The sequence below is a fragment of the Panthera tigris genome, chromosome E2 (assembly GCF_018350195.1).
Source record: "Panthera tigris isolate Pti1 chromosome E2, P.tigris_Pti1_mat1.1, whole genome shotgun sequence".
Taxonomy (NCBI): Eukaryota; Metazoa; Chordata; class Mammalia; order Carnivora; family Felidae; genus Panthera; species Panthera tigris.
Genome location: NC_056674.1, coordinates 30,642,910 through 31,715,960, shown reverse-complemented (window position 1 = coordinate 31,715,960; position 1,073,051 = coordinate 30,642,910). Strand labels below are relative to the sequence as shown.

General features: G+C 43.0%; 6 protein-coding genes, 2 long non-coding RNA genes, 3 other non-coding genes and 2 pseudogenes across 45 annotated transcripts; 7 read left to right on the top strand and 6 right to left on the bottom strand.

Moving 5' to 3' along the window:
- Positions 1 to 53,913: 53,913 nt before the first annotated feature.
- IRX3 (iroquois homeobox 3) lies at positions 53,914 to 57,403 on the top strand. The gene is made up of 4 exons (XM_042968810.1): positions 53,914 to 54,932; positions 55,119 to 56,238; positions 56,421 to 56,487; positions 56,960 to 57,403. The coding sequence occupies exons 1-4, from the start codon at positions 54,666 to 54,668 to the stop codon at positions 57,012 to 57,014; spliced, it is 1,509 nt and encodes a 502-aa protein (XP_042824744.1). The 5' UTR covers positions 53,914 to 54,665; the 3' UTR covers positions 57,015 to 57,403.
- An 81,787-nt stretch (positions 57,404 to 139,190) lies between these two features.
- On the top strand, positions 139,191 to 139,294 carry LOC122234421. The gene has a single exon (XR_006212216.1). It is a non-coding gene; the product is annotated as a small nucleolar RNA U13 (small nucleolar RNA).
- Positions 139,295 to 196,329: 57,035 nt separating this feature from the next.
- FTO (FTO alpha-ketoglutarate dependent dioxygenase) lies at positions 196,330 to 584,211 on the bottom strand. Of its 6 annotated transcripts, none has more exons than XM_007096676.3 (9): positions 583,956 to 584,211; positions 473,254 to 473,331; positions 455,022 to 455,646; positions 440,349 to 440,492; positions 410,009 to 410,088; positions 403,492 to 403,635; positions 395,416 to 395,535; positions 353,541 to 353,665; positions 196,330 to 196,653 (listed from the first exon to the last, which is right to left on the bottom strand). In XM_007096676.3, exons 1-9 carry the CDS (start codon positions 583,998 to 584,000, stop codon positions 196,500 to 196,502), a joined length of 1,515 nt encoding a protein of 504 aa, XP_007096738.1. In that variant the 5' UTR covers positions 584,001 to 584,211; the 3' UTR covers positions 196,330 to 196,499. The 6 variants fall into 6 exon arrangements, with proteins under 6 accessions (XP_007096738.1, XP_042824249.1, XP_042824247.1 ...); XM_042968315.1 differs by lacking the exon at positions 196,330 to 196,653 and adding an exon at positions 238,737 to 239,064; XM_042968313.1 differs by lacking the exon at positions 196,330 to 196,653 and adding an exon at positions 274,852 to 276,129.
- On the top strand, positions 289,667 to 294,650 carry LOC107181045. The gene is made up of 3 exons (XR_001511838.2): positions 289,667 to 289,691; positions 293,106 to 293,178; positions 294,359 to 294,650. It is a non-coding gene; the product is annotated as an uncharacterized LOC107181045 (long non-coding RNA).
- On the top strand, positions 525,028 to 525,112 carry TRNAG-UCC. The gene has a single exon. It is a non-coding gene; the product is annotated as a tRNA-Gly (tRNA).
- Positions 584,212 to 584,278: 67 nt separating the features above from the next.
- RPGRIP1L (RPGRIP1 like) lies at positions 584,279 to 706,977 on the top strand. Of its 12 annotated transcripts, XM_042968300.1 has the most exons (32): positions 584,284 to 584,363; positions 586,913 to 587,064; positions 587,180 to 587,271; positions 588,879 to 589,023; positions 592,335 to 592,633; positions 596,466 to 596,568; positions 597,942 to 598,085; positions 607,267 to 607,372; positions 609,675 to 609,821; positions 611,143 to 611,216; positions 617,454 to 617,593; positions 622,470 to 622,576; positions 622,884 to 622,934; positions 623,617 to 623,796; positions 624,338 to 624,455; positions 628,802 to 629,254; positions 632,864 to 633,015; positions 637,419 to 637,797; positions 640,887 to 641,071; positions 641,193 to 641,276; positions 644,435 to 644,536; positions 644,982 to 645,141; positions 646,861 to 646,934; positions 659,733 to 659,916; positions 666,935 to 667,019; positions 672,656 to 672,789; positions 674,803 to 674,948; positions 678,502 to 678,579; positions 679,151 to 679,195; positions 685,106 to 685,227; positions 690,427 to 690,550; positions 706,663 to 706,977. In XM_042968300.1, exons 3-30 carry the CDS (start codon positions 587,187 to 587,189, stop codon positions 685,160 to 685,162), a joined length of 4,017 nt encoding a protein of 1,338 aa, XP_042824234.1. In that variant the 5' UTR covers positions 584,284 to 584,363; positions 586,913 to 587,064; positions 587,180 to 587,186; the 3' UTR covers positions 685,163 to 685,227; positions 690,427 to 690,550; positions 706,663 to 706,977. The 12 variants fall into 12 exon arrangements, with proteins under 12 accessions (XP_042824233.1, XP_042824234.1, XP_042824235.1 ...); XM_042968301.1 differs by lacking the exons at positions 672,656 to 672,789; positions 690,427 to 690,550; positions 706,663 to 706,977 and adding an exon at positions 670,028 to 670,133 and having other exon boundaries at positions 685,106 to 685,143; XM_042968302.1 differs by lacking the exons at positions 685,106 to 685,227; positions 690,427 to 690,550; positions 706,663 to 706,977 and adding an exon at positions 679,933 to 679,945 and having other exon boundaries at positions 678,498 to 678,579.
- A 45,722-nt stretch (positions 706,978 to 752,699) lies between these two features.
- LOC122234370 lies at positions 752,700 to 755,572 on the bottom strand. Its single transcript, XR_006212148.1, has 3 exons — positions 755,478 to 755,572; positions 753,211 to 753,349; positions 752,700 to 753,116 (listed from the first exon to the last, which is right to left on the bottom strand). It is a non-coding gene; the product is annotated as an uncharacterized LOC122234370 (long non-coding RNA).
- Positions 755,573 to 758,554: 2,982 nt separating this feature from the next.
- Positions 758,555 to 765,506, top strand: LOC102952611 (AKT interacting protein). Of its 2 annotated transcripts, none has more exons than XM_007096679.3 (9): positions 758,555 to 758,643; positions 760,186 to 760,391; positions 762,589 to 762,653; positions 762,741 to 762,841; positions 763,332 to 763,420; positions 763,498 to 763,596; positions 763,686 to 763,793; positions 764,619 to 764,679; positions 764,846 to 765,506. In XM_007096679.3, the coding sequence occupies exons 1-9, from the start codon at positions 758,602 to 758,604 to the stop codon at positions 764,951 to 764,953; spliced, it is 879 nt and encodes a 292-aa protein (XP_007096741.1). In that variant the 5' UTR covers positions 758,555 to 758,601; the 3' UTR covers positions 764,954 to 765,506. The 2 variants fall into 2 exon arrangements, with proteins under 2 accessions (XP_007096741.1, XP_007096740.1); XM_007096678.3 differs by having other exon boundaries at positions 764,843 to 765,506.
- RBL2 (RB transcriptional corepressor like 2) lies at positions 758,592 to 821,405 on the bottom strand. Of its 8 annotated transcripts, none has more exons than XM_042970524.1 (23): positions 821,071 to 821,403; positions 818,727 to 818,857; positions 815,904 to 816,104; positions 812,653 to 812,717; positions 809,002 to 809,130; positions 804,448 to 804,608; positions 804,294 to 804,358; positions 803,469 to 803,655; positions 799,396 to 799,562; positions 795,549 to 795,658; positions 794,744 to 794,847; positions 792,139 to 792,276; positions 790,752 to 790,916; positions 790,123 to 790,234; positions 787,249 to 787,518; positions 786,781 to 787,061; positions 786,514 to 786,690; positions 778,811 to 778,882; positions 778,085 to 778,190; positions 777,278 to 777,483; positions 776,019 to 776,183; positions 767,010 to 767,181; positions 758,592 to 758,675 (listed from the first exon to the last, which is right to left on the bottom strand). In XM_042970524.1, the coding sequence occupies exons 1-22, from the start codon at positions 821,308 to 821,310 to the stop codon at positions 767,011 to 767,013; spliced, it is 3,423 nt and encodes a 1,140-aa protein (XP_042826458.1). In that variant the 5' UTR covers positions 821,311 to 821,403; the 3' UTR covers positions 758,592 to 758,675; position 767,010. The 8 variants fall into 8 exon arrangements, with proteins under 8 accessions (XP_042826458.1, XP_042826457.1, XP_042826456.1 ...); XM_042970523.1 differs by lacking the exon at positions 758,592 to 758,675 and adding an exon at positions 762,074 to 762,644; XM_042970522.1 differs by lacking the exon at positions 758,592 to 758,675 and having other exon boundaries at positions 765,709 to 767,181.
- Positions 797,047 to 799,012, bottom strand: LOC102969436 (annotated as a pseudogene).
- Positions 805,986 to 807,255, top strand: LOC102953078 (annotated as a pseudogene).
- Positions 821,406 to 839,132: 17,727 nt separating the features above from the next.
- CHD9 (chromodomain helicase DNA binding protein 9) lies at positions 839,133 to 1,071,983 on the bottom strand. Of its 11 annotated transcripts, none has more exons than XM_042970467.1 (39): positions 1,071,631 to 1,071,983; positions 992,368 to 993,990; positions 947,236 to 947,567; positions 934,304 to 934,415; positions 930,468 to 930,614; positions 929,440 to 929,508; positions 929,306 to 929,361; positions 928,301 to 928,418; positions 924,924 to 925,010; positions 924,596 to 924,733; positions 915,792 to 915,913; positions 911,818 to 912,061; positions 907,278 to 907,454; positions 905,996 to 906,139; positions 905,621 to 905,876; positions 904,099 to 904,309; positions 901,867 to 902,062; positions 898,410 to 898,577; positions 897,522 to 897,701; positions 891,354 to 891,464; positions 886,524 to 886,720; positions 885,856 to 886,055; positions 881,073 to 881,232; positions 880,545 to 880,634; positions 875,781 to 875,884; positions 875,192 to 875,309; positions 874,510 to 874,567; positions 870,980 to 871,022; positions 869,573 to 869,792; positions 866,824 to 867,026; positions 862,876 to 863,784; positions 861,718 to 861,881; positions 860,098 to 860,370; positions 859,190 to 859,358; positions 853,018 to 853,157; positions 852,516 to 852,737; positions 848,352 to 848,480; positions 845,313 to 845,417; positions 839,133 to 842,630 (listed from the first exon to the last, which is right to left on the bottom strand). In XM_042970467.1, exons 2-39 carry the CDS (start codon positions 993,823 to 993,825, stop codon positions 841,752 to 841,754), a joined length of 8,709 nt encoding a protein of 2,902 aa, XP_042826401.1. In that variant the 5' UTR covers positions 993,826 to 993,990; positions 1,071,631 to 1,071,983; the 3' UTR covers positions 839,133 to 841,751. The 11 variants fall into 11 exon arrangements, with proteins under 11 accessions (XP_042826401.1, XP_042826400.1, XP_042826403.1 ...); XM_042970466.1 differs by lacking the exon at positions 1,071,631 to 1,071,983 and adding an exon at positions 995,750 to 996,180; XM_042970469.1 differs by lacking the exon at positions 1,071,631 to 1,071,983 and adding an exon at positions 995,750 to 996,180 and having other exon boundaries at positions 860,146 to 860,370.
- Positions 848,140 to 848,243, bottom strand: LOC122234452. Its single transcript, XR_006212240.1, has one exon. It is a non-coding gene; the product is annotated as a U6 spliceosomal RNA (small nuclear RNA).
- Positions 1,071,984 to 1,073,051: the final 1,068 nt, after the last annotated feature.

Genomic DNA, 1,073,051 nt, shown 5'->3' with positions numbered 1-1,073,051 from the left:
CGCTGCTGCCGTGCAAGCCCTGGCCCCTTCACGCCCATTCCTCACCAGCCCCTCCGCCTTGTTTGTAACAGAGAGGATAGCTGACCATCCCCCATCTATGAAGACTGAGGGCGTGACACTAAGGGGAGTCATACTTTCCTGGAGCATACAGGTTAGTGGCCTGTCGCCAAGTCCCTCCACGCTCCCTGGGTCCCCGAGGGCTGGGGCTTTCATTCATTAATTCAGTCACTCATATATCCAATAGTTTTGTGGCCCCCCCCCCACCCCCCGCCGCCGTCTCCGTGCTGGCTTACAAGCCAGTAAGTAAACTGCCCATGGTGCTTTCAATCAGCTGGCCTTGGGGCGCCTGGGTGGCTCAGTCAGTTGGGCGTCCGACTTCGGCTCAGGTCATGATCTCGGGGTCCGTGAGTTCAAGCCCTGCATCGGGCTCTGTGCTGACAGCTCAAGAGCCTGGAGCCTGTTTCAGATTCTGTGTCTCCCTCTCTCTCTGATTCTCCCCCCTTCATGCTCTGTCTCTCTGTCTCAAAAATAAATAAACGTAAAAAAAAAAATTCTAATAAAAATAAATAAGTAAAAAAAACCAGCTGGCCTCACCTTCGCCTGGGACAAGTCCCCAGACCTCCTAGGGATGTTACCTGAGACCTTCCCGACATCCCAGTTCTTCCTCCCTCCATTCACGCTGAGATCTTCCTAGTCACAAGCATGTCCTTGCCTGCCCGCACCCCCCAGACCTCCACTGCAATGGGTGTAATAAAAAAGACGGACAGTAACAAGTGTTGGCGAGGCTGGGGACACACTGGAACCCTCACTCGTTGCTGGCGGGAATGGAAAAAGGTCATCCTGTGATGTCACGCCTAGGTACACACCCGGGGGGGATCGAAAGCCTGTGTCACTTAAAAACATCGACATAAATGCTAATGGCAACATTATTCATAAGGGTCCCAAACAATCCAAATATCCGTCAACTGGAAAGGTGGGAAGACTGAGGCGTGCTGAGACACGGATGAACCTGGAAAAACACGGTGCCAGGTTGAAAGACGCCAGAGACACAAGAGGTCACATAATGGAGGATTCCAGCTACGTGAAACATTCAGGGTAGACAAATCCGTGGAGACAGCACGTAAATTAGTGGTGGACGCGGGCTGAGGGGAGGAGGAACTAGAAAGTGACAGGTAATGGGCCGGGGGATTCTTTGGGGGATGATGAAAATTCTTTGGGGGATTAGGGAATTAGTGGTGATATTTGAAGGAACTTCTGAATACATTAAGGCCACTGAATGGTATATTTCGAAAGGGTAAATTGTATGATGAGAAGTGAATTCTATCTGAAGGCACAGACAAAGCCTCCCTCCCCGGCTGCCATAAGCGAATCAATACTTGGCTGGAGAAGCTGCGGCTGATCCGTTGGCTCCCTGTCTCCGGGGGCAACGGCCCAGACTCCCAGTCCCCCTCCAGACGACAGGAGCCACACGCTGAAGCCCCGCCGGCCTCCGGCAGACCCTGCTGCCAAGGGCTTGCTGCTGGCAGCCAACGTCTCTCCCTCCGCTCGCCTCTTCCCTGAGTTCGCTGCCTGACAAGGCAGCCATGGCAGACACTGGGCATGTCCTTGGGAAGGACACCGGAGGCCCCAGCGGTGTCCTGTCACCCACCAGCTTTTGCCTGACTGCGTGACTCCAGGAAGGAGAAGAGGAGCGCAAAGCAGCCACCGGCGCCAGTGGAGGTGACTTTTGTCACAACCCTTGCCCCCATCAGAGCCAGCACACCTGCTTGGGAGAGTCGCCAGGGGGGGTTAGGATCAGTTCCTTTGCTTTTCGTAATTATTCTAGCGAATCACGCTGTAGTGAAGGAGGCAACCAGGTGGAATTTTCTTCCAAGCAAAAAAGCTGGGATGGAAATGCCAGAGAGTCCTCAACCAGATCACCTATTTAGGAAGCCAGTTAACAGGCCTATCCTCCTTGGGTGACCTGAATGCTTCTGAGTAACACATTCCCCCTTCCTGTTAGATGCATTATCTTTACCTGTTTTTTTTTTTTTTAAGTTTATTTATTTATTTTGAGAGAGAGAGAGAGAGAGAGAGGGAAGGAAGCTGATGGCGCAGAGCTCAACGTGGAGCTTGAACTCGCCAACCGTGAGATCATGACCTGAGCCAAAATCAAGAGTCGGATCCTTCACCGATGGAGCCACCCAGGTGCCAGGTGCCTGGCATTATCTTTTACCTTTTATTCTCCAGCTGTCACGGGAGCCAGGGGGTTAAAAAAAAAAAAGCCCAATTCCCACATTCCCGTGGCTAAAGATTCTGTACTTCCCGACAGACCCACTCGTCCTCCTCTCCGAGACTCCACTGCCCCAAACCCTCAGCCTTCAGGCTTGTGTAAAGCTCTCCTATCCTATAAAGACTGTGAAGGTCTGATGTTGTGGGAAGGGTTGGGGGACAAGAGGACAACTCTAATGACGGCCCACTTGCCTCGAGTACAACAGAACCGCGGTCTGATGAGGGTGAGACTCAACATAGGTGGGTGCCATATTGGCATGCATTGTTTCTGGACTTGGAAAACGGTGTCGGATGGACCAACAGGGATCCATGGAGGCTCTAAGCCCAAGGCTGATGTTCCCAGATGGGGTTCAGCCAAATGAGAGAAAGGATGTTCACAAGCAGAAAGGACTTCAGCCCCCAGAAAGGACGGTTGACGGTGCCATTCTTTTCAGGCCACCACTGAGCATCCGAAAGAGAAACATTGAACCTGGCCAGCACCTGCTGACATCTCCAGCTCCCAAAGACAGGGTCTGATTGGAGGAGGAGTGTCCCTAAGCCCTCACTAAGTCTGTTAGTTCTTGCCATACTTCAGCCTTGGAAAAGAGGTTCCAACCATCAACAAGTCTCATTTATAAGACAGACTTTTTTTTTTTACATTTATGCATTTTTGAGAGACAGAGAGAGACAGAGCCAGAGCGGGGAAGAGCAGAAAGACCGGGGGAAACCCAGAATCGGAAGCAGGCTCCAGGCTCTGACCTGTCAGCACAGAACCAGATGTGGGGCTCGAACTCACGGACCAGACCTCGAGATCATGACCTGAGCCGAAGTCAGACCCTTAACCGACTGAGCCACCCAGGCGCCTCTAGGACAGACAATTTTTACACCTGATTAACCTGCCTCCCAGGTCAGATGTGAAGATCAGGAAAGATCACAAATGAGAAACAGGTAATGTTCCAGAATGCCATGAAAATCTAAAGGAGAAATATCAAGTGAGAAAAACACTTTTGTCAAGAAGAGTTTTTCAACAATGGGAAAAAAAAAAAAAAAAAAACACCCTTGGTGTTAACTCAGTCCCGCCTGAGAGTTTATGTGTCCCTTAAATTTACTCTATTTTCTGAGAGTTCCAGGACAAGATAAAGTCTGCAGAAACGCAGACATCCAGCTGAGTTATTACAATTTTTGTTAAGATTTTATTTTTAAGTGATCTCCACACCCACCGTGGGGTTCGAACTCACAACCCTGAGATCAAGTTTCACATGCTCTACCAGCTGAGCCAGGCAGGCACCCCAACCATTTTAAGACTTATTCTTCCCTTGACTATTTAGTAAGTGTCTATTGCATGCTGGGCTCCGAGCCAGACGCTGGGCTACAGACACGAGGCACACGTAATCCCTGACCCCTTCCCGCAGGACAGATAAACGTAAAAAAACAAAACAAAACAAAACAAAAAAAAGAACAATTACACAGGCGTGGAGGCTCTAGAATGATGTTCAGGCAGGCACAGCTAGGAGCCCGGAGACATGAGTGAGGAAAAGCTTCAGAGAGAAGCATGAGCCTGCTTTTGTCAAGAAACCCAACGCGGGGGCCACACCAATCTAGGTTTTAAATAGCAACTTGTCTGATGGGGTGAAGCGAGTAAGTGGCTTAAACTCCCCCACCCCCCCGCCTTTTACCCATCGGTAATAGAGAAAAGACAGCAGCATCTACCTCGCGGAGCTACAGGAAGAATTAAATAAATGATACACGACAAGTGTTTAAGGCAGGTGCCTGATCCATAGTCTCTGCTCGGTAAGTGGGGCCTGAAGATTGATGTCACGCTGACGTTTGAAAGATGACTACATGTTCACCGTAGGGCTGGCAAAGTTGGCGGGTGGGTAGAGGAGGAAAGGATACGTGCGCAAGAAAGACCCCGAAGCCGAGTGCCCTTGGAGAATTGTGACTTGGTGAAGGGGCTGTCCCTTCCGGACAGCCCCCACCAAGCTACTCGCTTTGTTCAGTTCTTACCCACGGAGGCTGACAAGATGTGGCCTGCCATGCTGACCTCCACCTGAGGGAGGCAGTCCCAGGCCATGACGCTTGTTGCCCTGTTTGAGGATCAGCCCCTCACGGGCCGGGACTGTCTCCTTGACTCCATTTGCCCTGCCTGCGTAGGAAATTGGGCCATACCTCTCCTCGAACACCCAGATTGAAGTCCAGACTGGTTCTGCCCAACTGATATGCTGCGTGGACCCATAAAGTCCCCACCCCACAGCTTCTCTGGGCTGCTGGGAGAGCAGGTGGCCTGGAAGCCATGTAATGTGGTCAAGCAAGTGACGTCCGAAGAATGTGACCAGATCGGTAAGGGGAGCCCGGAGGGACAGCGAGGGGCAGGGCGCCCCACACAGAGAAAATCCTCCTACCTCCCAACATTCGTGGCATGAGAGACGGTTTCGTTGGTGCATAACTTCCCTGAAGAAATTCTTCAGGGGCGTTTCGCCGTCACCAGCTGGTGTTTCTTGGCAGCTGAAGCAAGATAATAACCGTGTTGAAATGGCACCCACGGCCTTGTAGGAACAGGGCACGACTTGTTACCTCCACATGCCCGCACAGCCTCCACCCTCACCCCCCCCACCCCTGTCTTCCCCAAGCAGCCCCGGGGGCAGCTCACTCCTGGGACAGCTCCCTGGGCTGCTCATCAGATAGAAAGGGTGCTGGAATGGGAGGCTCAGAGCCAGCCCCAACACGAGTACCACCCGCTGCCCACGAGCTCCCCCAACCACCGCACCCACCTCCTCTCCGCAGCCCCACCCATTTTCCGTTCCACCCAGGTGTACTTGGGCACATTTGAAAACTGTTCAATAAATTACCGCCCCTACATGACCTGACAATGGCCGCAGATAATCCGGGGCCATTAGAAGGCTTGTTTACAACTCCTATAATTCTAGGTTGGGCAAAGCCCCGACAGGTTGGGAAAGGTGTCAACCTTGCCTCTCTCAATGGCACAACCTGTGTTTACAAATTATGTGTAATTGATCCAAAGATGTTACAAACATTTGGAAAACAAAAGCCCGCGCCTCCTCCCAGCCTCGCCTTCTGGGAATTTACCCTTAAGGAAATTACTGTGGGAATGTGGGCAAAAAAAAAAAAAAAAAAAAAAAAAGCCCAGGTCTGTTGTTTATCATAACAAAAACTTTAGAAAGGACCTACGTGCACAACAATAGGGGATTAGTTAAACAAACCTTGGAACATGCATACAATGACATTGGGAGCAGCCATTTAAAATAATATTGCAGAAGACAATGTAGTGACTGTTGGGGGGAAAATTGTTAATTATCTATTGTTAAATGAGGGAAGCAGAAGCAAGTCACAAAGCAGTAGCTACAGCTGATTCCACGAAAATGCCTTATATAAATATATGTCTCTGAATACTGTTTGGAAGATGGGTGTGCTCCCCAGGTAGCCCCACAGGTTTGGGGTCTGGATCTTATAGGTTATGTGACCCCGGGCAAGTTTTATGACCTCTCTCTCTGTCTGTGCTCCCGTGTCTTTATCTGTAAAATGCAAAAAAATACCTACTTCATAGGGCTGTCGGGAAAAACAATAAAATGATACCTGTCAAGTGTTTGGCACCAAGTCTGATACGGAACAAATGCTCAGAAGGGGGGATTCTTGCTACCGTTATTGTTAGGCGAACATGGTTAACGCTGGGAGGGAGAATCGGGGATATCTTGGGCTGCTTTTGCTTGTCCGTTTCCTAAAGGGCACTGCTAGCATCATGAGCAAAAAGAATTTTAAACTAGCGAAGGTGGGGTGGGAGTTGTTGCTTTTAAAGAGGGAAACTGGGACTAATGACAGGTGAGGCAGGCCCGTGACCTCAGCACGGGAGACTAAGGACCTCATTCTAATAGATCCCGGTGCCCAGAGGGGAGCGCAAAGGGGAGCAGGCTCCCAGGGACCCGCACCTAAGACCAGGGGTCTGGAAGAAGCAGAAGAGAGAGATGGTCCCAGACGTTTGGAAACAAGGTACACGTGCCTGGTGCCTCCCCTGAACCCGCCCCCGTCCCATCTCACCTCCCCCAGGAATTTAGGTGAAGGATGGGCTTGAGTCATGGGGGCGGGAGGGGGGACGGGATGGAGTGGGCTATTGATAAGAGAGGTGGAGGGGTGCCGAAATGGGGAAGGGGACGACCACCACGGCCACGCTGGGCAGGTCCCCCGATAAAAGGGGTATGTGGGTGGCTCAGAGCTAGTATAGTTGAGCGTGTTTAGGAAAACCCAGATTCGCCTCGTCTTGGGGACCCACAAGGAGAAAAGCCATCTCAAACCTCTGTGGGTCTGGGCCTCTTGCCGAAAGCGCACGAAGCCTCCTCACCCAGGCCACCACTTCCCAACCCACCTCGCCCAGAGGCCTGGAAGGCGTCCTGGGCACCACGAGCCTCCTAAATGAGCCCTGGTCTTCAAGGGTATGGTAGGAGTGGCTCAGGACAGGGGAGGGCTGGGGACCACAAAATCCAAAGCCAGTCCCCCCACCCCAGCCCCCAGAGCAGAGTGGAGCCAAGTGACAGGTTGTTCCTTTACACAGCAGGGAAGGAGCCCACGCATCAAAAGCTGGGACCAGACCAAGACAGGTGTCCCTGGCGAGGCTGGGCTCGATTCTCAAGCAGAGAAACTCAGGACACAGATAAAGCCCTGAGGAGGTTGCAGCCGCCTCCCTGGTGCCCTGGAGACACCTGCAGGAGAACGGTGTGGGTGCTGGGGTCCCCACTGGCCTCAGATTTCCCAGCTCTGGTAGGGTGAGGGAGGAGTGGGGGGTGGGGAGATGCACACCTGCCTTCTGGAATCTCTGTGAGAACTTGTGGACCCTACTCAAGGACCGGCAACACTGGCTGTGCCTGATCGCTGCAAAGCCATTTGTCAGGAATGGGGACCCGTCAGACCCCCAAGCCCCCTTCCCTTATGCCAGCCCTGAAAAAAGAGTCGTAAGACAGCACGTCGTACCCACTAAAACGGCTATAATCCGCAAATGGGAAACGACAGGTGTCGGCGAAAAGTTAGAACCATCACCCGCGGCTGGGGGCGGGGAGGGGGGTACATGATATGGTGCGACCCCAAGTTCGGTGGTCCCTGGACAAGTGAAACAGAGATGGTCCGTTGGACCCAGAAATTCCGCTCTGAAGTAAATACCCGAAAGAACTGAAAAGAGGACCTCAAACAAGTGTGTGGACATACATGTTCCCAGCAGCATGGGTCACACAATAGCCACGTGGCAAAAACAACCCAAATGTCCATCGACGGACAAAGAGAGTTTTTGGAACGCGGTATATGCCATTAAACAGAGAGCTATTCGGCCACGAAAAGGAAGGACGTACTGATTTACAACACAACATTGATGAATCTCAGAGAGTCATGCTACGTGACCGAAGCCAGATACAAAAGGTCATATGCTGCACAATTCCACGTACACGAAATATCCAGGATCAATACATCCATAGGGACAGTAAGCAGATCAGTAGTTTCCAGGGACCGGAGTAGGGTGGGAGCTACGGAGTGACTGCTTAATCGATATGGGGTTTCCTTTGGGGTGATGAAAATGCTTTGGGAGCTACATAGAGGCGAATACGCCAAAGGATGCTGAATTTTAAGTATAAAATGGCTGATTTTGCGATGTAAATTTCACTTCCGTAAAAATAAATGAGCCACAGCCGTGAAACTTCTTCCTGCAAGGCCATGTGGTCCACCCACATGATCCCATCACATCCTCAGAACAGGCCCATGAAGCCCAGGTTTTATTATCCCATTTTACTGATAAGAAAAGAGAGGCTCAGAGAGGCGATATAATTTGCCCAAGGCCTCATAGCTCGTGCTCTGCTCAGCTGTTTCAAAATTGCCCAGAAATTCCCCAGGGTTGAGCAAGATGGCTCAGCAGAGTGCTGGGGACAGGCACGGGTGGCCTGGGTGGCGAGGGGACAGGCAAGGGGCCTGGGGGAGTTCCATGCAGCCTCAGGTTGCCGGGATTCCAAGCACGTCTGATTCAAAAGTCCCCTGTCGAGAGGAGGGGTGTCTAAGCGAGCACGGTCTATCGGAGAACTTTGGGGGTGCCAGGGCTGGGGTGGAGGCTCATGTGGCCAAGGCCCTGCCTTCAGGAATCCAAACATCTGGGATGGCAGACTGTCCTTGATCCTTCAAGCCAACCCCTGCCCGCACTCCCCAGTCCTCACGGAGGAAACCTCACTCAGAGCAAAGGCCACACAAGGGAGTAAAGGGAGCATTGGCTTTCAGGTCATAGCCACTGACTTCCTGGAGTCTAGAAAATGTGTATCTTCTCTTTCCTTTCCTCTTCCTCCTCCTCCTCCTCCTCGTCCTCCTCCCCCTTCTCCTCTTCTTCTCTCCTTTCCTTCCCCCCACGTATCATGCCCCGCACCAAACACTCAAACGTGGACCTCTACAACAGCCCTTGGAGGTAGGACGGAAGTCAATCATAGTGGTTGCCTTCACATCACCAAAACCCACCTCCCCCCCTCCTGCTCACCCCGGTGGCGGTTCATCTAAACCAGACTTGGCAATCCTGTGCCCTTCACTATCTACAGCGTCACGAATAAGCCTGATTTCAGCCAATGAGGCACGGACGCAGGTTTCCCTGCTCCGGGACGAGATGGTCCCGCCTCGTCCCCTGGACGTTGCCACAGCTGGAGGTCACATGCTCTTACGAGATGGCGGAGCAGAGAGATGGGCGATGATGCAGGGCCCGCACCTGTCGTCGTGGGAGAGCATAAACGTCCTGATTCTTTAAGCTGGGGTTTGCCCTTACTTGCAGCCAACGGGACCCTAGCTGACAGATATCCAATACCGCTGAGAAATCGCAGGCACAGAGGGGTCAAGAACCCGGTCGAATATCCCGCAGCTGGTGCGCCTGGAATCTGAGCCCAGACCATCTGGCCCCAGAGCTCTAACCCTTCCTCACTGTAAGGCACTGCCTACTTCTTTAGGTCATTGCCACTGCAAGGAAAGTGCCTGGCACAGGTGGGGATAAAAATATCCCCTGCACGGGAGGGATACCAATGCAGGGGTAAAAATACCCCACCAGGGACACAAAGGGCCCAGTACAGGGCCTAGAGCAGAGGGCGTACTCCGTGAACATAAAATCCACACTCTTAACGTTTTTCAGCCCTGACTTGGTGCCCACTGGCTCCCACTGGCTCGGAGGCCAGACTGCCTCAATTCTGCCCACTTCTGCCCCTCTGGGAAGGGCACAGGTTTCTAAAATTCTGGCCCCGGCCCTCCTGTTCCAGGCAGCCTTCCAGGATGTGCCCCGTGCTTCCCCAACTCTCACCCCCACTAGCCGGCTTGTCTTCCCTCCCACACATGCTTCAGCAAATTTGAACCAACCTGTTGCTTTTATCTACACAGCAGCCGGAGGGATCTTATAAACATCAGACCAAGAGAACGTCAGCCCCTTGCCTAAAGCCCTCGCTTCTTCCCACTCACCTGGCGTAAAACCCAAACTCACAACAGTGACCCACCAGGTCGTACGTGGCTGCATCCTGCCTTGTTTTCCAACTTCACCTTGTGCAAGGCCCCTCCTCTCCCGCCCCACAGCAGCCTCCCTGGCCTGTTAGCTTCTCCAGCCTGAAAAGCTCCTTCCTAGCCCAGGGCCTTTGTCCTGGTAGGTCTTTTTAGCGGGAACGACACTCTTACCCCAAGATCTCGCCATCGCCAGCTCATGGCAACGCTCGGGGCTCTGGAGGGGCCTCCGCGGGCCCACCCTGCCTCAGTCCGTGCATTTCTCTATATGGCACGTAGGCTGCTCTGATACAGCGTCTTGCTTGTCTAGCACCGTTTTGTTATTTCCCCCCTAGAATGTACACTCTGAGAAACGGAGACACGTCTGATTCACTGCCAAATCCCCAGCACCTAGAACGGGGCCTGGCCTCCGGCAGGTGCTCAATGGACACGCACAGAAGGAACAAAACCCTGTCTCTGTGTGAAGCGTAGCTGTCTTCACGGCTTGTATGAGAGGCAGCACTCCTTGAGCGGAGGGATTATTATCTGTATGCTTATCTTGACTTTCTGAGAACCTTGTGGTTGCCGAGAAGGTGCTTTTCTCAGATTCACCGTGAGAAGCAGACTTTCATCTCTCACCTCGGCTCTGCCCATTTGTCATGATGTGACCTTGAGCAAGTCACTTAACCTCTCTCTGGGTGCCTCAGTTGCCCTAACCCTCACACAGGGATGATTGCTTTCAGGATGTTCTTGTGAGGACGGCGTGAGGCGACACATTGGCATTCGGCATGATGTCTGTTGCACAGGAAGCACTCAGTGTAAAGGAGCTGACTTTGTTCATTACGTATAGCAGAATGCAACAGAAAGAAAGAGGGAGGGAGGGAAGGAGGGAGGGAGAGAGGGAGGGAAGGAAGGAGGGAGAAAGGAAGGAAGGAAGGAAGGGAGGAAGGAAGGAAGGAAGGGAGGGAGGAAGGAAGGAAGGGAAAGAAGGAGGGAGGGAAAAAGGAAGGAAGGAAGGAAGGGAGGGAGGGAGGGAGGGAGGAAGGAAGGAAGGGAGGGAGGGAGGGAGGGAGAAAGGAAGGAAGGAAGGAAGGAAGGAAGGAAGGAAGGAAGGGAGGGAGGAAGGGAGGGAGGGAGGGAGGGAGGGAGGGAGGAAGGAAGGAAGGGAGGGAGAAAGGAAGGAAGGAAGGAAGGAAGGAAGGAAGGAAGGAAGGGAGGGAGGAAGGAAGGAAGGGAGGGAGGGAGAAAGGAAGGAAGGAAGGAAGGAAGGAAGGAAGGAAGGAAGGAAGGAAGGAAAAGAAGGAGGGAGGGAGAAAGGAAGGAAGGAAGGAAGGAAGGAAGGGAGGGAGGGAGGGAGGAAGGAAGGAAGGAAGGAAGGAAGGAAGGAAGGAAGGAAGGAAGGGAGAAAATGCTGCATGTGAATCTTATCTGCAGGTTCTGTGGCAGCCAGTCTGCAGATGGGTCACTTAGAGCGTCATCTCAAGATGGCCCCTGCCCTGGGAAAAGAGAATGCAGGAGGTCTGGGTAGATACCGGTCAAGCAACCTTTCCTCAACTCCAGCGGATTCCCTGATAGGATCAGACAGTGCTGGTGGCCCAGAACGCAGCACTCCCCCCCACCCCATACCTAATCTGGGGAGTGAGATTTGGGGCACCAAGGGGACCGGAAGAAAAGCCACCAAGTCCCCAAAGCTCTTAACAGTGGCAGCCACTGCTAGGGAAAAACTTCATGCCAGGATGAGTTGGGTCTTAATAGCTGCTAATTGGTCATAAGGCAAATGGGGGGAAGATATTAACGAGCAATCCATTTGGCTGCAAGTGAATGGATTATAACCCAGAAGGTTTTATCAGTCTGTCTCTGCTTTTTTTTTTTTTCTTAAGAATTTTCATTTCAGGGGGCGCCTAGGTGGCTCAGTCAGTTAAGCATCCAGCTTTGGCTCAGGTCACGATCTCGCAGTCTGTGAGTTCGAGCCCCGCATTGGGCTCTGTGCTGATGGCTCCGAGCCTGGAGCCTGCTTCCGATTCTGTGTCTCCCTCTCTCTCTGCTCCTCCCCCACTCACACTCTGTCTCTCTCTGTCTCTCAAAGATGAATACATGTTAAAAAAAAATTTTTTTTTTTTTAAAGAATTTTCATTTCAGGAACGGCTTGGTCCTGGGACACGTGGCTGGCTCAGTCAGCAGAGCATGCGACTCTTGATCTTGGGGTTGAGGTTTCCAGTCCCCCATTGGGTAGAGAAATGGCTTAAAAATAGAATATTTAAGGAAAAAAGAAAAAGGCGTGATTTGGTCCTAAAATGGTGCGCTGTGACCAAGACTGTGTGATAATGGGGGAAATAGCTAAGGATTACAGGATTCATGCACCTGCAATATATGTGCCCCCCACCATCGACCTGTCTTCCTGCTGAACTTGGGGTCACTCCAGGACCCAAGAGGACCATGCCCACCCATAGCCTCTCACTCCCTTCTTACTGACCTCACTGACCCTTCCTGGAGGAATTATTCCCACTCTAGCAGAGGAATCCACCTCCCTTTCTAGGTGGGGCCTTATCCAGAATGGTCAGAGAATGGGGTATTGTCTAACTGAGAATTACTACATCTAGCATGTGTGGATTAGCAATTCTCTCTTTTCTTCTTCTTTTTTAATGGGTCTCAGAACAATATATGCTAACTAAAATTTCAACAGAAATAGGGTTAGAAAAGGAAATATACTCTCTTCTACCATCGTATTTCTCAGAAATAAGCACCATTAACATTTTGATATAGAGTCTTCCAGATGGACGAATGGATAAATCTTGCCTTTGATATTAAGTATTTCAGAGATTAATGTAATGAATACACAAGAGTGCACCATCCGTCTTAAGAAACAAAACATTACAAAATTGAAAGTCCCTGAACTTTTCCTTGTTTCAGTCCATCCTTCCCCAAAGGTAATCTTTGTTCAGAAACGATCTTTTCTATACCTTTTCTAAAATGATTACATCATTTTATTTAATGTTACCCTTTATAGAAATAGAATCATCGTACATGTAGCCTTCTGTGACTGGCTGTTCCCTTCTAAATTGTTTTCAGATTCCCCATGTAGCTACATGGTCACATTATTTCATTAATTTTAACCTTGTATCATATTTCATTGTGTCAAGATACTCCAATTCATTTATCCATTCTCCTGTTGAGAAAGATTGGGTTGCTTCCAATTTTTCACTTTTCAAACAATGCTGCAGTCAACACTCTTATACCCATCTCCTTGTGTCCATGTGCATAAGTTTCTCTACAGTATAGACCTAATGATGGAATATCTGTGTCATGTTACATGAGCATCTTCCACTTTACTGAACATTACCAAATTGCTCACCAAAATGGCTGTACTAATTTGTATTCCCACCATCAAATATGAATTAGGAGAACCACTTCAGAGAGCAATTTGGCAATATCCATCAGTGGATGAAAGTTCTTGTTGCCCACATCTTCGCCAACAAGGTGTGTTAACATTCAAATTTTTACCAACCTAGGAAGTGAAAACTGATATTTCACGGTTGTTTCAATTGCATTCCCATGGTGACTAATGAGATTGATTGTCTTTCATATGTTTACTGGCCTTCCAGTTGTGTCCTCTGTGAATTGCCTGTTCATACTCTTTGCCCAATTTCAATAGATAGATAGATAGATAGATAGATAGATAGATACAGATGCAGATATAGATATATAGATGGAGGGTCTTAAAAAAATTTCAAATGAGCACACCATAAAACATTGCCTGATATATACGAAACATATCTAGCCCATATTCTATATAATATTCTGCAACATGCTTGTTATATTCTTACGGTAACTGTACATCTTACCAGGCCAGTACATATCCATACATTCTGCCACCACAAACTACGGGTATATTACGATTTATTAATCGTTCCCCTACGGACAGACATTTAGATTATTTTCTTTTCTCCATTGTAAACAGTGAATATTTTCGCAGGGACATATTTAGGTATAATCACAGCTGTTTCTATAGAAGATGGCCAATTCTCAGGGAATTATAAGTAGTAACCTATCATAAAAAGGAAATTAAAAATTCAATAAAAATACAATATAAAAATTCAGCATTAAATCTCTTCCAGACTTACCTCCTCCTCTTTAAAAAAAATTTTTAAACCAAAAAGTAATCTGCTAATAACCACTTTGGAATTATGTCTGGCAGCCATCTACTAAAGTTAAACATGCACCTGCCTATGACTCAGAAATTCCACGGCTGGGTATACAGCCAACAAAAATAAGTGTATGCATCCCTGAAGAGGCAAGTATGAGAACGTTCACAGCAGCTTTATTCATAAGTAACTTAGAACTGGGTACGAAGCTGAGTGTATACCCATGGAGATGTACAGTACCACGGATGGATCTGAGAACACTGTGTTGAACTGAAGATGCCAGAAGCAAAAGAATATATCGTCTATCATTCCATTTATACGAAGCTCCAGATGGGGCCAAATCTACAGTATTAGCAACCGAGATAACAGTTACCTCTAGGGAGAAAAGTATTGATGGGGAAGGGGCACAATGAAGCTTTCAGAGGTGTTGGAAATGTTCCTATCCTGATCTGGGTCACAGATTTGCTGTAAAAAAAATCACTGAGCTTTACCTTTAAGAGATATATACTTGGTATTTCTTATGCTATGATAACTTTTTTTTCCCTATAGAAACAACCTTCTTATTTTGTTTTTTTTTAATGTTTATTTTATTTTTGAGAGACAGAGAGAGAGACAGAGACAGAGAGACAGAGTACTAGTGGGGGAGAAGCAGAGAGAGAGGAAGAGAGAGAGAATCCCAAGCAGGCTCCGCATTGTCAGTGCAAAGCCCAATGTGCAGCTTGAACTCACGAACAGTGCGGTCATGACCTGAGCAGAGATCAAGAGTCAGACCCTTAACTGGCTGAGCCACCCAGGTGCCCCCAACCTTCTTATGTTAACTTCTTTGTTCCCTGCCTAAGTGAAAGCAAGGAAATTGATCTTATTAAGAACTTAAATGCTGGAGTGCCTGGGTGGCTCAGTTGATTAATTTTCTGACTCTTGACCTCAGGTCAGGTCATGATCTCAGGGTTTGTGGGTTCGAGCCCTGCATTGGGCTCCGTGCTGACAGTGTGGAGCCTCCTTGGGATTCTCTCTCTCCCTTTCTCTCTGCTTCTCTCTCTCTCTCTCTCAAAATAAAGAAAGAAGGTAAACAAGCACTGATGGGCTAAGTGTTTTTATACATTTTTATAATTTTTAATTATAAGTTTTATAAGTACCCCCATGATGCAGGCATGACTGTCGCCTTGTTTACAGATGAGGAAACTGAAGCGTGAAAAATTGGTGTGACATGTCCAAGGTCACGGAGCCCCTCAAGCTCCATTGGCAGCCATGTGAATTGCCACCGTCATAGCTGGCGTTTGTTAGGCACGCTACGTCACCATGTGCGAGGCGTTCTTCTAAGCGCATTTCATGTATTATCTCACGTCATCTGCACTATGATCCTATGTGCCAGGCATCATTGTTAAGCCCCATTTTACAGACAAGGACATTATGGCACAGTAAGTCACTTCCCCCTGGGGAGACAGAACCCGTAAGTGGAGGCACCATGATCTTCTCGTTTCTCTAGGGCCCCAGTCCCAGCTCGAGTTTCCCAGCTCCAAGGCAGAGTGGAATTCGCCTCACGCTGGATCACACTGGGGATGCCCTCCCTGCAGGGATGCTGGGAGCCGTTTGTTCAGTTTCAGAATCTTCTAGTGGAAGCTTGTGTTTATCTGTTGACTTGTTTTTCACACCCACTCATCTGTTTAGAAAGTCAGAAAACAGACCCATTAAGCATGGAGAGCCCAAACATTCCAAGATAAATTAGCAGGCAGTCTCCCCAAGGCAGAGGGGATCAGGCAAGGGAGGGAGGGAGGTAGGGAGGGAGGGGGGAGACGGAAAAATCCCCATTGTTTCCTTCTGCACGGAGCCAAGCTTCACCACCCCAGACCCCAGGGACCCCAGCACAGATAATAAACCAGCAGCAAAAGGCTTGTGGCTACATGTTTTTTGCAGAATTGGCTCTCACCTCGAGACCACAATTTAATGGGAAAGACAGCTTGAAGGAGGTAAACTTTGAGGGGTTATGAAGAAACGGCCATCTAAATCAACAAGACCCGTTGGCCACCCTGAGCAAAGGGCGCATGGGAAGAAAGGGTCAGGAGGGACGGGAAAGGGGGGAGGACACCCAGGCTACCCCCAGTTTACTGCCCAGCAGCCTCCCAAACAGTGCCGGCAAGCGATCCCATCGCACAGCCAGCTTTCCTTGGCGTCGCTGTTCCCGGCCACAAGGCTTCCGTTTCTGACCACAGCCGTCTCGTTGACAGCTGATCAATCATTTCTGCAGGGGGAGGAAGAAACCCCCACTGATGTCCATCTCCAGCCCTCGGACCCACCTTTCTCCCCATCTCAGTCGGGAAGGTAGCTTCCCACGGGGTCCTTGGACAGAACCCATCAGGCTGGGAGAAGCAGAAAGTAGGACCCAGGACAGCCTCAGGGACCCCGGACTCACTAGCAATCGCGATAATGGGGCGCCTGGGTGGCTCAGTCGGTTAAGCCTCTCTGATTCGTGATTTCGGCTCAGGTCATGGATCTCTCAGGTCATGAGTTCGAGCCCTACGTTCAGCTTGGTGCTGCTGGTGTGGTTCCCGCGTGGGATTCTCTCTCTCCCTCTCTCTGCCCCTCCCCAGCTCACGCACGCACACGTGCATTCTGTCTCTCTCAAAATAAATATATAAACTTAAAAATTAAAACAAAAACAAACACAAAAACAAAAAGCGCGGCCACCACCTCCCGGGAGTCTGCTGTGTAATATGTCACCTCTAATCCCTCAGGTGTCTCTGCAGGGGATATCTATATTATCCCCGTTTTATGAAGGGGAAACTGAGGCTTAAAGGAGAGGAAGTAGTCATTTGCCCAAACTTGTGGCCTGGCTCCCAATGCCCTCACTACCTCTGCAGAGGAAGAAGGAAAAACAGAAAGAGCATATAAAGGAAGCAGGTGCATTGGCATAATGCTTTGTATACAGGAAGCGCTCACCGAACGCTTTCTCACGATTTCCACCGTGAGAGTGAACACGATGATATACGCCAGTCACAATTCAGACTGCTCCCGATCCCTGCCCACGAGGAGGGGCTGCTTTGAGCCCACGCTTGTCTGGGTCTCTCCTGGCTGCACCCATGACACGTCCAGGGGACACACGCTCCCTCAGCCTTCCCTGAGAAGGGCCCAGTGAAGGAGAAGTCAGAGCCCCAAGAAGCCATTGCTGAAGTACTGTCCGGCTGGGGAGCTTGGGTTTGGGGCCAGGTTGAAGTCGAGAATGTGGGAACATGGCAGGAACGAGGTCGGCGGGCGGGTCAGCTCTGCTTGACGAGGGGAGAAGTTTCCCATGACTCGGTGTCGAGAATGGGCCCCAAGGACTCAGGGGCTGCTGGTTATTAAAAAGCCAGGCTCACTGGTGGCCTCCACTTAAGCCCATCCATTCAAAGCCCCCTCAGCGGTGTGTATGGAGGGGGCGGCTTTTCAGTGGTTGTTCTGGAAGAGTCGGGCACCGCTTCAGCCCGGCTGTCCCTTTCCCCACCACGGGTGAGCCTCGATGGTGGCGGCCAGGAATCCTGGAGGAAAGCTTTGCTCCGGTCCCCGGAGGCCAGCACCTGGAGAAACAATACCAGATTGTTCCCTAGAGGTGAAAACAGGCTACAGTGTAAAGAAGGAAGGCCCTTGGGGGACATTATCAACCTGGAAAGTACTTTTAGAATGCAAAAGGCAAGCCAGGCTTCCTCTGAACAGAGCTGTTAGGAAACCTGGATTCTGAATGCAGAATTGTTAATATTCGCCATTCCAAGTGAGTACGACCCGCAAAGTCATTTCCAGCCACACGATCACACCTGTCCGGTCACCGGGGTAATTTTCAGTTCTGGGCAGCTGCGGTCCGGACCCTGAGTATACTAGCTGCACAACCTTGGGCAAGACATCTGGTCTCACTGAGCCTCGACTTCCTCATCTTCTCCTATAACCTACCCTTTCTGCTTCACCCTCTCAGCGACTTGGCTGCCCGAGCCAACATTCCGGGAGTTATGAAAATTCCACTCCCTGTGGTTGATGGATGGCCCAAACTGCACAGATTTCTCACTTTCCCTGTAACTGTGCCCTTGGTCCATCAAGAATCGGAGTAAGCCCCGTCAATGAGCTCAGAGTGGCAAAGCAGCCCAGCCAACTCAGAAACCCATGAGCACAAATCAGTGTTTTCTAGTATATGGCACTGGGGTTCTGGTGGTTGTTACGCAGCATCGTCGTGGTCATAGCTAGCCGATACACTACTCCATACCCGGTCGCTCACCAAAACGAAAGCACAGTTGTTAAAGAGAAGGACGTTGGAATTGTCCTCCTGGTTTTGAATCCCAAATCCAACCCCTACCTAGCCGTGTGACCTTGGGCAAGTTATTTCACGTCTTGGTGCCCAGTGTTGTCTTGAAACACCAGAGCCGACTGTAGAAGAACCGGTCTCATAGAGCTGCAGCGATTAAATGAGTAAATAGTGTAAGATGCTTAGAACAGCACCGGGTGCAAAGGTAATGCTGTGTAAGGATTTGCTTCTAACATCACGCTGTCCACTAAGTATATTATTAATCCACTTTTCTCTCTCCTCCACTGATGTCACCCTAATCTAGGACATTTTCTGGATGGTTTTCCACCCCCACCTCACACTATTAATCCACTCTCCATAATGAAGCCAAAGGAATCTTTCCAAAGCACAGGACTCACAGCATCGCACTTTGATTAAAACCTTTCGGGGGTGCCCCTTTGTCCTTGGGATGGTTTCAACTCCCCAAATGATTGCATGAACCCGCCTCTGTTTAATTCTCGGGCCTCCTCTTCCCCGGGCTGCCCACACTTGTCATCAGAAACAGTAAGGGTGATCTGAGCCGCATGGAGTGCTTAGGCCGTGCCGGGCCCAATGCCACCCACGTTGCTGACGTTATATCATTGGATCCTCATGATAGACACTGTAACCAACCTTGCGTGATAGATCCCTATTTTACAGACAAGGAACCTGAGTTTGACTTGCCCGGCCTTACCAGCAGCGGAGAAAGGATGCTAAGCCCACCCCTGCTTTCCTGCCTCTGTAAGCCAGGCTGCTCTGGGGTGGGGGTGGGGTGGGCACCTCTCCAGAAACGGTAGAAACTCTTGAAGCCAACCTCTCAGCACTGCCTTTGGAGCCAGGCCCAGGCCTTACTTGGGGCTCTCACTCCAGAAGGCGAATGAGAGGGAAGAAACATCCTTGCGACAGTCGTGGACTCTTCGTTCCGTGAAGTGCAAGGTCATTGGCAGACGGTGAGAAATCCAAAGACCGGAAGCAGCCAGGCCGTAATGGCAATGCCCTGCTGACCCTGACACCCTCAGCCAAGTGCCAAGCTGGCCTGTGACTTACTTCCCTCTGCACCTCACAGCCTGATTCATAATAGGCATCCGTGCCACAGGGGACACAGCCTGCTGACACAATGCTTACAGAGGACTCACAGTGTGCCAGGCCAACTTTCTTAAGCATATGACGTATACGGAAAATGTAATGCTAACAATGAACCTGGGACATGGGTACTGTCGTTGTCCCTATCCCACAGACGAGAAACTGGCAGTCAGACGTGTTGGAACATTTGCTCTGGCCGGCTGCAAACCCAGTTAGCCTGGTTCTAGAATCTTCACTCTTAACCAACCACTGTGCCACACTGCATCTGGATAGAGTTCAAGACAAGTGCTCCAAAGAGGATTCCCCTGAAAACTCACGGGGGGGTGGGGGTGGGGGGGACGATTCCAAGCAGGATAAAAGTATGCGGGCTTGGAGAAGAGCCCTATGGAAAGGACCGAAAGGCCAAGGGCCTGTGGTGGGGCAGCAAACATTCCTGCCGCCACCAGGATTCGCCTCCCTTCTACTTCTGGACCCTGGGAGGATTGCAACGCCTGGTCTCTGGGCCCGTGAGACGTGCGCAGGCTCAGCTCTTGGCCGTGTCTGCCCCTTTGTGTGGAGATTCCAGGGGCACAAAAGGACCCCCTCCCTCAGCCTGAGGCCCCGAGTGATAGAGTAGGGCTTACGTCCCTCCCCGTGCCCAGCTTCCAGACCACACCACGTTGGACGGGAAGTATGAGTGAGTAATAAAGCCTTTGCTCGCGACGACATTGGGGCTGTTTGTTTCGGCACTATAACCTCGCCTCCCCTGACCGGTGTAAGTGGGCCAGTCAGGCGAGGCAGGAGGTGATCTCAGGTCTCCCACACTCTGGCAATCGTTGGAAGTTATGTGCGGTAGGGGAGGGTGGAGGAGGGGGAGGCTTCTCAGAAACGGCAGCGTCTCGTTACTTAGATTTCAGTGGGAATAGCATGTCCTTTCCGCAGATGAGCAGACAGATCTTTCCAGTCTGACCGGAACAGAGTCCAAATGTTAAAATTAGAGACAAAACTTAGCTGCGGAGGAAAACATCAAAACATGATCCTTCGCTAGACCAGGTTGAAGTGGAAATGCCCGCATCGCTGCTGTGGTAACTAACTGGGGGCGGGGCGGTTGGAGGCGGGGGTAGGGGGGGTGCTCTGTGCCAACTTAGAGCTGATTTGTCACGACCAGGATAAACCCCTGCCTCCTGCCCCAGCCTAGGGCAGGCACAACTACTGTCTGACCCCAGGCTGGTCTCCTTTGCCCACCGAATCTGCTCCACAGATATTGCAAGTAACGTCTTTCAACACTTGACCAAGGCCCAGAGGTTCGGAGATAACCGTTTTGACACTTACTTCAACCTTTTAGTAGGGAAGGAGGTCATAAGTCTTTTCTCCCCACCACCTAGTCCGTCTCTTGGCTTCGGCTCAGGTCATGATCTCGCGGTTCTTGAGTTTGAGCCCCGCGTGGGGCTCTGTGCTGACAGGCACAGCCTCCTTGGGATTCTGTCTCTCCCTCTCTCTGTGCTCCCTCAACTCAAAAAGAAAGAAGAAGAAAGAAAAAGAAAGAAAGAAAGAAAGAAAGAAAGAAAGAAAGAAAGAAAGAGAAAAAGAAAAAAGAAAGGAAGGAGGAAGGAAGGAAGGAAGGAAGGAAGGAAGGAAGGAAGGAAGGAAGGAAGAGACACCTGAGACTTTAAAGTAAGGGAGAGAAGGCCACTGTGGCCAGACAATTTGGTGAGTTGGAGGACAGTGGCTCTAGGTGAGACCAGGGACGTCTGAGGGACCCTAGTAGGCAGAAGTTCTAAGAAGGATAAGTCTGGACTGTAGCCACCATGGCCCAAAGCAGGGCAGGCCCTAGGAACCCTCACTGACCTCAAAGGAAACCTGTTTATCTGCCCACGTGAATATGTTTTTTAGGGCTCAAGTGTCCCCTGGAATTCCTGCTGTGTGCTTCAAACCATCCATTTACTCCTTACCAAACATATATTGAACACTTAGTATATTCAGGCCGTGAGACTCAACAGTGAATAGGGCACAGTTCCTGCCTTCAAAGAGCTCCCTACCCGGCGGTAGAAATTGCCCACAAATCCACTGATTACAGTACAGTGTGGTAAGTGTTACTATCGAGACAACTCAGCCTGGAAGATCACGGAGGCCTTCTAGGAGGTGTCAATGCATCGGCTGAGTCTTAAAACACATCTTGGAACTTGTTGGGAGGAAGAAAGAGCCATTCCGGACAGGGTACAAAGCATTTATAAGCAATGGCAATTTTGCTCTAATCTGTGGCTCCAAACCTGTCACGCATCACGATTGCCTGGGAAACTTTGAAAAACTCAGATACCCCTGGGGCTCCTGGGTGGCTCAGTCGGTTGAGCGTCCAACTCTTGATTTGGGCTCAGGTCATGATCTTGTGCTTTATGGGTCTGAGCCCCACATTGGGCTCTGTGCTGGCAGCATGGAGCCTGCTTGGTATCCTCTGTTTCCCTCTCTCTCTGCTCACCCCCTGCTCGCTGTCTCTCTCTCTCTCTCAAAAATAAACATTTAAAAGGAAAGAAAAGGGAAGGAAAGGGAAGGGAGGGGAAGGGAAGGGAAGGGAAGGGAAGGGAAGGGAAGGGAAGGAAAGGAAAGGAAAGGAAAGGAAAGGAAAGGAAAGGAAAGGAAAGGAAAGGAAAGGAAACCCCAGATATCCCAGCTTCCCCCTCTAGAGATCCTGATCCGGGCTGGAGACGAGCCCCGGAAGATTCTAGAGTGCAGTCAGGTTTGAGAACTCCTGCTCTAGTCCATCCTTAGTTACCATCAGAACTTTGGAGACTATGACCCATTTGTCACCCAAGAAGCCTGTCATTTTGCACCCAGGATGCTTGGGATCTACCCCCAGAGCCCAGAACAGCCACGGGGTGACCTCAGGACAAAGGAACTACCCCAGAGGCCTCGGGCTGGGCGAGACAACAGTTTACTCCGCCGTTTCTGTCATGACGAAGAGTTGCCGGCTGAAGCGGTACAAAGGGAAGCCATCCGGGCGAAGAAGCGGGGGAAACAGGGAAGAGGCAGGAGGGGTGCAGAGGAGCCCCTCGCTGTGCCGCAGGCCTGGACCTCCCCCCCCCCACCACCACCACCTTGCTGACCTCCAGGCTTCGGGCGCGACGCCTGAAACTTGGACACAGGCGCTGAGTTACAGCTTCACCGTCTTGTCCTACCCGTGTTTTTGGTTTACCTACCATTTCTCCTTGCTTCGTTAAATAAAAATATGCATTTCAAAAGAAAGCTTTGTATCCAGCGGCTATTTGGAGCTGGAAAACTGCTACTCCTGGTCCCGGATAAAAGGCAATCTTGAGAGTAACACTGACTTTTTAAAGTCACGTTACTAGTGTCCGTTTAGATGCTCTGTGCCTGAAGCCTCTTCTGCTTCTGATTTAGATTTTGCCTTTTTGCCTCATGGGAAAATGTATCAAACATAACATAAAAACGTGTGCCACTATGACCATTTTTAGGGGCACAGCTCGGTGGCGTTAAATCCATTCGTGTTGTGCAACTATTAGCCGCCATTCATCTCTGGATCCTCCTTCCGTTTTCCCGAACGGATACTCCATACCCATCAAACACTAGCTTCGCATCCTCCACCCCTTCTCCCCCCCCCCCCCCCCCGCACCTATTCTCTGTCTCTAGATCTGTCTTCGTTTTAAAGGGAGATTAAAAAGAGCTGAAGGGGTGTTGAGGACGTTTTAGCACCAACCGAGATTCTCCTTTCGACTTAATTGCGATTGAAAGAGGGTTGAACGGGCAACAGGGTTCAGTCTGCGGAATTCCACAGCACGGTGTTGGCCAGCGCCTCCCCACGCATGGTCTACACCTGTGGTGTTCATCCCACAGCCCCTGCAAACCTTGCGTGAGTGATCCCTGCCTCTCTCCTCCGGATCTGTGGTCTTCCTGCAAGCGTGCCATAAAATCTGAATCTGACACTCAAAAAGAGAGCGAAGGGAAGGGAACTGCCACCCTGATTCTCCTTGATAATCCAACGAGGCTGAGAAAAGCGATCCCCAGTTTCCCAAAGAGGAAACAATAGCTCATCAAGACAATAACTTTCCCAGGGGGCACAATTAACCCACCTCAGGGTCTTTTGATCCAACTACGTATCTCTGCTCTTCTCAGGCACCGCGCCCCCCCCCCAACACTGATCTCCAGGGGCAAGCTTCCAGAGTAGCCAGGCCGGAGAACGTGGAGAACGACAGAGACCATCAGCAAAGACGCCGCCCTGAGGCCCTGCAAGCATGGTCCACACTCCGCAAGCGGACTCCTAACAAGTTAATCAGAATCAGTCAGAATGGTGCACGCCTGGGCGACACTCTTCCTGGTGCATAAGGAGCTCTGTCACTCTGTGACCATGGGGCCACCAAGCTGGCCCTTTAATGAATGCACACAGGAGAGGCTCTGCACATCCCCGGGGGGAGCCCACCCCGCTCCTTCCAGGGCCTTTGCCTGGCAAATGGCTGTGCATACTCACTCTACATTTGGGCATTCCTGCCCCTGCAGGATTCTGATGCAAACGGATTTGACACCTACACGGAACGGCCCCCTCCCAGCCGAGCTCCCCTGTTTGCTGATGGTTTCCAGCATCCTCCCTGGACTCCTTACCTCCATCTTTTGTGTTTGTTTAAATAACAGCCAGGTAGAGACCTCGGTTGAATATCTTCCCAGATGCCAAGATTGGAAGCATTTCCCTGCACGCCACCCCACCCTCGACATCAGTCTGTGTGTTTGGCCGGTCTCCATTTATTTGTGAGGCTGGGGATGGGTCCATATGAATAGAGCTTGCACATTAGTAGCAGTCTCATGCATTTCCAGGCTCAGGGATGCAGCCAGGCACCTGCCTGACCCTTGAGCTGCCTGCATTCGCTTTGTTACCAATGCCCTACCCGCCCCCCGCCCCCCGCCCCCCCGCAGCGTGAGACGGATTGTAGACATCACAAACATAAACACTGCAAGGAGCTTGATAACTTTCCTTAAAAGAAAAAAAAAAATCTACCATTATTTTTTATCCATCCTTTATTTTGGGAGGGGGGAGCTTTTCCTACCATAATAAAGCTGAGGTTTTTTTTAATGTTTTTTATTTATTTTTGAGACAGAGAAAGACAGAGTGCAAGTGGGAGAGGGGCAGAGAGAGAGGGAGACACAAAATCCGAAACAGGCTCCAGGCTCTGAGCTGTCAGCACAGAGCCCGACGCGGGGCTCGAACTACAAACCGTGAGATCGTGACCTGAGCCGAAGTCAGACGCTTAACCGACTGAGCCACCCAGGCGCCCCAAAGCTGAGTTTTTAAAAATGAGTCCAAGATCTATGGTTCGCCCCGAAGGAGCTCACCACCGGGTGGTGAGAGAATGTTCTCTGCCAAGTGGTCAGGAGATGATGGGGTGGGTGAAGGTGGCCCTCGGGAGAGACACCCCAAAGTCAGCCTCGAGTCTGAAGGCTTGGGGTGTCTGGCACAAAGGGGACAGGGGGCTCTCTGCCCCTCAAACCGCCTGGGGATTGGGCGGGCCTCCTTCACCCCCTAGGGGCTGCAGTGGCTATAGAACTATGGCCTGGAGTTTGAGAACGGGGAGCCTGGGGTCAGACGGATCCAAGTCTGAGCCAGAGCCTCTGTTTTGAGGCTCTCTGAGAGAACGGTGAGGATTCAAAGCCAATCGTCAGCCGAATTCCTGACACACAATGACCGCCGGGTCCCATGATGATATCTTCCCTCCACCATCCACCCTCCCCTTTCCTGCTTGCTGGGAGATCTCCCATGTCACTCAGGGCGGCTGTGCGCCCAACACGCCACCAACCACAGCAGGCCAGCCGTTGGGCAGCCGCTCTCCAACACATCCTTCGACTAGAGGACCATGGGACTTAGACTTGGCCAATGACACATAGAGGAGTGTGCTGCCGGCCTTCCGAAAATCTCTCCCCCCTCAACACCTTCCCTTCCTACCTTTCATCTGGCAGCCATTTTGTGACCAGTGTGCAAGAGTCTAAGAGTGAAAGACCCGCACGCCAAGGAGAATGGAGGGAAAAGGTCCTCTGCGATATGGTTGGACTCCTCACCAAAATTGGAGCTGCCCTCCTCCAGACCTCTTGTCAAAGCATGTGAGTAACTGGTTGCTTGGGTTGGTTGGCTGGGTCTTCTAGGTTATTCTGCTGTTTGTAAGGGGAAAGCATTCCTACCCGTTGTTCCCAGACCTGTCCATAGTTATCTTCCTGCCTGGGGATCCAGGAAGAACCATAGCAACCTGGAATTCTAAAGGGACGCAGTCCACAATTTTAAGAGAATCATTTTTGTGACTCGGGAGTTCTGGTGGTACCAAGATACCAGCAACAAGCCCCAAAGTAATCCCCGTCCTGGACGGTGACAAGAATCACACGGGGGAGGGAGCGAGCAGAGGTGAGCAGGCTCTGGGCACCCGTGTGCAGATGGCCTCCTGCCCCCCGTCAGCTGCCCCAGCTGCCTCTGGCCCGGTGACCTCGGGGGGGAGCCACTTACCCGTCCCCGGGTATGCCTCTGTGTCTTTTGCTGTAAAAACGGGAATCGTGATACCTACGTTAGGATGTTGTTGACAAGGCCCAGCCTCAGTGAGGCCCCTTGGAAAACACACTCAGCTCTCGGGTTACCCCGCAGGGTTCCCGAGGCTCTCCTCCATCTAGCACCGCCGACTCCCTGAGTCTCATCCCTTCCCATTTACACGTGTCCCTCCAAAGCCCAGCCACGTGGAACTTCCGTCCTTCCGCCAGGGGCTGGGACATGGCGTGAGCGCTGTCCTCCACGCCTTCAACTGTCTCCCTGCCCGGAACCCTTGTTCCCCTGCCCTTCGCCTGGCTGGCCCCTGCTTCTCTTTCTCCTCAGCTCAGCTTAAAAGTCACGTCCTCTTGGAAGCTGTCCTTGATCCCACTCGTACACACACACACACACACACACACACACAGTCTTTTTAAGGTACTCTGCTTGGGGTACCAGAGTGGCTCAGTTGTTGAAGCATTCGACTTCAGCTCTGGTCGTGAGCTCTCTGCTCTTGAGTTCGAGCCCCGCGTCGGGCCTGCTTTGGGTTCTGTGTCTCCCTCTCTCTCTGCCCCTCCCCTGTTCACATTATGTCTCTCTCTCTCTCTCCCTCTCAAAAATAAGCAAACATTGAAAAGAAAAAACCTGTAAGGTACTCTGCTCTGTGATCCCATTACCCGCTCAACAGCTGTCTTCCCCACTGGCCTGCGAGCTGAGGGCACAGATCAGATTCTTCAGGCTCCCCTTTGCACCTCTAGCGTCTAGCACGGCCCGGACACATAGTAGGCACTTCATAAATATGCGTTTATTAAAGACACCCCCTCCAACCACGTGAAGCAATAAATGTAGACTTCAGCACAGCTGCAGGTATGTGACAGGCACGCAATAAATTCACATCTCCGAGGAGACGGCCCGGGATGGGGGTTAAGCGCCCCTCCCGCGGAATGATCAATCGCGCCCGGGCTCGAATCCCAGATGTGCCGCTACGCACTGTGTGACCCTGGGCAAGCCACTTAACCTCTCTGAGCCCCTGTTCCCTCGTGCATCCGTGAGAATCCTAACAATAACCACCTCACCGCCGTTGTTGTTGGAGTTAAATAAGGTGATAGAAATAAAGGATCGGCCCACAGTTAAGTGCTGGCTATGATTACCGTCATCAGAGCTGTTGTTAGGCCAGGGCTGTCCCAGTGGGGGCTGGAGCAGGCCAGCCCCCCCAGGGAGTCCCGTCAACCAGGTTTTCTCCATCACCCCCATTCTGCCACCTCCCTTGCCGCCCACCCACCCGAGGCTTGCCCTCCGCCCACCCTCCAGCCCTTCCTGCCTGCCCACCAGCGGTCACAGACGCACACGCCTGATTGATAAAGTCCCTATCTGGTCATTTACGATCTGGCTGCTGAAGAGGCAGCTCCTGCCAGCTCGAAAAGCAATTAATCTGCAAACAAGCTGGGCAACAGCAGGCCTGGGCATTTGCAGTCTCGGCCGTGGCCGCTCCAGAGAGCAGATAAGGCTGCAGTCGGCTATTTATTGTACATTTTAATTAAGTGCTTGTTAACGACAGTTATTTTAACAGTCATAAAATTACTGTTGTAATGCATTTTGTTGGAGGGAGAATGGAGGGGCCGCAGGACTTTATGAAAGCGACCACAGATTGCCTTCACTTTAAATCAAAGAATAAATTCTGAAGAGGAGGGACGGTCCTGTGGTCCAGGCCGAGACGCTAATGGTTATTTAATGCGCTCATCAGTGTTTGTAAGTCCTGAGCATACGGCGCGGACACAACAGCCTCCAAACCCTCTTTAACACTTATTTGAGATGACAGGAAAAATGAAACCGTTTGTGCTTTCAATGGAAAAGCAATCATTGGTACATTATATTCGCCTTGCCCTATCATGCTAATGCATGGTAAAAATGTCACCAAATGTATTTAAGGGCCTGATGGACTGTTAGCGTTGGATCCCCGGTACTGGACTGATTAATAAAAATCTTCAATTTGTATGTAAATGCAGCGAGGCCTCATATCATCCGCATACCTGCACCCAGAGAAAATAATAAAGTGAAGTTTAATGCGGGAATTATCAGCATTTATGGGGCTCTTAAAGCATTGGCGGCCCTTGGAAGCAGGCGTGGCGGGGGGCGCCGGTGATGGGCAAAGGGGCTCCTTGGGAGATGTACGGTGTCTCCCAAGGGCCGGCCTCGGCCTCCCCACGGCACCTGGCTTCCATCAGAGGGACCAGCCGGGCAAAGTAGCTCTGGAGGGTGAGTTGGGGCGACTGCCGAAGAGATGTCCCCAGAGGTGGCTTCTCTAAGGATGACACCCCCCCCCCCATCTTGGGACTTGCCTGTGTGTCTTTCTCGGCTCTAACTTAGAGGAACCCCCATGGACGGGTCAGACCGCCGGCTAGGCCAGGCCACGTGTTGTGATGAAGGGATGCACCACGTGCTTGGCGGGGACCTGACACCTCGGTACAAAGGGCCGTAGCGACAAGAGGAGACATTACTGCATCGCTGCGTGCCATGCACAGGCTCCCGGTTCACCAGACCCGCTTCCTTTTCCTCCTGGACGCGCAGCTGAACTACATTTCCCAGACTCCCTTGCAGTTGTGGGCGGTCACGTGCTTTAGTTCAGGTTGGTTGAGAAGTGAACGCGAAAGATGGGACTAGACAAGTAAGGGTTTTATGGGGGGGGGGGCACAGAAAAAAGGTGAGAGCTTTCAGGCCACAGGAGGGTCTGACATCTGCGGGAATAAAGTGGGGAGAAAGGACTGAGTAGAACAAGTCTCAGACTGTGTCATGCTTCCAAGAAAGTTTGGGCCAGGCCGATGGGCTGTCTTTGAGTCCTAGTTGCCCACTGGGGGAGGCCCTGGCCTTGCGGGAGGAAGCCTGGGTAAAGACTTCTGCCGTGCTTAGTCATCAGCTGGGAGCAGCCCAGGAGAAGCATGGCCTCTGGTCGCGTGAATGTGATGGTAAATCCAGGACAGCAGCTGGGGCTTTGAGGCACTTTTTCTCCCCATGGTGGGAGCCCTGAGAGGCGCATTTTCATGGCTGCCCCACCATCTGGCTGATGGAATGTGGGCAGGACTGATGTGCACTTCCTCTATGCCCGGCCTAGCAACCCTCCCACGGCCATTCTTCACACACTCATTTCTCCTCACTTACTTGACATGCGCAAGTATGGGGACCTAGGAGCGGTGTGTCAAAGAACCAAAGATGGAAGGAACTTGGCCCACCGCTTGAGGAAGAGCCCTCCCCCCGCCCCCCGCCAATTAGAAACATCCATTTAGGATATAATTGAGTGAGAAAGAAATTTATCTGTTGGGTTAAGGCATTGAGATTGAGGGACTTTCTATTACAGCATTCAGGTTAAGCATGAACCTAACAAATATCACAAGTGCAGAAAGCAAGTATCCTGACCTCCATTTTTCAGGTGAAAAAACAAAACAAAAGCAAAAGCAAAAAGAAACAAACAGTCCAAGGAGGTAGGCGACTTTCCCGAAGTTGCACACTCTGGGTGCGGCCGACCTGGGATTCGCATCTGACCATCTCTCCTGCTGACTGGCCAGAAACACACAGACCAGGAACAGAAAAGTATTTCTAGAACCTCTGTGTCTTCCAGGCATTACCAAACTCCACTGCCCACCCTCCAGGGCCCCCCTGAAAGAGAAAAGAGGGGGGCCTTCTAATGGAGCTTTGGGAGGGCTACAGGCTGTGAACTGCATAGTAAGGACAGGGTGGCAAGAGTAGACATTTGGGGTGACCAACCCTGTCCCCCCCAATTTGCTCTTCTCTCTGGCTCATAACCACCCTAAGAGCACCCCAACCTTCTTGCTGGTGACAGCAAACCTGAGGGTAAGTCAGTGCCATGATCTTGGAGCATAATTGGACAAGATCTGTTAGAATTTAAATGTAGGTTCTCTTGGGGCACCTGGGTGGCTCGGTTGGCTCAGGTCATGATCTCAAGGTTGTGAGACTGAGCCCCACACTGGGCTCCGCACTGGGTGTGGAGCCTGGTCCAGATTCTCTCTCTCCCTCCCTCTGCCCCTCCCCTGCTCGCTCATGCTCGCTCTGTCTCTCTCTCCCTCAAAATAAACAAATAAATAAATAAATGTAGGTTCTCTTTAGCCAGCAATTCTGTGTCTAAGAAATTATCCCCTAAGAATGCCAACACCAGGGTGCAAAGAACACATGCAAACAAACTTACTGTACCTTGTATATGATAGCAAAATACTGGTTATCACCCAGTAGTTCACCAGCAAGGTCTTAGATTTATAAAATATCATGTGTTCTCCTACCAATTCATGGAGCAATGACTAAAGGGAATGGGGCAGAGCTGGAGGGACCATGTTGGGAATACGTACCTCAAATGGGAAGAAGTCAGAGAACATTATTATAACGTGATTCCATTTTTTAATATGATAAAAACGGTTGTCTTTGTTAACAAAAGGAAAAGGATGCGGAGAAATGTTCACAAAACCGTTAGGAGTCGTGAGAGTTCAAGAGGCACAGGTCTGAGATCTCAAAAAACTATCATTTCCTGTGCTATGCGTTTTTGTGGTGTCAAAATTGTTTACCGTGAGCGAGAAGTACTCCCCTAATCAGAACGAAATTTAAGAGTTAAGTTGTAAGGGGCGCCTGGGTGGCTCAGGCGGTTAAGCACTCGACTTGTGCTCAGGCCATGACCTTGCGGCTCATGAGTTCGAGCCCCGCGTCAGGCTCTGTGCTGACAGCTTGGAGCCCGGAGCCTGCTTCGGATTCTCTCTCTCTCTGCCCCTCCCCCGCTCTCACTCTGTCTTTCTCGGTCTCTCTCAAAAATAAATAAAATGTTTACAAAGTTTTTTCAAAAAAAGAAAAGAATTGAGTTTTAACTATCCTGGGTGGGCGTTATGACCCCAGGAAGCATAGGGGAGTGAGAAGTAAGACAGGAAGGAAAGCCCAGGAAAGACGCACGATGGCTGCATTGTTGATGTGAACCACTGTGCCACGTAGGAAGCCGTGGTCCACAGAACGGTCCACGGAGGCGACGGGGGACCTCTCGGGGGGACAGCGGGGACACGGTGGGGGGGGGCTGCCAACGGCATGCTTCCCCTCCGGCCCCGCTGTGTCCCCCACAGTGCCGAGCACCTACGAGGGACCCAGGAAATGTGCCGTGAATCCAACTAAACATATATATTAAATATATAATCATCATCATCATAATGTTATTCATATGTAGACATTTCCACCAGCCTAGGAACGCCCCACCTCCTAAATAAGAAAGGGTTTTGGTTTTTTGGCTTTTTTTTTTTTTTTCCACTCTTTCCCTCGATTCTCAATAATATCCGAGACTCCAGTATAGGGGCAATAATAACGTACGTGAAAAAGCCAGTGACCGTGCTTGTGTGGCAGTGAATCTGTGTCCGACCTGCCACCCATGGTCTGATCTAACCCTCAGAGCCCACGCGTGAGGAGCATGCCCTCAGTAGCAGCTGCGGTCTTAGCTGTGGTCTGGCCTACTGGCCATCCCCGACGAGGAGACTGAGCTCGAGCTCAGGCAGGGGCAGAGTGGGAGCCCCCCAAACTAGAGAACACAGCTAAGGCAGTCAATAGCCGCTGTTCCAGAAATCACAGAAGCAGGCATTTGAACCGGCGCCCCTGTTGAATTCTTTTACACTTTTCCCAGGAGCTTTTCTGTGCTTCGGGGGTCTAAAGGTCTCTAACGGGGCATTTCTGGGCCCCCCTCTGACTCCAGCCACCTCTGCGGACATCGGTGCCATACGGGCTTCGGCCAGCCTCTTGAAGGTACAAGCACAGAGCCCCCTGCAAGGTCAAGGCTCCGCCAGATTCGTCTGGCTTCTTGTCCTGAGACTCCTCTGATACCCTGGGGCTTCTCAGGACTCAGCACTCACTGGGCATGTGTACCCCAGAGACACCAGGGGCCATCCTTGACCCACAGGGGTGGAACGTGATGGGAAAAAACTTCTGTTGCCCAGGTAGATAGTACCTATAACTGACTTCATGATGTACCCTTGCAGGGTGTCGCCCCCCCCCCCCCCCCCGTTTCACCCACCGACCCCCGCAGCACCCCTGCTCCCTCCTGGGCTCCTGCTCCCCGGGATCTTCCCAAATAAACCACCTGCGCACCAGCCTTTACCTTAGGATCTGTTCCTGGGGGAGTCCGGGCGAAGACAAGGTTTTAATCAGAAATAATCAGAGTTCCCACAGGGCCAGCGGTTTAAACGGGGTTTTTAAGTAGAAAATAGAAACAGCTTGGCAGAGAGGAATGAGACCAGGAACACCAGAAAGACAGGGAGAAAAATTAAGCCAAAAGAGAAAGAGAGGGAGGGAAGAAAATAAAAGCTCAATTTGCTGCTTAGCCCACAGCTTAGCTCCCTTTCTGTGTTCCAAATTGCCTTCATTTTTTCAGAATTCCAATCAAGGCTATTCCAGAGGAAGCAATTTCTTCCAGTGCATGGTCCCCTCACCTCCTGACCCAGGAGAAGATCTCAAAACTTTGGTTTCACAGAATCCCAGCAGACATTAGCAAATCAACTGGAAAAAGAAAAAAAAAAAAACCTCTCCACAAGTCACTGCACAGGGTGCCCCATCTGACTCGAAGGGCTCGCTCACCAGCGGGACCCTAATGAGAACACAGTTGGGACGTGGCTGGGAGCTTTGTGACAAAGGAGGAGACTGTGGTCTCTGTAGCAACACCCACAAGATTTCTCCTTTTCTCCGACACACTGAAAATAAATTGAGACTTCTCCCTCAGAGTTTGAAATTCATCCATTTGTTAAAGTGTATTTATTTATTTATTTTGAGAGAGACAGAGACAGCGTGAGCGGGGGAGGAGCAGAGGGAGACGGAGAGAGAGAGAGAGAATCCCAAGCAAGGCTCGAACCCACCAAACCGTGAGATCACAACCTGAGCTGAAACCAAAAGTCAGACCCTCAACCGACTGAGCCACCCAGGCGCGCTGAAATGAGTCCATTTTAAAGACCCCCTGGTTGACTGGGCCTCTGGCTGGCCTCCCTCACACTGCTGGCCCTTCTCGAGGAAGAGCGAGGACAGCTGTTGGCCATGAACTCCTCCTGGTAGGACGTCCACGGCTCAGGGCATAAGCGAGAGATAGAGTCACTAGTGAGGTTAACTACAGCCGCCAGGTAAGCAACAAAGGGACTCAAGGGAAACTGAGTCCCGTCACCTCTTTCCTGGGGCAGAAGGGGGGTGCAACTTTATTTTTCATTTTTTTTTTATTGCGGTAAAATACACGCAATGTAAAAATTCCCATCATCACTCTTTAACTGTACAGTTCAGCCCCATTAAGTAGATTCGCATTGCTGGGCAGCCGTCACCACCGTCCATCCCCAGAACTCTTTTCATCTTGAATAGAATAAAAGTCTGTCCCCATTAAACACCGACTCCCTCCTCCCTCTCCCCTCCTCCGGCAACCTCCATTCTATTTTCTGTCCCCATGAATTTGACTATTCTAAGTACCTCCGAGAAGTAGAGTCATGCAACAGTTGTCTCTTGTGATTGGGTCATTTCCTTAGCATAACGCCCTCACGGTTCATCCGAGTCATAGCAGGTGTCAGAATTTCCTTCCTTCTTAAGGCTGAATAATATTCCATTGTACGCATAGGCCACATTTTGTTTATCCACTCATGGGCATGGGAGTTCCTGCCCCCCTTAGCTATTGTGAAGAACGCTGTTTTGAATGTGAGTCTACAAATATCTCTTCAAGACTCTGTTTTCAATACCTTTGGGCATACAGGGAGGGAACGTTCTTGTCACTACCAATGGCCCCAGAGCAAAACTAAGGAAGGAGGCAGGAGAGTTGTCACAAAGGTAGATTTCGCTGTCAGAACTGGCTCCAAACCCGGATTCTGCCTTTACCCTCCATATACGACAAAATAACACTTGTTGGGTACCTACCGTAGGAAAATATTCTTCTAAGCTCTTTGTATATGGTATTAGCTGTAATTCTGATAGCAATTCTATAAGGTAGGTATCATTATTAACCCTTTTTCAAGAGCGAGAAGTTGCGTAGAAGTTAAGTCGTTTCCCTGGATTCCCATAAATGGTAGAGGCAAGATCTGAACTCAGACAACCTGGTTCCAGAGCCCTATAATGGTGACAATAGTGATAATGATGGGAAGGTGGAGAAGAGGAAGGAGAAGAGAAATAAGAAGGAGGAAAGAGGGAATGCCTGGGTGGCTCAGTTGGTTAAGCATCTGGCTTTTGCTTTTGGCTCAGGTCGTGGTCTCACTGTTCATGAGTTCGAGCCCCACGTCGGGCTCTGCGCTAACAGTGTGGAGCCTGCTTGGGATCCTCTCTCTTTCTCTCTCAAAATAAGTGAATAAAATTTTTTAAAAAGGAGGAAAGAAGGAGGGGAAGGAGGGAGGAGGTGTCAAGGGAAACCGAGCCCTCTCCCCTGGAGCAGAAGAGGGTCAGCATTTTTCTTCCTGTCGATGGGGAAAAAAATCTCAGGATGGTGATGGTGATGATTTAGCCCACGCTTATTCGTGCTAACTCCATGTTGGGCACTGGTATAGCGTCTAAATGAATTAACTCATTGAATTCTAAACATTCTCTGGGGTAAGTGTATCTTACCCTGTTTTGCTCACAAAGACACTGACTTTCTGAACGGTTTCATAACTTGTACAAAGTCACATGGTGAACAAGAAGAAGATCCAGGGGGCGCCTGGGTGGCTCAGTCGGTTGAGCATCTGACTTCAGCTCAGATCATGATCTCACAGTCCGTGAGTTCGAGCTCCGTGTCGGGCTCTGTGCTGACAGCTCAGAGCCTGGAGCCCGCTTCGGATTCTGTGTCTTCCTCTCTCTCTGCCCCTCCGCTGCTCATGCTCTCTCTCTCTCTCTCTCAATAATAAATAAACATTAAAAAAAATAAAAAAAATAAAAAGAAGAAGAAGAAGATCTAGGATCCAAACCCAGATCCTTTTGTCAACCAAGTCTTCCCCTGTCTGTTCATTCGATCACTGATGTCTGCGTGAATCCCCTTGAAGAGAATAAGGAAGAGCTTGATGCAAAGAGCTCATGTGTTCTCCAACCCTTCCAGCACGTTCTTTGGCCAAAGCAGAAATTCCAGGGACATCTGGCAAGAGGCAGTGACGTGTGACATGTGGAAAGGAGGAAGAGGAAATGCCATGTAGGCTGGAGATGAGGAACAGATTTGGGGACAGCATTTGGAGAACGACCATCTCCATGGCAGCTGCGGGGGGGTGTGAGGAAGGGAGGAGAAAAGGGGATTTTAGGAAGTGGCACTCTGGATCACGAATTGAATCCACATGGAAGTATTTTAAGAGCCACAAGTAAAGATTAGGATCCTTTTAAAACCCTGTGTGGTTTCTGTTGTTGTTGCTTTAATTTCGGACTCTATTCCTCTAAATACAACAGCAAAGTAAGACTGAGCCACATAGGGCCCCAGCTTATATTCGGGTTAAACTGGGTGGATGGTAATATTTTTTAGACCTCGGTAGGTGCCAGGCGCTGGGTTTACTGCCAACCTGAGACAGCAATGTCCCTCCCCGCAGGGCTCTCTTGTCAAATCAGGAAACGGGGCTGGATAGAGATACTTGGGGGGGCGGGGAGGGTCTGAGATTAATACATTTCTTTCTTTCCTCGGTGGCTCATTCGGTGAAGGATCCAACTCTTGGTTTCAGCTCAAGTCATGGTCTCACAGTTCCGTGAGTTCGAGCCCCACATCGCGCTCGGCGATGGCAGCGTGGGGTCTGCTTGGGGTCCTCTCTCTCTGTCCCTCTCTCTCTGCCCCTCCCCCTCTCGTGCTGTCTCTGTCTCTCTCAAAATAAATAAATAATAAAAATAAATTTTAAAAAATACAGTTTCTTTCTATTTCTCCTTTTACAAAGGAGGGACTATGCAGGTGAGCCGGGACCCTCCTCTGGTGTGGGTGCCTGTCCTGGCCGCTCCTCTACCTTCCTCCATGGCTTGTGGCCAGACCCTCTTCTGCTCCTCGAGATCCTTCTCCCCTTCTGCTGTCCTGCTCCAGTTCTGATGGCAAATATAGCACCAGCCCCTTCTCCCTCATGCAGGGTGGCCCCGAATGGAACTTCCCGCCCCAGCCCCGGCTTCTGTGGCCTGCCTGAGACCTTTGGGCTCCCAAGTTGCTCCCAAAGAAGACTGGTATTTCTCTCACTGATCCTTGGACCCAGTGTCCCCAAAATGACTGCTGGTTGCCTCTAATTTCCACTCTGTCTGTTCCCCTCTTTCCTCTACCCAGTGTTCTTCAGTCTTTCAGTCTTTTCATGTTCTTTTTTGTTTTTTTCTAATGTTTAGTTTTGCAGGGGAGGGGCAGAGAGAGAGAGCGAGACGTAGAATCCGAAGCAGGCTCCAGGTTCCGAGCTGTCAGCACAGAACCCGACGCGGGGCTCGAACCCATGAACTGCGAGATCATGACCTGAGCCGAAGTCGGACGCTTAACCGACTGAGCCACCCAGGCGCCCCCAACCCTTTCGTGTTCTAAACCACTCACTGACTCACCCTTCATTCAAAAGATCTACATAGTTGTGGTACAAAAAAAAGAGAGAGAAAATGAGAAAAAGTCAACAAAAAGCAACACCATCCAATCCCTCTGCTCTGGGATTAGTCCCACCATCAGCTACCATGTTGGTGGGAAAACCCTGCAAGAGGTTGCCCATTTTACAGGCGAGGAAACCGAGGCCCAGAGAGGCTGAGTGGCTTCTCCAGTGTCACCCAGGTAGTAAGGGACAGAGTGAGGATCCGGGTCTGTCTGACCCCAAAACCCCTGCTCCGAATCTCCCTACCCTCCCCCCCATCTTTTTCCGGTGCATCCTGGGCTCCAGCCACTGGGGGCCATGTTCCTTCTCCAGCACAGATGGAGCTAATCTGGGAGGGCAGTTTATTAGGACAGCAATTAGACACGTGGCCTGTGCCCATGGGGACAGACACCCACTCTGGGAGGCCAGTTATTAGCGAGGCATGAGATGCCCTCCCTCATGCTCACCCCGCAGAGCACATTCCTCTCCCAGGCCTCGTGCCAACGTGAAAGAAAACCCACACCTGATCGTCCAGCACGTTCACCTCCTATCAGCCTCAGCCCCCTCCACTCCCTACAGAGAGCAACCGTAGGGGGAAACGTGCAGGCAAGGCCACCGTCGGAGTGGGTTGACCCACTCTGGTGGCGTTCTCCCCGTTTCCCATCACAAGCAAATGACTCTGAAGGCACCAGGCGCACGTCCTTCCATGGAAGCAATCCGATGGCCGGAGCGCCATGGTCTTGTTGCTCTGAACACTGCCAGGTAGCCCCCAACCAGCTTTCCAGACTTCTCCCTGGGTGACCCTAACCTTCCCGCGACAATTCAAGAGCCTCGAGGGGAAAGGAGGGCACACACACGCACGCACGCCCCACGTCCGTATCTATCATATGTTATTACCGTGATGACTTTTGCTTCATGCCCGTTTTCTCCACTCAACCACGAGCTCCATGAGTATCTGAACTACCCGCAACTTAGCCTCAAGCCTCTGGCGCAGATTCCTCAGAGTAATGTGGGACTGAACACGCAATCAACCTGCCCTGTCTCCATGCGCTCCCTTCCCTTCCTCCAGCTCTCCAGGCCTTTGGTCCCTGGCTCCCCGTATTCGACATTCTGCTCGGCCGCCAGGCAACACAGATCTCTCAGCCTGCTGACCGCAGAACATCTAGCCTGCTTCCTGCTTTTGGGGACCTTACAGTCTGGCTGGAAAAGCAGAACTGAAAGAGACCTCAAATATTGTTAATCATCTCACGTTGAGTACATATATCTTGGGGGCTTCTCGGTCACAGGAAGCAAAAACCCAATTTGAACCGACTGAAGCAAAGAAGGCAACTGTGTGGATTTCAGGCGTGGTTGGATCCAGGACTTCCAGCCGTGTGTAAGAAACGTCATCAGGCTCATTTTCTCCCTCTCCTTCCCCGGTCCCTCCTGCGTGTCTCCGTTCTGCCTTTCTCCGTGTTCCTTCCATTACCTACTTGAATCTTCCCTTTGGGGTGGCAAGATGACCATCCACATCCCCATGTCTATAACCCATACGTTCGGCTTTCCCTGACAGAAACAGAATCCCTTTTTCTCAATAGTTGCAGGGTGAAAAAGCGACAGCAACAGAATTTAGTATCACGGACGTAACTTGAGTCTTGTATCAGTCTTGAACCCATCACTGTGTCTCGTGGCAATAAATACACTTACTAGCAGGGCCAGGGTCACACTCTTACCCCTGAAGCCAGGGCGGGATCTGAGCCATCCCAGAACAAGGCCTGGGGTTGAGAGAGATGTTATTCCTCAAGAGGGTAGGGAGGCTGCCCTCAGGAGCAGGAGGGGATCGTGGACAGGACCGACCGCACATCTCCACCAGAGCAGGGGTCAGCCACCCAGCTTGGTATACATCCCTCGTCTTTATTCTTTTCCTAGGCATTACGGCCTCTGGCGTTTACAGCCATATTGGAAAGGTGGAGCCCTGACCACGATTTCACGTGATGGGTGAAAACCCAGACTCCTGACAGGTAGTGATTGGCCTGAGGTCACAGGGCAAGTTGTCAGTATTTCCATATCTGTTTCGAATGGCAAGTCGAGAATCTGAAGTCGAGTTGTGTCGATCTGGGCCTGGCACGGTGGAGCCATGTCTTCATTTGAGTTCCCAAAAGCAGACGGCGAGCAAAGGATCCGGGTACAGGAACTCTATGAGGGAGGTGACGTCAGGAAGCTCATTGGGGCGATGGGGAAAATGAGGCAGGAAAGGGAGGAAAGCCATTCAAGAGAGTGTCGACGAACAGGCTCCCACCGGGCCTCAACCCCTTGGGGCCTTCAGAGGAACCACGTAGAGCCTGCCTCAGAATCATCCCACGAAGGGACGAGAAGGCTGGTGTATTTATCCACACGCTCCTGGCGCTCGTCGATGAGCTAATTGTAACTATGAACATAAACACGAATGGGAATGCAAACATCTTGTCTAACAGAATCACGTCTAATGATATTCGGCCTGTCTGTTACATGCATTCGTTTCTTGGTGCCAGATGCGGAAACGAAGCACAATCTTTTGGCATCTTGTTTTGATGTCTCTTTCCTCTTTGCGACCGAGGATTTCACTGAATAGAAATTGGGGTTCCTCTCGGACGCCCAGGGGCCCTGCCTGCCCCGGGGCCCAGCCGGCGTGACTGGGACATCGGATTTTCTGGCGTGCTGGAACATTCTAGTGCACTAGCCCCATTTTGGGTTTTGCCTGAGTCTCAACGCCCCAGCATGGACTCCATTCGGTGGCTGGATCATCAGAGCACGGCCCGGATGACCCGGGGTCACAGCCCGACAACCTGACCCAGGTCACCAGCAGCCCACTCAACTCCCTGGAGCTACTCCAGCAAACCCTACGCTGAAGGGTTAAATTCCCTCCTGGGGACCTTGAAGTCCAAGGGCCCAGCACTTGGACACTCTCTCTTTTTAAAGTGCTCTTCTCGTGGGTTCCAGCCCTGCATCGGCTCTGGGCTGACCGTGCGGAGCCTGCTAGAAATTCTCTCTCTCTCCCTCTCTCTCTCTGCCCCTCCCCTGCTTGCACACGTGCTCTCGCTCTGTCTCTCAGAGAAATAAATAAACTTAAAAAAATTATGCAGACTTTAAAACAGCCAGAACAGAGCATCAAAACAAGTGCATAGGTCTGCCCTCCCATGAGGCCCGTCCCACTTGACTGGTATTTCTTTCTAAGCCAGTGAGTGATGTCCTCAAACCGGCTCTCCCTGGGCTCTCTCCAAGGCCACCTCCCTCCCCGATGACTTCCTTTCCCACCCTCCTATTTTGTCCTTCTCATTCTCTTATCAAGCTTGGAAAATACTTATTTAAATTTGTTCCTGGGGCGCCTGGGTGGCTCAGTCGGTTAAGCCTCTGACTTCGGCTCGGGTCAGGAGCTGGTGGTTTGTGAGTTCAAGTCCCGAGTCGGGCTCTCTGCTGACAGCTCGGAGCCTGGAGCCTGCTTCGGGTTCTGTGTTTCCCTTTCTCTCTCCGCCCCTCCCCTGCTCATGCTCTGTCTCTCTCTCTCTCTCTCTCAAGAATAAACATTAAAAAAATTTTTTAATTTGTTTATGTGTGTCCGTGTTTATATCCTCCCAGGAGAATATAAGCTCCAGAGGGCAGGGGTTGGCCAGCTCGTATGCCACTGTGTCCCCCCTCTACCCAGTGTCCAGCACAAGGCAGGCCACACATGGAGCACACGCTCAACATTTGCGACCCCCCCCCTCCCAGCCCCAGATCACTCATGGTGGGCTCGGAGGGCGAGATGGGCTCAGGGTCCAGCTCACACCTTCCCTGGGAGCGGCTTCAGCGTCCGCCCACGGCCGCCTTCTTCGCTTTCCCGCGCAACAGCGGCATCGTGAAACCTGCACGGTTTGCCCTCTTCGGCCCACTTTACAGGAAGAGGGCATCCTGCAGAAATTAAGGAAAGCTGGGACGTGCTTCTCACTAGCTGTGTTACCTCAGGCAAGTTATTTAACCTCTCTGTGCCTCACTTTGCTTCATCCATACAAGGGGAGAAACCGCGGTCCTGACCTCATGATATCGTTTTGAGGTTTCAGCGGGGGAAGATTTGTAAAGGGCTTAAAACCTCACCTGCCCGTAGTGTCACGTGTGTGTCACATTTTATGGAGGGGAATATGATGGCGGAGGTTAATAGTATATCCCTGCATGATAAATGGGAAGAATGCCTTTAAGATCTGTTAAATTCATCATTATACACCTAAGCGTTCCATTATGTGTTCTGAGCACTTTACACGGATTAAGTAATTTATTTTTCCCCACGGCCTTTCACAGATGGGGAAACTGAGGCACCGAGAGGCCAAGAAACTTCCCCAAGATTCCCCGGAGAGCAAAAGGCGGAGCTAGGGATTTGAGCCCGCACATATTTTTTGTTTGTTTGTTTGTTTACCAATAATCCATGTAACCTGGTTTGTAATCCACATCCGTGTCTCAGACGCACGTGGGAGACTCACGTAAGGGACAATGGGTTGTCACTGGTGGCCAGTGAGCCAATGGAACAGTCCTCCCAACTAGGGGGCAGATTTAATGAGGAAAGACACCAAAGCTCACAGAACCGTGTGCTGGCGAGAAGGAGGTGAGTCCACGGATCTGGGGAGAGGAAAGGAATAGTTACCCAATTAAGATTTTACTTGCAGGAGTAAATTCCCAAATGCAGATGGCACAGGATGGTGCGAACACTGCAAGAGCCTGGGTTGATTTTTTTTTTTCCCCTTCCTTCTTCCTCAAAGCCGTGAGGAGCCAGAGATCGGGAGGGAGGCGAGAGCCCACACATATCCCAGCATGCCAGCCTGTGCCCTGCCGAGCAACCTGACTTGTCTGCTGCTTCTAAACAGCTGGAAAAATGTCAAACTGTCATCAGTGATTAAAGTGGGATTTTCCAAAGGTTTCAAAAATATTTCAGAATTCAAGAGCTTATTCCTCTCGCGGAAGATAAACCCAAGCCACATTCCCTGAGCGGATGCCTCATGGGAGCCGGTTTCCCGGCTGGTTTTCCTCCCTGGGTTTCCGTGGTGGTGGAGGGCAGGCTTCGCCTTTGCTGTGTGGTGCCTTTGCGGCTTCAGGCGGGTCTTCTTGGCTGTTTCCAACCAACCAAGATGCACGGGAGCGCACGCGTGGGCCCAACACTCCCCCAGGATGCGCGTAACTCTGAAATATAATTACGGTGGGTCCATGTGCCCACCTCGCACGCCTGCAGGGCTCCTGAGGGACGGACCGATACCTCGTCCACTTCTGTGTGCAGGACCAGTTATGCAATCTTCAGGGCCCAGTGCAAAATGAGAAGGTGGGTCCCTTGTTTGAAAGTTATCTAAGAATTCCAAGATTGCAATAGCAGAGCATGAAACTAAGTACAGGACACTTCTTTTTTTTTTTTAATATTTTTTAAATGTTTATTTATTTTTGAGAGAGAGAGAGAGAGAGAAATAACAAGGGAGGGGCAGAGAGAGAGGGAGACACAGAATCCGAAGCAGGCTCCAGGCTCCGAGCCATCAGCACAGAGCCCGATGCAAGGACTCGAACTCACGAACTGTGAGATCATGACCTGAGCTGAAGTCAGACACTTAACCGACTGAGCCACCCAGGCACCCCAAGTGCGGGGCACTTCTAAGCACGGGGCATGGTGCACAGGTCACATGCCCATGAAACCAGCCCTGTCCACATAGGTACCTCGTCTGTGCTCAGTCAACGCTAACTGAATACATATCTTGCCATTGTCATGACCGCTCTGAGCCTATTCTTTTGACTCTTGGAGTTTAAACATTTTTTTTTTTTCCCATTTGCTGAGTGCTCACTGGGTCCAAGGCATCATTCTTAGCACTTTCCGTGCGTCAGTCTGTCTTCGTGAAAATGCCAGGTAGTAGAAACTATTACTGTTCCCAGATGGCGGCAGGGAGAGCTAGGTCAACAGGCCGTAGGAGGGTTTCCATATTCGAACAAACAACAAACCATGCATGTACAGAACAGCTGGATACCTGCCTGCTCTGCTCACCTCCTCAGGATTACAGAGTCCTTCCAGCGTGCTCCAAAGAGCACGCTGCTAATTCCAGTGCCGAAAAGCCTGTTGAAATCTACAGTCAGACATCTGGCGTACCTACAGTGCGCCATGGGCTGGGCAAGTGCCTGAGAGGACAGTAGACAAAGGACTGAATGTGGCGTTCTGGAATATGATCGAGACCAGGCCTGGTGCACAGATGCTCCGTTAATACCTATTAAATTGAGCTGAACTGAAATCAGAAGCCCAAACTCAAGACATTCAAGCCCAGTTAGACCCATTGCTCTAGATGTGTCGGTCCTTATATTACTTATCTATCGACACGTAAGAATTATCCTAAAACATAGCAGCTTAAAACTGGAATCAGCAAACTTTTCTTTAAAGGGCCAGACAGTAAATATTTTAAAGTTTATTTATTTATTTTGAGAGAGAGAGAGAGAGCACGGGAGGGGCAGAGAGAGAGAGAGAGAGAGAGAGAGAAAGAGACAGAGGGAGAATCCCAAGCAGGCTCCGCACCACCAGCACAGAGCCTGACGCGGGGCTTGAACCCATGAACCATGAGATCATGACCTGAGACGAATCAAGAGTCAGCCGCTTAACCGACTGAGCCACCCAGGCGCCCCCAGATAGTAAATATTTTAGATTTGTCGGCCATATGGTCTCCACTACAACTACTCAATGACCCCTCTGGTTGGAGCATGAAAGCAGCCATAGGCAATTCGTACGCTAATGGTCATTTCTCTGTATTAATAAAACTTTATTTGCAAAAACAGATGGCCGGCCCACCTCCCAACTTCAAACAATAAACACTGATGATTTCACAGTTTTTGTGAGTCAGGAATCTAGATGATGGGGGCCCAGGGTTTCTTACGAGGTTGCGATCGAGTGGTTGGTTAGGACTATAGTCCCCTGAAGACAGAGCCGGGACTCGATAATCTGCTCCCCTGCTCACCCACGTGGTTGCTTGCAGGCCTCCCTTCCTTGCCACGTGGGACTCCCCATAAGCTCTCTGGGTGACCTCACAACATGGGAGCTAGTCATGGGTGAGAGAGAGACAGAAAGTGCCCAAGACAGAAGCCACAGTCTTTTGGTGACCGAGTCTAACCTCCGAAGTGTCATCTCATCACTTGTGCCGTATTTTATTCAGTAAAAGTAAATCGCTAAGTCCAGCCCACGCTCAAGGGGAGGGCTCTCCACAAGGACAGGAGCTGGGGACCACTGGGGGTCACCCTGGAGGCTGGATGACACGGTCATTCATCTGGTCATTCACACAGCAAACATTCTAGACGCACCCGCACCTGCCATACACCACGCGCAGGGGAAGCTCCGGGAATGCAGTGGCGACAAGGCACGAGCTGCCCCACGCTGCCTCTACCCTCCTGGCCCTGTCAGCACCCGTGTTTCTTAGAACTGGTTGTGTTACAATAAAAGACAAAGAGGGGCACCTGGGTGGCTCAGTCGGTTAAATGGCCGGCCCTGGATCTCGGCTCAGGTCTTGATCTCAGGGTCGAGAGTTCAAGCCCTGCATTGGGTGCCACGCTGGGCATGAAGCCTACTTTAAAAAAATACTTAGGGGCGCCTGGGTGGCTCAGTCAGTTAAGCGTCCGACTTCGGCTCAGGTCATGATCTCGCGGTCCGTGAGTTCGAGCCCCGCGTCGGGCTCTGGGCTGACAGCTTGGAGCCTGGAGCCTGCTTCAGATTCTGTGTGTTCCTCTCTCATGACCCCCGTTCATGCTCTGTCTCTCTGTGTCTCAAAAATAAATAAATGTTAAAATAATAATAATAAATAAATAAGTAAAAAAATACATAAATTAAATAAATAAATAAACAAATAAATAAATAAATAAATGAAATATAACAGGGAAAGAGAAAACTAAGAAAAGACAAAAAAAAAATTGAGGAAGATACTGCTATAATACAAAAGATTTCCAAGAACTCATAGATGTCTACCTAGCTCAACTAACAGTCCCTACGGGACTAACTAACTCCCCTAACTAACTTCCTGTGGGACCCAGACAGGCAGCATGAAAAAGTGACGGCCGTCCCCCTCAGAGAGCAAATGTGCTCAACAGAGAACTTGGGTCCCCATTGCAAGGGAGGTGCCACCCCCATTCAAGTCCAGCCTGTGGGACGCTGCCAGAATTTGGGTCTGAACTGATTTTCTGAGAAAATCCTAGCGTTGGGATTTTATATGAAGTCTCCTAATAAGTCGCCCTAGTAAATATGGGCAATGGCGAGAGATTGTGTTTCCCTTCTCCTGTTCTCTGTGTGTCTCAGCCTGGTTTCTCCTGGTATCAGGCCCTGAGGCCAAAGCTTGCATGCAGGTGGCCTATATGGGAAATGGTCCCAGGGGGTAGGACCAGGAAGTGAAAGGGGGAGAAGGAAAACCACCAAGAGCAAAGCCTCGCTCTTGGTTGACTGTCCCTATGGGAGCTACATGCTGCTAGGACCTTCCGAGGCACTTAAGGCTTGCGTCTCGGAACCACCTGCTCCAGAACAGAAGGGGAAGCCTTTATGCGTCCGCTCCCCCGGCAGGTCAAGGGCAGCCCCACAGGTGCTAATTCCCCGGCACTTCCAGGCGGCATACAGGTGGGTGCCCACAGGTGCCTCCTGCCGTCCCAGGTCAATACATCAAAGAAGCAAGAGGTCTGGAGTGGGGGCTGAACCTGCTTGTCGAAGCCACAATAGGACAGGGTGGAAAGAATTTGACGTGGGCCCAAGAGGTGTCCCTCGGAGCCGCCCTCCCTGCCGGAGGCACATGCAGCCTCTTGCTTTTGAACTCAAGCTCGGCCACGAGATGGCTCGGGCCAACGGAAGGTGAGCCGAAGTAACCCGCCTTCGCTTTCAGGCAGAAGCTTCAAGAGCCAGGCTGTGTGATTCACCGTGCTCTCCAGATGGAGGCCCCTCTGTCACCCCGGGTCCTGGCACGCAGATGTCATGATCACTTGTAGCCTGGGTGCTCACCAGCCCCCGGGGACGCGAGGATCGTTTGGACTTTTAAAACTTTGCGAGACGATCAAAGCCTACGGGCATTATCCTCAGGACACCGTGTTGTGACCTCCGCCTTAGAAGAACCAAATTCTAGCGCCATAGGTGGACTAACGTGGGACTTGAGGTTCACTTCGCAAGCTGTGGATTTGGGGAAGGGAGGTCTCTCTCTGCCATATACCATAATATCCTGGCTTGGATACCGTAATACCAAGGGCAGACAAGAAAGCTGATGGAGCTGACCCTGCTCTGCGTCCTTTATGCCGGCACCGTATGCTTTCAGCATATCTCAGTTTGGACCAGCTGCATTGCAAGTGTTCCATAACCACATGTGGCTGGTGGCTACCATAGTGGATAGAGCCCCTTGAAAATACAGTTGCCCCGGACCTTTCTGTCGTAGCCTCGTCTCCGCCACAACATCACCTCCCCACAGATTTGTGATTACGCTTTCCAAAGGACCAGCTCAGGGGCGCCTGGGTGGCTCAGTCGGTTAAGCGTCCGACTTCAGCTCAGGTCACGATCTCGCGGTTCGTGAGTTCGAGCCCCGCGTCGGGCTCTGGGCTGATGGCTCGGAGCCTGGAGCCTGCTTCCGATTCTGTGTCTCCCTCGCTCTCTGCCCCTCCCCCATTCATGCTGTGTCTCTCTCTGTCTCAAAAATAAATAAACGTTAAAAAATTTAAAAATAAATAAATAAATAAATAAAGGACCAGCTCTCCTACCCCCATCATATCACTTCGACTATCCTAGGAACAACACTTTCGCTTCCTAGGAAAGACTATACTTTCGGGGACCGTTGCTAGAGTTCATTGCAGAGGGCTGCTGCAAAAAGTTATAGGGCTTAGAAACAACAGAAAGGTATTCTCCCATGGTTCTAAAACCTAGATGTCTGAAAGGTGGCAGGGCTATTCGCCCTCTCTCTGAAGGCTCTAGGGGAGAATTCTTTCTGGCGTCTTTCTGGCATTTGGTGACAATCAGCACTTTTTGGCATTCCTTGGCTTGCAGATACATCGTTCCGATCTCTGCCTTGGCTTCACGTGGCTTCTCCGTCGGTGTCTATCTCTGTGTCTTTTTCTCTTCTTCTCACAAGGACACTAGTTTTCCTGGAGTAAGAACCCATGCCACTCCGGGGGGAGACAAAACTCCAGGAGGAGTTTCATTTCAACGAATTCTGTTTGCAGTGGCCTTATTTCCCAATAAGGTCCCATTCTGGGGTTCCGGGAAAGAGGCGAATTTGGGGAAGACACTATTCGACCGGGTACACCCGGTATCACTGTGTTGTTTATGGTACTTGATTCTATCTTAACTTGTCCTACTTGCTTTCCTGTTTGCTCTCTGATTGCCCCCCAGTAAAACGGAACCTCCATGTGAACAGCTATCTCATCATTCTGCACCTAACACCGTTTCTAGCACACAGAAGGCACTCAAGAAATATTGGCTGCAGAGAGAAATGGAGGGAGGGAGCAAAGAAGAAAGAAACTTTCTGGTTTGACATTTTTAAGATGGTGCGTGGGAATCAAGAAAGGGCTGACGCTAAGGGGGCTTCCTACAAATGGCTGCTTGGGACCAGTCTTTCTGTTCTCTTCCCAGAAGCTTTAGAATAAGCCCAGCTCGGGCTCCTGGATGGCCTCTCAGAGCTATCCATTCCCATACCTCCTAGGAACCTGCCCTCAGTCTTATCCCACCACAGGAAAGAGGGTGCCTAGCTAGCCAGGAGGGTGGTACCGGAAAAAAGGAAAAAGGAGACACTCACAACTCCCGCCCAGGGCACGCCTTGTGGCACGCTCTTCCCTTTGGAGGAGGGGTGTGCACCCACAAGGGTGCACCCGCCTTGCAACTGAGAATGCAAAGCAGTAAGGACGCTCAGCTGCCTACTGGCAATTCACAGAAGTGGGCTAGCTGGAGACCGGAGCAAACCGGAATGCTTGGTAAACGGGTAGCAGCCATGAACCCTGGGTGACGGGGCTCACAAAGGAGAGTCTTGTGTTTCCTAGCCTTCGAGTTTTTCAAACGAACTGAGACCTGGATTTTTTAAGAAAATTATCTCACTAGCAAGTGTGGGCAATCAATTCAATTTTCCAAAAGCTCAGCAGAGGCCCACCTCCCCGCCCCTGCCACCACCACCAAAAGGCTGCCTGTGACCAGAGGTAACCCTTGATTCCCACCCTCCGGGGAACGCAGCTCCTCGGAGTGTCTTTAGGAATCGGAAATTTCCAGTGTGGGTGGGAGCAAAATGGAACTCTGGTCCGCAGACTCATACGGGGAAGACTGAACCAAAAAGAGGCAAGGAACAGGTTCAAGCACCTACAGTTAGGCCTATGCAAAGCAGACACCTTCTCTCCATTCCCAAGCAGGGATAAAGCATCCTTGACCTCAGCTGTAGTTTTGCCCAGATCCTCTCCAAATATTTACATGAACCGTAAGGATCGAGGTGAAGGGAAAACCCTACAGCCTGGCTGCCCTTTCCCTTCCTTCAAGCCGGGGGCTAGTCTTCAAATACCTCCCTCCCAAGCTCCCAGCACCACCTTCCCAAATCATAGTTAAGAATATCAGATGGGGTTCCAGTCGGGACTTGGCCAAGTTCTCTAAGCCTCAGTTTCCCCATCACTAAGATAAGGGCTAGGTCATACCTCAGCTTTGTACAAATTAGAGAAAGGCACTTCTTTTCCAGTGCAGCCCCAAGCCAAGGCACCAGCTTGATGAGCACAGAAAGACTGGAATTCAGGACCCTCTTCGCCCCTCAGCCGGGTGCCTTTGTTCAGTGAGCAACCTGCACAACCATTCAGGGCCACCCTGGATAGTCTCTCCTTTGTAGACTTTATGTGTGATACTGTTTAACACTCATTATTTGTGACAATCCTTAACACAATTATTGGGTAAATTATAATAAGGCAACATGTTTTTATTCAATCCTAATTTTTTTTTACATACTCTTCAACAGAGAATGATATTAACTAAACCCTACGGTGCTGCGGCCTTTGGGGTCCTCAGTATGATTTCTCTTAGAGGCAGAGAATTAATATTGTTGAGGAATAAGAAGCATCCCCTTTTCAATTCTCCCATCTCTTCTGAAAAAGATGCAGTATTTAATAATTCCAACACTTGCTAATCAATACACACACACACACACACACACACGCACGCACCCTCTCGAAGTGATTCCCGAGCAAGCACCGTGGCTCAAATGTTTTAGATCACTTGCTTTTAGTTGTTTTTTATCTCTTCCCATTTCCCTTTATGGTGAGTAACACCCACTTTTCAATTTACAGTAGCCGTATCAGGTTTTCTTTCCCAAAACATGTATTTAAGTATTTAAAATGAGTCAACTTAAGGAAAAATGTTAAACAATAGCAGAGGTGGTGGCGGAGGGCTTGAAGTTTGGGAAACTCAACACCGCTGACTCCAGACAAGCCCAGATCCTGATGTTTTCTCAGCTTTCCCAGTTTCGAGTTGGGAGGAGGCCGGCGGATGAGGGCAAACTGTCCAACACCCAGAGGTTCCCCGCTCCGCTGCGTCTGGAGCTGGGCATCCAGGCCTTTCTGACTGTTCCAGCAGTCGGTTCCCTCTGAGCTCGACTGGGAATTTGCTCCCTGCAAGTCCTGACTTTCATACACCTTCACCTCTTTGAGAGGCAGGCCCGGTCCTGTCTCCTGAGCTCTGGGGACCTTCTCAGAGAGGGACATGCCCCCTCTAGAATGACTGGGTCCTCCAGGTCGGCTCTGTCAGGCTGAGCCCAGGCCGGAGCCCGGCAGGGACAAGGCAGGGGCCTGTGGCAACCTTCCCTGGCCCAGCGAAGCCGCTGCGCCCTTCCAGATTAAGGAGTGAGTGGAGCCGGGGACACAATGAGGCTGTGTTTGATCCCGCGACGTGTCACTCATTTCAAACAATTCATTGCCACTAGACGACGACGTTGTCAGGCACTAATTTCCTGGTGGCGCTCCATCACAGGCCTCGAAGCATCAGGGGAGGGGGAGGGGCAGAGGCCCACGGGTCCGGGGCGCGAGGGAACCTTCTCGAGCGAGGCGGGGGTTCCCGTAACGAGGCCTTAATGAGGGGAGCGCGGCCGGCCTTTGTGGAGAAGCCCGAGGAGGCGGCGGCGGCCGGGCCGAGCTCTCCGAGAGGTCACTTCCTCCCCGGGGCCGAGCACCCGCGATCCCGTTGAGGGCCAGCTGCGGCCACCAGGCCGGGCGCCCGCTGCGGGCTCTCTTGGGCCCGCGCCACCCTCGCCGGCCCCGAATTGCGGCCGGAAACGGAGTATTTCCATGCAACAATGCAAACGCGCTCATTACCATCTCCTCAATATGCATGAAGAAAATGCACTAGGCTGGCCGAGCCCCATCACCCGGCTCCGGCCTCGGCATCCAATAAGGCGACATATTCATCTCCCAAGATGGTTGAGGAGGGGGCGCCGCAGGGAAGGCAGATCCACGGGGGGGGGGGGGGGGGGGGGGAGGGGACACGTCCCGGGGAGGAAGAGGAGAAGAGAGAAAATACAAGCGCAGCAGAGCCTGAGACGCAGACCAAGGAATCGGAGAAGGAAATAGATTAGGGTGAACGAAAGAAAGAAAGGTGGATGGAGAAATGAGGGTGAGGGCGAGGGGCAGTCACAGAGGCAGACAGGGATAAAAACAGACAAAATAAGGGAAGGGGCAAGGAGCAAAACTGAGAAAAGTAACTGCGAAGTGGTCCAGAGGAGCGGATAAAACCACGAAATGGGGAGCGCGCGGAGGAAAGAATGGAAATGAATGAGTTAGAAATCGAATACCCAGAAAGTGGGACAGACAGACGCAGACGGGGAGAGGAAAACAAAGGAGAGGGAGGCAGTGAAACTGCTCAAGTCAGGTGGAAAAAGGATGATCGTGGAGAGGTAAAGAAAAATCAGATCACTTGCGCTGAAGGCCAGGTTGTCGATCCCGGCCATCCTGGGCGCTGCGAGTCGCGGGCCGCTCGGAGACGGGGGCCGAGGGCCAGGTGGGGGACGCGCAGGGGCGCAGCGGGGAGCCAGGGGCCGCCAGCCGGCCTCGCACCCCTCCTTGGGCTGCCCTGCAGGCTCCGGGGTGCCCAGGGCTGACTTGGGGCCCACTCTGCGCGTCGCGGCCCGCAGCCGCCGCGGCCGGCCGGGCGGCCTCTCCCTCGCCGAGAGCAAAGTTGGCAAAGTTTCTCCCAAAGTTTCCCCGACGCTTCTCGGGACGCAGGGACCGGCTCCGAGGCCCTGGCGGCTGGTGGGGAGCGGCAGCCCGTTCCGGGGCGGCTCTGGAGGCCGCCGGCCCGCGCCTCCTGGGATGCCCGGGGTCCGGATTCTGGCCTGATGCAAATCGCTCCCGGTGAGGACGCCAGGCCACGCACTCCGGGTGTCTGCAGGGCTGCTAATAGCGGAGAGAGAGAATGCGGGGGAGAGAGAGAGAGAAACAGAGAGAGAGAGAGAGAAGAAAAAAATATTCTCAGCTCAATTTAAGTCTCATGGAAAGGGCTTACAACTGTAATTAAATCATTAAATTCTTGTCTACGCTTCACAGAGCGGAGAGAAATTAACTTCCCACCAACCTCATTTTCTATTTGAACATGAAATAATGATTTTCTGCCCGTCTAATTACAAAGCCAACATCTGATCAAGCCAGCATCCAGAGGGGATTATCACATGCACGAGTATTAGACCTCATTACCAGCTTGAGTGCAAAATTATTACATCTTGTAATTGGATGGTGAGATTTATATACAGATCGGCCCGGTTTCTGTAAGATTGTAATTACAAGCTTCGTTGGTTAGCTACTTATCAGAACTTTGCAGGAAAACAAAACAAATGACTGAGGAAAACGAGCATTTCATTAACCTGTAACCCGAGCGCGGGGGGAGGGAGCGGTGGGAGCGTGCGCCGCGGCGTCTGCAGGAAGCGGAGGGATCGCCGGCCGCACTGCAGCCCGGGGATTTCGGTTCTGGGAGAGAAGGACTGAAGATGGGCCTCGGCGGGGAGACCTAGGGCGACAGCGGCGCCCCTCGACGGGGACGCGCGCGCACCGTGGGGCTGGGCGAGGAGGGGGCGGGAAGTGGGCCTGGTGGCTAGCTGCTGGCTTTCAGCGCGCGGCGCTGCCCTTGAGCCTGGCGGGCCGCGCGGCCCCTGGGCGTACGTCGGGCCGCGCGGCCCCAGGTGCGAGTCCAGCGAACGCTGCTGCGTGCACCAAACGTGTGCTAGGGACACCCTCTCCGTGCACTGCCACACTCTGGGCCGCGTAGAGAGAGCGCCTACAGCAAGACTCCGAAGCGCTTTGTGCGCCGGGAACGTTGGAAGAAGGCGAAAAGACGGAGAAGCTTTTGTGTGCGGCACGTTTGTGCGCGCGTGCCTTTCCCAAATCAGCTTCCCGTGCACCTGCTTTTCCTCCCTGTGCGAGTGTGCCACTTTGACCTCATCCCTTGGATTAAAAAGCTCTGGAAATGGTTCGGCTGTCCTCGAACCCCAGAGTTCAGTCCGGAGCCGGGTTCCGTTGGCCCGGTCGAGTTGGGGAGCCAGTGCCACGTCGGGGCTCGGCCGCCTACGACGCTGAGTCCCGACGTGAAGCGCGGATCGCCCGGGCCAGGGCGGGGCTGATCTCTGCTGGACACTAGGGTAGCGAAGAGGCCGCTTCCGCCCGGGACCTGGGCGCCTTCTTGAGTACGCGTATGGGTTTGGAGGGGGGTGCCTTCGGGGCTATGAGCGCCCCTAGACCTTCGTGGTTGGGTCACTGAGAACAACCTCGTCCCTTTCCTGGCCTCTTTCCCGCCTGGCTCCACGCTGCCAGGTCAATAGTTGGTTAATGCGGAAGAAGCGTCTCCGGGGCTCATGGTTTTTCTCTTAGCCTTCTGGAAGAGCTGAGTTAAATAGCGAGCGTTTCATCCGGGCATTTACAGCGCAGCCCCAGAGTCCCCACCTCGGAACCTAGCTCTTGGCTCGCTCCGGTCTGGCGCCACCACTTTGCACAAACTCTAGGGTTCAGGGCCGTCGAGGCTCGAGGTCTGACACCTAGGAAACAGTCCGGGAAATAATGTTACCCTCAATTTTGCCACCCCTGAAATCTTCCGCGAGAAGGTGAGCCTCATGACTCCCTATGCCATTTGGCTTCGAGGTTTAACTGTAAACGAAATCAGGCTCCGGGGAAACATTTCAAAGCCAGAGCTTCCCCTGGTATCTCCTCCTCTGGGGAGACTCCAGCTAAGGCCAACGCCCGGCATCTGGAAGAGAAGCAGGTGGGGGGAGGATATGGGAAAGAGCTCGACCGGATTTGAGGAATTTGAAAAGGCCACACAAGTCAGTTTCCCCAGTTGAACCCCAAACCTGGCCGCCCCCAAACTTTCCCTTGTCTTCCACCCCATTTTTCTCTGGAGCCGCCGCTGGGTGCCAAGCCCCGTGGAAAGAAGGCGGGGGGGGGGGGGGTTGCGTGGGAGTGATGGGCGAGGTCAAAACTGGGAGTTCATTCCTCAACTGGACTGCCCAAAGCTGCTCGGACCAAAGATAGCCCGGGCCCCTCACTCTGATGGAATTCGGATTCAATTGCCCTCTCCATCAGCGCGCGGCGGCCAGTTTCCGCCTCGAAGCCCGAACTGGCCACTCCAGGACAGAGTCACCGCCTCCGTGTTGTCCCCGGAGCGCTACCGCTGCAGGTCTGGCCTGCGCGTCAGTCGCAGCCGCGGCCTAAAGCTTTTAGCCCAGAGCCTCTACGATTCCGGGAATTTCAATCCCGCTGTCGGCTGCACGCCCTAATCCGTGAAGGTGGGCGTTCGGATACTGGGATTTCAGGTTTGATTTAGGAAATATTCCACTGTGGGACCAAAAGTCTTGCCTCCCATCCCCACCCGAGACGGTGATAGGATCCTTACAGAAAGAAAACGTGTCGGCACGGTGATCGGGGAGCAGGGGAAGGGGTAGTGAAAGCAAGGATGTCTACAGACCGAAAATTCCAATATACAAACTTCTCGGAGCGCTCTGGGAAAGTTCCCGGAGCCTCAGCCACCGGCTCTCTGCTCCTTCACCATCGCACACCCGCTTAGGGCACCGGCAGGCGCCACTTCCCAGTCGTGGCTCCCCAGGATCCCCGGGGCGGGAGGGGGGAGGCGGGTGTCCACACTTCAGTCCCTGCAAAGGCGGAGCCCGCCATTTCTAATAAGAGATTCGCACCCGGACACAGGAGGCGTTAAAGTGGCTGGGTAGGGGTCTGTTTCGCTCCCCTGGGCAATGAGATGGCCTTTGAAGAATCGACCGGGGCGCACCCCTTCACCCTTCGCGAATTCTTCTAGCTTTTTTCCTACGCCGCGGACAGTGCCTGGAGTCTAGAGGTGCGAGCCGAAAAAGGGTCCGGGCCGAGGAAAGCCCCAGCGCCTGCCCTGGACCAGGATCTGGTCCCGACCCAGGCCCCGCGCTGGGGCGGGGGGAGAGGTACCGAGGGCGGGCAGCGGGGAGGGGCGAGCTGACCCCGTCCTAACCCGCGTCCCCAGCGCCTCCCGCTCCCCCTCCCCGCGCAGGCCGGAGGGGGCGGGCAAGGACTCCCAGCGCCCGGGCTCGCGTCCCCGCCCCGCCCCGCCCCGCCCAGCGCGCCGTATCCTCCGGGGTGGGCGGCCCCGCCTGGAAGGCGCCCAGGCGATTGGCGACTCGGGAAGGAGACGCGAGGAAAAGTCGAATAAGAGGGCGCGACGTCAGACCCGAGATTTGGGGAAGGGCAAGGGAGGAGGTGAGGGCGGGGACGGACACACAGACTTAGACACGGATCCACGGACTCACACCCCCCGCACAGCACCCTAAGTGTCCCCAACTTTAGGCCGCCTGAGCCCAGGGCGCCGAAGCCAGGGCTGGGGGTGGGGGTGGGGGGGAGTGTCGTGGGAGTAGAGAGAGTGAGATAAAAACAGGGGTGAAGAAAGAGTGAAGGGAGCAGAAAAGGGAGAAGAGCAAAAGGAATAGAGAGAACGGGAAAGGAGAGAGAAAAGAGTTTCCGATCGTCCAGGAGAGTGAAGGAGCCCGAAGGAGCGGAAGCGGTCCTAGGGGGAAGAGGAGGAAGGGCGAGGAGGGGGAGTACAAACTAGAGGAGGGTGAAGGAAGCGAGGCGCGACACTGCTCGGGGAGAGGAGGGCAGTGAGGAGCGAGGCGCGGGCAGAGGCGGCTCGGACTGCCGAGAGGAGGGAGCGCGGCGCAGAGAGGAGGGGCTTGCGGGCCCGTAGAAATGTCAATCAGAGCCCGGAGCCCCGGGAATCTCCGCCAATCTGTTCGGACCTGACCTGGCTCCTCGCCGCCGCCGCCGCCGCCGCCGCCGCCGCCGCCGCGGAGCAGATCAATAGGCGAACGCGGAGCGCTGCGCAGCGCGGGAGGCAGCGCGGCCCCAGCCCGGCCCAGCCCCCGATGCGCGCAGGAGCCCGCGGGCGGCGCTGAGCTGGGCGGCCCAGGGGGCCGGGCCCCCTCTCCGTCCGTGCCCCGCGGGCCACCATGTCCTTCCCCCAGCTCGGATACCAGTACATCCGCCCGCTCTACCCACCCGAGCGCCCGGGGGCCGCCGGCGGCGGCGGCAGCGCTGGAGCCCGGGGCGGCCCAGGAGCCGGAGCCTCGGAGCTGGCCGCCTCGGGGTCCCTGTCCAACGTGCTCTCCTCCGTGTACGGGGCGCCCTATGCCGCGGCGGCAGCGGCCGCCGCCGCCGCCCAAGGCTACGGTGCCTTTCTGCCCTACGCCGCCGAGCTGCCCATCTTCCCGCAGCTGGTAAGCGCCCAGGGAGCCGGAGTGGGGCGGGGGGAGGGTTGGAGCTGGGGCGCGGGACGAGGTGGAGCGCGCGGGAGTAGACTAGCGGGGCCCAGGCCGGGAGGGTGGAGGCGGCGACGGCCAGGGCGGCTAGGGCTCACCCGCGCTCCCTCCGCGCGTGTCCCTTCCTTCTCCATGTGCGTACAGGGCGCGCAGTACGAGCTGAAAGACAGCCCGGGGGTGCAGCATCCGGCCGCGGCCGCCGCGTTTCCGCACCCGCACCCCGCCTTCTACCCGTATGGCCAGTACCAGTTCGGGGACCCGTCCCGTCCCAAGAACGCCACCCGGGAGAGCACCAGCACGCTCAAGGCCTGGCTGAACGAGCACCGCAAGAACCCCTACCCCACCAAGGGCGAGAAGATCATGCTGGCCATCATCACCAAGATGACCCTCACCCAGGTGTCCACCTGGTTCGCCAACGCGCGCCGGCGCCTCAAGAAAGAGAACAAGATGACTTGGGCGCCCCGCAGCCGCACCGACGAGGAGGGCAACGCTTACGGGAGCGAGCGCGAGGAGGAAGACGAGGAGGAGGACGAAGAAGACAGCAAGCGCGAGCTGGAGCTGGAGGAGGAGGAGCTCGTGGGGGAGGAGGAGGACACGGGGGGCGAGGGCCTGGCGGACGACGACGAGGACGAGGAGATCGATTTGGAGAACTTAGACGGTGCGACCGCGGGGCCTGAGCTGGCCTTGTCTGGGGCGGCACACAGGGACGGCGACCTCGGCCTGAGACCCATTTCAGACTCCAAGAATAGCGACTCGGACGACAGCTCGGAGGGCTTGGAGGAGCGTCCGCTGCCCGTGTTGAGTCTGGCCCCGGCGCCACCGCCGGTGGCCGCGGTTCTGCCGTCTCCGCCCTCGCCTCCTGCAGGCCTGGACCCCTGCGCTCCCGCACCACCGCCCGCCTCAGCCCTGCAGAAGCCCAAGATCTGGTCCCTGGCCGAGACGGCCACAAGCCCGGACAACCCGCGCCGCTCGCCTCCGGGCGCGGGAGGTTCTCCCCCGGGGGCAGCCGTCGCGCCCCCAGCCCTGCAGCTCTCTCCGGCCGCGGCAGCCGCCGCGGCTCACAGACTCGTCTCGGCGCCGCTGGGCAAGTTCCCCGCTTGGACCAACCGGCCGTTCCCAGGCCCTACGCCGGGCCCACGCCCGCACCCGCTCTCCCTGCTGGGCTCGGCCCCTCCACACCTGCTGGGACTTCCCGGAGCCGCGGGCCACCCGGCCGCCGCCGCTGCCGCCTTCGCTCGGCCGGCGGAGCCCGAGGGCGGAACAGGTGACTACTGAGCGCCGCAGCGGAGGAAGGGGGTGGGTTCTGGGGGTCGCGCCGGGGCGGACGGAGATGGCAGGACCCCGGGGGGCGCGGGGCGCTCTCCACCCCGCGCCCGCCTCCCGCGGCCCTGAGTGCCGGCGTGGAGCTCTCTAAAGGCCCTCCTTTTTCTTCCCCGCTTGCCTTAGATCGCTGTAGTGCCTTGGAAGTGGAGAAAAAGTTGCTCAAGACGGCTTTCCAGCCCGTGCCCAGGCGGTAAGAGACCCCGCGGTAGGGGCGGACGGTGGGACGAGCAAGTGGGGGAGGAACGAACGCGGAGCACTGGAGGCTTTTGCCCCCGGGGAATGCAGCCGGGACGTGCTTTAAAAAGGGGACCAGACACACACTCCTCCGTAGTGCCCGCGGGCCCAGAGAGGCCTCGGGCAATCCCAGCCCGGCACCCGGGCGCGGCCCAGGGTACCGCGCGGTAGGAACCCGGGCCCCCGCCGGGCCAGCGGCGACTCTGGGAAGCCCACCTGGCGGTCTTCGAGCCGGGACCTCGGGTCCCTACTCCTTCCCAACCTTCTATAGCTAAACCGGAAGCCCAACATCTACAGCTGGACATCATCTGACACTGAGACACCTCCCAGTCCCCCGGCCTCAGTCCCAGGTTGGGTGTCCCAAATCCTAGGCAGCGTCGGTGCCCCGAACTCTCACTTCCTTTGCTACCACTGCTTCTCTCTTCCAGGCCCCAGAACCACCTGGATGCCGCTTTGGTCTTATCGGCTCTCTCCTCCTCCTAGTACTTATTTTTAAAAATTTTCAATCGTTGTAATAATTGTAAAAACAAAAAACAAAAAACAAAACTCTCTGTATAGTTATGACTTGTAAGCATGTCCGTGTATGAATACCTAAGAAACAAAACTAAGCAAAAAGAAAAAAAAGAAAAAAAAAAATAAACCAAGTTCCCTCAGTCCTCCCCAAGTGGCTTCTGTACCCCACATTAGCTGAGTTTGTGAGGGTTTTTCTGGTTGATGTTGTTCGGTTGATTTTGGGAGGTGGAGTTGCCGTGAGAATAAGAGTGTCTGACTTTTTTTTTTTTGTATATACAGAAAAATGTACATATGTGTGAACCAAATTGTACAAGAAAGTATCTATTTTTGGCTAAATAAATGAGCTGTTGCCACTTTGACTATAACCTGCCTGTCTGCCCGCCCCCCCCCTCCACGGACGGATCTATTTGGTTTTTGTTTTGTTTTGTTTTGTTTTGTTTTGTTTTGTTTTATCCGCTGCCCCCGCTCCCCATGTTTGAAGAGTCGCCGGAATCAGCGGGAAAAGAACGACAGTCAGGACCCAGGACCCTGTGATCACAAGAGTGCAGAAGCCAAGGAGACACAGAGGTGGCGGGGCTGGGGGCACCGCTGGAGGTGAGGCAGTTGGAGAAGTAGCTGGGGTGCCCCAGGGAAAGGGCAGAGGAGACAGCTGGGGGGAAACCGGAGAAGATGCCCTCCGAGGAGCCTGGGGAGTTGGGCCCACCCTGTCGGTCCACTGGATCAACCCTGGGGTTTGGGGCCTGCTCGGATGGCATGGCAGAAAGACCCAGAGAAGGGTCTGGATGCAGAAAGGTTAGGTTGGGGGGTTCTCATCAGTCCCGCGCCCCCATTCTTAGATAGGCACAATTGAGGCTCTCTGAGTCTTATGTCAGGGCATGTGCAAGTTCACTTCAAGCCCTTTCCAACCTCGCTGCACCCCCAGACTCCTCCTTACAGATGTGAGGGTGAGGGGTGGCGGTGAATAGGGGTTGCCTACGGAGGAGCAGCGACCCGGGGATGCACAGCATTTCCTCTTAGTGACCGTGCCCAGCCCGAATTGAGAGTGGGGGGACCTGAGTCCCGGTGGCCTCTGTGCATCTTGGCACCCCAGCGGGTTTTACCCCAAGTGCCCTGGAAGGATAGCTTTCTAGGGTGCTGGTGGGGGGTGCGGGGTGTTGGGGCCTGTGTACCTATCCAGCCAAGATTCCGGCTTGGGGCCTGTCAGGGGGTGGGCGCGCCGGGGGGGGGGGGAGGGAGCCGGGAAATTTGGGGCTGGAGCTCCCTCTACAGGACAAAAGGGCCACTCAGCGCCTGCCTCGGCGGCCTCTCCAGCCAGGCCTGGCCTGGCCGCCCGCTGGCCGCCCCGTCCTCGCCCTCTTGTTTTCTCTTTCAGTCCAACAGCCTTGCCCAACTTTGATTTGAACAAGTTGTAGGGAGCACTGGAAGAGTGCCGCCTTGGGCACGAAGTGGGGGGTACCTTTTTTTTTTTTTTTTTTTAATTTTCCTCCTCTTTGGTTAGTCAATTTAGTTAGTAAATTTTGTGGTTAGTAAGTTTCGTCCCGTGTGGAGCCTGTGACAGTCTCGTGGCTCCCCTGGGAGGTTTGGGCAGGGCTCGAACGTCTGAAGCCACAGAACAAAGCACGGAATTGTATGTATTGTACAGCTCCAGGTTCCGCAGGAGCCTGGTCCACATGGGGACCCATCCAGGCTGGGGGGGAGTGGGGACAGCTGCCAGCGGGCACCCCCCCGGGAAACCCCAGCGAGGCTGGATAGGCGGGGTATGGTGGGCCCTCCAGGGGCCAGTGGGTCTGTTGGTGGCCAGTGTGTTAGTCCGTGGCCTTTCACAGAGGCCTGGTGAAGCAGAGGCTGACATCTGGGCAAAGACATTCTGAGGCTGGGACTCCCCCTCCGGCCCCTTCCCCAGAGGTGGGAGATGTTTCTCCGGCTCCCTCCTCTCCCAGCTCTTTATTAATGGTGTTTACAGGTCCAGACTCCTTCCCAGGACTTAGATACAGGCTGTGGTTCAGCTCAGGCCCTGGCCCCATGGAACAGGCTTCAACTGCCTGGGTGGGCCTTGAACCTCAGAGGCCAGGGCCTTGGAGCCAGGCAGAGGCCTCCGCTAATCAGCATGAGTGTCTTTAGGGGGACAGCACGCCTGATAGCCTGTCAGCTATGGCCTCACAAGCTTCTCTGTCGCACAGACCTAGCTCCCCAGTCTATGTCCCGTGAATCTCTGAGCAGATAATTAACTTCGCTGTGCTGTATTTCCTCATCTGTGCAATGGGAATAATCATGCCTACCCCGCCAGGTGGATGTGCCCACGAGAGACAGAGACTGTCCAGGCCTGGCATGTGGTAGTGAGGGTGACATAGCTTTAGTATCACTAACGTTCTATTCTAGAATCTCAGTCCCCTCTCTTCGACTCTGGACGGTATTCAGCTCACCCGCTCCCATCAGCCATAACAGTGAGGCGTCTGCCTCCAGGCATCTCAGGACCCAGCTCGACCCAGGGAGAAAGGAAACTCCCCAGGCAGGGGTGATCGGGGAGAGGGGTGCCGGCAGAAGTCCGGCAGCCTTTCCACACGGAACGTCAGCCCAGGGAGGAGAAAATGCATCTGGTCACAAGAAGAGGGGTGTGGAGAGGCCAAGCCGAGCTTGCGGAGGTCAGACTCCCCGTCCTCGGTGGCTCTGCCATGAAAACCCCACGGCCTGCTCACCTCTTCAGCCCGGCTCATTCCCAGGATAATGGTCCTTGGATGAGACCAGTCCCGCCCCCCTGAAGGGGCAGTGTGTGGACGTGCTGAGGAGAGCCGGGAAAACCTGGGAGTGGGGAGTGGCCACTCCCGTGTATTTGTAGCCTCTCGGTCGCACGGAACACACAGGCCCTTCAAATGGCCCCAAAGTGACCCCCAAAAGGTAACGCCATCCAAACAAAGAAACCTAAAAAAGGGGAGAGGAGGCCGCTCCCCTCCACATTCACCAGGGAGCTGGTTCCGGGTCCTCCTCCCCGAACCGTCCCCTCGTCCCTTCCCTCTCCCTCTTTTCAGGGACCCCAGACACCGCCTCCATCCATCCTTTATTGTGTGGCCCTCAAATTTTAAAAGGGGAAAGGAAGCCGGAAGGGCAGGGCTCCCAGAGAGAAAGAGACACACACAGAGAGAGAAGGAAGCCAGAGAGAGAAGAGAGAGAGAATACATGGGAATCTTACCCTGGGTCCTGATTAAGCTTCAATTAGAAATAAAATATGTCAATCACTCCGCCTGGAAGGGGTGCCGGCTGTCGTGGCTGGTTATGCAAAGCACGCCAAGGTGTGTGGGGATAATCAATTAGGTCAGAGGAAGGAGTGTATGTCACCACGTCCCTCATTATCTGCATGCAGCCAGAGGTGGGGGTGCATCACCGGGCCAGCGAGCCAGAGGAGAATAAAATTATCTCCCTAAGTGATGGCCCATTCGCGGTTTCCGATTGAATTTATTTTCACCGGAATACAGGGAGGGGGAAGCCGGGTCCAGGCAGAGGGCAATATGGAAAAGTGAGTGCAGCAGAGGCTTCCCGGAGGGGAAAGGGTGCTTCGGCCACTCACCTGTCCGAGGTGAGGAGCGAGGAGAGGGCTGGTGGTCTCCAGGCCACCTGGAGGGTCCCCGGTCTCAGGCCTGAGTTGTGGAAGGTTCAGCAGCAGGGATCAAAGGCTTGGGTAGAAATTGGATGCCAGACGCCTTCCCTGATTTGTTGGGACTTTCCATCAGGAACTCCAGCATGGGGCCTCATTATTTGTATCCTTCGAGAAATGTTCTCTGCGTCCTGTAACTCCCGGTTGCACGTACCCCTGCCTCTACCAAATGACAAAGGACAATGGCAGGTGTGTACCAATTGTGTCTGTGGCCAGAGATAACTCCGACTCGAGTGGAGGAAAGTGCCATCCCGACTCGGGCCTCCAACTTCACCGTCTGCAACATAGAGGGGATCGGATTAGACGAATTTGTTCCAAGCCAAAGGTCTCTAGTATGAGGCGTAAATGGAGGGGGCCCATAACCTCTCCAGCTACTGTCTCCAGATCCTGATTTGCCACTGTCTTCGGATCCAGCCAGCCAACGTGACCACATCGAAAGTGTCCGTCTCTTGCATGGCCAGCCTAGCTTTAATGCACCTGCTCCCCTCAGAATGGAGGCTCCAGCCCCTCCAAAGATCATCCTGATTGTTTGCATGGGAACCCCCCCCCCCGCCCCCGCGGCATCTCTCCCTGATGGCAGAAGGGGTGAGTACCCAGGGCAAGATGGGGAAGAGGTCCTAAGATAGAGCAGTGGTTCTCCACTGGGCGGTCCCCACGCTCCCAGGACACAAGGCAACGTGTGGAGACATTTTCCAATCGTCACGCCTGGATACGGGTGCTATTGACAGCCGCTCACACCAAAGATACTGTCCCACGAGGCACAGGCCAGCCCCGCCAACAGAGAGTGATGGGGCCCAAGATGTCAACAACGCCGCCGTTGAGAAACCTAGAACCCGAGGGAGGGGAGAGGTGTCTGAGGGCAACTACAGCAGATGTTTTCTCCCAGAAACCACAGCTCTGTGGAGAGACACGTTAAAGAAGGAGTGGGGCTGCTTTTCTGCTCTTGAAAAACTTCTGGCCCCGGAAGGGGGCAAGGGGGATGAGAAAGCATCAACAGGAAACTTTGCCAGCCTGAGAAAAAGAAAAGTGGGTTTCAACTCCCTGAGCCTCTGGAGGTAGGGCCGTCTCAGGACAGAGAGACTGAGAGAGAGAGAGAGGGAGAGGGAGAGGGAGACAGAGTCATCTCCAAAGAGGATGTGTGTCTGGAAAGTTGGGGCCTTTCTCCCTGGATATTTATATCAGGAGCAGGTTACGGGAATGTTCTCACAGATGAAAGCCCAACTCCTGTGGTTTCGCCTCCTAATTATTGCCACCTCTTAACTGCTGCCAGCCTTTCCTGCACTTAAACGCGTCTATTTATTTACTCGCTTATGTTACCCCGGGGTGCCTGTGTGCGTGTGTGTGCCTGTGTGTGCGCCTGTGTGCGTGGGTGTATGTCCCGTGTCAGGGAGCAGGAAGGAGACAAAGGCAGGGTAAAGTCTTACTCAGGGGGCTGGGGCCCGTCTAGGCCGGGAAGGCTGTGATTTCATGGCTTTTGTGCCCCTGGCGAGCCCCGCAATCTCTCACTGCTCCGGGCCGCTAACAAGTGGGCCCACAGCCCTCCGGGGCCTTTGGAGTTCACTCATCTGAGAGATTGGGCTTTTCTCAGCCGCTCAGATTTATTTTGCTAAAGTTACAGGGCAATTATGGAAATGCGCCCTTTGAAGCTGGGCTGATTTCTCTTTATTTTCTTCTCCCTGACAAAGCAGCACTTCCCTGCCTCTTGTGGGCTTTTTTTTTTCCCTTTCCTGCTCTCTCTCTCTCTCTTTCCTCTCTCTTTTTTTTCTGATAATTCTTAGATAGCGGGAGTTTCCAGGGGTAATTTGAAAAACATCTTTTGAACAGTGATAAAAATGTGTGTAGATTAAAATGATGTTTACTATTGATTTTAACGTTATGGGTTGTGTGTGTGTGTGTGTGTGTGTGTGTGTGTGTGTGTTTGTTTTAATGGGATTCTGATGGCCAGGCGGGGAAACATGAATTAATGATAGCAAGAGACAGGTCTCCCATGCCCCGGTTGTGGGCCGGGGACAGTCTCGCCAGCCTGAGGCCCGGAGTGGGGAGGCCCAGGGCAGCCTGGCAGGCCACCTGGTTGGCCAGCAGACTGGCCCAGCCACCTGGGGCTCCCCCCCTCCCCGCGCCCCCGGAATGCATCCCTCCACAAATTTAACAGGATGGACACCCCGATCCCCTTTCCTCACACCTCAGGAGTAAGAGGCCCAGACCCAACAGGGCTGTGTTTTCTGGGCTTTGTACATTATTTATCACTGGAGCGCGGAATCTGGAGGCTCCGTGTGAACCAACCCAACTTATTCCTCTTCTGTCTTGACGCAAGGGTGTTGAGGAAAAGTGTCTGAGGCCAGATGGTGTTGTCCTCCGTGTTCGTGAGGCCTTCGATGGAGAATGTGGCCTGCTCAGTGTGTGGGAGCCTCGGTTTCTATTTTTTCGAGTGGCTTTGAAGTTTTCTTTGTCCATATTTTTCTTTGCTCCTCCCTCCCTCCCTCCCTTCTTGTCTTTGGGGGCGAGTGGCTCATTATCTGTATACAAACACCAACGGGAAGTCTCATCACCTTCAAGAGCTGGGCGTCGGCCTCAGTGGCCAGAGTGGGGGCCTTTCCACCTCCTATTTCCTTTACCTTATTTCAAAAAATAAAATAAATGGGGCCCCTGGGTGGCTCAGTCAGTTAAGTGTCTGACACGGGCTCCGGTCATGATCTCATAGGTCGTGAGTTCCAGCCCAGGAACTTAAACAGGTCAAAAGCACGGAGCCTGCTTGGGATTCTCTCTCTCTCTCTCTCTCTCTCTCTCTCTCAGAATAAGTAAATAAACTTTAAAAATTAAAAAATAAGTAAAATACAATAAAACAAATGAAATGGAGTCCAGTGCTTACTAATTGATAGGCCTGACCCCTCACTGCCCTAACCACTTTCCATGAATTTTAGTTAATGTTCACAACCCCCCACCTCGGGGGGACCCAGTGAAGAAATTAAGGCTTAAAGAGAAGTTCAGCTTAAGAGACTCTTCTGGTACCAGGCAGAACATTCCATAGGGTATGCTCCTGTCTGAATGTACAAGGGGCTGGTGTGGTTGCCTCAAGGAAAAGACCCCGGCAGCTGGGGGTCAAGGACAGCAGGAATATTTTTCAGTCTCTGTCCCTTTGCTCCCTTTGAACCGTGTGAACGTGTCAGTTCTTCAGAAAGCTTTTTTGGTTTTTAAATAACTGACATGCGCGAGAGCGAGGAAGTGTGTGAGACACAGGCAGACAGACAGAAAGCAGCTTCCCTGGATCTTACATCATTCATTCATTCACTGACACCCCCCCCAGATAGTCCTCAAGTACCTGTATGTGGGGGACCGTGCCCCTTCGGGTGGTCCCTGCCATCAAATTGCCTTGGATCTGAGCCTGGCTCCAGTGCTCCCCGACGGTGACCCCGAGCTTCGGACTGCCCCTCTCTGAGCTTTGCTCCCTCATAAAACAGAAAGAGTAATTATAATTTTACCGCCCTCGCTGGCTGTTGAGAGGATTAAAGGAGTTAATCTGCACTTGGGACAATGCGCCATGCATAAGGATTTGCCTCCTGCATGTGAGTTACCTAATAAATTTACAAATATTATTTGTATTCATTATCCCACCAACCTCGGGCAATAGGTATGAGGGTCCCCGTTTTCTAGCTAGGTAAACCCCAACTCAGCTGTTCAACAAGGGAGAGCCAGCATTCTGATCGAGATGCTCGTTAGCTCTGGAGTCTGTCCCTCAGCTGTGACACCACTTTGCTCCTGCGCCACGAGCCCCCCTGCTTCGCTTGGGCCTGAACCTGTCCTGGGTGAGCCGAGACCCTACGTAGCCCCCGTATGCCCCCCTCTCACTGCGGCCCACCGTTCCTGCCACGGAGCCAGTGAAATGAGAGGGCGTGTGAGTGGCTGTGTCCCAGGGAGGACCTTGCAACCTGCTGTCTTTAAGTTAAAAACCCGGGGGGCGCCTGGGTGGCTCAGTCAGTTAAGCCTCCAACTTCAGCTCAGGTCATGACCTCGCGGTTTGCGAGTTCGAGCCCTGCGTCGGGCTCTGTGCCGGCCGCTCGGAGCCCGGAGCCCGCTTCGGATTCTGGGTCTCCCTCTCTCTCTGCCCTTCCCCCGCTCACACTCTGTCTCAGTCTCTGTCAAAAATCAATAAACATGAAAAAAAAATTAAAAAGAAATAAATAAAAAGAAACACGTAAGAATTTGAAGTAAGTACAGGACAGGATGAGGATCTCTGTCCACTCGTTCAATTCCTTCTCACCTTCTGTCCTGGTAGAAAGGGGCTTTCTGTAGAGTTCTGAGCCAGCGTTTTCCTGGAAGAGGCCATCCATATTAGCAAAAGAAAGGATAGTCCTCCTTCCAGCGCTTTCTACTGAGCACTTTCTACAGTAGCAGCGACAGGGGAGCTTGTTAGACGTGCAGACCTCCAGGCCCCTCCCAGGGCCACTGAATCAGAATGGGCACCTTCCGAGGATTCCGTGTGTGACGGGTGTGCATAGTGAAGTGTGAGAAGCGCCAGTCCATAAGCTCTTTGCTAAAGCATGTGGCCCTTCCAGAATGGAATGTTCTCGAACATTCTCTGGGACCTGGACCTCCGTGGGAGGGGCAGGATGGAGGATGCGGGAAGGAGAGTGGGGGGGGGGGCAAGGAGGAGGATGGGAAGAAATGAGAGAGGTCAAGGCCAGAGGTTGACCTGCAGCTGAAGTTATCAGGAGTGAAGACATATTTTGCCCCTTCTTCTATCTTTAAGCATGGTCCAGGTTGGCTGTGAGTGACACTGGGCTCCTCGCGGCCACAGCCTCTGCCCACAAGCCCTTCCAGATACTTCACAGCACGGGGGTATACCTAGAAAACGTGGGTTTTGTTAATAGCTGGTTTCCTGCAGCGTGCCTCGCCACTGATCCCCACTAAACTCGGGTGCGTCTCCTGAAGAGAAGGGAGAGTCCACATGAAGGTCTGTGTTCATCGTCTACTGCCACATAGCAAGTCACCCCCAAAACACAGTGGCATGAAACAAGCACTTTCTGCTTGTTCTGTTGTAAAAACCCGAGGAAGAGCTCTGATTGGCTCAACTCGGTCATGTGTTTGTTGCTGGGCCAATCACAATGGCCAGGGGCGTGGCAGGAACAGGAAGTTGAAAATGAAGGTGTTCCCTTCATAGAAAGGGCAGGCAATGGTTGAACTCCCAGGTGAGTTTGGTCCCCAAGTCAGGTTCTGCACTGCCAGTAGGAAGTTGCTTGGGATTTTCTCTCTCTCTCTCTCAAAAAAAAAAAAAAAAGAGAGAGAGAAAAGAAAGAAACCTGGGGAGTTCCACCATCTTGGGAGGGCAACAAAGGACAGAAGAACGGGGTTGGCCTGGGGGACATTCTGGGGATCCATGTTTTGCTTAAAGTTGATATAACTTTAGGGCTTGGCATCCCCCTTTTCCCCCCGTTATCCCTCTACCTCTCTTCCCCTCTTATACTTGAACTTGAGCTGGAAGACGCACCTTCGGGCTGGGGATTCTCTTGGCGCTGGGTGCATCCCAGGGCCTCGGATTAGTGAGCACTCGGGAAATAGTCACTGACGGCCTTGCTGCTTTGCACTGTTGTGATACCGTTAGGCTTTTCCTTACTTCCTTCCGGTCGTTAGGGAAATCTTGTGCAAATATTTTATAAGATGAGAATCATTAAGCTGTCTAAATGCAAATGTGATTTTATAAAAATATTTTAACAATTACAAAATATAACAAGTTTAAACACAGTTAATTATAAAGCACAATCACCACATTTTCATACATGTGGTCCCAAAGCAAGCACTGAAGTATAATCATTATCAAATATGGTAAGAGCGGGGCGCCTGGGTGGCTGAGTCGGTTAAGCGTCCGCCTTCGGCTCAGGTCACGATCTCACAGTTCGTGAGTTCGAGCCCCGCGTCAGGCTCTGGGCTGACGGCTCAGAGCCTGGAGCCTGCTTCCGATTCTGTGTCTCCCTCTCTCTCTGCCCCTCCCTTGCTCGCTCTCTGTCACTCTGTCTCTCAAAAATAAACGTTAAAAAAATTAAAAAAAAAAAAAAAAGACGGTAAGAGCTGCCCTTTGTTCAGTTCTGCCACGTGATAGGGACTTGTCCTCAGCTTTTCTATGCAAAGTCAGCAAGAGAATATGGCTTGAAGGCAACAGTCATTCCATTTGTAGTTGTCCCGTGTCCTCTCCCTGCCATACCTGAGCACCCTAGATATACACCTCCTGAGGGTGCAGTCAGGACTGTTCGTGAGGGCAGACAAGGCTGGGGAGCACTGTCACATGCTCTCGCTGATTTTCCTAAGATGCTCCTTTATTATCCACATACCATCCAGGCCAGGAGGTCTCCACACCGGGGTCTGTCCTCCCGGCAAGGCTCCTGACCTTTTGTGTCCTGGAACACAGCAGAATAACAAGATGGCATGGCCCGGCTGGAAATAGTACTTGGGAAAAGGCCATAGGCTCGACTGCTTGCTCCGCAGCACGCAGAAGGCCGTTGCCAAAAAATATAATTATCCAGAAATGTGGAACAAAGACACTGCAGGAGAAAGGGGCTGAGCAGAAGGGCGGTAGAAGGCGGGCAGAGACAGAGCCGGTCTGATGGGTGGGCGGTGTCCCTCTCTGTCAGTGGCAACCTGTGACCAAGGAGTAGGAGACACCACAGCTGGGGTAGACTGGTCTGTCAACTAGGAGCTTCTAAGGAAGCCGTCTGACTATACAACCCGTCCAAGAAAGAGGACCCTTCCATCCTGCAAAGTTGTGTATGGTCAATCTCACTCTGCCAAGGGAGAATCACAGAGTCCCTCCTAGAGGAACCCACCCAGATAATCTCCTGGGTCCTCAGATGAGACATTTGTGATGGGAGCAAAACATGGGCTACACGTTTGCCTGGGGAGAAACCACAATGGAATGTTCTTACCTTGCTGCCTCCGAGACCTTTGGCTCACAGGCTTTCAAGCAACTGCTAAGCTGATTCTGAGTCAGGACCTGCTCTTGTTCTGGTCCTCACTGGCGGGATTGTTACAGGACACTGGCATTTCTCTTCACTCCAGCAACATTCCTTGGAGCTACGCTACAAGATTATTAATAGCAAGTTATAGGGCCTCCCTGTGTCGATATTAGTATCGCCAGCCCTGAGGACGTGTCATAACACCAACACGTAGGTGTGACATTGAAACTATTTAACACCTGGGACCTCACTGGCATCAGAACTGGCAGGGTCCTGAGGCCTTCTGTTGTGCCAGGCATTGGCAGGTCAGTTTGTGAGTCATGGGAATGTCTGGGAGGTCCCAGAAAAGAGCCGGAGCAAAAGAGGGGACACTCGGGGATCTCAGGGTGGCACTGTTTACTAACTGGCATGGAACTATTTCCATATTTTCAAGACAGAAACAGTTGGATACCCACCCGCAAAAGAATAAAGTTGAATCCCTTTCTTATTCCATACACAAAAATTAACTCAAAATGTGTCATAGGGGGTGGCTGGCTGGCTCAGTTGGTGGAGCATGCCACTTTTGACCTTGGGGTTGCAGGTTTGAGCCCCACGTTGGGTGTAGAGATTACTTAAAGATTAAAAAGTCTTTAATTTTTTTTTTAACGTTTTATTTATTTTTGAGACAGAGAGAGACAGAGCATGAACGGGGGAGGGGCAGAGAGAGAGGGAGACACAGATTCGGAAGCAGGCTCCAGGCTCTCAGCCATCAGCCCAGAGCCCGATGCGGGGCTCGAACTCACGGACCGCGAGATCGTGACCTGAGCTGAAGTCGGCCGCTTAACCAACTGAGCCACCCAGGCGCCCCTAAAAAGTCTTTAGAAAGTGTATCATAGACTTAACTGTAAAAGCTAAAACTATGAAATTCTTAGAAGCAAATACAGACATAAATCTTCACGACTTCGGGTATTGTAAAGCCTTCCTAGACGTGACTCCAAAACACAAGTAACAAAAGAAAAAAAAATAGATACATTTGGCTCCATCAAAATGTAAAACTGTGCTACAAAGGACCCCATGAAGAAAGCAGAGAACCAACAGAATGGGTGGAATTTAATATTTGCAAATTATATATTTGATAAGGGAATTGTATCTAGAAAATATTTTAAAAACCTATTGCAATTCAATAATAAAAGAAAGATAACCCAACTTAAAAATGGGCAAAGTCTCTGAATAGACATTTCTCCAAAGATGATATATAAATGGCTGATAAGCACATGAAAAGATGCTCAACATGATCGATAATCAGAGAAATGCACATCAAATCCACAATGAGATGTCACTTCGTGCCCATGAGGACAGCTGTGATCAAAGAGTCAAAGAATAACAAGTGTTGGTGAGGACATAGAGAAACTGTAACCTTTATACACTGTTGGTGGGAATGTAACAAGGCACAACCCCTTTCAAAAGCAGATGGACAGTTATTCAAAAAGTTAAACATAGTCTTTAAATGACCCCCAATCCCACTCCTAGTTACGGATTCAAGAGAAATGAAAACACACATCCACACAAAAACTTGTACATGAATCTTCACAAGCAGCATTATTCATAACAGCCAAAAAGTGGAAACAACCCAAATGTCCGTCACTTGATGAATGGATAAACAGCATGTGGTCTATCCATACAACGGAATCATATTTAGCCATTAAAAGGAATGAAGTACTTATCTGGGCTGCAGTATGGATGAACCTGGAAAATTGTGCTAAGTGATAGAAGGCAGTCATAAAAGATCACATATTGCATGATCCCACTTACGTGAAATATTCAGAATAGGCAAATCTATAGAAACAAACTGATTTCCTAGGATTGTTCCAGCTGGGAAGAAATACAGAGGGACCGCTAATGGGGACAGGGTTCCTTTTTGGAGCGATGAATCTCTTCTGAAATTGATGGTATGATAATTGCCCAGCTCTGTGAGTACAACCGAAGATTGTACAGTTTAAATAGGTGAACTACAATTCATGTGAGTTATACCTCAAGAAAGTCATTAGACATGCCCCACTGGCCAACACATAAACATACTACTTACAGACAGCCCCCGAAATGTTCAGATATGCGTGTGTGCACGTGCGCACACACGCACACACACGCGCACACACGCGCACACACACACACACACACACACACACAAGCAAATACAAGAAGAAGGAGGAAACTGATGTGACATAAAGAGCTGTGAATATATTTTCCTCTAAGGCTGGTAATGGAGAGTGAATTTTTGTTCAAAGTTTTGGCATAAGAAGTCCTGCTGAAAACACATATAATTTTACCTCCCCAAAATAATAAAAAGCTTTTGTAACTTCAAATATATAATTACGTTCTGGAACTTTTTTATATGGCAAGCTGCCTGAGTTGTCCCCATATCCTGGGTACAGGGACAGGATTCCATGGGACAGTATTTGAAGGGAGACCCACATGGGGCTTCTAAAAGTCTGGTGCCGTCTCCCCCTCAAAAAGCAGACGACTTTCCCCCCACACCAGCAAACTGCTCCTGCCTAACACCAACCGAAGAGAGGCGATGGGAGAAGGGGAGTTCCAGGAATTAGAGTGCAGGGATGTGGTTCTGTGTGCAGGGAAGATGGGGGCTTCTGTGACACACACCAGGACCAGGGCAGGGGAGCCCGGGTTGTACACTGTGGGGAAGCTGGGAAAAGCTGCTTGCCAAGCGGATGAAACCCGTGTCTCTATCAGGAGGGGCCCCTCAAGCCATCAAATACACTCACGTGTTAAACGCAACTCCAGACGACATGTGTCCCGGTTGGGGAAAGCCACGTGGCCTTCTCAGTGGCTCGTCCTTTATACTGCTGCAGGACATCACGACCACGCACTCTGCTATGGTGACGAGTACTATTTAGCATTTGTTGAGCGCCATGATAAGTATCTACATGCTTATCTCCTTCGATCCTTAAAGCCACTCACTAGGGTCAAAGCTCTCATCATGCCCTCTCTGCAGGCGGAGGACTGAGGTGTAAGGGGCAGAGTGAAGTTCTGAACCCAGTTCTCTGCCTAACGCCCCTGCCAAACTGCTCATCAGTTATGCGTCAAGGGCAGGCGCTCTGACATTCACAAACTCATAATTAGGGGAAGGATGGCAGAGGAGAGAAGAAGCTCATTCTTGTCTTTCCTTGGCCGTTGTGAATTACTGTTGAATTCAGAATCCATTGTTGATTTACTGTGGAAACTCTCAAGAAGCAACCTTTCGGCGTACAAGAAGGGTACAAGAGAACTAGCCCAATCCAAGATACAAGGAGAGGGTAGATGGGGGGGGGGTGTTATATTACACTGAAAAAGTCTTCCTGCACGTGTTCAGGGAAGACAGGAGGAGCAGTGGGTAAGTGAGGAAGACAGCAGAACAGAGGCGCCCTCCAAGGCTGGGCCAGCCCCCTGCCCTTGACCCCACCAGGGCCCAGGTAGACGCCTCCTATCTACTGCTTCAGCATTCTTTCACAGAGGGCACGTCCTCCTTCTCTTTTCCTTCCCCCTGTACCCACATCCGAGACCTGTCCCACAGATGAATGAAAAGGGGTTTCGGAAACCCATTTGCCCAGCGTCGACCTGAACCACACTAAGAGGTAAGAAGGCTACAGGGCAAGACAGAACACCAGCCGCGGCCAGGCAGACCGGGTTCCCGCCTCACAAGCAACTCTAACAAGCCGTCCACTTTGGTTTCTTACTTTTAACGTTTTTGTTTCGACATACTTCTAAATTTACAGAAAAACTGCAAGATTTGTGTAGTGGATTCCCATAAACCCTTCACCCAGATGCCCCAGATGTAAACATTTTACCATATTTCTCTCTCTTTTGCATCTTAATATAGACATGCAAGGATAAGATAAATACTTGTATAAATATAAGAGTATATATTTATATAGAGATATTTATAGTATATATTTATAACTATATAGATATATATCTATATTTATGCAAGTAACATATATGTAAATATAAATATCTACATATAAAAATACTTACGTATTCTACAGTACATATATACAAGCATATATATACCCTATATGTGTATTTATTCAAGTACATATGTATTTACTCTCTCTCTATATATATATACACTATATATATATATATACACACACACTATATATATATGTATATATACATATATATATACACTACACACACACACACACACACACACACACACACACACCCACACACATAAATTGGTATCTCCAATTCCAATCCAGCACTGAAGAGTTCATTAGATACTTCTGCTCTCCATACATGTAACCCCCTTCTCTGTTAGCAAGCGACCTGGCTTCCACTGTGCACAATTTATTTCCTTATTTGCTCAATTCCAGAATACCCAATAAGTATTTTCAGAATAGCTAACCGATACAACGGCAAAAGAGAAGCCAACTTTCAAGAGTTAAAGACTCGCACTGAGCCCTTTTGTCTCTCACCCAAATGCTGTGTCCCCAAATCACAGGGGTCGGCCCCTTCCTCTCAGGGTGGTTGCATGTTTCATTTGGAATATAGTTCAGGTCATTTGTTTCCACTTGTATCTCATTTTAAGATTTTCCCCCAACCGTGATGATTTTACTCCTTTTTTTTTTTTTTGAGCGCATGAGATACTATCATGATTCCCCAAGTCAGAACGATACCAAAAAATATATTAGAGAGGCTTTGCTTTCTCCCATTCTTTCTGTTTTCAACCCCATTCCCACGCACTTCTTTCTACCCAATCTCATTTTCTGTTTTATCCTTCTAGCAGTTGGTTTTTCCTCTGCGCAAATATTTTCTTTCCCCCCTCTCCTTCCCTACACAAAAGGTAGCATCCCGCTTGAGCAATACCCCCAGATAGAACTCCATTGGATGGACAGCACCAATCTCCTGTATGTGTATATTTAGATCGTTTCCGATATTTTTTTATTTTTGGAGACAGAGAGAGAAAAAAAGAACATGAATAGGGGAGGGGCAGAGAGAGAGAGGGAGACAGAGAATCCCAAGCAGGTGCCATGCTCAGTGTGGAGCCGGACGTGGGGTCCAACCTCACAAACTGTGAGATCAGAACCTGAGCCGAAATTGAGAGTCGGATGCTCAACCGACTGAGCCACCCAGGCGCCTCTAGATTGTTTCCAGTATTTTGCGGTTACAAACAATGCAGCGACAAATAACCCTGTGCACACCTATTTTCACATTATTAGAATGCCATCCGCTTTTAAGTGTTATGTATCAGTAAGGATTAGATCCAGCTGCATATACCAGAAAACCCCAAATAACAGAAATATACAATGGGTTATTCCTATATACATGAAAGAAATCCAGAGGGAAACAGTCCAGGGTTGGTATAGTGGCTTCATGGTCGTTGGGGACCCAGGCTCCTTCTGTCATTGTTTTCTTCCATTCCTAGCATGCTGTTTCCATCCCCACTGTTACCTCGTGATCTAAAGTGGGTCTCATCTCCTGCCATCACATCTTTGCCCCAGGAAGAAGGAAGGAAAGGGGGAAAAAAGGGCGTTCCTCAGGGATCACCCTTTTATGAAGACATTCTGGAAGAATCTCTTAACAACTTCTATCTGCATCTCATTGGCCAGCATTGAGCCGCATACCCACAAGGGACACTGAGGAAAAGAGTCTTACAGCAGGCCACACTACTGTCCTCAGTGATTAGGGTTCTTTTGCTGAGGAAACAGGGGAGAATGGTGATTGGCTGGGCGACTAGCCATCTCTCCCCTGTGTTACTACAATTAACTTTCCAGCCCTTCCGCTCTACTTACAACCTGTAAATCTTTTGTTAACAAGAGTGAACAGAAAAAGTCACCTCTCTCCCTAGAGTACTTCGGGACAATTTCAGGAGCGTTTTCATAGCACTGAGCCAGTGCAAGGCCCTCCCCTCGTGGGGACCACAAGTACCCTAGAGAAAGCAGCCACTGGGGACCACCTGTTATCTGAGCCACGAGGAGGGTCAGGTGTTTTCAGGGGAAGAGGAAATACAGTGATCCTTCATCAAGCATAGGAGATAAGCCCAGAAGCCAGATGTCACTGTCTTTCACCAGAGGGGAACGGAACAATGTACTCAATGTTACCCAGAGAACCAAATGCATCAAGAGACATTTGAAAAGTCCCCCCAGTTTATCCCAGGGGGAGGGGGACTGTCATAGGCTAGCTTGGAACGTGTGGGAAGAACGAAGTGATCGATGAGAGACCCAGCAAGGTGCTGACTATCACTAATAGCTTCTATCCTATCGTGTCGTAGGTGGGCTCTCGGTCAGTCCCCCACCAGGTGCTAATGTCTGGTCACCAAACCCTCTTCCCCTGGGATGGAACATTAGAGCATCAGAAAACACCTTCCTGGGGGAGGCCAGAGTCCCTCGTCTCCCTGGGGACACGGTTCAGGGACTCTCCACCTTCCTCATGGTCGAGCCTCGTTACCCCCTGCGAGGTAAGGCCCGAGCAAGATGGCCTCAGGGGCCAACAGAGGCCAATCCACCCCAAGATGCGGGACATTTTTAGGCTTCCTGTTTCCCGCTTCAACACGCTGGTTCTAAAGGAATTGCATCCCCGAGGCGCTGTTCAGTAGGAAATCACTTCGCTCATATTCAGGACTCCAGGGATGTCGACCTGGACTTTAGTATTGGCTCAGTGTCCCCTGGACACAGCGCCCTGGACACATCTCGGCCCTTGGAAACATCCCTCCCTTCCCCCTCAGGGTGTTTTGAGAAAGCCAACAAAAGCTCCCAATGGTTGAGTATCAGAAAGTGCTCATGCCCAGAAAACAAACATGCTTTTGTGAAGAAAAAAAAAACACATAAATTCTTACTTGTTAGACTCTTGGATAAGCCACACACACACACACACACACACACACACACACACAAGCTACCATGGACGGAGCGCCTACGCTCCTCTACTTTATGTGCATGATCTCGTCTCATTCTTACAACCACCGCGTGGGTGTGGGAAGCAGCTCATATCACCTTCATTTTCCCAAAGACCAAACAGATTCAGAGAGGTGACGGTGTTTGTCCGAGGTCACAGAGCCGGTAAATGGCAGAGCTGGGATCCAGACCTACTGCTCCATCACTCCAAGCCTAGTCTCTCAAAAAAGGTCCTTTGGAGAAGGGGCTTTCAGAGGTTCAGAAGTGGGGCTTAGAAGGGAGGGTGTGGGGCGGGCATCGTCTGCTGTGGGTGTCCCCAGCAGCCTTCACTGTCCCGTGCAATGGCAGCCACGGCTTGAAACCCAGACTCCTCCCTTCGCTTCTCGGCCGCAGTAAAAACCAAAGTTTATTTTCGTTCCCTCCCCATGTTAAAGGAAAGCAGGGCTTGGGCTCCACATTCCATTCTAAATAAGGGATTGGAGGACTGTTCAAGCTAATTAAGATGATCGGGCAGTTTTGAAAGCAGTACTTTGCACACACATGCACACACACGCACACCCACATGTACACACACACTTGCACACCCCCTCTAGGCAGACCCGGCGGATCGTCCCCAGCCATTCGCTCTGACGCCAACCTGGGGCCACAGAAGCATCTGGCCGCACGCCGCTCCTCCACAGGGTTTGGGGACGGTCACCGCGTGTTTTTTCAGGGGCTGCTCGTGCAGAGGTGGCCCCCGGGGCCCTTCTTCTCCTTTCTATTATGGATTGCCTTTTTGGATTTCGACTGTCCCTCGTCCTTTCCGTGCTCCAGACTGGAAGGCAATTATAACTCATGAGAAACTAGGGTTCTGGCTGCCATGATGGGATTAGGTGTGTGGGGGGGGGGGGACACGTGGGGGGGGAGACCGCTAATAATGGCACTGATAAAGCTGTAATGGCCCACTCTGGTCTGAATCCCCTTGGGGACTGGCTAACTGAGGCAGGTGGTCCTCTAAGACCTTCCCTCTCAACGTGTGGTCTGTGGACCCCCAGTTATCGGCATCACCTGGGAGCTCGTTGGACATGCACGCTCCGCATTCACACGGTAAAGGCAGTGCAACTCTGCTCTAAGATACCGAGAACCTGGACGCCTCCGTCACCACCACCCCAGCTCCAGACACCTCTGCCTTCAGGGCTGAGTACCTGGCCAAACAAATAAATATCTCTGCAGGAAGATGACTTTGAGAAATATTACTTTCCAAGTTCCTCACCGGAGTACAACAAACATTTCAGCACATTTAGAGGCACTGATAAGTCCTGCATAAGGACACGTTTACTTTTCTTGTTTAACTGAGTGCCTCCTAAATGTATTTGACCACAATTTTTTTTTTTTTCATAGAACACCCAGTGGTGGAATATATTCTGGAAAATAATACCCTTAGAATAATTTTTCTTTTTCATAGAACACCCAGTGGTGGAGTGTATTTTGGGAAATAAGACCCAAAGAGTCAAGCACAATCCCTTATATTATCTTTAGGAAAAGGCAGCTGTGGCGTCCTTGTGACATTACATCTTAACAACCAGTTCTGAGGCCTCAGGATGTCCAAATCAGGAACAAGGGTGACAGGAAAGCTTACATCAATTACTTTTAACTAGGGCCACACCCAAATCTCTCCAGGATTCCAACCTGGATTCCCATGGTCCCTCAAACTCAACATGCCCAACCCAACTGCATTCCAGAACACTTATCTGTAACACCACCAATCTCCTTCCAGGCTCCAGAGCTGTCTTCACTCCGCCCACCCCTTCCTACCCTTTATTTCTCCCCACCCCCACTGCCTTGGCCCCTCCACCCAATCAATTGCCAAGTTCACTATATTTTATCTCAGTTACGTCTTTAATCTCTTCACACCCTGCCCCTTCCCATTATGACTAAGCAGGGCCTCTTGTCCCTCAGGCGCCTCCCTGCCCTGACTCCTCCCTAATGCATCCTGCCCACTGTGACTAGAGGGACGTCTCCACGCACAGATGTGCTTCCGTCCTTCGTCTGCTCAAACAATACATCCCCAGCGCCATCACCATGGACGACGTTGACCAAGCGCTTGCTTTGTTTTGATGCTGGCCGCCATCTTGAAGAGCGGGAAATAGCGGCAGGGAGAAGAGAAGTAACCTTCTTAAAGCCTCTCACGGAGTCGATGGTGGCAAAAGGATTTGAGGTTTGGACAATATGGCACCAGAAGTTTAGTGCTCCCCCCTTGCATGGCACCACCTCCCTTCACAGACTGCCCAGAGGGCTACCTTGGCCTTCCAGTAGCCCTGTTGGTACCTCCTGCCTCATCCGTGCCGAGCCAGCCACTGTGGTGGAGTGTGGGGACATTCCTCACCATCGGTGTCATCATGAAGTCTTTGCTCAACACCTTTCTTCCACTCCCAGCCACACCCCCATCTGCCTTGATTAGCAGAGTCCTCCCTCACCCCCAAGAGATGGCCAATTTCTCCAGGCTGAAGGCCTGGCCTGGCACATCTGTGTCTACCTTCACTGGGCCTGACGCAGGGCTGGTGCTCCTCTGTCCCCTATAGTCCATTCTCCACCCTGCTCTAAAAAATCTGGAGAGAGAGGGGTGCCCGGGGTGGGGCTCAGCCGGTTAAGCATCCGACCTCAGCTCAGGTCATGATCTCACAGTTCATGGGTTTGGGCCTCTTGTCGGGCTCTCTGCTGTCAGAGTAGAGCCCACTCTGGATCCTCTGGCTCCCTCCCTCTCTGCCCCTCCCCTCCTCTTTCTCTCTCTCTCTCCCTCAAAAATAAATAAACATTTTAAAAAGTGAGGGTTGATGGGGGGTGGGAGGGAGGGGAGGGTGGGTGATGGGTATTGAAGAGGGCATCTTTTGGGATGAGCACTGGGTGTTGTATGGAAACCAATCTGGCAATACATTTCATATATTAAAAAAATAAATGTAACAACAACAACTAAAAAACAAAAACACTTGAGATTAAAAGACTTTAAATTGTAAAAAAAAAAACCATTTAAAAAAGAGTAAATAAATAAATAAATACGTAAATAAATAAAAGATCTGGAGAGAGCTGTAAAACTTTTCATTATGGAAATTTTCTAACACACACGACAAGGAAAACAAGATTTTAATTCAGCAAGTATTCACTGAGCACCTAAAAGATCCGGACCCTGAAGAGAGACACGTACAGAGTAGAAAGACAAGGTGCTCTTTTATTTAATCCTCATACTATCCTGTGAGGTAACGACTATGATTATTCCCTTCTTTACAGTGAGGTAGACTCAGAGAGGCAGAGACACTTTGTCAAGGTCACGTAGCGAGTTAATGACAGAATAAACACTCTACGGTGAGTCCGTGGCTTCACTGGATTTTTTGTAACGTGTCATTTTTAACGACAAGAGTAATACAAATGTGTTTTTACAAAATCCAAACAGTACTAACGAGCCTGAGGGCAAAATGCCTCCGTCCCGATTCTGAAATCACTGACATTGTATGTTTCTAGGTACTTTCATGCACTTATAAAGGTACGTATATATAAACACGTATATGTGGATAAATACTATATACACTTGTACATCCACCACCTACTCCCACACACATAAGCAGGTGTACTAACCCAGGACTGTTCTATGCACCTGCTTCTGAATATTTGCTCTATGCACTCAGCAGAGTCTCACGGGTATTATTCTAGGCTGGCCCGTGAACTTTGCACCGGGGCCAGGACAAGTGAGAGAAGAGAGGCGCTGTGCACCTTCGTGACGTCATGAGCACCTCCTGAAATGTGGTACCCGAGGCAGCTCCATGGTCCCACCCCGGTCCCGGCCCTGCTTGCATATATCTTATTTAATCCTCAGAGGGAGTCTGTGTTGCAGGAGAGGATAGTTGACCCTTAAACAATGCCAGGCTTAGGGGCGCCGACCCCCCACTCTATGATCGACAATTCAAGCATGACTTTAACTACTCACAGCCTCCTGTTGACTGAAGCCTTACCGATAACTGTGGACCACGCATGTTCTGTATGTTTTATGTAGTCTCTACTGTCTTCTTACAATAAGGGCAGCTAGAGAAAAGGAAATGTTGTTAAGAAAATCATAGGGAAGAGAAAATACACTGAGAGCCCTGTACTGTATGCATCAGAAGAAACCCTCGTGTGAGTGCACCTGCACAGCTCAAACCCAAGTCGTTGGAGGGTCAACTGTGTTATGATGACGGTGATGATGGTCTCCTTTCACGAATGGGAAAACGGAGGGTCAGGGAGGTAAAGTGATTGGCCCCAGTTGAGTCGAGACGGAACCCCGGGGGTCGTGCCCAGGGGAGGGAACAGGAAGTCCCAGGGCCTGGAGGTGGGCAAGGGCGGGGGCTGTTCCAGGGCAGCGTGGTCACGTTTGACTAGATGGTCAAGCGCCCAGAAGGGAATTGGGGGGGAGGCCCCTGAGGAAAAGCATGCCAACCCAGGGGTCCCCCGCGGCAGGGTGGGAGGGCCTCACCTTGTGGTGTTTGCCAGCAGCTGCCCACACCTGTGGGCCTCGCACCCCAGCAGGCCCTGTGCCTTTTCTCCCTGGAGAAACAGCGAGAGAAGCAGACAAGCCCCCTTGGGCCGCTCCCATCTTTCTCTGCTTTATTTTGGCACAGAAGCACTCAGCTCTAAAGCGTGACCCCGAAAGTTCTAGTGAGTCGTGAGGCACAGGCAGGGACCCAGGGGTGCACACGGGAGGTGGGATTGCAGGGGCTGGCCTCTGGGTGCCGAGGGAGGTCAAGGCAAGGAGACGGGGCGCGGCCCCCGTCCTCGATGATAGAAGCTGGTCCCTCACCTCACCTCCCTCACCCTCCACCTGAGAACATCTTCACTTCCGCCGTCCTGCAGAGCGTGGGAACTTGAGACCAGAATGGCCAGGTTTTAGGAAAACAGGCTCTTTCTCAATTATTTGTGTCCAGACTGCCCTCTCTTCGGATCGTCTGTGGAAAATCGTTAATCCCTTAATGGGCTCCAGAGCCGCCCAGCTTGTTTCGCGGCTCCCATGGTGCACTTGGGGTGGCCTCCCAGAGCGTCTGTCCGGCCTCTCCTTCGGGATCTCAACCCAGAGAAGAGTGTCAGGGCCAGAGAAGAAGCCACCGGATCCACAGCTCAGCCCCACACAAACAGCCTTCCCCCGCCCCCCGACCCTCACCTCTGCTCACAGATGTGCGTCAGGCCTTCCTCACTGCCTGGCCTTTAGGAGGTGCTCGGTAAGGTACTAGAAGAGATGACTTTTTCTAATGGGGCCTCTGCCGAGTCCCCCAGCACCTGACCTCTCCCTCGATCACCTGACAAAGCCCTCTCGGGTCAGGCCTCTCATGGGCGTACACAGCCACTGAGTTTTTCCAGAAACTCCCCCAACGGCTGCTGCTTCTTTATTGTAGAAAAACACGTATAACATAAAAGTTACCATTTCACCCAGTTTAAAGCGCACACTTCAGTGCCTCTAGAATATTCGTGGTGTTTGAGTCGTCATCAGCACCTGGGTTCGGGAATATCTTTGTCACCGCCCTCCCCCCCCCCAAAAAAAAACCCTATAGCCTTTAAGCTCTTTCCCTAACCCCCAGGCCTAGGCAACCACAAATCCACCTTCTGTCTGTATGGATTTGCCTAATCTGGACATTTTATGTAAACGGAATCCAACAACATACGGCTTTTTTGCGTCTGGCTTCTTTCCCTGAGCATACTGCTTCTAAGATTCATCCTTGTCGCCCGGTGTTTCAGCTCACCGTTCCTTTTTTTTGTGGCCAAATAATATTCCACCGTATGGACGCGCCACACGTAGTGAATCCATCCATCCCTTGGGGGACATTCGAGTTGTTTCTAGCTCGTAGCTACTGGGAACACTCACTGCCGTGAGTCCGCGTGTGCAAGTTTCTGCTTGAACACTTCTGGTTCCTTCGGGCGTCTTGACCCAAGAGCGGGACTGTGGGGTCCTACGGTATTCTCCGTTTGATTTATCAGGGAGCTGTCAGACTCCATTACCGCTCTCCCCCGCCCCCAACACACGCACAGTTATCATGAGACATTCAGAAAATGCCTGCGCAGGAACGAAAAGGTGAAAACCACCCACCCAGGGTCCTGGCACTCAAAGCTAAGCACGCTTTTCTGAACGTTTCCCACCAGGATCCTCTAGCCTGGCTTCGTAGATACATGTTAGTGTACTTCCCATTGAAAAGTTCTTTGCAAAGATAGTCATGCCGCTTCATGCTACCTTCTTGGTGACAGGCCTGTCTAAAAGTGCAAGGCCGGCACTCCCTTCTTCCCTTCCTTTATTTGGCTCCCTGGCGCTGAATATCCCATGGCGTGTATCGTAAACCCCGTGAACGCTGGTGTCGCCGTTTTGTTCGCTGCCCTGCACACAGTAGGGATGCGGTCGGTAAGTGTGTGTCGAATAAACTCAGATTTGTGAATCTATGAAAATGCGCCAGCCCGTGTTATGACTGGAGCTGCATTTTAAATGGGCTTCCCAAAGTGCAGCCGAAAGGGTTGTGCACGACTCCCGTTGGTGACAGGCCATCCTGGAAATCTCTACAGCTGTCCCCCTTCTTATGAAAAAACAAGGACATCATGCCTTAACCCGGCCATGGAAGTTGCCCCCGGGAAATCCATCAGCTGGGACCAAGTCCTTGCCCACCCTTGACCATGCTGAGTTCGAGTTTGCAAAGAGGCCCCTCTCATTTCCATCCCAGACTCCTGGAGGGGCCTGCAAACGACCGTCCTGAAAAATCTCCTAACAGCCCAGAGCCCATTTGGTCCTAATTTCAGGACGGGTTTCTTCCGAACTCCAACCGAAGTCAAGGGTCCCCAAGGGAGACCATGTCTCTGCCTCCACCTTCCTGTCCAGGTCAGAGCAATTCCGCAGGCCACCTTGTCACGAGCCCGCTGTGCTGCCCATATTAGTTACAGATGATGGCAATTAGAGGCCGAATCTCCCTGGCTCCTGGTAGAATATTGAGACAGGGCTACAGCTATTTTAAGATTTTAAGCAGATTTATACTTAGTGCTTCAAAGAAGGCCAGCCAGCAAGGAAAATATGGTAACTGTTGCTTTAAATTATAGCTATCATTACTTCAAAAGGAGATTCAATCAGAAACCACTGAAGACTAAAACTATTTACATCTCCTGACACTTAAAAGCAAGCGAGCAGTTTTAGCCTGTCAGCCTTGGACATGTTGGCTACAAAGAGAAAGGTACCTCACTGGCCTGCGAAGGAAAACATTTTCAAGGGGGCAGGAACTAAGAAGGGATCCTGGGGGTCCTCAGGCTTGGAGCCTGCCTCCCATGTCTCTCCCACGGTCTAGGAGAGCGACAGGGTCTGGGGCACGCAGCTCTCCGTCCAAGTCTGCAGGCAGACGTCTCCAAACTCCTGCAAAACCTGGCTCTCCCCAAGGCAGGAGGGCTGCCCTTTTCTGTCTGGCCTCTGGCCTTCGGTCCCTGCCCAAGGGAAATCCTGTCTCATCCCATTAATGCAAGTCCCAGGACAGGACCGTCCCCTGCTTCTTCCGGGCTAAGCTGCCTGGACTGGACAGGAGGGCTGGGTTATGTATCAATCAGAATCAGAGATATGGACAGTGCTCAGAAGCATGGGCACTGGAAACAGACTTCTCTGGGGTAGACTTTGTGCGGTTTAATTGACTAGCTGTGTGACCTCGGACAAGCTACTTAACCTCTCTGAGACTCAGCTTCTTTGCCTGTAAAATTGGGGTATTTCATAGGATTGCTCAAATGCTTAAGGGAGATGGGGTGCATGAGGCATTTTATTAGGGTAGCGCTAGATGTATTTATCAATACCCCCTACAATTTCAGCATCGTGACACAGTAAGATTTATTTTTCACTCATGTGACAATCCAAGGAAGGTGTTTGTAGTCTGTACCTGGTTTTTCTCCCCGTGATGATCTGGGGGCTCAGGATCCCTCCATCCCGTGGCTATACCATCTGCTAGGGTTTCAGAGTCCTCCGCCCCCCGTCTCCGGAAGGGGAAGAGCCCGCGTGCCAGGTGCTGAGGACGCATCTTGGAAGATCAGTGAAGGCAGCAGTCGCCTTGCTCCGTGCGAGTGTCACCCCCTCTGAGAAGCCCTCCTTTACCTCCTAGTCTGAATTAGAGGTCCTCCTACATGCTTCCCCGGCACCTGTGCTCATCTGTATCAGTCACATCCGCTGGAATGTAATTTTGTAGGGAGAACGGGAGCCTCTCGTTCGCAGCCAAATTCCAGAGGACTTAGCACCTGGCACCCGAGAGCGGTTCAATAGATGCTGGCTGGAAGAATTTAAGAGTAAAATCCCGAACCTTGCCACATTCCTGCACACGGCAGGTGCAGATTAGTGAATGGTACTTAACAGGTGATTAGTAAAGGTTGCTAGCTGGCAAATTTAGGATACACTGCCTATACCGTCTATACCAGAGGCTAACTACGGCCCATGGGCCAAATGCACCCCGCCACCTGTTTTTGCAAATAAAGTTTTATTGGAACACTGCCCTCTGGCCCCTTCACGGGGAAGGCTGGGTTTGCTGCCTCCCAGGGAGAGCTCCACACAGGAAGAGCTCAAACGTTTGGTAGGCAAGTGGCCGTCGCCTGCCACAAGCACTTAGTATACTGTGTCTCATTAATATTAATATCGCTTTACCTGTTAGTGTTTTAACGCCATCTCCCAGTTGCACAAATGAGATCCAGGGAGATCTGTGACTCACACAAGGTTAAAGCTGGTAGGAGGCGGAACGAAAATTGGCACAGAACTCTCTTGGCCTCTGACCCACTCTGGCAACTAGGAGGAAGACTAAGAAGTTTCTAGTGTGGGTTTTTTGTGGTGCTTTGTTTTGGTTTTGCTTGAAACGGGCAGGGATCTTGGCAGTTTCACACCCTAGGTTTTAGGAAGCCAACGTTTCAGGGCTGCTGGCCATTTTGCAGGATGGAGGAGGGTCAGCTTTACTTTTTTTCCCCCCTGGGTTCCAGAACCAGACCTTCCCAAACGGCGCTGCTCAGCTGAAACCCCTAGCCCACCATCACCTCCCCACCGCACACCCCCCCCCCCAGCCCCCCCACCTATGCGCTCCAGACTCTTTTTCCAGCAAGAAACGGTCACAGCACGTGCCGTGGCCGGGCGGAGGCCCCCGCTCTCCAGGAGAGAGTTGGTGCCGGCCTTTTCCTGGTGAGAAGCTATTAGAAAAAGGCATCTGCCCCTTGCCCTGACCCATGGTTCCCTCTGCCGCCACCCTGTCCCGGACTCAACCCGGCCGCTCCCTTGCCAGGCAGGCCCCAGGTGGTCTGAGTAGGCGTGTGCAGGCTGCGTGGCACGAAGGACGGCCAGGGTGGGGCCGGTGGCAGCACGAGAGTGAGTTGGATGCTCTGTTACCCGGGCAAACCACTTCCCTCTCCAGGCACCGGCTTACCTCCATCCACCGTGGAGACGTGCCACGTGCTCCACTCGCTGCGTGCGCGGGATGTAGACGGTGGCTAGGGGCACATCTAGAAACATGACAGGGTCCGGCACAGTGGGTATTTGTTGACTTTTCGACCTCCCATAATGAATTCCACCTTCTTTTACTAACTCGGCTTGTCTTCCTTCGTGCGCATTACTTCTTCCTCACGGTGCGCGGTGTGGGTGGGACCGTCTGTGGGGATGCCCCGCCCTCTCCCGCCCCCCCACCCCCCCCACCCCCCACCCCCGGCTGTGCATATGACCCCAGGGCACCCGATCGGAATCTTCCCTGGGACCTTGCCTCTTGACCGGAGTCACAGAAGATGGGAGGAAAAAGGGGGACAGCTCGAGCAGTGGGGGCAGCCTCACCCGTCTGCGTGAACGCGCACGCGCCCGCACGCACAGGCGCTGGCGTCTGAACCCCACAGCACTTGCAACCCCTCCTTGAGGGTTTTCCCTAGCTCTTCAAGTAGCTCTTTGGGTTCTTGAGAGCAAAATTGATATCTTAGAATTCTTCTGGACTTTTCTTTCCCCCGGGAGGACCTCCAAAGCCAAGGAGAGGGAGCCCCAGCTTCCGTGTCAGGAAGGGCTGGCTTGCACCGTCCCCTCCAGCCATACCGAGATGTTGCTGGCTTGGGCCGGTGCCTTCAGCTCCCAGAGACTGTTTCCTCGTCACTAACGGATCCATGGAGCTGTTCTGAGTATCCGAAGGGAAAACAGAAGTAAGTTATGCAAAGGCATTCAAAGGGGCTATTGCTATCATCCCAATTATTATTGACGCTCAGGCTTGAAGGCAAATAAATGGCTTCAACAACAAAAAAAATTTTTTAAATGTTTGTTTAGTTTTGAGAGAGAGAGAGAGAGAGAGCGTGAAAGGGGAGGGGCAGAGAGAGAGGGAGACACACAGAATTGGAAGCAGGTTTCAGGCAGGTTCCAGGCTCCGAGCTGTCAGCACGGAGCCCGACACCGGGCTCGAACTCACAGACCGTGAGATCATGACCTGAGCCAAAGTCAGATGCTCAACCGGCTGAGCCACCTGGGCGCCCCCCCCCCCCAGAATGGCTTTTAGTTGCAAAATGGATTCCGTTCTTTTCCAAGGGATGGTCGCATCAAGGAAGGTTTTAACCGGAACTCCAAACTCCGATGACCACCCGTTAGGCGTTGCCACGCAGATTCCCCTGAGACCCGTTGAGCACCTACTGCATGCCATGCACCTCCCGGGGGCTTCCCAATAAGCTTTCCGGGAGCCAGAAGATTCTGGCATCAAAGAAGTCCTTTTCAGCTCCAGATTTCTGTTCAAGAAGGAGGGGTGTGGCCAAGAGACCCCGTGTTCTACGTAGATGTGGTTGTTCACCTCTTTCCCTGACTCCTTCATTCTCATGGGGACACCCCCTCAGGCTAGAAGGTGGGCCCTTAACCCCAAGGAAGCCTCCCATTCTGGCTGTTTTCTGGCACAGGAGCATCACTGCAGGGGTCATTAGATGTCCCTGACAGGCAGCCATCGATCCCCAGAAGGAGCCAAGCCGAGGCTGAGACGCCAGGTGGACCAGTGTGCTTGTTGGCACCGATGCAGCTCAGGGCCCTTGGAGGCAACGGAGGGCAAGGAGCCACTGCAGGCAGGGAAGACGGTTTCCCGAACAACAGGGCTGCAGGCAGAACCTGGCTGTGCTGGGCCCCTGTGTGCCTCGTTCCCCCTCCCCACCCCTACCCCCCCCCCCCAGCTGCTTCCCACTCTCCTCTCCCTGCTCCGTGGCCCAGAAGGCTGATTCAAATAGTCAGGATCAAAGAGTTCCCACGCCCTCCCTGCTCATCTCTCCCTCTAAACCCCAGTTTATAGGAGATCCGGGTCAACAGGGGGCCCGGCAGGGGACCAGAGGCAGGGACGCAGGGAGGAAAGGAGGAGAATGAGTTGGGGCATTTATTCCCCAGCTCCCTCCCTGTGGGGCACCTGGGACAGGCTGTGGGCCTCAGCAGATGGCCCACGAAGGCCCTTTCTATAGGATTCTCTCATCTGGATTTTGATAACTGCCCCCCGCCCCCAACCTTGTCCCTTTGGGTTTAGCCTTGGGTTTCTCTGCATCCTGCCCACATCTTTGCAGGTCGGGGCTTTTGAAGGCCTCCTCGAATGATCCTGACTGTTGCCTGCTGCAAAGCCTGACCTGGTATTGACACTGCCAGTCCTCTCCAGACCCCGGTTTCCATCAGCCTCCATGATTGACAATGCCCTCATGATGAGGTTGGAACCTCATCAGACAGATGGCTATGAAAATATGCCCCGTGGGGAAGGGGAACCTCACCCCGGCCGGGTGGTCAGGAACCCCAGGCACCCAAGGAAAACCCACTCCATAAGTGGCTGATAACCATAGATCTTTCTAGGCAAGATTCCAAGGGTGTTTCTGCCACAGTGAACACGGGTGGGGCGCACTCTGGAGAAGGTCTGAAGGAGACAGCGAGCCCTTACCTAATCTCACTACCTCAGGGAATTCTCTCTATTTCCATGTGATCATAAAATACCCACCTAATTTAGGAGGAAATGGTGACAAAAGACTTTGCTCCACCATGAGCACTTTGCACAAGACAGTCCTCGTGATAAGTCGTGAAGGATTTAAAAGGTTGCTGACATTTTCCGTTATGTATCTTTTCATTAGAGGTAACTATCACTTTAAGCAAATTGTTTCAGGGCCTGGAATGTAGCAATAAGTGATCTAATTAGTGTAGGTTGTAATTTACGAAGGTTCATTATGTCACAGACATTATGACTCCTGGGTATTACCAAAGGACTCATTTGTAGCCCTTGAAATGATTTTCTCATGAACACACATAATGTCACCCATCCAACTAGTGTGGAGCCTTAAGGTGACTGGGCGTACATGAAACTCAGGCTTTTGGGGGAACTAGGTTTCAAGACAGTAGCAATAAACAAGCCAACAGGCAGTAAAGGAACACCCAGTTTTGACAAGGGCGGCATGGGATCCTTCTGCTACCCAATGTCAAACAAATCACTTAGGACAAATGTGACATTCAACGTGAACAAAGAAGACTCTGGCATCTAAATGTTTTAGATCTCTTGGAGCCAGAAAGTCTGAGAAATGGCTGGCTTTGAGTTTTTGTTATTTTCTTTTGTATTCTCAGTCTCCCCCTCCAAAAAAAAAAAAAAAAAAAAAAAAGCGCACCTGTGATATCCGTATTCACAAGAATAAAACATGTGGTCAAGTGAACCACCAACTTGCAGTCGTGTTACTGGGGCGAGACAGAGGCGAGCTGGCTGCTGTCCACCTCACCTCCGCCCCCTCTGCTTTTCCCCTTGGGCGCCCAGGTAGACTACATTTCCCAGCCTCCCTTGCAGTTAGGGTGGCCATGTGACTGAGTTCTGGCCAATGGGAAGTGGGCAGAGTTGATGTGCCTCACTGCCAGGCTAAGGTGTATCAAACCTTAGCACTATGCTGCCTGTTTTCTCTTGCGTCTGCCTGCTGGCAGAATGCAAATAATGGGGAAGGCGGGTTCGGCAGGTGCAGGGGATGGCAGAACCAGCGGATGGAAAGAATCTGGACTCTGAATGACTCGGCGGAGAGAGTCTGCGGGACAGGAACTGGATGAAATCTGCCCTGTGTGTGCCGTGTATTTTATAGCACTAGTTGGACTTGACTAATATATGCCCACGGGGGGTCCCCATTAAATCCCCGCATCTCAGCCCTTCCAGCCAAGATCTCGAGCAGCTCTCTGTTATAAAAGCAATGGCATCCCCCCCCCCCCCCGCCAGCTTCTAAATATATTTTAAAGAGTTACAGAAACTGACCAGCTTCCAAAACTTAAACCTTACAGACGTTCACAGACAGGAACAAGGCAGGGCCCCAGAGGAAAACACAGTCAGAGCTGCTCCCCGGGAACAATAGTTGTTTACGGGCGCAAGCGAGCTGAGCTGCTCTGCTTCTGATTGGACGGGAACCAATGGCGGGGGCTAGAGAGATGCACTGTTCTGATGGTCCGGGCCCGGGTCACATGACAGGTAGAAACTAGAGGGATCCATTACACACACATCCAGAAGAGAAAACTAAGGAAAAACTTCCAGGGGCTTTGGCAAGATCACACAGCGAGGAAGGGCAATAGAAGTAACCATCCCCTCCTATTTCTGCTTTCTCCCCGTCACCCCTGTGGCATCGCAGGACAGCATGTCCACGGAGCAGCTGTTTTGTTGTGATGACCCTCAAACTGCCAGCAACTGCGGATAATTATAACCACGGAGGAACCACGTTCCCTAATGCACGGACCATAAACCCATCAGTTGTCTGGAGGCCACAGAGGGATTTATAAAAGGCCATTCATCTAATTAATAATTGGTCTTCTGCCAACTTAAGTGGTTTGGTGCTGTTAACTGTAAGTATATTTTTAATGTAAGGAACTTATTCCCATTAGCTGTCTTCTCCTTTGAAAATATGGCCAAGTGAGAGGCTGAGATTCCACACGCTGAATCACCCGGCATCAGCCGGCCTCTTAAGAGTTTACCTGCTCAGCCAAGTTTAGTTCCAACACCATGCTCCAAAGGACAAAACCCGTCTTTCATGGAGTAAACGTTGAGGGAAACTCCCGTAAACGGCTGGCTCGTCCTTCGGCACTTTCTTTCGGTTCCGGGCCTGCCTGTGTAAACCTTGCCTGGCTCACAGCAAGACCTTCCGCCTGATAGCGTTACCTGCCTAGACGATTAGGACATTTGCCTCCTTTGTGCTTGTTAATGCAGAAGCGTCTCGAACAGACATCATTTCGGGGGGCATTTCTATCTTGGTTTGTTAAATGTTTTGACGGTCCCAGGGGTAACTTGGTGCCACGGAATAAGCTGTGTCCCCGCCAGGACTCGTCTGTTAAAGCCCTAATTCTCCATGTGACGGTGTTTGGAGAGGGGGGCAATTGGGAGGTGATTCGGTCACTGAGGATAGAATGAATCCTCAGGATGGGATTAGTGCCTTTATAAGAAGAGAAACGGAGAAAAGGAGCCGTCTTCTCTGCTGTACAAGAGCACCTGCAAGCCAGGAATCGAATCAGCCGGCACCTTGATGTTGAACTTGCCAGCCTCCAGAACTCTGAGAAATAAATTTCTATTGCTTAAGCCACCCAGTGCGTGCTATTTTGTCAGAGCAGCCCAGGCTGACTCAGACACTTGGTTAGGCCTTTTTCTGTCCGCCAGTTACCCTGCGGACTGGCCTGTTAGCCATGAAACAAATCCTTCTTTCCTCAAGGAACAATGGCAGTAATTTGCTCTTGGTGATACTTTCAAAATATCCCCAAGAATGTTCTTCCGAGCCAGTTGCAAATCAAAATTCTTCCAGCTGATTGTGATTTAACAATACGAGTTATTGAAATGTCTCATTTGGTCCAAAGCTTGCATCAGCTGCTTGATCTGCTAGATGTGAAACAAAAGAGAAAAAAAAAATTTTTTTTTAAATCCTCTTAGGACTTTTCCAGACTTTCTCTGCTCTTGCCAGCCTGTGATCTAATCCTAGAAACCTCTTCAGGACTGTTTGGGCCTAGTTAGAGTTATTTAAGGCAGGCCGGCTGCACACTTCGCAAATGGCACTCAACACCTATCAATAATCAGATGCCTCGGCCCTAGGTGCTTATATTTAAATAGCAGCTGTACTTTATGACCTCTGGCTTGTTTAATGCACCTTATAAACATTTGGAAGTTTCAGGAAAGCCTTTGCACAGAGAGAACAGAGCTGGCTTGGGGAGAAGCGACTCGAACAAATCCTCTCCCTAAATGGGAACCGGCTTTATAAAGACGTTAAGCACATTAGACACTCTCCCTCACATATCCAGCTGTTTCTTCTAACTGCTTCCAGAAAGCCCAGACAGAACCAGAAAGGCTCCGAGAGGGGAAGAGCTGGGCATCACTGAGAAAACAAAAACACCCCCCTCCCCCAGCCCCAACCGGCGGGGCCTCGTGTCTTCTTAGACTCTCTGCACGGGGAGTGGTTTGTCACACCCGCACAGGTGGGCTGTTGGCGGAGGGGGGCGGTGGCTCTTCCCGAAGCCCCATCCCGCCCACTCTTGCTCTTTCGACAGGCAGACCCAGATGTAACACAGATGACCGCTTCTGTATTTTGTTTTTAAGAGAGAAAACAAAAACACGGGGCTCTTCAGCACTCCCCGCAGCGAAGCCAGGCCTGTTCGAGAGAACCCAGGGGAGGACGTAACCCCACGAGCCGGGGCCCGACGGCCTGCTTCAGACAAGGACGGCTCTGCAGGCCTGGAAACATCTGGAGTGTGGAGAAGAGGCTCATCTCTCCTGGAGCTGGAAAAACACGCGCAGCTAAGCAGGCTGCCAGGGACCGAGGGGAAGGCTCTAGACTTCCCAGCTCCCCCTAGCCTCTCGAGGTTAATATTCCAAAGGCGAGGACTGCGTTTGAACAGCATGTTCTGTCATTAGCCTTCACTTGGCTGAATAAGCCGCTTGATGCTTTTTAGGCAATTTTGAGGCCAAAGGCAGAGAAAAAGCCTGCAAACAGATGATAGGACAGCCACAGCAGCGATTCTGCTCGTTGTGTGCCATCGTGTGCTCGGACAAGTGCCTCACACCTGTTCTCTTCTGTGATCCTTTCAATAAAGTTGCCGTGGAGGCGGAACAGGGACTGTGGCATCCCCATTTTATGGATGAGAAAACCGACATACATGTTTAAGCGCCCCTGGGAAAGACCTTCAGGAAAATCTCCCGCATTGGGCCTGAGGTCCCGGGGACACCTCGATGCCATTGGGCTCAAGCAAAGTCACCCAAGTTATTCTTGTCTGCTCTCCCACTTAAGAGCTGTGTGGTCTTAGCTAAATGCCTTCCCGTCATAGAATTCCATAACGGAGACCATAATCGTACTTACCCCGGAAGGATAGGTAAATCACATAGTTATATAAAACTCTCAGAACAGTACCTGGCACATGGTAAGTACTTAGTCAATGTTAGCATTCATGGTGATGGCGATGCTGATTTTGAGATAAATGCTTGGATAGGTTTCTAGAAAAAACTAGGTATCAACTTGTTCATCAGAAGTCCAGATCAAAGAAGATTATAACTGGATGAAACTGTGGGCTTTTCATTTCTTCCAGTGTCAAATACTTAAAGACGTCAGAGCATGACCTTCTCACCTCCATTTTGGTACAGGGTCCTGGTCATATTGGAAAGGTTCTGGGTTGAGATGTCAGGAAAAACTCCTTCACTCTCCGTTCCCGCATACACCAGCCCTGATGCCTCGGGCTGTTTGCACAGTTGAAGAATCTCCCCCTTTGGCAGCAAAGGTAATACCTAACTTTCTGCCAAGGGCATAAGGGAAATCCGGAAGGATTTGACCCACCTTTTTCTGTTATTATCTAACATTTTGTTGTTTCTTTGTGATCAAAAACCATCTGGAGACCCAATGGCAGATCCCGCTGGCATTCCCAGTGTCTGTGTTGTCCTCACCTTCCTGGGCACACGGCCACCCCTACAATGGGCTATGGCCATAGGACTGAGTTCTGACAGATAGCCTATGAGCAGAGGTGATGTGCACCACTTCCAGAAGTCACATAGCTAGCCCTGATTTCTCTCTTTCCTCACGTACCGGCAGAATGGAAAGGGCTCCGTGAACTACAGGAGGGCTGAGTTTCAAGATGGAAGGAACCTGGGTCCCTAGGTCACTACATGGAGGAAAGCTGTCCATCAATCAAGAACATCTATTTTGGATCATGCATGAGAAATAAACTTATGTTAAGCCACTGAAATTTGGAAGCAATGGTTCAAAAAGTCAGCCCGCCCCTAACTAGTGTAGCTCCCAACTGTGGCAAACTCTAAAGCAGTGACCTTGGCAAGTTCACATAGCTAATTAAGGATTCAAGCTTCAGTCTCTTGTCCAAGGCTGTCACCATTAAAGGCCTATTAAAATATGCTGTACACTAGTTCCTGACACATAGCAGGATCTCCAAAGTTGATGGATAGTTGGATGGATGGATGGATGGATGGATGGATGGATGGATGAGTGGATGGATGGATGGATGGATGAGTGGATGAGTGGGTGGGTGGGTGGATGGATGGATGGATGGATGGGCTGGTGGATGGATGGATGGATGGGTCGGTGGATGGAAGGAAGGATGGAAGGATGGATGGATGGATGGATGGATGGATGGATGAGTGGATGGATGGATGGATGAGTGGATGAGTGGGTGGATGGATGGATGGATGGATGGGCTGGTGGATGGATGGATGGATGGGTTGGTGGATGGAAGGAAGGATGGATGGATGGATGAGTGGATGGATGGATGGATGGATGGATGAGTGGATGAGTGGGTGGGTGGATGGATGGATGGATGGGTGGATGGATGGATGGATAGATGGATGGGTTGGTGGATGGATGGATGGATGGATGGATGGATGAGTGGGTGGATGGATGGATGGATGGATGGGTTAGCTGGATGGAAGGAAGGATGGATGGATGAGTGGGTGAGTGGGTGGGTGGGTGGGCGGATGGATGGATGGGTTGGTGGATAGAAGGAAGGATGGATGGATGGATGGGTTGGTGGATGGATGGATGGATGGATGCATGGATGGGTTGGTGGATGGATGGATGGATGGATGGATGGATGCATGGATGGGTTGGTGGATGGATGGATAGATGGATGGATGGGTGGATGAGTGGGTGGATGGATGGATGGGTGGATGAGTGGGTGGATGGATGGGTGGATGGGTTGCTGGATGGAAGGAAGGATGGATGGATGGATGGATGGATGGATGGATGGATGGAAGGATGGGTGGATGAGTGGGTGGATGTACGGAAGGAAAGAAGGAAGGAAGGAAGGAAGGAAGGAAGGGTGAATGGACAGATGGATGGATGGTTGGATGGACAAATGGACGGATGGGTGGATGGGTGGATGGATGGGTAAGCAATAACCCTATAGTCATGTGTCTTTTAAATTGTCTTCAGTTCACTGGGGAAGAGCCAGAAAGAGTTTGTTTTTCATGAGCGTGGAGCTTTGTGATCAGCCCAGAGCTCTCAGAGAGATGGGCAGTCCTGTTCAGGGTTGTGAGGCCAGACCAAGGGGAGGTGGATGCACATTGGAATCAGTAGGGAAATTAACCATTCAGACTCACAGGAGTCCTGAATCAGTCTTCCACATGGTAGAACGCACTGCCTCGCAAGACAAGACCAAACACATACACGCCCAGAGGACTGCGGCTGGATCTTTGTCCTTACACAGCTAGCTGGAAGAGGGTTGACCAAAGATGACTACGGTGTTTATCAAGAAATGGAAGGCACATCAGCCAGCTGGGCCAGCCCCACCTCGCTTGCCACCTGCTTATCTCCCCCCGAGTGCCCGTTCACTGCGTTGAGGTGCAGAACACTCTGGCCTCCACTCTGCCCAGGACCCTCTCTCTCTGCAGGGCTGCAGGGGGCCGAGCTCCCCACCTTCAGCTCTCTGCGGGAATGATGGGCTCCTCTCCTCCCGGGGACACGCCAGCCTCTCTGCCTCTGGCAAGCAGGCCCTTTCAGCCTGTCTTTATGTCCTTATCAGTGCTCTGCGGCAGGCCCAGGTGCCAGGCCTCATTCACTCAATTACCGTCTTCGCGGGACACAATGCTCGCTTCTGAAAGCCTACACTGGGCGCAGATAGAGACACTTTCATGGCAAGGATTCAGAGCTAAATCCTCTTTAGATACTGTCAGAAACTCCCTGCCAAGCTGACACTGTATGTTAGAGGGAAAAGAGCTCACCAGCGCAGAAAGCCGAAATTAAATTAAACAGGATATTAATACCTAGTAGTTAAGGAAATGATATTTCCTTTTTTTGATTCCTCTCTCTCTCCCAACGCTGAAGCCAAAAAATGCATCCCAGCTTGGCTGAGCCAGCCAGCCAGGCCTCAGGTTTTTGAAAGCAAAACCCCCACCGTGGTTCCTCTCAAAGCAGATCTTCTGTGGGGTTCCTTTCCCACCCCCAGCCAGCCCCCCAAAGCCCAGGTCCTTCCAGCTTCCCTCTGTCCTACTGAAAGGCAGTCTATTTAATCCCTCTGAACTGGAAGGAAACTGAAACTCGGTTAACATGGTGGGATTAGGGGTGGGATTTTCTTCTCCACTGTATCCTAATTTAAAAAATTATGGCCACATCATCTTTTTTTTTGGTAACGGAAACCGTGTTTGTATTTTAAAGAGAGAACTCCCTTTGCCCTTTCTTTTGGTTCTCAGTCCTGTGCTATTTCTCTATCAAATGCTTGGCTGCAGATCATCACGGATAATAACAGCTCAATTGTTCCTGAATCTTTATTGAGTGGTGTCCATTTGGCACTTTCTGTGGGCCGGGCCCTGTGCTGAGCACTTGTGAGAATAGTTACATTGAATCCTCAGGACATTTGTGTCAAATAAGTAACCGTTCCCATCTTTATTCTAATGATGTGCACACCCAAGTTCTCCTAACAGCATTATTTACAGTAGCCAAAAGGTGGAAACAACCAGATGTCCATCAAGGGAGGAATGGATAAACACAATATAGTAAATACATACAACAGACTACACTTCAGCCTCAAAAAGAGAAATGCCGGATGATTCCACTTATATGAAGTAGCCAGAGAAGTCAAGTTCACGGAGACAGAGAGCGGAATGGTGGCTGCGGGGGGAGGGGGCGGGGGAATAGGAAGCCCATGTTTTATGGGGACAGAGTTTCAGTTTGGGGTGATGGAGAAGTTCTAGAAATGGATGGTGGTGATGGCTGTACAACAACGGGAATGTCCTTAATGCCCAAAGTTCTTGTGTAGCCTACAAGGCCCTACAGATGCTTCTCTGATCGTTTTCTTCTACTTTTCTCCTCCTTACTCCACTCAAGTCCCACTGGCCTCTTCCTGTTCCTTGAATACCAAGTGCCCTTGTGCCTCAGGACCTTTGCACTTACTGATTGCTGTCCCTGAACTAACACTCCCTCAGGTATGCACATGGCTTTCTCACTCCATCCAGATCTCTGTTAAATGTCACCAAATCAGAGGGACCTTTCCTGATCCCTTATTTCAAATAGCTCCCTAGGAGCACCTGGGTGGCTCAGTCGGTTAAACATCTGACTTTCAGCTCAGGTCATGATCACCAATCGTGAGTTCAAGCCCCACATTGGGCTCTGTGCCCTCCCCTGCTCACGCTCTGTCTCTTTCTCTCGCTCACTCAAAAATAAATAAACATTAAAAAATTAAAAGGGGCGCCTGGGTGGCTCAGTCGGTTAAGTGTCTGACTTCAGCTCAGGTCATGATCTCACAGTTCGTGAGTTCGAGTCCTTGCATCGGGCTCTGTGCTGATGGCTCAGAGCCTGGAGCCTGCTTCAGATTCTGTGTCTCCCTCTCTTTCTGCCCCTCCCCTGCTCACAGTGTGTGTGTGTGTGTGTGTGTGTGTGTGTGTGTGTGAAAAATAAATAAATATTAAAAACATTTTAGAATGGTGAGTCCTTTCTACAGGGCTTTCCATTTATTGAAAATATGCCCCTAATTCCTCTGTCCCTTTAACCTGCTTCATTTTTCTTCTTAGCATGTATCACCTTCTCCTGACCTATTATGTCTTTGTTTACTCTCTCCTGGCCTAGAAACATAAGCTCAGAGAGACCGGGGACTTTGTATATGTTCACTGCTATATCCCCAGTGCCTGGGACGCTGCCTGGTCCATACTGGGTATTCATTATAAACGTGCTGAATGAATGAGTGAACTGTTGATTAAGGAAGTAGACAAAACCTAGTCTGCCAGCCTCCACAGCACGGGGTGGATGTCTTCAGTCACCCCATCTTCTTCAAAGTCTTAGGAAAATCATGGATGTTAGCTTCCCCGAGAGGGTTTCCATTTAGGATAGGGGGAGGGTTGCCTTTCTGATGGACCTAACACAGTCCTTGGCATAACTTCCTGGGCCCTCACGTTACCCTGAACAAAGACCTCTGCATTGAGACCTTGAACTGAGGGGCCCGGACGTTTCCCCAGGCCCGAAGCTGGAAGAGACCGCTGGGTCACGGGGAAGGACTCTGTTCCTGCCAGGGACTCTGTCCATCCTGGAAAGTTCCGGGCTGCACCCTGCCTTCCTGCCCACACAGGAGACTGAGAAAGAGCCCAGCAAAGCAGTTAGCTGCTCCTGGGTCAGCCTCGTGAATCACACCCGGGTGTAGACAGACTTACAAAAGACCTCAGTCCAGCACTTTTTAGAGTGGCTTCCCCATCCCTTCTGCCAAGGATGGGCTCCGAGGGCAGACAGATCCCGGAAATGCTGAGTACGCGAGGACTCTGAAGAAGTTCTGTGTGGGGCTTGGTTTGCCTGCTGATAACTTTTCCTAAATGAATTTGACCCCAGATACCTTCCTCCCTCTTCCTTTGCCCCGCTGAGCTGTAAAACATGCAACACTCCTAGGGTCCTGGGGCAAACCTCCAGAAATGCTGTTTCCAGGCAAGCTTTCGTTTAACCAGTGAGAAATCTGTGTCCCACAGAGGGAAAGGGACCCGCTCAAGGTCGGGGACTGGGAGCCAGACCTCCCAGCTCCCCATCCCATCCTTTCATTAGAAACCTTTGTGTTTTGAACTTCACAGAGAGCAGACATTGGCTGGAGGCAGAAGACAATGTGCCCCGTTTCCCAGAGTTCACGCTAAAGAGCAGTACAGATAGGGAGACACCTGTGGTTCTCCCTGTAGCACTGTGACCTTCCGGGGAGGGGGGGGGTAGGTCACCAGCATTTATTAAGCACTTACTGTATGCAAGGCACGGTGCCCATGGCTTCACACACATCAACTTTTCTCTTGGTAACTAGCTCACGGAAGAAGTCCCATTTCACAGATCAGGCAACTGAGGCTTGGCGAGGTGCAGGGACCTGTCCAGGACCACACAGCCAGAAAGCCCGCGAGCCTGGATTCGCATCCGCCGTCTGACTTCGGACGCTGTCTCAGCCTTCAAGGTGCACCGCCTCCGCCTCCGCAGACCAGCTGCCTCCCACCGGCCCCCACCGGAGCCTTCCTGCCTCCTCTAGGGTCAAGAGCTTTACAAATTCCCCTTAGTAAACTCCCTCAGGGTCTGCTAAGGAGCAGAAACTCGGGGAAGCTGCACGTCCTTTATTTCACGTCCTTTGATGTGTTCCAGACGAGGGGGGGCGGGCAGGGTGCAGGGACAAGTCAGGTGGCCTGGGCAGGAGTCCGGGCTCTTCTGGAGAGCTCCTCGGCTCACTTGTGGCCCGTGTGGCTGTTCATGCTGGAAGGTATAGGAGGCTGGGGGGGGGGGGGGGGGTAGGGGGGATGGAGGGGGGGGACAACAGCGTTCTTTGGCCTCCACATCTGCAAATGCCTGTTTCCCTGTTTGTTTGCTGTCTCCCGGTAAAAATGAGCTTCTCTGACAACCTCCTGGCAGGGACCCCGTGGAACGGAGACCGGCAGAAAGATTGATCCCCCATAAATCAGTACAGTTCAGTCTAACAAGCAATTATGTGATGGCAATAAGCGCTGTCAGCGGGGGGAACCCGCGGCCCGACAGGCCGCCGCGGCGTCACGTGACCTGTCGTTGGGGCGCTGGATCTTTTTCAAACAAAAATAAATTCTCAAAATTCATGAGCGCCCCACCTGGAAGTAACAGACAGACAAGAAGGCGCAGCGGCAATACTGCTGACTCCAGAGGAAATGGGGGGGGGGGGAGGGCTGGCCTCGCCGGCCCCCACCCCACAGCCTCTCCCCTGCACCGTCCCCGCCCCTGCCCACCGCCGGTCACCTCCCTCGCCAACCCCTGCTCTGTCACGTGCTGTTCTAAACTCTGCTATGTTGTTCGTCATGGATTTTTTTTTTTTTTTTTTTTTTGGCATTGGTTTTGATTTGTTGTTAACATTGCATTCATGGGGCGCCCGGGGGGGTTCCGTCGGTGAAGAGCCCAACTCTTGGTTTCGACTCAGGTCACGATCTCAGTTTGTGAATTCGAGACCGCACAGGGGTCCGCGCTGACAGCGCGGAGCCTGCTTGAGATTTCTCTCTTCCTCTCTCTCTCCTCCTCCCTGGCTTGCTCTCTCCCTCTAAAAGAAGAAACATTAAAAAAGTTTTTTTTTTTTTTTAATATTCCATTAAAATATTATTTATCTTGGGGCGCCTGGGTGGCTCAGTCCGTTGAGCATCCAACTCTTGGCTTCAGCTTAGGTCATGACCTCACGGTCTGTGAGTTTGAGCCCCACATGGGGCTCTGCGCTGACGGCTCAGAACCTGCCTGAGATTCTCTCTCTCCCTTTCTCTCTGCCCCTCGTCCGCTCTCTCTGATTCTCAAAATAAGTAAACTTAAAAAAAATTTTTTTTTTACAACAAAATAAAATATTGTTTATCTCGATCCCTGGGTTTTCCGGTCCCCACGTAAATTTTGCCTCACCTACCTCACCCTTGACTCAGCCCTGGCCAAATGAATTCATTCTTCACGAGATGATCCGTGCAGGGCTGCTGGGCTCAGTGCTCTGAGCGGGATAGGAGGGGACAGGAGGAGAGGCGGATCTGGGTCATCTGAATCTTCTCTCCTCCCCGAATCCCATGAGTTTAGACGATCCCCAGGAAAACGAGCCCCTCCGAGGACTAATTCTCCCTTGGGCAGGAGAGTGACAGGTCGGAGTAAACACCAGAACAACTAACACTTACTAAGCTCTTACCATGTGCTTTGCACATTTCTAGGTGCTATGCATGTTCCTGTTCATTAATTTCACCATGACTTGTGGGTGGGTACCCTGAGCACGAACCATATGCAATTGCCACGAAATGGCTGTTTCTGACCCACTCTGATGGCAATTTCATGTGGTGTGGCCTCGTAGCATTATCCCCATGTCACTGACAGGCAAACTGAGGTGAGATTCTAACCTGGGCAGTCGGGTAAGAGGCCCTGCTCTGAATCACTCTCCTCTCCTGCTGCCCCTGCAGACCTTCTCACCCTCATAGTAGTCCTGTCCCTGATCGGGGTTGGTGGCTTTATTTTTGGGTACCTGCCCCAATGGATCCAAGCAGAGCTGCCCAGGAGCCTGAAGTAACTTAGGGCCGGCAGCCCAAGAACGAGGTGCCCCGATGTCTCCTCCAGGCAGCCCGAAGGATTTGTAGCCTCAGCTGGCTTCTGGGCTGCAGGAATGTGTCTGGTGAAGCTTTGGGCCCCCCGAGCCGGGAGGTGTTGGAGAAAGTGGACCCACCTTCATTTCATTATTTGTGGTGGCTCCCTCGGGGCACAGGGCCCACAGGGAATACACCACATTTGCTCCTGGAGGACAGTGGTCCTCTGCAAATGCAGCCCCGGCATTTTCGGATGAGGTGCACCAAACAACGTTTCTAACCTGAAACTCCACCCCCCCCCCCAGCCCCAATCCACCAGCGACTGTCCTAACATCCCAGAGGTTTCTCGACGGTGGGTCACTTCAGGCCACCGAGCCAAGGCCAAGCACCCAAACCACAGCCTCGGCGGCCCTGGGGACCCACTGGGCACACACCCAGAGAGGCACTGGGGGCAGCGCTCTGGTCACTTTCAAATGCCAAGCCAGAGTTGAACGGTGAACCCGGAGAGGCACAGGACCAGAGCCCCGGCCGTGGGTGCGAAGGGTTGAGGGCTGGACGCATGTTTTGGTTATTATTCTTTTCAGCTCTGCCAGCCTAGCGGTGACCATCAGCCGTCAATCCCCGACAGGCCGAGCTCAGCCCCCCGAGAGCACGGGAGACCAGAGCCGCTGCCTTCCCATCTGGGTGCAAGCTGGTAAGCACACACGGTTCAAACATTCCTTCCCTCCCCCCTCTCCCCCCCCAGGGACATCTGGGCCCGAGAACTCTTATCAGACGCATCAGAGCCTCCCATTCCCACTCACCACCATTACCATTTCAGATTTCACAGTTAACACAGGGCCCCAGCACGCAGCCCCGGCGGCAGAGTCGAAGCGAAACAGGACGGCAGGTCTGCAGTTGCCCTCCTCTCTCCATTTTCTCCCCAATTTGGGCAGGCGGGTGATAGGAGCAGGACGTAGGGAGTTAATACTTGAAGTTCCTCCCCTGGTAGCACCAGCTCCCCGCGTCTCTGTCTTTTGTGCAAGTTTAATAAAATAAATTTTGAATATCAATAAAGTACGTCCTATTTTTCTTGGCATGTTCCGGCCCCGCTCCATCCTTCTATTGCAGAAGTCATGCTACAGACAGATCACTTTTCCACAGATCATTGATGTGGTGCCACGAGGGCTGCAGATGATTTGCTAAAATGCTCCAAAGGTATTCAAATTTCTTTAAAGAAGAAATTCAATTTATGTGCATTTATATTACAATGTCTGTCAGGAAGAAAGGTTATAATCACCAGCATATTTTAGATTTACATTTTCTTCTGTACATGAGGTAATGGTATTAGAGGGGAACTTTGAAGCTTCGGGTTGAATTGGACGCATGGTCCTATTTTCATTGCTGCTAAAAGCAGGTTTTTGAAGTTCTTGAGGAAAGCATATGTTAGCATATGTTAGGGAAATATCAAGAACAGGAGGCTGGGTGGCTGGGAGTTTAAAACATTTGTCTTTCCTTCTGGCCTCTCCATGTGGGGCACAGATAGGCTATCCCTCTACGCCTTGACCCCTCCAGAAGCCATTTGGGGTTTCAGCACCTGACACAGAGTCTAGGCTGAATGAGTTCGTTCTAAGGGCGCCGGGTCTTTGTCAGCCTGGGAATGCCCAGGGAGCACACTCGAGGCTCCCGTGAGGGCAGGAAAGGGTGAACCACTGACTCACCCAGGAAGAGTCTTCCTTGGTCCTGGGTGTTTTTAAATTACTTCCAGTGCTTTCTTCTGGGAAAACACATCAATCATAGGTGCCCAGAAAACGTCTGTCTTCAATTCTCTCACTGACTGATGGACCACTACATACAAGATGGTGACTGAGCCTACTTCATGTAAACAAAAGTCTGGAGTCCGTCTTGTCTAAGACCCAAAGCTGGTAACAGGCAAAACCAGGATTCCAATCCGGGAACTTGGCTCCATGGGCCGCTGTATTCATCCAGTTGCCCGGGGCCATCCAGATGGAGACCACATTGAGATTCCTTGAGCCGTGCTATCTGTGGGAAGCTGCGTGGACAGATGTCCCTTACTGATCCCACCGCGTCCTCAACATCTCTCTCCTCTGCTCCAGAGCAGGGTCTCGGCCGCCTGGCTTCACTGCTTCCAAATCGCGCATTAAAAAAAAAAAAAAAATTGGGCCAGGGAAGAAGGACAACGTTTTCCCAGCTTCTCGTCCATGATTAAAACTATGTATTTTGTTTGAAGGGTATTTCCAGCTGCATGTCACTGTCTCTTTTATTGGGTTTCCTCCTAATGCAAAAGTGATAACCACGGAGTGTAGAATGTTTAATTTTACACTCAGTTATGGAATTATCGGGGGGGGGGGAGGAAATTAAAATCAACCTTAATTCTGTCTCCCAGAGGCAACCATTGTTAACATTTTGGTATATATCTTTCTGTATACATACATATGTATGTATATATGCACATATATGTATATGTACGTGTATGTATACATATGTATGTGACATATTAATGAAAAATTGGAATAACCTATATGTCCAGCAAAAAGGGATTGTTTAAAGACTTTAAGCTACAACCATAGTGGGGAAAGCTATGCGGCTGTTAAAGGTCTGTTATAGAAAACTACCCAGGGGCGCCTGGGTGGCTCAGTCAGTTGAGCGGCCGACTTCAGCTCAGGTCATGATCTCACGGTCCGTGAGTTCGAGCCCCGCGTCGGCCTCTGGGCTGATGGCTCAGAGCCTGGAGCCTGCTTCCGATTCTGTGTCTCCCTCTCTCTCTGACCCTCCCTCGTTCATGCTCTGTCTCTCTCTGTCTCAAAAATAAATAAATGTTTAAAAAAAAAAAAAACTACCCAGTGTTATAAAAAGATGCTCATAATCTGTTGTGAACCAATATCTCAATAAAACAACTTAGTATGATCTCACTTAAACACATTTTTTCATAAAAGTGAGTTATAACACTGGGTAGTCTTCTATAACAGAATTGTAACAGCTGCATAGCATTCCTCACTATGGTTGTAGCTTAAAATACTTAACCAATCCCTTTTTGCTGGACATACAGGTTATTCCAAGTTTTCATTAATATAATCGATACCGTGATGGACTTCGGTGCAGCTAAATCTTAGCTCATATCCACAATTATTTACTTAGGACAAATCCATAAAAGCGAAATGTGGGGGGACCTGGGATATGTATTTTTTTGTTGTTCTTTTGGTCAAGATTGCCACGCTGTCCCCGGAAAGGTCGTCCCACGTACTTTCTCCTTCAGCAGTGTGTGAGGCTCCATGTTTCATTGACCTAAACTCTAACTTAATCGGTTAAGAAAGCCTCTGTTAAGTTATTGTTCAACCTGGAGAAGTGTAAACAATGGATTTCCTAGGAGCTTGGCCTCCTCTGGGGCAATAGGAAAACGATTACCTTTAGTTAATGAAGGATTTGGGGGGGGTGGGGGTTCCTAGGGGAGAGAGCCCTCAGCTTGGAGACAGGTGTTCATGTGACACCCATGAGCCTTTAGGGTGGTATGAAACTCAAGGTTCATATTTTATTTTCTGGCCCTCCAAGCAATCACTAAATTTGGTAGGATGGAAATTCCTGGCTACAGTGTGACAATGAAATGGATGGTCTTGTTTTGTGTTTTAAAAGGAAAACATATTGGGGCGCCTGGGTGGCTCAGTCGGTTAAGCGGCCGACTTCAGCTCAGGTCATGATCTCACGGTATGTGAGTTCGAGCCCCGCGTCGGGCTCTGTGCTGACAGCTCAGAGCCTGAAGCCTGCTTCCGATTCTGTGTCTCCCTCTCTCTCTGCCCCTCCCCTGCTCATGCTCTGTCTCTCTCTGTCTCAGAAATAAATAAAAACATTAAAAAATAAATAAATAAAAAAAATAAAAGGAAAACATATAATCCCCAACAGGAGCTGGAGGGAGTAGCACCATATGTGTCCTCCCCAAAACCACGGACACAGGAGTGGAGAACGATGTTTAGTAGCTAAAAGGAAAGACACGCGGATCGGCTTAAAGGAACAATATTCTTCTTTCTCCTGGTCCCGTGGGTCGGCCGAGCATTTCTTCCTCGGGTTCTGCCGGGACTCAGTCATGCTGACACCAATCAGCGGGAGGTCCTGCCGGGCTGGGAAGTCCCCGCTGACCTCGCTCACCCTGGGTGTCTGCTAGGTGCCTCAGGGCCTCTCCGAGTGGCTCCTGACCCTCTGGAAGGTTGGACCGGCTTCCTTGCGTGACAGTCTTGGGGCCAAGAGAACCAAGGCAGAAACTGCAAGCCCCTTCAGGCCCAGGCTCCACTCCCCCGGCCTCAAGTTTTTCAAAAATTTATTTTTATTGCTTTTTTAAAAAAACATTTTCTTCTTCTAAAGTTTATTTACTATTTCTTTATTTTGAGAAAGAGAGAGAGAGAGAGAGCCCAAGCAGGCTCTGAGCTGTCAGCCTGACATGGGCCTCGAACCCACGAACCATGAGATCATGACCTGAGCCAAAATCGAGAGCTGGACGCTTAGCCAACTGAGCCCCCCAGGAGTCCCCCCCAATTTATTTTTATTGTGATGAAATTTATAAGCATGGAAGTTACCACTTGAATCATTTTTAAGGGTAGAGTTCAGTGACCAGTAAGTACATTCAAGTGGCCCTCTCGCCATCACCACCATCCATCTCCAGAACTTTCCCACCTTCCCCAAAGGAAACTGTACCCATAAAACACTACCCCCCCCTTTTTCCTTCCCCCCTAGTTCCCGGCAGCTGCTATTTCACGTCCGCCTCTGGGAATTTGACTACTCTGGTATCCCATAGAAGGGGAAACGTTTGCCCGTTTGTGACTGACTTATTTCATTTAGTATAAGCCCTTTAAGGTTCATCCCTTTTGTAGCAGGTGTGAGAATGTCCCTCCTTTTTATTAAGGCTGAATAATATTCCATTGAATGATCAGACCACATTTCGCTCATCCATTCAGCTGTCCGAGGACACTTGGGCCGTTTCCACCTCTGGGCTGTTGTGAATAATTCAGCCTGTCTTCGGCCACGTCGTGTAGGTTTAAGCGAGCCCGAGACCAGCCCAGAAACAAACCCTACGGGAAAGGGAGGAGAGGACCTGAGTCCTAAGCCTCCCTGACCCCGAAAGAAGGAGCAGCCATATCACCCACTGGAGGTTAATTCCATACCCTCCCTGTGCTTACATTTTCTCAATAGTAAAATAAAAAAATAAAATAAAATAAAAATAAAAATAAAATAAAAAATAGTAAAATAAAAATAGTAAAAAAAAAAAGTAAAATAAAAAATAAAAATAAAAATAAAAATAAAAATAAAAATAAAATAAAAAATAGTAAAATAAAAATAAAAAATAGTAAAAAAAATAGTAAAATAAAAAATAAAAATAAAAATAAAAATAAAAATAAAATAAAAAAATAGTAAAATAAAAATAAAAAATAGTAAAAATAAATAAATAAATAAATAAATAAAAATAGTAAAATAAAAATAGTAAAAAAAAATAAAAATAAAAATAAAAATAAAATAAAAAAAATAGTAAAATAAAAATAAAAAATAGTAAAAAAAAAATAAAAAAAATTAAAAAAGTAAAAAAAATAGTAAAATAAAAATAGTAAAAAAAATAGTAAAATAAAAAATAAAAATAAAAATAAAAATAAACATAAAAATAAAATAAAAAAATAGTAAAATAAAAATAAAAAATAGTAAAAAATAAATAAATAAATAAATAAATAAAAATAGTAAAATAAAAATAGTAAAAAAAAAATAAAAATAAAAATAAAAAAATAGTAAAAAAAAAACCCATCTCTATCTTGCCATGAATAGATGAACTCATGTTTGTGAAAGTCATTAAAAGAAAAAAAAAAACAGAAAGAAAAAGAAAAATACGATTATGTATCGCTCCTTCCTCCTTCCCCGGGTGATGTCTTTCAAGTAGCCACATGCTCCCTTCTGGTGTCCAATTCTCCGTTCCTTCCCATCTGTGCTCGCTGACAATGGGCTTGTCTTTGCTTCGTCCGATTTCTGTCTGAAGTACAGCCAGGTGCCCCCAAAAGATGAAAGAGCTAAGTTGACCAGGAGGCTTCCTGGTACATTTCGATTTCAAAGTAGGCTGCGGGTTCTTGATGCATGTTAAGTGGTGACGCTGTCTGCGGCCCAGCGGCCCAGCGGCCCCTGCTTCCTTGCAAGGTACCGTCTCTTTTCCTGATCCCCTGTGAAGAGTGAGTGAACGGAGGCCCACAGAGGGCTGTTGGGAGCAGACTGAAGGCCATTGCCTTGTCACGGCTCCTCAAGTATAAAGCAGGAGGAGACGTCGTCCCCCAAAGCCTCAGTTTCTTCATCCGTGAATGGATGGGGTGACGCAGAGCCAGGATCCGGGTGAGGCTGAATCAACAGCAGGGCCGTCTGCACATAGCGACAGTTTGTTCGCCACGGATTTCTTTTTGCCTTGGCTGTTTATTTATTTATTTCTTTTATTTTTTATTTTTTTGCGTTTGCTGTTTAAAAACTGCGCGAAAATATTCTTTTTCTTGGGGCAGCCGGGTGGCTCAGTCGGTGAGGCCTCCAGCTCTTGGCATCAGCTCCGGTCGTGATCTCACGGTTCCTGAGATCGAGCCCCCCCTCGGGCTCTGCGCTCACAGCGTGGAGCCTGCTTGGGATCCTCTCTCCCTCTCTCTCTCTGCCCCTCCCCCCCCCTTCAAAATAAATAGATAAATAAACATCGAGAAATATTTTCTTGATTATTGAGTGCTTTGGCACCTCCTTCAATCTCATATCTGCAGCGAGGGTCTCACTGGCTTCCGTCTGGTCCCATGGGTGCCCCGCAGGGGTTAAATGAGGTGACGCACAGGATCGCCAGCCCCTGACGCTGTGAGCTGTGGTTATAGTCACCGTGTTAACCTTGTCTGTTTCGCCGCCCGGACAAGGAAACTATGGCGGAGAGAGGTCAGACCACCTGCCCAGGGCTACCCGGCGGTTCAACACAGGTCTCTGTGACTGCAGAGCAACCCTTCTCATCCACCCTCCTCCATGCAGACGGAGTCATGGTGGCGGGGGATGCGCATTGGGAGGGCAGGAAAGAGTGTTTTTTTCTCAGCCTAGACAGTGTTTTTCATTTCATGTTGCTGTCCCCAGAAACGGATTGTGTCCAGAAATGAGCTGGGGTGTCCCTCCCTAGGACCCCTCCCTCCCAAACTCGGGGCAGGCGGGACGGTCCACGGTTCCCTTTCACAGGGTCAGATCATGGCAGTTGTCACCCTCTGTCTCCCACACCAGGCCGGGATGGGGACCCCTCCCTCGCCGGCACCTGACCCATCTTGCTCATGCTCTGTCCCTGTGGCTCAGGGCAGAGCCCGGCACAAAGCAGGCGGCCCAAGCATGCTGGCAGAACGGAAACACACGGGCACAGGGACGGGAGAAGGAAGAGGGCGTACATTCAAGCCCAGCAGTCCATCCTGAGTACAGGTTTCTCCTCTGCAGACCAGGGTCGGTCACAACACCCACATCACAGTCTCTGTACAGATTAAACAAGTAGAACACCAAACCCAATGTCTGGCACATAGAAAAAGCTCAATACGTAATAGCTTGGGTTTTTTTTTCTTTCTTTCTTTTACATCCTAGAACCACAAAGATACAGCCAAGGGCTTCTCAAAAGCAGCACTCTTGGGGCGCCCGGGGGGGCTCAGTGGGTGAAGCGTCTGACTCTTGGTTTGGGGCTCAGGTCGCGATCTCACGGTTTGTGGTTCGAGCCCTACGTCGGGCTCTGCACGGACAGTGTGGAGCCTGCTGGATTCTCTCTGTCCCTCCCTCTCTCTGCCCCTCTCCCGCTCGCTGTCTGTCTGTCTAAAAATAAATCAGTAAACTTAAAAAATTAAAAAAAAAAAAAGCAGCACTCTTGACATTTTGGGCTGGATGGTCCCTTGTCCTGGGGGCTGCCTAGGACACTGCAGGGTGTTTAGCAGGATCCCTGGCCTCCACCTTCTAGATAACAATAGCAAGTCCTCAGGTATGACAAACAAACAAACAAACATCTCCAGACCTTATCAAATGCCCCCCCTCCAAGGGATAGAATTATCCCAGGTTGAGATTACTCATGTGGCCTCTTGACACAGATTATTTTAAATTTTTTTAATGTTTCTTTATTTTTGAGAGAGAGAGAGAGACATAATGTGAGTGGGGGAGGGAGACAGAGAGAGAGATTGAGAGAGACACAGAATCCAAAGCAGGCTCCAGGCTCTGAGCTGTCAGCACAGAGCCCGACACGGGGCTCGAACTCACGAACCGTGAGATCGTGACCTGAGCCGAAGCTGGACGCTTAACCGACTGAGCCACCCAGGGGCCCCTTGACACAATTATCTTAAAGAGAAAAATGGATGAGTCTTAAGATGTTCTTATTCTCTCAGTACTCCGCGACATAAATGAATTCACATTGGGTGGACAAATGTTAAAATGATAAGAAAAATAGTGAGGACAACATTCTGATGGCAGATGACGGTCACTGAGGGCTCCCTGGGGTTCCAGCGTGTGCTTTCAGCTGCCCGTGCATCACCTCTCACCCTGACGGCAGCCCTGCAGGGTAGCTGTTGATTACACATTCCAGATGGGGAAACTGAGGCTCCGAGAGCATCAGATGACTGGTCCAGCACCACACACCCGTGAGCGGCAGGTCTGGAAATGCCAGGGAGGTGGGCGTGGCTCCCAAATGTGTGTCTTTCCACAATTCTGTTTCTGTGTCTTTCCAGAATCTTTCTAACTACTAGCTGGGAATTCCAGTTTCTAGTTGAATAATGTCCGTCTGAATGTATATGTCTCTACCTCTCAGCCGCCCTCCCCCAACCAAATGTTGAAGGGTGAAACTATCTGAGAAAATGAGCAGAATTTCTAAAAACTAACATCCAAATGTCTGGAAGGCTCTTGCATGGGTGATCAAATTAAGAGAAAGTATGCTTAAACAGAAAGTACCCCTGCCAAATTGAATTCTTGTTCGTCGTGTTATTTTTGGACGGTGAACGGGACCCTCCGTGTATGGTTAGAGCCGAGATGATTCTACCCCCAGCAGCCCAAGAGCAGTACACAGGCTCTCCGGGGGCCACAGGACCCTTCCTCCGCCTTTAATTTCCAAAGCTCCCTTAGGAAAATATCTCCACTGGTGCCATCCGGCCTCTCCACGTTCCAGAACCTACCAGTCAAGATGAAGAGGGCCTGAAGACACCAAGAGTCTTATCACTGCTCCTTATACGGTCCCCAGAACACCAGCAACACCTGGAAGCTTGTTAGAAGGGCAGATTCGCAGGCCCAACCCCAGGCCCACTGAACCAGAACCTCTGCAGGTGGGGCCCAGAAAACTGTGTTTTCACAAGTCCTCCAGGAGATTCTGATGCTGCTGGTCTCGTCCCACAAGGCCTTCCGCCCTTTCGTCGGACGGGCTTCGCTTGAAGGAAAGAGCTCTCCAGATTTTGGCCCAGATAAGGAACGTGGGATCTGAGAAGGGGGGAAGGAGTCATCTGAATCTTGGATGCAGACGCATTTAGAAAGAAAAGGATGGAACAGAAAGCACGAGGAGCAGAAGGGGAGGCCCGCGTCGGGACGCGATGCCTCAGCAGTGCCACCGTCCAGGAAGCCGCGCAACGGACAGAGCGTCAGAACTGAAAGGGACCAACATCTCCTCTGCCTCCAGTCCCGCCCACAGAGCTGTCAAAGAGCCCTAGTACACAGAAAATACTTGGCGTGGTGTGGGACACTCAGCTGGCAATGAGCGAAGTTTGGGGATCTGATGTCTGGCTCCGGAAGAGAAATTATTACCTTGCCTCCCACCATTTCAAACCCTTCTGACCATCACTAGGGCACGCCTCTTTTTACATTCCAGACTCCTTTGTTATTTGCAGACTGGCCCCCCACCGATCGCCACCTCTGTTGAGCCTCAGCATTCACCTAGACGTTAAGAAGCCACAACCCATTTTCTTTTTTTTTTTTTTTTAATTTTTTAATTTTTTTATTTTTTAATATATGAAATTTACTGTCAAATTGGTTTCCATACAACACCCAGTGCTCATCCCAAAAGGTGCCACAACCCATTTTCTAGAAGAAAAACTCAGGGCTTTTACTTGAGCCTTTACGGGCAAAGATATTTGGTAATCATCACCCAACTTGCCTTAAGATTTGGCCAGCATCTTGGTCAGGGAGATGACCTTTGTCATCCTTTGTCACGGACCGTTTATTACAGTGGTTCTCTACAATCGAACCTGACTTTGAGATATCTTTTTCCACCTTTCCTAGATATGGTGGGCGTGCGGTTTTCAGAGTCTAGTCACTGGAGCCCAGAGCAACAAGCACTGGGATACGGGGAAACACCCAAGGTTAGAAGTGCGTGCGAGCTACAGAGGACGCTTAGTAGTGGGGAAGCCCCTTGAGAAACGCCTTATGGTGAGAGAGAAGAGGGACAGTAACAGGAAGGACAGAATGACGAGAAGGCCAACAACAGAGCCAAAACAGTTGAGTGGCAAGAAGGAGGCTGGGTCCCAGGGCCAACTTACGGAGAAGTGACACATGTTTCTGCTTTGAGTGATCGGTTTTTACTTTTAACATTGAAGATTAAAATTAAGTGCATTACCATAGATCGCTTTACAGGGATTTGGTACATCTGTTTTGGGAATGTAAAACAAAACTGAGTAGCATCATTATGTGCATTACCAGAATTGGAGAAACGTATCGGTAACAACAGCCCAGCCCGCCTCTGCCCTGACTCCACGTTTCAGCATTTCTCACACTTGGTGGGGAAGACGTTGGGGCCAGGGGTGGAAGAAGAGACCGAGCTCCAAGACCGCAATGAGGCTCTGAGACACGATCCCCATCCCCCGGTGGCCAGGTAGCAAAAGCCAGCCCCCTCCCGGGACGAGCCCCACCCCGCGCCCGGCCCGACCCCCTTGGACAACGTCCTCGCCCCGAGTTTCACACTGACCCCCCTGATCCAGCCTGAAGGAAGGAGACTGGCCAGTTCGATTATTGCTTCAATAACGAGCGAATGATTTCTGCTTTGCTATTTACACTGCTCTCTGGGAGAGAAAACAAGCCTTCCAACTGAAGTACTCCAATTTCTACTATTTATCCAAGATTACACATATAATCCCATAATAAAACACCGTTCCTGCCCAGAAAGCAGCGTGATTGCCTACAGATGTGCCCAAACCAAAACATCTGCACGTCCAAAGCGGCCACCGGCGTGACCCTTTATCTACTCTGGATTGATGACCAAAATGGCTAATTAACTTCTGGAGCTTTCCGGGTGGAAAGCCCATAGAGGGAAGGGAGAAAGGCAGGCCGGGGACATGCATCTGGACGTGCTACCCAAGCTAGAAGTCCGCGCTGTGCGTGATTTCAAGTAACACCTTGTGGGCTGATGAAGTTTGGCCCCGACCGCATGCCGTCACTGACACAGGAAAATAAAATGCTTTCCTAATGGTGCCTGGCACAGCGTCAGGAAAATACCTCATCTGAATTTTTATTCAACTGACAAATGATGTGCGTCCCTGCCTTTATCTGGCTGCTTATATTAAAGATCCGGGTGCAGCAGAGATTTCTTAATTTGCTCGTTTCTCTTGGTACCGTTTGGGGTGAGACTCAGAATGCACACACATCGCCAGGCGGGAGGGAGGTCTACCTGCTCAAATAGCACACACCGCCCCCCACCCCCCGCCTTGGATCATATCACATAATCATCTCGGCTCTACCTTGATTTGTCTCTCAATATACTGTTTAAAAATGTAACCCAATCACCAAGCTCAACAAGCAGTCTGTTTATTATTACTTTTGATAGAAAGGTTCATAACATCCCGTAACGCGCGTGCATTTTTTATTCCGTTTGACTAGTAGACACTAAAACCATTTGGGACATTTATTAAAATGCACTCAGCCGCTCCTTAGGATGAGGTTAATGTGGGATTTATGCCTCTGTGGTGCACGGTGCGCAAAGCAGTAATAATGCTTGTTTAGTACTTGGTTCACGTATAAAATGATCGGCTATAAAAATTGAAGGAATACAAAGGTAGCTAAAAAAAAAAAAAGAGCGCAGAACCGGGAGTGATTTTCAGGTTGGGGGCTGAGCTAAGACGTCAGCCAAGGAGGAGAAATTTATTTTAATGGAAAATCTAATTCTCTGGTTGGGTGAAACAGGCTGGGGAGCGGGGGCTCCCAGAAGCCTGGTTCGATAGACCCGGGCTGTCACCTGCCAGGGGACTCCGTGCCACCTCGCACAGACGGGGGACCCTTTCTGCAGAGCCACACTTCCTCTCCCTCTTTCCCTAATTCCTTTTGACCCCAAAGGCCTGCGGCCTTCAGTTCGACCCAGGCCTGTGAGAGGGCCGGTCAGCCGTCAGGGCTTGGGCCCCTCTGGGGTCCCAACCAGATGGGCCCGGCAAGAGGGAGGTGCAAATTCCAAGCAACTTCCTAACAGTTGGCCGGGTGTGCAGCCAGCAGGCAGAGAGCGCATGTTTCCGACACATGTTGGTGAGGTACTTGCTTCCAAGAGCAGGAGTGATCCAGAAAACCCCTGGAAACCACCCAGCACCATCGCCGGGCAAACCTGTCCCTTCAGAGAGCCGCTTCCCGGCCGGCCAGCTGAAGACCAGTGCGCTGCTCCCCTGCAGGGAATGGTGGCGGAGGGGGGGAAGTGGGGTGCTTAGGGACCCAGGAACCGGGGGGGGGCGGGTTTTCTCTCTGGTGCATCTCAGCTCAACTCACTGAAGCAGGAGGAGTCCCAGCGAGGAGGGTCACACCCATGCTCCAGGCTTTGCAGCTGGGCTGGGGGGTGGGGGGACGGGGTTCAACTAGAGGCTTTGCCCCCCGCCCCCACTGCCATCCCCAGTGAGGACATGCAGGCTAAAAGCGAAGTCAGCAGGCCAGCTAGGCTGCTAGTACCCACCCTGCGAGATGGCTGGGGCTCCCTCCCTGCTTGCTCCCCCTCTTCCGGTCTCACCCCTGCCCCAGATCACTTCCAAAGAGCAATCAGACCAAGTCACTGCCACCTGTTCAAGCCCTCCCAGGGCTTCCTACAGCACTCAGGAGAACACCCAAATCGCTCCCAGAGCCCACGAGGCCCTCCACAATGTGGTTCCTGCCTCTTTGCACCATTTCTCTCCTTGCACCGTCTGCCTAGTCCATTCTGCGACAGCCACCCCGGCCTCCTTTCTGTGCCTCGCCCTCTCTGCACTCTGGCCGCAGGGCCTTTGCACATGCTGGTCCCCCTGCCCAGAATGCTGTTGCTCCAGATATTTGCATGGCCGCCTCTTCATCATACAGATGTGCGTGTAAACGTCCCCCTCTCATAGAGACCTTGTCTTGCCCCCCTCCCCCAGTGGAAAAGAGACCCCTGTTTTGGTAGCAACAAGAAGCACCTTATTTTAATTTTCAGCAAAGCATTTAGTGCTGCTTCTCCCACTACCCTTGTTTATTCAGCCTGTCTGTAATAGGATATATGTTTTTTGAGAGCAAGGGCATTGCCTGCCTTATTCATGCCTGTGTACCTGCTCCTTGAGTGGGGCCAGGCGCAAAGTCAGGCTTACTAAATAAACAGTTGTTGGATGGATGAAAAGCAGAGGGTGCCATGCCCCAGGTGCCCTAAATACTTCACAGACATGATCTCATGTTCAATCCTTGTGACACCCCTGTGCTCTGACCACCAGACTATATTTATACCCATTTTACAGACGAAAAATCAAAATCAACTAGGTGAAGCACTTATCCAAGGTCACACAACCTGGCAAGAGTTGGCGGTGAGGACTGGCACCCCCGGGCTTGTTTCTGATCCCAGAGCTGGCATTCTCGACCAGCCAGCTACCCAGTCTCCATCTGTGGATGACCCACAAGGAGGAGGCCACGTCTCCCCAGATAACCTGAGTTGTAAAAGGCAAGTCGGGCTGTTTTCTGAGCTTCTGGGCAACTGACCCTGTAACTACTTTCCTGCTTTTCCCTACCCCGAAACGATTCCGGATTCCTGGCCTCGGCATCTCAAACGTTTCCAGACGTGCCCAGGACCCTCTCTCTGTGCCTTTCGCCCTCGTGCACACACCCCTAGTCTCTCGCCCCAACTTCTTGTTTTGGCCCCTCCATCTTCTCCCCACCCCCCCACCCTGAAGTGAATGACTCTTTAAGAAAAAAAAAAAAATTCGCACAGCACAAACCACGGGAGGTCATGAGAAAGCAATAGAAAGAGGGACAAACTTGACCGTCAATCAACAATTTTTTTAATGGGTCCTCTGGCTTCCGACAGCTTTCACTACGTGCCTGGGGCTCATTTGAGGAATTATTCTCGGGTACCATTTGCTTTCCTGGCACCGCATCTCCAGCACGTGTATTAGACACGTCCCAGGGCGGGGTGTTCTGCTTAGTTACCCTGGATGTGGAATGTTTCCACAGCTGCAAACAAGACCCTTTCGCTAAGAAGTTGGGGCTGCTGGAGAAGCATGAGGACCTTATTATTGGTGTTTGAACGAACAGGGAAGACGGCAGGGATTCCTCTGGAAGGCACCAGGGCAAATGGCAAATCGGAGGGAGGCAGACAGGGTGAGCCTCTGTGGTGTCTTAACAGGCAAGGTGTTTAACTGGAAACGTAGTCCGTAATTAAGTGAAAATTGGCAGAGACCCACTGAGTGCCCCAGTTAAACGCAAGGCGAAGGACCGGCACGTACCGAGGGCTTGCTACACGCCGGGCATCGCTGTTACAATGCACGTCACAGATGAGGACACTGAGGGCAGGAAGACGGAGCCATGTGACCGGGGCTAGGGCTGGAGCCGAGGGCCCGAGGAGATCCATCAGACTCTTAGCCTCCACTCTTCACATTCACATTAAGCAAAGTGGTTTCCAACTCAACCGCGCCCAGTCACCTGGGGCGCTCTTTGCAGAAAGCAAAGACCCCAGCTCGGACCAGTTAAATCAGAATCGCTGGCAGTGGGCACCTCCCCCTGCCTCCCCCAACCCCCCACCCCCTCCCCGGGCCCCCGGGGAACTGGGATATTTGAAAAGCTTCCAAAAGGTGGCTTTTACAGGGCAACCAGACTTGACCCCCACTGCTCTCAACGGGTGCAAAGTGGTTCTCAAGGTGGGGTTCCCCGGACCCGTAGCAGCAGTCCCTGGGCACCAGTGAGAAATGCCAGCTCCGGAGCCCGACCCTAGACCTGTTGCATCAGAAGCTCTGGAGGGGGACAGAGCCTGGCAACTGACGTTTTCACGACCCCCTCCAGGTAAATCGGACGTGCGTTGTAAAGCTCCGACACGTCGCGCGCGGGCACGGGCTAACGTCTCTCGGAGATTCTGGTTTCAACGTTTTTCTGGATCTGTTCCCAGAAGAGGGATTGCTGGATCCCACGGGAGTTCTACTTGGGGGGGGGGGGGGGACTGCTGTAGTGTTTTCCGAGGTGGCTGCACTCTGTTGCACTCCCACCAATGGGGCTCACAGGTCCTGCTTTCTCTACATCCTCGCCAGCACTTGTCTCTTGGGATTGTTTGGTTTAGTTTTTGTTGGCAAAGCCATCCTGACATGGGGGAGGTAACATCGCATCCTGGTTTTTGCTTGCATTTCCCTGATAATTGGCGATAACCCTGTTTTCATATACCTGTTGACCGTTCGTATACTCCCGTATGCCCACTACAGCACTGTTCACAGCAGCTAAGATGTAGAAACAACGTCAATGCCCGGAGACAGACGAAGGGATAAAGAAAACGTGGTGTATGCACACAGTGGGATACCACGCAGCCTTAGGAAAGAAGGAAGTCCCGCCATGTGCAACAACATGGATGGACATGGAGGATGTTGTGCTAGCAAAGTAAGCCAGATACAGAAAGACAAGTACTGCATGATTCCACTTACGCGGGGCATTTAAAATAGCCAAAGTCATAAAATCAAGGACTGGAATGGTGGTTACCAGGGGCTGGAGGGAGGAAGGAAATGAAGCGTTTTTAATCAGTAGGCATAAAGTTTCAGTTAAGTAAGACGAATAAGCTTTAGAGAGCTGTCCAGCATTGCACCCACAGCCCGCAATTACATCTTGCACTTTGAAAAATTGTTGAGGGGCACCTGGGTGGCTCATCCGACTTTGGCTCGGGTCATGATCTCACAGTTCGTGGGTTCGAGGTCCGCGCTGGGTTTTGTGCTGACAGCTCGGAGCCTGGAGCCTGTTTCGGATTCTGTGTCTCCCTCCCTCTCTCTGTCATTCCCCTGCTCGTGCTCTGTCTCTGTCTCTGTCTCTCTCTTTCAAAAATAAATAAACATTAAAAAAATTTTTTTAATTGTTGAGGAGATAGAACTCATGTTGTGTTCTTACGACAATAATAATTTTTTTTTTAATGTACTGCTCTTTCTAGGATATAAACTCCACGAAGGCAAGTTGAGTTCACCCCTGTATTCCCAGCACTTAGCACCAAAGTACTTATAACATGAATGAATGGATGAATGAATGACAGCTGGCAGAATGACGTTGATGCTGTTGCCATGACGTTAAGAAAACCTGAACCGGTAAGGATTCAGACCCTACTCTGCAAAATTAGTTCAGGATTCATTTAACTATCTGTATTGGCAAGACGAAAATCTTTGCGGTCCAAAACTGTTTAGTCTGGTTTTTTGTTTTTTTTTTTTTTTTGGCTTTTTGTTTGTTTGTTTGTTTCAAGACAGGCTACAGAGAGAATGAAATTAACACCAACCACAGTGGGTAATTGTTGGCCTGGCCCTTCTGTGATTAGTCCTGGTTAAGCAGGCAGGTAGCTAATCTGCATGCCTGTTTTTTCTGCCATACACCCCCACCCCTGAGGGTGGAGGGCCCCTCGTTATTGACAAAGACGGGAGAATTTTCCTAGCAGTTGAAAGAGTCGATCCTGCATTCTTCTGCCCAGCCCAACACTCAGACAGAGCCCTGGCTTAATCAGAGAGTATTAACTAGCCTTCCCGCTCTCCTCATTAAATGATGGAAATAAGCATTGTGCCTTTCCGCAGTGGCCTGCTTCCCTCAGATTTCCCTTTCTGCAGCCGGACCGCAGTTTTACTGTGTGTGAAAAATGGCTGGGAATCACAACGGTACTGCAAGGGAGCAGTGATTAAATTTGTCCCTACAATTAATGTGTCTGTGATTGGCAGAGGGGAGGGGAGGGGGGGCTGGAGAAGAGGGTGTTATAGAGCAATCAACAATCAATGGCGGGAAGGTGACCCGACACCACAATCCTCTGCAATTGTAATCAATATCACTCTGGCTTCGAGAGCCTCTCTCAATCTACCCTGCTTCATCTCGATAGAGTTTATTCTTGTATAAATACCTTAAATAAATAGCACAAGGAGAACACCCAGGGATACTTGAAATTACATCCATATCGTGCAAAGGCAAAAGCGAGTTCCACTGGGGAGAATCTGTCTCTCAGAAGCAAACAAGCTTCTCCTTTAAAAACCCTTATAATTGGTTATTTACACACACCACAACTTCGCATTTAGGCTGCATCTCGATTATCATAAGCATTTCCAATGTGACAGAATCCAACCACGGTGAATATGCAAGCTCTTCTAATTTCTGACATGACTAACTAGAGCTGGTGAGAAGCGGTGATTTATCTGTTTGGGATTTGAATGGGATACTGCCTGTCTCCAAGCCAGGGCTGTTTTCTGGGAACATGTGTTGTCTTGAAACCCTGGCTGACACTCTTTAGGAATCAGAAGGATTATAGGGGCCAAGATTTTTGTTTTCCTTACTGGTTGCACCCCTCACCCTCCCCCCACCCCATCCCTTCCTCTGGTAAGGGGAAGGGAGGAGATTTTGTTGCGGAAAAAACAATGCGGCCCCATTGATACGGTCGCTCTGCAGGTTGGCGAGAAGCAACATCAATTACATGCAGATCAATTTAATCACAAACACCAGAGCAGATTGAAAACAAAGGCAGTTCTGGAGCTGTGGGCCTGTGTGTGTGTGTGTGGGGGGGGGCCTGTGCCGGGGGGTGTGGGGGTGTGAGGGAGGCAGTTACCCCAGGGGACCCTCTTAGAAATGCTCCTCTTGATGACAGCCTCCTAGAGGGGAAGAATCCTAGAACTCCGCTGCTAAAGCTCATCGGAACGTGCCCACTTCCCTCCTTGTCCAGGCTGCCCCCTCCCCCAAGCCCCCCTCACCTTGAGCCCGGGCTGCTGAGAATCCTCCCGAGAGGCCCCCAGTCCATCCCTCTTTCCGTTGTGCCACCCTAATCCGTGTGCCACAGCACAACCAAAGGGGCCCTTGAAAAATTATACCTTACGTCTTGATACACCTGTGTTTAAAACCCGCCGTGTCTTCCCCTTGCATTTGGAGTGACAAGGCTCTGCGGGCGTGACTCCCGCACACCTCTCCCACTCAACCGCTCGGCTCCAGAGCCCGTGGCCTTCTTTTTGTTCCTTGAACACACAAAACTTATTCCTACCCCAGGGCCTTTGCTCAGGCGGCGGCGTCTGCCTGGCCCGCTCTTTGTGCCTCCCTTGTATCTTCACATGGCATGACATAATATAATATATATGATACTTTATGATACAGCATGGTCTCATTTGTGCATCCCTCTTTCACCCCAGAATGTTGGCTCCACGGGAGCAGAGACTGGTCTCTCCTGCTCAGTGCTCCAACCGTGGCATCTCAAGCAGTGCTTGGCACACACTAGGTGCTCAGGAAATATCTGGGGAAGGAAGGAATGAATCCTTTCCTTCCAGAAAGGAAGCGTGGTGGCTAGATACCCCTCTGCCCTAAGCCCTCGTTCCACCTACTTGATTATCAGTTTCTTCATCTGCAAAATTATGAACCCCTCTCCCGTGAAACTGCCTGATCAGAGATGCTGGCCTTGTTGAGGCCAGGCCTTTCCTTCTGCTGTTTCCTGGCCCTGACTCCTTCCATCTCCTTCTGGTGGCTCAACCCCTATGCTCTTTGGAGGCCCAACTGAAGAAGACCCAGGAGGCCTCCCATATCACTTGCACCGTCCATTTAAGGAGGCCTGGCCCCCAAGATCCCGAGACCCTACACAGAGTATCCCACGGACCCTCTCCTCCCCCCATCCTGGCTCCTTCCATCCCCTCTTATCCATTTGCACCAGCCCGGAGCTTTCCTGGCATCCCTCAGGGTCTCTCAAGGGGACTGTCCTACGCAGTCAGCATTTTTGGTCACCAGTCAACACAACAACTAAAAACAGCTTCCAGGGAGAAGAGCCATTTCTCCAGCTCCCTTTAATCCAGACTTGATGTCTCCATTGCATAACAGTTCAGAGCATGGACTCTGGAGTCAGAGAACAAGCAGAGGTCCAATCGTGGCCCTACCACTTACTAGCTGCGTGACCTTGGTCAAGTGGCTTAAGCCTGTCTAAGGCAGAGAGGTTAATCGCTAATCTTATACTTAAGGTCTCTAATCTAATACTTAAATGAGGTTAATTTTGATGATGTTTGTAAAATGCCTGACGTAGTATACTGCCCAGTAGAAAGGAAAACACACACACACACACACACACACACACACACACACAAGAATTCTGTTATTCTCTTCTGTTAGCATGGGTTTGTCTTATCTGATCCCCCATATAAATGAGCTCTTTCCCCACTTCCCTACAGCTATGAATTCATCATTTTTTTTTTAGCATTATAGCTTTTTTCCTTGGTAATCTGCTTTATTAAAAGAAAAAAGGAGACTTTTTTTTTTTAGAGCATTTTTAGGTTCCCAGCAACTTTGAGATGAAAGAAAGGATATTTCCCATATGCCCCCTCCACCCACACATGCACAGCCTTCCCCACTATCAACACCCCCAACCAGCCGTGGTCCATTGTTACCATTGATGGAGCTACATTGACACATCGTTATCACTCAAAGTCCATGGTTTCCATTAGGATTCACTCTTACCGTTGGACGTTCTATGGGTTTGGACAAATGCATAAGACGTGTATCCATCGTTACAGTATCACACAGACCATTTTCATTTTCACTGTCCTCAAAATCCTCTGTGTCCTGCCTAGTTGTCCCCCCTCCCTAAACCCTGGCAACCACTGATCTTTTTCCTGTCTCCATAGTTTTGTCTTTTCCAGAATGCCATGTAGTTGGACCCATACAGTATGGAGCCTTTTCAGATTGGCTTCTTTCATTTGGCAATAGGTATTTAAGGTCCCTCCATGTCCTTTAATGGTTTGATCGCTCATTTTTTTTTTTTGGTGCTAAATAATATTCCATTGTGTGAATGGACCACAGTTTATTTATCCACTCACCTACCGAAGGGCCTCTTGGTTGCCTCCAAGTTTTGTTCTTGGCTGAGGTAAAGCTCTTCTGTGAACTTTTCCTTGAGAACTGATGACTTAGTGATCAAACTATGTAGTACTTGGTGTGTTTGGGGTTTTAAAAGCTTTTTATTATGCATTATATAAAACCGACCACTGCATGGCATGAGTGGAGATTAAGACTTTATGGAGCTTTTAGACATTGGAACATTTCTTCAAATAACTCTGCCCTACAAAGCACAAAACTAAGTATTTGTAAAGGTACCGTAAGCATCCGTGTGCAGATTTTTGTGTGGATATAGTTTTTCAACTCATTTGGGTAAATGCCAAGGAAAGTGGCGATTGGATCAGATGTTAGCATAATAGCATTTTAATCTTTGAATTGTTCCTCATGGTTTCAACCACTCATCCATTTATTCAACAATTATCTCCTGAGGGCCTATCTAGGGGCTTGGTGCTAGGTACTAGGGATACAAAGGGGAATGTAACAGATTTGGTTTCTGCCCTTGGAGAGTGTACAGTCAAGCGGGGGGGGGGGGGGACAGAGAGGCGACGAGGGAACAGATTAACATGTCATTACAGATGGGCTGTGCGTCGTGAAGGGATTGCATGAGGCGCAGAGACCAAAGTGAGGGTTGGTTCCGGATGGGGGATATACTTACCCAGAGCTCTCAAGGAGGCCCCTCTAAGGGGGTGACGTCAAAGAAAGGACGAGAAGGGAGTGAAAGAGTTTCTGCCATGACAAGAGCCAAGGGGAAAGTGTTTCCGATGAAGAGACTCAACGTGAGGAGGCCGCGAGGGGAAAAGAGCTGGGGTAGCTGAGGAACCGAGAACAGTCCCCACGTGGAGGGGAGCCGGACTGCAGGGTCATAAGAGTGGGGACTAGTCTTGCTTCTGGATAGTCCCTAGGACCCAGCTGCCTGGAAGGAGACAGAAATAAGTACGTTCTCTGGAGCCTCATCGGCCCAGGCATCGCCTCTGTTCTAGAGGGGCTCTAGAGCCCCCGAGCTGCATACTGCTGACCCTTCCAGGCCCAGGAGACGACGTGCGATCAATCACACCGATCACAGACGGAGAGAAGAACCCTCAGCAACCTGAGGAAAGAGGGGCCAAATCAACAGCCACCGCATACTGAAGAGGACGCCTCAAAAACAAAGGACTCAAAGCTGGGCCAGGGGGAGGCTGGACAGGGGAGGCACCATAGCCTGAGACTACGATGTGACGCCCGGGCTCCGATGGGGCCACACAACCTCGAAGAAGCCCTCAGGCCAGGGCTCCGAGCACCGGGCTTTGCCACCACTGGAATGTCACCCATGCAGCTCCAAGCTGGGCTATCTCCCTTATCGACACCCATAGATTCAGGACCACCACCCCCTTCCCCATATCAACACCCCAACTCTGGCTGGTTGCTTCTTTTCTCAGGGCAGTCGGCCTAGGTATCCATCCCCAATCTTTCTGGAGAGGCTACTCTCGCGGAATCCAAGGACGCTGTCTGTCCCTGTACCTGGGAACTCTTCCTAATGAAGCAAAGGGGAACACGAGTTTAATCCCGAGCAGGGCGCTCCCTCTAAAGACAGGCAACAGTGCGGATTATGGCAATGAGGACTTGCCTTATGAGTTGCAGAGGAATTTATACCTCTCGAGAAAGCATACCATCACCATTCTTCCCCAAACCCCGCTTCCACTTTCCCTACACTTCACCATTAGGGATTCATTCCTTTGTGCTGACCACATGCAGTATTAAAATACAGATTAGTGGGGAGACTGGGGGAGGTCCATAAGTCATGCATTCACCCGTGTAAAGGGGAGGAGGCCACGGATCAGTGGTTCTCAACCCTGGTGTATATTAGAATTATCTGGGCCACACGCCTGAATAATTGAAACTAAGTCTCTGGAGACAAGGCCCAGACATCTATAGTTAGCAAACACGGTTCCAGGTTGTTCTGATGCCGTGTGAGTACCAGTAACTACTTCCATGGGCAAACCTTCAAGAAAGGTACCAGGGGACACCCAGTTGGTCACTTGGACTTAGATGATGGCCCAGGAGAAGCGAGCTGCTGTTCGGACTGGGGGCCACACTGGTTTCAGCCGGTTGAGCTCTCTCTGCTGGCGGTGGCTGCTGGCCAGGTATAAGAAGGGTTCCCCGGTCTCCGGATGGTTTCCCAATGTTCCCGGCACGGGGGCTGGAGCAGCGCACTCTGTGTTATACGGAGGAAAGAGAAGAGTTAACTGGTAAGCACGGATGTGCAGCCGGAACACTGAGCAAAAAGCCCACTGGCAGAGGGGTAGGACATTCTAACTCAGAAACCAGGAGCGAGCCCCTCGGCGCGTTTCCGCGGAACGCACGCACACGGGTCCCACCGCCTCGGCCGCAGCCCGCCTTGAGGGATCCAGGGGAAATGAAAATTAATGGGGTGGGGAAGGTAATCAACAGTGAGTCCCACTTTTGTTAATAACCACCCTCCATCACGGGTAGAATGAGACAGAGCGTCCGTTCCAGGCCAGAGTCACCTTGGGAAAGGAGGGTGGGTGCCTTTGAGGGGGTCTCTTTCCGGCCGGGTCCTCCCTAGGTCATGGAAGATGGTCTCAGAAATGGACTGTCCCTTTGGAGCTTCCGTACCCTGAGAGTGCTTTGCAGATTGGCTCCGTGGCATGAGCTGGAATTGTCCATCGGGACCCCCGTGGGTGCCTCCCAGCCCTGCTTTCACTGAGCCGTCAGCTCTGCCCACCCCCCCATCCCCGGCTCTGCCTTCGTCCCCAAGACGCTCCACTCTCGCATCGCCAACCTCGCCCCTGCTGCCCATTGCCGCTGACAGAGTTGCCATCGACATGGGGACACTCTGGGGCTGAAGCCGCTGCGAGCGGGTAGGGCGGTCATCGGCCTCTGACCCTGGTGATAAGTTCCCACTGCCCGCTCCCCCGCTCCCTCCCCCGCCGCCAGGCACCTACAAATCACCAGGCCCAATAGACAAACACCTTTCCCAAGTTGGCTCTTTGTTTCCAAAAGCCATTTCCATTTCCCATGTGCTTACTCAGCCTCCCCCCAGCACCGTGTTGCTTGGTGATGGGTGAAATGGGCAAACACTAGCCTCCAGTAGCAGGTCTTTGATGTGTGCTGTTGGGAGCTGGGGCCACAACAGGGCTGCCTGGGGCCTTCTCGGCCGCACCTGCCATGGAAACCCTGCGATGCAACTGATCCGCTCACGTGGCTGTGCAGCCCGATGGCCAACCCCGCCCGTGAGGTCACAGGTTGGCAGGGAAAGAAAGGGATCTCAGTCAATTCCCATGTGCCGGGCCCCAGGACGAGCCATTGGCATAGAGCACCTCACTGATTCTGCACACCAAGCCAGTCAAGTAGGTGCGCGTTAGCGGTTAAAGCTTGGATTCTGGAACCAGGCTACCTGGCTTCAAATCCCTGCTCTGCCACTGACTAGCTGTGTGACCTTGGGCAAGTGGCTTAACCTCTCTGAGCCTCATATGCCTGCAACCTATCTGTAAAATACAAATAACAGCACCTTACGTCATACGGTTGCCGTGAAGCTCCAATAAGATAATATATGCAAAGAATATTTAAAACAAAGCCAAGTGTATTAGCCTGGTCAGGCTGCCGTAATAACATACACAGACCCAGTGGCTTAAACAGCAGAAGTTTATTTCTGAGTCTGGAGGCTAGAAGTCCAAGATCAAGGCACCGGTTGATTCGGTTCTTGGTGGAGCCTTTTCTTCCTGGCTTGCAATCGCCTCTCACTGTGTCCTTCCCTCCGGATCTGGAAACACAGTCATACCGGGGGTTAGAGTTTCAACATGTAAACTGGGGCGGGGGGTGGCGGGGCGGGGGGTGCACAACTCAGTCTGTGCAACAGGCATGAAACATGTTCCGTGAGTGTTGCCCATTGTTATTATGGCCACCATACCCCATTTCACATGAGAATGCTGAGCCCAGAGTGGCAGAGTCGGGACCTGAACCCAGGACTGGTCTGACTTCCAAGCACACGGCTGTAACCAGGTGCTAGGTGCTTGGCTCTTCCCACCAGATGGCAGGGGCTCCCGACCCCCTGCTGAGCACCCCCTGAGTGCTCTTTGACCAATGGCCACTCCTCTGGACACTAGGGAAAGTGTCACACTGCTTGGCCGGGAAGCCAAGACTGTCAGGTTGTGGGCATCGGCTGGGTGCCTAGCCCAGGGGAGCCCTTGCCCATGGAGCTGGAGAAGGTACCCCCCCCCCCCCCCCGCCGAATCCTACATCTCCGCTCTGGTTCCTTTCCAGATCCTGTATCACCTGCTTGCAAGGCTCGGTCAGGTGGGAGGAGGAAAAGAACACAGCCACAGCTACTGGTTCCTGTCGTCGGGGCTCTGCCTGTCCCCTCCGGAGCCAAATGAGGTTCCTGCTCTAATCGTGTCCGAAAGAGCCAGGAGCCTCCTCCGCCCCATATCGAGGCTCCGGTGGTGAGGCACGTGGCCAACATCCTGTTCTTCTGGAAACAGCATCCGGTACTGCTTCCAGGAATCATGCATCACACATTCTGTCCATGGGGCTAACTCGGATCATGTGACTCGCTCTGACCAATCTGAGCATCACATCTTTCTAGATGCTATAGCTGATTCAGGGACAGGCGCATGTCCAAATCTAGGCAAAGCAGAGCAAAAGAGAGTCAATTCCAGGCTTATCATGAACATAATCAGAGGCGAGACATTCTCCTCAGTGAACTTATTTCTGAGGGTACAGAACTTATTTCTGGCTGCCATGACAATGAAGCCAAAGAAAGGAGAGCAGAGCTGAGAGAGGCTGAGAGACAGAGTCCCGATGACATTGTTTAAGCCCCTGGATATAGCTGTGCCTGAAGACATTCCAAGCCATAATAGCTCCTTTCTCGCTAGTTTGATTTGGGTTTGGTGATTTGTGTGAAAGAAAGAAAGAAAGAAAGAAAGAAAGAAAGAAAGAAAGAAAAAGAAAACCTTCAAAACAGAGGGAAGATACAGGAATTAGAAATTCTGAGTAGGTTAGAGGCGTTCAGTTTTTCCCACCTGCTGGAGACGAGAGTCATGCCTTCTCCTTCTTTGTCATGGGGAGCTCTAGCATTAGCCAGAGCTGTATTCTAGAAATGGAATGTATTCCATTTCTCTCTATATTCTATATTCTAGAGTACTCCCCAAAGAAGTGGGGAGAAATACCATCAGCCAAGCTGGACCAAAAAAGACAATGGGTTATTCAGCATCGCAGTTTGGAGGCACTGGGCTCTTCACGGCCCAGAAATCAATGACTAGCACCAGAAGCCTCCATCTGAGAGGAACATGGCATTGCCTGGGGGTAAGGCAGGCCAGAGATACACCAGGCAAGCCTGACTGATCTCATGGGTGTGTGCCCACCAGAGCCACCTGGTCAGGAATGTTTGATTCCAAGCAGATAATGAATCAGGGGTCAGTGGGCGATCAGAATGGAGATGGGCTCCTCTCAGCCCCCAGCTTCACTCTGGGCCAGGGTCAGGACTAGAGCCGATGACCCAGGGTAGGGCCTGGGCACCTTGAGGATCTTCACCGACCCAAGGGAGGAGGAGTTTAAGGCTGATGGCGCGATCCCCTGTGGAGGCTGGGAGGGAGGGGTCCCCCCACCACCCGGGGGCAGACACACACCCTTCACTTGCCCCTAAGGACATGTGAGGAGGAGAATCAAAGTGAGTCCCCTTGGCCATGGTAGCCCCCCCCTTCCCCAAAGCAGGGGTAGCTCCTGCAAGGAGGGACTGATGGCTAAATTCAGCAAGTCTTAAGAAAGGGCTACCGGGGCAGAAGACAGGGTGGGGGTGCACGCACAGGCAGGAAGACAGCTGAGATGGATTTGAGCACCAAAGTCTGAGTAACGGATTGGGCCGCAGAGAATGAGGGGATTCCTTAAGAGGGCAAAGCCAAGGACCCCTCTTCGAAGAGCGCCCCTGGGGTCAGGGAGGTCAGGCTGACGCTGCTCGTACGGTGTTTCTTCACCCCTGCTCATGTTGGATCACTCCGGCTCCGCAGGATGGGGGAGACTGGGGATGGCCGGCTGTCCTCCCTTCTTCTGTCATGGATAACAGAAGGATGTTCGCTCTTGGTTCCACCTGGCTCCTTTAACACCCGAGGGAGACAGCTTAGACCTGTCAGGGTTCTTCAGTGACAAGCAACAGAGGCCAACGCTGGCTGGTGTAAACACGGAGGGGAACTGTCCGGAAAGGTGTCGGGTGGCTCTCAGAATCAAAGGAAAAGGCAAAGAACTAGGCTTAAAAGGGCAGGGAAGAGGGACCTGGAGGGGTAGGGGCCTGTACAAAGTCCCCTAAGACTCGAATCCAGCTCTGGCCATTGTACGTCGTGAGAGAGTAAACGGGAATGGCTGAGCCCCGGACACATGCCCACCCATTGGCCAGGAGAGAGGGGCGGTGTCAAACAATAGGAGAATCTCATTGGCTGAAATTGAGTCACTGCCCCACCCATTGCCCGAGCACCTTGATTGACAGTTAGGCCAAGCGCAACCCCAGTGGGCAGCGGTCATTCACCGGAAGTAAACCCGGGGGTCTTACCGGAAATGGATGGGAGCGACGACAAAGAAAACACCAAATGGCCACTGCAAGGGTCGGTAAAGCTCAGGCTCAGGCGAGGTTATTTCCCCAGAGATGCTCGGAATCTACGTATGCTCCGTCAGGTGGTTAGAAAAGAAAGCATCTCTCCAAGCGCTGACCCAGAAGGGGGGCGGGGGGGGGGGGTGGTCGGGAGGAACAGCCGCTGCTGGGGCTACGTTTATGGAGTCCTCACCTTGGACCAAGCAGCGGCTGAGTGTTTTGCACCCCTGATCTCTTCTCACATCCTCACAGCCACACCAGGCGATGGACTTTGCAGATGAGGACCCCGAGGCCCAGCCACGGTGCTCAACCAAGGCACGCGCCCACACTCACGGCTCCCAGAGCCAGGACCTGATGGAGAACTGTCAGCACAAAGCCCATGGGATAGATGGCAATGCCCCGCAGATCCTCAGAGGCAGAAGGGGACCATCGGTGGGGGATGGAAATTGGGGGAAAATGACAAGGAGGAGAAAGAAAGGCAAGAGGAGATGGGGCGGAGGAAAACTCAAGGAACCACGGGGCTGAAGAAGGACACCAAGGCCTGGGATCTTGGTACCCACGCAGCAGGCTTGTCTCACATTTAGGGAGTGAACCACAAAGATCCAAGATCATCGGGGGCCATGGCACCAGTGGCCAACGTCTCTCATGAGCCTGGGGAAGGAAGGGGTTGGCAAATTCACAGCTGTGCATGTCCCAGATGATATCTTGGAGTTTTCCGGCTGCCTTTTACTCTTCCGCCATCCTCCACCGGGTATCTTAGAACACAAGAGCCCAAAGTCAGGGAAAGCAGAATGGCTTTCCCATTTTTATTGAGCACCTACTAAGGGCCAGGTTGCTTCTCCTACGTTATCCCTCAGTCTCAGGAGAACCTTGAGAGATGGATGTCATGCTGTCTCCATTTTACAGATGAGAAGACTGAGGCTGAGGAAGAGGAGCTGTGATTTGAGCCCCGGAGTAGCTAATACCCAAATCCCAGCTGGAAGGCACGTGGGTGGAGGCGCCAAGGTGGCCGCCACGGAGCCCGCATTTCCATCCGGGGCGGGCACCGGGCGCTGGGTGGCCCTGCTTCATCTGCCGGGCGCTGGATCCATCTGGAAGCCTGCCCTCGCGAAGTTAGGGCCTTGCTTAACCAAAGTTTGTGAAAGGGCACCCTGAGAGAAGAAACAGTCTTATCTCACCAGAGCCCTGCTAAAATCCCAATAAGCCCATTGCGAGCTAGAGATTGAAGTGCGATGTTGGCATCTCTCCTCTGGTGTGGAAAGAGCTTACACCGAGTCATATTTCAAAAAGGCACAACTGACACAGTATAATCTCTGGTCTTAACTCCCTCTGACCTTGAGAGAGCGGCAATAAAGCGCAGGGGCTGCAGGGCCTGGGGGGGAAGGCCGGCTGCCAGGGGAATCTCATCAGGCCCGGCTGGCATCACAACGCCCTGTCGCTGGGAGGGAGGGGCGGGGGGCTTCACCTGCCATCCCCAGGGGGTGACAAAGCTCCTGGGGCCCCGGGGGGGGGGCAGCCTCCTCGTCCTGGGGCCCCAGCTCCGCCCCTTCCCCAGCACCCCACTGATGCAAGCCCCCAAGGACTCACCGCCATCTCCTCTCATCTTACCCCCCCCCCGCCCCTCCCCAACCCCCTTCTCTTTTCCAGTGACAATAATGGAGCTGAAGACGTCGCCAGAAAAGGCATCGATCTGTTTATCTATCACTTGCTAATCAAAAGTTTCCTGCCTCCCGTTAAAATACCAATGATTTCCTTTGCGGAATCAAACAGGTCTGTTCTCAGAGACTGAGCGCGTCAGTGGAGACAGTTTAATTACTGCCTTTGATGCCTCTTCCCTGAATACCAATCTTTCCCGAGTTACATGATGAACACACATTAGGAGAAGAATTAAATCAAAAAAAAGCAGGAACTGACTAATTGTGGGGCATCTCACGTGGAATCGGGCTTCCCTGTTATGCACTCTGTCCTTTCCCGGGGCCCGTGCCGTCTGAAGCCCCAACCCTGGGAAATTCCAGCACCGTCCAGGGGAGCCTGCTGTTTGCACCCTGAGTTCCCTTGACACATTATAAATGCAAGGCTCAGACTGTGGGCTTTAGAGCCAAAGACTGGTCCTATGTTCCAGCCTCAATGCTGGCCACTTAATTTCTAGGAGCCTCAGTTTTCCTGCATCTAAAAATGGAAACATGAACCATCCACATAAAAGGCTGCTGTGAAAAATAAATCAAGTGAAACACGTCAAGCCTGGATCATGGGAGAAGTCAGTTAATGAGAGTGGGTATTAGCATTTCATTATGACATTAATTATAACATGTAACAGTAAAGCAGATGTTTTTTCATAGATTATATCCTATTTATATACACTATATGACTACACACTTATACTTTTTTAATGCTTATTTATTTATTTTGAGAGAGAGAGAGCGTGAGCAGGGGAGGAGCGGAGAGAGAGGAGGGAGAGAATCCCAAGCAAGCTCCGTGCTGTCAGCACGGAGCCCAACGTGGGGCTTGATCTCAGGAACCGTGAGATCATGACCTGATCCGAAATCAAGAGGTGGGCACCTAACCGACTGAGCCCCCCAGGTGCCCCCGTTTTTATAATTTTAGAAAGTTATTGTAAAATATAATAAGCAGTCAGTCTCCTTAATCACTGTATCCCACAGGACGTATTTCACAATTCAGAGAATGAATTCTTACAGGCAGAGGGAACGGCTCACAGGAGCACATGTAAACGCCATTCCTTCCCTGACTGCCTTCTGAGGGAAAGAAGAAAGAAACATGGTCACTTACATGACGCTCAAACCTCCCTCGCCCCTCTATCACCCCGCCGTGCCTCGCTGGGCCTTCGGCCTCCACGCTGTCCTGCAGAAGTGTCCCCCAAAAGGCCCACTCGCCGGGCAAGCCCAGAGTGGCAGCGGGTTCCCCTCTCTCCTGCTACTAAATTCCTTTCGACTTTCGACAGGGACAAATGACTCCCGGATGATACCATTTCTGGAAAAGGATACCCACAAGAACAGTTCTTAGATTTTATATTCTCGAAAACAAAAAAACATGATAACATTATTTGTAAAAATAAAAATAACTCCCCTCTTCTGTCTGGAAAATGATAAGGCCCCTGGCCCTCGTATATCCCTCTACTGCCAACCCCAGGTCCCCATTTCTTTCTCTCTCTCTCTCTCTCTCTCACACACACACACACACACACACACACACTCACGGCTCTTCCTGCACTGATAATCCCCCACCTTCTTGTGTGGATGGACACTGGGTTTCCCCTGCTATCCATCACACCCCCACTGATGCCCTGGTGGATGGACTCCCCGGCCAGGGGACCAGCTGCAAGCTATGTCCCCAAATCGCTGACTCTAACCTTTCCTTGTCAGTGACCTCAGGAGGCATCCAACTGTGTGGACATGAAGCAGCACATCAAGCCCAGAAGGGGGGCAGGGGGCGGGGCTCTGGTTCAGCCCTGGTTGGGGGGGGCGGGGCTTTCTGTAAACGTTCCACCAAGAGGCTTATCCCTGGGGCAGCTTCCTGTCCTTCCATCCTGCCCAGTGTCATGAGTGATGCCAGCAGGAGAAAAGGTATGTGTGTGTGTGTGTGGCGGGGCTCTTCTGGGGGACCAAGATACAGGGGACCTCTCCTGTGGATGCTCTTCCCATCAGAATGCAGCTAGAGGGAAACTGAGGCTTAACTGGCCTGCCCCCTCCCCCCATGGAGCCTCCAACAGAAACCAGATGCGCCCTTTCATCAGGCCTTTGCCCCAAGAGATCGCAAAGCCCCCACATAGGAGACTAAGGAGGAAGACCCTTTCCTGGGGACTCTACTAGAAGAGACTAGAACGTGCCACACGATTCGACACATATGCCCCAGATGTGAGTATGTCGCACACGTGCAATGGTGGCCAAGGCAGGATTCCCCACTCAGGGAGCACAGAGCCCTGTGGGGACCCGACTCGGCAGCACGAGGTTATGCCGCGTGGCCTGGGAAGTCCGGCTTCGGGGCAGGCCACGGGTGCCGGACATGGAGCTTTTAGGAATCAGGTGAGGCTTTGGGGAAGAGGTGGGGCTTGGCGGGGAAATGCAAGGGCACAGGGTAGGCAGGGCACATGGGCCAGGGCTGGGGTGCCGCAAAAAGGAGTTGCTCCTGAGGTCCGTGGGGGAGCCATCCAGTAGCTGTGACCACAGCAGTGATGTGATCCGACTCGCCCTTCACTTTGGCCACATGTGGAATTTAAGGAACGACCCTGGGGGAGGGGGATGGTTCGGCCCCTGCGATTGCCAGCGGCCGGCGTCCCTGCTCGTGACCAGCTCTGAAACTAGGGTGACCCAGCTGCCGTGTGCGGGCCGGTGTTGGGTCTCCTTCTTCTGCGTCTCTGTGCCCCCCGTCCCCTCCTTGTGCCCTCTCTCCGTCCTCCCCATCTTCTCTCCTTCTCCCCCTTCTCAACACTCTTCATTTCTGCCTCTCATCCTTCCTCAGCCTCCCTGGCCTTCCCGCCCGCCCCCCACCTTCTGGGCACCTCTCGCAGAAGAGCTGGATGTCATTCCTTTTTGTGGGTTTCTTTCCCTGTTGGCGCACACGACCCCCACCCAGCTCCTCATGTAAATATGACCTTTCTGATATTCATTATCAATTAAAGGAACAAATCCCCTTCTCTGAGCGGCACGAGAGACCTTTCCAGCCGAAGAGCACAAAAGGGCCTCTGGGGCCGGCTGCCAGATGGGTCGTCTCCCATCTCTGGGCGTGGCCTGGGTGGGTGGGGAGGCCGGGCACACGGGGCGGACGCACAGAAACAAACGTGGACGGCAAGCCCCTGGGACGTCCTCGCTGCAAATGTCTACCCCACACCTGCCACGGCCCCGCCAGCTTTCATCCCCTTCTTCCCCTGGGGCAGTGGGGGGGTCCCTCCAGAGGGCAGGCCAGGCTTCTCATTCAGGCTCCCCGCCACTGCCCCTCCCTGGGCTGCCGCCACCAGGGCTCTGGCCTCCCCGGGGTCCCTGAGCCACTTTGGGCCAAAGACGGATCTCAGCCCACGGGAGGAGCAGCTCTGGGGACCCAACTATGGGCACCTTGCAAAAAAAAAAAGAGTTTTTACATAGTTTTAAATTTTATTTATTTATTTATTTTGAGAGAGAGAGAGAGAGAGAGAGAGAGAGAGAATGCACACGGGGGAGGCACAGAGAGAGAGGGAGACAGAGAATCCCAAGCAGGCTCCGTGCTGCCAGCCCAGAGCCCAATGCGGGTTCGATCCGAGGAGCCTCGAGATCATGACCTGAGGGGACACCAAGAGCTGGACGTTCAACCAAATGAGCCACCGAGGCGTCCCTCACATTAGGCCACCGCCTTGCGTGGGGGTACGCTTTCCCCCACTGAGCCCACATTGCCCGAACTCCCCCCTCCTCCTTTTCGTTTGCCCTCCCTCCTCCTCCTCCTCTTCTTCTTCCCCCTCCTCGTCACTCTGTTCTGGAAACACCCTCACAGCTCCCCCACGATGCCCTTTCCCCCACAGGAGCCAAACAGAAGCCTCAGAGGCCGTGCGGAGGACAGAGATGGGCCCTGCCTGGCCTTCGGCTCCCTCGCCCTCTCCGTGCCCCACAGAGGCCTCAAGCTCCCTGATCTGTGGTCAGCGGCTGGGCTCACCTGCAGGTTTACAGGAGGGAGTGGGTCCCACAGGCAACCACGACAGGGCTGAGCGAGGGGCGGGACCTCCTGCCTAGGACGGTTTCGGGAAGAAACTGTTTCGGAGAAACAGTTCCGCGGGCCCCAGCCCTTCCCATGGCGGCACCCCCAGTGCCTTATCCCAGATTGCCCCAGAGCCCCAGGCCCACGCACCACCCAGGAAGAAAGCCCCCACCCACCCCACCCACGGCTCCCTTGTTGCTGTCACAGCCCGGGCTTAATTGCTGGTTAGGGAGGGGCGGCCGTTCCTCGACATGCCCCTGTGGCTGGCTGGGCTAACCACACCCGTCTGGGGCGCCTGGGGACCATGCTGTGTGCATTAGAGGCTCCCGGTTGTGCAAACGGCATTGGGCACGGTGGTTGCCCAAGTCTGGTTCCCATTCCTAGCGCAATGTGCCCACCAGCAACCAGAATCAGACGGGAAGGCGGAGAGCCGTCTGCTGGGGGCTGAAGGCACATTTGGAAAGCCGGAGTGACACACATGGGTGGGGGAGGGGGAGGGCAAGGGAAAATGCAATACCCCAAAAGCTCAGGCAGTTGGCCTCCGTGTCGGAAACGTTGTGACCCGCAGCCCAGTTTGTCTCCCCTTATTCGCTCCTGACAACAAGTGACTTCTCCAAGCTCAGTCCAACGGAGAAGAGGTAACAGCTCATGACCTTGAGGCTGAATTTCTTCTCGCACCCTCCAAGGCACAGCAGCATGGACGCAGGGTGCTCGTCCCACAGCCCTTTCCAGGTGATAGAGGAAGCCGGGCCCACCCAGGCTTTCACTAGCTGCCCTCGAGAAAGATCCAAGGATCCCTTAGGGAGCCCACCGCCAGGCCCCTGGAAGGCCAGCCTGCCTGACTCAAGGCCTCCTTCTCTGTCAGCATCATCCGTGGGCCTTCCCACCAGGGCGGGGTGCACTCTGGTGACACCACAAGGCAGGCAGGGACACTGCAGAGGGAAAGCCCAGAACTGGGCTAGGGGGAGGGCTCTAAACTGGCACACAGCATGTGAAGGACACACGCACACACGCAGCCACACGCATACAGGCACCCACATGTGCACACACCAGGGCACACAGGCATGCACACAAACACCCGTGCACGCGCACACGACATAGGCGCACACACGCACACACAGGGGTGCACGAGTGCATACACACACAAGCACACACACAGACAGACCCAAGGGCAATAGAGTGTGGCCGACAAGCTTGCCAAGGTAGCACGGACCCCTCTTTCTGGCCACATCCCCCCCCCTCCCAATAGCCTTTGTTTACTTACAGTGTGACCCAAATTTGGGAGTCTGGGATAGGAAAGGGACTCCAGAAAGCTCCTCCTACATCATCCTGCCTCAGGGCATCCCTCTGACTAACGGATCTACCTGCTCACCCTCCCTTTACAACTCCTGGGTCTCCTGCCATAGGGCGATGTCCCGGATTTAGAAAATTCAGAGCCGGAGCATCCGATGTAGATACCCACTACTAGGAATTTAACCTATGGATATGCCATTTTCCATATTCCTTGCAGCATTACTTATAACCGCCAAGCGGCTAGAAACAAACAACCTTATTGTCCATCGCCAGGGCCTGGCAGAGTGCAAGTTCATGTAGCCCAGAGATGACAACTAAGCATGGGGTGGGGCCACAGAGACAGTGAGACTCCGCCCTTACCCCCAGGTTGCTCACAGGCCAGGGAGGAGGGCGGCCATGTTGGTAGGCTAAGCAAGACTGAGAGCAACATGTCCGCAGTTCTGAAAAGGGAAGGTGCTTCCTTCCTTTGCCCCGGCTCTCTCCAGCTGTGTGTGGTAGGCTTTCTCTGTTGACGCCTTCTTCTGGCCCCTGGTGTTTCCCCTCACCCAGAGGGCACAACCACAGCCACGTGGGGCAATTGGCAGCCAAGTAGGTGCAACTGTGGGAAGTGTCCCCAGTTAAGAAGAACACAGTATCCACATGTGAGAATTATTCTGCCAGCTTCCTTTATGCCTTGCTGAATCGAAGCGTTCCTTAGGCTAAACGTTCAGCCTACCATTACGTGCTTCCCTTTGGAAGGAAACATCAAAGCCTAGACAGGGGCCACAGAAGGAGTCATTTTGGCTATTACATTCACTATTTATTTTATATATATATATATATATATATATATATATATATATAATTAACCTCAGGCTAAGTTTTAAGCCCAAAACATCATGGCTTAAATAAACAATAAACATTTGTCATCTCACACAGTTTCTCTAGGTCGGGAATTTGAGAGCAGGGATTCAGAGTGGTACTTGTTCCTCATCAGGTCACAGTCGGGACGTCAGCCATGACTGTGGTCATCAGAAGGCTTGACTGGGGTTGGAAACTCCAAATCCCAGGCGGTACATGGATGTGGCTGTGGACAGGAGGCCCTGGTTCCTCTTCATCGGAGAGCACCGAGCTGCTTGAGCATCCTCATAAGATGGCAGCCGCTGTCTCCAGAGTAAGTGACTCCAGTAAGGTGAAAGCCACAATGTCTTGTATGCCCTGACCTTGGCGGTAGCACGCCACCATTTGCACATCATCCTATTGGTTACACAAGTCATTTCTATTCAGCATGCAAGGGGACTACTCAAGGGCATGAATGTCAGGAGGCGGGGAGCACTGGGGGCCATCTTGGAGGTTGGCTAGCCCAGTAATTAATATTCATATTCAGCCACACTGAGCACCACCACCTCATAACCTGCCCCAGCTCACCATTGGCCTCCAGTCCCCTCCTCATCTGCCCTACAAAGATTCCCACTTGCTATCCTCTCCCAAGTTCCTTTTGGAACATAAGAGATTGTAAACTGATTCATTCATTTATGGAAACAGTGCCCATCCTATCGTTCTGTATTTAGGGCACTGATACCCTCTCCTATCTTGTGTCTACCACTTTCCTTTCACCACCCTACGTTCCTGCCAACTTCTATGACCTAAAAATCCCTAAATGTGGATGGTTGCATCCACTCCCTGCAGGCTGCGTGTTTGTTAGAAAGGGCTGGGTGACAAGTTTCTTAACCTCTCTGGGCTTCTCTTTCCTCATCTGTAAAATGCGGTTACTAAAAGTACCTGCCTCTCTGAGATGTCTTGAGGACAAAATGAAATAACACATGGCAGGTACTTAGAACAGTACCTGGAGTGGAGGAAGTGCTATTAATATTCTCAGTATTGTCACTCTGTTAACATCATATCCTCCTCCCGGAATCCCCTCTCCAACTCTACTTATCAGCATCCTGCTGCTCCTTACCATAAAGCCCCCCTGAACCTCTTCACCATCCTCACTTCCCTGCACGTCTGAAGTGCTACCACTTCTGAGCCACCCAGGTGCCCCTCAGATTTTCTACATAGATAATCATGTCATCTGCAAATAGAGACAGTTTTATTTCTTTCTTCCCTTTTATTTACTTTTCTTGTCTTATTGCATTAGCTATGATATCCACTATAATGCTGAAAAGGAGGGATGAATGGGGGACATCCTTGCCTTGTGCTGAATCTGAGTAGGAAAGGTTCTAGTTTCTCAGAGAATTTTTTTTTAATATTAACACAGGGGCACCTGGGTGGTTCAGCTGGTTAAGGGCCCGACTCTTAATTTGGGCTCACGTCATGGTCTTGTGGTTTTGTGAGTTCAAGACCCACATCGAGCTATGCATTGACAGCATGGAGACTGCTTGGGATTCTCTCTCTCCCTCTCTCTCTCTCCCTGCCTCTCCCTCACTCATGTTGTCTTTATCTGTCTAAAAATAAATAAACTTTAAAAACTACAAAATATGTACGAACACAAAATAAATGATCCATAATGTGTGTGTGTGTATGTGTGTATAACAACCTTCACTCTTCTAAACTTCCCTCCCTCTACCATCACCTTGCCCTGAAGTCATCACCTATTAGTTGTGTTGTACATTTCATGCTGAACTTTTCCCTACATATACTCACATATACCTTTTGAAAACATAGATGGAACTGTAGTCTACCTCTTTGTCTATAACTTGTGAGTTTTTTTTAACTTAAGAGAATACTAATCATTTTAGTTTTCCAGGCTAGTGCATATAAATTTACCTTAGTCTTTATTTTGTTAATTTTATTTATTCTGAGAGAGACAGAGAGAGTACAAGCAAGAGAGGAGCAGAGAAAGAGACGCAGAGAGAGAATCCCCAGCAGGTTCCACACTGTCAGCACAGAGCCTGACACGGGGGTCAAAATCATGAACCGCGAGATCATGACCTGAGCTGAAATCAAGAGTCAGACATTTAATCGACTGAGCCACCCCGGTGCCCCTCGTTTGGTTTTTAATAATAGCCAACTTAATGGATAAGGAGTGTGTAAGTCTCATCCTCTTATGGCTCTTGTCATTATTGGCCAAGGAAATAGTTATGGGTGCCCGGAACATAGTAGCTACTCCATGAATGCTGGTAACTTTCATTATGTAAAGCTCTGACTCAAGCGACTGTCACTGGGAGGGAAGGACACTGAAGGCCAGTCATGGGCTCAAGAGTCAAAGACTCCATTTGGCACCCAAAGATGGATTCCAAAGGGTCAAAGCACGTGCTCAGTCATCTGTCCCTTCTCCTCTTTTCCAGGTAACTCACATATCACACACTTGTCTCCATTTGTGGCCTTGGTCTCCTCTCTCCCCTTGAAGAGAAGTGACCACTTCAAATGCAGAGACAGGTGGGACCTAGGAATCCAGGGTTCCCCGGCCAGAACTCTCTGAGACAAGTTGCTGCCTCAAGCTCGGGGCTCAACTTTCCACGAGGAAGCAAAGGGTCTCTCCCAAGACCAGTTTGTGAAGCCCACTTTCAGAAGCTGGGGAGTTCAGGTCATAGTCGCTCCGCTTTGCCTGGTGCCCTAAAGCTTGTCAAAGAACCGCAGAGGTGCTCTCTTTTGGCATTCTTCCCTCCAGTTGAGCTGACCCTATGGGGAACGCTCACTGTTTCCAGAAGCTCTCAAACAAAGGGGCCACCCCGTGCGGTGGTTAGATAAGCCTAGGTTCCCATCTCAGCCCTGTCCCTTGCTAGCTCTGCCAGCTGGATGAATTACCTCACCTGAGTGTATGCGAAGGTGGAAGGGTGAGGAAATTCCATGCCACGCCCTTCCTTCCCACCCACGGACCCCGACGACTGCGAAGATGTGGCCACACTTGCCACCCTGAAATGCTGTAACAGCTATGGTTTCATCTGGAGGGGAAAGTCCCACGGGCAGGTTGGGATTTTCTTCACGGAATCGCTCCCTGCCAAGATCCCAACACCTGTTTAGAGCAGGTGCTACGCAAGGCAGTGTCCTCTTCTTTTAAGGACAGCACGGAGCCACTTTCTTCATCTGGTTCACCTGAAAGCATTGCCTTCCAGCTCTAGCCAGGAGCGACTTTCCTTCTTGCGACTCCAGTGGAGCATCTCCAAATGGACCAAAGTGACTGGGGCTCAGATGTTTCTAGTCATTGTCAATAGTGGCAGCAGCATTTTCAGCTGAGGAGGGATCCCAAGGACATAAATTAGACAAAAGAGGACCGGCTTCAGTTGAGAGGGCAATTCGGGGGCGGGTCATGGTCAAAGAGGGTGGTGATTGGGTGAGGGGAGCCGTGTGGAGGTAGACACGGCGACAGGGTTTTGTTTCCACTTCTTTCTTTTTTTTTTTTTTTAAGTAATCTCTACCCCCAACATGGGGCTCGAACTCACCACCCGGAGGTCAAGAGTCCCGCGCCCCACCCACGGAGCCAGCCAGACACCCCTGCTTCCGCTTCTTCAATGGGTATTTTTTATATACCGCAAATGATCCTGCTTTTCCCATTGTGGAATTCATATCATTTCCTCTGACACTATTTATTTAAATAGAAGAGTAATCCCTTGGGTGGAAAGGATTAAGGAAATAATTACATAGCCTTCAAAGGTGTGCAGATGGCCATCAAGACAGGGATGTTTGGAGAGAGGGATCCAACAGGCCACGTATGATTACAAACAGTGCCTTTACTTCTACACGTCTGTTTCCATCAAGGAATGAGTGCCAGCGACTGTATAGAGTGGTTCCGGCTGTGCCGTTGCTGTCAGCTGCCGACTCAGCACCCACCATCGCAATCTCCTTCCCAGGGTTCCTGTGCAGCCCAGAGAAGCCGGAGACTACATTTCCCAGAATCCCCTTCCTCGTGAGGGGGAGGGGGGGTTAGAACGGCGAGAAGCCCGGATGTGGGATTTGCAAGGAGGAGAAGAAGTCCTCTTTCTCTGGAGGCGGCTGCAGCCAAGTGCGTAGGGTGACGGGAGGTTTGCAGCAGCTTTCCGGAGAATTTCAGGAATGACTCACTTTGGTGCTGCAGACCGAAGGAGGGAGGAGGGGCTTCCCAAGATTTTCTTTAGAATTGCAGGGTGGCTCCGTGGGTCAAGTGTCCGACTGTTGACTTGGGCTCAGGTCACGACCCCAGGACTGTGGCTTGGAGCCCTGCCACAGGCTCAGCGGGGAGCATGGAGCCTGCTTAACATTCTCGCTCTCTCCCCCTGCCCTCTCCCCTACTCGTGCACTCTCTCTCTCTCTAAAATAAAAATAAAATTAAATAAGATTAAAAAATTGTGAAACCTTCCCAGCAAACTCTTGAATAATCACTTCCATGCTAAAATGACATTATAGGAACTCTGGAAATCAGCCACATCTACAGCAACCAAGCAAACGCCCAACCAAGGAAAAGTCGCGTTCGGTTGGTGGGACAGTTGGTCTTTTTACTGGTCCTTCCTTTGCCCTTCCCTGCACAACATGGCACAGTTTGGGGGAGGCGGTGGCCGAATTACCCACTCCCTTCCTGTGGCATCTGACCTGGAGCTCAGGTGGCCAAAAGCACCACAGCCTGGATCTCAGGCAGGAGGCAGTCGTCCTGGCTCAGGAAAATTCAAGGGGACTATAGACCTGCGGACTCCTGAGGCAAGTGATTACTGATTGGGGAACGTAACAGAGCAGCTAAAGCCCGAGAAGAAACAGGGGTTAAACTCAGGAAAATGAAGGCACTTAAAAGCAGCCACGAATAATGGAGCAGTACACAGGCCCGGGGGAAACCTATGTCTAGAAAAGGCCCAAGAAGAACCTAAGCCTTCATGAAGCTCATCCCAAGGTTCGGAAGATGCCCTGCTAACTGGTGAAGGTCTTAACCTCCAGTCGGCAAAGACTGGGAGACGTGGTTGATTTTTTTAATGCCCCATTTTAAACAACAGATCCCAAAGCATACAAAGAAACAGGAAAACATGGCCCACGCAAAGGAACAGAATATTTTCCCTGAGAATACACAGGCATTGGACTTACAGGCAAAGCCTTAAAATAACTATCTCGGGGTGCCTGGGTGGCTGAGTCGGTTGAGCGTCTGACTTCGTCTCAGGTTATGATCTCGCAGTGAGTGGGTTTAAGCCCCGCATCAGGCTCTGTGCTGACAGCTCAGAGCCTGGAGCCTGTTTCATATTCTGTGTCTCCCTCTCTCTCTCTGACCCACCCCTGTTCATGCTCTGTCTCTCTCTGTCTCAAAAATCAATAAACGTTAAAAAAATATTTAAAAAAATAATAACTATCTCAGGGGGCACCTGGGGGGCTCAGTTGGTTAAGCGTCCGACTTCGGCGGGGGTCACCATCTCACGGTTTGTGAGTTCGAGCTCCACGTGGGGCTCCGTGCGGACAGCTCAGAGCCTGGAACCTGCTTCGGATTCGGTGTCTCCCTCTCTCTCTGCTGCTCCTCCACTCGTGCTCTGTCTCTTTCTCTCTTTCTCTCAAAAATAAGTAAACATTAAAAAAAATTAAAAAATAAAAATAAATAACTATCTCAAACATCCCTTTGTAGCTCATAAGCATGATGATTAGGTGTTTATGCTGTCGTGTGATGTGGGTCTCCCTCAAACTTTGTTACGACCTTGGTGCATTACCCATCTGACATGAAAAAAAAAAAAACACGCCAATCTTAAATATGCTCTAACAGCTAAAAGAAAACACAGAGAACGAAAAGAAACCAGCAAAACAATATGTGAACCAAATTAACATACCGGCAAAGAGATTGACATTATTTTAAAAGAACCAAAAGGAAATTCTGAGGCTGAAAAATAGAAGAACCGAACTGAAAAATTCACTAGAGTGGGTAAGAGCAGATTCGAACAAACAATCCGCAAACTGGAAGAGGAGTCCTTTGAAATTATTAAGTCTGAGGAGCAAAACAAACGAAGGAAAGTAGTCAGAGACAAAGGGACCAATGAGACGCCATTAAACAGGCTAATCTGTGCATCACGGCAGTCCCAGAAGGAGAAGGGGGTGAGAAAGGAATAGAGCTTTGAAGACATAATGGCCCAGAGTCCCAAATTTTAGAAAATACATAACTGTACCCATCCAACAACCTTCAGGTTTGTTCAAAGAAAAATATGCATGCCCATTTATCCAAAAATCTGACTTCTGAGAAATTTTTTCCGTAAGGAAATACTGTAATCTTGAACCCGGGGTGGACAGTTAGCTGCAAGGACTTCTCAGAGCCATTTTATAATTATAAATAGTTGGGAACAGCCTGCATGTTCAACAATAGAGGTTTGGGTAAATAAAATATATCTGTACGATGGGATGCGGTGCAGTCATTACAGAAGGTTAACAACGATGTCTGTCTGGAACTGAACATGAAGAGAAAAGAGGGTTTATAAAATGCCATGTGCAATCTTATTTTTGTACTGTAAGTATGTACGTCTATACGTGAAACGTGATTTGGAAAGATAGCCGTGAAAGAATGAAGAGTAGGTTTTTTTCTGAATGCATCAGGTTGAGGATGTGTTTTTGGTTTCTTCTTTTTGCTTCTATTAAGAATAAAAAACTGTGAGCATAGCTAGTATCTTGAAGATAAGAAATAACAAGCGTTGGCATAAATGTGACGAAAAGGGAACCCTTTACACCGTTGGTGGGGATGTAAATTGGCGCAGCCATTGTGGAAAACAGTGTGGAGATTCCACAAAATATCAAACATAGAAATACCTTATCATCCAGTAATTCCACTGCTGGGTATTTGCCCAAAGAAAAACACTAATTCAAAAAGATACATGCATCCCTATGTTACTGCAGCATTATTTATAATAACCAAGATATAGAAGCAACCCAAGTGTCCATTGGTAGATGGATGGATAAAAAAGATATGGTGTGTGTGTGTGTGTGTGTGTGTGTAATGGAATATTACTCAGCCATCAAAAAGAATGCCATTTGTAACAGCATGGATGGATCTAGAGGGCATTACGCCAAGTGAAAGAAGTCAGACAGAGAAAGACAAATACCACATGATTTTCCTTATATGTGGACTCTAAAAAACAATACAAATGGACAAACAGAAAAACCCAACTAGACTCTTCAGTACAGAGAACAAACTGGTGGTTTCCTGAGGGGAGGTGGTGGGATGGGTGAAACAGATAAAGGGGATTAAGAGGTACAAACTTCCAGTTATAAAATAAATAAGTCACTAACATGAAAAGTACAACGTAGGGAATCTAGTCAGTAACACCGTAGTAATGTTGTGTGGTGAGTACGTTTTAAATATTTTTGGATTTGTAATCAGAGAAAACAGCCTGTATTAAAGTCAGTCCCATACCTAAGAAGTGTCAGAAGTGGGATTTGAATTTATATTGCTTCCCAGTACACCATGCTGCCTTCCGTCCAGCATCAACTGCCTGCTAGAGTTTCCCTTCACTTAGAATGCTCTCTTTCCCAGGGGATGCCCCCACCACGATGGGCTCCCTTCATAATTAAAAGTACTTTAATTGGCCTAGGGAGGATTTGTAGGCTGAGAAAACCAGAAGTTTCAGCATTCATTTGCCTTCCTCTTCTAAATTAGCTAAGACAGATTTAGCTGCTTTTTTTTTTACTTTTTTTTTTTTTGAATGCTAACTCTCAGCCACCATTTCATCTGCAAATAAGAAAGCCACTCACGATGAGAGTCATACCTCCCCCAGGCCCTCTCCAGGCCTCCTCCACTAATCGTGAGTGCAAGAGCCAAGAATCGGGATGACCGAACAGTTTAAAGCAAGATATTTTCATTTCTGAGTTTGTCAAGGTGTCTTCGCAAATTTCCTCTTCAATTTACATAATTTCCGCTAGCATCACTTCCCCCCGCCCCAGGGGCTTTGGATATCAGACATAAACAGGACATACGAGTCTGTCCCCTCACCTTTGCCAAAGCCTAAATGAAATCAAATAAAAAAAGTAATAAAATAAAATGAATGATGGTCATTACCTTGCCACAGCTATTTCACAGTAACAAGGTCTGACAAGTATTAATTCACCATGCAGTCATATACATGCCCAGATTATATGATGCTATACTCACTTCCCAGTACTGGGGGCTAAGATGTTTTCATCCCAAAGAATCTTTAGAATTCAAGCATATGAACTTTGAACTATGCGGTGTCCGCAAGAATCAAATTCCCGCCAGGAAACGGATTCAGACAGAAGTCAACTGACGGATGGCTTCACTTGGAATTTGCAGCTTTTAAAAATAAAATAAATTTTGTCACAAATCCAGGACTACTTTGCCACCAAGAGTAGAAAACAGAACCACTGGAAAGTCATGCACTCCCAAAAGATGCTAAACCCCTGAAATCATTAACCCAGGGAATAACAAGTCTTTTTATTTTATTTTATTTTATTTTATTTTTTATTTTAAAAAATTTACATCCAAATTAGCATATAGTGCAACAATGATTTCAGGAGTAGATTCCTTAGTGCCCCTTCCCCATTGAGCCCATCCCCCCTCCCACACCCCCTCCAGTAACCCTCAGTTTGTTCTCCATATTTAGGGGTCTCTTCTGTTTTGTCCCCCTCCCTGTTTTTATATTATTTTTGTTTCCCTTCCCTTATGTTCATCTGTTTTGTCTCTTCAAGTCCTCCTATGAGTGAAGTCGTATGATTTTTGTCTTTCTCTGACTGACTAATTTCACTCGACATAATACCCTCCGGTTCCATCCACGTAGTTGCAAATGGCAAGATTTCATTCTTTTTGATTGCTGAGTAATACTCCATTGTATATAGATACCACATCTTTATCCATTCATCCGTCAATGGACATTTGGGCTCTTTCCATCCTTTGGCTATTGTTGATACTGCTGCTATAAACCTGGGGGTGCATGTGTCCCTTCGAAACAGCACACCTGTATCCCGTGGATAAATGCCTAGCAGTGCAATTGCTGGGTCAGAGAGTATTTCTAGTTTTTTGAGGCCCCTCCATACTGTTTTCCAGAGTGGCTGCACCAGCTTGCATTCCCAAAGGAGTCTATTTTATATGTGAAGGCAGATGTTGTTCCAGCACAGACTCTTTCAAGTTTCAAGAGAGCCCAGGACCTAGAGCAGTGATGTCCTCGGTTAGAAAACTCAACTTGGCTTCAAGAGAGCAAGGCTTGGGGCGGGGGGATCTTTCCTGGGCCTGGGGTTTCCTAAGAAAGAGCTCATCTTAATACTAATATGGCAGAAATACCAGACGTACACAGCCAACCTCTTGAAAAGAAGGAGAAATCCAGAAGTGAAGGAAGCCCCAGGTTTCCAGGCAGAGGTTGTATATACCCGACTCTGTCTCATACTAGTCAGGAGATGCAAACTAGGAGGAACCAGAATCAAAGTCCTAAAAGAATGTCTACCCACAAGAACTACTTTTTTATTCCTAGAAAATTAAGACCTTACGCTAATACTTCCAAAGGGGCAAATGTATAAATCAACCCATACCAAAGGAAAGCAAGAAAAAAAAAAAAGAAGAAGAAAACAGGGTAGCGGGGGGCGGGGGGTTGGGGAAGTGTAATTAGACACCTAGGGTATCAGGTTTGGTGCTACCAGTCTTTCCTTTTCAGGAGCTATTAACATGTTGGACATGTTTTTATATTCCAAAATATGCAAAGAAAACCATAACATTAAAATTCATAGGGGTTTAATTAAAATGTCTGCAAAAGTTAATATTATAGCAACTTCATGAATGGCCAAGTTTAGTATTCATAAAAATTCCATTACGCTGAAAAACAGTTTGAAGGGTAGATATTTCTCCCTTCGCAGGAATTCTTAGGTGCGCACGATTGCCAAGAAACCTCAACCACCGCAAACGAAATGAGGTACTCGTAGCCAAATCATTTCAAAGGCAAAATGATGTCGAAAAACCCTTTTCGACAATCATTGGGAACGCGAGCGGCGGGGGCATTCTGATAGGTGTGCTCTGAGGTGGGGTGGGGTCTCCGAAGGAAAGGGTGCCCATGTGTCATAGCAGCCCTAAACGGGGGTGGGGTGGAGGGGGGGGCACCAAGGCAGACCCAGGGACGCAGCTGCCAGGGGAATGCTGTTCCACACCATCCCCCAGTCCCTGGTCCGGTGGCCCAAGCCCTGCCCGGCTCCCAGCGCCTCCCTGGCTAAGTTTCCACCTCTCTCTTAAGCTTCTATCATAAGTACAGCCCCAGGGCCAGACCCCTAATTGTCAGCTTCTTCTAAGTGCCAGGAAAAAACCTTCTCCAGCCCTCCTCCCCCTCCCCAACACAAGCCCAGGGGGTCAGGCAGGTTCAAAAGGTGAAATAAATGAATCTTTACACATTATAAGGACCCAAGCAACATTCTCTGTGGCATTAGAGCCTGGAGTGGCAGCAAGCAAAAGCAGGTGTGCGGGGCGCCCTGTCAGCTAATGACACTGATAAGCTTGCCATGCCCGGTTCTGCTTCATTTCAAACAGACTGCAGAAAAAAAAAAAAAAAAAAAAAAAGGAAGGGAAAGCCGGAGCAGAAATAATTGCGGGAGCTTCCAGCGAGCTGAGAGAGCCTGCAGGCAGAGACCAACGTGCCTGATTTCCTCCTCTTCCTTTTATTTCTAGAACCTTAAACGTTCTGCTATTATAAAAGTCATCGTGTCAGCCTTCTCCCCAGCCTCTCCGCTGCCCATTTTCAAATTGTATCAATTGGTAAGGCTTTGGGGCTGAAGGATTTTCATCTCGATTTATGGGTTCTGTGCTTTAGAGATGAAGAAGCCCCACTGACCTGATTCAAGCCCCCGGGGGGCGCGCCGTCCCGGGCACGTGTTTATAATCGGATCCTCCCGAAAGCGCGGAGAGGCTAGGGAAGGCTTGGTGTGTGTCTCTTCTTCTCTTCCTTCCTTTCTTTTTTTCTTTTCTTAAAATACTAGACACTACAGCAAATTGCAGGTGAACAGCATAGTGCTCAATCTCCAGGCCAAGTGGGCGAAGGGGAGTCTCTGATCCTTAACAGGGATCTATCTGGGCTCTGTCCTTAAGGACGCGGATGACCACTGGCTTCAAAACTGGGGACCTGAGAAATAAGGCACAGCGGGGACCTCACAGAGCGGCCCTTCTACACTACTACTTTGTAAGCAAAGAATGGACGGGGTTGGAGAGGAAGGGCTGTGCTCGCCTTTTTAACCAGAGGACTCCCTACACGGTGGAAAAAAAAAAAAAAAGTAAATCAACATATGCCTAAATGCTGATTTCTGCAAGTCCGTGGCTTTGCGGGGAGGGCTCACACGTTGCTTTCCAAGTTCTCATGGTGGGGGGGGGGGGGTGCAGAGAGTGGGTTATTAAAATGTTCAGCTGGATCGTGGGAGGGCTACGCAACAAAAAGCGACTTCCCCAGCCCTCTCCACGCATTGTCCACCGGGGACTCTGGAATAAACGGCCAGCTGGCTTTGTCATGCAAAAAGATGCGGCCAGTCCCACCTGTCACCCACCACCCCCACTGGGGCAGCAGGCAGGAAACGAGAAGGGAGACAGGAGGCCCAGAAGGGGTCCACGGGCACAGAGAGAGAGATGGAACCTCCCTCGGGCTCTCATCCGGGCCCTTCAGAGCCGGTCGGGAACAGGGGTAAGCTCGGGGCAGCTCCGGAAAGGCCTGAGAAGGACCCTGGTAAAAATCGAGGGGTCAGGTTCAGGGGCCGGGCGGTGCAGACGCGGCCAAACGCACATATAAATTAATCAGACACCTGCACTGAATTTATCACCGGCGCTCTCGGGATGAACATGGCAAAGACATATGAGGCCCCATCTCCGGATTTCCCCAGGAACGATGATGGCGCTTCCCCATAGTCTTTTCCCTAATTCTCTCCAATTAATCCAAGTGTGTAGTTACAGGCCGGTTGACTTAACAGCCTCGGGTTTCTGGGCCTCAAAAAAAAAAAAAAAAAAAAAAAAAAATCACACCTTCCCGAGCCTGGAGCCCCTTGCAAAGGCACCAACAAGAGACGTGGCTCTCCGTGGCCCATGTAAAATTGGCGAGAAATAAATCTCAGTGTTGAGAGAGAGAGACAGACAGACAGAGAGAAAGAGGGAGAGAGAGAAGGATGCTAATTGTACCAGGGACGCTGACAGACTTGGCAGAAAGTGTCTTCATTGAGAAATTGCGATCTGAAGTTCTCCCTTGTTCCTTCAGAAACAGGAGGAGAGAGGCATGGGGGAACCTGACAGGAAGTGAGGATTCGAGACTTCAAATACAAACATTATGAAAAACAAGCAACATCTGCAAACAGTAAGTACTTATTTATATTTTATGGAGTGTGTGCTTGGGATTCTGACAGGGTTTTAAACAGAGACCATATTAGGCCCATTCAGAGTCGAGAATGTCCCTTTTAAAAATGCATTACCCCGCTGCTCGGGCAGGTCGGCGGCTCGGCTGGCCTCAGGTGAGCCCTGACCCCTCCCGACCTGGTCTAACAAAACACACATGCGGGTTTGCAATGGGACCGTTTACTGCTCCTCTCTCAAGGTCAGCGCAGGCGGGCGCTGGAGGGTTAGTATTCAGCAGGCTTCTCCCTCAGCTGACAGAGTCGCTTTGAACTTTTCCCTTTTGAACAAATAGGACGGGAAACTGCAAAGAAACAAGGGCTGGGAATCATAGAAAAGAGTGCGCGGCAAATAAATAAATAAGCCGCAAATAAATAAATAAATGGCCAGCCGTGTCCCCGGCAAATGAAAGGCACCACTCCTGGATTTCCAGTGTCTCCATGCATTTGGTGCATATGAGAAACTTTAAAATAAAGACAATAGAATAAACCGGCTCTCTTTTTCTTCCCCACTCCGAAGGATGAACCCTTTATTTTTGACAGCAAATAAGAGGCAGTTGGCAGGTATGGTGTGCTGTGAACCATAAAATATTTAGTAAGGCAATAACGACTCCCCGGACAGCTTAAGAAAACCACGATTATATTCAGAGAGAAAGCCATGAACAAACAGAGGGGGGGAAATACAAAGAAAGATAAAGGAAGGCCTTTCATCAGGACTTCCTGTCCAATAATGCAGCCAGGCTTGATCCATATGTTTTGAGAAAAATCAAAGCGTCACAACTATCCAAAATGTCAATAGCTCCGGTAAGGAATATTGTCTAACATTTTCTATTACACCGTTCAAGAATTTGCCTCCCAGCGCAATTTGGAAGGAAAAAAAAAAAAACACCTCTTTTCTTTCGAAAACACTCAAAGGAAAGAAAGGCAAGGGGGGAAGAAGGAAGCGGAACAAGGCGCATTTCAGTGCAGCGTGTAATACAATAATGCTCTGGGCTCCCAAACCAGCCTGAAAGCCGATCCTCTGATGAAAGTGAGTTCTCCTCCACACCTCTCGTGTGTTCTGTCCTTTCTTTGCAGACACTCTTGCAAAGGCACTTCCTGGACAGTTGGATGTAACAGAACAATCTCCATGCAGCAGGAAACCAGAGAAGGCGAACTTTCAGCAGCCTTAATATTTGGATAATCCTGCATAATGACTTCAGGGTTGCATCTGGAAAGCTCCACGGGCTCCTCTCCATGCTAGGCGCCTGGCCCGCTGGGTGACCCGAGTAAGGGAGGGGAGGGGGGGGAGAAAAGGACCCCCGTGTGTAAACAAACAATTTATTGCTGCCTCCGCGAAATGTAAACAAAACCCACCCACCTTGCCCTGGGGATCGGCTTGGCCTATCTAATTTGACAGAACTTGCTGCTCGGCCGGCATCTCCCGGAGTTGCCTCCCCAACATCCTGGAAATTCTAGAGGGAAAAACCACGCACGAGTGGCTGCTTTCTGTGCCTCGTGGAATCTTAAATAGAATGAAACAGGCCTCCAACAATCAATATTACTGACAAATTAATCTCTGCGAATAAACTTGTTAGCTTCAAGGCTGTCCCGGTGCCCGACATAATTGTTTAAATGAAGTTGGGGCCGTTATGCCAGTTTGTTGGTATTTTTCCTGGCCATCTCTCCCTGTGGGTAGTGCTCCGATTGGCCCGAGGGATTTGGCCTCATCAGATAAAATCATACAGTGGCCCTGACCTTGCTCCTTTAATTCTCTCTCCACTAGGCCTTTGTCTCTGTTTCACAACAAACACTTGCCAGATGCTGAGAAGATGCCCTTAGCCTATCTTGAAAGAGGGAGAAGGCAAAGGGGGGGGGGGGGGGAAGGCAGTGGTTGTCTACATTTCTGTCCAAACCCAGAATTTACCAGAAATAGTTTGTAAGTACCAGGTAAGCAAGGCACTCCATGTCAGGGTTTCAAAATTCTCATTTATTATTTTTTTTTTCTTAAGGAATGGAAAGGGCATACACTACTTCTGTGACCTCAAGATTTCTAACCATGTGTGTGGCCATGGTGGTGTGTATGTGGGGGGAGGGGGGGTTCACATCCAGAGCTAAAATGCACCCAGTCTGCATCAGTATTAAGTATCGAGATATTCTCCACCAGTTGCTAAACAGCCATTACCCTCAACCCCCGGTTGCTCATTGCCCTGGCCTTTCCCCAGAGCTTCCACCCTTCCCATAATTCAGCGCCTAAAGGGTTAACATCTGGCAAGGCAAAAGGACCCCCCCCCCCCCAACCAGGACATCCCTGTCCAGTGCTGATTGGTGAGGGCCATTGCTCACCATTGTATGGTATTTAGATAGAACTCTACTCAGTTCCACAGCATTTATTGCCAAGCCTGAGGTCCTGCAACCTTGCGCTTGGTTGAGTTTTTACAGAACTTCTGGAGGGTGAGGCTTTCCTGAGCTCTCCTGTCCTTGGGACCCAGTTTCCAGCTGACCTCAAGCTCCATCTGAGACGTGGAGCGGGGCTTTGAGACACTCAGGAACATCAGAGCAAACAGGCGAAACTCAGCTGCCTCTTTCCCGAATCACAAACAGTAAACACCAGCAGAAATCAACAGTCACAAGGGTATAATTGTCATTAGTATGTAAATTTTAAAAGCTCAGTCAAAAATATCAATACCTCCCACTTAATTTATTACTATATAAAGATGGATGGTAGTGGAGCATAGCATTGATTTTCAGAGCCCTTAAAAAAAAAAGGCGAGGAAGAAAATAGTCAAAGACAACTTAACACAAAACGCTGTGTCTCAGAATTAATCATTGTGCCTTTTAAAACACACACACACACACACACACACACACACTTACAAAAACACTGTACCAATGGCCTATGTGGTTCAATCTTACTTGATTGGCTTTTCTGAAAATGAAGAAATGGAAGAGGCCATTTATGTAAAGAGCCCTCTCAGAATGGATTAGATGTAAAGACGGGTTAGCATTTTTACTGTATCGACAGCAGACCATTAGGCAAGCACACTCCAGCCTCGCCACGGAGAGGAAATCGAAGAGAACAGTTCCCTGGCTGGGCTGGGCAGGACAACCTATCAGCTCCGGGGCCCGGCCGACCAGGCTGTCACTGATCATGCCCTCCCTGCCTGCTGTAATTACGCCATCACCTTCCTATTTACTAAAGTGCTCATAGGAATAGTCGTGACCACTAAATAAATAAGTGAATTCATCATCAGGTTTAAAACTGTTCTGGAGAGTCTATAACCCTGGGAATTATATTTGTGTCTGAAATGACGCAGAGATCAGAGCATAATCGTCCCCTGTGCCGTGAAAGGATGGGTCACTTCTCTGCTTGTGACATTTTGAGATGTTTGCATTTATACAGAGGGAGAAGAGGGGTGGAGAAAAAAAGATAGTGAAGGGGGGAAAAAAAAGAAAAGAATAAAGATGTTGAGACGTAATCATTTTGAAAGTGTCTGTATGATGCCATTCATTTTGTTTCTCAGGCTCTGCACCTTTGAACATCCTCCTGATTAATGCAGGTAAACCTTTTTTTTTTTTTTTTTTTTTGTAGCCTAGATAGGGGTTGTGTCTCCCTACGTCTCTCTCAGTCTCCTGGTGAGGCAAGATTTCCAAAAAAATAGGAATGCCCATGTTTTAAAGTAATAAGATAAGGGTATTATTTGTCTATTTCCTGAATTCCAGGGCTCTGTCTCTCGCGCTCCTCGACAAACCCTGTGAACTCCGGATTATTGTCTTCAGCTTTATTACGGCATCTGGGAAAACTTATTTTTTATAGACTTGTTCCATCAATAATCAGGCTACAAGCCAAGAGCAGCGCCTCACATTCCTTCAAACTAGAAATGTGCACCTTTTTTGAGCAGCATTTTGTCAAGAGAACCCCAGTCTCCGATGCGGGCTGTTTATCAGGGTCCGTGCTTACCAGGCTGAAACTTTGAATTTATCGGGATGCTTCAAAGGTATGCGCCGGCAATATAGTTCTCTTCTTCACCCTGCTTATGAAGTACAACTGCGGCTCGAAATGAACATCAAGTTGCGAGCTGTCTTCTTGCTGTAATTGGATTTAATTCATTATCTTTCATTTCAATAAAATCACAGGAAAACACAGGGATATAAATGTGTAGGCTAATTGCTTATGGAAATTCAGGTGCCGTACTTGGTATAAATTTACCTCTTGCGTGAGGAAGACACAGTTGTGTCATTATCATGGAATTTTACAACAATATGTAATTATAGAGAGAAGCAGGTGTAATTAGCAAGTCTTTCCACAAAGCAGGTAGCGTCCTTGGTTAAATATTTACAGCTGCATCAACAGCCAGTAATAATGAGAGTTTTCTCAGCCACACGTTACAGAGCATCCAACAAATATTATGAAAAGTGGTCATTATCAGCCCGGCACGCACTGCTTTGCCTTCCTGCTTGCCAGAAATGCTTCTGTATGGTCTGCGGGACGAGAATCCGGGCTGGGTCGGCTGTGCTGGTTTCATTTGTGATGAAGACAAGTAACTAAGATCTCCGCTTCCCTTGTTGCTCCAGAGAGGAGCAATTAAAGCTGCATATTTAGAGATGACATCAGCCAGGATCCCTGTGCAGAGAGGGACATGCATTGCTCCTCCTTCCCTTCCTTCTTTTCTCATTCCCTTTTCTGTCCGGAGGAAAGCCACGGCCAACTGCAAAGGTACCGGGAGTCTGCAGGCTTGCACGCTCCAAACTGCCGGCCAAGGGTCAGCCTGACCTGCAGCTGTGGCACAAAATAAAATCAACGCGGCCCACACTGTGCAAACACCCTCTGCGGCTCTTTATTACCAAATGATATGAACTTTGACCCAACCCAAATAAAATTTAATATTTTCTCCCAAATATTTAAAAAAAAATCATTCTGGGGCTCGAGAGGAGTCAGGGAGTCTGCGTGCCGTAATTTGACATCTGAATTATTCTGAGGCTAATACGAAAGCTATTCGCGAGCTTATTTGGAGATGTGTCAATCAAGATATCACTTGGGCAGGGAAGACGGGCCCGGGCTTAGGGCTGCAGATAGCTTTCAGGGAATCACAAAATAAAAGCAAGGCAAGCTCTGATGAATATGTTACGTCTTCATTCTTGACGATGACATATGTTTTGTTTTTTCTCTCTCTCTTGGTAGAGAGTACGAACGTAGGAGAGCGGTGGCCACAGGATGTGCCTTTTTTCCACACCTGTAAAAACATTTTAACGTTTATTAAAAATGATAACCATAAACAACAAACATGGTGTCGAAACTCGCCTCTGTTAATTTCAACGCGCTGATTAAGATTTTAAGCAACGCTTCTAAATTAGACTGTCAGGCTGCTGTCTTCGACGCGGGGTTGAGGTTCTGATCTCGCGCAGGCTTGTTTGAGCAAGCAGCCTTTCTGAGCTGATCGTGAGCCCGGCTAGCAACGTTCGGTGTTCTCTCATTCATTGCCGATGAGATGGGGGTGATTCAATTAGCCCTGATTGTCCATGAGATGCGGCCCAAAATAAAACGCCTGGGCTCTGATAGCCTCCTCCCGAGGTATCTCCCAGCTGACAAGTAACAGTGTTAATTACCCATTGTTACGATCTGAAAGACAGAATTTTAATTATGTAAATTTGAAGCCATCTTGTTCATATGAGCAAAAAATAAGCAGACAGTGTTTTTCTTCGAGGGAACTGTAATCCCTGTTTGGAATCTCTGAAAGCTTCACTGTGATGTGAGTGATGTGTCAGAGAAGAGTCAACTCCATCCATGCCTGAGCAACCTGGCGATGACTTCTTTCTCAAGAGACAAAGAATAGGACATTGTCTTTGACATTTCTCCTGGCATCATTCTTGGGAGGCTCTGACAGCCAGTTTGCGTGGCCATGTCCGCTCACATAGAGGGTGTCTATAATGGATGGCTTTGCAAAATGCAAAAAACACTTCCAATTTCAATACCTGTGAGGCCCAGCCGTTGCCAAACAGAAATTACATCAAACACCTTCAATAATAGGTCCCTCCAGTAAGTTGGAAACATTTTTTTTTTTTTTTTTCGCTAGCCACCAAAGCTCCAGTTAGCAAAATTCCACAAGCTGGAAAAATAAAACCATCTTCTCTCTGGAGCTGTGGAGAATTCAGGGAACCTTCGCATTCCCCGGGGGATTACTTTATTCCAGAAGTTTGTGCTCCGTGGCCGTTCACCTTCATCCGCTCAGCATACCCTGCATCTTTAGGAATCTGTCAAACGTCCGGGAGGTACGTGGTACCCAAGGAATGCATGCGGGTGTTTATGGGGATCGAGTGCGACTTGATCTCGAGCTGAGGCGCTCCAAACCTCCCGGGGTTATATGGTGGTGCATGCATCTCAGAGTCTTGGGAAAACTAATGGGGTAGAGAGAGAGATCATGTAACTCAGCTAGAAAAGAATGTAAAATTTTATGATTATATTAAAACGAACAGTGATAAATTACGGATGAGAATTTAAATTTATTAATTTTTAAAGATGAAACAGGAGACACTTAAAAGAAAATGTTTCCCTGGAGTAGAATGCCTAGCCCATGCTCTCATCACACCCCGGACGCTGAGAGGCTGAGTGAAAGGTAATCCGAGTCTACCCTCCTTTGCTGGGTAATCTCAGTGAGAGGGTTTGAAAGGGTCTGGTATGCCTTGGTCCTCAAAGAGATTCCAATCTGGTGCCTTTTTTCCTGCTTCCTGGTCTGATAAAAAAAAAAGAAAATGAGCCAGAGGACCTGGTCCTTACCAATGGAGTAGTAATCTTTAATACAAAGGACCCGAATGAGTTGGAAGAGAAACCTGGGGGGAGCAGGGGTGGGGAGGGAGGGGGTGAGAGAAGAGGAAGGATGTGCTTCACAAATAGGGTGCTTTTCACATCAACAGCCTGGAAAACAGCTAGCTGGCCTTTATCTGCAAGGTAAGGGAGCAGCCAGAGACCCCACCCAAACACCTGTCCTGTTTTCAGTAGGATTTCGGCGGGGTGGACTGGATACAAAAGAGTAGCTTATAGGCAAGCCGGCCACGAGATGATAAATGAAAGTACAGTAACTACCACTAATTGGAGCACTTACTATGTGCCAGTTTATTATTTCCTCACCCCATCACCATCGCGCACCCATCTTCTGGAGGAAGAAACCAAGGCTTGGGGGTACTCTCAAGGGGGACCCCTGGTTGCTACAACAACTGCATTAGGCAACAGGCTGTCCTTCTCGGCTCTGCCCCTCCATCCACTACAGTGACTATTTGTAAACGCTCTGGTCGTGGTCACTCCTCTACTTCCTTGTGACCCTCAGGTGGTTCCCATTGCTCCTAGAAGGAAGCCCAGATACCCAGCATCAGACTCACCTCAAGCCACTGTCCTGGGGCTTAGGACAGTTAAGCAAATGTAGCCGCCAGCCAGGAGCACATAGCTGAAGGCCACCCCTCCCACCTCCCCCCTCCCTTAACTGACCCCCATTCATCCTTAAGGACTCCACCTAATTTACCCTGATTTAGGTCCCTCTGCCATGCTCCCTGGGTGTCAGGATCCTCCCTTCCACCCCTCACCGTCACTGTCACTGTCCTTGTACTATTTTGTTTGCTCATTGAATTGTGGATCTCCTCCTCCAGGTGCGACGCTCTGGGAGGACAGAGACTATGATCGCCTCCTACACACTGTCTACACCTGTGCCCACGGTGGCCACGGTGGCTATTGAGAAGGCGCTAATTGAGATAAGAATAAACACTGGATTTCCAAGACGTAGAACAACAGTGGAATAATGTAAAATGTACCTGGATATTTCAGTGATATTGGGGTAAATAAATTATTAAGTATAGCACCTGTTTCTGTTTACTTTTTAATTTTTTTTCAACGTTTATTTATTTTTGAGGCAGAGACAGAGCATGAGCGGGGGAGGGTCAGAGAGAGAGGGAGACACAGAATCCGAAGCAGGCTCCAGGCTCCGAGCCGTCAGCACAGAGCCCGGCGTGGGGCTCGAACTCACGGACCGCGAGATCATCACCTGAGCCGAAGTCGGACGCTTCACCGACTGAGCCACCCAGGCACCCCTCTGTTTACTTTTTAAAATGTGGCTACTAGAAAATTGAAAATTATCACGTGGCCCACATTATGTTTCTGCTGGACAGTATTCGTCTAGACTCAGTGTGATGTCTGGTATGCACCAGGGGTTGTTTTTAATATACATTAATAGAGTGATCCCATCCTCCACGTACATGAAGTAAAAGGCACATCAGAGTTTGTTGCTTTGTTGCTTAAAATCCTTCCGGAGCTTCAAGAAGGAACTCAAGCTCCTCCCCATGGCCTGCAAGGTCCTTCCAGACCTGGATCCTGAGGGGGACTCTAGCCCAAAGTGTTTGCACATGCTGGTCCTTCTGCCTGGGTCTACCCTTCCATGCCCTCTCTGTCCAGCTTTCTCTGACTTCGAAGTCTCTCTCCGGAAGGTCATCCTGAGTCTTTGGGATGGGATGAGGTGAGAAGCCCCATGGGATTGGGGTGAGAAACCCCACTGTGTTAGAAGTCATTCGTTCATTCGTTCCTTCAATCACTTTATTGCATTAGTTCCTGAGGATCCAACAGGGAGCAAAACGAGAGATGCTGCGTGTCCTCAGGGAGCCTACAGACCTACTCTCCCATCGGAGTCTGGGTTCCTGACACGGACCACGTCTTTCATCTCTGAAGCCCCATCCCCGGCTCATAGCCCAATGTATGATGCATGCCCCGTGTTTTTATAGATAACAAAATATGGTACAGGCTAATGCCACAGGTCCCACGCTAACGCATTCAGCAACAGGCGTGTTCCCATTCAAGCCTCGACCTGGGGTGTGGCACTCACCTTCTCCCTTCCTGACTATCCCCCTGGGGGAGGGGCTGGCTCAGCCCTGGAGTTACCAGTTAGGCCAGGCATTTGCTCAGGGATTACTGGGCCCCTTCCAGAAGAGGATTACCTTATGTCCAAACCCACCGAGTGTGGGAACAGACCTCCAAATATTTGCTGAGAGTTTCTGACCTTTACCTTCTGTCCCACGGCCCCCCCAGGGCCGTGATGTGAGCTGTCTCGGCAGGTGACTGACAGCTCAGAGCTCCTCCCCTCTTCCTTCTCCCTGCCAGCTCCCAGAGGAGCCTCCCGGACTCAGCCCAGGCCTGGCTGGAAGGGCAGTGCCTCTGCTTAGTCACTCTTAATATCACATAGGGGATGCTCTCCATGTTGACTCTGCTAAGACCAATAATGCCCTTGGTGGTGTCACTTTAATTTGCGCTCCCAAAGGCAAACTGCTGACCTCGGAGCCTTGGAGGATATTGCTTATGTTAAAGATGAGGACAGAGTGGGAAACCAGCTCTGATCTGCAGAAGCGGATGGAAGGATGTTGAGGGAGAGCCTGTGGCTTCTGGCAGTTCAAATCCCGCCACCCCACCTCCCGGATGAGCCACTTAACTGGTCCAAAAGGTATCGCGGAAGGTTCTCAGCAACGTTGGGGTTCTCCCTGCAGGCAAAGCCCAGGAGACTGGGCAAGATGGTCACTGTGGACCATCACTCAGGCAATACTCGGGCATCACTCAGGCAATACTCCATCCTATCCAGGCTGCGGCTGAAGGCCAGGGTGGAGCAGAAGGAGGAGAGAGGCTGCCTTGGTGGAGAGGGACTTCCAGGAAGAAGATACTAGAACTTCTGAAGGCAGCCATAGGAAGTATAGTGTGCTGGAAACAGGGCGGCCCAATAAAATACTGGAGGCCCAGTGAGATTTGGATTTCAGGGAAATAACACCTAGTTTCCTGAACAACTTAATCGAGACGCCTTTGAATATAAAAAGTGTACATATTTAAGATGTAGAGATGTGCCTTTTGAAAAAATATTTATTTATCTTCGATCCACGCCGTCAGCGCAGAACCCGACGTGGGGCTCGAACCCACGACCCGCGAGATCATGACGTAAGCTGAAGTCAAGAGTCAGATGCTTGACCAGCTAAGCTAACCCAGGAGCCCCCAGAGATGTATCGTAAGATGTAGACGTAGAAATCAAGCTATCACCTCTACAAAGTTACCATTTGTGTGCGTGTCTTGAGATTTAAGTTATAATCTACGGGGGCGCCTGGGTGGCTCAGTCGGTTAAGCATCCGACTTCCGCTCGGGTCATGATCTCACGGTTCATGAGCTCGAGCCCCGCTGAGCTGTCAGCACAGAGCCTGGAGCCTGCTTCGGATTCTGTGTCTCCCTCTCTCTCTCTACCCCTCCTCAACTCATGCTCTGTCTCTCTCTCTCTCTCAAAAGTAAATAAACATTAAAAAGAATTTTTTTTAAATAGTGAAACTCATAGACTCAGAGAGGCAAATGGCAGTTGCCAGGAACCGGAAAATGAGGAGGTATTGAGCAAAGGCCACGTAATTTTTTTTTTTTTTACTATGGTAAAATACAAGAAATGTAAACGTTACCATTTTAACCACTTTGAAGTATATATATAATTCAGTGGCATTCTTGTGCCACCATCACGTTCTAGTTCCAGATTTTTTTCATCTTCCCAAACAGTAACCCATTAAACATTCCCACCAGCCACCCATCAGGGCGGCCGGAGGGAGAGGGGTCTAAAGGGACACGTGCAGAACCTACGGAGCAGACAGTGAAGCCAGCGTGGCTGGCTGCTGACTGACTGACTTGGGGAGCAGAAGAAGAAGAGGTGTCAAGGACTCTGCTTGGGGTTGGGGAGTGTGGGGGGTGTGGGTAGTACCGTTGGCAGAGGTGGACCTACCAATGGGGACCGTGAGTTCAGTTTGGGACATATTAATATTTTCAGAGTGCTCACCCGGTTCCACTGTTTCCCAAGGCTTGCCTCCATGACTATTTAAATCATCATCATCATCATCTTCTTCTTCTTCTTCTTCTCCTTTGAGAGAGAGAGAGAGCACAAGCGGGGGGAGGAACAGAGAGAGAGGGGGACAGAGGATCCGAAGCAGGCACCTCACTGACAGCAGAGAGCCTGACGCAGGGCTCGAACTCACGAACCGTGAGCTCGTGACCTGAGCCGACGTCCGCGACGCTCAATAGACTGAGCCACCGAGGTGCCCCTCCGTGATTGTATTTAGTCCTCACCAAACCTTCCAAGTGGAGCTCAGAGGGTTTGTAACTTGCCCGAGGCCACCCAGCTGGAGAAGTCGGGTGGCCGGGATTTGACGACAGGCCTCTCAGACACAAGGGCTGTGATGCTCTCCGCTGGGCCACGCTGCCCTCTCAGCAGCCCTGCCTTGCGGGAAACCCTAATCCCTCTCCGCCCCGGATGGATATTATGTGCGATTCTCACCGTCTACTCTAGGACAGGCATCACTTTTCCTTTTTGTGGTTTATACACTCCTGAACTATCTCAAGATTTACTGAAAGAAAGCAAAACAAACAAACAAACAAACAAACAAACAAAAAAAGTGATTCATTTTTAGAATTAAAAAAAGGATAGACCTTAAAAAAAAAAAAAAAAAATCCAGCCCAACAGGTGAGGAGGCAGGGAAGGCCCAGAGGCCAAGGGGTTTCTGTTGGATGAAAAGACCCCAAAGTAGGTGTCATCGGGACAGGGTCAAAGGAGGAAACATCCAAAGATGTGCGGCTGGGCGAATACCAAGTAACTCACTCCCCAGGACCACAGGAGGGGCTCCCCCCGAGGCTGGGAAGGGGCTATGTGGGGGCGTTACCCACATAAGACCGTGCTGGGGAGTCTTTCCACACCCTCCCCCGCAAACTATGTGTCTCTCCTACACCGTAAAGGGTCGGGGGGAGACTTTCAACGGAGCCGTGGTCATGAGGAGAACTCCAGAGAGGTACCTGGGAACTACAAGATGGCCGGTCTTGCTTCCCCACCAGGCAGGCTGGTGGGGCCTCTGCCTACGGACAGGGCCCAGACTGACCCCCCCCCCAACTCAGCGGCCCCCCATTCTATGGCTTGTGCAGCTGACACTTCCTCAGGCTGCAATCGAGTGCTGGCAGACCCAGCTTCACCTCCTGTCACCTCACTCCCACCCCCAAGCCGGCTTCCCTGAGCCCTCTTGCAGACAGACAGCTGCTGCCACACCCAGGAAAGAGCACAGTGAGGAGAAGGCAACCGGTCTCGCCCAGGAGAGCATACCAGACTCAGTTCTCTGAGGAGGGCCGTGGCGCATGAGGAAAAATCAGTCCCAAGGAGGAAGACAAACACTCCTTCCCTTCACAAGGTAGCGAATACGCCTCCAGGGCTCCCTGAGTCCAGAGTGGTGTTGGCAAAAAAAAATAATAAGCGGGCACAGGGGGGCCGTGGGCATCATTCCAAGCATCAGAGGCATGAGGGCGGCGAGCGAATCTGGGCTCCGTCCGCCCTGCGAAGTTGGGCTCAGGGGAAGGAGTCAGACCCTGTCCTTGGCAAACACTCCGGGTTATCGGAGGTCACGCGACACTAGTAAGACGGGGCCCGAGCACTCACACGGAGACAGCCCCCCCCCCCCCATTCAGCCGGCCTCATGAGTGCTGGCCCTTCTCCCTCCACACCTCCCACCACCCGTGACCTCCCTGTCCTCTCTCAGCCCAAACATGGCTTCCTCAGGCAAGTCCCGTGGAACCGTCCCTCCCCGCCACCAGCATCAGGGTCCCGCCATGAATGGCTTCCGAGGGACTCTAGCCTAATAGACTACTCCTCTGAGACCAAATTCCTTCCCCTGTGAAGACCTTCCTCCAAGGGCGGGACTTCTGTTCTCACTGGAGAACAGTGGGCCATTTTACCAACCCACCTCCCCGTTGCCCATTACCCCGGGCCCAGAAGCATGTGTCTCTCCCCAGGTAGGCCATGCCCCTTGACTGGTCACCACATTTCTACAAGGCCCTGCCCTGGGCTTGGCCCCAACGCGGGGCCTTGTTTTCCTTCCTTTGTACACGGGTTGCGGGGAGTGCTGGCGAGCCGGAGGCCCCACCAGGGCTGAGGGTTCAGCTCCTCTCATAATAGGAGGTCAAAAGAAATGAAAACCCACCTCCCTTGCCCCATCATCTGAATTCCTACATTGGCTATGACATGGCTAAGGGGAAAATATTGGATTTATTTTTATGAGTTAGTCATCACCCTAAGGCCCTTAAGAGAAACCGGGCGAAGTGAATCCATTCAGAAGGTCGGGAGGTCATAGCTAACTTGTAAAAATAAATCCAATATTTTTTACTCTGTCTTATTAGATTTATATGATGCAGACATCCAAGGGAGGTTTGTTTAAAAAAAAAAAATCGTCATTTCCCAGCACTATTTAGAAGATGTTTTTCCTTGCCTCAACCAAATACCCGTTCCATCTCTAGGTTCTCCGACTGTGTGGCAATCCCTCGATTTTTAAAATGGAAACTTTTTTGAAACGAACACCTGAGAGTCTCCATCTCCCTTCCAACATTTCCTCTCCACAGAAACCAGCACCAATATTTCTGAGCCTGAAGCAGCCAAACACAAAGGTTGGAAATAATGGAATATATTTGTTGGCTAAGGCTATGGGCAGGTGCAAACATTCACTTTTTGGGGTGCCAGGTAAGCGTCCGACTTGGGCTCCTGTCATGACGTCACAGTTTGTGAGTTCGAGCCCCGCACTGGGCTCTGTGCTGACAGTGTGGAGCCCGCTTGGGACACCGTGTCCACCTCTCTCTCTCTGCCCACCGCCCCTCACTTGCTCTCCTATCTCTCTTTCAAAATAAATAAAAATAAACTTTTAAAAGCTTATTAAAAAAAATTCACTTTTCATCTGAAAAAAGTAAAGCAGTAGAAACAGTGAATAGACCCACTGCCATCACTCAGGAAACACACTGCATCGCCCACACGCTCCTCTCTCCCGCTGCCCGGCTGGTTCTCCCTCAGCTGGCATCTCTCAGGTGCCAGTGGGGAGCCTGGGCCGCTCAGAGGTTTTCGGGGATGGTCAGCGAAAGTCCGCCCTCCCTCCTGGATGTCTGCTCAAGCCCCCTCCCCTTTCTCTCCTTCCTCGCTGTCCGGACGTTGACTTTCTCTGCAACAGTTTGGAAATTTAATTGTAATTGTTTTCTGCCCCCAAGTCTGGCTCCCCTCCTGCGTTAGTGTGCTCTGGCTGTCATAACAAAGTGATACAGATGGGGTAGCTAAGCCACAGAAATGTATTTGTTCACCGTTCCACAGGCTGGAAGTCCAAGATCAAGGTGTGGGTAAGCCTGGTCTCTTCTGAGGCCTCTCTCCTTGGCTTGCAGACGGCCACCTGCTTGCTGTGTCCTCGTGTGGTCTTTGTCCAGGTGTGTGCCCATATCTGGTCTCTAAATTCCCCCTTCAGAAGGACACCAGTCCGATTAGAGTCCAGTCTAAAGACTTTCTTTTCCCTTAATTTCCCTTTTAAAGATCCTACCTCCTACAGTGATGTTCTGAAGTACGAGGACTTAGGGCTTCACCATTTGAACTTGGGGAGCCAAAATTCAGCCCATGATGCCCTCCCAGCTAGATGCCAAGGGTTCCACTGGCAAGGAGGATCTTTGCTCAAACGGTGGGGCAGAAGGGGCTTGGCCAATGCCAGGGGCATCAAACCTCCACAGTAAGAGACACAATGATGTGCGAATCATCTTTTAGACTGTCACGTTACCCTCATTCCTGTTACTTCCCAGCTGTGAAATATCTCATTTATGTGCATGTGCCCTCAGACATTCCCTTCTCTCGGATCACTTTTCTCTAACTACAGAACCCCTTCGGATAGAAAAAGAAGTTAACGGGATTAACTGTTTAATCGGCCAATTATGAATGGTGGGAACGTGGGTAGCCCCCATGGTTTGCTGTGTTTCAACCTCTTTCTTGAAACTGAAGTTTCGAATTATCCGGTGTTCTCAGGAGAAAAGCCATCAGTTTCTGCTGTAAATTTCCAAGGCCTCTTTCCAGCCTGTGATAAATACCCAAAGCTAGCCAGATTGATCCTGCTGGGCTTACGTGTCCCAGCTCCCCTTGGAGAGCATGTGAGCAATAATCATCACATGACTGTCTGGCCTGCCAGCCCTAGCTCTTGCCTCTCCCACCCCCACCCCTCCCCTACCCCTTCTGAAGGATGCAAGGGAGAGCCCCGGGCACACCCATTAGGCCAGGAGGCCCAGAGGAGGGTCAGTTCTGGCGTTTTACAATACCCATCAGCCAGTCTGTTACATTTTTTTAAAGTTTATTTATTTTGAGAGAGACCGTGAGCAGGGGAGGGGTGGAGAGAGACAGGAAGAGAGAGAATCCCAAGCAGTCTCCACGCTCAGTGCAGAGCCCGACGCGGGACTCGATCCCATGAGCCGTGAGATAGTGACCTGAGCCAAAACCAAGAGTCGGACGCTCGACCGACCAAGCCGCCCGGGCGCCCCATCGGCCAGTGCTTTAAATTCTTACCATTGCAAGCTTCGTTCACTCTCACGGACAGGGCTTTATGCGAGCCAACTAAGCTGTTCTCTGAATGGTATGATTTTAAGGGCACTGAAAGACCGTGGGCCTCCAAATTCCACCATTAAAGCCACTCCTTTGAATTAAAGAAATACTGCTCAAAGTGGGCTCTGTGAAACCCCAAGTTCATACACTTGGGGGGGAGGGCAAGGAGGAGTTAAGGGAAGGGAGGGACACTACATTCTGTTTTACACACTGTTTTCCCAGATCCTGGCCTGAGGACTGCCACACAGCATATTCTATGAATCCACAGAGGGTGGTGGTTAGACAGTCAAAGATGTCTGGGAAGCACCAAAAGCCAAATGAAGGGAGCTTTCTTCCTTCGGGCCTCCTCAGAGCTTTGGTGAGCTTGGGACATGCCAAGCGAGGGAGCTTCTCTGCAAATATTTATTTGGGGTTAATAATTTCCAAGTGCAGGTAACCACCTGACCAAGCTACCTGTGTCCCATGGTGCAGTCATTTTATAGATTGAGAGCTTCACCTGCTCCAGGAGGACACAAAAGGGGATGTGGAGGGGTGTAAGCCTGATAAAAAGTGGCCTTTGGGGGGACTTGAGAAGCAGCTGTGTAGACAGGAATCCCAAAGGTCCTCAAGGCCCATTTGAGGGAAAGTCTGACGGAAAGCGCTGTCTCCAGAATGTGCCTGAGTCAACGTGTTTTGGTGACATCAGGGCTGGGAGAGAACGACGTCAGTTTGCTGGCGTTTGTCACCCAGTCCCCAGCAGAGCGGCACATGTCTAGAGCAGGGGAGTCTTCTTGGGGGGGACGGGGGAACGAGCAGGGGTGCAGAAGGATGAGGAAGGAGACCAGCCAGTAGAGCAGAGAATTGGGGCCTGGCACAGCCATCGAAGCGGGTGGGGGTGTGGAGTTGGGACCCCAAAGGGCCCTGAAGACAAATGTTACATAATTCAGGTGTGTCCAAGCCTGACCCTGCTCCCTGATGCCACCAAATAAACACCACCCCCTCATTAAGAAGCTAAGTAGGCTCTTCTCATTCTAGAAAAAAGAGAGATAGAGACGGACAGAGACAGAACAGTTCCCATTCCTCAAAGCTTCAATCTCACCCACCCTCTGATGGGCGGCTGGCATGATGTGCGCAAAACGAGGGCAATTTAAAACTCAGGAATCCCGGCTTTCAATAATTCCCTGCAAGGCTTCCATCTGCGGAAGAGTAAATAACACCAGTGCTACAAACCCTGGGAGCAAAATCTCCAATAACAGCGCCATGCTTATAAACTTTCCCAATTTTCTGCAAATCTCCACCGCGTCTCCCTCGACTTGGGTCTGTATCAGATTTTTTTTTTTCTTTATTGAACATCTGCCTTGGGAGCCACTGTCACAAAAAGTAATAAACACATCAATCCAAAAGAAAAAGAGAGGATTGTGCAGCCCAAACTACGTAGCCAATCAAATTGGCAGCTGGCGCACACACGGGCAGGGCGAGGGCAGAGACACTCTTCCTGGAGGATTTTTCTGGGGGCGGGGGTGCCGGGGGCCGGTTGGGGGGCCGGTTGGGGGGGGGCCTTGCATCCAACCTGCGCGCGCCTTCCTGATATGTTAATTGCACTTTCTGACGCTAATTGCAGATTTCAACCTTTGCTGAGATTTCAAGCCCTGGGATTAATTTGTAAGTCTTAGGTGCAGCCAAAATTTGACAGCTCTTGTCTTGCCCTGGCCTCCTCCAAAATATTAAGGGAACAAGGGAGAGATGTGTCTTGGAATAAAGAGTTCCTCTAAAAGAAATAAATCCACACAATAAATGATTGCCTCTCAAGCCACTACCCGTGGATTCTGCAAACATGTGCTGGAAACGTGATTGCGGTGTTCGGGGTCCCCGAAGGCCCCTCCCTCCCCACCCAAATAACAACAGCAAAAAATTATGCCTGAAAGGGGAAACAAAAGCAATTTATGTTTTCCAGTTATCGTCCCAGAAATAGCCAATGATTACTTGCATACCGAACAGACGAAATCAAATCTTTCACCACTGCTTAAAAAAAAAAAAAAAAATCCTATTACAAATTACATTTAACTCACGTGTGTATAGTTTGCCAGTTCTTATCCAATTGTAAATTAGACCAGGGTTGCCTGTTGGGAGCGAAAAGTGGCTTTTGAAACATGTCTTATTGACTGGGTATAAATTACCTGCAGCAGATTTGTGAAGCAAATTTGAAGCAGGAGGTGCCTCCAGGCAATACTGTATTGATTGTAGATTGATAGTCAGCTGATTTTAAGGTGAAAAATAAATATTGTTTTAGCAGCAATTTAATTAACAAATCATTGCACAAATGGTAAGAATACTGTGTTGTCTAATGCAGGGATTTGAGCTCTTTTTTTTTTTTCAATTATCTGATAAATGCTTAGTTTCACGCGTAGATAAATTGTCTTTAGTTATCACTCTCCGTCTCTGTGAATCCACATAAAGCAAAATAATGGTCGTGGGCACCTTGTTCATTTTTCTTTAGACTCTAGAAGTGAGGTTTTCCCTGCGCCTCCACGAAAAGAACACACTCTCCTCTTCAGCACTGGCAAAAACCGGAGTTAATGCTGGGGCGCCTGGGTGGCTCCGTCGGTTGGGCGTCTGGCTCTTGGTTTCAGCTCAGATCATGATCTCAGGGCTCGTGGGTTCAAGCCCCACGTTGGGCTCTGTGCTGACGGTGCGGAGCCTGCTTGGAATTCTCTGTCTCTCTGCCCCTCTCCTGCCCTCTCTCTCTCTCTCAAAATAAACAAATGAGCTTTTTAAAAAATTAAAAAAAAAACAAACAAACTTGAGTTGGGCTGTTTGTAGCAGAGCCCTAGTGGGATGGCCGGAACCCGGGGGGAGTCAGGAGTCCTCCCCTGTGGGGTCAGCTCTGTCCTCAGGCGGTCATGTGATCTCGGGCGCATCACTGCACTTCTTCCAGCCCCCGTTCCTTGGTGGGTTAGATCTTCCCTAAAGTAATTGTGAGAGAAACAACCAGTTCTTGGAGGCAGAAGATCCGGTTGGTAGTTTCTGCCTGGTCCCATGGTGTAAATTCTCCCGCGGTGGCTGATTTCAGGCAGCCAGCTGGACTCCATGCGTAGCTGGAGAGAGATGCCTCCAGCCCCCTCCGACCAGCTCTAGGACTATAGCGATGAATATTAATATGATTTCGCATAAATAGCATGTCCAAAACATCCAGCTTTTCTCATTTTGTTCTTTTAGGGGGGAAGACGAAGGTAGACAATAACAAAATCCTCTAACGGGGAGATAACCTCTATGCGGGTTCCCAGAAATCCTTGATGGAACCAATTTTTAAAAAGTATCTTTTCTCCCTTAGTACGAAAGTACTACACAGGCAAGGAAAAGAATGCAGGGAAATTCAGGAAAGCAAAAAGAATAAAAATGTTTAAATCCCTATAATTACCTCACCCAGGGATTAACATGTTGGGGAACTGCTGATTCCATTATTTCTCTCTCCTCTCTCTCTCTCTTTCTCCCTTACACACACACACACACACACACACACACACCCCTTCTGCAAAAATGAGATCAAACACGGTTTTGTGAGTGTTGTTCACCAATGAGAATGCTACCATGTCATTAAATATTCCTGCATTATTTTAAGGGCTGCATCACCAAGCTTTAATCAATCAGTCCTGTATTTCTGACCTCCAGGCTGTTTCCAGTTGTCTGTTAATGTAAGACAACTGTGTATTCATCATGGACCGAATCTTTGTACACAGCCGTAATTATTGCTGATGAATCAATTGCAAGAACGGGAGCTGAGCTATCTACTAATGTATTTTTGTTTTTAAGATCAAACTTGTCACTGAAAGAAACCCGTTATTATCATCTTTGTGTAAGATGAGAGAAACCCGTGGCCTAGGGACAGGCCCAACGTTGATTGAGTGGCGTTATGTGGTCTATTTCGTGCGTAATTTTCATTTGCTTTATTTTGTTTTATTTTTGCAATGAAGAGCCAATGAAGAGTTGGTTGCTATCAGTTGTGTCTGTCAAATACCACCGTTCTTCGTAAGGGTGACCCCTAAACATGGAAGAAGGGGCCCAGGAGACCAGTCCCCCGTCCCTCTTGCCACTTCAGGGCAGTCTGCCTGGGGAGGAAGTAGGGGAGACCTTCACAGAAGCCCATGGGCGCTTCCCACCTGGGAGATGGCAGGAAGAGTGGGCAGGGAGGGCTCTGTGCACATAGGAGCTCCTACAGGCCTGAGCAAAGAGGCCATCTGAAGGGCAAAAGAAGCCCCTCTTTTGGGGGCACCTGGGTGGCTCAGGCCATTAAGCTTCTGACTTCAGCTCACGTCATGATCTCATGGTCGGTGAGTTCCAGCCCTGCATCGGGTTCACAGCTGTCAGCGCAGAGCCTCCTTCAAATCCTCGGTCCATCTCCCCCCCCCCCGCCTCTCCCCTGCTCTTGCTTTCTCTCTCCCCCAAAAATAAATAAAAATGTTTTTTAAAAAATTAAAAAAGAAGCCCTGCGTTTGCCACAGAGACTTACTGCGAGAAGTAGACCGCTTTAGGACATTTCTGATTTGCCTTTTCAATAATATTCAAGAGGACACTGAAGCCAGAAATGAGAGCAAGCAGGCCGGGAAAGAAACAATCTGAGATAAGGGAAGAGTGAATGGCGAGAAAACACAATTGATTAATTAAAAACCATCATCTGAACAGCAGGTTGGATACTGCAGAAAATCAATTTAATGAGGTAAGAGACAAATTCAAGACATCTTCCATTATACACATGGGGACGTTTGATAGATACCGATTTACGGTGACAGAGAAAAATGACCAAAGACGCATTTCAAAAACTTAAAGGTTGCCACTAACTGAGCAAAAATGGAGTATGTCCTTCTAGATTATTTGTTTAATAATAGGAAGAAAGTAAATTTAATCTGTATGGTTTTTTTTTTTAAAGGAAGGAGGGAAAAATCAAACAAGCCTAAAAAAGAAAACAAAATAATAGAAAGCAAATATTACTATCATAGTCCATAATCAGATTAACTATTAAATATAAAGCCATATAAATGCGTTAACACTATTAAGTTTAGAAGTTTTCAGATAGAGTAAAAAAAAGTTGCTATTTAGTTGGATAATCTTAAAAGAGAAGGGCTCAAAAGTATTAAATAAGGATATAAAAAATTAAGTAATATAATAAAGTTGATTTAATATGCACATATCAAGCCATGTTCCCCACAGAGAAGACCAAATTCTTTTCAATTTTCCATAGGATCAGGGCGCCTGAGGCTCAGTCAGTTAAGCGTTCGACTTCGGCTCAGGTCATGATGTCACAGCACGTGGGTTCGAGCCCAGAATGGGGCTCTGTGCTGACAGCTCAGCCTGGAGCCCGCTTCGGATTCTATGTCTCCCTCTCTCTCTCTCTCTCTCTCTCTCTCTCTCTCTCTGCCCCTCCCGGGCTCATGCTCTGTCTGTCTGTCTCTCTCTCTCTCTCCAAAATAAATAAACATTAAACAAACAAATTAATAAATACATTTTCCATAGGATCTTTACAAAAATTATCTTTTGCTTCCAAGGATGACCTTGATAAATTCAAAAAGAATTCCATTGCTCCTGACAAGTGGTTTTAAGATTGAAAATTGAGCCCATTCTTCTCTCCCCTTCGTTTCCCCAACCCCATAGAAATGTTGGAAGGAATTTGATGGTACAAAACAAACTGCAGCTATTCTAGAAAACTGACAGGAAAGCAAGCAAGGGACCCACATTTTATAGTTCTAAGAACTGCAGAAAGGGAAGGGGTGCCTGGCTGGCTTAGTTGGTTGAGCGTCCAACTTCAGCTCAGGTCATGATCTCACAATTCATGAGTTTGAGCCCCGCATCGGGCTCTGTGCTGACAGCTCAGAGCCTGGAGCCTGCTTCGGATTCTGTGTCTCCCTCTCTCTCTGCTCTTCCCCCCACTAGTGCTCTCTGTGTCTCTCAAAAATAAATACGCGTTAAAAAAAAAAAAAAAAGGAAGTGAAAAATAATCCAACAAGTGACAAAGAGCCTGTATTTAATGGCGGGCATGGAGAAACCCTGAGAAGAATCTGGAGAGTCGAGAAGGCCGGGGAGAGCCCCTCCTATTAGAAGGGGCAGGGCTCAGCGTGAGGACAGCATGGGGACTCGAGTAGAGGCCCTGATTCCAAAATGCTGAGCTGAGAGATAAAAGAAAGCTGGAGGTGGGGGTGGGAATAGGAGCCGAGCCACATCTCCATGCTGGAGGTAAGGCCCACCTGGTTTTCTCATTTTCCTCACCCTTTTGTTTGTTTTTTCCAGGAAAAAAAATTCCATGCATATATATATATATATATATATATATATATATATATATATGCAAACCTTTTGAGTTGTTTTCCAGATTTAAATGGAGTAAAAATGATACATTCTAAGGTTTTCTAAGTGCTTTGAGACATACATTGTTCCTGTAGCTCCTCCTACTAACCCTTTAATTCGGTGGCCTGGGTAGTATTGTGCCCATTTGACAGAGGATGGATGAGAACACTGAGGCCCGGAGAAGTTAACCGGTTGGCCCGGAGTCACAGAGGGGCGGAGCCGATTCCTGAGTCCGGAACTCCCGACTCTAAGCCCAGGGTCCTTTACCAACAACTGCAGGGCCTCAACCTGTCTCACGAGTAAATAAAAGCCACACTCGAGGCAGCGAAGATGGTTCTAAAAGGGTGAGCGTAGCTAACAGGAACAGCTATTACACATGAACTTTTCTGTTGAGCTCTCACCCTGCTCTTTGCCTCATTCTTCTCTTTAATGAAATGGGAAAGTGGTCGGGGCTTCCGCGGGCCCTGTCTTGTCCCTTTGCGGTGATCCTGCCTGCTTGTCCGCTGATGGCAGACCAGGCGGTGGCAGTGGGACAGCCCGTCCCTGAGGCCGCGGCGGCCAGAGTGACCCACCCCCCCCCCCCCGCATCGGTCCGGGCCCCGGGGTGGGCAGGGCCCCCAGGGAGAGAGGAAGGGCGGCTGCCTTCCTCATACGGGTGAGGCCTCGGCCCCCCCTCCCATGTGACTTGCCCGTGGCCGAGGACAGGGCTCTCTGAACTCCGGACTTGGTTGGCTTTTTAGTTCGAGGCTTGGCACAAAGATTTATGTTCCTACTGTGACCACACTCACCATCCATCACGATTAGTTACAATAAAATCTCTCTTCGTGTTTTTAAAAGCCCTTCGACTTACATTCCATTATACAGTTAACATATCGCAGATGGTCGGGCCATTGTTCAACCGGAGGACCATGTTTTGATCTCTGAAAAGGAGGGCAGGGAACCAGCGCTTGACCTCCCCAGAGGCCCTCGAGACCCCGGGCCTGGAGTAGAGGAGAGAGAACAAAGAAGGGGGGCCTGGCTCACTCCCGAGAACTCGGTGGCCAGACTGAAGCGAGTGGCTGAACAAAGAAGAAAGGCTTGGGTTACCGCCTTTTTCTTGAGGGAAGTTAACCTGGATGCCCTCTGGTCCCTAGAACATCCAGTCTGCCTCCCCTCGGAGGCCCTCTCCAGGCTGGCCCGCGTCCGACTCATTCAATTAACATTGGCTCAAAGCCCCTGCTGGGAACTCAGATGTCCAGAGGTGAAGGGGACGATTATTGATGGTGTCTCCCCAAACTTCCAGCCTCCCCAGCCTGGTCTCGATAAATGGCACTCGCCGGTAGCCCAGGCCCCTGTGGCGAATATTGTCCTGCTCTCAGATTGTGTCTCCCCTGCCGTGGGAGGATTCTGCTGTCCTCCTCACGGCCTGACACCTGCAGCGTGTTCTGACCCTTGCCCCTGACATCAGGCTTGGCCACGTGGCTTGCTTTAGCCAATGGCATGTGGGAGGACATAAAGTGGGCGGAAGCCCGAAGAACCATCGTGTGTTCCTGCCAGTTCTCTTCCCTGTTTCCGATCCCTCCATCTCTGGAGTGGATCCCACCAGCGGCCCACAGCGGCCCACAGCCAACGCAGGACCTAACTTTGTTTTAGGAGCTGCGGAGATTCTGTTTGGAGCTGCAGCATAGCTCAGGAAGATCAGGAGAACTCAGGCCCCAAACTCGGGGGCCACCCCTGACCTCCTTCCTTCCCTCAGCTTCCACGTCAGGATACCCCAAGTCAGGCCATCCCTGCCGCCACCGGCTCCAGCCCCGGGCCCCGCAGCTAGACGGGATGTCAAGCAGCAGCAATTAGACGAGGCCACGCCTGTGCCTCAACCACCTTCCAAGACTTCTCGAAGCTTTTTCCGAGAAAAGTCCGACTCCTGACCCACGCGTGTGCCCCGTGTGACCAAGCTCTTCCCAGTTTTCCGTGGCAGCTCATCCTTCTCTCTGCCAGGTTCTCTGGGCATCCGCCTCCTGGGCGTCCTCTGCCTTCTGCAAACATGCCAATTCTTTTGTTGTCCCCCGATTCCCTGCCTGGACTGTTCTCCCCAGATCTAGCCACCTCTCTAGGAAGCAGGACATATGCAGCCTCCTCAGAGACTTCTTCCCTGACCCGGCTCCCCGACCCCCGGTCAATTTCAGTGCATTTATAATTATCTCGTTTGTAACTTTTTGGCTCTCTGTCTACCCCTACACCCCGTGCTAGAATATAATCCCCATGAAAGAGGGACAATTGTCTTTTCCTCTGACGCCTCCCCAATGCCCGGCATGTGGGTGCTTGATAGAATTTGCTGAGTAGGTAACAACTAACATTCATTGGGTGCATGCACGTATTAACTCATTTAATCTTCTCAGAGACCCATGAGGGAGGGACGATTATTCTCTCCGTTTAATAGGAGAAGGCTCCGAATCTGAGGCACAGAATGGTTATCTCACTTGGCCAAGGTCCCCCAGGCTCGTGAGTGGTGGCCCTGGGATTTGAGCCCAGGCAGCCTCCCTCTAGAGCCTGGACACTTAACTACAGTGTTATCCTGACCAGATCAATGGCTTGGCGGGACTTGGCCAAGTGACGCTCAACCAGAAATGACACCATCAGTCGGCACATGTCCCAAGAAAATTATACATATTGTCAAAACGCGGCCACCCTTCTTCCACCTTCTTCTACCTTCTTGCACCCAGTTGCAAGGTTCCTGTGATATTATGAAAGGAACATGAACTTCTAAGCCAGACATGCCTGGGTCTGCTCCTCAGCTGTCATTCATCAAGGACTAACTATGTGCCAGTCAGAGGGTCAACGACTTAGCCCGTGTGATTTCATGTAACAGATAAGGACACCGAGGCTTAGGAAGCTTGAGTACATTGTGTAAACTCACAAGCAGAGAGAGAAAGAGAGAGAGAATATTCCAGCTTGGACAGTTTGACCGTATGGCTGCGGTCAAGACACTTAATCCCCTGAGTCTCAGGTGACTCACCTACACAGTGATAACAAACAAATAACACAAACTCGCCAAACACCCAGAGCACCGAGCGGCACCCATAGGCCGTCAGATAGCGGCAACAAATAGCAAGGGGGGGGGGGTGTCCCTTGCCGTTGGGCACCATTGCTCATTAGAAATAACTGCCTAGCCTCAACTATCAAGCAGCCGGGGATTTCAGAGACTCCTGAGAAAAGTATTGATCCGCTAACGACCCGCCTAAATCACTAGAAAGCCATCTGCAAACAAAACGCCCTTGAGAAATCATCAGCTGTCACCAGCTCCTTAACCTTCATGGCCACTGGGGTCAGACAGCGAACTTCATTCCCTAATGTTGTGGTGTCACACACCCTCCCCCCGCCCCACCCCTTCCCGGGCCTCTGAGCTGGACAAGATGCTAACCTTTCCGGACCCTCCACCTCCCAGCTAAAAGGGAATCCAGCCCATCGCCGACCCCGGAGAGCTCCAAATCAGATTCATTTTCTCTAAATCCTAATAAATGAAAGGAAGGCAGGGTGTCTCATCTCCTGCTTATCTGCTGTGTGATTCATCCTGGGGATGCGGCCGTGAGGCTGGGAGCATGATGGATCCCTCTCATTAGGGGGCAAATTCATCAACTTCCCATCTCTATTCTAAGTGCCTTCTCAGCCACCCCTGCCTTGCCTCTCTGTTACTACCATCTACTCAGTGGCACGTCGGCTGGCCAAGCCCGGGGGTAGTGGATTCAAAGGCCTCGCTTGCTTGAAGGTCCCTGCTTGAAGGCCTTCCTTCATTTATTTCCATTACAGATCTGGAACTCTGGCTGTGCCCAGGCTGCTGGTTGGAAGCTGGCAGAAGGAAGGGGCCAAGTAGGAGAGAATGAAGGCAGAGATGAAGAAAAGCAACAATCTGACTTCAGACTCCACCCATCAGGCTTCAGGGCTCTTTGTCAAATAAGGAGAGCAAGGTGACCTCCCCAAGCAGACCATAGGCATCTCCCAAATTCCACAGTGCCATGATCTGCCCAGGACTCCTGATGGTCCCTCCTGCTCTGGGACAGAGTAGGTCCCTGAAGGATCCTTTGGGGACTCCAAGTAGCTCTACAAGTGAATTCCATCAGAGCCCAGAGTCAGGGCTTTGTCAGAATCACAAGCTTTTCAGAGGGCAAAAACCATAATTGGTCCTTCCAAGAGGTGAGAACTGCTATGGCTCAGACCATCTGTCCTGCAGAGAGCAGGGATGCCCCTGAGCCATCAACAGTAGCAGAATTGGGGTGCCTGGCTGGTTTAGTCAGTGGAGCATGTGACTCTTGATCTTGGGGTCGTGAGTTCGAGTCCCACACTGGGGTAGAGTTTACTTAAAAAAAAAAACAACCCAAAAGAGTAGTAGAGTCTACCATAGAACCGGATTGACAGCCAAATTGGGAGGGCTCTCTGCCATGAAAAGTCTGCTTCATGGAGGAGAATATGGTCACTTGGTCAAACCTTGGCCAAAAGCCAAGAGGCCAGCAGAGGACTTGAAAAATTGCAGAGGAGAGCTTAATATCTGTCTCTAACTTTTGAAGAGTTTTAAAGCAAATAGGAACTCCTTGCTCCTCTCAAATGAGGACCAAGACATTAATAATTGGATATCATCACCCTAACCCACAATTTAGTCCTCAAACATCTTCCACTCTGCCCCCTGGAAACATTTTCCCAGCTGTGTCCACCGTGCAATCCCTCCATGTTCCCCATCAAGAACACTTTGAGAGCCCTGGTCAACTCAAACAGAAAAAGACCACTCTTTAAAACAGAGAGGTACAGTTACCATGTGAATGTTGCTCAGTGTTGTCTTGGACAAGAAATTAAAGGGGGCTCGTTAATAACGTTTGGACAGACATGACACCAAAACCATAGGCAACAGAAGGAGAGGGAAAAGAGAAATACACTAGACTTCATCAAAATTAAACACTTTGGTGCTTCCAAATACACCAGCAAGAAGGTGAAAAGACAACCCACAGAATGTGGAGACTATTTGTGAATTAACATCTGGTGAAGGACTAGTATTCAGAATATATAAAGAACTCTTACAATTCCACAGTGAAGAACAGAAAGAATTCAAGTAAAAGATGAGCAGAGGATTTGAATAGGCATTTTTTTTCCAAAGAAAAACTACAAATGGTGAATAAATATGTGAAAACATGCTAAACACCATCAGTCATTAGGGAAGAGTAAATCCAAACCACAATGAGATATATCACTTCACACCCGTTAGCACAGCTATTATCAAAAAGATGGATAGTGCTAAGTGTTGGTGAAGGTGTGGAGGAATAAACTGCTCATAAACTGTTGACAGGAATGTAAGATGGTACAGTTGCCTTGGAAAATAGCCCGGCAGGTCCTCACAAAGTTAAACATATAGTTTATGTACGTATGTATGTATGTATGTATGACCCCACGATTCCACCTGTAGGTATATACCCAGGAGAACTTGAAACACATCCACACAAAAACTCATACACAAATATTCATGGCATCATTATTCATAAGAGCCCAAGAGTGGCAACAACCAAAATATTCGTGAATTAGTGAGTAAGTAAACAAAATGTGGTCCGTCCACACAATGGAATATTATTCAGCATAAGAAGGAACGAAACATGTTACACACTATGGCATGGGTGAACGTTGAAAACAATATGCTAAGTGAAAGAAGCCAGGCCCAAAGGCCACAGATGGCAGGATTCCATTTATATGAATTGTCCAGAATAGGTGAATCCATAGAGACAGAAAATAGATTAGTGGCTGCCAGGGACTGGGAAGAGTGGAGATTGGGAGTGGCTTCTAATGGATATGAGGTTTCTTTCTGGGGTGATGACAATGTACTAAAGCTAGACAGTGGTGGTTGTTGCATAACTTCGAGAATGTAATCACTAAAAATCACTGAACTGTTGGCTTCAGGAGGGTGAAATTTTATGGCACGTAAATTCTGTCTCAAATTAAGAAAACAAACTCTTTTGGCAGTGATTACAGGGATCAAAGGAAGACTTAACCTCGAGAAGGGTGCACCTACTAACTTTAGCTAATCCAGAGAAGGCGAAGGGAGCCACTGTCCCCCTGAGCAGGTGTGGTGGTGACTGGAGCTGGTAGGAAAAAGCTGGTGGATTGAGGGGAGGTGGGGGTTGACCAGGATGCTGCTGGCTTCCCAGACAAGTGGTCCAACCATAAATGAGTCCGGCCTGTTGTCTTTAAAGGCAAAGGAAGCTCCTTCTGCTTCCAACTAAAATAAGCCCCAGTGAGCTCAAGGAAGATGAACAAATGCTTCTGTGTCCTTTAAAGGCTCAGGCACTGAGGGCCCTCTGAGAGCATTAGTTTCGTCCATGACACACGCTAAGGTCTGGAAGTCAGGAACGCTGGGTGATGGATCCGGTTTTGACTTTACTAGCTGTCATATAACTCAAGTCATATAACTGTCTTGGATCTCAACTTCCTTCGTCAAATGAGGAACAATTGATTTCCAAGATCCTTCTAGCCTTAGAATTCCAGGATTCTGTAACAAAATTCCCAGAGCAAGTGATGCTTCTCCTGCTTAATGAAGTCTTGTTTTTGAAATCAGGCTTGACATGAATCATATCACGGGATTTCCATCGTATTCCTCTTTCCTACTCAAATTGGGCTGGAGATTTGCCCGGCTAGAGTCTTGACTCCCCACAGGACCTAGAAGGAGGGGAAGCTTGTGGTAGGTGTTTAATGAATATTTATTAGATAATGGGTTGTAATGTTCTTTGGGATCCAAGCTGATGATCTGGTTCATGTCTCTGTGCAGTTATGGAAAGACTGGCCACCCTGTAGGTTGAGGATTAGGAAGCATTGTTGGTCTGAGACTGGACCCCAGCATTTTTGAACCCTTGGAAGTTCCAGAGGTGGACATCAGGATTGTTCTTTGGGAGAGTTTATAATGCAGAGATTAGGTAAGACCCTCCTTGCTGTGCCGGGGGAATGGGGTCACCTGGCAACACATGCTTTAGACAAGATGCTAAGATGTCTGCTTCTTCATGTTGAAGGCTAATGTCATGGAGTACAGGGCTTCTCTTTGCAGGAAATTATATTAACTGATTTTAAAAACCCAACTTGGTCTTAAAAGGGGTATGCAGTGAGGCCTTTGGACCAGAAGTCAGGCAAGAAAGAACCTTAGGAAGAAGCTTCTTGCCTGGGAAGAAAATCCAGCTCTTGCAATATGGCGACAAGGTGTGTGTGGAAGGGGCGGGGGGGGGGGGGCAGGTGGAGCCTCCCTTGTTAAGTGGATGGACTGCTGGTTTCTAGGCGGACAGAGCCTACATCTCAGTGCTAGGTCTTCCTCTTTAGTGTATGTCTCGTAGTCAATATCAACCTTGACGCCACCCTTGTGCACCATGGCTGTGTGATCTTGGCTTTCTTATGAGGACCCGTGAGATGGAGCCTGGCTTCCTTTTTGGGCAGGGACTTAAAAGAAAGTGTGCTTGCCCATGATGGCCCCTGCAGCAGGAGGAGATCTAGCCCCGGGACCCCAGGAGGTGCCTAAAAGCAAAGCAAGACGTATCTGGAGTGGAGTGGAGTGGAGGCATACTCTAGAGGAAAAGGGAGGTAAGGAGCCTGTCTATCCTGGTGACAGACGGTGCTATGGAGGCAGCCCCATGACGTTCACTCCTTAGATCCACAGCTCCAGCAGGGTCACCCCCACCCCCCGCCCCGTAACTGGCTTTTGAACAGAAAGCAATGGCGTTTAGAGCTACTCAGGAGCTGCGTGCTGGAGCTGGGGAGCCTAACCTTCCTCCAGTTCCAAGCCCTCGACCTCCCAGCGGTGGCCGTAAGCAGCAGCCCCAGTGTCCAGGGCCAAAGGCACCCTGCCACCCTGGTTGTCGCTCTGGAGCACTGCCAGAGCCACTGGGCATCACGTTTGAAGATGGAATCTGAAGGCCCGGCGGGCCAGACCCGCCCAGCCCGGGTCCCCATCGCGGAGCCTTGCCCGCAGTGCCCACATCAGTCCGCACAGACCCGTCGCTTGGCAGGGCTTTAAGAACCTCCCAGAACGTGACGGTTCCATTTCAGTCCTGTGAAAGGCTTAGTTCCAATAAAGATGCTGAGTTTTACAGTTGTGCTTTCTGTGTTCTCAGGGAAACTTCTGGATAAAGTCATGTAATCCTGCTGTCATCTAACATCCGAGAGAGCCTAGTTCCAAACGCAGTAAACAGAACAACGGCACGGAGACTAGATGCGGCCGCGATTCTGGATGTGGCTTGTGGGAATGGGACATCCTCTCTATGAGGCACTCTTGTCTGTGTGGTTTCGTCTCAGGGGTGCCCCCACCCCAGCACAGCCTCCTCACTGAATTTCGAACTTGTGCCATCGGCAACATTTTCCTCTGGGTGAAACCCTCCCTCTGTTGGAACAGGAAAGACTCCTGGGAGGTCTCACTCTCTTGCTGATGTAAATGTGCGCTTCAGGGGGGAAGAGGGGCTGTAAGTAGGGGGCATTTGCAAAGGGGCCTAAGCCGCAGGAAGAAAAGGTAGACAAGACAGAATTCATCCCTGTCGTAATTTTGCTAAGGGCTGCTTTCAGACCTGGAGGCAACCTGAATGCATTTCTCCGATTTGTAGGGACAGCGACAGCCATGGTTTCATTCCCACCTGACGAAGAATGGCTCGAGAAGGAATATGGACCGCAGTGAAATACCAGGTCATGCCCATTCGAATGGTACATATATAAGGGCGCCTGGGGGGCTCCGTCAGGTAACCGTCCGACTTCAGCTCGGGCCATGACCTCAGGGCTCGTGAGTTCGAGCCCCGCGTCGGGCTCTCTGCCGTCAACACAGAGTCCACTTGGGATCCTCTGTCTCCCTCTCTCTGCCCCTCCCCCTCTGTGTGTGTGTGTGTGTGTCTCTCTCTCAAATAAACATTAAAAAAAAAAAAAAAAGAATGGTATGTGCACCTATGGACCTGGAGACTCAGAACGCTTGTGCCCTGCTGGTGAGAACGCAAGATGGCTGCCATGGAAAACTGCAGAGCGGTTCCTCAGATAGTTAAAAATAGAATTGCCATATATGATCCAGCAAGCAATTCCGCCCTGGGGCATACGCCCAAAGGAACTGAAGGCAGGCACTTGAACGGATTTGCGTATCTCCACGTGCATCACAGCATCATTCACGCTCCAGCCGAAAGGTGAAAGCAACTCAAGTGTCCACTGTTGAACACACAAATGGCTACACGAAATGTTGGTACACACGTGCAAGGGCACGTTAGTCAGCTGAAAAAGGAAGGAAGCTCGGACGCGGGCTACGACCCGGACGAACCCTTGAAGACACTATACTAAGGGAAATAAGCCAGACGCAAAAGGACAAATATTGTGTGATTCCACTCTTATGAGGTCTTCCAATAGTTGATTTCATGGGGACAGAAAATAGAAGAGTGGTTACCAGGGAGGAGGGGAGAATAGGGACTTATTGTTTGATGGGGACAAAATTTCAGTACGAGAAGGTAAAAAGTTCTGGCGATGGACGCGCGTGATGGTCGCACAGCAGTGTGAATGTGCTTCGTGTCACTGAGCTGCACACTTCGAAGGGTTAAGATGGTACATTTTATGTCATGTATGTTTTACTACGTATGCATTTTTTTTTTTAAGGAGAGAAAAAAATTCAGTAGCTGAGAGGTAGGCTTCCCTTCCCTTTCTTCTAGAGATACAGTTATGATCAGGGTTCAGATTAGAGCTGAAAGTGTGTCAGTCAGAATAGGTGATTGCTAGGTAACAAGCATCCCCCCCAGCTCACTCATGCTATGCATTCATCGTGGGGGTGTCAGGGGGGATTCTGCTTATCCTACTCATTCGGGGACTCCAGCTGATGCAGTAGCACATGCCAGAAGGAAAAAGATGTCCAATGGGTCTTGCACAAATAAGTAAATGCTTTGGCTTGAACATTACATGTGACATTTCCACTCAAAACTCTTTGGCCAGAATTCATCACCTGGTTCTACCTAAGGCTGGGAAGTCCAATGACCATGTTCTTTCGAAGTGGAGGGTCTGAAGTCTTAGGCAAACAATACCAATGATTTCTTTAAAAGTACACAGACCAGGGGTGTCTGGGTGGTTCATTCGGTTGAGTGCCTGACTCTTGATTTCAGCTCAGGTCATGATCCCAGGGTCGTGGGATCGAGCCTTGCGTTGGGTTCTGTGCTGAGTGTGGAGCCTGCTTAAGATTCTCTCTCTCTCTCTCTCTCTCTCTCTCTGCCCCCCTCTCCTGCTTTCTCTCTCTATCAAAAAATAAAAAAAAAAAACTAAAATAAACCAGACTAGTCCAGGGGAAATAACACCCCCCATTGCTCTTAAAATTGAAAACTTCCTGGGGCACCTGGGTGGCTTAGTCGGTTGAGCATCCAACTTCGGCTCAGGTCACAATCTCACGGTCCGTGAGTTCGAGCCCCGCGTCGGACTCTGTGCTGACAGCTCGGAGCCTGGAGCCTGTTTCGGATTCTGTCTCTCTCTCTCTCTCTGATCCTCCCTCGTTCATGCTCTGTCTCTCTCTGTCTCAAAAATAAATAAATGTTAAAAAAAAATTTTTTAATAAAAAAAAATGAAAATGTCCTTCTGATATGCAACCGTTCACCTGGCCATATCACTCATCTGATCTCTTGTCTGCTCCAATCTTTTCTGAGAGTCTGCTATATGGACAGGACCTTCTCTGTGGGCCTGATCACTTCTTACCATCGCAGATGGTTTCTGGTTCCAAGGAGAGGCTCAGTCGCCTGGTCATCAAGGCCTAATTCCACAGAGGGGTGCACGGTCTTTGGTGGTCAATCCTCTCCCCTCAGTCACCCGGGCGAGGGTTTCTTCAGGGCTCTAGTTACTTCTTGCCACCTAAGATCATCTCCAGCTATTTCCTGTGATGACTGAGGCAGCCGAGCTCTGAGGGGGCACTGGTCACCCAGGGAGGGTGAAACTTTGCACCGGCCCTGGCGAGCCTCTGCCCCCACTGGACAGGGTATAAGAACCCCGTCCAGCAGACTTCTGGTTGGACTCTCGAGCAAACGCTGAGCTGGGGCAACACATCTCTCGCTCCCCAGGACGGTGGCAGCACCTGGGCTCTTGTCCTGCCTCTGCCTGGTACACTGAGACCAGCAGGTCCCAGCAGGCATTTCATCCTCATTTTTCCCCATCTGGTCTCTCGCGTCTTGCATTTCCTTCCCCTCAGCTCCTTCTCCCGTGCCTTCGGGGCTGGGGGGCTTCTTTCTATTGCAAACGAGCCCCCCAACATCCATTCGCTTATTCTGTAAATGTCTCCTCCGTGCCAGGCACTGTTCTAGGTGCCAGAGATAAAGTAGCGAACAAAACAGACAAACGTCCTTGCCTCTGTGGAACTATTGCCATAATCCACGTGGGAAGATGGGCTTGCCCTGGGGTGCAGCGGTGGGGATGATGGGAAGTGCCTAGACTACGGAGGCATCGGACAAACTCCACCATTCTTCTGGACGCTCCTCCACCTTCTTTTATTTTTTTAAGTTTATTTATTTTGAGAGCGGGGGTGGGGGGCCAGAGAGAGGAGAGAGGGAGAGAATCCCAAGCAGGGTCTGCCCTGCCAGCGTGGAGCCGGACGCGGGGCTCGAACTCCCAAACCGCGAGATCATGACCCGAGCCGAAGTCAAGCGTTGGATGCTTAACCCACGGAACCCCCCAGGCGTCCCCTCCACGTTGCCTTAATCAAAACCTTCTGCGTGATGAGTCGCTTCCGACAAATGTCCTACTCTATTGCTGCTCTCAGCAAATGGCTGCCCGCTCCCTCGCGGAGAAAATGGAGGCCTTCCGAGGTAAACGTTCCCGGCTCCTACTGTGCCGCCTTCACGTGACCTTTGTGGACACCGCAGTCTCCACTGAAGGGGAACCTCTGTTGTTCAGCCCGCTCCCTCCCTTCCAGGACCAAGACTTCTTCCAGCAACTTCGAGCTTTCCTGAACTCTTCAATCTCATGCTGTCTAGTGTATCCTCCCTTCATCTCTCGAAACATGTTCAAGATGATTCTCCTTTAAAAATTAGAATGTAGAATATTAAGAAGGTGAACTGTCACATCAGTTTGGGAAGCACCGTTTGTCCCCTGGCCGGTGATAAGGCACTTGGACACACTGTGGGGAGGGGAGGAAGAGTCAGAACCTTCTCTCACATCATTCACCAAGACAAATGCAAGATGAATTATAGGCTTGAAGGTACAAACATAAAACACGACAAAAAAGCCTGAGTAGAATAGGGGGAGCTTACAGACAGAAACAAGAAACAAGAAAGGAGAATATTGACGGATTTGACTATGTTAAGAATCCAAACGTTTATTTATGATGAAATAGACCATGTATGATAAGAGAAGCCATAAACAACATGTAAAAAGAAATTATAAGCTGGAAAACCATACTGGTGACTCATACAAGACAGGGATAATGTCCAAAATATACAAAGAGCTCTCAGAAATCAATAAAAAAAAAAAGGACTGATTTTTTTTTAACGACAAAGGTTAGGAATAGGCAATACATAGGACAGAATAAATTAGACATGGCCAGTATGCATATAAATTAAGGTTAGAGATCCGGCCCCTTCTTTTCTTCCTTTCTAATACAGGTTATTGAAACAGGGAAGTGGTCTACCTATCGTGGCCATTTTATCTTCACCCTTTTTAAAAATTTTTTTTTATTTTTTAATGTTTATTTTGAGAAAGAGTGAGAGTGCGGGAGGGGCGGAGAGCGAGAGGGAGACGGAGAATCCCAAGCAGGTCCCAAAGTGTCAGCGCAGAGCCTGAAGCTGGGCTCGAACTCGCAACCCATGAGGTCATGACCTGAGCCGAAGCAAGAGTCAGACGCTTAACTGGCTGAGCCACCCAGGAGGCCTCGTCTTCACTCTTTAATCCATCGCAATCCAGCCTTGACTCCAAAATCACTAAAACTTCTCTGGCAAAGGCACCGATGGAAGCTATTTAAGCTCCCCCGAAAGGCTGGGTGTGTTTGGAAACTAGTGAGCGTCCTCTGCTGGGAGCAGAGGGTTGGTGGGACTGAGGACGAAGAGGAGTGGGGGGTGTGGGGATGGGAGTGAGACAGGTGCTCTGGGACCCGAGGGCTGTGCAGCGATGTTTATTCTTTTAGAGGAAGCTAGCCGTGGCCACTGCCGTGGGTGACAGTCTAGGAGGGCCCAATTGGAAACGGAAGGACCCATGGGACAGCTGTTGTCATTGTCCCAGTGGAAATAACAGGAGCGGGAAGAGGGAGGTGACAAACAGAGAAAGGACAGGACGCTGGGGCAGCGATGAGGCCGCGGACTCTAGACGAGAGCAGGAGTGTGAACGGCGAGGCTGCTTCCGAGCAGTGCGGCCGAGTCACAGCCGGGCAGGGGCTCCAGGCCCGGGGACACTTCTCAGAGACCCTCACTCATTTACAGGGCCTTCCTATTAAGGCCAGGACTGTCTGGGGGTCTTTGAAGAAAGGCCAAGAAAGCGTGAGTTCGCGCTAAGGAGAACGGTTTTTCCAAGGGCCTGCCTTGCCCGTACGCTACAATAAATGAAAATCAAGATGCCTGGCAGGGTCGCTTGGGAAGACATCTGACCAAAAAATAAATCCAAATGGACCAGCTGATGCCCCATTGCAAGTAAGCCCTTCAGTATTTCACAGGATCCCTCTTCCCCCAAACACGATCCCTATGAGCCGCAGCCTCCTCCATGCTCCCACCCTCTGTCGCAAGTGTTTATCCGAGTCACCTGTCTTTTCTGCAGCCTGAATCCAGTTAATTGTGGCTTTCATTCAGATGATAGTGGTCCTGGCGCTGATTCCTCCCTCCACCCCCTCACCAGCGGGGAGCCCTCCTAAAAGAACAATGGATTCATAATGCGAGCAACACAAAGGGGCTGGGAATGAACCGCTCTTGGAAATAAGTAGGTCAGCTACACGATCAATTCCCCAAATTTAACATTATGTTTGAAAAATGCACCTTTAATACAGGGATCTGCCTCAGCCCCGTGGGGGTAAAGCCTGTGAAGTTTAGGTTCCTGAGAGGCTGCTTTATCAGGTAGCCTGAAGTTTACCCTGGAGGTTAAGCAATAAAATGGAAACAAAAAATAATTTACCAGTTTTGCAGTTAGTTTAACCCTGCAACTGCTCCTTAAATGGCTTTCACCTTCCTGGAACTTGCCATGCTCATAAAGCTACGAGATGCATTTCAAAGCTATGAATTTGCTAAATAGAACTTCATTTCCTCTTCTTATTAGAGGTAATTAAATTTATTAGACGCCAGTAAAAGCCTTGTAAACAGAAAATATGAATGCTTATAAAAGTCTGCCCTCTCTTTTCAGCCTGATAATTAAGATGCAACGAGAAAGCAGCTAATAACAGCTCATAATTTATGAGGTGCCATTCAACCCCGAATCTGAGACATATTGTGGAGGTATTAAACACTGAAATGAAAATAATACCCACTGAAACACATTATTTATTAAATACATAACCACTCAGAGAAGTAAACACATCACACACCGAACCCTGATATTTCTGATGGAAACAGTATATATACGGCATCTCCTGCTTTGGATATATTACCCATCAAGTCAAGTTCTTAAATCAAAGTCACAACTTATTTAAATGCAAACTGCCCGTGGCAGCCCGGCAAGCCCCAAATTTCCTCTAGACATGCACCTTGATGTCAGTTTTCAAAGACCGAGTCACTGTGAAGTTTTGCATTATTGTTGTTTTTAACATCCGCGAAAGAAAAGGAATATCCCCGCAGCAAGCGTTAGAGAAAGAGAAACCGGAGAGAAGAGCAGGAGAAGATTCTAAAGAGGATAGCGAGAATCGTAAATAAATGAAAACAGTTCCTACCTTCCAGCACGGATGAACCTAGCACCACCTGCTGACCCGATGCCCGCCACCCCCCACCCCAGTTTTCTCTGGTCCCAAATGGAACCCTTCTACCCTAGTTCAAGAGTGTACATTGTATCTTTACCAACGGCGCTGCTGAAACCTGTGCTTTAGGATAAATGGTGGTGGAAGTCTTAAACACCCGATGTCATCAGTTCAAAGATGCCCGCGATTATAAGGTACACCGTTATTTTATGTATCACGAAGAAAGAAAAAAACAAAACACTGTCAGTGAAACTGGGACATGCATTCACCACTGTAAGATAGATGCATCCCGATGTCAGGGACAGTAAAACTGAAAAAAAAATGCATGTTAGAATCCTGACTATACAGTCTATAATAGTAGATGAGGTAAAGATTAACAGTCTCAAAACTGTTATCTTGGTTATGGTATATGAGTTACATCTGAATGAAACTCTTACGAAAAAATGTTATTCTGGACTTAAGGTTGAAAATCCAAAAACATAATTATGTAGAAGGTGGTCAAGAAATGCCTCGCTTGAAGGTGATAGTTGAGGAAGAACCCAAGAAAGTGAGGGTGCTGCATAGATAGTTGGACGAAGAGAGTTCCAGCAGAGCAAAGAGCGAGTGCAAAGGCCCTGAGGTGGGTGAGTCCTTGGTGCGGGGAAGCCAGAGTGAATGGTGCAGAGAGAGATGGCAGGGGCTGAGAATGGGGGTGGACAGGGTCATAGGAGACGAGATCAGAAAGGTGAGAACACATCTGAAGGTTTCCTCCAGTTTTCTGTGAAGTCGAACACAAATTTTAAAATATTCTTTAAAAAACTTTGGGGGGGTGGTGGTAGTGTTATCCATCAATTTTACTCCCGAACCCTACAGGAGTAGCTTCTAGAATCGTTTAAGAATCGATGTGCCTTAGCATCCCTGCTATCTTTACAGGTGATCCTCCTCCAAGATCCCCCTTCCCATGAAGACGTGATGCTTGAAAGCTGTTCACTTGTCCGGTTCATTCGGAGGGGACGTGTTCATTCGACTGCCTCCAAGCCATGAAGGGCAAGGACTGCTTTCGAACTGCAGGATTCATGAGACGGTGCCTTGGTTTTTCATCGGGGATCAGAAATTGCCCTTTTTTATACAACAGGGCTCACAAAGTAGCTGCCCCTACACCCAAGTTACCACCCAGCACCAAAGAGCAAAGTTTCTCATTTGAAAAGCTAGATTTTCTCTCTTTTGAGCAATTTCTAGGAGTCTTGCACTATGCTAAAAGCTTTGTGTAGCTTCTCTTTTAAAAAAAATTTTTTAACGTTTATTTATTTTTGAGACAGAGAGAGACAGAGCATGAATGGGGGAGGGTCAGAGAGAGAGGGAGACACAGAATCCGAAGCAGGCTCCAGGCCCTGAGCCGTCAGCACAGAGCCCGACGCAGGGCTCGAACTCACGAACTGCGAGATCGTGACCTGAGCCGAAGTCGGACGCCCAACCGACTGAGCCACCCAGGCGCCCCAGCTTCTCTCCTTTTTAACCCTCAAACAACCCTATGTCATAGGAGCTACTAGCAGTCCCATTTAAAAGAAGAGAAATTGGGGCCCAGAGAGGTTAAGCCATTTACCCATGGTCACACTGGTGTGTGTGTGGTGTGTGTGTGTGTGTGTGTGTGTAGGGAAGGTCAGCTGGGACTGGAACCCGGGTCAGATTTACCCCAAAGCTCAGGTTTCTAACCACTCACTTCAAATGGCAGCGGCTGGAAGTAACCCTGTCTCCTGCCTTTGCCAGATCTGGAACCTTTTATGTCTGGTGGAACCAAGCACCTGGGCAGAATTGAAAATGGTGCTAAGGTCAAGCTGGGAGGGACAGAGGTTAAGGGCTCTAGCTCTGGAGCCAGACCGCCTGGGTTTGAATCCCGTCTCTGCCAGCTACTGGCTCTGTCATCTCGGGCAAGTTATTTGGCCCCTCTGGGCCTAAATGTCCTTACCTGGAAAATGGAATATAACTATCGCATGGGGTTGCTATGATAATGCCGTGAGACGGTTCCCATCCACAGGGTTTGAAGGGCACCTGGGAACAGTCTAGGCCAGGTAAGCCATTTCAGATTACCGAAGGTCAAAGTCTCATGCCAGTGAATGGGGAGATGGGTCTCCTTCCGGCAGGATTCATAAGGATATGGCAGCAATGCCCAGGGGGGTTGGTTCCCGCAAGGCAGGCTTTGTCCTGAGGTGTAATGAGCGAGCTTTGGGTATCAGGAGTCGAGCCCCTTCTTACGAGGGTGTCTATGCTTGAAATCATGTCCAGTTACTCCTAAGGGCCCCCTAGGAAGGTGCCATGCTGGAAAATGGCACACTCTCTCCTATTTTGTCTTTTTGCTTAACTTTTTTCTTTCTAAGGAAGCTCTAGGCTCAGCAGGAGGACTGAACTCACAACCCTGAGATCAAGAGTCCCACGCTCTACCAACTGAGCCAGCCAGGCACCCCTGTTTAAATTTAAAAAAAAATTTTTTTTTGGTGTTTATTTATTTTTGAGAGAGAGAGAGAGAGAGAGAGAGAGAAACAGAGCAAGCCGGGGAGGGGCAGAGAGAGAGGGAGACACAGAATCCGACGCAGGCTCCAGGTTCCAAGCTGTCGGCGCAGAGCCCGACACGGGGCTCGAACCCACAAACCGTGAGATCATGACCCGAGCCGAAGTCGGACGCTTAACCCACGGAGTCAGCCCTCAGTTTAACCCCTGTTTAACTTTTTATTTTGTTAGAATTACAGATTCAGAGGAAGTTGCAAAAAAAAAAAAATGTACAGGAAGCTCCAGCCAGTTTTTCCAGATTGCAACGTCTTGTAGAACTGATACACAACATCAAAACCAAGACTCGGACAGGACTCAATCCATTGAGCTGATTCCAAATTCACAGGTGCATGTGTGTGTGTGTGTGTGTGTGTGTGTGTGCATGTGTGTAGACAGTTGTCTACAGCTGTGTCATACGTGTGGATTCATGTAACCCCCCCCCCCCCGACAATCAAGATACCACGAGGCTCTCTCATGCTGCTGCTGAGAAGCCAGTTCCTTCCACCCCTCACCTCTGGGCCCCGCCAATCTGCTCTCCAGCTCTATACTCCAGTTAGTTCAAGAAGGTTATATGATAAAGGGGATTATTCATTTTATACACATTTCCAGCATATAAGTGAGATTGGACGTTTTTGCTCCCTGTAAGTCCCTTGAGCGATCCATCCAAGTTGTCGTACGTATCGACAGTCTATTGCTTTTTTATTGCTTCGTAGTGTTCCACGGCCGATGCACTGATGTTTATTCACGCACCCAAGTCTGTTTACGTTTGGGGGCTATTATGAACCAAGCTACTATGAACACGTGTGCATAGGTTTTGCGTGAACAGAGATTTCCTTTCTCGGGGACAAATGGGCAAGAGCGCAATTGCCGCGTCACGTGCTAATTGTACGTGTAGTTTCACAAGAAACTGCCCAAGTAGTTTTCAGAGCGGCTGTGCCTTTTTACATCAATCGGTAAGTGACCCCAGTTCTTCCACACCCTTGCCAGCATGAGGTGTTACCACCCCTTTCAAAATGACAGCCGTCGGGGCACCTGGGTGGCTCAGTCGGTTAAGTGTCCAACTTTGGCTCAGGTCATGATCTCGCGGTACGTGGGTTTGAGCCCCGCCTCGGGCTCTGTGCTGACAGCATGGAGACCACTTTGGATCCTCTGTCTCCCTCTGTCTCTGCCCTGTGCCCACCCCCTACTCTCTCTCTCAAAAATGAATAAACATAAAAAAAAAATGACAGCCGCGTCATAGATGCCTAGGGCTACCTCTTGTGGCCTTCATCTGCCTTTCTCTAATGGCAAATGACACTGGCCATCTTTTCATGGGCTTATTTGCCACCTGTATGTCCTCTTTGCACAGTTTTCCCTCCATTGCTAAGACACGCTGTGGTTCTAGAGCCGAGCACCGGGAGTAACAGCCGGCTTGTGATTCAAGCCATGCGGTAACTTCTGGAACAAGGGAACTCAGAGTCTGGTCCCATCCCCCATACTCCAGGCTGTGTACTCACTGCGTAGAATTTGGGGATGGAATCATTAGGCTGTTTTGCCCTTATGTCTGTGTATGTGTCTGCTGAGCACATATAATTGACTTAAATGTTCGTGATGTGACAGCGGGGGCTCAGTAGACGTGTGATCCCGGGCAGTGGGATCTGACGTTGTCTTGCCAGTCCAAGCCCAGTGCCCAAGTTCACGTCCACCGAGGTCTTCCGGCCTTCCCTCAACCTCCACTGGCCAAGGCAGTTTGGTTGCTTGCGAGCTTGCTCTCCGGCGCTGTGCTGAGCCTGGATCCCTCCGCTGAAGGCCCCGCTGCTTGGAGAAGGCCTCGTCTGCTCCTTTCTTGGGCTGCTTCTCTGCCACCCTTGAATCCCAGACAGAACCGAGACCTCTTGCCGACCCCTGCCGCCAAGCCCCAGCCACCGGCTCAGTTGCCTTGGCTCTCATATCGGCGCCTCCTTGATCAAACGCCTCTTGGGGACACTAACCGCGTCGGGCAAGGCCTCCCTGGCCCCACCCGTTCTCAGTTCCTTCTTCCGTCCTGCCGCTAAGTCCGCTGTGCTGCTGGCCAGCGCACACAGCACGCAGCGCCAGAGCCACGAAAGGATTCGGGATGTTGTGCAACCTCGGGTGGGGCCGGAACGAAGAAGAGAAGCAAGTTTTAGGAGGTGAAGTAGGAGAGAGAAATCAGGGGTAGATTCCAAGCAGCCTTGTAAGCCGTGGCCAGAAAATCTTAGTGGCGATCCTGCCAGCGGAGATCCGATGTGTTATCAGGTTAATTTCACCCTAACAGCCAGCCAACAAACACTTCTCGAGTACCTCTTACGTGTCAGATAAAAGTTCGCTGGATTGATAGCTAATAAATATTAACTGACTCGGGGGTGTCATTCTGGGTTTTATGGGATGTACTAAAATGGAAGCAAAGGTTAGATGCTGTGAGCTCTGTGCCCTCTAGGATTTGAGAGTCCAATATGGAAGCCAAATCTGACAGGTGAAGTTATGTTCATAAACACTCCGGTGACGGGACAAGCAAAATTGATCCACACAGAGTGACTTATAAGCGACTCAAGGGTCCAGGTGGCGAGAGAGGCAGTGTAGACCCGAGGCGCTCTGGGTGAGTCTGGACAGCAGAGGCACAGCGCAGAGGCTTTTGGGAGGCAAAATGAACCCAACAGCACGTCAAGGGATAGAGAAAAAAAAAAAAAAAATCAATGGACGCTTTGCAACTTCATTACAACTACACGGCCTGAACTGAACATAAATGAGCCCTTTGGAATTCCTTAACAGAAACTCTAAGAACCAGAGGCTCCTGGGTAGGAAGTTAACCACAGCAGCAGCAGCCGTGTTCTACTGACCCTTTTTAATGACAGGTTAGTCAGCTCTAGGAGTTAGAGAGCATACATGCGCCCTCCCACCGCCCGCCTTGAGGGAAAAAAAAAATCATGGACCAGATCCCCACCTCTCCTAATGAGGCATTAGAATATTCTCAGTCTTGCTACAGGAGCAGAAGGGCTCAGGAAAGATCCCTTGCCTATCTGTTCAGCACTTGGACTCAGAAGATCAGGCTTGCTTCCCTGCAGACCTGTCCACCGTGAGACAAGACGCCTGGACCATTCGCCTCGGGATGGCTTCTCCTGTCTACATCGCTCAGGCTTCTGTAACTCGGGGAGAGCCTTAGGTTTGGCTCTTGATTCTATTTTGTCCCGTAATAGTGTTGCCTCAAATGTTTTTTTTTCCATGTTGCTGTACAGAGAGGCGTCTTGGCATGAGTGTGTGTGTGTGTGTGTTAAGTTTATTTATTTTGAGAGAGACAGAGAGAGCTTGAGCTGGGGAAGGGCAGCGAGACAGGGAGAGAGGGAGAATCCCGAGCAGGATCCTCGAGGTCAGTGCACAGAGCGTGGCGAGGGGCTGGAACCTGTGAAACCGTGAGAGCACGACCCGAGACGAAATCAAGAGTCAGAGGCTTAACTGACTGAGCCGCCCAGGCGCCCCAGGCCTGAGTGTTTTGATTGGGATACCATAATAAGATTCATCGTCTTCATTAATACGTGTTGAGTAATTAGTAAGTACTAGACAAGATGTTAATCACCTAACATGCTCGACTGCTGATGATACAGCCCCTCCTCGGCGTTAGGCTCGGGGTCAGCACACCTTTTCCGTAAAGGGCCAGGTAGTGAATATTTTAGGCTTTGTGGGTCCTGTGGTCTCTGCTGTAGTCATTCCCCTCTGTCATGGGAGTGAGAAAGCAGCCGTGGATGATACAGAAACAGACGTGTGGCTGCGTTCCCATACAACTTTATTTTATAAAAACAAGTGATGGGCCAGATTTGGCTGTAGGCTGTAATTTGCTGACTCCTGCTCTAGATTTTACTATTGTGACTTTTGCTTGACCCGTGTGTTTGGGGTGATGAATCCTGGCCTGATTTTAATATCCTGCACCATAAATTCCGATGGCCTGTTTGGGTAGTTAAAAATCCCCAACATTTTGTGGAACTTGCGGCCCAAGGGAAAAAGACTTAATGGCACACAAACTATTTTCTAGACTAACAGAATTTCTTCTTTTCTGGGCTGGAATCGGAGGGGTAGGCTGCTCTTGTTCTTGGGAGCAATCTGGAACTTTCTTCTTCTTCCACATACTGTAGGTGTATTTGCGAGCTGGGTCCGAGAATGTTTATATTCTTCCCGCACCTTAAGACATACCAGCAACTTGAAACCCAGTTTCTATAATTCACCTTAAATAACTTGATTTCTCCCATCTGGGCTTTAACTGTTCCATCTGTAAAATGGGTACAATGTATAAAAACTCCTCTTTGGGAGACAGGCCTTTGCAAATGTGATAACTCTTGCTTCTTTGGCCAAACTGCTCTCTTATTCTCAGGCTCTGCATTAAAATGGGCAAGGGGCCGAGAGCAGAAATGCTAAGTAGGAGCAGGGCTCTGAAGAGAGGGACCTGGTGATCCTAGCACAGCGTCTGGTATTTAGGGAGGGATCCATGAGTGTTAGAAGAATCCATTTTGGCTAAGGCCGAGAAGAGGAACCAACACTCCCAAGGGTTGGCAATAATATGGGAGCCACAGGCAGGCGGTGGCAGGGGAGGGGCCTCGGCCAGCTTCCCCACCTGGCTTTTCCACCTTCTACTTCACGCCCTCCTCCCGGTGCCGCAGCCAGGAGGCCCCTGACACGGCCACACTTCTGTTGTTTTGTGTGGGCAGAGTTTTGCTGGCCCAAGGCTGTCAAATTCACTTCGACTTTGGCCTCAGCTGGGGCTTCATGCTTTCAGAAAAATTTCCCCCACCGCCCTTCACTTGAGGTCCTTGGCAGGGATGCCTGTCTCATTCTGCACGCACAACTCACTTAATGGGCACAAAGAAACGGGAGAAAGCTCGGGGAAAAAAAAAAACCCAAACCAAACAAAAAGACCAACCCGACCCAGCCTAAACCTTGGGAAATCTAACAAGGCCTGTATCTCTTTAAAAACTATACACAGACATTTCTGGTCGAAGTGAAACCATGCTTCTCGCAGAGGACTGGAGACAGCAAATGAAGCCTTAGTCATACACAGTTAGTTTCAAACTTATGTTACTGCTCACAGGGAGAAATCAATGTACAGTATATTAAAAACAATCACCGCGGCCCTTCAGTGATCCAATAGTTTAGCTTTGAATGCATTCAAGCTAATGGGGGCTTTAATGGCTTCTGACAGATCATTCCATTGATCAAGAGGCATGTATGAAATACGCTGCCTATGAAACTCTGTTTTGATTTTGAGAAAAAAAAAAAAGAGAGAAAAACAAACCCCTAAACGTCCATGGTAAACAGGCCTTGATTGTTCACATGTTCACCGAGGGGCCGCTCAGCCTGACCCTGGTAGGGAGCAGCGGAGGGGACAATGGGAATCCTATATACCTGGCTTGCTTTTCCCCGACCCTAATCAAGGCATAATCAACTGGAAATCTCCGTCTGAAGCGTTGGGGGGCTGGGGGCAGGAGGGTGACCGGAGGTCCAGTGTTCTGTATGGGATGAGTTACGGGGCGGGGGTAGCTGTAGCTGCTCTGAGAAACTGACTCAGCCCTGCCGGGTGGGTGCTCCCCACGGTGGGTGCTCCCAAGTGAAAAACAGGATTCCCTCTTTGGAAGGACGAGCAGGGTTTTCAGCTGGCGACGACAGTTTTGCCCAGAAACCAAGGAAAGAATGCTCCCTCTGTGCGGGTGTGCCCCCCAGCGTGGCACCTACCTCTCCGCAGGTACGGGCATCTTCGCAGGGGGCGCGAAAACTTTTAAAAGGGGCCCCGACACGACTCTTGGGCAGAAGTTGTTTCACATTCCCCCGGTGTTCCAGCCGCTTGTTGGGGCCTCGCCCGAGAGCCGTGTACAGCTCCCGCCTTACACCGGCCTCGCCTGATGGGAAGTGAGCAAAATGCACGCCGATCCTTCCGTCTCCCACCCAAATGCAACCGGTCCCACAAAATAAATAATCACAATCTTGCTTCCTTGCATTTGCACGGGGCTCCCGCGTTTTACAAGCGTTTCCACTGCCGTCTCCATTGGGGTGCGGTGAGGACTTTCTCCTGTGGGGTCCCGTTCAGCTCGCAGACCCTCTCCCTGGCTCAGAAGCTGGGAAGGGCAAGTAGGAGGTCTTTGAAACGGGCACCACTCAGGGCATGCTAATCTGTGGTCTTTATTTCATCGTTAATAGCTAGCAAGGCTGCGGAAAGACTTCCTGCGGCCAATCACGAACACTAACGAAGCAGGTCGGACTTGCTCTGAGCACACAGGGTCCGGAACCACCGGGCTTTTCCCGAACTTCCGGGAGAATGGCCTTGACCTTTGTGTCCCCATCCGTGGGGGCACAGTGCTGTCCTAGGCCAGCACTTCCCATCCCTCCGCAGGAAGCGCCCGCACTTACCAGATTAAAAAGCAACAGGAAAACCTTCGTGCTAGAAGCACTTCATTTGTATTGGTGCCATGTTTAGTGAGTGGCTTTTGTAAAATTGATGAATTTTGTCTAAAGGCAAGTGCAGACAGGCAAACAGATCTGTATCTGCTGTTATCCATTTAGCTTGACACCCATGTGCAGAGGAACTATTTTCCCTCGATTCTTTCACGACTGATGAAAATTAAACGCGGGCAAAGTCGCGCACTGCATCATTGGAAAAGAATCACTGAATCTAATGCTGGAAGTTAATTAATGCTTCCCTCCCCTCGAAACAGACTGACCCTGGTGCTTAGACATTCAGAGTCGATAAACAATTGTTGTACACAGATCATCCATTAGAAGGTGGCGGCAAGAATTTTTTTTTTTTTTTTTTTTTTCGCAAATCTAAAATTGCAACGGGTGATCTCATCCCGCTGGAGAAATGGGAACACTGAAGAATCATTTTTCACAGTTATCTCATTTATAAAAACTTCCATGCCATCTGCCTAGGAAAACAAAACAAGACAAAACAAAAACGAAACCAGGAGCCGTGAGGTGCAAACGGGAGACTATAAATCGTCACGGATGATTCCGGCACGAGGTAGGAGACCTGACGTGAATCACTTAACATGCACGGTCGCGGGGACAGAGCAATCCAGCGAGCGAGGAGTTACCAGCATCCGTGTTATATACACGACGACCGGGGCACAGAGAGGTCGAGGGATTTGCCTACGTCACGAAGCGACAACTGCTATCAGAGGAAACTGGGAGGATGACCGTTGTAGCTCACACCTCACTGAAGATCTACAGACGGCAGTACCGTGAAGGCCTTTTCTGTGCCACTCCTCGATCTTGCCAGCGATCTCAGGGGGGGAGATACATTACCATTATTCCCATTTTGTGGACAAGAAAACAGAGGTTTGAACGGATGGCAGCCTTAGAGTCAGACCCAGGGCCAGGATTCAAACTGGGTGGGGAGGTCCGCAGCCAGAAGCCTCGACGGCTGCCCAGGAATCAGAAGGAAATCTGGTTGATGGTCACGGGCTAAATACAACAGGGGTGCAGAGGGGACCAGTTTTCAATCACGGGGGAAGGGGCTGGGCAGGTTATCTGGAAGGACGTCTTGCCTCCAAGCGGTACGGACAGCATAGGAGTTGGGACTGTCCTGTGTGGACGGGGGCCGGGCTGGGGGGATCCTTTTCCTGGCAACCTCTGAAGCCGGCCTCGGCCTCCGGGACCCAGCAGTCGCAGGTGGCCCCATCCTGCAGGAAGTCATTACTAGTGCCTTTCCCCTTCCCCACTCCAGCTTCTAAAGCCGCCCGGCTCTCCGGCAGCCCCCATCGTCATCGTTACAACACTCCTGGGCCTTTCCTCCCCCTTTATGGTTGTCAAATTGATTTCACCACCGCGGCACCCATGGCTCTCAATGAGACTTAATTAAAAATACCATTTAATCACAAAGTAACAAAGGCAAACTGAATAAATGGCATTACCACTTCAGCACATCCAGATCCGCTCTCTCCTCTCCTTCTCAATCTGCTTGGATGAGAATTGCCTTTTCAAATAAGAATCCCCCCCGTCTTCCATGCACTTGCCTCTGACAGATCTCCAAAATAAACAGTATTTAGCGTGGCATGGATCCAAATGTATGCAATTTGCCCAGTGGTAAAATCAGCCTTAACTAGAGCAGGAGAAGGGAAAGAAAACCACCAAAAAACAACAGTCGCATTCGAAATTACCTTCCCCCGAAACACGCAGACCTTCTGCTGCATGTGGGGTGTCCATTAACTAGGGCCTATGGAATCTCATTTCCAGCATCCCTCGATTCAGTTGGTGATGGATTTAGAAGCTTATTACTAAAATTGTGTCACAAGCGATGCCATGACCCCGCTCTTTTCTGTCTAGCGAGCTCCCCTGGGTGGGAGGCTGCTGAGGAGGCCGCGGGGGAAGGGGGGGGAGCTGTTTGCAGTGAGGCAGCAGGGCGAGGCACCCCTTCATGCACTTGGAGGCGTCTGCAGGACACCTGCCCCTTGTTGAGATCTGCGCCTCGGGTGTGGGGGTCCCAGTTAGGAAGCGGTGCTTTCCTGCCTCAGGGCCTTCGCGACCACGGTTCCCTTTCCTGGAAAGCTCTTCCCCATCACCTGTCACCTTCTTTCCTTGACCGCCTAATCTAAGCCAGCTGTCATCAATCCCCAGCACCCAGTGGGTTCCCTTCCTGGAACTTAGGACCATCTTGCTCTTTATTTGCCGGTTTACTGTCCGTCTCCCCCTGATAGGCTCCTGCGTATCCCTGGCAGTCGGCACGGGGGCTGGCACAGAGGAGCCCTTGGAAGGCAGGGACGTGCCCTGGATGCTCGGGGCTCACCGCTGCCACCGAGGTGGTCAGGAAAGGTTTGTGGGAGCGAGGGAAAGGTTTGAAGGGAGAGGGAGTCAGGAGGACCTCAGTGCACAGGGATCTCGTCAGATCACTTTTCTCAGGACGGCTGGGGCCCAGGGGGTGGGAAAGCCGTCAGGAAGCACGGGGGGACAGCTCACTCAAGGTGGTCCCAGGGCCAGGCTTCCTACTCCCTCAACCGCGCACATGGCCCCTGTTCCCAGGTAAGTCCTTCCCTGGCTCTCGGGGGAGAAACAGGCCTTCCCTTGGCCCCGCGGGAACGGAATTGATGGCCAGTGCCCGCCGCAACCCACTTTTTATCGTCTCTGGCCGTCCCTCCTTCTGCCCACCCAAAACCTCCCAGTGGAGACTACGTCGGCCTCAAACGCGCTGAGCTCCTGCTTGCCAAAAGCCATCATTTCCTCCGCGAAAACGAGATCTCCCCTTCTGGATTCGCTCCAGGGAGTGGTTCCTCCAGCCCTGGCTGTGCACCACAGGCCCCACCTGGAGGACTTGAACCATCTCCACCGACTAGCCCCACCCAAGCCCAGGAAGCAGGCCCAGCCACCAGCGTGCACGGAGGAAAGAGCAGAGCGCCTCTCTCGGGTTCTTATCTTATCCTTTTAATAGTTTTATTGTTTATGAATGTTTTATGAGGTACAAGACATATTACTACAAAGTAGTTCACAAATATAGCTCAACAGTCATCACACATATTGGGGTTAAGCACTAAGCATGATTATCTATTGCTAAGGCAGGGGTGCAAGCAAGCGGGTTTGGAGAGTGCCGACACCAGGGGTAGGGTTTAGGATCAATGGTAATAGGGAGCACCAGGGGCCATGGAGGGCTCACATCCCGCCTAAGAGCGAGAAGACACTGCTTAGCTCATGGCCAGGCCAGGATGGAGGCCCAGGACTGCCAGATGTTCGGAATTTCTGAAGAGAATATACACGCTTTTACTTTACACGAAATCTCCCAATTTTTCAATACTGGCACCTAAGGAACTTTAACACAGAACAAGCGCTGGGACTAAATAGAACAGGAGGCTACGCGGCCTGGGTTCCCCGGGCTGCGATTTCTATGCGCCACACGCTCCATACCTCCGCGATCTCATTTAATCTCGACAAGCGCCCGGGGAGGCGGCACCCTGTCTCTCGTCTGCTGATGAGGAGACTGAGGACGGAGAGAACGGAGTCTCCAGACGATGAAGCCCTGGCTTCTTTGGGGAACGCGGCCTTGCAGGGGTTATCTCCGCAGAAGGGGGCGCTGCCTTGAACCAGGGAGGGTCTAATGGCGGGACGGAGTCTGGTTCTCCGTGCGCCTCTCAATGGGCCGAACAGCTGCTCAGCTTCCAACCTACCGCTGTAAACCACTACAAGAGAAGGCAATGGGCTGGGGAGAGGGGCTAACTACTCTCGTGATTTCCGGGGTCACCGAAGGGCAGGAGCCAAGCCAAAAAGGGACAAAACTGGTACATGGGCGTGGGAAGGACGGACAACGTCTACATCAGGTCAGCTTTACTGACACATAATAATACTAATATGCACTGGGTAATCTAACTACCTGTCAGAATTCGTTCTACGCCTGTAGCCAGGTTATTCCACTTCATCTTCCCCTCGTGAGTCGGTGCCTTTCGTGTCTCCATCATACAGGTGAGGAAACTGAGGCACGGTGACGTGCCGAAGGTCACAAAGCCAGTGTGTGTTTTGACCCAGGCACTCTGAAACCAGAGCCCAGATTTTAACCTCTACTATCCATCACCCTTCTGATGCACCGATGTCATCAGGACGGGGCCCCGGGGCTCCTCAGGCCTCGACCTACCACCTATGAATGGGGGTGATTCTAGAAAAATGCATGTGCAGGCTACATCCATGAAGCAATGCAAACAGGGCTGGGTCTCCTTCATTAGATCGGGGAAACTTCCTCACGACAGATGTCGAGTGCATTTTAATTTCTGACACGTCTTCATTCCTGGGGGCAGATAGAGAACTCGTAACTCGGGCTTTTATGGAGGTCTGTCTCACAGAAGGGCAAGTGGCAACTCTTTAACGACTCGTTCCGCCCATGGGGGTAGGGACTACAGACCGTGGAGAAGAGACTCTCCTGCTCTCAAACTTTTTACGGAAGTGTGATCCAACGGAACTTTCTACAATGATGAAAAGGTCCTGCATCTGTGCTGCCCAATACGCTAGTCACCAGCCACATGTGGCTATTAAGCACTTGACATGTGGCTGGGGCAGTCGAGGAACTGAAGTTTTGATTACAACTGAAACTGAATTTAAGAAGCCACACCCAGTTAGCGGCTACCTACTGGACAGCACAGCCTCTAGATGGCGTCATGAGAAACTGGGCAGAACCGATCTAGATTCCATCTTCCCCTGGATGACTTCAGAGTCTTCTACTCTAGAGTCTCTGAACAGGTTTGGGAAGGTGGAAAGGAGGATGGGCTCTGTCATAGGCTGGGCTCACCTCTGTCACCATGGCCCTTGGGAGATGAAGGCCTCACCTTAAAAATCCAAGAGGGGAACAGTAGTTTGGGGGCAGGTTCTTGTTTCATACCGAATCAGATTATAACACTGCGTCATTTTTTAAACATTTTAATATTCATGGGCTCCACTCCCTACTCTTTCCATCTGGGACCCAGGTTCTACAATCTAAAGGCCAAGTCTACCCTTGTCCAAGCCCATGACATGGCTGGAGGAAGGAAGCCAAAAATATCTTTTCCTCCTCCACCTAAGACTTGTGCTCCTTCTAGGGTTTTGCTTCCAGAAGCAGACCTCTGAGTTCTGAAACGACGTCCGTGAGATCAAACGGCAGAGGCATCGAAGGATCATCCTTTTCCCAATATGGCCGACATTCTGGCTTCTGATCCACAGGTAAAGTTCGGGCAATTCGGGACTGGCACCTGGAAGAATAGGAAGAGGTAATTAATCCACGGGAAGAAACTCCTAGAAGACTCAAACCCGTGTGCAGTTTGGAACGACACTGCCAAACATTCCAAAGACAATCCTCCACGGTGGTGGTGGTGATGAGACGAAAGGATCATGAGTTCACCAGGCAGAAAGCAGGTGCTTCTAAGACAGAAGGATTGTTCTTCATGGTGCCGGAACTGCTTTTTCTTTTTTCAATTCCCTGCTTTGTATTATCTCCAGTGGCCTCCACAGAAGCCAATCACCAGGGAAATTCAGTTACTCTGCCTTTAAAATGGTGAATTATTTTTTCATTATCTCAACTGTTATTTAAAGTGTGTGATTAAGCCATTATCAGATTTAAATGTTTGTGGGATTTCGATGTATTACTAGATTACTGGGAAAGATTAAATTGAATTTACTGCATTAAAACGTCCAAGAATAGATTAAACAATATTACAGGCTGGGATTGACTTTGGAGATTCTAGAGATTTACAAGTGTCCCAGCTTGCTGTGCTCAGAAAAAGGCACTCCAAGGAGAGACCGATTTATAAGGATATATGCAAATAGAGGTTAATAATCATTTCCACTGATGAATAGGTGGGGAAAACTTCCACAAAATTAAATTAAAAGGCTAGCAAGAGTTACTCCCTAAGGAAAACACTTAAATCACGGTTTTTATTAAATGGATTATTCATCAATAGTAGAGAAATTAATTATCATATGCAACTAAATTATAGCCTTGTAAGAAAAAAAAAAAAAAAAGTTGGGGCGACACCATCACCCCCTGGCAGGCATCTACCTCTCAGAGAGACCGGCTTATTTAAAATTGGTCTGGGAAAGCTCAGTGGCTTTGGCTGTATTTGTCTGAAAAACGAGGCTCAGAGAGAATGTAGTAAGAGAATGCAACAAATTGCAGTGCGAAATGAACAGTTTCCCTGCTGTCTGGGAGCGCAGGGCGGTGGAAGGGTACACACTCAAAAGTACGGTGAGTCCACTTGAAAGAACTGCAAGAGTTCCTCCCCGCCCCCACCGCCTCTGCATTGTTCTCTAAATCAGTTAAAAAGCGGTCCTGCCCACGGTCTGCCTTCCGTGTGGGGCCAGCTGCGAAGAGAGCGAAGGACGGCATCTCCTTGGCCCCCGTTGCGGGCGCGGTGGTAGAGACGGTTCGTGACGAAAAGACATCGTCTTCTCTGGGGAATTATTAATGGTGAGGGGATCCCCGCGGGAAAACATACTTCAACTTTACACCTATTTTCTCGCGTGGTTAATTGCTATACCGGCATCCTATGCACTCCATCCGTCGTACATTACACATAACATTCCAATATATCTTCGGCTCTCCGCATCAGACCCTGATAATAGCGTCTGTTAACATGCGCTAAGTACTATTATGTAGCACATCACTTCATAAATAATAAGATTAGCTGACCTCAGGGCCCCAAGAAGAGTAATGTGTTTAAATGTTCTCATTATTTATTTAAAACAAGAATTAAAGCAACAGAAGCTGCTTTTGACAATCCTCTTAGCATAAATATTAAACTGTTTGCACTGATAAGCCCCACACAGCACTAAAGAACAGAGGGTGCATTCTGCAGGCTACTTAATAATAGGTGTTTGACACTCTGTCGCTTGCTGTCGTGGTTCTGAGGGTGCGTCTCTGTAGTTCTAGAGACAGTCTCTAAATCACATGAAAGGCATGGGAGGGAATTAATATTCAGGGGAAGCTGCGACTAATTACAAAGGGACTCGGCACAGCTTTGCAAATTGTGCTTTCTCTCTGCTTCAGAATCACAGAGTGATGCTCAATTTACTAGGTAGGGAAAGTTATTCCAAATTGAGCATTTCAACCTCTCAGCGGATAAATTATCTGCGCGCACATTATCCTGGCTGGCAGATTAAAGGGCTATGATAAGTGTCGATCCACCTAGAATATCATAAGGTTTGTAAAAAGTCAATAGAGATGCTTTTTCACCTGTCAAGCGGGTTTGCCCCCTCACTTTGAGAAAGCGTTACAAATATTCAATCCTCTGCTGCAGAGGTTGGCTTCGGCCGCGTTCTAGAAGCTTCCCACCAGCTTTTCTTCTGGGTAAAGGTTTTCTTCTGGTTCTGCGATTTTCTGCAACCTAAAGCCTGGCTGGTGCGGGCACCAGCTCCTTTCCATCCAGGCCCTGAGAGCCTAGGAGCTGTGTACGTTCACTGCCTCCCTCTGGGCTAAACGTAGAGCCCTTGGTTGGGTTTCTTTACGGTCTTAATTCAGATTTTTCCAGGTCGCTTTGAAACTCCCTTTAATACCAGTGCTCCTGGCCAATTTCCAAAAGGTGGCGATGGGGCCCAGCAGAGGGCTCGCCGTTTCGGGTGATGCGTTGACCCACAGGAGAGGACGGTCACGGCCACCTCAGATCGAACTGTCTGAGTCGACACCGTGCCAGACCGTGGAACTTTCTGAGAAAGAGGGGACTGAGAATTGCTTGAAGGCACAGCCCCTTTTCAGTGTTAACTTCCCTTGCTCAGATCACTCATTCTGCCTCTTCTTGGCTCATCTCCTAAGACGGGGCAGGAGGGAGGTCGAAGCGTCGTGGTTAACGGTGAGCGAGTGGGGATGATGATGATGATGCTAACACTTACTTACGGGGCTGTTGCAAAGGTTAAATCGATTAATACATGCGGAGTGCTCAGAACACTGCCGGGCATGCAGGAAGCACTCAGCAGATATTACATATTATTACCACTGCCGTTCCGTCTACTATGAGCACGAGCGAAGGACAGATGGTAAAGTCAAGCGTAGAGCGAGCTGCCTGTGGTCCCTGTGACAGTGCCCTCCCTTCATACCAGCTGAGTGGGGGGCCTCCAGACCGGCTCTCTCTAGAAGCTCTGGAGATTCGGAAGCAGTTCTTTCTGGCTCGAGCCAAATGGAGCCCGTGGCTGAATCCTATCGCAATGTGATGCTCCAGGATGCTGAGGTGTACGGATCCAAGCTGCGACAGCTTTCCAGCGACGGGCGAAAACGCTCAGATTCGGAAAGACCCAACGGTTGTTCCCGAAGACCTAGAATTAACAAAAGGCGCCGTCGTCCGACTTTCTGAGCGGCGGCTCTTCCAGACTGACTTGGCATTTGCGGGAGAGAAAGTCGGATTGTTGCTTGGCACAAACGCTCTACGGTATGCAAAATAAAGGGGCCCTAAGTTCTCTCAGGGCGTGTTTTAGGAATGCTGACCCCGGTGAACGTTTGCAGCCTGTGTCTATCCCTACCTTCCCGCACCAAGAAGACGGGACTTTTCCTGCAGGCAACCTGTCCCTTCCCCATGCTTGGCCACGGGGTCTGGTGGGATCGGCTTCGTGTCTACAGCAGGGGAGAGCCTTGACTGGCTCCACCACACTCACCCAGCCACGGGAAGAGGCTCACAGGGAAGCACGTGACCCAATCCAGGGCCAGAGTGAGACGCTAAACCAGAGGACTGGTGTGGGGGCTGCGGCAAGAGCCTCTCTCATCTCCTGTGAGCCATCAGGCCGCACCCTCTGGGACCGCCGCGGTCACTTTGCTACGCGCGGCAAGGGGCTGGCTCCTGGGTGATACTGTTCACAGCTGGATCGAGCCTCACTTGAAGCCGGGTATGCTTAGACTTTTTTCAGTTTCACAATTCGTTATTGAGTTAGGGTTTCCTGTCACTTGCGACCAAAGAGTCCTGGCTGATATGCTGGCCATGCTCGCCACCTGTCAGTTACTCCACCCCGCCGCCCCCCGCCCCCCGCCTTTTACTACAACATCCGTGTGCCATGGGCCTGCCTGCCAAGGGGACGTGGACGGTCTTGCCTCCAAACTGAGATGCGGCTGACGACACAGTGTAGTGTGTGCAGGGACCATCCGGGTATGACGGCATGAAAACGCTGGCTTTTGTTTTTGGTTCAAATGGTGTTTCTACTTGAGACAAACTTCTACCCAGAAAACAAGGGGGTGCTGCTGTCATCCAAATAGGTCTCTGCACGCAGATAAGCTGGTTTTAATGACCACAGCTGGATGGCTTCTCTCAAGAAGGTTGGAAAAAAAAAAAATTTCCTTAAACTCCACGTTCCCAAGGAGAGTAGATCATTCTGGACCCACTCAAACAGTAAGAAAATGATCTTTTCCCCTTTCAACCTTGTTCTCTCTATTCGCATCCTAAAATCCTATTTTATACATTTATTTAAAATTTACATGTTTATTTATTTATTTTGAGACTGAGAGAGAGAGAGAGAGAGAGAGAGGAGGGGCAGAGAGAGAGAGAGGAGAGAATCTCAAGCAGGCTCCACGCTGTCAACGTGGAGCCCGAGGTGGGGCTTGATCCCACGAAGCGTGAGATCATGACCGGAGCTGACACCAAGAGTTGGATGCTTAACTGACTGAGCCATCCAGGCGCCCCATGCAAATCCTGTTTTTAATGCTTCTTGGTGAGCAAATGAACTTGAAGCTACCCAGAAGCCCCCTGGCCCCTTTTGTGAAGCATTACCAAGAGAGCAAAGGAAAATCACACATATGGCATCTCTCTCCCTCTCGAATGCACTTTATTTTGATTCCAAGGATGCTATGAGCCACCCCCAAAACCTCTCGATACTAGGAATGGATCGCCCCGAAGGACCTGGTGACACGACAGGATGCAACGGAAAAGTGTTGGCTGGCCGATGGGAGCAGACTCTCTCCCCACAGGTGTAACTCACACAGGGCCTCAGCCCCGCTGATTTCCCCCAGGGCCACACTTACATCTGGGTGATCCGGATTTCAGCTACATTAGCGAGCACTGGTCACCGTGCTAAAATTAACCACTTTAGCTAAAGTGTGTGTTAATTATGGGTATGCAAGCAGTCAATAAAAGGTTAATGCAAAAGTCAAAGGATAAATTTCTTCCCTTATTGCATCACTTCACAGACTAAATGACTAACATTATACTTTGTGTTTTTAATCAATAGGTTTTACAGTAATGTGCTGGCCATTGATTTTAAGAAAACATATACGGTCTTCCTCCTTGTCCCTAAATTTTGCAACAAATAAAGAAGGACAGGTAGCATTTACATAACTCTTGGTGACATGATAAAGATTTCAGGAGAAACGGTTTCTGCTAGAAGATTCGGCAAGATAAGCCAGCTTCAAAAAAAAAAAATACAGAAAAACCCAGAACTTGATGGGAAAATATTACTAGCCACACACTGCAGAGCGGACAAGAAAAATAAACTCCTAAGAGGGAATCTTTTAGTGGGAAAGAAGAGAGCAGCTCCTGATTACAAGAATTACATTCTGTATATTGTTTAAATGTCCAAAAGACTCTTAGTACCCAGCGCTGTGTTAGTTCGAGTTTTACAAACTAAGGGAGATGCGGGAGGTGGGTATTTGATCCCCATTGTGAGGGCTGCCTCACCCACAGTTAACTGACGGAAAGTGGGAGAGCCAGGCCTGGGCCAGACCTGGGCATCTGGCCGGCTGCCCCTTCCACCACATTCCACTGTTGTCATGCGTTTCCATGTGGACGAAAGGGGCCCTGTCCCCTGACTACTTAGCCGTTCTTGACAAACTTACATATTCAGGAGATTCCAAACCATTTCAAGGAGGGGAAGGAGGAACAAAGCTTTTTTTTCCCCTTCAAGTTCTAGAAGGACTATTATTATAGCAAATGACTGACAAAACTTCCTTTTCGTTCTGATGACTTTGAGTTTCGCCATAAGCATCTATAAAGTCTGCAGAAATGAAAGACACGTGTTCATCTTCTAAGAGCATAAACTACTTGTGATTGTGCTCCTGGGAAAAATCTCTCAACCTGTTAGTTTCCTTAGATGTTACAGGAAACTAGTGGTTCTCTGCTTCACTGGATTATGTGAAGATAAAACCAAATATGTATACGAAAGCCCTTTAAAATAGGTAAAATGTCACACAGATGTATAATTATGCGTCGACCTCCTTTTCCTCTATGTATAGATACAGGTCCTATTTTATTTTAATTTTTGAGAGAGAGAGAGAGAGCGAGAGAGAGAGAGAGTGCGTGCGCCCGAGAGTGTGAGCTGGGGAGAGGGGCAGAGGGAGAGAGAGAATCTTAAGCAGGTTCCCCACCCAGTGCGGGGCCCGACATGGGGCTCGATCTCACAACCGTGAGATCATGACCTGAGCCAAAATCAAGAGTCAGACATTTAACTCAGTGAGCCACCCAGGAGCCCCAAAATACAGGTCCTATTTAAAAAATACAACTCATTATTCAATGTTGGCCAGAGGCGCTTGTAACGCTTATAAATAAAAATGAAAGAGATCACATTCCTAAAGGTGAGAGTGATTTAAATTACCAACTTCAGGGGTGCCTGGGTGGCTCATTCCGTTAAGCGTCCGACTTTGGTTCAGGACATGATCTCATGGTTCGTGAGTTCGAGCCCCGCGTCGGGCTCTGTGGCTGACGGCTTGGAGCCTGGAGCCTGCTTCCGATTCTGTGTCTCCCTCTCTCTCTGCCCCTCCCCCGCTCGTGCTCTGTCTGTCTGTCTGTCTCTCTCCCTAAAAAATAAACATTAAAAAAATTTTAAACTAACAACTTCACCAGGAAATACCCAGTGACAAAAAGAGTACACTTCTCTTCAAGTCAGAGTTTTTTCCAGAATTGTAATTTACAACGAGGAGTTGACAGTCATTCTGGCTGATGTTAAACAGGAGTCTGTTTTAGGATATCAGCCACATCAGAACGCACTCCCTCAAAGGATATAAGCCAGCATGCGAGGCTTCCCATCAAATCTACATTTAACTTGCAAAACCCAGTGGCCTGGATCAGCATGAAAATAGCGGGAAGTAAGGATATAATTGGGCAACAATCTCCTCTATGGCCTCTTATGCTTTGGAGGGAGCAAAGAGACCAACACAGGATCAGAAAGTTCTCCATTCTTCCCCTTCTCGACGGGACCAAGAGTGCTACAGCATCTTGCCACCCAGGGTGATTCCAGTGTCTAAACAGAAGTATTTTTCCTATACCACACAATCTAAATCCTGGACAGTACCTTATGTACAAGTTCAGGGATTTTCACGCATAATTCTCACTCTCCGTGATGTCTACCTTCAACACCACATTTCAAATCTAACCTCGAGTAAGAGACCAGTCCACTGCACTGGTTTTGCTGGGCTCACTAGGCTTTGCTCCAAATAATCTGTCTTAGTCATGAGAAGAACACACGGTCCAGTTTATCATAAGTGACGCTTTTCGAAAGAAGAGCGAGTGAGCTGACAAATTCAGGATTTGTCTTCTCGGACTTTCCGTCACTGCCATCACAGCACCGTGGACAACTCTGAAAATAAAGAGCTGCCCTGTCATAGCTACCATAATGGTCTACTTTGACAAAGCTGGTTTTATAAAATCAGCTTCTTAAATCTGTATAACTCAGTTTACCTACTGCATAACCACCAAGCAAATCCAATTGCTAAATGAGCTTCAACAAAGGGCATGTTCACCCTCTCTTTGAAAGGCTTTTAACCTCTTGCCTCTGTACCACATGTTAATGTTTCCAGATCAGTAAAGTCAACACACATCAGAGTGAGGAAAAGCCAAACTTTGGCCCATGGGTCAGCTTTTTTTTTTTTTTTCCTCTTTTCTTTTTTTCAGATCAATATACCCTTTTTTTTGTTGGTGGTATTTTTCAACCACAACCACTTGAGAAAGTAGGCTTGGCTTCACTTCTGGTCATGTAAGAGTCTACTCGGGGGGTTCACACTTCAGGGAAGACGTGAAAAGCCTGACAGAAGAAAGAGTCTGCTTAGGTGCGTTAAAAACCAAATGTCCCCACGATGCCTTGGAATGCCTGTGCCTAACGCCACGTGGCTAACCAAGCCGTTTTTCAAGCACGGATAAGGCTGCTGTCTACCCGAAATCAGTCAGCGTACTCGCGGGGTCCGTCTACCCACTGGGAAGCGAAGGGAACAGTACTGGCAAGGCCCAGCTCTTGCCAAGGACTTGTGTTCTCCACATCTGTTTGGGACTCCAAAGGCCTTCTCCAGGTAAACGGTGTTTTTCACAGTTCCCAATTCTTCTACTGCCTACGATTTCTCTGAAATGTAACACGAATACGCTATAGAGCCCAATAACCATGAACATTAGGGTTTGGGGTTTTATTTTGTGAAGTGAAGGAAAAAAACCATCCAGAGTTCCAACTTGGGACTCCAAGGAGAGAGTTCTTTTGAAAAGGGTTTCCCGGCCCCCTGGCGCACGGACCCGGGGCTTCTTCCCGCTCTACGTCACTGCTAAGAGCCCCCCTGGCTAATGGCGGACTCCACCAAAGAGGGGAAGAATCTGGGGTAAGGGATAACGATGTCCTGTTCGTACTTCGGGGAAGTCAGGGGATGAAGAGAAATGGGTCAAAAGAGCCTCTTGCTGGTTAAAAGTCGGGGACGCTTTGTGGCAAAAGAATGGCTCGAAGGCCCCTCCAGTCTTTCCTTCAGGTCCAGGAGTACCTTGCCCTTTTCCCTTCTACTGCTAACACCTTCCGCTTCCCCCCGGGGCTTCTTCTCAGCCCGTGACTATACTGTGCTACCCTCACATCTCCTTACCCCTCTGAGACTGCTTCTTTAAAAACTTCAGACGTTCTCGTTGCTAGGGGAGAGAACTATAAAGAAATTCTATCTTATGCCAGTGGCCCTCCAGTGACATCTCCCCTCAGACCAAAGGGGGAGTAATAATGCTAATAAAAACATTACAAATAGCCCATAATAAATACCGAGTGCCTGGCACTTCATACGTCTCTTTAAATAAAGAGTTGTCTTCAAAATGGAAACTGAGGCCCAGAAGATTAATGGACTTGTCCTCAATTCCACAGCCAAACAAAGGATAGAGACAGGACTTGGCAAAACCACCTGACTCCAAATCTCAAGCTCTTTGTATGATTCCAAAATACCAACATCAGAAGAATCACTTTGGGTCCTTGTCGAAAATACAGTTTTCCAAAGGCATCTAGCCCCAGGTCAGACCCTCCAGAGGAGGGTCTGGTCCGTCGGCAATTTTCACAAGGGACTCTTCAGATCGGGCCAGTTTGTGAGAACATGTTAACCTGTCACAAAAGACCACAAAGATGCTCAGGTGGAACGTGGGAGGGGGGCCATGAGGGTGTGTCTGGGCCCATGAAGAGCTCACATTAGAGTCGCGTCCGTTTCAGAGGACACGGGACTCAGGCTTGGCTCTTAGAGTCTTGCAGCATGGCTCCCTGAGCAAACAACCGGTGACTTTGCAGGGTCTGGCACATAGAACAGGTCTCTTGGAGTCCTTCCCTTACTCCGGGGACTCCGATAGGCCCGTGGAACCATTTAACATGCGAGACTGCTTGGCCTACCGCTGGGATGTAAACCCAGGGGGCAGAGGATTGAGAACAATTTCATCCCGAGGTTCGTTTGTCGGCTTGTCAGTTATATAATGATAGTGATGAATGGGCTACCTTGACAGCTCAACATTTAGGAGCCGCTGACCTTTGGTCTCTGGTCACATGATAGGGTCACCTGAAACTTGCATGACTTCTACCTGGCCAAGGGTAACAATATAAAGGTCAAATAGGCTGGACGATTATATGTATCAAGTCTGAGGCAGCTTGGTCAGGAGCTTTAAGAGAGGCCGGGTTGGGTTCCCCAGCACACAAAGCTATGGAATCATTGCAGAAATGTGCCCAACAAAAGATATACAATTTCAAAGCAGTCTAGAGTAACTTTCCTTGCAAGGGAATAGAATGAACTCATTATTTTTAAAGGGCAACAATGAAAACAAACACTTTGGAAGAAAATATATTCTGCCAGCGACTCTGCCTTTGGGAGGGAAGCATACAGGGCGTATGACTTAATGAGTGATATTAATGCTATCCCTGCAGCATGGCAGAAGGTCCAATTTGATGCAATTACTGGAACAAAATCCCCACCGGCTAGCATCAAGCCCTCTTTTCTGCCAGAGAATACGGTTTCTCTGCTGTCCTGTCAGCACAGTATCCCACAAAGGACCGTGATTGACCAAAGATAACCCTTTCCAAATTTCAGGACTTCCTCGCTGCTTGAAACTTAAGTCAAGTTTGCATGGGACAGTCTCAAACTTCAGAAAGGTTCCAGAATAACTTATGACCATCAATTCAAGGCAGCTGTGATTTTTAGCCATACCATAATACACACACACACACACACACACACACACACACACACATATATACACACACACATAATATGTATATACATACATAGGTATATATATGTGTGTGTGTGTGTGTATATGTACATATATATATGTTTCTTCTGACAAATCTGAAGATTTTGCTTTTTGACTATTTGATTAAATTCCATTTACTCAGAATCTGACAATAACAGTCACGTAGGTTATGGATACACTTCTGAAAACGAAAGCTGACAGGCCAATGTCACTGATTTGCAGAATCTAGAAACTTCATAACCCATGCAAGAAGCAGGCATTACGGAGAAATCTGATTTACGTCAAAAGCCTGGTTTCTACAAAGGATTTTTCCCTGCAAAGTCAAAGACCGACAGACAGACAGCCACTGGAGCATAATCCACTCATACTCCTGAGAGATGAGCCAAGCAAAGGACAATGGCTTACAGAATAAAGGGCCAGCTGTTCTGACTTTGGAATGCTCATTTGAGTTGTAAGCTGTGAAATAAATTTGAGTTGATGGTTCCCCCATCTGCTCACCTGTCAGTCTATCTCCACTGTACGGCTGTTTTTAGAAATACTTCCGTGTAACCCGCTTAATTGGTTTTGGGAGGCCGAGAAACATCTCCGAAATTTATTTTAACCTTATTCCGGACATGAGGCTACTGGGCCTTTGTTTCTCTTCTCTTCCTTAAAGAACATTCATGAACAGGTCAAGAGCACTCACAGTAGAAAACTCGGGGCAGCCCAACACCAACAGGGTGGGGCAAACTCAGAAGTAGAAAATGGTGGGCCAAAGCGAAATGCCGATTCATCAAGGGCATACCAGCCTTCCGATGAGTTTCTGCTCTGCACTGGTTTCAAAGCTGAGTCAAAGTCGAAATTCTTACAACGGTCCGCAAGTCCCTTTGTGACCTACCCCTTCCCCGTGCGGCTCTCTGACCCTCAACGCCTTCCACCGTCTCCCACTGCTTCCTTTGTGCCAGTCTGTACTGGCTCGTCTGCTCTCCCTGGAACAGGCAAAGAACACTCTCAGGGTCTTAGTAGCTGCTGTTTCTTCTACCTTGAAAATTCTTCCCCTAAAGACATCCATGTGGCTTGCTCTCTCAGCCTTCAGGTCACTGCTCAAACATAATCCAATCAGTGAGGCCTATCTTGACTGCCCCACTTACGACAGAAACATCTCCCCTTCCCTCCAACTCCTACCCTAGTGCTCCCGATCTTCTTTCCCTGCCCTGTTTTTCTACACAACACTGAATACCGTTTGGGGTGTGTGTGTGTGTGTGTGTGTGTGTGTGTGTAAAATAAACTCCCTGAAGACAGGGAGTTCTGTCTGCTTTGCCCACTGCTGTCCCCTCCAAGCCTACGGCAGACTTTGGCACGTTGTTAGAGCCACAGTAAACACAGTGGAAAGCACACATGATTGAAAACAACTTGCATCGGAACCTTACTTCTTTAGAATTTCCCCGCTACATAACCAATGTTACAGTAACAACCGTAAAAGCACAAGGCGCAATCAAAGGAGGCATAATACCACCAGGGGCCACTGCTCGTGGAAGAACACCGGTCAGGGAATTCAAGACCCCCAGCCCTGCCACCACCTTACCCTGTGGCCTGAAGCAAAACCGTGACTTCCAGCCCATCGGTGCTCAGGTCTGTAAAGTGAAGGGTTGCGTGAGACAATCCTTAAGGTTCCTCCCATCTCTAGAAAACGGGGATTTTACATACCAACATGGTTAACCTCCAGACACCTTATCTCACGTGACCCTCACGATGAGGGTAGGCAAGACAGGTGTTACCCTTTTGGGGAGACAGAGGAAGCCGAGGCCACGCTTGCTCCGTAAGTCACGATGCTGGGCCCAGAACGGAGGTCATTCGGTAGTCCAGCATCTTTCTTTTGAACCGCACTTCCTCTACTGGTAGAATTGAAAGTTTTACCAGTCACTGTTACTCTGACGCATAAACCAATTTTTCAGGCAAGTCCTAATCCCCTCAGAGGTAATATCCATGCGGGTCAGAGATTCCACCGGGCTCTCTTCTGCTCTAGCCAAAGAATCCATGGATTCTCCGAGCTGCCATGTCATTCCAAGATCAAAGGGAAGATCGGAGGTATGACACCGCTCTATTTGCTTAGGGAGGTTTTGTGACCGGAAGAGAATCACACTTCCTTGCAGCTCTCCCGTCGAAGGGCAAGACGTCCGTGCAACTGTGGCCTCAAGGCGGCTGTGCTAACGAGGCGTCTGGACTCCAGAGATGTTGGAGACATCCTAGTCTTAAACCCAAAGCAAATCCCCATTTCACAGCCCCAGGAACTGAATGGCTCTGTTTCTGCCGCTAACCTTTAGATAGTAAAAATCATCTTGCCCGTATAAATATCTATGCTTCTGGCTCCAGTGATGAAGGATGACAGTGTAGCTTACTATGTGCCTGCCCTACTGATGAAGCCCAGATTTGGGCAGAAAGACTATTGTCATTTCTCTGTGCATTCATTCATTCGTTCATTCATTCATTATTCAACGAATATTTATGAGGTACCAGGATCTACAGATAGCAGTGAACTAGGACAACATCCTAAGTGTCACGGAGGTTACGTTCTGGTGGGGGAAGACAGATAACAAACACGTGCATTGCTTACAGACTTTGCATTTAGCTGCCAGCAAGAGGGACTAGAAACCGCGGTGCCTACAGAAGATGGAAGTCTTTCACGTTAAAGGAGTTTGGGGAGGTCATGGGACAGCAGTCCAGAGACATCCAGGACCCAGACCCTTCCCTCCACTTTTCTGCTCCGCCATTCTCAGCTGACGGCTACCACCCTTGAGGTCACCTCATGGTCCAGGGCACTCCGGCCACCGTATCTCCAGTCCCAGGGAGCAGGAGAAGGGGCAGAGGGGTAAAATGTGTGTTTACCGCCTCCTTTTAAGGGAGGACAGGAAGCCACGCCTGCCTCGATCTCACTGACTAGAAGCCAGAAGGGGCTGGGAGTGTAGGTTTTTAGCTGGATGCCCTGTGTTCTTCTCTCCTCTGTCAAAACCAAGATTCTACACTAAGGAAGAAGGAAAGAACGGGGGCAAGACGAGAACGGTTCTCTGCCACACAACGGAAGCAAACAGATCCCAAGACGGTTTCTGCTGGAGACAATTGCTCTGGAAATGTGGGGGAAGGGTGCTGGCCACAGGGGTTGTGCTAGGTATCTCTCCGGGGGGGGGGGGGAGGAGTATTTTAGGGGACAAGTTGGGCATGTTCTAGGGGACAGCAAGGAGGCTGCTGTGGCTGAGGGAGGGTGATGAAGGGAAGGAGGGGAGGGGATCAGAGGAGTCCAGGGTCTGGGAAGCCACCGTCAAGACTGATTTTACTGTAAGCGAGATGGGAAAGTACGGGAGGGTTTCATGCAGGGGAGTGATAGGATCTCTGGCCCCGCACTCTGCGGAAAGCTCTAGAACTCCTTTAGGAATCGGGTCGTCTCAAGAGTAAACCCCTCTGCTTGACCCACACGCAGCGTTGGCTTGATGAAGCAAAATCTCCTCCTTAAGACTCTTTCCAGGCTGACAGGCTACTCCCCACTCCCCACCCCAGGGCTGGGAGGGAGGAGGGCCCTGAACCTGACTGTCCTAATGGCTTTGATGCCTTGTTCCCCTTGCCGTGGGACAGAAAAGACGAAGGAGCGCCGAAACCTCCCGTATTCCCAAGTTCACCCGATGTGTATCTTCGGAACTCAACTCACAGCCATTTTATGCTCCTCTTTTTCTCTGGGGGCTGTGGATTCAGGCTGAGGAAGCAGGGTAATCCTATACGCTGGGAGCCACGGAACACTGAACGGGCCTCTGAGTCAGCGCTGGGTCTGCTTCTAAAGTGACTTGGTTTGAAAGGGGTTTTTAAAACTCGCACTTCAATAGAAGGCAGACCACATTCTGAAGCCCCCCAGCCCGGTTTTGCTGCACCGCCCGAGACACTGCCAGTGCTCTCGGAGCCTCGGGAAGGAAGGCTGAGCTGCCAGGGAGACTGCCTTAGGGCTGTAGTGTGGCCTCCAAACTTCAGGTTAACTGGGTGGGCTTATTAATTAATCATCACAGCCATAACTGTCCCGCCTGGGCATCTCTGCAGAGAAAGCAAGTGGGGAGATGAGCCGCGATCTATTCATTACTTAACGGTCTTGTACTCCCGCGACCTGAATGGGAGGTCGAAAAATCTCACACTTCAGGGCTTTGAAAGCTGGGGCTGCGGTTCCTTTGCTGTCTGGGTGATCTCATTCTCCCAGCACCAGTGTTCGCTTGGAGGGTGACCTTGGGAAGGGCACTCAGGCAGTATTTGCTCATCTGTCGAGCGGAGACAGCCCCAGGGCCCCGGAGTCACATCTGGTAAATACTCACGCGTGGGCCAGTACTGGCCACCTCATCTCACAGCCCCCTCTGGCTCCGGGGAAGAAGGCTTTTTACCAGCGGGTAAGAGGAGCGGGGCCACGTCCTTGCTACGTGCCAGCTAGGGACGGGGGTGGCGTGGAAAGACGAGAGAGTCTTTGCGCAGGAAAGACACCCGTAAGGCCCTCACTGTGGATCCCGGGCGCTTTCTCATTTGCCAAAATTCAGAAGGTCAGAAGGAATCAAAGGACGACATCTGCTTGTGCAGAATGTCATTATAGAGGAGTCTGGGAACAAGAGGCCTGTTACAAGTTCCTGAAGGCAGGCCGATTAATGGAGAAGTCCGGCTCCTCGCTGAGCATTACAGGAGTGGGGTCAGCTGGGACCGGGCCAGGGCTCGCCAGTGAGTCAGGACAGCACAGCAAGGACTTGATTAGCTGCTGTAACTTCCTGCCCCCATGCCTGGCCTGCCAGGGAGCCTCGCTTCTCGGCGGACTGTTAAGCTAGAATTTACACTTTTTGGAAGAATGGTTCTGCAGTCAAGGCCACCTGGGAGTCGGCACAGAATACCTGACTGAGGGTCCATTATGCTTTCTCTGCAGCACCAGCTGGTAGGTTAGCTCGACTGAGACCACGGGACTTGGGAGACCCACTGTCCCTCATTCAAACTGCACTTCCTAGCTGGAGATTGACTCATGAAGGTTCTGGTGCCCAAAGGCAGCCACTGGTAAGTTACGAGTCTGGGGTCCTATGGACAGGTGCCATCGGCAAGCGGCCTGCCTGTGTGGTGTGAATGGAGGGGTACCAGGACAGCACAGTGGGCTTACTCTGGCTCCCGACCAGTGCCAGGAAGCGTACCATTAATTCACTTCTCGCAGGTGAAAGGGGACAAAAGCGGGGAAGGCGTTTCGCAGCGCAGCTACTTCTAAGGAGGAGAGTATTTTGAGTCGCCTCTCGGATCACGCTGCTTCTTGGTGCACGTGAGCTCTGCGTTCCCTAGGGCGAGCGGGAGAGGTGGGGGTCTCCAAAGCCCATTTTTAGCTCCTTTACGGTTTCACCTAGGGTGGACCACGTGAACAGCCTTCTGGGAGAGATTCGTTTGGGAGGCCGGCGAATGCAGACTAGAAGCCATTTAATTGGTTCCAAGTTAATGTCCTTTTCCAGTTGGGTCTTGTGTAAGCACCTGGGAGTTATGGCCACTAACTGAACATGATTTATAAAGTTCTTTCCCAGGAGAAAGGTCTCTGGACAGGCAGTGAGTGAGTCTGTGAATTATTTCTCCGTAGTGGTTATAGTTGGAGGAGGAAGGAGCAAGTTCAACCGTAAAGAACCTGAAACTCTCTCCAAGAAGGGAGGGAGTTCTCTTTTTGCCAAGGTAATTTTTGACAGCCCTGGCTAGCTCTCGGAGACTTCATACTTGACAAACCTCTGTTCTTAGGAGCTAATCCTTACCTCATATTGCCTCAGGTTAAACAGACTTGAGCTCAACACTTCTGTGCCAGAGTCAGGAGACTCGAATCCAGGTCTCGGGAACCTTAGTTCACTGTGGGCTTGCTGGCTTTTTTTCTTTTTTAATGTCGTAACTGTTAGTAGCAAACAGTTTTTAAGGATCTACTTTATGCCAGGTGGGGTTCTCCGTGTCTTTTTCACATAATCCTAATAACCCTATGAGGCTGGCACGATTATTATCCCCATCTTACAGATGGGAACAGCGAGGCACTGGGTGCTTGTGTAATTTGCCCAAGGTCAGAGGTTGTGAGTGATGTGGCCAAGATATGAACGCCAGCCCTCCGGCCTCAGAGCCACGTTCCCAAACCACTACCCTCTGACATTAATGAAACAATGTACGCTTCCAGTCTGACACCTAATGATACAGAAGTGTTTATATAATGAAAAAGCACGAGTCTCCCATCTAGGGCTGCCCAGCTGGCTCCGCCGGGAGAGCCTGTGACTCTTGATCTTGGGGTCATAAGTTCGAGTCCGATGCCGGGTGTAGAAATTACTGGGGAAAAAAAAAAGTCTCCCATTATAGTCCATCTCACCCTTGGACTTGTTTCTAATGCTGCTATTTCGTGATGTGTCAACTTCAGATACTATCTGTTGGCTTCCTGCAATGGTACAGGAGGATCTGGCTTGTCCTAATTCTGCGTACGTGTGAGTGGTGACTGTGGAAACCAGTCTCCAGGCATGACCCTCGTGCTTTTTGGAGTTAAGCCTCAATGCAAGAAGGCTGTATCTTGGCTACAGAGACCACACGGAAAGGCCACTTGGAGAGAGAGAGGCCTTAAAACATAGAGTCTCACTGAATCCGGCCTTTCTGCCCCAGCTGCTACAGACCTGACTAGAGTGAGGGAACACCCCCAGTGAGGCCAGCAGAAGCAGCTTCTATCCTTGGGCCCCAGTCAACACAAAGAAAGCCTTCTGTGAGAAAATAACAACTGTGGCTGTTTTAAGCCACTTAGTCCTGGGGTGATTTGTTATGCAACGAATAACCAAAAATAGTGTTTTCTGCATTTTTAGTTCCTTACCTGGATCCCTCTGTAACTGTCGATGATATGCTTACATTCTATATCTGATTCCACTAACTTTTTTTTTTTTAATAACTAATGATGCTAAACATCTTTTCATGTACTTATTTGCCATTTGTAGATCTTCTTTGGAGAAATGTCTAATCAAGTCCTTTGCCCATTTTTAAGTTAGACGGTCTTTTTGTTGTTCGGTTTCAGGAGCTCTTTACATATTCTGCACATTAAACCTTTATCAGATACACGATTTGCAATATTTTGTCCTTATTCCCAAGGTTGTCTCCTCACTTTGTTAATAATGTTCTTTGATGCACAAACATTTTTAGCTTTGGAGAAATCCAATGAAACGAAGTTGAAGGAATGTGAAATACCCAATGTTTCATGTACTCTGGAAGGATAATTTCCAGAGGCGTGCTAGTCTCGGGTCAGTTGCTGGTTTTCACCAAAGCAAACCTCTACTCGATAGCACTGTAACTGAACTTTGAGTTATTCCCCAAACCTGACGGTAATTAATGGGAGCTATTTAAAAAATCGTCGTCTAGAATCCTTGATATACACTTACTCAGATTGGAAGTTTTCATTTTGCCCTTCTACGAATGCATCTGACTGCATGTATATGCCTCATTTCTTCCACCAACCCGGAGGGAACTGGTGGACATCTCACCAGCTACCAATTCCAGTCCAGAGGAAGGACAGCATCTGCGATCCCTAGTAGGTAGAACTTCTCATGAGCCGTCCCCGCCCCCACCCAACCTTCTGGCAAAATTAGCTGATCCATTGAAAGAACTTCCTGACACCTTCTATGGGATTTGTGAGAGGCTGAGGAATGGTTATTATATGCATGTATGCATATCCGAATCAGCAAGCCATCCTTTACATAATCAGTGATACCTCTTTATAACGTGAGCATTAGCCAATAAGGGAAATGGAAAACACCATATCATGCAAAAGAATGCTATCACCACAAGGGCTTCCCTCCAATATGTAGTCTGACCTTCTGTACATCTGAATCCGTGTGACAAAAAAACTTACCATAATAACCAGCTTTACTTGGGCATTTCTGACAGCTGATTGTCACTTTTTCCCCTATCAATATAAATATTCTCAAAACTAGCACACTGTTCAGATAATTGTTTGAACTATTTCAGTTCCAAACAGATCATGATGTTCTGCAGAACTGCTTATAAAATAAAACGGGAAACAACCTAAATGTCCATCGGGAATGATACTACTCTACGGTATAGCCATACTATGGACTTCTCTGCAACAATTAAGTAAAATAGATACAACGGATTTATACTATATGTTCTAACATGGGACGATTTCCAAACATGAGACGTATTAAGTAACACAACCAAGTTCGGTACTGATTTGTATTAGCATAATAGCCATTTACGGAAACGAAAAAAGAAAACATGTATGTGTCCACAGTACATCTATATATCCGTAAATGCACAGCAAAACACCTAGGAGGTCAAGAAGGTCAGAGACTGGGGACAGTGGTCTAAGAGCACTTTATAAAGTTTTAATTTTTGAATCAGGTGACTGTATTTGTCTATTACCTGTGCAGTAAAAACAGAAAGATGCTAACTGATGGCCAAGCAAACAAAATACCTCAGAGCTAGGGATGTGAATCAGTTGTTAAAGCATATAAGTGCCTTCAGCTCTAATTTCCTTTCTACCAGTCAGAATTCTGGGAACTCAGCAAGGAGGAAATTCTTGGCGTGGTCATTATAGGACTTTGAAGTCAACCAGGTAAAACAATTCCTTTGTATCTTAAGGGAGGATTTGCCTACGACGTTCCTAGCTGCTTTAGTAAAGGTAGGGTCATCTGAGGATTGCTGTCGAAAAAGTGGGTTTTTTAATGACTGTCTATCTCACCTCCTCCAAACTCTGCCATCCCACCGAAAACTGAGGCCTTGCAGAGTGAAAATGAAGGGCCTGCGACTATACTCACTTTAAACACCTCAGCTTTCTAAAACTTCTTTCAACTACAGGTCTCTTAAGGAAAAACTGTCAAAGTAACAAAGACGCAAAGTGGAAACAGATGTTTTTTCTGCCCAAAGTGCTCTCGGGAATGGCTTTAGATATTCGTGTTTGTTTTCTAAGTAACTGTACCAGCTGACTTTCTTGTCCACCACCACAGCCCCCGGCATGCTTCTTGGGCCCCTCCGGGTACACAGGCTCAAACAGGGCCTGGCCCCCGCAGCCTAGCTTTCCAGCAAGCCCTGAAGACAGAGGAAGGCCTGGGGCTCTCAGTCTCAACTCGGCTTCGGAGCCACCAGCCCCCCCCCTCCCTCTCCAAGCCCCCCAAAACGGGCCTGAGAGCCACGCTTGGCAAGCCAACAGAGGGTGATGGCATTTTATTCTCCGGCTGAGTTCGTCTTTCCCTTCTGGGGAAGGGCGGCCCGATGGGAAGGGTCTTGGGAACACACGCTCTCCCCTTTCAGTTCACGACCCCCTCCCCTAAGGCTTTGCTTTTAGGCACCTTAGTTGCTAAAGGCATTTAACTTTAATTCCATTTGACTTCAATTGTGTCCAAATTACTGCAAAAAGGAGGAAGACAACAAGCTGTAAATATGAAGAGAGACAGAAAATCATTGAGAATCCTGCCTTTATGAATATTTGATGAAGAAAGGTTAGATCCATAGCTGGTAAATTATAAGAAATTATGTCCATCATGTGACTCTGTCAGCAAAGGTTAATACAAATGGGTTGGGACTTAGTTGGGATGACAACGCAGATTAAAAAAGATTTGTCCTGTCCTCCCTGCAATTAGTTTTTCTCCTATTATTAGTGTAATAGAGTTGATCAGTAGGATTACGGCAACAGAACAAATGTGCAGTGAAATCATTTTGTGTTTCAGACTCGCATTGCATTTTCACAGTAAATTTTTCATCTCTGCTAATCTTGCCCTTAATTGTGTGGTTGCTGTGGGCAGGATCCAATTATTAACTCTTTTGATCCTACGATGCCCTTGCCATCAAGTGCGCTGATTACATGCAGACCGAGCGGGTGATCCTGTAGCTGGATACACGGACCCCGTGGCTCATTTAGTGCACGCAGAAAAATGGTTCGTTTTGCTCAAATAACGGCTCCAGTGAAGTGTGAAATTGTTTATAATTGTGTTATAGGATTTTGCCCAGGTTAAAGGGCTTCTTGGGGCTTCCCTTATAAACCTCGTTGCTCAGGTATTTATGATTCATTTTCCACCCTCACAAATTCTGAATTAGGCTTACCATTCTCTGCTCAGAGGGCCTTACTGTTGGGGCTATTATTATTATTATTTTGCAAAGGGGATTAAAGCGGTCAGCCCACGTTCTTTGTACCGAGGCAGAGAGTGTAATTGATGTCAAGGCCGGTAAGCTGGGATGTAGGACAAATGGCTCGGTTGACCCAAACAGCGAAAGGCATAATTTACCCAAAGGGTAGTTTGGATTTCCAGGGGTAACTCTATGCCCTTTCCAACCACGCTGAAGAGCTTGAAGACTGAGGCCAGAGGGAGGGTGGGATGAATACCCAACAACTAAAGGAAGACAAATCAGAGGGCATTTAAGTTTCTAGCTATTCCAGACCAGGCTCTCGGTAAGTAGAAACACATGTCCGCAGCAGGGAGCCAGCTTACTTGGCTTCATGACGCTCCTTCTAGAAAACTCCATTGCCCTCACCTGAGGTCATCCTTTCTTTGGATGCCTACCTATTGTGAATTACACACCTTTCATAGGGTTGCTATGTGTTTTTCAAAGGAGGGATACGGCTGGTGGAATGTGTAAAGATCCACACAGGATAGAGAGAAACACGACTTCTGCCACGGAAGAGGCCTGCAACAGAGGGAAGACGTAGACGGTGGCGTGTACCCGCAGCAGAAAAAAGAAAACGAAAAAAATACAAATCGAAACACATCAGTGTAATACATGCTAATCAACCAAGAGACCCTACAGGCCCAATGCAGAAGACAAAATATTCTTCCAAATCTCAAGCAAGGCTGGAAAATCTGGATAACTGGGGAAAAGCTGTCTTGGGAAGGGTTAACTGTGACAGCCACAAGAATAATTGGAATTGTCATGCCTGGAGCAATCTCACTGTAGGAGCAGTGTCTAAGCAAGGTCCACTGAGAGGCCCCCCTAACTGAAGCGTACATTCTGCCCACACTTACGGTCATCCCAAAGTAGGAAATTTAACACATCAGGGAGCCTGCTGGATTATCAGATCAACTAATCGATAGCATTGACAATATTTCTGCCTAAAAGCATGGGGGAGCAGTAAAGTAAGGTACCAAAGCAGACACGATCTTTGCCAATACATTACCTTGGACCTTTGACTCCTGCCACGGGCCCCAGAGGCACATGACTTTTCTTCCCAAGACCTGGGATTTTCTGCCTAAGTAACTTTGACCTGCTTGAGTTCAGTCAATTGCATCCTTCATTAGGAATTGGTACAGGTGACATATCCAAATGGCACAGACCCAGTCTCCCAGGCATCTGAAGCAGCATGTCGGGTCATGCTATTACCCGCTTTCGGCGGCCCTCCCCGCCAGACTCTGTAAATCTCAGCTGTGTGTGTGCAACGGCGGCAGACTCAGTGGGATACAAATAGCTTCTCCGTGTAGCTGGATGGCTCTTGAGGCTTGAGCTACCTGAAGAGTTCTGTCCCCTCTGTGTGACCTACACCTGGCAGCTTTTGGCCACCCTCAACTCAGTGAATTTAATGCTCCAGAAAGCAACCAGATTTCATCAGTGAGGGTGAAGCTAACTCAGAGAGACAAAAAGAATACGCTTTTCGTGTCCCCGGGTCTATAAAAGAGTATTTGGGACAACACGGCACCCAACTGGCCCAACCCACACCAAACATGCTCTGTGGAGTCCGGCCATCTCCCCAGAGGCTTCCTTCTGGTGTAGCAATCTGGGGGCCAGCCTCCAAATACCAGAAAGGACCCCGAATCTAGAAACGCATTTGTAGTTGGTAGAGACAAGAACAAGACGAGGCTCTCCAGGGAAGGGGGCCCACATTTGTTCAGTACCTGGTATTGACCGGCTAACCTATTTAATTTCCCTAACTCTCCAGAATTAGTTCAAAGTTTGCCGATAAGAAAACTGAGGTGTAGAGAGAGAGAGAGAGGTGAAATAACATCCAAGGAAGAGCCAGTCCGAGGAAAGATCGGGATTCAAATCCAGGCGTGCCAGGCTCCAAACCACAACCCACAACTCTTCGTAGCACCTAGCTTGCCTTGTTTCAACCAGAGAAACAAAAGGCTGCTTCCCAAATGCAGTAAAGGCTAACAGTCGAAATGTCAACCCCACAAAACTTCTGAAATCCCAGAGCATCAGATGGCCGGATGGTGGCACCCTTTGGAAGGAACACTGGTGCTGGTGTTTGTCCTATTCTCAGACGGGCTATATAATGGGGGGGGGGGGGGGGTGCAAACAAGAGAATCAAGGGGGTAAAATGCAGAACTTATTTGGACGCGGATGCTTCATGGTCCGCACGCACACCAGTCACTGGGCGCTCCCACTAGGACAAAGCCAAGGTTTTCTGAAACTGGCATATTATTGTAGTCCTCCTGGCTCTGCTGTAACTATTTCAAGGACTATTAAATTAAACCCTGGAGACAGTCTCCCTTAAGATAAAGAGCATGCTTTTTATTGTGCCATCAAAGGAGACCAGAAAACCTGAATCTTTCAGCTTTAAAGACAACATAATGAGATCAGAGATTTTGCTTGCAAAGAAATTAACTTTCGGTTAATTAATGAAAGTAACCTTAAACAGCGGGCGTGTTGCCAACAACCAGGGCACTATAATAAAAAGAGGGGGGGTGTGTGCAGATAATGGGCTGCTTTCAAGGGGCCCGGCTCAGCAGCCCAGAAAAGAAATTTGATGAGGATGCTGCTTGTAAATTTGATCTCAAATTCTTAAGATGAACAAATAATAGTCTTATCTGTAATAAAGTCGGCTACAAATGCTTTCTTTTCGCCCATAATTTTCTGTTCAATTTAGATAGAAGATTTAATTAGATGTTGCTGAAACACCAGTTATTTAATAAAACCCTTAATAAAAATCTAATCTATGGTACATAGAAACCACTGTAATATAATCACAATTTAAAAAATACATTTTAGAGTATTTACTTTTTACAGTGAAGAAAAAATATATATGTGACATGTTCTGTTTTTCACTCAAGGGCCAAGAAAGTAAACCCAGTAAAAAAAACAAACCAACCAGCCTCACACTGCAACCCTTTTCTCCTATCACATAAAGTTTGTTTTCAAAAAACAAAGTTTTCTCTTGTCATTTGCAACCAAAATGGTTCCTTGAACCTGAATGAAGGCACGGAGAATGATCCCACTCACCTCATAAAGATTTTCAACTAAAATTTGCTTATCATGAGACACTGACTTTTAAGGATTCCCGACATTGTATGAGAAACAATATGGTTCCCGACCTTTGCTAAATCGAGCCATTATTTTTCTGTTCTAGACTATCTGCAAGCTCGAAAGTGAAGATAAGGCTCTCTCCTGCCTAAATCCAAAAGAGTAGAACAAGTTAACAGAGCATTAGTGACCCCTAGCACATCTGAAAGTGAGGTTAAGGCCATTTTGTGTATATACTCCTAATCCCTAATATCTTGACCAAAGGCAGAATTCTAGACTGGACATCCTGAGCCCCAGGGTCCACTCAATATGGCCAATTCTTAGAGGTCATGCTTCCTACATTTGTACTTCGGTATTGGCGGGAATGTTGGTTTCCATGCAAAGTTGCTCATAAGTTTCCAGCCTCTGGAACAAGAATTAAATGGAACTGAGATCCAAACTGCTTGACACATTGGGTGGTCTGCTTTTCACGGGTCTATTGGAAGAGAGTGAACAGCATGGAGGGAGTGGCATCACCCCGGACTCACCAGTTCAGATTGTATTTCCTATTGGCCATGTCCCTTTCATCAATATTCCATAGCTCTCCACGACTATTCAGGTAGAAGAATCAGACTGGAGTCAGTTCTCAGATAAACAGTAGGGGTGAGACTTAACTGAGGTAGAAGGAGTTAACATCCCTGGTCCGAAGGGGCACGTGAAAAGCTGGTGGAAACCTGTTTTCCTGCTGTGTCTCTCCTGACCTAGCACCAAAACTAAAATGCCTACTGAATGAACTCTGTGTCCTTGGCCAGGGCCATGTGGCATCCCCGCTCATGTCTGACTTGAGAAGGTCACTGTTGAATGCATCTGGATGTTGTGATCATCCCGATTTAATCATCAGGATGGGGTTCCAGTGGCTTCCACTGTATATAAATTTAAATAATGGCCCCTCCTCTCGGAAGGAAGGAAATCCACGGAGTTTGCCCATCTGTTCCACGAGGCTGTTCATTTTGAGTTTCTGATTAGATGCCTCATACTATCCTACGCATGCCGTAATCTCCAAACAATGCCACACTGTTTGGGGGGCATTTCATGATTTATAGCGCTGGCGATTTTTGGTTCAAATCGAATTCCTCTTTGGCTACTGACACAAGGGCTCGGCACAGACTGGACATGGCCAGTGCTCACTGAGATATATTGTCCAGGTAGCCAGTGGGAATCTATCAGCCACTCCGGGGCCACGTGGCCACTCAAGAATGTGTCCCAATTGGGTGTCAGATTGGATTTCCTTTCTGTGTCTGCCATGCCAATACCCACATGGCTGACTTAGCCACTCATACAAGTTCAACCCCAGACGGGGCTGGACTATAAGCGAAATTGGGGGCCTGCCACAGGGTTCCTGGAAAACGGAAGGAGGACGTGCTAAGAAAACTATCTGAAACAGTATCTAATTGCCCCCTTTTGGCAGGGCGGGGAGAGGGGGCGAGGCTGCCCCACTAGCCTTGTGGTTTCCTCTTCCCAGTGTGCCACTAACTTGTCAGTCACTTCCCCTCTCCCCTCCCCAAGCTGGCTTCACCTGCTTTGTAGCCTTGCCATTCCCAGGGACAAGAGACACATTCTTCTGTTGGAAATACACAGACACACACACACACACACACACACACACACACACACACACACACGGTGATGTGCTCCTAGCTCCAAAAAGCCAAAAGGGCAAAAAGAGAAATCTCAATCCCCTTTTTGGGTATAAAGCACAGAGGCAGTCTCAGAAGCTTTTTCAAATGTTACCATTACAATTAGGAGACAGGAGGTTTTTGCTCTGCTTGTGGGTTTCACACAACATCCTGCCTCAACAGGATCTTTTGGAGCCCGTGACGCCTCTAAGCACGAGCTGTTCCTCCAGCGGGATGTTGACTTTTGTGGTTTATTAAGCAAGCAATGCCTAAGTCAAAGTACACGCTTCCAGGAGAACACAGGTGCAAGTGCTTCAGGCCAAACTGCACAGAAGTCGGTCCTTTCTCCCATGGGTTCGTTGAAGAGAATGCTCCCTAAGAGGACCAGGGCGATGGCAACCTTTGGTGTTCAGACAACAATTACTGAGCAGGTCATAAAAACCATAAAAGCCACCTAAGGTGTCTATCACCTTTGTGTTGCTGGGACGTCGCCAAGGTTCTTGGGCGTTGGGCCCTTCAGACTGATATTCAAGGCAACCCAGCTTCAAGGTGTTCTTGGTGGGGGGTCATAAGCCCTCACCCATTGGCAGCGTAGCCTCGCTGGTTGAGGTCCTGAGCTCTGAAGTGTAAGAGAGGCTCGGGTTAGAGTCTTGACTGTGTGACTGACCTTGGGAAAAGGACAAAATCATGCTAAGTTTCCTTATCTCTAAATGGGGTTACACATATCTATTTCACAGAGCTGCTAGGAGGACTGTGAGATCATGGCTATAAAGCACACAGTCCAAAGTCTGGCACATAGTAACTGGCTCAATCAACGACAGCCTTTATTATTAGTGTAATATCTTCCCTGGCACTTGGGGACTACAAGCTGTGACTCTTTCGTGACAGTCATTCCATCACTGTCTTTAGCAGTCAGGAATGCTTCTACTATTCTTATGAGCATTATGATTAGCCCTCTCTAGTATTTCAAAGCATGAAAACCATCCTATGGTTGGTAATGACAGCCACCTGAAACAGTTTCAGGCTCTGGCACAGAGGCGACAAAATGGTGCCTCAGAGGCCACCGTTAGCTCGTTTTTATTTTGACCCAAATGGGATGGCTCTTAGAATTTTTTTTTAAAAGGTGAATTCGTTGTTTAGAGAAAAGAAAAGAAAAGAGAAATGCAGAGATTTGGGTCAAAAAATATCAAGATTTCGGTCTTTGCTTCGGAATGGGAAGATCTGCCTACTGGGGCCAATATTACTGGTCGGAGTGGAGTAATGGTTGCACCCTTCAGATGGGATGCACATGCTCCAGTCTGAAACAAATCCCACCTCCCCACGCTTGGCCTGCTTCATGCATTTCTATTACCAGGTCCTTCTCCTGTAGAAGAGTCAGCCCACTTTTGTCACCATTAGCCACCCGCTGGTTGCCTATTTGGCTACTGCCACGATTCTGCCATTTTGCTTTCTGAATTTTCAGTTCAGAAGGGCGTTGGAGTTGGTTTAGTACTGTCTCATGTTGACCCCACTCCACAGTAGTTCCTTGGGTGGCACCTAAATGCTTTCCCCAGGGTGACCATCATTTCATTTCGCTCCTCACTCTTGGCAAATTGACTTACACGTTTCCTTCTGTGACGTCAGCCCTGGCTTCGCTTTGAGGCCAGCTCAGATCTAGAGAACGTGGGAAAGTATCAGATCACAAAGCCTGGAATCCAGCTTCATTCTTGGTTTGGCCATCTTCTTCCTATATCTCTCTATTATCATCGATTGTGTCAGCAGACACTGAATTCACTCGTTAACACTCCCCCATCTCCAGGGACATACTTAGCATATCTGACAGCTGACGCAGGCCATTTATTACACCCCTCTTCCTCTATATAACAGAATTATTCTCAGGAACAATCCGATAATAATCAGTAATAATTATGGTCTTGATTATTCTCTAGTTTAATTAACAACGAAAGGAGAAATTCCAACTGAAAAATATTATTCAAATTCAGTCAAATCGTTTGTGCAGAGAATTAAATTTTCATTCACTAAATATAAAATTATTACCCAGAGTAGTTTGTAAACTGGTTCACTGTTTTAATTTGTTTTTAATTAATTTATTTATTTTTGAGAGAGAGAGAGAAAGAGAGAGAGAGCGAGCAAGCAGGGGAGAGGCAGAAAGAGGGAGACACAGATTCCAAAGCAGGCTCCAGGCTCTGAGCTGTCAGCACAGAGCCCGATGTGGGGCTTGAACTCACAAACCGTGAGATCATGACCTGAGCCGAAGTCAGACATTTAACTGACTGAGTCACCCAGGCGCCCCCTTTTTTTAAAAGAAATTGTTTTAATGGGTTTTTTTTTTAACTTATCTTTGACAGAAAGAGAGAGTATGAGCAGGGAAGGGTAGTTCACTGTTTTAAACAAAAATACAAACTTCAGGGGTCACATAGTCTGGCAGAGTTGAAGTACCCCAACTGTGGCTCCTTTGCCTTAATCACGGCCAAGCACAGTTTATTTTCACGTTCTGTTTAGATGCAGGAGTATGTGGTGCCATGGTGGTTGGACACATAAACTACACATGAGGCGAGCTCCTACAATTCCAAATGGCAATGGACTTACTCTGAAATGGACAGGTGTAGCTGAGTCTTTGTGTGTCGGTTGCTGATAATATAACTGAGAATTCTCTGAATCAATGTCCATGCAGAATGCTATGTTTATTAAAGGATACATTACTAAAATGTGCTAATTTGAAGCCCCCCACGCATAGACATGATTTATTTATGTTTGTATCAGAAAACTTCATGAGTAATTCAGAAAGTGTGTAGAAATTAGATCAATGGAAGATTTTTGTAGAGAGGAGTACTCTCTCCCTGACGTTGTTTGGAATTCACAGAAAATGGTGGCAGTGGAAAGCAGACTGACTCTTGTCAGTTTTATTGTTGTTTTTAGATCTTCTATAGACCATGCAGCCTTTACTGCCAGCACGGAGTGGGGAGAGGGAGAGCTGGGTGGACCGTTCCCACTGCCCACTCTTGGTACGTCACTGCCCATCTCTTAATTTGATTTCTGCTTTTTATTGTTAAGACATTTTGGTTTCCTGACCCCCCCCCCTTTGGCCCAGAACTTTGGTCTGGGTCTGTGATCTTCTCTTCCCAAGTCCACTAATCTGGATTCTTGATCCAACCGCCTGCCATTCTGGCCTCCAGACCGTGCTTGCCTCTTCCTTCTGACTCAGCTCCCCACACCAGACCCCTTACCTACCTGTGCCCTTGCTATTGCTTTTTTACAGCTCACCATCCTTTGACTTCAATGGTTTCTCCGATCGTGAAAACCTGCCTGCCTGACTTACGGGAACTCGGTAAGCTTTCTTTCCCGTCTAGCTGAACTCCTGGCACAAACTCCACACTGTCCTACCGTTACCTAAATTTCAAAGTGGCAATCCCATGAAAAGCATCAGTTTTGATGCTAGTGGCTTGGTGGGGAAGGTGGCTAGGGTTGCATCCTTGGTCTTAGGTGATACCAGGGAAAAACTGCTCAAGTGAATGGGTGATTTACTAATGGCAGCCAAGCTTACCAGTATCAAAGCTAAAATAGGTAACAACGTCTGTAGGTGTTGGGCTTGGTCTGGGGTTTAATGCTTTATTTGACTCCATGTCGTGTCTACTGGGCTGCCCTTCGCCATTTGTTTAAAAAAATTTTTTTTAATGTTTTTATTTATTTTTGAGAGAGAGAGAGAGAGAGAGAGAGAGAGAGACATAGTGTGAGTAGGGGAGGGGCAGAGAGAGAGGGAGACAAGAGAAGCAGGCTCCAGGCTCTGAGCTGTCAGCACAGAGCCTGACGCGGAGCTCGAACTCACGAACTCCGAGATCATGACCTGAGCTGAAATCAGATGCCCAACCTACTGAGCCACCCAGGAGCCCTTGCCCTTCACCATTTGTAATGTCCATTTCTCAGGACAGTATGTTGCCTGATAGCAGAATTTATGGTCTTTAGTTCTGAGATGCCAATAAAATCACCTAGCCACGTGAGGGCCTTCTCCAGTACGGTCTAATACAGAATGCTTATCTTATTCAGGCACAACATCAGCTTTTAATATCCTCCTAAATCTGCAAATCAATCCCTGATTTTTAAGATTTCCTTGAGAGGAGTCTTAGGCAGCCTGGAGTTCCTTTATACATAACGATGATGATGCCCATAACTCATATCAGTTAATCACATATGCCAATAATCACACGTCAATAACCACATAAGGTAGTTAACTGGGATTGTTTTCCTCTGCTTTTGCTTACGATTTTTGACCTATTGTTGTAAGAAACAAGGGCTTTCAAAAAGGGTAGTAGTTGTGCCTCATCATTCCGGAAAAATCAAGACAGAGTTTCAATATTTAATTCTAAATCCCAAGCATCCATTATTAACACACACACCTTTGCTTATTTGCAGCAAGGAATAATAATCTTAGCCTTTTATCCTCTTTCAAATGAAATAATACCAATGAGGCATCTTAAGGTGTGGCTATGATAGGCTAAATAACGATTGTGTCCTTTTTACCCTCTAAAGTCTAACAAAATATCAGTATCTAATGACATAGGCTGCTTAATTCCACATGGTAATTTATATATATATAATATATACACTGCATATGTCATATATATATATATATACACATGTGTATATGTATATATGTATATATATGTATATATATATGAAACAAACATATATGTGTATGCAAAATACATAGGACATGGCCAGTTTCAAGGTCTGTGTAATGGGACATCAACAGTTATATCCGTGTGTTTGAAGGACGGTATTCAAATGATGTTCTGATACTCTTTTCCATACATGCTTGCTTTGTGCAGTTCAGATGTTGCTCATTTCTGTATAGCTATTACATGTTTCTAGGATGCTGCTTTGAAAAATCTGGGCCACCTTCAAAGATTTTATAAAGTGACTCCTTTACTCTCATGAAGAGGAGAAAGGCGGGTTAATCATCTATTGACTCCTCAGCCTTATTACTGGCGAAAGCTCTGGCTTTGCTAAATTTCCGCTTTTTAGTTACCTAACAAACATACATCAGCAGGAGGTGCAGATAAAGATCGAAAGATTAAGCTTTGTCACTCAAATGATAATTAAAAAGAGTATTTTAAACACACTGTAAATACGCACAAGCCATCATAAAATCATCAAAACCCTGCCAGAGCTCACCACCTCCAGAGTATATAGATTATCAGGGAGAGGGATATTGATGTTAAGTCTGCTTATCTTGGAAGATTGTCATTAACTGTCCCAAGCCTGCACTCAGCCAGCCACCTGAGCTAGGGGAAGTCAGGGAACCTGGCTTCACACATTCTCGTGGCAGATTAGTGGGATTTGGAATGAGCAGTTTCATATGCATTTAATAGTGATCCCTTTCTGTTCACCTCTAGGATTCCTTAAAATATATTATTCCGAGGACTTAAATAAAAACAACAGAAACCGAGATTCTGTTGTCCTGCTTTCAAAAAATCATTTCATGTACAGAATAGATTTAGGAAAGCAGATTAATTTCTGTGAAAAATTTCATTTCTAACATGTCATAAAAAGACACAGGGGCCATGTGTATTAGAGGCATTCAGTAACATCACCTTTCATAAAAAGAAAAGCTTGTCAGCACAATCTTATTACGATGTCATGCATTGTTAAACTGGTAAAATATTTCTGTATATTCCAATTAGCACAACCATCTACTGGCACAGACATTACAGAGAAAACATTCTTCTTTAAAAAAAAAAAGTCCTTTCCACTGGGAACCAATCCTTTGTTTGACAATTCAGAGAGTGTTATTTAGAGATTTTAATTGCTCAGTTGATCTGTGGCTGGATCTCAATAATCAAAACAATAAAATTGTTGGTTTCTTTTTTTTGACAACTGTAATAAAATGCCAGTAGTGTCCTGGGATAGTTAACTCAAGCTGGATTGACACCGTCATATTCTTTTTCAATATCTTTTTTATCAGCGAAAAACTAGCTATTTCTTAAAAAGTAAAAAGTACCTTAATCACGTTGCCATTATCAAAGATATTCCAAGTATAACTTAACGTCCACATGAAACGTTCAATCTGGTTGTAAGAATCTAATCTGATTATCTGTGAAAAGGGTCGACAGTTCTTAATTAAAAAGAAAAAATTCTTCAAATCCATTAGAAAAAAAGCCAAACATTCCAATAAAAATGGGCCAAGCCACAGGCAAATATTTCACAAGAAACAGAAATAGATATTTAAATATGAGAAAATACCGCTACCTCAACAGTGATCAAAATGATGTCAATAAAATCAAGGAGACACTGTTCTCTTAATCTATGAAAATGAAGCAGTTCACACCCAGTTCGCACACACACACGCGTGCACACACACACACACACACACACACACACACACACAGTTTCCAATGCCGGCAAAGGTACGGGCATTTTGCTCATGGACTGCTGGGGGAGACTCATGGGTTTTGCTCATGGACTGCTGGGGGAGACTATAATTGGTTCAACCTTTTGGAAGAACGTTTTGGCAATACGTGTCAGAGGCCTTAAAAATGTGCATAGCCTTTGACCCAGTAATTCAATTTCTAGGAATTTATCCTAAGGTGATAAATATTCTCACGAAATTTTCAGACAAGGGGATTCATCCCAGCATTTTATACGACGTGGGGAAAAACAGACAGCCTAAGTGTCCAACAAGAGGAGAAAAATTAAATGAAGATGGCATATTTATACAAGTTTCTATTAACAATCACGTTCCCAGGGAATGTGTAAAGATATGAAAAACTGCTCATGATATAGTAAGTGAAAAGAGGCAGGTTATAAAATACTATGATTCTAATTTTGCTTTAAAAAGTATATGTGAGGGGCGCCTGGGTGGCGCAGTCGGTTAAGCGTCCGACTTCAGCCAGGTCACGATCTCGCGGTCTGTGAGTTCGAGCCCCGCATCGGGCTCTGGGCTGATGGCTCGGAGCCTGGAGCTTGTTTCCGATTCTGTGTCTCCCTCTCTCTCTGCCCCTCCCCAGTTCATGCTCTGTCTCTCTCTGTCCCAAAAATAAAAAATTAAAAAAAAAAAAAAAAAGTATATGTGAACATATGTGTGCACTGAAAAAACTTAGTACACTAGAATATTCTTAGTGGTTACCTTAAGGGGGTGGGATTATAGGAGCCTTCTCTTTTCTGTCTGATACCGCTCTGAATTTTCAAAAAATGATTTTAATTACCACAGACTGCAGCTTAACTTAAAACATACTCATTGGAGAAGCAAACTCAGACGTACTGAGCCTTACAAATGTTTCCTACTATCTTTTCTAACCAATTCACCTTATGGAAAGTACACGTAGATCTAAATAAGTTTCTTCTTCTTTTGGAGAAGAGTCTGGGAGATAGCTACATAATGACAGATTTTACAGAAATGTGGAAAGAAGACATTTACGAAAGTTTACAAGGGTAGAGCTGGCAGTTTGGATGGTTGGGTCCCTGGCCTGAGAAAACAGTTCGTTCGTTCTACAATGTTAACCCACTGGACAGAATGTAGGACACCCAAAACAGGCCATTTGGTGCCAAGGGAAACTGAACATTTGGGTTGGCAGGGACAACTGGCTATTAATAACAGTGGGTAGGAGACACCCAAATCAGCCATGCGTTTGCACTCCACTTTGATTTAAACGTTTTATAAATGCGGAAATTCTTCTTTTCAATACTCATTTTCAAAAAAAGAGTTCCTGCCAGCCACCGCCAGCTTTCCTACTCCCACCTTCTCATCCCCAACACCCACACTGGGGGACTTTCTGCTTCCTTTCTTGAGGACAAAGGAGCCACTGGCATGAGCTCGGGGACCACACACATTACTGCAAACCCGGGCCAAGTCTGACCGGGAAGCTGAAGACCGCTATGAGCTTGCTGAGGTGAGATGCTTCTAAGTCTTGGGAATTCTCACTCTGAGAGTAAAAAATGAACTCATCTGCTTCCGCAAGAGTCAGAGCAGAGACATCATGTTCTCTGACTTGACCTGCCTCGGGTCTAACCTCCCTGCTTCTACAGTTTTCCTTTTCTACTGGATTCCACTTGGGCAGAAAGGCATCCGGGCGCTTAAGAAAGCCATCTGCTCTGGCTTATTTGAAGGATGAAGGCATGGGGGGGTGCAACAGTACATGTACAAGAAGGAGAAAAAGGAATTTTCGGCAGGTCAGCAATTACTGATGTCCTGAGGGAGCAGCTCCCCCGTGCTGGGTGCTTTAACTCGTTTGTGAGTGCCTTATCGCCTCTGACTTTGAGTATCCTAGAACACCAAAGTCCTTCTATCCTCAAACCCCAGCCAGGGTGACTCTTGGTGACTGTCAATATTAAGGAATATTTCAAAACACCAGGTTTCAGAGCTAACTTCGCCACAGGCTTCTTCAGTTTGGAAACGAGGGGGTGATTTAGATCCACGACCAATGGCAGCACGTACAAAGGTGGCCAGCTCTTCCCTCCTAAGACAGGAAGCCCATCATGGCACCTGTCGCCGGTCTCGTGAGCAGGCTGATTCCCATGAGGGAGGGGGCACAAAGCTGTAGCCTGGGCAAAGGAAGATGGACAGCCTGTCTCGGAACCAAGCCTTGCATCTAGATTTCTGAGGCTGCTTTTGTCTCAAGGCTCAAGATTTCCAAATTCAGATGCAGAGCAGAATCCTGCAACCCCCCCCCCCACCCCGCGCCGACGCGAGCCACCCCATCTCTGCATACTGTTCACTAAGCGGCTGCGGTCTAAATAACTGGAGGGGATGCTTTATGCTTGGCCACCCCTCCAGCAGGAGACAACGGGCTTTCTCGTTGGTGTTCAGCAAACCCCACCGAGCCACCGCCGATGCCTCATTAGAACGCAAGACACTCCTGCCAGCCCTGGGCGCCGCATGCTAGCTGCCTGTGGTCTGCATCTGTAGTCATGACAGACGGCGGAGACTGTTGCCTTCCACTGACGACCAAGTACATGATCCACTGCAGCTAATCAATAGGATAATGGAATGAATCAATAGGAAAGATTTTTAGAAGGTCTTAATTAAAGAAACACTTGCAGATACAAATGATGTCTTCAATGTATTGATGGTGCCAAGGTGAAGGGTTAAACACAAACAAAACCATCAACTTTATTTTGCCAGCATGCCTTCCACAAGAGAACAACCCAGCAGCCTCCTGGCCCCGGGGTCGGCCCATTAATCAGTCCCTTGTCAATTCCATGGCCACACTGTATGGGAAAATTAGGCTATGATCAGAAATTTTCATTACGAAACAGCAGCTCAAACAACAACGAGAAATAGACCGTTGCGCCCCCTGTCTGGCTGTCCTTTGCCCTTCAAGTGGGAGCAGTGTTCCACACAAACACCAGTTCTGGAGGCAAACGTCCCTTCTGATGCGATGCACAGAAATTAGAATAATTAAAGAAAGCCTAAATTGATGGATCCCATTTAGGCAGGGGAATTCTCCAGCGAGCCTTCTGCTCAAACATGTTACATCAATATTTTTGATTCCCTCGATGGTCCTGCACTAGGTACTGGTTTAAAGAGACATCAATCTGTGATGTCAGCATTTATCTAATGAACCTTCAAAAATCAATGTCCAGGATGGCCTGTTACATGCAGGCACCCAATTTGTCCACTCTCCTAGCCTTACTGGCTCAACCTATGGCCATAATAACAGCAGACGTGGACTCAAGTGGTCAGGTGGGATGGGTAGGCCAGAAGAGGCTGAGATTACATAGCCGGTCTCCACCCAGGGGCACTCAGATGCGATACAGGGACGAAACAAGGAAGCCAAGATACCCTCCCGAACTTTCAAGGGGCCTCCTAGCTCCAGACATGCCCATCCGAAAACGATCTGCTTCTTCAACGTCACTCCCCCTCAAAACGTATCTTGCCCTCGCGTAGTTGCCTGACAGGATTTTGGTCGCCTTCCTGACAGCTATGGTAATTTCCTGCTTTTTGGGTTACTCGACTGGGATTCCCATTTAGCTCCACTCAACAGGAGGCCCATGCTTAGTTCTCTCCTTGTTAGTGTTTATGCTCAACTCATCCTCACCCTTCTGGTAAGAGGGCTCCTTGACACTGATATCTTGACACGCTCGCAGGCAGAAGAGAGGGCCTAAGTTTGTCTCACTTCTTTTTGCCTCTTTAAAATAAATTGGCCTGTACTGGCTGCCATGAGGCTGAGTTATTTCAAGTGCATAACTCAGGGTGACAGGTATGCCATTCACTATGCCAGTATTGGGTCTGCCTTCTAATCTCTGCTTTCATTCACGGTGGTTCTATCTCTCTTGACCGCAAGAGTCAGTCCTGGGAGCGGCGTGGGGCTCGGACAGTTGTAAGATGTGTTGTGTGGGCTGAATTAGCTGTTGTACAATTCCTGTCTATCTCACTGAATACAGCTTTCAGCGGCCCCTCGTGCCAAGTTTGAGTCCAATTAAACTACAATGAAAGGTACCATGATTTCATTTGCTTGGATTGTCACATTTCAGAAGTTCAGTAGCCTGCAAAATGTTCGCTGTCTCTCATTAAAGCCAGTCCCGGCAACTGTGTAAAGGCTCTAATTTAGCTGCTTTTTATACTCTGCTTTCAGCCCTGAAGATGGCTGCCTGCAGAGAAGAATCCTAACGCGACCCGAGATATCGGAAAGCGTTTCTGACCACACAAATGGAAAAGGCTCAAGAATAGCAAAACTGACTCTACAACAGAAATAAGGTAATATTCTAAAAGGCTCTTGTTAACTTTTTTCCGGCGTTGCTCCGGAAGAAGTCTTGCTGGAGGAAGGAGGGGTGTGTGTGCGTGTCTGTGCATGTGCCTGTGTTCGGGGGAGGCGTACGTCCTATGCTAAAGAATTATCAGTACGGTGATCCTATTTTCAGAACCATAATGAAAGCCCTGTACTTCTTTTCCTGATAGAAACATTTGTTTCTTCAAAAATCCGCACGCTATTAAGCCAAAATTTTCGTGTAGATGTGCACTTAAAAATGAATTGCCTTTAATCGAAGAGTGCTATATGAAATCAGGTTTGTCCTGGAAATCTGACATGGATTAGACACTGGATAGATCTTAATTGAGTCCCAGTTGGGCTTACAGAGAAAGAAAAAAATCACCATTCTGTGGACTGTGACTATGCTAATTCCCATTATGGCTCCGGTTTGATGAGGAAATTGCTATACAGATGCCAGCAATGTCAATTACCATTTACTTACTGTTTACAAGATGCCAGGCAGGATGTTATGAGCTTACATACACTGTGCCATTTAATCCTCTTGATAACCCATTTTCCAGACAAGCAGACTGAGGTACCGAGAAAGTTAAGTCACTTGCTTGTAAAGTCATGGCTGGTGAAAGAAAGAACTGAGAATCGAACCCGGGCCTGTCTGATTCCAAAGCCCTTCTTCCTAACCATTTGCACTCAGGTTTCGGTGGCGAAGGCTAGTGCAGTCCCCGGTGGCTTCACAAAATAAAAACTGGCAGGCACACCGCGACAGGGGCGATGTCTGTCCTGCTTCTCTCCGAGTCGAGATTAGCATGGCAGTGAGTCAATCTCCACCTCGGCCAATGCATTCACTTTGGAGGTCAGGGATCTTCTGGAGAATTCCAATCTGTCTACTAACTTTTCCATTTTCAAAAATAACGCTTGTGAATAGGGTTGTTTTTTTTTTTTTTTCCTAATTACAAAAGAAAATTTAGAGAATTGTGGAAATGCCCAAAGAAGACAAAATAAATAACCCACAACCCCACTACCCATATATAATCATTCTTGGTGCAGATTCTCTATTGCCCTTTTTTTTTTTTTTTTTTTTTGGCCTATAAAACTTAGGATTTCCAGTATTATTTGCTCTGAGCTTGGTGTTTTTCTCAATGAGTATGCAAATCCACCTAGACTACGTGTTGTGTCCTTCCTATGGATAAATGTGATTATGATCACTAGATTAGGTTGGCTGCTCCCTGAATGTTAAACCTCAGGTTCTTTTAAATGTGCTGTTGTCTCAACAGACTCCATGGAGGCAAAACATGGAACTTTTTTTAAGGCCCAGGTGCTGAGAACAGTCCCAGCTGGCTGAGAACCGGAGGTCAAAGAGGCCCTGGGTCTGGCTGAGTGTGTCAAACTCTGAATCCCAGAAGCTTAAAATGTAATCAGAGTTCCTCCTACCAGCTCAGGGACCCACAGATCTTCTAGTATTCCTTAAAAAAAAAAAAAAAAAAAAAAAAAAAGCCCAACATAAAACCGAAGAGATCAGTTTAATTATGTATGCGTAAGAAATAATCAAGATCAAAACATGCTTTCATTTTCTCGGGTAATTTTTTTTTCCTTCTTTGAAACACGTATGGTGGATATTCTTGCTCGGAAGATGGAAATGATACCTCAGCCCGCAGCAGTCAAGGGTTTACAGAACTAGGGCTGCTGCTCTTTGCCTGGCCCCGGGAAGGGTGTGATGAACACAATCTGAAATCAATATCAGGGAACAGTTACTGCATCTCAATATTATTTGCCGAGATGGGCCACTGGAAGAGGAGTGGGAGAAGAGAGATATATGTCAATAGCTTTCACGAAGCACTCCACGGCCATGCACAAAGGGAGGTCAAATAACTATCAGCCGACCAATCCCCATTGTAAGTAGTAAAAATGATAAAATCAATATTATTAAATAAAAAGTTAGCACTGCTATTGAACTCTCTCATGATCTTAGCAGCGCCTGGCTGAAAATGAAGGAGGCTATTTTCCAATCTCTTTAGGGGCAAATGTTTAGGATCATAAACATTTGCAAAATGTAGGGGCAGATAGATCTTTCTCACGTAGAAGCGGAGCTGCGGGGGCGTGTGAACAATGGGGCCAGGTAACTGTCACCTCGCTAGAAAACAATGATCTTTCCCACCCAGGTGAACAGATATTTTGAGGGCTGCCAAAGACTACATCATTTAGAGCTGGACTTTGCCCCTCTGTCCTTCAGGGGGACAGAGGTTGGGCTGGCTCAGGGCTTTCCAGGAAAAGAGAAAAGGTCCTATTTGCTGTCCTTTCCAATCCTGAGATTTGGAAATGCACCAGGGGGTAAAAAAAAAAAATCACGGGAGAGAAAAGAAAGAAAAAGAAAAGAAAAAAAAAAAAAAAAAGAAGGAAGAAAACAAGGGCATTTCAATAGCAGAGAATTGACCTATTCTTGTCAGCCCAGAGGACTGTGGGGAGGCTTCTCAGAGCCAAGAACGCGTTCTTTGCTGCTGGCGTTGGGTGGCTAATTGTGCAAGCAGAAGGTAGCATATAGCAGGTATTGAAAAAGATAAATTTAGAATAAAGATAGTCCAGCCAAAAATTCCTATGAAAGCAGCAAGCCCCAGTTATATCTGGAGGAGGAAGGAAAAAAAAAGAAGGATGTGTAAAACTGAGTGACAGCCCGTGGGCAAGACTGCATTTGCTGCTCTGACCTGCATTTAAACACAGAGCTGCTTAGCCTTTTGAACACCTAAAGTTGGCTCCCTTGTTTGCATTTCATAGAAACTACTATAGAAAGTAAACAAGAACCTTTGGTGAATTATTTAGCATACAAATAAACCAGCAAAGAAGGCTAAGTAGGCCTATATGAACTAACTGGATTGAAATATTCATCTGTAAATAACCCTCCAATCTGGTGCTTTCACGTACAAATACTACATGGAACATTAGACACAACTAGCTTCTAGGGATATTTAGGCTCACTAGAGAGCAATTTTTATGTCTACTGGCATCTGTGGGTAGTGATATGGACTGACTGTTAATATAACCAACATAAAATTTATGTGAGCACTCACTGAAATAGCAACACACTGTCAGACAGCTGGTGGCTGATGCAGAGCACATGCGGATTTTATATGCACTGCGTAAACTAACCTTTGCAATAAAGATTTAGCAGGTTTATTAGTTTAGGAAATCGCTATAATTAAGGATAATTCATAATGGCCGCTTATCCACTCTCCAGCAATAGCTAGCTTAATTTAGGCTCCATTTCTTGGAGCCATAAATAAGTGAGCTGCTATCTTCTGCACAGATGTGGCATTCAACCTGTTCGTGTTGGCTGGTTTTTGCTTGTGTTTTAATCAAAAGCATTAGTAGATAAGACTATAAAAAGCACCGGGTTTGAAATAAATTAGCAAGAAATGCATCGGCAAAGTCTTTTTTTTTTCAACTACCCCCCCCCACAAAAAAAAGAGAAAGAAAAAGAAAGTAACCTCTCCCTCCAGAGGTAGAACAATTAAAAATAAATAATCCTTTTAAATGTATTAAAGGAACTTTCATTTACAAACCCAAGGAGAGAGAATGTGACAGAGCAATAACATTAATGAAGGCCAAAGAAATACGAGGGTGACCTCTCTACAGTATTTCCATTTAACTGTGCATGTAATTAAAGGCTGACCTTTGCAGATGCACCACACGCTGACGTGTGGCAGCTTCCCCTGTGATCCAAGCACAGGCTTCGGGGACGGGAGGTTTTCAGAGCGCAGTCGCCTGCCTTCAGTGTCTGCTCTCTGTCCCCACTGACAGGGACACCTTGCCTGTTGGTCCTTAGCAACACCTGACACTCTTCTTCCGTACATCCACTCCATCTTTGTGATACAGCCTGTGCACCTGGCACACACTCAGGCCATGAGTCAGCAAAAGGCAAGGCATCCCAGAAGGTGGGTCTAGATCGTCAGCATCTCCGATGCCGGCTGGGTGGTGAGCATGCCCTACGTGTGGGGCCCTCTGCTAAGCCCTCCCTGGCCTGGTCCGAAGAGCCAGCCGAGGGAGACCTTCCCTTCTGGAGATCTCCCCCAGAAAGCTACAGCTGGCTGTCATGGGGATTTGGAGTCATATAAAGGGTGAGGCTATACAGAGACTTAAGAGTAGCTTTGTTCTTGAGATTTTCTTGACTGTGGAGTTAATCCTGGTGTAATGGAAAGGGTGTTGGTCTAAGAGTCGGAAGGTCTGGGCTACATTTCCCAGCTGTGTCACTCAACATCTGCTGTGACCCCAAGAGAACTAGTCAGCCTCCCTAAGCTTCAGCCTCCCCGCTTACAAAGTGGGACACCATCCCCTGTCCCATCTAGTGCACACGGACTGCTCTGAGGACTCAGGGACACGGTGCCCACAAAGTCTCCCGGGACAGCAAAACTGCCATGGTGAATTCTAGCCCAGCCACTTGGCGGGGGTTGGGGGGGGGGTTCTCCACCCCCGAGATCCCCCACTGCGAAATGGGGCCACTGCTATCTGCCAGTGAAGAAGATAAAGAGAAATAACGTGTGCAAAAGTGCTTCGTCCACTCGAAAGGGCGCTACCGGGTAAGTTACCTGAGCCAGGTGTCCTCCTGGGAGTTTCAAGCGCTGCTTGCTGCTGGCCCACGGGATGGGTTCCAAATACACCAAAGGTCCTCACAACCCCTCAGACCAGAGGCGGATGGTGAGAAGGACTGGCGGGGGGGGGGGGGGGAGGGGGGGAGGTGCTGAGGTAACGCCATGCGTTGATGGGCATGATGCCAAATGTGCTGGGAACATGAATTTTTAAAAATTGTTATCTCATTACCAAAATAATTTTTCCATCCCTGGGGGAGTATTAAAGGCAGCTCAGTTTTCTCTCTGAATAGTCTGACCCGGTGAACAAAGGGAGAGCCGGTGACAAGGATCAGTGAAACGCTACAGAAGACATTTCTCTCCCAAGGCACTCTCGTTGAGAAGGTGGGTTTGGTGCTGAGACGGAGGGAAGCGGCATCATGGGACATTTGTTTAATGGACAAGGGCTGGTGCGCAGGGAACTGACCACAAAGTTGGTCAGTGCTCGCGGAATGGCAGCAAATGAGCAGCCAAGGACGACGGAAAGAATAACTGTGACAAGTGTTAGCACATCTCAGCTCTCCCCGGCGTCGGTGCCCCTTGCCTGCGGTGACCCCCTCACATCGCGGCCAAGCCACGGGGTAGGTGGGCAGGAGCCGGGCACAGCCTGTGTGGATCAAAGTGAGGACATGTGCAGCCGGGCGAGGCCCTTGGCTCGCATCTTGTCGTAAAGGCCCTGGGAAGCGTTGTGACCTCAGCTCCCAAGTTAATAAAAACGGCCACAGAGCTCCGGTCAGCCACCTGAGCACCAGTCTCTGGCACGCTTACCTGTAGCCCCGTGGCGGCAAGTGGCTCGCCTCCCCCCCCCCCCCCGCCTTTTTGTTTTATCCCCACGCAGGCCTATTTAATCAGGTGTGCACTCGAGAGATTTATATCCCCTGGAGAAAGTGATCTTGGCAAAATAAAAATCTAATGCTGTGGGTTGTAAAATAGGGCTGGATCCAGAATGGGGTAGCAAGTGGGGTCAGGCAATGGGTTGGCCCTTCCCCATTCCAGCGTTCCGACTGAGAGTATTAGCCCGAAATGAGGAACATATTTATCAGGGAAATCTTTTATTCTTTTCAAATAGAGTTTCCTTTAGGAGTCAAAGTTCACAGGAACATTTACCTTGCTGGTGCACAAATTGACATATTTAATAAGGCTTCTGGAAATTCGGAATTTAAATCATGGTTAGAACGATAGGGTCAGACAGAACATGTCAAACCCAGAACCCAGGGTCAGAAAAAAAAAAAAAAAAAGGTTTTCATTATCGCCGAATTACTCTAAAACATTCTCAGCCTCCAAAAATTTGAAACTAAAATACGGTATCTTAAAACCAACAAACAGGCCCCAGGATTTTCTAAAGAGGCACAAAGTTGTGAGGACCTGCCTAGGCAGGGAAACACATGCTAAAGTACACAGCCCGCAAACAGAAGTCATGAGAGGAACAGGAGTTGTAAGAGTCTGAGCTACACAAAACCCCTTGCAGGAAACAGAGCTTCTCAAACACAAGTGCCCTGCGTTAAGATCCCAGAAGTAAAAATAAGCAGCTAAGTATGGTGGAGAGGGATTAAGTGCACATCTACCTATGACAAAGGCAGGTAGCAAAGGAACACGACAAGAGGACTCATTCGAGGAAAAAAAAAACAACTTAGCACTGTTATTTTTTTTTTAATTATTACATTAAAAACCGAACAAGGACTTGGTAGATGATTCTCCACACCCTGCATGGAGCCAGCTTATTAATGCTAACAATCGTGGTCACTGTTCTAGAACACATACTTCAGTATCGGTTTGCTTCCATTCCCACCTCCTACTAACATGCGCTTCAGACATAGGACCCATCGTGCAGAAACGTCTGGGTCCTCGATACATTTAGGCTTATCCCTCGGGCCAAAATATTCTTTGTAGGTTAAAGAAAGCAGAGAGTTCTAGATGGCTGTACAACATCTCAAGGCTTCTGTCCCAATCCCTGACAGGGACCGGAGGAGGCTTTACTCTTTGCCGTGATGCTTATTTTCACCTCGTATGTGTTCCATAACTTTCCAGGAATCTCCGAGAGCACAGCCAGGCATTCATGACCTTAAGAGTAATTAAAACAAAGCGTACTCTGCATGATATCAACAAGGAGATTCACGAGTGTAGAACACGGTGTTGTTTGGATCTGCGGCCCGGGTGGGAAAGGGCAGAGCCGCCTGGCACATGGCTCGTTTCTTCAAACGATGTCCCTCTGAATTTCTTTCCTTGAAGAAAAGCAGATTCCCAACCAGAAATAACAAACCTTTCCAACAGAAAAGATAAATACGAGGCCCCCTGCTTCCGTCTGCCCTTTGCCTGGTGCCTCTGACACTTAGGAGTAATATTTTGCTAACTATCAAAACTTGGATTCATTTCATTTGCAGATGGGGACCCCTATTGGTATGAAAAAAATCCCGGGGAAAATGGAAACGGAACGCAGCCTTCCGAACCAAACACCCTTGATCTTACCAATAAACACCCGCCATTCCATTTCACAAGGAAAAACCGAGTTGAAATCCTTTCCCCGCTCCTTCACCAACACCCACCCCCCCCCAGGAAAGCCTGAGCTCCCCCCCCCCCCCGGGAAGCCAGGTTCTGAAGATCCCCCCCTTCGCGCACCCCGTGGGGGCGCGCACGTGCACACGGCCGCTCTCCTCCAGCCGCCGGTGTCACTGGGGCTGTAGTCCATTTCTCTGCTGACACATCTCCGTGTTGGGCAGGGTTTCCAATCCTTCATGACTATCTATTTGTCACTGCAGGTGAGTGGTGGCACTCAGCCTGATCCCCAGCCACTTTCACAGTTACTTATCTGTCTTTATGGATTCATCCTGTGTGTCAAGCCAGCGCATAACAGCATTACTGTCAGGGTGACAAAACTGTCCCCAGAGTGCCACAAATGATTCTCTCTCCTTCTGGCTGCTAGCAGGGGAGACAGTGACACTGCCTCGCCTCCCTCATCCTTCTCCGGCCCCCAGCCCTCGTTCAGCACCTCCCCCTGCACAGAGAGCTGGTTCCTGATGGGTTCGGGAAGAGCAGCCTTGCAGGGTCTCTAAAAATGAAGAAGAAAAAGGGGGCAGGGCTGGAGCACGGCTCTTCCTGCGAGGCGCCCAAGCTCTTGTCGCCCGCTGCTCGGAGGTGAGGCACCCGAGTGTTTAACACCTATCACTGAGGCAGCCAGGGAGTAAGTCCTCCCTCTTTTCAACTCCCAAGGCCTGTCACTTTCCCACCCTCCCAAGCACACGCACGATCCACAGGGAAGGGACCGAAAAGGCCGTGAAGTGCCAAGCCCGTAAATCTGCAGGGCAATGGCCAGCTTTTAACGCTGTCATTTCCAGAGCAGAAATATTAACTGGAACTAATAATCAATATTGATTGCAAGGCTGCGCCGGGTTTGCCAAATGATCTGCAATCATTTTCATGAGCCGACGGCTTCAAAAACAACATTTCTTTTGTGTCTTAAATGGAGCCCCCCGTTCCATTTTCCTCCACAGGCTTCCTTCCAAATGTAATTCTGACAGCAACGCGGTGCCTGTGGCCATGTTACTTGGAAGGAAGGTTCCTGCGTTCCCTTTATTTTAATCCCACCACGGCATGCCGAAACTAACGCGGCAAAAGAAACACTGAATTTTTATTGCCACCAGAAACTTGCTTGAGGATCCCACGCTAAGGCATGCTAGTCCTAAACCAGGCCCGCAATCGCTCCCCTGGCCTGCCCGGAGTGACCTTCTAATGCCGCTCACGGTTTCACAGATCCCTCCAAAATCAAGGTCGGTGGAGCACAGCTCTGTTCACCAGGGCATCCGCGCTATATTTGGGGGCTTCAGTAAGTGTTAGGAAAAGAGATAGTCCACAAGACACTCTACTCACCAGGTGGGGTCGGGGATGAAGTCTGGTTGGAAGGCTTTGCTTTCCCTTTGAAAGGTCAACCGAGATACAAGTGCGCGCATGCACACACACACACACACGCACGCACACATAAACACGCGCCAGTTCAGGCGTGCCTCAAACTCCGCTTTGTTCTTATCCTGATGAGCACTCACTGTCTGAGTTTTTTTTAAATAGGTTCAATCTGATTTCTGACACTGGAAAAACAAACCTAAAAGCAATTTAGAAAACACCTGCCCGTGAAGTCAGATGGCAAAATATCTAAAGCTTCTCTCGAAATCTGTGACCTCAGAGGCTGACATGGTTTGATGGGAAATTTAATGTAATAGGCTGCGAAAGCCAAGAGGCCTGTTGTCAGCAATGAAGGCTGAAAGTTAGCAGAATTAATAACACTGTACAATGGAACAGCCCTCAAGGGACAAGGCTGCAGAACCAGGGCAGTGGGGGAAAAATGACTTTTGAAGTCATTTCACTATGACATTCTGTCATCACTGCTAAACGGAAATAAAAAATCGTCCGAATCACCGCATGTTTCTTTGTGTGTCCTTCCCTTATCTAATATAAAGTAATAACACCCCACCCAGGCTGGGAATGGACCCTCGAGGGATTCCGAGAGCTCCATTTTGAATCACTAAATGCAATAAGAATAAATGCAAGTGGGAGTCTGTTGAGCAGAGAGTGATGCCTGGTCTGTTGCCCATCGAAAGCCAATAAATCTCAATGCTTCAACAAGAGATGAAAATGGTTATCTCATCATTGCAGTGCCAGGGCGAAATTTTCTCTGCGCCAGAGTATTTTTATGGATGATTTATGTCTGGGAAGGATAGTTATTTAGCAAAATGGCAGATAATGATGAATAGAAAGTAAATATGAATAGCAGCAAGGGAGTGGTGTTTTGCCGCCGCGATAGACCAAACAAAATCCCTCCATAAAGTACATGCCACAGATAATTGCCGTTACACTGAAGCTAGAATCCCTATATGACTGAGAGTGAAATACAAATGAGCCCATCTGATTTAGTAAGTGATTGCTCTTTGTTGTTCTAGAATACATGCCCCAGGAGTCTGCTAATTTTTCTTGAAAGCATACTTGGTGTCTACGGAGTAGCAGTTACGAGCACAGGCTTTGCGCTGCATCGATGGATTCAAATTCCGACACAACTGCCTGGTTGTTAGACCTCAGGGAAGTTCCCGAACCTTCCCAAACCTCAGTTTCCCCATCTGTAAGACGAAGACGACAGTAGCGACCTCTTAGGTTGGCGGTTAAGGAGTAGGCGAGGGCCTCTGGCTTGAAGAGCCTGGCGTGATTCCTGGCACAGAATTAACACCATGTAAATACTAGCCATTACTATCAGTCAGGGACCAGCCAACCCAGGGAACTATATATTAATCTTTTAATTTTTATCCAGTCTTCTCCATCCACTGAATCTTTCAGCTGAGCCCAGAGTAAGATCTGAAAAGGGGAAGAGTTATAAGTGGAAATTTTGCAGTCTGGTTGGGTGAAGGTCAACATTCACCCAGTACATTGTGTGATCATCCCACCATCACCATCCTTAACTCTCAAGGCACAAGAAACGGTCACATTATCAAGCTGGAAGAGAAATAAGGAACAAAAGAAATTATTCATGGAGTTACAATGCAAAGAAGTCTATTTTAAAAATAAACAGAACTGAGTTTTTGGAGCCTCTGAATAAAAGATAAGTTGACTGCACACAGAATGTCAAAATGGAGGGGAAGGAAGGTATTTTTCCCCCCAACACTTTTTTTCTGTACTGAAGCACGACACAAAGGAAAAAAAAAAACTAATTATAGTTTTAAATGTCCAAAACGCCATGTCCACCAAAAGCCCGATGCTCATTAGTACTAGTAATTAACTTTACAACTGTCAACACAAACAGCACACAGGCTGACAGATAGAGAGTAGCTCGGAGGGTGCTAATAAATCCGGAAATAACAACTTGACATACAGATGCACAAAAGGATGCAGGTGATAAAGAAATGTTGACATCAAATCTAATTATCTTCGAAACGGCCAAGTACAGCACGAGCCACAGTTATTGCTGGTGATGAGCCCCACCGGAACGGCGCTTAACCACTGCCTGCAACCCAGCTTTTACAGCCCTTGTCAGAGCTGGTGAGGACAATATCAAACAGGAAATTATGAGTGCCATGACCCCTCCAAGTCAAAAATCCAGTGATGAATATGGGCTCAGCAAGGCATAGCAGATTACCCCCTCACGAGTTCTAAAGCTGGGATGATATATGACATTTTTATCAGGCACTTTCTCAGGAATGTCACCAAGAGGGAAAATAAAGGCCCATGCGCAGAGACTAGGTGAATTATGCAACTGTAATTGCCGATCATAACCTGATATGAGTTGAAATTGCTCTGTTTTCATATTGAGATAGCATAAAATTGTCGGGAAATGCAATGGCTCCTTAATGTGGGCTAGATGAGTCTAATATTCTGATCATTTTTCACTCGGCTTGCAAGGTAAATCGAGCTTCCTTCGCACAGCCACTGTGGCCCAGGGCAATCGAGGGGCCCAATTTTACACTTGAATTGAGCAAATATGTGTAAACCACGATTTTTCATATTTTCTGCATGCATAAGAAGATGAAACATCTTTATCATCGGTATTGTCTGGCTGAGCTTATACAAAATATTAGTTTATCTGTCCTACTTTGGTTCATTCCATAAGCGAGACACATAGATCTGAAGGAAGGCAATATCCCCACCCCCCCATATATAAAACAAGTCCATCTTTTATGCAGTGTCACCGCACAAGTTTTCCTATTCGGAACCAATGCCACCACCACAAAAGTCGACACAGTGGCAGCGCCACAAAGGAAGACATTTTTTCGAGGGGAGGAGAGGAGGCCAATCCAGGCGCTAAACGCAGCCAACTGTTCCGTCATTCTCCTGTTTGCGCACGGGAGCTGGGGGAAAGCCAAATAATCCCTGATGTCTCTGCTAGACTGTCTCCCTTTTCCCACTTAAATCAGTTACACCGGCAAGAGGCTGGTATCAGCATTTTATTGCTTTCCCGCTGCGGCCTGCGGCAAACGGAAAAACAACGTGTTGGCTTTCTTCCTCCTTGGAGTCAGCTCTAAACCTGGGAGCATCGTGACAGTGTTATTGGGGCTCTTGGGTGCCTGGTCCCGTTCCTTCTTGTTCCTGAGCCCCGTCCCCTAAAGGGTGGAGGACCCAGGCCCAAGCAGAGATGCTTCTTTGTTACAAAGTGGATTTCTCCCTCCATAACTTCTGCTTCTCATCCCCAGGGCCTAGGCAGCCACCCAAGGCCACCTGTGTCCGGGGCAAGCTCTAGTTCAGCCTGAAGTCTAGCCTAGAGGATGAGGTCCTGGAAATAGGTCTGTTAATGAATCAGTCTCTGCACACGCCATGATAGCAGGGTCCCTCTGAAGAGGGGTTCCTTCCACTGTGATTCGCGACTGACCGTCAATATGTATTAGCGCTTTACTGGCTGGCGTCTTTATCTTCTCGACATTCCTAGAAGCATTCCAACGCTAGGCCTAAGACATGACTCATCCCCCGGCCATGTTCAGCCTCAAGCCAGAGTGAAACCTGCATTTATGCAGCCAGCAAGTATACACAGCATTAAAATAATCTCGTGAGTTTTTCTGTTCTTTTGGAGACAATCAATCAGTTGGCTTTTAATCAAAGGACCCCTCGATGATAGGGTTGCTGCTAACAGAGAGGCTGCAGAGAAATAAAGAAAAGCACCACACTAAAAAGAGCCACTCAAATGGGAGTCAGATTCAGCAATGGGATGCTCATAGCCCAGGGCCAAGAACTTGAGATCACCTTCCCTCTTCTCTAATGGCCAACCAGTTCCATAATGAGTCAATGCGATATGGGGCAGTGCTGAATAAAGTGTCCTAGAACTGTCTGAAACTAAACGAAGCTAAGGTACAGTTAGAGAAAAAAGTGTTTTCTGTGACATACATATATATACTGGGATGCCAGGAGGCTGTGTAAAAGACTACTTTCTCAGTTTTAGGGCCCCCTCCCCACATTCTGGCTCCCTCCTTTGCACGCCCACTGCACTTACGTGAATGGCCCTTGAGCACTCTAAGTTCCTCAGAGGCAGGGACCTTGCCTTATTTGTCCTGGTATCCCCAGCATCTAGCATAATCCTTGGCAGAGCTGACATTCAACAAATACCTACTGAATAAAGTGATGCTTATGGTAATCAGCCATTACACTCGTCATTTATCGCTGTGCCATGAGTTACCCTCCAAATTAAGGACTTAAAATCATGAGGGTTATTATCTAGCAGTTTCTGGGGCTCGGGAATTTGGGGGTTGGGTGGCTCTTGGAAGGACACGAGTAACCTATCAGTTGGTGCTGCAGTCATCTGAGGCTGGAAGATATACTTCTAAGGTCACTGGTGTGGCCGTTGGCTGAAGGCCTCAGCGGCTTACCATGAGGCTTTTGGCACAGAACTGCTCACAACATGGCAACTGGCTTCCCTCAGAGTAAGTGGTCCAGAAAGAAAGAGATTGCAAGTAGCCACACTGCCTTTCACGAATTAATCCCCCCCCCCAACCTTGGTATGTCCATCAGAAGCAAGTCACCAAGTCTAGCCCATATTGAAAGGGAGGCTGTGAATTTCAAGGGGGTAGGGATCACTGGGGACCATCCCGGAGGCTAGTTGCCACAGCTAGATTCTAAGGGAACAAATTCAACCAACAATGACTGAGTTCCCGCTATGGAACAGACCCTGCGCTGAGTACCAGGGATGCAATGGTCTGTGGAAAGCAAGGTATGTGGCCCCTGAAGGTGGGGGCTACACCACTAGAGTATGAGAGCTCGGGGCGGGAATGCAGGAACACAGAGCACTCCTAGCTTAAGATACCTAAACTGGAACCGTAGGCCATTAGACAGAATTGTTATTATACGTGCCATTATTATGCACCAGCCACCATTTTTGGCTTTTCCCCAAATAATTATACATTGTCCTGAAAATACAGTGCTCTGTTGTGACGGTGAGCCCTTTATAGGTACGAGGCAAGAATCAGGGGTGGTTATCAGCTTCCTTTCTCCAACGAGGAACTTTGGGCCAGGAGGGCAAAGACTTTCTTGACTGCCACCTTCATTCTTCAGACAGAAAACAAGTCAGAGGTGGAGACAGAAAATCTGTTTTCTGGGCCCTGAAGATACCCTTCTAATCACTAAATAATGGGAACCTGAATTTTGCCCATAAATGACCTGAGCCAAACTAACCCAAAACAGAATCTTCCTGAGTAATTTATTTGCTATTTTGTATTTTCCTAATTTTTGTTTTTAAAGTAGTGGAAGATGGGAGCATAAGTTTTTCTGCTTCTGTGTTTCTTGTTTTGTTTTGTTTTTTAATCCCAAGAATCGACTCTTCTCTTCCTAGGGGATCTTTATTGAATTGCAACACACTCAATATTATTAAGAATTCTGATCAGAGGTAAACATGCAAAACACTCAGCCAAGGGGATTAAGACTCTTTGTTAGTGTTTACGTTATCTGTTTTTAATTCCTATATATCCTTTCTTTATCTCAGTGTTTCAACACTAATTGCAAAACAGCCCTCACTAACGGTAATGAGTCCCTGGACCTTTGCAGACCTCCAGACAGAGCTCGGTGCATAGATAAGGCAGCCCCTTAACAAGGCTCAGTATCTGGATCAAGGTCTTTTACTGCTTTTCCACTTTCTTTGGCTCATCTGGGCTTCCAGAGGCTAAACCAGCTCACTAAATCATGGAGTTCAGGGTGATATCTTAGTCAGCGGAGAGTCTAAACTCAGCTGAATCTATTGAAATGGATATGCTGTTCCCGGCTTATTCAAGATGCTTCCTTACTTGAAATGGAGCAAGGCTGAACATCAGTATATATAAGAGCGCCCATTCTACTCGGTTCCGCAAGCAGGGCTTCATGAAAACTGGGCCCTGTCCTCCAATTAATCCTGGTTCACTGGTATGAACTGACTAACACTAAATTAGGCTTGTTCTACAGGATTTCAACCATCAGACCCAACTCTGTTCTCCATCTTTTCCTTCCCTGAACGTTCATGCCGCGTTTCGGGTAATGTTCCCTGAGCTGTGCCTGCGTGGGAATCATAGTCAGGCGTCAAAGAAAGAGAACGAGCTCTTCTATCAGTGGGGTTGGTTCAATTGCCACTTACTTTATTTAGCGAGAGAGAAGGTACATTCTGTCTTCTCTTTCCCTTATCCCCAATTTTCCACTCAGCCGTCTCTACGATTACAAATATCTTTTACTCTTTTTTCATTACCGACTCACCTCCATATTGAAATGGTTACCTATTTCATCTTCCTGTCTGGTCTCTTCCTGTAGCCCCCTTCCAGAGACTTAATTCAGAGACTGTTGCTAAGCAACTATACATCATAGCAGCCACTCGCCGATCACTAATTGTCCTCAGCACTTTAGCCTTACAAATCCGGACAGCCTGCAACAATGGCCAGGAGTTTCCGTGGCCAAAAACATACCCAGGGGTTTCTTAGCCCAGTATGGACAGAGGCACCAATGACCAGGTACCGCCGTCACAGCAGTCACCAAGACCTCCGGTCCGATGCCTACCGAACCGCACCGTTGTAAACCCATCAGCCGGGCACCGTTCTCCGGTCATGCTCAGGAAATGAAACCGGAGGTGAGGCTGGAAATATCTGAACACACGCACTGATGAAAATGTGGACGCCGACATTTCACACACATTCACCTTCCTCCCTGCTGGCCACCCCATTTCTATCGTCTCTGGTTGAATGGAGGATCTATTAGTAATCAAATTTCAGCCTCAATTTTATGGTGAGTGTAATGGAGTTAATTTCTCTAATGCTAGCAGTTCATGGAAAAGGTCTCTTGTGGCAGCACAGGCCTGGGATCCGCAGCAGCTGTCAAAGATGCCGCTAAGGAATTCTTTATTAGCTAAGATGCAACCAGGCAGAAAACTCATTACACAGTGCTAAATATACTTAATCACATCTATTAGAGAAAAATGAACTTGATAATTACAACAAATAACTAAACTGTAGAAAGTGTTCAAGGGAAAAAAAAAAAAAAAAAAACAACAACCCACACCAGGATCTAAGTATACAGGGAATGTGAGCCGCTCAAGAGTCAAGGCGAACTAAGAACGTGAGGCTTTGTGCGGAAGGAGAAGCCCAGTCTCCAGGTAGGTGGGGCTGATTTAAGTTGCTCAAGAAAATGACACATTTACATTTCAAAAGTGCCCTTGTTTATTTAGTATATGTAAAATTTTAATTAGAAAGGAATCCTCAGAGGGTAGATGCTTTGTTTGTAGACTGGTTCTTGGTGCGGGTGGGGAGGGGTAGGGGTGTTGTAAGGGAGCCCAGGGTAAACACTCGGTTTGACAAATAGAGATCTATAATAGCTCGGTGACACGTAGGACTTCCCTGGAGCCTAACAAATGTTGAGAGTCAAATTTGTCTTTTTTGTCTATCTCAGAATGGAAGTCCCTGAGGTGGTGGGGGGCGGGGGGGGGGGGAACCTCCACCATCCCCGACTGAGGAATATACATGAGAAGCCCCACAGTGAATGTCCCCTATCAGTTCTTCCCTGCCTGACCTCACTCAGGAAAAGTCACTACCGACAGAGGCAGTGCTGGGCACTTCCGCTTCTGGTAGCCCACAGGAAGAACCAAGATGGCTCTGAGGTGAGACCCAACAGGAGGCCATCTCTGGAGACCAGGAGAAGGGGACACCTGATCACGGTTAACCATGAGGAGCGAGATCAGGCTTCTGGGAGAGAAAAATAGAGGGTGGGCAGAGGTGAGACGCAACAGAATAAATGCTGAAAGACAGGAGATGCCATCCTGCCGTAGAGCTCAGGGGAGCCCCAAGAAGTTGTGACAAGCAAGGGCCAAAGCAGGCCGAAAGCGAGCCTGGAGGAGTCCTGACTGGCTGGCAACTCCTCTCTGCAGAGAGGAAGGATGGGCACCGTTTTTAAGCATGGGAGTGGCGGGACGGTTTCATCTCTCTCGAGTGGGCTGAACAAAAATATGCTGCCGCTACCTTTGACCTCTGACGGCGGCAGCAGGAGAGGCCCCCCGACCCTCAACACTGGGCAAAGCAAAAGTCAAGCCTATACCTCCACACGAATAACTTTCCTCTTACTCCTCATATTTAAAGGGAATGAAAACAGAAGCACTAAATGTGATTCTCCCCCATCCCCAACACTCAAGTTTCCTGGTCAAAGAGTCGGGGGGAATGGCCTTTGGCATAAGTGAGGGACATTCTTGTTCTGTCACCAACTCAGTCTGTAACCTTGTCCTAGTTTCCCGCCAGGAAACCCCTCCTTCCCAGACAAAGCGTAGAGGGTTCTGGCACGATCCACGCTAGCCCTGGTAGTACCCCACTCCCCGGGCTACCATCAAGGCAGGTGAGCCCCTGTGCTGGGAACGCCAGGGCAGGGCTGCTCGCTTCTCCCCACGTGATGTGAACGCAGAAGGACAGAGCCTTGAGAGTTGCTGGCAGCCATCTTGTGGCCCAGTGAGGAGAGTCTACGGGGGACTCACGAAGGCGGTCGCCTCAGCACGTGGAGCAAAAAGACACAGGTCACAGCCACCTCATTTGAACCCAAGATCACACTGCGCTAAAGCCAGATCTTCTTGTCCTTTTCTTTTTTTTTTTTTTAATTTTTTTCAACGTTTTTTATTTATTTTTGGGACAGAGAGAGACAGACAGAGCATGAACGGGGGAGGGGCAGAGAGAGGGAGACACAGAATCGGAAACAGGCTCCAGGCTCTGAGCCATCAGCCCAGAGCCCGATGCGGGGCTCGAACTCACGGACCGCGAGATGGTGACCTGGCTGAAGTCGGACGCTTAACCGACTGCGCCACCCAGGCGCCCCTTCTTGTCCTTTTCTAACACGTGAGCCAAGGAGTCATTTTCTCCACTACTTTCCCCCACATCCCAGCCGGGCTCTTCCCCCCATCTCAACTGAAGGAATCCTAACTGATGGAGCGTCCCACGTCCCCTCTCGACCACAATGCTTCGCATGGACTCAGCCTGCCCCTGAAAGGCCAAGTGACTTAAGAGGAAATGACCTAAGCCAGGTGACCGTTGATGGTGTTTAGGGCCTACATCCTGCAGCCCAGACCCCCCCCGGGAATGGGCATTTCTGAACCTGGGCCACAGTGCGGAGGATCACTGGATCACGGGCACTGGCTCTCGGGGCCAGGTACAGAGATCAGAGGACGCGGGCGGCGTATCGGCCCAAACCCGCCATCCAGCTGCACTGTGTTTCATCACGTATCAATTTTTACTGAAAAGAAAACCATACAAATTTAATCAGCTCTTCATATGGGAATATTTAACTTTTTTTCCCCTGGAGTTGTTTGATATTATTGTTTTCAGAGTCAGGATTAAAAAAAAAAAAAAAGTCAAGATGTGTGATAGTGGTGGACACAGAAAAGCATCCATTTCTGGCAAGAATGCAAGTCTCATTTCCAGTAGACTCAAGGCTTAAATGCACTGGCGTCTCCGTCAATTGCCTGGCTCAATGAAGAACATATTACATGCCCATAACCATGAAGTATAAGACGAGAATGATCCATCCCTGCACAGCCCTCACCCGCACTCAAGGCAGAATGCCATTATCGGTGAGAATAATACGATCTCAGGAAAGTTGCCGTTGCCCACAAGCCTAGGGAGTGTTCTGTTTTGGCATCCGAATCTCTGAGGCTTCCACTTGCTCCTCTGCCCTTCAAAGATGTTATCAAACAACTCCGTTCCAGAGCTTTTAATCTCTGAAAACCTATAACGTGGAACTCTCTTACATATACACCTATTAAAGGACTATGTTCTCTCTCAGTAGTCATAAAGTGTAAAACACCTCTTAAAAAGCGACTTCCTTTGTTTCCCAGCCAAGGGCACAGGAGACAAAAGAGGCTGCCCTTTAAATATAATTTTAAAACACCGTGTTAAATAAAATGAAGTGTTGATATACAAAGTGATTTAAAAACGAGGGCTGCTTTTGAGATCATGGGCGTTTTGAAGCGCAAAAAGTGACGTAAGCTGCAGGCCAGAGCCAAGAATTTCCCATCTCAGAGATGGGTCATCAGGAGCCCGGGAGTGAGGAAAGCGTAGCGCGTTGTCACCAGCTGCACTGAGAAGACCCGCCAGTGTGAAGGCCACACATCGCTGGTGCCATTCGTGGGGGTGGGGGCAGGTCAACCGTAAAGCGTGGCCCGACCCCAGACCAGGACAACTGTCCAAAGCACAGTCTCAAATCCTTACAAACTTCTACCCCTGAGCAACCCGTAAAGTAATAACGGGTACCGGCTGTGCAGCTATGAGAGCGCCAATCCACATCCCGATGAATTTTCTCGGCGCGATTCCGCTCTATGGTGGAGGAATGGGGCCACTTACTAAGGGCCATGGTGTCTGCTGGGTGGGCAGGGGTAATCGGGCAGGCTCCTGGAGACCTCTTCTGGCCATCACCATGTTACGAACACTTGCCTCTCCCCTCGAAGGAAGAGAGAGGGTGGAAACTGTTGGCAACTGAGGAGATTACAGGCCTCTTCCTGAGACAGGGGCTTTCTGCAACCCAAGGCACAGACAACTTTATGTTGATGTTATGGATAATGTTTTTTTTTTTTTTTTTTGAAGAGGAAAAAGAAATCCCACTTCTATTATGCAATCAGGAAATTGAAGATGCCTATCTCCAGATAACCAACTGGCTGTGGTAGGATTTCAGTTGGAAACTTTCACGGAGAATGTTTTCCTACTGTCGGTTCTGGTGTTTCTGTCACTTCACATTGACTTTTTTTTGCTCTCTGTAGCAAATAAATCAGAAAGTTAATAGTTATGTTGATTTGTTGGAGCCTTTCTCCCACCCCCTTCCTCTAAAAAAATAAAGAGAAGAAAAGAATAGCTTTAGAGGGGGGAAATACTGATCCCAGCGTGTTAACAACTCCATCGCGGTTTCGGGCTGTGGTGATGCCAACTGTCTAGTAAAAAGAGAAATTCCACTGTAGCAGAAGTAATAAAATCTTCTTTTAAAGCACAAATACCACGCAGGGAGGAAACGTAAACCCTTGCATTGGGACAAGGAAGGTGGGGGGGGTGGTATGGAGTAAAATATGGGCTGGAACATAGAGGATTTGCGGTAACCACACTACTTTGGATAATCTTTCACCAAAAGCAGCTGTTTCCATGACCCAGAACCTTCTCTTTCTCTTAATCCATCACCTAAAGGATTGCAGAGAGATGTAAGCTATTATCGGAGGCTACCTTCATTGTTATTCATATGGCAAAATATTTATCACCCACTGTTTTTTCAAAGAAGCTCATCCCAGAGATGGATAGTCAGAAGATTCCCATCAGCATAGCAACGTGCTTACGGCAAGCCAAATGTGGCTGCTCTGGGAGGGAGACAGGTAGGTACGGAGAGGAAACTTGTGTTCATATTCATATCCACCAGTACGCTGTTGTCCCTCCCAAATCAGAGAGAGCTGGGCATTTAACATCCGAGTCCTCTATCTGGATTTCTAGGTCTCATAATTGACAAATAATGGACTTTCCTTAAAATCAGGGTCAAAGCTCCCCAAATTACCACCCTTGGTGATGAACACACTGGGCCAACTGTTCCCCAGGCAGCCGGGAGGAATCCTGTCTGCCCCACAGGCCCCCGCTCAGTTACTCCAACAAAAGGCAGCAGTTGAATGTAGAGAAAAAGTCAAGTGAAAAGAGTGAGGATCCTGTGACATGGGGCATTCACCAGCCAGATTGTTTTCACACAATCACTCAATATCTCTGATGATGGCCAGACTTGGAAGGGGGATCCGCTTGCCAGGTATCGCTTGGACGTTGAGAGCCAGCAAGCTGGAGGCAGAAGGCAAAGCCAAATTCCTGTTTCCTAATTCAGGCTCTCCATTAAAACACCCACCTCCTTGATGCGCAGCAGAACCCCAGGAAAAGCCCCCCCACCCAGCGCCCTGCCCCCGCCCCCAGGACAGCTTGCAGTTTCTACCCCTCCTCCCCCACCGAGGGCCCCCCCCCTCCCCTTTTCCTAAAATTCTGTCTGAGGAAACAGAGGGGCAGCTCCTGGGGAGGTAAAACGCGGTAGCAGCAGCTGCCCCAGCCACCACCTTAACACTTTAATGAATTAAATGCAAAGACACAAAGGCATGTATTTCATTTCATCTGGTGGCACCGCCAGCCCTCCCGCTGCACGGGCTGTGTGTAAACACTGCACTCCCCCCCACCCCCCCCCCCTTCACCACACTTTGGATTTAATTGTATTCCTAATTGAAAATGAAAATTAATTTGCTTTTGATCAATTCCAGGTGGTAGATCCGCCTGCAACGGCAGCAGAGCCTTCGCTCTCCGACTGACCACACGCACGTGCCCATAAACACCAACAGGCGGCACCGGTGGAAGCAGGCCGCCGTCTCTTCCGGCGCAAAGCCCCTCCGGTGTCTCGTGTCCCCGCCCCGCGCTGATCGGCAGTGTTCAATTTTTAATAAAAGAGTTACACAAGCGACGATACTTGTGGAAAGAGGCCGCTGACGGACTGGCGGAGTCCGGCGCGTGATGGGGGCCGCGGAGCCGCAGACGAACAATGGGGGCTTACAGCGAGATGTACGCGGGGGATCGCAAATAACCCGGCATCTGGTTTCTTTATCTGAGTACCTTTCTTACGGTTTGGATCTTAATTTTTTACAGTTGACAGCAGTGTTATTTGAGCCAGTCAGTGGCATCTGGCTGCTGGAAAGGAAAAAAAAAAAAAAAAAAAAAAAAAAAAAAAGAAGAAAGAAAAGAAAGAAAGAAAGAGGGGGAGGAAAAAAAAATCTCCATGCACTTTAATTAATTGTGGAGAAATTACATGGTCCTCCAACCGTGTAGTTTGTCATCAGTGCACATTACAGATTTATATTAGATGTTTCTCCACAGTGTCAGGAATAATTAAAAGGGGGTAGGAAATGATGCCAGCCAGCAATGCTTTAGATCAGCGGTGAAAGTTTTATATTTATTACAGCCAAACAATTTTAGAAGAAGATGTCAACTCAGAGGCTTGACTGTGCATGGAATACATATCAGGCTGGGGGCAAAGCCAATGCTGCTGGCATAATGAGAGAGGGCTAATGTTTCATCTATCAGGCCGACTAGAATTGGTGCGCCGTGCCACAGTCATTAATGGCGCGGCATCCCCTTTCCTCGTAAAAACGTTCACCCCAAACAATAAGGAACATACGCCTTTTTCTTTTTCCTGAAATGATCTCCATCCAATTGTTCTCTCCGATCGTAATAAGAGCGGAAGTGCTAACTGCATGTAAGTCACTGTTTTTGCTCAGTTAACTTGAGCTACGCTTCCATGGCTTGGGCGGCGCTGGTAGGGGTTATGTCATAAAAAGATATCCAAGTGGCTTTTGCTTTCATTGAGCGCCTGATTCCAGCATCCCTGCCGGGCCCTTCACGGGGGCCGCCATGGCCAGACAACGGCTAACATGAGTGGTGATGGCCATCCTGTACCCCCACCAGCGGAGAAACTCAAAATCTTAGTCATTCCTGGTACCACTGAACAAACCTGGAACTTATTGCTTTAGCTTTTCCGGAGGTCAGAGCCAAGAGCTACATTTAGAAACCAAAGGTCACAAAAAAGCAGATAAACGTCAAAGAGAACGGTCATCCATAGGACATCAATCTTCTGGCTTGCTCTTGCAAGAAAGCAGATTTCCTTTTGTAGCACCAGCACCCTGGGCAGCACATTTGAGGGGGGTCATTAGACACCCTCTACCTTCATCGTGCGTCTTGCAGGAGAGTCAGTGTATGTGATAATCCCCTAATATGTGATGCCTGTCACTTCCTATTTATTAGCTTCTGGCCCTGGACATTTTCATAATTTCCGTGCAGCTTTGTGGCCCCAGAAGTGGAGACGTCCTGGGATTCGTAATCTCAGGACAGCCTTACCTATGACCCCGTGGACTCACAGGAGACCAGGGCACCAAAAAGCAATTCTCTCCAGAGGATCTGCGGTCTACACAGTGGGAATCCTCTGCCCTTAGACCTTCACAAGATATGGGAAAAGGCAACAGGGCCCTCATAGCAACGTAGATCTCAGGGAATTGCCAAGAGAATTCGTTTCAAGTTTAGCGGGATTCTCCCACAATAAAGTAGTAATACCCTCGATTATGTTAAATACTTCAGTAACAATATCCTTAAATTACAGTGCCTTAAAATTTTTAAAGTGCTTTTGTAAATATTACTTCATTTTGCTAATATTTGTGTAACTCAATGTGGAAGTAGAATAGGGAAGTAACTGTAGCCCTTTCTTCTTCGGTCTTAAATAAAATGCCCACGTCAGGCACATTTTCCCTTTGCTGAGAGCTTAGAAAAGTCAGCATTTCGTTTTCTGAAGTATTCTCTGTCATTTAAATACAATCTAAGTGGCTTCTTACGGCCCTGCCTTCCATTCTGAATCCTCCCACCTCCTCTACTCCCCCCACCCCCAATGCTGCTCCCACATTCTTCCTGTTCCTCCCTGGGGTAAAGCCCATTCCCACCTCAGGGACTTGGCACTTGCTGTTTGTCCGTCTGCCTGGAACGCTAATGTCTTCACGGGGCTGTCTCCCTCTTGTTTTTCAGATCCCAGCTTAAATGTCACCTCTCAGAAACGCCTTCTCTGACATCTCGAATCACTATTTCCGCTTCTACACATTTCTTAATTCACCTTCTAAATAGATCTTTCTTACGTATTTAACAGGGGTCCCCTGCATTGGAATGTAAGCTCTGAGAAATACTACAAGTTCAGGGTAGATGTCTCTGTATGTTTAAACATATCTACGATTAGTTTCAAATGATCGATGTGTCAAATTTTTCTTTCATTCAGTAGAAAGTCTTTAATTTGGTTAGGGTAACTGACGTTTTTACCGTGTAAATGAGTTTTCTCCATCCCATTTGGATTTCAAAGCCACTGATGGAATCCTCTCCTTTGGAGTGAGCCTAATGAAATTAACCAACTTTGAAGACATGTTGTTGACTTAGAACCGTTATTGTTGGAAAGAAAGAGAATATTAATAAAAGGTCAAGCCACCACATCTTGTGTCCCTAACAGGATTATTTTACAGCCCATTATTTCACTGTTAGTATTAAAGCGGTTCGCTCACTAGGTTTGCACTCGGCTTTGAACTGAGGTTTGCAGAGGCCCCACCAAATCCCTGCTAACTGCAGCTTCAGACAGGAGCAGCTAAGAATCACCGGCTCCCAGCGCTAGGGCATTGAACAGCCGGGGCGGCCAGCGACAATCCTGCACCCTGGGGACTGGCCCAGGGCCAAAGGAGAGGAAGTTTAAATGAGAAGGGCAGATCTGAATTCAATACAGAAAGCAAATTCTTACCGGAAGGGAGAGGCCTACTAAGTGACTTAAAGACAGGAGCAAAATCTCTGGAGCCGTACGAGTAGGATAAACCTTTGATGATCCTGCAGAGGTGAAAATGCTACGCGCCTCCACCCCCAAGTTTCCGGCCCAATCTCGGCAGCGTTTTCTTCCTTCTCCCCCACCCCTCTGCATCAGCTTGGAAACCAAGACTCCCGCTTTTGGAGGAGCAGAGGTGCCTCGGAGGTTGCTCCTGACAACCTGTCCTCTTCGTCAACTTCACTAAACGTTACCTTAATTAAGCCACAACTGCACGGTGCTCTGTTCCGTGCTGTACAAGAAGCTGGAAAGGGCAGGTTCCCGGGGGCCGGGCGCTCACGGTCTAAAGGCACTGGACAGGTGTGGCACATGCAGGGTCGGCTCGGATCCCTTCCCTCCGCTTCTCATCCTCCTAGAAGACCCAGCTCGCCCTTTTTAACTAGAAGGAGCAGGGCAACCAGAAGGCCCCCCTGTTCACAGTGGGTCCTCCTGGCCTCCCAAGCCCTGCTGGCTGCTCTTGTCCCTTCCTGCTCTTTGTACGGACTGCCGTGAGGGCAGGTTAGAAATCAGATGGCATCGAAGGGACAGCATTTTCTCCCCTGGTCTTGCAGTCTGCAGTAGACAGGGAAACTTGGGAGGCTAGAGAGTGGGACAGGCCCTTTCCAAGTTGAGCACAAACTTGGTGCATCTGGTGTCGCTGCAGCAAGAACTTCGCTGAGAGTCCTCTGCCCAGATTTTAACCAAGCGGTGCTTCTACGGATCAGAAAAGTTCTATGCTTCCATGGCCCATTCTGAAGCCCGTAGGGGCCAGGTTCTATGACGTGACGTCCTTCCCGGCTCCTAGATGCTGATTCTTTTTGTGCCTGAGAACTTCTTATCCTCGGGTTGCCTCCGTGGGTCATTTTTTTCTGGGGACAAGCATCTGCTTAGGCCCTAATTTAACGCAGCTGTAGCCACAGCTACGAGGATTTCAGTTTCAGCGTGTTAACGGCTGGAATGAATGTTCTAGGTGTGCCCAAAATACATACGCCTTACACTGGTGAGAGTTCATTTCCACGAGCAAGAACATCGGGCACACAGGTTCAGGTAGCTCGAGGATAAGCAGAAGGAAAGTAGGAGGTATTTGTATTCAATATGTTCCCTAAAACTCTAAAAGTAATTCAATGGCAGTATTAAGGAAAATTTAAAGTTATACACAAAACCGCCAATCTAACAAATCTTCTTGGCAACCACACGCATACATAATTTTTCCATGTTTTTTGAATGTAAGGGCTAACTATTGTTTTGCTGTTTTCATGTGATGGTGCATCAGAAGCATTTCCCCATATCTCTAGGCAGTCTTCATAAACATTACCTGCATTTTTCTAGAGTAGAAGAGTCTCTAAACTTAAAACCGTCTATTAGCTGAGGGACTGGAAATAAAAAATCCCTTGTAATTCAAAAACTTCTAGGCAATAGGGAAAAAGAATGTCGGAAATCTGTCGGCAAGCTGGGATATGGCAGAAGAAAATGGAAGAAAGGACGTATTAGAAGCTCTTACCCAAAAGCATGAGCACGGGATGCTGTTAACTACCGCGAGGACCTCTGGAAAATGAATCACTTTCCCTTTGCCTTAGTTTCCTCAACGAGACACAGAAGGTAGGATCGGCTGAACTTTAAAATCCTTTCCCGCTCTGGGGTGCACGGGTGGCTCAGTCGGTTAAATGCCTGACTCTTGATTTCGGCTAAGGTCACGATCTCACTGTTCATGAGTTCAAGCCTCGCGTCAAGCTCTGTACTGACAGCATGGAGCCTTGGGATTCTCTCTCCTCCCACCTCTCTCTGCCCCTCCCTTGCTCGCACTTTTCCTCTCTCCAAATAAAAAAAATTTTTTTTTTAAATCTTCAAAATCCTTTCTTGCTCTAACATCTTATGTTCCTTCCTTAAGGTGACTTTATTCTGTAGGATACAAAGAACCACGGGTACTTTAACTTACTCCTTAAAGGAGTGGTATAGTGGACAATTACTGGGCTGTGTCCCTCGTGTCCCAGGTTTGAGAACTGACCTCTCCAACAGTCATGGCTTCAGTAGCAAGCAGCCATGTTTGTTCAGTGGGGCCTTGCCCCCTGGCCAGGGCTGACCGCCCCAGAAGTGGTGGCCATTTTTCAGCCGTGTGGACCAAAGATACAGAAGTTGGCGTGCTGAGAGAGGAGAGCAAGCAGACATGCAGGGAGATGGAGAAATCAAAGTCAAGATGACCACCCAATCTATTCCTAAGATCAAGTTTGAGATATCCTGTATCCAGAACCGTTCTACCAAAACAGTCATGTCCCTTATTTCACTGGTATGTCTCGCATAGCAAAGAGCACTCATAGTTAAACAGCCTTCATTAAATGTCCCCTGCATTACTACACATCTGTATCCCTTGGTAATTTGGAAAGAAAGAAACAAAGCAGTATATTAGCTCTATCTATAGAAGAGGAACTGAGGCTTTGAGCTCGTAAAAACACAAATCACATAGAAATCCTCATTCTCTGGCACAAAGACTCCACTTGCTAACTATTTCTGATCCTATAGCTTCATTTCTGCTTTACAGTGTGGGAAACCACGAGAAGGAGCTAGAGATCTCCAAACTTCAGTGTTTTCAGAAAGGAATCACTTTTGAAAGTACTTGGAGTTCTGGGCAAAAAAAGTCTCAAGGTTTTGAATTTTGACCCTTGGATCCTCTCAATTCGATGCTATGTGCTCTCAATGCTATGGTCTTGCATTTCCAAGGCCTAAGAAATGGGGTCTAGTCTTTTGGTGGTTTTCCCTTAACTCAGCCCTAATGAAAGCCCTCTTATGCATGCAGAGATGTTAACGGAGATAGGCAACATGGAGGCTAGGAACTGAGTTCAGCCAAAATGTTTAAAACATTACAGAACTAAATATTAGATTAGGACTAATCTGGTAAATTCGGAATACTAAGAGGCAATAGGAACCTTAAAATAGGATAGACAACTGAAAACATGAGCCTTTTTTTTGGGCTTTGCCTTAATCCACCTACCTATCTGAAGGTCTAATCTATCAGGTTTTTAACCATATGCCAGAGATATTTCCTTCACTCCTTGGGGGGAAAGAGACAAGAAGGAATTGGTTCCATATGAAACAAGGTGATCTCTATTGCATTTCTAAATCAAAGCTTTGCAGCCCTTGGATGTGATAATCGTGTTTGTTCATTAGATCATCTTTATCACCACCACTACCAAAACTCCCAACCTCAAAACCGAGAAATTAAAAAGGGAAAGAAGTGTATTCAACACATATCCAGCACCCAGGAATCTATGTGCAATTGAGGTTTGATTTACAGACGAAGGAGGTGAGGGGAAGATTTAAAAACACCTGATACGTCCAGTTATTAGACTTAAAGGCACAAACCTAACCTAACGTATGTTCTTAGGGTTGGGTGCATCGAAACTTTCCCAAGGTCTCCCATAAGTGGTAGCAAGCCGCTCTGTTAAAGAGCTCGAAATGGCCTTGTAACACACTGGGACAATAATCTCCAATTAAGTGTTCTCCAGTGGGCCTCTGCATGACAAACCATAATGGCTCCAATGAAGCCCTTAAAACCTACCATGTCAATGAGCTCCCCCAAGCACGAGAATTTAGAGCTATGGATTAGACCTCTTCACCCTCCTCCTCCCCTCAAAATATCTTAAAGACCCTTTGCTCCCAGGGGAAGAGTCATTCTAGCCAGTGTCTGGTTAAGAGGTCTTTGTTAACTCACATTTAGACATAGTTACAGGACGTCTAATGAAGGCTCCGCATTCAGCACAGACCTCCCCTCACGTTGCCATAAGCCAGATTGAAGGGCAGAGCCACAGTGAACCCCCCCTCCCTCCCCCCCCCCCGCCAAAATGAAGAAGCCTCCTAGGGGTCTCATTTCATTCATTTCCGGACTTGAAGAACTATGTGGTCTTGGAAATGACATCCGTTTTCTTGATGCTTTAAGTTTTATACCCACAAAGTATGGGTATGGCTCCTTATCTTCCAAGTTTGTTTAAGAAATACCTTTAAATAAAAGCAGAGGACGCGACCAAAGACAGTGTCTTGTTTTAGAGCGAAAATAACAAAACTGACAGATCCTATCCCCTTCAGTCAATAAGGCACTTCCTGCTGAATATCAGTCACTTTGAGAGACGTGTGCATTCTTTTGAATGACAAGGAAAAACTTGGGAGCCACTCTATTTTCTAAACTCTGTGGTTACAAAGTAATACAAAGCGTGCTATTGAAATGGCTGATCCCAAACTCTACACGTTGACAATGGTGACCATATACTTTTTGGAAAGGATTTATTTTTCCACTTATGTGGTGCTGGTGCCTGACTGTACCTCATTCTGAAATCACACACTGCTGATGGGGGCTGAGACTCTAATATACAGAGCTACAGACCAACAGCTTATTATGAAAAACGCATTCAAGCTAATTTATGTGCAAATGGGAAATAACGATTATACGATTGTAAAGTATAGAGCCAGAAGAATTAAAGAAACTTTAGGGGCTTGGAAGAGTTAATGACGCTTTTCAAGATCCTAAAAACTAGAACAACTCTTTGACCTGGTCATAGGGTCCTACCTTCCTATTGGTCTCAACAGCTCAGTACATTCCCCACCTGTGGCTAAACAGGTTCCAGGGTACAGTACTGTCCTCAGCCTTGAGGAAAAGTTTCTGGATGAGGACTGTAGCAGCCCTGGAAATGATTATTTCCTAATAAAATCTTCCTCCTTTCACCGCATTCATGCCAATAGGCTATGTTGAGATGGCAAGGTAAGGTACCTTCTTTGGCAAAAAATTTCCATCACTCTTTTAATATATATATTCTATAGTATAGTATAGTATAGTATATATATAAAATGTACTATATATAAACTAATATACTATATACATTTAATACATACCTATTAATATACCATATACATATATAGTAAGGAAATTCCTTTCGTTTCAGAATCATAAAAGCTCTTAAACTTGAGTTTTAAGATGGAAAAGCAACGAGATCTTTTATTAGAAAAGTGCTGTTGAGAGCAGCTTTATTTCCTGGTTCTACAAATACGTGCCTTCCCAGAGAGAGGGAAGTCGATGTGTATCGCAAAGTCTATTTAAAAAGGTGAGTGCAAGGGGCACCTGGGTGGCTCAGTTGGTTGAGCGGCCGACTTCGGTCCGTGAGTTCGAGCCCCGCGTTGGGCTCTGTGCTGACAGCTCAGAGCCTGGAGCCTGTTTCAGATTCTGTGTCTCCCTCTCTCTGACCCTCCCCCGTTCATGCTCTGTCTCTCTCTGTCTCAAAAATAAATAAACGTTAAAAAAATAATAATAAAAAAAAAATAAAAAGGTGAGTGCAAGATTTCACGTATAGCATTCAGTAATAGGGGAAATGATGAACGCCTTTAATTTTTTATTTTCTGATTTGTAACTGGTTTCAAAACTTGGCAAGCGTGACTATAGGCCCTCACGAAGAGGCAGCGGGCCCAGAAGCACCCTTTTATACCTCCCCGCTCTGCCGGGATGCTGAGGTAGCTACCGCGTGGGCAGGGCAACACAAATATGGCACACGTCACAAGTCGGACGCTCGAAGAAGTGTGAGGACTTTAAAGGCGATTTGCCTGTTAAAAAGTCGCATTGCTTGGGACTCACAGGACTCAGTCGTGTCCAACCAACACGGGGCTTTTCCAATTCTCTTGAATGGGATGAATGCACGTTTTTGCTTTTGTTTGAGAGAGGTAGAGAACAAGCAGGGGAGAGGCAGAGAAAGAGGAGAGGGAGACAGAATCCCAAGCAGGCTCCATGCCATCAGCACAGAGCCCAGTGCAGGGCCGAACTCACAAACTGTGAGATCACCATCTGAGCTGAAATCAAGGATCAGACGCTTAACCGACGGAGCCACCCAGGCACCCCGAGTGCACGTTTTCTAGACGGTTGTATACTAGGACCTGAATGTACTCAACTCAACCTCTGCCCAGATCTAGAGATCTATATCTGGGCAATGGGTTTGACAAAATGTACAGGGCTTTTCTGCTTCAGTTCCCCTCACTCTTCAAACTTGAGGGTGTTACCCTGAGATTTCCCAGTATCACAGCCTCACCTTCGTGTCTCTGTTAGACATAAAGCGGCCAATTCTTCCAAGATTACATGGGCTTAGTCACATCACTGGAGAAAAGCACTAGTTCTCCGAAGACAATAGTATCTCTGTGAGCAGGTGAAAAAAAAAGTCAGTCCGGAATTGACAGGCCACTGGCAGTCTGTCAGTTTCTGAAAACCAAGGTGATATAAAAATCTTTTAACCTAAATAGAACGAAGGGGGAATCTGGCTGTCAATTGGTGAGGGCATGAACAGGTCCTTAACTACAAAGCCCTGTACGAAGAAAGTCAAGGTAATTACTAACCCACACTAAAATAGCAGAATCCCTAAAAAATTTGGAAATCTCTTCCTTTCCATTGCCGGCTTTCTACTTTAGGTATTACTGTACCCCAGGTCACTGAGCTGACGCAAAGATCAAATAATCCCTCGCGGGGTAATTTTGTAATTTCCACAACCAGGAAAACGTCAAGGCTGTGCTTCCTTCTTTGCATTTTGGGTCTTAGCCACAGCTATTTACGGGACTGTATCCTTCTCCCTGTGCTAGTGCTGGGGCACATGGCCCCCTCTCCCAAATGTCCATTTCCTTCCAAGTTTGAAATCAGAGTACCACCCTTGACTCTTTCCTCTTCTTCATCCCCATAACCAATTGGTTATGAAGTTCTCTTCCATTAGAGGTCCTTTGAAATTCATACTCTTCTGTTACCACTACTCCGCCTGAATGCATGGCCACATCACCTCATTGCAGGAACACGGCTTTTCTCTAAACACAACCCTTTAAATGAGAACAGCCCATATCCATTGCCCACCCAGCCTCCAAACTAATCTTCCCTAAATATCTCCAGCATCATGTCCCTTCTCAGCTTTGGAAACTTTTGAAGGCCTCCAAAAACAGCCGTCTCTTGGTACTTCCCAAATATTTGGTCTCCGTTTCTTGAACATTCTGTTTCAGCCAGAAAGTCTTAACACGTGGAACCTGGTTTATACAATCCTATTCTGACCTTCGTCAGAAATTTTACCTATTTGAAAGGACCTCTTCCCATACATCTGTCTCCATCTTAACTCTACCTGAACTCTATCTTTTCCCTAAAATATTACCTATGTAACTTGAAATGCACCTACCATTTGAACTTGGAACTCGCTAAAGAAATGACCACCTGTCCTGGGTCTGTGAGGTACCACCGGCATTTTCTCAGAAGCCCATGAGTTTTACGAGAATTTTAAAATTTTATGCCTTTATTTCAATGATAATCCAAGTAACTATTTTACCAGTTACAAAGACTAGGTGTCTCTTTTGCACTGGCCCTTCAAAATTGAAAAGCATTTTCACAGAATAATACTTCAGCTCCGAATTCACAACTGGTATCTATGAACCCTTGCTATCAGAAGGGTTGAAGATTTTTCTTCTACAAGAAATCTGTAAATGCATCTGACGGTCATGTATTGTCATGTGACCCATCTTCCCTAGTGTCGTCTTGAACTTGTATTTTAGATTCTTTATTAGAGTTTTACTTCTCGGGTTTTTTATGTCTTAGCTTCACCAACAGATGGTAAACTCTCTGGGGACAGGAATGATGTCTAAGCCTACTCCCAATGCAGCAAACATAATCTTGCAAAGAGCAAGTGATTGGTCAAAATTGGTTGCTCTCGTTTTGACTATGAGGGCTTGATCTGATCCACATTGGATGGCGGTGGGTAGAGGGAGACAACGAAGACTGAGTTTCACCCAACTGAAAATTATGCAAAGGTAGCACTAAAATTGTTCCGATGTCCCTTATTATCCCTAAGGTGGCATTATGTGAAGGCCTTCCCTGTAATGTCACAGAGCTGCACGAAATAATGCTTTTCATCCAACAAAGGTTTTTATTATTCCTTTCTTCCAACACCTGCGCCTGTTTATTAGTACTAGGCAGTAAAATTGAAACATTTCTTTCTCATAACTGGTAAGAGGTACTAGAATAAAAAAGGGTGTTGAATCCAATCTATTCTTAATGTTTCTGGCAATTCCTTAATCTATGTTAATTTCATGCTTTCATAGACAGAATTGTAGAAGTAGAATTCTAGAAGCTTCATCTCCCGGATGAACAGAGTGGTCCTGTGTGTCGTCCCAGACTTCATTAGTAGCAAAATGAAGAGGGAGATGTCAAAGAGATGGGATTAGAAGGAACAGGGAAACTCAAAATGGGATTTTCCCACTTGAGAACAGGGAGAAGCCTGGAAAATTGCTTGGTCATTATCCACACAGAATGCTTACTTGATGACCTCAAGTCTCTCCTCATGCAAGCACGGAGAGTTGATTTATATGGCTTTGCAAAGTTTACTTTAATGCATTAGTTAAGAACTCGGGCAGCAGGTGACAGCAGAAGCAGCACAAATGAAGCCATGGATTAATTTACTAGAGGAAAGAACATATATTTTTTTAATGTTTACTTATTTATTTCTGAGAGCGAGAGAGAGAGTGAGGGAGAGAGAATCCCAAGCAGGCCCCACACTTTCAACATAGAGCCCGGCGTGGGGCTCGATCTCACAAACCATGAGATCATGACCTGAGCCAAAGTCAAGAGTTGGGCACTCAACCGACTGAGCCACCCAGGCGCCCCAATAGAAGAGAGAATATTCTTTAACCGATGCCTTTCCCATTGTTGTTCGTTAGAGACAGAAATGGGAGCGGCCAAGGAGGACTCGTATGGCACCAGACTGCTGACGGGAGGCGAGCTAATCCTGAGGGTCAGTGGGTATCATTCCTTTCTTCAGCACAAAAAGAGACCTGTGGAGTTTCATGGACAGCCAAAGAATCATGATGGGAAATCATACGGATTTTACAAACCAGTGACAGAGAAATAGGTGGATAAACACAGACACGGTTAGCCCTGTAAAAGATCATTCCAGAGAATGTGCTGGAATTATGGAGGAAAGTAGGAAGGGAGTTGTAGGGACAGATGATGAGCTTCTTACGAGACAACATGCCTTTATGCCTCATGTCTCAGCTAAAAAAAAAAAAAAAAAAAAAAAAAAAAAAAAAAAAAAAAAAAAAAAAGTGGGGCTGCCTGGGTAGTTCAGTCGGTTGAGCATCCCCACTCTTGATTTCGCTCAGGTCATGATCCCAGGGGGGTGGGATCAAGCCCCACGGTCACGTTCGGCGCCGAGCCTGGAGACCGCTTAAGATTTTCTCTTTCTCTCTGTCCCCTCCCCTGCTCCTGTGCTCTATCTCTCTCTAGAATAAAAACAATTCTTTTTTAAGTTATTTAAAAAGAGGGGACAGGGAAGGAAGGTTTGGGAGACGGTGAATACAGCTCGGGCAAAGTAAGGAGCTTTACTTCATCCGTGAACCATTCTTTGTTTAGGTGCTACTGCATGTTCAGCATGAAAGTTAATTAACACACAGCCCGCTGCTGCCTGGAACGCCTTACATAATTACACCTGGAGTCTAATTAGGTAACTCTCCACCGGCCCTTGTCTGAATCACCCAAGCTACAAATCTCTCGAAGTGTGGCTAGCATTCATTTAGTAAGGCTTGCGACATGCCTGTGAAATCGAAAAGTTGTCACTTCCAACACGTTAGACACACTAACAGCCTAAGCGAGTTTCCCCCGGTGCTTTTCTCGCAGAAACTGAAACCTTGAGACCGGCAGCATCTTCCTGGATTCCTCTGGATTTCCTTCCGGTGCGGTCCACAGATGCCAGAAGAGCATGCCAGGCGGAGTTACATTTTGGGGATGACAGGGTCAGGCAATGACCCGCTGAGGTATCCATGCCAGTATTTATCGAGTTTTAATAGGGTGAAATAGTGTTAATATTGACAGGATTGTAGGAATCTGGATTTTTCTGGGACTTTCCAAGCTTTCTATAGTAATACAATCTTCATGCTAATACCAACCTCAGGAAGAGAAGGAAAACTGGTAAAAGACTCCCCCACAAAATAACCCCATCCTTACTTTTCTCACACGAGCGACTACCAAGTAATATACACAGTGTATATTAGTTCAGAATTTTATCCCAGAACGTGAAACGTTAGGTACAAAGAAGTATGGATCTACAACAAAAGCTTTCACTTATACAATCATATGGGATAAATGTATAAGCTATGCTGTAAATTCCCCCCCCCCCCAAGAAGGCAACTCCGTCAAATGGGGTATAGGTTTTAGAGGCATGTGACACAGGGCTGCAGTCAACCACGTTTAATAATCTGTTATGTTTATTTTTTCTCTGGCCACTATTTGCAAGTGACCCCATAAATCGATCACCTTTGAGGCTGGTCACGGGGCTTGGCACACCTTTGTTTACCGGTAAAAATGACAAAGGGAACACCATGTCCCCAAGTCTGTTGATCACCTGGGGAGGGGGTTCACAAGAGGACTCCACCCCATGTTATTCTGAAAACCGGTGGGCGGGGAGAGGACTGAGGGGAGTAAGAAACGGAACTTCACTCGTTGCAAGGCCTGGGACCACACTTACCACCAGCTACCCAACCGGTGGCCCCAGCCAAAGGGATCAGAAACAGGGCTGCCATGGCCAAGTTCACACCCTGCCTGCAGCGACTGTCAACTAATGATAGATTAGACAAATCTGATTGCTCTATCAAAACATTCATCTCGAATCTTGATTAGTAAGCCTATTGAATTATGATTAATTCACAAGGGTGCTGCTGACAGATAAGATACTTTATCTGACAATGTGTGCTGGTTGGTTTGCCTGAAGCCAAACCAAAAAAAAAAAAAAAAAGAGGGGGGGGGGAAAAAAACCACCAAAGCAAAACACAAACTCCCGAAGAAGTTGCTAGTAAAATAAACAGTATCAAGCACAAGACTTTGTGGAGGAGAATGAGGCCGCACACACCTTCTAATTTAATAAAGAGTCCGTGCGAACCCAGCTGTGATACAAAAAAACAGGAGGGATTTAGGGAGAGAAATACACTGAGGACAGTACACTGGAAACAAGCGCATGCCAGGCCACCCTCTTGCCTTTTCCATAAGGAGTGTGGGAGAGAGGGTGACTCAGGATTGCTTCAGGAGGCGTCATCCTCAGTTTTGGCGACATCCCAGCCTCTCGGGCCGGAGGCGGAGTGGAACCTGCGTGTCTTTTCCCAGCGTTACCATCCAATTACTTTCCTGTCTCTGGGAGGACGACATCTACACACAGAAATAGTCAGCCAACGTAGGGGCGCCCGGGTGGCTCAGCTGTTTAAGCGTCAGACTTCGGCTCAGGTCACGATCCTGCGGTTCGTGGGTTCAAGCCCCGCACATCAGACTCTGGTGACAGCTCAGAGCCTGGAGCCTGCTTCGGATTCTGTGTCTCCCTTTCTCTCTTCCCCTCCCCTGCTCCACTCTGTCTCTCTCGTTCTCTCAAAAATAAATAAATATCTTTAAAAAATTAGAAAAAAATAGAAATAGTCAGCTGACCTAAACTCATGGGATTTGCCGAAGGTAGGATTTTTTTTATTTTTATTTAAAAAAAATTTCTTTTAGCGTTTTGTTTTCTTACAAAGCAGAAGAAAAATGAGAGTTTTAAAACAATTCTTCTAAAACATAAATTCTTCTTTTTCTTTTAGCTTTGTCTGAAGCAAAGACACATTCAATCTGGCCTACGTTAGAGTTAGAGTTTAGTACTTAATAACTAAGTGACTCATGAAAAACTGAAACAGTGTCACCGATTCCCTTATCAAGCCAGCTTACCAGCCCTGAACCTAAACATATCAATCATTCACAGCTTTGCCAATCCCCCCAAATTCAGCTGTGGTGGCTCTTGGCGGTGTGGGGGTCACAGGAAGAGGATGCGAAGGGCTCAAAATCTCATGCAATTTTAGAGAGCATCATTATCTTTTCCCGACCTTATGATTTTACCAAAAGCCTAATGTCCTATAATCGTGTTTCTCTTTAGCTAGTATTAACCTTTCGGTGACTTCTCTCTTCCCTCTCTCTGTCTCTCTCTCTCTCTCTCTCTCTCGCTCATAACTATCCTCTGTTAATCAATTGTGCACTGCAGATGGGGTCAAGGAAACCTACTTCCTCCTTTGATAGCCTCCAATGTTTCTACTCTTGGGGATAAAAGTGCTTTAAATGGAGTTATATTCTAGGAAAATCAATATATGATTACTGCAAAGATTTGTATTGATTGTCCTGTTGCATTGCAAAAAGGCTAAAGAAAAATGGCGTGGTACATTTCCCTTCAATTCCTGTTCCACAGAGTTTGTTGTGAATGTTTTGGGCAAGAAGAAAATGTTGGAACTTTATTTAATGACCTAAAGTTTTCATCATTCAATCCACTCACTTCTCTCCCTACCCTAGAAAATGCTTCATTATTACTCTCCTGGCTTCTTGTTGGTAACACCAGGACTGGTAGGGGAGTTCACCGAGCTGAAGACTGTCCATTTTGGCAAGGGTCTGAGCCACAAACTACTGGCTGCCTTCCCGACACCCATGCTCCTCTTCTCCCTCCCTTAGAGAATCCTGACCTTGTTGGGAGTAGCAATGTACCTGGCTAAGAAACAGTCCTGTTTCCTTTATCAACAGGGGTGACTAGGTGATCACGTTTCAGCTGATGGAACGGAGGTGGCGACTGCTGGGTAGGGCTTCTGAGACAGTTCCTTAAAAGGGGGATGGGGGTGACTCAAGGGTCAGGCACATTTGGCTTCCCTCCCTTTCTTCCTTTTCCTTACCAGTAACGTACATGACATATTAGGAGCTGCCGTGGTTCTCTTGTGATCATGAAGGAGACCTGAAGACAGAAGTCATGCCAGAAGGACAGAGCGGAAAGAAACACGGAAGGAGCCATGAACACTGATGATGTCGAACGGCTGCCATGATGGTCCTACTCTTTGTGGATTTCTTTCACGTGAAGTGGATATAAATCCCTCTGTTGTTCAGGCCTGTGATATTTGCAGCCAAATGTGAGACATTTCTCCCACAAAATGCCTTTTGATGTGAGCTTTCCGTGTCATACCAAGTAATAAAAAATCTGTTAGTTATCTCCAGGGCTAAAGTCCTGGACAATGGCCACTGAGCGGTCCAAATACTTCCTGGTGTTTGTAAGCCATTTAGTTGTTTTCCTAATCATTACTGCTGAGGAATTACTAGAGCAATACAGTCTTTTAAGAAATTCAGTGTACCTTTGTCATTTTTAGTGGCCCAGCCTCCATTTCCCCTTCTTCGAGCAATAGGACTCCAATCTTGCTTTAGGAAATTTCTTCCTCCAGTAGTGTGCAGTCTTTTGTTTTTTCTTTTTTAATAATATTTTTATGTTTATTTATTTCTTTGGAGGGGGGGCTTGAGTAGGGGAGGGCTAGGGAGAGAGGGAATGAGAATCCCAAGCAGGCTCCACACTCAGCGCGGAGCCCGATGCGGGCTCCGTCACACGAACCATGATCTCATCATGATCTCATCATGACCCGAGCCGAAATTAAGAGTTAGACCCTTTACCGACCGAGCCGCCCAGGAGCCCCCAGGAGTGTGCGGTGTTAGTGGGACTATCATCAAGGTCCTGTGGCCTCCCCTAGCTGGGCGGCGGGCACAAGATCCAGGCTGGGCCCTGTCAGACTTTGATTCTTGAGTGGAGTAGAGCTTACTCCTTCCAACGGCAGGACCCCGATGAGTGTCTGTGTTTTCTTCCTGCCTGGATGCTTGGGGCTGCCGGCTGTCCTGCTGAGCACTCTTCGTGGTACTGTAAATAACCCTGTATCCTTCTCAAAAGAGAACCTCCCACCCTCTTGCTTTTTTTTTGTTCTCCTTAAATTAGCCAGCATTTCTTTCTGTTGCTCGCAACCACAGAATTCTAACACAGAAGTTCTCATCAGAAGGGAACATGAGGCATCCACATTCTTTTGGTTTAAAAGAAGGTCTGGAGAAACGAATAATCTCCAGCCTCTACTGTGGGCAGCGAATGCTGCCTGACCGGGGGCTCGGGGGGCTCGGGCGTCACCCAGGGCTCGCTGCTCTGACTCTCTGCTTCGGAAGGTGCCGTTCTCATCTCAGTGAGGTGTAGCAGATGCATTTCATCAACATCATCTCGTGGAATAATAAAATTAGTTACAGTTTTTCTTTGAAAATTTATAAATTTGAAGTCAATTTTCCAGAATTAAGGAATCCAGGAGACCAGTTCTTTGTCTTACTTAAAAAACCAACAAATAAGTGCCATTATTTAATGCAGAGGCCAGTTCCTTAAAGTGGGGGGGGGGGGGGCTTGGGTTCTCACGGAATGCAAGAATCACAGGATCAGCACCCCAGAACCCTGGGGCTTCAAGGCCTGTTTAGATTGTTCTGGAATCAGAGCCATTTATTATTCGTTATTACAAATTAAGAGAAGGAGCTTCCAGAAGCCTCTCCTTTACAGACAGCATGTTCACTCCTGCAGAGTTCTTCCTCGTGGCTCATTGCCTAAGCAATGCTAAAGTGCTCACTCAATACAGACGGAGGTTGCTTATGGAGTCTACTGACCACTAAGCTTCAATGGGCTACTACAGCATTTCCTTTAAAGACTGCAGCCTACATAGAAGGTGATACTCAATAAGGAGAAAAGTTAGATTTTAGTAAGAATAATAACAGCCGATGTTTTCTGAGTGCTCCTATGTGGCAGACACTGTCCCCAAAATTTTACATATGCACAGCACTGTAATACTCGTAACGATCCGTGAGTTCAGCTCCATTATTATCACCTTCATTCAGATGGGGAATAATGAGGGTTCAGACGAGGCAGAGGCGTTAAGTAACTTGCTCAACATCCTTTCGTTTATAAATGAAAGAACCAGGCTAAATCTCAGTGTTGCCGTGACAAAATTATGTAGTCCTCCAACATTGCCGGAGGCAATATAAACTACTATAAAGTAGTCCGGGAACCTACTTCAGTAATGTAATAAGGCAAAAAGCCACACAAATGTTTACATCGCTTGCTTAATAATTACACTTTTAATAATATTTTCCAGAGAAATAATCTAAACGAAAAAAAAAAAAAAACAGCGAAAGAAATTTTTATTGCAGCAGTATCTGTAATAGTGAAACCGAGTGGAAGTAACCCAACAATGTTAATAATGGGGAATGCTTAGGAAAAACACAGTACAGAAACTTAATGAATTACTGTCACTAAAATGCACAATTATTAAATTATGAAACACGGGCAACACTTTGGTATTAAACAAAAGAAAGCGGAATATAAAATTCTATGTACGTGTACTCAACAATTAAAACTAAATTCGACAACGTGTGCATATGGCCCATGGCTGGAAATTGACTTTCAAAATGAAAGTCGTTGCGTTAGGAGAGTAGGGCTCAAGAAAGAAAGAGAAATGGCCAGAAGTTTCCACTGTCCCCGGATGCTTCTGGATCTTGACTGGGAAAGCCTATCATCTTTCCCTTTACTGTAGATTAACTAGAAAGCTACGAAGGAGGGGAAGCTTAGGAACTTGCAAGGCTCTTTATCCAGTCAAGGTAAATGAAGTTCGGCTGGTCAGGAGATAAATAAGATTAGTTATGGGCTCTAGGTCATCCACTCATGGAGGTCAGCGAGTGTGAGATTATTATCCTTGGTAGAAGAGCAACAAAATAGCATTAAGGAATAAATTAATGAAAAAGGTAGAAGATTATTTGAACTAAAGCCCTAATCAGTTTAGAGATTTCACTCAACTGCTCTACTGGCCATCAGTCAAGCTCACAAAACAAATATGCTTGTTCTCTTAAGTAATTCCAGGAGATCTCCCTTTCTTGCTTCAAAGACATCCAATCTAAGGAAAGTCATGAATAAAGTTACTCCAGTTTGCTGTTACACCTCATACAAAACCCGGTGAAGCATTAAGGGGCATGTTACTAAAATCGTAAAGCAGACTATTTATACTGGATGCATAATTGCTAGTCCTGTATGGCCTCTGATTCCAAATAGAACATTGTTCCATATCCATTCAGAAACACTGAATTCACCAACATGCAAACTGCATATTTTATTAAATAAACACAAAGTAGGAGATAATGACATACATTTGTTTTCATTACAAGTAGTAATGCAATATTTCTCCAAGGCTTACTGCATTAGCATTTCTTGCCACGTTTCAAATGCCTTTGAACTTTCTGAAAAGCTACATCTGTTAGCTCCCGTGTATACAGCAGAAAGTTACCAAGTGAATTAAGTTTTAATATAAATTGCTTTGTTCACTATTAAGATTGATGTTGGACACACTGTACTGTAAGTTGCAAACTGCAATTACAATTCGTTGCAATTATCTTTGGTTGTTAATAGCACAAGATAGCATGTCACTTTCTACCCAGTGTATAATTTATCATTTGTGTGTTTTTTTTTCTGTGAACTCTTGTGGTATTCCAAACGTATAATCTTGTTGTATTTATTTCCCAGTGGTCCAACAAAATGCACAGCAAGTGCTGACTAGAACAAACTAAAAAGCACTGCTATTGACAAGCCATCACTTGAGCGGTAATGAACATTCTGCCTCCACTTTCACCTCGACAAACCGGCAGCTTTAATTTATGATAAAGCAAAGGAGAGGCAACCTCCAGGTTTATTATACCCTCAGTGCTGTTTCAAATAAAGTAATTAGAAGGTCAAGAGACAGGTCTGGAAAGCCAAATATAAATGCAACCCTTCTGTACCGACATTTAGAAGAAAAAAAAAAAAAAGACTAGTGTGTTCAAAGAGCATTTTATCCATCTTTCTTCTCCAGAGCAGGGTGAGTCAATTTTTTTTTTAATACTACCGTAACCAATCAGAAACAGTGGCAGCTCCCCTCCTTCTCTCTCTAATTTGCTCCATATGGACGATGAACGGCACACCTAAGAGATGTTGTCCTTAGGAGAACATGACTGGCTAGTCCAAAAACAACTGCTTTGAATTGTAAACTCGGGACAGGTGATTAGGGATTTTATTTTCTTTTTTAATCAAGAGATGACTTAACATGGGAAGTGATGGAAAGGTTCTGGAGACACCCTAGCGGTGTTAATGGTAGTCGCAAATAGATAAGTTTTAAAATTGTATTTTAGAACATTTTGCTTAAAACAAATGTCTTGAAAAAAACACCGGAGGGAAAGGACTTGACTCGCAGAAAAATGACTCTTTCAATACACTTTGTTTTCAGTGATGAAAGAAACAATTATAAGAAATAGCATGCTGTTTCTAGGGAACTGTCTGTAACATCATACTTCATTTTAAAGGTTCCTCATTTTGCTTACACTGTGGTCTGTGTTTACTTTCCTCTCTCTACTTTGCTTCTCTTCCACAACGACGCCAAGCTACAGATGCTCCTAAGGGCCATGAAACCCAATGGATCTTGACTTCCGATCTCGTCCACAGTCAGAGGAGTAAGGTAGAAAATTTTCAGCATAACGTTAACTCTTACAAGCCAGTTGCTTTCGAACATTTTGATCCAAGGATTACTCGAGTGGGAAATAACGTCCCAGGAATCCAAGTTCATTTGTCCCCATTAGCCTACTGTTTCAAATCCTTCTCCAGGCCCCTAGATAAAAGTCAGGCGGTAGGGAGGAGGAAAGAGAACGGAAGGGAGAGAGGGAAGGAATCACAGGAGGTAAGGGGAAGAAGGAGACAAACCCGGAATTCAACCAGCTTCTGCACGGGTAGCGGTGATATGTATCATGGGTGCTATGTCTGAAAAACAGTTTTGGTTTTTTTTGTTTTTTTTGATTTTTTTTTCAACGTTTTTTTATTTATTTTTGGGACAGAGAGAGACAGAGCATGAACGGGGGAGGGGCAGAGAGAGAGGGAGACACAGAATCGGAAACAGGCTCCAGGCTCCGAGCTGTCAGCCCAGAGCCTGACGCGGGGCTCGAACTCATGGACCGCGAGATCGTGACCTGGCTGAAGTCGGACGCTTAACCGACTGCGCCACCCAGGTGCCCCTGAAAAACAGTTTTAAAAAGACGAGGCTTCCAAAATGATACGAGTCATCCGTCGTGCCCTACCGAGGACAACTAAGCTACTGAAGGCTTTTTATTGTATTCACCATGACCCACCTTCTGGGAGGCTGTGGAGTATATGCTCCAAAAGCCTTTGTGAAACGGCATTTTTTTGTGTGTAATTTTTGCTTCGAGTAATTTTTATCACTGTCTGTTCAAGTAGTCGGTATAATTACACTTGATTATGTAAGTGGTAGAAATGTATGTAATCTCATAATTAGAACATGTAATTACGTTGTAAAAATTCTTACAAACTGTAAAACAAACAGTATACAAGTATAGTAGGTGGGGTTTTTTTTGCTTTTTGTGTTTGTCTCCACCCAGAATAACAACAGAAGCCATGACTCCATCATGGTGAGGTAGGAAATGGGTGTTTTTGGGGGATTTCATCTACTTGGCTGAAGGAACGGGCAGGTTTTGTTTTTTTTATAATTTTTTTTTTTAATGTTTTATTTGTTTTTGAGACAGAGAGAGACAGAGCATGAGCAGGGGAGGGGCAGAGAGAGAGGGAGACCCAGAATCCAAAGCAGGCTCCAGGCTCTGAGCCATCAGCACAGAGCCCGACGCGGGGCTTGAACCCACAAACCGCGAGATCATGACCCGAGCCAAAGTCGGACACTCAACTGACTGAGCCACCCAGGTGCCCCAGGAACCGGCAGGTCTGATCCAAGATCACCTCGGTATCTCTGGTGCCAAAAGTTACCTGCAAGTCAGGCATTAATAAAAAGACGGTGTCTGTACCCTATGACTCAACTGGGTGTAAGAAATGCAAAATAGTACTGAATTTGTGAGCCATGGAGTAACCAGGCTGGTTTCTTCAACCCAGGGACGTGTTTTCTTACCTTGCTGCCTTTTTTTTTTTTTTTTAAATAAAACGTAACACCAATAATTTGTACAGTTAGTGGCAAAATGAGTGGAGAGATAAACTAGATTATTTTCAAAAAGACTCTTTGAGGCGGCAATTTCAGCCATTTCTCCAACTACATGAAACAAGAGTATTTGATTGAAAGGAATTCCTTGGTCCCCACCCTCCCCTCTCCTGGTCTTTTGCTGGAGGGGCTAATGAGCAGTGGAACGTTCCAAATGCCGGGCTGTGCGGTGGAATAAGACTTCCTGAGCCTGAGTAATTCAGACTGCAACCGAGGCTTGTTTCATCAGGCTGTAAACCCTGGGTCTCAGCAGAAGCCCTCACAGTGTCAGTAGTGGATGTTAAATCTCTACCAAACAGGAATTCTCTAACCGAAAAGCCAGTGCTAAGTCTCTCCCTAGGAGACCTATATTATGCCAAAAGTTTATAAAAATAGAGGAGGTCCCGATTTCCAAATTTGGGGAGCTGCACCAAGGCAGGTTTTTAGGAAAACGTGAAGGAAACACGAAGCATGATCACAGTACATGAGGACCTTACACGGAGGCCAAAGCCCAGGACTTAACGTATATTTTGCGCATATCTGTTAAACGCGTGAACTACAGAATTTTAACTGGTTCTAAGAGTGTGCCAGAGAATGAGGAAAAAAAAAAAAAATCAGGGAGACACTACTGGTTCTCTCCCCAACAACCATTCCCTTCTTCTTCGTTGCTAACAGAACCCCTGTTTTATTCACGCATTCAACACTCCGAGAAAATGGACGCCACCGCCAGCTCAAGTGAAAATCTTGGTTAATAAAGCCAATAATGCTGTTTCCATTTCCCTTGGCAATCTTCAGTTCAGCAGCGAACGACTGACCCAGATCTGGGCAATGAGACCGGAAAGAAGGTCAACTGAGAGTTTCTAGGAAGATTTCCTCACTCTTGAGAAGGAGGCACTGGAAGAGTTGATCTCTTTCCATCTTGGTTGCTTCTACATCTGGATGTGATGCTTGGGGCAGCTGCAGCCATTTGAAACATGAAGGAAGCCGGCACGAGGGTAAAGGTTACGATGGTGAGCTTAAAAGAGAGGAATCTATGTCATCAGTGACATCATTGGGCCTCTGATCGTATCACACCTACAGCTGTCCTACTTCTGAACTTCCTGTAACATGAGATAATACTTGCCCCTGTTAAAGCCAATCTGAGTCAGAGCACCATATATGGAGGGGTACGATTTATATTTTCAGTTTAGCTACAAGCATGCCAACGCATCTGAATTCAAATCTCATTCACTAAAATGAAACTGGTACGTGTATAAAATTACTGGTGGGCTTTTTGAAATTGGTACAATCCGTTTGGGTTGCAGTTTGTCCATTTCTATTGGGAGTTTTAAAGAAGCTTATCAGTTTTGATCCAGTATTTCACTTTGGGCAATTTATCTCAGGGAAATAATCTAAAACCTGGATAAATATACACTCCATATTTGATGGAGTACTATTCATACATGGAAAATGGTTACTGAAATTGTTAGCAAAGTGAAAAAATTATTATGACAACTGAAAAAGAGAATACAGTTGACTCTTGGACAGAAATGGGTTTGAACTGCACGGGTCCACTTATACACGGTTCATTTTTTGGTAAATGCAGTACTATACTGTTAAGTCTGTTCTGTATGATTTCTTAGTATTTTCTTTTCTAGGGCTTACCTTATTGTAAGAATACAGTATATAATAAATGTAACATACAAAATATGTGTTAATCGACTATTTATGTTACTGGTAATACTTCCCTTCAACAGGAGGCTATCAGTTAAGTTTTGGGGGGAGTCAGAAGTTATATGGGGATTTTTGTGCAGAAGATCAGCGTTCCTGACCCTGCATGGTTCAAGGGTCAACTCAGTAATAACACCAAAAGACGAACAACAACAAAACTCAACATAGGAGTACATTTAAGAGATCGCAATAAAATCTACCAAAAGATAGTTATGGAGGTTGGTGTCATGGTGGGGGGTTAGGGGTGAGTTCTTTCTTTCCTAGTCTTGCTTTTCCAAACTTCCTAAATAGAAAAAAATATATATATATATATTTGAAATTTCCACACTACATTATTCAGCTGCTTAGTACAATTTATGGGCAATGCCGATTGAAAATGTCTAGAGAGGGAGATCAGGATAGCCTGGGGAAAAGACTTGAGGCAGACGTAGAAAGCTCATTAGCACCAGGATTTCTTCACAACTGGTTGGATTTTCTTTCAAATTCTGCCTCTTTCTTTCGGTCTTTCTTCTCTCTGTGTGTGTCCCTCTCTCCTTCCCTCCCTTTCTCCCTTCCTGCCTTCCTTCCTTTCTTTTCAAGATGATTATTCCATGATTTGGGTAAGGTGAACAAGAAGAGGTAACAAGTATGGGATGGGGAGCTAACACACCATCCCTGAAAGCAGCCCACTGGGGAAAATCCCTATTTCTCAATAAGAAAAAGAAAATGCCAACTGCTTTGATTTGAGTGTTCTGCTTCAGAATAAATTTGCCTGGAAGCTCAGAAGGGTACAAGAGGGGGCTGGGAGGTAACAGTGCATTCTTTTAAATAAAAGCAGGGACGCGGATGCTCCCTCTAACCTAAGCCAACAATGGCACCATCGACAGAGTCCCAGAGACGCTCGCAATATTCCACATAATTAAGAGGGATTGTTGGCATCAGAGGAACCAGAAATATTCTGTAGATTAACTGCTTACTTCATTGCTAATGACTGCCCAATTTCTTTAGACTAATTGGTGCAATCTACATTTTTGCAGCAAAGATGAAGTATCAACTTGATTTGGTGTCGATAAAAAATTGATGGATGCTTCTGACTGCTACTTCTCAACAATACACGGATTATTACTACTATAATTATCATAAATGACAAAACATGGGCAAGTGGTGATTACAAGTCTAATTCTATCCCAAGGTTTTAATGGCATAAACCACTCGGGCTTTACTCTCATGATTTACTGCATCATCAAAATCCCTGCAAGGATTACCCCTGGGTGAATGCCACTCATTATCTTACCAATAATACACTGGTTTGGCCCAACGTGGAACAAATAATCAAGACTGAGCTCTTAGAAAATCCTCCCTCAAGACAGAATGCTCTAGTTTGCTGAGGAGGCATGGACCTGCCAAAATATTTCTCTTCACTTCCGGGTGTTATAGTTGTATTTTGCTCTAACGCGTACAGAGATTGGGGGTCTCTGGGTCACACAACAGCCTACCAAGCTGTGTGCCAAAGCCTGGAGAGGCTGCTGCCACCTTGGTCATGGCCAACCAAACACCGGCCGACTGCTACCAACCAGGCAGAGAGAGAAAAGGTTGTAAGCCTCCCATGCTCCCTGCCTGGTTGAGGGGCAACACTTGAGATGCAGGGGAAGGGGACGGAGGAAGACCCTCGAGGAGGAGTTTGTCGTTATTTTGTGGGGAATGCCGTTCGCACCGACACATACAACAGAAAGACCCCTGCGGAAGCAGCTCCGGTACCAGGGAGACCCCACGCCCAAACTGCAAATTAAATGCCCCCCGAAGTGAGGACGCAGGAAGGAAAGCAGTGAAAGGGAGGGGTAGTGGAGGGAGACAGCCATCTACAGTGAGCAGCTACCCATGGCGGCCAAGCGACCCTTGCCAGGTGGAAGGGAACCAGTACTGTTCGATCGTCCCACCTTGTTTTGTCTTCTAAGAGGACTCAGACATCTTTATTCGTAGTGTGAAACATCCCGGTTTTAAAATGGCGGCGGCCAGCCGCACTTCTTAGCCTAAAGGTTGAGAGAGTAGCTTCCAGGACCAGACTGCCCGGAGTGGGACGTTAGCCCTGCCAGCATTTGGGACACACTGCTCCACCTGAATGTCCGTTGTCCTCATCCGTGAAATGGGGATGATCACCGCCACCTACATCGTGGAGCTGGTTTGGGGATAACATGAAAGACTACCCAAAGGTACGTGAAATAATCCTGAGTAACCGCTCGGCAGTGACCACTGTCACCTAAGGCTGGGTTTGGCCTGCTGTGACCTCTGCCATGGGAAGAAATGATGTACGAGGCAAGGGACATGGCCACGAACAACGGCTTGAAGGCTGACCGCGTGAGCTGGAATCCAGTGTTCCCCACTTGCTGGAGACTGAATGACCTTGCAAGACGCTTTCTGGAGCCACAGCTTTCTTGTCTAACAAATAGGGAAAATAAAACACCTGCTTCGGAGAGACTCGTGAGGATGAAATTTAAAAATCGACACCAAGCACGCGGCACACAGCTCGACATAGGGTAACACGCAACAAATATTAATAGCTGTTATTCACGCTATTTCTTAAGCTGAATTTTTCCGAAGTCTTAGAATTTTATATCTTCTTTAAAAAGCTAGTCCGGGTTCCCCGTTCATGTCCTGTGCTATCTCCTGCGGGCATTTTTGTCATGGGCATAGCTTTATTATTTTATTATTAGTTATGAACCATGAGAAATTCCCCTTTGAAAATTCACCTATGTTGCTTTTTCAGGCAACATGTTGTAACTTCAACTGTTACAATTGTTACCAAGTGCGGAGAAATCTTGCAACAGACAACTCCGTGTGTCAACGGTATAGGTGACATACGTTCTTAGGGGTGAAAGCTGTTACCGTACTTTGCCAGATTATTACTTAATTACTACATTATTGTTTTTGCAACATGTAAAGATCTACTAGCATCCAGTTCAAGGGAATCTGCAATTGAAGTATCCAGTGTGTTTAAAAGTGTGCCTGAAAAGCCACGTGTGTTTTAATGCACACCCTTCAGGCATAGGCTAGGTTTGTGTGAATGGCTGAGAACGGCATTCGCCAGCTGAGCCCTCGCTGTGACGGCTTGGTCCGGTCCACCAAAATACGCACACACACCAGACCAAAGGGGGTTCATGGTTTGCATCATGGTCAAGTTCACCTTGGACGGGTGGTGGCGCTCCCGGAAGTTTCGTCTCAAAAACAGACAGGGAGAGTTTCAACCGAGGCGCCATAGCCTCCTGAAAACTGTAATACTAGTGAAGAAACATTCGTTTCCCTTTAAATACGCCTGGGTAAGGTACGTCCAGATTATACCAGAAGGCGCCAGCATGCACAGGCTGCCGAAAGTGGGCACGTTCAAGTCATCAAAGGTCCCCTGAACTTACTTGTGACCTTCAAATACCCTTTTTAGTGCGTGGAGAATCTTGCATGTCACAGCTATTTGGGGAAATAGATTATGGGTATGATCTGATATATCCTGAGAACTGCCAGACCATCAGGTATAGGTTGCCGCTTCTAAGGGTCAAGTTCTACCCTGTGCCTCACCAGGCGAATCTCTGGGCTTCTCCAAATCTCAGATCGCGGAAAAGTGTGTGTCGATTAATACGGAAAAAGCTGTGCTTTGCAAACGAAAGTTCTCAGTTTCCCCAGGAAATTTCTCCTCTAGATAAAAATCTCCAGAGTTTCTTGTTGTATACTCTAGTCATAGCGGGTGTTGGAACAACGGGATACACATTAACTTTGTTTCCTCTGAGATCATTTCAATGTGAAAAAGAGTAATGCTCAGGGGCGCCTGGGTGGCTCAGTCGGTTAAATGTTTGACTTCGGCTCAGGTCATGATCTTGCATTTGTGGGTTCGAGCCCCATGTTGGGCTCTGTGCTGACGGCTGGGAGCCTGGAGCCTGCTTTGGATTCAGTGTCTCCCTCTCTTTGTGCCCCTCCCTTGCTTGAGCTCTCTCTCTCAAAAATAAGTAAACATAAAAAAAAAAAAAAAAGGTAATGCTCATAATGCCACCCTCAATGACTTTAGCGTCCTCTTCTCATGAATGTGGAGACCATCTGATGCACAGGAGTCAGAGGTGGGTGAGGGGCACCTGGGTGGCCCAGTCAGTTAAGCGTCCAACTTTGGCTCAGGTCAGGATCTCACGGTTTGTGAGTTTGAGCCCCGCGTCGGGCTCTGTGCTGACAGCTCAGAGCCTGGAGACTGCTTTGGATTCTGTGTCTCCCTCTCTCTCTGCCCCTCCCCTGCTCACACTCTGTCTCTCTGTCTCTCTCTCTTTCTCAAAAATAAACATTTAAAAAATTAAAAAAAAAAAAGAATCAGAGGTGGATGAGATTAAAAGCACGATTCCCACTGGAAATATTCGAATGTAACCATCTACCCTCCTTCCTCTACCCTCCCCACCCAAAGACTCAACGATTTAAAAATGCCCAAATCCAATAAGAGATATCGCTTACTGTCGGGGATGCACATACCAGAGGAAGTGCTGGGGATAAAGGAAATCTGTGAATCAGAGAAAGATGTTGGTATGCAAGATTGAAGATATACCAGCTGGCCCACTGCTTCAGCTGGTTTCCAGAGGCCAGGAAGAAATTAGTCTCACAGTTCAGTTGGGAGAACACCTGGCCGTTCACCCAGAGGCACAAATTCACTGTTGAACAGGGTTATCTTTGTTTCCATTCCAAACACACCTAGGAACTAAGTTATTCAAAATCCCGTGACTCTCACTGTCCTAAATTGCTCACCTTCATAAAACTCGGGGGGTGGGGCTGAGGGCACAGGGACTGGCTGTAGCAACATTAGCGTCAACGGGACCGATGTTAAAGGCCAGGATGGTCTTCCTCTGACTATTGAAAACTGGGTTGGAGCGTGTCCTATTGATTTCCCACATACGTTTTACTGAAGATTTACAAATGTGAGGGGCTGGTTGGAAAGGAATTGTATTAAAGCCAAAGAATTAGCACTGTGCCCACAACCAAGAAGACACGTGAGAGCTCCCGAGGCTTACGAGGATGGTTAATGAGCTCCGTGCTCCCTTGTCATTTGGGGCCTGCTCATAGCAACAGTCTAAAATAAACTTGAATTCCTCATCGGTATGCAAGTCTATGAGTGTGGGAAACGTCACTTTACAGCTGAACCCCCAACGCCGAAGCTAATTCCTCTTTCTCCGAGGAAGAGTCAGGCTGAGTCTTGCCGTGCCGCGCTGAGCAGCGTGGCTGGGTGGGGTGAGGCCTGCAGGAAAACTACATGATGGCGGAGGAGATCCCAGGCCTGGGTCCAAAGCGAAGGGGCCCGACGTGCCACCTACACAGGAGGCGGGTGGGACAGGGTGGTCGTAGGGGAGTCGGCCGTCGGGACGGCAGAATGTGCCGGCAAATGCCATGGCCGCAAGACTCGGTGGGAGGCCTGGGCAGACCCAATCTGGAATGCAGCGTGGGAACTGGGCTCGTAGGAGACACCATCAGAGACCCAATATCAGCCACTGGTCTTTGGGAAAACCCAAACCTGCTGATTGCGTCGTTCACTTAATTCTTCATTCCCTTTTCCTGACCTATCTACGAGCATCCTCCATTTTTTCCTTCTTGCTCTCATCTCTCAGGCTTGCCAAGCCATGCAATATATTTAAAAAAGTTTTTTTTAATGTTTATTTATCTTTGAGAGAGAGAGAGAGACAGAGCGTGAGCAGGGGAGGGGCAGAGAGAGAGGGAGACACAGAATCCGAAGCAGGCTCCAGGCTCCGAGCTGTCAGCACAGAGCCCGACGCGGGGCTCGTACCCACGGACCGCGAGATCATGACCTGGGCCGAAGTCGGACACTTAACCGACTGAGCCACCCAGGCGCCCCAAAATGTTTTTCAAGGTGAGGTATGATTCACACATTTTAGGAACATGGTTCGATAGATTAAAAAGGTTTTTTAAATTGGGAAATCATTCTGAACTTGCGGAAAAGTTATAGGACTAGTACCCCAAAAGTCATAGGACTAGTACTGTGCTTTATCTAAATTCATCTACTGTTAGAACCTCCTGGAATGTTTCTGGTGGGGGCATTCACTGGCCAGTTAATGTACATTTACTCTACACTCGCTGCAGAACGACCCTGTGCGTAGTGCAGCAGAAAAACTAGGGATGACAGTCTCTTTCCTCCAAGATTTATAGTTCAATGGTCAGGCACCACCAAGATGGCCACTGCCACACTCAATTTGCTAGCTCCTTGAGAATAAAGTCTGAGCTCTTGGGAGATATCTTTAGCTGTGACTACTCAGGAAGGGAAGAAATTTTAAAGACACTATGGTTCCTAGTAGGAAGCAGAATTGGGGAATCCAGTATTTCTCCAAATGGGCCAAACAACTACAGTAAATCAGTATATTAAAGTGTACTAAGTGGGGAAAAGGGTGGGGGGATGGTGCACCTTGGTCAAATACATCTGGGAAACATTTATTTAGACGAGGTTTAGCAAGAAGTTTTGTCTGCAGAGCCTTCAACGGGCTTTGCTAACGGGCTTTGTGAATCTCCAAGAAAGGGAGGGGATACATAATATTCCCTGTTTCTCAAATGATGGTGAATTAGCTCACAGGATTAGTGTTCCACTGAGCATCTTTGCAAGTGTGAAGGAAGTTCACACTCTCAAAGACAAATTGAGAAAAATGTAGGAAGCAATATGCAAACGGTGGCAACATATCATAGCCCAAGTTCATGTCCCCAAGTCATGAAGTGCTTCTGCGTAAAAGAGAGGGACTAATCAGAGAAAAAGCAGGAAACTAAGAGGAACAGAACTTCAGTCGGATATTTCTGCAATATTGTTGGTAGATTTATTAGTTTTACACTGCACCATGCTGTTACTCTTCAAAAACCTAAATCAGCTTTCAAATACTCATGGGATCAGGTCTAGACTTAGCAGAGGTAATGGAAGGAGCTGGGAACCAACACTGAGTATCTTTTAGGTACCAGGTGTTGCTTTCTCTTCAAAAGTCTTATAAAGTGTGCACATCCCTTGGACTGTCTATCTTGGTCGCTACTGTATTCTCGGCATCAGCACAGGGTCTGACGCATAGTAGGAACTCAATGAATATTTCCAGAATCAAAATGAATCTCTGTTTCACAGTGTGCTAATAAATTCATCACAAGGACTTCTGTAAGCTACATGTCAGCGTTCCATTATTAGACCACAGATGTCATTAGCTGGTGGCCCATAGCCTGCAGACAGGGTTTTATTTGGCTTGGAGAAGGTTTTAAAATAAATCAGCGAGAGTTAAGAGCTCAGAGATTTTCAGCAAAGTCCAGCTGTCCGAATGTCCAATTCTGATATTTCAGAAGATATGGTGACACTGGACCAGCATCCCCCTAGGGCCACATCGAGTGCAGAGCAGAGTGGCGGCTGTAGCTAAGGAGCAGGTGCCACTGTCCTGACTGCCGTCATCTGCACACCACTGGTCTTTGCGGCCAGTGGTCACCATGCTGGGCACTGTGGGCAGCTGAGCTTCTACATTAAAAAAAAATTTTTTTTTAATGTTTATTTATTTTTGAGAGACAGAGAGAGACAGAGCATGAGTGGGGGAGGGGCAAGGAGAGGAGGAGCCACAGAATCCAAAGCAGGCTTCAGGCTCTGAGCTGTCAGCACAGAGCCCGACGTGGGGCTCGAACTCACGAACCATGAGATCATGATCTGAGCCGAAGTCGGACGCTCAACCGACTGAGCCACCCAGGCGCCCCTGGGCACCTGAGCTTCTGACTTCTGATCTATGATAACAATCACCAACTTATAGAATGCTTCTTGTGGGCCACGTACCATTCTAAACACCTTTACTTTTATGAATCCATAACAATCCTATGAGATGGGTATTCTTTTTTTTTTTTCCAGAAAACCAGAACAATCTCTTTCTCCATTCATGCTGTCATACCGAGCCCCTCTTTAGTAGACTGAACTATAAGAAATCGGCATGTTTTCATAGCGTCAAAGATATTCGCATATTGGTTCAACTTCATGAAGACATTTCTACCAAGGGCTTCAAAACACAGAGAAGCAAAATCCTCGGGCCTTCTGACCTAATTCGCTAGGTCACGTGGTTCTTACGTATGTCCCAAATGACACCTGGTTGACCTTGAGGTGGGTGTTCTTACCATCTCTACTTTACAGACAAGGATCCAAGTGGAGAAGGACTAACTAACTTGCCCCAGCTCTTGTACCTACTAAGCAGCAGGGTGGGTTTCGAACTCAGACCATCTGGCTCTTAACGCTCTTCACCACCATAGTCTGCTGTTTCTGCTACACAGCCATACTTCATTATTCCCAATCGTGTTCCAGTCTGTCGTGTGTGTTGATCCTGTATATCCCCCAAAATTATACTGGCCTCAACAGCACAAAACGCATTCGTATTTTCTTTGTGTTTTGCTCTGGCCGATTGTTTTTTTCAGATGCCTTTTGATTTCACTTGACCAGGACGATGTGTATGAGTAAACACATTTCACGCAGTTCCCCTACCCTTCATCAGGAAACCAGCCAAAGTCTGGCTCCCCAAGAGCAAGCCCAGTATCGACCAAAGCTGCCGCAAGCTGGCAGCCCCACGCAGTTGAGGACGGGAGTCTGCCTTCGTGCCTCTCACGACGGCAAACACCACAAGCTTGCGTTACACACACCCTAGGCTGATGGCTGGAATACACACATATTAAGTTACATCAGTTTCCCCCTTTGGTTCCATGTGGGTTTACCCAAACAGCTGGCTTGGAGCCTATCCCTTTACTTAAATTAGTTCTAGTGTTCCACACTTTTGATTTACTGACAAAGCGCTCTCTTTATCTACTTGGGGCATAAGAGTTTTGTCTGGGCAGAAACTGCGGTCGGTACAATTGGGCCAGTTAGGTCACTTAGCATTTCCATGTGGGGCACTGACTAGAGAGAAAGGTCTTTTAATTCTCAATTAGTCCATATCGGCAAAGGAAATGTATTTTCCATTATTTCTTTACTCCGGGTTCTGATTCATAAAATATCTTCAGGAAAACACATTTTACGTTGCCGAGTCTTTGATTTCCCAGGGAAACTAATAAATAATCAACAAAAATATGATTAAAGACTGCTTGAACTACCATCCGAAAAGGGACTCTAGCCAGCAAAGAATCTTTCTGATCCACATCTTTTTATTCCTAGAAACAGAATTCTTACTTAGCCTTTCAAAAGCCTGATGAAGGCTTCAGCTAAGTTTTGACATAAGATTTTCATATTCAAAATATCTGTTGAAATAAGGGAAGAAAGGATATGGATCTTGAAACTGCATTAGTCTGAAATAGAGCTTAGTAAGCTAGAAAGGGAAATTACTTCTCTGTAATTGGAATTCTCTCCTAAAAAATCCCTTTGAAATCATGTTCAGCTACTTTCCCATTATGTGTCCCAGAGAAGCCAACTTTAACCCTTTCTGGAATTATCCATCATAAAAATTATTTGATATTTATAAATTGCTCTGGGAAGAGATTCCTGCGCAATGGTTGGTGTCATCAAAGAACTTCATAATGAATGAGGAGTTCCCAAGAGTCACAGACATAGCTGAAAAAATGTTTTCTGGGACATCTCCTCCCACTCGCGCACTGATGCTTACATCTATCCATCACATTTATCTTGGCCGCACAGTCCTAAGGCAGATGCCAGAAAACTCCTCCATTTGAGATCCTTTACCTTTGAAATGACAACTAAATTGTGCTCCAACCCAGTTCTTTAAGCTCTTTGAAGGCAAGGATTGGGTTTGATCCTTCCTTGTATCATCGATGCTAATACACGGTAGTTGCTTGATAAATGCTTCATGAATCATGAGTGAACGAATGGGAGCTAGCAAGGTAAGCATAGCACGTGCCTCACCTTCTATTCCCTTCCGGTTTTCTTACCTGTGAAAGGATAATAATATCTTCCTCCAAGAACTCTCATGAGGATTAAATGCGACACTACAAGTAATACTACTTAGGACACAGCTGTATTACATAGCTAATAATATAACGAATGCAATCATTATATGCATGGTTTGTAGATAAATAAAATACTAAGCCAGGTCCTAAGAAGGCCATTGAAAAATGGGATGGAAGAAAGTTCTCCTCCCTTTTACATTGACCTTGATGTGAAGACAAGGAAGCTGGTGATGCCTGGAGATACCCCATAATGCTATGGTGTTCCACTGAATTTCCATGTCATCAGACTACATAGCTTCATCACGGTAGAGTCAGCACCTAATATCAAAACCAAAAGAGGGGTCATCTGGCCTATGGGATGGGACCTTCTCATTGTAGGTGTGACATATCCTGTGTTGTATCTGTCTTCTTTTGTTACGGTTGTAGACTCATTAAATGGCACGCGGTGTCTAACACGGTTGTTTCATAATCTTGATAGTTATACCCTACTTCCATGGGTCCCTTAGCTCATAGTAATAATGAGCAACATCAACTTAAGTTTGATTCGGGAGACGGTTGTATCCACAGAATAACCCAACATGGGAAATTCTGCCTTACTTGTGAACATTTTAAGAGTGTTTTCCCTAAAGATGGAATGTGCTAAGTAAAGCTCATTACGCGTTTTCTCAGCCTATTTCTTGATTATCATTTTTATTTTTATTTATTTTTATTAATCATTATTTTAAAGGCTACAACACAATAATAATGATCTATTACTTGGAGTCAAAAGTAAAATCAGATTTGGTATGATGTCTTTTGTGTTTCAACACAAAACTCTGGAGGGGAGTCTCTAAAAACTGTGAAGTGTTATACAAATGTAAGGTAGTATATGAGTCATGTAAGATGACCTTATTTTATCCTATCAAGAATTAAGGTACAGAGGCCATTCTCTGTTTCAGAGTAATATCGCTTAATGTTCTCTGAGAAATTATATTCTTTCTAAGGAAGTTATAACATTAACCATGGCACCCACTAAAAAGATGTCAGAATATAAAATGTAAAATGACTTCAGATAATTTTTTTATAGCAAGGCTCTCAAACATAGGATGGACAGGGCAGGGGAAGGGGGAGAGAAGATAAGACAGAGAGTCCTCTTTTTAAAAATCTGAACTATTTCTATCATATTTCCCAGGACAGTATCTCCACAGAAAATTCTACATGGAGATGTAAGGCCAGGGAAATGCAACACCAAGAAAATCAACATAAAGCTCAATTCTCTACTGTAGGCTTAAGGGTTAATTGAATGTAAGTGGGTGAAAACAGATGGCAATTGATGTCAATAAATGACCTTATTTTTGTTCAAGCATAGTAACCAATGTTGGCTAGATCCTATCTTCCCATATATCCACATCTAGGACCTCACGATCCTATCTGGGGACCAAGCCAACAGCTCTTGGAAGAGCCTTCTCTCACCAATGTCTGCCTGCTGGCTTCAGTAGTTGGCCAGCAACTCTTCAGGGTGGGCAGTCCCAAGCCGGTCTCAAAGCCTTCCTCCAGATTTGATAAAAGGCAGGAAAAGACACCACAATCCCTTTAGTTTTTTCCTAGCATTCCATAAGGGGTCACCACTGGAAAGCCTGGGCCTGTGTATCTCATGGTATTTCTTCCTTCCTCCAGGGCCCAGCCAGGGCTGTGCATAAAATGGTAGGACGGCTGGCTTTCCACATGAGAGCCGCCCAAGGGAGAATGCACCAAGGTGAGCCCACTTGCTTCCTGAGCAAAGTCAACCCAACCCTATGTTTACTTTGCCCCCAAACCAGTTGCTATGCAGGTAACCTTCTTCAAACACTTCACAGACCTTAGAGAAGAACTGAAAGTGTAATTACTCTTACAACAGACATGGAAAAAAGTATCAGGTTCCCAGAACAAAACTCCCTAAAATCTAATTCGGCATCTTAATGTCTGAGTTAGCTGAGGCTAGAAATGGCAGTCAAGGTACACGGTGTGCCTAAGACAAACCTGACATATGTGTGTGAAGGCACGGGATAAGGAATAATCACGTTTCCTACCTTCAAGGAGCTTCCAATACGATGTCATAAACAAAAAGAGAAAATTAAGTCAACATAAATGCAACGTATAATTACAAAAGTGCTAAGAAGAAGAGCATTTCAGAGACTGAATGCATGGGAGTGAGTAGACTGAATCGTGAACGATATTTTGCAAGCTCTCCATTAGATCACAGTTTCAAGGCCCATTAGTTTTTTCCCAGGCCTCTGGGTCCCCTCTGGCAATTAAGGATGCTACATCTTAGCCTGCCCTCTATCTGAGGATATAACAGAGAAAGGACGGAGAGGTGCCCAGGTCAATGGCTTTGAGCAATTCCCCACACAGGGAGCCACTGTCACCAAACTGGGGTGTCCACTCTCGGTTGACAAGCAGAGCACGCTATAATGCTCATTCATTTGTCCATCACGCAGGTACTGATGCCCATGCGTCAGGCACTGGGCCAGGCCCGGGTGATCTCTGTGCCCCTGCTCTCAGGAGGGAAGGTTTCATTTAGAGCAGGATATGTAGGATGAATCAACAGAAAAACGAATAGGAATTTCAGATACAACTGGGTGCTCCGAAGAGAAAACAACAGGATGTCGCAACGATCTGTGCAGAGGATGGAGAGGTAATTTTACTGAAGGTAGTCAGGGAGGACCTAAGGTGACATATGAATGACAAAAATGTGCAGGTCAGAAGGGCAGAGCGCATCAGGCCAGGGGAGGAGCAAACCCAGAGGCCTGGAGACAAACACACAGTTTACAAAGTGTAGGAACAGAACAGAGGCCACTGTGGCAAGACGAAGGAGGGGTGGGCAGGAACCACGTGCTGGTAAGGAGACTGGTTTTGTTCTAGATGTGACAGAGAAGCAGGGAAATGACATGATCTCACGTAAGGTATTGTTGTTGTTTTTACTTAAATCCGTGCTAGTTAACATATAGTGTAATAACGATTTCAGGAGTAGAATTTAGTGATCCATCATTTTTAATTAAACAGATTTTGGGTAACAGCTTTATTGAGATATGTCTCAAATTCTATATGATTTACCCATGTAAAGAGTACACTTGTGTGACTTGTAGTATACTCCTTTCTGCCCACTCCAGCCTGACCCCCACAAATGTAACTTCCGTCTCAACTGATTTGCCTATTCTGAAAATTTTACGTAAATGTTATCATAGTATGTGGTGCTTTGCGACTGGCTTCTTTCACCTACCGTGTTTTCAATATTCATATTGTAGCACGTATCAATGCTTCATTTTTTTACTGCCAAATAATATTCCACTGTATGGATATGCCACATTTTGATAATTCACTCAATTTCATGGGCATCTGGGTTGGTTCCATTTCTGGCTTTTAGGAGTAACGCTGCTGTGAACATGTCTATATAAGTTCTGTGTAGATACGTGTTCTCATTTCTCTTGGGTAACCAGGAATGTTACTGCTGGATCATTCTAGTCCTTTCAAGAACTTCTAAACTGTTTTCCAAAGAGCTTACACCATTTTACATCCCTACCGACAATGTATGAAGGCTCTAATTTTTCCCTATCATCATCAGCACTTGCTCTTGTCTTTATGATGAACACGTTTTTATTTTTATTAAAAAAATTTTTTTAATGTTTATTTATCTTTGAGAGAGAGAGAGAGAGCGTGAGCAGGGGAGGGGCAGAGAGAGAGGTCTGAGACACAGAATCCGAAGCAGCCTCCAGGCTCCGAGCTGTCAGCACAGAGCCCGACGCGGGGCTCAAACTCACAAACCGCGAGATGGTGACCTGAGCCGAAGTCGGACACTCAACCGACTGAGCCACCCAGGCAGGCGCCCTGAGCATGTTTTTAAAAGATAAGAATTTAAGTATCACTGCTTTTAAAAATAACTATAAAAGTCATTGCTTATTAAGAGTTTTGAAGATCTGAAGTGCTTCTGGAATGCTAAAGGGTAATGTGACATTCAGGAGAAGTAGAGATCTCTCTCCGAGAACCGCCACCATGCGGCAAATAAGGATGAAGAGGCTAGAAGCAGACTCCATATCTTTGCTTAGAATTTGTTAAGAAGGCACCTAGCTTCATTACCAGATAGAGAGACTACCGTACTCCTGTCAGAGTTTTCTCCCAGTCTTCTTCCACTTGTTGGTTTTTAGGTGGCAAAAAGCAAGCATTCAAGTAGAAATGTGTTGTCTTTCCCCTGCAGTGTTTGGAACACATTGTTACCCATCACATGGCCCAAAGGAAGCCCTTTCTGGTGCTAAAGCCTCCTGGGGTAGGAAGGCTGACTTTGACACTGGCAGCTTGCCTGCTGTCTGAGAGCACAACCCCAGGATCTCACGCCAAAAGGCAAGTTCCCAAGGGGTGCCGGGAAGGAGTGAGTCCTGGGCAACCAGTTCAGCGGTCTTAAAGCCATAAAGTACAACGGGCGGATTAACATGCTCGCCCAACTCCACCCTCATCGCTTCACAGACCCATTAGAAGCAGGGCACGAGCACGAAATCCAGTGACCTTCACACCCGAGTCCTATCTTACGCTCGTGGGGCAGGCAAATCAAATCCTGAAGTCGCCCGAGAAGGCAAAAATTATGCAGAGTCAAAACTACACTCAAAAACTCTGAGGGCCTGAGATTCTGCAGTCTTTAAAAATTTAGTTTAGAGACAGAGAGGGAGAGCAAGGCAGAAGGAGGGAGGGACAGAATCCCAAGCAGGATCCACACTTAGCACGGAGCTGGCCAGGGAGCTTGATCCCACAACCTGGGGGTGACGACCCGAGCCAAAATCAAGAGTCAAACGCCCAGCTGACTGAGCACCCAGGCACCCACATTTTCGAGTAAGTCCAACCCAGCTAGGTTTTCTTCCGTCACTGGAAGAGGTCTATTTTTTTCAGGGAAACACTAAATGATCAGTTAAGCACCAAACAGTCACCTTATGTCCTAGGGCCATATTGCGAACAAAGCACCTTGAAGGTATAGAATGACACTCAGAGTAGGAAGAAATTCACCCTCAGAAGAGGTGGGCACAGCTTCCTGACTCTGTCTCACATCTACTCCAGGGCAAATGCTCATGGAAGGGAACAGCAAGGAAAGAACTATTTAAATTGCTATCTCTATTTCTCTCTCTCTCTCTCTCTCTCTCTCTCTCTCTCTCTCTATTTAATGTAAGCTAGTTAAAAATATGTATGATGCAATTCACTGGAATTAGTTTCAGAAATCCAAAGCTTAGACAGAAGTCATCTTTGTCATAGATCCTAAAGGAAGGGATTCAACTGCCAAAGGGCTGAAAGATCACCGGGTTCAGAAATCGAATTCCAGAGACCAGAAAAAACCTTGCAGTGGTCAATGCCAGAAGTGGAAGGCTGTTTAGATCGTATCTGGTTTAAACCCCTCATTTCGGAGTTGAGGAAAATGGGATCCAAAGATACTTAGTGACTTATCCAGGGTCACAAGGCTGATAAGCAGCCCAGCCCAGCCCAGGGTACCCACTGACTGACTTCTGTTTTCTGTTGTTACAAATCCTGATGAATCAAAGAAAGAAAAGTATACCTGGTCCCAGCTTCACTATTCATCGCACATTATAGCAATTAAAATGCAATATACGAGTGACGATTGCTGTGCTTTAATCATATTGTGTTGTCTACAACATGCTGATGGACATGTGTTGTGGAAAATCAAATAAAACCACAGAGCTGGTTGTCACTGGCTCTGTTTCTTTAATTTACATAGTCTCAGCTTGCCTTTGGGGAATTTAGAGACCAAAGCAAACCTGTCCCCCGGAGACACTGTGGAGACAGTTCTTAAAGCGGAGTTATGGTCTTTGTTGTCGCAGTCACTTATAAGCAGAGAAATCAGAATGTTAGCATGGTTCCGTAGAATTACACAGCAAATGGAGTTGGGCCAGAATCCCCCTTAGCAGCCCCAGGAATCACCAGTAGCTGAGAATAATAATCACAACCTAAGATCTTACTTGGGCCCAAAAAGCTAGGAGGATTTTTCCCCCTTACAAATATATCTGTTCTCCATTCTCTACCCCAACCCCCCTCCTTTTCTTTGAAATCTGAGTAGGACTCCTCTGCCTGGTGACCTGTTAGAATATACTTGCTTGTTTGCTTTCTCCTGTGTTTTTCTTAATGCAATAACTTGAAATGTCAACACGGGGTGACAAGTAAATCCTCAGCCAACGTAAGTTTGCCACCGAACAGGAGGGAGAAAAGAAGCAGAAAGTGGAGAGCTGGTCATGGAGGCTGTTGAGTGGTGGCCAAATCCACGGCCAAAGCGTAAATAGAGCACAGCATTTATCATCATACCAGATCACTCCTGTTCTCTTTTTCAGCTGGCTGCATTCTGGATCTTTTCCTTTTGTGACTCACCGTTTGCTCTGGCTTTATAGCTACTGCAACAAATAGGTAAAGAGAGATCATGGCATGCTATCTGCATATAGACTCTGGCTTCCTCACTCAAAGCCAGAGAGGTACCTATGGGAAGGATATCTGAATATTCAGAGGAGGAAAAAGAATGTGTGCTGTTTGTCTGTTTGTTTTTTAAATTTCCCTGTGAGGTAGAAACTTAGCCAATTAATGATACCCTCTGTGATGCAGACAGGAGAGAACCCAGACTCTCCTGTTCTAACTTGTCACACAGTTTGGGAGAACCCATTTTTGGCACAGTCTAAATGAAAGAAGAAAGGAAGGTCAGTCAGGCTGCAGATCACGAGGGAGGGGACAACCCCCGACCAGCCAGCAACTGGCTGCTTTTGTGGGGTCTCGGGCAACAGTTCCTGGACTACACCAAGTGTCCTCAAGCAAAAATGTGCCCAGGGCCACACTGTGGACATGTCACCATTTTAAGCAGTGTCCCTGTTTTCTCCATAAATTCTACCCCTTTCTTCCTGGCTCTGGCTGTGTTGGCCCTCTGGCAGCTTGTCTCCATAGGACCCAAGCTGAGAGGGATGAGTTACAAACCCAAATCCCAGTGTTTGTTAAGGGGATTTATGCATTAGGTTCCCTGAAACTTTACCCAGAAAGTCTTCCTCATTCCTCTGCTGGGTTTCCAGAAGAGAGAAATCCCCTCTGCATATCTCCCTTTGACTCAGTGCTGGATACGGGCACATATAAATCCTGTTAATGGCTTCTGCCCGTGGCTGACAGGTTCTGGTCTTCGGTGAAAGCTGGGTTCTCAAAAACTGCTTTTTGTTTATTTCCGAAGAGGATTTATTGCAGGACTTCCTCGGTAAGCAACAGCCCTCACAGTGATGGCTGTCAACAGCCTTCGTTTACTTGGGTGCCCCAAATGGAAGGGATCTAATTCATGCTGTCCGATCCGGGACCCTAAACGTCCTACCATTTAGAATTTAAAATCGTCTTGGGTAAAATCTAAGGGCCCTGTTTCGGGAGTTTCCGTTTTTGGAGATGGGAAGACATTACCTTATTAACACGTTTCACTCCTGAGATATAGAACTCCTGATTTTCCTTTGGGGATTTCCACTACTTGGAGGTTGGCGGGGGCGGGGGGCAGAGGGAGTAGGGAGGGTACTTGGGGACTAACTGATTTAAGATAATCAGAATATGCCTTATCTCCTGGTTGTAGGGATTGCTTCAGGGATGGACACATAATTCATTCAGACTAAGGAGGCATGGCAAGAATCTGAGGCTTCTGAGAAAAAGAAGTGAACTTCTTCTCTTATGGGATTAGTGTTGTGATGGTAGACGTGAAGTCTGGAGCTACAACCGTCTTGGAACCAGAAGAGGCTAAAGCTCCCAGCAGCTGGGAAGAATGGAACCAACTAAGAAGAACCTAAGAGCAGAGAGACGGGTCCCGGTGATATGGTTATTCCCTTGATTCAGCTATGCATGAAGCCAGTTACCACGTAGTTTTCCTTTTTTTTTTTTTTTTTAAATTAAAGAAAAATTTTTTCTTAGAGAGAGAGAGCAGGGGAGAAGAACAGAGAGAGGGAGAGAGAGAATCTTAAGCAGGCTCCACACTCAGCACAGAGCCCAACGAGGGGCTCGATCCACGACCCTGGGATCATGACCTGAGCCGAAATCAAGAGTTTGGACGCTCAATTGACTGAACCACCCAGGTGCCCACCATGTACTTTTCAATTACATGAACCAATACATTCTTTTTACTTAAGTCTATGTGGGTTGGGTTTCTTGTCTCTTGCAGCTGGAAAAATAGTAATTGATACTCAAATTCAGTAAGTAGCCTCCAGTGTATTTATCAAGTCTCCGACCTGGAGTCCTACCTTCTCTCATAGAACATGGAAACACAGTATTATAACAATCTTGACGTCTTCAACAGCGATGCTGGCAGAGGTCCGTTAACGTGCCTCCTTCTTGTAACCTGAAGCACCGCCCTTTGCCCTACCAATCAGGCACCCTGCTCCTGTGTCTTTAACTTCCCTCACCACTGCTTTCTGCCCTTGGCATACACACATGCTCTTGACATTCCCGTCTTATGAAATGTCTTCCTTCACTCATCCGCCATTTTAGCTGTCACCCTATAACTCTATCTTCTTTCTCAGTCAAGCTCTCGGAAGTAGTCTATACCAACCCTTTCCAATGCCACGGTTCTGCAGATAGTTACATAAAAAAGAGTATACAATCAAATATATTGTGGGACATGCTCTAGGTGGTAGCTTCCTTTTGGACAGTAACAATTAATGTGAGAGTATTCGAGGCTCTAGGAGTTCTTACGGAGATGAAGACTATTCAATTTTATTTAAGCCAATGTTTCCCAAACTTATTTGACCATGGAAACCACCCCCTTTTTAATTCTGCTTAAAATGATTTAACATTCCAAGGATCTAGAGTTCTGAGGATCTGCTTAAAATTATTTAATAATCCCGAAGATCTAGAGTTCTGAAAGGATAGTTATACGCAATGCCTTCGTCTCTCATTGATCCGCTTGAAGTTATTATTAATTGTTACGAAACTTTTTAAATACCAAAAGTATACAGCATAATATAACACACTTGTAGCTACCACCAACTTTGCCAAATCTTAATGAAAAAGATCTAAACCGGACATGGCAAACAAGTTTACAGTTTCCAACTGTTCTGTTTTTCTTGTGCCTTTTTATCTTAACACACATTCCCTTTGTCTTGAATACCCCATCTCTCCTACCCCCACTGTTCTTTGCCTGGAGAAATCCTACTCCCAGTCAAGACTCAGCTCAACTCTCACCGCCTCCAGGAAACCTTTCCCGCACAGAGCCCGACGCGGGGCTCGAACTCGTGAACCGCGAGATCATGACCGGAGCCGAAATCAAGAGCAGGATGCTTAACCCAACTGAGCTACCCAGACGCGCCAATAACTTACTGTTTCTCGAATGATGAATGTTGCGGGGGCTTCGTGGTGGGTCTTCCCTGGGCTGAACAGAAGTGTACAAGTCAGTCACCACATTTCCTGACTACTCTGTTGCCCGGACTTCTATACATTTTACCCAGTCACTATCTTTCCTCTTAGGATGCTGTCTCCACTTTCATTTTTCCCTTTCCAAGCAAGTGAGTCAGCTAGGATGTACTCTGCTTTGAGTAGCAGAAAACTAACTCTCAAAAGGGTAAGCCATCTAAGAGGTCTGGAAGTGAAAGGCTTTGAGGCTGGCCATCATGGATCCAGGCTTTCTTTCCATTTGTTCTACCAGCATCAGTGCACTAGCTTTTGCCCTCATACGTGTCATGTCATGGTTGAAAGCTGCCTGCACAGCTCCAGAATCCTGCCCCCACCCCCCCCCACCCCACCCCAACTGTGAGCCACAGTAGGATGCCTTCATGAGGCTGGTCTTTTTATCAGGAAGAAAATCCCTTCTAGAAGCTCCTAGCCCACATGGCCTTATGTCGCACAGATGTCAGAACTTGTGTCACACACCCCCTTCTTCCCCGCCCCCACCCGAGCTTGCCAGGGAGGCTGAGAAAAGTGAGCATCTAGCCCAGAGGAATAGAAACCCCTTGGCTGGCTTAACCCAACTGTGATTCACCACGTGTGTCTGCAAGAGAGGCCAACCTCCCTGAAATCAAGGGGCTGAGCCCAGTTGGGATTCTCTTAGCGGAGATGAAGAAGGAAGGGTAGAGATAAGATTGGCTGTTGGGTGGGCAACACCGTGTGCCTGCCAGGATAACATCGGTATGGTGGTCAGGGCTGTGGAACCAAAAGATTCGAGTTTCTAGAATGAGGCGTCTCACTAGCCAACCACAGGCCCTTGGCCGGCTCCTGGTGATCTCTGAGTTCAGTGTTCCTTGGTCTAACAGGGGGAGGATTCCTCAGTGTATCGTGTGAGCTGATTAATGACTTTTAAAACAGAAAAAAAAAAAAAAAAAGCTTCTCTTCATCCAACTTCTTAAGTCAGGTATCTCTTGACATTTCTTAATGCAGGAAAACAGTGGTCCATGCATTCGTCTGACAGTCACCGTGCCTCTCCCTTGGGGCACCTTGGGGCACAGAGATAGTTAAGACAACCTCTTCCCTCAAGAGGCTCACTGTCTGGTGAACAAGACAGACATTTACACAAACAGCTACGCTGGACGTGACAAGTGCAATAGTTAAGATCTGTAGAAAGTGCCAGGGACCAGGGAAGGAGGTCAATTTGCTGGGCAGGGGGGAAGGATGCCAAGGGGGCCGCCACACACGGCCGTGCAGGCGGGTTCTGCACATCTTGCGTTTGTGGACGCCCTGGCTACCGAGTCCAGAAGCCCTCTGAAGGGAGGAAACATTGGCAGAGGAACCAGAGGAAGGCTACAGGTAGGACAAGGTGAAGAAGAGTCCCTGGAGAGAGAAGGGGGGAAAAAAAGTACAATCGATGGAAAATTCAGGATGTAGTCGACGCTGTGGAGCAGACCTACTATTGAGGGAAAGGGGTGGCGGAGGGGGGCGCGTAACGGAAAGGAGGCTGAAAGTCAGGTAAGGCTTTTAAAAAACCTGAGCCTTATCCTTTAGCTGGCAATGGAGAGTCAATGAAAATTTAAAAACATTAACAGTAACTCATTCCTTCAAAGGTTAGAGAGGCCAATCCCATTTGCAAATTAAGTAACTCCTAAATTGCAGGAGTCCTAAATTACTACCAACTCTTACTTAATAAACAAAGAAGGTATTATAATGTTCGGGAAACAACTGTCAACTGCGCTTCTGAGTTTTTAAGAAAGTTACGAGGAAATGAATACCTGTATTTTGTCCTTCCATAAAACTGAACAGGTTAGGGATATATCCCATAAATCCTACAATTATTTCAAGCACAAGGCGTAGCTTTACTGCATTATCGCTTTTAAATAACACATCACCAGATTCTGGTTCCCAAAACCACTTTGGGGAAAAATGCTTTCCTAAGTGACATCACCCCATTTTCCATATAAAATGAAAAAAAATAAAGGCTCATATTCAGAAGTGGCAGGCTACAAAAGGAGGTTTGGTGTACCTTAACAGCCTACTATGGAACCCCCTACTGCCCTGAGAGAAACAAAGAAATAAATTAAAAATATAAAAAAAAAACCCAAATACACATAGTTGAGCTTAAAAGAGGTGGGCTGGTTTTCCCCTTATCCATTAATAAAATAAATCACTGTATTTCATATTCTCAGTCATCTCTGAAAGTTCTCCTCTTAATTGCCCCATGGCATCATGTTTTATTTTAGTAAAGTTCAGATTTTATTGCCAGGGACTAATGGGCATAGAGTCCCTGAAGAACTTGTTTTAAAACATTGACCAGTCAACCATAAAAGGGATATTAAAACAGCTACAGAGGCTAAATAAGAATTAAAAAGTATAGCCACTTATTTTTAAATTAGAATCCTCTTTCACATTTAGGAATATAATAAAATGTGTCATAAACTTTCTACTTTCATTCCAAAGTATTGTTGTAAGGATCAACGGTAATGCAGATACGATCCTGCTACGGTTAAGCAGCACTCATTAAAATCAAGTGCTGTTTTTAAGCATTATGAGAGGCATTTTAAAATTATAAATGATTACAAAGTTATAAAAGCCTTCCGAGGAGAGAAACAGAAAAGGAGAAACAGGGGAAGGATCTAATGAACGAGGCGGTTGATAAACTCATATATAGCATCAGTAGGTCAAAATTCACAAGGCCAACAGGGTCAAGTCCTGGTACAGTTCTGAGATTTGTATGGATCACTGTTGCGTCATTTTGTGTCCTGCCCCCCAGTCTTGGGATCTTTTTCATAACCACGTAACACCTTTCACTTGACGGATATGCCAAATTCTTTCCAAAGTTTTGGTATCAACGATTAGCAAAGACGCCCCATTTCGTAAGTGGGAAACCGGCCAGGAGAGAATCGATCTCCTAGCCTCGCCTCAAGTTCAACCTGAGTGGGGCACACAGATCCCCAGTGCCCTGATAAGGGGTTACGGTCCTTCTCTTCTTCCAGTGGCCGAGAAGAGGGCAAGGATTGTTCACTCAGGAGGAACAGTGGCTGCGCAGGGCGGGACCGCACACAGAACGTGGAAATGGCTCTTTCAGGCTTCCTTCTGAAATAGGGCACTAGGCGCACAGAGGGAAGATGGCTTTTCCCAACAGAAGCACTCTCTGGCCAAATAGGACAGACACAGGATGTTCAACCGAAAGGAACAACCTTTTAGTATACACGATCTCTGAAAAGACTCGGAAACAGAGATCTCAGCAGAGATCCAGGTTGGTGCCAGAAAGGGGGTGGCGGGGCGGGGTGGGGGAGGGCAGTTTCAGGAGCAGGATGGCAAAGAGGCCCAGAAGCTACCTCATTTCTAATTCTGCAGCACCTTCCGTTCCTCTCGACAGCTTTAAATAAAGGCATCTTGAACTGGTTTAGATTAGCCCCCACCAGGCACATTTGTAAAGATAAAAAGAACACGCTTGTTTTCCTTCCTCTGAAAGGGGGCAGGGAAGAGAGAGCAGGAACGTTCAGCCGGGCCTTACGGAGGAGAGAAAACAAGAGTCAAGTATGTTCTTATCCCTGTGTTGAAAAAAAAAAAAAGAAAAAAAAAACAACCCAGGCCATGTTGCTTTGAAACTTCTGACTCTCAAACTTCTGGTCCTCCTTTTACCCCTGGGACACAGAGACAGCAAGGAGGAAAGCAAGGCAGGCAGGAGGTGGGGCGAGGAGCCGGGGCGGGAGCGGGGGGAGGGGAGGAGGGCCATGTGTTTTTCTTCCTCATCCTGTAGTTCAAGGCGGCAACTAGCTTGTGTAAACATTCGGTAGCCCATCTGAACCCTATTTTAGAACAAAACAATTTCAGTTTTAAAGTGTTTGAATGACTTTAGCTAAATCTGAGGATTTGCCTATTGAATCTGGAGCTGTTCCCTTTCAACTCTGAATGAAGGAAGAATTACGAGGCTAGAGTCATTCAGTGAGGGCTGTCTGTCCTGGCACTCAATCAAAGGGATGAGGATTTGGAAAGAAAAGCCTACAGGTGATCCTCCAGGAAGCACACCAAGCAGTTATCAAAAACATACAAGTTCAAAGCAGCTCAATTTTCATATGTTAAATGTACTTGGATGCAGCCCCGGGCTCCTTTCTAGGTAAAAAATTGTGTGAAAGCTGTTTGTACTTGCATACTTAGCAGACAAGGGAATAACAAAGCATGTGGTACAGCGGTGCCTGTGCTGGGTCCACCTCACCCCCATGTAACACAATAAATCAATCTTGTTCTCTCGGTGAAACGCAATCTGATGCTGTGTCCGGGCTTCCCAGACCCGTCCCTGACTCCTCGCATCGTGGCGGATATTCATTTAGTTCACCAGTGCGAAAGGGCCGTCACAACACAAATGCCGTGGGGTCAGGCGCCCGGCATCAGCAGCTTAACAATTAACAGTGCGCGCTATTCACCGGGCTCGGGTGTGATTTTCCCAAACGCCATGATCTGGGTTTAATGGCGTATTACCTACTTAATAGCTTCACTTGGGCACTTTGGAAAGGAGAAAGAAAGGACACGCACACTGAGATTTAGGTTATAGAAGAGGGTACGTTTTGGGTGGCCTTCCTGTACTAGTGACTCACCAAGTTTATAATGCCACGGAATTCTGCAGGGCACGCACAGAAGGATACAGCTCCCCGTGGTGTGCCCAAGAGAACTCCGAGAAAATTAACGCATAATTTTTTTTAAGTTTATTTATTTATTTTGAGAGAGAGAGAAAGAGAGAGCGAGCATGTGCACAAGTGAGGGAGGGGCAGAGAGAGAGGGAGGGAGAGAGAGAGAATCCCAAGCAGGCTCCACACTGTCGGCACAGAGCCCGATGTGGAGCTCGAACCCGCGATCCGTGAGATCATGACCTGAGCTGAAATCAAGAGTTAGATGCTTTTCCATCTTACAGGTAAGCAAACTAAGAATTAAACGAGTAGCTTGCTCACAGCTGGGTAGAGCCCAGATTCAGACCTAGGACGCTGAACACAGGGTCTGTGTTCTTCACGGACCTGATTCTCTCTCCCTATACATGACTTTCTTGAACTGGAGTTGGCTTTTATGACTAACGTGATTACCAGCCTACTGGGCTAGAGCCCCCAGTGTCCTCCTCAAATCTACCCCTTCCCTCCTTATTGCTAACCAACTGCCCGTTCTCATCGCCCTACCTGGGTGATGTCGCTCTCTTTCCGGCCTGGCGCTCTTTCTGCCAGTGCCCACGTGAGGTTTCGCCACATCTTGCTTTCCCAAGTGCAACAGGCCAGCTTGTGGTTTCTTTTCTCCACGTCTTCGCTCACTCCGTTCCCGAAGCTTGACATACCGCCTGCCTCCTTCGCGCATCACGATCCCCTACATTCTTCCATGCCCAGGTCAAAAGAAGCTTCTCCCCCCGATCTTGACTACTCTCTCGGCTGTGCTCCCAGAGCCGTCAGCCAAATCTTTATTTAGTATGTATTTCATCCTCCTTGGCATTCTATTCCTCCAGACTTCCTCACCCAAAGCCCCCATGAACTAAACTCCAAGTATCATGAGTACTGCTTAGTATTTAGTTTCATTTCTGGGGTACCGAGGGCTTCCACGTGTATTTTTCTGAACTTGGAAAAGTGCAAGGCAGGGAGAAAGAGTATCTGAAGATTCTTTCCAGGTCACAGATGCTTGATTCAGGTGATAGCAGACAACAAAAACAAAGGAATAACAACCACCACCACAACAAACCCTAGTATGACACGCGGTAACACTAGGCATCAATGCCAAACTGTCCGGGTTAAAAATCCTCCTTCTACCGCTTATTAGCTCTATAACCTTGGAAAAGATTCTTAACTTCTCAGCGGGGTGGCGGGGGGGGGGGTCCAATTTCTTTACCGCAAGCATGAGGGATGACAATGTTAGCTACCCCGTGAATTTGCCGTAAAGGATTAAACAATGCAGGAAGCATTTAGAACAGCACTTGGCACATAGTAAGTGTCGGATGGATGGCAGGTCTATCGCTACGTGGAGGGAATATTTCCCTTCCTTGACATCTAAGACACTAGCTTCTTAAAACAGGGACAAGAGAGAAGGAAGCATTATCGTCCATGCTCTCTCTTTGAGAATCCGAGATGAAAAAACTCTAAGAAGTTGAATATTGCAAACTCTGCTAGACTTTTTTTGTGTGTGTGTGTGTCTCATAGCTCAGCTTAAGGCCCCGACACAAAAGAGCAAAATGCCATAAACCTGGCTCCTCCTGGCTGCTTATTGTCTTGGTGCTGAACGATCAATTTGAAAGTACATTAAGTCATTTAACAGGTCACCAAGTAGCAGAAAGCTGAAAGTTTAACCATATTTACAAGGAAGAATTATATGAAAATATTTTTACTGACACCATAAAAACCACCATTAAAAATGGCTGCATTGAAATACTCAACATGTATGGGACAAATGGGCAGCTCTTAAAATACTACCTGGTTCCAGACAGTCCAAATTTTGTGTCTCGTTAGCAAAGAAGATAAGTGACTTTGTCTGAAATGATGTTTTATAAATCCTATTAACAGGCTATAAGGGAGGCCGTGGTTCCCAAAACAGGAGAACTAATTTCGGAGTTCAATCCCCATTGTGCCTACAAAAGGTGGGGGGAGCAGAGGGGAGGGGCTGTTTGCAGCCAGATCCACTCACCATTCATTCTATTTTACACTGTTCAAAATACCTGCACCCTCGTTAACAAGCACAGAGGAAAGTAAAGTGGCTTTGTCGAAGTCAGGTTAAAGCAGACCTAGGTGTGGCCCCAGGTGGCCCCGTGGCCCTTCCCGCCGCGCGTGGGTTGTAAGAGCCAGCGAATATGACGTACAGATGGATGTGCCCCTGTCTGCACAAACCCACAGGACACTGTCCTTTTCAACTCTGCATCCAGATAAATTATAAGGCACTTGTTGGTTCTTTTACTTTTTTGAAAAATAGAAGTGATACGCTCTCACCACCACGTAAATAATAGCACGGCGCTTTGTGTATACTTTTTTTTTTTTTAAAGAGCAGGACGTACTCCAGTGATGGGTGCAATTTTGTTTTTGCCTTTTCTTGCCAAAAAGAAAATATGGCTTTAATAGAAGTTTACATCTGCGTGGTATTACATGCATGTAAAACAGATGTAACCTAATTACATTTTCATTTAAATTGCTAAATAGCTACTTAAGTAAAAAGCTAAAATAACATACAAACAACAGTTACTATAATAACAAGTGTACTTGGAATTGAATGAAAAGGATCAAAGCTGCAGCATATAGAATTTGAGTTGGTCTTTCAAAAAGAGAGCGACTTCACAACGCTGCCTTCATGTAACTCAGTAATTTAATGTCTCTCCAGCTCAGCCTAAAGACACAGCTCCACTCGGCCTAGACACATGGAAGGAAATCCATAGAGTTTATATAAAGACTCTGGGTTTCATGAAGATTAGACACACTCTACTAGAGATTATATAGCAAACCCCTAAATTGGAAATTAGAATTCCAGGGCAATACAATCAGCTTGATTATGGTTTTCAGCAGACCTGTCTAGGCTGAAATCAGAAATGGGCTCCCAATCCTGAGATCAGAGCACCCTTTTGGGATTTTCTGCAGAAGACAACAGTACATGTGAGCCATTGCATATTCATGGCCCGTCCCTTCCTGTGTGCCACACAAAGAAAGGCCCGTCAGAAGGATCCAGTGCATTTGGGACGATGTTCAGCTTTGGAGAAGGGAACGCGTGGCTGCTCTTCACAAAGGAGGCCAAGGCAACCCCATGTTGCCAGGCTGAGATGGCTGAAATCCTCAACGGTATGTTCTGGAAGAACACAGACCAGGTAACCTAGCCTTGCTGAGTAACGTCCACGGCCAGCTTTCCTTTTGTTGATTCCGATCGCATTTTTCACAAAAGCGGGTGGCAGTGGTTGTTGTTTTAAGCAGTCTGAGAAGAAAACTGGACATTGAGAGCGTTAGCGTGGTATAAAATGATTTCAAAATTACGGCAGTCTATCACCAAAAGCAAAGGCTTTGGTGCTGGAATGCCTCATGAAAATACTCTCACATTCGCTTTCTTCTCTAAACTAGACCAGCCAGTTTTTCTTAATTTTGCAAAGAAGTGTTGAAAAATAAAAGACTTAGATCTAGCCAGCCCTATCGGATCACGGGTCTGAAACGTTTAAGAGGAATTAAGAAAAAAAGAGAGAAAGAAAGAAAGAAAGAAAAAGAAAGAAAGAAAGAAAGAAAGAAAGAAAGAAATGGAACATCTCTCCTAAAACTATGGGTTTCAAACTGAGAACGTCCTTATCAAAGACATGGACAAACTCTTTTAAAAATTAGCTTTAAATTATATCCCAGGATACCTATCTTTACATGTACAGTTAGCTCCTGGCTCCCCTTTTCGTCCGATTTGGCGAATGTCCTCTCTCTGGAGGTGAAGGATCAGAGGTGAGGCACTGAAAGATGTGGAAACGGAAAAATCACCCGGGGCCAGCATCTGGGGTCAACACTGGCACTCCTTCCTTGATGTTGCCCCGAGACGGTATTTTAAGGGGCAAGCAAAGGGCTGTAAGTGTGCATACTGCCTCTCCCTTAACTATTCTACAAACAGCCTGTACTTAAATCTCATCAAAGACCAAACAGGGCTCCCATGCATTCAAAGTTTGGTGGCAAAGGGGCGCCTGGGTGGCTCAGTCGGTTGAGCATCCGACTTCGGCTCAGGTCGTGATCTCGCAGCTCGTGAGTTCGGGCCCCGCGTCGGGCTCTTTGCTGACAGCTCAGAGCCTGGAGCCTGCTTCGGATTCTGGGTCTCCCTCTCTCTCTGCCCCTAACCCCGCTCGCATTCTGTCTCTGTCTCTCTCAAAAATAAATAACCATTAAATTTTTTTTTTTTTTTAAGTTTGGTGGCAAAGATTTTCTTTTGCTTTTTCATACCTGGGCGTCTTACACCCAAACCGTGGTGATTCCCTGCCCGAAACGGTCTCTGGATCTAGTAACAAGGGGGCTTGTTTGGGAAGGGGACAGGAAACATAACTTCAAGAATCTTCTCCTCCCACAGCTACTCCCAAAGCCAAGGGCTTTGGCTTGGTCTCTTCAGATCGGCTGCTGTTTGCTTTCTGCAAAGGGTGTTCGTAATAAAAGTTTCACAATGTGTTGAGAACAAGTTTGCAAACGACAAGTGAAGGCTTGTCATGATTTTGTAACCAATTATTTCATTTGTGTTTTATAAATCGGTCATAAATGTCATTGACTAATTGCTGTCCTCCCCCTCCCCACCCCCCCCCACCCCCCCACTGGAACAAACAGGCAACCTTGTACCACTCTTGCCAGGGGCCAAGAATTAATGGCAGGCTTTAAACTAAACTTCACCTATTTGGAAGGACATCAGTGGCGGCTGAGGACACACTGTAATTTCTCTACTCACCACCACGCCTCTCTGCCCTGAAGAACAAACATATTTCCATCATTCCACTCTCTACCCAAGAAACTCAGATGCCAGGAGAAAGGGTGAAGGACGGCCCCAAAGAAACAATATTAAAATAATCATATTACAATATCACGGACTTCGTCAAAGTCTTATCTGATCATTACTAAACCAGCAGTTACTCAAAAGCACACATTGAGTGATGATTCATCTGTTTGACCGTGGCACGAACGCTGTCTTCTACTGAGGCTTAGTAGCTCTGGGAAAGGAGATGTGTGTGAATAACGTCCTGCCTCACAGTGAACTTTAAAGAATAACCACATTCCAAAGGCTGATGCCAGAGGCGGGGAGGAGAGAGAAGTAATTACTTTGTGATGGGTTAAAAGTCAGCAAGGAAAGAAAGCTAAGGGCGGCTCTGTCCTACCAACTTTTCTGGAACTCTACTCTCTTAGTTAGGTCAGCCTTGACAAAGGATCTATGACTCTAAAACAAAACAAAACAAAAGCACGAAAAAATGACATAAATGTGAGAAGCTGCCCTCGTTTTCAGAGTAACTACATTCTTCACCATAGCGGTGGAGTCTACAGAATTGTTCAGTAATTGTTCAGAACCCACCCAGCTATGAACACCTCCCTTGGAGAATGAGAAGGTACTGCCACGAAGCACCCAGCTCCCCTTCTGTCCATTTTGTGCAAGCTGAAGTCACGACCGTGGCTTAGAGGCCAAACCCAGCCCTCACACATGTTTTTCAACTTAAAAAGAAGTTAGCCGTCAACATTTCTACGGAAGTACGTTTCGTTAAAAAAAAAAAAAAAAATCTGGATTTCTGGCTTCTTCCGGAAAAAAGAGATCTGGTGGGTGCATCACAACGGGATCACCTGGCCCCATGGCCGGCAGTGGGCTGGTCACGGCGACCGCGGGCTGCAGCAGAGGACTGGCTGGCTGTCCTCTTTCGGCTTTAGTGTGCTTTCTGGTTCTGTCTGGTGCCCTCAGCTCTCTCCCACACTGTACCTCGCCCGCCTCCCTCGCTGACATTACCTGCTGGCTCTTGTGCGGATCTGGGCTGTTTCTGCTGTTTTGCGTAACTACTAATTAACTGCTCTGCAAATTCCCTATTTGAAGGGGTGTGGGGGCGGGGGGGAGATTGCAGAAGCCCTGAGTCCCATCGAACAATTCCAACTGTGACCAAAATTCCACTCGGTGTTTGAGCTTCAGAACAACGCGTGCCACACATCCCTGTGCCTGCCTGAAGACATCTCGACCCCCATCCGCTCAGATAACCTAGCGGTCAGCCTCTCCTCCAGGTATCCAATACACTAGGGGGTCTGTAGCATGTTTTGTGGACAAACTATGAAAATGAACCACACTATTCTCTAAAAGGAAAAAAAAAAAAACCACCACATTCTATTTTTATTGACTCGTATTACTACAAATTAAGTCTGTTCAAAGTTGACCTATCAGACATGTATTTTTCAGCCCCACTTTTTTTTTTTTTTTTTACAGTTACGATAGAGAAAAACCATCCATTCTTCGTGATCTATTTTTTTATAATGAGGACCACCAAAAAATGCAGAGAGGAATCTCAGGACCTTTGGAAATAAAAATGAATGTACATATTTTGTGCTAGCTGGCGGTAATTACTTTACCATGTGAGGCTCAGGGTAGGTAGTAACGTGCAATACGTTTAAACTGGGAGCTGTCCCAAAAAACAAACAGGAAAAAAACAAAAAAACAAAAAACACCTGACCTCTGACCCTGTTTTGAAGCATCACTACCCGCTTGGGTAGTGTTTGCATGTTGAAATATTTATTTCCTTCATAAAAAAATCTATCTGAATATCCAATCTCTCAGCAGAAAAGAGTCTTATTTCCATGTTAGCAGAAGCCCTTAAGTAATTTGGGGCTATGATCTGAACACTACAAGCTTTACCCACTTAAAACTTTGCCAGCTTCAAGCTGCATATTTTTCTCGCCAGCTCCTCATTTGCAAAGCATATTAGAGACTCAGGTGAAAGGTGACCAAGTTTCCATAGCTCGGAAGCCCAGTTAGAAAACTAGGTTTCTTGGGCAGAGCCGCCACGAGAGCAGTATTTCTGGGCCTTCTGTCACTCGAAGACAGGGCTTGTATCACCAGTGCGGATGAACAAGTTCTGACGAGCAGGTATTGTAATGGCAACTTTCGGGACGAGGTGTGGGAGAGGCTGAAACCTCTCTGAACCCTCCAGGCAAACAAGCGATGCCACTGAAAACGCCTCTGGATTGTGACATTAGGACACAGGAACATCGTCAGGGTAAGGCTCTCTTTATCCGCTCACTGATCATGGTATCTGAATGAAAGGCCTAATAAAAGTCACTTAGACTTTAGTTTCCACCACGAAAAGGAAAATTGAAATCTCCCGTAAGGCGCCCTCCCTGCATCATATTCGCAAAACTGGGCAGGCCAAAGGGGGGAGGTGCAGGTGAGGCGTGCCGTGCCTTTCCACGAGCGTGCAACCCTCCACCTCCACGGGCAGTGAGGTTGAGATTAACAGCCCCCCAGCTCCTCCTCTGCAGTGCTTGCCAATGAGAAAGTGTGGTGGGGTGAGCCTTTGCCTCATCCTTCTCGGAGGCCCAGGATCCAGATACTAAAATTAAGCTCAGAATGGCTCTTAAAAGCCATTTAGGGCTTTCGGTTTTCCTTCATGGCCTGCTGACATTACTTACGAGGGGAGACTGCTTTGCGTTTTTGGTGCAATGATTGGGGGAACACAAAGGAATATGCCACTTGAACTTTACCTCCAACTGAAAAAGAAAAACCACTTAAAAACATTTTTTTTTTTTTTTTTAATGTAAGAATCGTTGACACGACCTTCCCTCCAAATTTGACGACAGCTCACTAGGCCTGAAATACTATGTAGAATCCTCTCTGAGGAAAACTGGCTAAAGTCTGTTTAGCCTTGTGTACAACGTGAATCTGTGGGAATGTAGAATTCTGTAATTCCAAAGTACGACAGAGTGGTTTTTGCAGCTAATCCTGTGTCCGTTACGGTTGCTCTAGGAAGGAAAACAAAACAAAACAAAAAACCCAACCATGTTGCAATGAAAAAGAAAACTGTTGTATACCGAGCTATTTAAATACAATCTTTTCTCTTACCCAAGAACTTCCCATTTAGATTTATGATAAGAACAAGCCTAACTCCTAGAGCAGGAGTATGCCCCCGCCGGACAGAATTGTCAGTAGCTGGCTGTTCAATGCTGCTTCGGATTTACAAGCAAAAGGTCTTACAGACAGCTGTTTGGATCCTAACCTGTTTGGAAGGAGAGGCACTTTGTAGGACATACACGCTGTTGATCGGAGCCTCAGCAAGCGTCTCCAGCACCTTTGGGCAAATCAGAAAAAGGTGCCCCGTGTGGGCAAGCAAAGTCTCCCGGTTTGGAGCATGGGCTGGACATTAGCTCTTCTTCACAGCGGCTCCCTTACCCAGGAGCCCATATGCAGAGTGTAACCTGTGTGGCGAGTCCTGAACGTGACAGATGCAGAAGCGGGGCTTTTTCTCAGCCACTCTGGTTTCCATGTAGCAAAAGTTTTGCCAAATAATCTTACCAGGGGGTGCCTGGGTGGTTCAGTCAGTTAAGCGTCTGACTTCCACTCAGGTCATGATCTCCCTGTTTCCAAGTTCAAGCCCCACGTCGGGCTCTGTGCTGACAGCTCGGAGCCTGGAGCCCGCTTCAGATTCTGTGTCTCCCCCTCTCTCTGCACCACCCCCGCCCCGGTCCCGGCCGCACTCTGTCTGTCTCTCTCTCTCTCAAACATAAATAAACGTTAAAAAAAATAATAATCTCACCAGAACACAGAGGTCAGGGACTAATTTCACAACTGATAAAATGGCCTCGGGAGCATCAAGTTAGAAGGATGAGGAATAAATCAAGGGATTCCAGTCAGGAATAATTAGGAGTCGCAACAGAAAAGTGCAAAGGCATGTGGTTTCACGACACGATTAACCAGTTCTTCTAGACTTAAGGGTGGGACTGGTTCTATCTTCTTCATAGTTCGACTCGTGAAGGCCACACACAGCTGGGAGCAGCGGGTTTGGTTCCCTCACTGGTAGGAAGGGCTGTGCGTGGCCTGCTGGTAAGCAGCAGAAGCTTGGAAGCCGGGTTTTCAAGTCTAGAGATGAGAGTTACTGAGCTCGCATGCTTTGGCTTCAGGCTTCCTGTGCAAGCCAAGAGCTCCAAGGACGGGGCAAACTGAATGAAGGCCAACGGGAAGGGAGCAACCAAAGGCCAACCAAAAGAGCTTCAGAAATGACCAAAAGAGCTGGCACGTCTCAATTTTAGCATGGACCTAGGAAAGCAGAGTTAGTGACTGCAGAGTCATGTCAGATGTACGGAGACTTCCTAGTTCTCTTCTTTACCTCCATATTGGGATTCTGCCCCAAAGTTAGTTATAATTGTCCAAGACTAGTGACACCTTGATAATGAGCTTGTGACTTTGTAGCTATTAACAATTAACATGTATGCCTCCAAAGGGGGAGGCAGAGATTGACATAAGACACAAGAAATTCACATACATACCCACAGCCAGGAAACATGAAAGATGTCCAACCATAGTAGTGACAAAGAAATGAAATGAGAGGTAACTTTTTGCCCATCAAATTGGCAAAGATTTTTTTTTAAACGGTAATATTCCATCCTCCCAAACATGAGAAGAGAAAGGCATTCTCAAAAACTGTAGATGAAAATGTAAATTGGAACATCTTTCTGAAAATCAAGTGGGTAATGTTTTATTCACTCACTGCACACATATTTATCAAGTACTACAATGTGTTGTGAACTTACAAAGTATACTTCCTTTCACCTTGTAATTTGATATCTAGAAATTTATTCAATAAAGGCTCAAAGATTATATAAAAGGATATCTGTCATAATATTTAAAAGTGAAAAGGTGGTGCGTGGGTGGCTCAGTCGGTTAAGCGTCTGACTTCAGCTCAGGTGCTGATCTCACAGTCTGTGAGTTCGAGCCCCGCGTCAGGCTCTGGGCTGACAGCTCAGAGCCTGGAGTCTGTTTCAAATTCTGTGTCTCCCTCTCTCTCTGCGCCTCCCCTTGTTCATGCTCTGTTTGTCTCTCTCTCTCTCAAAAATAAACAAACATTAAACAAATTTTTTTAAAGTGAAAAAAGATATATAGTTAAACAGATTGTATATTTTGAGGGGGATTATTCTGGAATGAAATGTAGTTAATGAGAAAATAATCACAAAATAATATTCTGTGAAAAAGAAAGATACAAAAACTTTTTAAAACAGAAATCTTTCTAATCATACACTCGATGCTAACAGTTCCGGACTGTAAGATTGCGGGTAATTTTTGTCTTTTTCCTATACTGTTATGTAGTTTTCGAATATTCTACAAGGAGAATTTATTAATTTTAAAAATAGGAGGAAGTATTGAACAACAACAAAAGAATTCGCTGAAGGGCAAGACGTATTTGCTGTTTTACAAAAACAGCAAAATGGGGACGTAAAAACTCCAAATGTACCCTTCAGTGGAGATTTACAAATCCTGAAGATATGCAAATTTGGGGTCCTGAAACAATGTTGAAGGAGCCTATGTAAACAGAAGCGGTAAAGGTTCAAAACAGAAGATCCATCAGAGATGTCCCAGCTTAATCTCTTCATTGGATAGTTGTGGCAACAAAGACCAAGTATTGCAATGACCCAGGGTGCCCGGCTTCCAATCTATGCCCTTTCCATGACACTAGGGACAGCAATAGGTTCCATCTACATTTTAAGTGCCAATCAAATGGTGGTAGCTGTTCACTATGCTCTGTTGAGAAGACTATATAGGAGCTCAGGAGGGAAGAGGCAGTCAGATTAGTGACATCTGCATGGGCCAGAGAAGGGGGAGTGTTGGTAGGCATGCCTCATACATGACATTCTGCAAAAAAAAAAAAAAAAAAAAAAAAGACAAAATACTGTCTTCTCCAAACCAGGTGTTTGTCACTATAAAATAGTAAATGTTGGAGCACCTGGCTGGCTCAGTTGGTTAAGCGTTCGGCCTCGGTTCAGGTCATGATCTCACGGTTCGTGAGTTCGAGCCCCACGTCTGGGCTGTCAGCACAGAGCCTGGAGCCCGCTTCGGATTCTGTGTCTCCCTGTCTCTGCTCTCCCCAGCTCATGCTCTGTCTCTCTTTCTCCTTCAAAAATAAATAAACATTAACAGTTTTTAGAAATAGTAAATGTCTATTTCTAGGGGAACATTTGATATAAATTAGGACTAAATACAATTATGGCTCCAATGGGCTAAGAATGAAGAGGAAAATTTATACTTTCCGACTGAAAAGGGGCAATCCCAGGTTTCATAAAGGGGCAGCATCATGCTTCAAGGAAATATTTATACTCCCGCCACACAAAGAAGCTGGGAGGCAAAAGCAAAAAAGTTGAAAGCGTAAATGCATGCCTTTCCTCTGGAAAGTGTTAAATTGAAATAAAGTTCAAAAACGTGAGGGATATTGCATGCAAGTCTTGATGCTAAAAAAAGCCCGAAACCAATCAAGCCTTGGAGAAATTTCAAAAGTGTCCACTTCACCAAAAAGTTAATAATGAATGAAGTCTACTGAGACCTGTTAAGTAGGGTGTCCATAGGGATAAGACCTCTACAGGGAAGTCACACTTGTGAAAATGAATAGGAAAATAGTAAATAAAATACCAGCAGGTCAAGTCCATCTGTGTATTACATCACAATCAAGTCAGGCCCATTCCAGGAATGCAAAGATGGTTCAACAGCATAAAATCTAACAATGTAATATATCACGTTTACAAATTAAAGGAAAAAAAAACCATACGGTCATCTCAGTAGGCAACCTCTCTCCTAAAAAATTAGGATCCAATTGAATGCAATATGCATCAAAGAGAATAAAAATTCCTTTACTTGATAAAAAGTATGGACTAGAAATCTCAAACTGACTTGTGCGACACTGGAACTGTCCTAGTTAATAATAAAAAAATATAAAGATGCCTACTAACTCTACTACTATTCAACACCTTTCTGGAAATCTCAGCTAAGACAGGAAGAAAGATAAATAAAATGGTATCTGTGTTGGAGAGAAAAGGGCAGCATTATTGTTATGTTACATCATTCGCTATCCAGAAATTCCAAGGAAATCAACTGAAAAATTACTAGAAATGAGAAGAGAATTTAATAAGGTATACAAATAAAGATAAAAACTCAGCAGCTATCCTACATGTGTGTAATTCCACTGAAAGCAGTGACACTTTAAAATACCTAAAAATAAATGTAAAAGGATGTGAAGAAAAATTCTAAAACTCTACTTAAAAGACACAAGAGGTAACAGTAGCAAATGAAGACACACATTATTTTAATGGATGAGGAAAAAGTTTGTTTTAAAGTTCTCTAACATAGCAATCTATAAATTCAATGCACTCGTTATAAAAATGCCAACAACATTTTTAAAAAAATGGAATCTGACCACCTGATTCTAAAGTTCGTTTGGAAGTAAAAGGCAGGAAACAGCAACAAAATTATTTAAAAAAAGAAAATGAGAGGGGAATAAGCCCTCGATTTCAAAACATAAAACTTGGGTAATCGGGCCAAAATATAAATCAAGGAACAGGATTAAATACAGAACACATGAAGAACCACAAATCAAAAAGAGAAAGATAAACAACTTAACAGAAAATTGCATAAAGGTTGTGAACAGATGAAACGAGAAGAAAAAGTAAAAGGTCCACTAACACCACCTATCAAAGTGGCAAAAATACAATGATCAAGAGTGATAAATTGGTATCAGTTCTTTATACACAGTTGATGGGAATGTAAATTGGCAAAGCTCTTTTAGAGAGTGATTTCAGTTACTACTACTTAAATCAATCTGCTCCTCAGCTTTCTCATCTGCAAGTTGGGGTCGTAACAGTACCTACTCATAGGGTTACATCAAATTAATATACATCAAGCATGTGTCTAGCATACAGTAAACTATTAGGGGGACAGAAATATTAGCTGTTAGGATGAGCTGTATAAAATTGTTGCTATGTGGCTGTTTTGATCTATAGAAATAGTAATTTTATATGGTCCAAGTCAATGTTCTTTATATTGCTTTTATTTTTTAAAATAAACATTACATGCCTTTTAAAAAAAAAAAACTGTGGGGAAGCAATGATGGGGGTAAGATTAGTAGAGAGGGGCTGAAGGGAGTCACTGTGTGCAGAGAGATATTAAATAATCTCAATACTGTGTCTAGAAAGAGCTTATCTTTCGGGGAGGAAAGCCAATATTTAGAATAACTTTGCCAAGTAAAATTTGAGACATGCTTTCAAAATCTATTTTGTGCTTATTTCCATATGAACCCACTGGACCAAATCTTTATACAGATGACTATATTCTGTGCAACAGTAATGTTATGAAACCTGGAATTTCAAAGAAATATTTAAAATGTAATAATGTATACCTTAGCATGAAATAATTAATAAAACGTCTTTTGCCAAAGTATTACATACTGCTTTATCCTAAATAAACAGCATGTCTTAAATTTGTTATAATTATAACACCCATATAATGTTAATGACACAGCTCTAACACATGCACATGCGTGCACACACACACACACACACACACACACACACACAGAGACTACTATAATATTTAAAACCGAATTAAGGGAATGTCTGTATCTAAAAAGGGTTAGATTGGCCTTGGTTTTTTGAATGCCAGTATCAATTTTTAAATGTACTCTCTATAAAAACTCGTGAAACATTCTCAGCTGAAGTCAATTTAGAAATAGAAAAATTTATATAAATATAAAAACAAATCTTTGGTATTAAATACACAAACAACTCCGGGAGAGTCGAGAGTCCTAGGAAACGGGGCTATAAATAGTTTGACATTATTACACAATCTTCTCTGCATATCTTGTAATAGAAACTGCTACGGGTGATTGAAGAAATAAGCAACTTTGACATTTCTGAATGTAACTTCAGGAGATTATTTCATCATAAAGGATTGGTGCAGAATATACTAACCAACAACTCAATATCAAAACTCTCCTTGCAACTCTAAAACACTGCCGAATGACATTTAAGATAATCCATTTATCACCATCCAATACAGGCTGCTTGTTCACAAAATGTCACTGACAAGGCTGGAGCAACCCCGTCCCCAGGCAGTGAGTACATGTGACAAGGAATCTTTAATATAGCATCAGCTTCATTTCCTTATATGCTACTGCCGTACCTTGGACTTTGGCTCCCAGAGTTTCTGCAATTTATATGAGCAGCTGTACAAATGAAATGCCTTCTCTTTTTGTCACACACCACACGGGAACATCCCCCTCCAAGGATAATGAAAAGTCTGCATGTTCATTTGCACGCATGCAATTTACTCATGGTGAATTGTTGATGTTTCTATCAGCCGTCCTGGAAAAGCTCGGTGCTCCTACTCTCAACACTGGTAATTCTGAAAATGTCAATAATTCTTCATAATAATAATAAAGGTAACAGAGACTTGTGTTTATGTGCTGCGTCTTTGTATTCCCAAGTTGTTTTGTACACGATACCTCATGCTTCTCACCAGATCCCTGTAAAGTTTAGTTATGAATTCCCAACATCTTATAGGTGAGAGGAAAACTGAGAGATAAGCGAGGTTTTTTGTTTTGTTTGTTTGCTTGTTTGTTTGTTTGTTTGTTTTTTGGTTCAAGGCCTCATTGCGAGCCAGAATCATTCAATGTTGCAACTGTAATGATCCTTAGGGGAGAATTAAGAAGCCTCCAGTTTGGGAGCACCTGGGTGGCTCAGTTGGTTGGGCATCCAACTTCGGCTCAGGTCATGATCTCACAATCCGTGAGTTCGAGCCCCGCATCGGGCTCTGCGCTGATAGCTCAGAGCCTGGAGCCTGCTTCGAATTCTGTGTCTCCCTCTCTCTCTGTCCCTCCCCTGCTCACACTCTCTCTCTCTCTCTCTCTCTCTCTCTCTCTCTCTCAGAGATAAATGAACATTGAAAAAAAAACTTTTTTAAAAAGAAGCCTCCAGTTTGGAGATCACAAACTGGTGTTCTGTTTGACCAAATAGGGCCCACAGGTCTACGTATCTTTATAAAAATATCTGAGTTTCTGAAGGCACCTGGGTGGCTCAGTCAGTCAAGCATCTGACAGTTGATTTTGGCTCAGGTCACGATCTCATGGTTCGTGAGTGCAAGCCTGCAGTCCTGCTCTGCGCTGACAGTACGGAACCTGCTTGGGATTCTCTCTCCCTCTCTCCGCCCCTCCTCTGTGCTTATGCACGCGCCTATGTGCACACACTCTCACTCTCTCTCAAAATAAATAAACAAATTTTAAAAATATATCTGAATTTCAGGCTTTCCTTGAAACCGTAGCAACACTGGGCCCACATCCTGCGGGGAAGCAACTGGCTACAGCTCACCAATTAAATAAAGTATGCACTCTATGGTTCACCACCAGTGCATTTCACTCCTTATACATATGTTTTATACACAGTAAAACACATGGATCTCAAAAGTACAAGTTCAATGAGTTCTGTAAAAGATATACACGCCTGCGTAACAGTCACCCGACCTCACAGTTCTCTCCTGTTCCTTTCCAGTTACTTCCCCTCTTCCTTGCTCTTTCCTTCTTACTCATCTTTGTCTCCTGCGTTCGGACTTGAAATTCCTCTTCGGATTATAAACAGGGAAGCCAAACCCTACGGAAAGGCGGAGCCAGAAGTACAGTAAAGGCTTCCAACTTCTGGTCTTTAATACCACCCTTAAAACAAAGTCTTTCCAACCTGTTGCCCAAGGGTCGACCCGAAAGAAAATGCCACACTCTCCTCGTCACAGGTGTTGACGAGACCCAGGGTAGGTCAACAATTAACGCTGGTGACTTCACTCCAAATGGATCAGATTTGGAAGTAGCAAGTAGGTAGCAAATGGGAGGAAGTTTAGACGGAGACGTTTCTGGGAGAGTAACTGTGACCTAGATTTGATCAAGTTTACTCCCTGCAGAGGCGGTGGGACTGCTCTATCCCCACCAAAGGGAGAGCATCTGGGGTCAGCCTCCCGCTGTGCAACCTTGCCATTATTAAACTCTGAAATGGCAGGAGCCCAGCGGCAAAAATAACCTCTGCTCTCTGTGCCAGGCCACCTGCTTCTCGTCTAGGGCTGATGATCTTTGTTTAGGAGGCTAAGTGCCATATGGGATCCTGGATCCTTATTTGGGAAAAAAAAAAAAAAAGAGAGAGAGAGAGATGTATGAAATTAAGCCTAAGTGCATGTCTGTGTGGAGCTGACTCCGTTAACCACCTTGGTTCTCCATTAACCACCTTGGTTAATTAAGTTCCCAGCTGAGGGTAAGGTACGAGGAAAAACAGAGATAAAGTCTATTCCCACTTTTATATTTTAAGAGGTCACAATATCCTCAGAGCCAAAGCAAGCAATTCCACGTGGCCTTAAAGTGGCCAGTGCATGCTGGTATCTCAAGTACCCCATTATGAGAACCTCCCTGTGCTCTCCGTGCACACCAAGGCATAAAACTCCAACTTCCTAAAAGTGTGCACCTACTTCCCGAGAAAGAGCCAGCTCAGAGGGACAGGGGTACCCGGAAGGCAGAGAAGACTTCCTATGCAGTATACGCAGGCCAGGGCGACCACACTGGCTTTTTTTTCACTAGGACAGGAGTCTGTAGCTAATGAGAAAACATTATAGCTGAAACTAACCAATGAAAATAATCTGGTTCAGCACCGACGTTTTATAAGCAAAGAAGCGGGGGGGTGGGGCGGGCAGAGAGGTGCACTGGTTAATAACAATTTATTACACGTCCTGAATTTTAATACCCACCTCAAGTTAAGGTACACATGACACCATTTCAGTTCCATGCCATCCCTGCGGGTAAAGCGAAGGAACTCTATTTTGCAGCTGAAGAGACTGAGAGGTTGAGGAACAAAAAACTCACTTTAGTTCAGAGAAACAAAGTATGACGCTGGACAAACACTGCATCTCTCTGAGCTGTGGTGTCCTTACCTGTACGGGTAAAAGAACATCTCCTATCTAAGAGGAGGGTTACGAAGACACAATAATCTATCAAGAATGCTAAGAGGTATTTCAGCACTCGGTAAGTTCTTGTTGTTAAGCTACTATTAAACAGAGGGCACAGCCAATAATAGAACCCCTGTGTCCGTATTAATGGCTCGTGCCTTTTCTGTTAGACCACGCTACAAGAAACCCGGATTGGGTACCATCTACACCGTAGTTAGAACAGGCACCAGGCACAGTGGGGAAGGAGGGATGGGGGAGGGACAGGGGTCGGGGGAGGCGATGGACAAAAATCATCTAGGACGTGGAGATTAGCGGTTACAAAGAAATGGCGTAAGGTAATCACCATCCAAATTTGTGACTGTATTTCGCAGAATGGTGCGGATGAGATTTTATTAGATGTCTCTGCCAAAAACGTACTGGCAGATACAGCCCTGAGCTTGTGGTTCACCAGACGCACAAGAGCCCCTCTTCAGGAAGGGGATCCTGCGCGGGCCCTGGCCCAATTCCAAGTTAATGCACGGTAAAAAGTAGCAGCTGCAGCGATCCTGAGATAGGGGGTCCCCTGGAGGAGGGCCTTGCGAGGGAGGCGCTTCCTAAATTACCTACCAATTGTTAACAGAGAGAACTTTAAAAACGCACACACACGTAAAAAGCAAGCAAAACCTCAACAAAATTTAGCCTCAGTGAATACAGATGTTATGAGACTAAATATAATCAGTCAACGGATTTATGGGCACATCTCAAATATATGTAAATTCAAAAAAGGATGGGAGCCCAATTTTCACCTACCGATACGGGGGTGGATCTTACAAGATAATAATGCTGGCAAGGATACACCGAAAGCTCGCATGCTCGTATTTTCCTGAATGCAGTGTAAATTGGTACAACGCTTTTGGAAAGCGGGCTGGCTATATATGCCGAAAGCCATAACAACTTTCCTATCTTTTGACTTAGCAATCCTTCGGGTTCTAAGGAAATCATCCCAAACGGAAAAAGTGCTACGAGTAAATGTGTAATTGCAACGCTACTTACCATGCTGTCAACTCAAAAGCAACCTAAATGTCCAGCAATCGGGGGACGATTTTGCATACCGCAATACATTTCCCTGACTGCGCCGCGGCCATTATAAATTATATAAGGAAACTGCCTATAATGGTAGGTGGAAAAAACGCAGGCTCCTAGGATTACAACTGTTTTAAAGCATGCATATAAAATATATACGCACTAGACAGAGACTCAAAGGGAAATACCCCCAAATATTAATCACTGAGGCTGAGTTTCCTTTTATTTCACGAAACTGTTTCCACATTGTCAGCTTATCGTCCGGAATATCCCCGCTCTGACGACGTTACGGGACTGTGTACGTCCGTGTGTGCAAACCGGCAGTCCGCAAAGCACATCTTTCCTACAGATGAGCTTTCTCTGGCCTGTACTGCTTTGAAACAGTGAAACATCTGCCAGCGCTAGCAAGTTTCACATCCACAGCTTCTGCCGGCGAATCAGAGGATGGGAAACAGGTCCGCAAAGTGGTGACGGGCTGGCGTTGAGAAGCAACGGCCCTCGCAGGCGGTGGAGGCGCTGGCCGGTGTTTCATGGCCGCCGTCACGCCTGCTGGCTCATCACCCGAGCCTGCCTCACGCTCTCGTGCCACCTGCCCAGTTCCTCGTCTGTGTGATCACGAGGGGGAAAAAGGGAAAAAAAAAAAATGGATGGTGGAGAATGACATCTGACGTGATTCTTCTTCGGAAGGTGAATGGCTGCATATTCAAGCTGACCTTCGGTCTGGACTCTTCCACCCCCAGAATATCACGCACCAATCCACTACTCTCCCGGTCCCGGCACAGCCCGTTCCAGGTCTTTCCTACCAACAAAAGGACGGTGTGGCCCATCTCGTCCCCTCTACCCTGGAAGTGGTCCTGGGTCAACGGTCTCTGCTGGCGCAATCTTTCCTCCAAGCTAGGCCCCGACAAGGCCCTGGCCACCCTCCTCCTCCGTGCCTGGCAGAACCGGAGGCTGACCGCTGTTAGATAGCCCTTCGGGGCCGTATGACCCTAGCTGCCCTTCCACATTCCAAATCCAAACCATTTTCTGGGCTTCTTGAGACTGAGATCCAGCAGGTTAAGGGAGGTGTCTTCTATGAGCTGACAGAACTCTGGCTCGGTTTGCTGTGGGCAGATGTTTGCATGATTCTTTTCCCAGGGGCAGGGGGTATAGGAACAGAGACCGTGTAGCAGCAAAGTGGAGACGTGGCACTGGAGGACAGGAGCACCGTCATTATCCACTGCGGAAAGACACAGTGGATGAGACTGGGAGCTCACTACGTGTAAATCTCCCCAGAAAAGTCACAAACCACCCCGAATACTGTATGTTACATTCACTCACATATGCCTTTCCAAAAGGCTACAATCTTGGTAGACGAATTAACTAGAAAGCAACAAAACACAACACAAAACAAAACACCCCACGTCCTACATGTCTGATCTACAGCAAAGGCTGAATGACAGACTGGGCTGTGGACCTTTAGCCGACACCGGAACTCCAGGCTGAGCGTCCTTAATGGTTTCCTCAAGCTTGCAAAACTGTTCTCTGGGCAAGTGAGAAGATTTATTTCACATAAAGGACAAATGCTGTCCCTTAATTAACAACATCTATCTCTGGGACAAGCACATCAGGTACACAATACAGAAGATTCTTTTAATATAAAGGACAGATGGTCCTCCGCTCCTGGGACTTTGAAGGCTGCCCCAGAAAAACCCACAATTTTAAAAGGCTTTGAGAATCCTCTGAGGAGAGCCAGTCAGGAGACAAGAACGCTTCGCTGCCCCATTTACAAAGTAAACCAGAAAGTGTCTCACAACCATTCAGAACCACTTGAAGAAGAGCCGGAGAAAGCCGAGGGAGGAAAATGATAACGTTCGCCTGGCACTTAGGTCGTGGCGTGAAAGTTTCCTTTCCTCTCGGCCTGAGAGGCACTAGATGAAAAGGGGTTTTAATGCGAAGTCCTGACTAACACATGGGGCTCCGTGACCACCTAACGACGGAGCAAAACAAAACTCTCAAACATCCTCTTTATGCTAATCTCGACGAACGTCCAACTGGGACATTTCCACCCAGCTGGGCACCAGGTTTGCTGGGTAAGAGGAGGGTAGCATGAAGTCCCGGCTTGAGGAGAACGTCTCTCCTTTTATGGTTCTCATTAATCTGACTCAACCCACACATGTGTTGGTACAAGATTCCTACAGCATGTGTTGTACCTGCCTAACTGGGTGCTAACATTATAAACCACACATCAACACTTCTTGCCCGAGTGTTAACGTCTATTAATGTCCTGCTGGGGAAAAGGCTCCTAGAGCCTGCCCAGAGCCACAGTTCAAGACCGTCTGCCGCAAGTTCTAGTCTTGGGGTGTTTGGCTGGCATATTTAATTACGGGGCTTTCTGAAGGGGTGGGGGGAGGCGGTAGTAGGGTGTTGTGCTTGGGTTTCTCAATCTCAAGTTGCTGAGATGACCTTCACACCAGAAGCTAAAACAGCCCCATAAACCTGAAGGAATGGAGGAGCGAGGACTCAAGCACGGGGAATCTGGCTGCTGCCACCCCAGATACCAAATTAGGCGTTCTCCTGCGCTGCGCTGTGATGTTTTGTAACACAGCGACATAGGGACGGAGAGGGCTTGCCGATGTCACCGCGAGTTGGCCCGCCTGCACGCTCTCTATATGGCCTGTGAAGGGGTGGACATTTGCCTCCAGCCGTATCGGTTCTGTTACCAAGAGCACGTATGATGTGCTTGTGTGTGCGATACATGTGTCACTGACAGAGCGGAAGGAAGCCCACACCGTGCATTCGTTTTGCAGAAAATGCAGAGAGTGCTTACTACCGTGTGAACACACACACATACACACACGCATACTTATTAACAGTAAGATAACCAGATGACGGTTTTATATACATCGTGTGCACCTTTCCTCAAGCTCTGCTCGGCATCCCACAAATTGCGTTCCTACGCCACACAATGCCATCCCCGCAAATAAAAATAAATAAATAGAAAAGAAAAGAAAAGAAGACGTACACACAAGCACAACCGTCAAAACTGGATTTGCCCTTCTCTAAATTAATCCAATTATTCAAATGTCAGTTATATCTGTCACAGCCTGGCTCCTTGGGCCGAACCAAACTGTTAAAAATTAAAACTGTTTTACTTCGTTTAGTCTTTCTGCCTTTTTAGTGTAAAATCCACGGTCTCGACAAAAAGTTGTGGGATTTGACACCCAGCGCAACACAACCCTATTGCTGTCGTCCATGCATAATTCACTTTGGAAGTACGCGCTTGCTTTAAAACATCACTAAAATATACATGTAACATATGCTAATTTCACTGCGTTGGCTTGTAAGCTCTCGCCACTAGGTTATATGTAAACTTCGCCAAGTGCATACACTGTACATAAAGGGATTATAAATGAAAGGAAATATCTCTGTCCCTAGCTCTCTGTCTCCAGCCTTGGCCAAACTGACAGCCCCAAATCCCAGCACCATCTAACATGCCCTTCCCGTGGAGAAGACAGCCTGTTCTCAGAGTCTTAATTACATCCCAGCTGACTGCCCAGCATTGCCAAAATCAGGCAACAAACGCTGGCCCTTCACTCACAATATGGTCTGCTAAACAGACTCCTGGTCACACAGAAAGAAACTTTCACAACGTGGAGAAATAAAGGGACAAGCAGGAGATCAAGGGAGAGCATAAATAGTAACCTAGGGGATGGAAGAGAGAGAAACAATTCATCCCCACCACGTAAGAAAAGGAGAAAAAGGGGCGGGGGGGGGGGGGAGAAAAACCTTCTCTTCCCAGAATCCTCAGGCACCACCGCGCGGCAGAATTTTAACAAAGCTATCCTTATTACAATGAAATCAAAGCCCTGCTCCTCCAGCCAAGTACCGCTGCTCCTCAAGATGGGCCACTGATACTAAGATTCAGTAGATTAATGACTGTGAAGTAAGCCTCACCCACCCCACACAGATCAGGCCATTATAATTACAGGAGAACAGCGTGCAACATTCTACCATTGCAAATGGTATCATATGTTTTCCTGGCTGGTTTGGGGGGAAGGATTTAGCTCATTTGACATGGGCAGGAGTTACCAGTGCCTCACGCTCACATCCACCTGTCCCTCATAGTTACATACGTAAAGCAAAGTTTCTTTCTGTTTGTGATTACATCACATGTAAGTAACAGCAAAGACGGTCGCCAAACTTAAGAGGCTGTTGTTGGCTTGCACCGATTCTAAAGAGAGGCTAGTGGCATATGCACTTACTTTAGGGAGCTCTGGAAGGCAACTGTTCTCCCGAGCTAAGAGAAATCAAAATCAACAAAAGATCTGCCCAGACTGCTAATACAGAGAGATCTGCCCTATGTATTAAAATGCTGTACTCTGACGAGACAAACAGTAGAGTCAAATAGGAGCCCCCAGTCAGAAGGTGCAAAGGCAGGTGGTAGAAATTTTACACGTTGACTTTAGTATTGACGTTGTGTTTGCAGGGGGAACATTTATTCAACACAATGGGAACAGTGCCCACTGGCATTCTGTCGTATAGCGACCGCAGCTGATTTGCAATTAAGCTGCTTCTCACATGGGCGACTCTACGTGTCATGCTCCAAGAAGAGCGGGGCGACGGATTTGGTTCTTTTAACGATGGCAAAGGAGCCTCCAGAACAAGGCCAGGCCAGCTAGCTAGCTAAACAGGGAAAATAACTCAGACATGATCAGCGTAATTTACAAAGCACTTAAACATATTTCCTCGTCAAGTTTTAAGATTACAACGTAAGGTTGGTATTCTTCTGATTTTACACAAGAGGGAACTGAAAGGTCAGAGAAGTGAAGCGGCCCATTGAAGATAAGAGGGTTTTGGACCACAGGAGTCATAGTTTTCCCACTGCCCCGGGCTGTTGCTCTAGAAAACACAGAGGGACGACAGCATGGAGGTAACTTGAGTATTTCACATGTAGGGAGCTGGAGAATCAAGAGAACACAGGTATCTCACGTGACAGTAAGAGTAGGGATCAGTAGGCACACCCTCAAGCAGGTGGCAAAGACGCCGAGGTGTTAAGAATGCAATTTCTGGTGGGACCTCCCCTCTTCCCCAACACAGCTGCCCGTGAGGAGGGGGGAGTTGTAAGGAGGGAAAAAATCACATCAAAGTTAAATGCTACTGTCGAGTACCTCCACGGATTCCCTCGGTAAAAGAAGCTGATGCCCTCTTCCCGATGATTTGGTGGCCCGTGATGGGACGATTTATCAAAGGGGGTCATTATACAGAAATAGCATGACAACAAGGACACTTCTACAGCTGCTGTGGCAAATAATTCTGAGACTCGAACTGTTTATTGGGCTTCTGCTTGTCTGTTTGCAGTTTTCCCCGTTGGAAAACTCTTAGTTGAAAAACCAGTTTCATTATAATGTAATCTGAGTTCGGCAGGACTTGGCCAGAAATCATAATCCAATGCCTCATGCGCAGCCCTAAAATTAAATCTTCATACCACTTTATTCTTTGGACTGATGTGAGGCTGTAAGACAAGACAGCAAACGATGCAGTATACCTTAACAGCGCGGAGTAACAGCTATCTTAATGATTCATTATTTTCTGTGAAACTTCAATAATGAAGATTTGGAATCCTTTTCCACTACAGAAACAGACGACGCTCAAATTGCATCTTGAGAAGTGATACCAAACATCCTTTGGGGATAAATTCACTGCAATTTGAAGTCTGGGAAGGCAACCAAGATATATAATGGAAAGAACACGGACACATTTAACATGTGCTTAAACAAGAGATTAAAAAAACAACAACAAGAAACCCAACTTTAAAATCGCAGCCAATGAAAAGGGTTTCAAATTATGCTGAGAAGGCACTGCTTGCTCACCAGCAATCTACATAAACAACTAATAAAGGAAAAGAAAACATTTGTTGTCTTCTGGTTCCCTTAAAGATAACTCTTCCTCAAGGTGTGGTACCTGGGGTTGGCAAACTATGGCCTGCAGGCCAAATCCTGCCACCTGTTTTAGTAAATAAAGTTTTATTGGAACACAGCCACACGTCTTCGTTTACATATGGCCTATGGTGGCTTTGGTGCCGGAAGAGCAGAGCAGTTGTGACAGAGACTGTGTGGCCCACAGGGCCTAAAATATTTACCGTCTGGCCCTTTTCCAGAAGAAGTTTACCAACCCCTGGTCTAGACGAAGACCTACTATGACCCATGAGTCAGCGAACTCAACCAATTCCAAGTAATTCACCCTTATGGAAACCGGTTTAAATTTAGCTTTTGAGGGGCGCCTGGATGGCGCAGTCGGTTAAGCGTCCGACTTCGGCCAGGTCACGATCTCGCGGTCCGTGAGTTCGAGCCCCGCGTCGGGCTCTGGGCTGATGGCTCGGAGCCTGGAGCCTGTTTCCGATTCTGTGTCTCCCTCTCTCTCTGCCCCTCCCCCGTTCATGCTCTGTCTCTCTCTGTCCCAAAAATAAATAAAAAACGTTGAAAAAAAAAATTTTAAATTTAGCTTTTGAGAAGTATACTTTGTTTTACATGCCAGCAGGGTTTACTTTTCACAGCAGTGAACAAAAGCCTAGCATCGGGACAAAAGCCTATCACGAACAACTGAGGAATTTTAGCCATCTGCTTGAAGTTCCTTGCTGAAAGTTCTACTGCTTTCCAAGATAAGAGCAACTGATCTCACAGAGACCCAAATCCAAAACTTGGTACCGTGGCTTTAGCCAGCAACAGCCCCAGGTTTGAGTCCCAACTTCTAAAACTATGTAGAAAACATTCAGTGGGAACCACCACTTTCGCTTCTGGGGGCCCACTTTCTTCCTTGGTGAGGACACACTCTACCTCAATGAATTATGGAGAACGAGACAGAAGGTTACAGTGGGTACAAGGCACTTAATGCAAGGTCTGACTCTCTAAATGTGAGCCTAAGAGAAGGAAGGAATTATTTCAGGATTTGCAGGAGAAACTTTCAGGAGTCTGTCCTTTCGACGCATTACTCTCACCTCACCCAAACATTTGCCATCTTAAGAATCTTTTTACTACACTGACCTGGCTATAGGCGTACGAATACCCAGTGCCACCGAGAAGGGTCACTGTTTTCCTTTATTTTTGCCTTTTGAGAGCCCAAATCTCCGTCATCCTCTCCGCTGTCTCCATCCTAGGGATCTCCTAAATTCTGACTCCTATTTTATATATAGTGTTATAATGGCCGGTTGCCAAACACGCTCTTGCCCAGGCTCATTTGCTGAGGTCACCACCCTGTTCTCCACGCAATCCCACAGCAAATGAGTCAAACAATCTACGCCCTAACAGTAACTCAACGTATAGAAAACACGAAGTCCAGGTAAGATCTGGAGAGAAGCGCTTACGGCTCATGCTGGTGAAATCCAGAGGCAGAAACATGATGGAGAATGGGTGCGTGCGTGCTGGGTCTGAAATGCACACGTGCAGTTATTATGTAACAAGTTTTACCTGTGTTACTGTGGTATCTTTCCGATCTTCAAATACCAACGACAAGAATGAATGTGCTTTTGTTTGAAGGACCTCTGGGAGCAAGTCAACGTATGCTTGTGAGTCTATTGTTTAAAGATACCTAAAACGGCCGTGAATTTCATGATTTCAAAAAATGCAAGACAGATCAGTCTTGGTTCGGTTTTGAAGAAAAGGCTGGTTTTTCTTACTGGATTTGAGAGTAGGGAAATAAATCTCCCAGGATTTAAAAACATATTCTATACTTGATACTCTATACATATTCTCTACCCTTCATATATAAATGAAAGACTATTCTTTCGTTTTCTCGGTGGGCAAAGAAAATACAGATTTCTCATTTTGAGCTTTGCTATAAATTACAGTAATTCAATTTCAACAGATTTGAGTTTTCAAAGTATCTTATTAGCAAATTAGCGTGAAGGCCTCTGAGTATAGAAAGTAATGCAGACCACCATACGTTCAGTATGTTGCAGATCCCACAAACTCTATGGACTTCAACTTGCGATGCAAATCCTCCACCATCGACAGTCCGATACTAGCCATTGGCATTCAAAGCACAGATGTGCACAGCGGCAAAGAAAGCACCTGAGTATGACTTTCGGATGATTCCTTGCAGGCTTCCAGGGGTCGTCACGTCAGGGGACCGTGAACCAGTCGGGAGACCGCCCAGGTATGGTGGGGGGGGGGGGGTGTCAAAGGATGGCGCGAGCATCGGCACACGCCCTATGTCTATCTTCCTTTACTTTGAGGTTTGAGCTTCTCACAGTTGCTTCTCATCAAAATACAGACGAGAGCCTGTCAAAGCTTCCGAATGTGCACAGGAACAAACCCTTTGGATTCTAAAGGTGAGAGTATGCCCCTGACATTGAAGGAGTGCTACGATGGCTGCCAGGTGCGGTCTTCAGATAGAAACGGAAGCGACCGCATCGGTGGGGTCACCTTCCCCCAGAGCGTTCGCTTGAAGGCGAGCATAGTGCTTGCACCACCAGCCAGACCCGAATTCTCGCTCCGGATCCCGCCCGGAGCCTTCACCGTCAGTGCTGACCAGAAGCTAAGCAGACAGGCGAATGCTGCAAAAGACATGCTTTCCCATGCTGTCTGCTACAAGCTTCCTGAGGCTGCTCTCTCCTCCGAATATGGTTCATATGTTATTCTGGAAAGTCTCCAAATCCCCAAACTCGAGGATGAGACCTGGTGAAGGAGGTTAACAGAAATGAGGAGACAGTGAACGGTAACCGGCAGTGAGGCCCAGTGATCTCGGCCTCCGGGAGGCCGAGAGCCTTCAAACCTGTGACATACATATTCAATGGGCTCTCAGTGAAGTGGTGCATTCGAGAACTACCACACAGAGCGGTGGCTTCCAAAGGGGCCCTGTGGGAAGTCTTATTTCACACTGCCCGCTTGCCTAAGCCTATACAATGCAGGAGACTCACTGCTCTACCAAGGATGTGTCATGGGTCAACCAGACTGATCACTGTCAGCGCTGGTCATCGTCACCGAATTCCCCAGGGCCAGTCCCAACATATGCTGACTGAATTAGTACCCAAAGTAGATTTCAAAGCAGATTTCAGGTAAAGCTGATAAAAGCCTGCCCAGACCTCAAAGTGGAATGTCCCTGATAATAATGAAACACAAGCCAGTGTGTCTGGCTAGCAAAATCTGTCCTCCCCGCCTCGAACAGAAGTTGGAATCTACCCTGGAAGAATGCACAATAGGACTCCCGTGAATTGGCTCCAAGAATTTAATACCTGTTGCAATTTTCTCCAATTTAGGATCTGAAATAATAACACAGACAGCAATTACCATAAAGAAAAACTTCAGGTGCAACAGCATTAGTTCAACAGCTGGGATCAAGTGTCGGCCCGGGATAACAAATTTCATTCATTTTATCTCCAGCGCTGGAGACATGCTGCTACCAGCTGTAATAGTCAGGAATGTCTGTTGGCTAAATGACTCCGCAGAGCTAGTCAAGTGAGGGCGGCCCGCGACAGTTTAATTGGGCTGCTTGCTAGAACTCTATCTGGGGGCTATAAGCAGTGGACTATAAACAAGCAGAAAGCTGTGCTCGATGCTGAGCAGAGCAGCCTGCAGGAGGAAAGAAAAAAAGGAGGGCGTCTGATGGCTGACACTGGCGTCAGGTTGGCTACAGGTGAACTGAGCAGTGTGCTACAGCTGCAAAAGGAAGGTGGGGTTAAGAGAGCAACCATTGATCTTGTATTGATTTCCGGACACCGTGTCCTAGATCCGCTCCCAGATAGAACGACGGGTTTTGGTTCTGTGCTTGCAAGAGACAGAAATGACTAGCACCAGCCCTCCTGTTTTCTGATCGTATTTCCTTTAGAGACCTGCCACCCGTAGATTTTTTTTTTTTTTCTTCTTCCCCGGACAGGGAAATCCAAACAAGTTTATCACTGCAGAGAGATTGAGAGAGAGAGAGAGAGAGAGAGAGAGAGAGAGAGAGAGAGAGGGCTAGGCGCTGGTTAATCAGCCATTTGTCTCTGCTGCTCTGGATCTGGGAGTCAAGGGGTCGAAACCGAGCACAATTGGGCCTTTTGGTTTTATCTCAGGTAACCCCCCGTCTCTGGTAATTGAACCCATTCCTCGCGGTCAAGGTTCCTGTCACTCATATTCAATGTCTGTCATTACTGAGAAACGCTTCATGTCATATTACACTGACAGAACCACTGCAGAAAGCCTAGCAAGATTCCCCCAGCACCAGAGGTAAGACAATGGGAGCCTCTTTCAGACCAGTGATGTTTAACATTTTATGTGCTGACACTGTGTCTGTAAGCACGATATAATGAAAGTCTAGTAAATGGGAGATGAAAATTCATCCTCTCCCTCCTTCGGGGGCTGCCAGGCAATATCAGAAATAAAACAAGTTGGCAACTCCAACGATACCCGCCGCCCCAGGGCCACGGCAGGCGTTTTCCGAGGCCGGCACGTGGGTTCGCGCACGGACACGCGCACCGACGTGCACACACGTCCCCGGTTGTGTGGGACGTGGCTTGCGTCCCAAAAAAGAAGAAACAAAAAATCCCTCACTTCTCCCTCGGCAGGGCATGAGTCACTGTCACAGGGTCGCTAACCTCAGAAATCAAACCGTCCTCTGAACGGGCTCTGACGCTCTCCGGCCATGAAAGGCAGAGAGAAGAGACGGCCCGAGAGCGCCTCCGACAAAGAATGGCTCCACCTTCCTGTCTGGAAGTTTCACGACGAGTTCTGAGTCCGCGTGTGCCTCCGACGGCTGCCTGGGGACACAGAGTCTGCTCCTGAGGACCATCGACTCCTGACCTTCAAAGCCTTCAACGTACTCTTCCAGCAGCATCCTTCGTTTCCTCCAAGCGGCTCGCGGGGAAGTCCCCACGCTGTGCGCCCAGTCACACTTCGCTGGTCCTCGCCCCCCACCCCGTCCCCTGCACTTCTCCCTTCCCTTTGGGCAGCCTTTCCTCCGCTCCCTCCTCCTTCGGGGCCAGCTCACACACCGCCTGCGCCACGGATGTGGCTCTGAGTCCCCTTAGCTGTCCGCAGGTCTCTTCGGTCAAGAGCGTGGGCTCCAGAATTACACCGGGGGGAAGGGTGGGGGGTGGGGAACCCGAGACCGAATCCTCGCTCGGGCACTTTGGCAAGTTTGTAAACTGTGCCTCCATTTCCTCAGCCATAAAATGGGGTGAACAGTCGTGTCTGCCTCACAGGGCTGCCGTGAGGAGTAAATGACACAGCCCAGAGTACCAGTTACGATGGTTCCCTGGCTAATGGAACGGTGCCCAGGACATAGTAACTGCTCACTAAGTGCCTGCTACAGTGACGGTAATAAAATAATAATATGATTAGTGCTGTTCGCATTCTCAAATCACCCTGTTTATATTAATAATATGACATCTGTCTCTCTCTTTGTTTTTGCTTTAGGGTGACTGCTTTCCACGGCTCTCTTCTCCTTGGCATAGAGCAGTGGGCATCAGCGCCCCCCCCCCCCCCCCCCCGGGAATCTGTCAGAAATGTGAACGGTCCAGAGGAAGGCCGGCAGTCTGAGTTTCACACGCCCGCAAGGTGATCCTAACATGGGTTCCGTGGATGGCGGGCGGCAGACGGCAGAGGCCTCGGCCTTGGGGACCTGACTTCCTGCTCTGGAATCCCAGCTCCTCTGCCTCCGGGCCCCGGTGTCCCTGCGAAAGTTACTCAACATCTCTTTGCCTTGCTTTTTCTCCTGTTAAAATTAGGGGATAATTTAAAAAAAAAAAACACACACACACATTGTAATAGTTGAGTTAATTCACGTTAAGCACTTTAAAAAGTACCTGGCACGGAGAAGCACTCAATAAAGCCTTAGCTAGTACTGTAATTATTTGGGATTAACTGAGTAAATAATACATGAGAAGCACCTGAGTGCTTATTAAAAGTTCAATGAAGAGTTATTATTAGCAGTCGTATTTATCTGATTTCAAGCCTCCTGAGGGCAGAGGGCCCTGCCTTCCTGATCCATAACCCCCCGGAGCTCACCAGAGGCAGTGCCGTAAACAGGTGGCTCTGAGAAACGGTCTGCTACCTGGGCCTCTGTGGCAAATCCAGAGACCCAGGTGTCAGGCTGGGCACTTGTTTGGGGTTAGTGCCTTTGTTGGCCGGAAGGCAGAGAAACAGGGATGATTCACTTTGGCTTCCGCAGCTTTCCTGAGGCCACCAGCCCGTGGGCCGACTGTCTTTTTGCACGGATCTCTCCTCCCCAGTTCCAAGGCTCCTTTCGCTAAAGGTCACACGCCCCAAGCCTAGTAACTTTGGATTTAAAAATCATCTTGACTTGATATTTTAGAGGGAACATGGCAGGCTTAGCGAGTTTAATCTCTCTCTCTCTCTTTTAATACACCGGGGGTGGGACACCTTTTAACCTACCTGACAAAGCTTTAAAAAAGCTTCAGCTTCGGAACTGACTGCAGCCTGAAGCAGAATGTAAAGGCCGGCCGGGAGCTTTCCACGCTGGAGGGGGGCAATCCCACAAAGAGGCACGATCGCTCGGCACTCCTCTGGCATAAACCAAACCATATTCACAAATTCATCTCCCTCTATACCCCCTCCCTGGAGAAAATCAAAATTGGCAGAGGAAAAGACACCGCTCGCCTGCCAGTGGCTGGCCGCCTTTGAAGGGTCTGCTTCACTGACCTCTTCAAATAGCCAGGTATGCACAACACCAAGAGTATTAAAAAGCTGGTTTTGCAGCAGAGGAATGAACTAACCTGTTTGGGAGGAGTTTCCCCCTTAGACGAGGTGATAAATAATAAATGTTGCCTGTCACTGTATTAGGAGAGACCATGCTACCCACAGTTACTATAAAAGAGCTAGTCTGTACAGGCACACAGCCAGTCATATAGCTAATCCAGTAGTCAAAACCGTAAATATTACGTCTCTAGGAAGGTCTGCTATTTATCCAATAGAAGACAGGATTCCGGCAAACACATGATTCCAAGCTTGCCACCATTAGCAGGAAATAGTCTCTAAGTGTCTAAACAGGCATTTCTAATGATCCTGACAGCAAAAACAATGTAGTGTTTGCTTTTTTTTTTTTTTAAATATTACATTTAAATCTAGTGGACAAATTCTATGACCTTGATGACTGTTTCTGCCGTGGTTCCGTGTAACAACAGGTTACTGACGATGCGAGATTTTTTTCCCTACTTCTAGCAGTAGAAATTTAGGGGACAAGAGAATTGAGTAAGCTATCTTTGGATTGATCCATGGGAGCGACATCAGGTAAACCCAGGTAAGAGGGACAGAAGCTGAAACCACGGTGGCATAAAAATAATTCACGTGTCTCTCCAAGGCATTGTCACTATTAAATCAGTCATGATACTACGTCAAATACAATCCCTGCGCCACGGGCACAGGCCCCATTCCCGCCACTATTCCCACTCTAGAGCAGATCCTGGAAAGAGTCGATACCGCCCAGCTCCCCACACGGTCCATTGGTAACCGTTTTTTGGAGCCCCACACTTCAGACAGCACAGTTTCAGATCTCAAAGCACCACACTCTCAAGAATAAGAATGGATCCTATTCGCCAAACCAAGTGGGGAAAGCACACCGCAAAGATATTTCTAATGCTGAAATTTACATTGCCAAATGTGCCTGTCAAATCGCGGTTTAATTACCTTGGCCCCCATGCCTCTTATAATCACCTGTCATTAGCAACAATGCTTGCATCTGTTTACACGTCTGTCAGATGCCAGCCCAGCTGAAGCCAGGGGAGAAGAAGACCTCTAGTGGGAGATGGCCTCCGTTGAAAAAAGGTCACCTTAAAGTTGACCCATCTCCATCCAGGGCCATCCCTCAAAAGACAATCTAAGGAGAAGACCCCTGGAGCAAAGATCTGAATGGTACAGAAGCAAATTTCAGCCAGGCTTGTTTGGAGATTCCAAGACCAGAGAGGAAAATGTGTGTGTGTGTGGGGGGGGGGGGGGGTGGCTCGTGGGTATGTTACGCCTCCTCTCATGACACTTCTGCTTTTGCCTCCAGGAAGTAACCCTACATTCCAATGGTTTTGGGGTCTTCCCGCCCCTGGTGTCCTCCTCAACCCTGCAAGGTCGCACCCGGCCCCTTCTTCCATGAATGCTCCTTTCCTCCACCAGGGGCTAGGTCTGGTGTTCCTGCCACTTAGTAGCTGCACTGCCTCCTCTATTGGAGCTGATTTTCTCCCCAAGACGGGCTTCATGATAGGCCACGTGCTCCCTAGAGTCCTCTTGCTTCCCCACATCCATCAAAACAAACACAGATCCTTTGGTTTTGACATTTTAGCACATCAACCGGGTATGGAGATATAGGGCTATTCAAAAGCCTATAATAATTTTTTAAATGTTTATTTATTTTGAGAGAGAGAGGGGCAGAGAGAGGGAGAGAGAGGGAGGCAGAGAGAGAGAGAGAGAGAGAGAGAGAGAATCCCAAGCAGGTTCAGCACTGTCAGCACAGAGTCCAACGTGGGGCTTGATCTCATAAACCATGTGATCATGACCTGAGCCACGATCAAGACTCAGATGCTCAAGTGACTATGCCACCCAGGTGCCCCAGAAGCCTGGGTGATATCGTTAGTTAGTGGGTATCCTCATCACCACCCACCCATTTTTCATGCTAGTGGGGAGTCAGACACAACTTAGGGACCCTTAAGATTAATGCCAGACTCCAATCTCAATAAAGTTCCCAGATGATGCTTCGGAGTGGCCACGTGCAGATGGAAACACAAGAAACTTTCTTACTAACGCTGCCAGAGAAAGCGATAACCAGGGTCCATTAAGGTTCTGCCCTAAAATGAGGCCCACCGAGGATTTGGTAATGAACCAGTTTCTACAAAACATCTCTTCTACCCTCATTTGTGCTTCCTGCTCTCACTCCCGCCCGACCAGCCTTCCTCAGTACGTTAAACATGAGCCTCTGTCTTTGCCCACTAACAACATGAGCCCGGCTTTAACCCCCCATGTCGCTTCTGGTCCCCACCATGTCGCTTCTGGCTCAGCAGCCTGTGGGCTCCACTGTGAAGGCTGCAGGGAGGCCCGGTTGGACACGCTGGCCCAGCTGGAACGGTGGGGCCTCTTTACTCCACTTTCTGAAACTTAGAGACTTGTAGCCCTTTCTGTAACCTGTAACCATACCAGGGCCCTTCCTGAACGGCCTTCTCGGGAGTTCTGCCCTTCAATTTAGGGCAGCCGATACCTCCCTTTCACCCTCTATTTGACGTTAACCTTCCTTTCACCTTCTCTTCTATCTGACGTTAACCTTCCTTTCACCTTCTCTTCTATCTGACGTTAACCTTCACGGATCGGTATATTCAATGACAGCCATCGCATGAACCCACGTTTTGGGGCTGGCCAAGGTGCATCACCTTACCTTAAATGACAAGGTAACGTCGTTTTGTTCTAGGAGAGGATTCCAAACCCTTTCCACACGCTGGGGTAGGTTTAGGGGGAAAAAAAAAAACCGTGCTTCTTTTCGAATGCAAAGAATGGTGGGGCTGCAGACTGCCATGTTTCTAATATGCATCTTAAAAGAAGATTATTTCTTTTCCCTACGGAGACATCAGAGAACACTGAGTTTCCCCCACCAAGTCTAGTTACTAACTCTTCTCTTTTAAGATGTGGTCACGTAGAGCCGTTCTCCCCCTCTGCCCCTTGTCTCTTTTGTATTTCAAAATGGGGAGTAGAAAACCGTGAACTTTCTTCCTATGTATCAACAATCTGTGAACACCTCTTCCTTGACAAGCCTCAGCGCCGGCTCCTGGGCACTGCCCTTTGTGCAGGACTCCAGCCTCCATTACTGAGTTTAAAGCTATGGACGAAGAAAACAAAAATGCACTTATTCTACGGATGTGCTTTGGGGGCAGCTACTCGAGGGCATTTTACTAGTTCAAGATGGTAAAAGAAATCAGCCATAGCTGGCACCACCACACGTTGTTTCAGAAAAAAAATGCACTGTGGAGAACTGACACTGTACTTACAATTTTAAAAGATTTGCTCATTTAAACCGACCGGCAGTATTTTCTGCCACATAATGGAGAAATTCACGGGATACCGGGCCCCCTCATGGCTTCTGTGGCCATAAAAGCCCCTTCATGCTGGATTTTTTATATTTGGTAAATTAATAGTTTACTGTTCCAAGATTCCTACGTGTTTATATTATTGCTTCTCGAACATAAAAGTTTGCAGTTGTTATGGAAACATATGGTAACATTTGCTGCTAAATTTTAAATGCATTTTCTACCCCTGTTACACACCTGAAATGAAGCCAAAAACCCTCTTTGCTTTACATTAGACTGAAATTCAAACTGGTCTGGGTGACTATAAATGGTTACTGTTTGTCTTGGCTCCTACCTGTATCAGATTTAGGCTGAGGAATCTTAGGGAAGAAATTACACGGGATAAAATGGATATTTCAAAATTACAAGGCCTGCAATTCCAGTGGCTCCAAATATCAGCTTTCTGTTTCATCTCAGCCTGCCAGAAAGAACATGGTGGGGCTGCAGAAGAAAAGATCGACAACATTTACTCTCCAGAGCCAAATGCTTCTTGTTTTGATTATACTGGTGGAGGAGACTTGCAAATCCTGATCAGTTTAAGTCTTGTTAGCAAATTAGATGGTTGTAGATTACAATGGTGCGAGACACGAGTTGTACCCCCTCGGCTTCGGCTGGAAATGACAGAAGTATAAATTCTTTCAACCCATTTTGTTCTGCAATTTTCTTCCTTGAGCGCCTCACAATTCTCCAGTAATTGTTCGTGATGACTTTTGGCCCATGGGGAGGCTGGCTTGGAAACATGCACCGGACAGGTTTTCTAAGTGGCCCAATTACCCATTTCTCCATACCTTAACGCCTTACCCAAGTCAGGCTTCCTTGTGCAATGGAGCTAGTCATAAATACTACTGAAGAAAACGAAGCAATTTGGCTTAGAAAAACATCAGATGAGAAAGACAGATGCGAATGCTTGCCTGCTTGAGCATTTTTCTGGGACTTTCAATCAAGATAAACCAAGAGTCAGGAGACAGCTTCAAATGTGTGCCTTTGGTCTTGCTCTGGGACCTGGGAGACCTAACTCCCACCTATGTCGTGGTCTGTGGGCCATGTTCTTTTATTCATCTCAGAGCATTTGTTACGAGTTGCAATTAGTTTTCTTTCAGAGGTTAACTCTCTGTCTTTTCTTTTTGGGAATATAACCTTGCTATTGGCTAAAGAGTTTCACTTACCATTTCAGACACGAGTAAACACTCTTCTATATATTTGAAGTGACTCGGGAAAAGAATTATGATGCTTTTCTAAGTGCAGAAATATAGAAGTTGCCGAAGATTTTGTGCATTTCTCACTATCCAGAGGTCCCTGGACAGTAAGTGTTAATTCTGCAATTCTGCCCTCGTAGTACATATTTGCAGGGTTCTGTGGCAGTGACTGAAAAAAAATACGATGATACTCTCCCTGCCTCCCTGCCTTTTTTCATCAACTCGAATAAAGGATTTCAAATTCTAAGGCATCTGTTCCAGTATACATCCAGGATGCTCTCTAAGGAAGCCAAGAACTCAGAATATAGTCACAGCAGGGCCTGAGGCAGGTCAGAGCCCTCAGAGCACATGGATGCTTACTGCATTATTAGATTATACTTGAGTCTATGTAATATATACGAATAATATAAATACAAATACTCTGTTATTTATATACATAAATAATATATATACTCTCACATGCAGTGCTGTATATTTTCATGTTGCTCCACCCTTCTGCTTCGTCTTTAGAGGGCAGACAGAAGGTGACATTTCTCAACCCATCGAGATGTAGAAAGATGCAGCGATTCAAAAGTGGACACAAGACCCTCACTGCCGGGGCTCAAGTCCTAGTTCGGCCACTTACAACCTTTCTGTTATTGTTGGTAAATTCCCTAGCCTTCCTGGGTCCTATGTACCTTAACTGTGAGGTGGACATGAAAGTGGCACTTCCTTCCTCGGGTTGGCACGAAGAGTAAATAAAGACACGTGGGTAAAACACTTAGAGGACGACGTGGCATACAACGAAGATGCATTGAGGTTAGCTGTTGTTATTAATTAGGATGATCATCATCTTCTTCATAATCAAGAGCATGATGATTGTAAAACACGCGATTCCTGACCCCTTTGGTTTGTAAGGCCAGTGCTTCCTAACCTTTGATGATGCGATCCACCGTCATGATTCGTGGCGACAGCCACGGACCACTTACATTGTACGTCTAGCATTTTTCTTTAAAACAACTTAAAAAAAAATTTTTTTTAACCCCAAAACTTAAAGACTGACTTCACTCTTGTCCTCAACAATCTCGCCTGAGAACCATGGATCCAAATGCTGATTATGCTTTTCTAATCTAAAGCAAAATACATTACCCTTAAACTTAAAACATGTTCGTGCGGGTATGACAAAATCATCGTGTGCGCCCTCAGTGCATGGGTTTTACGCCCCAGGAGCGTCTGAGCTAGGCCTTGGCACGTGTCAGAAGGGCCCACCTGGGCATGAACCGGGAGGCATTTTTAGACTCGACACACACCCGCCGCCCACGACTCTCTGCGTGGATAATATGCAGCCTCGTCGAGAGACCGAACTTGCGTGACCGTCACTAGGCTTACTTTCACTTAGCACATACTCAGGTCTGAATTCTGTCTCGGTGCTAAAGGACTGAAAACCATTCCCTTTCATTAGCCTAAGTTCCTAGTAATGGGAGCCTCGTGTTGTGGGGAGACTGCAGACAGGGGGAGGCCCTTGTGAACGAAAAAAATGCCACTATACGCAGAGGTCTCGCCCCATCTCTTGCAGACCGGGTTAAATGTATTCTGAGCCCTGCGTGAACCCATTTTCATGTGATACAGTGGGTACAAGAAAAGATTAATTACTTAGGAAAAACAAGCTAACATCTCTACAGCAAATATATCATCGCCATAGAGCACGGGACATAGAGGTTTGCACCTGCATCATTAGCTCAGCTGTAATAAATGAGACGCTCTATGTGATGTATAATATGGTAAAGAAAACACAGCTGTTTGCTTCTGTAGGGAAGTGCATAGGTGCCCTGCACCTGAGTCTGCAAACACTTAATAAGCCCTCAACAACAAAGCTGCGTCACTCAGACCCGAGATGGCTGAAAACCATTATCCATGGATAATTAACTATGTCACGACACTGAGGTCCTAACACGAGGTCCTCATAATTCCCCACTAAGGGAAAGACAGTAAGACATTATTATATTACTAACGTTTAATAAGACGACTGTTCTATTTGTGTGTTATTAATGCAAGCTGTAAGTTACAGCAGCGTTTGAATTACTGTTAGTTCTTCTGGGCACTCCATCGCTTGAAGGGCAAAGTAGCCCTTTGAGCTTAAGAACCATAAAGAAATACTTCCATTTGGGGCTAAAAATGTTTTTTAAGTGCTACTTGCAATTTGTTCGGTTTATTTTTCCTCGGATCACACGAACACATCTACGGCGCACACGTATCACCGGACAAGCCGTCGCTGAAACGACCAAGGTTAAGGCAGCTTAAAGCCGCACACGCTGTAAGACATTTTCTAGTGAACGCATTTGATTTTTAGAAGAGCCCATCGTTTTGCTTTCCTCCAAGCATCCCGGTCATTTTGAGACTCTCCCCTACAACACAAAGTATTTAAATTTCTCGGTAACAAGGCTTTCTGACTGCTTGAAGACAAAGGCCCCTCTCCATTTATTAAGACGACTTCCTACTGTGTGGAGCTGTTCTTTACCTCATAATTAAAATAGCACCTGAACAGGACCATCTGCGAACGCGGATTAAGTTTTTACAAAATGCGAATATCTTTTCGTTTCTTTTCTGCCAAATGCCTCTAAATCTCATACGGGTTCTGTGTGACATACCAACAACCACACACACACACGCACACACACACACAAAAGGCATGCTTAAACTTTCACTACAAAAAAAATAAAATAAAAGGAAGAGGAAAGGAGGATAAACATTTTACTCCTCACTGCAATCTTCCGTGCCTCAACTAAACCAATAAATTAACGTATGGCTCTGTGATTTGCTCTAAGAATGAATGAACCGTCAGCCTTTGCATTCTGCTTCTAGGATTCTGTGAGTTTACGGGAACCCAGAGACACGGTGTGCCACTTAATTTCCCTCTTCCTTTTTCAAATACACACATTTTGGAAAAGACATTATTTATACAAAAGGCTGCCAAGACCCTGGGTTAGGATGGATTTGGATATACAGACTGTTTCACAAGCTAGTCTTATTTAACCAAAATAAAGTCTCTTAGGGAGTTTTTTGCACAAACTGCAAATCCATAAATGCAGAGATTATAAACATTGATACAGACATTTCTTCCAGAGGGTTTTCTGACCTGATGTTAACTTTACATTAGAAATTCATGTTTCTTTAGAAATGTTGGCTTATTTTAGGGAAATGGTTCCTTTGGTACAGTTGGGGCTGTGATGTCAACCTGGCTGCATTCTAACAGCCCTTATGAAATATTTACAATGAAATTTAGCCACGCATGCGTAACGGCTGACTTCAGCGGCAGCCAAGGTTTATGCGTACCTTTTTCTTTTTATTAAAGGGAAGAAATAGTTTTTATATTTTCCTCTTCTCCAGAAGATCAAACCCACATGTATTTAACAGCTTCCCAGGCCACACCTCCATGTGGGCATTGGTCCGGATCAGTGAGACTGAAAGATTATTCTGACCACATGACATCTTTGAGCCATGAGAGAACAGCTGGGTTCCCCCAAGGTGGAGCCGGGGTGAGGCATAAACTTGAGGGTGCAACAGGAGAAATGGCGATCGCTAGCGGAGAAGCCCCTGCCCTTCACCCCTGCGAATCAGACCCTTCATCAGATTCAAAATTGCCAACAATCCTACAGACACCGTTTTTATGGTGACAATGAGCACCACATACAGCGCATTTACTTCTGAAAACTCTCATATGCTTTCTCTGTAAAAGAAAAGAGACTGTTGAGTTAGAGGCAAATATATGTGTGTGTGTGTGTGTGTGTGTGTGTGTGTGTGTGTGTGTGTATACACGTGTATACATATATACATGTATATACACATATACACGTGTATACATATATATACACATACACGTGTATATATGTGTCTGTGTGTGTGTATATATATATATATATACATATATATATATATATATATTTCCTCCAAGCAAGAACCCACAAAGAGTAGAACAATGTTACAAGGTCACAGAAGGCAGTGCCCAGATCGCATCCTCGTCTCCGGGCCAGGGTCATCGTCTCTCTTGTTGAGAAGCATGAGATAGCGGAGAAGAGTTTTCCTACAGAGCAGGCAAGACTTCCATTCTCTATCAGATTCCTATCCACACCATCTGGTCTCCAGGCAGGTATTGATTAAGTAGCCTGTATAATTTGAATTTCTAACATTTAACTAACTAACTAACTAACATTAAATAACTAACATTTAAACAGAAGACATCATAAACACTCTCTCTCTCTCTCTCTCTCTCTCTATTTTTTCCACTTCTCTTGAAAATGTAGAGGACCTAGTAACAAGGATCTAGCCTCCTGGCAAGGCTGAAGAGGGGCCGCCTACTTTGGACTGGGTGTGCACCTCCCATTCACTTCAGCCCCACCTCTGCGCCTTCGTTCACCTGGGGTACCTGCCAGGCCCTGCGGGCATTTGGGCTTGCAACCCTTCGTCCACATTCACTAGAAAAGTCACAAATTCCCAGGTACCGTGCTGCTGTCGTTAAGAGCTCGAAAGGACGCTTCCTTGGGAAAGTCCAGTGCCTCTTAGGGCATGATCTCACTGTTGCACAGTAGGCCCTCCTCACCCCCTCAAAATCGGTGTCATTCTCCTCGTGACACAGCCCAGAGGTGACGGCCTCACGTGCCTCGGGGCAGACAGGAAAATGCTCCGGAATATCCAGGGAGAGACTGCCAGCGCAGGGACGAGGCTGGGCTCCCGAGCCCTGTGTGTGTGTCACTCTACTCCAGCCCGGATGTAGGTTTACACGTGCGGGCATCCTCAATACACCCTCTCTGCCTCCCCTGCCGCAGCCTGCTTGCCATGCTGCTGGAAAATACTGTGCTTCGCACAGCCCCCCGATTCTCAGAGGCCCCCCAGAGCTCTCCAAGTGAGCGTAACATGCAGAATTCCAAATGAAGAACCAACAGCAGAAAGATCATTTACAGTAACTCTACAAACAAGCTAAATGAAAGACTGGTGTTCAGTCATTAAAAATAATAATGCTAAGGGCCCCGAGGGCTGGAATGTAAAGCTTACACTTCGTGTGAGGAGGCAGGGGGAAAAAAAAAAAAAAAGAAAGAAAGAAAGAAAGAAAGAGTGTGTTTATTATCCCAATAAGATAACCTGCTAATTTATTTAGTAGGCAATTTTAGAGTACATTCGTTCACGGTGAAATCTCACTTTATCAGATTACGGGAACAATAACAACGGCAAATAAAATGCTCGTTTCAGCGCAGGGCTTTCCGGGGGGCTGCAGGGAGGCTTCGCCGGCTCCCCGCCCCTCGGCCTTCTGCTGTCTCCCGGCCCAAGCCCGGAGTCAGTTATAGAGTTATCTCTCTCACACTTTGCAGATGATGCCTAACATCATGACAACAGAGAAGAGGAAAGGTCTCCGGACCTGCCTACCTACAACAAGTTTCTGTAAAGTAATGAATACAGACAGCTTGGGGACCATCCACCTGCGCTGCCTGCCTCTTCCTGCCTGCGAAGGGAAACCACCAGGGATTGGCAGAAGGTACTTGTCTGACAGGGCCAGGACAGCCTTCCTCCTCGGTGACAGCCCGGGCCTCCCCTCTTCAACTTGACCCACCCTAATTCCTTCACAATGCGGCAGCGAGGCAGCTGACAGGAGCAGCTGTGGTTCCTAAGCGAGATGGATGGAATTTTCCTAACTAGTTCCCCAAGTTACATTTTACCTTCAAGATAATTTATGAGCTGCTCTGGAGCCTTGAAGAGACAATATGCTTGCCATAAAATTAACTGTAACAGTCTTGTAGGTTATAATTAACACTGGGAGGGTAGCACCAACTGGACGAAACACATGGCATAATTGATGGTAAGACTGGAAATGAAGCAAGCTAACAAAATCATTACGGTGCGCGCTGCCTTAGCAAAACCTCTGCTTTCGGAGGGTTAATTACAATCGCCTTCCAGGGCCCATATTCCAGTAGGGGAAGAGGCCAGAGCTGGGCGGCGGGGGGTGGAGGCTGTGCCGGCAAGGCCCCGGGGCACCTGGACGGGCATGGAGGCCGGGTCTGGTCTGGAAGGAGAGACACATCCGAACCGAGAGCATCTGGCAGTGTGGGCTTCCTGGAGCTCGGGCTGAGCCCTACACAGGTCTGCCTGACAGACATGACTTCATTTTCTCAGTCAATAGCATCTTTTTCGGCGACGAAGAAGATATGGATGAGAAGAGACTCAGAACTTCCAGAATGCCCTTCAGGAGGCTCACGATATTTATTTAGAATACGACAGAACTAAAGCATTTCAACCTGACGGGGGCATGTCTTCGCGAAAAATGACGATAAGTCCACTAAACCTGAAGGTTTATTGAACTAAAAAAGTACCCTGTCCAGAGGAAGAGTATGGAGAGAAAGCTAATCAGGAAAGTGTCAATCACTCCCATCTTGGAAAGTGACGCTCAACTGTTCCTTTCGGGCAGATACTAAACAGCCTGATCAATACCTGAAAACAGACTCTCCTAGGCACACTGGAATCATTCAGATCATTTCAACTAGTAATGTGAAGGGGACTGACCTATTTTTGTTTTGTGATCTGTTTTGTTTTTTGTCCTGGGACAAGATGCTGAAACTCATTCTGATCCACGATGCAACAGTGTCCCCTACAGGCCGCCGGAGCTGTGCCTTACCACCCCTCACCCCCCATTACTGCCTCGACCGGAAGCGGAGTGAAACTTTTATCTATAACCTGGAATATACATTACAGCGTAAATTTGTCAAACACACTGGGGACATCCCAAGATAGAATAAGAGCATGACTCTCCACGTGTGGTAAATGGTTTTCTAGGCATAAACACACCGTAGAACCGGTGAGCGACCCGTCGTACAGCAGATAAATGCTATCCGATCACCCAAAGGGAACCCACTCAAATCAGCCTTGGCTAACCAACCCCACCTCAAAATTACTCCACTTAGAGGATTTACAGATTCTTGAGGCTAGACTTTGATGTTCTCATCTGCGCCCCCGATCCCTCCTTCTCAAAGATTGTAACCAATATAAAAGAATGGCATAGCGATAAAGGTAATAACTCTCCTTGAAAAGGCTTACTTCATAAAGCGCGGGCTGCAAATTATTTCTTTAGAGAGAGCGAGGCACCCGCCAACTAAAAAGTGCCGAACATGTTTAGCTACTGGAGGAAATAAACCTTTACAAATGCACACCTGCTGTTCTCCACACTGGGAAGGATCCGGGAAGGGCTCGAAGCCCCATATGGGGAGACCCACTTCAAAGTGCCGGGTGCACCTAGGAGTGGTGGCAAGGCCTTGTTGCGGCTCCCTTCTGCCACCTCCACTGTTGGCTGTGCTGCCTTGGGTAAGTTTCTCTGTACCTCTCTGCCTCTAGCCTCTCATCTCGTAAAACATGAAAAATCCGAGCCCTTAGTGGGTTCTCAACAAATGTTAGCAGCTCTCTCTACTAGAATTAGCACAACTGTGCATTTCAAGGACAGTGGAGAGAGGGAGGGAGGTGAACTGAAGTCATCAGGGGGAACACCTCCCCTACCCGCAGCTGCCCCCGGGGCGTCTCACTTACAGAACCGCGCCTTGTCCCTTGTCCATCGGGCCACCTGGATCACGCTGCTTCTCTTTTAGGTGAAGCTGCTGAGACACGGAGTGCCTGGCCCAGAGTTCATAGCTGGAGATAGGATGCCAAGCTGGAGTTCAGGCCTCGGTCAGTTCTATGTGACCGTGCTTAGAGCAGAGCCTGGCACGGGGCAAGATGCAGCTAGTGTTCATGCTCACACCGATTCAGCAATGTGGGGCCCCTACCACGAGGCTAGGATTTTACACGGGGGCTTGCTCTCAAAGGATGAACGTGGCTGGGCTCATACAGCCTTTCCTGTCTTGATCTAAAGGTGATGGGTACTTTTTACTGAGCAGCTAATACGTTCCAGATACTTGCTCAGGGTGTTTTGCACGGAATTTGTCAATCAGCCCTATGAAATAAGCTCTGTTATTATCCCCTGTGCAAGTTACAAATGAGAAAATTGAGGTTCAGAGTGGTTATGTAACGTCTCTATAATTGCCTGGAGTTATGGACACGGATCCAAGACCCAAACAACCTGCTCAGGATCTACGCTCCCAACCTCTAGGCCACGTTACTGAAATGTGCTCTGAGAGGAAATCCACACCACCCCCCCCCCCCCCCCCCCCACACCATTTATCATTGAGAACTAGATCTGTCTAGAAAGAGGCAGCCCAGATTTTATCCCATGACCCATAACCACATATAGATTTCTCGCCTATTTCCCACTCCTTCCGGAGACCAAGTGCTACCTACCCACTCGTGGCCAACACAACTTCACAACGGAGCGGTATTCCCCACAATGGCTGGGCACACAAGTGAGAGTCACACAAGAACCACTGCCCCTCTCTTTCCACTTTCTTCGCCCAGAATCCTGACTTAAACTCCTTCACAGCACTTAGGATACTGCACCGCCTAATGTACCTCCCCTGGTCAAGTGTGACCCATCTCTATAACCCCAAGGCCTACGATAGAGTCTGGTAGCAGCCAGGCACTCGATAAATATTTGCTGAATCAATGCGTGACTGACAGCTTGCTCACGCTAACTATAACCACCGTTTATTACGTGCCCGAGTCCATTAACACACACGCACTCCCCCAACACCTACCAGGCAGGGACGGCTTCCCTCTGAAGAGATATTTGTGGGTGTAACACAGCCTGCATGTGAGCCTTCGCAAAGTGAAGGCCTTTAAGGTGACACATCTTTTTGAAAAGTCCCTGGGAGGCGCCTGGGTGGCGCAGTCGGTTAAGCGTCCGACTTCAGCCAGGTCACGATCTCGCGGTCCGTGAGTTCGAGCCCCGCGTCAGGCTCTGTCTGGGCTGATGGCTCGGAGCCTGGAGCCTGTTTCCGATTCTGCGTCTCCCTCTCTCTCTGCCCCTCCCCCGTTCATGCTCTGTCTCTCTCTGTCCCAAAAATAAATAAAAAACGTTGAAAAAAAAAATTTTTTTTGAAAAGTCCCTGGGAACCAGAGTGCAAGACTGCCTAAGGAGAAATGAATGCTATGGTGTTCCTTAGAAACCGGTATCCCACGAACAGCTCACAAATGTGACTCGCCAGAACCGGAAGGGTAAGTTTTACAACAAGGGATCGTTTTATGACGAAGATCCAGAAAAGGACGTTTTCGATCTTTCTCTCGACTGCAGGATCGTTATTTTGGTTCTACTGAGTGTTGTTGAAGACGCAGGATTATGGGAGTTTCGGTACCTTTCCCCCAAGACATTTTCAGAGCTCCACTTAGGGAAACAGTTCTGGTCTCTCCTTCCACTGAGAACACAAGCTCCAGGGGACAAACACTCACAACAGTGCTGTTCCCTGCTGCCTTTCCAGGACCCGGAACAGTGCCCGACAAAGAGCAAGCCCTATTTAATAAGTACTTGTTGAGTAAATAAATGAATCAATCGATGCTTTCTCGAAAAGTTTAAGAAGCACTGCCTGTAAGAAATAGGTCGGCAACCGATCACGGTCAGGGTCCGCCAGGAGGAGAGCTCATACCGAAGCCTATGTGTCGATTTTACAAATGAGATGCGCAGAAGTCAATTGGCTTTTGTCTCCCATAAAACTGTTCAAATGATGACAGTAACAATGGTAATAACATCAACAACACTGGCCTCCTTAAGATAAGTTGCTGTATCTGGGAAAAAAGGTAACCCTATCTCTAGACGCATTTAATCCTCGCTCTAAATTTACACAATGCTTCAATTCCTACACATTTATGAGGAGGTTTTATGGAGTTACTGGGTTTTATGGAGCAATCGGGTTCAGATACACACAGGACATGCTTCTGCTAAGGGCCACGGAAAGCAGAGATTGCAATTATTAAAGAAGGGACAGATGCACTAGAAGGGAAAGGCATAGACGTCAGCTAGCAGGCTAGCGCCTCCCTGTTTCTCCCTGGAAGCTCCTTCGTTTATTCCACCCCAACCCTGCTGACCAAGTCAGCCGGTTGCAGGGGACGGCTACGGAACCCCAGATGCCACAACTTCTAGTTCCCGACGAACTCAGCCAGGAGCAGCAGCCCCCCTCCCTAACGCGAGCGACAGTGGCTGACACGTTCAAAGGACTCCGTCACGTGCCGGCTCAGAAGAGAATTATATCAGCCTCATCTCATAGCCCGTCCTCAGGGCTGGTGGCGCCACTTCTGGTGACCAGAGTTCCCGAGGGCGCCACACAAATTCTGGCCCAGATGTCAGGTCACCAAGGCTGATGCTGGTCACTGTGCGCTGATATCATTAAAGCCACATCAGGATATTAGCAGGTAGCCTGCGACTAACCGGAGCAGGTAAGATGTGAACGGGAAGCCGTGTTTAGACTCAGCTCCGCCCCTCCCGGCCTGAAAGCCATCCTCCCATCCAGAGGAATGACTCTAGGGAGGCCTTTTCTCCCCCCCAGCCCTAGTTCACTTCTGGGCATGGCAAGGGATCAGGAATGGGTGCCTCAGGGACGAGACCGCGCCTTTTCGTCCTGGTCCCAGCTCAGTTCCATGGTGTTCACTTCTGGACTCCTCCTCAAGTAGCCGAATCAGCCTGTGCACAGAGTGTCCTTCCTCCCTCAGGACGGAAGCAGGGGGCAGGGTGCAGTCTTGGGGCTCCAATGCCAAAGAACCACATTAGCGGAGATCTCCTACATCCAACCTTAAGGTTTCCAACCTCTGGCAAGATCAGATGAATATGTACCCCACCCCCACCCCGAAAAAAAAAATCCCAACAGGCCAGCATCCCCAGTGGTCATCCCTCTTCAAAATTAGGAAGGAAGGCAAAGTACTTATAAATATAGGGATGGGTTGAGAGGAAAGCTATTCTATTCAGCCAGCCACCGAACAGATCTGAATGCCAGGCGACAGGGTCCCTGCTCGTTATAGGGCATGGTTCTCACGGAGGAGACAGCTTGATGGTAATTACTGTGATCCGGGCGGCAGGTTTTACAGCTGGTGAACAGGCAGATCCCCTGCCCTCATGAAGTTCACGTTCCGGCAGCAGAAGCAAAATGTAAACACAGAGTCAAGTAATTATATGGTACATGTCAGGTGATTCCTTTCCATAAGCTTCCCCCAAACTGGACGTGGCCTTGCAGCAGAGTCCATGGCTAAGTCATCTTCCCGGATCCCGCGACGAAAGAAGGAAAATCTGCACGAGGTGGTGTTCCTACTAACCTGCCCTCCCCCGCATGAAGCTATCCATTATTTCAAAACTGAAACTCTACGGGACTCCTCTTCGTATTTCCCACGGCATTTCGCAGAGTTATTTGCACATAACAAACATTCAGTAAATAAGAGTTCGTTGCTAAACTGGACTGGGCCAACTCGTTGGTTCTGCATCTAATCCAGGCCCGCCAGGAGGCAAAAGCAGAGACCACATATCCACGGAGAAAACCTCAACATGCTTGTCTTAGGACTAGAGCTGGTCCACAGAAGTAACTGACACAAACTAGTTTATTTGTTGCACCCAGATCAGAGTTCTGAAGCTGACTGGCTTAGAAAAGGTTAGAACTACGAGATCTTGGAGCCCTAAGAAGATGTCCAGAGTGGATCCGTCCTGGAGGTAGGTGGTGATGGTGACAGTTACGGCGAATGGAAGGCGGTCAACAGTAAGATGGTTCTCTTGTCCAGAAAAAGGGCTAACTTGGCAATAGCATGAGCTGGCAAAGCCCAATACGGGGAAGACATGTATAGGGAGCCATCTCGATCCAGAGAGCTCATTTTAACTGGGAGGCACTGGTTCTAAAAGCTTTTCTAAGAAACTGCCATAAACATTTTTAAAACTGCTCTCAGCACCGTCTTAAGGCTCCTTGGACCCAAATGAAGTCGTCTACTGTGGGACCGCGGAAAGTCCCATTTGAGCCCAGAATGGAGGCGCTCTAAGGAGACAGAGCTTCTAGTTCATCAGGTTACATTCCTACCCGGTGTGCAATGCTCAGCGAAGCTGTAAGGAAAGAAATGTAAGAGAATGGGCTAAGGACTAAGTAGGGGATCTCCCAAAACACAGAAGCTGGGCCACAGGCAGATAAACAAAGCCCTACCCACGGGAATGGGGAAATAGACACAAGCGTATTCTCATGCCAGCTTCACAGTGGCACTCCGTTCCTGCAATAAGCCAAACACCCCTCATGGGCTCGTGAGTTCTCTCCCATTTGAGGGGGGTAAGTGCTTAAGTTAGCCATGTGTTTAAATCTCCTAATAAAAACTTAATGGTCTTAAGCACATGAAAAGATGTTCTGCATCATGCATCATCAGGGAAATGGAAATCAAAACCACGACCACAGCACCAGGATATCTACAATATAAAAAAAAATAAAAAAAAATAAAAAGGAAAAGAAATGTTGGTGAGGTTGTGGAAAAGCCACAGGAATATACAATGATGCAGCAGATGTGGAAACCAGTCTGGCAATTCCCCAAAAAGTCAAACACAGAGTTACTGTACAACTTGGCCGTGCTATTCCTGGATTTACACTCAATGGAACACTCAGTGGAACAGAAAAGACACCACTCAAAAACCCGCACAGAAATGTACACAGCAGTGTTATTCAGGGCTGCCAAGCAGTGTGGAAACAACCCAAGTGTCCACCAACCGATGAATGGAAAGACAAAATGGGGTCTCTCCATGTGGTGGAATATTACTTGGCAATAAACAGGAACAGGTACTGATACGGTACAACACGGATCAACTTTGAAAGCATTATGCTAAGTGAAAGAAGCCAGATACGAAAGGCCACATATTGTAGGACTCCATTTACACGAAATGTCAGCAACAGGCAAATCCACAGAGACAGAGAGTAGGTTAATGATTGCCAGGGACTTCGGGGAGAAGGGGGAATTGAGAGTGGCTGTTAACAGGCCCAGGGGTTCATTCATAATGGAAATGCTCTGGAATTGGATAATGGTGATGGCTGCACAATCTTGTGAATATACTAAAAAAAAACAAAAAAACAAAACAAAACAAAAAAAACCCCCACCTAATTGTACACTTCAAAATGATTAATTTTACGTTCACGTGAAATTTTATATCTTGTGAATTATATCTCAGTTGGAAAAAAAAAACAAAACCGTAATGGCCTGGCTCCCGTCTTATGTGTTTTTGTCTTTGCATCTTACTCAGCAAAAATGTAAAGGCACTGTTTCAAAGTTAGGAAGCACAGTTAATTCTGCAAGTGTTCCTCACCTCCCTGTGTTAGCCTTCACCTAGCTCTTGGCTTACTATGAATCCCCACAGACAGACACAGTCGAGTCAAACCTAAGATGGGACACACTGATTTGGATAATGTTTAGAAGCTTTGGGTTTCTATTTTCAATATAATTATTGTCTGGGTGAGACTTGTATACGTAGGCCGTGTCGTTCAACATAAGAGGAGTTTTTTCAACAGAACAGCAATGCTAGTCTTCAAAGACATCTACCGTGAAATACTCTCCTGAGTGGGTCAGAGCCGACTTGCCCCTCCGTTGCGGTATCGACGGCTCCACCGCCATCCTTTTCACGGCCCCTTTCCGGGAACCTGCTAGAACCTCATCCCCGGGTCCATTCTTAAACTGGCTGCCGAACACGTTCCTACCTGCACAGCAGCTCAGGCAACATTCTGTGCACGGCAGGGATACAAAACATACAAAAATGATGACGAAATAAATTCATTCTTTTCTCAGAACACAGAGTCACAGGCTGGGTCCGCTGTCTCTGAACGAGAGCACGGAGCTTTGCGCACCCCAACGTCACTGGCCGGAAACCGGGACATTCTATGTTCACAGGGAGTTGGGAGACAGCTTTAAGTAGATTATTCTGATCAATTCACAGTAAGAGAACATACGTGTGACACGCCCATTATTGGCAATAATTAGCATCGCTTTGATGGTTCTTAGAAAGAGGAATCAAGAAAGGAACATACCTATCTACTCAATTAACGTTATGCGATTTCCGCTTCCTTTTACAGAAAAACAAAACAAAACGAACCCTGCAAAGTTGTGGTAACAACAAAACAGTGTGGGAGAGCCACAAGTATATTCAGCATCCAAAAATGCGTAACATTCAGTGGCCAGAGGCTGAAGTGGATCACAATTTTTTTTTTTTTTTGAGGATGTTTGCTCTAACACCTGATTGACGCACGTCCTCTCAACTGAGCAAGCAAGCTGAAATAAAATATCTGATTCTCATTCCGACATGTTCAAGGCAAAGGAAGCCCATTCCTTTCCTTCAGCGGACTTACAGATAATTACTCCACAGTAAGCATGCCCTCAAAATTCTCACCAGTCTAGGAAAGGCGCTGGGGATTTGCGGAACATAAACAAAGGCACTGATTTTTTGCTATATTTTATTTAGAAAAACAAGCCGGGCACGGACACGGAACTGTACCTTTTCTTCAGCGCACTTTTCAAATGATAATTTCTTCCACTGTCACCATTAAATCTTAATCCATTCCAGCTCCTTGCATGGGTCATTGAGTCTATATGTACTGCTGTTATTTTAAAATGTTTCCCCTTGGTAGGGAAAGAGGGGGAGAAAAGATGTTGAGAGCCAGATGGGCCCCTTCACAGTTCATTTATCAAACCTAATACGCGGGGCTCCACCCTCCCCTCACTCACTATTGCGGTTAAACTTCCATATAATTTGGTAATCATTTTCATTATCAGAGAGTGACCCGAAAGCAGCCTATCCTGGGACACCCAGTCCCTGCAGCTGCTCTTTTCCTGCCTTTTCCTACAGTAGACCCTAAGAACCTCAGAGTTTATTAGCTGCAGACCGACCTTTGGGCTGCGGAGGTCAAGAAGGGGTCAGATCAGAGGGCTTGCCCAGTTCTTTAAAAGCTATAACAAGCTGTCCATCAGGCAGAGTGGACTGTATAAACAAAGCCAAATCTTCAGAAATTCTGTACCGCTTCTGTTAACACTTACCCTGCATTCACACAGCTTCTCCTGATGTACTTTGGATCATTCAGCTCGGGGGAAGTGAGCAGACAGCCCTAATAAGCCTATTTGGAGAGGGTTGTTTATGGGATTACCGAGCTTCGGGAAGGAAACCCGCAGCATTCAGATGTGCCTCTGGAATCGCAGGGTTGTATGACACTGTGACAAACTCGGTTACCCCGAGTCATGCAGAATTGACACTTTTCCTCAAAAAGCTAAATCACGGGGAACATATGCTTTCAGTTTAAGAGACTTCAGGGAGTCCCAAACAATGGCTCGGCTCCTGGCCGGGGAGAGATACAAATATTTTAAAACCTAGTTACAGGTTCTGCTTAAAAATATTCTTCCTAATATCATTATTGCAAAGGAACCAGCGGAAGGCGGGGGCGGGGGGGGAGGGGGGGTGCGGGGGCGAAGGGGGGGGGAACCTTTATTACAATAGACTTCTCCTAAACTCATTGCCAGCTGCAGCGTCGTCGCCGATCTACATTTCTTGGAAGTTGTACTATTCATCACGCATTCTCTAACGTGCAATATAAGGTAATTAGAGTCATCTGTATTTAACTTTCGGAGGAAAAAATTTCTATTATCTAATCTCACTGATCCCCTGATAGCTTTGATGAAAGCAAAATACGGTAACCTATTGCCTGGCCTTTGGCAAGCGCTAATTCTTTTCTGTCAAAGTGCATTTTTCCTCGTGTAATTCCAAAGTACACAATGGGCCGATGTCTACGACCCAGCCGGCTCGGTTAGCACGGCAGTGGATGCTCTGTGACTTTCACCATCACCGGCCTGATGGCGACTCAGGGCAGTGCCCGATTCCAGACGGCCAGAGGAAGCTTTGATGAGGAAAAGAGAGGCGTATGGTAACAGTCTGTTTATACAGATCATATGGATGAGTCTTTTAGATAGGTCACTGGGATGGGAAACATCAAATGGGGGCGGAGAAGGGGTGGGGGGGGAAGGATTATGGTTATTTAATACTCTGAAGACACTTTTCCTTCTGAGCTCTCAAGACGTGACCCTCTTGAAATTTTCTTTCAGGTGTTTAGTTTGAAGGAGGTCTGCACAGTGTCAGCCACTAAGCTCTTTCTTTTCTCCTCCCCTACCACAAAGGACTTGAGAATTTTTGTTTCAGATGCTAGACTACATCAACTTCAACACTGGCTCCAGCTCCTGATTAAACTGTTAGCAGTAAGGGCCAGAAATGCTGAAACCAGACTCCTCTTAAACAGGCCATCTTGGCCTTGTTGTCTGATGATTTGGTGTACTAGGAAATTATTGTTAACAAACCGAATGCACTCAGCAGAAGACATCCAGCCTCAACATTTGGTCTCGGAGCTGTGCTGTCTTTGGAGGGATAGAGGGGGGGTGGGGGTGGGAGAGAGGTTACAGGGAAATTCTTTCTTTTCTTTCTTTCTTTCTTTCTTTCTTTCTTTCTTTCTTTCTTTCTTTCTTTCTTTCTTTCTTTCCTTCCCTTTCTTTCCTTCTTTCTTTCCTTCTTTCTTTCTCTTTTCTTTTCTTTCTTTCCTATTTAGTAAGAGTCACCAGGGAGGGGGGAAATGTATATAAGGCTAAACAGGGAAACACAGCTCAGATGTCCCTGCATGGATATTCCAGTATTTAATAAAATATGCATGCTTTAATGAATATATGTGCTTAAAGTGGAGTACAAGCAGAGTTAAATTGGAGATCATTTAATTACTGTTGCTGAAACTGTCGTTTACTCTTATCAGACCAAACTACAAAAGAGAGAGGAGAGGGAGAATAACAGGGCGAATTTTAAAATTATTGTTTTCGCGCAAGTGTGAATTTAGAGAGAATGCACGTACTTGGGGAACGGCTTTCCAACAGCTGAGATGGACAGTTCACGGTCTTTACTGTCTCCTTTCTTGGAAAGTGCTCATCTGCAGCGTTGTTCAGACAAACCTATTTTTACGATAACTGCTACTAGTAAAGCCATAAATTATTACAAATTCTGTTGCACGGACTCATTTGGAGAACTCCCAGGCACATAGGATTTTTCGGTATCAAATAAGACTCCGAGACAAAAATACAGCATGATCTCCCGGATTCCTCTCTCTATTGCTGAGAGACAGACGATAAGCCAACCATTTCTACCAACTGCAGATCTGAAAGGGTAACCCTGACATTTGGGGAACTGGTTCCAGCCTTCCACCCATCAAGACTTTTTCAAAGAGCAGGATAGTAGAGTCTGTGGTATGCAAGCATCAGTTCTGTAAAAACTGATAATGTGTAGGAACTTTCTCCCGGTAACTGCTTTCTAACCCAAAGGTAGGTCCCCGGGCAAAGAAAGTAGGTTGAAGCCACCGCAATTCCTACTTGGCCAATTCTAAAACTGGGGTTGATGAACAGACCACTTTCAAGCAATCTGCCTCTCACGGAGTGATGTGAGAGCACTGTGTGAATTTCCCAGTGCTAAACCGCAATGTTGGTCTTTTAAGACTGTTGATTAAAAGGGTGCTTCTATTCAGCAGCAGGCACCGCTATTATATTACGCTCAAGATGCAAACATTTATGCTAAATGTTGCACTCAGGGATAAATGATATATACCTACAGATGACATCATGGCTCATAACCAATTAATGTAGGTACCATGTACGGGAGAGCTAACTTTGGCTGAAAGCATCTGCACCTTGCTTATGGTTCATGGCTCCCCAAATGACAGGGATGAGGCCAGTGGTAGAAGGAAGGGCTTAGCCAAACACAGCTCTTGGTTTTCAGGGGCCACAAATCCCATTTCAGAAGCAGAACTGACCTGGCATGCCACTCCCTCCTCAGATTCTGGCGGCTGGTGAGCAAGGCAAGGATAGCAGTCAAGATTTCATTCCTTTGTTCCACGGGGACCCCCTCTCTTCTAACTTCACGAAGCACAGCATTTGTCTAGAAGAAATGGTCCAAAAAAGAGGAAAAGTGAAAAATTAATAATAAAAAAAAAAGCCCATAAGCAAATAAGGACAGTAAATCAATGGCTTTTTTATTACAGTCCCCCTGCTAACAAATCAATACAGTAAATGATGGTCAAAAATGGCCAGCGTATATTTTGTATTTAATCAATGTACCAAGCACATAAGGTAAACTCCAAAAGCCCCATTGCCTTAAGTAACACATTGAGATACTGTGTGTTCTCACTCAATTTCCTCAGTGCACCAAAGGTCTTTTTCCTGGGAACGGCCTCCCATGAGCTATTATTAGAAATGATTTTCACGTACACTTCACTGTGAGTTGTTTGTTTTGCCTTTTAAAAAAGAGCAGTCTCTGACTCTGACTTTCGCTCTCTGTTTCCTGCCACCCAGCTGAGGATTTCTGCACTGCCACTCGTATTTGAATCATTAATTTCTATTTCCAGCCATGCCAGCAAATTTTTCTTTTCTTCTTTTTTTTTTTTTTTCTGGTTCACTCGTTTTCCTTGCTTGCTGCAAATCAAGATCTTGCAAAGAAAGAAACAATAAAAGCACAAAAATCAAATTCATTCTCGATGAATCTTTCCAGCTTTAAAAATCCACTACATGTTTCAAATACTGTGTACAGGGACTCTTGGGCACAGCAGACTTATAATTTGAGGAAGAATCGTTTATTCTACAGTCATGGCTATGGCCCTTAAAAGAAATTAGGCTCACAGGTGAGTAGAAAAACGCTCAAGCCTCTACCTAGTGTTAGAAATGTTGGGTGTTGCTTTTGGAAATAGTTGAAGTCCAGGGCTCCTGGGTGGCTCAGTCAGTTGAGCATCTGACTTTGGCTCAGGTCATGATCTCATGGTTTGTGGGTTTGAGCCCTGCGTCGGGCTCTGTGCTGATAGCTCGGAGCCTGGAGCCTCCTTCGGATTCAGTGTCCCCCTCTCTCTCTGGCCCCCCATCCCACTCATCCTCTGCTTCTCTCTCAAAAATAAACATTAAAAAAAAATTAAAAAACATAAAAGAAATATTTGAAGCCTTGGCACATCCTTCTAAGAAGGGGCATGACATCAAAACTCCAATTTGAAAGTGTTGCTTCAATTTGACCTACAACTCACTCCTGTATCCCGGTTTTATATGCGTGTATTTTAAACAGGCAAACTCATGTAACATTATAGAAAACAATTAAGAAAACAAAAGAGTATTCTACTGGCACCTGAAATCTGAGTGAGCAAATGCCTGGTGAGTTTTAATGAGAGAATTTTTCATCACACGTACTTATCTTCACGTAACTGGAGTAGAAATCTTGAGAATTTATAAATGTTTTTCATTTAAAGTTAGTGTGGCTTCTTTGGAGATGTTGTAACCAAAGCAACCGCTAAAAGGAATGAGACTTTGACCTTCTTTGTACTAGTCTCTCCGTGCATATTCCTTATCTAACTGATGCCAATGCCTTCCTTCATTTGCTTAGAAAGCATGCTCACGGTTTTGTCCTGTAACTTGAAATACCACTTCCTTGTTGGTCTACAGCGATTCACTGTACACGATTCAGCGTGTACCGAATGCCTTCTGACAACCTTGGGAAGAGGTGTAGTGAACATTTGTTGTGTGGTTGCCTTCTCTCCGGGCCCGGTCCCCCTTTTCCTGTGACAACACAAATCTTCTCTTGGGGAAGTCTTTTACTGCATGCAGTCTTAGAGGGACTTGCCAGTGAAAGTGTGCCACTCTCTCCCATGAAGGATGTGGCCCAGGCCAACCTGGTTCGCTTTTCCGGGACTTCAGACACTTAAGAAGGAGGACAAAGAGAGGGGAAAAATTTGGAGGCGGTTTATCAATTTCCTTAGTTCCTACCACCCATGGTCCTCAAAGTATTCCTGGTTTCCTGAACTTTCTGAGTAGAGATCATTGTTCTTCTTTCGAGACCTTGAGTTATCCACTCTCCTTTCAGCCAAGTTCCATTTTGCTCAAATTCACCAGAATCCGTTTCTGTTGCTTACAATCAAAAAGCCTCACGGATACACACAGATAAGACAGGAGCGAGTAACTCCACTGTTAAAGGATCCAAGATCACGTGACTAGCCCTCGCCACGAAAACGACCCTGATCTCGGCCTCCTGGGTCCAGAGTTACATCTACAACATCAGATGATATACCCAGTTGGCAACTCTGTGAGCGTTGAGGGCAATGACAATTTCAGCCTTCGGGCACAGGGAGAAATGCTCATTTTTACTAGGCGCTTCTCCTACATGAAGCCCAGGCTCCAAGTGGCTAAAGCAGGAGCTGCAAATTCAAATACCTACCAGAGCCAGAGAGGTAACATGAATGAATTAAACAAGATTACCTGACGAGAGCATATGCTCTATGCAAAAGGGCAGTCCCTTTTCAGCAACAGCCAACTCGCCCATTCAGAGAGGCTGTTGCCGTGGTGCCAGACGCAGGAATTTTCAAAATGAGAAATCTGTTTTGATTTTTTTAATGTGAAAGCTTCTGATTTTTAAGTGTTGGAAACTTTTTAAACTATTTATTTATTTATTTATTTATTTATTTATTTATTTATTTATTTTTATTAAATCTTTTTTTAATGTTTGTTTATTTTTGAGAGAGAGAGAGAAACAGAGCATGAGCGGGGAAGAGGCAGAGAGAAAAAGAGAGACATAGACTCCGAAGCAGGCTCCAGGCTCTGAGCTGTCAGCACAGAGCCTGACGCGGGGCTCGAAGTCACGAACCGTAAGATCATGACCTGAGCCAAAGTCGGACGCTCAACTGACTGAGCCACCCAGGCGTCCCCTTTCTTTTGACTTTTTAAATGCCGTGTGGCCAAACAAGAAATGCCAACAGCTGTATGGAACTCAGCTGCTAATTTGTGATCTCTGATGTAAAAGATGCCTAATTTCAGAGAGGTCCTGGCATCGGCGGGTATTCTGACAACAGCATTCCTTCTTGGTTGTGCTGCCCCACCTCGTATACTTAAAGTTGGAAGGAACCTCAAAGAGTCCCCAAGCTTATCATTATGTCTGCAGATCCATATTATTTTACCAAAGTAATAAGCAAAATGTTTCAAACAGAAGACAAGGTACACATCTAACTTGACTCCAAAGACATAAATAAAATAAAATTAATCTTCTATGTGACTGCATTCAAATAACTTTTTTAAAAAGTCATTTATCTCTTCTTTGCCTTTTGTGTCATTTAAATTTTATCCAGAAGCCCTTGTTTTCCCTGATCAGCCTCTAAGAGGCGAAAGGAGGAAGGATTTAAGAAAATAAGTTTCACGGGGGCTGGACCCTGTCTGTTTACTTCACTACTTCACCCCAGTGCTTGTCTAATGATTTTTAATAAATATTTGTCAAGTCGGGAAATAAAGAAGGAGCTTGAAAACAAGTACTGCAAAAACAAAGAGCAGGAGAAGGCTGTCTTTTAAGGCTTTACTATTATATAAACTTATAAACTCATCAAATAAATTAAGAGACAGTTATGTGCTTTACCAAGGAGCTCTCTTCACTTGACAAAAGGATTCACTTCAAGGTCTATTTAAATAAATAGCACCCCCCCCAGTGTAGAGTCTCCCCAAAATTCAGCCATCCTAGCACAGTCCCATGATTCTCGCCACGTTTGAGTGTAAGGTACACAATATTTGGTATTTTTATTTCCAATGACCCGTACTTTAAAGTACAAAATAAATTCGCTTCAAAAGAAACATGGAAAACCTGTGGTACTCGGCATCAATGAAGAGATAACCATAAAAAGAACATATTAAAAACAAAGCCACGTGTTGATTTCATTCTAGATAGAAGTTGCTTTGCTGAAGGCTCTGAGAAGGAAGCCTGCTGTGCCGTAAATGACGTCATTAACGAGTGAATGTTAACGATGTGGAGACCGCCTGACCCAAGCGCATGGACTGAAAAGGAGCTGAAGAGGGAGTCCACTTTCTCCCAGTGCAGTCCCCACTATGTGCAGAGTCCTGGAGCGCCCCCTAGTGTCCCCCGCCCCAGAAACACCCACGATCCACATCCCAAGCTCTGGACGCACCACCCTGCTACAATGGTTTTCCAACACTCCACAGACAGATCTCTTTTCTCCCCAGATGTATTTTTCCATGGAACTCAATACATAAACAAAGCAAAACTGGATCAGTTCTCTTTGAGGCTGCTATGGAAGACCTAGAAGCCCTCCCTTTGTCATGGGGCATCATCTCTTCAAAACCCCAAGGAACTGTGAAACACGATTTGCCAACGTCAACCCCAGAGCATTTAAAACAGCATTCAAGTTTTTAAAAGTTTACACACTGCTAGCGGGAATGCAAAACACTGCCATTCTGGCACAGGCTGTGGTACATCCATACAGTGGAATACTGCTCTGCAGTAAAAAAGGACAACCAACCGACAGATGCAGCCACTTGTCTGAATCTCAAAGCCATTTTACTGAGTGCAAGAGGCCAGTCTCCAAAGATTCAACACTGTGTGACTCCATTTATTTAACTTTCTGGAAAAGGCGCATTACAAGGACAGAGAACAAATTAGTGGTTGCCAAGGATTAGGATGGGGGAGAATTGGTTACAAAGCGGCAGCCTAAGGCAGTTTTGGGGATGAGGGAGCTATTCTGTATCCCGACTGGTGGTGGTGACATGAGTTCATACGTACATTAAAACTCACAGACCTGCATAGCCCCCAAAGTCGATTTCATCATATGAAAAGCTTATAAAATTTAATTGTCAAAATTCATTTCATTTTCATCATCATTTGGGGACAAGAAAGAACGTAGATAACAAGTGTCATATAAATACATCTGAGTAAGCAGTTAGTAAAAATATAAAGAAATAGAGCTAGACTACGAACCAGATTCTGTTACAAAAAAAAAAAAAAATCTTCCCAAGATATTGAAAAAGGATGGGAGAATTTAGATAGAGCATTTGGACCCTAAAATACAGCATTTCATAAAATCTGGAGTGAAAAGAATTCATTGCATAAAAGTTAATTTCAGAGTGTCAAAGAGCATTCTTTTGACAAGAATTAACAGTGATATTTTTCTCCTTATACTTAGTGTTGGCTCCTCAAGGGTTGACTTTATGCGGGAAACGTTAATAGCCCATTTTCCCGTCCGTAGTAACACGGCGCTCTCTTCAAATAAGTACCGATTTTTAAATAGTCTCCTATTACCAAAAACACAGTCTCCCTCCCCTCTCCTCAAAATAGAGGGCAAGCAAACCACAGGTTTAGAAATCATGCTCTGGGGGGCTGAATTTCATTTCATTAGCAACTCTCTTTCAACAGAAATTGATGGACATGCTGGCCTATCAGAAAAAGACGAAGAAGATTCTTAAGGCTGCCAGCTGTTCAAATCCTCGCTGTGGGCCTCCCCACCCCCACCCTGGCTGCCAACCGGAGATGACATCAGAACTTCTCCACGGGTTCTTGTGCGGAGGAGGTGCCCAGGATATATGCCACGATGATGGGTTTTGTTTAGAGCTCACGAATCAAACTCGTGCTAGGTTGTGCCGTGTTAGCAACAACATTCCTGAAAGAGTCTACGACCGAAAATGAAAATCTTGCAAAGGAAATCAGGCAACCACCGAGCAATCGCGACCACCAGAAGGCTCTACCCGGGGCCCGAGGCATACCGTTTCGAATCTCCCTAGGGGTAGACAATCTCTACCCTCTGATTGTGGGTTTTACTTTTAGACTCAGTCCAGGTTCTACGTGACACCTTTCTCTTCTTAGGCCGCCACCCATTACGTGTCCTGATCTTGTTTTGACCCCTATGTGGGTTCCTCACTGTGGGACCCTCAAGACGCTCAACTGTTGCCCACCCAGGAAAAGACCCTCGGTTCTCATCCCATGTCTTCTGTTTGCTTTCTCTGCGGGTGATCTCCCCTCTAGGGGCTATTAAGGTTCTGCTATAGACTGATGACTTCAAGCAGACCTCTCCACTGGGCTCTAGCCCCATATAGCCCATGACCGCCTATCTCTCCTTGAAGATACACTTCAAACATGGAGTCTCAGCCTCAACTTGTCCACATGTGAGGTATTTTTGCTTGCTCCTGTATTTCCTGAGAATGGTGAATGACATCACCATCAACTCAGTCGCCCAACCCAGATGGCTAGGGCTCATCCTATTCTCCCCCCCGCCCTTCCTTTCCATAAAAAATCCTGGCATTCCTCTCTGTTCAATATGGCTCAGAATTCTCTCTTCCCCACTGCTGCAGGCTGAGTTCAGGCCCATCTTTTGTCTGGACCATACCATGGCATCCACGTCAATCGCCCCCTCATGAATCTTCCTCCTACTAGGGGGCTATCTCAGGGTCAAAAGAAACAAGGAGCTTCAGCCTCCAAACCCTCACCTAAACCAGAGCGGCTCTGTTCACATATGCTTCGCTTATTGGCATGTGAGAGATCAAAAAGCTTACATTTCTTAGAAGCCCGAATTCTTGACCTGACCAAAACAACAAAAACAAAACAGCACCCCCTCTTAACATAGATCCTGGTCACTTCTCAAATTTTATCTCCAGCCATCTTCCGTTCCATTAAAAAAATTTTAACGTTTATTCATTTTTTGAGAGACAGAGAGAGACAGAGCGTGAGGGGGGGAGGGGCAGAGAGAGAGGGAGACACCGAATCCGAAGCAGGCTCCAGGCTCTGAGCTGTCCGCAGAGCCCCACACGGGGCTCGAACCCACAAACCGCGAGATCATGGCCTGAGCCGAAGTCGGCCGCTTAACCGAACTGAGCCACCCAGGCGCCCCTCTTCCATTCCATTTAAAGCTAATTTCAGTTCCCTGAAAATACGTGGCTGTTCCACGCTGTGTATTTACTTGTTGCACAACTGACCGGTAACCACTGACTCTTCACGAAACACCCTCAGATAGCACCTCCTCTGTGAAGTTTTCCACGAACCGCATCCTTCCACCAAAGGACAGAGGGCTGATCACCCGGCTTCCGTGCCACTCCCGAACATCTCGCAAACTATGTCATCCTCCACTGTATTCACCTATTCATTAGAGGTTTCCTCCTCCAGAGCGTGGGCTCTGTTAGAGCGGGGAGGGTCCACACCCGTCTCTTCTCAATACCCTCCAACGTGCCTCCTTTGGCACTAGGTCACGAAGACAGACTCCCCATAGAGGCCTGCTGAATAAATGAAACCAAATGGCATGCCGGAGCACGTCTGGGAAAGAAGACGAACAATCAAGCCACAGAGTGCTATTCGAGCCCAAGAGCGATCTGGGAAACGTGGTCTGGTTTGACGCAAACTACACCTGGTGCGAATTCTAAGAAAAGAGTGGCAAAAACTGCTTTTAAACAACAGCATCAAGAAAAATACGCATGTGCGATCCCTAGGTGCCTCCGTGGAAGGGCCATGCGTCTCTGGCAGGATGTATGTAAAAGGGCAGAGCTTTGTTACGCCACGATCACGTGTAATCTTTGCAGACCCTCCTAAGAAGCCAAAGGGAGGAGTCTCACTTTCTCCGTTTCAATAGCAAAAACTACTTGGGACTCTGGCAACCCACTCTGAGAGTCCCCCAGTGTTATCAGCTTCTCCCGGCCCAAAGCTTTATGCGTAAAGCCAAAGGGAAAAACCCACGACCAGAGAGGACAAGGAGGGAGGAAGGAAGGAAGGGAAGGAGACCCAGAGAGGTTGACTGATTGAGAATTGAGAAAAGAAAAACCAAAACTCTAAGGTACTAAGAAGCCTCGACTTTTAGGCTTATGTTTCAACATGTTTCTTGGGAAAAGTCTCCCAATTCTGAATTTATTCAGTTAAAACTCAGCAATTCACCTAATTCTCGCTGGATGTGTTTTTACGTGCGGCAACTCTCCGTATGTCCTAATTCTGGGGCATCACAAGGAAAGCACGCATGGACATACATGCGAAATGCAGTATTTATAGCATGCAAGGTTTTAAGACAGGAATCACAGCGGAGATTTAAAAGGAGAATGACGGCACTTACTTCCTACTAATAATTCTATAGGAGTCTTTAAATTCTTTTGGTGCCTTTCTGATACGGGGTAACAGCTTCAGATAGACCTTTAACTCTGAAACTCAGATTTAATCTCTCCTTCTTGCAAATCAGAGAACTCTGTCTAAGGAAATGCAGAGAAACTGGAGACATTCCACAAATGTGCCTGGTAATCCCTCTGCTCAGTTCATTAAAAAAAAAAAAGAAGAAGAAGAGGAAGAAGAAGAAGAAGAAGAAGAAGAAGAAGAAGAAGAAGAAGAAGAAGAAGAAAGAAAAGAAAAATGTCGGCTGCTCTTCTTCCAATTTCAAAAGCCATACAAATACCAGGATGCCAGGACTTCGTCCCCTTTCCCACCTTCCCATCTCCCAATCCTCACCACCACCACCAAAAAAAAAAAAAAAAAAAAAAAAAAAGAAAAAAGAAAAGAAAAGAAAAGAAAAGAAAAGAAAAGAAAAGAAAAGAAAAGCAATGCTGTCATTATGGGGAAAATGCCCTACCTAACACTTTTTATATACATAGCTGCCTCGTGTTAGGGTTGTATTTCCCCTCTGCACACACAAATTGCAAAGATATGCTCGGACTGATAATGAGGGCTAAAGGTTCAACTTGTGAAGAAACTTGGTTTAAGATGTTATCGGCTGGGAAAGCTATTTCCTCACATCAACATTGCCACAGGCTGTCAAAAAACCCAACCAGGGCTCCCCTCTTCAAAAGTCCAGGAACACTTTTTTTTTCCTTTCTTTCTCCCCCCCCCCTTTTTTTTTTTAAAGAAGAAAGGCACAGAACCCACTGAGATAGCCTCAGTCCCATCAAAGAAAGGTCGATCTCAGGTCTTCCTTCATTTACTGATTGTCAGTTTAAGATGGCTCTTTTGTGAGGCCTCGGGAGCTCAATGCTGAGTGATGCCTTCGCATTTGCTAAACCGGACTGGGCACCACCAAAGATCCCCCGCACGCTTGGATCCACAGCCCGGCAGAACAAATAAACACGCCTCTCGGCCTTTTTGCCTACTTTATCTCCCTCTCCAGGAGCAGGAGGGTTTTGGGGGTGCTAATGTTTACACAATGTTAAAACTTTCTTTCCCCTGTTTCCTGAATTTGAGAAGACACATCCTGGATGACCTCGGCTGCAGAGATAACACCGAGGCAGCGCTGGCCACCACGTCCACTGGGTTACTTCACTCTGCTGTCTCCACCGCTCCCCTCCCCTCCCCCACCCTTCACGTGGGGATCACCCAGGAGAGCAGGAGATGGGCTAGGCTGTCCCAAACGGAAGGCACAAAGGCGTTAGTCTCTAAGAGTCTGCCCACAAAGCAGCCTTTTATTCCCACCTACGGATACGCTTGGTTCAGTTCATCCCAAAGACCCACTTGATTTGAATGGAGTGTTTCAAGAGAGTTTACCAAATGATCCTCAAAAATGTGCTAGTAAGACAGACGTTAGCCTTTTCCCATCATGTGCTACTGAACTAAGGGAGCTCACGGAGAGTTAATCAAGGATGCCTGTGGGGAAGAAATTCCGGGAAAATGCTTCCTGGGTCAGTTTCCTCATCTGCGAAGAGGTGTATGTTAATAACAGCACCAACTGCTCTTGGGAAGATTACGTGAAGACAATCTGCTTTTAAAGCACTTTGCACAATGCTTGGCACTTACAAACTGCTCCGTGAATGCCGGAAATCTAGCAGCAGCAGCAGCAGCAGCAGCAGCATTTTGTGCAAAAAAGATTTGGGGACGAAAAGGTCCCAGAAGATATGGATATGAATTTTTAAAAATCCGAAAACACCATTGCCATGCATTTGAACACTTAATTACTTAGTTTTTCCCCCAAAGCACTTTCACAGGACCTCCCGTGTTTCTCCTCCTATCAGTACAGAAATCACTACACCCCCCCCCCCCGTGTTGCACTAAAAGCTGCAGAACCCCAGCAGCCTGCCTGGCACTGCACGAACTCTTGGGACAGTCGCGGAGGTAACTGCCGGTACGCCCAGGCTGCTGGAGGGAAAGACAGCCTACTAGACGCATGTAAATAACGGGGTGCTGGGGCCCTGCCTGGAAGCTGGACCTCGGAGCTCCAGATGGCAATGCTGGTGTCCCAGGTGATGGCGAAAAACCAACCATGTAGATGTCAAGGAAGGGGGGGAAAGAAAGAAACGGAGGGAGAAAGAGGAAAAGAAGGAAAGAAGCAAGGTGAGAGAGAGAGAGAGAAAGGTGGAGAGTGGAAAAAAAAAAAAAAAAGCGTTGTTTATAGAAGCCAGCTGCTTGGGCCGTGGCGCCAGCAGGCCCTTCATCCTGCTATTTTACGCGTGCAACCCCGCTGCCCCCACTGGCACAGGTACAACTAAATGTTGACTTCAATGCTTCAGAGAGCACTCGACTGATTTTGTACATGATTAATTGCCAAAGACATGGCTGGCCATATGGAACAGAGAAAGCATCAAGTAATTCATACTTCTGTATGTGATCGCTTGGCCCTGTTGTTTTAATGTACAGGAAAGAGCCAGTATAGCACAGCCCTGGTGTCTTGCCCCTGACAGCCCATTAAGAAATCTCAAAGCACCTAGTCGAAGTTATGCTGTTGGCTTTTCAATAGCAGCCTAATAAAACAGAAGCAAAGCTTTCCAACTAGTCTTAAATCTTTCACGTACAGTACATTAACTACTGTGGCTAAAACAACGGGCTTCTTATGATAGGAAATGGGATTTGATTTCTAGTCTCTGCATACTTACTGAAAGCCTTTTTCTGACCTTTATGGACTTTACAAAATCATTGTTCTTTTCCCCTGGTTTTCCAAGTAGCTTAATAGATTCGTCTGCTCCTGTAGAGTCTACTCTTCGTCACTATCACGTGCGGTCTATGTAACAAAGCTGATTCGCACCGAGGTGGAAGAAATAGCATAATAATTCTTACCAAGAGAGCCCAGGAATCAGTCTAGCTTCTGAAGCGCTAGCTTTCTTCAAAAGCCAGAAAACAACGAAAGCGCGACACTAGGGGGGAAAGCCTCACGAACACACTCTTATCACCCTCCCCTCCTCCCCTCCCCCCCCCCCCATCATTCTGGGAACTGAATCCCTTCGATGTGCGGAAAAAAGTATCAATTTATTTTCCGGTTGCTCTACCGCTGGCCCTGGCTGACACTCCACGCCAGGCAAAGGGGGAAGGTGCCACCTCAGGCGACTGGCGGCCTGTGAGCTTTGTCCGTCACTAAAATCTTTGCAGACTGGTATTTTCGGTCTGAGGAGAACACATCTACATTTCCACGATGTTTTCCGTTCAAGGATTTTCAAGTGACAGCACTAAAAACCGTAATACCATCCGTAGTTCCCTTTGTCAGTCCTGACGTGTGTTGGCAGGGGGATGGCTTTGTTGGCACTTTTTGTTAGAAAATATTTACACAGTGTTTTAGGTCTGAGGATTTTCAGGTGCTGAAACGATCCTCACACCGGAGGACAGCGTATACGGGAAATGCCACTCGAGTGCCTATTCATTAGCAGGATTGTAACTGTCTCTACTGCTGAAGCGAACCAACGATCCATTTAGAGCTCCACGCCAACGGGAATTTCTCTGCCTCCCTGCTGCCTCTCCTTCCTCGGAATATGCCGGTTCTTTCCAGGATGAGCACCCCAGCTGGTCAACAGAATCATGAAGCAGAGAGCATGAGAGCTTGGAAGAAAAAAAGAAACAGAGGCACTGAAATGGACTCAGTTATTTGCAGCAAAGAAGACACAATACAGGATTTCTAGGAAGACGTGAAGGCGTTCTCGCTGACCATCGTGTGACAGATATTTACTCTGCTGTATTATGGTATGCTCTGCGGGGTACCATGATACTGTGATTCCTGTTTTACAGATGGGAAAACTGAGGCTGGAAAGGTGAAATGCCCGAGAGGAATACACTTCCGGGGCAGAAGGACTGGCATGCTAATTCTTTACACTTCTAGCTGACTGTTCACTGCAATGGAAGCTCTCATTGGTTAGACACAAAAGTATTCTATGTCCTACTATTATGTTACAATAGTATTATAGTACACTATATACCCATAGGAGATAAAAAGAAATACACATGAAAAATATCTTGCTGAAATTTCATCCGTGGAAATAAACCCTGTTTTAGCTGTCTAGTTTCAGTAAGGAAAATCCAAAGGTTTAAAGTGCAGGGGCACCCGGGGGGCTCAGTCGGGTGGGCATCTGGCTCTTGATTTCAGCTCGGGTCATGATCTCCAGGCTCATGAGTTCAAGCCCTGCATCGGGTCGGGCTCTGCGCTGACAGCAAGGAGCCTGCGTGGGATTCTCTCTCTCACCGTCTCTCTCTGCCCCTCCCCTGCTCTCTCTGTCTCTCTCTCTCAAAACATAAATAAGTAACCACTAAAAAAAAATAAAGGTTTAAACTATGAGCACCAAATAACTGATCCGGTGATGATGTTTGCCCTAAAAGTGGCTCAGCTGCTTCCCATCCTTAGGCGAGAGAGAGAAGTTACCCAAGATCTCCATCAGACCAGCTCTCCCCTCCCCCCAGACATCAGTAGCACAAAGGCTGAAGTGGTCTGTCATGCACAGTGGATTATATGAAGTGTAAAACATTGGGGGAGAGGGGAAGGGGAGGGGAGGCCTTTGAAAAGGGAACGGGAAAAAGAAATCACACTTGCAAGAGGACCCAGCTGACAGCCCAGGCCCTAACAAGTGAGGCAAGTGAATATGTTTGGAAACATTGTGAATGCGGCAAGAGCACAGGCCTTTTGTCTGCAGCCCTACAGTGTGTCTTTAACCCAACTGCTGCCTGCATCACTGAACATATGTTTTCTACACAAGAAGTGAAGCAGAAAAGGCTCTTTGTTATAATTCACTCCTTTGTATATATCTGTCCCCCACCCCCCTTCTGCCCATCCCCTCTTTTCAGTAACATCCAAACCACAGCTCTAGTGGAAACTTTAACTGCTTGGGAGAGTGAGGCCAGAGCGTCCAGGGGGGACCTTTCTACCGCCCCCCAGTCCTAGAGAACCACTCTTCCCGCAGTGGCAGTACCAGCAAGAGGCACATTTATTTAGTGCCTACTATGTGCTAGGTATCAGCACGATAAGCATTTTATCAACATTATCTCATTTAGTCCAGCAGTCACCGTAAAAGGAGGCACCGTTATTTTATTTTATTTTATTTTATTTTATTTTATTTTATTTTATTTTATTTTATTTTATTTTTAATGTTTATTTATTTTCTTGAAGGGGAGAGAGAGAGACAAGAGTGTGAGTGGGGGAGGAGCAGAGAGAGAGGGAGACACAGAATCCGAAGCTGTCAGCCCAGAGCCCGACTCAGGGCTCGAACTCATGGACCGCGTGATCATGACCTGCGCCGAAGTCGGACCCTTAACTGACTGAGCCATCCAGGTGCCCCCAAGGCACATTTATTTTAAAGATGAAGAGACTAAGGCCCGAGAGGGTCAATAACCCCCAACGCCACAAGGGGAGACTTCAGTTTTAGGCATGTAGCACTGGCAATGCTTTGGGGACACTTATCAAACCGGGCACAAAGTAAGAGGGAAATGTAGATGTAGGACTTGAGAATGTGCGAGAATTTAGACACACACACACACACACACACACACACACACACACACACACACACCCCACTCTGCCCTTTTCACTGAAAGTCACAGCATCTGAGCTGGGAACTGGGCGCTGCAGAACTCAGAGTCAAGCAAAGCAGATGGGCAGGCTTCCTTACTCCTGGCTGCAGTGAAGGGAAAATTCCAGGTCTCTCTCTGGTCCTTGTGGGCTTTACCACGGGGAGCACAAACACAAGCTCCGGGGTCTGAATACCTTAGTGGCTCAGAGCTGGCCATGAGCAAGTTACTTACCCTCTCCGTACCTCAGTGTTCTTATCTGTAAAATGAGGGCGTTTCTAACGTCTACTTGAGGGCACACAGCATTCAGTCTTTACACATAAAGATCTTAGAGTCGTGCCTGACACACGGGGAGCAGGCAGTAAGGGTTATTAGCTACCTTAGAGTACCAGTCCCACTGAGAGCCACAGGAAAGTTACTAAACTCGATCATTGTTTTTACACTAACCTAGGTCTTTGTTTCTCCCTTTCCTCCGTTCATGTTAACCGTGCGTCTACACCAGAGAAGTCAGTCTCTTTTAACTAGGATCCCTTCTTGGCTGCTGGTGGCGGTGATGTGCCACGGCGGCTAACATCATCCAGCTCTTACGACATGCTAGGTACCGCTCACACGCGTCGTATCACCGAGTCCTAAGACGAAGTCTGTGAGAGAAAGGTATCATCATCTCCATTTGGCAGATGAGAAACCAGAGCTACAGAAAGATTATTACACAACTTGCCAAATTCCACACCGTTAGTGAGCAACGGAGCCAAATCTAACCCCGGCCCCCGGCTCCAGTGAAGGAAGCTAACGTATATGTAAACCGACTTGGGTGGTGTAACGTCCTTTCAGAATGTTATCCCACTTAATCCTCATAAAAACCATGTGAGTCAGGTAGGGCAAGTGTTATTAACCACATTGTTGCAGATAAGGAATCTGAGGCTCAGCTAAACTAAATAACTCATTCGATATCAAAATCAGTATAGGAGTTGAGCTATGACTTAGCAATCCGGTGTTCTAACTCCAGGGCCGGCACATCTAAACTCAACTCACAGGGCGGAATTACTAAGGGCAAAGGCCCATGTAGTAAGTCAACTAATTTGAGTCTCTGCCATCTGGCGGACACCCACGAAGTCAAGGTCACCATACGTGGCCGCTAGGTGCTTACAATCTAAGTAGGGAGATAAAACATATACACAGGGTTGGGGTGACCAAGGGGGTTACACAAAACAACCGTGGAATTCAACATAGCCCTTAGAATTGATTTTGATTTACAAGAGTCATTCACAAAACAGCTGCCCTCCTAGATGGGCCTGTTCACTGTCTGTCATAACCTTATCATTTAACACCCATCAAGCTAAGTACTCTTATCCTTTTCATTTTGAGAAAACGAAAACTAAAAGGAGGGCCTGTAAGACCTAGTAAGTTTCACCACATACATCTGCCCACCCTTAAAAAAAAATCTTACTTTTCTTTAGGTTCCTGAGGTCGGAGTTACATCTCACTATAATGAAGCAGCTCATGCTATTGACAATGTGACTATTAAACTCTAAATGAAGTAGCAATCTGGTAGGGAAAGATGATTCAGGGAAAAATCACATGAGCAGAGTTGCTGTGCTTGTCCTCTGATAACATCTACCTAAGAGAAATGCGGTCCCTGCCTAGGACGCTCTCTGTAAACACGACTGTCTACAAAGTCCTCAATGCCAGCGCTACTTGCTATCTGGCACGTATCTACTCAGAGGAGATGAACACACACACATACACGCACACACACACATGCACACCCGCACGCGCACAGGTAATTTTGGGCTATAGCTCCCAAATAAGCATTCAGGACCCACTTAAGTGCCTATTAAATCAGCACTTTAAGTACACACCTACCAGTGCACTAATAGTAACTATAAAAAGAAAAACACTTTGCAGTGGCTATAAAAATATAATCAAAAAGTATTAATAACAATAATAATTTTAAAAAACTATCACTTACTGAACCTCTATCACGTGCCAAGCTCTGCTGTTCACTTTCCCCACATTCCTCATTAAATCTGCATAAGCATCCACTGAAACAGGTTTTATTTATTATGATCTCAGTTGATAGGTAAGGAAATCAAGGCACAAAGCCATTTCTTAACTTGCCTGAAATCACACAACTGGTAAGTGATGGGGCCAGGATTCAGACCCAGGCAGTCAGACGGCAGAGTTCACTCTCTTACCCACCAGACTACGTAATGACTAATCATATACAGAGCACTTTCTGTGAGCTGGGGACACAGCACGTCATTGAATCCTTCCAATGACCTGACAGGGTTGGTTGGTATCATCAGCAAACTTATGTTCCAAGTGTTTTCATATCTGGCCCCGGATCTCACTGCCAGTGGGTGGCAGAAGAAGGATGGTCGGCAAAACCAGAGTAAGTGATGCTGGGTTCTTGACAATGATTTCAGTAACAGACCGCGGTTCAAAGACGGTCTCTACCTGTGGAAACAACAGCGGCTCACTCCCTGATTGTCCAGAGTCCTCCTTGGACATATGAACAGGGCACCTGAGGTCACAGGGAACAGAATCATTTTGTGATACACAAGACAACCACCAAATGATACCAAACTATCTGTCCACCAAGATCCTCTCTGGACACCTCAGCTCTTTCCCAGCTATGATGTCCCAAATCAAGGGGGTGGGGGGGGGGGAATGACAGTATCATTTAGGATCTGGTTTTCGCCCTTTCTCACACTTATGAATGTTACCTATGAAAGGAACCTGAGTGGCAGATGGAAACACTAACTTCTGAATGCTAGCATTATCCAGAAGGTGACAAAAGTCCTCCAGACTCTCAGATGCTATTCTGTTGATAGGATTAGTACCACTGGCGAGCAGTGGTCATTAGACCTAAATGCGTGGCTTAAGCAGTAGAAACGTAGCTTCTTTCTAGTTAGGAAGATATCCAGTGTTCACATGAGCGATGAGAGTGAGAATGCCACCAAAGGAGCATGGGTGCGTTTAACAGAATTTGTGTCTGGAGTTCACAGAAACAAGATTTTCAACTCCAGACGGCTCAGGAATTAATAAAACAAAACTATCACACTACCGCATGCGTTGGCCTCAATCATTCCAACTGCGATTTGGAACAAAAGAAACAACCAGGAGACCTCAACAAGAACACGGGGGGACTTGACACACGAAGGCGATACTTGGTGCCCTTCACCAGGAACAGTGGTGCAAAGCTGCCCGCGGTCTGTCTTTGTCCTTCACCGCCTCCTGCTTAGGGTGCTTGGAGATCGAGAGTTCTCACTACAGTTCATTCTTTTCCCGGGAAGGAAAGCAAGCAGGTCCCACTTCAATAATTAATCTCTTTTAAAAGCTCTGCCCCCAGTGCAACACCTTGTGCAGAGTTTAACCTCAGCTTTAAGCAGCCAGGGCGGTCACCACAAAGTTGCTTTGAGGGCCCCAAGGGCAACAAAAGCCACATTTCTGTTTGGAGTAATACAATCCAAAGCCTGCAAAAACACCACTGCTGTTGGCACGAATTCCCGCTGAACTCTAACTCGCCGCAGTCAGAACGGTCTTATGCTTTGATAGGCAGGTATTATTGGCTCATCTTCTAGAGATAATTACCTCTCTTGCCTTGTTTAGTGGTTATACATTCCAGACCCAGAGATTAAACCGTTGTAGAAAACCAGTGATGGGCACAGGCCTTTCATGCTGGAACGGTCTCCGTGAGACAGAGCAGGAACACTTTAACTTGGGGGTTTAGACAATGGCTGTTCTGAAAGGGTTAGAAAAATGGGCAACAACTGAGCTTCCTCCTCCCTCCTGTGTTCAAGTCAACCACCTGCTGCGGCATTTTTGTTTCGGTAACAAAGAAGCCTTCATGTTTGAGGCTCATATTTAATGTTTTGCCGAACCGGCCCCTTGAGTTTTTTAGTTAACTCTTCAGGAGCAGAGAAAGAAATATTTCTTGCCTGACATGCAAATAAAGACACCAACACACTTTCCTGACCGGCCCCCACAAATAAACGGACGTGGACCTATGACCACATGTGCCGCTGCCTGCTTACCTTTGTACACGGCCCCAGAGTGGGCAGATCCTCTATTTCTATTTAAGAAAGTATTATCGGTCACTAAGAGCCGCATAACATTTGTGATTTCATGGTTCGTACAGTAACAGGTGCTGGGGGAAACAGGAATGTGAAGTGTTAAAAAGAAAGTGGGGGGGGGGAACCACTTCAGACACATTAAGCAGCTTTAAACGCTGACAGCAGAAAGGGGAAAATTTTTAAGCAATTTGGTCGGGTCAGTAAAAAGCAACACAGGTCAAAGGAACAAAATGGTACCCAAAAAATTCTGCCTATTGATAAATGGGCATACTGTCTTGGGGCTGGGCGCGCAGGCAAAGAAAGGCTAAGCAACTGCTGCATGGAGACAAAAATATGCTCTTTGTGGCACTCTGACAATAAGTTACTTCAGCTGGGCGAACGCGTGAGGCCCCCCATTCGCCCCGTATTCGCGGCCGGGGTATGCATTAATGAAAACAAAAGGGTCCATTTTCATTGTAACCATGCAGAAGGGTTAAGCATTTGACCTTCAAGTATGGTGCACTTGTGCTCGGTGGAAAGGTTCTTGACAATATAAACACGAATGACTGCTGTTGGAGAAAGGGGGCACAATTAAAAACAATCTCAGATGCTTGTTGTACAGCTGTTCGAGCTTCGGCTCCGCCTGACCTCTAAGGATGCTACATGTTTAACGGAGACAATTTAAGGTATTTTAGTGAGTCCCTTCCCCATTCACCGCTGCCATCCTTCGCCTTGGGAATACCTACCCTGAAACACAAAGCGCGTTTCCAGTAATGAGATTTTACGCGCTGGGGTTTACCCGCAGAGCCATTGGCCTCCTCAAGCTGTCCTCCTCTTGCTATCTGACCACCCTGAGAAGCAGCCGAAGGCCAGATCTTACGGGGACTTGGCGGGAGGCGGGAACGTTTGACTCTGGAGAGCACAATTAGCACAATTCTTGTAAAAGAGTTGTTTCCTTTTTTTTTCTTTTCTTTTTTAACAAGCACAATCTTATTACGCCTCGCTTTCCAAAAAAAGATGTTACTGAGGGAAAGTTTTCACTCTGTTAAACGATAATCTAATTTATCTGAAAAGGATTTCTCTCAATACGGTCGCTTATCTCTAGTCCGCAAAAGAGAAAGCCCTGAGACATCCCAAATGCAGTTAGAAACAGATTAAAAAACCAAAACAATAACAAAACGAAACAAAACAAAACAAAACACCTGAGCATGTCTTCTGAGCCAGCAGAGAACATGGTTTCAAAAGAAACAGAAATTCTAAGGTAAAAGACTAACTCCTTTTCTAAGCTGAGGGAAGTCGCTGCCTTCCTGTTGCTGGATCTGTTTGCAGTCAGGTAAAGGGTCTGGAATCCCCCCACAAGTAAGAGGGTCCCTGGGAAGGGACCGTGGGTAGGCGCTGTCCACCAACAGGGGCTAGAAGATGCTAGAAGGATGAGGGACTGCCAGCTTTAAAGGAAGAAACCATCACAGCCTGCTCTGGATTGGAGGGGCCGGGACTTCCCACTTATTGGGAAAGAAGGAAGTCATACCGAGGTGAGACAAAGCCAAGAGACAGGCCAAATCTCGTAAAGAGTGGGGCACAGGGAAAGTTTGGCTTGTCAAACACACTTTAATCTCTAAAGTCACTGCGCTTTGATGTTGCCCCAAACAGAAAACCTACATGGTTTGCAAGATTTACAGCATTTCTAGTGGGAACAGTTTCATGCTCCAGGGTTTTCCCTTTGGAGATTAAGGTTTATTTTATCCCTGATGTTCAATGGGTCTGACTGTAAGAGCCTCATCAGAGACAAGGACATTTTCCTGCCCTCTGACTCATCAAATACACCAAACTTTTATTCATCAAATCAAGTTCGTTTTTCAGGGAACAAAGCTGCTGGAGATGATCCAAACCGTGGGGTAATCACTGTCACTCTGACAAGACAGGAGTGTTTCTTTTGCAAAGAGTCAGCTCCTAAGAGAGATCACAAAAAAAGTGACTTGAAAATGGCTACACTAATCTCTATATTATAAAAGACCACACAATTCATTTCGGGAGTTGAAATGAGGAGAAGCAAAATAGACAGGAAAGAAAGAAGTGAATCACCACCTCTGCCTATTACATCAAGGGCAACCCCCCACATGCGGTGACACTCACATAATTGTAAGCCACATAGAACAGAAGTGGTTTCAAAGGGCCACTTGAGGTAGAGTTCACTGGAAGGGGCTTTGAGCATTTCCACTAACACTGCTTTTTTTAAGCTGGATCTTACTCTTCTGAACCCAAGTGAGACTTGACCTATGAGGACAGAACTTTATAATGTACTAGGCTGAGAAGCTGATAGTAAATTTCAACTGGATCAGGGACCGTGCTTAAGGAATTCCCCGCTCGACTCAGGAAAATGGCACATAGGGTCACACAATAAATCGTTGCTTGGCTGCTGAGCCACCGGCTTTTCACCATGATACCACGGCCAACGGAAACGAACCGGTGACCAAGTCGTTCCTGGTTCTATGCACCCCGATCAATCCATAAAAGGCTCTGCCCTCGACATTCTATGCGTCTAAAGCAGCCTGTTGATGACGATTCTTTTGCTGTGGCCAGCAGGGTTCGTTCCCTGCTGCGAAAACAAAAGGCAAGACGAGCAAGGAATTCCCCTCCCCCCTACATCCTCCTAAATGCACAGGCTTAATATGTAAGAAGTATATTCATTCCTACTTCTAGGAATGGAAAATTTAAACAAACCCCTCAGGTGTCTTACTCATAATGACGCTAAGGGAAGACCGTCCTTTCTCACTGAAGGATGCCAACGCATCTCTGAAGCACTAACACACCAAATCCACAAAACACATGAGGGAGGGGACAGATCGAACACCAGCATGTGATCAGCAGAGGCCAAAATGTAACCCAGGGATCCTCACTTCTGACCACACAACCGTTCTGGAAGGTATGGCTCGATGCTCCCTAGGATGCACATAATTGTAAGTGAGGTTTTACTCGAAACTGCAACCATTTGATGGTTCTCCACATCTCCCCCACCCTCCTGACACCATACAAATGCCCAACCATTTTCCTTGGCTTTTCCACAACAGACGCACACGGTTGCAATAATGAAGGTACGGCTGTCCCTTTGGGGGTCGTCTCCTTCCCTGCAATTTGCAACAAAACCCACCCTGGATTTTAAGAGAGCCATCCTGTACTTACGATATTGATTTTTCATTTTGCTCCGCAAATACTACCACCACTTTATAACTGATATACAACATTAACAGTTTCCTTGGCCTCAGAGACCAAATTAATCACAAAATCAACAATCTGTTTTTATGCCACGAGAGTTCCATTTTAGTTTTCAACATAAATTGCAAAACCACAGCCAGCGTCCAGTGCAATTTTGGAGATGCACTGCTAACTTGCCTCCCAGTTGTGACTTAATACAACGATGGTTGTGCAAATTAAAATGTTTACGGCTTCAGGCCGGCCTTTATTTAGCCGGCTACCAGGCAGGTGAATGTCTACGGGCTGATTTCTGGAGGAAGTCAGAAGACAGCTAGGGGCAACGCCCCCATCAGCTCAGATCACAGAAATGCACAGATAGGTTCACCTACGGTCTCCCGACCGAGATTCCTTCCATGATGAAAGCACCAGGAAGGCCGCTTTTGACCCCATGGACTTCTCTGCGGGGTCTGACACTACTAATCTCCCTCGGGCCCAGGTTTTCTTTCAACCTCTCTGACTGACATCTCAGGTTTTCTCAAGGGCTCTCCTATACTTGTCCTAGGTCATCCTACACTCTGCCTTGCATGCTCTTGACTCTTGAACCTACATTCTCTCTCACACACATCAATTTCTTGAGCTTCCGTCTCTACTTAGATGCTTCAAGCACAAACTAACACAGTGGAGACGCCTGCCCGGTGCACGGCGGGCACGGAAGGACCGCCCACTGAAGACCCAAACCAAACTCCCAAATCTACATTTAGGCTCTGATGTCTCTACCAAGTTCCACACCGCTATTTCCAGATGTTCTTAGATGCTCTACTGGACTCTTCAAACTCTATATGCCCTCAAACTTCCTCCTCTTCTGTTCCTTAGCTGGGTAAACGGTACCATCATCCACCGGGTAACCGCGACCAGATTTACTTGTAAACTGCCTGTGAACTCTCCTTCACCCCTCAACCCCAACCTCCAAATGATGGTGAAGTTGTATGTACCTCTTTAAAATCAGAGCTCTGGCATTCGGCCCGCCTTTTTCTTCCCTTCATTACCGCCTTGGTCCGGAACCTCATTACTTCTCATCAGAGTATCTGCAACAGGCCTTTGTGGCCCCAGCCTCACCTCGCCACAGTCTATCCCCTGTGTTGCCGCCAGGTACAGTTCTGGAAATGGGTCTGACTGCCCCACCTTCCCATGCAAAGTCTTTGAATCCAAATGCCACGAATGTCTCCGAAACATAGGCCAAATTTCTAGGCATGGCATTCAAGGCCCTTCTTGAGTTGGCCCCATTCTCCTCTTTCCACTTGTTCTCTAGTTCCCAGGTGCCTGTCCCTGCTCTTCCATTTCACCCCAGACAGGTACCTGATGCACAGGTTACAAGGTACTACATCGTTTCTGCAAAGACGCCCTGGTATTCTCTGGAGCCGTGCCCTTGTGCCTAAAATGGGCCCTGTCCCTCTTATGAATGTGTGTGAAAACTCTGCCTACTGAAAGTTATTCCTTCTTCAAGGCACAATTAAAAGGCGACTCCTTTAAGAAAAAAAAAAAAAAGGCACCTTCACTTCCATGAAGCCTTCTCCAGTTTTTTCAATCTGACTTCTATTCTCTGGGGCACTCTTGCAACACTTCGTTTAACCTCTCGTTTGACACTCCACATCATGCCTTCCTTATGTGTGTACCTATTTCCTTGCAGGCATGTTAAGCTCCACAGGTACAGCAACTCTTGGTTTTCTCCAATCCCTGACACATGAAATCTTTACGAAAAAAAAAAAACAAAACCAAAATTCAGTGACTGTTTGTTGGATTGGAACCGAAGCCTTACCTGGACTTGGCGGCCCTTTAGTAGATGCCAGCTGAATGAATATGAAGTGTATTCTGTCAGAAGACGTCAAGAACTCCACTAGAAGAAGATGGAACGGTTACGAGATGGCAATCTGGGCACCGTCCCAGGCCGGCTGGTAAAGGCAAGAGCACTACGGGACTCTCAGAGGAGGATAGTAAGTTATCCTGATTTCAGCCTATAGAGAAAACCAATGGATACGCTCCTGGGGGCCCGGAGGTTATCACATTTCTCCCTCATGTGCGAGACATGTTTATAAACACAGAAGGCTCTAATAAAACTCACATGAGAGACAAAACTCAACTTCGGCAAGTGTTTACATTCTAATCAGGACAACAAATCACTTCTCACCAGGAGATTCCAGCTCAGTCAGGGTGGGGGTTCTTGTACGTGTGCCAGGGGGACGCTGGGCCGGAAAACGTCCTGGTCCCTTCAAGCTGAATGGCAATTCTGGGCATCAGCACAAGAAGGGTAAGAAAGAATGGCATCTAAAGGACACTTCCGAAACCCCTGTCCAGGTTTCTGCGTGGCTCCCAGGTGGCAAAATATACAAGGCCTTGATAGTTCCTGCTTTGTCACATGACTCCCAACCTAGACAAGCATATGGCAGTAACAAGGACGATGGATTCTGACCTTTCTGACAGGAAAAGTCGGTGGCCAAGCTTCCTAGGGTTGCCTCTACCTGGCAAGGGAAAGAAAAATATGACCACCCCAGGAACCCTGGCCTTTCCTGAAGTCTAAGGTGAGTGACGTTTGAAAGACACTGAAATTAGGAAAGGAGCATCCGGAGGGTATCTCAGGGTTCCACCAGAGACAGCTCGTCCTCACCAATTCACTCATTGGCTCACAGCCTATAAAAAGCTGGGCACCAGCCACATCATAAGGCTTACATGGGATGGTCATGCATTTTGGACTCGCCTCCTCCAAGGAAAATCTGATGCGGGCTATCTTACCGCAGATAACAGTACCCAAATTGATAGTGTGGAACTGGCTTGTCCGATAATTGGAAGGAACCTGTACAAAGAAACAGCATGGCTATTCACATTCTATTTTACAACGTGATCAACCATTCCCTGTTCTTTGTCAAGGGATGGTTAACGAGATTCATAAATTAACTACCCCAAGTCACTTCTGCTGTTTTACTGCATCTAGCAACACTGGATCTCCATGAAACAGATAAGCGCTCTCAAGTTTTATCTGCCATAAATACCCAGTGCCTCCAGAATAAACCTGGAGCCCCCGGACACGGCTTTCATGATGGTCACAGGGAAATACAGCATAGGGACTTGACCTAGTCAGACAGGGCAAGAGAGGCTTTCCTAAGGAAGTGGCAAGTTGAGGTGAGATCTGAGCAATCAGTCGAAATAATCTATACGTATGTTTTGGTGGGAGAGGACATTCAAAGAAGAGGCAACGTGTGTGAAGGCCTTGAAAAGAAGGGAGCAGGCTGGATTCATCGAGAAAGTGCCAGTAAGGTAAGGAGTATGGACAACAAAGAGCCTAGAAGGAATGTAAGGCAGGAAAGGCGGACGGAGGATACAATATTTCGGTCCTTATCCTAATAGCAACTGGAACCCATTATTGGGTTTGCACAGGGAGGGGGCATGATTAGCTCTCTATTTGGAAACACTGCCCTGGTAACTGTGTGAAGAACACAGAAACCCACACAGCAAGCTACTGCAACAGCCCAAGGGCGTGAAGGTGGTGTGCTGGACGAGAATAGCAGCAGCAGAAATGAACAGGAGTGGACACACTCATGAAATATTTTAGGGGTAAAAATTTCTCAGACTGGAGCATGTGGGATGGGAAGAGGAGAGTTGCAAGGATGATTCCTTGACGTCTGCCGTGAAGACCTACAGGTGGGTGGTGGTACCACTTCCCGAGATCAAGAACTCTAGAAGGAGACTAGCTTTGGGGGACTGCCGGCCCCTCCTGTAGGGGCCTTGAATACAGCCTGCACCGTCCCTGTGTCTACCCTACACATGCTATTCCCTCCACAGCAATCTCTTCCCATCCCCATCTCTACCTGCCAGGATCCTGCCCATCCTATAAGACTTAACTCAGAAGTCCCTGCCAATCACAGAGCCTTCAGAGATCCTACCCATCCAGATGTATGCCACCGTCTTCCAAGCTTTCATCGGTTCGGCTTGTTATCTTTTATCAACATCGACTTCCACCTTGTATGTGAGTTCTGAATATGGTTATCTCCCTCCTGAGTTCTCCACTGAATTTAGGAAACGTAGCAGCCACTCAGTACGTTTGTGCTGGTTGAAAGTAAGACCGCTTGCCCGTGGATTTGCTGATACGTTCCTGTATCCGTCCACGCAACCAAGCTAATTTGGTAAGAGGTCAGGTACCTGATGAACACAAGACTTCTCAATCCTGCCCACGTGTCAGAATCACCTCCAAGGCTTTCGAAACATACGGCAACCAACTGGGAGCCACGGCTTAGACCCATTAAATCAGTATCACTGGAGGTGGAGTCCACAGGATACATTCAAAACATTAATCCTGGATGATTCGAATGTAGAGCCAAGATCGAAAGCTATAGATACCAACCCAAATCCCTGGAGACAGATGGTCCTCATGGCTTCAAAGAGTTGCACCGGGGGCTCTAAGGTACATCCTGATGCGGAACACCTCTAACGCAGACAAATTATATTCCAGAGAAGGTTGAAGAGATAAGGCTTCTGCAGTCGGTAATGGATAATTGCTAAACGTTTTTAAAGAAGGCAGTTTGCAAAATGGATTGGATCAAAAAGAAGGGAGACAGCAGGCCATTCAACAAATATGTGCAGAGCCCCAGCAGCATAAGAAGAGGTACTTCAGAGAAAGCCTGTACCCACAAAGCATTTGCGTTTCACCCGCCCCGCAAACACGTGTCGGCTTCTGACTCTGTGAGCACCAAGGACACAGCGGTTATACAAGACAAAGCCCCTGCCCTCAAGGTGCTTTTGTTCTTACATGTATGTAAGACAAAAGTTCAGATATTAATAAATGCTCTGAGGAAAAATTAAGTGGAGTAAAAAGACAGACAAGGAGCCGTTCTGAGAGGACTTCTGAATAGGGACCTGAATGGAAGGCACAGGTTATGTGTAGACACAATGTAAGAAGGGACAAGAGTCTCAGAAAGCTATAGGAACGACTCAGGGGAGAGAAAAGGGGACACCGAATGAACAGATGGCCGGAGGAATGAACAAAGAGGATAGGTTCCAAACAGTCATGCTAAAAATACGCCAGGCAAGGTGCAAAACACTCCATGTTTTATCCACCTTGGGCAAATCTCACAATGACCCCCTAAGCGAGGTACTTCCGTTATCCCCATTTTACAGATGGGGAAACCTGAGACTCCCGGTGTGACGGCAATATCACACACAGTTAAAGGACAGAGGCAGGGCTCGAACCCTAGCCTAACTTGAGAGCTCAAGCTCTCAACTCCAAAATACCTAAGCGTGCAGACTTCAGAGGTGATGGGGGCTCAAACCGAACTGATTTGGTGATAGAGCCAGCCATGGAACCTGACTTCATAATGCAGCAAGAGAGAACACGGCAAGAGAGGAGACCCAGGAGAACCCAGAGTGGTAAAGGAGCCCTCACCTAGCCCAAGAATTACAGTCTACTGACACAGTCTACCGAGGGGGTCAAAGGAAAGTTCTCCACCCCTCCTGAGACCTCGATTAGTCCTCTCCTTTCCCTGAAAATAGAATCCCAACCACTCCCCACTCATCTCTGTACTCTCCAGGGCCTTCCTGAAATGAACTCTTACCTAGGAACTGCACGTGCAGGCTAAAGGCTTCAACCCACGTTTCTGGAGCCAAGCAGAAAAAGGCTCTGAAACAGACAGCGAGCACTGTTGAAATGACCCACTGAAGACTGACAGGTGGAAGAAGAATGAAGGCGGGCAGGGGAGGCCAAGGAGGCTCGGCCTGTCGGAACACAACCGAAACTCAGTCCTGAATGGACTCCAACAAGAACATAACTTTAAACAGCAAATCAGCAACGTACCTTGTCTCCAGGGGTAAGGAGCCCCGCCTTCCCTTCCCATTGACGCACACCGCTATAGCAGGAAGCCCTAAGACTCGGCAGGGTAAAGGGCCACGTACATCCGTATGGAATACAGTTCCACCACGTGATAACGTCCCCCGGTGTCAGGGCCATTGTTCGGATCACCCGCACTCATTCAGCTGACTTGGCACACAACTCCGTGATAAAAAAGAACATTTGCCACATCTGCCTGCCAAGGAAATAGGAGTGTTCCTCACTAGAACCTCTACCTCTATCAGAATTCTCCGGATGCAAGTAACAGAATGGAACTTTAGCTAAGAGTTTAGTGATTAAGAGAGCAGACTCTGGGCCCAGACCGCCTCTGCAAACCACAAACCCTGGCTCTGTGGCTGACTACTTCTGCGGCCTTGGCAAAGTCGCTTAATCTCTTTGAGCCTCAGTCTCTCTGAGCGCAAAACAGGGATGAGAGAAATGTAAATGAAAACTGAAAGACACAGTCATAGTTGCGAAAAGTCTGTTAATATACTGCACTGGTGAGGATGTAGGGAAGACAAACACTAGATCACATCAACTCTACATATGTATACATATACATGCACGCACACACACACACACACACACACACACACTCTGCTCAAACTCTACGGCAGACAATTTGACTGTCCCTCTTAAAGCTAACAATACATATATCCTTTGATTCAGCATTTCTGCTCCTAGACATTACCGTAGATATTACACATGAAAATCTCATGTGTTAGGGTATTCATTTCAACATTATTTGTGAAAGCAGAAAACTGAAAACAGTAGGAGACTGAGTAACTAAATTATGAAGCCACACTATGAAAAACCATGCCATCACTTATAAGAATGTACCAATATGGAAAGACCTCTAAGACGGAGTGCTATTCATTTGAAAAACAACACACAAATGTTTGTAGGTACAGTAAAACCTTGGTTTGCAAGCACAGCTCGTTCCGGAAACATGTTTGCCATCCAAAGCACTTGTATATCGAAGCGAATTTCCCCATAAGAAATAATGGAAACTCAGATGATTCATTCCACAACCCCAAAATATTCATATAAAAATGATTACGATGCTGTAATATAATACAAAGTAATAAAATACAAAATATAAAGAAAAATAAACAGATTAACCGGCACTTAGCTTGGAAAACCTTCGTGGCTGGTGTGAGGGAGACCAGAGAGAGGAGGGTTACCGTGTAGGATGACTTTCACTATCACTAACGGAATCTGCTGTCTATTGGCTCAATGGAATCTTCTTCTGCATGGGGGCCACTGTATACACTCACACAGATGTTGAGGATGGAACAGTATTAATAAACACTTGTCATTTACTGTATTTAATGTAACTGGCAATAAGGCAGCGGAGGAAAGGGTCTATATCCGCAGGCAGCCTGACCTAGAAGGAAGCCAAGCTTTCCTAAGCTTACTCTTGTTTAGAAAAGCAAAGGACTGTCCATCAGTGCTTCGAAGTGACAAAAAATACACTACTGCCAGTCGTGGGTACCTTCCAACGTCCTGAAAAATCACTGATTTCTGCCAAACACCGTGGCCTGAGACACCTGAGCATGGGAAACAATCACCCACAATCCCACAGTGAGCGAGACAGACAGAGAGACAGAGACAGACAGACAGGGAGGAGAACCAATGGCTCGGTTGTGATCCCGTGACATTCAGCATCAGGTACTACTCATAGTGCAAGACCTTGTTCCTTCATCAAGTCAGAACTTATTAGAAAGGTTTGCTCATCTTAGGGGACACGCGCAGAACAAGTTGTGCGCAACCCAAGGTTTTACTATCTAGAGAATATCTCTAGAAAGGTACAGAAAAAAAAAATCGTGAAGGGTGTTAGGCCCCAGGGAAGGGAAAAGGGTGGCAGTGGGAATGAGTGGGGACTTCTGTGCTTCTATACTTTGGGAATCCTGCACCATGGACACGTGCCGGCACACAGTCCTGAAAGAGCTCACCACATGTGCACGGAGCAGGCCGGCTAAGGCAACGCACCTCACCCTACAGCAGCTAGGAGAGTGCGCCCACAACGTAACGCGCAGATGCTGTCGGAGGAGGGAAAAGCGATGCCGGACAGGCAGAAACAGCGTGTCCTCCTCAACATGAAAGAGCCCGATTTTGACACGTCGGGCCCAAGCCCACGGCGGAGGAAAGGGTCCAGAGCAACATTCACGTCCGCATTTTTTGCTACGGGCACGTTCAGCTGAAAGTTGGTAGGAGCACTAGAGAAGGCATGGTCACCGGGAGATTTGGGAATGGTGGCAAACACTGCCAGTTTCTTTTGGCAGTTTCTTTTGGCAAAGAACTGCCAGTTTCTTTTGGCAGTTTCTTTTTGGCCAGTTTCTTTTTTTTTTTTTTTTTAATTTTTTTTTAAAGTTTTTTTTTTTAACATTTATTTATTTTTGAGACAGAGAGAGACAGAACATGAACGGGGGAGGGTCAGAGAGAGAGGGAGACACAGAATCCGAAACAGGCTCCAGGCTCTGAGCGGTCAGCACAGAGCCCGACGCGGGGCTCGAACTCACAGACCGCGAGATCATGACCTGAGCTGAAGTCGGACGCTCAACCGACTGAGCCACCCGGGCGCCCCTCTTTTTTGGCCAGTTTCTTGTGAGGAATAAAGAGATATCAGAGGGGAAGCCTCTTTAAAAACCACGAAGCCCGTTTGTTTCGCCAGCGAAGCGTCACTTGGGTGTGACTATCAGAAGGGTCTCTCGTGAAATGAAACGGTAGCCCCAGAACGGCATTTCTTCACCTCATTCAGATGGAGAGGGAATGGTGGCCTCTAAGTTAACTTAAGACCTGAGATTCCTGAACAGAATCAGAGTCAAGGCAACCCCGCAGAAGCCCACGTCCGACGAACAAACTCAGAGAGAGTTATTAATCACTCAAGAATTAGCGCACAGTGACTCAAGAGTGATAACACCGGTCACTGGAAAATAATAACATCACAGAGAGGGAAAGAATGAGGGTCCAGCAGAAATCTATACATGAAGGTGGGAGAGACCCGAGTGAACAGCCACCGTTTACGTTCCGAACATTTACTCAGTGTTTCAAGTGGTGTGGCTGACGTGCCAAAATGCGGTGGCGAAGAGGGGATAGCATGGAGTGTCCAAGCACTAATGTGGGGCCATTAGCCAAAGAATGGGGAGATATGCGTGGGAAAGTAACTAGTCTAGTTCAGCAGTGGAAATGATAGATTACCACACCCGCTATCCTGCACCAAATCGAATAACTCATGAATGACACTTTGGCTGTATTTCAAAATACTTTCATGCACGTATTTCAGTCCTCAAAACTGCCGCCTCTACAAGAGACAGTGGAGTTGTCATTTCCTCCAGAATACAATTCCCGTACCAAAAATAATAATAATAATGATAATGATAATGATAATGATAATAATGATAATAAGAGTAATAAAATGAGATGGACCTAAGGTTCCGAAACGGAAGAGAATCTTAAATCGTTCGCCCGTGGGGAGAACCAGCCCCTGACGGAAATCCAAAATTATTCGGCTGGTGTTCCATTTGTGAGAAACAAAGAGCTTGATGGGCAAACATCCACTCGTCTGTAATGAGGTCTTCTGCAAGGTCTCGTGCAAATGCGCAGAGTTGCTTATTTCGGGTCCTCGGGATGCAGAAGGGTCTTGACATTAGTGTAAATAATCGAATTTTGACTTGTGTCCCCTTTGCCAATGAAGATGATAAAATAGTTTTCTTTCTATTTTTAGTTGCACGTGATTACGACTGGCCTTCCAGGACTATGACAGGAAGGCATCATGAAAGGGGGAAGGCCCCGTATCTTGCCAAGAAATGCATTAGAAACGGGTCCTTGCTAATCTTCCTAATCTGATCTCTCGCTACTGGACTCACACGGACCACTCTCCATCCAGTCTAATCAAGTTTGGGAGCAGATTTTGTGTTTTCCCACTACAATGTCTCTGCTTCTTGCATCTCTGAATATCCTCCAACCATCTCCATCTATCAAAACCCTTCGTATTCCCGAAGGCCTATGTCGGAATCCACTCTCCCCTTTGATTTTGCTTCCTCTGAATTACTTACAGCCTTGTGCTTTATCAACCTGGGAGACAGAAGTCCCGGCTTTTTGTAGAACTTCACACTTATCTGCACAAAGTGGAGCAGGCGAATGAGGAAATGACTAGAATGAAGAATGGCAATTTCTTTCCTGATGCCACTCTATTGAAATAGGTCGCAAATATAATTGCTGTCCAAATATTTTTAAGGTACAGCCCATAGAAATGTCTCAGTGTGGAATGATAAAAACAAAAATGCGAAAGGGGCAGATTCTGACGTTTCAGATTTAAAAGATAGAAAGTAAGGGTCTTTTTTTTATTTATTTATTTTTTTTTTTTTAATTTTTTTTTTCAACGTTTTTTATTTATTTTTGGGACAGAGAGAGACAGAGCATGAACGGGGGAGGGGCAGAGAGAGAGGGAGACACAGAATCCAAAACAGGCTCCAGGCTCCGAGCCATCAGCCCAGAGCCTGACGTGGGGCTCGAACTCACGGACCGCGAGATCGTGACCTGGCTGAAGTCGGACGCTTAACCGACTGCGCCACCCAGGCGCCCCAGAAAGTAAGGGTCTTAACACCATACCCTTTTTTATGAGAACATTCTATTCAATTTCCAGGTTTTGCAGACCGCTCAATAAAGGGGTCAGTTTCTTTCAGAGGTCTTATGTGCACCCCCACCCAAAAATGTAATCAAGGCTGTTCTAATCTAGACAGAAAACAACACTGCTTAACTAACTAAACGAATTAAGCCGGATTCTTTCTCCCGTCAAAGGAAAAAAACCTAAAAAAAAAGTTTTTTTAATGCGTATTTGTTTTTTGGGGGGGGGGGGGTGGGAGGGGCAGAGAGAGAGAGGGAGACCCAGAATCCAAAGCAGGCTCCAGGCTCCAAGCTGTCGGCACAGAGCCCAATGCGGGGCTCGAGCTCACGGACCTGAGAGATCATGACCTGAGCCGAAGTCAGACGCTTAACTGACTGAGCCAACCAGGTGCCCCGGAAAAAAACTTTTAAAGACCGATCCTGAGAACCACAGCAGGTCATCCTATGCTAGTTAGGCCTAGCTATGCGGATACCTTATATATTTACTCTGTCTCAAGACAAGAGTCAGGCAGAACACTCCAGAGCAACCAGTCAGAAGACCTTGGGGTCAGCAGCGAACACTACCTACTTCTCTCCTTCTTGCTTCACAAGCGTAGGCAAAAGGAGAGGGGAAATCTTCAGCCCCCAGTGGCATCCACACCGAAATCCTGTGTAAGGCTCCGATCCCCCCACTTCACCCAAAGGGCCAGGTTCTGCCTCCTGGACTCAGCGACGGCAGTTCTCCTGCTTGTGAAATTACGACCAAACTTTTCCTTTTGTTCCAGCAAAAGACTTCCTGTGAGAAAGCAGTAATCCTTTAAAGCTTTCCAGCCCAAAGGTCTCTCCTGGTTTGGATTCCCCCATCCCCAGCCCCCAGAGGAAAAGCTCACTCAATCACATCACAAGGCATTTCTTGGTTCCAAGTTGTACTGGGTCTCAAGGACTCCTGGTGAGGAAAGAAAACTGGTCATCTGAACATCCTTTCCTGGGATCCGTCTGAAGTGTAGACAAGCAGCAAAGATGAATATTAATATGCCTTCCATCATCAAAAGCTGTTGCATACCCAAAGGATGATAAATATTTTAATCAGTTTTCAGCTTGTCTGGCGGAAGTCAGTTTACTCCTCAGAGATTTCCCTAGTTCTGTGCCCAAAACCTGTCCAGCACATACTGCTTTCCCTATATAACTTTTGGAAATTGGTAATAAAAAGTCCAAGCTTTGTGGGAGAACTCATTTAATTTCTTGACAGTTTGACTCTATTAAGTTTTCCAAGAAGAGGGAAATCTAAAATATGAGGGATGCCGACGAGCGAGACAAAACACCACAATTCTAAGTTCTGGGAGCAGTGTTGCTAATAACCTACTTACGTCTCACGCTTAAAACATTTTTTTTCCTTCATATTTGCGTAAGTTGTCTGCCAGCGGCCACTCGGTCTTCTCCGTGTAAATGCCAAAGGCATAAAACAGGACATTCTCATGCGTCCTCTGTACTCTCGATATTATTATTTTTTAAATGTTAAAGGCGCTTGGGGGTATTGTTGGGAGGGTTACATGTGTTTAAAAATAAAACTGACCCCCCCCCCCGAATATTCCTACAAAGCAGGACCTAATATTTTAGGGAAATGTACAGAGTTAAAAGGGATTTATTAAAGACCATGCTGCTTCACGTGGGTGTGAGGAAATGGCTCGACTCATACGTGGACCTAACATCGATTCATTTCTTCAACGAGTAAGTGTCGGGCACCTAACTCTGTACCAGACACTGTTGTAAGAGTTGGAGACATTACAGCGGATAAAACAAAGTCCTTCTCTCCCAGGGACCATATTAGGTAGAAGCAGATAACAAACAAGTATCCTGGCAGATGGTAGGAAGCGATGGGAAGCAAGGTGGAATCGGGCAAGGCATTCTCTACCGTAAGAAGCTCTCTCCAAGGAGTGACATGAGCAGAGAGACAGGAATGGAGGGAGGAAGTGAGTCATGCAAATTAACAGAGGGCAGACTATTCCAGACAGAGGCAACGGCGAATGCAAAGACCATGAGGCAGGAGGAGGCTGGGCGTGTTCCTAAAGACAGTAAGAAGGCGAGTGGAGGACTGGGACGGAGGGGAAATAATGTACGGGGTGGGGGTGGACAGACCCTGCAGGGCACTGGCCCCCGGTGCAAGGAAGCTGGATGTCTGCACATGATAGTGAGTTTGGGCCGGGGGAGTGAAACACCAGACTTTGTATTTTAAAGGAACACTCTGACAGGGATGGACATAGGGTGGTAATAGCAGAGAGACTATTTCTATAAATGATGGTGGTTCTCATCAAGGCAGCAGCACAGGGGATGGTGAAAGGTGGCCAGATCATGAATACTTAGAAAACAGAGTTAACAGGATTCGCCGATAAATCAAGAGATGAACCAAAAGAACCCCAAGGTTATAGGCTGAGCGACTGGACAGTGCAAATTACTGCCCTGTGTGATACTGGGAGAAAGGCTGGGGGGTTATGGGAATCAAGAGTTTGGTTTGAGGTATGTTAAATTTGAGACATTATTACTAGACAGCTAAACACAGCCCACCTTGCCCAACTACTGTTCAGGTCTCCAAGACAGGAGACCCTACTGCAGACATTGGAACATCCCATCAACTCCATCCGTTAAAAAATTCACTGTTAACTGCATGAAAAGTTGATGACATTAAATAAAATACAAGCCCTCTTAATCCCCCAACATCTGTTAGAGATCTGATGCATAATTCTGGGTATTTCATAATTGCACATTTAAATTAATAATATTTAAAGTAAAGGGATGTGTAATATCAGCCTACCACCTGTTCCAAGTCCTCATAAGCAGAGCAGATATGCCTGTAACAGTAGAAATTAATTTTGAATATTTCCATAATACTCCAGATTTTTATCTGAAGGCTAATTTTGTCAATCAGTCCAAAACAAGGTGGATGTTATCTGAGATTTTTATACACATCAAGGAAAAATTTACAAATGAGATTGTCACAGGTGGTTCCAGATGGGCTGAGATCATGTAGAGGAAATACAAAAAAAGTCCATCATAATTTACGTGTTAGGGGAACGATGGTGTTAAAAACATCATCTCCAAATGATCACAGAGATACTTTCAGAAATACTGAAAGGGCAACGTATCAAGTTTCCCTTGGTTTAAAAAAAAAAGGTCATTCTTTTGCAGATGTCAACAAAAAGAGAGCAGGATCATGGTTATGTTACCCTTAATGCACGGAAGAGCCGACTTAATGTGTTCCCAGAGCTCTCTGGTAAGTCAGATTTTGGCACTGGGAGCACATTTCTCCATAGAGACATTTTTGCAAAATATGGAAAGATTCCCAGCCAAGCTTCCCAAAGTATTTAGCCCACAGTGGGGTAGAAACATTACCAGAGTAGCACTGAGCTTCGATTCATTGAGTCCCTCTACCTCCAAGACTGACCCCGGTTGTAAAGGAAGGGAAATGAGGAAAAGGAAGAGAGTTTGTCACTAAGGGGAACTCAGTCAAATGACCTCTAAGTAAGGGCTCCTAAACTGAGGACTGTCTACGCTTCCTTCTAAAATCACTACCGGTGACGCCTTGCGTGTGTGCAGTATTTTATGTTACCGACTTTTTCATTTGGTCATCGTAATAATTTTCTTCAAGGGTTAACAGTTTTAGGGACCATTCACGAACCAACCTGGCGAGAAAGAGATCCTATAATCTTGAGAATATTCCCAACAGCTGGCACAACATCCTTGGGAAATCTTGCTTTTCTTTCAAAACTGTAGGTCTGCTGACTTGTTTCTAACACAACTTCCTTCTTCTAGACAAAGATTCTTCTGGAATATCTCAAAGGTATTTATAATAAGATAAAGGACAGGCTAGAGCTGACGGTAAGGCCCCCCTCCCCACCTCACCCCCGGCCAAACGAACTAGAGCAAATAAGGTACACAATTATTTTATGCCATATCTTTTCCAGGAAAAAACAAACCAAGACGGAAATTACTGACACTCCCATCTGAGACCAGGGGTTCCGATTCACATCTGAAATGCTGTGATGGGCTGCTAGTCGAAGGAATCCAAAATAAATTCCAGCAGCCAAGGCTACAACAGCACCCCAGGGTAAAGTAGCAGGATCTTCACACATCAATCTGAATCCTAGTGTCGCTAAAATTATTTAAAACAACCCCCTTTGTCTATCGGAAAGAAAACAGAACACGTGTGAAAGGTGCATGTGTGCGTGCGCAGACGTGTGTGTGTGTGTGTGTGTGTGTGTGTGTGTGTGTGTATCTAACACAGGCTAGCAAAATGGAGCTAAAGCCTATGGAATCAAATCAAGGCTAAAACAGCAACCTTGGTTGTTTATTCCAGTTTTTCTCTGCACACGCTAACAAGAGTGAAGAGAAATGGCAAGCCTTTCACTTGGAATTTCCAGGCTCCCGTCACTGTGTCTCACCATGTTCGGTGTTTTTCGCCTTGTTCCTATTGTGTGCAGAGCAGAGGCACCTGAGCCATCCTCTTAACATGCCGGGGATGTAACAGGCACATCCTAGTACTTGGTACCAATAGAGCTCAAGTCTCACACAGCTCATGTAAGGGTTAAAAACAGAAAGTCCTACCCACTGGTTCGCTCTGATGTTCCTGGAGATATTGTCACTGGATGTATCCTCAGTAGAATTCTATTCAACACCTCTGTCTTTAAGTACAAAGCTGTAGGCTGTAGCAGCTTTAAGAAACATAAGTATCCCTTTTTTCTGCTGCACAGTATCTGTGTGTGAAATTCTCTAAAGGGGTTTAAGTATTTACCCTGAACACTATCAGACGGTTTCTAAAATTTTCCTTATCCACTTGCAAAAACACTTCAAAGAGAATCATAAACATACTCCTTTGTGCTTTCGATGCACATTCTGTTTCTCAAGCTTAAGCCTGAATTCTCTTGGAATTGTAAATTTTTTTCCCAAAAAGACAGGAGACACAATGCTTTTTTTTTTTTTAATTCATTACTAAGTCTGCAGCAACTGAGGGAAAACCTGGAAAACTCTGTGAGAAATTTAGAAGGCAATCAAAGAAGGAACCAAAACCTGTTAGAAATTCATTGCTGAATTACACGTACAATTTCCCCTCAGATATTTTACTCTTAATAGAACAATACAGCTGTGGGGGATAGCAGTGGGTGGGTGGGGAGGGAGGAGAATGGAAAGAACCAATCTTCAATGAACACCTTTAAGATAATAAAAAATGTGAGCCATGGACTTTTAGCCCCTGTAGCTGAAAAGTGCCTTTTCTTTCTCTTTTTTCCCCAAATTTCCAAAGCCACATAAATACAGGGGTCCCCAAACTCAGTGTCTGTGTACATAATTTGAATTATTGGGTGCTTGTGACTGTTTACCTGCTTCCAATCTGTGCTTATTCTGAGCCACTCAGCACTGTACCAGTCCAAAAGGGGAGAAGGGAACTTAAATTTTCATTTAAAACCACCAGACATCTCCTACCAATTCCTAAATTACTATAATATACTCTGCTCCGAGATCAGAAATGCTAATGCTGAAAAATGGAAGACAGGGTGATGTGTGCAAATGTAATTTAGTATATACATCAACGGCATAAGGGATACACACACACACACACACACACACACACACACACACATAAATAGGAGTTGGTGACTTCACTATCAACAAGGACAAAAAGTTAACATTTATATCGCTTTCTTCCTCATACCCCCCAAAATCTTTAATCCTAGAAGATAGTTTAAAATGAACTTAGCTAATGGAACTGTAATAGAATAGCAAATACCACTACACTCAGTATAATTTCAGCACGTGAGAAAGCAGCCTCGTTCCTCTACTCAGCTACAAAGAATTTAATCTAACACACTGTGATGATAGGGTCATTAATCTCTCCAAAAACAAAAAACAAACAAACAAAAAAAACTGCTCTTCAGCTCAATCACTGCCTATGACTGTGTCACCTATACCAAGAAAGGCTCCACCAAACAGCAGTGGACAGCCACCTGGCATGAACTCTCCCAGATGGTTTACACAGGCCAAAATGACAAGGAAAAACACATGACTCATCTTGAAATTAAACTATTATAACTGACTTGTAAAGGACAACCTTTACGTCCGTAAGTCCATTTCCTCTCTTAAGACTTCAACAACAAGAAACTGGTAACAGAATTAAATAAAACACCTACTCACTTTCCACATCTCTCTGCTCTCCTGTGCCAAAATTTTAACGCAAATGGGTAGAATTTAAGTTACCTATAGCTTACCTAACATAATTACATGTTGTGTTTTACACCGTTTCAATACGGATATATTAAAATGATCCCATCTTGGCTCCTACCCACTAAAGTCAATAAAGGTTATTAAGGCCAACTGCCATATAAATGCACTGTGGTCCCCAGCAAGAACTGTCAAGACATGAAATGCAATTCAAAACATTCGAAATGATCAGGACCTGGAAAAGCATGAAGAAATTTCTCTCCAGTATATCAATCATCAGTACTTCCGAAAATGTCGACTCCGGAAATTATCCTAGAATATTTCCATCGGATTACACTAAATTGACCTTTTGTTTTTTAAGGTCAAAAGGAAATGAATAAATGTCGTCAATTTAAGAGGCCATCGCACCTAGCATTCTTTTCCGTCTCATTGTGAATTTGATGGTGTTAAAACGTTTTTATGGGTAAAATAAATGTCAGTTTTGCAAAGCGCGATACCAGACCCTAAGAGACACATGGCCTATCCGTTGGATCTCTGGCTACAGCAAGACTTCCTCACCTCACGGGAGACTTCGGCTTTTCATATTTCTCTTTACCCAGAAAGCAAAGCTTGTACGGTTTCTTTCAAATGGTAACTCTCTCTTATCCTGGAGAGTCTCCTCCTAAGACGCTAATCTTGGTTGTGAGGTGGTGGGCTGGCCAGAGAAAATAAAATAAAATAAAATACACACATTTGAACAGTGTTCTGGCATTATAGTGCCTTCCTGAAGAGGGAGCAAAGAAGAGAGAAAAGGCAAGGCTAACTTCTTGGGTTGTAAGAAAGGGTTGTGTTGCTTCGGGCTCAATGGCTCATAAATTCATGAGGTAATATTCAGGGAAAATACGATATTTTATCAGAATGCCATTCAAATATAAGGTTTAACATTTACATCACAAGAGCAAGCACAGGGTAAAACTATCCTCGGGGAGAGAAATGGCAAGAATAAACAGTGTGATAAAAACAGTGCTTGCTGGGACAGGGAATGGGAAGCAAAGGCTGGAGGAGTTTTAGAGGCAGTGGACTAAACTTTTTGAAATATGCGACTGGTTATGACATGTGAAGCAATTACCATTAATGGAGGAAAGGCGATTTCAAAGCGCATTTTCCGTTCTTCTGCATCCAACCTGAGACTACACGTCCCAACCACAAAGTGGGGGGAGAAAAAAGAAAAAAGGCAACACAGAGACAGAGAGAAATCACAACACAAGTCCTGGTACGAGGGCCGTCCAAGGCTGCTTTACTCATAAGCAAAAGGTGAAAAGTGATGTGCGGATCGCCTGGGGTTTTTTTGTTTTGTTTTCACCGAAAGAGACCCACGCTACGGGGCAGCACAGACAAAATGCATTAATTAGAGAAGCCTTTCCACAACAGACACACATGCTTTTACCATTTTAAAAAAGCACAGAGATAAAGAAGAATCATTTGTCGAGAAGGAGAACGATTTTGAGTAACACATTCCCTGGAAGCAAAGGGAGTACATTCAGAAACGCTGTTCAGATTAGTCTAATTCTATAGACTCCAAATGTGCACCAAACACTGCACTTTTTATGTTAAATTGCTGTTGAATTTGTTAACCCACAACTGATTTCCTGTGTTATGGAATCTTGGAGATTACAGCTAACTTGAAGCAACAGGGATAATTCTTGACAGTTAATGGTACATTTGTATGCGTTTTCCTGAAAGGCCGGCATCTTGAGGCCTCAAACAGGTAGCTCAACATTGCCCCCTACTGCTTGCAAGTTCGAACATATGAGGTGGGCTGGTACAAAGCAGGAATTGAACTGGCCGGGCCAGTTCACAAATACCAGATGGCATTGAGCTAACAGAGCCACAGAACCATAGGCTTGCCCAATGACTATGGTCTTCTGTCTCTTCCAATAGCAAAAATAAATTATTATGAATTTGTTAAAAGTCATTTAAAGAGCCTTGGAGCCATGCTTAAATTTAATTTAGAAGGATCATCCCTTTTATGTTTGGCCCAAACCTCCACTCTGCTGATAATGATCACCCTGAGGCTTGCTGAGGAGAGACACTGGGACCATTGATTTCACTCGGAACACTCAGTAATGCCACACCAACTGCAAGGAAGCTCGTTCTGGAGAATTCCCAAGACTGCTCTTCTTCTGGGTATTTTTTTACACAAGAGTTATAAAGTAAACAGAAGATATTCCATCTAACTGATGTGCCATGGTCCGATTAAAAAAAAAAAAAATGACAACTAAATCTTTTAAATGAATTCATAATGAATATAATCAGTAAGCTCACAATACCCAAGACTTCTCTTTAAAAGACAAAAAAAAACAAAAAACAAAAAACCCTTGAACAAAAGTGGTGCAAAAATAAATTTTTATTTAGTGACATATTTATTTATTTTACAAAATCAGTGAGTTCTTTTCTTATTAATTTGCCAATTCTAATACGTGGAGTCGTCAAGTTACAATCCCAAAGTCCACCTGATGTCTCAGACTCAAAGTCTGGTAAATAAAGAGGTTCTTCTAACTCATATGTAAATGGACAAGCCGAGAAGGACATCGTAAAAAAAATATGCCCTGTAAATGAAGTTGCCTTTATATATACATTCCATAAAAATGTAGCATACTCCACACAGGCTAGTTTTAGGAATAGAACTAAGGAGATTTAAGCATGGACTTTTCATTACTTCCAGCTCAGTTTTACAATGCTCGGTTTTATACTGAGGTTCAGGTCTTTGGCGGAATCCATTTTTGTGATACTCTTAGTACAATAAAAGAAGGATTATTAACATTCCTTCCTCAGACACAGATCCATCGAAAGGCATGATTTAAACATCCGAAGAGATGTCTGGAAAGCTAGGGTCCAGATTCCGACCTGGACTTTCAAACTAAGACCCCTCCAGGGTGGTGACTTGGTATTTTCATTATAAAACCTTGGTTTTATAACAGAGGTTGGCCACAGCTCCCCACTTGCGCAGATCGGATCCTTGTTTCCAGAACAAGTCTGAGTCTGTGCGGGCACCACCTCCAGGGTGCAGCAGGCTTTTACCACTTTTCCACTACATTTCAAGTTCAACGGTCTGGAGGCAGAGCAGCGAGGCAGTGAAGGGCGTGACCCTAGAGCCAGCCCTCCTGGGTTCAAATCCCCGTTCCCCCGCTTATGAGCCGTGTGATCTTGAGGAAGTTATGGAAACCTTTTGTGGCTCAGTCTCCTGGTTTATGAAATGGAGAACCATCATACCTACTTTATGGGGTTGCCGTAAAAGTTACATAAGTGATACATAAAACATTCAGAATAGTGCCTGCTCCTTAATAAGTATCAGATAAGGGTCTGCCATTACTGCTATTATTTAAATTGAGACTTAATTCAAAACTGGCAAGTGGCCTCAATTTCGCCTTCCAGCTATGCTTCTGACTACCCCCCCCACCCTCCCCCCCACCCCGATCCCTTGCTCTGGCCGCGCTGGACTGCCCCATTTCCAGTCTCGTTTGTACAGTTCCTGGAGCCTAATGCTCCTCTCCCAATGCCCCATCTGACCCTACGCCTCCCCATCCAAAGTCCCCAAAGGCAACATCTGCTGTTTCACAACAGTCCTGGTCCAGTGGCCTGAATTTAATACTCCCTCCTCTGGCCTGTGATTTTTTTTTTTTTTTTTTTAATCTCTATTACAGGCTTTCATTTTAGCTAATGTAACACCTGGCTATATTCATGTCTCTCTCCTTGTTAAACTGAATGCAGCAGTTAAGCTACAGAGCCAGACTGCCAGGGTCTCCATCTTGCTCTGCTGCTTACTCTGTGACCTTGGGCGAGGCACCTAATTTCTCAATGTCTCAGTTTTCACATCTATAAATTAAGGCTCATAAGGGTTTCTACACCTCGTAGGGCTGCTGTACGAACTTTAGAAGTTAATACAGGGAAAGCCCTTAGAACAGTGCCCGGTGCATCTAAAAATGCAAAGGCATTTTAAATCTTACCGTTCCACCGTGGTTCCCTCCTCGTCACTTCCTACCGTGCGTCCGGCATGGTGCCGTATATGTGGGAAATACTCAAGAAAACGCCCACTGAACTCAAGGGAGCTTGTCCTGGCAAAATCCTGGCTGTTCCTGGCGAACAGTTACCTAACTCAATAATTTGGGATAATGAATTATGTATTTGCCTATGCAAATGAGGCAGCAGAGGGGTCACACAGCCCGGCGTCGCAGAAAATGCGGCCCCGGATCTCAGGTACTTACCACACCTTCCATCTTCTTCCACAGTTCTTCCAGTTGGGCCATGGGCTGACACCACCAATCACTGCATTTTCTGTATCGGTTGCCTTGAAACCAAAACTGTCTCAGCCACTCGAACTCAACCTGTGGGCCATAAAGAGAAGGCAGTTGTTACAATGCCTTCATGAGGGGCAATCAAGGACAACACTGTCACCTGATTCTCCTCCAGTAACTTAATCGCCACAGGGTGAGAAAAGCTCAGCCTAACTGGTTTCCAGTAGAACTTGGGGAGTCTCCAGAGCATTTCTGCAAAGCCAAGAGAAAAGCAGTCGTAAGGGGCTCCTGGGTGGCTCAGTCAGTTAAGCGTCGGACTTCAGCTCAGGTCATGATCTCATGGTTCGTGAGTTTGGGTCCCGCATCGGGGTGAGCTCGAGCCCCGGGTGAGCCCCATTTCTCTCTCCCCCACCCCTCCCCGCCCCTCGTGGGATTCTCTCTCTCTCTCTCTCTCTCTCTCTCTCTCTCTGCCCTGGTTCACTTGCACCCTCTACCTCTCTAAATAAATAAATAAATAAATAAATAAATAAATAAATAAATTTTACAAAAAGGCAAGACAAAACACAAATACTGAGATCCTGAAGTATACAGCAGCCTGCGCAATGTGGGACAGGGAAGATAGAATCAAAATATATCTTTGTTAAACATCTTTATTAAACACTGATATTTAGAGCAAAACAGACATATATTATGAGACAGCCAATTTCAAGATCTCTTAGATTTAAAATAAATACAGAATTTACCATGGGCCAGGAGGAGCTGGTGAGAGTCCTAGCCCTTATAACTAAACAATGCAAAGTTAATTATGGGGCATCCTTTAAACCTACAGCCATTCAAATTGTTACTTTTCAAGTCAGGGCACATGTCAATAGGTAGAAAGAACAGTGAAGGCATTAACAATTGCTTTTCCTTCCTATGAACCTATATGGTTATTATTATGGTTATTATTTGCCTCCTTAACATTCTTCCTTCTTCTAGCAAAACCTCACTATTCACTTGGTAACCGAACCCCTTCCCCAGTCTCAGTCCACGTGGTCTGGGTAGATCTCCAGCCCCAACACCAGGGATGCAGTGTGTGGCCCAAGTGTCAGCCAATCAGCCCCCCATATTTCTCTAGTCACAGAACTGGGTATGGAGACAATCGCGGTATGTTCAATCACAGTTAAGTCTAGATCCCATGAGAAGATTCAGAAAAAGCATTCTATATCCATGTCACCACCAAATGGGAAAAATGGAGACAACACAGTAGGAAGCAACTGCAAGATAAAAAGATAAAAACCAGGTGCTGGTGATACCACCTGGCTCTTGATCAAGCTATTCCTGAAGTCTTTTATTTATTTATTTATTTATTTTTTAAACCTATTTACATTTTCTTTAAGGCTTATTTATTATTTTTGAGAAAGAAAGAGACAGAGAGAGAGAGAGAGAGAGAGAGAGAGAGACAGTGCAAGCAGGGGAGGGGCAGAGAGAGAGGGGGAGACACAGAATCGGAAGCAGATTCCAGGCTCTAAGCTGTCAGCACAGAGCGCAACGCAGGGCTCGAACTCACAAACCGCGAGATCGTGACCTAAGCTGAAGTCGGATGCCTAACCAACTGAGCCACCCAGGAGTCCCAGAAGCCTTATACTTAAGCCAATTCAGGTTGAGGTTTTTTTTGTCCCTTGCAAATGAAATAACCCCAATGTATGTAGAGGAGAGGCTGAGTAAAGCTTTGGAAGGGTAAGAAATTGTTTTCTATCCACTTTCCAAATCTTCTAAAACTCATCTTCACCTTGAAAAATCAAATTTTACAGGGGCACCTGGGTGGTTCAGTCGGTTGGGCGTCCGACTTCGGCTCAGGTCATGATCTCACGGTCTGTGAGTTCGAGCCCTGTGTCGGGCTCTGTGCTGACGGCTCAGAGCCTGGAGCCTGTTTCAGATTCTGTGTCTCCCTCTCTCTCGGCCCCTCCCCCGTTCATGCTCTGTCTCTCTCTGTCTCAAAAATAAATAAACGTTAACAAAATTTTTTTTTAATCAAATTTTACTGTCAACGTACAACTCTATTTATCCCCACAACTCTTCTGACCTCTGCCCTCTAAAGAAATGTTGAGCTTTCACAGCTTAGAGGTTAATGTTGGGTCGTCTGACTTTTGCTACGGTAATCGTGTTCCCTAGACAGTCCAACTAGTACAACCTTTACCTGTTACCACAAAGAATTTCTGTATTTATCCATATTGAACTTTCGCGAGGCAAACAAAAGCAACTTGTGAAGATTTACCAATGGTGAAAATGGCTCAAATAACTAACCTGAGAACACCCAGTCATATGAAAGGGTTTCAGTTTACATTAACTAAATGTTTGTTTGATATGTAGAACTGATTTCAGTTAAAGCTGTTTAAACAGAAAAAAAAAAAAAAGGAATGTGGACAATATTAAGACAATAGCTGCCGAAACTTATCTGTGGTATTTAGAGACAGTTGGTAACAGCAGTAAACCACACTGCTTTGAGAGGAGAGCGAACACAGGGCAGTTCAACTTCTCTGAAGATGCAGGTTTCATATTACTCACTACAAGAAGAGTTCTATTTAATAGATTTTGTGTGAAATTGGTTCCCATTATGGGAACAGCCTATTAGCAAAGCATCACGCCCGATGTCAGGGCAAGCTGCAAAGATTTCAAAAGGTTTTCTTATCTGGGGGCTGGTTATTTTCATTGGTGAAGACAAAACTTATAAGCCCTGGCAATCGTGGTATCCCAAGAAATAAAACAGATCAGCATATGTAATTAGTTTATTCAACCTATTGGGGTACACTAGGGTCTAGATTTCAGTAAATTAAAGCCGCAGAAGGAAGGAGAGGGGCATACCTGGAGACTCTGCTATGAGATGAGAATGAAAAGGAGGACCCCATCCATTTTAATAAATCAGGACTTCAGCTTCCTCCTTAGGTGCCCAGCTATCAGTTGAAGCAGACGGTGCCATGATTAAGAATAAGGAAGCGGGGCGCCTGGGTGGCTCAGTTGGTTAAGTGTCGGACTCTTGATTCGAGCCCAGGTCATGATCTCATGGTTTGTTTGAGCCCTGCGTCGGGCTCTGCGCTGACAGCATGGGGCCTGCTTGGGATTCTCTCTCTTTCCCTCTCTCTCTGCCTCTACTCTGCTCACTCTCTCTCTCTCTCTCAAAAAATATTACATAAATAAACTTTGTAAAAAATTAAAAAAAAAAAGAATAAGGGCCCTGGAGCCAGTTCAAACTTGGACTCCAGTACCAAATGGCTATGTCACCCGTAAAATAAAGACAATCACATAATAACCACATAGATTTAGAGTGAGGACTAGTGAGTTAATAATGAATGGGCTACTATATGCCAGGCACTTGCCAGATGCTAAGAAAGCAAACTGAACAAGGCCTACAACTTATTGTCCCCAAGGATCTCACAACGTGATAAAATTTTCTTAGCAAGAAAAGTTTTAACATCCATGTCAATTCATGGCCACCCCCCTTCCAGAGAGGCCAGTCAGTAAAGTTCAACGCTGAGCACTTACTCCCGGAAGAGTTTTATTCATGAGTTGAAGTACTTCCCATGAGATACAATCTTTCTGGGCATCAAATCCACTGGCATGTATTTTATTCGGTTCCATAACCTGACTTTTTCATTTCAATGTTGTGGGCAAAAAAAAAACCATTACAGGATTTTAAACAAATGTCACCCTCGCCATTTCCCCCACTGCCAACAGACGTCGTTGGCTGCTTCCTTAAAATTAATTAAGGAAGCATAGAATACTTCCAGCCATTTGATTCAGAGTTTGAGTTACAAAAACAAACAAACAAACAAGAAAAAGTTATTTTTATTTTTTTCTCCCTAAACTGCGGGGTTAAGAAAAGAAAGCTGCAGGGTGGATACCCCACGAAAGCTGAAGCGTCAGGACTCGGAATAGAATGGAAGCCTTATCGCTTCCGGGGTTGAAAAAACAATCAAAGGTCAACCGTAGTGACTGACCAATAAAGTTCTAAGCATGAAAGGAGTAGGGTCTTCATCCCTTCTCCAGGGTGCACCCAGGGTTCCCTCCCTCCCCCCCCACCCCGCACCGGGAAGCTCAGAACTATCAGAGCAGAACCTAGAGACAAACCCTGAGGAGGGTAATGGCTGCCTTGGGGCCACGAACACTCCACGGGTGATGCAGATCCCCAGAGATGGGAGCGTCAAGGAGACAACACATAGCAACTCTTTTGAGGTTCTCTCAGAGCTCATGATGCTTAGACACCAAACTCCCACCTTCTGGACAGGCCCTTCAAGGAAATTCACAATTATTCAATCTTTTGAGCAGCTACAATACCAAGATGAGCAATTAGCCAAGGCCTACTGACAACCTAGAGGCCTTGCAGGTTCCTGAAGGGCCTTCTCAATCATCAGTGAAAAATGAAAACATGCTCACAATAGTGTCCGTTTCACAACAGGGACTGCTGGGACAACTGTCCTTCATCACCCTCTTAACTAATCTGTACCTGGAACGGTCTCAGAGAAGATCAGTCAAGAAAAACTTTTCCCCTAAAAATGTCTAGGAAAAGTCTGAAGGGGAAGAAGAAACGGAATCCACCCACCTACCTGAAACCTCAGGCATTCAACAGCAAAGTTCAAAATCGTGACTTATGAGACGCTACCTCACCATTCATTGTAAACGCCTCCATCACTTCCACAGGTAGGCAACTGTCATCTACTTTTCTCTGCCAAGTCAGTGGGGGGCTCTTGATTTGGTCCCAGCTCAGCTCACGCAGGTCCCTCAGGGGATGCGTGAACATGCCCGCTGGGGTTAATGTCTCACCACAACACCTGAAATAAGTTATTTCACTGAGCAAGATGTTAGATGAGGGAGAGATGCTAATGTCCAATCTACTAAGAGCTACCCCATGAAGGCTCTTTCCCAGGAACTCCGAGGAAGATGCAGGTCTGACCAGACCAAACCATTTTTTTTTTTAATGTTTATTTATTTTTGAGAGAGAGACAGAGAGACAGAGCATGGGCAGAGAGAGAGAGGGAGACGCAGAATGCGAAGCAGGCTCCAGGCTCCGAGCTGTCGGCACAGAGCCCGACGCGGGGCTCGAACTCACGAACCGTGAGATCATGACCTGAGCTGAAATCGGACGCTTAACCAACTGAGCCACCCAGGTGCCCCAGACCAAACCATTTTTAAGAAGGAAAACAGCATAATAACATGCAGGAGGGTTCTGCTTATCAGTGAACAAAAACCTTTGCTAAGCATCTTTAGTTAGGAAAAAAAAATACCTTCTAAAGGTACTCAGGTCTATTCCCCACAGTTCCCAAACTGCTTAGTTAGAAACCATCTAAAGGAAACAAGCCACATCTACACCCACAGAGCCTGAAGGCCCGCAACACATAAAACCCAGGGCTTCATCCTGTAATTGGTGCAGCAAAGGCACATGGCCTTTAAGATAGAGGAAATCGAACAATAAAGAACCCAGGGGGAACGATCATGGACCACGTATGATGCTATTGTTTCACAACAGGACATGGTAGAAAGTGATCATGTCAGTGCTCGATCCCAGGCCAGCGCGTAGGGCCAAAGAACAGTATATGATAACGTGCTTTGGCATATGGAATTCATATGAAGGAGGTGGCCTTGAAGAATCAAAGACTGGGGGGCTGGGCAAGGTGAGCACACACCATATTTAGATTCATGATCTCTCTCTGCCTTCGATTTCTAGACTAGCTTCAGGGGGCTAAGGCTTCTGATACACGTCTATCCCACTTTGCTAAGGTATACAGTGTCAAAAGCAGCCAGTCACTTGCTGAAGCTACTGGGCTCAGATGACAATATTCTACTATTAGATAAACAGTGTGATTTTACAGATTTCCCCCACCCGTTGATGATAACAAAACATCTCGGCCAGTCACAGAAGACCAATATGGCGGGGCGGGGTGGTGGCGCAGGGAATAACTCATGTTGAGTGTTGAAAAGAGCACCCATTCAGCTGGCCTGAATCCTGACATTGCAAGGTTTGTAGAGAAGGAAAAAATCGGAATTTCTTTACTACAGACCAGAATTTCTTTACTGCAAATATGGAGGAAGACATAACTTTGCTCCCAAGTCTAATTCAGTGAGGTCACCGGGCCCATAAAACGCTTATCTTTCTTGAGGTTCTAGCTATCAGCAGTGTCTCTACTTAAGGACAGATAGGAGAGAAAATGGGGCACTTATCAGGTACAGGGAAGGGAAGAAAGTCAGTCCTGAGTGCAGCTTATTAGCATTAGAAGTGGTTATTCTTTCCTTGAAAGGAAGAATTTCTTTGCCTTTTGTTCCAGAGATGGTGGCAATGTTTCACAAGGTATGGGGCAGTTCGCAAGATCCTAAATATCTCTTTAAAGACACTGTATGACCTCGTGGGAGCAGACATCGTTTCTCCTCTGCTCCAAAGCCCTCAGTGGCTCCCCACTTCCCTCTGAGTAAACAGGAAAGTGGTTGTCCTCATGGGGAGCTCCAAGGACTGATACAATCTGCTATTCCCCAGGCCCCTAGAACCACCTCTGTGACCTCATGTCCTCGAACTCACAGCCTTGCTCCTGCCATTTGAACTAGACTGTCCCTTACCTAGTCTGGAAACACCAGGCATTTTCCTACCTCACAGTCTTTGTGGCAGTTTGTCCCTCCACCCGAAATACTGTTCCCCAGATATCTACGTGGCTTCCTCCTCATCTCTTTCAAGTCCCTGCTCACAGCACATCTTCTCAGTGGGGATGTTTTCTAGTTATCTCAAGAACCTACTATATGACGAGCAGGTGTATTAAGTTTATTATCTGTCCTCTCCCTGGCCTAGGATGCCTAGTTTACTCTCGTAAACTACCGTAAACTTTACATCCTAAAGCACACAGAAGAGTGCCAGGCACGCAATCAGTAATTACTTGCTGGAAGGATGAAAGAGAACATTTTTGTGTTCCAAATTCTCCGCCGATCCTTCCAATCCGAACAAAGAGAGAGTCTCGGGTTGGTGATAACCTTCAACAATTCTCCATGACTCGGGAACCTCTTTTTTCCTTTTAAAGTTTTTTTTTGTTTTGAGATCTAATTTGCCTGCCACAAAATTCATCCATTTTCAACGTCGAATTCAATGACTGTTAGAAAACACAGGAGTTGTAGGCTGCTCTCCCTGCTTCCCATGAATAATGGAGACTTCAGGCTCAGAGCCTTCTCCCGGCGAGAGAATCTGCTGGAAGGTAGTAACACTGCTCTGTTTACACTGGCGAGATCTCTCTGGTTCCTTTTTCTTTTGGCTAGTGATACTGGCTCGCTTCTTAAAGTGGTAATACAAAGCTTCCTTTTCAAAGAAAATTTATTTACATAAAAATGAGCCGAGTTTTTAAAAGTATTAAGTAGACAACAATACGCACAGTCCAAAGATAAAGCAAAAAGCTGAGAGGGTGTTCCTGAGAGCAGCACAATTGGTGGAACATTGGCTGGTGGGATCCAGAGCTGCTGGTCTCACAGACTGCAGACCCACACCTCATTCTGTAAACAAAAAGCGAGGTACGGACACTTGCTCCTGGGGTCCGCCCACCCTTCCCTTTGGTCCTTGCAGAAAGACCATTCTTCATGGGTCTTGTGCTTCTGTGCACCTTGTGAGCAAGATACTGACTTCCCTCTATCTCAGCAAGAATGGTTGTTATAGAGAACAGCCTTGGAAGATATAGCTCATCTCCAGAACAACGGGCAGGGATGCTAACAGACTTGGAGGATAAAGACGGTGTCTTGTTTGGAACAAATGTCAGCCATGCTTACTGCCTATTATAAGAGATTCGGGTTCCCTTTGTTCTTCTCCTATAACCCAACACTTGCAGGTGCATATGTAACCGGGCCTGCTCTGTGCTGCCCCGTGGAAAGAGAGGCTTGCACAACTGGCACAAAAATGCTGATACTCCGGCTGCTGCTATCGTTGTAAGTAATAAACTATTCTTTATCTCTCACTGAGGAATTTCAGGTCTTATACCCATATGAAATTACGGCAGATCAACTTGTTAGCTTGCAGGCAGCTTCCCGGTTCCTGAAAGTCCTCACCTCATTGTGGATTTCCTCTCCTTGTTTCAGAACCACGGGCTCAAAGGATTTCAAAGAAACATCACCACCGTCTGCCCCGTCACGGACATTCTGCAGAGCCACCTGGCAGCGCTGTAAGATATAATCCAAGGTTCCGGTGGAGCACTGCAGAGACAGAACCAGCAATCAAGATGAGGAGCAAAATTCCAGTTCACCATCGACTCGTCCTAGGGGTATCCACATGTGTCCCTTGTCCATTACGTTCACCTGTTGCCCCCACAGCTCAGTCCCTATTCAACTTAAGAAATACTATAGTGGCCGGCTCACTGGGCTCTGTGTTGCCAGCTTGGCCTCACTTGGGCCACTCTTCTGGCTGGTTTTCTTTCATTATATGGGCCTTATATCTCAAAACAGTGGGCTCCCTGAGGCTAAAGCCATGTGTGTGTATACACACACACGCACACACACACACACACACACACACACACACACTTTTATTGTAGATTTCTTTTTTTTTTTCATTTTTTTAACGTTTATTTATTTTTGAGAGAGAGACAGAGAAAGCGCGAGCAGGGGAAGGGCAGGGAGAGAGGGAGACACAGAATTGGAAGCAGGCTCCAGGCTCTGAGCTGTCAGCACTCGAGCTCACGAAATCATGACCTGAGCTAAAGTTTGAATGCTTAACTGACTCAGCCACCCAGGAGCCCCTTATTATATATTTCTTTCTACGTATATTGCAGCATCTAGAACCAAGTACTAAATGTAAAAGAAACTTAGTGAGTAGTTATTGGACGAATCACTAATTAACCAAGACGTCAAAGACACTGACTTCATTGTGTAAGTGCCCTGGACCTCACAATGGGAAAGAAAAGTAACCGGCCTGATCAGTTCAGCGGTCCACAAAATGGAACAGTAACAGCACACACAAAAAAGTGAAGTTATAAGCACAGGGCAAAGGACTCATTTTCCTTTTCTGCAAAAACCATAGAATTCACGGCTGCAAGTCCTTGGTAGAACAGGTTCTTCTAATCATGGAGAACACATGGCTCATGCCCTCAGGGCTTGTTCAAAGGCCTCACTTGGTAGCTTGGTGTGGGCAGGGGCAGATAGCTAGTTCGTCCCTCTCTGTGTCTGTGGGAGAAAAGCAGAGGTCAAATGGACAAACTCCTCCTCTGAATGACGTATGTCAGAAAAAAAGAGGATGCGGACGGTGGCAACGTGATTTCCTAGAATGATAAAGAGCTACAAATGTCCTTTAGACCCCGTGAGGAAAAGGTATCACGCAAGTGTTTTTATTTGAATACGTATAACTCAAACAGATGTCTTAGAACCTTCTAGTGCCCTGGTATAAAAATCAGTTGGGCGACTACCGCCATTTTACGCAATGTGTCACGTATAAGCCTGGGAAAAACAAAGTTACGGTGACAAAAACAGAAGCCTGACTAATATGTATTTTAATATGAAGACCTCAAAGTGCCGGGAGCACATCGGCAGGCAGCTCCAATTTGCTACCTAGAAAAAACAAAAAGGGGCGCTGAGTCACCACTCACTTTTGTCCCTGAGCCACTCCTACAACCTCTTATTAAAAGACATTCTGTCTATAAACATGTTGTATTCACACCTTTACTTTCCCAAGTATCAAGTGACCTACATGAGAGGTTACAATGCATTTATCCCGACAAAAGACTGGAAACAACCTGCATTTCCCATCAAAAGGGGACCCCTTAAATAAACTATGGTGGAGCCACATGGGGGACTTTTTTTTTTTCCTGGGTGGACAGAGCTTTATCTGTTGTAAAGAGCCCACAATGAGGCCTATTTTTTTGGCAGAGGTTGGGGGAACAATTTTATTGAGACATTATTCACATGTCATAGAAGTCACACATTGAAAGCATACAATTTATCGTTTTTAGTATATTCACAGTTAGGCAACCGTTTTGTTTTGTTTCTAATTTTTTTTTTAACGTTGACTTATTTTGACAAAGAGAGAGAGAGAGAGACAGAGTGCGCAGGGGAGGGGCAGAGAGAGAGGGAGACACAGAATCCGAAACAGGCTCCAGGCTCCGGGCTGTCAGCACGGAGCCCCACGCGGGGCTCGAACTCAGGAACTGTGAGATTGTGACCTGAGCCGAAGTCGGACATGTAACCGACAGAGCCACCCAGGCTCCCCTAGGTGACCGTTTTAACAACTAATTTTAGGATATTTTTGTCATCTCCCCAAAACACACTCTGCACCCCTGTACAAACTCTGTGTCTTCTCCTCCCCTTTCTGCCAACCTTTTTTTTAGCAGCTATTATGAATCAAGCTACCAAGAACATTCATGTTTCCTTTTTTTTCAGCAGCTATTATGAATCAAGCTGCTAAGAACATTCATGTAGAAGTTTTCATTTCTCTTGGGTATGGAACTGCTGGGTCATACGGTATTGAAAATCCTGAGGAAGCGTCGCCGTGTTGTCCAAAGTGGCTGAACCATTTTATATTCCCTCCAGCAGCACGTGAGGGTTCCAATGTCTGCACATCTTCCCCAGTACTTGTTACTGTGATTTTAATCATCGCCATTCTAGTGGGTGTGAAGTGATATCTCACTGGGGTTTTCATTTGCATCTTCCTGATGACTAATGATGTTCAACATCTTTTCATGTGTTTATTGGCCGTTTGTAGACCTGCTTTGCAGACATGTCTATTCACATCCTTTGTCATTTAAAAATATTGGATTATGTATCTCTTTAATTAATGGTTGTAAGCGTTATTTATATATTCTAGACACGAATACCTTGTGAGACAAGTCATGTGAAACTACTTTCTCACATTCTGCAGTATCTCTTTCCACTTTCTTGATGGAACCTTTTGGAGTATCAAAGTTTTTAACTTTGATGAGGTCCAATATATCTATTTTTTCTTTGGTTGTTTGTTCTTGTGGTGTCATATCGGAAAAAAATCATTGTCTACTCCAAGACTTATATATTGATAAGCAGTTATCACCAAGGCTTACTAAAACCAAAGTGCAGAATAGTATATAGAGTAGGCTACTATTTGTATAAAAAATATCAACACATATTTGCTTGTATATGTATTAGGCATCACTGAAAGAAAACTAAGAATCTGATGACACTGGGTACCTCTGGGGAGAAGGAGCTGGTTGGCTTTAGAAGAAAGAGAGAGACTTGAAACTATTTATTCTTAGGTTCTTTTTAGGTTTTGAACCATTTGAGTAACTACCTATTCAAAATATAATGATATATAAAATTTAAACTTAAAAAAAAAAGATATTCAGGAGAATGGAGTTCTTCTGTTCCAACCGGAAGAAAACTAAAATCAGATAAAGGTCAAGAGCCATCAGACATAATCTAGTCACATGTAACCAAAAAACTAAATAGATTTCTTCTCTGATTAACTAAAACGAATTTCAGAACATCGCTTCCTTAAGACAGTCTGTTTCCTACATATTTTGAATAGGCAGAAAATTGCAAATCATTTTGTTTGCAACAGGTGAAACAAGAAAGAAGACATTTTTATAAAGTAAGTGAGGGCTATAATGCTGCATGGATTTTCCCCTCTTCTATCGAGGGAAATAGCAATGTAACTTTCATGTCAGAAAAAAAGTCTTTTCCCTCTTTTATTACTGAAAACAATAATATATCATGAAATAAGAATTTCTAAGTAAGATAAAAACATGATCCTGTCATCTTTCCCTATTTTTATTATTTTCATTGCACGTGAGTCTTTGTCCACACAGTTGTGACCAGTCAGTACACAACAGTGTATATTCTGTTTTTCTCTGTATGTAAGTATTCAAAACTACCATTTTCAATGATTGCTCATTGAGCTGATAATTTAATTAAGGAGTCATGTGCTACAAAGGCACCGAAGTTCTGCCCAACTTTTCACTACTCTTAATCACTCTAAACATCTTTGTATGTATATAGATATAAACATATATACACATATAAATATATACACATACATACAAATACGCATACACATACATACATACATACATACATACATACATATACATATATACTTCTTTTGAATGGTTTCCTAGGTTTGAGTCCAAAAAAATAGTGTTATGAGATCAAAAATATGAGTATTTTTATGGTAGTTGAACACCTCCCCACATAGTTCACCAAAAAGTATGCCGATTAGAAAAACTTCCAGAACTATATGAATGTATGTTTCACTGTAACTTTACCAGCATTGATCATCAGCAGTTTTGACTTTCCACGGAAATAAAAAAATCACCTTAAAATGATGAGTTTATAAATAAAATGTGAATTGAAACACAGCCACACTCCTTTGATTCCATATAGTTTCTGGCTTCTCTGGAGTTACAATGGCAGAGCTGAGCAGTTGCCCCAAGATCTTACGGCCCATGGGCCACGGTTTGCTGACCTGATCTATACTTCAGAAAGCAAGATAGTCACATCGTTCACATCGGATGTGTCTAATTAGTAAAAAAAATATATCTTGTGGCTTGAACTGAAGTGCAGAGATTATAAAAGACCTAGATTTGAGATACTGGTTTTCTCCCAATAGCGTTACCATATATATCCACCTCCCTATTTAAAAGTGAATTAACGCTCGCGATGTTGCCTAAAAATGAGAAGATACAAATACAGCTGTGACTAAGCAGAAAATGCTAAACCTCAGGATATTCTGAAAGCACTGCTACTCTAATAAAATTGGTCTGCCTGGAAAAAAGGAAATAAGGCTGCAGGGGGACTGTGCAAACCGTACTCTGGCAGGCCCCTTTTGGAGGTCTGTGTAGGTACGGACTTTTTTTATGGCAGGAGGTGGAGGAGGAGAGTTTTAGTCCCTTATTTGCATTTGCCTGCTGGACCGCTCCACGGGGCAGCTCCAACCCAGCCTGTTCAAAACTGAATGCACTATCGTCTTCCCCTAATGTCTTCCACTGCCATTTCTACTAATGGTAACGGCATCCCTAAATCACCCAGGCTTGAGAGTTGGCCAAGAGCCTGGCACAGGGAAAGCATCGAATAAAGAGTAAATTCGTTCATTCTCGCATTCATTCTTATGTTCCTCCCTCCACTCAGACAGTCCTGCCGTCGCAACTTCCTGAGAGAACTTACTTTTAGGTCTCTAAGATAAGCACCTGTGTGTCTTTTTGTTTGGTATCTGTCTCCCCGACTCACATGCAAGTTCAACAAAGGTAGTGGCCAGGGTTGTCATGCTGATGATTCCATCTCTCAAGCCTGGAATGCTGCTGAATGCACAACAGGCACCCAAGTATGTACATATGTGTGTATGTATGTATGTACGTACGTATGTATGTTTTTAATGTTTATTTTTTAATGTTTATTTATTTTTGAGACAGAGAGAGACAGAGCATGAGCGGGGGAAGGGCAGAGAGAGGGGAAGACACAGAATCCGAAACAGGCTCCAGGCTCCGAGCTGTCAGCACAGAGCCCGACGCGGGGCTCGAACTCACGAGCTGCGAGACCATGACCTGAGCCGAAGTCGGAGGCTCAACTCAGGTGCCCCTTGGCACTCCAATATTTAGATGAGTGAATAGAAGAGAGGAGAAAGGGACATGAGGAAGGCAGGAAAGAATGTCTGACGGGCTGGCTGGCATCTTGATTGAGTAGACACTCGTGCCCTCTCTGTCCTATAACAACGTGACCAGTTCACGAGAAAAGCTATGGACTTAACAAAAGACGTGCCACTGCCTTGCAGACTCAGTCTCAGGACTGAAAAGGTCTTGTGCTTGTGTTTCCCTGCTACTTTGTTGTATCCCTTCTGCCCAACTTCGCACCCTGATCCCCCTGTGGTAGGATGAAAAGTCAACCTACAAAGCAAAAGCATAGATAACAAGTTTGGATACAAGGTCAACTTGTCGTCCTTCTCATGATTATTCTCCTGCTCTATGGAACCCTTCTTAACTGATCACTTAGTACCCCAGGGTGACTATTCAGAGTTTTTCCTCGCCTCTTAGGTTACCATTCTGAACTGGTCTAATCAGCTGACCATCAGCCACTGCAAGTGGTGGCAGAATTGAGCAATAAAGTCTGGGTTAGGAACACAACTGGGGAGCTCAGAAATTCCTTGGCACACTGTAACTTTCTCCTTAATTTACATTCACATGCCCAGAAGCCTGACCGAAAAGTTAAGGGAAATGTAAATTCCCAACCATCAGAGCCAGTCACAGCTAACACATGCACAAGCACACAAATCCACCCCATTTCCTGCTGGCCATCTCCTGTCCTTGACCTTGACAGATACAAACCCCTTAGAAAATCTCTAACTAGGAACACCTGCCGATGATGTTTTTACCTTCTCCAAGAAATATAACCCCAAAGAAGCAAAATACACTTATCCCGTGCTGTGAGTACACTGTTTTTAAAAACTGTATCCAACACAACCCAAAGCTGAAAAAGCAAGTAAATAAAGGCTCAAGTCAAGTTCGATGGAAGCAATTTTCCTATCAACTACTCTTCCAAAACTCTATGTGAAATTGCTCATTCCAACCACTACTGTCACATCCAATTAAGTTTGAAACACATTTTTATTTACACTTACCTCTGCCACTCGGTGGGTGGAACTAAATCGAGGTGGTAAACCAGCCAAAACACAGTGTTGGTGGGTGGCATTGAGATCATCTGTAGGAAAAATACCAAAAATTAAAGAAAATAAAACCACACACACACACGCATACATACACACACATTTATTAGTCACTATAATAAACCATTCAACAAAAATACAACGTAAACAGTAAATCCGTTATTTAATAACAACAGCCAAGGAATTAACACCTACTTTGAATTCTTTAAACCATTAGCTATAACTGGGATGACTTTGTATGTGCATAAGTATTACGGATAGACATCAAAACCATGACATGCCCAAGAGTAAAAGGGGATGTTAATTATTCGAGGACAACAAGTATAAACCAGGACGGTCTTTAGCAAACAGTACATATGGCTACCCTATTTATGTGTGGTCTTATGATGCCCTCCCACCACTAAGTTTACTATTTATGAACTTTCTCTTTCTCATGATACATCAAATTCTATCCATGCCTTTAGATAATAAGCCAATTTTTTTTTTTACATTATTTGGGGTGGAACAGCTTTCATCTGAAAATCTACCTCTTTCTCTCCCCAATCAAAATATCAATTTTGCCCTAACAATTTTCCAGGCAAAAAACCAACCAACTCAGCAGTTGCAAAGTTTTGGCACTCAGAACAGAATTCAAGCCTATGGATTCACAACCCAAGAATGGAGTAGGTGGTGAATTCATCAGTTGAAAAATAAGCTTAAAACCACATGCAGTGGAAGAAAACCAATGGCCAAGTTGCTGCATATTCTAAGAAATGATGCCACAAGTCAGGCAAAAAATCTCTATCACCTCTGCTTAGGACATCACTCCCTCTATTACAAAGAAGAGAACTGAACAGTACTATTCCCCAGCAGTGTATGATTTCCCAGATAGGCAACAGAGGCTTCTTACCAAGATACCAAGACCCACAATGATTTATACTAAAAGACAAAGACCACCACACCCCTTATGTGTCAGGAAAATTAACTTCTAAACAAAATAACAGAAATGTGAAATGTCAACTGAAGGGCTCCTGCTTCTGAACATTCTGGAAGAACAGTGAGAAGGTCTGCCTTCCTACCTGAAGCAACTATTAAAGGGACCAACACTAGGAAACAAAGGTTTCTGACACTGGAAAACAGAGAAAGATATAATCCCCGGGATAGAAAAATAAAATGGGTGAGCCCTAAAATTGCCCTAGCTTACTACCCGGAACAGTTTCAAAACCAGAATAGAGAGTGGGGAGTCAAACAGAACCCAGAGTTTTCAGCTTTCCTTCTTGCTGAGTTGCGAGGACAGAAACTGGAGCTTAGGAAGCCCAAGGCAACGAGGATATGTACAACAGAACACTGGAATAGAAGAACCTGCACGGACAGAAAACAAGCGGACATCGGCCGAAGGGTTCCTTCAAGTCTCTGGCTGAGCACTGACAAGGGCGTGTGTGAATGAAAACTTCCCAAGGACAGAAGAAGAAGCAGCAGCAAACAACAGGCTGAACAAATGTCAGAGCTCACACAGGGCTGGGGAGGTTTTGTGTTCTCAGCAGCTAGAATGGCTCCTGCTACGTGAGAGAATGGATAGAGTCCTTGGAGAAGCATCACCTTAGTAGCAGGGCTATATTAGTTCTGTGTCAAAGATCCGCTTGACAGCTTAAAAGCAAGCCTCCAAATGATTCAAGTTATTCCAAATAAGTTAATTAGTCACTAGAGCAAAGTCCAACGCTACTGAAAAGAATTTAACAAAATCAGACACCAAACAAACTTCACAATATCCGGCATCCATTCAAAAAGTAACAGAGAAGAGGGGTGCCTGGCTAGCTTAGTTGGCAGAGCATGCGATTCTCAATCTCAGGGTTGTAAGTCCGAGCCCCACGTTGGATGTAGAGATGACTTAAGAGTAAAACCCTATAAAAAAAAAAAAAGTAGGAGAGGAGAAATGAAAGACATACATGACACATAGGTACATATAAGATATATAGGCATATATAGGTATATATTATATAGGTGTATATAAGAAATACACATATCTTTCTTTTCTTTCACATATATATATTTCATATATATAGAAATAAATGAAATGAAGCTATAAAGATGAAAAATGTAGTCTTTGGAATTAAAAAAAAAAAACCACAGTGAATTAGATTAACAGCACTTCTGGCACTGCAAAAAAATAAAAAATAAAAAAAAATAAATCAGCGACCTAGAATACACAGAAATAGAAACCATCCAAAACTGAAGCATCGAGAGAAAAAAGACTACAGGTAACTGAAAAGGCATCAATGACCTGGGATACTATTTATCAGTTTAACATAAATGTAATTGGATTCTCAGAAGGGGGAGAATGATAGAAAAAAATATGTATCTGAAGAAATGATGGCCAAAGAGAAAAATCAGAACAAAGAACAAGGGCAACAAACAGAAAACATTAACAAATAAGGTAACTATTAAATCAATTATATTAGGGTCGCCTGGGTGGCTCAGTTGATTGAGTGTCCAACTTCAGCTTAGGTCATCATCTCATGGTTAATGGGTTTCAGCCCTGCGTTGGGCTTTGTGCTGACAGCTCAGAGCCTAGAGCCTGCTTCAGATTCTGTCTCCCTCTCCCTCTGCCCCTCCTCACTTGTGCTCTCTCTCAAAAATATATAAACATTAAAAAAATAAATAAATTATATCAATAATAATTCTCAATGTCAATGGAGTAAGTACACCAATTAAAAGACAGAGATTATCAGAGTGGATGCAAAAACAAAACCCAATTATACGTTGTCCACAGGAAATTCACTTAAGTATAAAGACACATACAGATTAAAAGTAAAGGGATGGAGAAAAAAATATTCTATGTTAACACTAATCAAAACAAAGCTGGAGTACCTATATGAATTTCAGACAGAGTAGACATCAAAACAAGGAAATTATCAGGAATAAGAGGGCATTACATAAAGGAGTCAATCCTCCAGGAAGATACAACAATCCTTAATGTGTATTTGCCTTATAAGACAGAGTCAAATTATGTGAAGTAAATCTAATAGAATAGAAAGGAGAAATAGACAAATCCACTAATACAGTTGGAGACTTTAACACCCCCTATCAGAAACAGAAAGATCCATCAGGCATAGAATCAGTAAGGACACAGGTGAACTCAAGAATACCATCAATCAACTGGATATAACTGACATCTACAGACTACCTCATCCAACAAGAGCTGAATACACATTCTTCTCAAGCTCATATGGAACATTCACCAAGAGAGATCACATTCTGGACACAACACATACACACACACACACACACACACACACACACACATACACACACACACACACACCAAAATTTAAAAGAATAGAAATCATACAATATCTGCTCTCAGACCATAAGAATTAAACTAGAAATCAGTACCATAAAGACAGCTGGAAAATCCCAAAATACCTAAGAGATTAAGCAGCATACTTCTAATTTACATGGCCAAAGAAGAAATCTCAAGAGAAATTTTAAAGTATTTTTAACTAAATGAAAATGAAAATACAACATCAAAATTTGTGGGATACAACAAAAGCACTTCAAAGAGGAAAATTTAATACACTGAATGCATATATTACAAAGGAAAGATCCAAACTCAGTAATAAAAGCTTCAACCTTGGGAATTTAGAAAATGGAGAGCAAATTAAATCTCAAATAAAAAGAAAAAAATAATTAGAATAGAAATCAAGGAAATCAAAAACAGAAAACTAACAGAGAAAGTCAATGAAACAAAGCTGGTTCTCTGAAAAGGTCAATAAAATCAATAAGCCTCTGTCCAGACTAAGAACAAAAGAGGAAAAACACAAATTATTAATACCAGAAACAAGAAAGGGAACATCACTACAGATCATATGGACATTAAAAGGCTAATAAAGTAATACTATGTATAGCTCTATGCCCACAAATTTGATAACAGAGATGAAACAGACCAATTCCTTTGAAAGACTAAATCTTCCAAAACTCACATAAGAAAAAGACAATCTGAATAGGCCTATTTGTACTAAAGAATGAATCAAAATTACTAACCTTCCTACACAGAAAGCTCCAAGCCTAGATGGGTTCACTGGTGAATTCTACCAACCATTTAAGGAAGAAACTATGCCTATTCTTTACAGACTCTTCCAGAAGAAAAAAGTGGAAGGAAGACTTCCTAATTCATGCTATGAGACCAGCGAAACCCTAATACCAAAAGCAGACAGATATTACAAGAAAAGAAAACTACAAATTAATATTCTCAAGAACATGGATGCAAAAATCCTCAAAAAATACAGTATTAGAAAATAGAATCCAACAATGTATATTTTATATACTTTTATATATATCTTATACACTTATATGCCACAACCAACTGAAATGTATCCACATATGCAAGGCTGGCTCAATATGTGAAAATCAATTAATATTTTGTCTCCTGTTTGTCCATCTGTTTTCGTTTACAAGGGCTACTCCAAAGAACAAATCAAAGCACACCTGGTGCAGGGTACAAAATATTACTACGAGTAGGGTAATAAAATAACCAAAGTCACAACAACAGAGAGCACATAACAATCCCCGAAAAAACACCTCCTGAAGGGCCAGACCCTGGACAGCATATGACCCTCCTTTAATATAGCAGTGCTCGCAGGTGCAGAGCACACAACCTTTTAAAATGCATAAGGGACAGAAAACCAGCCAAAATGACGAAACGGAAGAATTCTCCTCAAAAGAAACTCCAGGAAGCAGCAACAGCTAATGAATTGATCAAAACTGATTTAACCAATATAATGGAACAAGAATTTAGAATAATACTCATAAAATTAATCGCTGGGCTTGAAAAAAGCTATGAAACTTGAAATCGGCCACAAGAAAAAGTCTGGAAAACCTCCAAAAGCATGGAAGTTAAACAACACCCTACTAAAGAATGAATGGGTCAACCAAGCAATTAGAGAAGAAATTAAAAAATACATGGAAACAAATGAAAATGAAAATACAACAATCCAAACACTTTGGGATGCAGCAAAGGCAGTCCTCAGAGGATAATACATTGCAATCCAGGCCTATCTCAAGAAACAAGAAAACTCCCAAATACAAAATCTAACAGCACGTCTAAAGGAAATAGAAGCAGAACACCAAAGACATCCCAAACCCAGCAGAAGAAGAGAAGTAATAAAGATCAGAGCAGAAATAAACAATATAGAATCTAAAACAACAGTAGAGCAGATCAATGAAACCAAGAGTTGGTTTTTTGAAAAAATAAACAAAATTGATAAACCTCTAGCCAGGCTTCTCAAAAAGAAAAGGAAGAGGACCCAAATAGATAAAATCATGAATAAAAAATGGAATTATTACAACCAGTCCCTCAGAAATACAGGCAATTATCAGGGAACACTATGAAACATTTTATGCCATCAAACTGGACAACCTGGAAGAAATGGACAAATTCCAAAGCACCCACACACTTCCAAAACTCAAACAGGAAGAAATAGAAAATTTGAACAGACCCATAACCAGTGAAGAAATTGAATCAGTTATCAAAAATCTCCCAACAAATAAGAGTCCAGGACCAGATGGCTTCCCTGGGGAATTCTACCAGACATTTAAAGCAGAGATAATACCTATCCTTCTCAAGCTGTTCCAAAAAACAGAAAGGGAAGGAAAACTTCCAGACTCATTCTATGAAGCCAGCATTACTTTGATTCCCAAACCAGACAGAGACCCAGCAAAAAAAGAGAACTACAGGCCAATATCCCTGATGAATATGGATGCAAAAATTCTCAACAAGATATGAGCAAATCGAATTCAACAGCATATAAAAAGAATTATTCACCCTGATCAAGTGGGATTCATTCCTGGGCTACAGGGCTGGTTCAATATTCGCAAATCAATGTGATACATCACATTAATAAAAGAAAAGATAAGAACCATATGATCCTGTCAATTGATGCAGAAAAAGCATTTGACAAAATTCAGCATCCTTTCTTAATAAAAACCTTCGAGAAAGTCGGGATAGAAGGAACATACTTAAACATCATAAAAGCCATTTATGAAAAGCCCACAGCTAATATCATCCTCAATGGGGAAAAACTGAGAGCTTTCCCCGAGATCAGGAACACAACAGGGATGTCCACTCTTACCGCTGTTGTTTAACATAGTGTTGGAAGTGCTAGCTTCAGCAATCAGACAACAAAAGGAAATCAAAGGCATCCAAATTGGCAAAAATGAAATCAAGCTTTCACTTTTTGCAGATGACATGATACTATACATGGAAAATCCGATAGACTCCACCAAAAGTCTGCTAGAACGGATATATGAATTCAGCAAACTTGCAGGATACAAAATTAATGTACAGAAATCAGTTGCATTCTTATACACTAATAATGAAACAACAGAAAGACAAATAAAGAAACTGATCCCATTCACAACTGCACCACGAATCATAAAATAGCTAGGAATAAACCTAACCAAAAATGTAAAAGATCTGTACGCTGAAAACTATAGAAAGCTTATGAAGGAAATTGAAGAAGATACAAAGAAATGGAAAAACATTCCATGCTCATGGATTGGAAGAATAAATATTGTTAAAATGTCAATACTACCCAAAGCTATCTACACATTCAATGCAATCGCAATCAAAATTGCACCAGCATTCTTCTCGAAGCTAGAACAAGCAATCCTAAATTTTGTATGGAACCACAAAAGACCCCGAATAGGCAAAGTAATATTGAAGAAGAAAACCAAAGCGGGAGGCATCACAATCCCAGACTTTCACCTCTACTACAAAGCTGTAATCATCAAGACAGCATGGTATTGGCACAAAAACAGACACATAAACCAATGGAATAGAATAGGGACTCCAGAATTGGACCCACAAAAGTATGGCCAACTAATCTTTGACAAAGTAGGAAAGAGTATCCAATGGAAAAAAGACAGTCTCTTTAACAAATGGTGCTGGGAGAACTGGACAGCAACATGCGGAAGAATGAAACTAGACCACTTTCTTACACCATTCGCAAAAAATAAACTCAAAATGGATAAAGGACCTGAATGTGAGACAGGAAACCATCAAAACTGTAGAGGAGAAAGCAGGAATAAAACCTCCCTGACCTCAGCTGCAGCAATTTCTTACTTGACACATCTCCAAAGGGAAGGGAATTAAAGGCAAAAATGAACTACTGGGACCTCATGAAGATAAATAGCTTCTGCACTGCAAAGGAAACAATCAACAAAACTGAAAGGCAACCAACAGAATGGGAAAAGATATTTATAAATGACATATCAGACAAAGGGCTAGTATCCAAAATCTATAAAGAACTCACCAAACTCCACACCCGAAAAACAAATAACCCAGTGAAGAAATGGGCAGAAAACATGAATAGACACTTCTCTAAAGAAGACATCCGGATGGCCAACAGGCACATGAAAAGATGCTCAACGTCGCTCCTCATCAGGGAAATACAAATCAAAACCACACTCAGATATCACCTCACGCCAGTCAGAGTGGCCAAAATGAACAAATCAGGAGACTATAGATGCTGGAGAGGAGGTGGAGAAATGGGGACCCTCTTGCACTGTGGGTGGGAATGCAAACTGGTGCAGCCGCTCTGGAAAACAGTGTGGAGGGTCCTCAAAAAATTAAAAATAGATCTACCCTATGACCCAGCAATAGCACTGCTAGGAATTTACCCAAGGGATACAGGAGTGCTGATGCATAGGGGCATTTGTACCCCAGTGTTTAACAGCACTTTCAACAATAGCTAAATTATGGAAAGAGCCTAAATGTCCATCAACTGATGAACGGATAAAGAAATTGTGGTTTATATACATAATGGAATACTAGTTGGCAATGAGAAAGAATGAAATCTGGCCTTTTGTAGCAATGTGGATGGAACAGGAGAGTGTTATGCTAAGTGAAATAAGTCAGACAGAGAAAGATAGATACCATATGTTTTCATTCTTATGTGGATCCTGAGAAACTTAACAGAAGACCATGGGGGAGGGGAAGGAAAAAAAAAAGTTAGAGAGGGAGACAGCGAAACCATAAGAGACTCTTAAAGACTGAGAATAAACTGAGCGTTGATGGGGGGGTGGCAGGGAGGGGAAAGTGGGTGATGGGCATTTAGGAGGGCAGCTGTTGGGATGAGCACTGGGTATTGTATGGAAACCAATTTGCCAATAAATTTCATATTAAAAAAACAGAAAATCAATTAATATAATCCATCACAGCAACAGGCTAGGGAAGAAAAATCTCATGATCATACCAATAGTGCAGAAAAAAACATTTGACAAAATCCAACACAAATTCATAACAAAACCTAGGATTCATAACAAAAACTAGGATTAAAGAGTAACTTCTTCAATGTGATAAGGAACATGTACAAAAAAAGTATGATGTAGCTATCATCATACTTAAATTTGATTCCTCAATAAGATTGGGAACAGGGCAAGAATGTGTCTTTTCACCACTCCTTTTTTTTTTTTTTTTTAATATTTATTTATTTATTTTGAGAGAGAATGTACACATGCAAGTGGGTCAGGGAAAGAGAGAAAGAGAGAGAGAGATTCCCAAACAGGCTCTATGCCATCAGCACAGTGCCCAATGTGGGGCTCAAACTCATGAACTGTGTGAATCACTTGAGCTAAAATCAAGAGTCAGATGCTTACCCAACTGAGCCACCCAGGTGCTCCCACCACTCCTTTTCAATAGCACAATGGAAGTGCCAGTTAATGCAATGAGACGAGAAGAGGAGAGGAGGGGAGGGGAGGGGAGGGGAGGGGAGGGGAGGGGAGGGGAGGGGAGGGGAGGGAAGGGAAGGGAAGGGAAGGGAAGAGAAGAGAAGAGAAGAGAAGAGAAGAGAAGAGAAGAGAAGAGAAGAGAAGAGAAGAGAAGAGAAGAGAAGAGAAGAGAAGAAATAAAACTGTCTTTCTTCAAATTTTTTTTTTAACATTTATTTATTTTTGAGACAGAGAGAGACAGAGCATGAACGGGGGAGGGTCAGAGAGAGGGAGACACAGAATCGGAAACAGGCTCCAGGCTCTGAGCTGTCAGCACAGAGCCTGACGCGGGGCTTGAACTCACAGACCACGAGATCATGACCTGAGCCGAAGTTGGCCACTCAACCGACTGAGCCACCCAGGCACCCCTAAAACTGTCCTTCTTCATAGATGATATGACTGTCTGTAGAAAATTCCAAATGAACTGACCCAAAAAACCCTCCTGGAATTAATAAGCAATTTTAGCATAGTTGCAGGATATAAGGGTAACATGTAAAAGTCAATCACTTTCCTAACAAATAAGTGGAATTTGAAAGTAAAAACTCATTACCAATTACATTAGTATTCCCCCAAATAAAATACTTAGATATAAAATCTAACAAAATATATATAAGAATTTACATAAAGAAGACCAAAAATTCCTGATGAACAAAATCAAAGAACTGATGAATGGAGAGATATTTCATGTTCATACACCGGAAGACCAATATCGTCAAAATGTCTATTCTTCCCAACTTGACCTATAGATTCACTGCAATCCCAATCAAAATCCCAGCAAGTTATTTTGTGGATACTGACAAACCAATTCTACAGTTTATACAGAGAGACAAAAGACCCAAAATAGCACACCATATTGAAGAAGAACAAAGCTGGAAGACTGATTTACCCAACTTCAAGAATTACTGTAGGGCTGCAGCAAGTAAGACAAAGTTTTATTGGCCAAAAGAATAGGCAAAAAAAAAGATCAATGGAACAGAAAAAAAGAGTATACAGAAAGAGAGCCATTTAAATATGGTCAACAGATCTTTGACAAAGGAGCAAAGGCAATACAATGGAGCAAAGATACCTTCTTCAACAAATGGTGCTGGAACAAGTGGACATCCACATGCAAAAAAAAAAAAAAAGAATGCATCTAGACACAAACTTTCCACTGTTCACAAAAATTAACTCAAATGGATCCTAGATCTAAACATAAAATGTGTAAGTGCAAAATTCCTAGAAAATAACACAAGAGGAAATCTAGATGACTTTGGGCATGGCGATGAGTCTTTGGATACAACAACAAAGGCACAACCCAGGAAAGAAATAATTGATAAACTACACTTCATAAAAATTAAAAACTGTTCTGTGAAAGACACAGTCAAGAGAATAAGAAGACAAGCTGAAGACTGGGGCAAAATATTTGCAAAAGGCAGGCTCAATAAAGCACTGTAATTCAAAATAAAAAGAACTCTTAAAACTCAACAACAAGAAAACAAACAACTTCATTTAACAAATGGGCAGGAGTTCTGAACAGATACACCACCAAAGAAGATATAATGAGAATAAGCATATGAAAGGATGCTCATCATCATTTGTCATGGGATTGCAAATTAAAACAAGATACCACTACCCACCTGTGAGAATGGCCAAAATCCACTGATAACTGATTAACACCAAATGCTGACAAAAATAATGGAACAACAGAACACGCATTCATTGCTGGTGGGAACGCAAAAGGATACACGTGGTTTGGAAGGCCGCGTGGCGATTTCTTACAAAACTAAACCTGTTCTCATCATAAGAACCAGCAATTGCCCTACTTAATATTCACCCAAATGAGTTGAAAACTTATGTCCACACAAAAACCTGTGAACAGATGCTGACAGCGGCTTTATCAACAACGGCCAAAACTTGGAAGCAACCCACATGTCTGTGAGTAGGTGAACAGATAAACTGTGGCCCATTGAGGCAACGGTGTAATATTCAGCACTGCGAAGGTGTGAGCTATCAAGTCACGAAAAGAAATGAGGAAACTTAAATACCTACTACGAAGCGAAAGAAGCCAGTCTGAAAAGGCTGCATACTGTAAGATTCTAACCATAAAGCATTGTGGAAAAGACAAGACTATAGAGAAAATACAAAGCTGTCAGGGGTTGAGGGTAGGGGAGAGGATGAATAGGGTTACAGGGGATTTTTAGAGTAGAAACTATCGTGCATGATACTATAATGGGAGATATAGGCCATAATACATTTTTTAAATCCATAAAATATATCCATAAAATATACAACACCAAGAATGAACTCGAATATAAAGTATGGACTTGGGTGATAATGACACGTCAATGTAGGCTAATCAACTGTAATAAACGTCCAATCCGATGCATGATGTAGAGTAGACAGTGGGAAAGGTTGCGTATGCATGGGGACAGAAGTGTAGGGCAACTCTACTTTGTGCTCACTTTTGCTGTGAGCCTAAAATGCTATGAAAAGTAAACCCTCTTTTTTAAAACAATGTGAACTGAAAATTCTTCATTCTGTAAGACTCCATAGTTTGCCATCTTGAGACCAACGTACAGTTATAAAATTATATAGTTATTCTCCTAGAGTGTTCTCATAGCAAAGGAAAATACTCATCTGCATCACTTAATTTAATATTTGAATGAGCAACTACCATGCACCAAGCACTATCCTAGGCACAGTGAACAAAACAAAGTCCCTGCTCTCATGAAGGTTACATTTGGTTGGAGAAGACACATAATGGGTAAGTAAACAAGAAATTCAGATACGAGGTGCTATGAAGAAAATACAGGATAATTTAAGAAGCCTAAGGGTCAGTGAGGGTACACAGGAATAATGTACTACTCTATACAGAACTACCGCTGGGGACAGTTAAGGTGACTCAAGAGCTGAATAATGAGGAGCCTGGCAATGCCAACATGTGGGACGAGAGCATTCCAAGCAGAAGAACGAGCTGAGGCCAAGGCACCAAAGTGGGAATGAGCTCGCTGTACTCGAGACAGTACCATGGTGCTCAGCATGGAAGCAGAAGTTCAACAATTAAAGGGGGTCTCTGATGGTCATGGTCAGAATTTGAGGTTTAATTCCAGATACAATGGGAAACCATTAGAAACTTTTATGCAGGGAAAAAATGTGATCCAAGTCTGAGGAGACCACCCTGGCAGCTTGTTGGGAAAGAGAGAGGACCGAAAGGGGCAGGCTTTGAAGCAGGAAGACGAGCAGGGAAACTGTCACCATAATCCACGTGGGAGCTGACAGTGACTTGGACCACGGTGACAGAGGGGGACGTGTGAGTAGTGACCGGATTCAGAATGTTTTAGAGAAAAACCAGAAGACCTGCCAGTGGATTGGGTAAGGAAAGCAGGGGAGAGAGCAAAATTAAGAGCAATTTTAGGGGTTTTCACAGAAAAAAATGAGGATGAATAGGTCACAAAACATTCAGATGTTGTGTAAACAATATTACAAAATGCAATGAAAGGTAAGGATGGAGATGTCAGTGATACACACGGGGTTTTTTTTTTTTTAATTTTTTAAAAATATTTACTTATTTTTGAGAGAGACAGAGGCAGCATGCGAGTGGGTTAGGGGCAGAGAGAGAGAGAGAGAGAGAGAGAGAGACAAAGAATCCAAAGCAGGCTCCAGGCTCCGAGCTGTCGGCACAGAGCCCGACGCGGGGCTCGAACTCGCGGGCCGTGAGATCATGACCTGAGCCGAAGTCAGACGCTCAACCGACTGAGCCACCCAGGTGCCCCCAACACGGGTTTTAAATGCAAAGAAAAGGACAACAAGGCAGGAACAGAGGATCAAAGCTGACCCCACCCTGGCAGATGGGCTGAGAGTGTGGCTTAAGGTCTGACGAAGAAGGCTGAATGACCAGCCTCCTTTCCAGTTTGCCCCCTCTAAGGCCTCTGGTTAAGGACGCACCTGAGAATTTCTGGTTAACCTGGACTATTTTGCCTAAAGGGAGTTTCAGAATCAAAAGAACAAAACAAAACAAACAGCAGAGGTTAGAGGAGGTTCCCTAGGCCAGATTCCCATAAAAGGGTGAAATGCATAAATGCCCCTCTCATCTACCCAAACAAAAGCCTCATTGCTCCTATGCTGTTAACACTAGCATTCACGAACATCATAAAGAAAGAGAAAACATCTTAATGAGCATTTGTTAAGTGTTTTTGTTCCGCTGAAGGGCAACTAGTCTGATGCAGGCCAAGTGACAAACGCAATGTTAGAAGTAATACTCTGAGGCCTGTACCTTTTTTCAAATCCTTGGCAACTTCCTAATCAAACAACCCTTCTGAAATGCTCCCAACTGTCCCTAATCCTTTGTGGCTTCTAGAAAGAACCCTGTGATTTTCACCAAAGAGCTTCTAATTTATCTAAACCTCGAAGTCTGTAAACGTGGCCCCACCTTCATGGACTATACACCTTAAAGGATATACTAAAGACCATTCTTAGCTTTAAAGAAGACGACTCCTCATAATTTTTAAAAAGAAAACATGACAGAATGTCTATTTGCCAGCGCTGTTTCAGAATACAGCTAAAAAAACTGATGCTATATTCAAGTGGAATCAGAGTTTGTAGAATTTAGTCAACAAAACAAACAGAAAAGAAGCTCTCGCTCTTCTCTGGCTAAATGCTGCGTGCTCTGTCAGTGGGTCAGGAGAGCTCTGGACATTCACTGTAGCATGAAATCTCATCTCATACATAAAAGACCACAGATGCAAAGGCATAATTTCCACGAGGGTGACCGATTCGTGCCCAGGACTTTGCCAGAAATCCCACCTGCTGAGATCCCCTCCCGCACAGACAAACTGGGACGGTTGGTCATCTTAAATCTAACCCAGCCCTGACTTCCTCGGTTTTGTTGACCAGTGTGCTATCGGGGCTATTTCATCCTAAATTTCTTAAAGTAACAATCAGGAGCTTCACTAAAGGCACACTCCTGAGCTAAACAGGCCCAATACTGAAATCCAATCTTCCCAGCTTCACGCAGTCACTGAAGCTTTTCATTCTTACTCACCTGTCCATTCTCATCGCTCAATCTTAATATTTATGACCTTATTTTTCCTAGACATGGGGACATCCATGACTGAGAACATATTCAGAATTTAATAGCCAGCAAAATGGGGGAGGGGAAGCTTCCTGGCAAGATGTCGGTACAGACCCGGGCCTCTCGATCTGTTCCATTGCTAGATTCCCCAAGGAGACGATCAGGGCACTATTCAATGAGGTAAAAACTTTGGTCAGCACTAAATATAAGAGGAAGGTGCTCAGTATGCCAGAAATTGCGAGGGTCTGTGCTGGATACGTTTAGGCGGGATGAGACTAAATAAAGAAGAGGCAGAGAGGGCGACCCGTGAGTGTCTACTTGGAAAGACCAGCGTCTTGGTCAATATGGCAAGTGGATCCCAAGGGCAACGCTCACCCTCAAACTCAAAACAACAGGAAGGTATGATGGGCTACAGGGCACCGAGAGGGCAGGCCGCTTGCCTCCTGTGGGGCAGCCTTAAATGCACACAACCCGTGCTTCTCACAGCCCCCAGAACATGTTGCTGGGACAAGCTGCCACTTTGAGGAGAAGGCCAGGCATCGGTGGGGTAAGAAATTGTACAGTCGGGGCGCCTGGGTGGCTCAGTCGGTTGAGCGGCCGACTTCGGCTCAGGTCACGATCTCGCGGTCTGTGAGTTCGAGCCCCAAGTCGGGCTCTGTGCTGACAGCTCGGAGCCTGGAGCCTGTTTCCGATTCTGTGTCTCCCTCTCTTTCTGACCCTCCCCCGTTCATGCTCTGTCTCTCTCTGTCTCAAAAATAAATAAACGTTAAAAAAAAAATTAAAAAAAAAAGAAATTGTACAGAGTGGGTTTGCCGAGCACAGGTCAAAAGGGGTCATGGTTCGCCCAGACTGCACAAAAATGAGGTGCTTAGGACGCTCTAGTTAATGAAATCTCTTATCTGGCCATGTAGGGTACATTTTCTCGCTCTTTTCAAATGAAGGACTTGGCCGGGAATGTGCACCCAGTTTTCCAGAAACAACTGCAACGCCAGTTTGCCTAGGAGGTAGGACCTGTTCTGCTTCGGTGAGGAGAAACAGACCTGGAAAAATCGCTCATGTGAAAACACTGCAGTTCAAAGGGAAGGAACCACTTTGAAACTGTCTCTGCTGCAAAGGTCTGACTCAAACCGACAGGACAATTTTTTTTTTCATAAAATTCTCAATATTTTAAGAAGACACCAGTTTCTTTATGTGTATATATATATGTGTGTGTGTGTGTGTGTATGTGTATACACATATATGTCTATATATATATACACATATATATATATATATATATATACACACACAGACATATATGCAATGGAACACTCTCTAACCATAAAAAAATATGAAATGTTGGCATTTACAACAACACGGATGGACCTCGAGAGCATTATGCTAAGTGAAAGATGTCAGATAGTGAGAGACAAATAGCATATGATCTCATTTATATGTGGAATCTAAAACAAAAACAAAAACCAACAAACAACAAGCTCAACAATACAGAGAACAGACTGGTGGTTGCCTTAGATGGGGCATGGGGAGTGGCAGAAATGAGTAAAGGGGGTCAAGAGACAGAATTTTCTGGTTACAAAATGAAGAAGTCATGGGGATGTAATGTAATGGAAAATTGCTAAGAAAGTAGATCTGTATATTTATCACAAAAAATACATATTCCTTATAACTACTGTTGACCTTGAAAGTAAAACAGCCAGTTATTTTACCAGCAAAAGTAGTTTATTTGAGAACAGCAGAGGAAGTGCAATTCGGGACCCATGAACTATGGGTTTCAGAAAACAAAGAGTCATACCACCTTATAGAGGGAAAGGAGGTAGGAGGGGCTGCTTGAACAAAAGTCCACTGAAAGAAGGTGTTCAGGGTGGTGACACTTTCTCACTGGCTCAATTGTGGCAGTTTCTCATTGGCTGGGCTGTTGTGGAGCAAAGGGAAAATGTTCCTCACTCTTGCTGGGGCAGTCAAGTAACTTCTTCCCGCTGGCATTGGTACTTGAGAATGAGTTGGTAGGGCATGAGAGCTCCCATTTCTGTCTCTTCCCAATTCTATTACAAATGAGCTTTTCTTTATTCAGTTTCACATTACATAAAGTGATAGATGTGAACCAGCCTTACTATGGAGATCATTTCAAAACATATATAAATATTGAATCGTTATGTCATACACCTGAAACTAACATGTTACATTGTCAATTATACCTCAATTTAAAAAATAAACTTTTAGGGGCAGCTGGTGGCTCAGTTGGTTAAGCATCTGGCTCCTGATTTCAGCTCAGATCATGATCTCATGGTTCATGGGTTCGAGCACCACGTCAGGCTCTGCACTGACATCACAGAGACCGCGTGGGATTCAATCTTTCTCTCCGCCCCTCCCCTGCTTGTGTGCACTCTCTCGCCCCCTCTCACGAATAAACAGTAATAAATAAATAATTAAATAAATAAATCTTTTAAAGAAAAAAAACCACATTATGTAAATGTAAATGTAAATACTTTCAAATATGGCTATTTAACCAAGTATAATAAATCATCATCGTTGCCATCATCATCATCAGGTAATGATGCCTCACCTAAGAAATAAATATACATTAAATATCTAAGTGAAAATCCAAAAGAGTATATTAAAAACTACCTGGGAAGCGAGCAGAAGGGTTAAAAAAAGTAACTGGGAAGAAAAACAAACCACATCTCAACAGAAAAATGGGCAAATGAAGATCAGATGATGGATAGTAATAGAAGTATACAAATGGCGAACAAACATGGAAAAGATTCTACCTTCTCAATAAATTTAAAAATGCATTTAAAACAGCAGTATGTTATTTGTACTCATTAAAGTGGCAAAATACTTTGAAATTCTAATGCCCAGTATTATCGAGGGTAAGGTAAACGAGGCTGGAGGAAGTACCTGGTAACCACATCTCATACTGCACTGGGAATGTACAATGAAAACAACCTTACAAGTTACAGTCTGACGATATAACATGTACAGTTTTAAAGTAGCTGCACTCTCGTCTCACCTAGGTATTCCACTACTGATAATTTTTTCCACAGAAATCACAGCAGCAAAGATACATGTACAAAGATGTTCACGAGAGCAATATGTTTGATATCAAAACACTAGAAATGAATTAAGCAACCAAAAGTAGGGGGTTACTATTTAAGCCATTTTCGTTCATTCTTTCTTTAATTTATTTATTTAAATTCAAGGTGGCTAACATACAGTGTAGTACTGGTTTCAGGAGTAGAACCCAGTGATTCATCACTTACATATAACACCCAGTGCTCATCCCAGCAAGTGCCCTCCAAAATGCCCATCACCCATTTAGCCCGTCCTCCCACTCACTCTCTTCCAGCAACCCTCAGTTTGTTCTTCGTATTTATAAGTCTCTTGTGGTTTGCCCCCCTCTCTATTTTTATCTTATTTTTCCTTCCCTCCCCCTGAACATAGGTTCATCTGTTTGTTTCTTAAATTCCACATACGAGTGAAATCATATGATATCTGTCTTTCTCTGACTTATTTTGCTTAGCATAACACACTCTAGTTCCATCCATGTTGTTGCAAATGGCAAGATTTCATTCTGTTTGATTGCTGAGTGGTATTCCATTGTGTGTGCGTGTGTGTGTGTGTGCGCACGCCATATATATATTATATGCCATATCTTCTCTATCCACTCATCAGTCGATGGACGTTTGGGCTCTTTCCATAATTTGGCTATTACTGATAGCGCTGCTATACACATTGGGGTGCATGTGCCCCTTTGAATCAGCATTTTTGTATCCTTTGGATAAGTATCTAATAGTGCAATTACTGGGTCCTAGGGTAGTTCTCTTTTTAATTTTTTGAGGAACCTCCATACTGTTTTCCAGAGTGGCCGCACCAGTTTGCATTCCCACCGACAGTGCAAAAGGGTTCCCCTTTCTCTGCATCCTCACCAACATCTGCTGTTTCCTGAGTTAATTTTAGTCATTCTGACAGGTGTGAGGTGGTAACTCATTGTGGTTTTGATTTGTATTTCTCTGATGATGAGTAATGTTGAACATCTTTTCATGTGTCTGTTAGCCACCTAGATGCCTTCTTTGGAACAGTGTCTATTCATGTCCTCTGCCCATTTCTTCACTGGATTATTTGTTTTTTGGGTGTTGAGTTTGATAAATTCTTTATATTTTGGATACTAACCCTTTTGCAAATATCTTCTCTCCCATTCCATCAGTTGCCTTTCAGTTTTGTTGATTATTTTCTTTGCTGTGCAGAAGCTTTTTATGTTGATGAAGTCTCAATAATTCATTTACACTTTTATTTCCCTTGCCTCTGGAAACACATCCAGTAAGAAGTTGCCACAGCTAAGGTCAAAGAGGTTGCTGCCTGTGTTCCCCTTTAGGATTTTGATGGTTTCCTTTAGGATTTTGATGGTTTCCTGTCTCCATTTAGGTCCTTCATCCATTTTGAATTTATTTCTGTATATGGTGTAAGAAAGTGGTCCAGTTTCATTCTTTTACATGTTGCTGTCCAGTTTTCCCAGTACCGTTTGCTCAGGAGACTTTTTTCCATTGGTTATTCTTTCTGCTTTGTCCATGTAGGGTCCGTTTTGAGTTCTCTATTCTGTTCCACTGATCTATGTGTCTGTGTTTGTGCCTGTACCATACTGTCTTGATGATTACAGCTTTGTAATACAGCTTGAAGTTTGGAATTGTGATGCCTTCAGCTTTGGCTTTCTTTTTCAACATGGCTTTGGCTACTCGGGGTCTTTTCTGGTTCCATACAAATTTTAGAATTGTTGGTTCTAGCTCTGTGAAGAATGCTGGTGTTATTTTGATGGTGTTATTTGTTATTTTGATGTTATCTGATTGCACTGAATGTGTAAACTGCTTTGGGCAGTATCGACATTTTAACAATATTTGCTCCTCCCATGCACGAGCATAGAATGTTTTTCCATTTCTTTGGGTTTTCTTCAATTTCTTTCATAAGCCTTCTATAGTTTTCAGCATACAGATCTTTTACTTCTTTGGCTAGGTTTATTCCTAGGTATCTTATGGTTTTTGGTGCAATTGTAAATTGGGTTGATTCCTTGATTTCTCTTTCTGCTGCTTCGTTATTGGTGCATAGAAATACAACTGATTTCTGTACATTGATTTTATACCCTGTGAATTTGCTGAATTCATGTATAGATTCAAGCAGTCTTTTTGTGGTCGTTTGGATTTCCCACATAGAGTATCATGTCATCTGCGAAGGGTGAAAGTTCGACTTCTTCCTTGCCAATTTATATGCTTTGTATTTCTTTGTTTTGTCTAATTTCTGAGGCTACTACTTCTAGTACTGTGTTGAACAACAGTGGTGAGGGTGGGCAGCCTGTCATGTTCCTGATCTTAGGGGGAAAGCTTTCAGTTTTTCCCCATTGAGGATGATATTAGCTGTGGGTCTTTCATATGTGGCCTTTATGGTGTTGAGATCTGTTCCTTCTATCCCTTGAGGGTTTTTATCAAGATAGGATACTAGTAGTATTTTGTCAAATGCTTTTTCTGCATCTATTGAGAGGATCGTAGGGTTCTTATCCTTTTATTAATGTGGTGAATCATGCTGATTGATTTGCAGCAATGGACAGATCATCAAAGCAGAAAATCTACAAGGAAACCATGGCTTTGAATGACACACTGGGCCAGATGGACTTAACAGATATATTCAGAACATTTCATCCTAAACACATTCTTCTTATGTGCATATGGAACATTCTCAAGAATAGATCATATACTGGGTCACAAATAAGCCATTTTTAAAAATCACATTTCAAGGAATATTTAATAAGAAAAAATGCTCAAGATATAAAAGTACTGAAAAAAGGGTAAAAGACATCATATCTAACAGGATATTAATTTTCTAAAAAGAAAAAATTATATGTATTTCCAAGTACAGAAAGAAATACTGGATGGAGTTAGACCAAATAGTTGTGAATAATATCTCTGCATGGGGATAATATGATCTGTTTGTGTTTGCACATTCCTATAGTTTGTAAATTGTTTAAAGTGAACATACACTACATTTTATCAATTCCGTGGCATACGTTTTTTTCCTCATATTTATTTATCTCTGGAATTGGACTACATCCTAAGACGGCATCTTTGGAAGGCATACATTACTACTTTTGTACGTAGCAATAAAAAAGAAAACAATAAGTATCATTATTTTTGAAAGATCCCACAGATAACATTCAATGAGGAGATCCTCAGAAAAGAGGCATTCATTCCCCAAATGAAAAGCATGGCACACAGCCATCAGTGAAGGCGGTATGAGCTTTGGTTAGTTTTGGAAACCTTCCCCCACATACAATCTTCCCTGGGAGTGAAAATTCTTCTATAAAAACAAGCACAGAGGTGAAGATGGCCTCGGGATATGCGACTTTCCCCCTCTTGTTTCTAAATTAACTTTTATGGAATGCTCAGTTTGTTGTTGGCTTGAAAAGAGAATAGATTCTTGAGGTTAATCATTCTTGTTCACTTTCTAAATACGCAAAATGAACTTTAATCCCACTTTGGCAAGGCCTGCCTTTAATCTTCCAGATTGTAACACTTCCCGACAAACTGGAGGGCAGAGGCTTGGGGAAAGAGAAAGATGAGAAGGGACGGAGGTCAGGTGGACGGAAAACTTGAATGAAGTAGTTTTCTTCTTTTTCCCCTTCCGAATATGCAGACCCATCACTTCTGCCCGCTGCTTCAGTGAACGGTGGGAACTGGAATTGCCCGAATAAAGTTAATCAATGAGACAGAACCAGCCACTTAAACCTCTTGGCTCTGTTCCTCCATATACCTTTTGCCTTCCCGCTTGACTCATTCCTATCTCACATCTAATTCTCCCCTGGCAACTGAGAAAGATGGCTGTGGTTTCTGGTTAAAACCTCGGGAGGAAAAAAGGATGTTCTCTCCAAATATACGGTAAGTTCCTGTTACGTACAAGGCACTAAGTGCTCTGTGTAGTGCAAGAATATATATCACATAGTACTGGCTCTCAAAAAAACTTAACTCCAGTAGATAAGACCTCTATGCCAATCTTTATAGTCCAGAGGGAAAAAAGAATTATGGCATCCACACTGATTGGTCGGTGCCCCTGCCATTGTGGTATTAAGTTTTTAACATCATCCTAAATAAGTGTTATACATATACATAGATAGAGAGAAAAACACAAGGTGGAGGGAACAGTATGAACAAAGAAAAGGAAAAATGTTTGGGCCAAAACCAATTTTAAGGGAGAGTTTTAGGACAATGATTTGACTGAGGACTATAATTTAGATCTTTTTTGAAATTTTAAATATTTATGGATAGAAGAATAATTGCACAGGAAGAGTTTAATGAAAACATCCCATCATGGAAGAAATCTGCTTCAGGGACTGACTGTTTTTAGGAAAGTGAAACTTATTCCTAGGCTGATCCTGAACTGAAACCCGTAACAAGAATCAAATTAAAAATTAAAATTTTAAATTAAAAACATTTTTAAAAAACTTCCTCTATGGCTATTCTTCCTATCTTTACAGAAGTGGCAAAGAACGCACATAGGATATGCAATCAAATTAAAAGTCTGAAAATTTTTTCCCACAGTTCATGCTTTTAGGAGTTATGTTATATAGACAGAGAGCAAAAGAAGGCATATTAAGACTGCCAACCAAAAGGAAAAATTCCACCCAACCAACCCAGATGCAGATTTACCCCAATACAGCATGACCCTGACTGCATAAAATAGGAAAAAATACAAGGATCTCAAAACTCATAGTAACACATCTATCCTCAGCTTAAAAGAAACCAACACATTTCTGTTGTCTTTAGTAGTTTTTTTTTTTTTTTAAATAAAAGATCTGGAAGAGAATGTACACATTGATTTGAACACTGCATCACTTTGGACAATTCTGTGATATCACATGGTCACTTGGACTAGATATTAGAAAGCAAAGCATGGGTCACCGAAGGAATGGACTACCATGGAAGATTCTAAAAGCTATCTCTTGGAGATCCCCAAGTATTAAATGAATGGCCACCTATTTTGGGGAGGGACTTCAAAAACTCTCCAATCAGGAGCTTTCTAGGACAGATTATATATTTCCTTTTGCCCGTGGTTGCCATGAAATGGGGTAGAGGTGGAGGAACCAATCCTTGGTTTATTCATTCACTCATTAACTCAATAATTATTTATTAAAGCACCTACCATGTTCACAGTACTGTGTTAGGTGACACAGAGGTTACACATTTTTAGAAACCTGAAAGAGGGTAGATAGAAGACATTTTTAGAAAATTCCAAGTAAGAGAAAGACATAAGATCCAGATTTTTTAAAATGGAATAGCGAAGGACTGCAAGGAGGAGAAATCTCAGTATGATAACTGGAAATCTCAGTATGATAACTGGAAGAAGTCAGTATTTATCAAAACATGAAATTGGTAGTAAGACAAAACATCAAGTGACACAGAGATAGCACTATGGCATGGTTATTCTTTCAATAAGAATCAGGAAAGGCAATTGTGAATTCCAGGGGGAGAGTGAGAGCCACACAAGAAGGCCATGGTTCAAATACAAAGTAGGCTAAAATGGAGCACAATTCTGGGTCTTTGATGAAGTATAAAATCTTGACCTGACATTTGTAACATTCCCTTTCAATGGAACAACGTCAGGGATTGCTGTGGACTCCACATTCTATTTACGGGATCCAGTCACTTTATTTGGTTCTACAATAAGGGACACATATACATAAGCACTGGTATGTACCGGCTTTCAAATTTCAGGTTCAGTGTACAGAGAAAGCATAGTCATCTTATCAAAATTATAGATTAGTGTGTAAACGATATAAACCTTAATGATGTCAGAGTAATGATATGGCTCAAAGGGAACTTACACCCCCCATTTTACATTCTAAAAGTCAAGAGTCTATCTACATATTGGTTATAAGGTAATCAACTACAAACACACACACACGCGCGCACACACACACACACACACGTAAATGCTATGTAATAAAACTCAGCAAAGTGAGGGAGTTTAAGAAAGCCACTTCCCCATTTTTCTTTTTTCTTCACATTTTTCTTAATGGAGGGACAGCCAGTGCCTCAATTTGCTGGAGGAAGAGAGAGAAGTATTAAGCAAGTGTTTAAAAGTTAAGGAAGTGGGGCGCCTGGGTGGCTCAGTCGGTTGAGCGTCCGACTTTGGCTCAGGTCATGATCTCATGGTTTGTGGGTTCGAGCCCTGCATCGGGCTCTGTGCTGACGGCCTGGAGCCTGCTTCGGATTCTGTGTCTCCCTCCCTGTCTGCCCCCCCGCCCCCGCACACTGTGTCTCTCTCTCTCCTTCAAAAATAAATAAACATTTTTTAAAAACATTTTTAAATAAAATAAATAAAATAAAAGTGAAGGCGGTAATCACTTAAAGAATAAAACGCAAATATGCTAAAAAGTGGTCACTTTTAAGAAATGGAACTTGGGGTAAACATCTGGGTGGCTGAGTAAGTTGAGTGTCCAACTCCTGATTTCTGCTCAGGTCATGATCCCAGAGTCGTGAGACTGAGCTTCATGTTGGGCTCCATGCTGAATGTGGAACCTACTTAAGAACTTCTCTTTCTCTCCCTCTGCCCCTCCCCTTCTTGCATGCACTATCTCTCTCTCTCTCTAAAATTTAAAAAAAAAATTGTTTTTAAGAAGAAATGAAATTTGGGGACAGGTGACATGACAAGGAGTTTTTTCCTTTCCATTCCATTTTAGATCATCCTCAACTGCTTGAATTTTTATTTCCTAGTTTGATATTGTTTTATAATAACAATAACAATACGAATGAGGTACTGATAGGGAAAGATCTCCAGGATATATTAAGAAAAAAAAAAAAGCAAGTACTAGAATAAAAAGGTTGCATTTGTCTGCTTTTTTAATAAAGTAGCAGCAATATATATGTAAATATGTTGGCATAACTATATTTACGTTAATGTCGACAAAAGGACCTGACAGGAAAATAAAAGAAGTTCCGAGTCTTAGTCTATATAATTCCATACTATCTGAGTCCTCTACAATGAGAAGATGTGTGTATTGATCAGTTCAATTACTTTTTCCCACATTTCGAAAGAAGAAAGATCCCATGATTACATAATTAGTAGAGTTGCATGATTCAGCAGAAGGAAGAACAGCTTTGGTCTCAGAAAAACCTGCATTCAGGGGCATCCGGGTGGCTCAGTAGGTCCAACTTCAGCTCAGGTCATGAACTCACAGTGCATGGATCCGAGCCCCACGTCGGGCTCTATGCTGACAGCTCAGAGTCTGGAGCCTGCTTCGGATTCTGTGTCTCCCTTTCTCTCTGCCCCTCGCTCCCTCACACTCTGTCTCTCTCTGTCTCTCTCTCTCTCAAAAATAAATAAACATTAAAAAAAAATTTTTTTAAGAAATAAAAGAAAAACCTGCATTCAAACGCAAGCTTCACTAGGTACGTCACCTTAAAGAAGCTATTTTACCTCTTTACGCATCTATTTCCTTTTTATAAAACAGCTTTATTGACATATAATTCACATACCAAACAATTCACTCATTGAAAGCATATGATTCAATGTATTTTAGTGTGTTCACAGGATTGTGCCACCATCACCACAAATGAATTTTAAAGCATTTTCAGACTCCTAAAAAAAAATACAAAACCCACATACCCATTAGCAGGCAATCCCCATCAATTTTCTTTTCTGGCAAAAATAGGGATTGGAGAGAGAGGACTACCTACCTGATGGACTTACTTATAAGAAAGAAAGAAAATATATCAAAGCCTCTAGCACGGTGCCTGGCCCTCAGTAGGTACTCATGCATTTCAGGTAAAGTTCAAGACATCAATGACCGAAAATAAGCACAAAGAATGGAAATGATAAGAAAGTGTAAGAGACAGACAAACCCTTTCAAGGACCCAGGAATCCTATCCACAGAGTAAGTTCCGCAAGAGTGGCCCTCTCTCTAATTCCGCTGAATACAAAAGAATCAGGCTATCAAGACAAAAAGCACAAGTTCGAAAATGTCAGCATTTGCGGGCACGGTTTAGAGTGAAAGTTTCAGGAGGACAGATACATCCTGCAAAAACATGACTAGCAAGGGGCAAATAATGTAGTTTGCTGAGAAGGTAAGAAGAACACCACGAGTTCGTATTGGATGAGCAGTTGAAACTATACTGTCATGTTTCTACTTTTCAAAGTGAAAACAAACATGACAGGTGCTCATTTGGCTGTTCGAGCACTTTCCACTTAAATGGCAATTCCTCAAGCTTACCGACTGCAGCCTCAAGTTATAATTTATTACTGTTTCTGTATTATTCCCTTGCCTCGGCAGAAAGCAGAACATAGCACCTACATTTCAAGGCCCATGAGAGGTAATAAAGTATAATTATTTAGAATTTATGATTAAGCCATAAATTACAGGAACTTTTTAACTTCGGTTGGTCAGTCAAGAGTTGGGGGAGGAAGGGAATGGGGTCAGAGGAAGAAAAAACAAAAGCCTTTTCCTTGGAATAAAATGTCTAAATCGGGGCAGGACTGAGGGACACCGATAGGATTTACGAAGATACCACAGTCTCCAAGTTAAGTCCCAGAGGAACCCCAGTTAAGAGGCTTTAAACTCCTAGAAGCCTCTGTTCTAGAAGGCTAGAGGTGACACACTCCAACTGGAGCACTCATGTTGACGCCCAAAATAGAAGCATGGTACATTTTCGGGTTAGACCACATCAGACGTTCACAGTGTTCTGTGAAATACCAAGCCAGAGGTATTTTAAAGAAGGTGAACCTGATCTGGAAAACACCACTGACCAGGCTCTACAGGTAAACTCGGCCCTCGACCACGGCAAGAGCATGGTTCCCACAGAGCTCCGATTCGACCCTGACCAGACAGCAACTCTTCTCCCCCTCAAGAGTCAATTGGTGAGCTGTCCCCGTCTTGCAGGTCCTTTATGTGCAAAGATATGTATGGGACAGGGAGGTACGAAGCTAGCAAAACTCGGGGCATGAAGCAGGATAAGAACACAACATTCTGTGCTCTTCTGTCACCCGCCCGCCTCACTGGTTCTCCTGGAACACCAGGGCCCGGCTCCCAATCTTGGTTGGCCCCCACATACAAAGCACTTTCTTCTTTGGCCTCCCACCGGCCCTGAGAAGCAGGTACCATGAAGCCCTAGTTTTCCAGGGGAGGCAGAGACTCAGACAAACACTAACAAGGCAGAGCCAATAGTCACCGCAGTGAGTCTGGAACCTGGTCACCTGACAGGAAATGGCCTTTTCATCATTCTACCCTAAACTGTTGGTGAAGTAAAGCAAAACCAAAAAGAAAAACGAAAGAGAAACAGCGTGCATTTCAACTGACGTTGCTTTCTCTCTCTCTCTCTCTCTCTCTCTCTCTTTTTTCGCCATGGAAATTTTACTTGGTAACTGAAGCTTGGAGATAGCTATTTGAAAATGAAATTGAGTTTGGATTGAAGGAAACAAAAATAAAGAGACCAGACAGAACAGAGTCATGAGTAGTAACATGTAAAAAACAAAAGGATAAATGAAGGGTTGGGCAGGGGAGGAGGTCTGCCCCAAATGTTTACCCAGCACCCTCACCTTTGTCCCGAAACATCCCATCTCCACACCCGGCTCCTGGTTAATGAACATAATTTGGTTGATGTCCCTTGAACTGTATAATCTTTTCTACAAAAAACAAACCCGCAGTTTGTCTCCGAGCCACTTTTAAGTCCCTAACGCCCTGGTTACATTCAGTCTATGGAAAACATCTGTGGCAAAGTAAATCATCCTACCCTGAGAAAGACCAGAGTGTGTTTTTTTTTGTCCCCCCTCTAAGTGTGTTTTGAAGTCCTGGTTGGAAAATTAGTGAAAATTGTAAATCTGTTTGCAAATCTGGTCATGTCTAACTCTGAGATTAGGGCAAAGATTCCAATTTAAAAGTAAACCGTGACAACCCCAGTTAAGCGTGTCCTCAGGCACTGCCAGCAGGGCCTTCACTCACTTCCACAGGCGGTGGATTTATTACAGGCACCCGACACGTTCCCCATCAGACACCCCTGGAGTATTTGCTTGAGACAGCAGGGTTCAGTCTGCACTTCCTCTGCAGACCAATATATTATTATAAATTGAGCTAAACTGTTTCCTTTTCATAAGTGCTATGAAGTTCAGATTTCAGATATCGGCACAGGGCTGAGGTCCCTCGGCAGGGCTCCGTATAGGATTTGGATTTTAAAAAGTGAAGAGAAAAGGTAGCAAGAGACCGTGGCTGCTTTTAGTTTTGTTTTATGCTGCTTAAGAGGCGGCGGGGCAACGTTCATTTGTAGAAAATTCTGAACATGCGTTCTTAATCAAGACAATAAGAATTTGCCTGAGTAATAATAAATAATAAGGAATAAGTGGATTCTATATGAATATATTCTAACGGTGCACTTTGGGTACGTTGTGCTGTGGCTGGCCCAGGTCCATAGGGTACCAGCTACTTCGCCTAGAGCTAAAGGCAGGAGTCGGGAAATCAGGAATAGATACTATGTCTTGGATATCAGCTCCTATAAAATAATAACACGTGGGGCGCCTGGGTGGCTCAGTCGGTTGAGCGTCCCACTTCGGCTCAGGTCATGATCTCGCGGTCCGTGAGTTCGAGCCCTGCGTCGGGCTCTGTGCTGACAGCCTGGAGCCTGCTTCGGATTCTGTGTCTCCCTCTCTCTCTCTGACCCTCCCCCGTTCATGCTCTGCCTCTCTCTGTCTCAAAAATAAATAAACATTAAAAATTTTTTTTTAATAAAAATAAATAAAATAATAACGCTCACTTCTGTTTATCACCTACAATAGCTAAAGGGACAAATGTATATTTGAAATGTATATTCATTACAACATATAGGTAAAGGGGGCAATGTAATTACTTAATATTTTCATTATAATCTATTTCCGGGCAAGAGAAACAGAACTTTACAAAGAAAAGGAAAAGGAGGAAGCACCCAGAACACCCTTGTCATCATCTTCTCTTTCCTTCCTGAACAATCTAGTCCTAAAGCCTTTAGGTGAAGCATAGGCGTTGTGATGAGGGAGCAAGAGGGGGGCCCAGGAGCCCAGAGCAGGGGTCAGTGAGGAGGGAGAGGAGGGTGGGTTTCATGTGGGTGTCAGAGCCCAAATGGGATAAAAGGACAAGTTATAATCCACACACCCTACTAACTGTGTAACCACGGCTATGTCACTACATCAATTTAACCTGAATCATTTCTTGTCCTATATAACTAACATCTACTTTTTAGGGCTATGGAGACAGTTAAAAGAATGCTTGACCTGTCATTAATCCCCACTAAATGTGGCTGTCATTCCCATACTACTATTTTCCCAGATGCATGTATGTATAGAAAAAAGACTGAAAAGGAATATACGAAAACAGCAATGAACCTGACTTTTATATTCTTCTATCGCTCATACCTTTCAGCGTTTCTTTTCTCTACAATGAACATGTACTTTACTTTCATAATCAGAAAAGAACACACAAGATTGTTCTTAAATACATGGAAGCTAGCTGAACTTTTAAAATGTATCTTTACAATTTCTAAATGCAGAAAATTAATATGGCAATTTAAAACGGCCCCAACTGACTCTCACTTCCTTTAAAGATACAAACTGCGAATAGAAACTCGTGAACAAAGCATCCAGAGGAAAGTGGTTTATTGGCTGAAATTAAAACCCATGTATACTCAAGGTAAATACCCATGTGTGGGTTGTACATTAAAAATGAGGAATAATCTGTTACCTACAAATGATGCTTGTCGATGGGGCAGAGACTTCAAACTAGAAACTCAGTTCCTGAGGCAAGCAGGGGATGCTCTCTCAGTAAGAGCTGACCTTCAGCCTAAAAATGTGCCCACATAGAGATTTCAGTGTATTGGGATTGAAACTAAATTGTCCCTTTTGGAGCAGGAAGAGCACCGTATATGCAACCTGCAAACCATCCTTTAAGAAAAGAACAATCTCTATACGATCTCCCTCACAAACTTGTTCGGAGAGTGATTGAGACTCTTAAGTGAAACTGATTTGTAAATTATAAAGCAACATGCAAATGGCAGGGAAGAGATTTAGGGCTTACTTCGATCAGTGTTGGGCAAATGTGGGAATCACCCCATGAGAAGAGGTGAAGGGACACAGCATTAAGCACCAGCAAATCACGCACCACGGGAAAGTCATTCTCTACATAATGACCTTCCCATCTTGTTGCTGACAAGGAGAAAGTCCAGGTTGGTACCATTGTACAGTTAATACGTTTCTAACAGTTACACGTGTCCCTTTTTCATAAAGACAGAACAGGACTCAGATTCAGGATCTGCAGCAACCAAAGGCAGCAGGCACTTAATACTGTTTTACTTTCCATATTTATAAACCTCTTCTAATTACGCCAAGTGATACTGGTCTTCCACTTAAGATAGTGATAGAGAATCTCCTTCTAAAATGAACCCATCTCAGTGAAACAAAGAAAGTGAACCTATTGAGAGAAAAATATTACATAAGTAATAGTACAGGTAGCACAGGGATATGGCAAGAATCTTCAAGTTGATGTGTAGATGCCTGAAATTTGGAGAATGCTTAATGAGGTAATGCCCTGAAGAGCTAATCCAAACTCTGAATTTCCGGAAGGCGAGGACCAAGTTTTACCTATTTCCAGCATCTCCTCCAGAACCTTACACAGCATGGAGGACATCACGGGCCCTCTATAAATACTCAATTGATTGAGAAGCAACTCTTATCATAAATACCGGCTTTGAGCCTTGGGGCTCCCCAGCTCTAAAGTCAACACATGAGTAGATTCCCCCAGGCAGGTAAGAGTGAGATAAACCTTGGATAATCAGGAGCTAAAGCCAGTGGCAGAATAAACCCAGGGAAGCTTTGTGAGTATAGAAGGATACAGTTTACATGCAATGCATTGGAAAACAAGCAGAAAATCCAAAAAAAACACAAAGAACTTAGAGCAAAAGCTGCTCAAATCCTGCAGCTTCTCCGGTTAGCCTAAGCCTGAGATGCTGTCCCCCCAAAAGAACTCAAAGACAAGTGCACAGAAAGGCCACGTTGTCAGGTCAGCTCCTCCTGAGAAGAAACTAAATTCAGAACTAGAAAAAAAACTTTCACTAAGAACTTATACAGACAGGGAAATCATTTTAAGTAGCCTCCACTCCCAGTGTGGAGAGGGAAATCATTTGAATACTTCACACTGATAAGTTGATTTGGATGACGGAGTAACTCAGGGAAAGTCCTGAAAACTGTTTTAGCACATTTGGGAAACTCCAAAAACAATCAGAATGGGAGGAGGAAAAAAAAAAAAAAAGCAGCTTTTAAAAATGAGCGATAGCTAAAAAAGAATAAGGAAATAAAAACAAACAGAAAAAAACTAGTTACATGTAGAAGATTCATTATCACTATAAAATACCTGAAAAGCTTATTCCAAAAGACACATTCAAAATAGGTAGCCAACAGTCTAAAATTTAGACACCAGAGCATCAATATAGTTTTGACCCTCCTAATTACCAAGCATAAAATAGCAGTCTCCTTGGTGAAGGGGTATTGCCAGACCAGGCGTCTCTATGTCCCACGAGATCTTAAAACCAACATGCCAAGTATCAGGATCTCTGCCTTCAAGCTGGGGATCATCCTCACTCTCCTCTTCAGGGCCTGTCAAAAAGAGAAGAGAGGGATCAGGAAGGAAATGTTTCATCTCAACTTCTGGGCTTTATCAACGTGATCTCAGGAATAATTAAGTTTTAATAAAATATGCATAGTAAGTGAACTATATCCTCCTTTTACGTCTCTTAAAAAAACATTCTTTAGAATATCTTTAACATGTCCTTTATTTTTTACTCAGGAAATATCTTTAAATGATAAGGGAATAACCCCAGATACCAAGGAGAATAAAAGACTATTTTATTAATTCCATGCAAATAAATAAGACAATGTGGATTAAATGGGTAGATTTTAAGGAAGATATTAACTACCAAAATCGACCCCAGAAGGGGTCGAAAAGTTAACAAAACCATAAAAGGTATAAAGTCAGAGAACTATCTCTTAGGAAAACATGTGTGTCAAGAATTTCAAAGAATTCTACCAAACAATTAAGGAATGGGTTATTTCAATATACTTTAAATTGTTTAAGAGCATAGAAAAAGAAAAGTTTCTGAATTCTTTTCGTGAAGATAGGATAATATGTATCAAAACCCAAAAAGACAACACATACACACACACACATACACACACAGATCTCACATCTGAGAACCAATGCACAACTCCTAAATATAGGGAAATAGAATTAAATCTAGCAGCATATTAAAAGAATAACATTCCATGACCAAATTGAACTTATCACAGGAATACAAGGATAGTTCAATATGCAAAGTGTTATACTTAAAATTTATCATATTCATAGGTGAAAACTAAGAGTCACCAGACACACACAAAGTATTCAATAAAACACATCCTTTCAAAACCAAAATATCAATAAAATAATGAGTGGCCAGTTCCTTAACACGATAAATACAGACCTCTCTCAATCAAAGCCAGCATCATATATTAATAGGGAAATATTAAAAATATTCCCAAAGTTAAGAATTAGGAGACAATGTCCTTTATCAGCACAATAACTCATCACTATTTTGGAAGGAATGACCAACACAAGGGTGCTCTCTGGAGTTGCCTAACAGAGGAGCCCTAATTAGACCAAAAGAAAACAAAGAAGTAAAAGATTTTTTTAGAAGAACAAGTGCATTTTTACAAATAATGTTATTATTTGTGTGCAAATCAACCAGGAAACATATATCCCAAGTGATAGTCAAATTAAGAAAAATGCTAGTTACAAATGTGTGCGTATTAAAACATCCAGCAAGATTCTTAAATGTGTATACTGTCTATAAGAAAAAAAAACTTTAAAATATTATTGAAGGACACAAAAGAAAATTTAAACAAATGTAAAGATGTTATTATGTTCTGGGGAAATAAAACTGAACACCATGGGAATGTCCGTTCTCCCTAAACTCATCTATAACACAAACCTAATAGAAATAGCAACAGGACTCATTTTTAGTTAAGTGGCGCTGGTAACTAGACAAGCTGATTCAACAAATCACATGGAAATATAAACAAGCAAGCATAGCCAGGGAATTTTTTTAATGCATAAAGAGCTCCTGCACATCAATAAGATAAAGATCAATAATCAAACAGAAAAACAGACCAAAGTTATGAAGACAGAACACGTAAAAGGAAGTGTGTAAACATTTAAGAGATGTACAAACTTACTCATATAAGAGAAATGCAAATTAAAGCCACAACAGATATTTGGTAACTTAATCAGATCAGAAAAGATCAAACACTGATAAAATATGGTATCAGTAAGAGTATGGCAAAATGGCATATTCACACTCTCTGTAGAGAAAAATCTGGCAATCCTTATCAAAATTATAAATGCTTCAACACTTTGAACTTCTAGGAGTTCCGCAACGCCACTTTCAGAAATGTATCCTCAAATTCCTACCTGCAAAGGCTGCAAAATGACTTTACAGCAAGGATGTGCACTGTACCACCATTTAGAAAAGCCAAAGATCAGAAATAACCCAAATATCCATCAATAAGTTTCTGGTTAAATGAATTATGAAATGTCCAGGCAATAAAATATTCTGTAGCCACTAAAAGTAAAATGACTATGCACTGACACAGAACTATGTGATATATTTTTAAGGGAAAGAAACTGACAGGCCACAGTTTGTGTAAAATAGAAACACATACACACACGTGTGTATACATGTACAGGTAATGTTTCTAGAAGGATACTCAAGATTTATTTTTACATGTGGCCGGGAAAACTACGTGGCTGGGGTCCAGGAGGGGAGAAACACATAAACGAAGTGAAAGGCAAGGAATATAATCTGCCTACATGAACAGTCCTGCAGGGATGGCCCGATATAAAAATGTATAAAAGTTCATTTAAGAAATATTTATTGAGCACTTATTATACATGAGGCACTGACCCGGGCACTTGAGATCTACCAATGAATGAATCAAAGAGCTCTGCCCTAGTGGAGCTTTCTTTCTAGTGAAGTTGTAAATGTTCAAAGGACATTTTAAATTCCATTAGACACCAGTCTCTGGTCTTCATGGGGAGGGTCCAATTTCCTGTTTCATCTGCATTTAGAGCCCTACTAAGTAGCACATAGAAGGCATTCAGTGAATGGCTGTACTTAAGTGCTTACTTAAAAAACAAAATGCAGGGGCGCCTGTGTGGCTCAGCAGGTTAAGCTTCTGCCTTCGGCTCAGGTCATGATCTCACAGTTCATGGGTTCGAGCCCCACATCAGGGTCTGTGCTCACCACTCAGAGCCTGGAGCCTGTTTCAGATCCTGCGTCTCCCTCTCTCTCTGCCCCTCCCCCACTCGCACTCTGTCTCTCAGTCTCTCAAAAATAAATAAACGTTAAAACAAGTTTTTTAAAAAAAATGCTCTTTAAGTTCACACCATTCACAATCCTTACTGGACTAGAAGGCAGGGAAAAAATGTTAATTCCGGGGTGGGGGGGAGTAGGAAACACTACGAATTAAACCAAATAACATAATAAAGTGTGGCGCTGCTAAGTTAGTACTGTTCTTAACAGTGAAGAAATTGAGAGAAGAGACGGGCTCGGTGAGGGTTAGAATGGGTAGAGCAGAATTCTTGGAGAAGATCAAATGTGAAAGACAAGTACAGAGTCTCAGCGGGTAGAGGAGGAAATGACGCAGGAAGACAAAAAGATGCAAAGTGTCATGTGGTCACAACGGGCAAGAAAGCGGGTTTCACGCAGGCTGCATCAGGTGCGTGTCACATCCAGAGCCCAAAAGCACATGCATCCCAGAGGGCACGGACCCATCCACAGAAATTCCTTGTTCTGAACACCCCACTCTGCGGTGACTGTGCGCAAGGGTCAAAGGCAGTGAAAGAAGGGGAAAGGGGGAAGAAATCCCCTTTATACTTATTAATTCACATTACTCTGCAGAATGGTGGGGAAAGAAACCGGACCAGAAATCCAACTTCAAGGAAGGAATGCGACTAAATGACCTCCAAGGGCCCGTCCAGCTCTAGATATTGTTCAATTCCTTAAGTTTGAATCTAAAATCTGATACTGCCATAAGAACAGAATCTTATCTTGTTTTCCTATTTGTTATTTCTGATAAATGTCTTCTCAAGCATTCTGTGGTTAGGAGCAACTCTAAGCTAGTTTTCTTTACGAATAAAGTCATAGAGTAAAAAGTCTAAAGCCATTTTTCTAGGGTAATCCCAAAACCATTTAAAAGAGAACCCTCTAGAAAAGGAATGACAAATATCTTACATATCAGAGGACACAACTAATTCATCGGTTGTGGCTTTTGTGACCCCTGGTACAGAATTATTCTGAATTTCTCTCCAAGCTCAGCAGAAAGAGTGGTATAATCAATTACTGATGTCTGTCACTGGCACTAGAAGGGGTCGTTAGCAGCAGCAGAGACAGATTATTTGCTATACACGTCTGATGGCGCTCTCTAGGCATGTCTTATTTATACATAATAGTTACACCTGAAAATTCTAGAATTTGCTAGAAAACTAGAGCTCATGGACCAGAAAAGAGCCCACGAAAGGCATACAACTTGACCTGCACGACATCTTCTTAACCAAACCAAGTTAGCGGGAGCCTGGGTGTCTCAGCTGGTTAAGTGTCTGACTTGGGCTCACAGTTCGTGGGTTCGAGCTCCACTTTGGGATCTGTGCTGACACCCCAGGGCCTGGAGCCTGCTTCAGATTCTGTCTCCTTCTCTCTCTGCCCCCTCCCCCGCTCATGCTCTGTTTCTCTCTCAAAAATAAATAATGAACATCAAAAAAATTGTAAACAAAACTAAGTTAGCTGCCAACTGATACAGGTGCTTTGCATAAAAATACGAATGTCCAGCTATTCTTGAATTACAAGATCTGGTATCAGGCAGTCACAGGCGAAGAAGTAACTGCCCCTTTGAGACAAGGCATGTCCTCTCTGCTAGTGGCAGTCCCCGTCAGCCATTTCACCCATTTGCAGTAGCTGCCTGGCCCCTACAGCCACTTACAAGTCTCTGAACTTTGTTCTAGCCCACAGGCAAACCAGGCCCATCACCTGCTTAAAGTAACTGGAACACAGTCACAGCCCATTCATTCACACAGCAGTCCGAGGCTGCTTTCACCTAAAACAGCAAGGCTGAGTAGCAAAGACACAGAGCATAAGGCCCACGAAGCCGAAAATATTCATCATCCGGCCAGCCCCTGCTCTGGAGTCTTGATATCTGTGATTTGATAGAGATGTCTACTGTGCACGTTAGTGAGGAAGCCAGGCTTTATAAAATAATGATGATGTCACGTGATGAATACCAGCATACGACATAATAAAGTAATTAATGCTAAATTATTTGATAACCAGACCCATTTAGCAAAAGAATACTGATATGAGAAATCGTATGTTTATATTTGTGATACCCTAGGGCTTTCAGTGGCTTCGTTCTAGAGAGCCCTAATGATAATAGATGTACCAAGGAGCACATGGAGAAAGAATAGAAATATTCTATGAAGGCTTTTCATATGTCTGTCTCTCTCTCTCTCTCTCTCTCTCTCTCTCTCTCTCTCTCTCTCTCGTGAAATCCACTATGACTGAACTTTAAAAAGAAATGATTTTTAAACTACAGTGACAGTGACGCTATAGTGGCTTCAAGCCAGTGAATATGGCTATTCTTCTAAGTGGTGGTGTTTGTAGGCTAATGGGCTAGTTGACAACTCTCCCCTCTCTCTGCCATCCCCCACTCATCCCAGTATGGCACCAATAAAGTCTTGAACGACAAACAGAGACAGTCACTGCAATCGGTGTTTCCTGATGTCTCCCATAAATCCAGCACCTTTGAAATGTGCTCATTAAAATAAGGTTTTCTTGGAAGGTTTGTTTCCCCCTTGGGCTGGGTCCGGAGGAGGAAGGGAAGCTCTGTGTCTGATAAATTTTTTACTGTGTAAGTATAGCGTTGCTCACTTACTCCATAAAATCAACTCGTAATTATCTATAGCAACTGCAGCTGATTACTCTGCCTCATGTTATTCTGGAAACAAGCAGAGGCAATCGGCTCCTACTTGCCTTTAAACCCCAGGAACGCTGAGAGGACTGCAAGTGTCTCGTGTCTCATGCATTCCTGGCTCCCACCAGCCAAACCGTTCAAGAAGTCAAAGACGTGACAAAATACGAAAGAATGCTAAGTGTAAACGTCAAGTTTAAAATTCTAAAACATCCCCCCTCCCAAATTAGCCAATTTGATTCTTTTATGCTAACTAGGTTTTGAACAATTAATTCCCATTTGGTGAAAGAGAAATGCCATCAAATATATTTCCTATTCTCTATTCCTTTGGCCAAGTACTAAGATTTCTATGACTCTGGCCTTGGCAATTATATTCTGTTTCCTTAACCCCACCCCCAGAAGGGCTTAAGCAGCAGGTCCCTTCCTTCCTATCCACGTCCTAGATCTTGAGGCAGGAGAAACCCAGGAGTTGCAGCTAGTCAGCTGGTATACAAAAGCTCATGGTGCTTTCTCTGTCCCGTGCTGATCTGTGACACTGCAGTGTCTGGGATGGAGAATCTGTCTTGGAAAAGGAAGAGAGTCAGAGGGGGGAGGGGAAGATGTGGGGTTGGGCAGATACATTCTGGGAGGGATAAGGCATGATGGATGTACAAGATGGGTGCAATTCTGAGCTGCAATGTAGCAAATGAAGGACACGGAATTGCAAGCGAAGAGTTTGGAGAGGTGGGCAGAGGCCAGGACACGGATGGCTTTGCGAACCATGGTAAGCAATTTAAGACTGAGGGCAATGACGGACACTAACGACTTTTTCATAGCTCAGATGCGTTGTTCAGAGTGGTCCCCCTGAAAGGTAGACACTTCTATGTGCAGTCTTTGCATACTTTTTCTGGATTGGTTTCCACTGTGATGGCGAATGGCATAAGCCAGAGAACATTTGGGAAACACTCCTCAAGAGCATCTCCCTAGGAAAGGAGGGTTAGCCAAGGAGAAGCCACCCTGGAAGATTTCTACAACTTAGAGACACAGTCCTTGGTTGGTCGTGAGGAATGAGCAGTCAAGCCTGGGGCTGACAGAGAGCAAACTCCTTCCTAGCCACTGAGGAATGAATGGTCTGAAGAAATGAATTCAGAGAAGTTTGAAGGGCAGGGGGCACCGGGGAGTACCAAATCAGTCCCAGCTCAGAGTCTATAAGAAGCTGGAGCCTGCTCTCAGATGCCTCAAAACAAGCAATTCAGGACAAACGTAGTCCCTTGACACAGATGAATTCTAAAATTAATTATAAATTATCTGGGGTTTCAGGAGAAATATTGCTAACTCTTTACCGAAAAATCTAAAGCCTTTCAACATGATGTCTGGCTCTGTCAGCTTTCAGATTGAGCGTCTGAAAAAAAAAAAAAATTTAACATATAAATATCCACATACACAGGAGAACCTCATTACATCATGTTTCATGGGCTTGGGGGGAAAAAGTAAAAGTGAGAAAAGGAGAGAAAAATGGATCTGGATGCTCTTGGCTAAAGCTTCAAAACCATTCCATTATCTGAAGTATAATACGAAATGGGGAAAGGAAGCAGAAATACTTCTCAAACAATACATTCTCCAAACCAGACCTAACACCAGAGGCTGTAACTCCCTGGACAGTCTCAGGAAAGGACAAAGAGTCATAGAGACTTATAGGAAACCTTTACGTTGTAAACAACATAGAAGATCAGAACCAAAACTGGATTAATCAAAAGATGATAATTAGTTGTCCGTCTAGCTTCAGGCAAAGCTTTATCCAGAGTTCAAAGTACATGTCCAAGACTCAGTTTTTCTCCTTCTCAAAGTTCATGAAAAAGAAAGGGAGTGGCCACAACAGCAAGGGGCAGGCATGTGGGGACCATGAGACTGCTTGTCCCAAGAGAGGAAAGCAACAGCTTAAGAAGAGCCAAAAGATGAAGGGAAAGAAACTGGAAATTGACCACACTATTAACTATTGAAATAACTGCTTGAAGCCAGTGAGGTCACTGGGCTTAGTATTAAGTAAGACAATTCCTTATCTTTTTAAATGAAGTCTGTTTAGGTCAGGTATCTGCTATTTGCAATCGAAAGAATCCTAATACTAAACAGAAATTGTAGTTATAGAAATCAGAGTTATTGGGCAGTGGCCAGAACGTAGAGGAACAGCATAAACTACTCAAAACTAGAAATACTGACTTTAGGCAACAAATACTTACTCTTCTACCATTATCTGCACAAAGAAGGACAGAAACCATGTCTTTAAGGAGCTTACAATTCTAGTTCAAGTATGTGCAAAACTAATGTATGGCCCTGGAAGGCAAGACAGTGGTTACTGCTCAAGGGGGGAAAATACACTGGAAGGAAGCATTTCTGAGGTGCTAATATAAATGATGCCATTCAGTAATACAGAATTACATTGTCTTAGACAATAAAACTTGTTCCACTCTAACCTGTCCTCTTATTCCCTGCACATCACATGAATACATCATTAAAAACTCAGCCATTCTTGGGGAAGGTATTTGCAAATCACTTATCTGTTAGGAAGTTAACATCCACAACCTATAAAGAGCTCCTAAAACTCAACAACTAAAACAACAACTCAATTCAAAATGGGCAAAAAAAACCTTGAAGGGACATGTCTCAAAAGAAGATACACGAATAGCCAAGTAGCACATGAAACAAAGCTCAACATCATTAATCATCAGGGATCGAGGAAGCTTCTGCAGAAAATTCACTATCTTGAGTGTGGTCATGGTTTCACAGGTGTGTTAAAACTCCTACGAAGGTAAACTTTAAATATGTGCAGTTTGTTGTATATAAATTATGCCTCAGTAAAACTATTGAGGGAAGGGGGCAAAAATCAGCCATTTTTGTTGGCTGGTCTTCTCTTGACAATTAGGAGATGTCACTGCTGGTCCTCTTTTCTCACCGGCACTCAACACTGCCCCTTTTCTCCAGGGAAAAGATGGGTGCCATCATACAAACACCTCTCCTTACCTCTGCCTCTTCTAATCCGGCCCCTCTTCTCCAATCTGGATTACCTCTGCCTCTTCTAATCCGGCCCCCCTTCTCTAATCTGAATTACCTCTGCCTCTTCTAAACCGGCCCCCCTTCTCTATTCTGAATTACCTCTGCCTCTTCTAATCCGGCCCCCTTCTCCAATCTGGATTACCTCTGCTTCTTCTAAACCGACCCCCCTTCTCCAATCTGGATTACCTCTGCCTCTTCTAAACCGGCCCCCCTTCTCCAATCTGGATTACCTCTGCCTCTTCTAATCCAGCCCCCCTTCTCCAATCTGGATTACCTCTGCCTCTTCTAATCCGGCCCCCCTTCTCCAATCTGGATTACCTCTGCCTCTTCTAAACCGGCCCCCCTTCTCCAATCTGAATTACCTCTGCCTCTTCTAATCTGGCCCCCCTTCTCTAATCTGGATTACCTCTGCCTCTTCTAATCTGGCCCCCCTTCTCCAATCTGGATTACCTCTGCCTCTTCTAAACCGACCCCCCTTCTCCAATCTGGATTACCTCTGCCTCTTCTAAACCGGCCCCCCTTCTCCAATCTGGATTACCTCTGCCTCTTCTAATCCGGTCCCCCTTCTCCAATCTGGATTACCTCTGCCTCTTCTAATCCGGCCCCCCTTCTCCAATCTGGATTACCTCTGCCTCTTCTAATCCGGCCCCCCTTCTCTAATCTGGATTACTGCAATAGTCTCTTTCTGCTGCTTCCAGTGCCACCTCCCTCCTTCGACTCAAACCCACAATGGCTCCCATCTCCTGCCACACTGTGTACAAGCCCGCTACCTCGTATTACAGTATTACATCCGTATTAGCTGCTGCCCACTCTTGGCTCCTCGTCTTTCCTCTCTGTCTTCACGGCTGTTACTCTCCCTCTTCTCTCACTCCACTACTGCGTCTGCACTTGCTGCTTCTGAAATATCCCAACATCGGGTTCCATCTCTAGGCCTTCAATATTCCCTCTACCCAGGCTGTTCTCCCGCTCACTCCTTCCAGCCTTGGCTCAAATGTGACCTTCTGAAGGAAGCCTATTTAAAACGGTACACCTGTGCCTCACCCCTGTACAAACTTCTTGTTCGTTTTCTGTCTCTCTTTGCTAAAATATAAGCTCCATGAGGGCAGGGATTTTTGTTCATGCTTAGATGCTCGGCATCTAGAAAAGTGGTTGGCAAACAGTAGATGCTTACTGTTAAGTGCATAAATAATTCCATGGGGATTTTATTTTTTTTTAACGTTTTTTTGTTTTTTGTTTTTTTTTTTTTTGAGACAGAGAGAGACAGAGCATGAATGGGGGAGGGTCAGAGAGAGAGGGAGACACAGAATCGGAAGCAGGCTCCAGGCTCCGAGCCATCAGCCCAGAGCTCGACGCGGGGCTCGAACTCACAGACCGCGAGATCGTGACCCGAGCTGAAGTCAGACGCTTAACTGACTGAGCCACCCAGGAGCCCCAAGGGGATTTTAAAAAATAGGACTTGGTAGACCAAAAAAGTTTTACTGAGCGGTAGAAGTGACTTCAAAACTAACTAACAACAGGGGTGCCTGGATGGCTCAGGCAGCTAAGTGGCTGACTCTTGATCTCAGCGCAGGTCTTGATCTCAGGGTCGAGCTCAAGCCCCACACTGGGCTCCGTGCTGGGCGCAAAACCTACTTAAAAACAACAACAACAACAACAAAACTAACAAACATGGCATGATACAATGAAACAAACAAAGTCAAATGAGCTTTGAGATCTCAGATAGGAATGGGGGAAGACTAAGACAAACATTAAACATCATAGCATTTGGGGGGCACATGGGTGGCTCAGTTGGTTGAGCATCTGACTCTTGATTTCAGCTCAGGTCATGATCCCGGGCTGGTGGCATGGAGCCCCAGGTCAGGCTTCTCGCTGAGGGTGGAGCCTGCTTAGGATTCTCTACCCCTCCCCTGCTTGCATGCTCACGATCTCTCTCTCAAGAAAGAAAAATCCTAACATTTAAAAAAAAATTAGGAATGCTCCCAAGCTCCTAGCTTCAATTACAGTCTAGTCTTTCATGCTCCCAAAGACAAGCTAAGGAAGACAAAGCTACTCGTTTAAAAGTAAAGATTTAAGAATTACAGCAACATGGGGGGACTGGCTGGCTCATTTGGTGGAGCAGGTGACTCTTGGTCTTGGGGTTGTGAGTTCAAGCCCCACGTTGGGTGTACAGATTATTTAAAAATAGCATCTTTTAAAAAAGAGAGAATCATGGCAACCAATTTCCATCCTTAAGTGAATTCAGTTTTTCCTAGTCAAAGACATGAGTGGGAATCCTAGAATTCTAAGATAAGTATTACAAAGTCCCTGCTTTCTAGTCTATCACATACTCAACAGGAATCATGGACTGGTCTCTCTTCCTTTTCTTCCTCACCTTTCCTTCCCAGGAATCTGGAAAATAGGAATCTGCAATACGTAGCATGAGTTAAAATTCTTGGGGTGCCTGGGTGGCTCAGTCGGTGAAGTTCAGGTCATGATCTTGCAGTCTGTGGGTTTGAGCCCCACATCGGACTCTGTGCTGACAGCTCAGAGCCTGAAGCCTGCTTGGGATTCTGTGTCTCCCTCTCTCACTTCCTCTCCCCCACTTGGCTCTGTTTCTCTCTTTTTCAAAAATTAAAAAAAAAAACACTAAAAGAATTTTTTTTAATAAATAAAATAAAATTCTTAAGAATTTTTTTTTATAAAGACAACGCTGCAGAAAATGTTTCCTTCCAAATGACCAAAAACAGTAACAAATAATTATTTACCTGATCTTTTTGAAGGTATTCCCGTCAGAGAACAATTAAACAATAGATTGTTAATGCCTTCCCTGCTAAAATGTGTGTGTGTGTGTGTGTGTGTGTGTGTGTGTGTTTGTATCTAGGAGTAACAAGCAATTGCCAGCAAAGCTAGCATAGGAAAATCAAATACTCTGCCTATTTACACATGATTCCCTGAAGCCATTCCTGATTAAATATTGTACCATTTCAATCTTCTTACTGGGGATATCTATTAACTAGGACTGCTTGTGAAGCCAATGAATTTATCATATAATTACACGTACCCTATACAAATTACTTCTCGATGACCTCTACTCACAGAAATAAACCAAAGAGGCATGACTGGCTCATTATAAATCCACATGAAGATTTCTCTAGGAAAAGGCATTGAGAACAAAGTCCTGAAGGATCTTAAGCTGCACCTGAATTTAATTTTCAGCAGGAAGTAATCACTTCTGTTCTGAACTCCTAATGCATTTGCAGGAGCTCCTATGGCATGAAACACTCTCTTATCACTAAGTAGCTATGTGACCTTGGACCAGTCACTGCCATTCTCCCTGCCTCAGTGTCTTCATGTATAAAATGAGACACTTGAACTAGGTGACTTCAAAAGTCTCTTCCAGACCTGACGTTTCCTCATTTCGTAATTATAATCAAAGGGCACACTTTATTTCACCCATCTTTTCAACACAAGAAGAGCATTTGATTTACTTCTGCATCCTCTGCAGTGTCTAGAACAGTTAACTGAACCTCCTTGAGCAGCGGCTTGACAAACGTGTTCAAGGATCCAGAAAACAGTACAGTTGGCTGAAATTTCCTTTCTCTTCACTCCCTTAAAGCCTTTTCTAACCCTAGTCGTGATTTTAACCCAAGTGGCTCTCTTTAAGTCCGCCCTTCCCATACTTCTGGCAGGATTACAAGGAGGCCAGAGAAGTAAACATATCCCTTGTCACCTGGCAAAAGTCGTCTGGAAGAAATGCATCCACCAAAAACACGTTCAAGGCACATGCTTTGTAAGCCATCTGACCCAACACCACAGCTGGAGACCTAGACAGAGGTTCCATTTCATAGAGTAAGCTTATCTAATGCATTCCAATCACCTGAGAGCATGTGTAGGAAGCTATAGCGGATGTCGCGGTGGGGGGAGAGAAGTGAGGTGGCGGGAAGGAGAGGAGAGGAGACAGGATCTGCGAGGAGGAGCATGTAGAATATTCCCTTCACTTTTCCATTGGTGGACACTTTAGAAACCCAAATCCCAGAGGGAGCTGTACTGCAAGGGTAGAAAATATCTGCTCATAAGGCACTTGGCCTTCACTGTTAGGACTCTGAAGCCAGAATGTCTGGGTTCAAATCCCACCTTTGCTCATTAATAGCTGTACCACCGTGGAAAAGTTAATCATCCTCCCGTGCCTCAGTTTCCCCATCCGTAAAATGAGGAGAACAGCAGCACTTGGTTCACAGGGTTGTTACAGGAATAAAATGGGTCAATACATGTCAAATGCTTATACCGATGCCCAGCACACAGGAGGTGCTCAGTAAATGAGAGCTCCTGGTGTTACTGCTGTTATAATCATGAGAGCTCTGGGATTCTCGGGGGGCTAAGAGAACAAAGGAATCCCTCTGCTCTTACGGATTTGAACTCTGCACTTCCCTCCTCCAGAGGACAGTCAGTTGCAAGGCTAAACCTTCATATGTTTATGTAGACTTGTATACTTTATCAGTCTTAACTACTCCCGACCACAGAAACTACTCACTAAAAATTTAAATTCCTTTCTGAACGACATTCTAGGCTTCAAAAAAGACTTGATCACCCACGCTCTGGGAGCACAAAAGGACTATTAAAACTGTGGGGCTGAGAGGAGGTGGGAACACAAAGACACCTTTGTAGCAGCCTGAGCTATCACATACCGCTGCCTCAATTTTAGAGAGTTGCCTCCTTAAGAAGGAAACTAACAAACTCCATTGTTCCTTCACATCAGAGTTCTTGGATGTGATCATTCTTAAATCCTTGGCAACGCCTTATTAAAGATCAGAGGATCTCCATTCCTTCCATTAGGACAGCATCAAATCCCCTTCAAGCAATTTTCTTAGGTCAGCATCATTATTTACGATGCCAGAGAAACTGCTAAAATTTCCAAATGCTCAACTAGTTCCTTGTTCCGGGCTGAAGACGTAAGGTAAAAGTTGGAAAATGTCTTAGCCACCCCGAGGCAGTGTTTGAGGATGGGAAGTGGGAAGAAATGTGAAGAGAACCACGAGAACGTCCTTTTAAGATCCCTTTTCCAAAAACGGCCATGTTAGTAAACGAAAAGCATACGGCGATAACGACATCCAATTAAAAAAATAGTTTTCAGAAAGCACTGACCCTTAAAAGTTCCAGGTCTTTCCCTGATGGGACATCTAGAACTCTGCTTTTGCAAGCATCTTCCAGTAAACAGGTCGAAGAGATAGACAACAGGGTTAATACTGCATCTTGTACCCCTCTGTCAAATGACCAGGCAAAGAACGAAGTCAGCGTGGTCACGCCATCCTGGATCTGCCCAATTGTCTTAGGAGCCTGTGCTGAAAAACAGCGGAGACCCTGCACCCAGAGCAACTGAACAACACAGGAAGGAAAGTGCCGGTAGGCCGAGAAAAGGTAGCCTAGGGTCTCTGTTCCAAGGGGACCAGGTTTCGGAAACTGCAAGAACAAGTTCACCCACAGCACCCCTTTTAGGACTCGAACTGCAGCAGCGCTTATAGGGGACTGGAGAGTCTCCTAAAAATAGAGGACTGTCTGCTTACAGAACCTACTCCAACCGCTTCCGGCAAGGAAGGACAGTAGTCAAATCCGTATGAAGCCGAGAACAAGTCCACGTTTGACAAATCACTCCCATCAAGACAGTGATGTCAACCACAATAAAGGAGTTTGGCAAGACGGGCAACGTGCACCTGTGGGAACCGGGAAAGATTTGACAGATTTTTGTTTTCCCAGCCCTTTATCAGCAAGTTAATTATAGCAACTGTACCGTCTACTCTGAGCTTTAGAGAAAGGAGGTTGGCTGTATGAAACCAAGATCTGTTCTCCTGGGCATGAGAAAGACGGAATGACAGTAGTGCTTACACGCGAAAATACTCCATCTGCGTCCCGCGTAACAGAGAGTTGGGCAGCGCCCCGAGACGAGAAAGAGGTATGTTCTGCGGAGACATGGGTGCGGCAAACCTCGAGAGGGCAGGCGACACCGTGTACACACAGATGCACGCACACGCTCACGCGCACACGCGCTCACGCGCACACCTCCAGAGCCTACACAACTCTGGTCGTGTTACACTCAGAGCTGCGACTTCACAGGGCAGACTGTACCTTCACAGCTATAACTATACACCGCCACCGCTGAGCGCTCCACGAGGTTTTCATCGTGATGCCAGCTCACGGCCATTTTCCCCATGCCAAAGTAAGGCTCCTCTTTCAGGTAGGGCATTTTCTGGGGATCCATGAAATTCAACAGAGTTACGTTGTATGCCGCTCTGTTCTTAATGTCCGCCTCATCCTGCCCATCGAAGGACCCCATACCGACCCGGGGGAAGTCTGGCCCTATACACACAGGCACGGCATCGATATTCGACTTCTCTTTGCAGGCGAGTTCTTCCAGAGCCTGGATGGTCTCTATCTGCAGGTAGTCATTGAGCCTGAGGAAGGTCTGACAAGCAGCCGCTATTTCAGCCTCCTCGTATCTCGTACTAGCACCCTTCACTGGCCAGGGTACCGTAAAGAGCCTGGTGTTCAGGTACTTGTAGGTGCAGCCTGGGTTTCCGATGAGGATGCGAGACACCGGAGTGAGCAAATCTTTGCCCTGGATCCTAACCAGGTCCCGAAAGAAGCAGCCATGCTTGTGCAGTGTGAGGAAGGCTTCTTGAACTTCTTTATGGAGCTCCTCGGGGACGCTGCCGGCTTCGCGGAGAATTAGTTTAGGATATTTCAGCTGCCACTAAAACAAAACCAAAGCAAAAATACGTGTTCATGGATAGCTATGATTCTATCATTTCCAGAAGTCTGTTTCTCTGTCGGCAGCATCAGGAGGAAAAACAACACAAGGTAGCGGGTGGCCTTTCTAAACAGGACGCACGTCTCTCCAGCCTCAAGCGGAAGACTAAATAAAACAGTTACCATCGGCTGTCCAGTCTAGATTTTAGCTTCCACAAGACCAAGCTCAAAACAATTGTTAAGATAAATAAAGTACTATAATAATAGTTTGTGCTTTGATCCCCCAGGGTCCCTCTACGGTCACTTCTCCCTGCCCTCAACCTGTCTTCCGACCTTTGGCCCTCCAGACAACATGATTTTATTAATTAACCGCTTTAACACCTATTTATTAAGTGCCAGCTAAATGCTGAGTACGATTCTAAATCACGTATACACAGTAACTCACACCGTTATTATCTCCAGTTTTTAGATGAGAATCCAGAAGCACAGAGACATTTTAAACACTTGCCCAAAGTCACGTAGCTGATACGTGTTGGAGCTGGGATTTGAAGGCCTAGGCTCCAGAGTCTGGTTCCAGGGCAGACGAGACTGCCTTGCTTCCCACTAAGTGCCAGACTGGTTTCTGCTTTAGTACTTTCATTGAAAGAGAAATCACTTCTCGTTGGGAATTAGATAACAAGTTCCATGAACACTAGAACCATGAGACTTTTGTTTACAACTATATTACCAGTGCCCAGAATGGATTCAGTAAATGTTGAATGAATGAGTGAATAAATGAGGTATTCTACTGCGATTCAGAAAGCTGTAATAATTCCACTGGGGTCACTGGGAGAGAATACTGTAGGATAATCCTTCCTCTAATATGGAAATGCATGGATTTATTGATGCAGTAGAGGACTTCATTACCCTGTCAGCCACCACTTCTGGCTTCTAGGATTTATGAACGGGTGACAAACCAGAGATCCCGGATTCTACACAATGCAATGAACTTTTTTTTCACCAAAGCACAGGATTTTACGTTTACCCCTGTAAAGTTTAATCTGATCGGTACCTTCCCACTACTGTACAGCTAACCAGTTTTGAAACACATTTCTTCTAGATCTTCATTTAATAATGACCATTTATGTGATAAACAGGGTGAGACCACTTATTCCTCCATACATTTTTTCATTCATTATGTGTCTACAGAGCACATGAGACAGAGATAAGGTTCCTGCCCTCACAGAGTTTTCTAGCAGATCAGGTAATAAATAAGGAAAAGCAATCTCAAAATGCATGAAGTACTAGGACAGAAACAAACCACTGGGATATCATTAGATGAGGAAAGACTCTCTAAAGAGCTGGCATTTAAGCTGTGATCTTCAGGAAAAGGCCGCGTCAGCCATGTGACAAGCTGGGGAGAGAGCTTCCCGGGGAAGAGACCAAAAACTACACTGGCGCTGAGGACACCAGCCCAATCTTGAGACAAAATGGCGGCAAGTTTTACTTGAGCCAAAGAGCCAAAGCAGAGTGACGTGGTGAGGTTGAAGGGAAGGCAGAGAGGCTGGACCACAGGAAGCCTAGGAGGTCAAGGTAGGGAACCGGGATTTACTCAAAGTGCACTGGAGGGCTCAAGGGGAGAAGAGTAATTTGATCGACCTTTTATAAAAATCACTCTTAGTTAAAATATCGGGCATGGATTGGAAAGAGGTAAATGTGAAAGCGGAAATTCTATTAGGTGCTATCACAGCCATCCCAGGGGGAAGAGATGATGGTCTGAATTAGAGACAGAGACAAATGGACAGGTAAAATACATACTTCATAGGCAGAGCAAAAGGAAGTGCTTATGGATTAGATGTGAGGGGCAAAGAAAGGAAAGCAATTACAGGCGACTAGTAGATTCCTGGATTTAATGACTAAATAAACAACTTACCATTTTTTGTTTTAAATAAGAAAGACTGGGACAAAACAGGAATAGTAGGTGGAAGAATCGGAAGGAATGAGGAGCTCTATTTTGGAGCCGTAGCCATTAAGATACCTTCAAAATCTTTGGGAATACAAGCTGGTGCAGCCACTCCAGAAAACAGTATGGAGTTTCCTCAAAAAACTAAAAAGAGAACTACCCTACGACCCAGCAATTGCACTACCAGGCATTTATCCACGGGATACAGGTGTGCTGTTTCGAAGGGACACATGCACCCCCACGTATATAGCAGCACTATCAACAACAGCCAAAGTATGGAAAGAGCCCAAATGTCCATCGATGGACGAATGGATAAAGATGTGGCACATATATGCAATGGAGTATTACTCGGCAATCAAAAAGAATGAAATCTTGCCATTTGCAACTACGTGGATGGAACTGGAGGGTATTATGCTGAGTGAAATTAGCCAGTCAGAGAAAGACAAATATCATACGACTTCACTCATAGGAGGACTTTAAGAGACAAAACAGATGAACATAAGGGAAGGAAAACAAAAATAATACAAAAACAGGGAGGGGGACAAAACAGAAGAGACTCATAAATACGGAGAACAAACTGAGGGTTACTGGAGGGGTTGTGGGAGGGGGGGATGGGCTCAATGGGGAAGGGGCACGAAGGAATCTACTCCTGAGGTCATTCTTGCACTATATGCTAACTAACTTGGATGTAAATTTAAAAAAATAAAAAATAGAATTAAAAATTAGTTTTTTACAAAAAGATACCTACGAAATCTTGAGGTAAAAATAGCAAGGGGACAACTGCACAGACGCACCCAGAGCTCAGAGGGGCAAGTGGAGCTAGGGAAATCCAGGTGGCATTTGTCGGCACACCTTCGTTGCTGTTGTTTTTTAATGGTTTTAATTTTTGATTTTTTTTTATGTGAGAGAGAAAGTGTGTGCGCGAGTGGGGAAAGGGGGGCAGCAAGAGAAAGAAAGAATCTCAAGCAGGCTCCACACTCAGTGCAGAGCCCGACAGGGGGCTCGATCCCATGACCCTGGGATCATGACCTGAGCCAAAATCAAGAGCGGGAGGCGCTCCCGGCACATCTTTGGTTTTGAAACACCTGGAAATGAATGAGCTCTCTCAAGGAAACAGCACAAATGCAGAAGGGGGCCCGCAGCCATTGCCTGAACCACAGAGCAAAGGAGCAAAAGAGACTTTTGGGGGAGAAAGCCAGGAGAGGGTATTACTGCAGAAGTCAGAAGAGAGGAGCATTTCAAGAAGGATGGCATAGGCAGCCGCCCCCGGGGGGCCAAGCAAGATGAGGCCAGAAAGTACCCCCTAGAAACGGCAGCACGGCCATCATCGATGCCTGTGACGTGAGCAATCTCAACAGGGCGCTGGCGATAAGAGTCCGAAGAGAGTTGGCTGGTGGTGGCATGAAAGCAGGTGGCACGTATGAAGGCCTGTCTCAGGGGTCGTGCTACGGAGGGGAACAGAAAAACACAGCGGCTGATGAAGGGCGATACCGCTCGAGGCACCAACCTTCCGGACTGGAAGACGGGAGGGTACAACCAGGGCTCGTGAGGATACTCCCGGGAACAAAATGAGAGGAGAAGGATGCTGCTGCACAACACAGGGTGGCGAACTACAGGAGCAAAGGCCTTGGGTGTCGAGGGCAGGAGCCTCCCAGGTGAGGGGTGTGAACGTACCCTGTGGGGCAACCCACTGGAGTTGGTGGGGGGAAGATGGTAGCACTGTTTTATTTTTAACCTGAAAAAAGCAAAAACCGAGCTGCACCAAAATATGTGTCCACGTACGTGTGATAGATGGACACACATACACACGTTTAATATGAGTACTGTGATGAAAAAGGCACCATAGGGCGCCTGGGTGGCGCAGTCGGTTAAGCGTCCGACTTCGGCTCAGGTCACGATCTCGCCGTCCGCGAGTTCGAGCCCCGCGTCGGGCTCTGGGCTGACGGCTCGGAGCCCGGAGCCTGCTTCCGATTCCGTGTCTCCCTCTCTCTCTGCCCCTCCCCCGTTCATGCTCTGTCTCTCCCTGTCTCAAAAATAAATAAACGTTAAAAAAAAAATTAAAAAAAAAAAAAAGGCACCATATACAAGCAGTACTTATGTCTACTTTATGAGTAACCACCAAAAAACTCCCTGAGACTTAGTCGTTTGCATGTTATCAAGTTTACAGCCCTATCCGAATCTAGACCTTCGTCCTCCTCCCAGGGCTGGAGTCATTTCATATCCCCCTTGAGAAAGCCTGCTGTTGCATACATCTCCTCCCAACTGTGTGTTCAGTAACGCCGCCCCGGTAGCTTGAAATTGGCCATGGTGAAGTATTTACACCACAGAAATCAGGAAACACTGAGTCAAAGCTGAAGGGTTTTGTTTTGTTTTGTTTTGTTTTCCCAGACAGCCAATTCTTTTTTTTTTTTTTAATTTTTAATATTTATTTCTGAGAGAGAGAGAGAGACTCAGAGCATGAGCAGGGGAGGGGCAGAGAGAGAGGGAGACACAGAATCCGAAGCGGGCTCCGGGCTCTGAGCTGTCGGCACAGAGCCCGACACGGGGCTCGAACTCACAAACCGTGGGATCATGACCTGAGCCGAAGTCGGATGCCCAACCGACTGAGCCACCCAGGCGCCCCTTCAGACAACCAATTCTTAAACATTTAGTAGGATACCACTGTGTATGCTTGAAATGCGTTATGGACAGGAGTACGTGGTCAGAAAACATTTGGATCAGAGGAAAGATATTTCCTATATCGGAATAAACTGGGAGAAAGAAGATGTAAACTCAGATAGGGCCATAAACTTGATAATATGCAAACGACTAAGTTTTGGGATTTTTGGGGGGGGGGGGAGAGAGGGGAGCACTTCCAATTTTCACAGTGAAAATGCCAAACAAATCACTAGCTAAGAATGTGTGCCGGTCATTTGGGCTGTTTGCCAAATAGTTCTGGATTTCTCCCCTATCATCCAGGATTTGGGGCCCATGTGAACTTACACTTCCAAGCCCGCCTCATGCTGGATGAAACATGTCACTATTTCTGCCCAGTGAAAAATGCTGGCTGCCACTTCCAGCCTGGAGCACTTCACTGCCAGTGCCAGACCCTCTAGAACATTCTTTCTGGCACAGTAACCGGCTAGTGGCTGCTTGGATCTCTGAGTTACTACTTTAATGGGTAGTGACTCTTTGCCAACCCACAAATGATATGTAAAGTGAATAAGAAGTATTGTTGGGGGAAGCCACTGAGATTTGAGGGTTGTTTGTCACTACAGCATTATCTAGCCTATTCTGCCTAATCCAGAACGCAGGGAACAGAAGGTATGGAGGAAGTCTGAGGAAGTATGCGGAAGAAAAATCAATTAGTCAAGTCTGCATACGGAAAAATGACCTTACTAGGAAGGGACAGTAGGACTGCCCTGCTTCTCAGAGGGCCTATCTGAGGTGGGGGATCATAAACTTAAAGTTGACAAAGAGCAGACTTATGGGGCACACCACTGGGAATTGCCATTGAGACTGTCAGGGATGCATTTAGGATTTATAGTTTCTATACTCACTTATTCCATTTGCAAAACAAGAAGAGAAATCTCATACTTTCTGTTCATGCAGCTCGTGAAGGGAGCAATGTAAGCTAGTAAGCAACAACAGAATATTCTGGAGCCAAGAGCCGTCACTCTAATTTTATCACTAAACTAACTATTCTCTGAGCAAGTCCCCAAACACTCGGTATGTTCGAAGCACATCTAACCAACAGCAGTGGTTCAGAAGGAAATTTCTCTATACTGTCTTAACGGTTCTGGGGTTCTTCTAAACAACCCTCAGTATAAGATATGAAACAAAATAACAGAATTCCCAAGAACTTTATTTGGGAACACACCCACTCTGGGACTGGGAGAGGAGGAAGGCTGGAAATAATACACAAACACACATCTACCTACAGCTGCCATTGCTCAAATAGACAGTGGGGCTGGAGACTCCAGAAGAGGTATTGAACACAGGAGAATAATAATTCTAAAGACCTGGGAAACTCACACAACCATATGCATATCACATGTAAATACCTTGACAATAAAAAAAGCATTCCAAAAATAAGAGTACAAATGACGTGGGAAAGTATCCCCGCCCCCCAAATTTTGCACTGATCTCTCATCTGCCTTTCCCCTTTAACCACATCTGCCTCTTTTCCTACAGGTCTCAAGGGGCCAGCATTCGGCAACCCCCTTCGGACAGGCCCTTTCCCCCCAAATCTATACCTGCCAGGACCTTCTCATCCTCCAGGCTACTTTCTAAAGAATCCTTCCCTGAACTTCCACCCTCACGTACGTATCCCCGTTCCCCTTCATTACACTTCTCTTTCTGCTTTCACGGCACGTGCCAATCTGTAACTACTTATTTATTTGAACTACTATTTATTTTTATTTTTTTAATATGAAATTTATTGGCAAATTGGTTTCCATACAACAGCCAGTGCTCATCCCAAAAGGTGCCCCCCCATGCCCATCACCCACTCTCCCCTCTTTCCCACCCCCCATCAACCCTCAGTTTGTTCTCAGTTTTTAAGAGTCTCTTATGGTTTGGCTCCCTCCCTCTCTATTTTTTTTTCCTCCCCCTCCCCCATGGTCTTCTGTGAAGTTTCTCAGGATCCACATAAGAATGAAAACATATGGTATCTGTCTTTCTCTGTCTGACTTATTTCACTTAGCATAACACTCTCCTGTTCCATCCACGTTGCTACAAAGGGCCAGATTTCATTCTTTCTCATTGCCAAGTAGTATTCCATTGTGTATATAAACCACAATTTCTTTATCCATTCATCAGTTGATGGACATTTAGGCTCTTTCCATCATTTGGCTATTGTTGAGAGGGCTGCTATAAACATTGGGGTACAAGTGCCCCTATGCATCAGCCCTCCTGTATCCCTTGGGTATATTCCTAGCAGTGCTATTGCTGGGTCATAGGGTAGATCTATTTTTAATTTTTTGAGGACCCTCCACACTGTTTTCCAGAGCGGCTGCACCAGTTTGCATTCCCACCAACGGTGCAAGAGGGTTCCCGTATCTCCACCTCCTCTCCAGCATCTATAGTCTCCTGATTTGTTCATTTTAGCCACTCTGACTGGCGTGAGGTGGTATGTGAGTGTGGTTTTGATTTGTATTTCCCTGATGAGGAGCGACGTTGAGCATCTTTTCATGTGCCTGTTGGCCATCTGGATGTCTTCTTTAGAGAAGGGTCTATTCATGTTTTCTGCCCATTTCTTCACTGGATTATTTGTTTAAAATCTCTCCTGCAAGCCTGCAAGCCTGAATCTTCCAGAAGAAGTAGTGGCTTTATTCTCCACTTTATCTCCAAGCCCTTGGCTGGCTCAAATATAAGTGCCTAAGACTTGTTTCTAAGAGTAAAAGAAGAAAAGGTCTGAGACTGATAGAAAGCAGATAAGTGGGGGTCTGAGCTAGGAGTGGAAAAGAAGGCTGACTGCAAAAGGCAGGAGGGATCTTCTGGGCATTCCGGAAATGTTCTAAAACTACCATGGTGATAGTTGCACAACTCTGCCAATTTACCAAAAATTACTGAACTGTATAATCTTAAAAGGTGAATTGTATGGTATGTAAATTGTACATATACACAGCTCATCAATAAGCAGCTTTTAAAAGATGGATACATTTGGGGGCGCCTGGGTGGCTCAGTCAGTTAAGTGTCAGACTCTTGGTTTTGGCTCAGATCATGATCTCATGGTTCATTAATTCAAGCCCCATGTCAGGCTCTGCACTGGCAGCATAGAGCCTGCTTGGGATTCTCTCTCTCCCTCTCTCTCTCTGTCCCTCTCCCCCTCTCGCTCTCTCTGTCTCTCTCAAAATAAATAAACTTAAAAAAAATAAAAATAAAAAAATAAAAGGTGGATACATTTTAATATGCAAAATTTTTTAAATTCTACATGAAAAGAATTATAAAATAAAAAGGCAAACACTAACTGGAAAAAACTATTTGCCATCTATTTGGCAAAAATGGACAATATTCTTAATAAATAATCTTTCATTTTTAAATATATGTATATACACACATACAACTATCAATATATATATATTGATGTATATCTCAATAGAGAAAATCACATAAATTAATGGAAAAGGCTCTTCAATACAGAAAAATATTGAACTGCCCCCAAAGTCAGAAAAAAATACAAATTAACATAATCTGTATTAAATTATATTTAATTTAGTTTTGCCTATCAAATTTGCAAAAAACAAAATTTTATCATAGTAATACACATTGCTGGTGAGGCAAAACCAAATACTCTAATAGTCTGCAATCAGGAATGCAAACTATTACAACTTTGCTATGGCCAGTTAGACAAAATTTACCAGAACCTAATATGCTCATATCTTTCCATCCAGTTTTCCTACTTTTAAGAATTTCTCATAGGGAAAGAATTAGAGAAACATACCAAGATTATAAGGATATTCATCATACTATTATTTATGATTAAAAGCTGAAAACCACCAAATGCCCAACAGGGGATTAGAGGTGAAATGGTATATTCATACAAGATGGAATACTAAAGTAACACACTTTAGGAAAAAATCTGTACTGTTTTGTGAAAAACGTACATAACAAAATACTATTAAACAAGAAATTTAATAACCAGATATTTAGACAATAGGATTTCAGCTTTAACAGAAAACAAATGTAGACATGTAAATACAGAAAAAAAAAATTAGGGGAAAATACGGTCACAAATTGATGGTGGTTATCTCTAAGTGGTGAACCTGGACATAATTTTAATTTTCTTCTTTAGACATCTGTATATTTTTCAGATTTGCCAAAATAAATCTAAAATACCTTTTAAATTAGAACAATCAAGGAACGGGTGCCCAGGTGGCTTCGTCGGTTAAGCAACTGACTCTTGATCTCGGCTCAGGTCACGATGTCACGGTTCATGGGATTGAGCCCCGTGTCGGGCTCTGTGCTGACAGCGTGGAGCCCACTGGGGATTCTCTCTCTCTACCCCTCCCCCACCAAAATAAATACACTTTAGAAAAAAGAAAATCAAGGATAAAATGCCGTGTTCAAAAATTCTTAATTTTCATGACATTTCTTATATTTGCCAAGAGATTCTTTTTGATGACCCTGAATTTTCTTTTTTTTTTTTTTTAAAGTTTATTTATTTTTGAGACAGAGAGAGACAAAGCATGAACGGGGGAGGGGCAGAGAGAGAGGGAGACACAGAATCTGAAACAGGCTCCAGGCTCTGAGCTGTCAGCACAGAGCCCGACGCGGGGCTCGAACTCACAGACCGCAAGATCATGACCTGAGCCGAAGCCGGACGTTTAACTGACTGAGCCACCCAGGCGCCCCAATGATGACCCTGAATTTTCAAAAATGTTTCAATGTAACTTCCTGCACTAATTTAGATCTGATTTAAAACGTTGTTGAAGGCTCTAGAAAATTATGATTTTAATGCAATAAATACAAATAATATATTCGAACTGGCTCATTTGGTCACTATCTCAAAAAAAAAAAATCCAAGGGAAAAGTCCTCCATCCTAAATGCCTGATCTAATTATTTATAAAGTAACGAGGCTAGTGCCTGACACATAAAAACACCACGGAGTGTTTCTTAAATTTTTCTTTAACGAGAGCAAGTAACTCTGGGAAAGAACTCAACGTTAAATAATGGATTATTAACTCATTCTGCCAAACAAGCAAGTTTACTTTCCGTTTTGGACAGGTACGTGTAAAACATCAGATATCACTCAATGATCTGGAACTGCCGTCGGCAGATTTTCAGGTATGTTAGAATTTTTTTGTTGTTTAATCCCATGAAAGTTTTGCCAGGGAGTATGCAGTCATGCAATTATATTAATAGTTGTCTGGTCACCTAATATATTTCTTGAGGTCTACAAAAGATTCCGTCACCTAAATGACAATTATATAGTTTAATAAGCAGCTGGAAAGGCATCGTAGATATAAATTGCCAACATGCCAGGGCTTTTATCAATCTTCGACAGATGCAGAATGAATGGTAGGTTTTCTGGAGAATACGCTTTATTTTCCACCTATTTGACACCATTATGTGAAAATTCTACTGCTTCTCCTCTCACATCAAGGGACAGTTCTGAAAGGATGTCGTCCTACAGAGAGGACAGACCTGCTGTTAAATGAAGAAGATACCAGTGTTGCAGGAGGCTCACGTAAACAAAGCCAATGGAACTGAACCTTCGGTAGAGTGAAATTAAACCGATAGTCTTCAAGTGACTTGGGAAAGGTACTTCATTTAAAAAGTGTTAGGACAATGGAATACTACGTGGCAATGAGAAAGAATGAAATATGGCCTTTTGTAGCAACGTGGATGGAACTGGAGAGTGTGATGCTAAGTGAAATAAGCCATACAGAGAAAGACAGATACCATATGGTTTCACTCTTATGTGGATCCTGAGAAACTTAACAGAAACCCATGGGGGAGGGGAAGGAAAAAAAAAAAAAGAGGTTAGAGTGGGAGAGAGCCAAAGCATAAGAGACTGTTAAAAACTGAGAACAGGGGCACCTGGGTGGCTCAGTCGGTTGGGTGGCCGACTTCGGCTCAGGTCATGATCTCGCGGTCCGTGAGTTCAAGCCCTGCGTCGGGCTCTGTGCTGACAGCTCGGAGCCTGGAGCCTGTTTCAGATTCTGTGTCTCCCTCTCTCTGACCCTCCCCCGTTCATGCTCTGTCTCTCCCTGTCTCAAAAATAAATAAAACGTTAAAAAAAAAAAATTTTTTTAAAAACTGAGAACAAACTGAGGGTTGATGGGGGGTGGGAGGGAGGGGAGGGTGGGTGATGGGTATTGAGGAGGGCATCTTTTGGGATGAGCACTGGGTGTTGTATGGAAACCAATTTGACAATAAATTTCATATACTGAAAAAAAAAAGGAAAAAATAAATAAAAAAATAAATAAAAAGTGTTAGGATACTGTGATGCCAAGTGACTGTATTTCTAATCTGGCTGTTAGTAGAGTTTGCTGGTAACACTTTGTATTTTGCACTCCACAGAAATGTATATACACATTACCAGTCATAATATTTTCTGTATAATTTTCATTGTAACATGCTCATGACTGGGCAACCATATCCTGAGACAAATGGGGTGGACACTTATCTGGCCCAACCTCCTGCTGCACGATGCTGAGCAGTCTCCCAAAGGAGGCTCTCTTCTGAGGTTACTGCATAGGCTTTGCCACAGCTTTCGCGACCGGTCTTGTGATGACGTGTGGTTTGCTACAAAGCGGCTCAGAGGTGTTTGTTCACTCATTGCATGGTTCGTCTTTTGGGTATTAATTTAAAATGACTGGATACCTGCTATGTACCGGACACCATACAAGGTGCCATAAGTACGAAGATAAAAACAAGGTAGCTCCTGTTTTATAGCACCTCGTAGTTTAACAGTACAGATAGAAATAAAAACCGCTAGCTAAAGAACGGCTCATCATCATGGAAATATGAATATACTACAATGGGAGCAAGGAATAAACGAGCAGGAAGGGACTCTGGAAATTTTTCATTTGTTGAGCACATATTTATTGAGCACATACTATTTGCAAAGCGCTAGGTGTTGGGAATACGAAGAGAAGAAAACTTCAATATGGTAGCCAGGAGCTCCCATATATACATATGGCATATAAACACCTGGTATCTATGGCCCATAATATACATAGTATTTTACGGATTTAGTATTCACTTATTTAGATTGTGACAGTGCTATGGAAAAAAAAGAAATCCAAGGTAAGTAGGAGAGAAATGCTATTATACAGGGGCTGGTCAGAGAGGGCCTCTGATAAGGTGACATCTGAGCAGAAGAATGCAAGAAATGAGGACCCAAGCCCCGCAGGCGCCTGGGCGGGGAAGAGAGTTCCAGACTAAGGGAACACCAAGTGCGAGCCTTGGGGGCAGCAGTGTGCTTGGGTTGATTCTCCGAAGGGCGAGAATGCCAGAGTGGCAGGAGGAGGGGCGGCAGAGGCAGGAAATGAGCAGAGAGAAGCTCCGGGGCCAGAACTCAGGGTGCTTTGTGGGCAAACGTCAGGTCCCAGGCTTTCACTCCGAACAAGGCGGGGAGCGATGTAAGGGCTCTGAGCATGAAAAGCATAAGGAGCCAACTCAAGCTTCAGAAACAGCAGGGCTACAGACGCGGTGTTGAAACAGACAGAAAGCTCTCTGCAACCACCTGAGAAAGAGAGGGCGATAGCCTGGCGACTGTGTAGAAGACAGAAGTGGTAAGAAGTGGCTAGATTTTTAATACACCCTGAAAGTAAAACAAGTGGGATTTCCCGGTATCTTCACAGAAGAGGTCGTAGTTAAGCAAGGTCTTCAAGGGTGAGTAGGTGCTGACCAGACAGAAAAGGGGATAAGGGTACTCCACACCCAGGGAATAACAGGCACCAGGCCATGGAAGGACGGAAGGACACAGCAGATCCAGGGTGTAGCAAGAAACCCCCCAGGACAGGAGTCTAAGGTTGGATGGATTCCATGTTAGGCAATGGGCAAAGATTCGACCAGAGAGGTAGTCGCTAGCCTTATAGGCTACGCTGAGGAGGGTGAACTTGACCTTACAGGCAAGCGAGACCGAGCGAAATTTATCAAGCAAGGAGTGACAGGTCAGACACGTTAATAGGAACGCAATATTGATGGCACCGGAGAGGGGACAGGTAACACCAAGTTGGAAAACCCCCAAACTGTGTTGGTGGAAAACGATAAACGAGGGCCGGAATGAAGACTATGTCAGTGGAAATGGAAAAGAAGACACACCTTCAGGGAGTACAGAGAGGCAGAACTGCCAGGGCCCAGCGCCTGAATGAGGGCTCAAAGCAACCGGCAGGAAGTGAGGACGGCAAGGTGTCTGACTTGATGAACGGGCCAAAGGGGACGGCCACTAGGGAAGAGGATGAACGGCGGGATCCCCTAAAATGGATCCTCACCAAAATGTAAGTCGTAGCTTGTCCTACTTGTGCCCCAGACCCTCTCATGGCCTCTCAAGTCATTCGGAGTCACAGCCAGCATGGCCAGCATAGACAGCAAGTTCCCGTATCATGGGGCCATGGCTCTCTGACCTCGTCTCTTCTGTTCTCAACTCTCTCATTCCGCTCCAGATATGCTGGGGTCAGGGGCTCCCCCTCAAACATACCGAGGCTCTGCTGTTCCCTATGTCCAGAACATTCTTCCTGCAATGTTGGAATGGCTTGTTCCTAAACCTCCAGAAGGTCTTTGTTCAAATGTCACTACGAGAAGGCCTTCTGCAATCCCCTTATTTGCAATCCCCCACCTACAGTGCCCCTTCACGGACTTTATCTCCATACCAGTGTTCCCGTCCGACATTTATTTTTCAGTTTCCTGTTCATTTCTCTTCCCTCCCCACTCCCATCCCACCCCATAAGAAATAAGCTCAAAGAAGGAAGAGTCTTCTGTCAGTTTTCACAACTTCATCTCTAATGCCTAAAACATTTCCTGCATAGAGTAAGGGAGCTAAATACACATGTTTAGTGAAGTCGGTAATGAACTAATACAGATCATGTCGGGTTAGATGTTCCTGTGAGACGCTCAGGCACAGCCACCCCATAGGCAGTTGGGACCAGAGCACTGGAAGTCACAAGGGAGAGCAGGGATGGAGACGGAGATTTGCGATCGTGGGGATGAAGGCAGAGCAATTCCCCAGAAGCATTGAGAGCTACGGTAGGACGATACTAAAATTCAGACTCAGGAGTCAGACAGCCTGGGCTCAGATCCTGGTCTTGACACTTCTTGCTTATCATATAAACCTTGAACAAAGTTTTAAAACCCTCTGTGCCTCAGTGTTCTCATCTGTAAAATGGGATTTAAAAAAAAAAAACAAAAACCTGCCTCAGAGGGTTAAGAGTTAAAGAAGCAAATACACGTAAAGAGAACAGCAAACAGTACCAGAAAAGCCTGGCACACGGAAAGGGACACAGGAAATGAAAGCAAGGGGGCATACTGACGGGAGAGGCATTTTCTCTGGATAAGAGGAGTAACATTTAAACATTTTTTTTTTAAGTTTATTTTATTTGTTTTGACACAGAGAGCACAAGCAGGGGAGGGGCACATAGAGAAGGAGAGAGACAGAATCCCAAGCAGGCTCTGCGCTGTCAGAGGGGCTCGAACTCACAAACCGTGAGATGGTGACCTGGGACGAAGTTGGACGCTTGATCGACTAAGCCCCCCAGGCGCCCCCCCGCCACCAGGGGTAAGAAGCCAGGGTTTATTTTCAGACTACGTAGCCCCTCCTCTCCTTATCCTCTGTAGTGAACCTACAGAAGTTCCCTCCGCTTCTCCTTTGAGTGTGTTGTTGTTTTATTTCTCTTCTCTCTGGTCCAATCAGAAGAAACCAAAAACCATCTCTGAAGGTGTTTCAAATTTGAGCAAGGTATGGGATACTGGGAGGCGCACCGCATGGCAGGAAGAGCGTGGGCCTTCGGAGGCAGATAAATGTGGTCTTGAACTCCACCTCTGCTGCTCAGATACGGAGCTTGGTCTGGATCTAAAGAGAAATTTGGTTTTTAATTTTTTTCATCTTTACTTATTTTTGAGAGAGAGAGAGAGAGAGCAAGCGAGACAGGGCGTGAGCAGGGGAGGGGCAGAGAGAGAGGGAGACACAGAATCCCAAGCAGGCTCCAGGCTCTGAGCTGTCAGCCCAGAGCCCGACACGGGGCTCAAACTCACAAACTGCAAGTTCATGACCTGGGCTGAACTCAGCCACCCAGGCGCCCCTAAAGAGAAATTTCTAGAAGAGAAAGATAATACCTACCCCCCCCCAACACTGCAAGCCTGAAGAAGAGTAACTGCTGCACACACTTCTGTGGCATAAGTGAACGGGGCGGTTGTGAGGGCCGAATGCAAGAACGTGGGGTCAACGAGCGGACCCAACAGAGAAGCTACAGCAAGCCTTGCTTTTGGGACTGGCAGCTGGACTGGCATTCTTGTGGCCAGGGCCTGTTTAAAAGACCCGGAGTCGGGTCAGAACTTTCTATTTATTCATGTCCTTACACTTCGTCTTCGAAGGGAAAAAAGGGTCTGCTGAAGCACTAGCCCTTATTATAAGGCGCACTTAAAGTGATTAGATCCTGTTATCGGGTCTGTTGTGGGTCTTGGAAAGATAAAAGGGCCACCTTGGTAGTTGTTCTGTTTGCCTCTGAGTTTCCTTTTATCCCCCAGTGTTGGGCTGGCTGCGAGCACCGCGGCTGATAACCTTTGTGTTTAATTCGTCGTGTACCAGCACCGCTCGCACCATGCCAAAGCCGAAAGGCTCAGCAGCTGCTTTACGGCAACGTGCGTAATCATGTCTCCGAAAATAGCAATAGGGATTTAAGAACTGATTGCATTTTGTGGGTTTACTTGTTTTAAGGAAAGTGCTTTGGAAAAACTTTTTTTTTTTTTTCTGATTACCAAAGAATACGTGCTCATTCAAGATAGTTTGGAAAACCAGAAACGCTCAAAGGATCGAAAACCCTACCACGCCGGCCTAGAACATTTCTGCATAAATCCTGCAGACCTTTCCAGATCCCGCCTCCCCAGAGAGGAGTGTGCATGGACAAAAACAAAATTAAAATCACACTAAACGTTATGATATGACTGGCTTTTGGAATTAACTAATTGGTGCATTAATTCATTCATCCAGCCAAGCAAATTATTTAAATACCTACTTAGGTGCCAGGCCCTGTACAAAGCACGAAGGATGAGGGAGACGAGCATATAAATAAAATCAGTGAGATACACGGAGGTGATAAAGGTGCACACAAAGTCCGACAGGTGCACACGACAGGGAGCAGAGACAATTCTCCGCGCTGTAGAGGTATCAGGGAAGCACCCTACAAGAGAGGACACGTTACTCACAGGTAACAGAAGTTCACCAACGAAGGGACGTCAGCCGGGGATGGAGCAAGAAGGCCCAAAACATGCGACCGCGCAGCTGGTCTGAGGTGCTTGCGACAAAAGTCCAGCGTACGTAACAAGATGAAAGAGACTAAGAGATAAGGCTACAAATGCAAGACCCAGGCAACGAGCGGCCACCGCGCGGTTTGAAGCAGGGGGTTGGCCTGTGCAGATTGATGTCTTGGTTAGAAAATGTGCTAGAGCTCTAAGGATTAAGAAAGAGGCGCACGGAGGAAAAACTAGTCCATAAAAGGACTCATCCGGTGAAAGACAGCGAAGATCTAATGAGAAGGGAGATGACAGATAAACGTCCTGGAATGGACAGTGAGCTGGAAGCCAAGGGACCTGGATTCTAGATGGGTAAACATCTTCTTTCCTGTCTTCCTTCTGCAGCTACTGAGAATCAGCCACATCCAAGTGCATGCTAGATGCTGGAGAAACAAAGATGAGGGGGTCAAATTCTTACCCCCAAGAGCTTACATCCTAGGAGGAAAGCAGAGGTGACCGTGCACTATCAGTGCTTGCCCAGAACGCCTTCCCCTCCTTCTTTGGGACGGGGACTCCGATCGTCCCCTAAGGAAACCATCCATCTCTGACTCACAGCCCATGCACTTTGAGTGGAAATGGTCCTCTCTGAGCCCAACTCCACGAGTGGGTGCATGAACTGGGCTGTGCAAACAGGAGCGTCTCACCCACCTGAACACAGTGACTGGTTCAGGAATAGGCACAGGATTCTAACCAGGCCAACGAGATCACTCCCAGGAGAACTGGATGGACCCCCCCCCCCAAAAAAAAAAAAAAAAAAAGAAATTACTGCCTTCTTCTAAGATCCCATGTGCTTCAAACCACATGCCCCTCGGGCTGTGAGAGTCCTCCTCTGCTAGCAGGTCAGAGCCCATCCAGCATGAAGTCACAAGGGGCGCAGAACCAAATCACGGCACAGAGAAAAGCAGTGATCAGATACCATCTTTCGAGAGGCTGGATTCAGCCGGGCACTCCAAGGCCTCTACGTTAAGAAGGCCAGTAAATTCCCTTTTTTTGCTGCAATGAGTTTGGTTGGGGTCTTGCCACTTGTAATTGAAAGAGTACTGACGAAGTCAGGGAGAGAAACACAGAACCCCGTAACTGCAACACAATGCGATGGGCACCACAGAGGTATCCCACAGGGTACAAGAAGCTCAGAACAACAAAGCAAAGTCAACTCTACTTGTAGGTAAGGGGATGTTTAATCGAAGTCTTTTTTTTTTTAATGTTTATTTATTTTTGAGAGAGTAGGAGAGAGAGAGAGAGAGAGAGAGAGAGAGACACAAGCAGGGGAGGGGCAGAGAGCGAGGGAGACACAGAATCTGAAGCAGGTTCCAGGCTCTGACGCGGGGGCTCGAACCCACGAACCGTGAGATCATGACTTGAGCCGAAGTCGGACGCTTAGCCAACTGAGCCACCCAGGCGCCCGTAAGTGAAGTCTTGAAGACTTAGCCGTCTGGCAACAAGAAAGGCGCAAAAAAGGATAGTCTATGCAGAAGAGACACAATGAGCAGAGGCAAGGAAGTACAAAAGGCATGGAACGTTGGGGAAGAAAAAACAGTCCACTGTGCTAAAGCCCTAAGTTCACGGCAGAGAGCAGATCGTGAAGGAGTCTGTACGTTCTGGGGATGATAAGGAGTCACTGCATAACCAGATCAGACCATTTCGCTTCTCATTTAACCTCTCCAGACCACAGCTGCTTCTTAGACCAGAATGAATAAATACAAATTGACACAAATATTAAAAAATCTTACCTGCTGATAAAATTCATCATCCTTGGGGGTCAGATAAGGAAGCCAGGTATCTTCAAGCTCCTCAAGAAGCCTCAGTTTCTGTTCAAAAATAATAATGATTGTAGGTGATTGAATATAAAGTGACCAAAATATAAGACAATCCCTTGTTTTGCCAGTAAAACAATACCCAGAAAACTTAGCCAACCTGAATGTGTAAACTTTTACAGACAGAAATGAGCTGAATGCCTATTATTTAATGTACTAATTTAATTACATACACTTAAATGACACATTGGATAAAGCATTAATTTAGCAATCATGATTTTATTCACTCTTAATATTCCATGAAACAATTTAATTCACCAATCTTGACATATTTCTTCAACTCAAGGTCTTTGTCATCACCGGAATCACCTTTTGAGACATCCAATACAGTTTTCTAAAGCAAATCTTCCTGTCTGTATAATGACACAGAATTTTCTGAAAATCCTTCTATGACACTAAACACTGGAAATACCAAACCAAACTATAGTATCCATTTACATAGTGTCAGGATATTTGGAAGATGTACTCATCCTATAAACATTAATCTGATATCATATCTACTTATGTATTACTTTTTGAAAGTAATCTTTCACCTCTAGACTAATTACTAATAAAAGCATCCTCACTTTTCTTTCCCAATTTTATGGCGAACATTTGTAAAGCATCCACAGCTAGCCCTGTCTGAGGCCATTTTTATGTCTTCCCAAATAGTACTACGCTGTTCAAACAAAGTAACTAAGAGAAGACCCCATATTATAAAGTGCTTTATAAAGAATCAAAGACATATAAGGTGACAGCTTCCTTCTGAAGGATTTTTTTGAATGTTATATTCAAATATATATGGAGGGTATGTGTCGTGTATGTGTGTATGCTTAAATGGCATTATATGTGTGTGTATACACATAGACATACACATAGGAATTATCTACATACTACAGAAAATTTCTCAAAGGGAAAAAAAACAAAAGAAAAACAACAGATTTTCAAATAAAACTGCAATAAAATGCATATTCTGGTTGTTATCGGCACCTTTATAAGAATTAGAAAATGGGGTGGGGGGGGGTTGCCTGGGTGGCTCAGTCGATTGAGCATCCGACTCTTGATTTTGGCTCACGTAATGATCCCAGGGTCGTGGGATCAAGCCCCACGTTGGGCTCTGCACTGAGTGTGGAGCCTGCTTAAGATTCTCTCTCCCTCTCCCTCTCCCTCTCCCTCTCCCTCTCCCTCTCCCTCTCCCTCTCCCTCTCCCTCTCCCCCTCCCCCTCCCCCTCCCCCTCCCCCTCTCCCTCTCCGTCTCTCTCTCTCAAATTAAAATAAATTAAAAAAAGAATTAGAAAAGGGCACGCCTTGCTCTGACTCATTGCAGCCCTATTCCACAGGGCATGGCTTGGTGAACACTAACTGGAATTTAGCCCCTACCTGCCCCAGTGGACACTATCTTTATGCAGTGACCAACCTGCTCAACCAGACCTGGGGGCCCTGACTATCACCCTCCCCTCTCCCAGGAAAGCAGCCTTCTCTCACAAACCCATCACAGAGTAGTCCAGAGAAAACACCCGTAGGGCAGAACTTAAATTCTTTTTGGATCTTTTGCAAATTATCCAAGGTAAATAAAGAAAAAAGGAATCGAAATATAGCAACCAGTTGATCTAAGAGAAACAAAACACTAAATCTTACTCATATAAAATCCTAGTCTTATTTATTTAGTGAAAGCTTTCTGCTTGGACTGTAGGTTTTATTCTCATCCATAATGATAAGACAGGTTTATCAGTTAAACAAGGAACAGTTTTCCTTTATGAAGAACCCATCTACTAACACAAACCATTAGATTAATCATTGGTTAAGTGGTTCATCTATTTTCAACATTAGCCATTATTTGGGACATGGAAAGAACTAATGATATTTCCAGGCATATACTTACACATTTATGACTTCACCACAGATCTAATCAAAATCCATACCTCAATTTTCACTTCAACCTCAGGAAAGCCTGCATTTTCCTATGAATCTTTTACCAGTCCTTTTTATAGATAGAATACTTAAATGCCAAAAAAAGAAAAAAAAATTAACCCATTGTTAAAATCCTTGAATAATTCAAAGGCATATGATATCTCAAACCTTGAAATGACTCCATCTTGGAAATACCACCTTAAGATCTCTGCAGGCGAGTCTATGAAGCTAATTTGTGTATAAGAAGGAGGACGGAGGCACAATACCTCTAAGGAATTAAATATTCTACCTTAATGAGATTAAAAAGCAATAGACCTGTCCTGTAGGTCAACAAGGATTGATGGAAGCTGAAATTCTGTTTATAGTTAATACTTTAGCTCTGTTATAAAAATAACAATTTCCCAGCTCAGTGGAAGTCCAGTGTATCAGACAGGTATAAAACATCAGAATTTGGAAGGGCTGTATCAAAAGGGTAAAATTCTATAGGAATGTGCCTACTACAGAGCAAGCTGAATATAAATGGTCTCCGTCCACTGGAAATTTCAATTTTGATACTGTGAGCATCATCATATCTATATGACAGGAGAGAATGAAGGTCCAGCAATCACTGAACTTAAGACCCCACATATGAAATCTGCTCTGTACATTCACAGCCTACCATTTTACCAATTAACTAATGAGATCAATTAAAAATAACATTTATCAACTTAAAAAAAATTCTGGTCCTATCTGCCTTGGTGAAATCAATCAGGAATTAATATTAGATTCAACTGGTAATTCATGAACATCACACATTCCTTAAAAATTAAGATTGCTTTAGCGGGGCACCTGGGTGGCTCAGTTGGTTAAGTGGCAGACTGCAGCTCAGGTCATGATCTCACGGTTCACGGGTTCAAGTCCCGTGTCAGGCTCTGTGCTGACAGTTCAGACCTGGAGCCTGCTTCGGATTCTGTGTCTCCCTCTCTCTCTGCCCCTCCTCCCCTGCTCATGCTCTCTCTCTCAAAAATAAATAAAACATGAAAAAAATCTTTTAAAGTTAACACTGCTTTATAAAAAGGCAAAGTGACTCTGGGCATGACTATGGAGAAAAAAAGTCCTCTCATATTCAAGAGTGCAAATGAGTACAATATCAATCAAAGGATGGCAATTGACGATTCCTATCAAAATTCAAATGCATCTGCCCATTGACTCAGAAATCCTACTTCTAAGGACTTTTCTATGGATATACAGTAAAACCTTGGACTGCGAGTAACTTGTTCTGTGAGAGTTCCACAAGACAATCAAACATTTCTAATAAACTTTAACTTGATAAATGAGCAATGCCTTACAGTATGAGTAGAACGTGATACCGAGCATCACATGATCACAACTGAGCCAATGGTTCTTGCAATTCACTTTGATATACAAGTGCTTTGGACTACAAGCATGTCTCTGGAACGAATTATGCTCGCAAACCAAGGTTTTACTGTACTTGTGTGGGGTTCGGAAGAATGTATGTCCAAGTTTACCCACTGGATCACTATCTGTAGAACAAAAGCTTAGAAACGTACTAAAAACCACTTGATTGTATACTTTAAAAGGATAAGTGTTTTGATATGTATGTTCTAGCTCGACTAAACGAAAAGATTAGCTCTAAAGCAAGGATCCACCCACAGAGAATGGTTAACTAAACTATGGTACATCGACACAATGAGATAAAATGCAACAGTAAGCAAGGATGAGGAAGTTCGCCTGTTAGTGAAATAAAAAGCTCTCCAGAATATCTCGGGAAGTAAAAGGCAACGGGCCGGACATGTGCTTGTGTGTCATACAGAAACATAAAGGATACGTGACAAACTATTCAAGTGGTTACCTGTCGGGGCAGAGGTGGGAAATGAACACGAGAGGACATGGGTGAAGCAAGACTGTTCCAAATAGTCCATATGCATTGTTTTTGATTTTTGAACTAAGTAAATAGGTGGCCTATTCAACATATCACCTCTTCTTACCTCAAACATACTGCCTACTGATTCTTAACGTAAAATTCAGTGTGAAAAGGCATGATGCCCTGAATTTTTTTACTCTTTTAGAAAGTGCATATTTTTGTGATGCACATGAAGCATACGGGGAGGAAACTCTCACAGCCCCGCACACCAAAGAGTAAAGAGGCAAAAGCAAACCACCCGGCTCTGACAATTTCTCTGTGTCAAATGCCAACCAGTCGGTGAGCACACACATTAAAATGCACTCTGGAGTGGACGAACAGGGTGCTCCTGGCTGACTGTCAGATCTGGCTTACTGCCGCTCCCCGGCCTGATGTACAGATAAATCCACACGGCTGGGCCCGACCGCACACCGCTCGGCTCACAAGCTTCTTTGCTGTCACGCTGGTGTCAAATGCATCAGGCGGCTCACAAATGCCACACGGAAGGCCAGAGAGTGCAAAACCCAAGCGCTCCCACCCGGTAGGAGGAGCGTATGAAGACCTTTCTGTAAGGGGCTACACCCATTTCCACCGTTCCAGCGAGTAAAGACAACGCGAACACAAGGCCTTAGGTAAAACACACTGCAACTCAAAACCACCAAGATTTAAAGTTGGAGCTCAAGGGGCGCCTGGGTGGCTCAGGCGGTTGAGCGTCCGACTTTGGCTCAGGGCATGATCTCACAGTTCGTGAGTTCGAGCCCCACGTCGGGCTCTGTGCTGACGGCTCAGAGCCTGGAGCCTGCTCCTGATTCTGTGTCTCCCTCTCTTTCTGCCCCTCCCCTGCTCATGCTCTGTCTCTCTCTCTGTCTCAAAAATAAATAAAAAAACATTATAAAAAAAAATTTTTAAGTTGGAGGTCGAACTTCAACCCTAAGCCTCTGACTCGCTGTGAAAAGGGAAGCTGTATCTGAGCTGGCAAATCTTGTTCTAGAGAGCTATGGTTTGAGAATCTTACAATAGTTACATAAAAAGATGAACCAGATATGAGGGGGTGTCTCACCTACAAATAAAGCGTATTTTCTGCAGTCTCGTCAGATTATGCTGCTAACGACTCTTAACTCTTTATCCATTTTTCATTTTCCACGTAATTTTCAACCTGTGAATCATATTTTATCAGGTTCAATAAAAATTTAATTTTGCTCTCTGATTCTTTTCAAAATGCAGTCACAAATAAAAGGCTTATGAATGTTCAGTGTAAAAATAATCATCCGATCTTCTGCGGGTTTCAAATAAAAGTGGGAAAATTGACCTCGTCCTTACGCAGGGTGTGAGTAAGTAAAACCTCCCTGAGGAAGACGCATCAAAACTAATACCACAAAGACGAGTAAGAAAGAGCTAAACCGAAAGCAGCATAAGTAAATATTTCATATCCACATATGCCATACTTGCAAGGGAAAAAACCGTAGTTCAACCACTTGAAGAAACTTAGTATTCGCTTTCCTATCCTCGCTGAAAATAATGGCATGGTGAAAATAAACCGAATTTGGGAGAAAAGAGAATCTGAATCCAGACTCATCACTTCCAACACGGGGTACACCCGAATCGGCCTCTCCAGATTTTAGTTTACGCATCTGTAAAACGCTGTTTCACCGAGTGTTGTGAAGAGGAAATAAAATCAGTTGCTTGTATTAGTGTGTTTTACAAGCAATAACCTATGCAGATATTTGGGAAATGGCATTCAAATGGGGGGAGGCGTCTGCATAACAAAGCATGAGCTAAGAAGCCACAAGTTAGTTCTAATACCAGTTCTACCCAACTAGGTAAATGGTTTGGAACTAGTCTCTTAGCTCCATGTGAGGTGTAAATGAAGACACATATCCAGAGATCGAAGAACAGTGCCTAGCACATAAAAAAAAACCTTCAATAAACTTCGACAACTACTTGTTATTTGCTCATCTCTGGGAAATACGTTTTATGTACCAGTTATGAGTTATCTATAAAAGAACCTATGTGTAACCCATCAAATTATACTTTATGACACAGATTAATGCTACATGAGAAATTCAGATATTAATTGGCTTGGGTGAACTACAGCAGAAACATATAAAAACTCTTCATAAAAGTTTATGTGTATACACACACACACACACACACACACACACACACACACACACATATATATACAAGGCCTCAGTTAGCTATACTGGTGACAGAAATAAAAATTATTGCAAAATTTTAGAACAGATGAAGAAACAAAAACCCACCCAGGGATATACAGTGACTGGCAAGAGATTACACGGCTGATCATGAGAAAATCACAACTTACATTCTCATTTTCAAGTACAAGGCCATTTCTGCTATACTCCACCATATCAATTCAGAGGCAACAAAAATTTTATCTTTTAAGAATTATCCAATTTGTAACTTAAAAAGAACATATAAACACCAAATCTTAGATAATTTTAATTAAAAGCCATCCTTTTTTTTTTCTTTTAATATAAAACAAATGCTTTTGCCACAACTTTTAGACACTCAAGTCTTAGCTGCTTCGGTAGCTCTACAGTGCGCCAAGAAATTCTTTTAAGAAATTTTCTGAGGATGTCTTGTTGTTGCCAATAATGGGAGCCAATGTCACTGCAGACCAAAAATCCAGGCAAAGTAAAAAATCACATAATCCACAAACATCGGGAAAAATTCTCAGGAGGACTTTGTTTCAATGATAACACAAAATTGGTCCCAGGCTGTTCTTTCTTTAAAAATCTTAGATCAGACTAAAAGGATCAAACTGTGTCTAATCAAAAATTACAACCATGGGAAGCAAGACAAAGTAACGGGACTTATAATGGAGAGAAAAATCAATCAATTGAAACTGGCTCCAAAATGGTACAATGACGGGGGCGCCTGAGTGGCTCGGTCGGTTAAGCGTCTGACTTCAGCTCAGGTCATGATCTCACAGACCGTGAGTTCGAGCCCCGCGTCAGGCTCTGGGCTGATGGTTCAGAGCCTGGAGCCTGCTTTCGATTCTGTGTCTCCCTCTCTGTCTGCCCCTCCCCTGTTCATGCTCTGTCTCTGTCTCAAAAATAAACGTAAAAAAAATAAAAATAAAAATAAAAAAAAAAAAACAAAATGGTACAATGACAAAATGAAAAGTACATTTAAAAAGCGATATAACTGTAGTTCATAAGTTCAAAACGTTGGGGAAAGACTGAACAGGGTAAGGAGAGAAACAGAAGAAATCAAGAAAACTGAATCATACTTCTAGACAGGAAAACCTCAATGTTCAAGATGAAATATATAAAGGATAGGATTCAAAGCAGATTAGATATCACAGAGAACAGAAGAGTGAACATGAAAACATATCAGTGGATATTATCCAGAAGGAAACACTGGAAAAAAAAAAAATCACGGCGAACTATGAGATGACTTTGAGCAGTATAATACATACAACTAGAGTCACTAAAGAATAAGCAAGAGAACGGGAAAAGGAAAAAGACTTGTCCAAAAATTTTCCCAATTTGATGAAAACTATAAATCCACAGATTTAAGAGAGGTATTCACAGAACCCTAGGCACAAAAAACATACAGAAATAACACTATAGCATAATATAATCAGATTACTTAAATTCAGTGAAAAGAGAAAAGCTTAAAAGCAGTCAAAGAAATCGTATATACACAAAAACACATCATAAAATGAAATATCCTACTGAAACAATGTTAGCCAGAAGACAGTGAAAACAACATTTTCAAATAACTGACAAAAGTATTTGCCCACTAGCTTTCTATACCAAGCCAAAATGTCTTTCAAAAACAAAGATGAAATAGACACTTTTGCAGATACAGAAAAATAAAAATAATGGAATACCAGCAAAGCTTCATTGTAAGAAATGATTAAAAAGGCAGAAAAAAAAAATGATACTGGATAGAAAGCTGAGTTGACGCAATGAAGAACATCAGAAATAGAAACTACATTGGAAATAAAATGACTTTATCCTCACCATTTAAATCTTTATGAAAGATAGCTATTTAAAGCAAAAACAATAGTATATTGTGGGGTTTATAATATATGTAGAAATGAAACATCTAACAATACCACAATGGTCAAAGAAAAATGGAAGTATTTTGTTATAAGATTCTTAAACTACATTTGAAGTGCAATAGTACTACTTAAAAATATATTCTATTAAGATACAGATATATGCTAGAAATGCTAAAACAACCATAAAATAACAACAAAGAGTTACAGGTAATAAGCCAAAAAGGGAGATAAAATGGAATCATGAAAAATCAATCCAAAAGGGAAAAACCAAGAAAAAAAAAAACAAAGGGTAAATTGCAAAATGGTAAAATTAAATCCAACCATATAAATAATCACATTACATGTAAACAGTCTAAACAACTCAATTAACAGGAAGAGACTGTCAGATTATGTTTTAAAAATATCAATATCCAACTTATCAAACTCAATACTCAAAATAACAAATAATCCAGTGACAAAATGGACAAAAGACATGAATAGACACTTTTCCAAAGACATCCAGATGGCTAACAGACACATGAAAAAATGCACCACATCACTCATCATCAGGGAAAGAGAAATCCAAACCACAATAAGACACCACCTCGCACCTGTCAGAATGGCTAAAATTAACAACTCAGGCAACGACAGATGTTGGTGAGGATGCAGAGAAAGAGGAACCCTTTTGCACTGCTGGTGGGAATGCAAACTGGTGCAGCCACTCTGGAAAACAGTATGGAGGTTCCTCAAAAAATTAAAATACAACTACCCCATGACCCAGCAATTGCACTACTAAGCATTTATCCACGGGATACGGTTGTGCTATTTCGAAGGGACACATGCACCCCCATGTGTATAGCAGCACTATCAACAATAGCCAAAGTATGGAAAGAGCCCAAATGTCCATTGATGGATGAATGGATAAAGAAGATGTGGTACATATATACAATGGAGTATTACTCAGCAATCAAAAAGAATGAAATCTTGCCATTTGCAACAACGTGGATGGAACTAGAATGTATTATGCTAAGCAAAATTAGTCAGAGAAAGACAAATAACATGACTTCACTCATGTGTGGAATTGAAGAGACAAAACAGATGAACATAAGGGAAGGGAAGCAAAAATAATATAAAAACCAGGAGGGGGACAAAACATAAGAGACTCTTAAATACAGAGAACTGAGGGTGCTGGAGGGTTATGGGTAGGGGGATGAGCTAAATGGGCGAGGGGCACTAAGAATACTTGTTGGGTTGAGCACTGGGTGTTATATGTAGGGGACGAATCACTGGATTCTACTCCTGAAATCATTATTGCAATATACACCGACTAACTTGGGTGTAAATTTTCAAAATAAAAAAGTTAATGTCCAACTATATGCTGCCTATAACAAACTGACTTCAAATATAAAGTAAATATAAAGTAAATATAAAGTAAAAGTAAATATAAAGTAAAAGGATGGCTACAACAATATGATTGTACTTAATGCCACAAAACTGTAAACTTAAAAATGTTAGGTTGTACACTTAAAATGTTTGCTACACATATTTTGTGACAATAAAAGATTTAAGAAAGTAAAAGAATAGAAAAAATATTTACCACAGTTATTCTAATCAAAAGAAATTTGAAGTAGCTATATTGATGCCAGACAAAATGAGTTTGAGAGCAAAGAATGTTAGAAGAGGTAAAGAGAGTTATTTCATAATGACAAAGGAGTCAATTCATCAAGAGAACATAGTAATCTTAAATATCTATGCAACTAACAACGGATCTACAAAATACATGCAGTAAAATCGGATAGAACAGCAAACAGAAATAGGTGATTTCACAATTATAGTCAAAGATTTAAATATCCTTCCCTCAACACTCAGTAGAACAAGCAGACAGAACACTCAGTAAGAATATAGAAGACTTGAACAACACTATAAACCAACTTAACCTAATTGACATTTACATAACATTTAACCAAACAATGGAAAAATACACATTTGTCTCAAATGCACACAGAACATTTGGCAAGATAGACCATGTCTAAATATGAATATATATTTTTGAATCAGGCCATTAAAAAATACGTTCTCTTGAGGCACCTCAGTGGCTCAGTTGGTAACACGCCAACTCTTGATTTCGGCTCTGGTCATGATCTCACCGTTTGTGAGTCTGAGCCCCGCAACAGGCTCTGTGCCAGCCTATAGCCTGCTTGGGATCCTCTGTCCCTCTCTCTCTGTCCCTCCCTTGCTCATACTCTCACTCTCAAAAATAAATAAACTTTAAGATTAAAAAAAATGCTCTCTGGGGGAGAATGATGTCAAGAACATAGCTGAGCAAGACATCACTCAATTGTATACACCCCCTGAACAAAAACAATTTGGCATCCATCCACAAATAAAAGTGCCTTTGTGAGAGCTATAGGATCTCATCATACACCAAGACTCCCTGTAGGAGTCTCGCCCACCTGTGTAGCAAGTAATACGTGTACAGACCTGGGTTCACTATAAACCCAAATGTGGCCCATGAATGGGCTCCAGTCCCTTTAGCCCAAGATCCAGGAAACCCTGAAGAACGCTGACTTAGACAATTATCCACAGAAAAGACAACCTTTGTGGAAGTGTAAGAGTCCAGTGGAGAAGTTCCAGCACACCATTGGAGCAAGACAAAGCCACGACTAGACACGTCAAAAGGGTAAGAGGAACAATTTGTTTGACTTTACCCACATTATTTCTCCCACAGTGGGGCACAAGTTAGCGCGAAGAGTACCCAACACTCTTGTTAGGCCATGATTTTTCCCACGGTATCAAGTGAAACTGTGTGAACGAGCACCTAGTTTCTCCAGGTATTATGGGATGCTGCCAAAGAGGCCTATTTTTCTCCCATCTCACTGAGAGTACCAAGTGGTGACCTTTATAACTGGGGGGTAGGGAGCACCTGGGAGAACAATAGTCAAGGCTTAAAATACACATAATAAAGGGACAATTGCTACTAACCATACCATGGACTTCACTGGAAGGCCAAACCACAGGTGCTGGGGTCGCCCCACCCATTGATCTGATCCCTCCAACTGACCCATGGGAACCCACAGTGCTCCACAGTCCTCACCCACAAACCTCCATTCTGCACGCTCCCTGTGCACACTCCTAAAAGTGACAAGAACAAGCCATTCCAGACAGCTGGGGAGTATGCACAGAAAGCCGTTCCAAATCTGTGGACCAAGGAGAGATCACAAACCTGAGTATTTAGCACTTCCCTTGAAAAAGCACAAGGGAAGCAGTCAGTACTCAGTCCGGTGCTTCGCAGGATTGAGAGAAGACATACAAGACCAACAATTGCATCACAAGAGAGACCAATAAGTGTACAGGGGTATCCTTAGAAGGTTCGAGAAAGCCTCAGAATCCCTAGTAGGGCTGACAGAAAGTATTTCTCTCTGGAAGTCAGTCAGTCAATATTGGAGGATCCAGCAATGCAAGACTTCAAGGAATATGAAATATCAGGGAAACGTGACACTATCAAAAGAAATGCAGTAATTTTCTGGTAACCAGCTCTAAAGACATGGAGATCTGTGATATGCCCATTAAAGAATTCAAAGTAGCTGTTTTAAGCAAGCTCAATAAGCTATGAGAATACAAAGAAAGATAATTCGATGAAATTAAGAAAAACATACATGAACAAAATGAGAAGTTAAACAAAGAGACAGAAATGATATGGGACCAAACAAAGTATGAAGCTGGAGAACAAAATGAATGAAATTTAAAAAAACAAACAAACAAAAAAACCAACAACAACAGTATGAACAACAGAACAGATCAAGCAGAAGAATCTGTGAAGGAGAAAACAGGATCTCTGAAATTATCCAAATAAAGGAGAACAAGGGAAAAAAAAATGAAGGAGTGAGGAAAGCCCATGTAAACCATGAGATACCATCAAGAGAAGCAGTACGTAACTATACTGGACTCTAACGAGGAAAAGTAGGTAGAAGGCATATGCCAAGAAATAATGTCTGAGAATTTCCCAAATCTGGGAAAGGATTTGGCCATCCATCCAAATTCACAATGTTCTTAGGGTCCTCATACAGATTCAAATCAAAAAGGTCTAATCCAAGACACATTATAATAAAACTGTCAAAAAGTCAAAGTCAAAGAGAGAATTTTTTAAGTTTATTTATTTATTTTGAGAGAGAGAGGGAGCGAGAACATGGGGGAGGGGCAGAGAGAGAGCAAGAGAGGGAGATTCCTAAGCAGGCTCCCTGCTGTCAGTGCAGAGCCTGACTCAGGGCTTGAACCCATGAACCATGAGATCATGACCTGAGCAAACCAAGAGTCAGTCACTTAACTGACTGAGCCACCCAGGTGCCCCAAAGAGAGAATTTTAAAAGCAGCAAGAGAAGCTTGTCACCTACAAGGTAACTCCTACAAGGCTATGAGTGAATTTCTCAGCAGAAACCTTACAGACCAAGAGGAAGTGGGGTGTTACATTCAAGATACTGAAAAAAATGCCAACCAAAACTATCAAAAATACTTTACCTAGCAAAGACATCCTTCAAAAGTGAAGAAAAAACAAAGACTTTCCCAAACAAAGTCTGAGTGAGTTCATCACTACTAGGTATGCCTTACAAGAAATGCTAAATAAAGACTCCAAGCTGAAATGAAAGGACACTATTTAGTAACATGAAAATATACAACATACAATTAAAGTACGTAGTAAAATTCAGAACTTTATTACAGTTATACTGTAATATAACTCTAATTTGTGCTAGCCAGTGATCTCTAGCAAAAAGACTAAAGGACAAAAGCATTAAAATAACTATAGCTACAATAATTTGTTAATATATACACAATATAAAAAGAGATACATTGTGACATCAAAAACTTTTATAAAAAAGGAAGAATAAAAGGGTAGAGTTTTTGTATGCAGTTGAAGTTAAATTGTTATCAGCATAAAACAGTCTATTATATCTATGAAATCTTTTATGGAAGCCTCACAGTAACCACAAAGCCAAAACTTATAATAGATACACAAACATAAAGAGAAGCATATCAAAGCATACCACTATAGGAAGGCATCAATACACAAAGGAAGACACCAAGAGAAGAAGAAAGGAACAAGGGAACTACAAGAGAGCCAAAACACAATTAATAAGATGGCATTAGTAAGTCCTTTCCTATTCATAGTTATTCTAAATGTTAATGGATTAAATTGTCCAATCAAAAGACATAGAGTGGTTAAATGGACTTGAAAAAAAAAAGATACAACTATATGCTGCCTACAAGAGACACACTAAAGATTTAAAGACACACATAGGCTCAAAGGGATGGAAAAAGATAGTCCATGCAATGTGGAAACCAAAAAAGAAAAGGGAAAGCTATATATACAAGAAATAAACTTTAATTCAACTGTTACAAGAGACAAAGAAGGTCACTGTATAATGATAGAGGGGTCAACTCATCAAGAGAATATAACAACCATAAATATGTATGCACCCAACATTGGAACACCTAAATACATTAAGCAAATACTGACAGATCTGAAGAGAGAAATAGACAATGATATAATAATAGTAGGGGATTTCAATACCCCATCTTGACAATGGATAAATCATCCTGTTAGAAAATCAATATGAATACATTAAACTTGAACCATATTTTAAACCCAATAGACCTAACATATATAGAACATCCCATCCAACAGCAGCAGAATACACATTCTTCTCAAGTGCGTATAGAACATTCTCTAAGACAAACCATATGTTAGACAACAGGTCTTAGCCAATTAAAAAAAAAAAAAAAATGATACCAGGCATCTTTTTCAACCAGAATGGTATGAAACCAGAAATCAATAACAAAAGGAAAGCTGAAAAATCCACAAATAGCAAATTAAATAACACACTCCTGAACAACCAACTGGTCAAAGAATATATCAAAAAAGATTTAAAAAAATTTTTTTTAATGTTTATTTACGTTTGAGACAGAACACTAGAGGGAGAGGGGTAGAGAGAGGGAGACACAGAATCCAAAGCAGGCTCCAGGCTCTGAGCTGTCAGCACGGAGCCCAACGCGGGGCTCAAACTCACGGACAGCGAGATCATGACCTAAGCCAAAGTCAGACACTTAACCTACTGAGCCACCCAGGCACCCCCAAAAAGGACTTTCAAAAATATCTTGAAACAAACAAAAATGTAAACAACATGTCAAAAGTTATGGTATGTAGCAAAAGCAGCTCTGAGAAGAAAATTTATAGTGATAAATGTTTACATTAAAAAAACAGATCTTCAATAACCAACCTAACTTTACACCTAGACAAGAACTGAGTCCATGTTTGCAAAAGAAGGAAATTACCAAGATCAGAGCTGAAATAAATGAAATGGAGTCCAAAAAACAATGGAAAAGAACAACAAAACTAAGAGCTTATTTATTTTTAAAGACAAGCAAAATTGACAAAACTTTAGCTCACCAACTAGAAAAAAAAAAAAAAACAACTCAAATAAATCAGAAATGAAAGAGGAGACATTACAACTGATGGCACACAAATAGAAAGGATTATAAGAGACTACTATGAACAATTATATGCCAAGAAATTGAATAATCTATAATAAATGCATAAATTACTAGAAACGGTCACCTACCAAGACCGAATCATGAAGAAACAAAAAAATCTGAGCATTACTAATAACAAGTAAAAAGGTTCAATAAATCATCAAAAACCTCCCAACAAAGAAAAGCCCAGCATCAGATGGTTTCACTGGTTAATCTACCAAACATTTAAATAAGAATTGATGTAAATGCTGTTCAAATTTTTCCAAAACATTAAAAGGGAAAGAACACTCCCAAACTCATTATACAAGGCCAACACCGCCCTGATACCAGAGCCCAGTAAGGATGCTACAAGAAAACAAAACAACAACAAAAAACTACAGGCCATTATTCCTGAAGAATATAGACATAAAAATTCTACCAAAAATATTAGCAAACCAAATTCAACAGCACATTAAAAGAATCATACACTATAATCAAGTGGTATATATACCATGTATACACGGAAGTTTAGTAAAAATAAATAAGTTAAAAAACCACATTAATAAAATGTAAGATAAAAATCATATGATCTTTCCATTAAATGCTTTAAAAAAGCATCTGACAAAACACAACACTCTTGGCATGATAAAAGTTTTGATATAGAAAAAAAATGTACCTCAACATAATAAAGGCCATACAGGACCAGCCCACAGCTAACATCATACTCAATGAAGAAAGGTTCAAAGCTTTTCTTCTAAAGTCAAGACAAAACTGTCTATTTTCACCACTCTTATTCAACATATTACTGGAAGTCCTACTCAGAACAATTAGACAAGAAAAAGAAATAACAGACATCCAAATCAAAAAGGAAGAAGCAAAGTTGTCTCTTGCTGTAGCTGGTGTGATCTTATGAACAGAAAGATCCTAAAGACTCTAGCAAAAAACTTTTAGAATAAATAGATTCTGTAAAGTTGCAGGATACAAAATCAGCACATAAAAATTTATCATGTTTCTCTACACTAACAATGAAATACTGGGAAAAAATAAATAACCCTATAATAACAACATAAACAATAAAATACTTAAGATTAAATTAACCAAAAAGATGAAAGATTTGTATACCTTATAAGACTTGGATAAAACAAAATGAAGACAGAAATAAATGGAAGGTATCCCATGTTCATGGATGAGAAGAATACTGCTAAAATGTGTATACAGCCCCAAAGCCTTCTGCAGACTCAATGCAATCCCTGTCAAAATTCTACTGGCTTTTTTCACAACAACAAAAAAGCAATCCTAAACTTACAAGGGACCACAAAAGACCGGAAAACAGTCAAAGCAATCCTGAGAAAGAACAAAGTTGGGGGCCTCATTTTTCCTGATTTCAAACCATACTACAATGCTACAGAAATAAAAACACTATGTTATTGGCATAAAAACAGACACAGAGAGCACTGGGAAAGAATCAACAGCCCAGAAATAAAATTTCCTATATGTGACCAATTAATATTTGACAAAGTAGCCAAGAATACTCAATGGAGAAAGGACAGTCACTTCAATTAATGGTGCTGGATAATCACCAATTAATGGAAAAGTGGATAATCACACGCAGAGGATGGAATTGGGACTTCTACCTTACACAGGTCACAAAAATTAACTCAAAATGGATTAAATACTTAAAAATAAAACCTGAAATCATAAAACTCCCAGAAAAAAAATCAGGAAACAGCTCCTTGACATTGGTCTTGGCAATTATTTTGGGAGTATGGACACCGAAAGCAACATCAACAAAAGCAAAAATAAAAAATAAAGTAAGTGGGATTGTATCAAACTAAAAAGCTTCTGCACAGCAAAAGAAACAATGAACAAAATGAAAAGTCAACCTATGTAATGGGAAAAAGTATTTACAGACCATCTCTCTGATAGGGAGTTATCATCCAAAATATATAAGGTACTCATACAACTCAATAGCAAATTTTTTTTTTTTTTTTTAAACCCTGATTTGGAGAGCCTGGGTGGCTCAGTTGGTTAAGCATCTGACTTCAGATTGGGTCATGATCTTGCGGTTCATTAGTTGGAGCCCCATGTCAGGCTCTCTGTGCTGACAGCTCAGAGCCTGAAGCCTGCTTTGGATTCTGTGTCTCCCCCTCTCTGCCCCTCTCCTGCTCTCTCTCTCTCTCTCTCTCTCTCTCTCTCTCTCTTAAAAGTAAATAAACATTAAAAAAAAATTTTTTTTAATTAGCTGATTTTAAAAAGGGCAGAGAACCTGAACAGAACTTATTCAAGGAAGACATACAAATGGCCAAGAGGAACTTAAAAAGTTGCTCAACATCACTAATCATCAGGAAAATGAAAATCAAATCCACAATGAGGTATCACCTCTCATCTTTGAGAAAGGCTACTGTCAAAAAGAGAAGAGATAATGAGTCTTGGCGAGAAAGGGGACCCTTAAGCACTGTTGGCAGGAATGTAAACTGATAAAGCCACTATGGAAAATAATACGGAGATTCCTCAAAAAATTAAAAATAGAACTCCCCCGGGCGCCTGGGAGCTCAGTTGGATAAGCATCTGACTTGGGCTCAGGTCATGATCTCATGGTTTGTGGGTTTGAGTCCCACATCAGGCTTTGTGCTGACAGCTCAGAGCCTGGATCCTGTTTCTGATTCATTCTCTCTCTCTCTCTCTCTCTCTCTCTCTCTCCTCCTCTCTCTCAAAAATAAATAAACATTAAAAAAAAATTTTTTAAATAGAACTCCCATATGATATAGTAATCCCCCTTCTAGGTACATGTCCAAACAAAATCCAAAATGAAATCAGGATTTCAAAGGGGTATCTATACATCCATGTTTACCGCAGCATTATTTACAATCACCAAGATATGGAAACAACCTAAGTGTCCATCTATGGATGAATGGTAAAGATAATGTGGTGTATATATATATACACAATGGAATATTATTCAGCCACGAGAAAGGAGGAAATCCTTTCACTTGGGATTATATGGATAAACCTTGAGGGCATTATGCAAAGTCAGGAAGATACAAGACAAATATTGTATGACCTCCCTTATATGTGGAACATAAAAAGGCCAGACTATAGAAACTGAGAGCAGAATGGTGGTTGCCAGGGGCTGGGGTGGGGAGGTGGAAAATGGGAAAATGTTAGTTGAAGGGTACAAACTTCTACTTATGAGACAAATAAACTCTAGGGATCTAATGTATAGCATGACAACTCTAGTTAACAATACTGAAAGTTGCTAAGGGAGTAAATCTTAAATATTCTCACCAAAGGAAAAATAAAAAAAGTAATTACGTAAGATACAGAGGTTGGAGGTTTGGATTAACTGTATTGTGGTAATCATTTTTTAATATTTACATATATCAAATCAGCACAGTTTACACCTTTAACTTCCACAATGTTGTATGCCAATTATAACTCAATAAAGCTGGGAGAGGGAGGGGGGCTGCAGTGCTTGAACAAAATGAAACTAGATAACAATAATCGAAATGGATCTAAAAACTCCCCAAATATCTGGAAACTAAATAGTCCACTTCTAAATAATCCATGGGTCAAAAAAGAAACCAAACAAGAAATTAGAAACTACTTTAAATGGAATAAAAATGAAAAAAAAAAAATTCAAAATTTCTGGGATGCAACTGTAGCTAAATGCCTATACTAAAAAAAGAAAAGTGGTTTCAAATCAATGACCTCAGCTTCCACCTGGAGAAAATAGAAAAAGAGGAGGAAATGAAACCTAAAGTAAGCAGACGAAAGAAAAATCATAAAAGACCAGAGTAGAAATCAATGAAATAGAAAACAGAGAAATAAAAAAAAAAAAAAAAAAAAAAAAAATCAATGAAACCTGAAGCCAATTCTTTGAGGAAAGAAAATTTACAATCTCTAGCTATACCGATAAAGGGTGGGGGGGGGGAAGCCCACTTAAGTCTCGACATGCCAATGAAAAGGTAAATAAGGACATATTATGAACTGGCGAACATAAATTCTAAAACTTAAACAAAACAGAAAAACTCTGAAAAAGACACAGATCACCCAGGTTCAGTCAAGAAGGTAACCTGAATAGCATTGTATCTAATAACGAAGTTGAATTTGTATTTTAAAAACTTCCCACAAAGGAAACTCTAACCTCAGAACCTTCACTGTCAAATTCTACCAAACATTTCATAGAGAAATATCAATTCTTTACAAACTTATCCAAAACGTTAATGAAATTCAATCCCAAAACCAAGCAGAATTACTACAATAAAATTACAGACCAGTATCCCTCAGGAATATGAATATACAAATTATTAATAAAAAAGCAAACTGAATCCAACAACACATAAAAAAATAATACATCATCACCAAGCAAGCATTAGCCCAGAAATGCCAGAGGTTTAACATTCTAAAATTGACATAATTCATATTATGAATCATCAGCTTTACTGACAGCAAAGAAAGAAAAACCACATGGTGATGTGAATTGATACAGTAAAAACATTAGACAATACCCAACATCCATCCCGCTAACCATGCTCAGCAAACTAGAGAACTTCGTCAACCCGATAACAGAATCTGTAAAATCATAGAGCTAACATTGTACCTAGCAATGAGAGACTAAATGATTTCACTGTATGATCAGGAAAAAGGTAAGGATGTCCGTTGTCATCCTTCTATTCAAGATTGTACTGAAGGTTTTTAGCCAGTGCAGTACGGCCAGAAAAAGAAATGAAAGGCACAGACTAGAAAGAATACAGATCAGATAAAACTGTCTTTATCTCCATATAACATAAGCACCTGTATAGAATATCACACAGGTTCTATAAAGAAAAAAAAAGCAACTACAACTAATAAGTTAATCAAGGTTGCAGGATACAAGCTGCAGGATGAGATGGCTAGATCAACATACAAAAGTCAATTATATTTCTAGAAAACTACTAACCAGCTACATAAAATTGAAATTTTTTTAAAATACCACTTACAATAATATCAAAAATTAAAAGCTAGTTAGGGATAAATCAGGCAAAATGTTTTCCAGATTTATACAAGAAAAAAATAAAATAAAATAAAATAAAACAAAATAAAATAAAATAAAACAAAACAAAACAAAATAAAACATTGCTAAAAGAAATTAAAGAATTTCTAAATAAATGTGTAGATAACGCTATGTTCACAGGTCAGAAGATTCAATAAAATGTCAAACTGTCCCCAAAATGATGCAATCCCAATTCAAGATCCCTGTAGGCTTTTTCTGTAAAAATTGACACAATACTTCTAAATTTTATATGGAAATGCAAAGACCTAAAATGGCAAATAACTTTGCAAAAGAAAAATAAACTTGAAGGACTTCATTCTACCCCCCAATCCTTATACAAAACTAGAAATCAAGGTACTGTGGTACTGGCATAAAGGCAAACAAATAGATAAATAGAAGAAAACAGAATCCAAAAGCAGACGCATCTATTAGTGGTCATTGGATTTTTGACAAAGATTCATAGTTATTTCAGTACAGGAAGAAAATACTTCCAACAAACAGTTCTTGAAGAATATATTCATATTAAAAACAATAACAACAACAAAAAACTATTGGGGCACCTGTGTCTCAGTTGGTTAAGCACCAGACTTCACATCAGGTCATGATCTCACGGTTCAGGAATTCAAGCCCCACGCCAGGCTCTGTGCTGACAGCTCAGAGCCTGGAGCCCGCTTCAGATTCTGGGTCTCCCTCTCTCTCTACCCCCCCCCCCCTTTCTCAAATACAAACATTAAAATAAAATTTTAAAAAATAAAAAAATAAAAACTAGGGGCGCCTGGGTGGCTCAGTCCTTTGAGCTTCTGACTTCGGCACAGGTCACAATCTTGTGGCTCCTGAGTTCGAGCCCCATGTTGGGCTTTGTGCTGGCAGCTCAGAGTCTGGAGCCTGCTTTGAATTCTGTGTCTCTGTCTCTCTCTTTCTCTCCCCTACCCAAGCTCGCTTGCGTTCTCGTTCTCTCTCTCTCTCTCTCTCTCTCTCTCTCTCTGTCTCTCTCTCAAAAATAAATAAACAAACATTAAATTTTTAACTTAATGTTTAAAAAATAAACTAATAGGAAAAGAAATTTAATCCACATCTTGTACCATATATAAAAATTAACTCTAAATGAGTAAATATACCAATATAAAACACAACTATAAATATAAATACAAAAGTCAAACTATAACACTAGTAGAAGAAAACATAAGAAATTCTTTGAGTCTTTAGGTTAGGCAAGGCAATTTTCTTAAATATGAAACCAAAAGCACAATCTATTTAAAAAAATGATAAATTAAACTTCATCAAATTCAAGAACTTCCACTCTCAAAACCCTCAAAGCTAGAACGCTAACACACTACTCTCCTGAGAATAAAATGGTCCAACCACTCTGGAAGACAATCTGCCAATTTCTTAAACAGACACACATCTACAAGACAGCACATGTCCACACAAAAATGTGTACATCAATATTTAAAGCAGCTTTCTCTGTAATAGTCAATAACTGGAAATAGCCCAATGTCCATCAACAAGTGAACACACAAACTGGAGTATACTGGGAAAAAAAAAGAAAAAGAAAGTTGGTGTATCCATACAAAAATTCACTGCTGAGCAATCAAAAGAATGAATTATCGCTGTACACAGCATGGATGAATCTCAAACTCACTACACTGAGTGAAAGAAGCCAGACCAAAAGTACTTACTATATGATTGCATTCATGTAAAATTCTAGAACGTGTAAATTAATCGATAGTGACAGAGAGCAGATGAGTGGCTGACTGGGGCCAGGGCTGGAGGGAAGAAGAGGGAAGGAAGCATCACTAGGAGGCAGAAAGAAACCACAGGGGTAAGGAGTATGTGCAGTATCTTGATTTTTGTGGAGGAGTAACAAGTGTATCCATGTGTCAAAACGTGTCAAGTTGCATAATTTAAATGTGTACAGTTTACGTCAATTATACCTCAATAAACTGGTGTTTTGGTTTGGTTTGGTTTGGTTTTAGTTTATTTTAAGAGAGAGAGAGAACGTCCAGGAGAGGCAGAGAGAGAGAGGGAGAAAGAGAATCTCAAGCAGGTTCCGCACTGTCAGCACACAGCCCGGCGTGGGGCTCGATCTCACTCACAAACCATTTTAGTGAAACGTCCTACTGCTTCTTGAGGCGATCAATTTAAGTAGTTTGCATTTTTCTAAATATGTATCCATTTCACCTAAGTTAGCTCTCAAATGTGTCTTTTTTTAATCATTCAGAGAAATCAGGAATGTATCCTCTTTTAGTCTCTAATGCTGGATCACACAGGGCTTACTTCTTCCTTTTTTACCTTCTCATCAATTATTGTCATCTCAAGTTATAGTTTTGTGTTTATTTTAAAAACAGGGAAGTAGTATTTTAAATCAATAAGTCAATGAATTTTCCATCCATTTCTATGCTCCCCCTTGCTTGCTGTAACAAAAGCTTCCCCTCTGGTTTTTTTGTTCTTACTAAATTGTAACATTTAACACTTCTAGTCAGAGTCCATGGACCATAACTCTCCTCAGCTTTTTTATGACCAAAATTATCTTCTTTTCATTATTCTTGAATCAAAGACTACCTCAGTTAAAAAAAAAAAACTGAAATTAACAATAATCCTCCCTTAGCACTTTGAATATTTTGTTCTCCTGTCTTCTGGCCTCTAGTGTTTCTAATATGAATCTTTCTTTTGTAAAGAACCTGAATTTGGGGATGGGGGGGGGGCGTGGCAAATCTCAAGGATTTTTTTTTCTTTATATCTCTTATATTCTACAGTTTCAAAATGATGGTCCTGCTTCAAAGTATCTGAAGACTCATGTCTTTCTTTATATAAGGAAAATTCTCAACTCTTAGCTCTACACAGTTTGCTTCTCCATCATGACCTTCACTGTCTTTTTCTGGAACTCCTAATAGACATATGTTGGACCCTCTCAATATATCCTGCAAGTCTCCTAAATGTGTTGTTCTCATGTTCTCATTCTCTCTGTCCTATCTGTCCGTCTCCCTCCCTCTCTCTCTCCCTTTCCTCCCTCTCTTAATCTTTTGTCTCTTCATGCTATCTTCTGGGTGAATTCCTTAGTACTCTCCTCCACTTCACCAATTCTCGTTTTAATTCTATCTAAACTTCACCCCATCTATTGCATTTATTACTTCTAGGGCATTACTTCTCATTTCCAAATTTTAGAACTAGCTCTTTTTCATGTATAGCTGTTCCTATTCCATTTCTCCATATTTGGGAGCTTTACAGATTTTCATTAATGTGATGCATCTACTTATCTCTTTGAATTTCCTGAACATGCTTATTTTAGTCATCGACTTTCCTATAAAATTAACCTCCTCTGCAGTGAATTTTGTGCCCTCACTGTTGCATCTATCAGCTATCTTTAGTAGCATCTGTTGTCTGTATGTATTTCGGTTCTTTGATTGGAGGGCTAATTCTCCATGGATGGCTTTTTTTGTCTTTGCTCTTTCTTCCCTTCCTCTCTCTCTCCATCTGTGTTCACCTTTCCCTCACAGTGATTCTGTAGTTGCCTCCACGAGCACCCCTAACACCACCAGGCCAAGACCAAGTTCATATAATGATTTGAAGCACCACATTCCCTCCCCCATTACTCATGACCACACTGAGTAAAGTACCAAACCTTCTATTCTTGAAGGTCTACCTGTCTTCTCCCGCTCAACACCCAAAGCCCCATTTAAGCTACCCCCCACCCCCGACATGTTAGTCTTTTCTGAGTCTCCTTTTATGAGAAATACAACTTCACCTCCTCTCCACCACCCCCCACCACCCACTGCACACCGTGAACCTAGTTCTGACTCCGCCTCAAGGAGTAAACTTTTAGTTCCCATAACCCCACAGGACCTAAATTCACAAATGGCTGCTTTTTATTTCCATACCTGAAGGCTTTGAAGGACGATGCCTTCAAGCCAGCTTATTGCTTTTCGTTTGGTACTCTTTCTGATCCACAACAATATCCTGTCTGCAAGCCCAACTATGACTCTTTTTTATCTTTTATTCTTTTAATGTGCTATCAGTCACTGACATGTATTTGGAGCAAAAGGCATACACAAGCTATAAGCCTACTGCACCATCTGACAAGAAGGCACAGATGATTTCTTTATGACAAAAATTCTTAGCAGGAGATTCACTAGGTCAAAAGGTGTACTCTTTTAAGACTCTTGATTCATATTGTGAAATTGCCCTCCAGGGAAACGGTATCCATTTCATGCCCATTAACAGACAATACCCATTTCTTAATTTACTCACACATCAATTATTATCAAACTTTTCAATCTCTGACAGGTTGATAAATGAAAAACCAAGTTCACTCTAAGTTACATTTCTTTGATTAATCAGGTTGCATAACTTTTCATACGTTAACTGCCATTTGCAGTAGCTCTTTTGTGAAATGCCTGTTCATGACTTTTGTCCATTTTTTTGCTGAAGTATTTATCTTTGCTTGTTCTAGATCGAAGAATCTGTACTTGGTGTCCATGTAAAGATGATGAATCTGGGCTTTATGCAAGTTCACTAATTAGAATTCTCACTTCTCTTTCACTCTTTTATTATGAGCACCTTTCTAACAAATCACTTGGTCCTTGCATCAAGCTGTTAACACTATGCTTTTCAGCACTTTTAAATTGTCCTCCCTAAGACAGCATCTTTCACTATAATTCATGCTTTCCCAAGTATTCCACACAGATATGTATCAAAACCTATTTGTCTCACCAACTTGATCTTAAGTTCCAACCACCTACAATCAGCAATTTTAAGCATGTAGTCCAAGTGTCAAAAGGAAAAGAAAGTTTCATGAAGAAAAAAGTTCCTATGATGAAAATCAGCTAACAAGACCTAAAAAGGAAGAAAGGTTGGGGGCTGACTGTGGAAAGGCCTGGAAGTTTGGAAGAAGAGCAGTTTACACACCTAAAGAATAAATTATTAATATCAAAGCAATAAGTACCTCTAACAAAATAAAATGTTGGACTCTTTCCTCTAGGATAATGGCTTAGAAAGAACAATTCTAACTTCCTTTGGCTTCAAAAGAACTACCTTATAAACTATAGTTTCCTTGAGCCACCTCCAAGTATTCTACTGAAAATACATATGTATATACATATATATATATACACACATATATATATATGTATATACTGAAAATACATATGTATATACATATATATATACACATATATATTCTACTGAAAATACATATGTATATACATATATATATACACACATATATATACATATACATGTATATATATACATATATATGTGTGTGTATATATGTATATATGTGTGTATATATATGTATATATATGTGTAAATACACACATATATGTATATATATGTGTGTATATACACATATATATACATATATACACACACACACACACACATATATGTGTATATATATGTATATATGTATATATATATGTGTGTGTGTGTATATATGTATATACATATGTATTTTCAGTATATACATACATATATGTGTGTATATATGTATATGTATATACATATACATATATATATATAATCTACCATAATCTACTTCACAATCAAAATCCTGCCCATAATTTTGTAGGTGAATGCAAGAACAAAGGCAGTACAAATCCAAACCACAAAAGAGAGGTAACAGATTAATTAAGACTCCTTTAGCATCATCGTACCCACATTCTTAGCTCCAAGGACCTAATAATTTACCCCTTACATTTCCAAGAGGAGAGCAATTCCCCTCTCCACCTGCTTAGATGAAAAAGTCACATTCCCTCAATCATATTTCAATCTTCAAGGAACTTTCCACCTTGAAATTTTACACCTTACCAGTCTACTCAAAGGTTAGAGGACAGAGCTCCATGAGATTTCACTTTGTGTCTTGCCCAGCTTAGCATCTGTATGATCAAACTAAGCACTTTCTTGCTAGCAGCCCAATTGTAAATAATAACACTTGAGACCAGTAGGATTTCTGACTTCTTTGTAATTTTACAAAGCTTTAGCCATTAAACCATGATCAAACAACCTGCCATGGGAAAGGAGATGTACACAATGTTGCAGTAAAGACATCAGTAAGTGACCTCTGTGACTGTCCATTTAATAATACTTAGCTCTCTACCGTCCCTTTCTGACTCTCCGCTGTTTCCACAGCCAGTGCTGCATAATCACACATTAAATACTTTCCCTTGTGGAGCCACAAGTGAATTATACAAGACACGATATATTTCTTTAACAACAACAACAACAAGAAAGATCCCTTAGCTGCTGACAGAGCTATATCAACTATTAGTTTTGCCTAACAGTTATGAAAAGTTAAAGAACAAATACCTGAAAGAATAAGTTATCTCATAACTCTTTTAGAGTTTTAGAACGCAAAGCCGATGTTTCTTTATGTTTTCATTTATCCGTCCCCAGGATTCTGGAAAGCACAATACACACTCTTTATTATCAAAATTTCCTGATTGAGGCATTGCATAAAACTCTCTAACTTCATCAGCACGTATTTACTCTTATCTTAATATGCGCATCGTTTGTTCACAAGGTTCCTCATCCAATTAGATCACTAATAAAAAAATCACCATTGCTGGCTTTTCTGATAAAAAAGGAATCATAATTCTAATAAAGTTATTCTTCTTCTACAAATATGCTAAGTCTTGCAACCTAACTGAAGCATCGAGTGTATAATTTCATTATGCTGTAAAATACACAACTCCAATCCAAGATGCAATAACCAGAAGATCAGGCTTTCCACTTATTTATTCAGATTTTATCTGCAGATGAACTAGGTATCTCTTTAGCCTCCCAACACAGGGGGAAAAGAGCATAGGCTAAAATAATGGTTAAGAGCTCAGGCTCTAAAATCAGATTTCACTGGTTCAAATCCTGTCTCTACCAATTACTAGCTGTGTCCACTTAAACCTCCCTGTGCCTCAGTTTCCCCATCTAGAAAATAGAGTAATCGTACCCAGCTCACAAGGTTATTCGAAGTTTAAATTAAATGGGTTATGAGTTGTAGACAAATAAACGTGTGTGCAATTACAAAACACCCCATCGGTGTCTGATACATTTTATTTAATTACACCTTAACCAAAGTTTGCAAATAGATGAAAAAGACACATAATTTTGCCTGTCCTCATGGCCTCATTCCTTCCTGCCGTCCCTGGAGTTATGCGACAGCCACCACAGTTCTATTTTACATCTGCAAGCGACCTCTTTCTCTTCCTGGGTCTCTTCTCCTCATCCTGTGTGTTTATGTTATCTCAGACTTTAAAAAAAAAAAAAATCCTGCCACCTTAAAAAATTATTAAAACTCTTCCGTGGCTTTTCCTACTTCCCACTCCGTCTATCGTCCCATTGCATCGTTCCTTTCCCTACCAAACCTCCTGATGAACCACAGAAGAAAATGCCGAGAAGTCCGACGGTTCTTCTGCCCTGACCCCCACTCTGACTGCGGCTTCTATCGCTGCCATTCTACTGACACGATTCTTCCCAAGGTCAGTGACCAACTCCATCTACTAAAATGCAGTATCATCCTCTTTGGTCTTTTGGGAAGCAGTGGGCATAGTTACCTGCACCCCTTTCTCAAAATCCTCTCTTCCCTTGGGTTTGATAACATCCCCTCCCTTATATTCCTCTAGCCTCTGCTCCCTCCTTCCCAGTCTGTTTCAGGCCTTTCTTTAATAGCAGACATTCTCAACCCTTCTTCCTCTTCCTGCTTCTTTAAAGCAGTCTTTCTTTAGGCAATCTCATCTTCTTATAACAGGCTCCTTAAAGATAACGCCCAAATCCTCATCTCCAGCCCAAACCTACATTTCAAACTGTCTCCAGGATATCACAACATGAAAGCACCCCCCCACACACATAGCACTTGGCCTTCAATAAGCCCCAAATCGAAGTCAACATTCTCCTTTCCGAACTTCCTGAAGTCTGTTTCTCCTGTTTTTAATCTTAAATCAATGCCATTGCCAACCAGACTGACGATGTTGAAAGTTCTGTCCCCGTTTCTTCTCACTCATTTTATTAACGTTTATTGGCTAGAACTGGCTCTTCAATCTATGCTCTTTCAATTGTTACAAAAGTCTTAGGACGACGAGGCAGATATCATTATCCCCATTTTAAAGAAGTGAAAATCAAGACTGGGACAAATAAAATACCTGGTTCAAAATCCAGAAGCTAGTACATCTCATCCCTGGGATTTGATTTCACACGTTTTATCTACAAAGCCCAGGCTGCACCTTCCAGTACAATGGGAATGCTCATTTAAACCTAAAGGTGCACATTCCAACCACTGCCTCTACTCAGAGCCAGGTCCCAAGGAGAGAAGAGTGATCACGACAGACATTTCAAGACAGAGATTCCTGCTTTCATGGAATTCAACACCGGAGAGAAGCATCAGACAATTAAACAAGCGAACTACAATCAAATGCAGGAAGTCCCATGATACAGGAAGCAAAGAGGGCTACTGTGGCAACTGACTTAAGAGATAGGATACGGAGCTCTTGGGGAATGTTTCCCATAAGAAGTGACATCTAAACTGAGAACTGCAACTTCAGTGCGTAGGAGCCAAGCAGAGAGAAACACTGGCCAAAGGTGTTCTAGAGATACTATCACACAACAATTAGGACTATTAACAACAGCAACAGCAACGACAACAACAAAAAGAGTTGGCATGGATGTAGCAAAATTGGAACCCTGGGGCACTGCTGGTGGGGATGTGCAACGGGGCAGTCACTAATGGAAAAGGGTCTGGCCATTCCTCAAAAATGGAAGCAATTCCATTTCTGAGTATACACACCCCCCCCAAAATGGGAAGCTAGGTCTCAAAGAGACACTTGTACACCCACGTTCACAGGAGGGTTCTTCACAACAGCCAAACGGTGGAAGCAACCCAAGGGGAAGCCCTGGAAGCAAGCTCTCTTTGTTACTGGATAAACAAAAATGGTGGTACATTCCACACAACAGAATATCATTCATCCTTAAAAAGGTAGCAAATTCTCCCACATACTATAATATGAATGAACCTTGAGGAACACTACGCCGAGTGAAATAAGCTAGTCACAAAAGGACAAACACACTGCCTAATTCCAATTCCATGAGGTACAGACACTAGTCCAATTCACAGAGACAGAAAGTACAATGGTGGTTTCCAGGGCCTGGGAAGAGAAGTAAATGGGAAGTTAGTGTTTTACGGGTATAAGAGTTTCCATATTGGAATGATGGAAAAGTTCTGGAGATTGAGGGTAGTAATGGTTGCATTACTATCACAATGTACTTGGGGCCACTGAACTGAATGCTGCAAAACAGGTAAAATGGTAAATTTGGAGTTATGCGTATTTTACCACAAGTTTTGTAAAGAGTTCCAGGGGCGCCTGGGTAGCTGAGTCGGTTAAGTGTCCAACTCTTGGTTTCGGCTAAGGTCATGAACTCGCAGTTCATGGCTTCAAGCCCCACATCGGGCTCTGCGCTGAACAGTGAGGGGCCTGCTTGTGACTCACTTTCTCCTTCTCTCTCTGCCTGTCCCCTGCTGGCTCGCTCACTCTCTCTCTCTCTCTCTCTCTTTCTCTCTCAAAACAAATAAACATTTGAAAAAGAAAAAAAGCTATGAACAAAGTTAGAAAGCAAAACAAGAACATGGAGAATCTGAAGCAATCGAAAAGTTGAGAAAGGCTGGGGGAGAAAAGACCAAAACACACACATGCAGTTGCCTTGATTTCTAAACTGGACGTGATCCTAAGAGTCTGAGGTCATATACTATTCCCCAAGTAAAGTAACCAGGTATGATTTGGGGGCATCACGGAATTAGACCAGAAAAAAAAAAAAATGTTAACAACTGTCTAATCAGAAATGAGAGCCTTCTCTAGCTTCAAAGTTAGGAGACTTTCATCGGATTCCAAGAGCATTGTAAAGTTTTTCTAGGTCGAGGGTGGAGAGGAGTCTTACTCACATGAAGTCTGAACCAAAAAGAGTCTGAGGGCTCCACGACAGCCCTCGGAAAGATAAGTGGTGCTTGTTGCTTTTGGAATACAACCTAGCTAATAAGGGGAGGGGGAAAAAATGCTTCTGTCTGTGTTCTCTGAATCCGTTGTGGATCTTGAGCTCAAACTGCAGCCCATTATGGTTCTGCCTGCTAGTTAGATTATACACAAGGTTACGCCAATGGTTCATTTTCAGGGTATCTCTCTCGCCCATAAAATCCAATTCGGGCTAAAATCTGGCTTGCAGAGTCCTGGCCCAGACAGTTATCTTTATATCTGCATGTACATAAAGGAGCAGATATATACACATATATTTATATGTACGTAAATGAGCACGCACACACAAAACACAGGTAATGATAATTTTAAGATGCACAGCCATGACAGACTTTAAGACGCTTTCATCACTGAAATATATTGTGGCTTTTACAAATGTACCACAGTCTTCAGCTAAAATATTTCATCTCCAAGACGAAATTTGGCCTGTGATGGATTTACTCAAACACGTGGTTCTTCGTACTCACACGATACGTTGGAATGGGAAAATACAATGTACTTGCCCAGTTAACTAATACAGCAGCGTGTATGGACAGGTGAGAGGAACTGACCCAAGATCTCCCTACTCCCCGGGAGGGACCTGCCCCCATGAGACCAAAGCAGCATCTGGTACCAAGTATTTTCCCAAAAGAGAGAAAAATGGAAATAGAGGTTAAGCACGAAAATGTCCATTTTGTATCAAAAGCAGAACAGGACGCAGCCCACGTGGTTTTAAAAAGAATAGGAGGTCAAGGGTAAAGAAAAAGCAGAGATGGAAGAGAAGGAATTTACAAACTTCAGTTAAGGCTTACATCTGAAGAAGACCCCTCAGGTTATAATTTGCTAAACTCAGGAATCTATACAGTATCGTCCTAATTCTACTTCAGTGCACATATTCTATAAACGTGGACAGAACATCATTTCCTGGGAGAGGAACAGGGCCCATGTTGCTCCTTGTTACTCTTCACACTGATCCCGCCCCTGTGAACAACAGCATGGCACTTCTGAGCACCCACAATTCACGGTTACAGGAAGGAAGGGGACTTGCGTGCGACAGGATGCAAAGGGACCAGCCCTGGAATTACCCAGTCGCACAGAATCAGGGAAGCACGCGTCTGGATGTGCTTCATCATAAACCGGCATCGGTGAATCGCTGCGTGTCCTAGACGGCTCTGAAACTCCACCACTCACTCTAGAGTCTAGGCTCGTTTGCCTTCTCTCTGATATTCCAGTTTTTGGCTTGATTCACCTATAATTTCACTTGACTCACCTAGTCTGCCAGGGACATTACTATATAATCTAAGATGAAAGATCCTTACAGGATCAGTTAAATATACCAGACTGACAGATGAGATAAAATGGGGGGGGGGGGGGATTCAAAAAAGCCTGGAAAAAAAAAGAAATTTCACCTGCCAGCATAGCATTAATCTCATCCATTCTCACCTATGTCATTCTCCTGTCTGTTCAACATCAGGTCTCAAATTTAATCTGCTCTGACTATACGAGTTAGTCTGAAATGAACAAGCAGGTGTCTCCTACTAACAATTACTCTGAAACCTAACACAAAAGAAAGTTAATTTTTCTTTTTTTTTTTTTTTTTTTTTTTTTCAAATTCTAATTGCCCGATTCTCCTTGGGCCAACAGGTATGGGTGTTTAATGTCAGGCAAATGTTTAGCTTCCTTATGTGTAAAATGCACGGTAGCAGATGGTCTCTAGACAGGGTCGCTGCTGGGGTGATCCTATGACTACCAAAATCAAAATAAGCTAGTGAATAATGGGTTGTGTTTTTCCTTTAAAGGAACCCCTTGTCCTGCTTCGCCTCTTCCAACATTACAGCCGGGTTCACCTGACTTTTTCCTCTGATCTGTGAGGTGACGGCAGTGTGGACAGCAAGTTCCTCACGAAGACATACAGGTTATACGGCAAAGGCCGCTGCCCGGGAAACTGACCGTGTGTGCTTTGCACCAGGACGACGTTTCTAAAGAACCAGTGTTCAGCCCCCCTCAGCCTCTCTGCCATCTTACGCTCCCACATTAGGTCAGGAATAACCGGCTTCAAGTTAATGGTTTCAGAGTACCAGCTATTAGCATTTTGGTTTGTTTTCATGTTCTCCTCTCTGTTTCTGACTGTTACCTATTAAAACTTCACAGTAACAGAGATTATCCAAGTGGATCACTGAATTCACGGTAGTCACAAAGAATCCGGAAGAATAAATCAGATGTTCTAAATGCGTAACTGATGCCTGCGTTTGTAAGAGAGGACATTATTTCATAAACTAGATTTGAGATGATCTCTTCTGAATCCTATTTCATTCAGGAGGTGGAGCCAAATTCTCTGATCTTATTTTCATTATGCTCTGATTTGCCAAAAGATATACGGTGCGTGTTGCCATTCCGCCTCAAACCCACGCCGTCAAAAATGCCTAGAACCACAGAACCACAGCAGTGCGGCCCCCTGAGGGACGCAACGTCGCGCTTCCTCCTCTCCTGGTGCTCCCCAGGCTTCAAAAACAGAGGTTTTCTCATTTATGGTCCATAATCTCATAATCCAACAAAGACTTTTTTAAAAAGGTTCATCATGAAAAGAGTGTGTGTGTGTGTGTGTGTGTGTGTGTGTGTGTGTGTGTGTGTTTTATGTGTGTGTCACCTTTCTGAATGCGACTCTCCGAGATCACTAACCGGTTCTTCCCTCTTCCAGATACATTTTCAATCCCTCCACTTCTCTCCCTCGCCAATGCTATCCCCTGTGGCAACCTACCATCACCTCACCCCTACAATGCTCTGATAGCCTCCTCCTGGTCTTCCTCCCCTCCCCTGCCTATGATGTATTCTCCACAGCTGTCAGAACAACCTCTTTAAAAAAGGACACCAGGTTGGTGCACCTGGGTGGCTCAGTCAGTTACTCATCCAACTTCGGCTCCGGTCGTGATCTCACAGTTCATGAGTTCGAGCCCCGCAGGCATCGGGCTCTGTGCTGACAGCTCAGAGCCTGGAGCCTGCTGCTTCAGATTCTGTGTCTCCCTCTCTCTCTCTGCTCCTCCCCCGCTCACTCTCGGTCTCTCAAAAATAAGTAAACATTCAAAAAAAAAAAAAAAAAGGACATAAGGTTGTGTCATTCTGTTGCTTAAAACCATCTACCTTCTTAATGGACTCCCAATGCGCAGAGAATAAAATCCAAACTCTTCTGCATGACCCAGCCCCAGTCTACCTTCCCCAGGCCCAGCAAGAACCCCCCCACTCTCACCATTCTCCCAGTCATGCAAGTCTTCTTTGGGTTCCTTAAATAATACTCTCCCTGCCCCCAGCTTTGCAAGACAACCTCTTACCGATTAGCCCAGACCAGCCCAACCCTGGCCATCCTATCTAAGTCAGGGCCCTCACTCCAGTCACACTCACTCAAATACATTCTCCTGTTTGTACTTGTTTGTCTCCCCTCAAGAATGCAAGCTCCATGAAAGTGGAGATCAAGTATATCTTCCTTCCTTCTTTCATTCAGTAATTACTTTGTGTCTACTTTGTGCAAAGCACCTAATTACCAGGATTAAGTAGTAAACCAAGGAGGCACAAATCCCTTTTCTCTGCCCTGCTCTCCTGCCTATTGTCAGTGCCTGTTCAATCCCCAGGACTAAGTACACACTCAACAAGTATTTGTTGAATGAATCGAACACTGCAGTGATGCAACCCTCAGGTTTACTGGTGTGGTTCAATATGCCTTTTACAAATCTTTTTAAAACAATAATCAAGAGGACACGGGTGGCTCAGTTGGTTAAGCATCTGACTCCTGGTTTCAGCTCAGGTCATGATCTCATGGTTCATGAGTTCCAGCCCCGCATCAGGCTCCCGCCGGCTAGGGATTCTCCCTCTCCCTCTCTGCTCCACGCCTGCTTGTGCTCGCTCTCTCTCTCTCTCTCTCCCTCAAAATAAATAAATAAACTTTAAAAAAAATCACCAAATTACTAATGAATGAAATGTGTTGAGACTGGTGACATATAAGGAAGTACAATGGAGTCTACACCAGTGTCAAGAATCTTAGTCCTGGGGTGTCTGGGTGGCTCAGTTGGCTGAGTGTCCCACTCTTGATTTCGGCTCAGGTCATGATCCCAGGATCATGGGATTGAGCCCCATGTCAGGCTCTGCGTTGAGTGTGGAGCCTGGTTGGGATTTCTCTCTCCCTCTCCCTCTGCCCTTCTCCCTTGCACACATACGTTTGTACGCTCTCTCTCTTTCTACCAAAAAAAAAAAAAAAAAAAAAAGAATCTTAGTTCTAACACAGGTATTTAGAGCTGAGTGTTGTCCAAAGGCCACTTAATATATAGCACTCCTGTAAGAAAAAATTCTGCCTACCAATCCTAAACTCTTTCACAGTTTCTCATAAATCCCAACACCTCCCTGTTTCCTCCCTGTTTTGCGCTCCCCAACCTTGACAACGCTATCTAAACTGAATTTGAAACCATTTTGATACGTGTGAGCATATCTGCAATATCTGAATTCTAACTCCAAATACGGTCTCCTTTTTTCTTCCCCCTTTAGTTTGGTTTGGTTTTTTAACATAAGGAACATCATTTATCTAGTCGAGGGCTGGTAATGAAACCTACTTGGCAATTGCCTGTTAGATTTGTCACACCCAGTTTAGCACTTGAAGCAATTATAGTAAGTAAAGCCCAAATGTGAAATCATTTAAGCTGCCTCTCCTTTCTGCTGGTAGGATGCCCTGAGTCCCGCCCAGAGAAGCCTATCGCCGCCAACACCTTGACAGCTCACCTATTCTCAGGTCTGCTGAGATACGCCTGGCTATCTTTCTGCCAAGTCTAGGAACAGGAATCCCAGAAAAACACAAATCCATCTCCCTTGTTCCAAAAAAAAAAAAAGAGTTAACGCACACACACGCGCGTGCGCACACACGAAAAGATACACGGAGAGCCAAATGGGACTATTACAAGTTCAGGTATTATGTGTTTCAGGTTTCACACTCATTTACCTACACGATTTCAGGATGCATTCAGAGTGTATGTGTATAGATAGCAGACACATTGCTTGACTTGCAGAGCCCCCTGGAAAAGAAGCATGTACGGGAAAGAACATAAATGTTTTTGAGGAAGAGGAATGTGCTGATATAGAATATCCAGCCCAGGTTTTAAGACCAAGGAAAAACTCATGCTCAGTACTCACCTAAAAAGCAGAGGTACCCTGCTAGAGCCGACTGCTCGTTACAACTGCTTAAGGAGTTACAGTACAGCTTCCGATGCCCCAGCCCAACCCTACTGATTCGGAATCTCTAGGAGTAGGGCCTAGAGATGCCAGTGTGTGCGCATCATTTCTAAAGCCCCTGAGGTGACGTGATGATCAACCATATACAGACAGCACTGCTGGACAGAACCTAAAATTCGCACTCACATCCCATCGGAAGCTAGGCGCTGGAGTGAGCAGAGCAGGGAGGTGGGTAAAAGATAAAGGAATCAATGACGTGTGCATTCAGACTAAAATTAAAAATATACTGTAAACCAGATTTGATCAGCTCCTCTTGACTTTATTATTTTTTTATTTGGACCATAAGTTCTTGAAGTCAGGCACCACATTTCACTCATTTCTGTGCCTAGTATAGTGGCTGATATACAGCAGGTTCAATCAATGGTTGCTAAATTACTGATAAAAAATAAGGGGAAATCTCAACCCTTCTGACACTATTAAGGGAACTGCCTGGCAGGGAACACTCCTCAATCATTCATTCAAGCAAAGTTTGTCACACAACTACTACATAGAAGGCTCCAAGGACACTACGTTGAGTAAGATAGACAGGACTCCATACGGGGTTTACATTTGGAGAGGTCAGAAGAGGACACAGGGTATTAACATTCATAAATAAATAAGCCAATTTCAGAGAGTAAAGTTATTCAGCATTAAAATGGCTACATTGAGTCTCTGAGGCTGGGGAAGTGAGGAGAAGTGAGGAGAAGTTATTGGTTTTGGAGGAGTTGAAGAATAATTTGATGGCAGGTAGAGAGGGAGTTTAAGTTGAGAGTTACATGCCCTGAGCTCTGCCACTATACTAGTGGAATGACCTTGGACAAATCACTTAATCGATCTGGAGGAATTCAGTTCAACGACCTCTAAGACTTTCTGGCCCTAAGATTTTATGATCTATTAGTAAAGACGCATAGCAAAAATTTCGCACGCTGTGATGGTCATGCCCAACCTAAGTGTCCAAATGCTCCGAGGTCCCCATCCCTCAATGATTCAGTTATTATAAACTGAAAACATTTCCCGAGCATTTCATAGCCCGCCTCTACGGCTGACCTAAGACAAAACCACAGGCTCAGATATTTATTGCCACAGTGCCTTGGCTACTGGCAAGCCCAGACTAAGTTATGAAGCTGGCACGGACACGGGCCCCACAGCAAAGGAAACCAAATACCAAGCTCAAGGTGATTAAGGAATCCAGAAATTAGTTAAATTCCCTCATTCAACAAACATTAATAAGAGACCACAGGAAGCCAAGCACTAGTCTAGTTCCTAAGAAAGAAAAAAAAAAAAAAAAAAGCAGGTTTTTTCCCATAAGAAGAAAAGGTGTGGGTATTCATAACCTGAGTCAGAGGCTCTGAGAACCCCACAAAATTAAATGCCGAATTCTGGTTGCGTGAGCACATTTCTGGCGAGAGAATCCAGAGCTTTTATTAAATTTTCTAAAGGGTCAACGATCCAAACTGGAGACACCACAAAAGATAGTCTAGGCCAGTCTCTCTTTCACTTCCCATACAAACCCCCATTGTATAAACAAGGAAACTGAGGTTTAGAGAAGTTATGTGCCAAAGACACAGCCAAAAAGTGGCACAGCAGAAATCTCAACCCCAATCTGCCAACCTCCAAAGCCCGTTGTTTTCTCCTTCATCATGTGCTCTCACACTGTTTCCATACCTTTCCACCCCCTAAAAAAAAAATGGCTGTTGAAAAGAATGAGTCAGTGAAGCCCCCACAGACCAAGGACCATTATCAAGTGCCGTCAGTGACAAAGGCAGACTCAAGGCTCCTATGTCCTAGAAGCTACAAGAGCCAAAATTTCAACTTCTCCATTTCTGCCTCTACCCCACTAGAGTAAGATGACAGAAATACAAGAACCCAAGCTAGGGATCCCTTTCAGGGATCCTTTCCCTCCAGAAGTCCAAGTACATGAATCTCCTCAGGCAGCCCAACCCCAAGGTCACTATCTTACCCATTCCCGAGGCAGGACTCAGGGGAACTCTCATTCCACCTCTTGAATTTGGTGGGTTGGTGTTACCTCACTTTCTGAACTTCCGTCTGGATCTAACTCTTGACCTTGACCCCTCAACGTCACACAAATGGCTATTTCCATTTCATGAGCCGTATCAGGATTTATATAAAAAGACTGCCTTTTTACTTAAATCATGGGTCGAACATGACAGAATTTGAAGCAAAGAAACATCCACTAATATATTGTGGTGTAACAGAAACAACATGGTCTTTGGAATCAGAATTCAGTCTAAATCCCAAGACTGCTATTCGTGGCTCTGGAACCTTAGGCAAGTTACTTCATCGCTCTGAACCCTGATTGCTCTATTTCTAAAATAGAGATATTGATGCTTCAGATTTTAATAGCCAACAAATTTTTAGGGAAGGCCTAAGCACTGCTCTAGGCTCTGGGATACATTTGTGAATGTGACCGATAAGGCTCCTCCCTTCATAAGGCTTCCATTCTAGATAGAAGACACAAACAGCCAGATAAACAAGAAAATATAAAATAGCTTTAATAACACCAATCCCATGAAAAGAATAAGAACAAACGGTTCTTGAACATAAACAATGTGTCAGAAACTATTATGAGGAACAAGCGCTAACTTATTTAGTTCTCATAAGGAAGGGACAAACCATTATTACATACATCCTTTTTACAGGGGAGAAACTACAGCCCCTGAAGGTTAAGCAAACTTGCCCAAAGGCACACAGCAAGTTAAGTGGAAGGGCAAAGACTGAAACCCAGATAAACGGATAACAGAGCCTCATTCCACAGAGCACTGAGTGACCTAATGAAAATGAAATGAGTGGTACACAGGCAGAGAGAGGTTGCTGTAGCTTGGCTGGCAGGTGTCATTTTCGGTAAGACACAAACCACAAGGAGAAGCCAGGCCAAGCCGGGCCCCGACTAAGAATCTCGGGAGAGTGCTCCAAGTAGGAAGAACAGCTGGTACAAAGGCCTGAGAGAGAACCAGCCTGGTGGCTTCCAGGGATAGCAAAACGGCCGGCGAGTTTAGAGCACAGCGGAAGGGCTTGGGGGAGTGCGGCCGATGAGTTCTCAGATACAGGCAGAGGGCAGGTCGTGGGGGGCCTGTGCGGCCAGAGCACAAGGATTTCATTCTCTGCAGAGTCACGGAAGGCCTCGTGGAGGGAGGTGACACAGTTGGGTTTGTCTTTTTAAAACATGAGCCCAAATGATGTGACTGGGTGAGGAGGAGGAAGGGGCTGTGGAAAGTCGAAGCAGGGAGTCCAGTGAGGGTGTGGGCGCCCAGTCAAGAGTAAGGGTGACATGGCCGATGGCAGTAGCATTAACAGAGGTGGAGAAAAGCGAGAAGGTTTGGGACGCATCAGGGTCACCTTGAGGATCCGATGAGGATGGACAAAAGCCCTGGCAGGGCATCTGACACACAACAGGCACTTACAAATGTTAATTACCTTCCCTGTCTACCATCAATTAAGAAGAGGCTTGGGATGAAACTATAAATCATACCCAGAAGGACTAAGCCTCTCTGACACCCCGGCCCAATTTCTCCAAAGAAGCCCATAGCTTAGAGACTAAACTGGGAATGCACCAGTCAAAACACAATGGAGAATTGATCTATTAAAGGAGCGGGGCTGTTCAATTAAAACCGTTTCTGCGTGCCAAGCTGAGACACAAAGGGATCAGTCTTCTTCAACAATAAAGACCAGTTAAGAGGAGACTCTGGTTACACAATCTCCTCCTCTTCACCGCGAGGCACTTAGATGGAATTTTTTTTTTTTTAATAGAAAAGACAAACTCTTGAGTAAATGTAATAATTGTTTCAATGGTGTGCCCCAACCACCCAAGAAGTTACAAAAGGGAAAAAAGAAACGGGAAAATTGGGATTCTTCTATTACATGATCAGTTAATTGCTGCCTCAAGTCCAGGCTCTAGTCACATCAGTGAAGGGGTGATGCTATTTTGGGAGAGCCGACAGCCAGGCAGCGAGTGAAGCAGCAGAAAGGAGATTCGCCTTCCAAATCTTAAAAAAAAAACACAAAAACTAACGAAACTAATAAAACGATCAAACGCTTGTACATTGCGGCCCACGGACTGAAATCATTTTCATGGTGCCCCAAAAAAGGTTCTTTTTAGAGAAGCCTTTCCTCACTAATGTCCCGAACAGGTGGTCCTGTGGCGCCCGCGTCATTACACAGGGGGTCCCGTGGTAATCTCGGTCATTACAAGCACGCTCATCGTTTTTTTCTACCAACAGCAACAACAACAAAACAAAGACATAAGCAAGTGATCTGTTAAACACTAACGATCGTTTAAAAGCTGGTAGAGCGTTTTCCCGTGCTCCCTAACTGAAAAAACACTAAGCCCCAGGAATAAGACCCTCGGCCAGGAACAAGCCCAAAATAGGAAAGAAATTTCCTCTTCTGGATTGCCTCACTGAAGCAGATTGGCCCCGAAGATACAACCAATACAACTCTTATTCCATTCTTTGAATTTTTAACTATTCAAATGTTCCTAACGGCTCTAGGGTAGTGGTTCAGCAAAGGATCTGCAAGATCAACACTATTTTCATAATAATACTATTATTCGCTTTTTTCATTGTGTTGATATTTGCACTGATGGTTTGAAAGATGGTGGGTAAAATTGCAAGTGATTTGACTCTAGAGCCAGAGGCACCAAACTGTACTAGTAGTCACGAGTTCTTCACTACCACACGTTCCGGTAAAAAGAGAAAAAAAGAAAAAAGTCAGTTTTACTTAAGGATGTCCCTGATGAAGCAGTAAACATTATTAATTTTATTAAATCTCAAATGTTAAGTAGCTGTCTTTTTATTATCCTGTGTGACAAAATGGGAAGTATAAAGCACTTCTGATAAATATCAAGGTAAAATGGTCTCAAAGGAGAGCACTTGTACAGTTATTCACGTTGTAGACTGGACTAGCCACTTTTTTCATGGAATACCGTTTTAAAATATATATATATAGTTAATCAGACTTTGGTATATGGTAGACGTTTTCCCTACCTCACCCTTCCCTCACTTAATGAAGTGAGCCTGTCACTTTAACTCCCCATATTTGTTGTCCATGATAAAATTTGAGTTTTCAGTCAAAAATTAAAAATCTGGAAAATCTGTATTTGAGAACTTGCACTCGACAGTTACCTAATACTTAAAGACTTTTCTGACAAGATCACTGACGATATTAAAGAATGTGATTTTTGACCACTGTATAATGAAATGTCAACATTGAGAAAATCTGAATAACTCAGTGAACCAATAATTTTCCAAACGACAAAAGCATGGTATAAAATCATGCATGAGTAGGAGATCCACTCAGAGAACAAACTAGATCAATAGATAATAAAATAACAGCGTAGGAGAAGACAATTGATATGGTTTAAGATTCTACACTGCAACTAATCTGTAAGAAAGTACGATGTGTTGAATTCCGGTGTAACATCAAAGAAGAATATCCACATTTAATAGCTGAAGAAGCAATTGAAATAGTCTCTTTTTCTATTACTATCTGTATTAGGCTGAATTTTGTCCATATATTTCAACCAAACCAACAGAGTCCAACAACTGAATGCAAAAGTAGGTATGAAAAGCCAACTTCTATTAACTTAGACATTAAAGAGATTTGCAAAAATGTAACAACAATGCCACTCTTCTCGGTAATTTTTTTGTATTGGAAAGTTACTTTCCATTAAAAAATTATTTACGTTAACATGTGGTGGACATTTTTTGCTATTTTTAAATGAATTAATGAATATTCTTAAATTCCTCATTTTAGTTCCTAAATATTAATTAATGGTAAATCCTAATGGATACAGCCCATAAAAACAAAAGCTCTTTGGGGTCCTCAATAATTTTTAGCAATGTAAGTATAAAAGAATCCTGAAGGGGCGCCTGGGTGGCTCAGTCGGTTGAGTGTCCGACTTCGGCTCAGGTCACGATCTCGCGGTCTGTGAGTTCAAGCCCCGCGTCGGGCTCTGTGCTGACAGCTCGGAGCCTGGAGCCTGCTTCGGATTCTGTGTCTCCCTCTCTGCCCTCCCCTTCTCACACTCTGTCTCTCTCTCTCTGTCAAAAATAAATAAACATTAAAAAAAATTAAAAAAAAAAATCCTGGAGCCAAAAAGTTGAGAATTTTGGCTTAAAGCAAATACATAATAGCTACCTTTCTCACACACACCCTACACAAAGCAAGAGCAGAAAGAAGACAAACTGAATTTCTTTGGGTTTATTGTGTAAATTACTTAAGGCCCAGGGGCCTGGCTAATTTGCATGTCTGATTTACTCAGAATCCTTTCTTCCTCCTCCTCTCTGGCAAGAAACCACAGACAAATTCCATTGCTATTTCACAACCCGCTCTTAAGCAAACTGCAACGTAGTGGTATAGACATGGAGCTCATCCAGCCTGGCAAACAGGGACACGAAGATCAGCTCCAAAGTTTTCCAGCCAAGGGCCCTTTTCAAACACGAAAATCCACAAAACAGGGCATTAGCTTGCTCAAAGCAAATAGTTAATTTGTCCTTTCACCAGAAATCAAAAGGACAAAAATCACATAGCTAGGATTTTGCTTCAACCTCTCCCCCTCGCCCTCCCAGCATGCCCCTTTTTCCCAAGCATGAATGTCTACACCATGAAGAATCAACGGGTCAATCAGTCCATAACAAATATTTATACTGTCTATGTGAAAAAAAGAGGATATACAGTCATAAAAGGAAAACTAACAATACAGGTAATAAAAAAAAATGTCCGAGTAAACAGTGCTATAGAAGTGTGAAGAACGGAGAAAACAGCTTTGCACCAACGTGACCAAATGGGAATAAAATCGAAAATCAAACACAGGTAGTAAGGGGAGCAAAGCTGAAAAACTGGTAAAGGACAAGACACTCCCAGTCACCTGCGATCAGACCTTTTGGCTAAAAATCAGTCTCCGCAGAGGGAAAATGAAAGATAACGCCAGAATGATAGATTGTACCCTGGTTATGGAAGGTCCCGGAAGTCAAGCTAAGCAATTTGAATTCTATCCTCAATGTAACGAGGAGCCAACAAAGGCTTTTGAGAAGGATGAGAACATAATGGAAGTATGCTATTTAATTATGTTGTTTTGTTTTTTAAATACTAATCTGTTAATACTATGGCAGCATTAAAAGAAACCAAGGCTAGAGATCAAGGGACCACATACCGAGACTACTAGAAAGCTGGAGCAGACATGAGCTGGGCCTGAACAAGAAGATGGTGATGAAAATGAAAAAGAATCGAGAGCTACACCAGTAGATAGATCTGGAATTTAATATGGTGCCAAAACTGTTTAAAAAAAAAAAAAGTGGAACAATACACAGAAGTAAAGAAGTCAAGGTCGTTAACAACACATCTACTGAGGGCCCACTAAGCTTGTTGCTGTGCTAGGCAGTAAATGATATACTCATCTGGAGACAGGTATGTGATTTTACACATGTCGAGGGAAAGGGGTGGACGTGATGGACTGGAACTCAGGATCTTTCCAATCTGCTATTGCTGTGCCTTCCTATGCTGCTGAAGATGGAAAGTTAAAGACTACATTTCCCAGACCCCTCTGCAGTTAGGGCTCTGGGTGAGAACTAGGTTCTGCCCACTAAATGGCCACATGTGAGATTTAAAAGGCAGAAATAAAATGGAGACCATTTTCTTGCTGTTTAAACTTTTTCCGTAGGCAACACAGTTGTGGAAACATTGGAGATTCTGCGTCAATCTCCCAAGGATCTGGCTATCAGCTTTGAGGTTATCAAATGCAGGTTGCCATGGTGGTAACTTCCTGTTCTCCCGACTGCAGCTACTGTGCTACGTCCTTAGAAAAATCAATGGTTCTAGTAAAGGCTTCCTGGTTCCTGTCCGCCTTGGGTGCGACACATTACTGGCCAACTTGGCAGGGCAGTCAGGTCCGTACCACTGCTTCCTAAGCCCACCTCTAGAGGCTCGGCGTTGAGCCCATTTCTCCCAATGACTTTGTAAGATTCAATTTTCCTATCTTTTATAGTTTCTGTTTCTTGCAACTAAATCCAGACATATAAAAGGCTTCTTTTTTTATTTTTTAATGTTTATTTATTTTTGAGAGAGAGAGACAGAACACAAGTGAGGGAGGGTCAGAGAGAGAGGGAGACACAGAATCTGAAGCAAGTTCCAGGCTCTGAGCTGTCAGCACAGAGCCTGACGCGGGGCTTGGACTCACAGACCGTGAGATCGTGACCTGAGCCAAAGTTGGACGCTTAACCAACTGAGCCACCCAGGCATCCCTAAGAGGATTTAAATAAAGGCAGACCAACCAAGTGAAACTACGTGTACATAGCGAAAAAAGAATGGACGTAAAACTTGGAAACAAAGCCAGGACAGAGCACAGGGAAAAATAGGTATTACCTTCACAGACGCGGCAGTCAGAGACCCCAAACTATGTTAATCCATTCCGTAAAACTTCCACCACTCGTTTTGGAATCAACAAAGAAAAACTCTTTTAGCGTTCTTAAGTAATTACAACAACCTCCGTCATTTATCTAGAGCTTTGAATACGAACAAAGGTATTTTGAAGAGTCCTCACTTCATTTTACCTGGCATCGCATACCAAAAGGGTGGGTACCCTAGAGTGGATTTTAAGACATCAGAGAACCAAAGCACTGAGAAAGTAAACAATTTGCCTAAGGTCACAGAGGGTAAGCTGGTGGTCCGACTAAAGTATTTCCTGCTTTAAACCTATTTTCTCCTGTTTGGTCTTCTGTCAGTTAACTCCAACCATGTTCTAAAGTAAATGTTAAAATCGTTGGTGCAGAAATATTAGGAGCTTAAGAGGGCTTGTAAAACCACAAAGAATTAAATGGGGCTGGACTTACAACCATGGAAAAAAATTAAAATTCCATGTATAATTTTCTTCTCCGATTTTAACCCAAAAATGCGGTGCCTGTGGCGGACCCACTGTTCCTATGACACGCTTCCAACACACACAGTCCGAGGAGCAAGTGTCATCCAATTATTCGGGCAGCTATTCATTTATTTTCCCATCATTCTAGGAGTTGGAAAATTAACAGTGTTGTGTTTACAAACCTTCACGAGGCCATTACGTAAAAGCTAAAATATGTTTACACTACTCACGGCTCTGGTTTGAAGAAACTCAAAAGCAAGTTAATATAAACCTATTCCGAACAAATGTGCAGAAAGGAGCCCTGGTGGACAGAGGTTAAGCTTCGACCTTCCCAACTTTTTCCACAGAATGTACGATCCATCACGTACAAAAGCACAGTGAAGATGTGAGGTGTTGGTAAGTACCCCTGTTAGTGAGAAATCCTGCTAATTATTACACCAAATAAGCATAGTTAACAGGCCATGGCCACAAGAGGGGCATGTATCAGGGCATTAAATAGCTGCCTAGGGTGGAGATGCATATATTACACTATGCCCTTTACCAATAAAACAATTTCCCTGACACCTAGAAATCCAGCCAGCTGGAGCAAGACGAGTGTTCTCCAGCTCGACGGTGACGCGTCAGTGCCACCTAGTGACTTACACATTGTAACTCGCGGAGTGAGGGCAACTGACCGTTATCTTTAACCTAAGCCTGGAGGCAGGAAAAGGAAACAGAAGGAATGGCATTTTGACGGCTCGTCAAACTAAGTGCTTGCTTTTTAAGGCATATATAGCTAGGGCATTCTGAAATAAGAGTCGGTGGGTCTCAACATAAGATAGTAGAGGGGTGGTAAATTAAGACTAAATGGAGCTAGGGGCATCTGGCTGGCTCTGTCAGAAGAGCATGTGACTCTCGGTCTCGGGGTCATGAGTTCGAGCCCCATGTTAAACATAGAGGTTGCCTACATAAATGAATAAATTAAAATTAAAAAAAAAAAGACCAAATAGAACTAAAGGCTTTGAATCTACAAGGCATAGAGGAAAATTAGCACCCTTTACATAATATTTAGCATATTGCACCCTTTAGCATAATGCAAATGGTTAGAAAAGTAGGAAACTTGAGAAGTTCCATTCCAACCTTGGAACCAAAATTATCCCTGCCGCAGAGACTGTTTCCAGGCTGCTGATAGCTAACGCTGCATCAGATAGATACACTGAACATTCCACACAAATTCGGTTGTATTCCCCAAATAGCACCAATGCCACAGAAACCCACGGCTTTCTCATGCTCATGGTATGTATGGTGAAAAGAGATCTGGCCTACATGGCTGCAGATACCATAATGAACAAAAGCAAAGTCACCTCCTGGAATTTACATTCTAATAGGGGAAGACAGACAAAAAAAACAAACAAGAAGATCTATATCGGATGATGGTAAGTGACAGACGAAAATAAGACAGGGCAAAGGGAATACAGGGCACCAACAGGCAATGAGAATAGAGAGTGCTATTTTGAGGTAATCGGAGAAACCCTCCTGAGAATGTAATGTTTCAAAAGACCCAGAGGAGGTGAGGGAACCAGCCTTGTAGGTATCTGGGGTGAAAAAGAGTTCTAACAAAGGCCAAGAGCAAGTACAAAGGCACTGAGGCAGGAAGCACTTGCCTTGTTTAAGGAACAGAATGGAGGCCAGTATGGGTGGTTGAGAAACCAGGAATATGGCAGGAGGGGAAGTCAGAGAACACGTTGGGGGACAGATCAGAGGGGTGTGTTTTTTTCCTAAGAGCTCTATTGAGACACACTTCACGTAACATGCAATTTACCTTCTTAAAGTACACGATTCAGAATGTATATTCAGAGTTATATAATCATGCCCGCAACTTAATTTCAGAACATTTTCATTCCGCCAAAAAGAAACCCTGCACCCATTTGCAGTCACTCTGCACCCTCCCCTCCCCAGCTCCTGGCAACCACTCATGTACTTTCTGCCTCTAGGGATTTACTTATTCTGGGTATGCAGTCATACAACACCCGGCCTTTTGTCACCAGCCTCTTTGACTTAGTAGAGTGTCTTCAAAATTCATCCACGTTGCAGCATGCCTCACCACGTCCTCTTTTTCTTGCCGAATAATATTCCGTTGAATGGATATACCACAATTTGATTATCCGTTTGTCATCTCATGAACATGTAGGTTGTTTCCGCTTGAGGGCTATTATGAGTAATGCTGTTATAAACATTTATGTACAAGGTTTCTGTGGGCACATGTCCTCATTTGTCCTGGGTAACTAGGAGTAGAACTGCTGGATTAGAGGGTGACTATGTTTAATGTTTTGAGGAACCGTAAGAGCATTTGGGCAGGGGAGTGACATGCTCTGACTTTTTTAAGATTCCCTTGGTTGCTGCATACAGAAAAAGGCAACTAGGGAGGCTAGTTGAGACTGCAATGATCCAGGAGAGCGATGCTAGCAGCTTAAAGAAGAATGGTAGAAGTAGGGGTCATGAGCAACGGTTGGATTCTAAATATATTTTGAAGATAGAGGGGACAGAATTTGCTGGCAGGTGAGATGTGAATATGAAAGGAAAAGTCAAGGATGTGTCTAAGGTTTTCGGCCTGGGCAACTGGAAAGATGAAGTGGTCACGTATGGGGGTATAGAGGACCACTCTGGAGGCTCCCCTCTCTCTACTTTCAAGGACGCCTGCAGTGCTGAAGAAAAGCAATTGGCAGATTTCTTATTTTGCCTATTCTTTACAAGAAAGGCTGTACCAGAGCCCCAACCTGCATCAAAATTCTGCTTTTGTAGTCAACAAATCAAATTCCAGTTGGCAGGGCTAACCAAAAAACAGAAGAACCAAAAGCTATTATAATTAAATAACCCCTGATGAGATCCATCATAAAAAGAGGTTTCTGACACTACATTTCCCAAATGCCCGGTCAGAAGTATCTCATTTTAGGAGAATTCAGGAAGAGGAAACCATGGTCGAAGAGGCCAGGGGTGGCTCAAAAAAAGGATCAATCAAACCCTGGCCTTCAAACATGACAGGCGAAAGGAGAGGGCACATTTCCTCTCCAGTATCTCCAAGCCCAAGAACCTGGCTTTTTTATGTTCTTAGATATCATAGCAGCAAATATTCCATAAGAAACTAAGAGAGGAGGGGCGCCTGGGTGGCTCAGTCGGTTAAGCGTCCGACTTCAGCTCAGGTCATGATCTCGCGGCCCGTGAGTTCGAGCCCTGCGTCTATCTGTGCAGATAGCTCAGAGCCTGGAGCCTGCTTTGGATTCTGTGTCTCCCTCTCTCTGCCCCTCCCCCACTTGTGCTCTGTCTCTCTCACTCTCAAAAATGAAATAATGTTTAAAAAAATTTAAAAAAGGAAACTAAGAGAGGAGAAGGAGATAAAAAGAGGGGGGGTGCTCTGAGCTCAAAATGCAAAATGTGTTTAGTCACTCCCACCACCTACCTTTTCAAAGCAACCAAAATGCATCTGCACCTACTAAGACTCAATAACAGAGCTGTTTTAAGACTTTTGTAAGCCAGGATCATGGCTACTTTCGAAGGCCCCACTCAACATCAAAATAAACATTAAATTGAACCCACATCACATTAAAATGTTTCTCTGCAATAGAAAAACTTGAGTGGATTTATATAATTTTGCACTGGAATGTATTTGGCTTTAAGAAACTCATTTACAAAAAAAAAAAAAAAACTCATTTACGATTGACTGTAATTTCTCAGTAATCACTGGGCATACTTGGAAATCCTTGAGAAGTCGGAAAACCTAACTTAACGTATTAATTTCAAATGTAAGAATAATACTAAATGTAATAACTTATGGGGACCGCTATAAGAGTACATCTTATAAACATTTAATTCATTACTTATGCATTTCAATTCTGCAATTTTCTGTTTGGATTTGGAGTCAAGACATTTTTCTCAGGGCTCATACATTTGTACAGAGCCTAGAAAAACTGTGGCCGCGCCTGGTAGCTCTTGAGTTCTGGCCACCAGGATGTGGACCAGGGTGATTAAGTGTCACTTCCAGGTCTGGCCCACAAAGAACTCCTAAATACACTCCTGCATGCTCCTTTCTCCTTCTGGCTGGCCGGAATGGAGATAACCTAAGGTGACCTTACAAGCAAGGTATTGGACACAGCAGACAGAACCTGCTTCGATCTGCAACCCTACACGCATGCATGGAGGAGGCCATCCCAGCAACCTGCTTACACACTTCTTGCTGTTTGATAAGCAAGAAACAAATGTTTACTATGTTCCAGCCATTATACAGGATTTTGATATGACTTTTTTTTTTTTACAGCAGTAACCTACCCTACCTTATATAAACCCAAAGGGCTAGACACAATGCCTCTAGTATGTCACAGATAAATGACACCTTCGCCTTTTGATCTGTGCCATTACTAATATGTAATAAAAATAACCGCTAACACTGTAGAACAGTTACTAGTTATTTAGTTACTAGTTACTTACTAGTTGTTTGCTAACATCGGTTCTAAATGCTTTACATACATTAATGCATTTATCCTCATGACTCTCAGTGTTAGTTACTATACATATCTTCACTTGGCAGATAATGAAACTGAGGTACAGAGAAATTAAGTAACCTGCCCAAGGTTACACAACTAGTAAGTCGCAGAGCCAGGACTCAAGCCCAAGCAGGATGGATGTGGCCTCCGTGCTTTTTAATCAGTGTGCTATATACATACAGGGAAAGAGGTATTAACCTGAATTCCCAGATTCTTCTCTTTCATTCACAAGAAGGCAAGATACATGGATCAAATGGAATACCTGCCTGTGTTTGTCATATACATGTTCATTATTAACCTTAGAGAGAAGTTCAGATAACTCAGGACAGTTATGATTGAATGCTCTCTTGCTCTCCCTAATCCTGATTCAAAAGGCATCCCCTGCATTATGTGGGTAGATGGGTCCAAAAGTCAGTGGAATTATATACGCACTTTCATGAAAATGCAAATGTCTCTGAGAGCAGCTAATAAGTAAATCTGTACTTTTCCAAAGAAGCAAGGATTAACTTCATTGTGGGTTAAATTAGCTGAACATTGGAAAAGGACATCCAAAATAAACAGTCATGTACTGGTGGTAGCCAGGGGTGATGTGAACAAATGCACACTTGAGGAGGAGCTCCAAATGTGGTCGTGACCATTTTCCTGGTTCAAAGTAAACAGAGACACAAGGCAAGTTTTGACATGGACAAGACATCCGAGATCATAAAAAAGCAACAGCCTCACCAGCAGGCCACAAGTCTAGATTAAATGCGTATTTCGGATGACTCATAAACCACTCCCAAAATGACTCTGCTCATGAGCCAAACAGAGGCCATTTCTCCATTTACAAAGCCGTCTACCCGTTCCATCAGGGTCCTACTACACAGAATTGCCCCTCTGGGAAACAGTCAGAGAATCTAAAAAAAAAAAAAAAAAAAAAAAAAAAGCGCAAGATGCCCTTGGCATCATCTTCTGGCTTAGGAAATAACCATTTCCCCTTCTACCTAAAAGGGAGCCACAACCCCACGTCTCAGCATTGTCTCCGGAAGGGTAGAAATGCCCAGCGGTCATGTTGTTGAGTCAAATGGCATTTACCTGTGCCTGGTACTGTACTAGGAATATTAACATTTATTACCTCTTCTAAATGCAAAGAATTTAAAACTTGAGCTCTATGAGAAGACAGGCAGATATGGAAATGGTCAAAATTCACGCAGCCTCTTCTGAGACTAACCACGTGAAGGATCAAAGGATGTCATGTACTTAGACCATTTTAGAAAAGGCATAAAACTGACTGTGATATCACCAGTGTGGAAGGAACTCCCAAATGTTGGAGATGTATATGAGTCACTGAGAAATCTACCAAATACACTATGTGCCTAGGCCAGCGCTGGGTATGTGGTAATACCATCACCACAGCAGCTAACAGTAACATCGCTTGAGCATTTAGTATGTATCAGGCACTATACTAAGTGCCTTAACCTGTATCAACTCATTTAACCTCAAATCAACCCCGTGAACAATCCAGCCAGAACTTCAGCATGGCGTTGGGCGGGGGGTGGATATATGAGTCTTATTACAGTAGAAAGTCAAAACTTTTTCTATGAAACTGTTATTTTTGGACGATGTCTGGGGATACTTTAGGCCAGTAAACAATTTATCCCTTGATTATTATTAAATTGTTCGAAATATCCTCAGACCCTGACTTGTAAACATTATAAAACCTAACCTGTAAATGGAGTTATGCTGAACACTTCATATCACAATAACCACAAGGAAATTACTTTCCTGGACGCATCATTAAAATTGAGGAGTCCCATGGGCTTAATAATGGTACCTTTAAAAGAGGTACCTTCCTGTTTAAAAAAAAAAAAAAAAAAAATCCATAAAGTGAGCCTTGCTCCAAAGTAGCACTGAAAAAAAAAAAGGAAAGGAAAGTCAGATCATAGCCTTTTAATTGAAGTTTCACATCTAAAGGTTCAACACGAAATCCACTGCTTACTGATTAAGAAAATAATTCTAAACAGTGTAAAAATTAGTCTTCGTATTTACTGAGAACAAAAGGGTTCCCATCTTTAAGGTCAGATTAAGGTAATAGGCTGGATTGAGCCATCTATCAGGTAAATAAAATAAATGCTTCTGGACAGTGCCTAGACTTACCAGGGTCAAGAATTCCTAAGCAAAACACCACTTATAACAGAGCAGGTCAGCGCAGAGGCCTGACCCAGCGGGGGGATACCCTGTAGCCTGTAGGTCTAGAAGGCTACCCTGCAAATTCTCGCCAGACGCTTAATCAATATCATGCCTTAGGACCTGAACTGCTACTATAAAATCAATATTACCTTTATTTTAAGTAGCAGGAGGAACAATGAGATTATCTTGTTCCTTACAAGTCTGTCATGGAAAATCTGGCTCATGGTGTGTGTCATCTTCTGTTTTTGCCTGCAAGGAACTCGTTTTGTGGGGCTTGGAGACAGTCTGGCACTGCAACCCAGAAATAAGAGAGGTGAAGGAGTAACACTTTAGCTCAGAAAAGGCGAGGGCCTGAAAATACATTACAACCTACAGAACAAACAGCAAAGCTTCCAGAGAGGAGCTCCGAGGCTTAAACCCACCAGCTCCCACCAGTTCCAAGCTCATGAGTCTCCAAAGTTAGATCTCCAGCCCGGAGCTCCAGATTCTCCCTACCCCACAGCCTCCCGGCAGCCCCTCGGATGCCAAACAGGGGGCAGGTGTGTGAACGTCCAAAGGAGAACACCTGATTTCGCACCCGCACCTGCTCCCTGCTCAGCCTTCTGGTCTCAGTACGGGGTCACAATCCAGTGGGTCACGTCAAAAACGTGGAAGCTATCCTTGATTCCTCTGTTCTTTCAAAACTCTCTCAAACCCTGTCACCTTTGCCTCCCAAGTACAGCAGAAATCCCTCCCCTTCTCTCCACATCCATAATCACCACCAAGCCCATGAGCCACCCTCCTGATGTTTCCCCCTTATTGTGCGCTGACCCTCCAATATTTCCACACAGCAGCCAGAGTGAGCTTTCAAAAATGCAAATCCGATGCGGGCACTTCTACATCTTGAAACCCTTCCGTGGGTTCCCATCAGGCTTGGAATAAAACCGGAATCTTTACCACAGCCTAGAAGGCCCTAACATGACCTGGCCTCCTTCTCTCTCCCTTTTATCTCTTTCTCTTTAAGTTCTGGCCACTGACCCTCTCTGTTCCTCCTGCATGCAAAGCTTATCGGCACCTCAGAGCCTTGTCCCCGTGGCTGGAAAGAATATCCTCGTTACCCCTGGGATCTCACATGGAAAGCCACCTCGGACCACTCCATCTACAGCAGCCCCTCCCCTCAGTCATTATCAAAGCACGGCATCCCACCACTATTACTCCACTATTCCTCTGTATTTATCATCTTTAACACTGTTTACTTATTTCCTGCCTTTGAGAGAATGTTAACCTCCATGAGAGGAGGGACTTTGGTCTGTTTGTCACCACTAAATCCCCAGAGTATATAGTACGGCACTGAGCACATAATAGGCCTCAGTTAAGACCCACTGAATGAATACCCGGTGGCACCTGGAAATCTGTTACTGATACCAATCAGGCTAAAAGTCTCTCTACTCAGAGTCTTATGGTCAGAGACAGAACTGAAGAACAGAGAAACCTCTGAACTGCCCTATATGGGATCAAACATTTCTAACGTTTTCCATTTGAAAACTGTGCTGTTCAGGGGGTATGGGGTGCCTGGGTGGCTCAGTCGGTTGAGCGTCTGACTTCCGCTTAGGTCGTGATCTCACGGTTCGTGAGTTCGAGCCTCGCGTCAGGCTCTGTGATGACAGCCCAGAGCCTGAAGCCTGCTTAGGATTCTGTGTCTCCCTCTCTCTCTGTTCCTCCCCTGTCTCTCTCATATAACAAACGATAAATATAAAATAAACGATAAAAAAAATTTCTTTTAAACAATAAGAAGAAATAAATTCTCAGCTTTGCATAGGATCTTCACTCCCAATCTGAGCAGCAATAATGGTGGCAGAAGCTCAGATGAGGTCTCCAATCACCACCATCACACTTGCCTCTACCAATCGATGGATTCAATCCTTCCTTTCTCTGTCCATCATGACACACACACACACACACGCACACACATGCACACACACACCTCACCAACCTCACGTAGTTGTCCACGGGCCTGAAGTGCCCTTCTGGTTCATTGCCTCCCTCACTCCATCCATCAGGAGCTGCTAAAAGTTTCACTTCCTAGATAAAATCTTTTTGGTCTATGTGAAGATGAAGGGGAAAGAGATAATATTTATCTAGTGACTCCCATATGCTGAGTATTGTGCTGAATGCTCAAAGGTTCTTTTTTTTTTTTTTTTTTCACTAAGAAGTAAATTATATTTGGCTCCATTTTTAGAGATGAGAAAATGCAGCCTTAGGTCCATAACTTTCCGGAAGTGAAGCCAGTGAGCGGCAGAGGCAGAATTTAAATCTACACCATTCAAACTAGAAAATCCTGACTCTTTCCATGTCTTCTTACTCTTTCAGCAACAACAAAAAAAGAAACATACCAATATTATCTTCTTTCTACTGTTTCTACTGTTTCGATATACATCCCTTCACAAATGGATCCATATCATATTTCACTGATACTGAGTCCTCAGACCATAAACTTGGTATATAACGGGTTCCTACATTACAAACAGTAAACTCCTTTAAAAGTTCCCTTACTTATGGGGCGCTTGGGTGGCTCAGTCGGTTAAGCGGCCAACTTTGGCTCAGGTCACGATCTCGTGATTCATGAGCTCAAGCCCGAGCTGCTGTCAGCACAGAACCCCCTTCAGATCCTCTGTCCCCCTCTCTCTGCCCCTCCCCTGCTTGCACACATGCACTCTCTCTCTTTCAAAATGAATATTAAAAAAAAAGTTCCTTTTCTTACAATCTACAGACAAAATATTACAGGTGCAGAGGAGTGTCTCACCAAAGTTTCCCTTCCAACATTATTACCTTGACTTTACAAATGACAGAAAATTATCGATTTTAGGTCAATGTGATCAGGGGAACAAATAACCTAGTTCAGCATAACACGCGCCAAGCATCCAGGGCTTTCATGACAGACACCAAAGCCCACAAGGTCAGATGATCCCCTTGACAGGCCAAGGTCCATGGTCAATCTGAGCTTCCTTATTAATACACGATGCTATCCTTTCTACTACCAGTAAAAAGCAAAAGCAAAGGGGCGCCTGGGTGGCTCAGTCAGTTGAGCGTCCGACTTCAGCTCAGGTCACAATCTTGCGGTCCGTGAGTTCGAGCCCCGCGTCAGGCTCTGGGCTGACGGCTCAGAGCCTGGAGCCTGCTTCTGATTCTGTGTCTCCCTCTCTCTCTGCCCCTCCCCCATTCATGCTCTGTCTCTCTCTGTCTCAAAAATAAATAAATGTTAAAAAAAAAAATTTTTTTTTAAAAGAAATTGAAAAAAAAAAAGCAAAAGCAAAAACATTACATTAAAACACCTTCCCAACACAATCTGTGAGTTTTGTATACAAATCACAGGTAAAACTAAATTTAATAAATCAAATTATTTCTTGTCAAACTTTATTCATCATAACAACACATATTTTCAAAAACACTCCATAATACCATGAAATCTAAAAAGGTTTATTTCTAAAAGAAAAATTTACATACAAAATTCCATGTAGAAGGGCAAAACAAATTGGTCTGACATGTTCATTTTAGCCCTTTCTATACTGGAAGATATTAGAAATTCTCCAACTGTATCAGCTCACATAAATATCTTCCAGATTTTTCCTAAGTAAGCCAGACACTTCTTCCATTATATTAATTTTCTCTGTGGATCATTATTAAATAAATTCACCACAAGCCAATTTAAAATGGCACAGCATGAAAAAATAAATACATCACATATTGTGTTTGAAAGTCAGAACATATCAGGCTATTTGGTGCTTCTGCTAGTCAAGCCTCTGTTTTTACAGATAATAAAATGAGGGCTTTCGAGGCATGTTAAATCATGAGATATTGATTAAATTAAACTCTAAACTTGTAGTGGCAAGAAACCAGGACTTTTTAGTCTCTCTTAAGGACTGATTAAAACTTGGCTCTTAGTAAGGCTGTCTACAAAAGGAGGCTCGCTTTTGTGAAAGGCTCCTGCAAACAACAAAATACCACCAAATCAATACTCTTCTTTCCCTTCTTTGTATCCCTTCTCCTTTCTTCCTTCCTCTTCTCTCTCTTTTTTCTCTATGTTTTGCTTTTAAGATCACAGAATGGTGCGTGGTGTGGCGTCAGGTTCAGCCCAAAACGATAAAACCCCACTCTCTCTCCTCCCCACCCTAGCATGCTCTACGGATGTAAATATTTCATGGTATTACCATCATTCACTCGGTGCTTATATTGTCTGATCAAGCCTCTATTTCTGTCTGTTAGATACTCTGGAGGATAGCGTTTTTTCATGTCTGCTGCTCAGTCACATAAAGCCCTTGCTTCTCAAAGGTTCTTCAAAGTTCAATAATTTATTAAACACTGCTGGGGTCGGTAAGCACTCACAGAAATGCATAACTACAGAATATGTGGAACTATTAAAGAGTTTCTTTAATAAAGAAGGTGACTTTAGAGAAAGTGACAGCATTGTTGCTTACACTAGAGTGGCATACTCCGAACGGAAGCTATCCTGTGCTAAGAGGCAAGAACTTAAAATAAACACAAGGACTTGTTACAGGGAACAGTCAGGAAGCAGACACACTGTGAAACAGGCCATCTACACAAGCCCAAAGCCAGAAATCAAGTTCCAGGCCCTTCCTCAATAGGACTAGTCAGGTCTCCTTTTCTTCTCTTTCTAAATACAGCTGAGAATTTACAATTTCAGTAAAGGACTTTCGAAGCCGTACACCCATGACATTTTTTACTTAACAATGTTACTCCCAAAGCCTACTCGTTATACTTATTCCTTCCTACTGATCTCTGAGCATTAAAGCTCTGAGGACACTGAAACAGAAATATACCGCACACATATACAAGCAAAGTAATAAAAATTTGAGTAGTACACTCTAATCAGCGAGTATTTATTGAATTCAGATTTGCCGGGAGCCACGGGGAATACATAAGCAGACTAATACATCACTCTACGTTCACAAGCTACAAAATCTAGTTGGGTGACGAAGCAGACGTTGAATGCTCAGAATAAGACCCAAAACGGTATAGAATTCATTGCTAAACTGAGCCAAAGTTTTTGAGGGCCACGGTACTTCAGAGAAGGCAGAACAGATATATCTGAGGGACAGTAGTCGAGGAAGATGTTAAGGAAGAAATTACATTCTACATATTAAATTTTGCTTTATTGTTCTGATTTCCAAATCAACCGTAGGAAAAGAAACTCTGACACCCAAATTAATGATTAACACAACAAATTGCCTTTCATTTAAACATGGCAGATATAAAACATACACTTGGCTCCCTCCCAAAACCAAGAGAATGAGAGAGAAGATATCAGCGGATGAAAAATGTCAACCCCACATCCTGGAAGGCAGAAAGGGAATGCTAGCTAGCGCAACAGAACAGGAAAAGTTGAAGCCTGTTGGTAGGGCAGGGATTGGGGGAGATAAGAGGAAGACCAGTAAATAGTGAGCTGATTTTTGCCACCATCTCCAGAAAGGCTCAGGAATCACAGGAACCAGGGACCTCTGGAGGCGAGTGCATTTCAGAAGTAGAGGTGAAAACAGACAGCCTGGTCAGAAGTCTATGAATAGCAGTTAGACCTCACATCCTTCCCTCAATCCCAATAGCCAGGCAACCAGCACAACCCTGACCAAGGGAGGAATGAATGGTTTACGGTGTGGAAGCAGTAGACGCACAGAAGTCTGGACCCTGGAGTACCCAAGCCAGCTGAGAACAGAAGTGAGGGCTCCGTGCTTGCTAAGAAGACCTTCTTTTTCTCTCCACAGCTCCAAACATTCATGATGAAGGACTTGGAGGTGTCAGTTTTCATCCCTTGTGCTGGGCACTCAGTGGACCCTTCTGATTTCAAAAATCATTCCTATCTTTTAGATCAAGGAAATTACCCTGTATTATTTCTTTGATCATTTCTTCTCTTCTGATATTTTGGTTCTCATCCTACAACCTTGTAGAGTGAGATACTGGACCACCGGGACAGATTCTCTATTTTTATACCCTTCCTCTCTTCTTTTCCATTGCGTTACTTTTTTGTTCTACTTGTTTTCTAATCCTCTTGGAGTTTTGATTTTTGTTATTATATTTTGGATTTCTGAGAGTTCTTTCTTGCTCTCTAAATGTTCTTTTTTTTTATACTTTACAATGGGAAATTCTAAACACACAGTACAGAGAACTGTAGAGTAAGCCCTCATGTACTCATTACACAGCCTCAACAATTACCAACATTTTACTCATCTTAACTCACCTGTTCTCCAATCCTACCTTTTTTTTCTGAATTACTTCAAAGCAAGCCTCAGACATCATAAGCTTTCCACTATAGTTCTTTGGTATGTACCTCTAATATATAAAGACAACCTTTCTTTAAAAATATCACCATAATACATGATCACAACAGAATTAACAGTATGAACATTCCTTTTTATAAACTTCTTGTTCCAGTTTCATGAAGTACCTTTCCTCACCTAAGAATATCGTAACTTGTTTTGAAGTTTTGTCTTCTACTCTCTACATCGTACTGCTTCTCTGTATTCCCTTCTCTTCTTTGCTTTGTATTGTCCTATTTTTTGGAGGCATCTTCCATGTTTGATGATCCTTGCCTATCAATTATAAGTTCAAGTGAGGCCACACCACACAAATGGAATTGGAAGCTATATGTGCAGAAACTGAGTTTGTCAATTGGTGGGCCTTGCTGTAGGGTGATATGATGGAAGCCTATCCTTTTCTTTAGATATCCCCAAATATCAACCTGCATATTTTTCTTCAGGCCGCTCAACTTCCTTGAAGAGGAATCGGCACATTTCCTTCTCTGATTACATCAGCTATGTAACTACTCTAAATAACAGAGATCACAAAGGGCAGGCCCTAGGCTGCTTCCAGCCTGCGGAAGTAAATGTATTTGGACCATATAAGTTTTATTTTATTCTTTTTTTTATTTTATTTTATTCATATTTTAGAAAGAGAGGGAGAATATGAGTGGGGTAGAGGGGCAGAGGGAGAGAGAGAGACAGAGAGACAGAGAGACAGAGAGAGACAGAGAGGGGATCTCAAACAGGCTCCACACTTACTGCAGATCCCAAAGCAGGGCTCGATCCCATGACCCCGGGATCATGACCTGAACCAAAATTAAGAGTTGGGCGCTCAACCAACTGAGCCACCCTGGCACCTCTGGACCACATAAGTTTTACAATTCAATTCACAAACAGCTCTTTACAATAAAGAGCTTTCAAATAAAAATCCACATTTTGAGCTTCTTTCAAAAAAAAAAATGTTAAGTATCTGCAAATACCAGGCCCACATTGACACACCAAGGCTAGGTTACAGCTGGCCACTCTAGGCAGTGTATGTACTTCTGGTTTCCCCACTGGCACCACCAGTCATGTGGTCTCTCCTAAACTGAGACAGAGTTGCCACTTTCATTAATCATCTTCCTTATCTGGCCCATGTAGGTGGGCAAAGTTTAAGATCCCTGCTATAATGAAATGTGAACTCATAAAAGGAAAAGACATGTGCAAAATATAGTTAGATTTATTTTATTGTGGGGTACCGTGGAAAAAGGATGGATAATCCAAAGGAAGAGTAAGATTAGGTAAAATACATCCCAGCACTAGGCAACAAAAAGGGACCTTGTATATTTCGTGTCTCAGGAAATAAATAGCAGTCCAACCCCTCAATACCCTCACTACAACCCAAATCAGCTCTTTTCAAAGGGTCATATGCCAAAGACCCAGATTTTAGCTGCAAGACATACACACACACACACACACACACACACACACACACACACACACACAGAGGAGAAAGGCAGAAACAGAGATTTATCCTTTATATACCTATAAGGAAAGGAAATTCTCAAAGATGCTTTTCTTCCACAAAAGGGCAGGCAGATTATAATGCTTTAGAGGCATGAAGACAGATCAAGTTCTGAATTCATACACTTATAAAAGCCCTGAAGGCTCTTTTCTTAAATTATACACTTGGCATTATATAAATATGTACATATAGGTGTGTACATACACACACTCATATATGACACAACCAAGCTTAGCAAACACATCAGGTAAATTAAATTCCTAGAAGTTTCTAAAGACAGTTTAGACGCATTAAGTGACTTGCTAAAACTCAGAATGATCAGCCATTAAAAATATTCAGTGACTTTTTTTTTTTTTTTTTTTTTTTTTACTGGATAGAAACTAGGATTTCACTAGTTTCAGACTTAAAAGCCATCCCCATGACTCCTGGCTATATACCTATTAGCTAAAAATAACAATGCTACAAAACTTGCTTTTGAATTAACAGCCCTGTCATTTATCCTTTAAATGTTTATCTCCTTTGGTCACAATTTTATTGTAGTTAAACAGCAACTAGTGTGTGACCACAAGCATTCAAAGGCTCTGAGTACACAAAGAGCACACTGTTCTGTTTTCCAGCTGAATGGACTTTTCCGTGTGTGAACAAAAGACAAGGTCCTGCTATTCTCCAAATTAAAAGGCAAGAAACAGCAAGGAAAAACACTGCACAGAAAACCTCTCTCTTGGTTCACTTTACAAATGCTAATGAAACAGTGAAACAAATAGCTGCTTTTCTCCTTCTAAAGTTTTTAAAGTCATGAAAAATAATTACATGTCTCAGCATCTCTTTTAAAAGGGTTGTGTTAATAATAATTGGCAACCCACTGTAGCTAATATAGTACATTTTATCTAATATGGATAATATTAGAGAAAGGATGGCCCCATGCAAACCTTGTGGCTTAAAACCAGAATCAGGCAAAATATAAACAGCGCTATCGTACAAGGGAACTGAAAGCACTGAAAAGACTTGACATTTGAAACCTGAAATTTTCAAAAGCTCCCCGGGTCCTTACGAAAACAAATGAAGCTGAATCCTTAAGGCGCTCTACTAAGCTGAGAAAAGAGGCTGTTGCTGCCACCAACACTAGAAAGTGGTGAGGGCTCCCTGACCTAAGTCTTAGAGACGGCCACTAAGACTGGTGATCATTTCCCTGAATGAGTTACTCCCTGGTCCAGCCCACTGGCTATTTTGCCTCTCATGTATCTTTCATGTATCTCTCATGTCTTTAGTTCTTAAATCAATGAATGCATTATCTTTTTGGTAGGTTGCTTTAATTTGCGGGATTGAAAGAAGGAAGAGTGAGGGAGCTTTCGATTTTGACAGTGTGATTTAGAATGAGAGCAGGAGTCCAAGGGCTCGGGATTTATTTTCCTCTGCTGCAGTGCGTACAAACCATGTATCACCTAGGATAAGGTTTGGCTTGCAAGTGACAGAAAACTCAAAATGACAGTGGCTCAGCCAGACTGGGGTGTTAGTTCTCATACTGTCTGGAAAGACTCAAGCCACCGCCGCCCACTTACCCCCTCCGCTACCCCTAAGGACTGGCCCTCGCTCCCAAGATCCAAATGCAGCACCGACATCCCAGGCAGCAAGATAAAAGGAAGGGCCTAGGAAGAAAAGGGCAGAAGGCATACACAGCACCTTTCTCTTAAGGGAACATCCCAGAAACTACCAGAGGATGCATTGTCTTATTAGCCACATGACCACACCTAAGCTGTGCAGGAGACTGGGAAATGCAGCCTGCATTCTGGGTAGCTAAGTACACTTGAAAAACCATGACAGGAGAAGGCAACGGGGACTTGGGGTTTTTTCCAAAGTCCCTACCATGAGGAGATTTCCAAGTTTTATAGAACTGGAAATTGTTGATGATTTTACTTAAAAAAAAAAAAAATTCAGAATAGGAAACTTGCAAATGTTCCAAACAGAAGAGCCACAGACATATGGAGACTTGACAATGGAGCCCTTGAACTACTCCCTATAATCCTCAAGTATACCTCAATGATCTGCATCAGACAGCTGAACATTCTCATGTTCTTCCTCCCTCGGGAGTGAGTGTCCTGTTCCTGTGACTCCCACAGACCTGGAGGGACTCTCCGGGTCATGTCAACTGCCCAAGTGCCTCAGCCCTGCAGCCCAATCACCTCCCATCATTAAGAAAGAGGAGCCTCTCACATCTAAGGGGCAAATCTCACATAAATGACATTTGGCTGATGCCCAAAGGTGACAGGGATGAGAGCGGGATAAATAAAGAATAATGTGGAAGCCAGTTGGGGCAGTCTTTCATTATAGCTCTTTCAAGAGCTATTAATCTTGGTCATAGTCAGTCGGCTAAAAATAATTACTTCTTCTAACACATGTTGTACATGCCAACTAGCCACAGTAACAGGTCAGCCCTTCTACCTGGGCAAGAAGACATGGCCCCTGGCTTGCCCACAGCCATCAGAACGGGCTGCACAGTTGTGCCAGCACAAGCTTCTCTTCAGGCTAACCGAACAATACCATCAAGAGGAAGAATCACTATCAGCAATATTGGCATGCTGTCAGTAAGCTGTAGAAGCACCTGGAAGACTAAAGACAATCGGGAATATTTTCCAAGAAGATCTCTTACTTCCTTTGATCATAATGAAGGGGGATAAAATTTTAAACACTTAAGCATTACTTTTTTTCCCAAAGTATTTCACTGTTGAGGTATTTTAATGGGGCGTAGTATGTCCTGACTCACCAGCAATTTCTAGACACCGCCCCCTCCCCCCATTGGAGTCCAAGGTATCTTTGAGCCTGTAAGTCAGTTTCGTTTATGGAAAATGCTTCGGGCCTGAAATTCTAACTTGCAGATTCAGCTCAAATTAAACAGCTGAGTAATCTTGAAGAAGCCAACAAACTCTCTGGGCCTCACCACGGCTCAGCTGTACTCAGGGAAACTGACTCAGAAAAAGTCATATGGTTCTTCACAGGTTAACCGTACAAATGGATGGGCTTACACAAAGCCACAGTAAGTGGCATCGCATCATCACCATCATCGATCTCAACTTCTAAAACTCATGTAGAGGACCTACCTGGGGGGATTATGGGAGGATTCACAGCAGGGTTTAAGTCATAGACATCTCCAAACCCAAGTTTCACGGCCAAGGCACAGAAGATATAAAAATTAAACAAAGACAAAATTGCACAAAGCGAGGTGCCCTGTCACGCAAACGGTGAGCAAACAGGAGCAGCCGCTGGCTGGGGGTCACGCGGTAGTGAGCGGCAGGAACAGGAAGAAAGTGGAGACTCTCTTAAGTGACAACACAGCAGCCAGGTCTCCAGCGGTTGGAAAGACAGCCTGGGACTCCTAGCTTCATGTGACGGCAGAAAGCTGCACAAGTAGGGAGAAGGGGAGTTGCTTCTACAGCCCCACACTTAGCCCAGTGAGCTCTTTTGCAAAGAGACCTCTGAATTACAGTAGGGGGCACTGTGTCAAACACCGTGAACAAGAGCTGCTCACCTCTCAGGGTGGTGGTCTCACTGAGGAACGAGGGGCGTAGGCTGGAGGCTTTACAATAATTAGGAGAGACGCAAACCAAAGTGGCATCAAATAATAAGAAGCAGGAGTTACAGTCGAATTACGGGACCTCCTAGGACCATGAAAAATCCCAGCCGGTATTTTGCAAATTACATGAAGTTAATGTTATGAAGCATGCACCCGGACACAAAACTTGGAAGGCTTTTTTCAATGACACCACCAACAAAAAACTGTAAGTTCCTAGAGGGGCAGCTATAAATCTCAGAACGTTTTCATACAACTCTTATAACATTTCGTACTTCATTCATCCTTATAGGGTCTGATGAAATAAATGCCCGCATTGAAAACCTATCCTGGGATTTTTTTTTTTTAAAGCCCTCAAAGAAGGATTCTTTAAAAAAAGAAGCACATCTGACTATGCAAATTTTACTTGCAAACTCTTTATACCTTGGGGGAAATGCGTTTACTTTTATTATAACTATAAAACTTCATTTATCATTTCACAGGAGACATTAAAATAATTGTGGGCAATGTGATACTGTCCTTTGCAAGCCACATTCTTGCCCTGCAGATAGACTGCTACCACACAGCCGGGTTAGAAGATGGTGTTAAAATTACTGTGGAACCACATAATTGTTCCGTCATTAGTTTTTGGCAGGGTGGGGGTGGGGGTGGGGGTGCTGCTGCTGGAGAAGGGATGAGTCTCCAAACAAATTATTCCACGTGGATTGAAAAGGGGTTATGCATAAACATGGGCTAGATTGGTTGTTGAGCTGTGGTATAGGAATCAACTTAACTTAAAAACAATTCTTTTTTGTAAATATTTGAAGACTGTCTTCTTGAGTTAAAATTCCCCAAAACAAAACTGATTTAGAGACAACTCCCCTTTGACCCAGCTCTTCTACTTAGATGCACAGATGGATATACCATACCCTACTCACCCATTCATCAGTTGATGGACATCTGCATTGTTTCCACTTTTTTGACTATTATGAATAATGCTGCTATAAAAAAAAAAGTGTATAAAAAAGGTCTAACCCTGCACAAAGCTCTCTCCTATGACTTGACCTACCCAAACTTCTCCTCCTAAAAAGGTAACTACCTGTACCTGAATCTTTCCAGAGATTCTCTATCTTTACGCAAGCATTCTACATAAATAGTAACAAGTAATCTGCATCCTGCTTTTTTAATTTAAATATCTTGAAGACGGTTTCGTATTGGCACACGTACAAGTGTCTCTTCTTAAAGGTACTGGGGCAGTTCACCAGCTATGTCTTCCTGAATTTTTTTAACATGTCCCTTTCTGATGGACAGTTCATGCTGTTTCTTATGTTTTGCCACTATAAATAATGCCATAGTGAATATTCTTGTGCATATGTCCTTGTGCACCTGTCAGTATACAAAGTGGAATAAATTCATGTAGAATAGGGTCAGAGGGAATTTGAATATAAATCAATTTGTTTCCAAAAAATTTTTATTCAAGAAGAAACAACAGAAGAGATTCAAATCTTAACTGCTACTTGAGTAAGAGGGTATATAATCAGCAGCATAACCAAAAAATGAGCAATCCACTGTGTAATTACTTTTAATATCTTTATTGAGATATAATTCACAAAACATAAAATCCATCCATTTAGAGCATACACTTCAACGGTTTTTAGTATATTCACAGAGTTTTGCAATCATCATGGCAATCTAAGTTTAGAACTTCGCCATTACCCTAAAAAGAACCCCCGCCCCCACCAGTGGTCCCCCCCCATCCCCCTCCACCCCCATCCCCCCCATCCCCCTCCACCCCCATCCCCCCCCCCCCACCAATTCCTGCCTTGCCCCACTCCCAGCCCCAGGCAATCATTAATCTGCTTTCTGTCTCTGTGGATTTGCCTATTAGAGACCTTTCACATAAATGGAATCATACAATCTGTAGGCTTTTGTGTTTGCCTTTCACTTAGCATAATGTTTTCAAGGTTTATCAGTGTTGCAGCACACATCAGTAGCTCACGCCTTTTTACTGCAGAATAATATTTCATCATAGGGATACACGACATTTTGTTTATCCATTCATCAGTTGATGGATATTTTGAGTTGTTTCTACTCCGGGCTATAATGAGTAATGTTGCTCTGAGCATTTGTGTAACCGTTTTTGTGTGGACATGCCCTCATTTCCCATGGGTATGTATCTGTGAGTGAGCAAATGAATGAGTGAGTGAATCTATAGAAACTCTCATGAAAATAATCAGAAAAGAAAAAGAAACCTGGGTGTTGCCCGGGGAAAAGGAGAAAACATCAACAATGAATAGATTTACAAAAAGGCTCTACCGATACTGTGATACCAGAGCAGAAGTTAATACCTTTAAAACCTTTCAAAATAGGACATTTATTTTGAAAATGAGTATAAAATGAAATGAATGTCCATATCTATGAGGTTTAAAAAAAATCCAAAACTGTCACCAGCCAAGAGAACAGAGGAGGAAAACTTCTATTTCTTCAAACCTATGGCCTTCCATGATTTCTTCTCAGTTCTCATCTTCTAAAATGTCATATCTCCCATGTTCTGTACGAAATTGAATCACATAACTTTTCTGCCCTTGTGCCGTGTTATGCACCATGCTAGGCAGAAAGACAGATTACAAATTAATTACACAGATTAATAAAACCTTTGACTTCTGGTTCTTGAGGAACTCACATTTTAGTGAAGGTGATACTTTTTGGTAATAGTGTATGTATGGAGATTTTAAAACAGGGGTCAGCAAACATTTCCTGCAAAAGACCATACAATAAATATTTTAGGCTTTGTAGGCCACATATAGCCCCTTACTGAATACCCTCCTTCTTCTTTTCTTTACAATCTATTAAAAATGTAAAAACCTTTCTTAGCTCGAGGGCCACCCTCCGGTATAAACTATAAGCAAAGAGAAAAATTACAGGTTTTATAATCTTACCAATTAAACACGCTACATACAATTAAATATTCATTACTTCTGAATTACATGAATTACAATAGCCTCACCTCTGGTTTTCCTTACTAATTATTCTCTCATTTCCATGAGTCTATTTATACCAAAGTTATTTCTCCCAGAGATTCCTCGGTCATTGATGAAATAAACTCTTTCTCTCCCTATATTAGGTCTATCCTCCAATTCCCAATTGAAACTACATTCTGCAAAGCTAGCTGAAATCTTGCAGAATATCAGGGACTGGATAACACACACACACACACACACACACACACACACACACACACACACACACATCCTCTCCTGCACTAATCCCTCTGTGTTAGTAAAAACGGTCCAGTCTCCATTGGGAGTAAACTCTCAAATCTCAGGGGGTCTATACAACAAAGGTCCACATTGCTCAAATTCCGTGTCCACTATGGGCCAGTGGGGGAGGGGATGGGCTCTGCCCCACAGTCATTCACGGACCCAACCTAACGTAGACTCCACAATCTAGAACACATGGCCCCCAAGGTCACTGTGGCAGGGAAAGCGAATATATGCAAACGGTACCCCAGTTCTTAAATGTCTTGACCAGAAAATGATACCTGCTACTTCCCCTTACATCTCATCGGTCTGAAGTAACCACATGATCCCACCTCACTATAAGAAAGCCAGGAGTTATAATCTTCCAGCGTGCTCAGGAAGAAGAGGAAAAACTAGGAGTTGAACCGAAAAAGCTAACGCAGATACAAGGATGCCAGAGACAATCTCACTATGGCTAGGTGTGCCTCATTGATCTCACGTTTTACCTTATGCAGCATGATTGCTAAGGTGAGGTATACAGACAACTCATAAATAAATCTACATTCAACATCCTTACACTTTCCAGGCTAATAAAACTAGGACATACCACATTCCTGACTTCGGTGCAGCAGAAATGAACAAGATTTACCCAGTTGTCTCTGGTATCATATTATAGGGCTTATCCTATGAGCAGTTCCAAGATTAATCAAATTTTAGGCTTATCCAAAGCAACATAACCCTCATACAACACCATCAATAGCAAATATGCGTTGAAATGCATACCTGAGAACACAATGAGAAAGGGGTAACTGATCGTTTTGATAAAAAGACCCTGTGCATCTTCCTCTAAGACCCCATGCCTCTCCTATATGCCCTACACTCTCTTTAAGGGCCTATCACATAAAATCTATCTTTACCTCTGCACATACACAATGTCATGCTCAGTACTTTGCGCCTCGTAAGGTGTTCAATAAAAACTTCTCTCTTTGAATGAAACAATGAAGGAAGTGACTCAATGAAATTACAGTGGAGCTGAATCCCGTTATAGCATTGCCTCTTTCACAGCAACATTTGAGGGCTAAAAGGCTGGGACAGAAATAGCGGCATGTTTCCCAGAAGAATCAGAGAAGGGATGTGGAGTGGATAGCCAAGTTGGACTTTGGCTCACAATGCCCCAAGGACACCGACAAATAGCCCAATAATAACCCATCTGAGTCTCAGAAGTCACTCCTTAGAGCTGCTCTCTAAAAGCCAAAGGGAATTATTCATTAGCAAGTGTGAATAACACTGGATACCACCAGCAGATTGTGTTTGGCTTTACTGAATTATTCATTAGCATTTGTGAGAAATGTACAATCCAAAGGGTGTTAAACCAATCCGGATTGTTCAGCAATGTTTGTTTTCCTTTAAAAAGATTAAAAAGAGAAACTCACCTCCAAGCCACAGTTCTTGTATTTAGGGCCGGTTATAAATCTGGCTAAACAAGTAGGTGAAGAGTAGGAAATCAAGTAAGAAAGGGGTATCAGCGATCTTAATTAATATTCATCATTATAATGATAGGCAGGAGACTGAACCAATGTTTGTTTACCTGTCCACATCTTGCCTTTTTAGATGCTGTATGGTCAAAGACAGTAGGAGCTCCACAATGAGATTCATATGTGGAGGGGGAAAAAATTCCTTTGAGTCCTGTCACAGAGCAGATGCAAATTTAATTACTGTGCGTTAAGCTTTCCATCTTGTCGAGGTGTCCTTGGAAAGCAACTGTAAACAAGAAGCACTCGGCAATCAGGTGTCAGGGGCTCATTTGATCTGCTACAAAATATGTCACAAATCCCTGGCAGAAAGTGAGTCGGGAAAGGGAACAAAGAGAGAGAACTGACAGTGTTGGAGGCAAATCTTGGGGGTGTGCCTGTTAGCGCTAGGGACTGCTCCCTCTCCGGGCTCCAAGTTCCCAGAGAAAATGCTACCTGCCTGACAACGTTCTCTCATCTCACATTTGTTATACATTTTCCTGTGGTCTGCAGAAATCACCACCACAACTGGGGAGTCAACTGGAGAGATACTAAGCACAATTAAATTACTCGAGACTAAAGAAAACCTAGCGTGAGCTGATTTTTTTTTTTTTTAAGACGATTGGAGAAAGCGGGAAATTAATGCAGAATCGAAATTCGAGTAAAAGAGAGCTTATCAGCCAGCAGTCTCAGAAAACCCTAGGCCTAGCTGCATTTCCATCTTTTTAGTGTGCCCCTAATTGCATAAGAAGAATGTTCCATTCTATGAAGCTCGGGGTCTGAACCTGAGCTGTCAAATGCCCTGCTGTTTCTATGATAATGGGTGCCGCATTTGTAGGCAAGTGAAAGGAAGTGATCCCTGAGTGTACACAATTTGTAATTCTGCAAAGAGCCTGTAGCCTTCCTGAAGGGAGCCCACATCCAGAGACACTGCTCACTTCTACAAGGCAACTTGCGGAAAACAGGAGTTCTGCGCTCGCAACCAAACCATGATTCCGGAAGTGCTCTTGGTGGAATTATTTCTTGAGTACTTTAAATTGTATTGACTCAAATTGAACTCTCCCCACTACTATAATGAATTAACCACTTCCAAATGGAGGGGAGACACGATATGAAAGCAACCAAACTCTATTAAACTCAAAGCCAAATCAACCAATCTCTAAGCTTCAACTTCTTTATCTCTAACATCAGGGGGAAAATGGCAACGATGTAGGGCTCCTGTGAGAATTGCAGAAAATAACACATGTAGGTTACAGCCAATATTACTGTATTACAGAACAGGGAAATTAATATTAATAATACAATCATTATTTGCCTCGTAACACAAGTATTCCCATGATAATAAATTGTTATTAAAATTGTCCCTAAAATATTAGGGCAACACAATCTGGTTATTTTACTACCTGTCTAGATGAGCCCGGAAGTTCTTTCTGCCCACTTTACAATAGTTAAATAAGCGAGAAGGAGGTTATCAAAGACTCATCTAAGTTTCCAGAGAATTGATCTATTCCCTAAACATCAGCCCATGAGTAAGGAGGAACAGAAGTAGAGAGTAAAAGACCAAAAAAAAAAAAAAAAAAAAAGGCAATTGGAATCCTCAGAGTACAGATCCCATTTACTTTTTAATCTTCTGTTGCTTAATCTTCCTTATATACGTCTTAGGTGCCTTCTAAGAGGACACAGAACAGAACCAAAAGGAGACACCTAGTGGCCAAGTCAGTTTCCATGCAGGTTACAGTTTAATAGCAAATAATGTTAACTAATTTTATCGTCTGAAACCCTAATCTCTTTTTAAACCCCCTCTTAAGCATGTGATGGTATACTGAGAACAAGGGAGGGAGAAACACGAGAGAAAGAGAAATATAAGGAAGAGAGACATGTAAGTACAAAAGAAATGTATTTCTTCAATACATTGAATTATGTATTCAATGAAGCTGGATTTGAACTCCTATGTTAGCCTAAGATTCACTGCTTCTAGACATAGGGGAGGGCCCAATCACGGAAAGAAGGGTGGCTTCTGGACTTAAACACGCCTGGGTTCAAGTTCCAGCTGTGCTCCCTACTCGCCGATAGAGCAGTACTTTCAAGCCTGTGCCACATCATGCAGCATGCAAAAAATGATAATTGCAAGGCGCGGTGCTGTAACCAGAAGAGGCTGCTGGGCTGGAGCTGAAGGGCCCAGAGGATCCAGCTGCCCCAATCCCTACCTGCTCACTCCAAGAGCTAAGAGCCAAACTACAGATCGTTACAGTCTCTGACCCATTCAAGGCACAACAGTGGGATGTGCTCCTTGAACAATCCACTCAACGTTATTGGGCCTTGGTTTCCTCATCTGTGAAATGGGGCAAATAATCCCACTTCGCAAGTTCTCTGCGAGAATTAAATCAGATAACGTATCAATAAAATGCCTGGCACATACCAGGCCATCAATAAATGTTTAGTTTCTTCTTTCCATGCTACTTCTTTCAGTATCATTGCAAGAGAACATTATCTCAACAAGCCAACTTCCAAAGCGACATTATAATTTATAAGTAATAGCAATAAGCATAGCTACTGCTTAATTGAGTGCATATTATAAACCAGACAAGTGTGCGGTTGTTACGTCACTGAACCCGTTACAACCACCTTAGATGGTGGGTATAGTAGATATACCCCCTGGTGCCCACCCAGCATCTATTTTGACAACTGTTCTCATCAACAAAATCCTGATTTCGACTCGGGCAACAGCGGGCCCACCTAAAAAGTTTGCCTTCCCAGACTGCCCGGCAGCTAGGGTAGCTTTGTGGCATAGTTCTAGCTGATGAAACACAAGTGTAAACCTACTATTGTTTTCCTAACAACAACAACAAAAAAAAAAAGCCTTTCTACCCTCTCCTTCCTGCATGGACCTTGGACCACTGGCTGAGGGTCTACCCATCACCTTTAAGTGAAACCTCATGCTGACTGGTGTAAGCCATCTCTAGGATAGCCCTCAATAATTCCTAATTCCTGGTGTTCAGACCCTTCATGGAATTCTTCCTCTTGAGCACAGGTTGGGCCTAGTGACTCACTTCTAACAACAACGACAACAAAAAATACTACAGGAGTGACGCGATGTTACTTCCAAGATTAGGTTACAAAAAGACTGAAACTTCTTGTCTCTCCCTCTCTCACACACACTCACAGAGACATGGGGGAAGCTAACTGCCACGTTGCAAACTGCCCTAAGGAGAGGCCCGTGTGGCGAGGGACTGATGTCTCCTGCAGCCAACAGGCCAGCCAACGGCCACAAGAGTGAGTTTGAAAACAGATCCCCTCCTACCTCGCTCTGGTCTTAAAATAATTGGGGCACCTGGGTGGCTCAGTCGGTTAAGCGTCCGAATCTTCATTTCAGCTCAGGTCATGATCTCACGGTTGTGGAATCGAGCCCCATGTCAGGCTCCGTGCCGAGCATGGAGCCTGCTCAGGATTCTCTCTCTCCCTCTCCCCCTGCCCCAAACCCGCTCACATGCTCGCTCTCTCTCTCTCTCTCTCTCTCTCTTTCAAATAAATAAAAATAAGTAAATAACTTAAAAAATAAAATAACCACAGTCCCAGCCACCACCTTGAATGCAGCCTTATGAGAGACCTTGAGCCAGAGGCACTCCGCTAAGCTGTATCTGTGTGACCCACAGAACATGTCACATAACAAATACTTGTCGTTTCAAGCCAAGAAGTTCTGTGGTAATCTGTCACATAGCAATGACAGAGTCTATTTGCCATCTTTCAATGAAATTCTATGCGGAGAATGGCAGAGCAGGATGCTAAAAAGATCCTGGCTCCTCGTGACCTCCTTGGGCAGTTTCACCACTACCTGTCTCATGAGTCAGGTGAAAAAAAAAAAAAAAAGTCCTTAATTCATAAGCAGTTAAAACCAATTCTAAGTGATAAGTTATGACTATTATGATCACCATTCCTGCGTAACATCTAATGAGTTTATGTAACGAAAACATAAAAAGAAAGCAACGGTCCTCAGATTTCAATTCAGTGGAATAAGCAAACAAACAAAAAAGAATTTAGCGGAAGTTCCTGGTAAGCATAATATTCCATGAAAAAGGGTGGATTACAAAAGCACACAGGATGACTCCATTGTTTAAAACACATGCACACGAGATATTCACATAAATGCACAGGGAAAAAAAGTCTTGAAGGTCATAGACCGGGGATCGGCAAATTTTTTTCTGTAAAGGGCCAGAGAGTAAATAACCTCAGGCTTTGGAGACCATCGGTTTGGCATAGCTCCTCACGTCCACCATTCCAGCATGAAAGTGGGCATATACCGTATGGAGAAGCATAAACGTGAATGCATTCCAGTAGGACTTTATTTATGGAAACTACATTTTAAATTTCCTATTATTTTCACATGTCACAAAATAGTATTTCTCCTTTAGATTTCGTTGCAACCATTCAAAAACATAAATACCATTCTTAGCTCAGGGGCCATAAGAAAACAGGTCGAGGCCAGATTTGCCCTACAGGCTATACGTAGCTAGGTGACTGACCCCATTTGGCTAGGGCCAAAATGTTCACAGTGGTTCTGTTTATCTGGGAAGTAAGACTAAAGATGCCTTTCCCTTTCTCTTCAAACCTTTCGGCACTGTCTGAATGTATCATCATGTATTTTATAATTAGAATACACAGGGAAACTGTGTTCACTTTGACATGGGCAGGGGACTGAGGAAAAGTGTCTACGGAGACACGGAGACTCTGAAATGCACTGAAAAAGTGACAGACCAGGTAACCACCAGATCAGCAATAAAAACTGTCAGCTAAACCACAGATAACATTTTCAGTGGTCCTCACGATGCTCCAAAGTGGACAGAAACCATGTATCTATTTGAAAACAAGCCAATATGAGATGGAGAATCGAAACAGACTGAGAAACCGTACTGTGAAATGTGCATGTTTCCGCACAAAAAAATAAAACTACGCCACAATGAGCAGAAACACACACACAAAAAACTGAAAATTTTATATAAAGCACTTCTTCATCGTGTGTGCACATCAGAAGGTTCATGTCTTCAGAATGTGTTCTATTCACTTAGCAGAAATGCACCCTGGAGATATAATTCATTATAAAATTCTTATTTCCAATTTTTGTCCAAGTATATGTAAAATTCTTCAGGGTTATAAAACAGATGTAACCGATGACATCCAGTCAGTATGTCCAGCTCTTAAAAAAATACACTCTACACCTACCCAGGTAGCTACACGTGTAATATTCAGCTTTGCAGGCACAATGTCATAAAGCCGTTCTAGCTGTCACCAATCCTGTAGAAAAACAATACGACAGGAAAAACACAAGTTCTGGTGTTTCTTGTTAACATTTACCGTATGATCCTAGGGTTACAGATGACACTGCTAAATATTCATGTCAGAATACAAGGCAGGCATATCTTTCTAATTTTGAAAAGACTATATCTAAAGTATGGAAGAAAGGCAACCCAATTATCTTAATTCCTTCAAAGCAAGTGACTTTCGGTTTGCCCTCTGGTCCTTATATTCTTGTTCCTCCTGTAGATCTACGATAGCTCTCTGGTAATCAAATTTGTATTTCTTCCTTTTTTTTTGTAAATAAACAAAGTACTTTTAAACACATGCAAATATTTTTCAAGACAATATAACCATTAGAAAAGCCCACGGACAAGGAGCAGTCATCTCATAAAATGGTTCATTTTATGTTACGTGAATTATACCTCGATTTTTTTTTAATGCAGGCCAACAAACAAACAAACAAACAAAAAATCACACTGATTTAAAAGAAAATGTGGGGATGGGAAATATCCCTGACATAGCTCTAACTATCTGATGGCAAAGCTCTTTCATTCTTTTTGGATGACCTGTTGTTTTGAACTATCCCTGCCTCTTCTCCACCTCTTATTTACATGTATACTAGGCATCTTGTTTCATCTGTCTGATGACTTGGGAGTTTTCATCTATGAAATAAGAGTAAGAATGTTTTTCTTCGACTACACTGAGGAATTGTGAGAATTAAATCGGAGAGGTAAAAAGAAGGACAAGTACAAGTACGGGCAAGGGAGTGAAGAAATTGGAACCCTTTTTACATTACTCCTGGGCATGTACTACAGCAGAGCTGCTGTGGAAACAGTCCAGCAGGTCCCTCCAAAAGTTAAACGAGCGGTTGCCACATGACTCAGCAATTCCGCTCCTATCTATACGCCCAAGAGAAATGAAAACGTGTCTACACAAAAACTTGTGCACGGATGTTTACAGCGGCATCATTCAGAATAGCCCTAAAGTGGAAAGACCCACGTGTCCATCGAGTGATGAATGGACAAATTGTGGTACATCCAAAAAATGGAGTATTATTCGGCCATGAAAATAAGGCACTGATAGATTCGACAACATGGATGAACCCTGAAAACAGAGATTATGCTAAGTGAAAGAAGCTAGTCACGAGAGACCACATATTAAATGACTCCATTGATATAAAATGTCTCTAATAGGCAAATCTATACACACAGAAAGTAGATTCCCAGTTGCTTAGGGCTGGGAGTGTTGGTTGATAGGAGTGAATGGAGAGTGACAGCTGATGAGTACAAGGGTCTTTTTTCCGGAGATGTGAATGTTCTAAAATTAGATTTCAGTGGTGATGGTCCCACAACTCTGCATAAGCTGAAAAAAACTGAATTCTATATGTTAAATGGGTAAACTATGTATGTAAATCACATCTCAATAAAGTTGCTTTTTTAAATGTTTATTTAGTTTTATTTTGAGAGACAGAGAGACAGAGAGAGTGTGAGTGGGGGAGGGGCAGAGAGCGAGGGAGAGAGAGAATCCCAAGCAGGCTCCATACTGTCAGCACAGAGCCCCAAAGTGGGGCTTGATCTCATGGCTCATAAAATCATGACCTGAGCCAAAATCAAGAGTCGGACGCTCAGACGACTGAGCCACCCAGGCGCCCTCAATAAAGCTGTTTTTGAAAAAGAAAGAGTGGTCATCTCAAAGTGGGGAAGTTGAGGAGGAATAAGGGGGACAGCTGCTATTTTCCATTATAATCCCTCCGTGTAATGGGATGATTTCTAGCATGCTATTAACGTGGCTAAAAAACTGCTGGAAAAAGCACCCGCAAAACTGCGCAGACCGCACTGAATACACGTTCTTTCCTCATAAAGTAAGCCCGATAGAACCAATGTATGTTTCCCTAGAGGGCACCACGCAGGCAAAATAAACGAAGGCTCATACTGCCGCTGGGTAACAAGGAGCACCAGCAATACACACATAAGTGCGAGGGAGCGGGTGTGAGTGTGTGTGGTTGTGTGTGCACGCGCACACATGAATCTCCCTCACACAGACATCAGGAAAATGTGTCCATCGTGCAAAATTAAAAATACGTATCACGAGAGGCCTTCTGTTGGCGCGAACTGCACTCAGCACTGCAGGGACAGATGCAGACAGGGTTCCTGCTCTCCAGGGACGTGCCACCAAAGAGACCAAGGACACCAATGCAACAGTGAGGCACAAAGTGAACTGGTAAATGGGCACAACGGAAGGAAGGATTTGCAGAGGCGGAAACTCTAGAGCTAAATCTCAAGAAGGAGCTGGACTTGCCCCCCAGTGCGTGGGGGGGGGAGGGGCGGAGGAGGACAGTGGGTTGGAGGGATGAAGTGAAGTTGAAGGGGTGTCCCTGACAAAATAAACAGAGGGACCTGGGAGGGGGAGGGCACGTGGGGGCAGGGCCGGGAAGGGAAAGGGAAGTTAGATATCAGCCTGGAAATAAAAGGACACCTACGCACCTGTGGCACCTGCACTTGATCCTACAGGCAATAGGATCACATTTAACTAAGACCCACGATGAACTGAGAGCAGCCCAATAATAAGAAAAGCCATCTTATTAGCTAAGTAGACTATGGACCGGCAAAGAGGGCAGATGCTGGGGGAGAAGGGAAGAAGAGTGATGAGAAAACCAGCTAGGAGGCTGCTGCCATTTTGCTGGAAGGAGGTATTTTGAGAGGATCTGAGTTGAAGCAGAGGCGGCAGGAATGAGGGGTCAGATTTTAGAGCTGCTCCCAGACCGGAAGACGCGTGCCTGACTGAAGAGAGATGGTGACACAACGGGTGATCCCAAGATTTCCAGAAAGGACTCCGCACCAACCAGGGTACGGGCAGAAATTGTTCACTGATGGTGCAGTATTTCAGAGACACGAAGCCAGGAGCCTGACTTGGTTTGACCCATCACAGCAGAGCCGAGAAAAAGAGTCTGGTGGACTTTCCTCGGTACGACGGACTCAGAAGCGAGGCAGCCTGTGTTTCAACCTAGCTCTCTCCCAGCTACTAGCTGCAGTTCTCCAAGCACATTATTAACCTTTCTGTCCCCAGTCTCTTCACCTGAAAAGAGGAGATAACAGTAAGATCTATTTCACGGGAGTAACATATACTTTAAAGTAAGAGCCTTTAAAGTAAAGGCTCTTAGAAAAGAGCCTTGCGGGTATTCAACGCCCCATCAGTGCTGGCTGTTTCCACTAACAGGTCTACACAGCGATGTATTATTTCCCTCCGCTTCCTAAAATAAGAAACTGAGGCTCAGGAAAACCCTGTCTCTTACACTGCCAGTCAGAGGCAGGAACTTGTATCTGCCTGTCTTCGAAGACGATGCTATTGGCCCTGTGCTGTGCCGCTTCCGGAGCTGCTGACTCAATTGCGCTCCAAGAAGTACGTGGAATCCCCACGGCCAGTCCCCACTTGAAGAGCAGACTTGGTTTGGCCTGGAGTTTTCGAGAGCACCTACACAAAAAAGAGGGTGGTCGATGCATCAGTTTCAGAGACGAACAGAGCCCTGCCTCAGGATGTGGGTGAGGATGCCACCTCCTCTGGGAGGCCTTCTCAGAACCCCCCAAGTCAGTGTTAGCTGGCGTCCATTCACTGCACAGCAAACTGTGTGTTCCCCCATTCTAAGCTATGCCACTACTGTGTAAGCGTCTCTCCCGTAATCTCTGCATCCAACTTGTCTATAAGCCCTACGAGTTCAGGGGTCGTCCCTCTTATTCAGCGCAGTATCTTCAGCTTCGGGCAACAGCCTGGAACACTGAATGTGCTAATTAAATGTGTTGCATGAATGATTCCAAGTTCTAATCCTGCTTTTATATGTATTTGTGTCAAGCGGTTGTATTATATGGTTAACAAAGGCCACATTCCTTGGTCATCCTGGGACAGGAGATAAAAGTCCCCTCTCCAGTCGTACATTAATTGAACGTGGCAGAAACCACTGGCTACCTACTCACCAGCTCTTCCTTCTCCTATAAACAGGGCAGCAACGAACACGATTCTAAGGAATGTGCCATGAGCACTCGAAGCCAGCCATGGCATCTTAGCACAGACTGTCATAACAAAATACAGCCTGGATGGCAGAACAGAAACTTATTTCTCGGAGGCGTGGAGGCTGGGAAGGCCAAGATCAAGGTGCTGATAAGGTAGGGTTTCATTCTGAGGCTTCTTCTCTTGGCTTCTAGCCAGCCCTGTCTCACTGCACCTGCTCACAAGACCTCTGTATTTGTGGAGGGAGAAAGGAAGAGGGAGAGAAAGAGACAGACAGACTGAGTGAGCACTCTGATGTCTCTTAAGGGCACTAATCTCGGCTCGAGGGCCCCAACCTCATGACTCCATCTAACCCTAACTACCTCCCCCCAAACCCCATCTCCAAATACCATCACATTGGGGGTTAGGACTCAACATACAAATGTGAGGGGATACAAACATTCAGCCTGTAGCACATAGAAATCTCATTCCCTTTTGCCAAATACTACATTTCCCAGCCTGCCTTGCGACCAGGAATGGCCAAGTAATCCAGGCCTGGCCATCAGGACATAATGAGGAGTCTGCCAGGAGGCCTGGGGGAAAGAGTCTCCTAATACAAAGACTCCCTCTTATCTTCTCTTTTGGTTCCAGTACCAATTCCTATTGGGGGCGGGGGGGGGGGTCTCCCACAGAGCACCAAGTAATTTTCCAGATACCAACAGGGTGCCCGAGAATTCATCTCAATTCTGACACTACCTAGAGAGAAGTTCAGATCCCACGGGTTAAGGGTTCGGTCCTGCAAGACCGGCCACTCCAGTTGAGATGCCAGTCACAAGGCCAGGTTATTACTGCCTGTGTTTCTGACCAACCGGCTACAGATCGGAGGGTTCGAACAACCTCCTTGGGCTTGAGACACCAGCCACAAGTCCAGGTGTTAGCTGTACTTCTGAGCAACGGGCTATAAAGCAGAGGTTCCCACGACCTCCTCCTCAGGTTCAGTTAATTTGCTAGAATGGCTCAGAGAACCCGGAAACAGTTTACCTACTAGATTCCTGGTTTATTATAAAAGGATGGAACTCAGGAACAGCCAAATGGAAGAGTGGCATAGGGCACAGTAGGGGGAAAGGGGCTGGAGCCTCCACCCTCCCTCCAGGCACGCCACTCTCCCCAATCCCCAGATGCTCCCCAACCTGAAGCTCTCTGAATCGGGGTTTTATGGAGCCTTCAATACACAGGCATAACTGATGAAACAATGGGTCACTGTTGACGGAAGTCCATCTCTAGCCCCTGCCCTTCCTGGTGGGGGGGGGGGGGGGGAGACAATGCAAATGGAAGTTCCAACCCTCTGACCATAGGCTCACCCCACTCACAATCAGTCCCATCTTTTTTGGTGCTTTCCAAAGGTCACCTCATTAACATTACAAAAGATACCTTGACACTCTCACGACTTAGGAAATCTGAAGAATCTAAGGAGCTGTGAGCCAAGAGTACGGGGTGAAAACCAAGAATATGTTTTTCTTACAAATCATAATATTGCATCCTCCCACCCTCTTCCTCCTGCCCTAAACACCGCTCTATGAGCACATGGCGTCTGGCACCATTCCCACCGTCTCGTGATCACCCACCAGTGACCAAAAAGCCCACGTGCTAAAGATAGCAGAGCAGAAAACTTGAAGGTACCAGTGTCCTGGGCTATAATTATTAAGCCACTGTTCCGGAAGAACGTCCTTCTTCCGGGCAGCTTACGACGTGAGAAAAGTCACGTTAAAACCCACTGTTAAATGGGAATTGTTACATGTAGGAGGGCTTTTCAAACTCACACTGAGCAAAATGCATGAAACGCTTTAATGCACACCCACTCTAATGTGATCCAGCCACCCAACCAGAATTGTAGACAGTGGGGATTTGCAATCAAGGGAACACAACACTCTTTCTATTCTGGGAGAAGACACCTGTCGTTTGGGAAATATTAAAGAGTCCCTACACCACCAGAGAGTTTCTATTCCTCTCAAATTTTGTACCAAGGGGTCATACATAACATTGCAGGACAGAATAGACAAGAGCGAGAAATACAGATTACTTCCTTTAAAAAATAAGAGATTAAATCTCGTATTCATAAGAAACCTAAATAATAGACAAGAATCCAGAAACTGAAGGTGTGGTAACATCCAGCTTTTTTATCACTTGCAAATTATGTTAACAAGTGCAAAATTTCATATGTTAAGGAGAAAGAAAGGTCTGACAAGGAACTTCACTCTTAAGATTCGACAATACCACTAGACTGAGAAGTGCTTTTTAAGTATTGGTTCCATTCCTTACGCTTTTTGAATTTTTTTTTTCAACGTTTTTTATTTATTTTTGGGACAGAGAGAGACAGAGCAAGAACGGGGGAGGGGCAGAGAGAGAGGGAGACACAGAATCGGAAACAGGCTCCAGGCTCCGAGCCATCAGCCCAGAGCCCGACGCGGGGCTCGAACTCACAGACCGCGAGATCGTGACCTGGCTGAAGTCGGACGCTTAACCGACTGCGCCACCCAGGCGCCCCATCCGTACGCTTTTTGAAAAATGGTTTGTCATGAGTTGACTCAAATGATGAAGTTAAACAAATCTTCAAAACTACTTGCAATTTGTAGAACCGGCTTTTGTTGTTTTATTGTTATTGTTATGTGTGTTCTACCTTCTTGCCAATCAGTTTTCCATTAACATTAAACACTTCGATTCTGGCTAAAGAAGTCACATTTTGTCATTTAAAATTGCAGAGAACATCCTTACACGACGTTCGTGTTAACAACTCAGTGTTGCCATAACAGACATGAAACAAACTCAAACTTTTTCTGAGGCACCTAGAAGTGTCACAGACAGCTTTTTTTATGCAACCCCTATATAATTTATATTTCAAGATGACAGGTTAAACCACACAATTGCTGTCTAAAAAAAAAGACTTAATTACCCCAAACATCTCAAAATGCCTACAACTTCTTCCAAGAGTTCTCAGACTCTGTCCTTAAACGCATGTAAGTAAATATATTTAACTGAGAAGAAAATCCTACTTTGCTGAGGGGTGGGTAATTACCTCTCTAATTTTCCAGGCTGGCATCTCCTCAGAGACTCTAAACTCTACAGGTAGCCCTATGTTTAGTTCACCTTTAGAGAAGTCAGCCAAACCATGTTAGAGATCTTGGCTCTAAATAAACGTAGGTTAGGATAAAAAACAGCCTGAAAAAGGAGCTTCCTCTAGGGTTTCAGGTCTTAGGGTTCTGCCAACAGACGGTTCCAGGGTTGCGATTTAAGTCCCTTTGTGTCTTCAAAATCTCTCTTAAGAAGCCAGACTCCCTTTTCCCCTTACTCATTCATTCCTTCCTCTGGACCCAGCGCATTTCATCAGGAGCCAAAAATGTCAAACACTTCCATGGGTAAACAGAAATCTAGTGGCCTGTGTGTGTGTGTGTGTGTGTGTGTTAACGCGTGCTGTTATATTATGAGAGGTGACAATGTAATCTGCCTGAGGCACCTCTCTCTCCATCCATGCCAGGCAGGTCATTTTCTTTTTATCAGAAACGAGAGCAGCTCATCGGGTTTAGAGCATGTTGACACCAATGCTAATAAAAGCGAGATAAGAAGCGGCTGCCCTTAAGGTGCCTGAGCCTGTACCCGGCCTAAAACAGATACTTCACAGTTCCTGCACCGCAGCTGGAGCTGGAAAGTGATCTGACGCCACAGTGCCTTAACCGCACACACCTCAAGCAGGTAACAGGGTAGTTGTAAAGTGCAGCAGGGATAGCGGAGGCGCCTAACTCTGGCGATCACTCCGCTCTCCTCTGGGCGAGCAAGACAGTTCTTTTACGGAGGCAACGACGAATGAGGACCCTGACTTCTCAAAAAACCAGCAGAGGCGTGGGATGCAAGCTGGTGCGGCCACTCTGGGTAACAGTATGGAGGTTCCTCAAAAAACTAAAAATGGCACTACCCTGCGACCCAGCAATTGCACTACTAGGCATTTATCCACGGGATACAGGTGTGCTGTTTTGAAGGGACACATGCACCCCCAGGTTTATAGCAGCACTATCCACAATAGCCAAAGTATGGAAAGAGCCCAGATGTCCATCGATGGATGAATGGATAAAAAAGATGTGGTATATATATATATATATATATATATATACACACACACACACACACACACACACACACACACAATGGAGTATTGCTCGGCAATCAAAAAGAAGGAAATCTTGCCATTTGCAACTACGTGGATAGAACTGGAGGGTATTATGCTAAGCGAAATGAGTCAGAGAAAGACAAAAATCATATGACTTCACTCATATGAGGACTTTAAGACACAAAACAGATGAACATAAGGGAAGGGAAGCAAAAATAATATGAAAACAGGGAGGGGGACAAAACAGAAGAGACTCTTAAATATGGAGGACAAACAGAGGGTTGCTGGAGGGGGTGTGGGAGGGGGGACGGGCTAAATGGGTAAGGGGCATTAAGGAATCTACTCCTGAAATCATTGCTTCACTATATGCTAACTAATTTGGATGTAAATTTTAAAAAATAAAAAATTAAAAGAAAAAAAAAAAAAAACCAGCAGAGGCAGGAGCAAGATCCATGGTAAACCACGAGTCTGAAAAATAGTCCCAGCAAACTAAGAGACCCGTTAATCAGTAGCTTTCAAACTTTTCAAGATTTAAATAATTAACTTGAAAGAACTCTTACCCAAAGGTATACGCATATAAAGGACACAAAAGGGGCCAAGCTCTTCTCAGGCGCCCAGCTCCCGCAGCAGAGCCCATGTGGTGCCCAGGTCCCAAGCACGTGTGCAAATCACTGCACCAGACCCTACCAGCCATTCTGCCGTTTCAAGGGCAAAACCTGAGATTTTATTCTTCTTTCTCTCATTCTCTCTCCTTTCTTCTGCTCTTGACAGCCATTAGTTCCTCAGGATCACCTCTGACATGTAAAGTCCCCAGTGAGATCCCAAATTCACTTGCAGATAATCTAAGAAACACACTAAAAGACCGGATACTTTCTACAACCTACCCTGACAAAGATTTACACACCTTTTCCAAAAGGTAATTTGGCAATATGCATCAAAGGGCCTTAAAAAAAAAAAATAGTTCTGTGTTTTGACCTTATGTTCTCTTTCTAGGAATCTACTCATAAAAAAAATTTCCTAAAAAGTGCACGTCAGGATGTCTGAACAAACTTAAACACAGCATTATTTATGCTAATAAAGGTAAGTGAAGGGGCGCCTGGATGCCTCAGTCAGTGAAGCGCCCAGCTCTTCGTTTCGGCTCAGGTCACAATTTCACAGTTTGTGGAATCAAGACCCGCACCGGGCTCTGTGCTGTCAGTGCAGAGCCTGCTTGGGATTCTCTCTCTCTCTGTGTGTGTCTCTCTCTCTCTCTCTCTGTCTGCCCCTCCCTTGCTGTGCACACTTTCTTTCTCTCAAAATAAATAAACTAAAATAAATAAATAAATAAGCTAAATGGTCAACAAAAGGGGACTGCTAAGTAAGTTAGTACAGATATGATGGCATCTCCTGTGCTTTGGCCCTACAACGCTTGTTGTTGTTTTTTTAATTTTTGTTTTTAACGTTTATTTATTTTTGAGACGGAGAGAGACAGAGCATGAATGGGGGAGGGGCAGCGAGAGAGGGAGACACAGAATCGGAAGCAGGCTCCAGTCCATGATAAATTGATAAAGTCCATGATAAATTGAGTCTCTAAATATTTCCACAGACTACGCCACAACAGGCGACGATGTACTGTCTATTCGGTGCCAGATACTAAGACTACAACAGATGAATAGAAGCACGGACCTTGTCTTCGAGGCCCTCGCCACCCAGTCAGGCGAACAGATAAACAGGTATAGTGAGGTAAAAGCTAAGAAGTGTCTAAAACACTGAGGACGGGAAGAGCACAGGAGTCTCAGAGGAAGAGGCATTTGCGGAAATGGCTTGCAAACGCTGTCATTTTCTCCCTCTCTGGGTGCCCCTGAGATGGGAAGAGAGGGGTCTGAGGAGAGAAGGACAGCTGGAAAGGCACTGAGGCTGGCATCCTCAGGGAAGCGGCCCCCGGTCACAGCAGGAGGACCAGGCGTGAGGTGGCGGAGATGAGAGGGTGGGGGCAAGGGTCGGCCGCAGATAATAAATGACACTGAAACAAGAGGAACCTCATCTGGCAAGCCCAGGGGTCGGAATTTTAACACGCAGCCAGGAGTAAATCTCTGAGAAATTGTGAACAGCGGAGTGACACGGCCACTTCACACCTTGCAAGGTGGCAAGGAACAACCTGACGGGAGGGAAACAGCAGGCCGAGAGCCTAAGGAAACCCAAAGGGCCCGAACACAGGGCTGGCGCCAAGATGAAGAGATGAGAGAAGGGAAGACGTGGGGACGGGGGCCAGGGAATGGGAACCAACCGGATGAGGCGCGGGAGGGAGAAGCGCTGCCCTCCTTCTTCTGGAAGCCTCTCCTCAAGTCTTCCCAGCGCCCTCTCGCTCCTTCCCTCAGTCCGTCCTGTCTGCTGGAAGAATCGCCCCCTGAGAGCTCTGCGCTGACAACCCAGGGGACGCCTGCCCTCCTACTCTGCTTCACTCCTCCTCAGAGCATTTAGAACCACCAACAGTAGACCCGTGTTTACTTGTTTATTTTCTGTCTCTCCCCGCAGCACTGGAGCTCCATGAAGACAGGGGCTGCCTGCCTGGTTCATGGCCGGATTCGGCAACTTAGGACAGGGCCTGGCACACAGGAAGGGCTCAAAAAATATTTGTTGAGTGAGGGCTCGACACTTGTCTGGAAGAGAAGGAAGGAAGGAGGGAGGGAGAAGGCAGGCAGGCCCCTCAGATTTGTGGTTTGAGTACCTGACTAAAATGTCATGTTACCGAACTGACATCAGTATACTGGGTGGGGCGGGGGCGGGGAGGGAAGATGAGAGAAGCCAAGACGGACTGTTTTGAGTTCTAGAATATTTCATCTGGCCAAGGATGGCACCGTGAGAAGTCATTAATAAATCCTTCCCACTTTAAAAAAAAAAAAAGGCAAAAGAGAAATCAAGGGGTAGCAGGGGAGGTCCTGGAGCAACTTTTCAAGCAGGGTCTCCTTTCTTGGGTGTTCCGAGTGCAAACATAATGTGAAGACACTGACGCTGAGGGTGTTCGCTGACTCCCCAAGGTGGCACAAGCTGGAAAATGGCAGAAGCAAAACGAAAATTCAAGTCTCTGGGCGCCCCCATCCACTACACAACAGTAGAAGCAAACCAGAGTTAGTGACCAGAACTTTTCATATACTTTAAGAACACTATTAGGCTTTCCCTCATCCTTCTCCACGTTGGGATGCTTTTTAATTCAGGGTTTCAAATTTATGAGAAAAGATGGCTTCCACTGCCATCGTGTTCTGTATCCAGGGAACGTACTGCCTGAGACTGACCTCTGAAGTCTCTAAGACTTAGTCCCGGCCAATTACACTCGCTGTGTCGGAATTTCTTTACCAGGAGGAGGACCAAAAGAAAAAAGTCTTAAATGAGATAATCACCATCCACCGCTGCGCTATGCCCCCTTCGTTCTTTATTTGAAATTTCAATTCACGCCTCACAACTCGCATCAACGGACCTCCCCATCCCTTTGCAACATCCCACAAAGACCAGAATAAACGTTTCATCCTGTCAGCTAACCCCAGGTACCACCGGGCTCGCGTCTAGTCCCTTAAACCAATGGCCGGAAGCTGACAGAATATGCGAGACAAGACTGAGTTTAACTGGCAGAGGTGCTCAGATCTGCCCTGTGCTATCTGAAACTCAGACCACAGGAGACAAGAGTGCACTTTTTTCACCGTGGCAACAGATTCAACCTCTTGGCCCTGTGGAAGCCATCTGAATATATTTAACCAAAAGGAAAATGAAAAGAGAGAGCGAGAGAGCGAGAGAGCGAGAGCGAGAGAGAGAGAAAGGAAAGAAGAGGGAAAACTTCCTATCTTCTGATTGAGGATATATTCAGCACTCTGATTTTTTATGCACATTTGATCATGTTGCTGACAGCCTTGGAAGTTAAGTAATATGGACTGCTGCACAGAGGTTTCAAACCTTGATGGAAACCAATGGCAGGCTCCTTTTGACAGTCCAATAATGACAAGCACGTTGCAGGCCAATGCCCGTCATTCACCAACATCTCCAACCTGCTCCAACTGCTGCACAGCGACTAAGTGGAGGGTCAGAGGTTAAGCTCCAAGAAGCCAGCGATGAAGGGCAACTGTCATGCACCACTGCCTATTGTGAAGCAGCAAGGAGTGGCTGTCTCCTCCAGAACATGCAAAACGCTCTCATTCTGTCCAGGCAGAGACACATCTGAAGGTCCTAAATGAGACCATCGCCAATTCATGAAGCGCCAAACTGACAGCATGCCATTCAAGCTGTCTCCGATTTGACTTTTTTTCCTATTTCAAATCACAAATGCATGCAAAGTATACAGTTAAGCATAACTCCTCAGCCATGGTTTTAAGCAGGCTATGCTTTTCGACACATTCGTAGCCTCAGACACATACACAATCTCAGATCCTAAGAAAAGGAAAGAAAACACAAAATTAATTTATTCTTCAGGGAGTTTCTAATAAAGTATATAATGCCACATGGCACAGAAGAACCCAGATGACAGTTTTCTAGGAAAGTTCACAAATTGTGTACCAAAAAAAATAACCTTAAAAAGGAATGATTTCATCTTATTACCATATAACCAGGAGAGCATAAGACTATAACTATATATGCGGAATTTTATTTAATGAAAGCAAGAGAATTTTAAGTATGCGGTAATTTATCAATGCATTTTATAATTTTTTACGAGAATATCACTCACAGATTATTCAGAGTTTACATGTGACAGAAATACATCCTTCCGTAATTCTAACTTTGAAATCTTCTTGTTTTTTCTGTAATGGAATGACATGATCCCACTCAGATGTGTGTGTTAATATATATTAACAAAGAGATTTCATCTTTATTGAGTAAAAAGAAATGTCTCATCTTATTTAGAAGCCTATGATTGTCACTAAAAGTGACCGGCTAGGATTAAGAATTAAGTTGGACAGGTCTTCTTATACCCTTTTCACCAACAATAGGATTTCTATCCACAAATAGAGCCATAAGTGGCCCTCATCAGAGACAGCCTTTAGCGGAATGAACTTGAAAATGAGCCTTCTATAAAGGTGTTGGTCTATACCAACTATAGCACTAAAGTCACTCTTTAAGCCCTGATCACTATCACCCACTCTTCCTTAAGTAAGCCTGGGGAGAGGAGATAACCTATCAACTATAAGGAACAAAGCCAGAACACCCCATCATTAAAGCCTGTACAGGCTGAGGTCAACTAATTGCCCTATGCTCTAGCAATAAGAAAGAACACAGCTAGTTTCTGACACAGAGATTGAGAAAACCAAACGCAAGTTATTTTAAGTAATGTATGAGCACGCATCAACCTGCCATTCCCAAGCAAAACCAGAAATTACGGTGTATAAACCCAGATTACTATACATAGTTCTGATCAAGAAAAACCTCACAAGCCACAAGTACTGATTCACATACTATTGGGACAACTACTTAAATAACACTGTTCAAAACAAAATAGCTAAGTGAGCATTCTGCAATGTAAGAGACTTGGTCAGAATGTGAATATGAAATGACGTCTCTTTCCTGAGGGATAATTTCAGGGGGAAAATTCTTTACTTCATATTCAGGCATATATGGCCCACGAAATCACAAAGACTGAATTCAGAGACAGGCACTTCTTCCCCAAATCCTTTTATTTTAGACCTTTTATTTAGACCTTTGATGTTGCAAACATCAAAGCTTAATGTGAACCAATACAGGACAAATAAAAGAAAGTACTCCTTTTAGACACCCCTAGAATCTACTAATGCCATTCATATTCCTACGGGATGACACAGAACAAAAACTTAAATGGCTTCAAAAAACAGGCTAGCTGATTAATTAGTCCCAGACTCATAAGGGGTAACGAGAGGAAACAAAGAATTTAGGAGCGGCAGATCCCAAGAAATATTTTACATGGCTAAGTCCAATGCTCGAATTATTATACTGGAGGAAAAAGAGGGCGTGGTGCCTAAATCTGTTCTGTCACCCTCAGATCCGAGAGCTCGGCTAAATTCCCGCCTCAGGCCTTCCTGCTCTGTGACTCTGCATGAAGGGGTCCCCACTTGATCCTTTCATGCAGATGACAAGAGAAGGAGAAGTTGGCTGGACATCAACCTGTGGTCATAAAATCCATCCTTCGTTTCCCCTCTTCAAAATATCCTGGAGGCAGGGGGGCCGAGATAACGGCAGTTGGTAGGAATAAGGCGGGTGGGCACGTTCATTTCGAGGTAGAGCAGGACAGTTTTTCATGAACATTCAAAAGGAAGAGCCAACCCTCATATCCAGTCTCTCCAACCCAGGACACGGTAGATAATAAATGTCTGAGGAATGAATTGATACATGAATACTCAATACCCCTTGTCAAACTTTCTACTCGGTTGATACGTAAGGGGAACGCACCAGAATAGCATTTTCTTGGAGAGAAACATTGGACACATATCCTGGAGAGATCAGGAGGACAACTACTGCGCTCCACTTTCCCCATTTATCCCAAATTTCACTATCTAAAAGGTTCTCCCACATGTATATACATTCAGCAAGATTCAAAAAAAAAAAAAAAATGTTGCTACATTCAGTCAAATGTGATTTCAGTCAAATCAATGACTCCTGCTATTTCAGTGTTCCACAGATCAGTGGAGATGAACAGAACTCCCACAGTGGGAGTTGGGATGCAGAACGTGGTCTCAACAACTGGGCCTGGTAGCTGTCCCAGAAAGTCCCATTAGACCATTAGATGGAGACGACGATAATTCTCCCTCCTCTTAACATGCGGCTTTTTATCAGGCCCTCGGTGATATAGCGACACAGCAACGAATTTTGTTTACCTTTCTTCTGTAAATGAAGCCAAAAGGCCTGATGCTTACTGTTGGAGTGTAGAAATATTGCTGCATGCTCATGGTGGTGGAGGGTGGGGAACAAAGCCAAATGGAGGGACTGCTCTTCTCTGTGTCCGATTCTGCAAGGCGAGACGCTGCGGCGAAGTGCCTAAGTGCTTTGAGATCATCAGTTCATAAGTACCAGCTAACCCAAGCAGGTGCCCTGCTCTTGGCCGAACAAAAGCCAGACACACTCATTTTACCATATTCATTGTACACGGAACTGTTCAGTGCAAGGAGTACCGGCTGCCTCCGGGTCATGAAATAATACTAAAAACTTTATAATCATTCATTGATTAAGTTTTCAGCATACTCTATCATTTGAATCCAATGGGAGCATAAAGAGCTATTTGTGAGGTCAACCACGGTACAGACAGATGCTGACATGCTATTGATGGCAAGGTGGAAAGAAATTGCTAAATACAGCAGATCAATACCTCGTTTCACTGTTACAGCCTTCTGCAGACATAAAATATATATCTTTACAGCTACAAAAATAATAATAATGAAAGTGGGAGATAAATGTTTCCCTCAAGGTAAACTATTTGATTAGCTAAGGGCAAAGGTGACAGCAGCAGTTACACTAAAGTAACTTTATAGTCTTAAATAAAAACAGGAGGAACAGCAGTGGATGAAACGGCAAAATGAACCGGGACACACACAGGCGATTCAGATACAGCGCTTTTAAAAACCACAGCGATAGGCAAAGGGCCACCAACACCTAAGATTTTCCTATGGTCCACAAATCCAGTTTCCTGAGATCTATTCGTCATATGGCTTTACACAAAACATATCTAAATAAAGCATTTTCTGCTGTGGATGGAGAACAAATAGAGAGCCGAGGACAAATAAATGTGCTATCAAGTGTAACGAACAAACAAAAAGCTCAACTTCCGGTTTATACACAATTCCATTTCACCGGAAACAGTGAGAGGCAACCAGATCTTTAGCACCTTACTCGATATATAAAACAAATTTGTAACATGGCTCTTGGCCAGAGGGAGCTTATAATCTCTCTAGGGAAAAGAGAATTACAGGAAACACCACTAGATGTGAGCAATAATAAGATGCGATACCTATTATGACCAAATGTCAAGATGCACGGTATTGTACCCCAGTTAGGTGTACCATATGCAAACTTACTGTTGTTACCATACATTCTGACATAGGAAATAAGGGCAGCAGGAAAGAGATGAAAGAAATAATCCTCAAAAGCTTCATGAAAGAGGGAGAACTTGAGGCAATTCCTCAGGGATTGGTAGATCTTATACAGTATCATCGAATTAGTTTTCATTTCGCGGAGATGAAACTTGCTTTGTAAATCCCCACAGTTTGAGATTAAAAACAACCAAACAAAATTTACCATCAATTATCTGAGATATAAAGTCTCGCAGGAATCTTTAAAAATAGCCTAAAGGGTATTTTTGTTTTCAAAAAGTTATACCTCCTTTTTCCCTGCTAGCAATGAACTGCTAAAAAATGGGGGTGGGGGGCGTGCTCTACCAGAAACCACAACACTGAAATGTCAGGGATTATGTAAAGCCCTTCAATGAATATTATTCTAAAAAAATATTTAATAATTACACAGAAAACAACGATCACTCAGCATTTGTATGGCATTTAGCAATTTATTTTTTTAATCTTTTTTAACATTTATTCATTTTTGAGAGAGAGACAGAGCACGAGTGGGGGAGGGGCAGGGAGAGAGAGAGAATTCGAACCAGGCTCCAGGCTCTGAGCTGTCAGCACAAAGCCCGAAGCGGGGCTTGAACCCACACCATGAGATTATGACCTGAGATGAAGTCGGACGCTGAACAGACTGAGCCACCCAGGAGCCCCACATTTAGCAATTTAAAATCAACCTGCTAAAAAGTAATAAAAAATAAAAAATAATAAAAAATAATAAAATTAAATAAATAAAATAAAATAAAATAAAATAAAATAAAATAAAATAAAATAAAATAAAATCAACCTGTTAATCTAGGACTGACTTATCAGATGGCATTCATTTTCCAAAAAAAAACCATGGGAAATCTTAACAGACCATGATACAATACCACACCCCTATATAGCAATAAACAAAACATGTTAAAAATAAAAATAAATCTCAGTGCTAGAGAAGCAATGGAATTGTAATGTAACTATAACTGAAAGGGAAGGAATAACTACATATTTATTTTTCCTCCAAATAAGAATTTTGTTAAAAAACTGTGCAGCACCTGGATGGCTCAGTCGGTTAAGCATCCGACTCTTGATTTTGGCTCAGGTCACAATCTCAGGTTTGAGCCCCGCGTCCAGCTCTACACTGACAGCACAGAGAGCCTTCTTGGGATTCTCTCTGCCCCTCACCCACTGGTGCATGTGTGCACGCACATGTGCACACAGTCTCTCTCTCTCTCTCTCTCTCTCTCTCAAAACAAATAATAAATACTTTTTTTAAAGGGCTGCTCTAAGACCTATAAAAACGGAAAAGAATTTTTATCAATTGTATAATTTATTATCAGTTTATATAAATTACACTAGCTTTTTAGTCTTTGTTTTGGGAAAAGAGTATAATAATGTCTCTAGCATTCTTCTGCAGAGGAAATGCAATTGAACCACAACGTTAAAACCCTCCCGCAATGCACATCCATTTCACTAACTGTGTGGTGATGCGGCAGTCTAGGACACCCCACATAAACTAGAAGCTTTTTTTTATCCTAGTAAACTAGAAATTCCATAGGTAGGTGAAGGGCTCCTAGGTCTCAGTGTACTTTAGGCTCTCTCGATAATGAGCATTTGAAAATTAAGTCTCAGAAAACAATCAGTAAATATTTACTGTATATCTGTCAACAAAGTTGTGTGACACATTTCAGAGGACGTGTGCATACATATATATGTGTGTATATAATATACACATATTTTTTAATACTTTCTCCTCCAAAGAACTTGATACTATGTTGGGAGATAGAGCTGGGGGAGTAGTGGATAAGACAAGAATACTAAAAGCCTTCTATTTTAAATCATATTTGTATCTACATAGCATTTTTAGTGCTGTGCTCACGACTCTGCATGCATCACAGAACCAAAATACAGTCTGTGGAACTAAGAAATACTAAGTGATAAACGCTACAAAAACATGCACAAATTGCTACAGGAACACAGAAAAGAAAATTATTTTTAAGATTTTGAAATGCTTTTCATATTACAAAAAGGAAATAAATGAACTAAGTATTCATCTCAAGAATTCAGTAAAATAAAAACAAAAGCAGTTTAAGCAAAACTGAAGGAAAGAAACAATAAAGATTGAGGTAAAAATTAATGAATGAGCATAACAAAGTCAAGAGATCGTTTTAAAAAAAAACAGGTCACAAGCAAACAGAATCAAGCTTTGAAGACATTACATGAATACATAAAGTTAAAATTAAAAAGAAAAAAGAAAAAATATGGAATTTTTTATTATAAAACTGCACAACTCTATCTTATAAGCCAGAGAATGTTATGTTCAGTGCTGTGCTGGTAAATATGAAACCTCAATTTCTGAGAAAGCATAATGACCAAAATTTACTCAAAAGGAAAAAACTAGCCCACTAACTAGAAAAGATATTGGTACAGTTATCCAAAAATTACCTTCCCTACCATCACATGAAGAGTTTTACAAGTAATTTAGTTCAAACATCCAAGAGAAAAATAATTCCAATGTTTTTTAAAAGGCTCTAGAGCACAGAAAGAGGAAAATGGTACAAATCATTTTATGACACAGGCTTATCTATGATAGCAAAACGTGACAAAAGAAAGCACAAAAAGGAATGTTTCCCAGTATTTTAACAAGTAAATTATCTTCCCTCTACCATTTGCTGGTGAGGATCAGCCAAAAGAGTTTTATTAAATTTTACTAACTATGGTTTGAATTATGACTATAACATGCATATTAAATATGGCTCACTGAAGATTCTGATATACCCTGGGGGTACTACCATCCAGCTTCCTTGGTAATCACTGCTATAGACCCATCTTGCTTTCCTAATTGAAATACTAAAAGGTTGAATTCAGTAGTATGTTAAGACATAATGTGACTAAGTAGGATTTATGCCAAGAAACCAATATTAGAAACTATATTAATAGGTTACATTCTATCAGTGAAAGTCCGACATTACCATCTAAATAAATGTCTAAATGTCAAAAATATATTCAACAAGGGGCACCTGGGTGGCTCAGTCGGTTAAGCGTCCAACTTCAGCTCAGGTCACAATCTCACGAATCGTGAGTTGAAGCCGCGAATCGTGAGTTCAAGCCTCGAGTCAGGATCTGTGCTGACAGCAGAGCTTCGGATCCTCTGTCTGCACCACCACCACCACCACCACCACCACCACCACCCTGCCCCACTCTGCCCTTCCCCTGCTCTCTCTCTCTCTCTCTCTCTCTCTCTCAAAACTAAAAAAGCCATTTTTAATATATATGCATATATATATGCACGTGTATATTAAACATGAATTCAACCTCAGTCCCTAGAAAAAAATAAACTAAAAATCAAAGATTATTGTCAGTAATTACCATTACACTCAATACCAGAATCCTGAAACATAAGTAGTAAAAGCATGACTATCACCTCTATTCAAAGGTTTTAGACAAAGTAATAACACAAGAAAAAAAAAAGGGGGGAGGAGGATATAATTACTGAAGGGGGAAAGACCAAATTTTATTTGCAGATGATTAAATTATATGCCTAGTATACACCTAGAAACCCAAAAAAATAAACAAAAAATATTAGAATAAGAATATTTCTATATTGTGGCCAATTACAAAAACAACACATAAAACAAGCTTTCCCATGTACCACTCTAAAAATATAATTTAAAAATATCCCATTTGCAATAGTAACCAAAAATAGTAATCAAATATGTAAAATATACAGTAATAAACCCAAAAGGTAATAAATAGTACTTAATTGAATAAAATTACAAAACTTTATGAGGATCATGAAAAAGAGCTTAAATAAATATAAAGACAAATAACACTGTGGAATGAGAAAAAAAATTTTTTTAAGTTTATTTTTGAGACAGCGAGTGAGAGTGGGGGAGGGGCAGAGAGAGAGGGAGAGAGGAAAAATCCCAAACAGGCTCCACACTGTCAGTGTGGAGCCCAATGCAGGGCTCAAACTCACTAACCACGAGATCATGACCTGTGTTGAAACCAAGAGTCAGACACCTAACCGACTGAGCCACCCAGGCAACTCAGATGAGAAAAATTTTTTGCCATAATTAGTCCTTTCTTTTTGTTTTTATTTTTTTTAAATGTTTATTTTTGAGAGAGAGACAGAGTGCTAGCAGGGGAGGGGCAGAGAGAGAGGGAGACATAAAATCCAAAGCAGGCTCTAGGCTCTGAGCTGTCAGCACAGAGCCTGATGCGGAGCTTGAACTCACGAACCATGAGATCATGACCTGAGCTGAAGTTGGACACTTAACTGACTGAGCCACCCAGGCGCCCCTACTTCAGTTCTTTCCAAGTTAAGTTATAAATTTAATGCAATAATAATTAAAATACTAAAGGGATGATGTACCCAAGAGACTTAAAAAAGTGATTTTTTAAGTTTATCTGGAAAAATTGTTAAGTTGTCTCCTCCTTATAAAAGAAGAGCCAAAGAACTTCTAAAAACAAAGAACAGTCACGCAGGTCTTGTACTGCTAGAAACTGGAAGGCATCATGAAACTCTGGTAATTAAAATGGTGTATCAAGAACAAGAGACAAACAAAAGAATCAATAAAACAAAATAAAAACAAACAAAAAGCAGATCTGAGTATTTCAGCACTCAAATCAGTCAATTAATTTGCATAATTCCGAGGTGGAAACTGGTGAACCACCCGGGAGGAAAAGTTAGATAGCTACTCCATTTCATACACCAACTAAATTCTAGATGGATTACAAGAATGATATAAAAATATAGGGGTGCCTGGGTGGCTCAGTCGTTTGAGGGTCCGACTTCAGCTGAGGTCATGATCTCACAAACGTGAGTTCGAGCCCCGCGTCAGTCTCTGTGCTGGCAGCTCGGAGCCTGGAGCCTGCTTTGGATTCTGTGTCTCCCTCTCTCTCTGTTCCTCCCCTGCTCCTCTCTCTCTCTCTCTCTCAAAAATAAATAAAGATTAGGGGTGCCTGGGTGGCTCAGTCGGTAAAGTGTCAAACTTCGGCTCAGATCATGATCTCACAGTTCGTGAGTTCAAGCCCCCTATCAAGCTCTGTGCTGATAGCTTAGAGCCTAGAGCCTGCTTCGGATTCTATGTCTCCCTCTCTCTCTGCTCCTCCCCCGCTCATGCTCTGTCTCCCTCTCCTTCAAAAATAAATAAAAACATTAAAAAAAAATTTTTAATAAATAAATAAAGATTAAAAAAACTTTTTTTTAATATTAAAACACAAAATACCTAGGACATATAAGTGACTAATTCAACTGATAATTAGGTGGGAAAAGTTTCCCTATACATAAAGAACAAAAAATTTTTGAATAATAAAAATTCAAAAGTAGAAGGCAGGCAACAAACAAACTATGAAAAGTATTTCCATCAGTTGATTAACGAAAAATAATATCCCTAATATTTACGAAGTAGTCTTACAAATCAACAGGAAAAGACAAACAGACAAACACACATTACCAAAATGGACAAAGGCTATATAAACAAGCAAATCACAAAAGAAATATATTTTTGGTCAATAAACACGATGAGAGGGAATTCAATCATATACTCAGTAATTAAGAAAATACAAATGGGGGGGAAGAAAATTCAAATTGTAGGAGCTACAATGAGCTCCTACTTCACCTCCTCCAAATTGGCATATATTTTTACTTTATGCTAATTCTCAGGGTTGGAGAGGACATAACAAACGTGTATTCTCGGGCAGTGTTTCTTACAGTAGAAATTGGCATCACCTCTCTGGGGGGCAATCTGACAGTGCAAACTAAAACTCTTTACAAATGTTAACCTGACAATTTGCCTTTTTTTAATTTACCTTGTGGAAAATACCAGAGGTTTGCACAAAGATTTATGTGCAAGAATGGTCACTGAGAGATAATTTATAATAGCAGGAAAAAAAAATCCGTATGATGAAATAGTACATAATGAAAATCCATAGGATGAAACACTTTATGTTTTGTTTAAAATATCTTATATAAATACGTTGTAGATAAAACTGGGCTCACAGTGATATATTGGGCATATAATAGGCATAATAAGAATAATATAGTATTTTAACAAATACACCAATATACTAACACAGAGGTTATCCCTGGAAAATTATAGGCTTTTTTTTTTCCTGCTTGGTATTTTTTTGTATTTTTAAATTTTTCTAATATAACAAACTATCATGTAATTGGGAAAAATAATGTTTTAAATAAATGCTTAATTATCTGTGCCCCACATATTATTGTCATACATTTACAAAGCTGTCTTTCATTAGCCGCATGTTAAAAATAATTTCACTACCTAAAGTCACATCCATGGTAATATTAATCACAGCTAATGCTTACAAAACACTTATGTTTACCCAACACTATTCTAAATACTTTCTATATATTAAATCATTTCATCCTTAGACTATTATTATCATCTCCATTTTACAGTTGAAGATTGAGGCTCCAGGAGATGAGGTGAGCTGGCCAAGATCGCTCAGCTAGTAAGCAGAGAAGCTAGGGAGAAAACAAGGCCGACTGCGTGCAAAATCCATACTCTGAAACACACAACAGGCTACTGTCTCTCCTGATAAACTATACTATAAAGCAACAAGACTGATTTACAATATATATGTCAGAACATAAACAATCAAATAAGCACTATCCCCTTTAAAGTAGTCTCCGTGGGAAACTATACATACCCAAAAATGTGGTCACTGATCAAAACATTTTTGGAAATCCTTCCTTTGACGGTCTCCAGGGGGCAGTAAAAGTGAGAAAAGACGAGATTTCTATCAAACGGCTAGGAATCATTCAGCCGCGGGTCTTAAAGTGTGATTAAACTACACAGTTCTGCTTTTGGTAACACAAGAAAAATCGATGAGGCTGATTTTACTATTGCACCCATACCTGGTATCCGCTTCCAGAAACTACATTCACAGGAGGCTTCCACCACTTGCTATCCTGCAATTACCGTAATCATTTGCTCACTGAGCCGAGGTCCTCCATGGCAAAGATTATATCTTACTCATCTTTGCATTTCCAGCCTCTAACACAATTCTTGGCACAACAAAGAGTACTGGTTAAGTATCTCTGAATGAACTCTAAAGAGAATGCCATACATACAAGTGCTCTGAGCAATGACAATATAGAAGAATGAATAAAAATACCACAAGAAGAGCATCTGAGCCTGTGTACAGGTAAACATATAATGTAGGTAGACTACAATGGAAATTTTAAGGAGTAATTCTTACAATTCTAAATATTAAGGAAGATAAAACTGAGTTTTTAACAGGTCTTCTTAGGACGATTCCTAGCTATAGTCATTTCACAAAACACAAGGAGGGGGAGTAGATATGCCTCATTGTCTAAAAAGCAATCTACTGAACCAAGGATGCAGAAATAACCATAAACTTTCTCAGACAACGATGCAAAAACACATCTGCTACACAGAAGACACCAGGATGCATCCTGCCTATGGGTTCAATCGACAAAGCACAACGTGGTGTCTGAAATATAAATCAAAGCACCTTACATCCCTGGTACTTATTGACATTTGCTACCTGCAAATTTCTAATATGTGCAAGATGGGCCTATTTTTATTTACAGCACAAACCACAGACTGAATGTAAAACAAGACGCTTAATAAATCCAGGGGAACATAAAACACCAGCATAACTCAGACAGCAAGACAGACACTCACTCCTTAATTAAGTGGGTGATGTTCTGTTTAAAACAAAAAGACAACCCTGGGCTGCAGCTAAGATTAAGCACTCAGTGTTGCGAGGGAAACGCCAACCATTTTCGGGGCAGAGGCTTTAAATCATGAAAAATAAACCATCTGATAGTCTGTATTCAATAGTAAGTAGACAGTCAGGACACAGACTGATTTGGATTAACACATTTTCAGTTATAACAAGTAATTTTACAGAGGATTAGTATCTTGATGGTCTGATCAATATGAGGCACCGCTGCCATTACAGATGAAGAGAAAATTGCCCCTCTGGTAATAAAGTGTGCGTGTCTTCGTTCTCCTTCATTTGCTGAGTCCATTACAGTAATGGTTCCAGCATTAACAGCTGGGGCAATTTAAGCAGCAGGGGTCTGATGAATTTAAAAGCTGGGCACACTGGCTACTCATCCTTTCCTCTCCTTCCAGGCTGCAGAGGCAACTCCTCGGCCTGGCTGCCTCCAACACGAGGATCGTGTTTCATGAGAACAACGGCCACGGAACGATTTGCCAATTATTGTCTCATTAATAGTGTTACCAGTCAATAATGTGACTAAAACAAAAACCGCTCGCAGCATATTGGCTGCTGATCCTGCAAAAAACTGCCAACTATTTACCTAAATAACAAGATTGACGTGACAACAGGCTAGAGTCCACATAAACTGGAATGTTTTCATTCATTTGCCTGATGCTAGTCTCTAGCCAAACACAAAACAAAAACAGAACGTTCGCGCTGACAGGGAAGAAAAAAAAATCGTCAGCAAAATGTTCCATCTCTGTTTTCAAAAAAATGGCAAACTGGAAAACAATGAGATAATGGACTGCGGTGCACAGAAACAGAAAATCCATATTAATACAGCCTTGAGACTTTAATCATGCCCAATTCAACAGTGAGTTAAGGTTGCCACATCAGCCCATTTTATATGATTATTAGAGAAATGCTGGCCCTTGAGGCTCAGCCTTGAATGATCCAGTCACTAAACGAAGGCGCCAAAGGGCAGACTTAGGGCTAATGCAGAAATCAGAGCACCAAATTTTCTGATCACAAACGGTTATGAAAACACTCATGCGCTGGCAACATCCCTCTCCCTCAGATCAGCTGCAACACAATTTGGTCCTTCAGACTGAGTTTTTTTTCTACTTCGTTTCTACCAGCTGTAAAGGATCTCAACTGCCATTTATCCATATGGCAGTTCTTTAACATAAAGGAAGGCATGGTCCCTTTGCAAGCAGGTCATTTCCAAAACTACAGAGGAAATAAATGATCATAATGGCAACAGGACAGATGCTCATAGCACAAACAAAAATGCGAGCCTAGAGCACCTATGCAAGGTTCAGCTTTCAAACATGCACTGGCCTTGCAGGAGAAACACGATGCCAAGGCCAAGGGTGTGGAAACTTCCTACCGATGCCAATCTTAGTCTCCTGAACATTTCCTAACCCGGCCCAAAAATCCCCAAGATTCCTCCCAGCTTCCACTGGAAAATCAACTGGTGAGACAGTTTTGTAAAATAATACAAAATCAGTGAGTATATAACAGAAGGTCACATGAATGTGGTTAGCAGAACTCTAAATTTACCTTCTCTGAACTGCACCTTTTTTTAAGGTTCCAAAAGTACCACCTCAACTATAAAGTTCTTGTCTTCTAGAGATTACAAAGTCCTAATTTAAATGTAACTTTATCAAGAAATCTGCCATAATAAACTAGCACCAACAAAATACACCAATCCTCCAGGGTAAATTAGCATCTTAAATTTAAAGGGAGCACTAGAAAACAATTGTTGGCAGTTGCTAAAGCATGTGCCGAAGAGAAGAATCCTATTTCTCAACATTAATACCTATACCTATGGTGTGTCAAGTAATTTAAAATCCATATTTAACCATTTTGCATTCTTCAGGTTCCAGCTTCAGCTCTCAGTAGGGCAAAGCCTAATGACCAATAATAACAGGTGATGCTTTGGGGGAATTCACTCATTCTTTTGATAAATATGTATGCGATATTTACTACGTGCCTGGAACAGTGTGAAGTGCCAGGGATACAATGGTGAAGAACAAAACTACCCACGGTCTCTACTTTCTCGAAGCAAACAGTCTAAATCCCAATACCTGTATTGCCAGACTTAACCACAATAGAATCCAATCGGCAACCAGGGAGCCAATATGAGCATTATTAAGGGTCACATGTAACCTGTATCAGATACTGGAGGCTCTCAACCATTCAATCTTCAACAGACACTTACAAATGTCTCATATGTGCAAGATACTCTGCTGGGTACAATACAGAGAAGGAAGGATGAATAAGAAAGACACCAATGCAGTCTTCAGAGAAGCTGTCTAAAGCGTCTAAGATAAGACTTTTCAAACGGTGTATTTAGTTTTCAAAACCAACACAAACATGGTAATACAAAGTAACAAGAATTCAATGTGACTCAGTGGGTTAGCTAGTTAACTTTTCAAGGAAAAATACTTAAAGTGTTTTGGAAACCATGAATAAACTAACCCTTCTATCTAGAGAAGGCAATCCAAACTACTAAATAGTGATTAAAGGTTGATCCATACACTCGAAGAGAGATCAAGCAAAAGATAAAGAGAGACTTTGGGGGGGGGGGGGGAATCACACACTGGAATACGGCAGGAGAAGTTTTAATTTTTTAAGTCGGCTGGTCATTGGCCACCACCAAAAATGTTCTACATTCAGTTTCCTAAATCTGCGACAGATAAACTGGCAATATAACCCAGGATGGTCCATAGTGAAGGTAGGGACCAAAAGAACCTTTCCAGAACCTTACTAAAATGCCAAACTGCAAAAAAAATAAAATAAAACTGAAGTAAAAAGACCCAATGAATACATACACAAACCACAAACTTCCTTTTATTGCACTATCATATTTATAACTCACTAGACAGTATAACATAAGGTTTATCTTATTAAATGATATCAAGAAAATAGCCACCAAAACAGAAGACTTTGTTAATGATTTTTATTTGAAACAGCAAGTTTATTCTGGATATGTTCCTTCACTGATAAAAGTGTACATTACTTAAACAAAATTATCATGTTCCTAATAAGTGTACAGCCCTCTCAGTAATAAATCTTAACTAGTTATATTTTCAGTATTTTTTAAAAAGATGATCTTATCCATAGGAACCTTTGAAACTAACTTGGAATTCAACATCTACACCTTTTCACTCCATGACTGAAAAACAGTTCTAATACCCTATCAAAATACCAATGGCATTTTTTACAGAACTAGAACAAGGAATCCTAAAATTTGTATGAAGCCACAAAAAATCCCAAATAGTGAAAACAATTTTGAAAAAGAAAAACAAAGACGGAGGCATCACAATTCCAGATTTCAAGTTATACTACAAAGCTGTAGTAATCAAAATAGTATGGCACTGGCACAAGAATAAACATATAGACCAATGGGACAGAACAGAAAGCACAGAAACAAACCCATGAGTATATGGGTCAACTAATCTTTGACAAAGGAGGAAAGAATATGTAATGGGAAAGTCTCTTCAACAAATGGCGTTGAGAAAACTGGATAGCTACATGCAGAGAAGTGAAATTGGACAACTTTCTTATACCATAAAAAAAGATTAACTCAAAATAGATTAAGGACCTAAATGTGAGACCTGAAACCATATAAATCCTAGAAGAGAGGATAGGCAGTAATTTTTCTGCCATCAGTCATAACAACGTTTTTCTAGATACGTCTCTTGAGGCAAGGGAAAAATTAACTATTGGGAGTTCATCAAACTAAACAGTTTCTGCACAGCAAAGGAAAAAATACACAAAATCAAAAGGCAACCTACCAAATGGGAGAAGGTATCTGCAAATGACATATCCAATAAAGGGTTAGTATCCAAAATATATAAAGAACTTATAAAACTCAATACCCAAAAAAAAAAATGAATAACCCAATTAAAAAATGGGCAGAAGACAAGTACAGACATTTCTCCAAAGAAGACATCCAGATGGCCAACAGACACAGGAAGAGCTGTTCAACATCACTCCTCATCAGGGAAATGTAAATCCAAACTACAATGAGATATCACCTCATACCTCTCAGAATGGCTAAAATCAAAAACACAAGAAACAACAAGGTTGACAAGGATGTGGGAAAAAAAAGAACCCTCTCGCACTGTTGATGGGAATGCAAATTGGTGCAGCTACTGTGCAAAACAGTGTGGAGGTTCCTCGAAGAGTCAAATACAGAACTACCCTACGATCCAGCTACTGCACTACTTGGTATTTACCAAAAAAATACAAAAACACTAATTCAAAGGAATACATGCACCTTCATGTTTATTGCAGCATTATTGACAATAGCCAAATTATGGAAGCAGCCCAGGTGTCCATCAATAGATGAATGGATAAAGATGATGAGATAAATATATAATGAGAGTGAAATATTACTCAGCCATATAAAAGAATGAACTCTTGCCTTGTGCAATGACACAGTTGGAGCTAGAGCGTATACTGCTAAGTGAAAATAAGTCAGGGAAGCACAAATAACATGATTTTACTTATATGTGGAATTTAAGAAACAAAACAAAGAAACAAAGGGAAAAAAGGACAAACCAAAAAACAGACTCATGACTATAGAGAACAAAGAGACGGTTACCAGAGGCGAGGTAGGTGGTGGATGGGTGAAACAGGTGAAGAGGATTAAGAGACACTTACCATCCTAAACCTCATAAAGGCCATATATAAGGACCCACAGCTAATATCATCCTCAATGGGGAAAAACTGAGAGCTTTCCCACCAAGGTCAGGAACAAGACAGGGATGTCCTCTCTCACCACTGTTGTTCAACATAGTACTGGAAGTCCTAGTCTCAACAGTCAGACAACAAGAAGAGATAAAAGGCATCCAAATCGGCAAGGAAGGGCTCAAACTTTCACTCTTTCCAGATGACATGATGCTCTAGGTGGAAAACCCGAAAGATTTCACCAAAAAACTGCTAGAGCTGATACATCAATTCAGCAAAGTCGCAGGATATAAAATCAATGCACAGAAATCGGTTGCATTCCTATACACCAATAATGAAGCAGCAGAAAGAGAAATCAGGGAATCGATCCCATTTACAATTGTACCAAAAACCATAAAATACCTAGGAATAAACCTAACCAAAGAGGTGAAAGATCTACACACTGAATACCACCGAAAGCTTGTGGAAAAAACTGAAGACACAAAGAAATGCAAAAACATTACATGCTCATGGATTGGAAGAACAAATATTGTTAAAATGTTGATGCTACCCAAAGCAATCTACACATTCAATGCAATCCCCATCAAAATAATATTAGCATTCTTCACAGAGCTAGAACAAACAATTCTAAAATTTTTATGGAACCAGAAAAGACCCAAATAGTCAAAGCAATGTCGAAAAAGAAACCCAAAGCTGGAGGCATCACAATTCTAGACTTCCAGCTGTATTACAAAGCTGTAATCATCAAGACAGTATGGTACAGGCACAAAAAACAGACACATCGATTAATGGAACAGAACAGAGAACCCAGAAATGGACCCACAAATGTATGGCCAACTAATCTTCAAAAAAGCAGTAAAGACTTTCCAATGGAAAAAAGAAAGTCTCTTCAGCAAATGGTGCTGGGAAAATTAAACAGTGACATGCAGAAGAATGAACCTGGACCACTTTCTTACACCATACACAAAAATAAACTCAAAATGGATAAAAGACCTAAATGTGAGACAGGACAGCACCAAAATCCTAGAGGAGAAAACAGGCAACAACCTCTTTGACCTTGGCCACAAGTTATTAAACAGGTCTTCGGAGGCAAGGAAAACAAAAGCAAAAATGAACTACTGGTACCACATCAAGACAAAAAGCAAAGGAAACAATCAACAAAATTAAAAGGCAGCCTAGAGAATGGAAGAAGACATTTGCAAACAACATATCAGATAAAGGGTTAATATCCAAAATCTATAAAGAACTTCTCAAACTCAACACCCAAAAAACAAATAATCCAGTCAAGAAATGGGCAAAAGACATGAATAGACACTTTTCCAAAGAAGACATCCAGATGGCTAACAGACACATGAAAAAATGCTCAACATCATTCATTTTCAAATGAAAACCACAATGAGATACCACCTGACACCTGTCAGAATGGCTAAAATTAACAGCTCAGGAAAGAACAGATGTTGGCAAGGATGCAGAGAAAGGTGGAACGCTTAAGCATCATTGGTGGGAATGCAAACTGGTGCAGCCACTCTGGAAAACAGTATGAAGGTTCCTCAAAAAATTAAGAATAGAGCTACCCTATGACCCAGCAATTGCACTACTAAGTATTTATCCAAAGGACACAAAAATGCTGATTCGAAGGAGCACATGTACCCCAATATTTATAGCAGCACTATCAACATTAGCCAAATTATGGAAAGAACCCAAATGTCCACCAACTGATGAATGGGCAAAGATGTGGTATACAGACATAGATGTAGATATGGATATATAGATATATAGACATATAGATATACATATATATAAACAATGGAATATTACTTGGCAATCAAAAAGAATGCAATCTTGCCATTTGCAACAACGTGGATGGAACCAGAAAGTATTATGCTAATGAAATACATCAGTCAGAGAAAGACAAATACCTTATGATTTCACTCATGTGTAATTTAAAAAACAAAACAGATTGGGGCACCTGGTGGTTCAGCCGGTTGGGCATCCAACTTCGGCTCAGGCCATGATCTCACGGTTCGTGGGTTCGAGCCCCGTGTCGGGCTCCGTGCTGACAGCTCAGAGCCTGGAGCCTGCTTTGGATTCTGTGTCTCCCTCTCTCTCTCTGTCCCTCCCCCGCTCATGCTCTGCCTCTCTCTCTCAAAAATAAATAAACATTAAAAAAATTTTTTTAAACAAAATAGATGAAGATAGGGGAAGGGAAAGAAAAATGAGATATAAACAGAGATAGAAGGGCACGCCTGGGTGGCTCAGTCAGTCAAGCATCTGACTTCGGCTCAGATCTCACGGTTTGTGAGTTCGAGCTATGCTATGTGGTAACTAACTTGGATTTAAATAAAATTTTAAAAAATAATAGTAAAGCAGTTAATTTAGCTATTATGGGGGAAAAAACCCCAAAAAACAAAAAGAGTACACTTATCATGACGAGCACTGAGTAATGTATAAAACTGTTGAATCACTGTTCTGTACACCTGAAAAGAATACAACATTGCGTTAACTGGAATATAAAAAAAAAAAAAAACAGTTCTAATATTTCTGGACAACTTCAAAAGGAGTCTCAGGTGTCTTATAAGGATACATCCTTAGACAGATCTTAGGAAGGAATTCCGTGACGCCAAGACCAGGTTAAATAGATCTTCCTGAGGAAGGGATTCCAAAACCTCCATAGCACAATAGATCCTCCTTGCTACCATGTCCTGCTCCCATGATAAAACACAGCACTCCACTGTTGGTACCTGTTTAATTATTACCTTTTATGGAAAAGCGGCCAGTTCCATGGGTCCAAATCTGCCGTATTTACCCATGTGCCCCCAAAGTACCAAATCTGGTACTTAACTAGATTCCTCATCTGAACCACAGAACACAGAAAATGGTTTGAATGACTATTTTCTTAATTCCTCCAAAGGTGGTACACACTTTATACCATTTGAGATGCATAGGACAGAAGTTAGTGGAACCCCAGTTGAGAAAAATCTGTCCAATTAGCTGACCTAAGTTTTTACCGCATGACTATTCTGAATATAGGCTAAAATAGCTATGGGGATCAGACAGGTGGAAATGATGATGCCAATGACATGATGGTGGTAACAACAACATCTACTTTGAAAACATGCTAGAATGTTCCAGGTGCTTAACATAGATCACACTTAATTCTCACCATGACCGTAACTATCACCACAATTTTATTGCTAATGGGCAAAGCGGGAGTGTAGCAAAATGGAAAATCCATTTCCCATCTAAAGGGGGAGCCAATATTCAGCTGTAGTTACTACAGTGCAGGCCAGGTGTTGCCAGACAGTCTAGCTTTCAGGAGAGCCAGACATCCAGATTTTTATCTCAACTTTGTATTAGAAAATAACTCAGAAACTTTCAAACACAGTTTGGGCCAAGTAAAACACATCTACAGGCAGGATGAATACGTGAGTTGTAAATGTGTGAACTCGAATGGCCCCTACCTTTCCGCAAAAACATACGTGCCAAAAATGCATAATCTGAATCTCATTAGGAAATATCAAATAAGAATCCTGAGACAGTGTACAAAACAAATATCCTGTAGTCATCACAAATGTCAACAACGCCTTCCTCATCACAAATGTCAATTGTCATGAAAGAAAAAGAAAAGCGTAAGGAACCAAATTAAGGAGACCAGATTAAAGGAGGTTAAAAGAAACCAGATGCATGACAATGAAAAGTAGTGTGTACTCCTGGATTGGAACCTGGGCCAGGAAAAAAAAAATGCTATAAAAGAAATTATTAGGACAATTCACAAAATTTACATATGGACTTTGGATTAAATGGGGTATTTTATCAATGTTAACTTTCCTGAACTTGACAATTCACTATGTTTCTATGTAAGAGAATGTCCTTGTTCTTAGTAAATAGATGCTGAAGTATTCAGAGGTAAAGACGATTGAGGTTTTCCAACTTCCTCTGTAATGGCTCATTAAAAAAAATAGTAATAGTGGTTCCTGTGTGTCTATATAGGGTGAGAGAAAGTGAAAAGCAAATGTGGCAAGACGTTAACAACCCGTGAATCCGGACGACAGGCCTAGCAGAGCTCTTTGTTCTACTCTCGCAGCTCTTCCATAAATTTTAAATCGTTGTAAAATAATAAATTATGTCATCTGAAAAAAACAAAAACAAAAGCATGGGGGCAGCTCTGCATTAGCAGAGGGCTCTCTGGACAACCAAACTCATTTGAGGCCATACCTACTGTGTCCCTGGCACAGTGACCAAACCTAATCACACTGGACCCTCACGGCACCCGCAAAGGCAGCCATTCTTTTCTTTCCTCTTTTTTTTTTTTTTTTTTTTTAAATTTACATCCAAGTTAGTTAGCATATAGTGCAATAATGATTTCAGGGGTAGAATTAGTGATTCATCATTTACATATAACACCCAGTGCTCATCCCGACAGGCGTCCTCCTTAATGCCCCTTGCCCATTTAGCCCATCCCCCACCCAAAGCCCTTCAGCAGCCCTTAGTTTGTTCTCCGTATTTCGGTCTCTTATTGTTTGTACCCCTCCCTGTTTTTATATTATTTTTGCTTCCCTTCCTTTATGTTCATCTGCTCTCCATCCTAAGTTCCACATTTGAGTGAAGTCATATGATATTTGTCTTTCTCTGACTAATTTCACTTAGCATAATACACTCTAGCTCCATCCGTGTTGTTGCAAATGGCAAGATTTCATTCTTTCTGATTGCTGAGTAATACTCCATTGTGTATATATATACCACATCTTCTTTATCCATTCATCCATCAGTGGACATTTGGGCTCTTTCCATACTTTGGCTATTGTCGATAGTGCTGCTAGAAACATTGGGGAGCCTGTGTCCCTTCAAAATAGCACCCCTGCATCCTCTGGATAAATACCTAGTAGTGCAATTGCTGGGTCGTAGGGTCGTTGTATTTTTAATTTTTTGAGGAACCTCCATAGTATTTTCCAGAGTGGCTGCACCAGCTTGCACTGCAAAGATTAGCAGCGCGAAATCTTTCTCCGCGTCCTCGCCAACATTTGTTGTTGCCTGAGTTGTCAATTTTAGCCATTCTGACACGTGTGAGGTGGTATCTCGTTGTGGTTTGGATTTCTATTTCCCTGATGATGAGTGATGTTGTGCATTTTTTCATGTGTCTGTTAGCCATTTGGACAGAAGCAACCATTCTTGACTCCATTTTCTGTCAGGAGAAACTGAAGCACATGCCAACCCTCCCTCCCAACAGCAAGGAAATTTTAAAGGCCGTGGTTCCAACTCAGACTATCAAATACTAATCTGGACCATACCACTGTATGTCTTACGAGAAAAACGCATGAATATACCTTGCTGTTCTCTTACCCTTGAACACAGATTAAATAAATGTTATCATGAAAAGCTAGATAACATTTGTCCAGCCTTTTTATTCACCCTCCAAACTTGGAAACTGTATAAAAGCCTGTACATAAGCAATCACAAGAAGAAAATACAATCTAAGCTATTTCAAAAAGAAAAACCAAAAGTAATTACCCATTATGGGGATGATAAAGTTTAATTTAAAAAGCAAACAAGAAATCTTTGTGACCTTGGGATAGGTAACGATTTCACCGATATGACACAAAAAGCATTAATCATAAAAAGCAATACCAATAAATTGGACCTTTATCAAAATTAAGTACTTTCGCTCCTCAAAAAACCATTAAGTAAACTAAAAGCCTGGAAAACAATGTTCACAATACATATCGCTGACAAAGAATTTATATCTAGAAAATATAAAGAGCTCCTAACACTTTATATTAAGAAGACAATCCAGCCAAAAAAAAAAAAAAAAATGAGCTGAAGATTAGAACAGACACTTCACAAAAACAAGTATCTACATAGTCAATAAACACATGAGAAGCTCTGCATCGTTAGACGTTTGGGAAATGAAAATCAAAACCACAATGAGATGCCACTGCACACTAAGATGGCTGTAATCAAAACGACGGTAACAGGAGGTGACAAGTATGTGAAGAAATTGGAACCCTCAAGCATCGCTAATGGAAACATAAAATGGTGTGTCCGTATTGGAAAACAATGTCTTAGCCCATTCAGGCTGCTGTAACAAAATACCACAGACTGGATGGCTTATGAACAGCAGAGATGGACCGTCCCAAAGGCTGGAAGTCCAAGATCTACGTACCAGCATGGTCAGGTTCTAGCGAGGACCTCCTTCTGGGTTGCAGACTCCAAATTTCTGGTTGTGTCCTAACACGGCAGAAGGGGTGAGGGGCTCTCTCAGGCCTCTTTTATAAGGGCATTAATCCCATTCTTAATCACCTCTGAAGGCCCTACCTCCTAATACCATTACCTTGGGGATTAGGATCTCAACATAAAAATTGGGGAGGACTCCGAGATTCATACCAAAACAGTACAGCACTTTCTTAAAATGTTAAACATAGATTTACCATGGGACCAGCAATTCCACTCCTAGGCAGCTATCCAAGAGCTTAAAGGAAAATATATGTCCATGTAAAAAAAGTAGTATATGTTCACAGCAGCATTTTTCATAATAGCCAAAACGTATAAATAACCCCAAATATCCATCAACTGGTGAATGGATTAAACAAAATGCAGTGTATTCATACACTTGAATATTATACTATTCGGTAACAAAAAGGAACAAAGTACGGATACGTGCTACAACACGGATGAACCTCTCAAAACATCGTGTTGAGTGAAAGAAACCAAACACAAAAGGCCACCTATTGCCTGATTCCATTCACAGGAAATCTCCAGAAAAGGCAAATCTTGAGAATAAATGATTAGCGGTTGCCTAGGGATCGGGGCGGGGGGGTGGAAATGGAGATTAACTACAAACGAATACACACCTTCTTTAGGGGATGATGAAAACGTTCTAAAATAAAATTATGTTGACTGTTGCGCAACTCTGTAAATACACTACAAATCACTGAATCGTCCGCTTAAAATAGGTGAGTTTTGCCAGTACAAAAATTGTACCTCAATAGCTTTTTAGAAAAGATACTCAACCTCATTAGTCATCACTGAATGCTAATTAAAGCCACGATGAGATACCACTACACATCCACTAGAATGGCTAAAATTTTAGAGACTGACGACACTAAGCATTGGGGAGGTCACAGAGCAACCAGAATTCTCATACACAGCCGATGGAGATATAAAATGTTGTACTGGGTGTGTATAACATTCCCCAAAATGACATGTCCAATCTTAACCCATGGTAGTTGTCACTGTGACCTGCTCTGGGAAACGGGTCTTTGTACATGTAATTAAATGGAGGATCTTGAGATTGAGATCATCTTGGATTTAGGGTTAGGCCCTAAATATAATGACTGGTGTCTTTACTAGAGAAAGGAGGGGGGTGGGGGGAGATTTGACACACAGAAACACAGAGAAGGTGGCCGGGGGAACACAGAAGCCAAATAAAGTTAAGTTGCCCAAACCAAGAAATGCCAGGAATCACCAGAAGCTACAAGAGGCAAGGAAGGATTCTCCCCTAGAGCCTCCAGAGGGACCATGACCTGTCAAAACCTTGCATCCAGACTTACCTTTAGAACTAAGAGAGTATTAATTTGTTTTAAGACACCAGGTTTGTGGTAACTTGTTCCAGCCGCACTAGAAAACTAACACAAATGGCAGAATCACTTTGGCAGTTTCTTAGAAGGCTAAACAGAGAACTCAACAATTGGAATTCTGAGTGTTTACCCAACAGAAAGAAAGACAAAGATTTATACAGGAATAGTCAGAGCAGCATTTTTTACATAACAGCCCCACACCAGAAACAATTCAAATGTTCTTCGGCAACAGGTGAATGAATAAACAATATGTGGTAAATCCACACAGTAGACTATCACTCAGCAATAAAAAGGAATGAACTATTGATATACATGACAACATGAATAAGTCTCAAAAATCATTATGCTTAGTGAAAATAGACAGACTCAAGAGTTCATACCGTATGTTTCCATTGGTATGAAATTCTAGAAAATATGGACTCATCTACAGCAAAAGAAAACATTATCAGTGGTTGCTTGGGAGCCAAGGTGGGGGAAGACACTGACTACAAATCAGCAAGAGGAAATTTCTAGAAGGGACTGAAATGTTCTCTATGTCAACTATGATGGTGGTTTTGCAGGTGTATACACCTGTCAAACTCATCAAATTGTACATTATAAACGGGTGCAAATTATTGTACGTAAATTACGCCTCAATAAAGTTGATTAGAAAATGAGAAAGTAGGTCATGAGTAACTGAACATTTCCTATTTAAGATTTAAAACTCAATTGCCTAGGGGCGCCTGGGTGGCTCAGTCGGTTAAGCTGCCAACTTCGGCTCAGGTCATGATCTCGCGGTCCGTGAGTTTGAGCCCCGCGTCGGGCTCTGTGCTGACAGCTCAGAGCCTGGAGCCTGTTTCAGATTCTGTGTCTCCCTCTCTCTGACCCTCCCCTGTTCATGCTCTCTCTCTGTCTCAAAAATAAATAAACGTTAAAAAAAAAAAATTAAAAAAAAAAAAAACCTCAATTGCCTATACTTTGTTCTAACCGATGATACTGTCATAAGCAAATTTTAAATAAATATCAAAGAACTTCTTTAAAGAAAACGGGAAGACAACTTGCTCTATCAATTCAACATGTTTCACCAGCAGAAAATGGAAAAAAGCTTTGAGTCCGATAGACCTGGTTCTGAGCCCTAGTTCCATATAGCAACCAAGTGGCCTTGGGCAAGTCATGATTTCCTTAAGCCTTGGTTTCCACATCTGTAAAATGTGGAAGACATGAATAACTATCTCACAGGCAACAGTTATGGTTTCAGTAGAGTAAAAGCTTCTTTGTGCACGGATTCTATCTTAGCTAAAGTCATAATCCCAGTGTCTAGCAAATAAATAATAGGTGCTCAATAAATCTTAACAGAATAGATGGATAACACAAATGTAAAGCTAAAAGGTGAGAAAGACATCATACACAATGCCACTGGATGACATTTCTCTCTTCCTTTACACTGTTGCGGACTAATGCAAAAGAATCTTCCCTTCCCCTCCCTTTCCCCCTGTGGAACCCATCTTCAGTATTCTGTCCATATCACAGGCAGACCCTAGCATGGAAACTTCAGGTCCCCAGTGCAACCTGGTCATAACTCAGGTCATTATAGGGCAGATTTTATATTTTAAATCCCTAGAAGTATTCCCTAAGACAAACTCACTTGTAGGATTTGAAATTCTACAAGAGGAAGAACTGTGTGTTATATTTATAATTGGTTCTCACTTCTAATATTTGCCTAATATAGAGTAGGCAACATAATAGCATGTGTAAAGGCTATGTAACCAGAGAGAGCAGAAAAGAGGGCCTTTTAAAAAGGCCAGCGTGGCTGATGGGCGAAGAGTGGGCAGAATGTCATGTGGGATGTCCAGACCATCATAGGCCATGTGAAGTTCTGTCTCTCTCTTGAGAACAACAGGAAGTCATGGAAAACTTTTAAACAGGTGGTTGGCAGAGGAGGGAGGAAGGAAAGGGAGATGATCAGATTTGCATTTTGAAAAGGTCACACTCCATAGTGTGCAGAAGAGACTGGCTGTGTGGGAGAAAGGGGATGAGGGGACAAAGGAGTGTTAGTGTGTAGAGTGAGCGCAGACCAATAAGGAGCCTGATGCAACAATCCATTAAAGACACAATGGTAGCTTGGTCCACGGTGGCAGAGATTGAAAAAATGGACCGGCTTACCGACGTATTTAAACAAATCAACAGGACTTGATTTGGGGAATGAGAGAGAAAAACACTCAATTCTTCTGAACCTCAAGGCTTCGCCTGTAAAACAGGGCTGTTGATACTCCATCTGCATAATATCTATCTTGAAATCTGCTGCAGTAAGAATATGAAATATAAATTTTACGAACTTAACGCTGAAACTGACATGTAATAAATGCTTGTAATAAATGACAATAAATAAATTCATGTAACAAATGACAAAACAAAACGTCGCTATAGATGTTATTATTGCCATCCCATGGAAGGGCAACTACCTGAGGCTGAACCCCAAAGGTAGAAAATAGGATTGTAGTTAGATTCATACCCACTGTGCTGAAGACACAGAACAAAACAGGCAACCACTGAGTCAACTGTTCCAAAAAAATACATCTGACCGCACAGATATTTCATCTGAACCAATCTCGTCCTCAGAAATCATTACCGAAGAGAACGCACAACTGTTACGATCACAGTCATCTGAGAGTCCGGTAAACTGAGGCACAGGGTAGCTACAAAGCTGACCAAGGAATGAAGTGCCGTGTCGTGATGGGTGTCGTGATTCTCATTGGTGAGCTGATCCAACAGGATGCTAGGCCTGCATCCTGAGCAGCACGAATGTAATATACCCCAATGTCTCTGGTTCCCTTGCTGACAAGGCCTTGTCATCCCCTGGCTTAAGACCGTGCGTCCGTTCGCCAGGCAGCCAAGCCCTTCCGGTTCCCGGCCCCTACCTATACGTGCACCAAAGATCCCAGACTCCGGAGAAGCCCACATACCTTAGCTTCGCGCTCTCGTTCCTCGGCGGTCGGGGTCCGCTTCATGCTGCCGCTACAGCCGCCTTCGCCACTGCTAGCCGCGTAGATTCCTCGCTCTGGACCCCGCCTCCTGCATGTAGTTCTCTCGGCGTCCTGCTTCCGCCCAGCTCCATTCTCCTTCAGAGCCTCGAGAACTACCCTTCCCAGGATGCAAGGCGGCGACGGCCGAGAGCGCCTCGGGGTTTGGGGCAGGAGAATTTCCCAGGGCCGGCAGCTACGCAGCGAGAGGGCGGGCGAGGGCCGGAGGAAAACTACATTTCCCAGGAGGCAACGGAGCCTCCCATGTTTTTCCCGTGCTCCTCTCGGCCAGCAGCCCAGCACGCTGTCGGCGCTATAGCAACGGTAGCTACCTGCGGGGAGACAGTGGCGGTGAGTACTCTGGGGGAGGTGAGGGGGACGGAGGTGGCCCCACCCTCTACCTACAGCAGGGGTGGGGGTCCTGGGATCCGCTCTACGGCCTAGAGAAGGCCCTAGAGTTCTGCTTGCGTGAAAAGCAGCCCAGCACGAGACACCACATCCTCAGGCCTGAATCACAGCCCGCCCATTATCCCCACGACCAGCACCGGTTTGAAATTTTACAGCCCAGCCTTAAAGCAGGCTGATGAGAGTTGATGCTGCCTGCCGTGCCTTTCCAAGTCCTCCTTCATATAGAAGGGCACATAAACACAATTCGCTCCTTAACCCTGGGTTAAGAGTTGGTTGGTAGCCCCTTTAGCCTCTTAAATGGCCTATTGTTGGCTTAGTGATTTATAATTACTTGTTTACCGTTTGATTACCCCATAGCCTGTTAACTACAGACAGGCGGGGATTTTGTTTACCATTTTAGTCTCAAAGCCAGGTTTTCATTTAAACATTCAGTAAATATTAATGTCGGTCTTGCATCAGTAGCCTTGCAACAGGCACTGTTCCCTACAGCTGTGAACAGGACTGATACCCGTCTCAAGATGCTTCTGCTTTATTTACTAGGTGACAAACTGGTAGTCAACTAGTAAACAAATAAGACGATTTTAGGTAGAGATGACTGCTACAACAGAAATACACAGTGATGAAACCGGAGGGAAAGTAACCATAGGATGATCAGGGAAGACGTCTCTGAGGAAGTGGCGTTTGAGCTGAGCCCCAAAGAATGAAGAGCCAGCTAATGCAAAGGCTTTGAGCAAGGCGAAGGGGACCCTGGATTTGAGGAACCTAATGTAGGAGTGTGATTGGGCATGGTGAGCGAGGAGGGATGACATGAGATGGGATGCAGAGGCGTTACAGCGTTACAGGCGTTACAGGATTTCTCAGCCTCGGCATTGTTAACTTGTGGAGCCAGGTAATTAATTCTTTGCTGTGGTTCCCGTGTACTGTAGGATGTTTAACATCATCTGTGGCCTCTGGATGCCAGTAACACTGCCCTCCCTCCACCTTCCCAACCATGACAAAACTGTGACCAGACGCCTACTTCTTAGGTGCGTGACCTTAGGCAAGCTCCCTAGGATGTGTCCAGGTTTTTTCATTTGTAAAGTAAGAACCACTTGTGTAACAACCTCACAGGGATATTGTGAGATAATTGATTAATTCCTAATCAGAGCACTCAGAAGAGTGTCTGGCACATTTTAGTAAGCATTCAGTAAGTAAACGTTAACTATCATCGTCGTCGTGATCCTAAAAGCTACCATAACTCTGTCATGGCAACGTTAGCATTTTCACAAGTGTCCTATGTTTAAACTGTTGATGATTTGCTTCCTAAAATCCACCTTTTCTGTAGTAGTGTTTCCAGAAGTAGGAGATGATCTCTCAGGTCTATGTCTGTTAATTGTTTGTGTCACAACTGAATGCAGTGGTTCTCAGCCTTCGGTAAGTTACAGTAAAAGTTATGAGCCCTTTCCCTAAAAGATAGTGTGCATATACAAATATGCATACAAGATTTGATAAACCATCTCTTGGGTCCCCAGACCCTAAAGCTCCATGGATTCCCTTCATTCAACAAGTATTTAGCAAATGCCTGCTATGTGCCAAGCTCTGTGCTAGCCTCTGAGAGTACAGGACAGAGGTGCACAGGACACATTTGGTACTCTCTTGGACTTTCCATTCTAGGCCCGCCGTTCTAGAGATTGAGAACCTCTGCCTTAGGGCATCTCACTGGTAGTTTGCATTTGGCTTTCGAGGTAATTCGAAATGAAAATACGCAATCTTTCTTTTTCCGCATGCTAGACATTGCACGGACCGTTTACATCCACATACAAAACTGAGTTACTGTGGGGCATCTCTGTGAAGAATAGAAACTGTAAAGATGCCAGAATTAACTGGACAGCTTGTATGTTGAGGTAGGAAGCCCTGGGACTAGGCCTCGTGGCGACAGAGACAGGACAGAACAAAAACTCAGTGGGCGAATTTATGAAGCATCTTTTTGCAAAACTTGGACCTACCCACTCATTTGCGCACCAAACTGGAAGTTAATATTCAAGTAGTATTGACCTCCCAGGCAAATGTGCTCACTGCTATTAATTTACCATCTCACCCTTAGAATAACTCTGTGAGATCGGTATTATTTTCTCCATTTTTGAAGTTAAGGAACTGAGGCACCTGGCTGGCTCAGTTGTCAGTAGAGCATGTGACTTCTGATCTCCAGGTCATGAGTTTGAGCCCCATGTTGGGGGTAGAGTTTACTTGTATACATACATATATACTATGTAAGGGGGTGTGTGTGTGTGTGTAAAACAAAGTAAGATGACCTTTTAAGAAATACTAAGATTAAGCAACTGAAACTCAGATTAGGTGACTTCACCAGCTAGTAAATAATAGAACAACCATTTGAATCAAGTTTCTGACTGGTTTTTTTCAAGGTACCTGCTTGCTTTGGGGGGCACAAAAGGGAAAGGGGGATGGAGAGGAAAGTATTTCTTAAATTAGGGGGGAGTTTGTTTTTGTTTCAGACAGAGAAATAAGAAGAGAGAAGGAAGAATGATAATCTTACCTCATTTCCTAAGCAAACTATAGGAAATACACTGTTGAAAGGAACACTGTCTCCATGATTGAACGTAGTATTACTTTTAAAATGAAGCTTTCATCTTCTTCAAGAGCACATGTGAGCATTAAGAAGTCCATTAAAGTCATAGTGCCTTATTCATTTTATTTGGTTCATTCCATTGCATAATGTTGTATGTTGAGAAGATTTTATTTGCGTTTTCTTTTCTCCACAGACAGGCCATGTCTGGTCCAACTGATGAGACGGCAGGAGACCTGCCTGTGAAAGATACAGGTCTAAACCTCTCTGGAATGGGAGGGTTACAAGGTACGGCCAGCTGTTATTTATTATCGTTATGAACTTTGATCAGTAACTTCTTTTCTGTTAATTTAAAGTATTTCTGATATCCTCACCAATGAAGCCGTTTAAGTAACTATATAGCTCTTGATTGGACTAAACAGGCACACGGAGAGTTTAGAACAACATATGGTATTTTACTGCATGCATCAATTATCAACAGCTCATAGAAACTGTAAAATCCCCCTCTGTTCTGATAAAGAATTGTTATAAATCATCTTTTTAAAATTCCACACATCAGTAGGAACTACGCAGAGAGCATCAAGCCTCCAAACCGAATTGCCTGGTTTAAATCACATTCACCATTAAAATGTTTCTTTATGTTGAAATTTTATATGGCAGGAAATGCCATATTTAAAAATTTTTGCCTTTCAAGTAGAGTACCTCAAAATGGTTTGTTTATCCAAGCGATATTGACTTTGTTTTATCAAATTAATATACATTAAAGGTTTTCTGTATCCTTTTATCACTTGGTGGTTGCTAGAGAGCTCAAAAAGCACTTTAAAATTGAAAAAGTAAAATAACTGCTTTGAGGAACAGTTGAGAGTATAGAGCTATGTTTTGGTGTATACAGCATGTCGTGCCAGTGCATTTGTCATTGAGATGGCTGTGATGTAAAATACACTCCACTGACGTGTCTTCATACACCTGTTTGTTACAACAGTTCAAGTGGCCACCTTGAACTACCACAGAAAGGTGGTCAGTATGCTTTTTATTGAAAAAGATAAGTCCAAGTCTACAGATTTTATTTTTTAAAATGAAAAGTATGTATAAGCTTTGTTTTAGGTCTTTGGTAGAGTACCAAGTATCCAAATACCAATAAATTTTAATTGTGCAAAGCTATTTATTGGAATTTGCTACTTTAAGTTCAATTCTTGCCCTCAGGAACGCACCGTAGGGGCTTTAATCTTTGTCCGTTTGCTCTTTGTTTCTTTTGGATGATTGATGAAAATTAGCCAGTGATATGGAAAATACCAAATTTAAGCATATATAAAAAAAAAATACATACACATGCTTAAAGATATAAAAGTTCTTTTAAAATATGTAAAATAGCTTATAAATTTGTAAAGGTTGGTTGATTTCGTTGTGTGGACTTGCAAATTTTACAGTTTATGTTCTGTAACCCAAAACACATACATACCTCTGAAATATATCCTGTGTTCACCAAATTATTGTTACAACTCTTTTATAAAAAAAAAAAAAAAACAAAGAAAAAAAACTTTCAGATACTTTGACTTTTAATTTGTTTTTTTCAACATTGAGCATATAAATTGAAAAATCTTATTCGATCAGAATTCTCTTACAGTCTTAAAGAATGGTCATTTCAATATCATTTGAATGGATATTATTATTACTGAAATCCTTAAGATTGCACATAAACTGTAATAGCAAAGATTTTTATTCTCCCCTCTGCTTGGTGACATAAACAATGTTATAACATTTTCTACAACAATCTTAATTATATGTCAGAAAGGAACAAAGATGAGTGCATCAGAGATTATATTAATATCAACTGTTATCATTTTTAGAGACTATGTTAAGTAATCCCACTGTTAATTATCTTGGCATTTTTACAGAAACTTCAACAACACGGACAGTGAAGTCTCGCCAGGCAGTGTCACGTATCAGTCGTGAGGAACTGGAAGACAGATTTTTGCGTTTGCATGATGAGAACATTTTACTTAAACAGCATGCCCACAAGCAAGAGGATAAAATTAAAAGGTTATGATAAAAAGCTTTTAGCTTTTTTTCCTGACTCTGTAAAGTTTGGAGGATATGCTGTTTTATAAACTTAATTGAAAACTCCACCTGGAATCTTTTTTGGAACAAGGCAGGTTGTAAATAAATACAATTTTTAAAAATGGAAAATCTTACAAAATAGAATAATAAACCAAAAAGATTATGAGTGTTTATTATGTCTGAAGTTGCTATTTGAAAGCAAGAGCTAATAACTAAGAGTACAAGTGTATCATATCTATAAATAACTTCTGGTTTAATATTTATAGTTTAATAAGCAAATGGCCAAAGCATCTGTTTTTTAAATGTCTTGGTTTTAAAATGAAAGTTTGAAAAAGTAATTAGCTCTTCTAACTTGTTAGGATACACGTTCCCTTAAGATTGGGGGTTTACTAATGAAAACCTCACTTCAATGTCTGGAACATATTTAACTTTGCTTGGATTAGTCTAGAACCTATATTTCAAAGAGTCCTTACTGTTTCTAAAGAAACATTGTCACTTGATTTGTGTGCAAGAAATTTTTACAGGGATAACTTCTTAAGAGTAGACTTTCTTTCATTCTTTCTTGTTCACAAACACCATTACTATCTTTGGAATGTATGATCTTAAAAACAAAGAAGTACATTCCCATTTGTAAGCTTGCACAGGCCTGTATTCACATTCATGTTCTAGGCTAAATGGAAAGGTGGGACAGCCATGGAAGAAAGATGATGGTATGGGGTGGGGGGGTGGGGGGGCGGGGGGAGGTCTTTTCTGATTAGAATTTATCCTGCTAAGAATTTATCTGTACTCTGTGGGCTTTGTTTTAATGACTCACTGACCTGCTGGGTGGGGGGCTTTTGAGTTCATTTTTGAGTCCTGATAACATGGTTTTTCAAGACCTGTGATTCGCTTACCTGATTCCTTTTCTGACCAGTAACACACACATGTCCTATCAGAATGAGGAATGCAGTCTATGACCACAGAACCATTTTTTTTCCTTTGTAAGCCTAATTGACCAGTTAAATAATTGAATTCACAACCTTGACCTCATTAGTAATCTGTCCTAGCCAGAAAATATAAAACAACCTAATAACGAGCCATGTAGTTTAATAGAAAAAGGACTCGGCTAGGAGTCAAGTTGTATACGTGTGTTCTATTATTTCTCTGCCACTAGCCTATGGTATTAGGCTGAAGCCATTTAAGCTCTTGGAATTTTATTTTATATAGCCCTGAGAGTAGTGAACCAAGGACCACTATGACCCAAAGCTCTAAATCCTTTCTGAATTTTATGCCACTGACACTACCTACAAACATGTGTAAAACTGCTTTTATTTATTTTTTTAAGATTTTATTTTTGAGTAATCTCTACACCCAACATGGGGCTCGAACTTACAACCCCAAGATCAGGAGTCATGTCTTTACCGATTGAGCCAGCCAGGCGGTCCAGAACTGCTTTTAAATTTATCCTTAAGATGGAATTAGTATCACGTTGGTATAAATGTAGATTTGATAAACCACCTTTTTAAATAAGTACTCAAACTTTACCAGATCACTTATGATTCTTTAATGTTACAAAATAATCACCTGAAACAAATGAAAATTATTGCTATTCCTGTACAAACATGCGATCTTAGGTTTCTTGACAAAAAGTTTATTTGTACATCCTTGAAGGAACTTAAAGCCACTCTATTGATGTGCTTTTCTTTCCTTCAAAATTTGGGTCATTTGTTATTCTCCACATGTTGACTGACTTTTTATATTAAACCTGTGTCCTTTGGATGTAATCTCTATCTCTGTGAAAGTCTCTTGGTAACAAAAGATTCAGATATTTAGCTCGACATCTCAGTTGGATGGCTACCATATTTCTGTGGCTAAGCCACTGGGCGGGGCTAAGGATGCTGAACTCATTAAAGGGATAGATAGAGTGTGTGGCTCTGTTGGGCTTATGATACCTGCCCCAATTTCCCAATGATATATCATTCTCTGGATTAGGTGGAAAAGGAACTAATCCATTGATTATTTTACTAGAGTGTTTGTGGTACTCTTGGATCTTGGTTTTTATTATCCTGTATCCCTTATAAAGCATGTTTAATGGATTTGCCTCAAGGGAAAGAGAAAACAATCTTAACTGATTATGTTATGCATAGCTCTCCCTGATGCCACATGCTGTAGGCCGGGTAGCCAGAAGTGTAGATAGACCTGTATTACTACCGCTCTTACAGAGGACTCTGCTCAGGGCAAAAAAAGGTTGTTCTATGACATCCCAAAGCTATTAAGGATTTTTTTATTTCACTTTTGTTCTCTTAAGTAAAAGCTTCTGTCCATAACCATGGTAAAATAAAGCAAACCCCATTTAAAGAAAAATGAAGTGAGTTTTTATTTTCAATCTCCGTCTGGCTCTTTATAAAAATAGATTCACTATAAACCAGAATCAGCTATTGAAGATGTGCGACCAATTTTGTAAAGTCTTGAACTTGTGTCTCTCATCAAAGCCACCTTTTCTTTCTTGTCCTGCCAACATTTTTCCACTCACTGTCAGGCATGTTTTCCGTACGTGTATATTACATCACCCCCATGTGCCCTTTCTGTCTTTTGTTCTGTCTAACCAGTTTTTATCAAAACTTAAAAGAATGAAAGGTATAAACTCCTGAGATGTCAAAAGCACAACTTATGTCTAAATTTAAAGGTAGCATTAAAATAACGCTTCTTGCATCTGATTACTTTCTGCCATCAAACACGAGGATTTCTTGTTCCAAGCAGCATTTAGTGGCACATTTTGGTTCCTCTGAATTTTTCATTGGGCTTTTTATAAATGCGTACCTGTGCATTCTAACCTTCTTGTATTTGTAATATGTCTTAATTCTAGAGAAACTGAAAACAGTCCACCTAAAACTTAGCAGTGCTGCATAGTCTTAACACTTTTCAAAACTGTAACTTACTGTGGCTTGCATATTATAACCCACCACATCCACAATCTGTAGCTACATTTAAGTGCATACAGCATTCCTACATAAGGTCATGCGTTAAAAATTGCATTTGAGGAACATATGGAGTAAATATGTGTCCTCTCTTTACTAACCTTAAATGATAAGCCTTAGGAAACTGTTATTTGTCAGTGCTATAAAGCAGATTGTTGCCCAGTGGTTTCAATTATCATCAAAGGATTCTTCACAGGCAGTAATAGTTACATCAAAACCTGAAATTTATTATTCAGGTTCTGCACTGAAGTCCTCACAGTGATTATGTTCCTTTCAACAGAATGCATTTTATGCTGACTTCTCACATTCCTTTTCATCTTTTTATTATTTCCCTAGAATGGCCACCAAGTTAATACGGCTAGTTAATGACAAGAAAAGATATGAGCGGGGTGGTGGCGGCCCCAAGCGGCTGGGACGAGATGTGGAAATGGAAGAAATGATTGAGCGGCTGCAAGAGAAAGTGCATGAGCTTGAAAGACAGAATGAAGTCCTCAAAAACAGACTCATTTCAACCAAACAGCAACTTCAAATCCAGGGTTACAGGCAAACACCGTACAATTACGTGCAGTCTCGTGTTAACACGGGGCGTAGAAAAGTGAATGAAAATGCAGGCTCACAGGAATGCCCCAGGAAAGGTAAAATAAGCTTATATTGACTTACATTAGATCCTAAATGTAACTCTTTTAATAGGTTGTTTTACACACACACAGAGTTTTATGTCCATATTTTTCATGGTTTTGAGTAACTTTAGAAAGAAAAATGTTTTTGACTTGCTTTTTGACAAAATGTTAATATTAACATGAAGATCCTTTTATTCAAGAATCCCTAGATCACACCCAAATTTGTTAGGTAACACCTTGAACGTAACTCTTTATCCTGATACGGGAGATACATGTGCAACCGTAAAATAGAAGTTTAGTTTGAGTTGGTTTTCTGTGTTGCAGACGGAAATCGCATTGACTCAGGCAAACGAGGAAACCAGCTAGTTTGCTTATTTATGATCGCACTTAATTTCTTTGTCAGAAGGCTGTTTATAAAATTTGCAGAATTGTTTAAATCCTTCATCGTATGGCAGCAGCATGACAGTGCAATATGGGTATAACTAAGGGTTTCAAAAACTGGGTTCCTGCTCCTCTGCTTACTGTCTGGTGACCTTGGACAAGTCATCTGATCATTCTGACCTTGATCTTTACAGGTAGGATGAAAGGATTTAAGCAAGTGACCATAAAGGCCTCCTCTGTCTCCAAAAATGATCATAGGTCAATCACTTTCCTCGTTTTGAAAATGAGTCCCCTAAAACGTACCCAGGTTACAAAGCAATTCAATTGCATAGATGAAACTTAATATGAAAAGAACCTAAATACTTCTAATAAAAATCCCCAATTCTCTCCGCCCATGATGAACTTATTTATTTATGATGAAGCGAAAGATCAGTAAGTATTTTAAGTAACATTTTTAAAATTTCATCAACTAGGGAAGGAAATAACATGATAGCCGTAATTGATCTTTGTTTGGAACATGCTTCACATCAAGACCAAACGTTTTGAGGGACACAAAAAAATCATGTAAAACTTTCATTTCAATTCATTGAGGAGAGGAAAAAAATGCCATATAAACAGAAAAGGAGAAAATTTTGTTCTATTTTTTTCTCCAGACTGATTATTGACACTATCTCTTCCCCAGGCAGAGTTCTCTGGAAGTCACCAAGGCCTCCACCTAGGAGACAGCTGCGGGATGGCAGGGCTTAGCTACTCTAGCTTGTGAGGTTGGCAACAGACTGAAAATAACCAAAGCAATCATAATGAATTATAAATTAGAAAATTATTCTGCTGCTAATTAACATGGAAGAGAGCACTTGACCTTTCAGAGCCTCATTCTTCCTATCTGTAGAATGGAGTGATAACAGCAGATTAGCCAAAGAGTCAAGAGATGATAACGCCATGGTAAAATACTTTACCTTTCAAAAGTCACCTATCCACTCCAAAACGTAGTTTTGGCATCTGTGACTATAGCTGGGCAAGATGATCTCTAAGGTCTGTAAGGTCTTTTATACTAAATAAAAAAGCAACACCCAGATTTTAGATGAATATGGCAAACTAATCTAGTACTATGAATTGCTGTTTAAAAAGAAGAGTCTGATGGAAGTTTTCTCTTATGGAAGGAAAAAAAAAGAGCTGCACAGTCTTTACAGTGTGACTACATAGCTTGAATTTCTCCTTGTGTTTATACAATCTTAGTAATTCAGGGGCACCTGGGTGGCTCAGTCGATTAAGCATCCGACTTCAGCTCAGGTCGTTTATCTCACGGTTCGTGCGTTCAAGCCCCACATTAGGCTGTGTGCTGACTGCTCAGAGCCTGAAGCCTGCATCAGATTCTGTGTCTCTCACTCTGCCCCTCCCTCACTTGCACTCTGTCCCCCTCTCTCTCTCAGAAAAATAAATAAACGTTAAAAAAAAATCATACTAATTCAAACCTTTTTCACTGCTTGGTACAGAGTCCAAGAGGTAGAAGCTACACAAAGTGCTAATTGATGACGAATACGTTCTCTTTCTGAGTAAACTCCAGGCACCATTATCAAGGTTGATACCTTAGTAATCTGAATAGACTCGAAGACTGCCTTGGAGCTTGGGACTTAGGCCACACTTGTCAGAAATATCACAGCGTAGGGTGGCCAGGTGCAAACAGTAGATCCTCTCTGGCTATGAGCAGCCTTGCCCTCCAGCTGCTGTACAAATACTACCTTTTTCTATGCGTGCCTTGTCAGGATAAAGCATGGAAAGTACTGGTTTAACGTGTGATCATTGTAATGTAGAAAGAATCCTTACTGTGAAGAACCGATGGAACAAAGATTTTTATCAAGTGTGTATGTTTTACAATGTAACCATTGGCAAACCACTATCACACCATAAGTATTAAGATTATTTTGGGGCGCCTGGGTGGCTCAGTTGGTTGAGCGGCTGACTTCAGCTCAGGTCACGATCTCGCGGTCCGTGAGTTCAAGCCCCGCGTCGGGCTCTGGGCTGACGGCTCAGAGCCTGGAGCCTGCTTCCGATTCTGTGTCTCCCTCTCTCTCTGTTCCTCCCCCATTCATGCTCTGTCTCTCTCTGTCTCAAAAATAAATAAAAAACGTTAAAAAAAAAAAAAAAGATTATTTTAAGGATAGGGGCGCCTAAGTGGCTCAGTCAGTTAAGAGGCCGACTTCAGCTCAGGTCAAGATCTCACGGTCTGTGAGTTCAAGCCCCACATCAGGCTCTGTGCTTGCAGCTCAGAGCCCGGAGGCTGCTTCAGATTCTGCAGAGCCCAACGCGGGGCTCCATCGACCGTGAGATCATGATCTGAGCCAAAATCAAGAGTCGCACACTTACCCGACTTAGCCACCCAGGCGCCCCAAGAAAGAGTTTTTATCTATACCTCGTATCTGAGACTATGCTCCACTAAAAATCTAAATTATTTGTCATATTTAATCTACTTGAAACTCTAGTTACTTAATTATTTTGTAAGTGTAATCCAATCATGTAATTAAAATCATGTCTCACTTTTAACAACGGGACTAGACTTGTGAAGTTGCATGTAACGACTTTTACAAGAAAAACTATATTTTTAGGGCAGCAGCAAAATTTTTTATTTAAAGGAATCTCATTCATGATCACTTCTTGACTTACCTTTGTTTAAATGTGAATTTTCTTATTGAGATGGAATAAACCAAAGTGTAGAACATTTTGATTCACACTCACAGTCTCTGTGAGTCACACAAATGAAGATCAGGTTCAAAATGTAAGGGCAAGGAATGTGAATGGCTAATGGATAAAACATTTTTTAAATCTACATCCAGGGATGCCTGGATGGCTCAGTCAGTTAAGTGTCTGACTTTGGCTCAGGTCATGACCTTGCAGTCTGTGGGTTCGAGCCCCACGTTGGGCTCTGTGCTGACAGCTCAGAACCTGGCTGGAGCCTGCTTCAGATTCTGTGTCTCCCTCTCTCTCTGCCCCTCCTCCACCTGCATTCTGTCTTTCTCTCTCTCTCAAAAAAATAAAACATGAAAAAAAATTTTAATAAAAAAATAAAAATAAAAGTCTTTAGCCAAAATATGGGGGGGGAGGGGGGGGGAAGTTAAGTCATTGAAATCTCTTTCCTTCATTCATACCTGAGTTTGTGTCGTAAAGCCCTGAATTGAAGACTGTGGTTCTTTCAGAATGACTTTAGGAGTTATAAATCTAAGTGGAGTCAAATTATTTCTAGGTCGTTTGGTTTCCATAGCAGAATTTGTTTAATGGGCAATACTTACTGCTGTGTGCACTTGATGCCAATGATACTCCCTTGGGCAATGGATTTCTAAGTCTCTGCACTATAGAGCTCCTGTATCTCAGTACTTAGGAAATTTTCTTATATACACATTCCTTTATGATAGCAAATCAAGAGTCCTTCTTTACTAATTTCACTTTTATAATCTTGCTGATTGACTTCTAGGTATTCGCTTCCAAGATATTGACGTAGCAGAAACTCTACAACCCATGCTTACAAAACATGGCAACAGTTTACTTGAAGAAGCCAGAGGAGAAATAAGAAATTTGTATGTATTCTTTTTATGGTCATTTTAGAGCTTTATTTATTGATTGATCATGTCTTTTTTGATCCCTCCCTTTCCTTTATTTTAAACACAATTGGCTTATGTACAAATAATTTGCTCCACTAAATACATCTTGATCCGTGGGGTAAGAACAGATATTATAGAACATGTTTCCAATAAAATGAGGCAAATGAGCAACTTAACCGACTGCATCAATGGAGGGGCTTATAGAATAGTCTCTGTATTACAGTTTTCTCCCCAAAGGAATGGCGTAAAGCCCAGTCATTTAGAATAGTATAAGCTTTAGAGGCAGCATTTCCATGCTCAGAAAAATTACAGGTAATTTTTTTTTTAATCCCGAATTAGCCTTTTTGCAGTTAAAAAAAAAAAAGAATTGGAGGGAGTGGCTTAAAAGTTTGGAGTTATCAAATACATATGGATTTCAGATTTTGTTTCACTGTGATTCTCTAGCACTGCATTCTTCATCATACTCTGGTTTTGAAAAAGTTACTTCTGCCGCATTTAGCTTACCTCTCCAGTTAATGAAAGCCTCATGGCTTCAGTGTCTGTGAGTCACAGCAATGAAGATAAGGCTCCACCTTATCGACAGGCCTTTACCTGGATCATCAAAAAGTAACCATTCTAAATGAGGAAAGAAAACATAAAACAAAGCATCACACTTTAGACCATTGCTTAAGAATAGTGTGGGCTTCAAACTAGTTCTTTTGAATATTTTATTTTATTTTATTTTGAATATTTTAAATACCAGTCACGGCCATGACTATCCTGTAAAGGAATAAAACCAAAAGATTATACCTAATCTTGTTACCTGCTAATAGTCTGAAAAACCAGGTTCATACCAGTTTCCTGAGGCTCATTACGCTGGGATACTGCTACCCATGGTAGAGATAAATAAATATATGCAAAAAACCTCTGTTTTGCAAATTTCTTGTGAGCGCTCTCTCTCTCTCTCTCTCTCTCTCTCTCTCTCGCTCTCTCTCTCTCTCTCTCTGAAGTGTTAATTTGAGTGATCTATGCATATATACATAGGATAGAGCAAAAGCATATAAATTATCTATGACCAGGTTGTGGAGGACAAAGTAGGTAACCCAATAACAATACTTACTGAATTGAAGTGAACCAAAGTCCAGGTTATTGCGTAGGATATTATTATATAAAAAGCAACATTTTGAATTGTTCCATATGCACTTCTAACTCGTCACATTTAATCTACTATTCACTATGTCCAGAGGCACCTAAGCTAAAATTTTTAACTCTTACTTGCTCTTTATTATGAAGGACTTTCTTTGTCCTGATCTTAAATACTGCAGATTTTTCCTCAAACTACAAATTCTTGTAAACGTTCTTTATTTCAGAGAAAATGTTATTCAGTCACAAAGAGGCCAGATAGAAGAGTTAGAGCACTTGGCTGAGATCCTGAAAACTCAGTTGAGGAGAAAAGAAAATGAAATTGAGTTCTCTCTTCTTCAGCTTCGAGAACAGCAGGCTACAGATCAAAGGTATGTTAAAACAGAAATCTCACTTTGATAAGGTCAAAATTAGTTTAAAATACTTTATCATATGCCATGGAAGGATAAGTCTAGTCTATTTTAAAAATCATGTTTTCACTTAACATTCTTCATAGAAGCCGCTCTAGACCTACTAACTGCTATCAACAACTCTGTATAAGGATGTTTCTCCCTAACCTACTCTGGCTCACCTTGTTCCCCCACTCTTTGGCCCCTTTTGCTGCATTTACCATAACTGTAGGAAGTTCGGATGCCGTCCAGTTGCACCCACCGAGAGAAAGGTGTGTGACAAGGACCCAGCTGTTGGCATGTCTTATGAATAAGTCCAGCCTCATTTGACTTTTTTTTCAGCACTAAAAGTGAGTTCCGTAATACGGTACCAAGTTGTTGGGGTTGTTTTACCCCAAAAAGATGCTTGTCACCTCTCCTAATATTCAAAATCTGCTTCAAATTCTGTTGATTGTCATGGATGACAGTGGAGCCCTTCAGTAGTCTACTTGCTGCCCCTTCAGTGTTGATGTTTTATAATGTCTACAATGTTCTTTTCCATCCTCCTTTGTCAGGTTTGGTTCTAATTCCTCTCCCTCATTTTGTATTTCCACACTGTGTTTCCAGCAAGACTCTTCTTACCATGTTCTTTCTTGAATTATTTTCTCCCCTTTGTTCCTTTTTTTTTCCTTTTGTTTCCTTTTCTTTCCTTTCTGTTTCTTTTTGTGGACCAAGGAGACCTAGAAGTAGAGGGAGTGGTATTTTGAATTTCCAGGTACCCATCACTTAGCTTAAATGATCACTACCATGATCCCGATCTTGTTTAACCTATCCCTTCAACTTTGTTTTCTTGAATTAATCAGCCTCAGCCAGATGGGATGTCATCTCACGTAGGAATACTCTAATATAAATCTCTGATAGGGAATTTGTTTAACATGGCACCATGCCGTTATCACATCTAACAAAATTAATTGCAATTCCTTAGTATTCTCTAGTACCCAGTCCCTATTTAAACTTCCCTGAAGCTGTCTTGTCCTGTTTGTCTGAATTGGAATCCAAATGAGGTCTACACATTGCATTTGCTATCTCTTAGGTCTCTTCTTTCTCTCTTAGTGTCCTTCAAACCAGACCTCGAGCCTCTATTCGTTTTTCCCCTCTCCAGTGTATATGATGTCATGCTTATGTGGCTAAGTTCTCATTTAGAAACACCAGTATGATTTTCTAGTCTTTCATTTCAGATTCAGAGTTTAGTCCTCCTTTAACAAACTAACTTGACACGGTAATATTTGAAAAAAACTAGGAAAATATGCCTATGAGACTTGTTTTAAAAACAATAAAGTGGGCTGAAAATATACAAGAAGCTTTATATTTCAGAGACTCAAAAGATTAGTATTCTCTCTGTTAATTTCTGTTCCTAAAAAGTTATGTGTAAAATTTAATTAAATTATCTAATGAAATTCTATATGTTTAGTGATGTTTATATACCCTTCTAAGGGCAGGGCAAAAGAAACATGAGTCTTTTTGAGAATTATATTAGGGGATGTAATGTGAACCCTGATTCTGAACCAGCTTGAATACCTAGAAGTCATCCATGTTCCCCCAGGAAGAACTGGTTTAGACTTGGTCTGATTGGAAAACCAAGACATGATTCCTTGTGAGGAACAGTGCTGAAGGACCAGACCCCAACCCTGAATATGATCTTAATAAATTGCCAACAACCATATTTAAGATAGTAGCTAAAAATGAACATTCTACACTTAGACCAAAAGCCCAAGCTTGGAGCCCATCCTTACCACCTTTACTCGACAGCTGAGTAGCAAGGTTATCAGAGACCACTTTCTGTGTTATACTTCCTAAATTCCCAACGAGTAGGATGGATACTGTGTTGGCCATTTCCCTCTTCCAAAGGGATATGATCACCTAGGAACTTGAGTGTTCAGTTCATTGAAATGGAAATCCAAAAGCCCTTCAATCCTAGGACTAGAACAGCGGAAGAAATAGAGTGATAGACAGGTATGCATGTTTTCTCCTACGAATATTGTCAGCAAGAGACACCAACATATGCACCTAGACGAGTTTACCTTAACAACTAAACTATGGCCCTCCCTCAGTAGCAGTTTCTTTTGTCACATCAAGAATTGGAAGTAGTGGGGCGCCTGGGTGGCTCGGTCGGTTAAGCGTCCGACTTCGGCTCAGGTCATGATCTCGCGGTCTGTGAGTTCGAGCCCCGCGTCAGGCTCTGTGCTGACTGCTCAGAGCCTGGAGCCTGTTTCAGATTCTGTGTCTCCCTCTCTCTCTGCCCCTCCCCTGTTCATGCTCTGCCTCTCTCTGTCTCAAAAATAAATAAAGGTTAAAAAAAATTTTTTTTTAAATAAAAATAAAAAAAAAAAGAATTGGAAGTAGAAACAAAATGAGTATTACAGGTAAAGGAACTTTTGCTGCAGAGGCCAAAGAAATAAACTTTAGTAAATAGCATATTGTTCCTTGAAATACAGTTGTTGAAAACTGAAGAAATGACTTCCAATAAAGGTCTTTAAGTCTTTTTTTCTTGTATGTTTACACATAGCTCAAAATTTTATGTGTCACAGCAATTTTTTGAGACTAATGGAAAACTGTTGAAAAAAATGTTGGGGAGAATATAAAACTTGGTATAATTTACTGTAAAGAAAAATCACAAAATGGAAAACATATTTAAACTTCTCTTTCACGGATACATTGTTTCAAATTTGAAATTCTAGAAGTCTGATCAGGATGTTGGGCTCCTTGTTCTCAAACATGAACCTAACGTAGTTGTAATCTTCAGAGTGCAGTGCTTGATATTTATGGCAAAGAGCCTTTTCATAGAATATTACAGAAACTCTTCATAGTATGTGTTTAATAGACCAGTTTGGTTTGGCATCAACTTGACATAAACTGTTGGTTATCCAAAGCCCTTAATTGCTTTGAAGTAAAAGCCCAGTGCTGTTGTTTTTTATTAAAATCATGTTTTTTCCTGTGATTGTGGTCTATTTTGGAAGACTGAGTTGTGATTTTTGCATATGTTCTACATAATGCCTCATTAGCAAAAAATCTTGTATCATTTACAAGTAGCCTGAATGTCTGTGTTGTTTTGAACAAAAATCCATATTAAAATTTAAACAATATAAAAATGCACATTTTCTGCTTATTAAAAAGGCCGTCTTAAATTAAATGCAAAGCAGTAACCAGTGAACACATGTACGTGAACATTAAAATCAGAATGATTTTACCTTTTATTGGCTTTTTCAACTCCAAAAATATTTATACTCTTACCAAATGTGTAACTAGTTTGTACCAAGTAGTTTTTTTTAAGTGAATGTTACAGTGTTTACCTTCTTAATTAAAAATCATGTAAGTTCCCTAATATCCCAGTGGAGGAAATTTAACCTATAAATGTTCCAAACACTCTTGACTTGCCCTCTTCCCTTTGGTTGACAGCGGACTGTCAAATCTCAAAACAGAGAATCCTTTTGCAGCCATGCAGTGTCAGAAACAACTTGGCTTTAAGGGCCCCATCTCTCCCCTCTAGGCACACGCAGGATTACTTCCTAGCTCTCTTAAGTTCTTCCCCAGCCTTTTATTTTGAAAAATTACAAACCTACAGAAAAGTCTTAGGAATAGTCGTGTGAACACTCACACGTACCTTTCACCCCTTCGCGTATTTGTGAATGACACAAGCCTCTTCTGCATCCTGCACGTGAGGCCTTTTCCCTTCTTCCTCCTCCTCTCTACTCTCTCTCCCTCCCTCCCACCCCCAATCTGAGTTAGACGCATGTATCATTTCACCCTGTGTACACTTCTAAGTATCTCTAGGAACAAAGATATCCTCCTACGTAACTACAGTATGGCTATCACATTCAAGACATTCAACAATACAGTAGCATCACCTAATACACAGTCCACATTCAAATTTCCCAACTGTATCCCTTTATAACTTTCTTTTTTTTTTTTTTTTTTTTCCCAATAGCTGGTTGTGGTTTGTTTTGCTTTGGTTTGATCTAGTATCCATTCAGGGATCATACATTGAATTTAATTGTCCTGTCTTTTAGCTTTCCATTATTCTGGAGTGGTTCCCCATTTCCAGCCCACTGATAGTTGTTTGCAGAACACCCCTCAATTTGTATTTGTCTGATTGCCCGGCCCCCTAATTTAGAGGGCACATCTGGTCCTTGGATGGAAGGGTAACTGGGGCCGGGGATAACCACGCACACATTATTATTACAGGCAGGTGATCTGTCATTTTTTAAAAATATATCCACCAAGCTTGGACTGTTGTTTGAATACCTTAGAATTTGCCCAATGAAAAGTATCACACTCAAATACCATTTCTTTCATCCCCATGTTTTTTATTATTAATATTATCTAAGATTGTCCTGTGATAGCAGCTTGACGTATTTTCTCAGCCCTTTATCTGAACCACAGAAATTGTCACAATTAATAGTAAAACCAATGTGTTAGTGCACAGTTGAGAGTGGAGAGAAAGCTAAAACTAGGAACATCTCAGAGGAAGGAGACCACTTAGAAGAGTGGGAAGAATTGATCTTTTAGAATTGGATTTGACTGTCGGCTCCCTCACATAAGGACTCTGGCCAAATTCCTTACTTCGCTAAGCCTCAGTTAGCTACCTCAACTGTGAAATGAAGCGATTGAAACGGGCAAGTGGTTCTTCCCTACCTTTTAAACGGCAGCTAATTTTATCCCTAGGGAACTCGTGTCTCTGAAAGATTTTGTCTGCCGAATAAGCAGCATTTATTAATTTAATCAATTCAGTGTGCTTTTTTTTTTTATTCATCAAAGACCTATATCATGCCAATCACTGCTTCTGATAATTATGAGATAACCTGTTTTATTGAACTGACTTGGTATAATTCTATCAAAAAATAAAAACAGGGGCGCCTGGGTGGCTTAGTCGGTTAAGCATCCGACTTCGGCTCAGGTCATGATCTCGTGGTCCATGAGTTCGAGCCCCGCATCAGGCTCTGTGCTGACAGCTCAGAGCCTGGAGCCTGCTTTGGATTCTGTATCTCCCTGTCTCTCTGCCCCCTCCCCACTCATGCTCTGTCTCTCTCTGTCTCTCAAAAATAAATAAACGTTAAAAAAAAATTTTTTTTAATAAAAAACAATACAAAACCTTCACTTTTGCAACTTAGTTGCTGGTGAATCTCTATTTCCCATTGGGCTTTTTGATATATTAAATATAATTCTCAGATTCCCATTACTAGCTGGAATCCATTAAACTTGATCTTCAAAATGATCCTTTTAAGAAAATCAGCCAGGATTTCAGGTCTTCCCGCCTCCAACCGGTCCTTCAGAGTCCTCCCTCCATTTTCATAAAAGAGTGGTTATATGCATGTGGAGCTTGACGTAATGTTTCTCTCCATTCCTTGTGGGTGTCAAGAGTGGGAAAACACTGAGCTCTGATTTATATTTTGACCCACCACCACGAGAAAGGTATGATCCAGAGGCAAATAGACACAGATGAATTTTTTCCTTTATGCAATCTTAAAACAGAGAGCATTATTTTCACCTACGAAGGCAGGTAGCAGTTTAGAGCAAAAATGGTTGCATTTCAAATAGACTTTCCTCAGCTATTTTAGTAAAGCCATTCCGTTTAGTTTACTAGCAACCTTCTGTAATCTTACTCAGTATTGTTACTTCGCTAGTGATGGTTGTCTGTGTATCCCTAGTAAAAGCTATAAATGACCTACATTTCTTGTAACAATAAACTTACATAATGTCTGCCACCGTTTAAAAAAAAAAAATGTACCGTAGAGGTGTTTTAATTTTAAGGTTGTTTTCAACCAACCTAAGGTTGTTATCCCCCAAGTTCAGTCAGCCTAAAACTATTATTCAAAAAGAGCCTCTCCATTCTGTCATAAATATTTTACTCAACTACTGTCCCAAATCTCATAGCCTAGCTTCTGTATTCTATAGCCCTCTCTTCTAAATGGTGTTAAATACTACATTATAACATTTTTGCGTCAAAAAAATCAAGAGGCTTTCTTGAGCATTCATAATCTTTACTGTAACAGAGTGAAATGGCAATGGAGGTTCGGGGGGGTGAAGTGAGAGAATTATGTGCCTGGGGAATGAAGTATAAGAAACTTTCACTGGAGGAGATTTTTGCCTCTTAAGAATTCATATTAGACTATACATTACATAGCTCCACTGAAAGTTTTTCCTTCTCCAGTATATCTGAGGTTTTAAGTTTCTGGATTTATTATGGCACCCAGTAGCAAAGCCGGAGTCAAGTGTTTTCAAGGCTTCCATTAGAAATTCCTTTTTCAGAGTTTATTGCTTGACTGTTTCCAATTATATGAGGGAAACTTGGCACATAGGTTGTTGAACTGGATTACTTTTTTCAACATAAAATCTAATTTATTTCAGTTTGTTTTTAATCTAGAGATGGGCCAACATCTCTTCCAACCGTTGTAGAAGATTTGATCATAATTCTAAATAATATGTCTATAAAAAAAAAAACAAGAAAAAGAAAAGAAACCGCATTTTCCAACTTAATTGCCCAAGGTTTTTTCAAAATCCTTGTTGAAAAATTTGAGAAATTTATTTTTACAAAGCACATAATTAGTCTGCTTGATATCTGTTTGCAGATCATTTCAGCATGTGTAATGCAGCATGTATGAATCGCTTCAGGACTGTCAAGAGTTCCTCTGAATATTTTTACCGTGGATTGTTCTTTCTGTTAGAACGTCATCCTCCTGAAGATGTGATGTTCCCATCACAGTGCGTGAAACAGAGCAAGAAAGTAGGATGTGGTGGCCACTCAAAACACCACTTATAAAATGAGCCCCATCTCTGTGCTTCAAAGGAAGCCAACCTGAGGCCCTCCTCCTAGTGCAAAGAGGTCTAGGACAAGCCTCTAAGCACCGACCCTGGCCCCCTCTTGCCTCTTATCATCCTCACATCCCTTGTCAGCTTTTTGTGACGTTCCCTTCCCTCTTGTCCCTCTCATTTCCACCCTCATTCTTTTATCACATTTCATCTGTGTAAGGATGTTGAGTCAGTTGTCAGATTGGAGACGATTTTTCATCGTACGCCTTCCTAGAGGCCAGACCACATTTATCACATTGTTGATTTTGATCTTTTATGTCTTAGCGCTTGCAGCTGAACAGCCAGTCGTCCTTTCCTTCTCCCTGTTAGCCTCAGAAATATCTAATCATAATAATGACTCCTGGATAAAGCCCCCAAAACTGACACTTGAAAATAATTCTTAAAGACATCTGCAGGTGTTGCACGCAAACTGATTTCTGTGTAAAGCACCACATGATTATTGTTGTTTTCTAACTAGTTCGGTCATCCTTGTGCCCACCTGTTGGGCATTACTAGCATAAAGTACTAAGTCACTTTTCTTGGCAGTATTTTGAATGAAAAGTTTGATCTTCAAGGAGTTTAAGGAAAATATTCAAGGAAGCATCCACCAGTTAAACCACCCTGAGCGTTTTTGGAAGATGCTTACCAGCCTTGGCCTTGCAAGGAAAATTCAAAATTAAAACCTGCTATTTTTCTGTGACCCTAGGTGGCTGAATGGGTTATTGGGACTTAATTCTTGCTAACATCATTAAGCAAGTATTATTACTCAAACATATATATGTATATTTTCTTGAAAATATTAACATTCTTAAAAACCGGAAGAATAAAATATCAGAGGCAACTGAAAATATAAGAAAAGATTTGAAATTATTTGAAAAAGATTCTGTCCTTGCATAGAATAACTGTCACTCATTGTCGAGTGGTCAAACCAAGTAATTCTGAGGAAAACAGATTAAGCTATGTTTTGACTTCTAATTATGAAAAAAAAAAGGCGGGGGGATACTGTCTTTATTAGACTTGTTTAAAATATATTTTTCCTTCGTGTTCTGATGTTTTTGGCGAGTACAGATCACGTAGTGGGGAATCATAGTGGGGTACTGCTGAACGTGTGCTCAGAACTCTACTAGTTAGCATGTTTTCGGCACAGAATCATTTTAACATTGTGTTAAGACTGTATCCTGGGTACGATCCAGGTTCTTGGACTTGTTTATCTTCTGTGTGAGGACAACTAACTGTCCGATGCCAAAATACAATGAACTTTCAAATATCAAAGAGGAAAATTAAGTATTTCAAGTCCTCAGCTGGTTTACAGATGTGTGAGCTTTGTAGTCCATTTTCTGGTTCCAGTAGGGCATTGTGACAATTTTTCCAATATGTGTACACTAGATAAAGTTTTGGAAGTAAAATTACTTACTTGAAGTCCTGAAATAATTTTCTGAATCTAAAATTTTTATGTTTACTTTTTTTAAAAAAAAGAATGAAGTCTAAAACTGGGCCTCACAATTTTTGAAATACTTTTGAATATAAAACGTATTAAAGAACCTTTCTCTGTCAGGCAAATAAGTGCCTTTTGAAAACGGGTATTCATTTAGGTCTATGATTAACCTTTAACAAGATCTTCCTGTTAAATTCTACATTTGCTTTAATCTCAGTAGGAAAAATACAAACTAGTATTGCAGCATATAGAGTTTCTATATACCCTGTGGACGTTAAATGATCTCTTACAGCTAAAGGCACATCTGCAACATATTTAAATGCCAGCTTTGGGCATTATTAGTATAAAATGCTAAGTCACTTTTTGGGGAAATATTTTGAAAGGTTGAAACTCCAGGAGGAAACTCCAATAAATGGTAATCTTATGATACCATTTGTTTCAAGGGAGTGGTAGGAAGATGAGTGGCTGTCTTGCGCATTTTTGTCTTAGGGGAAAGTGGTAGTAGGATAGTCCTCTTTCAAATAAGTCCGAAGTGCAGGGCGGCACGATCACTGTGCTGTATAGACTGACGTCCTTTTGCACCATCTTTCAGGATGCCGTAAAATGGTTTTAAGCGCGTATTACAAGATGTCGGAGAGGTGACCCAAGTCATCAAATTTGGGTCTCCCTTCAAATCCTGAGAATCTATGAATTTATGAAAGTTCAAGAGCAACGATTGGTTGGCTTTAAATAATGCATCTGTCCTAAGTGTATGTTAAGCTAAAAACCCTGTGACTGATAAGCAAGTGTGCAAATTTTTCCTAGGTAACTTTGTAGTGAAAAATTATGATTCCACCACAGGTTGTTTTCTTTTGCCTTGCATTTTTTACTCTGTCTCTCTTTTTCTTAAACACATTGTTGAAGGTCAAACATTCGGGACAATGTAGAAATGATTAAGCTTCATAAACAACTCGTGGAGAAAAGCAATGCTCTTTCAGTATTGGAAGGAAAATTTATTCAGCTTCAAGAGGTACTGTGATCATTTATCTTATTATGGTGATACATAGACACAAAGGTTCAAAGAGAGTGTTTAGGTTATACTTTTTAAATAGAATGGTTGTAACACTAAAAAGTTATTTTTAAAGATGCTCTTTTTATTCTTAAACATGTATTATTTCACTTCATGTGGTATTTGTAATATATAACTTAATAGCTAAAGAAATAACTAACCGGTTGGACTGTTTATAAATATCTGTGTCATCTTAAAATAATAAACATATTTATCATAAATTATCTCATGCCAAGAAAATTTATTTTTAATTCCTCTTCTCTGAGTTCATATGGGCACATAGCACTGAAGGGTTAGACGTTTTTGCATATATCTTCAGTTCTAAGCATTTATGAAATAGCCAAGACAGACCAAGTTATAAATAGGTCAGTAACCAGGTTTTGTTCAATCTTTCTTTGATGTGTTTTGTTTTGTCACTGTCTGCCATTATCACAAAATATTTGAGACCCGTCATGTCAGCAGCTATCAGTGTACTTCTTTTAATTCTTGACCATTCAGGTCGACAATACTTGGGACCCCTCATCCCTATGGTTGCTTTACCAAGATTGTGGCCCTACATGAATGTGCCATCAGAAGGTTCCTATTGATTGGCACTGCATAATTAGCATAGGTTCTGGAATTAATGAACTCCCAAACATTCCAGATGAATACAATTCATATTAAACAGTACTTTCTCTGAAGTACTGAGACCAGGAAAGCAGTAAATTGATGGAAAGCATAGGGTCATCGGAAGCCTAAATTTACTATTGAATTAGATAAATATTTTTAAACTTGTACTCTGGTTTGTGCTTTCCATCCTGCAGGAACCTCCTTAAATGCAAAGTAATAACTGTCTTCCGTGTGAATATGAGGGTTTATGAAAGAAAGAAGGCTAATTGCAGAGTGGAGACAATAGCCCTGTCTACCTATAGATACAAGAGGGAAATTCAGAACACATGGAGCTGAGGGCCATTTCTAACATGGGGAATTAGGAAAGAAAAAAAAAAAAAACAATGATATTACCTTCTGTCACTTTGACCACCTGACTTCCATTTAACAGTGATGCCAGGTACTTCTTCCAGTACCAACAATTGTTAAGGGTCTGTTATAGCACAGGCTCCTCTTTTGAGGACTGATGTTGGGTAAAGAAAGGTTTGACAGGTTCAGACCAACAGCTTCAATGAATGAGGTAGGAAGCCCAGGAAAAGCTGGTTAAAGATAATGTGTTATAATAATACCAAGATTAACAAAAATTGAACTTCAGTTACTCAATAGCTATGTTTATTTTAAATGATTGAAGAACTTCAGATTTTATCCTTTTTTTTTTCTTGAGAGATGCTGTGCATGCACATGGGCAAGGGAGAGGCAGAGAAAGAAATCTTAAGCATGGCCACCTCCAGCACAGAGCCCAATGAGGGGCTCGATCTCACGACTGTGAGATCATGATCTGATCCGAAATCAAAAGTCATATGCTCAACCGACTGAGCCACCCAGGTGCCCCAGAACTTAAGTGATTTTAATTAGCACATGAACCATTACATGTTATGGCTATGGTCTCTATGAAAAGACTTTAATATCATCACCTGTTTTATTTATAAAAAAAAAAAAAAGTAGGGACACCTGGGTGGCTCAGTCGGTTGAGCGTCCAACTTCGGCTCAGGTCATGATCTCATGTCATGGTCGGTGGAGCATGTGACTCTTGATCTCAGGTTGGTGAGTTCAAGCCCCACTTTGGGCATAGAGATTACTTAAAATAAGAATAAAAATTTTTTAATTGAAAAAACGTCAGTAACTATTTTACTGAATTGAAAATTTTAACCTAATTGTATTAAAATTAGAAGCTAGCCTTCTGTTAGGCTGTTTATATGCTGTGGTGACAAATCCTTTCAAGTTTCATTATCTGTGGTCAGCATTTATTTTTGACCCATGCGGCAGCATTTTTAGACAGCATGTCCAACCACTGTAACCACAACAGAAAGAAAAAAAATTTGCCAAAACCAATTTACTCACTGGTCACTAATCAACCAGTCAAAAACTAGAAGGAAGTAAAATAAAGGACAAAAAGTTTGCATTATGTGACTCTGTGCTAAGAAAACTATATTCTTTTCCTAACTATACACTTGGGTCAAGAGTGTCTCCACGGACAAGTAGCACATATACATTGTTTGTGAGGTGAAGAATAAACTGTATAATGTGAACTTCAGGAGTAAATTCACTTATAAAATTGCAATCACTTATTTAACATGGAATCCAAAAATAATTTCGAAAAGATTTTGTTTTGTAGAAGCAGAGAAGTCTCCGGATCAGCCATGACGCCTTGATGGCAAATGGAGATGAGCTAAACATGCAACTCAAAGAGCAGCGTTTAAAATGCTGCAGCCTTGAGAAGCAGTTACATTCCGTGACATTTTCTGAAAGAAAAATAGAAGAGGTAAGCTCCCAAGAGGTTATTAGCCATTAGTTGTGTTAAAACTTCTCTGTAACTGTTTTGAAAAAGTAAAGTAGAGACATTCTAAGCAGTATATTTATTTAAAAATCCCAAACTACATACACAGTGCTTTGAGCACAGCAAAATATAGTCCGTTTGTTATGTGCAAGGCACATCAGTGCTTAAAAATATGTGCCAACATGCTGATATCCACTGTTCACCTAAAGGGTTGATTCTTGAGGAAAAAGAAAACACATTTTGAAACTTACCTGTGGAACCTAACTTTCTCAGCCTTAACATCTTATTAGCCATTTGAGACACCAAGACAAAGGAATACACATCTGTTTCTGGGGAGAAGGAAGGATATTCTGTTCCGCAACATCAGCAATTTTGTGAAATTATTTAATTTTTTTCCTAGGAAGTTGTTTGAAAACTCATCTTTCTATTATTATCACGACTCACGTCTCCCAGCGAGCACAATCTCTTTCTGTGTTCTCTTAAATTTGTTCTTAAAAAGAATGAAATAAAGCAATGAAATAAGATGCTTACATTCTGTTCTGATCTTGGGAGAATCTTTACTGTGTCTCATACTTGCATCAAAAGGGAATTATGAAAATGGAAATGAATTTTAAGAGTACTCTGATCCATGGGAAAGGATTGTAACTACACAATATACTGGTGAATAAAACTTTAAACATAAATGCTAGAAAGAAATATAGAGAGCTACATTTTAGTCATAAAGGTATTAATGATAACCCTCAGTTTATTTCTAAAAATGTCATTCATCAGGATAAAGCAAGGTATACAATTTTATTTATTCATTCATTTATTTAAAAGATGTGCTGCCAGCTCTTTGTAAATTCCAGGTAACATAAGAAATTAGGTCTTCAGAGTAAATTGTGCTTAACGCAATTTATTTGAACCACAAACCAAAAGAAAGATTAATCCTTTTATTTTTAATGGGCCAATTAGAAATTAACACAAAATTAATACAATGATGGAATTCATTGGGGAGGGAAGTAAAAAAATATGTTTCCCAGACTTCATAGCAAACTTTTAACACATTCTTTATTGAGTTTTGGCACATGTCAGCATAAAGCAGTGCATACGTTTCTACTAAATTAAAACAAATATTAATTTCGTGTTTACTTAACAACTTAGAAAAAATCAGTGCTAAATTAAATGCAGACAATATTAGTTGAGTAGTTAGCAGCTGCAATTTAAAAATCAAGACTAAAACATGTTAGCCTCCTCTCATGTTATTTTATCCCCATGTAGTTTTGATATGATAATCACCTAATGTGTCATTTTCTTTTCATTTTAGTTGCAGGATAGAATTAATGACTTAGAAAAGGAACGGGAACTTTTAAAGGAGAACTGTGATAAACTTTATAACAGGTAAATCATGATACATGTGTTCTCTTGTTCTCTTCTTTAAGATGTTTTATATCAAAGCAGTAGATGTCAGAATATCTAATATTGATTAAAGAATTAGCAATGGGTGATTGTGAAAAATATATATGTATCATAAAAGAAAAATAGAAAAATAAGCTTTTGGGGAGCGTTTGTAATAAGCTCTTTAACCTGAGCAGTAATCTACGACTAGAAAACCGTTATCAGTTTGTATCATTTATTGAGCGTAAACCGTAAGTGAGCAGGCACTTTGCTAAATATTCTTCATATTAAAAGTTTCTCAGAGCAACCTGGAAATGTGGGTATTGTAAATGCCCATGTTAAGTTTATTTATTTAAATAACCTCTACACTCAGCGTGGGGATCAAACTCACAACCCTGGGATCAAGAGTCACATGCTCTACCGACTAAGCCAACCAGGTGCCCCTCAAGATAAATTTTTAAGAGCTACTTCAATTTTGTCTTTTAATCTGCTTCATAATTATGGTATTTTAAAAATGAATCCCTTCTGATAATTTTAGAAACAAAATTCTGTACCACAGCTAAGTTTAGTTAAGTGGTACAGATATCTATCTGTGTGCGTGTCTATGTATGTATGTGTATTTTTAAGTCTTTTCAGTATGTGATAACTGATAAAGGGTAAATACAGGCTTACATGAAAGTAAATTTAGTATACATACTGGAAGATGTATGTTAGAGCAGATATTCAAAGGTTGCTTCTATTGATAATATTCTGAAACGTCACAAAATAGCCATCTGATGTACCGACACACTTTTTAACACTGTGGTTTTTTTTTTTTTTTATGTTTTGTAAACTCAATTTACATTTTATAAGGTAAACAAATACCTAAAGAGTATAGAGATAGGCTGTTATTTGTTTTTACTTTGAAAAGATACACAGATTAATGCTAGGCATCATTCCAGTGGCACGGATCATCTATGTTGTTTCCCTACTAGTGTTGATGGTCCTTACACGAAGTGGCTCATGATGTTAAGAATTATTGATAGCAGGGGCACCCGGGTGGCTCAGTTAGTTAAGCATCTGACTTCGGCTCAGGTCATGATCTCACAGGTCATGAGTTCGAGCCCCATGGAGGGCTCTGTGCTGACAGCTCAGAGCCTGGAGCCTGCTTCAGATTCTGTCTCCCTCTCTCTCTGCACCTCCCCCACTCACACTCTGTCTCACTCTCAAAAATAAACAAACATTGGGGCGCCTGGGTGGCTCAGTCGGTTAAGCGGCCGACTTTGGCTCAGGTCATGATCTCGTGGCCCGTGAGTTCGAGCCCCACGTCGGGCTCTGTGCTGACAGCTCAGAGCCTGGAACCTGTTTCAGATTCTGTATCTCCCTCTCTCTGACCCTCCCCTGTTCATGCTTTGTCTCTCTCTGTCTCAAAAATAAATAAACGTTAAAATAAATAAATAAATAAACAAACATTAAAAAATAAAAAAATAAAAAACCGTTATCAATAACAGATTCAGACATCAGTTAAAATAATATCTGGGGCTCTCTAGCAAGGATAGACTGGTTAAAAACCTTTATGTGGTTCTGCCTTGGACCCCTTCCAAATCATTTGGCCCTATGGCTTTGTTCTGGCCCCTCTCTCATCAACCCTGATTAATTTTACCTAAAGCATTTATTATACCTCCTTTTTGTTTTTAAGTTTGTTTACTTATTTTGAGAGAGAGGAAGAGGGGAGGAAGAGAGACAGAGAGAGAGGGAGAAAGAGAATCCCAAGTAGACTCCATGCTATCAGTGCAGAGCCAGATGTGGGGCTCAAACCCAAGAACCACGAGACCATGACTTGAGTTGAAATCAAGAGTCCAACACTTAACCGACTGAGCCACCCAGGTGCCCCTATATTCTCACTTCTATAGAACAATACAAGGTTTATATTGATATATATCTAAGGATTTGGTAGTTACGTGTTTGAAATTTCCAAATTTCAGTATATAGATCACACAACCACTGCATTGTAGGGCAGAGAAAATAATGTTATCCCCATATTTTAGAGATGAGGGAATCGAGACTCAAGAAACATTAAGAGACTTGTACGGAGTCACACAGCATTGCTGAGACTCCAGTAAAGGACCCAAACCCAATTCTTTTGACTCTAAAACTTGATTTGTTTTCCCCCTGTGCTTCACTATCTCTCTAATTTTAATTGCATTGGAAAACTGGTTCTGTGGAAGGGAAACATTCATGGAATAATAGAACTACCATACGTCCAGAAATTTTTATTGATTTATATTTATCTTCAACATCTTGTAATTTCAAATAATTTAACATGGTCTTAATACAAGAAAATAAGTGCCATTTGGCCGTTACTTATACTTTTCCTACTTCCCTATTTGAGGATTTACTGAACATACCTTCTGGGAATAAAAAACATTAAACTTAGCTGGGAATAATGCATAACTGGAATTTTGAGAGGAACATGTTTTTCTCATATTTACTTTCTCACCGTGAAACTTTATCTTTCCATATTAGAAGATGATCTGAGAGGGTAAATCTGACTTTGAAGGGTTTTTTTTTTTTAATGTTTTATGCTTGAGCTACATTTTTTCCTGTCACATTAAAAACAGACTTCATTATGCTGCTTACACTTGAATTTTGTGTGAGGTATATGGAAGTAAATGTGTGTAATGAGTGTCAAAACATTTTGTGTCCAAAAAAAAATTAATGTCACTTAAGCACAAAACCCAGCAAGCACACATGATAGCAAACAGAACTGTAAAATTCTCTAATACAAATTTTTAAAATATAATATGCTTTCAGAAACAGTTGGAGAAACTTCTACAAAAATCATTGTCATCTTTAAAATTCTTTAAAGCTCTTGTATTCCATGGCACTGTTACCATCATTGCCAACAACTAGTGCTCATCAAAAACTAAATAAAATTTACTCCGTTTGGTTAGTCATAGTGATAGCGTGTTTTTAAAAGGAGAGCATTTGTTTGTTATTCAAAACTGGCTAGTTTTCAGGAGAAAAATATGATTTGCAGATTACATTCTCATCTTCCTTTCCCAAATGAAATTTTGAATGTGTTTATTACTTGACATATGACATATTAGAGAATCATCTGGTAAGATAAAACCCTCATGTTAGTATTTGGAATGAGCTCCTTTTAATATGAGAAAACATTTTTGATACAATGCCAAGAAGTAAGTATAACCTTATTTAAGAAATACTCCATTTGAAAATTCAGAATAAACTTTTTTGCAATTAAATCTATGTGGTCAGAGAGAAACTATGCTACGATATTGCAAAGCTGTGCCCATCTTTGAAGTTAGTATAGTTTTAGGGTGGTAGCACTCATGAAGACAATAGTCCTTCAGCTGTAGTATCTATGTATGAATAACCTGGAAAACAGCAAAATGTAGCTTTTACCACCCCTTTGGAACTTCCCTCCCCCAGCCTCGAGCCATCACCATCCAATTCAGATTTAGTCAATTTGGGACAGGATCCAGAGAATCTGTTAGAGGTGGTTTTAAGGCATTAACTCCCTGAGAGACACTAATACCTATTTTAAGAAAAAAAAGACTTGGTCTAGTTTTTGAAGATGGTATTAACCATTTTTGAGAATTGGGTAAATCAGGTTTTTACAATGTAATTAGTAGCCATCTAATATCCAAAATTCAATGGAGCCCTGCTGACTCCATAGATTTTCTGGGCTCCCTTTCTGTAAAGTGAGCACCTGTCCCCTGCAGTCTTCTAGGAATCATGAAAGCCCATATGATCAAATATGAGCACTTTGTGCTTCTCAGAAATCAAACTGAGTACATTCGGGGCATTATTTTCTTTCAGTAAGTGAATTATCCCTATGCAAATATGTGTTTAATTTCCATTAGGTCCTAACTAAAGTATCTGTGGATTTCTTAATGGATGATTTAGAGCTTATTCTTCCCTCTCTTTCACATTAGGGTGCCCTTAAACATGGGAATAAATAGAATTTCTTCTGCAAGAAAAAAGCCTTAGGGTGGAGATGAATTCTTTAGCTCTTATTTCAGTCTGATCATGTTGTTGATCAAGAGTGTGTAAGCTGACCCATGACCGCCAGTGGACGTGCCAGTGAGCACAGGCACCAATGGACATTCAGCTGTGGATGGACATTTTCTCACTTCAGCAACATAATGTAACAAACGAAATGTGCACACAGACCAACTATGATATCCCCCCCCCACCCCACCCCCAGTTGTCACTGTAGGCAATATACAAAAACATTTTCATGAATAAAAGGTTCTCAAAGACTGTTCTCATATGCAGATTTAATCATGTACACAGCCTTTACAAAGAAAATGGAGCCAGATGTGGTTCACCATTTATAGTTACACAGATGGCTCCAAGCATAGAGGAATACAGTAAATTCAAAAGGAATTCCTCATGAAACTCCAGTGGAATGTAATCCTAAATTTAGAGGGAAGATAGCAGTGGACTAAATTCAGATTGACTTATGCTGATTTACACTAGTATTTTGTGGGTTTGGAAAAACCAGGCTGCTAAATTGTTCTTAATTTAAACACATACAGCTTCTGATGTTTCTGCCAGATTAACTGTTGGTGATCTTTTTGCTGGTACTAATGCTATTGGAACACTACTGTTTCTAATTTTTGGCGTCTGATATAATGTATAATTGTGCCTATTTCATCATGCTAATTTTTTTTTCCGGGTAGTACATGTTTTTAATAATACAAGACACACGCGCGCGCGCACCCCCCCCCCCCCCACACACACACACACATACACACACACCCATATACCCACATACATACATATGTGTGTGTTTGGTTTATATAATTTGACTAGACACAGAAATTATATTTTGTCTTTATTTTAAAAAATGAAAATGTAAAGGAATATTCTTTAATATTTAAAGTGCATATTTTCTTTGGATTTCATTTAAGTCTAGGTAATTGTACCTTTGATCAAATTAACTTAAAATATTGGTATATAGGTTCATGCATTTTTTAAGGTTCCATATGTGAAATGAGAACATTGATAGAAGAAACAGATGTCATATTTAGAGAAACTTCTAGAATTTCATTTATTTTTAAGTTCATATTATTTTAAATGCAATAAAAGCATTCAAAATGTAAAATAGATACATAATTCTGTTCCTTTGAAAGCTATGCCTCCCAGAAAAGTATCTCTTTTGGAATAAAACCTCAAGACTAGCTGGGAGCAGCATTAAGGGCAATTTTCAATAATAAGTTTTTCTTCCATTTGCTTCATCATCAGTACAAAACCAGATTTTATAAATTTTTGTTTCATTTACTGGGTTTAAAATAAGGAGAAGGGTCAAAGCTGCTGATAATTATTCAGTCATATCAAGCTTCACAGATAATAGTTTTCTGCTGAAATACAGATCAAGATCAGTTTTTCCAAAACCTGGCTATCACCTGCAGAAGCTTTATAAAACTCTGGATTCCTGGGCCCCAAGATCTTCATTTTTAAATCTCCCCAAGTGCTTAGTATAGCTGGTCCAGCACCAGTGTTTAGTTTATCAGCATTTGGAAACCACTGGCATAAATGAATGTTGGGATTTAATCATGAGTGGATTTTAACACTGGTTTAAAATCTTCATCATTCTTACCAGGGTGTTCTTACCAGGTTTTCATCCCAATCACATTACAAGTAAAACTTTGTTCTTAGCCTGTTAATGCGGTTTAGTTTTTTAGGACAAAAACTCCATTATCACTACCTCATAATAGCAGAGTTGCCGTCTTGTATTTCGGCGTGTTATCATTTCATGGCTGAAATTTCGTGAATATGGTATTAGCACGGACTCTGTAAAAGTTTGAGATTCTAGAAGTAGAGATCAGGTGGCGAGCCCCTTTTTCTCGGTTTTAAGAGGGTTTGTATGTGGGAGAGAATAGTTTTATCCGAGGCTGATGGCTGAGGTTTGGAACTGCGGATTCCTCTGGAGTATGTACAGTATCTGAATTCCTTTACTAGTCCCACAAAAGCTGCACGCTGCCAACTTTTCTGACTGGAGAGCTCTAAATTAAGGCCAGTTCCTTTGCTCATCCCACAAAGCCTTTCATGTTTCCTAACCGCAGCCTGAGAGAGGCGCCTTGGTTTCAACAGCAGCAGACCAGCATATGTTTACTTAATTCCTAAGACATGATGACAGTGGTCTCTGTGCCACTAAAAGCTTTTCTCTTTCGCGTTCTCGGTCGAGGCCGATCTCCAGGCTCTCCTCTGCGTGTCATGTGTGTTTTGCAGTGCCTTCAGTGCTGCCCACGAAGAGCAATGGAAGCTAAAGGAACAGCAGCTCAAAGTGCAGATCGCTCAACTCGAGACTGCCTTAAAGTCTGACCTAGCAGACAAAACTGAAATCCTTGACAGAGTCAAAACCGAAAGAGGTACATACAAAACCACTACTGACTTGTCTCAACAGCCATCCACTTCCATGCGTTTCGCGGTCACTTGAAATTTCCGTTTACTCAGCCTCGCGTAGAAGCCCAAGGAATTTTTTTTTTTTTTTTTTTTGGTCAGAGATACTGTCATTTAGGTGGTCTTTTAATTTTTTTGTTGAGCCTTCTTGTGTTCAGCAGTCAACAAGCATTTCTTGAGCCAGGCACCGTTCTAAGTTCTGGGGATACAGCAATGAGCAAAGCCAAGGCCTTGCCCTCACGCAACATAAATTCTACAGAGAGAAACTGACAGTAATTAAACAAGCATGCCACATGTCAGGTGGTGGCAAGGGCAGTGGGAACAAAAACAAAGCAGTGTAAGATGACAGAGTAGAGAAATAGTTGCTTACTGGTTTTGATAGGTCAAACAGGGACGATCTCTGTGATAATGAGATATCTAAATCTACTCTGTGACAGTGAACTTAAATACCAGGAAGACTTGCCAAGATGTCCCTGCTAAAATAATGATCATTAATAAGTTTCATGTCACAGACCTCACCCCTCTCATCTCAGGGAAATAAAATAATCATAATTAAAGTAGATGTCTGATTTACTAGATTATACACCCAAGTGCACAACAGGGGAATTGAATTATTTGCTTCAAATGTTGTATCTGTTGTTCATCCACTACGCAAACCAAGTGATGTGATAATAAGGTTGCTTCTTTTGAACATTTGTAATTCTGTTGCATGCAAGCGTTTCAAAGTTTAATGCAGGCTCCGTTAAAAAAAAAAACAAACCAAAAACAAACAAATTACAAATGTAGTCAGTACTCTATTTATTGATTTAGCTCACAATGCCATATTTTATTAACTATAAGAGAGAGTTTTTTTCCCATTTTGACATCTCTGAAATTGGGATGCATCTTATAAATGATAACATTTTAAAATTATGGTCTGACTTTTTCCAACACTCTAGGAAGACTGTAATCAGAACATTTCTTACAATAGATGTAGTCTTAATTTCAATGAAACATATGTGCAGTATTTATATGCCAAATGGTTAAATCTCATGAAAAATTATTTGTGAATTTTTCTCAAGAATATTGTGAGGAGAATGAAATGGTGACATGATTGGTGACCGGGCAGGTATTTAAAAGTTTTGATGTCAAAGATGTATCGTTCCTGATTTTAATGTGGTACTTAACCGAGTACTTTTGTTTAATAGTTGCTCAGTAAATTCTTGTTGACTGAAGGAAGGAGAAGCACTCTATATTCCCCGCTTTTTTCCAAAAACAGATATAAACTGCTCTGAAAAGAAGAGAAATGAAAACAACCTGTCTTATTTCTGTGCTTTCTGTATTTCCCTAAATATCAAGAATTTCAAAACTCTTATCTCTAAACATCTGCATTGGTCTCTGGAAAGAAACTCTTAAGGGAATAGAATCTTGGTGGTCTTTTTTTAAGACCTATCTGTTGTTGTTTAGTGATTTCCAAAGATTCTTTTAAATTATTAAAATTACAGTTGCAAAGTTATTTTAATCCACCGAATCCATTCTTATTTTTTTCACTAGCTTTTGTGTCTTCTTGGATTTTTTGAAAGATTAAAAATAATTCACGTATACCATTAAAAAAATCCAGTGAACAAAAAAATTTCTAGAAGTCACTCACTCCCACACCCCACAAGATAATCACTATTAATATGTTTATGTTTGTCCTTCCAGAGTTGTTTGTATGTGCACAGGTACAGTTTTTATAATGTGCTTTTTGTCTTTACTATGTTATGAAATCGTTCCTTGAGTATAAGTGTAAACCCACATCATCATCACTTATAATGTCTGTCCTGGTTTTCCATGTGAGGATGTACAAAAAATTGCTTAACAATCTTCTACTGATGAATTTTTAAAGAGTTTCAGTTTTGTTAAGTATCATAAACATCTTTCTACACAAATCTTTACACATTTATTCAGTTGTTTTCTTAAGAAGAATTGCTAGTACTGAATCTTTATTTTTAAGTCAACTGTTATTTTAGTTATTTTGCTTGAATACCCAAAGTTTATAAGTCTAATGACTGAAGTCTGGGATCGTTTGATGAATATGTTACAGTGGATTATAAGAAAAATATTACAGCCTTGAACCATTTTTTTTCTGGGAAGTACTAAACAAACAAAAAAAAATTGAAAATCTCTTTATAAGGAAATCTTTCAATATGTAGAAAGTTCCTTTTTGTCTTACAGATTTTGAAATTGTTTCATTCCACTTTGAAGTCTCTTCACACATTTACCTTTTCATTTGTCGAGTGTTCTTTGCCAGAAGATGTTTCCCTGGCTTCTTAGACTCATTCATCTAACTGGCAAATTATTTTTAGAGAATACTCACCTCTTTATTCAAGGTACAAATTAGTTTCAGATTGTGTGAATATGTGGGGGAAGAATATGTAAATGCAGTTTGCATTTGGTTAATGCTTAAATTAACTGCATGTGTTTAAGGGCCCTGCTTTTGAAAGTTCCTTTCTATCTTTAGCTGAAATGCATAATTCAGCATAATGCATATGGTTATATTGATCACAGCTGAAGATATTAGCACAAAGGAGCTCTGAAAATTGTTTAGTTGGATTGTTCTCCGCACTCTGCTTATTAATGGTGTGCTTGAAGAACATAATTTTAAAAGAGTGAAATGTTATCCCATTTGAATAAAATGCTGTTTAGCTTAACCTGCTTTTTGTCAAATCATAAGGTAAGGAGGTTATTTTTCATCTTGTACAGGATGCTTTGATTTTTCTTATTATAATCCAGCAAGGCTATCTCTTGTTTGAACTACAGCGTCTCCGGGCTTCTTAAAGACCCAGGAGTCGTATCCCCAATAAACAGTTTGAGAAAGGAAAAATACCGTGGATAATTCTACATAAAATCTAGTAGAGAGAAAGTTACTCATATTCAGTAATGTCTTCCCCCACTAATAAGCTATTTTCCCACTACTAACACCCTAGTTTTAAAAATATCCATGAAACGGGGACATTGTTGACACAGAAATCAGCAAAGGAAGAAACATTTGAATAAGTTCATGTATACCTACTAGCATTTCATTCTCAGAACCCTGCTCTGAAATATTGAAAGAAGAGAGAAACAAGAGCATGAAAATAGTAATCAGAAAACGCTCTATCTGGGGGAAGGGGCAATAGTCCTGTCCTTTACACTTTACCTCGTCATCAGAACCCCTAACCCGTTTGCAGGCCAAGAAGGAAACTACCTTTAGTTTTATATTTTTCTTGCTATATTTACCTTTTTTCTGTTACCTAACCATTTCTATCTAGATTTTTTAACCTAATCAACAGAAAATAAAGTGTTCTGCATTCTTACCGTACTCTGTAACTGAAAAAGTTGTTTATCTCCTCTAACAATTCATATTTACCATTAATCCTAATTTTGAGTTGAAAGACAAATAGTTGACCTTTACCTTCAAAATTTCCAAGTACTGTTCACACTTGTGAACTCTTATTTAGGTCACTAAATATTAGCAAAAGGATAACCTTTTAACTTTTCATCGATAAGATAAAAATGTTTATATATTTGATATTAAAATGTCTCTGCATACTCTAGAGTCACTTTTTTTTTTTTTTACTTTTTAGTTTTCCAGGAAATATGTGACATTAAAAATATCCAAATTCAGTCCATTTCTTCTTAATTATGTAATTTACTATTTTTACTTACATGTAGTATATATATCCCAAGTTAAATCTTGGGAACACAAAAGCATTATAAAAGTCAGAAATGTATTTTTGTATAACATGCATTCAGCGTGCAAATGTATTCATGCAAAGAATTCTTGGCAAATGTGTTGACTTGCTTTTTTTAAGAAAAGGAAACAAAAATGTACAACTTGAAGACTTTTGATAAACACAAATCTTTGAAACTAGGATGAAATTAGTGGAGACACTTTGGATGACATGGTTTAGAGTTAGTGAACGGGGAGCCAAAAAGGAGGACACCTGACCCCGACAATGAACTCTGTTGAAGAGTACGCTTAAGAACATGAGACTAAAGAATACATTTGTTAGCTTGCTTTTTTTTTTTTTTTTTTTAAGTTAAGCGTATATTGAATGCAGGGAGTAAAAAATTCGTCTCTTCATGGATTTATTACTATTTTCTGTAGCTCTGCTCTGTGCTCCTGATTGTGGGTCAAGGCAAATGAGAACCTAGGTGAATGTAACCTATCTCTATTCCTTAATGAGAGCTCTGAGTCCATGTCTTACTAATTAACAGCATGAACTCAATGAATAAAGAACACACATGAATTATTACTGATGCTACCATGCCCTGGCTAAGAATCCATTCCTCACCTATCTTAGCAGATTTGTTCAAAGTGTGGTTGATTAGAATTACAGATTTAGTTATCACCAAAGAAATTATGTTGTTTTACTAAAAAGACTTAATGCTAAATTGGAAAAAGAAAACTCAAGGAAGTCAATTAAAACACTAAAAGACAAAAAAAAAAAAAAAAAAACCACTTTTTTTTTTTTTTTTTTTTTGCATGCCTTTCAGGACCCTTAATAAGTAAGTAAAAATCATAGATTTAGAAACATATTTTCTTAGGTATTTTAGATAGAATGTTCCTTTGAAGTCCCAGAGGCCCCAATTTCCTTATATTAATACTATGAACTTCAGTCTTCAGTTTTTGATAAGAAACTGGATCATATGGTAGACACATGATCGTGTTCATTTGTTCCTCATTCTCCTGCTGCCTTTGTCTAGGTGCTAGCATAATTTCCTCTCTGACCAGAGCACTGCTAGATCCAGCTTGGTGTGTATCGGGAATTAAATTAATTTTAAATGTGTTCTTACCTCATGCTCTCTTACCTTTCTAATGGCATGGACTTTATTTTTAAGACCAAAATGAGAAACTCATCCAAGAAAATAGAGAACTACAGTTACAGTATCTGGAACAAAAGCAACAACTTGACGAACTTAAAAACCGCATGAAGTTTTACAACCAGGTGAACTATTTTCTTATTTGGGAGATAAACTCCAAATCTGTATCTAAATATTTTATACACAGAGGAAACACTGTACTACAAAGCAAAAGAAGACAAATATATGACTTGGTTTATTAATTCATGGTTATTACGCAGCTTGCATTTCAGAAGGAGATTCTGAATAGTCGGAATGTCTCTTTTACTTAGTTTATTAATTCATGCTATCAGGCAGCTTATGTTCCGTGAGGATAATCTGCATAGTTGGAATGTCTCTTGTACTTTCCATTAATATCTCATTGTGAGCTTTTACTCACTCTGTCTTTTGCAGGACAGTGATATTAATGCTGATGAATTGAGTGAAGCTCTCCTGCTTATAAAGGTAACTTTCTGAACTTCACCATGAATTTCATGTCTACATATAACTGTTTCAGCATAATGATGACCCTTGTCTGTAACCCTTATACTTGGAGAATAAATTATTCAGGAAAGTGGTCAGGTGACATTTACTTACAGCATATACATATTTCATAATGACATCAAAATTACATTAAAATAGACCTCAAAAACTCTTATTTAAAGCACTTTCTCCAACTGTACAAATATTTCACTTTTACACACCTCACTATAAAACTAATCAACAATTTTGTCCTAAGAGACCTTGGTACACCCTATTATCTTAAGTAAAATATTGAATTATAAATGTTACCAGAAGATATTTTTTCAGTTCTAGGATATTCTGTTATTTATAAGAAGACACGAGAAAATACATTTCTTTCCCTTTAGATCAACACTGTGTAGCATTTAATCAATTGAAGAAATAGAAATAAATGTACATGATTCTTCTTCATGTCATGAAGTAATAAACTGTTTTTTGAATTCTCTGTAATTGTTCCAAATGTCTATCTAAATATATTTTCTGTATCAGGATTGTTTTATTCCTGATGGAAAATGGAACTATATCTGCTTTCAATTAATGATTTTTCCTTGCCATATCTATATTAATTCACATGATTATATTTTAGAAACTCTTATTTCAGTAAGAAAACATGTTTTTATTTTAGGCTCAAAAGTCACAAAAAAATGGAGACCTTTCCTTTTTAGAGAAAGTAGACAATAAAATTAACAAAGATCTAGAACGCTCCATGAGAGAGCTACAAGCAACTCATGCAGAAACGGTGCAAGAGCTTGAAAAGACACGAAACATGCTAATTATGCAACATAAAATTAATAAAGATTATCAGGTAAGGTGCAACACTAACTCGGGAAAATAGATTTTCCTTAATGATCAACTGATGATTTACTTCTCTAAGCAGTGTTATGTATTATCATCTGTTATAATCTCTTATCATTTATTACCACATGCCTGGAATGTGGCCTCGTAACTAGGTACTCAGAGTCAGTAGTTGAAAAACAAACTATGTTTTTTTTAAGTCCCTGGTTTTAGAGACCAAACACCAGCAATGAATTCACCTTTGCTCATATTAGCACATTCTGCAAATGGGTTATAGTTATCGTGAAGTCCTGCCACAACCACGTGTGATTGTAGCCTGTAACAAACGGGAAAATCACCTCCATGGGAAGGGATCTCGGGTTTTGTTAATTTTACTTCTGATTTATGAACATTGCCAAGCATAATTTTCTAAACCGTGAGCTGTTTCAGAAAACCATGGTTTACAGCTCCTGGTATCTCCAAGATCTAAGAAAATGCTTGTCATGGTCGCTTTAAAAAATGAAAATGGAACTAATCCTAAGTATTGAGACTTGTTATCTCCTCTTTTTTAGATGGAGGTTGAAGCGGTGACCCAGAAGATGGAAAATTTGCAGCAAGATTATGAACTCAAAGTGGAACAGTATGTTCATCTTCTCGATATCAGAGCTGCACGCATTCAGAAACTAGAAGGTACGATGCCCACAATTCGTCTACAGTAACTAGACGAGTAGAGTTTACGACAGTTGAAAATGTCGTCCAAATCTACACTCACGATTTCTCTTTGCTCTATTTTTTTTTTCCAATTCATAGCTGTAAGGAGAATTTACCAGAAAGGTTGTTTTTATCTGATTCTTTTCCACTCAAGAATTTTTAGTAACTTTCTACTGCTTTTTGGATCCAGTGTTGCAGGCTTGCAAGATTGTTGCAAGATTTCAAAGTAGTTCATGGAGCACGGCAGAACTAACTTTACCACCTCATTTCGAGTTTCTCTTCTCAGCAAGCGATGCCTCGCAGCCAGACAAGTCTGCTTGCTCTTTGTCAGATTCACCTTTCTCGGTCCTGCCACTGGATCTTTGTTCCGCCTAAACCTCCTTTATAGCCAACGTACGCCCTTTTTACCCTGCTTCGAAATCTAACCAAATGCAATGCACGCCTCTGCCAGGAAGCTGGCTCTCATCACTCCTAACCATTCATGCCTCTACTTGAAATGCCCTTACAGTGGTTTCCAGACTTAGGCAAGTATGAAAATCATGTGGGAAACTTGTTTCAAATGTAGCTTCCTGGGCCCTATCCCTGGAGATCCAGAGGCCCGTGATGCTGCTATATTTAGAAATCCAAGCGACTCAGACGCAGGTGCAAGGCCACACTTTGAAAAACACTGCCTCGGTACTCCCCATCCTTCCTCTTATGTACTCGGAAAGTGTGTTTGGGGGCTGTATTATGGAAGTGTTCTTTAGTGTTGGAGTTTCGCATGTTCCCTGTGATGGCAGGATACGTTCTTCCATGCCAAGTACTCTGTCTCTCTTTCATGTCCCCTGCCGTACAATGTTTAATGTGTGGATCTAGGCCAGCAGTAATTCTACACTCTGAAAAATCACTGAGGATCCCAAGGGCCTCTTGCTTCTATGGGTCATACTTACTATACTTCTAGTAAGAATTAAAAGTGAGAAATTTGGAAAATATTTATTTTATGTCATGCTAAAATAACAGTGGTAAATCCGTTACATGTTAACATAAATTACGGTATTTATTTTTAAAAAGCTGTATTTTCCATACCAAAAAAAAAAAAAAAATAGTAAGAAAAGTTACACTGTTTTAAATTGTTTTCCTTTTTTTTTTTTTAATTGTTTGACATTTTTACAAACTTTTTGGTGTATACCTTAATAGAAAACAGCTGGGTTTTTCAACCTGCTTCTGCGTTCAATCTGTTATGATATCACACATCATGTAGAGTTTGGGAGACTCCATTGTACACTTGTGAGAGAATAAGAATGAAAAAGGCAAATGACATGTCAGGGTTGTTTTAAACATAGTTTTGACCTCACAGACCTCCAAAATCCGTTTCAGGGACCCTCAGCATTCCCAGACCACACTTTGAGAACCACTGCTCTAAGCAGAAGGGTTCGATCCGCCTGAACAGGGTTTTCCGGCAGTCAAAGAGCAGTATGTACCTTTTATTTCAAGTAATACTCAATAAAAATTTGCTTAATAGAATTCTCCTGAATCACACGGAGGTCACGTAGCTTGGGATTTTCATTCCTTTTGGTCTCACTAAATCTTCACCAATATATATTATCAGTCCCCAATATTCACTGATTCATCCCATAAACCTGCTCAAGCTCTTCCTGCATGCTAAGCAAAGTGCCGGTCAGTGAGAAGCCAAATAGGAAAGAAAGCTCGGGTCCCACCCTCCGCGAACTCAGAAGATGGAGCAAGTGAATAGAGTATCCCTTACCGGGAAGAGTGGGAAGCCAGGAAACGCGAAAGATGCGGAGGAAACGTTGAGGAGAGATGCCTACTTACACCTGAAGACTCCGGGAAGACTGCCACGCAGTAGGTTTGGAGTCTCCGAAGGCTAGAGAATTCACCGCTAAGTAAAAGCAAGAAGGGCCTTCCAGGAAGTAGAGGAGGCAGGTAAAAATGCCCTTAATGTGAATGGCACCGCTCCTGGTTAATAAGGGGAGGAGGATCTCCCGGCAAGGCTGGAGAAAACCAAGTCACCCAGGCCCTGCTTGCCACCCTGAGGAGTTTTGTTTTTGTTTTTAATTTTTTTTTATGATTTATTTATTTATTTATTTTGAGAGAGAGAGAGAGAGAGAGAGAGGAAGCACAAGTCATGGAGCCGCAGAGAGAGAGGGAGAGAGAGAGAGAATCCCAAGCCGGCTCTGCACTGTCAGCACAGAGCCCGACGCGAGGCTTGAACCCACAAACCGTGAGCTCATGACCTGAGCCGAAGTCGGACCCTTAACCGACTGGGCCACCCAGGTGCCCTTGCCCCCCCTGAAGAATTTTAACCTTAATTACCTACCTAGAAAACCACTAAGCAGTGTTTAAGGTAGACAGTAATACACCAGAACTGCATTTGGGAGATTATGCTGTAGTTACTAGGAAGAGTGAATAAGATCTGAAGGAAGGAAGCACTTTGGGTTCCATAATAATCTGGGTGGTAAACACTGGGAGTGTAAGAAAGGTAGCATTAGTGGACAGAGAACGAACAGGGGCAAATTTGTAACGATTTAGGAAACACTGTTGAATACCAGTGATGTGGGGAGAATTAAGAGAAAAGGAAACTGGAATGATCCCGTGGTATCAAGCTTGGGCAACTGGATGGATGCTGACATCAGCGCCTGAGATTCAAAGTACAGAAATAACTGGAAGAGTCTACTCTTCGGTGTCAGATGCATGCTATTTTGGAGATATCGAGTTTGAAGTGCCACGGGGATATCTAGACAGAGGACCCAGCAAGGCATCAGATCTCTGGGTCTGGAATTCAGGAAATAAATCTGAATTAAAAATAGAAAGCTTAGGGTGCCTGGGTGGCTCTGTCGGTCAAGCGTCTGACTTCGGCTCAGGTCATGCTCTCGGGGTTCATGGGTTCGGCCCCACCATGGGGCTCTGTGCTGACAGCTCAGAGCCTGGAGCCTGCTTCAGATTCTGTGTTTCCCTCTTTCTCTGCCCCTCCCCCACTCCTGCTCTGTCTCTCTCTGTCTCTCAAAAATAAATAAACGCTTAAAAAAATTTTTTTTAATAGAAAGAGGAGAGTCTTCAGCATATTTATAGTAGCAGAAGTCATAAAAGGGGGAGATTACCCATGAGAATATGTCATCTAAGGAGAGGATAAAAACAGGACCCCAGCAAATGACGAGAAAAGGAAAGAAACCCTAAAAGAATGACACGAGAGGTAAAAGGAGAAGCCGGGTTGATGATGAATGACATGGAAACCAAGGTAGGACAGAGGTTCAAAAAAGAGAAAGTGATCATCAGTGTCAAGGAAGGAAAGAAACCACCTAATACAAGGACCAAAGCCCATTCAATCTAGCAATTAATTCGTTCCTGGTGACCTATTCTGGAGCAGTTTCCTAAGAAAAGTAAGGCAGATACTATTCGCCAGAAGTTGAAGAAGAGTGTCTGTTAGATGTGGAGTTGTAGACTCCAGTATACATTATTCTTTCCAGAAATGTGGATATAACATGGGGATAAAATGTGTATCTAGAAAGAGATACATCTGTGGCTCCTGAGTGGCTCAGCTGGTTGAGCGTCTGACTTTCGATTTCAGCTCAGGTCACAATCTCACAGTTTATGACTCTGAGCCCCACCGTGGGGCCCCGAGCTGACAGTGAGTGGCCCTGCTTGGGATTCTCTCTCTCTCTCTCTCTCTCTCTCTCTCTCTCTCTCTCTCTCTGCCCCTCCCCCGCTCACATGCTTGCACATGCACTCTCTCTCTCTCAAAACAAACTTTAAAAAAAAAGAGATATATCTGTTTTAAAAAACAGCTTTGTAGAAGTATAATTAACATACTTTAAACTGCACATATTCAAAGCATACAGTTTGGTGAGTTTTGGGCCCATGGATACACTGTGAAACCATCACCATAATCAAGACAATAAACATTATCCATCACCCCTAAAAGTAGGAAAGTATGTATTTCAATAAGCTGAAGGGAAGGAGCCAGCAGAAAGAGAAATCGACTTTAAAGGAGAGAAGGTAATAAAGCAGAAGCAGAGGAACAGGAAGAATCCAAATATTTACCTCAGCTGTACTCTCAAAAGCCTTTTCTTCTTTTTTTCTTTTTCCTCTTCCCTGGTACAGGCTATATTCTAACTTGAGTTGTAATTTTGTTGTTAATAAGTGATGTCAAAACCAAGGACGAATTTTTGTATGATACAGTATTACTCACAGAAAAACAGTGTGGTCACAGAATTTAAGATTGAGACTCTTCACCAAAAGCACTTCGGCTTCCTACCACTTCAAAAGCCAGTTTGTATCTTCATATGTCAATATTTAAAAATATCTAAACTGTGTGTCTTCTCTTGCAGCCCAATTAAAGGATATTGCCTATGGCACCAAGCAGTATAAATTTAAACCAGAAATCATGCCAGATGACTCTGTTGATGAATTTGATGAAACCATTCACTTAGAACGAGGCGAAAACCTATTTGAAATCCATATCAACAAAGTAACCTTTTCTTCTGAAGTTTTCCAGGCGTCTGGAGATAAAGAGCCTGTCACTTTCTGTACCTATGCTTTCTATGATTTTGAGCTACAGACCTCTCCCATAGTGCAAGGCCTCCACCCAGAATATAACTTCACTTCTCAGTATCTTGTTCATGTTGACGACTTATTTTTACAATACGTTCAGAAGAATACTGTCACTCTTGAGGTCCACCAAGCTTACAGCACAGATTACGAAACACTTGCAGCTTGTCAGCTGAGATTCCATGAAATTCTAGAAAAAAGTGGTCGAATATTTTGCACAGCAAGTTTGGTTGGTAAGTACAATCTTATAAGTTTGGGATGTGTGAGTCACTAATTTGGTGTATAGGTTACTATGATGCTCTACATTAGTATCTTTTCTCGTACGGATTCAAGATCCCTTGAGGCTGTTGGACAGTGTTCTCTAACTGAGCTGCCCAGAATAGACTGGACTATCCTAAATGTCATTGAGGATATCAGTGCGATGGCTATTACTTTTTTAAAAGCTTCTAAGTACATGTATTTATTTACCATATCGATACCCTTTTTTGATCAAATGTTAATTGTAGTACGTTCATCAAATATTCTGTAAGATCATTTGTTATCACTGTTAGCAGGCATTGGAAATACAGGGGTCGGTACTAAATAAGACAGAGCCCCTGCCATCGTGTAGCCTACCTTCTAGAGGGGAAGACAGGCCATAAAACAAATATATATCTCATCAGATGGAGAAAAATGAACAGGATAGAGAGAGAGAAGATGGCGAGCTCAGACAAAGGCATCCCTGATGAGTGACATTGGTAGAGACCTGAGTGAAGATCCATGACAGGATCCGGGGAAAGAATGTTTCATGCAGTGGAAACACCAAGTACCAAGGTGGAGGGACAAGCATGACATATTGGAGGAGCAGCGAGAAGGCCAGCGGCTAAAGCAGGAAAGCGATTAAAACAACAGAAGGATGACTACGCAAAATAAGGCCGTCAGAGGAAGGCAAATAGCATATGATTTCACTCCTATGTGGAATTTAAGAAACAAAACAAATGAGCAAAAGGAAAAGGAGGAGGGGCGAACCAAGAAACTCCTTACTGTAGAGAACAAACTGATGTTTACCAGCAGGGAGGTTTGGGGGGGGGGGGGGTTAAATAAGAGATGGGTGTGACGGAGGCACGTCTTGTGATGAGCACCAGGTGTTGTATGGAAGTGTTAAATCACTAAATTCTACACCCGAAACTAATATTACACTGTATGTTAACTGGAATTTAAATAAAAACTTTTTTGAAGATACACTATAAAAAGAAAAACAGAAAACCAAGGGGCACCTGGGTGGCTCAGTCAGTCAAGCATCCGACTTTTGATTTCAGCTCAGGTCGCAATCTCACAGTTCAAGCCCTGTGACAGTGCAGAGCCTGCTTGGGATTCTCTCTCTCTCTCTCTCTCTCTCTCTCTCTCTCTCTCTCTCTCTCCCTCTCTCCCTCCCCCCCCTCCCTCTCTCCCCCCTTCTCTCTCTGCCCCTCCCTTGCTCTCTCGCTCATTCTCTCTCTAAATAAGCTTAAATAAAAGAGAAAAACTATGGAAGGACTAGGTCATGCCGTAAAAACTTGTAGGTCTTGTAGGTCATGGTGAGGAACGTGGAGTTTTTATCTCTCGGTGATGAAAGTCATTGGAGAGTTTTGAGGGGGGAAGTGACATGATCACACATAGATTTTATTTTTTTTAATGTTTATTTATTTATTTCTGAGAGAGAGCGAGCAGGGGAGGGGCAGAAAGAGAGGGAGAGAGAATCCCAAGCAGGTTCCATGCTTTCAGGTCTGGGGCTCAAACCCATGAACCGTGAGATCACAGTTAAGAGTCGGATGCTTAACTGAGCTACCCAGGTGCTCCCACATGTAGGTTTTAGAAAAGCTGCCTTGGGTGCCGTAGGAAGAAGAGTCTGTAGGGGCCAAGAGAGAAAATAGGACCATTATCAGGCTATTGCATTAATCTGTGGAGAGATGATGGTGGCTTGGATTCAGATGGTAATGAGCGAGGCACCTTGGTACAACCTGGCTGAGTTAGTTGAGCTTCAGGTTCTTGATTTCAGCTCAGGTCATGATCCCAGTGTCGTGGGATTGAGCTCCAAGCTGGGCTTGGAGCCTGCCTGAGATTCTCTCTGCCCTCTCCCCCCAACTCGCACACTCTCTCTCTCTCTCTCTCTCTAAAAAAAAGAAGAAGAAGAAGAAGAAGGTAATGAGAACATTGACAAATGATTACTTTCAATGTATAGTTAGTTAACTGTTCCTTTAAGACTTGCTTATCAATTGTATGTAAGGTAATGAGAGAAGTGGAGGGCCAAGATTTCTGGCATGAACACCAAGGAGAATTGTGAGGCCGTTTATTGAGGTAGGCCTGAGAAAGGAAGGCCTGAGGAAGAAAATCAAGAATTCTGTTTGAACAAGTTAAGACTGACCTGCCTATTGGACAGCCAAGTGGAAATGGCATATGGGCTGCACTAAGTAGCCCAAAGGTCAGGGATAAAGATATGAAAGGGGGAGTCATTACCATATTGAATATATTTTAAGCCTTTAGCCTAGGTTATAACACATGGACAATGAATGTACAGAAAACAGAGAAAGTGGCCAAGGACTGAGCCTTGGAAAACCACAGAATTTAGAGTTCAGGAGGAAGAAGAAACACCAGCAGAGGAAAGTAAAGAGTAGCCAGTCACTTAGGAGGCAAACCAAGAGTATACAGTCTCCTAGAGGCCAAGTAAAGAAACCATTTCAGAATGATAAGAGGGTGACTTAGCTTCCGGGGAAGGATTTTATTTTATTGATTGATCACAGGGGTAACATAAAAATCAAAGTCAAAAAATAAAAAAGTGAAAATTTTTGCCATAAAATCTCTCTCCCACTCCTGTCCCTCAGCTACCCTAGGCCCCCTCACCAAAGGCTACAAATTTTAACAAAGAAATTTTAAGCATATACAAGCAAATATGTGTATCCATAGATATTCTTGTTTTAGGACTTTTTTGTTTAATGATAGCAGATTCGAATAAAGTATTATATGTTGATGAGGATGATCCATTAGCGAGAAAGAAACCAATGAAGAGAATGGGGAAATAATGTTAATAATATGGTATGTTTAGGAAAGTTTACATATAGAATATCCTCTGTTCACCAAATATTGAGTACTCATTATGTACTAGTCCCTCTGGTAGGAATGTATCAATGGAAACCACAGCCCTGGCCCTCAAGAAACTTAAGAGTGCAGGTAGAGAAATAGGCTGGTGAATGGACAGTTATGTGAAAAGAGTCAGTGTTCTAATGAGAGGATATCCTTCTTCTCTGGGAAGGAGTTCTTAGGTCCCCCAGGAGCTATAGGGGAAATCTTCACAGAGGAAGAGTGATGAAGAGCTGCCTGAGTCAAAAGGAGCACGGAGGGTGTATGGGGGCAAACATCATGCAAGCATGGCTTGCATATATTTGGCACAGCTGTGGCACTTATCCCTGTACTGGTGGCACAGTAGAGAAGTGGAGAGGTGCCAAAGATCTCTTGGAAGTTGAATCACAATGTGGAGTATCACATTTATAATTTTGGGCTTTCATATTGTATCTGTCAGTCTACATTGAGTGCAACTTATTAAAAACAAGCTACTGTAGCATCAGAAAGAATCTGTGGAGTATTTAATACAGTGTTTAGTTTTTTCTTTATATTTTAGAAGGATCGAAACAGTATAAATTGGAATATCTCAAGCATAATTTGACATAGTTCTTTAATAATACTTAACATACAATGAAACTCATGCTTGCAGAAGTAACTTTATTTTCTTCAGCTCTGTTCTTTGCCAATCACACGTCATTCGTGCAAGTCATATATTATTTTACTCAGTATAAAATTTTAACAGTGAGTTATGCATTGGTTTGTAGGAACTAAAGGAGACATCCCAAATTTTGGCATAGTGGAATACTGGTTCAGATTACGAATTCCCATGGATCAAGCAATTCGACTTTATCGAGAACGAGCAAAGGCTTTGGGATATATAACATCAAATTATAAGGGGCCAGAGCAAATGCATTGGGTGAGCTGGTTGGACTTTAAGACATTTTTATGACACAGAAATTTTATAATATGTCTTTATATGTCATGCTTTAAACCAAAATCATTTTCTTTCATAGCCATCAAGTGACTCTTTTTAACTTTTTATTTTGAAATAATTATAGACTTACAGGAAGTAGCAAAAACAGTACAGAGAAGTTCTATGTACCCTTCATCCAGCTTCTCCCAGTTGTAACATCTTAAATAACTACAGTGCGCTCTCAAAACCAGGAAATTGACATTGGTATAATACCATTAACTAGGCTACAGACCTTATTCAGATTTTTCAGTTTTTATATGCACTCGTGCGTGTGTGTGTGTGTGTGTAGTATTAGTTCTGTGCAGGTTTATCATGTGTATATATTCATGTAACTGCCACCACAACCAAGGTACAGAATTTTCTAATACCACAAAAGAACTCCCTTGTGCTACCCAGGGCACTTTTGAAAAATAGAATTGCAGTTCTGTGAATTGGAAGTTTAAATGCAATTCCTCAGAGCAGCATTTCCCAAACTATGTTTTATGGAGCCTTACTGGCCATACTTCCAAAAGAATGCCATGATCCAATGAATGCAGAAAACACTAAAGTAGGCAAATTTAAATAGAGTCCTTGACTTCTCATGTATAATAAGAATCCCAAGAGGAAAGCATAAAGTATGCACTTGGGTTGAGTAACAAAGGAATAAAATATAGTTGAAACATTTTGGAATGTCTGCTCAAGTCATAGTTATCTTTTTTCATTTGGACTGCCGTCACTCCCAACCCATGGGGTTGAGCCTCCAGGGGCCAGATTTATGTTAAGTGATCCTGTTCTCTCCTACTATCCACCCGACTATTACTAATGATTCAGGGATATCCACCTGAACCCAGTTGAGCCAATCAGATTCTGCCTTTTTTTTTTTTTTTTTCAGGAATAGAATGTAGTAATTCATCACTTACATATAACACCCAGTGCTCATCCCAACAAGTGTGTTCCTCAATGCCCCTTTAGCCCTTCCCTCCACCTAACACCCCACTAGCAACCCTCAGGTCTCTGTACTCAAGAGTGTCTTATGGTTTGTCTCCCTCTGTTTTTATATCATTTTCACTTCTTTTCCCTTACGCTCATCTGTTTTAAATATTAAATTCCTCATATGAATGAAATCATATGATATTTGTCTTTCTCTGATTTATTTCGCTTGGCATAATACATTCTAGTTCCATCCATGTTGCAAATGACAAGATTTCATTCTTTTTGATGGCCGAGTATTATTCCAGTGTGTGTGTGTGTGTGTGTGTGTGTGTGTGTGTGTACACACACCACATCTTCTTTATCCATTCATCTGTTGATGGATATTTGGGCTCTTGCCGTACTTTAGCTATTGTCAGTAGTGCTGCTATAAACGTTGGGGGGCATATGCCCCTCCAAACCAGCACTCCTGTATTCTCCGCATCCTTGCCAACATTTGTTGTTGCCGGAGTTGTTAATTTTAGCCATTCTGACAGGTGTGAGGTGGTATCTCATTGTGGGTTTGATTTGTTTTTCCCTGATGATGAGTGATGTTGAGTATTTGGTTTGTCTGTTAACCATCTGGATGTCTTCTTTGGAAAAGTGTCTATTCATGTCTTTTGCCCATTTCTTCACTGGATTATTTGTTTTTTGGCTGTTGAGTTTGAGAAGTTCCTTATTGATTTTAGATTCTAACCCTTTATCTGATATGTCATTTGCAAATGTCTTTTCCCATCCCGTCGGTTGCCTTTTAGTTTTGTTGATTGTTTCCTTTGCTGGGCAGAAGCTTTTTATCTTGATGTGGTCCCAATAGTTCATTTTTGCTTTTGTTCCCCTTGCCTCTGGGGACATGTCAAGGAAGAAGTTGCTGCAGCTTAGGTCAAAGAGGTCATTGCCTGTTTTCTCCTCTAGGATTTTGATGGCTTCCTGTCTTACATTTAGGTCACTCATCCATTTTGAGTTTCTTTTTTGTGTATGGTGTAAGAAAGTCGTCCAGGTTCATTCTTCTGCATGTTGCTGTCCAGTCTTCCCAACACCATTTGCTGAAGAGACTGTCCTTTTTCCATTGGATATTCTTTCCTGCTTTGTGAAAGATTAGTTGGCCATACATTTGTGGGTCCATTTCTGGGTTCTCTGTTCTGTTCTATTGATCTGTGTGTCTGTGTTTGTGCCCGTACCATACTGTCTTGATGATTATAGCTTTGTAATAGAGCCTGAAGTCCAGAATTGTGATGCCTCCAGCTTTGGTTTTCCTTTTCAGGATTGCTTTGGCCATTTGGGGTCTTTTTTGGTTCCATACAAATTTTAGAATTGTTAGTTCTAGCTCTGTGAAGAATGCTGGTGTTGTTTTGGTAGGAGTTGCATTGAATGTGTAAATTGCTTTGGGTAGTATCAACATTTTAACAATATTTGTTCTTCTAATCTATGAGCATGGAATATTTTTCCATTTTTTTGTGTCTCCTTCAGTTTTTTTCATAAGCTTTCTATAGTTTTCAGTGTATAGATTTGTCACCTCTTTGGTTAGGTTTATTCCTAGGTATTTTATCAGATTCCTTTCAAGAGAAAGCAAGACTCTCCATGCTTGGAACATGCTTGGGAGCCATAGGGCAGCCATCTTCTTGCTGTTAAGCAGCAAAGGAAAGAAAATGGGACTGGAGAAAGAGAATAATGAGCAAACACACAGAGAAAAATGAAGACTGGATTGAGAGGAAATTCTGATGGTTTTCCAGTCCTATTACCTTCCTAAGGCCCACCCACATCTGTGCCCTATAGTTCGATGAAATAACCATATGGGCTTACATTAAAGTCTCTTTTGTTGTATTTGCTAGACAGAATTTGTTTCTATAATTTTCAGTTAAAAAACTATGACTAATATGACAGATTCCCGAACTTAAGAAAGAATGGCACCTATTTCCCAGAGATTATCTTTCTGGACTAGTAGTCTTCAGAACATACTTTAGAAAGTGCTGTAATGGAAAAAGGAATTAAAAATAGAGAGACCAGGTTATTTATTTAGTTTTGTAGTTTGTTTTTATACTTCCATTTTCTGGCTTGGGTGAGTCATTTGTTGGAACTCCAACTTTTGTGGGTAGATTTGGAGTGAGAGGCAGAAGGGATACTTTTTAAAAAAAATTTTAACATTTATTTATTATTGAGAGACAGAGAGACAGAGCATGAGTATGGGGGAGGGGGGGCAGGCAGAGAGAGGAGACACAGAATCTGAAACAGGCTCCAGGCTCTGAGCTGTCAGCATAGAGCCTGATGTGGGGCTTGAACCCACAAACCACAAGATCATGACCTGAGCTGAAGTCAGATGCTTAACCGACTGAGCCACCCAGGTACCCCAAGAAGGGATACTTTTTAAATCATTCCACTCAACATTCTATAGTTGAATACAAACCAGCCCTGGGAAAGCAGTATTGTGATTCCCTTTTCAGGCTTGCCCTCTCCACATCACCTATGTCTCTACCAAGGGCATTATGACTTTGGTTCTATTTTACCTTCTCCAGTTAACTTCTCTGGAGTCAGAGGTTCCAGATGCTCAACCCAGATTCAAAAATGCTGTGAAAGAGGGGCCTCTTTGTGAAAAGTAGAGAAATTTCCAACACTAAACTGAACAAGGCCCTGGAACAGTAACGTTTCTTTGTCCCAGGTCATCAGCTATGGTGGACTGAACAATTAATTAGTGTATTTGTTTGCTAAAATACTTATGCACAGGCTCCCTGAACTATAGTTCCAAAAGGGGCCATAGAGTAACTTCTAGCTCTGCCTAATAATTCCTCTCACTCATCTTTCTTCTGGAATGTCCTCCCAGTTCTAGCTTTTTCTGCCCTCTAAGATTTATCTCTCACCCTGTTCTCTTGTTGAGTTGAACCTCACTATACTTGCTGTCTTGGGCTAATATATCTGCTTCCCCAAACACCATTGGTTGAGGATGAGGGCCAATCCAAATGTAATGAAATCATCTCTCTAGGTGGGCTCCATCAGGTTCACTGGATTCTTACTTAAGAGTGGGATATGATCTGAATAGCTGGATTGGTTGAAGAATTAGCTCTTAATAGTGAACTAGAGGACATTTGTCATTGGACCCATCTGTTAACTTTACTCGTTAGTCATTAAATAGAATTAAAGAATATCAGGTGTTGTTTTTTTTTTTTTTTTTTTTTATTTTAACAGCAGTCTCTCCATGTATACCCAGTCTTCTATGTTTATTGCAAATCACTTAAGATCACCTGTTCACACATGTTCTAGGGAGTATTAGTTTTGAGCAATTCACTGTGAAGTTGCAAATATGCAGTTCTTTGTACATTTACAAAATTATTTTGTTTGGGGTTTGGCAGCTGCTGTTGATCTTGTCACTGTATTATTATTATAATATAAATATGTATTTTTTCCAGTCAAGTCAGCAGGCGCCCAAAACTGCTCAGCTCAGTTCTACTGATTCCACAGAGGGCAACTTAAATGAACTTCATATTACAATAAGATGTTGCAACTGTCTGCAGTCCCGAGCAAACCACCTTCAGCCACACCCATATGTTGTGTACAAGTTTTTTGATTTTGCAGACCACGATACAGCCATCATTCCCAGTAGCAATGATCCACAGTTTGATGATCATATGTGTTTCCCAGTGCCAATGAATATGGATTTGGACCGATACCTTAAGTCAGAGTCTCTGAGTTTTTATGTGTTTGATGATAGTGACACTCAAGAAAATATTTACATAGGAAAAGCCAATGTGCCTCTGATTTCACTGGCACATGACAGGTGTATCTCAGGTAAGTGTATTTCTTGAATGTATGAAATTGTAAAAACAAACCTAAATTATACTTTAGTTATGGATATGGTCTGTCTATAACTAATCTTCCTAATGTTCTCAAATAATCCTCAACTTTGGGCCTATGGGGTTTTTTTCTAGTTATTTTTTTTAGTAGTTCTGCAGATTACAATATGTGTCTTAACTTATCACAGTCTAAAATTAATACTAACAGTTCCCCTCAAAGTATAGAAAGACTGCCCCAATATAATTCCATTTCCTCCCCTGTCCTTTGTGTTATTATTGTCATATATTTATATATAGAACGCCTATATATGTTGTAAACCCAACAATACAATGTTATAATTATTGCTTTGTATAACTTTTTGTCTTTTAAGAAATTAAGAGAAGGGACAATATATATAGGAGACTCTCACATTGACTTATGTATTCATCACTTCTGGTATTCTTTATTTCTTCCTGTAGATTTGAGTTACTGTCTGGTGTTGTTTCCTTACCCAATGTAGCTCCATTGCCTCCCTCTCCTTTGTGCTGTTATTATCATATACTTTTTAGTTTTTTATAAGTTAAACAATAAGAGTTTACTATTATTGTTTTATGCATTTGTCTTTTAAATCAGTTAAGAGAAATCTCAAAAAACATATTTATACTGTAATACATAATTACCTATGTAATTACCTTTATTATTCTCTATTCCTTTGTGTTGATTTGAATTACCATCTGATATCACTTCCTTTCAGCCTAAAGGACTTCCTTTACTATGCTTTGTAACTCAGGTCTACTGGTATGATTCTTTCATTTGTTATCTAGGAATGTCTTTATTTTGCTTTTATTTTTGGAAGGATAGTCTTTCAGGGTATAATATTAGTCATCAGTTATTATTTTCTTTTGTACTTTGGGTATATCAGATGACTAATTTCTGGAATGTATTGTTTCTGATGATAAATGAGCTATTGATATTATTATGGTTTCCTTGCACTCGATACTGTTCTCAAGATTTTTCGTGTGTGTGTGTGTGTGTGTGTGTGTGTGTGTGTGTGTGTGGTTTTAAACAGACAATGATGTGTATAGATGTGGATCCCACTGTGCTTGTCCTATTTGGAATTTGTTGAGCTTCTTTATATGAGCTTCTTTATATGTAGGGTAACCTTATGTACCAAATTTGGGAAGTTTCTGTTTCTTCATTTTTGTTATGCCTTTTCTTCCCTCTTGGGCAGAAAATGTGTGGGCAGAACCATACATGTGTGTGTTTAATGGTGTCCCACAGTTCTCTGAAGTTTTATTCATTTTTATTCATTTTTTTTCTCTGCATATTGGATAATCTCTATTGGTTAGTCTTCAAGTTCACTGATTCTTTCCTCTGCCAGCTCAAATCTCCTATTGAGCCCCTCTATTGAATTTTTTCATTTTAGTAATTATACTTTCAACTCCAAAATTTCTATTATGTTCTCTCTTTTATAAAATTTCTATCTCTTTATTATATTTTCTGTTTTATAAGTCATTGTCATATTTTCTTTGAATTCTTTAAATGTCAATTTTTTAAGTTTTTGAACATATAACAGCTGTTCTGAAGTTTCTGTCTGCTAAGTGTAACATCTAGACACTCTCAGAATGTGTCTATTGATGGCTTTTTTCCTATATTTGCAGCATACACTCGTGCTTATCCATAGGTGCCATGATTTTTTGTTGTTCTTTAAAATTGGACATTTAGGATACTATATTATAGCAACTCTAGGTTTCAACCCTCCCCTACTCCACAGGGTGGTTCTCTTGCTGTTTTTGTTTGGTGACTTGCCTGAACTAAATCTGTATCTTTCCCTCATTGTACCCACTGATGTCTCTGGTAAGGTTTTATTTGTTTGTTTAATTTTAAGTTTGAGTCAGCATAGTTTAGTGGTCAGTCACTGATTGGTGAAAGGTTGCACTTAAACACTTTGAGCTGGTTGGCTTCCCACCTTTTGTCTATGAGTTAAGGAATGGGTTGGGTAAGGGGTTTTCAAACTTCAGGCAGTCTACAAGTCTCGTGTTCAGCCAGGGAAGTAGCTTACTAGAGTCTGTTCTGACTCTTACTGTTGTTACTGAGTTTCTGTAGATTCTCTTAAATAAATGCTTCTCAATTTGTTGTACACCTTTGTTTAATTTCCAGAGCCGTTAAATGGTCCAGTTTTATTATTTCTTTCTTTTTGTGGAAAGGATTTACTGAGCTCTTCATTCGGTCATTCTAGAAGTCCCACCTGTGCCTGTAATAGAAGCTTATCATCTCCTTCTATTCCATCTATCATCTTTATTCTTTGGTTCTAAGGTCTAGAGTTGTTTTGTTTTTTCTTTCCCAGCCAGCCATTAAAAGATGTGTGAAACCCTTGAGTCAGAACAGACTCTAGTAAGTAAAGGAAGGATACCCCTGAAAAAAGTTATACTTGAAATATAGTTCTGTTTTTTTCAAGTCCAAGATTTTTCAGTCTGACTAAAATTTGTGACTCTATATTACAGTTAGAGCTAGGTGATACTTTTTAAAATTACTATTTTAGATGGTTTGTTTATTTTATGGACATTTGTTTGCTGTGTTGCTATTAATTTGGAATAATTTAACAAATCCCAGTAAAATATATTTTAAATTATGATAAAAGTTATCATAAAATTATATGGTAATATGAAGTCTTCCTTTGATATATAAATTACTTGAATTTGTGAAGTTCTAATATATTTTTCTATAGAGACAAGTCTTTTGCAAGAATATTCAAGTCAAGATGAAGGTTGATTTTTGAACTATAACCTAGATAATATCTTAGCAGAAGGCTAAGAACTCTGAATAATCTCCGAATTTAATTTCATTGAATTAAAATATTTATAAGTTAATTTTCTCATCTAGGAGTCAGTATTATCACTGAGACCTTAACTTCTGAAAGCAGTCTGCTTGAGAGATGAACCTATCATAGATTATTTTATCTTTATTCTCTAAGCCATTTGAGGTGTGAGTAAAAACCAAAATTATTTTTAAAGTCGGGGGTAGTTCTCTTTGTTCTTCTTTAATTCTTATGGTAACAAAATTTCACTCTAGCATTAATTAAAATTTTTTTCATAACTTGACAGGAATATTTGAGTTAACAGATCATAAAAAGCATCCTGCAGGAACCATCCATGTTATATTGAAATGGAAATTTGCTTACCTTCCACCAAGTGGATCTATAACTGAAGACTTAGGAAATTTTATACACAAAGAAGAGTCAAAAGTTGTTCAAAAACTACCTCCAACATCCTCTATTAGCACAATAGTTGTGAGTAACCGTGACTCTAGCACTAAAGAAATCGTTTAAAAAGAAAGAAAGAAAAAAATAGCTAAAGTCTTATCTAAGTGTATGTTTATCATACTCACTTTAATGTATTGATTTATCTTAGGCACCAACACCTAAACCAAGACAGCGTTTAACACCTGTAGATAAGAAAGTATCTTTTGTGGATATCACACCACATCAGAGTTCTGTAAGTAGTAAACACTGAAAATACTAATTTTTTTCTCCCATAATAAGTATTTGAAATACATGATATAGTTATACTCTACCTGATTTCAAAGGAAACCAGTGAATAAAATGCTTCTTTTTCCTTTAAATGTTAGCTTAATAATTTGGCACGGTTTAGAAATGTTAATTCTTCTTACTCTTTGATCTAATCCCTCCTTTGGCTCCATCTGTGTCTCCAGCTACTGCTTTAATCCTCTGTCCTCATTTATGGGGAAAAAAAAATCTCTTCAAAAAGTTGTCTTAATTCTGTCATCCTTTCTTCGCACTGTTTCTTGAACTCACTCTAGGCTGATTCATCCTCATTTCAACCACCCGTGCTAAGGTCATGATGACTTTGACTTTGCCACAGCCAATAGTCAATTCTGAGTCCCATCTTTATCTCCCCATAACATCTGACACAGTGGAATACTCGCTTCCTCTTCACTTGGCCTCTGGAACATTGTGCCTTTCTTGCCCTCCAACTTTACCAGTTATTTTTCTCATTCCCTTGGACCAAATCTCTCAAGATTGAGGTGCCTCAACATTTAAACTGCAGACCTAGACGTCTGCTCAGTCTGTATCTGCATTCAGAGGTCTTATCCAGTCTCATAGTTTGGGGTTTTTTTTTTAATGTTTATTTATTTATTTTGAGAGAGAGAAAGCACAGGCGAGGGGCAAAGAGAAAGGAAGAGAGAGAATCTTAAGCAGGCTCCACGCTGTTCCATGAACCACAAGGTCATGACCTGAGCCGAAACCAAGAGCCAGATGCTTAACTGACTGAGCCACCCAGTCACCACCAATCTCACAGTTTGGAACAACATCTAGATGCTGATACTCCCATATTTGCATCTTCACTCTTGATCTCGCTGCCCAATTCCAGATTTATTTTCTTCCTGCTTATTTCATATGCATTGGACGTCTAGTAGAAACCTAAACTTCACATGTCAAAACCCAGATGTCATCTCACCAACCCTCTTCCAAAATGTTTCTTTCATTGTTTCCCATTCTCATAAATGACTGACCATTCACCCAGTGGCACAGTCATGAAATTTCAAAGTCATCCCTTTGGCATTTCCTCTTTCACATCCCACATCCAGTTCATCCACAAAACCTGTCAGCTATACTTCCAAAACATATCCCGTAGTCAGTCATCTCTACTGTCACCACTCGAGTTACCATCATCGTGTCTTTTGGACTTTAACAAAATAATAACTTATTTGTAGTTGACATATCTCTCACATAGGTAAAGGACATGAATCTTAAGCACACAGCTCAGTGAATAGCTACACAGCCACCACCCAGAGCTTAAAAAATACCTGGCATATACAGTGCATTTCATATATATGTGCTAAATAAATGAATTCAATAATTACTAGTCAGGCAGTATTTAATAGCTAATACTTACTGAGTGCTTATTATGTGTCAGACACTGAACTAAATGCTTTATGGCCACTGAACTCATTTAATTCTCACAACAACCTTAGGATCATACTAGAATTATTCCCTTTTAAAGATTGGGAAGGTAATGTTTACAGAGCTTAAGTAACTTGCTCAAGGTCAAAGTATTAGATCTGGGATTCGAACACAGGTAGCCTGATTCCTACATAAATGATCATAAATATAAAAAAGATGTGCATAGAGATGTCTGTTGCAGCGTTCATCACAACAGCTAAAAATGGTGAACCAGTTATATGTCCAACACTAGTAAAGTGGTTCATTAGATTATGATACACTCATTTATTTTAATATTATGTTTTATTAAAAATTATGTTTACCCAAAGTTTCATACCAAGAGAAAATTTTATGTTGTGGTATTAAGGGTTTTTTAAATGTAACAGGATATATTGTATTTATAATGTAATTACTACTATGTAACCAAGAGATTTCTTTATTTGCATTAAAAATTAACCATAAAGAAAAAGGTAAAAAATAAAAAGAAATCTATTATTAACAGATACTATCATTGGGTAATGAAAATATGGATTTGTATTAATTTCTTTTGTTTTCTTGTTTATCTTTCACATTTTGTCTTATTTAATATTTTTTAATGTTTATTCATTTTTGAGAGACAGAGACAGAGCGTGAGCAGGGGAGGGTCAGAGAGAGAGGGAGACACAGAATCTGAAGCAGGATCAAGGCTCTGAGCTGTCAGCACAGAGCCCGACACGGGGCTCATACCCATGAACCATGAGATCATGACCTCAAGCCAAAGTCAGATGCTTAACTGACTGAGCCACCCAGGCACCCCTATCTTTCATATATTCTATATTGGACATGTTTACTTTTAAAATAGCAAAAATGATAAGCTGTACTTTAAAAATACACATCAGTTTATAAATCCTGGAAAATGATTGATTATAAATTGATTTTTGATACAGTTAAAAAAGAATGTTGATCATAGAAAGTACATTATCTATCCTAGTACATGCAGTTTTTTAATTACATGAGTAATGTATAATCATTATAGAAATATTAAAAAATACAAAGGAAAATTTAAAAACATTAAAAATAAAATTAAGTTTCCCCAAATCTATATGTCAGAGATGGAATTTAGGTGAATTTTCTTCCACACTTATTCCCATGGGAGTATACACATTGTTGGCTTGTTTGTTTTTTAACAAAAGCATGTACAACTATATGTATTGTTCCGTAGCTAGCTTTTCTACCCAACACTGTGTTGCGTACTCTCTTCGGTGTTAGTAAGTACCACTCTGTCAGTGTCAGTGCACTTGTGCAATGTCAGTGGCAGTGAGAGTGTCGGTAAGTACTAATAATGATCTACATTATTATTTTTTTCATGGTTACAAAGAACTCAGGTATTTGGATGTACCGTATCTTACTTAACTAGCCCTCTACTGTTGGACATTTGCATGACTTTCAGTTATAAACAGTCCTTCAGTGAACTACACTTGCCATTCTTAAATTGTGTATATACCATGATGAATAGCAACCATTGTACTGAAATACATTAACTAAATTTAGGGACAGAAGGTAACTACGATATTTACTCACATGTATATGTATATACGTGTATGTGTGTGTGTGTGTGTGTGTGTGTGTGTGTGTGTGTGTGTGACGATGATTTGAGATTTAGTAATAAATGCAAAATAACATACATGCATGTTTTTACATCAATAAAAGGAGATAACTACTTCTCCTGAAGATGGGAAGGAAATTTCATCAGAAGTGGAGCATACACCAGAAATAGAAATTAATATGCCAACTCTTTCACATATTCCTGAGGTATGTATTTGCATTAAAATTCTTTCAAAAGGTTTATTTGATTCTTAAAAGACTTTGTATTAACAGGATCAAGAAATCATAGCATTATCCTATTTTTGTGTACAACTTCCTGGGAATAGAAGGACCAAAAATATGACAAGGGTTGTAACAGCTACAATTATGCTGATATTAGCAGGTAGTAAATAGATATATGAATTAGAGTAATCTGTAAAAGTCATTTTGATGTTAATGCATTTTTCATTCTTGGTTTATAATAACGTTTTCATATATCCGCATATTATCATTTGTACAATTTCGGTGATTGTTTTCTAACGAATCATTTATGTGTAATGCTTGTCTATATATTTAAGTCTCAAGCTTGCATGCTTTATTAATCCAGTGCTTCAACAAGTATGTATACATGTGATCTAAGCAACAGTGTATCAGTGTGCTTTCATTTCTTCAGGTTTCTCAAGGAAGCAGTGTAACGAAGGTAAAAGAGAATACTGAGAAAATACAGGGAAGAGATGATGATGTGTCTTGTCTCTCTGAGGGTCAGCTTGCAGACCGAAGTTTGTCTTCTTCAGAAGATGAAACAGAAATAACTGAGGAACTAGAACCAGAAGGTGATTTTTTTTTTCCTTTTTTTAAGTTAACATTATTTCCTTCTTTGCTTTATTTAATCTGTTAAGAGTATGCCTTTGGGGCGCCTGGGTGGCTCAGTCAGTTGAGCGTTCGACTTCGGCTCAGGTCATGGTTTCACGGTTCGTGGGTTCGAGCCCCGCGTCAGGTTCTGTGCTGACAGCTCAGAGCCTGGAGCCTGCTTCAGTTTCTGTGTCTCCCTCTCTCTCTGCCCCTCTCCCCACTCGTGCTCGCTCTCTTTCTCTCTCAAAAATAAATAAACATAAAAAAAATTTTTTTTTAGAAGAGTATGCCTACAGGGCATCTTCATTTAACAGTGGATCTACCTCATGATACCTATCTCTCGACAGAAACGATGGGACAGAGTTCAGTCTCGTCAGCTACGGTCGGGGGAACGACTGCACACCTTCTTATTTCGGCTTGGAGTGCCCCACTAGCATCCAAGTAGAACTGCTGACCACGTGTCCAGTTTATATTTTAAATAACTTCATATTCTCTGTGGGTGTTATACTATCATCTGGATTATTCTAGAGAAATGAACTTTTTCAAAATTAAAACTAAGAAGTCAGACAAAAAAGACAACTCATGACAGTATTTAATTTCTATGAATATCTGGAACAGGAAACTATAGTGACAAAGCATTGAAGTCGCTCCCTGGGGAAGGGCAAATAGGAACAGAGAGATGCAAAATAGGAGTAGATTATCGGGGCACGAGGAAACTTGTGGAGTGATGGATATATTCACGATCTTAATTGTGGTGATGATTTCACAGCATTATGTATATGTCAAAATATCAAATTTTACATTTTAAATATGTGCAGTTTATTGTATGTCAATTGTGCCACAATAAGACTGCAAAAAATTTTAAAGATGCTTTTAAATACTAAAAGTAACTTGATTTTTTGCACAGTGTAATTGGTTAGGCTGTTAGAAAACACCTATTACCCTGTTCTCTTTAAAAAGATTATTTTTAGGGGCACCTGGGTGGCCCAGTCAGTTGAGCATCTGACTTCGTCTCAGGTGATGATCTCACGGCTCGTGAGTTCGAGCCCCGCGTCGGGCTCTGGGCTGACAGCTTGGAGCCTAGAGCCTGCTTCGGATTCTGTGTCTCCCTCTCTGTCTGCCCCTCTCCCGCTCATGCTCTGTCTCTCTGTCTCTCAAAAATAAACAAATATTTTAAAAAATCTTTTTAAAGATTATTTTTTCAATTTCACAAGCTATATTTTTATTATCTTTGTTTCTACTAAAACTGAACTTGGAATTTTCAGTCGTTTTTTTTTTTTTTTTCTCTCTTTCCTGAAATATAATTTAGGGGCGCCTAGGTGACTCAGTCGGTTAAGTGTCTTACTCTTGATTGCGGCTCAGGTTGTGATCTGACAGCTCATGAGATCAAGCCCCATGTCAGTCTCTGCGTGGAGAGCACAGAGTCTGCTTGAGATTCTCTCTCTCTCCCTCTCCCTCTGCCCCTCCCTTGCCTTGCTCTCTCTCTCTCTCTCTCTCTCTCTCTCAAAATAAATAAATAAACCTTTAAAATAAATGAAACAAAATGTAAAAGTAAATATCTTTGCTGTTAAAAAAGGTCTAGACATAATTATCATATTGTTCTTTTAAGGTTGTCCTTATGACATATGCTTATTTCTGTCCATTTTACAAGGTATAATTGCTTTAATAGACTTAAACTATTGAGTTTTATTTTTTAACAGATGAGGAAGAGAGATCAGCGTCTGACAGTGATGAGTGTATTATTCCTGGTCCTGTCTCCGAGAATATCAAACAGGTCAGTAACTTGATGCTAGCTAGAAAATTGTGAAATAAAGTTGTTTTCATTCGTAGTGTATCAGTCTTCATGTATGAAAATCTTTGGGCAAAAATATTTCTGGGAAAATGCTAATGTATTTTCACAATCTTACCCATACAATCATCTAGTACAAAATAAATTTATATGTAGTTTCATAATGTGATGGGTGATAACTTCTAGAGTTAGTTTGGCTTACATGTTAACAATACCTAACAATAGTAGCTTTAAAAGTTAATTGATAAAACCAGTTGACTTCCCTGACTCCTTTTCAGAACCATTGTACAAAGGTATGTTAAATCACATCTCAACTTTAAGAATTCAAAATGTGATATTGCATTCAAAACTATAATAGCTTGCAAATGTGAATTCATACACTATTCATATCTAAATATGTCCACTGATAAACTATTAAAGTTATTTCATTTCTGCCAAAAAATTAAACCCTGTTAGATCCTGTATAGTGTTTACGTGTTTTGTAGCACATTGATGAAAAGTAGTATGTAAATTCAAATTTTGAAAAGAAAATTGTACTTTAATTTACATGGGAAGTATACCACTTAGCAGGGCATTTTTTATTTTACGGGGGGGGGGGCATTTTTATAAAGTAAGTGTAAGTAAAGTAAAAAGGCTCTAGCTTTTTCTGTTCATCTACATTAATTTTCCTGAAATGATTAATTGTACACCTTTTTTTAGAATTTCTACTTTTTGGGTAAGAATTGGAATACTTCTTTCAACTCTTAAAATTCTCAGCTTAACCTCTTTGCAGAACAAACCCAAATGCAAACAGAATAGTTCATCTGTCCAAAGTTTTATTACCATTGTTATTAATTATAATACCACCTGACCCATGCATCCTGATATATGGAGTCTTTTTTCTTCAAAATCAATAAATCAAGGGAGAAATCTTGAGTATGGTTTCCTGGACATTTTTGATAAAGCATTTAGTTCAATTAAATTTAGCTTTTTTGCTTTATCAAACCCGAAATTGTTTATCAAACTGATGAATAGAAATTCTATGCTGTCTATTAGAAAATTGTGATAATGGGAATTAAAGGGAAAATGGGCCCCTTGTGTGGATAGCCATTTGTATTAGGGTTTTCCAGGGAAATAGAACCAATAGGATATATATGTATAAATGTCTGCATATAGAAAGATTTATTATAAAGAATTGAGCCACATGACTGTGGGGACTGAGAAGTCCCAGGATCTGCATTCAGCAAGGCAAAGACCCAGGAAATGCAATGGTGTAGCTCCAGTCTGGGTCTGAAGACCGTAAAAGTTGGAGTGCCAGTGGTACAAATTCGAGCTGGAGAGCAGGCAGGCAGAGACCCAACAAGAGTCAGTGTGTTCCATTATCACATTCAAAGTCAGGAAAAGACCAATGTTGCATGTGAAGGCCAACAGGCAAGAGGAGTTCTCTCTTTTTGTTCTCCTTTTTGTTCTGTTTAGGTCTTCAATTGATTAGAGGAGGCCCCACCCACATTAGAGAGGGCAGTCTGCTTTACTCCGTCTACCACCTCAGATGTTAATCTTATCCAGAAACACTCCAAGGACACACCTAAGGCAATGTTTGACCTATGTCTGAATAGCTGGTGGTCCAGTCAAGTTGACAGATAAAATGAACTATCACATCATTTTATGAAGAATGTATTCTCATTACACCGAGCACAGTAAGCGTGCATGTTGGAATCAGACATTTCTTCCTGTACATCTTCCTTAAGAACTGCTTCAGGTAGCACTTTCAGGACAGTGACACATGGCTTTCATCAGAAGGAAAGGACGACTTGAATGGTGCTTCTGACCTCAGCACATCCTGCGTAACATGTCCTTTAATTATCACAACACTCCTATATTCCTTAGCATCTACTCTGTGTCAGAAAAGAAGCAATCCCTGGCCTCAAAGAAGTCACAGTCTGCAAGCAAACACAGTCACAACGTAAGGTGGTCGGAGCTAGGGAACAGAATGCACAGGGTGCTGCTATAGGAGCATTCAAGCAGGTACCCAACAGCATGAGGGACCCTCATCAAGGATGACTTCCAAAAGTCAGTGAAGCTTGAGCCAAGTGTTGAGGGTGATGAGGAGTTAGTGAGAGCCATAGAGGGGTCATTTCAGGACAGAGGAATGATAGCATAACAATTAGAATGTGGAGCATAACTCGTTCTGGAAATTCAGAATGGTTTTAGGATGGACTACATCTATGGCACACCTACAGGGCCCCGGGAGAATATGCTGAAAAGGTAGACATGTCCTCAGCGTTGAGGCCTCTCGTGTATCATCGAAGGAGGCTGAAGTCTATCCTAAAGTTCTGTGAGCGGCCAATAAGGGCTTCTAAGGGAGGGGGAAGATCACTCACTCATTAAACAGATATTTGGGGAGTATTTGCTGCATTCCAAGTTTTGTTCTAGGCCATGAGAATATAGCAGTGAATAAGAGAAATAATCCTCTTGCTCTTAGGGAGTTTACACTCTTGAATTCAATTTTAAAAGAAGAGAGGCACAGAGACTAATTAAAAAGTAATTAGAGAACCCTACTCTGGTTCCCCCCATGTGATGAGATTTTTTTAACCAATTGCCTCTACCCTCTCATGTCACAGAATTGAGACTAAAGTAGTATCCTAGATAAGTATCATTTATGCCAATTACACTGTGAATCTGAATTACCTGCTACACTGTATAAGCACTTGAAGATCACCCAGTTTCCTCCTTGCGTGTTTCAGAATCTCTCAGCTCACAGTTATTTCTTAGAAATGTTGATCCTTAAAAGGAATCTAACAGATTTCCCAGGACTTAGACATATTACTTGGTTCTTCCTCTTTTCTTTATGTCTGTGATGTATAATTAATCATAGATTACTTCATTTTGTTTCATTTCATTTACAACATTTATGAGCTTCACTTTGTCAGAGTGAAATGCTTGTCCCCTCCTTTTCTTTCCAAAGTGGCATAATTAGTGTTAGCATCTTTTTTAACAGGCTACATAAAGTTTAGTGGCTGGATTAAATCAAGTCATTAACATAATGTGCTACCCAATTTGCCCCTATCGCTCTTCGTTTCCAGGACATCAAAGGGCCACAGAGCACCAGTGTAATTGGGCCTTGCTGGCCTGTCAGATTCCGTCAGCCTGACGACTGATTCTTTTACTAAAAAGCTTCTAGGCATGATAATTAAGTGGGGTGGGGGGAGTCTGAGAAATGTAAAACTTTGGACATTTCTCTATGAATATTTTATTAATTTGAATAATCAGAAGTTAACAGTATCAATTTGATGTATAATACATTGATTAAAAGCCTTGTTTTAGGTCCTTAAAATAGACATCAAAACCAAAAATTTGCATCTGCCATGACACTAAAAAAAAGAATTAACAATCCTCCTTTCAGAGTGTTTCTAGTTTTATCTTTTAAGCAATGCAGCTTTCCATTTTCACTACGAAATGTATGGCCATCAATTCACAGATTTCTTAAAGTGCGCCCACAGGTAAGAATGGGAAGTCACACTCTGAAAGAGCAACGGACTCTTCTGTGCATTGCGTATTTACATCGTTCTCTTTCTCTGTTTCTACTAATGGCAGTTTTGTAAAAACTGCCATATTCAATTGGGCGAAATTGCAATTCCACCTGGAAACCAGGTCCTCTTGAACAATATGAGCTGGCATTCCCAGGTGACTGCAATAATGATGTTCAGCAAAATATGCTTTAAAGATTTGAAAGGCAAAATGCATAAAGCAACTCACTACTTTTAGAATTCATGTATTAAAAAGTATTAAATCAGGGGGCACCTGGGTGGCTCATTAGGTTAAGCATCCAACTTCGGCTCAGGTGATGATCTCACTGCTCGTGTGTGTATGTCTCTCTGTCTCAAAATAAACGTTAAAAAAAATTAAAAATGAATAAAAATAGAAAGTATTAAGTCGGGGCACCTGGGTGGCTTAGTCAGTTAAATGTCTGACTCTTGGTTGCAGCTCAGGTCATGATCTCATGGGTCACGGGCTCAAGGCCTGAGTCGGGCTCTGAGCTGATAGTTTGGAGCCTGCTTGGGATTCTCTCTCTCTCTCTCTCTCTCTCTCTCTCCTTCTCTGTCTGCCCTTTCCCCGCACACGCACCCGTGCTCAAAATACATGAGTAAACTTTAAAAAACTTATTAAATGATTTCAGAATCAAACATGATATCCTGTCAATGTGTAAAATAAGCCCCTCCCGCTGTTTTACATATGGACGCTTCAGCTAGATAGAATACGTTTCAAAATATATTTTAGGTGAAACCAGAAATGTTGAATTACTCTGCTGGTAGATTCTTCCAAAACTATTTTTTATGTTTTGCAACTTAATTATCTCTTACTAATATACTATGGACATCTTTCCATAGTAGTATATTCCCATTTCTTTTAACAGATGCATAATACTGCAGTGCATAGCCATACCATATTTATTTAAATAAGCCCCTTTTGAAGGACCTTTAGGTGAGGGCATCTAGGTGTCTCAGTTGGTTGAGTGTCCCATGGAGCCTCAGGTTTCTTTCAGTTTTTGCTAATGCAAACATTTCTGGTTACAATAACAACGTCTAAAAATTCCTGCTTCCTCACATCACACCTTTGCCAAACCAATGGTGAAGAAATTACACCTCACTGAAAATTCCATTACAAAGAAGCCAAGAAAGAGGAATATTTATATACACATACGTACACATTTTTATATGAGCATACAGACACAACATTTAGGTTTATGTAAACAAAGAAAATGTCTAGAAATATATAGTCCAAACACCATTAGCAGTGAGTATCTCTGGGACATGGTCAGGGCAGGGGTCAGCAAACTATGGCCAATGTGTCAATCCCAGCCCTCTCTCTACCTGTTTTTGTAAATAAAGTTTCACTGAAACACAGCTACACCCATCATTTACCTACTGTCTATACTGCTTTCACTCTAGAAGAGCAGAGTTGAGTGTTTGCAACAGAGACCATATGGCCTGTGGTGCAAAAATTATACAAAAAGTAATTGCCAACCCCTTTGGCAAAAAATTGCCGAAAACAAGGAACTTTTATATTTTACTTTTGGGATTTATATCGTTGGCTTATTTTTTTTTTAAGTATATTTATTTATTTTGAGAAAGAGAGAGAGTGAGCAGGGGAGAGGCAGAGAGAAAGGGAAAAAGAGAATCCCAAGCGGGGCCACACACCATCAGCACGGAGCCAACATGGGCTCGAACCCACAAACCATGATCGTGACCTGAGCCGAAATCAAGAGTCAGGCGTTTAACCTGGTGCCCCTGTTGTTGGATTATGTTTAATGATGAGTATAGACTCCTTCTAGAAAGGAAATAATTTGTAAGCTAAGTCTGTACTAAAATGTTAAATAATAACTAGAGAACAGTTTCATATGAATATCATAGAAGCTTTTTTGTCAATATCTTAGAAAGGGACAACAAAAATATACGTTGAATCTTTCTTGGTTTAGAGCAGTGATTCTCAAAATGTGGTCCCCAGACCAGCAGCGTCAGCGTCACCTCAGAAACTGTGAGGATGCAAATTCTTGGGCCCCACCCCACACCTCATGAATGAGAAATTCAGAGACGGAGGCCCAGCAATCCGTGTGTTATTGAGCCTTTCAGGTCATTCTGGGGCATGCTAAGAGTTTAAGAACAACTTTAGGGAAAAGTGGTACTTCTCACCATGACTGCACACTCAGATCACCTAGAGAGCATTTTTAAATGCCAGGGCCTGGCTCCATCCGGATCAGCTAAATCCGAATTTTGTTTAAAGCTCCCCGGGTGATACTAATGTGCAGCCAAAATTGAGAACCACTGTACTATAACATCTGTTTTCAATGATGGTGAAAGTGGAATACCATATCAAAATCACCTGAAATTGAGGGTAATTTTTAAAATTCTCTCCTTCCTTCACATTATTGCCATAGTAAGCCACAGTTAATGATGGAAATGTGTCATATCCCTCAGGTGTATTAGGACAGGAAAAAATGTTCCAACCATTGCTTTAGAACATGTGGTAACAAGCTTCTGTAATTTGCTGACCATTATAGATGCAGTAATTTTCATGGTGTATAAGGGAGACCATGACAGTATTCTAAAAATAAGCCCTCTTAACTCTAGCACCATTTTGATCTCCATCACTGAAGTTTCGGTATTTACATTATTTGTTTAATATGGGTCTTTCACAGAACACTTGAGAAAAGATAAGTTACTGCCACTGATGAAAGCTGGGTTTTTTTTTTTTTGCTTTTGTTTGTTAAAAACATTATTGTCTTGACAGTTTGAGTTTCTCTTTACTCTTCTTTCTCCCAAAGAGCTTTTAAGAAACCAAATATTTTCCATCAAAACATGTATGAAGAATGGATATGATTCCTAATAAGGGGAAGTTTTAGAGCCTAGTGTGAGTTGAGAGGACTTTTTTTTTTTTTAAGTTTATTTATTTATTTTCAGAGAGAGAGAGAGAGAGAGAGAGAGAGAGAGAGAGAGAGGGAGAGGGAAAACACAAGCAGGGGCAGAGAGGGAGGGAGAGAGAAAATCCAAGTAGACTCCACACTGTCAGTGCAGAGCCCAATGTGGGGCTCAGACTCACAAACCGTGAGATCGTGACCTGAGCCGAAACCAAGAGTTGGTTGCTTAACTGACTGAGCCCCCCAGGCTCCCCTGGGAGGACTTTTTTTTTTTTTGAGATGACTCTGCCCACCCCCAGCCTGAAGAAGGAAGTTGTAAGAATCACTTTTAATCAGTGTGCATTCCTACCCTGTTTACCTATGGCTCTGTCAATACCAATGGTGAGCTTTTTTTAGAACTCACCCCAATTAAAATTTTTCTCTTAAAGGGCATAGACATAGATTATAACCTTCCATGTCCATTTTATATCTTATCAGTTTGCTATATAGTACCAAGTTCTGCCTACTCCTATAGGTAGGCTTTGTTTATATTTATTTACACACATACACGCATACGTATGTAACACATTTTTATGGTGATAAATGTAATACCCATGTAAATTCATGTAACCATTTGGGGAGTAATTTGAATTTCTCACATCTATCCCTTAGCAATTCTTCTAAGAGAATCATTCACATACACAAGAAAACATAAAGGAATGCAACATTGTTTGTAATAGCAAAAAACTGTGGACACCTGGATTGTTCATCAGTAAAGAAATAAGTGGACTATAGATTATATATGCAATATAAATGGAATTCTATATAACAGTTAATATATAGGAATTGGATTTTAATTATAAACATGAATAAATCTAAAAATATATAGCATTCAGTGAAAAAAAACACAAGTTGCAAAATGATTAATAGAGGCTGATACCACTGATATAAAGCCTAAAAACAGAACAATACTCTGTGTCGTTTATGGATATATACCTATGTTGTAGAAAATATAAAAGCGTGTTTGGGAGTGATACATGCCAACTTAAGAATAGTGGTTACCTATGGGGGATGAGAAAGGAAAGAAAGGAACTAGGAGGTAGGGGCTTTACCTGTATCTAACTGAAATGTTTCATTTCTTCAACAGTAATAACAAAAAAAGTTTGAATCAGATACAGCAAAATGGTAACATCTGTTTTAGACGTTGAGTACTTGAATATGCCAAATTATTTTCTATACTTTATCATTTTTAAAGTTACGGAAATGCTTATTCACTGTAGAAATTTAGAATGAAATAAAACTCACATGTAATCTCACCAGAGTTAGAGTTAAATCTAATGGACTAAACCAAGTTGAAAACTTTTATCATAGGCCATCCTCAGTTAAGGGATACGATGTTTAAGGACTGTCAAGTATAATTAGTTTTTAGAAGCCTAACAATTCAACTCCAATGTGACTGCTCTGATGCTTGAAACCAGAGGAAGAATTCAGCATGATCCTCTGAAGTAAAACATAAAAAATTTAAGCATGCCAATAAAAGCTTAAGTAAATACTGTAGAAAAATATGGCCTAAAAAGTGAATTAGCATCAGTCAGGAAGCAATGGTGGAATTGAGCCAAAATCATGAGAACTTTTAACTTTTTTTCTCTGCGAGTAATACAAGCTGTCATCACATTTCTAGATCATTCAATCACACAGTATGGTGTGTCCATCTATACAGGCAAGTAAAAATAAGTTCTTACTTGAGTGACTTCTGTTACTTCTGTTCACCACAGTCGACTTTTAAATGCTTTTTTTTTATATGCTAACATCAACATCTTGCTAACTAGAGATGTAAATAGGGCACTTGGTGAACAAGACAAAAGTAACATCATACTTAGTAACAAACATTCACACATACAGAATAGAAGACAGGAAAAGCCTAAAGCCTATACCATGTGGCCAACTTACTACATGTGAAGGCTACCAATACCCTACAGAAGTACAATTGTCTTGTTCTAGAGATCCTAAACAGACATTATGATGCATCTGACTGCAAAGACTTGTTTGAATCAGTGTATGGTTATCCCTTGCAAGTCTCCTAGTGGAACTTTTCATTGTTTTATTATGAAAAATCGGAAAAGTTCAAAAAATAGTAACCTCCCATCTCAGTTCCACAATATTGACCTGTCTTTGAAATACTCTTATTTAACTGAAACCTTAAACAGCAAGATTTCTATATATTTTTCAACAGTTAGTAATAACCAACTTACCAAAACACGGGAGGCAAATATTTGTTAAAAAAGAAAACCTAAAAAAAAAAAAAATGCAGCTACACCTTTTACTGGCAATATACAAAAGATATTCTGAATATATAAAAAATATTCAGCCTCCCTTGACTCCATATCTTTAACTATTTATTGAGAGCCTACTATGTGCCAGATAGGATGTTAAATAGCAGAAGATTAATAAGACAAGGCTCTGGCCTCCAGGAGCTCACAGTCTACAGAGAAGCAGATAGGCAAAAAAAAAAAAAAATCCATTAAGTATAACGTGACTAGAAAGTGTAGTAAGGACCCAGAGGAGGAACCAGCTCACCCTTGGAGAGTAGAAATGCTATCCTAAAAGGACAGCATGTGTGGCCCAGGACATAAAATAAGTAGAATTTTGTCTGGTGGAGAAGATTTCAGATACAAAAAACCTGAGCTATATAAACAGCACACCACTGGTCCCAGAAAATGGCTAGAGTGTAAGTTAACAGGCTTTCAAGCAGAAAGGGTGATACCTGATTTGTTTTTAGGGAGAGAATTCAGCCACAAGAAGAGCAGCTGAGACTCCAGACCAGGGATAAGGGGCAGGAGTGCCTCGCCTCTCTTCTAGCCGTGAGAGTAGATCCCTTCGTTTCTGAGTGTGTGCTGCATGCCAACAGCAGTGATGTCATAAGCAGGGTAGCTCGAGTCCCTGCATCCCTGAGTTTATAGGCTGGTACCGTCCATCTGCGTCCAGTTTTGCCGACCAGCTCTCTTTCATGATTTCTTCTCATTTCTCCCTTGTTACTCCGTCAAACTGCATGCTAACACTAGGCAGCTGTTGAGTGGGTCCTTCCCCCAGATCAGATGAGAACCTAAACAAATTTCTCTAGAGATAAAAATGAAAAGAGAAGCCACATCCTGTTTTGTCTTTTTATCCCCAATAGCTGATACAATGTTGAAACACAAGCTTTCAATAATCTGATGAATCATTGTGTTCAGGAAGTGGAATGAATAGGGATGGGTGATCTCCAGGATGTGGTGGGTATGAAAAATGAAAATGGCAACCGTGGCTCCGAGGTCTCCTGGCTGTAGGGTGGCCAGGTGGCTGGTGATGTCACCTGAGATGGGAAATATCGGAGGATGAGTGGGATCAGGGGAGAGGGTATGAGTTCATTTCTGACACGAAGTTGTCTGACTGAACCATCAGACAGCTGATATACTTCTTAATCTTCAAAATCTTTATTTACAGTCTAGTTGAACTTTTGATTCACAGAGGCAAAAACACAACCAGAATTGTTCCAATGTTGAAAAATAAATTGGCTAGCCCCAGTAGCCAAAAGGTATAATGTTTAGAAAATTCTTTATTCAGACAGAGCATGCTTCCCTGGATATATACTATTTGGAACTTATCCGTCTTCTAATTTATTTTAAGTTGATTTATGTAGCATAAAAAGAACAAAGATGGGGCGCCTGGCTGGCTCAATCTGTTAAGCACCCAACTCTTGATTTCGGCTCAGGTCACTATCTCACGGTTCAAGGAATCGAGCCACACATCAGGCTCCGCACTGACAGCATGGAGCCTGCTTGGGACTCTTTCTCTCCCTCCCTCTTTGCCTCTCCCCCACTTGCTGTCTCCTCTCTCTCTCAAAATAAGTAAACATTTTTTAAAAAGACAAAAGGGGCACCTGGGTGGCTCAGTTGGTTGAGTGTCCGACTTCGGCTCAAGTTATTCAAATCTCACCATTCGTAAGTTTGAGCCCCACATCGGGCTCGCTCCTGTCAGCCTGTCAACGCACAGCCCGCTTCAGATCCTCTGTCCCCCTCTTTCTGCCCCTCCCCCGCTTGCGCTATCCCAAAAATAAATACATATTTAAAAAAAAAAACAAAGAAATGGTAACTAATAACTTCTATACATAATATTAGAAAATTTAAGGGACATGGGATAGAGGTAATGAGGCTCAAGGGGGAATAACAATAAAAAACTGGACCAGAAAGGAGATGATGCCATGTAAGGAATTTTAAAGCTCTTTTAAATTTATTTGAATATGATGGGTTTTCTTTTGGTTTGTTTGGTATTGATGTTTTTGCTTGTTTCTTTGGCTGTAATCTACTTTCATTTAGAATTCTATTTTTGTATATAGTCTTATTTGATAACTTAAATTTGTCCTTACAGTAATGCAAGTTTTTATATGGGGATTGTACACTTAATATATTATTAATAAAATAACCGGTTAAATAAATTTGATTCCCCTGCTGTTTATAAGTTCATTTGTCTCTTCATTGGGTTCTGTGCTAAACAACTTTAAATTCTTCTCTGCACAACGTAGAGGTAACCATTTTGCCTCTCGGTGGCTATTTTCCTTTAATTCTTTTGTGCCGAGGCAGGAATATTTTATAAGATGTTATTGTTATAACAATTCTGAGTTTTTCAAATTACAAGGCATGTAAAAAGACTTAATTATGCACGGTGCTCCATTTGAACCAGAATTATAAAATGTGTGTGCGCATGTGGTATTCTGACAACCACGATGCATTTTAAGGAAAAAATAATATCACTTAAAATATTTTCTTTCCCATGTTAGTCTTCAGCAAGCAGAGAAGGGCTTTTCTGAAGTGAGGTTAGACAATAGAGCCAACTTCATTTTTTATGCACGTGAACGGAGAGGGCTCGAGGTTATTAGTTGAAACCGAGTAACCTTTCCAGGCTTCCATCTCTTTCTTTTCAAATTTGAATATGAAAAGCATATTCAAGTCAAAGACCATCACTTTAATGACATTTGGCAGTCATTTGATTTATTAGGTTTTAGAAAAAATTTTCCTTTAAATATTTCATCATACTATGCTAATCCTAGTAATATTGCCAGCTGCAGCCTTGTACCTGTATTAGTGGAGACAGAATGGTGTGGAATTTTCTCTGTCATCCTAGTAAAATTTCCATGAATCTACTGAATAATAAAATAACCTTATTGAAATATTCAGATTTGGGTTTTTAGTTAAAGTGTCTTAGAATACATAATAAAAGAAAATGTCTTTTGAAAGAATGGGGCAAAATTACTTCATCAAATATTGAGGGGGTTTGACAGCAATAGAAATTGTTCTTTATGGGGATATTTTTACAATAGGATAGTTATGCTTTTCAGTTTGATTAATTATATTATATGCTTTGAAACATCTAAGTAGTCACTATGGTGAATTTGCACAACTGATTTATGTTTGACAATGAGTTCCTAAAAAGTTGGCCATATAGACAGGTCCTGGTTTCAGGATTTTCTAGCGTGCTTCTGAATTTAGTAAAGAGGGGTTTAGTAAAAGGGAATGAAGTATAAATTTAAAATTGTAAAAAATTTTACAGTTCTAAGGGAGGAGTTACCTTGGTGTGATCTAATTTTTAAGTCATAGACTGTTGTTTGTTTTAAGTCATCACTCAAGGAAATATATATGGCTTGTATAATAATGTCTGTGACACCAAAATGTATTAAGTAAGGATTGAAATGAAAATTACCCAGTAAAACTGTTATTTGTAATTATTAAGTCTGTAAAAATGAGGTAAAAAAAATAAATCGCAAGGAAACCTGTGTTAAATTAGGTAGACAGTTTGTTTTTCTCGTTTGAAAACATTACTTATTGAATGAAATATGTTGTGGCAGAATATATAAAAAAATGGACTATAGTTTCTGCTCTAGTTAATATGGATTCATATAGCAACGTATACTAGCATAATCGCTATGAAGTATTCAACAGGCTTTGATCTCTAAATAACTGAAACTTTCTCAGGTACAATAGATTAAATAAAAGCAGTGATAAACATGTACTTCATTACATAGTTTGAAACAAGGCCAAGTGATACTTGTCATTCTGAAAGCAATCGGAGATGAAGATCTCATAATCTTCGGCCCTGATAGACTCCTAGTGGGGTATTTATAGCCTCAAATGTAAATCAGGAGACTATTGCCATGACACCGTTAACTTCAAACCCTGGGGCATTAGAATCTCATTCTCTCTCTCTCTGTCGTGAATAATCTATCATGTGTAACTACACAGTCGTGTACAATGTGTTCCAAAAAAGAAACCCATTGGCCTTCATGTTTTATTTAAAATTGATAGTGAAAAAGAGGAAATGGGTTTCTGCTCATTTGTTTTATGTTTCTTTGTTGTTTTTTGTTTCTGCTCTTGAAACAGCCATCAGAAAAAATTCGGATTGAGATCATAGCTCTAAGCCTTAATGATTCTCGAGTAACTGAAGATGACACTATCCAACGGCTGTTCGTTGAATGCAGATTCTACAGTCTTCCTGCTGAAGAGACACCTGTGTCACTTCCAAAACCCAAGAGTGGGCAGTGGGTCTACTATAACTATAGCAATGGTATGTATGGTTCATTTATAATACAGACTTTTGTTTTTGTCTTACGGTGAACGTAGCTGTAGGAACAAGGACAAAGTATGATTCTCTAATGTTCACACAAAGTCATGGAAGTCTCATCAGAATAGATTAATACAAGTCAGGTCGGTAGCATCAGGATTAAGAATTCAATTTGAAGTAACACTAAAGTTAAGAGAAAACAAAAATGGTAGGAAAACAACCTCTCTAGGTGTTCCCGCTATATCACAGAATCAAAAGAAAAATGTCACACGTGGGTCTACAATTGAATCAAAACGTATAATGTTTCGAGGGGAATAAAAAAACTACTATCTTTTTAATCATGATCCAAACAATTCTGTGGCCTAATTTTTTCTACTTTTCTGATCAATGTCCTCACATAGATGTTTTTACTATATATATATATATATATATATATATATATATATATATATATATATATATACACCTGTCTCCCAGTGTCTATATGTTCAGGATTTTAATTGAGTGACCTAAATTCTTAGAATACGTTTTCATGTTTTAGTCCACACATGCATTGAAAGCTGCAGGCAGGTTGTCTCTTTTAGGGCTTTACCTATCAGCTGGTTGCCATCTAAGTCAGACCCGCCTGGTACCCTGTAAATTCTTAGATCAGCCGACTTTAAGATGTTTTAGAGAATCGTATATATCAGTATATAATTAATGAGGAGTAAAAATATCATATCAAGCTGACATGACCCTATGATAAAACTGCTTATGAAGTTCTAAAGCCCTATATTTAAACAAACCATAAAGATGGAGTGTTGCATTATCTTTAGCAAAAACAGGCCATCTTATGCTAATTGAACACTAATATTTTTACTCCCCAGTTTCATAAATTGTATTTTAATCAACATGTGTAATAATGCTGTTGATCGTATGTATATCAGCTACTGGTCATGCGGTAAAAATACAGATGGCCGTGGTTACTTCTATGTGTGTGTACGCATGTGCACACACCTATTTTTAGAAATGTGGTCATTGCTTGAGACAGTAACCATGAGCATCCCAAGGTCTGTTCTAGTCTTCCCTGGATCCACAGTTCTTACTAGTTACATGAACTTGGGCAAGCTATTTAAATTTCAGGGGATCCTTTTTTCTTATCTATTGAATAAGGCACCCTCTTAGATCTCTTCCAGCTCAAATTCTATAATTCTATAATGACAGAGAGGTTGAGAAATCACTTAGGAAGCAAATAATATAGTCAGGACAAGAATCTGATTCCTCCTTCCTTTCGTTGACTTGATATAACAGAAACATTTCCAAAAATATTTTCTCAAACTTCCTTAGAGATATTTTACCTGCAAAGTGTCAGAAAAGTAAAACACACCAAATATTATTAGTAATGAGAGAACTGTTTAGACAACTAATTATAATGGAAATACCCCCAAGAAAAGAGACAAACTCTTCTGGCTTTTGTGTTATTCTTCTTAAAGGTCAGCAGTAGAATGTTTGGTTGGACTGACAACAAAATTGCTTTTTAGACATTGTACATGGAGAAATTTGGCCTGCTGCAGAACAGATTGTTTTTATTTGCTTAAGAAGCAATGCAAATCATTCTGGGGATGCAACCTGTTAACACATCCTCAAGTGTCCTGAATTTTGTATCGTTCCCACATAGTAACCTAGGGCTTTGCGGGGTTTTCATTGGTTGGTTGGCATTGGTTCAGGTATATTTTTTCCTTTTACTGCAAGATACACCTACTATCTAATTGGTATTTTAAGAGCTGCTTATGTTTCTAATGAAAAATCAGTCCTCCAAAAGCAACAAGAGAACCAATAATTTATTAGAAATGAACTCAGTAGAAGTGTTTACTGTATCTTTCTTCAGCTTCTCTTCCTACCTATTGAGATTCAACTATGTAGTATTTGCAAAGTTGATTGAAATAAATTTTAAGGATATTTAAATCCCTTCGTGGTGGGAGGGGAGAGGACCGTACTTTGTGCTTCCAAGCAAAATAATGCTGTTTTTTTTTTAATCTACTATATCTGAAAAACTGTAATCTTAGGTCGTCAGCAAATTCTGAGAAGTCATGAAAATTAACCTTGTAGAAGGCTTTATTTTATTTTTCACTCAATTATGACCTAGTGAAAGTGTTTATTTTTAAATTATTACATTTGCGTCACCTTCATTGCAGAATCTCCTTGGATCCTTGGTTAATAAGTAACTATCTCATCTAATTATTGTAATGATTTGCCATTCACTTGCGACTTGAAGTAAAAGGTCAATATAATGTAGCCTTACATCTCCCAAATCATATTAAATGTTAATGAAAGTAATTTTATTTCCAAACTGTTTAATTCAGATGGAAAATCTAAAGGACAATTAGTACATGCTGTCTTCTGTTTGAACGCCATACCAGTTGAGAGGTGGACTGAACCTCACAATGATTTTTACCCTATATAATGGCTTGAATCTTTTCAAAAGGGATTTGTATCCTGAGGCCTAAGTTGGGTACATAAAATGAGAGGTTTAGTCTAGTGATCCACATGATTATAGCCCAATTCGGTCTTGATTAAGAGGTGTTAATACCAGGTTCACTTACACAAAAAATAGATCTTCTTAGGGTTCCTAATGCTGGCGGGAGCGGGTGGGGAATCAAGGTTGAATTCACTTGCTAAACATTTGTAGCAAGAAGAAAACATTTGTATTTTGTTGGGCCTGAAAATTTTGCTCAGAGAATGCTGACAAAGCAGGAAAATAGTTTGGAAAAAATAAGATTGATGGTAGGTCTGAAGAATGTTGTCTGGGCTGAATAAAGCCTTCTAGGGAATTGACAGTGGGAAGAAAAAAGATTAATGAAATCGTCCAAAGTTTTTATGAGACTTCTACATCTGGGCCCTTAGTCTGTGAGCATTGAACAGCCTATGTTTTAGAACACTTAAAGTTTAATTCAGAAGATGAAAATGATGCGGACTTTACATTCTGTCACTAATAGGAAGAGAAATTTGGCAAAGATGAGGATTAGGGGAATAACACGCCAACACAAAAAGTTTTCTGAGATTCAAGGTTATCAGCCCTTTGTAATTAAGCCATCTGCCTTTCTTCTGCCAATGACACTGATAAGAATATAAAGATCTTTCCAACCTGCATAAGTGAGGGATAAGTTTTTAATGGTAGACAATTCAAGATCAGCTTAGATATTTAGACTACTATTTGGAACCTTTTTGAGACATATGCTTTCAATAAGTTCATGTGAAAATCTAGCAAGTCTTAAACAAATGTGATTTCTAATGAGAATTAAAGGCAAAAATAGCTTAATTTTTAGAGAGTTCTGATATTTTTCAAATCACCACAATTGCTTATTTTATTTTTTTACTTTATTTTGAGTGAGAGAGAGAGAGAGAGCACCAGCGGAGGAGTAGAGAAAGGGGGAGAGAGAGAATCCCAAGCAGGCTCCACACTTGGGCACAGAGCCCAACTCAGGGCTCAGACTCACGACCCATGAGATCATGACCTGAGCCAAAATCAAGAGTCAGACGCTTAACCGACTGAGCCACCCAGGCGCCCCAGAATTGCTTTTTAAAAGACACGTTTGAAGTTTTGAAACTGTAGATTTTTTTTTTAACCATCTGGTTCCATAACACCACATGGATGTCCTTAGGACCATGACCTAGAGGTGGCCACAGTGTTCCGATGTCCCGCGTGTTCAACACAGAAGTGTTCATTGGCAAAGGGATGTTGAGCTGCAGCCGTGGTTCTCTGTGTGGGACATCCCAATCAGCAGCAGCAGCAGCTGGGAAGAGAAAAATTCTCAGGCCCTAACCCAGACCTGCTGAATTAGAAACTCAGGGTGAGCTCATTAATGTGCATTTTAACCAGCCCTCCAGGGGATGCTGGCATACATTAAAAGGCAAAGAACCTCTGGGCTAGATTAAGACGCCCATCTTCTAGGCCTTGTTCGTGCAAGCAGAAGAGCTGGACTTCGCATTTGGTAAACCTTCAGAGAACTAAGCTTATTGGTAAAGAGCTTGAGTTTTTTCGAAAAGGAATTGTAAAAGCTGTTTACCCCAAGAGAGTGAAGGCCCCTGGAGCAGCTGAACCTAAGCAATATCCTTTCCCGAGAGAGTTCAAGGAGAATGAGATGGCCTCCCGTGATACAGGTACGGAATTCTCTCTCACACTGCAGTCTGTGCTAATGACATGGTTGCAGCTTAAACGGCAGGAAAAGTTTTGACTTCCTATGGAAGAAGGGGACGTTATAGCGTGGAGGTTAAGAAGGCAGACTCTGGAGGCAGACTTTGCTGGGTTCTGCCACTTTCTAACTAGGTGAGCCTGAGCAAATTACTTAACTTCTCTGGGTCTATTTAATCATCTGTCAAATGTGGGGCAGCATGGTCCTTAACACATAAGAAAGGTATTGAGTGCAGTACCTAGTACATAAGCATCACTCAACAAATAATGGCTGTCACTATTTTTATCATTGAGAGAATAGGAAATACAGTGTGCTGGCCAACTGGATGGAGCAGAAGCAGGGGTATCCCTGCTATACCATTTTTTCACCAATTTCCATGGTAAAGGTGTTTTGTTTTGTTTTTAAGATGTAGAAATTGCCATGTAGTACAGCAGTTCAACTTCTGGATACCTACCCAAAAGAATTGATAGCAAGGGCTCTGACAAATATTTATGATGAATACATAGCAGAATCATTCCCAATAGTGGAAAGGTGGAAATAACTCAAATGTCCATCAACAGACAAATGGGTAAAGAAAATCTATATATCACAATGCAACATTATTTAGTCTTAAAAAGGAATGAAATTTGGGTAAATGCCACGGATGAACCTTGAGAAAGACTTATGCTAAGTGAAATAAGCCAGATACCAAAGGACAAATATTGCATGGGTCTACTTGTAAGAGGCACCCAAAACAGGCCCGTTCATAGAGACAGAAAGTGGAATAGAGGTTACCAGGGAGTGGGGAGGAGGGAGGTGGCAAGTTACTATTTAACTGGCACAGAGATTCAGTTTGGGATGATGAAAACGTTCTGGAGGTGGATGGTAGTGTGAATGGACTTAATGCCACTGAGCGTATGCTCAACAATGGTTAAAATGATCAATTTCATGTTACGTGTATTGTACTACATTAAAAAAATTTTTTTTCGAACTACTGAGATTGATCAGAACTGGCCTAGTTGAATTGAAAGACTAGCTAGATGCTGGAGCCTGAACCCATTCTTTTTCATTTTTCTTAATCACTGAGATAACCCTTATCTTCAAACAACATAGACCACTATAGTTAACAAGACTCTGTCGTGTATTTGAAAGTTACAAGAGTCGATCTTACATGTTCTTATCAGAAGTTAAAAAAGAATGTGTGACTCGGGGAGGTAATGGATATTAATTAAACTTATTGTGGAAATCATTTCTCAATATATACATATATCATTATGTTATACACAAGATTAGTACAATGTTAAAAGTCAATTCTATCTCAATAAAATGGGGGGAGGAGGAAATGATCCAAAAAATTATCACCAAAAAACCCCCCAAATTATGTAGACCATTATGGCTTTTAAGTTTTAGAACTCTGAAGTCAAAAAAATATGCCCAACCGTCTCTTGAATTGGTGGTGATTAACAGCAAAAACAAAAAATTCCCATTCGGGGAAAAAAGTTCCCATTTGGCTTGGTGTACTGGTGGCCAAAATGGGGTGCAGTCTCCCAACATTAGTGGTACTTATCCGTTAGCAAGCCTTTTTAGCACTGACAAGCAAAGCACTAGACTCACAAAATACTCTGAACCTTTTGTCTTTTTTGATTCCCGTAAATCTCCGTAACCTATATAATTAGTCACATTCACTGATATTGCATTATGCAAACAGCAGTAAACCAAGAGCCACTCTTTGACCTTGGTTCTCACTTCTCTTAAATCCTTAACCCACCCCTACACAGACACTTATGTGTCTCCCACCCTGTGTGCCTCAGTGCCCAGCACGTCAACGGAGCCAAATGACTAAATGAACTGATAGCATCATACTTTGAGATTGGACTAAAATTGTCCAGGGAAACATTCTCAGTATGAAATATGTTCTTTCCCAGTGGAGTCTGGCTTTGGAATTGTCATGGTATCTTTCACCCTTTGCGTACTTTTGATCAGGATAGTCTCTAAATTGAGAGCTGGTCACAGGGGAGACTTTACCTCCAACATGGCATGTGAAAAAGAAATGTCTTCAGAAGCTAAGGCATGGCTGAAAGGCTGCCGAGCTGAGAAAAAATAATCAGGTTGAAAATTGGAGAGTTCACACTCTGAGATGCCATTTTCCCAAACTGCAGACGCTTATTTACAGGTTCAAGTGCTCACTGCCTTCTTCCTGGTGGGACTTTAGATCAGCTATCTCCCCTCATATTTCAGCCAAGTAAAGTCTGGCCACGTCCCTGCAGGCCGACATGCACCTTTCAAAACCAAAGACAAACTTCCTACCCTAAAAAGCCTCTCTCCCTTCCTCCACATTTCTCTCCCATACCCCCCACCCAAACACCAGTAAGCGTCAGCCTATGGATTTCCTCAACCCAATACGCTAGATGCCTCTTTTATTGCATGTTGTGGCAGGAGAGAAGGATTAAATTACCGAGGCTGTCAGAAAGGACAAGCTCTCTGCCATACATTATCATTATCACTCGCTTCTTGGGTGAAAGAAAATGCAGTAAATCCCTCAAATACAAAGCAATAAAGACCGCTGGCTTTTACTGTCATGACTGCCAGTGCCATTAACAGGCAGTGACAGCGATGTGGCACTCTTAGATGTTGCTTGTATCTTTTCTGACAGTGTGCACATAAACCTGCCAGTGACATGACATTAGATCACATGACTATTCGGATTTGACTCTGGTTTCCAGAGCCGCTTTCTTTTCCCAGGCATACAAGTGAGGTGGCATGACTTGTGTCTCGAAAAACAGCTATTTATACAAATACAGAATGGTACTAATGTGGCATATTCCTGAGTGACTTCCTCCTGTGGATTTTTTTTTTTTTTTTTGGTATAGTGATCTACGTGGATAAAGAAAACAACCAAGCAAAGAGAGACATCTTAAAAGCTATCCTACTGAAACAAGAGATGCCCAATAGAAGGTACCTTTAGCATTCTGAATTATCGCATGGCTTCTGTAAACGTAGATCTCCGTGGCACGGTGTGGCGAAAGAAAATGTACAACGAGGAATCAGAGAACCTGACTTCTCTGATTTCACTCCCTACTAGCTGTCTGACCTTGGATAAGTATCCTGTGCCTCATATCTTCTCCATCTGTAAAATGGCGGTAATAATACCATATAGGGTTGTTGTCAGGATTAAATGAGATCATATGAGTGAGATGGCCGGAATAGAACCTGACAACACAGTGGGCAATAAGTGTTCGATGTCCTCAGTGGAAGTGGGAGTAATATCAATATTATTATTTGGAATAGCTCATCAGCCTTTCAGACTAATTTTACCTTCCTATCATTGTTTAATTCACTTCATGTTATTTTGTAATGTCTTTTTATTTTTATTTATTATTTTATTTATTATTTTTATTTATTTATTTTACTTTATTATTTTATTTATTATTTTTATTATTTTATTTATTTTATTTATTTATTTGTTTGTTTGTTTGTTTGTTTTTACAAATTTGAACAGAATACTTTGCAATTCTGGTTCGGGAGAGAAGTGATACCCTTTTAAGAAGGAAGCACCCTGATGTCACTAACTTCCTGCTTTTGCGTGAGCTCCCACATTGTACAGTTTGAGGAGTTACATGAGGTGCTGCCCATCAACCCCTCTGCTGGCTCTCCTCCCTTGGTCTGGGTGGGCCCTTTATCTCTCTGTTGTCCTCTTCTCCTTGCCTTTGTGGTCCACAGATGACACAGCCTCAGAAACGGAGCTCACCCCTGCCCACCTTAGAAAGAGGCTCAAGTTCTCTGTTTTCCTAGAGGGCATGAAGTGAATGTTAAAGACATTCTATTTTTCAAAAGAGCCTCCAAACTAGCATTTGATCTTCTACGAAAGCAGACTGGAATTCTTAGTTCTTAGGATGCGATCGCAGCTTTTTCATTAACTCCTTGAAACACACATGTCAATTCTTTGGATCTCAGTTCTGAAGCGGTGCTAAAAAAAAAAAACAAAACAAAACAAAAAAACAACCCTGTTAATTAGCCTGGAGCTCCGTTTTTTCCCAGCGCGGTTGATAATCATTCTTTACCTATTTACTTTGTCTGCTTGAGCTTCTTGCAGAGCCCCCTCGCAAAGCCCCTCACATACCATCAGTCTCCCAGGGTTATCCCAGGTCCCAAGTGGTTACACAGCACTGACCATGACATCTGCTTCTCTGCAGTCAACAAGCTGGGTCATCACTGACCAGGACTGAGCTCTGTTCCCGCAGACAAGCCCTGGGCTGGACTTCCCGATCTTTTCCGTCTCACTTGTCTACCTCTGTGTTCACTTTGTTTCTGGAATGTGAGAACCTGTTAGTAGCACCCCTCAGCCGGGGAGAGCGATTGTGTTTCCTCAAAAGTGTGTATTTTTTAAAAGACAGATTCTGCTTTAAATGTAGACCTGCCTTTCCTCAGAAGACCTTCTTGTAACCAAAATAGTATTAAAAATTTTTTAAAGTCCACAATAAATGTCATGACTCCCAATGACCCATCCTTGTTTCTCCAGATTCTCTAAATGACCCCTAGAGACACAAACGTTCGTGTCATTTTGAGAAAAACCGAGAGAGGCACTGTGGGTGCAGAGTGATGGCGGGCTGACGGGGGCACAGCAAATGCCCGCAGCTCTGAAGTGTGTACCACTAACCTCCGTGGCAGGAATGGGGCCATGATGGGAGAGAATGGCCGGGCCCACTTTTCTCCCTGACGGTATCCTTTTCTTCAGGAAAAAGGAGGAGTTTGTGTTTACATGTTTCCACAGCCAAAAGACCATTGTCATTCCAGTGAATGTTCCCACCTTTTATAAATACAGGTCACATTACCCCACATTATTTAAAGTATCTGCTAGTTTATAAGAATTCATTTTCTCAAGCAGCAACCCTCTTGGGTTTTGGAGATAGTTTACAAAGCCACAGTCAGAGAAGTTTGGCCAGGGTTTCCTGACACACATAAAATTATGTACATTGATGATGAATTACATACAGCACCTTTGCATCTTGCCCCATGCTATATTTGCATATACAATATATATGCATATATTTGCATACATATTTGCATATATTCCGTCATTTTAAAATGGAACACCTGGGTGACTCAGTCCATTGAGTGTCATACTCATGATTTCAGCTCAGGTCAAGATCCAGGGTTGTGGGATTGAGCCCTGCATCAGGCTCCACACGTGGATCCTGCTTGATATTCTCTCACTCTCTCCCTCTGCCCCTCCGCCCCCCACCCACATGCATATGCTCTGTCTCTTTCTTTCTCTCTCTCTCTCTCTCTCAAATAAAAATAAATAAATAATATGGAGGTAACACATTAAAGTGGGACTTTAAAAATTATTTATGTGAGGGGCGCCGGGTGGCTCAGTCGGTTCAGCATCCGACTTCCACTCAGGTCATGATCTCGCAGTTCAGAGTTCAAGCCCCACGTTGGGCTCTGTGCTGACAGCTTGAAGCCTGCTTAGGATTCTCTCTCTCTGACCCTGCCCCACTCACGCTCTGTCTTTCTCCCTCTCTCTCTCAAAAATAAATATACATTTAAAAAAGAGAGAGAGAGAAAGTATTTATTTGAAGTCATAGCTTTGACACTGACTTCAAGTTCTTTTTTGGTTTCATTTCTTCATTTCAGCTGTTCTGTTGAGCAGCTCCAACATGACATCAGAATTCTAATATGTAACCCTCACAGGTAACCCTTCAGCCCCTCTATCCTGTTTTATACAAAAAGGAATTATTTCAGAATGAGGAAAGAATCAAAAATATTACACGATTTAAGGAGCTTTAGTGCTTTCTGATTTCCTCAATAACAGCAAGTGACATTTGAGGTCTAAATCTTGATGTCCAGCCCAGGGCCCGCCTTCTCCAGTAAGCCTTCTTCAGATGAGCCAGCCTTCAATAGGATCGTCCATTTTGCAATTCATGTAGTAATTCAAAAACCGTTTATAATCCCCTATATAGGTGTCAGGAGCTAAATGCTGGACAAGGTGAAGTCCCTGAACTTAAACAGAGTTTACATCCCACTGAGGAAGGCAGACACCAACAAGTAAACCAATTACATATTACAGTAAGTACAAAGAGAAAGGTAAACAAGTTAGAATAGAACGGTGAAGGCAGATCTAAGGAGGTGACAAAAAGCTGGATAGTGAGGGATGAGAGAACCCAGTCAGGTCATGAACAGCCTCAGGAACACCATTCCTTCCAGGCAGAGGGAGCTCCAGGCACACAGGAAGACATAGAGGTCTGTGTCTAGGACCCGGCAGAGGGGTTAGCAAGGCAGATTTCGCTGGGAAAGGGAGAGTTTTGCAGGAGGAGAGGGAGGAAGAAGAGGCAGAAGCAGCCCATGTGTCACTTCCCGTCTCACCTCCACATGGGTACTTGGCATCACCCCCCTGTGTCTGTCCCGGTCCTCAGACTGGGTCCTCTTCGGGACGCGAAACAAGGTGTCCACTCTGTTTTGGCTTAAAGCTGAGACGTAAGATGTCTTCTGTACAGTTTAAACTAAGCCAGACTGTGGCTTTTACATTATCTTAGTGCACCTTCTTTCCTTTTTAAAGCTTGACTTCGCAGTTTCTTAATTGCCTATTTGACATCTCACTTGGCTCTCTGTAGAATTCAAAACAAGAAATACTGAATGTGGGTTTCTAGCCATTTCTCTGGCATCTAGAAGGGTTCGTTTTTCTTCCTTTTTGTCTCAGAATTCTCATATATTCAGTGGAGATAAAGGTCTGCATTTGTAAAGCGATAGAGATATGATCCTTAAATATGAGACAGTACAGGAGGATAACACTTAACAATATTAGTGCGATCTGTACAACCTCTATTTTTCTGTAAGCCTTGTGGATGTACAGTGTGCATCAACTTGTTTGACTGATACAGTCATCATATGATTTGGCAATTTCAGTTTTCAACAGAAACGAGCATTCCCCAGGTCTTCTTCTTCTCTTCCATTAGAAATGTAGAAGCTTAAGCAGTCCTACGTAGATTAATACTGATAGTCATAAAAGTGGAAACACTGTGTTTACCATGTTCCAGGCACTGTTTACATGTATCATCTCATTTGAGTGCCCTCAAGAGCCCTGAGATAGGCATAACTCTTCCCATTCTACAGATACAAGATCAGAGAGGTTAAGCAATGTGTCCGAGGTCACAAAGTTAATAGTAGGAAAGCAGAAACTGGAACTCAAAATGGGTGCCCTTAACCACTCCATCCTAATCCCTCTATTTTATGCATCATGTAAAGCATTCAGTGTATCCACTTAACAGACCAGCATCTGCACTCTTGACAATTATTGTGTGAATAGGCATTGCCTTTGATTTCAACCGAAGGGATTCGTAATCAAAATGTATTGCTGACTGATAACAGGGACTCCATAAAGGAATTAAACGTTGAATACTTATTTTCAGCAAGTTAGTTAAATACTATCATGTTTACCTATAAGCGTTTGGAAAAGATTTTCTTTGTGCATATGTTTCAAGGCATGATTTCTCGGAGACTTAGAATTTCATCTAAAAATGTTACCTAAGAAACAAGTTTCTTGTCTTGTATCTGATTTGGGATGGATACGTTCTGAAAATGGTTAAAATGGTAGTTTACGAGCATCCATGGTTTAAGTTATGCTGCCAAGACATATCCAAAGAGTACTTAACTGTAAATTCCTGTCATTTGGTCAATCCAAGTGTGTTTGGCCTCAGCACAAGCCACTAATTCAAATCAGTTCCATCAGAACCTTACAATTATGTGTCTAAAAGTAAAATAAAACTTGGATGCTATGATTGTGAACTAAAACATTGCTGAAGTAACACAAACACTTCATGTAGCTCTTGGGCAGAACTACCACATTTACCTGACGTGACTCAGGATGTTACCCGGCGAGCGCCGTGTCTGCGTTTCGCAGACACATATGGTTGGAGAGACTGCTTAGTAGTCACTCTGAAGGTGTACGTTTCTATAGAAAATGTTGCATTTCTTTTGAAAACGGGGCCCTGATCTCCCTGGTCCTTCTCCACTTGATCTTTCTAACTTAAAAATAGATGTGTCAGGGCACCTGGGTGGCGCAGTCAGTTAAGCATCCGACTTCGGCTCAGGTCGTGATCTCACGGTTCGCGGGTTCAAGCCCCGAGTCAGGATCTGTGCTGACAGCTCAGAGCCTGGAGCCTGCTTTGGACTCAGTGTCTCCCTCTCTCTCTCTGCCCCTTCCCTGCTCATGCTCTGTCTGTCTGTCTGTCTCTCTCTCTCTCAAAAGTAAACATTAAAAAAAAAAGTAAAAGTGTCAAAATATGCTCAGATAGTGCGTATTAGAGCGAACATCTGGTTCTTCTCTTTACCTAGTAATTTTCTCAGATTCTAGAGTTAAGTGTTAATCAGCACTTGGAAAAGTGGACTCGTGTTCATTTGAAGGCTGGGTGTGCTATAATAATTGTAATAGTTCACGCAATAACTTATCTAACCTCATGTAATTTGCTTTTTATTGGAATAATTGGAAACTTTGAGATTTCATACTTAGTGATAAAGCCCCATTTGGGAGTTGTGTTTCATGGTGATTTTTTTCACACTGTGTGGTGATTCTCCGTTTTGTCCCTTCTCAGCATTCGCTTCACTGTGGTCAGCGACCCTCCAGAGGATGAGCAGGACCTGGAGTGTGAGGACATTGGCATAGTTGACATTGACCTCGCTGACATGTTTCAGGAAGGGAGAGACATCATCGAGCAAAATATCGATGGTATGGGTGGAAGGATTGCTCAATTTGTACAATTGCTGAAATCCAAATTCTTTATTAAAACCTTCTTTTTAGTTGGCTGCAGGGACGTTGAGTCACACGCTGGTTGAATCCTTTGCAACCCAAGCTGACTTTTTCTTGAAGCTGGAAGCTTTTCCCTACAATCCCTCCCTTCCCCTCCCCCCTCTGCCCTCCTTTCAATCAACAGAAATTTTAAAATAATTAATTGCGCTTCACAAGGAATTACTCATTTTGGTAGTGTTAGGGGTGAGTGTGTGACAACAATGTGGCCATTGGATGTTTTTAGTGTTGTTTATGGAAGCTTCCTGCTGTCAAGCCTTATTTCGGCCAAGGCATGTTATTCTGAGTCATCATTATGGTGTCTTTTGCAAGGCTTCTCTTTAATTCGGTGTCACAATCCAGTGATGGAGCCACTGCAGATAACTCCAAGCGGTACCAGTCACTTATTTCCTAGCAGGATTCAGGGAGGCGGAGAGGATTCCTGACAAAATGTACTCTCCTGGATTTTCACCTCAGAGGCATGAGTCCCATCGGTGCTTACTTTCTACCCTCTGTATCCTTACAGAACGTATTTAGAACATGCTGAAGGAATTGTGCTTTATGAATCAGACTTTTAAAAACCATACCGAGGATGGCCTGGGTTGTTCACGGTAAATGGAGAACGGAGGCCGAGCTCTGGTCTCCTTGGTCACGTTAGCGGAGCCATGTCTGGGAAGCTGTCCATGGCTTGTTTACTCCTTTATTCACGCATTAAATGAACACTTATTTGAGCACCTCTTAAGTGCCAAACACTCTGTTACACCAGAGTTCATCTGCGGTTCACACGTCAGGCCGCCTGTCCTGAGAATGTTCTAGAAGATCAAGATCAGAAGTCCAGATCAAGCCAAATAATTAACCGAATCGGAAACCTATCCTGGGAAATCCTCATAAACCACACATATCACGTGACAGTTTGTCACAACTTCGTGTAGCACAGAAAAAAAGAAAAAAAGGATGAGAAGATTAAAATGTTACCCTAAACCCTCTTACAGACAACCAGAACCAAGAGAGTCTGACAAAAATGAGGAAAATTATCTCTGCTGTATGTTCTTACTCCTTTCTGCAGTCAGTTTTGTCTCGCGACCCATCCTCTCATTCTGAGAGTCCCCGTATGGCCATACTCATCTGACGCAGCTACTGGGGCCATGTTTTGAAAGAGAGGCAAACCCTTAAACACTGGCCAGGTCAGGATTCTAACGCTGGGTTCTGTGCCAGACAAAGCAGCGAGGAGTCCCAACGGAGAGGTGTAAACTCAGGGGACCGAGCTGGGGACTGCTTGGGCCCTGTGACCTCCCGGTCTGCTCAGGTCAACCTGAGGCTTTGTATACCAAGTTGTGTTTAAAGGTTTCCTCAAAACAAGGATTTGGAATTGTCGTATGTTATCCCTTTTAGGCTTTCTTTATTCTAGCTTAGAAATTCCGATCCTATGTGCGAATCGTTTTCTTCCAGCCTTTCCACTAGGTAAACTTCAGGATAGATCATGAGTCTTAAGTCCACAAACAACATGTATGTACACATGTGATAGACCTGAAATGTGTCTCTTCAGACACACATGACAGGCTTTAAGTTTTAGATTTCTGAGATGCCAGTGAACTTTGGACTCTTATAAAGCTGTTTTCGCCTTTTCTTTTTTTTTTTTTAAGTTTGTTTATTTTGAGAGAGAGGGAGAGGGTGTGCGCCGCATGAGTGGGGGAAGGGCAGAGAGAGGAGAGAGAGAGAGAGAGAGAGAGAGAGAGTCCCAAGCAGGCCCCGCGCTGTCAGTGCAGAGCCTATCAGGGCTCGATCCCGCGAACCTTGAGACCATGACCTGAGCCGAAATCGAGAGGCGGCCGCTTAACCGACTGAGCCGCCCCAGCGCCCCTGTTTTCGTCTTTTCAACTCCTGTCTCATGTGGCCTATCTGAAGAAAAAAATCGGGTGAGTGATATTCATACTCTTCTGCTATTTTTCTCCCTAGTTCTGGATGCACGGGCAGACGGTGGAGGCATTGGCAAGCTCAGGGTCACAGTCGAAGCACTCCAGGCCCTACGGTCTGTCTACGAGCAGCACAGAGAGGACCTGGAGGCTGAAAGAAGCCGCTCCAGAGGCATCTCCTCCTCCCGAGTAAACACTCACATGAAAGCCCTGAGATGAGATCTTTGTAATCACTCTGGTGTATATAATCTATAATTCATGGGACGCGGGGAGGGGGAGGTCCGGGTCGGCAGTGTTCAAGTTTTGTATACTTTTTCATTTGTTTATTTTGCTACTCCCTCCTTCCCACGACTGCCACCCCTCGGGACTTCAGTTCTCCACCATGGGCAGTGCCTCCTCAATAATTCATACCTACATGATAGCATGAGAAAGCCCATTTGCATTTTCAACACTTTCTTATGAAGAACTGACATGCAATTCCCATTTTTATTTGTAATAAGCAAAAAGGATAAATCTGAGAAAACCTAAACATAACCTAAACATAAAAGTGTTATCCCTAATCGTCCCACTAAATGGAATGCCTACGATTAGCCTCATTAAGAGTTTTATACTGTGAAGATTTTATTAGAAGCAATATATGAAAATTACTTGGATTAATGTGTTAATCTTCCTCTTTAAAATGCTAATATCCATTTTATGCACATTAAAGCTCAGTATGCATTTTCTTTGATGCATGCAGTTTCTATCAATTAAATATAAAGAAGGAGACTCGGCACCAACTTCTGAAATTACTTCAAGTTTTTGGTTTTCTTTCTTAAAAATCACAGCTCTTCCCGTTTGTATGGTTTTTATGTATTTGCGATGGTGATACGGGATCCAGGGACGTGAAATTTATACTTTGAAAACTTAGCTTATGACATAGGAAAAAAATTATTAAAAGTATGGTTCACATTCTGATATGCTTAGTTAGACCTGAAAGGAATATCTTTTTTTTATCATTTTTTAAAATTTACATCAAGCCTTGTACAAAGGTGGGGTGGATCTGGATAACCAGATCCTCGAAAAGCCGCTCCGAAAGTTAATTTTCTAGCTTTTACCCAATCTCACTGAAGGATTTAATTGATATTTTTAATGGAGCCGTGAATCAATGCTGCAAAGGAATTGTCTCTAGAGGTCTAGGATATAATGCATTTCATTTTTTAATTTACTTTTTTATTTGTCATTTTCTTCAAAGGATTTTTATAGGCTGTGGGTTTTCACTGTTTGCAAACAGGCTATGTTCCTTCTTAAGCATATGTAAAGTATTCAGGGAGATAAGTAATTTATTAAAATCTACCTAATTTGCCGTGATATATTAAATCTCTGCTTCAGTGATCACAGACCATTTCATTTAGAGAATTAGGCATTCCCTCTTTGTGTGATTAAAGCTCTGGAAAATGAGTTCTTTGCTCCTATTTGTGAACATTCAAAGCCTGCTAATGGCAAGAAGATGGAATAGATTATGAGACAATTCATTACAGTTCAACAGAAAAAAAAAAAGCAGCTATAATGCAAAAATGCAAGTATGAATATCTGCATATAGTTTGAACCATCTGTGCTCTAATGGCTTCAATAATGACTCTCGTCTTTAGGAGGCTTTGAAATGACATCCGTACAATATTAATTTGTTGATGTACATTGTGGGACCAGTAGAGTACGATCTGACCGCAGAAATCTATAAATTCTGTCTCTACCATTGGGCCTCCCTGTCTGGGGCCCGCCATCTCCAAGAAGAATCTTGCTCTCATCAGACTCTGCAAATCTTCATAATAACTCATTCCTCTGGAACCTTCTAGAGACCGCAAACATCTGCAGACTAAACCTCTCCAATCCTAGTAAACAGCCACATGTTTGTTGTCACTTCAGCTGGCTCTGAGCTCATCTTTTTGGCCTCTCTTTCTAGCTTTCTTTGGCTTCATGCAGTTACGGTGTCATTAAGGCCCATAATATTCCCTGCAGTAATTTAAAACAGCCGGATTATACCCTGGGATTAACTGAGTGGTTTTTGAGACATTTATTGTGGTATTCTCCCAGGAGGTTTGTATTATTGTTTTAAAACGTTACATCCCAAACTAAATACCCTTTCTGCGGGGAAAAGAACCGGACCGCGCTGACTTCTTATGATCTTTAAGTGGAAAGGGGGAGTTTTTATCAGGAATCTTCTGAGACCTCGTCAGTCGGGGGGAATGTATACCTCAGACACGATTAGAGAACCAGCCGTGTTTCTGTCACATTCACGTTTGCTTGTATAGATTATCAAAGGTCTCTTTTCTAGCCTTAAAAAATTTCACCTTGCAACCACGTAAATTTTTACAAGTCTCCTTTTCTTAAGTAATTGAATAGCTGCTGACACATTTTCAAGTGGGTAAGTCGTACTGAATGCCATCATGGGGGTGCTTCAAGTGGGTTTCGGAATCAGTTCGAGAAGAGTTTTTTATCCTGTCTCGCACTGACCAGAGTCCACTGAAAAAAGTTCATCGCCTTTTGGATTATGGAGCAACGGTTTTCTCTTGGCGAGCCAGGCCTGTTCCATTCAGTATGGCTTGGGGGACAGGGTGCGGGCAGGGGTGCCGACACGGGCCTTGCCACACAAATACACCAGTTTAAGGCCACGCTTCTGTGAACTTCCAGCCCTTGGTGTAAACGTACACAGTCCACTCAGCACTTTCCGGGGCTGTAATGCTTTTAGTTTGGAAATATAAATAGAGATGTGATGTGGTATGTGGGAGAGTGTCTTTTACATGGTTTTCTGCCTACTGTAGTAGAAATGTCAAATTCCCAGCCACTGTCATGAGAAGCAGTTGACAAAAATAAGTTTTATGGTTTACAGTGTGGTTGACATACAGAACATTTCTCTTCACTCTCAATTTCAACATGTTTTCCAAATTATCATGGTTTATTGCCATTTAACTTAAATTAGTTTTTTTTAAGAATAAATAGAGAATATATTTAATCAAATAAAGAACAGCCATGTTGAAATTCCGCCGTTCCCGCCGTTCACTCGGTACCACGAAACACAGATCATTTCTATGTGTTGGGAAGAAGAGTAGGCTCAGAAGTGGTCACGTGACTTGGGGGTTTCTGCTCACACCCATGTTCCCTGCAACAAAACATAAATTATTTTAGAAATCTGACATCAAGAGCTGTGACAATGAAAACCACTTCTTACACATGTTCTGACAAGAATCTGATTAACATTTTTGTGGGTATGGAAAATAACTTTTTTTAGTCAGACTGCCACTCTTGCTGCATTTAGAAGGATTTCCTTCTTCACTGGATACAAAAACGTGTTATCATGTCTGTGAACAAATATGAGAATAAAGTGTCGTCTTTGTGTGGTACAAAACAACCAAGGGAGAGCTCTGGGGATATAAAATTATTGAGTGATTGACAATATCAGGATAATAATTCATCCCTAACTATGAGAGTACATTTCAATAAGTCACTCATGCCTGAAGGCCTCTGACTACCTTGACAAAGAAAAACTGAACCCGTGACTTATTATAGATTGGACAACATGCCTAATTAGATCCCTGAATGGGAGCAAACATCTCTACATCCCCTTTGTTCAGAACAAAAACAACCTCCAGGTCAACCGGAAAGCTCCAAAATATCAAAGATGTAGAAACAAGTGTTTTAAAAACTGAAAATACAGAATTAGAAAACATCTCCTCATCCTAATCTCTTTTATCCTGCAAGATAGATTTTTCACGTCCATTTCGAAGAGCCACCAGCGGACTGCACTTCACAGTCTAACCTGGAAAATTGGGCCCATGCTCTGGTATTGTGACACCTTTTGTTCTTACCCTTTCGTTTTCCATGTAACATTGACTCATGTCTTTAAACTGTGTTTTTCCTCCAGTTGTTCTGAAGTAAAATCTGGTTCTCTCAGACTTAGAATATGGCCTCTTTTCTGTGGTGGATGGCATTGTCTTCTGCCTTTTGCCCCTCCTCACTCTGTTGAGATTCACCTTCTTCATCCCTGTAACAGCATCACCCCTCTCTTTACTGAGCACCATTAGTTTCCTTTATAAATCAAATTCACCCTCTTGATCTTTCTATTTCTGTCATCTGTTCTGTTTACACATATTCATTCAACTCAACATTTCCTCCCACCTGTCTCCCTCTACTCATTTTTAGTTAGTCAAGTCACATTTTTTTTCCTTTCTCTTCTCTTGGTGCTACTTCTTTAGATACCAGCATCTGTGACAGCTCCAATGGCATTCCCAAAACCTGCCCTTGTGTGACGACTTCTCTTAATTTACTGTGATGGGGGGGGTGGGGGCACTTTTAATCAACCATTATGAAACTGAGCAAACAGCAAGCTAATTTTTGTGTCTTTGCTTTTGTAGCGAAGTAACAGAGGCTGGAACTCAAAAAGCTCTCAGGAATCACTGGTAAGGAGCTGAAGCATAAGGAAGTTTTTTGTTTTTTTTTTAAGGAAATGTGTCATTAAATCAAGCTTTATGTGGCATAAATGTGTTTTGTCCTAGTTACACGTGCCATCATTAACAATAGGGGAAATTAGATAAATTTAAGGAAAAAACTGAAGAGACTATACACAACCCAAGATTAGGGAGGCTTTTCTAACCAAGAGAGCAAAGACAACCTATAAAACAAGAGATAGATGTCTTATGTAAACATCGAGGCCAGGTAACACAAAACAGAATTCAAGGTGGAAAACGAGAGACAAGGACTATTTATACCGGTAAAAGGAAAACAGGTCAAAGACATAATGAACTTGAACAGTTACACACCTAACAGTACAGCTTCAAAATATGAAGCAACAACCTGACGAAACTGCGGACAAAATATTGCGGCCACATGAGTTTTACTAGATTTTAATTCTCAGAGAGTGATAAATCAAAAAAGGTGTTTGTTTTTTTTTTAAGTCTAGAGGATGTGTTTAATATGTTTACCAACCTCAAGCAAATATAGAATGCAAATGGAAAATTAAAAAAAAAATCAACCATGTACTCAGCCACAAAGGAAGTCTCAATTTCCAAAGAATTGAAATCTTGTAGACTGTTTCTCTAAGCATAATGCAGTAAAATTAGAAAGTAGTAAAAGGATAATTAAAACACAATCCTATCAAAAAGTTAAAAAGATGTGTTATTGTTCTGCATCCTAATAGGACAAGAAATTACCCGTTCCTACTACATAACTAGGAGAAAGAAAGTTCTATGGACTTCACCTTACATGTGAGTGGAGGAAATAAACCTCAGCTCAGAAGCCCACACTAGAGGAGGAGCAAGGCAAGGGCTGAGCATAAGAGAAGTGAGTGTGACAGGATTCTAGTGGCAGCAGAACTCAGACAGCATCAACTCAAGGTCCCTCAGGAGGGCGAGGGCATGCTGAGTGGGGAAATGCTGAGAACACGTCCAAGGCCTGGTGGGGCAGTTATTAGCTACTGGAAAAATGAAAGAAAGGCGCTTGAGAAGTACATAGGACCAGAGGTAGTAACCTTGGGAAGACATCTGGAAGAGAGGGAAGCACTTTGACATGGGGAGGTATCCTTGGAGACGTGATAGTGAAATGAAAGAAAGAACCAGCTGAAACTATGGGCCCCAATGAAACAAGATAGTATCACTAAATGGTATTATCATTAAAAAGAAATAATTTATTAAAGAAGCTTCACTGCAGCCACAGAAGAGGATAGTCTTGAGCTAAGAAACCCTGTAAGCTACCCAAACCTCTTCCCGGTCTATTGGATTATCCTCTCTGGCTTGTCCAGGAAAATCCAAAACAAATCAGTTTTACTTAAACTGCCCTGTATCCATATTGCATGAGAAGAGAAAAAGAAACCTAATGATGAATTTGATGGTTTGGATTAGCCTTCCTGTGAGAACAAGTAGAAAATCTGACTTTATATACACACACACATATTATATATGAAGTGTTTGGAAACATCGAAATGCCACCAGCTACCTAGGCTATAGGAACTCACAGGAACAAGATGTGGGAACAGAGGAAAACCAGAAGGTGAGCCAGGCATTAAAGCCAATTTGCTTCTAGAGGCATCTGCCAATTTGAAAGCATGAGTGAGAAGCTGAACAGAGCTTTCAACAGATTCATGGGACTTTGAAGAACAAAAATTGGAAACTTAGAGTCCACCAAAGACAAGAATTGAGAGCCCCCAGTAAATCCTTCAGGCTCAAATCATTCCTGCATTTTTTACGTACAATGTTTAGTACACATTAAAAAAAAAAACTAGGCACGTGAGGAGACAAGATCATGTGACCGAAGACTAAGACAACAAACAAGTGAAATTGCCTCAAGTAAATCAGAAAAAGGAGTCATCATCCATGAACCTCAAAAAAAAAAATGTTTAATATGTTAATAGAGTTAAAAGACAATCTTAAGAAATTTGACATGGAAATGGATGTTCTTGACCGAAACCAACTGGAAATTTTATAAATGAAAATTACAAATAAATTAAGAATTCACCAGGTGAGTCTAACAGCAAATCAGACACTGAAAGATGACTTATTGAACTGTGAAAAAATTTATTTTAAAAAAATATTTATTCCGGGGCACATGGGTAGCTCAGTCAATTATGCATCTGATTCTTGATTTTGCCTCAGGCCCTGATCTCATGGTTCATGAAATCGAGCCCTGTATCAGGCTCTGTGCTCTTAGCACAGAGCCTGCTTGGGATTCTCTCTCCCTCTCTGCCTCTCCCCACACACGCACATGTGCACGCTCTCTCTCTCGCTCTCTCTCTCAAAACAAATAAACATGAAGAAAAATACAGATATTTCATCTTTTTAAAAAAAATATCCATTCTTGGGCGCCTGGGTGGCTCAGTTGGTTAAGCGTACAACTTCAGCTCAGGCCACAATCTCTCAGTTCATGAGTTCAAGCCCCATGTCAGGCTGTGTGCTGACAGCTCCGAGCCTGGAGCCTGATCCGGATTCTGTGTCTCCCTCTGTCTCTCTCTGCCCCTCCCCTACTCGCACTCTGTCTCTTTCTCTCTCTCAAAAATAAATAAACATTAAAAGAAATTTTTAAAAAATCCATTCTGATGCATGGAAAGTAACCAAAAAAGGGGAGGGTGGGTATTACAAGACATAGGAATGTATGGAAAGTTGTACCTATAATTGAAGTCCCAGGAGAGGAAAAAGAGGATTAGAATCAATATTCCAAGAGATAATGACTAAGACTTTTTCAGAATACATATGAGGCACAGATACAAGAATGACCTCATTCTGTATGCCCAGGCTTGGTAAACACAAAATCACTGAAGACACATCCTTGAAAAACTGCTGAAAACCAAAGGAAAAAAAAAGTCTTAAAAGCAGTCGGAGACCTAAGACAACACTAAGACTGAGAGCTGACTTAGCTGAGACTCTGGAAGCCATTAGAAAATGGTATTAAACCCTTCTTGGGCCCTACCTCTTCTCCCTCCTTTATTCACAAACCACCCCAGGGGACTTGACCAATGGGAGCCAGGAACCAGTGGATAAATACTCCCCCTCTCCATGCCTCTGGCAGACAGTTCTGAAGTACATTCTATAGGGATCCGGCAGGAACAAGCCCCATCACTCACAGAAATGATCAGCTTGCCAATACAACTTTGCATTGGCTTTTCCGTTTCATTTCTCCCAGTCCCTCCTAAATTCTGGGGTCATTTCCCAAATAAAATTCCCACATGCCAAGTCCTTGTTCCAGGCCCTGCTTTGGGGGCACCCAGGCTGAAAGTAAGTACTAGGAGTGGCCCTAGAAAGCAGAACATTAGGATGGGACTCTGAAAAGGGGTCACTGACTAATCAGATGGTAAAAAGGATGACAGTATTTATGGCAAATGGTGTGATAAGCTCTGGCATGTGATAGATTCTTGATGACAGTGGATTAAGGTCAGAGCAAGGGGAAAGTGAAGCATCAGGTTATCAGCTTATCTACTTTACTAAATTTACGTGCTACTTCAACTTTTTTTTAAGCTTAAGAAAAACTTCAGTAAATGACAAACTCCAGAAGGCATAAAGAAAACCAGCCCTGATGCAAAAGAAAATATAATACCATATTCCAACATGAATTAATTACCATTAAACAAGCAATTGCAGATGCTGGGAGAATACATAGATCAGGGATTTAAAAACCCAAAATAGAAACTGACAAACTGGAACTAATGGGAACTGATGTTAGGAAAGAAACGAAAACTTAACCTTGAAATGACTGAACTAGAAGGTACCTGAGAGAAAATAAATATGGCTGAAAGTCGACGATGGAAGGTAATGGGTAGAAATGGAAGGAGCCAAGAAAATGAAAGAGGCAAAAAGATCCCGTGAGAAAATGAGAGACAGATAATAGGCAAACATAAGTGCAGTTACAGATGCCAATGAGAAAATAGTGAAGTAGGACAAATATATAATACTATAATTCAAGAAAGCTTTCCTGAAGTAAAAGTAGACCTGAATCTACACATTGAAAGGGCCCACCATGGAGGAAAATTGCTTCTAAGTAGTCAACTCTGAAACGTATCTTAATAAAACAACTAGACATTAAAGCCAAAATAAAGACAAAATAATCCTTTCTGGTCCTCTAGGCAAAAAAAGCAAGTATGTATGTATGTATGTATGTATGTATGTATTTAATTTAAACTTAAATTCAAGTTAGTCAACATACAGGGCAGTCTTGGCTTCAGGAGTAGAACCCAGTGATACATCTCTTACATATAACACCCAGTGCTCATCCAAAAAAATGCTCTACCCAATGCCCATCACCCACCCAACCCATCCCCCCACCCACCGCCCCTCCAGCAACCCCCAGTTTATTCTTTGTATTTAAGAGTCTCTTATGGTTTACCTCCCTCTCTGTTTTTATCTTATTTTTCCTTCCCTTCCCCTATGTTCATCTGTTGTGTTTCTCATATTCAACATACGAGTGAAATCATATGATATCTGTCTTTGACTTCTTTCGCTTAGCATAATACACTCTAGTTCCATCCACATTGTTGTAGATGGCAAGATTCATTCTTTTTCATCGCTGAGTAGTATTCCATTGTATATATACACCACATCTTCTTTATCCATCCGTCAATGGACACGTGGGCTCTTTCCATAATTTGGCTATTATTGATAACACTGCTATAAACATTGGGGTGCATGTGCCCCTTTGAATCAGCATTTTTGTACCCTTTAGATAAATTCCTAGTAGTACAATTGCTGGGTTGTAGGGTAGTTCTTTATTTCATTTTTTGGAGGAACCTCCATACTGTTTTCCAGAGTGACTGTACCAGTCTGCATTCCCACCAACAGTGCAAAAGTGTTCCCCTTTCTCTGAATCCTCACCAACATTTGTTGCTTCCTGAGCTGTTAATTTTAGCCATTCTGACAGGTGTGAAGTGGTATCTCATCACTCATTATCAGGGAAAAACAAATCAGAACAAGTCTTTTATAATGAAAATGAAGTCAGGTTGGCATTAGATTTCTCAAGAGCAACTTAGGAAGCAATGCCTTGGTGAAATAGTCTTACCAAGGTAAAGTGTGAACCAACGATTTTTAGTTCAACTCAGCTAATCTTTCAAATATCAAGGCTATAGAAGAACAATTTTCATCATGGTGAAATTCATATAACACAAAATTAACTATTTTAAAGGGAACAATTCAGTGGCATTTAGTATATTCACAATGTTGTTCTATCTAGTTCTAGAACACTTCACTCCAAAATGAAACCCTGTATACATTAAGTATACCCTGTATACCCTATCAGCCCCCTCCCCAGCCCTTGGCAACCACCAATCTGCTTTCTGTTTCTATGTACTTGCCTATTTTGCATATTTCACACAATATGGAGTGATACAATATGTAACCCTGTTTGCCTTCTTTCACTTAGCATACTGGTTTTCAAGGTTCGTCCCCATTGGAGCATGGATCAGTACTTCATTCCTATCTATGGCTGAATAACCTTCCATTGGATGGATAATCAAAATTTGTTTACCCATTCCTCCAGTGATGGACACTTGGGTTGTCTCTACCTTTGGACTACTGTGAATAGTGCCACTGTGAACGTTTTTGGTGCAAGGATTTGCTTGAGTACCTATTTTCAACTCTTTTGGGTGTAGGTCGAAGCGGGTCATGTGATAATCGTATGTTTAACTTTTTGAGGATGTGTTTCCTACAAGAAATGAACCATTTTACATTCGCACTAGCAGTATACAAGGATTCCAATTTCTCCACATCCTTGCAACATGCGTTACTCTCCCCTTTCCATTTTTAATAGCCAGGAGTGTGAATTGGTATCTCATCATGGTTTTGATTTGTATTTCCCTAATGACATTGAGCATCTTTTCATGTGCTTGTTTACAGAAAAACAATTGCAGACATGCAAGAATTCAGGGAATATTGTACTCGAGCTCTTTGTGAGGAATCTATTAGAAGACCACCTTCATCCAACTAAGATGTGAATGAAGAAACTGTTAGAACTAGTGGTAAGCATGAACTATATTTTACTACAGATCTTCTACCTACCAATATATATACCAAGAATAGTATATAGAAGTTATGTGCTCTGATGAAGTAGATAATTTTTTCTAGTAAGAGAAAAAGGGGAAAAAATGGAAAAGTAACATAAACTCATTAACTTCACATAGATTATAGGTAAGGACCAAAGACACCATGTAAAGCAGACAAACCACATAGTAGAAACCTAAATAAAGAAAACATGAGCATTATATAAATATATTAGATAACTACTAAAACAAAAACACAAGTCATTTTAATCACCAACATTTTTTTTTTATTAAAAAGCAAAGAAAACAAACCAGATAATGAAAACCACATGGTAAATATCCATAGTAAATGCAACACAAGATAATCAGACAGGGCTAAGATCAAGTATTTAAGTTGTAACCATAAGTGCGAATGGTCTGAACAAACTTGTGAAAAGAAAACTATTTTCAGATTGTCTTATAAGACAAAACTCAACTCTATACTATAAGAGATACTTCGAAAACAAAGTGCAATAAAATTTAAATGATGGGCCAAACTATGCCAGACAAGTGCACATAAAGCAAGCCAGGATTGTGAACTTGATATCTGACAAGACGAAATTCGTGAAGGGAAAAGTGCTTAATGAGACAAAGAAGGACACTTTAATAATAGTGAAGGCCGTACTTCACCGTGAAGATACAAATGGTATCAATAACTGTGCATCAAATAACACAGCAGCAACCTTCATAAGGCATAAATACAGGAGATAAGAGAAACACACGGAAGTACATTAATTAGAACAGACTATAGAACAACTCTCAGTTCAAGACAGGGCAGATTGGAAAAGAAATTATACACACACACTCACACACGCATATATAATCTAAACAACATAATCCCAAGGTAGATCTTATGAATACATATTGAACCCTTTACCCTTATGAAAGAGAATATTTCTTCTTTTCAAATACATGTGGAACATTCATGAAAATTGGCCATATGTGAGATCACCGAGAAATTTTCAATAAATTCTTTCAAATAAAAATAATGCAAACCAACAACATTGTCTTATCACAATGTAATAAAATGGAAAATAAAATCAAAAGGCACAAATTCTTTTCCATCTGGAAATAAAATGTTATTAAGCAGTTCCTTAGTCAATGGAGAAATATAAATTGAAATTGAACAGTTTCTTAGAAAAATAATGATTATGAAAAACCCTGTATATCCGAATCTTTGAGATACAGTTAAAGCAAAGAAAATGCATAGATTAAACATAAGAATGAAAACAAAAGTGTAACAAATGAAATATCTATCTCAAAAGTTAAAAGGGGGACAAAAAGTAACTCTAATGAAAGTAGAGAGAAGGAAATAGTAAAAATAAAAGCATGAATGAGTTAAAAACCAAAAGTAGAATTAATAAATAAAATACTTCTATGAAATAATCAACAAACTGGACCTAATCATTATAAAAGAGAGAAATCACGAGTACAAATGAAAATAGGATGGGGCACCTGGGCGGCTCAGTTCGTTAACCGTCCAACTTCAGCTCAGGTCATGATCTCACAGTTCATAAGTTCAAGCCCTGCATCGGACTCTGTGCTGACAGCTCAGAGCCTGAAGTCTGCTTTGGATTCTGTGTCTCCCTCCCTCTCTGCCCCCCCCCTTTTATTCTACTCTCTCTGTGTGTCTCAAAAATAAATAAATATTAAAAAGAAGATAGGACAATGGGAGATTATTTGAGTTATTTTTAAACATCATGAGTCTAAATTGCATAATTCTTCGAAAATATTTTGAAAATCTAGATGATATAGCTAATTTTCTGAAAAATACAGCTTTTCAAAATTGAGCCTGGTAAAGAAAGAAAGCTTGAAAGATCAATTTCCACAGAAGAAATAAAGTATTATAATACTAATTCCAAAAAGCACCAGGCTCAGAAGGTTTTACAAGTGAATACTAATAGCCTTCAAAGACTAGATCATTTTAATGCTATTCAGAGTGTTCCAGAGATATAAAAAGAAGGAAAACTCCCCTAATCTTTTAAAGGACTGTATACATCAGAACAGCTTGAGAAGGATAGGTATTATCTCTGCTTTAAATGTCTGGTAGAATTCCCCAGGGAAACTATCTGGTCCTGAACTCTTATTTATTGGGAGATTTTTGATAACTGATTCAATTTCTTTGCTGCTTATGGGTCTGTTCAAGTTTTCTATTTCTTCCTGTTTGAGTTTTGAAGTGTGTGGGTGCTTAGGAATTTGTCCATTTCTTCCAGGTTGTCCAGTTTGTTGGCATATAGTTTTTCATAGTATTCCCTGATAATTGCTTGTATCTCTGAGGGATTGGTTGTAATAATTCCATTTTCATTCATGATTTTACCTATTTGGGTCATCTCCCTTTTCCTTTTGAGAAGCCTGGCTAGAAGTTTATCAATTTTGTTTATTTTTTCAAAAAACCAACTCTTGGTTTCATTGATCTGCTCTACAGGTTTTTTTAGATTCTATATTGTTTATTTCTGCTCTGACCTTTATTATTTCTCTTCTGCTGGGTTTGGGGTGTCTTTGGTGTTCTGCTTCTATTTCCTTTAGGTGTGCTGTTAGATTTTGTATTTGCGATTTTTCTTGTTTCTTGAGATAGGCCTGGAATGCAATGTATTTTCCTCTCAGGACTGCCTTTGCTGCATCCCAAAGCATTTGGATTGTTGTAGAACACATCCAGATGGCCAAACAGGCACATGAAAAGATGCTCAACATCACTCCTCATCAGGGAAATACAAATCAAAACCACACTGAGATATCACCTCACGCCAGTCAGAGTGGCTAAAATGAACAAATCGGGAGACTATAGATGCTGGAGAGGATGTGGAGAAACAGGAACCCTCTTGCACTGTTGGTGGGAATGCAAACTGGTTCAGCCACTCTGGAAAACAGTGTGGAGGTTCCTCAAAAAATTAAAAATAGATCTACCCTATGACCCAGCAATAGCACTGCTAGGAATTTACCCAAGGGATACAGGAGCGCTGATGCATAGGGGCATTTGTACCCCAATGTTTATAGCAGCCAATTTCAACAATAGCCTAATTATGGAAAGAGCCTAAATGTCCATCAACTGATGAATGGATAAAGAAATTGTGGTTTATATACAGAATGGCGTACTACTTGGCAATGAGAAAGAATGAAATATGGCCTTTTGGAAAGAGTTATGCTAAGTGAAATGTCAGACAGAGAAAGACATGCCATATGTTTTCACTCTTATGTGGATCCTGAGAAACTTAACAGAAGACCATGGGGGAGGGAAAGGAAAAAAAAAAGTTAGAGAGGGAGAGGGAAGGAGGCAAACCTAAGAGACTCTTAAAAACTGAGAATGAACTGGAGGTTGGTGGGGGGTGGGAGGAAGGGGAAAGTGAGTGATGGGAATTGAGGAGGGCACCTGTTGGGATGAGCACTGGGTGTTGTATGGAAACCAATTTGACAATAAATTTCATATTAGGAAAGAAAGAGAAAGAAAGAAAGAAAGGAAGGAAGGAAGGAGGAAAGAAAGAAAGAAAGAAAGAAAGAAAGAAAGAAAGAAAGAAAGAAAGAAAGAAAGAAAGAAAGAAAGAAAACTGTATATATCGGGGTGCCTGAATGGCTCAGTCAGTTAAGCGTCCAACTTCCGCTCAGGTCATGATCTTGGGATTTGTGTGTTTGAGCCCCGCGTGGGGCTCTGTGCTGACAGCTCAGAGCCTGGAGCCTGCTTGAGATTCTGTGTCTCCCTTTCTCTCTGCCCCTCCCCTTCTCTCTCTCTCTCTCTCTCTCTCTCTCTCTCTCTCAAAAATAAAGGAACATTTAAAAAACACTATAACAAGTCATGATCAAGAGGTTTTTATTCCAAGAATGCAACATGGCTCAGAAGGTCTAGAAACACAGCCAAAAACAAAGAAGAAGTTGGAACATCGAAGGTGGCATATCGAGTTAGTGGAGAGAAACAGACTACTCATAAATGATGCCAGAGCTGCTAAAAAAGCATCTAGAAAAAAAACTAATTAGATCCTTACTCCTTCCTTAAAGCAAAATAAATCCTACAAATATTTGCATGTAAAAATGAAACCACAAATGCTTTAGAAATAAACAAATAATTATTTTTACCATTTCACAAAATCCAGAAACTATGAAAGAAAATAGTAATAAATTTGACTACACAAAAGTAAAATTTTCTTAATGGCAAAAAAAAAACCATAAAATCAAAGGAAAAATGAAAAACTTGAAAAAATATTTGCTAGCAATGAAACAAACAGCTAATTTCCTTACTATAAAGAGCTCCTAAAGAAGAAAAAGACCAACAATCCATGGAGAAGTGGGTACAGGATGTGAACAATTTAGAGAAAATTCAAATGATTTAATGAATATAACATTAAACTTATTGAATGCGATGATATTAGATGTGGAAAAGATGCTTAACATGCTCATAATAACAAAAACGCCCATTACAACTGCAATGAGATATAATTTTCGACTACCAGATTGGCAAGATCAAAAATGTTATGATATGTGGAGCTATCATGATGATGGGAGTCAGGCACACTCACACATTGCCAGTGGAAGGGTAGCTTCCCACAAACACTGTGCAGATCACTTTGGCAATTCCATCAAAATAAAAAATACACTTATCCTTTTTTTTTAAGGTTTGTTTATTTTGAGAGAAAAAGAGTGCATGCACGCATGCAAGCAGAGGAGAGGCAGACAGAGAGAGAGAGAGGAGAGAGAGAGAGAGAGAGAATCCCCAGCAGGATCCGCACTGTCAGCACGGAGCCCAACACGAGGTTCAAACTCATGAACCATGAGATTATGACCTAAGCCAAAACCAAGAGTTGGATGCTCAGCTGACTGAGCCACCCAGGCTCCCCAATACATTTATCCTTTAATCCAACAATTTCACCGCTAAGATTTCACCCCATATATGCACTTGCAAATATAGGAAATGATGTACAGACAAGATTATTTATTTCATCATTGTGTGGAAAAGCAAATAGAAAATACTCTAAATATCAAATAGGGAACTCATTAAAAAATTATGTTACAGTCATGAAATAGAATACTATGCCACTGTTTGAAAGAAGGGGTCAACCTTAGATGTGCTAGTATGTAGTAATCCACAAGATACGTATTTGTCTGATTATTATTTATTTATTTATTTATTTATTTATTTGCTTAAAACAATAGGAATTTACGCTCTCAGAGTTCTGGAAGCTACAAGTCCGAAACCAAGGTGCAGGGCCATAGTCCATCTGAAGTCTCTAGGGAAGGATCTGTTCCATGCCTGTTTCCTAGCTTCTGGTGGTTGCTGGTAAGTCCTTGGCTTCTAGGCACATAACCCCAGGCTCCCTCTGTCTTCGCAAGATGTTCTCCTCTCTGTGCCTGTGCCTTCAAGACACATTTCTAAGTGAAAAGGTAAAATAATAGTGTGTGGTATATGCAATGAATTATGTAAAAACATGTGCCTGTGCTTGAGTATAAACAAAATATTTTCGGAAGTACATCCAAGAAGTCAGTAAGTGGTAGCTTCTTGGAATAGGAACTGGGTAGCTGGGGAAGAAGTAGAAAAAAAAAAAAACTCATGTTTTACTGTATTGCGGTTTGTATATTTTTAATAGCTATGTTGAGATACATTTCACACACCGTGAAATTCTGCCATTAAAAGTGTACAATTCAGGGGCACCTGGGTGGCTCATTCAGTTAAGCCTCTGACTCTTGGTTTGGGCTCCAGTCATGATCTCGCGGTTTGTGGGTTTGAGCCCCGAGTCGAGCTCTGTGCTGAGAGTGTGGAACCTGCTTGGGACTCTCTCCCTCTCTCTCTCTCTGCCCCTCCCCCACTCGCTTGCACATGCATTCTCTTTTTCTCTCTCTCTCAAAATAAATAAATAAACTTTAAAAAAATGAAGTGTACAGTTCAGCTATATTCACATAGCTCTGCAACTATCACCAAAATGAAAACTTAGAACATTCTTAGCACTCCAGAAAGAAACCACCTACACGTTAGCAACCATTGCCCATTTCTAGCTTCCCCACTCCTGGCCCCAGGTAACCACTAATCTATTCTCCATCTCTATTGATTTGCCTATGCTGCACATTTCACATAAATTCCATCATACAATATTGTGTTTGCTGTGACTGGCTTTTTTTCATTTAGCATTAATGCTTTCAAAGTTTACTTACATTGTAGCATGCATCAGTATTTCTTTTTTTTTTTTGCTGAATAATATTCCAATTATATGAATATACTACATTTTTGTTCATTCATGAGTTGAAAGGCATTTGGGGACTATTATGAATAATCCTGCTATGAACAGTTATGTAAAGGTTTTTGTGTAGATGTATGCTTTTGTTTTTCTTGGGTATATACCTAGCAGTGAATTTTTTAACTTATAGTAACTCTATATTTAACTTTTTGAAGAATTGCTGGTGTTTCTTTTTTTATATAAAATTTTTTACTGTTTATTCATTTTTGAGAGACAGAACACAGGTGGGGGAGGGGCAGGTCGAGAGGGGGACACAGAATCCAAAGCAGGCTCCGGGCTCCAATCTGTCAGCACAGAGCCCAACGCGGGGCTGAAACTCATGGACTGTGAGATCATGGCCTAAGCCGAAGTCGGATGCTTAACTGAGCCACCCAGGCACCCCAAGGAATTGCTAATGTTTCAGAGTGACCACACCATTTTCCATTGATGCATTTTGAACTCTGAACCATGTGCTAGTAGTACCTATCCACAACAATTAATAAAATATTTTTTAAATAAGTTAGGGCTGTACGCATTGACTTGGAGAAATTTCCATTGTGTATGATGAAGGATATAAATTTCCTAAACTTCATAAACTAAGAAAAATATGTATAATATGTATACATATTATGTATATGTATATGTATACATATTTGTATAATATAAGCCAAATTTCATAAACGAAGAGACATATGTATAATATGATTATACTTTTGTAAACTGAAGACCAAAAAATTTGTGTGCGGGTGCATATGCAACTCGTATCAGTTATAAATGCTTTTGGATGCAAGATAACAATACACCAGATTAGCAGTGGTTTAAACAAAGGAGTTTGTTTCTCCCCCGTGAGTAGTGGTGTGAATAGAGACAGTTTCTAGCTCATTTCAGCAGCTCAGTAGGGCTCTGAAAGACCTAGACCCTTTCTATATTTCTACTCTTCCATCTTTTTCATTGCACAGCCATAAGATGCCTACAGCACCTACAGACATCTTATGAGCATTCCGGGCAGGAAGAAGGGCTCTAAATGAGTCATCAAAAGTTTTCCTGGAAGCCCCACCCGTAGCTAACATCTCCCTGGCCCAAACTGGGTCACGTGGCCACCTCTAGCTGCAGGGTAGGCTGGGAAACACAGAGAAAGGATTATCATTATGGCTTGGACCAATCATGACCCAATGCCAGGACTAAGTATACTGCATTGCAAATAAAGTCAAGATTCCACTAGCAAGGAAGAATGGGACCACTGTCTGACACTCTGTATGCAAATGAAAGATAATTATATGAGCAGGAGGAAGCATATGGAAGGGTGCACATCCCTGTGCTAACAAGGCTTTGGAAGGGTGGAAGAAGACAAGGCTGAGTGGGGGAGGGGTGGCAATAAAATGGTGATGCAGTCATTAAAACAACAGCTAAGGACTCAGAAACTAAGCCTAGAAAGCAGGACACATTCTAGCATGCACTGAGTAGAACAAGGCCAATGTGAAACACACTGGAGTTACTATCAGTTTCTTAAAAATGAGGAATTGGAGACTCAGAGACTGATGTCAGGAACCCATTGAATGTCTTTGGGTCTATATCCGTGTCATGATCTACAGTAAATGGAACAGAGTTCCCATTTTAAAAACTTGAGTAGGAACTACAAAAAGGACCCTTTGGAGCTCCAAAACCATCTTACAGGAATACAGAGCGGGGAGAACATGGCATATATACAAAAAGAAAAGCCTCAAAAGTAAGGGGCCACAGGCAACACAATAAAACTGGGAATGAAGTGTTTTAACCGGGGGAATGTACAATGGTGTCACATGTTTTCGCAGAGACTGGAGATCGTCCAACATGGCTCGCTCAGAGATGTCTCCCAAGTCTGATCATTGTGTTTTCTCCCCATGACGACAGAGACAGGGCCAGAGACTCTAAACCAGTTTGGAATAATAGAACTAACGTAGATGGGGTGCATCGGGATGCCTGTAGGGCCCTACCTCATGTCCTTTCTGCCACATGTCAGATTCCAGCTGTGGCATTGGTGGCCAGTTCTGTGATAGCTTCACTTCGCTTCACTCTAACAGCATCTTGCCCGAGGGGCGTATTGTGTTCTTTGCTTTCAGCTCTGCAATTTCTCCAGAAAGAAGGAAGAGTTTACTTAGCCTGTACCAGTAGGAGTTTACTTAGCCTGTAGACAAGCAATAGCAATTTATTGCATAATAGAATGGTACACTTGGGATCAGGCCCAACAGTCCTATCCAGACAGCAATTCAGAGAGCAGCAGTAAGACTCCAAAACCGGTGGCCCAAACTCCCATGCCACCAGTGCCTCTTCCTAAACTCACCCCTGTGGTCCCATGGGACAGGTGGACTACCCACTACAACTGGGGACCGGAGGAAGTAAAAAGAAGTCTCTAGATTGCTTTATGGGTCAGTAGGCCCAGTTTGTTGGTGTGACCTCAAAACAGATGGCTGCCACACTGTACTTTCACTTAAGGATGGCCCCAAAGGATGGGGATGGAGGTCATGCATGGCCCATTGCTGGACTCCCTCCCATCAAGGTTGGTCCTAGCTCCTGCCCTGCTCAATTCACAGCCTAATGGCAGCACAGACTAACACTGAGCCCTCAGTATGGTACCATCCCTCAAGGAGACCAGCCAGCCATTAATGGCAAGTGGATACACTGTACTTCTATTTTGGAAGAGGCAGTAATTCGTTCTTACTGCAGTGAATACCTCCTCTGGATATGTCTTTGCCTGCCCCGTCCACAATGCCCCATCGGTATTTCCATCAGATGGATAACATGTTTGATTTACCAAATGACATCCCCCATGACTTTGCCTCAGATCAAGGGACGCCTTTTTATGGAAGAAGAGATATGACTGCTTCTACCAAATATTGCAGTGCCCAATATCGATTGCTATCCTCATAGACATGGTGGGATGTCCTACTGTGGGCTCAGCTGAAGTGCCTGCACAGAGACAACTGAGCAACTTGAAGTGCTGTCTTCCAAGAGGCAATTCATGTCCTGAGTCTATAGCTAATACAGCAAGCACTTTGTGCCCATAGCTAAAATATGTGGGTCCAGAAACCAAAAGGTAGAAGTAGGAGTGCCCTCCACACCACTCCCAGTAACACGCTTACAGAATATGTGCTTCCCATCCTTACAATTTTAGGTTCCGTGAGGTCCTTATTCCAAAGAGGGGAACCATTTCACCTAAGCGAACATAGTGAGAGTTCCACAGGAGCCACAATTAGTGCATCATCATTTTGCGCTCCTCATGCCAATTGACTAAGAGGCAAGGAAAAAATAGAAATTACTATAGGTGGTGAATTAATGATGGCCCAAACTGCCCCTGTCAAGAGGTGGGATGTATTTTTCCTCCCCCTTGGATCTGGGCTGTGCCTGTAACTACTTTGACCAAGAGAATACAGTGGAAGAGATTCTATGTTAGCCCCTGAGATCCCCTTTAAGAAGTCCCCTATTTCCTTTAAGCTCTTCTTCAGTTATCGATCCATCTGAGCTCATTGGCCGATAAACACACAGGCTGTGGTATCTCTTAGACCAGGACTGCCAATATCATTCCCCAAAGATCTCCCTGATACATATTTCATTGGAGTCCAGCTCCTTGCAGTGTGATTGTCTCGTTACTATCATTATCATTTTTTGCCATAGCATAGCAATTCCTGTGCCATGATGTTTAACAAATTCTGATGTTTAACATGTCCACAGAGTTATAGTCATTAGCAGCTGCGGTTTCTGCTACTGGGAACAGTGAAGGAAGGCGTTCTTCTATGGAACGCTAATCTCAAATCAGGATTGACATGTGCAGCCCGCTCTATTTCTACTGCAGACATTCCACTTGAAACAGCTACACTGATAAACAAAATAATTGTAAATATATATATTTTTTCACATTACATGTGGGAATGATTTGCATGGAAGACTCCTTAAATGGAAAATAAAACATCACCATCCAGCTCTAGTCAATACTATGTTATTGCTTTTATGGCAATTAACATCCCACTCTGGGTTAGTCTTGTTATTGTCCCTGTTTTTGTTACTAAAACTAATGACCCAAAATCAAAGACATGACCCATGAAAGAAATGATTGAGAAGCTGGACTTCATTAAAACTTATAACTTCTGTGCAGAAGACACTGTCAACGGAGTAAGAACGCTGGGAGAAAATATCTGATGAAGGACTGGTATCCAAAATATGCCAAGGGCTCAAAACTCAACAATAGGGAAATGAACAACCCAATTTAAAAAATGGGCCAAAGATCTGGACACCCCATCAAAGAAGATACACTGATGGAAAATAAGCAAGTGAAAAGATGCTTAACATATGTCATGAAGGAATTACATATTAAAACAACAATGACCTACCACTACACATCTACTAGAATGGCCCGAATCTGGAACATTTGTATAGCACCAAATGCTGGCGAGAATGTAGCACAATAGCCATTCTTCAGACATCCGTGATGGGAGTGCAAAATGGTATGGCCACTTTGGAAGACAGTTTGGCAGTTCCTTACAAAGCTCAACATATTCTTACCAAGCAATCCAGCAACTGTGCTCCTTGATATTAACCCTAATGAGCTGAAAACTTATGTCCATACAAAAGCCTGCATACAGACATTCATGGCAGCTTTATTCATAAATGCCAAAACTTGGAACAACCAAGATGTCCTTCAACATGTGGATGGATAAATAACACGTGGTACATTCAGACAGTGGAATATACCCCTTGGCACAAAAGCCATGAAAAGATACAAAAGAAACTTAAGTGCATATTACTAAGTGACAGAAGCCAATCTGAAAAGGCTACGTGCTGCGTGACTCCAACTATATGACAATCTACAAAAACAAAACCATGGAGATAGGAAAAATGTCAGTGGTTGCCAGGGCTAGGAGGAGGGAGGGATGAATAGATAGAATACAGAGGATAATGATGGCAGTGAAAGTATTCTGTAAGGTGCCGTAATGGTGGACACATGTTGTTATACACTTGCCCAAACCTATAAAATGTCCAACACCAAGAGTGAACCCTACGTAAACTATGGACTTCGAATGATAATAATGTGTCAGTGTAAGTTCACCAGTTGTAACAAATGTACCACTCTGGTGCAGGATGTAGATAGTGGGGGAGATTGTGCCTGTGAGGTGAGTGGGGGCTGGCGGAAGGCAAGAGATTTATATACTTTCTGTACTTTCCACCCAATTTTGCTATGAACCCAAAACTTTTCTAAAAAAAAAAAATAAAGTCTTTTTTAAAAAACTGCAGAAGACGCTTATATTTTTATCTTCACATTCCTGCTTTTTTGAGGCCCTGGGGCTGTTTAGATATTAAGAAGCTCTTTCATATAAGATTCTTGGGTGACAGTAGAAAAATATAGCTTCAAACTATATGAAAAGAGTCAGCGACAGCTGAGTCCACTGACCAAGGCTGACTAGTTCTTTTTTATTTTTTAAACAATATTATTTTTTTATTAAAAAAATGTTTAATGTTTACTTATTTTTGAGAGAGGTGCAAGCAGGGGAGGGTCAGAGAGAGAGGGAGACACAGAATCCAAAGCAGGCTCCAGCCTCTGAGCTGTCAGCACAGAGCCCAATGTGGGGCTTGAACCCACAAACTGTGAGATCATGACCTGAGCCAAAGTTGGACGCTTAACTGACCGAGCCACCCAGGCGCGCCCAAGGCTGACTAGTTCTACTACTACCTGACTGCATATCCATAATCAAACCAACTTCCTTGCATCTTTCACCTTAACCTGATGTGAGCATATTGGGCTACACAGTTCTAAAATCAGCCGCATTTCAAAATGGTGATTCTTTTATTTTCATTTTTCATTTTTTACATCCAGAGAAAATGTGGTATGGTTTCAGGGTCACTGTCACACTGGACCCAATAATTCTAGAGAGAATGTACTTTGGAAGTCAGGCAGCTGCTTATATTAGGTAAATACGAGGAAAGATGTTGCAGGACTAGAGACTTACATTTTTAAAAAACGTGTAATGATCCAAGAGACATCACCCAGCAAATTTGGTACTACTCTGTCCGTCACAGAGGAAAGATCCAGAGCTGATGAAGCATCCATTGTGATTCACCCAGAGAGGTTCTCAAGGACAGATTTCCCCCCAGTATGGGAAGAATCAAATGATTCAGTCTGAAGGGACATGGCTGTAACAGAAGACACGTGGAGAAGATATTTATGAGATGGAATGAAAAAGAGCTGTGGACACTTACCAGATTTTATATTCTTAAGAGGTAAAAAGAGGATTATACTTTGAAAAGATAAACAAATTAACCTGATTCATCAGGAAAAAAAGAGAGATGACTCAAATAAATAAAATCAGAAATGAAGGAGGAGAAATAACAACGAAACAACAGAAATACAAAGGATTATACGAGAATACCATGAAAAGTTACATGCCAACAAATTGGACAACCTAGAAGTAATGGATAAATTCCCAGACATATAACCTTCCAAAACTGAATCAGGAAGAAATAGAACATTTGAACAGACTGATTCCTAGCAATTAAATCAATGAATCAGGAATCAAAAACTCCCAAAAAATAAAAGCCCAGGACCAATGGCTTCCTAAGTGAATTCTACCAAACATTTAAAGAGGAGTTAATACCTATTCTTGTCAAAGGATCCCAAAAATAGAAGAGGTAGGAAAGCTACCAAATTCATTCTACAAGGCCAGCATTATCATGCTACCAAAACCAGTTGAAGACACTACAAAAAGAAAAAAACTAGAGGCCAATATCTCTGATGAACATAGATACAAAAATCCTCAAGAAAATATTAGCAAGCCAAATCCAACAATTCATTTTAAAAAATCATTTGCTACAATCAAGTGGGATTTCTTCCAGGAAGGCAAGCGTGGCTCGGTATTAACAAATCAATGTGATACATCACATTAATAAAAGAAAGCATTAAAAAAACAAATGATCATCCCAATAGAGGCAGAAAAAGCATTTGACAAAGTACAACACCCAGTCATGACAAAAAAAAAAAAAAAAAAAAACACTCAACAAAGTAGATTTAAAGGGAACATACCTCAACATAATAAAGGCCATGTATGAAAAACCCACAGCTAACATCATACTTAATCATGAAAAACTGAGAGCTTTTCCTCTAGGATCAGAAATAAGACAAGGATGTCCACTCTCACTTTTATTCAACATAGTACTAGAAGTCTTAGCCACAGCAATCAGACAACAAAAAGAAATAAAAAGCATCCAAATTGGTAAGGAAGAAATAAAACTTCCACTATTTGCAAGTGACATGATACTATATATAGAAAACCCTAAAGACTCTACCAAAAAAAACTGCTAGAACTGATCAATGAATTCAGTAAAGTCGCAGAATGCAAAATTAGTATACAAAATTTTGTTGCATTTCCATATGCTAATAATGAAGTAGCAGAGAAAGAAGTTAAGGAAACATAGGGTGCCTGGGTGGCTCAGTCAGTTAAGCATCCGACTTCAGCTCAGGTCATGATCTCACAGTTTGTGAGTTCAAGCCCCACATTGGGCTCTGTGCTGACAGCTCAGAGCCTGAAGCCTGCTCCGGATTCTGTGTCTCCCTCTCTCTGTCCCTCCCCTGCTCACACTCTGTCTCTCTCTCTTTTAAAAAGTAAATAAAGATTTTAAAAAAAAATTTTTTTAAAGAAATTAAGAAAACAGTCTCATTTACAATAGTACCCAAAATAGTAAAATACCTAGGAATAAAATTAACCAAGGAGGTGAAAGCCTTGTACTCTGAAAACTATAAAACACTGATGAAGAAATGGAAGATGACACAAACAAATGGAAAGACATTCCATTCTCATGGATTGGAAAAATCAATATTGTTAAAATGTCCATACTACTCAACTCAGTCTACAGATTTAATGCAATCCTTATCAAATCAAAATACCAGCAACATTTTTCACAAAACTAGAACAAATAATTTGTATGGAACCACAGAAGACCCCAAATAGCCAAAGCAATCTTGAGAAAGAAGAACAAAGATAGAGGTATCACAATCTTAGATTTTAAGATATAGCACAAAGCTGTAGTGATCAAAACAGTATGGTATTGGCACAAAAATAGATACATAGAACAATAGAACAGAATAGGGAGTCTAGAAATAAACCCATGCTTATATGGTCAATTAATCTACAACAAAGGAGGCAAGAACACACAATGGAGAAAAGACAGTCTCTTCAACAAATGGTGCTGGGAAAACTGGATAGTTACATGCAAAAGAATGAAATGAGCACTTTCTTACACTATACACAGAAATAAACTCAAAATGGATTAAAGGCCTAAACGTGAGACCTGAAACCACAAAACTCCTAGAAAAAAATAAACATTAATTTCTTTGACATTGGCCATAGAAACATTTTTCTAGATATGTCTCCTCAGGCAAGGGAAACAAAAGCAAAATTAAATTATTGGGACTACTCCAGAATAAAAAGCTTTTGCACAACAATGGAAGCCATCAGCAAAATTAAAAGACAACCTACTAAATGGGAGAAGATATTTGCAAGTTATTTATACAATAAGAGGTTAATATCCAAAATATATAAAGAACTCATACAGGCTGACTCAGAACTCCTGGCTGACTCAGTCAGTTAAGCACCCAACTCTTGATTTCAGCTCAAGTCATGATCTCATGGTTTGTGAGTTCGAGCCCCTTAACATGCTCTGTGCTGGCAGCATGTAGTCCACTTGGGATTCTCTCTCTCCTTCTCTCTTTGCCCCTCCCTTGCTCTCTCTCTCTCTCTCTCTCAAAATAAAATACACATTTAAAAAAAGATACAACTCAACACCAAAAAAAATCCAATTAAAAATGGGCAGAGGACACGAATAGACGTGTTTCCAAAGAAGACCTACAGATGGCCCACAGACACATGAAAAGATGCTCAACATCCCTAATCATCAGAAAAATGCAGATCAAAAGCATAATGAGATATCACCTTACAGCTGTCAGAATGGCCAGAATCAAAAAAACATGAAACAACAAGTGTTGGTAAGGATGTGGAGGAAAAGGAACACATGTGCATCGTTGGTGGAAATGCGAGTTAGTGCACCCACTGTGGAAAACAGTATGGAGAGTCCTCAAAAACTTACAAATAGAATTACCCTATGATCCAGTAATTTCACTACTGGGTAGTTACCCAAGGAAAATGAAAACACAAATTTGAAAAGACATGTGCACCCCTATGTTTATTGCTGCATTGCTTACGGTAGTCAAGATATGAAGGCAACCCAAATTTCCACCCAGAGATGAATGGGTAAAGACGATATGGTACATATACACAATGGCATACCACTCGGCCATAAACAAGAATGAGATCTTGCCATTTGTACAATATGAACGGACCTAGGGGGCATAATGCTTAGTGAAATAAGTCAATCAGAGAAAGACAAACACCTTATGATTTCGCTCGTATGTGGAATTTAAGACACAAAACAAAGGAAAAGAGACAAACACAAAAATTAACTCTTAAATACAGAGAACAAATCGGTGATTGCCAGAGGTGGGGTGGATGGGAGGATAGGTTAAAAAAATAAAGGAGATCAAGAGGACTTATCTTAATGAGCGCTGAGTGACATATAGAATTGTTGAGTCATTATATTGTACACCTGCAACGAATCCAACACTCTTTGTTAATTATACTTCAGTTTTCAAAGAGAGGATTGCACTTGTGGCAATGGCAGAATAACAACTAAAACCTCTGGATAAAATCTAAAAAAACAAATATTTGGACACGCTGGAGAAAGTCCCAAAGCAGGAAGAAACTTAAAAACTGTTCTCTTTAGGGGCGCCTGGGTGGCTTAGTTGGTTAAGCGTCCAACTTCAGCTCAGGTCATGCTCTCACTGTTTGTGAGTTTGAGCCCCGCATCAGGCTCTGTGCTGACAGCTCGGAGCCTGGAGCCTGCTTCAGATTCTATGTCTCCCTCTCTCTCTCTGTCCTCTCTCCCTCCCCCCCACCTCACCTCTGTTTCTCCCAACTCTCAAAAATAAACATTAAAAAAAAAATTTTTTAATGTTCTCTTTCTAACAACAATGACAAAAATGTTCTCTTTCTGTAATATCTCAATCTCTCTCTCCCTCTCGCTCTCTCTCTCTCTCTCTCTCTCTCTCTCTCACACACACACACACACACACACGTACACACACACAACTTTTTGCCTGAGGGCAGGCCTTAGTCAGCCACCATGCAAGCAGTGATAACTCAGAAAACCTCAATCTAGGAGGCATGAATAAGAGGAGTTTAGGGTGACCAAGCAGTTGAAAAACAGGGTGGAGGCAGGGACATCATGAAAAGAAGAGATCCACAGAGGGAGAGCCCTACATCTACATAAACTCTGCTTAATCTCTGGCTGTCACTGACCTATGGTTTCACAGAGCAGATTTTAATCAGTCCAATGAAGAATAAAATAACACAGCTAAGATTTCAGTTGCTGCCTGCCACAGAAGAGATAGAATTTGGAGTTTGAATTCACTTAAATTTTTTTAATGTTTACTTATTTTTGAGATTGGGGGAAGGGCAGAGAGAGGAGGAGAGACACAGAATCCGAAGCAGGCTCCAGGCTCTGAGCTGTCAGCACAGAGCCTGACGTGGGGCTCAAACATGAACGGTGAGATCATGACTTGAGCCAAGGTCTGATGCTTACCTGACTGAGCCACCCAGGCGTCCCAGGGTTTGAATTCACTTAATTCACTGCTAATAAAGAGTATAAAAACAAAATCAAGAATCTTCAGAGAAATATAATGAATCCAAGGTCTTTACAACATCTCATTCACAAAATCCAGGATATCATCCAAAATTACTAGACATACAAAGACACAAGAAAATGTAATCCACACTCAAGAGAGAAGGTAACCAACAGAAACATTAACCCCAAGAAGACCCAGATATTGGGATTGGCAAACAGAATTTTAAAGTGACTATTATAGGGGCGCCTGGGTGGCTCAGTCGGTTGAGCGGCCGACTTCAGCTCAGGTCATGATCTCACGGTCCGTGAGGGCTGTGAGTTCTAGCCCCGCATCGGGCTCTGTGCTGACAGCTCAGAGCCTGGAGCCTGTTTCAGATTCTGTGTCTTCCTCTCTCTGACCCTCCCCTGTTCATGCTCTGTCTCTCTCTGTCTCAAAAATAAATAAATGTTAAAAAAAAAAAATTTAAAGTGACTATTATAACCATGATTAATAATGTAAAGAAAAATATGTTTGTAATAAACTAACACATAGGAAATCTGAGCAGTGAAATAAAAACAATTTAAAAGAACCAAGAGGAAATTCTAGAACCAAAAATTAAAGTCTGAAGTAAAAAATACATAGCCGATTGTACATAACAAAAGAGTTATTGAGTTTAAAATGTATCAATAAATAGGGAGCACAAAGGAAAAAAAATTACAGAAGTAAACACAGCCTCAGTGGTCTGTGGGAAAATGTGAAAAAGCCAGGAGAAGAGAGAGAAAATGGAAAAAAATATTTTAATGAACCAAGACAGAATATATAGAAAGTAAAGTGTACCTAGGCATATCATACTCAAACTGCTGAAAACTAAAAATGCAGAGAAAATCTTGATCAAAGAGAAATTACATAATACATGTACAGGGGCAAGGCTACAAATGACCTCTGGCTTACCACTTGAAAAAGACAGAGGCCAGTGGAACCACATCTTTCAAATGCTTAGAGGAAATAAAATTGTCAACTCATCATTGTATATCCAACAAAAATATCCTTCAAGAATGAGGCAAAATGAAAACATTTTCTATAAACAAAAGGTAAGAAAATATCACCAGCAGACCTGCACTACAAGGAATCCTAAAGGAAATTCTTCAGGCTGAAGGGAAACCATACTGGCTAGGAACTCCCCATTAAACCTGCCACTAACATTGTAAAACAGTTATGACCAAATATCACCAGGAACCCATTTCTCTCCCAATGGAGGTATAAAATATTAGGTAATCATTAGTGCGGTTTACAAAGTATTTCTGGTTTTCTTCATTTTAGGCATATGATAGAATTGCCAATTCTACTTTTGGGGGTTGGGTGTGGCCGTATGATTTGCTTTAGTCAATGCAATGGGGCAGAAAATGTATTAGAGTGTACATTTTGTCTCATTTCCTTTTTCTGGCCTTAATAATCATGCAACCACAGGGATGGTATAGACCCTGGGCAATCTTCGATGGATAATAGAATATGAGTGAGATTTTGGGGGGTTGTTTGTTACCACAGCATAACCTAGCCTATCCTGCCTGATACAGAAAGCAGTACCTAGAAATGGTAACACCACCACAAAGGAAAATATATGGCACGGCTTAGGGGGCAAGCATTCAACTGCAGAGAGACTGCTGTGTTGGTGCCTGGAAGGTGTATGATTCAGGCTTGCAATGGCAAAACGTGATTAAACCATCCCTGTGATAACTTGGAAGGTAGGCAATTTGTCCAATCAAAACTCTTTCTTTCTGACAAGGAATCCAGCGGACAATGTTCAAGAGAGTGGATATGCTGTCAGCATTTGTCCCAAAGTGAGGGTATATGGAATAGTGTGGACATGAGAAATGACCTTTTTTTTTTTTTTTAAAGACCTTGAGATTTGGAAGTTTGTTGTTGTAACAGAAGTCAACCCATTTTAACAGATAACAAAATGTGCCACCACCATGCCCCCAGTCATGCTCATGGGGTATGGCCGTGGTTGGCAGGCAAACCACTCTGTTTTCACCAATAGAGCACAAGCAGGTGGACGATCCAGGACTGTGGGAACATCTATGGCTACTTATAAATGGAAAATATTCCTACTTCTAGCAAAAGGCTGAAATCTATGCTTAGGGTTATTCTAGACAAAGAGTGAAGGGCAGAGGAATATCCACTTGGTGGGTTCCCAACTCTGATACCCTGCCAATTCTCTCTGTTTATTGAAAAGAATTCAAATAAAAGTCTAGTCCCAGAGAAAGAGTCATTGCTAATATTGGCAGGTTCTAAAACAATGAAAGCCCAGGGAGTATAATAGTATATAGTTATATACTGTGTGATCCCATCTTTGTTGTTAAGAAGATATACTTCAGTGTGTACACATTTATACAAAAAGTCTAGAAATGTCCGGAGCACCTGGATGGCTCAGTCAGTGAAGCGTCCAAATCTTGATTTTGGCTCAGGTCATAATCTCATAGCTCATGCGATTAAGCCCCACATCGGGCTCTGTGCTGACCGTGCAGAGCCTCCTTTGGATTCTCTCCCTCCCTCACTCTCTCTCAAAATAAATAAACATTAAAAAAAAAAAGTCTAGAAATTTCTATCCCAAAACGTCAACAGTTAACTACCCCTAGGATTAGAGGTGACCTCCATTTCTCTTTTCTTCACCTGTACGCGCTCATTCTTCTAAAATGAATGCAGTATTTGCGAAATAAAAACTTAAAAAAAAAACATAATGCAAATGCGACAACCACAAAAACAAAACTTTGGGAGAGAACAAGTCAATAAAGTCAGGAATCAAATGATCAACATCTAGGAGAAAAGCACAAGGCCAGTATTACGCAGAGTGGCCTGGCGGACACAAACGTTGAGCGTGAACGGAGAGAGAATTCTGTAAGTATGCAGGCAGGGACTTTTCCTTCCCTGGTCCTGCGAATTTACCAAGAGAAGAGGATGTGTTACTACAAGTTGGTTAGCATGAAATTTTCAAGGTTCTGCGCGAAACAAAAATGTGAACGCTCTGGGGTATTTTATGAGTTATAGTCAAAACCACCCACATCATACTCGATGTCAATTAATGAAGCTGTCCTTTCATGCAGCACATTAGGGAAAAAAAAAAAAAAAATGAGACAAAGAAACCAAGTGTAGAATTCCCGGTCCTGAGTCCCCCTTACAAAGCATCTCTTACAAATGATCTATTTCCACCATCAGCCAACTGTGGAATCCTGCCTGAACTCCTTTCTCTCACAGACTCATTCCCTGTGCAGGGGTGGCCAAGGTGGGGCCTGTAATGTGGGATCTCTCAACCTCCAAAACCCTGACAGGCTCCAACATTATAGAACCTGAGTCCCGAATCCTGGAAATACTGTCCGTCTCACGGTTTGTTGGCTGAAGAGGGGTTTCAAAAAGCCGTGATAAATGATGGACCCCAAACAAGCCTCGCTGATTGAAAAGTGGGGCAAAGCTGGTGTTGCCCAAGATGCAAAGCAAAACCCATTTGTGAAAGAAGTAGGCCCCTTTCAAAGACATAAATCATCCTTCCTGGGAATACATTTCCTGCCATACTTTCCCTCTGAGCTTTGTTGTTCCTTCTTCTCACCATCAATAAATAAGAATTGTTTGTTACATATGTAACAACTTAGTGTTTTCCTTCTAAACCACTGTGCTCTGTGCGTTAAAGGGCACATATTCTTTCCACCTGTTCTGATTGTCATTGGTGTTATTAAAGGGGGAAAAAAACCCGCTTTCCACTTGGGTTTATTCAGAGAGAGTTAACATCTGATTTTACATGGAACTATTTAAAAGGAAAAGAACAACATGGCCTGAAGCACTTCTAGCATAGGGTGTGGAAGTATTTGATGTCCTGGTGCTTGTTCATAAAAGAATGTTGTTTTGAAATGTGCAGTGAAGTTAGGGAAAGAGATCCAAAGAAAGTTCCCGTTGAGACAAAATCAAATCAACCCACCGCCCCCCCCACCAAACACTTCCCTCTTGGATCAGGAGGCCCCTTGGCTCTGGGCCCACCATCTGTGCCCAGGGAGGCCTCAGCCTTGCTGCCAGCAGTGATGTGTGAACACGGGTTTGTCACAGTCAGGGCGCTGATAAAGGCGATTCATATATCGGGACCCACAGAACAGAGGCGGCCCCAGTGGCCTGGCCCACACCACTACGGGTCCAAACCTAAGTCAGCCAGCATGCGTGGGAAATGCCTCACTGCCGGGGAAACCTGACAGACCCCAATCACAGTCCTCCAGCTCAGCGTGCTTACCTTATCCTAGAAAAGGCGGACCTGCCAGCTTTGTAAGGAAACAGCCCATCTTGCCCCGCTTCTGTGTTTCCTCCTGCACCTTCCAAAAAGCTCCCTGTTGCTCAAAACCCCTCGGGCAGAGCACCTCACTGCCTGTGAGGCACGGTGCTCCCGCACTGTGTGGATTGTTTGCTCGTGAAGAGAGGACATCAAAGTCATTACTAACTTGTTTTATTTCTGTCATTGGTCAGCACTGGCAGGCTGGAGGAGAGACATTTGTCCGTGCCGACTCAAGAGTCTCTGAAGGTCTTCCGCAAGAGTGAGAACTGCCCAGTTGTCCTTCCTGCAGGTTCATGGGTTACTCTTTAAAGCCAAATGAAATGTCTCGAGCCCCCAGCCAGGGCCAGCAGACACTAGCCCAGTCACAACAGTTCAGGGTGTGCCAATAGCTCAGCCGTCAGAGGAATCAGACGTTAATGCAGAATTTTAAGAATCAAAATTCATGCAGAAAATCCACCATGAGTAAATTCCCAATGTTACAAATAAAGGCAGGATCCAGAACAGTGCATTGCTCAGCTGTATCAGAGCCGAAGGCAAAAGGAAAAATCAGTCATGTACTGATTCCCTGTCTTTATTTAAAATTTTGGTGTTTCGTTCATCACAGGTTTTTGTATTTTGGTTTTTTTAATGTTGCATTGGAATATGATTTCTCTTGGGACGCCTGGGTGGCTCAGTCAGTTGAGCATTCGACTTCGGCTTAGGTCATGATCTCACGGTTTCTGAGTTCGAGCCCTGCGTTGGGCACCACGCTTAACAGCATGCTCACCCGCCTTACCCCATCCCAACCCTGATCCTTGTGCTGGGAACTCACAGGACCCAGCCCCCTAGCCGCCCTCCCACACTTTCAAGATTCACCTTCCCGGGTGGTGAGGGGAGACCGGGTTTGTTAGGAATCTGTTCCTGGGTCAGCGGGCACTCAGCCTGTCCCTCTCTCGACATCTTGCCAGCCCGCCTCTGGCCTCTGCTGCAGGTTACTGCCCTGACGTGCACCATCGCTGCCCATATGCTACTGTGCGGGGCCCAGTCTTACTTCTGGTCTTGGGGAGAGAGGATGGGGCCACAGTAATTACTGCGCTGGCAGGAAACAACTTTAAATCGGTAGCTTCTAGTCCTTGCCAGAGGCAGCCTGCCTCAGGCCCTGGCAGGAACTGCCAACATAAGACAGTATTGGGGGGGTCCTTCAATGCCACCTTTTTCCCAGGACCCCAAACTCCTTCTCAAGGTCTCACAGATAAGGCCAAAGTCCTTCTCTTTTCCATGACGCGCAGTTGGGCTCGCCTTTGCCAAACCTCTTCCTCTAGGTCATGCCCATGGGGCAGACGCCTTTCACAGTCAGCAGACACACGGAGGAGGCCTCTCCAAATACCAGAAGTGTCTTCCCTCTGTGTGCGGTTCTGCTAAGGGGCCGGCTTTCCCAGTAGCCTTTTTCCCCCACCCCACGTCATATGTGGGATTCGGTCGCCTGTGCAAGGTCCGGATCCCCTGTTGCTTTCATCCCTGTCCTCGGCTCTGAGCGCTGGGCCTGGCATGGAGCAAACGCTGGGCGGGGATGCTCAAAGCTGCCGCAGCCACCTAAGTTTCTGGTTCCAGAGCCCCAGGGGCTTCTGGGAAGCATCTGGTTCCACCCCCTCTTCCCTGAGGATTGCCAAGACTCCTCCCCAAAAGGTGCTTAGCTCCTGATTCCACAGCACAAGCCCAAAGCCCCTGAGTGTATATAGGTGAGGAGAGAAGTGTTTGAATCCCAGTTCCTCGGTGCTCCCTGGTGAGCACAGGCCCCTGTGTATGTGCCAGGCCTGTTTCTCCCTCTGCAGAGTGAGGGTCATACATATGAGCTATATTCCACGCTAAGCACTTAGAAGAGGGTCTGGCACATGCTAAGCACTCAGTGGCCATCAGCCATTCTTACTACCTCCTGGCCTGGGGGGTGTTTACTCTTCGGGATGGAGAAGGCAGACAGAGCAGTCATGGTCATCTCAGTGTGCCCGAGACACTGGGCAGAGGACGTTCTCAGACTCACTCTAGGCTGCCCTGGACCCTTTCATTCCCAAAGCTCTGGAGGGATTGGGAAGCCCCTGGAAAAAGATCCCTTTGCTCCAAAGAGGAAGAAACTTAAGTGTTTGTTTGTTTGTTTGAAGTTTATTTATTTATTTTGAGAGAGAGTGCGCACGCACACACAAGCGGGGGAAGGGCAGAGAAAGAGGGAGACAGAAGCCCAGAATCCGGACGCGGGGCTCAAACCCACAAACCCTGAGATCATGACCTGAGCCAAAACCAAAAGTCAGACGCTTAACCAACTGAGCCACCCAGGCGCCCCAAGAAACTTAAGGCTTTTAAGTGTAAATGACCTTGAAGGCTGGAACAGTGGGAGTCAAGAGGGCGCACCCATCCCTGGCTTCAGAGGCAACCCCCCAAACTTCCCCTGACCCAGGCGGGGCCTGGAATGGAGTGTGTCTGGTGATAGTGATGTAAAGAGGCAGGAAGACTGCCTTCTTAAGCTTGCATAGAACTTGAGCTTTAGAGCATTTGTTTGTTTGTCTCCAGAGAAGAAGGCTTTGTGGATCTAGCGGGTCAAGAATGCCTTTGCAAAGCATGTCTCACACCCCGTATGGAAGAAGGCCCCCAGGGAGGGCTGGGTTCATACAGAATACTTCACAGTAGGAGGGAAGAAGCAACACTCCCCGTGGGTCCTCCAGGCCCATAAGAATTCTTCCCTTCCAGGGATGACGGCTCGCTTGAGCCCTGGAGACCAGCCCTGGCTGTTAGACCTGCCCCAAGTTCCACCCCCGGCCCTATCCTCCTGTCCCCCATCCTTTACTGGCTTGAAAGATCCTATCGGAGTCCAGAGCCTCCACGTGGGCCCCCAAAGGAACGGCTGGGACTCAGCCAGCCAGCCAGCACCATCACCTCCCAGGCAGCAAGCAAGACCCCAAGACACAGGCTGACATAAGCTTTACAAAATTCTCTGGAGCCAGCTGGCCTTACCTACTACAGAACCAAATGCCAGGAAACTCTGGCTGGCCCGCCAAGTCCCCCGGACTGAGGGATAGAGGACTTGTTGACATGTGCCTTTGTCCTTCGTGGCTCGGCTCCCCCACTGCCCCGCCCCACAGTGCACCCTGGCTGAGCACAGCCAGCTGGGTGCCCTGGGCTCCTAGCACAAGGCTGGGAAAACCAGCCCCAGCTGGTCAGTGGTATCCTGCAGGGCCCGTTTTCCACACACTGCTGGGAATACCCGCAACGGTCCTGGATCCATGTGCCAGGAGGTGGGCCGGGGGCAGCCATGCCCTGACCCGCTCCTTGGCCAAAAGGAAGGAGGGGTCTAGCCTTCCAACCACAGGCCATAATTCATTTCTCAGGGGAAAACCGCCGTCTCGCAGGGCTGCACTCTGCTTTCCCCCCTTCTTGCTGAAGGGGGCGCCATCACAACATCGATACCCCAAATCTCTCTGCATCATCTCAGGCCCCATGCTTCCAGCAGCGACAACCAACCCATCGTCGGGGTCCCTCCCATGCAACAACCCGAGCAATGGAGAAGAAAGTAAACTGTTCATCAGAGGCTCCGGGGCAATGGCCGGAGAGATTCTGGCGTATCCACGGCGAAATGTCCCCTCCCCGTCCTCCCCCAGCCCCCACACCCCAGGGCAGCCTTAGGCCTCCCCGTCCTCCTCTCCGTGCACCCTGTAGACCTCTCGTCCCACCTTAGGCGATCTTGTCTGTCTTTGCTTCTGTCACCCCTTGTCATGTGCAAGCACGTGCTTTCTAGGGATGCAAAGACCCAAACACCTCAATTCTGGAAACTCACTGAAGGTCAAACATTTACTCAGCCATTAAAATTCCCTGTGTTAGAGTCATTTACATTCATACTTGCAAGGAACACGTAACGAGGCCGGTAGACAGCATTTTATGGCTTTTCTCCATCAACTCAAGTAGGCAAAAAGGAAGCACGGCTGCCAGATAGAGCTATTCCCTCTGGTCCTTCTCGCTCCACCAAAGAAAACAAAGAACAGAAACACCTGTGCCACCTCACGGAGTTTTGGGAGCCCCAGCATCAGTGGGGAGGGGGGCACCCCTGCACGGAACGTGTCCATGGCCCGGATCGTCAACGTCCTGCATTTCTGTGAGTTTTGACTGGAGCTGAGGTCAGTGCGGGACAAGGGAAATGTGCTTCAAGGCTGACTGCCTGGAAGGTCTTTTCCATTTTGGAGTGTCGACCGCGGGTCAGCCAGTCTCAGGGAATAAGCTGTAAGTGGAGGTGAGTCTTTCCATATGTCTTGCATGAAAATTGAAAATGATCACCTAATGTAGTCCAGAATCCCTCCAAAACAGTTTTATGGTTTTGAAAAAAGAAAAGGGAAAAATGCGAGCCAGGTTGAACGTCATGGGGTCTCTAATCCAAATGAACAAAGCAGAACAATTCACCCCTGAAATTGAGTCAAAGAGAGATCCCAGTGGGTAACAGGTGGGGCTGTGAGTGCAAGTGGACATTTAATAAAACACAACTTGATGAGGACGATAGCGTGCTATCGTCACAGGAATCCCAAACTTGCCATTGTTTGATGAGAGGATAGAGGCTGGTGAAGTTCTGAGAGATCATTTAAAACAATCTTCTCAGTGCTTACTGGGGGATTTGATGTAAAAAGTGCAAAAAAGGATGGGGAAGATGATGGACAGCAGTTTCCCTACCAGGACCAGCAATCCTACAGTAGAGTAGATGACGATATTCTCTCATCCCCGGCCTCAAAACATAGCCTCTCCCCCAAGTGCCACTCTTAGAGATTCTTTCCTTTGGCTTAAACATTCTCAACAATCATGAAAGGGGAACATTTCTTCCAAAGCACCCGGAGACTAAGAGTTACACCTCCTTTCCAGCCTTTTCTGTTCTGCAGGAGAGAATGGGGCATTTAGTTTCAGAAGGACTCGGGTAATTCTTTTTACTTCTAATTACAAAAGTGAAACGCTTTACTGGATGAAATGATGTAATGTCTCGGATTTGCTATAAAATACTACAGAAGGTGGGAGACCAGGTAGGGATACAGATGAAATGAGACGGGCTAAAAGCTAATTATTGTGGAAGCTGAGTGATGGGCACATGGGAGTTCGTATCCCATAGTCTGTACTGATACGTGTTTGCAATTTTCCATAACAGGATGTATTTATGTAGGAAAGGAAAACAGTAAGATCACTTTTAAAAAATTAATATGTTTTCATTGCATCATATCTAAAATCTATAAAAAATATTTGACCTGGACAATTAGTCTTCTACAAGCCTTTCCCCTCCCTCCCACCAGAGACGACAGCCACAAACAACTGGTGTCTGATTTTTTTTTTTTAATCCTAGCTTTCTAAAGCCAAAAAGAACCTCGGAAGCTATCTAAGGAGGTCTAGCGTCTTCACTCGTGAGGGAGCTGAGGGCCAGGGACGAGATGGGTGACCACATCCCACTGCCCCACAGTCCCCTCTGAACCCTTCAGGGGAGGTGGTTTTCCAAAATGCACACTTGTTTACCTCCCTTGCTCCAGTCTTTCTTTCTTTGTTTAATGTTTATTGGTTTTGAGAAAGAGAGAGAGAGCAGGAGAGGTGCAGAGAGAGAGAATCCCAAGCAGGCTCTGCCATGTCAGTGCAGAGCCTGATGCAGGGCTCGATCTCACGAACCGTGAGGTTATGACCTGAGCCGAGATCAAGAATTAGACCCTTAACTGACTGAGCCACCCGGGTGCCCTTCCAGTCTTTCTATATTGACCAGTGAGAGACATGAAAGTCAATCCCAAAGTGTGAGGGCTTTTTACCCAAGACGAGAAGTGGATTCCGCAGGGCTCCATGATGCAGGCAGGAAACCACCCCCCACTTCCTTCATTCTGGGGGCTGGAAGACGCTCCCCACCCTCTGCAGAGATCACAGTGTGAACTCCTGTCCCAGCCACAACCCCAGGACAGAAATGAACAGCTCCAGTTGGCAGCTACGGCCACCCTTGGCTTGAAAATCTGTGGAAGCAGAGAAGTTTAATCGGGAAAGAAAAGCAAAGTCTAACCCTGGAGCCCAACTACCCTTTGCTTGGATGAGGAGGGATCATCAAGCTCTAAGATGCAAAGGCCTCCCCAGAGGTCGCCTCATGTCCCACCTCTCCTCCACATCATACCAAAGCCACCCAGAGCCACCCTGGATATGAAGCTGTGTCTCACCACGTAGGGCTTGAAGGAGCTTATGGCTTTCTTCATTCACTTATTATGGTTAACAAGCCATCCTGATAGGGAATTCTCCACTTCTGACCTGTGTGCTTTGTAGGATGGACAGAAGCCCTAAAGGGCATTTCTAGAGAGATTGCAATTTCGCATTTTTGAGACAGGGGGGCAGGGGGAGCAAGCGTGCGATCACAGAAAGATACCTTTCTTTTTCTTTCTTTTTTTTTAACTAGGCCCTCACTGGCCATAAGCACCCATTTTTCAGTTTCCCGTTGCTGCTGTAACAAATTACTTCATACCCAGTGGCTTAAAACAGCCCAAATTCATGGTCTCGTGGTCAGGTCACAATTCCCCAGTAGGATTCACTTGTCCCTCTGCTCAGGGTCTCTCAAGGCCAAAATCAAGGTGTCGGCTGGCCTGGCTTCTTATCTAGGGACCCAGAGGAGAATCTGCTTCAAGGCTCATCCCAACTGTTGGCAGAGTTCAGGGCTGGTGGCTGAAGTCCCTGGCTCCTTGCTGGCCGTTAGCTGGGGGCCGCTCTAAGCCCATCTGCATTTCTTGTCACGTTCTCAGGGGGACTGAATCTGGCTCATCAAGGCAGCCTTGTAGGACATACTGATGCTCGGGAGGCCACAGGCCGAGCAAGGCGCATTCCCTGCCCTCAGACAGCTAAGACAGAGAGGGGGGCAGATGAACAGGAACACCAGTGGGGATGCACCCACAAACTCAGATGAAGACATCGTTCAATTTTCCTCCTTCAAAAATCAACATAATTTAAAGCACAATCCCCCCTCCCCTTTCTCCCTGGTTGTTGTCAGGTGTTTCGAGGGAGGGTGGGGCTTAGGAGACAGGCTCTGGGAAGGGGGTGCAGATCTGGTCCCTGTTGCCGCCTGTCTGTGATGAAAGCAGCAGAGAGAGTTTCACTCCCAGGCAGATGTCAGTCTCTGTGGCTTCCTATGGCTTCATTCTTCCCAAGAGCCCCTTTGGAGTTTGGGTTCCCCCCAGATCAGGCCACGAGATCCTTTATTTGGAGGTGATCCCACAAAACCAGCAGGGGAGGAGAGGAATGAGAGCGAGAGTGCATTCCATGTGACCCAGGGGGCGACTGGAGCTCAGTCTCCCCAGAAACCGTGTACAGTGACTCCGTGTCAGGGGCGAGGGATCTGGGGTCTTGATCCCCCAGCTGTCAGTCCTGAGGTGAGGGCTGCCCTGACACCAGTGTCCCAGCACTCTGGCCTGCCACGTGCGAGGGCAGAGCGGCTACAGAAATCCGCCCCCCTCACCCTGACAGGCAGGTGCCGCCCAAGGGCCTCAGGGGTGGGGTGAGCCCTGGCTTCTGCGGCAGGGCCTGACTCTGTGCGTCCCCGAGGGCTGCCCATGCCAGGCTGGGAGACTGGAAACTCTACAAGGCTGACGAAAGCCTCTTCGGCCCAGACCCATCCTGAGCTGGGCTGCCACCAGGCTCCTTTCACCCCTCCAAGTCCTACCCAGGAAGCATGGCACAGGGACCCTCTGTTCTCAGATGGAAAAGCTGTCTGGGGGTCGGGGTTAGGTCCATGGGGCAGGGATGCTGCCCCTTCTGAGGAAACACAGGCATCTGCACCCCCTCTTCTTCAGCTTTCCCTCTGCCCTCCCCCCACCCTGCCTGAGACGTCCTCCAGCCCCAGCACAAGGCAACCTGGAGCTTTTGTTTTTGCCGGGGACTTTCCTGTCCCCAAAAGGATAGGAAGTCACATTGGCAGCTCATTGTCCCTGGATATACCCTCCCTTCTCTCTCTCTCTCTTTTTTTAATGTTTATTTATTTTGGGGGGGGGGCAGAGAGGGAGAGAGACATAATCCAAAGTGGGCTCCAGGCTCCCAGCTGTCAGCACAGAGCCCAATGCGAGCCTCGAACCCACAAACTAGGAGATCATGACCTGAGCCAAAGTCAGAAGCTTAACTGACTGAGCCACCCAGACGCCTCACACCCACCCCCTTCTCTCACTATCGTGAGCCTAGGGAGAGTGTCTGGAGTGAATGGGAAAGGCCGCTGTGTACCAGGAAACACAGGAAACCCTTCAAACGATTCCTATCACACAGATGTGCACCCAAGTAGCCAGAACCCAGGGTGAATATAGTATGTGCCATTGTCAAGTCCTTCCACGGGAGATGGAGAGAAATTCCCTCTGGAGGCAAGCAAGGAAGCCTGCAGGAAAGAAGCGGGAGCCTCACCTACCTGGGCCTGCACTTAAGACACTCGGACTGGGCAGGGACAGAGGTGATCTATATACCCCTGCAATGTCAGGCCAAGGTGGGACTTCCCAGAATGACATCCCTAGAAAGACGGCAGGGAGGAAGCCATATTCAGAAGGGGAGGAGTGATGTGGTAAGCTGTGGTGGCCCAGTGGGATGTGAGATGGCCTTTGCCACCAGACTCTAGCTTCAGGGATCTGTGTGTGGAAACACCGTGGCAGAGAAGGCAGGAGAGACAAGAGAAAGAAAAATGAGGGATATGCCCAGTTGGGGAGGCTTCCTAAACCAGACCATGTAGGGATCCTCCGCCGATCTTTCGGTGGGAACAGGAGGGGTCCCCCCTCCTGTGCAACTCTCCGAGCCCCCCCCCCATTTGTGGGGGTGAAACCCACCGAGCTTCATTCAGGCCAGGACGCCAGGTGAGTTCCGGGCTCCTGTGAGGAGGGCTGATTTTCCAAATGAATTCACCGGTGAGGTGGGACCGACAGCCCCGGGATGCCCTCCAGCAGAGAAATTGTCAGAGAAGGAGGTGAGAGCAGGTGATAATTGTGGGGGGAAGGAAAGCACCATCCACCCAGCCAGTATCTTGGCTTCTAGGAGCCCAGTCTGCTTTGGAGAAAATAAGAAGGTCTGAGTTTTCTGGTTGTTCACACTCAGAAACTAAAGCCTAAGAACTTGCAAACATCTGGCTTTTACAGCACAAAACCCCCGCCGCGCCTGCTGGGATGCCATTTAGTGATGTTATGGCTCCATCTACAGCCTGAGGAGGGACCTGGTTGCTAGATTTCTCAAAGAGCAGCAGCCAGGCCTTTTGAGTGTCACAGTTTCATTGCAATTAATGCTAATAAAGCCCTTTCCCCTCCCTACTGCACCCTTTATTCAGTGCAGATTTGGAACTGTGCTGGAAGTTATTTATTTCAGACCGTGTCTACGACAGCAGCTGTTCAGAATATACTAGAAACCCTTTTAGCCAAAATTGGTTTGGAGTTTCTATTTTCAACCACTGTTTGTAATGAATTGAATTAAATGGGGTTGTTTCCCACCTTTTTTTTTTTCTTTTCTTTTCTAACAACAGAACAAATAAAAGCCCTTAAAATAGCAAGATCACATTCTCTTTCCTACACTGAACAAACATTTAATTAGCACCTTCCCTGTGTGGGTCTCTGTGATCAGCACAGTGATTAGTCAGGTCTGAATACATTCCGTAATTGACTCATCAGAGAACATCTACTTTCTCTTGTTGGCAGGAACCCCCCACATTGGTCAAGAAAAAAGCAAGGACAAAGACCAAGGTCGCCAGTGTATCCGGGGCTTGGAAGGACTTTGAAACATAGCGACAGAAAAATCCTTTGACTCATAACAAAATGGAAGCTGGAAGTCAGTTGCATAAGGGTAAGATTTTTGTCCTTTTCTATTTTTTTTCCTCAGAAGTGTAATTAGCTTTTTCCTATTAAAAAAAAAAAAAAAGGTAATACAGGGGCGTCTAGGTGGCTCAGTAGGTTAAGCGTCCGGCTCTTGATTTCAACTCAGGTCATGATCTCACGCTTTGAGAGATCGAGCCCCGCGTCGGGCTCTGTGCTGGCAGCATGGAGCCTGCTCAGGATTCTCTCTCTCTCCCTCTTTCTCTGCCCCCTCCCCCAACCTGGCTTGTGCACTCTCTGTCTCTCTCTCTCAAAATAAAGAAATAAACGTGAAAAAAATTTTTGAGTAATACAAAAATAGCTATTTGCTTTGTGCAGAAAACTTGGAAAAACAGGACAAAAAGGAATAACAAGTCTAAGATGTTCATAACCCTATCAGCCAAAGATGACCATCCACAGCTTAACATGGCCCTACACTAACTTTGTCTTTCCAGCAACGGTACTGTGTATTCTCAAACCCACAGGAGAGAAACATTCTTCCACGTCACTGCATGTGCTTCTGCGTGATCTTAAACGACTTTCATATCAATGAACCATAATTTATTTACCCCATGCAAGATGCCCAATTTTTACAATTTTTTACGTTTATTATTTATTTATTTATTTAGACAGAGACATCGAGTGGGGGGGGGGGTCAGGGGAGGGGCAGAGAGAGAGGGAGAGAGAGAATCCCAAGCAGGCCCCACGCTGTCAGGGCAGAGCCCGATGTGGGGCTCGAACTCACGAACCGTGAGATCATGACCGGAGCCGAGACCAAGAGTCGGACCCTTCACCGACTGAGCCACCCAGGCGCGCCCCCCCCCCCCATTTTTCACAGTGAAAAGCTCTGTACAGACGATATTCCTGAAGATGAACCTTTAGCCACGGACTTCTGGGTCAGCAGGGCACATCCGCTTTGAGGCCTCTGAGACAATATATCAAATTGCCATCTGGGGCGGATCTCCTGGAATTTCCCATCACGTCGGGGCCCAAATCTCCCTTTAGGAGCCCTGAGTGTTCACCTTGGAAAGAGTTCAGTGTGATGGGGAATGGCGTGTGGAGGGGACCTTTGCAGGGCACCACAGCCGGAGACAGCGAGGGCAGTTCAGAATGTTTTTTCATAAATTCTCTACCTCGTAGGTGATTCCGACTGGAATGCCTCTGGAAAACAGGCAGCAAGATGCGTTTGGGACCTGGGCAGGATTTAGTCCATAGGACATGACCACGAGCTCAGCAGATTCGGGGCGACAGGATAATGCTGTATTCTTCATCGCCCATACCTCACCACTCGGCATGATTAATGTCACCCCTGGTTCCTTCTCCCTTCCACATCCTGTCCACAGTTTGTGTCCACAGATGCTCTGCCTTGCCCTGCATGTCTTATAAGGTTGAGCGGGGTTCCTCTGGAGGCGGCTACATTCAATAGGTCTTTAAAAAACATCCTGGCACCTTTCGAACGTGAGGTGTGGTCTAAGGAATCGATACACCGGCTTAGGGAACAGTTGCAGATCATTTTCCTGAGAATTGAAACATTTTTCCATAGCATCCCTCCAGTTGTTGGGTTCATAGAGGGTAGAAACAACTTGAGGGATGGTGGAAGGCAGGCCGTACCCGAGGGCTGCCCAGCAAATCTCATTTGGGGCCTAATTTTGGAAAGAGAAGAGGCAGAAAGAACGAGCTTCAGGTGAAAAGCAGAAATTAAATTGTATTTCTTTGATCTTACAGGGTGCCTAATTGACTGTCTCTCATCAGTCGGGAAAAAAAGGGAAGAATGTAGCAGAGAACCCCAGAACGTTAGAGCCTGATGTACGTCACCTCTGAGTGGAAGGGGATGCGGAAACCAGGGTTGCCCAAGGTCAGGGGCTGGGTGAGGGGGAGGGATGGGATGTAGCCCTGACTTTCAGCCGCTCACCGGGTCATCATTCTGTGTGAGCAAAAGAGGATACTAAGTCATTAGGGACTAAGAAGACACCCAAAAGGGGAGCCCGAGGAACCCGACCTTGACCTTGCTCTTTTTTTTGTCTGAGTCACACTTCCTCTCTTAGGAGGAGCTGAACGGTTGACTTCCAGCCCACGGTGCCTGCCCTCTGTGGCAGTGACAGTGCAGAGCAGGGCCACGCGGGCGTCACCCAAGGGCCTCTCTGTTTTTCCTGAATGCTCTCACCACCTTGACATCCCGGCAATGCCCTTTACTGCACTTGTGTCCTGCTGAGAGTGTGGGTGAGGCCTGGGCTGTGCTTCACCGAAATGGTGCTCTCCTACCTGCTCTGGAATGTGGGCCAGCACCATCCGTGTGTCCCGGGGACCCCGGGCAGGCGGGGGAGCAGGGGCCGGCGTGGCACCTGGGAGGTGACACTGCGTCTCCGCCTGGCACCCTCCCTCCTCCTCGCGTTGAGGGCAGGCCCCTGATGGCTGGGACTTCTCCTCAGCTTCAGTTCATCTGTCTGTTTCTGCTCCCAGAGGTAAAACCAGGGGGAAGGCTTGAAGCAGGGAGGATCTCCTTATTACTGATAACAAACCCGAAACAGAAGTGATCAATACCCCACACTTCAGCAGCTCACAGGGAGACCCTGGGTAATGCCAGACAAAACAGCAAAGATCTAATTACACTGACAGAAATAACTTAAATGGTCACATACCTTCTACCTGTCCGTCTCCAAACCAAGTGGCCCTTTCACTTCATGCAACAGTGAAATAAAATATTTTGGGGCTGACATTTCAATAGGTCCGAGGTCCTGAATACGGCTGAGCCACTCCCCCATGCTTTTCTGGGCCACAATTTCCCCAGTAGGAAATGAAGGTTAATCATTTTCGCTTTAACTCCCATACTCCAACATCCCTGCTTCTCAGAGATGTAGTGACAAGAGATAGTTGCAGTGTTTTCCAAACTTGTCCTATGCCAAGAATCACCTGGAAAACATGTCAAGATACAAACTCCCAGGCCAAACCCTGAATTTACGAAGTCAGCAGTTCCAGCCCGGGCCTGGGCCTGGGCATCTATAGTTGTAAAGAGCTTCTGACTGCGTGTTCAGGCAAGCTTGGGAAACACTGAGGTAATCACCACGAAATCCTTTAGTGTTTCAAGGTACCAAGCTCTGAGCACTCAAAGGTGCATTTATCACTGCTATTATTTCAGACTAGGATTACCAGCTTTAACAAACGAAAACACAGGATGTGCAGTTAAATGTGAATTTCAGATAAACAAGGAATGATTTTTTTTTAGTATAAGTATATCCCATGTAATATTTCGAGTATACTTATACTAAAAAATTATTTTGATCTGGCAACTCTGTCAGATGCTATGTGTCTCATTATTGTGTAATCTGGAAAAGCATAAGAAAAATCTAACGGTTAGCAAAAGATAGCATGTCAGTAATAGAAGAGTGTCCTTTTCACATTCCAGTCTCTAAACCTCTCAGTTTTTTACCCAGCTCTCCTGCTTGCCAGCAAGAGGGTGCCCTGGTCTCTGGCTCTTCATCATTCTGAAGAGGGAAAGAAAAGAAAGAAAGAAAGAAAGAAAGAAAGAAAGAAAGAAAGAAAGAAAGAAAGAAAAAAGGGAGAGAAGGAGAAAGAAAGAAAGAGAAAAGAAAGGAAGGAAGGAAGGAGAGGGAAGAAAGGAAAGGGAGAAAGAGAAAGAAAGAAAGAAAAAGAAAGAAAGAAAGAAAAAGAAAGAAAGAAAGAAAGAAAGAAAGAAAAAGGGAGAAAGGGCAAAGAGAGAAAGAGAAAGAAAGAGAAAAGAAAGGAAGGAAGGAGAGGGAGGAAGGGAGAGAGAAAGAAAAAGAAAGAAAGAAAAGAAAAGAAAAGAAAGAAAGAAAGAAAGAAAAAGGGAGAAAGGGCAAAGAGAGAAAGAGAAAGAAAGAGAAAAGAAAGGAAGGAAGGAGAGGGGGGAAGGAAGAGAGAAAGAAAAAGAAAGAAAGAAAAGAAAGAAAGAAAGAAAGAAAGAAAGAAAGAAAGAAAAAGGGAGAAAGGGCAAAGAGAAAGAAAGAAAAAGGAAGGAAGGAGAGGGCGGAAGGGAGAGAGAAAAAAAGAAAAAGAAAGAAAGAGAGAAAGGGGGAAGGAGGGAGGAAGAGAGAAAGGAAGGAAGAAGAAAGAGAAAGGAAGAAAAGAAAGAGCTACTGTCACTGAAGAAGGCAAAGAAACTGCTTTTAAAGATAAAATGCAAAGATTGTAACTCTGTATTAAACAACTTAGCATTCTTCTTGTACCTGGAGTGGGTACAGATCTTTCCAACTCACACTGATAAACCCACGGTAAGTTGAAAATACCGTAAGTTGAACATGCATGTGATACACCCAGTCTACAGAGCATCACAGCTCAGCCCAGCCCACCTTAGTCGTGCTCAGAACACCCACGTTAGCCCACAGTTGGGCAAAATCATCTCACACAAAGCCTATTTTCCCATAAGGTGTTCGATATAATGGTTGTAGGGGAACAGAGTGGCTGAAAGCATAGCGGTGGTTTGCCCTCATGGTGGCGGGACTGCCGCCATCGCGAGAGAGGATCCTACTACATACCGCCAGCCCCGGGAAAGGACCCAAATTAAAAATTCCAAGTCCAGGCTCTACTGAACGCATAAGGTTTTTGCAAAACCTTAGAGTCGGAAAATCCTCGGTGGAACCATCACAAGTCAAGGACCATCTGTGCATTAACGCTGTTCACTGGCCGATGTATTTGTTGATTTCAAAATAATTTCAGTAATTTTAAGCTGTACACATTTGTCCCCCCTGGCAAAATACCCTGGCCACTCAGCCCCACGGTGTGGACGTGCCTCTGTCTGATGACACCTGACACCAGGTTGAAGGCTCCTCCCAGGCACGGATGGGTACGTACGTGGCCTGACACAGGGCCAATCTGGAAATTCCACCGTCAATTGTAAAACAGACCCCCACCCCCGCCCCTACCCTGCGCTGAGAGGAGGGAGAATGCAGAGAGGAGTATGAAAATCCGAAGGGCTGTATGGTCTAAGAATGGAGTATGAAAATCCGAAGGGCTGTGTGGTCTAAGAATGAAATGTTTTCTAAATCAAATTAAGCTACATAGTGGAAATTGAGGAGAAAGTCCTTAAGGTGACTTTTAACTGAAAATGAAATGTCTGTTAGTAAGTTACAGGGGTGCAGAGATACCAAGCGTCTGCCTTGTATCTCATTAATTTCAAACATAGATTTTTATGGGAGGCTATTTGATTATAATTTGATTATCTGACCCTGTAATTAAAGTTTATTGCCAATTTGGAAGCTTACATGTAAAATGAACTGGTTTTCTTCAAAGCAATATACAATCCTTTGGACTCATTGACTTCTGGTTTTGCATTTAAATGGAAAAGTCAGTTATAACGTGACAAACAGGTTGAGGTTTTGATCATTAATCCTGCTAAAGCAATATTCATAAATTCAATTCTGAATCAGTTGGAATACTTTTCTTTTATTAGTTTCTGTGTTATTAAATGAGATTGTTTCTGACTAATATATTTCTGGACTCAAACTGTAGCTCCGAGCTGTTATTCAAATCAAATAACATGCCCCTTACTTGTGCCTCGCACTAATAAATGCCAACTTGTGATACATTTGCAAGAGACTGTCAGCAATATTAAAGGAGGCAATAATGCCACGGAGGTCTCAAAGTGAGCTGATTTTTCTAAGGGCTGATATCCGTCATTTTTCTGAAAAAAAAAAAAAAAAAACAAAAACACAGATATTTAAACCTTTTAGTCTCAAAGCCAAAAAGCACACCGTGACTCATATAAACAGAATTCGCTAATATATTGGAATTAGGAAACTCCTAATTTGGGGGGTCCTGAGTAAGAGAAGTAGGAAGCTGATTTTGGAACAAAATCGAAGTTACATTTGGAAGGAAAAAAGTGCCGCTTAGCTTAGGAAAAGGGTGAGTCTCTCTTTCCAATACGCAGGTGGGAAGGAGAGGCTCCATTGCTTCCGAAATTAGAAAAACTATTCACAAATCATTGCTGGATTCCCAGAGCAAAAGAGGGTCTTTCAGACCCAGGCTCAGAGAAAAGTCAGCGGGTCTGGGTTACACAGCAAGTTGAAGGTAAGTCCCACATGGAAACACTCCCTATAATTTTTTCTGACATTTCTCCCCCCCGCCCCCATCCAGCCCACGAAAAGTCTCGTAAACGTGTGTGGAAAGTTCACAGGGGCTGGAATCAGAGGCCCAGTGCTACCACTCTGGCTGCCTGGCCCCCAACAAATCACCTGCATACCATAAGCCTCAGCCTCCTCAGATGTGGCCAATGCCTGCCCTTTCTCCTTGTTTCGAGAAGGAAAGGAAACCTGATAAGTCATCTATGAGGGTCAGGTGATGTATCATGGCTCGCCTTTTAAGTTCAAATGCCTCGAGATACTCAAAGTATATTCTGTTTTCCCTAAATAATCGTTAGCGCTGAACTCTTCATTATTTTGGACAGTTTCCCCCCGGATTCCTATCTCTGGGCCTCAGGAGCCATCCTCCAGCCTGGAATATTGGCGGTTCTCTGCCTTGTTCTTTCCTGAGAGCCCACACGTGCACTTTGCCGCTACAGTTTGCGCGTTTTCCATCCACCGTCGATGGGCTCAGGGCGGCCGCTGCCAGGTTTCCACCTTGTCACACGATCATCATGGGCAAGATTGTCTCGCGGCCCCGGAAGGAAATTGTTCAAGCCCATTCCCAGAATTCCAGAGGCTCCAAGTTTCTTTCAAGAAATCTTAGAATCAGCCCTTGGCTCCCAGCTCCTCTCTTCCCACCACACCGCCAAGTGCTTGATTCCGCATCCTCCCTCCAGCTGGGTCCCAGGCGTGGGCTGGTGAGTCCTGGGTGGGGGGGGACTCCTTCCTGGTGCCGCGTGGGGCCGCTGCTGCCAAGGGCGGGCACTGAGCCCAGAGAGCACCGACCCCCCCAGGCAGGTGCTGCCCATGATTGTTAACGTGGAAGCAGGTGTCACCGTGAGTATTTTTTGGTGCTTGCAGGCCCTCTCCTGGCGGTTTGCTGGTGAGTGGCCATCCGTCTTCCTCCCTCCCTCTGGCCCTGCAGGCCTGTCCCGAGACCCAGGCAGAGAGAGTTTCCAAGAAGGAGACGATGTGAAAGCTGCAGGCGGTAAGTGTGAGCCTGGAAGGGGGTGGGGAGACTGTGGACTCTGGGATGTCTGTGAACCGGAGTCTGTTTCAGCCCCAGCCCCGTTCCCCAGGGGGAAGCCAGGGGGTTTGCCTTGGTTTTGCCTCTGGTAGGTGCAGACTTCTTTCCTGCCCCGTATGCCCCTAAAGGGCCAAATCAGGCTGGCCCCAAGACTTTGGCGCAGGTGGCTCCCGGCAGGAGATGGCTGGTCCCAGGTCTCTGGATTTGCCCTTAGAAGGGGTCACCTGCCCTGCACGGTGCCTGCTGAGGAGTGGGTGTCGCCATCTCGGGGGGTAGCAAGTGCCCAGGTCTCCTCACCGCCTCTTTGGGGGGAGGCTCCCATCTCCCAGGACCACGCTCCCTGCCAGCTGTAGCAGGTACTGGCACCCCCCCTCCCCCCGCCCCGGGTGGCTAAAGAGGCATGACATCTTCTGTGGTAGACTTGGAGGTCCGGCCCCACTTCTGAGCAGGTTGTCACAGGTGCTCCGGGACGGTGGGTCCGTGCTGTGGCCTCTCCTTACCCCGAGAGAACAGAGGTGACCGAAGTTCCCAGGGGGTGCAGCCCCAGTTGGTCACTCATACCATGGGGCGAGGAGACCCTTACAAAATGGCTCTCGGACCTTTCTGCGCTTTGGTGGTCATGACTTTGCCGCTTAGCCAATGTGTGCAGCTCCACGCAATTGTGCGTCCGCATAAAGACAACCACATGACTATACGCCCGCCTTTAAAATATATATATATATTTATATATGTAAATAAAATAAAATATATGTAAATAAAATATATTTTTATATAAAATAAAATATATTTTATTTATATAAATAAAGTAAAAATTATAAATTATTATTACAAATATTTATATTTTACAGTGTCCAATTTAGTGGGGGTCTATTCACAATGTTGTGCAACCATCACCGCTAATTCCAGAACATTTTCATGATCCCAAAATGCACCCTTACCTTTTGAATGGAGATCAGAGTAGACACACGCTGTGAGTGTGGGTGATGATGGTGTTCCCAGCTCTCGTTGAGTGCTTACTGTATACTGGCTACTGTGCGTGGTGCTTTATGGATTTCATTCAATCTACATCACACCCCAGACAGGTGGGCCATGCTATCCGCCTTTTGTTCGTGGGGAAACCGAGGTGCGGAGAGAGAGAGCGCGAGTGGCCCATCATCGTGAGATTGGATCCTAGGGCGGCGTGGGGTCTTCCCCTCCACTGCTTCTAATTGGTCTGTTCCCTGTGAGGTATGGAAAGATCTCCCCATGCCTGCCATTGTAGCTTTTTTTGTTTTTTTCTTCGTTCTTAATTTTTTCAGTTGTGGTAAACTACGCGCAACACCAAATTGATCGTTTCAACCACTGAGTATACAATTCAGTGAAATTCAGTGTATATTCATAGTGTTGGGCAGCCGTCACCACTATCCATCTGAAGAACTTTTTCATCTTCCCAAAGAGAAACTCTGTACTCATTCAAAAATAACTCCTCGTTCGCTCCTTCCCCCAGCCCTCGGTAACCTATCATTCTACCTTGTCTCCGTGAAATCGCTTCTTCTCAGTGTCTCCTGTAATGTGGAATCCTACGATATTTGTCCTTCCGTGTCTGGCTTGTTTCACTGAGCATAGTATCCTCAAGGTTCATCCATGTTGTAGCAGGAGTCGGAACTGCATTCCTTTTTAAGGCTGAATAATATTTCATCGTGTGGATATGCTACATTTTTGTTTATTCATTGTTCATAGGCAACTGGGTCATTTCTGCCTCTTGACTCTCGTGAATGGTGCTGCTATGAACACGTCTGCATGTTCTTGCTTGAGTACCTGTTTTTAATTCTGTTGGACATGTACTTAGGGGTGGGACTGTGGGTCATATAGTAGTCTATGTTTAATTTTTGGAGGAGTTGCCAGGCTGTGTTCCACACTGGCTGCAGCATTTTACATTTCTACCAACCGTGTAGGTGCAAGGGTTCCACTTCCTCCACATCCTCGCCAACACTGACTTTCCAGTTTTGATCTGTGTTTTCCTGTGGTTTTCAATCTGTGTTTTCCTCATAACTAATGATGTTGAGCATGTAGTTCTCATGAAGCTGGCTTAGTTTTTAAGTGTATTTCTTTATTTTGAGAGATAGAGGGAGCCTGAGCAGGGGAGGGGCAGAGAGGGAGAGAGAATCCCAAGCAGTCTCTGCACCATCAGCACAGAGCCCAACGTGGGGCTCGATCCCACCAACCATGAGATCATGACCTGAGTCGAAATCAAAAGTCAAACGCTTAACCCACTGAGCCACCCAGGTGCCCAACAGCTGACTTATTCTTAAAGGTCACAAAATGCAGAAGAGAGGGGTGTTTTGCAGGACAGAAAGTTATCTGGGGAAAGGGGGGGGGCCACTGTGGTGATGAGCAAAGGCATACATCTAGGCCAAGTCTACCTCTTTATTTCTGAATTTTCTGAACGGCTGTACTCGGCCTCAGGTGCCTCTCAGAATCACCTGAGGAGACTTTTAAACTATGAAGACCTGTCACACCCCCCAGCGCTTCTGACCTGGGCAGTCTGGGTGGGGCTGGCATCAGAGGTTCCCGAAGCTCCCCAGGTGATTCTCATGAGCAGCCACTGCTCTAAGCAAACTTCCTCAGCAGGCATCACCTGTCGCTCTCTCCACTGGTTCACAAAACTGCCCTCCTCCAAGCTGTGTGTGTGTGTGTGTGTGTGTGTGTGTGTGTGTGTGTGTGTGTGTGAGAGAGAGAGAGAGAGAGAGAGAGAGACAGGTTTACTGGATTATCACCCACCTACCACATCAATTCTAGAACATTTTCATCACCCAGGAAGAAAACCCCAAGCCTGTTAGCCATCCCCTCCCCGGTCCTATCCTCCTCCCATCCCCTGACTGTCATTGACCTGCTTTCTGTCTCCATGAATTTGCCTGTTCTGGAGCTCTCTATGAATGAATCCTAAGATGTGGCCTTTTGTGTGTGGCTTCTTTCACTCTGCGTAGTGTTTCCCGGGTCTGCTGTAGCATACGTCGGTGCTTTATTCCCTTGTACGGCTAATATTCTAGAATACGGACGTGCCACTTCTTAATTTAGCCAGTTATCATTTGGTGGTCATTTGTGTTTCCACTTTTTGGCTGTTGTGAATGCTGCCGTTACAAACACCCCTGTACAAGTTTTTGTGTGGACCTTCCAGCCTTCTAAGGTAACTCTTTCTTTACTCCAGCTCTAATTCTTTAAGGAAAAAAAAAACAACTGGAGATCCTAAATCCCATGTCTTTATTTTTTTAATGTGTGTTTATTTTTGAGAGCGAGACAGAATGAGTGGGGGAGGGGCAGAGAGAGACAGAGAGACAGAATCTGAAGCAGGCTCCAGGAGCACAGAACCCGACGCGGGGCTCGAACTCACAAACTGTGAGATCATGACCTGAGCCAAAGTCAGACACCTAACTGACTGAACCACCCAGGCGCCCCTCCCATGTCTATAAATTTAAAAACAAACAAACAAAAATCCTCTCCAAAATTTTGATTGCTGGAGGAGGCTCTGAATCTCTCAAAATCGTCTCAAGACCATACTTAGCCCAACTCTTCCCTGTGGTGTGTTCCTTTCGCCTCAGAACTTCACACAAAGCTCATTGATGTGATGATGGTAACCGTGATGGCCGCTGCCCTCATGTCTCCCCCTTGCTCACTCTTACCCCTCCTCGAGGCATGACCCGGTGCCAGAGCCACCAAGCCGTCTGGAGGGGGCAACAAGGCATGTCTGGCAGGGGCGCGGAGACGGAGAAACCGGAAGCCACCTGGTCTCTGGGAACTTAGGGGAAGAAAGGGAACCAACGTTGAAACAAATAGAACGCACGTCAAATTCAACGTTTCCCAAAGTGGGGAAGGCGCGTCGGTGCGAGATGGGAATGGCGTCAGGTGCCCTCATGTGCAGATACAGCATTAAATAACGCACTTGGCAAAGGACAAAGCTGTTGCCTTTTCAATCCTCTTTTAAGCCTTCAGATAAAGCAAGGAGAATGGCTTGGCTCGGTGCTGCAACACCTCTCTTCAATCCTGCCCCTTAAAAAACTAAAAACAGACCTAGACCCAAGTCTCCAGCCCTAATGCTACTGAACCAGAAACTGGAAACACGGCTTTCACTGTATTTATTTCGTCGTTGGCTTCTAATTGACTAGTCTCACTGATTTTAGTTTTCCATTGGTGGAAAAGTTTGGACCTCTTTTTTTTTTTTTTTTTTTTTTTTTTCTGTCCACCATCACGACATAAAGTTTGCTTTTAAAATAAACATACTTAAGTTTGAGTTTATAAAAAGTGAGCTCATTTGAAGGAAAAGATGAAGTCCACAGCAGAGCAGGTGGCCGGGAGATGTGGCAGAAATCCTGAAGGTGGCGTCCAAATGGCCCTGGGGAATACGCACGGATGTGCTCAAAGAGCTGAGGGAGCCCCCAGCTCTCACTGCAAACAAGTAGCGTGCCATTAAATCAAAGAACGATGGCTAAGAACCTAGAGGTGGAAGCGGCCTTAGGGATTAGGTCCCAGCCACAATTTCTACAGGGGAAGGGAAACTGAGGCTTCGAAGCTTGGAGGGTCTGGGGTCACTCTGGTGTCCACAGGGGGGCAGCCCTGGGCTCTGGGGCGGTGTGTCCGCTGCCACAGGTCATATGAGTCATGTGCTGGCCCAGGCATATCGTGGCTAGGTCAGGTCCTAGGACATTCTCTTTTCCCAGCCGATCGGATAAAATCGTACGTTGGGCTTCCAGGAATGTGACTAACGAGCCCTGCGAATCATATGGTTCTGTCTCTACCACTTGACAAAGCTCCGCGGATGAGGATCACTTGTGACGAAGGATAGAAAGTTCTCCTCTCTCTAGACGACAACATCGTCACTTCTGTAACTCGCGGTTCTGCTTATTAGATATTTCCAGTGTTCCTTTCAGACACATGGAAGACTGTACTTCCCTGCCCCTGCTCGGCTTGGGGATAATTTGTTACCCAGCAATGGGTACCTGATACAAAGTCTGGCTCTTTTCTTGCAGGGTAATGTCTCTGCAGGGCATCCATCTGGTACCAGCTGCTTGTTCCCTTTTGTTGCTGAGTAGTGGAGCCCTAGATGGATGTGCCATTTATTTATCCATTAGCAGTTGAGGAACATTTGAGTTTTTCCTCATTTTTTTTTTGTTGTTTATTAATGAAGCCATCATGTGGTAGAGGATCTTTGCACTCAGATTGCTCTTAGCGTGAAACAGGTTTCTCCCCGTGATCCTCAAGGCCTTATGTGGGCTGACCCCTGACATTGGGCACCCGGACTTCCATTAGGGCTCCCCTCAACCCTCCCCTACTCTGTCAGTGGCCCGGGTGTTTCCCTTTGACCTGGCACTTCCCGTGACTGGCTCTCCATGCCTCCTCAGGGCCCTTCCCTGACACCTGGACCCAAAGTCACCCTCCCCAGCAGGTGCTTTTCATCACCTCACCTGTGCTTCCTTCACAGCCCATTATCACCATCTGTCATCATTTGCCGGTTTACTTCTTGCTTTCCTCTTCTGGAATATAAATTCTAGGAGGGGAGAGGCCCTGTATGCCTTTCCAAGGTCTTAGCACATATTCTGGTATCCAATAGATACTTACTGATGGAATGACTGGATGAGTGAATAAATGAAACCGGAAAAGTAGCATAGGCTTACCTTCTGGAGGTCTTGAGCGCCCGATTACAAAGTTTGCTCTGAGCGCAGGCAATGGAAAAATGGGGTTGAAAATGGTATCTTGAGAAAACTTGCTTCATTCAAAATAGTTTTGGTTACAGAGGGCTATAAAGAAAGCAAGGATTAGTATACATATATCTTATAGACATTGAATAGCCTACAATGTGGTTTCCAATTCCGTTAACTGCCATTTCCCTGTGTTCTTATGTTAACATTTAAGATATATCTGACTGATTTTATCCCTTGAAATTTCTGAGAATTTAAAGACCTATTATTCCAAAAAATATATAGCCTTGTTTATTTTTCCCTCTGACCAGTATTCAAAATTAAATAGGGAATGATATTATCGTTGAGTGTATTCTGGAACAGAAGGGCATAAAATACACTGATGGGTGTGTATCTCACTTTTATTAGCAGTAAGGGTGTGTGTGTAAAGACACAAACAGCATGCAACACTCTGGTGTATCCCCCCGTAAACCATGAATTTATTTTAAATGATGGGCTCTTAATATAGACTCTTCGAGAACAATAGCAATCAAAAATGTTTTGTTCAATGATTAATAGACAAAGCAGAAATCACTTAATTCATCTTAGATTTCTGCCTGTTAGCAAATCTGCAAAAGAATACAGAGAAGGTGTTTTTTACTTACTTTTTTATTTTAATACAGTGATGTGACCTGTTTGGAGTATCCCATTTAACGGTATTCCCTGTAACCCATTACAAAGATTTTTTTTTAATGTTTATTTTTGAGAGAGAAAGAGCACACATGAGTGGGAGAGCGGTAGAGAGAGGAGACAGAGAATCCAAAGCAAACTTGCAGCTGTCAGCGCCAAGCCCCACGTGGGGCTCAAACTCCCGAACCGTGAGATCATGACCTGAGCCGAAGTTGGATGCTCAACCAACTGAGCCACCCAGGCAGTCCGTTACGAAGCTATTTCAAAGAAACATGGGAAGTTTGGCCTTTCTCCCACATAAGTCCATACTTACTCTACACAATTTTAGCAAGGGCCTACCCACCCCAGGCCCCGGATACTCTGCTAGGATTGAGGACATGCTGTGCATAAAACAGATGTGTTCTCTGCCCTCCTAAAGTTTGCAGTCTAAAGTACAGACCGTGCCAACCTGGTCCTGGTGGATCTTATTCTTATTATTTAAAGTCTATTTATTTATCTGTCTATGTATGTACGTATTCACTCTGAGACAGTGTGAGCAGAGAGAGAGAGGGGCTGATGAGGGGCTCGATCTCACAAACCGTGAGGTCATGACCTGAGCCGCAGCCAAGAGTCAGATGCTTAACCAACTGAGGCACCCAGATGCCCCTAGTTCTGAGTAACTATCGAGAAAGTGTGAGGTTCAGGGCCTACCGCTGTCCACGGGCAGCTGGCTGAGTGGAGGGCCCCGAAGCAGGCGGGCAAAACAGTCTCTTAGACAGTGTGTAACAGAAGAAGTATCTTTAAATATACGAATCACGAGGGGCGCCTGGGTGGCGCAGTCGGTTAAGCGTCCGACTTCAGCCAGGTCACGATCTCGCGGTCCGTGAGTTCGAGCCCCGCGTCAGGCTCTGGGCTGATGGCTCGGAGCCTGGAGCCTGTTTCCGATTCTGTGTCTCCCTCTCTCTCTGCCCCTCCCCCGTTCATGCTCTGTCTCTCTCTGTCCCAAAAATAAATAAAAAACGTTTAAAAAAAAATTTTTTTTAAATAAATATACGAATCACCTTTTTTCTTCGGCCTTTGTGAATGGGATGCTCCGGAGAAGGAGTTGGAGGGAGGCATCAGTCCCACTCAGGACGTAAGGAGAAGTCACAATTGTTTACAGAAAAGATGCAAGAAACAGGAGTCACGCCCAATGTTCGATATTCACAGTTGGTTTTGTGTGGCAAGCCAGGCTTGTCTTGGGGAGATTTTCTGGGTTATTTTGCCTCCTTGGTGAGCACAGCAAGAATGAGGCCTGGAAGCAGCAGTGTCGGGGGGCCTCCAGTGTGGGGGTGATATCCCTGTGGCCCTCAGCCTGTTGCTCTGGGATGAGAGATGAGGCAGAACTGCGACTTTCAAACATGGTTTCTGTGATGCCAGTAAGAAATTCATTTTACTTTTTTTAAAAGATTTTATTTTGTTTTTTTTTAACATTTTATTTTATTTTTTGAGCAACTGAGCGAGACAGAGCACGAGCTGAGGAGGGGGGGGGGAGAGAGAGAGAGAGAGAGAGAGAGAGAGAGAGAGAGAGAGAGAATCCGAAGCAGGCTCCAGGCTCTGAGCTGTGAGCACAGAGCCCGACGCGGGGCTTGAACTCACGAACCCCTGAGATCATGACCTGAGCCGAAGTCAGATGCTTAACAGGCTGAGTCACCCAGGTGCCCTGTTGTGACTATTTTAAATGATATTTTTATTATTTCAAGTTAAAATTTGTATATAGCATGGTCTGCAAACCTTGGGCCAAATCTGGTCCCTCGCCTGTTTTTAAGATTAGAATGGTATTTAACATTACCGAACAGTTAAAATATCAATTTTTTAATGTTTATTTATTTGAGAGAGAGAGAGAGAGAGAGAGAGAACGAGAGCACACAAGTCAGGGAGGGGCAGAGAGAGGGAGACACAGAATCCGAAGCAGGCTCCAGGCTCTGAGCTGTCAGCACAGAGCCTGACACAGAGCTCGAACCCATGAACGTGAGATAATGACCTGGGCCGGAGTCAGACGCTTAACCAACTGAGCCACCCAGGTGCCCCTCATTTTACATTTTTAACCAGAAAACACACACACACACAAGCAAAATACATTTCACAGAACAATTCTTAGCCTTATTATATGTGGTATGTTCTCACTTTTAAAATTGTCTTTTCCTGGGGTGCGCGGGTGACTCGGTTAAGCGTCTGACTCCGGCTCAGGTTCTTGAGTTGGATCCCTGCGTCGGGCTCTGTGCTGACAGCTTGGAGCCTGGAGCCTGCTTCAGATCCTGTCTCTGTCTCTCTCTACCCCTCCGCCACTTGTGTTCTCACTCAAAAATAAACATCAAAACATCTTTTTAATTTAAAATTGTCTTTTTTTTTTTTAAACTAATGCTGGTCATGACCCACTGACTTTATGTCATCCCCCGCCAATGGGTTATGACTCCCCATTTGAAAAACACTAAGGCAGTGGAATTGGCCTTGGCAGATTTTGGAAGTGCGAGGAGGGAGAGAAAGAAGGAGGCAGTCTATGCGTCTCTACTTTCCTGCTCCAGACTTTAGCCTTGAGAGGGAAAGAACATGGCAAAAAGGACGAGGGGGAAGCCAAAGGAAGAGCGATTTCTGCCCCAGTTCCCCAGAAGACCCACCTGCCCCTGGAGGGACCTGCATGAGGCCACAGCGAAGTGAAGTGGGGGGTATGTGGTCAGGCAGAGGAACACATCTTTCCACAGCAGCCTTCCATTCCATTCTGTCATGGAGTAGATGCAGCCAGGAGCTTCCCCCGTCCAGGAGGGCAAGGACGCTCCACGGCAGAAGATGACTGGCCTGCCTAGGCCAGGATATTGTGAGTGGGAGGGGCATCTACCTGCCAATGATGAGGCTGGCCAGGCCCAGGGGGCCCAGATCGGTAATTCCAACACCAAAATGTCAGCAAGGTGAGCGTAGCCAGTGGTCGAGGGACACCTTCGGGGAGAGGCAGACCCTTCAAGACACACATCCTAGCACAGCCCGTCCCGTTCACTCCAGGGCTGCCTCACAATGGAGCTGGCCGGGCAGGCGGGAGTCTGATTTCTTTTCCCAGGAAAGGTAGAAAAGTATCTAGAGAAGTTGCCGGAATTATCGTATTAGGTTGGATTTAATTTAGCCTTTTTTTTTTTTCTTCCTCTTGCTTTGCACCAAATGGGGATCCGTGAAGACCAGATATTTGCTAGATAAGCAGTGACCGCAGGCCAGGGGCTGTGGGAAGTGGAATCTCTCCCAAATGTTGCCCTGCGCCAGTCAGTGAAGTGTTTTAAAACTGGCATTTGCCAATTTCCGTGGGGGGAATCTTCCTGGGGGGGCGGTCAATTTCAAGCAGCCAGGGAGGCCACAGGCGGAGTTAGGAAGCCGACCAGCCTGACCCGGCTGCCTCCAGCAGGTCAGGCCCTCTGTCCACCTTGAGTTAGGAGACCACCCTCGTCAGTCTGCCCACCCGACGGAGACCCAGGGCCAGATCAGCCTTCCAGCCCTGAGAATCCCCTTCTCTGGACGCCCGTTCAACTTGGGCGTCCCCCCAGTTCGGCAGGTCTCCCAATCCCTGGTTTTCTCCTCTAAGCTTCTCTTCTAGCAAAACTTCAGAGCCCACCCACCCGCCAAGCCGGCCGGGCCGGCCACGACACTCTCTTGCGCCAGCCAGCCCTACCGACAGAATCAGAGCAAAGCGCCCCCTGGAGGGAGCTCCAGAGGTCATCACGGCCGGCCCCCTGCCTCCAGGCGGGTCTCCCCTTAAATCATCCTCGACAGAGCCCGCCTCGTGCATGGCCCGTTTGCTCCGAGCGCCCCGAGCAGCCGCGTGGAGTTTTGTGCTGACTCCGTGGAGCGGCGTCGGTGGCAGCACGCTCCAGTTCATAAGGGAATCATTAGTGCAACGCAGCAGTGTGGAGGGCCCGAGGCTTGTGGTAATTAGTCCTCTCTCCGCCCTGGCAGCACCAGCTGTCTCATCCTCCAGGTAGCCCTGTAATTGTCCCCGGAGAAGGCAGGTGGGTGAGGGGCCACCTGAGCTGGCGTTAGCCAGCAAGCCTCCCAAAGGAAAAAAAAAAAAAAAATTTTTTTTTTTTTTTGAGTATTCAAATATTTCTCACTTACTTTCCAGAGTCTGTTATTGGCATAAAGGTTGAAGCTCAGGCAGCTTAAGCGTTATGTGGAATGACCTTTAGTTTTAATATTAATATATTATCGTAAAGTCTGTGCGAATCATGAATGCAATTTTGGTATTCATATAAAATGCCATACGCTGAACCCTTGGCAACTCCCCCCCCCCCCCACCCCGCCTTCCCACCCCTCCAGTGGGCTGCCAACTAGGTGAATTAATATGCGTCCTCTCCCTCGCCCTTCTATTTACCTAGAGAGGGTGGCCGGGGAACTTTATCAAGAGTAACATTATCAACAGCTTTTCTGCAAGCTTCTTTATCATATTCGCATCCGCGTCTGCTCGACACTTGTCAGTGTCAATCAAATCGCAATAATACGCAGATGATTTGCTCATTTGGTTTAATAAAATCTTTCTGCTTATTTGCGCCGGCTCCATTACACCACATAATTGCTGTGCCGCAGAGGTGCGAGGGAAGCCAGTTGCCTGGGGGATAAGAGGAGACCGTTGCTATATGAAGGATTTGTTTCTTTGCCTCTGTCTCTCCCCAGTCACTCATATTCCTAAAATTAATATTGTATTTGAATCCAGCCCTGCTATTCTTATGCAGGCTAACATTGTTATTACTTATTATTTGGATGTGGAGTCATTTATTTTTAGTTTTATGTCCAAGCTGTCAAGCTAAATTTCATTGTGAACTGCCACATACAATTTTTAACTGCCATTTAAAACGAGATTCCAACTCTAAATTATGGAGGCAGCCTGTTCAAAGGGCCGGCCTGACAGGAAGTGCAGCAAGAAATCCCGATTTCCCTGCAAATCAAAGGGGCTCCCGGTGATTATTTTTGTGGGAAGGGAAGCGCACGGCTTTAGTACTTGGCGATCACCTTGATGGTGGCCGGACAGCGAGGTGCGCACGTGGAGGGAGAGGGGCGTGCGGAGGCCCCGGCTGCACCGGGAGCCCCTCTGCAAGCTGCCCTTGAGGGTCTGCGGCATCTTGGGGTGAGGCAGGTGGGGCCTGCGTGGCCGGCTAAGGCAGGCTTGCAGAGAATGAACTGATGTTGGGCCTGGGGGCTGCTGTGTAACCAACCCCCCCAGGAGGCTCGGCTCTCCCAGAGTGTGGCTGGGGAGAAGCCACAGTTCATTTTAAAGTTGTCTATGGTTTTGCTTGGGTATTCCCACAAAGGATGCCGTGTGTGTGTGTGTGTGTGTGTGTGTGTGTGTGTGTGTGGCACAAACAAACGTTTGTCAGTTTTATCTTACCGGCTCTGGGACTTTATCTTGCTGGCTCAGCTAGAAAGCCTGGTCATGTGGGCATCTACACACCGGGGACCGTGTCCCCCACTGCACATGCTCACGTCCAGTATGAGGGGAAGCAAAAATGTGCTTGACGGGAATTAAGCAGCCGTGAAGACGCCATCTGGGGTCAGTATCATGCCTGTCCTGCTGATGAAAAATGACGATGCTGAGTTGGAAGGAGGCCACGACAAAGAAGGATCTGGAAGCACCAGATCTAGCCCAAGGTGGGGAGAAGGAAGAGGCTTCGCCAGGAGGAGGCTCAAGAGGAAGCCCGTGCTGGGAGAGAGAGGCGGCTGCCACCAGCAGCTTGGGGACCACAGTCATGTCGCCATGTGCCATCAAGGCCCTGGGCTTCCTTTGCCTTCCAAGAAGGCCCCGTGTTCAAGGAAGCCCGTTGCAGATAGAGCCCAAGGAGCGCTCGTGTCCCTGCCCTTGTCAGTCCATTTCACATGCATTCTGGGCCCTCAGAAAGCGTCAGTGCTTGGAAACAAACCGGGAAGATGCCAACTCTTGTGCCCCTCCCGTCGCCGGTCCCTGCTGAGACGGCCCCCACGGCTGCTCTGATGCCGTCCCCAGGTTTCAAGCCACTCTGCAAGGCGAGAAGACGGAGCGCTCGGGTCCCTCCTCCTTTTCCTTTGGTTGATCCCCTTAATCTCTAGTATTAAAAGGGCCTCAATTCTAATGTGCACGCTTTGTCTTGGGTGCCGGCTTGAGTTTATGAAATAAACTTGTTCTCAGGGGGCACAGCCACTGTAGTATTGATGGAAGGCTCAGGGGATTGTCCCCGGCAGGAAGGGAAGTTGATGACTTCTTTGTTCCTCGGTTCCTTTCTTTTTTGTTTTAACGTTATTATTATTTTTTTTAATTTACACCCAAATCAGTTAGCATATAGTGCAACAATGATTTCAGGAGTAGATTCCTTAGTGCCCCTTACCCATTCAGCCCACCCCCCCTCCAGTAACCCTCACTTTGTTCTCCATATTTATGAGTTTCTTCTGTTTTGTCCCCCTCCCCGTTTTGATATTATTTTTGTTGCCCTTGCCTTGTGTTTATCTATTCTGTGTCTTAAAGTCCTCATATGAGTGAAGTCATGTGATATGTGTCTTTCTCTGACTAATTTCACTTAGCATAATACCCTCCAGTTCCATCCACGTAGTTGCGAATGGTCCTTGGCTCCTTTCTGACTTGGGCGTCGCAAGCAGGCTGGTGTTCTTTTCTCAGGTTGGGTTTGTTGTGTTGATGGGGTTACTTTAAGGGGGCTTATACTCCAAGCCCACCCAGTCCGGCCCCATCGTCCATATTCCCCTTCTGCCCAAGCATGTCTCTGGCTGTAGTTTTTGGTGGATGAGTCATGGCACCTGGTGGATTGTGAATCTTCCACTAGTGTGGCACCAACTTTTTAATTTTTAGTTTTTTAATTTTATTTTATTTAAGCTTATTTGAGAGAGAAAAAGGAAGAGCGCGTAAGCAGGGGAGAGGCAGAGAGGGAGAGAAAGAATCCAGACGGTCGGCACAGAGCCTGATGCAGGGCTCGAACTCACGACCCGTGAGATCATGACTTGAGCCGAAATCTAGAGTTGGACGCTTAACCTACTGAGCCACCTGGGCGCCCCAACTTTTTTTTATTTTTAAATAACTTTTTAAAGATGTAATTCACCTACCAATAGAATCCTCCCATTTAAGGTGTACAACCCAACGGATGTTAGCATGTTCAGAGTTGTGCAAACATTACCGATCAATGTTAGAACATCGTCATCGCCTTCTTTAGCTATCAGCCCTGTCGCTCCCTCCCCACCACCCAGCTCCGTCCTGAGCAACCACAATTTACTTTGTTTCTATGGAGTTGCCTGTCCTGGTTATTTTAGATGAACGGAATCAGGTAATACGTGGTCTCCTGCGACTGGCTTCTTCCGCTCGGCGGAATGTTGTCAAGGCGTGTCCGTGTTGCAGCCTGACCTGAGCGCCATTCGTATTTATGCCTAAATGACACTCCGTTGCAGGGGTGTGCCGTGCCTGTTTTATCCATCCTTTCGTTCATGGGCATTTGGGTTGTTTCCACCTTTGCATTCTGTGAATACCGCTGCTATGAACATTTGGGTGCGAGTTTTTACCGGAACGTCTGTTTTTCATTCTCTTGTGTATATATGCATATATTGCTACGAGTAGAATCCCCTGGGTCCTTGCCACCAACTTTTGATTGATATTTAAAGCGAATTTGGGAGGTGGGGTGGGGGGGAATGCCTGGGTGGCTCAGTCGGTTGATTTGGCCCACTCTTGATTTCGGCTCAGGCCATGATCTCACGGTTCATGGGATCGAGCCCCATGTCGGGCTCCGTGCTGACACCCTATGGTGGAGCCTGCTTAGGATTCTCTTCCTCCCCGTCCCCACTCACGTGCACGTGCTCGCTCTCTGTCAAAATAGATAAATAAATGGAAAAAAAAAAACCCACCTAATTTTGGCCACAGAGACTCACGTCCATTCACTCCTTTCCTCCTCCTTTAAACTCCTCCCGGCAGAGACAAACTCCACTAGCACAGATGTACTGAGTAAAGATTTTATATACAGACCAAGGAAGGCGTCCACGATGAACGCCCCACAGTTCCTGATGAATTAACACCGCGTTTGGCCTCCTTGTTCTCTGTCGGCCCCTCCAGCCTCTCCTCCCCCCACCTCTGTCTTCTCCCCTCATTTTGCTCCTTTCTGATGCGCTTGGCACTTGAGTGGAGTCGCCCATCCTTTCAGTTTGCATGCCCACATAAACTTGCGAACACCCTCTTCAAGCAGAGCCAAGGCCGTTGAAGGCCACACGGCGAGGGGGATACAGCTGAAGTCTGTAAACCGGATCCTTCGGTTGCGGGAACCTACCCTCCTTAGAGAACAATGGAGAAGAAATACAACTTTCCCCAACGCATTATAGCTGCAGATAGGACTTGTCCCAGGGACTTCTCCTTTTCAGCTCTCTGCTGGTCCAGGGCCTGTGCATAGGTCTCCACCTAGTGACTCTTAGGATAGGTTTGATCAAACCTTCAGTGCTTGAGCATTTTCTAGGAGGCCTCCCATTGAAAACACCAAATTTCCAGTTTCCCTGGAAAGACCAGAAGACCTGACAGCGGTGAGCCACATCCTGGCCTGGCCCTGGCCGGCCAGAGCTAGACAGCGGTTGTCCCTTTGGCTGGGCCTACACCTCCCCCCAGCCCAGGCCTGGCCCATGTCCCTCACTTCCATGTCCTGTTGGGCATCTGTGGGCATTTGGATTTCTGGCCCATGGTCTATGGTAAGGTCAATGTAGCACCAAAAAGCAGGGATTAGGAATACACAGGCCTCTGCATGCTGAGTACGATCAGGGCAACAGATGTTTCTCTGCTGAAGGTGACGTATGGGAAACCAACATGATAAGCAGAGGTGCTATTTGAGTCCATCCGAGCAGTTGCTGAGAATTCTGTCCTTATGCAATATCACCCAGACTCCAGGAGGTTGACAAACACTGCCCAGAGCCAAGCCCGTAGATGGTTCATTTGTCCAGCAGATATTTCCTGAGTATCTACTATGTGTTAGGCACTGTGGTAAATTCCGGGGACACAGCCAGAAAGGAAACAACCATCTCTGCCCTAGTGGAGTGGACATTCAAGAGGGAGAAATAGGTAATGTACAAGATATATAAGTAAAATACATGATTTATTAGAAGGGAGCGGACGGAGCAGGGGAAGGGGGGGTGTTCGTGGAGATGGAGGGAGGAGGATCGTAACTAGAGATGGAGGGGCCAAGGTAGACCCCAGCCAGAAGATGATGTCTGAGTAAAGGGCCAAAGGAAGAGAGGAGGTGAACCACGTTGTTGTCTGGCAGAAGAAATTTCCAGACAGATGGAAAGGCAAGTGCAAAGGCCCTGTGGTTGGCTTATTTGAGGAAGGGCAAGGAGGCTGGTGTAGACGGAACAGCACAAATGACAGGGAACGTGGTAGGAGATGAGGCCAGAGTGATGGGTGAGGACAAGGGATTATAGGGGGTCTTAGGGAACACTGCAAAGACTTTGGGTTTTACTCTGAGATGGGAAAACATTGGGAGTTTTGAGCAGAAGAGAGACATGTTCTGAGTTAGGTTTTCACAGGGTCCAATTGGCTGTATTTGGAGGGCTGTCAGGGGGAGACCACGGAAGAGGCTTTGACAACAGTCCGGGTGAGCAGTGAGGGTAGCGGAGACCAGGTGGTGACACATGGGTGGATTCGGGTTATGGTTGGTGTAGGGGTGACCCAGGTTTGCCGACAGGTTAACTGTGGGGGGGGGGGAGGTGGTGGTGAGAAGAGGGATAACCCTAAGGCTGTGACCGTTTATGACATGGGGGCCCGTGTGCTGTGGCTGATACCGTGGTGTTTGAGATGACAGTGTCTGAGCGTAGACATGGCGTCAGCAGCTGGTAACATGAATCTGGAGCTCGGGAGAGAGGTCTATGCGGCAGACACGGGCTGGGAATCTTTGGTGTGTAGACGGGACGGGTTCACGAAGGGTGCGAGTGTAGACAGAGCGGAAGAGGTCCGAGCCTGAGGCCAGGGACACTCGGGAAAGACAGCCGGTCAGTTGCCCCCCAAACTAGAAGTGGTTCCCCATCTAGTTCATCTTTCATAGCAAGGAAAGTTGGGTGGGAAAGTTCTGCTGACTTAGCAACGGGACTTAAACACAGAATTTTCTCTAAAGTGCTCTGGTGCCATATCTATCGCTTAGGGTTTTTTTTTTTTTTTTTGACGTGTGTGTGTGTGTGTGTGTGTGTGTGTGTGTGTGTAAGAGATGGCCTTTCTCAATTCACGTGGTTGAAATTCACAACACAGTAAAAAGACCTCTTCTTCCTCTTGTTTCTTGGCCTTGTTTCAAAGCACTTTGCCCATCTTGCAAGGATACACCTATGGTTCAGCTAATATACCTTGAAGAACATTCCATGCCTGTGCATAAAAAGCTGCCTTGTACCTTTTCTGGAATATTTCATTTTCTGAACATGCTGTAATTCGCTTAACTAGCCCTTCACTGAGGGACTCTTACATTGTTGCTAATCTTTTGCCACAATTACTAAACTGGTAACCTCGAAATTTTGTACCTGTATGAACAGAAGTCTGTTGCATCAGTTTTTTAGATGTGGAATAGTTAGGTCAAAGGGCACGGCATTTGGATTTTTAATAGTGTCAAAGGAGGTACCCACAAGCCATACATGGGAGTGTCTATTCTGACGAATTTCAAACAGAGCCTGTTACCAAATTGTTTGATTTTATCCATCTGAGAGTTCTTTATTTTTAATTTTTTTAATTTTTTTATTTTTTGAGAGAGACTGAGCACAAGGTGGGGAGTGGCAGAGAGAGAGGGAGACACAGAATCTGAAGCAGGCTCCAGGCTCTGAGCTGTCAGCACAGAGCCCGACACGGGGCTAGAACTCATGAAGTCCAAGATCATGACCTGAGCCAAAGTCAGATGCTCAACTGACTGAGCCACCCAGGTGCCCAGGGAGACTTCTTTAGAAGGAGTTTTAGTTTGTATTTTTCTTATTATAGGTGGGATTGCCTGTAGTTCTCCACACGGCATCCAGAAATGTCACTCGGCAGAATTAGATGAGCAAAGTCTGTACTTGGTGGGCTTTTCTGTGCTTGACCTCTTCCACTGGTCCAGGCTCTTCTGGCCTCCTTTGCCTGGAGGAAAGACAAACTTATCTTAATCATTGGAAGTGGGATTGTCTCTGAAATTGTTTACTGACAGGGCCGCGTGGCTGACTTAGTTGGTAGGGTGTGTGATTCTGGATCTCAGGGCCAGGAGTTCAAGCCCTATGTTGGGCATAGAGCTTATTGAAAAAGTAAATACATAAAAATTTAAAAATGGAATTATTTACTTTCAGAACAGAAATGGAGGAGCAATACTTACCAAAAAAGGTGACTAGTCCTCGGTGGTATTTGAGGCTATGACTCGCGCACCCACCACGCACTCACTCATTCGCCCACTCGCCCGCTCATTCATTCGCCCGCTCATTCATTCGCCCGCTCATTCATTCGCCCGCTCATTCATTCGCCCGCTCATTCATTCGCCCGCTCATTCATTCGCCCGCTCATTCATTCGCCCGCTCATTCATTCGCCCGCTCATTCATTCGCCCGCTCATTCATTCGCCCGCTCATTCATTCGCCCGCTCATTCATTCGCCCGCTCATTCATTCGCCCGCTCATTCATTCGCCCGCTCATTCATTCGCCCGCTCATTCATTCGCCCGCTCATTCATTCGCCCGCTCATTCATTCGCCCGCTCATTCATTCGCCCGCTCATTCATTCGCCCGCTCATTCATTCGCCCGCTCATTCATTCGCCCGCTCATTCATTCGCCCGCTCATTCATTCGCCCGCTCATTCATTCGCCCGCTCATTCATTCGCCCGCTCATTCATTCGCCCGCTCATTCATTCGCCCGCTCATTCATTCGCCCGCTCATTCATTCGCCCGCTCATTCATTCGCCCGCTCATTCATTCGCCCGCTCATTCATTCGCCCGCTCATTCATTCGCCCGCTCATTCATTCGCCCGCTCATTCATTCGCCCGCTCATTCATTCGCCCGCTCATTCATTCGCCCGCTCATTCATTCGCCCGCTCATTCATTCGCCCGCTCATTCATTCGCCCGCTCATTCAGCCACTAGCTCACCCGCCCACTCACCCGCCCATTCGCCCACTCATTTAGCCACCCGCTCATTCGCCCATTCTCCCGCCCATTCGCCCACTCATTTAGCCACCCGCTCATTCGCCCATTCTCCCGCCCATTCGCCCACTCATTTAGCCACCCGCTCATTCGCCCATTCTCCCGCCCATTCGCCCACTCATTTAGCCACCCGCTCATTCGCCCATTCTCCCGCCCATTCGCCCACTCATTTAGCCACCCGCTCATCCGCCCATTCACCCGCTCATCCGCCCATTCACCCGCTCATCCGCCCACTCACCCACCCGCACATTCATTCAATTCAACAGCTACTGACTGCCGAGCATTGGGTTGGGCACTGAGGAGTGTGTGAGTTCAGATGGCCACGTTTAGGAAGCTTATGTCTAGCAGGAGGCCAGACCAGGGAAACAAAGTGAGGATTTCAGGGCATAGTGGGTCCTGCAAAGAAAATAAAATAGGCCAATGTGACAGTGACTGAAGAGGATGAGGTCAGAGAAGCCCTCCGAGGAGGTGACCTTTCAGCCGAGGCCTAACAGAGGGGGTGATGGTCACACAAAGATCTGGAAAAGAAGCATTCCCGGCAGGAGGAATAGGCTGTCCAAGGGAACATCCGAGGAGCACGGTGAGGCGCCCGAGGTGGGGCAGAGTGGGCGATGGGGAGAAATCTGGACGGCGGCAGCCACAGTGCGGGAGGAGACCGTCTTCGATGACTGCAGTCTGAGCCCCGGGAGGGCAACGGTGAGCTGGTAAGTGTTCAACCACACTGGCCAAACACTACGGATCGGCTCGCGTTTCGATGCCGCGAATACTCCCACCGGCACCTATTGCAAAAACACTGCTGCAGTGAGGTCACTGGACGTGGAATTGGAAAGAGATGACCACAGACAGAAGATCCAGTGGGTGAAGACGAGCCCCGTGCTCCTCAGGACTTGTTCTATGGCAAGCATTCCGCTCTCCACCCTTAGACAGCATCTTAGGAAGCAGAGCTTAACAAGCCGCTAACTGGCGCGTCCCAGCGGTTCAGGCTGGAGCGCGATCCACCTTGATGGCACGCTAAGAAGATCATGCTGGCCGCCGCGGGGGCCTCTCGGAGCCCCACGAGACACACACGCCCACCCCACCTTCCCTGCGGGGCCACCTGCACGTTTCCTCCTCACATGTCGCCTTCCTTTTCTGCCTTAGGTCTTGCTTTTGTTTCAACGACGGACTTAGCTTTCTCTGACACTGACTCATGGCGGTACCAAAAGGTCCTGCGTTAACTTCTGCGCTTGTGTGGAGAAGGTCCAGGGCAGAAAAGCAAACCCTCTCTGGCTTCCCATGTTGTTCTGATTTCCCTCCTGCCGCAGGCATGGACACGGCTCTCCCGAGCACGGTGCGGGGTCCCGCCTGTCCCTCCTTCCCCTTGCCCCCAAAGCTGCCAGGCAACTGTGCCCTCTGAGTCCGCCGATGACCTCTGTGCTCAGAATATCTCGCGTGGGGCCCAAGAGGCTGGTTTCTTCTTCGTTTCCAATCAGGTTCCGTGCCTGATTTAAGGAGGGGGGGTGAAAAGTGTAAACAATGTTATGATGTCTTGCCATCCTTAAAATTCTGAAATTACCTTGGTCTTTGTTGGTCAGCAAGTAAATTAATTTTCACTTGAAGAAACATCATTTTTAATGCCTTTCATTCTGGCCTGGCCTCATCCCACGGTCCAATTACTGAGGTAACTACCACCAGTGAGGATACCGTGGGAGCCGTAGATCAGAAATTGTTTACCAGACTTGCAGGCATCGATTTATTCAAGCTATCTGACACAGTTGATCATATTTTATTTTCCCAAATCTTCTCTCACAAATTGATTTCTTTCAGAAGGTTTTTTAATACAGGTTTATTCACCTGGCTAATCCATTTATCTTCAGTTCCACCTGTAAAGTCAGGAAAATCTCTGGGGTGATCTGTGAAAGGAGAGAGGCACTCTCTCTCTGCCTTGCTCACCACCTCCCCCCCCCCCCCCGCTCTCTGACCCTTCATACGGGCACACACATGCACGCACACCACACACGTGTGTGCACACACACTCAGACCCCCACACACCTCCCACACCACCACACATGCAGCTAATGAGCCATAAGACTGTAAACCGCCCCCCCCCCCACCTTCCCGGGCTTCTGTTCCCGCTGCAACATTGGAGGCTTGCACTATTTTCTCCCTCAAGTCCTTTCCGACTTGAGATCTTTAGAATCAAAGGGTTGAAGGCTGGAAGGGATAAGGAAATCAAAACCAATCTCCTCATTTCACAGTTTGGGAAGCCGAGGCTTCTCCTACAAGAGGTGGGACCCACAGGGCACCTAGGTGGCTCAGTGGGTTAAGCATCCAGCTTCAGCTCAGGTCATGATCTCATGGTTCGTGAGTTCCAGCCCCGCATTGGGCTCTCTGCTGTCAGCACAGAGCCCGCTTCAGATGCTGGCTCCCTCTCTCTCTGTCCCTCCCCCACTAGTGTTCTCTGTCTCAATACTAAACATTTAAAAAAAAATAATTAAAAAAAAAAAGGTGGGACCCAGGTCTCGGCTAATAGTGGCAATCATGTCAGGAGGGGGACTGAGATGGGTTCCTGGACCACATCCCCCTGCCGTCTCTCTCCATGTAGCTTGGGCTCATTTATTTAAAAAAGTTTTTTAATGTTCATTTTTGAGAGATGGAGTATGAGCAGGGGAGGGACAGAGAGAGAGGGAGACACAGAATCCGAAGCAGGCTCCAGGCTCCGAGCTGTCAGCACAGAGCCCAATGCGGGGCTCGAACTCACAGACCACGAGATCATGACATGAGCCCGAGTCAGATGCTTAACCGACTGAGCCATCCAGGTGCCCCTCTCTCATTTGTATAACTTGTGCTGTAAATGCTGTTGATGGCACTCTGCCCACGGGTTTGCAGAGTACTACGTGGCAGTAAAATGTGTCCTTTTCCTGAATAGAGCGGTCATGGATTCCTTGAGGGGCCACTCAGCCAAAGCAAGAGGACTGTGGGAGGCTGTGTTTCATAATCATAATCTCTCTCCTGTCCTGTCCCGGGTTGCTCACCAGTGTGAGATTCATGTGTCAGATTATTATTATTATTATTTTAACATTTATTCATTATTGAGAGAGAGTGTGAACGGGGGATGGGTAGAGAGAGAGAAGGAGACGTAGGATCCGAAGCAGGTTCCAGACTCTGAGCTGTCAGCACAGAGCCTGACGCGGGGCTTGAACCCACAAACTAGAGATCATGACCTGAGCCGAAGTCAGATGCTCAGCCGATTGAGCCACCCAGGTGTCCCCTCACATTATTAAAGTGGCCACTGTGGCCACCTGCCTCTGGTACCTCTTGTACCTTTGATAGAACCTAGCTGGGGCCCATCCAAGGAGGCTGCGTTGACCACTTTCTCTTGGATTTGTCACCTCTCTTTGACTAGGTTGCCTGCTTTTTGAAGTCAAATGCTCTATCTACTCTTTGTCCGTCACGTAAAAAGGACATATTTTCTAGGCCTCTGTTTCCTTGGTGCCACCACCCAAATATATAGAGATTGATGATGATCAGGTGTCTAGAATTCTTCTAGGAACATATGCATCTAGCTCAAATGGGCAATATTTAGCTGCTATTTTCAGGGGTTGCAAACTGGCAGCCTGGGGCCATTTTTGGTCATTTGTTCTTTGGCCCGTATTGGTTTAGAAGCAACCTAACCGGGCCATTTGCTGGGGCAGAGGCTTAGAGAATTCTGTTAACATGTTGTTGGCAAAGGGGTGGGGGGGTCCCAGAGTCCAGGGAGAGAGATGTTGGGGCCCATTTTTACCCATGGAGAGGTGGTGACCATCAGGAGCTTGGACACTTCATTTTATCATTTCCTGTTTTCTTGGCATCCGTTGATTGATGCTAAGTGATGGCTTGTGCCCCACCTCTAGGAATGAGGGCTGCATAGTGGACACTCAATGTGGGAGGGAGAGAAATAAAGATGCCCGTCCACAGCTGTGACAAGGGCAGCCATTTGAGGCCTGAAGGTCTCGGTCAGCCAGCCGATATTTACATGCCGTCTTAGCTCAAAGCAATAGTGACACACTTTCGAACAGTCAAGTTTCTGAAGAGCTGCCCTGGGCCCGAGTGGCCATGCTTAGCGCCTGTGGCCGTCCGGAAGGGAAGAGGAAGAGGAGGACCCCCCAGGTGGTGGTAGATAGGGCCCCGTCCCCCTGCTGTGTGATTTAAGGTAGAAAGATCCCAGTGCACGGGGATGCTGGTCGTGAGGATCCGGACGGATGGTGGCTGGGGGCTGCAGATCTTCTCCCGAACCTTCTTGGTAGCGAGGATCTCCCAGCTAACCCCAGGACTCGTCACCAGGGCTAATCTGCCGTCTGGAAGGAGCCTGCTGGCACCACCAGCCTGGTGCAACCCCTGCAGCTTCGACCTGATCCGTGATTAAAGTAAGTGTCCTGCAAGGCTGGATCGATCCCGTGACCCTCGGGTAACGGCCAGACTCTCGAGTAACTTGGATCACCAAGGGTGCTGCCTGGGGACGCCAACCTGAATACGTGGTCAGGGACCCCATACTGCACTTTACTAACCTGGTTCTTAGTGGGCGCTTTCGGGGCTGGCCTCCCACTGGGCAGCGGCATGGCGTGAGTGTGCAGCCTTGGGGAGGCGGTGACAGTGATTGCCTCCTCAGTCCCAGCCCTCAACTCCTCCTAGTCCCATCCCTGTCCCCTCACGCCCCAGACCATCTCCCCATGGAGGACAGACTTCTCCCTGTGCTCTGGTTCAGTGCTGGAAATTACCGTCAGCCCTTCATCTTCTTTCAGACTATGAGCCCCAAGTATGTGCGGAAGTGTTAAATTGTGGCTAGCCGTTTCCATTTTAGGGCGGGGTGGGGGTGGGAGCATGGGTGCAGAGAGGTAAAGCCAATTGTGAGGAGGGGGTCCAAGGAGAGACTCTGGGGACTAAAGGCATGAGCTTTCATAGGCGGGGCAGCCCTGAGGAATGGTTTCTGAGATAATACTTACAGGACGTTTAAGGTATCTTGGATGAAGGCGTCGGTAAGAATGTTCCTTTTGACTCCACCCTTCTTTTCTGTGTACTTGAACCCCTGACAGGGATACTACCCTGCTGGAGACTAATAAGGACTTTGTCTACGGGAAATATAACTCTTTTAGGCATGAATGTTTTTCAGGAATGCAAATGTAGAGGCAGGTTTTTGTTTTTAAGAAATGTGTTTGGTTAGAAGGTTCAATATATTCTGAGACAGAGGTAAATTAATTCCGCACTGCTGCATGCATTCTTCCCACTGCCCACCAGAGGGCACTCGACCATCCTCTAGGAGGAGTGCAGGTCCTTCCCCTCTGGTTATTTAAACTCACCCAGCGCCTTGCCAGGCTGAGAGCCAAGTTAGAACAGGGATGGCTTGCTTTTTAGTGTCAGTTGAAAGGGAAGGGCCATGTATGGTATCAGGAGAAACTGCTGCCTGTTACTGGGGAAAATAAAAATCCATTGATATGAACCCATTGGGATATTCAGTAACAGCCTCTGCTGTCACATTTGTGTGGATTCCCATTCCCGGAGAAAGCTCTGGTGTCCCTGGGTTTAATATTCCTTCAAGCAGCCTTTATTTTCTCTTCTCCACCGTGAGAGAATACTTGGTACCTTGTCACATCAGAGAGAGCAAGAAAAGTGAATATTTTGAAAGCTTACAGTGTGCCAGTTAGCAGGGACCTGAGACCTGAGTTTGGCTACAGGAAGAATGGTAAATGTTGAAGTGGGAAATCCATAAACATGGGTCCTGCTTGCCCTCACTACCATTTGCTAGCACAGACAGCTTGCCACCTAGCGTCATCTGAACCACGCTCAGTTTCTTTTTCAAATGGATTCAGCTTCACTAGCATTAGGTACCCAGCAAGAGGCCATAAGAGCAAGTCTGATTTACGGACCCGTCGGTATTGGTGAGAACAAAGTCATCAACGTTAAGTCAGCCTTAAGAGCGGGAAGTGTAGGGATGGCCAAAATACCCAACTGAAAACTTCAAAATTTACTAGTATTTTCAGCATCAGATATTTTTTATTTTCATTTTATTTCTTTTTTTAAATTTACACCCAAGTTAGCATATAGTGAAACAATGGTTTCAGGAGTAGATTCCTTAATGCCCCTCACCCATTTAGCCCGTCCCCCTCCCACAACCCCTCCAGTAAGCCTCAGTTTGTTCTCCATATTTAAGAATCTCGTAGGTTTTGTCCCCCTCCTTGTTTTTGTATTATTTTTGCTTCCCTTCCTTTGTGTTCATCTGTTCTGTGTCTTGAAGTCCTGATATGAGTGAAGTCATATGATATGTCTTTCTGTGACTTTCACTTAGCATAATACTCTCCAGTTCCATCCACATAGTTGCAATTGGCAAGATTTCATTCTTTTTGATTGCCGAGTAATACTCCATTGTATATATATATACACTACATCTTCTTCATCCATTCATCCATCGATGGACATTTGGGTTCTTTCCATACTTTGGCTACTGTTGGTAGTTCAGCATCAGATATTTGAGCCACTTGTGTTAGCACAGAACATCTTTCTGTTTTTAGTCCTTCATATGTAATCACTAGGTTGCAATTCTACCAAATCGGTAGTTTGTGGAGTCCTGTGAGCTTCTCTGGCATGAAACACCATGCCAGAAATGGTGAATCTAATCAAGTCTTCAGACCTACTGTTTACAAGAAATACAGAGAGAGAGGACCAAGCTAAACAACATCACAAGAGATCCAGAATGTAAAACATCCTAGTCTGTGTTCAGATTGTCCATGTCACGGCAGGGGAGGGGGGATGTGGAAGGACTTCTAGAATAAATGAGTAAAGAGACCTACCAACCAGATGTGATGAGTGAATCTTGTTCGAATCCTGGCTTAGGAAAATAAAAAACTTTACGTAAAAGCTTTTTTTAATGATGTCTGGCAATCAGGGTGATTTAAATAGGTGTGGGCATGGACTGAGGCAAGGGATTGAGAGAATTTTCTCTAGTGTGATTCCGCCACTATAGTTCTGCAGGGAAATGCCCTGTCCTTAGGACATACGTGCTGAAGTATCTAGGAGTGGCCGTCATGATGACTGCCACTTATTTTTAAGTGATTTGAGAGGGGAAAAAAAGGAAAAAGAAATACAGCAAGCCATTAACCACTGTTGAATCTAGGTGATGAACAGAACGATGGTCATAAACTTTTAGTAATAAAAAAGGTGGAGATGGTGACAGTGTCCTTTCTTTGAGTGGCAAACTCTCATAATCACCAAGATTCATAAGGTGTCCTTCATGAATCCCTATTTACCTAATGTAGGAAAGGAGGGTGTCTTTTCTGGAACAGTACCTTGCCCACAGTCGACCCTGAATTATTTACCAGTGGAGGAATACTGCTTTCTCTCTCCTCTCTCTCTCTTTTTTGTCTGAATCTGCCACTCTAGCTAAACTAAGCTTAAGCCTTTATCATCTTTCTAAATACTTTGAAACCAGAGAGTAAGGTGGTTTTGCAAAGATAACGCCAATCAAAGAGAAGATTGCTCTTGTGGCTGGCGGTAAGCTTGGCAGCAAGAGAAGAGAGTGGGTGGTTATTTGCAGTGTGATGCCATGTTCAAAACGCTGTTTGATTATAAGAGGAAATCTATTCTTTTCCAGCCTTCCGTGAGCTGCGGTGTTGTATGTAGCTGGCTTCTCCTTGAAGCGTCAATATTCAGAGTGACCCATTGGCTGCTCTGATTTTCATTTTAATATGTTGTAGTCTGTTTGTAAAATTCATCCTACATCTACCTACCGGCCATCCAGCCATCTGTCCACCTATCCATCCAGCCACTCAGTAACTTATGGGGGAAGGAGTTATGGGGACCAGGGCAGGGAAAAAGATACAGTGTAAGCAAAAACCAGAAGCACATTTGTGATGTTATAGCAACAATTGTGATGATCAGTGAAGACCTAGGACAAAAGCCAGGGAGACAAAAACATCCCTCCATAGCAGCGTTTGTCAAACTTCAATAATTGCCAAAAATTCATGATTTCTGCCATATCTAAGGATCATTATGAATTATAGTATTATTAATATCCTCCCTTGAATCCATTTACTTAAAAAATGCCTACTCTGGGGGCACCTGGCGGGCTCAGTCAGAAGAGTGTGCAACTCTTGATCTCAGGGTTGTGAGTTTGAGCCCTGTGTTGGGTATGGAGATTACTTAAATAAACAAAACTTAAAAAAAAAAAAAATGTCTGGAGCACCTGGGTGGCTCAGGTGGTTGAGTGTGGGACTCTTGATTTTCCCTCAGGTCATGATCCCAGCGTCATGGGATTGAGCCCTGCATCAGGCTCTGCCCTGAGTGTGGAGCCTGCTTAAGATTCTTTCTGCCTCTGCCCCTCTCCCCCACTTGTGCGCTCTCTAAATAAATAAATAATAACTAAAATAAAAAATGTTTCATACTAAATGTTACTATTCATAAAATAATACTTATGATGTGTTGATTACATGTTTTTGCAGGCCTATTTAAAATGTGTAGCTATGGGGGTGCCTGGGTGGCTCAGTCAGTTGAGCGTCTGACTTCGGCTCCAGTCATGATCTCACAGTTCATGAGTTCGAGCCCCACATCAGGCTCTGCTGTCAGCACAGAGCCTGTTTCAGATTCTCTGTCCACTTCTCTCTGTTCCCCCCACCCCCACTGCTTGCACTCTCTCAAAAATAAACATTAAAAAAATAAAAACAAAAAATAAAATGTATAGTTAAATAATCATCTCCTATGTCTTGAATAACATACACAATCAGCGATACATGTAGTACCCTAAATAGGAATCCACCTTTCAGGAAAGGACTTAGGGGCAAAGGGGTTGAGCTAAAAACTGGCTCGTGCGTGCACCTGTATGAAACACCTACATATTTCAACCAGGCTTCGTTATTTTACCCCTTCCTTCTGTTAAGGCCCTCCTTTAGTAGTCCATCAGTGGCCTAAAGGCTTTGTACAATTAATTTCCCAAGGACCAAGAGAAGAATAGATTCAGTGGCTATTTTGCTGATTGGAATATGAGCAGGAACCCCAAGTACTTGTAGAGATCACATATCTATTAAGTCCTAATGCAAGAATAATTCATGTTTTGATACAAATATCAGATATGCTCTAAAAATTTAGAATAATGAAGTAATTGAAAATGTCCTATAGGTAAGGTTTAAGAATCAGTTGGGTTTTTTCCTCAGTACTTTACAGATGTTATTTTTAAAAACATTTTTTTAATGTTTGTTTATTTTTGAGAGAGACAGAGACAGAGCACTACCGGAGGAGGGGCAAAGAGAGAGGGAGACACAGAATCTGAAGCAGGTTCCAGCTTCTGACCTGTCAGCACAAAGCCCGACGTGGGGCTTGAACTCATGAACTGTGAGATCTTGACCTGAGCTAAGTCGGATGTTTAACCGACTGAGCCAGCCAGGGGCCCCTATATATTTTATTTTTCTTTTCATGTCTCCTTATGTTTCCTTGATTTACACATAAATCAAAAATGCACTAGACCAAAGCCTTATAACACAGACAAGAACATTAAGTATTATTCTGAGTGCTAAGGTGGTTATCACGATTTTTATTTTATTTTTCCATCCCTCCACCTCCCCTCTGGGAACAGTTTGCTCTCTCTATAGTTAACAGTCTGTTTCTTGGTTTGTCTCTCTATTTGCCTTTGCTCATTTGTTTCTTAAATTCCACGTATGAATGAAATCATATGGTACTTCTCTTTCTCTGGCTTATTTCGCTTAGCATTATACTCTCTCGCTCCATCCATGTTGTCGCAAATGGCAAGATCTCATTCCTTTTTATGGCTGAATAATATTCCATTGTGTATCTATACCACCTCTTTATCCATTCGTCTATGGATGGACACTTGCACTCCTTCCATAGTTTGCGTGTTGTCAATAATGCTGCCATAAACATAGGGGTGCCTGTCTCCCTTTGAATTAGTGTTTTTGTAGTTTGGGGAGAAACACCCAGTAGTGAAACTACTGGATCATAGGGCAGTTCTATTGGTAACTTTTATTTTTTTTTAATTTTTTTTTTCAACGTTTTTTATTTATTTTTGGCACAGAGAGAGACAGAGCATGAACGGGGGAGGGGCACAGAGAGAGGGAGACACAGAATCGGAAACAGGCTCCAGGCTCTGAGCCATCAGCCCAGAGCCTGACGCGGGGCTCGAACTCACGGACCGCGAGATCGTGACCTGGCTGAAGTCGGACGCTTAGCCGACTGCGCCACCCAGGCGCCCCTCTATTGGTAACTTTTAGAAGAACCTGCATACTGTGCTCCAGTTTGCGTTCCCACCAACAGTGTGAGGGCTCCCCTTTCTCCACATCCTTCCCAATACTTGCGTATGGTTTTGATTTTAGCCATTCTGACAGGTGTGAGGTGATACCTCAATGTAGTTTTGATTTGCATTTTCCTGTTGATAAGGGATGTTGAGCATCTTTTCATGTGTCTTGTTGGCCACATGGATGTCTACTTTGGAAAAATGTTCATGTTTTCTACTCTTTTCTTTTTTAATTGGATTATTTGGGTTTTTGGGTGTTGAGTTTTATAAGTTCTTTATATATTTTGGATTCTAACCCTTCATCGGATATGCCACTTGCAAATATCTTTTCCCATTCAGTAGGCTGTCTTTTAGTTTTGTTGATCGTTTCCTTCGCTGTGCAGAAGCTTTTTATTTTGGTGTAGTCCCAATAGTTTATTTTTGCTTTTGTTTCCCTTGCCTCGGGAGACATACCTAGAAAAATGTTTCTATGGCCGATGTCAGAGAGATTACTGCCTGTGTTCTCTTCTAGGGATTTTGATGGTTTCAGGTCTCACATTTAGGTCTTTAATCCAGTTTGAGTCTATTTTTGTGTACGGTGAAAGAAAGTAGAGCATTTTCATTCTTCTGCATACTGCTGTCCAGTTTTCCCAACATCACGTTGAAGAGCATCTATTTTCATCTTAAAGTGCCTTGAGGCTGCCTCATTTCCCTTGGAGTCCATCATCTTTGTTTTCATAATGAACTGCTTTCTAACCGCAGAGCTAGGGGCGTACAGGTTGGTAGGTGTTTTTAATTTATTTTAGCTGCTTCCGTCCTTCATTTGTCAAATACATGGTGCATACCTACTACATCCAGGCATTGGACTGGCTGTCGGGGAGACCATGAAGAGAGAAACACACGGTCCCTGCCTCATGGCACTTACATATAGTGTGGGACAAAGACACCAATAAGTCCTCTCCCAAAGCAATGGAACATCACCCCGAGGAAGTGGTGTTTCAGCTGAGATCTGTGTAGGGTAGAAATAAGAATGTTCCAGGCAACGAGAACAACCCGTTCAAAGGCCCCACCTTGCAATGAAATGAAGTGGGAGTGCCTCATACCTCAGAGGAATGCAAGTGACTGCAGTCTGGGGCAAATGCGGCTGGACAGGTAGGTGTTTTCCCACGACACCATTGGTCTTTGTCCTAAGAGCTGTGGGAAACCACTGAAGGGTTGGACTCCTCAACAAAAATTGAAGCCCTGTCAGCAATGCAGAAGAAGGACACGGATATCAACTACACAAGTGACAGTACTCCTAGAAACACCCCAAATATGATCTGAAACAGAAACTTCCCATTTCCCACCCTCCCACAAACAGCATGATTTATTGTTTCTCATCTTAGTGAATGTTCTCACCATCTATCCAGTAGCTCGGGCCAAAAGTCTAGGTGGCATCCATAACACCCTTTTGTCTTTGTACTCCTACTCCCCAGGTCCTATCCATGGCCAAGTCCTGTCCAATCCACCTTCTAAATATCTCTGCAATGCATTCACTTCTCGATCCCACCATTACATTCATGCAGCCATCTCTGGCTCAGTGACTGCAATGGTTTCCCAAATGCTCTCCTACGCTGGTGGCCTTTTCAAAATACAAATCTGATTATGTCAGTACCCTCCCTCTAGGGAGGGATACAGGGTAAATCTTGATTGGCCCTAGCCTATCATGGCAGACTCCTTCCACTTGCCCTTGATTGGTTTCGGTGTGGACAGAGTCCCAGTGACTCATTTCTGGTCATTGGAACTCGGGCATTGCTTCTGAAGGGCTTCTGGGAAAGATATTCTTGCTCTTTGGAAAAGACCATTGGAAGAAAAGGATCCTCTTTATTTTTCTGGACAGTGTAACATTTGGGTGTGCCTGGGATGGCAGCAGCCATCTTGCTTCCAGCCTGAAAGTACAATTCCAGGGACTGTGGGGAAGCAATATCTGAAGCCCAGGGTGCCACCCCCGGAGCCTGCCCTACCTTGTGAGATGAATCCCCTTGCTATATAAGCCAGTTTGACCTGATTTTTCTGGCATATGCCACCGTAAGGATTCTAACTGATGGCGTGTCTGAGGCATCCAGTGCGAAGCTGACACTTGTACATAAGCAACTGAAGCTCAGTGAAGCGGTCTGAGCTGGAGTAACACATGGGAGTCCTGGGTGAAGCCTGGGGGAAGGAAGGAGCTCGCCAAGGAGGGTGACTCCAGGAAAAGAAGTTTGGGAGAGGATGATGAACCTGCAAACAAGGTTGGGAGGGATTGGGCCAGAGAGGTGCCAAGGGAGACCACCTGTGGCCAAAGGATTTCCGGCTTGCCTTCCTCTTTATATTGAGTGAGACTAATATTAAGGACATGACAGCATTCCTAAGGGTATTCGGCCTGGACCAAAGGAAGTGGCTGAAGAGTGTTTTCAACTAGGGGAGGAAGTTGGATTTCAGAACCAGCCCAGGGGATTAACAAGAGTCTGGCTGCCTGCCACTCAAGAAGGTCTAAAATGACCAGAATTTCAAAGGCAACCAAAAATGGTACAGCCTAGTCAGACAATATTTCTCCTCTTCTGAGTGTAAGATAACTGAGTCAGGTGGAGATTGGAACGGCAACCCAGGAGAAGGCACCATCGTAAGAAAAGGCTTGGCGGTGTGAAAGCCAAGGGCAGCCATCACGGAATACGGCTGGAGACAGACGTGGGAAATGAGATGGGAATATGGGAAGGAGGGCAGCATGGGGTGTGCCCTCTAAGCCCGGCCGAGTTCAGCTTTATTCAGCCCGAAAGGGCTTCCGTGGAAAACTTCTGAGCAGTAAAGGGTCGGATGTGCTAAAGGTGCTCTGGATCGAAGGGAGGCTTTGGGAGGTAAAAAGAAATCGAGTCAAGGGGCCAGAAAGAGATCCTCAAACTTCACTTTGAGCCAGATCACCAGAGGTGGTTGTGACAAATGTACTTTCCTGCTGCTCACCTCCCCCCCCCCCCCCACGCGGATTCTACGGGCTCAGTCTGATTGGCACATTTTTTAAAAGCTCTTCTGGCAGAAGCTACTGCCAAGCGATGACTGGGGAGTTTAGTTCCCACCATGGGCTCCTCCTACTCTGAAAGAACACGGGCGTCTGTCAACGTTACATAAAACGTTCCCGCAGATTCCCCCGACCTGATAGCCACTCCCCGCGGACCAAGAGGGCACGACGAGGGGCTCGCGGCTCCCTGAAAGCGGCACGCTCACGCCGCGGGCCCCGCCCGTCCGCAGGTCGTACTTTCAGGGACGCCGGCCCCACCCCGGCCCTGCCCTGGCCCCAGCTTCGAAAGGCAGCAATCACAACAGCCTCCCTAAAAGGAGGCAATGGCCACGCACTAACCTGTGGGCAGGTCTTTATTATGACTGGCGCGTGCCGCGGCCAATTACGTTCAGGCGCTTATTTGTTTCCTCCCCCCTCCCTCCCAAGGGGCCGACACTTCCGTGAAGGACAGTTCACTCCCGGCGCTGTTACGTAAGGGGAGGGTCAGGCGCTGCCCCACCCGAGAGGAGCAGATTTGACTGGTAGGACGGAGTGCTGTCATCCTAACGCCCCCGGAAGAACGTCCTTGACGGACAGGTATGGGAACCAGTTGGCACCGGGAAGCTGGGCGGAAGCGTCCGGGCTCAGGGGCGTGGGGCAGGGGGCGGGGCCTGACACCGAGAGCAGGGCGGGGCGGGGAGTAGGCAGGGGCCGGGCTGGTGCTGCGGCCAGAGATGCTGTGGGGCCGCGACGGCACCCGGCAGCTGGGAGCGCTACGTTGAAAACGGCGAGGTGAGGTGCACTGCTGAGCCGGCTGTGAGGGCTGTGAGGGCCGTGGAGTCCTTCAACCTGGGCCGCTAGCGTCCTCGGCCGGGTATTTGTCTGTCCTACCCGGTTCTCTGGACTTCGTAGCGACGGCGGCCGCGCTGGGACACGGGGGCGGGGCCGGGCACCTGTCCGCGTTTGCAGGCACCTGCTGCGCCGGCTGCCGCGGGCCTCGGGGCTGTCCGGGTGCCCGGCCGGGCGGCCTGAGGCAGGGAGGCAGGCCCCACCGGCTCGCCCCGTCCGCGTCCCGCCCTCCCCGCCTCGGTCCTGCGCCCTGGTTGAGGGCGGGGGTGGGGGGGCTTCCCCGAGCCCTGGAGGCCCTCAGCTCCCCACCGGAGGGGCTCGCGGGCCCGGGGCCGGCCTCGAGCTACCTTGGAGGCTGGGACACAGCCCCTGCCTTGCATCACCTCGAGACAGGTTTGTCCAGATTCCGTGAGTGTGTGGAGATGGCTTTCCGCCCCGGGCGAGGGTGCCCGTCCCGGCTGTCCGCAGGAAGCCGGGCCAGGGCCGGGGCTGTTTTCGACTCCTCTTAACGTGGAATTTAAAGCTGTTCGGGTGATGTGTTAAGTTAGTGCCTATTTAGGGATTAAGGCACGTGGGAAAGCAGCTCCTTTTTCTAAGTTTTGACTCATGTCATGTTCAGATCATTCGTACAGCTTCGAGGTACTGATTTCTCAGCTTGTGACGTAAAGGAAGACAGTGTGTTTGGTTCGTATGGCCAGCATACGAACCAGCAGAAATTTTCAAATTGTGTCCTAGGGCTTCCTTTCATTTGTGTCACTCCTGTTGGAAAATGCTGTACCGTGCCTGGGTAGACTAGACATCTAATAAACGGTGTAGGTATTCTCTAAAGGTGACAATTTTTCCAGGTGATTATGGTGCTATTGGAAATATTGGCAGCAGTAGAAAATACCTTCAGCTTAAGGACAGGAGACACTAGCAGCAAGTTTCGATTCTTAAAGGCAAAGTCATAGAATCATTACATGTTAGACTTGGAAGAGACCATACAGGTGAATGATTCACCTCAATAAACTTATATGGTAGTGAGCACTGTTGTCCCAAGGGGAGGGGGTCCCCTGTTAAGTCAGATCTGTCCTAGATGACAGCGGGGTGCTGTACATTACTCTGGATCTGGAAACCACTGTTGTTTTTGTTGGGTCAAACAGGAACACGCCAGCACACATTTTTAATGTCCCAACCATTTTTATCTGTGTCCTAGTCACCTTTAAATAAGGCAGATTTGTGGAGAGATCTCAGCAATATTGCTATTTACTGGATGTAAGTCAACAGGTTAGTGGAAGAACCAGGATCCTCATTCCTGTGACTTAATTACTGGGTGGCATTATGCCCTGGAAAGGAAAACAGCAGTAATTGGCACCCAGGAGATAGGGGAGACTTGGTACCCACCCGTGGATATCGCCGGCTTGTCATAAAACAAATGTTTGCTGTCAGGGACATTTGGTACGTGATTCTCTAATGATTTGCTTCTTATGAATCTAGTCGAGTGTTGCAGAGTTCTGTCCCTTTTAACCTTCAGCCTTTTTGATTGGTGCGGGTAAGCCTGTGCCCACAGAAGGAGATCTGCATTAAACATAACCGCGCCTGGGGCAGATCACCAGAGCTGAGGAGTTGCTGTTCTTCCAGCCTGGCTCACTGCTTTTCCTCTGCCTTTTCCTCGGTATTTTTAGTAGATGACCCACTGACTTTGTGACCTTTGAGGCATACTTTCTTGTCCGTTACTTGAAGCTTTGCTGGAAGATTTGTTCAGGAGACGTTTTGCAGTCCTCTCTTGCGTGTTTATTACCGGAAATAGCTGAAAGAGACCATTTCTTGAGGATGGTCCTGACAGGACCCAGTTTTCCCTCTCTTAGACGCTCTGTCTTCTCTCTGTTATGTCTTTGGCTACTAGTTTTGCCGGGGAGAATCATTTTGTACTTAAAACAACTCACATAAGGCACTTAAATCAGCCCCCTTGGCTCTTTAGCTCCTGTAACTGCAGCGACAGGCCTTGTGTGTATGTGGGTACAGCACTCCACACCGGGCTCTCCCTGTAGCCCGATGCCCACAAGTGATGCCGGCAGCAGCTGTTGTGGTCCAGCCATACATTCTGCGTTTCTGGCACCAAAGCTCAACTGTATCACTGAATATTCTGAATCCTGGCCAAGGACTCGGTACACAGATTCCTGTAGGCATTTACAGGTGGGAAGAAGTGGCTCAGTCAAGTGTCCCAACTCTTGATTTGGCTCGAGTCATGATCCCAGGGTCATGGGATCAGTGTGAGCCTGCTTCAGATTCTCTCTCTCCCCCTCTGCCCCTCTCCCCAGCCTTGAGTGCGCGTGCACTCTCTGTCAAAAAAAAAAAAAAAAAAAAGTAATAATAATAAAACTGGGAAAGAAATTGGAGTCAGAAGAGGCAGGAGGGTATTGAAGGAAACTTTCTGAAGACTTTGTTCCTTTAAGTTTTTATAACTATTATATGATGTTAGGTTGAGCTTCTGTTTAGAGTGTCAGATTTAGTTCTTAACTATTCTGGAAGTCTTAACTGTTGGTGTTGGTATGTTTCTGTGTTTTCCCATCTCATCTTTAGGTAAAGTGACTTCTGAGGACCGAAGAGTTTGATGACACAAGACCACTGAATTTCTTTGTTTGGAGTCCACGTTATGAACCCTTTCTGGAGCATGTCTGCAAGCTCTGTCCGCAAAGTAGGTGTAGTTGATAAATTTAGTGAGGAAACCTATTCGAGTCAAAGTAGAACTCAAAATAGTTCGTACCAAGGTTGCCTATAATCTTAACAAAATTACCTGCTTTCCTGGTTTTAGGTTGTACTTTTTTTTTTTTTTTTAAGTTTATTTATTTATTTTTAGTAATCTCTACACCCAAGGTGGGGCTCGAACTCACAACCCTAAGATCAGGAGTCACACGTTTTTCTGGCCCAGCCAGTCAGACACCACTAGGTTTTACTTTGAGAAATAAGTAGTTAGCTGACTAAAGTCAGTCTCTGAGACTGAGATCATGGCTCAAATAGAAGTCAATTCTCGTAATCATAATTCTAAGATTATTTTGACTTCGGTTATATTTACACATGATGAAATTTGTGCCACATTATGGTAGTCTTTTTACTTAATCTGCAGGATTCCATTAGAGAAGCCTTGAGAAAGGACCTGTTCACCGTGCTCAACTCAGACTTGTGGGCACTGGTTTAATTTTTCCAAACAGAATGTCTATTTTTAAATTGCAAGAACAGTACGTTTTATGAAAGCTTAATGCAGACAAAAAGAGAATGAATATAAGCCATAATTCCACCTTTAGGAGACACCACCATTAATCATCTTTTTTTCTATGCACACGATATCCATTTTTAATGAAGCGAATTAAAAAGCCTCTGGCTGTACTTGAGCCAAGGAAGTGCCTATGAGGTGATGGTTTAATCTCTGACTCATTTAGACCTATGTTTTTGACCGGCTGACAGTGTATGCTGACAGGGGATAGTGCACACGTGGTTCACATCCATCAGAGACAAGATCAGAATCAGAGCAGCACAAGTGAGAGCGTAGAGTCACTCGTTGTTTTGAAGTGAGGTGCTAACATCAGGTGGTGACTGGTTTCCTACTACCATTGAGCTGCTTTGCACCTGACCTTCTACAGCACCTAAGAGCCAGGGGACTTTCTAGTCTTGTACAGTTGTCTGTTTGCTAAGTAACGCCTTGCCCTGTTTTTGGGGTCCCCAGAAGAAACCATTTCTTCCTGTTTCACATAAATCCTGTAAATAAATATTGGCTTTATTGTTTTTATAGGATGTACAGCTTTAAAAAAGTTTTCTGTTGCTTTAGTCTTCCTTCAGTTTTGTTCTCTAATGGTTGGCCTGCTCAGAGGACTTTCAAGTCACCTTGATCATGGTGCTGGAACGTCCTTGTGAAAGAGCCATTCCAGCTTTTAAGTCAAGGATAAAAGTGCATCACATGTACTTTCATGGTTTAAGAATCATACTAACAGGGGTGCCTGGTTGACTGAGTTGATTAAGTGTCTGACTCTTGATTTCGGCTCAGGTCATGATCTCACGGTTCGTGAGTTCGAGCCCCACACTGGGCTCTACGCTGACAGCACAAAGCCTGCTTGGGATTTTCTCCCCCTCTCTCGCTGCCCCACCCTGACTTGTGCATGTTCTCTTTCTCTCTCTCAAAATAAATAAACATTTAAAAAAAGAATCATGCTAACAAATGTTCTCACCACTTCATCTTGAATAGCGATCGGATGGTGAAGAGAAGGCATTAACAGGGGACGTGGTAACCAGCCCTCCACGCGCCGCTCCAAAGAAACAGCTACCTTGTATTCCCAAAAACGCTTTGCCCATTACTAAGCCTACATCCCCCGCGCCAGCAGCACAGTCCACAAATGGCACACATGCTTCTTATGGACCCTTCTACCTGGAATACTCCCTTCTTGCAGAATTGTAAGTACTTAAACTATTCGGTTAAATTTTGAATGACCTTTGAGGATGAAAATGAAAATTATTCTGGTGCACTCTATAAATGGCTGCGTCGTTGAATCTTAAAGCTCAAATGCATCACCCTCCAATATCAGGTAAATAAGATTTAAAGGCAAACGTGGGGGGCGCCTGGGTGGCTCAGTCAGTTAACCGTCCGACTTTGGCTCAGGTCATGATCTCATGGCTCTTGAGTTCAAGCCCTGCATCAGGCTCTGTGCTGACAGCTCAGAGTCTGGAGCCTCCTGATTCTGTCTCCCATCTCTCTCTGCCCCTCCCCTGCTCATGCTTTCTCTCTCTCAAAAATAAATAAAACATTAAAAAAATTTTTTTTAAATAAACAAAGGCAAAGGCAAATGTGGGCTTGCGTTTCCATGTCTGTTTTGGAGAGCAAGAGGAAGAGACTAAGATTAATAAGCAGGTCAGGAACTGAGTAATTTAATTTTGGTGTTCCTTTATATGAAGTGAGGAAGTCCCCTCCTGCACAGGTGCTTGTAGAGAGCGGGGCAGCGGGAGGGCAGCAATCTGTTCTTCCTTGGGTCAGTTCCAGCTGGAGGCGTGTGCTTCACTGTGGTGGTCACCTCGTAAGAGGCATCCTGACTGGCTGAGGCGAGGGTCCCAGTCAGAGGGTCAGGGAATCAGACCTTAGGAGTTAACAATTGAAGGAACTGGAACCACTACCTTAGAGAAAACTTAGGAAGTCCTCGTTAACACTGCCTTCGTGTATTTGAAGGCCTGTCGTTAGAAAGGGGGTTTGAGTTCTGCTCTGTGACCCACAAAGACAGAAGTAGGCAGTTACAGGGGAGTTCGAAAGATTTGGGCTTCGTGCAGGTAAGAACCTGACTGAGGTTGCACTTCTGTCACAGGCGGAGAGGAGCACGGCCACAGACGGCCAGGAGCACTGGCCGCGCCTGGCCCGCCACAGGGGCTCACACAGCGTTGGGTCTGCTCATTTGTTCCTGGGGCCAAAGTACGGAGAATGAATTCTTCACTTCTGTCATTTTTAAGTCCCTTTGTACAGCATCCCCACACATTCCCTCACTGTACTCGTGTTGTGTCACGGTCAGAGGGTCTGAGGCCCCAGCACAGTTGGCGGAGTGTGATTTGGTGGCAGTGGTCCCTTCAGCTTTATAATGGAGGCCTTGTGTTTGAGGCTGGAGCAAGTCGGACAGGCTTCCATTGTGGCCTCAGATCTGCTGTCTGTATTAGAACACAGCGCGGCCTCACTGTGGTACACCCATCTGCCGGCCCTACTGCTGTTGACACGCTGAAATTTTAGTGACTTAAAAATGGAGTAACTACTCAAAAATGTTAAAAAAGAAGCGTGATGGCAAGTAGGCAACAAGAACAGTCGACTGAGGTCCCAAAGTTATTTCTGTAACAAAATTCAGGCGTGGCGGGCGAAACACATTTTAAGGCCCTCGGTCAGCATCATTCAGGGTCTGGTCCCTGCCTTCCTTCCTTGGGCTCCCAGGAGAGCCAGTACCAGCACTGTCCATGCACTGGTGTTCCCTTGCCACAGCGCCCACGGGATTCAGGTGTCTGCGTGGTGGGGTCAGTGTAGGAGTAGAGGATAGCATGAGCACCTGGTATCGATGCCTGCCTTCCGCGAGAACACTGCACATGTAAGCACGGCCCTCTGCCACGAAGACTGGGGTTGAGGCCTCAGTGACGGCAAGCCTGTGCGATTTTTCTTTCTAATTACCTAAAACCGTGTTTCAAATGGCTTTTGAATGTGTGTGGGTGAAATCTGTCGTCCACAGTCACAAAAGCAAGAACTGTACTCTCTCATTTACCGAAAATTTAATGTCCAGAAATGAAACCAGGTTGTCTCGTTCAGAATTACCTACCAGCCGGTTTCCAAGATGATGTTTTGGAAACGTTGACTTCTGGGAGGAAAACTTGAATCTTTGCGTATCCTTGTTTGGCTTGACGTTCTTAGTCCGGGGCCCTCTCTGACTCCTTGTCTCTCTGTGAGCTTGAGTTATAAAGCTGGGGAATGGGCCACAGTGTGGGCCACGTGAGATCGTGGTGACGTGGCTTGTGTCAGGTGTCAGCTGCCCCTCGAGGGACTATTCCTTCTCTCGAAAAGTGAACGTAGGGTTGTTTGATATGTGTGTGTCGTTTCCTTCCGTACAATTTCACTGTTCTGCTTCTGTCTTAGTACCTTGGTTGTGAAGCAGAAGCTCCCGGGGGTCTACGTGCAGCCATCTTACCGCTCTGCATTAAGTAAGAAGGATTCACTCTTAATACGTAGCGTATTTGGTTCCTCTGACAGAAACTTAGGCCTCAACTGTTTTTTATTTTTTCCTACAGTGTGGTTTGGAGTAATATTCATACGGCATGGACTTTATCAGGATGGTGTATTTAAGTTTACAGTTTACATCCCTGATAACTACCCAGATGGTGACTGTCCAGTAAGTAAGAAATCAAGTCTGGCTTCATTTGTTGGGTCTGAGGGGGGGGGGGCTTTAAGGACTTGCAAGATTTCTTGGTTCTTTTCCTGAGCTCGTGATTTTATGATTTCAGTTTCCTAAAATGTTTCGTCTACTCTGTCAACTTTCAAGGGAATTTTTGTGCTTTGTTGTTATCTTTTGCCGTGCCAGCCCCTGCCATGAGCTTTCCTTGTTTCTCTGCTCAGGGTGTGCAAGGGAGGCTGGGAGCTGTGCTACAGCACCGACTGTGTGCATGGTGACCATTGTGCTGTAGCACAGTGACTTTTTACCGCCTTGCTTGCAAAATAGAGTTTTATAGGAAAATGGTGGAGGTTGTTAGGTACGCCTCTTGAGGCAGCTCTCTGACTTAAAACAGCAGGACTGCCTTGCCTGAAGTTCCCTTTACAGCTGTCTGTATGGGTCTAATAAGCTCCTTGCTTCCATTAAAGGACACATCTCTCTTTAAATACAGCACTTGGTGTTTGATATTCCCGTCTTTCACCCACTCGTCGATCCCACCTCAGGTGAATTGGATGTGAAGAGAGCATTTGCCAAATGGAGGTTAGTAAAGAAGTGTTTGCTTTGGTGATCTAGGTCAGCAAGAAGGTGCTTCAGTAATCATGTATGTCTCTCTTCAGGCGGAACCATAATCATATTTGGCAAGTTTTAATGTACGCACGAAGAGTTTTCTACAAGATTGATACAGCAAGCCCCCTAAACCCAGAGGCTGCAGTCCTGTATGTTACTCTTTGTTATTTCAGATAAATTTGAAAAAACAGCTAAGTAGACTATGTTGGTAACTTTCTGATTGAAACTTTTAACACAGGTATGAAAAAGATGTTCAGCTTTTCAAAAGTAAAGTGGTTGACAGTGTTAAGATGTGCACTGCTCGTCTGTTCGACCAACCTAAAATAGAAGACCCCTATGCAATCAGGTAAGTGGTACGTGATCTAGATAAACTGCACTTTGCCATCTTGTACTTCCATTTTCCAGGTGGTTGTAGAATGAGGATTTGAAGGGAAAGTGTATAATCTGTTAGCCTACAACCTTTATAATTTGTTGGCAACTCGATTTCTGATACCTCTTGGGCTTTCCCTTAAATAGAAAGCTTTATATCGACTGGCATATCGTGCCAATAGCAAGCTATTGAGTGACTTTGATTTCCTAAGGATGTTTGTAATGTGCACGTTCAAATCCACACTTTTCTTTCAGTTGGCAGTTTTAGCTGGAGCCCAGCTGCCATATCCCCACTGACATTCAGGTTTGGGGAAAGGAGGGAAACTGAATAGTGTAAATCGTGTGTTCCTTTAGCACTATGGTATTTAATCTTGGAAGCGTCTGAAGTATGGAGAACTGAGGAGTTCGTGATTTAGCTCTTTGGCAACAGATACTGCTGGGAAGGTCGCGTGGCACAGTGGTTAAGGGCTTGTGTTCTGCAGACCGCATGCTTGGTATTTGTGCTTACTGGCTTGGGTGACCCAGGGCAATTACTTAATTTTACTCCTGCGCTTTCTTCACCTGTAAACAGCAGTACTTCACAGGTGGCTGAGAGACTGAGATGAGCTAACCCATGTAAAGGGCTCTGTAAGGGATAGTCATCCTGCGAGAGAAGCATTTGGATGAACATCTAAAACTTACATGTTCGACAACGGGTTATCGTTCCTTAAGTTTTGTTAAGGGGACTGACTTCAGTATTAAAAAACGGATGTTATACATATTTAGTAAATCAGAGCGGTTTAATATTTTTCTCTTCCTTAAGCTTTTCTCCGTGGAATCCTTCTGTACATGATGAGGCCAGAGAGAAGATGCTGACTCAGAAAGTAAGTACATAACCATTTTTGAAATAGTGAACTGTTTCCTCTCTGAAGGTCTTCATTGGAGACTATTTATCCTAAATACAAATAACGTTTTGGGAAATGGAGATTTTGGCACGGTACAAACTCCTCAGGCGTATTTTTAATGTCTGTTCTTGATTATGCCTAGAAGAAGCCGGAAGAACAGCACAATAAAAGCGTTCACGTTGCTGGCCTGTCATGGGTAAAGCCTGGTTCGGTGCAGCCTTTCAGTAAAGAAGAGAAAACGGTAGCAACTTAAGCGCTGGTGAATCCGGTGCCCCGTGCACTTTCCTGCCGGCTGCGGGCCTGGTGAGAGCTGACCGGTGGCAGAGGGCCGCCAGAAGAGTAAAACTGTGCGAACAAGGACTGCTATCTGTGTCCATGGATGCTTAGGTTCTAACAGCAAGTTTTGGAAACCTCTCTTTAAGTAATGCATTACTTCTGTCAGAAGTGTCTTTAGGGTGGTTAACTAGTTCAGTACTCCAAATTATTGGGGGCCTCGAGGCTTAAGTATTTTTCTGAATATAATGTTAAAGGTAAGTTACATTCATTTACACTAATAGAGTAGACAGTTGGGCGTGCTATCCAATGGCTTTACCCCCATGGTTTCAGTTGTACATATGTTAGGACGCGGGAAAGAGGTAGAGAGAGAGCAGGTTCCATAGCTTATTAGCACTTGTAAGTGGAAGATCATCTGAACCTCAGTCTTCAGCCTACTGTCTCCCTGGTTTACCAGCCCCTGTCATCACTGAGGTACATGTTAGGTGAGGGAGAGGAAACCAGAACACTTGTTCATGGTGGTTTATTTGTTTGTTTTTTTTTTTAAGCAAATTACTTACTGTATTTTTATGGCAGAAGGGAGAGAAAGTGTTAAAACGGTTTCTAATGAAGTCAGATATTTAAATGATGAATGACTAATGTGTTTTGTAGAGACAAAATAAACCAATAAATGATTGCTCTTTGTCATTTATGCAGGAAACTAGCTACCCCTTTCCCAATATAACTAAACAAAGATTAATTTATAAATGCTTTATTGAAAAATACACTTATTTTCATATAAAATTACAGTAGCAGTAAGTATCTTGAAGAGGTTTTATAAATATTTTTGCAGACCACTATTCTAACTGAACAGTGTAAGTTCCATATTTCTTTCAGAGCAATATGAAGTTACCCAGTAACTTGGTTTATACTGATTCAATTTACAATTGAATTTTCTCCCTAATAAGATTATTCATTCAACTTTAAAACTGCTGGAACGATAGTGATTAATAAAAGTATATAGAGATAATTCAACAGCTGTTAAATAACATTTCTAATTTTTATAAATGGTACTATGTACTAATAAAAACCTAAATTCTCCAACCTATTTTTTAAACTGCCAGGAACACACCCAAAGATATTTTAAGTTTATCACCTTAATAGACACGTGTCTTTCAGGATAACTACCTCTTAAAGAAGAGGTCAGAATTTTTCATATTCCCTTAATTCAACTTGATTTAAAATCTTTACTTAGCCAACTGATCCCTATTAACAACAAAACACTGGAGAATTAAAAACACATGCCCAAAGGCAGCTACTGGGGCTTTAACAGTTTAAAAAAAGTACAAAAGCATCAAAGATGATATTGCATGTTTAGCCTGGAAGTTTTGTACTTAATAAAGTTCACATTATAGAAAGTGCCATCGCAAATATACAGCAAAATCTGGGTTACAAAACCATGCTTTTTACAGCCCTAAAGTGCCACTTCTTATACAAGTTCACTCACACATTGCACACCAAACAACCCAGCACTTCCCACACCACCACACCTAAAGGGGAGAGGGAACAGTTACACCACGGGAACAGGAGACTGGGGTAAGAATCTAGGGCCTCCGGATCGGGGCTCTTGCCCTCACTCTGTTGCAGGAATGCAAAAACCTCCCACTCCTACCAGGCGTTTTGGGACAAACACCTAAGTTTTTGTTTTGCTTTTCGTGAGGGCCAGAAGCTGACCATGAAACAGGTGGGAATGAACCGAAATACAGTCCCTCTGCTGGAGCACATCCACAGAGACCTCTTACACAGAGGTGAGCACCCTCTGTTCTCTGCAGCTCTTGTAAAAGCTTTGCCGAAGAGTTAAAAAAAAAAATCCACATCTGGATTCTAAGCAGTCTTGATGGCAAGCACTGAGTGGTAGGAAAAAGGCAGCTGGGATGAGTAGAAATATCCAAAGAGGATACTGGAAGATTAGGAAAAGAGCCCCATACGCGAGCATGCATTAAATGGTGCTGCTGGACAGGGTTTGTGAAAAGATAATTTCAATACAACAGACTAACCTCAGTGAGAACCTCGGTCATTAGCTACATCTTGGAGACGGCGTAATAAGGCAGAGTGATTTTCTGGGCAAATTCTTTTTGCGGGTGATTCACTTCCATCTTCCAAAAGTATCCCTCTCTTTTTGGTTGGAGTTTCTCCTGTCCGTATCATACTGTTAATTTCTCTCAGTCTCTAGAGTGGGGAAAAATAGATAACAAAACTTTAAAATGCTAATAAACATAGTTCGGTGTTCAGTCCAAGAACCTTCGAATGAAGAGCTTACCTTCAAGAGGATGAACCTCTTTATAAAGAAAAGAACTAAGCTGTATATCCTTCCGATTTCACCCCTCAGCTGGCTGACTCTCCTGACTACCTGGGTCGGAGGGCAGAGTGTTTCTATTGTGGACAAGCTCCAGGGGTGATTCTGATGTACACTTTTCCAAAAGTAAGAGATTGCAAATTTGTGGGTTGTTTTTTTTACAATAGGGAGCACCACCTTGCTATGCCATATTTAGTCAACTCCCTACATCTCCATTGTCCTTTTTAAGGCTTTTTTTTTTTTTTTTAAAGTTTATTTGTTATCAAGCGACAGAGACAGAACGTGAGGGGCAGAGAGAGAGGGAGACACAGAATCCGAAGCAGGCTCCAGGCTCTGAGCTGTCAGCACAGAGCCCGCCGCAGGGCTCGAACTCACAAACTGCGAGATCATGACCTGAGCTAAAGTCGGTCGCTTAACTGAGCCACTCAGGCGCCCCTCTCCATTGTCCTTTTTAAAAAAAATAGTGTAATTTTACACTGTATTATGCCTTTTTTCAGTCCAGTGTTATGCATTTAGTAGCTGTTCTCAACTGGAATTTCACAGGACAAGTAAGCCTTACTTCCCTAAGGCATCCATTGTAGCTAATTTATTAGTATGATCTAGAAGGTACTCCCATCCCTGGGAGAATAGAGAAAAGTTAGGCAAATTATTTTCTGTGCTATGTGGTGATCATGAGGAACCCTGATTGAGAGGACCTACCAGGATGCCAGAGAGACTGGACCGACATAGAGTGCCTTCAGCATTGTTTCTCCAAAGGCCCAAAAGTCAGTTACCACGTCATTTTCTGGTAGTTTGTTGGTTACAGATTCTTTTTTCACGTGTTACTTCATTGTCCATGTTTCCTTATGGAAAATATACTCTGGTTATTCACCTGTGTTTGTTACAGGAAACCTCAAACAGGAAAGTAGGGAGAAGAGTGTAATGAAATCCTCCCATGGCCATCAACCCACTTGACCAGTTCTGGCCAGTCTGACTTGATCTACATGCCCTCATTCATTTCCCAGTCCCCACACTGTTTTAAAGCTAATCCTAGACATATTTTATTCATAATATTTTCTTTATTTTGAACAAATTTTTCTGATGCTTTAAATAAAATCACATGTTCTTTATTAGCGTATGCACTTTCTCACCTTCTCAAATCTTAGCCATCTTAAGAAAGCTTTCTTTTGACTTCTGCCCTCTTACGTTCCTAATCTCTAGTCTACCGTTTACTTGAATATTCCTTAAATTGTTAATTGTATAAATGTTATTTGTATATAATGAATACATTATAGGATATAACACAGTGTACAACTGTATAACTTAATACACATAAGACAATACATACCATACATTTATATTATATACTAGTGTTAAATATATTACATATAATTTATATGATACCCAGTATCTCACACATCACAATTTTATACAATATGTACATATTTAAAACACAAATACTGATTACAAAAAATTCATACAGCATATGCCTAGATTTCTTGTCCTCACCCAATCCCCAGGATAACTACTATTATCTTTCATTCACTGAACAAATCAGGCTACTGTATAGCCTTCAGCTCTTTAGGAATGCTCTCAATACAAATGTAATTATTACGTGGTTTTTTGGAAGAAAAAATGAAATGCTATATCTTATGTGCTGTTTGGAATATTCTGTCAACATTTTGTCTTTGATCTTCCCATATCAGTATATATGCATCACATCTCTTTAACTGCTATACAGTATTCTACAGTATGTCTGTATCCTAGTTTAATCCTCTATTGATGTATTATTTCCTCCCAACTGTTTAAAAATGTAAGCAACGTAATATTCAACAGGCTGTACCAATCCACTGAAACTGCCCTGACAGGTGTCACTAATGATTCCTAATCATGCTAATTATCCTGTGTGGTATTCTAGAATTCTTTTCTCATGGTTGTGTAAACGTTAGGATAATACAGGTTGGTTCTAGACTCAAGGTACTTTTTTTTTTTTTTTTTTAGTTTATTTTGGTGGGGGTGGGGGAGAGGGGGAGGGTGGAGAGAGAATGATAATGAATCCCAAGCAAAGCTCCACACCATCAGCACGGAGCCCAATGTGTGGCTCAAACTCACACCATGAGATGGTGACCTGAGCCGAAGTCTGATGCTTAACTGAGCCACCCAGGCACCCCGACTCAAGGTACTTCTGATCTCAGCTCTTGTCTGTCAAGTCATCATGACAAATGTTTCTTTAACCAATAGTCTAATTTTGCTATTTAATGGAGAAACTCCTAATTCTGTGCTAAATTTTTTTTTTAAACTTTCCAGGTGGTGATAGGACAGTCACTGATCTAAGTGCTTAACATAACTTTTTTTTTCCACAAAATGTCATTTTTTAAAGCTTTACATATAGTAAAATTCATCCTTAAGCGTACACTTCTGCATGTTTTGACAAACGTATGTAACTACAGTAAGTTTCTTTGTTCCAAAAAGTTCCCACACTGCTAGTTAAGCTCCTACCCCCACACACTGATGATGTTCCCTGTCCCTATAGTTTTGCCTTTTCCAGAATGTCACAGAAGTGAAACCCTATAGTAAGTGGCCTACTGAATCTAGTACTTTTCACTTAAGCACTAATGCATCCGAGGTTCATTTATATTGCTGAGTTTATCAGTTTATTCCCCTTTATGGCAGGCAAAGGAGTTGCCCCTTATTGGGTGTACCACAGGTTTGTTTATCCATTAGCCAGCTGGAGGACATGGGGGTTGTTTTCCACTTTTGGGCAATTAGGAACAGTCCTAAACATTCATGTACATGTTTTTGTATGAGCCTTAGGTAAACATCCAAAAGTGAAATTACTGGTTATATGGTAAGGGGATGTTTATAAGAAAATGCCAAACTATTTTCTAGGTGTAACAGCTATGCTGTATCGTTTCACACTCTCCCCGGCAATACATAAAAGTTTCAGTTGTTCCACATCATTGCCAGAATTTGTTCATGTTATTTTTTAGATTTGGGCTAATGGATAAAGCACGTTCAAGTCTTTTGCCTAGTTTTAAATTTGGTTGGTTTCCTTTTGAATTTTGAAAATCCTTTATGTTTTGTAGGTACAGATAAGAGGTATGTAAAATTTTCTCCCAGCTTGTGGCTTTTTTCTATCTTTTAAAACAGATATTTTTAATTTTGATGAAGTCCAATTTATCAGTCGTTTATGGATTGTGCTTTTGATGCTGTTATCTAAGAAATCTTTGTTTATGCCATGTTCACAAAGATTTTGTTCTCCTATGGTTTCTCCTAGGAGTTTCCTAAGTTTTACACTTAGGTCTGTGGTCCATTTTGATTCATTTTTGGATCTGGATGCACAGTATGGACGTAGGTTTACTATTATTATTGTATGTGGTTACCCAGTTGTTTAGCACCATCTGCTGAAAAGGCTGTTCTTTCTCCGCTAAATTACTTTTGCACCTTGTTGACAATCCACTCACCATGTACGTATGGTCTATTTCTGGGTTTTATTCTGTTCTGTCGCTCTGTATGTCTCTCCTTTTACCAATACCACATTGTCTTGGTAACCACAGCTTTATAGTTAAGTCTTGAAATCAGAGAATGTAAGTCTTCCGAATTTTTCAGAATTGTTTTAATTATTTTAGTTGCATTTTCATATACATTTTGGAACCAGTTTGCTACCTTACACAAATAATTCTAGGATTTTGACAGGAATTGGGTTGAATTTATAGATCAAGTGAAAGGAAACAGACATCTTGAAAATGTCATCCAATTCATAAACATGATATTTCTCCATTTTCTCCATCTTTCTTTAACCAATGTTCTGTAGTGTTCAGGATATGAATCTTGTACATCTTTCGTCAAGACTTACCCAAAGCAGTTTTTAATGTTACAGTGCTTTAGAAAGTTTCTACTTCTCACTTGTTGCTAGTATACAGAAGTAAATTCGATTTTTGTATATTAGCCCTGGAACCTTGTTAATCTTACTAATTCCACTAACATTTTTTAGATTTTGTGATTTTTCTATGAAGAAAATCACGTTGTTATATGGAAGACAGCTTTATTTCTTCCTTTTCAGTCTGTATGCCTTATTTATCTTGCCTTATCATATATGACCTTGCATATGGTTATAATGTTGAACAGGAATAGTGAAAGTAGATACCTCGTCCCTGATCTTAATAGTGGACAACTGGGGAGCCTGGGTGGCTCAGTTGGTTAAGCAACTGACTCTTGGTTTCGGCTCAGGTCATCATCTCAAGGTTCATTGGATTGAGCCCCACATCAGGCTCCGTGCTGACAGTGCAGAGCCTGCTTGGGATTCTCTATCCCTCTCTGCCCCTTCCACATTCTTTCAAAATAAATAAATAGTTAAAAAGTAATTTAAAAAAAATAGTGGAAGACTGAATGCCTTCTAAGTGTATTGGTAGCTATAGATTTTTTTAGTATGTATTCTTTATCCGATTAAGTTCCCTGAGAGGTTTTATCATGAATGAATGTTGTATTTTGTCAAATGTTTTTTCTTCAACTACTGAGATGATTTATCATCTTCACTTTTTAGAAGAGTTTGTATAGAACTGGCAGTACAATTGACTTCTGAACATGGGTTTGAAATGGGTCCACGTACACATGGCTTTTTTTCAATAAAGTACATTTTCTTTTCCTTACGATTTTAATATTTTCTCTAGTTTATTATAATACAGTATGTAGTATATATACAAAATCTGTGTAAATCAGCTGTTTTTATGTTGTTGGTAAGGATTCCCATCAACAGTAGGCTATTAGTAGGTACATTTTGGGGGAGTCAAAAGTTATACACAGATGTTCCACTGCACAAGGATAGGATGTCCTAACTCCCCATGTTGTTCAAAGGTCAACTGTATTTCTTCCTTAAATATTTATTTGGTAGAATTTACCACTGAAGCCATCTGGGTCTATAGTTTCCTTTGAGAAGAAGTTTTTATGTTACAAATTCAGTTTAATAGATAGAGGGCCATTGAGACTACTTGTTGACTGTGCTCTGGAAGTTTACGTCTTTCAAACAATTGGTCTATTTCATCTGCATCATGCATTTATCGGCAAAAAGTTATTTTTTAACCTTCATTATATTCTCAATATCTGTAAGAACTGTACTGATAGCTCTCATTTCTGATATTAGTAATCCATCATTTCTTTTATCCTCATTAGCACAGACGGATCAATTTTTTTAATCTTCTCAAAAAAACCCTAGTTTTTAGTGGTCTTAAAATATACAAAGTCGTCTATTTCATTGATTCCTGCTTTTAGTTGCGTGGGGTGAAATCACAGGTCACTAATTTGAGGCCTTTCTTCTTTTCTAATGTGAGTATTTTAGTCCTATAAATTTCCCTCTCTTAATACTGCTTTTGCTGCTGCATCCCACAAATTTTGGTAAGTCAAGTTTTCATTTTCAAAATACTTTGTAATTTTTAAAATTTCTTCTGTGACTCATAGAAATATGCAATTTAGTTGCAAATATTTGGGGGTTTTCCAGGTATCTCTGTTACTGATTTCTGATGTAATTCTGTTGTGGTAAGAGTAAATACATTATTTGAATCCTTTAAAATTTACTGAGACTTGTTTTATGGTCCTGAATGTGGTCTCTCTTGGTAAATGTTCCATGTGCACTTGATGCTATTAGAGTGTTCTAGAAATGTCAGCCAGTCTGGTTGTTCACTTCTGTCTACTTGTTCTGTCAATCATCGCAAAATCTTTTTTTTCTATTTAAGGATTTTATGTCCTGTGCTGGGAAATGACTTCATTGCTGATAATGACATGAAAGCTGGCGTGGCTGCATTAATTAGTGTCAGTAGAGTACAGATAACTTTTTCTATCCTTTTACTTTTTTTAAAAACCACTTCATTGGGATATAGTTTCCATACCATACAGTTCAACCCCTCGAGGTACACAGATCTATGGCTTTCCCTGTGCTCCTAGAGTTGTGCAGTCATTATCACATTTCATCGTGCAGTTCATTGTGTGGTCATTTCCACGTGTGCCCAGTGACAGAAGCCCTCCATCCCTCCCAAAGCTAGGCAATCACTAAACCACTCTGTGCTTCTATAAATTTGCCCATTCTGGACATTTCATAGAAATGGTATCGTATAGTATTTACTTATCCTGTGTCTGCTTTCACTTACCATAATGTTTTCAAGGTCTATCCCTGTTGTAGCCTGTGTGGTACTTCCTTTTTATTGGAGTAATATTCCATGGTATGGACATGCATTTTTTTTATTCGTCAGTTAATTGGATATCTCAGTTATCATCCTTTTACTTTAAACTGTTTGTGACTTTATATTTAAAATGGGTTACTTACAAGCAGTAAATAGCTGGGTCTTGTTTTGTCCAGTCTTAAAATTTTTGCCTTTTAATTGGTGTATTTAGACCATTTACATTAAAAAAAATTTGTTTTAATGTTTATTTTTGAGAGAGGCAGAGAGAGACAGCGCAAGCTGGGAACAGGAAAAGAGGGAGACACAGAATTCAAAGCAGGCTCCAGGCTCTGAGCTGTTAGCACAGAGCCCGACGTGGGGCTTGAACTCATAAACCAAGAGATCATGACCTGAGCTGAAGTGGACCGCTTAACAACCGAGCCACCCAGGTGCCCCTAGACCATTTACATTTAATTGCTATTTGTTTGTTACTTTGGCCTTCTGAATTGGGTATTCTGACTTCTACTCATTTTGTTTCAGTTAATTCTAATCTAAATGGAATTTATTTGGTTAGAGGGTGAAAATCTAACACAGGCATACTTTGCTTTATTGTGCTTTGCAGGTAATGTGTCTTTTGTGGTAACCCTGAGTTGAGCAAGTATATCAGGGCCATTTTCCAACAGAATTTGCTCACTTTGTGTCTCTACCAAATTTTAGTAAATCTCTAAATATTTCAAACTTTTTCATTATTATGGTGATCTTTGATCAGTAATTATGACTCACTGCTCAGATAAATGAATCTTTGGTTAGCATCTTTAAATTAAGGTATGAACATTTTTTTTTAAGATATAATGCTATTGCACACTTAATAGACTGTGGTATAAACATAACTTGTATATGCACTGGGAAACCAAAAAATTCATCTGACTGGCTTTACTGTAGTGGTCTGGAACTGAACCCACAGTATCTCTGAGCTGTGTATCCCTTCAACTGCTTTTAGGGCTTTGCTGATTTATGTTTCCAGCATTCACAATCCCACTGGCAATATCACTGGAATTAGATCAGACTTCCACAATGGCTGGAGGAAACTTTATCTTTTCAATATTTGGTCTACTAAACATTAGTGTGTCTTTGTTATTCGAAGTTAACTGATTTTTCTACAAGGGATAAGACTATTCCAAGGTATGTTAATACTGTAGTAAAAGTTTTTTCATTTTCTAAGATTTTTGCTGCTATCTTTGTTTTCTCTAACTTATTTTTATTTTTTTAATGTTTGTTTAATTTATTTTTGAGGAAGAGAGAGAGAGAGAGGGAACGTGAGTGGGGGAAAGGCAGAGAGAGAGGGAGACAGAATCCCAAGCAGGCTCCATGCTGCCAGTACAGAACCCAACATGGGGCTCAAACCCATGAACTGTGAGATCACGACCAGAACCACCCACACGCCCCCCTCCAACTTTTTATTTTAAAAGTTGGAAGAATAATACATTGAACACCCTATCATCAGTCATTAACACTTTACCACATTTGTTCTCTCTGCATAATTTTTTTTTAGTTGAACTATCTGAAAATAAGTTGCTCACACCGAGGCAGTTCGCCTGTGCCTACTTTAAACATATTCTCCTACATAATCCAGTACTATCAATACCAAAGGAATTTAACAGAAATTTAACATTCAACTCCCCCATTAAGTTTTCCCACTTGTCCCCAAAATGTCCTTTTTACTGTGCTTTTCTGTGCAGAATCCAAAGATCATGTACTGCATTTGAGTGTCCTGTCTCGTGCTCGCTTCGGCAGCACATATACTAAAATTGAGTGTCCTGTCTCTTTAATCCTCTTCACTCTAGAACACTACCCTCCCCCATCTACTCTCTCTCTTTATACTGACATGTTTTTTTGAAGAGTCGAGGCCCTTTTTTGTGTGTGTTTCTTTCTAAGCAATCTTTATGAATAAGAGTATTGCATCCGGGCCTTTAGGAATGAACTGTCCTCCTAAACCCAGCACACGTGATTCCCGGTGCCTCAAGGACACTGTGTTCTTTCCCTGTTCTCCTGCTTCCTGGATACCCCTTCCTCCCACACGTCAGCACCTTGCTGACTTTTCTTCCATCAAGGTCTGATGCAAGCTTCTCTCCCCATCGCAGACAGAGGCAGATGCGGCCGCACAAATCGGCACTAACAGGACTAGCACACCACACTGTACAAAACGTCCACTGCTCCCCTTAGACAGAGATGCTACCTGTCCCAGAAATAGATATTCAATAATCAGTTTAGAAATTCAAGTTTTCTTAACAAAAATTTGGAATTTTAAATGGAGTAAAAATCCCCAACTCCAGATCTACAGGAGAGTGAACTGTAAATACACAAACAGGAAAAGGAAGGAATGAAGATAAATCTAAATCCTTTACTCTATTTCCAGCCTTAACGTGTCCCCCAAACCCCTGATTTCTGCTTTGCTGGGACCGACTTTTCCCTGGTAGCTCCCATCACTCATGGGAGTGCTGAGTGTTTTCCATCAACCCCAGTTCTAGCATCCTAGGCATTCTGGGGTTAGTAAAGGCCAAGATTTATGTTAGGCTCACCTTTGAAGGACTGTTGCTGAAGTAATAGAAAATCTTTTCTCGAGGAGAAAGCATCGTTTCATTTTTATGTGGTGAAATGTAGATAGGATGATTTTGAGATAGCTGTATTCGGCGAGGAGAGCCTGTCCTGACAAATGGATAGGGAGAAAGAGGAGGAGCATCCATCTGTTTGGGGGAGAAAAAGTCAGCATTCCTAAGAAAGGTAATGAAATTTCTAATCAGGTATTTTTTATGAAAAACTTAAAACATTTTTTATTTAAAACATTTTATTTAGAACAATTTTTTTAATGTTTTCTTTTTTTTGAGAGAGAGCAAGCAAGGGAGGGTTAGAGGGGGGAGGGGGAGGCAGAATCTGAAGCAGGCTCTGAGCTTTCAGCACACAGCCCAAGGCGGGATTGAAACTCATGAAATGAGAGATCATGACCTGAACTGAAGTTGGACGCTTAACCGACTGAGCCACTGAGGTGCCCCTAAAAATGGTTATTTTTACTGAAAGAGTAGAGAGATATAATAAGCCAGTAGCTTTATGAATGGCAAACAGTAATTATTAGCAGCAACAATTACACCTAAAGAAAACCACCCAAATAACATGTAAGTGCTGGCTTTGTGCCAGTCGCGGTTTTAAGCATTTTTAATACGTTATAGCATTTAATCCCCAGAGCAACCCTATAAACTAGGGATTACGCCTATTGCCATTTTATATATGAGGAAACAAAAGGCAGAGAGAAAGCTAAGTAGGTTGGGCGCCTGGGTGGCTCTGTCAGTTGAGCATGGGATTTCAGCTCAGGTCATGTTCTCTTGGTCCCTGAGTTCAAGCCCCACGTCGGGCTCTGTGCTGACAGCTCGGAGCCTGGAGCCTGCTTCGGATTCTGTGTCTCCCCTTCTCTCTGCTCTTGCCACTCTTGCACTCTGCCTCTGTCTCTCAAAAATAAACATCAAACATTTTTTTAAAACAAGAAAGCTAAGTAGCCTGGAAGGGCACCAGAGCTGATCAGTTTTGGACACTATGAATGCATGCAGTTTCTCTCTTGTATTACAGTACTTTGTAGGGAATCCAAATACCATCTAATTCTTGTTTAATGCTTCACAATAAAAGAAATTCTGTTGGTTAGGCATATGATTTCTGTTAGAGATTTCCTCAGCTTTATTTAACAAATGAATGATTTATAAGACCAGTTTACATACAGAGCAGCTCAACCTATGTGATTCCTCCTCCCTGTCACAGGTGAAGAAAGTATGAAATAATCCGTCACACTTACTACGTTTGCCTGTGAGTACTTCATGGCAAATGTTTTAATTTGCTTTATGTAGATATTGTTGTAGAACTGAATGAGGTCTCCCCTCTCCTCCTCTTCCATGTCACTGTTGGCGCCTGTGAGGCGAGTAGGTGTAGGAGGAGCGCTGCTGGGCTGCGGAACGGGCAAGGTGCTGCTGGACCGCATGACGGGACTGGAGTCTCTGCTGGCTGCAGCAGGTAGAACACAGGATGATAAACAGACACTGCTCATGCAGCTTGTCTTCAAAAAGAAAATTCAGGAAGATAAAGGCGAATAGCTACCCTCTGTACTTGTTTAATGGCAGCCAACGGGCACTCTCTTCTTCATCCCAGGGAGAAAGCGCAGAATATTAAGTAGTAACTCGACCCCCTGCCATGAATGTAGTAAAAGCTTCCGGGGTAGTTTTCGTTAATAAGTTACACCAAATTTTCTAGGACCTGTGCCCTTCATTCAGTGATACAAATCAACAATTAAGGGTGGTATTTCCATAGCATGGTTTCAGTTAGCGTGCCAGATGTTTCTGGAACTCAGGCCAACAAATTCCTGCCGGGAACCTTGTCTAATTTCCCTGGAGAAAAATGTTACACACAATGTGCCTCCAGGCTATGGGATGAAGGACAAACAACTTTGCCACTGAATTCAGAATTCTGTTTGTTGTTAAGTTTTTTGCCAATATTTTCAGTTTCTCTAGTCATAATTCCATTTAGTAAGCCTCAGTCTCCAGGCCTAAAAAGTGAGAAGTTTCTAATTTTGTCTTTGTAAGTGTTCATAAAGATCTTAAACACTTACTTCTGTCTTTGTTTAGTTCTGTTGGAGAATTCTGATGGCTTCTGCTGTCACTGCTGCCAGAATTTCTTCTTTTCCTTTTCCCTTTTATCAAAACACTCCTATACACCTTTAGAGAGACCACAAGAAGGACACAGATTCATTGAGCATATCCTAGATGATATGACCTTGACTTGTTCTTTAAATCTCACAACAACTCCATTTGGTATAGTTGTCCTCCTCAGGGAGGTTAATAAATGCAGCTAAGGTCAAAGATCTATTAAATAACAGGTCCCGGACTTACATTAGGGCCTGTTTGGCCTCAAATTCCAAATACAAGCCTATAAAAGGATAATACAAAGAGCAGTGCTAGCACCGAACCATGAAATCAAGTTATTCTAAGTCAAATACAAAGATCCTGCATACCTATCCTTTGAAATAAACGAGCAGCATTAAAGGTAAAGTGAGCTTTACCTTTAGTGGAGCTAAACCAGCCTCCAAGGTGACACAGAAACCAAACAACTTCCTCAACTTCCAAACTAAGAAGAAATCAAATATTTCACCTCATCGTTCGGAGAAAAGAGGGCGTAAACTAATCAAGATGGGAAGAAGATTAAAGAAAAGACTTTCTTAAAGTAGAATCTTCGTTTTTATCCTGGAAAAAAGGCCTTAGAATCAACTGTGGTTATTTTTTTATACTTATCAAACACTTTAAGCTTTATTTTCAGCCCTGAGAGAAAATATAGTTACCTGGCTCCGGGCCTGTGGCTGAGTCCTATAACAACGCATAATATTCTGGAAGGACTTGTCTTCTTTTGTGACCTGGCAAATAATGAGAGTATCCTGAGAGAGAAATTGACTTCAAGCAAAATATTTTGAAGAGCTCTGTGAATCTGCTCCCCAGTGAAAGTGGTGACAATCATATAAACAAACAGCCATTTCAAGTCTCTGGAAATGGTCCTAAGGGCATATAAAAAATGAAGAACTACTATTCAAGAAAACCTATTAAAATTCAATACCAAGACAGGGAGTAAGTGGTATCTGAACAAAAACCTGTACTAAAAAAGTACGGTTAACAAATGAAGAATTCACCAGAGGGACAAAACAGATTTAAACTGGCAAAGAAAAAAAGAATTAGCAAACTTGAGATAGGCTGTGCAATCTGAAGAACAGAGAAAAAGGAAGGAGGAAAAATGAACAGAGCTTCAGGGAGCTGTTGCATTCAGCAAACATACACAGGAGAGAAGCAGAAAAAATGTTTTAAGAAATAAAGGCTCAATCCTTCCCAAATTTATTTAAAAAATAGTAACCTATATATCCAACAAGTTCTAAGAATTCCAAGTGTAGGATAAATGCAAAGAGATCCATACCCAGACATATGGTGAAAATGCTGAAAGCCAAAGGGAGAAAATCTCGAAGGCATCAAGACAAAAAACAACTTCTTGCTTACTAGGAAACCCCAATAAAATAACAGGCAACTTCTCATCAGAAACTATGGAAGCTGAGAGACAGTGGAATGTGCTTAAAGTAAAAAACTAAGAATTCAGTGTCCAGCAAAGTTATCTTTCAAAAATGAATGAAAAATAATCTGATAAAACAACAACAGTGTTAGGTCTGCTAACAGACTTATCTTACATGAAATACTAACAGTTCTTTAAACTAAAAGCAAGTGACCCCATGCGAAGCCTAGTGGCTCGTTGGTACAGCACACAGCTCTTGATCTCAAGGTTGTGAGTCTGAGTTCCACATTGGGTGAAGATACAAAAATAAAATCTCGAAAAACAAAAATAAAAAGTGACTTCAGTAACTCAAACACACATTAAAAAAAATCACAGGTAAAGATAATTATGTGACTGTAAAGACAGGATAAAATCCATATATATTTCTCCACTAATTTAAAAAGCCACTGTATAAAGCAATACATAATTAATGTATTATTGGACCTAAAGCATACCAAAATGTGATACATCTGCCAAAACCAGCACAAGAGGAGGAGGAAAGCTGTACTGGGCTAAGGAAATGACTCCAGATGACAACTTGAAACCACAGGAACGAATAAACAGGATCAGAAATGATAAGATGAATATAACAAAACCTATAAATTAAGTATACTCCTTTCTTCTCTCAGTTCCTTAAAAGTCATAGAATTCTAACATGACAATGTAATTGTTGGATTTGTAACATTTATGGATGTGATATGTATCACAATATATCACAAAAGATTAAAAGGAAACAGCTATATACAAATAACACCCCTGTGGGGCGCCTGGGTAGCTCAGTCCGTTGGGCGTCCGACTTCAGCTCGGGTCACGATCTCACAGTTCGTGGGTTCGAACCCCGCGTCAGGCTCTGTGCTGACAGCTCGGAGCCTGGAGTCTGCTTTGGATTCTGTGTCTCCCTCTCTCTCTGCCCCTTCCCTGCTCATGCTCTGTCTCTCTCTCTCAAAAATAAACATTCAAAAAAAAATTAAAAAACAAGTAACACCTCTGTATCTCACCAGAGTTAAGTTAGTATAAATCTAAAGCTGATCTTGATATAGTTAAGATGCATATGTAGGAGTGGGGAAATTGGGGAGATGCTGGTCAAAGAGTACAAGCTTCCAGTTATAAGATGAGTAAGTTCTGGGGATCTAAAATGAAGCATGGTGACTATAGTTAACAATACTGTATTTATATACTTGAAAATTGGTAACAGAGTTGATCTTAAATGTGAGGTGATGGATGTTAACTTTATGGTAACTGAAATGCAATTACATATACATGTATCAAATCATTACATTGTACACTCTATGGTGTACAACACTTATCTCAATAAAACTAGGGGGAGAAGGAGGGAGGGAGAGAGAGAAAAGAGATGTATATGGTAAGCCCTAAAGTAACCACTAAGAGGGGCTCCTGGGTGGCTCGGTCGGTAAGCGTCCGACTTCAGCTAAGGTCATGATCTCACGGTTCATGAGTTCAAGCCCTGCTTCAGATTCTGTGTCTCCCTCTCTCTCTGCTCCTCCCCCACTCACGCTCTGTCTCTCAAAAATAAGCAAACATTAAAAAAATTTTTTTAAAAAGTAACCACTAAGAAAATAATTTTTAAAAATGGAAAAAGTCACTACTGAAAAAAATGCTATATCACAAAATATTCATCTAATGAAATGAAAGTAGTAAAGGAGGAACAGAGGACCAAAAAGACACATATAAAAAGTAAAATGACAGTTATAACAATAACACTAAGTGTGACTGGATTAAACAACACAATCAAAAAGCAGACACTGTCAGACTGGATTAAAAAAGATATCTAGGGGCGCTTGGGTGGCTCAGTCCGTTAAGTGTCCAACTTCGGCTTAGGTCATCATCTCATGGTTTGTGAATTTGAGCTCCATATGCTTGGGATTCTCTCTCTCTCTCAAAATAAATACATAAACTTAAAAAATAAATAAAATAAAGAGATCCAACTATACTCGTACAAGAAATATACCTTGTACAAGTATACCTGAGGCGCCCGGCTGGCTCAGTCGGTTAAGCATCTGACTTGATTTCGGCTCAGTCATAATCTCATGGTTTGTGGGATCAAGCCCTGCTTTGGGGTCTGTGCTGATAGCACAGAGCCTGTTTGGGATTCTCTCTCTCCCTCACTGTATGCCCCTCCCCTGCTCTCTCTCAAAAATAAATGAATTTAAAAAAATACAAACACATTTGAAAGAAGGATGGGAAGAGCTATATTATATATAAACAGCAACTTCCAAAAAGCTGGGTGGCTATGCAAATATTACACTACAGACTTTAGAACAAAAAGTAAAAGTTCCTAGAGATATAGAGCAACATTTCATAAATGATAAAAGGGTCAATCCATCAGGAAGCTATAACAATTGTAAACATTAATGCACCTAATGACAGCATCAAAATATATGAAATAAAAACAGAAATAAAGGGAGAAACAGATAATTCAATAATATTTGGAGAGTTCAATACCCCACTTACAACAGTGGACAGAACAACTCATAGAAGATCAACACAGATGTGACTTTAACAACACTATATAACAACTAGACCTAACAGACATCTACAGAACACTCTACCCAAGGACAAACAATATACATTCTCAAGGGCACACTGACTATTCATCAGGACAGATCATATGCTAGGCTAGAAAACAAACCCTGACAGGGGCACCTAGGTGGCTCAGTCAGTTAAGCTTCCAAGTCTTGATTTTGGCTCAGGTCATGATCTCACAGTTGTGAGATCGAGCCCCAAATCAGGCTCCTTGAAGCCTGCTTGACATTTCTCTGTCACCCTCTCCCTCTGCCCCTCCCTGCTCATGCTCTCAAAAAACAAACAAAAAACTCAAACCTTGATAAATTTTAAAGGACTGAAATAAATTAACACACCTAGATAACCAATGTCTTAAGCCAAAAGAGAAATTAGAAAACACTGAGTGAAATGAAGATATAACATACCAAGACTTATGAGATGCAGCTAAAGGGAGGCTTAGTGGGAAACTTACAGCTTAATTAATGCTTACATTAATAAAGATACTAAATCAATAACCTAACCATCTTAAGATGCTGAAAAAAGATAAAAACTAAGCCTAAAGCAAACAGAAAGGAGGAAATAAAGATCTGAATACATATCAATAAATGAGACCAAAAGCTGGTTCTTTGACACAGTCAACAAAATTGACAAACTTTTAGCTAGACAAACCAAGATAAACAGAAGATTCAAGTTACTAGTGAGAAAGAATAAAAAGGACTATAAGGGAATATTATGAACAACTGTGTGCCAACAAATTACACAGCATGAATGAAATAGGCAGATTCCTAAGAAGACACATACTACTAAAACTGATTCTAGAAGAAATAGATGATCTGAATAGACTTATAAAAAGAATTATTCATCAATAAACCACCCACAGAGCAAAATATGGGCCCACTCCCATGGCTTCACTGCTGAAGTCTATACAACATTTCAAGAAGAATTAATATCAATTCTTCACAGACTCTTCCAAAAAAAACAGAAAAGGAAAACTTCCCTATGCATTATATGACTCTAATATTTCCCTGATAACAAAACCATGACAAAAAAACACTGTATCTTTCATGACTAGGACAGAGGCACTTGGGTGGCTCAGTCAGTTAAGTTTCCTGTCCAACTCTTGGTTTCAGCTCAGGTCATGATCTCACAATTTCATGAGTTTGAGCCCTGCACTGGGCTCCGTGCTAACAGTGCAGAGCCTGCTTGAGATTCTCTGTCTCCCTCTCTCTCTGTCCCTTTCCCACTCCTGCTGTTTCTGTCTGTCTCAAAACAAACTTAAAAAAAAAAATGTTGGGGCTCCTGGTGGCTCAGTTGGTTAAGTGTTCAACTTCAGCTCAGGTCATGACCTCACAGTTCGTGAGTTTGAGCCCTGCGTCAGGCTCTGTGCTGATAGCCTGGAGCCTGGAGCCTGCTTCAGATTCTTGCCTCCCTCTCTCTGGCTCTCTGCCCTTCCCCCACATACGCTCTGTCTCTCAAAAATGTTAAAAAATATTTTGTTAAATAAATAGGACAGAATTCCTAAACAAAAATACCAGCAAAGTGAACCTAGTAACATAAAAAAAGAATTATACACCATGACCAAGTGGTATTTACCTCTGAAATGCAAGGTTGGTAATGTACGAAAATAAATATAATACACATTTAAGTATTAGTAAATATTTAATATATCCAAATTATATCTATAATACTTATATCTAATATTGATATCTAAAGACCAGTAGAATAAAAAAACACAATCTTCTCAATAGATTCAGAAAAAGTATCTGACAATTTCCAACACCCTTCACAATAAAAACACTTAAAAAAAATATCAGAACTTCCTCAACCTGATAAAGTTTTTTCAGTCATGAACAAAATCACAGCTACTATCGTATTTAATGGTGTAATCTACATGCTTTCCTCCTAAGATGAGAAACAAAAGAATTTCTGCTCTCAACACTTCGATTCAACATTATACTGGAGGTTCTAGCCAGAACAATTAGGAAAGAAAAAGAAAAGGCATGCAGTATGAATGACAAGTAAAATTCTTTCTGTAAGCAGATTACATGACCTTATACATAGAAAATCCTAAGGAATCTACCAAATTAGAACTCATAAATGAGTTCAGCAAGGTTGCAGGACACAAAAAATCAACTGTATTTCTCTATACTTGCAATAAGCACATCAAATTTAAACATCTGCATTTGTAATAGCATCAAAAAGAACATACAGGAATAAAGTCAACAAAAAAAAGTGTAAAAGTTATACTATGAAAACTATAAAACACTGTTGAAAGAAATTAAGGATGATCTAAATAAAGGGAAAAATAACCTATATTCACAGATGGACGGTGAAAATTTGTTAAGATGGCAATACTCCCCAAATTGATTTATAGATTCAACACAATCCTATCAGAATGCTAGCTGACTTCTTTGAGACAAGAAGTCAGAATTGACAAGCTGATTTTAAAATTCATAAAGAATGTCAAGGGATTTAGACTAGCCAAACTAAACCTGAAAAAGAAGAAATAAGAGGAAGGACTCTCATTTCCTGATTTTAAAACTTAGGTCAAATTAACAGTAATAGTAATCGAGGGGGGGGGGGTGGGGGGAGAGATCTACAGTAGATAGTAATCAAGGATAGAATTAAGAGTCCAGAAATAAACCCATGTGTCTATAGTCATCTGACTTTTTTTTGACAAGGGTGCTGAGACTATCAGTGGAGAAAGAATGTTCTCTTCAACAGTAGTACTGGGACAACAACTGGATAGCCCCATGCAAAAGAATAAAGTTAGACTCCTACCTCATACCACATATAAAAATTACTAGAAATGGATCAAAGACTTAAATGTAAGAGATAAAACTATAAAACTCTAAGAAGAAAACAGAGATAAATATTCATGACTTTGGATTTGGCAATGTATTCGCAGGACACCAAAAGTATAAGCAACAAAGAAAAAATTGATAAACTGACTTCATCAAAATTAAAAACTTTTATGCTTTAAATAACACTATTAAGTAAGTGAAAAAAAAAACACACAGATGAGTGAAAATATTTGCTAATATCTGACAAGACATTTGCATCCAGAATATATAAAGAACTCCTACAGCTCAACCACAAACAAAAAGCAAACAACCCAATTCAAAGATAGGCAAAGGATTTAAACTGATATTTCACCAAAGAAGATACACAAATGACCAGTAAGCGAATGACTGACTGGGATGGCCAGAATTAAAAACTCAAATAATGATCAATAAAGCACAATAAAAGACACTCAACATCATCAGTCATTAGGGAAATGCATATCAAAACCACTATAATATATCAATACTCACTGGGATGACTATAACAAAAAATAGAAAATAAGTTGGTAAGGATGTAGAGAAACTAGAATTCTCCTGCACTGCTGGTGGGAATGTAAAATTACACAGCTGTTGTGTAAAATATGGCAAGTTTCTCAAAAAATTAAACACAAAATTACCATGTGACCCAGCAATTCCCCTCTTGGGCATATACACAAAAGAATGAAACCAAAAACTCGAAGAGACATTCGTACCCTCATGTCCACAGGAGTGACAGCTAAAAAGTGGAAGCTACCCAAGGGGCCATCAATGGATGAATGGATATACAAAATGTGGTATGTCCATATGATGGGATATTGTGCAGCCTTAAAAAGGAAGGAAGTTACAACTCATGCGATGACACAGATGAAGTCACAAAAAGACAAATATTGTACAATAGTCACAGACGGAAAGTAGAATGGTGGGTGCCAGGAGCTAGGGGGATGGGGAATAGAGAGAACCTACTTAATAAAAAAAGCAGTTTTATTCTGCAGGGATAGAAATGTTTTGGAACAAGATAAAGGTTGAGTGTACAATACTGGGAAAGTACTAAATGCTACTGAACTGTTCATTTAAAAATGGCTAATTTACATTATGTGAATTTCACCTCAGTAAGTTATCTTGAAAAACAAAGTCTGATAACAAAAAGTGTTGACAAAAATGTAGAGAAATCAGGACGTTCGCATACTGCAGGTGGAAATATAAAATGGTGCAGTGACTCTGGAAAAACAGTCTGGCAGTTCCTCAAATGGTTAAACACAGTACGTACCCAGCAATCCACTCTTAGGTATATACCAAAGAGAAATGAAAAATGTGTCCATGCAAAAACTTGTACACAAATGTTCACAGCAGCATTAGTCAAATAGCCAAAAAGTGCAAACACCCAGGTGGCCATTGATGGATAAACAAAATATCATATATTCATACAACAGAATATTTTGTAGGGATGGTTGCGCATTTCTGTAAATACACTAAAAACCACTGAGCTGTACATTTTAAATGAGCGAATATATGGTAGGTGAATTCTATCCCAATAAAACTGTTAAAAGTGTTCTGAGAGTAAGGAAGTAGCTTCTTTACTTTTCCCTCTTATACTCCAAATGGTACTCACCTTTGCCATCACATAAATAGCACACATTAACAACTGGTCCAGATGTCTGTCCATCATAAGCTCAGGACACTGAATTATGGAGAACTCAAAACAGGTCCAGATTTTTTTCCTCAGTTCATCTGAAATATCCAGTTTAGCACAAAGATCCCGAAGGCGGACACCTGCCAAGTGGTACACCTGGTAGATAAACAAAAACATTTCAAACTTTGTTTACCTAACACTTCTATTTACCAAGCTCTGCCCTGGGAAGGGTACATGAAAAATTACCTTTCTAAAGAAAAGCGATAAAGAGCTGGTCTTCCTGGGCCTAATACTGTTGCCAGTTAAAGGTGGGCCTTGTTTCTGCTGGTGTCCACCTGGGGAGATCTGCTGAATGGCCACCTGACCAGGGACTTGCAAAGTTGTTCCTGTCACCTGTGGAGAGCTCAAACTTCCAGTCAGGGCCTGAGCACTAAGGGGCTGGATGGAGCCAGTCACAGCTTGGGCCTGCCCTCCAACATTGACCTGGACTGGGAAGAATGTTATCCCTCCATTTTCATTCGCAATACCTATAATGTGTTAGGAAGAAAATGATGATGATGAAAGGTTCTCCAGGCACGGGTTTCCAATTTCTCCCCTCCCAACCTCCTTCCCCTCTCCACTCTTATCTCATATGGTCATTCCAGCCAAGTCTCAGGTAACTTTCCAATAAAGGCCCCCGACAAAGAACTCAACATCCAACTCTGCCTTCCTCACCTTGTACAGGAATGGTCACTGTTTGTCCATTGTTGGCTGTGACAGTGGCTGTTGCCATGGTGACCAAAGTCTGCCCAGGAACTGGAGTGACAGAAACAGCCTCCCCCGATACATTCTGCACAGGGACGGCATTGACTAGGGGCTGTGGGGGAATGCGCCCAGGTGTCCCTCCATCAGAGGGGCTATCATTCTCGACAAATAACCGCCTTCTGGTGGAGCTGGCTGTCGGGGAGCTGTATCTGTCATATAATGTGGCTGGAGATGTCATGCCTAGGGTCAAAAAAAAAAAAACAAAACAGTTTAACTCAAGGAAACTGAGAAAGTCTTACATCCAAGCTGTTATGTTCAAAACTAATCAGTGTTTGAAATACTTCATAAACAAACATCACAGGGGTCATATCATAGCTCTGTTCAACTAAGGAAAGTTCAACCGAACACTATTAAGAACAAAATTTAAACACAGGAATTCTTCTCTATTTGTTCCACAGTGCTCCCTCCTACATTCCACCTTCTGCTGCATCGAACCAAACTTTGCCCTCCACTGCTACAGGGCCTTGATGATTTAGGGGCAGTTTAAAGAATTACTCTATTTTCCTAGGATACTTTTGACTATATTCAATGTTTACCTGCCACTCGAGTGCAATGTGATTTCACTGTGAAGCCACTACTCGATAAGGGGACATGATGGACTTGATATTACTGTGGTATCATCTGGGAGCATTTTCCCCAGTTTTATAAATTTTCATCTTTGTGTTTTTCCATATATAGAAAATTACTAAGACTCAATAATGTTCTTCAGCAAGAACAGATATATGTGAGTTGGACTCAAGCTTAGTTTATTTTTAAAACTTGAATGAGATGTAATTCACATACATTTTAATCACTTAAACTGTACAATTCAATGGTTTTTGGTATATTATGTTAATTCATTTTTAACAGAAATATATATAATGTATAATTTGCCATTTTAACCATTTTAAGTATACAATTCAGTGGCATTAATTACATTCACAATGTTGTGCAACCATCACCACTGTCTCTTTCTGAAGCTTAATCATCCCAAATAGAAACAAACGTGAACTATTATGGCTCAGTCTGTTGTTAAATATTCACACTAGTGGCTTAATGTTTATGCAGCAATCCCACCCTCTTCCATGTCTGGCTATAAAATCTGCACATCAGTGGGTTTTTAAATTTAAAAATATATTGCAGGGAGTGCCATAAGGGGAGTGACAGGAGCAGTCCTGACAGACCATAGCTTAACATTTCAATTTCTAATGGCACAGAAGCGAACAAACTTACCAGATTTGTATTTGGAACAAAGTGCAGTTGGAAGGAATGCATTATGATCATTATCTTGTAAAGTATTAAGAAACGTCACGAAAATGGAGAAGTGGTAAGTATAAAGAAAATGAAGTTTAAAGGCAAGTCCTAACCCATAGATCAGGGAAGCAGAAAAACAGTTAAGCCATTATGATTCCTCTTCCAAAAAACGAGGAAACTTTCATAGAGATCATCCTTATTTACTGAGTATGCACTGATATAAAGTGATTCCTGATTTTATTCTTTATTATTTTTCTGTTAAAGTTTATCTTGAGAGAGAGAGAGAGAGAGAGAGAGAGAGAGAGAATGTGAGCAAATGGGGGAGGGGCAGAGAGAGAGGGAGAGAGAGAATCCCAAGCAGGCTCCTGTCAGTGCAGAGCTCTAATGGGGCCTGAACTCATGAACCATGAGATCATGACCTGAGCCAAAGTCAGACGCTTAACCGACTGAGCCACCCAGGCACCCAATGATGTCTAATTTTAAAACTGATCTTTCTTCTTATCAATTATATTAAAAGGTTGACCTAGAAACAATAATACCTTCTAATGGCATCCAAGGATTTAGAACTCTCTGAACATAAGCTTAAAGCTTGCACCTGGAAGATGTTACAAAGAACTTCCTGGTGGGGCAGCCTGAGTGGCTTGGTTAGTAGAGCATGCAATCTTGATCTTGGGGTTGTGAGTTCAAGCCTCACAATGGGCAAAGAAGTTACTTAAAAACCAAAAAAGCTGCCTAAATACAACCTTATGAATAGCAAAACTTCTCTTTTCTGTACTTCTTGGGTCAGCACTGCTGTCGTATTAACCAGTGTAGCACAGCTCAACTGACAAGAGTCAAAGCTGAACACACTCGGGCCATTCAGTACTTTTAACTCACTGGCTTGCCTACACCTAATTGCACCATACAGCTCTATCTTTAAGAAGCTTTGCTGTTTCTTCTGATTTTGAAAGTAATACATATTCATCTTAAAAAATTTATAGAAAGCACCTGGAATTCTATCATCCAATAATAATCATTCTTAACAGTTTGGTTTTTCCATTTCAGCCCTTTTGTATGCTTATATGTAAACACACACTTAAAATACAGTAATCACATTAATATACTGTATTCTCTTTGTAAAGCCATTCGTTATTTCATGCATCTTACTGTGTTCCTAAATATTCTTCAAGAGCATTAACTTTTAAGTGATCCATGTGGTACTATAATGCACAGAATATTATCTTCTATATAAACCCTATTAACTTCACTTGTAGTTTTACAGAATTTCAATTCCCAGATATGAGGCTCCCGAATGCTCCCCGTGAGTATTTTATTTTATTTTTATTTAAAAAATTTTTTTTTAGCGTTTATTTTTGAGAGAGACAGAGACAGAATGCAAGTGGGTTAGGGGCAGAGAGAGAGGGAGACACAGAATCCGAAGCAGGCTCCAGGCTCCGAGTCGTCAGCACAGAGTCCGATGTGGGGCTCGAACTCACAGAGCTGTGAGATCATGACCTGAACCGACCAACTGAGCCACCCAGGCACCCCGCCCCCCTAGTATTTTAAACTTACTTCTTCCAAGTCCTCCAGTATCAGCACGAACTTCACTCACCCTTCTGGGAGTCAAAGGAGAGCCAGTGATACAAATATCATCTGCTCTTTCCAGGTTCTGAGGTGGCATAACCTATAAAGAATTATATGCACAGAATATCATTATTCAAAAAAGCATTTTAATTAGAATACAGTAACAATCTGAGGCAAAAGAAAACTTGGCTCATCAGTTATTCAACCTAAATAAAATCAGTTGTCTTTTTCATTTTCATACTGAAGTGGACAAAAATTCTGGCAGGCTTAAAAAATTCAAAACTAATAACAATACTAAATACAAATCCATCTTCATTACCAATTTAGAGAATTAGAATATCAATCACTCTAATGTACAGAAAATTAAGAGAGAATACTGCATTCTTACTCTGTCACTGAAACCTTGGCACAATCACAAATTATTTCTGAGTCATAGCTTTAGGGGTTTCTTCTTAGATACAGGGGTGACTATACCACATCAAACCTAAATGCCACCCTCCCACTTCCCATAAATAAGAAAGACATTAAGTTTCATTGCTCTCGGTGAAACAGGAATATAAATAGACTGATACTGATATACTTTTCTTCTAGAAAGATGCGAAGGTATTTTCACAAACCTCTTCGCAAGTCGGAACCCTGTTTTCATTGTCTCTAATTCTGTCCCAGAGTGGAGACTCTGGTTTCCACGCCAAATGATCCAAGATCTGTTCTTCAATCTGATTAAGGTGTTTTACCACCTCTCTACAAAGACCATCTTCCGCTCTAATGAATACTTCTATCACCTGAAATAACAAAAAATATTCTGGTTTAATAATTTTTTTCACCACAAACTTGTTTAAGTGTGAAGTAAAATGGATACATTTATTCAGATGCTGCTTTATACATGTTTATAGATACATTAATTCATCAAAATTCGAAGCCTAAAGAATAGTACTATTTTGAAATAGCTGGTCTTCCTTTCACTGACTTTATAAATAATTATTATATAAAATGCATGCGGGAATTATATAAAATCTTTGGTATAACAGTATATTTTAAACAATTTTCTAAGAAAAAAGATGCCTACTTATTGAAGTTGAAAAATACTACTCTCAAAACTTCATGTTTAAAAACTCTAGGGCTGTCTGGCTGGCTCAGTCGTAGACCATCTGACTCTTGATCTCAGGGTTATGAGTTCGAGCCCCACGTTAAGTGGTAGAGATTACTTAAAAAAATAATCAAATAAAAACTCTAAACATTCAATCCATACCATTATAAAAGCTGATTTTGCTACTACATTAGAAAGAATTAAGATAAATTCATATACTGAATCAATATCAAGACAGAAACAACTACCAAATCAATGCTATCACTCTGCACCTCTATATAACATGTGAAAGATAATTTTTATTTTCTTCTGAAGGATACTTTCATTGTTATTTCCATAAAATAAAAAAGGTTGCTATATAAGATTAGCTACTGATATGCTTGCCACTTTTTTTGAAGGCTACTTAGCTAATAAAATGAAAGCGTTCTAAAAGCTTTTATCAGATAAAAGGAAGAATCAAATGAAGGTTTTGCCCAAAAACAAGTCTTCATACCATCTTAAAAGAATTTAAATAGCTCTTAAGACTGTTCTATTTCTTCTCTCCAAATAGAGTAGAACTTACTAAATATGTAATTAAAAAGAGAAGAGAAAGGAGTGCCTGGATGGCTCAGTCAGTTGAGCGCTGCACTCTTGACTTTAGCTCAGGTCATGGTCCCACGATTGTGGGATTGAGCCTGGGTCAGGCTCCATGCTGAGCATGGAACCTACTTAAGATTCTCCCTCTCTCTCTCTCTCTCTGTCCCTCTCTCTCCCTCTACCGCTCTCCCCTGTTCAAACCCGCTCTCAAAAAATTGAAAAAAAAAAAAGAAAAGAAAAGAGAAGAAATGTACGTAGGTAGCAAAATGAATTAGCTGCTGAACAACAGGAAGTTCATCTCATCTATAATTTCCTCATAAGTGTCATATTTTTTTAAATACCTTATAAAAATGATAAAGTGGCACATCAAATATTTCAGTAATAAATGGAAAATTCCCAGGAGGCTTATAAGAAAAAGTGACGACCTCAAGGCAGCAGGCCAAAAGCGATCTATGGAATGCATCTTGTTCCAGAATGCCCTACAAAACAAAGTTATTAACATTTAGAAACATAAGCCTACTCTAACAAGACATTTCTTCCCCAGTCAAGTTAAATAAAAATACCAAAGCATGTCATTTTCTGACTTAGAAGTATGTGCTTAACTTCCTTATAAAACTTTTCTTAACTTTATAAATAAGACCATGTTTTAGCAAAAACAAGTATTAAAAGAATGTATATGAACTTTTAAAAATCTTACATATTGTAAAATATAGGTAATAAAAAATTACATCCCTAATAAAAATATACATACACCCTGCTGCTTAGAGGAATAATAATATGGAAAGATGTTACAAAACAGTATTTATAGTTAGAGGCCACTCTCATAAAAAGACAGCTGGAAGGAAGGCAGGTGACTGGTTAGATCGTCATGGACCAAAAGTCAACACGTTTATCTCAGGACACATAATCACATTTTCCTTTTTGTTTTTGCTTATTAATTTTCCAACTCTATACATAAACATTTACTATTTTTGAATTAAAAAGTTATTTAGACACCAAAAACATAGGTAACAGGAGAAAAAAACGGATAAACTGGACTTCATCAAAATTAAAATCTTTTGGGGGTGACTGTGTGGCTCAATTGGTTGAGCATCCAACCTCAGCTCAGATCATGATCTCATGGTTCATGAGTTCGAGCCCCATGTTGGGCTCTGTGCTAACAGCATGGAGCCTGGAACCTGCTTCAGATTCTGTGTCTCCCTCTCTCTCTCTACCACTCCCCTGCTTGTGCACACTCACTCGCTCTCTCAAAAATAAACATTTTTAAAAATATTAAAACCTTTTTTGTATCAAAGGACACCATCAATGAAGTAAAAACCCACAGAACGGGAGAAAATATTTGCAAATCATGTATCTGATAAGGGATTAATATCCAGACTATATAAAGAACTCCTACAACTTGACAAAAGGCAGACAATACTACTGAATATTATGGATAATATTCCGAATATTATTCAGTCTTAAAAAGGAATAAAGTTCTGACACATATTATAACATGGATGAACCTTGAAAACATGATGCCAAGTAAAATAAATGAGACACAAAAGAATAAATATTGTATGATTATACCTAGAATAGGTAAATTCGTGGAGACAAAGTAGAGATTACCAGGAGCTGGAGAGAGAAGTGAATGGGGAGTCACTGTTTAATGGGTACAGACTTCCAGTTTGGAATAATGAAAAAGTTTTAAAGATGGCTAGTGGTAAGGGTTGCATAACACCATGAATGTACTTAATGCTGTTGAATTATACATTTAAAAATGCTTAAAATGTTAAATGTTATGTATATTTTACAATAAAAAAGTTGTTTTAATAAGTTTCTTAAGTGAGTATACACGTATCCAATAATTATTATCACCCCCTAAATGGCAGCTATGTTTTATACACCCTTCTGTATATTTCAAAGTTTAAAAATCTGTCATTAACAACTTTTAAATTCCAACAGTCATAATTTTACATATAAAAAAGAAATGTAAATAATTACAAGAAATTAGAACAATTACCAATTTTAAAATTTTCCTAAAATGTTACTTTAAAAAATAGTTTTTAGGGCGCCTGGGTGGCTCAGTCAGTTGAGTGTCCAACTCTTGATGTTGGTTCAGGTCATGATCTCAAGGTTCGTGAGATGGAGCCCTGCCTCAGGCTCTGCACTGATAATGCAGAGCCTGCCTGGGATTCTCTCTCTTCCTCTCTCTCTGCCCCTTCTGCTCTCTCTCTCTCAAAATAAATAAATACTTTATGAAAAAAAAAAGTTTTTAAAAATTTTTATTGATGGCATTTAAGTAAATACCACTTATTTCAAAATCAATTTATATTTGGCTAGTAAAATCTACAAAAAGTAATCACCTTCATCAAAGAGCACTGGTTGAATGTTGATGCTAAAGTCCTATCGAGTCAACACTCAACTTATTCTTGCTACACAAGGCTTGTCAGGAGAGTATACAGGTTAATAAGTTCATGTATTCTAAAAACTCAATTCAGGTTAAGTCTGAATGTTTCAATCCTTTTTTAAAAATGTTTATTTATTTATTGGGGAATAGGGGCAGAGAGAGAGAGAGGGAGAGAAAGAGAATCCCAAGCAGGCTCCCCACTGTCAGCCCAGAGGTTAACACAGGGTTCAAACCCACGAACTGTGGGATCATGAGCTGAGTCAAAATCAATAGTCGGAAGCTTAACTGACTGAGTCACCCAGAAGCTCCTGAATGTTTTAATCCTTGACTACAGAGTCTTACGGCCCATAGAAACCATGAGTTATAGCACATGGCCTACTGCACTCAGAAACACTAAGTGGGGTAAGGAGACTCAGAACACAAGTTTCCTTAGGTGCCAATCACTCCCTCAGAGCCATGGTTTTGTCTTTGTTTTGTTTAGTTTGGGTTCTGTATGGGTAGGGCCAAAAGGGAATTAAATTTTATTGTGCTGATCAATACACTGGTCATTTACTCACAGATAAATCCATGTCTCCCAGTCTTTTCTGTTCCTGTTCAATAACTGATTCTAATACTTTATAGTAGAGCATTTCTGCAAAACGAAAATGTTTGCTGGCAATTTCTGCATAAATAATAAAAGAAACAGTCACATGCAAAGAAATTATTGTAGAAAGTGAGAGTTTATCCCATCCCCTGCCCACGAAATAAAATATAAAAACCAACCAATTACTTCCTATACATGCACTTCTTACACCTGCTGTTCCCATCATTCCTAAGATTTCTTAATTTTCTTCATGGTAACCATACTAACACTCAAAATTTTCTAAAATTATGAAATGAAATTTGCACTGAGAAAACTGTAATAGCATTCCATTAAGAGTTTTTTGGGTTTTTTTTGTAAGTTTGAATTGAACAGCTGTATGCTAGGAGGTATACAATTGGTTTGCTATTCTACTCATACTTGGTTCTAATTCATAACATCAAACAACTTCTAGAACAGGTCTGAGCATGAAACAGCTATATCTTCTGAACTTATTCTTAATATTTTAAAGAATCACTATACTTCTATATTTAATAGTATCTAGTCTACAAGTGAAACTAAAGATTTTGCAAACAAAGTACCAGAAGTCCAACCAGTCTAAAATTTCTCTTATGGAGAAAGGCCCAGAAACTACTTGGTTGACAAAAAAAAATTGGATATCCATATCTCAGACCTCAATCTAAAGTCATAAATCCTTTCTTCATCTTTCTGATTTAGTTACCAAGAAAGGACCCTGTAGTTAAACTTCAAAAATGAACAATACAGACAATATTAAGCTGTACCTTTAGTTGAATTACTGAAATCCTCATCTGGCTGGGAATGCTGAGAATATATTTCATACATTTCTTTCAATCTGTTGGCAATAGCCTGTGTTGGATCCCTGGAACATGTCCTAAAATTTTTAAAAAAAATTTTTTTAAATTAAAAAAAAAAAAAAGTATCCAACTTAAAGGTCTTGCTGAGTCACAAATAAACTGTGTATAATTCTGTAGTTTTACTAACCTATAAATATAAAATACTTTGAACAGAAACTACACCTCCCAAAGTATTCTAGGAGACGCCATACTTCCTTATCGCAGGTGCTGGTACTCCCGTTTTGCATGAAAAAAATGTATCTTGTGTGGAGCTGCATGCAGTTAAATTTAGCATTCTTGACTGGCCCCCATCTACCCTACACATCTACAATCACTGATAACAAACAAAACTGCCTTCAATTGTTTCCTCAGAGGGCAATACAAGTCCCATTAGGAACTCCTGGAAGAAAACAGAATGAAGGGGTGTATAAACTATACTACAGACTCATAGAAACCATTACTGGCACTTTTCATTTTTTCCTCCAAAGCGAGGTGTATTTCATTGACTTTTTTTCAACTTGAAAGGCAATATATATTCAATGCAGAAGCAGTAAACAAATTATCAGCAGTTGTTAACAACTATGTTTCTTTTTTTTTTTTTTAGGAATTAATACATCCTTTTAAAACTCATTTTTAAATATGTTTAAGGCGTAAAATTCCTAGTAGGGATTCCTAGTAATTGCTACTAGGAAAACCCCACCTGAATGAATAGCCAGTGGCAAACCACTATAAAATGTTTTGGTTGCATGTGGGGCAGAGGGGTAGAGACCATCTTCATAGCACCCCAGCTCCACGAGGTCAGTACACAGGTCTGTACTACTGTGACGCCCATGAGGTGATTTAAGTTGCTTTTCCTTCTGCAAGGGTTTTACTTGTCAGAAAGGCATTATGCTTGACCTCCAAATTTGACAATTTACCGAGGAGATTCATAACCTTTGGGTTGCTCTGATATCTGACACATTTGCTGGATTCTCGGCCATATCCTGGAAGGCCACCGGAGCTTCTGGATCCTGCATGGCTGTAAGAACCTTTGGATCACTATGAACTTCACTGAGCCCAGGCATTCCTGCCATTCCAGGCTTGCCCCCAGGAAAGCACCTAGAAAAGAGCCAATTTGAGCTTCTGTCATCTAGCTTCTTCCTCTCTCCAGGTTCTCTCATATTCTTCCCAAGCCTTCTCAACCCTACTTTCTATTCTTCCTTTGATCTCTCGCTCTTCGTGTTTTCACTCTCCACTTTTTCACTCATACCTTCTGGTTTTTTTTGGTTTTTTTTTTTAATGTTTATTTATTTTTGAGACAGAGAGAGACAGAGCATGAACGGGGGAGGGTCAGAGAGACAGGGAGACACAGAATCCGAAACAGGCTCCAGGCTCCGAGCTGTCAGCACAGAGCCCGACGCGGGGCTTGAACCCACAGACTGCGAGATCATGACCTGAGCCAAGTCGGACGCTCAACCGACTGAGCCACCCAGGCGCCCCACCTTCTCTGATGTTTGGCAATTTTCTGGGCCCTCACCGATCTTCTCTCAGCATCGCACTAGCATCTTCATCATAGTCCAGTTTACAAGCAAGGGCAAGGTCACGTGCTGCTTCTTCTCAATGGCCCAGAAGCCTGGGCTTTCCCATGCCACTTGTAATGCTGAGCTGAGTCAGGATTTATTTCCATAGCTCTATCACAGTCTTGGATGGCAGTGTTTGGCATCTGTAATTTAATGAAGACACTGGCTTTCCTGGCACACAGAATGGCCAAGCGAGGATTCAGCTTGATGGCATCTGGGTACAAATCAATGGCCTTTTGCAACTCATCATCATTTAGGGCATCCAATGACAGCCACTATTTCATCATTTGCTGGATCCATCATTTCCCCACTCATCTCTATATTTTCATCTCCCATTTCTTGAGGGGCATTGTTATCTGGTTCAATCACAACTTCACTGTCAATTTCTAGATGACTTTCCTTGCTTGATGGTTCATCTGTCTTATGTTTTCCTCCACCTTCTTACTAGCTGTTTTTTCTTCACTGTAGCAGGTGGTATTTAACTCGCCACGCTCACCACCCATTCTCAGGAAGTGCATTTCCTTGGTGTGCAGAACACTCAGGTCCTGCTTACACATTTTCATGAAGGCCTGAAGTTCGTTCACTTTGCACGGGGTCCACAGGCCAGAGGCTGTGGCCCGGCCCAATTCCAGGTGTGGGTGCTATGTAGAAGCAACTGTGATTTTATTTTGATCACAAATATAAAATTGTAGCAAGTTTAGAAAATTGTAAAGAAAATAAAAATCAGTTATAATCCTGCTAGAGGTAGCTACTGACTATCATACACAAACAGAATTTTATTTATGAACACACTCACAGGTACCTTTTTACAGAAAATAGGAGTCTTTGGTTTTACTTAGCGTTTACTGGAAATATTCAACCCCACTAATGGTGTCTAAGATTAAAGAAGCTCCTACACCTGGAAAGAGATCTGGACGCTATAAAGTCAGTCTTCTAAAATGTATTTATAAAATGCTTCTGTATTCTAGGCCAACAAGGTCCATCTGCGGAAGAGGCCATACAGACTCAGCCTGTTGGGTATTAATCACAGTCAAGTTATGAATAAAGCAGACTTCATGAAAATGTGAAGGGAAATTAGTCAACCTTGGTATTTAATAAGTCTAGCTGTGAGTAGGAAATTACTAGTGTATACTGGGCCTCCTTATACTATACCACCAGAAATAAAATAGGCTCCTATAGGATCTATGTCATCAAATCCGATACTTTTTAGGACAGAGGGGCCTTGGAGGTAATATTTTCAAATAAACTTGCAAAAAACTGTGCACAGGTAATAAAATCCAGTCTATCAGGCTTTTCACTAGGGCTCACTGATATTTCTACCAGTCTCCGGCAGATCAAAGGACTAAAAGCAGTTAACTTCCTTTTCACACTAAGGGTATTTTACACAACTTACAAAAGTTATGGTGGTTTGACACTGATTATGAATGTAACTGTTTTATCTTTTAAAATCTGACCTACCCCTCAGAAATTTGCTCAGGTCCGATCTTCTTCATGAAGTCCTTCGACAACTGCTATTTTTATTGATCCCCGCCCCCTGCCCTGCTTCCTGAAATCTTAAGATAGAACATTTGGTAACAGTTTGGTGCCTTATTCTACAGTGTCTAGTGTTGTTAATTACTGTCTCCTCTACTACACAGAAGAAATCTGAGTGCTACGAACTGAATATTTGTGCTCCGCCTCCAAATTCCTATGTTGAAACCTAATGCCCAATGTGATGGTGTTTGGCTGTGGGGCATGTGGGAGCTGATCAGGTCATGAAAGTGGAGCCCTCATGAATGGGATTAGTGCTCTTATAAAAGAGGCCCTAGAAAGCTTCCTTGCCTCCTCGCTCATTGTGAGGACAGTAAAAAGACAGCTGTCTATGAACCAGGAAGCAGTTCTCACCAGACACTGAATCTTGGAACCTTGATCTTGGACTTCCAGCCTCTAGAACTGTAAAAAATTAATTACTGTTGTTTATAAGCCACCAGTCTATGGTAGTCTGTGATAACAGCTGGAACACACTGAGATACTGAGGAACACACTGAGGAAAAATGATCACCAACATAGACGGTGACCTATGTCCTCTACAGACTAATAACACGTCTGAGCATGCAACTGGTATAAAATTAATAATGGGTGAATTAAGCCACTAAAAAGTAAAAAAAAAAAAAAAAAATTAAAATAGAAAATGGTCAACAATCAAATCTTAGAAGGCAAGAAGGGCTCAAACCCACCTTAGAATCTGTTCCAATTTCTCACTTGGCGCATTCTTGAGGCCTGTGAGCATGGTGTGAAGACGACTCAAGCTGTGTGTTGCTGTAGAAACTGGGGTCACACAAGGGCTGTTATCCTTGACGTACCTCACACCAGTCAGTGGTGTGGAGATCCTAAGTGCTTTAGACTAAATGGGGGCGGGGGGGGGGGGGGGGGAGAAGACTATTTTAGATTAGAATGACTTTCAGTTACTTCACAAATGAGAATTCAAACCAATCAGACTTCATCAATAAATTTTAATGATTCAAATATCTCCATTCTTGGAATCTGAACATAACACCACTAGGAGCCACCACCCTCCATGTGAAGACGTGTGAAAGGACAATTTGTATTTTAGCCAACTAGAAAGTCTGTCTCTTAAAAATTAAACCCTAAGACAAGGCATACTTCCCGCACTTCCCTGTCATCCCTACTTTAGGCCTAAACCTGAAGGCACCAACAAGGAATATACAGTAAAGAGCATCGCTGAGAAACAGCATTTCACAGCTGCCACCCACCACTTTTTTGTAACTACTCAAAGATTGACAAAGGAAAGCTGTGAACTAACCCCGGCCCAAATGAATTCCATGATTTAACAAAAGCCCATCTAAATCATCAGATCTGCTTCAGAGACATGGAACAAAACAAACATTCCTAGATGAGAAAACAGCCTGACACAGAATGGCCTTCAGTCTTCTTGCCCCTCCTTTACCTATAGTTATTAGAATCTATCAGTTCCCCCCTACTCAAGTCTACAGATCTTCAGGGAAATAAATTTAAGTCAACATTCCCGAATATAAATATGAAAAAGATAGGACTTAATATCTGAGAATTTAAGCATGACTACATATGCTAATAAAACATCTTTTCTATTTCTTCGAATAAACTCTGAAAGGTTAAGAGAGCTTAAGAGTGTCTTTTATTATTTTTTTTAATGTTTATTTATTTATTTTGAGAGAGAGAGAGAGAGAGAGAGCGCACACACAAGCAGGGGAGGGGCAGAGAGAGAGGGAGACAGAGAATCTCAAGCAAGCTCTGCACTGTCAGCACAGAGCCCAATGCGGGGCTCAAACTCAGGAACCGTGAGATCATGACCAGAGCTGAAACCAAGAGCCAGACACTTTAACCAACTAAGCCATCCAGGTGCCCCAGGAGTGTTTTTTAACATTCAAGATAAACTGTGTTTCCCCACGTAGCTAAGTATATTAATTCTAGAGATAGCTATAAAAACACCTAGTAAAATTTTCACCTGGCAAAACAGACTACTCAAGTTTAAGGAGATACAGATACGCAGAGGAATTTGCCATACAGATATAACTCTACACATACAGATATAAATCTACATGTTTTCTGTGACTTAAACAGGAGAGAGCCAAGACCTCCACTTGGTTTCAAAGAAATTAATTCTACAACTTTTTTAGGTCAATAAGACAATCTGGGTGGATTAACTACATTCAGAAGGCTATTCCCTGCTCTACACGTCTTTTCCTACAGCCAGCTTCTTCCCTGTATATAAACCAGTGCTTTGCTGGGAGGGAAAAACACCTTGCACGTGCACAGCAAAAGCAACAGCAGCATCTCCCACTGCCCACAGACATCAATGCTTCCACACAGGGAACGAGGTATGACTGCCACAAACAGCTTTCTGCCCACAGTTCTCAAGGTCAGCATACAGCTTCTCGGCAGCACTGTTTAGCTCTTGGCTTAAAGCTTCCTGGGCATTCTGATCAAGAGGAGTCTTTCTTTGACTCAGGTATAAATATTGCTATTTTTGAAACTTTAGAACTTTCCTTCTCCAAGTAAACACTTCTAAACTTTGGAGTGCCCCAGAGCTCTGTCCTTAGACCTCTTCCATTCTCTATCAACTCACATAGTCACTCTTCATGGCTTTAAAAGCCATCTATATCCTGATGTCTCCAGAGTAGACACACACACACAGCCCTAACTTCTGCTATGAACACCAATCTTGTACATCCAAACTGCCGACTCCACTTGTCTACGAGGATGCCTAAAAAGATATCTCAAATAACATACCATCATAACGCCATCTCTGAGTTTTTTCCCTGAATAAATGTCAATAATAAATGTTCATGGAATGCCTACTATGTGCCAGGCACTGAACACAGCACTGGTCACAGCCCTCATGAAGTTTATGTTTTAATGCAGGAGACCCATAACAAACGATTCTTTTTTCCCATCTTTGTATTTATCTATCTACTTACTGTCAGACAAACAATTCTTTCTACCCACCCACTTACCTTAAGACAGTGACAAATACTAAGAGGAACACTAATCACAGAGTAAAAGGGGAAGGAAGTGCTGAAGGTTGGGGAGGATGTCAGTGGTTATTATTCTATGCAGTGGTCAGTCTATCAGAGACCTGAATGTAGTGAGGAAATAAACCACATGAATATCCTGAAGAAACATGTTCTAGGCAGAGAAAACAGCAAGAGCAAAGGCTTTGAGTTGGGGTATGCTCGGCATATCTGAAGAAGGAGAACAGAGGTTAATGTGACGAGCACAATGGGTGAGGAGGAGAGTGGTAGGAGATGAATTCAGAGAGGCAGCGGGCTACATCACTAAAGACCTCAGAGGCCTTTGGAAGGACTTCAGCTTTTATACCATTTATGCAACTGGAGTCATCGCCATTATCTTTCTCTCACACCCTGGATCCAAGCCATCAGGAAATCCTGTGGGTCCTGTCTCCAAAACACAGCCCCAATACCACCATTGCTCTGATCCAAACCACCATGAGCTATCACCAGAACCAGTGTGACAGCCTCTTAATTCCCTACTTCTACCCTGGCCCCTGCCAAACACCCCCTACAAGACCTTGAAAAATGCAGATCAGACTAATTCAGTCACTGTTTTCCATAACACCTTCCTAACGGCTTTCCTATCAGAGCAAAAGCAAACATTCTTACCAGAGCTTCCAAAGCCCTACAAGGTCTACCCTGCCCCCACCCCCACCTCACTTTTCAACCACTCTCTCACTCAATTCCTACCACAGTGCTCTCTCATCATTCCTCCAAAAAGCCAGTCGAGCTCCTACCACAAGCCTTGGCACATGCTATTCTCTGGGCTTCAAACACATTCCTCGGCTAGTCACATGATTTGCTTCCTCACTTCACGTCTCTGTTGATGTTACCCCCTCGGAGATGTCTTTCCTCACCGCCCTATCCATAGCAGCCCAAGGCTCACCCGTTCTCCCTTTCTCCCCACGCTCTGAACTACTACCCTATTTGACTTCTCTTTATACACTATCATCCGACGTCCAATATATTCACTTGTTTGGTTATCTATTGTCCATCTCCCCACACTGAAATATAAAACAAGGTATTCATGGCTATTGTGTTCACTGCTGTATCACCAGTATGCAGGACACAATCTGGCGTGTGGAATACCTTTAGAATATTTACTGAATGAATAAGCAAACCAGGCTTAAATCTGGTCTTACAGGTGAGTTACCCCTTGGAAATATACACACTGCCTTTGAAAGCACTTGTCAGAAGCTGTGTATTTTCTGTGAACATCACACAATAGAAGAGAAACTCTTAGCCTCCACCATCCTAACTGTATGCATGAAGTAACACCTGAAATTCAATGATCCTGAATGTCAATTTAACGGAATTTTCCTAAAGACTATAGATGATCAGTTTCTCTAGTGTCTAGATGAAGGTACCATTCAGATCAATTGACATTTTCTAAGATGCTTACTACATTCAATATGTAAAGACTGTACATTACTGGCCCATTTTTTTTTTTTTAAACCAACAGTTATATCAGCATGATACATTCATTTAAATTTATATCAAAGGCTCTTTCTCTCAGATCCAACCGAAAACTTGGAAAGTTGATGTTAACAAAAATTAAGTCAGTAAACACAGAGACCACTTTTTCAATTAAGTAGGACAAGAATTTCCCTTTTCATACTGGAAGAAGTATAACACACACACACACACACACACACACACACACACGCACACACACACACAATTACCACAATAACACAGAGACTCCGGCATGTCTGCTTTCCTGGCACTGGTCAGCTCACCTTGTCGAAATGCTGCTGGAGGATGGCTTTCATCTGCACCCTGTCAGCAGCCTCTGCTCCCGAGCCAGTGTTCAGACACCGTGACAGAGTCCCAATTTCCTCTTCAGCATCCTCTCCAAGAAATATCCTTTCATCTAAATTCCCAACAGATAAAACATACTCCTCATAGGCCTTATTGATGGCTTTACTATGGGAAAAAAAAAAAAAGACAGGCAAAATGTACACTCACAGGACTGCCGTTTCAGTTAGTGTTTTACGCCACCTAATTAGGTCATTTTTTTATTTACTCCAAGTTCTAATAATTTTGTGAAAGTTAAATTTCACATCACGGTTACTTACATCTGAGCTGTATAAAATGCAAGCTTGCTACACTAGGCTCACCTGTCATACAGCGAGTGTATCTTGCTGACAGTATTTTGGCGGGGATTGGAGGGGAGGAACCCTGTACCGATCTACCTGGGAGGTGCAGTTTCTGGTGAGATGCTTAATTATCTTTCCCAGTTGCTCTAGGCACCTTTGAAGATCTCGCTACTTCTACATCATCATTTGAACCCATACAGTTCCCAAAGAACTTCTTTTATCTCAAAAATTATGATCCAAAAGCTTAACTATTAAAACTTTAAAAAACAGCCCATACAATTTCCAATAAATTTTAACCTGTGTGCTTAGAGTAACAGTTGACACAACTTTTGATTGCTTTCTGATGTTCTCCCACAAAACATATTCTAAGTTTCCAGGGTACAAACAATAAAGACACTAAACTCTGAGGTTTCCTAAGTACATAGTTTACAAAATATTAAAGTGGCTGATAATACAAATACTCACAAACTCTCTGCAAAGTTCCCAGGTTCTAAAAACCCTGTAAGATTTTCTTCTTTTCCCTTAAGGAGCTATGATGAAAGAAAAGATCCTTAAGTCATCATATTAAAATAAATCTTTCCACAGAAAATATTTTCACATTACTTTACTACTTACAAACCTTTTTTTCATAAAGTTTCCTAATATAGGGTTTCCAGAAATGTTCCTTTATTCCCTTTGCTTCCAAAACGAGGCCATCATGTAAGGAACAGAGTTTCTCAATGACACAAGGTGGGTCCGAGGAAGGTTTAGAATCCTTAGCATGAAAATCCTCTGACAGGCCTATAATGAACAGAATCACAGAACAGAGAGATCAGGTAGCATTCAATAAATCAAACTGTAATAAACCAAAATACAAATAATCTAATCAGCCTATGAGTTAGTGTATAAGTACATAGGAAAGAGTGTAGAGGGGCATAATTTGACTCTAAATATACCTCAAAGATAGCAAAGACAAAAGAAAACATAGGAAGTAATCTCTTCAATATCATCCTCTTCAATATCATTCAATATTGAATGTTGCTATCATTCAATAGCAACATATTTATGGCTATGTCTCCTCAGGCAAGGGAGACAAAAACAAAATCAACTACTGGGATTATACCAAAATAAAAAGATTTTGCACAGCAAAGGAAACCATCAACAAAACAAAAAGGCAACCTAATGAATGGGAGAAGATATATGCAAATGATTTATCCAATAAGGGGCGAATATTCAAAATATATAAAGAATTTATACAACACAACACCAAAAAAATCCAAGCAGTTCAATAAAAAAATGAGCAGAGGACCTTAATAGACATTTTCCCAAAGAAGACATCTAGACGTCCAACAGACACATGAAAAGAAGCTCAACATCACCAATCACCAGGGAAATGCAAATCAAAACCATGAGATATGACCTCATACCAGTCAGAATGGCCATTATCAATCAAAAAGACAAGAAATAACAAGCATTAGGGAGGATGTGGAGAAAAGGGAATCCTCATACACTATTGGTGGGATGGTAAATTGGTGCAACCACTTTGGAAAAGTGTGGAATTTCCTCCAAAAATTTACAACAGAAATACCGTATGATCCCATAATTCCACTGGGTATTTACCCAAAGAAAATGAAAACACTGATTTGGAAACACCTACACACCACCATGTTTACTGCAGCATTATTTACAACAGCCAAGATATGGAAGCAACCCAAGTGTCCATCAATATATGAATAGATCTCTCTCTCATTTTCTCATATTCCCTTTCTCTCTCTCTCTCTCTCTCTCTCTCTCTCTCTCTCTCTCACACACACACACACACACACACACACACACACACACACAGGTATATTATTAAGCCATAAAAAAAAAAAATGAAATCTTGCCATTTACAACAACATGGATGGACTTAGATGGTATTATGTCAGGTGAAGTAAGTCAAACAGTTGATAGATACCATATGATTTCACTTACATGTGAAATTTAAAAAGCAAACTAAAAAAAACCAGACTCTTAAGTATGGAAAACAAACTGGTGGTTGCCAGGGGAGAGGTGGATGGGGGAATGGGCAATATGGATAAAAGGGATTAAGAGGTACAAACTTCCAGTTATAAAATAGTAAGTTGCCACTCCACCCCCCCCACCCCCCCCACCCCGCCAATGGAGTATTATTTCTGGGCCTGCTTGTCTGTGGTGAGCCATGGACGCCAGTCTCTGTTCTACAGGATGGGGTTTGTTAAGGTTGTCAAGAATAAGGCTTGCATCAAGAGATACCAAGTGAAATTTAGAAGAAGACAAGAGGGCAAAATTAATTACTATGCTTGGGAACGCTTGGTAATTCAGGATAAAAATAAGTAGAACACATCTAAATACAGGATGATAGTCCACAGAGAGACCAGAGAGATCATCTGTCAGACCGCTAATGCCCGTACAGAAGGAAATGCGACGGTTTGTGCAGCACGTGCTTATGAACTCCCAAAGAGAGGTGTGATGGCTGGCGTGACAAATTAGGCTGCAGTGTACTGTAGCAGGCCTGGACAAGATCTAAGAAGGCCAAGTGGAGGTGACAGGAGATGAATACTGTGGAAAGCACTGAGGGTCAACCTGGTACCTTCACCTACTATTTGGATGCAACCACTCCTCAAAATAAAGTTTTGGGGGCCCTCAAGAGAGCTGTAGATGGTGTCTTCTCTGTCCCTAATGGTACCAAATGATTCCCTGGTTATGATTTGGAAAGCGAGTAATTGAGTGCAGAAGGACACGGGCAGTACATCATGGGTCAAAAAGTTGCAGACTGTATGCGTTACCTAATGGAAGAAGATGAAGACGCTTACAAGAAACAATTCTCTTAATACATAGAGAACAAAGTATCTCCAGGGGGCACCTGGGTGGCTCAGCTGGTTAAGTGTCCAACTTTGGCTCAGGTCATGATCTCGCGGCCCATGAGTTCAAGCCCCACGTCAGGCTCTGCTCTGACAGCTTGGAGCCTGGAGCCCGCTTCGGATTCTGTGTCTCCCTTTCTCTCTGCCCCTACCCTGTTTGCACCTCTGTCTCTCTCCTTCTCTCTCAAAAGTAAATAAAAATTTTTAAAAATTAAAAAAAAAAAAAAAAAAAAAAAAGAACAAAATAACTCCAGACATGGTGGAGGAGATGTGTAAAGCTCACACTGCTCTAGGAGAGAATCCAGTCTAGAAGAAGAAGCCTAAGAAAGAAGTTAAAAAGAGGTGGAACTATCCCAAAATGTCTCTTGCCCAGAAGAAAGACTGGGCAGCTCAGAAGAAGGCAAGCTTCTTTAGAGCTCAGGAGTGGGCCACTGAGAGCTAAATCAAACCACAATTTTTATGAAGATTTTTCAAAGACAATAATAAACTTATGGACCAAGTAGCTAACATAAATAAATTAAAATAAAATAAAATACATAAGGCATGGAGATGAAAAGTACAACATAAGGAATATAGTTAATAATATTGTCAGAACACTGCATGGTGACAGATGGTGACTACACTTACTGTGGTGAGCGCTGAGTAATGTACAGAGTTGTCGACTCACTATGTTGCACACTTGAAACTAATATGACACTGTATGTTAATTATACTTAAATAAAAATAAATATACAGCAAATACAGATAAAGTACATCACTACTCAAAAGATTTCAGTTAATTATTTATCTGGAAATAAAGGAAAAAAAGCTGAGATAACAATTTTAGTATATTGCAATAAGATCTAAAGAACATAAAAAAATAAAACTTTGCAAATAAGTCTGACATTCAAATAAAAAATACAACTTTGAAAAAAATTACTATTCAAAGTATATACTGTTTATATATTTTCATTTCATCATACTGGATGTAGGTAACATATTGATTTATGGTTTATTCTTACCCAAGACTCAGTATAAGAATAAATAAATAAGGGGGGCCTGGGTGGCTCAGTTGGTTAAGCATCCTACTCTTGATTTCAGCTTCAGGTCATGACCTCACAGTTCGTGGGTTCGAGTCCTATGCTAGGCTCTGCACTGACAGCACGGAGCCCGCTTGGGGATTTTCTCTTTATCTCTCTGTCTTTCTGTCTCTCCCTCAAAAGTAAATAAATAAACTAAAATCAAACAAAATGGATAAATAAATAAGAGGAGAAAAATGAAAAGCAGCTACTACATAGAAATATAAAGGGAGTTAGGAAGGAAAGGAGAGAATACGAAGAACATTAAATGTACTGAAGCAGGAACAACTAAGTAACTTCAGTAACTTTAAAAATCTACCTTGAGGGGCACCTGGGCGGCTCAGTCAGTTGAGCTGCTGACTCTTGATCTTGGCTCAAGTCACAATCTCACGGTTTGTGGGATCAAACCCAGTGTCAGGTTCTGTGCTGACAGTGAGGAGCCTGCTTGGGATTCTCTCTCTACCTCTCTCTCTGCACTTCCCCACCCCCGCCCCGCTTACGTGTAAACGTGTGCTTACGCTCTCTCTCAAAATAAATAAACATTAAAAAAAAAACTTCAGAGTCAGACAAGCTAAAATTTTAACGATAACCACCCCAAAACTGAAAATCACTCAGAATCCTACCATGGTATTATTCAAATGTCAACAGTTTATATACTACCTCTATAAATACTGTTTAATGTTTATAATATTGTCTGTGAGTTATAATTTGGCCTCTTACTGTGTATCATTCATAGAAATAACATGGCCTTAAAGCCTGCTTAAATGCATTGCCAAAATCATTTCTATCCATCTTTTAGTTTAAGAGCTAAAAATTCATTTTACTTATTTACAACCATAACTACTCCTCTTCTGTAGGAAAAAACCTGAATGAAGATTATTTCAATAAATCCATTTTGAGCTCCTACTGTGTGTCAGGCACAAAGCTCGGCGATGCAGAAAACAACATCAGTTTAATGCGACTTTGCTACTATAGGTTTTTAAGTTCCTTCTTGTTGTTTCAGAAACTTCTACAGTTGTCATGTAAGACTTCACACTTTGTAATATTTGCGATTGCACTTTCCATAAATATTTTTACAGAGAGCTCAACTCCTGGGTTTAAGTAATTGCAAGTATTCTGGATTATGATGATGGAGCTTTTCAAAGCACTTAACGCTCTCTGATGCTAGGAAAACTGTGGCATGTGTACAGCTCCCAAAAATAAACATAAGGTAGAAATGTGAGTTGTCCAATAATCTTTGATTTACAAACTTACCTTTAAAATTAGGGTTTACAAGTTCTTTACGGTTGGAACATTGAAGTGCATTTCCATAAACCAAGTCCAAAGCACACAGAAGAAGATGGTAAGAATTGACCAAATCATCACTAATCATGGGGAAATTACCTACAGGAATACAAACAGTTATCAAGTAAATCTGCATCCATGTTACGATATTTTAGACATAATTTCTCTTTTTAATTAAAATGACATTACACAAACACTGTACCAAACCTGACTCAAAAGCTACATAAAGTGTTCTGGCAAATTTACATTTTGAAATATTACTCTTAAAGTCTAATAAATTTCTGAGAGTGTAATTAAAACCAAAACTTTACAAAAAATGGCATTCATTCACTCAATCAATATTCATTAAATAAGCATTAACTCCCCAGTAGCTGACTAAAATTTTATCACTGTTTTTTTTCTTTGAAAATTCTAAACAACTTCATAAATTATCTCAAACTGCAGCAAATTCTTTCATGTGAAAATATTTTTCTGTTAAGAAAATTAGTAGATGAATTAAAAAATAAATTAAATAAAAAAAAAGAAAATTAGTAGATATTAAATACCCAAAACTAATATTAACAGCATGGTAACTATATTGAAATTAAAATTTAACTAATTAAACTATTAGTTAAAATTTAATTAATTAAAAACCAAAAAAATTAAAAAATCACAATACATGGAGACAAATGAAAATGAAAACACAATGGTCCAACATCTTTAGGATGTACAAAAAGCAGTTCTAAAAGGGAAATTTATTTAAAAAAAAAAAAAAAAAAAGATTAGTAGATATACTTAGGAATAGCTGAACAATGATTTTTTCATGTATATAGTTTAAAAAGACCAGAACATATAATCAGGCTGCTAATGGTAACATTTGAAATATTTTCTAATAATAATATAAACTCCTACAAATTAACAACAGGACCACAATGAAAGATATTTAAGTCTAGAGCCAATAATATCCTGGGAATAATGTTGATGCTTAGTAAACAAAGAAAAAAGAAACCCAGGCTCAAACCTAGAGAAACATGTCATTTCTGCAATGCTAGTTTAAGTCTAACACTGAAATCAGTTTTTATAGGCAGTTGAACAGTTTTATTCTTGGAAATTAAGAAATATTTCTAGATTTTTTAAATAACTTTGAGCATATCTCTTTTCTCATGAAACACAGCATGTAAAGTCTTCCTAGTGATTTTATATCACATGAATTCAATTTAAACAGCTAACATACATCTGAGGAATTATTTCTAAACATGTTCGCACTTAATGCCTACCCAAATGCATGCAAACACACACACGCGCACACGCGCACTCTCTTCTCTCTCTCTCTCTCTCTCTCTCTCTCTCATACTGCTTTGTTTCAGACTCTTTTCCCCCCTTTTCCTCCTTTCCTCCAAAGAAAGTTACCACTTACCTCTGCATAGCAGGATAATTCTCTTTTCGTACAGATGATTCAACAAATCAATTTAAATGAGTTAAAGAGAGAAAATGCTTTTCTGTTGCCAGAAAGGCGAATGAGAATAGGTGGTTAAGTTCTGCACTGATAGAACCAAACTAACCTGCCTGGCTCCACTATAAAGATGTTTAATATTAAAGCAGACGGTTTCTCAAATGTAAAACAGGAAGTGGCACCTACGGCTTCAAGCTACAAAGCCCATCACACTGACAAGCCTCAACTTGTCACTGGTGTGTACTTGCCATAAAGGAAAAAAAGAGCAGCACAGTAACTTCTAACAAAAAATGCCCCACGGGTCAGAATCTAATTTAAACTCCAGGACTGTCCCAACGTGACAGACTTCGAGTTTCAAATCCTGACTTCAGAAAGAAATCTCACTTTGCGAGGTAGGTTATCTTTCCAACAACAAAGATAACTTGTTGAAACTCCGAAATTGGCTGATTTATCAGGAATGAAGAGACTGGAGATTGTAAAACAGGAAGTGGCACCAAATTGGTCTTGGGGCCACAAAGCCCTTCAGGATGACAAGCCCAAACTTGTCACGAGGGTGTACTTGCCATAGGAAGTCAACAAAGATAACAGGCAAAAAAAATGGCTTATCTATCAGGAACAACATAATCTGGGATGCCCGTATGCTGCAGAGAAAGTCATGAGAAAGGTGGCTATAAAAGAGTACAATACAACTCTCCCCCAAATAACTAAATCAAGAACTGAATAAAACTAATTAAACAACTCTATCAGAAAAGATCTTACTGAATCATAAAAGATCACGGTGTTGGACTGTCAGGAAACAAAGACTCTTCAGATTAAATAATTACAGACTGAATTAATAACACAACTCCAACACCGAGTTAACTGCAGAGACAAAAATATGACACCCAGTTGATCAAGAGAGACCAAAATGTAAATAAGGACAATAAAATTTTTAAATAATTTCTATAGTATCAAACACATTCATTCCCAGATACATACACACCATAAAAAGCATAAGAACAGATAAAATCCCAGAAGTCAGATACACTTGCCCACAATCCAATGACAAGATTAGTGTCATAAATAATACCAGCCACAGCAAGCTAAAAGCAGCAGCAGGGGTTACTGGCTACTGTGAGAGCCGTTTATATGCTCCTACACCTCCATTTTGTGCCATTTATCATATTACCTTTATCTCCACTAAAGAAACACACCAGTGTGATGGGCAGCAAAATAACTAACAGTTTATTTTTGGCAGAAGAAAGACTTTTCTTTTCAATCAACCACACAGCTCAGGGAGGAAGAATGAGTTCTCACCTAAATAGCTAGAAAGAACCAGCTATAATCCGACACACCAAACCCAGAGACCAATGGAGTGATACAAACTTGCTAAAGGGCCTTCACATCTGGCATGAAACCAAGAGCCAGATCTGGGTTCAAATCCTAGCTCTGTTTCTAGCAGCTAATTCTGGGGCCTCAGTTACCTAATCTTAAAAGTAAATAATTTGGGCTACTTGATCTAATAATGAAAATCTCTTACATTTATGAAATTCCTCCCAGCTCTATGACTCTTTGATGATAACTTTGCATTTTATTGGGCTTTCTTAATAGCAAAGGCATTCTACATAGTTTATGTAATTAATGTAATTGTATTTTTTCTTCTTCTTTAGATTACTAAGAATCATTTCTACACAGAAATATAGACAGGACACAAAAAAATAGTAACGTATTTCCCTGAATACAGACCTTGGGTAAGTTAAGGGAGATGAAAAGGGAGAGAAAATAAATTGTATCCAAAGGCATTTGAGCAAATGTATTTATCTGAACAAGATGCAAAAAGTCATCTGAACTACACTGAGGATGAGCAGTCACCCTCAACAAAATAAGACACGGCTCACGAAAAATACAGCTCAAGACACCAATACAAACTACTAATGTGCTTTTGGTCCATAATTCAGAAGAATAGCTCTGGATGGAAAAGATGTTATGGAAGAACAAAATAAAAGGATTTTCCATTTAATATAAGATTTGGACATTACAGACATTCAAAAGACTTACAAAAAGGCAATACTTAAAAATGAATCTGAGATTAAAGTCATTGAGAAAGTTCTCAGTTGAGAATCTTTTCCTGATACACAATACAGATTGACAAAAGTAGTACCTGGACATTTACATAAGCTAACATCTAGATAAATATTGCTCTGTCTTACCTTTTGCATATATAAAAAGCACCCAACAAAAATGGAAAACTTCGGACACGGTACAGGGCTGTCGCCTTCAGGGGAGAAAGAAAGTCATGAGATAACAGAAGAATTTGAAAAAGACATCACAAATGACTATAAATCAGGTGAGAAACAAAACCCACAGTTGAAGGGAGTGACAGCAGATTCATTTCACGTGGAAAATGTACAAGAAGTTCTGCTCCAACCAAATACTGGCAAGGACAAAGCCAGGGAAAGAGTTCACCTCAGAAAGAAGAAAATTCTGAAGAACTATAAAAGGCTTTCAAGGTCAAGACAGGTAACGTAGAAAATGAGTGACCATAGATGTTTTGATGACACCAGCAAGGCTCATGCTGCTTTTGGACCCATGTATGCAATCAGGTATTTCTCTATTTTTTTCCCTTCATCATAGCTAAGGAACTGTAAACCCTCCCTCCCCAAAGATATTCCAGATTGTATCAAGTCACAAAAGGACTACTTAAGGTAAATCCTGGGTTTGCTATAATTCCTTATTCTTTATCGTTAAGACTATCCATTATACTTTGCCAAGTTGTCTGCTAAAGGGAGTTTCAGACCTGTTTTACGCCCTTGGCTTTTCTACCAAAACCTCTGCCAATATTCAGATAAGACATCTGTTGTCTCCACATCCCAACAAGGAGCTCTGAAGGGAAGATCGGGAGACTAGGGTTTAGTTCCCCCACGGTCCTTAGCTACACACACTTGCCCCCCATGTGCCCCAGTCTCTTCATCTGCTGAACAATTAGTCTCCTGGGTAGAGTTTTGTACTTAATTCACCAGTCCGTGGCAAGGATTAAATGTCAGTGCCCTGCTTTTAGAAGTGGCCTCCCTACCCTAGGCACATGATAACTATCCAGTTTTGATGCCTACCAAGATAAAAGTCAAACTTTTTTTTTAAACGTTTTTTTCTGAATTTTAGAGAGAGAGAGAGAGTGCGAGAGTTGGGGAAAGGGGCAGAAGGAAAGAGAGAGAATCCCAAGCAGGCTCCACACTCAGCACAGAGCCCGATGGGGGTTCCATCTCCCCAACCCTGAGATCACGACCTGAGCCGAAGTCAAGAGTCAGACACTCAACCAACGTGCCTCCCAGACATGCCTCTTTTTTAAATTAATTTGTTTAATTATTTTAAAGTCAAGCTTTTTAGCTTAGAACTCAAGCCACTCTCAACAGTGAATCTATGACTTGAGAACCCTAGAACTTGACCTACTGAACCTACTCAGCCAATCGCCTCTTTGCTATTTTCACGTACACATCCTGTACAAAGAAGGCTCTATCTACATCTCCAAATTCACCCATCAAAATCCTACCCATCGTTCCTTACTTCATGGAACCGTACCTGACTGGCTCATGCCCAGTGGTTTAATTTTGCCTCAGAAGTTGTATATTTTTGTTATCTTTTGCATTCATACATGCCTCCTCTCCACAACTATACTGTAAGCTCTCAAAAGACAGAGGCTATGGGCTTTTTTTTTTTTCTTCAATATTTGTGTCCTATATAAAATACCTAACAACATACTTCACACAGTAAGTTCTCAATAAATACCCAATGACAAACTTTCAGAGACTGGTATGTGTGGGGCACAGTACAGAGAAGTGGTAAGGGACATGGGTTCTGCAAGCAGACTACCAGTGTCAATAATAGCTCCACACTTACTGTGTGACTGTGACCAAATTACTTAACCTCTCAAGGGGTTATGTTCCCCCGCCTGTAACAACAGCATCAATCTTATATAGTTGTCATAGGGATTCATTCAAGTTATACAGGTTTAAATCTTGGACAGTTCCTGCTCCATAACAATGCTCAGTAAATGGTATACATGATTATTACTATTAGCCAAAAGTACTAATAAAAGTATACAGTATATTTTAAGCTTTTAAAATTAAAATTATCTTACAATTTTCTTAACCAGAATTAGGTAATATACATACCCTAATAAATATCAAAGCAAGCACAACCTAAAATCATTTCCTACAACACTCAAAGAAAGAAGATATTCTATATCTTCCTGTGAATGATCACATCAGCCTCGCTCAGACTTACAACAAAGCATCTATCCAAACTTTATTTCATTGTGTATAGTCAACTCCCCCCAAATTACAAGCAAACTGGACCAGCTGCTTCCATAACAGTGGGGTCAACTATCCAAGAAAATACATAGTTTGTTTGATTTTTAAAACCTGCTCACTTACTACAAACATCCTTCACAATTTGGGAATAATTTTTATATTGAAAGAGAAGCACCCATTATTCATTCAATTGTAGTAACTCCTTTCCCCCCACTTTTCTTGTCAATATTTTTCTAGTTCTATCTTAAGAACAATTTCCATTTCTACTTTATGAAAAAGTGTTCATGGTAAAGGTAGAGAATGTGTATCTCATGACTGCCTTTATCTATCAGGAAAGATGGAAAACACTGAGCCAGAGTCAGGTTACAGATTTCGAAGACATGATCAGAAAGCACATATTCATAATAGTTTCTGTCCCCTTATTCTCCCTCCATCCAGTTTGTCTACTCTTGATTAGTTATAAACATCAAAATACATATAGAAGCCAGCTCAGAGGGGATTATCGATTTCTAAGTAGGACATAGAAGTCAAATAAGAGAAATAGTTGATATTATAATATACAGAAAATAATAGTAATAGTCAACATAGCCAATAACAGAAAATTAAGGAGTCAAATTCGATACCCAGGTGGCTAACTGGTGAAAATACATAAGTTCTGACTTTTGCATTTGGGTTGCTTAAATAAAAAGGGAAAGTTTACAGAAACAATAATCCCATACACTTTGCAATATGAAGGAAGCCAAATTCTTTATGGCTAACATACAATGAAAAGCAAGAAATTATTGTTAAAAGAGAGCCATCGGAAAGAAAGATTACTTATGAAATCACATTTGTTTTTTTAAGACTAGCAAAATAAGCTAAGTGACACAAACCGAGGGATCAAAACTGCAGCACAGATTTTAAAAATGTGTAGTCCTGACTAACAAATATAAAAAAAAAACATACCGCGGGGCGCCTGGGTGGCTCAGTCAAACGTCTGACTACAGCTCAGGTCATGATCTCTTGGTTCGTGAGTTTGAGCCCCCATCAGGCTCCGGGCCACGGAGCCTGCTTCGGATTCTGTGTCTCCCTCTCTCTCTGCCCCTCCCCTGCTCTCTCTCTCTCAGAAAACGAATAAAACACTAAAAATTTTTTAAATATGTATATGTATATACCGCTGTTTTCTTCCTCTCTGTTGACGAGGCTGCTCCTCTTGAGGATATTTAAAAATGTCCTGAAAAATGGGTTCATATTTCTTAAAAATTACCGCCGACACAGTGAAGTTTCTTTCTAGTCTCTCAGTACGTTCTCTGAAATGTGGGGGTAGGTTTGCCATGTCTTCCCACTTCTTCATCTTGTGAAAAAATTCAAGTAAGCTGATATTAAAAATAAACAATGAGACATTTTCAAATTAACACAAAGGGAGAGAACACAAATATAATTAAATCAAAAAAAACTTGTTAAATTACTTTTAGACAGTGATATAAAATCACAACTCATGCCTCTGACTAGCTTCCTGTCTTACAGATTGGTGTATGTCTCTGATTTTCCTAATCTACCTTTTTTTCTGAGATGACCTGACTTTTTTAATTATGAAATATATAAAAATATAAAACAATCAGCCAGAGTAATGTAACCAAGACTTATGTATCCCACTGCCAGATTTAACAAACATTAACATATTGAATAAATTTTGCCATGTTTGCTTCAGGTACAACAGAAACAGCCAAATTCTCATTTGTACTCCTCCCCAAACCCATGGCCCCCTCTTCTTCCCCAAAGATGACCACCATTCTCAAGTGAGTCCAAATCCTTCCCATCCTTGCTTTTATATACTTACTACTTAATACCCTTACTATATGGCATCTATATGAATCTATACATATACGAATCTATATGTATCTATACATTTGTATCTACACATATATGGATCTATATGTATCCATAAACAGTAAGTAGTATCATCTTTATGTGTGGTTTTAAGATTTTATATAAATAGTATCACACTGTAAGTAGCATTCAGCAACTTGCTTTTTCATTCAATGTTTCTGAGATTAACATTAATATGTACAGATCTAATTCATTAATTTTAATGTTAAAAATATTCCTGCATATGAACTACCATGATTTTTTGCATTCATTCCCCAACCAGTGCAAACTGAGGTTTCCAATTTTACATTATAACACGAAAAGGCTGTAATGAACACATTCTTGCACCTGTATGTAAGAGCTTCTTTAGGGACTACGCCAAGATGAAGAATTGCCGAGTCAGAGAAGGTGCATCTCCAACTTTACTAGAGACTGCCAATTTGCCACTTGAGTGGTCGTGCCAATTTATACTCTCACCAATGCACACCAGCAATACAGACTTCCTGTTTCCCTACATAGTGACTAGAGCGGGTTTTATCAGCCTTCAAACTTCCCCAATCTGATGAGAATGACAGTTACCTTGTTTTTACTTTGAACTTCCTTATTACCAGTGAGACTGAACTTCTTTACATACATCTATTAGCTATGTGAGTTTTGAGCTTTGTGAAATCATATTCTTTACCCATTTTTTAGGACCCATTGTCAATCATGCAACCATTTGTTAGCCGTTCTCTATATACTTCTGGACACTGATCTTTTGTTATTTATACACATTGTAAATATCTTCTCCCAACATACTCTTCGTTTTTAACCCGTTTTAGTCTATTATGGCAAAAAAGTAAATAATCTGAGCCCAGAGGTAAAATTTAAAGACAGAAACTGAGTTTTTGAAATGGAAACACAACTGAAGCCTAGAACTAGATTACTTGCATTAAAATGTTGGATGAATTCAATTTACTATGGTTTATGATAATTCCATAATTTGACCTTTGCTTCTAAAGTTCCTTGTCTGTCACTTAACTGGATTACTCTGTCTCCACTTTGCTTTTCCGTAATGATTATACTTTTGCACCTTATTTAAGTCCACTTCTGCAGGTTTGCAGACCAGGTGTTCAACTCTTTATGCACTGCCTCTTGTCCTTAGGCCTAAATATAACTCAGGATGGAGTTCAAGGTTAATAAATAGGCTACAGATAGAATATTACATTTCTTGTTAATTATTTTAATAGTAAGTGATTTTTTAAACCATTAGGTACACAAATTTTGACAGTGGTATTCCCCCTACAAACTGCCAAATATCCTTTTTCCCACCAATCTTTAATAAGCCATAAGAGAAAATTCACCCAAAAGGCACAAATAAATATAATCAATTCAATTACACAACAGATAGAAAAAGCAATTTCTGCCTCTTCTTTAAAACATTATTTGACCCTTTCAGAAACTGATTGTAATAGTGTTGCATATCCCCCCAAGCAGCAAATGGAGAAGTATTTACACATTCCATATATTTATATATAAAGATACAAATCCTGGGCATGTAGTTCTAAGTTTAATACCATATTTTATTTACCTTTACAATTTAGAGTATTTCCTAAAGTTTCTCTAATATCCTTATTTAGAATTCCTCCAATATCACATAATAACAAGTCCTAACCTTTAATAGTACTCTTCATACAAACAAGTCTTTTTTTTTTTTTTAAGTTTATTTATTTATTTTAGAGAGAGTGAGCAGGGAAGGGGCAGAGAGAGAGGGAAAGAGAGCAAGAATCCCAAGCAGGCACCACACAGGCCAAGCAGGCCAGCACAGAGCCCGATGTGGGGCTCAAACTCATGAACTGTGAGATCATGACCTGAGCTGAAATCAAGAGTTGGACGCTCGGCTGAGCGAGCCACCCAGGTGCTCGCATACAAGTCTTAATACATTAAAATTTCAATACTTTTCACAAAAGAAGTAAAAAATAATGGCTACCAACTTAGATGCGGTAAAGGAAAGCCATGACCTAGTCTCTAAATTCAGCACTCTACAGGTACAAAAATGCCCTGGAAATGATAAACAGAGAATTCTATCACTATGATTTTTGACCTTTTACATCTGTCACACTCTACTTTTCCAACTCTGACATAGTTACCTCTGTTCGGAACATCGCAGGATTCTAGTTAAAGATACATAGTTTCCTTCAACAGTCCCTTTGCTTACAGTCGGCACAGATTTTCTGCAAGCCACATATAAGGCACATGCTAACCAGTGAAGATCATTCCCCTGTAAAATAAAGGAATATTGATTTTTACCTAATGAGCTATATATACATTTCAATATGAAAAAACTTTTATGATTAAACAAAGTTTAATTTTTTATGTCTGTGGGAAGCTGTGTTTTCAATGACGGCTCCATCCCGAGTGTTCTCATACTGTGACGCTGACATTTTCACACTGGGAGACAGGAATCTGTGTTCTATGCCCTCGTTTTGAACTGTCTCAACCGAGGTGCAGATGATGCTAGGTAACTTGTAAGATCATAAAAGGCAATAAAGATTCCACCTGCCTCACTCCCTCAGGACATGTGCTTTGAGGGTCCCCATGTGGGACAAATGAACAGAGAGCCTCAACTTCCTTATCTGAGGGCTGTGAGAATGAAAGCATAGAAAACACAAGAAATCAGAAGATAAAATTCTATAACCGATACTCTGTATTAAATATCATATGAGCTTTATTTTCCACGAGCCTGACATCCTCCATTATTTCACATTTCACATCATCCCTGACAACAAGCTCCACGAGGGTGGGGGTTTTTAAGTTTTGCTCACTGCTCTGTCCCCACCATCTACAACAGTATCTGGCCAAAAAGAGGCGGAAAAAAAAATTGATAAATGAATATTCATTCACTTACTGGGTAAACTGAGCTAATCAAACGTGTTTTCAAAAATAATTTACTAACCATTATTAGCCGCTTGCTTACCTAACACTGGACTTCATACAACTTAATCCCATGAGTTGAGACACCTCAACTGAATGGTGATAGTACTTGTTCTGTGTAACTTAAAAGATTATCGTGATTATAGCTTATTTGGAAGCACTTCTGCCCATAACCAAGGAACCACAGGAACCACTGACCACAGAACCACTGAAAAATAAATAGGAACGTGGCCTGTGCGGCCACATCACCTACGTACAGGAAAGAGCTCTGCAAACTCTGCAGCACAAGCACTGTCCACAACAGAAACTCCACATTCCCTTATTAAACCTGCAAGACAACTCTGTGACGCAGGTACAAAGAATCTCAAGTTCACGTATCACAAAATCGAGTGCTGGAGTGGTTAGGTAAATTGTCCAATGTCACCTAGGTCTGTCAAGTTCTATGGACACTAGATTACTAGGCCTGTCCCCCACGCCCCTGCACATACAACTACGGGGGAAGAACTGAAATACAATCCTGTTAAGGCAAGAATACAAAGTAACCTCAGTGAGTCACATGTACTCAGAAACACCCTACTATTATCATTAAAGATACTTTGGTTAGGCCTTCCCAGTTTGAGCCTATCTGCCCTCTCTTTCCACAAACCGTAAAACAGCTTAAGAAAATCATACGGCCTCCAGTTCAACGCCACACACAAGCAAACAGCTGATAAACAATCCCGACTTCCGTGTCACTTCCCATTGGTCCATAAAGGGGAGGTGCCTACAGGGTTGAGCCTCACTGGCTGGAATGGCCATTTTTCTCATCTGCAAGCCCCATCCGAAGAAAGGGACACAACAAGCCGAAATCACAGCGGCTACGGGGTCCTGGGCAACGTCTGGGGTGACCAAAAGGTCCTCAAGGTCGTCGCAGTGCCAGCTTCCTAGGGACAAATGCGGGCGTGTGTCTATATCCGGGGGGGGGGGGGGGGGGGGCAGAAAGCCCGTTTCATTTGCCCGAGGGAAAGAACACAGCTGACACACAAGCACAGCCCGAAACTTAACAACGCGTTTACTCCACGGATGCAATGCCGGGACAAAGGCAGTGGGCACAGCAGGAAAAGAACTGAGAGAGAAGCCTAGCGGCCCCGGCGCTAAACGCGGGTTAATCTCCGTGGGAGCACAGCCAAGTCCCCTCCCCTTCTCCTGACGGTCGTAACAACTGCACCTGTTCATTCGGCCGACAAGGTGGTTGTATCTTTGCGATCGTGACCCCGGCACGACCTCGGCCTCGCGATGCCACTTTAGGGCAAGAAATGGCCCCCACTCGGAACCCGAAAGGGAACAGCTGCGAGACGGGGTTCACTTTCTGGGCCGCTAGGAGCCTGCCGTCAGCCAGGTCCCCAGGACTAAGGCGCGCAGGGAGGATCCCCGCCGCCCTCCAGGCTGGGGACCGGAGACCCGGGGCCCGCCCCAGGGTCCCCGCCGGGCGCCCGACCCGGGGAGGGGAGGGGCCCATTCCCGCGGCGGGGCGCGGCGACTAGGCCCGGGAAGCCCCTCGCCTCCTCCCCCGCGGCGCACCTCCAGCGTGTAGCTCTCGCTCATGTTCCGGTAGCTGTCCCAGGCCTCGGCCCGCGCCGCCTCGTCCATGTTGAGGCGGCTGCACAGCTCTTCGAACCGCTGCAGGGTTTGAGGGGCCGGCGAGCGGGCCGGCTGCGCGGCGTCCTCCGCCTCGCCGTCGTCTTCCTCCTCCTCATCCGAGGCTGCCGCCGCCGGAGGAGGAGGCGGCGGCGGCGGCGACTGGTCGCCTCCCGACGGCATAGCGCACCCCTGGGCGGCCGGTCCTCAGGTGAGCTGAGGGCCCGGGCCCGCAGCCATTCAAACCGCGAAGCGCCCGCCCGTCGGCCGTCCGCACGGCGACTGCGCCGCCACCAGGGAAGCCAGACCTCAAGTAGGCACCCGTAGTTCTGAGCACGGCCTGCTGGGAAGTGTAGTTCGGGCCGGAAGCCCACGGAGGTCAAAAATCATATTTAAAAAAGAAACTCCTGTAGTGTTCCTTGGGCTAAAATAAAACAGGCTTCGCTACGTTTTAAGTAGGCCCCCATGTTGGGACCATTCAGCAGGACCGTATTGAAGAGAAAAAACATCGACTCGTGACGATTTAGTGTTCAAGGTGTCTCCAAAATGAATACTCAATATCTGGGTGTCCTTATCTCAAAAATAGGGATAATAGCAAGCAAGGGCGGCCTGTCTGCCTAAGTTCAAATTTCAGCATCTCTCCTAATTTCTTGTTCTTTCCTGTGTTTTAATTTTATGTGAGCCTTTCAAATAATTTTTGGATTTTTTAAAAAGCAGTAATTCTTTTATTTCCCAAAGGGCAAATTTATGTTTTCTGTAAGTGATGCATTTGTATTATCTTCAGTCACCCAAATGGCTTAACTTTATTCCTTTATTTTTATTTTGCTTTCTCTTTCATACCTATAGTAGACTTGAATCACTTTATTAACAATCCTTTTTGATTTGTAAGTGGGCATAGTGTAAAACATATTTTAAATGTCTATTTATTTTGAGAAGCAGAGAGAGAAATAGAGGCTGAGCAGGGGAGAGGGAGAGAGAGAGAGTCCCAAGCAGGCCCCGTGCTGCCAGTGCAGAGCCTGACTTCAGGCTTGATCTCACAAACAGTGAGATCATGACCTGAGCTGAAATCAAGAGTCAGATGCCTAACCAGCCAAGCGCCCCCATGGTGTAAAACATTTTTATGTTTGAGGAGCCAATAACACATTGCTGTCTGCAATGGGATCACTTCCTTCTGTCTTCATTGACACTTTGAACCCAGCCACCACACTGTGAAGAAGCCCAGGTCACTTGGAGAAGCCTCTTATCAGTGGTAGACAAAGCCAGGCGTTAGTTAAAGGGGTAAAACAGATTTTATTCAGACACTATTGACAGTAAGGTAAAGAGCTGAACTCCGTTCCCATCTATGCAGAAGTGACTGGACGATTTAAAGTGTGAATGAAGGAGTAGAGAGGGGAGAGAGTGGAGCTGAACCAAAAAATTACAAAGGTTTGGTGAGTGTAAATGTGATCAGGCCAGCTGTAGCTGCCAGCAGGCGATTTATTGAAGTTAGGATTCTTTTTTTCCCTACAGAGACTAGGAGACAGAGGCCCTATATGGCTCTCAGATCATTGAGAAAGACACTTCAAATGGCAAGAGATACATACACATCTGAAAGGGACAGAAGAAGGAGTCACCGTTGTAAGCCCTTTTGGGTAAATGGTATAAGAAAAGGGAGGTCTGGGACCTACCATCAGGTTTTGGCTAGAACAAATGATAAACACTGGGAGCCTTGAGTTTTCTCAGACAGGCATTTTAATGCAGTACTGGAGTCATCCTAGGGCACAGCCTGATGCTACTGGAAGCTATGCTCTAGTGTGGTCATCTCATAGTGTAGAGGTTTGGAGAAAAGTTCTGCCGTGTGCAAAGGACCTGAGGCCCCTGGCCTTCAGCCCCAGCCATACTGAATGAGCCAGTGGTGAAAGTAGATCGTCCAGCCTTCAGTCAACTGTCCAGCTCATGCTGCACGGAGCAAAGATGAACCTTGCCTCTGATCCCTACCCAGTTCTACCCAATGGCATATTTGTGTGCAAAAGAAATGATTATTATTCTTTCAAGTCACAAAGTTTGAGGATGGCTTGTTATGCAGCAATAAGCAAACACCTATGAAATATAAGACATGTACCTATCGATTGTTTCTATTGACTCCTCAATGTTGCACGGGTAACATCCTTACTTATGCTGTGATCTAATAGCCCAATAGAATTTCAAAGATCATAAATACCAGTCATCTAAAAATAACCTTTATTTTTGCATTGTGTATATGACCTTAAAATACATGACTTAACTGAGAAACTTCGCATAAGCTTTTATGTGACAAAAATGGGTGTGTGTTGGGGCGCCTGAGTGGGTCAGTCAGTTAAGCGATCAACTTCGTCTCAGGTCATGATCTCACAGTTCGTGGGTTCAAGCCCCACGTCGGGCTCTGTGCTGACAGCTCAGAGCCTGGAGCCTTCTTCAGATTCTGTGTCTCCCTCTCTCTCTCTGCCCCTCCCCTGCTCATGCTGTCTCTTTCAAAAATAAATAATAAACACTAAAAATGTTTAAATAATGTGTGTGTGATCTTGAAACTTTTTGATCATGTCCTCCCAAAAGGATTACCTTCTAGCATATTTTAAGGTTGACATATAAGACATTTCATTAAAAGTTTGATCAGGTGTAATATCAAACATGTAACTATAAACCTTTTAAAATAAAACTGTTACTAATCGTTAAACATATCCAATGGACTGTATGTATCATAACAATTTATACTCACTAGCATCCACTTTAAAAACACATGAACAGGGGTGCCTGGGTGGTGCAGTCGGTTAAGCGTCCGACTTCAGCCAGGTCACGATCTCGCGGTCTGTGAGTTCGAGCCCCGCGTCAGGCTCTGGGCTGATGGCTCGGAGCCTGGAGCCTGTTTCCGATTCTGTGTCTCCCTCTCTCTCTGCCCCTCCCCCGTTCATGCTCTGTCTCTCTCTGTCCCAAAAATAAATAAAAAACGTTGAAAAAAAAATTTTTTTTAAATAAAAATAAAAATAAAAACACATGAACAAGGGACGCCTGGGTGGCTCAGCTAGTTAAGCATTTGACTCTTAATTTCAGGTCAGGTCATGATCTCACAGTTTGTGGGTTTGAGCCCCACTCTGGGCTCTGCCCTCACTGCATGGAGCAGTTTGGAATTCTCTCTCTCTCTCTCTCTCTCTCTCTGCCCCTCCTCTGCTTGCACACAAACTCTCTCTCTCTCAAAATAAATAAACATTTAAAAATACATGAACAAAACTTCTCTTTAACAATTAGAAAGTTTATACTGTTCTTTTCTCTCCTTTACCTCATATTCCCATCCCAACAAAATTTTATCCTAATATGTTTTGTGCTTGAAAGTTCTTTATTGTTTCTTTCATATTTACTTTTAGGAAGACCATACATACAAATGAATTTTTTCAAGTATCCTTCTGTTTATTCTTTTATGGAAGATTCATTGAGCCATAATTTGCATGCAGTAAAATTCACTCTTGTAAGTGTATACAGTTCTATGAATTTTGACCAATACATATAGTTGTGTTCACCACAATGAAACTATAGAACATTTCCATCACCTGAAAAGTTTCCTACTGCCCCTTTATAGTAAAGCCCTCATCAAGTAGCCCCTAGAAAACACGGACCAATTTTCTGTCCCCATAGATCTTTCTATTTTCCAAAAGGTCATGTAAGTGGAATCACACAATAAGTAGCCTTTGAGCCTGACATCTTTCAATTTAGCATAATGTCTTTTAGATTTCTCCAAGTTGTTGCATGTGCCGGTAGTTTGTTCCTTTATTGATAAGTAGTATTCTACTGTATGAATGTCTCCAAGTTTATTTATTCATTCAAAAGTTGAAGACGTCTGAAGACATCTTGGTTGTTTCCATTTGGGGGCGGTTATGAGAAAAGCTACCATAACATTTATGTAAACGGTTTTGTGTAGCACAAGTTTTTCATGACTCTGGGGTAAATACCTAGGAGTGTGCTCTGGACAGAAAGTTTGTGTTCTTCCCCAGTTCATATGCTGAAGTCCTAACCCCCAATGTGATTGTATTTGGAGATAGGGCTTGTAGCCGGTGATTAAGGTTAAATGAGGTTATAAAATGTGTGGCCTTGTAAGAAAGCCACATGCACAGACTGAAGAAAGGCCATGTGAACAAAGAGGGAGGAGTCAACCTAGCAGACAAAACGGAATGGTATTACTGGGTTATACGGTACACAGCAAACTGTATAAGAAACTGCCAATTTTTTTTTCTAAAGTGGCTCTATCATTTTACATTCCCACCCACACTGAAATTTAAGTTTGGGGATTAAGTGGTACAAACTTCCAGTTACAAAGTAAATAAGTCATGGGGATGCAATGTATTGCATAGGCAATATACTCAATAATATTCTAATACCTTTGTATGGTGACAGATGGTCACTAGACATCATGAGGACCCTTTGCTAATGTATTAAATACTGAATCACTACGATGTTCACTTGAAACTGATAGAATATTGTATGTCATTATTCTTATACTGAAAAACATTTTAAATATATGTCCTATGGTCTGAAGCTAGAAGTGTTGTCTTCCTTTCAGATTGAGCGATCAGGTGGCTGTTACTGCTACTGTGGTAGCAGTGTTTGCACTGTGTTTACGTGTCTTCAGAACTGTGTTTGCACTGTGTTTGCACTGTGTTTACGTGTCTTCAGAAGTGTTCAAAGAACCATGTGTTGGTACCAGCAAAAACCCTTAGTTTTCACCTTCCAGTCGGGGGTGCTATCTACTCAGGCAAGGCTGAGCCGGCTTTCTATTTCAGCTGGGATATGAAAAGTCTCATCTGGAGACCTGAGTTAACTAGCATTGTATTCCTGATGAATTCTAGTCAGGTATTTGGGTCCCTTAGGGGCTGCTACTATAAGCCAAGCAGGTCTTCTTCTTTAAACCAACTTTCCCCATTATGAATGAGAATCTGCCTGCCAAAAACCCAATCCAAGCATAAACTACAAAAACTAGATTGAGGGGCGCCTGAGTGGCTCAGTCGGTTAAGCGTCTGACTGTGGCTCAGGTCATGATCTCGCAGTCCGTGAGTTGGAGCCCCGCGTGGAGCTCTGTGCTGACAACTCAGAACCTGAAGCCTGCTTTGGATTCTGTGTCCCGCCCCCCTCCCTCTGCCCCTCCCCTACTCGTGCTCTGTCTCGCTCTGTGTCTCAAAAATAAATAAATGTTAAAAAAAAAAATTAAAAGAAAACTACATCTGATACACGGGGAAGCCTTGGCAATCTGGAATACATAAAACCTGTCCTGTTACCCTTCAATAAACGATTATGAACAATTATTGCCTCATGGTGCCTATGAGGCCTGTGGAGCAGGTACTGGGCTACATACCCTCCACTGTTTGTACTGCTGAGTTTTCAAATGCTTTGTTTATTTTCATCTTCCTTCTTGCTTTCAGGTTATAAGATGTTTCTTTTCACTGAGGTCACCATAGGACCTGTTGATAACCCTTGTTCTCCTTTCTTTTCGGGGGGAGGGGGGAGGAGTACTTGCAAACAGTAACTGAGGTGGCTGGGAACGTATGTCAAGTTAAGGACAAATAGGCCATGAATGAGGGCCTTGCTTTGAGAGAAGAGCATGGACATTAACTGAGTCAGTTTAAGAAATCAATCCTGACCTGGACACCTGGGTGGCTCAGTCAGTTGAGCATCTGATTTCGACTCGGGTCATGATCTCACAGTTTGTGAGTTCGAGCCCCATGTCAGGCTCTGTACTGACAGCTCAGAACCTGAAGACTGCTTTGGATTCTGTATGTGTGTGTGTGTGTGTGTGTGTGTGTGCCCCTCCCTCGCTTGTGTACTCTCTCTCTCTCTCTCTCAAAAATAAATATGTATTTAAAAAAACAAATCAATCATGACCAAAAACGGTCCCCCAAAACCAAAGCAACCTTGAGAAAGAAGAATAAAGTTGGCGCCATCATACTTCCTAATTTCCTATACAAAACAATAGTAATCAAAACAATACAGTATTGGCATAAAAACACACACATGGATCGATGAACAAAATAGAAACCCCAGAAATAAATCCACACATCTATGGTCAATTAATTTACAACGAAGGAGCCAAGAATATACATTGGGAGAAAGATAGTCTATTCAATAAATAGTGTTGAGAAAACTGGTTGGCTACATGCAGAAGAATTAAAGTGGATCATGTGTATCTTACATGATACACAAAAATCAACTCAAAATGTATTAAAGACCTGGACATAAGCCCTGAAAACATAAAACTCCTAGAGGAAAACATAGGTAGTAATCACCTCAACTTTGGTCTTGGCAATGATTTTCTGGATTTGTAGCTAAAGGCAAAGGCAACAAAAGCAAAAATAAAAGTGACAAAATAAAACAAAATAAAAAAAACCATCAAATTAAAAGGCTCCTGTGTAGCAAAACAAACAAACAAACAAAATGAAAAGGGTACCTAAGGAATGGGAGAAAATCTTTGCAAATCATATTCATATATCTGATACGGGATTAACATCCAAAATATATAAAGAACTCATATAATTCAATAGAAACAAACAATTCCAGTAAAAAATAGAGGATCTGAATAGACGTTTTTCCAAAGAGGACATACAAATGGCCAACAAATATATGAAAAGGTGCTCAACATGATTAATCATCAGGGAAATGAAAATCAAAATCACAAGATATCACTGCACGCCAGTTAAAATGGCTATTCTCAAAAAGATAAGAAATAAGTGCTTGCAACGGTGTAGAGAAAAGGAAACCCTTGCGCACTGTTGGTGGGAACGTAAAATGGTGCAGCGGCTTTGGTAAACAGTAATGGGGGTTCCTCAAAAAATTAAAAATAGAGCTACCATATGATGAGCAATCCCACTTCTGGGTATTTATCTGAAGGAATTGAAATCAGGATCTTGACGAGATATCTGCACCCCCACGTTCACTGCGGCATTAATTACAATAGCCAAGACATGAAAATGACCTAAGTGTTCATCGATAGATGAATGTATAAAGAAAATGTCTATGTACATGTAAGATGGAATATTATTCAGCCGTAAAAAGAAGGAAATCCTGCCATTTGCAACAACATGGATGGCCCTTAAGGGCATTATGCTGAGAGGGTGGAGAAAGACAAGTACTACATAATCTCACTTATATGTGAAATCTGAAAACAAATAAACTCACAAATTAGAGAAAAAACTTGGTGGCTGCAAGAAGCAGCGGGTAGGGAGTGAGCAAAATGGGTGAAGGTGGTCTAAAGATACAAATACCCAGTTATATAAATATTAATATATAATATATATTATATAATATAATATATATTATAAATTTTATATTTTATAATATAAATATAATTTATATTTATATTTAAAATAAATAATATATAATATATATAATATAATTATATAATATAATATATAAATATATAAATAATAAATAATTCCTGGGGATGCAATGTACATCGTGATGACTATGTTAACAATACTGTATTGTATATTTGAAAGTTGTTAAGAGAGTAAATCTTAGCAGTTCACATCACAAGAAAAAAAATGTAACTATGTGCAGCTATGGATGTTAATTAAACTTGCTGTCATAATATACACATATATCAAATCCTTATGTTACGCACCTAAAATAATAGGACGTTATATGTCAATTATACCTCAATTAAAAAAAACATATTTAAAAAGAAATCAATCTTGGGGCGCCTGGGTGGCTAGCCAGTTAAGCGTCTGTCTGTTGATTTTGGCTCAAGTCAGATCTCATGGTTCGTGAATTTGAACCCCAAATCAGGCTCTGCACTGACAATGCAGAGCCTGCTTGGGATTCTTTCTCTGCCCCTTTCTGTACCCCTCCTTGGCTCAAGCTTGCATTCTCTCAAAATAAATAAATAAACTTTTAAAAAAATCTTTTTTAAAAATCAATCTTCAATGTTCAAAGGTTTTCTTGGGGTCTGATCACTCATTCATTCATTCATTCATTTATTCACTTAGCCAGGGAGTCTACCATCAATTCTTTCAAATACTCAACAAATGTTTACTGACCACCTACTATATGTCAAGTATTTTGCTAACAACTGAGGATCCAGTAGTGAATGAGACAAGCATGGTCTCTGTCCTCAAAGAGCTTGTGGTCTCATGGGGGAAACAGACACAGAACAAACAATTGTCAAGTATAAATATGTTACGAAAAGGAAATTCAGGGAGTTATGGGTGCATGACAGAAGACCTCAGGCACGTGTGTGTCTGTGTGTGTGGTGTGCAGGCACACGTGCAGGGGTTGGGGTGCTGGTGACTGAGTGTTTGGAGGTAGACAAAGGCTTTCCATTCTTCCTTTCCATTTCCCTGAAGAGAAATCTTTATTTTAATTATTTACCTTAAAATTTTAAGTAAAAATTTAAGTAAAAAAAAATTTTTTTTTGAGAGAGAGAGAGAGCATACGTGCAGGGGAGAGGGGCAGAGAGGGAAACAAAGGGAATCCCAAGCAGGCTCCACACTCAGCACGAAGCCCAGTGTGGGGGCTCAATCCCACGACCCTGGGATTGTGACCTGAGCCAAAATCGAGTCAGATGCTCAACCGACTGAGCCACACAGGTGCCCCCCTGAAGAGATATCTTTAAAAAAAAGTGTAACTATGTATGGTTAGGGATGTTAACTAAGCTTATGGTGTTACTCATTCCATAATACGGTAAAACCTTGGTTTGCAAGCATAATTCATTCCAGAAACATGTTTGCAATCCAAAGCACTTGTATATCAAAGCGAATTTCCCCATAAGAAATAATGGAAACTCAGATGATTCATTCCACAACCCCAAAATATTCATATAAAAATGATTACGATGCTGTAATATAATACAAAGTAATAAAATACAAAATATAAAGAAAAATAAACAGATTAACCGGCACTTACCTTGGAAAACCTTCGTGGCTGGTGTGAGGGAGACCAGAGAGAGGAGGGTTACCGTGTAGGATGACTTTCACTATCACTAACGCAATCACTGCTATCTGTTGGCTCAGTGGAATCTTCTTCTGTATGGGGGCCACTGTATATGCTCGCACAGATGTTGAGGACGGAACAGTATTAATAAACACTCGTCATTTACTGTACTTAATGTAACTGGCAATAAGGCGGCGGAGGAAAGGGTCTATATCCGCAGGCAGCCTGACCTAGAAGGAAGCCAACAATTCCTAAGCTTACTCTTGTATGGAAAAGCAAAGGACCGTCCATCGGTGCTTCGAAGTGACAAAAAATACACTACTGCCAGTCGCGGGCACCTTCCAATGTCCTGAAAGATCACTGATTTCTGCCAAACACCATGGCCTGACACATCCGAGCATGGGAAACAATCACCCACAATTCCACAGTGAGTGAGCAAGTGAGAGAAAGAGAGACAGAGACAGAGAGACAGAGAAATAAAAACCATTGGCTCAGTTGTGATCAAGTGACGTTTGATGTCAGGTAGTACTTGTATTGTGAGACCTCACTTATTTTTCAGGTTAAAATTTATTAGAAATGTTTGCTTGTCTCATGAAACACTCACAGAACAAGTTACTCGCAATCCAAGGTTTTATTCTATATACATATACCAAATCATAGCTAGAGAAAGGGAAGAAGGGTGGGTTTCTGGTGGAGAAAAAATGCTTACACAAAGAACTTGAATCTGGAAAAGGCATGGGTAGTGCAGGGAATTGCAGGAATATGAATGTGGTTTAAGTGAAAAGATGGAGAAGAAAAGCCATGATGTGTGGATAGGGATGAAGTCAAAGACCTAGGAAAGATTTTTGGACTTGATTCTAAAGGTGAAGCCCAGGGGCTCCTGGGTGGTTCAGTCAGTTAAGCATCTGACTTTGGCTCAGGTCATGATCTCACGGTTCGTGAGTTCCAGCCCTGAGCTGGGCTCTGTGCTGACAGCTCAGAGCTTGCTTTGATCCTCTGTCTCCCTCTCTCTCTCTCTCTGCCCCTCCCTCACTTGCACTTTCTCTCTCAAAAATAAACATTTGAAAAAAATAAAGGTGAAGCTGCTTAAGGTGTTAGGTTAAGGACGGCAGTGACACTCACATATCCCTAAAACTTAGAACAGTATTACAGTGTTGAGCACTTAATAGGTGTTCAATAAATATTAATGAACTTAAACACTTAGCTGGACTTTCAGCCCATTGCTCCCAAGACAAGACTGATCATGCTGATTAGATTGATTTCCTCTGCCATCATTAAAAGTGTAAACCCTTCCAGTAATCTCTCTCTCTCCGAGTGACTTCAGCCAGGATGAAATCTCCCTCTCCTCTCCTATCATCCACCCTTTCGCTGTGCCCTCTGGAACCCTCCTCATGTCCTTATATCCTTCAGACTTCAAGGCCAGGAGCAGGGGCTGCGTCCTGTCAGCTGCCCACTGTGCCCACCAGATCCTCATCCTTCATGTCATTGAAGCCATGCCTTAAGCCCACTGTCTCCATTTTTCCTGTAGAAAATGATAACATCATTCTCCCAGTGGATCAGGCCAAAAAACTTTGGAGTTATCTTTGATTCCTTTCTCTCACCTTCTGCATTTAATTCATCTGCAATTTCTCTCAATGCAGTCTTCAATTATTCAAACCTAACCACTCCTCACCTCTTCCATTGCCAATCCTCTGGCCCAAGCTTCCGTCATCTCTTACCAGCATTGTTGCAATTTCCTCCCATCTGGTCTCCCTGCTTCTGTCCTTCCTAAATCAATTTCTTCTCAGTATAGAAGCTGGGGTGGTAATTTTATGTGTGTCAGCTTGGCTGGGCCATAGTGCCTCGATACTTGGCCAAACATTATTCATTGATTCTGTGTGGTGTTTATGGATGAGATTTACATTTAAATCAGTGTGCTTTGAGTAAAGCAGATTGCCCTTCATAATCTGGGTGGGACTCATCCAATCAGTTGAAAGCCTGAATAGAATAAAAAGACTGACCTCCCCAAGCAAAAGGGAGTTCTGCTAGAGACAGCCTTTGAACTTTAACCCATTGAAGAAACCATTGGCTATTCCCTAGGTCCTCAACCTGTTGGCCCACCTGCAGATTTTGGACTTTCCAGCACAAGCATAGTGGTGTCTGGAAAGGGTAGTGATGCCTTACCTTCTTGGATACAGGCTCCCAGGAGAAGGGATGCTGAACAGGGTCTTAGGGACATGGTCTGGCTTTACCTTCTGAAGTTTGTATAATGGTAGTGATTCTATAACTGTAAATATATTAGAATCTATTGAATTGTATGTGTTTAATAGGTGGATTTATGGTATATAAATATCTCAATAAAGCTTTTTTTTTTTTTTTTAAAGCTAATAGGAAGCTCTCAGTACATAAGTGAAGCCTGATGACTGTAGGACAGTTTTTTCAACCTTGGGGCTACTGACATTTTGCACCTGATAATTCCTTGTTGTTGGGTGGGAGGTGGGGACCGTCCTATGCTCTGTAAGATGTTTAGCAGGACCACTGATACCTACCCAGCAGATGCCAGCGGGACACACACGTACTGTCAAACTGCGACACCAAAAATGTCTCCAGACATTGCCAAATGTCCCCTGAGGAGGAAAAATTGCCCGCCACTGAGAAACACTGTGTGCGGTCATCAAAGGGTGTTATTTGTTGGGGAACTATCCTGAAAATAGTTTTTGAAGTATTTTCTCAGGAAAAAATTAGTCAGAGTCTTCAGCAAATTGTCTTATAATCTCCGGCTGCAAAATAGAAATCTTGGATGCCAGAATTCTGGGAGCCAACTGGGGGAAAATGGCTCAGGGTAATTAGGCTTTAGAATCAGTCACTTAATCCTTTTATTTCCATATGGTACCCACGTCCTTGCCTGTGCCAGGAGCCCCACACCACCCCCGTGCAGAAACAGTTTCCATGTAATAGGCCTCGAGACCCCTGTGAAGAGGAGAGAAGGACAGTCAGTGGCAATGAGTGGGGAGGGATCCAAGGACTTTCATTTTTTCCGTTAGTAGCTGATCTTTCATCCTTGGTTATAGATGAATTCAGTGCTGCTAGTTCCTAAATCTTTTCAGGATCCAGAAATGCAACTTGGATTAGTTTTCGTCTTCCCTTTCTTTTTTCTTTTTCTTTTCTCTTCTTGTTTTCCTTCTTTTTCACCTTCCTTCCTTCCTTCCTTCCTTCCTTCTCCTCTTTCACAACTAATTACCTTCTTTAAGCAATGCATGAATCTGGCAGCATCCCATTCAGTAAACAGAAAGGAGCTCTCGGTTTTCAGCTTTTCTTCCTGCCAATTTGGAATTCAGCTTTTTTGGAGACTTGTCAATTTTCACTGGTCTGCTTCAGTTTCCAAAATTTCACAGTTGTTTTTGTTTTTTCCCCTATTCTCCCTGTATTATGGGTTTGTCTTTTAAAATAATTCCCTTTTTGGCTCAAGTATCGGACTCTTTTTTTTTTAATGTTTATTTTATTTTTTTATTTTTGAGAGAGAGAGAGACAGAGCATGAGTTGGTCAGGGGCAGAAGAGAGGGACACACAGAATCTGAAGCAGGCTGCAGGCTCTGAGCTGTCAGCACAGAGCCTGATGCGGGGCTTGAACTCACAAACTTTGAGATCATGACCTGGGCCGAAGTCAGGATGCTTAACTGACTGAGCCACCCAGGTGCCCCTCAAGTATTGGACTCTTGATCTCAGCTCAGGTCTTGATATCAAGGTCATGAGTTCAAGCCCCACACTGGGCTCTTTGCTGGGTGTGCAGCCTACTTGAAAAAAAGAAAGAAAGAAAGAGAAAGAAAGAAGGAAAGAAAGAAAGACAGAATTCCCTTTACCACAGTTTAGTGGATTTTTTGAGAATGCAGAATTATATGGATATGTTTAATCCATTCCCTTTACCTAGAAAATGGGAATACAGAACAGATTTGTTAATGGCTTGGATACTGGGGATCGGCTGGCGGGGGTGGGGGGGTGTTAAGGATGACACAGATGTTAGATCTGAGCAACTAAAGGTATGGAGAGGAGTGATCAAGAGTCTAGTTTTGGGGGTTCCCGGTGGCTCAGTTTGTTAAGCGTCCAACTTCAGCTCAGGTCATGATGTCGCGGTTCGTGAGTTCAAGACCGATTCGGGCTCTGTGCTGACAGCTCAGAGCCTGGAGCCTGCTTCAGATTCTGTGTCTCCCCCTCTTTCTGCTCCTCCCTTGCTCACGCTCTGTGTCTCTCTGTCTCTCAATAATAAATAAACGTTAAAAAAATAAAAAAAGAAAATATTCAGTCTTTAACTATTAAGTATGATGTTAGTTGTTGGTTTTTTATAGATGCTCTTTATCAGGTGGAGACAGTTCTCTTCTATCCCCACCCTTTTCATTTGTTTGTTTTTAAATCATAATAGGGTATTGGATTTCACAAAATGTTTTTTTCTGCATCTATTGAGATAATTATAATTATGTGCTCCCCCCCCCCCTGCTTTTTTCTGTTAATAGTACATCGATTGTTTCTTGTATGTTGAACCAATTTTGTAATCCTGGGATAAATCCAACTTGGTCATGGTGTATAATCTTTTTCATATGTTGCTAGATTAAGTTTGCTAATAATTTGTTGAAAAACTTTGCATTTTATAGTCCTATGGGTTATCGATTGGCAGTTTCCTTGTGGTGTCTTTGGCTTTTGTATCAGGATGATACTGTCCTCATAAAACAAAATGGGAAATATTTGCTCTCCCATTTTTGGAAGAATATGTGATGAATAAGTGCTTTTTCCCCCCTCCTGTCAGAGTGACCACCTCATCCAGGGATTTTATCATGTTTTTCGTCATTGTTGTTGTTAGTAATTTAATCTGTTAATTTATTATACTCTTTATTTTGTTATAGTCTCTATTTTTTTCAAATTTCTTATTATTCATTTTTGAGAGAGACAGAACACAGTGGGAGAGGGGCAGAGAGAGGGAGACACAGAATCTAAAGCAGGCTCCAGGCTCTGAGCTGATAGCACAGAGCCCGACGCGGGCTCGAACCCATGAACCATGAGACCATGACCCAAGCCGAAGTTGGACACTTAAATGATTGAGCTATCCAGGCGCGCCTCTATTTTTTCTTGATTGTTTCACTAGTTTGTGTCTCAGAATTTGTCATTTCATCCAGGTTTATCTAATTTATTGGAATACAATTATTCATAATGTTCCCTTATGATCCTTTTTATTTCTGGAAGGATGGTAGGAATGTCCGCTTTCATTTTTGAATCTAGTCATTTGATGCTTCTCTTTTTTTACTGGCCAGTCTAGCTGAAGGTTTGTCAATTTTGTGGGTCTTTTAAAAGAACTACCTTTTGGATGTGCTATCTTTTTTCTTTTCTTCTTCTTCTTCTTCTTTTTTTTTTTTTTTAAAGTAGACTGTATGCCCAGTGTGGAGTCCAGTGCAAGGCTTGAACTCATGACCTGAACTGAGATCAAGAGTCCAAAGATCAAGGGACCTGGGTGGCTAAGTTAGTTGAGCATCTGTCTCTTGATTTTGGCTCAGTTCATGATCCCAGGATCATGGGATCCAGCCCTGTGGCAGGCTCTGCGCTGAGCATGTGCCTTGCTTGGGATTCTCTCACCCCTCTGCCACTCTCCCCTTCTAAATGTCACTCACCTGACTGAGGCACCCAAGTGCACTGAGATTTTTTTCTTAATGTAGACATTTACACTTACAGATTTCCTTTTATGCATCATTTGGGCTGCATCTCATATGTTGTGTATTTGTTTTCACGTATCTCAAAATATTTTCTAACTTCCTTTGAGATTGAGATTTCTAGGACTCATTGGTTATTTAGGAGTGTGTTAACTTGTACATAGTTGTGAATATCCACACTTTCTGACTTCAAACTTCATTCTATTGTGGCTACTTTGTATAATTACCTATTTCCAAAATTTGACTTGTTCCATGGTCTATCTTGGAGAATGGTCTTATGTGCCTTAGAAGAATTTTTTTTCCCTATTATTTGGTGATGTGTTCCACAAATGCTTCTTAGGTCTAGCTATTTTACTGTGTTGTTCAAATCTTGTTTTCTTGTTGACTGTTTGCCTATTTGTTCTACTGTTATTCAAAGTGGGAAGCTGAAGTCTTCAACTATTATCTAGGAGTTATTTTTCCTTTCAATTTTGTTACTTTTTTGCTGCATGTATTTTATGGCTCTGTTAAGTGCCTATAAAAGTGTTATATTTTCCTGATAGAATGACCCTTAAATCATTATAAAATATTCTCATTCATTTCTAGCAACATTTGTTTTAAAGTTTATCTTTTATGAGTACAGCCACTCCAGTTTTCTTATATTTACTGTTTACATGATATATTATAGATATATCATGCATATTTATGATACAATCTAAGTAATTCATATATATCTAAATAATTCACATTAACATGATTTAGATTACGATCAATGCAGGCATGTCACTATATACTAAATAATGCTGGGACAATGCATAATAATTAAGGCACTAAATATTAAAAAAAGCAAACATGTACAGAATTTGGGTGTGAAAAGATTTTTCTGTGGAAAAATACCAGAAACTTAAAACATGAAGAAATGGAGTATCTACATGACCACATAAACATGTGAAACTTTCACATTAAAAAAAACCGACAAAATTCACAGGCAAATTGAGAAAAATATTTACCACTTGTATAACAGGTATTGCAGAGAGAACAAGGACAGTTAATGCACAAAATACAAATGGCCTTATGAAGAGATATGAAAGACTTTATATTACTAATAATCAAAGAAATATGAACTAAATGTCTATCAAATTGGCAAAGATTAAAAAATATTCTAATGCCCAGGGTTAGCTAAAGAGACATGGGGAAAGGAAGTAGTTTCATGGTCTGTTGTTGGGGTAGAAAATAATACAGTCTGCCTGGTCTTAAAACTCAAACATAACTATTTCATGCCTAGGTATTTATTCTAATGAAAAAATCTAAGTATTTGAAAAGACTTAACTACAAACGTACCATTGTTTAAGTAGTCCCAAACTGAAAAACATCTCAATGCTCAATAATTGGGCATTAAATAAGTTACGTTCCATCTATATAGTGGAATGAGAAAGTCCTTAAAAATGCTGTGGAAGATTCTTTAATGACATGGAAAAATTATCATGATATAATAAACGAAAAAAGTTACACAATGGTATGTACAGTATAACTCCATTCTTATTAAAATAATATATATGTATATGCAAAGAAAAATGACCCAAAGCTTAACAGTTTTATCTCTGAGCATTTAACATTATGGGAGTCTTGGTTTACTTTGTGCTTCCCCAACTCCTCCTCCCCGAGCCCCCACCCCCCAAATTCTCTAGAATATGTACGTCTTATTTTTTTTTTTTTTTAGTAAGAAAAGGGAAGAATAATTTAAAAATTCATCAAGATGTTATTTTTGCCTATTAATTTGGCAAAGATTACTTCAAAAGACAATACACAGTATTGGTAAGATTTTGGGGTGAGCACGCACAAAATACATGCTGCTGTGGTAGTATAAGTTGCTACTAATGGCATCATTGTAAACTTGGCAACACAAATCAAAATCCTCAAGAACAGAGGAAGTATTTTCACTTCTAGGGATTAAGGAAGTCACAGGGGTGGATGCCAAAGATGCATTTATAAACTTGAACGTCCACTTGTACGTACATGGTTAAATAAATTCCATCTGTAGGAGACAATACTAGGTGTTAAATATCACAACACAGGGTACTTATTGACATAGGTCAGTATATTAAGGGCAGAACAGTAAATATAATACTGATTTAATATGAAAGTGTGTAAGTTTCCTAGGGCTACCATAACAAATTACCACAAACGGGGTGGCTTAAAACAACAGAAATTTATTCTCCCACAATTCAGGCCCGAAGTCCAAAATCAAGGTGTTGGCCGCGTCGCTTCCTTCTGGAGGCTCTGAAGCAAAATCTGTTCCATGCCGCTCTCCCAGCTTCCGGTGGTGGCTGACATTCCTTGGTGTTCCTTGGCTGGTAGTAGTGTCACTCGTCTCTGCTTGTTGTCTTATAGCCTTCTTCCCTTTGTCTCTGTGTCCTCTCCTCTTCTTATAAGGAACCAGTCATTGGATTTAGGGCCCACCCTAATCTAGTATAACTGCATCTTAACTAATTACATCTGCCAGGACCCTATTTCCAAATAAGGTCACATTCTGGAGGTTTGGGCTTGACATAAATTTTTGTTGGACACGATTCAACCCACTACATGTATGTAACATACATATTAAGCACGTTGGGTATCTGTATGAACAGCATTTATCTTGGGGTGGGTTTATGACGATTTAAATATATTTCTTTGTGCTTTCCTGCATTTTAAAATAAATAGCTTATGTACTGGAATTGTATTTACGTAGAGACTAAGTTCTAAATTTGTTAAGGTGAACATTACTTGTAGTCAACAATCACTCTCCCTCCTATAGCTCACAAAATACAGAACATACCGTTTTGTACATAGTGTATTGTCTCCCCAAAACATCTAACATAGCCAATTCTTCCTCTAGCACTGTGTAGATTACTGTTCCTCTGATAAGCACTAGAGGAAGCAGTTGGCTTGGGTTTGTTTACATGCTACATTGTACAGAAAAGAAAAAGAAGGGTTTTCTAAGCATGAAAGTATAGTTGAATGGCTTCCAAGTTAAATGAGTGTATGATGAGACTCTACTGTTCTACTTTTCTAATTAGAGGAAAACTAAATTTCTTTCATGTTTATAAAAACACCAAAACAATCATGATGAATTAGGAAAGACTCTTCAGAACAAGGGAAAAAAAAAAATAATTACTGATTTCCAAAACGTACTCCGTGAAGAGGTTAGGTATAGCTCTGAGTCTTTCTGGACTTTTTTTTTAAAGGTCATGGGAAGAAAACTTAAGGAAATAACGATATTGTGGATATAATTATAGCCAACTTCTCCTTTTAAAAATTCTTCCAAAGTATCCTTTTCTTTTAAAGATTTAGGACTATGGTTTCTTTTATAACTGGATTAAGATCAATTATATACAAAAGTCAATTTAAAAAAAAGGAGTATTGTCATGTACAGAGGCTGACATCATGGGTAGTCAAAGAATATGTTTAATAAAAAATAATTAAACTTCCATTTGCTCTATAGAACATCATAGAAAGTAATTTAATAAATTACAAATGACTTTTTAAGACGTTTGCTCAACTACAGAAAGCAAATTCAGACTACACAAAACACAACTGGTAAATATTGCAAATGTCCAAAAGAAAAATTAGACTAAGACTTGAATCATGAAACCTGAAACAAGAGCTATAAATACAAGGCAATAACAGCTATAATTCTTTTAGTAACTACCAACACATACTTGGATATCCTTTCAACTGCAACTTTAGTATTATGGAATTCTACTGATTTTTTTTTTCCTTATAACCCTTAACTTTACACAACCATATTTATGCATTTTTTTTTAAGCTGATAGCTGGACGACTTTTCCCCAATCAATACTAAGTAGAAGTGTCTTGAAACCCAAGAGAACATTTAAAGTTAGTATTAATGCTTTGAAAACTGCAAATTGCCTTATTACATAGAAAGAGAATCACTAAGATGTTAACCAAATTCATTTGACCGTAATTAGGAAAATACTTTATCTCATAAATTTGATATAAATTAGATTTTTAGTGATAAGATCTAGGGCTTTTTTTTTTTTCCTTTTATTTTTTAATTGGGGAAAGAAAGGAATAAAGATCATGTGGGTAGAACTAGAGGGAGAGAGGGGGAAATGTGGATGCTGTTGAAATACTTTCACCGGCAAACCAGGTTAACTGTGTTTGAGAAACTTTGGCTATCTCATAGGTGTATTCTAGTTAAACAAAAGTGCAATACTGCAAAGGGAACATACTAAATATGTAATATATCATTTTCATGATGAAGAATTACTACCCACTTCTCCTGGATGGGCATTAGAGTGACTATTGCTAAGACATTGCATAAAGGACTATCAATGCAAAGCACTATTTTGGGGAAAATACAAAAATCAATACAATCCCAATGGAAGTTATATGATTTTGTAAATACATGTAACACTGTCTCTCTAATAAGGGGTTAGTTATTTTACACACAGAAACATAATTTACTGGTAAAGATCTTGGAAAATCCAATATAATTGCTGGGTTCATGACAAAACAACAGAGTTTTATCAAAACGCACTGAAAGTTATTTTTTTCCTCTGGGAGAGAAGTGGGGTACTTTTTCCCCCTAAATTTATCCCCTCGCAAACTTTATCACTGACTTATTCAAGTACCAGAAAATGCTAACATCTTTCTCTCCTTAGGATGTAAATGATATTTTACTCCAATTCAGTTCTAATTGTTTTAAATGTATATGAAAGTGAAACTGGACCTCTCCATCTTGTCGGAATAGCAGCTTTAGCAGGAGAAACTGTATCACAAATCAAATATCAGACAGATTTTGCATGATAAAGGGTTCTAAGAAATTGATCAGAAGCCTTGGGCTTCGTTTTTGTGGTTTACAGGTATAACTTGTATATATTTTTTGAGATTATTCAAAGTGCATATTCAAAATGGGCCAACTCAGTATATTTAATATAAACTGATAACCCAACACTGATTCTGGGCAACATTTCATCTGCTTCTACCTAGAAACTCAAAATGAATTCAGAGTGTTCTGCATATTACTTTACCACTATCCTCTGTTAATTCTGGAATATTTCCATGACATAAAACACAAATAGAAATCTACACAAATAAAGCAAACAAACAATTTCTTTTACATGAAGTATGCTGTGTTGAAAGTTCTTTTCAGTGGCATTTCATGAGTTTGCCTTTTCTGAACCCTGGAAACAGACATTACTCATCTGAGACATAATTATTTCTAAGAGGAGGCCAAACTTGGAAAAAGTGAAACTAAGTATGTCTAGAGGGTGCCAAAGTCACGTGACACAGGATTATTTTATGACTTGATTTTACCGACAGCAGAGTTAAGCTCAGCAAAAAGCAAGTCACAGTTCTTGCCAGATTAACATGATATATAGGATGTGTTTAAAAAACCCCTGAAAACAAGTATAGAATTAGAAACGAATGTAAACTTCCTAAACTAACTCAGCTGAGGTAACAGGTAGCCAGTTAAATTGGCTGATTGGGAAACTTATTTCTTCTTGAAAACACACTTGTACCTGAATTGGAAGCATCAGCAGTGCGTCACAACACTAGAGCATTTTCATGTAATTAAAGCAATGGATGGCGATGTAGATTCTACAGCTTTCATGACATTCATTAGCTGCCCAAATTATTGCTGAGTTTTGATCTGTAAATTATAGGTGTCAAGGAGGCTGTAAAACTATATTCAAATTAAATCAGTAATATGCATAAAGTATTCTGTGTTCACTGCAAATATATTAAATATACAACTCTTATTGAGCATCATTTTCATAAAATTAACCCCCAACAAAATTATAATGCCTTTTGTTGCAATTTTACACCTTTATGTATTTGATAGTACATACGAGTTCAGAAACTTAGGAATTTTAAGAAATATTACATGCAAAACGTCTCTGAAAGCAGTTTGCACTTCTAAACAAAGAACTGAAATGTTCGGTCAGTAAGTTATTGATGCACTCAACACTGGGGTATTTACAATTAATAATTAAAGAAAAAAATCCAAAATCAGTTCATAATTTAAGTGCAGTCTGGGAATCAGTCTTCATTACTAGAATCTGAATCCTCGGATGATGACGATGTACTATCAGATCCAGATGAAGCATCGGCTTTCTCTGAACCCTCATCTGTGCTGTTTTCGTTGAGAGGACTGGGTTCAGTTCCTCCTTTGTCTTCCTGATCTCTAACTCTGGAATCCTCCTCCTTGACTTCTATGGACTTAGATGAGCCTAAGTCACTGTTTTTGTTTTTCTGTACATCAAAAGTATTGGACTGGGACAAAGTTGGAATATGAAGATTAAGGCCTGGAGTGAGAAGCATCCCTGGATAAAGTATATTGGAGAGTAGGAGTGGGTTAAGAGCTAACGGGTTGGCAGCTGCAGCTGTATTTAATGCAGCAGTAGACGATGTCGAAGGAGAACTTGACACAGAGTTTTCTCCCCCGTTCTCTGAATTTTGACTCTCTGTCCTTTCTTTTTTTCCTTCTAGCTCCTTAGGGTCATTTCCCTTTTTTTCCTCTGTTCCAGATTCGGTAGGCTTTGTCAGGAGCCCTCCCATGCCCAGCAGATTTGGTAATCCAGTCATTCCTGACAGCAGCATGGGGAACATGGCAGCCACGTTTTTAGCTTCTCCTCCAGAAGAAAGGCCGGCAGGCATTCCCATCAGCCCTGCAGTGACTTGCAGTGACTGCAAGTTTTGTAGGTTTTGCTGTAAGGCCTGAAGAGTTGTGAGATCCACACCTGGAAGTAATCCATTGGCCGACAAAGGATTGCCTGAAACACCGCTGGCAGTTGTAGCTGTGGCCGCTGCCGTGGCCTTCGCAATTCCACTTTTGGGCCGCCGCCCCCGCCTGCTGACCTCCTCTCTCACAACGGGACCAGTGAGAATACGCTCATACATACTTTCTGGAAGAAACCCCTAAAAAAAAAAAAAAATCAGCAACAACAGCTGTATTAAAATAAAATCAATGGCTATCAAATGAAATCCATAATTACTCAGAAACTTAAGTCTGTGCTGATAGAACATAATCAATTATGAAAGACATAGCCTAATTTCACATTATAAGTGGTGGCCTGAAATAGTTCGTCCACTTATCATTTTTTTCACAGGGCAAGAGAGCAGAAGGAGGCCTCTAGCTTTCTTCCACACTGTGAGGCACACATTTGTGCAACAGTTCTGGAAAAAAGAAGGTCCAAAGACATTTTTTCATGAGGGTTGCTTCCACACCTTTACATGTCTCACATCACCAATGACTCTAAGAGACTAATAAAGAAGTGCCTCTCCTGCAGTCTAGAAGAACGATAAGGAAAAGGACAGAGAAAGTAAGTAAAAGGTTAAATGAGAGGCTTCATGCAAATCTTCTGTCACTTTGGGAATAGGGAGGGAGAGCCACAGCCACGCTGAAAAAGATACTCAAGTGATTCTCCCATGACTCTGGGCTTAGAAACTCTTAGAAGTCATAGGAGTTTAGAATCTCTAGACCAGCATTGTCCAAGAGAAATACAAGCCACATAATGTAATTTTAAATTTTCTAGTAACTGCATGCATTAAAAATGGTAAAACAGATATAGGTGATGTTAGGGGCTCAGTTGGCTCAGTTGGTTAAGCATCCAACTCTTCATATTGACTCAGGTCATGACCTCATGGTTCGTGAGATCGAGCCCCGCATCAGGCTCTGTGCTGACCATGCGGAGCCTGCTTGGGACTTTCTCTCTCTCTCTCTCTCTCTCTGCCCCTCCCTTGCTTACTCTCTCTCTCCCTCTCAAAATAAAGAAAAAATATTAGAAACATGTGACATTAATTTTAGTAATATAGTCTGTTTATAAAATTTAACCAGTATATTATCATCTCAATATGTAATGTATGAAAATAAAGATATTTTATATTTTCTATTTTTTCCAAACTCAGTCTTAAAGACCCAAACCAGGGTAGGGGAATGGGCAAAATGGGTGAAGGGGAGTGAGAGACACAGGCTCCAATTATGGAATGAATAAGTCATGGGAATAAAAGGCACAGTATAAGGAATATAGCCCAGTGATGTTGTGATAGCATCGGCAGCTACACTGTGGCGAGCACAGCATAATGTATAAACACGTCAGCTCACTAAGTTGTACGCCTGAAATTAATGTAACATTGTGTGTCAACTATACTAAAACAAAATTCCAGCCCAGTGTTTTACACTTGTTACACACACTCTGTTTTAGGCTGGCCACATTCCAAGCGCTCAATCACCACACGTGCTTGGTGACGACCGTTTGTGACAGTGCAGCTCCCGACAGCAGCTTCAAAGACACTCATGGTACTATTTTTAAATGGTGTTCTGAACTGATCAACTTACTTGTTTTCTTTACAAAAGCATTAGGGTTCACTGCAGAAAATAAGACAGCAAAAAAATACAAAGAAAAAAAAATCATCCATAATTTCACCATTCAGAGAGAACCATGGCTAACGTTTCAGGATGTTTCCATTTTTCCCTTGTGCATATCTACAGATTCTACAATTCTTCCCACTTCTGTTTCTAAAATAAATAGAATCATAATGAACCTAGTTTTATAGCCTGCCCTTGTCATTTGGACACTTGTAGAAAAAATAGCTTTGTATTTTGATTGCTGAAATCAAGAGTTGGATGTTTAACCAACTGAGCCACCCAGGTGCCCTAATACAATTTTTTAAATAGTTGCACAAAGGGACATCTGGGTAGCTCAGCTGGTTAGGTGACTTCTGATTTCGGCTCAGGTCATGATCTCGCAGTTCTTGAGATCATGCCCCATGTTGGGCTCTACTCTGACAATGAGAAGTCTGCTTGGGATTCTCTTTCCCTTTGTCTGCCCTTCTCCTGCTCACCCTCTCTCTCTGTCTCAAATAAAAAATAAATAAACTTAATGAAATGAAATAAAATAGATGGCTGGACCATTAATATATTCCCAATTTTTTACTACTATACTATGATGAATATACTTAAACACCTTTCCTCACATCTTTGATTAATCTTGGTAGCATTGCTCAAATAGTTATCTTAGAGGTTAAAATGAAAACAGATCAGCCTATGTTGATTCTGCATTCTAACTCAACAAGCATCTGAGAAATTTGTAACATGTGCTGCAAAATAAAAACTAAAAACTAAAAAACACTGTCACACGTTCATGCAATATTTAATTCTTAAAACTTAATCTCTGGTATAATTAAATGGCATCTAATTTTCCCTTTTGAGTATAATTGACACACAATGTTACATTAATTTCAGGCGTACAACTTAGTGATCTGACAAGTTTATACATTATGCTGTGCAGCTACCGTCCGTCCTGTTACAGTGTCACTCACTGTATTCCTCATGCTGTGCCGTTTACTCCCGTGACTTACTCATATTCCGTAACTGGGAGCCCATACTTCCCGCTCCCCTTCGTCCATTTTGCCTCCACCTACCTCCCCTCTGTATTTAAAGATCTGATTCTGCTTTTTGTTCTGTTCCGTTCTGTTTTTGATTTTTGTTTTTAGATTCCACTTATGAACGGAATCATATGGTAGCTGTCTTTCTCAGTTTGACTAAACAGCGTCTAATTTTTGAGATGATGCCTGAGTTAGTACGTATGAAATACTCACAGACTGCTTAACAACATCTCCCCATTCAGGAGCCACTCCATATTCTGAATTTTCTTTCAGGAATCGACATAAATCTTTTAAAGGGGGAGCAAAAGCACCTCCAACCTGTAAATGAAAAACAGACGGTTAGATAAAGATACTAAATATGAAGACACTTCTTGCTTTTATTCTGTGCTGTACAGTTTATTTCTTGAACCACCTTTGACAATCTTTATTAAAAAGGACTACCACAGGCCAGAAGCACTATTTTTTTTTTTTAATTTTTTTTAACGTTTATTTATTTTTGAGACAGAGAGAGACAGAGCATGAACGGGGGAGGGTCAGAGAGAGGGAGACACAGAATCTGAAACAGGCTCCGGGCTCCGAGCTGTCAGCACAGAGCCCGACGCGGGGCTCGAACTCACGGACCGCGAGATCGTGACCTGAGCCGAAGTCGGACCCTTAACCGACCGAGCCACCCAGGCGTCCCCAGAAGCACTATTAACATAACATATAGACATGTGGCAATGTAACTTTTAAATGCTTTAAGTGACTAGAATAGTAAAACAAATAACCACCATTTACTCTGCACTTACTATGCTGGATAGGTGATATCGCCTAGTTAAGAGCATATATACCCTTTGGAGTCAGACTTACCAGCTATGTGAACTGGGGCAAATCAATAAATCCCTCTGAGCCTCAGCTTTCTGATCTTGAAAATGGGGATAACAATACTTCCCTTATAGGGTTTTATGAGGATAAAAATGAGACAACTCAAGTGCTTTAGCATCTCGCACATAACAAATATTTTATTCTTTTTATGATATGCCAAGTACGCTAAGGATTTTAAGTATATGACTTACTTTAGTCCTCACTATATCTTTTGAGACAGTATTATTTCTGTTTTTCAAACGAAGGAATTAAGCCTCAGAGAAGTTATATAAATCGCCCAAAGCTAGCTAGTTAGTGTTAGGGTCAACTTTCAACCTCGGGTCTCAAAAACTCACGCTCTTATCTGTCACGTAAATTGAAACCTTAACTATAAAAAATATACATATTTTTTGAATGTGAAAAGCGATACAACCAACCAAGTAATCACAATATGAGAAAATTTAAAACCTATATATAATAGTTAGTATGAAATTAAAATGATTTGGACCTATCAACTTCATGTTCCTTTGGAGCCTAAAGATACTTCGTAAGTCCTTTTTCCATACCTCTCTGGATGAATATATATTATCTCCTGACAGGACACAGACAGGATTTTAATGTGGCCAGGTATAATACCCGTACGTAACCTTTTCTAGTATTTCCTACAGTCTTTACTTAGTCTCTGCAGTTTCTGTCCTACTCTCCTTCTCTTTATTCCCTTCATTAAGCTCCAATTTAAATGGAGGCCCTCTGGGTGGTTTATGGGGATTTAGAAGGTAGATTCTTTTCAAGCCTTAGGCCTGTACTCTAGAGACTCTGAACAAGAACTAACTATAAATTAAGGGAAATGAATAGGTCCCTTATCAGGTTACCACAAATTAAAATAAGATTAGGAGTGTTTAATACCTAACAAGTAAAAATACAAAACTGTTCCATTTCCTTAAAACTGGCTAAGACAAATTTATCCATAGCTAGTAATGCTAATTTTTGTTTTAAGATGAAGTGCAAAGATTTGTAACACAATCTACATAAGCACAAAATTAAGTAAAATGCTAATAGAATGTCATCTTGTTCTTTCCCTAATACACCTATGACATCATTTTAAAGTACTAACAAAAGCTGAATAAGCTATCTCTACAAAATTGGGGAAAGATCTGTATTAATTTTAATGAGTTGGCACACATAACAATATCAAAACAGTTGTTAAATTAATTTATGAGTGAAGGAACTCAATGAAAAATCTGCTGTTCTTATTCTGAGGTCATCTTTTTCTTTATTTTGTTGCATGTTCAGCCGTATTAAAACAAAACAAAAACAAAAACAAAAACAGAATAAAAATACCGGAGCTATAAGATTCCAAAAAGGGCGTCCAAGTGTTGTATCATTTATGCTGTGAGTTGAAAGAGACACCTACCAATCCAAACATAAACAAAAACAATTTGGGGAAACAAATGTTGAGCCACCTTTGGTTTTAGAATTAGAATTTGGGAAAACCTGACTCTTGCCATTCATCAGTCAATAAAGCACTAAGACAAACACAGCAGTGCCCTTATTCTATAAGGGACCTTTGTTTAAGACATTCTATTTTCATCTACCAGAAAATTACGCAATATGTTGATTTTATTTATTTTTCCAGTTTTTAAAATTATTTATTTTTTAAATTTACATCCAAATCAGTTAGCATAATAGTACAATAACGATTTCAGGAGTAGATTCCAGGGATTCACCTCCCGCGTATAACACCCAGTGCTCATCCCAGCAATACGCTGATTTTAATCACTTTATGACCATCTGACAGGGAATGAGTGATAAATATATAAATCCATGATGGCTGTGACGAGAACATCAGAGTTTCTCAACCCGTGCACCATGGACATTGTGGGCTGGTGCTGTAAGGGATTATCGTCTGCACTGGAGAACGTTTAGCAGCATCCTTCCCCTGCCTACCACCACCCCACCTCCCAAGTTGTGGCTACCAAAGATGTCTCCAGGCATGGCCAAATGTCTCTGGAAGACAAAATTGCTCCCAGTGAGAGCCACTGCTTTGGATGTGGTGCTCCTGTGCAGTGCCACACTGCATAGGCACAGACATGTGAAGTGACTTGCTTATTTCGTTCCACAGCTCAGCCAAAGATGCGGGATTTGAAATTAGACCGTATAAAACCACAGCCCGTGTCTCTTCTCACAAATCTGCTAGTTAAATATGGAACGCTTCAAGACCTTGTGCGTCATCTTTGTGCATGGGCCATGCTGATCTCCGCATCGTTCCAGTTTCATTCTACGTGCTGCCGAAGCGAACACAATACATCTGTCCAGGTCTGTTAGGAAACTGTGCATAATGAAACAGGGTTCTGGAGAAATCCTAAGCACTGAACCAATACAAAGGATTAACCACAAATATATAAATACCTTTCTGGCATTTCTTCTGTTAATCAGCTGAACACGTTCTTCTCCAGTAAGACTATTAACATCGAGTTTATTAGGGTTTCTGCACCGATGCCTCTTTTGTTTGGGCCTCCCCTCATGGAGCTGCATTCTCTAAAATATATAAGCAAAGAAATAGCTTTAAAACAGTGCGAACAGTACAAAAGAGCTGAACCAAGTTACTTAATCCTGTAATACTGTATAATACATATTAGATATCTATATCTAACATTGAAGATTTTACCCTTTAGTTATACTTTAAAAGACTTAAACTTTAAATATTTTTATATTTAATACAGCTGACCCCTGAACAACATGGGGTTAGGGGTGCTCCCCCTGCCATAGTCACAAATCCTCATATCTTGATTCCCCCCCAAACTTAACTGCTAATAGCCTACTGTTGACCAGAAGCCTTACTGAAAACACACATAGTTGATTAACACATCTTTTGTATGTTATATGTGTTATATCCTGTATTCTTACCACAAAATAAGCTCAAGAAAATGTTATTAAGAAAATCAGAATGAAGAGAAAATACATTCTCCATACTGTGCTGTAAAAAGCCCATGTATAAGGGGACATGCACAATTCAAACCTTGTTGTTTGAGGGTCGCTGTGTAATAAAATACTAAGTAAGGCTTTAGAGTTACCAATAATGTTGGAGCAGCCTCCTGTAAATTGTACACTTCTTTACTTTTTCTCCTGACACATCGGGTTTTTTTCTGTGCTGATACAATCTGTACTTGTGCTAGCTGTGGCTCTCCTCTTTCGTCATCTCACTAATAGTTTTTATCTCTTCACTAATAGTCTTTATGAGTGAGTTTTTATCTCATCTCACTAATAGTCTTTATCTCTTTGGAGAGGTTACCTTCATCAAGGCCACACAGCTAGCAAGTGGCAGGATCTGGCAATAAAACTCTTTGCATCAGGCCATGCTGCTTACGTGTACAGCTTAGCAAAGCAGGGCTTGATGTTTATAGCTGTTTCGGACCAACGAGAACATTGCAAGAGATGAATGCTCACACTCTTCTGCAAGGCATACCTGTCCCATCACAGCCTGGGCCTAAATTCACCTTTTCTGTCTAGTTACTACTGCCCCACTCGGTCCCCCACACACCCTGTGACATCAGGCTAGCCATTGTTTTATGAATGTGTCTTACAATCCTATCCTCTTTCAACTCTTCATAATTGTTTTATAATGCCTAGAATAGCCTCCTCTTGGGTTAACCTGGTCAAACCTACTTATTCTTTATCATCCATCAGTCACGTATGTCAACTCTCTTTTCTTTCCACATTTCCTTAGACACTTGGCCTAGGCAGAGTCATTCATATTCCTTTTATCTGTTTCTATGGTACTCTATACATACCTGTTATTATATATCTGTATCTATCATGTTATAGTTACTCAGCTCTAGACATATCCCAATAGAGTATGAGAGCCAAAAAATCATTAATGTGAAGTATCCTTCAGAAATCAAACTAACGGTTATCTTGTATTCTTTATCACAATGCTGCTTTTAAAAATATTTTAAAATCTTAATAATAGTATGTAACGTTATCTAAAACATTACGATAAAAAGTTTATTTGCAGTGAAAATGATGAATGGCTGTAAGTTTAAAAAATTAATAAAGATTCCTTTGCAGCGATGAGAGACAGACAGGAGAATCCTTTACAGACTACAGTATACATGCCACGATGGCAAGAACTTTATATTGCTCATGGTTTTATACTCCATCCCTTAAAAGAGGGGCTAGCACACAGTAGTTACTCAATAAAAATCTGTTGCCTAGATAAATGTTATTTTCTAACATGTTAAGTTATAGGGTTAAACTAATGATTCTCATTATTGTTAGAATTGCAGTATTCATTCTAAGATTATCCATCATATTTAGGGAAAATTCCTCCCCTCATAATTATAAGAGCTTTATTTGGCTTAAAACATTTTTTTTTTAATTTGTTTTTTAGAGAGAGAGAGAGCACACGTGTGAGTAGGGAGAGGGGCAGAGGGAGAGAAAGAGAACCTCAAGCAGGCTCCACACTCAGTGAGGAGCCTGATGTGGGGCTTGATCCTACCACCCTAGGATCATGACCTGAGCTGAAATCAAGAGTCAGATGCTCAACTGACTGAGCCACCCAGGCATCCCTATTTGGCTTTTAAAAAATCAAACATATTTAAAGCTTATTCGAGAATTAGTGGCATCCTTTGAGAAAACCAGGGATGTGAAAGGCATGTGAAACTCAAGACTGAGGCACTTGGTTATTTCCTGGTGTCAATAATGGCAATGTAAAATTCTAGACTAAGTACATATTACAGACACAAAGACCACTGTAGGGACTGGAGCTTTTGTAGTTCGTTTTCATGAAAAAAATAACAAGTAATTTTTTCTGTTAATAAAATAACAACTTTACCTTTATATAGAATTTTTTAATCTTCAAAAGACTTTCAGTTTTTAATCACTGGCTCAGTGAATATTCATAGAAAGCTAGATACTAGTCTATGTATCAGGAATTATGTACTAAATAAGTCCTGGGGATACAAAGTCCTGGGGTAACTAGGACACGGTCCTTAAGAAGCTCACAGAGTACTAAGACAGCTTCACTGGGCTGTCCATTTAATCTTCATAATGAAGGCAGATACAATAGGTCTGCTAGCTTCATTGTATAGAGGATCTGGCACAAATTTTGGTAATCAGTATCTAATAGTAAAATACTGCAAAATGAGGGGCACCTGGGTGGCTCAGTCAGTTAAGCGTCCGACTTTGGCTCAGGTCATAATCTCACGGTTTGTGAGTTCGAGCCCCGCGTCCGTCTCTGTGCTGACAGCTCAGAGCCCGGAGCCTGCTTCAGATTCTGTGTCTCCCTCTCTCTCTGCCCCTCCCCTGCTCATGCTCTGTTTCTCTCTGTCTCAAAAATAAATAAAACATTAAAAATTAAAAAAAAATACTGCAAGATGAAATAACAGATTTCTATGAGTAAGAAAGCCATATGCCTATAAGATAGTGCGCACAAAGTATTTCAGGGGATGTAAAAATGCAAATGAAATGTAACAATTCTCACTTTGATTAATGTAAACTCAATGTGCATCTGGAGAGACACAGCTATACTGTTATAGCCTGAAGAAGAGCTTAAAAGTAGTAGTTTGGACACTGGATTTAAGACTGTGTAGCTTGTAATATTTACTTAAAATTTTAGTATTTTAAGTTCTTTATCTAAAAAAGTTATAATAACGCCATTCTGATAAAGGTGTCATGAGTGTTAAATGAGATAATATACGTTAAGTGCTAATTATGATGCCAGGTACACAGCTAAATCTCAATACATGTTTAATATGATCATAGTATTTTTTTTTAAGTTTATTTATTTATTTTGAGAGAAAGCATGTGTGTGAGTGGAGGAGGGGCAGAAAGAGAGGGAGAGAGAGAGAATCTCAAGTAGGTTCCACGCTGTCAGCACAGAGCCTGACATGGGGCTCAATCTCAAGAACGGTAAGATCATGACCTGAGCCAAAAATCAAGTCTTGCTTAACCAAGACTGAGCAACTCAGGCACCCTTAATATGATCACTAGTGTTTTACTTTATTTTTATTACTACTTTTTAATGTTTATTTATTTTTGAGAGAGAGAGAGGGGGAGAGAGAGAGAGTCAGAGACAAAGTGTGAGAGGGGTAGGGGCAGAGAGAGAGGGAGACACAGAATCAGAAGCAGGCTCCAGGCTCTAAGCAGTCATCACAGAGCCCCACGCGGGGCTCAAACTCACAAACTGTGAGATTGTGACCTGAGCTGAAGTCAGACACTTAACTGACTAAGCCACCCAGGTGCCCCTGGTCATTAGTATTTTAAAATAAACTTGAGGAAAAGGATTGGAAATGTTATCCCTTTATAACCTTCACTGGGCTTACATGGTACTCTGTATATTGTTACATGGTAACATGGTCTTACATGGTACTCTGTATATATTACTATTAAGCACAGAATGGAAAAATGGAAAAAGGCACTCATGGGGAAAATGGTATTTTTTTCTGTTAGCTTTCCTAAATCTTGGGCAGAACGTGTATTTACATAAGTGGGTAAAAATTTATGCTTCATCAGCACAGATTTGGTAAGTCACAGAAATAAAATCAATACCAAGATTTGTAAGGCATCACCTACAGGAATAAAAGCTCCTAAATCTTCCACATAACCTGGGTGCTCCTTAAGCCATTTTTCCAAATCCTTTCTCTTTGGCGCATCATCGCCTGCAAGTCTTGTCCCATCTTTCAGGTTAATAACTGGAACCGGACTTTCTGTATCCGGAATTCCTTGAGGCTGAGTGTAGGACAGTGCTGGATTTATCCCTGTAGAAATCTGGGAGCTGGTTAGGCCTACAGTTACCTGTAGAAAAACACCAAATGAAAATTTTATTGCTATGCTTTATCATTCAATTCTTTGCAAAGTCCAATGAAGCAACTGTTTTTGAAGAGGAAAAAAGTAAGTTTTTCAAATTTAAAATTTTCATGAATCTTAGGCAGTGTTGGATGCCTCTGAAATAGAATCCAAAGTACAATCTAATTTCCTAATTAATATTTTTATGCTATAAAACATTCACAGAACAGCAATATGTATATTTACTAGGACTGAATTTTGGACTCAAGGATCAGTAGTTTTTACTTACATGATTAGGTGGTTTATTTCTGTTAAAAAAGAGGATGTCAACACCTTCTACATTCTTCCTCCTTCCCCGCCTTTTTTTGACTATAGGCTGGTTGTCTAATCTAACTCCATTGGCACCAAGGGTTGACTGAATGGAAGTACCTAATCAAATAAAAAAATGCAAAACAGTGGTCAGAATCTAGATGTTCAGTTAAAAGCAATAATTTTTCTAAATATATGGAAGTGTTAGTTCTTATTTTACACCACCCCTATTCCTCATTTGAAAATTTGGAAAACTATAATCAACTTTTTGACTTGTCTCTTCAGATTTCCCCCCCTGATTCTCACACATCTTATCTTCCTCTCCCTTTTAGAGGAGGAAGTGTGTCTTTCTCACGGATAAGACAAATCCTTCTCCTTCCTCTGCAGCCACTAATTCCTACCTTTTCTGAAAGCTTGTTTTATCAGTCTACTTTCTTGTGCCAAAATACCCATTCTATATCAGATTCTTTTCCCTGACTTAAAAACATGGCCTAACTCAAACGACAAATAAACCTCTTTCAGCCTTTTATAATTCCCCAAACCTTCGAAAGGTTAGTATTTGTTGTGCTCTCTTTTTCACGACCAGCTGCTTCCTCAATTTCCCACAGTCCGTTCCTGTGCCAGCTTTTGGCAGGGGTTTTAAGATCACCACTAACTTTTTAGTTGCCAAGTTAAACTGACCTTTATTGTTCCACATTTCAATAAAAATGTCTGTAAGTGGTATGAATTAAAGTTCCATGCATTCAGCCATTTTTTTCCAATAAATAAATACTTATCGAATAGCTTGTACGTAGGTACAAGGTCCTACAATGGTTCGAAGAGGAGTTAAATGGTGTTCCTGTCCTCAAAAGTACATAATCTAGAGCTCTCCTTAAAATACTGTTAAGGATGAGATGTGTGTTTAAAATAATTCACAGCTTATAGTGAGAAATGCATTTTTAATCAATTCAAGGAAAATTTTTAGAGCAAGTCCAGGGTATCCCTGAATAAGGAGTTGCCCATTGGCTGGCTGTGCAACCTTATGGAAGCCACTTACCTTCATCACATCTCAGTTTCAAAAAGGTACCTTAAATCATATGGTAAGGAATTGCTAGTTACAATGATTAAAAAGTAGGTTTGCATATAAAAAAGCACACTAGGAATGTGACATAACTTTATAAAGAAAAGCTTTCATTATCCACCTAGTGAATTTCATTATAACCAGATTCACAAAACATTATAAATGATTTGGAAATACTTTCACTATAGCACATTTTACTTTATTTTTTTAAAGGCTTATTTTTGAGAGAGAGAAAGAGCGAGAGCGAGAGCGAGAGCGAGAGAGCAATAGGGGAGGGGCATAGAGAGGGAGGGACAGAGGATCTGAAGCAGGCTCCACACAGATAGCAGGGAGCCAGATGTGGGGCTTGAACCCATGAGCCTTGAGATCATGACTTGAGCTGAAGTTGGATGCTCGACCAATTGAGCCAGCCAGGTGCCCCTAGCACATTTCAGCTATAACAATAAACTTTCCCAAAGTACCATTTTTAAAGTACTATTCTTTAAAAAAAAAATTTTTTTTTAAATGTTTATTTATTTTTGACAGGGACAGAGCATGAGCGGGGAGGGGCAGAGAGAGAGGGAGACACAGAATCTGAAACAGGCTCCAGGCTCTGAGCTGTCAGCACAGAGCCCGACGCAGGGCTCAAACTCACAGACCGTGAGATCATGACCCGAGCCGAAGTCGGACACTCGACCAGCTAAGCCACCCAGGCGCCCCAAAAGTACTATTCTTTTTTATAAGAACTTCTCATAACTTCCTATTCTTTTCTTTTTTCTTTTCTTTCGTTTATTTATTTGAGAGAGAGAGAGAAACTGTGAGCAGGGGGTGGAGCAGGAAGAGAGAGAGAGAGAGAGAGAGAGAGAGAGAGAGAGAGAATCCCAATCAGGCTCCGTGCCATCAGTGTAGAGCCTGATGCAAGGCTCGAACCCACAAGCCATGAGATCATGACCTGAGCCAAAATCAACAGTCAGACGCTCAACTGACTGAGCCACTCAGGTGCCCCATGACTTCCTATCAGCCCCTTTCCAGCATGACCCCCAACCCTCAATCCCTGCCCCAGCTCAGTTTTTATGTTGTGTATAACCTAGATTCACCTTTTCTAAGCAGGCTCTGATTTCATACAAATATCTCTCCAGTAGGGATTTACATACTAGCTATGTCAATCTTATCACAAAACCATACTATCAAGTCTCTGGTTCATGCTATTCTCTGCTTCTCTTCCACCTCTCCCGGGAAGGTCACTTTCCAGAAAGACCATTATCTAATCTGCCTCTTATACATCTTTTTCAATTCTACCTCTTCCAGAGGACTCTGCCTAAGTTTCTAGACAGCAGTGGCTCCCCTCTTCTCTGGTATTTAGTAACTATAATGTGCTGTGTGGCAAAACATATTATCTTGTTTTTGTTAATGTCTTGTCTGATATTTAAATTTTCTTAATGTTTGTTTAGATTTGAGAGAGAGAGAGAGAGAGAGAGAGAGAGAGAGAGAGAGAATAAGAGTGCAAGAGGGGGAGGGGCAGAGAGAGAGGAAGACACAGAATCTGAAGCAGGACAGCATAGAATCTGAGCTGTCGGTACAGAGCCTCACTCGGGGCTTGAACCCATGAACCGGGAGATCATGACCTGAGCCAAGTCAGATGTTTAACTGACTGAGCCACACGGGTGCTCCAAAGTCTTGTCTAATATTTTAACATGTAGGTCTTAGTCCACCAAGCAACTGAAAGGCAGACAGTGTCTATGTTTCTTTTTACTTTCTCTTTACTATATTTCCGGTGTAATATAAAAAAGTACTTAATTATCTCTGGAAAAACAACTGCATATACACCAAAGTGTGCATTTATAAACATACCCTATTTGACAATTCATAAACATATTTTCTTTGGCCAATTATATACTACTGTGATGCCCTTCCTTCCTTTTTTTCTTTCTTAAAAAAACTGAGCCACCTTGAGTTATTTCTGAGGGTGATTTTTATAAACGTTACTGATTTAAGCTAGAATCCAAAATGGAAAATTTAACTTAATCTCCTTTATAAAGCTTGTATTGCCTTTGTCATAGATGCAATTATAACACTATTAAAAATAGCTTCTTTCTGCTAAATGTCTACGAGGTGCCACACACCGAACGTGGTTTAAACAGTGTTTTCTTAAATCATCAAAAACGAAACAATAAAATCATAGAGGTATCGTTATTTTTTCATTAAAAAATTTTTTTTAGAGAGAGAGCACTCATGTGGGAGAGAGTGGGGGAGGGGCAAAGGGAGAGAGAGATCTTTAGCAGGCTCCACACTCAGCACGAGGCCCAGTGTGGGGCTTGATTCCACAACTACAAGATCATGACCTAAGCAGAAATCAGGAGTTGGATGCTCAACCAACTGAGCCACCCAGGCACCCCAACATAGAAGTAATATGAGGCCTATTTTATAAATGAGCTCAGAAGCATTAAGTTACTGGCCTAATGTCACAGCTGGCAAATGACAGAATTAAACCCTAGGCTGTTTGGCTCTATCAACACCCTCTGTTCATTATTCTAGGTAGTTTCTGGAATGGGCTCTTTAGTTTTGTCTTATTGTAATTTATGCTATTTTACTATCCCCTTCATTAATTAAATTACATTACAACCTGTATCTTTATTGGAAACTTTCAGATAAAATTCAGAGGGACCCATATAAACATAAAAAGGGTCTAGGCTTTGGAATATTAAGAATTATGATAATAGTATTTATTCAGCATCTAATTCTAAAACCTGTGAGGTACCAATTTTAACATTGGTTTAGCATCTAATTATGTGCCCGGCTCTGTATTAGCCACTCTACACATATTATTTATCTCACCTAACAACGATCTCCTACCCCAACCCTTCATTTCATAAACAAGAAAAGGGAAAAAATTGTTAAGAGATGTTCTAAGAGTCGAATAGGAAGGCAAATCTAGATTTCACATTTCAAATTAGTAAGATGGATGAGATATAATGCTTAGATAATAACTCTTCCTAGTTTTAATGTCTGAGGCTTTTTAATATTTTACATAGCTGCAGATTAGTGTCACAATTACTACTTATACTATTAAAAATAGTAATATTTGCCAAAGTAACCTTTAAATAACCTTAAAGGTGAACACTGTACAATTCAGCTGCAATAGCAATAAAATGGTCAGATGATATTAGTGTCAATCCCATTTTATGGTGGAGTTATCAGAGTACAAGAAATTGTATTTCTAAACCCCACTTAGGTTAGTCAAAAGAGCCCACAGCTTATCTTCCCCATTTGTTCCCATTTTTCCCCTAAAAACACAGAGCTCCTTTAATACAATACTGTTAATGAAAAGCACAGTTTGGGGATTTATACTTCAGCAGTAGAAGCATGGCTGATTCATATTTGAACTGCAATCTGTACATGTCTGAAAGTCCAGGAACTAGAGAATGACAATGAATGGTTAATGAATCTGTAAGTAATACTGACGGTACTAATTTGTAATTTAACTATGATTTATAATTAAAAAGTCATGACAGCAGCAATTGGGAATAGCAACCAATTTAACACTTATAACAAAGCATTATTTTCCCAAATCGTAGGAGTCCCACACACTGTGCTCATGCACAGCAGGAGATCTGAAATGTTTTCAAATACTGCATGGCAACCAGATCTAGTAGAATACTGAAACAGGGTCCTCAGCCTTATGTAAATGGTAGGTGTAATGGAAATTCAAGTCACTAATCTGCTTTAATTGAAAACCTGCATTTTGTAAAGACTCAGCTGATCATGAGTAAAATTCTCAATTTCCGATACTGCACTTTAAATGGGACACAGACAAAGCACACTAGACCAAGATCAAGAAAACAAAACAAAACAAAACAAAACAAAACAAAACTTCTTATGGACCTCAGCACCTACAGAGCACACAACATGTGGCACCGATTTGGTATCTAACAAACACTATTGATTCAAATTGTTAAAAGGTTAGAAGAGATACAGTCCCAAAGAGGAGGAGATATGATCATTGCTTTCAAAATGTTAAGATGATCATGCAAACATAGGAATAGGTTAATTCTCTGATGCCTTTACTTTTTTAATAATTAAAAAATTTTTTTTAAAGTTTATTTATTTATTTTGAGAGAGAAAGAGAGCACAAGTGGGGAGGAGAACACAAAGAGGGAGAGAGAGAATCCCAAGTAGGCTACATGCTGTCAGCACAGAGTCTGATGCAGGCCTTGAACCCACAAACTGTGAGATCATGACCTGAACTGAGATTAAGAGTCAGACATTTACATATTAAAAAAAAATATTTACTTATAAGAGAGAGAGAGAGAGCACACAAGCATGCACACCAGTGGGGGAGGAGCAGAGAGACAGACAGACAGAGGGAGAGACAGAATGTTAAGTAGATTCCACATCTAGTACAGAGCCTGATGCAGGGCTCCTTCTCATGAACTGCGACATCATGACCTGAACTGAAACCAAGAGGCAGACGCTCCACCGTCTGAGCCTCCCAGGCACCCCTTGTGACGCCTTTAAAGTCAGAATCTCAATCACTGAGAAAAAACAATTGCAAGCAAAATTTTCTTCTAAGTAAGAAGGAATTTTGTGGTAATTAGAGCTGCCCAGTAATATAAAGGGCTGTTTAAGGTAGTAACAATCTTTTTCTTGTAAATATTCCATGAGAATGAAAGATTGTCTTTCAGGGACTAGTCATGACAATTCCTGTATCCTATAGACGACTGGACTACACTGTCTCTAAAGTCTTTCTAAAACTTCTCATTTTAACCTTCTCTACAAATCACCATTCATTTGTGGTTCAGGTGTTTGCTTTCAAATTCATCATTGGTTTTATATTGAAATGCTGTTTGAGCTTTTACCTGCATAAAGGGACTCGACAGAATATTTCCACCCAAATATTTAAATCCCCCAAATAAAACTGCACCCTGCTTTAAAATGTCATATTAAACAACTCAACAGGTATTTATTAAGAACTAAAATTATACTGATTACAGACTTAAAAGAGACCCCGACATTAGAGGATAGATGACTTTTTATTAGAAGAATAAATAAAAGAGGATTTGGAAACGACAGCAGGAATATTTCCTACTGAGGCAATTATTGTGACCGTATTCACCTGATACTGGCACGGATTTGGGAAAGGTGGCGAGGCTGGTCTCCGACGCACTCTGCAGTTCCCGAAGCCGAGCAAGGTACTGTTGCTGCCCCAGGGCACTGTCTTCGCTGTCGAACGGTCTTTTCTGAGCAAGCCCTTGCTTCTGAAACGTCAACTTCAAACCACCTTCCTGTTAACAAACACCATTATCAAGAAAGAAACAATTAAAAAAAAAAGAACCCATTTCAGGGTATTAAGAGAAATTTTTTACTTAGAAAAAGTGAAGTAAAAACCCTGAAATGTTAATCATCTTCCTATTCAGAAATGAACTAAAGAAAAAGAACGTCAACCAATTTCTATAATGAATATTATGTTTTCTGTCTTAAATGAAAAAAAAAACAGGTACTACATACACTTTTCTGAGCAAAACAAAGTTTTACATGTGACTGGTACATTGGAACACTATCAGCTTGAGACATACTTCTCTATGTACATTATTCATAGGACATTTCAGAGGACGTAACCCACATATTAGACACCGAATAATCAATTTAGCTTCAAAAATCATACTGAAAAATGAAATGTTACTGAGAACAGAGCATGCTAAATGTTTAAAAGAGAAAGTGCACTGACATACCATTTAAATATTATACAAAAGAACCAAAACAATTAGCATTTGTCAGACTGTTTAAGAAAGCATTCTTGATTGGCAGGACTATTTTCAGAAGTATAGGTAGAGAAACATTTAATGATGATCCTTCTAGTAGGATATTCAAGTCTAATAACCTGGATATCAAAAAGAAAACAATCCAAATACCAGAAAACAAGTATGTGAAGGAAGTAAGAGTGAGAGCAGGCAGCCACTTGCAGAAAAAGCATGCTGCACACGCAATCGCAATCGGGTCCTAGGGCAATAAAAATAAACATACGTCTTTGATTTTCACTGTAAACTCCTTTTCTCGTACATGCTTCTTCACCTTTGACATCTGTGTTGACTGATCGTGTTCTTCTTTAACACCGGCGCCTGGGGGTGTGGGTACACTGGGTTCGCTATATTCTGTAGCTGCGCCAGGGCTGTCCAGCAGTTTTGTGGTATAGAAAGAGGCCACTGTGTTGGCATCATAACTTCTTCTAGCTGAAGGCCACTTCCCTTTCAGAACTGTTTGACAAATACTGTCCAGCCGGTTGATCATCACACGATCCTGGAAAAGCATGCAAACATCTAAGTGTGGTTTTCATAGTCAGGCCAGCCCTTCGGAGATAAAATGGCTCAGGGCCTTGATGGATTTAACCCTGGTACAACCTATGTGCATTTGGTGTGTATACATGCTCTCACATACATATGTAATTCCGTAAGAGTTCAAGTACAAATTTCCATTGGAGTCCAAAAATATATGACAGATAGTCTTCTGTAATTTCATTTTTTATTTATAAAGTAGGTTTCACGCCCAACACGGTGCTTGAACCCACACCCCAAGATCAAGACCTGAGCAGAGATCAAAAGCTGGATGCTTAACCAACTGAGCCACCCAGGTATCTCAGCCTTGTTATTTTCATAATTATACAAGTAATACAAGTTCGTTGGAAAAATTCAATCAACTCAGAAGCAGGTAAGAGTAGAGTTCTTCACCTCCCCATTTCACAACCTCCCTCCTAAAGGTAAGTACTCTTGTACTAGTCTAGCCACACTGACAGAATTGCATTAATCCGATCTGAACTTCTACCACTGAAAGTATATACACTTAAGTGAACTTTCAAAAAAATGGTTGTTTTAATTAATTTATTTTTGAGAGAGAAAGAGGGAGAGGGGGAGGGAGGGAGGGAGGGAGGCAGGAAGGGAGAGAATCCCAAGCAGGCTCCGCACCGTCAGCGCAGAGCCCAGTGAGGGACTCCACCTCATGAAGTGTGAGATCGTGACCTGAGCCAAAAACAAGAGTCAGGCGCTTAACTGAGCCACCGAGGTGCCCCAAGTGAACTTTTTTTTTAAGTCATAAATGGCTATGGTAAATTTCTTCAAGGAGACTCAGCTCGAAGCACCCATTCATAAACAAGCCCTTGAATATTGTATGTGAATGTCAGCATCCATTATCTCTTATTCTAAACATTCTAAGGTTATGTTGAGAAATAAACACATTCAAGTACACCTATTTACTTGGTAACAGTAATTGATACTTCTGATGCTAACACCAAAATGCCATCCTATGTTTTTTGTTTTGTTTTTTTAATTTTTTTTAACGTTTATTTATTTTTGAGACAGAGAGAGACAGAGCATGAACGGGGGAGGGTCACAGAGAGAGGGAGACACAGAATCTGAAACAGGCTCCAGGCTCCGAGCTGTCAGCACAGAGCCCAACGCGGGGCTCGAACCCACGGACCGTGAGATCATGACCTGAGCCGAAGTCGGCCGCTTAACTGACCAAGCCACCCAGGCGCCCCCATCCTATGTTTTATGGTGACCTATTTCTCCGCACAGTAAGTTATCTACCATGAAAGCAACATAGAGGAATACTCAAAAAATGATCTGTTCTGGTAAGACATTACTCATTTACCTTTGGCCAATATGAGGCTGCTAGCATGTATCCTCCTTGTAAGATATAAGCGGACTCTGGTGTCCCATTGTTCATCTGGAAGCTATCTTGGGTCTCATCCTGGGTAGTGCTCAGTGACGCAACACTTTCTTCATCGTAGGCTTTCACGTGAGGGGTACCTTCTGCTGAGAACAATTATAACCGTTTTAAAAAGACTGCATAAAACAATTTTATATATACTTTTCAAATCTTATATAATTATTCAAAGGAAAAAGTTAGAAGTAAAAACAAATGGCCAAAAAGGAAAAAAAATCTGCCTAGAATACAATACGGTGCCCATTGTTTAAAAAAATTATCACAAAAGCAAAATAAGTGGCATTAAAGAGGTTGAGGGGGAAGGGTTAACAAAACATCCCTTTCTGCGTGAAAATCTGACCCTCAGTTAACCCTGTAGATCTGTCTCCCTGGACACATATCAACTCCAGAATGATAAAGTGCATTTGGACTGAGGGGACCATAAAAACCTGAGGAGTACACTGACATCCTCTCCGGAGGGGACCTGTACGCCGGGGCATGTCCTTGTGGCAACCCTGAAACTTGCGCTCACAGAGCCGTTACAAGAGACCCTGGCTTCTGCAGGATCTGAGGCTCCTTAGGCCAGACTGGCTCTTGCACCCGCTCGCCATCAACTCATTGCCTTGCACCTGAACTGTGGGCTGCAGCAAGGACAGAGCCACCTGAGACTCCTCTACAGGCAAACTGTAGTTCCTGTGTTGTTCTGAGGAGACAGCTGCCAAGGAGGGCCTATGATACTCTTGTTGGTCTGACGGCTTAATCTAAGAACCCTGCTGGCTGTTACAGAATATGATCTTGATGTGTTCACTGATCAGCATGTTCAGAAAAAAAGGAACACTAAACTGAAGGTGATCACAAAGAAACCCATTATTGTACAAAATGTCTAATTTCTGTTTGATTAACCCGTTTTGCAATGCCTTGAGTACTGAATAGGGAGTGTGCACCAGTAACACGAGTTTCCTTTTCGATAGTGCTTCTCTAAGAAAATCTGTACATATAAGACTTAGGTTAACAATTTTAAGCATGCTTAAGTTATGTGAACCGAATTCGTTTTCATTTTCACTTGAAATGTCTTAAAACAGCAAAAGCACTTTATGCATATACCTCGCTTTGGGACTTCTTCTTCTTCACTGTCACTTTCTTCTGATGAAGATGAGGAGGAGGATGATGAGGAAGAGGATGAGGATGAGGATGAAGACGATGCTGAAGAACAGGAGGAGGATGAAGAGGAACTAGAGCCTGATCGAGAGTCGGAACAAGAGGAGGAGGAAGACGAGGAAGAAGATGATCTGGAAGAACAGGATGATCTCTCAGAATCAGAGTCAGACTCAGAACTAGATTCGGATCCTCTTTTGTGGACTCGCTGTTTCTTAGAAGCTGGGTTTGGAGTTAGGGGTTCTGTTCTGGCTGCAACCATGCGTCTGTCTGTTTCACCTTTTCCACCAGATTTCTGGTCTCCAGTGGCCTGCGGTAAAACACCATTCTTTGGACTTACAGGCTCAGACTTTATTAGTGTCCTGGTTTCCTCAGAAGACATAGATTCTTCTTCAGAAGACTGAGGCTCCTCTTTAAGATTTTCACTTTTAACTTTCATATCCTCTAGAATAATACCTTTAGCATCTAGGAGCCTAGGTAGAGAGGTAAGAGGAGAAGCAGAAAGTGCTACTTGATATTGCTGTAAAAGTGGGGTAGAAGTCCTTGAAGGAGCCATCTTACTTTGACTGTAGTTCCTTTGAGCTGCCATAAAGGAGAGTTCAGGATCACGAAGAATGTGATAGTCTGTTCGGCTCACCCCATGTTTCGCAGCTCCAATGAGCAAGTCCCTATCATGAGGGCCACATTCCCACCAGACTGGCAGGTCTGGATTTGGATGGCAAAGCTTCAAGCGTTCAAACAATTGTGGATGTCGGAGGGCCTGTTCCCGTACTTTCCTTAGAAGTTCAATGCGATACAAAGTCCTTGAAGCACGTTCTTCTGTGATTGGCTGGATAAAAATATTTGGATCCACCAATTCTACGTTAAGACGAGAACAAAAACATTAATCTTGGAAACACTTTATTACAGAGTTAAACAAATAATGCAACTTCTAAAATGCAACTCTACTTGATATCACTGTGTAGTTTCCAGAATTTTAAAAATATTTTTAAATGAGGAAAGATGTAAGTTTTTAAAAGTACCAAAATCCATACATACAGTGTATAACACTGGATCTTCTGAAAGTGGGGAAAACGTAATGTTTTTGGGAAATATGTTAATATAACTATGAATTTACTTTTAAAAAATTCCCTATGAGCTATGTCCTTACTAATCTGTGTCTTTTATTATTTTTTTAATGTTTATTTATTTTTGAGAGACAGACAGAGCACAAGTTGGGGAGGGGCAGAGAGAGAGAGGAAGACACAGAATCTGAAACAGGCTCCAGGCTCTGGAGCACAGAGCCCGATGCCGGGCTTGAACTGGGGAACAGCAAGGTCATGACCTAGGCCAAATTTGGATGCTTAACCGACTGAGCCACCCAGGTACCCCACTAATCTGTGTCTTAATCAAAGAGACAAACACTTACTTGAACTCATTTATAAATACAAATTAAAACTGTTAAATCATAGCCGATAAACAAACAGAAGTCCACATATTTCTAGCTGCACCAAGGAAATTCAGGGCATTGTGGTGAACTCACAGGAACACTTAAGGCTTTCTTAAAATTTCAGGGAAGTGCAGGAACACTGTCAAAGGCTATGTGAAGTAGTGGCTTGAGCTGGCTCAGTTTCAACATTAGATCTTGCTATATTCCTTTTGATGCGGTTATATCTTTGTGGGCAGAGATACTGGCAGTTCAGAAATCGACAGGGGCTTGTTGAAATAATGTGGGCCCACTTAAAGGAGCTGGTAGTGGCCAAATCTAGAACAATTTGAGTATCAAAATAATGAGAGTATTGGGTTCTAACCTATAGAGTAAAATAAATATCTATGAGTCCATTCTGATATGAATAAGTGAATAATTGATCAACAAATGAAACGGAAACAACAGTTCTTGCTTGTAGCAGAATTCCACATTAAAAGCTGTTACACATAAGGATCTACTCATGGATACTAATGTCAATGGGTGGAAGTTTGAGGAGAAACAGGATTTGTGTGGTCTCAAAGTATCTCCTCAAGGTATCTGTTAACTGCAGGGGAAAGGATATCAATTTTACACTGGAGAAACATGGCATAAACTACTGTAACCAAGCAATCAAGGGCAACACCATCAGTGTTAGCTATCTTGACATCATGAACCCATTGATATGTTCTGAGAGGGACACGTCATTTCTCTGGTATGCAATCGGGTCATGAAAGACAAGAGAGAAACTGAGGGTCTGTTACAGACTGTAGGAAGCTGAGGGGAAAGACCAACTAAATACAATGTGGGATCCTGGAACAAAAAAGGACATCAGTGGACAAACCAGTAAGATCTGACTAGGCATTCAATTTAGTTAACAGCATTGTACTGTTAAGTTTCCTAGTCTGATAATTATACTGTAATTAGTCATGTAAGATTTTAACTTTAGGGGAGGCAAAGTGAGAAATGCATGGAAACTTCTGTGGTTTTTTGCAACTTTTTTCAAAGTCTGAAAGTAGTTCAGAATAAAAAGTTAAAAAAAAAAAAAAAAAAAAAAAAAAAAAGACCATGCAGACATCAGTGTAGAACAGGAAACAAGAGTGGGCATATCCATTCTACCTCTAGGATGTGACAGTTGTATAGTCCCTGACAGGTGTATACATCTCATTAGTAAGTAACTGAGGTTATTTAAGAAAGAAAAGTAGTACTTTTTTTCTTTCAGCTTCTATTATGTTTTCAAACAATTACTAGATTGTTGGAAACAAATACTTAAGTTGTTTGGATCTACTTATTCATTAAACAGAACTTCTGGCCTCAGGTGCTGTGAAAAATTACTGAGACAGTAAGGGATCTATGAGCTGAGGAAGTTTGGAAAACTGATCTAAGTAAAACCTCACTCACATTTTTAACAAGAAAACTACCTTTTCGATCATTATTGATTGTCAGTAATTAACCCTTTCTTTTTAAAAACTGGAGTCAAAGTGGTTAATTTATTCATCACATTTTATATCGTTCGGGAATTAAGAAAATTAAAAAAAAAAGAAATGAGGGCCTCTCAGTAACCATAAATAATAGAAGACACAATACTTTGCTTTATCTCTTTAAACCCATGGATAGTCTCTCAAAAGACCTTTAAGTAGACTACTCTGGATTATCTGGTATTTGGGTAATCAAGTGATGGGCTACTCTATTCAGTAGACTGACAACAGATCTGTTAGGACATAAAATTAAAACAAACCAACCAACCCACATGAAATTTACGTCCTTTTATTAGCAATTTATATTTTGACTATGAAATAGGATTAGGAAGCCAGTGGGTTTAGCAGTCAGAAATCATATTCAACAAAGAATGGAGACAGCTGCTTATAATAGCATGATTGAGAGGAATTGCTGACAGGATGAGTGATTTCTCTGGGCTTCAAAGACGATGAAAGTCACTCTCCTGGGTGAATCTGCCTTGCCAGTGCCTTGGCTGAGCATTAGCACCTCTGATTGGTTGTTGTTCTCCTTTTTTTGAAGGCTCTGGGTGATTTTTTTTCCCCTATTAAAACTCTTTGAAATGTCTTTAGAGAGGAGGCCTCATTCCTTGCAAAATTATTCACCGAATAAATCCTGTAAAACAGTTCCTATGAGATGGACTAAAACTACAGGTTAGTTCTGTTTATCTGAAGCTACTATTTATCTTCTACCTTCCCCCGATCATCAATCTAATATTGAATAAGCACTGGCTATTCCTCAAAACTCAAGGTGCAACTTTATTCTCTTTTGATCTAACTTTAATAGCAGAATTAACAAATAGGGGGAATCTCTGAACATAGTTAATTTACAATTTTGAAAAATAACTGATGTGTTGAATTAGACAGTATTGACATAAAAAAAGTTGGAAATTTCAGAATTTTAGGGATTTTTGCCTCTTTGACCAAAACCAGGAAAAAAAGAAGTTTTATACCTACCTTCTTTGGAAGGAAGACGACAAACCCTCCGACACATGGACATGAATGCATACAAATACTTCTCCAAACTATCATCAGTTTTCTTATGCAGCCTAGCCATAGCTCTAAATTTTGTCCAGTCAAATTGGCCTCTGTCAGGATCAAATACCACTCCAAATGTGGACACAACTCTATAAAAGTCAGCTTCTTCTCTTCTTGTCCATCTATTTTGAGTCAGATTAAAGAAAGAGCCACACTGGTCATTAAAATAAATATTAATGCTGAATATAATGACTATAATAAAATTTAAAACATTTCAAATACCTAACACTTTAAAGGATTAAATGCAAGGGTACTACTGCCTTGCAAATATATGCTAGTTGACTCATCTGTCCAACCATGCTTCTCTTCCTTCAGAAAATAATAGTTTTTTGCACATCTACTACGTAAGAAAATATGCAGAGGATACAAGATTACATAAGACATGATGACCCTACCTTTAAGGAAACAGTGAAACATTTCAAACATATCCCTAGTATAAGGTGGTATATTGTAGCTGTATGCATTCTAGGAAGCAAGGATTTTAGGAGAGTGCAGAAGATGGGAGGTCCAGTTCAGACCTGAGTGATCAAGAAAGCATCACAGAAGTAAGTGGCTTTTAAGATGGAACAAGGCTAAGATCAGGTAGGGAATTCTAGGAAGCGGACACAGTATAAGCAAAGTAGGAATAATCTACATTTGGGGGAGATGATGAGCATTCCAGTTTGACAAGGATATGGCTCATATTGGAGGTAGAAATGGGGTCTGATTATGAAACACTCCATATGCCTGGCTAAAAATAGTCTCTATTCAGTTGAAAGCTCCTAAAGATATTTTAAGAGGGTAATATTACCTTCACATACCACAAATCTCCAAACACAGTCTAACTTATAGAGACTTTTCCCTAGTTAACTTATAGAATTGTGAGAACGAGAAAGAGTGTATGAGACCTTTGAAAAACATCAACAGGCCATTTTTATCATAGTGCTTCATTAAGAAGATTCATGTAATAATGCTGCAAAAATAGCCTGGGAAACCAATTAAATCTTATAAAGCTTACACCTGGGTGATGGAAGTAGGAATAGAATAGAAAGGATGAGTTAAAACACTACACAGAACACACAAAAATATGACACAGTGTCTACCCTCAAAGAACTTACAACTTAGGAAGACAAGACAGGGAAAAGAAAAACGTCCTTATAACATCTTGTATTAGTGTGATAATGAGTAATTTATTTGGATAAGTGCTATATGAGTACAGGAAACAGAATACTGTGAGCTGGCCTGTTTGAGAAAAAATTAATATAAGAGATAGGACAGGGGTTGGGCTCTGAAGGATGGGCTAGGTATGAACTAAAGAGGAGGAAGAAAGGTATCCCAGGTGATAGGAACAACATAAGCTAGGGTACTGAGTCAAGAATACGTAGGATATTATGGCAGAGGAAATAGTACTGGATAGAATTAGAAATGCATGCTGACATCTAAATTGAAGAGACTCTTGGACTGAGGCTTAAGAACTTAAACTTTATACTTACAGTAAATAAGGAGCCATTGAATATCAAGAGAAAACTAGTATTTTAGGAAGATTGATCGAGATCTGACAGACCAAGGGAAAATGTATGTGGTTAAAGATGGCCATAAATTCTTTGCCGCTCTTCCCGTGGACAGGTATAATCTCTTTCCCTTTTCTTTTAAACTTCATTGGCCGTGTGACTTTTTTTGACCCATAGAAAGTGGCAGAAGTGATGCTTTATAATTGCTGAGACTAGGCCTTAAGAAATCTCCAGCTTTTATTGCCTTTGTCACTGGGAATGCTCCCTCATTCAAGCTCCCAGCTGGCAGCCCAGCACCAACTGCCAGGTGTTTGAGTGAGGCCACTTCCTACCTGCTGGCCCAAAACACGGGAAGCAGAAGAACCACCTGGTCAACCAAGAGAATCATGGGAAATTAAAAAAAAAAAAAACTGGTGTTTCAGTCACCACATTTTGGAGTGGGTTACGATGCAATTGTAGGTAACTGAAACAGTGTATTTACAGAGATCTAGAACATTGAAAATCTTGTTTCAGATGAATTAAACTCTGGTTATGATGGATGTGCTGCAAATAAATACCAAAGAACAAGATATATTTTCCAGAGAAGATCCAAGGATCCAGGTTTAACAAGGAGGCCAGGCTACTGCTAAACATTGCTATTCTTTTCAGTGTAGTCTATCCTCTTTAAGAAGTTAAAGCTTTTGGGGGGAGAGTAGCATGACTGTCTTCCTAACAAGGTCTTTTGCAGAAAGGTATACTATTTTTTTCTCCTTTGATATGAGTGGTTGCAAGGGTTCATCCTCTGTATAAAACAGATAAGGACTTGTCTTCCATACATTCTTACATTTCATAAATGTCGATATAAAGTAAGGTAGAATGGACTTTATTTCACGTAACTTAAATGTATGCTTTATTAAGAATTTAATTCTTGAGTTTGCTCTGCAATTTCATTTTTTTAATACCTCAGTATTCATAAATAACAGAATAATGATTAAGTACGAAGAGTGCAAGAAACGATAAAATGCAATGATCTTTATCTGTTTGATATATTTGTGTGCATGCATAAAAGCACTTTGCTTTGACCAACTTCTCTACCTATATATGTTTTTCACAAAGTGAGATAATCACACTCTAAGAGGCTTCGGAATGAAAAACTACATTTAGATACTAACATTAAAAATTTAGTGCTACTGTCTTACCTCTGCTGTCTTTCTATCTTGGCTGCCATTTTAGGATTAAGAGTGGCTTCTTCATAAAGAGGCTGCATGACACTGGCAGGCACTGAGAACGTGGGCTGTATCTGTTGGATTTGTCTGTTTTTATTAGTACGCTGATATGCAGTGATGAGACGCCTCAAACGTGTGGTTAAAGCTGATTGAGTTGGCCAATAAATTTTATCACCCTCCATCAGCTGACCATCTGTATTTAAAGAAACTCATATCAATAAAAAAAAAAACTAAAAAATGAAAACAATTTTGACCCTCCCCCCCCCCCCAAACTAAACAGATAATGAAATGAAGCTCACAAAAAGAGCAAAATTTCCTTACTTAAAATATTTTTTCTTTCAATCTGATTATGTGGGGGAAAAAACCCACACAAACCAAACCTCTCATTATAAAAAGGTTTTCTTTTAACTACAGCTGTAAAAACATTACAACAAGTTTTTACAGCAGCTCAAAAAAAGTAGGTCACAGTGGAATAAAGAACCACAATATTATCTATTGAACTTCGCTTGCACAGAAAATACAACTCTTGCATTTCCAGGCCTAATACGTTTTACTGCCTGGCAAATACTCAGTTGCCTTAATTTAAATGAATTAAAAATCAAACTGAAATCTTTGGGAAGTTGAATACTGTAGACACTTTTAAGTAATGCCTTCTTCTGTATTAAATCTATCTCAATTTATGTGAGAACCAAAACATTTTAAAGGCCATTAGTGAGGAACATATATTATAAAAAACTCCCTGTAACAATGCTGTCACTTTTATGCTCTTATTCACCTAATAAAGTGCAGGACCTAGCTCTCTGTTTCCAGGGAATAATCTTCTAATTACATACACCATAATTAAGCAGTAATCATTCATGCTAAGCCAATGCTATTCCTTCTTCCCTAGTCAAACTATGAAAAGATGAGGCCCGACTCCACTTGGGTGCCAGGTGGGAGTGAGTGTACTCTAACAGTATGTTTCTATCTTGATAACCAGAAGGAAGTAGAAGAAGGAAGACCCTGCAAAGGAAGGCTTTGTAGAAAAGGGGTGTGAGAAAGAATGGACCCTAATGTGCATATGGAACTAATAAGTTGTTGGATGGGTTACTGAACTAACACTTTAATGATGAAATCTCATACGCAAATTTAGTAATGTAACCATAAAATCATCAAAGCTTTGATTCCATAAAAGCTTAGTGAGTCACTGTGTAACTATTTGTAACTAAAAATACTGTTACATTTCCAATCAACTAGTATGTCTTATAATGATTACAACTGTCTTCAATAAAAATGTAATATGCATCAAACATCACAAAAGTGGAACAGTTTATTGATTTCATGGTATCATGAGAATGTGAATTTTCAATAATACTAAATAAAGAGATAAATGCAATGTACCTCCATCTGCTATAACAAGATCTCCTGGTGAAGAAACATCATCCTTTTAAAAGAAAACAGAAATTTGTCACAGGGTAATTGGGTCAAGATACACTGAAGAAGAAAAGAGAATCAGGTTTCTTAATATAGTAGTAGAGAACTTTTTGTAATAGAGTTTTTAATGATTAATTTATCAAAATTAAAAATTTTAATTTCTTGTTCTAAATTCCCACCCATTTACAACTTCTCTGTTGCCTTTTACACTTCAGACCAATTATTTTGCACTACAATTTTCCTCTTCCGTGACCACTTTTGGTCCAGTTGCTTTCCCCCCACCCTTCCTCTACCTGCAAATATGCCCCAGGCTTTCTTGCTGTTTTTTTTTTTTCGTTCTATATACCAACTTCCATAATTTATTCATTCTCATATCTGATTATTAGCCAGCAAATCTTTTTTCTTTCAGCCTTGAACAGTTTGCTTGTGGTGTATATCTAATCTTTATCTGTCAACAGAGCAGCTCCAATTAGGTATTCCAACATTACTGTAAACATATTCATAACTTTGGTGGTTTTATTCCAATGACTACTATTTTTTTAAGTTTATTTTAATTTATTGTTTATTTATTTTTTGAGAGGGGTGGGGGGGGGGAGAGAGACAGAGAGGGAGAGAGAAAGAATCTGAAAGAGACTCTGTGCTGTTAGTACAGAGCCCAACGTGGGTCTTGATCTCATGAATTATAAGATCACGATCTGAACTGAGATCAAGAGTCGGAGGCTTAGCCAACTGAGCCAACCAGCACCCCAACTGTTATCTTTTTAAAGTTTGTTTATTTGTTTGCTTACTTATTTAAGTCACCTCTACACTCAATGTGGCACTCGAACACACAACCCTAAGATGAAGAGTTGTGCGCTCTTCCAATTGAGCCAGTCAGGTGCTACCAATGACTACTATTTTCTATTGTTATTTTAGAGAAGACTGAAATTAGAACCACTGTCATTCCTTTTCAAGTGGGTCTTTTTTTTTTTTTAATTTTTTTTTAACGTTTATTTATTTTTGAGACAGAGAGAGACAGAGCATGAACGGGGGAGGGTCACAGAGAGAGGGAGACACAGCATCTGAAACAGGCTCCAGGCTCTGAGCTGTCAGCACAGAGCCCGACGCCGGGCTCAAACCCACGGACCGTGAGATCATGACTTGAGCCGAAGTCGGCCGCTCAACCGACTGAGACACCAAGGTGCCCCTCAAGTGGGTCTTTTAACTCTGGTTGCTTTTAACATATTCTCTTTGTTCGGAACATCTGTAATTTCACTAGGATGTTTTTTTAGAGTGGACTTAATTTTTTTTATCCTGCCAAGATTCACTTTATTTCTTGAATCTCAGGATTCATGTCTTTCATTAAGTCTGAAAAATTCTCAGCTGGTATCTCTCTTAAAACAGGTCTTCTCCTTTATGCTCTCTGGCCACTCCCTCTGGAATACTGATTGGACATATACCAACCAGACATCATCATGCTATCCTCCTTGTCTCTAAAAGAGTTTTTCGTATTGATTTATTGCCTCTCAGCCCTAAATTCATTACCTTTTATACCTTTTACAGGCCCTAAGAAAATGGATCTGGCTCTTTAAATACTATGTTTCACCAGCCAGTATGATGTCAAGCTTTGTCAGTAGTGGCAGCCAGAGACACAGTATGAGGAAAAGGGTTTTTCTTCTTTGGTTTGGGTGAACTCCTCCCGTGCTCACCTCTGCAGTTCAAGCAGCTTCTTTAAGTGCCTATTGGCTAGCGGCTTTCCCTGGTGACCTCGCCCTTGGGTGGTTGTCTAGTGAAGTGCCTCCAGTGAGACACTTCCCCAGGAAAAGGTCCCTTGGCAACCCTGGAGGGTGGACTTCGGCAAGTTCCAGAGGGTGGATTTCCAGCAAGTTTCGCCACCAATGAGGTGTGGCCATGCCCTCCCAAAAAAGTGAGGATCTCAGCCCTGCTGGACATGGGGCTCTTCCCTAGGTGCTCTGCATCAGCCCTCAGAAGAGTACCCTCTCCTCCATTCTTCAGCATTCTCTTTACTCCTTATCAGCCAATCTCTCATCACTTTAATCCACCGATTAGTCAATCATTCTACAAACCTTCCCTGTTCAAATTGCTATGTGGTCTCTCTCTCCTGATTGGGCTAAACTGAGCCATTGTGCTGCACTGTGGATCCTTTCCTCATATCTATTTTCTAAATAATGTCTTCTCTCAAGATCTGGGTCTAATCTGCCTCTCCAGCACAATGTTTAACCTATTTGTTAAGTTTTAACTTCTAATGACTGTATTTTCCACTTCTAAAGTTTTACATAATTCTTTTTCCATATGTCCCTATTCTTTTAAAATCAGATCCATCTTTCTTTTATTCTTGGATCTTTCTTTAATGTCTTTAACCATTTAAAAATTACTTATTTTCTATTTTAATAGATCTATATCAGAAGTTCTTAGAGGTCTAATCCTGTTCTTTGTTGTATTTGCTAACATTTACTCCCGGTAAATTGTTCCTCATATTTTTAAAATTTTTGGATTTTGACCTCATTTCACAGAGGGTTTTATCTTCAGGACCAAGTATAGTCTACACTGAAGCTGTTTTTTTTCCATAATTCTTTTTCTTTATGTTTCTACCAGGTATCTCAGGGGTATTACAGCTTGGGATCCTTTTATGTCACATTTTTGGCTCGAGAGTTCCTGGACCATGCAGGTGATGTAAAAGAAATCAAACCATAAACTCAAGAGAAAGCAGGCCTATGGCTAATGAATTCTCAGGGGAAACAATTTTTTTTCCTACCCAGAGTCCACACTGTTTCTTGGTGCTGTTTGTCAGAGAGTGCTTTCCTCTGAGGGTTTTCATTTAGTATAGGATTTCCATTCTCACTGCCACACTCTGGCCCTCACTCTCACTTGTCCTCATACTGCCATCAATATTCAAGCCCCTTGGCCACAAAGACCAACACACCTTACCTGACAGTTACCACACCATCTAGTCCTTTACCATGCCCTTGTTAAGTACTACAGAATTCCTCATCCTTTTTAACATCACTTCCCCCAATCCACAGACTATTTTCTGTATTTTCACCAACTCTGCTTCTTCCTTTTGACTTTCTATAAACAGAACACATAGAACTATGTTTTCCCAGCTCAGAATTCCTCTCCTCTCTACCTTCTACTTTAAACCCTTTATGTGGGCATAGTTTCTATCTGTTGCCGTGTACTTTTAGTATCTACTTGTCACTCTCTGCTTTGGGATTTCTGCCCCAACACCGTGCTTCTTAGTTCCTAGCACTGCAGCACGTGGGCAAGCTCCACTTCATCCACACGTCCACGCCAGCCTCCAGCTTGTCTAGAAGGGAGATCAGGCAAATTGTGAATGATTATTTGTGATGTCTGTCAACCTAAGTGGATCACTAACTTAGCTGCTCTTCTGAAGAACAGAATTAGGTATAAGGAAAACATGAAAGAAAGAAACAGCAAACAAAAGAAACCATGGAGTAACTAGAATTGAGGATTTTAAAATAGGATCCAAAGCATACCTCCATATCATCTTTAAAGATAGCTGGGGCAGGTTTGTATTCTGGATCTTCCACATCCCTGTTAAAATACCAACAGATGCCACAATTACTGTACTGGACTTAAAACTTCTCTTGATGGGACAAATGGGAGTCTTGTTGCAAGGACCTTTTAGTGCGTTTTCAGACTGAAATTTCTGTTCTTTAGCCTGAGGACTCGAAGCCACAGCATGAAGGTGGTTCTATGGCAAGTCAGAAGAAAGCTACCTCTAATGGACTCTTACTACCAAGTTCACTTTTAAATGTGGTAATATTAACCTCAACATAGTCTCTTACTTTTCTCTTTTGGTAAGAAAACAAAGATGGTAAAGGCCCTTACTCGTTACAATGAACAACATCATATTTCTCTTCAACTGTAATATTCTTAGCTGTCTTCTTTCCTCTTATGCCCTCAGAATTTTATGACCTTAATGGCCATGACCATTAAGAATGGAAAAATGAAGGACTCATCACAAGAATGGGTATGGGGCAGGTCCAGCCTCTTCCTTGATCATACTGTTGGATAAGCACTAACTTACCAGAGTATCATTAGTTCTTTCCGATTGTAAACTCGGAAAGTTTACTTACTTAAAGATAAACATCACTGACAGAATATGTGATGTTGATATAGATACATGGAGAAACCAAGACCCTGAAGTGCACATACCCATCCATATAATCATTTGCCCTCTGTTCTGCAGCAACTGCTTTCTCATCAGGTTTTCCCACTCTTTCCAAGAAGCATAATGCTGGGTCTGCTCGGATAGTGTTATATTTTTCATAACCTGGAGGGATCACCAATTGTGAAAGTAAAAAGGATAAAAAGAAAAAAGATGTATAAATATAAGCATTCCACACATTTATGGTAGATAATGTTCCTGGACTAAATGGACCATATATTAAAATGATATACATTAAGCATGTTTTCCAGAAATTATCACAAATTACATGATCTGGCATGTGTATATTTAAAACTTTAGATTAAATTTATCAGTTAAAGTGAAAAGAGGAAAACTGATCACACAGAACACACTTGACCTAAGAACTCTTCCTGAGGGGAAGTTATGTGAGACTTCTGCCACCCTTTCATGAAGAAGTGTAGTGACTGACAGACATATTTTGGTGGTGTATGCTGTACCTGATATTGATAATAATATGTGTTTCTGGAATAAAGCTGTAGGTGGAAATCAAACTGAGAACTAGTTGAATTATATTATACACAGAAGACGACTCTACCTACCTTACTTCTCACTTACCATGTTTAAAAACTCCAATAAGAAGGGACTTATCAGCATCAAAATCCCACCATTCAGCAGGAACTTCTGAGTGGTCTGGTTCTGGGACCCAAACATCAATGTCACTTTAAAAAAGAAATCACGATATGGCACTATGAATGATTACAAACAAGTTAAAGAGGAGGCAAAACTTTACCTAGTCTGTAAACAGCATTATGGTTTTTAGGAAAAGATGTTAAGATTTCATTTCATTGATCTTTTTGTTTTCCATAATTGCCACCGATAAAAATTACAAAATCGCACAACATAGTTAGCATAAAATGAATTAATATTCCTAAACTCAACAGAAGAAATGTTTCAACAGGTTTACTTTACTCTTAACGAAGCATATTCTTTCCACTGATTTCCTTTAGATACAAACAAAATGTTTTATGGGAAAGTAGAATCTTATGTCAGCAAACAGCCTGACAAAAATCAGCTGGCTCAAGTATTTCATTTTGTACACCAGCAGACTGAGGCCCTAGAAGGGCAAATTAATTGCTTTGGGCTGCAAAACAAGTCATATCTCTTCTGGACTGCTATTGGTAAGAAAATCCCACTGAAAAATTAAGCATTGCTTACAAGTAAAGGAAAATGGAAAGTTGTTTTTTTTTCTTTTTTAAGTATTTATTTATTTATTTTGAAAGAGAGAGAGAGAGAGGAGGGGCAAAAGGAAAGAGAGAGAGAGAATCCCAAGCAGGCTCCATGCTGTCAGTTCAGAGCCCGATGTGGGGCTCAAACCCAAGAACTGCAAGATCATGACCTGAGACTAAATTAAGAGTCAGATGCTTAACCAACTGAGTCATCCAGGTGCCCCCATTTTCATGTTTTATTTACTCATAAGACTTAGAAGCCTTTTGTTTTCATGGCCATTGTCCTTTATTTCCACTATATTAGTGGTTAAATATTGGGTTCTTGTGAACTAGCCCGGGAACATATTGACCATTTATCAGTTTCTTTCTTTTTTTTTTTTTAAGTTTATTTATCTATTTTGGGAGAGACAGAGAGAGAAAGCAGGAGAGGGGCAGAGAGAGAATCCCAAGCAGGCTCAATGCTGTCAGTACACAGCCTGACACAGGGCTTGATCTCACAAACTGTGAGATCATGACCTGAGCCAAAATCAAGAGTCGGACACTTAACCAACTGAACCACTCAGAAGCCCCTATCAATTTATTTCTATATGAAAAGTTATTTTGAGTTTCCAAAGACAACCAACTTACAAATGACCTTGGGCTACACAAATTATTTGTAAGTAGGAAACTCCTCACTTTTTCAAATATATCCATATAGGTCTTTGTTAATTAACTTATGAAATTTTGGTGCCGAGACAAGATGAAATTCTACTTCATTTTCATTACGTTTTATCGTATCTCTGATTCTTTGAAAACTGATAAATGACGAACGTCAGAGAAATTCTCAACTAGAATTATTTGATTTCCTGAAATAATTTATCCTATCCAATCTCCATCTTCTTTGTTGAATAAAATACAAGAATGATGCTTTGTGTGTGAAAATTAATGACATTTATTTGCTAATTCCTGTCAGACATAAGTTGTATGTTAGGCTAAGAGAGACAATGGCTTGAATCACTATGGTAAATAAGTAAACATTTCAGTCCTTCCATGTATGGCAGATTTTCCTTTTTAGTGGTGTTGTATGTATTACTTATAAAAGGTTTCTGGGAGAGTAGTAATTTCACATGATAAGCAAAGGAAATTATGTTTGCAAAATTAAAAATGCTCTTTAGTAGTTGTTTCATATTCCTGAAAACAGCTATATTACCACAGCATTCACGGAACGGATTTATTATAGTTTTTAGTCCTTTATTATATTGTCATTTTTTAGGCATGATAGTTATATATAGCATACAAATAGCACTTTGAATGTTTTAATCAAATTATGAATCAAAAACTTGCCATTTTCTGGGGTGCTTGGGTGGTTCAGTCACTAAGTGTCTGACTTTGGTTCAGAACATGATCTCACAGTTTGTGAGTTTGAGCCCTGCATCGGGCTATCTGCTGTCAGCACAGAGCCCACTTTGGATCCTCTATCCCCCTCTCTTTTTGCCCCTCCCGCCTCATGCTCTGGCTCTCTCTCTCAAAAACATTTTTTAAAAACCATGAAAAGTGGATAGGAAATTACTTTTTATTTTTCATAAATCTTTTGCCAGCAGAAAAAAGTTTTAACCCAAGGAATATGGAGAAAAGGATGTAGACCTTTCTCTAGATTCTTAAAGGAAATTATCTGCACTTAAGTAACATTATTACCTCTAATCTTCTTTAAAAAAACCCAGAAGGGCTGCAATCACAGTATTTTCTAGCTTAATGAAGAAAAATAGAGAAAGAATGATTTTCCCGTGATTTGGTCAAAGTTGAAAAAATGATGAGGAAAAATACAGTTACAGAAGATATTTATTTTTGATTGATTTCCTGACCAGGACTAAAAAGTGTGAGAACCAAAAGATGAAGGCAGGAGGAAAGAATTTAAGAGGGTCAGGTAGTTCCCCTCACCAACCATCAGGTGGCACTCTAAGCTCAGAACACTGTGACCAGCATCGGAGGTAGAAAGATTTCCTACTTGTAAAGAGCATATACCTACCCTGTGTTTGATATTAAGTGACAAATGGATGTTAAGTGTTTGTTCACTGCTAGGGAAAGGACCATAATGAGGTGCATGTGCTCCTGTTGTTGATTTCTGTTTTTAAAGATTCAGTTCACATGCTGTCTCTTGCATAAAACTGTCTTTAACTTCCCCAGGCCAGATCACTCATTCAAAATATATTTAAACAGCACTCATTAAGTGCCAATAATAGCAATAATAAGGCAGACACTTCCTGCCCTCATGAAGAGGTACCTGCACTACTGCATGGTGAATGGTGTGACAGGGTCCTCTGGGTACGTGCCTGACCTGGAGGCTGAGGTGATGCCAGCTGAGCAGGAAGAGCCCGGAGAATGGAGGAAAGGGGGAAAGGGAATGTTCCAGCAAGAGTGCAACAGCCTGGAGGCGTTGGTAATCATGGCACCTGTGAGAAATGTGGACCTGAAGTTCAGGAGAGAGATGTGAACTGGAGATAGATCTGGAAGACCCTTAGTATAAAAACAAAAACTGATGCGGCACCTGATGGGGCAGTTGCAAGAGTGGGCAACTCTTGATCTTGGGGTCGTGAGTTTGAGCCCCACATGGGACATACAGATTACTTAAATAAATAAAACTTAAAAAAAAATTTAAAAAACACCTGACACCACAGAAGAGAGACAGCATCCAAGAAAAGGAGGTGACAACAAGAGGGCCTATGAGAAGGCATTTAAGAGGGGTGAAGAGGAGCCTGCAGAACAATAAGCAGAGAGAAGCTAGAAAGAACACATCCAGGTGAATGCTGCTACAGACACATTTTAAGGAGGCAGTGGCCAACAAAGGTGAAGTCAGATAAGCAGTAGGGTACATCCGTGTGTTCAGCAGCAAGCTTACTAGTGGACGAGTGGGCAGGCAGAAGAGAGGGGGTGGAAGCTGAGCTGTGGGGGAATGCGTAGGAAATGGGAGAGCAGAAAAAGGAGACACCGACACAGAAATCAAGGAGAGTGATAATACAGTAGCGTGAGGAGACACAGGTCCAAAAGCACTGTGTGTGTGTGTGCGTGCGTGCGTGCGTGCGTGCGTGTGTGTGTGTGTCTGGATCTATGCTGAGGGAGATACAAATATGTTAAAATCCAAATGAGAAGTTGGGGGCCAGGGGGAGATTAATGAAAGAGGAAATGTAGGGATAATTCACAGATCACAGTTTCTCCACAAGTGGAGGCCAAGGGAAAAGAGGGGTCACTTGGTCAACAAATATGTATTGGGTGTTATTATGTCCCAGATTCTAGGGGCTGTGAAAAAGTGATCAATACGACAGATAGCATGTTTAACCTTCAAGCAGCTTAAACTGTAGTGGGAAGAGAAAGACAGACAAATAAACATGACTCTAATAAGCATTTCATAGGCATTATGAATGAGATAAAGTAAGGTTACGTAGTAGCGAGTGACTGCTAGGCTTGCTTTAGCTAGGGAGGCCAGGGAAGGCCTATCTGAGGAGGTAGACGCTGAATGGAGGCCTGAATGACCTGAAGAGACAGTTCTGGGAAAGCTGAGGTGTAAGAGTGTACCAGGAGGCACAGCACAGAATGAGCCTGACGTGCTGGAGGAACAGAAACACCAGTGTGGCTGCAGCATTGTGGGTGAGGGACAGAGCGCTGAGGAAAAAGGACAACCGGGTGGGTATAGTTGCATGAATGCCTACAGAAGACAGTATTACAAAAAAATTAAAAAAGACAGCATTTCAGGAAGAAGAGAGAAGTAGAATAAGGAACAAAGAGACCAGGGTGTCGGACAGACCATATGTGGATAAAAGTCAGTCACCATTCTTCCACTGGGTTAGGAGGGAAAAAGAAAGAATGAACACAGGGAAGGTTCAGTTTTAGATTTGGTGGCAGGAAGCTTGCGGCTGCTGCTGTTGTTGTGACAGAGCCAGATGATGATGGTGATGATGATGATGATGACTGATGCTGCTATTAGTGACAGAGCCAGATTGAGACTAACAGAGGAAAGGCAACAAACTGGCAAGGGTGAATTCTGTAAATTTGGTAGAATTTTCTTCTTGTGAACTTCACTGAGTAAGCAGCCACTTTGATAGACAGTTTTCTGGTCATAGAATTTTTGCTATTTTCAGTATATTACCGAAAATATCAACAGGTTATTTAATTAATTTACCTTGCATCAACTCCATCAAATACTTTCTGACACTCATTTCCAATGACTTCTTGCTTTAGATAATACAGCATTCTTACACGAAGCAAAACCCTAAAATGAGGGAAAGGAAATCAAAAGACACAAAGATATTAATCATTAAAGAAAATTCATCCATGAGGTTAAAATTGGAAAAGAATTTGTATACAGAATTTTTGTAATTAAGTAATTACTTCTGATTAAATAAATCTCATTACTACCATATATAAAAAATAGGTTTCTCCAAAATCTTCACAATCATCATTATTTAATATCCAAGTAAGATATAATGAGATCATTTGGAGGCCAGTTTTATTTCTCTCTCTGTTGATGAAAACAGTGACACAAGAGGTATATACCATGATTTGCTGAAGGATACCCTGTAAGATTAAGATTAGGATTGGTCCTAGACCACACTGTCTCTGTACTCAAAATCAGCATGTTTTAAGATTTTTAATAAATTCAGAAATATAAACTTCTAAAGAGTTGTGTTAAAAATACCCTACTACCTACTTATTACAGTGGTGTTTTATATGTTTTTTGTATCCTTCATCTTGAAGTAGCTGCTCAGGATTATATTTTCGAAGCCATTCTGCTTTCTGTATATCAAATGAGCTTGTTTGAGTCTTTACTTTCTTCCCTTTTCGACCCCTGGGTACTGGGGCTGACAGGCCTGTTAAAATGAGAAGGACACGTGATATCAGGGATAATCTGTAGAAAGATTTGCAATTTGGCACATTTTTTTCAACACAAGAAATTTCTGGAGACTTTCAGAGGTCTGTGCAGGCTGTATAGAGATCTTTAAAATATTAATGGTAACATGGGGCGCCTGGGCGGCTCAGTTGGTTAAGCCTCCGACTTTGGCTCAGGTCATGATTTCATGGTTTGTGGGTTCGAGCCCCGCGTCGGGCTCTGTGCTGACAGCTCAGAGCCTGAAGCCTGCTTCAGATTCTATGTCTCCTTCTCTCTCTGCCCCTCCCCTGCTCATGCTTTGTCTCTGTCTCTCAAAAAAAAAAAAAAAAATGTTTAAAAAAATATATATTAATGGTAACAATACTGACCCAATCGCAAGGTAAGTTAACATGATGATTATACACACATATTAACAGTTCCCCACAAATACCCAATAATTCTGTATCTGAAATTAATCACTGTAATTTCCATTTGTTCTAAAACACATTATTTGTTTTCCAAATGTAAAAACCAAAAGCTAAAACCTGTACCTCTGCTTTGCTTTTAGTTTCTTTAGTTACAAAATAAGCTTTGGCCTCTTGATTTTCAAAACTGCATTAGGTTTAGTCATTGTGGATTCCTGATTAAGAGAGCTATATTCATTTTATGTGATACTTTTGTTGTGAAATATTTCTTTTTCTTTTACTATTTTAAAGTAATCTCTACACCAAACAGAGGGCTCAAACTTACAACCCCAAGATCAAGAGTCACATGTTCTACTGACTGAGCCAGCCAGGCGCCCCTGAAATATTTCAAAACTACAGAAAATATATTCCTACTCTTAACCTTAGCATATTCCATATTTGGTCAGTATTTTATTAAAGGAAATGAATACGCATAGTTGAAGTTCAATTCACTCCTTCCTTCCCAGAGATAATCACTACCCTGAATTTGTCTTTTCATTCCATGCCTCTTTGTATTCTTAGGTCGGAGAAATATTTAAGTTTACAGACATTGTATTTCACATGGAATTCTGCAAATTATTGATTACTTTGGTATTTTTTTGAGATTTAATACTTGCCGACTCACAAGGCTGTAATTTATCCATTTTAACTGCTGTTAAAAATCTACTGTATGAGTATCACTGCATACCACCACCTACCTATTAAACTCAATGATGCTTGAGTTGTTTCACTTACAATTTTTAACAATTACTAAAAAAACAGTTTTGATTCCTTTCAATTTCTATCTCGTATCTCTTTTCCTTGCTGTCCTCTACCAGCCAGGAATCTTACCACAACGGTAAACAGAAGCATGCTGTGGCCTGTCCATTTCTTCTGACAATATTGGCAATTTTGCCTTTATATTTTGAGACCGTTTTGTTTGGTGTATAAAGTTCATACTTGTTATATCTCCTTTTATGGATCAGTCATTTTATTACTGTGTAGTATCTCTTGTTGGTACTAATTAATGCCCTCCACCTTAAATTGCTATTCTGTTCTATGTTAATACTGTTCTATATTCCAGAGTCCTCCTCACTCTGATTTGGAAACCAGTGCATAATTAAAAATATACATACTTAAGTTTTCCTAATAAAACATGTAGATATTCCATATAAACTTCTCTTTAACAAAACTGCTTCAGATTTCATCACATAATCCTATTTACTTTTTCACTTCTGCTACATGCTAATTTATAATTTACACGAGATCTGTTGTGCTTGACTATTTCTACAGCACCTTATTCTTCCTCCAAAATCACAGTATATCTGAAGTATCTTTAAAGATATTAATGCTGGTTTAAAAAAGTTCTTTTCCTTGCATAGTCCTTATTTCCTCCGAGTTCATTTAGATGGTTTGTTTCTCGTCTCCACCTCTCATGTTGGAAACTTTCCTCGGGTGTCTGGTATCCTTGGTTGTTTGCTCATATTTGAGACAGACCAAAAAGTTGGCACAGATGGTCTGACGGGACTCACTGAAGGGCAATCTGCTGTTATCCTTCATATTGTTAGGTTTTGCCCTGATCAGACTCCGCAAAGAAAATTCTTTAGTTTTCTTCCTTGAGTATGACATTGTTCAATATACATACATTCATTCGGTCCCCATTTAGGAGCTCCATACCTCAACTACCAATGCAACCCAGAGACCCTCCACTTCACTCTCCCTAGAGAACAAACTTTAAGTCATTTTTCATCCTGATGACACAGAACTGAAGAGGATATTTAGCAATCTGAACTCTGTTTAAACCACTTGTAGTCAAAACCTCTGTCCTTTACACCTACTTTCAGAGGTTCCTGATATGTCACAAGCTGACACTTTTGGGTAATCTGTGCAGCAAACCAGTCGGTCGTTGCCTTTTCCTACTGCTGACCTAAGATTCAACTCTCTCTGGTTGGTTGAGTTAGTCACCACTCACCTATTTGCCTCCAGGTTCCAAAACTGTGTTGCTATTTCCTCTCCCATTCTCTCTCTTCTTTTGAGGGTTTATGCCTATTTACTTTTTAATTATGGAATTAAGCATAGTCAAAAACAGATGGAGAAATATGAAGGATCACAGTGTCCTGTCATCCAACTTTAATAATTATCAGCTCATGGTCAATTTTGTTTCATCTATACCCTGTTCACTCCCCAACCTTCTATGTTATTATTTTTTTTCTTCTATATTATTTTGAAGTAAATCTAAGACACCAATCATTTCATGAACAAATATGACTATCTTTTATTTATTAATTTTTAAAATTTATTTATTTAAGTCATCTCTACCACCAATGTGGGGCTAAAACTCACAATCCCAAGATCAAGAGCTGCACTCACCTCTGACTAGGCCAGTCAGATACCCACCCCCCTTTTAAAGTTTATTTACTTAAGTAATCTCTACCCTCGATGTGGGGCTCTTTTAGCGATATATAAAAGACAAAGCCTCCTTTAAAAAAATAACCATTATCAGCCCCAAGAAAGGCAAATAATACTTCCTTAATACTTGATATTCAAATTTACTATTATCTAAAAAAGATAATTTTAAAAAATCCCCTGGGCTGTTTGTTTCAACCAGGAATGAAATAAGACCCCCACAATGCAAGCAGTTAAGGACTCTTAAATCTTTTAGGTTACAGCAGGGTTTTCAATCTCGGCACTGTTGGTATTTTGAACTGCATAGTTCTTTATTGTGCAGGGCTGTCTATACCCCCGTGCCCTCTACCTACTAGATGCTAGTGACATGCTCAAAGCAGTGACAATCCTAAATGGTGGCAGGACCGGGCACAGAATCATGTCTGGCTGAGAGCCATGGGTTTTGGATAGCCTCTTTACCTGCCTGCCCCCACTTTGTTGAAGAAACTAGGACTTTTGTCTGTGGAATTTATCAAGTGTAATGCCTTAATTTTTTTTTTCTCTTCACTGACATGTAAGTGGGGTTTCAAGGAAGAGTGAGATTATATTTGTGTCCATCTTCCATCCTTACCTGAAGTCAGTTCTGCACGTTACTGATTTAATTGCCTGCAACTAAGACAGCCTCCAGTGATCACCCTAATCTAAAATAGGTGCTTTCTGTTTTCTCCATTTCAGAAGTTATTTTATTTACCTCACAGTACTTATCACATTCTGTAATTATTTATCTCCTTTCTTATTATGTCTATCTACCTGGCCGGAATGCAAAGTTCATGATGAGCTCAGGGATCTTGTTTCTTCTTATCTTCCCACTACCTTGCATGAGAAGCACACAGTAGACACTATAACAGGTATGCGTTGAGTAAATAGAACAAAATTGTAACACAACTTTCAGGGCGTAGTAATCTTTTTTATCTTTACAGAAAAATCAATTACTTTATGCTATGAAAGAATTACTTTATGCAGAAAAGAATGTTCTATTAGAAAGGATATGGAGAAAAAGGGACTTATATATATCTTATATATACAATTTACAGTTGTAAACTGGTATAGTCATATCTGATGGCAAATTAAAGTATTTATGAAAACTTAAAATGTATACATCAGTGTTTCTCAACTTTAATATACATACTAATTGCTAAGGAACTTGTTAAAATTCAGTTTCTGATTCAGTAAGTCTGAGGCCCAAGATTTTGTACTTCTAAGAAGCTCTCAGGAGATGCTGACGCTATTAACCCATAGACCACATTTTAGGTACTAAGGATGTACATAAGCTATCCTTCGACAATTCCAATTCATGGTATTTATTTTAGTGAAAGGTTTATTCACATGAACAAGGATAAACTCAGAAGGATCTTCACTGAAACTTGTTTTTTAATTCTCTACAGTGAGAAATGGCCTAAGTGCCCATCATTAAAAGCAGATGCTAAATAAACTATGGAATAGCAACACTATGAACTACTAAAAAGGAGTTTTAAAAATGAGATAGATCTATATGAACACGGATGAGGGAAGACTGCTGAGACAACAACCTGCAAACGGATTTATGTTGGATCAATAACCAAACTGCACGTAAACCTGTATATGAAACCCAACCAAACTGATAACACTGGTATTTTCTAAGTTGGAACTTGAACTGATTCATTAGTGTTAACTGTACAGTGCTTCAACACTTTACAGGGTACTATGGTGCCACCTATATAACTAAACATAAATGTAGTAAGAAAGAATGTTCTTACCCAGATGATTTTGTAGCTCTCGTGTCTGCCCATCTTCAGTTGGAGTAATGAGATCCCATATGAAGCCTTTAATTTTCTCATCTCCTCGGTAGTGAACAAGGCAATAAGCTAAGAGGGCTCGGCAAATTATTTCTACATCATGCTCATTCAGCTGCCTTTTAAAACGGCCATGAGACAGAATCTCTCTCCATCGGCCCCATCTGGTTAAAAAAGGTAAACGTACATTAATATTTAGTCAAGTTCTAGAGAAAAACAGAACTCATGGATAAAAGGCTTGAAAACTACAAAAAACACATTTGTCATGAATAGGATTTACCTAATAAAGTTTTTTCCCTGAGTGTAAAATGCAGAACCATGGTATAGTGATTTCAAGTGTGTCTTATTCAGTAATGGATAACAAGATTATCCATTTTATATTATTGAATATGCAAATCTCAGAAAAACAAGGAATTTGACTTCAGTGATACATTTATAATTTAAAACTTAAGGATACTCCATCATTCTGCTATTAAATATATGTTAAGCATATAAATGTAGGGTATTTTAAATCTACTTAAAATAGATTTTTATTGATTCTAACAAGATGAAAAAATACACTAGAATACAGTGTACGTTTTCCGTAACTTTATATAAACTATTAACAAGAAACATTAAAATAATTTTTTTACCCATAAACTAGAAGATTTTTCTCTACTCTAAAGCATTCAGTTCTTCCATAGCCATTGGAACGATCACAGGGTCTCCGGAGTTTGGGCTTTTCATCCCCTTCACTTTCGGCTTCAGATAATTCCGCCAACTCATCTTTTGTGGCACTAAAGGGTCTTGTTTGCTTCCTAATTCTTGGAGTGTCAATAACCAAGCTGTTCTGTAAAATTGTTAACAGCTATTACTTAAAGGTCCTTTTACTATTTTGTTTATAACAGTGTTTTATATCTTCACCTTTCAAATTGTACAAACAATAAAATAATTACAAAAAGTCAGAAAAAGAAATTACTAACAATTTCATCAACCTACCAGATCAACTTAAAAATTTTTATATTCTTTTAAAATGCTTATTACCATACACATATAATATTGTGACATCACAGTCATAGGATGAAAAGAATTTGGTATTTGGTCTTATCATTAATATGAGAGTTATTGTGTTATGCTTTATATAATAACCATAATATATTTTTAAACTATATTTATGCATCTTAGTTTTCTTTACCTAATTCATAGTTTAGATTGTTTTCAATTTTTTTTCGCCTTATTTTTAAGTAGGCTTCACACCCAGCGTGGAACCCAAAGAGGGGCTTGAACTCACAACCCTAAGATCAAGACCTAGGCTGAGATCAAGAGTTGGATGCTTAACAGGTTGAGCCCCCCAAGAGGCTTCGTTTTCAATTTTTAAAATACATAATGCTAAAGTAAATATTTGTTTAAAAAAATTTTTTTTAATGTTTACCTAGTTTTGAGCCAGAGAGAGGCAGAGCATGAATGGGAGAGGGGCAGAGAGACAGGGAGACATAGAATCTGAAGCAGGCTCCAGGCTCCGAGCTGTCAGCACAGAGCCCGACGCGGGGCTCAAACTCATAGACCATGAGACCATGACCTGAGCCGAAGTCGGATGCTTAACCGACTGAGACACCCAGGTGCCCCATTAAAATAAATATTTGTAATCTAAGTTTATCCTAAAGAAAAATCCAAAAAAGGGAAATATCTAGAAATACCAATACTGGTCAAAGGATTTAAATATTTTATAGACCCAAAAACATGTTTTAGTCCTTTCCAAAAGAGTTATATTAATACACAAAAAGCAAGGTAATTAAGTGTATGAACCTCACCATGTTTAATTCAGTTTGACTCATTCAAAACAACTTAAGTTGACATGTTTTTTTACCTTCAATGAAATATTTCCAAGTTAGGAAGATATTCTTTGAGAACATGTAAAAAGTCTGTTTCTCCTTCAATTTTGGCCACTAATTTTAGAATTCATCAATGGGTCTTGTCTGCTACAATTATTACTGTGGACAATATATGGTAGAACTCTTCTCTTATTCCTTCTATATTTGTTAATCAGCCTTTTTTCAGTAAGAAAGAGTTGTCCTTTTGCCCTACCCCAGCTTCTTTAAAGACAAAAAAAAAAACAACCCTAACTATTTTTTGAGTAAATTTTCAAGTCTTCTGCCCACAATCTTTTGAGGTTTGATGTATTTTTGATCACCTTATATGAGCTTTCATATAATAACAATATTGACTTTGATATAAATTTCTGCTATAAATAAGTCTCACCAGTCTAACTGCCCTTTTATTTTCCATTAAGTACTTTGGAGTACTTAATGGAAAAAGTACTTAAGTAGTCTTATGTATTTGCATATGTCAAACATTTCCTTTGTGATTTCTTTCTAATTTAGAATGTTTTCCCACCAAGTATTTGATAAAACAGAAATCTAGTTTTTCCATTTTTTCATGCTTTCAAAGAATTAAAAAAATTTTTTTATTGCAAATTGGAGTTTACTTGGTATAGAGTATATCATTATAAAGTTCCCCCCAATGCTAACTCAATATTCTAGTCATGATTATTATATAATGCCTTTTTCTCTAATATTTCTTTATTAAAACTTATAATTTGATCTTTTTCTGTCATTTTGTTCTTACTCTTTATATCTTTTTCTCAGTAGCATGCTGTTTTAATCATGTTTATAATACATTATGTTTTAATAGATAGTAAATAATGCTAGTCTGCCTTCTTTGTACTTCATTTTCAGAAAACCTTTAAATGTCTTTTTCAAAGCATAAATAAGAAAATGTAACTGTACAAGTATTAAATGAGTAAGTGCTTATAAAAGTTTATTTATAAAGTGCTTAACTCCCCAAGGTAATATACAAGGCCCTATAATGTGACCCATATCTATGGTCTCTGACCTTGCCTATCACCTCCTCACTGCCTACACTACCATGTCATTTCTATTTCTGGAATACCAGAGCTTATTTCCACCAATGGCTTACTGCCATTCCCTGTACCTTGAAAGATTTTCCTCATGTCTTTACATTATTGGCTCTTTCTGGTCATTCAATCTCAGCACAACTGAGAGTGACCTCCCTTGACCACGTCACTTAATGCTGTCTCTACACCTCCCAGCATTCTCTGCCATCTGTTTCATTTTCTTCCCTCTCTGAAACTATCTTATGCACTTGTTTACTTCTGTCTCACCTACCAGAATTCATAAGTTGTGTAAAAGCAGTGGTTGCTTTGTCTTGGGCACACTGTCCCTAATGTGAGAATGGCACTTGACTCATAGTTGGATGAATGCATAAATGCATACAAGTGTCTCTGGATCCCCAAAAGAGACTTTTGAAAACTCACAAATATCACACTATAGGCAGTGTTCTATATCTCCCTCATATTTTAAATTTAACTGTGTTGGAGCTCTTTCTATATCACTAGTACATAGGGATCTACATGATTATTTTTACTTATTGAATTAGACAGTAATGCATGCACTAATCCTCTATCGTAAGAGGTTTAATTAGTTTGTAAGTTTTTTCTAAAACAAAAAAATGTGGCAATGAACATCACTGTACTGTTGTTATCATTGTACCTGTATGATTATTGCTGTAAGACAGGTTCCTAAAAGTGCATTTAAAATAAACATTTAATATTCTTGACAATTCATTTTTCCAGGGAAACTTTACATATTGTCTGGTTATATGAAAAAACTGTTAACATTTTGATTTTGGTTGCATTTCTATGTTTATAAACTCTTTTTTTAAATTTTTTAAAAATGCATTTATTTATTTTTAACAGAGACAGAGAGATAAGAGTACGAGTGGGGGAGGGGCAGAAAGCGAGGGAGACACAGAATCCGAGGCAGGCTCCAGGCTTTGAGCTGTCAGCACAGAGCCCAATGCAGAGATCGAATCCATGAACCACGAGATCATGACCTGAGCTAAACTTGGAAACTTAACCGACTAAGCCACCCAGGTGCCCCTATGTTTACAAACTCTTAAAATGCTTAAAATATGTAGTTTTCTTGCCAACTGACAAATCTCCCAATTAAATTTGATAATTTACTTAACTAAATCACATATATCTGTCAGTAAGTATACTCCTAAGTGTTTTGTATCTTTTTTTCCTTCTGTGAATAGATGTTTTCTTCCATTATATTTTTCTACTTCTGTTAGTACCAATATTTAAGAAGGCTAAGTGGTGTATTTATCTTCTATCCAGTTAATTCATTAAACTCATTTATTTATTTTTAAATGTTTATTTTATTTGAGAGAGAGAGAGAGAGTGAGAGGGAGCGAGTGAGGAGAGGGGCAGAAAGAATCCCAAGCAGGCTCCGTGCTATCAGTGTAGAGCCAGACATGGGATCTGATCTCATGAACCGTGAGCTCATGACATGGGTTGAAATCAAGAGTTGGAGGCTTAACCGACTAAGCCATCAGGGCACTCCTATACTTTTAATGAGTAAAAAATTCCATTGCTTCCAGATTCCACTGCCTTTTTATTTTTATTTTTTTTAAATGCTCATTTATTCTTGAGAGAGCTCAAGTGTGGGAGAAGCACACAGAGGGGGACAGAGGACTTGAAGCAGGCTCTGCGCTGATAGGCTGACAGCAGCAAACCCGATGTGGCTCCAACTCACGAACTGCAAGATCATGACCCAAGCCCAAGTCGGATGCTCAACCAACTGAGCCACCCACGTGCCCCTCCATTGCCTTTTTAGACATATAAACATGCCATATGTAAATAATGATGTTTTTATAAATATCGTTTCAAATTTACTTATTTGTTTCACATACAATTACACATATTTCTGAAACACATTAAATAGTAACGATTGTGTATGGCAGTGGTATTATTTCTCATTGTAAAGTTTTACATTTTAATTAAAAAGACTATCTATTAAAATAGATCCCATGCACCAATGCTTAATATAGAATTCTTTTAATCATTTAGCAGTTATCTTGCTAATAGATAAGATTCACAAACATTGATTCCTATACATAATTAGACAGGTGTCTTATGAAGTAAACAGTTATGTTATTATTAGTTCTACAAATTGTATTTTAGCTTTTTGGCCCTTTCTTAGCTCTAAGTAAAGTTAAAAAAGAAACAGTTTTGCCACTTTCTTGACTGTTTTTTTTTCTCCTTTTGTATCTGACTGGATCATCATTAATGGGAGCGGACTCCAAGGAAACAAAGTTAAAGAGCAAAATAAACATAACTGATGATTTGAAGACATTTTACAAATTAAAAAACACATTACAATTTTAAGAATATGAGTATCCAAACTTAAAATTTCCCTGTATTACAACCTATCATGATAGATACCAGAGGTATTAAATTGAAGCAGTGCCTAACTCAATATATGATCATTCAGATACTCCACATCAATTTATTTATGAAGTAAATTTATTTCAGTAAGTACACAGTTGAATACCTTAAAATATTATAATAATATGAGAAAGTATCCTAGTAGATAATTTTTTAAAGGGAAAGAAATACTTACTCTGCCACTGATGGCATCTATATCTATTTCTGCCTTTTTAGCCCATTTCTGCCAGAAGTTAGGATCATCTAAGGAAATATCTGTCCGATTTCCAGATGCCACAAAACTCGCCTGAAATACATAATGGCAGTTTTTCAAAATGTTTTGAAGTTTAGAGGAAAATTTATCAAAGTATATTTACAACATTATCTCCTCACATTTATTGGGGATAGAATTTGAATTCAGCATACACACATACATTCAAAGGATACTCCAAATGCTATGGTCTGAAACAGCACAGTATCTGCTCACGGCAAAAGGCTCACTGCCAACATAGGCTGGAGTTTTTAGGAAAGGATTAAGTAAGTTATTACTGTTGTTTAACTCAAGCTTTTGATAAGTAAGGATCAAATCTCTTTGGTCAAGAAGCTACACAGGACAGAGATATGCTTTCTAGATATACTACATGAATATTAAGAAATTAGGTTAGAACAAGAATTTCAAAACTGCTTGCCCTATACAGTTCATTTTCTGGTATACTCCTACTTTATTTCCATCACATTTTTAAAGAGATAGATCTCCTAAAGAAAATGCAATACAGGATATAAGAAATAAAAAAAAATCAGTCTGTCTTTACCTTAAAACGCTTTTCCTTACAACAATACTGCATAGTCATTGTAAAAATTTAAGAGATTACAGAAAAACAAAAAAAAAATACAGATGATTTACTTTCTTAAATATTGTAGAAATCATACAATCTTTTAGTTGGAACAAACTTTAGATATTGCAGCTCAACACTGTCACTTACAAACTAATAACCGTTATTTGAAACTTAAGTCCCTGAAAATAGATACGCCACTTCAAAGGAAGTCATCAAAGTGCTTTATAAAAATGAAACAAACAGTAAAGATACGTGATGCTTTAAAAAAGAAAAGAGCCTGAAAAATGCATGGGAACACTTACAAGAGTTAAAGGGAAGAATGTAGTCAAATTATTTTCAAAAGAGAATATAATTGGTAAATGGCTTACAGATAATGCTTAATTATCTGGGATATAATCAAATGATAAAAATCTTCATTAAAAAACCTATCTTGATGGCATTTTAAAAGAAAATTACACATTAAAGAGATGATAAAGCAGCTATACCCAAACAAGCCATTTATGACATTCAAGTTAAGTCTGCAAGTCTGAAAGTTTGAACAGTGGAACACTAATGATATGAAGGAATCACTGTGAATTTGATTTTTGAATGTAATGGTAAGTATTGTGGGTGTGTTAAAGAAATCTTCATATATATTATACATATGCCTGTGTATATACTATCTGGGATTTCCTTTAAAATAATATGAAGGATGGATAAGGTAATGACGAAGCAAGTTTGGCATGAGTTGATACTTATTGAAGCTGAGTGATAAGTATACAGGTTTTATTATACCACTGTCTATATTTGTACTTTGAATCTTTAGACTGAGTCTAACAAATGAATTAGAAACAAAATTAAAATCCTAAATGCCTCTTATGAACTTAAAAGATTCTGTTCATGACACTACTTACCAAATATTAAGTATATTCATTCCATCAAACATTCTTTTGAGGCTGGGTTATTAAGATGCTATATAAGAAGTGTTGAAATATTATAAATGTTTAAAATGTACATTTTGCTGGCATACTTATGAAACAGAAGTGATAGCAATAAATATTTTAATGAAATGAATTTAAGGGGCGCCTGGGTGGCTCAGTTGGTGAAGCGTCCAACTTCAGCTCAGGTCATGATCTCACAATTCATGAGTTTGAGCCCCGCATCGGGCTCTGTGCTGACAGCTCAGAGCCTGGAGCCTGCTTCGGATTCTGTGTCTCCCTCTCTCTCTGCCCCTCCCCTGCTTGTGCGCTGTCTCTCTGTGTCTTAAAAATAAACATTAAAAAAATTTAAAAAAAAGAAATGAATTTAAATTTTATGGGTTTTTTTTGTTTGTTTGTTTTTTGGTTTTTTTGCTTGCTCTAAAACTATAGCTTTGTAGGCTCTAAGTGTAATCACAACTGTCCTTATAAGAGGAAAAGGCTATGTGACAATAGAAGCAGAGACTGGAATAATATGGTCACAAACAGGAAACGTAGGCACTCAAAAAAGCTGGACAGATTCTCCTCTGGAGCCTCCAGGGAAAACGCATCCTACTGACACCTGGAGTTTTAGCCTGTAAAGACTCATTTTGGACTTCTGACGTCCAGAACTATAAGAGAATAAATGTGTGCTGTGGTGATTTGTCACAGTGGCAACAAGAAATAGTACAGCCAGACTCCTCTTCATGATAAAATACATATTATAAAAACCCATATCCAACTTAAAACAGCACAGGCTAACCAACTTGATAAAATGAAAAGTAGTAGCCATCATCATCTGCATAGATGTATTTGATGACAAAGTATTATGAACGAGTGTAAGGAAGAGATATCTAAATTTGCTCAAGTAATTCTTAAACTATGAGGGGACTTCTACTTGTTAATTCAGAAATGAATTTCTCATAACTGAGGACATATGATATCCATACTTTCAAATCTTCATTAATTAGATTCATCAACTTCCAGGAACACTGAAAAGTTCACTGAAGTTCTTTGGGTTTTATTTTGTACTATATAGTTTCACTGATAACATGCTTCTTGAGATTTAACAAAGCTAGCAAATGAGCATCTGCTTTACATGGACATTTAATAGGAAAAGACATTAAATATGAAAAGCCATTAAAAATTAACAATTAGATTTCTGGCACATATTAGATTATGATTGCTAATCTTAAAAAAAATCCTATGTTACTGTGGATGATCACTTTTATTCTGCTACCAGGTAACTGTTGATAATTAAAATAATTTACCTGGAAGAAACTATCCTTCACAATTGCAGCTTTTGTTATATTCATTGTAAGAAAAATGATAAATTTACTTTTCAAATAAAATTTAAAAATATTTCTAAATAATTTTAGATGCGATTGTCAAATGACATATAGCCTATTTTCAAGATGACTTTCAAAATTCTGAAGGATTTTAATGAATTAATGCCTATAAAAATAAAATGCCTGTTGTAGAAGATGTTATCAGGTATAGGTTTACCGATTAATTCCAAATGTTAAATCTTAACATTTTTATTCCTCCAAAAATATTTTTCCTTAAATGTTTTCCTCTAGTCATTAAATCCTTTTATTATTTACAAAGGAAGGTATTTTATATGCTGAAATCCATCTTTCTACATTAGAAAGTAGCAGAAAGATAGTGGGTGCACAGAAGGGCCTTTACAAGTAAGCAATCCACTGAAGCTTGATACAGACTGGTTTGTTTTTGTAAATTAAGCAATTCAAAGTCTTGTTCTATACCAGAAAAAAAAAAAAAAATCAGACTAGAACATTTCTATTTCTAGGATCCACCTTATTGCCCTTATGAAAATTATCTCAAAATAAAGTTCAGGTGATATAAGCACTTATCAAGTTACCAATAATGAGTTTTATTTGATGGATATGTACGAAGTCTAAATAGTCTCATTATGCACTCTGCTCCATATATATGGCTTCTTTTAAAAATTATTTGATAACGCAAAGAGATGGATTGGAATTACTTCATTTATCCAAACCACTAAGAATAACTGAGCACAGAGGAAGTCTGGAAATTTCAGGAAAAAGTATAAAATACTACTAACTTTGCACCTTTGGTGCCACTACATACTGGTGCCATATTCTAATATGTCAAATGTCCACTACATAGTGGCATTCCCACACAACTGTGGAAATGAACAAATTCTAGGACAACTACAGGCAAATTCTCTGGACTTGCTCAGCTACTTAAGCACCTCTTCAGCCGGCTCTTTTTTCAAATACAAGTTACTCCCTGGTCTGAGGATTTCAAACAGAAATCTAAATGCTTAAGTATTTCACATTCTTAGAGCACAGCTGGTTATGACTAGAGTATACTTGAGTAAAATAATACTCATCTAGCACTTTATTATAAAGTAGAAAAGGCCAAGACTACTATGCTGTCTTTTTAAAAAATATTTATTTATTTATTTTGAGACACACACACACACACACACACACACACACACACACACACAGAATCCGAAGCAGGATCCAGGCTCCAAGCTATCAGCACACAGCCTGATGCGGGGCTTGAACTCACAGACCTCGAGATCATGACCTGAGCCAAAGTTGGAAGCTTAACTGACTGAGCCACCCAGATGCCCCTATGCCCTCCTCTTTAAAGACAAGAAAGACTCCTAAAGGTTAACTGTCCAAGGTCACTCAGCTTCAGGGTCAGAATTCAAACTCTGGTATTCTGACTTTCATGATGATTCTCATTAGCATGGTAAACTTGGGAATCTCCTGTGGTCGTTAAACACTTTACATATGCCTACGTTAACTAAAAAATAAAACAAATTAAAAGATTTTCTCTAGGCATGGAATAACCAACAATGGTGATTTCTGTAGTAGCTGGACGCAGTGTGTTGACAACTTGGGTAGAGCCGAGGAACCCAGAGTAAACAAGATTTCTCAGGAAAGAAGCCAAAGCCATGGTACATCTACCCAATCGTGACCAGTTGTAGTTCTCAGCCTTATACTTCTGCACTATTCCTTTTGTTTACACAATACTACTTTTTTCAGGTTTATTCTTTGTGAACTCTCAAATCTATCTGTATCCTAAACAACTCTCCCAGACACCTCCTCTTGGATCCCCTGTAAAGGCCCAGTATATTGTTTTCTCCACGTAAACTTCCTTCTTTTGCATTCTCTATTTTACTTAGGGATACGATGACCCTTCTAGCTACTTAAGCCTGAGATCTTCAAGTCCTTTTTGATTCCCCCTTCCATACATTCCTAACTGGTCATCAACTCCCGTTGATTCAAGTGGCACTCCACTACCCTAGTTCACCCATCATTGTATCCTATATAAGCCTCTAATCGGTATCCCTGCCTTTGGTTTTTCCTCCTTTCAAACTCATTCTCTACACTGCTGCTAGCATTAAATTTCTAAACTGCATTCATTTTGTCCATTTTCTGCTTGAAGGGATTTAAAAGCTTTTTAACTGCCTCAGGATCAAGTTCAAATTCCTCAAAATGGAATTTTTTCAGCCCTTCACAATTTGGATCTAACCTTCCCTAATCCTTTCATTTTCATCTCCCTGTGCATCTACACATGCCTATGCATAGTCCTTGAAATCTTCCTTATAGTTTAGCAACACAGGATTCATTTCTTGTGATGTTCTCTGTAACACAATGAAATTCACACTGCCTTCAAGACTCAGATGTTATTTTTCTGCAAAGGCTTTCCTGACTCTCTGGCTCTTCAATTTTATGCAAAATTAATCATTTTCTTCTCTACTTTTTCAGCAACTAGAACCCTTTCATTTTAGTATTCCCAGTATTTAGCAAAGTACCTGACACATGATTTCATTTTTGCTGAAGGAATATAAGAGAAAAATTTTCATTTGAAGACTGATATTATTTTGGATATAGTCTCTATACTACCTGCTGTAACACAGAGCTCTCCATAAAGATAAAGATAGACTTCCAGGTTGAAAGTGGACAGGGGGATACAGAAAGGAAGTAAAGGGAAAAGGAGAAAGCCTGTATGAATCAGTGCAGGTGACACAGAATATTGCAATAATAAACTTTTCAGATGAATATAAGATATAGGTTTATCATGTCTCCTTGTAAAAAAAAAAAAGGGGGGGGTAGAGGTGAATCTAGGAATTTAGTAAACTTTTGAAATGTTTTCCCCAAGTAAGGTAGTTATTAACACTTCCTTTCCAGACACAAATTTTCCCCTCCCCAGATTAGATTTAAATATTTAAGATGAAATTAGAAATCCTTTCTCTTCTTTAAGTACTTGAAATTACTGTCAGTTAACGTAAGATGATTTAACCTACATTCTTACATTTTGCTCTGACTTCAGCATAGATGTTCTTTAATTTCTAAATCTTATTTTAAGTGTTCTACTCTAATACATAGAACTATTCCTGGTTATTATTCTTACTCCAGTATATGTGAAATTTGATATGAGAAATCAGAAAAAAGAAATGAAGGAAAAGAACATTTTATTTACTTCGGGAACATTAAGTAGGTACTCTGCAAATGATTAGTAGAGTAAGAGTGGAATTATTTTTAGTAGTAAACATTACTGGTATATTTATAAAATATCACTCACTGTTACCTTGGCAAATGTTGACCCACGTCCTTCTGACTCAATTGTGATAGTTTTTGTACGACGTAGTAAAATCTGATCGATATCCTCCTCACAGAATTTAGAGCCTTCATCTTCTTCCTCCATAATAGCACCATATGCACCTCTTCGAAGCAGATCTTCTATTTCCTTTTTGGAAAGCTGTTGAATCTAAAGAGAAAATAGTTTTGGTAACAATATTATTTTGAAATTCATAAAATGAGAAAGCACCCCTAAAAAATTTCAAAATACAAAGAGTCATGTTTAAACTGCATTTGGGTTTACAGTATAAATAAGAAAGAATTCTCTGAAAGAATACATTGAAATTGTTGACTTTTCCTTATTATCTTTAAAGTAAGATTTGCCTTGTACCTATAATAGCTTCAGTTACAACAAAGCCTATAGGGCAGGTAACCTCTCAATGTTCTTTTTAGTAGTAGGATTCTACAGTTGTTACAAGCATAAGATATGAGACAACAATCTTGAGGGGAAAAAAAATGCCAAAAAAACCTTACTTATAACAAAACAAAGCCAATGCCAGTAGTTTGACACCGAAAAAAAGCTGAAAAACTGTTTATAGAAATAATGTAGAAAAATTCACCAATTCTGTTTTGCTATGCCATGATACAAACAACCTAAAAGCACAGCAAAGACTTTCTACCTTGAAAACACATTCTCAGAGTTCACAAGGCCTGTAGCAATATGCAGAAAATGATTCACAAGCATTAGCTAAATATGGGTCTATTCTGAAATGCCTCCTTACATAAAAGCATCTATTTAGTGTTCAGGATGGACCAGAATAAAATGATACGCAACTTGAGGTTAAATTAAAAGCAAATAAGAACATAAAAGCTCCAAGTAGAAAGAAAATATACATACACCACCAACATTACTTTCTCTTCCGCTCATGCTCTGTAACACAGCCTTATCTAGACCCAGTTTCAGACTGGCTCGGTCAAACATCTCTCTCTCATAGGAGTTACGAGTTACTAGTCGGTAGACTTTAACTGCTTTATTCTGACCGATTCTGTGGCAACGAGCTTGGGCCTATAAAAAAATGAAAAGTTATAGATTCAATTTATTTTACAAAATAGCACAAAATGCATTATACAAAAGGCATTTAACAACAGACTATCTCAATGGAATACAAAAGTATGGAAGAATTTTTAGAAACTCTTGCTATTGAATTAGTTATATCCTTTTCTGAAACGAAGATAGTGCTTACTAAAATGAGAAAGGATTCCGCAATCAGCAATAAGTTAAAGCTTAAGCTTTTATTTCAGATCATATAAATCCATGAAGAATCATTTTTTATTTTTAGTTTTTCAAATGTTTATTTGTTTATTTTGAGGGGTGGGCAAAGAGATGGGGAGAGAGAATCCCAAGTAGGCTCCATGCTGTCAGCACGGAGCCCCACACAGGCCTTGATTTCATGAACCATGTCGACCTGAGCCGACATCAAGAGTCAGACGCTTAACTGACTGAGCCCCCCAGTCGCCCTCAGAATTCTTGTTTTTTAAAGAGGGTACCATCAATATAATTGTAGACAGTAATATAAGCTCTACAAACATTATTTTTAACTGCTGGCAACTCAAGCTTTAAATTTAAAATCTAACCCTAAATTTCTCAATTTTTTTTCTACTACCTTATCAATAAACTTTTCAATACACTTTAGTAAAGCTGGGGGGGGGATAAAAACTTTGGGGGGGGATAAAAACTTAAAGTGAATACCTCTGGAGACCTAAATTTTACTTAAACAAAGAAAAAAATTATTTAATATGTAGATACATTGGAAGTAAAGACATCAGAGATTACATAAGAGCTTCATATTTTATCTTGAAGTCTTACTAAACTTAAAATTTATTCCTTAATGTTTATTTATTTTAATGTTTATTTATTTTTGAGAGAGGCAGAGACAGAGCTTGAGCAGGGGAGGGGCAGAGAGAGAGGGAGACACAGAATCCGAAGCAGGCTCCAGGCTCTGAACTGTAAGCACAGAGCCTGATGCGGAGCTCGAACCCACGGACTGTGAGATCATGATCTGAGCCGAAGTTGGACGCCCAACCGACTGAGCCACCCAGGTGCCCCAATATTTGTTTATTTTGAGAGGGAGAGTGTGTGCATTACCAGGCAACAGGCAGAGAGAGAGAGGGAGAGAGAGAATCATAAGCAGGCTCCATGATGTCAGCATAGAGCCTGACACAGGGCTCGATCTTATGAACTGTGAGACCATGACCTGAGCTTAAATCAAGAGTCAGATGCTTAACCCACTGAGTCTACCCAGGCGTCCCTAAACTTAAAATTTATGTAATAAATTTAGACTCTAAGGGTTCCACAGAATCAATGGTCTTTCTCCCAAATTATTAATCACCTTCCCATTATCTTCAGAAGACTAAATCATAAATTGTGGCATTACAATTTATAGGTGGCATTGATACTATACTCTTTTTGACATCTTTATTCTATCATGCTCTTTAGAACTCAGAATTCCAAGTGAACAACATTGCTCTAGGTCTAGGGAAAGTATAAGAGGCCAAATTTTTCATTAGCCTATAAAGAGTAGATCTATATTAGTAGGAAAAACCAAGTGACAGGGAGAAGTTGTCCCCAACTTCTGATACAGTTTTTCCAGGTTCTATAATGTACTTATATTATTTTATTTTAGATGTTTATTTTAGAACATCACATGCACTGTAATTTAAATTCTTTTTACTGTTTATTTATTTTTGACAGAGAGAGAGAGAGAGAGAGAAAGAGAGAGAGAGAGAACATGAGTGGGGAAAGGGCAGAGAGAGAGGGAGACACAGAATCGGAAGCAGGCTCCAGGCTCCGAGCTGTGAGCACAGAGCCCGACGCTGGGCTCAAACCCACAAACTGTGAGATCATGACCTGAGCTGAAGTCTGATGCTCAACCGACTGAGTCACACAGGCGCCCCAATTTTAATATAAATATGTACCCAACAGGCAAATAATCATGATTTGGGTTTATCCTACAGATTGGTAAACTACACCCTGTGGACCAAATCTGGCCTGCCGATTGAGAATGGCTTACACTTTAACAAAAAAATTTTTTTAATGTTTATTTATTTTTGAAAGAGAGAGACAGAATGCAAGTGGGGGAGGGGCAGAGAGAGAGGGAGACACAATATCCGAAGCAGGCTTCAGGCTTGGAGCTATCAGCACAGAGCCTGATGCAAGGCTCATACCTACAAACTGTGAGATCGTGACCTGGGCCAAAGTTGGACACTCAATCAACTGAACCACCCAGGTGCTTGTACACTTTTAAGTGACTATAAAAACAAACAGCAAGGAATGTGTGGCACCTTATGTGATCTACAAAAGCCCAAAATATTTACTAACTGGCCTTCTATAGAGTTTGTCTCATCTGTTAAATTTGGATCTTTGATATTTTGAACTAGAATACATATAGTTACACAAATAAGAAGTTAAAATCTTATTTTTTAGAAAGCCAGGTTTATTCTCAGTAACAATTTGGAATTATAACTACCTAAAGTAATAATAATATTAATTTCAATACAATAAAGACTACCATGAACAATAAAAGAATTTCTCTTAAACTTTATGTTTTCATATCTTTCCTCGATGCTTATCTTCTGCATACTTTGATGCTATCTGATCACTCTGTTAATATTCCTATTTCTATGAGATCCAAGTATTGTCCTAACTTACACGTATACCTTAATTCTGTATTTCATAAAAAGGCATGGTCTATTAGGTCTTAATTCTATGCGTACTACATTATATGATGACTGAGAAGGTGAAATTAGGATAAGCGCTTATTTTTCAGAAAGTAAGATTCTGGGATTTTTATTTATTGCAAAGACGTTATTCTTAAAGCTCTCTCCAATTTACATAACAGACTTCAAACAAATACTGTACTCAAGTCAGTAAACCTATTTAGAAGATATATAACCTAAATGTATAATCTAAATAAGTATATTTTGTTATCATTAAATTAAAATTAAGATAATTTAACCTATTAGGGAAACATACATGGTAGTTTGTTCAGATAAAAATACAAGAGGTGGAGTATCAAGAATAGTTAAAGGAATGAAAAAAGAAATTTATTTAGTTAGTTAATTTTTGAGAGAGAGCAAGCGTGAGCAGAGAGGGGCAGAAGGAGCGGGAGAGAGAGAATCCCAAGCAGGCTCCGCACTGTCAGCGTGGAGCCCGATGTTTATCTGAAACTCACAAACCGTGAGATCATTACCTGAACTGAAACCAAGAGTTGTATGCTTAACTGACTGAGCCAGCCAGGTGCCCCGCCCCCCTGCCAATAAGAAATTTAATTCTCTTAGCCAAGGAATGTATTTACCTGCAGGTCATTCTGAGGGTTCCAATCAGAATCAAAAATTATACATGTATCAGCAGCAGTTAAGTTGATGCCCAACCCACCAGCTCGGGTGCACAGAAGGAAAACAAATCGATCTGAATCAGGTTTACTAAATCGATCTATAGCAGCTTGTCGCAGGTTCCCTCTGACTCTTCCATCAATTCGCTCATATAAATATCTATCAAATGAAATGGCATATATTTAGTTAGATGAATATAATGAAAATAAACATACATTCTATCAGATGTAAAGTCAGTTCTCCTGCAACATTATATTTACTATAAAATTAAGAAACAATATCACCCAACCAGTTTCTATGGTTTTTTAACTCTTGGTGTTGGTGGTAGGGAGAAAATACAAAGTAATATAAAGACACAAAATCTCTGCATTCCTGATGTATAACTAAAATACCATCATAATATCATTTTCAGAAGTTGGAATTCAAAAAAAAAAACCATGCAAAAACTACCTTGCTAATCTCATTATAATAAAAAAAAATTTTTTTTTAAAACAAAAATCAAAGACTTTCATAAAACCTCAGGAAACTTCCCAATGTTTCTCTGTCTCAATCATGTTATTCTCTCAAGATATACTTGATCGCAAACTATGTATCTATCAAGGGCAAACTACAATGCTAATTCTTTTCTTTTTCATCTTTTTAAACAAGTCTGTTTATTAAAAGGATCTGAAAATAACAATACAGCTTTCAACATTTAACAAATTTTCAAGATGTTAACAATATGAAACATTAAGAATTTGCTTCAAAAAATCCAAAGTTTTCTGGATCATTCCAAATCATTCTGTAAAATGCTAATTCTTTTCTTTTTAAAAAACTTTTTAATGTTCATTTATTTTTGTATGAGAGAGAGGGACAGAGCATGAGTGGGGCAGGGGCAGAGAGAGAGGGAATCCAAAGCAGGCTCCAGACTGAGCCCAACGCAGGGCTGGAACTCATGAACTGCAAGATCACGACCTGAGCTGAAGTCAGATGCTTAACCGACTGAGCCACCCAGATGCCTTGAATGCTAATTCTTTAGAGTCATTACTATTAAGCAATTAACTTTTCACTTCTTTTATCTTTTCTCATTCACATAAAATTCATAAAATCATAGACATCAATAAAATTAAAATATACAAAACTTTAGGAACTAGAAGGGGGATACACACATTTGCCACACCTCTTGTGGTTCAAGGCACTTCTTTATACATGTAATTTACTAGAGTCTCAGCAGGAGCTCACTGTTGTCTCTACTACCTGTGAAATGGGGGTGTGACTTCAATAACATGACTTGTGACATTAAAGAAATTTGGGGTTTTCCATGAGATTCATCTTTATCTTATAAAGTTCTTTGTGTAAGAAGATAAAGAAAATGTAAGAATAGCTATTCTTAGGAATATTGCAACTTTATCTCATATGATATAAAGTTGAGAATAATACGTATTTTGAAAATAGACTAAAGGAGTGTAACACTGAAACTAAAAATAGAACTAGAAATAAAATAAAAAATGAAAACGAACTACACACTTTCCGATAATCTCAACTAGCTAGGCCTTTACTTATATATAAGAGTCAAAATTTGCTGAACTAAAATCTACAGCTGCATCTTCAGATTCCCTTTTATGGAAATATGTTGATATCTGACTAGACCATGAATGTTCTGAGAACATATCCTTATGATAAATATCCTTTTCATCTAAATACTGATTAGACACTATTTAAGATTTATTGTCACGAACCAAAACAAAATTCCACATTAAACAAATCAGAAAGGATTAAAGCATGAATAAATGTCATATGGTAAATGGCAAGAGTGAAAGTGCAGCGAGTGCAGGTTCTAATTAAAATGAAAGACCTGAAAAGGTGAACCATTTTCTTTTATTTTTGAAGATGGTTGTAAGTCCATTTAAAGAGTCATTACCCCAAAATTTACAAATCAATAAAATGTACACTAAAAACCCATTCCTAGGTCAACAAGTACCCATCAATGTACAAAGTTTACTTAATCAGTCTCCTTAGCCCCTCCTACTATGTACAACATACACAGAACACCTGACACATCCTGAACATCCTAAGCAATCCTTACAAATTAAATGGATTCTTAGATCAAGAGAAAGATGTGAGTAGAGCTAGGTTACAGTACACTGATGCCAAATCCTTAGCAGCATGTATTTAGTGTAATTCATAGTATAATTCAGTAGATGAATACGCCTTACCTTTTATGAATGAGATAGTCCTCTAGGATGTCAAGGCAGCGTACCATCTGAGAGAAGATGAGCACTTTATGACCTCCAGCTTTCATTTTGGGAAGCAATTTATCAATAAGGACCAGTTTACCAGCAGACTGGATCATTGCTTGAAGATGAAAATCAGAAGCAGCTGGATTATACGTATCCCTAAATTCTCCAAGTATTTTCTCTTCAGCACCTGTCAAAGACACGTAAGAAGACAGCCTCAGTGCACAAATGCAGGCAGCCCCCAGTTGCTCTCTTTTAAAAACAAATCAAAATTAGTGTTCCTCTGTGCTTTTGTAACACATTATACTTTTCTGATGATAGGTACACTGTTTTTATTAGTATTATTTATGTTTGTGGCTAAACACCCATCAACACTAGACTATAATTTCATTGAGGATATGGGCAATGTCTTAAAGCATCTTATTATCTGTCGGGACCCCGGGCATAATGCCTTATATAAATTTATGTTTGCTAAATGTTTTTTTTTTTTTTTTTAACATTTATTTATTTTTGAGACAGAGAGAGACAGAGCATGAACGGGGGAGGGTCGGAGAGAGAGGGAGACACAGAATCTGAAACAGGCTCCAGGCTCTGAGCTGTCAGCACAGAGCCCGACGCAGGGCTCGAACTCACAGACCGCGAGATCATGACCTGAGCCGAAGTTGGATGCTCAACCGACCCACCGAGCCACCCAGGTACCCCACATGTTTGCTAAATGTTTAATGAATGCTATCAGGGAAAGAATTAATGAAAATGTGGTCTTAACCTTAGGTGAGTAAACATGTATTTTTAAACAAACATCTATTATTTAAATACCAATACGACAGTGATCATCATTGAGGGTGATCACAATCTGGATGTGTCTATGGGTAGGTATCCTTGCTGGCCATCAAAACAAGGACAATTAAGAGGGAAGTCAAGTTATAGGTCTCTGTGATGCATACTTCCTCCAGAGAGTCTAATCAGTATTAAAGGCTCTTTGCCTTCCCTCTGCCTGTCTGATCATTAAAGAATAACAGGATTGAAAGAGAGTTAATTATAGGGCTAAGAAACCATATGTCTTAGATAAAGATGGGATAATATTCCCAGAAATCAGTGAAAAGATGTACAGAGAGAATATTAGTAGAGAACTTAATAAGACCTTAAAAAGCAACATGATTACAGCACAAAAACAGACACTAACTGGAGACCTGGACTGCAAAGGGACGAGGGAAAAGAAAAATGTAAACCCAGAGGCCCAAAGGTAGGCTTTGCTGTCTTTGCCCATGAGGAGGATTCTATTGGAGGAGGAAGTCCAGTCCACATTAGGCTGAACCAAGTCCTGCTCCTGTAACCTAGCATGCAATCATGGGGCACCCTGATGCTGAAACACCAAGAGTGGTACATCACTGCCTTTCCTCGTAACAGCCACTGCAGCTGTAGTGGTGGTGGTGTTGCTGTCGTCAATTCACGAGCATTCGTTCAAAGAAACAAGTATTTGTTTGCAATCCTTGTTAGCTACCTTTGATAAGATATGGATGATTGCAGCACTTCCTGAGCTCCATCATGGTATTGACCAAATTAGGTACATTGGTCTGCCCTGCCCCTTTGGATAAAAAGGAGAAGTTCTTCTCCAAAATAGCCCGGTAGTATTTCTTTTGAATGTTAGTAAGTTCTACTTCAATGATGGTTTCTTCCTTTGGTGCCAGCTTCTTCTCCACATCTTCTTTCAATCGCCTCAACATCATGGGTTTCAGGATAGCCTGAAGTTTTTGCACCTGCATAAAAAATGATGAAAAGATATATAACGTATATGTGCATTTAGTTACAAATACATAAACACAATCACAGTGATAAGAGATTTGATGCCTTTGTTTACAAGGACCAATGAGGATACCTGTTCTTCTGTTTTCAGATCCCCAAATTCTTGCATAAATGTTGATTCGGAAGGAAACCTTAAAGGTTCTAGGAAGTGAAGAAGACTGAATAGTTCTTCAACTGTATTTTGGAGAGGTGTACCAGTCAAAAGCACCTTGTGTTCCTACATGAAGCAAGAATAATTCATGTCACATACCACAGTACTAAAATTATATGAAAGCTGACATAGGTTATCAAATGTTCAATGTTTTTCAAAAGCAAGTATCTTTCCCAACCATAATTTTCAAGAGTCAACTCAAAATACATCTCTACCCACAAATCTTCACTAATTTTTCAATTGCTTTTTTAAAAACTCTTATCATTCTTGTAATACTTCCCTTTTACAGGTTATTTTTACCTATTCATGCTTTTAAAAGAAAATTTCTAAATAATTAACAAGCATATTTTATATTTTCTCAAAGAAATAGAACTTTCAAGAACAAAGAAGCTATTTGTTTCTTTAGTACTCATTCTTGGCATGGTAATTTGTATGCAAAATGGTTCTCATTCTTTATCATTTGGCTAAACATCACTGGACTTTTCACAGAAGAACAAGCCTCAAATCATTAAGACTACAATGCAACAATACGAAGAGCTGACTGGAATATGCTTCTAAACTAGAGTTGCATTACAAACTGAACATAATAGTAATAGGAAATAGACAAGATATTTCTGATGATAGTATGAATTATCATTTAAAATTTGATTTGACAGTATCTCTAAATCCCCAAGCTAAATATTTGTATATGTATCTGTATATCTGCATATGTAGGTATACACCAGTAAATGTTTAGTCTAGAAAGATATACACTCATCTATAAACACTGGAGTGGGGAGTGGAACTAGGGGGTGGGCATCAATGGGGCATAAAAAGAAGGACTTCAGTGTGTTCCTGTATGTAGTTCCGCATACTGGAGTGACTTGTTCAAGTGTCCGTGTACTAATTATGTGATGTTAATTAAATGAAAATGTTAAAAAAATGGAAAAGACCCTGATTTGAAATAAGCAAACACACTAGCAAGAAGACTTTAAAAAATGCCATTTATTAATTGTAACCAATATATGCTGAGCATGTGAAATTTTGTTCCTTAGTAATTAAACCGTAAGAGAAAACAGAAAAAACCTCAATTACCAGACAGAAATCAGATATAACCATCTTCTAAAACTTAAAAAGGAGTACATTTAGCATTAGCTCTCTGCCTTTGCATTTCACTACATAGCTAAGAAACTGAATTAAGTCAAAATAACGATAAGTTACTTACCAGATTCATGAGTTTCAGACCTTCAAGAAGTTTACAATTTTTATTCTTTAACCTATGTGCTTCATCAATAATCACACATCGCCATTCAATTGCATTTAGCTCTCCACAGCCACCAAGAATCATTTCAAAAGTGGTGATGATGGCTTGGAATCTGTAAGCTCCTCGAATGATATGCCCCTAGAAATTTATTATCAAATACAATAATTTGCTAGAATGTCTTCATCACAATTTTTAATTCCTGTCAAATTGCATAAAAATACATCTAAAGACATCTGCTACATTTTCCACTGAAATTTTTACATATGCATATATTTTCTTTAAATGAGGACATTTAGCATTAAAACTATATTATAGTGTTTTCAAGAATAATGTAAAAAATGTATACCAACACAATTATTTAATTTATAATTATATTCAAGTAATTATTCCCTGATAAAATGTTTTATAGTTTTTAAGAGTTATAGTAACAATTTTAGATCAAGAAAGAAATGGCCATTACAAAATCTGGCCAGTGAAATTTCAATTTTAACATTTATCATTTATATCCATGAGTTCACACATACAATGGCAAATAAATAGTTGATATCAAAATTAACCACCTGAGCCATGTATTCAGCAAATATTTATTGCGTGTCTATGTGCCAGGCCCTGCTCCAGATGCTGGAGATATGGCAGTAAATAAAACAGAAATAATTATCCAAGTGGAACTTACATCCCAATGATTCAAATTCAGGACATAGCCATTGAGAAAAAAACAAAAATTTTTTTAAAAAGTTACAAAGTGATAAGGGCTGTGAAATAAAACAGGGATAAATAATAAGTGTAGGGTCAGAGGTGACCACTGTAATGTTATGAATTGGCTGGGAGGCCATTACTAAGAAGTGACATTTGAGCAAAGTCCTGAAGATGAGGGAGAAACCCAGGTGATACCTAGAGATCTAGAGGAGAAAGCATTCTTGGAAGGAATAGCCAAGCATGAAGGTCCTCATGTGGGAATATCTTTGGCAGTCTTCACGTAATAGTAAGAATGCCAGAGTGGCTGAAACCTGCTGAGTGTGAAGGGGATGGAGCTGTGCTGGGACGTGAAAGTGTGCTAAGGACTTGGCTCTTTCTCTGAGCAAGAAGCTATTGGGGGGTTCTGGGACAAGAGTAACATGGTTTGACATGTATTTTCAAAGAGTAATTTTGGCTTCTATGGTAAAAATAGTCTGAAAGAGGCCAGGGACAGATCATAGAGGCCCATTAAGGGACTGCCATAGTAATCCAAGCAAGAGATCATCATGGGAAGTCATGAGAAGTATTCAGTTCTAGATGTATTTTGAATGGAGATCCCAAAGGATTTGAAAGGAGATATACCTAATGGATAGGTATAGAGTGAGATAAAGAGGATTCAAGCTTAACTGCAGAATTTTTTTATCTTTTTTTTTTTTTATTATTTTTTTTAACGTTTATTTATTTTTGAGACAGAGAGAGACAGCATGAACGGGGGAGGGTCAGGGAGAGAGGGAGACACAGAATCTGAAACAGGCTCCAGGCTCTGAGCCATCAGCACAGAGCCTGACGCGGGGCTTGAACTCACGAACCGTGAGATCATGACCTGAGCCGAAGTCAGACGCCCAACCCACTGAGCCACCCAGGCGCCCCCAGAATTTTTTTATCTTGAACAATTAGAAGGTGGTGCTGCTATTTGCTACAAAGAGAAAACTCAGGATTTTGGACATGTTATATTTGAGACGACTACTAGATATCCAAGTGGAATAGCTGAACAGGCATTTGGATAGGACTCTGGAATTCAGGAAAGAGGTTAGAGTTGGTGATAAGATTTGGGAGCTTCTAGCAGTACAGATGGTACTCAAGTTGTAGGACTGAATGGAGCCTCTGATGGAGTAAGTACGGATATGAAAGAGTCTGAAGATGGAGCTCTGGGTCACCCCCAAGTTCAGATAGGGAAGATAAGAAGGAACCAGTAAAAGGGGCTTCAGAAAGAATAGGTAATGATATAGGACAGCACGACAACCTAGAAGCCAAGTCAAAGGAATGTTTAAATGGGACTGAAAACTATACATTATTAGGGATTAGGAGAAATGAAGGGTTAAGAAAGATTGTATATCTTTCTGATTTAGGGTTTAATTCCTACTATTGATCATATACAGTGGCCATTAAATTGATCCAGTAGAATATTTTTAGAATAGGGGTAAAGTGTAAGTCCATGGCATTTACACAGCTCTAACAACCTAGGATAGGATGCTTTCAGTTAAATTGACATCACAATGTTTAAGAATAAGAGCTTTTGAGTCTAAGTGACCTGGGTTTATTAATCCCAGTTTTGGTGGGGTTTTGGAGGAAACTATATAACTTCTTTATACTTCAGTTTCCTCATTTGTAAATGGGGCTAATGTTATTACCTATTTACAAGGTAGGCATTACAAAGATTAAGCAAAATACTGTCTCTAAAATGTATGGCATACTGCCTGGCACATGGTAATTACTCAATAAATATTTGTGATTATTAGTATTATTATCTCTGTTACTTTTTTCAGGGTAATTCAGAAAATGTTAGCATAATTTTACTGCTACTATGATAGAAGGTAAATATTCAATTAATTTATATTAAAATATACCTGAAAGAGCTCATAGTTAAATCTGTATTTATTTATTTATTTTTTAGATTTTTTTTTTTTTTAACATTTATTTTTGAGAAATAGACAAGAACGAGCAGGGGAGGTACAAAGAGAGAGGGAGACACAGAATCCGAAGCAGGCTCAGGCTCTGAGCTGTCAGCACAGAGCCTGACGCGGGGCTCAAACCCACAAATCCGTGAGATCATGACCTGAGCTGAAGTCAGCTGCTTAACCGACTGAGCCACTCAGGTGCCCTTTGAATCTGTATTTAAAGCACAAGTCTATTTATCTCATCTTTAAAGGAGACATTTTTACCTTTTTAAATTTTAAACCTGTCAGAAAGTATTTTTCCAGAATGTATAACATTTACTACAAAAATATAATATTTTATATATACTATTCAGTTTATAACACATCAAGAATCTTTTAGCTTTTAGGCTCTCATGTTCATACCAAGCTCACATGAGACATCTATTAAAATTGCAACCCTGTTAAACATCTCTTAAGCTCCCAAAGTTTTAATTATGTCTTTTATATATACTATACATATATAGTATATATAGAACTATATACATATATAGTATATATAGAACTAAGTCAATCATAATCATTTTTATGATACCATGCAGCTCTTAAATTCTACAAATGTATGACTGGGAAGAATAAAACACTATAGAAGGAAATCAAACTATAATCTAACTGAAATGTCATAGGCTTGAAAGGTACAAAGGTGACAGTTTCAATACAACTGAGGAATAACTAAAGGGTTAAACAGATGCTTTATTTCATAGGAGACGTAATTGTTTCAACCATAAAAGAAGGACAATGAGGTTGAAGGAACTAAATCAATTAATCCGTCCATTTTCAGCCTCCAATAGGTAGAAAATCAGTTACACTTGGGAAGAAAAGCAGTAGAAGGCTGGGCACATTACCTTACTTCAAACTGTATCATATCCCTTGACCTGGCCATGTGTTATAATGAGCCTTATAAAATAAAAGAATCAGTGAAAGAAAAATAAAATGTTAAGGTGCTACTGAGGCAAAGTGTCAGGCAATACACCTATTCCAATTAAAAAGTATAATTTGTGTGAACTATGTTTTTATTGATTTTGTTATTTCTTAATAAAATTCTTAATCTAAAAGAGTCCTTCCTATTACCTACCACTCAGAACTGCAATTAGCACTTAATGCTTTCTAGACTTAACTTTCTGCTAGAAAATTCTTTATTATGATGTCATCTCTTAATTTTATGATGTGTGTATTTAGCTGAAAAATAAGAAATCTCCTACTCAAGAGTAAGAGGCCAAAGGAAAACAGAAAATGTGCCTTTAGGATTTAGGGGGAGAAGAAAGCCACCAAATCACCACAGTACTGGAATAACCAATCCAAACAGGAAAAAGATATAGAAGTGTGCTTGTATCTGCATACAAAACAAACAAACCAAACTTTAAAATATGTCTAAAAATCAAAATCCTTTGAACATGAAAGAGAACCTAGGTTTTATCTGAATAGGCATTTAAACCCATCGTGTTCACTGAAGATTTAAATTTTTAAAATGGAGGGGAGAAAACTGGAGGATGATCAAAGAAACAAATACTATTCTAAAAATAAATTTAATGTGCATTTAAAAGCAATCAGTAAAACAATTATTCTAGTTGAAATATTAGGGATACAATCAAATTAGTACATTTGTATAAATCGGCACACTTTATAGTGAACTAGAACATGAACCTAATTCCTTGTCATTGTTCTCTTCAGCTACTAAAATTTATTGGAAAATAGATATGATGAATAGAGCCTGAACAAAGACGTTTGTAGGCAAATAATATGCATCCTTAATTTGAAAACAATGAATGTGTATTAATTAGCTTTTTCAAACCTGACCTTTCAAACAACCAACAAAATCACCAGCAACACACCTGTGAGTCCCTGAAGTACATCTCATATTGCTGTATCATCTGTCTGCTAATCAGGCTCCCATGGTAAACCACAACATTAATATCAGTCCATGTACGGAATTCTCTCTCCCAGTTTGCAATAGTAGAAAGTGGAGCGATAATCAGGAAAGGTCCTCTTATACCAGTCAGAAGGATTTCGTAGAGGAATGTAATTGACTGAATGGTTTTGCCAAGACCCATTTCATCAGCTAAAATGCAGTTTCGTCTGAAATAAACAAATATATTATCCATGTATACATTGGGTTTTTCTGTACACTACAATGTCTTTAAAGATAAATATTCAGAAATAATCAAAGATCAAGTTAAAATACTTGCATTTATAAAAAATAAAAGTTGCTGAAGTGCAGAATAGGCATATCATTATTTATATATATAAAGTTATAATTTTATTATAATCCTGAAGAGGGAAAACTGTAGATTTTTGTAGCTCCAAAATAAAGATATCACCCGTTAGAGGTATGATTTTGTTAAAGAATGAAATGGCAAGAGTAAGGCAAACTAAATATATTATTTTTTCAGGAAGCATTTATTAAATACCTTCTATTATCTCAGGGACAGTATGAGAAGATAGGATACAAAAGAAATAGAACATGTTCTCTGCCTTCCAGGGGCTTGTATCTATTAGAAAAGCAGACATGCAAATAGATAAATAAATAAACAACCAACCAAACAGACAGTTATGCAATGTGCTATCACAGAAGCACAAATAAAGCACTGTTTTTCAACTTTGGCTGTGCATTAGAAGAACCTGAAAGCCTGAAAGAAACACAAGATACCGAGGGCTTTCCCCTACACATTATGATTCAATGTGTATGGAGTAGGATAAAAGCAGCTATAATTTAAAAAAAAAAAAAAAAAAAAAAAAGTTCCACAGATGATTATAAGGCCAGTTGAGAATCATCAGAGTTAAGTTTATTAAGAAGCTCAGAGGAGTAAGTGTCCAACTCTGGCAAAAAGAGAGAGTAGAAGAGATCTCTTTCAGAGAAGAGGTTAGTAATGGGTAGGATTTTGCCAGAGAGCACAGCAAAGGAGTAGAGGTGTAAAGAACATGACCAACTGGGAGACTACAAATATGGTTTTGAGATGAGGGTAAAAGGAGGGGGTATTATTGAGATATGAAGAGGTCATAAATGAAGAAGGTTAGACATCATTCTGTTATGCAATGGGAGTCAGTGAGAAGTTTTAAAGAAACCTGATGAGATTGGGTTTGTATTTTGAAGTTTACTCCGGTTCCACTGTGGTTATTAGAAGGTGAGGTGACTAGAAGCTGGGACACTAATTGGTGAAGTACTGTAATAATGCAGGAAACAATGATGGGCACTTGGACTAAGGAAGGGGGGCAAAGAGGAGAGAAAGTTAATTATGACTCGGAACGATTTAGACTTAGTGACCAACCAGATATACGTGGTATCCGATGACAGCCAGATTTCAGTCTGGTTGACTAAACGAACTGTATTATTGTTAATTTATTTTAAGTAGGCTCCACACCGAACATGGGGCATGAATTCACAACCCCAAGATCAAGAGTTGCATGCTTTACTGACTGAGCTAGCCAGGTACCCCTGAACGGTGTTATTCTTAACTGAAATACAAAATATGGAAGAACAAGAAGTTTGGCATGGAGGAAACAGGAAGTGATATGGTTAATTTTGAATTTTGTGCTTAAAGAATTGGTGAGATAGACTTTAAGGGTAGCAAGAGGCAAAGGGAAATATGGGCTTGGAGTGAGTTCAAGGTCTTAGTTAGAGATAAAGATACGAGACCATTAGGATGTTGTTGATAAGTGAAGGCACAAGCGGGGGTGGAGAACAAACCTGTACAAGAAGAGAGCAACAGAGGAACTTCAGGAGGAAAAGCAATACTGAAAGGGCAGGCAGAGGAAGGAAAACCAGCAGACCTGAAAGTCACAGAGTCTGGACAGAGTCACACTATGGAAGCTGCTGGGGGCGAAAATGGGGGAAAGTATACAGAAGGAGCAATTACTACACAAATCACAAATCAAGAATTTGCAGCAGGGACATAGCAAATTAGGGCTGAAAAATACCTCATGGATTGGGAAACAGAGCGTTACAAAGATAGAGAATCAAATCCAAACAACAGGTTTAGAGAGAGCTGGAGATGAGGAAATGGGAAGAGACCATATGGCCTGTTCTTCCTAGAAATTACAAAGAGGGCTCGAGGCAGCCAGAAGGAGAAACAGAGCCAAGAAGAGAAGGTTTATTCTTTTCTTTCTTGTATTTTTACAACAGGTTAAACCCAGATTTGTTCGCAGAGTGAAGGGACAGCACTACTCTTGAGAGGGCTTGAAGAAGTGACAGAGGTGTGAGAGTTGATCGAAGTGAGGTTCTGAGAAAACTGGATGAGCTGCATCTCAAGAACATAGGTAGCAGCTTGAGTCTTGGTCCTGGGGAGGCACCTTTTAACTTCTGGTACATGAGGATGGGGTAAGAAAAGCTAAGAACGGGGCGCCTGGGTGGCGCAGTCGGTTAAGCGTCCGACTTCAGCCAGGTCACAATCTCGCGGTCTGTGAGTTCGAGCCCCGCGTCAGGCTCTGGGCTGATGGCTCGGAGCCTGGAGCCTGTTTCCGATTCTGTGTGTCTCCCTCTCTCTCTGCCCCTCCCCCGTTCATGCTCTGTCTCTCTCTGTCCCAAAAATAAATAAAAAACGTTGAAAAAAAAATTTAAAAAAAAAAAAAAAAAAAAAAAAAAAAGAAAAGCTAAGAACGGAGCTACGTTTGTAGGCCTGGCTCTGAAGGCAGGCAGGAATCTGAACAAGCTCACCTGTGGGCCCTGGGCTCCTCTACGGAGCAGTCACACGGGCAGTGAGAAGGGCTGGGCTGTGATAGAGGGCGGTGAGGGAAGTGCTGAAAGTTTAAAACAAGCAGTGGAGGCCATGGGAAGGGTACTGATGAGGGAATACAAGTAAAACAATATTTTGTTAACTATTTTACCTGGAAGGTTCTCCTGAGAAAAGTGAAAGTCAATATTTAGAAAATATAAACTAGAAGAGTGCTGTGTGAGGTAACAAGTCCCCCCTAACTCCATATGACTGCATCTCATGACTCCCCATTACTCAGTGTAACAACTCAGGAGAATCAAGCGAGAAGTAAAAACACAGAAGAATGATTCTGAATAAAAGCATCATCAAATTTTGCTGTTATTGCTAATAACAATGCCTTATTGTTTGCTCTTTTGTATACACCACCACACTTTCTCAGTCATGGGTCTGTTTTTCACTTCTTTTGCAATTATATTTTCTTCTCAGCAAAAAAGTGAGATAATGTTCCACACAGCATTTTGAACAACATGGAAAATAATTAAAGGGGTAAATTCATTACTAGGTTCTTACATTTTGATTTCTGCTTCTGTTTTTTTGTTTTTTTTTTTTAAGTAGGCTCCATGCCCAGCGTGGGGCTTGAAGTTATGGCCCTGAGACTGAGAGACTTGCATGCTCTACTGACTGAGCCAGCCAGGCACCCCTTATATTTTGATTTCTACTCCTCATCAACTGCTGACAAACTGCTTCTTGAAGACTTAAATAATAAACCTACCTAATTCTTACTGGTATAATTGCTCACACTTTACTAACCAGATTCAATTCCTGGCAGACAGCAGTCTAAGCTGATAAACTGAAAAATACTTTGTAACACAACAGATGTTTTATGATGGTAAGAAAAGTATTTCAAATTTTATTATTAATCATTTAAATTAATTAATCATCTTAATTAATCATCTGATTGGCATACCGTTAAAGGAAGGAACTGAAGTCAAAATCCTAAATTGTAATTTATATATTTTCCTGAGGTAATCTCACTTTTAATAATAAAAACTCCATGACAGTAACAATACAGCAACATCAGTACCTATTTTACTTAACATATTTTGACACAAATAATAAAACAACACAATTTTTTTCTATTAAGATGTACTACCTACCTATTGTACCAATTGAATAAGAGCCAGTTGAGTCCTTCCAGTTGATATTCCCTGAGTTGATTGCCATTTTTATAGTCCCTGGATTGATCAATTTTTTTCCAAATATTAGCGGGAGGACGATCCTTTAGAAAAAAAAAAGAATGATGTATTTCAGAGTTTTTTAATCTTCCATACATCTCATACATGGTAAAAGCATTGCTTTTAAAGTAATTATAGAAGCATAACATTACAGAGTGTTATGACAAAATTTTACAAACATCTAGAGACCAAGTTAGTTCTGCACAAACTCTTCCAGAAAATTGAAGAAGGCAGCATATGTCAACGCATTCCATGAAGCCCTGATACTAAAATCAAAGATATTACACAAACTCACTACACACAATATCTCTAATGAATACAGATGCAAATTTCATAACACAATTTTAACAAATGGGATCCAATATTGAAAAGGGTAATACATCATGACCAAGTGAATTTTTCCCAGGAATGGAAGGTAGTTTAAATTTGAAAATTAATCAATGTTGATCAACAGACAAAAATAGATAATCTCAAAAGATGCAGAAAAGGGATTTAAAAAGTCTAATACCTGTTCCTGATAAAAATTCTCATTAAATTTTGAATAGATGGGAACTTCCTCACCTGATACGGTACATCTACGAAAAGAGCCAAAGCTTACATCATACTTAATGATTAAAGACTGAATGTTATCTCCTTAAGAATGGAAAAAGGTGGGGTGCCTGGGTGGCTCGGTCGGTTAAGCGTCCGACTTCGGCTCAGGTCATGATCTCACGGTCCCTGAGTTTGAGCCCCGCGTCGGGCTCTGTGCTGACCGCTCAGAGCCTGGAGCCTGTTTCGGATTCTGTGTCTCCCTCTCTCTCTGCCCCTCCCCTGTTCATTCTCTGTCTCTCTCTGTCTCAAAAATAAATAAACGTTAAAAAAAAATTAAAAAAAAAAAAAAAGAATGGAAAAAGGTAAGCATGTGCACTGTCCCCACTTTTATTCAACATTGTACTGCAGGTTCTAACATGTGCAATCAATCAAGAAAAAGAAATAAAAGGCATTAAGATTAGAAATGAAGAGGTAAAACTAAATTCGAAGAAGACATGATTTGTCTATGGACAAATCCTGTGGAATCTACAACAAAGATAAACTAAACAATGATTTTATTAGCAAGGTTGCATGACACAAGATCAATATACAGAAAACTATATTCTACATCATAGAAACAATTACAAACACATTAAAAATTATCATAACAGCATCCAAAATATGCACTATTTAGGAATACATCTCACAAAATCATGTAAGAGTGGTATATTTAAAACTATAAAACATTGCTGAGAGAAATTAAAGAGGTAAATAAATGGACTTTCAGAGACTGAGTCTCAACATTATTGTTAATACCTTCCAACTGAAAAACAGATTCAACATAACCCAACCAAATCCAAGCAATGTTTTTGTAGAAATTGACATGCTGATTCTAAAACCATATGTAAATGCAAAAGACTAGAAAGATCCCAAACAATTTGAAAAATAATAAAGTTGGAGGATTTATAATGATTTCAAGACTTGTAGAAGTTAAAGAATCGAGACTGGGTGGAAGAGTTGTAAAGATAACAAATAGGTCAGTGGAACAGGACAGAGGGTTTACAAATACACCCACATGTATGAAATCCATTGATTTCTGACAAAGTAGGAAAGGCAATTTAGTGGACTAAAAATAATTATTTTCCCCCCAAAATGATGCTAGAACAATAGGATACCCATAAGCAAAAAATGAACTTTGATCGTTACATATACTATATGTAAAAATTAACTAAAAATTCATCATTGACCTAGCAATCCCTACCAAAATAACACCAGCATTCTTCACAGAGATAGAACAAACAATTCTAAAACTTATGTGGAACAAGGAAGGATCCAGAATAGCCAAAGCAAGCTTGAAAAAGAAAACCAAGCTGGAGGCATCACAATCCTGGACTTCAAGTTGTATTACAAAGCTGTAATCATCAAGACAGTATGGTACTGGCACAAAAACAGACACTCAGATCAATGGAACAGAACAAAGAACCCAGAAATGGACCCACAAAAGTATGGCCAACTAATCTTTGGCAAAGCGGGAAAAAATATCCAATGGAATAAAGACAGTCTCTTCAGCAAGTGGTGCTGGGAAAACTGGACAGCGACATGCAGAAAAACGAACCTGGTCACTTTCTTACACCATACACAAAAATAAATTCAAAATGGATGAAAGACCTAAATGTAAGACAGGAAGCCATCAAAATCCTCAAGGAGAAAGCAGGCAAAAACCTCTTTGATATCAGCCGTAGCAACTTCTTACTCAACACGTCTCCAGAGGCAAGAGAAACAAAAGCAAAAATGAACTATTGGGACCTCATCAAAATAAAAAGCTTCTGCACAATGAAAGAAACAAGCAGCAAAACTGATGGAATGGGAGAAGATATTTGCAAACGACATATCAGATAAAGGGTTAGTATCCAAAATCTATAAAGAACTTACCAAACTGAACACCCAAAAAATCCAGTGAAGAAATGGGCAAAAGACATGAATAGACACTTCTCCAAAGTCATCCAGATGGCCAACCAACACATGAAAAAATGTTCACATCACTCATCATCAGGGAAATACAAATCAAAACCACAATGAGATACCACCTCACACCTGTCAGAATGGCTAACATAAACAACTAAGGCAAGAACAGATGTTGGTGAAGATGTGGAGAATGAGGATCTCTTTTGCACTGCTGGTGGGAATGCAAGCTGGTGCAGCCACTCTGGAAAAATAGTATGGAGGTTCCTCAAAAAATAGAAGTACCCTATGACCCAGCAATTGCACTAGGTATTTATCCAGCGAATACAGGTGTGCTGTTTCAAAGGGGCACATGCACCCCAATGTTATTTATAGCAGTACTATCGACAATAGCCAAAGTATGAAAAGAGCCCAAATGTCCATCAACAGATGAAGAAGATGTGGTGTGTGTATACACACACACACACACACACACACACACACACACACGATGGAGTATTACTCGGCAGTCAAAAAGAATGAAATCTGGTCATTTGCAACTATGTGGATGGAACTAGAGGTTATTATGCTAAGCGAAATTAGTCAGAGAAAGACAAATGTCATATGACTTCACTCATGAGGAATTTAAGATACAAAACAGATGAACATAAGGGAAGGGAAGAAAAAATAATATAAAAACAGGGAGGAGGACAAAACATGAGAGACTCTTAAATATGAAGAACAAACAGAGGGTTGCTGGAGGGGTTTTGGGAGGGGGGATGGGCTAAATGGGTAAGGGGCATTAAGGAATCTATTCTTGAAATCATTTTTGCAGTATATGCTAACTAACATGGATTATAAATTAAAAAAATAAAGCGTAAAAAAAATTCATCATAGACCTAAATGTTACCTAAAACTAAATAAAAATTTCTAGCAAAGATTTCTTAGATATAATACCAAAAGTATGGTCCATAAGGAAAAGACAGATAAACTGGACTTAATCAAAATTAGGAACTTTTGCTCTTTTATAGACATTGGTAAGAAGTGAAAAGACAAGCCACAGACTAGGAGCTAAAATTTACAAATCATATATCTGATAAAGGACTTATATATAGAACACATAAATAGTTCTTAGAGCTAAATAATAAGAAAGCAAACAAGCCAATAAAAAATAGGCAAAATATTTAAATGTCTCTTTGTTAAAGAAAATACACTAACGGCAAATAAACACATGAAGAGATTCTAAACATCATTAATCATTAGGAAATGCATATAAAATCACAATGTTGTACCATCATATACATATTAGAATGGCTAAGATTAAAAAGACTGTCAATATCAAGTGTTGACAAGGATGTGAAGCAACTAGAACTCTTATACAATGCTGTGGACAATGTATTATGGTATAACCAGTTAGGAAAAATTTTGGCAGTTTCTTAAAAAATTAAACAGAACACCGAACATATGACCCAGCCATTTTACTCGTGCGTATTTACTGAAGAGACATGAAAACTCATGTCTAGACAAAGACTTGTATACTAAAGTCCATAATACCTTAGTTCTAATAGCCAACACAAGTATTCATCAACAGACGAATGGATAAACAAATTGTGGGATATTACAACAAATCCTACTCAGTAATGTAAAGGAATGAATGAACTATCAATACATGCAATAACATGAATCTCAAATGCTACATGAAAGGAGTCATACAAAAAGAACAGTATAAGAACATTTAAAACAATTCATAGTGACATAAGGAAGATCGGTAATTGCCTACAGGTGGGGAATGGGGTTAGAGGAAGGAAGATTTTGGGGGGAGGGATTACAAAGGGGCATGAGAATATGGGAGTGATGGATAGTTCATTATCTTGATAATAGTGATGGTCTCAGACATCAAAACTTACCCAACCGTATACTTCAAATATGCAATTTACTGCATGTTGCTTCAAACTCAAACTATCTTTTAGAAATATGATGTAGCTGGGTCTGGTTCAAGATGACGACAGAGGAAGAACCTGAACTTACCTTTTCCCACAGACACCCTAAATCTACAACTACATATGCAACAATTTCCTCTGAAAGCAACCCCAAAACTAGCTGAGTAACTCCTACACATCAGGCAAATGAGAAAAAAACAGGTGAGACAGGCTGAGACTCAATCTCGCCATAAACCCAGTGCCCTGTGTAGTGACCCATAATCAGGAAGGAACTTACAACTCTAAGCTTCTCCCTGAGAAGCAAATGATTTAAATGCTGTATATTGGTACCCCAACTTTTAAGATCTGAACCTGAGAGATGAGCCCCCAAAACATCTAGCTTTGAAACCCAATAGGGCTTGCATCCATGAAACCCACAAGGCTACATAGCTAACTGAGAGACTCTTCTTCAGGTGCTCACGTGGACTCACCTGGCTACACCCCAGGACTAGTGCAGAGGCAGCCAACTAAAAAGGATGATGTATATCGAATTTTCACTCATATTTTAAATCTACCATACTTCTCTATACCACTTTTGATATTCATGGTACAACGAATTTCTTTGAAAAAAAATCTAGAAGCATAACACTGTATGCAAAAAAAAAAAATCATTTACATATATACTTTAGTCCCACTTTTCAATATATTTTTTCTTCCCCAGTAATAAAAAGCTCTGTCATGAATTTATTCTGGATAGCCAAGACATAAACTTTCTTAAGACTGATGGATGGGTGGAGAGAGAACAATATTCTAGCCCCAAACTAGTAGGGTCTAGGTCTCAGGAGGATAAATACATTTCTGAGAAACAAATGCAAGGTTTCCTATGGTCTCCCACTTGCAAGTGAGAGTATATTGTTACTAATCAACAAAATGACACCTCTAAAAATTACCAGGATGGCCAGGGTCAGCATATGGTAATCGTGAAAGAAAAACAAAATAGGCTATTAGTAATCTGAAAACAGCTGGCAATTAAAGCTCTGCTGGAACTAAATACAATCAGGGTTTTACTAAAGAAAACATTTCTTAAATGGTATCCAGTGAACTTGAATTTCCAGAATCTCTAAAAACACTTTACATGTTTTATATGTTGTTTTATTTAATAATAACCTAGCAAAAATCCACTTACCTCCTACAGTATTTAACTATGCTTGCACCACTGTCAAATGCATGTGGTACATGAATTAAGGGGATTGTTTCTAATGGCTAATCTCCCTTTATCAAGGACTAAGGCAGTGCTTTTCTCAGTCATGTGTATCAAAATCATCTTTTTTAAAAACACTTTTGCCTGGGGTCTGCTCTGAGACATTCTGATTCTGAAGCCAGGAAATAGAAAACCAGGCATCTTGAATTTCTGAAAAGTTCCCAAGTGATTCTGATATGCACTTCTGACTGAGGATCACTGACTGATGAGGCTAAAAAACTAGGTTACCACTGAGGCACAGTCCCCAGTTCCAAAAAGAAAATCTTTCCTTTCCATTATATCCCTTGACCCACCCCTCCCTTAACTAGTTAACACTTTTGCTTCCCAGTACAAGGGAAGGCATTCTGTAGTCAAAGGAATGGGGGTAAGGCTGCTGTTCTCTTGGTAACAGATGATGGATATTACTGAGAGATAAATTAAGAAGAACAGAAAAGAGTTATTATAAAAATATGATCTATTCCATGAACAATTAATTTATTTCCTACTCTTACGTCATATCTCCACATTTTTCATGGCAGCCTTCCTCACTGTGATGCTAACTGAAAAGTGATCTGTGCCTGCCTTTCCATGTACAAATTCCCTCTTCGGTGAAGTAAGAAATTTCTGTGACCAAATTACATTTGAAAGAGGACAGGACAAAATATTTAATAAAATCATAATAGGTCTCATTGTGAATTTCTTTTGGTTGGCCCCAAAACTGGATTCACAGAATAATCTTATGTTTTAGAGTCGAAATAAACAATTTTAGGAATTAAAAGTAAAAAATTATTCAACATCACTCATCATCAGGGAAATACAAACGAAAACCACAACGAGATACCACCTCACACCTGCCAGAATGGCTAACATTAACAACTCAGGCAACAACAGATGTTGGTGAGGATGCAGAGAAAGAGGATCTCTCTTGCAGTACTGGTGCAAGTCGCACTACTGGTGGGAGTGAAAACTGCTACGGCCACTCTGGAAAGTAGTATGGAGGTTCCTCAAAAAATTAAAAATAGAACTACCCTATGACCCGGCAATTGCAGTACTAGGTATTTATCCAAGGGAGATAGGTATGCTGTTTCGAAGGGACACAGGCACCCCAATGGTTATAGCAGTACTATCAACAATAGCCAGAGTATGGAAAGAGCCCAAATGTCCATCAATGGATGAATGGATAAAGAAGATGTGGTACATACATACAATGGAGTATTACTTGGCAATCAAAAAGAACAAAATCTTGCCATTTGCAACTACGTGGGTGGAACTGGAGAGTATTATGCTAAGCGAAATTAGTCAGAGAAAGACAAATATCATATGACTTCACTCATATGAGGACTTTAAGACACAGAACAGATGAACATTAGGGAAGGGAAGCAAAAATAGTATAAAAACAGGGAGGGGGAAAAAGCAGGAGAGAGTCTTAAATATGGAGAACAAAGTGAGGGTTACTGGAGGGGTTGTGGGAGGGGGGATGGGCTAAATGGGTAAGGGGCATTAAGGAATCTACTCTTGAAATCATTGTTGCACTATATGCTAACTAATTTGGAGTAAATTATAAAAAGAAAATTTAAAAAGAAAAAGAAAATAAATCAAAGTAAAAAATTATAGAATTATTAGCAATAACACAACTTGCCAGAGCCTTCTAGAATTCTAGTTTCTGTATTAGAAAAGTCAATAACCTGTTCAAGTTTTTTTAATTTTTTTTGACCAGGGAAGAGATTAGTACTGCCCCAGCCAAAAAAACAAACAAACAAACAAAAAAACCCAACAACAACAACAACAAAAAAAAAAACAAACAAAAACCAATGTACTTAATTTATGTAGGCTTTTTACCAACATTCCATATAAAAGTTTCTTTAAAAATTTTTTTAAATGTAAAAAAAAATTTTTTTTTAATGTTTATTTATTTTTGAGGGAGATGGAGACAAAATGTGAACGGGGAGGGGCAGAGAGAGAGGGGGACACAGAATCCGAAGCAGGTTCCAGGCTCTGAGTTGCCAGCACAGAGCCCGATGCGGGGCTTGAATCCACAAACTGTGAGACCATGACCTGAGCCAAAGTAAGATGCTCAACCAACTGAGCCACCCAGGTGACCCTAAAAGGTTCTTTTAAAATAAAGCTATTATTGAAAGAGATGAACTATTTAGTTATAGAGAATTAACTGGTTTATAGAAAAGGAAAAGGTGAGTGTAATAAGGATTTTTTCCTTAATTTATACATACAGAGAATTAATAACTCCACCTAGAGCTGAAACGGATACATTTTTGAGAGAGAATGAGTGTGTGCGTGCGCACGCGCACGTGTGGGCAGAGGAGGGGCAGAGAGAGAGAGAAAAAGAGAGAACCGCAAGCAGGCTCTGCACCATCTGCACAGAGTCCGATGCGGGACTCCATCTCATCAACTGTGAGATCATGACCAAGCTGAAATCAAGAGTCTGACACTTAACTGACTGAGCCACCCAGGGGCCAGTGAAACTGATATTCCTGATATTCCTGATGTATTTTTTATTGTTTATGTACTTATGTTAGAGAGAGAGGGAGAGCAAGTGGGGGAAGGAGAGAGAGAGAGAATCCCAAGCAGGCTCCACACTGCCAGCGCGAAGTCCATTACAGGGCCCCAACTCATGAACCCTGTAAGATCGTGATCTGAGCTGAAATCAAGAGTTGGACACTTAACTGATTGAGCCACCCAGGTGCCCCTATTCTTGATATTTTTATAAATGACCTGAGAGAAAAAGTAGTGGGACACTGTTAAATTCAGAGATAAGGTAGAAGCATTTGCAACTTTTCTGGAGGGAAATCTGAAGGCAACAGTCATCAGAATTATAAATGCACATATGCTCTGACCAAGTGATTACACTTCAGATTTGTCTTACAGACACTCGTACAAGGGCTCCATGTTCAATGTTCGCATTGTTTATGACAGCCAAAAACTGGAATACCCAGTTTTTAGAGGAATAAATTAACATACATAAGATATTATGTAGCAATTTTTAAAATACAGTATTCACTGTGTGCCAAAAACGAAATTAAAAATGCAAAGACTACATAAAACCTGTTGAACAGAGAAGTGTTAAGATTTTATGAAGTTGTCTAAGACGCAGTTCTTACCAAATGTCTTGTGTCAGGCCTTGAAGCTTGTAACTGTTCAAACTCCTCTATTTTTGCAAGATCTACATCTTCTTTTAGTTCCCAAGTACTATCTTCATACGGTAATGAGCACCACTTTACTAAGTAGTAAATAACAGGCTGTAAAAAAAAATTTTTCATTTTACCATTTTGAAAAAGAGTAGCTAGAAACAGTTTCAATATACTCACCCTACATCCATAAAAACTAAGGAAACATTTTTCAGTGTTTTTAGGTCATTAATTTTTCAAGAACAGTAGGTTTTAACATTTGGCCAGTTTAGGTTTTTAATTTTTTTAACTAAATATTTACCTCACCAGTGTCTTTATCTTCACAAAAAGAGACTTCTAACACTCTGTCTACTTCAACGTAGTCTGGGTTAAATGGTTCCTCTTCCATCTATAATTAAAAAGTAACTTGATCGATATTTGACAAAGAAGTAGAAAGGTAAAAGCATTACAAACACAATTTAACTAGCTATTTTCTATACAGCAAACGTAAGTTTGATTTCAATTAAATTTTCAATGAATGGGATACTTCCCTTTTAATTTCCAAAAGATACCTACGATGTTTGTCTATACTATGAATCAGCATGTTACATATAATAAAAGCAACCAAATAACACTAAAAAATAAGGTACCTTGGACGAGTAGCTTACTCTAGAAGACACGTTCCTTAAAATTTTCCATAAAGGGTCTCTGTAGTACCTTTCTTTTGCCACTTTCCTCAGGTCTATGTGTTGGAGGCCAACCACCCCACCTGTAGGCCCATCTATCAGTTGTATCAAACATTCTTGATCTACTGATGATTCCTGGGCCCAGGACCCAATGACTTAAATGAATGAGGACTCTCTATCTGAGTGACCTCAAATTGCACTCATTTACTCTTCAACCTATGTGCGCTTCTTTCCTGCAGTTTCCTACTAGGCTAGTGATAACACAGCACTGCCCCCACCTCCTTATTCCCGGTTACACAAGTCAGACATGGAGAAGTCAGCTCAGATTCTTTCTCTCTTTTAATCTCCCACATCTAATAAGTCATCAATTCTTATAGATTCTGCCTTTAATGACAGCTCAGATTGGTTGCTCCTTCCTCATTCTCCCTGCTTCGTCACTTCTTACGTGGACTCTGACAACCTCCTAACTAGTCCTCGACTACCTTCTTGCCTCCCTTTAATCCATTTTCACATTGACCCTCGGGTGATCTTTCTCAAATATAAATCTTACCCATGGCTCCCCTGCTTCAAATCCTTCAGTGACCCTCCCTTGTTTGGGGATCAGGCCCACATTGGTTTGTGTGGAATAAACAGGATCGTACCTTTTCCTCCAGCCTCACCTCCTACTGCTTGGCACAGCTGTACCCCAGATTTCATGCTCCCAAAGTACAAAAACACAGCCTTTTCAAACTCCATGTTATGGCACACCTCCATGTTTTTATACTCGTTCTTCTCCCTTCTGAATGGATTGTTGTTCCTTCTCTTTTCTGCCTGGCTGTTTCCTACTCATTCCTCAACGCCTTACTTTCAATAGCCCTTCTCAACTATCTCTGCTGCCTCTCCTCCTCTGCTTAACCTTTAAATACTGTAGTGCTCCATGGTTCTGTCTTTAGTTCTCTTCACTGTCTCAAATCCTTCCTGAACAATGGTATCATCTCGGGATCTCTTGATAACAAAGACACTGCCCAACATCAGAATGGTAACGAGGTACTTTAAGACAATCTGCATAGTTCCAATTTATGTTGTACCTGAGTCAAGTGAGAAAAATTAGCCTTTGTGAAAAGTTAAAAGATTATTAAGTATTTCTAAAATCTTTAGCTCATTAGAAATTTCTGTATTAGAGTGAGGAGGTGAAAAAATTTTGACCTCCCAGCATCCATAAACTGAGGAGGTCATTAGAATCATCAAATTTTTAAAGTCGATTTTATAATTAGAAAGGAAGTAAGAGTAACTTCATGGTGCAAAAATCTGCCGGATACCACCATAATCTAGTGATTAAAGTTACCACCACCAGTAATGGGGCAAATAGGTATTGTGCACTTCCTGATATGATTTATTGAGAAGGCTACAGTATCATTTCTGTGGTGGTCTTTTACTTTAATTCCAGTGGAGTCAATACACAGAGTTACATTAGTTTCAGGTGTACAATATAGCAATGTTCTTTTAACATGACTTGAATCCCGAGGAAGCATCAGACGCCACCAAATTTACCACCTATACTCTTTTTTTTCTTTTTTTTTTTTGAGAGAGAGAGATAGCAAGCGAGCGAGCAAGGCAGGGAGAGGGGCAGAGGGAAGAAAAACAAGAATCCTAACTAAGCAGGCTCCACGCTCAGTGCAGAGTCCAATGCGGGGCTGGATCCCACAATCCTGGGATCATAACCTGAGCCGAAATCAAGATTCAGATGCTTAACTGACTGAGCCACTCAGGCGCCATTACCTATACTCTTAAAAATGTTCAAGTAATGAAAAACAAAGAAAGACCAATTAAAAGAGATATGACAACACAATTCAACATATGATGCTGGATTGGATTCTGGACCAGTTTAACAAACACGAAGACACATCTTTTGCTATAAAAATAGTGGAGCAGTTAGTGAAATATGAAAAAGGTTTGCAGATGGGTTAATATGACATCAATGTTAAGTATATTATTATGTAACAGAATTCTTGAAAACTTAAATACTGATGTATTTGCAACTTGCTTTCAAATGGTTTAAGAAAAAAGGAATGTTCATGGGAGAGAGGCAGAGACTGAGGCAGAGGGAGAACGAATGTGAATGAAAAGCAAACATGGTAAAATGTTAACATTTAGGGAATCGTGTTAAAATATATGTGGGAAAATAAAATGTACAGCATAGGGAATAGAGTCAATGGTGCTGTGATTGCTGTATGGTGACAGATGGCAGTTACACTTGCGGTGAGCACAGTGTAACATACAGACTAGTGGAATCACTATGCTGTACACCTGAAAGTAATATAACATTGTATGTCAACTATACTTCAAGTATAAAGATAGATATAGATACAGATATATACGCATGTGAATTCATTGTACTATTTTTACAACTTAAGATTTTCAAAATAGAAACTCTAAAAAAATCTTCAAATTAAAAAGTTAAAAAAAAATTTAGATGAATCTAAAACTGCTCTAAAATAAGCCCATTAAAAGAAGAAAGAAAAAAAATTTAGAGCAGAAAAGGCCATCAACTAATAGGTGAGACCGTTCAAGTGAATTATTCCTATGATGTTTTTGTTCATACACACACCACCTGGCATAGAAAATATGCAACATATTTCATGTACTGAAAAATCTTAAATTTCCATTTATTTGCCACATTACCATTTCCATTACTTGAATAACTCTGCTGATAAAATTCTTTGAGACATTAACCCACTCATATTCAACTCTTAAGTACTGAAATACATGTGACTTTAAAAATACAAGAAAAAACTAAAAATAAAATAAAAATAGAAGAGTTATCTGCCACTCTGAATTATCAGTGCTCCTGCTGCAGCTAGTTTCCAAGCTACATTTGGGGAGAGAAAATTACTATATGAAGATGGCATTTGTATTCAAATATCAAACTTGGAAGCCTAAGAATTAAAATGAATAAGACTTAAATTGTTGATGAATAACACTAAATGTGTTCAGAGTTCAACACATAATAGTTTCATTTATTTCCTTTTCTTACGTCTGCAAAAAAATGTGCTCTTTGTGCTTGTCTCAGTTTGAATCGTTTGATTTTCTGCTGGATCCTTTTATCTTTCAAAAGCTGCTGTTCTGTGGCCCACTCACAGTGAAGATAGGAGCTAAAATGTTTATAAAAGCAATATATTAGAATGACAGAGAAAACCATGTTTTGTTTTGTTTTTTTAGATTTATTTTTAATCATAGCATCCAATACAAAATATTCAACTTTATGAATAGGCAGCTCATCATTTCATTTAATGCCAACAGACTCCGTACAATTTCTAAAATAAAGCCACTGTGATCATTATATCCTAAGGAGACTGTAGTATAAACACGTGCAATTTGCCACACAAGACAGAATGGTAAACCAAGTCATCAGGGCAACGAGATGTGATTTATCAGTTACTTCTTCACTGTATTAGTTTTGTTATGATCAGAAAGCTAACTTATTTCAAAGCCAATGTAATTTTATTTAAAACACTTTCTGTCACATAAGTACAGGAAAAAGTGGAATAAAATCTGAAAAGTTCAACAACATAACAAGTAACGTCTATAATTTGTAAAAGAATATTTTATTCTTTCATTTTGATGTTAATAATTAGTGTTTTCTGGAAGAAAATCCCCTTAAACTTTTTTTTTTTTAATGTTTATTTGTTTTTGAGAGAGAGAGACAGTGAGAGGGGAGGGGCAGAGAGAAAGGGAGACACAGAATCCGAAGCAGGCTCCAGGCTCCGAGCTGTCAGCCCAGAGCCTGGCATGGGTCTTGAACTCACGAACCGTGAGATCATGACCTGAGCCGAAGTTGGACGCCTAATCGACTGAGCCACCCAGGTGTCCCCAAATTCCCTTAAATTTTAACATAAAGGGTTTGCAGCCTTTTAAGTTCATGCATTAATTAAACACTTTAAAATGCAGATAAAATAAAAATAATTTAACTTAATATATTTAAATGTTAATTTATATTTAAATCAGTATTTTCTATTATTTTTCTATCTCAGATACTTACTAATTCTTGTATTTTACAAAAAATTCTTCTGTATCAATCATCACTCCAGGTGATACCTAAGGAAATAAAATCAACACTTAGGAGTGTAGCACTCAGGCCACGTAAAGTGTGCAACGTAATGTGAGATTACTTACTTCCTTTTTTGTAATTCTAGAAGACAGGATTTTATCCACGATTGCAGCATCTTCTTCACTTGGATTCTCCTATGGGAGGGAAGAAAGAAAATACGACGTCACATTTTAAAAACTCCTTTAGTTGCTACTTTGTAGGTTTACGAACACACTAAAATTCAGCGGATGTTTATTGAGCATGCGTGCTGGGTGTGGTGTTAAATGTTAGGAATACAAAAATGGAAAAACATCACTGTTGTTACTGTCCTGGTCAGCACCTGCGTCTTCATCATCGGACACGTACTGTGCCTAATGGGCTCAGCGTGATCATCAGCACTTCATGTAAATATTAACTCATTTAACCCTCACAAGTACACAACAAGGTAGGTACCATTATTGTCTCCACTGTACCAATCAGGAAGCTCAAGCACAGAGAACATAAGTGCTTGCCCAAGGTGTCACATCACTCAGTTGGCAGGTGAGTGGCTGGGCCACAATCCAGACAAGGAAGGTGACAAGAACGCGCAGAGAGGAAGATGCACGCTCAGAGATACAGAGCGTGCACCCATATTCATAAGGCCAGAGGAGTCAGTGCTTGTGAAGAAGTGGCATGAGGTAAGGCCTCCCTCCCATCCCCCCCCCCCCAAAAAAAAAAATCCACACAAAGGGCTCTGTGCACTGGGCTAAAAACACATCATTCTATTCTGTAAGACTTGGGGAGCTATTAGAGGAGGTTTCAGTAGAAAAGTACTATGATCAGGACTATAATTCAGAAATATTCTGCAAAAAGGATAGCATTTGGAGGAGTTTCAGAAATACATATGTAAGGGGTGAAAAACAAGGTGATAAACTGTATGAAGAAGCAAAGGAAGAAAACAGAAAGGATGAATCTCTAGGTTTCTGATCTGAATAATTAATGGTTCCTTTAACTACAATATGGAATCCAGGAGGAAAAGTTGGAGCAGATTTTAGGAGGAAAGATAATGAGAGTATTTTAAAGAATGTATGTTGACTTCAAATGATTTGTACTTATAATCCCAGATCTGTCTTACCACAAATAACTGTAAAGGCTGTTCACCAGGTAAAGGAGCTGAATTCTTTTTTATTTTCATAGAACCTTTGAGCTCTTCTTCAGATTGTTTCCCTTCTGCATCTTCCGCATATTTTTTTCTTTTAATTTGACGATTTGATCTTCTTTTCTGTAATGAACCATAAGGATCATATTTATATGACAGATTTTAAAGGAAAGACTTTAAAAATAATTACTCCTAGTGTGGCAATTTTGTACATTAAATTTTTGAAATTGTCTTCAACATCCATCTTTTCTCATTTTTCCTTTTAATTAAAGGAAGATTATAATTTTCCCTTTGCCACAGGCTCAGAATCTTGTTCTACTTCCTTTGCCACAGGCTCAGAATCTTGTTCTACTTCCTAACGTTTCAAATAACAAAGAATAGTCATACCATTATTACTTTTCTTTAGAAATTATTACAATGAAAAAAGATTTATTTAACCACTTCACACCTTGGGCAAAATATATTTTATTAGTAATACCTTTATTACCTGTCTTTAGAAACTATTGTTGAGAAGAGTAAAGACATGTTTTATTTAGCTATTTCACACTTTGTGCAACACATACTTTAAACTGTTAATACTTTTGCAGTTTTTGCTTCAAACCTAAAAAGTGCATCAGATGTATACTGGTTAAATAATTAATCGGGGACATAAAACTAGAACAAGATATTAAATAATTGTTACCACAAAACCCACAAACTTCTGTTTAAAACAGAATGAAATAATGTAAAATATTTTAAAAGAGATACACAAAATAATCAAGTAAATCTACCAAATAATTTAATGTATATGAAAGAGGAACCTGTTTTTTACTGACTTTACTAGCTTCCCTTAAAAAATAAAAAACACTATCAAAAGCAGAAGTAAGCCTTTTGAAAAGTATTACATTTTAAAGTAATCTAAGTGATTTAAAATCAGGTATAATACACATGGCTTTACTTACCTCCCTACATATCTAATATTTGATCTTCCCCACTATAAAATCAAAATCTCAAATTGGCTTGAAAATTTCAAAGAACCTAGGTTTGCTTTTTTTTCCCACATCCCTAAAATCTCATGGGTGGAAGCATCTCAGCCAACTTTTCTATTGCTCAATATTTGGTAAATCTACCCCTTCTTCCTTCCTTTTTCTATGCCATTTTATATATTTAGTAACTCCCATGACATCCCCCCACATTATAACCAGCAAAATGACCTATGCATTTTCCTTTTGGTTTCCGCGAATATCCTCAATTTGGTAGGCCTTTCGTATTTCCATAGCCATTACAAAAATGCCTCAATCAGTGCAGCAGGCTGAGGACAAACTGCATTCAAAAATTGCAGTGGCCTTTTACGTGCCTCTGCCTCTTTCTCGAGTTGTGGAATACTGAGAGAAAGAAAGGTACTAATATGGTGACTTAGGTTAGCCAAATACAGTAGATAACCTCATGACTCATGTAGGACGGGTACCATCTCTTGGCCATGAAGACATACACATTTTCAAAACTCAAGGTAACACTGTTGCTAATATGGGAGACAGGAAGGTGGCATATAAAAGTTGTAATAAAAGGAACTTCTAGAAACCCAAATTTTCCCACATCTTATTTTGAAAAAAAAATTACTATTACTTGAGGGAAAAATTCTATGGATCTCTAATCTAACACTAGGCTGAAGGAATATTTAGAGTTCTACTACAGGCATCATATAGCTCTGAATACTCAAGAATAGCTTAAATTAATAAACCAACAGTGACATTTATTATTCTAACAATAACATGTATTACCAATGTTATGTCTCATTGGGCACAAATCTTCTAGGTAGTGAAGTTTAAGAGTAATTCGATATACTTTTAGAAGATTCCATTTGATGTTTTCAGCATTAAAGTTTCCTTTCTGGTCACTTAGGTATCTATTAGTACTTTGAAATGCCTCATTTAGGTCTTTCGTAAATTGTAAATGAGTGGCCTGAAAGAATCCTTTGCACTAACAAAAGTGCACATTTAGATAATTCTTCACAAGATAACATGAGAGGCACGTATCGTAAGCTGCATACTCATCCTATGAAGACTTTATCAATCTAAAAGATGAATTAAAAAGTGTGAGTTATGTGATTATTGCTGGAATATTATAAGATTATTATAGATATTATAAGATTATAGCTGGAATCATTACAGTGGAATAAATTATATTCCACTAGAGAACACAGCTACACATCAGGCCAAGCCAAATGAGGTGCCACTCTCAACAAATTATCTTTCTCTGTCATGTAATATCTCTACTACTTTAAAAATACAAAAACTAATTTGGTGTGCACATTTTTGGCTAACGTGCTTTTGTCCGGCTTTATTTCTCTATAGTGTTTTGAAAGCACAATTTAAAATGGTGACAAATTCTTTTTTTGAATATTTTTCTAGGTTTTTCTTAGAGGCTTCAAAAGATCAAACTACAACACTTTACATAAGAGGTCAGAAACAGGCTTTTAAACAACACATCATTCCGATAACATGTCACTTGTGTCCTATAAGAATCCTAACGTAATGTACTGTATGCGCTTTTAAAAATATTAAGTCTGCAAACATAGTCAGACTACTGAAGTACTCTATATGAAGATTAAGGGTAAAAAAATTAAATATCACATTTAGATTTTTATTCCACCTGACTCTAAACCTAAAACTTAAGTTAGTTTTCACGCCTTCAAATCTTGACAGTCCATTGTAAGTGAAAGCTACATGGCTCTTTCCATCATTCATATAATGGAACACTTAAATATATCGATAATATAGATTTATTATCATTTATCAGAAAATATTTCTTTCCTTCCCCATTTATATTTTTGTGTTAACGCAATGCAGCAACCTACAGCGAAAAGCACGGAAGAAATGCGCACGTTAACCTATTCTACCATTTCGTTGTTTGGCAATAACAATAGTGGAAAAATGGCCAGCAGTATCCTAGCAAAAATTCAACTGAATTTTCTCATGTTGAATAAGTTAACTGTAAGTTTGCCTAGGTTAAGGATAACATGTGAAGAAAAAGCCAGGCCATATAATATTAGGAGCTTCAGTCACTGCCCTTACCTCAACTCTTGCAGCAGCCCAGGAGCCTTGAGCCACTACTCTCCCATTGGATAAGAAGCTGCATAAGGAAGAAGAAAGGCCATTCAGGGGCTTTCTGGCCCCATAATTCAACAACTGCCACCACCCATACGGCCTAGAGTTGTACTTTAATTATTAGAGAGCAGAGGGTGGCCTGAATTATTATGACCTTCACTACATATAGACTTTTTAACTTCACAAGGTTATTTTGAATATCCACCTATTCAAAAAAAAAAAAAAAAAAAGGCAAAATGCACAGTATTCTTGTCCACATTAGGGGATTTTTAATAAAACTGGTTATCTTTTCTTTGACAGAAGCAGACCAACGGAATTATCTCTAGGAACGATTCAATCCACTTGCTCTATCATTCTATGTGATTCTAAAAATCAGTATCTCCATCATTAAGTTCACTCAAAAGCACTCCATAAGTACAGGATAATATCACTAGATATTTCTCCATACTAAAAGCTATCAGGGACTTTGGACTGTTACTTAACCTCTCTGGGCTTTGGTTTCATTATCTGAAAAATGAAGGGTTTAGAGAGGATATGTAGGTTCCCTCCCAGATCTAACGTTCTATGGCAATACTGCTAGAAGCACATTTTGCTGTCTTAAAGTTCTACCATGTAATACAATGTAGTTTTACTACTAAACTAAAGTAGAAATAACCATAAAGCAGTTTTATACTATCTAAATAATTCTACCAGTGCTTCATTTCTCAGAAAAAATGTAATACTCACTTGAGGGTCTTCCTCTTTGAGTGTGTGCCGTGGCATCTGCTCTGTATCAGATATTTCATCTGAAGACTCATTCTTTCTTTTTTGTTTCTTACCCAACGTAATAATGAGTTTGCTGTTTCAAGAGGAAAGGAACCAACAGTAAGAACTCTTTTGCCTTTTTCTATTTTTGGTCATATTAAGATTGGCATGATAAACTTTTTTCCATTTTGTATCACATGAATGTTCAACCAAAGATAACTATCATGAAATCCATAATGACATTTTCAAGACAAGAACTGTATTCTAATGGAACAAACACAAACCAATATTACAGTTAACATACTTCTAAGCATAGAAAGGCAGCCAAGTTTTAGCACTTGTTTCTCAGGCTCAAAATCATTTTTCATGGGAAAAATGTCAGGTGATAGAACTGTAGTTAATAATTAAAATAATCCATTTATTATCTTGTAGATTTGGAATGAGGGTTTTTTTCCCCCCTTCTACCTCTTACTGAATTCAAACTCCTCACTTCTCCCCTACTTAAAACACTTTAACAATGAATTGCTCTTTCATTATTTCATTTATGTTAAGGCCTATCTTAGCTGTACTGTATGTTCCTAAAAAGTTAAAAACTCTTCTTTTATATTTCCACAGTTTGCCTGTCTCTCTCATATGTATGTGTACATGTGTATATTAATATTTATACACACCCATTAAATACAAATGTTTAAAATGAAAATGTGTTTTCAACTTTTTTTCTTGATCAGAGGTATAGAAATTATAGAGCTCCCACATTTCCTTATTTTTCGTTCAACAGATAAGGGGGCATGATTTTAAAGCACCATACTAACCACAAATCATGCTAATTGCTTATCAGGGAAATTCTATTTTAGATATCCATATTTCAAACAGAGAAAACTTCCCAAAATATTTTGAAGTGTGATATATCAGAAACAGAATTTTCTTCAACAATTATTTAACAACGTGGGGCAACTTGGAGGTTAAAAGCACACACTTTGAAATCATAGCATCAAAAATTTTAAAACTGATTCCACCACTTACCTATCTGTAAGACACCTGGCAAATTACCTGATCTCTTTTAGCCTTAGTTTCCTTGCCTGGAAAATAGAGATATTCTAATAGCTACCTCTACTGTTGTTGAGCATTAAGTGGGATAATGCATATGAGCTCTTGGCAAAGTCCTGGTACAGTAATTTCTGAACTAATCTCTAATTATTATATGCCAGGTGCTCCTAGGTTCTAGGATTTGAAGATCAAGTGGACACAGTCCCCAACATTAAAGTGTCACTGTTAGAATATGAACACAGTTAAAAGGCAAAAGTGGAAGTTAGTGCCAGATGTAATGTGAACAGCAAAGAAGAGGTGCTTATGTCTACTGCAGAATAAAGGAGGTACAGAGAAAAGGTGAAGTTTGAGATAGGAAACTAATGATAAAAGGGGGTTTGCTAGTGAAAGAAAGGGGAAGGTACATTCCAGGTAGGGGGTGATATTACAGAAGAATGAGAGAAATGTGCAGAGATAAGGGTGTGTCAGAAATACACAAAGTACTGGGGCACCTGGGTGGCTTAGCTGGGTAAGCATGGACTCTTGATTTTGGCTCAGGTCATGATCTCACGTTCTTGAGTTCAAGCCCTGGTGTCTGCTGTCAGCACGGAGCCCACTTTGGATCCTCTGTCCCCCCGTCTCTCTACCCCTTCCCTGCTCGCGCTCTCTCAAAAATAAAATAAACGCTTAAAAAAAAAGAAATATACAAAGTAGTGCGGGAGGAGGAAATGGAGAGATGGTCATCTAGACAGAGTGAACAGAAGATCCTTGTATGACATGTAAGGAGTTAATAGTTTAGTTTAAGGCTAGATTTTAAGCTCCACAGGGTGGGAATTGAAACAATCTAAATCTGTCTTGTTCACCACTGACAACAAATGGCTCTGAGATACTCTGAATAAATGAAAACAACCAAATAATAAACCAATTGGGAGATATGAGAATTTTACACCAATAAGTTCTAGGGATTTAATAATATAGCATGGTGATGCTAGTTAAATACAATACTGCGCTGTCTATTTGAAAACTGCTAAGAGAGTGAATCTTAAAAGTTCTCATCGTGAGGAAAAAAACTGTCACTAGTGAGGGGATGGGTATTAGCTACACTTAATTGTGGTAACAGTTTTGTAATGTGTACATATGCCAAATCATTATGTTGTACACCTTAAACGAATATAATGCTATATGTCAATTATATCTCAATAAAATTGGTGGCAAAAGGAATTTCCAACAAGAGAGCAATGCAACTCAAAGAAGTAAAATGCAAGGCAGGGAAAGGAGCAATCAGGCAAATGACAACTAAAGCGAGAGATGGCGAGAGCAACGGGGTCAATGACTGGTTGCCCACATGTGAGGCAAGAAAATTCTAGGAAGAGTTATTCCCAGATTACTCTTGTATTGTACTGCATGATTACCACCTTCAACAGGAGAAGGATGACTCTGACTTGGTATGTCACCTGCACTCTTCTGATGACGTGGAGAAAGCAGACAAGAGGTACAAACACAGCTTATGTTGGAAGCAGGAAATCAGAGAAAGTCCAAAAAGATATTCTGAAACAGTAAGAAGGAACTAGCCGTGTTTGTACTTCATTCCTTCTCACTACTTTCACTGGTCATGTGTTCCCCTGTCTGGTGCCGTTTCCTTATGTTGGTTTACCTCCTAAAATACAACTCTCCCTTGAGGTCATGTCTACGATTAGATACCACATGATCCTGTTCTTCCTCCCTCTCATCCACACTTCCTAAAAAAGTTGTCTACACGGTCGGTTTCATTTTCATTCCTCAACCGGCCATTATCTGAACTCTTGGAACTACTTTTCATTTTCAAAGCTTCCACTTATCTAGCAGAGGCAGCCTCTGCTGACTTTTGCACGCATTCTCTCATTTGATGTTCGTATGATTCCAAGGGGCAAATACCAGCATCTTATAAAAGGAAATGGAGGCTTAGCGAAGTTAAAGAACTTGTTCCAAGTCTCACCTATAGTAAGAATAGAGATAAACATTAAGTAGGCCTCATTCCAAAGCTTGAACTCCTAATGTCTGAGGCCACAAAGGACCTTTGTAATGCCAAACCCAAAGGGAATTTTTAATGCTTTACTACCAACGCATAACGAATCAGTTTTTCCTTTTCTATACCCTTGGCCATGGGACACAATACTCTCCTGGTTCTTGCTAAACTTCCTTGGCTCCTCTTCCTCCATCTATTCTTACTATTGGTAGTTTTCAGCATGATTCAGTCCTCGACAACCCTTCTCTATCCATCCTGTAAACTTTGTTGTTTCTCCAATTAGGGTCTTCAGCCTTCTTTTCTATCGACAGTCCCTGAGAGATGAAATCTATTCATAAAACCAGCTGTTACTTAGACATGTCCACATGGATATCCCACTGATATCACAATCTCAAAATGCTCCAAATGCAACCCCTTTCCCCAAACCTAATAGTCTACTAATAATAAAGTTAAGCTCAGAAAAGTGCACGCATCAAAAGAGAACAGCTTCATGAATTTTCTCAAATGAACACAAATGTGTAACCAGCTTCTAGATCAAGAAACAAGACATTATTGGGGCACCTGGGTGACTCAATCAGTTGTGTCCAACTTTGGCTCAGGTCATGATCTCACAGTTTGTGGATTTGAGCCCCGTGTTGGGGTCTGTGCTGACAGTGTGGAGCCTGGAGCCGGCTTCGGATTCGGATTCTCTGTCTCCCTCTCTCTCTGCCCCTCCTCCACTCATTCTCATTCTTATTCTCATTCTCATTCTCTCTCTCTCTCTCCCTCTCAAAAATGAATAAACATTAGGGGCGCCTGGGTGGTTCAGTCAGTTAAATATCTGACTACAGCTCAGGTCATGATCTCCTGGTTCGTGAGTTCGAGCCCCCCATCAGGCTCCGGGCCGTGGAGCCTGCTTCAGATTCTGTGTCTCCCTCTCTCTCTGCCCCTCCCCCGCTCACAGGCTGTCTCTCTTAAAAATAAATAAACATTAAGAAAGAAAAAAGAAACAAGACATCATTAGTTTCCCAGAAGTCTCCTCTAGCGCCTCCTCGTCCAGTAAAAATCTCCTCCAAAGGGTGAGCATGTTGTTCTTTGTGGTTACACAATACAACCTAAGGCAGTTGAGCAGCCCATCTTCAGTGGCAAAGTCAGGGATAACTAAGTAAAATCAGGTAGCAGAAATATATGTTTGATGCACTCCCCCATTTGCTATCCATCTCCAAACCTAAATGCATATTTCAGACTAGTTTGTAGATGAGACCAAAACTAGTAAAAAGGACACTTTAGCTACTTAAATAACAATTTCCTATGAAATGCAAACTAAGGCCTGTTAATACCCTTCAATATATTGCATAAAAAGGCATTTTCTCAATGTTGGGTAAGCTAACTGAATTATGTGAAATGCATCTTCTGATACAGGTTGCTTAAAAACTCAAATCTATAAGGTTGCTTAAAAACCCAAACCCCAAAAGTAAAAAATTCAATGAAATCAAAAGCAGAGATACTTAAATATTTTGTATTTATGAATTACTATGAAGAGGTTACACTGTTCCTTTGTGGCGGTGTAACGTAATGAAATGAAATCTCTCTCAGGACAGTGTACCAGGCTGCTTAAACATTAGTTTATAGATAAGTATTGCCTAAATCTCTAGAAAAGAAATACTAATAACTGCTACCAGATCAACTTTAGACATCCACCCTTTTTGGCTGAGAAGGGTAAGTCAGATAAAAATATTTTCCATAATAACTTAGATAAGCCTTCATTATATTAATTATTTGAAAAACGTTCTTAAAAAAATTTTTTTTAACATCTATTCATTTTTGAGAGACAGAGAGGGACAGACTGTGAGTGGGGGAGGGGCAGAGAGAGAGAGGGAGACAGAATCCAAAGCAGGCTCCAGGCTCCGAGCTCTCAGCACAGAGCATGACATAGGGCTCGAACCCCGAACCGTGAGATCATAATCTGAGCTGAAGTTGGACACTTAACAAACTGAGCCACTCAGGTGCCCCTACTTGAAACATATTCTTCAAAACAAAACAGTGCCTTTTAAATTTTATTTTCTGTATATTCTGTATTTTCTTCCAATGTTGTTCTATAGGCCTGGTACAGGTATCTTTTTCCACGAACTCATTAGCCATTCTTAATCCAGGAAAAACTCTTTTTTTAAATCCTAACTTTGTAACAGATATTTCAAATATAGTAGTTTTCCACATAAACCTTTCAAAGTTCTAAATATCTACACATGACCTTTCTGTTCAAAAACGGTGCATTTCCATGGTAGGAGACAAGTTGATTCTAAAACATTAAGTCATGTTTGACTGACATATTTCTGAGTAAAATATAGATATATTTTAAGATTTAAAAACTAGGGTTACTTACACAGAACACTGATTCTTGGAAACAATGAAGTCATATTGGTTTATTATAAAGTTCTAAAACAGTTATATAGGTGATACTACAAAGGGGAACAAAAATTAGGTTGGTATTGATGAGTAACTCCTAAATGTGTGAGGCAGCCTTCATTGGAAGGCTGTCTGTTAAAAATAAAGACTCCTAATCAGAAAACCTCAGACAAACTCAAATGGAGAGACATTCTACAAAATCACTGGCTAGTAACCTTTACAACCAAAAACACCATAAAAGACAAAGGCTGAGGACTGTCCTGAATTGGAGGTGGTGTAAGGGGGGATGACAACACAATGAAATGTAGATTCCTGGCTAAAAAAATGGAACAACTGACAAAATTTACATGAGGTCTCTAAGTTAATAGAATCGTGTCAGTGTGTGTGTGTGTGTGTGTGTGTGTGTGTGTGTGTGTGTGTGTGTGTTTTCTTTGACAACAGTGCTTTGGTTATATAAGATGTTAACCTTTGAGGAAGCTGGGTGAAGAGTCTAAAGGAACTCTGACCTATTTCTGCAAGTCTGAGATTAGTTCAAAATAAAGAGTTAAAAAAAAAAATGACTGATCTGTTGGTCCCAACCCTATGATTCTGATCTAATAAAGTGGGACTCCAATCGGACTTCTAAAAAATTCCTGAAGAGATTCTGATGTTCCACTAGGTTTGGGAACCACTGGTTCAGAGTTATTGTCATTGAAAACTCTATGAACAAGTATTCAGAATAATAAAACTATTGTATATTCATAGAGCACTTAAAATACCAAAGTGCTTTCGCCTACAATATCTCAGTTGATCCTGAGAAAAATTCTGACATAGATAAGGTACTGGTCTATGATACTAATAGGGAAACTTCAGCACCAGAAGGTGAAATAAACTGCCCAAGTCATAAGTTTAGTAAAAGACAATAAAGGTCTCTTTAGTCCTGGTCTACTTTTTAAGAACACATCTTACTGATTTTAAAATAAAATGACATTACACTTCAACCAGTCAATAGATACTTAATATCAATAAATATACATACATAGTTTAATGGATACAGAGAAATATGAAACTATTACTGTCATTTTGTAATTATGGTTAAAATTTATCTGATTTTCAAACAACCAGAAATCTCTACTGCATGTATAATAACAAATGATTCCCATAAATATTATGTGAGGGAAATCAGATGATCCAAAAGTAGAAAAAATAAAATGAAATCAGACAAGTAAAATACCCAATCACGGATCAGAGTCTACTGTATGAATTCTAAAATAAGATTTCATTATAAATGAAACTAAAATTTCATTATAGACACATTCTTCAAATAAACTGACAGTTTGCTATTCTTAGAAATATCACCAAAGTAAAGTGCCAAATACAGAATATATTAATAATAAAGGCTTTTCACAAGCTTTTTTTTTAAATTTTTCATTAAAGGAATCTGTTATCAATGTTAGCAAATTGCAGCAACAGATATTCAGGCAAGTGAAAGAACTAAATATCAAAACATTGCTTGTTTCAGACAGCAAAGGGCAATTTCAAACTAAGTATAAATTTGAAATGTTAATTCATTTGATAAGTATAGGCACTACAAAACCTCAGTGTTTATACTTGACATCTATATTTGATTTTCAGATGTAATTTATGCACTCATCTGAATCCTGCCCACATGTTTATTAGTAGAGGCTGGTAACAAGTTGCATTCTACACAGTGTCAATCTGTAATTGCCCCCTGCTGATTCTCTCTTTGCAATAATTGGACAAACAATGAATCTTCCCCAATTAGTCCATTTGTTGTAATTAATGCATCCAATTCATCATAAGTGAAGGAAAGAAGCAAAAATACTATTTCACATTACAATGTTGAAAGGCAGTGTGACTATTTTGAAAGTCATAAAATATAAACTTTTTTAAGAAACACTTAATCTGGTGAAATTTCTCCAATTTAGGGTCAATGCAAGACTCCAGCTTAAACTCCTTTGGGAAAACTAAGTTTTAAAAGGATTCTTTATTTTAGTTAATCCTTTAATTTGTGAAAGTAACATTGTATTGTATGCTCTTGGTTAACTTGGGACTATAAAAGACTTCGTGTTTAAGGACAGAAAGGATTTTTTTTTTTAATTGAATTCACTGAATTGTTTCATATACTTAGGATATAAGTATTAGCTAAATATTAATCATAGTCCACATATGTACCAGCATAGTTTCTTATTCTTAAAAAATACTTTGCTTTTAAGAAAGAAAAGGCAGGTGCCTGGGTGGCTCAGTTGGTTAAGCATCGGACTCATGATTTTGGCTCATGTCATGAGCTCATGGTTCATGAGATGAAGCCCCCCATGTCCAGCTCTGCACTGACAGCATGGAGCCTGTTCGGAATTCTCTCTCTCTCTCTCTCTCTCTCTCTCTCTCTCTCTCCCTCTCCCTCTCCCTCTCCCTCTCTCTCTCTCCTCCCCTCCCCCACTCACATGAACTCACTCACTCTGCCTGTCAAAATAAATAAACTTAAAAAAAAAAAGAAAATGGTGTTTATGCTAAAAAAAACATTGACAGAGTAGGAGCATTAAATCAAAAGCTTTACTTTAGTTGTTCTAAGATACATATTAACATCTATTGATTCCCACATCTAATACATTCCCACATATTAACATCTATTGAAATCGATTCATTTAATAATCAAATATATGCCATAGTTTTAACTTGCAATATTTTTTTTCTTTCTTACACATAAATTATTGGTGTGTCTTATTAATCAATGACATCTTAGATTCAATGAAATACATACAACACATTGTTTGGTAAGAACAGACCTTAGTAAGGTCTTACATTTTACATAAAGGTATACTTCTTAAAAATGGAACTGTAAATCTTCATTAAATTCATGATAACAAATAATGTATACTGTATCAATTCTTTCTGCAGATGAATGTTTCAGATTTTCACTGAGTTTAAGTTTAGATCTAAACAGTGAAATCAACAAAACATTTTACCTGCTTGGCGTTTAAAAACTATAGAATTTCTATAGACTACTAATGGTATATGATTAATAATAAAAATACATAATAAATGTACACCATACATTTTTCAAAGTTTCATATGCCTAAAAATAATTAATTAATACATTTATATTTTATCCAAACATATCAAATTGTTACTATTTTGAATAAATTCAATCAGGGTCTTGTCACTTTATTAATAACATGGACTATAAAGTGATAATTCTCAATTTCTGATGATTCATTGTATTTTTCCCTCGGATTTTGTTTGTTCATTTTTTCCTCTATATATTTTGTTATTTAGATATAAATACATCTCTATAGACATGCATATGGACAAACTTACATTTAGTTTTGTTTAAAAAACACATACATACATATATGTGTGTGTGTATGTATATATACATATATATATATGATATTAGGTAATTAATAAATGTTATTTTCCCTCTTCCTTCTTGGAATTTCAAACTATAGCAAAAAAGGGCACAATATAATTTCAGAATTTAATTATGTTCATTTTCCTTTATAACATGACATCCTTAATTTCTACTTGAATATTTAGATGTTTTCTGCTTTAACTAAAGAGAAAGGCTACTTCTAGCACCTAACATCTAGCATACAGAAAGAATAACTATGGACGGCACAAAAAAGAAGACAGAAAGTTTAATCATGAAGGACTACTACTGATTAAAACTATGGGGCCACAAACATTGTTAAGTATCAAAATCATTCTACCTATATCAGTCCAATAATCTGTAATCTGTAATATAAAGAAGTATCCTAATTGGCAACACATAAACATAATTTAAATGTCAAAACTACAAACCACAAATTTAAAAATGCTTCAATCAAATCATGTGATATTCCTTTTAAATTTTTTAAAAAGTTATTTCAGAGAGAGAGAGAGTGAGCAAGCACAGTAGGGGAGCAGAACAAGAAAGAGACAGAGACAGAGACAGAGACAGAGACAGAGACAGAGAGAGAGAGAGAGAGAGAGAGAGAGAGAGAGAGAGAATATCCTAAGCAGGCTCCATGCTCAGGGCAGAGCCTGTCATGGGGCTTGATCCCGTGACCCAGAGATCATGACCTGAGCCGAAATCAAGAGTCAGATGCTCAACTGACTGAGCCACCCAGGTGCCCCAAATCATGTGATATTCTACCACACAATCTCAAATCACAAATAGAGCTGTAAGAAAATTCTACTTGAAGTCTTAGAATGGATTTATTTTATAATTTAACTTTCTACTGTTACTAAGCCATTAGTTATATTCCTGTGGTTTCAGTGAAGGACTAGTTTGCCATTTCTGTTTTTGATTTAACAAATCAAATTCATCCATTTGGTGCCATTTGATACTTAACCTTTCACTCATTTATCCATTCGTCAAAATTCATTCTATTCCATTCATGGAGCATCTATTATGTGCCTACTATTACTAAAAAAAATCTGATATTCTACATGAAAGGGAGCTTGTTAGAACCTGACTGCCAAGATCATGAACAACATTAAAATAGAAAAAGGTTGTTTCCTGCCCTACCTCACTCTTTATTTCACACCTGCCATTTCAATTTCAACTCACACCCTTCCCCATAATAGTGTGGGCAACCTTTCAAACTCCAAGCATATTTCAAACAAAATTTACCCCTCCTAAATGCTACTCTAGCTACTTGATAAGCAGAAGAAGCATGCTCATATGAAACAGCCATTAGTAACCTATTACCCCTCTTAAAAATTAGCAACTGCTTTTGTTTGTCCATTTGATTTTTTTTTAAGTATATGTGCTACTAGATTGAGCACTCTCTGCTCGATTTTTTAACTGGTCTCATTTAACTGGTCTCAGAGCCTTAATAGAGAATCTAGGCAGGTGAGTGAAAGTTTAGGCTTGAAAGAAGGGGCGTGGCTCATGGCCACAGCCTTCTCCCTAAATAGCTACGTGCTATTTATGCTTTCAGAAAACAATAATGGCTAACATTTATTAAATTCCAGGTACTGCTCCATATGCTTTAAATGTTATTAAATTATTTCATTCTCAAAATAACACAATGAGGCAAATACTATCATTATCCCCTTTTCACACAAGAGGAAACTAAAGCTTGAGAAGTTCAGTATCTGTCCAGGGTCACACTGCTTATAGGTGACAAAACGGGAATTTGTACAAATGTTCCTGGCTCCAAAGTCAAAGAACTTAATCAAATTTGCCCACTGTGCACCAGCCTAACTCACAGAGGTGTGAAGATTAAATGAGACTCTACAAAAGTGCTCTGAAAAGGATACTTTTTTCCTTGTATTAAAAAATTCATCGACAAAAGTAGCAGAAATAATAAAAAGGTTTCAAGCACACTAGCAAGCAAGCAGAAGCAAAACAATGACACGCATGGGTTAAATAAACACCAATTCTGATTATATATCAACCATAACTTACTGTTTACAAATTTAGTTACTCTTAAAGTTTCTATTTCACACTGCTGGTGGTTAAGCTCCAGCACACATTCCCTTCAACTTCATCTGATATCTATCATTTGATATTAGCAACAGCTAATTTTCTCAAACTAATAGAAAAATAAAACTTTTTCAAGCAAATGTTTAATATATCATGAAATACTGTTAATTAAAATTATGCAACTAAACTACTTAAATGATGACTTCACACAGAAATTAAAAACTTGGCAAATTCAAAATTTAAATAGCAGCTTACTGGAAAGCACAGTAGTGAAAATATTTCAGCTGACTAGAACAGGTAAGCTTCCATTTTACTTACTTGGCTGTAACTTATAAATTCCTCTATCAAAAGGATGTTCTTATATTCTCAACAAGTTTTTCTCTAGTAACTCCTCAGTGTCTTGCCACGTACTTATCTTTTCAGTACAATTCTCACCTATTTTCTCAAGAATGCTATCTCTAAAAACAATTACTAAATTGATCAATGCTGTGCAGTATTAAAATCATTTAATAATCTATTTCTAACAAAAATATAAATACCCCAGGATAAGTCAAGCATTCTACTGTGATATGTTACTACTCCCTACCACATTACATTTTCCAAAAATCCATGTTTCTCTATTATAATTATTTCCTAATGTCCCCTTATGTACATTGCTTTTCTTGAACCAGATTTACTTCTTGTATCTTTTGCCTCTAAAAGATACTATTCCCTCCTAAATTTAAAGTTACTGTAACTTTTGAAGTTTCTTTACCAGTTTCTCTTGGTCTGTGCATTATTTTTTGAATGCGCTTCCAAATAGTACACCACTTTGCCTATGTATCTGTTTAAGTTAAAACTGAAAAACTTTAATTATACTAACTCTTAATGCATTGAACGATTAAATACAGGGTTTCCTATTTAAAACTAGACAGAATATTGGAAAAATCAGATGCTTTCATGCCCAAACCACTAAATATAAAAGGAGTAAATATTTAACTTTCAAATTTCATTTTAGAATGCAAAATCACAAATATTAATCACTGCTCCATTACGGCAAGAGAGCCCATGTTATTTAATGGTTGGGATGGAAAGGCATCAAGCCATAACAATATAATTCAGTTTGGTGACAGCATTTAAAATGCTGAGAATCAACGTCTTCCAAATTTTTGTCAGTTCTCGGTATCTATACAGTGTATCAGTAATTTCTTACGCAAATGAAGATTTTCATGATAAACAAATTCTTTACTGTGTACTCTTTTGTGTGGAAAAAAAGAAAACAGGTTGAACACCTTATCTAAAATTTCACATAAAGCCTTCAAAAATGACCAAATATTTCTGCAAAAATAACTCTAAACTGTTGGCCCTGGGTTATTTTTACCCTTGCATGCAAAAACTTGCGTATAATACATATATTAACATTTATTACATTTTATTTTTGAAAATGTATTAGATAAGTCATCAGATAAAAACACTGAGCGTTAATGTACCCTCCTAGAGCAATTCCTTGTCCTTATAATTCTCTTGGAGCATTAATCCTCACCTGGCCTCTTTATTACATAAAGTAAATCAGAGAGAAAGTGAGGGAGTAAACCAGGGAGAGCTGAACACTGCTCATCGTTGATTTACGTGGTCTTGGTTTTCCTGCTATTCCATTTAGTCCAAAGTTGTGGGTTTTTGAGAAAATACTGTATTTCACGTTTCCAATCTATAAGGTGCCCAATGAAGTACAACCAAGAGGTAAAGAAACCGGATAAAAATATTTCAGTGCACTTCCTACTAAGGAAGTGACTTTGGAACTGGCACAGCAATGGGTTTGGTTTTGTTTTCCTTTTTCTGTTCTATGTATGCAATGTTCTCCTATTTTAAATTTCTTTTACTAATATTAATGTACAGAAAGCTATGTTGAGAGAAGATTAAAACGCAGTAAGTCTTAATTACTCAATTCATTCAAAAAGGAAATAAGGTACACATCGTATCTAACCACTTAAAACTTCAAAGTAGGAGTAAAAATACATCACACGCAAATCAAAAGTAAAAGATGAGACAGACTGCACTTTGACAAAAAAATTCAAAGGAATTACATTGATTTCGAAACCAACTTACCCAATTTTTGTCTTCTCTTTCAACTTTGAACAAGTTTTTGTTTTTTTGCTCTCTTTGTCCTTTGGCTTGGATTTCATCCGTCTACCTTTCTTTTCCTCTTTTCCTTCAACTGAAGCACTAGGAAAGTTCTCAGGACTCATTACTCGTGGAATATTGCGTTCCCCACGCTCCTTTGCTTTTGCTATGGCCTCTGATATTATCCGATTAGCCTTTTCTTGCTTGCTTTCTGATTCCACTTTTTTTCTCTGTTTCTTCTCAGACATGATCCTCACCTGGGTATTCTGCAACTTAGTGTATGTCCCAGAACCGTCACTCTTCTTAGAAGATGGAGGCTAGAGAAATCAGAATACTTTTTACACAACATGCCCAAGTACAGCTAAACGATTAACGTAAATATTTGAACATTTAAAGTTATGCTCAACGAAGTAAAATACGTGAGCCGACATGTGAGTGCTACAAACAAATGTAAAATTATAACATTTTGCTGATCTAGAAATTAGTGTTGGTATATAAAAAAGCTCCACTACTGCTTTTAAAAACGGTTAAAGAAGGATAACGTAGATTCACTGATATTTTCACAGCATTCTTGATTAGTTAGCTGATTCAAATTTTGTCCTGTAAATACTCTGTACATTTGAAATAAAAGTCTTTTCTTTCCTTTTCACTCCAGAACTGTGGAATTTATTGATAAATTTAAAATAGCAATTTTGATTTAGAATACTCCTTATAGTTTATTATTATTTTTAGAAATACAAAGCTTCTCTGCTTTACAAGAAATTAGAACTAGAACCCAAAATCATTTAAATCATTTTTTTAATGTGCAATCTATGCAACAACATAGCTAGTTAGTAAACAGACATTCCCATACTTAAAATTAGAGAAAGTTTTAGTTTTTCCGTGAAAGAGTTAAATGTGGATTTTTTTTTCCTCTCTCTATATCATAATTATTTTGCTCAAGCAATTCTGGAAAAAAAAAAAACGAGTTTTACAGTTTTACGTTAAAATTATTAATATTTTAGCAGTATCACAGGAAGCAGATCAACAGCATTTAAAAAAAGAATATCCTCTTCAAACACGCATTCATCCACATATACTTAGATCACAGTTTTGTTATGTTCTTACCCGTAAACATGCCTCTGACTATAGCAAAGGAAAAAACCACCAGGAATTTCCAAACACATTTTCATGCTGATTCCAGTGTGCTTCACTGGATATCTTTTCTATACCTGCCTCATCAAAGGTTTCATAGCAGTGCTGCAGCACTGGGAAAGGAAGGAGGGTTTAGAACGCTCACTAAAATGCCACCTTAAGGCCTACAGGCTATAACAAATAACCAAGACTCGAGAAAACAGCAACAAGCTCAAGATGGCGATGCAGTACGACTCCCGCAGCAGCAGCCAGTAATAAGGAAGGTTATTCAATCCCATTAGCCTTTTAGCCCAAAGAACCCCTCCTCCTCCCACTCATTCAGGCTTTCACTTACCCTTCCTCTTGGCCTCTTCACTGAAGACATTTTTGGCGTCAGACAAAGGCTTGCCCTCTGCTTTTTCACCACCCCAGGCAGTGCTCAAGAAAAAAGCATTGAAAGAAGATTCCTAAATGGCCTATTTAGCAAGCTGCAACCAAGAGATGCACAACCCTCCACAAACACACATTGTGATTTATCAACACATTTCTGCCTTGGCAAGTTTATATCCACTGTTCATCCTATTTAGATATGAAAAAGGCTATAAACCCCTCCTAAAAAGCTGGGTTTCCTCAATAGCTGTAAGCAGATAGCCAGATTCCAACAAAGCACAGAAAGAAATGAATGCACAAAGCATCAAAATGCATCAGCATGAATATTAGAGATGTCGTTAAAAATACTGACTCCTTCTGCGGAAGTAGGCCAGCAGATGGTGCTACCAGTTATTATTCCATTAGACTCTGCAATTTAACCCCCAATGGACTGTTCTTCCCTCCATGTAACACATTAACTCTCACTCTGCCATTTCCTGCAGTAAAGTTTTAGAAAATATACGTAAAAGCTGATTTTAGAAGGACATCTGAAAACTCAAACTGTGGTGAAATGGCTTTATGCAGCTATCAATGTTAAAAAAAAAAAGAATCCAATGCAATTTTTACTGGAGAAAAATACTTTTCTCCAGGACACCATAAAATACTGGAACTAGGAGAACAGCTAAAGACCAGCAAGGGTTAAAGAGCAGGTCACACATAACAAGTGACTTCTCGTTAAGAAATTAGGTGAGTTCTCTTCGGATTCTTGTAACAAAAGCTAACACTGTGATTTTTAAAACAGACAAATGAGGCTATTTTCATTTAAATTCTAAAGAGAAGTTTAAGATTTTGAAAAGAACACACGAGAGCTGCCTATATGCCCACAGAGAGCAAATAACAACACTTAAATTTTTTCCGTATTTAAACCTGGAAAAATATACTAATGAATATTTCTAACATCAAAAACACATGAAATTCCTGACCTTGACTCCTCATGTTCTATTTTAAATGAACTGCTGAGTTTTTTGGATTAAATTTTGGTTTTAGTCCCTTGCTAAAAATAAATAACAAGTCTTCCTGAATTTCAGCAATACAGCTTCTCTTTCTATAAAAAACTGAGGCTGAAATAATAAGAAATGCCCTTAAGTACCTAAAACAAAATTTTCACTGCTTTAAAATTCAAGTTTACTTCTTTCATTAATACCATTTTTTTTTTCAGTCGGTCTTGGCAAGTTATCTGATATTTCTATCAAAGAACAATTTTTGTTTTTTTCCCTTTTAAACCAAAGGTCTCAACACAGAGTAATATTATATGACTGATCACGAATTAAGACCAACTGGAAGGCAGGGGAGGAAATTAAGGTTTACAGAACCAAGAAAGGCAAGGAGAGGATCTGACTGCCCTGAGGAGTCATCTACACAAAAAATCACAATGACCAACAGTAAGGGCTTATTACTTACTGAGTGCTTACTAAGTTCAAGGCACTACTCTAAGCATCTTTCACCTAACAACTAACTTAATCCTGAACAATAGTAGGGTAATAGTGATAATGGAAAGGAGAGGAGTAGCAAATGATAGATACACTCTTAGAGCAGTATCGCAAAAAGTTAGAACGACCTGAGAGCAAGCAAGAAAAATCATAATGGTAACAGTAATGGTAAGAGCTAACACTTATTTAATCCTTACTGTGTTCCAGGCACTACTCTTCATATTACACGTATAGCAACTCCATTAATCTTCAAAACAACCCTGTGAGCCATGCACTTACAGCTGAGGATACTGAGGCATGAAGAAATAATTCCCTCCAGATCACACGGCTGCTGACTGATAAAGCAGGGATCAAAAGGCAAAGAACTCACTAGGAAAACCATACTCCTAACCACTATATGGTATCATATGTGGTTCAAATATCATAATTTACACAGATTAATCTGAATACAAAGAAACTAAGTGACTTTCTCAAAATTGCAGAGACACTAGTAATAAAGCTAGAATGAAATTAATTTTTCCCAGTGCCCTTTCCAAGACGTAGAGATCAACCAGATATGGGTGGGTGAAGAGTAGAAAGGATCAGTGCTTGGCTTCTAGACCAAGGCAAGGTATGAGAAGGTAAAAGAAATAGGAAGTCTAGGCAAGAAAGCATGTGTAGATGTATGTGGTTAAGTTTAAAAGCTCTAGTAACTGAAAATTTGAGACTGGATCCTCAGAGAGGGTAGGGTTGGAAAAGATGATGTCAATTCTCTCTCTGTTTTCTTTCAATATCTTTAACTCACTGACACTATCCTCAGAACCTAAGATGATTTCCAAAATATATCACTTCTCCCATTAAAGTTTTTCAACAGATTCTATTCCTTGACTCAAAATCCCAATTGTTTAACAATAAATCTTAACAGTGGACAGTAATAGAGAAGTCCATGGTCATATATTTCTTCTGCTATTAGAATGCAATATTTTAAAATGATATTCCCACAGAACATCAATTACTGAGGTGTTAAGTAACTGAACATTTTTAATGTAGGTCATTTCTCAATTCACACATATACACAAACATACAAAAGGATAGCTGATGTGCTTTTTTTAATGTCATACAGTCTTTCTCTTTTCCCTTATATAGGCACTCATCAAATTCTGTCAAGTCCACTTAATTATATTTTGTTCTATTTTCCTCCTCATCCCAACAGCTTTGCTGTATCAATTTCCCACTTGTTATGGTTACACTGTAGTTATACAGAAAAATATCTTCCTTATCTTTGGTGATGATGAAACATTAGGTCTGCAATCTACTCTCCAATTCTTTACAAAGTCAAAGAATTTCTTTGTATTTCATTTGTGATTCTTCTGTAAGTTTGTCATAGTTTCAAAATATTTTTTTTAACACAAGTTGTTTAAAAATCAAAACTAAAGGCAAAGATCTTGCTCCCACAAAATCCATATGGTAAAGGACAAAAAAACATAAAAAAGAAGGCACATATACTAATATCATATCTAAATGTTTATAAGACAAAGAAGTCATAGCAAAACATAAAGATGATCTCATATGTGATATATTATGCTGATAGCAACTGAAAGGAATATATGGAGCATCCTGTATATCATATTTCAGTACTGGGGAAACTCAAGGATTTACGGTATGAGTGTTTTTCAAACCACAGGTCATTAGCTAATATCAACTCATGATATAAACTTAGTGGGTCCCGATGAAATAGAGCAGAATGAAAAAGTATGGCGTATAGCCTTTATGAATGCTACATGCTACAAAATTTAAAAGTTTTCATACCACCTATTACATCTTTTTCCTTCCTGAGAGAAAGAAGCAGAAGAATTTGTTCAGAAATTAGAGGCATTAAAATCTGAGGGGTGGGGGAGTCAGATCTTTCCTCTCTTGATGGAATGATTTTCCCAAACACTCACCCAACCCACATTCCAATGGGAATTTTTCCATTTCAAATATTTTAGTTGTAGATAAATAATTTAGATTATTGAATTACCAGTGTGTAGACGCGAGTGGAAATTATAAATTTCCAAAAAAGAAGGGGAGAATGGTCACATGGCTACTCTGCATGTACTACAGAACACAGGCTCCTTTATTGGAGGAAATACATATATTTCTATTTCATATATTTTTAAAACAGTATGAAGGAATAAAAGGTCTCAAATAATAAAACAGATACAATTCGTTACTAAGAATAAAACACAGAACAAGGAATTTTTCAACAACACAGGCAAAACTGCATTATAGCTAAAAATCTTCCAACCTTTCTCAGAAGAGAGGATTGTTAGGCTTCAGAACTGGGGGTCAGGGTGGATGGAGGTTCCAATGGAAGACTATATAAAATAGAATAGAGATAGCAAGTATTGAGCAAAAATGAATGTTATTGCCTAGAAACACAATGTAGAAATAACAAAAGAGAGGCAGTTAGGGAAACCCCAAAACACCAAGTTCAAGGGGTTGGTGGATGAAGAGGAGCTAATGAAGGAAAACAAAAAGAAACTACAAGAATGGTAAGTATTAGCAGAAGAGTGGTGTCCTGGAAGCCAAGAGATCTCGAGTTAAAAATTTTGCAGTCAAGGGGCACTTGGGTTAAGTATACCACTCTTTTTTTTTTTTTTTTTAATGTTTTATTTTTGAAAGAGAGAGAGAGAGTGAGCACGGGAGGGGCAGAGAAAGAGGGAGACCCAGAATGCGAAGCAGGCCCCAGGCTCTGAGCTGTCAGCAGAGTCCAATGCAGGGCTCAAACCCACAAACTGCAAGATCATGACCTGAGCCGAGTCTGGATGCCTAACCAACTGAGCCACCCAGGTGCCCCAAGCATCCAACTCTTGATTTCAGCTCAGGTCATGATCTCATGGTTTGTGAGTTCAAGCCTCATGTCGGGGTATGTGCTGACAGCACGGAGCCTGCTTGGGATTCTCTCTCTCCTCCTCTCTCTTTGCCCCTCTCCCCTCTCTTTCTGTCTCTCTCAAAATAAATAAACATTAAAAAAATTCTGCTGTCAAAAGGAAAGTATAATATAGTAATTTGATATTATAAAGAATTTATAAGGCATTTTAGTTCTCTTAACTTGTTTATGATAAGCCAGTTTGCTAGTTATAATAATTATTTAAATATTCATATAAAACCAACATTCTAAAAATAAATTTAAAGTAAATTTTAGTATAATATGTATCAAACATTAATGTGATGACTTCTTTTGGTCTTTTTATTTATTATACACAACATTTTTTCCGCAAGCTACTGATAGTTTCTTTTAAAGAGAAATGGGGAAAAACTGACATAAAAGCAAATTATAATCTGTTAAAGTCTTTTTCTGAGTTTTACCCTTAAATCTGTTTTCAGAGTTTTTGATAGAAGTGAAGCAATTATTTTACTTTGCTTTTCCTCACATCTGTGAAGTGCCATGTTCACAAACTAAAAAAGGCCTACTCTTATCTTATGACTTGTGTTAGTACCTACGTCTCCACTTTTAGCTAACCACAACATTCTTTTTTTAGTGTCATAAATCTTGCATTTTACATTGAAAAGGTAATACTATTAAAAGTATTGCCTTTATTTTAATCATCCACATAGCAATTCAGGCAAATAGTACATATTCATAAAAGTTATTTTTTTTTTCTAAATAAAAATTTGTTTTGTGACTTACAGGAAACACAGAGAGAGAGGAACATGTTAGAGGCTATCACGGGGGTGCAATCAGCAAAATCCAGAATGTGGGAAACTATAGACAAATGACTCCATCTCTTCCACAAAGGAACAAAATGAAGGGGAACCACAAATTTAAAAGAGATTTAAGGGGGCGCCTGGGTGGCTGAGTCAGTTAAGCATCCGACTTCGGCTCAGGTCATGATCTTGTGGTTCATGAGTGGCTCTGTGCTGACAGCTGGGAGCCTGGAGCCTGTTTCGGCTTCTGTGTCTCCCTCACTCTCTGCCCCACCCCCACTCACAGTCTGTCTCTGTCTCTCTCTCTCTCAAAAATAAATAAATTAAAAAATATTTAAAATAAATAAAAGAGATTCAGGCTAAATGATAAAAGAGAGAAAAAGAGACACTTAAAATACATATTAGCCAAATGTAATGAGTAGCCCTTGTTTTGACAGTGACCTATAAAAAAAATTATAAAAATAAATTTATTATAGTAGGGAATTTTAACTTTGACCAGGCATTTGATTACAGTTATTTATTAGGTGTTAAACTGATTTTGCAATGGTGTTTTATTTTTGTTTTTTAAAATGTTTATCTATTATTTACTTTGAGAGAGTGAGTGAGCAGGAGAGGGGCAGAGAGAGAGAGGGAGACAGAGAATCCAAAGCAGGCTCCACACTGTCAGCACAGGGCCTGATGCGGGGCTTGAACCCATGTAACAGTGATATCGTGACCTGAGCTGAAAGCAAGAGTCAGACACTTACCCAACTGAGCCACTCAGGTGCCCTTGCAGTGGTGTTTTAAAGACAAAAAAATTCTGTCTTTTAGATAATAATTTGAAATATTTACAGATGAAGTGATATGATTGAGATATGCTTCAAAATAATCCATGTAGGAGGTGGGAATGATAATTAGAGGATCGTACAGATAAAACAGTGCCCTATAAATTGATGGCTATTGTAGCTGGGTGATGCATAGTCTACTTTGGTGCACACTTGAAATGTTATGTAATAAAGAAATTTAAAAAGTTATATTCAGGGAATAACAAGTAGCGTGGCATAACAAGAAGAGGAGGTGCATGTAGAAGAATCATGAGCAACAAGGGCTGAAAGGTAATGGGTTAGATCATCAAAGGTGTTACAAGTTAATGCTAAAATATCTGGACTTTGTCTTTATGCTGAAGGAATGAGGTAATCAATAAATGATTACATACAGAGAAGTAAGGGGATCCAAGTTTTAGATTTAGGGTTGCTAAGTGGTTTCAATAAAAATACCTGAATACTTGATGAAAAAGTCTATTTATTTATGAAAAATTTATTTATAAAAAGGCCATTCATGATATGAAAACAAGTAATATTTAACTTTTATTTTATATTAGTGTGTACTCCTTTTTCAATGCTGTATTGTTTAAAAGTTCATCTTTTGTGGGGCACCTGGGCGGCTCCGTCAATGAGGCCTCTGACTCTTGATTTTGGCTCAGGTCATGATTTCATGGTTCACGAGACTGAATCCCCCGTTGCGCTCTGAGCTGACAGCATGGAGCCTGCTTGGGATTCTCCCTTTCCCTCTCTCTCTCTGCCCTCCCCTGCTCGTGCTTTCTCTTTCTCAAAATATATAAATAAACTCAAAAAAAAAAAAAAAGGTTCATTTTCTTCCAGATAAATCAAAAAGTGTATTTTAAAAACCTCACCAAGTTTACTACTTCCTTAACGTTAAATATACTAAATTCATCAGTCTATAAATTAGCCATGACACTACAAGCTATTCTCAACATAATGTTGTGATTAAGGCATTGGCTCTGAAGTCAGCCAGACCTGGGTTTTAGTCCCAGTTTCAGCATTTACTTGGGCCTCTGCTTCCTCATCTGTAAAAGAGAAATATATCAGTATCTGCCTTGTGATACCAGGACTGTAGTGAGACCTAACAGATAACGTGCTTACTATGGTGCCTGGCAAACAAATACTCAGAGACTTCCGACATTACCATCGTTACTACTGTAATGTGACACTCTGCCCACCTCAGCGTATCAATCATATCGGATATGTGATGTCAGTATATCTTATCACTTACTAGGGATGTTGTTTCGATTCCTTGGTTAAAGTGGTATCTACCATGATTCTCTACTATAAACCTGTCCTTTTAGAATTAATATGTATCTTATTACTATACAAGACGATACAAATACCTTGTTTCTCATATACATCTGCCTAGTAATTTTAACATGCATTGATGGTTCCTGCCTGTAACAATTATTATGTTTTTTATGTAACAATTGTTATATATTTGTTATGTAACAATTATTATATATTTGCCTAATGCAAATTTTCTATTGTTATCATTCCTCCCACATTTTCAATTGGAATTCTACTGTAAAAAGAAGCTGTCTCTTCTATTTACTCATTCAATTATTTATATATAGTATACACTATATATTGTATAAACTCATGGGTATTTATTTTATTCTATGGATTATAATCTGGTACTATGATTATTTATTTGTTGTTTAAATTGTCCCAGCTTTGGCCATTTAGGGGACGTTTGGCCATTTCCAGACAACAATTCAAAACATCACATCAATAAAAAAATTAAAATATTATCTATAAATATCACTTTGGTAAATAATATTAACTTCCCATAGCACCTTTTCTAAAATGCTTCTTAGGGAGTATTTTTTCTTTTTAATGTTTACTTATTTTTGAGAGAGAGAGAGAGAGAGAGAGAGAGAGAGAGAGAGAGAGAGAGAGAGAGAAAGTGAGGGAAGGGCAGACAGAGAGGGAAACACAGAATCTGAAGCAGGCTCTGAGCTGTCAGCACAGAGCCTGACACGGGGCTCGAATCCACCAACTGTGAGATCATGACCTGAGCTGAAGTCAGATGCTTAAATGACTGAGTCACCCAGGCACCACAGGAAAAAAATTTTTGAAGATGTTTAAATGTGTTAATTCACAAACCATTTTCCAGCCCAAAAGTTTCCATAATTTCTGGTGTATTTTCTTATTTCATTTCACAATATTCCTATGTGGTTAAAAATAAAATCAAATATTATTTCTAACTTTGCAGATGAAAGAGGTCAGGCACAGATGAGACAAGTACCTAACACAATGACACAACAGCAGAGTTCAACTCTTAAAAAACAAAATCATTTTCCTAAGTATTGCCATTGCCTACCATTCCCATACAGGTGACTATTGATCCAAAGTTCATAGAGCATTAAATTTATGATACTCTATTAGGAATCAGTAACCTCTCCAAAACAGTTTATCAAGTTGCCATCATTGGGTTTTCTTTCCCCCCAGACTAAGAGAGAAACTGGAGTGTGGCAATGGCACTCTGACAGAACCCAAAGGTGAAGTGCACTCTTACAGCCTCGACAGACAGGTCCTGATAGAGTGGGAGGGCAATAGTGTAAGCAAATTAACCAAGCAGTTGCATAATTGGCTTGATATCACTAACATCACACTCGCAATTCTCTTGGCAGTGTTTCCAAATGAACTGATAAAATACCAAGGAAAAAACCTCTTTCAAGTCTTTTAAAGGAGGCACTGAGAATCAGTTATGTTGAAAGACAACTTATTTTTTCCATACAATGCATTATGAAAAACCAATTTTGATTTTCAGAATTCCGAGATAATTTCTAAAAACCTGTTAGAATACTCAAGTGATTATTAACAAACATAAATGACATTAAGAGGAGGGGAAAATAAATACATTTGCAAGAAGACAAAATAAGGCATGTAAACTTGATACGCAGTTGTAGGCAAAAGAAATATAATTTTACTAGATAATGAAGAATAGCCATAAAAAGTCAAAAGCATTTCAAAAATCACAAAATATACGTAATTGTCCCATATTAGAATTTCATCTTGCATAATGCAAAGACAGTAATGAAAGAAACCGCATCTCTGGATATACTTCTAACCACAAGAAAAAAATTATTTGTGGAAACAGAAGTGATGAGAACCATATACGAATGTTAAATATGCCCTTTTGGTGTTTATGACAGTCTAGGCATGGCAGTTGTGTGTCACTGACTTTATAAAGATAGAACTTTTAAAGTTAAAGGAAGAAAAAAAGTATCATCATATGACCAGAAACTAAAAAAGGATGGACAGATCAGTAAGGTAGGAAATGTAGTACCTGGAGTCAGGAGACTCGAAACCAAAATTTACAATGAGAAATTATTCTAGGGGGGAAAAAAACAAAAAACAAAAAACAAAAAACAAAAAACAAAACTGTCTCTAAAAACACTGGTTGCAGCCATACAGGTTTCAGAGAGGCAGAGCACAAAAGACAGAATTAGTAACAGCATGAGAGGCACTGACCTATAAGAACAGTGCTGTGAAGGCCACAGTGATTTAAGGTTTGATAAATGACGAAGGACAATTAAAAATGCTCCCCTGACTGTTTTGAAAAACAGCTAGGATCTTGAGGGTACAGTGTGTGAGGGGTGGGATGGATGGGAAAGGAAGGGTAGGGAAGGAGGCAAAACATGACAGAGAACATCATTCAGATAGTAAAGAGTGTAACCCTGATGTTGAGTCTGAACCTGGTGCAGTCATGCTGCATTTAAGAATAGAAAGAAGCAAACCTGATCCTGTCAGGTGAGACCTTCCAAAATTTATCAAACAGATTCTATTTCCTCAGCTTGCACTAAACCCCTCCAAATGAATATTTTCAGTTTAAATTTGTGAACTGGTGCCATCTGGTCAATCTCCTGGGTTCCTACTGGCCTTTCATTTCAGCTTAATCTCTCTTCAGCCACCCTACCATTAGTTCTTAATTAGCCTCCCTCTTAACACATCCCCAAAAATACTGATTAAAAAAAAAAAATCTTATGAGGCTGAATCTATAAATGGGCATGCTTGCACACATACACAAAACAACTACTTAAGTAAAAAATAAGTGGTACATGCCTTAACAGCAGCTCATGTGAAAAATACCAGGGAATTTTAGCTCACTGTAAGCTAAATAAGTGTATGGTGTAATGAGCTTGCCAAAAAAGCAAATTCAATCTTAGACTGCACAAACAAAAATGTGGTATAATGAACAAGATAATTACAGTATACTCTAGTTTCACCAAGAGAAGTGTATTCTGTCTTGGATTTAAAAGGAACATGAGCTACATCAGTCATACAAGATATATTATTTGAGTATATACTACCTGCCAGACATTCTTATATGTGCTGGGAATAAAAGAGTAAATAAACAAGATGACAAAGTTCCTGTTCTAATATAGCTAAGATTTTAGAGAAGGAGTGAAGAAAATAGGGAAAACATCAGGTAAAGGTAAAGGCTACACAGAGAATGAAAATAGGATGATGTGATTCAAAGTGGTAGGGTAACGATTTTAGAATGGATTCAGGAAAGGTATAATGGAGGAGGCCATTTATACTGAAATCTGAATGAAAAGAAAGACTAGCCAAACTAAGATCAGAGGAAAGATGAATCAGAAATCACCTTAAGCAGGTCTGAGAAAATAGCTACAAAGCAAAATGAACAACATACTGGTTTTATGTCCTCATAAGTTTCCCCATTGAATAACATTTGTACTAGCCATACTGTACTTCCTGGTGATCATCTAGAAACTGTCGCATAGAAAGGAGTACTCTTGCACCACAATTCCTCTTCAGATCTTATCTGTTCAGGTCCTACATTTTAAAGCTGATTTCCTTCTAATAACAAGCCAACACTATTCTCGATGGTCTTACTGTCTAAGACAGTGTTTTTTGAACTGTGAGCTGAAATCTCATTTTGAGCCATTAATTCAGTAGATAGTCATTAACATTCTTTATAAGTGAAGTAGACCAGAGTTTTGTAAAATGTTTGTTACATCTTAAAATGCACACACTGCTACAAATATATATTCACAAACATAAACAGACACTTCTATACTGAGTCCCAGTCAAAAAAGTTTGAAAAACACTGTTAAAAGAGGTTAACAAATGCTTCAATTTCATTCCATAGGAAAATTCAACCCAGACTATTATTTTGGTCTATCCCATTGTGGAGGTGTTGACTAACTGAATCAAAGAAACAAAATCCTAAACATACACTAGTCAGTAAGCTCTATAGAACTGGGACTATGTCTATATCTACCTGGAGACAAACACACTATATATCACACAGAAAAAAAACATCTGATGAATAAATGAATGAGCATAGGTTGAATAAAGTTCCAAAAAGCTTATTTTTCTAACAACAGTAAGTATGCGTTTAAAGTAAAGAATTTGGCCTTGTCCAAAGAGAGGTTTGGTCTCTGCCCTCAGCTTCTGGGAGATAACTTATGTCATACCTGATAGGAATGTATTTGTTTAAGGCCAGGAGCTGTCCATCTTAGATCATATGGTGGGGCTGGCCATACCAGAAAGACCAATCACGTGATTTAGGGTGAGGGGCTTTGAGTCATCTATTATTTGAGTCATCTATTATTAGTTAACTTGGAGGCTGAGATCAACCATGTGGGCAATCAATCATGTCTACTTAATGGAGCTCCAATAAAATCTCTGACACTGACATTCAGGTGAGTTTCTCTGGGGGACAATACTCTGCCTGACATCACATATCAATGCTGGGACCTGACTCCATGGGGAAAGCTTTGTGTTCAAAACCTTCCAAGATAGCTCTATGTGTCTCTTTCTGTGGCTAATTTTAACCTGTAGTCTACCCCATAATAAACCATAACCACAAGTATAATAGCTTTCTGTGAGTTCTGTAAGTATTGCTAACATATTATTAAGACTAAGGGTAGCTTTGGGAACCCCGAGAATTTGCAGTTAGTGTCAGAAGAGAGGACAGTTTGGGGATTGTGTTAATTTTGCAGTGTGACTAACTCCTGAGTAATACTATTCAATGAAAAAACAAGTTTGATGAACAAGTAAAGAGATCTTGATCTGAAAAGTATCTTCAAATGTTAGCTTCAATTAAAAAGATTTTCAAAATATTTGTAAGACTCATAAAAGCATGAAAACTAAGATTGGTAAAGATTTCATTCTACCTAAGGCTTATCTATAGGAAATCTGAGCTAAGAAAAGTACTTCCCTAAATATCCCTATACAAAAGTCTAAAAAAAAAAATCTGTACACAGCAAAACATACATGTAACCAGAAACTGGGTAGAGGATACCCTGGATCTCTCTGTATTATTTTTTACAACTGAATGCAAATCTGACATTATCTTAAAATAAAAAGTTTAACTTATAAAAAAGGGAGTTAGGCCTTTCCTAAGCTCAGAGACCCTCTCCTGCTGGCCTTGAAGAAATGAGCTTCAATGAGGTCTACAGCTGCAAGGAAATGAATTCTGCCAACAACCCTGTGAGCCTAGAAAAGAACCCTGAGTCACAGGTGAGATCACAGCCCCAATGCACATGGAGGTTACAGTTTTGTGAGACCCTGAGCAGAGCACCCACATAAGCTGTGCCCACCCACTTGATCCAAGAAACTATGAGATAATAAATGGGTGCTATTTTAAGCCACTAATGTGTGGCTAATTTGTAACTAGACAGCATAACTAATACATTCATATATCCTACGATTGAACAATTTCATTCCTAGATACATAAGAGAAATACATATAAAGTTTAATAACCAACAAAACTGATCTATGAGTTCTACGTCAGAATGGTGATCACTCTTAGGGGGAGGGCAAGTAGTGACTCAAAGGAGGTCTGAGGAGGCTTCTATGATTGTGATAATATTCTATTTCTTGATCTGGATATTGGCTACGCAGAGGACATTTACTCTCTGAAAATCTATCTAACTGTTCACTTCTAAACTGTGTATGTTTCTGTATGTATGTCATATTTCAATAAAGTTTACATTAAAAGATTATAACTCAAATTTAAGACTATTATTTAATCTTCTTATTGATCGGAGTAAACGACAATTCATTACATGCAGATATTTAAGTAAAATATAATGATATCTTGGGGTGCCTGGGTGGCTCAGTCGGTTGAGCGTCCGACTTCGGCTCAGGTCATGATCTCACGGTCCGTGAGTTCGAGCCCCGCATCGGGCTCTGTGCTGACAGCTCAGAGCCTGGAGCCTGCTTCAGATTCTGTGTCTCCCTCTCTCTGACCCTCCCCCGTTCATGCTCTGTCTCTCTCTGTCTCAAAAATAAATAAACATTTAAAAAATAAATAAATAAATAAACGTTAAAAAAATAAAAAAAAAAAGATACCTTGTTACAAAAGACAAACTAATTTTCTTTGTCATATTAACATGGCATTTCAGATGGTTTTATTCAGAAAGAAAACAGTAAAAGTGAAATATAATATTACATATTTCTTCCAGTAGCTTCCACAAAATTCGAAAAGAGTCCTGAGAGTTACTTTTATCAATGTTATTGGTGACAAGAATGGTGGGACTAGAGCAAAGGAAGCTCTTTAAAACCCACAATCAAGGGGTACATGGTTGGCTGTGTCAGTTAAGTGTCCAACTCTTGCTTTTGGCTCAGGTCATGATCCCAGGGTTGTGGGATCATGCTCTGAATTGGGCTCCATGCTGAACATGGAGCCTGCTTAAGATATTCTTTCTCTCTCTCCCTCCCTCCTCCCCTCTCCCCCGCTTGCTGTCCTAGTCTAGTGTGCCCTTCCTCTAAAAGGTAGCCTAGGAAACGTCCATTTAAAGCTCAGTGTAGATATCACTTCCTTTTTACAATATGTCATTTTACTGCTATATTTGCCAAAGTATACCGTAGTCACTTATAAAGGTCATATTCTTTTTTTCTTAACATAAACTTTTTTTTAATTAAAAAAATTTTTAAGATAATTTATTGTCAAATTGGCTAACATACAATGTGTAAAGTGTGCTCTTGGTTTTGGGGATAGATTCCCATGGTTCATCCCAATAAAGGTCATATTCAATTTGTATTTCTGAAACCTGGCCACTGTTTGGTACAATTCCATCATCTGTATGAGGATAATCATAGTTTCTAACCTAACAGAACTACGTTGCTATGAATTTAAATGAGACAATTCAAATAAAGGATCTTAGAACAGTGTTTGACATATATAAAGCATTCAGTGAAGGTTACTGTTAATTATTATGATAAAGATAATGGTCTTTTTATAAAAAATTCTCAAAACTCCATTAACATGGAAACAAATATTTCTTTAAATGGACAAACATTTTAAGCACTTTACCAAAGATGATAAACAGATGGCAAGTAAACACGAGAAAAGATGCTCACATTGTCAGACACTACCAGGGAAATGCAGATTCAGCCCCAATGAGATACCACTTACACATCTATTTCGATGGTTAAAAAAATAAGAGAAGACCTAGCAATACTAAGTGGTGAAGAGAATATAGAGCAACTGAACTCTTTTCACACTGCCGGTGGGAATGCAGAATAGTACCGGCATTTTGGAAAACTGGTTGCTTTTTAAAAAGGTAAATTTAAGATTATTTAATATATGATCCCAGCAATCCCACAATGATATACTTACCCAAGAGAAAAGAAAATATTTAGTGATACAAAAACCTGTACATAAATGTTTGTAGAGCCTTTATTCATAATTGCCAAAGTCTGGAAACAACGTGAATGCATACACTATCTATGGAACATCCATATGATGATATGCTATTCAGTAACATGAAAGAACACACTACCCCTTACATGCAACAAAGAATACATTATGCTAAGTGGAAGAAGCCGGACCAAAGAGGCAATGTGCCACGATTCCATTCCATACAATACTCTCAAAAATGCACAACTACAAAGAAAAAAAATAACCACTGGTTGCCAGGGTAGGGCTTGAAGGAAAGACTGACTGCAAAGAAGCATGAGAGAATATTTTGGGCCGGGGTGGGGGGTGGGGAGGGGGAAGGATTACAAAATTCTCTTTTTAAAAAATTTTTTTAATGTTTATTTATTTCTTTGAGAGAGGGGGAGACAGAGAAAGTGTGAACAGGGGAGGAGCAGAGAGAGGGAGACAAAGAAAATAAAGCAGGCTCTGAGCTGCCAGCACAGAGCCTGACGTGGGGCTCGAACTCACAAACTGTGAGATCATGACCTGAGCCGAAGTCGGAAGCTCAACCTACTGAGCCACCCAGGCGCCCCCAAAATTCTCTATCTTGACTGTAGTGTGGTTTTGCACGATGCACTCATTTGTCAAAACTCATAGAACTGTACACTAATAAAGATGAAATTTTACCAGATGTAAATTATGTCTCAAAAAAAACCTGCATAAAAAAAGATTTATGTTCTTTAGGCTTCAATTTACATATTAAGAGGCTAATAGACTAGACCTCTAAATCTAGGTTAAAGTCTTAAGATTCCTTTCTCCTAATGCCACTAGCTGTCTTTGAAGCCTTGTTCCTATGACTGTTATCTGTCTCTAAATAGTGCCTACTCTTAGATTTCTGGATGCTATTTTCTCACTCATCTGCTTTCAGGAGCCTGTGACATATGTGGCTTGACCTCCTTAATCCCACACAACTGCCTAATTAGATTTCATTCTATAAACTATTGCTGGATCTTACAATTCCTACCTCGCCCTCCTCTCCTGTCCCAAACACAACATGACGTACACATGGGACACACACCTCTTTTCCAGGTCTTAACCACATTAGAGACATTCATCTTTTCCATGGCTGACTGTACAAACTTCAACAGACATTTCATTAAAGACGATATGCACTTTTGGCCAATAAGCCCATGAAAAGGTGCTCAATATCATTATCCATCAGGAAAATACAAATTAAAACAATGAGATACAGTACACACCCAATCAATTGGTTAAAATTAAGAAGACTGACAATACCAAAGATTGAAGAGGAGGGAGAATTTGGACCTCCTGGTAGGGATGTAAAATGGTGTAGCTGCTTTTGAAAGCAGTTTGGTAATTTGTTATGAAGTTAAATATATGCATAACATATGACCCATTATCTTAGTATATACCCAAAAAGAAATGAAAACTTGTATGCAAAATGACTGAACCTGAATGTGCACAGAAGCTTTATTCATATAGTCAAAAACTAGCAATAACTCACACGTTTATCAATAAGTAAATGGACAATAAAGTGGACTGCTAGTCAGCCATAAAAAGGACCAACTACTGACTCACACAACAATATAACTGAATCACAAATGCATTATACTGAGTAAAAGCCAGACTCAAAGGTTACATCATTTCACCATTCTCAAAGTAGCAAAAATATAAGGGTAAAAATCAGTGGGTGTCAGCAGCTGGAGACTGGGGGAAGGGTTACTACAAAATAGGATAAAGGAATTCGGGAGGGACATGGAATTATTCTATAACTTGATTAGTGGTGGTGGTTACTCCACCTACATATTTATTTGTCAGAACTATGCACTAAAAAGAATGACTTTTTTCTTTTTTAACAATTTATTCATTTTTGAGAGACAGAGAGAGATGAGTGGGGAGGCGCAGAGAGAGAGAGACACACAAAATCCGACACAGGCTCCAGGCTCTGAGCTGTCAGCACACAGCCTGACACAGGGCTTGAATTCAAGGAACCACGAGATCATGACCTGAGTTGAAGTCAGCTGCTTAACTGACTGAGCCACCCAGGCACCCCAAGAATGACTTTTTTTTTTAATATTTAAATTATACCTCAAAAAAAAAACACAACAACAAACCACTAACAAAGGTAGATCTCAAAAATATTATGCAGAGTTAAAAATGTCAGACACAAAAGGATACACACCAATATGGTTAGAGTTATATACAATCTAGAACAGGCAAAACTAATCTATAGTGACAAAGGTGAGTGCCGGGGACCAGGGATGAGAGGGTAACTGCCTGCAAAGAGGAAAAAAGGAACTTTGGGGCATTATGGAAATGTTCTTTATCTTGATTGTGGTACTGATTACAAAGGTACATACACTTGTTGAAACACATCAAATTACACTCAAAATGGGTATATTTTCTCGTACGTAAATATTATCTTAATAAAATTAATTTTAAAATGTACTTACCAAGTGAACGTAAATGAAGGATTAATTTTACCCTCATTTATCTATTTAATAATTCCTCTTCCTTTATTAGTTTTTTTTTTTTTAATTTTTTTTTAACGTTTATTTATTTTTGAGACAGAGAGAGATAGAGCATGAACGGGGGAGGGTCAGAGAGAGAGGGAGACACAGAATCCGAAACAGGCTCCAGGCTTTGAGCAGTCAGCACAGAGCCCGACGCGGGGCTCGAACTCACGGACCGCGAGATCATGACCTGAGCCGAAATCGGACGCTCAACCGACTGAGCCACCCAGGCGCCCCTCTTCCTTTATTAGTTTTAATTACTACACTACAAACTAAAATTAGATTATATTATCTTAATTTCTATAATTTATGCTAGTCTATTGGTGTGTGATAGATAACCGATTTAGAAAATAGTTGGTACATACAGGTAATATATTCAACAAGAGACTCTCTGGGAAACAGAAATAGGAGATTGAATGCCATCCACAAAAAAGTTGGTATTCTTATTGTAGAAATTATATAAATAACACTTCATATATGTGAAAAGGAAGCAAAACAATAATCAGATGTTTGGGGGAACAGCTAAAAGAATCACAAAGGAAAATGACACTTGGGTCTGTGTTGTCTAGGAATAACTCAATTTCTTAAAATATTTATTTTTTGAGAGAGAGACAGAGAATGAGCAGGGGAGGGGTGGGGCATGGGGGGAAAAGTGAATCCAAAGAAGGCTGCATGCTGACAGCAAGAGCCTGACACAGGGCTCGATCACACAAACCATGAGATCATGACTGAGCTACCCACAGGCCCCGGAATAAGTTAATTTTTATAATGAAAGATAATGAGAAGATGGTCAAAGGAGGGAGCTGAGCATGAGCAAAGGCATAACAAGTGAAATAAGATTTGCACAGAGCATCATTCCACAAGCTATATTCCAAGAAATGTAAAATGTTCAGACATTCATATTTATATAAGATTCTGAGATGCTGCCTTGCATTTTCCCCTTCTTGGAGCATTATAATAAAGTTTAACTTATTAAAAGCTCACTCTGAGAAGTCCACAGAAAGCCAGTAGTAATCAACCTTGAATAAATTCAGTGGGCAAAATTATGAAAAAACTTTGATTCTCAGGGTAGACAGTAACAACCCTTTTATATATTTTAGAAGCTTTTTAAATTTATTTTTTTTAATATGAAATTTATTGTCAAATTGGTTTCCATACAACACCCAGTGCTCATCCCAACAGGTGCCCTCCTCAATGCCCATCACCCACTTTCCCTTCCCTCCCACTCCCCCCATCAACCCTCAGTTTATTCTCAGTTTTTAAGAGTCTCTTATGGTTTGGATCCCTCCCTAACTTTTTTTTTTTTTCCTTCTCCTCCCCCATGGTCTTAAAAGCTTTTTTTAAAGTACAAAACATTTTTAAAAGTTGAGAAGGAAATTAGGTTTGCCCCACCCATCTCCACCCTCCGAGATAGAAAGCCATATTATATTATAAAATGTTATAATCCTTAGCAGCAATAAAGGGATTTCATCAGTAGTTCATCCTCCCATATTGGAAGGAAGCCTGAAGAATGAGTTTGGGGACCAATGTGTACCAGAAGTTTGCTGGTTGTATTCTGATTGTGTGTGTATGCACAGGGGAGGAGGAAATATAAACCACAGTTCAATATGGCACTTTGAGAACATGCAAGAGTGTTTTAAATAAGAGGGTGAGGGAATAAAAATTTTAAAGTATATCCCTATAATAAAAATGCAAAAATAACAAAATAGAAGTCACAATACATCCTCAACATTAATTTTTAATCTATTTTATTAATCCTAAATACTTAAAGATTTATGAATTTTATGGGGCGCCTGGATGGTTCAGTCAATTAAGCGACCAATTCTTAATTTCGGGTCAGGTCATGATATCCTGGTTTGTGAGACCAAGCCCCATGAGGGCTCTGCTCTGAGAGCACAAAGCCTGCTTGGGATTCTCCCTCTCTCCCTCTCTCTCTCTGCCCCTCCCCTGCTTGTTCTCTCTCTCTCAAAATAAATAAACTTCTAAAAATTTAAAAAAAAAAAAAGAAAAATGAATTTATCTTCATGCCTTCCTTTCCTATTCATCATCCTGTAACACATGGAATAAAATGCAACATCTACACTTGCATTATATTCTGGCAAAAACTGTAAAAGACATTTGTTAATTGTTCAGTTTAATGCAATCTTCCAGGGTCACCTGGGTGGCTCAGTCGGTTAAGCATCTGACTTCGGCTCAGGTCATGATCTCGCAGTTTGTGAGTTCAAGCCTCACACTGCCGCTATCAGCTATAAGCATGGAGCCTGCTTTAATCCTCTGTCTCCCTCTCTCTTTGCCCCTCCCCCTCTCCCTCCCTCTCTCTCTCTCTCAAAAATAAACATTAAAAAAAAACAACAATGCAATCTTCCAAGATGACCTATTAAAACCAAAAACATTTTTAAAAAGCAAACACTGGCATAAAGATTTCAAACTATAGATCATTATCTCTTACAATATAGACACAAACATCCTCAAAAAATAATAGCAAATATATATAAATATACACATCATAAGCAAGCGGGATTCATCCAGGAATGCAAGGTATTTGAAAATCAAGTAATATAACATGATATATCAATGGCATAAAGAATAAAAACCACAGGATCATCTTAAGTAATGTAGAAAAACCCTTTGATGTTGAAGATAAGCATCTCTTCATAATAAAAAAAACTAGCAAACTAGGAATAGAAGGGAACAGCCACACCTGGTAGCAGACATGTACGAAAAATTCACAGCCAGTATCATACTTAATGGTAAAAGACTGAATATTTTCTCTAAGATCAGGAACAAGACAATGATATCTGCTCTTCCACTTCTATTCAACATTGTACTGAATATTCTAGTTGGGCAATCAGGAAAGAAAAAGAAAAAGTATACAGACTGGAAAGCAAGAAGCAACACTATATGGAGAAGACAAGACCTTTTATAATTTAAAAAACCTAAATAAATATTTGCAAATCGTATCTGATTAAGAGACTTATATCTAAAATATATAAAGAATTCTTGTAACTCAATAATAAAATGAAAAATAACCCAATTTAAAAATGGGCAAAAGATATGAACAGGCATTTCTCCAAAAGAAGAAATCGAAATGACCAATAAGCACATGAAAAGATATTCATCATTAGCCATCAAGGAAATGCAAATCAAAGCTCCGCTAAAGTACCACTTCACAACCTCGAGGTGGCTATAACAAAAAAGACAGGTAAGTGTTGGCAAGTATGGAGAAACTGGAACCCTCATACACTGCTTGTGGGAATGTAAAAAGGTGTAACTGCATTGGAAAATAGTCTAAAAATTACTCAAAAGGTTAAACATAGAATATGGTATGGCCCAGCAATTCTATTCCTAGACATATACCCAAGGGAAATGGAAACATATGGATGTTTGTAGTACCATTATTCATAACATCCAAAAAGTGGAAACAACCCAACTATGCATCATGAAGGAATGGATAAACAAAATGTGGTATAGCCATACAATTGAAATTTGGCAAAACAACAACAAAAGAAGTACCAATACATCTATATTGTAGATGACCTTTGAAAACATTATGCTAAATTAAAGAAGCCTATCACAAAGGACCACATGTTGTATGACTCCATTTATTTCAAATGTCCAGAACAGGCAAATCCACAAAGTAGACTTGTGGTTGCCTAGGACTTAGAGTGGTGGGAGAACTAGGGAGTGACTGTTAATGGGTATAGGGTTTCTTCTGGGGGTGAGGAAAATGTTCTAAAATTGATCATGTAGTAACAGTTTCACAATTCTATGACTACACTAAAAATTATTTATTTCTACACCGTAAATGGGTAGACTGTACAATACATGAATTACATGATGAGCCCTACTTCAATAGGGCTATGTTTTTTTAAAATAATGAATTCTCTGGAAGTAAAACAACTTTACTCTCATTACTTTCTTGAGGATTGCAAAGTTACACTGAATTTACATTGTTACTGTTATAAAATATTGTATGGTCACTTAAATAACCATCTTTCTTTTTTCTAATGTATTCTTTTACTTAATCACTTAAATACCAAGCAAATCCTGTTAATGAAAAGAAACTATTTCCAGGGCCTTTCTACATAACCTTTATCTCAAATTAAAAGTTGCAACATGGGGTGCCTGGGTGGCTCAGTCGGTTAAGCATCGACTTCAGCTCATGATCTCACCACTCGTGAGTTCAAACCCCGCCATCAGGGCTTCTGAGCTGTCAGCACAGAAGCCTGGAACCTGCTTCAGATTCTGTATCTCCCTCTCTCTCCACCCCACTCCTGCTCACACTCTGTCTCTTTCTCTCAAAAATAAATAAACATTAAAAAAAAAAAAGTTGCAACTTACTCAAGTATATGGTAAAATGAAGTAAGACTGCAGAAAATACCAGGATTAATTTCTTCTGCATAAATATATCATTATGTATTTTCTCAGTTTCCCCAAACAGTAATTAGAAGCTTTCAATACTTAGTACGCTATATATCATATTCCTGGAAGTTTAGAATACATATATTAACATTTAAAATACTCATTCTATTTTTTTCATCTTTTCAGCCTTCAAGAATACTCTCTTCTTTCTTTTCCCTTTCATACCTGAATATCTCAAGAGTGGTCTACAGATGATACCTTAATTTTCTTACCACTTATACATTCCTTTTGATTTGGTTTCTGTCCCTCCATCCTTTTTCATAAAAAAATCCTTTCTTCATATCACCAATTACTTCTCAGAGTCACTCAATAATCTTCTGTTTTTATCCTCTTCAGTATCTTAATTTTTGACGTGTGGCTCATCACTTTTTCTATGGATTCAGAAACACTACAAAGTCTTAGATCTAATTATTCTAATTCTTTGTCTCTTCTTTTTTCCTCTGTCCCACAAATGCAGCTTCCCCAAGATTCTGGCCAAAACTCTTTGTCTTCTCACTCTATACTTTCTACTTCAGTTATCTTACGATGTCCCACACCTTCAAACTATCACTATGTAGCAGATACCTGCAAAATAAAGATCTTCTGAAATCTAGTGTTACATTTTTCAATCCAGTGTTGATCTCTTCACCTGAAGTAATCTAACTGCTTCTGCTGTGTTCCACTTCATACTAGGTTCATCTGGTATAGGTTTTATTGTAGTTTTCCCCTACCCAATGTCTTCACTCAGCCTGGCAGTCAAGACCTTACACCCATATAACTTCCCAAATCATCTCTCACTGCTATAAGTACTACTCATTCACTAAAATAAAGATATGTCCCTTCCTTTAAAAATAACAATCTAACCACAAATTACTACATACACACATGCATATCTTTTTAGTTCCATACATGTTTTAGTGAGTGATAAATATAAGGTTAAATAGAATAATCTGTAAAGAGTTTAGAAAATAGGCACAAAAACATTAACTAAGTATCACACTAAGCACTGCATGGATTAGCTTATTTTAACACTGAAAACAATCTTATGTGGTTGGTATTTTCCACATCTTATAGATGAAGGTAATGAAGTCTAGAAAGATGAACAAACTTAAACTTGCCAAAGGTCACATGGCATGTAAGTTGCAGAAAGAAGCTTTAAACTCAAAGCTAACTCCAAAGTTGCTATTTTGTTTTATTGTTAACGTTGAATTATACAGTATTTCTAACATAGAGAAAATAAACTAATACCCATGAAATGAAATAGATAGTAATATTTGCCTTACTTAGTTTAAATTTCTGTCTTCCTCTCCTACCTATCCCCCTCCTTCTCCAGATGTTTATAGATATATATCTATCTCTGCAATGAAGTTACAGAAACATAGCTTGAAAAGATACATAGTAAAGTGAGAATAGTGGTTTGCTTTGGAAAGAGGGAAACAGGACTGGGAATTTAACGGTTATCCATCATTTTTTTTTTATTCTTAAAAAGCAAACAAACAGATTTCAAACAAATACGACATTTGTTAAACCTAGGTGGTAGGCTTATAGGCATCTGTATAATGCTTCTATACTTTTATGTTTTTGCACAGCTAAGTTGTCTAAAATGTACCAAAACATAGGATAATGCTGATTCAAGGCTTAGTCTAGAAACTGATATTTTTAAATGGTACATCACTTTGATCCTAACAGTTAAAAAAAAAAAAGTATCATGTGGTAGGTGGATGGCTGTTAAACGCAGTGATGAAAGGACTTGTGTTCACAGAACAAACAGAAAGCGAGCTTATATATTCTCACACATACACTATATTAATTTAAAATAACCTTACTGGGGATTTACAATCCCACATAATAAATGTTAATGAAAAATAGGCATTTTAATGTATTTAATGCTTTATTAATAAAGGACACAAATGTATGAAATCTCATTTTAAATAATTATAAAAAATAAACTCTTTCTTCTCCCATTTAAATTAAGCCAGATTTCTTCTTCATAGCTGAAATTCCCATGTACATTTAAATAAGCATTGAAGACTGATTAATTCAGGGCTTTTCTAAAAATTAAAATGTAAAATGTCAAAAAATATAAGGAGCTTTAACTTAAATATATTATGGAAATGACAACACAAATTGCATTAAACCCAAATGGAGAGTGCTTCTTAATACTCTTCTGAGACAACATCAGTTTCCATGAAAGTGTCTCCAAAATATCCTCCAGGGGAGCCTGGGTGTCTCAGCCGGTTAAGCATTCGACCCCTCATTTCCACTCAGGTCACAATCTCCGGTTCACGGGACCAAGCACCATGTAAAGCTTTATGCTTACAGTGTAGAGCCTGCTCTCTCTCTACCTCTCTCTCTGCTCCTCCCTCACTTGCTCTCTCTTTCGCTCTCAAAATAAACAAATAAACATTAAAAAGATATTATCTTCTGAAGTTACAATAAATCAGCTAATCCACTAGGGATAAAATGAGCCATTAAAAACAAAGCCTTATGAATCCATTAAATTTTTCACAATAGCAAGTACCTTGATATAACAAAAGTAACAAATTATAATGATGGTGCATGTGCTTAATTAATCATGCATAGTAAAATATTTGTTTCACTATTTTAAATTAGAGATACCACTCCTCAACAACTTTTTCAGGATCAACTAAAAGAATTAAACAGTGCTTTAGATGTTAACTCCTCCAATATCATGCTGAGATATTAAGCTTATTTTACATATAGGAAAAGTTTGTAAAAAAGCATTTCATTTTGCCTCCTCCATTAAGCCAATTTAATACTCAGAAATGTATCTGAGCTACTATAAAAAATTAGTTTACATAGTAACTGAGCAAAAGGTACACATTCTTTTAATCTTTAAAAAAAATTTTTTTTACACTTATTTATTTTTGATAGACAAAGAGAGACAGAGCACAAGTGGGGGAGGGGCAGAGAGAGAAGGAGACACAGAATCAGAAGCAGGCTCCAGGCTCCGAGCTGTCAGCACAGAGCCTGACGCGGGGCTCGAACTCACAAATGGTGAGATCATGAACTGAGCCGAAGTCGGACGCTTAACTGACTGAGCCAGCCAGGAGCCCCATATATATTCTTTTAATCTTTTCTAATGTCTATATTGCTCTGCTTATTCCTATACCTGTCATTCCAACTTTTGCTTAAGTTTATTATAGGAGTTATTACATGACAGTAATTACTGTTTCTAAAAAAATCTACATGACAAGTATAATTTACTTATATCCACCTTCAGCCAAAAATTAAAATTCTAAAATAAGAAACTCGAGAAATTGTGGCTCTCATACTCATTAAAGATACCCATTTCATTAATATCATTATTAATAAATATTAGAATGATGCTGTTATACACTTAAGAAATCCACAGTGCTGAAAAACAAATGTTATCTCTTCTGTACATTCCAAAAGCTCTAGATGCTTTCCCCCCACCAAAAGTATGTCATCTATATTTCTCTTTAATATATCATTAAAACAGTTTTCAGATACATATCTCTCTCATTCTTCTCTCCCTTCAAGGTAAAATAAATCTAAGAGATCCTTAGCAACTCATTTGTCTTCCTCAAATTATGCAAATCCCTTTAATTTATCCCAATCTTAGCCAACATTTTCCCTGAAAGAAAAAGAAATTTAGAAAGTACATTAAAACAAAGGTAAGGAGCACACCTCAAGAATTTCAGAGAGGAACTCAGTCATTTATAGACCATTACTGCTCAAAGGACATCCTGGCAATGAGAAAATACATAAAAATCTGTATGCTAGGCTTAGAAATTTTTTCTAAATGACAAAACAATAAGACTTGGTATATTTTTAATTCTCACTCATGATCAAAACTAGAGGGTTAAAACATTTCTTTGGGATGATATTTTAAATGAAAATTATCAAAAAATTAAGTGGCTTGTCCTGACAACTTGGGTAACTTGAACATGAATGAGATTTCAGATGATATGTGAAATTATTAATTATTAGTAATTAGGAGATGTATGAAGAAGTATGTAGAAGCAAAGTCTCATAACTACAATATACTTTCAAATCATACAGCAAAAACCAACAAAATGTATGTACTCATCTATAAATAAAAATAAAATAAGTATGGCAAAATGTTAACAACTATTGAAGTGTAAGTCGCTTATTTACTCTTCTTTCATTCATTTACTTCATGTATTTACTTTTCTGGATAGTGAATATTTTTAATTAAAAAAAAAAAACCCGAAAAGTAACTTTCCTGATTTACTGCACACTAACAACTCAATTAACTGGAAATACACATGTTTCCATAAGACAATTTCAATTTAAAGTCTGGAATCCCAAGAACATAGATAGCTTTGTTTTTAGGGGAAAAAATTTAAACTGTACAGTCATCTACCAACTCTTCAAAGTATTTCATAAGTCGACAATATTTTAATGGATACAGAGCCCAATGTATAGATAATGATTTCCAGAGAGAAAACAATTCCCCTGGTCATAGACAAGCTATTCACATCCCTCATTATTTACTGGCTCTCACCAACTAAGCACATGTATGTCACTCCTCATAACGAAAATGCTTTCCTTTAGATCAGGCAAGAGGGGTCCCTTCCTTGGGCAGCCCGATGTAGAGGGTCTGGTTCCCTTGCCACATCCCTCCTCAGGGCCAAAAAGATACATTATCTCTTCCCTCTGCAAAACGTGCTCCAGGTATGCAGGAATTCTCTACCTAAAACAGCCTCACACCTACTTGCAGAGCCCACCTCCATTTATTCCCTAGGTCTGTTCTCTCAAGGAATTCCTTGTAGGGCAAGGGACATATATGGCCAGTATGTGCGTGCTTAGGACAAAGAGATGTGAAGAGGGAGGTGGAGTTGTAGATGGAGGCTGCGAAGTCCACACTTGTATGTGAAGCCCCTCTGACAAGCAGGATGAAACCAGGGGTGGAAAGAGAAGTAGAATGCTTCACTTCTGCCATATTCTGGATTTGGAACTCTACAGTCCAAGATTTCTGAATTCAAACCAGTGCTTCTGTTTGTCAAGGAAGAAGGACAGAACATATTTACCAGTTTATTGGTTCTATTTACAACTTCTAAATATTCTCACATACAACAATGAGAGCTTCTATTTGTTCTTTTCCCTGGGGCCCACAAATATCAGAGACACGCCTGCATATGAAAAAAAATGGTTATATAAGAAAAACAAACAATAACAAGGAAATAGGATCAGAGAATCTTTTTTAGATTATACCACTAGAAAGCTATGTAAACTTTACATCTGGGTCCTACAACTGCAAACTTCTAAAAAATTGATTCATGATTAAAACTACTTCTAGTTCTTGGGGTGCCTGGGTTGTTCAGCTGGTTGAGCACCCAACTCTTAATTTCAGCTCACGTAATGATTTCACTGTTCATGGGATAGAGCCCCGCTTTGGGCTCTGTGCTGACGGCCTGGAGCCTGCTTGGGATTCTCTCTCTCCCTCTCTCTGTCCCTCCCCCTCCCCTGCTTGTGCTCTCTCTCTCAAAATACACTTAAAAAAAAAAAGAAAACTACTTCTAGTTCCCAAAATTTAAAAAAATCCTTAAAGCAAGGAATCATTATTAAACAACAAGCTGACTTAACAATTTATAAAAGCACTTTCAAATTCATTGTCACATTTATTAATCAGAAATTCCAAAAATCTATATTCATATATTACAGACAAGAAAACTGCAGAGAAGGTAATTTGCCTAAGACTCCTATGCCAATTATAACAGGGTCAGGACTTGAACCTAGTCCTCCTGACTCTAAATTCAATGCTTTCTCCACTTTATCAAAGAAACTTACATCTGAAAACTCACCTCCAAAATATTTGTTGTCTGACACCAGAACTGAGAAACAAGTGACTGATGCCAAGAACCAAGATGAAAACGATCTTACTCTTTTCCTTCATAAATAGCTTCATTTTCTGGTGACAAAACTTCATGGCTTCTACTTTCTAGTATTATGCCTCAGTTCAGTAACATACAACCACATGAGTAACATTAAGAAAGTGCTAAAAGTACATGACATAAAGCAAAAGAGTCAATAAGAGCATTTTTACAAAATACAGCAACACTTTGGAAATCAGATTATCTGGGGAAAAAAATAGTACTGATCCATGCAGTATTACAATATCTAATGACTTAGCTTGGAATTACATAAAATTATTCTGTAATCAATATTAATGTAAACTATTAAAACAAGTTAAGGGGCACCTGGGTGGCTCAGTCGGTTGAGTGTCCGACTTTGGCTCAGGTCATGATCTCAGAGCTCGTGAGTTCGAGCCTCGTGTCGGGCTCTGTGCTGACAGCTCAGAGCTGGAGCCTACTTCGGATTCTGTGTCTCCCCTCTCTCTGCCCCTCCCTGCTCACATTCTGCCTCTGTCTCTCTCAAAAATAAATAAAACATTTAAAAATTTTTTTAAACAAGTAAAAATAGATTATGTATTACAAAATCATAACCTCTTTATCTGTTCTCAATACCTACTTTTCTCAAATCTGGGTTCAACCTTAGGTCTGTGATTTATAAACTATCCTAAGTCCAGTTCCCTCATTTATAAATTAAGATGCCGCTGTTAACATCATAAGATCATTGTGAAGATAAAACGTGATACTTATAGAAAGTACCCTCTGCAATGTCTGGTATAGGACAGGGGCTTGCTGAATAATTACTGAATGAATAAAAATTGTGGGGTTTTTTTTGAAAATTGTTGAATTTATTTAAATCAGTTAAATATGCATTATTGGGAAATGTGAAACTGTAAATTTTGGATAGCCAACTCTAAATCACTTCTAGATCACTAGATGACTCCTAGCATGAGTCTCTCCTAGCAGAGAGAAAAGACTAAAGAGGAAAATAAGGATAAGATACTCAAACAGGCTTTTCATAATGAGAAGTCATAAAGTCATAAACTAGGTCCTTATAATATTCATTCTTTAGGGGAGACTGAGTGGCTCAGTCAGTTAAGAATCTGACTTGGCTCAGGTCATGATCTCACAGTTCCTGAGTTCAAGCCCCACATCAGTCTCTGTGCTGACAGCTTGCAGCCTGGAGCCTGCTTCAGATTCTGTGTCTCCCTCTCTCTCTGCCCCACCCCTGGCTCATGCTTTGTCTCTCTCTCTCTCTCTTTCAGAAACAAAACAAAAAACCAAAAAAACATTAAATTCATTCTTTAAAGGAGTATCTTCTAATTGGCCTCATGGCTTGTGGAAGGCTGAATAATAATGACCCCCCCCCCACCAAAGATATCAACCTCCTAATCCCCCAAATCTGTAAATATGTTAACACTGCAAAAGAAAATTCAGACTGCAGATGAAATTAAGGTTGACCTTAAAATAGGGGGAGATTATCCTAGATTGTTCAAGGACCCAGAGTAATCACAAGAGTCCTTATAAGTGGAAGAAAGAGGTAGATGATGGTCATACAACGAATGAGAGAACGACTCAACCAGTCATTGCTGAAGGGGGCCACAAGCCACAGAATGTGGTTAGCCTCCATACACTGGCAAAGCAAGAAAATGGATTCTCTCCTACAGCTTCTAGGAAGGAATGTGGCCCTGCCAACACCTTGATTTTAGCCCAGTGAGATCCATTTTAGTCTTCTGCCTTCCAGGACTATGAGATAATAAATTTGTTGTTTGAAGACACCAAATTTATGATATTTTTACAGCAACAACAAGAAATTGATACATGACTATATATTCCCAAACCCTAAAGTAACAGAGGGTAACGTGGGCTCGAGTCCTACTGCCTACATTTGAAAACTTGCTGTGCTGTTTACTAGCTGTATGACCCTGAGCAAGCTATTTAACAATTCTATGCTTCAAACCCCTATCTGTAAAATGAATAGGTGGTAAGATCTACCTCACATAGTTGTTTCAAAGGTTAAATGAGAAAATATATGTAAAGTCATGAACGTGACTATAACTGCTCCGAACTTATTGGCTATTTGTGTTTTTATTGTGATTCATAATTATACAAGTCTTCAAAGGAAAGTCTGTACATTTACCTTGATTTCCTAGGGCTCTGTCTAATCATGGGTATACACAACAATTTATCTACAATGATGTTCATTATACTATCCAAAAACAAACTGGTTAAAAAATTATGGCACTTCTACATTATAAATTATTATAAAGTCATTAAAATAGCAGTATAAGTCTTCCAATTAAGGTCAAGGTGGGAGTAATAGGAACTGGATTTACACTCATGTTTGAAACAACTGAAAAGCCAGGCAAAATACATAAAACAATAGCTTTTAAACAATGGACATCAGGTAACCCATGACAGTGATCCCTGAGAGAAGGGAAACAGATGAGCTAAGATTGACTCCTGTCTTAGCTTACTTACTTCAAGGAGAGGGTTTCCACACTGCAGAACAGGGAAAGAGGCAGCCACATGGAATCTTACAGCCTCCTTGAGTTGAGACAAAGCTGGAAGTCCAGGAAAGCCAAGGCAGCTAGTTTGCTGGGGAATGTTCTGGAGATGAGAGAGCTTCACAGGGAAACAGCTCTAGAGATCTTCATAAGGTTTTAAGTAAGTATGGATTAGTGCTACTAGTTTGTGGAGAAACTACCCAAGGCCCAGAACAAACTACTTGAAAACAGCTGACTTCTCACTAGGGCCAAGAATAGTTCATCTTCCCATCAGAATCATAGTGGAAAATCTTGTATTTCACAAGGTACTGGACAGAGAAGGCTATTGTGTCAGGAGTGTGGGAAAATTAACCCTAAAGATTGCTCTAGTCCAGCCTAACAAAGCCCAAAAACAGATCTTATACAGATAAACGGATTTCAAAGTAACTGTATCTGAGAACAAAATTCAAGAATATTTATAGGAATGTAAAACTTTCCATCACTGTTAACAAGGTAAGATTCAAAATGTCTGGCATCCATTCAAAAATTATCAGGCATTCAAAGCAGGAGAAAACACAGACTACACTGAGGAGAAAAATCAATCAACAAAAGCAGACTCGGAAATGACACTGATGATAGATGTAGTAGACAAGGACAGTAGCACAGCTATTATAATTATACTCCAAATGTTCAGTACGTTAGAGGAAAGATTGAGCATGTTAGGCAGAGACGTGTAAAGCATAAAATGAATGAAAATGAGATTTAAGAAACACACTGGATGGGGAGATTACACAACAGAAGAAAAGAGTGAATACATACTAATAAAAATTATCCAAAAACAGAACAACAAAATATCCAAACAGGGGGCACCTGGGTGGCTCAGTCAGTTAAGCATCCAGCTCTTGATTTCAGCTCAGTTCATGATCTAACCGTTTGTGGGTTTGAGCCCTGCACTGGGCTCTGTGCTGAGTGTGGAGCCTGCTTGGGATTCTCTCTCTCCCTCTCCGTCTGCCCCTCCCCACCACTGCTGCTCCCCCCCGCTTGCACTTTCTCTCTCTGTCTCAAATAAATAAACTTAAAAAAAAAAAAATCCAAAATGAAAGGCAAGGTTTTGGCTTAGATTTTTTTTTTTTTTTTTTTTTAGTCATCAATCACACCTTTGTGCATACATAAAAAGGAAAACCAAGTGGGGTGCCTGGGTGGCTCAGTCAGTTAAGTGTCCGACTTTGGCTCAGGTCATGATCTCACGGTTTGTGGGTTCAAGCCCCATGTCGGGCTCTGTGCTGACAGCTCCGAGCCTGAAGCCTGCTTCGGATTCTGCGTCTCCCTCTCTCTCTGCCCCTCCCCTGCTCGTGCTCTGTCTCACTCTATCAAAAATAAATAAATGTAAAAAGATTAAAAAAAAAAAAAACTTAAAAAAAAAGGAAAACTAAGTGAAATAAATCAGTTAAGGTATTCCTAAAACTGCTTCAAAATTCAGAGACCTAATCTTCATCAATTTTCCACTTAGAGTCATCACTATCCAATATCCAAGTTCATCCCCATAAAATTATCCTGTGTGCCATGAAAAGTGCTGGTGATGAAGCATTTCCTAATATAATCCATAATGTGAAAAGCCAAGGCTGAGAGTCTCCCAAACATGGTTTTATAATTATGCAGAGCTAATTTTCTTTGACTCTGGCTCCAGAAACATTGCCAGTACTTTGAACACAAATTGCTTTCTACCAGTTAAGAGTGCCCTCTGCTCCTGTCTTCTGGATTTCCTTCCATCTGCTGACACCCTGACACTTTGAATGCAAGTGCATGTAATTCCAACCTCTTCATAACTGCTGCTTCCCTAAGAGGTATTATAAAATGCCATCAATCGAAAGATGCATCCAGTTTCAGAGGTCTTAAAATATGAAAAATGTGAATCTTGTAGATGAAATAAAAATATTCGTATTCTTAAAAACAAAAAGTGTATGTCCTCATAAAGGCTGTATACTAATGTTCATAGCAATTTTATTCATGATAATTCCAAATTAGAAACAGTATCTTCTTCCAAAAGACAAGCAGATAAACAAATTGCAGTATATCCATATAAAGGAATACTACTTCAGAATAAAAAACAAAATGAACTACTATACCTGTACCTACTGGATGAATCTCAAAACAATTACACCAAATAAAAGAAACCAGATAAAAAGAGTAAACACTATATTATTCCATGTGTATAAAATTCTAGAAAATGCAAACTAATCTATAGTGACAGAAATCAGATTAGTGGTTGCCCTTGTGGGGCGGGGGGAGTGGGAAATGGAAGAAAAGAGACACAGGACACTTTTTAGGGTGATGAGTATGTTCATTATCCTGATTGTCATGATGGTTTCACTGGTGTGTGTGTGTGTGTGTGTGTGTGTGTGTGTGTATTTAGCAAACTGTACACTTTAAATATGTTCGGTTCATTACATGTCAATTATATCTACATAAAGCTGAAAATTTGAACAAAACAAATAGGTAAACAGATACAGAGCATAAGACTAAAAGCATACATGCATGTGAACTATACTACCATTTAAAAAAAGACAATACAGAGTGGGAGGGATGCAAACCATAAGAGACTCTTAAATACTGAGAACAAACTGAGGATTGATGCGCAGTAGGGGGGAAGGGAAAGTGGGTGATGGGCATTGAGGGCACCTGTTGGGATGAGCACTGAGTGTTGTATGGAAACCAATTTGACAATAAATTATATTTAATAGAGAAAAAAAAAGACTGAAAACATAGATCTCCCAAATATAAAAAGGGATTGTTTCTAGTTGGTGCGATGAGGAGTGACTTTCCTTGCTTGTGCTTTCTAAACTTTTTCTGAATACTTGCAATGAACATGTTTACTTTTGTAGTTGTCAAATGTCTAGGTCTCTTCATATATTAGGCAGTCAGTAGATGCCTGAAATAAATCATTTTCATTAAGAGATCTGAAATATTACAAATCCCCAAAGGAGAAACACAATGCTACATAAACCAATATTTTAGAATCCACCACCATTTTCGATTATTTATATATCATGTCTAGGCATATACTGCTGACAATACGTATTCGGGAGGCTGGTTCATGCATATTTGTTATATGGGTCTTATCTCCCTTGTGAGTTACAAAAAAGCAGAATGCCTACCATATTGTCTTATATATGTCAGGTATTAAAAATATATTTGTTGAATTTATCAACAAATGAATATCTTACAGACAAAACCATCTAAAAATTATAACTACATTAGTGCTTAGTACATGGTATGTTCTCAAAAGTTTGTATCCAACTTTTAAAAAAACTTAAATCCCTCTCTTCAATATAAATTTAACCTAAATCAAATACCAAGCAAGGACTACTTCTTATTTCACACACAGCACAGCACCATGCAAAAATCACACAGGTTGACAGAGTACTTATGAAACTGAATAAACAATTTCCAGAATTTGTTCATATAATCACAAGCATCCAACATGAAACAAAGCTCAGAAACTACACAATGGTACTGAGATGTTGTGTTATTACATAGGGTTCACAAACTAAATGAGTGCCTTAAAAACAAACAAGCAAAAAAGGCTGATTCCAGGTCTAAGGGAAATTAAAAACATCTTCTTGCACCAGAAAGTAGAGAAGTAATTAGAGATTGATGAGGACATATTAATAGGGCATGGAATTAGCTTAAAAGGATTCCCACTAGCCAAATACTCAAAAAGAATCAAAATGATAATAACTTATAACATGTTTAATGTTTTTTTGAATCCCTGGGTCCAACTCTTGATGAAAACAATTCCACTTTTTATTTATTTATTAATTCCAAAGGGGAAAAGGTACTTTTACTAAGTGATAAAACTCAGTATCACCAATAATGGGACAAACTAATATCACACCTCCTATTGAAATTCAATGGAAATACACAAAATCATCTGCAGCATTCTTACCAAAATAAATAAACAAACAAACAAACAAACAAATAAATAAATAAATTTAAGCTGTATTATGAAGAAACAATTAGACAAATACAGGCAACTGGCCTGGACTTTTAAAAAATGTCAATGCCAGGAAAGAACAACAAAAAGGCCTGGAAAACCTGTATTAGGTTAAAGGAGAGTTAAGGAGATACAAATGCAATGCCTGGCTTTTGACAGGATCCTGGATTTTAAAACAAACATCTCTAAAGAATATTATGGGGTAACTTAAGAAATCTGAATTTGGAGGTTGGGGGGGGTGCCTGGCTGGCTCAGTTGGTAGAGTGTGCGACTCTTGATCTCAGGGCTTTGAGTTCGAGCCTCACTTTGGGTGTAGAGATTACTTAAAAATAAAATCTTCTTTAAAAAAATTGAAATTCGCATAGTATTCGTATAGGATTTTATTGGACTATACACTATGATATTTATTGTTACTATCTGTTAATTTCTTGATTGTGATAAAAGTATTCTTGTAGGAGGATATACCTGTTCTAAGAAGAGCCATGTTAAAATAATTGGGGGTAGGGGCAACTGGGTGGCTCAGATGGTTGAGCGTCTGACTCTTAATTTCAGCTCAGGGCATGATCCCTCGGTCGTGGGACTGAGCCCCGCATTGGGCTCCACATTCAGTGTGGATTCTCTCTCTCCCCCTCTCAGCCCCTCTCTCTCTAAAAAAATAATAATAATTATATATATATATATATTAATATATATAATTATATATATATTTATATATATTAATATATATAATTGTATATATATTTATATATAAATATATAGTGTCATGATATATATATAATTTATATATATCATGATATATCATAAATGATATTATTTATATCATTTATATATATATATATATATATAGTGTCATGATATCCCATTACTGGTGATACTAAGTTTTAACACTTAGTAAAAGTTACCTTTTATTAAAAATAAAAATAAAACAAGAAAGCAAATGTGGCAAAAAATTAACAGATCGTGAGTCTACATCAATGGGAATATGGGTGTTCATTATATAATTCTTTCATCTTTTCTGTAAGTTTAAAATATTTTCCAAAATAAAGTTAGAAAAAAATAAGTGATACCTTCAAAATCTACAGTTTGAACACATTCATAATATTGACATTTCTAATATCACTTACGCTGAATTGGACCCATTTTTGTTCTTGTAAAATAACAAAAACACAGGCCTAGCCTTAGAAGTATCTTCCTTTTTGTACTTTTAGTACTTAGCACAGCACCTGACAGATAAATAGCAGGTGCTCAAGGAACACGTGCTGTTTCTGCTAAGCCATTAGTAGTTGTTTGACTTTAGACAGGTTGTTTCCCTTCCTGACACTTCAAATACTTGATCTGCAAATTCTGGGAAATATTACTAACTTGCATACAACCCACAATATTACCAAAAGACTCAAATAATGTTAAAAAAAAAAAAACACTTTTCAAAATACTGTGCAAAAGTTATTACTATTTCTTTCTCTAATTATACTCTTAACGTTTACTATTTTAATTTTTTAAAGATTACTTCTAAAAGTCTTACATTCATTTGAGGTATTTAGGGGAATAAAGCCCTGGGAAATTTATCTAGCAATATCACAAGTATATCTCTCAGTAACTTTTTTTTTCTTCTCTTTTCTTTTAACGTTTATTTACTTTGAGAGAGAGATAGAGAGCAAGCAGGGGGAGGGGCAGAAACAGAGCGGTGGACAGAATCCCAAGCAGGATTCGCACCATCAGCACGAAGCCCAATGTGGCGCCCAAACCCACAAACCGCGAGATCACGACCTGAGCCGAAATCAAGAGTTGGGTGCTTAACTGACGGAGCCACCCAGGCGCCCCACTATTTCTTTTTTGACACACAAAAAAATAGTATTTCAAGTTGAGTACATAGCACAGCTTTGTAAGAGTTTTGTAATAGTCTGTAATAAAGTAGATTAGAAGCTCAAAAGAAAAGGGCCTGCTTTCTTGGCTCTGCCATTCACAAAAGCAACTGGACCTTAGACAATTGTATAATATATGTTCATATATTAATAGATGTATATGAAGAATCACATAATGGGAGATCGCTAAAAAGTCATGAAACAAAGAGACAACCTAGAAACTACAATACCTCCTTTAAACAGGATAGGTCAAAAAAATTAATTTTTGGTTTGTAAATCACTCATTCCTAATCACTCAGCTGGACAGCTAAGGAAAAGTACTGGAAACCACTGTAATCGAAACTGAATCAGAAATGAAAAGAGAACAAGCTCTGAAATTATAATGGGATCAGAGGGAAAGTATGATTTTTCAATTTGAGTTCTTCGAAGGCAAAGGACCAGATCCTTCATTTTTGCAACCTCACTGCCCAGCATAATCTCATATACCTGGTGGACAACTAGTAAATTTTGAATAAAAGCATTAAAAATGCAACATTTCCAAAACACAGATGTTATATAAAATTCAGTATATACACCTTATACCTACATTTGACAAATAATAAGGGTGTTTTCTTTAAAGACTAAAGATATAGTTAAAACCTTATGACACATTAAAAGCTATATACACCTAACAAACAAAACCCTCCAAAAGTTAACTTATCTCCCAATTTGGAGACAACCAGTCATATTTGTATTTTATAACACAACACAGTAACCTAAGTGTCTCACGATCGTATGGTATCACTTTCATTTCTGAGTTTAAACTACAAAAGGAATCTGATAATTAGTTAGCAAGCAAATTATGACTTCGCTACCACTGTTTTTTTTTTTTTTTCGTATTTGAGAATGGAGGAAAATCTTGTCCAGATCAAAAATCCTATGAAATTCCATGAAATGGTCAATGTAAACTTGTACTGCTTTCAGGTACACAAACACATATTCACGTAGGAAAAAATCTTGCTTTAAAGACTGTCCTTTCGTAATCTGTAAGGTATTACTTGCATCATAAATGTGCAAGGTATTATTTGCACAGTTGAGCATAGCAAATTACCAGATTTTATGTAACTGAAACTGCAGTCCACATTTCCCAACTATGTGCTTACTATCCCTTTTCCTATATTACCCACACTACATTGTATTAAAATATTTCCTTAATTTAAAATAATTTCAGCCCAACTACCCAAATGAAGAAACCTGGTCACCCACACTGATGTATTCCAAAACAACTGTGTATTCATGTTATCATAATAGATATAAAGTTGGATGGCTCAGTAGCCCTATCACATTGTTTTCAATTTCAGACATTAACAACAAGTAAATGACGGAGTAGTCCTAAGCTATCTGGAAGTGCGCCTCATCAATAAAATTAAACACAACAAAATTTTGTTAGACCTACTTTGAAGTTTGGCTTGGATCTCATGCTCTTCACATACTGCACTAATCCACAAATTTCTCACCAACTGCTGCCTCTTCCCCACCCCTGGAATTCACTTCCTGTTCACCTTTCACCCTTAAGTATGCATGTTAGAGGTCAACGGCCTTAAAGCTACTGTTAACGACTGGAGTTTCTGTTACTCTGATTCTTGGCAGGCTGTGCAGAGCTCAACTCTTCTACAATACAGTACAGAGTTTAGTTATTAAGATCGTATTTTAGAACTAGCTAATATTCCATGAATTTCTCCGTTCAAATAGAATATTTTAATCCTGAAGACATGACAGAAATGTCAAAGCCAAAAACTAGTCCACTTTAACTGAGGGAAAAAAAAGGAACTAAAAGGGAAATTCCTATACATAATTTCTATTTTTTGTTCTGGCTTAGACAATAGGAATTCTGAAACTTCTTATAGGCAATATACCACACCAAATGCATAAAGATTTAAGCAAACTGATCAACAGAAGGATGGTATAAGATTTTTAATCACTTCAAGGAGACGATCTAAAAACTTCTTAGTTTTTTCTCTTCCTTTTGTCCAGAGTATAAGTGGAGTGACAAGTTTTTTTTTAATTGTACACACACACACATATATATATATGTTGGGTTTTTTGACTTAGGAAAAGTTACCACTAGGAGAAAAAAAAACCTAGCAAAGAGCTTGGGATCCTCTGAGTTCAATTGAGTATAACAACATATAGCAAATCCCTTTAGTTTTACATAGGTTTTTTCCCATTCTTTTTAAACATAGTTTATTAGTTTTTTTTAATGTTTATTTTTGACAGAGAGAGAGAGAGAGACAGAGCATGAGCGGGGGAGGGGCAGAGAGAGAAGGAGACACAGAATCTGAAGCAGGCTCCAGGCTCTGAGCTGTCAGCACAGAGCCCGACGCAGAACTCGAACTCACAGACCCCAAGATCATGACCTGAGTCGGTTGGACGCTCAACCAACTGAGCCACCCAGGCACCCCCCCCTTCTTTTTTAAAAACACCTTTCCTTCTACACAAAATTAGCTATGTTTCTGCTTAAGAAATGTGTTCCAACAGATTTTTACTTAAGTGGGGATCCTTACTTAAGTGTAAAAATAACCATTACATATTTGAACATACAAGACCTCCATATAAAACTCTCTTTCTCTTCATCTTTTCCTAACCAAGCATTCTACCACCATCGTCATCGCCCTCTGGGGGTGGGAGAGGGTGCCATATAATTAAAGATTTTCATGCTTAATAGAATACATTTTAACTATCTGGAAATTTACTCATGTTTAATAAGTTCCCTGACATTGTTGGATAGCGGAGAACCTGTCATATTTCTTTATCTTTCTTCATGATTTGTAATCACCACTCACGAGCTAAACAGGCAATATGAATATGTCCTGCAATGAAACCCAAAATTACAACTGCAGAGTCTTAAGAGTTGAAAAGAACCTACCAATTTAGTCCATCTTACACCCACTATAGGAATTCTTTCTGTGACACATCTGAGCCATTCTATTTACCTGCTTTCACTGAAAGGAACTTCAAACTTCTTCTTTAGTATCAGATGATAATCCACTTTTCTGTGACTTTCACTTAGCAGGCCTAATTCTGACCTCTAACGTTCTTTAAACACTTGAAGATAATGATCACATTTATCTTTAGAGCATTTGTTGTTACCTTCTTATTATACAGTTTTATTAAAAATGTCTCAACACTCTTGGAAGCAATAGCTATTTTGGTTTACTTCTCTTTGTTTTGGGAGTGTTTTTCCCTTTGGTAATGGATAAACTATTTGCCAACATGGCCAGAAAACATGAGATGCATGCTCTTTTCCACTTAAAGATTCTAAAGCAAGTTTCTGCCTCATCAGTAGGGTAGATTTTTGAAAGGGGGAGGGGATAAGTAGGGAAAAATCATTTAGTATATTATTGTTACATATTACAATGTGCTAACATACTTTGAAGGAAAGTAAAAGTGGGTAAGACAACAATATAATGGGCTTAAACTTGGTTTGAATCCAGTCTGGCCACTGGCTATCTCCACACTAGCTGTGTGTGTCACTTGGGGTATATACTATTTAATTTCTCTGTACTTCAGTTTCCTCCCACAGAAATTCAAGGAAATAACTGTATCCAAATAAAAGGAGTGTTGTGAGGGATCCATGTATTAATGTATGCTAAAGTATTCAGAATACTGCTTAACACAAAGTAGGTACTCTACATGTTAGTCATTATAATATTTGCTATTGCTACACATCTATTTTAAACTGAATTGTAATGGTAATATATGCAACAAAAATATAAATACATTTTAATTAAACATGATCCAGATTTTTCCAGTGCTCAATAATAACCTTATTTTTTATGTGGTGCTTTAGCAATCTTGTAATGGTTAAACTATTCAGCCATTCAAAATCATTTTCAGAAAAACAGTTAATAACTTGAAAAATGTCTGCAACATAGTAATTGGAAGGTGAAAAGAGCCACTTGCCAAAAAGCATGAACTATAATGACCTCAACTTTATTTCTTAAAAATGCAAAAATATGTAGGTGAAGGACAGGGATGAGACAAACAACAGATCTCACTGGAAACTCATACAGCAAAATGTCAACAATGGCATCTTTGGTAGTGGTATTACAAGTAACATTAAAAAAAAATTTTTTTAATGTTTATTTATTTTGGGGGCAGAAAGAGAGAAAATGTGTGTGTGTGTGTGTGTGTGTGTGTGTGTGTGTGTGTGTGTGGTGTGAGCAGGGGAGGGGCAGAGAGAGAGAGGGAGACACAGAATCTGAAGCAGGCTCCAGGCTCTGAGCTGTCAGCACAGAACCCGATGGGGGCTTGAACTCACAAACTGTGAGAACACGACTTGAGCCAAAGTCAGTCGGTTAACTGCCTGAGCCACCCAGGTGCCCCACAAGTAACTTATTTTTAACTTGTTTGTTTTCTATATGGTCCAATTTTTTTAAAAACCACATATTAAATTTTTTATCACAAAAAAATTCATTGTCTTAAAATGTGTCTGACATAGGCTATTCAAACAGGTGTTTCTCTACTTTCTTTAAAAACCTATAGGTAATGTAAGTTTCCCTATCCTTGGGAAGAAAATGAAAAATTCAAGGTACTAAATAAAGTAATAAATTCATCACAGTATGAAACCAAAAAGGAATTATGTACATCCTAAAATTATATTTTTTGTTTTGAATGCTATTTCAGCTATCCCACGTATTTTACACGGCTATCAAACTTACATTAAATTGAATTTATAAACATTGAGAGATCACATAATGTGATTTCTACTTTACAAAGAAGACAAAAATGAAAGATTTTGTGTTACAAAATAGCAGAAGGTGTCTGTCATAAGAGAGCAATGAAAAGTTTATAGTATTTTTTTCTCGAAATTCCTATGCTCTAAAAATTACACAGGAAAATAAGCTAGTATTTTCCTTATGTTTAGTGAGTACTTACATTTAGGAACACTTGCTATAGCTTCTTACCCTTTTTCTTTTCTCATGGTAAAATTCTAGAGTCAATTATATAAGAAATGTTCCCAGCAATATTCACTGTTTTTAATGACTGACACAGACTTCAGAGTACTTACTTCAAGATATTTGAAATTATATCCACAACCACCTGACCTCAGTTGGTACATAAGAAAAAGCAAGGCTTAGAAGTATTCTTTACATATCCAACACTCTCACTGAAGCTTTCTAGAATTCTGAATAGAGTGCCATTATGAATTTTCACACATTAGGTTAAAGAATATCTTGTTTTGGCTATAATAAAATGAATCTCATTTTTTTGATTTGGATAAGCCAAAAGTTATACCAAATAAGAGATTATTTTTTAATCTCTAATGTCTATATACATTCAACTATGCTAATTTAGTCTGAAATTAAATTACTGCAATTAAGAGAGACAGTTAAAAAAAATCTAAAAGAAAAAAATTTATTTCCAAAGAATCTGGGGAAAGACCATAATAACGTAAGAAGAACTACTCATTAATACAGCAATTTTTCTATGTAGTAACCATAACCATCCAGAACATTCTGAAAATTACATAGCCAAAAAAACTTGTAATCTCCACCAAAATTTATTAAAATTACACATATTAAATCAAATTTCACATATTTAGGATATGTGACCTATGATTCAGTACATATAAAACCTATATACATTTCATAAAACTCAGTCATAATCATCCTCCACCTTCTCTACCAAATCCATCCCTCGTCTTCACCCCCACAACCAACAACTCCCAAATATTATTAACACTAAGAAATAATAGGAAACTTGAGAACAGCTTTTTGATAAGTCAACAAAATATTCCAAACCAACTGCCTTTTACCTGTTTTTGAACACCTAACATAAAGAATGAGATGTTAGCAAAACAAAAACTCTGGAACAAAAAGGTGAATGGATTTAAACAAAGCCTTATGAATGTATCAGTAGAGGAAGATGGTTTATGAAAGGATGGGTCTGAATGGGTCTGAAAAAAATTTCTCTGAGACAGTACTATCTACATGCTAGCAAAAGGGACTACTTTAGTTACTTATAATTACCCTTTATTCATTCCAGATCTATAACTTCTTTTAAAGCCAACAGAAATGTTTAGAAATACGTGAATTAAAAAAAAAAATTGATGACAAGGCCCCTAGAAAAATAAAAGTAAACAGTAAATAAATTTTGGGCTTCATAACGACAAGTATACACTAGACAACAGGACTAGTCCAACTAGTCAGAAATCTGCATATTAAGTGGACAGATGACCCTAGGTTCAAGCAGTAGAGGTTTTTCCCAGGGTCCTTCTAAAGAGGATGCTTGGTCCTCTTCCAGTAGAGGGAGCAAAATCATAATATTCTACTCAGGCTACAAAAGAGAAGGGAGGGTTTATGAGTGCCTTTTAAATATGTTAAAATCTACCTAAACATTTCAAAAAAATGTACTGAAAATACCACTTGAAACAAATAAAATCAAGCTAAGGGAAAAAAATAAAGATTTTATCTTCTTTAAACACTTGAAAGCTCTGAAAGGAATGAACGGTCCCTACATGTTTAATTTTAAATACTGTGATATATTACATTGTCCACCAAATCTCACAGGTAACCAAGGAACTAAAGCATTTTAGAAATCCTTAATTTAACGTGATTTCAGACAAATGATAAAATATTACATTAAATACCTTTTTATTATAAAAGCAACATGGTAGCATGACAAAAACTATAGAAAACAAAGGAAAGTATAATTGTACTACCCTGACTGAAAGAATCTATTTTAATATTTTTTTCATATGCATATTTTCATACTGCTATGAGAAAAAGCATAATTATAAAAATGTTTATTAAGTGCTTACTACATACTAAGCATAGTTCTAAGTACTTTTACATATTATAACTTTTTAAATCCTTACCAAAGCTCTACTACGTAGATCCTGTTATTATTCCACATTTGAAAGGTAAAGCAAATGAGGCACATAGAAATTCTATAATTAGCTAAAAGTCACACAGCTAGTATGTAACAGTAGCTAAGATTCTAACCCAGGTAGTTTGGTACCTGAGCCTGTACTCTTAACCACTTTACTGTGATCTTAATTTTGAATTATACTTTTCCCACATCATTAACATGGTATTCGGTATTAGTCTTCAAAGTCTTTTTAATGTTTGTGATAGTCCACCTAATACACTATGATAATAAACTATGATGCTTCCAACTGTCCTGTATAGCTAGCAGGAGATAAATATCTTTGGGTATATTACTTTTGCCACGTTTGGGGTATTGTAATAAAGTATTTTTATATTCAAACATACAACCTAGTTGTTTTCCAAAATATCTGTATCAGTTGACAAAGGTCTATAAGTTCCAATTTCACCATAAATTCACCAGCATTAAGCATTAACTTTTTTTCTAATACATAAAAATGAAACCACACTGCAAACTGAATTATTAAAGTTGTATATTATTCTGAATGTTTTATTAGCTCAACTTACCTTTTTATGAAATTTCAGCTCCTATGCTTTATCCAGTTATCAACTGAGGTCTTAAAAGTTTGCTTATAAATTTATATGAGCCCTTTATAAGAGTATTAACATGATAAACATTGCGATAAAACGTTCCCAGTCTACTGTTTTCCTTCTAATTATGGTTAAGTTTTCCTTTTTGATAATAAATTGTTTCATTAAAGGCAATTATAATTGAAAGTTACAAAAAGGTCTTAAAACCTGACTATTTTCTAAATATAGAAGTTAACGTATTGCTCTGAGCACATCAATGAATAATTTCCAAATGTAAGTCCGTTAAAGCAACAAAACCTATGTCAAAATATGCATATTCACATAATAGAATGACTGAGTTTGAGCAACCATGGATAGGTCTCACATAAAATTAACTCAATGAGTAAAAGTCCATCCTACCCGAAATCATCAAAATAAAAGAGCTACAAACCTGTCGCTGTAAATATAGGCGATTTCTGTCATGTAAATGCTGATGATTCGAAAGTGATGAATGCCAACTGCGAGCTGGACTGTGCAACTGAGTTTGAGCCATCTCTGAAGGCCGAGTTACCAGATGTGAAGTAAACTGCCGTTCAATGTCATGATCTAAAACATGACTTGAATGATCCTGTCCAAATGTTGCCTCATCAAACTGGGGAAGGAGACCCTCCTGCAGGAGGTCTTCTGGGTCAAGTCCCGTGAATGGCTCAGTTTGAGACTCTACTTGATGAAGTAAATTCTCTTCTAAAGATGAAAAGCCATTAGTTTCTACGTGATCATTGAAATGGCCCATTTGAGTTCCTGAGTCAACAGGATCTGGGAAGTTCATGTGCACAGGAGATAATTTTGAATTGCTATAATTACCCTGAGGATGTGATGAATGCAACATTTGGAAATTACTTGAATTCAACGATGTATTGGGATTTAGCATATGCTGAGTGGAGTCTTGCTTGATTCCCCTATGAGGTGAAAAGGAATTACTTCCAGTAAAATCTGATAAAGCCTGATTTGTATGATTAGGTGCAAGAACAGCAGAGGACTGCAGAAGACTGTTGGGTGAGACGTGATTACTGGAAAAGGAATAATGTGAAGAAAACTGCTGTGAATTACTGACAGAACAAGAAGTCATATTTGGAGAAGGTCCATTAAAATTCCCTTCTTGGTGATTGCTACACTTGAGGAAGTGTACTGAAGGATTTGATGTTTGAGAAAATTGCTGCATTGAAAGAGACTGTTGCGACGTAGATGCATTCGTAATTTGTGATGGGTGGCTAACACTGACTCTGTGTGGACCAGAAACATTAACATCCATAAAATTTTTAGACTGGCTAAGAGAATTTTGCCCTGGGTTAAGACTGTTTCTGTTTTGCTGTGAGCGTAGTGAAGTGCACTGTGTTTGTTGTTCACTGGCCTGAAATAAGGCAAAGTCATGGTGTACCACAAAGCTTTTATTTGGATGCATAGGGTGAGAATGTCCTTGTTGGTGGAAAGGAGACCCATTTTGATTTGAAATGCTGGTAGCTGTCTGATGGCCCCACATTGGACTGCCATCTGCTACATCTGGAAACAAACCATTGGGTTGGTTTTGGGGATGGATTGGAGAACAATTAAATTGAGAGTGTGGAGATAACACGTGTTCAGCTGGGCTACCAAAAGGCTGATTGACCTGGTGAAATTTCATTGAATCAAACTGATTTAACTGCTCATAATCAGTTATCTTCTGATGTGTTGGAGTACCTTGAACATGGTTGAGTGAGTCTATGTGCAAAGGTTCAAATTCTGCACCCAGGTTCAATTCATCGACTAGTGAAACAGGTCCTGGCTGTACAAATGCATCATCTGACAAACCTTCTAAGGTCTCACCAAAAAGATTGGCATCATCAAAAAAGTCCATCATTGGATCTGTCATCTTGAAAAATCCAGTGACGATCTGAGCTGTTCACTCCAAATGAAGTATATTCAGCTTCTCTGTAGTAGATACTATTGGATCATTTCCAAAGGTCATCAACTAATCCGAAACAGGTCAATGTTCATTATTGCTCTAGATAATGACATGTCATGAAGTGTCAGAATCCTAGGAAAATAAGAAAAAGCAATCAAAGTTTAATGATGAGTATTCATTAAAGTTCTACAAAGTTTATAAATGATTTTAAAAACCTACAATCTCAGTGTACAGTATTTTTTATAGAATAATTCATTGCAAAAAGCTCATTAATATTCCTTACAAGGAAAAAAAAATGCTGGTGCATGGGACATGACTATATGCATTTAAAAGTAATAATGCATATTACTTTCATTTTGAAGTTCATATATTTTGATAGAATGTAAACTTTGAGAATGGTATGTCAGACTTTCACGTAGACCATGAAATGGCCATCACTCCCTAGCATCACTCCCTAGCAGCCCTGGCATGCATAAAAAATGTATGTATTACACTTGAAAGCAATGTTAAGATAGCTGACATCAGACCTTCTCAGATTGGCCCAAATGAGATGAGTTAGCTATCTGGTCAGTTGACAGACCATGCAGACAGGTGATAGGTTGGGGATGTTCCCACATATTGCTACCATGGTCCCCTTGCCCACCCCCATGGAAGATGAGCCTTCCTAAGAACCAACTGATTTAGATATCCATGTAGCAAAAGCAAGCACCTTCCTGTTAATAGTCATATTCATTACTCTGTCCCTAAGTCTCCCCCCTTGTCCCAGTAGATCATTTGGAATACAAATATTGCTTACTTACTAAACTGTGCAAATAAATGTGTGGTGACAATCAAACTAAGGCAAAAATAAACAGTAGCAGCTTGAGCTAAGTAATAAATTAGTCTTATGATAGTCTTAAGAGGAAAAAATGATTACATTTATGTAAATATATGTATATATATACACACACATACACGCTACTTCTGTGTGGAAAGGATCTAATGGGTTACTCATTAACATGAAATGGCTAGCTAATTTTCTTCTAGGCCTGTATTATTCCAAACATTTTTTCATAAAGGCAATTTATAGCTCTGCCCTACTGTCTTGCACAGAGAACCACAAATGGAGGTTCCTGCTCCTCTACATATTAGTTTATTTAAAAATTAGTAAAGGCCAGGGGCGCCTGGGCGGCTCAGTTGGTTAAGTGTCCAACTCTTGCTCTCGGCTCAGATCATGATCGCATGGCTTCATGGGTTCAAGCCCCACTGGCAGTGCGGAGGCCGCTTGGGATTCTCTCTCTCACCTCTCTCTCTCTGCCCCTCCCTTACTTGCGCTATCTCTGTCTCTCTCAAAAAAAGAAAGAAACTTAAAAAAAAAATTAGCAAAGGCCTAAGAAACTTTTCCAGAACTTCTATTTTGGGAGGTCCATATTAGGAAATACAAATTTCCTAAATAAATGTTCGCTATTTTAATGTAGAAATACTTTTGAAAAATTCTGAAAAGTAAAACCTACCAAAGTCTATATTAATTGTAATTAGAAATTGACTCATTGTTAAGCACAATGGTATCCAAGTGCTTTAACAAATATATGATTTTAGAAGTGAAATACAGAAAAAAATTATTTTTCTTGATTTTATAATTGTGAGATGGAACAGATGAAGGGCTATGTGGTCTGCAATGAACAAAGCCATTAGAAAAATATAAGGTAGGTTAAATCACTTCTCTGGAGCATATCTTATTTTCAGCTTCAGACTCCAGACTAGGGAACTTTTATGTATACCTAAGTCATTAATCAGGAAATCCATGTCTTATGCTTTTATATGGATGTATGATTATCAAGAGGAACATAAAATGAGATACAATGAAAGTTACCAAATCCAATACATCATCAAATATGAGATACATCATTACCTGATATAACATGAAGAAAAAAAAATGCCGTCAATTAAACTATGGCACTATACCACTTCACATTTTTATTTTATAATGAACGAAATGACCTTTTTAAAGGTTTTTAGACTTAGTCTTATTCCAAAGGATCTGACAATTTCTTCTGCCTTGAGGTACTCTGCTTGGTCCATAAAGCACTTGATTGTTGCTCTGTAAGTAAATGTGGAATTGCTGTCATTTCTTCAACAAATATTTGCTTCACTAATATTAAATTTATGCTCTGCTACTCTGTTTCTGTGCCTCTCTACGTAATCAATGCCTTTTTGGTTAAATACTGAAAAACAGAGTATATTTGTAAAGATATTTTAAATAACAAACACATGTGGTACTATTGAACGTAGCCCAACTGAAGCGATGGCAAGATAAAGAACCATGACTAACTTTGTGTACACACAGACAACGACTCCATGACAGCCACCTGGGAAATACTGACTGAGACACATCCCAATTTCAGAGATATTAAAAGGGGAAAAAAATATGCATCTTAGGATTAACTTCTTAAATAATGAGAATGTATTATTTCAAGAGTTCAGAACCCAGAACTATAAAAATCTACTGCCCAACTGAATGTTGACAGATATGACATTAGTTCATATAGTTCTATTTACTGTGATAACAGTGAACTTAAATATAACTAAATATAAAACATTATTAATTTATACAGATTTACTATTTGTTCTTAAAAAACAGTTCTTAAAAAAACATTTGTTCTTAAAAAAACAGTTAAAGAATTTTTAGGCAACTGCTCTGGAAATAAATATATATCAGAGCAGTAACAAAACAGTCCATACAGGAAAGAACTGGTACAGTCTTTGCAATTTTGTACATGATGGTAAATTATGCTAAAGCAGAGTGTTTTCTACATTTATATAACCTGAAGCTTAGCAAAAATATGGGAGAAGTAGACATTTTAATTAAGAAACCAAGTTTGGGGGCACCTGGGTGGCTCAGACAGTTAAGCATCTGACTTCGGCTCAGGTCATGATCTCATGGTTCATGGGTTCGAGCCCCACATCAGGCTCTACCGTGACAGCTCAGAGCCTGGAGCCTGCTTTGGATTCTGTTTTTCCCTCTCTCTCTACCCCTCCCCTGCTCACGCTCTGTCTCTCTCTCTCTCTCTCTCAAAAATAAATAAAACAGGGGCGCCTGGGTGGCTCAGTCCGTTGAGCATCCGACTTCAGCTCAGGTCATGATCTCACGGTCTGTGAGTTCGAGCCCCGCGTTGGGCTCTGTGCTGACAGCTCAGAGCCTGGATCCTGCTTCGGATTCTGTGTCTCCCTCTCTCTCTGCCCCTCCCCCGCTCATGCTCTGTCTCTCTCTCTCTGTCAAAAATAAACATTAAAAAAAAAATTAAAAATAAATAAATAAAACATTAAAAAAAAAAAGAACAAGTTTGCCATTTTCTCATCCAATAAACATTTATGGATAAACAACAACCTACACAAACTCGATGATAAGTAGTAATTGATACCTGAGGGAATTTAGACATGCAAATAGAACATTATCAGCACGTTACTTGTGCTTTGCTAAAAGTAAGTACATAAGAGGAACATCTAATAATGAAGAAAATGAACATAAACACCAATACTATACTAAGAAGATACAGATTCCATATGTGATAAGATATATGTAAGTAGTCGACCTTAGTTATAAAAACTGAGACTGAAGGTGAACTATGAAAAAATGCACAAAAAATCTAATAAAGCCATGTTTTCTGATTTGACAGTTTATTCTACAATTGACACAAGGCTCATTTAAGTTCTTAAGATCTAGTGTTGTAATTTATTCTGTAAATGTACCATTTTCTAACTTTATGAAAATATCACATCAAGCTTGTTTTAACTTGTTGTTTAATTAGGCAAATATTTATGGACTATTATATCCAAAGCAACTTTGTAGAAACTGCAAAAGTTTCTGCCCTCAGGAAGTTCAGAATTTAAATGGAGGAAAAAGGGGGGAATGGCACGAGAAAAACACAGTACATATTGAATAAAATATGGTAATTGTGTCCTAAGAGAGGCACAGGTTCATCGAGAAGATAATTTATAAAAATAACATTTTTGGCAAGTTATTCAGGAAAAACTTCTGGGAACAGTTAGCATTTGAAGAAGTCTTATTAGAAAAGGACTGGAAGGGAAGGTCAAAGAATTCAGGAATAAAGAAATAGCATGAAGGAAGTAAGTACAGTATGACCATTGCAGAGGGTATATACAAAGGAAGAAAAGTAGAAAATAAAGGCAGAAACGTAAGTTGGGAGTACTGCTGTAGGGGGCCTTATCGATTAAGTACATTAAAAGAATACATTTGGGGGACAGAATTCTTCTAAGGTTGAGACAAGTATTTAGAATCAAAATAAAATTACTTCTCTATCTTCATTTCTATATTTACTGGATGCCAATCACCTGAGGATCAAACAAAACGGATTCAAACATCAAAAGGACAGAATCCCTGCCTTCACAAAGTTCATAATCCAGAGGGGAAGAAAACACATAAACACATAGTGATATATGCCTTAGCAGAGATGTATACACAGCACTATGTTATGGTGGCACAGATTAGATCGCAGTTAATTATTTCTGGAGAAGATCGGCAAAGGCATAGAGATGAGCTAACACTTGAACTGGGCCTTAAGAGTAAAAACAAAATCATTGAATATGTGTTCTGAAACAGGATTTATGTATATAAACATACTTCAATTGTAAGTTGACTTCCTCAATATCTAACAGTTGCTTTCTTTCCAAGACATCTCTGTATTCTCCAAATAAATCTCTCAATATTTTTCTATTAAATGAATTAGTCTTCCCAGTAAATTCTACACATTAAGAGTCTCATCCCATTTAATACGAAGAGCACTGATCCCTACCAAATTATTCGTTTTCTATTAGTCATCTCTTCAGCATTTCTATACATTAAATTTGTGCTACATTAATTTTTACTTTGTTTATGAGCTACTCATAGCTATTTCAAATTTATATTTGGAGAAAATTCAGCTTCAGAATCACCTAATTCAACTGTCTAGTAACCTGTGCATACTACAAATAACACTCCATTATAAATCTGTATTATATTTCTTTTTATTTTCTCTCCACTAGGCTATATACCCTCAGGAAAAAAAAAGGAATACCTTTATCATCCTCGTATCCTTAGTATGTTGCCTAGCTTAGTAGGCACACAATAAATTTTTGCTGAATCAGTGGATGACTGCATAAGAATTAGAAAGAACATGATACCTAAAACGAAACATAGACCAGAGTCCTGCCTCTTCTACTTCCTAGCTGTATGATTTTGAGAAGATCACATACTATTTGTTTTCATCTGTAAAAAAAAACAAAAACAAAAAACAAACCCAAAAAACAGAAAACAAATAACACATAACAACACAAACTATTAACTACAGTCCTGTCTGCCTCAAAGGTGAATTATAAAGTACTGTATTAAATAAAGGAAGCGGTAACCCCTATTAAAATAGGAAACAGGTGTTTTACAATCCTTTCACTCTCTTGCATTATTCCTAAAACTGGCAAGGACACAGTGGAAACACTACAAGAAATGCCCAGAGGTAAAGGAGGACTTAGCATTTAGAGAACTACTCAATAGTGTAGTGTGGCCAGAGCATACTACTAGCCAAAACAGAGATGTTGAGAGGCAAGCAGAGGTCAGATATCTAAGGCTTTAAATTAGCCATGTTAAGAAATCTGGACTTTATCCTAGAGGCAATAGGGAGCTATTTCACTGTTCAAAATTTCTCTGGCCTAACGCTTGATTAACTTTTTTACTGTGGTAAAATTTGAAGTTATTTTTGGATAGCAAATAGCAACTCTCTCAATAACAGTGACCAAAACACTTAAGTTGTACCCAGAAATATTTATCTGTCATTTTAAAGAATATCTTTACTTGGCAAAATAAAAAGCTGGCAAACTTCAATACCATTTCTTTGTTTAAAAAAAAAAAAAAAGTCTATGAACTTCTAGAACAGTTCCTGTTAAGGAAACTACTTGAATATCTGTTAAAAATTTCTTTAGAAGTTCAATTTTCCTCCTGCCTTCCTAGGATTGTTTAAAACAAACCTAATTAGGACAACCTTCAAATTCTTGAAGACTTATGTCTCCCCTACAGCTTCTCTTTTCAAAGCTATCAGCAAAAATTTTTCCAGCTTATTGAAATGTGAAAAATCCTATATAAAAAATAAAGAGACACTAGAAAATACCCTCAGATGAATAAAAATGAAAACACAAGCAAAAGTGATGATGTAGCAAAAGCAATGGTCTAAGGGAAATTTATACTTGTAAACAACTGCATTAAAAAAAAATCTCAAATCGATAACCTAACTGTACACCTTAAAAAAATAAGCAAACTTGGGACACCTCGGTGGCTCAGTAGGTTGAGCACCTGACTTTGGCTCAGATCATGATCTCGAGGTTCGTGGGTTTGAGCCCCGCCTCGGGATCTCTGCTAACACCTAGGAGGCTGGAGCCTGCTTTGGATTCGATGTCTCCCTCTCTCTCTGCCTCTCCCCCGCTCACACTCTGTCTCTCAAAAATAGACATTAAAAAAAAATTTTTTTTAAAAGCAATAAGCAAACTAAACACAAAGGCAGCAGAAAGAAATAATAGAGCGGAGATAAATGAAATAAAGAAGAGAAAAACAAAAGAGGAAAATCAATTAAATTTGACATTAGTTCTCTGAAAAGAGCAACAAAATTGACAAGAAGATCCCAACTACTAAAAACAGAAACAAGAGAGGATATTACATATAAGACTATAGAAGGACTGTATAAGTCCTTTTTATATAAGAATAAGTCCTTTTTAAATAATAATATAAACAGTACACACCAATAAATTGGATAAACTTAGATGAAATGAACAAATTACATGTCATGTAAACTACAAAAATTGACTCAAAAAGAAACTGAAAATCTAAATAGACCTATAACAAATAAGATTGTAATCAAAAACTTCCCAAACTTCCCTGGACAAAAGTCCAGGACCAGATGGCTTTAATAATGAACTCTACCAAATACTTAAAGAATTGACACCACCAATTCTTCTCAACTTGTTCCACAAAAATAAAAAGGTAGAAGTACTTTCTAACTCATTTTGTGAGGCCAACATTATGCCTGATAATGAAGCCAAAGACATCACAAGGCAAAAAACTCAAAACCAAAAAACAAGACACTAAAGACTAATATCTCTTATAAACATAGATGGAGAAATTGTCAACAAAATATTAGCAGACCAAATCCCACAGCATTTTATACATATATGTACATATACGGTGTATTATATGAAAAAGTGAGAATTATCCTACACATGTAAAGGTAATTAACATACAAAAGTCAATCGATATAATACACTGCACGAATAGAAAGAAGGTAAAAGAACATCATCATATCAATTGATGCAAAAAAAGCATATGACAAAATTTACTACCCTTCCAGCACCCTTTCATGATAAAAACACTTAATAAAATAGGAATAGAAAGGAATTTCCTCAATATGATAAAGGCCCTATATAAACAACTTAACACCTAACATCAAACTCAACAGTAACAGAATGAAAGCTTTTGTCCCCAAATCAGGAACAAGACAAGGATGCCCACTTTCACTACTTGTATTCAACGTAGACTGAAGGATCTAGCCAGAGAAATCAGGCAAGAAAGTAAAAGAAAAGCCATCTGAATTAGAAAGGAAAAGGTAGAATTATCTCTGTTCACAGATTACATGATCTTGTATGTGTGTAGAAAACATACACTCAAACTGTTAGAGCTAATAAACAAATTCAGCAAAATTGTAGGATACAAATCTATGCAGAAAAACCAGTTGTATTTCTGTGAGACAGTAATCAACACTATGTAAAGGAAATAAAACAATTCCATTGGGGGACCTGTCTGGATCAGTTGGTAGAGTGTGTGACTCTTGACCTAAGGATTGTGAGCCTAAGTCCCACACTGGGTGTAAATAAAATAGAAAGAAAGAAAGAAAGAAAGAAAGAAAGAAAGAAAGAAAGAAAGAAAGAAAGAGGAAATTACTTAAACATAGAGATTACTTAAAAATAAAATAGAAAGGGAAAGAAAGGAAGAAAGAAAACAATTCCATTTACAATAGCATTAGAAAATAAGATACTTAGGAATAAATTTAACGAAAGACATGTAAGATGTATACACTGAAGACTATACATTGTTTTGAAGACAAAACACTGCTGAAAGGAATGAAGGTAGATCTAAATAAATGGAAAAACATCCTGTGTACATGGACTGGAAGACTTAATATTGTTGAGATGACATTAATACCCAAAGCAATCTACACATTCAATGCAATTTCTATCAAAATTCCAATGACTTTTTGCATATACAAAAAAACTCATCCTAAAATTCATATGGAATTTCAAGGGACCCAGAAGAGCCAAAACAATATTGAAAAAGAACAAAGTTGGAAGACCCACACTTCCCACTTTCAAAACTTACCACAAAACTACAGTAATCAAAACATGTGGTATTGGCATAAGGATAGACAATATAGACTGATGGAATAGTAGGGAAAGTCCAAAAATAAACCTTCACATGGTCAACTGATTTTTGACAAGAGTGCCAAGAACATTCAATGGGGAAAAAATAATCTCTTCTACAACTGATGTTGGGAAAACTGGAGAGCCACATGCAAAGGAATAAAGCTGAACTCTTACCTTACACCATAAAAAAAATTAACTGAAATATATCAAAGATCTAAATTTAAGAGCTAAAACTGTAACACTATTAGAAGAAACCATAGGGGCAAATCTTCATGACTTTGGATTAGCAATGGTTTCTTAAATATAATATCAAAAGCACAGGTAATAAAAGAAGAAAAAAAAAGATAAATTGAACTTCATAAAAATTAAAAACTTGTGCACCAAAGAATACTATCAACAGAGTAAAAAGACAACCCACAGAATGGGAGAAAATATTTGCAAATCATATATCTGATAAAAGTTTAATATCTAGAATTTATTATTTCTAAAAAAAATTTTTTTTTAACGTTTATTTTTATTTTTGAGACAGAGAGAGAGCATGAACGGGGGAGAGTTAGAGAGAGGGAGACACAGAATCTGAAACAGGCTCCAGGCTCTGAGCTGTCAGCACAGAGCCCGACACAGGGCTCGAACTCACAGACCGCAAGATCATGACCTGAGCCTAAGTCAGCCACTTAACCGACTAAGCCACCCAGGCGCCCCAATATCTAGAATTTATAAAGAACTCCCAAAAACTCACTACTATACTCAACCCAATTTTAAAATGGACAAAGGACTTCAATAAACATTTATCCAAAGAAGATATAGGAATGCCCAATTAACAGAGATACTCAACATCAGTCATTAGGAGAACGCAAATCAAAATCACAAGATTTCACTTCACAACTACTAGGAATATTATTTTAAAAATGAAAAGTAACAAGTGTTTGAAAAGATGTGGGAAAGTTGGAATACTCCTACATTGCCATTAGTAATGTAAAATGGCACAGCCGCTATGAAAAAGTGTGGTTGTTCCTTAAAAAGTTAAAGAATTACCATATAACCCAGGAATTCTACTTCTAGATATAAACTATACACCCCAAAGAATTAGAAACAGAGACCCAAATATTTATATGCAAACGTTCATAGCGGCATTATTCACAACAGCCAAAAGTTGAAAACAGTCCAAGTATCCATCAACAGATGAATGAACAAAATCTGGTACATACCTAAAATGGAATGTTATCCAACTATAAAAAGGGGATAGAGTTCTGATACCTGCTACAATGTGGATGAACCTAGAAAACATTATGCTAAGTATAATAAGTAGACACAAAAGGGAAAATATTATATGATTCCACTATACAAAATATTTAGAATATGTGGAATAGGCAAATTCATAAAGATAAAAGGATTAGAGATTACCAGAGGCTAGGGAGAGGGAAAAATAAGAAGTTATCTCTTAATGAGTAGTTTCTGTTTAGGGAGGTAGGGAAGAAAGGGAAGACAGTAGTGAAGGTTACACAATATTGTCAGTGGAAATAATGCCACTGAATTTTACACATAACACATTAAAAATTTAATTTAAATTTAAAAACATTTTTTATTTAAGGGTACCTGGGTGGCTCAGTTGGTTAAAGGACCAACTCTTGATTTCGGGGCATGGTTGTGAGATAGAGCCCTGCGTCAGGCTCTGCACTGACGGCGAAGAGCCTGCCTGAGATTCTCTCTCTCCCTCTTTCTGCACCTCCTCTGCTCACTCATTCTTGCAAAATAAACTTTTAAAAATATTAGGGGCGCCTGGGTGGCGCAGTCGGTTAAGCGTCCGACTTCAGCCAGGTCACGATCTCGCGGTCCGTGAGTTCGAGCCCCGCGTCGGGCTCTGGGCTGATGGCTCGGAGCCTGGAGCCTGTTTCCGATTCTGTGTCTCCCTCTCTCTCTGCCCCTCCCCCGTTCATGCTCTGTCTCTCTCTGTCCCAAAAATAAATAAAAAACATTGAAAAAAAATTAAAAAAAAAATATTAAAAACAATTTTATTACGTTTCTTTATTTTTGAGAGGCAGGGAGAGACAGAGCGCAAGGGGCGAGGGGCAGAGAGAGAGGGAGACACAGAACCGGAAGCAGGCTCCAGGCTCTGAGCCCGATGCGGGACTCGTGAACTGTGAGATCATAACCTGAGCCGAAGTCGGACGCTCAACCGACTGAGCCACCCAGGCACCCCTTAAAAAATATTTTTAATTAAAAAAGCCAGACATGTTTTTTCCTCAAGGCTTTGCACTTGCTATGTACAGTCTTTTTTCATTTCATCCAGTTCTTTCCTCAAAAGTAACTTTCTCACTGAGGCCCTTCTTGACCACCCTACCTAAAATGTCACCATTTCCAGAGCCTGGGTGGCTCAGTTGGTTAAGCGCTTACTCTTGATTTTGGCTCAGGTCCCGATCTCACAGCTAGTGGGTTTGAGCCCTGTATTAGGCTCCATGCTGACGGTGCAAAGCCTGCTTTGGATTCTCTGTCTCCCTCTCTTTCTGCCCCTACCCCGCCAACCCCCTGCCCGCCACTCACTATCTCTCTCTCAAAATAAATAAACATTAAAAATAAATAAATGAAATGTCCCCATTTCCTGTCCAATACGGGATATTCCCCTTCCCTGCTTTATTTTTCTACCTTAGCACTGGCTAACATTCTATATATTTTACATATTTATCATGTTTAAAGCTTATGCTTCCCATAAAATGTAAGTTCTACATCAAAAATTTTTATATGATGTATCCCTAGTACTTATTATATAAGTATATAATAAGTATATAAAATATAGTAAGTAGTCAATAAATACTCATGGAATGGACCAATTTTTCTTTTTGGTTGGGGAGAGGGAATGCTACATAAGGCAGAAATTGGTTTTGTTCTTTTAAAAAATCTTACATGAAAGTTTTTTTTTAAAAATGGCAACACTGATTACCTGGACATTGGAGTTTATGGTCCATGTAAAAAATATTTTTTATTTTTAATTACGGTAAAACATATATAAGCAAAAAACTTACAACCTTAATTAACCATTTTTTAGGGGTACAATTCAGAACCTTTTAACACATATTCACATTGTGCACACACTCTCTTTTTCATCTTGCAAATTTGAAACCATGCATCCATTAAACAATTCCTCATTTCTCCCTCCCCACATCCCTGGCAACCACCATTCTACTTTCTCTTTCTAGGAATTTGACTATTCTAGATACCTGACATAAGTGGAACCATACAGTATTTGCATGTGACTGGGTTATTTCACTTAGCCTAATCTCCTCAAGATTCATCCATTTTGTAGTATGTGTCAGAATTGCCCTTCTTTTAAAGGCTGAATAATATTCCAGTGCATGTGTATTATGGCCTATTGTTTATTGCCCACCCCCCCCCCCCAAGTATTTCTCAAGTTCTTTTTGAATAAGAAGCATGACATGCTGTAGAATCTACCCTTTGGTAGTATGTTCAGCTTTTTTTACATGGGAAGTGCAGTAATAAAAGACATCTGGATAGCAAATCACAAACTGTGACCCAATTTTCAGCCCTCAAATGGTTAGAAAACTTCTACCCAAGGAGCACCTGGGGGTGGCTCAGTCGGTTGAGTGTCTGACTTTGGCTCAGGTCATGATCTCACAGTTCTTGGGTTAAAGCCGAGTCGGGCTCTGTGCTGACAGCCTAGAGCCTGCTGCAGATTCTGTCTCTCTGTCTCTGTCTCTCAAAAATAAATAAATTTTTAAAAATAAAAGAAAATAAAAAAAGAAAACTTCTACCCAAAGTACTCTGAAACTAATTCTTTAATATGGATATTAAGTATGTCTCTTCTTAATTTACCTAACAGTTACTTATAAGCCTACACAGACATTTTCAAAGTAGGCTAACAGGATCCAAAAGAAAAAATTCATTACCCCGAACTATAGACTAAAACCTATTAGTATTATTTGTTTTTCCCTTATCAGGAGACCAAAATTCTAATCTCTGACAGTAACTGAATGTGTGACAACACAGTTAGCCCTCTGGACTTCAGTTTCCTCATCAATGACAGGTTTCGATAAGATGCCTGTGAAGGTATCTTATAACTCAACATTGTATACTGTAGTTTACTTTCCATTCACATATTCAAAAGTTATAAAAATTCTATAGACTTCCAAGAAAGAAATTTTTAAAAAATTACCCCAACCAAACTAGAGATGTAAGCTCCATCAGGAAAAAAAGCTTAAAATTCTCATCAAGGAAAAAAAGCAAGGAAGACTTAAAGTGGTGGGGCCTCATATTCTAAAATAAAAACTTACTGAAATTAAATTTTTAAAAGTTTTTAATTTTAAAAAGACCATGCTTTTTCCTCCTCTTGAAGACATCAATTATTACCTTCTATGTGTAAAATTCCTTTAAAAATTTATGTGAAAGACAGTCATTCTATAAGGTTGTAGAAATATCCTCATCTTTTAATTTTTCAGGCTAATATGACCGTAACATATAACAACAAGAGTATTAGCAAAACTTAGAACCCAACAAAAATATACACCAATTTGAAAGTTATCCAGAAGGACATCCTTCTAAATTATTTTCAACAGCTAACTGACAATTAAATCCTGAGGTTGTTCTATTAATGTACAATACACAAAATCATGAAAGAAGCCCATAGAATAAAAGACTTTAATGTCATATATGCCAATCTCTGTATTTGTTTATACTGTTCTATTAAATCCCATCCTTAACTCTGCTGTATGTATCATCAACATGTTTTGGATTAATCTCACTGCAATATATCTAACTTCAACTGTTTAATAATAAAATAGATCCACTAGTCAATTAGGACCATATGTGGCAAAGGTAAGTCAGCAGCAAATGTAGAGCTGAAGGACCCCAAGGTTTCCAACTGCCATCTCTCTAAACTGCATAACCTTGAGCAGTTCTTGGAACCTCTCAGTCTGTTTCCCTTAGGTGATCATCTACTTGACAGGGTTATTCCAGAGTTCAGAAGAACAAATCCAAAGTCCCAAAACATGGTAAATGCTCGACAGATATGTATTTCCCTCTCACTGACCTGCAGAACTAAGAACTGATGACGCTACATTAATTTGCTCGAAAACTGCTAAGATCCAAGCCTGTTATATCTGATTGTACTTAGTTTCCAAATGATTTAAAAAATATTTATACAAATCAACAGTATTATCATATGCCTATATCTGCCTTCGCCCTCCTAACATATATACTTGTTCTTTTTATTCTCTTCCTAAAGATATCAATGCCCCTCCACCCTTATTTGCTTCTCTTCTCCCATAGGTAATCCATGCTCAACCATGTTGAAATGTTGGCCTGAATTCAACTTTCTCCTATCTCCATTAATATGTACAAGAAGTTCTCTACACCTACAACACTGACCCCCACCTCCCACCTTCCTCCACTTGATAAGTAATGTCTTTTAGATTAAACTCAAGTTCTACTATTTCTAGGAAGCCTGTATGTAAATGTACGTGTACACACGCACACTCTTTCTTTCTCTCTCTCCTCGAACTGGTAAGCACTCATTTTCCCATAACTTACACACCATATTACTGTTCTGGGTCTAGTAGTACACCTAGAATGTCTACTTTAGAAGGTCTAATTTAGTAAGTCTGTCTTGTCTACTAAAGACGAATGCAGAGATTAGTTCTTATTCATCTTTATATCCCTAGCATCTACCACACAATTCCTGGCACACAGTAAATACTCAAATGCTTTCAAGAATTCAATAATGTCATAACATAAAACAAAACTCATCAACCCTTAATAGTTACTCCAAAGCTGAGATTCAAAACCATTCTTTTAAGCAACAACATATCATTTTTTATGGCTTTAAGAAGCTCGCACTGAACTGTCCACTTAAAAATGTTTAAAATAGTATATTTTATGTTATGTATATTTTACCATAAAAAATGCCTCAGTGATCCAATTTAAAGTTTAATTCTCGGGGCGCCTGGGTGGCTCAGTCGGTTAAGCAGCCGACTTCGGCTCAGGTCATGATCTCATGGTTCGTGAGTTCGAGCCCCGCGTCAGGCTCTGTGCTGACAGCTCAGAACGTGGAGCCTGCTTTGATTCTGTGTCTCCTTCTCTCTCTGCCCTTCTGCCTCTGGAGCTCTGTCTCTGTCTCTCTCTCTCAAAAATAAATAAACATTAAAAAAAAATTAAAAAAAAAATAAAATAAAGTTTAATTCCCAATTATCCCTCAAAGAATCCTATTTTCATTGAGAAGTGATTCTACAAAGGGTTCTGTATAGCACAGCAGTTAAAGTACGGGCTCTGAAAATAAGACTAGTGAAAGCATGGAATCTTGGCTTTATCATTTACTAGCTGTGTAATCTTAGGCAAATCACATAATCATTTTGAAGCTCAGTTTCTTCACCTGTAAAATGGGGATACTAATAGTACTATCTCATAGAACTATTGTATAATAATCCACATAAAACACTGTAAACAGTTTGCAACCTGTGCTCTTTAGGGCACTGGGTAATCTTTAGTCACTGAAAGTAAGAGATTGGACCTCCCCCTCCCCCACTACCCCACCAATAAAAGATTTCACCCTGAGTATTCTGTTTTTATGTATCTTACAGATTGGGCTTTCTAGTAGGATTTTTAAAAAACAAGGGATTCAGGGGCACCTGATTGGCTCAGTTGGTAGAGCATGGAGTCTTGATCTCAAGGTTGTAAATTTGAGCCCCACATTGGGTGTAGAGATTACTTAAAAATAAAATCTTAAAAAAAAGGGGGGGGGACTCCTTGCTTTAAAAGACCTGAAAATCAGTAATGTAGATAGCATTCATTTTAATGTTTATGTTAACATCTCCGTCTGCAGATAATGAATTACTAAATTCAATTACTTACTTTATTGGCATTCACACTTAATTTAGTCTTGCTTTGCATCTTACAGAAAGGGAAATCTTTGAAACATAATCTCATCTCTACTCTTGGTAAAAGGTGACTGAGGATAATTCGGGGCTGATATTGAAAACAGATTATAAATTTCCCGGTTGCCACGGAGTCAAGTCAAGTTGTTTAACTGAAGTCGTCCTAAACATCAATCATATCCCTAATCAAATTAAGCATAAATATGTATTATAAAGCCAAATAAATTTCATTTAATATCAAAAACAGGAAATTGACTTAAACGCACAACTTTCTAAAGTTTAAAATACACTAAAAATTGAGACCCAAGTTGATTATTATCACCTAATTTGCAGGGTTGTTGCATGGTTTAGAAATACATTCAAAGTTCCTAAAATATAGTAGGCACATAGTAAATGCAGCTTTCCCTCTGATACCTGTCAACTCGTTTCTGATTTCCCAAGAGTCAAACTCTCCCATGACCATTAAGCTTCTCCACACCTACTCAGATTCTTCGCTAATAATCTCTCATGCTGTCCCCCTCATCTTCAATATTCTCATGACCATTTGCTCAACCCACCATACTATATTAACACCACTGTAATTTGACTTCTAGATCTCAGTCCAATTCAATCCAATTAATATTTTGCATATTTATAGTATTTATTATATGCCTGGTACAGTTCTAATACCAACCTGTACCTTCGGTATGGTCCATGCTTTCTTTTGCTCCGAAATGTCTAGATTCATTTCCCTATGCTTCTAGGCCATCTCTATGTTTTCTCTCCCCAAGCCTTCAACTGGAACTTCCCCAATCTCACCCAAGGATAATTTTGCCTCTTCTTTAGTCTTCTGAGGTTTTCCAGTTGAAACTCACCAATCATCTTTTCAGAAGCATGTATCTCTCTTTGCATCTGGTCTTTTTCTTCTAGTGATTCTCAGAAGAGGAAGTATGACTGACTCTTTTCCAAAGAGTCAGTAAACCTTTCACCTCTTATTACCATTCCACCTAGCTTTTAAGCAACTTATACCCACATACATTTCAACTCTGTTTAGGATCTTTAATCATCCCCTTTCAATTACCTGCTTCCTTTTTAACTCAGCAGTGGGTCTCCAGACCTACCTTAACAAAAAGGTACAAACAAAATCATCTCATGTCTATCCTTCCTTCTGTTCAGTGACAAATATTGAGAATAGGTGATCCACTGCCTCCATTTTCCAAATACCCACTTACCTGTTAACCTCTTGTATTTTAGTCTCTGCTCCCATAAAAATACTGCAACTATACTTTGAAGGGCGACTAATAAGTTCCTAGACAAATCCAAATGTTCTCTCAATCCCTCTGACCACGAGGAAACACTTGCCACCACTAACCAAGTGACAGAAGCTAACCTCAGAAACGCAACCTTCTATAAGAAGCCTCCAATCATCCATGCGTCTGCATCTATCATATACTATTTAGGCACCAAATGCTCAAAGAACAAGGCCCGTGACTTATTCATCCATGGTACCAGCTATGACCCTGCTTGGCCCATAACAAAAGCTGTTTAAATGTTTTCTGAACTCAGTTCAAGTAACCCCTCTGCCTTCTGGAAATTATTTCAGCTTCTATGACACACACTATCTTGGATTTCCTTTCTTATAGCTTCCCTTGCCTTTCTGATTCATTTAAGGTAGTGTAATAGACTTAAGTTTCTATGCAGTCACTTTATTTCTATCAAATCCACTTAGCATTTCGAATTTAGTCAAATGTTGACACATCTTCGTCAACATGTCTTCTAAAATGCGATTTCACATTCAAATCCTTCAGAAATCCAATTCCATTTTTTTTTTTTTGGAATACTATAAATTATATAAAATGTTTTTCTTACTACTGATATAAAATAAAGATATAAAACTCAATTTCCCACTACTTTAATGAGACCATATAGCATCTCATTGTCTTCCTTGAAGTATCTGACCACAAGCATACCAAGGAAGCAATAGCTGGTGTCCCTATTTACCTAATGATGCATGTCCCTGTTAGTAGCACTTTGAGCTTTGGTCATTCCTGACACAACACCCAGCATTCGTCTCAGGAATAATATACAACCTTATAATACTTTCCCTCCTCCTTCCCCAGGGCCATCTTTCAAAGTATCACGTACATTTCACCTAATAGTTACCAAATTCACTTTGACCAAAAGTTCTTTCCCATTTCTTTCAAGATTTCTTTAAGTTATAGACACATGTTATTTTTTCATTCTTTCCAAACGATATCCCCTAAAATGCTGTACTATTCACTGTATTTCACAACCAAATATTTTTAAGGATCAAGAAAAGACACTGTTTAAGATAAAACAAAATTTGGGGTACTTGGGTGGCTCAGTCGGTTAAGCGTCCAACTTTGGCTCAGGTCATGATCTCACAGTTCGTGGGTTCGAGCCCCGCATCGGGCTCTGTGCTGATAGCTCAGAGCCTGGAGCCTGCTTCGGATTCTGTGTCTCCCTCTCTCTCTGCCCCTCCCCAGCTCACACTCTGTCGTCTCTCCCTCTCTCAAAAATAAATAAACATTAAAAAAAAATTTGGAAAAAAAATTTATGCAAAATATATGAAACTTAATCATTATCCTAACACTTTTTCCCTCTTCTTATAAAAGAATAAGATATATTAGAAGTTATCTTTCAGAAGTTATTTGACTATAACTTTGAAAACAAAAAAATATGTTTTGTTTGAATATGCTGTAATCCAACAGGCACACCATAGGTGCTCATTTGTGGACTGAAAATCTTTAGATTTGCTCTTTCATATTTCTTTATACTATGTCTCATTTAGGTAGAAATAGCTATTCATCACCAAATATCCACCATTGGAGATTTTTTAAAAATAGCACAAGATTTTTCAAATACCGTGTAATAGTATTTTAATCAAACCACATAACTGAATATAAAGTAACTGGCATTCTCATACACTGCTAAAAGGAGTATAAACTGGAACAACAAATCTGGAAAATGATACGGCTTTATTGGTAGAGTTGAATATATGCATACCCATGACCAGCTTTTCCACTTCTAGAAATATATATGCCACAGAAATGTGCGCATCTGTGTGCCCACCAAAAGGCATGTACAGAAATGTTCGTATCAGTATTATTCATAACAGTTCCAAACTGAAAACATGTCCATCATACATTAGAATCAACAGCAATGAGAATGAATGAACTACTTCTGCACAGAAAAACACAAATTAGTTTCAGACATAATATTAAGCAAAAAACCACATACCATGTGATTTCACTTACATAAAGCTCAAAAACAGCCAAAACTACTCTTTGGTTTTAGAAGTCAGCATGGCAGTTACCTCTAGGAGGCTGAAAGAGGGTGATAACTGGAAGGGAGTAAGAGAGGAGCTTCTGGAGTGCCCATAACATTCTATTCCTTGACCTGGGTAGTGGTCACAGAGATGTGTTTACTTTGTAATAAATCATAAAGCTATAAACTTATGACTTATACAGGTTTCTGAATGTCATAACTTATCAAAAAATAAAAATAAAAAACCTAACGGAAACAAGATGAAACATAAATATTTGTGTCATTATTTAGAGTACATGTCATACATGTCATTCAAAACAATATTGGTAAGCAAATATAGGATGGTCTCTGCAAGGACTCAAGTAAACTTTGTATACGACTGATTTTAACATGTGCTCACCAGATTAGAACTAAGTGTAGTCAGTGAATTCACTAACTTAAGCAACCTCTGAAATAAAATATTCCTTAATACTAGAAACCTCAGGCAACTCAGTTTATCTGGAGCTCAATTTCTTCATCGATAAAACAGACTGAATCAGTACACCAAATCTATAATCTTTAATTCCTAGGTTTGTTTTAGGTAAAGCTGTCCAGCTCCTTGACTGGAAGAAAAAATGTTAATGAATAAATATTTAATCGCCTAAAGATAAACACTGGAAAGATAACTACAAAATACATAAATATATGGAATTCCAGTTAATTCCATGAAAAAGTACCTTTTATTCAGTGTGTAAAAAGCACAAAATTTTAAGATAAAACAAAATTTATGTAAAATATATGAAACCTAACCATTATCTGAACCATTTTTTCCTTCTTCTTATATAAGAATAAGATATATTAGCAGTTATCTTTCAGAAGCATAGCCATTGATTTCTAAGAGAATAAAATTCAATATACTTTATACTGCTGCTGCTTAGTCAAGTAAACTAAACTGAAATAACCACTGAACAAGAAAAATGATCTTTATTTTTCCCTTCAGATTTCAAACTGTGTCCCTTTGAGGCAATAACAATATTTAAAATTGCTGGTTAAAAAAAGTTTTAAGGGCGCCTGGGTGGCTCAGTCAGTTAAGCGTCTGACTTCGGCTCATGTCATGATCTCATGGTTTGCAGGTTCAAGCTCCACATAGGGCTCTGTGCCAACAGCTCAGAGCCTGGACCCTGCTTTGGATTCTGTGTCTCCCTCTCTCTCCCTGCCCCTCCCCACCTCACGCTCTGTCTCTCTCTCAAAAATAAACATTAAAAAAAAATCTTTTTTAAGTTTTAAAGTTTTTTTTTTTTAAACTTACTATTTGCTTAGTTAGTAATGACAAATTATAAGAAATATCACCATCTACAGTTATTTGATAAATAATAGCTCCTAATGGCCTGCACTTAGGATTTTTACTCATAAGCACCAGAAGCCTCATTAAAAATGATTAATATTAGACTGCCTACAAGCTAATAACTTTAAAGAGTGCAACTTTCTTGAGAACATCAAGATTACAAGACTTGTATTCTGTGCCATCACCCAAATAATATCGAAACCCATCTGATACTACATTCAGGTTAATTTTTTTTCTCAAACCTTCTTATCTAATATAGTCTGTATTATTATATGCTACAAAGAACTGTATTAAATCTTTTTTCACAAATCAACTTTCAAAAACTAAAGTGTATTGTTAAAAATTAAGATCATTTCAAGTTCCTAATTCTCCTAACATAAATATGAAGCTTACTTTTTCTTCTCAACATACACGCTAAGAGTACGGTGATGGTGTGGTGTTGCGTATACAGCTAAACCTACTGTAGCGGAGGCACGGATCGGTCAGATAAAGGTAGTCCCCCTCCCCTCACTCTGCCTTCTAAAGCTCTTGCCTGGAATGGTGTTCAAAACTTAATTTCTTGCCAAACTTCTTTCTCCCCTCATGTTCAACTCAGAAAATCTCACCACCATCTTTCTAGGTCCTCAAGCCAGGGACCTGGAGGTCACTCTGACACCTTTCCTTTAACCTCCAATCTGTCATGAAGTTGTCAACTCCCCTGCGACTCTCAGCTCTATCAAACTAGATGATATTGCTACCCTAGGGCCAGCTCCCATCATCTTACCTCAACGACTGTACATAGTAGTCTTTGCTTCCATTTTGCCTTTCTCTAATCCATTCTTAACTAGTATTAGTCTTAAAATCTAAGGCATTCAAAATCTTTGCTTCAAAATCTTCAATAACTCACTGTAACATCCTCAGTAAAACCCAAGTCTTTAATGTGCCCTGCAAGGCCCTGTATGATCTGCACTCTGCCTATCTCTCATCTTACATGGTTTTCCTTGATTATTATACTCCTGCCACTTTGAATTTCTTTCATTTCTTCCAACATAATTAAGTTCTTTCTTGACTTCATATTCTTTTCTCTTCCAAGAAACCCTTTCCCTATCTAGCTTCTTAATCTTTGTCTTGACTTAAAAAATACCACTACCTAAAAGAGGCCTTCTCTGACCAATCTCAAACCCTCCCCATTTTTCTCTCATAGCATTTTTTTCCTTTACTGAATTCATCATAAACAGTAACTTTACATTTGTTATTTACATGCCCATTATTAGACTGTTCCCACTATTAGACTGTAAATTCTACAAAGGCAGGGATAAATTTATTATGCAATATAATAAATAACTAAATAAAGGAATCTCTTAATAAATAAATCTTTTTAATGAATCAATGCATGTGAGTGACCTGGAGTTCAGAGAATAAATTATAGCTTAAAGTGGCTTCCGCTTCTCTGGGTTTCCCCTTAATCACTTGATCAGCTTTCCAACTGTTTCTACAAGACCAGTGCTCTAACTCCTGAGCTATGGAGCCAAGTGCACCCAACTGTTTCTAAAAGGGAAGAGCCAAAGGTGTTCCTGCAAAATTAAAACCAAAACAGTAGGGGGAATGTCAGGAAGTTGTATGTGATACGTCAAATAAGTGAGACAAATTATAATGCTATGGTCATGGGAAGGAGAAATCCCTAAGGGCCACAATGACAAAAGATGACCTTATTCACAGGGTGGAATCTGACCTGAGTATTCAGACTGGTAAAATTCAGGGGCAGAATGTAGGGGAGCAAAGCCCAAACAAGTAAACAGAAACACAGTGTCAGAAGACAGTTATAAAACTGGAATGTGGCAACTTATATTCACAAAGTAAATTAGTGTAAAAAAGCTAAATCTTCTATCATGTAAGAAATCTGAATATGGTTAAGACATGTTAATCATCTTAACACCAAGACAGCTACAAAACATTTAAAAGGTTACAGTAAAATCGGTCTATCTCCTCAGTGTTCATAAATCTCTTCTGATTCCAATTTTTGGCTTTCAAAGTTTTTCAAACACTTATGACAACAAGCTTTCATTATTAGTTTCATAATTCATTTTCAGTCTAACCAAATGCCTTAAGTTTCCATATTCTTACCAATGGTCTTTATTTCCCCAGCGTATATATTATTTCAGTCATATTTATTTTTCCTTCATACTTTGACTTCTCTAGGATTTCATTTTTGTCTTGTCAAAGTATTTAGTTGACTTTTACTTCTACTACATTTGTATCAGTGACAAACACATCTAACCCTTCATAATATCTAAAATGTTCACATGTACCAAAATTTTTATTTTACTATTGAAACTTCAACAGATTTCACTTCTGTCATTCTTCTTCAGTTTCTGACTCTTAATTTTATACATTAAGCCCCTCCTTGACTTCTACCTTGTTTCCATAGGTAAAGTGCCAACGTCTAGTTCAATGTCTTATAGAAGGCATTCAGTTACATCAGAAAATGGGTTTGGAATTAAAAGTTTCTAAAGATACTTCCAAGTTGAAAATTCTATGATTTTATTAATCTTATATCATGGGATTTTTTTTTTTTTTAACAACACTGTTTTCTTATCTTTATTCATGCCTCCCACGTGACCTTATTCTTTTAAAAATGTTCTTTTCAGGTAAGGCCAACTATACCACTATTTGTTTCAAAACCTCTGCCTTTCCATACACTTCAACCCAGGCGTAAATTTTATATTTCAGAGGACATATCTCTTGGGACACTCAGAATCACAGAACTATAAAACTCAAGAAAACTTAGGTTCACAGAAGTTACGAAACTTGAGTACAGCTACACAGCTAGTAAGGTGACAAAACCTGATTCTCTCCAGTCAGAACTCCTTCTAAATCAAGAAGGCTTAACAATGTATTTTCCTAATGCTATTTCTTATGTCCTTAGGATATTTTCTCCTAGTTATTCAATCACAAGGTTTTTGTTTTTTAATTCTACAACAACCACTCTCCTAAAACCGTCCAGAATGACAAAGATACCTGAATCTAATCTGGGAGGCAATTTTTTAAAATTTTTCTCCCAAAGCACTTCATGTCTGTATTATATGATCTGTGGTTTACAGGAAACTCACTAAGGGCTGAGACCTGCTAATACCTTGTAGTACACTGTAACTACTTAATGTGAAGTGTCTAAGCAGTACAAGCAAAGGCCAAGTCCTGGAAGATACAAAATGCATGTTTAACTTGCTTAGAGCAATAGATGTTTTTCAGTTATCAAATATTTATCCAGTATGTATCCTACGGAAGACTCTTTACTATTAGCAAAAAGTCCCACTTAATTTCAAGTTCTGTAAATCTAACAGAAATGAAGAAACGCTATGTTCATCCTTTTGCACTGAAACCCCCTCCCCCAAAAGACCAAAACACACACACTCGTGCCCACCTACACACTGCTCCCTCTGCAATGTGGAGTCCCCCACCCCCACCCACCCCAGGTAAGTTCACCTTCTGTACATTAAAGTGTTTGTGGACCTAGCCATTCTTTTGAAAAGTACCTGTGCAATTATGCACAGTTTAGCTAGAGTAATACTACACAGGAGAAGCCCTTTTCCCCCCCTTCAAGATGGTAGTTGGTTAAGTAGAACTGGAGTTGGAAATCAGAGAAAGGGAAAAGGTGAAAAGTAGCATGCAAAACTGAGAAACTAAAATGTGATAGTGATTTTATTAACGAAAATAAACTTTATTCAATACGGGATGATTCTGAGGTAGTTCTGAGCATTTCACACAATGGGTAAAAGTCACAGTAGTGTCAATCCCAGACTCCCAGGAAAAGTTAACTATGGAACACTGTTAATACCACAATTTAAGAAATTTTTGGTCTACTTTGTTCTGAAAAGTTTTATTTTTCTGAAAAATTAAAAAAAAAAAAAAAAGGCAAAACAGAACTAAAAAAGGAACAAACAGAAACCACTCTGAGCTGGCGACTGCGACGACAGGCCAGTAAGACACCCAGGCTTTCCGGGTCGTGCTTGGCTTCGGGATGGATGTCCGCGAAGACAGCCCTGGAACCACCCATCACGTCCCACACCCAGAGCCCAAGAAAGCGGCGGCGGGCTCCGGGCCCCGCTGCAGACGTGGAGCGGCCCTCGAGGCTGCCGCTCGGGGCGAGGGATCCCAGCGGGGTGGGGGTGGGGGCAGTGCGGTCGGAACCCGGCCGGCAGGGCCCGGGAAAGCGCCGGGGGACGTCCCGGGCTCGGGGGCACCCAGCTCGCGCGGGACGCCCTGTCATGAGTCACGGAGGCGAGAGAGCGGGCGGGCGGGCGGGGGGAAGAGGCTGCAGGATGGAGGGAAGCCCGACCCTCGGGAGGGGAAGCGGGCGAGCCGGGAGGCCCCGACCTCGCGCGGGGCGGGGACGCCGGGCCCTGCCCACCCTGCCCTCACCTCCGCCCGACGCAACAGGCGCGGCGGCCGGGTCCCGACCCCGGGGTCTGCGGGCAGCGGGGAGGGGTGGGGGTGGGGGGGCGGGGGCAGCAGCCCGCAGCCATGACAGGCGCGGGGCGGGCCGCGGGCGGGCTGGGCCGCACGTGCGGGCAGCGCCCCCTCCCCGGCCTCCCCGCGCGCCCGGCCGTCCCCGGGCGCGGGCCCCTCACCTCCAGCGGCGGCGGTGCGGCCCGGCCTGCCCCGACCCACCCCCCCCCCGCCCCCACCACCACCACCACCACCCCCTCCCTACCCCCGGCCGAGCGGCGGCGGCGGCGGCGGCGGCGGCACGTACTCACCGCCGCTCGCTGGCTCTCGGGCTTCGCCATGACTGAGGCGCCCCCGCCGCCCCCCGCCTCGACCGAGACTGACACGCGCGGCTGGCCGGGCGGGGGCGGCCTCAGGCGACCACCCGGCTGACAGAACCCGCCCCCGCCTCTCCCCACCAGTTGAACAGCGACCGCCGCCCCGCGGTGCCCCCGGGCTTGCTCCCCACGCCTGGGGCGGCGGGTGGCAACGGCGGGCGGCGGCGGCACTTACCGGCGGCGCGGCCAGGCCCCCCTGTCAGCGCGGGGCCGGGAGGGAGAGGAGGGAGGAGTGAAGGGGCACCGCCTCCCCCGCGCCGCCACGCACCCGCCTGATTGGCCCAGTTCACTCCCCCAGCGCGACCCCACCAGCCCCTGCGAGCGGCACTCCGGCAGCACCGGCGCGCCATTTGCATATTTGTGCCCGCGCCGCTGATTGGCCGGGGCTCGGAGGGGCGGCCGTGACCGCGGCCGCTCCCGCCGTCGCTCCTGCCGCGTCGGGCGACCCGGGAGGGAGGATCCCTCTCGCCGCTCCGCTTCCCCCCCCCCGCGGCCCGGCCCGACCCGGGGCGGAGGACGGCGGGAGGCGGGGTCGCCGCCCCGCTCCAACATGGCCTCGCCGCGCCGCCGACCCAATCGCCGGTGCGGTTACTCCCGGAGCCCCGGGCGGCCTCGGGGCGGGGAAGTGTTGGCGCCGGGCGCCCTCTGGCCGGAGCGCGGGGCAGTGCAGTGGCCCGGGCTCCCCTCGCCGCCCCGCCGCGGCCGCCACGTCAGGCCGCGCCCTCGCGACGGCCTCTCCCCTCCCCGCGGCCCCGCCGCCACGTCAGGCCCGGCGGGCACGCCCCGGCCGCGAGCTGACCAGTGGCGGGGTCGGCGCCGAGGTCACTCACGCGCTGGGCATCTCTCCGCCAGCCCGGGGCCAGCCGGGAACCGAGAGGGTTTCCTGAGCCTCCCTTTTCAAACGGCGTGGGTTCAGACCCGCGTCCTTCTCCTGCTCGGCCACCGCCGCCGTGACTCACGCCCGTGCTGTAAAATCGGGAGCAGGGAGAGGGGCGCCGCGATGATGCAGCGATTCTGCCCAGGTGCTAAGCACCTGCCATGGAGAGAAGAGACCCAGCCCCAAGTCCTGATGCAGAGAGCGAGCGAGCGAGCGAGCGCGCACCTCAAGTGGTGGAGAGCTGGGGCTGACACCTAGTCTTCCCGGTGTTCAGGCCCACGTTCTGATTTGCACAGCGATGAAGGGAAAGAAAGAACAAACAGACGGGGGGGGGGGGGAGGAAGAAAGAAAGGAGGGAGACAGGGACATCGGTCTAGGAGTAGGTGGCCTACTAGAAAACCACTGGCCGAAGGAGTTGTGGGGACACCTTGGGTTCCCTCTCGCTCTGTCACTAATTAACTGTGTGACCTACATTAAATCATAACATGTCCCAGAGCCTCGGTTTTCCCTTCTGTAAAATGAGGAGGCTGGGCCAAATTTTCCAAAAGCCTTCCAGCTGTAACTAAAATTCTAACGGGTCTCTTTCAGGCTCTGTGCTGGCTCCCATGCCTAATTAAAGCTTTAAAATCCACATTAGAACGGGTGGTAGACAAAATAATGGGATGTTAGAACTTCAGTCTGTCTACCTTATGTTTGTTCGAAACTGTTTACCGGTTCAAATCCAGTGTGGGCGATATTCAGCATTCACCTTCCAGTTGACAGAAATCTCTTGAGCTGCAGACTCCACAAAAGAAGCATAGAGCAGTGTCACTGTGCTTGTTTATGCCTGACCGGAACGGAATGGCTGCGGTATACAGAGTGCTAGTTGCCAGGTAATTTCATTCTTCATATTCCCCATGCAGGCCCTCCAGAGTGGATCAACACAAGTCTATTTAGCTCAGATATTGAAGGGGCTCGGAGGAAACCCTGCTGAGGGAGAAGTTACAATTACAGCTTTGATTCCCCTCAAGGATACTTAATAACAACCACATACTAGGCTGAGAATGCACAGAAACAGTTCAACCCCAAGCTCCCTACACTACTTATTTGAATACTCCTTTAGTTTGCAAATTCAACCTGTTGAATAGAATTTAAGGCCAGTAACATTTATCTGCGATCAAACAAGAGAATAAGATATCCCATATCTTGCCTAAAACTTTAGCTCCTTTTTACAGAACGTTTCTCCCCAAGAAAACTCAGGTTTTCTTGAATCTTTGAAAAAGTACTTACACTCAGTGATTAAAAAGCATCATTATCATTATCAACATCATTGTATTCTACTATGATCAGTGGATGCCTTCAAAAGTATGTAGAGGGGTGTTTTCATGTCGGCTCAGGTCATGATCTCACGGTTTGTGGGTCTGAGCCCCACGTTGGGCTCTGTGCTGACAGCACAGAGTCTGCTTAGCATTCTCTCTCTCCTTCTCTCTCTGCCCCTGTCCTGCTCCCACGCTCTCTCTCTGTCTCAAAATAAATTAAAAAAAAAAAGATGCAGAGCTATTTGTCCTAATGAAAAATGGCCTCTAGAAAGCTGTTACTTTAAACTTACATCTGTCTTTTTGTATGTCTCATTCCTCACTACCAGACTGACATTTCTCTATTTTTCTAGCTGACAACCTTCTTTCCTTTTTTTTTTTTTTTTTTTTATTCTTCAATTTACTATGAATTTAGACACTGATAAACTTTCATTAGACTCTTGGGTTTTGAGTAAAGATCTTCTGTGGGATTCTCTTAAGCGCATCAGTTTTTGTGACATTTATCTTGACTTTTCAATGAGTGGTTTTTCACTTATTTTAAAAAAATTGTTTTAATGTTTATTTTTGACAGAGACAGAGAGCACACGCGCAAGCAGGGGAGGGGCAGAGAGAGAGGGAGACACAGAATCCGAAGCAGGCTCCAGGCTCTGAGCTGCTAGCACAGAGCCCAATGTGGGCTCGAACTCAAGGACCAAGAGATCATGACCTGAGCTGAAGTCGGACGCTTAACCAACTGAACCACCCAGGCGCCCGTTTTCACTTCTTTCTTTTTTTTATTTTTTCTTTTTTCTCTTTTCTTAATGTTTATTTTTTAGAGAGAGAGAGGGAGAGACAGAGTGCAAATGGGGGAGGGGCAGAGAGAGAAGGAGACGCAGAATCTGAAGCAGGCTCCAGGCCCTGAGTTGTCAGTACAGATCCCCACACGGGGCTCAAACCCACAAACTGTGAGATCATGACCTGAGCCAAGATGAAGAGTCAGACAATCACCCAACTAAGCCACCCAGATGCCCCTGTTTTCATTTATTTCTTAAATCTTAGTGGTATTCTTGGTAACTGAGGTTTCTGAATATACAGACTCTGAAAAAGCCATTGCAAAGGAAGGCTCCAAATCCCAGATTTAAAAGGCTAGATCAGTAAATAGTACCCTCTGCAATTTAATTAATTAATTTTTAAAAGTTTTATTTATTTAAGTAATCTCTACACCCCACGTGGTGCTCAAACTCATGACCCTGAGATCAAGAGTCGCATGCTCTTCTGACTGAGCCAGCCAGGTGCTCCTACCCTCTGCAATTTAAATGACCAAAAATCAGTATCATCAACAACACTGAAATCTAACGACACTGGCCTACCATTTCCATCAGGCAATGCAATGTCCAGAGGCAGGTGGTGACAATGCTCTCCAGGTCCCTCTATCCCACTCTAGAGTATAAATGGCTCCAGTCTTGGCCAATGATTTTCAAACCAAAAAGGTCCGTCCCCCTATTTGCAGACACAATGACTCAAGTCACCAGAAAGCCTGTGCTATGACAAAGACCAGTTCTTCACACTCTGAAGGAAACATTCTACAAGTGCATCCAATAGGTACCATGTACTTAAGTTTAATTAGTCATAGGCAGTGTTATGGGTTTACATTCCCTGTTTCATTTTACCTTCACAGCCAGTGTATGAGGAAAGGACTCTTTTTCCCCCTGTACAAATGAATAGGGTCCAAAGTCTTGCCCTGGTTACACAATCATTGAGTGGCAGAGACAGGATTCAAACTTAGAGCTGTCTGGTCCTAAAGCCTGTAACTCTTAACCATTACATTGTATCCCTCCTCTCTGTCTAGTTTCCAATTCCATGTTTAGCAAGCAACCTCTTGGCAACTAATCTGGCATTTTAGAAGGGGGAATTTCCCTACTGGCATTTTGGGTCAGGGCGCCAAACAGGAAATATCACAAAATGTAGCCATCAGATGACATTTTCTTGCAAGTTTGAGGAATATGAACTCCTGCTCTGTCACCTGTTCACTTTTGGGGGAAACTGATGTACTCAAGATCCCAAAACTCACCCCATAACTGTTAGAATGGCTATTATCAAAAAGACAAGAAATAAGTGTTGAGAGGATATGGAGAAAAGGGAACCCTTGTGTACTGTCGATGGAAATGTAAATTGGTGCAGCCGCTATAGAAAACAGTATGGAGGTTCCTCAAAAATTAAAAATAGAACTACCAAATGATCCAGCAACTCTTCTGGGTTTTTATCTGAAGAAAACAAAACATAATTTGAAAAGATACATGCCCCACCCCCCGCCTTGTTCACTGCAGCATTATTTACAATAGCCAAGACATGGCAACAACCTATTTTTAAAAAGTCTCTTTATTTAAGTACTCTTTACACTCAAAATGGGGCTCGAACTCATGACACCAAGATCGAGAGCCACAGGCTCTCGACAGGTGCCCTACCCTAAGTGTCTATCAATGGAGAAACAGATAAAGGCAATGTGGTGTATGTATCTACAATGGGATATTATTCAACCATAAAAAGAAATGAAATCTTGCCCTTGTAACAACAGTGATGCACCTTGAAGGTATTAGACTAAGTGAAGTCAGACCAAGAAAGACAAATACCACATGATCTCATTTATGTATGAAATATTAAAAAACAACAACAACAACAACAAAACTACCAACCTCACAGATACAGAAAACAGATTAGTGGTTGTCCGAGGAGAGGGTAGTGGGTGGGAAAAATGGGTGAAAGGGGTCAAAAGATACAAACCTCCAGTTACAAAATAAGCCATGGGGATGTAATGTACAGCATCGTGACTATAGTTAACGATACAGTATTGCATATTTGAAAGTTGCTGAGAGAATCTTAGAAGTTTGCATCCCAAGGGGGAAAAATTTGTAATTACATATGGTGATGGATGTTAACTAGACTTATTGTGGGGATCATTCCCCAGTATATACAAATATCAAATCATTATGTGGTAGACTTGAAACCAGCCCATGTCAGTTATACCTCGAGAATTTTTTTAAAGGCCTACAACTGCAAAACTAAGGATTAGACCCTATCTCAGTGAGACCTGCAAAAGGGATGCCCACAGAATAGTCAAAAGATCCTTGGGGGGGGGGGGGGGGGGAGAAGAAGACTGAAATAAATATAACACTGCATGTTAACTACACTAGATTGAAAATTAAAAAAAAAAAAAAAAAAAAAAAAAAGATTCCTTTAGGGCACCTGGCTGGCTTAGTCAGTAGAGCATGCGACTCTTGATCTCAGAGTTGTGAGTTCAAGCCTCATATCGAGAACAGAGTTACTTAAATAATAATAATAATAATAATAATAATAATAATAATAATAATAGGGGTGCCTGAGTGGCTCAGTCGGTTAAGTGTCTGACTTCAGCTCAGGTCATGATCTCACAGTTTGTAAGTTCAAGTCCTTGCATCGGGCTCTGTGCTGACAGCTGGGAGCCTGGAGCCTGCTTCAGATTCTGTGTCTCCCTCTCTCTCTGCCCCTCTCCTGCTCATGCTCTCTCTCTCTCTCTCAAAAATAAATAAACATCAAAAAAAATTTTTAAATAATAATTTAATTTAAAAAATTCCTTCAAAACAAGAGAGTTGAAGGACTCACACTTCTTGATTTCAAAACTTACTACAATGCTACAGTAATCCAGACAGGGTTGTACCGCCAGGCACAAGGACAGATCTATATAGATAATGGACTAGAATTGAGAGTCCAGAAATAAACTTTTACATTTATGGTCAATTTATTTTCAATAAGAGGGCTAAGACATATAAATTGAGAAAGACCACTGGATATACAAATGCTAGAGAATGACCTGGACCCCTACCTTATACCATACAGAAAAAATAAATCAAAAGAGATCACAGACTTAAATGTAAGAGGTAAAACTATAAAACACTAAGAAGAAAACATAGGAGTAAATCTTCAGGCAATGGTTTTGGGTTTAGCCAATAGTTTCTTATATAGTGTATGACACCTTAACATAGCAACAAAAGGAAATAGAGATAAATTGGGCCTCATTAAAATTAAAAAGTTTTGTACAAGCAACCAAAGAAAAAATAAATTGGTCATCAAACTAGGAAAACTTTCCTGAGTCAAAGGACACCATTAAGAAAGTGCAAAGACACCCACTCACTCACAGGATGAGAGAAAATATTTGCAAATCATACATCTGATAGGGGTCAAGTATCCAGAACATATGAAGACTTCTTACAACTCAACAATAAAAAAATACATAACCCAGATGAAAAACAGTCAAAGTAGTTTTGAATACTTTGAACACACATTTCTCCGAGAAAGATAAACAAATAGCCAATATGCACACGAAAAGATGCACAGCATCATTAGTTATTATGGAAGTGCAACTCAAAAATCACAGTGAGATACTAGTTGACATCCATTAAATGGCTCTAAGAAGAAAGACAGGCAACAAGTGTTGATGAGAATGCGGAGAAACTGGAACCTTCACACATCGCTAGTGGAAATGTAAAATGGTGCGGTCATTTTGGAAAACAGTTTTTAAAAACGTTAAACAGTTATTAAATGACCCAGCAACCCCCCCCCCCGCAATGAAATCATATGTTCACGCAAAAACTAGCACACAAATGTTCACAGCAGCATTATTCATCATAGCCCCCAAGTGAAAACAAACCATATGTCCATCAACTGATGGATAAACAAAAATGGTTTATCCACACACTGGAATATTTTTCAGATTTTTCAGCCCTAAAAAGAATTAAGTACTGATACATGCTACAAGATGATTGAACCCTGAAAACACGCAGAGTGATAAAAGCTAAATACGAAAGATCATATATTGTACAATTCCATTTATGTAAAATGTCCACAATGAGCAAATCCATAGTGACAGAAAGGAGATTAGTGGTTGCCCAGAGCTGAGTTGGGGGAAAGGGGATGAAGAGTGGAGAGTGGCTGCTAACAGTAGTTTTGGGAGGTGGGGAAAATGCTCTAAAATTAGTTTCTGGAGATGGCTGCACAAGTCTGTGGAAGTGTGAACTTTATGCTAAGTGAATACTATCTCAATAAAGCTGTTTAAGAAAGTGATGTCTAGCCAGCAGCTTCCAACTTTGTATTTTAGTATTATATGCATGAAATCCAACATATATATCCAACAGATACATTTTAATTATATTTATCAAATTATCGGCGGCAAATAATTTATTTTTATTTTTTTAATTTTATTTTTTAAATTTATTTATTTTTGAGAGAGAGAGAGAGTGCAAGCAGGGGAGGGGCAGAGAGAGAAGGAGGGAGAGACTCCCAGGCAGGCTGCACACTGTTGGTACAGAGCTGACAGGGGCTTCAGTCCCACAAACCGTGAGATCATGACCTGAGCTGAGATCAAGAGTCAGACACTTAATCGACTGAGCCACCCAGGTGCCCCAGCAAATAATTTTTTAAAATCCGAAGACTGAGGGGCGCCTGGGTGTCTCGGTCGGTTAAGTGTCCGACTTCGGCTCAGGTCATGATCTCACGGTTCATGAACGCGAGCCCCAAGTCGGGCTCTGTGCTGACAACTGGGAACCTGGAGCCTGCTTCCGATTCTGTGTCTCCCTCTCTCTCTCCTCCTCCCCCACTCACGCTCTGTCTTTCTCAAAAATAAACATGAAAAAAAATTTTTTTTAATCTGAAGACTGCTGTTCTCATATTGGGCTTGTCAGTTTTGTGACTTTGCTATAATTTACTTAATTTACGTGCATTTAAATAGCTACACCAGGACTGGGTGCAGTGTCAATTATGGAAGAGATTACTATCTCCATATAAGTATAAATTATTATTAATAAATACCTCGTATAATAAATATGGAAAAATATGTGTATAAAATATCTTCCCACTCATCTTTATTGATATTCACTTACAGGTTGAGGCACTAAGAAAATGTCCTTTCACAGACCAGTGATAAGTACTTATAAATGTTAAGGTATGCTTTTTTTTAACCTTTTACACATTTTATGAAGCTTCATGATTTAAACGTTTTATGCCCCATTATAGTATAGAATATAACATAATCTCCATCTTTCTGCAATAACGAATACTAGCTTGAAGAGCTCAGACACTTTTCCAGTCTAGGAAAAGAATTTGAAAGGAACTTTAGTTGGTTCAGCAGTGAGTGAAAACTAACTTCACATTATCCTCTGGGAGTTGTGAAATCCCCTTAACTCAGTAAAGAATAGAGGTTCTTTTTAGGACAGGAGTGAAGGACATCACTAGAGAGCTCTTTAACCTTCTTTTTCAGGCTCTTGTTCAAGCAAATAGAAAAGAAGGTGAGGTAAGCTTTCAGCTGTAGCTTAAAGTACCTCAAAGATCATTTGAAAGCGTGTTCAGCACTGTTTTCAAATCTAGAGGCTGCTGATGATAACAATATCCAAAGGATGTGTTCAGCCAGGCAGCCGTTCTTTAGACTCTTACTCTTAGGCCTAGTTAATCAGGGACAGATCTCAGGGCTTCTACGTTTTATCCAGTTTATCTCCTGCTTTTAGGCAGGAATATACTTGAAAGCATGATCCTGCTTGGCAGTTCAAATCTTCCTGCTGTTTCGCTTTTACCAACAGTTGCTTGTCCTAATGGTGAAAGGTCTTCAGGAAAAAAGAGGTTTTGCTGTTTTCCTTGATAAGACATCACTGCTCATCCTTGAGCATCTCATTTGCTCTCTTGGTGCATCTGGTGTCTTTGGGTAACATAAGCTCTCCTGGAGAAGTTACTTCTAATCAAGTTTGGAGGGATCAAATGCGTGTAGTGCGGCTGCTACTTGAAAAATGAATTCATTGAACAAATATTTGAAGAGTATCCACGAAGTGCTAGGTGCCGGGAATACAATGAACAAGACAGACATGGTCCTTTGGCCTCATGGCCAATTGTTTTGCCATGTAAATACCCACCAATTAATTATTTTTACTAACTCTGGTAATACTTAACCTTCACTTCCAGGTGCCATAATTGTAGTGCTTCAAAAACCATGTACGATCTATACCACATAACATAAGAATTGATGGAAACCATAGACATGTATATTTCTAACCAACTGGCTTGTTTTATAGGCATTACGGGCATTTTATTTCAAGAAGAAACCCATCCTGATGCAATTTAAATCCATCTTGTCTTGTTTAAGCCTCAGAAAAAGAGAAAACTGTCCCAGGTTTCCTCTTGACTTGTTTTTCCTCATTAGTAGTAGCCATGACTATAATTCAGTCACCCTCTTTCCATGATCCCATCGGCTAAGTTTCACACTCCTACTTACGGCATGGGAAGAGCTTATAAAACCCCTATATTATTGTTAGAAATAAAAGAAATCCTTTAACAACTGCCACAGCCTTTTTTTTTTCCTTTCAATAATTGGGTAAGTTTTTCCTCGCCTCATAAGAATTTAAGAAGGGCCATCTTTCTCATTAAAATCATCTTTTAAAGCACTCCTATTTTACCCGGGCATCATTATGATCTCTTATGCAAAAGCAGTTGGAAATTATTGGAATTCTTGGATGTTCTGGTTGAGGATATATATTAATTACAGTTGTTTTCTTTGCATTGAACCCCATGGTTTGTTTTATAGAGTATGAGTAACAACATGCCAACCAGAAAAATTAATTCCAGGTTACGTGATTGAAAAAAACCATTTAAATTTAATAGGAGAGGGACCTCAGAAAGTTTGGCTAAAAATACGTGTCGGGGCACCTGGGCTGGCTCAGTCGGAGGAGCATGCAACTCTTGATCTCAGGGTTGTGTGTTTGAGCCCCATGATGGGTGTAGAGATTCCAAAAAAAAAAAAAAGGAAAAGAAAAGAAAAAGAAAAACAACCTTTAAAAATAAATCAGTGTAGCTTTTATTCTTTGGTTGCCATGAGATGTTAAGCAGTTGGTGAGCCTCCACAATTTAAGTAGAAGTCTTGTGTGAAAACAAGGAAGGGAGCTGGGTCTGTGTTTCTCAACAACAAGAGATGCACAGAAATATTTAGGGTCTCCTACAGGCATAGAGCCGATGGCTCTGACCTTATACATGTCTGACAAACATTCCCCTGTCCAGAAAGTTTGGTTGGGGGGAGGCCTCAAAAGCAGCATGTCAGAGAATTGAATGAGTTCTCAAATGAGGCCAGTTCTGCCCCACTGATAGGCTGCATTCAAAGTGATGGTGAGCAACAAGATAAAAGACTAAAGAATGAGGCCAAATCGTCTGGATATCAAATGTATAATTGCATTTTTTTTTTCCTTTTCATAGCTTATCTCGGTGCCACGTAGGACTGCCGAATTTTTTTCTCATCGTCAGCAATTTTTGGCTAATACCGCGGAGACTTCTTTGTCCAGCACCCAGTACCCTGGCTCCGGCAGGATACTTCCCTTTGTGTTTCCTTGGCAGAGTGTGTCCTATTTGGCAAGAGCATACTGAGTGATCTGTGTGAACTGCGAGAAATGTCAGGCTGGCACTTGCTCACTATCTGCCACTCCTCTTTCGAGATAAAGGAAAGTGACTGCAGGCTTTTCTGCTCCTCAAACACACCACCCTCCTTGTCTCGGGACTTTTTCACCTTCTAGTCCCTCTGCCTTATCGTTGGCTCCAGGTAGCCCTGCTCCTTCAAGTCCTGCAAAAATAGCTTCTCAGGGAGGCTTTCCTTGACCCCTAATCTCTCGGTTTGTTTCCTTCTTGACACTCCTCGCAGTCCTGTCGGTGTGTTTATTATTTGTCTCCGCCCACTAGAAAGAAAGCATCTGTTGACACAGGCTGTCTTGTTCCTGGAAGTATTCCCAGCACCTAGAACAGAGGTGCTCAATAAATGTGTGTTTTACACTGAAGGAACTGTTCACCCAACATACCTGTAACGTCCTGGCAGGACAAGCTGCTGTCACTTGGGATTATCCCACCTGGTTTTCAACAAGACACTGGAAGCCGCCACCAGAGATTCTCACACCTCAGTGCATATGTAGAATCACCTGGGAAGCTTAAAAATGACCTTTGCTTAGACCCTGCCCTGACCGAGGGGCGATGAGTCTCAGGCATTAGTATGTTTGAAAAGCTCTCTGTATAATTCACTCGTGTAGCCAAGGTCCCAAAGCGCAGCTCTCAGTGACAGGAAACGGAATGATTACCTGACTACCAAGTTCTCATCCTCGTGAGCCCTTCCTGTGTCCCCTCTGTCTAGGGCGACCCAAAGCGTTCTTCAGACTACTCCTGCGGCTTCTAAATACCTGCCTCATTATCACAGAGGGGCAGAATTGGGCACAAACCATTTGAAGAATTAACCTCTAAGGAAAGAGAAAAGGCATCCAGGTAACCTAGGCTCATCTGTTAGTATGGGCTCTGAAAAGCTCCAAGCAAAGGGAGCGAGTTCCAGCGTTCTTCTCTTTTCCTTCGTAAAACAAAGCCATACATACACAAACCTCTTCACTTGGCTGTAGAAGTCAGAGGCAGCCAATCAATCAATGAATCATTCAAGCATCTGAGCTGCAAAGCAAACAAAAAACAATGTTCCCAGAAGTGGGCAGTATCCAAATTCCATTCTCGTCTCTGCAGGAAACAGAGGCCAGGTAGGAGTGGGCCCAGAAACACTTGCCCATATTTGGGGGACAGCTGGGTGGCTTAGTTGGTTGAGCGTCTGACTCTTGATTTCACTCAGATCAGGACCTCACAATTTGTGGGATGGAACCCCCACATCAGCACAGAGCCTGCTTGGGATTCATTCTCTCTCTCTCTCTCTCTCTCTCTGCCCCTGCCCTGCTCATGGCCTCTCTCTCTCTCTCTCTCTCTCTCAAAATAAATAAACATCAAAAAATTTTTTAAAGAAAAAAAAAAAAAGAAACACTTGCCCATATTTTTTATCATGGCAAACTCTAAACTTTCAGGCCTTATTTATAACTGGGACCTCTACTTTTTTTTTTAATGGAAAAACAATGGTTATTCGTGTTTTTCTCAAGCCATGCGATTAATAAACTGGCTTTTTTTTCTTTATGTTTCAAAATCACCATCAGAGATGTTAACAAAAACTAGGTTGATCCAGAAAGTCCACTGGTTTCCCCTCCAGTCAGAAAAGCCAACGACTCTAATAAAATGGAGAGGACACAGGATTTATGGTAGAAATATCCGAGTTACCATGCAGGCTGCTTCCACTTGCCAACTGAATGAATGATCAGAAACTTTTCTTGCCTGTGCAAAGAGAATCATAACACTTCTGCCTGTTTCACATTGTTGTTGTTGTTTTTTACAATGTTCACAAACATTCTCTGAAAATGTTACAGTGTTACCGTCTTGGTGGTGAGGTTTTAAGAAAAAAAAAAAAATTCCTGTGGTTACAGCAATTAGAAACACTGATCTAGGATATACTACGTGCCCAGCAAAGTGCTTAACAACAACAACAAAAACACAACTGTCCACAGTCAATGCTTGCCTTGTGCCACATGCTTGGCTTACACCCGCCACTAGGGTAACTGAATCCATTGGACCAGAACTTGAGGCAGATCAACAAACAGGGAAAGCAATTTCCTTTGCAGGAGAAACTCAGCTCAGCCAAGTGCAGAAATAACACTGAAAATCCACTTATTCATCCCCAAAAGTCTATTTCCACCCCCAGACCTAAAGTTCTCTCATTTCCCAATGACGAGGTCCAGACCATGGAAGAGACTATTCAAATTGAGAGACCCTTCTATCAGTCAAGATTAGGGCAACAAACTTGAATAGCTGTGAGTTCAACAAGCTTCCATTTAAGGTTTGTGGGTAGATGATGGGTTCCGGAAAGTTGAAAATTGACAGCAGTTTTGCAGTTGACTGTAGGGCAGCTTAAGACAGCAGAACTCCTGCCTCCTAACTTCTCAAGGCTAGAAACAACCTTAGAGAGATTGTCTGGTTGAGAATATGCTGGGACAGGTATGGGCTGAAAACCTATGTGATCCCGGTAAGCCTTTAACCTCATCCAGCCTTAGTTTCCTTATTTGTCAGTACAACAGACACAAAAATACCTCCCCTGCAGGGTTAATAATCTGAAGCTTAGAGGTGATATACATAAAGTCAGCACATATGAGACTATCAATAAATTATAGCTAATTTTTAAAAGTCAGTTGAGTGATTTTCTAGGGCGACTGGGTGGCTCAGTTGGTTAAGCATCCAATTTCAGCTCAGGTCAAGATCTCACGGTTCCGTGGATTGGACCCCCACATTAGGCTCTGTGCTGACAGCTCAGACCGTGGAGCCTGCTTCGGGTTCTGTGTCTCCCGCTATCTCTGCCCCTCCCCTGCTCGTGTTTGGTCTCTTTCTCTCAAAAATAAAATAAACATTAAAAAAAATTTTTTTTAATTAAAAAATAGGGGCACCTGGTTGGCTCAGTTGGTTAAGCATCTGACTTTGGCTCAGGTCATGATCTCACGGTTCGTGAGTTCAAGCCCCATGTCGGGCTCTGTGCTAACAGCTCAGAGCCTGCTTCAAGATTCTGTGCCTTCCCTTGAAAAGGTGGGCCTACGCCGGCCGACTCCATCTTGTTCTGTGTCCTTCACCTTGACCACACCTCCTCCCCTTGAGTAACCCCCCCCCCCCTCACCTGCCTAACAGGACTCGGACCCTTCCCCAGCCAATCGGCTGAGGCCACAGCCATTACCTCACCAACTGCCCCTAGGCCCCAATAAAACCTTTGTCCTTTTGAAACTCGCTCTCTCTCCCTGGTATCTCACCGCTGTGTCGGTGCAGGTAGGGGACTGAGCTTGAGCTAGCTCAAATAAAGGCTCTTTTGCTTTTACATCGGACTCGGCTCCCTGGCGGTCTTTGGGGATCAGGAATTCTGGGCATAACACCCTCTCTCTCTCTCTCTGGCCCTCCCCTGCTCACAGTTTATCTGTGTCTCTCTCTCTCTCTCTCTCTCTCAAAAACAAATAAACATTAAAAATATTTTTTTTAATTAAAAAATAAAAGTCAGTTGAGTGATTTTCAAACTTATGAAATGTCGGTAGAATTAATCAAATCCTGTAAGTCAGGAAAAGTTTTTTAGTAGCAAATATGATCAAGACAGTACCACAAAAAGGACACATGTGTTCGCCAAAACACAGAAAGAAAATCCCCCCCAAACAAGCTATGAGACTGGGTAATGTGTCAGAATCCCTCCGATATTTGTTGGCTGCTTGTTGATTTGATCGACGCCTGAGGTTGGAGCGGGAGCAATTGTAACCAGACAGACAGTGGACAGGACAGCAGCAAATGGAGGAAAAGACCTAGTGTTCGTTCATTCAGATCAGCTGCAGACCTCTACTAATGACTCTCATACCAGGGCCAATAAGCTCATTTGGTGATTTTGAAGCTTTTTTGAAAGTGGGAAAACTGTCTCTTCAAGAAATTTTTTTTTTTTTTGGCAGAATTTCAAGATGTAAAACACAGAAAAGCAGAAGCCCCAAAGAGAAAACAGAACAAAGGCTGAGCTGTCTTACTGCAAGCCCCGGGATACTCCACCCTTCCCCACCCCTCAAAGGCATCTCTGAAGTCTTCCTAGGCTGGGAGGGGCCCATTTTGAAAACCCTTAAATCCAGCCTCTCATTCTGCCGCTGAAGAAATTAAACCTGGAGGGGCTGGGACCTGCCTAGGGCTGCACAGTGAGTTTGTGAGAGAACCAATACTAGGACCTGGGCCTGTGGCTTGTCTGTCAGCTCAGCATTTTCTCCCACCTCTACCAACACTACTCAGATGTTACAAGTCTTCCCCAAATAATGCAGTGGTTAAATAGATGAGGCGGAACCTTGATAAAGCCGTCAACTTGGCAGAGGCCGACTCCCTGAAACAATTTACCTTCTCGCCCTTGTCAGGTTGCTCAGATGTCCCTCCTTTGCCCACCTTTCCTATCATGTTCCACGATGTACCAAAGTTATCTGTTTACATCAGAGATCATAAATTGGCCTGCACAGTGTATCCAACTACCTTGAATTAGTTGCCAACATTTAAAACTCAGAAGGTCTTGTCTAAAACTTTGGATTTCCACCTTCTGTCGAGAATGAGAAGTTCTAGCAACATTGAGCCCTCCAAATCCATTGGTAACAACCCCACGAGCTCAGCGGAGGGAGGCATGCCTTCTCCCACTTGTCCTAGTCCCCCGCTGGTCCACACCTACTTGTGGCCACCGGTGTCTGCTCCGTATAGGCATCTGAGTTTGTGACCCAGGGTCTAAAGCTTATGTCTACAGAAGCATTTTTGAGAATTGACCTTTTAGGAACCATGGTGAACCTAGAATGCAGATACAGGGGGCCATCTAATTTCAAAAGATGAGGTGGATGTCATCATAAGTAATGCTGCTTTCCTGCACCGATTAAAGAGGAAACTTTCACAGTTTTCCTGACTCATTTATTTCCTGAGACCTGTTAAATTAACCGAGAGACTAATAGTGTTACAAGTCCCTGCACTGCTTTCCTGTGTGTCCCGAGTTACATCTATCTATAGCACAACCCCAAACACTCCAAGCCCCTCAGGAGATGCAGTATTTTTTTAAAAAATGTTTATTTGGGGGGGGGGGGGCGGCAGAGAGTGAGAGACAGAGACAGAGCGTGAACAGGGGAGGGACAGAGAGAGAGAGAGGGAGGGAGAGGGAGACATGGAATTTGAAGCAGGCTCCAGGCTCTAAGCTATCAGCACACAGCCAGATGTGGGGCTCGAACACACGAAGTGTGAGATCATGACCTGAGCCAAATTGGCCTGTTCCTGCATCCCAGGGCACCTCACTCAGCACTATGGTGAGAAGGAGCTGGCTCAACCCTGGCCTCCAGCCTGGCAATCCAGACTCTCCCAGCAGGCTCTTCCTTTCTATTTCCCCACATCTGTTACCTCCACACACACCTCCTCTTGTCCTGCCATCTTACTCTCTTTCCTCCTTAGACTTTACAAAAGCATCGGATAAACAAGTTCACAGGGAGCTTTCAATAGTTGATAACTGTGTATTTTTATTTTAGCATTTTAACATAAAAGTACGTATGACCAATAAAAGAATTCTAGGGATTGTGATTAGTAGGTGAAAAGAACATCTGGAGATGTAAAAGGCCTTACCCTCAAATCACTGCCAAAAGGTTTATTTACTTTACCCAAAGGGCCACCGCTATCTCATTCCCCTCCTCCAGGACTTTGTTCAAATGGTACTTTCTCCATGAGGCTTTCCCTAACCACCTTAAATTAAACTTGTGACCCTCCAGGGGCGCCTGGGTGGGTCAGTCAGTTAAGCCTCCGATTCTTGATTTCGGCTCAGGTCACAATCTCATGGTTTGTGAGATCGAGCATTGAGTGTGGAGCCTGCTTGGGATTCTGTCTCTCCCTCTCCCTCTGCCTCTCCCTAGCTCACACTCTCTCCCTCAAAAAAAAAAAAAAAAAAAAAAAAAATTAAAATTCAATAAAATAAAAATTGTTACCTTCTTTCCTCTACGCCACACTCCCTAGTGCATTCATTCCCTGCTTTATTCTCCTCCATATCACATAGCACGATATGATAGGCTTACTATGTTTTACTTACTTTTTTCCTCTACCTTCACTAAAACATAAGCTCCATGGGATAAGGATTTCTGTCTGTCCCCTACATCTTCCGTACTGTGGCCATGCCTGGTTCATAGCAGATGCTCACTGAAGGTCTGTTAAATAAGTGAATCTGTTGGGCCCAAGCCCCCAGGGTGACAATTACTTCAACAGTTAATGGACAGGAAGTAGCATTTCTTAATGATGAGACTGACTACAGATTTAAAAGCTGGAAGGGATCTATCTCAAAAGTTGTGATGCTGCCTTTCCTTTATGTACATCTATTTTGGAACGGACATATATATTTCCTGTCCTCAATATTTTTCAATGTGAAATACATTCTTTAAAAAAAAAAATCTAGGATAGATGTCAAGCGGCCCATCTGGGAAGCAGGACACTGAATGAGATGACCTCCCCCCCTTCCCCCCCCCCCCCCAAAATGCTACAGTATAGCCACACCATATGCAAGGTGTAGGGTGTGGGGTGGTGGTGGTGTGTGTGTGTAGTAAAGCAGGTGCATCTTTAACTAGATTCTGAGCTTTCTTCTTTTCCTCTGAGCTAACAATGATGGAGTTCAGTCCTTTATCTGAAACGTGTCCTCGTGAATACGTGCAATAAGGCGTCATTTGAAAACGAAGCAGAAGATGTTCCTGGCTACTTAACTCTGCAGCCCCGCCTTCTTGCTGTCCTTGGAGAAAGAGCCCCGCATTGTGTTTTTTGGTTGGTGTTTATACCGTTTTGCTATGCTTCTTGGGATTCCTCAAACAGCACATGTGGGAAACGTGGGTTTATTTCCCAAATGCAAACATTATGAAACCTGAACTTCTCATTCAAGTGTTCTAACCCAGCACCAAGGTCAGAACGCAAATGGACTGATGGATCCCGGACCAGGTTCGATTGACAGTGGCAAAGTGTATGTGCTACATGGACTGAACTAACAGGCCGATGTGCTGGCCAAAAGTGGGCTCAGGAGAACAGTGAGAAACAGGCCATTTCAGCACCAGAAAATAACCTATTGAGACAAGTTTTTATCACCTTTGTGACCAGAGGTATCACCAGTGAAGATGTTAGGGTCCAGAGCATGTAAGATTGGGTTACCAGTCCCCCAGATCAAAGGAGTGTAGCACAGAGATGAGGAAGTGATCTACCTTCTAAGCACCTGAACTGATGAAACTCCCCAGACATAATCTCATAGCATTTCAATTCTGGTCTTTACTCAAAGTTGCAAACTATTCTCAAGAATAACAAAGGTCATTCGGTGTACTACTGGGCAGCAATAACAAATGTTTGAAAACAACCTCAGTGGCCAGCTTGGAGGCCGGGCCTGGTTAACCAAATTAAGGGAACACCCACACAGTGGAACACAATACAATTATTTTTTTAAATGAGAACACTGTTTCTGATCTGAATTAGAGTTATTTCAAATGAGAAATCCAAGGTGTAGAATAATAAAGTATGGGGTGGGCGGGGTGTGGAAAGGCAAAACAAGAATACATACATACAACTGTATTTTCTTTAAATTAAAAAAAATTTTTTTAAGTAGGCGCCACACCCTATGTGGGGCTTGAACTCACGACCCTGAGACCAAGAGTTGCATGCTCTATGGCCTGAGCCAGCCAGGCGCCCCACAACTATATGTCCTTGTGTACATATGACATCTCTTTGGACAGGTACATAAGAAACTGAAGCATTGGCTTCTTCTAGAAAAAGGCTCTGGGTAATGGGGAACAAGGTTTAGGGAAGATTCCTCACTGTATAATCCTTTGGAATTTTGAGTCAAACAAATGTAATTCCTTCTCAAAAGCGATAAAATCAGTATTTTAAAAGAAAATTTCATTAATGAGATTTTAAAAATTAAGCTCTGCTTAATCTAGGGGCTATAAGAAAAGAGAGCTCATTGTAACATTCCTGTACCATTTCTGTAGGTTTGAAAGTTTTTCAAAATAAAATTACAAAAAAAAAAAAGCCCAAAACAAACAAACAAAACCACCAACCCCCGCACCCCCGCCCCCCCCACCCCCCCCCCGGACCCCAGACAAAAATAAATAAATAAATAAATAAATAAATAAATAAATAAACAAACCACCATGACCCTCTGCTCTGGGGTAATAAGTTGGGTGGCTCTGGGTAGAGGCTGTCAAGTAATGGGAAGTGCCAAAGATAATTTGCTTGCTTCAGAGGTATAGTTACATTGGCCTGAGAGTCAAGGGCAGAGTGGAAATCCTTTCTTTGCTGCCATCATGAAGTGGGCTTCCAATGTTGGCAATGCAGCCTCTGACTGTCATCAGAATCAAACACAACCTGGTGCACCCGGGCGCCTCACTCAATTAAGCGTCCAACTTTGGCTCAGGTCGTGGTCTCGTGGTTTGTGAGTTCAAGCCCCACGTCAGGCTCTCTGCTATCCCTCTCCCTCTGACTCTCCCCAGCTTGAGTGTGCGTTCTCTCTCTCTCAAAAATAAATAAAAACATTTAGTAATTAAAAAAAGAAAAGACACAGCCTTTTTAACTGAAAATGGCCAACTCCCCCTTGTGTTGTTTAAATACACGGGGGAAAAAAAGAAAATGTCACAGTCAACCCATTACTTCCATGCTTTGGCAACAGATCAGGTAAAATGCCAAACTTGTACAAAAGGACTTACATGCAGTCAAAGGTTAGAGTTTGGAAAAACACTCTTGACAGACCCCTGGGAAGAGGGGCAACCCCTTGAGGGCTCATATCTAACAAGGAAGGTATTTCCTCTGTGAGGGCTTAGCATGAGTTGATGTATAATGAAGTGCTTTATAATGGAGGAAAGCTTGAGTGAGAAGGAAGGACCATGTATTAAGAGTCAATATATTTGTGTTTCATTCCTGATCCTATCTCAACACTTATCATATGACCTTATAGTTTCCTTTATAAAACAGAATCGTGATCACTGCCTCACCTACCTTCCTGGGCAGTAGAGAGGACCAAAAGCAACCCCCCACCCCCCACAAAAAAAAGGATACAAAGTATTTTTAAAACTGCGAGGCACTAGAAACGACTGTTAGGTTAATAAATATGAGACAAAATATCTTTTGATGATGATTATGAAGTTTTCACAGGGGCAAATGTGGTCTTTAGGGTCAGACATATCAGAATGTTCTAGTCCTAACCCTTCATCTGCTGTGTGACCTAGCGCAAGCCCCTGAACCTCTCTGGGCCTTAGTTTTTTCATGGCAAAATAGGGTGAATGTTACCTACTTAACAATGAAAATGAAGTAAGCAACCTGTACAAAATGCTGGGCATGTACCTACCCATGTCCTCTGGGTGATGAATCATGGTCTCAATCAAGGGACTCTTCATTCGTTGACTGACTTCATTCATCAAACTGTGTTTATCTCAATTTTTCTCTAAATCTAAAACCGTTCTAAAAAGTAAAGTTTATTAGTTATTTATTGAGCATACAGTAGAGTGATTGGGAATGGGGGACTATGGGGCCAGACTGCTTGGGTTTGAATCACAACTCTGACACTTACTAGTCAGCTGACCTGGGGCAGCATATGCAACAGCTTGGCACTTCAGGTTTCCCATCTGTAAGCACTATGTAAATTCTTGCCATTAATATAAAACAACGATTATTAGACACTTTACTCATGGGAATACAGTGGTGGACAGGCAGTTTAAGTGAGGTGCTCTGAAATCACCTACCACAATCTTTAAAAAAAATTTTTTTTTAATGTTTGTTTATTTTTGAGGCAGAGGGAGACAGAGCATGAACAGGGGAGGGTCAGAGAGAGAGGGAAACACAGAATCTGAGGCAGGCTCTAGGCTCTGAGCTGTCAGCATGGGGCCTGATGTGGGGCTTGAACTCACGGATGGTGAGAGCATGACCTGAGCCTAAGTCGGACGCTTGACTGACTGAGCGACCCAGGTGCCCCTCACCTGCCACAATCTTAAATGTAGAGAGATTTAGGCCCAAAGAGATTCAGCTGGTTAGTGAGGAGGATGAGGGAAGACTAGTCAGGACTGGGGAGAGAATTCCAGATTGCAAGCCACCATTTCTGCACTGCCCCATGCTGTGCAACCAGATTCAAGAAGGCCTGGGAACTGAGGAGCCCAGGAAGCACCAGAGTAGATTCTGGAAGTTGGAATTGATCCTATAATTCTGCCCAGTCCTGACCTCCACCCTCTTTCTCCATGTCATTCCTTATGGTGTTCCTCTTGCCTGGCTATATGGGGATCGTCCTGCAAATTCCAGATTTGGGGTTCATGGTGGAGACAACCTGAAGGTGCACATCCCCTACACCACCTGTGTTTCTTTTGTGTTATGAATCTTTCTTTTTTTCATTTTGTTTCTATTTATTTATTTTTGAGAGCAAGAGAGACAGAGTGCGATGGGGAGGGGCAGAGAGAGACGGAGACACAGAATCCAAAGCAGGCTCCAGGCTCCAAGCTGTCAGCACAGAACCTGATGCAGGGCTCGAACCCATGAACTGTGAGATCATGACCTGAGCCGAAGTCAGATGCTTCACCGACTGAGCCCCTAGGCGCCCCTCTTTTGTGCTTAGGAATCTTAAACATGAACAAGGGGTGGGTCTCTCAGAGACCTTCTGTAAAGGGGCAGATCCAGGTTTGGTGGGGCCTGAAGAGAATACAGTACAAAGGGCTCTCTTTAGGAAAGGAATACATGAATTAAAAATTAGGTACCAGGCCTTGGAAGGGACACATGTAAGTGAAGCGTCCTGAAGTTCAAGCATAATTAGCATCTTGGTAAATCCAGCTCTCCTCCTATACCTTTATCTAACTTCTTTCCTCCTTCTACCCCTTCCCCCCTTCTGCCCCTCTTTCCTTCCATCCATCTCACTGGCACCTACCCTGATAACTAGCATCCACTGTGCACCAGGCAGTAACTTTATATGTTTACAGTCTGGTTTAAAAATAGGACTTTACTCCACTGTACAGATGCATAGCTTTTCTTGATATAAAAGGATAAAACCATGTATAACCAACCTGTGGGTGAGGCATAAACATGCTATGTGGGGCTGTTAGACTCAGGCAGACCACAGGAGGAAGCCAGGGGCTAGGGTTTGCTATTTACATTTGTAAACATACCCAGAAGCAGACTCTTATATGTTTGGGACAGTCAACAAATAAAATAATCCTCTCAAGTGGGAGCGGGAAGGGGCTTAACAATCTAGAGAAAAGAATATCACATAGCTACGCACAATTACATATAATTGATATAATATGTTTACACACATCATCTGAGCGAATGCTCATAACCATCTGATCTAATGCGGTTTTATTAAAACCCCCATAAGACAGATTGAAGACTGAGGCCTAGAGTGCCTTGCCAAGGTCACAGAGCTACGAATCGAGAAGGTCAGGCTTTGAAGAAAGGCTCCAAGTTCAGCGCCCATTCTAATTCCACAGAACTGCAATCTTCACTTAATACCACTTTGTACAGGCTTGATGCCCAAGGATGAGGCTTAATGTTTGACTCTGAACACTTTCCTTTTAATTCCTTTCCTACAGCTCCCCCACTCCCTCCCCATTACCCTCACATCCGAAGGACACAAAGACTGCCCAGGCAACCACAGCACAAAGAACCCATAGACAACATCAGTAGAGGCCACTTTGTGGCTAATTTTGGGGCAAGAACTCCCTCCCTGTCTAGGGGAGCTTTTTCTCAGCTGGGACGATCTGGATGAGTCATCTAGGTTTATGCCTCGATTTGCATGGTTTCTCACCTCTCCCCTTTCCCTGGGCGCAACATCCCCCAGCCCCGGAGGGGGACTGCATCTGTCCCTCACCCCTGGTCCCCAGCAGTCTGCTCAGTCAGGGCCTGGCCCAGATCACCACCCCATTTGCCCCCGCTCTGCACACAGCCTCCAACCTCCCAACTTTCCATTTTCAGGCCTGTCTGGCGTTGTTCTTGTTCACAGAGTGGGAGTGCCTCCTCCCACTACCCACGGGGGCCTCGTCTGCAGCCTGGGGCTGCCCCCAGCGAAACTCGGGCCCCGTGCCCGCTGGCCTGGCGGGCCCTCTCGTGGGACAATTAGAATCTGCTGTAATGGAGTGTTTGCAATATAGGTCAAGGTGCTCTCAGAAGGGCCCAGGGGAGGATCACCTGACTGGGAGGTGGGTGACTCATCGGGAAGGGAAGGGGTGGGACCCGGAATCTCCTGGCCCAGGGGCCTGCAGGAGGAGGTCAAATTGTCTCTGTCTGGCTGCCTGTCAGGTCTGGCTGCCTGTCAGGGGAGGAGGAAGAAGCTGCTGGAGACAGAGGAAGGGTAAATGACCTCTGGTGACCTATCTAAGGTGGCATCTACGTGCACGCCAGAGTGGCCTGTTACCCTCCGTGTAGCTGAAGCCTCTCCCAGGTCAATCTGCCTCTGTGGCTTGTAAAGACCCAATTAGCTGCCTCGGCTGCCAAAGAGGGAAATCAAATGAACAGAATGCTCATCACTCCAGACTCCAAAGGCCCAGCCCCCCTAAAAGAAACCAAAGCCGCTGGTATATGGAACAAAAGGCAGCCGTCTCTAGTCAGAGGCAATTCGGGTTTTCCCCCCAATTAATTTTGAATATGAGAATTACGAACCCATTTTATTTTACATCTCTGCACGGCAGGGGCCTCCTTCCCAGGGCACAGCAGCGGCTGAGCGGTTGCTGGAACAGCAGCTGCTCTGTCTGAGCCTCACTTCCTCTGGCTCCAGCTGCAGGTTCTTCCAGGCCAAGCAGGGAGTTTCCTCCTTCTCGGGGCTTTCAGCCTTGCTCGCTGGCCACCCTCACCTCCCACCCCCCAGCTGCTCACCACCCTCTGTGGGCAGCGCTTCTGGGACTCCCTGGTTCCATGAGTCAGAGCCAGGCTGGAGACAGACAGCAGGCTTCCTTTACTAAATCAGCCTCCTGCCCTGTACACCACAGAGGGAAGCTATAATTACCCGTTTGGCCCAGCTCTGGGAACCGAGCCACAGACGCTTGACTAGGAGGGATGGTTCCTGATTCCTGCATTTATCTAGTGCACCCCAGTTTGGAAATAAGAATAACAGCCAGGGGTTCGGACCCGTTACACATATGTCAGATGCTCTGGACCTAAGCATCCATGTACATTGCTAGAAAAATTGCTATATTAAAGCCAACAGGAATTTTTTGTTTTGTTTTGCTTTGTTTTCTTTTTAAGAGCCTCCTGCCTCATTGCCAAATAGTCTCATTTGAGGCAGGCTGCTCGTTGTTGATGTTGGTTTCTAAGAGATAAAGGAAAAGGCAATGAAACATTGTTTCGGATCTCGGGATCTTTTTATCCTTTAGGTATACTGGGCATGAAATCTCAGGCCTCCTAGGATCACAGAAATGTTTGAAACCTGAAGCCTGAAAAAAATTATTGGCTCCAAAATGAAAAGATAAAACCACAAAACAAAATCATAGAGTCAATCTTCATTAACTGTTCAATTTAGTATGCATTCATTCATCCATCCATCCATCCATCCATCCATCCATTCATTCATTCATTCCTGGAAGCATACATTTATTCCATTCGTTCAGCAAATATTTGTTGAACTGCTTCTTTGTGCCAGGCACAATTTTAGGCACAAGGGATACACAAGTGCTAAGTCAATTAAGGATACAGACAGAACTAAGTGGACAAATATTCCTGCCCTGGGTGTCAATAGTAAGACACAATAATAAGCAAATTATATGGTATGTTAGAGATAATAAGCGTGATTGATAAGAGAAAAAACAGAGCAACAATTTCAGGGGAATTGTTGGGAAAGGAGGAATTCATAGCATCCCATGATATTTGAGAATAATTTGTACCTTAGATCTCTCTCACAGTGAGAGTTCTCCATCTGGGTAATGATTACCAAGAAATTTTCACCAATCATAAACTAAATGAGTTACCTTCGACTGGAGTAAAATTATAAACATTAAGCTTTGTTTATAACTAAAATGTGGTTGCATTTTAAATATAGTTGACAGGAAATTAAAATGTGCTATGGCATCTGACCCTGCCTCTGGTTATGGGCAAGTAAAGGTGCCTCGTTCAAGTATTTATTGGACACCTGTAACAGAAGAGCTAAGGGCTCAAGTGTCCAATGCCAAGGTTTGGATCCTGGCTCCATCATTTACCACTTGTGTGACTCTGGGAAAGATGCTTAATATTAGTCTCTCGTCTTCATATGGGAGTAGTACAGAATCTACCTTCTAGGGTTTCCAGAACAATTACATGAGATAATAAAAGAAAGGTATTTTTTAGCATAGCATCTGGCACTTAGTAAGCACACAGTAAGTGTGACCTACTATTTTTGTTGTTGTTTTGATGATGATAATGATGGTAATGATGAGGTACCCGGCCTTCTGCTGGCTACCAGGGACCCAGAGCTGGACAAGACAATGGCATGATCCTAATTGGGAGAGGCTTTGCAAGCATACTGTGTGCTTCATGAAATCCTCATGGATCCCTTGTGGGATGATCCGCACCTCACCATTGATCATTGTAAACCATATCTAGATAGCCAATAAAAATGAATAGACCACAATGAGATACCACTTAATAACCTTTCAGATGGAAAACATTATAAAGTCTGATAATGCCAAGTGTTAGAGAGGACATGGACCAATAGGATCTTTATATACTTGTTGGTGGTGGGATTGTAAATTGCTACATTCACATTGTTTTCCAAGAGACATGTACAAGAATGTTCAGCTCTATACATTCGAAGTAGAGGAAAGCTGGTAACAACTCAAACGTCCAGGGACAGGAGAATAAATAGACACATGTGGAACATAACAGAGATGATTATAATAGTGAAAACAAATGGACCATGGCTCTATGATACAGTATGGGTGACTTTTAGCAATATAATATCATGAGAAAAAAGTATATTCCAGAAAGCTACATAGAACAGGATATTCTCTTAAGGTAAAAACATGAAATCCACACAATACACCTTTTAGAAAAATATAATAAGATTACTTCTTAGAAAAGCAAAGGAATGGTAAACTCAAGATTCAGGATGTGGTGAGGGAGGCAGAGTGAAGGGAAGGTCAGGAACACAGTGGAAGAACGGGTGGTGGGTTCATGGTGTTTACTATACTGTAAACAAATAAGGAAACATAGATAAATAATAAATAACCTTGTGCAAGGTCCAGCGTAAGATGAAAGGATGTCCTCTATCAGAGCATGACTAATCCTGTGTGCGTAGATTCAATTAAGAAAGAGAACAGAAACCTAGTCTTGGGACAAATACAGAGTATACTTCAGAAGGGTGTAGGCATGTCCAGAGAGAAGGCAGGTAAAGGGGATTTACCTCTAAAAAAGGGCAGGGGTGTGTGTGTTCCCATGAGGAGTAGGCAGAGGTGACCTTGGAGGTAGGGACCCCTTCATCAGTCACATGTTGCTGTATAGGTTTAGTACTATAGTACTAAATATTGTGTATAGTCTATACAGGTCTACAGTACTATAGACCACAGGTGTGGTCAGAGGGGAGGGGTGAGCTGTCACCATGATGGGGTCAGGGAAATGCCCTGGCTGAGCCCTATTTAGGTCATGGGTCTCTCTGTACAGTGGCCGGCCCACAGTGCCCTCTCCCTGGGATCTTTGCCAGGCCTACCCCTGCCACGTTCCGCAAGACAGACTTCCAGTTCCTCTGCATGGTGTTCTCAGACAGGGCCAGTTCTGCTCTGCCAAGCTCTGACCGGGGAGGACACTGGGTATGCATAGAGAACCCTGTTACAGCTAGGAGTTCCGGGTGCCTCCCCAGGAAGATGCATTTTGGTCACTGAACCCACAGTCCGAGCCATCTTCTCCTGCCGTGAGGACCCCAGGGGGAAGTGCTCTCAGACCTCTGAGCAGCCAGCTGTCACAGCCAGGCCCCATAGGCTACAGGCTGAAGTGCTTTTTCATTGGGGAAAAAAAAAAAAAAAATCTCCTCCAGGCCTCTGAGACTAGCAGCAGGCAAGAGGGATACTTGGTTAGGCCCAGTTGACTGATTCACCTCGTGGACAGAACCAACCAGGGCTCTCGGAGGCACACGAAGGGTAATTCCACCTCTTTTCTGTGCTTCTCCTGGTGGAGTCAGGGCTTGGGGAACTGCTTTCATGCCCCCTATTTCTGCACCCGAGAATAATCATCAGTGCCCACTGCAAGAGAGCACAAAAACTGGAGTCAGAAAGACCCCCAATCAGGTCGTAGCTGGTTCAGTTTCTAGCTGTTCCATTAGCTTAATTCTCCTGTGGCTTTCTATTTGTACACTGGGGACACTCATATTGCCTTTGCCGGACTTGAAGACATTAGTGAGGACCACGTGACATAATAGGAGGCAAAGTGCTTATCAAACAGAAGGGTGCAATACATTTGTGCTAGAATAAACCCACTGAGGGCCAGAAATGTGTCAGAATCATTCACTGCTATACTCCCAGGATCAAGAACAGTGCCTGGCACATAGTAGGTACTCAGTAAAAATACTTGAATGAATGAATTGGGAGTATTACAGATCAGAGTAAAAATCATGATGGTCATGACGATTACTAACATTAATTGCATCTTTGACCATGTGCCAGGCAAAACACTGAAGACTTATTTTTTTTAAGTTTATTTATTTATTTTTGAGAGAGAGAGAGAGAGAGAGAGAGAGAGAGAGAGAGAATCCCAAGCAGGTTCTGTCCCCTCAGTGCAGAGCCCAACACGGGGCTCAAACTCACAAACCATGAGATCATGACTTGAGCTGAAATGAAGAGTCAGCTGCTTAACTGACTGAGCCACCAGGCGTCCCACTGATGGCTTCATGTAGATAATTCCATTTAAACTTCACAACCCAATGAAGGAGGTACTAGCGTTATTTCCATTCTGCAGGTGAGTTAACGTGATTCAGGGAAGTTAGTGATTTTCCCAAGGCCACAGTGGGATAGGCTGTTACCCAAGGGAAATGAATTGGTGGGTTCAGAGAGGCTCACCACCCAAAAGTGGAGCTCAAGAGGTCTTAGCGCCTGAGAGGCGGCCATGAGGATCACTGGATTTTGCCACCTTTTTCACTCTTCTGGACTCCAATGTGAAATTGCAGATGCCTCTGGAAAGCAGTTAAACCTAACTTTTGAATCAGGGAATAATCTGGCTTCCATGGTGCAGACAGTAAGGCTCTTCTGCAGGGATGGGATTCAGCGGGGTCCCTGGGTGAGTGGCAGTGACATGGCAGACAGGGGACTTGGCCACGAAGCAGGCTGATAAGGTGTCCTGATAAGGTGTCCGAGATGCATGTTGACAGCTTTGTAGAGAACTGGCTTAGGACCTCAGGAGGGCGAAAGGGTGTTTGGGCCCCCAGGTCACCTTCCTGGGGCGGTTGTGATGGAGCAGCCAAAACCTTGGAAGGCAAAGAGGGGCACGACGGGAAGGCTGTCTTGGAGAGGGGTAGCGGGATTGAGGAGTTGTTAAAGGGGGCTTGCTTGTATGTTTGAATTTTTTATGATTAGAACATATTCACATATTACTCGGGTAGTTAAAAAAATATATTGAAATAAATGGGAGAGTAAAACAGCAAGAGTGGGGGAAGGTTGAGAAAAGGTCATGGGCTGGACTCTCCAAAGCAACACAGCTTCCAAGACTGCACAGCTCGCGCCAGGCTGCAGCTCTCCAGGGCTTGGCTGATTTACTGGAGATGAACGGCAGCCCCCAGCCTTCCCAGGGCATGGCGGCCAATGAGCCTGATCCACGGCTGGGGGGGGGGGGGGGGGGCGGGGGGTAACGTTTGCCTTGCAGTTGGCAGCATCTGCTGGCCTCTTCCCTCGGAGCCTTCCTCATGAGAGACTCATTATGCAGTTTGGTCACATGCCCTTTGCATTTTAATGAATGAGTCAGGGGACAGACTCAATTTGAAAGAGGAATCACAGCTCTCTGCTGGGTGAAGGGCTCTCAAGGGACGCTCTCGCAGCTTGGATATTACAAAAAGAAAGGAAAGAAGGAAGCTAGCTCCTTCTGAGAAAAAAGAAAGGTCTGAAGAAGGGAGGTCAGGAGGGAGAGAGGGAGGGAGGGAGGAAGATGAGAAGGAAGGAAGGGAAGAAGGAAGGAAGGAAGGAAGGAAGGAAGGAAGGAAGGAAGGGAGGGAGGAAGGAAGGGAGGGAGGAAGGAAGGGAGGGAGGGAGGGAGGAAGGAAGGAAGGAAGGGAGGAAGGGAGGGAGAAAGAGAGGAAGGAAGGAAGGAAGGAAGGGAGGAAGGAAGGAAGGAAGGGAGGGAGGAAGGAAGGAAGGAAGGGAGGAAGGAAGGAAGGAAGGGAGGAAGGAAGGGAGGGAGGGAGGAAGGGAGGAAGGAAGGGAGGGAGGAAGTAAGGAAGGGAGGGAGGAAGGAAGGAAGGGAGGGAGGAAGGGAGGAAGGAAGGAAGGGAGGAAGAGAGGAAGGGAAGGAGGAAGGGAGGAAGGAAGGAAGGGAGGGAGGAAGTAAGGAAGGGAGGGAGGAAGCAAGGAAGGAAGGGAGGAAGGGAGGGAGGAAGAGAGGAAGGGAGGAAGGGAGGGAGGAAGGAAGGAAGGGAGGGAGGAAGTAAGGAAGGGAGGGAGGAAGGAAGGAAGGAAGGGAGGAAGGGAGGGAGGAAGGGAGGGAGGAAGAGAGGAAGGAAGGAAGGAAGGGAGGGAGGAAGGAAGGAAGGGAGGAAGAGAGGAAGGGAGGGAGGAAGGGAGGAAGGAAGGAAGGGTGGAAGGGAGGAAGAGAAGAAGGGAGGGAGGAAGAGAGGAAGGAAGGAAGGGCGCACAGAGGGAGGAAGAAGAGAAGGAAGGAAGGAAGGAGGAAGGAAGGATGGATAAGGGGCAAGAAGAACAGCCTAGGGCTCAGAAAGCAGTCCGAGAATAGACGCTCCCTGCCAGACACTCCCTTGCCCTTTATCTTCCGCTTCTTCTACTGCAAACATTTAGTGTTTAGGTGCCAGGCTCCACACCAGACATGGGAGTTACTAGACAAATGAGACATTTTGCATAAAATCAAATCTCTTTGGTCCCACTGGAGTAACTACGGTAGGGGTGGAATGTGGGAAGTGGGGCGGGCCCAAGGAGATGGCACCCACTTCCTCTCCGTGAGTACCCCCACAGGAAGTCAGGGGATACCCCACCGATGGTCAAGGGTTACGATCTCTTGAGCACGTCCCGCGTGCCAGACGTGGGGTGAATGCTCCACAGTTGGTATCTCACTGAATCCTGACGATAATCTCATGAGACAGGTCCTGTCACTATCACATTTTTTACAGATGAGGAAACTGAAGCAGAGAGCAGCCTGCCCAAGGTCACCCAGGGATTTGAACTCAGGTCTGTCTGCCTCTGCAGCTCTTGGCAGCTCCCGTCTATGCTGTCAGCCAGCCGCGGCATGGGGAATGCTGGGGAAGGCCTTTCCCTTCCCAGGCTTCCTTCCAAGAACACTCTGAACCCCCAGGAGGAAGAGGTTGGTGTGAATCCAGATGCAGTCAACGCCAACCAGCCTGGGAGCGGATCTGAAACCCCAGTTCGTGGGACTGAGAAGTGTGTGCGACTGAGCCCAAGGGCAGCAGGGGAGGGGGTGGGGGCGTGGGGAGGAAGGAAGCTCAGCCTCACCGCGGTCAGCTGGGGCGGCCTGCCTGTTCCCAGCCTCCACACCACAAAACACAGGGCAGCAGATGCTTAGCAAATGGGTGTGTGGGAGGGAGACTACCCTCAGATGGCGGGTGGGCAGGCGGTGTCACCGAATTACTCAACAAAGCCACCTTGGCTTTGAACTTTGAGCCAGGATCTGCTGGAACGGGGCATGGGGTAGCGGCAGTGGCATTCACCACTGTGAAGAGGATGTGTGCCATCCCTTCTGCACCCCCAAGTGGGAGAACACAGCCTGGGAAGAAGCCAAGAACTGAAAAGCCGCTGCTCACCTAGATTCGCGTGAATTTTTACAGCTGGAGAGAGCTGCACAAGCACAGTGGGGCCCAGGGGCCCTGGGCTTCATGCTGGAGAGACAAGCAAGGCCACCTGCCATGAACCTGGCCTGTACACAGAAACAGCCAGCTTTCGTTGAGGGATTTCTACACGCCACGGCGGCCATACACATTACCGCTTTGAACCCTCACTGCCTCCCTGCGAGGGAGATACTGTTACTATGCCCATTTCACCCAAGAAGAGGACCATGCCCGGAGAGATTAATAACTTGCCAAAGTCCCGTGTCTTTCCCTGCTTCTGGTTTCCACGAGGAGGGATTTTCCCTAAAACTTTTTTATCTTTACTCTCACTGTCCACGGCAATGGAACGACTTGCCTGATGGGGGGAAAACGGGAAGGCTGTCCGTGAAGATCTGCTCTCTCCATCCTTCTAGGCTCCCTTAGGAAGTCACTTTTGTTCTCACACTAAGCTACATCCTCCATGCTGGCTTTAGTGACAATTAAGACGGTACTTTGGCTCTCTGCCATTCCTTTGTCTTTTTATTCGTTGTGTTAGGAACCTGGATGCGGGAGAGGCGTGCTGTTTTTTGGAAAGCTCTGGACGACCCTGACAACTCTGGCCAAACCACTCCCATCTGACCAGGGGATGCTGCTCTCCCTCCACCTCTTGGCTTGAGGATCAATTTCCCTTGTCACTAGCAGTGCCTCCCCAACCTTACGCTTTTTTTTTTTTTTTTTTTTTGGACTGACTTTTTTTTTTTTTTTTTTTTTTTTTTTTTTTTTGCCAGGACGAGGAAAACCAAGTCTTGCACACAGTTGCCCAGTGTAAAGGGAATCAGTTATGAGAGGGTTTCCCTGGGGTGGGTGGTAGTATCTTGGCCTGGGCACCAGCTCTTTCCCTAGCCACCTGGGAGGGCACCAACAATGGATACTTGACCACCCACAGTGCTACCAGTCTAGCTGGCTAACTCAGGGGAAAACCCAGGCAGCTGATATAAATAAACCCCATGTCAGACCCTATATATCCCAGTGACCAGTTCCACTGGATCTGGCAGGCAATTCAGAGCCCTCTGTGTCTCTGTGGGATTCTAGGGCAAGTGCGTACTACCTTGCTTTGTGACTGTGGGCAAAGTCTTTACCTGCTCTGTGCTTTGATTTCCTCATCTGTAATGTGGGAAGATACTACCTGTACTCCTGTCGGCCTCACAGGACTGACAGGAGATCAAATATGTAGAACTTATTTGAAAAGGAATAAAAAAAGTCTCCATGAGATAGAAGGGAATTATCATTTTATGAGCTTTCATAATGCACTCAAGGTCTTTAGTTTTGTCACCAGTACTGACCCACCCGCATTTTGCATTTGTGTAACTATGCCCAACCCCCTCTGCAAGTTCATTCCAGGGGACCACCCCTCCCCCACCCTCTCTGTCCTTATAGATCCAGTGACACTCCCTAAGCAGATGAGCGCCTCATGCTCCTGGGCCACAGTGATTGCGGTCAGGGATGGCTATGTGACCCAATCCAGGTCCATGAGACTTTTGCTAGGACTTTTGGAAAAGAGATTCTCTGTGGAAATCCTAAAAGGGTCCAGGGGCTAAGCCTGATGCTGCTGTCTTGTTACCCCACTAACCCAAAACTAAAGTTGAAACAAATGTGAAGCCAAGAAGTAGAGTGAAACCAAGTCCTGATTTTAACAGTTGAACCCCAAACACCAGCCATGTCCACCTGTGATATTGTGATTTATAATAAGAAGTATATATTTGGTATTTGGCCACCGGTTGCTGGCTTACGGCTCCTAAAACACCTATGGAATTTCCTGAGAGGACAGAAAAAAAGGGGGGCGGGGAGGAGGGGTCTTTTGTTATGTTAATGAGTGACTTTTGGAAAGCACCTGAGGAAAGGCTAGTTGCCAGCAGAACCAATCTTGTGATCAGAGGGTTGGAACTTTCAGTCCCAACTACTGACCTCCAGGAAAGTTACAGGGGTGGGAGGCTGAAGGCTGAATCAATCGCCAACGGCCAATGGTATAATCGATTGTGCCTATGTAATGAAGGCTGCACAAAAACCCAAAAGGACTGGGTTTGGAGAGCTTCTAGACTGGTGAACATGTGGAAATCTGGTGAGCTTGGAAAGAGCATGAAGGCTCTGTGTCCTTTCCCCATACCTTGCCCTATGGGTCACTTCCACCTGGTTGTTCCTGAGTTATATCCTTTTATAATAAACCTGTAATCTAGTAAATAAACTGTTTCTCTGAGTTCTGTGAGCCGCTCGAACAAATTCATCAAACCCAAGGAGAGGGGCATGGGAACCTCCAATTTACAGCTGATCAGTCAGAAGCGGGTGAATTGCTGGATGCCTAGCTGGTGTCTCAGAGAATTCCTTGGTGATGTAGGGAAGCCCACGCCCCTGACCACACACACACACGTTGGAAATTGGGTGCAGATCCCCATTGCCACACCTGGACTTTTCAGTTTAAGGTAAGCCCCCACATTCCCTTTTTTCTCAAAGCCATCTTGGGTTGGATTTTCTGTCCCTTGTTACCAAGAGAACCCTAATGGATATGGCATTATCTTATTTCATCTTGAATTTGAACCAGGTCTCCTGGTCTCTAGAGCCTGCATTCTACCCACTCCAGGATTTGAGAAGGAGTGAGACTCGACACACTCACAGCTGCATCATATACTTCAGTCAGCAGTAGGGCATCTGCTGGGAGAGGAGAGCCTTGATTCTCCTGCAGCCAGTGGTTGAGGGGAGGACATAATCCACTGGTGTTCTCTGCCCCGTGCACCCCTTCCCTGGGAGAAAAGCACCAATAGGAGGAGGAGTTTAGTCAATTCCTGTAGGGCTTAAACTTGATGTCAAGGGCTGGGAGGGCTCGAAATGGTCCAATATCTTCTTCTACTTCCAGGGATCGATGCTTCCATATCCACCTTTTAGAGTTCTGCTCTTTCTTTCTGAAGATACTGGAGTCTGGCAAAACACAAATACATCCCAGGCCTCCAGGGGCTGACAACCAGTGTTGCTACCAGTCATATGAGTTTTGTAGGAATGGTGGCTTTAAGAGGAACTTAGTGCATGATGGGATGCTAGATGTGGCACTCTGGAAGGGGAAAAAGGGGACATCTCATGATTGGATAAGTTTCAACAGGTTGAGGGAGCAAGTCAGCCATCTATGTTGGATAATGAGATAAAATAATAAGATATCTCTCAAACACCTTCCATATTTGCTTCAGCATAACATGGGGATGGGGAAAGTGGATAGAGACATAGATGAACTAAGATTAGCCATGAGCTGATCATTATTGAAGCTAGGTTATGGGTGTATGAGGGTTTATTCTGTCTACTTGCACATATGTTTGAAATTTTCCATAGTAATTTTTAAAAGTATAATGAATAACTTAAAAAACATGTTTTGTGTTTTATTCTTTCCAGAGCCCTTTACACATATCTCGTATGCACCTCACAAATGATCCCCCCCCCCCAACCCCCATTTTAAAAATGGTAAAACTGGGGGACTTGGGTGGCTCAGTCGGTTAAGCATCCAACTCTTGGTTTCAGCTCAGGTCATGATCTCACAGTTTCGTGAGTTCAAGCCCTGTGCGGGGCTCTGCGCTGGCCATGAAGCAGCCTGCTTGGGATTCTCTGACTCCCTCTCTCTCTGCCCCTCCCCTACTCATGCTGTCTCTGTCTCTCTCAGCATATATAAATTAAAATAATAATAATAATAATAATAATAATAAATAAAGATGGTAAGACAAAGGCTGGAGAGGCTGTCATTTATGCAGGTGGACCCGAACCTTCCAAGTGCTGCCTTCCAAGGTCAGTCTGGGCCACAGGTCAACACAGGCAGGTTGGGCAGCCCCTGCTCGATGGGGGTGGGCAGGCAGGGGGGAACCAGGTGAACCAGGGCTGTCCACTGGCAGGTCCAGAGGTAGCCCAGTCTGTGTGTAACTGGTGTGGCGCAGACCCTGCAGGGCCTCAGGGAGTCGTGCAGTGCGCAGTGGAAAGCTCCTGGCCACCGATTTCACGTGCTGCTTGGCAGTTAAGAAAACACTGAGTCTAGCACAGCAGGCTCTGGACCCTTTCATGGGCATCCTGAGAACTGTTGCCTGAACATCTGGGTCTGATAAAGGGAGACCCACGTGGGCTTCCCTGCCCCCTTTCCCATAACTATTTCCGCACTTACCCTTGAAGCTCTGTGCGTGTGGCTGTTCTTTTCTTTCCTTTCCTCCGAACATATGGATTCCCAGCTCCTATTTCAAACTCAAATGCTCCTCTCCTATAAACTCCCCAAAGCTCTCAATTTCCTTTTTCCATTGCTCATTCTTTCCTAAAGTGCATGAAAAAGCCTCTCTTAGCTCTGTTCCAATTTCCTTGTTTATAAAAGAAGGGCAAGGAGAACAGTGATTTCAGTGATCAAGGTTAAGCATGGCCTGATTCCTTCCTTAGGAGAACACACCTCAATAGCCTGGGAGATCAAAGCTTACCAGGTACAAGAACTAATCACAGGAAAGCCCTGATTCCCCCCCCCCCCAGTACTCAGCCTGCAGGAGGCCTGGTATAGGACCATCTGCTCCCTTTAGCTGGCTGAAATGTCCTTTCTGAAAGTCACTAATAGAATAGAAAAAAGAAAAGTCACGAGCAGGCACGATTCCCGGAAGGTTACTGCTCAAGTGGGAGTGTATTATCTGGGGAGGGAGGGACAGGTCCTGGCCTGCTCCTTAGCCCGTGGCCTTATATTTCCTCACAATAATGGCACCTTACTCCTTGCAGGCAGCAAAAGCCCAACCCTCAGCACTGAAACTGTACACATCAGCATGGACGGGGGCCAGGGGGGAGAGGCAGTTCGATGCACCATCTAGGGCCTGGGGGGCAGAAGGTCCTCACCCAGGCAGAGGTCACAGACCACTAGCACCTGCAGCCACCCAGTAGGTAACACAAATGGCCTAGGGGCTGAGGTCATAAAAGGCAGCTGACACCGGTCAGCCTTAAAGAGCAAAGGGTGGTGGCAGGTGGGGACTGGAGACGACAAGTCCTCTCTGACAAGGGGCTGCAGCTACTCACCTCGGGCTGGTTACTGCTGTGGAAGAAGGTGAGCTCTGTCCTGCCAGATCTTCCATTTTTCCCAGGAAGGGGAGATCTGGATTTTACACGAAGTCTCCCAACTTTAGAATGGACTGAAAGGAAAAATACTGCAAAGGCTGACAGTATCAGCCAAACATAATCTAAGAGCTCACCTGAACACCCCGTGTGCAGCCCTGACCTAGGGGGCAGGTCCTCAACAGGTGCCGCGTGGCAGGGAAGGTCAGGGAGGAGGTCAGATGATGCTGCGTGGGGCGGGCACACCGAGGAGGTGAGGCTGCTTGCCATTCCCGGGGCTCAGGAAACACTGTCCGACTTTTGTCATCCTATCACGCTGCGTCTGCTGCCACTTGGGTCCTTACCAACAGCCCTCTAACCCACTTCAGAAATTCTCTTCCTCTCCAAGGCCAGTTCATGAGGCAGTACAGAACCCTCTCTTTGGGTAAGGCAAACCATTCCCACCACCTCTGACCAAATTTGAGTCAACTTTTTTTTTTTTTTAATTCTTTAAAAATGTTGATGGATTTTTGAGAGAGAGACACACACACAGCGCAAGCAGGGGAGGGGGAGAGAGAGAGACACAGAATCGGAAGCAAGCTCTAGGCTCCAGGCTCTGAGCTGTCCGCACAGAGCCCGACACGGAGCTCATGACCTGAGAGGGCATGACCTGAGCTGAAGTCAGAAGCTTAACAGACTGAGCCACGCAGGGGTGCCTTTGAGTCGACTTTCAAAACAACTTAAAATTCACCTGCCTGTAGAAGAATCAAATAGCACCTGCCTTTCTCTCATACTTGACAAAATCATGACCAGTGACTCTGGGTACTTAAGAAGCTCTTTCCCCCAACCCCCCAAGAAACATACTGCGCTTCAAGGGTAGCTTCTGTTCCTCATCGCTGTGGGAGAGATAAGAGGGAAACTGAGGCATAGACCTAGAAGCTATTTGTCAAAGATACACGTATTTGGCAGGATTCCAAAGAGCTGGGAGAACCACGTACTAAGCTGTTTTTAAAAGCTTAGGGGGTCTTCCCGAATAGTGCCTAAAAGAGAGAAGTAGAACTGCCTTACAATGGGATGCAATCTAGAACACTGAGAGATGAGGAAGGTCACAGGCCGAGGTACGATCATTGAATCTCTTTCCCTGGCATCACCTTTACTCTGCCACTTAGATTCTTTTATTCGCGTAATTCCCTCCACCCAGGGAGTGAGGCAGATGGGTGGGAGGGGACGACAAAGAGACGTTTCAGAGCAAGGGAAAGTGCTCTGCACAAGCAACTGCCTGCAGCTGGGTGTGTGTCTGCACCTCTGGGTGTGTGCGGATGTGCATGCTTAGTTTGTATGCAAGCCATTTTGGTTGAGAAGTGTTTCTGTGCTTCAGGAAATACCTCCCAGGGGAACCTTCCTGACTTCAGTCTCTGTCTCCCATCTCCCCAACACACCACGGCTGTTCATTTCATCATTATATGTCTACAGAGCACCTTCTCGGGGGACTGGCACCGAGATGATATCAATGAACAGGAAAGGCCCAGTCCTAGTCCTCCGGGGGCCCACTGTTTAAGATGGAGGCAGACAGGAGAATGGGAGACTGCACATCAGCGGGCGAGCACTTGGACAGCGGGAGTGGACGTGGAGAGGGCACGGAGGAGGCCAAGCTTGAAAGGCAGAGGGGAGGAGTCCAGGACCACATTCTGGAAGAAATGAGGTCTAAGCTGAGATCTGAAGGTCGAGTTGGTACTGGACCAGGTAAAGGGAAGGTGGGTGTTTCAGGCAGAGGAACTAGCATGGGCAAAGATCTGGGGGCAGATTCCCTCTCCCCCACCAGCCCCAGCGCTTGATGAAAATCTGCTGTTTGAGCTCAGGCACAGGCCATCCCAGGGAGAGGTTCCCGGGAGCTCTGGGCCCAAGTATGGGACTGATATGGCAGTGGCCAGAAGCCAAGGCTGAGAACCTTAAAAGTCACTGTTGTCAGATTTAAACTGCTTCATTAAAAGCATCCAAAGTGCCCTCCTGTCCTTAAGGTCCTCAGATGATAGGATGGAACAGGAAGTGTTCAGGGGACACTCTGGAGTACGGCCCTTCCTCCTGATAAAGGACATAAACACTAAAGGTAAAGCACAGAACCTGAGACAAACTCACTTCGAAATGCCAACTTACAGAGGTCAAAGAACGTTCATACTTTTGCTCTCTCTCTCTCTCTCTCTCTCTCTCTCTCACACACACACACACACACACACACACACACACACACACACACACACACCTGATGGGCTAGGTAGAATGTCAGATTTTTTATATTATTTTTTTAAAGTTTTTATTTATTTATATTGTGAGAGACGGAGAGTGAGAGCGGGGGAGGGGCAGAGAGAGAGGGACACAGCGCTGACAGCACAGAGCCCAGCGTGGGGCTGGATCTCACAAACAAACCATGAGATCGTGAACCTAAGCTGAAATCAAGAGTCCAGATGCTCAGCCAACGGAGCCATCCAGGCGCCCCTTATATTATTTTTTACGGAGGAGGAAACTGAGGCTCCAAGTGGGAAAGTATCCAAGGTTATTGGCTCCTTCATTCACTCACTGACTCCACAACATTAACCCAGCTCCTGCTGTTGGCAGGCTTGTGCTAGGCACTGTGGACATGGTGAATAACGAATACTCCCTACTCATGGAAGCCAAGGTTCAAACCCATTGCTCTGATTCCAATCCCAGTGCCCTTTCCAATACACTGAACAGCCCGTTGGATATGTGTTCTCTGGGGTAGTGCTGCAGTGGGTGGGTCTTCACAGCCTCACAGTGTTTGTCAGCAACCCTCCACCCACCCCTGCAAACATACCATCAAAGAAAACACAGCATAGCTGCTATGCAAATGTATCTTCAAGGCAAGGTGCAGACCAGATTTTCTCTGGAAGCCCCTCCCATATAGAAACCTTACCTACCAATGGTTGTCAAGGTTCTGGTTGTCTTTGAGTCACTGAAAATTTTCCTATTCCACCTCCACCCTCTGTACTAGCCTAAAGAGAATGCTTTAAAACCCTCACCTCGGGGTGCCTGGGTGGCTCAGTCGGTTGAGCCTCTGACTCTTGATTTCGGCTCAGGTCCTGATCCCGTGGTCGTGAGATCAAGCCCCATGTTGGGCTCTGTGCTGAGCCTGGAGCCTGCTTGGGATTCTCTCTCACTGTCCCTTTGCCCCTGCCCTACTTGCATGCACTGTCTCTCAAAAAAATAAAAATAAAAATAAATAAAGTAAACCCTCACCTTTGGCAAGTCTTCCCTCTAAACACTGTCCTACAGGAGTAGGGATGGGGTAAAGGTTCTTTCAAAGGAAAAGGGGGGGGGGTTGAGAGGAGGACGACAAAACAGGGGAAAGCACAGGAAGAGGACACACCAGACACACTGCCCCCTGGATAATTCTACTGAGCTATAGCTGGCCAAGGTCAGAAATGACTGGCAAAACCCGACCAGACAGACATCTCTGAAAGACGTTTGGGAGAGGCGGGTGTATCTCCCCGGAGCCTGGGCAATGTTATTTCCTGGGGCAAAGCAAGTCACAAAGGATGCAAGCTGATGACTGAATGTCTGGGGCAGGGTGGGAGGCAGGGCCAGGAGGTGGGGGTGGAGTGGTGGAAAGGGAGGAGGGGCAGAGTGCTGGCTGGTTTCACACAGACAAATCTCTTCATTTTTCCAGACTGGAAAAAGCTGTTTGGGCTGTGCACATTTGCAGAGAGTCACGGTATTTACTACGCTTCCTGGCTCAACAGATTTCTTTTTGTCATTCAGTCAAACGCAGCTTGTATTTTTCGTAGCCAGAGCTGAACAGCCCATGGGGGCTCTTCCCCCACATTGTGTTCAAAAACACATCACCAGTGACTCAAAAAACCCAGCTCATATGGGCAACAGGAGTGGGTGGGGGTAGCAATGTTTTAGAGATAAAGACCCACATTTAGACAAACAGTGTCTCCCCCTTGGAGGCATTTAATAACACTCCTTATTTGCCCAGCCCACATTGTTTTCTAGGGAGCCGTAAGAACAAACTGCTATTCTAAAACCTGATTCCTGCACTTGGCATGTGACTCTCAGTTATCCACATTGACAGTGGTGGAGGATAGGTGCAGGAAAAGTGGTTAATTAAAAAACAAAAAACAAAAACCTTCTTGCCAGAATGTGCCTATGCACAGTTCAGCTCCAGACATGCTTCTGGCCAAATGTCAGGTTGGAAAGTTGGCTGCTGAACCACTGTATGCTAAAACAGTACTTCAATCCAACAGACATTAACTGACCACTTACTATGTGCGAGGTTCAGTGCTAGGGGTGGGAGTATCCAAATGGACCACAACTTAACATGCACTTTACATTTTTAATAGAAAACAGAGTGTGAGCCCAATGCTATGCACAGCTACTGGTGGAATTTGGGGCGTCAAACATGCACCAGGTGAGTAAGGGAAGTCTTTTTGGGGGTAGGAGAGGGGAGAGACCCCTTCACATCACACTCGTAGGCTTCCATAGGCATAATGCCAGCCAAATCACCACACTGGGAATACAGTCATCACATCTTGCTCAAACAACCTACAGTCATGCCGCCCTGAGAGTCGGAGAGTGGGAACCTCATCTTCGGAGATGATATGACATATTCAGGCGATGTCCGACCCCTCTGGCCAAGGTGAGGGTGAATAAACAGGCATCCCTGATGATGCAAGTTAACATCACCTGATACAATGGAATACAGCCTCTAACTTCTTCCTTTTCTTGGGTTGCCAAAGCACAAAGTCATCTTGCATTGATTTAAAGAGAGAAAGGACCCACACAGACTTCTCCGTCTTGTTTTTGAGTCAGGAGCTCTGGGGAGTCAGAGAGGGGTGGAGGCTGATGGAGGGAAGGAGGGGTCTTTAGGGGACCAGGGAGTTGGGGAAGCTGGGAATTCTGTATAGTCCAAGTTGACTATGCCAGATGTAGCTCAATTTTTTTTTTTTTCTTTTAAGAGACTGTTATGGGTTTCCTTTCCAAAGTGGAACTGCAGGGATGGAAAAATGAGTTTCAGTTGCTATGGAAATAGGAGTTGGCTGGAGCCTGCGGGAGCAGCAGCTGGAGTAGAACAAGTGGCCAGGAACCTGGCCCTGTGACAGAGGGGCTTCCGGCTGGGGATAAGACAACAACAGGCGTTAGCAGGGAGGAGGAGGAGGGAAGAAGAGAGAGGAGACAGATTCTGCTGCCTATGGATTCTGCAGACACGTAGAGTGATAGAGAACGGTGTGTGCGTGTGCATGTGTGTGTGTGTTGGGGGGGGGGGGGGTTGCATGTACATCCCCACAGGCCAAAAGAAGAAAAAAAAAAAAAAAAAGAGGGAGAGAGAAGCAAAATAAATCACTGCCTGAGGAAGAACAGAGCTTCACTGGAGACTCTGAGGTCAAAAAAGCCCTAAGACAGTTGAGTGACAGAAGAGAAGAGGCTTGTTGTTTCAAAGACTTCCAGGGGGTAAGCAAATGCCTGAGCAGGGACTGGCCCTCGCACTCTGTGCTCCCTCACCTTTTGTCCTCACACAACTCTTCAAATTGAAACTGACGTGGGCCAGAAACACAGCCAACAAAATCCCCGCGGGGTTAGTGAGACTGTGGGAGTGGGCAAGCTGGTGGTTCTGTTTCATCTGCATCGGTGGGTCACTGTTTCCGTTCCAGGTAGAGAGCCTGCATGACCTAGGGGCTTGAGGCTCTTCTAGCCTGACGCTTCAAAGGAGTCTGAATGTTCTCAGCATCACAAGCTGAGGAGGTGTTTTGATTAGGCTTATGGTGACTTCAGGTCTTTGCTGGATCCTTCAGCAGGGCTCACCTGGAGGAATATTTTTCTATTCTCACTCCTATCCCAGTAAGAGGAACCACTCAGCCCCCTTCCTCCCATCATGGTGGGGGTGAGTGGACAGGGGAACCTCACCTTCACAAAGGGACTCAAAGTTAGGCTTTTGACACTATACAATTCTATCACTGTCTATACATGTTGTCCCTGAGAAACACTGACAGGGTCATACAGTTTAAGCTGTATTTCTTCATTTTTCAATATATCAAGACTCTAAAAAGTGGAAATAAGCATCAAAGATGAATAAAATACTTATAAATAAAATTAACCAAGGAGGTAAAAGACTCATACACTAAAAACTGTAAAACGCTGCTGAAAGAAATTAAAGAAGATACAAATAAATGGAAAGACATCCCATGTTCATTGATAAGGAAGCTTAACATTAAGCTGGAAATACTACTCAAAGCAATCTATAGATTCGATGCAATCTCTATCAAAATCCCAACGACTTTTTTTTTTCAGAAATAGAAAAATCCATACTAAAATTTATATGGAATCTCGAGAAACCCCAAATAGCCAAAATGATCTTGAAAAAGATGAACAAAGTAGGAGGACTCACACTTTCTGATATCAAAAGTTACAACAAAGGTATAGTAATCAAAGCAGCATGACATTGGTATACAGACATATAGAGCAATAGAATAGAGGGCCTAGAAATAAACCCTCACGTGTATGGTCAAATGATTTTCAACAGGAGGCCAAAAACACTTAATGGGGAAAGGATAGTCTTTTCAACAAATAGTGTTGGGAGAACTGAATACCCACATGCAAAAGAAATGAAGCTGGACACTTTATACCAGAATTAACTAAAATGGAACAAAGACCTAAACATAAAATCTAAAACTATAAACTCTTATGAGAAAACACAGAGTAAAAGCCTCATGACATTGAATTTGATAATGATTTCTTCCAGATGACAACAAAAGCACAGATAACAAAAGAAAAACTAGATAAACTGAACCTCATTAAAATTAAAAACTTTGGTGTACCAAAGGACACTATCAACAAAGTGAAAAGGCAGGATGGGAGAAAATATTTGCAAATCATACATCTGATAAGGGATGAATATCCAGAACACATAAAGACCTCCTACAACTTAACAGCAAAAACAAAGCAAAACAAAACCCAACCTGTTTCAAAAATGGACAAAGGACCTAATAGACATTTCTCCAAAGAAGATATATAAATGGCCATTAAGCACATGAAAAGATGCTCAACATCACTAGTCATCAGGAAAATGCAAATCAAAATCACAATGAGATCCTATTAGAATGGCTATTACCCAAAAACCCAGAAAATAACAAATGTCGACAAGGATATGAGAAATAGAAAGCTCTGCGCATTGCTGATGGGAATGAAAAATGGTACAGACACTGAGGAAATGGTATGGTAATTCCTCAGAAAATAAAATAGTAGAATTACCTTATCATCCAGCAATTCCACTCTGGATATATACCCAAAAGAACTGAAAGCAAGGGTATTTGTACACTTAGGCTCATGGCAGTATTATTCACAATGGCCAAAACATAGAAGTAACCCACATGTCCGTGGACAGAAGAATGGATAAACCTAATACCATACACGCATACAAGAGGATACGATTCCATCTTAAAAAGGAAGGATATTCTGACACCTGCCACAACACGGATGAACCCTGGAGACATTATACCAAGTGAAATAAGCCAGTCACAAAAGAACAAATATGGCACGATATCATGGATACAGTTTACCTGGAGTAGTCTAAATTATAGAGATGGAAGGTACAGTGATGGTTGTCAGAGTCTGGAGGAAGGAGGGAATGGGGAGGAAATTAAAATTAATCAGAAAATTGAAGTCTTTGTTTACTGAGTTTAGGAAGATGAGAAAATTCTAGAGAGGGATGGTGGTGATGTTTGGTTACACAACCATGTAAGGTACTTAATGCCACTGAACTGTACATTTTTATATGGTTAAAATGGTAAACCTTACGTCATGTATATTTTCCCACAATCAGTGTGTGTGTGTGTGTGTGTGTGTGTGTGTGTGTGTAAATAACACACAGTCAGCCTCTTGACTTCTGCGAAGTTCTGCCCTCACAGGCTGTCTGTCCAGTTAAGCCCAGTCAGCACCCAGGATAGGTTCTTTCCCCTTGTCAAAACTTACAGAGGTGGAAACAAGACCACAGGCTGGTGTGGCGATCCCCTCGTGTGCAGGCGGGATAGAAAGATGAATGGAGATGAGGATTGTTCAGGGAGGACAGTCCCCTTGCTCTGATGCAGGGTCTCCAGTGATAAGGGCTGTCAGGCAAGAGTGGGCACAGTGGGCACTCTGGCAGCTGAGAGGAAGAGGGGGACTTTTGCTTGGCTGGCAGGTGGTATCACAGAGGAAGTGGTGTTTCAGGGGGCTTTGAAAGAATGAGGATGTGCATGTGTGTGAACTGGGGGAGGGAACTTCAGGTGGGTTGTCTGTCTGTCTGTCTCTAAAGAGAATGCCAGTTCAGCAGGGAGAGGAGGTGACCAGGGAGCAGATGACAGGAACATGTGCCACACAAGTCTGTTGTCTTGGAAGGTAAGTATTATAAAGGCATATTTGGCCTTGATCTGTAACCTTCTGGAGCAGACCCAGAAGGAATTTGAATGCCAAACTCCCAATAACAACAACTTCTGTGTACAGAGGACTTACTATGGTGCGTCTTACTCAATAACCCTAAATGGTAGGGAACAACATGAGCTCCATTTTCAGCTGAGGAAACTGAGGCCCAAGTGGTTAAGCAACTTGCCGAGAACACACACACGGCCAGTAATGGTGGAGCTGGGCTATCAACCCAGAACTACATGGGTCTCAAACTCTAATACACAGAAGAAATGCCTCAGGAGCTAGTTTTTTTGTTTTTTTGTTTTTTTTTTAATTTTTTTTTTTTAACGTTTACTTATTTTTGAGACAGAGAGAGACAGAGCATGAACGGGGGAGGGTCAGAGAGAGAGGGAGACACAGAATCTGAAACGGGCTCCAGGCTCTGAGCTGTCAGCACAGAGCCCGATGTGGGGCTCGAACTCACAGACCGTGAGATCATGACCTGAGCCGAAGTTGGAAGCTCAACCGACTGAGCCACCCAGGCGCCCCAGGAGCTAGTTTAAAAACACAAATTCCATTCCCAGTGGCCAAAGATGGAATCTTTTGAACAACAAAACTAAGTAGTATTGGATTATAACCCAGAGTATAAAATAAAGCCCATGAGTCCATATTATTATAAATAAAAAGAGAAATTAATAAATGGGAGAGAAGAGCCAAATCATCTGTGCTGAAGAATTCCAAATAAATAATGTAGATATACTACCCTAAAGAAGGGAGGATAGAACTCCCCAGTGCCTCAAGCATGGGCTGTGCATAATCACTTCCTTCCAAGAGTACGGCATGGAATGGAGTGGCGGGGGGGGGGGGGGGGGGGGGGGGACGGGAACAGAGTAACCTTACAGTGGACAGACCTGACAAACGTTCAGTCAGGTGATCAAGGTATCAACAGCGATAGGTCATGTTGACCATGAAGTGATGAAAATGGCACTTTACCTCTGTGGCCTTCCTCTCCCAAACCCATAACACCAGTCTAACCATGAGAAAAAGATCAGACAAATTCCAATAGAGGGGTTATTCTACAATATACCCGACCAGTACTTCTCAAAACTGCGAAGGTCATCAAAAACAGGGAAATTCTGGGGCACCTGCGTGGCTCAGTCGGTTAAGCGTCTGACTTTGGCTCAAGTCATGATCTCACAGTTCATAGGTTTGAGCCCTGCGTGGGGCTCTGTGCTGACAGCTCAGAGCCTGAAGCCTGCTTCAGATTCTGTGTCTCCCTCTCTCTCTGCCCCTTCCCTACTCGTACTCTGTTTCTCTCTCTCTCTCAAAAAACAAACATTAAAAAAAACTTAAAAACAAAAACAAGGAAATTCTAATACAGTCACAGACAGTAGGAACTGAAGAAGTAACAACTAAATGTGATACTAGATGAGTTCTTGGAATCAAGGTAAACACTAAGAAAAACCGAATCAGCTATGGACTTTGGTTACAATGTATTCATATTAGTTCATTTTGTTACAACAAATGTACCATAGCACATTTGTTACTCTTAATAATAGGGGAAACTGGGTGTGGGGTATGTGGGAACTCTCTATGCTATCATGTCAATTTTTCTGTAAATCTAAACTGGTCTAAAAAAAATAAAATCTATTTTTAAAAAATCCCCAGGTTTACCCTCGGAACCTCTGGCCCTCTGCTGTGACTTTGCATAAGTGTATCAGAGTTGTGAATGAAGCTGGCCCCATTCCCTGCCTGTTGATGGACTTAAGAGAAGCCGCAGATACAGTGATATCGGCAGGGTGGGGGGAACAGTTCACCCCTCCTCCATTGGACTCCTCCTCCATCGGACTCCCTGTATGCCCTCCTCCATCGGACTCCCTGAGGTTAGGGATGGCGCCTCTCTCATTAGACTGGCAGCCTTCCTCATATGAGAACTGGATCTCCCCTCTCAGGCGAGGCAGCCTGGTGGCCCCTGAGGGCAGGGACCGCTTTTCCTCTTGAGGATCTCAAGAAGGCCTCCCTTAGTAGCCCCAGGGGCCACAGATTCTCCATATGCATTTTGTCTTCCTTTTAGGTAAGTCAAGGTTCTTCAGATGGGTGGGAGGAGAGGCCATGTCCAAAACGTACGTTTTTCAAAGCTGGCAAATTCGGCTTGTTCCAAAATAATAGGTCTCCCAACACACTCAGAGAAGCACAATCGGTGCTCATAACAGCAAGCTCAACGATCTCTTGGGTTTGGGACCCTAAGCTTCCTCTCTGGCGCCCCTCTTACCTCGCGCCCCGTAGCAACAGTGTAAAACTGGGTTGCTGCCAATTCTATAATGGAACTCAGCATCCCAGGAAACGGTGTCTCAGCTTCAAGAGGCTATTGTTGGAAGGTGCACAGCAAGTGACCCCAAAATGTGGGACAGTGTATCAGCAGAATGCACACACAGTATCTGTAATTACTGATCTGCAGAAGTTCTCAAGACAGGACAGGATGCGCCTCTGGACAAAGCAGGAAGAGCAAGGCCTGGAAATCAAATCAAGACGTGACAATGAGGGGGAAAAAAAGGCCGATTGTATTAACATAAGCTGAAGGAATATTAGGTAGACAGAAATGGTGGAGTGCAAGGAGCTCAGAAAAGCTGGTACAAAAGAGAAGGCTTTGAGAGTCTGTCTTATCTCCCACGTTGTTCAGAGCAGTGGGGTTGCTGGAAACTCTTGAACGTTACAGGCGGCTCAGAGGGCTGGCCAGAGCTTCCTGGAATACTCTCTTGACAGAATCGTAAGGCTGGTCCAGGGAGCAGGAGGAAGGCAACGATTTGGTCACTGATTTCAGTCACGTCTGCCGTGGGCACAGGGACGGGGGCTTAGATCAGGCGCGCTGTCAGTGTGGACCCTTGTACCCCTCAGAGGATACAAACATCTTAGCCTGTCCTATTAAAAATCATCCATCCTGCTCACCTTGTTTTGGTTCTGTGAATACCAATCTTCTAACTAGACCTTGGCTTCCCATGCGGGCTTCCCTACAGATGGAGGAATGTGCTGACAAGCTGACATAAAGTTTTCAGGCTGCCTCGCAGTGCTTGTCCCATTGTGATTTAATATATTTGTGGTCTGGCTTCCTTACCAGGCTCCTGTGAATTTGGTTAGTCTGTCCCTTTCAGCCTGATTAGCTGCATGTGCACCAAGGAATCAACGAACTATGGATGGTGCACCAAGCTCATCCCTGGCCCGTGAAGAATGAGCTCCACCAGTGTCCAGGCCCCCTCCATGCTGGCCCTAAGGGGGCTTTCTTTCAGTGACAGCTTCTCCCTGGACGTCACAGTCTAGCTGCTCTTTGCCACATCAATCACCCCAACCACAGCTATCAACCCTGTGCCCAGAGTGAGCTGTGGGGGCCCTGAAAACAAAGCATGCAGCACCAAAAGCAACTTTATGAGTCCCACGGGACAAAAAAGAATTAAGGAAGAGAGAGGCCCTTTGCTGGGGGGGGGGGGGGTATGATGCCAAGAACACACGATAGAGTATAAGCTGAAGAAGCTGGCAATGTTTAATCTAGAACAGGGAAGATCTGGTAGGGCCAGCAGGTTCCCTGTCATCAAATATCTGAAGGACTGTCGCAATGAAAAGGGGACAGATTTGTTCCCTGAGGCTCCAGAAGAAAGTATGACAACCAAGGGCCAGCAGATTCAGGGAGAAGGATTCCAAGTGGATAAGAAAGAGGAAATTTTCAACGGCAGATTTCCTCTACTACCAATAATTCAAATAATATCTTCACTTCCTTTCTTCCTCTTGTCAAATTGTGAGAAGTTTAAACCTGTAATTAAGAACATAAACTGTGGAGCAGGACAACCCGGGTGCACTTTCCAGTTGTCACTTACTAGCTATATAACTTTGGGCAAGTTATGTAATAACTTCCCTGGGCCTGTTTTCTCAGCTAATAATAGTACCTACCTCAAATAGGACTACACCCATGTGACTGTGGTGAGGAGTAATGAAATTATGCGAGAAGGGGGCTTAGAATAACACGTAGCACATAGTAAGTGCTCAGTAAGTGGCAGCTATTATTTTTATCATGTTCTCATACTATTTTTCATGTTTTTCTTTAAGCAGAAATAAATTTATGTAAATCCATTTTATCTTTAAGTTAAAAAAATTTTTTTTAATTTATTTTGAGAGAGAAACAGTGTGAATGGGGGAGGGGCAAGGAAAGAGAGGGAGAGAGGAGAATCCCAAGCAGGCCCCGTGCTGCCAGTGCAGAGCCCGACACGGGGCTCGAACTGATGAAACTTTGAGATCGTGACCTGAACCGAAACCAAGAGTCGGACGCTTAACAGATTGAGCCACCCAGGAGGTCCTATGTAAATTTATTTTAAAGAAAGCTCTCTATATTACTACTGTAAATGTAGAGAGACAAACACTTGCCCTGTAGAGGTGGGAGCTATAAAAATAAACAACACGTGGGGCGCCTGGGTGGCTCAGTCAGTTAAGCGACTTCGGCTCAGGTCATGATCTCATGGGTTCGTGAGTTCAAGCCCCGCGTCGGGCTCTGTGCTGACAGCTCGGAGCCTGGAGCCTGTTTCAGATTCTGTGTCTCCCTCTCTCTCTCTCTCTCTCTCTGACCCTCCCCCGTTCATGCTCTGTCTCAAAAATAAATAAACGTTAAAAAATAAAAATAAAAAAATAAACCACACGATGTTATGAAATGTTAGCTAACGAAGACTGCCTGTTCCACGACCTGAATGTGAGGACTGCCATCTTTTCCATAAAAAGGAGAGACAAGCCAGTTGAGTACTACACTGAGACTTCTTTTGTTGACTGTAGCCAGGAGAGTCTGGTGAGCTCTGGGAAGGATAAGGCCCGTGTGGTTGTAGCTTCTGGTCTGGGGACAGACAGCAGCTTGGAGAGGATCAAAGAGGCAGCTTAAAAGGGAACATCTATCCTAGTCTGAGGCTTCACGTTCTTTAGTGCCACGACTCTATTCCACACCAGATCATCTCACAAGGTCCCCAGTGGCGTATACACGGCACACCCAAAACACCCAAATCTGAAACACTTTGTAGCTTCCCCCCTGTACTCGTCACCGCCCCCCCAGAGGTCCCCTGCAGACCTGCAGACTCTTGCACTGCTGGCCTTTTTCCTGCCTGAAGGCTTTTTCTGGCTGCCTCGTGTATACCACAGATGGTGAGCAGAAGCGCGAAGGCAGGGAAATACCCCAGCTTCCTTGCCTCGTCATGGGACATATGATCTCTCCAAGGGTCCCCAGTGAGACTGAGCCGTTGCCCCAGTGGTAACTCACTTACCAACACACCCTTTCCCCTTGTCCACATGGCTTTCCTCTCTTCCCCAGGTCCACTGCACTCTCACCGGGCTTTCTGCCATCACTTCCCAATTAAAGTCCTGGCACCCAAATCCTTGTCTCATGATCTGCTTTTGGGGAAACCCCAACCATGGCAAAGTTTAAACTTTAACCCTGGAATGAGGTGCCCAGTGAGTAAACGCCACGTCATTGGAGACCTCAAGAAATAGCTGAGGACCCTCCATGGGGATTCATGGGTCAGGTAAAGATTTAGCTAGATGGACATTTAATATTCCTATGATCCTCAGGTCCCATGACTCTAGATAAAGAGTTGGCAAACTACAGCCCATGAGCCACAGCCAGCCCACTGCCTGTTTCTGTACAATTGTGAGCTAAGGATGTTTTTCCCATTTTTAAACAGTTTTAACAAATCAAAATAAGAATAACATTTTGTGACCCATTAAAATCCTATGAAACACAAATTTCAGTGCATGTAAATTAAGTCTTATTGGAACAAAGTTGCACCCATTCATTTCCATACCCTCTACAGCTGCTTTTACTCTACAGACACACAGGTGAGAGCATATGCAACTGAAACCATATGATCCGCAAAGCTCAAAGTATTTCCTACCTGGCCCTTTACAGAAAAACGTTTGCTGACCCCTGTTCAAGATCACCATCCTGCAGGGACAAGAGGCAGATTGAGACCTGGCTATCCCATGGACGGGAAGGCCCAGTGCCAGACCTAGAATTTAGGGGGTAGCTTGCATCAGACCTTCTCAGTCTACAACTTTGTGCCTATCCTCACTCCTCCTTCTGCCCCTGCAGGCAACTGGGACTCTTCTACTGAGGCATTACTGGTTTTACACCAGGAATAGTTTTATTTTTAAAGGGCATGGGATTTGTCTTCTCCACACTCCACCCACTGTCCCAAGTAGTTTCATCCATGCTTGAGGGCTTCTGCAACCGCTTAGTGATCCCTCCCCAAACCAAACCAAATCTCCAGCCCAGGACTGTGTCCTGAGATCTCTCATCAACATCTGATGATGTCTGTTCAACATCAGATTAAGAGGGAGGTGCTGGAGGTAGTTTTGCTGCTCACCAGCTGTGTAACATACGACAAGGTATTTAACTGCATGGGACACCAATTTCATCATCTGTCAGAAGTGGAAACCATCCTGCCCAGCCTGCCAGGATTACTGTGCTAATCGGATGAAATGAGAGCTGTCCCCAAAACACAGTGCCACCTGGCCTCAACCTCTGTCTCCAGCATATTATCATTATCGTACTTCTGTTCTATTTGCCTACCACACTCCCTGCATACTGGCTTTCCTTGAGTTCCCTGACCTTGCCAAGCTCCTGACTACCTCTGGGCCTTTGCACATGCTACTTTTTCTGCCTAAACACTTTTTCCTCATCCTGTGCTTGGCTGCTTCACACCTTTCTGATACCCAGTCTAAGGCAGGCCCCTTCTGTATGCCTCCCCACCTTGATTCTTTCATTGCATGTGCAGTGACGTGTAATTTCAGTCAATTCTCATTATTCGCAGCGGCTATGTTCTGTAAATTTGCCATGAATATGGAATTAGCAAATACTGAACCATTGTTCCCAGGGGGGAAGAAAAAACCGAAGTTAGGTTTCTGTGAGCCTCTGGTCACATTTTCATCAACAGATCAATCAATACCTAACCTTGTTTTATGTGTGTTTCTTTTAAAATTTATTTATTTTTTAACATTTACTTATTTTTGAGAGACAGAGAGAAACAGAGCATGAGCAGGGGAGGGGTGGAGAGAGGGGAAGACACAGAATCCGAGGCAGGCTCCAGGCTCTGAGCTGTCAGCACAGAGCCTGACACGGGGGCTCAAACTCACAAACCATGAGATCATGACCTGAGCTGAAGTCCGGACGCTTAACTGACTGAGCCACCAGGCACCCCATGTGTGTTTCTTTTTAAAGACACCTTATTTAATAAATATTGTTGATTCATTCATATTGAACTCAGCCAAACCCAGGACAGCTCATGCCTGAACAAAGCTTATCTAATAATACACATTTTCTCTGTAAGGCACCTCACAACCTTCTTGTGTTTAGGGGCATTAGTCAGCACTTGAGCATGATGCTTGGGGGTGATTTTAAACAGAAATCACCAACCAACAGAAAAAGCACAAAAATGCAGAAAACATGGCACAAAATAAACCACAAAGAGGACACCTGTTTACAGTATGAGAGCTAAAACCAGAAGGCACAGCGTTGCCTCGTTTTGACCTCAGCTGGGAACGTGCATGTTGGGCAACTCCAATTTTCTGCCACTCTGCCCATGTCCATGCATGACCACGAAAGTGCTGCAGGTATTGATTTCAGGGTTACAAATACATTTCAGCGAGTAGGGGGATTCGTGACTACAGAATCTGCAAAAAAACGAGGATCCATGATACTTTCTCCCATTTCCCTCATTCAGCGAAGTGTGAATTCACAGAGACTTGGCTTCCCTCTTACTCACTGTTTTAGCTCTAGAATCTGGGAAACTGCCTGGCACATAGTGGGCTCTCAATAACAAATATATTGTGAATGAACGAATGAGTCAATTCAGTGAAAGTGCTTTGCTGGCAGCGGCGATAACTGTTGTTTATGGGAATGCGCCACTGAGATGCCCTGTGCTAAGTGTTTTGTCCACATTCTCAGTCAATGAGGGAAACAGCAGATTACTTCCGCACATGGGCCCTAGAGACAGATTCCCAGGGATGTGCCTCTTCCTAATTATATAACCCTGAGCAAGTTCTTTGGCCTTTCTGAGGCCCAGCTTCTTCAACCATCATAGAGGGTAATTATAGTCCTACCTTGTGGGCCATATGAGGAGTCGAATGTGGCAATGCACAGAAAGCTGGCAAGCACCAGGCACAGGTAGGCCCTTAGTAACCATTATCTTTAATTGTTAAATTTTTTTTTTTAACGTTTATTTATTTTTGAGACAGAGAGAGACAGAGCATGAACGGGGGAGGGGCAGAGAGAGGGAGACACAGAATCAGAAGCAGGCTCCAGGCTCTGAGCTGTCAGCCCAGAGCCCGATGCGGGGCTCGAACTCATGGACCGCGAGATCATGACCTGAGCTGAAGTCGGACGCTTAACCGAACGAGCCACCCAGGCGCCCCCCCATTATCTTTAATTGTTAATAATTCCCACAACAAGTCTATGTGTTTTTACGCTATCATACCCATTTTGCAGGTGAGGAAACTGAGGCTACAAGTGGTTCCATGAATTCCTGAGGGACGGGCTGGCTGTGGGGACTCCAAGCCCATGCTGGTAACCACTTTGCTGTTACCTAAATACAAGGGATCATTTTTATCAGCTACAGGGGATCTTACTCTGCCTGCTCAGTGACATTTACCAAATGATGGGGCAGCTCTGGCCAGCCCCTGAACTTCCAGGGGATCTGGATCAAGAGGAAGACTCCCTGGTGAGTCTTCTCTCACATTCCACATCAGTGTCTTTCTGTTCTCTGCCCATTTTTTTGTTTAACCCCTTCAGAACCAGTCCTACTGGGAGGGGGAGGTGTTGGTTTGTTATCTTGGGTTTGACAGCTCAAAGGGGGAGATATTTCCTGCTTCAAAAGCAGGGAAGAGGAGGAGGAGGAGGAAAAGGAGGAGGAGGAAAAGGAGGAGGAGGAGAAGGGGAGAGGAGAAGAAGAATCAGCATGTACAAACGTCCTTGGGTTTTGTGCAATCTTAGATCAAGAGTCCTCAAACTTAGCTGCTAGTTGCAATCTCCTGAAAAGCTTTTAAATATCCAAATGCCCAGGTCCAACCCAGACCACTTACCTTTGAGTCTCTGGGGGTGTTACGGGGGCATCAGGATGCTCCCCAAGAGCTTCCAATGTGCGACCAAGTTTGAGAACGGTGCTTCCGTACTGAGCTGCAAAGCTCAAGTCGCCTTGGTCACGGGTAACTCTCTTCTCTTTGGACTTGCCCTTCGGGGACTCGGGCACGCTTTCCAGAGGCACAGGCTAGTAGGGGACGTCCGCGTGCCAGCGACCTGCTGTTCTGCGCTGCCCCTAGGCCCAGCTTGGAGACTGCGGGGCTCCGGGTCCCCTTAGGCAACAACACGTGTGGCCGCTCCGACTTCTCCGCTCATCTGTGCAGACCGCGCGCGGGGCTCCGCGGCCGCCGCGCTGCCCACCCCGACCTCAGAGGCTCGGGGGAAACGCCCGAGGCTCCGGAATCCTACCTAGGCTGCCGGCGCTGCCCTCCAGTCCCCGGAACCCTGGGGCTCGGGTTCGCTCCGCCGCCCGGCTCCGCGGTGCCTTTCGCCTGCGCCGGAGAGGCGCCCACTAGAGCGCAGGCGCCACCTAGTGGGCGCGCGGAGGCGGCGCGGGGGACGCGGCCAGGAGGTGGGAGCGCGGCCCGGGCGGAAATGCGGCCGCGCTGCCCACGTGGGCGGCTCTCCAGGTCGCAGCGAGTCCCGGGCGCAAGTCCCGGCCGGCTGGGACCACCTTCCTTCCCGATCCCGCACTGGGACCTGAACTTGCTGAACTTCCCCTTGGGGGCACGGCGGGGCAGCCAGGCCCTGCCTCCCGGCCTGGGAGCCATCCTGGGATTTTCCTGGCCGCACTCAGGGATCTTTCTTTTCATCCGAAAGCTTTCGGTACATCCCAATTTGGCATAGCCTCTTTTAAAAATACTCTGGGAGCACCTGAAGATGCAAGGGACTGGGTTTCTCTCAAGCGCAGGGAGGCCTTTACCCTCTCGGCAACCCTTTCTTCTCGCCACGGCCCCACCCCCTCCACGCCCTCGCCCACCTACCTGGTCCCTCCAATATCTTTGGCTGAGATTTATTAAACATCTAGTCCGTGTCAGACCCTGTGTTGATTTGGGAGACACGGTCAGGTCCCTTAGGAGTTGGCAAACCAGGTCATCTTTCTTGGCCGGGTGCCAATGGCGTTTTTTGGTTGGGGCTCTCCTGGTACTGCAGGAGATCTGACATTCCCTGATTCTCTGGCACTAAATGCCAGTAGCCACTGCTTAGTCAGTGGGGGACTGGGAGAGAGGGAAAGTAACATTGCCCCAGGCTGAAAACCTAATTAGCTGGTAATTAAGCAATGACCAGTGAAGTCCCACTGTGAGGATTTTTGAGGGCAATGGAGACCCTCGGCCACCTCTCTTCCCCACCCCACCCCCCACGCTTCCAGTATTTATTATTTTTTTACGAAGGCCTGCCAAGGGTTACAAAGAGGGTGGACTAT

Coding starts and splice junctions, on each gene's coding strand:
- LOC102952611 (XM_007096678.3), top strand. CDS start 758,602: ATGAACCCTTTCTGGAGCATGTCTGCAAGCTCTGTCCGCAAA. Junction 763,421..763,497: donor AGAGCATTTGCCAAATGGAG/GTTAGTAAAGAA, acceptor GTCTCTCTTCAG/GCGGAACCATAATCATATTT. Junction 763,597..763,685: donor AACCCAGAGGCTGCAGTCCT/GTATGTTACTCT, acceptor CTTTTAACACAG/GTATGAAAAAGATGTTCAGC.
- FTO (XM_007096676.3), bottom strand. CDS start 584,000: ATGAAGCGGACCCCGACCGCCGAGGAACGAGAGCGCGAAGCTAAG. Junction 353,666..395,415: donor GGAAGAAGATGGAAGGTGTG/GTAAGTACCTGA, acceptor CATTTCTTCTAG/ACAAATGCTGTGCTTCGTGA. Junction 196,654..353,540: donor AGGAGGGAGTGGCATGCCAG/GTCAGTTCTGCT, acceptor CTATTCTTCCAG/GTGCCAGTCCCGAATTGCCC.
- RBL2 (XM_042970524.1), bottom strand. CDS start 821,310: ATGCCGTCGGGAGGCGACCAGTCGCCGCCGCCGCCGCCTCCTCCTCCG. Junction 816,105..818,726: donor CTGCGATGTTCCGAACAGAG/GTAACTATGTCA, acceptor TTTTAATATCAG/CTTACTTGAATTTTTTCACA. Junction 803,656..804,293: donor GGGAACTTTGCAGAGAGTTT/GTGAGTATTTGT, acceptor TTTTTCCCATAG/TAAAGCCATCAATAAGGCCT.
- IRX3 (XM_042968810.1), top strand. CDS start 54,666: ATGTCCTTCCCCCAGCTCGGATACCAGTACATCCGCCCGCTCTACCCA. Junction 56,239..56,420: donor GGAGCCCGAGGGCGGAACAG/GTGACTACTGAG, acceptor CGCTTGCCTTAG/ATCGCTGTAGTGCCTTGGAA. Junction 56,488..56,959: donor TTCCAGCCCGTGCCCAGGCG/GTAAGAGACCCC, acceptor TCTCTCTTCCAG/GCCCCAGAACCACCTGGATG.
- RPGRIP1L (XM_042968299.1), top strand. CDS start 587,187: ATGTCTGGTCCAACTGATGAGACGGCAGGAGACCTGCCTGTGAAAGAT. Junction 623,797..624,337: donor AAATTAATAAAGATTATCAG/GTAAGGTGCAAC, acceptor CCTCTTTTTTAG/ATGGAGGTTGAAGCGGTGAC. Junction 646,935..659,732: donor TCTCCGAGAATATCAAACAG/GTCAGTAACTTG, acceptor CTCTTGAAACAG/CCATCAGAAAAAATTCGGAT.
- CHD9 (XM_042970467.1), bottom strand. CDS start 993,825: ATGACAGATCCAATGATGGACTTTTTTGATGATGCCAATCTTTTTGGT. Junction 930,615..934,303: donor TCAAAGAGGAAGACCCTCAA/GTGAGTATTACA, acceptor GGTTCATTACAG/AAAAGAAGATCAAATCGTCA. Junction 928,419..929,305: donor TTTGTAAAATACAAGAATTA/GTAAGTATCTGA, acceptor TAAACATTTTAG/CTCCTATCTTCACTGTGAGT.